Below are 1,153,433 nucleotides of genomic sequence, written 5' to 3'. Positions count from 1 at the left end.
CTGCATTCCCTAGTTTGAAAACCACTCCATTATTTCTGTTTTATGCTGGCTCATTTCCTGCCCATTCAGGGCTGTTACCCAATAAAGCCCCCTTCTGTTTAAGCCCAAACCAAATCACCCTCCCCCATGGGCTGTGGGTATCAAAGGCAGGGGAAGGCTCAGCCTACCCAAACTGCCTGCGTGGCCTCACCCACACTCCACCCCCAGACTCCCTCCTGCTTCCTGCCACACTCTGCTGCGGCTCTTGGCAGGGCCCAGGCCAGTGGCGCCAGAACCGGAGGAGCCAGGGGGATGCTGTGGCAGGCTCTCCACCTGCCCGTGTTGCGGGGGACCCAAGAGCAGCCCCCAACTTGTGTCTCTGTCCCCGGGCCCCCGCCCAGGGCTGGTGAAGGGTCTGCGCTGCGACTTCCCACAGCTTCCCATGCGGCTCTTACCATGGCCAGACTGTGGTTCTGAGGCCCCGGCCAGAGCCGGGCTGGGGTAAGAGCCATGCAGGCAGCAGTGGGGAGCTTGGGTCCCTCTACCTGTCCGGGGCTGGGAACCTGGGAGGTGGTGACACAGGCTGGGGGCTGCTTTTGGCCCTCCCCTCCCTGCTATGGCTTCTGGTTTGGCTGGGGGTGGGGCCTCTGGGGGAAGAGGAAGGGCCTCAGGGGAAGAGGAGGGGCAGGTGCGGGGCCTCTGGAAGGTGGGAGCCTCTGACCCCCCACTTTTGGGTAGCTCCTTCCACCCCTATTTAGAAGCCACCCTGCAGTTCATTATCTTTATTCAGGTGCATGTTATTTCCCTTTTATTGCCCTAGAAAGTATTCCTTGCACATGACCTTTAGCCTAAAAAATTACTGAGGGATCCTTACATCAGAATGTCCCATAGCTCTGTAGTTAGCATGCTCTCCTGAGGGGTGGGAAACACCTGCTCAAATCCTTTCTCCCCTCTAGCAGAGAAGGGGGAAGTGAACCTGGGACTTGCTAGGCTAAAAGTTGTAAGACCTCCTCCTCCTTGTTTTGTGCAGCATGAGGCCAACTCATTCCCACAAGAAGCAGCTTAGGCGCATAAGCTGCCTGACTTTCCAGGTAGCAGGTTCCCATTCATGGATCACAAGTAGAGATAGGTGCCCGGCCTTAGGCCCCTATATCTGAGAGAGAGGCTTAATTTAGCACACATCCCTGTTGTCACCATCTCCCATTAGCTAGCTTAGCCAGTTCTGTGGATTGCTTCCTAAGGCTTTTGTGGATTTCATTCTAAGACACCTGTCTCTCTCTCCCCATTCATTGTATGGGGAGCCTAGGGGCCTAACCCAGCTTTGTGGATCGCAGTGTTGCCCTGGTGATCTTGTAGACACCCAAAAGTGAGGCGTTTTGACACTCAGCGTTGCAACAGCTAAGTCCTTTGATGGATCCCGCCCCAAGTTCCCATTGGATAAGAACTGGATGTCTGTGTTTTTAGTCAGACAACACACCTGAGGCTGAGGCTTTAGCCCAGCTATAGTCAAATAGCCCTGTCCAATGTTTGATTTACTTCTTGTGTTACTGGGAAGATATTCACATTTATGTTTACTTCAAATAGGAGCCCCAGGTTTTTAGGTTCAAAGGTCACTGTCTGTATTCAGGTGCATGTTATTTCCCTTTTATTGCTTTAGAAAGTGTTCCTTGCTCATCACATTTAGCCTAAAAATCTACTCTAACTGAAGGATGGAAAGTCCTGTGTGAAGCTGGGTATTGCTGATGTAAATTGTATTGTTCTATGAGAGAGGATTTAGTCATTTATTATTAGTTTCCATATTGCTCATTGTAATGAGTGAACAGTTATTGGCTTGAATATGTATTTTCAAATATGAAGTTTAATAAAACAAACTTTAGTATAAAAAGACTGGTTGTGATTTGAACTGCTTACATAAAATCTGCAACCTAATTGGAAAATGTTGTTATTTTTTATTCTCTTATTGTTACTCCCTCTGTTATGAGATGAAGCCAAATGTGCGATCATGGGGGGTGTACAGAATTAATTCTCTGAGAGAACAAAGAAACACATGGTAGCATGACAAACAATGTTAGGTTTTTTTGTTTTTTTCCCCAAAGCTCTATTGACTGGTGATATTCAGTCCCCAAGACTCTTCCACCATTGTTAGTTTTATTCCCTGTAGATTCATTTACACAAGTCCTGATCCAGCTCCCTAAACAGAGTTCATCTGCTTTTCAGGGTAGTTGGCTTTCTTCTGAGATATTAAAGCAGGAGTTCTTTCATTACCTGTACTTGCTAATTCAGGGATTTTTATGTCAGATGCCATAGACTGAACCTCATTAGCCTGTAGTGTTAATCATGTGAATTAATTTATGTCTGAGGATGGAAGTGATCCCAGCTGGTATGAAAATCTGAAATGACTTCTGTGTCACAATAGAGGAAAAATGTCATTGTTTTTCAGATTAGACAATTCCATTTGCCTTACCCTGTTATTTCATTTCTTCTATTACTGAGGGTTGTGGAAAAAAGAATACAGCTCTATTACTGAGGGTTGTGGAAAAAAGAATACAGTCACAGTGAGAAGCACAAATCATCTTAAAGAAAATTATTTTTTAAAGAATTTTAACCTCTGAGTCAGACTGTCCTATATTAGGGGGAAAACTGTAAAGAGCAGGTATCTCCATGAGTTTCAACTCAGTTTCCTCCAAATCATTCCATCACGGGAAGAATTTGTCCCAATTATAATACAGGCAAGGCTTGGCTCCTTGCACCAGCAGATGTCCATGTGCTGCATGGCTCTTGGGACAATTGTGAAGCATTTGCAAGGCTGCCCGGGCCAATACCACTCTAATGAGAACATTTCCGATAATAGCCATTTAATCTATCCTTTGCTGCTTTCTCTGTGGGTGTTCAGCAGTGGCAGTTCTGAGCCAGAGTTAATAATGCTGGGACAGTATCCATGCCTAATCAGATAGGCCACAGATAGTGTCTGCTCTGTGCCTGCCCCACCTCTGGCCCTCACATACCTCCAGGGCCGGCTCCAGGCACCAGCCGAGCAAGCTGGTGCTTGGGGCGGCAGCTTGTAGGAGGCGGCATTCCGCCCAATCCTAGGGCGGCACGGCCGCTTTTTGTGTGTGTGTGTGTGTGTGTGTGTGTTGTTACGCTCCGGCTGCCCTGTAGGGGGCGGCGGCGTGGAGGATGGGAGCACCCTGCAGCAAGCCCGGCAGGGCAGCCCGCGTCCTTCCCTCCCAGCCGACCGGAGCGGCGCAGAGCCCTCCCGGCAGGCGGCTCTTTTTTTTTTTTTTTTTTTTTGCTTGGGGCAGCCAAAAAGCCAGAGCCGGCCCTCCTGACAAGTATATTCATGGAGATGGCTATATGGCCCTAAAAAGAAGACTGTTACTTTTTTTTAATTGTAACCACCATTAAAGCTTAAAAATGCAATTCGTTCCCTGTTTCACCTATTTCTGTTTGACAAATTTTTTCTTCTGTTGCTAATGAAGCTGAAATTAATCTGAGTGTTTTTGTTTCTTTCCTTGGTTACACCATCTGCATCATGATGATCTGATCCAGAAATCTCATGGCTAGTGAAGCTTCAGCCAGAAACCTGACAAAGAGCCATTGGGGTTGACAAACGCTGATAGGCTAAGCCATGATAGTGTCAATGGGAAGGCAAACTCAGCTAACAGACGCTTGCTCTTGATAACCTGCACTAACTCCATAGTAAGAGTCTGCCCAAACCCTTCAGCTTCATGGCCTACAATGAACCAAAACAGATTGTCCAAGATGACTGCATCACTTTGGGAATAAGATTAGTTAGGCCCTGATTCAAGAAAGCATCCCTAGTCAAGAAAGCACCAATACATGTGCTTAATTTGGACTTTGGTTAGCTGCTGCATGCAGAGTGAGCAGGAAGAGCTCACCCATAGTGTGCATTATTTTAAAATGGTACCGTGTGTGTGTGGTTGTGGGTTTTTTTGGTGGGGGAGGGACTAATAATATTATTTCTTGTAACCAAAATGGTGAATATTTGAATCTGGAAAAGCTTTTTCTCTAGAAAATCATTTTTAAGTAGGTCAAATTTCACCATGGGTCATATTTGACCCTACTTATAGTATCCCTTTAACTAAATGCATTCTTAAAAGTAATTGGTTCATTCAGATGCTGAGTGAGCAGAAATAATATTCCCAGTGTATTTAGGATAGCAACAAAAACAAGTGACCATATCCTAAAGAATATTCCTTCAGAATTGTTGTCGTTCAGCCTACCTTGCTGCAGTGGAACATTTCCAATGATTAATTACATTACCTTTGCCTACGGGTGTCTCAGGAAGTATCTCTAACAATTTATACTTCAGTGCACAACAGTAAGAGGTAAACTGGACAGGCTGTACTGCTTCAACTGTAGAGATACCATACAGGACAGGCTGTGTGCATTCCTCCAAACAATTCTACTCTCCCATCTAGCACTTGTGAGTTTCTTTCTGAAGACATTGCGGAAAAATTAAGAACTTACTTAAATATATTTTACAAAGTATATCTCAAAACAAAGTGTTATGAACATAACATGAACATATCTAAGCTACTTTCTCTCTTCAAGCTATACTATTGTCATTTTCATACTATATCTCACATAAGGAATGAGAAGATGGGAGGAGTTACACCTCCACTAAAGGTGTTTATTCTTTAATATATTATTGTACTTAATCTTTCATGTTTTGTACCCATTTGAACATAAAAATATTTACAATTTTGCAAAAAAAAAACGTAATAGGGATTGCAATTACGTGACCTTCTCTTGACTGGAAGCTTGTTCACTGGAATTCCATACTCGATAAGTACCGACTTAGAGCTTAATCTTTCTAGGAGCTGAGCACCCTTAACGCCTATTGACTTCAAATCTCCTATATTGCACGATGGAGCGTGAAAGCAGCGGAGTCCTGGGATCCAAAAAGAAACAAATTTCAAAGCCAATAATGTGCTGAATGCTAGAGCTGGTTAAAATTTTTCTGTCAAAACTGTTTTTGATGGGAAAATAGGGATTTTGACTAAATGAGTTTTTGTGAAAACTCTGCTTTTTGTGGAATGTGACTTTTTTGTCAAAATATTTTTTTTTTTATTTTAGGCTAAAAACATTTTGGCTTTTTAGTTTTCAATGAACAATCAAAATTTCCCATGGACAAAAATAACATTTTCCAACTAGCTGTTCTGAATGCTTCTTTTAATCAGACTATTGGTGGCATTCAGCTAAAGTTGAGGGGAAATTAATAATTCCTTGTGCTGTTCACCTTTAATTAGGCATGATATTTTTTCTGGGAAGCTTAGTTTTGTCACTATGGGCCCAGTTCAATACCTATTAAAGTCAATTGAAGGACTCTTAATGACTTTAATGGGAATTAGATCAGACCTTATGAACATAGCACATTTTGGGGGCACTGTAAAGGTAAATGAATAATAATACTGCATCCAACTCCTACAATTAATGAAGGAGTAGAGAAACAACTGAAGCCAGAAATGCTGGCTTTAAATTCAGATGGCTTTGCAAGGTGTAAGTCTTTGGTAATATGACAAACTATGCACTATACTTATGGGTTTGGTACTTTGGGTACCTCCTCATATACTCAGAGTACTGTGCTGTTATGCACTAGACAGGATAACTTACCCTTTGCTTCTCACTTTCCCATTGGAAAACCCACAAGATATTTTAAACTCAGTAACAAAGTAGGTTTAGAGAATTTAAGTACAATAATGAATTAAAGTGAGTCAGAGGGCCACATTTTGCCCTTAGTTACACTTCTGCAACTGCATTGACATCAGTGCAGCTTCATGCATGTAAAAGAGGGCAGGATTTGGCATAAAGTGTTCAGTAATAAATTAGGCTGAGCATCTTCCATTGCTTAATTGCCACTATTCCATTTATGACTGTACAGTAAGTGTAAAAGCTCTTTAAAAATATCTATAATGGTTTCTCACCACAAAGGATGAGTGCCCAAAGATAAGCATGCACACCTAATGATATACAATGACTGATCATATGGAGGACCTTCTATAATGGAATGGTCCTTTGTGTTTCAAATTCAGTCCTGAACCAACTGCTGCTGTGTCCGTAGGTGTATAATATGTTCTTCTTTACGTACTCATTCTATGTTTAGAAAAACTAAGTTTCAAATTCTGATCCTTGCTTTTCCTTTTTCTTTGCAGATTTGCTGCAGTTTTCTGTGTTTTTAAATGCTAAACGGGCACCTGAATTTAGGAGTTAGTGTCCTGATGAATGAACTCATGTGAACACTAGTGCATGTGGTGGGCAACCTGTGGCCCACGGGCCACAAGCGGCCCATCAGGGTAATCCACTGGCGGGCCGCCAGATTGTTTGTTTACATTTGCAAGGCCACTCGCAGCTCCTAGTGGTCCCGGTTCACTGTTTCCAGCCACTGGGAGCTGCGGGCGGCTGTGCAAATGTAAACAAACAGTCTGGCAGCCTGCCAGTGGATTATCCTGATGAGCCATGTGCAGCCGCGGGCTGCAGGTTGGCCACCACTGGTCTAATCTGTTCCTAAAAACCTCCAGTTACATGTATTCCTCAGCCTCCCTTAGCAGCCTATTCCAGTACTTAACTATCCCTATAGTTAGAAAGTTTTTCTTAATCTTCTCATCTCAAAGCATATTTACAGACACAGGGAGCAGTACAGCATCACCACCATTCATTCATGTCCATGGCTTGTTTCTCAATTAAGCACAGCCTGGTCATGCCCTTCCATATAATGCCTCACCATCTAGTCATTGCTCTGTCTCTAGGTCCAACTGACCTTGTCTCTTTTTGCATCATTTTCTTTGGCATCCTATCATCTGTTTGTCTTCGGCAGCGTTCCCACCATCGTAATCTTTTTGATTGCAGCCTGTAAAGGGTTCACTCACTTCAGGTGTACCTCATTATGGTTGGGTCTGGGAATTACCTTTCACCTTGTCTGGCATCCCCTTCTGGTGGTTGCTCATGCTGTGGCCCCTGTCTCTCTCCATGACTCAGGGTACTCCCTCTTCGTGTCTCAGCTCTCCAGACAGATCACTATATAGTCCCCCTACTCCGGGGTAACAAAGTCCCATCAGACAAGCTGTCCATAAGACTGCCTGAGATAGCAGACGTTCCAACTCCAGGTCCTGTGCCAGTTACTAGTAGGGAAACCCAGGCCTGCCCACTACTTTGGGTTCTAGCCCAGGGACCCTATGATTAGCAGCCTAGGTTTGCTCAGTCTCAGATACTGTTGCTGTTTCCTTGGGCTCCCTCCGTCCCTACTTCCCTATCTCTTTGCCTGTCTGTGGGTTTACCCCCTGGAGCTTCCTCCACTCCCTCTGGCTACTTCACCCTCCCAGGCTCTTGTCAAATTCCCTAGTCTGGGGCAGGACTCCAGTGCTTACTCTCCCCCTGGATCACCTCCTTGTCCCTGGTCAATTCCCTTTCAATGTGGGGTGGACAGCCAATCCCGTACCCTGACTTCACATCCTAATTGACTTCTAATTTCTTCATTTGTCTTAAAATCATTCCACTTTACACCTGCCACCTTCTGAAAAACTCTCATCGCTACTACTTCCAGCCGTCTGATGACTGTTTCGTTTAATGCAGCTGCTTCCAGACCATAGAGTAACATTCTTAGTACAGTGGTATGAAAAATTTTCTCTTTGGCACCAAACATAATGTTTCCCTCAGTCCATAATTTCATCAACTTCTGTGCAACACTTATCGCTAAAGCACATCTCCTTTTAGCCTCATCTTTAATGCAACCATTGGAATTTATCAAGCTTCCAAGAAACTCATAAGATTTTATTTCTTCTACAACTTCACTGCTGCTGTATTTAAATACTTTATTTATTGTCCCTTTTCCAAGATGCAACCACTTTGTCTTCTTGGCAATTATTTGTAAATCCAAGTTGACTACACTAAATATTGACTTGAACTAGTTGCTTAATTTTCCACCAACTCTTACAGGAGTCTTCCTACATAACTGTTATAATTGTAGTTATCTTATCTGCAACTCCTTAAGATTTTACTACTTTCCATAATGTTTCCCTCCAAACCAAATCAAATGCCTTCATGAAGTCGATGACAACAGCAAACATCTTTAATTCCTGTTCTCGCTTTTTTTCCATCAACTGTTGGAGTATGAATATATGATCAGTGCAACTTCAGTCTGGTCTGAAGCTGCACTGTTCCTTGCCTACTACTTCCTTTAAAACTGCCCTGAATCTGTTGACAGTTACTTTCCTCATGATTTTTCACAGTACTGATGATAAGCTTATTCCCCTATAATTATATGTATTGGCAGGCTTTCCTTTCTTCAGGATTGGTACAACTATTGCCTTTATCCAATCATCTGGTACCTCCTGTTGCTCCCATGCCTTCTTATATATTCTTCCTAATGCTTTGATAGCACTTGTCCTTCCGGGTTTTAAAAAATCAGCTGATAAATTGTCTATTCCTGCAGCTTTCCCAATTTTTACCTCCTTCGCTACTCTTTCTATTTCTTCTTCTCATGGTGGTTCAGTGCTGGTAACCATTCTGCCTTGTAAGAGGACCTGTTCATCTAGCATTTCTAAAATCCTTGTATCTGGATGAACTGCAGGTTCAGCATTTTGTTAAAATGCTCTCTCCATACTTCCAGGACCTCTTCTGCATTTGTTGTCAGTTCACAGGTAGCCTTCCTTATTGCTTGAATTGTTGGCCTGATTGTGTTTCCATACAACTTAACTTTTTTGCATATAATTTTCATATCTTGTTTTCTTGACTCCTCCCCTATTTGTTGAGCCTTTTCTTTCCAGAACTTTTGCTTGTCCAATCCTTGTTATTTCTTCACAGTGCTTTTTACTTCTTTCACTTTCCCAGCAGTCTTAGCCTGTTTACACTTTATCATTATGTTTTTGTTTCATTGCTTGTCCAGCTTTTCCTTGTTTGCTTATGGTTTCCAGTAACTTCTCCATTGTATTTTTTATCCCTTCCTTGAATATTTCCCATTCAGTCTGGAGTGAGATTTCTTTATTGTTGCATTTTAATGGCCTGAAATTCCTTCAAAGTGTCATCTTGTATATTCCCTCACAGAGCTATCCTTTAACTTATCAAGATCAAATTTGGCTCCAGTTGCACCCATCTTCTTTTTGGACTTTAACTTAATCTTTCCCATTAGTAGTTCATGCCACACTTGACACTTCTATAGACTCCAACATCCAACAGTGACCATCTATGCCTTTTACTGATAATAATGTAGTCAATCTGGTTTATGGTTTGACCATCTGGTCAGTTCCATATAATCTTTGGTATATTTCTGTGAGGAAACCAAATATCACTTTGTGCGACTCACTGTAAGTTCATCACCTTTCCACATTATTGTTTGCTGTCCCAATGCTGTGTGGTCCAACCCTATTCATTAGCTTACCATGTCCACTACCAACTTTGTATCTGTATCTCCCTCATCAAAATCATATCATGACCAGGAATCTTGTCTACAGTGCTATCCAGCTGCTGATAAAAACTGTCCTCTTCTTCTTCTGCTTCTTCTGTTGGTGCATAATGGCCAATCACAGTTGTGCATAGTTTACTGTAGGCAGTAGTAAACCTTGCTATGACAATCTGCTCAGACACCAGTTTCCAGCTCTTCACTGAAGTACCTGTTCTCTTGTCCTCTGCTAAAGCAATGGCATCCTTATGCTTCACTTGTCCACTTGAATTTCCAGAATAAAGGAAAGAATAATTTTAAACTGTGAACTCTCTTGTACCCAGCTAGTTTGTCTTGTGTGGCAGAAACAGAAATATGTAACTTCCTTCCTTACCCCCTCCTGCTACTAGCTCAGTCTGGCCTGGAGTGAATAGGGATCTAACATTCCAGCTCATAATATATGTAATATGTTTGGCTGTTATCCAAAATATTCTAATATCTAACCTAAAACTCCCTTGCTGAAGATTAAGCTGATTACTTTTTGTCCTACTTACAGTGGACATGGAGAACAACTGATCACCATCCTCTTTATAATAGTCCGTACATATTTGAAGACTGTTATCAGCTCCCCCCTCAGTCTTCTTTTCTCAAGACTAAACAGGACCAGTTTTTAACCTTTCCTCCTAGGGTCAGTTTTTTTATACCTTTTATCATTTTTGTTGCTCTCCTATGGACTTTTTCCAGTTTGTCCACATCTTTCTTAAAGTCCAAAACTGGATACAGTACTCCAGCTGAGGCCTCATCAGTGCTGAGTAGCGTGGAACAATTACCTCCCGTGTTTTACATACAACATTCCTGTTAATACACCCCAGAATAATATTAGTCTCTTTTGCAACTGCATCATATTGTTGATTCATATTCAATTTGTGATCCACTATAATCCCCCCAGATCCTTTTCTGCAATACTACAATCTAGCCAGTTATTCCCTATTTTGTAGTTGTACTTTTGATTCCCCCCCCCTTCATAAGTGTATACTTTGCACTTGTCTTTATTGAATTTAATCTTGTGGATTTCAGACCAGTTCTCCAATTTGTCAAGGTTGCACTTGATACCTCCCTATCTCATAGGTAAGGTGTGAGGATAAACTCACTGATGTATCTGAGGAACTAAAATACTACCATAGAATCATAGAATATTAGGGTTGGAAGAGACCTCAGGACATCATCTAGTCCAATCCCCTGCTCAAAGCAGGACCAACACCAACTAAATCATCCCAGCCAAGCCTTTGTCAAGCCGGGCCTTAAAAACCTCTATGGATGGAAATTCCACCACCTCCCTAGGTAACCCATTCCAGTGCTTCACCACCCTCCTAGTGAAATAGTTTTTCCTAATATCCAACCTAGACCTCCCCCACTGCAACTTGAGACCATTGCTTCTTGTTCTGTCATCTGCCATCACTGAGAACAGCCGAGTTCCATCCTCTTTGTAACCCCCCTTCAGGTAGTTGAAGGATGCTATGTAATCCCCCCTCACTCTTCTCTTCTGCAGACTAAATAACCCCAGTTCCCTCAGCCTCTCCTCGTAAGTCATGTGCCCCAGCCCCCTAATCATTTTCGTTGCCCTCCGCTGGACTCTCCCTAGTTTGTCCACATCCCTTCTGTAGTGGGGGGACCAAAACTGGACACAATATTCTCCAGGTGTGGCCTCACCAGTGCCAAATAGAGGGGAATAATCACTTCCCTCGATCTGCTGGCAATGCTGCTACTAATGCAGCCCAATATGCCGTTGGCCTTCTTGGCAACAAGGACACACTGCTGACTCATATCCAGCTTCTCGTCCACTGTAATCCCCAGGTCCTTTTCCGCAGAACTGCTGCTTAGCCAGTTCTGCAGAAAACCATGATGAGTACCATAGAAAAGCACATACATAAATATCACATGTTACTTTCAGGTCTATTAAATGAGGCTTGCAGAGGTGATAAGACTCTTTTTTAGGGGAGGAAGTATGGGGAGAACACAGTTATTGTCACTAGCATGTGAGGTGACAAAGTAGAAATAAATCTGGCAGTTTTTCATGGATTTTTAAAAATAAGAACCTGTGATCCTAAATATCAGTTTTGTTAAGGATTTATTTGGCTGCTCCCTTTTTTAACTGTTGTACCTGGAATTTTGGTTATGTGTCTCTTTAGCTTTGTTTTATTTGTATTTCCTCGTTGATAACAGTATGCTAACTGTTGAGAAAGGGGGAAAAAATCCATCAAGAGTAACAAGTAGTACCAATCCCCCGAAGACAGTATACACTTCTTATCCTCAATTGGGATTTGCTATTATTGCCCTCCCCCACACCTCCATTTACAAATTTAGATTTTGCTTTCTGCAAAGTTTCCATGAACATTCTTACCAGTAAACTCATTTGCTAGTGTATTTTTGGAAAGAATACAGAAGGGGAATGAGCACAGTTAAAATAAATTCACTAAAAAATTCAAACTAATGTTCACTGGAGAATGATTTTGTGCAGTATTTTCCCAGCTCTAGTTATAGTCTGTTCAGTTCCCAAAACCAGGACTAGCATATAACTATAAATTATCTGTTGAGATGTTTGAGCAGTTATAGACTTTTCCCTACTGCTGTATTGTTTGTTTTTGCAAGGATAATGCCATAAGCAAAATCAAATCAAACTAACATAGCTAATTAGCCATGTTCCTGCTCAGCAAGTTAGAGATTTGTACATCAGAGAGGTGGAAGCTTCTCTAACTTGCTGAACAGAAACATAATTAATTGACAATGTTAATTAGCCATAGAATTACATGGTTATTTACACTCATTATAACATCCATATGAAAACTGGAACAAAGTCATACTCTCAAAATAATACAAGTGTTGGACACCTGAGTTGTGTGTGCCGTGTGGTCATTAGCACAGAATAGCCTTGTGGAACAAGTCATCTGAGAGAAGATATGGATGGAAGGCTGTTTCAAGAATATGGGTGGTGTGACAGACATTGAAATCCCATGCATTATCTTTGGTGACTATATTGTATCAAGTTTATGTATCATTTTGGGCCAGGGATTGCATGGAATTTGGGGGGGGGGGGGGTAAAGGTTATAACAGTTCCTCCAGGAACCAAAACCAGTGTGTGTATGTATGGAGGGGGCGGGGGGGGGGGGAGGGGAAGAAGGGGAGGATTAAGGCAAATCACTTTGGTTGTAAACACCTCCTGAGATGTATCATCCATTGGGAAGGCTTGCATATACTGGGTCAGTCTTGGCTTTCCAGAGATCAACAGACAAAAAATGGTTTCGAGATTAAAAAGGCTGGGTTTATACTGACTCAGGGCCTTCTCTCTGATCCAGAAAATGGACAGGACCTTCTGTCCAATGGGGGCCCTGCCTTTGCAGAAGGAATTAGAGCTAGTGTGGGTATATCTCCTCAGGTAGGAATTACATCCCCAGCTCCAAGTGTAGATATACCCTAAATCTGCAGTCAAACAAGCTGAAACTGTAATTCTGAGAAGTATGAACTGCCCTCATTCATCTCAATAGGGTATTAACTCTGATACCTAAGTATAACAATTTGAATGTCAACACTTAATTATTTCACTGTTGATCATTTTAGCAGGAAAAGGCAGCTAACATGCTTACTCAGTGTGATGGGATATTACAGATGATAGATATTGACTGGTTATTATATAAGACTAATGTGGTCATACAGTCCATCCCCCTGTCAATACAGGACAGTTCTATAGCATACTGTATTATTCTCTATAATATTTCTAGTGCTTTATCCAGTCTAGTTTTAAATGAGTCAAGCAGTGGGGCTATCATAACTTCAGGATATTATTCCATAGTCTTCTGGATCTCACTGGAAGGAATTTTTTCTTACATTTTATTTTCTCTTAATTTCATCCCATTTCATCTAGTTATAACCCATGCACAAAGTGAACTTTCAGGGAAAGGAAAAGGAGGAAAAAAGACAACAACAGTTATGAAAGGGGAGAAGGTACAGAGGGGGGACCACCAGGTAATGGGGCATAACTAATTCCATCACTATTTTTTCCTACTTCAAACCCTTACTAGTGTTATGTGTTGCCCTTACAAAGACAAGAAAACCAGGGAGGAAATGTACAGAAGAGATCACCTATCCTCAATGTTTAATTTACATTTATATGGACATGAGAGCTTAAAACCAAAAGACATAAAATGCTAGATCCTATGTGGGCAGAACTTCACTAATGGTCCATCTGTGAAGCAATGTATTAAAGACATGGTGTTGACAGCTTCATAAGGGAATCTCATTTCTTGGGAACAAGCTAGATGATTTTGAAAAAAAACAAGTGTGATTTCTAAGATTTTTATAGAAAAAACAAGCTTCTTCCCCTATTTGGGTATTGAACACCCATGGTAGAACACAAGCTAAAGGGTATACATCATGGGTTACGGTGCAGTATGCAACTTCAGGGAGAAAACAAGGGAAAGATAATAGGGCCTCATCCTACAAACAGCCATGCCTAGAAGTATAGCGTAGTAGTTACCACAGCACTTCGATACCATGGAGATAGGCCCCTGCTATAAAAATCATAGCTGGAGAGAATGGCCCCCCGGCGGAATGCCAACAGTGAGACTCTGTGCAGGAGTAACTTGATTTTTGAGCGTAACTCTTTGCACGATCCTGTCCTTAGATTGTAGGGTTTTACCTAGATTGTAAGATCCTGAGGTCAGGGACCTTGTTGTCTCACTGTAAAGCGCTTAAGCTTAGGCTTAGTGCTACAGCTCAATAATAGAGAAGGAAGGGAAATAGGGCCGCTCTGTTTGGAAGCCTGGCAAGTTGTTCATTTGGGGATGTTTTTCCTATGAATGAAAATGTACCAATCGCCCCTGGCACGCTATTTTGTTGCCGGGAGGGGGTTTGGGAGCTAGGTGCATGTTTTTCCTGGCTTTTTCGAGCTGCCACGGCTGAGACGTTTCTATTTAGCTGCCCTTCCATACAGGCCTTGTAACGCAGCAACCCAGGCCTAGCGTTACGGAGAAAAAGCAAACATCAGGCTTCCCGGGCTCCCCCATCGCCGAGAATGTGCCCGGAGATAAGGCAGGGAGGGCGGGTGACTGCTCACAGCTGTGACAAAGCCATTCCTCCGCCACTCGCCGGCACGCACTCTCCTCCCTCCTCCCCACTTCCTCTCCAGGCGGGGCGATTCTGCCCCCGCGCTCCGCTCTCCTCCCATCCCCGGAGCGATCCAGAGCCCAGCGGCAGCCAGGGGCTTGCCCGGTTGGTTCACGTGGCTCTCGGGGTGGAGCGGCTGGCAAAGCGCAGGGGGTGGGTGGAGACAACAAAGCCCAGCTGTCAGCGGCCAGGCAGAGGGAAAGCGGCGGCGGCGGCCCGGGAGGAGGCAGGTGAGCTGAGTCAAGTGCATTTAAAGCAGTACAGGCGCCTGGGCGGGGTGTGAGGGGCGCATGGCCAGGCGCAGCGGCTGGAGGGTGCAAGAAGTTGCATTTGCTCAGAGCCGCTGTTCCTCGCCTCCACAGATGCTGCTGTGCGAACTGCCGCCCAGCTTTAACCCCTTGCCGCCCGGGAGCAAGGGACCAGCTCGCAGTCCCCTCCGCACCAGGGTGAAAGGTGCTGTGAGGGGAAGAGGCGCTGCCACGTTGGCAGAGCGCGAGGTGGGAGGGAGTCACAGGACAGATCCCAGCGCTCGCCCCCCGGGAAGGGGGGGAGGGGCGACTGGCAGAACGATCCCTTCTGCAGAAAGTGCCTCGCCCAGCAGGGTGTTTGCGGCTGGGCAAGCCGCGCGGGCGGGGCGGGCTCTGCCCAGCAGCACCGGTAGGGACCGGAGTGGGAGACGTGAGTTGCACTGGGCTGAGCTGTCAAGAGGCGGCTAAGGTACAAAGCGCGCCTGGCAGGAAGTACAGCCGCTGGGGTCATCGCCGGCGCGCGGGGTGGCTTGTCCCCTTTGCAGCGTGCATCGCTTTGCTTTCTTTACAGGCGTTCGGGGAGCGGGGGTCCCTGGAGGAAGCGAAGTGTTTGGAGTCTTCGCCTCACCCCCCCCCCCCCAACCTCTGCCAGGCAGCTGCCTAACCTGCCCTGAGCGCTATGCGGTTTCACTGGGCACACGGGTTTGTTTGCCATAGTTATCTATTTTAAGATGAGCGCTCAGTTTGGAGAGCAAGTCTAGCAAGTACAGTCATCGCCCATGCGTGGAGGTTTCCGCTTGATTTGGAGAAGGGTATGGGAGGGAGGGAGGTTTTCGGCTAATGTCAAGCTTACAGGAAAAGATCATTTCTTCAAACCGGTCTGTTCTTGGGGAAGTCCCCTTAACAGCTAAAGCCCGGTAGGAAGTAGACCCCGTGTGTCAGCTAAATGAGTGTAGGCGGCTGCAGCACCGAAATAGTTTTCTGCTGTGTATTCCAGTACTTAAGCTACAGAGCCATGCTTTGTGCATCAAGGGTTCTGCTGGAGAGGAAACAAATCTTTTGCTGTATTGCGCTAAGGTGCATCCCAGCCAGGAGTAGTTGGGATTATTTGAGTTTGAAGTCAGTTTCCTTTAAAGGCTTTTATTTGTGGCCAGATTTTATCATTCAAAGAGAGAGTGACAGTGTAATAAAAGATTCAGTGGCTAAAGGGCACAGCTGTTTGAACATTAACTGGTGTGACCTCACCAGCTAGTTAACATCCATAATTCCCTTGTGTGCTGAAACAGCTGATGTGTCTTTTCCCCTGCTGGTCTCCTGGCCTGTGTCTATCTAGACTAAACTTCTTCAGGAAATATTCCACTGTTCAACTGCTGCTAGTGCACCCCACCAAAGAGAGCAATGATGACAGTACTAGGGATGTCTAGTGTAAGCAGGGTACTGACAGGATACTGTTGCTGGAACATTTCTTTAGAGTAAGTGTGAGTCTGAAAATAAACCAGCTACAGCACATGTTGCAGAGTATACTAGACTTAAAAAGAAGGCTTACAATATGTTCTTTGGCATGGGATATGCATATAAGAGTAACTTCAATTGACATGGGTATCAGAAAGACTCAGCTTTGATTTAGTTTTTACCATCACTACTGGGTTGCTTGAAATCCCCATCTGTCATTTATGCTCCTATTTTGGTCTTTCTAAAAAAGGTGTGTAGTCTTGTAAACAAACAAGCAGATTAATATAACTGCCTATGGTTATTTAAAGAGCCCTGATATTGCTTTCATGTCCTTTTTTAAAAAATAAAAAAAAATAAAAAAAAATTCTGATTTGAGACCTTGAACTTCTTGTCACAAGGTAATTATGCATATAACAACCTAATCAGAGCTCTTCCATAGTAGTTTTCTGCCTTATCTACATTCTAATATTTTGGGAAACCTCTGACTTCCATTTTGACTGGTGCTAGCAATGGTGGGAGTGCTACTGTAGACAGGGCTCAGGTGGTCGCTTGGTTTTTACCACTGTGGTAGCTAGACCCCCTTCAAGCAGGGTTAAATAGTACTGTGGTAAAAATGCTGCTAGTGCAATGGTGGGAGATCTCTTTTAAAAAGCTAGTATAGACACAGCCTTTATTTGTAGGTCTGAAAGGACTCTACAAAGGATGTGTAAGTATTATTATAGTTGAGGAAACTGAGGCACAGAGGGACTAAATGATCCTGTGACACATGATAGATCATTACAAGAGCCAGAATTCCCCACTCCTGGACTTGACTCCAAGTCCAGTGCTCTATCCACTAACCTGTACTGCTTATTTAAGCTAGCAATTCGGCAAATATTGTAGTGTATAGTGAATGTTACATAGGCATTGAGTTTCAGGGTGCACGGAAATTCAAGAGTTTTATCATTTAAGAGAAAGTTGCCATCTTGCCATCATTGATATGATACAAGAAACATTTTGGGTGAGTCTATGATTAGCTCCTTACTGTGGCTCAAAGGGTTTCACATTGCTGTGCCATTAAAGAGGACTCGTTCCTTCTGCATTAATTTAAGTTACTGCAGTATATATCCATTTGAGCATTGCTGCTAATTCTATAATTACTGTCCAAGGCAGGTTTCTGCACTTCAGGTAAGAGAAGTGTAAAAGGAACCCTTCAGAATGCTGATTAATAGGTAAGATCAGTGACCGGTAAATCTTATTACAGGGAATACACCTAAGAGAGCCTGATGAATCAGCATGTTGCATTCAGTGATGAGGTGTGTAGCCATCACAGCACAGGAAGTTACAATAATAACAGTAGGGGTATTAACACCTATGGAAGCTGCAAACTGTACACGGAATTAGAGTATGTGATGTTTGTAAAATAGTTCCTCCCATTTGCTAACTATATTTTGCCACTGCTCATCTGTTTGTTTCATTCACAGATCTCTTTTAATAATGCAGAAAAGACCTCATTGTTTCTGTGGTGAATGGTGAAAATATGAAAACTTGTTCTCTGGACTGATATTTCCTTTTACCTGCCTCTCTTCAAATTGTGGGGTGTAAAAACAGAAGACACGTGGGCTTTAATAATAGTATAAAACCATAATGTAAGCAACAAGAAACCCAAAGAGAGATTCTGTATTACCTAGTGTGGCTATGCCACTCAGCTCCGCTGCACTGCCAGTGGTGGATGGGGGCCCTGGGCCATTTAAAATTGCCCAGGGGATGTGCGTGTGGGGGGGACACACCCGGGGCAGAAGGTGGGGCCAAGGGAGAGACCCAGCCTCAAACATTGCTGGAGCCGGGCTCCAGGCCAGGAATATTCCTGGTGCCCAGGCACCATGGGCCCATATAACTCGCCACCTATGCCTTGTAGCATTGGATTCAACGTGACTAGGTGCCTGTTTATGACTTACCTACATACCTCTAAGTTGAAAGAGACCTGAAATGTGCAGGTATTTTTCTATGACCTTACTTTATGGGGTGTGCCATGACTTAATTTTGACCTAGTTTGGCAAACAGCTCTAACTGGCTGGACTGGAACTTTCTGATGCTGAATATGGATAAAGCTGCAGTTCTGGTTTTTTTTAAGGTTTTGGCAATTGACCATCTGTCTGGTGATTTGTTCTTTCAAGGTTAATTCTTCCTGCATTATTTCTATTTCAGTGATAAGGAACAGGAGGCTTCTGTAATGCCTTTGCTTCTCATTAGTGCTCTTGCCAGATGGTGTTTAGTTGCCAGATTTGTTTAATATTTCAAACTTTAAATCTGACTCTACCTGGAGCTAAAACTCTGGGTCATGCTTTCATTTCTCATCTTGACTGTTACAATTCCAAACAAACAATCTCCACTGCTTATCTCTGTCTCTTCTGGCCAGTACTTCCAGTCCCTGAGTTCTATTGCAACTTTAATTGACCACTTCCCCAATCACTAGTTAAGTTTCTGGGCAGGAAACTGAATTCACTACCACTGAAACATATTCCAATTTCAACCTTGATCAGTCACTTTTAAAGGGTCTTCAAACTCAATGTAATTTTAGCTACAAAATGTCATTCATACTGTATTTGTCTTTAAAGTAACCAGTGCCCCAGACTTCCCCCTCTTCTTAAATGGAGGCAATTACATGTTTGAAACTTCCTCCCTTGTGACTCCTATACAGTCAAATCTCTCAAAATTGTTTCTAATTCTTTTAAAGAACTTCAAGTAACTTGTCAAGCTATTCAATGGTAAATGGAAAATAATGCTATGTCATATTAAGCTTCCAGGTGTCTCATAAGAATTGGGCTGGGTCAGTTTTTGTAGGAGACAGCTAAGAAAAAATGCAGATGTTGCTCAAAGTAGTGTTGATGACTCTGTAGGTAGAACTGTTCCCTCTGAGTCATTAATGAATCAGTGCCCCACTATGGCATGGTGGTGCATGTTTTGTCTCTGGGTGAGGCTTACCTGAGATCTTGACTACTAGTTTATTAAAAGTTTCATGATACTTTCCACGAGGACAGCCATACACCTCTATGTCCTGGCCCAATTATTCTGACTGCATGGATTCTTATGACTTCAGTTGGAGCTGATTTTTTTTTTTCCCCTTAAGCAATGGGGATCATGTGCATTTGTCCATTTTTAGGTGGGGCAGGGGCATAAGTGGCTTCTGATATAGGATTCTGCAATTTTAGAATTTAGATGCAGATTCTATCAGTCAGTATTTCATGGGAAGTCAGCTTCTTCAGCTATTGCTGATGTGATGGGCAGACTATCTCAAGTTTCTGCAGCTTAAGCAGAAGCTTTTTTTTTTTTTTAATAACTAGTTTCTGGGTAAGTATTATAAACTTTAGAGGGTCCAAAAGCCTGTAATAACCAATGTTCCATTCGGACTGTAAGGGATAAAAATGTAGGCATGAAAAATGTTTTAGCCCTCAATAGCACACAACATCTGGAAATCACAAGCACTCAGTTTGTAGCGGTTATCACCTTACCATGGAAAACACCACACAACACTGGTAAACTGCTGTGAAAGAGGATTCCCTGCACAGATCTGAGGGGTGAGAAGAATGTGTTACACTTAAGGTGATCAGAGATGAGCCTTAGCTAGAACAGTTCACATGTCTAAGTAAATCCATTTATGGATTTAGCCGTGAAACCCTTTTTTTTTTTTTTTTTTAAATAAAAAACACTTAAAAGAAACCCCCCTGCCTTTGATCTCAGCACATATTCCTAGAGTTGTGCAACACTTGGAAGGGACAATATGAAACGGCAGAGCGTACCCTAATGACTCGTAGACCTACTCTTTCTTCCACTGGAATCTTATACAGAATGTGCCTTCATGTAATCACCATCTTTCACTTAAATTGCACTCCAATTTATTTATGAGAGGGAGGGTAGTTTCACAGATAGGACTGACTAGAAGTCAGAAAATGTGGGATCTGTTCCTGGTTGTGCCAGAGACACTGTGACCCTTGGAAAGCAGTGTCACATTTCACTGTACCTCAACTTCCCCATCTGAGAGGTGGGGATAACTCTACCCTTCCTCAGCCTTCAAGTCCAGGCAAACACCATGTTCCTACTTATACCTCTGCACCTATTTCCTTCTATTCCCCCATCTTGCTTTATTTACTGTGCTATGGTTGAGGGCATTCTGTGCCAAAAAATTAGACATTCAGCACACATTATAAAATTCTGCAAATTTTGTCAAACGTGGAGGCTCCAGCATGGCATTGGGGAGCACAGATGTCTGGCTGCACAGAGGTGGGAGATCATTGTGCAGCTCCCCTCCCCCAGGACACAGAGGCTATACCCAAACCTGGCACAGCACAAGGATTGGCCCTGCCCCTCTGTACCAGGTGTGGGCAGGTGGGCTCAGCAAGGCAGGATCCAAGTGTGGATGGGCTTATTGTGGGGGGGATCCAGGTGTGGGTTGAGAGGGTTCTGTCTGGGGAAATCTGGGTGCAGGTAGCTCAGTGTGGGAGCCAGATGCAGGGGGGGATCTGGCTGCACAGGGGCTTGTGGGGGAGGGGGGGGGTCTGGGTGCAACAGTAATGGGACTCTGCAGGGGGGTCCAGCTGAAGGTGGTTGGGGCTCAGAGTGAGGATGAAAGGGGGGGCATGGAGAGCTTGGGGGTTCCAGATGCTGGGGGAGTGGGACTCAGTGGGGTGGGGATCCAGGAGCAGCTGGTGGAGGTTAGTAGGGTGGGTATCCAGATGTGGGTGGCTTGTTGGGGTGGTCAAGATGTAGGGGGAGTGGGGCTCATTGGGGGGGGGGTATGAGGCTCAGTGGGAGGGTCTGGGTATGAGGGAGACTGGATACATGAGGGTTGGGCAGAGGGGGGAGCAGTTCCCTATACAGTGATTCCTCTCCCTGCAGCTGAGGAGCGATGGATTCAGGAAGCACAGGGGGGAGGGAGTTTGCAGAGCTTCCTACAGCCAGTGGAGAAATCTGGAGGTGGGTCTGACACAGCCCCGGATGCCATGCAGCGGAAGAGGAAGTCCCATCCTCCCCCACCCAGCCAGGACTAGCAGCTGAGCCTGGCACAGGGTAGGAGCCACCAACTGGGTCTTCCCCTGTCCCATAGTGATTTACCTCTCTGCCAGCTGTCCTGGGCACCTGAAACATACTGCTGGGGAAGGCTGCATGACCGCTCTTGTTGCTTCCCTGTCAGAAAATCATTTTTCTGCAGAGAAGCAAAGAAATCTGCAGGAAACAAATTCTGCACATGCAGTGACACAGAATTCCCCCAGAGTACTCTGCACAACTATTCTCTGTGCATGTTTCCATGTTCTAGTCTCCTTGCCTTCCTTCTTACCACTCCTTAGGTTAGAAACTATCTCAGTCTTGTTTATTACCACCCGTGGATTCAAGTCCCAGCTTAAAACATACACCTGCAAAGCCTTTTATCTACCAGTTAAGTATATACTATTAAAAGAATGAGTTTTGTCATTGTGGAGAGCAGTAATTGGTTCATTAAGATTGACTTGCTTGCTCCTTGGCCTTCTGCAGTCTGTAGATTACTGTGTTCAATGCTGATACTAAAAAATATTCGGGACAATTTTAACTAAGACTGAGAAGGAAAACAGCATCCATTTTGCTCAGCTCAGTAGCTTAAAAGTTCAGAATAAGTATTAATACAGTGAGTCAACGAATCTAGCTTCATCATGGTAGACATTGTGAAATTTAGTCTTGGAAATCATGCAGAGGAAATAATATTTATTACAGCAGCAATGCAACACCACTAGAAGAGATTTTAAACTGATTCCCCATGTGCTTCAACAACATTGACAATACTAGTAATAAATTATTCACATTTTAGGGATGAAACAAGTATTAAGTATTTAAAACTGCTCTAGTTTTCCATTGGATTCCTGAACTGTCAGTGTCAGAGACAACATCCGTTAACAAGATGGCTACTTTCAATATGCTTAAATACAAAATTGTTTATGGTGGCAAAAGTTTGTTGTGGTGTACTTTTTTGGGAGGGGGGAGGGGGGCAAATAAATACATTTCCCCACTATCACCACCACCATAGGCACATAAGTGCCTTTTCTTTCTAAATAAATTGGAAACATTGTGGGCATGCCTACAGCCACCATTAATGTTAATGGGAGCTAAATTAACCCATCAAGGAGATACCAAACCAGAGGCTCTGTAAATAAACTAGGCATATAGGGGATATTTTTAATTCCGAGCTCCTACCTTATCAGGCTTACTGCTGAAACAGGAACTCAAGTTACGAGACTGCTCCAACAAAACAAGATAACTTCTCCTGGCACTCAATACTCTGAATAGCATCATAAGCATTGGAATCTTTCTAGCTGGCTTAATGGCCAAAGCAAAATGTCCAACTATTAATAGCTGCATTACTGATCAATAGATTAAAGTGGTAGGACTATATTAAAGCTAATTGATAGTTTAAAATATTTTTAAAGATAGATATACAAGGCACTGATTAAGAGTATAGGATTTGTTTGATGACCTGCTTTAGTTAAGGGTTTCACTTGTTTGAGAGGGTTCTATAACTTGAGCTTTTAACCCAGATATTGATTGTGGTGAGTCAAATCTTGATCAGTATGAATTTTGGTAACTTTTTAAAGTCATCATAAGAAAGAGAATCAGATACTTTCCCCTCTGCAACTCCGCATTCTCCAGTTCCAAGGATCCCTTCACCCACATTCACAACCCACACTGCCAGCACCCTACTTCAGCAACCATAATCCTTCTGGACTGCACTCATTGCAGAAAGCAGTAAGTTTGGAAGTACAGGAGCACTAGTCACAGTGTTCAAATAAGTGATTGTGATTAGGGCTGGCCAGAAAATTCCATACTGTGAACATTGTCAAGGTTTTGAAAATGGCTTTTGTTCCAATGCAGAACAAAAATAAGACCTTTAAATATTTTGTGGAAAAAATGGGACATCCCCTCCCCCCATCCCAAATAGCTCCATATCCCCATGATGAGGACATTGGCCTGTGAGTGGGAAACCAAAGTTCATGTCCCTGCTTCAGAGCAGAGTTTTTCAGTCAGGCAGAACAAGGACTTGCACCTGGGTCTCCTACATTGCGAGCCAGTGCCTTAACCATCAGGCTGTAGAGTGGAGAGTCTTTCCTTTCTTCCAGCCCTCCCCCTCCCTCCCTCCCACCCAAATATCCTGGGCCTGCAAAACCCAATGAAATGTTGAACAGGTATGTTTCCACTAAATATATTGATTTTGGCACAACAGCATTTTTTCCCAATAGAAAAATGTTTTATCAATTTTTGGGGGGGTGAGCTCTAGTCATGAGGATGATGCTTAGACCTCAGGGATCCAGGGACAAGTCCCAGAAAGAGAGCTAGAGATCAGCATTTCTGCACCAGGGATAATTTACTCCTCTGATCCCATCTCACCTGATGGATCATTCTCTGTGGATCCCTCCAGCTTGCCCCCTCAATCTGTACCTTCCTTCTGTGGTTTCCTGCTCATAATTCTGCCTTTGCCTGGACACTTCAAAAGTGACTCTTCCAGCACAGTCAGTTTCATCCTCAATTTCTTATAGTCAGCACATAGTCCTGCACATGCCATTGGTGCTCAGCTTGGTAATCAGCACGTGCTGCTTTGCCTGAACGTGCACTGTTGCCAAATGAGGAAACAGACACACAAAGGAGCACTCATGTTACAGCATGGATTTTCAACCTGGCCCCACTCTACCTCTGTGTATGGAACCTGTCAGTACTACTCCTTGGCCAAGGAGGTTACTCATGTGGATGCTCCACTTTACCCAATTCAGGAGTTAAGCACATTGCTGTCATATCACCCCAGGTCCTACTGGCCCATGGAGTGGGAGGTTGGAAGTGGAAATTTAATCTAGATCTTCCACATGGCACTGGAGACTCTTGGTACTAGGTTGGTTCTACAGTTTAATTATTAAACACTGCCATTTCAGTCGCTAATGGGGGTCAAGGTTCTGATGGTATTTAAATCCTCTTACAATGTTAGTCTGCTCCTGGAAGTTTTGTACTTAATCCTATAGACTCTGAATGGGATAGCTGGCAGAAATCAAATTGATTTCAATAGAATTCCATTCTAGATTTTACTGTTGTGCATTCTTAGACTTAGTCAACACTAAAAAAGGTTTGTGCCTATAGCTGTACCAGTAAACCCTTCTAATACAGATGCAGCTTCTACTGACAAAAAATGCTTTACCAAGTCTTCAAAGGAAATAAGCCATACTGACAACATGACTGTTTTGCTCATATAACTGCATCTAAACTAGGAGTTTTGCCACTATAAAAGTGACATTAAAATCATCCTAATCATAAACATTTATAAAAGTTTCTAGCGAAGACTTGGCCTTAGCATCAAGATCAAGGTTGTAAAAGTCTTCAAAGATGAGTCTAAAAACATTAAATATGGAAGGTAAGTCTGGCTTTTAGCAACAGAAATAGTTGATCCTTTACAAATTAAGGTCTAATTTGTTCTGGGATCTCCCCAGCCTAATATTAAACAGCATGGGCCTCAATTACATAGTGTACTGTAGTAGCAACAGAAGGTAACAGTGCACAATTTTATCCTCAAAAACAAAATTGATATTTACACCACATCTGACTTTTAACTTTGCCTTCCTCCCACAACATGTCTCCCCCAATCCTATAACCCCCCCCCCCATTTGGTTCCCCCACTACCACTGGGAAAGAACAACAACTAAAAGTAAATGGGAATTCCACCGATTATACAGAATTTGACCCACATCAGCAGTACCTGGGGGGGGAATATTATTATTTGTACTATCACAGCACCAATCATGGATCAGTACCCCATTGTGCTAGGCCCTGTGCTAACACAGAACAAAAAACCAGTCTCTTCTCCAAAGAGAAATCTAGGGAAGAAGCTTGCCCCAGGACTACAGCTCTACTGTCAGAAAACCTTAAAACCATGGCAAAGAAAAGAACTTGTATATTTCTCACAATGCACCAGTACTCAGACATGTATGTAAAGTATTTATCTACCTTTGCTTCAATATTTTAATATATTTATCTTCACAACACCCCGTGAGGTAAGGAAATACTATCATCCCCACGATGATACAGACTGGAAACTAACCCACAGAGAGGGTAGAGCCCACATAGTTAAAATGTATTTAGCAACGTAGCTCTTATTGACTTCAATGGGAGTTAGGTGCCTAAATACTTGTGAGGATCTGGGGTTAAGTGACTTGCCCAAGATCACACAGAAAATGTGTGGTGGAGCAGGGAATCAAGCCAGAGTCTCAAGTGCCAGGCTAGTGTCCTAACCACTAGATCAGCCTTCCTTTTATCAAATTTAACTCAAATTATTAGCACTAAGTTAGAGGAAATTACTAAAACAAGGTTTCATAATTGGCAGCGTACATAGCTCTGCAGAGCAATCTGGGAAGCTGTCTTTGAATTTATATACTCATTTTCTTCCTCCTTACACTGTGCTCAGTTTCTGGCAGGGGACAGCGCAATAGAATGTGGTCTCCTCCCCCAAATTAGCATTCAGCAACACGCAAACTCTAAACAAAGTTAACTGCTTTTATAGCTCAGCTAAATTCTGCTGAATTTAATAATTCAGACACCAAAGAAGGCCAAATTATGAGCGTTCAGCCACAGAGAGAGAGACGTGGGTCATCTATGCTGAATGTTTTATAAGAAATTAGGTTTAAATTCAAAAAAGTATTTGACATCACTTTTTCAGCGCTGTAGAAACCCTGCAGTAGAGATAATGAAAGTTAGTACCATAGCAGAGCTTCCTGTTGTCATGAAGATTTCTTCTTTTTTCAACTGACATTTCAAGTCAGAGCTTTTTCCAGGGGCGGGGGGGGGGGGGGGGGAGGGCACTAAGTTGAGTGCTCTGATCCTAAAAACGCATATTGGAATTTTCATTAACTTATAAAGGCCAATTTAATATTTACAGAGAAACGATCAGTGTCCTTTTGCTGGGAAGGGCTATATATTTTTCTTTCAATGCCTAGCTTTATTTAAAAGAAATTCTAAAGAATTTGGGGAGAGCTGACTGTTACTAATTCAGAAACAAAACTCATTTCTTCACACAAAGAAGGAAAGATCAGAAATGTTGACTGTTGTAACAGCCATTACTTGTTCAGATCCTGTTAACAAGTGCATAATCACCTAATCACTCCCTTGAAAGCATACCAGATGATAGTCAGAAACACTGGAAGCATGGCTGGAATCCTGCCAGGCAGCTCAAGGACTCAGATTTCACACCAGATCCCCTGCAGAAGTATCAGGATGACCTCACTTATTTAATAGAAGCATAAACTAATAGTCAAAATAAAGGGCTACGAATACAGAAGATAATCTAAGACAACAGTGGTGGTGACTAGAAATCCTGAAAAGATAGACGATACTATTGTTGATGAAAGATGGTTACACTAGACTAGAAAGCCACTGAAAATAGCCATCTTGGTGAAGTTTCTCCCAAAGTAGCTCAGTGCAATGATTCAATAGCATAGATCAGTGATTTTGCTTATATCACAGGTTATAGAGATAAAAGCTTATTAATAAGGATCTTTTTCACCCTGTGCTGAGGTTGACCATGGAGCACCACAAAGCAAACAGATGCATTAAGTGATCCGTGTAGTGTGCTTCTTTAAAAGTGCATAAAAAGTTAGACAATAAAACAATAAAACCTCCTAGAGAGAGCCATAGCCACAACAACACTTTAGCCACAACCTTCTTGATTTTTGCAAAATAGTCAAGCCTCAAAACTAGTATTACTTCCCAAATTGCCCCCATGAGCACACACAGTAAAAGTAACTGTAAACTATTCATTCATTCACCCCACCCCAGGTAACTCAAATACTGTACCTAATAAGCTCATAGAATTCTAAGTGGCTGCTTAAAAATCTTTTTATAGCTGCTCCCAAATTCTGGGTGGGATTAGGGGGTGGAGCTAGCCCTTTAGCTCTGCCCCATAGCCAGGTTCATAAGAGGGGGTGCTTTTCTGGGGAAATCTACCAGTGAATAGTAACTTGAGTGTTTGGTACTGAGGTTTTCTTTATCCTACTTCCTCACTGCTGCTCTCATGCCAAAACACTGTAAATCATCCTCCAGTGGAGATGATTCTTTAAATAGCTCTCTAAATACATCTTATAGTCAGCAATGCAAGGTAAGTCATGGAGCTTGCTTTACTGCTTCTCGTTCCCTTTTTATATAAAATAATTGCCCTGTCCTTAGGTCTTTTAAAGGTAAATACAACTTGGCTTTCCTTCTACAGTATATTAAAGGCTCTCTATTTTCTCTGCCACCTGAATTTGAGTTTTGTTTTCCATAGCCCTTGCTCTCTATAAAGCTAACTCAGGGCAAAATTTAAGCTTTAAAAACAACAAAAAACTCTTAAACTTACAATTGGGTTCTACTTTCTACAAGCCCTGCCTGAATATCTGGGACTAATGAAGGCTAATGCACAACACCCTCCCCATGTGATCAAGATAGATTAATGTGGCTTTGATGACTGTTACACCTAAGATACACCAATCATAATTTCTCCATGTGTCTTGTGTTTAATTACATAATTGTAGCTTAGTCAGTGCTCTTTAATCCTTCCCTGGAACTGTCTAACTTTTGGGTTGGAGTGTACCACAGTATTTTTGTGTACTTCTACATACAATAGTTTGTGACTTGGCCCCTTTGATAAACAATTTATTTCTTTGACTGAGATCAAGTGCTGTAAGGGGCTGCTAATGGAAATGGGAGTCTGTGTGGGTGGAAAAGGGGGTGCTTGTGAGCTCTTTGGTACTTTGCTCTACCTGTCTTACAGTAATTTGGTGACTCAGCTGCTTCTGAATTGAGTTGTGGTACTATTCTACCCTCTCCTGATACAGCCACCTGTAAAACAAAACTATTCCTGTGTATCGTGCAATGGTCTTTTTGCCTTGTTTAGCGTGCCCCATAATACAAAGTACATTTTTTGTTGTATGTAAAACTTGACTAGGATGTTACATGGTAGTTACTGAGTAGCCGAGCCCTCTAAATATTGTATCAGGCAGGGGTGCTGGAACAGCGGGGGCCTGGGGCCCAGGGCTCCCCCACTTTTTACTGGCTGTAAGGGTGAGCAATGGGGGTTGGGGGTGGAGAGGAGTGAGCAGGGGGGTGGTCTTGGGGGAGAAGGGGCAGGGCCACGTTTGGGCACCTGTGGACCCCCACTTTTAGGATGCTTCCGCTGCTCCTGGCATAGGGTAAAATGCCGATGGTTGCTTGCAAGGGTAGGATGAATAGACAGGCACCCCCTCGTGACCACTGTTTCCCAGTTATACACTTAGTTGTCAGGGTATCCCATGTAACCCTTATGCTCACACCACTTCTTCCTACACACAGATCTTGGCAAACAACCCTGACTTCAGCTTCTTGTAGCTGCTAAAACTTTCCACACATTGCAAGAGTTATGCGCTCTGTTCCTGTCCTTCTCCCAGTCCCTGACTTCACTTGTATCTGCCAGTGAAAAATGCTCCTACCCTGCTCTGAATTGCAAAATTTTCCTGCAATCTCCACATAAGTACCCTCAACTTGACCTCCTCTAGCTGATAAATCCTTCTACCTCCCCCCATCAGTGACAAGCACTACTAAATGTTTCCCAGACACCCCACTGACTAGTACCCCAACTATCGCCCCAGCTTCCAAACCTTCCTGCAACTTCCAGTGACGAGCAACGTTTCCTCCTAAGATGACAGAACCTGGCCAAAAAGCATCTTTCCTCATCCTAGCTAGAAAACATTTTCACCCGCTCCCAGAACAAGTCTCTGGGCTTCAGTTGCAGAACCCCTTATGCTGCTCAGCTACCAGAACCAACCCTCTCCTAGATGCCAAAGCCTTCTGCTGTGCACCATGACAAAAGGGAAGGGATGACTTGATTAGTTTGTAAGTAGCAGTATGATAAGGGGCTATTTATTCTAGCAGATAAAGGTCTAATGAGCCAGTGGCTGAAAGCTGAAGCGAACCAAATTCAGTCTGGAAGTAAGATGCAACTTTTTAATAATGAGTATAATTAACCAGTGGAACAATTTACCAAGGGTTGTGGTGTTACGCTATACAAAGCACACGGAATCTTTTCAGGGGAAAAAGGCAAATACGCCGCATTTATTGAAAATACAACAGTTTGCATATGCTTTTCAGTCACACACACACACCGAGTCCTGCCAGTTGATGTTTATAGTTACCAGTCTGTTGTAGTTCGAGTCAATCTAATGGCCAGTTAGATTGAGCACGAGTGTGGAGCTGGGCTCTGTCAGTCGCGATCTGATGCTCCGAGGCTTTGCAGGACTGAACCCAGAGTTCCGTGGCAAAACACCCCAGCTTTATAGTTGTAAATTCCCATTTGAGTACATGCATTTTGCAATGTCATCCTGTAATCATTAGTCCTTAAATGGTGTTAATCTTGGGGTTTTCTGCTGTTATCATTTGATGGTTATTGTCGGGCTTCCCATCGTTATCTTCTATTTGTCGTCTCGCCTTCGGGGGTGCCTGCCTCACCTCTGAGGTCGTCAATGCTGCTAACATGTTTAACATCGGATACAATGGATGTTTTCTGATTGTCTCCTGGTTTTTCCAAGTCTCTCACTTTTTCTTGACCATCTGGACATTTGTGATGGCTTTCACACCTCATCTTTTCCTGATGCATGCATTCCTCATTCACACAAACAATCTCTTACAGAAACCTTCAAAGGTATACAGACAACTGTGACGGGTTGGATCACAGAAACCCCCTTGGGAGCTGCCACCCGATGTGCAAAGACTACCCCTGCTCCTGTTTTCCCTGCCAGCTCAGGACTCCAGCACCCTGTCTTGCTGAGCCAGACACTCCCGTCTGGCTCCAGACACAGACCCAGGGTCTGAATCACTTGTCCCAAAGCTGGCAGTTTACCTGAAAACAGCTCCCAGAAGTGTGCTTGTCTTTAGCACTCAGATGCCCAACTCCCAATGGGGTCTAAACCCAAATAAATCCGTTTTACCCTGTATAAAGCTTATGCAGAGTAAACTCATAAATTGTTCGCCCTCTATAACACTGATAGAGAGATATGCACAGTTGTTTGCTCCCCCAGGTATTAATACATACTCTGAGTAAATTACTAAATAAAAAGTGATTTTATTAAATACAGACAGTAGGATTTAAGTGGTTCCAAGTAGTAACAGACAGAACAAAGTAAGTCACCAAGCAAAATAAAATAAAATGCGCAAATCTATGCCTAATCAAACTGAATACAGATAATCTCACCCTCAGAGATGCTTCAGTAAGTTTTTCCTCAGACTGGACACCTTCCAGGCCTGGGCACAATTCTTTCCCCTGGTACAGCTCTTGTTCCAGCTCAGGTGGTAGCTAGGGGATTCTTCATGATGGCTCCTCTCTCCCCTTTGTTCTGTTCCACCCCTTTATATATCTTTTGCATAAGGCGGGAACCCTTTGTCCCTCTGGGTTTCCACCCCCCTCACTGGAAAAGCACCAGGTTAAAGATGGATTCCAGTTCAGGTGACATGATCACATGTCACTGCAAGACTTCATTGCCCACTTGCCAGCACACACACATACAGGAAGACTAACAGGTAAACACAACCATCTGCAGACCATGGTCCTGGTTAATGGGAGTCATCAAGATTCCAAACCATCATTAATGGCCCACACTTTACATAATTACAATAGGCCCTCAGAGTTACATTTTATATTTCTAGTTTTAGATACAAGAGTGGTACATTTATACAAATCAGATGTTCATACTCAGTAGATTATAAGCTTTGTAATGATACCTTACAAGAGACCTTTTGCATGAAGCATATCCCAGTTACGTTATATTCGCTTATTACCATATTTTCTCTAAAACTATCCCAGTTACATTATATTGACTTATTATCAAGTTTTTATAAAACCATATAGACTGCACAACGTCACAACAACATTTTATATTCAGCAGAATACATTGTAAATCAAGCCTTGCTAAATCTTATAACTAAAACAATTCACATTGGGGCTTCAGGCCCTCAACGTTCCTCTAATCTCCTTAACATAGACACAGTACAAGATCCTGTCTCTTACTTTCTAAACCTTAAAACAAAGAAATGTATATTTAACTAGAGTGCCTAATTTGTAATACATATAGGAAACCATAGTAGACATAACTTATCCTAAAACAAAAGGGTGACCATAATCAGTCATAAGGATTGTTCTGGTCTGTCATTACTTTCTGCTATTCAAAAAGGGTGGCTGGCAGGATGAAATCAAATCATACATTAATTCTCATAGTACAATTATAAAATCCTGCTCCTACAGTGGTGGTTTCTTTATTACTGGTAATTTTTAAATCAAGACTGGTTGCTTTTCCAAAATATATGTTCTAGTTCAAACAGGAATTATTTTGGAGAAGCCCTGTGTCCTATGCTTTACAGAAGGTCAGAATAGATGATCACATTGGTCTCTTCTGGCTTTATAATCTAGGGGTGTCTCCACTCTTCAGGCTGGGCCTATAATTCCCAGTTTAAAGGAGACATACCTTCATTCATCAAGCTAGTGTGCTAAAAACAAAGTGTAGCTGTGGTGGCACCAGCAGTGGGAGGGGCTAGCTGCCTGAGTATGTATCTTGAGTCTCAGACAGACACACGCTTGGGACAGCTAACCCCTCCCACTGCTCCCGTCACTGTAACTACACTCTTGTTTTTAGCAAACTAGAATGGGTGTCTCCTCAAGATGGGAATTTTGTGCCCCAGCCCGAAGTGTGAATCTATGAATATTTAGAAATGTCTTGGCTTTTGCTAGAAAAGTTTGGTCATACCACAGGTATTCCATTGCCCACCATTACATAGAATATTTATACCACAAGTACTTTTGGAAGAAAAAAGTTAACAAGCTTATTTGCCCCACTAACATTTGCAGTGGGTTTGCTTGTAGTGTGCTCTTTTTTTTTTTAAATAGGTGACAGGCTCTAAGACTAATAATTTTTTTTTTCCATTTGTGAGTTGCCGCTTTGGAAGAAGTAGAAGTAGTTTTTGTATTTCTTTGTCAGTCATTACCCTGGTTTGTATAATTCTGAAATCTATATTGTAAGCATTTTAGCAAATAGAACTGTCTTTTACTTTTTTTGCTATGTTCCTAGCATATTATTGGGCATTAGAAAGATAAACAGAAGGGCTTTTTAAATGGTTGGTGGTTATCCATGAAGATAGGATAGCCATTTTCAAAGTGTAGATAGACCTGTGAATTGGTGTAGTTAGTTCTAAAGGTCATAAGTCCTCTTTACAAACTCAGATGCTGTGGTTTGGTGGCATTGACTGACAGGTTTTTAGTTGGTGTAGATTTGAGAAAACAAGTGGATTTGAGAAAACGATCACATTTCTTGACTGCAATAATTGAACTAACACATTTGTCTGGCTATGCTGGAAGGACAGGAGACACTGGATGTGGTTTGATTAGGCCACAACTTTATTCCTAAATGCCTGGGAGTTCCTGATGGATAGAATTGTACAGTGAAGATAATTTCATAATCATTTATATATACCCCGGGGGTAGGGGAGACTGCTGTCAGCCCTCCCTCTTTACCCATCCTAGTCCTGCTGCTGGGACCTTCCCACCCCTCCCCCTAATGAGGGTTAAGGGGGAGCTATAAAGGAGCAGGGGATTGACTCCCTGTTATACCAGTCATAGGACCCCTGACTCCCCAGTTTCCGTGCCTTTAAAAAATACCTCCTTTAAATCCTCTACCAATCCATTTTATCTGATCACCCTGTCCCTTTCCTATGGAGCACATGCCCTGGACAGCCACCCCGTGCTTACGTAATGAGTGGCAACATCATAGCCTACCCCCATTTCATGTCTGCCCCCACTAAGCCCCCAACTTTCTGTGGAGAAGGCAGGGAAAAAACCTCACCTCACCTGGGCCAATCTGTCAGTGAGGGGGAAAATTCCTTCCAACCCCCCCCTCCCTTAAAGGAGTGACTATTGTAATGCTTTCAGCAGATCATGCCAAACCTGGGAGGGAGGGTGCTGCTCTGCGTGGGCCAGGTAAAAGGACTTTTCCTGCACCAGCATGGACCTTAATAGTCTCCCCTCTTTTCTGGTCACCCCTGGGGCGGGGGGGTCAGCATCCCCACGCTGACGGGTATGAAGCTGCTGCAGCATGTCACTCTCTGGCTCTCTAGCCCTTAAAGGGGAACACACCTTTTCCAACAAGCCAGACAACAGCCCCCTCCGTGCAGTGAGGTCATTATCCACCTTACTGATGCTGCGTTTTTTTTTTTTTTCCAACTATGCCATCATTAAACTTGTAGTGTGTTTATCTTCAATTATGTGGCTAGTATTGTCCCCTACCATCAATATTAATATATGTGACTTATTCTGAGGGCTGATGCACAATGTTGTAATAATAAAATGTCAATAGCTGAGAAGGTAGAGTATCAGTCTAATAGCATAACAATCCCATGCAGATGAGCTCTGTTGGCTTGTTCTTATACCAGCTGTCTTGATACTCTTGGGCAAAGCAGTTAGGTTGTTTGTGGACATTTTTAATTGCATGGTATTTGATTTTAGTCAGTGCTTACATGCCTTCCAATACATGCTCTGTAAATTGATATAGGACTAAATTTTCAACAGTGAGGCCACACCTGGAGAATATTGTGTCCAGTTTTGGGTCCCCCACTACAGAAAGGATGTGGACAAAATGGAGGGAGTCCAGCAGAGGGCAACAAAAATGATTAGGGGGCTGGGGCACATGACTTACGAGGAGAGGCTGAGGGAACCGGGCTTATTTTGTCTGCAGAAGAGAAGAGTGAGGAGGGATTTTATAGCAGCCTTCAACTACCTGAAGGGGGGTTCCAAAGAGGTCTAACTATAAAAGCTTGTCTATCTTTTTCAAAACCTTGAATGCCTTGTTGTTGCCTTTAGGGTGCACGTTTTGTGAAATTTTATATATATTTTTCCCTAAATATTTTTTTGAAGATATATTTATATAATATGTACACAACTTTAATGTTTGAATGATTCGTTCTCATGCAGGATGCTAAAAAGCCTCCAAGGTAATTATAGGAAAGCCCAAGAGAACTGTTCTGTTGGTTTGCTAAGTAATAAATGTGGGGGGGGGGAAAAAATATCCAGGACAACTTAGATTACAGTAACTTATTGCATGTGCACTATCAAAGGACAACAATGAAATTTGAAAGAATGACCTTGCAATCTGGACTATCCCCAATAAATCACATTGCATACTAATATTTACCCTGCTCTTCACATTAAAATAATGTTTTAATAATAATATATATTAATAAAATAATAATAATAATATTTGCTATCAGAAGATCCAAGCAAGGAGAGCTGGCTTTAGTGTTTTTGGATGGACCCTCAAGCCATTTTTTCTCTTTCTCTCCCCCCTCCCCTCCATTTCATTGAAGGAGAATTCTGTCTATCATGATCACACTGCTGTGTTCAGGGCCAATCTGTAGATTTTAGTAAAGGTTATTGAGAATTTCTGGGGCTGGACCCCAAATTTATTTGACTCATGTTTATAAAGTGTGTGTTAATACTCCTCCTACCAAAGCCCCCAGCTGCAGAAGTGGAGCCTAGCTGCTTTAGCTGGAGTCGATGCATTGTTGACAATGGTTAAAACAATTCTGAGGGACAATTGCCCAAATACACTGGAGGTCTGGAGTATGCCAGGTCCTTAGCGCAGGAGGGCTTTGTGTGCATTCTGGTGAACTTCATCTCTAAAGTGTCTCACATTGTCACAGCCATTTTTGAATTAAGGAAATTGAGACACTCATTAAATGATTTGACTAAGCTCACAGTGGAAGCCAGTGTTAGAAATGAGATTAGAACACAGGAGTACCATGCTCTCATTTCTGTATTTAGTCCACTAGATCACACTGCCTCGCATGCTATTTAGGAGCCTCTCCTTGTGGACAAAGTCACTAACATTAATATGTAGCGTAGGAGCTAGCTCAGCTACCTGAAGCTTGTAGGGGGGAGCTTGCATCACCCTAGTGCCTTTGGTGGAAACCTGGGTGGTTTTTCCATCTCTCTCATTGACTGAGCTGATCTGCATTCCTCAAAGCAATCAAGAGACTTGTTGGCATCAGCACAAGGGACTCTTCATATGCTGTGATCTTCTGGGGGGAAAGTAGTGGTGAAATTCTAACCCTTACGAATGTTTTACATTTGTTTTTACATTTTCAACCCTGTCTTCCTAAGGAAGAGGACTAGAAATTTAGCTCAATATTTTCCAATGAGAGCGCAGTCTAAATCCACATTTCCACACCTAAATAAAGTAGCCTCATATTCAGAAGTGCTGAGCTGACTTCAATGGGAGCTGCAAGTGTGCAGCACCTCTGAAAACTTGGCTGCTTAGTTGCGTGCTTAAATGTAGGCACCCAAGCTGAAAAATAATGATTCTCCTTTTTAATGAAATCTAAGGTCCTTCAAATTTCTAGGTCCCGAAATCAGGGAAACTTCACAGATCCTAATGCCAGCTCTAGATTCAAGCTTGAGCAAAGCTTACTTCATATCACTGAACTCTCCTAAAATAATAGCTTTTTCCATGTGCTTCAAACCAGCTGTGTATGAAGCATATAAGGGTCCTATCACCGTGCTACTATTATACCCACAACTTGCATGAGAAGGGTGCTCTTGCATTTCCCTGGTCACATCATTGGACCAGTCATTCTATTGGAGAGGCTTTTACTTTATGATGTGTTCTCACTTCAGAGTCCTGTGTTTCTAACCAAAGATACCTAGGAGTATTCCTCAAAGAACAGCAACAGAAAAACTAAGGAGACATTCTTATTCTCCCTGAAGCGTTTGAGACAGTCAGAGAAATTTATGGAGATTGATGCCAGATTAACATGTCAGCCAACCTCCCCTGTCTCTTGTGTTGTTGCAGACTGGCACTAGAATTGGATTTTTTTTAAACTTTAATTCTGGTGGCAGTATCTTTTTTTCCCATCTCCTAGCCATGCAAATAAGCCAATATTCCTATCACAAAGCAGAATCCTTAAGTTCAGCCTTGTAGCATCTTATGGAAAGCAGGCATCAACACTGTTAAACAAGGCTATAAGAATATTTAGTACCACTCTGAATATCACTGGATAACAATTTCTAAAAATGGGTATGCCAGCCAGTCACCCAGCTCTCTGGTGAAATGTCGCTTAACCAGAGACACCTATGAAGAGTATTTGTCAAAAATTTGAAGGCCACATTAGTGAAAGGTTGTGACTAGTATCGCATGCACAACCTTAATATTTAGAATGATGTATCAGCTCTGTTGCAGTAAAACTCTTCATTGTGGTTCAGGGGCTACAAGTGACGCATGAAAATGGTCAGATAGAGAAATACTATAATGCGGTTCTCCAGTGACAGGGAACTTATTATGTGGCTTATGGAATTGAGGATTTGCTGGACAACAAGAAATGTTTGTCTGACTGATGGTAGCTTTATCATTTGTCTTTATTTGAAAGGAACTAGTAGCTACTGGTACCGCTTTTTGCCAGTCAAAACAATAAGTCACACAGAAGGGCTGGAAGGAGTGCTGATCTCTCACAGTATTCCCTATGAATGAGTTAGAAAAACTCTAACCACCTCAGGACACTTCAACCTCCCTGGCCACCCAATAGCAGATGTAAAGGTAGCCATCTTACAGCAAAAAAACTTCAGGACCAGACTCCAAAGAGAAACTGCTGAGCTCCAGTTCATTTGCAAATTTGACACCATCAGATCAGGATTAAACAAAGACTGTGAATGGCTATCCAACTACAGAAGCAGTTTCTTCTCCCCTGGTGTTCACACCTCAACTGCTAGCAGAGCACCTCACCCTCCCTGATTGAACTAACCTCGTAATCTCCATACTGATTTATACCTGCCTCTGGAAATTTCCATTACTTGCATCTGATGAAGTGGGCATTCACCCACGAAAGCTTATGCTCCAATATTTCTGTTAGTCTTAAAGGTGCCACAGGACCCTCTATTGCTTTTTACAGATTCAGACTAACACGGCTACCCCTCTGATACTTGACAAGTTTCTGAAAGTTCTTTGCCAAGAGTCCTTTAGGTTCTCTTATTAACTGTGAATAAGAGGATAATTTGCCATAATTAAGTGCTTTGGAACTATGGTGATGAGCACCATATAAAAACTCTCAGAAATAAGTGAGCATTGTATATTATGCAAGGAAACTTTATTTAAAGGAGCACTTTACGTTTTAGGTCTCACTTTTTTAATAAAGCAAACCTTATAAAATTCTTTCAGACCTAGTCGCTACTGTCACTGTTTGCCTCACTGTTTCACCCCAATAGTGGATGGATAACCCCATGAGGCTTAAACATGTATTCATTTACAAAACACCTGTGAAGAGGAATATATTATTCAGTAAGTCTTTATCAGAGGTCTTACACAAATTAAAGAAAAATGCTTCATTATAGTTTTGCAACCAAACTGGCAGAATTACAAAAAGTGTATCTCACCAGATGCATGTAGACAATGACATGGAGACCCCGATCCACTTGCTATATACACAGTAAATTTTATTATCTACAAATCTTTTAGTCATGTTGTCACGCTAATAGTTAATAACCACATTATAAAAATTGAAGTCCTAGGAAAGGTGTGTTCAAAGCAGGAGCCTGAAAGAGGGACTGAATCCTAATCCCAGCTTTAAAGCTAATTTGCACATGGTGTTGAGCAAATCATGTAGGGACTTAACCCAATTCCCAATGAAATCAATGGGAGATGAGAGCTCAGCCAAGTTGGGTGCTGGTGAAGTGTTTTGAAGATGAGAAGCAACATATCATGGCGTGGAGAGCTATTAAAGACCAGTTTTTATAGCAGTGGACACAGTTTTTATAGCATTTTATAATGCATATATTCCTGTGCTCTGAAAACTAACAAAACAAAATGGGTGAAAATATATGAACATAAATGTGGTTTCCAGAGATGGATCCTCTCATTGTGGCATCACCTGATATCTGATACTGTGCTTCATGCATGTTACCAGATAGACCAGGGGTGGGCAAACTTTTTGTCCTGAGGGCCATATCTGGGTATGGAAATTGTATGATGGGCCATGAATGCTCATGAAATTGGGGGTTGGGGTGTGGGCTCCGGCTGTGGACTAGGGCCAGAAATGAGGAGTTCAGGGTGTGTGTGGGGGAGGAGGGGTTCCAGGCTGGAGCAGGAGGGTGGGGTGCAGGAGGGTGAGGGCTCCGGCAGGGGGTGTGGGTGCAGGAGGGTACTCCGGGCTGAGACCGAGGGGTTCAGACGGTGGGAGGGGGATCCGGGCTGGGGCAGGGGGTTAGGGCACGGGAGGGGGTCAGGGGTGCAGGTTCCTAGCGGCGCTTACCTCAAGCAGGTCCCAGAAGCAGCGGCATGTCCCCTCTCCGGCTCCTATGCAGCAACGTGGCCAGTCAGCTCTGCGTGCTGCCCTGTCTGCAGGCGTCACCCCTGCAGCTCCCATTGGTCACGGTTCCTGGCCAATGGGAGCTGCGGGGGCAGCGTGCAGAACCCCCTGGCTGCCCCTACACGTAGGAGCCGGAGGGGGGACATGCCGCTGCTTCCGGAGCTGCATGGAGCCATGGCATGCATGGAGTGGGGTAAGCTCCCAACCCCGCTCCCCGGCTGGAGCGATGGAGCGGGGCAAGCCCCAGACCCCACTCCCTGGCAGGAGCTTGAGGAGCAGATTAAAATGTCTGAAGGGCCGCATCCGGCCCTGGGCTGTAGTTTGCCCACCCCTGAGATAGACGTTCATGTTCTGGAACAGACTCTCCACTCAAGTGCTGAATATCCGTGGCATGGGTTTCCAAACGTACAGAATCAGTTTTTAAAAGGAGAAGCATCAACTTAAGTTCCTAAATTTATTGGACTTTTTCCACTGCTATCAGAGAACTACTTTTATATCAATGTGTATTTCATAAGTGCCATGTGCTGGGAGGGCAGTGGGGAAGAGGATCTAACTCTGCAAATAGTGACACTGTTAGAATGATCATATTAAAACATGGGTCTCTATTTTACTGATGGAAGAGAAGGAATAGTAGCATTTATATGAATTAAAACATGTTTTTTTGTTTTTGTTTTTTTTTTAAGGTAAGTTATTGTGTATTAGAAGTAAGTCTTCTGGGGCTGCATATATCCTTTCCTATTCTGGGATATTTCAAGTATCTTATCATTCAAAATCTTAATGTAGTGGATTTTTGTATTCTGGAAATTCAAGTTCACGTGTTTTTTGTCATGTTGAACTGGAGAGGTGAATGCTGACAAACCATAAATGTTTTGGTAGCGAAGTGTTGAAACTGAGTTTCTATTGAGGAGGAATAGACTGACATGTTGAGGCAAAATGATGGCACTGATACGTATAAGGCATTTGCAGCTTGTTTGATACGCATTACCAGTGAAGAAAAAAAATATGGCTGCATGTTCTAGAGCAGTGGTTCCCAAACTGTGGTACACATATGTGATGGGGTTCCCGGGATGCAACCTGAACTGCGGGACCACTGAGCCCTCCAAACCCACCAACCTGGGCTGCCTCTCTCACTGTGATGCTGATGTCAAGCTACAAGCCTCTGGCAGGCACTGCACTTACACAGACATCCACAGGCAGGGACACACCCAACTGAGTTACATGAGAGATCTCCCAGCCATTCATGAACCGTCAATAGAGAGGCTTCAGCCAATTCTCCCCAACTCCAGCCCTACACCCCAGAACTGTACTATCTTTGCAATGGTCAGAAGCCTGGCCAGTGTAAACTCATTACCTAGTTGGCCTCTTCTTTAGAGGAAAGTGGACATGCATCAGCCATTGAAATTTGAGCTGAGATTGCCTTAGCAATTTAACCAAAGCACGCTGTTCTAGGTAAAATATAAAACCTATTTATTAACTACAAAAAGATAGATTTTCAGTGATTCTAAGTAGCAGGCATAGAGATCAAAGTTGGTTACCTAAGAAATAAAATATAAACACCAGTCTAAATTCTAACTTTAACAGACTAAGCAAAATTTGAATCAAGCAATCATAAAATCGAAGGACTGGAAGGGACCTTGAGAGGTTCTCTAGTCCAGTCCCCGGCACTCATGGTAGGACTAAGTATTATCTAGACCATCCTTGACAGATGTTTGTCTAACTTGCTCTTAAAAATCTCCAGTGGTGAAGATTCCACAACCTCCCCATGCAATTTATTCCAGTGCTTAACCACCCTGACAGGAAGTTTTAATCTAAAATCCAACCTAAGCCACCCTTGCTACAATTTAAGCCCATTGCTTCTTGTCCAAGCCTCAGAGGTTAAGGAGCACAATTTTTCTCCCTCTTCCTTTTAACAACCTTTTATGTACTTGAAAATTATCATGTCCCTCCTCAGTCTTCTCTTCTCCAAACTAAACAAACTCAGTGTCTCACCCTAACAGATGGTACAAGCAGGTTACAGGTCCTCAATATACAGACTAGACACCCTTCCAGCCTGGGACCACTCTTCCCCAGTTCAAAGTCTTTTTCTTTCAGATGTTGAGACTTGGGGGGTGGGAGGGAGAAAGGCCTAGTCAGGATGTGTCATCTCTTTTTATACCTTCTTCCAGCTGCTAGAAAGATTCTCCTTGTGAGGTAGGGTCCGTCAGCCCCCATTGATCAAGCAGTCTCCATTGCCTACCTGCCTTTTCTAAGGAGCTTCTGGGATAGTGGATTGTTTTCTTGATGGGCCATTAATGCTGTGTGGGCCCTCCTTTGCTGCAACTGAAAGGCTGGCTGTGGACATTCCCAACCTCACAACTTATTTCAGTAACACATATAGCAGTGCTTCACAACTTCACATACAATGATAGCACATACAGTCCAACAGGATATTAATGTTCAACAGATCAAGACTTTTGAAATGATACCTCACAAGGTATACTTTGTACAAAACATATAATAATTAAATGATGGTGGTGAATATGGGGGGTCCAGGGTGCTATTTTGAGGCACAGAGTGTCATAGCGTACCCCTGGGGGTACACGAGACATCTCTGAGGGTTACATGGGAGAAATTATGTAATGGTGGGTTTTATTTATTGCATTTTCATAACAGTCTACTCAGACAAAGCTTTAAAACTTTGTGGGAATTTTATATAAAATAAGGTCATTTACTTCAAGATGTACTGATGAGAACACAAATAGACACTGATATAAAGAGATCTCACCTCCAATCACCATACAGCGGAGGTTCAATTGCCCAGCAACTGTCCCGTCTAATTGAGCTCAGAATTTAGGGGGGTTTTCAGTTGCATACGTCACACTATATCTGTATGTAATAGTGAAATATTCATAGGCTGCAATTCCCACGGTCTCTCGCAGACGAAAGGATGCCAACAACATAACAAGTGAAATATGGACAGATGGCTAAAGACAAGTTGTGTTAAGAAGAACACACAAAGTATGAGTGATGAGAAGGATAAGGATACATCTGCAGTTGGTAGATCTGGAAAGGGGTATGCAATAAGAAAAGCTTGCGAACCTCTTCTCTAAAGGGTCATGAAGACTCCAGCTTCTGTGAACACAAACTTAGTCTTCTGGGCTTAGCCAGGTAACTTACAATTTCTGTCCCTAAATAAAATTAGTTTTGGTGAAAGTTATCTAATCATAAGTATTCAGGGGCGGCTCCAGGCACCAACACACCAAGCCCGTGCCTGGGGCGGCAGGCCGCGGGGGGCGGCCCGCCGGTCGCTGTGAGGGTGGCAGTCAGGGAGCCTTCGGCGGCATGCTTGCTGGAGGTCCGCCGGTCCCGTGGCTTCGGCAGCGGGTACGCTGAAGCTGCGGGACCAGCGGACCTCCTGCAGGCATGCCGCTGAATCCGCGTTACCAGTGGACCTCTCGCAGGCATGCTGCCGAAAGCCGCCTGACTGCCGTGCTTGGGGCAGCAAAATACTTAGAGTATTAATGCATGTTGTACCTAAGTTGCCTCCCCTAATGTTTTGTTGAACAGTGTTGAATTTCTTTCAGCATCATGTTCAGTAGTATGTTGGACAGTACTGAAGCTCAAGAAAAACAGTGTGTTTGTAATGGAGTGGCAGGATTCTGTTGACCCACTTTGTTCAGAGGGTTGAACCCTGATTGGGAGATGCTGACCGATTCCTGCTGACTCACTGTGGTGGGTGTGGCTCACTCTTTCCATCAGAGATCTAAGGGAGATGAAAGTGGCTCTATGAGCAGAGTCTAGGGTCTAGGATGGTCTCTGCAGGGAAATCTTAAACAGCCATTCTTTGGGAGAAAGCATAGGTTGAGGCTTACAATTTTAATTGAGTTAACAACAAAGCCAAATCCAAAGAAGTGGGGGATATTTGTACTAAATAGTGTGTAGATGAACTCTGCTCAGAACAGAGTGGTAACTCCACTTGCTCATGTAGACATTATTGGGCTATTTAAAGAAAAGATTTGCACACCTAAGAATTGTAATGCCCTTCAGTTCTGAGCAGCAATACCTAGTATAGGGATTTGTCATAGCAGACGATCAGTGTTAAAAGAAGCTTGTCATATGAGTAAATGTACAGGAAATAGGAGTCTGATCCTGCAGCCCCTTACTTAGGCTCATACTGATGCATTGAGTTTAGTGAGTAAACTGCATAAAATTATTTGTATATCTAGCATGGTTTTCTATAATTGTTATGCTGAAAGGTGCTAATGGCTGCCATCAAGGGAGTCTTGGTTCCAAAGACCAACTCAGACCTCTGGGCATGCCACACACTCTTTCAGGTTCAACAGGAGCAGTCAAGCCTTTCATGTAATAAAAATTGATGGGGACTCTGGGGTAACAGCCAGAGGTGCTAGGCTGCATAATGCATCAGAGGTAAGCTGTGTGGACTGAATGGTTTACCTGGTTGCAATCACAGGAGTTAGCCTGCAACAGACATCCTATCTGAGACAAAGAGCCGGGAGTTCTGAGTATGATGCAAATAAGAGAAAGCAGGGGGGCAGGTCTTTGGACACCCAACTCATTGGGTGGCAGACAGGCAGATTTTTGAGCAAGGAAACTGCCTGCTACTGTTCAGGGAAACAGGACTTTTAAATAAACAAGATTACAGCAAAAATATACCTGACTTATATAATCAATTCCTCTTCTTAACAGCAACAACCTTGCAAGGCCCTGAGTTTTGGCTAATCACTTGGGCTAAAGGGGCAGTGCTATTTTCTAGTTGTAAAAAAACTGGCAAGTCTAGAAATTCAGTGAACTCTGAAGAGAAACATATATGTTCGGTGGAAGGAATGCATTAGAAGGGCACAATGATGAAACTTAGTAACCCTCTTTCAGTTTCCATTTTATTGGCCCTGTTTTGTTTCCATAATTTTCTTTCTGAATATTAAAAACTTTGTCTATACATTAAAAGCTACTGTGGTCTGCTGGGTATTTATATATAAAACCAAACCACCTAACAATTGGTAAGCATTGTGTGTGCATTAACAGTGGGTAAAGTCCAAAGGAGCTATTCCAGCCATTTTTTAGGTGATGTCCATGCTCATACTTACAATCTGGCCAGGACACAGAAAACAGTGTGAACGTCTGGGAAAGGCAGAGGAGGGAATAACTGACTGCTGAACTCTTTGTGGACAATGCAACAATGAATTTTTACAACAGATTTGAATGAGGAGTTTGTGATGGTCCCGCAAACCAGGAGTGGGAGAGCTCTCTCTGGTCAGGCAGTGAGGAATGGGTAAATGCAGAGCTGGTCTCTCTGATATCAGAACTCATGCAGGGATTTAAATTCAACCTGAAACTATAGAATCTTTTGGGTTTTTGCTTTTTCTTTCCACCCTCTGCTGCTGAATGGAGAAGTGTTGTTTTCAGTTAACACTCTGGGCCAAGTAAAGTGACCAAGGATGATGAAGTCAATGTCAGTTTTCACTACTGCGGTGAGGAAATGCTGCCGTTCACAGGTGCAGTCCAGAAAGCAATTAAATACAAACACACACCTCAAAGCAAGGTAATGTTAAGTCAAGATATTTGAATGGATAGCCTTAATTTAATCCCATTCCATGTCTTTTGCTTGTGCAATATTATTACATTGTTATATTATGTATTTCTCTGTTATGCTCTAAGTCGGGGCGCGCAAAGTTTTTTGGCCTGAGGGCCCCATCAGGTTTCTGAAATTGTATGGAGGGCCGGGTAGGGGAGGCTGTGCCTCCCCAAACAGCCAGGCGTGGCCCGGCCCTTGCCCCCTATCTGACCCCCCCTTGCTTCTCACCCCCTGACACCTCCCCCCGGGACTCCTGCCCCATCCAACCCCCCGTTCCCTGATGGCCCCCCCGAGACCCCTGCCCCATCCACCCCTCCCTGACTGCCCCTGGACCACCCGCCCCTGACTGCCCTCCACTGCCCCATCCAACCCAGTTCTCCTTCCTTACTGCTCCCCCAGGACCCCTGCCCCCATTCAACCCCCCTGTTCCCTGTCCTCGGACCACCCCGACCCCTATCCATACCCACACCCCCTGACCACCACTCTGCCCTCTATCCAACCCCGCCCTGCTCCCTGCCCCCTTACCGCGCTGCCTGGAGCACCGGTGGCTGGTGGCGCTACAGCCACACTGCCCATAGCACCAGGACAGGCAGCCATGCTGCCCGGCTGGAGCCAGCCATGCCACTGCGCAGCACAGAGCACCGGGTCAGGCTGCGGCTCTGCAGCTGCGCTGCCCGGCAAGAGCTCACAGCCCCGATGCCCAGAGTATTGCACCAGTGTCAGTGAGCTGAGGCTGCGGGGGAGGGGGAACAGCAGGGGAGGGGCCAGGGGCTCAGGGGCCATACAGGAGGGTCCTGTAGGCCCGATGTGGCCCGCGGGCTGTAGTTTGCCCACCTCTGCTCTAAGTTGATCCATTTCTCTTCCACTTCAGCTACATATGTATATTAGAAGCTGTGATCATGGAATTAGTCTATGGTAATTGTAAAGGGTTGGAATAAAGCTACACATTTAACCTTAAAGTATGATTCTACTCTGAAAAGTGACTCTGTAAATGGCATTGTGGGGTTCCATGTTTGTCTATTGATAGTCTCCAATAAAAAGCTATTTTCTAGCTCCCAGGTCTCCAAACTCGGTCTGAGATATGGAGAGTCGAGCTCTTTTCTTCTAGTATAGCAGGTTCTGCCAGCCAAAGTATGACTATGTTCCGTACATTATGTGGCCCCCTATTATTGTAAGTGGCCAAGCTTGCAAAGACCTGACACTCAGTTTACCGGCACATGTCTGTCATGAAATCATTTTTGAATGCTAGACCCAATCAATTCCAAAACTTCAGAGAATGTTCTCTGCATCAATGCAGGAACGGCGGGCGCCCCCTAAAAGTGTGTGTGGGAGCACCCATGCCTGACCTGTGGCCCTGCCCCCATGCCTCCCCTTCTCCCTGAGGCGCCATCCCCCACACCACCTCTTCCCCCAAGACCCCACCTCCTGCTCGCTCCTCTCTGCCCCTCCCTCCCCATTTCAGAGGGCATGGATGGAAAGGGAGAATGGGGACATGCACATAGCTCTTGGCATGGGGGAAAGAATGGGGACCCTGGTATTGGGGGAGGGGGAAATGTGGGGCACCCAGAACACCTGGTGTGGGAGATTGGGGGACCCTGATGTAGGAGTGAGGGAAAAGGATCTCAAACACCTGCCATGGCGGGGAAGGGATGAATGGAGGACATGGGAGTGGGAAGTGACGATGGATACTCAGAACTGCTGACATGGGGGGGGGGAGAATGGGGGCAACAGAGCCCGTGGTGGGGGAAGATTGGGGAGAGCTGTTGAGTATCTAAAAGAGAGGGGCATGTGAGGGTGGCACAAAGGGAGTTGGGGGTGGGGGGGAGGAAATGGAGGGATGCAAGATGCCCCTGCAATAAGCTCAGCCAACAGGAGCTACTAAGTGTGTAACCTCCTAGTGTTTAAGCACCTGTCAATCTTCAATGAGTTTATCCTCACAAAATGCCTGTAAGGTAGGGAAGTGCTGTTATCCCCATTTTACAGATGGGGAACTGAGGCACAGAGAGACTAAATGGCTTTCCCAAGGTCACACAGGAAGTTTGTGGCAAAAGCAAGTCACTGAGTCTCAGGTGAGCGCTCTAACTACTGGACCATTCTATGACCTCAGTCACACCTGTGCAAACGTACGGTCTTCAAATTCAGCCCTCTGATATCTGTAGTGTCTGTCTTCAGTGGCTTTGTACATGTGTAATTGTTTGCAAGTTAGTAACCAATTCTTCATATCCTGCTCATACTCTTTGCTGTTATCTCAGCAATGCTACCAAGAGTAATACAAGTTTATTTTCTATAGCTCTTACCTGGTATGTCGGCATCCCACGAACACTAATTTAATTATCTTCACAATATCCATGTGAGGTAGGGAAGTAGTCCCACTTTTGGCTGGGGAGACTGAGGCACAGAGTTTACACAGGAAGACTGAGGCAGAGGTGGCAATAGAATCCAGATGTCCTGAGTATCAGTCTACTGCCTTAACCACAAGACCATCTACTGGGTAGGGAAGATGATTCCAGATGCAGATAGTGGGCAGCTCTCTGGAGTACAATGGCGGCATTTTTACATAGTCACTCTTTAGTACCACAAGTGCTTAACTATGCAACCCTAATGTTGCATTAATTAATTTAAAAAAATTCTTCAAAATAAGTCCCCAGTTCCATAACGCACCAGACAGCCAAAGCCAATTAGTGCTTTTTCATTGTTACCAGTAAACTACATACTTGTAATCTTAATATGCAGCCATTGGTGAAAAATTGGTCTAGTATCTTAAAATTACAAACTAAACCTATGCATGTTCCTAGTCTATGCATGTTATGATATATTTGGAAGTGTATGAGTTAAGGTGACTCAAGGAATTGCTTACAAATACTTAAATAACTGCCTTTAAGTCTACCAAACTGATTTGCTTCAATAAGGCTAGTAATTCTAAAGATAGGAACATGAACTCTATCAAAATTATTTTGAAAGTTGCACACTATCTCCAAGAATACAGCACATCTTTAAACAAAATTTCCCATCATTCAATATTCAGCAACAACTGTGCTGTAAAGCTGAGTATGTGCAAAGGGGTGTATAATGGAAATAGTATCCTTAGATACAGCAGTTACTGCCAGCCATCCTCTAATAAAAGAAGTGCAGGTTATTTCCTGGTTACTGATGTGCCTCATGCCCTTAACCCCACCTTGTCACCAGTCTCCAAGTCTTGTCCTGTGCAATGGTCATGGTTACTTTTCCAAATTGTAACACGTCTAACAGTCTAATATGGAATGATTAAATCTAGTAAATTTTGGTTTTGAGTTTAAAATATAGCTTCAGTTCAGCCTCAAAGTAGTAGCTCAGTGCACTCCTCAATGGAAAATGTGGGTTCAGATCCCACTCTTTTTGCCTCATTGTTCAGTGCATGGAGCACCAGCATGGTGTGATGACATGCGCTTGGGTTCTGAAGTAATACGTGAAACTGGTGAGCAGCACTAATGCATGACCCAGAAATCTGATCAACTTCATTCATACTCAAATTACTAGACCTGTGGCAGTGCGATGACTCTCGAGCGCAGCATCTCCTGCTGGTCGTCCAGGGAATTAACTCTTTCCAGCCCAGAGTGCCCTCTGCAGGCTGGTGTCTCGCCTGCCGCTGGCCCCATGTCCCTCCCGGGGCCCTTTGCCCAGGGGTTCTGCCCACCGCAGTACCCCCTCACTCTGGGTCTCCCCTCCCAGGGGAACCCCCTATCCCCACCTTGCCTCAGTGGCTACTGCCAGTCATCATCTAACCCCTGCTCCCTGGGGCAGACTGCAGTTTGTAAACCACTCATCATCAGCAAGGGGGGGTGGACCAGCTGCCTCTGCCTATTCCTGGGCTGCCCCAGTACCCTTTTGTGGGCCCTTAACTCGGCCTGCAGCCTGGGGCTTAGCTAGGCTGGAGCTCCCCAGCTCCCTCTGCCCTTCCCCAGCACTGCTCCACCCTAGTTACCCTCCTCAGCTTCCCAGGCAGCCAGGTCCTTCTCTCTCACAAAGCTAGAGAGAGTGTCTGTCTTTCTTCTGGCCCACAGCCCTCTTATAAGGGCCAGCTGGGCCCTGATTAAGCTGACCACAGCTGTGGCTGCTTTCCCAATCAGCCTAGCTTTCCCTGCTGCAGCCCTCTCCAGGGCTGCTTTATCCCCTTCAGGCAGGAACGGGGTGACCACCCCACTACAAGACCCAACTCTAAAAATAGTAGACAGCCTACTGGTAAAAACAGATCAAAACATGTTCCGTTGGTATAACCTCTGTGCAGGAGTACCAGACTAGCAGACTATTACAGACAGATGCTTAACATACTCATCCAGTGATCGCACGCAAGATGTAGAAGCCAGCGGAGATCAGACACATTGAAAATGCAAGTAGGAAAGACTTTAATCAGTGTGACAGGAGAAACTGAAACGCAGACATTTTCTATTCTACTTCTCTGTACCAAACAAAAAGAGGAGAGACTTGTTCTCATGATCAAAAAGTAGCATTGCCTGCTAAAAAAGTGGCAAAGGGAAGAAACCTCTGGAAGAAATAACAGTTGCACAAAGTGTGGCAGCCTGTGCTACCAAATTAGAAATTAACAATAATGCAAAATGGACACACTTTGTAAATCTCATCTACCCAATTACTACTGTTAGGCCTACCATTTACATAGATACTTAGTGTATTGGCTGGCAATACTTGTCATACTAGTAGTAACAGAAATTACATTAACTGACTCTGAAGCCAGATCTATGGCACCCTCCCAGCTGGAAGATCGTTATGGTGTCATAAAGCCTTTACAGAAAGAGGTAGGACGCTTATAAAGCATTGGAAGGGAATTAGGCCTTCATGAGAGCGCAGATGTGATCTTCATTCATAGTTGCCAAGGTCTTGGATCCATGTATTATCTCTATATGCATCTCCATCTTGGAGGAGCTCAGCAAAAGGGAATTCTATTCCAAGGGTTAGAGCTGGCTGGCTGCTCTGTGGGGACGAAATCTGATGCCTGTTAGAAGTAAGGGCTGTGAGCATATCCTAGCCACTTGTGAGGAACAGTGCATGTTTGTCCTTCTTCTATGCCTATTAAGTCGTTCAGCAGGACAAGACTGGATTTAAGAGTGTAACACTTTTCTTTTTGATCACTCAGAAGATTTATTGGTGGCTTTGTAAACAAGGGGAGGAAAACTTTTTAGCAGCCTATAGCCTTTATTCATGCCAATGTTCAACGTGAAATCAAGGCACGGGAAGAGAATCAAAAGATTCGGATCAAAAATGTGTTTTAAATTACTAAGGCATAAAGAGGCATGAAAAATCTGCCACATGCTTGTTGGAATTTTCAGATGTGTACTCTGTCAGTGTCTCTCCTGTGAATTGGTCTGAGTCAACGAGGATACCTTTGTGGGTTTTTTGGAATTGAAGGAAACACTGAATTCAGCTCCATTCCTACAATTGCTGGTGCTATTCTACCTGTGCAAAACCCTGCTCCATAATATTTGTAGTTTTGAGATAAACTGGTGAAGATTAATTGGACTATCATGTAGCCAGCAAAATGATCCCATACAGCAGTATGTTTGCTAGTTCACATTTCATGGCTATGACCGAGGGTATGTCCACACTGCTGTCGAAAGTATGATTGCAGCACATATAGACATACTCATGCTAGCTTTCATCAAAGACACCTTCAGCAACAATAGCAGTGAAGCCATGTCAAGACAGGTGGTGGCTGCTCAAGTATGTAACCAGGGTACCTTGGCAAGCAGGTGTAGCCAATGCAGCTGCAGATGCTGCTGCAGCTTCGCTGCTGTTACTTGAGCTAGCTAATTACATAGAACCTCAGAGTTACGAACACCTCGGGAATGGAGGTTATTCAGAACTCTGAAATGTTTGTAACTCTCTGAACAAAATGTTATGGTTGTTCTTTCAAAAGTTTATAACTGAACACTGACTAAATACAGCTTTGAAACTACTATGCAGAACAAAAATTCTGCTTTTAACCATCTTAATTTAAATGAAGCAAGCACAGAAACAGTTTCCTGACCTTGTCAAATCTTCTTTTTTTTTTTTAAACTTTCCCTTTATTTTTTTAGTAGTTTCCATTTAACATAGTATTGTATTTGTATTTTTGGCTCTGCTGTTGCTGCTTGTATACTTCTGGTTCCAAATGAGGTGTGTAGTTGACCGGTCAGTTCGTAACTCTGGTGTTTGTAACTCTGAGGTTCTACTGTAGATCACAACTTATTCAGGTATGTCTACACATGCCACAATCACATCTCTTTGTTGAAGTGAGACATACCCTGAATTTATCCATTTCTGCAATCTGTTGTGGCTGGGGTAGTCATTCATTCATTGTGCAAACAGTGACTGTCAGACACTTTTGGCCCCTTTAAACTTCCCTTCCAATTTCTAAAAATTGTTTTTATATCCTGTTTTCTTTTTGCAAAAAGTGGTGAAGATATTCAAAGCCAGGAGAGGAAACTTTCTAGCATGCAGAGCTCCTGTCTTTTTCACATTACAATTTGTTGTAAGAATTGCATCATGTAGCATTAAATTCCCAGTGCTGGGGAAAAAATCTGCTTAATAGGATGGGAAGCGTCCAGTCCACTGAGACACAGACACAGAACACAGGGATTGAAACTCAAAAGAAAATACCTATTCCTGAGTCATTAAATTCTCTAAAAATACACGCCCAAATGTAAAAGATGCCACCTGATGCAAATGGCATCAACCGTAGAGCTAGGGGAAATTTTTTTGGCAAATAGCTTTTTTTCTGAAAAATGCAGTTTTGGTTGACTTTATGAATGGCAATGAATTCATGAATAATTTAGTCATTCATGATGACAATGAATAGTCATTGGGCCAGGAAAGCGTGAGAAGTGACTCTGTAGCCTAGTGATAGGGCACTCATCTGGGAGACCCAAGTTTAAGTCCCTGCTCCAATGACTAACTATTGATGCAACATGGAATTGCTTCACCAGAAGAGAGAGGCACCCTCCCTTCCCTGTCCCTTCTGTTTTGTGAATCTAGGGCTTGTCTATATGAACAGTTAGTGCATGGCAAGGAGGGATGTAAATTTACCTCACATTAGCCTGATGCACACGAACAGTCCACACTAAAAGTTCCCTAGTGCATTTTGATCTACCCTGCTTTGAAATGGGAATAGATCAAAGCACACTAGTGATCTTATAGTGCTTGGCAACAGGGTCCATATGGACAGTTAGTACACAGCAGGCTAGTGTGAGGTAAACTTACACCCCAGCTTCAGTGCACTAACTGTTCATATAGACAAGCCCTTGTGGTCCTTTGCTTTTGTTAAAATGCCCAAAATTGAAACACAATTTTGAGTTTGGTCAAAAAAAGTATTCTGTTTGGCCCCTCTGTGTTTTCTGACTCTTCAATTGGCTGAAAAATTTGGAAAATGTTGGTTTTGGTTCAACACAGTATTAAACATTTTTTCATTTTTGGGTTTTTTTTGGAATGCTACCAAACCAAAAAGTCCACTATTGGACAGCTGTGGAACACAGCAATGTAGTGAAATGTAGGGGATATAGAACCACGAGGCACTGTATATTGTGTTCTCTGCCCCTCTTCTCACTCTTTGTTCTGTTTCCTTTTCTTGACTTTCCTCCTTTTGTCTATCCTGCCTTCTTAACCCTTCATTCTATTCCTTTTTTCACATTTTTTTCTTTGAAAAAATTATTGGATTTTTTTTTTCAAGAAGACTTTAAAAATGCAATAAGTTCTTATAAAGCCCAGTATGTGTATGCAGTACTTTACAAAACATTAAATAAGACAGTTCCTGCCTTCAAGAGTTTCTAACCTGACCATTTTTCTTACATGCTTGGTTCATTGTAGATGCTTTTCTGAAATTCTTAAATTAACAAAATGAAACTTGAACTAGATAGAAAAGCATCCATCTCCTGTTGCGAGTTCTCTTGCTTTCCCTTCCTCTTGATTATGTCCCTGCTTCCTCTCCACCCTCTAGCCATTTGTTAGGCCAGGGGTCGGCAACGTTCGGCACGCGGCTCGCCAGGGTAAGCACCCTGGCGGGCCGGGCCAGTTTTATTTACCTGCTGACGCGGCAGGTTCGGCCAATCGCAGCGTGGCCGCGGTTCGCCGTCCCGGGCCAATGGGGGCGGCGAGAAGCCGCGGCCAGCATATCGCTCGCCCGCGCTGCTTCTCGCCGCCCCCATTGGCCCGGGACGGCGAACCGCGGCCACGCTGCGATTGGCCGAACCTGCCGCGTCAGCAGGTAAATAAAACTGGCCCGGCCCGCCAGGGTGCTTACCCTGGCGAGCCGCGTGCCGAACGTTGCCGACCCCTGTGTTAGGCCTTGGCTACACTTGCGAGTTACAGCGCTGTAAAGCCTCCCCCAGCACTGTATCTCACTCCCCGTCCACACTGGCAGGGCACTTACAGCGCTGTATCTCCCTGGGTACACCGCTGCAGGTACTCCACCTCCCCGAGACGCATAAGAGATACAGCGGAGTGGCTACGACTCTTCCCTGTGAGTGTGTATCAGGAATCAACCTGCAGCGCTGTACTGATCACCTTGTCAAGTGGCCAATCCTCTCCATTGTTGTGACCGGCTGCAGGAATGCGGAAGTGCCGGTTTCAAAGCTCGTACCACAGAGAAAAAGCAAACAGTTTGCTGTTTGCTTTGAGTGAGTGAATGAATGAGCAGGGGGCCGGGAGTTCGGAACTTGCAAAATAGAGTGCTGATACGCTCTAAAAAGCACACTCTCTCCCCCCACGCTCCCTGTCACACTCCACCCCACCCCCCCATTTTGAAAAGCACGTTGCAGCCACATGAATGCTGGGATAGCTGCCCATAATGCACCGCTCCCAACACAACTGCAAATGTTGCAAGTGTGGCCACGCCACTGAGCTGTCAGTGTGGACAGACTGCAGCGCTTTCCCTACTCAGCTGTACGAAGACAGGTTTACGTCATAGCGCTGTACAGCTGCAAGTGTAGCCAAGGCCTAAGTCTCCCCCACATGCTTACCAGAGTAGAAGGAATTAATGTAGGTAGGTGCCTTAATAGGCAAATGATTTTCAAAACAGGTCCCCATCTCATAAAATACCTGCACTGGACTACTTAGTGAAAGTCTGAAGTCCAGAGAGCAGAAAATTTGGGATTGTTGATTTATACAATTATAAAAAATCTTTATAGAATGCACTCTTCATTTATAATGGTTAGCGTGCTAGTGGTGTTCAACAGCACACGCCATTAAACAGGCAACACTCATGCTTTTAGTTTATGAAGAGAAAATGAATTAACTTTTTTAAGTTGTAAGAGTGCAATTTAACTGTTTTTGTAAGGTGTTCTTGGATTACATGACAAAATTTAGTTATACAATGGTCCCCTTCAAAAGATGCTCAGTTGCCTTAGGTAATTAAATAATGTTATCTCAGTATTTTCAGTAGATATTGCCTTCTTTGTGTATAGGGAAGTACATTATAGGAAACATTTACATAAGCTGAGGTAATGTTATGTAGCTGCATAAGGTAAAACTGGAAAGCTTTTAAGGGAAGCCACTGCATCATAATGTAGGATTAGGAAGAATATAGTTTTACCTATCTGCATTACACATGCTTCTCAATAGTAGATTTTTTTTTTTTTAAAGTGGGTCATAGCCAGGAAGATCAGTTTGGTGGAATGCTCATAAATTTACTGTGATTATGTTCTTGCTCAGAAAAGCCTGGCAAAATCAAGGGGCAAAAATATGACCTGCAACTATGAATAAACTCTGAATGTGGCAGTGCAAGAGACCTAACAGATTTCCTACCATCGAGAAGGCACATATGACTGTTGTGCAGTTATACTAGACACTGTGCTATTGTGTGAACTCAGCTGAATTAGGGTATTGTGAGGAAGGGTTTCTCCTCTTGTTTCGTTTTTAGAACAGACATGGTCGTTGCATCGCTGCATATCCCATATAGACAAAGACCATTCATTATTTTTTCCTATTTCCTTGCTGAGCTAATTGTTGTCATGTTTTCCTTCTAGTACCAAATTGCTGCAAGGAATACTTCATTCCGGCAACCAGGGAAAGTGCTTGGATGTGCAAAGTAAGTGTTTTATTTCTCTCTGTGGTGTGATAAAATGTACAGTATGTTGTGACTGACGTTAAAAGGAATGAGGTATTGACTTCAAGGTTGACTTGCTCTTTAAAAATATAAACAAACTCAAAGCAACAGTTGGGTGACATTCAGTATACAGTATTACTGAGATTCCTTTGCAGCAAGACCTAGCATGCAAGAATATATAGGTACAAGTCAAAATAAGTTGCCTTTGTAAATGGTAGTATCCATGCAATACAAAATAATTGTAACAAATTCACAGCTAGCAGCACCAATGAAAACTGCTTCCAGAAAAAATATTGCAAATGTGTAGGGAATAAAGGGGTGGGTGGGTGTGTCAATAAAGAGGGAAGCCAAAAGTGGGAGAGGAATCTTTTTTTTCCTCTCTCCTCTTCCTTGTCTCTCCTCCTCTCCTGCTTCAGGAACTCTGGTGGAAAACTGTCTTATGCTCTCTCTTCAATGCTCATTTTACTTCATTGAGTTAGCAGCTCTACCAGTTAAATAATGCAGCCTTCCCAATTTTAAATGGAGGAAAAGAGAGCTAGACCAAATGTTACTGTGCATGGTTAATAATGCATATCCAATAAGGAACAGCTCTTTGTAAATTTTCAGTTAGTTGTGTATTGGACACTAGGTTAATCTATCCAGCCTCCAATTTGTCATGTTTGCAATTTGCAGTCATAATTTGACTCACCTGTCGGAACAGCAGAGAACAATGATACAATTAGAGGTAGGTCCACAAGATGGCAATGTTTTGAAAGTCTTTAAAATGATGAACGCACAAGCTGCTGTTGATAAAAGAAACATTGTCACATATTAACTGTCTTTTTGTATCATGGTTGCCAAGTGTCTGTCTTGTTGCACAGCCTGAATTCTAAACTTTCCCCCAAAAGGAAGACTATTATACATCTACACTATTATAGGTTTGTTTGTTTTTAAATAAAAACACCTTCTAGCATGCGGTGTAGTGCTGTCAAAAGTATATGCACACATTCAGTCTCTCTTGGCAAGGTACAGAGAGTACAGTTCACTGTATGGCATTATATCTTATAACACATTATATTTTATGTAGTTATGCACTTAACATATACATAAAATGACATATCCCTGCTCAGAAACTTCTAGTTTGTAACCCACCTGCCAATGCTTGAAAGTCTGTCAATGTTTCCATTTATAAAGTCTGACTTTGATGGGGGCATATGGCATGTCTCACTTGCTAGAATATTTTATTTATGTTGTATATTTTAGCAAAGATGAGCCATATTTTTCCTGTACTCTATAAACAATGTTAAGGCTTGTTTCACAAGGGAACTAGGGAGATGGTTCAACTGTTGACTAAGGGTTTTGAATATCTTGAAACAGCTCAGACATACTTGTAAAAAGGTGCTACAAATGCACAGCTGATGGTTTTTCAAATCAGTAGGAGCGGAGACCTGAATGTTTGCAGATAATTGGGATATGTTGATAGGTTAGGATTAGAACAATTCCTAGGAAATGAATAATTGAAGCTCAGCCTTGTTTAACAGGGGGCTAGGGAGAGGGAGCAGTTAAAAGAACATAAGAACATAAGAAAGGCCGTACTGGGTCAGACCAAAGGTCCATCTAGCCCAGTATCTGTCTACCGACAGTGGCCAATGCCAGGTGCCCCAGAGGGAGTGAACCTAACAGGCAATGATCAAGTGATCTCTCTCCTGCCATCCATCTCCATCCTCTGACGAACAGAGGCTAGGGACACCATTCTTACCCATCCTGGCTAATAGCCATTTATGGACTTAGCCACCATGAATTTATCCAGTCCCCTTTTAAACATTGTTATAGTCCTAGCCTTCACAACCTCCTCAGGTAAGGAGTTCCACAAGTTGACTGTGCGCTGCGTGAAGAAGAACTTCCTTTTATTTGTTTTAAACCTGCTGCCTATTAATTTCATTTGGTGACCCCTAGTTCTTGTATTATGGGAATAAGTAAATAACTTTTCCTTATCCACTTTCTCAACATCACTCATGATTTTATATACCTCTGTCATGTCCCCCCTTAGTCTTCTCTTTTCCAAACTGAAGAGTCCTAGCCTCTTTAATCTTTCCTCATATGGGACCCTCTCTAAACCCTTAATCATTTTAGTTGCTCTTTTCTGAACGTTTTCTAGTGCTAGAATATCTTTTTTGAGGTGAGGAGACCACATCTGTACACAGTATTCGAGATGTGGGCGTACCATGGATTTATATAAGGGCAATAATATATTCTCAGTCTTATTCTCTATCCCCTTTTTAATTATTCCTAACATCCTGTTTGCTTTTTTGACCGCCTCTGCACACTGCGTGGACATCTTTAGAGAACTATCCACGATGACGCCAAGATCTTTTTCCTGACTCGTTGTAGCTAAATTAGCCCCCATCATGTTGTATGTATTGTTGGGGTTATTTTTTCCAATGTGCATTACTTTACATTTATCCACATTAAATTTCATTTGCCATTTTGCTGCCCAATCACTTAGTTTTGTGAGATCTTTTTGAAGAACTTCAAAATCTGCTTTGGTCTTAACTATCTTGAGTAGTTTAGTATCATCTGCAAACTTTGCCACCTCACTGTTTACCCCTTTCTCCAGATCATTTATGAATAAATTGAATAGGATTGGTCCTAGGACTGACCCTTGGGGAACACCACTAGTTACCCCTCTCCATTCTGAGAATTTACCATTAATTCCTACCCTTTGTTCCCTGTCCTTTAACCAGTTCTCAATCCATGAAAGGACCTTCCCTTTTATCCCATGACAGCTTAATTTACGTAAGAGCCTTTGGTGAGGGACCTTGTCAAAGGCTTTCTGGAAATCTAAGTACACTATGTCCACCGGATCCCCCTTGTCCACATGTTTGTTGACCCCTTCAAAGAACTCTAATAGATTAGTAAGACACGATTTCCCTTTACAGAAACCATGTTGACTATTGCTCAAGAGTTTATGTTTTTCTATGTGTCTGACAATTTTGTTCTTTACTATTGTTTCAACTAATTTGCCCGGTACTGACGTTAGACTTACCGGTCTGTAATTGCCGGGATCACCCCTAGAGCCCTTTTTAAATATTGGCGTTACATTAGCTAACTTCCAGTCATTGGGTACCGAAGCCGATTTAAAGGACAGGTTACAAACCTTAGTTAATAGTTCCGCAACTTCACATTTGAGTTCTTTCAGAACTCTTGGGTGAATGCCATCTGGTCCCGGTGACTTGTTAATGTTGAGTTTATCAATTAATTCCAAAACCTCCTCTAGTGATACTTCAATCTGTGACAGTTCCTCAGATTTGTCACCTACAAAAGCCAGCTCAGGTTTGGGAATCTCCCTAACATCCTCAGCCGTGAAGACTGAAGCAAAGAATCCATTTAGTTTCTCCGCAATGACTTTATCATCTTTAAGCGCTCCTTTTGTATTTTCATCATCAAAGGGCCCCACTGGTTGTTTAGCAGGCTTCCTGCTTCTGATGTACTTAAAAAACATTTTGTTATTACCTTTGGAGTTTTTGGCTAGCCGTTCTTCAAACTCCTCTTTGGCTTTTCTTATTACACTCTTGCACTTAAGTTGGCAGTGTTTGTGCAGAAGACTGAAACCATGATAGGGAGAGCTGCAAGGGGATAACTGCAGACTTTAGAAGCTATGAGAATGAAGTGATGAGAGCTGAGAGAATTTGAGGAACCAGAAGAGAGATGCAGTATATTTAAGCTGGGAGTTTTCATATTAAGACCAGTGGATAATTGCTATAGCACAAAAGAAGCTGAAAGAGGCCTGGAATGAGTCAAAGATGAAACAAAGGATCTGGGCCCCATGAAGAAGCTGAGAAACTCAAAGCTGTAGAAATTCTAATGGATTTCCTCCACTTGCACCTTGTTTTTAACAGTGGTAGGGCTGCACCAGTGGAAGTGCCTAATGTAGAGTGGCCATAGCATTTTAATCACGTATTTTCTAACCCTGCTCAAAACATGTCTGGATGACACTTTTAAAACACTCACAGCTGCAATCAATCTGATTATACTAGTATTCCCATAGGTGATTGTGGAACAGTAGGAAATCTGAAGAAAACTACTAGTGTAGAGGCAACCGGGATATATAGTCTACTTTACAAAAGTCTGCTTGTGACTACACATTGCCTAATAAAACTTATCTTGGACATACAGATTTCCTGGAGTGACTAGTCCCACCTTCAGACCAACAGGCAGCTTTCCAGGGTATTCCCTCTGGTCTCTGCCTACTCTGTAGTCTTTCCTCCCCAAATCCCTGGAACTTTGTAGCACACTGAATATCAAAATAAAGTCCCAGCCGCCAGCTTTTTAATACCAGAGGTTCATCATATTGCTATAAAGGTAGCTGTACTGTAGCTGAATATGGACCAAATCCAGGTTTCACATATCAATATGCAATGGAATTTTGATGTACTTTCATGCTTCCTTTGATAACTCAATGATGGTTTGTGGGTTTTTTGTTTAACCGTTAAAGTTGTAGGGATAGCAATCTAGGGAAGGAAGTTCAACTATCCAGGCAGTTTTACAACTTTCATTTAGAATACTCCCCCAGGATATGTAGAAAAAGTTTTCATTGGCAGTTAAACATACAATGCATTAAGCAAGGAATTTTAAAACAATAGATTTAGAATGCATCCTAACAACAAAAAACATTGCTGTTTCTATGGTGCTTTAGAGTACATGTTTACTTGCAGTTATTCAGTATTTTCTGGCTAGCAGTACAGGCAGCCAAAAGCATCTCAGTGTGGATTAGAAAACAGAATTTGTTCAGGAAAGGAACACAATAAAACAACTTCAATATCCTGGCAGGTTTTCTTTGCTTCACTACAGCTAAAACTTTCTAAATCTATTTGATAAGAGGCTTTCATTATTTGCTCTGCTGCTTGCATGTGGAAAAGTTATGCATAGTTACTGGAAAGCAGGAAGAGTAGAGGAACACAGTCTTTCCTTCCAGGCGGGGGGAAAAAGTTCCTCTACTTTTGCATCTTCATTATTAGCCAGAGGGTGTCACTAAAACAAATCACTTTAATCCTTTGGCTGAATGCATCGCTTTCACAGCATTTCCATCCTGTGGAAACTGATTGGGTCTCCCAAAAGGCAGTGCAGGGTAACATCCTATGACAGTCACAACTGCATGAAGACACAATTGTTTTTATGGTCAATTTTGATTTAACATGAGAAGAGAGCTGTAGTTTGGATCTAAATTTTGAACCTAAAGGACAAAGTTAACTTGAATGGAATGTTTGTTTATGGCTTCACACTAACCAGTATCCTTTCCCTGCCTTACTTAGTAACTGAACAACCTAAATATCCTTTTATGGTCTTGTCTGAAAATGTTCTGAACCATAGGGTGACTTTTTTCCCTCACTGTCCTAATACCAGGAATTATCCCACAGGAGTTCATCAATGCAACTGACTCATTTAAAAAAAAAACCACCACAGTAATTTTTAAAAAATGCAACATATGTATGCTTTTGTTCAAAGTTAATGACAGTCCATTCCAATGGCCAAGCTATCAATGTTAACTATAACTCAAAACTATTAAATATATGGGTTTTTGTTACCTTGCATTAAAGAAAATCAGCACATAATTTTCTAACATCATGAACAAAATATATTATTGTAATATCATAGCTATATTTTTGTGTTTAAAATACTTAAAAGACGGGTTTTTTACAATAGAGCAACCGAAATTCATAGTAATAAGACCCATTTAGGTTATTGAATTTTGTTACTTTGTTGCTATTCAAAAATATGCATAAAATAAATGGACAATAAAGTAAGGATTATATCATTTTATGGGCTTTTGGTAAATGGATGCCAGATTCTAGTTGGTATATAGTGTACTGCATTTTGTCCATTTCAACAATGTATTCGTGTATTAAAGATACTTTAAGCAATGACTAAGTGCTCTTGCAGACTGAGTAGAGAAATCTTCGATTGCTCTGCTTCTGCGATTCAGCAGTTTAAGAAAACCAACCTGCTTGCCAGAGCTGGCTCACTGGAAATATTTGTGACTCAATATGGCACACTCAGATTTTGCAGAAACAAGTTTTCATTTTAGAAAAAAGTTTCTACCTCTTACAGAACCTTCCAAATGTGAGCAGAGTATAATCCAATGCAATGCTTTCTTCCTCAGTCTGCAGGCAGCCTGAAACAAGACAGGGGTGGTATTTTCCCCAAACTAACCCCATTAATCTTACTAGAGCAGTGGTGGGCAACCCGTGGCCCGCAGGCCGAACGCAGCCCATCAGGGTAATCCGCTGGCAGGCCACAAGACTGCGCTGCTTCCCGCAGCTTCCATTGGCCAGGAATGGCGAACCGCAGCCACTGGGAGCTGCAGGAGACTGTGCTTGCAGATGGTCAATGTAAACAAACTGTCTCACGGCCTGCCAGCAGATTACCCTGACGGGCCACAGGTTGCCCAAAACTGTACTAGTGTACAAAACATACTGGTGATACTTAAAATATCACCAACTATTTAATTGTTGATCATTTTAGCAGATGGAAGGGGAGTGATGGGTAATTATTGGGAGCTGCTGCAGGGAAGGATCTGCAGAGGGAAGAAAGAAGGGACACAGGGAATAGGAAGAGAAATGAAAGAAACATGGGGAAGGAAGAGAAACAAAGGGCTGAAATAGCAGTTGTCCTAAAGGTGAGCATATTTTCCCCCCAAGTGACATTGATGAGTGTGACAAAGACCTGGACATGTAACTAAAAATTTAGCTACTGTATAAGGGCTATCTTCTGTTCCTCCCTTAGTGCAAATTTCTCATTGACATCTGTGGGAGATCAGGTGTGGAATGAAGGAAGCACATAGTCCTAAATGTGTGCTCCTGCCACAGGGCCATAATTAGAAATGGAGTTCAATCCTCTCCACAGAATGTTTGACAGCCTGCTTTAGTCATAATCTTTCTTACATTAATTCTTTAAGAAATGTAGTGGGAACATCAGATGGAGGGTCTTCTAAAGTATAGTAGTTGCCTTTAACATTTCCAATTTTGCCTTGCAAGAAGATAACATTACCGCAGTGTAACTGAAGCTTGCCTATACTAAGAATGGAGAATGCCCAGGGAATAGCATGAATGTTGAGGGAGCAGTATTTAATTGCATCAGGCAACTGAATATTAAGCACTTCAGTGTTGCCAGTCCCACACATTCAGAAATCATGATTCAGGTGCCTCAAACCATGAGATTGACTGATTTAAAAATTGAAATAAATATAAATACCTTTGGGATCTTTTTATTTGACTTTTGGTTGTGGAATCTTTAAGGGTCCACTTGTGTCCACACTGCTCTCTGCAAGCAGGAGGGTTAGCAGCTTGTTTTTATTAAATGAAAGGTTAGATTCTCATGTAATTACATCATTCCAGGAGCTGGGGGCTTGAGAAAATCACCAATATTATGAGACTCACAATAAAATCTCAAGTGTTGGGATCACTGGGGTCAGGTGGATGTGACAAATTTCTCACCTAATGTTAACTCTAAATGTTGTCTTCATGTATAAAAAGTTAGATGCTGTGTATAATAATCACCTGCTCAGCCTACGTAGAGTTGTTCTGTCATAACTAGTAGTGTGACTAAGCCACTATCGTGTGGGCTACAATTTTTATTACAATAGAAGATGGTATAAAGCAAAGCAAAGATAAAGGAGTAGATATTCAAAGTGCCTTTTGTGTTTCAATAGGAATAGGGTACCTAAAGTACTCTTTGACTTTAAAAATCCCCCTCCAAAAGATTATATAACTTTAAGTGGCATGGCTATAATTTAATTCCTAAACTACCCAGAAAAAATCATTCCCCCCCCCTACAAACTTATTACAGCAGGACCCTGATAGTGCCTACTAGTTAAGATTGCAAATTGGCTTCCATTGGAGTACCACCCATTTATATAAGGCTCAAATTTGGCTCATTCTCTTTAATTGTCTAATCAGGCTGTCTAATTGTCTAATCAGGGGATACACATGTGCAAGGCTCTAGAAAACACCACTGCATTATATTGTATGTAAAATAAGATTATCACATAATTAATGGCTATCATTATGCATACATACAAAGGATAGGGTTGCCAACTTTCTAACCGCACAAAACCGAACATTCCTGCCCCATCCCCTCCCTGAGGTCCCACCCCCACTCACTCCATCCCCCCTCCCTCCATCACTCGCTCTCCCCCACCCTCACACACTTTCTCCGGACTGGGGCAGGGAGTATAGGGTGTGGGAGGGAGTTCAGGGTGCGGGCTCTGGCTGGACGGCGCTTACCTCAGGCAACTCCCAGAAGTGGCCGGCATGTCCAGCTCCTAGGTGGAGGGGCCAGAGGGCTCTGCGCGCTGCCTGGGCCCGCAGACGCTCCCCCCGCAACTCCCATTGGCCGTGGTTCCCAGTCAATGGGAGCTGTGGAGTTGGCGCTCAGGGCGGGGGCAGATCATGGAGCCCCCATGGCCATCCCTGTGCCTAAGAGCCGGACATGCCGGCTGCTTCCAGGAGCTGTGCAGAGCCAGGGCAGGCAGGGAGCCTGCCTTAGCCCCACTGTGCCACCGACCGGACTTTTAGCAGACTAGAGCTGCCAGGGTCCTTTTTCGACCGGGTGTTCTGGTTGAAAACCGGACACCTGGCAACCCTAACAAAGAAGCAGAGTTAAGATTGTGCATTCAACCTTTACTTTCACATTTCCTAACTTGACTTCTTAACTAAGACTTTAGTGTGTGTGTGTGTGTGTGTGTGTGTGTTTTGTATTTAACGTAAGAACAAGTTACATGTAATCCTTCTTTCTTAAGTCTAAACCCTGTGTTTGACAGGTGGGTCATTGGTTAATGAAAGGAAGTAAATCCAGCTCTCTATCTTCCCAATAAGATGTATGTAGTTTCGGTATGCCCCTGTCTACTCAAAATGGAGGCACTTACATTTTTAATGGAGTTCTATCTTTATGAGGAGAGAGATGAGCTTTATATTGGATTGGTTCTGCTCTATAAAAATTTGTTTTTAACTATAGTTCTTTAGCAGACATCACACTTGACCTATATATGCTTGTTCCTGGATGTGTGGCAGTGTTAATTGCATTCTGCTGTAGCCTTTTACCATTTTTAATTTAGTCAAATTTAAATTACATTTAATTATATATTCATTTATATTTACTTGTGTATTGCTAACAAAGCCTTCTTCCTTCTTTATGCATCCTCCCCTCAATACTTGAGCATGACTTTTTCTTGTCAACAGGCTTCTGAAAATCACTTATCCCTTTCAGGACATCAGCCTCCACCCTGACCCTTTTTTTCCCCTCTAAATACTCCATTAAGGACACCTTCTGCTAAATCTGAATTTCAGGGCTGCAAAAAAATGTACAGCAGCTCTAAGTATAGTTGCCTGTAGCAAGTGAGTGTACAAATACACATAAGCAAGAACACAGAGAATGTACAGTTTTAGTAAATAGATTAGTTTCTTCCAATAAGCTGTATTAAGGTATTCATGAAATCATGTGTGCTTAATATGACTCAGAACTCTCAAATGTCTTTTAAGAAATATCCTTCAGTTTGGATGCAAATTTCTTTACATCCTCTGAAAACTTTTCATTGTCTTGGTTTTGTTATCACAGTGTGCTAACATGAATGTCTCACTAAAGAGCTGAACTTCATGCATAATGTTGTTTTCTGTTCATTTGAAATTTTCTCGTTAATAACACTTAGCATTTATTCAGTATTTTAGTGTTGTGCAAACATTAATCCTCATCAATCATGTGAAAAGGGAAAGTACTACTTTCATCTTATATAGATGTTAGGGAAACTAAGACACTGGTTGCATGACTTAACTGGTCAGTGGTAGAATTGTGGTTAGAACTCTAATTCCTGGCTCTCAGACCAGTCTTCAGTGTGCTAAGCTATGCAGTCTTGTTTCTGTGCTATTTTTGCAGCCTTCTCTAACCTTTCAAAGGGCGAACCCTATAGATATTTTAACAACCAAGAGGTATTTTTGAGGCTTAATTTGCTAGCTTGTGAAGTGCTTTTAGGTTCTCTGGTGAAAGGCTTTGTATAATGGAAGTGCTTGTGTACTCTAGGGCTTGCAAAATATTAATCCGCTAGCACTCCAAGCCATAACAGATTGGTAAACACTATAAGCAGCAAGGTAGGAAATGACAGATTTTAAAATTAACTGATATCAAAGAACTAGACATGTAGTTCAGATTAGATGTAAGCAATAAGTAGCCTGAAATGCATTTTTAAAAAGTACCTAACAGTAAGAGAATCCATGATAAAATCTGCCCTCTAGATACAGCATGGTGAAGTGATTCAACCAAGAAGATTAAGAGTGTTTCATGGTTCCCAATAGTCTAGTACTGTATTCTTCTTAAGTGCTTGCATATGACCATTCCAATGTAGGTGTGTGCACAGCCCACACACAGTTGCTGGAATTCTTTCCCTTAGTGGTATCCATAGGGTGAGCTCCAGCGCCCTCTAGTGCCGTGCGCTTATAGCACTGGTATAAAGGGCCCTGCCGACCCTGCATCCCTTCAGTTCCTTCTTACCACCTGTGACAGTTGCTGGAACTACTCTTTGCTTCAGGCAAACTTCCCAGTAGACATTTTCTCTTCTTTTCCAGTGTATATACCCTGTTATAGTTGTGATCGTTTAGTTTTTGTAGTAGTTGGACTCATTCATGCTTAGTTAGCAAGGTTCATCTGCTTCCTGCTGCCAGGGCATGCCTTGATCACCGGGCTTCAAGTCCTGCGCTTCCTGCAGCAAGTCTATGCCATTGAGCAACCCTCACTAGAGCTGTCTCAAGTGCTTAGGGCAGCGGTTCTTAAACTTCAGTAACCTGAGGACCCCCATTTTTTATTTAAAAATTTGCCATGGACCCCCAAGCTCCACGCTCAGCCCCAGGCCCTGCCCTCACTCCACCCCTGCCCCTCCTCTTCCCTGCCTCTTTCCGTCCCCAAGCGCCCCTGTCCCCCTTCTCCCCCTCCCTTCCAGCACCTCTCCAGTGTTTAGGAGGTGCTGGGAGGAAGGGGGAGGAGTTGATCAGCGGGGCCAGATGGACCCCAGTTTGAGAGATGCTGGCTTAGGAGAGTCTCACAGAAAGGACCACTGCCAAATCTGCAAGGACTTCAAACCTCACACTAAAAAGAACCAGGAAGCGAGATTGAAGGTCCTTCTCACAGACACAGCCCTAAGACCCGCTTCTGAGCTGTGCTTGGACTCGGGACCAAGTACCTCAGCTTCGGTGCAGAGCGTTTTCCCCCCCCCCCCACTGGTCATGAATCTTGGCACTGGTCCCCATCCCCAGTGCCCAAGAAGAAGCATAGGAAACAGTCAGGAGAAGAGTTGATCCCCAGTGCCAAATTCAAGCAGGCATGGGGACCAGGATAGAGCGATGTCCGCATGGGGCCGCACTTTCGCCCTGGCACTGCAACAGCCGGTACCGATGGCTCCAGTACCTATGTAGGACCCACTGACTCTGGCGTCTGAGACACTGTCCTCAGGCAGACAGCGTGCCTGTCAGTTCACGGTGCCGTCTACTCTGGAGGTGTTTGCAGCAGCCAGGGACCTACTTTCATTTCCAGTTCCTGTGTCCCTGGTGGCACAGGACTTGGCACTGCTGTACTGTTGAGTGGCAGGGAACCCTTCCCCAGCCATCCTCCAGTACCACGACTGCCCTCTAGGGGGAAACCCCCTCATGGTAGCCTCATCGCAGGCTAATCTGCAGCACTGATCACCAGCACCAAAGGGGTCTGCACAACTCTGGTCACCATGCTGGGACTCTTCGTCTTCATCAGAGTCAGAAGTGGGATCCTACTCTTCCCGTCATCGCAGCCGCCCATGCTGCTCCCTGGGCACTCCTACTCCATTGTGCCCCCAAGCACAGGGGTACCACCAAGTGCTTGGCCACTGGGTCCATGGGGGCCGGCACCCATGCAATGGCCCTTCTGGAACCCTTGGGGGTTCCCCCAAGGTCAAGGCACTCTCTTGAGGTGCTCCTACTTGGTGACCTCAGAGCAGAGCACCTCTGGTACCTCACTGTGTGACCCCCGATCCAGACTCTGGTACCAAGCCTGGTACCGAGCCTCAAGAAGAGGCCCCGCGAGTCCTGGTCAATACAGAGGGAGGAGTGGAGGCCCCTCAGCCGGTCCTAGACTCCTCTTCCCCACTGCCACCACAGCCTCATCTGGGGATGTCCCCATCACAAGATGACCACAATGCTTACCAAGACTTATTAAAGCGGGTGGCCTCGAATCTAGGCATCCAGGCAGAGGTGGTCAATGTGTGTCCAAACATTGAAGTGGGCTCATGGTTGCAGTCGTTGAAGTTTTCCCCAGGAGGTACCACAAAACCTCCAAGATCTTCCCTTTTGAAGGGTCCTTGTGCTTTTCAGAGCAAACTGATGGTAGGCTCCATAGGCTTAAGGACTCTAAGGTGACCCTGAAATCCCTGGGGCTATATACTCCAGCGGCATCCAGGAAGCATTACAGACCCCAACAGACTGGCTATTATTTTGCTCAGCCAGGACCAGCAGAGGAGGAAGAGCAGTGGATTCAGGCGTAGACCTCCTCCGCCGGCCTCCTCAGCAGGGCCGATACAGGCCACCCCCAAACACTCAGGGAGCTTGAAGCACTCATTTTGGTGAGAAGCTCAAGGTTGACGTTTCAATCCAATTGTCCCTCTGTTTTTGAACCACCTGTCCCACTTCAATGTTTGGACACACATTAATTCAGACTGTTGGGTACTCAGCACAGTAGAGTGGGATACACCCTACAGTTTGTGGTTACCCTGCCCCATCCCTCTTCAGGGACCCTTCTCAGGAGCAACTGTTGGAACAAGAAGTCCAATCCCTCCTTTGGGTGGGAGTCATAGGAGAGGTTCCACATCACCTAAGAGAAAAGGGGTTCTATTCATGTTATTTCCTAATCCCGAAAGCCCAGGGTGGTCTCAGACCTATCCTAGACCTGCATTGTCTCAACCACTATCTCAAGAGCTTAAAGTTCCGCATGATCAACCTGGCTTCCATCATTCCCTCTCTGCATCTGGGGGACTGATATGCCACCCTCAGTTTAAAGGACACATACTTCCACATATCAATTTTTTTTCCCCCAAGGACACAGAATGTTCCTAAAATTGGTATGTACTTGGTTCACAATGAGTTTGTGGTGCTTCCATTTGGCCTGTCAGCCACTCCACAGGTTTTCACCAAATACTGTATATGGCAGTGGTGGTGGCTTTTCTCAAGAAATGGAGTGCACATCTTCACATCTCTCAAGGACTGGCTAGTCAGTGGCCAGTCCAGAGCTCAAGTGGAATCCAACTTCCATCTCATCCAATCAACCTTCCAGGCCCTAGGTCTACCGATAAACACCCAAAAATCCACCCTTGTCCTGATGCAGAGGATAGAGTACATCAATGCGGTTCTTGACTTCATTCAGAAAGAGCCTTGCTTCCAGAAGACCATTTTCGAGCAGTCACGGTCTTGATAAATCCCATCCAGTCACAACTGCTTGAAAATGTCTGCTTTCTGGGCCACATGGCATCATGCATTTGCGTAGTGTAACATGCAAGGCTGTGTCTCAGACCTCTCCAAACATGGCCGGCCATGGTGTATTCACATTCATGGCATCATCTGGATTCAGTGCTCACCGTGCCCGCTCAAGTCCTCGATTTACTGACTTGGTGGCTGAACTACCACATGGGTTGTGTGCCCTTTCCATGGTTCCAACCATCGATGTCTCTAGTCTCACACATCAGCACTGGGCTGGGGAGCCCACTTAGGGTCCCTCAAGACTCAAGGTCTATTGTCCCCAGAAGAGCTCTCTCTTCATCTCGGTGTCAGAGAGCTCAGGCTGGTCCGCCTAGCCTGCCAACTATTCCTGCCCCATATTACGAACAAAGTCGTTTGGGTTCTCAGACAGTGCAACTACCATGTTCTACATCAACAGGCAGGGCGGAGCTCACTCCTCCCTGCCCCATGTCAGAAAGCAATCCAGCTGTGGGATTCTGCATAACCCATTCAATCCATCTCGAGGTGTTGGATCTCCTGGGAGCACAGAACCAGCTGGCGGATCACCTCAGCAGGTCTTACTCCTCTCACCATGAATGGTCCCTTTGGCCAGACAGCGGAAGGGACATTTTCCAACGGTGGGGGACTCCCCTTATAGACCTGTTTGCTACCTGCGACAACAGGAAATGCCACCACTTCTGTTCCCTGTGAGGCCACAGCCCAGGATCTCTTACGGTCACCTTCCTGCTATCATGAGTAGATCACCTGTATTATGCTTTTCTTCCTATCCTGACGATACACAAGGTTCTGATGAAGATCAAGCGGGACCGGGCACGGAACATTCTCATAGCCCCAGGATGGCCCAGGCAGCATTGGTTTACCACCCTGTTATTCCTCTCAATGGAAACCCCGCTCCTGCTTCTGCTACACCCAGACTTCATCTCCCGAGACCATGGTCAGCTGCTCCATCTGAACCTCAGCTCTCTTCATCTGATGGCCTGGAAGCTCCATGGCTGAATCCTGAGGAGCAAGCTTGCTTGGAGCAAGTCCATAGAGTTCTGCTAGGTAGTAGAAAACCCTCTACCAGGACCACTTACCTTGCAAAATGGAAGCGATTCTCCATCTGGTCCTCCCAACGCAGAGTTCCACCCATGCAATCCCCATTGCAACTCATATTGGAGTACTTTTTGCATCAGAAACAGGGTTTGGCTATTTCTTCAGTCAAGGTCCACCTACCAGCAATCTCTGCCTTCCATCCCTGGGTCAACGACTGGTCTGTCTTTTCCCCCTTTCGAGCCATTGGCAATGTGCTCGTTGGTGCACCTCTCCTGGACAGTGGCCTTCTTAGTGGCCATCCCCTCAGCCAGAAGGGTTTTGGAGATCTGTGCCCTCCTATCAGAGCCCCCATATATGATCTTCTTTAAAGATAAGGTGCTGTAGCCGTACCTGGCATTCCTCCTGAAAGTGGTTTCACAATTCCACAGCAGTCAAACGATCTTTCTACCAGTTTTCTTCCTGAAGCCACATGCAAACAGGGAGGAGCAATGTCCACACTCCTTGGGTGTTAGAATGCCAGGGCATGTCCATTTACAAAGAATCAAGCCATTTCGCAGATCAACCCAGCTGTTCATAGCAATAGCAAACAGGATGAAAGGCCTTCCCACCTCTGCCCTGAGAATCTCGTCCTGGATTACATTGTGCATATTGCAAGCTGGTTGGCATTCTGCCTCCAGCTAACCTAACTGCTTGTTCCACAAGATTGCAGGCCTCCTCCACTGTATTCCTAGCACAAGTTCCATAGAAAAAATAGCATAGAATATCAGGGTTGGAAGGGACCTCAGGAGGTCATCTAGTCCAACCCCCTGCTCAAAGCATGATCAATCCCCAGACAGATTTTTGCCTCAGATTGCCCCCTTAAGGATTGAACTCACAACCCTGGGTTTAGCAGGCCAATGCTCAAATCACTGAGCTATCCCTCCCCCCTCCTTCCTATTCAAGACATCTGCCGGGCAGCAACCTGGTCCTTTGGTGCACATGTTCTCAATACCCTATGCCATCACTCAGCAGGCCAAAGACAATGCTGACTTCAGCCATGCAGTCAGCTTGTTCTTGAACTCCAAGCCCACCTCCTGTGCAACTTCTTGAGTCACCTACATTGGAATAGACATGTGCAAGCACTCAAAGAAAAAACTGTTACTAACCATTCTGTAACTGTTGTTCTTTGAGATGTTATCAGAGTCAGCTGGTAAGAATAAACTGAGGGGGCACAGGCTCGGCAGGGCCCTTTATCCAGGTTCTATGAGTGTGCGGCACCAGAGAATGCGGGAGCCGACCCGATGGACACCACTAAGGGAAAAAACTCCAGCAACTGTGCTCAGGGTGTGAATACACCTACATTGGAATGGACATGTACAACACCTCTTGAAGAACAGTTACAGAAAGGTTAGTAATCATGAGGCTTTTTGAGTATATTAGCAGATTGAAGTGTATTATTGATACTTGCTTTTAATAAGCATGTTATATCCTTTTGTTGTTCATGTGGCTGTTCTTTGGTAGGAATGTTAGACTTGTAGCACAGAGCTGGGAGTCAGGAGACCTGGGGTTTACCCCTGGCTATGACACAAGTTTTGTCCTTATGACCTGAGAGGCATAGGGCTTTAATAGGTGCCGCAGTTGCTCAGCACCTCTGAGAACCAGATCATTAACATCTGTGTCTGTTTTCACATCTGTAAAATGAAGATAACTGCCAAAGGGATGTTGAGATGAAGTTCATTATTCTTTGTAAAGTACTAAAGATGAAAGCACTAAAAAAAAATTGCACAACAATGTTGTGTAATTTCTTGATAGTGTAATTTAGTGAGATCCAGGGAGTGGAACACTTGCTGTAAATTCCTTTTTCTTCAGGGAGAATATGTAATACTGTGACATATGGAAGTGGAAATTGTCTGTAATATTTTTTTGAATCCTAGGTATGCCTCAGTTTCCCTCTGTATGTTGCATGGCTACCCAGGGGGTGCCAAAGGGTTAACACTGCTCCTGGAACAGTGCAGGAGACAGTGTCACCTCCCTGTCTGGGTAAAATGAATAGTAATTAAAGAACTGGCTCAAACCAACCCAAATCAAAAGAGGGTTCAGCAAGACAGACACCCCAATGACTGAACAATCAAAACCTAACAACAGGAAACCCCAGCAGATAGGTCTTGTGAACTGAGCTGGAGAACAAGGTGTCAGGTGACTAGAAGAAGGGGCTGATATTTTGGAGGGACTCAAGAACCCAGCCATGAGGGGACATGGGGAGAGAGCCAGAGATGGAATCCACCATAGCTTGGCTGGCTCATCATGACATTGGCTTGGCCAGGATGGGCTGGCTTCAGTTCACCCCTCTGTGCTAACCTGAGGACTTTCAGATTCTGTGTGCCAGGTGACTAAAAAATGGTTAACTTGTTGTGAAAAGACTGTCACTGTCAATACTCACTGAGAGCACTGTGCCCTGAAGGGGGACAGTAACAGCCTCCCATAGGATTCTGGTTCTCTCTGAGAGACCGGGATTGCTGGTGTCGAAGGCCCAATCTGAGTCTTGGAGACTATGGGTTTGGGCCTGTGGAAGTGTGTGGGTTCTTGGGGCCCAGCACATTAAAGGAGTCACTCCCAGGAGACTGGGTACAGGCTGGGGCATAGCCAGACCTTGTGACTCTGACAAATACTCATTGTATTAACAACATAAGAAAACTGTTCATGGAATTCGTTGTTCACAGTAAGGAAGTAATCACTTCTTAAAGTGTCAGCCTTCTATCTTCATTTTTCTTAAGCATGTTACAGCTTCTTGACAGGGGTTGGCAAATGTAATGCTCATTGTGTTAGATTACAATTCCTGTGCAACTCTAACTCACAAGAGTCCTACCACTGATTCTAGACATGTTAGTATTGTATGCTGGGCCAGCTTCTAATGATTGAATTTTACTCCGTGTGATGCATTTAACAGTTTTATTGAACAATTCCAAAATGTTTACATTTCCTCTGCTCCTTATGTAGCCTTTGTACACCTGCAACAGGTATTTGTGTGAGGGATTAAATTTCTTTTACTGTGTGCATAAATGAAATGACCATTAACTGCAAAACATTTCACAATCAGAATCTTGCAGTGTACTAGGAACAGAGAATTACCAGTCCCAAGAGCCAGCATTCACTTTTTTGGAATCCATTGTGTAACATAAGGGCCAACTCATTATTTCAATTCAACAAGTGAGTTACAGCATTACAATGATTGCTTGGTGTATGTTACCTTGTTGGCAGGCAAGTGAGATGTAGGGATGCCAGACTCACATTTTGGAAAAGTGCTCCCTTCTTTGTCACACAAAGCTACTGACAATTCTATGTCACACAAAGCTAACTAACCTTTTTTTAAACCATTGCCTGGTGAAAGTGCCAGTTGGCTTAAAAGGCTCTCAGAGAATGTGTTTATCTCCCAATGAGGAACACAAGACATGACTTCATGCAGCTTCTTAAATCAGAAGACCAATGCCACTTCTTATCTGTTCTGATTTTTTTCCTTTTGCACTTTTCCAGCTCCAACTTGGGCCACTTAGGGACAAAATTGAGTGTTTAGGAAGTGGAGAGCAGCTCTAAAATTCCTTAACAGTTTGAAATCCATCATGAGTCCTTTTATACTTTACCTTCTCCCCCTGCCAGATATTCTCTGCTGTTCCCCCAGGCTTCCAGCCTGACGCCACATTTATTTTATAGATTTGTTTTGTTTTGTCAAATGTAGATTTCAGTAGATCTGGGCACATTAAAATGAATAAAATCTGTACAACCTAAAAATTGGACCAAAGCTCAAAACAAGAACCCCTCTCTAGAACATCCCATCTGCCTCCCACCCAATCAAGCTCTTCTCGTCCCCAGAAAAAGTCTGGGAATCTAGATTACCTGAGTTACCCTCCCACCCCTAAAGGTGGTCTTCAGGTATGTCTACGCTGCAGTAAAACACCTGCAGCTAGCCTGGGTCAGCTGGCTCAGGCTGTGGGGCTGTAAAATTGAAGCATAGACATTTGGGATCAGGCTGGAGCCAGGGCTCTGAGATCCCATAGAGGGAAAGATCCCAGAGCCTGGGCTTCAGCCTGATCCTTAACATCTATGCTCTAATTTTACAGCCCAAGCCCTGTGAGCCTGAGCCAGCTGACCCAAGCCAGCTATAGGTGTTTTGTTGCAGTGTAGATGTACCCTTCATGTTGAGTACCATCCTCAAATTTTGGACATGGCAAACCAAAGTGAGGAAGCTAGTTCCAGCGTTGAGGACTTCTCCCTGCAAACACACTGGGCTGGACTCCGCTCTTTATTATGCCAGTATAAATGTGGAGCAACTCTGGATTTTGCATTGGAGTAAAACTGGTGTAAATAAGATGGGAATCAGGGTCCTGTCTCCAGCCCTTTTCCATTTACAATGAGGGACAGAGGGAAAGTTACTGCCTCAATTGATCTCAGCCCATTTATGACTTTATAGGTCAAAATCAGCACTTTTAAATTGTACCTAGAATTCAATTGAAATCAAATGCATACCACTGAACACAGGTGTAATATGCCCCTATAAGAATTCCATTGATTGTTGCTATGTCTGGAGGTAATGCAAGTAAGAGAATCCTTTTAATTTCTCAGACTGAACTTTCCTTCACTGGGTGTGTTCTGCTGTACTGTATAGTGCTTTCAGCTGATGGCTTTATAATGTTCTTAAGTAGCTGATGAAGTGTTTATTCATAAGAACACTCCGGATATTTGGTGCAGACTTCTTATAATTGGATAAGCAGGAGAGGTTTAGTGTACACTGAAGGCTGTATCTTTCTAGACAGTATCTGAGGGTGGTTTTTAGCTAAAGGACTTTTTGGCTTTATGGCCCAGTGGTGCTCAAGTTGGCTTGGGGAATGTCTAATTAAACATAATCTTTTCCATAACTTGTTTTCTTCAACCATGTGAATTGAAGCATAGTGTTTCATCTTGTGATCCATAGTATGGTGATGCATTTACCTGCTGCTGCTAATAATCTGAGTAAATAGCTCTAGTTCAGGGGGAGTATCTCCAGAATGTAATAACTTAGTTTAAAAATGCTTTTAATGTTGACCGTTTTCCGTAACTGTCTGTGACCAAAATGTTTGGATCTGTGAGCCACTGATTATTGTGGTAACTAGAGGATGGCTGCTGCTAAAAAGCATAGGTTCCCACAGGCTAGGGGGAAGAGCATTAGCATGTGTATGAATTCCCTACTATGGGTCAGATCTTCAGCTGAGCACATTTGAAAAGCCAGCTTTAAGTGGCAAGCAGCTGAGTCTTTCCTGTTACTTTTCCTTACAGACACAGAACACTTTTAAAATATGAAACCTGACCCCTGGAATTTCAATATGCCCCATCTTTATAAAAAATAGAGATTGATTCCCTCATGGTAATGTGGTCCATGCACATGGTGTCCTTGGCAGCCTGCTTTCTCCAGAGCAAGCAAATAATTAAGGTCTATCCTGAAGTGGCAATAGGGGGCCTCATTTCTTATCTACAAGATAGCTGGAGGGATAAGGAACTGTTTAGTAAACCGCATGCTATGTTTCTTTCTCGGCATAATGCCAGAAATAGCCTTTACCATTTTGGTATGGTAGTGTTTAAACCTAATGTGACATAAACATTAAGGAATAGAGCAAGTACCCAAGGGGATTTTATCAGGTACTATGCAAGCCAATAAAGTTCATAAAAAGTCTAGGATCTGAATTTTCACTCCAACCCCTTTAACATCACCACTGGATTGTCCCTTTGAGTTAATCAGAGTGATGCTGGTCACATGTCATGGAAAAATGAGAGCTGAGTAGTTCTGTCTGCATAGCCTAGTTTAGCATGAATTTAAGCCACACAGTATATCACATCTGATTTGGTGTGCTCAATGTGTTGGTAACACTATTGTCAACTGCTATTAATTCCTTTAAAGTAAGCATTTATGTAACTCATGCATTTATGTGTAATGTATGTCATTAAATCAGTACAGTATTCTAATCTATTATAATCTGGCTCAAATCTATGCCCTATAATACAGATGTACAATCACATTTGTCTATTTCACACTTCAGTTAGGTGACATCTTATTGTGGGCTCCCTAACACAATAACAATTTTCTTTAACTATTTAGTAAACAGAAAACATCAACAGAAATTTTACATTCTAGATGCATATTTGGAAAGAAAATATACATCCTGATTCAGCCTAACTTTAAATAGGTAATATAAGTGAATAGTTCTACTGAGGTTAGTGGAACTACTCATGTGCTTAAAATGAAATACATGCCTAAGTAGCTTATCAGGGTCTAGCTGAACAGTTAAGATGTGTCCATGCCTTACTGAGTAACCATAATTTTATTATTGTAATCTTGTCCTAAACCTTCTCTTCCCCATTTATCACTTCTTTTTTAAATGTATTTAGTGTGTAAGCTCTTTCAAGCAGGGACATCTCTACAGGTTTGAAAAATACCCAACACACTTGAAGGTGCTAAAAGATAATTTTAAAAATAATTTTCTGAACTTTCATTTTGCTTTAAAATGTCTCAGTTGGTTTTTCTTCAGATAACTGTTCATTCCCTTGTAGTGAATTCAAAGAAAACAAGAATGACTGTTGAATGAACTAAGGAAATTGCATTGATTGGAAGTTCAGTGCATTGTTGCTTTACAAGTGATTGAGATGTTACCATCTAACGCTTCACATGAAATGAGCTTGATCTCACTCCACTTCCCAGTGGACAATTGTCCATATCACAACATTGGTCATAAAACCTAGCACTAACTGGAACCTTTGGTAGCCTTAGCAGAGAGGCCAAAGATTGAATGGGTATGTAGCTGGAGTTTGATCTCTAGTGGTTAGTGGTGAGCTCTACAGGCTGGAGTTGAGGCACGTTATGAAGATGGTGCAGGAAAGTTTATACTCTGATGTCTCTACCTTTTAAAGACACCATAATAGAGGCTCAACTTAAATGTATACCCCCAAATTAAAAAAAACATGGAGAACTAAAAAACTGCCACTATGGCTAAACAACACAGTAAAATAAGCTGAGAGAGGCAAAAAGACATCCTTTAAAAAGTGGAAGTTAAATCTGAGTGAGGAAAATAGAAAGGAGCATAAACTCTGGCAAGTGAAGTGTAAAAATATAATTAGGAAGGCCAAAAAAGAATTTGAAGAACAGCTAGCTAAAGACTCAAAAAGTAATAGTAAATTTTTTTTAAGTACATCAGAAGCAAGAAGCCTGATAAACAACCAGTGGGGCTACTGGAGAATCGAGAAGCTAAAGGAGCACTCAAGGCTGAGGACGTGAGGGAGATTCCCAAACCTGAGTCCTTCTTTTTAAGTGGCAAATCTGAGGAACTGTCCCAGATGGATGTGTCATTAGAGGAGGTTTTGGAACAAATTGATAAACTAAACAGTAATAAGTCACCAGGACCAGATGATATTCACCCAAGAGTTCTGAAGGAACTCAAATGTGAAATTGCAGAACTACTAACTTTGGTAAGTAACCTGTCCTTTTAGATCAGCTTCTGTACCAGATGACTGGAGGATAGCTAATGTGCTGCCAATTTTTTTAAAAGGCTCTTGAGGTGATTCCAGCAATTACAGGGTGGTAAGCCTAACTTCAGTACCAAGCAAATGGGTTGAAACTAAAGTAAAGAACAGAATTATCAGATTAACACAATTTGTTGGGGAACAGTCAACATGGTTTTTGTAAAGGGAAATGTTGCCTCACCAATCTACTAGAATTTTTTGATGGGATTAAGCATGTGGACAAGGTGGATCCAGGGGATATAGTGTACTTAGATTTTCAGAAAGCCTTTGACAAGGACCCTCACCAAAGGCTCTTAAGCAAAGTAAACTGTCATGGAATAAGTGGGAAGATTCTCTCATGGATCGGTAACAGGTTAAAAGATGAGAAACAAAGGGTAGGAATGAATAAATGGTCAGTTTTCACAGTGGAGAGAGGTATCCCTCAGGGGTCTGTACTGGGACAGTCCTATTCAACATATTCATAAATAATCTAGAAAAAGGGGTAAACAGTGAGGTGGCAAAATTTGCAGATGATACAAAACTACTCAAGATAGTTAAATCCCAGGCAGACTGCGAGGAGCTACAAAGGGATCTCGCGAAACTGGGTGACTGGGCAACAAAATGGCAGACGAAATTCAATGTTGATAAATGCAAAGTAATGCACACTGGAAAACATAATCCCAACTATACATATAAAATGATGGGGTCTAAATTAGCTGTTACCACTCAAGAAAGAGATCTTGGAATCATTGTGGATAGTTCTCTGAAAACAGCCAGTCAATGTGCAGCAGCAGTCAAAAAAGTGAACAGAATGTTGGGAATCATTAAGTAAGAGATAATAAGACAGAAAATATCATAGTGCCTCTATATAAATCCACGGTATGCCCACATCTTGAATACTGCGTACAGATGTGCCCCATCTCATAAAAGATGCATTGGAATTGGAAAAGGTTCAGAAGAGGACAACAAAAATGATTAGGGGTATGGAACAGCTTCCATATCATGAGAGATTAATAAGATTGGGACTTTTCAGCTTGGAAAAGAGACGACTAAGGGTGGATATGGTAGAGGTCTATAAAATCATTACTGGTGTGCAGAAAATAAATAAGGAAGTGTTATTTACTCCTTTTCATAACACAAGAGCTAGGGGTCAAAAAATGAAATTAATAGGTAGCAGGTTTAAACAAATAAAAGGAAGTATTTCTTCACACAATGCACAATCAACCTGTGGAACTCTTTGCCAGAGGGTGTTGTGAAGGCCAAGACTTATAACAGGATTCAAAAAAGAACTAGATAAATTCATGGAGGATAGGTCCATCAATGGTTATTAGCTAGGATGGGCAGGGATGGTGTCCCTAGCCTCTGTTTTGCCCGAAGCTGGGAATGCGTGACAGGGGATGGATCACTTGATGATTACTATGACTGTCGATTAATTGTAGTTAACTCACGCGATTAACTAAAAAAAATTAATTGCGATTTAAAAAAATCAATTGTGATTAATCACAGTTTTAATCACACTTACATTTCAATTGGTATTCTATTGTTTGTTAAATATTGTTTTTCTACATCTTCAAATATATTGATTTCAATTACAACACAGACTACAAAGTGTATAGTGTTCACTTTATATTATTTTTATTAAAAATACTTGCACTGTAAAAATGATAAAAGAAATAGTATTTTTCAATTACTTGTAGGAGGTGACAGTACCGTAGTGCAATCTCTTTATCATGAAAGCGCAACTTACAAATGTAGATTTTTTTTTTTTTGCTTTGTTACATAACTGCACTCAAACAAAACAATGTAAAATTTTAGAGCCTACAAGTCCGCTCAGTCCTACTTCTTGTGCAGCCAATTGTTAAGAGAAACAAGTTTATTTATGTTTACGGGAGATAATGCTGCCTGCTTCTTATTTACAGTGTCACCTGAAAGTGAGAACAGACGTTCACATGGCACTTTTGTTGCCGGCATTGCAAGGTATTTTTACGTGCCAGATATGCCCTTTCATGCTTTGGCCACCATTCCAGAGGACATGTGTCCATGCTGATGATGGGTTCTGCTTGATAACTATCCAAAGCAGTTCAGACCAACGCATGTTCATTTTCATCATCTGAGTCAGATGTCACCAGCAGAAGGTTGATTTTCTTTTTTGGAGGTTCGGGTTTTGTAGTTTCCACATCGGAGTGTTGCTCTTTTAAGACTTCTGAAAGCATGCTCCACACCCCGTCCCTCTCAGATTTTGGAAGGCACTTCAGATTCTTAAATCTTGGGTATAGTGCTTTATCTGTCTTTAGAAATCTCACATTGGTACCTTCTTTTCATTTTGTCAAATTTGCAGTGAAAGTGTTCATTTTAAGACCAACATGCTGGGCCATCATCCGAGACTGCTATAATTTGAAATATATGGCAGAACGCAGATAAAACACAGAGCAGGAGACATACAGTTCTCTCCCAAGGAGTTCAGTCACAAATTTAATTAATGCATTACTTTTTTAATGAAGAAGTAGGACTGAGTGGAATAGTAGGCTCTGAAGTTTTACATTTTTATTTTTGAATGCAGTTATTTTTTGTACATAACTCTACATTTGTAAGTTCAACTTTCATGATAAAGAGATTGCACTACAGTACTTGTATTAAGTGAATTGAAAAATACTATTTTACAGTGCAAATATTTATAATAAAAATAATTATAAAGTGAGCACTGTACACTTTGTATTCTGTGTTGTAATTGAAATCCATATATTTGAAAATGTGGAAAACATCCAAAAATATTTATATAAATGGTATTCTATTATTGTTTAACAGTGCGATTAATCGCAATTAATTTTTTTAATCGCTTGACAGCACTAATGATTACCTGTTCGGTTAATTTCCTCTGGGGCACCTGGCATTGGCCACTGTTGGAAGACAGGATACCGGGCTAGATGGACCTTTGGTCTGACCCAGTATGGCCGTTCTTATGTACCAATCTGTAGATAAACAGATGATGTCAAGCTGGGTCTACTCTAGGGAAGTTTTTTGCTGGTATACCTATACTGGCAACCCCTCCTAGTACAGATGCAGCAAAAAAGTGCTGCTGCCTACATAGCTTATAGTTCCTCACTTAAGCTATATCCACAAGTACTTTTTTGCCAGTATAACTTCATCTACACCAGGGCTTAGCCAGTATAAAATGTTGCCAAAAAATCACCCTGTAACCAACATTAGTACACTAGCAAGTTTCTTGTGTAGGCCTGTCCTTGGTTTTCTCATCATAAAAGATGGTCTAAAGCAGGGGCAGGCAAACTTTTTGGCCTGAGGGCCGCATCGGGTTTCGTAAATTGTATGGAGGACCGGTTAGAGGAGAGGGTCGTGGCTCGGCCCCCACTTCCTATCTGCCCCCCCTGGGACTCCTGCCCCATCCAACCCCCCCATTCCCTGATGGCCCCTCTGGGACCAATGCCCCTGGAACCCCCACCCCTGATGCCCCATCCAACCCCCCCTCCTTCCTGAGTGCCCCCCCGAGACTCCCGCCCCCGTTCAACCCCGTTTCCCACCCCAACCCCTATCCACACCCCCGCCCCCTAACCACCACCCCGAATTCCCCTGCCCTCTATCCAGCCCCCCCTGCCCCCTTACCACGCTGCCTGGAGCACCAGTGGCTGGCAGTGCTACAGCTGCGCTGCCTGGCTAGAGCCGGGCCATGCCGCCACCGCCACCACCACTCAGCACAGAGCACTGGGTCAGGCTGGGCTCTGCAGCTGCGCTGCCTCAGGAGCTCACAGCCCCGCCACCCAGAGCATTGCGCCGGCGATGGAGCAAGCGAGCTGAGGCTGCGGGGGTAGGGGCCGGGGTAGCCTCCTGGGCCAGGAGCTCGGGGGCTGGGCGGGATGGTCCCGTGGGCCGTAGTTTGCCCACCTCTGGTCTAAAGTCTTGATTACAGTATGTTTGAAGTATTTCTAAGTATTTCTAAAACCAAAAGTGTTTGTTTTTTACAGGGCTTAATATCACGTGTTTTTTGTTTTGGGGTTTTTTTTGTTTGGTTTTGTTTACCCATCCACACTGTGGGCTTTTGATAGTAATAATGAGACAGAGCACTAACTAGAATTGAGCTGAAAGTTCTGAGTAGAAAGAAGCAAATAGTGTTTTGAAAAATATTAAGTCATATTACCATTCACGCACTCCGTCCCCATGCTGGTATTGGTAAGAATGTAGAATGCTGACAAGAGACTTGTATTGGCTTTAGTGACTTGCTGGCTGGTTAAAATGTAGTATGATTGGACTTGCATCCCAATCTCTACTCGGAAGTAATGTAGTCCCTGGTGGCGGGAGTTAAGAGGGACATGGAGTGGAATCTCCAAGGATGCAGTCAGGGGCGGCTCCAGGCACCAGCGCAGCAAACGCATGCCTGGGGCGGCAAGCCGCGGGTGGCAGCCTGCCAGTCGCTGCGAGGGCGGCAGTCAGGCTGCCTTCGGTGGCATGCCTGCGGGAGGTCCGCCGGTCCTGCGGATTCGGCGGCAATTTGGCGGCGGGGACACCGAAGGCGTGGCACCAGCGGACCTCCCAAAGGCATGCTGCCGAATCGGCATGACCAGTGGACCGCCCACAGGCGCACCGCTGAAAGCCGCCTGACTGCCGTGCTTGGGGCGGCAAAACACATAGAGCAGCCCCTGGATGCAGTACATAGGGGTGGTGGTAGAAGGAAAAGCTTGAGCATTAATCAGGCTTTCCAGGTTCTTTTTGCTTTGCTTAATTAGTGGTAATAGCACCAGTTTTTCATTTTAATTAAAAAGTGTGTTTGGATCTTCATTGGTGATCAGGGGTGCTGAGAGCTATTGAACCAAACTGTAAACCCTGTATATAATGGAATCCACTTCAAGCCAATGGGTGCAGCAGCACCCCTAGTTCCAGCATCTGTGTTGGTGATGATAGAAATGTAGGATTTTTGACTTGACCTACATTCTTAAAGCTGCATTTCTGTTTGTGTATTTACTGAATGTGAAAGCTATAAAATCAGCAAGGAATGGTGCAGCCATTTCATAACTCCTATGGCTTACTGGCTTTGTTCCCTGTCATTGGGTCTAGATCTAGGGAATTCTTTGCAGAGAACTATGAATGTGGGAGGAGGAAACCTACAGGATGATTTACTGTACTTGTAGTGGTTTGCTTGCTGTACCTACAAAATGAGTTATATTTGTAGCACATGCAGTGTTTCCAAATGGAGACTCAGCCAGCCAGGCTGAAGGACTGTCATGCATATAGGACCCAAATCACTCCCCCCATATTTCCCCGATTGCATTAGATAAGATGTAGAAACACTGTTCTGTAAACAAATGAAAAACTGTAGACCTGGCACAGCCTGCAAAGGGAAACTAGATCTCTCTAGCCAATTGAATTGAACTAGAATCCTAATCTGAACACACTTAAGAGATAGAAATAATGCTGTAATGTTGTCTTCATCTGCTCTTCGCTGTGCTATAGCGTTGTCAGTGCATGTTTTAAGCTATTTTGGTGACCTCAATAAAGCAGCCTCTGTTCTTTGCTGTTGGTGAAGAAATAAATATGCTTTTACAAGTTAGAGGTGGCTGAATGTTTTACTGCTTTCTGGTTTGACGGATCAGATAGGAATGTCTGGCAGCCAAAGACCTGCTACAGATTATTTTTATATTGTCTATCACTATATAGCAGCTTTTGCATCTGCATTATCTCATGTACTTCTAAGGAACCTGTGAGCTGTTTAGCAGCATTTATTTGTTTTAAAAAAAGCCCAGAAAAATGTTACAATGCTAACTATGAATCTGTTGTCTTTCCCATGTTATTTCAAGTCCATTACCAATTTAACAATGGGGATATTTTTCAATCAAGTGTGGGGACATAAGGTAACTGGGTATATCCTTGGACTGGTAATTGAAAAGTCTTCCACCTTTGTTTCCAGTTCAAATCCAGTGTGAATCAGTAGTGAAAGTTCCCATCTGTCGGTTCAGTGGCCTGCCAGGGGTCCGTGGTCTCAGTTGAGTTCCTCAGAGATAGATATCTACATTACAAAATTCATCACCATGACTTGAGTAGGCTTCACTGCAGCATAGTAGGTTGTTTTGTTCAGTGGTTGAGCTCCTGCCAAATTAGTAATACTTGAACTTCTCTGGATTTTTTTTTTTTTTAAACATCACTTTATACAATAGGTGCAACTCTATAAACTAAGGTAATTTTTGTCCTAAGCATCAAATCCATCTGAAAGGTCACAAATTGACTATATTTTAATCAGTGCATGAATTTTACTTTGAGAGGGAAGGGGAAATTGCTAACCCTGTCAGAAAATATAAATCTGGTCAGAGTCTGTCTTTATGATAGCTGAGAAAGCTGTGAGGTTTTTATTAAATCTTCTGTCACTGAGATCTAATCACTTATAAATTTATCTCATGATTTCCACTTGATCAAACACTTGATTTTAAAAGGGTAAATAAGTGTTTTGTTTAATTTTGAAGCCAAAAATATCATGAGGTATCTGTGCAATTACTCATTACTTTTTTCCAACTCCCAGCCTTGAGTTTCCATACACCTAATTAAAAGAGACTGTCCTCCCACAGAGTTCAATGCACACTTTTGCTTATGTGGGTTTTAGAGAAGAGCCAGAGAAACTCATTTAAATGGTTTGATTTTGTTTAACATATCTGTGAACCATCGTGGTTCAACCTCTCATAACGGTGGGTGCCCAATTAAGCTTTTAATCCACTTGTATAGAAATGAATATTACTTGTTAAAATACATATTATTTAAAGTCAAAGATAATTTTCCTTGCTACCTTAGAAATGTGAAAATATGCAGGGAAGTTTTAACTAGCTGTGGATATGCAGAGTGGCTTAAGGGGCAAAAGAGCCTGGGGGATAGGGAACTGTTTAAACTGTGAGGTGGAAGGGAAGGAAGAGGTACTTAACATGGCCATTCGCATAACTGCTAATTCTATTAGCAATGCTAGTTATTCAGTAGTCTCTCACCATATATTGGCACCATTTCCCCCTTTTTACCCTCCCCCATCAAGATTTTTAAAAAAGGGAAGCTATCACATGGTTTTAGTACATACTCTAAAATTGGGAGAAATTTGGAAACTTAAAAATTAAGCTTAAAATGTTCATTTAAGCATGGTAGCAGACAAAGCTACAGGACACAAAATAGTGGATTACAGGTTTAGGGGGGAATCCAGACTGAGTAGCAGAGAGGAGAAGGAAAGTAACTACAGGTCTGGGTACTGGGAAGGCATTAAACTTAGACCTTTATAATACTTTATAGGCTGGGGCTCAATTCTGATATGCAGTTACATAATAATGTACATTAAAATGCAGCCCCTTTCCAATAAGGGTCCGATCTACTTTCTATTAAAAAAAAACCCTCAAAAGCTGCACCATTTTAAATGGGGAGAAGTAAGAGGAAATATTTGCATTACCGCGGATCAAATATTGCATGCAAATTAAAATAGAAAAATACTGGGGGGAAATAAGGTGGATGTGTGAGCGTGTGCGCGCTCTGTTTTCACGTTTGGATTTTATCACTACCAGCTGGGCATTGTATGCGACTATTGTCAGCCTTCCATGCTAATTCCGGAAGCTTGAGACCAAAAATAACTGCGCATTACTGGGGAGAGATGACGGTGGATTCTGGAATCTTTCAAAAACGCTTGTTTTGTTCCCTCATAAATGTAGGTCGAAACACTGGTGACTTCCCTAGTCACATGAAGCAGGCTCAAAAGACGTGTTGCATCTCTGCATCTCCCGAGCGCTCTGCGTCGTGAAAATGGCTTTTTGCCATGCCACCCTTCTCCACCAATCATCAGAAAAGAATTTGGCTTTTATAGGGGGCAAAGTTAAAGCTACCGTGGAAAAGAGTGTGGGTCATCCCAGCTCGTCCCCTTCCTCTCCCAACTCACGGCGGCTCCCTGCCGTGTGCGCAGCAGCCTAATTGTAAAAGGGCCATTTAATATGTAAAACTCCACAGCTGACTACAGCTCGGGCTTGCTTCTGCCTCACGGTGACTCTGCAACCCGTGGGGTCGGCCCCGCTTGCAGCCCGCCTGCTCCTGGGCCGGTTCTCTGGCTGGAGCTGAAATGAAAGAACCCGGTGGGTGGGGACGCGCCGGCCCTGAGGAGGTTACAGGGCCGCCCCCCGCCCGGGCCGGGCTCTTTGTGTACACAGCTGCACTCCGCGCAGGGGACCGAAAGGAAATGGTTAGAGGAAGGGCTGGCTTTGGAGGCGGCGAGGCTGTTGTCAGGGGCGGGCGGGGGGGCTGGCGCGCTGCAAGCCAGATGTAGGCCGCCCCCATCCCCGCCTCCCTTGCGCCTCTTCGGCTGCACTGGCGCGGCCACGCCGGAGCCCTTGTGCGAACCGAGCAGATCTGATGAGTTAGCTGGTTGCTATGGTGAGGGGGCCGTGTCACGTGGCCAGGGTGCTGCTCCAGGCGGTTTGACGTCAGCAGGGAGGCAAGGGGAGAGCGAGCGCGAGGAGCGAGCCGCTGTAGCAAAGCAGCAGAGCAGCCCCGGCGCAGCCTCTCCGCCGACCTTCCGCGCGCGAGCGAGCGAGCCAGGCAGCCAGCCGTGTGGGGGTGGGAGCGCGCGCCAATGCCGGGACCTACCCAAACGCTGTCCCCAAATGGCGAGAACAACAACGACATCCTGCAGGATAACGGCACCATCATCCCCTTCAGGAAGCACACGGTGCGCGGGGAACGTTCCTACAGGTAACCCGCGCTGGCTTGCGGGGATCGCCCTGCTGCGTGTGCGTGTGACTGGGATGGGGGCTGCTGCGGGCATTGCAGCAAAGGGACAGGCAGGGGGATTACATAACAAAACACTGTGCTCTCAGCGGCGTGTTAAAAATAAGCTCGGACCTATTAGCCGGGGTCCTGCCTCGCCTGCATGGAAGCCTGGCTCTTGGAAATAGCGTTTGTATTGTCCAGCTGGAAAACATTTTGTGAGTAGACTTGCTGCCTGTAGGGGCTCTCCCCCCCCGCCCCACAGACCCCTCCTTCCTTGCGTATTGATAAAAAACGCAAACGAGAGAGATCTGTGGGGTCGCCCAAAGGGAACAGGGTTGCAGCGCCGAATTTCTGGCTGTACCGGGGTCGCTGGGCATCTGTGCGTGAAAGCCAAGGCGAAGGGATGGAGTAAAAACGGCTTGTGCCTGCCCTGGTGTGTGCAGGAAAAATGGAATCCTCTAGATTAAACTGCAGTCTGTGATGATGATGTTAAAGCGCCAGATTGATGGAGCTTTGTAAGAATTCTGCTCCCTGATTGGTGGAAGGCTTGACAGCAGAGGTCACGGTGTCACGCATTTACTAAAATTTCCTCCTCGAAACCGAGGGTTTATTAGAGGCACGGTGGACTGCAGCCGTTTCTCGAAGACACTGCGTATCCCGTGCCTTTTCTTTGATTCTGGTGTGTTGCAGGGAACACAGCCCTTCTTTTCAGTTGGGAGGCAATTGCATTACATTTTTGACTATATGGTTTGAGGATGGTGGCTGTGTTCTTTGTCGCAGTTGTAAGCATTTTTGATTAATGGTTTGGCATGTATTGTTGGCACCGTTTTTACATTAACATATCTGACAATATGGTCCACTAGATAAGCTAATTAAAATTGTTTGCATTTTTTGATAAGAATAACAATGTAGCCTTGAATGCAACTAGTTTTATGTGCTCTGAGCTGTAGACTTGAAGGGTGATACTATAGTCAGTCGTATCTCCTCTAAAGTTAAGATGCAGTTATTTTAAATGCTGCCTTGATGACAGCAAGATGTGCCTTTTTAGAGAACACACATCTTTCAAAGCTCATATTCTCAAACCAGCAACAGGAAATGATACTGTCCTTAAAATGTTAGCTAAATATTTAGGTAATGTATATTATCTGATTGCACATAGAACTGGATCAAAATAAACATGAGTGTTTGGCTCAGTTAGCCAAAGGAAATCAGAGTATTTCACTTTATTTTTTATTAGGAATAACCTGGCCCTAATAACTCAGTTATGCCAATATTAACCTTGTAGGTAAATCTTGGCTGAATCCATACAGTTCCCCAAAATCTAATGGCTTATCGCTCAAATTAATGTGGTGAGGTGACATACTTGTGGAATCCAAGTGCTTACTCTACCCTGAATGCCACACACAAATTTAGCCTGCACTTTCTTAGAATCTTATTGCTTCCCAGAGGCCTTCAGGTCTCTACAGGCATTTCCTTTATGTTGATAGAGTTCATTGGGCTTAGTTTTAAAGCAACATTATTAAACTTCCAATAGAGTTTTCATCTTTTGTAAAGAATCATTCCTACTGGCAGGAAGACTGAAGCTCTCGTTTCGTAGATTTAAATTCCTGCCATGTAGCATAGTTTTGTTTGAGAGGACAGCTGGATTTTGACCACATGGTTAAATGGAAGCATTTTGCTGCATCTTTGCAGTTGGGCTGTACTCTGGTAACAAAATCTTTGGATAGAAGTAAGTTTAATTTTAGGCACTCCAGTTTGACTTACAAAAGATAGCACTGTCTTCAGTGTTTGTTGAAATCCTTTGTTCAATAAGATCCTCCCATAGCACTGTTGCACCAGAGACGAATCACTGTTTACATTTAGTACTTCTTCACCTACCAACAAAATAATCAATTTTCTTGACTGACAATGATGCATGTTGGAATGGTATTCACATCAACAAGACTATGCCCAAAAATTGAATTTTTGAAAATTGCTGTAGTAAGACTACTAGAAACATTATGGTGGAAATGATTGTATCAGTTGAATAATACTTCACATGAAAATTGCTTACATTTAGCCTTTTACCCAGAGACTATCCAGGCCTCAAGATGTTTTAAAGCCTCTTTATCAATTCACCCACCTGTGAGAATGGAATGTAGCCCATTACCTGTCAACACTAACACTGTTCATCATTTTAGGATACCTAAATGAATAATCCAATTAAATGCAAGCTAGAATGGCATCTTTATTTAGTGAATAAGCACTGGACTGGGATTCAGGAGATCTGGAATCTGTTCTTGGCTCTGCTAACAACATGCCTTGTGACCTGGGACAAGTCATTTTACCTGTCTGTGCCAGTTTTCCTATCTATCAAATGGGGGTAATGATACTTTCATAAAGTGTTCTCAGACCTACAGATGAAAAGTGCTGTATAAGTAAATACTACTTAACTGAAACTTGCAGGAAATATTTAGTTAAATAGCTAAATTGGGATTTCATCATGACACAAGATCACATTCTTAATTTTGCTGAAGCTGCCATGAAATCTTTAAAGACTCAGTTGGTTTAGGCCTCTGACGTACCCTGAGCTCTAGTAGGATGAAAGTCCTTATACACAAGTAAATTATGTTTCATCTGAAAGGCAGCATTACACCCACTAAGATCATGCTGGACTATTAGTTCAGTTGAATTTGAGGGAAGAAAATGCAACTTGTATAAAATTCTGTCCAATTTCTTGTGTAGCATTTTGCATTTTCCTTGTAGCTTTCATATTCAAATACTGACCAGAACAAACATCTCATAAAATCACACCCCAAGCTGTCATGACTCTGATGGTTAGTTGGTTTCATCTATATTTAGAAATATGGATTAATTGTACTCGTAAAAAAATCCTAAAACATGAAGTAGAAGTCAATTGTTGGGCAAATCTTGTGTAACAAAACAAAAAATATTCTGCTCACAATCTAGTTTGACCAAGTTAAACTGTGCCTACTATGTTTTCATGAAAAGCAAATACTGTCTCTCTCTCTCCTACAATGTTAGACACCATCTCAAGTTATCCTCCATAATATACCTTAGATGCTTTTATGTAAACACATCTTAATTTAAACAAAGGAAATGGTTAAGTTGGTCATAATAAACAAAAGTATATTTGTTAATCTAGTGAAAAATTAGTGCTTTTATAATATTTAAAATTGTTAGGCATTATTTAACTCTTGTACAGTGCTTTTCATGTGTAAATCTCAATGCGCTTTTCAAAGGAAGGGAGTATCATCTCCATTTTGCAGATGGAGAAACTGAGACAAAGTGACTTGGCCAAGGTTGTCCAGCATTCCAGGAGCAGAGCAAATAATAGAACCCAGGTCTCCTGAGTCCCAGTACAGTGGTTTATCCACTAGGCCATGTAATAGTCTTCAACAGCCTTGTAAGGTAGATATTATCCCCATTTTACAGATAGGGGAACACCTATACAGAGTGTTAAGTGGCTTGCAGTAGGTTACCTAGAGAGTCAACAACAGAGCTACTATTCAAACTCTGAAGCAGTTCCCGGTTTCCAGTTCTGTGCTCAATCCATAAGATCATGTTGCATTTTACAGTAATAATTGTAAATATTAAATTTATATTAGTTTATTAAAATGCTATTTCTGGAGTGGAAAGGAAGGACAAGAGGGTGTTAGTTTGATACATCTCATTCAGGAGGCTTGGCTGTAAATTTGGTTTGGAACTAAGGTGTAATAAATTTTGATGGCCAAGAATGGATCTTGGCTCCCACCAGAGAATAGCCCCATATTTGTTCATAATTACAATTCTCTGCCCTAGGTAAATATGAGTAAATCCAGTAAAGCAGCAAATCAGGAATGACAGAGCTGAGTGGGGACATTTTTAAACAGGTACCTGCCCACAGCACCCTATGCCACAATCTAGGCAATTCAATCAGTTCACCAGCCACACACAAATATTTAAAGTACTTGTCAAGTTTCATATTACAAATCTGAAGTAAAATTTTTAATTCTCTGAAATAGTGGAATCTTACACCCTCTTTCATGGGATACCACTCCTAATTTGTTTTATCCACATGCAGTTGGGAAATCAGATTTATTAATTGACCTTTTGCCCACTAACCATATCACTTACTTCCCTCCCCTAAGCTTTTAAGAATGATCATTTAAAGTTTTCAGGACTCTTTCAGGCATTTTGCTAGTACATACAGCTTGAGTACAGATTATTTATATATATATATATACAATATTTCTGACACAATATCTTTGTTTAGTTATAAATATTTACTTACTGTAAGTGTCCTCTTCTCTTTTTATGAAGAGAAACTGGTATTTACACTGCTGATGTGTAGTTTTTCTGTGCATAATAACGAATGTGGAACAGAAGTGATGGTGTCCTCATCCATTGATTACAAAAACTATAATGTTTGACAGGATATGTCCAGAGTTTCAATTGATGTCAGGGTATAGGGATTTTCAGATGGTAATTTATTTGGCCTATAGAAGTTAGAGTTAAATTAATGGCAGGGGCGGCTCCAGGCACCAGCGCACCAAGCGCGTGCCTGGGGCGGCAAGCTGCGGGGGGTGGCCTGCCGGTCGCCGTGAGGGCGGCAGTCAGGCTGCCTTCAGCGGCACGCCTGCGGGAGGTCTGCCAGTCCCGCAGCTTCGGCGGCGGGTACGCCGAAGGCGCGGGACCGGCGGACCTCCCACAGGCGTGCCGCCAAAGGCTGCCTGACTGCTTTGCTTGGGGCGGCAAAATACATAGAGCCGCCCCTGATTAATGGTATCAGGTATCAGAGGGGTATCCGTGTTAGTCTGGATCTGTAAAAAGCGACAGGACTCTGTCGCTTTTTAAATTAATGGTAGAATGTTAACAGTTTTAGGACCCAGAAGTCTAGAATCATACACATCATTACCAGTATTTTCTTTTGTTTCCATTGTATTAAGTCCTAGACAAATTTTCTACTTGAGAATTTTGGACCATGAATCATTCATCCGTAAGAAAACCTGTATTATATGTCTCGAGGGTTTCTCTGTATTGTTAAATTAGTTTCGTCCACTGATATTTTACTCTTTGAATAAGTCTATTCCTTCTGTATGTCTAGAGCAGTGGAATTTACCTTTTGGTACAAAATAGCTGTATTCTTTACTTAAGTATTTAAGAAGGATTTATTGCATTATCTTAGTTTGGTTAGACAGAGCACAAACTCCTGCTTGCCGCCCTCCAGCAAATAGTTCAATTGACTTTAAATAAGACTACTCACATGGATGAAATGAGTACAGTAGGGCTCAGAGTCTTGTTGCAAGGAATGATGGGAGAAGATACTAAATAAACAAGTACTCTCATTTTATGGGATTGGATAAGTAAAGCTGACAGACTGTAGTTCAGTACCACACCCTTCAGTCTCTGAAAATTTCAAATACTAACCATGACAAGTGCTTTTATAAATTAGATATAAAGGTTAGACTTTCGAAAGTGCTCAGTGTTGATCTGTTTGCTCCCATTGCAGTTGATGGGAGTCTTAGCTTTGACTTCAGTGGGAACAGATTTAGATCAATGCTGAGTGGCTTTTGAAAATCATATCCTATATGTTTGGCTCCAGTCCAAAAGGTATGGACTCTTTTTTTTGATAATCCCTCTTGCCTTTCAAGCATCTGAAGTAAAATACTACCACCGTGGTAAGGTAATACCCACGGTAATGTCCTGTGTGTATTAAATGGTGACTTAAAGGAAGCAATTAGTATCCAATGTAACTTGTATGAGTGATGCAAGAATCTGTCCTTACCTCTTGCCTACTGTCTGTCTGTTGGACAACAGATGTTCTTCTGTGTTTATCTTTATTCTCATACAGGTTGGATTCCTATCTCATTCCAATTCCCTTTCACGGAGTCTACTTGGTGTGTTTGTGTTTGTGTTTAAAGGCTATTTTCTCCTCAAAAGCTGGAGTGAGCAAATTCTGATTCTGGGATAAATTGAAGATACTGTTTCAATGGATATAGCTCACTTGAGAGATCCTGCTTATAAAAATGGGCTAGAGTGGCACACAATGGAGCTCTACTTAAAGAGAACTTGTTTTGGCAAAACAAATGTTCTGAGTGTACTCCAACACTACAGCTGACCGGTAGGGCAAGGGGCTGATCTCATTTGCACAATAGCATTGCACTGGCATTTCAAAATATAAATATTCCTCAGCCTGAAATTGTTGGTGATCCTATTCTGATTATAACTTAGATTCTTGTTGAAGAGAACCTCTTTATGACTTACAAGAGAGTCTAGCATTAGGTCATGTAAGGAAGTGAAACTAAAACTTTTTCCAACATACCACCCTCTTCTCAGCCTGCAAGCCAGTTCTGTTTGACTGAAGTGCTTTGGGTAGAATTGAAATATATGCTGCGTTTGTAGGTCTATGAAGCATCCTGTGGCTAGATGGGTTTTATTTTAAAGGTACAGCTTGTTGACCTGCTTATTAATACGGTCACCATCCCAGTGTTGTGTGGCTGCTAGCAAAAGGAGAGTAGATTTAAGATATTGGAAAATTTAACCTCACGTATCCTTTAGGAATAACCTTCTTGGCTTCGCCCCAGCCTTGTCCTCTTGTGGGGAGACCTTGTTGCTAGGTACTTTCCTGCTGGTGAGGTTAGTGTTTCCTGCTGCCACTGCAGCTGGCAGTGAAAAATGTCTTAACAGAATTTATATGGAAAAAAGGTTTGGTAGTTAGTGTAGGGAACTGCATGGTTTTGCCCACAAGAAGCAAGATATTAAGTAAATTGATAGCAGCAAGGTAGAAACCTTAATTGGCCTTTGTCCTTTGCTATGTGGGTGGAGAGAGTGAGGTCCAACTGCCTTGTCACATTTGGACTAGACTATAAGAATAGAACCCTCTGTGCAGGCCTAGGTTCTGTGAAGTGTAATGGACCCATTGAGGCCCTGGGGATTGGTGGATGTCAGCCTGGCCATTGCTAAAGCTCCCTCCCCCCTGCAGCATAAGGGGAGGATCCACCAAACCCAGGCATCAGCTAAATCTGGGGAACAAAAAATAAGAAAACAGAGATGGGAGTGAAGGTCAAAGGGATAAAGTCAGGGATTCAGAGGAGGACACCGAGCAGAGAACCCCGGACAGTGCCTGCTACTCCTCAGAGGTGTCCAGGAAGGAAGTGGACACCTCCCAGAGGAACTCTGCCTGGATATGTGACCTAAGGAGGGACCAAAAGTAGGCCCCACAGTCACAGAGCACCCACCATCCAGCTTCCTCCTCCTGGTATGATGGATGGCCATCTTGGCCAGTGCCTGGAGCAGGCTGATGAGGCGGTCTTGTGACTTTGTGGGGCCATAGACAGAGTGTCCTTGGATCAGGAGGTGTGGGGGGAAAAGGGCAGCCAGTACCTCAGGAGGAGATTCTGGAGGAACTGGAAGACAGGATGCAGTATGGTGCACCCTATATAAATGCACACCATGGTCTCCCTCTCGCTGGAGAAAGAGCAGGGATTGGGGGAGGTTGGGAACCATGCCAGGTTCATGCTCATGGTGAGATGTGAGGCAGTGAAAGAAGTTAGATCAGGCAGTAACCTTTCCCATGTATACGATGGGTTGGAGGATAGGGAATGAAAACTAACTGCTTCAAATATAGCTCTATACTATGTTATTCACTCCAAAATGCGAGTGAATTTTTGAAATGTGTAACAATTGTTGGAGAAAAATTCCTGCACTCATCCTCCCTTCTTCCTTCCACTCTAAGGCAGCCATAGCTCAGGCTTGGTAAAGAAGCAGATTAGCATGTGTCAGCTTTTTACTCCCTGCAGACTTTCCAACCAACCCTCTTGGTGGTTTCATAATAGAAAATGAGCGGTTTCATCACATATATTGTCAATCCCATTAACTGGTGATCTTGTTAATACTAAAATGAATACAACGTAGTTCAAAATGAGGATCTACTATTTGCATGTAATAATCTGGCTGTGAAGCTCTTTATTACTGAAGCGTTGCGGAAGAGTACGTTTTTTGTGGACTAACACTTAATGCGCACCAAACCACAGAGAAGGCTAGGACCATCTGGTAAAATCATATATGTATTTAAAGGTCTGGCTTGACCAATTTGATTTTCCTTTCATGTATAGCTGTTAACAAACTAACTGAATCATAATTCAGTTAAATCTGTTTCTCTGTCACACTGTCCAAAAAGGATTGGTTCATCAAGAGGAAATGTAAACATTAATCAGTGAAGGGAGGCTTAAGGATGTAGCTTTCATAGGAAATCCTACAACTGTGCCAAACTGAGCTGCTGGGGGAGGAATGTCCTATGCAGGCTGTGGGCCAGCTCCAGCTCCTATTTATGCTAGTTTTACACCAGTTAACTCATTTCAAATCAGTGGGGCAATTCTCACCTACTGCCTTGTCAGAAAAGAATCACATGTTATGAATCTGGGACATATGTGGATAGCAAAGGAAGGGAAAGATTATTAGAATAATCTTGTGTAAATGTGGTTTTAAGAGTGCTGTAGAATAATATTTTAAAAACCAGTGGAATTGACCAAGAAACTATTTCTCAAATGAAAAAAACTTTAGCCAAGATTTCTGGCTGCATAATCAGGCTCCTGCACCAATAGTATTGCAATGTGCAGCTGAAGAAAGGAACAGCCCATCATTTTACTTCACTGAGATGCAGAAAATCAATTAAGAATGTATATGTGCTTTTGTTTGTTTATATATAGTGGTGTGGGCAGGTACGGTGAATGTCATTTCAGCTGCTTTTTAGATATGCATTTTTCAGTATTGTATTTCTTGGCAAAGTTCTAGGAGATGGTCAGTCCAAAGGGCTGTGGATAAGTGACATTTCAGAGAAGATATATTATTAGAAGTATGTAAAATGAGCATTCCTCTTACAGCAGGGCTTCTTTTTGTATAATGCAAGTCTGCTACCAAAAAAGCTGCATTTAGTTAGAGATGCACTTGAATGCAAATTATTGTTTGTCACTCTGGAATGCAGTGTGTGGATTCTCAGAAGGGCTGTTAGTACAGTACTGTGTTCTAAAAAATAAAAATATGTCTCAGGTAGATTTATACATTATTATGAAGAGGAAAACCTTTTAAGGTTAATCCCTGTGGAACTAGTGCGATAGCTGCCTGATTGAGACGCATTAAAACAATATATATCCCATTAAAATATTTCAGTTACAGTATTCAGTAGCTTATAAAGGGTAGCTTATCATTAAAACCATTATAGAAATCCTGAGTAATAGCTTGCTATGTGGAGGTGGAGTATACATCTCCAGTGAGAGAGAAGCCCCTTGGGGAGTTTCATTTACAGAAAGAATATCATTAGTGAGAGTTGGAAACATGGAGGCTGTGAAATTAAAATTGGTTAAACAAAAGGGATGTGTCATACTGAAACTACAGCATTAGTTCACAAATAACAGAACTTTGTTGGAATCTTGTACACAGAGAGGGCTATGAGATTAATTCACTAATTTTTACTAAATTTGAATGATTTGTGTTGGGCCCTGTTGTAATACTTTTTTGCCCAGTTGTCAATATTAAAAATTGTGAATGTCTTACAAAATATTACACAAGATGCATGCAGATTCTGATTCAGAATCTGAAAACAGACTGTTCTCAGTTGCCATATTCCTTCATCCCAAAAATCAAAATGGTGCAGCCATTAGACATCTTTGTGCATTACTGCCTGGCACTACTCACTGTCCACCACGGATCTTGAAAGTAGTGTAGCTTCTTTATGTGCCCTTTCTGTGGTCTCTAGGTCACATGCCATGGATTAGTACCAATTTTAGCTAATACACCTTTCTGAAGGGCAGGGTCTGTCTTTCCAATACCACTTCCACCATTTCCTGCCAAAGAATTACTAAATGTTAGAAAATGATAGAAATTAATTGGATTCAGAACAAGGCATATAAGGGCTGGCCTACACTACAAAGGCTTTGCTGGTATAGCTATAGTCTGTTAGGGGGGATTTTTTTTCTTCTTCTTCTGCAGACTCCTAACAGACATACCTAGGCCAGCAAAGCTTTGTTGTGTTGACCTGGCCTAAGGTTCATGAAATGAGCAGAACATTATAAAGGTTAAAAGAAGAGTCCCAAACAACTCTTTACTGTTACCAAAGTGAAATCCACCCCTTCTTATTTAAGGTAACTAATTAGAAAATAGATGTAGATTTTGGTACAATCTCACTTCCTGCTAGGAAAAAAAATGGTTTGCAGGAGGATGGTGTCATTAGAAATAACTTCTTATAAATGTTCCACACGGTTGTTTTTTTGACAGTTTGTGCTGTGCCAGAGTGGTGTTTCTGTTCCTGAAATGTGTTGTCACCGAATTTCATCCAGCAGGATGGTAGTGTGCAAATTTTAGGGAAATATTTCTTTTACAATATCACCATACAGAAATGACCACAAGTTCATAGGGCAATGGAAATGGGAGGGGTAGTATAGGGTTTCTGCCTAATAGTTAAGTAGTGGGTTTTGATGCCAACGGATGATCTGATGACATCAAACTTTACAATGCTTTTCTTTAGGGCTGTCAAAAGATTTAAAAAAAATAATCGTAATTAATCACGAGATTTTAAAAAGTCATGATTAATTGCAGTTTTAATCTCACTGTTAATAATAGAATACCAATTTAAATTTATTATAAATATTTTTGGATTGTTTTCTACATTTTCAAATATATTAATTGCAATTACTACACAATATCAAGTGTACAATGCTCACTTTATATTATTGTTTTTTATTACAAATATTTGCATTTTTAAAAAGATAAAAAATAATTTTCAATTCACCTCATACAAATACTGCAGTGCAGTCTCTTTAACGTGAAAGGGCAACTTACAAATGCAGAATTACTTTTTGTTTTTGAGTGCAGCTATGTTTAAAAAAAAAAAAGTAAAACTTTAGAGCTTACAAGTCGAAATATGAAGGGGCATACGAATGTTTAGCATATCTGGCATGTAAATACCTTACACTGCTGGCTACAACAGTGCCATGTGAATGACTGTTCTCACTTTCAGGTGACATTGTAAATAAGAAGAGGGTATCATTATCTCCTGTAAATGAAAACAAACTTGTTTGTCTTAGCGATTGGCTGAACAAGAAGTAGGACTCAGTGGATTTGTTTGAGGTGATTTAAAAAATTGAATTTCTTTTATCTTTTTAAACCCTTACCCTTAAAGAAATTCAATAAAGATCACAGCCACAGCTGTTAAATCTAAATGTCATGTGACCTATGTCGTCTTATTGCACACGGTTTAATGTTGTGGGGGGAGCCTGACTAGTTTACAGGCCTACAGAGTGAACCTGTTTTGTCACATGACCTTGTAAGCAGATTGTTTGACAGTCCCAGGGTTTAATAAATACATACTGTAAATATGTAACTTAACTTACATACCAGAGTGCACCTATAGGTTACGCATGTTGAGGTTTGTTTGTTGCATGATGCATTTGTCTTCAACTAAATTGCTTGTTTGTTGTTTACAATGTTTATGGTGGGGATTGAACTCACCAGAGTCACCATGTGTCAGATTGGAGTGTACTTTAGGACTTGACCTTAAAATATTCTACGAAAGGAGGCCAAACTCTATTAAACAGACATCCTCCTTTCTCTTAGCTTAAGGTGAACTAGGGCACAGCTTTGCTAGCCCTTCCAGATAAAAAAGGTGTGTCTGAATGGCCACTGGTAATTCTGTTCTTGGGTATTCAGTTGCATCAAGGCAACTAGGACAATCTAAAAGAGGATCGTCTGACAAACTACAGCTGGTTCTTTTTAGTTTGTGTGTTCCCTTACATGGTCTAATAATTTTAAAACTGCAGGAACTCCACCAGAGACCAATGTAGTAGGGGGAAATGAGATTTTGGGGAAAATATTGTAGCATATTGATCAGTGGTGAGCAACCTGCGGCCCGTGCAGCTTCCCACAGCTCCCATTGGCTGGGAACGGCAACCCGCGGCCCCTGGGAGCTGCGGCTGGCCGTGCCTGTAGACGGTCAATGTAAACAAACTGTCTCGTGGCCTGCCAGCAGATTAGCTTGACGGGTCACAGGTTGCTCACCACTGATATTGATAGTTTCAACCGGGGGGGATTGATTAAATCAAGGCAATATAAAAAGTTATTTAAATCGCCAAGTGGAAAGTCGTGATTTAAAAACTGATTTTAATCAACTTTCCCATTTCTACTTCAGTTTTCTAAAGAAAGTTGCATTCTCATTGGTTGATGCAACCTTTAAAACATGTTGATTTACAACTAAATAAAGCCTTTATACTAGATTTGTTACATCTTTTTGCTACCTAGGATGGTACACTGTAATTATATACATTTATTTAAGCAATTATATAGCTTAGTATTTTCAGATTCTTAAATTGTACATTTTTAGTATGTTAGAAAATGATGAAAAACATTGCTTGTTTACTAGATAATTAATTTTTGGTCATGGTTTGTGTCAAGCTGTGCTAGGATGTTAACTGGAATTTAAACACACAAAACAGCATATAACATTTATTTTTATTAAACAAAACAAACCTTAGATGTTTTGGCTATATAAACATTTCATATCAAAACATGTTTCACATTTACCAACTAAATTTGATTTATTAAATAAACGGGGATTATCTGTAGTCAGTGAATTAAACTGATTATTTCAAGTCATATTTTCAAATATGCTTAAGTGAAAGTGACTGGAACTTAAGCTCCTACTTGCTTAAGTCTCTTGAAAATGTGAGAATCTCCTAAATTACTTAGGTTGTCCTTCAAACTTTTAAAACTAGTTGATCTCATCCCCTCCTGTCTTGTTTTTATTCATAGACTGGAAGAGAGAGAAAAGTTTTCCTGCTTTTTCAAATCCCAGTCAGTTTCTCAGATTTGAATAAATTTGTCCAAATGAAGAAAATATTCTTTCTGTGTCTGTAGAAGAGGTTACTGCTGTTGATTAGTTTATTTAGCATTTCAACAAACTGTAGTTCCAGGTGCTTATTTAGTGACTTCCACCACTTCAGTGGTGCAACATCATCAGCAAACACGTACTGCTTGAATGGTTCACTTTCAGTCCTGAAACGTATTATGGTTGGCATGACTGGTGGGTGATTATTAGATGTCCATGCTGTACTAGCATCTTCTTCTTTAGCAGTTAGGCATCTGTCCTCGTGCTTTGGATTGAGAATATTGGCAAGAAAATGAGGTGTAGTAACTGCTTGATCCATCCGCTCTTTACTCCCTGGAATTTAGCTTTGTTGAGTATTTCTTCAATGTCTCCAATTCTTTCCAAATTTCAACAGCATCAGCAATACAGCAGCAATCTTTCTGCATTTTTTTCAGTGCTATGGAAATAGGTTTCAGTATATTCAGCGTATATTCCACATTAGTCCGATGCTGACTACTTTGGCTATGTTGATAGTTTCATCTGTTTTGTCATGTTTTTCTTTGCAAATTGTCATCAGGCTAGGCCAGTTCTTAATAAATAGCTCAAAACAGTCAACCAATTAATTCCATTGTACATTTTGGGAGAGAATTAGTTTCCTGCTCTCTTCAGTGAAGCTGAAGCAGTTGTAACAGAAGTATTTTGCAATTTAAACTACGTTTTTCTTTATTCCTGGAGTTATACTTAAGTCTTTGGCTAAAAGATGCATCAAGTGAGCACTACACCCATATTTTGCAAGTTTCAGGTTCTCTTCATTATCTTCTTCTAGATTTCTTCTCATCTTTGCTACATTTTGAGCATTGTCTGTAACAAAGCTATGCACTTGATACTTTAGTATTTGTTTGCAATTTGTTATAGCTTTTACTGCTACTTCTCTTAAGCAGTCTGCTGTATGGGCATTTCCTGATGTATCAATTATTTCTGTAAGACAGAAATCCCATCTTCTGTTGTGACACAGGAACATACTACTGGATCAGTGTGTACATGCTCCACCCATCAACACTCAGATTGACGGAAAATTCATTAATTTTTTTTTCACAGTGTTCAAATTTCCTTCTCATATGCTGTATCCAGCAGCCTTCCAGCAATGTCTGCTCTTCCTGGAGGAGTGTATGCCAGTCGTAATGATTGAATCATATAAATGAAATATTTGTTCTGAACTAGATGAAAGAAAGAATTTGTTGCATAAATGAACCGAGCAGTCTTTTCATTTATGGAGTTTTGATGGAATTTGCTGGTCCTGATTACAAATTCATTCATGGTTTTACTGGATTATGAAGAAAGTCTTTCTTAATATAGGTAATTTTTTGTCTGATGCATGTTTAATTGCAGCACTGTTGGTGGTACCAGCAGAAGTCTCTGAAGTTGTAGACATTTCAGATGATGGACAATCATAACCCCTTATGTCTAAGGTGGACTCTGAAAGAAAATGAGTGGAAAAGTGACTCTCACTCACTTAGTATTTCTAAGTACACTGCTTTAAAAAATGAGATTGTAAAGGAAAGATTCCTTCTACTGCAGCTGCTTGTACCATTGTTTCAATGATGTAACTTATTTTCTAAACTTAGTTTTATAGGGGAAATAATAAAGCATAAGGATTATCTAAATCTAGTTAAACTTTTATTTCTAGCAACGTACCAAACAACTTGAAAAAGAAACATTTTTAAATGTTGAAATTAATAAATGCCTAGTGAAACTTTACTTTTAAACAGGAAATCTTCACCTAGGAGATTTGATTATATTGAGCAATTAAGAAATCACTTCAGAAGTCCAGCAATAGCAGTAAAACACTGACATATTTCTACAGCAAACTAACATACCAATTATATTTTGAACACCAACATTTTGAAATTCATAAGTAATCTACTCAAAACATAAATTTATGGTAATAATCTAAGTTAACATTTATTAGCATAGTAAGACATGGTAGGCAGTCCATACAAATGGTGCAAAAGTAAGTTTACTGATTAGTTGATCTAGATTGTTCAGACTTGTCCACATCATCATCTTCAAAGTCATTGCCTTCTGAGGATTATTTTTCATAATGTTGTTTCATTTTGACAACCAGCCCTTGCAACTCTTTGTTGCAGTGTTTACATTTGGCATGTGTTCCTCTTTTACTCAGAGGTACAGGAACTTCTTGAAAATACTCCCAAATAGGGTTTATTTTACAACTTGCAGCTGGAGCAGGTTTTTTTCCTGCCATGTTCCCTGATGTTGAAATCAACGCTAGAGACTGCATTCTGAAGAATGTTGTACATTCTTCCCACAGTGTCCTGCTTTAACACCAGTGTTACTCCTTGTTGCGTACTCTAATCTTTCTCCCTTGTTACTTAACTCTCCCGCCCTACCCCTACCCTTACCACTAGAAAAACAAACTAACAACAATCCAAGACTTCAGCTCATGTAACCCATGTGCCTTTTGCACTGCACCATTTTATTTGTTTAGGGACAGGGGGGCAGTTGAGAAACTAATTCTGTTTGTATCTGGCTGTGTGTATGTGCAAGGACACAGAGCAAGGCCATTTAGTTGAAGTGCCCAGATCCGAAAGCAAGGGCTGGTTGTTACTGGGCAGATCGGTGTTTTTCCATGAACCGGAAACTAAGTTTCCATGGTGGATGGAGTCATAAATATTCATAATTTGAGAACTAAGCCAATCAGAGCTCAGGTAGAAAGAAGCTATAAAATAGGAGTATGAGATCATCCAGGTGGGCTCAATGGATGACCCTGATGAGATACTTGATGGTGTCTCCTGGAGTAAGAGGGCAGGTCCCAATGCCTGTGATGACTTTGCTGGTCTCTTGCATCCAGTAGCACAACCCTTAGGGCCCCCAGAGGATCGAGCCCTTAATACAATACATGACCTATTATGCCATATTTATAAAGCTTGAACTCAAAATTAGGTCCTTTCCCCCCCCGAGTCTTTCTTTGTATGCACAAGCATCCTTTGACTCAGAGTTTTTGATGGAGGCTCATGAATTCAGCCTATTTATGTTTTACTTTAAATGTTTTAAGAGATTGTAATGAGTTTAGGCCTTAACGTATTTTATATTAAATTCTAATTTTAATTTTAAACACGTTTATTTTTAGAAAGAAAAACTTATTATAATTTAAATAACAATCAAAACAATCCCATTTTAAAATCCAAGGATTTAAAATAAAAAAAAAAAACAATTTTTTTTTAAATTTTAGTTTTTATCCACCCTGGTCCCAACATTAAAATTGATTCATTGTGCAGCCGTAACAAAGTAGGCTAATAGAATATTGGCCTGTATAAAGAAGAATTTATTACATAAATCAAATGATGTTGAGCAAACAATTTTTATAATGGGCAGTTTATTCCACAAGGGAGTGTAGAGTCCAGTTTTGGCCACCCTATCTGAAGATAATTTGGAAGTTGTACAGTCTGTGCATTTGAAAGGAAGAATACTGTTAGAACCAGTAATATCTCTACAATGGGAATGAATTGTTAAGTTTATAGAGATATATTACTAGTATGTTTCTAACCAGAATCAGCTTTCCGAGTGCATCCACTGCAGCTGGAGAGAGTATAGCATAGGGCAACAAAAATGTAAGGAGAGTGACACAACTGTTTAGTCTTGCAAGGAAACAACTAAAGGTGACATGACTGAAGTATTAAAGCCAGATATGTCTTTTTATTAATATTGATCTATTTGAGGTTGCACAGACCAAAAGTAGGAGTTATCAGAGCTAGATTAAGGCCTCTGCTCAGACAGTCACATTATGTCAGAATCCAGGGTTTCATTTAATCATATATATATTTCTAGTTCTTATTTATATATATTTCTTGGGAGGGAAAGCTTGAAAACACAAACCTAACAGAAGACACGTGGTGTGGGCTCTGTGCTGCCATCCCATTATAGATGCTGAGATGGTGTTGGCAGGGAGGGAAACGGACGACTCTGTGGAATCACCAGTTTTCAGGTGTCTGTGGTGTTGGAAGCCTGCCAAGCAGATGGTTGTTCTGTGGGTAGCTCCTGCCACCAGCTCCCCAACTGTCAGGGCCATAGTGCAGAGGTAGAACATTTAGGTGGGGGCTTTGGATTGCTTTAATCTGGTTTTGGGTGGCATGACTATAATTTGAGAGATTATTCATGTAAGAAAAATCCAGAGGTATATTAGAGAATGGTGGATAGGTGGAATTAAATAGCATTAATGTATTTAAACAAATATATTAGAAGACCATGTGAAACTACAGTTAGAGGTTAATTAAAGATTAGCTAATTAAAATTAGATTTGTCTTTGCTGATCATGCCCCTACGTCCTCTAGGTACAGTATAACCCAGGAGTGGCTATGAAATACTTTGTATTGGAGTGCTCTTGATCCTCGTCAGGCACAAACCATCTCCTGGTTCTATATAACTAGAAGCTAAGAATAGAAAATATTTACTGGGATCATTCTCTCTGCCAGTGAAAGATTGTTCCTTACGGGACACTTTCTAGTGTCCATTCTAGTTTCAGATGTCTCAAGCAATTTCCCTGGAGAGGCTATTCCATAGTCTGATAGATCGCACTGTCAGGAAGTTCTTCCTAATATTTAGCCTCAATTTTTGTGAATTTCATCCTGTTCCTTCTAATCATTCCCTTTGTACCTCTCTAGGTAGTTTCCCTTCCTGCTTACACACTCATTGAATCTTCATAAATTGTTCTGTTCGTCACTCCTGCTTAGTTATTGCTTGAATGAGCTATACATAGTTAGCTGTTAGCAAGTATGTGAGGAGTTTGGAATCTGCTTAGGCCCCCAGTGAGGATGAGTATATAGTGTTACAATACCTCATCTTGAAGCCCACATACATTGAGTAAGTGGTTCAGTAGGTCAGTGCTCTGAATATGCAGGTGAAAATCCTGCATAGGTCAAAAATTAAATTTATTTGGTGATTTCATCCTACTAACTAGCTGAATCTTGTCCATCTGAAAACTACCTTGCAGTTAAACACTATTGGCAGTCTTTGAACTGGAATAGTGGAGGTGAGAATTGTCGGAGAAAAACACAGTTCTCACTCTTTGGTTGGGTGCAGCAAAGTCAGATACTTTATTATCTCTAGCAGTTGCGTGGAGGGAGAGAACTATACAGGTCTCTCTACAGGGTTACAGTTAGCCTGACTCTTGCTCACAGAAGAGACTGTTTGCATTGAAATCCCCTTCCAGTCCCTGTCAGGCCTTGCTCTACTTCCACAGAATTAAAGTTAGAACTGTGGGAAAGCCCGTGAAGTCCCAGTCCTTTTAGAATGGCTGTGTACCCCCAACATCAGTGAAAGCCAGAGACAGTGGCAGGTGCTCAGCATCTCTGAAAATGTGGCCTTAGGCACCTCAAGTTTTAGGCACACATAATTAAAGGCCAATTTTGAAAAGTGGCTGTTTTTTCCATCGGTTAAATGGGGATAAAATCTTTATCTCTTTGTTAAAGCACTTTGAAATCTCCCATACTGGTGAAAAGCATGATGTGTAACTGCTAATCATCCTCTGCTTAGAACAAAAGATAATCTACTCATGGGTTGATCTGCTGTCTGCTGCATCCAACCCAGGAGTCTAATAAAGCAGCAATGTATTTATATCATGATACCTTTTGTAAATTGCTCCACATATACAGTTGTATTGTCTTCATAAGTGTGCCTAGCAACTCTTTTTAATTTAAATAGGAGTTGAACAACTGTACCAAGAGAATCTAAAATCCAAAGTCTCTCTTGGTGGGTTCAAGATTTATTTCATTGGGGATCAACCACAGATTTATTAATCTTCTCTTTCAAAGCATTGCAGTCTCAGATGATCAGAACTCATCCTCGGTGTCCTTATCTAAATTTTATGTAGATTTTTAAAATTTTACAACTTAAATTTAATATAGGGAATGAGTAATGTACAGATGTATAATGTGAAAAGCCCTGGAATGAGGGGAATCAAGCACCATTGCCAATGCCTAGCTCATTAAATCTATAACATTTCCAATCTCGTCCTCCTGGAGGACAACATCAAAGGAGCAATTCAAGCTTAACTCTTCGGAGCTGAAGAAGGCCTCAGCAGTAATATTTTAAATGAAGTCTGGCCAGTTTTGAAAGTGTTACCTCATTGACACTTTAGGCTTTGCCACATTCAATTCCTACCTTAAGGCCAGTTCAGAAATCCAACCGGGTATTGATCCAACCATCATTGTAAGACACCGTTTTATATTGTATATTGTGAATGATTGGTTCCAAGCTGCTCAGATATATAAAAACATATACATCTCATACTGCTCCCTTAGACTTTCCTGTCTTAATGATGAGTCTCTTTGGTGCACTGCTGCTGCTCTCATAAAATGTGTGAGCTCTAGTACAAAAAGAAGCTTGGGTTCTCCAAACCCCAATCATGTTTGTGAGCAAAAGCTCCATTGCAGGTTACATCACACAACTAATCAGAGTATGGACACTATTGGGGTGGGGATCAATTATTGTAAAATTGATGCTTGTCTCTAAAGATTAGGACCCACATCCCTTCAGGGCAAACTGCTGATAGCTGTCTTCCAGTACCGTTACCCGAGCCAAACTTAGCTAAACTACATTGGTGAAGGTTGATATGCAAAGCTATCTACACAAATCAAATGCAGAAATGTTCAATCCATGTTAGTTCCAAAGACATGACAATATATTCATAGATTCCAAGGCCAGAAAGGACCACTGTGATCATTTAGTCTGACCTCCTGTATGACATAGGCCATAGAACTCCCCCAAAATATCTACTTGTGAACTAGAGTATACCTTTAAAAAAAAATCCAACTTTGATTTAAAAATTGCCAATGATGGAGAATCCAGCATGACCCTTGGTAAATTGTTCCAATGGTGAATACCCTCAGTGTTAAAAATGTACACCTTATTTCCAGTCTGAATTTGTCTAGCTTCAACTTCTAACCATTGGATCTTGTTATACCGTTATCTACTAACTGTTTAACTACAAACAGTGCATATGTAAATACATAAACAGCACACAGTTATGCATAAGCTGGGTCTGATACAGATTTGTCTGTACAGTTTACTGAATTGCAGTAAAATACTGTAGTGGTAAAACATGGCAGGAAAAGCTATGGAGAAAGTAGCCAAAGAATGAAAAATTTTGTCAGTTATCTGTGGCAGAGGTGAGACTGGAAACGCAAAATATATAAAATTCAATTAAGCCATTGGACATGGCTTGTATTCTTTGAGGTGCCCTAAAGTGTTTTTAAGAACATTGTCACTTGTATGAAATTTGTAATTTAATTCTTTACATTATTACAAATTAACTATATTTTCACAATTGGCTCAGTGAATAAACTTAAAGCAAAAAATTATCTTGCAAGCAATAGCCAAATAATATAATGGGGTATTGGGTTACTCTAAAGGTTTTGGCTCCAAAGCCCCAATGGTGCGTATTGTCTGAACATTTTGGGGTGTACTTTTGGGTTTTGGGACCTGGAAAACTTGTTTGAATAAAGTGGTATGGCATTTTTCTATCTAGCAAACAGTTTGCTATTCTATAATGATATACTTTGTGTAGTACTTAATTAAATATGGTCTCAAACCAATCACTGAAATCCAAACACCTTAATTTTTTTCTGGGTCAGAACGTCATAGCTTTGATACAAAAATTAACATGCTATTTCAAATCTGTTTGGTAACACTTGAGTACAATGCACAGAGATTGACCTTCACCATTTTTAAAGGTTTGATGTATTGGCCAGGGTATGGAGAGAAATATACCAAGTAAGAAGGGTGTTTTTCATATTTGCAGCTTTTATGGGTGATTGACTAGACTAGATAATTTGTAATACCTGCAACATAATTCATTTCAGTTACTGGTTCTGTGACCTATGAGAAAATTCTGTGTTGTTTTGTTTTTTGTTTTGTTTTGTTTTTTTGTGTTGTTTTTGGTACACGAATATGTTGTGGCTTGAAAATTGGAGAGTGCGCATCGTATGTTGGCAGGATGTGCTGCAGCTTTTTGCACAAATTGTGTCCAGAAAGTGTTTTCAGTACAGCGAGCCCCAGGAGGAGTAATTGGCCTCTCTAATGATCAAAACTGAATATTGAATCCACACATAATCTGTGTTAAGACAGCAGCAAAGGTCTAACCTTAAAACAACCTCTTCCCCCACCCCCACCCCAATTCAGGATGACATCAATAATTTTTCTCCCATAGAAAAATGGCCGGCCAGTGTGAATCATAAGCGTCCCCTTTTTTCTGCTGCTTTGGGGTTTTTATTCTTTTGCAGAAGCTATTAATTTTAAATGGACTTCCCACACAGACCTGGGCAGCCTCACTCATCTATATCTTGGCCTATTTGTTCATATCTTTTGCTTTAACAGCTTTGTTGTGAGAGCTTTCCTTTTATTCAAAATGTGTATCTTGGGTACTGTCAGGGGAGAACTTCTGGAAAGATTTCCCTTGGCATTATCAGAACAAGATTTTCCCATTTTAACAATCTTTTTATCCATTTATCCACATATTTCTCTTACTTCATATCTATGAAAATCCTCTGTTTTTTGAAAAATGAGTTTCATACATTGCATAAAATGGGTAAACTAATTTGGAAGTACTCCTCATTTGTTTAATCCTTTATCTGACCTCTATTACTGCTTTTGGCAGAAATAACTTCTGCTGCCAACAATTGTTTGCTTCTTAGAAAAAAAAATTGCTAAGTAAATGTTTCACATTCAAAAAGTTCTCCCCAAATATAACTGGATGATGATTTCTCTTATCAGTCATAATTATCTGTAAGCATTTCTGGAGCACTTTTATCATACCCTGTAATGTATGTTGTGCCACACACAAATATCTAGTATTGTTTTGGATCAGAGTATGTATTATCAAGGGATACGCTAAACCAGTAAGACCCTGATCCATCAGATTATTGTAAGCATGTGCATAACTTCAAGCACTTGATTAATCCTGGTACGTCTACTCTGGAATAAAAGACCTGTGACATAACTGTAGCTGGCCTGGATTGGGTTGTAGGGCTAAAAATTGCAGTGTAGACATTCGGGTTTGGGCTGGAGCCTGGGCTCAGGACCCCACCCCGCCTTTTTCCAACCCTGCGTAGACATACCCGAAGAAGTCAATGAGACTCTCAAGTGCTTAGTTACTCATATGCGTAAGTGTCTTGCTGAAACAGGACTTGAATGAATATAATGTGAGAACTGATAAATATTAATTAGCAATTACATGGATTTCAATTTAAGGTTTTCATAATTGAAAAGAATGACTTTTTTTCTAACTAGAACATTTTCTAACTCTTCACTGTTAGAGGTCTGTGAGCCGCAAATTTCTGCTCTGAACTTTTATGAAGTATGGGGTATGGAAGGCCCAAGATGGAGTTCCAGATGTAACTCCTATCTCTAGTTGTTGCTGAACATTGATATTGTGGTTTTGCCTAAAGACTACAGTTAGGTTGGGTCCCATTGAGCTAGGCACTGTGCAAACACATAATGAATGACAGTCCCTGTCCCAAAGAGCATACAGTCAAAAAGACAAACGTAACAGGTTGAAAATGCAAACGAGTGGGCATGGGAAGGGTTGGTGAGTCAGGGTAACAAACATAATAAAATCTGCAAGTTCTTAGTTGCTTGGTCAGTAGTTGTGAACACAGCTTTCTGCCTGCCTTTAGCCATTATGTTGCACTTTACTGAATGTATTTTAAATTTGGTTCAGACTCTCAAAAGAGCTTAGCATGTTGGGTACTGTGCTCTTTAGAAAATTTGGCCCGTGTTACATATAGTGGATTGTTTTTTCCTGCATAGTTGTTGATTTATAATAAGATAGTCTGTGTGAGCATCCATACAGGAAATGAGCACCAATTTAGAACACATTTACTTTAAATGTGATCTTACAACTAAGCTTTTCCTTTGTTTATTTAAAAAACAAAAAATCTCCTCCATTGGAATAAACTCCAGGGTGGTGTACAAAGAATTTAGTGGTACATTGTAAACTATTTCAAAAGACGAAATAAAGGAAGATTCAGGAATGCACTATAAACCATTGCAAATAAAGGGCTTTATCCTTGTGTTTGATTGAGTTGAAGTCCCTCTCCCCCATTGACTTCATGGGAAATTTCCATTTTAAAATGGGTCATATTTAAAAACTGCATGATATGGCCAAAAGTATACATCTAGATTCTTAAATATAAAATTGTCATCTCTTTAGCATTAACCTTAAGAAATTTGTGTTTGTCCCCTGATTGTAATAAAATATTTTCTTACTATTGTACCAACACTATGCAAATAGGGATATTACAGAGCTACTTCAGGGCATCCTTTTAAATTTCAGGTTGTTCATTTCCTTGCACAGTTTTCCTTATGTGGAGTTGTGCTTTCTGTGTAGTATAGCATGTAGCTCATGTTACCACTGTCACCGAAGATAAGCGTTGTGGGTTTTTCTGCAGTATTAGCTTTTGGAAGACTGCTATGATGGGTTTATTACTTTCTTCCTTCTTGACAGATCTATATTTGTCTAATTGTATTTCTCATGGGCTAAATTTGCTCACCCCAAACTGCTGGTAATTGGAAAAACTAATGATATTTTTTTAAAAGAGTAGCTTAACGTATTAAATTATCACTGAAGATTTCTTTGGCTATTTATTTTTAGAGTCAACAGGTCAACTGTATTCTTTAATACTAAAACTGCAGTGATGAAAATCTTCTATTGATGTTTCTTAAGTTCAAAAAGGAGAAAAGGAATCCCACGTGTCTCAGGGTTGGCAAAAATTAAGTTCAAATTTCAGTAATGTTCAGTAACAGACACAGATTTATGCCTACCCAACCTCTCATCAGTTCTGGCCTTGGGAGCTAAGTTTCTAACAGGCCATAATAATGGGCCTTTAAAAGTAAACAGGCACTCCTTGTTGCTAAATCCTTGTCAATGTTCCTCAACTCAGTCCAGATGTTGAAAAAATGTTCCTGCTTTAATGTTTACCAAGTGAACAACCCTCAGCACCAGTGCAGTCAACACAACAATGGGACTACACAGGTTTCACTGAGAGCATAATTTGGCAAATAGAACTTTTTCTATGAGAGAGAGAGAGAACCCAGCTTGACTCTCAGATCCAAGGCTGAATTTCAGGGCTGGCAGTTAAACTAGCAAATTGAGCATTTTCTATAAGGAATCACTGAGGCATAAACAGTAGGTCCCCCACACCATGTTATTACTTCTAAGAATAAAATTTCACTTTTGCTGAAGATTTAAAGCAGTTTTGCAGTTTAAGTACAACTTCCAGTTCTAAAAATGCGTCAGGTTTCCAGTAGTGTAGCAATTAATATTGCCAGTTCTTTCAGAAATGCACAAATGATTGAAATGGACTTTAAAAATGGAAAATAAACTGGAATTTTACAAATTTTACCGATGTCCTCTTGAGCTGATTCATTCTCTCTTGGTAAGGGGTGACTTATAAGCCTTACTTTGAACAAGAATTCCTAGAACCACTCATTGGGATTAACAACAGGACAAACCATCTTACTCAGTAAACATCTTAAAGTATATTGAATATTAGACTTCAAATATAAGTACTTCCCAATTTACAAGATCCTTGTGACATGTCACTTAAGTCAGGGTCCCTCTAACCCAGAATCTCTGTTATCTTTCCCAAACAGCATTCCCATTAGCACAATCTCCTCAAAGATATCTATCTAAATTGCCCTGACCATCTCTCACTAACCCCAGGAACTGTTAAAGATTACGCATTAGCTCCAGTCTAGTCCATCTTCTGTTTCCTGGGCAACTCTGGCCTGGTCCCACTCTTCCCTAGACCGTTGTAGTTCATGGCTCAACTCATTATTGCTGTGGCTACCTTGGTAGCATTTTAGGCAAATCAAGCCAACATCAGTCCGCTTACCTCGGGTTTCCCACTAGATGTTACTATGTTGGATAGACTCCGGGGCACATTACAATACATTCACTCATTTGAAAATGTGTTAACCCATGAATAATCTTTTAGGAAAGATGTGGAGCACTGCACAATTACAAATATGGGAAAATCTGTAGTAAAGGTCCAGGGTGTACGGATATGTACCAAGCTTTTCCAGTCCTCTTGTAGTCTGCGAGGAAGCCTGTGCATCCCATTTACAGACAGCTCCTCAGTTTGGATATCCATGGAAATGTATATATTTGTCTACACTATTACATGGATTTTTGCTGATGGCAGGTTACTGCTGCTTAGAAATTTTTTTAATTTACTGTCCGTTTTCTGTGACAAATTATTTTGATTTTTGCAGGATAACATACCGTACATTGTATTTAGGCATGGTTGTGACTCCTCCCATATTTCTCCAAACCATACCCTCTTTCAGCAAGTACTTTGAGTGACTATAGTGTAGGCATGTCAGCAGTATATCAAATAGAAAGAATGGAATTTGGAGGCAAACTTTATAATGAGTTGATATGTTTTTCAGCACAAAAGCAGTGGTGGAAACATATTGCACTTAATTAAAAGAAATTTGATGCATGAATCAGAAAAGAATTTGGCTCAGTCCCCTGTAGCTAACTGTATTGGGTCTGTAGAATTAACCAGAGTCAAAGTAGGAAAAGCTTATTTTCGTCAATAAAGCAAGCAGATAGAGCTCCAAATATGCTTGAGGAATATATATCATTGAGTAAAAAGGTGTTAATTTTAGTCACCGTCATAAACAAAACCACACTTAAGCTTACAGCTTTTCTTTCTTTGCATGTTTTTAACATTTTTTTGTTTTCCATTACATTCCAGAGTATTCAAACTGTTTTATTTTACAATAATTGTCCTGAGCTGATGTCATGCTCATAACTATTATGATCTATGTAGTTTAATATATTTATTAATATGTCGCACTTGTAGAACATCGTACATCTTCAAAGTGCTTTATGTATATTAACTAATCACAGCACCTAGATAAGGAAACTTGTAGCTGGAGAAACTGATACAGAGTTATTAAATGACTGCAGAGTCACACAGCAGTAAGTGGCAAACAGAACTAGAACCTCAGAGTCTCAGATCCCTAGTCCTGTTCAAACTCCTTTAGACCATGCTTAGTCTGAATTACGCTTCAGCTTTGCTCGTAATAGATGAACACTAAAAAGAAATGCCACCATCCGAACTGAATGCCACAAACTTTTGTATCATATTCTCTTCTTTAAAGTTTGCCCTTTGCCCTTCTGCTGTAGTTGGCATAGGAGGGGACCTTTGGGAGATCACCCCTTGCCAAAGTGGGTTATAAAATTTAAGTGGAGTTAGCCTCCTTTCTCCAGAAAAGAGAAAAGGTGTGTTTAATGCAGGCTCTTTCTTACAGACTGTGGAATTTTGTTTCCTTCTCTAGCACTGATTGAAATTACATGAAACTTGCTCTTTTTTTAAAATGTGTTTATCAAATAAATTCATTCACATGCCAAGCAGATTTATTTATTTAACTTTTATTTTCTAGTTGGGGAATGGCGGTCAACGTGTATTCTACCTCTATAACCCAAGAGACTATGAGCAGACATGACATCATTGCATGGGTTAATGACATAGTAGCTTTAAACTACACAAAAGTCGAACAACTTTGTTCAGGTAAGATATTATTTTAAAATACTGTATATTCATAAAAAAAGTGTTGAATCTAAAAATCTGATTTTATGAAAATGTATACCTCTAATGCTGTCTGTGTCAGAGGATAGCTCTTTTGAGGAAAGACAGTCTGAAAAATGTATCCAACCATGTGTTTTGTGTAGCTGAGTTAAAAATATGTTATGGAAGGATGAGGTTGTTTGAGGAAGCAAAATGAATGCAGAACATGAAGAGTCTAGATAAAGCTGCAGATAAAATCTAGTAATAAATATGATTAAGCAGCAAAGGAAAGGAATGCAATAGAGAATTTCTGTATTAAAAGTATAGTACAGTTACTGAAGAAAGTAGCTTTAAAACATAGGTACAAAACTGGGAATTATATTATCTGAAAAGTGACAACCTTAGTGAAAGCAACATTATACGCTAATGGAATGGCGGGTATCCAGATGAATAAAATACTCCAAGAGTTATTCACCAGTGGTAAGTGTCCTGAAATCCTTGTTGGAGGGCACACACAAAAATCACAGAAAAGTGGTGATGTGAAATGAAGTAGGACATAGTGGGTTTGAAGAAATCATCATTTAACTGCTGCAAGGTGTTCCTAAAGTGTGCCAGGCACGTCTGCTTATTTCCTCTGCATATATGACAGGCCCTTGCTGTAGGCAATGAGATCTAGGAATAGAGAAGATGTTTTTAGGAACTCCATGATTTAATAAAAGTGGAGGTTGCAAGCTGTCTGTAAAACAGCAGGTTCTGTAACTAGGTTGCAGCTAGGAAAGTGGAAGTTATGGGCAGTGAGCGGTGTCAGATTGCATCATAGCTTCTGTTTGTAGTTTTTCAAAATGAAAAGTGTTTCTGTGAAGGAGAGCTAATAAGATCATTGCTCCAAACTCTTTACCTGGCATGTTGTGACTTCATATCTGCTAAGACAGTGCTTTGAGGGTGCAGGACAACTGAATCCATGTAACCACTTCATCAAAAATTAGATCCATTGACCAAGTTGAAATTTTATTGTAAGAATGATGATCCATCTTAGATATTTGATTTTTACTTACCACTTCTTCTGCAGATGTCCATCTCAATCAGATTTTCATGAAAGATATGGTAAATCGTGTCCTCCAAAATGCTAGCTTACTGGGTACTGGAACAAATTATTGAACAATTAGTTTGTAAGTACCTAGAGGATAATAGGATTATAAGTAATAGCCAGTATGGATTTGTCAAGAACCTCTGACAGGGTTACTGGACCAGTGGATGGGGTTGGGGAGGAGAAGGTCTAGGGTTGATATAGCTTGATTTTAGTAAGGCTTTGACAGAGTCCCATGTGACATTGTCATAAGCAAAGTAAGGAAATGTGGTGTAGATAAAATTACTATAAGATGCTGCATAATTGAGTGAAAGACCATACTCAAAGAGTAATTATCAAGGGTTCACTTTCAAACTGGGATGATATCTAATGGGGTCCCGCAGAGGTCTGTCTTGGGTCATGAACTAATCAATATTTTCCTTAATGACTTGGATGATGGAGTGGAGGGTATAGTTATAAAATTTGCCAGTGACACCAAGTTGAGCGGCATTTCAAGCACTTGGTAGGACGAGATTAAATTCAGTGAAGACAAATGCGAAGAACTACACTTTAAAAAAAAAAAAAAAATCAAACCCCCAACTACAAAAAAGGAATAACTGGGTAGGCAGTAGTACCTTTGAAAAGAATCTGTACGTTACAGTGGATCACAAATTGAATGAGTCAACAATGTGATGCAGTTGTGAAAAAAGCTAATATAGTTCTGGAGTGTATTGATAGGAGGGTTGTATGTAAGACATGGGAGGTAACTGTCCCACTCTTCTTGGCAGTGGTGAGGCCTTAGCTGGAGTAATATGTCCAATTCTGGGAACCACACTTTAAGAAAGATGTGGACAAACTGGAGAGAGTCCAGAGGGGAGAGTAACAAAAATAAAAGGTTAGAAAATATGACCTATGAGGAAAGCTTTAAAAAACTAAGCATGTTTGGTCTTGAGAAAAGAAGACTGAGGAGGACCTGATAAGTCTACAAATATGTTAAGGGCTGCCACAAAGAGGATGGTGATCAGTTGCTCTTCTTGTATACTGAAGGTAGGACAAGAAGTAATTGGCTTGATTTGCAGCAAGGGAGATTTAGGGTAGATATTAAGGAAACTTTCCAACTATAAGGATAGTTAAGCTTCGTCATTGAAGGTTTTTAAGAACAGGTTATACAAATGCCTAACAAGGGTGGTCTAGATATACATGGTCCTGCCTCAGGGCAGGGGGGTAGACAAGATGACCTCTTGAGGTTACAGCCCTACATTTCTGTGTTTCTAAATTATCTGAATATAAGCTCCACAGAGTAGTCAAAACAATTAAAAACTGATATGAAGGAACAACCCACCCACTTGCAGAAATCTGTCCACTTTCCATACATAAGCAAATTTCACTACAGGACTTGTGAAAGTTGTGTTGCTACAGTACAGGTCAATGTAACTAATATAGTTGCTAAACGTAAGATGAGTAGTTAAAAAATATCGCGTCGTAGCATGTTATTTTTGCTGAACCGAGATCATCTTGGGTTGGTTTTTTTTGTAAGTGTCTAGTTGAAGCAAAAACACTACACCTAGCTGGTGTTTTAATTAAGTTTCATACATTTGTCTGAATATTGCTTTTGGCAAATTGTTTCAAAGTATTGGCATCTAACTATATAATATGACACAATAAGGTACATGAGGATAGACACCTGCTCCCCAAACTTCCAGCATTTATCACTGTTTAAGACAGGAAACATAATGGACAGGATGAGCTATTGATTAGTTCCTGTATGACCATTCAGATGCTTCTGAAATGTCTGAAGTTAAGCTTCGAAGCTAATACCCCATCATCTTGAATGTTTGCAGATTTAAATAAAAGCTTTCATGATATAATTCCATAACCAAAAAGGAAAAATAGTTGATAATTTAGAATAGAAGAAAATTTAAATGTGGAGAATGCAGTGAAAGTTAGAGATCTTAAATCTCTAAATCTGGATTGTCCATAGTTGGTGGGGAAAATGCCATGAATTCATTGTCCTGTTTTATTACACGTGAGAAGTTCTCATAGGAACTCTTTCTGTGTCTTCAAGCAAGGATTTTAGGGTGTACCACGGGAGGAACTGAAACAAGGCTGCCTTATCAGAGTTCTCATCCCCACCTTTTCTGTACTTAGTATTAAATGAAATCTAGGATTGTATTAACTTTCAGATTCTGTCTTTGTATATTTTTTCCATTCTCCATGTTGTTTTTATATTCAAACATTAATAGACCAAATTGCTTTACATTTATTTACCAATTCAGTTTGAGATTTTAGCTTTATATTTTTTTCTCAGGCATTCTTATTCTACTGCCTAAATGCTCATGTAAGAATCCAATCAAGGATTCAGCCTTGCATTTTTTGGTATGAGAGAGTTCCAAGTTTCTACAGTCCAAAAAGATCTCAATGTCTGAAATATTGACACTGATTCAGGTTCTCGCAAACAATTTTCATAATGTGGACCACAACAGTCTGATGGACCACTTCCCTTGCCATTTGTGATTTCACAGACCCGTCTCCCTCCCCAGTCCTCCGCCCGTGTTATTAAAGAAAACCCCTGTGGCAGCTACAGTAATTGTTTACATGGCAAAGTAATATTAAGGAAGCACTTGCTGTATTTTTTTAGTTGTCTTTTAATGCAGTTTAGCAGATGAAAGCAAGGAGGCAAGCTAGCACCCTGTGACCAGCGAGCGGTCTGTGGACCACCAGCAAGGGCTGCACGGACCACAGTTTGAGAACGGCTGATCTAATTCATTCATTCTAGCATTCTTTTGGCCATCGTTCCTTAATGCATTTGCAACCTTCATGCAGCTTAACATTAGTTTCCATAAAATATGAGCATTTCTGGAAGACTTCAAAGGGAAGGAGGATGTGGGAAACTTTGTAACACTTGGAAGCATTTCACAGTATTATAGTGAGCTACAGAGCGACTAAGATAACTGGATTTTATCACCTAATATAAAACTGTAAGGGCATTTTGCTTTCTTTAATAAAAAAAAAAAAGCATTAAGATTTGTAATGCAGTCTTACGCATTTTCAATTTGTGCTCATTTTTGGCAACAAGAAGCAATCCAAATGCCAGAAAAAGCTGGGGTCAAATTTAAAAAAAAAAAAGGAAAAATCATCTACTGTTTGAGTGCAAAACACTAAGGCCCCATTTTGTAGAATGATGATCACCCTTGGCTCTCACTGATGCCAGCTGAAATGATGGCACTCAGGTTCTGCATACACTGGAGTAATGCATATACTTCAGAGACAGTTTTAAACGTTTTGAGTATAAAGGAAAAACAATAGGATGACACGGTGCCTTTAGGTAAGCTTTTGAGTTCTAAATAAATATTGCAGTGAAAAGCTTCAGGTGACAATTTTTAATGGAAGGAAGAACAGCTAAGGCCACTGGAGTCTTTCTTCATTTTTCATTGCTGTTAAGTAGTTAAGGAGTGGTATTAATAGTGTATGTACTATAGAGAGACCAGCTTGTTTCCCAGTAGCTGGTTAGATGAATAGAGCTAGGATGAGAAGCAGCAAAGGAAGAGGCTGCTTTTTACAGTTACACAGTATTTGTATTCATCTTGAGTCTTGGATATGTTTTTGTCCTTGCTAAGTAGGTCGAGTGCAGCGTAGTGTCCCCTGTGCTTTCAGAATGCCTGCTGTAGTAGTGAGGTGCCAAAAGGACTGGGTTATGGATGAATTCAGCCCTGGAGAATCTAAATTTAGTCTGCAGCTCTGATAATTTAGCTTTGACAACGTAGACAAGGAACACTCTCCAAATATATAAAAGCCTTAGAATTATCTTCACTTTGGGGAGGTGGGTATTTTGTCATTCTTGTTCTCTAGCCAAAAAGGTTGAATTGGTTTTGCATTTGATTGTTGAGTTGAATATGAAAATGTGTATCTTCAACTACATGTGTCATTATAGCATGTCAGTCTACTGTCATAATGTTCTCCTAAGGATCTAGAACATTGTAGACTGTCATTCCTCTATACTAAACAAAAAAACCTAACCGGCTTTAATGAATTAGTATCCCTAGACGTAGCAGCCTTATTTCTAAGTTACATTAGTTCAAATGGAAGGCAAACTCCATTGTCATACTTTTCCCAAGGGTCAAGTTATTTTTGTAATGAGTAAAAATAGGTTTTAAATAAGATTTATAACTAATCTGTCTTGACTAAAATTGTTTTTCCTCCATGGTGTATGCACAGTTGACTGAGTTTTTTGTTATAGGGTCGCTTGTGAATGTATTGCTGTAGTGTTGGAATGTTTGTTCTAAATGAGTCATGCAAGGCTATATGAAAATAGAGAGGACTTGTATATAAATGAATTATATATGTATGTATACGTGTGTGTATAAAATAGATAATTCTCTTCCTTGTCTTTAATGAATGCCAGTCCACATTGTAAAACAAACACACAGTTTGACATTTGGAATTTTTATACCATGCCACTTGTCTTCACCATGGTATCTGCAAAGTCTTGATCAGGAAACTTATTTCAAGTGATGAATAGCTTGGTTAATCTGCGTTTTCTTTGCTTGACTGTTGATACAGTACAAGTCCCTTCCACTCTGAGGATATTTCTGGTCACATTGCAGATAAAATTGTTGGTACTCAAACTGTTTGCTTTGTCCATGGATGCAGAGTAACATCTGAATAGGACAAAAATTAGGTCATTACAGCCAGGGTCACTTCTGGAGGTTTTGGATGTGTTGGGAGAATTTCATGCTGCATTCTGTGCTTTGGATCTTTGTCTCTCCTGACTTGTGGGGTCCGGTGGGGAAGTACTAGATCCTTTGCTGGTGAAGATTGCCTCCATCTCCTTTGAGTAGGGCAGGATGCCAGTTGCTTTAAAGGAAGTACATGTTGGTCCTCTGTTCAAAGAAAGTCTCTTGCCACAGACAATCCATCCAACTATTACCAAGTGTTTTCAGCATAATACTCAGCTTCATATTTCTCATGCAGTCCACAGGGTGCTGCTGAATGTTATTCTCCTTGTGTCTGGAACCACACTACTTGAGACAGCCTTTCCCCTGGAGGTTATTTTGCCACAATGGAAAATCAGTGGAGGTGCTTGAGCTAAAGCTTCTTCAGTGTTAACACAAAGGGAAGTGTCAGCCAGGCTCTTCTGTGGGGAAACCAACTTTAGAATCTACTCCCCTAATACTTCCTTTGGTCTGATGCACACAAATTTGTTTACCTTCAGAGCATGCTGTAAAGACCATGTTTGAGTAGGGCCCTACCAAATTCACGATCATGAAAAACTCATCACGGACCGTTAAATCTTGTCCATCCCCGGTGAAATCTGGTCTTTTGTGTGCTTTTAGTCTATACTATACAGATTTCATGGGGGAGACCAGCATTTCTCAAATTGGGGGTCCTGACCCAAAAGAGTTGCAGGGGGGTCGCAAGGTTATTTTAGGGGGGGGTTGCAGTATTGCCACCCTTTACTTTTGCGCTGTCTTCAGAGCTGGGTGGCCAGAGAGAGGTGGCTGCTGACTGAGGGCCCAGCTCTGCAGGCAGCAGCACAGAAGTAAGGGTGGCCATACCATACCATACCATGCCACCCTTACTTCTGCGCTGCTGCTGGCGGCGGCTCTGCCTTCAGAGCTGGGCTCCCGGCCAGCAGCCTCCACTCTCCAGCTACCCAGCTCTGAAGGCAGAGCCACTGCCAGCAGCAGAGCAGAAGTAAGGGTAGCAGTACCGCAACCACCCCTACAATAACCTTGCAAACCCCCCACACACACACACACACAACTCCTTTTTGGGTCAGGACCTCTACAATTACAACACCGTGAAATTTCACATTTAAATAGCTGAAATCATGACATTTATTATTTTTAAAATCTATGACTGTGAAATTGACCAAAATGGACTGAGAATTTGGTAGGACCCTCCTTACTAGCAAGGCTGAGGGTGGCTGGGGTGAAGTTTACTCGAGGATTCCACAAGTAGGAAGAAGTGTGTTTTGCTGTCTTGTTGTTGTATACAAGAGGGGAATGTGCTTGTTTTGCTTTTAATTGATGGAAAAGGATACATAAATATTTGGGTACATGTTGATTAATGTGTTTATTTTAAGCCAAATAAATAAGATTCCTATGTACACGCTATGAAAGCCTGTGCTGTGGGACCCTTTTAGACCAGTTCTTCCCAAACATTTGGTTGGCAGTGCAGGCAGAACTGAAACATATTTCAGTATTGTTCTCTAATCACATTGCAACCTTGCAAGGTCAAGGCTGTAATGTGACTTGAAAACATGATTAAAACATAGTTTGACCCTGTCTGCGCTGTGAAACTGAACCATGTTTTAAGGCACTACCATGCTGTATTGAGGTCCTGCTACACAGTAGACTCTCAGTGTAAGTGACTCCTTAATGTCTTCCATATGATGTTTAGCATTAGAGTGCAGTGGATGTTGACAATCAGTTTTTAAGACCATGTGCAGGGCTTCATGAGGAAGCTTGCCAAGCAGCTACTCGTAAACTCTAAACAGACACCAGGTATTTTCTTTCATAGGCATTAATAGTAATTCAGCAAAAACTCACAAAGAATAATATTTTTAAAAGAAAGCAACCACCTTGCATATTTCTGTTAAAATTACTTGTTTCTTCTCAAACTGTCACTTTTTAAGGTAAATTGACTTTTATCCACATGAAGCTTTTTCATTACTTGTCCTTTATTAATTTTAGCTTAAAATTATCATGGATCATATTATGTCCAGAGCAAAATGCTTAAAATGAGTTTTTAGACAAGAGAAGATTTAGGAAAAACAAATTTAATATAGTGAATTCAGAATAAGTATTACTAATACTGAAGTACTGAATAAGCACAGCAGGTAGTGTTGCCAGGTGTCCGGTTTTTGGCTGGGGCGGGGCTGGCAGGCTCCGCGCGGCTCCCCAGAAGTGGCGACATGTCCTTCGGCTCCTAGGTGGAGGGCCAGCCGGGGGCGGGGGGGCGGCGCTCCGCGCACTGCCCCCGCCCTGAGCGCTGGCTCCGCAGCTCCCATTGACCAGGAACCGTGTCCAATGGGAGCTGCTGGGGCGGCGTCTGCAGGCAGAGGCAGTGCACATCGTGCAGAGCCGCCTGGTCGCCCCTACACATAGGAACCAAGGGACATGTCGCTGCTTCTGGGGAATCCCCTGAGCCTGCTCCTTGCACCCCCTCTCATGCCCCAACCCCCTGCTCCAGCCCTGAGCCCCCTCTCACATCCAAACTTCCTCCCAGAGCCCGCACCCCCATCCTGCACCCCCAGCCCTGAGCCCCTTCCTGCACCCAAACTCCCTCCCACAGCCTGCACCCCACACCGCCTCCCACACCCCTGCCCCAGCCCTGAGCCCCCTCCTATATCCAAACTCCCTCCCAGAACTTGCACCCCCAGCCCTGAGCCCCCTCTTGCCCCAGCCCAGTGAAAATGAATGAGTGAGGGTGGGGGAGAGCAAGTGACAGAGGGTGGAGGGATGGAGTGAGTGGGGGTGGGGCACGGACGGGCCTCAGGGCAGGGGGCGGGGCAAGGGTGTTCGATTTTGTGGGATTAGAAAGTTGGCAAGCCTAACAGCAGGATTTTTTTTTTAACTGACTGCCTGAGGCTAACACACACTATTTAAGGAAAGAAGAGTTTGAGGTCTTACAATCCAGAATGCATTATTTCATTCAAGTGTTCAGTGGATACCTGGATTGCATCACACAAACTCTTAGACATATGGAGTTTGATTTTCAGAAGCACCTATGTGATTTAGAAGCACAAGTCTCATTAACTTTCAATGGGACTTGTGCTCCTAAGTCACTTAAGTGCTTTTGATGTGCATTTAATAACTTCTATTACTCCATGGGGACTGCATGCATTATAATAAATTCCTAAACATATGGATACATTTAGCATGACTTTTCCATGCGGCTAGTGCCAAAGATGTTTTTAAAAGCATCATAAGAGCGGCATGAAGGTGCATGGGAATAGATGAAACATTCCATTAAGCCTCTTCAAAACAAAACTAAACAAAAATCACTTGCTTTTTCTCAAAATTCTTAGTAACTAAATCTTATCTAAAGATGGAAAGTTAATGCCCAACATACTGTGTAGCCATTGAAAATAGGAACATTAAAATCATGTTCAGGGAAGCAATTCTAGGAAGTCTAAAAATATGAAACTTAAGCCTCAAGTGCTATGTAGCTCTAAAACAGTCATTGCTGTACTCTGCAGTTTTTTCTGTTCTCACCGAAACTATGATGTCATGCATGCTCATTACAAGATGCTTCTTTTTGACCCATCAGTGAACACACAAGGTGTGTCCCTTCCCATCAATGTTAACACCCATAATTTTTATGAACTGAAGTGTTTAATGACTAATATATACAGAATTAATGCTGGGCTTTCATTTTTAATGTATTACTTGGTGTGTTCAGTGCCCATTTTCTTATCCCAATAAAGCATGAGGATTATCAATCTTAAATTTTGCATTTACATGGTCAGATTGTCACAACTTCATTGTTGTTATAACTTGCAGGAGTTTGCATCTAATTTCATTGTTGTTGTTTTTTAATTTAAGGATTAGCTGAAAAATCTTTAAAGAAAAAACCTCTTAAGTATCCAGTTTATTAGTAGAATATGTGGAGATACTTAGGCACAGATTTTTAAAGCCATGTAGGCATTGCTATGCTCAGTGTTGTAATACCTAACTGATTTAGAAGCCTCAATCTCTTTTCAGAATGGATTTAGGCACATAGGAGCCTAAATCCCTTCAACTGTCAATGGGTTTTAAGGCTCCTGAGTGCCTAAATCCATTTAAAAAATAGATTTAGGGTCTTAAATGAGTTAGGCACAGCAACACCTAAATACCTCTTAAAAAATCTGGACCTTTCTAAAGTGCCTAAGTCCCATTTTCAGACAGACACTGACCTAACTTTTAGGTTCCCAAAAAATCATTGGGTTTCACAAAGCCTGAGTTAGGTACCTTGCTCCCTTTACAATAAATGGGGAGAGAAGGGTGTCTCAGACTAGGACTCACAAAAAGCCAGCACGCTGGGTGGCTTCTCGCCTAAGCTAGCCTGAAGGAGGCCACGCTGAAGGGTGTGTCCTAAGCCATGTCCCTTTCTGGAGATCTGTGCCTAAGTGCCTCCCTCTGCTTGGAATTCTCAGCTGCAAACCCTCTCTTGGAGTTTGACACTTATGTCTCTTTAGCAAGAAGCGGGGAGGGAGAGTAATTCCCTCATAACTTTCAGTTCAGGGCTTAGGGTACTCACCTGGGATGTGGGAACCCTTAGTCCAGGTCCCCTCTGTCTGAGGTGGAGAAGGGATTTGAACTGGGATCTACCACTTCTTAGGTGAGTGCCCTAACCAGTGGGCTATGGGATATTCTGATATGGGCATACCTCAGTCTCTCCAGTTGAGGCTGTCCCACTGTGGATAAATAATTTTAAAAACTCATTGAAGCAGAGGGACTGGATCAAAGGTCGTCCAAGTCCCAGGGGAGCAGGGTGGATTTGATTTAAGTCAAATTGATTTAATTGAGGCAGACGAGTGGAGATTTTATGGATTTCAGTGGGATCTGATTCTGAGAATTAGGAGTCTAAAGTGGCTGTTAGGTTTCTAAGTCCTCTTGTGAATCTAGCCCTTAAGAACCTATCTTTCACTGCAAATCAATGGACTTAGGCTCTGAAGTCTCTTAAACACATTAAAAAATGTTGCCTCTAAACTACATTTTAGAACAAATCAAATCAGTTCTTTCTTTATTTGTTTAGTTACCAGTTCAGGATCGAGTTTCTGTTGCCATAGTTTTGACATCAGTTAATAACTTCTTTGCATTCCCCTGCAGTGCTGTTCTAGTCTGAGAAGTGACACAGTAAACAGACACTGTGGGGTGCTGTGATGTCTTCAGTATGAAAGTTAAAAGATGTTTTCTCTGCCAATCCTGCACCTTAGAATGGGATCTGAAAGTAAAGCCGGTTTCTTGCATATTGTACATTACCATAGAGCCCTGCAATTATCAGCTTTATATCTGTGGATATCCACATCTGTGGATGCAGATATCCGCAGACCATGTTTGCGGATCAGATGCGGATACAAATTTTGTATCCGTGCAGGGCTCTAATCATCATTAGGTAATAGAGATTCTGTAGGCAAAATCATACCCTGAGTAACGTCTGTGGAAGCCTACTGTCTTCAGTAGGTTTGAACCGGAGTGACTAATTTTTAATTTGGTGCTAAGGAGTTAATATATGAAAAGAGTTGCAAAACTGTCTTGTTTTCATTAACAACTGACTTCATCACCTCTTCTTTGCATCACTACCCAAACTTACCTCTTTTTAAAACTATCCAGCAAGCCCCAAGATCTCCAAACCATCACCAGCTATCTGACCCAATCATCAAAAATATCTAGGTCCATTAAAAAAATTTCTTCAGGTACACAATCTCATTAATAAAACCAATATTATTTGCTTAACTAACACATGACACTCAAATTTAGAACTATTCCTATATTCCAGGGGTCGTCAACCTCTGGCACGCGTCTCGCCAGGGTAAGTACCCTGGCAGGCTGGGCCAGTTTGTTTACCTGCCGCATCAGCAGGTTCAGCCGATCGCGGCTCCCACTGGCTGCGGTTCGCCGCTCTGGGCCAACGGGGGTGGCGGGAAGCTGCGGCCAGCACATCCCTTGGCCCGCACCGCTTCCCGCAGCCCCCATTGGCCTGGGACAGTGAACCGCGGCCAGTGGAAGCCACGATCCGAACCTGCCGACGTGGCAGGTAAACAAATTGGCCCGGCCCGCCAGGGTGCTTACCCAGGCGAGCCGTGTGCCAGAGGTTGCCGACCCTTGGAATATTCCATTATCTTTTCAGGCCTGCTTTGTCTTTGAAATATCCTTTGCCTTTATTATAAACACAATCATTACAACCACATGTCATTTTCAGTTTCAGGACACTGGTGTATTACCAGGCATTTCATGCCCAGTGGATATCCCACTCTCAAGGATTTTGTGAGAATCTGTCAGTAGTGTTGTCAGGAGGAGGAATTTCTGGCTGACATATCAGAACTGGGCAGCAGAGCCCAGACCCTGTTTAACCCCTGTAATCCTCTAAGGCTGGAAAGTTGAAGAGGGAGATGCAACAGTATTGGGAGGACAGAACCACTGGGATAGTCAAGAACTGGCAGGGGTTCCATGCATGGATGTGAGCTAGTATTATAAGAATATTGGGCCATTAGGAGATGGTCAGAACCTGTTAATATACAACATGAGGTAAAGGATCTCTCAGTGGGGAGAGGAGTTGACCTGGCTTCTGCTGCAGAGGATGAAAAATGACAGGAAGTGTTTGGCTTATATCAAGGACATTTTGTATAAAAATAACTAGGTTGTTTTTATCAATAAAACTATCGTCTCCACATGTGCAAACCTAATAAAAAAAATACTATTGTATAATTGTGCAGGAGTCAGATGACTGATTTCCACTTCCAACTGGAATTATTTAGAGAAGCGAATCAAGAGCTGCATAAATTTTTGAACAGTAAAGTTGCAAGGTGCCATTTCATTTAGGAAACTAATGAGCAACTTCGTAAATTCCTTCCTGGATATGGTTCTCATTTTCAACCATTTCTCCACTGTTCTTGCTCCTTTAGCTATCAGTCTCTCAATGTTTCCATTGTGAACTCCTGGATTTATATTGACTATTTAATAATAATAATTGCACCAAGGCTCCCATTCAGTGCTTGGATACCATGGTGATAATGCTTCACTCTCTAATGCAGCTAAGCTGTATGTGAATCATATTAAACAACAGCAGCTCATGCCAGTTGTGTTAGTGAAAGTGAGTGATGTATTCATTGTCCCTTTGAAATGCCACAAATCCCAGGACACAAGATTCTGGGCCATATTAAAGATCAGAAGGCTCCAGCCTCCAGGTGTTGAGCAGAAAGAGTGCAGATTGTTTCTCAGGAGGAAAAAAAAGGGCAAGAGGGGACCTGGATGCACGGTGCTGAAGACAAAGAAAACTTGAGTTTTATCAAGAAAATGAATGTGTGCAACTTTGAAAACATTATTAAGAACTGCCATTTACTACTATTTTAACTGTAGGTCTGATTTTAAAGAAATGTACAATCAGCAGCAAATGTCAGCCTTAACTTTGTATATACTGAAACATTTTAATTAAAATGTAATCATTTGACACTTTTACAATCAGCAGTTTCTTCTTCCATGCCTTTATTCTGCCACAGACGCCAGTTCCCTCCCCTACTACGGTTGTAGTCCTCCTAGTTAGCAGTGTGGGTGTAGTCTTGTTATTTACATTTGAGGCATGCTGTGTAGTAATCTCTATGCAGGAAACCAAGAAAAAGCCTCAGTGTAAAGGGCTTGGTGGCAGAGCAACTCAGCACACACACTTCCACACCCAAGTTATGAAGACTTAGTGATGTTCAGCTTTTAGATCTTAATCACAATGGAATTTTCTCTCTTGGAGGGAAGGAAAATATTATTCATAAGCCTCCCATGGGCCAGAAGCAGTAATACTTTGGCATGTTAGCCTGATTCAGGACTATAGAAACCATCAATTGTAACTTCACTGTATGGGGAACTAGTTATTTTCTTCTAAATATAAATACTTAAAACAAATCAACTTCAAGTGTCTTTCTGCCAGCTGTATACAACAACAGAAGTAGGCAATACTGCTGTGTATAAAAAATAGTTAGTTGCTATGCCACTTAATTTTAAAATGGGTATAGAATTTCTACATACTAATTGGGTCAAAAGTAGTGACCATTCGTGTGTAATCAGCACAACCATGCTTGCAAATACTTTCTGTGATCTAGCCTCAGAATATTAAAGAAGTCAATGACCAGATCAATATGCCAGAAAAACAACTAATATAAGATTTACATAGAAATTCAGAATTGATTTTAATAATTGTTAAAAACCCTTTCTTATTCTGTTCCAGCATTGGTGCATCTACAAAATTCAGTAACCTCTCTATTGCTATATTGCTGATTATAATTTCTTTTTTTTTTTTTTTTATTTAAAGTTGAGTCCCTGGTAATATTTTCAAAAAATAAGATGTGGAGGAAAATAAAGTAGGGGGTAGATGGAGGCAGATTAACCATGAGAGATGATAGTTCTGATGTGGTTGTGGCTGGACAGAGACAGACTAACCATGAGAGACCGTTCTAGTGTGGTTGTTGCTATACTGTTTCCAACATCCACTTTTTTGCTTTGTAAACTAGAGCAGAGAAGGTAAAGTTTTAAAATAAAGTAAATGACAAGTGGTAAATCTGCTGCAGAAACCTTGTTCATGTAAATTACATAATAGCTATAATAGTTTTTTTGACACTTGTCCTGACACATATTTGAGCTCTGACACCTCTCTCCTTTCTAGAGTTCCTAAAATACGTCAGCTGGTGATTGTGACTTGATGTGAGTTAGTCTTTGATGTCAAATTTGGCCCATCCTACTCCACTTTTATATTTGTTACTGTAATGAAACTTACTGTAGAGGAAGTGTTCTGGCAGCATACTGTGTTGTTATCGGAGATCACAGTTCAGGTCAGTACTGTAAAGTGGATGTACTCAGTGTTTCTGGCATTTGGGTATTGCACAGAACCTGAACCTCCTATTGGCTGATATGAAATACAAGAAAAACAACTACCAGCATGAGAGGGAGAAGAGAGCACGGGGAAGCGTCATCACCAGGGTTTCAAACTTAGTAAGCTACTGCCTAGAGGGATGCAAAAGGAATTTGTTACCAGCAGAAACAATAAAAGATGACTTTGCAAACACATGTATACTTACAAAATGACAGCTATAGATAAAATGGTGAGAACCTCAGCACTGAATATCTTTAACACAAGCGGTTCTGCAGTGAGTATTCAGGGACTCTTGGCAATTACCTAGGTATTAGAGTATAAGCTTATATGTGGGGAAAGGGTCGGGGGAGAGAGTTTGGCGCAAACTCCCTTTATACCATGAATCAGTTACACAATTGACCCCTTAGATTGAACAAAGCGATCACTCTATATCTGACCTATCAGTCCACATCCTCAAAGGAAACCTGCACAACACTTTTAAAAGACGCACCTAGGAGCTTAAATTTCATAACTAAAAATCATGGTTTTAATAAAGACACTGGACTTAGGTTTTATTTCAACAATCTGTAACCCACTAGCCCCCTCCCCTTTTTTTTGTCCTATGACTGCAGGGGTTTTAGAGGGCTACTTCATCTTGAATGTTCCCTTAGAATACGTGCTAACTACTTATGCTAAACTATCTGTTGAATCTAGTATTTAGCTGTGTTGCTCTTAGTACATTTCCCAGACCTGAAGAAGAGCTCTGTGTAGCTCGAAAGCGTGTCTCTCTCACCAACAGAAACTGGTCCAATAAAAAATATTACCTCGCCCACCTTGTCTCTCTAATATCCTGGGATTGACATGGCTAGGACAACACTGCACACTTAATAAATCCACATATTATACCATATTATTTATTACTCAAGTCAAGCCATTCAGTACTCTATCACTCTACTCATCTTCCTTTTCAGCAATAATATTTCACATACTTTCTATTGGTGGGCATTTATTTACTAGTTCCCATGCAATATAAATGTAGGCTCTGTGCAATTAGTTTGCTTTACAAAGCTTTCTGTATGATGATGCATTATCTGAGGTTTTTAACTTGCCACAAGGCTCCTGTTCTACAGGGATTCTTTATTTTACATCCTAAGCATACCAAAGCCATCGCAAATAGCTAAATAAAAGGTGTCTTTGGAAATTCAAATCCTTCCTGTAAACTCCACCTACAAAGTCATTAAGTGTAAATATACCTCCTAAGAAATGCTGTGCAAAGAGGGTATTAAAAATGGCAGCAGTTTCTAGCACTGAGTCTTGGCTGTTGTCACAGCCTTGACAATAAGTCACATGAAAGCCTCATTTGTAGCTTATGTAACTCGTTTTCCTGTGACTCTAGCTCAAACTGTTTTATTTTTTTCTTTTCTGGAAGACAGCCTCTGCCTCCCTTCATATGATGGTTGACTGAGTATAGAGAATAATGGGCCCTCCAGAACATGTTTGAGGCATATTGATAGAAAAGTGTGGTAGAGTTTCAACTGTTGCTATCTGTGCTGTATCTGTCCTGTGGATAAATAGAGGATAATCTAGGATCTAACACATCTGTCACCTTGTAAGACTACAAACAATTTCTAAAATTTTGATTAAAAAAGAATATTTGTGTGACACTGAGCCAAATTGTTAAAAGCAGGTACCTAAGTTGTGCCTGTTAGACCTGCCCCATACATCAGTTGATTGCACAAAACAGCCCTTTTGATAAATACTATTTGCACAAAAAGTTTAAAAACTTATCGTGCAAATAGTTTTTAATGTGCAATTATCTGACTTTCATACACAGATATATAGGTGGTTGAGCCTATGCACATCTGAAAATTGACCATAAATATGCTAATACAGTGGAATACTCTCCCAGGGTAGAGGACATCATTGTTCCGCAAAGAATCTGAGTTGTTTTCTCTTCAACCCCCCCCCCCCATGCCCTAATTTCCCCTCCCCACATTTTTAACACGTCACCAAAATGTCATGACATTTTCATGTCTCGATAGTAAAGATTCCCCCCTTCCCCAATGATGGTCTGCTGTGACATAAGGACCTTTTAAGGGAAAGGTCACTAGGTGTAACAAAGTGCTACCTATATATGCCTAGTTAGTTCACCTTTTTTTTTTTTTTTTTTTTTAATTTCCCTGCATATTTGTGTAGTTGCACATTTTTATCCCCTGTGGCTGGCATCTAAATTTAATGAACCCTCATGCTAAATTTAGTAACCCTGTTTTGTGAAAGAATTAAAACTGGCAGCAGTAAGAGGAGCCCAATATCTGAACGCTTTGGGCAATGAGGTGACTCTGAGTGTCTCCTTATCCAAATGTTTACGTTTTGAGCTTTAGAAATGAAAAATTGCAGGATTTTGTTTTGGGGAAGGGGGAGCGGGGGGGGAGGGGGAGAAATGGCCTTAGATGCCATAATTCTGAAACTCTTTTTTCCAGCCTGTATTCGTGTCACTTTGCATTCTCTCATTTTTGCTCTCTCATTTTAAGCCTCTACTTGATGAGGGCACTGAATAGGATTGGCTGCGAACTGAGCAAGCTACCTTATATCAATGCCATTGATTTCTTTGGTTCCAGGAAACAAAAACATTTTCCCTTGACCCAACTTTGGGAAGCTGTAGGGGTCTGAAGACACTTATTAGGTGGCTTCCATTTAAACTGAGCTAGGGACTTTACTTGCTGTGCAGGCAGCCCTACTGTGTATAGGGATTCTACTTCAGTACAACGCCAGTTGTAAATGGAAGAATGATTTACTTTGCCTCAGTCACGGTCATCCTTTAGATGTTACACGACAGTGCTTGGTGCATCCAGACTGAATGAAAATAATATAGATATTAATAGGCCACTTACACTATTCAACATTGTAGTGGACAGATAGGTGTTGGGTACATGGCACTAGAAATGAATTACAGCAGTAGCTATTAAGCATGGTTACTTTCTTTTCTGACTATAAATGCCACTTAGTTATAGCTGGGTGCATCAAGATTAATGTCAATGCATTTTCTTGTTATAGGAGCAGCTTACTGCCAGTTCATGGACATGTTGTTCCCAGGGTGCATTAGCTTGAAGAAAGTAAAATTTCAGGCAAAGCTGGAGCACGAGTACATTCACAATTTCAAACTTCTGCAAGCATCATTTAAAAGAATGAATGTGGATAAGGTATGTTTTTAATATTTAAATAATTGTAATGTTTTACAAAACAATTTTCTATACTGCGTAGTGTACAATGAACATTGGGAACCAAAATGATGATAACCAGATCCAGTTTTTCAAACTCTAAAGCCTGAATTAGAGATCCCAGTTCTGTATTTAGATGCTCTCACTGGCATTTTGACATCTAAAAATGGTTATTTGGGTACAAAGGCAGAAAATGTGTAAACAGGAACCCTTAGTGCTCAAGGTGAAAAACTGGGCCCAAAATAGTTAGTTGTCAATAATTTAAAAATTACCACTCATTAGGTCCCCAAGTTCACGAGAGGGCCTCATGATAAAATGCTATCCATTGGAAGATCCTTAAAATGAATAAATACTGGGATCCTCATAAGGTGAGGGGAAAACTCAAGATCATGTGTGGTGACACTCAGAATTCCCAATAGAAGTAAACAACAAGTATTCTGTATCTATCGTTGTACTGAATACTACTTACTCACGGCAGGATATGAAGAGTTGTACATTTTTAACTATTGGAACAACTTTCCAAATGATGGAACCATGTTGCTTGGTAAGTCATTAAATCAAGATTGGATGTCTTTCTTTAAACAAACAAACAAACTACCTCAACCACAAGATATGGGCTTGATGCTTCTATGGCCTGTTATGAAGGAGTTCCGAGAAGATGATCCTACTAGTCCCTTCTGGCCTTAAAACATATGAAACCATGCAATCTATCCAGAATTTACCTTTGAACATTACCTATAAACAAATCAAACCATGCCCTGCCTGTCTTAAATGTAGAAAACGTATAAAATATGTAATCAGCATTTTGTCCAAGCAGGTCGACTTTCCTAGCAAAATACACATTGACAAACGAAGTTTTTTTTTCAATGTTTGTTCTTTGTGGTGTTTAGTCTCTCACCTGTTGTGCATTATTTGTTCTGTAAAGCTAAATATGTCTTTACCTTTCCTTTCCCTGACTTTAATCAATCATGTCGACCCATCCTCTGTGTTCCCCAGGCTACTTCCCTTTGATACAATCAGGTGTATATTCTGTGTGCAGATAGGATCCTATCACACGTTTTACTCAGACTAAATTTGAAGTGGTATAAGATTAACTGTTTCTCAACATGAATTTGCCCAGTTTGTGTAAGCAGTAGCAACATGAGAAACTAAACTGAATAAGTTTAAAATGCTGTCATGTTTCAATTTTGCACGTACAAAACATCTATATTTGTAAAGGTTTATCTTCATTGGTGAAGAATTCACAAGATATTGATTCAGAAGAGACTTTCTCTGTCTCCATTATAGCTCATTAAAACTCCATGGGCAGTTTCCCGAACTCTTGCATGTAAACAAACCATTCTATGTACAGCATGTGTGGAAGGTGGGTGGGAATGATCAGATTAGTACCTCAGTATTAGAATGAGCGTGTATTTCAAAAATATAGATGAGTTTGAACTCCATTGTGGCTTTTAAATCCATTGCTTCACTACAGAGGCAGGGTGGAGGGTGCCAGGGCATAGCAGTATTGGTTGGTGACAATCTTCTGGCCAGGACACAGGTGGGCAGAATGCTTCTGAGGATTTTGTAGGAGTGCACCAAGGAGCAGCTTCTTTCCCTTTTGGAGACATACAGTATCGTGGGCACCCCACTTTAAGAAAGATGTGGACAAATTGGAGAGAGTCCAGAGGGGAGCACCAAAAAAAAAAAAAAAGTTCAGAAAACATGACGGATGTAAAACAATGTAAAACTTTAGAGCCTGTAAGTCCAGTCAGTTCTATTTCTTATTCAGCCAATTGCTCAGACACACAAGTTTGTTTACATTTGCAGGAGATAATGATGAGGAAAGGTTGAAAGAATTGGGCGTGTTTAGTTTAGAGAAGAGAGAGGCTGAAGGAGGACAACATAAGTCTTTAAATATGAAAAAGGTTATTATAAAGAGAATGGTGATCAGTTGTATTCCTGGCCACTGGGGGTAGAACAAGAAGTAATTGAATAAATGTCCAGCAAGGGAGATTTAGATTAGCTATTAGGGAGAACTTTTTAACTGTAAGTATAGTTAAGAACTGGAATAGGTTTTCAAGGGGCTGTGGAATCCTCATCGCTGGAGGTTTTTAAGAACAGGTTAGAGAAACACCTGCCAGGGATGGTTTAGGTTTACTTAATCCTGCCTCAGGACAGGGGGAGCAATTAGATGATACCTTGAGGTCTCTTCCAGCCCTACACTTCTATGATTCTGTAAGCCTTTTGCAGACATACCTAGCACTAACGGTGCTTACATAGGTTTGTCTAATGAGAACACTTAAGATTCTGTTTCACCACCATGCATACATAGGGCAGTGTGAAAGAGGATTTCCTGTGTTCTGACAGCTCCTTGCACACCTACTCAGGGCAAGCCAGATTCTGACCTTTTGCTTTTTGAAGAAATTGTTCATTTTTAGGACATGCATCTAATCGCATGAAATATGTTAACTAAAATCTCCAACAGACTCCCCGTTACTACTTGTTAAAGATGACAGTAGTTTCAGACTGGCTACATGCAACCCAGTTGTCACTCAAAACTAAAAGGAGCATATCTGAGGAAGAACAGTTGTAAAGGCTTATGTACAATGGTAGAGATCTGCACAGGCCTAATTTTAAAGCCCATCCCAAACTTGACTAGCTCATGGCTGCCCAAATCCAACCCGAGTGTCAAGTTGTTTTCAGACCTGACCCAACCGAAATCTGACATTCCTCCCCACTTTCCCTACCTGTGTCAACACTGCTGCCGTCTCGTCCTTGGGGTTTGGCCTGGTGGGGGCTCCCCACGCCCTGTGCCCACAATCCATCTCCATCCACCTCCTGCTTCTGGGGTCGTCACAGCAGTGTCTGCATGTACCAGTGCAGCCGGCTGCCCCCACCTCACTGTGCTGTATGTGCTACAGCATAATAGATGTTACAATTCCTCAGCACGCTCGTTCCATGGCGCACACCGCGCAGCACAACCATGGCCAGAAGGAGCAGGGCACTCAGCAGCCTCTGCCACCTTGCCTCACCAACCCTATGGGCAGGAGGAGATGATGAGAGACTAACCAAGTCAAGCCCAAATGTGTTGGGTTGTTTTCAGACCCGAGCTGAACCCGACACTTGTAGATGGGGTCCCGTGGGGTTTGGGTCAGGTTGCAAGACTCTGTACTGTGGTATCATACTACTGGTACTTCTACTTTTTAGAAGAACATGCACTATTGAGAGGTTAGCTTAATGTCGTTCATGGGAAAATAGTGCTAGAAAATGAGTATTTAAAGGGGCTTTATATATAACTACACACAAAGCTGAGAAGACCGTAACCATATAACTCTTAATCCAGAATGATGCAGGAGACACCACATTGGTAGTTAAATTGTTAGATAATCTGAGAAATATGTATGTACTGGCAATGCAGTGTTAATGGAACCTTTTACCATTGTATTTTACAGGTGATTCCAGTGGAGAAATTGGTGAAAGGGCGCTTCCAAGACAACTTAGATTTTATCCAATGGTTTAAGAAGTTCTTTGATGCCAACTATGATGGTAAAGAGTATGATCCTGTCGTGGCTCGACAAGGCCAAGATGCTCTCCCCCCACCAGATCCCGGTGAACAGATCTTTAACTTACCAAAAAAGTCGCATCATGCAAACTCCCCCACTGCAGGTATTGTAAATCTTGGAGATTTCCATTCCCGTTTTACGGATAATGGTATAGTAATGTCTTAATCTGCTGTCAATAGCTTATATAAATATGGGGTCAAATTAGAAATGGTGTTTCAACATGTAGCCACCACGCTCTTTGTGTTTGTACTTCGTGCTATCTGGGGCTCACCATCCTAGATTACATAAATGGACTTTTTGGGGCATTCATTTTGTTGATCTGTTTTGACCTGCCACATTATTACTGAAGATTTCATGGTCTGGGAGATAAATTCCATGACTCCAGTGTACCTAATGTTGGAGACAAAGCCAGTCGACTGTTTTGCTGCTGAACTACTCAAGAATGTAACAAATAGCCCCCCCCCCCCCTTCACAGGAAATTGCTAGCATAGTCCGGTTTTCTGGTAACTGGAACATTTCCAGATCCTAAGTGCTGGCCCAAAAGCAGAAAATGGATTGATTTGTATTTTTAAATGTGCTGATCATTCAGACACAGTAATCTTCTAAGTGGGCCACATACAGTAATGTCCTATATCTTCAAAGGCATCATTGATTTTTTTTATTATTATTATTACTCGGCATGTATCTGAAATGGGAATAAGCACCAAAGATCTATTTCTCAATTGTTCCTACACTATCCATAGAGTGTGGGTCACAAAACAGATGCTTTTTTTATCACTTTGACTAAACCAGGGAACAAGAGGGCAGCAGAAACATCTTTAAAATAACCCTAAGCATGTAGTGCAATCTCGTTGCTTTAATCTGTTTTTCATAGTTTTGGGGTGGGAGTAAGTCCTTTCCCAGCCTGCTCTCAGATAAAATCCACATGTTGTGTAGAGTCAAACACTCACCCTTTCCTGGAGTTTGCCTTCAACATTTAAATTAACAATAACATCAAGTTCAGCTCATAACTCCACCCCAGGCTTGGCTGCTTCTACAGTTCCTTCCTCAGTCCAAACCCTAGATCCAAGAGATGGAACATGCTGCTCCCTACTCTCCCTTACATCCGTGTGGGGTTGAACCACCTACCTCCATGAATTAGTGACACTCACTTAATCCACTTTCTCAGCAAGGTCAACATCTGCTAGCGCAGTGGAGTGTTTCAGGCAAACACTGCCAGCCTCTTATGTTGGGTTTGTAACACGTCTACATTTTGGTTTTGTACCTCCTATATTTTTAACCTTTCATTCTGAATATCTGAGGAGCTGGTGCCTTTTGTGTACTTAGGGATGGCCATAGGTGTGTTGTCACATAGGGTGGGACATGTTTTTGATGCCCCCTGAATGGCTAAACAAAAAAAAAGACCCTGATTTGGTGCGCACACACACCCCACATCATCCTCGGTGATGGTTTAGCACCCATGGCAACAACCCTGATAGCCAACTCCGTGTGTACTTCCCTGAGTGGTAGTTCCCTACCTCCCTTCAAAAAAGGAAAATTGCTAAGCTCTATTGCTAATTCAAAGTGAATGGTTTTAAAAATACTTATTAATAAGTATAAGCTTAACGTGGATGGCAAATCAGACCATCTGCAGAGGGAATTAGTGAGTGTTGCTAATAGCTGGAAGATTCTGAGGAAATGGAATAGCTTTCAGTATATGAACTGGACAAGAGAGGTGTGGGTGGTAATGCCATATCCTCAGTCTTCAGGCTGTTGCTAGTTTGAAGAAGAAAATTAAAAGCGACACTGGAGGAAAAATGGAGAGACACAAGACATTTCCCCAATTCAAGCGCTGGGTGGGACAAATAAGAGATCTTCTGACAATTTCTAGACAGGATTTGAAGACTCGGGAAGTACATTAGTTTTCTTTCCATTAATTTAAATATAGTCCAGAATTAGTGTTTATCTGCAAAGCTATTTTGATATTTTTTTCTACCAGATGCCAAATGGAGAATTTTTGTATACTTCGTCAGTTGTCCATTATATCTAGAACAAGATTCTATGTTTAGTCAAAAGTGTTGATAGCTCATTGGAGAGTGGGTTTAACCCATTGAGTAACGTGTATTTTAGTTTCACCAATATGTCATGTCTTAAGTCATGTAAATTGCACTGTCTAAAGGAATAAGGTCTCTTATTGGATGAGAATATTTACACTTACCAATAGAGTCCCAAGAGGAATATATCCTGTATGTATATACTAGGGCTGACAACCAGTTAAAAAATAATCACGATTAATCGTGCGGTTAAAAAAAAAATCACGATTAATTGTGCGATTAATCGCACTGTTAAACAATAATAGAATACCATTTATTTAAATATTTTTGGATACTTTCTACATTTTCAAATATATTAATTTCAATTATAAAACAGAATACAAAGTGTACAATGCTCATTTTATATTTATTTTTATTACAAATCTTTGCACTGCAAAAAACAAAAGAAATTGTATTTTTCAATTCACCTAATACAAGTACTGTAGTGCAATCTCTTTATCATGAAAGTTGAACTTACAAATGTAGAATTATGTACAAAAAATAATTGCATTCAAAAATAAAACAATGTAAAACTTTAGAGCCTATAAGTCCACTCAGTCCTATTTCTTGTTCAGCCAGTCGCTCAGACACACAAGTTTGTTTACATTTGCAGGAGATAATGCTGCCCGCTTCTTGTTCACAATGTCACCTGAAAGTGAGAATAGGTGTTCTCATGGCACTGTTGTAGCCGGAGTCACAAGATATTTACATGCTAGATGTGCTAAAGATTCATGTGTTCTTCTTGCTTCAACCACCATAGCAAACCTAGCATAGGTGGTGCATAATGGAGGCTGGGGGAGGCCAAACCTTGCGCCGTCGAGGGCGGGGGGGAGAGAACGACAGTGCAAGATTTGGGGACCCCTGAAAAATTTCCCCCATCACAGCCCAGGGCTGGAGGAGCTCTCGCTCCCCGCTACAGCTCTGGAGCTGCGGTGGGGGCACAGGCCTTTTCTGATCTTGGGGCGGTGGAGGGGGGGGGGGAGAGCTAGTGGGGGGGCCTGGCCTCAAAGGGGAAGGGGCAGAGTGGAGATGGAATGGAGGCAGGCCCATGGGTGGATGGAATGGGGTGGGGCTGCAGTCGAAGCGGGAGGGGCTCCGGGCTCGGCTCTTCAGCCAGGGCAGAGAGCTCTGCCGCGGTCCCAGCCGAGCTCTCCCCCGCCCCCAGGGCCATGGGGGAGGAGGGGGATAGAGCAGTGAGTGGGGGCAGGCCCTCGGCCGGAAGAGGTGGGCAGGGGGCTAGCCTCCCCAAGGGGAAGCTTCACCCACCGCCCACTAAACCTAGGATGAGAAACTTAAAATTGCAGATACTAGGGCCTGGCAAAGAAGCAACAAGAGCTTCTTGGTCCCATTCAGATGCTCTCCTGACGTAGGTAGGCAGCGGAGTGATCTCTTGGATCACGTCAGTGCAGGAAGTGCCCTGAGGATGTAGTTGTGTGAATGGATATTGATTGCATGTGCCTATAAAGATAGCTGCATTCTGTCCACTACAATCAAATCATTTTGTGGGATATTCAGATGCAGTCAGCATTGGTCTAACTTCGTTCCTGTTGAAGTCAGTGTTAAAACTCCCATTTACTTAAGTGGGGGCAGAGTTAGGTCACTGCTGAGTGCTTTTGAAAACTCTCTTTAATGCTCTTTGCATGCATGGTGCATTGTATTAAGCTGCTTTTAAAAGCGTTTAGAAATAAAGCAGATGCCTTTTTGACTATTAACATTAGTTTGCTAGCAAAATGCTAAATTATACAATGAGTATTCTCCCACTCTTCTACAGGACTAAAACTGCTCCAAATGTGTGTGAAAACTTCATTGGTCAGATTTTCAAAAATGCTCTCAAATTGTTCTGTAATATCTGCACTTGTATGATTATCTGCTTGCAAACGAGGATAACCATTGTACATGCAAAAACATTGATTTTATAGTATCTCAAATTTTCGGCACTTCACAAAAATGAAGGTGACATCTGGTACAAAAATGCTAATTAGACTCTGTGAAGTATGAGTGTGTAGGCAAGCACATACAAAAACTTCTGTGGATACAGTGTAGAAGGTCCCTTCTGAAAGTTTGGGTTATGTTGGTTCAGGGAGGGTCCTGAGGATGCAGATCTGTGTGTGAATGCTGATATATAATGCTTAGAGTGTCAGGAACAGGATAGATGTGTGGACACTAAAACTTATTTTAAAAAAAATGTTAAGTATATGTTTCCTTTTAATTCTGGCTAATATATTTTATAAATTAGTCAAATAATTCCAAGAAACGTGACTAATATATATTTAGTAAGGCTGTCGATTAATCGCAGTTAACTCATGCGATTAATGCAAAACAGTTAATCGCGATTTTAAAAAATTAATCGCAGTTTTAATCGCACTATTAAACAATAAAATACCAATTGAAATTTATTAAATATTTTGGATGTTTTTCTACATTTTCATATCATATTCTGTGTTATAATTGAAATTAAAGCATATATTGTTTATTACAAATATTTGCACTGTAAAAATGATAAAAGAAATAGTATTTTCAATTCACCTCATACAAATACTGTAGTGCAATCTCTGTCGTGAAAGTGCAATTTACAAATGTAGATTTTTTTTTTTTGTTACATAGTTTTGTTTTTGTTATGTAAGTTTTGAAGTTATGTAAAACTTCAGAGCCTAAAGTTCACTCAGTCCTACTTCTTGTTCAGCCAATCGCTAAGACAAACAAGTTTGTTTACATTTACGAGAGATAATGCTGCCCACTTCTTATTTACCATGTCACCAGAAAGTGAGAACAGGTATTTGCACAGCACTTTTGTAGCTGGCATTGCAGGGTATTTACATGCCAGATATGCTAAACATTCGTATACCCCTTCATGCTTCGGCCACCATTCCAGAAGACATGCTTCCATGCTGATGACGCTTGTTAAAAAAATTGCGTTAATTAAATTTGTGACTGAACTCCTTGGGGGACAATTATTTGTCCCCTGTTCTATTTTACCTGCATTCTGCCACATATATTTCATGTTATAGCAGTCTCGAATGATGACCCAGCACATGTTGTTCATTTTAAGAACACTTTCGCTGCAGATTTGACAAAATGCAAAGAAGGTACCAATGTGAGATTTCTAAAGATAGCTACAGCACTTGAGCCAAGGTTTAAGAATCTGAAGTGCCCTCCAAAATCTGAGAGGGATGAGGTGTGGAGCAAGCTTTCAGAAGTCTTAAAAGAGCAATGCTCCGATGCAGAAACTACAGAACCTGAACCACCAAAAAAGAAAATCAACCTTCTGCTGGTGGCATCTGACTCAGATAATGAAAATGAACATGAGTCGGTCTGCACTGCTTTGGATCGTTATCAAGCAGAACCCATCATCAGCATGGACGCATGTCCTCTGGAATGGTGGTTGAAGCATGAAGGGACACATGAATCTTTAGCACATCTGGCATGTGAATATCTTGCGACGCTGGCTACAACAGTGTCATGAGAACGCCTGTTCTCACTTTCAGGTAACATTGTAAACAAGAAGCGGGCAGCATTATCTCCTGCAAATGTAAACAAACTTGATTGGCTGAACAAGAAGTAGGACTGAGTGGACTTGCAGGATCTAAAATTTTACATTGTTTTATTTTTGAATGCAGGTTTTTTTGTACATAATTCTACTTTTGTAAGTTCAACTTTCATGATAGAGATTGCACTACAGTACTTGTATTAGGTGAATTGAAAAATACTATTTCTTTTGTTTTTATACAGTGCAATACTTGTAATCAAAAATAAAGTGAGCACTGTACACTTTGTATTCTGTGTTGTAATTAAAATCAATATATTTGAAAGTGTAGAAAGCATCCAAAATATTTAAATAAATGATATTCTATTGTTGTTTAACAGTGCGATTAATCGTGATTCATTTTTTTAATCATTTGACAGCCCTAATATTTAGCCACCAATAAATCTATATAGATTGAAATATTATCTATATCTACCTAGTTGGCAGAGACACTAATATTGATTTGCTCCACAAAATAACATTTTATATTTAATCAGACACTTATCATGTAAATCTTTTAATTATTATTCCTAACTAGTTAATGCTTTTCCTAACATTTTGTTCTGTTTTTTCAGAAGTACAAAAAGATTTAGCTGGGAATCTCCCACTAACAAAATTAAACTGCTAAATCCCTAAAGGCTGCTTTGAAAGTTTACCCCTAAAAGGTAGTTGTAACAAGCTAGAATTATTTTCAGTGTGCCTTAATCTGATGCCAAACCCTCAGAGCCAGATGGAGTTTGGCATCTGTTTACCATTTCTGTAAATAGATGTTTATCCATATCTGTGCAAATGCTGCGTTTGCTCCCCAACTTGCATTTAGCAACCTAAGTTTGTTTTGTTTGTAAAAATTAAGAGTAAGGAGAAATGTGAAAAGAAATATTAACTTTGTTTCAAAAATGAGTGTTCCAAAGAGCTTTCTCTGACATCTTCAAAGAGCAGTCACTCTTAAAAGTCAGGGCAGGTCAAGGATAATGCAGCTTGGAAATTGTAGCATAAATAGTTCCCTGGGACTAATCTTCTGTGCCAACTTCATGTTGCCTTCATTCCTTGGGAAGGCAGAGCCAATTTGTAAAAAGAGCTGATATATAGTATGAACTATGGATGGAATTTGATAATTGTACCTTTCAGACTACATGAAGTGGCAGTACTCTGGAATAAGGAGCCCCACTTCACCACATACTATTCCACTGTACAAGGGGAATACACATACGTGTTTTCATAAGGATTGGTACCAACAGTATATACTCCATTACAGGCTTCCCGCCAGCACCACAGGTTCCTCATATATAGTGCCATCTGCCAGCTCAATATTGCTCAGGTCCTTTAAATATTCTCTTATAACCTGTTTTTCCCTTATGATGTAGTAAACAGTGAACAGATGTAGGCTCAAAGTTGTTGTGAGGGATTAAAATACAACTTTTTTTGTTGTTTGTGCCAATTTTAATTCTGCCTGTATAAAATAGTCTGATCAGATTGTTGGGATTTCAGCTTAGAAAGCTTATGTAAGCATTCCCAACTGTAAATCACACCTCAATAGGCCACCGTATTTTTGGGGTGGGGAGCATCAAAAATTTGTGGACAAAAGACAACTTATTATGTAAACAATTTTATTAGGTTTAAATTCCAGAAGATTCTTCAGTCTGAAGGATGTTTTGCCTTTCGCTTTGAAGTATCCTGTGAGAATCGGATGGCTAAAGCAGTGCCTGGAAAATACTGGAGAGTCACATGATGGCTAAAAATAAGCACATCTATGACAGGGAAAATAACCAGGGCAGAATTAACTGTTTGTCCACGAACGTTTACAGAGAATGAAACAGCCATCTGAGGCCTCTTGTGCAAGGAGAACTGGTATTCTTTATAATGCTTCATGGAAAGAGAAATATGTGAGATCTGTTTGCATAGGTTATGGCATCATACAATGCGAGGTGTGCTCTAAATTAATTTTTGGATTAAAATATATTTTTCTTTTTTTATTCTTAGTGTAATAAAACTTAAATGTAGGTGTTAGTGACACGCTGACAAGCATGGGGACTTGAGTTAGCAGGAATTACTCAAAGAATTAATTTCTGCCATCTTTTCTCTCTCCTTTTTCCTTCCCCACCAAACCCTGTTGCCACCCTTCCTGTATGTCAGACACAACTATACAATCACATCTGTTTTCATTTCAATATGTTGTACTTTAACCCTTTCTCATGTTGTATTGTTGCAGAAGATGTAGAATGCTTTGGGGGCATAGTCTGTACAGGAGATGCATATGCTGAGAGGGCATATTCAAAAGTGTGTTTGTTTTTTTACTTTAAAAACTTAGTGTTTGGAGTTCAGGGAAGGAGTTGAAATACCATTGGAGTCTGAAGTGATCCTTTCACAGAATCGGTACAGCACTGACAGTCCAGGCTTTCCTGTTCCACCTTGATACGTAGGAACCAGCTGTAAGAGTGAGTAGGTAGTTCAGTTTCCATGCATATTAAAAGTAATGGCCTCTCTACTAGAGAGCCAGCAAGCTTGCTCCAAGGTGACATGGACTACTGTTCTAGAAACTGGGCTGAAAACCTAGAAAAATATGGCACTATCAAGATGCTATAAATTATAAACTGTGCATTTAACATTAGTCTTTCTTGGGTCTCTTACTCTTTTCTAATCTCCAGTATGTCAATGTAGTTCTAATTGAGAAAATTTGTTAATAAACTATCTTTCCCTCAGGGCAGTTTTTTTTTTCCAGACCTCCCTTTAGTGATGCACATTGCTAAATTCTGAATATATAAACAAAAATAAAATCCCACAGATATCGTTTTACAAGACATAATGACCAGTTTAAAATGGCTCCTTCTGCTGCTACAAAGTGGTTGAACCCATTTTACCTAAGCCATTGGGTGGTAACTAAGGCCAGGTGAAAATTTTCCATCAAAACTGTTTTCTGGTGGAAAATTGGATTTTCAATTAAACAATCTTTTCATGACATTCAAAAATGTCAAGTTTTCCTTGAAAAATCTAAACCAGAAAAGCATATGGTTTATGATTGAATTTTTGGTTTTAGGATCAAAAGTCAAAATTTTCCACAAGGCAATAATCCATTTTCCAGATAGCTCTAGTGGTAATATCTTCCTAAATGGCTTTCCCAATCATTTTCAAAGTGTGGTCTACAGAGCCTCTTCCATCACAAGGAGGAAGTATGTATAATTGAACTCCATCAGTCACACCCCATCCCAGAAATCTTTAACTGTGCATATACTGGATCACAAGTAGAGATTCCAGCATGTAGTCCTGTTAGGTTGCTGGAGTCTGTTTACAAAGACTTTCTTTGTCAGCTTTATGGCAAACACAGTCAGTGTGGGTTTATTAAATTCAGAGGGCAGACTCAAACTGCAAAGAGGCCAAGGGCAGTGAGCGCTGAAGGCAAGGTGAAGAGATTTGTTACTAATGTAAAGTCCTACACCCATGGAGAGGAAATAAATAGCACAGCTAGTGTCAAGCAGCTGAATCTATTGCATTAAAGCAAGTTTATTTCAACTTGTCTCTATAACAGTGTCCTACGATTGAATGTAACTGAGTGATCCAGCCACCACATGGAATGGAAGGTGTGGATAAGGGTTGGGAGAAAAAGTTCTCTAAACCCTCCCTGTCTTAAGTTCTGAAAAATATGAAAGTTTGAGAACCACATCTATATCCCATTACTGATCTGACTTTCACATGATCCAGAGGAGAAAAGATCCTTAGTCTCTGCTAAGTTACTGGAGTGTACAGCCATGATAGTTCAGCATATTACTTACCGGTATCTTGTTAAGATTTACTACTTTGAACTGTAACATTTGTTTTAGACCAGCTGCCTCCATTCATGCCTTCTACTTCGAATGATCAGTTAAAGGTTTTACTGGAAACAATATTTTTTTCCAACAAATCCCTCCATGATGCCTTGTAATTTACATTCCTGATGGATTCAACTGCTTCAACAACAGCAAAAAAACTGCCTGAAGTGGCAAGCAGAGCATATGTGCTCTTTGATTAATATCTAATGAAAGGAGTTGAAACTGCATTGCAAAAAATATATGGGGCTTAATGTTTATTATGTTAGGTTCTAATTATACACATGCTGAGGTGGTTAATTATATATAGCTCTAGGCCTCTTACATAGTGTTCTATAATATAGAACAGAAGTGAGTTATTCAGAGACATGGCCAACATTCAAGAGCCAAATGCTGAGCCTCGTTTATGATAAACTTTTAAGCAGAGTGGTCACACTTTGCCCAGCTAAAGCTGCTTTGGCAGCTTGCTGCAAGCCTAGGAGCATACCTAATTTGTCCAATATTAAGCAAATTGCGGCCACCCTTTTTTAATGCTAAGGTGGAAATCAGACTATCAATCCATGTAGCTAGTGCTCCAATTTGATCGAAGAGACCTCCAGTGGACTACGTGTAGCGCAAAGGCTGCACTTTGGCCAACCTGATATAAAGGTTTCCAGATCTGAGAATAGCAGTGCGCACTAAAATCCTGCTCTATAACTTTCCCATGTGGACACTGTGGAAGTGAATAATTCTTGCCCACAGCACCCACATGGGAGAGATACAGCACAACACTTTGATGCACACTGCTATTCATACCGCTTTAGGCCAAACTGTGAGGCAGTGTAGACGGACCTTGAGTTACGCAAGCTCATTTCCTTTAGGTATGGGGCAGATTTAAGAAACAAAATTTAAGTTTTTTAGCAATAGCTAAGAAGTTTGATCTGAGGATGTCAGTGGGTGGAAAAGGGGCCCTAAACAATGCAGTAGGGTTACAGTTCTGAAGACCGAGGATTAGATTTTTGTCTTGGGTCACAAATGAAATGAGTTAAGTCTCTGATCCCATTCAGTCGTCGTCCCCCGCCCCCTCACCCACTGCAAACCCGCCACACAATTGAGCAGGCTCCTGCATGTCCACCGAGCTGTGAGGGGAAGCATGCATGAGCACTAATTCCCTTGTCTTTAAAACAAATGTGTGGGAAAGAGGGATTCTCTCAGTAATTATTTCTTACGTAGGGAAGCTGTTAATTCAAATGACCTTTTCTAAAGTTTAATCTTCCTGAAAGATTGTTTCTTCTGAGGAGCATATGAATTTGACAGAAGAAATACTGCAGTTAATGGGCTGGTCCACACTAACCCCCCACTTCGAACTAAGATACGCAACTTCAGCTACGTTATTCACGTAGCTGAAGTCGAACTATCTTAGTTCAAACTTACCGCGGGTCCACACGCGACAGGCAGGCTCCCCCGTCGACTCCGCATACTCCTCTCGCGGAGCAGGAGTACCGGCGTCGATGGCGAGCACTTCCGGGATCGATTTATCACGTCTAGACAAGACGCAATAAATTGATCCCAGAAGATGGATTGCTTACCGCCGGACCCGGAGGTAAGTATAGACATACCCAATGTGAGTGAGTCCCAAATTCCACTCAAGCAATGACCATGAATGATGAAGCAGAGTACAATGTTTTGGCGTGTCCCTTCTCACTGCATTCATGCAGTTGTCACATGAGCAGAACTTCATGCCATTTTCCACAAATATTAAACAAGTTACTAATTACTGACATAGCTTCAGAGATAATTTGCCCTTGAGGCAGTCAGTAGTTGGGGTATTTTGTCTGTAGGACTACAGTTAAATCCCAGATGTCATATTTAGACAGAATCCTGGACCCATTAATTTGAATACATCTACTCAGAGTATTAAGTGACCTGGCATTCTGATCCCACATTTTTGTAATCAGCAATGAAAGGTTTGGGATTGTAGCAGTTTATACAAAATTTAAACGTTTTAAATCTGCGCATAAAAACTCCTGTTTAGCAAAAAGGAAAGAAAATAGAAGCTGTAGTGGGAAATTCTTCAGCATAATGAGACTGATAGTAATTATGTTTTTAGGCCATCATTAATACACTGCTTGAGAATTGTAATGTTTTTAATAGCTGCTCTATCCAATTTATATTACATTGTCAAGATAAAAATAATTGCGGTCTTTATAAACAGTATATTAAATGATCTTACACCGGTGGTGGTTGTATGGCCAGGTACAAACTAAAATGAACTGAGTGTTAATTCAGGCAGCTGTGATGCTGCTAACAAGCTCAGTGACATGGTGCATTTAAAATTGAGCTGTGAGCTAACATAAAATCATAACACACTATGTCAGTTTTGGGCATCTAAAGTTAACCCTGTATAACTGGGAGTTGAAGCTGCCTGATAGCATCCCAGCTGTTGATAATGAAATGCCTCATATGCCAGTGATGATTGATAGGAATTGCTTACATGACATGATATGTAGGGGAGTCATTTAATTGTTTTCATAAATCTTTCTTTTGAAAATACAGTTGAAACTGTCATGGACTTCTGCCTAGATGGGAATGTATAGTAGATATTGCTATTTATTTCCATAGCACTAGCAAAGTGCCTGGTACTTTTGCAGGTAACAAGATATCCCTGCTACCCAAAAGAATAAATGTATAGTTAAAATGGACAACATGCTGACACAGAGCAGGCTGGAGATCAGAGGCAATAAAAACTACATTAATGAACAAAGACATACACAGAGCATGTATCTTGTTAAGCTGTTTGGGACAGGGACTGTCCTCTTTGCTGCATATCTGTCTAGACAGAGAATATGTAGTACAGTGTGAGCCTGATATCTAATTGGTGCCCTTGGATTCCATAATATACAAATAAATAATAATTCAATCACATTGGCTGGAGTAAGTGCACAGACAAAAATTAATAATGAAAGTAAAATACTCTTTTTCTCACTAAAGAAATAAGAAGGAAGTCTGCTGCTATTCAGCTCTGAGGAGATATTATCCTATTTTCTGTGTACTGCATCTTTAAATGTAAGGACTTTGCCAGTCTGCTGGGAGAATGAAGGGAGATGGGGAGAGTGTTGAGGGCAACTCAAGATGGAGGATCTTAGAGCGAGAGACTGCTCAGTACCATGGGATTCTGGCTTGGAATCCTCATGCTAAAATCAACTAGACTGGAAGAACATGTTGGCTATTTGTGTATGGAAAATATAGCACCTCTCCACAGAGAATTAATGGCGCTATTCCAGATTTAGAATGGTGTAAATAAGTGCAGTATTTGCACTCCTAGTGTTCAGTTGTGCAGCTATTAAGTCTATCAAGGTTTCCCATTGTGAGTCCCAATTTACAGGTACTTAACTGATTAAAAATGGTCTAGGCTGAAATATTGCATTTAATTGTAGTTCTGGATTGGAGCGGTTACACTTTTTTATAAAATTAAGGTTCTGTTGGAAATTCATTTCCCCCCCAAGGGCTTTCCCTGAGGCCAAACAAAAAGAGTAAACATGGAGGTAAAACTTACTTTAATGCAAAAGATTTTCAGTTAGCAGAGGACGTCCAGCAAATTCTATTCAAATTTCATTTTCAGCTGTCTCTAGCTCGTGCCATCTGGAGCACTCAAATTATTTAGCTTTTTTTAAACTACATTACTGATTATGGATATCCGAACATCCTGTTCCTTTAGGGCCTGATCCTGAGCAGTAAGGAGCATACCTAACTCCAGCTGACTTTAGTGGAGTTTGAAGTGCTTAGTGTCACTCAGGATAAGGAATTAAAAAAGCCATAGACTTAATATTTTAAAACATAGTCCTTTAATAACTCTTGTGCTTGTGAAAGATGCTATATGAGCCGTGTTAACAAATTATCTTTAACCACAGGTAGGAGACAGTCTGAGCTTTCCCAGAACACCCCACTATGGTGCCTTAAATAGCATTTGAAAGAGAACATCTAGAAGTGAGAGAGTAGGTAGATGACTGTGCCTATTCAGTCCGTGCTCTCTGCACATATTCAGTACATGCGATCTTATGATTAGAAGTTTTATGAGGTGGACTCAGGCTATATAACATCAAATGTTAATTTCTGGTCATATCAACATATTCTCTGTCCAGTGATTTACGTGTTTCACATCCCATACCTAGGGACCTACCAAATTCACGGCCATGAAAAATGCATCATGGACTGTGAAATCTGGTCCCCCGCCTCCGGTTAAATCTGGTCTTTTGTGGGCCTTTACCCTACTATACAGATTTCACAGGGGAGACCAGTGTTTCCCAAATTGGGAGTCCTGACCCAAAAGGGAGTTGCAGAGCGATCACAAGGTCATTTTAGGGGGTCGTGGTATTCCCACGCTTACTTCTGTACTGCCTTCAGAGCTGGATGGCTGGAGAGTGGCAACTGCTGACTGAGGGCCCAGCTCTGCAGGCAGCAGCACAGAGGTAAGGGTGGTAATACCATACCATGCCATCCTTACTTCTGCGCTGTTGCTGGCGGCGGCTCTGCCTTCAGAGCTGGACTTCTGGCCAGCAGCCGCCGCTCTCCAGCCGCCCAGCTCTGAAGGCAGCACCGCCGCCAGAAGCAGCAGCGCAGAAGTAAGAGTAGCAGTGCCGCAACCACCCCTATAATAACCTTGCGGAAATCCCCCCACACACACACTCTTTTTTTTTTTTTTTTTTAAGCCAGGACCCCTACAATTACAACACCGTGACATTTCAGATTTAAATAGCTGAAATCATGACATTTATAATTTTTAAAATCCTATGACTGTGAAATTGACCAAAATGGACCATGAATTTGATATGTCCCTAGCCAGACCTTATTACTAATTCCTAAAGTTACACCACCATTTTTTAAGTTGGTATTCTAGTGGTATTAGTTTTTGCCATTGTAGGTTGCAGTTGGAGATGATAAGCCTTGATTCTTGGTCTTGATGTGCATAAAAAGCCATATTCAATTATTTTCTGGTAACAACTAATTGTGTGTGCACGCATGTGTGTGTGCGTGCGTGTTGTTTTTTCAACGGGTGGCTTCTTCCGTTCATTGTGTTCTGGTCTAGAATGTTGTAACCCGAGACATTTACTGGACAAAGTGTGTCCATATTGCACTGTCCTGTCACTTCTGCTGTCTCCTGTTCATCTGTAAATGCAATTCAGAAATGCCCTCTTGGGTTAAACAGACATGAACTTACTGCTTCCTATACATCAGACCATGTATCTACCTAATTTCTATACTAGCGCTGCATATTAATTATTCTGTACATTGTACCGTACTATAGAAGTGAAAAAGTGACTAGTTTCTGGAACTCCTTCTTTCCAAGCTATTCAAATCTTTTCAAAACCTTTGTTCACTTTAACCTGTGACTCTAAATCACACTCGCCTTGCCTGTCTTCTCCCCAGTGATGTATCTTCACATGCTGCATTTCTGTCCTCCGATTGACTAGTCTGCAAGGATACACATTGGACTTGTTTTCGCAACTTAGAAACTTCATCTTTCTTTTCTATTACTTTTTCTCTTTATGTTTTTAAGTTTTATGAGTCACTGTATCAAGTTTGATGAAGCAGTGTTTGTTAATAAGGGGGTCAACTTCCCTGCAAAGGGTCTAATATCTTTCCAGGGAAAATGAAGAGGATTTTTTTCCCCTTGCCTAATCCTTTCCGTAAGAAATATGCTCGGTACGTGCATTTGAAGACCGACACAGAGGTAGAGCTCCAGGTTCCATGAAGGCTGCCTTTACTAGCAGCTTTGCAGTAGTCTGGTCAATCTGAGCCAGTTGTATGCACTGTGGCTGGTCCCATCAAGCTATGTTGCCTGCAGCACCACTCAGAACTGTGTGACAGGAAGAATGAGATTGCACCTAGTTAAAGTCTGCTGACAGTGGTATTCTACCCTCTAGTTTGGAATGTCTCCCAAGTGATAGAATTGCACGGCTGGTTTCCTTTAAATGGCCATTCCTTATGTTTTAACACCTTGATCCTCAAGAAGTTTTTCTGAACTCTTAAGTGGAAACAAGCCAGGAAGGAAAAGAAACAGGCTGCCCTTGCCCTAGCTTTTAAAATATGCACCCTTGTTCCCACTTTAAAAAACTTACCATGTATCTGAGGGGATTATTTATCTGGTTCTTATGAAGAGTAAGATTTAGAAACTCTGATGAAAGCATTCCTATTCTACCTATGTAAAATATATGGTGGTGATGTGTGTGTGTGTGTGTGTATATAAATGGTATTGTATGAAAAATGAAGCTTATTGTCATATGGGATGCAGGGATCACTTAAATGTCAGAGTAGGATCCTGGGATCCTAACAAAAGATTTGTTTTAATGAGTTGATTTCACTTGTATTTAAAGTATTGATCTGGCCCTTGGGGAAAATGTTAGTGAAGATTATACACAAAGATCTGCTAGTCTCTGAAAAAGGAAAAAATGTCAACTAAAGATCTTACTCTATTGTCAGAGTACTTTACCAAAAAGGCTTCCTGCTTTGTTTGTGTATGAGCAGTAGGGCACCGTTAGTGTGTATTGATTCATGTTAGCCTCATGAACCAAATTTTATTGCTCAAGATACTAAGTGCTCTTTCAAAAGCATAAGTAATTTTAGGCATGCGAACAGTGTAAATTTCGTCTTTACCAACTCTGTATACTGTACCTGAACTCTGTTATCCGGGGGTGATGTGGTCCATGTATGTAACTTGTAAGGACTTCAGGATGGAAGATGCTATATTTTGGCCAGATTGGAGTTTTAACTTTCTGTTGGCATATATCAATAATTTTATTTGTAACAAATATGAAAAAGTATGGTGGAATTTTAGCCAAAATGGTGTCCACTAAAAGCAGATGAACTGTATAATTGTTTATACTCTCAGGGCTGTCACTAGAGAATATAAAGTGATGAGAAAAGATAACTCTTACTACAATAGCCAGTGCAGTCTATGACTAAATCACAAGAACCTAACAAGCTGGACTGAATCACCAATCATTGCAACTCCGCCCAATCAGCTTTTGAGCTTCTTGACCGAGAAGCCTGAGGACATCTTGCGGGGGGGGGGGGGGGTGATGGGAGGGGGGAGTCTTGCTACATCAAAGCTTATTTGTGAATTATTTGAGTTTCTTAGGTTTTTACTCTTTATTCCGTTCCTTGAAGGAAAATAGGCAACCTAACAAACCTAACTTTTCCTCCTCAAGCCTTAAATATAATTCAGGTTGGCAGAGAGGTCTAGGGAGTTCATTTCTACGCTTTTTAATTCTGCTCAGTCATTTTTGTTTTAAAAACTGGTAACCTTAGGCCACATTGATGTAATCACATCACAATTTATTGTGCATGTAAAGAGAGGGAGGCAGGAATTAGGAGTATGTGGTATAAGTAACCGTTTAGGATGGCAGGATAGGTAGAGACCATTAAGTGGGTGGTCTCTTCTGAAAAATAATTGGAGTGGAACGTCCTGTGTTTTGGGAGTTGGTGCTGCTCATTACAGTACATGAAGCTTGGGCATCTCCTTCCACAGATGGTAAACTCAGAGCCCAGTTGGGACTTTAGTAATCACTCAAACCCTAAAGAAGAGAGGGGAGAAGGGAATGGCACGATATCAGTTGTAAGCCCTAGGTGCGTATAAAGATAGCACTAGCACAACATTTTCTTGTGTCTGTACTTAAGCGTTGGTGTGTGCTTGATGCTTGTGAAAGTAGAGTACCTGTCTGTGCTTGGTATGGGTGCTGTTTTCTGTGGGCAAAAGTGTTGCTGTACATTTGGGTACATTATCAGCTTTACTTTTCACATGATGTACCAAAAACCTCCTAAGCTGATCAGAAACATGATCTTTTGGCCACTGCAGCAACCAAGTGCTCACTGATGGATTTAATTCTGTTTGCATCTGCTGGATTTCAGTGTGATTGTACAAGTAATGGTATTAGTTTCTTCTCCATTTTAAAGCATAGAAGCAGATAGACTTACAAATAAAATCACCACAAATTAAACTAACTTGCCTTCTCCAGTAAATTTTTAAAATCAAGAAATATTAACTATTAAGCTAAATGACTTAGTTGTTGCCAGTGTCATCTTTAAAACTGTAAAGTAGTAGTAATTAAAGAAATTATGTTATTTATTCACCTTTCTTTGAGTATCAGTGAGCTATTTTGTCCTTTTAAACTGAAAGTAACATTCTTATTATGGTATTTACTTTCCTTTTCAATATTTTGCACTAAAGTGAGCATCTTTCTACTTACAACCGGGAAGTAACAGCACTAATGGTCATATACAAATTAAATAACTTTTTTCTGTATCTGGAAGGGGTAAAAATTCAAAATTATTGGGAGTATAATACTTACACTGGACATAAATACTTAAATCTGATTTTTAAAAGTGTTCTCAAAACAATTTTATTCTTGTGCTTTCAGGTGCTGCTAAATCCAGTCCAGTTTCTAAACCAGGGTCCACACCTTCTCGTCCATCGTCAGCAAAAAAAGCCACACCAAGCAGCTCAGCATCCAAATCAGATAAAGATTTGGAAACACAAGTCATACAACTCAGTGAACAGGTAACTTTGCTTCAACCACAGAATTAGTTATCAGTAGAACCCTACCAAATTCTTGGTCCATTTTGGTCAATTTCATGGGCATAGGATTTTAAAAATCATAAATTTCATTAGTTCAGTTATTTAAATCAGAAATGTCAAGATGCTGTAATTATAGGGGTCCTGAATCGAAAAGGAGTTGTCAGGGGCGGGGGTCTGCAAGGTTATTGTAGGGGGATTGCAGTACTGCTACCCTTACTTCTGTGCTGCTGCTGGTGGTGACTCTGCCTTCAGAGCTGGGCAGCTGGTGAGCAGCAGCTGCTGTCCAAGAGCCCCGCTCTGAAGGCAGAGCCGCCGCCAGCAGCAGCGCAGAAGTAAGGGTGGCATGGTATGGTATTGTCACCCTTACTGCTGCTGGTGGGGCGCTACCTTTAGAGCTGGGAGCCCGGCCAACAGCCACTGCTCTCCAGCCGCCCAGCTCCGAAGGCAGCGCAACAGCAAGCATGGGAATACCACGATCCCCCTAAAATAACCTTGTGACCTCCCTGCAATTCCCTTTTGGGTCAGGATCCCCAATTTGAGAAATGCTGGTCTCCCCTATGAAATCTGTATAGTGTAGGGTAAAAGTACACAAAAGACCAGCTTTCACAGGGAGAAACCCGATTTCACGATCAGTGACGCGTTTTTCGTGGCCGTGAATTTGGTAGGGCCCTAGTTATCACAAGCACTAGGAAAGATATGAAAAGTCATGAAACCGAAGATTACTCTATTTACTCTAGTAAAAGTACTGAGACAGAGCAAAACATTGAACAACTGAAAAACGAACCTCCGATTTCAGTCTGGATTATATTCACTTCACAGTGGTGAAGGATCTAACAAATGGAATAGCTCAGCTACGAACAAAAAAGTGATGTCATTAAAAAAATGGTACTCTAACAGATGGTTGCAGGATGGCCAATATTGTACCCATATTTTAAAAAGATGCTAAGGATGATTTTGGGTGAATCATACTGCAGTGTGAGAGCTGCCTTAAAGCTAGTTGTGCTTGAATATGCATATTACAGTTTTACTTGAATACATAGCTGCATGGTTTATAAGAAAAATTCTAGTCCCTCTAACATGTTGCATGAGAATTTAGGAAGAAAGAAGAATTGATGGATTTTATATATTTAGAGTTTAAAAGGTATCTTGATAATTATTTTGCCCTGTTATGAAGAATCCAGTAACATTTTGTGAGTTAAGTCTGTCCTTATGGATTAAAACTTGTGATAGGAGGAATAATAAAAAATAACTTATTTTCACAAGGGAAAGAGGTTTAATAGTAGGGTGCCAGGGATGTGTAGTTGAATTGGGAGTTTGGTGGTGGTCAATATACTTTGCTATCTGGAAGGAAGACAACAAAAAGGCAAAATACCTTTTTCAACTGAGAAAGGGATATACCTTTACATAGTGATTGACTGACCTATAGCAGTGGCTCTCAACCTTTCCAGACTACTGTGCCCATTTCAGGAGTCTGATTTGTCTTGTGTACCCCCAAGTTTCACCTCACTTAAAAACTACTTGCTTAAAAAATCAGACATAAAAATACAAGAGTGTCACAGAATAATTACTGAAAAATGGCTTACTTTCTCATTTTTACCATATAATTATAAAATAAATCAATAGGAATATAAATATTCTACTTACATTTCAGTGTATACTATATAGGCAGTGTGAACAAATAGTTTTCTGTATGAAATTTTAATTTGATCTGACTTTGCTAGTGCTTTTTATGTAGTCTGTTGTAAAACTAGGCAAATATCTAGATGAGTTGATGTACCCGTGGAAGACCTCTGCGTACCCCCAGGGGTATGTGTACTCCAGGTTGAGAACCAGTGACCTATAGAACTTTGTTACAGGATGTTATTGAAGATTAAAGTAAGATTTTTAAAAATTAGACTTTTATATTAAGAATAGAGAGCTTGATTTTCATTTCCACTAAAGATTCTTTACACCTGTTTGGCCTTAAACAGGCCTTAAATTAGGCATAAATTCCATTTACATCTGCTTTGAGGCCCCTTCACACTACTAGACTGGTGTACAGGGCCTTTAGTGGGTATGAGCATCAGGCCCGAATCGTAATTATACTAACTAGGACAGAATTACAAAGGCTGTCAGCCGTCATGCTTCAGAGTAGAGACTGTGTACCTGTTTGAACAGGGCTAAACACAACAGGGCCTGGATCCTGATTGGATCCTCTGTAAATATTTTTTTAAAAGTCTATAATGAACCAAACTATAAACTAAATCATCTCTACTAGATTGCTGTATGTAGGAAAAATGAAAAATATAGAACAGGGCTCAAACATTATGTACCATATCCATGATTATAGGTGCCTGAAGTTGGGCACTGAAGTCTGTGGTTAGGAGCCTAAATAAGTGGCCTGACTTTCAAAAGTGCCCAGTTCCCAGCAGTTCCAATTTTCTTCAGTGAGAGCTGGCAAGTGCTCAACACATTTGAAATCTTTGGTCTGCATTTAGTCTTATATTTTCATATTTATTATGGCTTAAGTCACTGTCATATCTACCACTGACACATTTTTAACAAGTGTCTATCAGTAAAAATCCTGAGGACTGTATACAAATGACTGACACTGAAAGGGTCAATATGGATGATTTAAGTGGAGCAAGCAATAGTTATTGAGGAGTTGGCAAGTTTGCATTAAATCTTAGATTTTTAAAGAGGTCACTTGTTTCCAGGGCTGGCTCTGGCTTTTTGGCCACCCCAAGCAAAAAACAAACCAAAAAAACAGGGCGGCCAGAATGGCAAAGCAAAAAAAAATCTGCGGCGCGGCCGGAGCCAGGGTGCAGGGGGAGGGAGCAGGAGGGAGAGAGAGAGAAGGAGGGCGGCCAGGGCTTCAGCGGGGCGCTGCCACGCGACTCCTCTTGCCCCGCCGCCTTCCGGGAGGGCTCTGCGCCGCTCCGGTCGGCTGGGAGGGAAGGACGCGGGCTGCCCTGCCGGGCTTGCTGTAGGGCGCTCCCGTCCTCCACACCGCCGCCCCCTACAGGGTGGCCGGAGCATAACCCCCCCCACACACACACACACACACACACACGCCACCCTAGGATTGGGCGGAATGCCGCCTCCTACAAGCTGCCGCCCCAAGCACCAGCTTGCTCGGCTGGTGCCTGGAGCCGGCCCTGCTTGTTTCTGCTAACAAGACTTTTTTTTTTTTTTTATAGTGACTGCTTGGCTGGCACTTCACTATTAAGTTTATAGGACCTTCTGCACCCTGCCTGCATAGTGCTCAGCTCCAAGGCAGAGAAGTAATGCTTCTGGGGCTGTGCTTCATGATGCCCCAGTCTGAGTGCTGTGTGTCTGGAAGAGGCAGATAGAGGCTCCCACACACCATAGTAACAGCCTGTCCACACCCAAGAAGTCCTTCACCAGCAACAGCCATCCCAATCATTTGTTTGGTTCACAACCAACAAAATGGCCAGAAAATCATCCCATACCTGGAATACTACAGTCCTTTGTGGCTGCAAAATATTGGGGCTATGGTGGGTCATGGGACAATTTTTCCACCTTTTTATGAGTTGCAGATCAAAAAAAGATTGCGAACCATTGCCCTGTTACCTTAGGTGTATAGGCAAAATTAGAAGATCTCAACTACTGAGGCTGTCCATACACTGTTTTTTCCACTAGAGCTTCATTTAATGAATAACAAGCTTTCTAAGTTTTCATGACAATTTCAGGTTGCCACTTTAAAATTAAACAGGAATTGAGGGCTCTGTTCTAGTTTATGTGAAACCTGTTATTTTAATACAGTCAGGATAAACCATAAATGAGTGCTTAGCAAATGAGTGCAACAGGTATAGTGGTGAAAGAAAGCTGGCAAAGTGTATCTTGGAACTAGATTCTCATGTACAGGTGTCAATTAAGAGAGTTACTTTGAAACTCGAGCAATTTCGGCTTTTGTCTCATGCGGCCATCATGGGCTTTTCTTGTGGCCACAGCACAGCCTCCTGGGTGGTGATTGGGGGGCGGGGGGGGGGCAGCACAGTGGCTCATCCCCCAAGGTTGCCAGCAGGGGTTCAGCCCTGCCCCCCTCTGGAGCCACAAATGCCAGAGGATCAGCCAGCCAGTCTGAGTTGGCCACCTTACTGGGAACGCTGGGGCTTGGGCTTCCTGCTTCAGCTCTGGGGTGGCAGACAGCAGGCTCCAGCTGTGGGGCTTCAGGTACCAGCTGCGACTCTGGCCCCAGCTGCATGGTGGTGGGTGCTGGCCTTGGGCTCATCACCCCTGGCCCTCACTGCCTCCCTACCCACCTCTCCATCCAGGACTTAATTTGTCCCCGAGCTTGCCAGGGATGAGTAAATCCTGCTGAGGAAAGTAATATTTGTATGTCTGTTAATACCACTTTTCACTGCCTCCCAGCTAGCTAGCAAGTCTGCTTCTATATATAAAACATACAAATATCACTTTTCACAGCAGCAGACTTACTAGCTAGCAAGTCTAATAAAAAAAGCAACCAAAAAAGCAAAAGAAATATAGAGGTTCCTAAATATCTCAGAATATTAAATTGAAGACCATATAGACATGTTCACAGGTTTGCACACTGTATACACTGTGATTAATTCTGGTACAAGGAACACCACAACAACAAAATAAAAGAACATGAAAAGCACCTTGAGTTTCTATTCTGTGTAGGTCCAGTAAAGAATAGAGACAATTGTATTTATTATTGAGTTTGCAACCAAAAAAACCCTACCTAAATAAATTACAATGATTTGGACATGTATATGTGCATATTTATTTGTTTTTCCTAAAGTTAAATAAGTATTTTAGGAAAAATTTGTCAGAGTGGCCACCAGCAAGAGTTGATGGCCGCTCTTGGAGGCCACCAAAAAATTTGTTGTGAGAACCCCATCAAGGAGTACCTGGATCAACCACCTGAAAGCTAGTATTTCAGAACTACCACTACATTTTATGCCAGCATAAGAGAATTCTGAAACCCAGCACCAGACCAGTTAAACAAGTGAAGAAAGGTATAAGCAGCCATGCACAGTACTTGCACTCAAAGATTTTTTTTAAATGTATTAGGTCATCTAATTATTATTCTGCCAAGGCAGGATTGACGGAAAACTAAAAAAAATTATCAGGAAACAAAGCTAAATATTTTTAAGGAGTAGATAAATTTTAGGATAAACAATACTTACAACAAATGTACATTAATTCAGCCAAAGTAGAAATGTGGCCATTATGAATATTGCGTTAATTGCCATCGCAAATGGCACAGCTTGGCACTTATAGCAGTCTCAACAGAGCCAGGTTTTAGTCCTAGATCCAGAGCCACTCTGTCATTGTAGCTTGCTGTTGCTATGTATTACCACAGCACTGAAACATTGTGTAAAAATGTTCCCTCTAGGGTCAGGGTTGAGGTGCATTGATGGGTATTATGGGGAAGTTTACACTGCTTTGCCTATACTGCTTTGTGAACAAGGATATCCTTATTCAGACAGTCTGGCACCTTTAACAACTACTAAATACACCTTAAGTTTAAAGATTTGTAAAAAAGTATATAAAGATTATGCCTGTTATGTACTGTCCTGTACTGTAGGCAAAACTCACTCATAGTCTGTCTCACAGATGGCATATGCTGTGCTCCTGTTATTGGAACATGTATGTTTTATTTACAGGTACATTCATTAAAACTTGCACTCGAAGGCGTGGAGAAGGAAAGGGATTTCTACTTTGGAAAATTAAGGGAGATCGAACTTCTCTGCCAAGAACATGGGCAAGAAAATAATGACCTTGTCCAAAGGCTAATGGAAGTCCTTTATGCTTCAGAAGAACATGTAAGTGCAAGATATTCTTTATTCTCGTACATTTCCTTAATGCAAACAAACAGGCTTAATTTCATTTGAAGAATCACTGGCACTATATTGGGTCAAGTTCTCTAGGTAGATCAGCACAGACTGTTGCAACTTAGTCTTTTTAACAAATGTCAATTTAAAAAAAACACTTTGCATCTAGAAACCAAAATTTTGTTGCTATTGGTGAATGCACTGAAGGGGCTGATAGCTTTTTAGGGCAGTTGTGTAAATTTTGTGCGCTCTAATTTTGTTGAGACGTTAATCTGAAACAGAAGGGGACGTCATAAGCATTTTGAAGTATTTTCATATATTCTTGTTCCTGCCTCTGCTTTGTTGCTGCTGCTGCAATTATACAGAAATGTCTGTGTAATCCTGTACCTTGACATGTTCTTGAAAATCAGATTGCATAAATATGATGAAATATAGAGGTTCCTAAATAGCTCAGAATATTAAATTGAAGACCATATAGACATGTTCACAGGTTTACACACATGCACACTGTATACACTGATATTAATTCTGGTACAATGAACATATTTGCTTTTTTATTTAGCATTTTTGTCCTGTTGCTATAGACAGAATCTTCAGGACACAAAACCCAATAATCTTTTGTCCTTTTCAGTCTACCAATATTTCAGAATTATTTTATCTGGAAGATTAAGCAAGAATCTCACTAGTATTATAGACATAGCACTGTAAACATTTAATAGAGCAGGAAGAAGAGGGCTGACAAAGGATACTGACTAAATTCCTTAGATATGTTCAGGGGTAATTACTCCATGAGAATTTAGTTGGAATTATTCCCATTCATGTTAGCTAAATCCCTGTGTGCACTACTCTGAAGATTGACACCACGCACATGCACACACCCCACCCCTCCGTCTCCAGTGGACCGTAGCTTTGGTTCCAGAATGTATTGGCATCAATGTACTCTCATTGGTACTATGGTTTTGTTGACACTTCCTTATTTAGCACCTATTCTCAGATGATAATTTCAGTAGTAGTTGGTTTAGTTGTCTTGAGATAAAATTATTGGGTCATTAAAAGCAAGGCTAGAGTAATTTACCTTGTGTAGTTTTAAAAACACTATCAAGAACTTGAAAATTGTAATTATGATCTTGATGGCCACACACAACTAAAACCGACTGGAAATGGGAGGGATTCGTGGAGGTTTCCTTAGGGAACAAACCAGTATTTCAATACTGATAGGAGCAAACATTTAAAAAAAACTTGACCAGACATATGAGCAAAGTCATAAAAACTGCACAAATATAGTGGTCAAAGGAAATGTCTGGATGCAAGAACAGTGATTTATTTATAAAGTGAAGCCCTTCTCCCCATATCCCTATCACATCTGTTTGTTTGTTGGCTCGAATTGTTAAGCGACTTCCCAGCTAAAGAATGTTTGTTGATTCCCTTTTCTTTAGCTTTCATTATTGGCAAAACACATCACAAAATTCAGCTTACCTCAGACCATAGTTCTGAGCCCTTTGTCTGGTTCCTTCCATCCTCCACACTAGGAATGTCATAAACTAATAGCTGCACAAAAACATTTAGTATATACAGTGCATCCTCACCTGAAGTCTGTGACCAAGAAGAGTCTACGGGTTTCATCTTACTATTACAGCCCTGTTCTCCCACATCTGGATACAGATAACTTACACGGAATTATTCATATTCTGCAATGGGAAAATTGAGCCCCTTGCTTTATTGGGTGTCTTTTCTCCTTAGCTCTTTGGTGCTCAGTTTGGTTTACTGAGGCGAGACATCAGCGCACTAACACTTAGAGCCAAAGATCTAGGTGCTCTGATGCTAACAGTGGAGAGGGTACTTGCATAGCTTGCCTACTCTTTCTTTTGCAATTTCTTCTCTTTTCCTTGGCTTGCCTTGCCTTTGAGTTCTATTTTCTGCCTGTGCAGTGAATCTGTTCCTCATCTCCAAGTTAAATTTTCTCTCTATCGCTGAGCATTTTATAGGCTAATCCCTTGGTAACAGCAGTTAGGATTTCCTGAGCCCCAATGAAAGAGAGCCCCAACTGCCAAAGCTACAAGCATCTCCAACATTTCTGGTTTCTTGCTAATGAGTTCTTGCTAAATCCAGCTTTGGTTTAACCTCTGGTCCAGAAAGTCCCAAACTGCTAATGAAAGAGCTGGAGCGTAGGGGCTGTCAGTGAAGCGAAAAGGTTAACTTAGTGTTCAGGGTGCATTTTAGATATCAAGGGTCATGAGGCTTTCCTCAGCAAAAAGTTATAGTTAGAACAAATCATTCCTGGCAAAGGCCTCATGCTTGAAATATCATTGTTGACTTAAATTTGTTTTCAGTTCATATTTCCAGTAACCTTTTGGTAGCGCTCACATGCCCTGGTTCATTTAAGCTGTAATTTTACAGGCATATATTGTATTCTTTCTAGAGAGCATGCCCTATTCAGACATCCCAACTGTTTTTATTCAGGACAGACAAATCCCTATTTTTAATAGCTCTTTCTTTTAAATAAACTTAATTCTTGTGAAAAGTTCTGAATTGACAGGACTAGAGACTGGAGCTCACCTCTCAGATCAGCTACCCCCTAAGCAGGGCCGTCTGAAGGATATATGGGGCCCTACGCAGTATTATTAAACTGGTGCCCCTATGCCGGCGCATTCAGCTCTGTGAATACTGGTTCCCCTATACTGGTGCCCCTATGCCGGGGCAACTGGTGCCCCTAGGTTGGCTCTGTGAATACGGCCCCTGCCTTCTGCCTAGTAAGGAGATTGCAGTGTGTGCTGTGTTTGTGGGAGCCGACCCGCTCTTACCTGCTATCCCAGTCATAGCCACGGACTCCATGAGTGGGTACTCCAGGGCTGGAGCACCCACAGGGAAAATTTAGTGGGTGCAGAGCACCCACTGGCGCCAAGCTCCCCCCCTCTGCCCCCCTCCCCCAGCACCTCTCGTGTGTCGGCGGCCCAGGGCTTACCAACTCCTCCCCCTTCCCTCCCAGCGCTTCCTGAGTGCAGCGAACAGCTAATTCGCAGCATTCAAGCTCCGGGAGGGAGGGGGAAGAGCAGGAATGGGGTGTGCTCGGGGGAGGAGGCATTTAAGAGAGACAGATACTGAGTCATTATTTTTTTAGTAAATGTATTGCTTATGTCATGGATCTGCTGAGAACTGAACTGAGACTTCAGTTAGCAAGTAAAACATTTGATAGTCTGTTTAGCCTAACAGCTTTCAGTCACTTTTGAACTGGGGTAATTCAGTTTTGTAATCCAGAGGTGAAAGGCTTCATATCCAGTTATGAATCCCTGAGCCATGCAATTCTGGCTTGTAGCAAAAAATTTGCTTCTTCTGTTCTCTCCCCTAAACAGTCTAGTATCTTGCAATTCAATGGAAGCTAAAGGCTTGCCGTTATTAAATGCTTTAGTACATATCTATCCCTGTCAGTCACTCAGCTCAAGGTTCTCAAGCAGTTTGTCTAAATTTAGTAATTTTTAGCACCCTACTGCTCCAGTCCCTCAGAAAGAAACTCCTATTGAAAGAGACACTTCTGAAGTAGTTGGGCTTCATAATACCTGACTTTGCTTGCACCTGAGCAGTTAGATGGTGGCTCAGTGTATGAATCAGATAGATTGAAGAGTCAGGTTATTCACAGCTGGAAAGCTAGCATCTCTGTTAGGGGAAGCCTGAGGTGAGACAATCCTACGATATAAGCTAGAAGTAAATGCTTTTTAAGGGTGTTGTTCAAATAGACTCTACGGTCCCAAAGTGATTGTGCATAGTGAAAGTCTGACTTACCTATTTCATTTGTATAGGTACAGACTGTATAAACAGAGAAATTTATGCCCAAATTTCAGAACAACTTCTTCAAGAGTGGCCAGGGCACAGGGAGAATTTACCATTTCCAGCCCAAGGAAACCATTCCTCAGGCAGACAGAAGACCACCAGTCTTGTTCAGAGTCAGAGTAGGTTCCCAAGCCAGTTCTTAGCTCATGATTAGCGGCTTTCCCTAGCATATGTACAAGATCAGTATGTACAAGTTTATTATAATATGCTGTATTTTCTAACTGGTGCCTCTTATAAAAATCTGCAAGTCAGGGTGGATTGATTTAAATCAAATTTATTCAAATCACTGATTTTAATCATGATTTAAATCAGCAGCCATGAAACATGATTTAAATCATTGATTTAAATCATGTTTTACATTCATACTTTTTAGTTATTTTCCTGAAGAAAGGTTGATTTTCATTCCTTGGTAAACATTAACACATCTTGATTTGCAACTAAATATAGTCCTTACATTAAATCTGGTGTTTGTGTTAATCAGGGGGATAGCTATACACTTTTATTTAAGCAATTATATACATTAATTTTTTGCTTGTTATTTGTGTTAATTTCAGTGGTGCCCAAACTTTTCCTGTCACGCCCCCCCCATACCAGTAATAGAATCTGTCCCCACTCCCTCTCCGTTACAGCACAGCCAAGGCTTTCTCAGCAGAGGAGCTTGGGCTGAAGGTGGAGCAGGGGGGCAGAACTGGAGCTGCGGGAGGAGCTGGGGCTAGAGGCAGAGCTGACCTGGGAACAAAGAGGGAATGAGGGCAGAGCTGGGCTGGCGGCAGAGTGGAGCTGCGGGTGGGGTTGGGGTTGGGGTTGGGGTTGGAGCTGGAGTTGGGCTGGTGCAGAGCAGGGTGCGGAGTGGAGCTGTGGCTGGGGGTGGAGCTGGGGGCAGAGCAGGGCTGGGTGGCACTCCCTCCCTCTCTCCCATGGGGGCTGGCCAAGCCCTGTGATGTGATCCCCAAACATTCCTCCATGCCCTCCCGGGGGGGAGGTGCCCCCTAGTTTGGGGACCACTGCTCTATTTGGATGGAAATTCAAATGCAATTAAAAATGCACAAAACCAGCATATTATTTTTTTATTAAATAAAGCTGCTTTAAATATGCTGGATATGTAAGACAAAAAGGTTTATCAAAACATGTTTTGCATTTAAAACTAACTGATTATAACCTGTATTGTCTGTAGTTAGTAAATTGAACTAATTGTTTCTGGTCATTATATCCTTCAAGATTTTAGAATTTATAGATCTCATCCTCTCATATCTAGCTTTTATTCATAGATTGGTAGAGGAAAAACAAGCTTTCCTGCTTCTTTAACTCCCATCTGCTTTCTTAACTTGAAATAAACTAGTCTTTGAACTGAACTAGTTGAGTAAACTGAAATGAAGAAAATATTCTGTCTCTGTTTAGCACTTCAACAAACTCAGGTGACATCTACCAGTACAGTGGTTTTGACTGTCTTTAAAATTTGGCAGCAAACATGTACTGCTTGATATTTTAATGTTTAAATTAAATAATTTTAAGATTGTAATAAGTTTTGGCCTCAACGTAGGTTGTCAATTTCAAATTTAATTTTAAATAGTGTATTTTTTTTAAAAAAACAACCCTGTATTTAGCTTAAATAAAATCCAATTTAAATAATGAAGAAAGCAGATTTAAAAAAAAATCATTGATTTTAATTTACCCTGGCATCTTATCAGACAGATAAACACCCAGGGAGGTCACTTTAGCACCCAAGATTAGGAGCATCTGTGCTAATATTTTTGACTTTTGTGTATCATTCTGTTTTTATTTTGTTTAACTTCCCATCTGAAAAGGACCATTCCTACATGAGCTGGCTCATGTGTAACTGTAGATAGATGGGGAAGGTTGAGGCTGCTGTGTCTCTGTGTACTGCTGGAACTCATATGTACAGCTCCCAGCCCAGGTTTACTTAATGTAGTCCTAAAGTTTTATAAGCCTTGAACCCTTTAAATTCTAACTGTGACAATGGGCTGTTTAATATTAATGTTAAAAGCCATTTTGGCGTGATGCATATGTAATAAGGCCACTTCTCCCAAGGGGTCCCAAAGTGTTAAGCTATAATTCTCCTGATCGACACCTGGTATCTGCCTGAAAATTGCTTTTCCTTTAGCTTCCTAAATGAAGGATGATTCAGTTTGTTCAATTTGGGATTTTCCTACTCTTGGAAACCAGCTCAGCACTGACACCAAATGTAAAAAGCCTTATTCTGCCTTCCCTATCCTCTAGAAACATATAGTTACCTGCTAAAATGGAAACACTTTATTGCATAACCTGCTTTGAATTAAACTGAGAAGCCTCAAATTCTCTCCATCAGACTCTTCCCCTCCCTCCTCTCCCCCTTTTTCCCCCCCAGCCTCTAAATTTGAAAATTAGCAATATCCGTTTTGGAGAGTTATTTACACCAATCATGTCTAATAAAAATTGTCTGGAGATAGCAGGTCCTGCAAAGGTATTGCATTGTTGATGGTGCGACTTGAATGGCAGCTAAGCAAAGTCGTCCCCCCGCCCCTCAGTCGTAGTCAGCTAGCTATCACTAATGTAGGTCAGGGATGAACTATGTAGGATCTTTTCAGTAAAATCATTCTCCAGAATGATGAAATCTGCTGAGACAAAGCATAGCTTTTAATGGTGCTAGAGTCAATGGGAATATGGAAAAGGTCAGACAAAATGTCACTAACAGTAGCCAGTGAAGTCAGTGAATGCTGAACTGAGATTTGTTCAAAGGAAATAAATACGTTTTGCTATTTAATTATTCTTAAGGTACATTTTGTGGATTAAAACTCCCAGCAAAGTTTAGGTATCCTTTTAAACTTTGATTTAGGTTAGCAGAATCATGCATAAAACAACTAGGGAAAATAAAAATATCTGTTTCCATCCAACTTTTGAATGCAAGACTGTATTTCACTCAATTGTAAAGCATTCTGGACCTTGTGCATTTTATAATGTAATTTAGCAGATCATGCTTATGTGATAATGCTTAGCACTTAGTTTTGCTGGGCTGGGGAAGGGCAAGAAAATTGCTCCCTAGTGCACCTCTGCAGGAGTCAGCGATACTGTATTGTAGGGGAAAGGAGGAAGAAAAACTAGATCTGCCATCTGTGCTAGCCAGCCCCAGAGAGGGGCTTGTCAGGACTGCATTGTGGCCCTGCCCCCAAAGCATCCTCAGAGCTGCATTGGGGAAAATTCTTCCAAAAGGTAGCACGTTGTTCTGGCCAGTGCTGCTCCTGTGAGTATGGTGCTTCCTTTCTCTCCTCAGTTTGGATAATATTACTGCCAACCCTAAATGTTCAAAAGTGATGAGTCAGGCCCAAAACAATCATGAGAATGTGGGGGAGGGATAGCTCAGTGGTTTGAGCATCGGCCTGCTAATCCCAGGGTTGTGAGTTCAATCCTTGAGGGAACCACTTAGGGATCTGGGGCAAAAATCAGTACTTGGTCCTGCTAGTGAAGGCAGGGGGCTGGACACGACCTTTCGAGGTCCCTTCCAGTTCTGTGAGATAGGTATATCTCCATATATTATATTTAAATGTTGGGTTCTTTTTAAATGCGCCTTCTAGCTTTTGAGCCTTTCAAGCTTCTAGCCATGAAGGCTAGACTTTTTTTTTCTTCAGCCTAAGCCTAGGTACTTGTGTAATGATATAACTGAAGGTTTATGAAAAATAGCAAATATTGGGATACTTGCAGTAAAATCATGAGTTGGCAACACTGCTCAGACTCTTATGAGCCATCATTGAATTTAAGAGACTTGACCAGGGGTAGGTGAATGACAAATCAGGGAATATGTATCAGGCACTCTTCATTTAGCCACTTGGCCACACCCCTTATCAAACTCTAGTTTACAGATAAACTACCTATTCTTTAATGCTCATTCATAGGAACAATATGTCACTTAATGCTGTTCAAATCAACAGCATTTTGGGGGGAATAATCCCAGCTCCCATCAAGCACAAACTGGTTAAAATAAAATCCATATATTAACTAATAAATGGGTTAATCCGTTATAATTAGGGCTGTCAATTCATCACAGTTAATGCATGCAATTAACACAAAACAAATTAACTAGATTTTTAAAAGACACAATCGCAATTTTAATAGCACTGTTAAACAATAATAGAATACCCAATTTTGGGTGTTTTTCTACATTTTCAAATATATTGATTTTTAGTTACAACACAGAATACAAAGTGTACAGTGCTCACTTTATATTATTTTTATTACAAATATTTGCAGTGTAAAAAAAGATAAACAAAAGAAATAGTATTTTTCAATTCACCTCATACAAGTCCACTCAGTCCTACTTCTTGTTCAGCCAATCGCTAAGACAAGTTTGCTTACATTTATTGGTGATAATGCTGCCCGCTTCTTATTTACAATGTCACCTGAAAGTGAGAACAAGTGTTCACATGGCACTGTTGTAGTCGGCATTGCAAGGTACACCTCTACCCGGATATAACGCTACCCGATATAACACAAATTCTGATATAACGCGGTAAAGCAGCCCTCTGGGGGGGCGGGGCTGCGCATTCCGGCGGATCAAAGCAAGTTCGATATAACGTGGTTTCACCTATAACACGGTAAGATTTTTTGGCTCCCAAGGACAGCGTTATATCGAGGTAGAGGTGTATTTACGTGCCAGATATGCTAACCATTCATGTGCCCCTTCATGCTTTGTCTTGTTGGCGCTAAAGTTTTACATTGTTTTGTTTTTGAGTGCAGTTATATAAAAAAGAAGAATTTCTACATTTGTAAGTTGCATTTTCACGATAAGAGATTGCACTACAGTACTTGTATGAGGTGCAATTATTTTTTAATCGTTTGACAGCCCTAATTATAATGTAATTCCATGATGGATCTGTGCTTTCCCCAGCTATTAGCTGCAGCCTATGTTCAAGTGGATTTGTCTGAATTGTTCTCTAGGACCAGTTGTGCAGTTTTAACTTGTTTACCACAATCATGTACCACAGGCCACTGCAGCAGACTGTATTAAACATGGTCTTATCCCGGTTTTCAGAGTCTTTAAGTAAAAAAAGAAAAGCTATCCCAAAGTGCTCTGAAACTTATTTTTCCATAAAACTGTTATGAGTCATGTTACCTAGTATGCAACATTTATTCCACTGAACGAGTCTCTTTTGTCCTGGAAATGAAATTCTTCAAATATTAACCCCGTAGTCCCAAAGGTTCATCCCATTATATTAAACAGACATACTTGCAAAATAGTTTGGATATTGAAAATAAAGGGGATGTGGGAGTGTCCAACACAGATGTCTTGCCTTGGTAGGCTTGAAATTATGGCTACCTGTTGTCCTCATACTTGAATTAAAATTAGGAGCCAAAACATAGACTAGGTTAAGTGCTATGGTAATATATCCAATCAGGAGTGTGTTCTGTTGAAGTCTCTTTTATTTTTTTTATTTTTAAACATGCAGGAGAGCCACACAGACGAGCATGAAGGCGAGGAGCAGGTCCATGAACAGCCCCAACAGCAGGAAGAATACTGACCTGTCCAACATCTTTGACAGTTTTCATTCTGTGTGGGAACTTTCTTCTGGAGAAAGGAACATGTGTGGCCTCAAACTCGAAACCAGTCACTCCCAGTCTGCCATTAACATTTATGTACCGTAGCGAGTGCCAGCAAACCACTGCATTCTGTACCCATATTTTGCCAAGATGCATTTGCAGAAGTCTTCTTTCAGTGTGTCTACCTGAGAGGTCGTAGGGCTACATCACCTACTGTACATCACTGCAACTTCACCACTTGGCTGCTTGAGATTTGTTCCGCTTTTTAAAAAATATATATATTTATTTTTTCTTTTTGTCTTAAGTATGATACATTTGTAATTTGTTCTAAAATGTTTATATTGGCATCTCGTGTGGCAAGAAGTATTGTACCACTAGATGTGTTTGTCACTTGGTGGTGCTTTGGTATTTTCAAGTACATCTGCCTCGGGGCATAAATTTGGTCAAACAATTGGAACAAAGGGATACATTAGAAGTGATACTCAAGCTATAATGATGAGGTGTGTGTTGTGGAGGGAAAAGGCGTATGTGACTCATATCGTTCCTATCCTGTATTCACAAAACAGAAGGCAAAGCAACAGTTTCCCTAATAAAGATTTAAAACCCACTGACTGTTTTACACCAAAGCATGTTAGAAAGCTGCACGATATGTTTTTATTTCTGGAAGATACATGTCTACTTAACTGTTTGAAAGTCCTCTCAATTTCCTGACTTTTCAACAGAAGCTTTCCCTGCTGCTTTCTTTTGAAGGACCTGTATTTATTAGAAATTCTGTCGCTGCCTCCAGCTCAGTGCTGATTCAGGAGACAACAATCTCCTCTCTCTTGCAGCTGCATCTGCAGAATGCCATCTCTGACCTTGTATTCTGCCTGCCACCCCTACAAATGAGGATCAAGTGGATCAGCCATTCCTCTTTCCTATTCTTGCTTCCTCTCCCCTTGGCCATACACCTATGGAAGATGAAGACTTCCTTACTGGGGCTAGGCATGTCCAAGGTTGATTTGCAGCAAGCCAGCTGCAGAACCAGTCCTGAAACTCTTAAGAGATTCTCCTTTTAAACATGAAATGATTTGAATACTGATTCAAGGATATTTTCCCCATTCGTGCTTAGGCCAGTTTGCATGCTTAGTGAACCAGCCAGAAGTCCTGTTAGAGGTAAAGAACACATTAGCAGGGGATCACCTGCAAGGCACAAAAACAGTTCTGCAGGCTGACTGACCTTACTACTGGATAGGTTGGCCCAGTGCAGAACCAGAATGTAGAGAATTCTGTGCCAAGGGTGTTTCTTCTTAATTAGGGTCCTTGTTAAATTATGGCATTTTATAGGCAGAAATATAGCATAAAATACATTTAAAAGCATTCCTTGTTTAAAAAAAAATCGTAAAATTGCACATTTTGGATCTATTTCTGAATCAGTATTGCCTTTCTTTTACACTTGGTGTTCCTAGCTTCCATCACTTGATTTCTTAATTCTAAATTTATTACTTCAGTTATTTGATTTGGCAGGCACAAGGAAAAGTCTCATCCCAGGCTACCATCACTGAAAAGCTCAATAAAACCTTCTGAATGGTGTATCTTTTTAAATCTTTATGGAGTTGCTTTACTGATTAAGCTCTAAATTTATACTGAAGCAGAAGGTTTTTTAATTTAAAAAAAATCTTCAATTCTCAAATCTTTTGCAGCAAAGTTCATCTAATTTAGTTAAATGTGAGCAATCACTCCTACTGAGTTTCATACCACAGCCAGTACATAAAATACCTTTAAACATTAGAACAGGTATTTCCATTTCCTCAATTGCTCCCTCGGCTCAGCAGCATAGTATCCAGTCCCTGTGGATTGAAAGAGTTTTCTGGCCCTGACCCCAGCATTGACCTCACTTCCTACCCAATAATAGGTAGTGGAAGAGCTGTACCCTGCAATGTAGCACTTCCATTGCTATTTTTAGCTTAATTGATTTGCTTGGTTTCAATTAAAATCCTATACATAAAGCAAATTAAAAAGTGAGTTTTTTATAAGGATATAAAATATATTCCCGTGATCCAGCATAGATAGAAGATCCAGGATACTTTCTGTCTAAAATATCAGCATTTAGGGCCCAGTTCTTAATTTTGTCTCAAAAATTTCCATTAGCATCTGCAGAAGTTCTGGTGGTGCAAGGAATTCAGGATCAGACCCTACCCTGCTACTGGCATCAGCACCAGATTGTGATCCCTGATACAATTCCATCATCTTTCCATTTAGAGGCAAGCAGACACTGGAGAGCGCTTCCTTAAAAAGTGCTTTTGCAAGGCTGCAAAATGGTTAGATTTTTCTGCTTGTGAGGTGGTTCTTGACAAGGCTACTCTGCCCTACCCCTTTCAGCTATAAGTATAAAAAAGCCAAACTGTCCTTTCCTCCCTTTCTTCTTACTCTGCGTTGTAATTGGTCTGTGGAGTATAACCCTTTCACTGCGTTGTATCAGGCAGGAAGTGATTGATATAGGGCACAGGAATGGTAGTTACCTTCCCAAGCCAGAGAGCCTCAAATGTGCTGAGGAGTGATACTCGGGAAGGGGATAGTGTTGTCCTCCTGCCCGGCTGAGTAACACCATTATTCCGTTATGGTTTTAATATGCATTTGTAATTACTTTTACTAAATAGCACACCATAAAGCTTTGGTTATATATTAAATGTAAACTGAAAGGAATGTAAACATATGTATTGTTAATTATAAATAGATAAGTAATGACATCATAGATGCAAAAAGTCTTATTCAGATGTATCAGTCATTTTACATTACCCACAAATTGTCGCATGGTAGAGTAGATTTTTTTTTTTTGTCTCTGAATATGTGAATAACTTGACTTGCGTTTATCTTTTTACATATTTAATAAAAAAAGTATATGTTAAAATCTGTGTAGCTCTAGAGACTATTCAAAACAGTTTAAAGTGGTAGTTTTCTATTTATATATTAAACTGTTTCATTATTAATTGCAAATGCGAGCAAGGAAAAAAAGCCAAATGGTTTAAAAGGAAATGTGGTTCATAATGTATGTAGAAATCTCTTTTCCGGAGCCCAACAACTGTATCACCCTTCCACAAATCTCAGGACGAGATGAATGAAAATATTAAAAAATAAAATAAGATGCAGATTATTCTTTTGGCAAACTCTTTCCAGTTTCAGAGTACTAAATCTCTTGCAGTTGTAGTTTAGTTTGGATATAGGTACAGCAAAAGTAAACTAAGAGGTGAAGAGGGAATATTATAGTGAAGATCTACAGGGAAATTCCAAATGGATCTTTGCCACAGAGGTCTAACGGTAGGGATGCCATCTTAAGTGCAATTTCTAAAAGATTTAAATTGGGATCAGAAATACTTGCTCTGTGTGACAAAATAGCTGAAAGAATGTGTTAAAGCCAACCCCATGGATCTGACTCAGTGTACTGTGGGAAAGTGTGCTTAGGTATTTGCTGCTAAACCTTAGGGAACAGTAAAGGGGGGGCAGGGAATGATTCCCTTCCTAGAGGGAAGAAGGATCTAATGTAAATTGCTCTTGATCTCCACCTAGAGGTTTGCTTTAATGTTTCATCACAGCTTCAGAGAAGGCTGCTTTGTCCATCCATTCAGCATGGGGGCAATTCAGCATCTTTAGCATGTACTATAACAGTTCTTCCCCACCAAAATTTAGTAATTTAAGGAGAGAGGCCATGAAGAGGTAGGCAGAAATCTAGTGACCCCATTCAGTCCAACCAGATTTGAGCTCATTGTCGTAGTGAGAAGCGTATTAGGGTAGATGCCCTTCATCAGAATAGGTAAGCAAATCTATGTTCCAATGTCTAACATGCCACATCCTAAAGAGTATAAATTTCACTTATTTAATAACTTTCATTTGAAAATGATCATGAAACTAACCATCTGTGACACAGATATACCAAGTAAAAGGAGGCATGGTGTCCAGTTTATCTTCTCCATAGTCCTTAGCAGACCTTGTGGAAAGTCAATCAGTGCTCATACGGCCCTGCTGTGAACAAACCACTCTAGTCCATTTTATTGAATCAAAGTTAACTTATTTTCCAAGACATTATCTAACTGTGTAACATACACTGTACAGTACATAATCTGCATCTATACTTCAGTTTGCCTTAATGTAGCTTGACAGTTAATTTTAAAAAATGGACATAACGTGCATATATTATGTAGCTTCCAAATTAAATAGTACAAGGAATTCATTTACATTAAAACTCTGTGCTGTGCATTTTTTAAAAAATCAATATAGTAGAGACATGGACAGGATGGTGGCATTTCAAGTTTTGTCATTTCAGTTAATGAACTATTTCAAGGTACTACAACACAGTAACTACAAAACACCAAATTAAGCCACTTCTATGTACACTTAAGCCACTTCTGTGTACATGCACATTTCCAACCGTTTACAAATAAATTGGGGGGGGGGGGCAACAATACAAAGATAATGATCCTGATATAAATATTTAAACTGAGGTGTATTTTTCTATTACACATACTTTTCATATACTGTATTTAAAAAATTATGATCTGCTTATATTCACCTAAATATTTTCCTGATATTTTTTGATGGATGGATTTAAAAAAACTTTGAAAATCTACAGGTGTCAAAGTAGGTGAGAAAATTCTGTTCCAATATATACAGTATGTGAATTAATATTTAATTCCATCAAAGAATGAGACTTCAGAATCTTTGCCTGAAACTTCAGTTTCTTAGCTACATGCACTCAGGGCTTCCCCTCTAGCATCTCATTAAATACACAATCCTTTAGACCTGGTAGGTCCAGCAAGTATTCCTTCATGCAGCACTGGAATCCTGCTCTGGAGACCCCCAAAAAGACCTGGGGCAACCAAACCCGCACCTTCATCTCCATCTCCACCCTCTACATGAGTTACAGGGAAGGGAACTCATGATTCAAGAAGTGATAGCAGCACTTTCCCTAAGTGGCTGACTCAACCATTGGCTTGAATTGATGTGATGCAATCACAATTGACACACACCTGAATAGCTGGGACTAGAACTCTGGGCCTCCAAATCCACAAATACAGGCCTCTGAGTCTAAATGAGATCTCTCTGAGTTGGGAGGAGGAGTAGGTCCCTTGTGTCCTCCTTGGGCAAAGCCAGTATACTGCATTCTGTCCTGAGCACTTGCTCACTCCAGTGTGATAGATTCATATGGGAGCCAGCATACAACATACTTGGAATTTTAATCCATAGATATTGGTGCTTTACAAATGTAAAGTAGCAGATGTAAGATGGGGAAACTAGGCAAAAAGACACAATCTTGCTGAAGGTCACACATGTTACATTACTGCTTTGGGAGAGTGACCCCTAGCAAGAATGACTTGTAGCTTGAAAGCCAGGTCAAGCCATCTACTGTAATATGGTACACAGACTGAAATTTGAGAAAGGGCAAGCTGTAAACCAGCCCCATCCCAGCACTGTGCAGATGACAGAATTAATTAATACTCCTCTTGAGAGAGCCTTTAACCTAAGCCGTGGATGTGGGTCTGCATGTTGGTGGGAGAAGAGTGAAGAAGGGACAAAGGCAGAAAAATGGCATCTCAGAATCAACAAATGGGTGAAATGAAAACTCAAGGAACCTGCCAATAACTTGACTGTTGTGTGATTAACCCCTGCCTTTGGGAAGTGAAATATCTAAGTATTCTATAAACTCATCAGTCAGTCCACAGGTTCCCTTATGAAGTAAGTATAATGCTTATCTTGTGCATGTGGAAATTGGACAATTCATATCAATGCCTCAATGTCAGAAAGCCTCTTTGGCTAGTACAGCCTGTGAGAGGAAGAGAGCCCAAGCTCAGAGGCCTGTGAGAACAAAGGACATAAACTTAATAAAGTAAGCAGTTTTCAATGAAGGACGAACACTTGTATTTTTAAATATCTCTGTAGCCCTCCTCCCACTCCTCCCCCAAATTCTTATTTCCCATATAACCTGAGTAATGTACTTTAAATAGCAACAGGAATTTGAAACTCTGCTATATGCACCAGAAGACTTATTAGCCTAGTCAAGAATGCAGGCAAAGAGCTGATTAGTATGTATTGCATACATAGCTGAGGCTGAAAAAATACTGTGTACAAAGGATCTAACTGGCCATTCACTTTGTGTCTATTTGGTTTTGCAAATTTGTTTGCCCATTTACTCTAGCATTCAGGCCCTACCTTCACAACAAGATTAGGCTATGTCTACACTACAGCTTATGTCGGCATTACTTACGTTGCTCAGGGGTGTGAATAAACCACCCCCCTGAGCAACATAAGTTATGCTGACATATATCCCTGGTATGGACAGCACTATATTGGTGGGAGAGCTTCTCTCCTGTCGGCATAGAGCATCTTCACCAGATGCACTGCAGCATGTGTAGACAAGCCCTCAGAGAATCTTCAAAACCTTGTAGTGGACAAGTTTTCTTTCATAAACAACCAGCTTAGAGTGGGGTATGTTGCTTGTTGTTACTTAGGTAAGCACCAACAATGTGCTTTGTGCTGTATAAGACACAAATGTAAGGGCGATCCCTGCCCTGCAGAGCTTGCAATCTGAATAACATAGCTCAGACAAGGATCACTGAGAAACCAAAGAGTATGGGATTTAAAGGGTCTTGTTTTGCTTGCAATTTCCTCATCTGATTCTCTTCACTGATTAACTTGACATGGGTTAGTATTTGGGGGCAGTGTCGGAGAAGTGAGACTTTGGGAGGGAAATGGAATGTGGCTGGCATATTGGAAGTTCCACACAAATATGGCAGCACTTAAGCAGGCACAAAGATATGAGCCAGGGAAGGAAGTGTAGGGGACATCAAAACTGGCTTCATTGGTGAATGGAAGGGATGGAGAGAGGGCACTATTAAAAAAGCTCAATGATGTAGTATAGCCCAGGACTGATTTGTGCAGGGTTTCAAAGGTAGGGACAAGAAGTTCAGACTTGATATTCTGGGCAAAGAGAAAGAAGATAGGATAGGTGGGTTAGGCAACGTAGGCAGCAGAATGACTAGCGATACTTTCATTACTGGACTAGCTTTCTCTGAACCCTGCTGAGTAGCTCATTGTCTCAGCAGTTTGCATATCTAGCCCATTATACCCTTTGGTTATTTTGATCAACAAAGCACCACTATTTTTATCACAGAAACACAGATGAGAAGCTCCATGGTAAGGTTTATGCTCTGGTTGCAGCAAAGATGTTCATTCTTGAATGTGTTTCTTCAACGAAAAGATGTAAATGTTGAAATGCTTACTCAGCTGTCTCCCCTAAAGATAAATTAAAGAGGGTTGAGTGTTTTGATAAGAAAACATTATTGTACCTGCACAAGAATTCAAAGTCTCTGTACTCCCACTCATTGGGAGTTTAGGTTTGGAATTCTAAGTGTTAAAGCTAGTGAGTTTTGATTTTAAATTCCTCATGTATATTGATGAAGATTAAGCCATTAGGGACCAGATTCACAGTTGGCATAAGAAGTGAATAGAATTAGCCCTCTTATGCCAGCAGTGAATCTGGCCAAAATTCTTCAGATCTAATCTGTGCTATTTTGGCCTGGATTGACATATGTTTTAAAATCTATTATGGCACTTGCATCCACACACTGAGAAGGGAACATTTTTTTCAAGGCAGGAGGCAAAGCTTCCCCATACAGCACAGCAGTGTGTCTTCAATAAAAGGATGTCAGCCGTATATTTTTCTAAACAAAATTTTTGCTACTTGGGACATTTGCTCTTAAAGCAAAGTCAAATTAAGGCATGTTTTAAGGATTATTCTACAACATTGGTAGGACAAAATGCTATTGACTGCAGAAGAATGAATTTGATCAATAACTCAGATGGCGATAAATGCCAAAAATAAATTCAAACGGTATCCAGCTAATCTGAAAGCTTTGGAAGATATTCCTAGAACATACACACAATAACACCATGGTACCTCTAACATGGGAGCTGGTGGAGGGGGCAACATAGATTAAAATTAAATGTTTGAAATGCTGCTTTGCACATTCAAAAGAAAATTACCATTTTTATTATTATGTTTTGTATTTTACTCTGTTTTAACTTCATTGGATTAATCCCCTAGGGAAGAGGCTGGGGGAAATGCAGGACACATATAAACTGTTATGTAAAACCAATCAACAAAGATTATGACTATGATAGGCTTAGCTGAGAGTAATCACTGTCCCTGCAATATTTTGAGCCACTAAAGATTCTGTACTTGGGTGCAAGAGATGCAGTGCCCATAATGAACAGGTTCGTTTTCCTTTGGACTAAAGATAAATATACAGCAAAGAATGAATTAAAAAAAATTCAAAGTATAACATACTGCCATACTCGTATGTCCTAGTAATCACACCAAATCTGACACAAGTATCTTCTCCCCACTGCCTTAGTTGTAACTTTTTCTATGCCTGCAATTATGAATAAAATTATAAAAAGCATGTATTTACCACCCAAACTCCATAGTGTACGTGAGCAGCTGTGGCTAACGTAGTGAATATGGTAAGTGCCATTTCCTCATTCTTGCCCAGGAGCCCTGTTACCGCTGCGTAGATCACAAGAGCTAATGGAAACAGGAGCCAGTGGAAAGCTTCAGATCTGGCGTCGCTCATCTGGCAAATTATCACTCTGCACTGTTAGAATAATGTAATCAGTCAGGTAAGACGTACTGGAGCAATTTATTTAAAAGAAGCATGTTAATTTGTCTGCTAGAGTATTTTCAGTTGAAAAAGCATGTGGCTTAGGAAACATGGGTAGTTCCAAGATTGAGATTTACCATAAATGATGGTCTTTGCTCCTTTATTGGCTGTGATTTTTACAGCACTTTATTACATGTAATTTAAAACACATATCTTTTATGGAGACAGTGTTTTGACATGTTACATTTTGAATTTAAAAACAACTTTGCATAAAGGGGAGCTTGTTTGACACTTGTTTTCACAGAAACTCAAAAATATAATACTAAATCAAACTTAATCATTGGAGCAATGGATTGAGGTAGAGGGATCATGGTCAAAGTGATGGATTGAACATATAAAATGCTGTATAAATCAAAAGTATTAGTGTTTTATTGAGATCCTGAAACTGTAATACTATTGGTCTTCTATGTATTTTCACTACATGAATTTTCATTTCCTTAACCAAAGTTTCTTTCAGCTTGAAATGACTAAATACCAAACCATGGATAAAATTTTCAAAAGCACCTAAGTCCCATTTTCAAAGGTGACTTAGGCTTTTGTGGGTCAGTGTTTTAAAGGTATTTAGGCACCTAAAAATCCAGACAGACTCCTAGTAGGATTTTCAAAAGCACCTAATTCAGTTGGTTCAAATGGGATTTAATGGGATTTTGTAAAGCTGCTGGTTGCGTAACTCCCATTAAATCAATGGAGTTAGGTGCGTAGATGCTTTTTGAAAATCCCATGAGGCACCTCTCTACATCTTTAGATGCCTATGTACTTTTAAGAATTTGGCCCCAGGCCTGGTCTAGGCTTGAAAATTAGATTGACCTAGCTACATCATTTAGGGCTGTGAAAAAATGTGTTCCCTGTGCAATGTAGTTAGGTCAACCTAACCCCACTGTAGGCGCAGCTAAATCAACAGAAGAATTCTTCAGTCAACCTACCTACCATCTCTCAAAGAGGTGGATTACCAACAATGATAGGAAAAAACCCTCCATCAATGTGGGAAGCATCTACACCATGGCACTACAGCAACACTGTGCTGTAGTGTAAACATGGCTTAAGTCTCATTGAAAGTCAATGGGGCCTAAGAGCCAAAATCATTTTTGAAAATGAAATAGTTGCCTAAATCACTTATGCACTTTCAAAAATTTTACCCCTGGTCAATTTAAGTTTGGTGCAAAATTGAAATGTGGTAAAAATTAGTGTTTATAAATCCTAAAATCAATAGAAATACTTCCATAAATTTAAAAAAAAAAAAAAAATGAAAAGTTCATTCCCCTGTAGAGTTTGAAATCTAAACACTACAGTATTAAGCCTCTGAAAGTAAAGGTGGCACTGACTTCAGTGGTTCATTGTGGAAGCTAAAAGAAATGGAAAAAATAAAGTATGTGAATTTTTTTCACATTCAGTAATTTAAGGTGAAATTATTAATAGTGCAGGTAAACTTATTGGCTTACAATGTATTATGGAAATTGACAGTGTCCCTTTTAAACTACAATCAATTTTAGAATTCACTTAGGGAGCTGTGTTGTGCTTTGCAGTATATCAATGAGAGTAAATTACGGTAATCTTCCTATTGCATACATAGTATCTTTTTGCTGAGCAACTGCATATATGCAGAAGGTGGAATATGTATTGTTAATTATGTTAAATATGATTTTCCATTAAAACTGATTTGTTAAATTCTCAAAGCGTGTTTGTAATGTTTACTCACATTATTCCCGGTTTCCATCACAATAAATTACTTCCATTAACATAAGGCATCAACAAACTATATTGTGCATAAAGAACTGTAATTGCAGTCATTTACTAGTTCTGAGATATATTGACCAATAAATAATATACTATTTTAAACCTAAACTACTCTAGTCACTACAGATGACAGTAGAAAAAAGGTTAGAACTGAGTTTATCAGATAAAAATGGAAGTGGGCTATTAAGACTCTTCTACTGATCTAATCCATTTCCCTCAGAATCATTTCCTACAATCTATTCTCAGTGCTTTGGTTCCATTTAAACTAGCTTCAGAAAGGTGGGCTCCATTATTCCCATTCCACAAGCTAATTGTGTTAGGAATATTTTTTTGACAGGTTAAATTTTTCTTTCTTAATTCCATCCCGTTAACCTCATTCCCATGTGTCAACCCAGCTAATTCCTCTTTCCTTAATGTTTACACCCTTCCAATGCTACAAGTATTTTTATTTGACTTGTATTCCCCACCTAGACCTTAGTGGCCGTACTGCATATATTTGTCTTTAAAAGGTTATTCATTAGTCTCTCTTTTTCTATTATATTAGTATTGTTTTAGTATTTATTATTGGGTTCAGGAAAAACTGGCCAAATTTAGACATAGCCTGATCAGAGGCTCTAGAGAAAGAGCAGAGCTGAAGATGACGCCCTGGTTATGGGCCTGAATGGTGAGGATGGATGGATGGATGATGGTGCCCATTGTGACAGGAGGGAGGAGGAGTGGCTTGTGGGGGCAAGGAAATGGTTAAGAATTCTGTTTTGGCTATGATTCTCTTAAACATGTATGTATTCCAGTTGTCTTATATTTCAGTCTAGGTCCTCAGTCTTCTCCCACTTTGAACTCCCCGTTAACTGTCTCCACAGTTATGCTCACCTCCGCCCCATCCATTTATTAGCAGTGAATCTGAAATCCCTCAAGCAGTCGCAGTCTCCACACCCAGCTCCATGAGGAGGTCCAAAAGGGCTCAGACTCTCCCATCCACCATCCTAAATCCTCAATACAAAGTGTTCTGTTATTCTGAATGTAAATCTCTGCCTGTTTTAGGGGTTTCTAAGCATACCTGTAGTTCAGACAGAAATGTGACATTTGCCTTCTGTGACTGTGTGCTCAGACCAGCCAGCAATGTTGCCTGAACATTTCCCAGGATGCCTTTGAGATCCCTCAGTGGAATAGAGGGAAGAAAGTTTTGTGCTTCAAACCAGCAGCGAAGTGGGGTGAATGGAGTGGCTCCAAGACTGTGCTACTGCCCTGCCAAAGGGGCAGGGTGTGGGGGGGAGGGGCAAGAGCTGTCTCTTGGAGATACACTGCTGGTAGACACCTTACCTTTTTTTTTTTTTTTTTTTTAACCCTTGTTTTTCCAGTTAGATGCTAAAATATTGGGAACTGTCTGTCTCTTACAGCTTCCCATTAGAGGCTTTTCTCTTTTTTTCTTTTTTTTCCCCCAGGAGGTCCTTGCTTTACCTACCAAGTCTGACATTGCATGGTTTTGAGGTCAAGTTGAAAGTAGGCTTGAAGTCAAAAGTGCCTAGTGGACAAATAAATATGTTGTGAAAGGAACGAGACGTGCAAGCTACTGGCAGGTAGAGAAAAGTGGGCTGCAGTTTGTGGTCTTTAGGGCAGATAATGAAAACCCAGTGTGTCAGAATCTCAGGGTGAACCTCTATTGCTATGACAACCATTACTTAGTCTCTGAAGGGAATATGTATAAAAGGTACCAATGGAGAGGAGGAAAACAGACGGCTTTTTTTGCTTTTGAAATGTTAGTGGTTTCAATTACTATTTATTTACACATTTTAATTGATGTAACCCTCTAATTCAGCACTAATTATCTCAGTAAGACAGGATCTTGAAATATATACTGCACTGATTAACTGCAATAAATTGCAGCATAACAAGGAACTTTTGGTTCACCTTGTTGTTTGCCCCTTACAAGTATCTTGACACTATTGTTCTTCATTGGTTGAGATACTTATTTAATATTTGCATGCTGCCTGTCAGATTTCCCTAACTAGCAGGAAATCCGTATTTCTCACTTAAGAACATACCCAGCTCTCTTAGAAATGTAAATGGAATGACAAATTCATACAATGAAGCTTGTACCCTTGAAAAATGAGGCACCCCTCACACGGTTGAGTGCAGTCTCCAAGATGGAGCTAATTCAGTTGTGGCTGTCAGAGGCATATTTTTAAAAGGATATTTGAACATCAGCACTATCCATGAAGAGCCATTTCTAGTTTTACAAAATAAATGTTTAGAGGCCTCTAATGAGAGCTCACGGCTTCCATCCTGAACTGACAGGATTTCACATCTCCTGTAATGCAGGAAACTTCAGTTTCTGTACATGTTAAATTTGGTGGTACTGTATGCCAAACTAACCTACTCTTGTATACTGTAGTAATAAATACATATGCACTTTATTACAATGGGCATAGTACTGATTGATATTCACTTTTATAGTAAAACTATGTACTGGAAATTATACCAGAAGTATAGTTTAAAATATGCTGTAAAATGTGCATCTTCCTGTAAAACAACTGAAATATATTTACCTGTGGAGGAACAATTATACTGAAAAGGTGTACACAGATATGTTTGTTGAACATCTCAGTGCATTTGCAGGTCTCTGTATGAAGTTAATTGTTCACTTCATATAATTCTCAAAATATCTTTTCATCCTTATATATTCAGTTGCATTATTTACTTAAGTAAACTTATATTTTTGGAGTCATACAATATCTTTTGCAGGTTGAGGCATGTGGATTCGATATTTTCCCAAAACTTAGTGCCATGCATGAAGCCCAGTTATTCAGGGTTTGTCCTGAGGCAGGCAAATTTTTCAACATAAGGCCCTGATTTAGCAAAACATGTGCTTACGTCCCATTGAAATCAAGTGCTGTCGTGAACCAACCCTGATTTCAATGAGAGCTTGAGCATTAAGAATTAAGTTCAGTTTTGTTGCATGGTATTCCATATTGCTACTTCACAAAGATTTATCTTCCATCGACATTAGATGAAGAAAGAGGGTTCTAGGGCACAATGAACAAGTAATGTAAAAGAAATTCAGAGGACCATCGCAAGGCATCACTTATGCCCTCAAAATATTACGTATACTATAGTACTTGTGATGGTCCTCTAAACTGGGCTGAATTTCACCGGGGGAGTACTCAATTACACCTACATGTTGGAGGATATCTGGTATGTTTCATGAAATAAAGACAGCATTGTTCATAAAGCCCTGGAAAAGAGATCTTATAAAATTTTACACTATTCTGGAATAAATATCCAAAAACCTGTACTAACACCACTGAAAGCTTCAACATTTCAGGCAATTGGTGAAATATATTTTTATAAACGAAGGTGTAATGTGGACACACTATTTAGACACTTAATTCCAGTGGCACAAGAGGAGTGAAAGTGATTCTGGTGAGTTTTTAGTTTTTTTTTGTTTGTTTTTTGTTTTTTAATGTTTCTCTTTTTTCTTTCTTTTAGTCACATCAAGTAAAAGAATAATTTAATCCTACTCATAGAATAGTGTATCTAAATATAAACCATAGTCACAAAAATACTTACAATAACATTTGAGAAAACAACACCAACCATCCATAAAAACAGCCTGGTTTGTTTTGCTAAAATATCACATGGTGATAAAATCACCCAGATAGTAAGGAGAGCAAACAGCAGCACAGGAGATACCAGAGGTAGAAGTCCTTCATACAAAGAATCTTTCTTCAGTGTTTTCTTTAAGTGTGCTCTGCAATAAAGAAAACTATCTATTTTATGGAGTGAGATACACGTTATCTAATCTACCCCTCCCCAATAATTTCAAAACTCTAGCTTGAACAAGGTCTATGAAGCTTAACAGTTCGTCTCTCAAATGTTATTAGCACTGTGCAAATGTTTTAGAAAGTTAAACATTTTAAGAGATCCTAGGATACCTATGCAACTCTTCTTACTTGGCTAAAATTAGATTGTTTTATTCATATTAGGTAGTCTTTGCTCAGCTTCCCCTATTCGTCACTGTCTAGCAATAAAACACAAACCTCATATCGAGTGATTTGCAGTAGCTGTGTTTTTTGCAATTCTCCTCCAATTTCACAGAAATCCACATGCTGTGCAACTATTTATTTAGATGATGAAACACTTTTAGCTAGAGGCTGCTGAAATGTTTTCATCCATTATACATCACACTTAATGCTGGCACATTATTATTTGCTTACTTTTAGATATGTTTCTGCAAAATGATTGTTGTGGCATCCCCCAAATGCTATAGTAATGTGGAATCAATTTTAAGTAGTAAAATATAACAAAATTCATGTTTGTTTTTTCTTGATTGTTGATCTTTTATAGTACTTTTAAATGTGGTAAAGAACTGATTGTCTGTCAGAGGAAAGGATAAATGTAAGATAAACAGCGATTGCGCCTGTACCCAATCTCTTTACTAATGCAAAACACCCATAAAGCATATATTAAATCAATGGGAGTTCAGTGGTGAGCTGGAACTGGTTCCCACCGGTTCGCAAGAACCGGTTGTTAAATTTAGAAGCCGGTGTAGAACCGGCTGTTAAAGAGGCGGCCAGGTGGGCAAACAACTCCGGTCCGTGGCAGGGCCGCCCAGAGGAAGGGGCAAGTGGGGCAATTTGCCCCGGGCCCCACAGGGGCCCCCACGAGAATGTCGGGGGCTCCCCCCCGCCTCCGCCTTCCCCCATCCCGAGGCGCCTCAGCGCGCCGCGTCCAGGAGCGGCCCTGGACAGAGCTAAAGTGGGCTCCAGCGGGGCCTGAGCTCCTCCCGCTCAGAGCCGCATGGTAAGGGGGCGGGGCTGCGAGCTGCGGCTGAGCGGCGGGAGTTCAGGTCCCACTGGAGCCACGCCACTGCAGCCACGCCGCTGCAGCGCTGTCCAGGGTGGCTCCTGGATGTGGCACGCTGAGGCTCCGGGAGAGGGGGGAGGCAGGGGTAAGCGATATGGTAAGGGGGCTGGGGCCAGGGGGGTTAGATAAGGGGCAGGGAGTCCCGGGGACAGTCAGGGGACAGGGAGGGGGCAGAGGTTCGGGGAGGGGCGGTCAGGGGACGGGGAAAGGGGGGTTGGATTGTGGGCATTTCGGGGGTCTGTCAGGACTCAGTGGGGGGTGGATAGGGGTCAGGGCAGACAGGGAGCAGGGGGAGGTTCATGGGGGGTGGGGTCCTGGGGTGGTGGTTGGCGGGGGTCTCGGGGGGGCAGTCAGGTGACAAGCAGCAGCATGGGTCGAGGATTCTGAGGGGGGCAGTTGGGGGCAGGAAGTGGGTGGGGGTCGGATAGGGGGCAGGGCCAGGCTGTTTGGGGAGGCACAGACTTCCCTACCCTAAAGCTCATTCAGCAGTTTGAGGCTTGCAGACAGCTATTTAACACAAAGAGCCAAGCTGTTATCTTTTCCCTTAGGGCTACCATCCCTTTCACTTCTCAAATGCCAAATTATAGTCTACATTTAATTTCAGTGCCATAGGGAGATTCATGTCAGGGCAGGATATGGGTGGGGGTTGGATGGGGGGGGACAGGCTGTTTTGGGAGGCACAGTCTTCCCTACCCGGCCCCCGATACAATTTTGCAACCCCAATGTGCAGGGCCGGCTTTAGGAAGTGCGGGGCCCAATTCAAACAGTTTCGACAGGGCCCTGGCAGGGATTACTAAAACAAAACACGTAATAAAACATGGGGCCTGTACTCACCGGGTGGCGCTACGAGTCTTCGGCGGCACTTCGGCGGTGGGTCCTTCACTCGCTCCGGGTCTTCGGCGGCATTGAAGGACCCACCACCGAAGTACCGCCGAAGACCCGGAGCGAGTGAAGGACCCGCCGCTGAAGACCCGGTAGGAAACCGGTTGTTAAGATTTTGGCAGCTCATCACTGGTTTGGATCACTAAAGATTATATGATTTGGGTCATTGATTGATACTTATGATTTAAAAGAACAACTTTAGGTACAGTCTATACTGCAAGATGCCTGACCACTTGCGTGTGTATGTGTGTATACACACATATGCAAGTAGTCAGGCATCTTGCAGTGTGTGTGTGTCTGTGTAATCAGTGGTCACCAACTGGTCTATCGCAATCGACTGGTCGATCCTGGAGCCTCTGCCAGTCGATCACGATCTCCGGCCACTAAAATCCGGTGGTGCAGCAGCAGGCTGCCTGCCTGCCCTGGCCCCACACCGCTCCCAGAAGCAGCTGGCATGTCTCTGCAGCCCCTGGGGGGCAGGAGGGCGACAGGCAGCCCCGCGCGCTGCTGCTGCCCCCGATCCCCAGCGCCAACTCCGTAGCCCCCATTGGCTGGGAACTGTGGCCAATGGGAGCTGCGGGGGCAGTGCTTGCGGCCCTGGGGCGGGGTGGGGGCAGCGGGTCTCCACCTCCTCCTGCATCCAAACTCCCTCCCAGAGCTTGCACCCCTCACCACCTCCTGCACCCCACCCCACTACCCCAGGCTCAGCCCAGAGCCCCCTCCCACTCTCTGAACCCCTCGGCCCGAGCCCAGAGCCTGCAACGCCCCCTGCCCCAGCCCGGTGAAAGTGAGTGAGGATGGGGGGGAGAAAAGGGGGAATGGAGTGAGCAGGGCAGGGCCTCGGGGATGAGGTGGGGTAGATCCTGGGTTGATCTTAAATTCAAAAAGTGATCTTGTGTGTAAAAAGGTTGGAGACCGCTGATAGGTAGATAGATATAAAATATTAGGGCTGTCATTAATTGCAATTAACTCACACGATTAACTCAAAAAAATTAATCGCAGTTTTAATAGCACTGTTAAACAATAGAATACCAGTTGAAATTTATTTATTTATAGTTGCGCTTTCACAATAAAGAGATTGCACTACAGTACTCGTATGAAGTGAATTGAAAAATACGATTTCTTTATCATTTTTACAGTGCAAATATTGGTAATAAAAATAATATAAAGTGAGCACTGTACACTTTGTATTCTGTGTTGTAATTGAAATCAATATATTTGAAAATGTGAAAAACATCCAAAATATTTATATAAATAGTATTCTATTATTGTTTAACACCACTCGATTAATTGCAATTAATTTTAATTGCCTGACAGCCCTAATTATATATATATATAATTCTCATTCTCATATATATATATATATATATAATATGAATCAGGTCTGCTGAAATTTTTGTTGTTTTAAAAACAAAAAAAACCCTTGCTGATAAAATACCTGCTGATGTTCAGAGTAGCAGGGTGGGGAGAAAAGAGGCAAGTTTACCAGAAAACCTGAATTTCTAATTACCAAAGCTTCTGAGCATGACCACTAGAAACCAATAAATCAGACCTTGCTGGATGTTTAGAACTACTGTACTTTTCTGTTCAAATTAGTGATATAAACCAGCAGCAGGCTTGAGAGAAGTCCTGCCAAATGATTACATAAGAGGGAAAATGCTAAGCAAAACAAAGTGCTGAGAATGAGAGGAAAGAAAATACAGAATATTCACTAATCAGAATAAATACTAATTCTACCGGGTCTCTGGCACTTTTCAGGGCCAATAAGCCCACATTATGGGTTGGTTGCAGGCCCATTTTTGGAACGACACAGGAGACATCGCTGGTGGAAATATGCTGCAGGAGGCACAATGTCTCGTGGAGTACCCTAGCATGCAGGTGAAGAGCAGACACTGCACCATTTCTTTGGACGGTGTAACCTACTCCAGCAGCTCAGCAAGCTGGTGTGCAAAGGAATTGGGATATGTCCATTCCTCTTCCCTGCTTCCTTGGGCTCTGTCTTTGTAAAGCACTTTGAGATCCACAGTACAAAAATGCTGTGTAAGTGCTCGGTATTATTTTATATTATTCTAAATTTAAAACTCTATAATATTTATATTGCACTAATGGCCTCAACCAGGTTGTACTTAGCATTATATATGCATGTAATAAATGACAGTCCTTCCTCCTAGGAGCTTGGAATCTGAAACAGCAGATGTAACAGGTGGATGAAATAAACAAGCAAATATAAGGGAGAGGGCAGGACAGTATAATTAAAATAGGCTATTTTAGCATAGACTAGCTGTGCATACAATTTCATAGACGTAATGCACCAACCATTAGCAATAATCACAACTTGCCACCTGACTACCCATTATCTGATGGTAGTTTTCTATATGCTTCATGGCAGAGGTGAATTTTAAAGAGGGATTTGAAAGAGGATAAGATGGTGTATTGAGTGTAAGGTACTCAACAACAATAATTTACCTACAGTGGCCAATAACATTTGGAGAAAATTATGGAGCACATTTGACTGTAAATAAAACACGGTATTATTAACCAACAGCGTACAACTGTTTAATTTGCCTATTGAAGAACTGGAGTTCTAAAGAGGAACTGGATTAGACTGTGGGCCGGTGGGAGAAACATTTCCAAGAGCTTCTTCCATTGGCGTAGGTACTCCACCTCCACAAGGAGCAGTAGCTATGTCGATGGGCAGGGCCGGCTCCAGGCACCAGCAAAGGAAGCAGGTGCTTGGGGCGGCCAATGGAAAGGGGCGGCACGTCCGGGTCTTCGGCAGCAATTCGGCGGCGGGTCCCTCGCTCCCTCTCAGAGCGAAGGACCCGCCACCGAATTGCCGCCGAAGAATGAAGTGGCACGGTAGGGCTGCCGCCGAAGTGCCGCCGATCGCGGCTTTTTTTTTTCCGCTTCGGGCGGCGAAAAAGCTGGAGCCAGCCCTGTTGGTGGGAGAGCCTTTCCAGCTACATAGCGCTGTCTACACTGGGGGTTAGGTCGATGCAACTACGTCACTCAGGACTGAGTGACGTAGTTATACCGACGTAAGTTTGTAGTGCAGACCAAGCCTAAGTGTCTGGAGGACTGAAAGTGACAGGGAAACAGGAAGAGTTATAAACATGAAAAAGAAACCAATGTTACAGATTGTTTTTCTGTAGTCAAGTTTTCACAGAGTACATCTGTGGACCAGTTGCTGACTGAAAGGAACATAGCTTTTTCAAATGTTACATATGCTTTCCTCACAAGAGAAATAAAAAATGCAATGATTTAAGTAGGATGGTATGACACTTATGTTAATGCACTTACTTATGAATGTTGTACAGCGTCTGTGGAAGTGAAAGAAATATACTGCAGCCTGGAAAGAAACAAGATTCATATATGATGTTTTATGGACATGCTGCATTGATGGCATCAAATCTTTACTGACGTGATAACTGAACTATTCTGCCTTGTTATGAGAGAATTCTCTACTGGGTGTGTAAACTGAGGTCAAAGGCTGATTGCAGCTGTATAATTATCACTATTAGCCCATATATTTTTATTAAGTGATGCTGCTGCAAATGGTTAACCATATAGATTCCTGCATTTTGTAAGACGAGCAGTAGAAGCTTTTAAGAGACATTCTGAGCAGTGTGTTGTAATGGTGTTACTAAAAGATTGCATTACAGTTCAGTAATTATTTGTACTATGGTAGCACCTATTAGCTCCAACTGCAATCAAGTCCCCATTTTGCTAGGTGCTGTACATTCACATAGGAGACAGATCTACCACAAAGAACTTGCAGCTGAAATAGATAATTAACCACAAACACGGAAGTCAAATTATTTATAGAGCAATGTGCTTATTAGGCAAACGGTAGGTTGGCAATTTAATATACAAAGATACTATTTATAATATAACTTTATATTCCATTGTTACAATGATTTATTTTCACTACTGTGAAAATCATTTGACTGATTGTCATTTTGATATTCACTTTAAAAACACAGCGGTGGCTTTTAAAAAAAATATTTTCTTCTTCTTTGAGTCTGAGGTAACTGGCAAAGGAATGGGGATTCCTTTGTATAAACTATGCCAGCAGCTATCTGTGTTTATTTGTATTATCATAGCACCTAGGAGCCCTAGCCATTGATCAGTACCCCACGGTGCTAGGTGTTGTACAAACACAGAACAAAAAGACTGTCCCTGTGCAAAAAGTTTACAACCTAAGTATGAGACAACAGATGGAAACAGACAGATCAGGGTGTACAAGGAAACAGACAATACTGGTCAGCATGATGGGCAGTGGATATATGCGGTACTCCTGTGATCTTCGGTGGCATACCTTTTTTCCTTTGTGTTTGTCTATGTAGTATTTTCCTTTCTGACTACCTATCAAGTGTTTTCCAGCTGGTTTATTTGTTGCTTGAAGTCCCCATAGAATGGCTCTGCCTCAGTTTCATTATTATATGGCTGGATAATTGTCATAATGTCTGTGTTTTAAAATTGTGAAAGACTAATAGTTTGTTACGAGGTAGAATTGCACCCTCTGGTGATGTAAACTTTGAGTTTGTAAGTTTAAACTTCCTAAAATCTTAATTATAAAAAAGTACTCAACTGGTTTCACAATATTAGCATTTTGTAACAATTTTTGTAAAAACAAGGAAATTCAGGATGCAGGATCCTCTATTTGTAGTATATATTGGGGTTAACATAGCACAGCAGGGTTTCTTGTCTCCTCATGAGATTTTGGCTTTCACCAGTCAGTCATTTGTCCCCATTGTAGAACTACCAAAGTCTCTGGCACAATTTGGGATGATTGGCAACTCAATAAAGGAAAACTAGAATAGTAGGGACACTGGAGTCAGGATAAAGTTGTATTAAGGAATACTGCACTAGCTGCATGGAGACTAGTCAATATAGCCTATATGTTCTTTAATAAATACCAAACTTCAACCATCTTCTAAAAGGAGAAAAAAGAAAACAGTTCAGATTGTAATTTTTTGGGGGTGGTGGGTTTTTTGGGGGGTTAGCCCTCATCTGCCTCTCCTTCCCTACCCTTACAAAAAACATCCGTCCTCTCTATCAAACAGCTGGAGGACTTGCACTTTGAAGAAACATCCCAAGTATTTTGTAAATATATTTATATACATTCTCAAGCATTGCGGATAGCTATGTTTTCTATTAAGCATGGAGGGCTGGGTCAATAAAACCTTGAGTTACGTACAGCAGTCCTACCATCTGCACCACATTAGAGCAGACATGAGACAAAACACCAACTCTTGAGGTTAAATCTAAATTTCCTGCTTCAATCCTGAAGTTTGATTTGTTAGAAGAAAAGCAACCAAGAAGAACAGAAATAGAGACCAGTACTAGAAATAGAATTCAAAGACCATTAGTTCCCAGCAATTTGTTATTTTTATGAAGTGTCATTTTAGTTAGAAATAACACACTGACCACAAATGATAATCTTGCTAGCTAAAATTCCATCTCCAAGAGGGGACAGATACACCAGTCACTGCTTTATACTCTTCACCCAAATAAACTTTTACCCAATGTAATCTTTTATGAGGCTGGGGGTTTGAGTGTACTGGGGAGGGGGTAGTTTTTATGAAGTCGCCCAATTTCTTCAGCACATTGCCTCCGCTGTCTTTTTAGCAGAGGAGGCCTGGTTAGGGGTTGTCTTGGAACTCATCAAGACTGTTTTTTAATTAGCGTTAAGAAATCCCTTCTGCCCAGCAACTGAATAGCTGCTTCTGCATCATTCTCAGTCCCTGCTGATTCAGGGAACAGAAGGCCTGGAGTGAGAATCCAACCCAATCACAATCGGTCAGCCACTGAGCCATCCTGACTCCTGTCCAAGTGGTGATTTTTGGGTCTTGATTTTTGAAATTCCCTAAAATCACACATTCAATCAATTACCTGTGGTGATTGAAATCTCAAACTTTGGACATTAGGAGACATTCTCTCAATAGAAATCATTCAGTTTTTAAAAAAAAATCTAACTACAAAAAATCAGAACATGAAGTAATGCAAAATCTGAGTGTGAATAAAAAAAATCCTTACCACTTCTCAACCCACTGTGTTTCTGAGCTCCATCTCAAAACACCACTGTGAGAAATTATCCCTCTTTTATAGTGGGGAAATTGTGTCACAGACAGGTGACACAGAGTAACATAGGGAAATCCAGTGGCAAGATGGGAATAGAATCCCCAAGTACCAATCCTGTGCTTTAGCGACACGATCATCCAACTCTCTTTTAGACACATAAAATAGGCAGTTAAAATGCATTTGTATCAGTAATCATTTTGGTCATGTCAGGAAATACTAAAGGACAAAGGCACATTAGGAACAAAGACACCTTTTGAATTTCCAAAGCTATTTTTGAGATCTAAGTTTTCTGTTATCAAAGAGGCAGCTGCAGTAGCAATTCTGACACCTCAAACTCTTGTTTAGGGCTTTTGAATTCAATCCTTATCCTAACACAACAAAGTGTTAGTTACTTATGTGAATATTTCTACAGCAGATGTTGCCATAGCATATGTACACCTTATGGAAAATTAAAAACAAATATCTGTCATCTTAAAGGATGACTTAATAAAATCACTGACCCATTTTGTGCCGTGTATAAGCCTCTCGCTTTTGTCTAATGGTAATTAAGTCACACTTGTTTAAAGAGCCTTAGGCCATGCCCAGAAGGTCACCAATCTCCTCCAGATTGTGAGAACAGGTTCAGCAATGAGACCTGCCACTCTACACTGTTGCCGTCATTTTTAAGCCACTGTTGTACTTCAAATCAATGTCATTCTATCCGATACATTTTGGTTTCCAAACACTTTCCATCTGAAAAGGGAAACTTCCCCCATTTTGGCAGCGGCGTGGGGGGAAGAGAAGGGAGACAGGGAATAGGGCTGGGCAATCCTTTGCATAATGCAGAAGCTAAGGCTTTGTCTACACTACGCATCTTTTAGTGACACAGCTGTGCCTCTACAGCCATGCCGCTAAAAGGTGCCCAGTGTAGCCGCTGTTTGTTGGCAGGAGAGAGCTCTCCCACTGACAAAAAACTTCCATCCCCAACGAGCAGCTGTAGCTTTGTCGGCGGGAGAGCGCTCCTGCCGACAAAGCGCTGTTCACACGGGCGCTTTTCGTCAACAAAACTTTTGTCTTTCGGAGTGTGTGTGTTTTTTTAACACCTCTGAAGGACAAAACTTTTGTTGTTCAGTTGCCAGTGTAGACAAAGCCTAAGAGTTAATTTTGACTGAACTGAGCCCTTAAATGCTTGGCAGTTTAGTAGCATTTCAACCTGCATCACTAATATTATAGAAACCAATTCTCAGCGGCTCAAATGACAGTGATCCTAAGGTTACATCTATACTGCAGAAAATGAAACAAAACACAGAAGCAAGTCTCAGAGCACAGGTCAACTGACTCAGGCTTGAGGGGCTTGTGCTATTGGGCTAAAAATAGCAGTGTAGATGTTCCCATTTGGGCTGGAGCCTGGACTCTGAAACCCAGCAAGGGAAGAGGTTCTCAGAGTGCAGGCTCCAGCCCGCTTGGGAATGTCTACGCTGCTATTTCCAGCCCGGTAGCATGAGTCCCAGTCAGTTGCCCCAGGCTCTGAGACTCACTGCCACAGGGTTTGTTTGTTTGTTTGCAGTGTAGATGAGCCATAACTGGCCCATCTCATCACCACACTACTGTCCCTTTCAATCCCTCGATTGATAACCCTATATTCAATGACTGCTGAAGAGTCAATTTTAAAAATGATTCATTTACACCTAACACCTGGAAAAATTACTTAGCAATGTTTGGCGTCTCAGAGCCTAGAAAACCCCTCCCCACCCCATATTCCACATTTTAGAGCAGCTAGACTGTTGGGGGAAAAATTCACTGCATTGAATGTTTAATACGCCTTTGTTAAACTTTTAACATTCAGAGGCACTGGTAGCTGGAGAAGTGGCTGTTTATAGAACAGGACTGATTCTCACTGTTATGCATTTCTGGAGAAAGGAACTTTTTTATTTTCATTTAATTTCTAATTCCACTGAGTGGCAGGGCAAACAGATTATTACATAATGAGCTGCTTGCTGACTACACAATCAGGATTTTATTATTTAAAATGTAAAAGTTTGCACCACTTATGAACTGAAAAGCATCAACTGAGAAGAAAATTTTAGAATTTACAAACTTAACATGTCTGAAATATGCAACTTTAAGCAATTTAAGCAAATACATATTCAAGCATACCACTATAGCATGAATTTGCACATACAAGACATCTGATTTTACATGGAGACAGGATAGTTGTGCAAAGCATGCATGCTATCTGCATGCACAAAGACTCTAACATTTGCATGCATGTGTTTTGGATTCACAGTGAGTTTGCACCCATATTTGCCACCTAAGGCATTGTCATGGTGAGGCTACATGCTAACCCATTGTAGAAATCTAGCATAAGATAGCTCCATATAGTAGAGTATACATTGCTATCCCTTTTGAACCAGTCGTTAGCCAATGTTCATGATCTTCTGGGTTGTTTGAGTTAGGAGGAGAAGTTGATGATGGAGACTTGTATTTCTTTGAGGCAAACCTCTTTATTTACAAACAATGTACACAAAATCCTGTTTCCCCGAACACAGTAGGAATCAAACAGGCAGGAATTTCTTTGCTAACAATTCCAAGCCTCTTTTCAGCTAGCACTCTGCCCCAAAAGCTCTCCCTCTTGCATTTCTCTCAGAGCCATGTTACTAGTGTTTCTCTTGCTGGCTGCTTCTCTGGTGTGTCTCCTCATGCACAGCTCTACCAAACATTACCCTGCCCCCTTGTATTTGCCCTACGCCCCCAGAGAAACTCTCTAAACACATATAGCTCGGCTTCTGTCCAGCCGAGCATGTAGCCTGTGTTTTGGGCAGTTGTTCCTATTGTTTCTCCAAAAAGGACCTTACCTGTTTGTTACATTTATCCTGAATGAATTGTGGCTAGCATGCACATCAGCTTCGATAGGGTTTCACCCAGCCTCCATCATAACAATACTTTCATATGTAGTAAGCTGGTGAATATATTAGCTAGCACATGCTAAGAACACACCTTTAAATCCTAATTGAGCCAAAGTCTAAGTAAACTGTACAGGTTTGAAAGTATATCCCTTAACATTACCTAATGACTATTCAGAATGATTGGCTGCTTTGCAATAAAAAGTACAGGAAATCATTATGAAATGAGTTACCAATATGTACGGGAAATTTATATTAGCAGTATATGCAAATAAAAAAGCAATCTCTCTCCTCCCTCAGTTACCATTTGAAATACATTTACTTTGACTATGCAAGAGATCTGAGTTATCACTCCTGAAGCGGACAAAAGTTGGGAGCATTCTAGAGGCAGTGGCAGAGAGAACACATTGCCTCATTCTACAGCAATCCCTCTAGCTGAACCAAGTGGAGAATCAGTGGACTCTGAAAGGAGGTACATCCAGTTCTCTCTGGCCAAAAGAAATCTGAATGTTCGCTATGATGCAGAACGTTTAAGTGGCTTAGACTATGGGGAATGAATGCTCTATACAGACTACACTCAGAAAAGGCCTTTGAAAAATAAGGCAAAGGATTACAATTACAAGTCATTTACTTGTACTTTAAAGTTGATAAAGAGAAAACAATCTTTTCTAAACCAAGGGAAATATAAAACTCTAAATAAAATTGTTTTCCATGGTAGTATGTTATTGCCATTCTCAGTTTTGCAACATTGATATTTAAATAGTCTAGTTTGCTACTGATGTCCTGGATTGTGGACAAATTCTAATGCTAACCTGTGCACCCCTACTGATCAGCACAAGGCCCTGAGAGTTGAGACTGCTTGGTTTAATTCCTGCCTCTGCTTATGACTCTGTGACCTTGAGTAGGACACTAAAGCCAACATTTTCAAACCAAAGTGCCTAAAAATTAGTCTCCTAAATCCTTATTAAACAAAAGTGGCCTGATTTTCAGATGCAAAGCAGTTATAGCGCCTACTGATTTCAGAGCAGAGTCTCTTCTTACTTTCTGTTGTACAGTACCTCGTACAAAAGGACTCTGATATTCACTGGGACCTGCAAGTTGTACCGTTATACAGTCAGTAATACAAAAACAACATAACTGTTAAAGTAGAAAGGCACCAAATTTAAAACTAATGAGCGGAATTATGTTTTACATAATTTGAAACTAATCTGTGGAACTCATTGCCACAAGACAACATTGAGTTCAAGAGTTAAGTAGGATGCACATTTTTTGACAAAAGGATTTTCCTGCTGACAAATGGGGTTTCAATGAAAATGAATTTTTTGCGGGGAAAATGTCATGGTGGGGGGAAGTAAAGACAGGAAATTTCAAAGCAAAATTAACCTTTACACTTTAGTTTCATACCTAATTGCCTTTTCTATTGTCTTTCTGTTTTTAAAAACCAAAAATGTAATGTTTCAATTTACACTTTTTAGATTTTTCAGGTTTAATCATTCTCCTGGGCTGATCCTGTATAATAGCTCCTGTTTGGTAAGGTTTAAATGTCATGCTTTGGGGTCATTCTGATTTATTAATTATTATTGTTTATGTATTTATTATAAAACCAACATACACCAATGGTTGAGAGCATCTCCAAAAATGGAAACTTGTTTTTGCAAAATCAATGTAAATTCCAGTGTAACACACCACAGAAAAAATTAACACAATTATTTTCTACAAACATGAACCCCACTTATAGGAGAGAGTGCATGGCCCAGACCTCAGCCAGCTTTTACTTCTCATTTTTCAGCTGGGGCTTGGTCCCGCATTGTTGAAGCTAATGGATGCTTTGCCATTGACTTCAGTGAGCACAAGATCAGGCAGTTAGGGTGGGTTTCACAACAGGACTTAGGTGTTGCAATGCTGAGCATCATGGCACCTTACTTTTAGACATCTAGGAAATATGGGAACAACACTGCGATCCACAAAGCCAAATTACGCACCTAGGTTCTCTATACAGTGAATGGGGAGGGATAGGCACCTAAGAATGCAATCCACAAAAGCCAGCACACTAGCCGGGGAGCCACCTAAGCTAGTTAATGGGAGATGCTGATGAGAGGGATGTGTCCTAAGCCCTGCCCCTCTCTTGGAGGTGGGCATGTAAGCTCTGGCTGAAGAAAGGCGCCTAGCTTTGCTTAGTGATCCATGAACAGGAACCTACTGCCAAATGGCGCCTAACGCATTTCTTGTGAGAATGAATTTGGCACCTGCCTTGCTCCACACAAAATGGTGGGGGGAGGGTGTGTCCACCTTATAACTTTTAGCCCATTGGTTAGAACACTTCTGGGGATATGAGAGCCAGGTTCAATTCTCCTCTCTCTGCCAGGAGCAAGAGGAGGGAGGATTTGAACAGGGGTTTCCTACGTCCTCCAGAGAGTTCTACTGGCTACTGAGCTATGGGACATTCTGATGAGGGCTCCCTCAGTCTCTCCTATTGAAGCTGTTCCATGGTGGATAAATAAGAGAGTTTGAAGCAGGAGGATTGCCCCTGAGGTGTCTCACCTGCCAGGTGGGAGCCCTAACCATTGGATTACAGACTCATTCACACTCTTCCCCTCTCTAGGCCTATTACTTCCACTGTGGATAAATACTTAAATAGTTATTGGGCCAGAAAGAGGGAGTAAGTGCATGGGAATAACCCTGTAGGCCACTAGTTAGGGCACCCACCTAGGAGGTGGGAGACCCTGGGTCCAGTCCCCTTGCTGCAGTCACTTTTTCATTATTTATCCACAGACAACTGCTTCAGCAGGAGAAACTGAGGGCATCCCCTCATCAGAATATCAATGGTTGGTGAACTCTCCTGAGCAGGGCCGGCACCAGCGAAGGAAGCAGGTGTTTGGGGCAGCCAATGGAAAGGGGCGGCACGTCCGGGTCTTCGGCGGCAATTCGGCGGCGGGTCCCTCTGTCCCTCTCAGAGCGAAGGACCCGCCACCGAATTGCCGCCGAAGAATGAAGCGGCGCGGTAGAGCTGCCGCCGAAGTGCCGCCAATCACAGCTTTAGCTTTTTTTTTTTTTTTTTTTTTTTTCCTCTCGCTTTGCCGCTTGGGGCGGCAAAAAAGCTGGAGCCGGCCCTGCTCCTGAGAGATGGAAGACCCCATTTCTCCCTCCTCTGGCAGAGAGGGGGAAATTGAACCTGGGTCTCCAACAATCCAGGTGAGTGCTCTAGCCCCTGGGCTAAAAGTTATAAGGTAGGCACCTCCCCCTCCAGCTGGATTTAGAATGGGACTTGATCCAAAAGGCAGCCTCTGAGGACTCCTTCCAGATCAGGCCCCACACACAACTTAAGTGGCTGAATAGCTATCCTCCCCTGGTTCTCAAATTGCTTTGGGGCTTAGGTGGGACATAGATGTCCAGATGCCTAAAGGGAATCAGCAGTGCACATGCTCAGAGACAGAAACTTAGATTCTGAGGGAACTTTTACTCTAAAAAACTTAGGCACTGAATGGGTTTAGGTGCCCACAGTGTTCAGTGGGAGTTTTGTGGATCGCAGTAGAGCCAAACAATCTGGGATTAGGTGCCTAAATCAATTTGTGGATCCCATCCTTATTGACCAATCTCAAAGGTCTGAAACATGCAACGATGCTTGGATTATAGAACAGCCTTCCTATTGTGCACTTAGAGCTGCACCGATGAAATACAATGAACCCACTGTAAGTTCTAATGGCACCTCAAGCACAAGAACAATTTTCTAACCTCTGATTTTGATTAATATTGTGGGGTGTGGGGAAAGGAAAGCATTTCTTTCCGTGCAGTCAAAAGTAATTTTTTTGCTTGCAAGTGAGCAAAAAATTTATGGCAGCTTTTTGGATTCATTTAAGGTACCAAATTCACTTGGGAAATAATTGTGTGAAAAGACATGTTTTTCTAAAAATGTTCATATCAATATCTGCCCTATAGTACTATGCATTGTTTATTTGGGGGGTCTGGACCAGTTATGACACACCCTGTCCCAGTGTGACCCTATGGGAGATCCTACTGAGCCAGAGAGTGTTGAGGGGCAATTGTGGTTAATCCTCACAGGGCTTTCAGGGCCTTGCTGAGTTGAGGTAATTAGGTACAGCTGAGTCTACTTAGCATCTGAACTTCTAAAAGGGACTGGGCTTCTCTCATACTACGATAGAAAAGGCGTTTGCTGCCTAGGTATCAGGACAGGGAGCTCTGTAGACAGAAGAGCTGCCCTGTTTATTTTGTTTGGTGTGTATCTGAGAGTTTGTTTTGGGGCTTAAGGATTTGAGCTTCATGATGAAAATGTGGCCAGGGCTCATGAAAGTTTTGTGGGTGTGTTCACGTGGTGGCAGAAGAAATACTGTAAAATACTCTGGAGTGGTTTCTCTGCTTAACCTGGGACTCCAGTGAGATTTCTGTCCAGTGTATCTGACCCTGGACTTCCTAGATGCACTCACAGCATGCAAGGTGATTCACAGGAAAGTAAGGAAGACTGTGTCCTAGCCCTGCAGATCTAACACTCTGTTTTACTGTTGTTTTTGTAAATCTTAGGCACACTCAATCCTGGTAATGAGAGTACATGAGCCTCACTCAGTAAAACTACAACATCTATTGAGAATGTGTTAAGAGTGAAGTTCACCATTAGGTTCTGACTGAGGGACTCCAATTGTTGAAAATCCATTAGCGACATTTGCAAACCCTACTCTTGCTCTTCTAAGTTGATTGTCCAAAAACTTGACAGCCCAGCAGCTGTGCTTCTGTATGGGGGTGGGGGTGGGGTGGGAAGAGAATGAAAATGCATTCAGATACTTTGCCAAATATTGATCAAGCAGATACAGGCTCATTGTTAAAGTGCCAACAGTGATTAATAAAAGCCACCAAATGGTTAAGTGATGCCCCATTACGATTTAATTGGGGGCCTTGGAAACAAACTCATAAAGTGTCAGTGTCCTGTTGTATTACTCTGTTTTTCTATTTATAAGTGCTCATGAAAGGCACTGAATTGCAAGAGAGGTTAGTCTCTCTGTCTGTTCAGCCCTTAATGTGTCTGAGACTCACTATTTTTAGGAATCCTGGCACAGAGCAAAATGGATATGATGCTACGGATCTCAGACTACCATTACAAACTGAACTGAACCTACTCATTGCACATAAGCTGATGAACAGCTATCAAATGATAACCACTTCTGGTCTCTATTACTGAACCCAGATTCAAACTTGTGACACTGATTAAATGCTTTCTAGCCCAACGTCAATTCCAAGGACTCTCTCATCTGCCCTCTCTTGCTTTGTGAATGTAAAGGAAGAGTCCCTAAAAACAAATGTGAAGACCTATTTCAATAAAGTTACAAGGGGCTGTGAAAACAGTAATAACTGAGCCAATTAATATAGTTCGTTTGGGGGTTTTCTCATAGTTAAAAACAGTCATATATATATGCCAGCCATGAAATCTGTCCAACAAAGGGCATTGTAACTCCTCTGTGACAGATGACATTTGAAAGGCCTCTCTGGGTTCTTAGATATGTGTAAACTACCCAAGACAATGATGGAAAGAACATTCAGTTCTCTTGCTTCAAGAATCCATTCACATCACCCTTGCCTGACTAGCACGCAATATATAAACAGAACCTAGTAACTCTTAAGTGATATTATTAAGCTTTGCTTTGAGGTGGTTTTTGGTTGAGTGCGAGTGAAGAGAGGCTGCTTGCTTCTGGGGATTTTAAAGCTGTAACAAGCCTCCCTTCCACAAATCTTCTTAATATGTTGAACAGTGTGAACTAAAGCTTCATCCATGGCTTGTCAAGCCCAAGGAAGGTCATTACTTTTCTCCTTAAACTGTTGTCACGTGCCTTAAAGACAGGCACAAAGGAAGATAGGTGCTTGGTAAAGGAAGACTGCACGCAATGGACTAGTTCAGGATCGCATATCACACCATCACATAGCCAACTTCTGGACAAGCAGGCATCGATCTTCTCAGAGTGCCTATGATGCTCTGACTTGTGCACAAATCATTCGATAGCTCCCTATTTTCCCACTTCCAGCCACCAGATGGCATTTTAAGCGCATTCCCACATAAAATGAGTTGACAAATTCATGGGATATTACTGTGGCATGTTCTATTTCGCACTTTTTTTCTCCAAAGAGCTCAAAATGCAGGGCCGGCTTTAGCAAATGCAGGGCCTGATTTGTGGGGCTTGTACTCAGGAGCGGCGCCAGGGGTTTTGCCGCCCTGGGCGGCAGTGCTCCTCTTCTGAGCATTCGGCGGCGGGGGTCCTTCCGCTCCGCGTCTTTGGGGCACTTCGGCAGCGGGTCCCGGAGCGAGTGAAGGACCCGCCGCCGAATTTCCGCCAAAGACCCAGAGCGGAAGGACCCCCCACCGCCAAATTTCCTCCGAGGACGGCAAAATGCCGCCCCCCAAATCCTGCCGCCCTAGGTTGCACTCACCGGGCGGCGCTCCGAGTCTTCGGTGGCACTTCGGATTGCCGCGCTCTGGTCCAGGGAGCAGGGCCGCACGCTTAGAACTGTCTGCTCGCTCTCTGGCCAGGGGAAGGGGGCAGTGGGGCTTGTCGCGCTCTGGACGGGGGAGTGGGGCCACGGGACTTACAGCACTCAAGCCGGCGCTCCGGCCGGGGCAGCAGGGCCGTGGGACTTGCCGCGCTCCGCTGGGGAAGCGGGCCGCGGGGTTGCTGGGCTCTGGTCGGGGTAGCGGGGCAGCGGGGATTGCCGCGCTCCGGCCAGGATAGTGGGGCCGCGGGACTTGCCGCACTCCGGCGGGAGGAGCGGGGCCACGGGCTTGCAGCGCTCCGCCCGGCGCTCTGGCCGGGGGAGCGGGGCCATGGGCTTGCCATGCTCTGGCTGGACGCGAGGCCCTCTTAGGCGTGGGGCCCTCTTAGGTGCAGAGCCCGATTCGGGGAAATCGGCCTAAAGCCGGCCCTGTCAAAATGGGCATATTGTGGACCTGAAATACAAAGGATTATACAATTCTGGCTGCCGTCATAAGATTTTACATTGAAGATAAAGCAAGAGAGGAAACAAAAACGCATCCTTGTACACATTCCTTCTAAAAATTATGCCTATGAACAGGGTCTCTCGAATAGCTCTACTTCTTTATAATCTGTGAATTCCTGGAAGGTACAATTGAAGCTGAAGATAGTAGCTTTTAATGGTTTGTAAGTGGGGGTGGGAGAGGGAGAGTGTGTGTGAATTTAATAGGCACAATTAAATTATCTCCTCAAACACATTTGTACAGCTTCTAGGGAAGTCAATGGGTGATAAAAACACATACCCAAGAGCTTAATTTGGCTCAAAGAGTGCAAATGTTTCCTAAGAATTATTTCCATACTGGATGTATTAGACCAACTTCTCCTTTTCCTGTCTTTTCTCTTCATAATTAAATTCATTACAAATAAAATCTAATACATCAGGATATTCAAAATTTGCATGTTAATTTCTTAGCATTCCAGCTAAATCCTGGAAGATATTTCAGTTACATTCCTGATTTCATGTTATTGAAAACTCATTATTTTAATCTGTTAAAAGATAAAACTACTCCTGTTCTCTTTCCAATATAATGCTGTATGTTTCCTGGCTTAGGAAGTTTTCAGTGCTTATATCAGAATCTAGAAAGAAAAGTGATTCCATCAGATAGGAAGTAATGCTAAACATTAGTTAGTAGGAGGAAACACAACACTTTAGCATTTCTGTTGTACAAATACTTTAAAAACTGAATAGCCTGCTAGTCAGGTTTACAGTTTTGTCTCCTAACATTATTTAAACAGTAAAAGCCTTCATTCTTTCCACCACAACACTTTGTACCAATAGTATCTAAGGCCCAAATTCTCAAAGCTAGTTAGGATTTGAACGTCAGGTGAAATCGATAGAAGTTGGAAGATTAAATACCTTTGAGGATCTTGTCCTAAGAACCTATTGTATTATGGATTAAAAGGATCAAACTCATACTAATAAACACACATACACACAAATTCCATGTCTCTCTCCTCCCCCACAACCTGAATAATGAAAGCAATCTTACTTGTGTGACATTAACTACACTTGAATCTTTGGAAACCTGTCAACCAAGCAGCAAAAAGAATTAGACCCCCTGATTGAACTCAGGTTCTTCTGTTTGTCAGTTGTGAGTTAGTGAGCATCAGAAAGTATGAACATGAGGAGGAAACATTTCTCCAATATTTTCCATTTCTCTGTGGGAGATTCTCTAAATCACTACAATATTGACCTTATTAAATCACTCTGTAAACACATCTCTTTCAGTGGCAGATAACAAATATTGTAGGAAGAAAAAAATAATTATAAAGAAAAAGAAGCAAATAGGCTATGAAAAACCATTTAGATTTTCACAGCTCTGGAGACTTACCTATCAGCAAGATTACTAATATATCTGTAATGTAATAACCAAATAGGAAAGGTTTGTGCCAAACTTCTACCCCAACAGCAGCAGTCACCAGATACATTGCTATTAATGTCTATAGAAAAAGGATAAAGCTGTTTTAATCTTCCACTTATAAAGGCAAATTTAAATGCATAAAATTTCACTCACTCTAGTCTAGCATAAATTCCAGGGTACAAATATGCTGGTTTCCACCTCTTCCCTCCCTACACAATAGGGACTAATCCTGCAACCCAACACAATACTTGGAGGTAGAGGAGCAAAGTTCCAATACAGCCAACAAAATGACTTTAAGAATAAGCTGTACAAGATGCAAGCTGCAATCCTGGTAATCTTCTCAGTGTGATAGTACTAGTCCAGAAACTTCAACTCCCCAATCTCTTCATAAAGCCAAGTCTCACAGGTGTCGATGGACCTGTTTATATCTAGATTCAGATTTTTCAAATCTGGTTATGTAATTATTTTCTGTCTGTTTAATCCAGGGGTGGACAAACTTTTTGGCCTGAGGACCACAGCTGGGTATGGAAATTGTATGGTGGGCCATGAATGCTCACGAAATTGGGGGTTGCGGTGCGGGAGGGGGTGAGGGCTCCAGCTGGGGGTGCGGGCTCTGGGATGGGACCAGAAATGAGGAGTTCAGGGTGCGAGAGGGGGCTCCGGGTTAGGGCAGGGGCTAGGATGCGGGAGAGGGCTGCAGGCTGGGGGTGGAGAAGAGGGGTTTGGAGTATGGGAGGGGGCTCCGGGCTGGTTCCCAGCCAATGGGAGCTGCAGAGCCAGTGCTTGGGGCGGGGGCAGCATGTGGAGCCCCCTGGCTGCCCCTACGCATATGAGCCAGAGGGGGGACATGCTGCTGCTTCCAGGAGCTGCGCAGAGCGGAGCAAGCCCCCAACCCCGCTCCCCGGCGGAAGCTCGAGGGCCGGATTAAAAGGTCTGACCGGCTGGATGCAGTCCGCGGGCCATAGTTTGCCCACCCCTGGTTTAATCCAACCCATTTTTTCCCCTAAACAAAATAAAGTAAAGTACTTCGAGGGGAAAAAATAGTTGACATTAATTTCTTATTAAAGCAGAATGGAAAAAAATGAAAAAATCAAACATCTTTTTTGTAAATATTCTTAGTTTGGCTAAGAGACGCTAACACTATTTATTATAGATAGGGCTCTACTACCAAATTCACGGTCCATTTTAGTCAATGTCACGGTCATAGGATTTAAAAAATAGTAACTTTCATGATTTCAGCTATTTAAACCTGAAGTTTCACGGTGCTGTAATTGTAGGGGTCCTGACCCAAAAAGAAATTGTGGGGGGTTTGCAAAATTATTGTAGGGGGATTGCAGTACTGCTGCCCTTACTTCTGTGTTGCTGCTGGCAGCGGCTCTGCCTTCAGACCTGGGCAGCTGGAGAGCAGCAGCTGCTGGTTGGGATCCCAGCTCTGGAGGCGGAGCCGCCGCCAGCAGCAGCGTAGAAGTAAGGGTGACATGGTATGGTATTGCCACCCTTACTTCTGTGATGCTGTCTGTAGAACTGGGCCCTCAGTCAGCAGCCGCCACTTTCTGGCTGCCCAACTCTGAAGGCAGCAACACAGAAGTAAGGGTGGCATGGTATGGTATTGCCACCCTTACTTCACTGCTGCTGGCGAGGCACTGCCTTCAGAGCTGAGCGCCTGGCCACCAGCCGCCACTCTCCAGCCACCCAGCTCTGATGGCAATGCAGAAGTAAGGCTGGCAATACCGCAACCCCTCTAAAATAACCTTGCGACCACCCCCTGCAATTCACTTTTGGGTCAGGACCCCAATTTGAGAAACTCTGGTCTTCCCTGTAAAATCTGTATAGTCTAGGGTAAAAGCACATAAAAGACCAGATTTCACAGGGAGAGACCAGATTTCACAGTCCATGATGCATTTTTTATGGCCGTGAATTTGGTAGGGCCCTAATTATAAGATAGACAAGGAAGCAAGCAGGCAACTTTATTAACAATAAAAGGAGTAACCACTTAATTCATTAGGCACTGCACTGAAAACTTTACCCTATGTGGGTTAGGTTACTCTAGTTATAACAGTGATGTACGTGTAATTTGGATATTCTAACTAAAGTTAATTAATTAATCTCCCTCTCCCACCCCCACTTACAAACGTTCTTGTTGCTTTAGCTCTATTTTATTGCACATTGTAGTCATTGTATCATAATAATCTTCACATCACCGCTGATTAGCATTTGAAGGCCCAAAGCTGACTAGTGTTTCCTGTCATTTTAAGGGCATACGGTGGACATATAGTATTGAATGTAGACGAATAAAAGAGCCTCCAGTCAGGATACTGTAGGCAGGACTGGTAGTGCCGCCTATTATTAAGGTTGCCTAACACTTCCCATTATAAGACTCTGTTCTCAGTTGCCAACCTTTAACAATTCAGGCTGAAATTTTACATGCTGGGTGTCTGCCTCAGGCTGAATTATTCTGGAAAATTTCAACCAAAACAATGTAGTTGTGTCTAAGAATGAGGCTAGGGGAAAATACCTTAATGTGCTCATGTAACATTCTGGTGATGTTTTCTTTAAAAAGCTCTAGCACCTCCATGCTTTGCAGCAGGGACTTGAATTTTTTACAGTAAGGTGGCATTTGTGCCAGGGATGTGCCTTTTACCATTTCGGTGTAAATCTGCCCAAATTTGGCAGGCTGCCACATTGAAGGCTATTGAGGAGCCAGGGAGGGAGGCAGGCCGGAAACCAGGAAGGTTTCTGTTGGAAACCTGCCAGGCGTCTGTCAGAAATTTGTTGAAATCGAGACGTTCCTCCAGAATGTTTCAATTTTGAAGCATCAGCATTTTCCAACAGAAAACTGTTCCATCAGAAAAATTTCTTACCAACTCCATTGCCCATGCACCATTCCCAGAAAGCAACCCAGGATGCTCTAGCAAGGACTACAGGGCAAAGCTGGACTTTCCTTGAAATAGATACTTTCAGCTGCTCTGTACCAGGATGGGGCCGGGCACAGGAATAAAAAGCCTGTCTCTCCTGTGCTCTCAATGACCCCTCTGTTGGCATGCAGGCATGGAGGAGGAAGTTGTTGGAGCTGATTGCAGAGTGGGCAAAAAACGGACTGGGGAGAAGGAAAGAAGTAAATTGGAACGAGGAGTCTGGTTAAACTGAGACTGGCGGGGTGGGGCAGGGGAAGAAACCAGTGACTGTTACTGGAGACTGGAAGCTGGGAGGTAGGGGAGGCTGTACTAGGTAGGACAAGGAGATTGGGACTGGGATTTGGGGTGGGGGAGACTGGGACCATGAACCAGTGTGAGAAATGGGAGGAGGGAGTTAGGGGCCTGTTAGATTGGGGGGGGGGGGGACACTGACATCAGATGAGGTGATTTTTTTTCAAGTTGGGAGATTAATCAAATCCTAATCTATTTCACAAATGATTTTTTTGTTTTTGACAAATCAGCATTTTTCAACAGAAAACATGGCTAGTCAAAAAATTCCCAACCAGCTCTACTCACAGGGTCAAGTGCATTGCTTGTTATTTTACAGATGCTGTAGACGATGCACAAGAGTGTTTTTCAAACTTCTGGAGTGGCAGATTTTTAAATATTGGGGAAAAAAATAGGTGAGATCCTGGATCCATTTAAATGAATCGCAAAAAAATCATTGTTTTCAGTGGGGCAGGATTTCACTCCAGAAGCCTATCACATTATAAAATTTGAAAAGTTAAATCAAAAGCAGAGCTTAGAAACCTTACGCATGTCCATTTATCTTGAAAATAGAACTGTGCAAAAGTAAAACAAATTAAAAAAAAAATATGGATTTGAGTTCACTATATTCTTGCAAAATTGGATTTTTTTGACAAATTTGTGCAAAATATTTTGCACAATCCTAATATTTGTGAACATTTAAAAAGTTGCTTTTGGTAAAAATAAATAAATAAAAATTGTATGGTAATATTCCCAAACGCTACATTATCAACTGAATTAAAAAGAGGGCTGAGAGACAGGAGTTCTACTTCTACATCCGGCAATGACTGGCCTTAATAATACTTTGCACATATATAGTACTTTACAGTATTATCTCCTTTTATGCAGATGGAGAAACTGAGAAGGCCATGTTAAATGACATGCCTAAGTTCACATAGCAAGTCAGTGTCAGAACCATGAATACAACCCAGGTCTTCTCCCACTAATCCACTAGAATCCAGTGCCTTACCATCAAATCATTTAGTCTCTGAGTTTCATTTGTAAAAGACAACAACAACAATACCTAACACAGACAAAAATCGGAAAATATGTTGTGTTTAAGATGTCCATACCCACAAGTATGTACCATTGATTCCAATTTTGAAGATTTGAAAACTTAGGATATGAAAGGTTATTTGCTTCTGGGCTCTGTGGTATAGTAGAGTAGGCACCAGGCTTGGAGTCAGGATATGTCAGGTCTAATCCTAGTCTAAATACTGACTTGCTATATAATCATGGTTATGGCAATTACAGTAATTTAATCTCAGTTTTTCCAGCTATAAAATGGGGGTAATTATACTTAATATTTGTAAAATTCTGTATAAGTGCAACCTCTTATTAATGCTGGTAAGTGGCAAAGGTGGAATAAAAACTCCTGGCTTGTAATTTATCACTATGTGATTTTTTGAGAGGCACTGCCTCTTCCAGGTTTCTGAAGCTTCACAAAAGGGAATTTTGTGACTGAAGTTTTTTGAATGCTGATATATGCAATGTTTTGGCCTCATTTCTCCATGTATATATTTCACATACAAGCACACATGTAAGACTGGGTCTGCTATACCCACAAAAAACTGGCAAAAAGTTTCTCATAATTTTCCCCTAGTTCTGGTTAAATTTAGAGTTATGTGAAACTCCTGACCATTCCTTTAAAGTCTCTACAATGCACCAAAAATCACAGCATTCATTTTATTGCAAAAAGTTGTCAAAATTAAAGTTTTATACTTTCAGTTTCACTGGGATAACAGAATAGCATTAAATAAATTTGTATTATAAACATTACAATTAATTTTATGCTCACGCTTAATACATGAACCTCTAGAGAATATGAACAAATAAAAAATCATTTACAAAGGAAGATTAGTTTTCTGCTCCCAAAATAAACGTTACATAAATGTCACTCTAGAAAATAAAGTAATCAGCCGAGCAATCTTCTGGGTCCGGTTTGAATAGGTGCCAAACTTAGCCTGATGTGAATTTTTTCAGACTTTTTTTTATTTTATTTTAACATGATGACATTATGTGCAATAAGTTGATACATATAGAAACAGGTAGAGAATTGGTGACAGGCAGTTAAGTAATATGTAAAAAAAATTAATTCTCAAAGAAGCTTGCTATGCATTTCGATTTGAGCAGATATTCAGTAATAGGGAAAACAAACAAAAAAGGAGTTTCACAGAAAAACCACTTAATTATAATTCTAGTGACGGGCTCCTTGATTAACGAATCTAACACAGAGTGAGAGTCAGTGCAGCAGAATTCCACTGATTCTAATGGGCCTTCCACACCTATGTCCCGATCCTGCAAAGACTTACACATGTGCTTAACCTTATGCATTGGGAGTCACCCTGTTAACTTTGATAGATCTACTCATGGTATGTAATGTGCCTAAGGCTTGTCTAGATGGAGAGTTGGTGCACAAAAAGCTGGAGTGTAAATTTCTCATTGGGAGTCGATGAAATCATGTTTGTCCCGGAGGATAGAAGCGACTTTGTCTGTATGAAGTAAAAGCTGGTCTCCATACTGGAAGGAAAGGTTAAAGAACTAGAGAGACCATGTATTGACCTTGCGTTGCACCAGAGAAAATGAAGACTTTTTGGATAGAAGTCAGGATTTGTTACTTCAGGCACAGCCTGCTGAAGAATCAGAGAGGGCATTGCAGGGGGGGACTGAAGAACAAGGAAGAAAGTTGGCAGTATGTGTCCTCTAGAAGAATAAGGAGGAGAACCAATATACCCCCAACACAGATAGAAGTAAGCAACTGCTTTCAGGCTCTCTGCACAGGTACTACTGCTAAGAATGCCTTGGAAGTGTCATCTGAGGAGAGCGTGTCAACCAGAAGGCATGGAATGCATTGTCCTAGAGATGGGGGTTCCACGACCCCCACTCCCAAGAGGAGGAGAAGGATAGTGGTGGTCGGGACTCCCTCCTAAGGGGGAGAGTCATCCATCTGCTGTCCAGACTGGGAATTCTGAGAAGTGTGCTGCTTGCCTGGAGCTAGAATTCAGGATGTGACTGAGACTCATCAATTCCTCGGACCACTACCCCTTCCTACTTATCCATCTGGACACCAATGATACTGCCAAGAATGACCTTGAGCAGATCACTGCAGACTACATGGTTCTGGGAAGAAAGATAAAAGAGTTTGGGGTGCAAGTGGTGTCTCATCCATCCTCCTTGTTGAAGGAGAAGATCTGGGCAAGGACCGTTAAATCATGGAAGTAAAGGTGTGGCTACGCAGGTGGTATTGGCGAGAGAGCTTGGCTGCTTAAACAAGGAGTTCATGTTCCAGGAAAGGGGATTACTGTGCTGGCATGGGCTCCATCTATCAAATACTGGGAAGAGCATCTTTGGACACGGTCTGACTAACCTGATAAGGAGAGTTTAAACTAGGTCCTATGAGGTATGGTGACAAATATTAAGCTACTCTGATGCAGAGGGAAGATAAGAAGAGCTACCTAAAAACCAAAAGGGATACATACAGGAAATGAAAGGAGGGGCACGTCAGCAAGGAAGAATACATGGGAATAGCGTGAGCATATAGGGACAAACTCAGGAAAGCCAAGGCAAAGAATGAGTTACAGCTGGCAAGAAATGTTAAAGATAACAAGAAGGGGTTTTTCAAAGATGTCAGACCAAATAGAAAGATCAAGGATAATGTGGGTCCACTGCTCAATGGAGAAGGTGAGCCGGTAACCAAAGATGATAGGAAGGCACAGCTGCACAATGCCTACTTTGCATCAGTCTTCACACAAAAAATAACATGACCAGACGACTAGCGAAGTTACCATAGACAATAAAGAGGAAGGGATGCAGATCGGGATAAGTAAAGAACACATCAGCAATCTTCTGATTAATCTGAATGAATTCAAGTCAGCAGGGCCTGATGCGATTCCCCCAGGGTGCAGAAGGAATTAGCTGAAGAACTCTCGGAGCCACTGGCAATAATATTTGCAAACTCATGGATGACAGGAAAGGTCCTAGAAGACTGGAGAAGGGCTAACATCTTTTAAAAGGGGGGAAAGGAGTAGCTGGGGAATTATAGACCTATCAGCCTGACTGATGCCTGGGAAGCTACTAACTAGAGCAATGTATAAAACATTCAGTTTGTGAATACCTGGAGGATGAAGGGGGTAAATCACCAGCAGACAGCATGGATTTACTAAGAACAAATCATGCCAAACCAGCTTGATTTCCTTCTTTGACAGGGTATCTGGTTTGATGGATAGGGGGAATGTGGTGGACATAATATACCTGGACTTCAGCAAGACTTTTGACACAGTCCCATATGCATTCTGATAACTAAGCTGGAGAAATGTGGGCTTTGTGGAACTACCATTAAGTGGATACATAATTGGTTAAACAACCACAAAGAGTGACCATTAATGGAATTATGTCAGATTGGTGGGAACTCTCAAGTGGGGTTCCACAGAGATCTGTTATGGGTTCAGTGTTTTTTAACATCTTTATTAATGGCTTGAATGTAGGAATAGAGAGCATACTGATCAAATTTGCAGATGATACAAAGCTAGGTGGGGTTGTCAACACTTTGGAGGATAGAGCTAAAATTCAGAGGGATCTTGTTAAATAGGAGAACTAGGCTATAGACAAGAAAATGAAATTCAACAAAGACAAATATAAAGTGTTATACTTAGGGAAGAAAAACGAAATGTGCAAATACAGAATGGGCGATAACTGACTTGGCAGCAGCACTGCTGAAAAGGATCTGGGAGTTGTGGTGAATCACAACCTCAACATGAGTAAGCAATGTGATGCTGTTGCAAAAAAAGCAAATGCAATTTTAGGTTGCCTTAACAGAGGCACGGCATGCAAGTCATGGGAGGTGATAGTACCGCTCTATTCAGCACTGGTTAGGCCTCAGCTGGAGTACTGTGTCTAATTTTGGTCACCAATGTATAGAAAGGATGTGGAGAAACTGGAAAGGATCCAGAGGTGAGCAACAAAGATGATCAAAGGGATGGAATGCAAGCTATACAGGCAAAGGCTGAAGGAACGGGGTATGCATCCTAGAATACTCAAGGAGCTAATAGAGGAGGTATCTGAGCCTCTAGCTATTATCTTTGGAAAATCATGGGAGACGGGAGAGATTCCAGAAGACTGGAAAAGGGCAAATATAGTGCCCATCTATAAAAAGGGAAATAAAAGCAACCCAGGAAACTACAGACCAGTTAGTTTAACTTCTGTGCCAGGGAAGATAATGGAGCAAGTAATTAAGGAAATCATCTGCAAACACTTGGAAGGTGGTAAGGTGATAAGGAACAGCCAGCATGGATTTGTAAAGAACAAATCATGTCAAACCAATCTGATAGCTTTCTTCGATAGGATAACGAGTCTTGTGGATAAGGGAGAAGCTGTGGATGTGGTATACGTAGACTTTAGTAAGGCATTTGATACGGTCTCGCATGATATTCTTATCGATAAACTAGGCAAATACAATTTAGATGGGGCTACTATAAGGTGGGTGCATAACTGGCTGGATAACCGTACTCAGAGAGTTGTTGTTAATGGTTCCCAATCCTGCTGGAAAGGCATAACGAGTGGGGTTCCGCAGGGGTCTGTTTTGGGACCGGCTCTGTTCAATATCTTCATTAACGACTTAGATATTGGCATAGAAAGTACGCTTATTAAGTTTGCGGATGATACCAAACTGGGAGGGATTGCAACTGCTTTGGAGGACAGGGTCATAATTCAAAATGATCTGGACAAATTGGAGAAATGGTCTGAGTTAAACAGGATGAAGTTTAACAAAGACAAATGCAAAGTGCTCCACTTAGGAAGAAAAAATCAGTTTCACACATACAGAATGGGAAGAGACTGTCTAGGAAGGAGTACGGCAGAAAGGGATCTAGGGGTTATAGTGGACCACAAGCTAAATATGAGTCAATAGTGTGATGCAGTTGCAAAAAAAGCAAACATGATTCTGGGATGTATTAACAGGTGTGTTGTGAGCAAGACACGAGAAGTCATTCTTCCGCTCTACTCTGCTCTGGTTAGGCCTCAGCTGGAGTATTGTGTCCAGTTTTGGGCACCGCATTTCAAGAAAGATGTGGAGAAATTGGAAAGGGTCCAGAGAAGAGCAACAAGAATGATTAAAGGTCTTGAGAACATGACCTATGAAGGAAGACTGAAAGAATTGGGTTTGTTTAGTTTGGAAAAGAGAAGACTAAGAGGGGACATGATAGCAGTTTCAGGTATCTAAAAGGGTGTCATAAGGAGGAGGGAGAAAACTTGTTCACCTTAGCCTCTAAGGATAGAACAAGAAGCAATGGGCTTAAACTGCAGCAAGGGAGGTCTAGGTTGGACATTAGGAAAAAGTTCCTAACTGTCAGGGTGGTTAAACACTGGAATAAATTGCCTAGGGAGGTTGTGGAATCTCCATCTCTGGAGATATTTAAGAGTAGGTTAGATAAATGTCTATCAGGGATGGTCTAGACAGTATTTGGTCCTGCCATGCGGGCAGGGGACTGGACTCGATGACCTCTCGAGGTCCCTTCCAGTCCTAGAATCTATGAATCTATGTTTAGTTTGGAAAAGAGGAGATTAATGGGGGACATGATAGAGGTTTTCAAATACTTGAAAGGCTGCCATAAAAAAGGTGGAGAAAATTTGTTCTCTCTTGTGATATAGGGCAGGCAATGGGTTCAAACTGTAGCATAGCAGATTTAGATTAAATCTCAGGAAAAACTTCCTAATTGTAAGAACAGTAGAACAGACTGCCTAGGGAGGTTGTGGAAGCTCCTTCACTAGAAGTTTTCAAAAAGAGGCTGGACAGCCATCTGTCTTGGATGGCTTAGATAACAAATCCTGCATCTGGCAGAGGGTTAGACTACTAGATGACGCCTCTGGTCCCTTCAAACCCTATGATTCTATGAAAGCGCACTTGGGAACTGTTAGTGCACAGTCATGGAGTCCACACAGTCAGTCAGTGTGCATCAGCCTGGGGCACTGTAAATGTACACCCCAGCTTGCCGTGCATGAGCTCTCCATCTAGACAAACCCATTTGCAGAATAGAGGCTGTAGAGAACCCTACTGGGGTGTGCCTCTCAATGTAGTAAATCAACCCTTAACATTAATTCTATTTTAATACTTAGTAGAGGTGAGAAAAATATTTGGAGAAAATGACTTTCCAACAAAATGTGACTGTTTACAGGTTTTCTTTTGAAGCCATTCTACAAAATTTCAAAGTTTTCTATGCAATTGCACATAAAAATATTCTTGATGTTCATGTGAATTTGAACATGTGATATTCACTTAAATTAATTTCAAGCGGTGTTAGTTGATTGTGATTGGTCACACACTGGTTCAGTAGGGCCTGGTCCACAAACAGGTGGTTTGTTTGTTTTTGTTTTTTAACTGGTATAACTATTTGGGTTAGAAGTGTAATTTTCTTTTTATCTGAAATAGCTATCCCAGTTCAACTCTTAACGTTGAAATAGTAATGCCACTACCATCTTTTCAGTGAATACACACTATCTGGGCTTTTCTGGTGGTCCACTGCTCAGACTGAGAGGCTCCTTCTCACAACTGCTGTTTATTTTTTCCTTTTATTTTTAGCTTTGTTTCCTCTTTTCAACTGGCAATAGTGAGTGAGAAGTAGGGACACAGCCTATACACCTAAATCACTCCAGTTATTACCAACATTTGTAATTTATCTGGTAGGATTTAACCTACCACTTTATTAAAGAAAAATTTCCCATAGTGCTTCTGATAAGCATAAAGTCTCTGGGACTGCACACAGTAGCAGTGCTACACCTGTCAATAAGAAACAATAAATTCTTTGCTACCACTTCACACTAGCTGTTGGAGCTGGCTTAGAGCCACAGCAGGGTCATGGTTAGAGCTAGTCCAAATTTTTTCATAATCTTTTTCAATTATAATTTTTTGACCAGAATGAAACTTATTTTGATCAAAATTTCCCATTTTGTCACCCAAAAACCAGAAACCAACAAGTTTTTTAGTATAAATTGATGGGGCAGTTTCTTTTAAAAAGTTAACTTTTCAGTAACATTTTTCAATATTTTTTTTAAATATTTTTAAAAACGTTTTTTTCTTTTAATCAAACATCTCCAGTGTTTTTTCCACAAGAAATTACAAATAAATGGAAATGTTTAAATCTACAGAAATTTCCTGTGAAAAGTAACCGGCATTTTTAAACCAGCTCTAACGATGGCCATTCCTTCACCTCCCTCCTGATGGGGTTTCTAATACTGTTTACATGAATCCTTGTCCACTGGGACCAAAACTGTGTCTTGCACCAGTGTAATGTAAAGAGGCTCCTCCTCTGTCTGCCTTTTTGACTCTGCATAGGACTAAGAGCTTGTGTTTATTGGAGAAACAAACATCATTAAGGCAGCATCCTTCTTGATACTGGATGGTTTTAATTAACAAAAATATTAAGGACTTGATCAGTTGTTCTCCATGTCCACTGAAGGTAGCACAAGAACTAATGGACTTAATCTATAGCAAGGGAGATTTAGGGTTAGATATTAGGAAACACTATAAGCAGGGCCGGCTCCAGGCACCAGCCCACCAAGCTTGTGCTTGGGGCGGCACCTGGAGGGGGGCGGCGTGGCGCTCCGGCCGCCTGGGAGAGCGGGGCCACGGCCGGGCTCGCCGCCCGCCCCCTGGGGCTCCGGCCCTCCCCCCCCCCCGCGCTGGGGGGGGGGGCGGAGGCTTTTTTGCCTGCGGCGGCAAAAAAGCCAGAGCCGGCCCTGACTATAAGGGTAGTTAATGTCTGTAATAGGCATCCAAGGGAGGCTGTGAAATCCCCATCGTTGGAGGTTTTTATGAACAGGTTGGAAACAGCTGTCAGGAATGGTCTACATTTACTTGATTATGCCTCAGAGTAGGGGGCTGGACTTAATGACCTCTCAAGGTCCCTTCCAGCCCTACATTTCTATGATTCTATAAACGTAGATGTCTTTGATCACCTATCCTTCAGAAACTTTACACCTAATTTTCAAGTTTACGTATCATGGCCTCCTATGAATGGCTAGCTCTAACAAAGCTAATTGGAACACCAATTACAACCAAAACACTGTAATTACATTACTAATTCTGATGAGTTATGCAGTGGCAAATAAGTGATCTGAATAAATTACAAGAATTTCTCTGTCTCATTACTTTTTCATGATGAACCACAGCTATTTTATTTTCTAATTAAGATAGAGGCAATTACAGAGGATAGTCTGTCACTGCATAGAATGAAGCTGAGTCATCATCATCATCATCTTGTAAACTGCACAATGAGGGTTAAGTTGTCATTGAGCTTACACAACTGCTGCTCTCATACAATTCTAGTTAATATATGCAGCACTTCCTGCACACTATGCTGAAAATGTGGCCCTGAGTGACTGGCTACCATCAATTTAAAAATAGGGTCACCAATTTTGGTTGGATGTATTCCTGGAGGTTTCATCACATGACATAAACTTTAATTAAAGATTAATCTTTAATTCCTGGAGACTCCAGGACAATTCTGGAGGTTTGGCAACCTATTTAAAAAGGAGGCACATTTGTAAGGGGGACTGGATCATCTCTGTGCTTGAAGTAGTGGTGTAATAGTGTAACTCTGCCATTGAATGAAGTTAGAGGAGTCTTCTTCTGTGCTGCTGGAGGTAATAATGACGTGCTTGCTTTAAACAGAACCTTTCATCTAAGGTTCCAAAGTGATTTACAAACATGGATAAGTATTGCCTCCATTTTACACATGGGAAAACAGAAGCATAAAGAGATGAAGAGCCTGGTTCTACTACCCTTATTTGCCTTGTGTAGCACCTTAATCTGTGAGAAATGCCTTTTACTACAACGGTGTTTTAGTACAATAAGGTACTACTAAAGTACTGTACGGAATATTGGTGGCAGAATTGGGCCTTAAGTAACTTCACTAAATTTAACCCAGTGAATTAGTGGCAGAGCCAATAACAGGAACTGGATCAGACTCCCCCTTCCCTAGCTTCTGTCAGTGCATAATGAGCATTACTTCAATGCCAAGCACTAGTTGCTGGAGTAAGGACACCTAGGGTGTGAGCCACAAAGATACTTGGGTCCTGTTTTTAGACATAACTACGATCCATGAAACTCTGCTCAGCTGCTGCCTAACCCTGTAGGCACCTAAACTCACTCGTTCCCTGTGTTTTTGCATCTGAATGTGCTGAGAGACAGCCTACGGGATAGCGACCCTCAGGAGAGTTCACACAAAACAGCTGTGTTGGGAGGGGACAGGGTACTCACCCAGAATGTTGGAGACCACTGGTTCAAGTCCCTCTTCCTCCTGAGGGAGAGAAGGGAGTTGAATCGGAATTAGCCATCTCTCAAGGGCGTGTCCTAAACATTGGGCTATGGAGTAGTCTGATGTGAGGCTCCATCAGTCTCTCCTATTGAAGTTGTTCCCCTTTAATTGAATAAGTAAATATTAATTGGGCTAGTGACAGAGTTGGAATGATTCTATAGCCTAGTGGTTAAGGCACTCACCTGAGAGGTGGCTGATCCCTGTTCAAATGGGAGAGTACCCTGCCCACTGGGCTAAAGGTTATAAGGGAGGTCCTCTTCTCTTTTGTTTCAGGCCCTGCACACAATTTAGGCAGCCGAACACCTATCTCCCCTAGTTCGTGGCTCGCATGCAAAGACAGGTGCCTTCCTGCAGCCCAGACTTAGGTGCCTATCTCCATAAAAAGGGCAGGGCTTACCACACACCTTTCTTGTCAACATTTCCTATTGACTAGCTTAGACAGCTCCCCCCCCACCCCAGTGTGCTGGCTTTGTGGATCATACTGTAAGGCGCCTCTCTTCCCCCCATTCATTGTCTAGATGCCTAGGTTTTGTGGATCACAATTTTGTTCCTGTGATTTTTCTAGATGCTCAAAAGTTAGGCGCCATGACACTCAGTGTCAGAATGCCTAAGTACCTTTGTGGATCTGGGCCATATATATATAGCGCTTGCCTTAATACCCTCTCCACCTCTTCATGTAATTAATAGATATTTAAGTTTATTTGCTTATCACTCTGACTGTGAGTGGGTCATTACGGACGTTACTAGAAATGAGGTATAAAAACAAATACAGTGGCTTGTGGAATAATGGAAGTAAGAGTAGTCTGCATTTTGTTAACGCCTTCCACCTGAGTTCATCAAAGCTCTTCACAAGCACCATTGAAATAAGCCTCACAGCACAACTATGAGATAAGGAAATTTTATCATCTTTATTTTACAGATGAGGAAACTTAGGCATAGAGCGGTGTTTTCCCCAAGGTCACATAGGAAGTTGGTGCCACAGCCAGATGTACCATCCAGAGCAGCTGGTTCCCAGTCCTGTGTTTTCCTCCCTAATAGAGCCTCATGAATAGGGGACATCTCTCTGAATTTTCAGCACTGGATCAATGATGAACAGCTTTCTGTGAATATTCATATTGATAATTTGAGCTTTAAAAATTGATTGTCTTCACCCAGCTGTACCTGCCATGCAGAATGAACCTTTATGGGAAGTCCTAAAGTGTGATGGCAGTACAACTGGTCATCAAGATCCTGCCTAGGATCTGGTTTCTGAAAGAGCTCCACCTGGAGTCTGGTTAGTAAGCCACCAGAAGAAGGTAACTGAGATTGGGAAAATAAATTCAGGAGGATGAATTCTAAGTAAAGGTACTTGACTTTGAACTTTTGCATGGGTAAAATCACTTGGGAACACCATATGATCATTGTGCAAATAGTGTCATTTATATCCCTGCATTTTATGTAAGGTTTGATGGAGCAGTGGAAGTGAGGGCACTGGGGGGCTCAGAGCAATGATTATGGCATTTTAATAAATGCCATATGTACTAATTCATACAGTGCACCAGAGTCTTGTGCTGATGAAGTAACTGCTATGCTTACAGTTTCACTAAAACTACTGTTATCTAAATGTCACAAATCAAATCTAGCTAAATTACATTCTCATTTATGTCATCTGATTTTTATACTTGCTGCAGGCATATTTTTCTGATAAGGTAATGAAACTATAACATTGATGATTTGTTTGAGCATGCCCTTTCCCTTCAAATGCACAAATATTTCTGCAATACTTCTAGGATTATGCTATTTCTTATTCAATTTCTTGGCCAAGTTCATTTGCCCTGAGCAATATTTTTCTCTTTCCTTTAATACTTAACAGTAACATAGTTTTAAAAACAAGAATCATAAATACTTACCACTTGGCTTAGATCATATCCCCAAGGAAGAAAGAGAACTCCTGTGTTATATTTTTCCCAATGTGAAAACATAAAGTTAAGCAAGACAATGCTTAAAGATATATACATTGTGTGTACAGAAATCCCAGTCTTTCCATTATCACGTGAGCAGATAGAAAAATAAGAGAGGATGAAGATGGAGGTAGCCCAGCTATCTAGCCCATGGTCAAATAACTCCCCCAAAGGGCTACTGGACTGAGTCCTTCGAGCATGCTTCCCATCTATAGAGTCTAGAAGGGGGGGGAGCAAAAACAAAAGAAATATAATTTTGTTAGATAGATTTCATACTACTGTATGTAATAACATGGGGGAAATGTACTCATAGACCAAGAACAAATGGAGTTCTGCTCCATCAAAACTTTAGTCCTGCCCATATAGCATTGACTTCTGCCCTCATCTAAATATTTTTCTGTTACAATTCTTCTTCCTCACAAGCTTTGCCAATAGACATTTGCATTCATTACCCTGTCTCTCAATGGCCTCCCTGATATTCCGTCAAAGCACTATAGACCCAAGTCCTGCAGGAAAACATTCCTAACAGAGGGGAATAAATAACCCTAAATAATTATGTTCTACACCGGGGTGGGCAAACTTTCTGGCCCGAGGGCCACATCTGGGTGGGGAAATTGCATGCAGGACCATGAATGTAGGGCTGGGGCAGGGGGTTGGGGTGCTGGAGGGAGTGCAGAGTGTGGGAGGGGGTGCGGAGTGTGGGAGGGGGTTCAGGGCAGGGGGTTGGGGTGCAGAAGAGGTGTGGGGTGTGGCAGGAGGCTCAAGGCAGAGGGTTGGGGTGTGGGGTGCAGGAGGGGTTTGGGGGGCGGGCTCCGGCCTGGAGCCACTTACCTTGAGCAGCTCCAGGGTGGCAGCGGCGCGCAGCGGGGCTAAGGCAGGCTCCCTGCCTGCCCTGGCCCCGCACCACTCCTGGAAGTGGCCAGCCCATGTCCCTGCGAACCCTGGGGGAGGAGGGGCAGAGAGCTCTGCGTGCTACCCTCGCCTGTGGGTACCTCCCCCCAAAGCTCCCATTGGCCGCGTTTCCCCGTTCCCAGCCAATGGGAGCTGCGGTGCCCGCAGGCAAGGGCAGCACATGGAGCCCTCTGCCCTCCCTCCCCCCAGGGCCCACAGGGATGTGGTGCTAGCTGCTTCTGGGAGCGGCACGGGGCCCGGGCAGGCAGGGAGCCTGCCTTAACCCTGCGGCGCCATGGGGGTGGCAATCCCGTGGGCCAGATGCAAAGCCCTGACGGGTCGGATCCAGTCCACGGGCTGTAATTTGCCCACCCGATCTACACAATTTTACAAATCTAACCTGATTATTCTAATGTGCAGATAGACTAATCCTTTTATTACTTTCTTTAATTCTGGGGGAAAGATTTTTTTGTGTGTGTTAAAGTCTCTGAGTTAGAGTTAAATACTCATGAAAATATTTGGGATGAAGGGGCGGGTTGGGTTATTTATTTACTTAACACTTGCGAGGATTCGGATGGCTATTTGCTGGCTGAATCCTAGTAGCATCCTATAAAAAGAATAAATAATGTTTCTCTTGATCATATATTGTCAAGTCTAGTTGCTGATTTATACATACCAGTATCTTATGTTCATATCTATAGACATTTTCAGTTCATTTGTGGTGTTATTCAAGGGGGAACTTGGATCAGGACACAGGAGAGAGACTGTTTCCTTCAAATAGCCTCATGAGATCTTAAATGTCTTGAAGCCAAATGACCAGGCCTAAGAGACCTGCTTTTTTGTCTCATGTTGGTGGATGACACCTCCCAGCTGTATATTACAAAGTCATAGCATTTAAGGCCAGAAGGGACCACCAGATAATCCAGTCTGCCCACCCGTATATCACAGGCCACTAAACCCCACATCAATTACCCCTGAATTGAGCCCAACAACCAGAATTAGATCAAAGTATTATAGCCCTGAAGAGACCCAACTATCGTGTGTCACGGGCACACGTAGGATGCATCAATGCCTGAGGTCCCTGTAATGGCAGGGGAATGATTTGGTGATATACTCAGATGATCATTTCATTAAATTCATTAAGGCTGTGCAAAGAATGATCGTTATGAAATAAAACACTTCTAGCAGTGATGATGATTGGTCAGGATTATTAGCCAAAGTTACCTGATCATCAACTTCCAGAAATGATCATGCCAATCATGTATTGTGCTATAGAGCTACAGAAATCCCGGTCAGTATATAATCTTAGCACAAATTTCAGCAATAGAGTAGAAATACTGAGGCATACACAGAGACATACACAAATCTAATCTGGTGTAAAACATGAATATGAAACTGAAAGGTCAGAACATGGTTAGAATGTTGCCATGAGCACAGGAGCAGCACCAGGGTTTTTGCCGCCCTAGGCGGCAGCGCTCCTCCACAGTAATCGGCGGCAGCTTCTCCTCTGAAGCTGCGTTCTTGGCGGTGGGGGTCCTTCCGCTCCGGGTCTTCGGGGCACTTAGGCAGCGGGTCCCGGAGCGAGTGAAGGGCCCGCCGCTGAATTTCCGACGACGACTCGGAGCGGAAGAAGCCCCTCGCTGCTGAAATTCCGCAGAGGGCAGCGAAATGCCGCCCCCCACATCCTGCCGCCCTAGGCGACCGCCTAGGGTCGCCTAGTGGAAGCGCCAGCCCTGCATGAGCAGAAAAGGCAGCAAAAAGGGCAATCCTAGATTAAACTGAATCATTAAATGCACCTCAGACCAGACCTATAATGGTCATATTGTCTTTCTGGACAGACACTGGAGGATCAAGGGAGTTGCAGCATAGACAAAACTGCTCTGTGTCTTTTATTTCCCCTAGTTTCTGTAGTTGTGAGTGCCTGGGAGCTTCTTATAGAGTCAGTGGTTAAGCACCAAAGATTTCCATAAGAACCATCGCTAGTATGCATGCGGACAGGACTGTCCGATGTTCATGGTCAATCTTCTCGAGGAAAGCCTGTCTAGAGTAGTCAGGAGGGCGTTAAACTAATAATAACAGTGTAAGATAAAAATAGGGTAGATATGAACACTCTATGCAAAATTGAAATGTTGCGAACAAAATTAATCAAGGAAGCCAAGGACATGAAGAGAAGAAATTCTTTAATTGCCTAGACACCAATGCTAGAAGCCAGGATAACAAACAAGAGGAATTGGAATTGCTCATAAATTTGATGTAGTTGCTATTACAGAAATCTGGTGGGGATGATTCACACTACTGGAATATTAAAATCAATGATTATAACCTATTTAGGAAGGATTGAGATGACAAAAGGGGAGGAGGGATAGCACTCTGTCAAAAATGGCATTACCTGTTTCCAATTCATTGATACCTCAGAAGAAAATGATCTTGAATGCTTAAGGATCAATGTCCTAACAGATAAAGCATAAGATGCAGTATTAGTATGTGTCTTCTGCAGACCACAAAATGACACAGGGAACAGAATGATCACCTCCTTACGCACCTATTTATGATGTGTAGGAAAAAAAGCTGTGTGATCATAGGGGACGTCATTTTGAGTGACCTATATTGGAGGTATCATGCTCCCAGTACTAAAAGATCCTTGGAATTTCTAAATATTATAGATGACAATTTCCTAATCAAAAAGTGTTGCGTCCAACACGGAGAGATTCTATATTAGATCTTGGCTTGACAGATAACGGGGAACTGATCACAGAACTAAAAATTAATTGTAATTTAGGTACAAGTGATCATGATTTGATAATATTTATAATGTGCAAACAGAAAAAAGTCCAAACAAGAGAGATACACACTTGGCGCTTTAAAAGGGCCAATTTCACAAAGCTGAAAACAGTTCTGAGCCAAATCAACTGGGAAGAAGAATTTAATCAGAAAAATGTGAATGATGATTGGAAATTGTGAGTTTATTTATATATATATAACAAATGGAAGAAAGGGGAAGTTAATAATAATGAATATAAATCAGAAGCTAGGAATTGTAGAAAATTGACAAGGGAAGCAAAAGGGCACAAGGAGAAATTTATTGCCAGCAGAGCTAAGGACAATAAGAAGGAGATTTTTAAAGATACTAGGAACAAAAAGAATCTCAACAATGGTATTAGTGCATTACTAGATGAAAATGGCATAATTATAAATAATAATCCAGAAAAGGCAGAAGTGTTCAATAAATATTTCTTTTCTGTATTTGGGAAAAAACAGATGATATAATCATATCATATGACCACACTCTTTCCATTCCACTTGTATCTCAGGAGGATGTAAAATAGCAACAATCAAAGATAGACATTTTTTAAATCAGCAGATCTGGAAAACTTGCATCCAAGAATTTTAAAAGAGTTGGCTGAGGAACTCACTGGACCATTAATGTTCTTCAAGAAGTCTTGGAAAACTGGGAAAATTCCAGAAGACTGGACACAAGTTCATGTTATGTCAATATTTAAAAAGGATAATGGGATATCCAGGGTAATTATAGGCCTGTCAGTCTGACATCGATCCTGGGCAAGATAACAGAGCATCTGATACAGGACTCAATTAATAAAGAACTAAAAGAGGGTAATATAATTAATGCCAAAAAACATGGGTTTATGGAAAAGAGATTCCGCCAAACTAACTGGATATCTTTTTTGATGAGATTGCAAATTTGGTTGACAAAGGTCATAATGTTGATGTAATATACTTCTGTAAGGCATTTGATTTGGTACCTCATAACATTTTGATTAAAAACTTAGAATAATATAAAATTAACATGGTACACATTAAATGAATTAAAAGCTGACTAACTGATAGGACTCAAAATATACTTGTAAATGAGGGATCATCATTGAACAGGTATGTTTCTAGTGGTGTCCCACAGAGATCAGTTCTTGGCCCTATGCTACATAATATATTAATGACCTGGAAAAAAACATAAAATCATCACTGATTAGGCTTGCAAATGACATACAAATTGGGGGGTGGGGTGGTAAATAATGAACAGGACAGGTCACTGATTCAGAGCAATCTGGATCACTTGGTAAAAGGAAACAATATGCGTTTTAATATGGCTAAATGTAAGTGTACACAGCTAGGAACAAAGAACATAGACCATATTTACAGGATGGGGGACTCTGTCCTGGGAAGCAGTGACTCTGAAAAGGATTTGGGGGCTGTGGTGAATAATCAGCTGAACATAAGCTTCCAAAGCAATACTGCAGCCAAATGGGCTAATGCAATCCTTGAATACATATACAGAGGAATCTTGAGCAGGAATAGAGAGGATCTTTTACCTCTGTTTGGCACTGGTGTGACTGCTGCTGTAATACTGTGTCCCGTTCTGGTGTCTACAATTCAAGAAGAATGCTGATAAATTGGAGAGGGTTCAGAGAAGAGCCTCAAGAATGAATAACGGATTAGAAAACATGCCGTATAATGACAGGCTCAAACAGCTCAATCTATTTTGTTTAATAAAGAGATGATCAAGGGGTGACTTGATTCCAGTCTGTAAGTACTTACATGTGGAACAAATATTTAATGATGGGCTCTTCAATGTAGCAGAGAGAGGTATAACACAATCCAATGGCTGGAACTTGAGGCTAGACAAATTCAGGCTGGAAATAAGGCATACATTTTTAACAGTGAGAGTAATTAATCACTGAAACAACTTATCAAGGGACATGGTGGATTCTCCATACCTGGCAATTTTAAAATCAAGGCTGCATGTTTTTCTAACAGATCTGCTCTAGGAATTATTTTGGGGAAGTTTTACGGTGTGTGTTATACAGAAGGTCAGACTAGATGATCACAATGATCCCTTCTGGCCTTGGAATCTATGAATCATTCTTAAGAAAAGGCAAATGTTTAAGACAAAGCTGTCCCATTCTGAAACATCTTCCCCCACTAAAATAATACACCCAAAGGTAACAATGAAATTATTTTTTTAAGAAAGCCGAGGACTGTAGTCAGTATCACCGACAGCAATGTCAGTACTTAGTGACAATTTCCCAAGAAAATGTTTTGGTGTTGTCACGCTGCAAAAAAATTGTGCTTGCATTTGTAAGGGAGATGAGCTAGTTATCAAGGCTGCAGTTTACCAATATGGAAAGTTTCAGAATGTTGGTTTAAAACTACATCCTACGGGTGTTAAACATTTTCAGCACATTATCAAATACCTATATACCTCTACCCCGATATAACGCGACCCAATATAATATGAATTTGGATATAACGCGGTAAAGCAGTGCTCCGGGGGGGCAGGGCTGCACACTCCGGCGGATCAAAGCAAGTTCGATATAACGCGGTTTCACCCATAACGCGGTAAGATTTTTTGGCTCCCAAGGACAACGTTATATCAGGGTAGAGGTGTATTTCAGTACTTTGGGAATAGGCCAGCAATTTATTCACAACCTTTTATTGTTTTAATTACAACATACTGGACAAAACAATATGTAGATATGAGATTTGCAAATTCTCTTTTCATACTTTACCTAAAGCATAAGCACAAAAGGTGGTACAAGCACCAAACAGCCATACCCATGTTGGAACAATTCCAGGACTGGCACCTGCAAGATATGGGGTGAGTGGAGGGGTGGGAAGGAATAACAGTGGTTATAACTAATGAAATCCACCTAAAAGTCTTGTGTGCAATAGCAGATGTATATATGTGTATGTGCATATCCTCATTATGTGAAAAAGAATTAAAACAAGATATTTTTGTGAACTGGAAGCAATGTGCACCATCAGCAATCTATATTGATTACACTTCACTGAATTTAGTGGGATAATGGAGGCCCAGGGTATTTACAAGTACGTTCATATTGTAAAAGGGAAAAAATATACAATAGATTATTGCAGCTGAAGTGATTACAACATTGTATTAAAGTAATGAAAATAGGGCAAAAATCTTCATTCAGGTTCTGTGCAGACCACTCATCAACTAATTAGTTAATATTTGTGCAATGCACTGTGTAATTTTTAAGTTCTTAGTAACGTATTGTTCTTAGTAACATAAATGAGATCTTTGTGCAGTTTTACTGTACAGATCAGAGAGGAAAACTTTGCCCATAGGCTAGAAGGAACATAGTAGACATAGTTTCTCTTGATTTTTGGAAAGATGCTTGATACAGTGATTCTTGATATTCTTGCGTTTAAACCGGGGACAAATATGAATTGTATAGAACTACAAGATGGCTACAAAACTGCTATTTTTTTTAATCCTTGTTTATTTAGAGCATTAGGTCCCTGCCCAAAAGAGCATGCAATCTAAATTAGACATAACCCGGCGAGGGTATCCCAACAATAAATGTTCATATATACAAACCTTTTCAGTTTTCTTACAGTCTGGCTGGTGCAGTAGGAAGCACAGCACCAGGCACAGAAATAATGTGCAGCTCATTTAACACAACCCAGGCAAATGGCTCTGTGGTCAGTGTGGTAAATGTTGTTCTTCCCAAATTGGTCTACAGACCCAGGCGAAAATCCATTAGTACAAATTGTGATTGTTGACGTCATCCTTGAAATCGGAGTGAGTGGTATTAGTAATTCAGCCCATTATACAGATAAGTTTGGATTTGGATCCTGAGAAAATGTAGATCTAAATTTGTCAGGCGAGAGCAGGTGTTTTGAATCCGTTTCTGTAGCTTTGTATTTGGCCTGAAAAAGACTTGAATTTGGAGGTGAAACTCACTTATTTTGATATCAGAAAAGAAAGGGAAATGAATACTGGTCTGGACACAGATCTTAGATATTATGGTCTCTGAGGTAAATGAAAAAACTCTATGGAAGGCATGGGTTTTTCTTTTTTTTTTATCTTATTTATGAATGACTATGGCATTAGAATCCTGTGATAGTGCCTAATCCTGCACCACTGAATTCAATGGGAGTTTTGACTTTAATGGGTACAGGATCAAACCCATAATGTAAAATTTCAGCTAAATGATCTTCTGTGAGTCTTTGCAACTCACAGCCCTGATCCTGCAATGAGATGTGGGCAGGCAGGCCCCACTGCATCCGCATGGAGCCCCACTGAAATCAATATGGCTTTGTGTGGGAGGAGGCAGGCAGGTATCTTGCAGGAATGTGGTTTGAGTAGCTCTACAGTTCTAAAAACCAAATGGATATAATTACCTGATGCAGTGTAGTCCCAGTCATAAAAAGATAACAGAAAATAATTAATTAAAATCATCAGAAATCCAGAGAAGGTTAACAAGTTAGGAGCAATCCACAGAGGCACTATCTGTAAAAATATTTAAAAGAAAAATCACATTGATGTTAAGAAGCCATATTTTAACAGAACACGTCACAACATTTGTAATAAAGAGAAGTATGTGTTAATAAATCAAGGGTTTCTATAGGTGCAAAATCAGCAAATATTTCACAATTTTAAAGATTCCTCAATTTTTTAAATTAAAAAGTTCTGGAAAATATGCAAGAAATTTTCTTCTTAAATATTGTCTTTTTTGCCTAAATCTTTTAGTGACATTTTTAATAAATAATGTAGTTTAGAAATGTTCTATTTCATGCATTATACATATTTAATTATGGTCCTTGTTCTCCCAAGTGCTACATTGAAAGTTTCTCATGCTTTTAGACACTAGAAAAGCAAGAAGACTGCAGTTACCACAGTGTGGTAACTCAGCATCCAGGCAGCACTGTAACAATCTTCCAAAGGACTCCACTCCCATACTGTAATAAGTAATTCTACAGGCAGAAATTCTGCAACCCCTTCTTTTCTATAAATAAACACTTTCAGATGTGACACACCCACAAAACAGTATGACTTTATAGGGGGGTACCTCTTATAAAATGAACTCCCTGAAGCAAAAAGATCTTTCTGCTCCCCTGGGATATAAATGTTCTGCACATAGTCCTCCCTCAAGGTATAAAGATGGCTTGCATACATATGCTGTAGTTTGGCTCCTCTTCATATGCTGTCTCATTATAGGAAGGGTCTACAATGGACACATGCATAACAGAAATGCTCCTAGCACATTGTAAAATCATGGCATAAAGCCAGTCTTCCTCCACTTTCTGTTTTTTCATGATAATCAGTGGAAAGTGAACAGATGTCTAACCAAGAATGTTTATGACATCCAAAAAATGTGTAATAAATGAAAGTAACATACAGTGATACTATCAGACATGATACCGTACCTAAGAAATATGCACTCACCAGCTAGTAATGCTCAGAACTCCCAGATGAATCTCCTACCTACATGGATATCTTGGCTGCTCTGCTAATATTCAGATAAATGCGTAAACCAGCTACAATAAGGTAGTTTTCTTTCTCTTCTTGGGATATGAATGTGTCTGCCTTGCTCTATAGCTATCTCTCCTTCAGTGCTGGATTCTCCTCATGTCTCTCATAATGCAGTAAAAGTGTGTACATAAACGCAGGGTGAGCTGACAAGTGGATGCTTTCCTTTCTGTTCTGGAATACACAGATACATGTGCCATAAATAGGGTTAAACTGGCACACGAAAAGCTAGACCTAATTCCTAAGCATCCATATTCATACATTTTTTATAGACCATCACACTTTGTTCTTTACTTGACTGGCTCTGCAAGACTTTTTTTTTTTTAACTGCTCTAGGGCACAAGGAAGAGAGGAAATATAGTGCAGTGGGGTTTCTTTGGCTTCATGGATTAAAAAAATACAGAATTTATTCGTATCTTGTGTATATGAATGTATGTAAGTATGGCAAATTGTATAGGATAGCTGAACCAAAAGGAAAGAGATTTCTCAGTCCTCCAAAGGCATGTTTTTATTACCCAGTGTTTAATAAACAAATTTCAAGCAATTTATTTAATTTCTAATAACATTCCTAAAACTCTCACTCATCTCTCTACTGTGATGTACCTTTCTGGTCACATCAAAGTCAAATGTCATACTGTGAGATGTAGGTTCAGTATTATTTGCTAGATTATTGCTTCTAGCCCAGTTCTTGTATTTACTATGGATACAAAACACAAAAATAAATAATCTGAATAAATAAAGGTGGTTTGCAAAATTTACCAGCTAAGGATAATATCTATTCACTTACCCTTACCATTATGATACAATTTTACTTGCTGTTAGAAAAAAAAATTACTCCCTTTGTGAGCAAGTGAGTAAAATTTTGTAGGGCTGAGTGAGAGGAGCTGCAGTCAAACCTATTCTCAGTACTCAGAATATTCAGTACTTAAAATATTCATCTGGTTCTCACTAGTCCTAGTTGGCCAACTAAGTTTTGGAACAGAGCAAAATGTCTATAGGTCTACTGGTTCTGTGGCTTGGCTCCTGTAGAAACAACCAGAAACCAGTCAAACAATCTTAATGGACTCTACTGAAATTTCTACTACATACTGGATCCCCCATTTTGGCTGTGCATTCCCACGTCCTCTACAGGAGTTAACAGTGGTCAGTCTAGCATTAAAGAGATGTTGTCATCTAAAACATGGCCCAAGGTGTATGATTTTAAAAAGAAACTTTTACAAAAGCTAAGAACAATAGAAATAATTCTATGATTTTTTTTATTCCGGTGGAGGCAGGTTATTTTTTTAAAAAACCCACTATCCTGCATTGCTCCAGATTAGAACTGATAGTGAAAATAACTAGGAGCAAAAGTGAAGCTGACTATCTTCATTGCTGAAGCTGAAAGAAATGCAAAGAGTAGAGAGGCTCCCACTCCAGAGATTTTCCCACTCTAGACCCAAAGTTTGAGGGAGGTTTCATTCCACTATTCTGGTTTGGGCCCATCTTTAGCAGAAAGATGTCATGTGCAATGGCAAGCCCAAAGGCAAGAATTTTTAATGAATCCATAAATTTGGGGGGTTGTACCTTATGACTGGAGAACTGCAAATATAGTACCTATATTTAAGAACATTTTTTTTAAAAGTGATCTGGCAAACTACAGGCCCATTAGTTTGACCTCAGTTGTGTGCAAGGTCTTAGAACAAATTTTGAAAGAGAGAGTAATTAAAGACATAGGATAATTAGGAATAAGATACAACATGGTTTTACAAAAGGTAGATCTTGCCAAACTAACCTGACCTCTTTCTTTGAGAAGATAACAGATTTTCCAAACAAAGGAAATGCAGTACATCTAATCTACCTGGATTTCAGTAAAGCATTTGATACAGTTTGTAGCCATGTTAGTCTGGATCTGTAAAAAGCAACAAAGTGCCACAGGACTCTTTGTTGCTTTTTACAGTTCCATATGAGAAATTATTAGTTAAATTGGAGAAGATGGGGATTAATACAAGGATCGAAAGATGGACAAGGAACCGGTTAAAGGAGAGACTATAATCATATTGAAAGGTGAACTGTCATGCTGGAGGGAAGTTACTAGTGGAATTCCTGTAGGTTCATTCTTGGAATCAGTCTTATTTAACATTTAACATGTCCCCAAAAATGGGAGTGTGCTAATAAAATTTGTGTCTGACACAAAGTTGGGAGGTACTGCCAATATGGAGGAGGATCAGAATATCATACAAGAAGATATGGACTACCTTGAAATCTGGAGTACTAGAAATAGGATGAAATTTAATAGTGCAAAATGCAAGATCATGCACTTAGGGACAAACAACAAGAGCTTTTGTTATAAACTGGGGACTTACCAATTGGAAGCGACAGATGAGGCGAAAGACCTGGATGTACTGGTTGATCCCAGGATGACTATAAGCTGCTACTGTGGTATAGCCACGAAAAAGGCTAATGCAATCCTAGGTCACATTAGGTGAGGTATTGCCACTAGAGATAGGTTAAATAGGTCTTACCCGAGTTTTTTGAGAGCAGACTTAAGGAGCTTGACTTGTTGATTTTTAGCCTAACCAAAGCCTGAAGGGAGATATAATTGCTTTCTATAAATGCATCAGAGGGATAAATACCAGGGATGGAGAAGAGTTATTTAAGTTAAGGGTCACTGTTGGCACAAGAACAAATGGATATAAACTAGCCATCAACAAGTTAAGGCTTGAAATTAGATGAAGGTTTCTAACCATTAGAGGAGTGAAGTTCTGGAACAGCCTTCCAAGGGGAGTAGTGGAGGCAAAAAACATAACTGGCTTCAAGACTGAGCTTGATAATTTTATGGAGGGGATGGTATGATGAGGTTGTCTACAATGGCATATGGTCCATCTGTGTCTACTACTAGCAAATACCTCCAATGGCCAGAGATGGGACACTAGGTGGGGAGGGTTCTGAGTTATTACAGAGAATTCTTTCCCTGGTGTCTAGCCGGTGAGTCTCTCCTGCATGCTCCGGGTCTAACTGATCATCATATTTGTGGTCAGGAAAGAATTTTCCTCCTAGGTCAGATTGGCAAAGACCCTGGGGGTTTTCTTGCCTTGGGGCCCGAGTCCCTTGCTAGTCTGAACTAGAGTAAATGGTGGATTCTCTGTAACTTGAAGTCTTTAAATCAAGATTTGAGGACTTCAGTAACTCAACCAGAGGAGATGGGCCTAGTGCTGGCATGGGTGGATGAAGGTCTCTGGCCTGTGATGAGTAAGAGGTCAGACTAAATGATTATGATGGTCCCTTCCAGTCTTATAGCCTACGGAGTCTAAAGTCAACAAAAACCAGAATCAGTCAAAAGTAAATGAAGTTTTGAAAATTCTAGTACACCAAGGTGGTGTTAGGAAGACAGGCCAAGATATTTTAAAATATATATTTATATGATTTTTAACTTGACAGGGTCCCTTTAAGCTCCATGGCAACAGGCTGCAGAATGTAACCTTCTTTCTATGGAGGCCATAGAGTGAAGCTGTTCCTCAGTTCCCATTCTCTCCCTCCAACTTGAGGTGCCCCAGAATACCCATGGAGTAACAAACACTTGTTGCCAGTATAGGGGAACTTCTGCAGGCTTTGGAGCATAGGGAAACATGTGATGAAGGCTCTGCTCCTCTCCTTATGTTGGGTTTTTTTAGGAAGTGGAAGTAGCGGGGGGGGGGGGAGGGCTTTTCTATTCCACCATTGCCCTCTATAGCATGATAGGGGACAGAAGCATCTGGTCCTGAAATGCCAACTACCAGGGTTAATTATGTTAAAATTGCTCCCTTGCATACTATCTTCTCTGATTTGATCCTAAAGTGAAGTCACAGAGCTGAATTTGTGACATCACAATCATTTTCATGACAAAACACTGAGGATGTTTATGGGATTATGACTTCATTGCTGGATCAGGGATAAGTAGTGGCTGTGTTGTTAAACAAACATGGAACGAGCTAAAAATTACTAACCAAATACATCCATTTCTTTAGCTATATATGATGTCTGCTCTCAAGTTTGCTCCACTATACAAATTCCCCTTTAATATGCCTGTACAGATGCCATTATTTTCCTGAAGGTGAATATGGAAGTACATGTGACGGGTTAGATCACAGAAATCCCCTGGGGGCTGCCAACTGATGTGCCAAAACTACTTCTGCCCCTGCTTTCCCTGCCAGCTTGGGACTCCAGCACCCTATCTTGTTGATCCAGACACACCAGTCTGCTCCAACACAGACCCAGGGTTTGAACCATGTGCCCCAAAGCTGCAGACTTTACTGAAAGCAACTTAAGAAGTGTTCCTGTCTTTAACACTCAGATGCCCAACTCCCAATGGGGTCCAAACCCCAAATAAACCTGTTTTACCCTGTATAAAGCTTATTCAGGGTAAACTCATAAATTGTTCACCCTCTATAACACTGATAGAGAGACATGCACAGCTGTTTGCGCTCCCCCCGGTATTAATACATACCCTGTATTAATTAATAAGGGTTAATTAATAAGTAAAAATTGATTTTATTAAATACAGAAAGTAGGATTTAAGTGGTTCCAAGTACTAACAGACAGAAAAAGTGAATTACCAAGCAAAATAAAATAAAACATGCAAGTCTAAGCCTAGTACAGTAATAAAACTGAATACAGATAAAATCTCACCCTCAGAGATGTTTCAATAAGTTTCTTTCACAGACTGGACGCCTTTCTAGTCTGGGCACAATCCTTTCACCTGGTACAGCCCTTGTTCCAGCTCAGGTGGTAGCTAGGGGATTTCTCATGATTGCCACCCCTTTTGTTCTGTTTCACCCACTTATATATCTTTTACATAAGGCGGGAATCCTTTGTCCCTCTGGGTTCCCACCCCTCCTTCTCAATGGAAAGACACCAGGTTAAAGATGGATTCCAGTTCAGGTGACATGATCACATGTCACTGTAAGACCCCAAGCCTTCATTCTTCCCAGCCTGACTCACAGGAAGGCTTGCCTGCCAACAGAGCCATCCACAGTCAATTGTCCTGTTTGAAGGGTGCCATCAAGATTCCAAACCACCATTAATGGCCCACACTTTGCATAATTACAACAGGCCCTCAAAGTTATATTTCATGTTTCTAGTTTCAGATACAAGAGTGATACATTTATACAAATAGGATGATGACACACAGTAGATTATAAGCTTTATAATGATACCTTACAAGAGACCTTTTGCATGAAGCATATTTTAGTTATATTATATTCACACTCATCAGCATATTTTCATAAAATCATATATAGTGCAACGTCACAGTACAGATTTATATGAGACTTATTAGCTACTATTTTACCCCAGTTGCAGTAAATCTAATTGTGAGCAGTTTCATTAAAAAAAAGAAAGAAAGAAAAAATCTGCTGATGCCATTGCATCCGAGTGATGGCACCTCCCAACATTTTTGGTGATCATAGTAACTGCTCCCATTTTCAGCTTGTTAAAGAAATATCCAGCTCCCTGGACAAGTTCCCTTGGGAAAATATTAGACAGTGCTTGTTTGTAATCATTTGCACAACAGAAAGATAAAGAGATGCTGGCGGTAGAAAGCATATGCTGTAGAAAAAATAACTTGTACTAAGGATGTCTTTCAATGTCTCCAAAAATTCAGTAATGAGGAATGTGATGGCAACTGATGTTTTCTGTTATAATGATGACAAACAATAGGTACAACACTGGTAACAGATACATAAAAATCTAAACATACCCATCTCAAAGATATCTATCGATTCAGTACGCTCTTGTGTGGTGAGGGTTTTGAGGGTTGTTATTTCGTTTTTTATAGGTTTAATTTCAGCTTTTTAAAATCAGTATCTATTGTTTAATCTATTGTTTAAAAAACAAACCCTTCCATTATGACTGTATAGTTCTTATAAACAATAAGACTCTTACCTTTACAGTTCTGTTCCAGAGGGGCTGCATAACATAGACTGATAACGGGTTTGTGTCCACAGCACTGTACTGTGAGCAAAGAAACAAACATGTAAAAATGCAAGACATTGAGAACACTGTTTTCCATGGGTAGAATATGGCCTTCAGCATTTAGGAAAAATCAACCTAAATTTGATTGGTGTAAGTGTATTTCACCCTGATTGCCACTAATGAAGGTTTAATTTAATTAAGATGTGCTGACCTGGTTTATAGTACATTGCCAATAACAAACGGATTTTGTGGAAGACAAATGGAAGACAAATATCCTGAGACTTAGATTTAAATATATAATACACACACACACACACATATGAAGATTTCACTTTGACAAATTAGTACAGATTAGTTCTATAACCACTCTATGCATAGAATTCCCATTGAATTCATTAGCTATCCTTTTAAGTCTTTTTTTTAGTTAAATTGTCTTCAGTAGCACCCTTTGAAATGTGTATTCTCAGCAGTAGTATATTTCTAGCATGAATGTGGGATTTGAAGAAAACTACAGCATTATTCTCCTTTACATCTCTTTTAGAAAACAGCCATGAAAGCTTTCATATGCCAAAGTGATCATTCATGACTTCACCATGCTATTACTGTAAGCTAATTTCACTGTAAGAAAACATTTCCAGGAGAGACTTGGGTTACTAAAATAAAATGTCCCTAAAGGCCAGATTTTTAAAGGTATTAAAGTGCCTTAAATTGCAGATAAGTGTCAAGTGGGATTTTCAAAAGCACCTAAGCACATAACTCCCATTCATTTTAATAAGCAAATTTCACCAGGTGTGATTTAGGAGCCCAAATACCTTTAGAAATCTTACCCTAAATGTCCTCTCTTTGGATTATTGTTATCTGTTCCTGAACTAACATTATGAGTCATTTCTTCTTCACCAGTCAGTATCAAGACTATGTAACTTGTGTAATATTCTTAGAACCAGATCATGAATCAGGATTTCCTAGGTCCCTGCACCTGTTCAGTGTTCCTTTAATTTAAATGGGACTCAGCACTAGTGTAAGGGTCTGCTCTACCAGATCCCAGGTTTTTCGTTGCTAATACTATCTATGTCTGGCAACTCTTTAAAAACGGAAAAGTCCTTTGTTCATAGAATTATAGAATCACAGAATATCAGGGTTGGAAGGGACCTCAGGAGTTTGGCTCTGTGAAGATGTTAGCTTTCCTTTGGGTGAAACATTAAATACTTGTGTGTATACTTCTCCATAATAATGCTACATCCAGTATCTATGTCTTCTGTAAAACAAAACTGCACCAAGTACTTTGTTCTTACTTGAACAAAACAATATTGTTCCTTAAACCTGAATATTATCTGTGTATTATTGGCAGGGCTGGTAGCCTGCCTAGTATTAAGTTTGCCCAACACGTCCCATTATAAGACCCTGTTTTCAGCTGCATATAACTTTGTCAAACTTTAACCGTTTGGGTTGAAAATGTTCATGATAGATATCTGCGTCAGGCTTGTTTTGTTGTTTTCATTTTTGAACATTTGCCAGAACAAGGCTAGGGGAAAATACATTGTTTTGCCCATGTTAAAAATTCTGGTGACCTTTTCTTTTATTAAATGCTGTGGCACCCCCATGCTTTGAAGAAGGGACTTGACTTTTGGCAGGAGTTGGCCTTTGTGTCAGGGATGTGCCTTTTGCCTTCCCTATGAAATCTGTCCAAATTATAAGCTTTTGAATAATTGCCATTTGCACATGCTCAATAGACCTCTTCAATTTTAACAAATAAAATCTCGGAAGATTCCTGAGTATGCTCCATTCCCTCACAGCTCCTATGCGTAAGCAGACTGTGCATGTGCCATCCCCACAGAATGACTGAGCATGCTCCATCCCCAGGCTACGGGGCCAGCCTGTATTGACTGCGCCCAGCTGCTCTGGGTCGGGGTGGGGCCAGCCACTGGTACTGACAGCAGGGAACTAAAAGCCTGTCTCTCCTCTGTTCTCAGTGACCCCTCCCTCCCTTGCTGGCAACCATGGAGGAGGAAGCCATCTAACTTGAATGAAGGGGGTGGGAAGCCAAACTAGAGGTAAGGGAAAAGAGTAGATAGGGCCAAGAACTCTAGTGAGGATAGAACTGGAGAGGGATGTGAAACTATGATTGAATTGGAGGGGGAAGTCTGGGACTGGTTGGCAAAGGAGACTGGGATCTGGAGAGGAGATGGACTGGTTGGGCAAGGAGACTTGAAGCCCGAGGGAGAGGGGAGGCTGGGATTGGGAGCCATATGTGGTGGAGAATGGGACTGGGAGCCAGTGAAGGAAATGGGGAGATGAGAGCCAACTGTCATAAAGGAGTAGAGACACTGAGATCAGTGAAGAGCTGGGGGAAGAGAGGAGATTGGGACTGGCTAGCCAAGGAGACTGGGGACAAGAAGTTGCAGCAGGAAGGGAGAATTGGGACTATCTGGGTAAGGAAACTGGGATTGGGTGTGGGGCACAGAGAGACTAAGAGTTGGGGGGAGACTGGGGCTTGGACAGAGAGACTGGAGGGAGAGATGAGGACTGGCTGGGCAACGAGACTAAGATGGAAATCCCGAGGAGTGGAGGGTAGGGCTGCGTAGGCAAGGAAAAAGGAGGACTGATACCAGAACTGGTAAGAGACAGGACTGGGACAGGGACAGCTTGGAGGGAAACAAGCAGAAGAGTCTGTGCCCATCCTTCCCAGAGCTTGGAGCCAAAGATTCCAGAGTCTCACTACTCCCCTGCTGTCAGCAAATCCCTGTGAAATCCATGTGCGTCCCGTCCCCCTCTAGTGAGGGTCCACATAGATAACAACTGACTCCGTTATTTCAAGAGCCAGAATCTGTACAGTGGAGCTATAGGTTCCAACCCTGCTGCTGACCCATCTGGACGTCAGAATGATTCCACATGATGGAATTTCTGTTTTTTCAGTGTCTTTAACTGTCCCTTTTTTTTCTGTAATCCCCTGCCTCATCCTACAGACAAAAGCCTCAATCCTGATTCATCCCCAGAGCAAGGCCAGCCTGTGCACTAAATCAGGCAGGTGTCCTGTGGAAAAAAATAGTATGTCACCCTGTCATTAAAGACTATCATAATGCGCGTGCACAAGAGGGCAGAACTAGGGTTGCATGGAAAACCTTAATACTGGAATTTCCTAACTTTTAAATGCTTAACTTTGCAACATTAATAATGTTCTTTTAACATAGTTTGTGTGTGTGTAATTTTATATGTATATTTACTTGTATAATTGCCTGTAAATATACCTTTAAAACAAAAACATTAATGCCTTGTAGGCCTACTGATGATTATTGAATTTTGTGAATTTGCAATACACAGGTTAAAAAAACCAAGGATGATAACTATCACCAAACCTGATTTGCTCATTTATTTTCTTACGTGTAATTCAGCTTCAACTATTTATAATATTTCAAACTGTACAAGTACATGTGGTAGATTCTGTAAAAATCATTAGATTTTAGTTATATGCTATTATATATCAGTCATTTGCTAGTAAATATTGGTGAGAGATGGGCAGAAAATGACATTTTTGTGTAAAATTATAAAATGTATAGTTTAGCTAAATTAAAATTATTGTATTTGCTCTAAATAATTAAAGAAGCTCTTACTGTAGCCTTTCTGCTCATTTTGTCAAACATGTTATTTCCAAGATGACACTGTTATGCTTAGGGTTGCCAGGTGTCTGGTTTTCAACCAGAACACCTGATCAAAAAGGGACCCTGGCAGCTCCAGTCAGCACCACCAACCAGGCCGTTAAAGGTCTGGTCGGCGGTGCAGCAGGGGCCCAGGTCTAAGGCAGGCTCCCTGCCTGCCCTGGCTCCGTGTGGCTCCCGGAAGCGGCCGCCAGGTCCCTGCGTCCCTAGGGGCATGGGCGGCCAGGGAGGCTCCACGCGCTGCCCCCACTCCTAGTGCCGGCTCCGCTGCTCCCATTGGTCGTGGGCGCAAGGGCAGCGCGCGGAGCCTCCCTGGCCGCCCATGCACCTAGGGGCAGCCAGGACCTGGCAGCTGCTTCCTCGGAGCCGCAGTAAGCACCACAGGGACCCCACACCCACTCCCAGATCCCTGCCAGAGCCCAGAGTCCCCTCCTGCACCCAAACTCCCTCCCGGAGCCTGCACCCCCCTCCAACACTCTGCCCCAGCCCTGAGCCCCCTCCTGCACCCCAAACCCTTCATCCCTGACCCCACCCCAGAGCCCACACCCCCATCTGGAGTCCTCACCCCCCTCCCACACCCCAACTCCATGCCCCAGTCTGCAGCCCTCTCCCTCGCCCTGAACCCCTCATTTCTGGCCCCACCTGGAGCTCACACCCCCAGCCCAGAGCCCATACCCCTGCCCCCCGCATCCCAACTCCCTGCCCCAGCCCTGAGCCGCCTCCTGCACCCCAAACTTCTCATCTCCGGCCCAACTCCAGAGCCTGCACCCCCAGCCGGAGTTCTCAACCCCCTGCACCCCAACCCCCTGCTCCAGCCCAGAGCCCTCTCCCGCACCCCAAACCCCTCATCCCACACCCACCCCGAGCCCACATCCCCAACTGGAGCCCTCACCCCCCTGCCCCAGCCTGGTGAAAGTGAGTGAGGGTGGGGGAGAACAAACGATGGAGGGAGGGGGGATGGAGCGAGTGGGACGGGGCCTCGGAGACGGGGTGGGGCAGAGACTCCGGGAAGGGTGGGGCAGGGGGCGGGGCAGGGGTGTTTAATTTTGTACGATTAGAAAGTTGGCAATCCTAGTTATGCTGAGAGTTCTTCTGATAGCATATATACATTTATTTTTTAAAAAGGAGGAAAATGCATTACATAAACTAAATTTAATTTGTAGGATGGGGTTGAGTTTACCACTAGCCTGTATGTACAGTATTCCCAATTGTAGCTACAGTACTTTATCAGCACATGTTATCTCCATATTGTATCATCCAAACCTTAACTGCACTGATTGATTTTTTTTGATGGTGCTGCTTGCTACTAAATAACAGAAGTTTGGAACAGTGCATGTTTGTGCTTGTATGAATATTCAGATTGATGTGTGCATCAAGCCATATATCCCGTATGGCAAATGGATAATCATGTGGTATATATTGTGGAGGGGGGGTGCATATATATAGTGTGGGTGGGTGAGGTGTGATATTCCCTATGGCAAATGGAATAGTCAGTTAGTATATATTTGAACTACTGAGACTTCATGTAAGCATGAAGAGTCCTAAAGTTTCCCTCTGTCCCTCCCTGCACCCCCCATTCCAAGCCTCATTGCCTTTCATTTTCAGAGGAAGATTTCAATGGTAGTTAGGTGCCCAAAATAGTTCTGAAGATCTGCCCCTTCGTGCTTTTGAAAATCCCACCCTTAAGACTTCAATTATGAACTTAAGTGCCCAACTTCAGGCTCCTATTTTTGAAAATGTTGGCCTGTGTATATAAAAAATTCACATTAAAGTGAATGTATCCAAAGGCTAAATAACTTTGTTGTTAACAATGATGCAATTTTGTTTTGAAGTGTCCAAGCTTTTATGCTACTTAGAGATACGTTTTTAATAAAAACAAATTTTAGCTCGTGATACCACAAACACTTATGCCCATGCTTAACTTTAGGCATCTTGATAGTTCTATTAAAGGCAATGGTACTATTTATGTGAGTAAAATTACCTGCTTAAGCATGTGTAGAATCTGGGTCTTAATTTGCAATATTTTGTTTTTTGCCGATGGCAATTTTGTAAAATTCAAATAAGATAATATTTTTTAAAAACCGACATTAATAATATAGTTCATTGTAAATTTTAATCTGAAACTGCAATTGCCCAAATTTGCAAATTAGTTTTACACACCCTTGACTAATTTAAATAAATTATTCTTCTTTTTAAATCAAGTGACTGATCATTATTTCAATTATTTAAATAACCTTGTTTTATATTGCTCCACCCTGATGTATTGTGATTATTTTTCTTTAGGGCAAAACCTACAGCTTTAAGAGATGTCTGATGTCATCACTAAGAAGCCCAAGATACTGTAGTTTGCCAGCATAAGTAATGAGAAATCTCTAATATCATACACAGGCTATCTGATAACATGCTGGACAGCAAATTCGACAAATTCAGTCATATTGAAACAAGAACAGTCAGGATAAAAAGAGGTAGTACCACCTGACCTTCAATCTTGCTCTTTCCTCCTCACCCACCCTCTCTTTTTCCCTTAAGCATACCATAACATTAAAATATTAAAATATCTATTAAATAACAGTAAAATACAGCTTCCTGGCCAAAGTACTCAGAAACTCTCCAGAACATCTACCTGCTCCCAAGGAGAAAACCCACATCAACTCATTTTCTAGAAATATTTATATTGATCTTAATTGTAAATATGGATCTTTAATATACCTAAAAACAGTGAAACAAAATCAACACTTGCCAGCAAATGAAAGCATTTAAACTGCTTTGCATAAGAAAGGTATTTGTTTTTGTTTTTTGGTGAAGTCATAAGCCTTGATGATAACTCCAGGGGTGAGTGTCATTATTTTTAGTAAAACATTGTGGACTGCAACAATATTCTGTCACATTACATGCAGACTTTTCAAGAACAATTTACAGTATATGACAGGGTCACTTACAGTACATTGGAAGGGAGAAAGGGTTCCCCTGTTCTTGGATGAACTGTGGACTTTTGGAAAGTGGGGGAATGTTCAGGAAGATGTGAAGAACTAGAATAGAGACCTGCTCTTTTTTATTTGCTGATCTGTTTTAGTTAAACTGAAAAAACCACATGTATAAACTGGATGGTGCTGGGAGAGGCATTCAGACATTCTTCTTTCAAGGGAAAAAGCAGCTACAGCTCTGTTCCAAAGAAAATACTCAGAGCCTTCAAGACCATAAGTTTGTTGCTCCTGGCTCTTTAGGAGACCAAACTATTCAGTAAAACAGGTTCCTAAATTGTGGTCTCTGAACCCTTCTTGATTGTTAGACTTACTTGGCTGAGGGAGGTAAGTATTATAATCCTTTATTTTTCTGAAGTAAAAATGAGTCAGACAGGTAAAAGCCCACATTCTTAAGTGCACTCTCTAACTTTGAGTGCCCAGCTTTAGAAATGTACGGTCATATTTTCAGAGATACTGAGCATATACGGCTGCAATGAAGTCAAAAGAAGTTGTTTGATGCTTAGAACCACTTAAAATTATGCCTTAGCTCTCTGGAGTTAAGCACCTGAATATTAAAGCACCCAAAGTTAGATGCAACTTTGTAGGAGGAAAATGTCTTAGAGAACTAGATAAATTCACAGAGATTAAGTCCATTAATGGCTATTAGACAGGATCTGTAAGGAATGGTGTCCCTAGCCTCTGTTTGTCAGAGGGTTGAGATGGATTTCAGGAGAGAGATCATTTGATCATTACCTGTTAGGCTCACTCCCTCTGGGGCACCTGGCATTGGTCACTGTCAGTAGACAGGATACTGGGCTGGATGGAGCTTTGGTCTGACCCAGTATGGCCATTCTTATGTTCTTAGGTCATTTATGAAAATATGCTTTTTCCAAAGTCACAGACTCTGTGACTGAGTCCTTTTAGAATCCAGATCTTAGTTCCAAATCCTGTGCTTTAACCACAAGACTATCCTTCCTCTGTGCTTAAATCAGCTGTAAATATGGCTGTAGCAATACCAGTTTTTTTCTGGTGTAGACAAGGCTTTAGACAGAGCACTAGAGCACAACACTAAGGAAATAAATTAAGGTACTGAAGAAACTGACTGGCTCACAGTTTAAACACTAAATCCTCATGACACCAATAATACTAATAATGACCTTTGTAAAAGCTGCTAGATAGAGCAGGCCTGTGGGGTTGTACTGGGCAACTATGAGCAGAATTTGGCCCATTTTCAGCTTCCAATAAATGTTTATTGTTGCAAAAGTAAAATAGTGGTAGGGTGCTCCTTGCACAAAACCAAACAGTGCTTATATATAAAAAACAAAATTGTGTTGCCATTGTATTTATTTTAATGGAAATACCAAAGACACATAGCTGTATCTCTTTTAGGAAAGCAATAACCATGGTTTTAGGAACAAGCCTTAATAGACTGCAAAGGGACTTGGGGTGTTCTTTCACTGATACCCCGAAGAGATGTTCAGATTTATCAAGAACATTTAATTTATTATAAAACAATAACACTACTATAAAGATTCCCATCAGGGACAGGGAGTGGCTAAAGGCAGTGGGATGGAGAAAACAGCATGTGCTGTTCCATCCTGCTCCCTACTCCAAACATACTTCTGCTGTGTTTAAGACAACTGGCAGCTCCTTGAAAGCCACCCTCCTTTTCTCCCTGCTCTAGGAAGGGCTCCTAATAGAGCTAAACATGGGAGTAATTCACATATTATTACTCCTGGGGGAATTCTGCACCAAAAAATTAAATTCTGTGCACAATATTTTCAAATTTTGCAAAATTCTGCATATTTTATTTGTCAAAATAACACACTATAATCACACCAGTTTCAATTATTTTTGGGTATTTATTTCAAAATACCTGTCAGCAAGTATGTCTGTAACAATACAGACAACAAAAAAGATTCAGGGAATGTTTTTTGACAAATAGACTCCTTACTAGACATATTAATACAGAATTCCAAGTAATAATTCATTTAAACTACAATACACAACTATATTTCCCACACGCCTCAGAAGCAGTGCAAAAGCTTGGGGAGGTCTGCGGAAACAGAGGCGCTGAGGGAGAGGGAACTAATTGCTGGGAAGGAGCCCAGGTGTGAACTTGGAGGGTTGTTGGGTATGGGTGGGAAAAGTATGGAACAGGTTTTTTTGGGGGGTGAGGAGGGATTGTTAGGAAGCTTTCCCCATGCAGACCCTGGCTGACCCCTAGCCTCTCCCATTCAGTCAGGTACATCTGCCCGTCCACATGTGTCCCTCCACCCCCACTCAGACACCCACGCCCCCATCCGGCCCTGCACCCCCTCCCCCTGTCCCCATGTGTCTCTGTGCCCCCACTCAGTCACCCCCTGTCCCTATGTGGCCCTGCACCCCCTCCCCCATCACCATATGGCCCTGCACCTCCCTCCCCATCCCCGTGGCCCTGCGCCTCCACTCCCAATCAGCCCCTGCCCCAGTCTGTCCTCCCCCACTAGCCCTTATGAGCCCCTGTCTGACCCCCCAGCAACCCTACACTGTTTGTCTCCCCATAGCCTCTGTCTCTGGCAGGGCCGGCTCTAACTTTTTTGCTGCCCCAGGCAAAAAAGAAGAGCGCCCCCCCCCCCCCCCCGCGAGTGCCGTGCCGCCGTACCTCCCCCCCGCGAGCACCGCGCAGCCGAACCCCCCCCAGCACCGCCGAAATCCCTGCCTCCCCCCAAGCACCACTGCCCGAAGCCCTGCCCCCCCGAGCGCCACGCCGCCCGAAGCCCCACTCCCCTCCAAGCGCCGTGCCGCCCGATGCCCCGCCCCCCCGAGCACCGCACCGCGGAAACAAAAAAAAACCCCTCCAGCGCTGCCCCAACGAACCAATAAATAAATAAATAAATAAAAACCCGAGCGCCACACTGCCCCAAGGTGCCGCCCCAAGCACGTGCTTGGTCGGCTGGTGCCTGGAGCTGGCCCTGATCTCCAGACAGGCACTGTGAAGAAGGCAGGCTCTTTCTCTGCCCTAGCTGCAGGGAGCTGCTGCTCTGTTCTATCACCACAGCTCCCTCTGGTGAGCAAAAGGCAGAACTGCAGCAACTTTCTGGCAGAAGCTTTTTTCTGCGCAAAAAATTAAAAATATACGCACGTGCAGTGGCACAGAAATTCCCCCAGGAGTAGACATATACATGACTGCAGACTCAGGAAGCAGCCTGTCAGCCCATGCTTCTCTTCTCTCTGATCCTGCAGTTTAGCCAGGAATGGCTCAGAGTAGAATGTAGCCTTTTGTTGAACTGAAGGAATGCAGAGAGAAGAGAATGCTATCACCAGGAGAAAGGGAGCAAAAAACCCAAGTAAATAAGAATGAGAGAGAGAGAGAACGAACTTCAAGAATGATTAAAGAATTAGAAAATGCTTTATAGTGACAGACTCTAGGAAATCAACCTATGGAGCTTAACAAAGAGAAGGTTAAGGGGTGATCTGATTCCAATCTATACATACCTATGGGGGAACAAATATTTAATAATGAGCTCTTCAAACAAGCAGAGAAAGGTATAACATGATCCAGTGGCCAGAAGTTGAAGCTAGACAAATTCAGACTGGAAATAAGGCATACATTTTAAACAATAAGAGTACAGTAGAACCTCAGAGTTACATACACCTCAGGAATGGAGGTTGTCCATAACTCTGAAATGTTCCGTAACTCTGAAGAAGAGGTTATGGACTTCAGCCATATCGGAGCTTGGGGCTGCAGCCGTCAGGGGGGGGGGGGGGGGGCTTCTGACTCTTGGGGCGCCAGGGCTCTGGGCGGGGGGCTCAGGGCTGCTGCCCTACAGGAGCACTGGGGCTCAGCTCTTTAGACCTGGGGAGAGTGCTTGGCTTGGGGCTTCAGCTCCGCTCCTGGTTTCAGCCTTGCGCTGGGCACCAGGGCACGGGGCTTCAGCCCCACAGCTCCGTTCCTGACTTTAGTCCTACGGGGGACGCTGAGGCTCCCCATGGCTCCACTCCCAGCTTCGGTGGGCGGGGGGCAGGGCTCAGGGCTTTAACTACCCGGAGAGTGCTGGGACTGAAACCAGAGCTCCCCTCATAGCTAAAGCCCCAAGCCCTGGCACCCCCCATTGGGCTGAAGCCAGGAGTGCAGCTGTGGGGCTGAAGTCCTGAGCCCCAGCACTCCCCCCCCCCAGTCTAAAGCCCTGACCCCCGCCTCCCTCCACAGCTGCAGCCTCAACCCCCCTTGGCTGAAGCCATGAGCCTCAGAGCTAAAGCCCCAAGGCAGTACAGTATTTGCTTTTTTTTCCTTTTGTCTGTGCTGCTGGCTGATTGAGGACTTCCGGTTCCAGAGGGTGTCCGGTTGTCCAGTAAGTCCTTAACTCTGGTGTTTGTATCTTTGAGGTTCTACTGTAATTAACCATTGGAACAATTTATCATGGGCCATGGTGGATTTGCCATACCTAGCAATTTTAAAATCAAGCCTGGATGTTTTTCTACAAGATCTGCTCTAGGAATTATTTTGGGGAACTTCTATGGCCGGTGTTATACAGCAGGTCAGACTAGATAATCGCAGTGGTCCCTCCTGGCCCTGGAATGTATGAACTGTGCTGGGCATGGCACAAGCAGACTGGAGTGGAGGGGGAGAGCCCAGCTGTCAACCGACCCTAAGTGGGCTCCACAAATAAAGGTCTCCAAGGGGAAGAGCATATAGCATCCTTGGATTTTATAATAGTGTTGTAAATCCTACAGTTTTGGATCTTAATGTTATGTTGGAAGGTATTAATAGTTGCCCTCAAGCATGTCTTTGAGATGTAGATCAATCACAGACCTGGAAAAAAATCGACGGGCATATTAACCACCTTTCATTCAGGCTAAATGGAAGGAGCAATTAAATATCTCTTTGTGCAGCGATAGCTGAAACAACTGAAGCCACCGCCCCAGGCTCTGGTCAGCATGTCAAAGGCTGAGCAGAAGTGAAGTCATATGGACTGAGAGGTTTACCTTGGAACTGATTGCAAATGCGGGGGCTGCAGCACTGATTGGTTATAACTGTGTGTGTCTGTGTGTGAGAGGAAAAAAGCCACAGAGAGTAAGAAAAGTCATGAATGTAGACATGGGAGGAAGCTGAGAGAACTTATTTTGGACACAGTACTCACTGGAAAGGCAATTTTGGATTTCTGAATAAGGAAACAGACTACTGTTGTTTGTTCCTGGTGTGTTGAATGAAACAGGGCTTTGTGAGCATTCTTTGTAAATAAACAGGCTTCCAACAGAGAAATACTTGACTCGTTCACCAGTTTCTCCTTCTAACATAAATAACCCAATAAGGCCCCAAATATTGGCCAACTGCTCAGGCCAAAAAGGAGGAACAGCAACAAAGAAAGATTTTTTTTAAATTTACATATAAGCAGCTATAAATTCTTAACAATACTTTGCATTTTGGCCTGGGAGTCACTTTATAATTAATTATCACAATACTCCTAAGAGTTAGGTCAGCACTATTATTTCCTTTTTACATAACATGATATTAAGGCACAGACAGGCTGTAACTCACCCCAGGGTGAGAAAGCCAGTAGAGACAGAGCTGGGAGTGTTGTTTATTGAAATATTCCAAATATATATATATAAGATTGTTCAAATAAAGTATGAATGTTTCAACTCAATTTTGTACTTAAGAGTTCATTTTTATTAAAGGAAAGAAATGGGATTATTAGGAATTGAATGACTGGCAAGCCTATTTCTCAGAAAAACTAATAGTTTAAAGCAGCTGTATATCAGGTGGTAATCATGGATTAGGCTGAAATACACAGAAGACAGGGTTGCATGAACACTCTGATATTTTATGTGGAATTAGAAGTCTGGCATTGTAGTAAATAGGAATACCTTCAGGAGCTTAAATACAGTCTGGAAATCATTGAGAAACAACACCAAAACCAAACTCAAGATTTATCAGAGCTGCGTACTTTCAACACTACTTTATAGTTCAGAATGCTGGGGAATGAGAAAGTATGCCATGTCTAACTGTCTTCAGTCCATACAACCTGCCTCAGAAAAATCCTCTGTATCTTTTGGCCCAGAACAATCTCAAACCAAGATCTATTGACACAGTGCAGCCAAGAGGATCTGAGCACCATCATTGCCAGGAGGCATTGGAGAGGGATCAGTCATGTGCTTCGGATGGAAACTGATTCCATCACCAGAGTAGCAATAAGATGGACACCTGAAGGCAAGTGAAAACGAGGCCGCCCAAAAACAACATGGCAAAGAGCTGTGGAAGCTGAACTGAAAAACCTGGGGCACAGCTGGGGAGCCATTGAAAGACTTGCCAGAAACAGACAGGAGTGGAGGAGCTTCATCAATGCCCTAAACGCCAGAGGCGTAATAGGAACATGATGACGACGATAATGGTTGTAGTAAATTATTGACGAGTATAATAGTTGTTCCAACACAGGAAGGGAAGGAGCCAACTAACAACTACAGGGGACCTTATATGAAGGTCATAAAACACTTGAAGGTTTTAATAAAATGAATAAAATTAGTCCAAGAAAGACATAAAAATAATCTACAGTATTTTATAAAATAAAACTAATTACAAGCAGGATAAAACTATAAAGAGAGTGGGAAGAAAACCACCAGTTTTATCCATTTTAAACTCAAAGTTGGAACATTTTGCACTTCACCAATGGGGTGTAACATTCAGGAGTACTAGCTGCTATCATTGGCCAGATCTTTTTCTTAAATGTGGTTTAAGAAAAACAGGTTTTCACAGCATGCATTGGACCCAATGCATCACAGCTAAGGCAAAAAAGAATAACAATTATTGAAAATCTTGGGCCAGATTCTCAGGTACACCTAAGCTATGTTCAATGCACTTGATGAGGCAGAGGACAATATGTGGCTTTCCTCAACCTCCTGTGCCCCATCCTGAGAATAGTGGGGGGCTAATTCAACCGCTGGGGCAAGATACAACAACCTCTGGACTTCTCTAACTTGTATCAATTACTGGAAGACCAACTTCTCCCATCCTCCCACTCCCTCTACATTTGCTTTTCACAGATATAAATGATAGTAGAAGGTGCAAGACAGTGAAGACTCGGGCCTGTCAACATTTAAATACACCTCTACCCCAATATAACGCTGTCCTCGGGAGCCAAAAAAATCTTACCACATTATAGGTGAAACCGCGTTATATCGAACTTGCTTTGATCCACCGGAGTGCGCAGCTCCGCCCCCCCGGAGCACTGCTTTACCACGTTATATCCAAATTCGTGTTATATCGGGGTAGAGGTGTATATATAAACAATTTCAAGAAACAGAAATAATTAAATATGATAATTGCAGGAAAGTAAAAAAATGCTAAGCTGTAGTATATAAAATTCTGCTCTTACGTAAGTGATGTGTTGAAAATAATGATCTTGCAGTACTTATTTTGAAAACAGCACTTCTTTCAAAATAAATGAAAACAGAGGGTATAGCATTTTACTGGCCTACCATTTATGGTACAAGTTTCACACCAGCATATATCACTACTGCATGAGGTATTTCATTATTCTTGTACCTCCCTCATTCATACTGCTGCCACTACTTGTTCTCCAAATATTCCCTTTGGTAGAAGAGAAGGCACACATGTCGACAGCAGTCTTCACCATACCTCCTTCACTTCCTTCAGCTTTTTCCACTCACATCTTCTACTATGTTCTGCTTATAGAATTTCACAATACAGATTTTTGTTATTAGCAGGACAAGATCTTAGAAGGATTTAAAAATTTGTTTATATGGATAATGAGAACATCGACAGTTACATTAAATATGATTTTCTTTTAAAACAAGAAGGGATATAAAACCTTATACGGCAGGGCATGGTGCTTCATCATCATCATCATCTAACACAAACACTAGACACCCTGGAATGAAATCCTGTACCCATTGGCCACTGACTTCACTGGGGCCAGGATTCACCACTAATTTCCCACAGAAGGAAGGAAGGATGGATGCAACAATGATGCGTCACTGCTGATGGAAGGATGAGTTTTGGAAACCCAGCTCCAAAAGTGTTCTGCCACTGACGGAGAAATTAGAGTGCAGAAGGTTGCCCGTGACCACTTTTTTTGCTAATGAGGGAGGAAAGATGAAGACTTCTCTCAGGTAGAGCAATTTTGGAGCAGAAAAGAAGCTTGTTAATAGTATAAATTATTCAATCCTTAAACCTCTCTTTCGAAGGCTGGTGATGATTTAATTTGCAGCCTATTTTTAACTTTTTTAAAAAAAACTGTGCCCAATGTTTCATTTTCTATAGCACAAACAGTACAACTGTAGTATTTTTTTAACAAATCAAAGGCCCAAGTCACGTACAATTTTTCTAAAACAATTTTTAACATAATCATTTTTGAGGCAATTATTAGGTGGGGAGAAATATTGAGTGCAATGAACTCCTTAGTATACCTTTGCCATCTGTAATAGATTAAATAAAATCTATTCATGTTTACATAGATTCCTCTGCAGGCTGAACTAATAGAGCAACAGCTCAGTTACTTCCCCAGATAGAAGTCTGTTTTTTTTTGGAGTCGAAAGTTGTCGATTCTGTTCCCTGATGCCACAACTATATACTACTAACTAATGATTACATTGTCTGTACAGTTAAGAAATATAGGTCATTGCTTCCTCTCACTTAAACTAGTCTCAGTACAATATGTCTCATGATCAGAATGAAACCTATTGTTGGGAACAGATTATCCCGCATCTGCCTACTGCAGGGTTCTTACATCTTTCTCTGAGGCATCTGGTGTTGGCCACTGACAGAGACAGGATACTAGACTTGATGACCTTGGTTTTGATCCAGTATGGCAATTCCTATATTCCTATGTACAGTACCTCAAAGTTGAGTGGTTAAATGCCTACTTTGCTGGCCTCTCAGTATGACTTTGTACAATTCAAGTACGTTCATCACATTTTTCAGCTGATTGCACTTTAATAGCAGAAAAGAATCATGACTTCTAATTTCTGTAAAATATGTATTTATTTACATTGCCACAAAGAACACAGGCAATATAAAATCAAATTAAAGATATCTTAGGAAAATGGGAATTGTCAGATTGGCTCAGAACAGTGGTGTCCATCTAGTTTAGTATCCCGTCCAACAAGGGCAGGTACTATTTCAGAGGAAGGTACAAGAAACCACATGTGAGTAGTTTTCTTCACTAATCTCTGTGAGTAGTTTCCACAGAAATATTAACAAATAATCCATTTCTGCTTCACATATGTATAGCTTTGAAACTATTTTACCATCAAAACATAGTTGAATAAAAAAATGTGAAATAACCAACATGTACAAGCATATGCTAGACCAAATTGGTGGTAATTAAATTTCTTGTCTATCCTACCAATAAACTCCAGGTAAACTTTTTATTATACATGTTATATATTTATTTTATCTCTATATATCTCTACATTTTATATAGAGATGATATCTCTAAACAAAGGGACACAATCAAAATAGGTTGTCACTGTTTGCATTTTTATGAGAACCAGCAAAACAAAAAGCTTCTTTTACACCCAAATTATTTGCCTCAGAAATGATTCAGCAAACAAGAATCTGCTGTGAATTCACTGATAGAACACTGCTCTTATTGAGTTCCCCAAGGGTATATACAATAGTGCCACCATTAGGAACAAGTCCTGTGATCAGAGACATTGGCTGCAACTTCTATGCCAAATAGGGTGACCAGATAGAAAGTGTGAAAATTGGGACAGGGGGTGGGCGGTAATAGGCAGCTACATAAGAAAAAGCCACGAATATCGGGACTGTCCCTATAAAATCGGGACATCTGGTCACCCTAATGCCAAATGATTTCGTTATGTTGCTCTCTCATATGATTTGGTGTCTGTAAGAAAACTAATGATTATGCAGCTACTTGCATACTACATTACATCAATTATCACTAGGGCAGGAATAAGTATGCAGTGCAAATTCTGGCATATTGCTTTAAATATAACGACTTCAATGGGGTCAGGATTTCACCAACTGATTTACTACATCTGTACAAAAATAATCTAAAAAAGCCTCATAGAAATTAAGGTTACTGACTCTACTATTTTATTTGGAACATTATACACTAGCAGAGTTCTAATTAGACTTTTAATTACATAATTCATCAAAGTAAAGTGAAAAAAAATTGTAAGATTTCATTTCCAGAACAGTAGGTGGTTAAATCTCTGTCTTGTTTCTAAAAGGTGGCAGTAATTCTCTTACTGAAAAGTTAGTTTTGGGGAGTTTGACAATCTTAGGCTTCTCCACTGTTTAAGATGATCAAAGTTTTAATTAACCTGGTTCTGAGATGCTGTGCAAAAATAACCACAACAGGCTGAGCTGATAGACAGATTAGATAGAATTTCAAGGCAAATGGAGAACAATTTTGTCTACAGAGGCACCACGCTAATTAACATTCACTATCTGTGATGCATTGAATACTGTCCATTAAGAAATCATATTTAATGTAGTATCAGGGCCCTGAGAATTGTATAGTTACATGGGAAAATATACACTAAAACCTCTTGTGCTTTGAAATCTAAACTTTCATTTTAAAACCATTGTGTGAAATCCTGGCTCTACTGGAGTCAATGGCAAAACTCCCATTGACTTCATGGGACCATGCTTCTAGCTATGTTTCTAGGCCTTGCAGTCATGAAGCCAGCCTTGAAAATGTGAACTGAGTTTATATAGTCTCTGTCAGGGTTGGTCTAATCGTAAACTTTCATGGAAATTACTAACTCAGTGGTAAGTCACTGATTTGGTGCAAATCTGAGAATAAAAGTGTCATTTCAATTTAGCTTAAGCAGGTAAAAAATGTACCGTAGTTAAAAAAGATAGCTGTTGGCTATGGAAAGCAAACTGACTACTGCATTAAATTGGAGTACATAGGCCAGGGCGGAGAGGTCATGTATGATAAGATCAAACCTTATTGTGAACCTGTTAACATAGAAGGATGCTACTTTCATTCTTGGTTTGGTAATGGCAAGGTCACACCTAGCCATGTCAGGCAGCCAGAAGGATACAAATGACAAACATTCATCTTAAAGCAGGAGGCAGAAACTCATTCACACTGAGCTAAAACTCTTCTATGTTAAAGTTTGGAGGATCAGACCAGCACCTTGACCCCTTGAGAGAAACATAGACCTCTAGAAATGTAAACACCATATTTTCTGATATTGTTTTTGTAACTCAAAGGGTTTAGACCTACCTGGGGAAACTAGGGAGCCTTAGACCTTCATATATTTTTTGTAATATTTATCTTTGATTTCCTGTTGATCTTTCGATTTTGTAACTTTGGGATATTCGACTGTTCTTGGGATAATTTACTACAGTTTGTTCCTGGAGACAAGGAGAAAACTTCTGATCTCTGGTGAGAGGTGGAAAAGTGGTCAACAGTTCCTGACTTGTGGAGATTTAGTCCAGTGTGATACCCCAACAGGGATTACCAAAAGGCTGACTCAGACTGGTAAATTACCTGGGGAAAGCAAGGGACCACAGTGATAAGAATAGGGAAGCAAAGGTAACATTAGCATAACTGTTAGAATTATTATATTCTGGTGGGGGAAGAGCAAAATAAAAATAAGGGACCAAATTTTGGCTGTCCACTTTAATTTGTGCTCACTTTCTGGATGGCCTATGAGTGCTTGTACCCACCAATAATCGAAACAGGATTCATAGGGAGGATTCATAGAGGCTGCAAGCAGATTGGCAGAAAAGGGTACACATTATCATAGAATCATAGGACTGGAAAGGACCTCGAGAGGTTATCTAGTCCAGTCCCCTGCACTCGTGTTTGTCTAACCTGCTCTTAAAAATCTCCAATGATGGAGATTCCACAACCTCCCTAAGCAATTTATTCCAGTGCTTAACCACCCTGACAGTTAGGAAGTTTTTCCTAATGTCCAACCTAAACCTCCCTTGCTGCAATATAAGCCCATTGCTTCTTGTCCTATCCTCAGAGGCTAAGAACAACAATTTTTCTCCCTCCTCCTTGTAACAACCTGTTATGTTTTGAAAACTGTTATCATGTCCCCTTTCAGTCTTCTCTTTTCCAGACTAAACAAACCCAATCTTTTCAATCTTCCCTCATAGGTCATATTTTCTAGATCTTTAATCATTTTGGTGGCTCTTCTCTGGACTTTCTCCAAGTTGTCCACATCTTTCCTGAAATGTGGTACCCAGAACTGGACACAATACTCCAGTTGAAGCCTAATCAGCGTGGAGTAGAGAGGAAGAATTACTTCTTATGTCTTGCTTACTACACTCCTCTTATACATCCCAGAATGATGTTCACTTTTTTTGCAACAGTGTTACATTGTTGACTCATATTTAGCTTGTGGTCTACTGTGATCCCAGATCCCTTTCCGCCGTATTCCTTCTTGGCAGTCATTTCCCATTGAACCCCATTTGTTCCACCAACAGTAGGAAATTGGTGGTGACTATCCCACCTGATCCCTGCTCAGAACTCCAGAAGAAAGTGAAAACACATCAAGATTCTAGCCAATATCCAGAGCAAGAAAATTTCTTCCAGACCCCAAACTGGCAACCAAAGGAACACAGGATTCAACCCAATTTTTGATTTGCCTTCTTACATCAGTCTCACCCACACAAAAGAGATGAATTGCCAATTTTTAAAAAAATGACACACACAATAGCCAAAGAAAAACAACCTTCTTGTCCCCATCTTGGATCAGAAATTGTATAATTGGTCCATACACTCACCGGCAACATCTCGTCTCTCCCTTTATCAGTAAATATGCTTTACCACTGCTGACATGATGCAGCCTTCTACATTAGCCACTCCACAAAAATGTTTGGTTTTAATCATTCCTACTATGTTCCACCCATACTTTCCCCCCCCCCCCATGTTTTTGATTTTTTGTTTTAAAGCCTGATAATAATATTCACCTGGGGCCATTTCAATTCCTCATTAGTATCCAGTTCCAACCCCCCTTGCTGACCTTCACAGTTAGTTCAGTCAACAATTCTGTTGACACTATTTTATTTTAAATAAAAATTATAATACACTGATTTACACCCACAAACATCATAAAATAATTTTATCCAACACATGTCAACTTTCTCAAACTCAAAAAACCAAAATCGTAAAGGGATCCTTAAAACTTTGCAATAGCTAAATGATCACTGAAGTAAGCAAAAGAGGTCTGATTTTTTTCCAGTGTGGAAAAGCATTCATTTGTGTTTTTTTTCTTTAACCAGAAGCCAAGCTTTGAGCCTAGACTAGGAGAACCTGAAAAGGAATCTGATATTCCACTTGGCTCACATTCATATACACCCAATCTTCCCTAGTTTGGTCTTTTCTCACTGACCTCTGCCAGCAGCACGCTGACACCCAAACACTGTGTAATGACCCTCAAGTAATAATTGTATTTGATGTACGAAAAAACAATCCAACCAACCCACACTCCAGGGTGTAAAATGAAAGTACCAGGTAGCTAGGGCCCCTTAAGGAGTTGGGAGGAGAGAGATCATAGAGTGAAGAGCCAAGTAACATGCTAGGAGAAAGAAGCACATTGTTCCCACGGTCCCACCCCCAACCTTGTGCAGCACACATCCCTGCAGGGCCAGGCAGGCAGCACCGCATGAGGACGGGCAGCTGAGCACCGGTACTGACTTCTCATCCGTGCCCTGGGGCTCCTGAAACTGCTGACTTCAACGTGACCAGAACCCGGCCTGGGTCTCACTTCTGGGGGCCACTGCAGATACCCACATACACGCGCGGAAGCCAACACCCCGCAACTTTTCGGCTCCCGGAGTTCCCAATCCCCAGCCATCCTCGGAATCAATAAAACACCCAGGGGCTGCAGCAGCTTTGGGTAGGGAGGGGGGGGGGCTAAACAATGTATTTTCTGCACCCCCGTCGCTTGCTTCCTCCCTCCCCCAGGAAGTCCAAGGAGGAGGGGGACAAACTCGGGAGGGACACGTGGGATTTCCTTCTCCGGCCAGCGTTACCTGGTATCGGCGGAAGCCGGCCCGCTGCTGGGCAGTGACATACTGGGGCTGCCACATGGTGCCGTGTCCGCACGCCCGGACGCGGTGCCGCTGCAGTCGCTTGAGGCAGAGATTGAGGCGGCGAGGCAGCCGGAGCGCTTGGAGAAGCGGGAGGGAGGAGAGCTGCTGGCAGTCGGGGAGCGTGTGTCAGTCTCTGACCGGTCCCGCGCTTGCCCGCAGCTCCTCTGCTAGGCGGCACTAAAGAGGCACTGACTGGAGGCTCCGGCTGAGTGAGAAGGCGCGACGGGGCCACTAGTCCCTTGTTACAATCAAAGGGTTCATTTAGACAGCGCTGCGGAGTACTGCTACAGGATCTCGTGATGCGCTCTGCACAGGCATGGCTGCTCTGGAACACTGGGGACTGGGGAGTGTGACTACATTGAGTTTGTTGCCACCGGGGCCGGGGCCAACATTCCCTGGCTGGAGGCACTGTTATTGATGGGACAACAGGAGAAAAGGGATCACACAAAAGTTAAGCTGGAAGCAGCTCAGCCACATGGACAGAGCAGTACAAAGGGTTTAATACAGAGGGACCTAGACAAATTAGAGGATTGGGCCAAAAGAAACCTGATGAGGTTCAACAAGGACAAGTGCAGAGTCCTGCACTTAGGACGGAAGAATCCCATGCACAGCTACAGACTAGGGACCGAATGGCTAGGTAGCAGTTCTGCAGAAAAGGACCTAGGGGTCACAGTGGACGAGAAGCTGGATATGAGTCAACAGTGTGCTCTTGTTGCCAAGAAGGCTAACGGCATTTTGGGCTGTATAAGTAGGGGCATTGCCAGCAGATCGAGGGACGTGATCGTTCCCCTTTATTCGACATTGGTGAGGCCTCATCTGGAGTACTGTGTCCAGTTTTGGGCCCCACACTACAAGAAGGATGTGGAAAAATTGGAAAGAGTCCAGCGGAGGGCAACAAAAATGATTAGGGGTCTGGAGCGCATGACTTATGAGGAGAGGCTGAGGGAACTGGGATTGTTTAGTCTCCAGAAGAGAAGAATGAGGGGGGATTTGATAGCAGCCTTCAACTACCTGAAGGGGGGTTCCAAAGAGGATGGAACTCGGCTGTTCTCAATGGTGGCAGATGACAGAACAAGGAGCAATGGTCTCAAGTTGCAGTGGGGGAGGTCTAGGTTGGATATTAGGAAACACTATTTCACTAGGAGGGTGGTGAAGCACTGGAATGCGTTACCTAGGGAGGTGGTGGAGTCTCCTTCCTTGGAGGTTTTTAAGGCCCGGCTTGACAAAGCCCTGGCTGGGATGATTTAGTTGGGAATTGGTCCTGCTTTGAGCAGGGGGTTGGACTAGATGACCTCCTGAGGTCCCTTCCAACCCTGATATTCTATGATTCTATGATAATAAAGTTTCACTAGTTCAACTTAACCCACATTCAGCTTCACCCTTTGTGAACAAAACATTTAGCATGTAGAGAACACAGGGACTCCACAGCCATCACACAGCCTGCAAATGTAGGTGGAGCAGGGTATGTAACTTGGCTGCGGGGACAGTTTGAGGGTTCACCCTTGCCAATGGATCAGACCTATTCCTCTACAAGAAGCATTGTGGGGTTAAGACATGCTTTGCAGGGATGCAAGTCTCTCATGGGTACCCCAAATGATCAGATGTACTGGGGTGACAAGAACATATGTGCACATGGAGTCTGTTCATATGTACCCCTCCCATGGGATCAATGGGGAGGAGACTGGTACTGGAATTTGAGGTATTTGGGGCATGCATGGATGTCCATAGGGTACTGCTGTGTCCATTCTGGAAAGAGGGAGATGTGACAGGCTTGCAATTGCTATGTATTAATGTATGAGTACTGATATGTAATAAAGGTAAGACTACTGTAAGTGACCCAGTCAGTGAGATAAAGTTACTGTATTACTATGGAGGTTATTAGAATTTCTTGTAAGATTGTTTTGATCTTACTTAAAAGGGGGCCATGGGAAGAACAAACAGGAAAGCAACAAGAGATCTAGCTAAGGCTATCCCAACACACACTTGAAAGACAATGGGTCAAGCTGTTAGCTTCAAGAATCCCGTCTCTGGTCTCTCATAAGTTGCAAGCTTTATGTTGCCAAAGCTGGGAGGCTAGAGATCAAAAGAACACTAAAGCGTTAAAAAGCTTCTCTCAGGGGGAGAAAAAGGGATCACTTGTAAGCAGCTGCCTAGGGAGACAGGCTGACTCAGAGAGACTTTGACTTTAAATAATGACAGGTTTCAGAGTAGCAGCCGTGTTAGTCTGTATCCGCAAAAAGAACAGGAGTACTTGTGGCACCTTAGAGACTAACAAATTTATTAGAGCATAAGCTTTCGTGGGCTACAGCCCACTTCTTCAGATGCATATAGAATGGAACATATATTGAGGAGATATATATACACACATATAGAGAGCATGAACAGGTGGGAGTTGGCTGAGCCATTACAAACATTGAATCTATCTCCCCTTGTAAGTATTCTCACACTTCTTATCAAACTGTCTGTACTGGGCTATCTTGATTATCACTTCAAAAGTTTTTTTTTTCTCTTACTTAATTGGCCTCTCAGAGTTGGTAAGACAACTCCCACCTGTTCATGCTCTCTGTATGTGTGTATATATATCTCCTTAATATATGTTCCATTCTATATGCATCCGAAGAAGTGGGCTGTAGCCCACGAAAGCTTATGCTCTAATAAATTTGTTAGTCTCTAAGGTGCCACAAGTACTCCTGTTCTTTTTGACTTTAAAAACACTTTTAATTAAATCAGTACTGAAACGCAGTAAAACCAAGAAAATAAATTACAAATTCAAAAATAATTGCCCAACCCCAACAGTAAAGTGCATTTCCAATAGTCTACCACTGAATAAATCGATCCAAATTGCTTATAAGTGTATGCTATCTAAACTCCAAAAGAAGGTATAAAACCAATACAAATCTAAAAAAATACCAACAAAGAACTTTGGCAACCCCAGTACTAAATAATTTACATTGTTTACTTTTTTAAATGGCCCTCTTCGCTTGACCCAAAATAAAGTTTGCCAGGCATACCACAGATCTATTTGTGAACTTATACTTAACAGTAAAAATAAATACAGCAAGGAGAAAATATTGAGACAATAACCAAAAAAATACCCTGAAGTAAAACAAATAATGGTTGTAACCTGGGACAGGTAAGAAACATGAAAACCAGTCTCTTCCATGTCACAAAAAGGACATGACACGGACACCTCCACAGTCAACCGATGAATAAGCACATTTGTGGCAAAAGCCCTGTGAAGAATTCTCCCTTGGAGATCACCCATCCTCTTTGCAATCAGAGGCTTGTATACAGTTCGCCAGGCTGAATGGATGGAGTCCGTCATCAAAAGCTGTCTTCTCCATACCATATTGGGATAATCAACAAGCATTTGAAAATGATGAATCTTTACCAAAAGCATATACAATGACACATGGCCTAGGCTATGAAAAATAAATTCTGAAGACCCCCTCCCAGGCAAGCAAGCTGCCAGACTTGTCAACATCCCAGTCCACAGCAGGAACAACAGGCAAGAAAACAGAAGCATAAGTATAATCAGGAATGGCTCACTGAAGGAGGCAAATGCCCAGACTGGCAATACTGCCCATAGGAACAGCTGGTTCCACCTCTGATTTAAAAACAAAAAGACAATACCAGTGAACAGAATGAAAACCAAGCTTGACAGCCAAGTTATCTGCTGAGACCCAAGTAAAATTAGTAAAATCAATTAAATGAACCAGTTTTGTTATACCTGCTGCAATAAGGGAAAAGAAAAGACTCCTAGAAACAAGACTAGGAATCCTCATGGCAGGATTATAAACAGTGGGTTCAACAAGCAACCCTGGGAACTCCAGCCATCTATCCTGCAGCCTCGGCTCAAAAGATCTCCACGTGTTAAAAAGGCTTTAATAAAACCAGGTAACACCTCAAAACTGAGGCACCCAGGATCCAATAAAATAAGTTCTGATCAAAACCCAAACCCCCTACCCTTTGAAGAAAAGCAAAGGCCAATGGCTTCCAAGGAACAGACTCATCCCCAAACAACAGCTGCTACAGAGATAGTAACTGAAAAGTAGCAACTCTAGTCAAAGGATCAATGAGACCCCCCCTTCCACAATGGGAAGATACAAAATATTCTGCCTCAGACATCCAAGAAAAAGTCCAAATGAACCTTCTGATCTTTTTCTGAAAAGAGTGGAGGAGGATCCAATGTAATATATGTATGCTACAGCATAGAGGCAGTTACATGACAACAAAAACAGATTAAGTTCAGGAAATCAATTTCCCCTTTGTCTCAGCCAGAAACCTATCAATGGTGTCCAGGATATTTTCCCCCCCTCAGGATGTTCAGGACCCAAAGAACCTGTGAGTTTGTCATCCGCACATCAGAGTCACTACTGACCTCAAGGTGGGTACTTCAGAGAGACTGGAGGGAGGGGGCAAAACTAATACCAGAGAATTCTCTATGCCCCCAACCAAGGAACCACCCTCAGCAGCACCCTCAACAGCGTGCTTCCCAACTGCACCGACTAAACTAGCCCACTTCATAGCATCCTCTGAAACTGGAACTGCCTCCTCCTTCAATGGCCTTTTTTGCTTTGGGGCTTTGCCAGCAAGCCAGAATCCTCAGTCAAGGAAGGTCACGGATTCCATAGCAACAGGCTCAGCCTCTATTTTGCAGTCAGACTCAAGCCAAGAGGCCACTGAGTCAGGAGCCACAGAACCAGTAATGCCATCTCCCCCAGATTGTAAAGGGGGGCACTAACCCCCCAGAACCAACATCCCTAGAGACACCCAGAGCCTGTTGGGACATGGGCTCTGCCACAGCCACCCCACCCTGTGCTTTACTCTCGGAAACCCCCACATTCCCAGGCACAGAGTCACCATTCTTAGAGGCAGCCTGCTGCCTCTTCTGAGGCCTCTGATTAACTCCCATAATGAAAACTGGCTTGGATCCCTGCAGAGCATGTCTTAACCCCACAATACTTCTTGTAGAGGAATGGGCCTGATCCATTGGTAGGGGTGAACCCTCAAACTGTTCCCACAGCCAAGTTACATGCCCTGCTCCTCCTGTGTTTGCAGTCTGTGTGATGGCTGTGGAGACCCTGTGTTCTCTACATGCTAAATGTTTTGTTCACAAAGGGTGAAGCTGAATCTAGGTTAAGTTGAACAAGTGAAACTTTATTAAACTCTATTAAACTTTATTAAACTCTGTCCATGTGGCTGAGCTGCTTCCAGCCTAACTTTGTGTGTTCCCTTTTCTCCTGTTGTCCCATCAATAACAGTGCCTCCAGGGAATGTTGGCCCTCTGAATCTAGTTCCACTGCTCAGGATACACTGAGGAGAGCAGCACTTCCTCCCCCACCTGCCTTAGATCCATTTACATTTTCACAGATTATAATACAATTATAGATAAAGGGAGATTTTGTGATTGGATGTTCACCCCACATTGGCAGGGAAGGGGTTAATAGAGCCCTAGGGAGGCTGTGCGGGAAGCAACCAATAGGAGAGAGACTGCAAGGAGCAGTCAATCAGGGCCCAGTGGGCTCACATAAAAGGAGCTGCAGGGCCAAAGTCAGTTAGTTAGTCTCTGCTGGGAGCTTGAGGAGAGAAGACTGTGTCCTGCAGCCCTGTAACATCTTGGACAGAGCAGTGCAGGCAGGGACCATGGAGTATAGAAGGAGCTCCAGATGGGCTGCTGAGACTGAGTAGGGTGCTGTGGCTGTGGGGAAGTGGCCCAGGGAAATGCAGTGGTGTTGAAGTCAAAGGAATGCAGTAGATGACTGTGGTTCAGAGAGTCCCTGGTCTGGAACCCAGAACAGTGGATGGGCCAAGGTCCCACCCATTTGCCTCTGGTGAAGTGGCTGTACAGTTGATTGTAGATTCCCTGGAAGGGGGGAGTAGAGATGGTGACAGTGACAGAGGGCTGTGTCATTAAGAGGATGCCACAGTCCTTGGAGTAATGTGAGTGGATGTGACAGCGGCGAGGCACCATCAGGAGAGGGTGTACTGACCTGTGGAGCTAATCCCCAAGATGGCCAGCAGGAGGTGCCAGTGTGGTGCGTGGAGCCCCGTCACAGACCTTCCCCTTACCTCCTGGCTGCTTCTTGCTTTGTATTCCCCTAAGCAGTGGCTTAACACTTACCTGGGGCTTTTCCAACTCCCTGGCAAGCATTGTATGGTTGGCAGTATCCCTTAGCAAGCCTGAGTGTCCCATCTCCCTGTGGAGTTTGGATTCATAGCACTTTCATCTGTGCCTTGGTTTCCCACACTTCCACATGGAGTTCTGGACACTGCCATGCTTAGCGCTGGCTCTGCTATCTGGTTGAAGGATATCTGTGAGTAGACCCTTTGGCCATGGGGCCTGGCTCTAGTGGATTTACACCTGAACTCTCTGGGCTCCACCCTGCAATAACTCTTCCAAATACATCAAAAAGGAATATCCTCCAGTATCCCCATTGTCAGGCTCCCAGAACCTTCTTTGGTGTCTCTAATGACATGGGCCACGGGCAGTATGATGGGGTTCATGGCAGGGACCTTCACACAGGGGCCTGCCTGTCAGCACCTGCTCTGGGTACAACATGCAGGTTCTAAGGTATGAACAGTGCTGGTGATCCACCACCCTGTAAATGTCTCCCCATTGATTCTCACCTCCAATTTCTGTTGGGGATCTGGCTGTATTTGACTCTCAAGGATGCAGTGTGGTGTGAATTCAGTTGCATTCATACTGTACTAATACTGCATTCATACTGTACTCCCATGGTTAGCCTGCTGCACCGGTGGGCCAGTGTCTGAGCCCCTCTTGGGCCAGGCTGCGATAAAGTTAATACATGATGACTCAGCATCAGTGCCTGAGCCTTGGGTAGACAGCCCATTTGTGTCCAGCCCCCTGGCAGTGATGATAACTCAGATCTTGGGGTCCTTACCAGTGCATTGATTTGGGGGTGCTGCACCTCCCTCTTCCTTAGCTTGATATTGTCCAGTCCCCAATTCTGGGGAATCCCACATATTCCCCCTCCTGTGGCCCAGGCTTGGGCCAGTCAACCTTGTTTTTTTTCTCAGAACCAACCTAATTAGCAACAAGCTCATCAACCAGTCTGCTCGCAGCATACAGGTCTTCTTGCTTCTGAGCCCTCACCCACAACCTCAGGTCACAGAACACAAATCACGAAATTGTTCTAATCCAAACATTTCATACAACTGATCTATGATACTGTCTCTTTATCCTTTCCCCTATTTGCAGAGGTAATCTATCTGGCTTGTCACCTCCATATAAGTTACACCTTGATGCTTTTGAACCCACCTGAAATTTTTTCCCGTAACTCTCAGGGGTCACGTCAAACTTTAAGGAGTTTAGTTGTCTTAAATTTTTCATAGTTCACAATTTCTATTCCATCCATTTGGCTTTAGGCATCAAGGCCCTTTGCACCACCAATGGAGTTGGAATCTGATCCTCTCTGATGGGGACCTGGTGCAAATCACAAGCTTTTCCAAAGCTGGTTAGATAGGAAGAGGGACAGACACCTACCAATGTAGCACCTGGGCCCCACGCAGAACTGGCTTCTTGTGGGTTATCCCCACCTACTGATTCATTTGGCCTCTGGTTCCCCAGCTCATGCTGCCTCTCTGTTTCATGCTGTTGCTTATCCTTCTCCTCCTGGCCTGGTTGGCATAGCGTGTCCCTCTCCTCCTGTTTGGGTTGGCGTTTATTTGTCCTGGTCAGCACGTCATTTCTCCTTCAGCCCCAGACTCCTTTTTTCCAGCTGCAGTTCTCCCCCTCAGTCTTCCTCAATTTACAGCTTATGTCACTCTAAAGCCTAGCTAAGGGATCCTGGTTGAGGTGAAGCTCGGCCATTGTCCCCACTGCTACAACACACTCTGGTGGTCCTTGGCAGGGGAAGAATGGAGGACCCTGGCATAAGTGGAGAAGAAGGAGTGCACAGAGTCCCTAGCATAGGGAGAAGAATGGGAGATCCTGGCATGGGGAGAAAATGGGAGGGGTCACAGGGAATTGCTGGCAGTGGGGCCATGGAGGACCCTGGTGTGGGGGACACTGAGGGAAGGGAGGCGTGGGGTTGGGTGGGGGTGTGCACAGAGCCCCTGACATGGAGGGTATAATGGGGGGCACAAAGATTCTCCTGGCAGGAGGGGGGATGGGGGATCATGGTACAGAGGGAAATGAGTGCGGCACACAAAGGCCCTGGCATGACGGGGGTGGGGGGGTTGCAATGAGTCCCTGAAATAAAGGGGAATGGGAGAGTGGCCCACAGGGTGGGGAACAATGGAGGAATGCAAGGACCCCTTGTGCGCAATAAGCTCAGCCTAAAAAATCAACAAGCGTGTGACTCCCTCCACTATTAGCACTGAATACAAAGGAAAAAGCAAATATGAAAATGTCAGCCACCATAAAATGTGCAGAGCCTGGCAACACTATGTGATTCCTAGCTTGTACTACTAGTGTGGTATGCATTGGAAAGTCCTCTGTGCTGTACAAAGCTACCCTCTGCTGGCCAGACCAGGAGCAACATGGGGTTCTCTTGCACAAACAGTTGCCATATGACTTAAATAGAGAAAGTGGAGCAGTTCCAAAGACACATAATTAATATGTAGCTTCATTCAAATACTAGTTATGGTTTAAAAAAGAAAAGCAGACATTAAAATGTTCTTCTGATGAAGGTATAAATATTAATGCAGCTTACCAAAATCTGGCACTTTATGTTTATTGCCCATGTCCACAACCAGTCTCAATTCTTCAGAGCCAGCTATCATATCTTCAAGCTATCACATTAAATGTATTGTGGTGGTGGCATGACATTTATGGTGTCAAAACTTCATAATTCTCCTCCTTTGATCACCTAACTTTGCATGTTACTCCCCCAGACACCCCAAAAGTTACTAATTGCCCAGCATGTAAAAAATCGTTAATAACCTATTCTTTAATCGTTGTTCTTTGAGATGTGTTCCACATCTGCATTCCACTCTTAGTGTGCACTCGCCCCGAGCACAGTAGTTGGAAATGTCAGTGGTACCTTTCAGGGGAGCTGGAGCACCCTCAACTGCCATGCGCCTCTGCATGCAGGTATATGGGTGAGGCTGCCCCCAACCCTCCTCAGTTTCTTCTTGCAGGAATATTCTGATGTAGGTGGTAAGGTCTAGGAGGCGCAAGCTCTGTGGCTGGGAAACATAATAACCAACCTCCGAGTCAGAAGAAGAATAATCACCTTCTCCTGATCACAGAGGGGCCGTCCCTGTCAGTGCTGGAGACTGGTACCGAGAGTCTGGAGAAGATTAAGAGAAACCAATTCATTGATGGTTTTCCTCTGGATGGTATCGGCCAATGAGAACTCTGGGACATGGGAAGTTGAGAAGGTATTGGGTGCTGCACTGAGGAGGCTGGTGCCCTGTGTTCTACTAGTACTGTAGGAGCAATCTCCTGCACCACTGGAGACACTGGCATGAATTAACTCAACAAGTCCCTTGCTGCTGCAGATGCCTCTGGAATACTCTTTCACTGGTGTGTGAGATGAAGACAGTGCTGCAGTTGATGACGGCACCACTTTGGGCCCGCAGACTTGACTTCTCCCTGCCCTGGCACTGGAGTCAATGGTGCCATATTAGCCAATGAATGAATGGAGGAGTTCTTTGATTTTTGCATGCACTCTTCTAGACCCTTTGTGTTCTTGCTTGGCAGACTTGGGGACCAGTGATCTGCCTCTCCCTGAAGTGTTGTTGTTAGCCTTGTTTCTTCCTGGGTGCTGGGGAGGAACAATGGTGCTGGGACTCAGACAACATCAGACAGGCATTTCTCACAGAAGCCAGAGTGCTGGGCACCCTTCCTGACTGAGAAAGCTCTGAAGGTAATCTCAGAGCAGCCTCCATCAAAAGAAACTGCAGTGTAGACATTGGGCCGAGCTCTGGGACCCTTCCACCTCACAGGGTCCTAGAGCCTGGGCTCCAGCCGGAGCCTGAATGTCTACACTGCAATTAAGGGGCTGTTTAGCCTGAGCCCCGCATGCCAAGGGCTTGAAATGCAGTGACAGAGGCATTCCTCGGTACCAACAAATTGAATCCCAACATTGGGGAACTGAGAAACTAACTTTTACTATACAAAAAACTTACCTATTAACTAGCATTAAAAACTACTCAAACAGGTAACTATACACAACTAGATGCATAGAGAACTTGCTGAAGCAAGTCAAACTGATTTTTAACAACCATCAGTAAGAAGGAACTGTGGGGGATTGGGGCAGCTTTATCCTTTATACGCGCACACAGTGGTGTGCGGCAAGAGAGGGTGCTTGAACTGCCCCAGAGGCTACCACAGAGGGAAAAATTTCTGACAACTGTACTCAGGGCAAGCACACAACAAGAGTGGAATGTACTTGTGCAATTACTCAAAGAATAAAGACTGCAACACAAATGTACTGCTTCAGGGCCGAGGGACGTACTGGCCGCCGCTTCCAGCAGCTCCCATTGGCCTGGAGCAGCAAACCGTGGCCAGTGGGAGCTGCGATCGGCCAGACCTGCGGACGGGGCAGGTAAACAAACCGGCCCGGCCCGCCAGGGGCTTTCCCTACACAAGCGGCATCCCAAGTTTGGGAAACACTGCTCTATAGCAACATTAATTTACTTTAAAAGCAACAAGGCCTTTTGTTTTGAACATGTGGGATTTTTTTTCTAATAAGTTCCTCTTATGGTCTAATATACTCTCTCTTCTGTTTTTTGTTTTTGTTTTAGCAGATGTTCTACATATGACATTACTTGGATTTTATTGCTTATAATATTAACAAAATTAAGTACATAAAACAAACAGAAAGAAGGCATTGGCCTGGATTACCCTCTTGAAGTAAAACTGCTATCGGGGGGTGCAGTTGTAGGGGAGAAAAGTTCCCTGTAGGTGTGACTGCCCTGGGACCATTGGAGGAGAAGATCAGTAGAAAAGAGAATTCAGATTCATACTTATTTCTTTTTGAAGAATCTCTATAGTACAGGAGGTGGGACATTGGGATTGTGATGTTCTTTGCACATACCGCAGCCTTCTTCCCCTAGCCCCCCATGGTCTCTGTACTCACATAGGGTCTCTTTGGGTGTGTCTATACTGCAAAGAAAACCCCATGGCACTGAATCTCAGAGCCTGGGTCAATTGATTTGGGCTCATGGGGCTAAAAATAGCAGTAGGTGTTTGGGCTCCGGCTGGAGCCCGGGCTCCGAGACCCTCCCCTGTTGCTAGGTTTCTTCGGCACAGAAGGGTAAGAGCTCAGTGTAAGGTTCCCTCTATGCATGGAGCTGGGGGATGACCTTTCCCATTGTTTGTTTGAAAAAACAAACATTTTCCTGAAGTCTAGTATCAGCGGGCATAGTTGAATGCAGCTCTACAATGCAGTAACAATACTTTTTTGTGTATCAAAGCAGATCACTTTGACAAACGCTCTCAGTTATATATCAATCTGCAGATTCCCTATATGGAAGGGAAGTGCTGCTGGATTACAGAAGTGTGAGAACATTATGAATTTTACTGTTATGAACAACACATCAAGGGGGACAGAGGTGCCGACTTTTCCTTTTCCTGGGGGGGTGCTGGATCCCCATTCTGCGCCAACCCCCTGCTCTGCCTCTGTTCCTCCCTTTACCCCTCCTGCATGCTGCTGAACAGCTGATCAGGTAGGCGGGAGGTGCTGGGAGGAAGGGGAGGAGCTGATCGGCGGGGCCCCAGTGGGTGGTGCTGGGGAGCTGCGGGGAAGAGGAGCTGATCTGTGGGGCTGCCACTGGGTGCTGAGCACCCACTACTTTTTTTTCCATGGGTGCTCCAGCCCTGGAGTATGTTAGGATATAGATATTCAGGCCTGTCTGTAAAGGCCTATACTTTAAGAATTTAGGTGTATTCTTATCACTTAGATAGTTATAGAGGTATAAAAGAGAGAATCAAAATCACTGTCTGTCTGTGTAAGGGCCTTCTCTTACTGTGACAGTCTGAGGCCTGGTTCTTGGGCTAAGGCCTTCGGCTAAGCAGCAGAGGCAGGCCAGCCATAAACTGGGAAGTGTATAGTCACATCCTCACATTCCAAACTAGTCACATTGAAATAAGGTGCTATTGGGCTGTTAGGAATACAATCCTGTCCTGATATTCCTATCACCTCCAGAGAAAGGGAAGAGCCTAGAAGATGTAAAAGGAAACTTAGTTTGATAGCACCCTGTCTGGCAAGAACTCACTTATCAATAGCTGGGATGTGAAATCCTCATGTCTGTATTGTTCTATCACTGTAGTCTCCACTTCCCTATTGTTTGTCTGTATAATCTCTGTCTGGTTCTGTGATTGTTTCTGTCTACTGTATAATTAATTTTGTTGGGTGTAAACCAATTAAGGTGGTGGATATAATTGGTTAAATAACCATGTTACAGTATGTTAGGATTGGTTAGTTAAATTTCAGTAAAATGATTGATTAAGGTATAGCTAAGCAGAACTCAAGTTTTACTATATAGTCTGCAGTCAATCAGGAAGTAAGGGGGAAATGGGAACAGGGAATGGGGGTGGGGGAATTGGAATCATGTTTCGCTAAGGTGGGGAGATGGGAACAGGGAATGGGAACAGGGACACAGGCAAGACTCTGTGGTGTCAGAGCTGGGAAGGGGGACACTGAGGAAGGAAACTGGAATCATGCTTGCTGGAAGTTCACCCCAATAAACATCAAATTGTTTGCACCTTTGGACTTCAGGTATTGTTGCTCTCTGTTCATGCGAGAAGGACCAGGGGAGTGAGCGGGTGAAGGAATAAGCCCCCTAACAGAGTACCCATGGAGTCAGCACCTATGAGAGGGAATATGAGCTGTGGATGACTGTATCTGCTTGCCCACAAAATCCATTTGAATTAGTAATAGCTATTTTAGGGACTGTTGAAAGGATGCTGACTGCAGGGTGATCTGTAGTAGATAAAACAACTAGAAGGCAAGATGACTGGCTGTCCTAATTTACCTGGGACAGAGTCCAAAGATTATGACTACAATCTCCAAACAGTTAGCATAAATATGGTGTATAGACTTTAATAATGATACACTTTTGCACTTGAATAGTTCCCTCCATCAGAATGTCTTAAAGTGCTTTACAAACACTAATGAATTAAGCCACAACACCTTTGCGAGGTAGGAAGAACTATTATTCCTGTTTACAGAGGAAGACAGTGGGACTGAGCAGCTAAGTGATTTTTCCCAAGGTTACACAGCAAAATCAATGGCAGAGGAAAGAAAGTAACCCAGATGTTCCTGCCTTCATTGCTGCTTCCATTTGTTTTCTTTAAAAATATTTCCAAATAGACTTGTTTTCTCATGTTTATGTTGGCTGGCATTAAGAGTTGCTGCTACCATGTGAAAGATTACCTCACGGAACTAACGTAGTTGAAGTCCCTGATTACAGAAATGACTGTCCCTTTTCTATAAAGTTACATGGTCATCCTTTGGCCTTAGTTTAAAGACAAGACTGAAAGCACAGGAGTTATGCTGATGGCAAAAAGTTTGGTTAACAGCCAACACTTTATATAAAGCTCCTTGCATGTGTCAGTGTTTAGCGATTGTACCTACTTTATTCATATTCTTTTGGCAATAGGCATCAACACTTAGTCCCTGTATATTTACTTAAGCTAGAGATTGCGAAAGAGGCAGGATTCAGAGCCTAAGGCCTGGTCCCCACTAAGCCCCCACTTTGGACTAAGGTACGCAAATTCAGCTACGTTAATAACGTAGCTGAATTCGAAGTACCTTAGTCCGAACTTACCGCGGGTCCAGACGTGGCAGGCAGGCTCCCCCGTCGATGCCGCGTACTCCTCTCGCCGAGCTGGAGTACCGGCGTCGACGGCGAGCACTTCCGGGATCGATCCTGGATTGATTTATCGCGTCTAAACCAGACGCGATAAATCGATCCCAGAACATCGATTGCCTGCCGCCGGACCCTCCGGTAAGTGTAGACGTACCCTTAGGCTAGGTGTACACTGCAACTGGGGAATGCAATTGGACGGAAGCAGTGGCAACACTGACCAGCCACCCAAGTAGAAGCAGGGACCCTGCATAATTATAGTCTGTGCTGTTATGGCTTGACTGCTATCAGTACCTGAGCTATCTATACATAAAAAATGATGGGATCTGTAGTGAAGCGGCCTGGCTCCCGACGGCCCCTGAGAGGGAGGAGCCAGAACAGCCACCCAGGTGGGCGGAGCCAACCCCAGAGAGGGAGGAGCCAGAACCGCCACTCAAGTGGGCGGAGCCACCACCACCTGCTCCCGCCCCCCGGAAGTCAAGGGGCGGGACAGGAAGTATAAAAGCCCGGCCCCAACACTCAGTTGGAGCCGAGCGGCTGGAGAGGACAGACGTTCCTGCCCGGGCTCCTGCGAGACGGAGCCTACCCCGAGCCCGGTACCTGGACGCAGACGGACCGAGCCTCCCCAGACCCAGGCACTCTAACCCCCAGCGCCGCTCAAACCTCCCGCTTGGCAGGTACCCTGAGGTGGACTGGCCCAACCGGCCCCGAGCGCGGTACCCTGAGGTGGACCGGCCGAGATTGCCCCAAGGAAGGTACCCCGAGGGGGACTGGCCCAGCCTGCCCCGAGCGCGGTACCCCGAGGCGGACCGGCCGAGATTGCCCCAAGGAAGGTACCCCGAGGTGGACTGGCCGAGCCTGCCCCGAGCACGGTACCCTGAGGAGCCACCCGGACCTGAGCCGGACCCGAGACCGGAGGAGCGGCCCGACCTAGACAACCCCCAGCAACCCGAGGAGCCCATGGTGTGGGACCCCGCTGCCGAGCCCAGCGAGGAGCAGGTACCCATGGAGGAGGAGATGGGAAGTAGCCCGGGGATAGCAGACCCTGAGCCTATGTCAGTGTGTTGCGGGCAGGATCCCCACTGACCCCGCGGCAGACGGACTGCTGCGGATAGGGCCCCGGGCTGGAACACAGTGGAGTGGGAGGGCCTGTGTTCCCCCCTACCACCCCCACACCGGGTGGCAGTCTCTCCTCCTCCCTACCTGAGGGCGTGAGCCCTGAAAAACTGCTGTTTGCCGCCCCGCCCTGATTGAGGGCCTGGGCTTAAACCACTGACTTTGTTACTGTGTGCTTGCTCAGCCCCCATCCGAGGGCCTGAGCCTAGAACTGCTGTTTGCTGCCCCGCCCTGATTGAGGGCCTGGACTTAAGCCACTGACTTTGTTACTGTGTGCTTGCTCAGCCCCCATCCGAGGGCCTGAGCCTAGAACTGCTGTATGCTGCCCCGCCCTGATTGAGGGCCTGGGCTGAATTACTGACTCTGTTGCTCAGCCCTGACTGTGGGCCTGGGCTGATTGTTTGCTGCCCCGCCCTGACCTAGGGCCTGGGTTGCCATTACCTGCCTGCTCACTCCCTGACTGAGGGACTGGACTTACTAAGTTTGTGGTGCTCAGCTCCTCCTGCAAGGACCTGAGCCCCCCTGAACTATTGGTTAGTGCTCAGCTCCTCCCGCAAGGATCTGAGCCCCCCTGAACTATTGGTTAGTGCTCAGCTCCTCCCGCAAGGACCTGAGCCCCTTTCGAACCCTGGGGTATCACCCCGCTCTGAGCTAGCCTTCGGGCTTATTTGACCGGGCAAGTGTTCAGCTCCGGCTGCCTGAACCAGGGCTTAGGACTGGTATACTGCCCAGCCCTGTCTGAGGGCTGGAGCTCCTCGCAGCCGCAGGGAGCCTTTTGTTTAGCCCCTGCCTAAGGGGCAGAACCCTTAGACCTCCCGGATACGAGGTCTAACTTGGCCGTGTAGTGAAGCGGCCTGGCGCCCGACGGCCCTTAAGAGGGCGCAAACCCCCTCACCGGACTATTACAGGATCTAACAATCATTGTTGATGTTTTTCTGAAAACATCTGCTCAATGTGTAGTGGCAGTCAAAAAAGCTAACAATGTAAGGAACTATTAGGAAAGGGATACATAATGAGACAGTAATTATCATGCCACTATAAATGCGGCAAAGCGCACACCTTGAGTACTGGGTGCAGTTCTGGTCACCCCATTTAAAAAAAAATTAGAAATGGAAAAGGTACAGGCATAGGCAACCAAAATGATTAAGGTTGTGAAACAGCTTCCATATGAGGAGAGATTAAAAAGACTGGAACTGTTCAGCTTGGAAAAGAGATGATTAAGGGGGGAGATAATAGAGGTCTATAACATCATGACTGGTGTGGGAGAAAGTGAATAAGGAAGCGTTGTTTACCACTTCACATAATCCAAGAATCAGGGGTCACCAATGAAATTAATAGACAGCAGGTTTAAAACACACAAATGCACAGTCACCTTGTGGAACTCGTTGCCAAGGAATGTAGTGAAGGCCAAACCTATAAGTGGGTTTTAAAAAAAAACAACTAAAAAGAAATTCATGGAGGATCGGTCCATCAATAGCTATTAGCCAAGATGGTCAGGGAAGCAATCCCATGGGCTGGGTGTCACTAAGCTTCTGAGTGCCAGATGCTGGACCTGGACAAGATGGGATGGATCACTTGATAATTGCCTTGTTCTGTTCATTCCCTTTGACGCTTCTGTCAGCAGACAGGATACTGGGCTAGACAGACCATTGGTCTGAACTAGTATGGCTGTTCTTACATAAACTAGCTTTAATAATATATGTCTACATGTGCTGCAATCACACTCCCCACTTGCCCTGTAGACATACTTTTATAGAGACTGAAGTTCTCTATCTCTACAGGAAACAGAGTTCTGGTAGTAGCATTCCTCAATAGTATCCCATTAGCGTGCCTTAACCTAAAGTGGAATCACTCCAAAGAGACAGACAATTCGTTCTGCATGACCTTTCTACTGTCAACAAATTAGTTCTTAAGACGATGGTTGGTGTGATGTCACATGGACACTTCTGCACTAGGAAATGGATGGCAACAAACCTGATCAAAGTTCAATAAAACTGTGACATACCAGGGTACAAGCCAGACTAATGAGCAGCTACTGTAGTGCCTAGGCCTCTCTTGGACAATACAAGTTGTATAAGGTCTGTCAGTCCTTTACAAGGAAGAATATGCAGATACAACTTGCCACTCAACATGGAGTTTCCCAGACACTTCAATTTAAACACACTGGATTAGATAAAACAAGTTTATTAACTACAAAGATTCAGATTAAGTAAATACAAGTAGTGAGGCATAAAATCAGAAATGGTTAAAAGAAAAATAAAGATAAAACTCAACAGGTGCCTAATTTAACTATGTTAAAGTTTTCTCACTGCATGCTTTCAGCAGTGTTACTGACCAAGTTTCTTAGGTCAAGACCCCTCTCCCAGTCCTTTGTCCCTTCAGGTACAGGTTTCAGAGTGGGCCGAGAGAGGGGTTTCTTGGGGAGTCTGTCTCTTATTTTTATAGTCCTATCCACCCTCTGAGAAGCATTGCCAACTGGGAGCAAGGTGACAGGGAGTCTGTGTGGAAGGGAACTCCATGCTGTTTCTTTATTAAGATGGAAAAGAAGAGCCACTTACTAGGTAGTAGTCATCAGATTGCCCTTGGTTTCTGAGGAATTGATCTGGCCACTCTCCCTACATCTCTGAAAAACATATTTTTATCATGATCTCAGCCTATGTTTATAGCTTCACCTATAACACTGCTACATGCATTTTGCCATGCTATTTTTGATCAGCAAGTTATGAGCTTTTAAATGATCCCTCCCAAGAGATGCCTTGTACAAAAATTACAATAGCGTGTAGGGTGTGAACACAGGTACGTTCCATCACAATCATATAATCACTTCCTTTTGCAAAAAACTGGTTTTGGAAACAGATCTCCCGTAAAACTCAGCCAAGCCAAGCGATCCTGTGACTGCGGTCAGGCTCACCGCCCCAGCCGCTCTGCGGGCCGCACGGGGCGTGGCCCTGGGTTAGGCAGGCGCTGCAAAACCCAGGTGCCCAACAGATTATTTAATCCTGTAAGAAATAAAGCGAGCGGCCGGCCGGCCGGGCGCCAGAGAGGGGGGCTCTACCCGCTCCCGCGGTGCAGGGGCGGCGCGGAGAAGCCCGGCGCTAACGGCCTGTAGGGGGCGGTACAGGCACGGTCCCTGCGCGATGTGCCGCCTCCCGCCTCGCTGGGGTGTCCTTTGCCTCTGCCACAGCACCGCCTGGGCAGGGCGAGCAGACCCCGTCCCCTACGCCAACAACCGCGCACCGTGCGCAAACTAAGTAAGGGGGCACGACCGATCTCCGGTCGCTCGGTTTCCGCAGCGGACTGCCAAACGGAAAACGAACGAATGCCTCCTTTGTTACGTCACGCGTATCCCGGCACGCCTATCCAATCAGAAGCCGTTGTGTCGCGGCGCCAAACTGGAAAGGAGGGGGCGTGGTAGGAAAGGCGCAGGCCCCGCCTTCAGCCCGGGGACTGGAGTTCGGGCTCCCTGCGCCCCCTTCCGGGGCTTCCCTGTCACGTGGCAAGGGAGCGGCTGTTGCAGCGTAAGGGGCCGGGGGAGCTATGCCCAGTAGGAAGGTACTACCGGCCGGCGTGAGAGCGCGAGTTGTGCGGGGCGGCCGCGGGGCCTCCGTGCCGGGGCCCTGAGGGAGGGCGAGGGAGGACTGGAGTCAGTCTCGCAGTGATCTGGCGCCAGGGCTATGTTAGCTTCCGTTTGTACAGCGCCTAGCACAGTGGGCCTCATTCGGTACAGTTATTGGTTTGTTGTATAGGGGGCCCCTAGGTACATAAGGGAGCCTCGGTGCACAGGGTGTAAGGGGCTGGTGAAATACAAATATTAAAGATACAGGGGGAGCTAAATTGCATGGGCAACTCAGCATGGCCCCCCTCCAGAGGAAGAGAAGAGAAAGTATTGTTTGCTATTTGAACTTCTTACACACAGGGCATGCGCTCCTGTCAGTTTCCCCATTTGTAATATGGGGATAAAGATGCTGATGTCCTTTGTAAAGCACTTTGAGATCTACAGAAGAAAAGTAGTAGGCAAGAGCTGGCTATTACTGTGTTAGTTGCTGTGGGGACTGCAGCATATTTGTCTTTAGAGAGGGATGGTGGACAAAAGTGAAGAACCCTGGCTGTTGTGGGCATCTCTTTGGCATTTGCAGTGCCCATGCTTACTGTTTAATCTCTGATAACTTGTAGAGTGGTTTTACAAGAGAACTTGGAGCCATGGCCCCCCTGAATTCTGAGCATGGCATTATCACTAACAGACACCTTACTTGTGCAAATGTGCATATGCTTAACTTTAACTTCATCTTCAAATGGTGTCTGTGTGTGGGCCTAAAGTTAAGCACATGCAGAAGTGTTTGCGGAATTGGAAAACAACTGACCAGCTATCCCAATATGCTGCCAATGTCGTTGGCATAGCCCAGTGGCTCTTACTGGTGACCCCTGTCACATAACAAGTCTCTGAGTGCGGCGACCCCCCTTATAAATGAAAAACACTTTAACACCATTATAAATGCTGGAGGCAAAGCGAGGTTTGGGGTGACCGAAGCCTGAGTCCACCTAATTCCCACTGCCCCGGGTGTGGGAGCCAAAGCTCAAGCCCCACTGCCCTGGGTGGGGTCTGGGGAAGGGGTCAAAGCCAAAGCCCAAGGGCTTCAGTCCCAGCCAGGTGAGCCCTGCCGCCCATGGCTGAATCCCTCAAGTCCAAGTCAGGCCTGGTGACCCCATTAAAATGTGGTTGTGACCCACTTTGGGGTCCTGACCCAGAGTTTGAGAACTGCTGTACTATATGTTCCTTTCAGAGGTACTTAATGATCACTTCCAAATAGCAGACATTCTTCCCCTGTCCCCCCCACCCCCGCATAGGTGTCCAGGTTAATACTTTTCCCCATCATAATAAACAAGTCTTGTAACATTTCCCTGGCCCTCTGTGTGGAAGCTGACTGTTCCCATGTTTAGGTCTAGAAAACTGAAGTGCTCACTAACTACCTGACTGGATTTTCTTTTTTTCTTTTATTGGAATCCACAGGGGGAAAAAAATTTAATTCTTACAGGACAGAATATCATTCATCAAGAAGCTAAAACCTTGCAAAAGAACTCCCCAGCTATAGGTCTCTCTTCTGAAATTTTAATATAGTTCTTCACATTTCCAGCCTCTCTCTCTGGTTGTGGCCAAGAGGGCTAATGCAATTAATACAATGGATGTATTAATAGGATAATATTGAATAGGCCTAGAAAGAGTATATTTTCTCTGTATTGGCATTGGCATGATTTCTGTTTGGATGTTGTGTCCAGTTCTGGTGTCAACAAAGTAGGAGGTTGGTAATGTACCCTTAAATTTTATTTAAAGTGAATTTAGTAATGCTATATTACACCATCGTGGGTTCAACTCTGATGGCTACAGTATCAAGCTCAACAGAGTGAAAGTCGCCTCTGCTACCTCCTTCAGATTTAGAGCCGCTAGGCACCAGGGGCGGCTCCAGGCACCAGCGCTCCAAGCGCGTGCCTGGGGCAGCAAGCCACAGGGGGCAGGGTGCCAGTCGCTGTGAGGGCGGCAGTCAGGCAGCCTTCGGCGGCATGCCTGCGGGAGGTCTGTTGGTCCCATGGCTTCGGCGGTGCTTCGGCGGCGGGTACGCCAAAGGCGCGGGACCGCCCGCCCGCTAGGGTGACCAGATCACCCAAGTCAAATATCGGGACGCCGGGGGGGCGTGGCGGGAGGGGGCGGGGCAAAAATAAAAAAACCACCCTTCCTCCACAAGTGCTGGAGGGAGGCCCGGGAGACGCAGGGGAAGCACGGGGCCAGGGTGAGTGAGAGTCCGTCCTGGCCCCGAGCAGGCAGGACTCAGTCGGGCGGTAGGGAGAGTAGGGGGACAGCCCGCGGGGCCAGGCGGCGGCTGTTCTCCCCCCCTGGGCAGCGGGACTCGGGAGCAGCCGCTGCTGCAGCTCCCACTGCTGCGGGGGGAGGAAGCGGCCGATGGCCAAGCTCGGCGGCTGCGGCTCTGGTGCCCGGGCCCAAGCCCGGGCCTGCTGCAGGGACCTAGCAGCGCACACGCTGCGCCCAGCCCCTGGCCAGTCGCGTCTGGGCTGCTGCCCAGCTGGTGCTATCCCGTGGCGGCCCCGGAGTGGGGGCAGCAGGCCCCAGCCCCCCCGTCCCGCTCGGGTCCCGCAGGGGAACGAACGGGCCTGGGCTGCCGATGCCTCCGCGAGTTTGCACCAGCTGGGCAGCAGCCCAGACACGACTGGCAAAGGGCTGGGCGCAGTGTGTGCGCTGCTGGGTCCCCGCAGCAGGCCCGGGCTCGGGGGGTTCGGGCCCGGGCGCCAGAGCCGCAGCCGCCGAGCTTGGCCATCGGCCGCTTCCTCCCCCCGCGGCAGTGGGAGCTGCAGCAGCGGCTGCTCCTGAGTCCCGCTGCCCAGGGGGGAAAACAGCCGCCGCCTGGCCCCGCGGGCCGCCCCCCTACTCTCCCTACCACCCGACTGAGTCCTGCCTGCTCGGGGCCAGGCCGGACTCTCACTAACCCCGGCCCCGCGCTTCCCCTGCGTCTCCGGGGCCTCCCTCCAGCGCTTGTGGAGGGAAGAGGAATGGTGAGCCTGGGGAAGAGGCGGGGATTCGGGGAGGGAGCCAATGTGGGGAGCAGGGGGCGGAGTTGGGGGGGGGCGAGCACTTCCGGGCTCCGGAGCATTTCCTTGTTTGTCCCGTGTCCCAACCGCACATCGGTCGGGACGCGGGACAAACAAGGAAATATCGGGACAGTCCCGATAAAATTGGGACGTCTGGTCACCCTACCGCCCGCAGGCATGCCGCCGAAGGCCCGCCTGACTGCCGTGCTTGGGGCGGCAAAAAACATAGAGCCGCCCCTGCTAGGAACACATAAAGACCGAGTATAGTGACCACACATACATTTATAAGTACCAGGTCTATTCTGTTTTATTAATTTTATTAAAGTTAAATATTATGATTACCCAAGCGTATAGAAATCCTATTAAGTCCTATACAAAAGTTACAAATATAGTTATACTCACGTCCTTAGTGATATTCTTAATGTCTGATGACTGCCTTGCCAATTAATCAGTAAAGGGATAGTTCCTGCTAGATTTTTTTTTTCCCACAGGGAACTCATTTTACCCAGTTTGAAAGCCCTCTTTTATCTTGTGATTCTGACTATACCGAACAGTTGGTGCATGTGCATGAAGGGGTCCACCTTCTTTTTCCTTATTTGTATTGTGTCCCCCAAGAATATTGAGGTACCCTATTTTTCATAAAATAACAGGAGTACTTGTGGCACCTTAGAGACTAACAAATTTATTAGAGCATAAGCTTTCGTGGGCTACAACCCACTTCTTCGGATGCATATAGAGTGAACCATATATTGAGGAGATATATATATACACACACACATACAGAGAGCATGAACAGGTGGGAGTTGTCTTACCAACTCTGAGAGGCCAATTAAGTAAGAGAAAAAAATCTTTTGAAGTGATAATCAAGATGGCTCAGTACAGACAGTTTGATAAGAAGCAAGTGTGAAAATACTTACAAGGGGAGATAGATTCAATGTTTGTAATGGCTCAGCCACTCCCAATCCCTATTTAGCCCTGAGTTGATTGTGTCTAGTTTGCATATCAATTCCAGCTCAGCAGTCTCTCGTTGGAGTCTGTTTTTGAAGTTTTTCTGTTTTAAGATAGCCACCCGCAGGTCTGTCAAAGAATGGCCAGACAGGTTAAAGTGTTCTCCCACTGGTTTTTGAGTATTATGATTCCTGATGTCAGATTTGTGTCCATTAATTCTTTTGCGTAGAGACTGTCCGGTTTGGCCAATGTACATGGCAGAGGGGCATTGCTGGCACATGATGGCATATATCACATTGGTAGATGTGCAGGTGAACGAGCCCCTGATGGTATAGCTGATGTGATTAGGCCCTATGATGGTGTCACTTGAATAGATATGTGGACAGAGTTGGCATCGGGCTTTGTTACAAGGATAGGTTCCTGGGTCAGTGTTTTTGTTCAGTGATGTGTGGTTGCTGGTGAGTATTTGCTTTAGGTTGGGGGGTTGTCTGTAAGCGAGGACAGGTCTGTCTCCCAAGATCTGTGAGAGTAAAGGATCATCTTTCAGGATAGGTTGTAGATCTCTGATGATGCGCTGGAGAGGTTTTAGTTGGGGGCTGAAGGTGACAGCTAGTGGTGTTCTGTTATTTTCTTTGTTGGCCCTGTCTTGTAGGAGGTGACTTCTGGGTACTCGTCTGGCTCTGTCAATCTGTTTTTTCACTTCAGCAGGTGGGTATTGTAGTTTTAAGAATGCTTGATAGAGATCTTGTAGGTGCTTGTCTCTATCTGAGGGATTGGAGCAAATGCGGTTATATCTTAGAGCTTGGCTGTAGACAATGGATCGTGTGGTGTGTCCTGGATGGAAGCTGGAGGCATGTAGGTAAGTGTAGCGGTCAGTAGGTTTCCGGTACAGGGTGGTATTTATGTGACCATCGCTTATTAGCACAGTAGTGTCCAGGAAATGGACCGCTTGTGTGGATTGATCTAGGCTGAGGTTGATGGTGGGATGGAAATTATTGAAATCATGGTGGAATTCCTCAAGGGCTTCTTTTCCATGGGTCCAGATGATGAAGATGTCATCAATGTAGCGCAAGTAGAGTAGGGGCGTTAGGGGACGAGAGCTAAGGAAGCGTTGTTCTAAGTCAGCCATAAAAATGTTGGCATACTGTGGGGCCATGCGGGTACCCATAGCAGTGCCGCTGACTTGAAGGTATATATTGTCCCCAAATGTGAAATAGTTGTGGGTGAGGACAAAGTCACAGAGTTCAGCCACCAGGTTAGCTGTGACATTATCGGGGATACTGTTCCTGATAGCTTGTAGTCCATCTGTGTGTGGAATATTGGTGTAGAGGGCTTCTACGTCCATAGTGGCCAGGATGGTGTTTTCTGGAAGATCACCGATGGATTCTAGTTTCCTCAGGAAGTCAGTAGTATCTCGAAGATAGCTAGGAGTGCTGGTAGCGTAGGGTCTGAGGAGAGAGTCCACATAACCAGACAAGCCTGATGTTAGGGTGCCAATGCCTGAGATGATGGGGCGTCCAGGATTTCCAGGTTTATGGATCTTGGGTAGCAAATAGAATGTCCCTGGTCGGGGTTCTAGGCATGTGTCTGTACAGATTTGTTCCTGTGCTTTGTCAGGGAGTTTTTTTAGCAGATGGTGTAGTTTCTTTAGGTAATCCTCAGTGGGATCAGAGGATAATGGCCTGTAGAATGTGGTGTTAGAGAGCTGTCTAGCAGCCTCTTGGTCATATTCCAATTTATTCATGATGACGACAGCACCTCCTTTGTCAGCCTTTTTGATAATGATGTCAGGGTTGTTTCTGAGGCTGTAGATGGCGTTGTGTTCAGCATGGCTGAGGTTATGGGGCAAGTGATGTTGCTTATCCACAATTTCAGCCTTTGCACGTTGACGGAAGCAATCTATGTAGAAATCCAGTCTGTTGTTTCGACCGTCCGGAGGAGTCCACGCAGAATCCTTTTGTTTGTAGTGCTGGTAGGGGGGATTCTGTGGGTTAGTATGCTGTTCAGAGGTATGTTGGAAATATTCTTTGAGTCGGAATACTCTCACAGATCTTGGGAGACAGACCTGTCCTCGCTTACAGACAACCCCCCAACCTAAAGCAAATACTCACCAGCAACCACACATCACTGAACAAAAACACTGACCCAGGAACCTATCCTTGTAACAAAGCCCGATGCCAACTCTGTCCACATATCTATTCAAGTGACACCATCATAGGGCCTAATCACATCAGCTATACCATCAGGGGCTCGTTCACCTGCACATCTACCAATGTGATATATGCCATCATGTGCCAGCAATGCCCCTCTGCCATGTACATTGGCCAAACCGGACAGTCTCTACGCAAAAGAATTAATGGACACAAATCTGACATCAGGAATCATAATACTCAAAAACCAGTGGGAGAACACTTTAACCTGTCTGGCCATTCTTTGACAGACCTGCGGGTGGCTATCTTAAAACAGAAAAACTTCAAAAACAGACTCCAAGGAGAGACTGCTGAGCTGGAATTGATATGCAAACTAGACACAATCAACTCAGGGCTAAATAGGGATTGGGAGTGGCTGAGCCATTACAAACATTGAATCTATCTCCCCTTGTAAGTATTTTCACACTTGCTTCTTATCAAACTGTCTGTACTGAGCCATCTTGATTATCACTTCAAAAGATTTTTTTCTCTTACTTAATTGGCCTCTCAGAGTTGGTAAGACAACTCCCACCTGTTCATGCTCTCTGTATGTGTGTGTGTGTGTGTATATATATCTCCTCAATATATGGTTCACTCTATATGCATCCGAAGAAGTGGGTTGTAGCCCACGAAAGCTTATGCTCTAATAAATTTGTTAGTCTCTAAGGTGCCACAAGTACTCCTGTTATTTTTGCGGATACAGACTAACACGGCTGCTACTCTGAAACCTATTTTTCATAGGTTGTGTATAGTTCCTTTTATACTTATTAGCATTGACAGACAACCTGTATCCTGCCACTAAGGCACGTGTTAGAAAAAATGTGCCTCTAGGGCATTTTGTGATCTAAAATAAATCTTGTGGCTAATTTTTCAAAATACCACCCATTAATACGTCTATTCCCATAATTCTGTGGCATAGGGTCATTCTTTGGTTGTTTACTTATGTCAAGCATTTCTTAAACCTATGGCCTAGTATTGCTAAGCCAAAATCTTACAGGCCTCAGCTTGTAGGCCTTGCATTTCAGCTCTACTTACTTAGAAGTGATAAGTGTATTAGATATCTAACTACTAATCAATCTTATACTTCTACAGTCTAAATCTATTTAGCATACAATGATTATATATAACATGACATGACATTCACAATAAATGAATGATAAAATTAAGTAATTGACTACAGTAAATTGGAAAGGGTTCAGAGAAGAGCTATGAGAATGATTAAAGAATTGGAAAATGTCTTACATTGAACATGCTGTTTACAGTCTGCTGAATAAAGAGATAGTTAAGGGGTGACTTGATCAGTCTTTAGGAAGGTACATGGGAACAGAAAATTAATAATGGTTAAGGCTAAGATTTTGTCATGGTTATTTTTAGTAAAAGTTACGGACAGGTCACAGGCAATACACAAAAATTCATGGAAGCTGTCACCTGTCTGTGAAGTTTGGTTCCATGGTTTTCCCCACCACCGTGGTGGCTGGGAGCTGTGGGGCCGGTTTACCCTCCGCCCACAGCAGCTGGGAGCTGCAGGGTGATCATATTTCCCAAAGACAAAATGGGACACCCCCAGCCGCTCACCCGAGGCAGCCCCCTTCCCTCCCTCCATGCGAGGCTGTCGCCTGTCGATGGAACCCTGAGGAGGGACACCTTAGGGGTCTGTCACCTGTCGCTAAAACATTGCAGGGGGTCACCTGTCATAAGAACATAAGAACGGCCATACTGGGTTAGACCAAAGGTCCATCTAGCCCAGTATCCTGTCTACCAACAGTGGCCAATGCCAGGTGCCCCAGAGGGAGTGAACCTAACAGGCAATGATCAAGTGATCTCTCTCCTGCCATCCATCTCCATCCTCTGACAAACAGAGTCTAGGGACACCATTCCTTACCCATCCTGGCTAATAGCCATTAATGGACTTAACCGCCATAAATTTATCCAGTTCTCTTTTAAACGCTGTTATAGTCCTAGCCTGTCACTGGAATTCTGCCAGGGCCCCCTGGCTGCCAGCTCCAGAGTCCTGCAGCCCCTGGGGTTGAAGCAGAGAATCTCAGGGAGGTCTCTGGAAGTCATGGATTCTGTGACTTCCACGACCTCTGTGACATAAACGTAGCCTTACTAATGGTCTCTTCAACCTAGCAGAGGAAGGTATAACACAATCCAAAGGCTGGAAGTTGAAGCTAGGCAAATTCTCACTAGACATAAGATGGTAGATTCTCCATCACTAGAAACTTTTAAATTAAGATTGGATGTTTTTCTGAAGGAGATGCTCTTGTTCAAACAGGAATTAATTCAGGGAAGTTCTATGGCCTGTGTTATGCAGGAAGTCAGACCATAATTGATCAGTGATGGAATGAAATAGAGGATGGAATAAAATAGATTTTAAATAAAGATCTAAGGAAGGGTGGATGGCACACAGTAACAGGGAGGCTGTTCCAAGAGCAAGGGCAATAGTTTCATTCATCTGGAAAACAATTTTTTGGCTATTCTGGGAAGGGCTTAAGATGGAACCTTGCAGTTGAGTTTGAGGAAAAACAATTTTTTTATTAATAGTTGGTAGTTTTGATAAGTTAATTCCTTTTCAGAAACCCACCAGTACTCTATTTTTAGCCTCATGCACTGTATTGTGTGTGTGTGTGTGTGTGTGTGTGTGTGTGTTTTGGGCACCAAGGGGAAAATAAAGTTGTGCAGATTAACTTCCATACTAGAGTTTTAGTTTTGCTTCCCTCCCATCTTCCCCTCCCACTGCCAACATCAAAGGTCTCTTCTAACTCTGAAGGTATTCTGGTGATCTTAAGTTGTGACCTGCACAGGGCACCCTACCTTTACCCTTTCATGGGATCAAGGCATAACCTGGTTAATTAATTTAGGCACCCCTACCTTTTCCTAGTACCTAGGGCTCAGGGCAAAAGGCACCTGCCCTTATCCAGTTCCTAGGGCTCAGGGCGTAATCTTCTGCAGTTTGCAGGTCCTTTTATCAGTGAAAGAGCCTTACACGGTAATATCCATAACCTCTATTTATTAACAGTTACCAAAACAGAATACGCTCGCTACGCATACAATGCTCACCACTCCCAATAAGGCAGACAAACTTTTCTTGGTGGCCAGTCAAGATTAGATCATCCAGGGCACCAGCTTCTGCCCAGTATGATTGCCAGGGGTGTTGAGGTCTGGCAGCTTTGATCTTGGGCTGTGTCCTGGAGTTAGGTTTCAAAGAACTTCCTTTTGGACCCAAGTTTATATAGTTAAAACTTGTCCTTCTTAGCTATACCTTAACCAATCATTTAAAACTAAAATACTACAAGATTGTATTTTTCACCAATCCTAGCCCACTACAAAACAATTCTTTAACTCATCATTCCTCGGCACCTTAGTTGAATTAAATCTTGCAAAATTAGTTATGCAACAAACAGAAACCATGAAAGAATCAGACAGAGACCATACAGATAAAAAATAGAGAAGTAGGGGTCATAAAGGCAAAACAATAGGAGTATAGACTTCATAATCACAACTGTTGATAAGTGGTTCCTTGCCAGACAGAATACAATCAAACAAAGTTTTCTTTAACCATCTTAAGATCTGTTTCTTTATCTGGTGATGGTGGGTACTATTAGGATGGGACCACCTTCTTAACAGCCCGATATTACATTGTTTTGATGCAATTTAGATGGAATGTGAGGATGTGACTCTGCTTCTTAGCGTATGGCTGCTGCTGTCATACTGTGGCTGCTGCTGCTTACTGCCGAAAAGGGCTTCAGACCTTACAAAGTACTGGTGGATTGTATCTAGATTTTATAAAATATTTGGTCCTTAATACAGACATTGCTGCTATGAATTTGGGAAGGACTTCTATTTGAATATTTATTCCCGGTTAAGGATGGGGGGGAGGGAGAGAGAGAAGATTTAGGCACTTAACATTTAAGATAATTTAATTAAATTTGTTTATAAAACAGTGACCTGGATATCCTGTGTACAATCTAAAACTGTAATTGTTCCAAACTCATAGTTTCATAGGGTTTAAGGCCAGCAAAGACTGTTATACAGGAGCTCAGACTAGATGATCTATCTCAAGCCATTACATTTCGCCCAGATATCTCAATATTAAAACCAAATACTTTGGTTAGACCAGGTCTACACTGTAAACTTACGTTGGTATAACTACATTGCTCGTGGGTGTAAAAAATCCACACCACTGAGCAACGTGGTTATACCCCAGCATAGATAGCGCTGTGTCAACAGGAGGGCTTCTTCCATCAACAGAGCTCCCGAAGTTCCCATGGGGGTGAATTAACTGCTGACAATTCTCTGTACAACTTCAGAGTATTGGTCCACCCCTTCTGGTGTCCTCTCTCCAGCTGTGGACAATCTCTGATGCTTCAGGGGAGGGTCGGGAGGAGATGGAGACAAACAAAGCAACCTAGTTACATCTGGACAATTGTGCATTGGGTGAAAAAAATCCTTTCTGTCCCCTGCAGGTGACCAGATGAAGCATGAGATTTGATTATAGTTAAGGCTCTGTGTTTGTCACGGATTCCGTGTCTTCTGCAGCAGCCCTGTGTAGCTGGCCCAGGAGCCACCTGAGCAGCTCAGGCAGCCCCCGGGCCAGGTGCACTGGCTGCTGCTGGGGCAGTCTCGGGGGCCCCTTTGCCCCCCAGCAGCAGGAGTTTGGGTGTGGGAGGGTCAGGGCTTGGGGTGTGGGGTGGTGCTTACCTTGAGGGGGGGCTCCCCCCCTCAGCTCCCCTAGATCTAATTGGAGCTGCAGAACCAGGGCAGAGCGGAAGAAGCAACTGGAGCTAGGGAGCTGCAGTCGCCACTTCCCAGGAGCTGGGTTGGGAGCCCGGCTCAGCACCTGCGGCGGCGCCCCCCCAGGCTGCGACTCGCCCCCCTCCCCCTGAGCACCTGTGCCCCCTCACCAGCACCCATGGCACCCCCCGAGCACCTACGCCCCCCTCACCAGCACTGTGGCGCCCCCCCAATTCTTCCGCTTCCTCTCCCCCCCAGTTTTAGTCAGGGTTATTTTTAGTAAAAGTCATGGACAGGTCACGGGCCATGAATTTTTGTTTATTGACCGTACCTGTCCATGACTTTTACTAAAAACTACTTGTGACTAAAACGTAGCCTTAATTATAGTCATTATCTTAATGAAGAATTGCAAGTTTTATGAGCATACTCAGGCACAGTGGGCAATTCTGTTCTTCCCAGGGCCCATGAAGGAAGGGAACTTGTAGAGTCATGAATTACAAGGCCAGATGAGACCACCATGAACGTCCAGCCTGACTCCCTGCACACACACCCCATAGAATTTCTCCCAGAGTTCAATTAAAGCAATCTTTTACAAAGATAGCTAGTCCTATCTTAAAGATTGCATGATGGTGAGCCAACCACTCCCTTGGTGAGCTGTTCCGATGTTTAATTACCCTCAGCTAGGAAATTGCATCTTATTTCAAGGATAAATTTGTCTAACTTCAACTCCCAGCCACTGGATCTTGTCAGCAACATTGAAAAGTTTCCCACTTTCAGGTGTGTTTTTTAGCTTGTAAGTACCGCTACACAGTGATCAAATCATCTTTCCTTTGATAAGCCGAATAAATTAAGCTCCTTAAACCTCACATCATAAGGCTTGTTTTACAGCCCCTGGATAATTTTTGTGGCCTTCTTTTGAATTCTCTTCAGTATGCCCACATCCTTCTTGAAACATGGACTCCGTGTTCTTACCAATGTTTTGTACCAGGGCATTGTACTTGATATTCCCCCTTTTATATGTCCAGGGATTGCACTAACTCTTTTTACCACAGTATAATTCTGAGAGCTCTTGCTGAGATGATTATCTCTGATGACACCTAAATCTTTCTCTGAATTATTGCTTCTAAGGTAGTCCCATCCTGTGAGTATAACCTGTATTATTGATGCCCAAATGTATTGCTTTGCATTTGGCTGTATTAAAATTCATTTTTTTGGATTGTGACCATTTAACCAGGCAATTCAGATAATTCTGTAACAGTAACCTGTCGTCCTCATTATTTACTACTCCGCTATCTTTATCATCTGTAAACTTTACCAGCAAAGATTTTGTATCCTCTAGATAATTGATACAATCGTTAAATATCATTGGATCAAGAGTCAATCCCTGAAGAACCCTACTAGAAACAGCCCTATTAATTGGTATCTCTCTACTAACAGCTACATTTTGAGATCTGTCAGCCAGTTTTAATCCATCTAATGTGTACTCTGTTAATTCCATATAATGCAAGTTTTTAATAAGTGTCATATGGTATGGAGTGAAATGCCTTGGAGAAATCCAAGTATACTGTATCATCAGTTATCTTTATCAAATAGATCTGTAATCCTATCAAAACCACAACAGTTTTGTGTGATAAGATGTACCCTTCATGGGGTCATGTTGGCTAGCATTAATTATATTTTAGCCTCTAATTCTCTGTTGATGGAGTCCTGAATTAACCACCCCATTATTTTATCTGGGATTGACGCCAGGCTAATCTGTCTATAGTTCCCTGGGTCATCCCTTTTACCCTTTTAAAATATTGGAACTACGTTGACAGTCTTCCAATCCTCTGGAAGTTCCCCCGTTTTCCAAGATTTGTTAAAAATTAACATTAGTAGTTCAGAGAGCTCCTCAGATAATGTCCACTCAAGAGTCTTAAAGGAACTATCAGGGCCTGTTGATTTGAAAACGTTTAATTTTAACAGATGCTGTCTCATATCTTCCATTGTTACAGATGATAAACTTTCTATTCCATCCACCACATCGTATGAGATGGTTACATCCTCTTGCTTCATTCCAAATTCAGAACAGAAATAGCTATTTAATATTTCTGCCTTTTTTCTACTTCACTGTTTACAGTTTTATTATCTGTATTTAGCAATGGATCTATACTTGACCTGTCACCTAGGATTTTTCTTGTTTCTAATATGTTTTAAAAATGCCTTCTTATTATCTTTAACCCTATTGGCCATTGATATTTCATTTATTCCTTCCCTTCTCTGTTGCCTACGTTTTTTAAAATTTGTATTTATTGCCATTTACTTCTCCTTTTTTCCATTCTGTATATATACTCTTTTTCTGTCTTATTGCCACTTCCACATCTCCTTTTAACAATGATGGTTTCTTGCCCAGCATAACTTTTTTTGTGTCTGTGGAATCATGGCTTTTTCGGCATGCGGTAGGATATTTATCTTGAAACAGATTAATGTAATCCAAATGCTCTCCTCTGATGATGATCATCGCAACTTTGTTGTTGGTGAGATGAGAGCACTTTTCTCCTGAAATCCCAAGCAGCACTGGTATTTAATAATAATAATATTTTGGATTTAAAGGGCTTCATTGTTCTAGGTGCTTTACAGACATGAAGATGTGATTGTAGAATTCTTGGTGCCGCAATCTTAAACCCCAATTCTGCATTGTAAAATGTGTGTGCAGACTAATGAAACCATGGCGAGCTCCACTGGGTCTCTGCAAATGCAGCAGGCTGCCCTTTCATTGTACACTGCCGAGTCAGGGCATAAGTGCCTAGTCCTGCCAACTCTTGATTAAATAAATAAAATAAATTAATGGAGATATCCTATCTCCTAGAACTGGAAGGGACCTTGAAAGGTCATCGAGTCCAGCCCCCTGCCTTCACTAGCAGGACCAAGTACTGATTTTTTGCCCCAACTCCCTAAGTGGCCCCCTCAAGGATTGAACTCACAACCCTGGGTTTAGCAGGCCAATGCTCAAACCACTGAGCTATCCTTACCTATGCAAGTGACCCATTGATTTCACTGGGGCTGCCTGTATGAGTAAGAGTTTACAGTGTCAGGCCTTAAGCATGTGTTGAGAAATGGCTTCATCTGAGGAGTCTAATTTACATTTGGCAGAAGTCCTTGGTTTCAATGGTCAAAATAAGATTATGAACCTGGGGAAACATAAAGTTGTCTATATTGAATTTCTTATGTAATTTGGATCTCTTCAAAGGATTTAAAAACCATAGTCTTCAAAAATATTGATTCTAAATCTTCAGGCTCCCAAGATGTTAATTCTGTTTTTTGGACAGCCTGGTAAAAATTGAGAGACCCCATTAATCTATGTATACCTAAAGTATCACTTCACTCCCCCTATGAGCTTCATTCTGGTACAAACTTTAAAGTGACACAAACAACTTTAAATCACACTTCTCTGAAATATATTTAAACTTACTAGTGTTACAAACAACACCTAAGATAACTGGGAGGGGAGGAAAACGTATCTTTTTTGCTTTTTGCCTCTGGTTAGTTTACTTAGTACATTATGACAGCAGGTGCAGTATATTATGTGTCACTGTTTTTGTTTGTTTGTTATTAAACATATATAGTATTGCCATGTCAGGGATGGCATGGTATTTACCAGAGGTGAGTTTTCTAGGTAAAATCATGAGAGAACTAATTAGTACGAGTTTACGGCATTTTCTATTTTAAAAATTGTTTCATTAATGCGCACCACATTACGCTTAGTTTTAATTAAACATTCAGATTAGCTACATAAGACTTCTAGATTAATTTAGGGTTGTACAAAGAAAAAGTAAAACCCAGTAGGCATAAAACTAATGTATGTAATTATAATACTGAACATCAGAATGTCTGTATACGTTTTGGTTGAGTATTTTCTCATGTAAGTTATACATGTCATGACTCATATTTCAGTTTTCAATATTCTATAAACAAATGAAACATTTTTGAATATATGAAAATGACAATAATGCAGTGTTGTAGGCCTGAAGCATTAAGTAATCAGAAGCATGCAGAGTTGCAGACTACCTGTCCAGGTCCATTTGGCCAGGCAGCATTCTGTAGCAGAAGGCCAACTTTCATTTGGTGGGTAAACTGACTCCGTTCTTCAGTCTTGAATGGATGTATTCAAAGTTTGAAAAAAATTATTCCATGCTTGCTGAACATTTTGGACACTGATGCAATTATTTCCCCCAATTTCCTGGTTTAAACCAGGTTTAAGACAGTATCTACAGTGCTCTGTGCTAAACTAGTTTTTCCTGAGAAATTGCCAGCCCTGTGCCCATAGATCTTGATCAGGGGCCTTATGTTGGGCACTGTACAAATGCGGATAGGAATTGTTCACACCATAGTAAGTTGAGAACCTAAAAGTCCTGAAAAGTTTGGGTTTTTTCCCCCCTCTTTCATGTAGCACAGGGGTTGGCGACCTTTCAGAAATGGTGTGCCAAGTCTTCATTTATTCACTTTAATTTAAGGTTTTGCGTGCCAATCATACATTTTAACGTTTTTAGAAGGTCTCTTTCTATAAGTTTATAATATATAACTCTAAACTATTGTTGTATGTAAAGTAAATAAGGTTTTTAAAATGTTTAAGAAGCTTCATTTAAAATTAAATTAAAATGCAGAGCCCCCCAGACCGGTGGCCAGGACCCGGGCAGTGTGAGTGCCACTGAAAATCAGCTCGTGTGCCGCCTTCGGCACACGTGCCATAGGTTGCCTACCCCCGATGTAGCAACATGGCAAGAGAAGTATTTTTAAGAAAAATGTGATTGTAAAACCACAGACTGGTAGAACAGGGACTCAAGTGGGGGCAGGAGCAGGTGTAGTACTTTTCATTACTTCTAACTTTTAAAAAAAATATTGGCTAAATTGAAATTTGACAATATTCCCTCTTGGTTGTGCAGTGACTTAGCTCGAATATCCCCAGGAAGCTGTATGTTATCCTTTCTAGAGAAGTAGAGGCTAGCCTTGCATGGCTGCAGTCCTGTAACGCCTTTTGTAGGCCATAACTTGTGTCAGGAAAAACTCAGCATGCAAAACTGCAGCTAGAATTTTCAAAAGCGCTTAACTACCAATCAGACACCAAAACAACGAGCCACAGTTTCAAAAGAGTTCAGCACATAGGTTTTCAATAAAGCTTAATATCCAGTCCCAAGCTATGTTTGCTGAGCACTTGAAAGTCTGCTTCTGCACTCTTTCAAAAATGTGGCTCTCAGGACCTGACTGCTACCCTTCCTTCATGAGTAATCCCTTTGAGAACTCTTGATGTCACTGTTGATAACAGAATAATGAGTTGCAAGATCAGGCCCTGATGGCTGCATTTTTGAAATCACTCAGAGGCAGACTTTCAAGTGCTCAACACTCATAACTGGGGATAAGGTTTTCAACAGAGCTTAGCACCCAGTGTACTAAACTCTTTTGAAACTGTGACCACTCATTTTGGTGATCTTGTCATCCTTTCTTCTGTGACTGATTGCTTCTATTCACAGTCAAGGTCAGGCTATGGGAACTAGAACTGAAAATGTCATTACCTTACTTTTTCAGTGGGACAGCTCAGAGTTAAGTACTACTCAGAGTGAATATAGGTGGGAGAATTAGACACTCTGTAAGGGCTTGTCTACACTACCAAGTTTTGTCAACAAAACTTATGTCAAAAATAACAGGAGTACTTGTGGCACCTTAGAGACTAACAAATTTATTAGAGCATAAGCTTTCGTGGGCTACAACCCACTTCTTCGGATGCATATAGAGTGAACCATATATTGAGGAGATATATATACACACACATACAGAGAGCATGAACAGGTGGGAGTTGTCTTACCAACTCTGAGAGGCCAATTAAGTAAGAGAAAAAAAACTTTTGAAGTGATAATCAAGATGGTTCAGTACAGACAGTTTGATAAGAAGCAAGTGTGAAAATACTTACAAGGGGAGATAGATTCAATGTTTGTAATGGCTCAGCCATTCCCAATCCCTATTTAGCCCTGAGTTGATTGTGTCTAGTTTGCATATCAATTCCAGCTCAGCAGTCTCTCCTTGGAGTCTGTTTTTGAAGTTTTTCTGTTTTAAGATAGCCACCCGCAGGTCTGTCAAAGAATGGCCAGACAGGTTAAAGTGTTCTCCCACTGGTTTTTGAGTATTATGATTCCTGATGTCAGATTTGTGTCCATTAATTCTTTTGCGTAGAGACTGTCCGGTTTGGCCAATGTACATGGCAGAGGGGCATTGCTGGCACATGATGGCATATATCACATTGGTAGATGTGCAGGTGAACGAGCCCCTGATGGTATAGCTGATGTGATTAGGCCCTATGATGGTGTCACTTGAATAGATATGTGGACAGAGTTGGCATCGGGCTTTGTTACAAGGATAGGTTCCTGGGTCAGTGTTTTTGTTCAGTGATGTGTGGTTGCTGGTGAGTATTTGCTTTAGGTTGGGGGGTTGTCTGTAAGCGAGGACAGGTCTGTCTCCCAAGATCTGTGAGAGTAAAGGATCATCTTTCAGGATAGGTTGTAGATCTCTGATGATGCGCTGGAGAGGTTTTAGTTGGGGGCTGAAGGTGACAGCTAGTGGTGTTCTGTTATTTTCTTTGTTGGCCCTGTCTTGTAGGAGTTGACTTCTGGGTACTCGTCTGGCTCTGTCAATCTGTTTTTTCACTTCAGCAGGTGGGTATTGTAGTTTTAAGAATGCTTGATAGAGATCTTGTAGGTGCTTGTCTCTATCTGAGGGATTGGAGCAAATGCGGTTATATCTTAGAGCTTGGCTGTAGACAATGGATCGTGTGGTGTGTCCTGGATGGAAGCTGGAGGCATGTAGGTAAGTGTAGCGGTCAGTAGGTTTCCGGTACAGGGTGGTATTTATGTGACCATCGCTTATTAGCACAGTAGTGTCCAGGAAATGGAAAAACCAGTGGGAGAACACTTTAACCTGTCTGGCCATTCTTTGACAGACCTGCGGGTGGCTATCTTAAAACAGAAAAACTTCAAAAACAGACTCCAAGGAGAGACTGCTGAGCTGGAATTGATATGCAAACTAGACACAATCAACTCAGGGCTAAATAGGGATTGGGAATGGCTGAGCCATTACAAACATTGAATCTATCTCCCCTTGTAAGTATTTTCACACTTGCTTCTTATCAAACTGTCTGTACTGAACCATCTTGATTATCACTTCAAAAGTTTTTTTTCTCTTACTTAATTGGCCTCTCAGAGTTGGTAAGACAACTCCCACCTGTTCATGCTCTCTGTATGTGTGTGTATATATATCTCCTCAATATATGGTTCACTCTATATGCATCCGAAGAAGTGGGTTGTAGCCCACGAAAGCTTATGCTCTAATAAATTTGTTAGTCTCTAAGGTGCCACAAGTACTCCTGTTATTTTTGCGGATACAGACTAACACGGCTGCTACTCTAAAACTTATGTCGACACCCAAAAGTCAACAAAACAAAAATCGCCAAAGGGTGTTCACACTTGCTCCCTATGTCCACATTGGGGACACCATCATTGACAAGGTGAGCATTGCACCATGAGTATGTATCCCACAGTGCAGTGTTGTGGGAAGGAAGAGCTGATCACTGGGCATCTTGGGCTTCTCTCAGAGTTCTCCTACAGCCCTCTCGGCTGCCGAGAGCAGCATCATGAGTAGCTCTGTTAGCTCTCCGTGCTGAGGAATGGCAAAGCAGCACAGCAGTCTGTCCCCCTCCCCCTGCAGCAGCAGTCTGCCTGCTGCTGTGTTTCTAGTGCAGCGCAGAACAGGAGCATTCCAATGATTGTTCAAACAGAACAGCACACAGATACTTCCAGGAGCTTTGAAAGGGGAGGGGCGCATGCCTGCAGGGTAGCAGAGATCAAAACACTGAGCAGAGCAATCAGGGCAGGCATTGTGAGATACTTGGCATAAGTCAGTTCTGTGGACAAAACAATCAGCAGTGTCTACACTGGCTCTTTACCGATAATAAAGGGAGGGGAAAAGACAAGTTTCTCGTAGGGGTGGGAGTTTTTTGTCGCCAAAACTGGGCGTTTTTTGCTACAAAAGTCTCATTGTAGTGTGTACCTCTTGCTGTTTTGTCACCAAAAGGCAGTTTTTGTCTACACTACCAAGTTTTGTCGCCAAGGCCTGAGTAATCCTTATGCAAGTAGTTCTACTAACTTCAGTGGGATTGTTTGCTAACAATTTACTTGGCACGAGTAAAAGTTTGCAGAATTGGGTTCTTGTTTTTGACACTATATTGGAGTTCTATATTAAGGGTTATTCAACCATTCTGCCTCATGCTTGATCCTGATTACATTCTGACTTGGCTGTAGTTTAATCATTATGTACTTGTTGAATTTTCAGTTCTTGCTCTTATAGACTGGCTGACCATTTACCTCACTGGAAATGATCATAGGAGTGATGGCTGCAGGATTAGCTTCTACATCGGTTACACAGGGGGACTGAATATGATTCCACTTAAATAAATGGCAATACGACCTTTGACTTCAATAGAAGGAACAATCCCAGAGACAGAATTGAATGCCTTTCTGAATGGAAGGCAGCAAATATTTTCCATCAAAGAAAGCCATCAAACATAAGCACTTTCTCTGTTTTTTTTAATGTATGTATTCAGAGGCCACCTTTTGTCTTCAGAAGTTCTGTTCATTGTACTGATTTTTTTTTTAACATAATTTTTTGAGCTGTAATAAAATTTGATTTTATGAGGAACACATTGCGTCTTTTTAATTTAGCTCTCTTGAGCCTGATTCAGCGACTTTTCATGCCAGATGTTCTGTTTCTTTATGCATAACATTCACAAATTACGCAAGACGTTATTGATGTGTCCAATTTTCATGCCAGAGAGAAAAATAACTAATTTTATTGCAATTTTGTGACTAAAGAATAAGAGAATTCACTGTTGCTGCTGTATTTCTTTTGGGAACAATGTGTCCTCAGGATTAACTTTGTTACAAATATTTAGAATGGGGTGAAAACAGGGAGAAACTGGACTCTTAAACTACTATTTTAATTCTCATTTGTTTTCACCTGTCTTAAAATCTGAATCAGACTGGGGTGGGTAGGAAAGAAACAAAACCATTAAAATTTCCCAGTCCTGTAGCCTTTCTTATATATATACCTTGGGCAGAGTTCTGAGGGCCTAGGAACTAGATCTCTTTACTTTAGTGATCGTTCCAGGGGCTGCAAAGCTAAAACAAGTACAACAACTTGTAATAACTTGTAGCAAGATATGTGTTAAGACCCTAGTGTAGACAGGGCAATATGAATCTTAATCTATGATAGCTGTTAAGGGTCAGCCCTACTATAGAGGGCAGTATGACTACACCGCAATAAAGGACCCATGGTTGGCCTGGGTCAGCTGACTTGGACTTGTGGGGCTCAGGCTGCAGGGGTATAAAATTGCAGTGTAGAGATTTGGGCCTGGACTCTGAGACCCTGCAAGAGGTCTCAGAGCCTGGTCCCGGACCCAAATGTCTGCACTGCAGTTTTATAGCCCTGCAGCCCCAGCTCGAGTCAGCTGACCCAGGCCAGCTATGTCTGTGTCTCGGATCTTTTATCGGAGTGTAGACGCACCCTAAGATTTCTCTCAACTGGCATGTTAAAACTACAACTTGCCTTCTCTATTTTAGCGTATATGTTTTAAAACACATCTTTTCTTCCTATTGTAGACATGGCCTCTGCATATACCCTAACTGCCTGTCTGGGGAGAGCAGAGTATGCTTTATAAAGTAGCAGTTATACTGCATAGTCTCATTCTTGCATGCTACTCCCTACTCAACCATGAAGTACCAACCACCTCTTCTGCTCTTACAGCTTCCCTACTCCATTGTATTTTTATTTTCTTACCCCCCCCCCCCCATGCTACATATCAGATGAAAGCATAGGGGTTCTGTGTGCCAGGATACTTAATTAGAAATTCAAGGACAATGTGACCAAGACCTTTCATAGCAAGCAGTGTACCTCTTTCTCTAGTTTTATAAAAAGCACATTAAATTCAGTTATAAAAATGGATTAAGAATGCTGTTTTACAAAACCCTTCTTGGCTTTTGTTTTTAATCTGGCATCAGAAAAACAGTTGATTGTAAACTCTTGAGTAAATTGTAATGTTCGTGCTGGGAGGATAGCATGGAGACAGAATTTAATTAAAAAATAGAAATTTTCCTCTTCAGCAACAGAAACTTTAGATTAACTGCATTTTGATTTCCCATGATTACCTTTTTATCTCTAATTACCAGAAGCCATCAGGACTACAAAAATCAAACTTTCTTTTTCCCAATAATACTTTATACCAATATATTCCTATACTTGTTTAAAGGGTTGTGAAAATAACTAATCCTCTTTCTTGTTAGCTGTAAAAGATTGTTTTTAACATTGAAAGTAACAATTAGATAGTCTTATGCTCCTTAGAATAAGTCTGAGAAAAGCAGCAGAACTGCATCCCTCTTAGGCCTGGTCTACACTACGACTTTAATTCGGATTTAGCTGCCTTAATTCGAATTAACGCTTGACCCGTCCACACAACGAAGCCAGTTAATTCGAATTAAAGGGCCCTTTAATTCGATTTCTGTACTCCTCCTCGACGAGAGGAGTGGAGTCAAAATCGGTATTGTTAATCCGAATTAAGGTTAGTGTGGCCGCAATTCGATGTTATTGGCCTCCAGGAGCTATCCCACAGTGCACCATTGTGACCGCTCTGGCCAGCAATCTGAACTCGCATGCACTGGCCAGGTGGACAGGAAAAGCCCCGGGAACATTTGAATTTCATTTCCTGTTTGCACAGCGTGGAGAGCACAGGTGACCACAGAGAGCTCATCAGCACAGGTAACCATGCAGGCTGATAATCGAAAAAGAGCACCAGCATGGACCGTACAGGAGGTACTGGATTTGATCTCTATATGGGGAGAGGATTCAGTGCTAGCAGAACTGCGTTCGAAAAGACGAAATGCCAAAACTTATGAAAAAATTTCCAAGGGCATGATGGAGAGAGGCCACAATAGGGACACAGATCAGTGCCGCGTGAAAGTCAAGGAGCTCAGACAAGCCTATCAAAAAGCAAAGGAGGCAAACGGTCGCTCCGGGTCAGAGCCGCGGACATGCCGCTTCTACGCTGAGCTAAATGCATTTCTAGGGGGGGCCGCCACCACTACCCCACCTCTGACTGTGGATTCCGAGCTGGGGATAATCTCATCAGGTACACCTGATGATTCCGTGGAAGGGGAAGAGGAGGAGGAGGAGGACGAGCTGGCAGAGAGCACCCAGCTCTCCGTTCTCCCCAACAGCCAGGATCTGTTTCTCACCCTGACTGAAGTACCCTCCCAAGCCTCCCAAGCCAGCACCCAAGACCATGACCCCATGGAAGGGACCTCAGGTGAGTTTACCTTTTAAAATATAAAACATGGTTTAAAAGCAAGCATTTTTAATGATTAATTTGCCCTGAGCACTTGGGATGCATTCGCAGCCAGTACAGCTACTGGAAAAGTCTGTTAACGTGTCTGGGGATGGAGCGGAAATCCTCCAGGGACATCTCCATGAAGCTCTCCTGGAGGTACTCCAAAAGCCTTGCCACAAGGTTTCTGGGCAGTGCAGCCTTATTCCGTCCTCCATGGTAGGACACTTGACCACGCCATGCTAGTAGCAAGTAATCTGGTATCATTGCCTGACAGAGCCTGGCAGCGTATGGTCCCGGTGTTTGCTGGCATTCAAGCAACATCCGTTCTTTATCTTGCTGTGTAATCCTCAGGAGAGTGATATCGCTTAGGGTAACCTGGTTGAAATAAGGGAATTTAATTAAGGGGACAGAGGTGGCCGTTCCTACTGGGCTGTTTGCCTGTGGCTGAAAAGAAATCCTTCCCTGCATTTAGCCAAGTGCAAAGGGGGGGGGGGGGGAGGATTGGCCCAGAGCTTTTCGCGTTTTGCTAGCAGGGATCTTCCCTGATACCAGCCACGCGGTGGGGGGAGGGAGAAAGCACTCATCCCAGAGAATTCATGGCGGGTGGGGGGGGGGGGGGTGTTAGTTTGGTTCCTGCAGGGATCTTCCCTGATACCAGCCACGCGGTGGGGGGAGGGAGAAAGCACTCATACCAGAGAATTCATGGCGGGTGGGGGGGTGTTGTTAGTTTGGTTCCTGCAGGGATCTTCCCTGATACCAGCCACGCGGTGGGGGGAGGGAGAAAGCACTCATCCCAGAGAATTCATGGCGGGTGGTGGGGGGGTGTTAGTTTGGTTCCTGCAGGGATGTTCCCTGATACCAGCCACGCGGTGGGGGGAGGGAGAAAGCACTCATCCCAGAGAATTGGATGGGGGGGGGGGGGTGTTAACCTTCAGCAGCAGAAAACAAGCTAACAGAAAAACTGCAGCACAACGGGCTTTGCTTGGTATGTGGGAAAGCAGGGCGCAGAAGCCTAAAGACAGTGGCTTACCATGGCAGCATGCAAGGTGAATTCTGTTGCCCGGACCTGCGTCTGTGATCTCTAGCAGCAAAGCCACAGGCACTCAATATTAAGAGGCAAAATGCGACCTTGCACAGAAATCACATGTGCTATGTAATGTGAATAGTATACACCGTGAAAGAGTATAAGCATTGTTCTGAAAAATGTATCTTTTAAAAAAATTCTCTCCTTTTTTCACTCCCTCCAGCAGGTGCAAATGTTTCAAGCCTCCCTCCTCCTTCCCGAAGGCTATCCCAGATAAGGCGTCGTAAAAAAAAGACGAGAGAAGAGATGTTTGCCGAAATCATGCAATCCACCAGGAATGAAAGAGCTCATCTGAATGAGTGGAAGGAGACGGTTTGCAAGTATAGGAAAGAAGCCAGTGACCGTGAGGACATGAGGGACCAACGTGAGGACATGAGGGACCAACGTGAGGAGAGGAGAGACGCTCGAGATGAGAGGTGGCGGCAGGAAGATCAGAGGAGTCGGGAAGCAACGCTGGGGCTGCTGCGTGAGCAAACAGACATGCTCTGGCGTCTGGTGGAGCTTCAGGAACGGCTGCTGGAGAACAGAGTGCCGCTACAGCCCCTGTATAACCCCCCTACCTCCTCACCATGTTCCATAGCCTCCACACCCAGACGTGTAAGAACACGGGGGGGGGGGGAGGCTCCGTACACCCTCCCATTCCACCCCAGTGGACAGCCCAAGCAAAAGGCTGCCATTTTTTTAACCTTTTTTTACTGGGCTTTTCCTTCCCGCTGATCCTCCTCCCAAACCCCACTCAGGTTCTGTGCCGCTACAGCCCCTGTATAACCCCCCTACCTCCTCACCATGTTCCATAGCCTCCTCACCCAGACGTTTAAGAACACGGGGGGGGGGGGGGGGAGGCTCCGTACACCCTCCCATTCCACCCCAGTGGACAGCCCAAGCAAAAGGCTGCCATTTTCTTAACCTTTTTTTACTGGGCTTTTCCTTCCCGCTGATCCTCCTCCCAAACCCCACTCAGGTTCTCTCCCTCTTTTTATAATCAATTAATAAAGAATAAATGATTTTTAAACAATGGTGACTTTATTTCCTTTGAAAGCAAGCTGGGGGAAGGGGGAGGGTGGGTTCCTTACAGAGAATGAGTCAATAAAGGGGGCGGGTTTTCAGGAAGGATAAACAAACATAAATTTCACACTGTAGCCTGGCCAGTCATGAAACTGGTTTTCAAAGCTTCCCTAATGCGCAGCGCTTCATCGTGTGCTCTTCTAATCGCCCTGGTGTCTGGCTGCGAGTAATCAGCAGCCAGGCGATTTGCCTCAGCCTCCCACCCTGCCATAAAGGTCTCCCCCTTGCTCTTACAGAGATTGTGAAGCACACAGCAAGCAGTAATAACAATGGGGATATTGGTTTGGCTGAGGTCTGAGCGAGTCAATAAGGATCGCCAGCGACCTTTTAAACGGCCAAATGCACATTCTACCACCATTCTGCACTTGCTCAGCCTGTAGTTGAACAACTCCTGACTCCTGTCCAGGCTGCCTGTGTATGGCTTCATGAGCCATGGCATTAAGGGGTAGGCTGGGTCCCCAAGAATAACAATTGGCATTTCAACATCCCCCACGGTTATTTTCTGGTCCGGAAAGTAAGTCCCTTGCTGCAGCCGTTTAAACAGATTGGTGTTCCTGAAGACGCGAGCGTCATGAACCCTTCCCGGCCAGCCCACATGGATGTTGGTGAAACGTCCCTTGTGATCCACAAGTGCTTGCAGCACCATTGAGAAGTACCCCTTGCGGTTTATGTACTGGGTACCCTGGTGCTCCGGTGCCAAGATAGGAATATGGGTTCCATCTATTGCCCCACCACAGTTAGGGAATCCCATTGCAGCAAAGCCATCCACTATGACCTGCACATTTCCCAGAGTCACTACCTTTCGTAGCAGCACCTCCGTGATTGCTTTGGCTACTTGCATCACAGCAGCCCCCACAGTAGATTTGCCCACTCCAAATTGATTCCCGACTGACCGGTAGCTGTCTGGCGTTGCAAGCTTCCACAGGGCTATCGCCACTCGCTTCTCAACTGTGAGGGCTGCTCTCATCTTGGTATTCTGGCGCTTCAGGGCAGGGGAAAGCAAGTCACAAAGTTCCATGAAAGTGCCCTTACGCATGCGAAAGTTTCTCAGCCACTGGGAATCGTCCCACACCTGCAACACTATGCGGTCCCACCAGTCTGTGCTTGTTTCCCGGGCCCAGAATCGGCGTTCCAAGCCTATAACCTGGCCCATTAACATCATAATCTCCAAAGCACCGGGGCCCGCGGTCTCAGAGAATTCTGTGTCCGTGTCCATGTCCTCATCACGCTGGTCGCTGCGCTGCAATCGCCGCCTCCTCCTCCTCGCCTCTTTTTTCTGGTCCTGTGTAAGCATAAACTCCACGAGAAAGCGCGAGGTGTTTATAATGTTCAAGACTGCATTCTGGAGCACAACGGGATCCATGCTTGATGCAGAATGGAGTCTGCAGAGTTCACTCAGGAAAAAAGGCGCGAAATGGTTGTCTGCCGTTGCTTTCAGGGAGGGAGGGGGAGGCTGTACCCAGAACTACCTGCGACAATGTTTTTTGCCCCATCATGCACTGGGGTCTCAACCCAGAATTCCAAGGGGGGTGGAGACTGCGGGAACTATGGGATAGCTATGTAAAAGCTACCCACAATGCAACGCTCTGGAAATCGATGCTACTATGGTAGCTTGGACGCACACCACCGAATTAATGGTGCCTAGTGTGGCCGAATACATTCGAATTTATAAAATCGGTTTCCTAAATTCGAATTATATAAATTCGGATTAATCCTGTAGTGTAGACATACCCTTAAACCACGTCTACATTAGGAAATCTTACAAACCTTTCCACTTGTGGAAGCCTTAGTGTAGACAGGGGTGCTGGGGCTGATTCTGTTTTTCACCATTATGGTAAAATGCTGGAAACTGCTGGTACCTGCCTCCTTTACACCAAGGTTCACACGGCTGGGGATGCATTTGTAAGATTCACTAATACAGCCAGTCTTCCAGCACATGGGAAATCAAAATGCAGTTAATCTAAAATTTCTGTTGCTGAAGATGAGAATTTCTATTTGGTAATCAAAAAGTATAAAAATTACTTTGACTGTCTTTTTAAAAGTATTGTTACAAAGAGATGATTTCCTGCTATTTACTGGCCAACACCAATATTGTGATGCTGCATAAAATTTGCATTTGTCGGGGCTTATGAATGATGATGTCTATTCTAGGTAATGGCACAAACTAAACCAATATAACTAGTTTTTAAATCAACATAAGACAGTCCACAAACAAAGCTGCACCAGTTTTACTAAAATGATTTAAGATAAACTGGTACAACTTCTGTGTGTAGAGGAGTCCATTATGTGTTGTGCCTGAAGTGCCATGTTGCTTTCTAGTCACATTAAAAGTGAAATCCTCAGATCAGGCTACTTGTGGTGCTCAGCATTGCTATGTGGTTTCAGTTACTGGTCTCTCTCATCTTGAGCTAGGTGTTCTAGGGAGCAAATGAAAGTTGCTTTTGTTACTCAAAAGCAGCTACTCTATCTGATTAAAGGAGTGATAGTGACTGGCTGTCCAGTTCTTGGTTGAAAGAATCATGGCTTCAGAATGCATATTGAGGTTTGGATGTGTAAAATGAAGGGAATCAACAGGGCTGTGATATAAGTGTGGAGGACCCTTTTTCCCTTCAACAAGGTGGTGAAGTGATGAAGGGTCTTGTCCTTCTGTCCTTGAAGTAAATGAGAGTTTTGCCTTTAAGTTGATGGAAGCAGGCCCACAGTGTATGTATTCCTCATGCCACCTTATCTTAAACCAAACTTTGCACCCTCTATAATCTGTATGTTATTCCCTGATAACCAGAAACTTCTATGCTCAAACTCTGTTCACTATTTTTTTTAACATCATCTTAATAAAATTTTTAAATCTGTTTTTTATGGGCCTGATGTTATCCTTACTAATGTGGGTAGTCCTAAGTGTGGGTTGAAGGCTTAGACCCTGTGCCATTTCTGCTGGCTCCATAAAGATATTGAGCAGGAGGATTGATCGCTGTGGGATTTCACATGTGAGGACCTGGAGAGGGAGGAGCAGGAGCATATCATGATTGACTGAGCTCTGAGATGAAAGATTCAAGGCATCTTGATGTGAGTTTCTGGCTTAGAACAGAGTGGTCTGTGGGTTTGCTCAGCGTGTAAGCGTAGTGCTCTGCACTCTGTGATGGCTCCCTGTTTAGAACCAGGACACAATGGAAAGTTTTGCTTCACATCTTCAAAACCTTCCATAGAATTACCTGTGGGTACATTTTCACTTAAATGATAATGATCTTCTGTGACAGCTTCCTTTCTGTGTAAATAGCAACTTCAGGAGAGAACCTTATGGGTTGCTGTCTCAGCAAATCTGGAACTCACTCCTAGAAAGTGTCAGGATGATCATGAGCTTTGCTGCCATCAGGAAAAATTGCAAAGCCCACTTGTTACATGTAATCTTTCCACAATACAGCAATTACAAAAATAAATAAATAAATAAATCCAAGCCCTGTTCTCTGTAGGGAAGAGAGAGAGATATATTGTGTTCACTTCAGAATTTTGGAAAGCATTTAAATACATGATTATGGGTGCCATGAGAACTAGCTAGATAAATACATGTCAAAGGCTGCATATATACTTCGAATGACCTTTTTGGTATACTATATACCGGGGTGGCCAAACTTACTGGCCCTCCGAGCCACATACGACAATCTTCAGAAGTTCGAGAGCTAGGGCATATCTGTCAGGAGCTGGGGGTTGGGGCTTCGGCCCCGCTTCTGTTGAAGCCCCAAGCCCTGGCAGGTGCGCCCTGCTGGGCAGAAGTCCCTACTGCACCACCCCGCTGCAAGGCAGAAGTCCCGAGCTTCCACCCCCCCACCCCCCAGTCTGATAGATGGAGAATGGAGGAGCGGGGCAGGGGGTCTCCATGAGCCACACTTCAATGGTAAAAGAGCCACAGTTTGGCCACCTTGGTATACACTGTAGGACAGGGGTTCCCAAACTTGGTTCAGGGTAAGCCTCAGTAGCTGCAGTTCGCCGTTCCCGGCCAATGGGAGCAGCGGGAAGCGGCGTGGGCTGGGCCACTGCTTCCCACAGCTCCCATTTGCCGGGAACGGCGAACTGCGGCCGCCGGGAGCTGCAAGCAGCTGTACCTGCGGACGCTCTGGTAAACAAAGTGTCTCGTGGCCTGCCAGGGGCTTACACTGAACAAGCCATGAACCAAGTTTGGGAACCCCTGCTGTAGGATTTATAATATTTTTCCTGTAGTTTTGAAATAAAGAATGTTTTATGTCTGCATTTAACTCTACAGTAGGCTCCTGACTGGCATCACATGTACCAATTCAGAGATAATCTGAGTAATTCTTAATGATTCATAGGAATATGAGTAACTTAAAAATAAGTATAACTTGTAAACTGCTGTGAAATTCTAAAGACCTTGGATGTGCCAATATATGCTACTTATATCAGCAGTTCTCAAATTCTAATACCTGCTGTACCATATCTAACATTGAACAATAATGGGCATACAACCTTCATAACATCAATTGATTGTGGTCCATGTGCCACCAGTGGTATGCGTACGACAGTCTCAGAAATGATTATGTAGATTAACCATTATTTTTAAAGGTGGAAGGCATCACTATGATGATCTAGTCTGTCCTGCATAATACAGAATTTCACTCAGTTCCTGTAGTGGAGGGAATTACTTAGTCATTAAATGTATTGCCCTTAGTCATTCCTGTTTAAAATAAGCAGAAAATACTATCTGATTGCAAGTGTTCAGGGACTTCAGTTTCCCATCTCAAAGATTAATAAATTCCAAGGCCAGAAAGGACCATTGTGAAAATCTAGCCTGACCTGTATAATGCAGGCCACAGAACTTCCCCAATATACTTCCTTTTGAACTAGAGCATATCTCTTTAATTAAAAAAAAAAAAAAAGTCAAATGGCCAGTGATGGAGAATCCACCATGACCTTTGGTAAATTGTTCCAATGTTTAATTACCCTTACTGTCTTATTTCAGTCTGAATTTGTCTAGCTTCAAATTCCATCCATTGGAGCTTGATATACCTTTGTCTGATAGACTGAGAAGCCCATTATCAAATATTTGTTCCCTATGTAGTTACTTACAGATTGATTGAGTTACCCCTTAACCTTTTCTTTGTTAAGCTAAACAGATTGGGCTCCTTGAGTCTATCACACTTAAAGCATATTTTCTACTCCTTTAATCATTCTCCTGGTTCTTTTCTGAACCCCCTCCAATTTATTGAAAAGCAGAAATTACAATTCTTTGGTAAGTATTCAAACCAAAGTGGTGATCCAGATTAACTAGTCTTTATTGTACTTAAAATAAAAATAAATATGAACGATCAATAGTTTAATGGGTTTACAATTTTCTTTGTAGAGGAAACGAGCTTGGGGTGCTGAATGTACGTCTTTTCCAGATGAGACACCTCCAGGGTTGAGAAAAGCAAATGTTGGGACAGCAGTGGCTGCTACTTCCATTTCCAGTGCATGGCTTAAATGTGGTGATGGATTTCAGAGCACTTCCATGCTTGAGGTAAAATCCTGGTTTACCTGTGGTGTAGGCTAGAGATGCAAGCTGATGATCATAAGGCTTTCCCCCTAATTTAGCTTTTTATGCACAATTCAAAAATAACAAACCTACTGTTTATAGCAAACATACAACAAACCCTTGAGGCTTTAATGTGGCTTGTAGTCCTCTCCCAAAATTTCCATCAGTTGAAATGTTCATGTGTTCCATCTCTTCTCCCCATATTTGCTTATATTGTCAGTTGTCCTCCTTCTCTTGGAACACCACACAAAAGTTGAGTTGACAAGTTAAGCAGAACTGGAAAACAAGACTGCACAGGAATTACTTTTCATTCAAAGTGTAATTCTCTCTGCACATGATGGTATCTTACACTTATCCTGGTCAGTACCTATCATCTGGAAAGAGCTCACGCATCTCCAAACTATATTTATAGTATCAAAAAATAATTTCATCCGTTCCCGGGATGCAATACAGCAGCTGTTTAAAAGTTCACAGCCACACTCAACAACAGTTCACGGCGGATTTCAGTTGATATTTCAGTTTTATGTCTCATTCAAAATGGCATATGTCTCATACCTTTACCTCTAATACCTCACTGGGATGTTTGTTCAATTCTGGCTGAGATTGAAGGAATGCTATCTACTGAATCGCCAACTCCACATCTTCGTGCACTTGTTTTTTTTCCCTGGAATCTCCTATCCAAGTACTGGCCAGGCCCATTTGTGCTTGGTTTGTGAGATTTTATAAAAGCAGAGTCAGTACAGCTGCATGCTTCTTTCCCTGCCCCTTTGAATATGTTAAGGATTATATTTTCCATCCTTCAGCCTGCTCTCCCACTTTGGAATTAGGGTGAAATTGTTGCCTATCTCTACCCCCCTCCCCCGGTAAAATGTAATGTCAGTGCTTTGGGCAGGGAGAGTGGATATTTTCCTGACCCAGAGCAGAGATTATGCAGTTCTGAAGTTGTTGTTCCTTGGGAAGAGTATGAGGGAATTACTCAGAATCGGTAAGACTGCTTAATATATAACGATTTTAATAGAAAATAAAGCTCACTGACTTGAAAGTGAACTGCCATGTTAATGTGAATAAATAACAGAATAGTTCTAAGCTATAGGTACAGCATTGTTACAGTGACTATTACCCCTGTTCCTTTAATCATTTGGTGTGTGTGTGTATATAACAAATATATATTTTTTTGTCATGTAGACGTCAGAATCTTCTGAAAAGAAGTCTAGAGCTGATAAGCATCTTGGGCCACTGCCTACCTCTGCTGAAGGAACACTAGGTACTATCACTATTTCACATTAACATTGTAAAAGCGACTATCAGTTTGCATTGTCCACATACATTTTCTCAGTTCTTACCTGTGACATCAGCTGCTTCCAGCTGCTGACATAGTCTGTGCATACAGAGGGTGATCTCTAGAAGAAATAGAACTGATCCTATCCGACTTGCACCTGCATTCCTGGTCTCCCTCTCCCCTGATCTCCAGATAGCGATCCTGAAGGGAGGCGGCCACTGCTTTTGCATGTGCAGAAGGAGCTCTACTAATTCTGCATTTGTTGTACAGTCCTATCCTGCCAGGGACAGTATTTCCCCCCCCCCCCACAGTTAAAAAAAAAACAACACCCCTTAAAGTGTATAGATGGAAGGTGAGGCAGTTGTGTACTTCACCTGGAGACAGATAAATAAGGAGACGAAAGGTGGAGCTGGGGGAAAACCAAATGGAGCCTATCAGCTGGATTGACGGCAGCAGCACTGCTGCTTTCGTAGCCTTTTCCCGTTGTGTGAGGACACCCAGGATAGCCGCATGGAGCAACTACTATTGTGATAGGAATTGCAAAAATAGATGCAGCCATAACAGTAAATTTTGAAGGGGTGATTTGACTTTACAGTTCAAAACCAGCTTAGATACAATGTAAAATAAGTTCTAATTTGCATGTGTGTGTAAATATGGGAATACACCTTATTCCAAAAAAGCCCCAAATGCTTTGTAGACTTAGGAATGTAATCAGCCATTGATGAAATGCAGCTACCTCTGGTAAAACATATTAGTGTTACTATGAACTCTTAGAATTAAAAAGTGAAGAATAATGCTATATCTAGGTGAAACTTCAAGGAGAACTTACATTTTAAGTCCATGAGATGGAGTTTGATCAGTTGGCCAATGATCGCACTCCATTCATGTACAAAGTGCGCTGGGATCGCGGTTATGGTTTCAGTGCTGAGAAGGTAACGCTCCAGCAGCATTGTGCTGCTGATCACCTTTCTGGGAACTTACTTACTTTGAGGGTAAAGCGTCACCAGTGGAATCGCTAACATCCCTTCCTGGAGCACCCCTGGACGGTGTTTCTTGGTAGTCTCACTTGTGAGATCTGAAAGGCCCTGCCACGTGTTAGTATGTCAGAGTCTGCTCTTAAATGCTGTTTTAAACACTTCAGTCAAAATCACTCATATTGGTCTTCCTAGCTTCCCTAACCTCCTAGCCTCCATTGCCAATCAAAGTCCCCTCTTCCTTAGAGGTGCAAGGTAGGGAAGCTACTGCTGAAGACTTTCCACTTTTCCTCACAGGAGTTTGAAACCCACCACAGGTTTTGCAGGCTCTTTTCAGGTGTGTCACTTCTACCCCCTGCCTCCAGTCCTTGTCCCTCCATTTTCCCTAGAGGCTCTGCTGTCTCTCTTGGGTTCCATGAGTTAAAAATAAGTAAGATAATGGGCATCTCTTCTACATGCTGTCTTGGAGTTCAAAATTATGCTTTTCCAGATTTTTGAAAGGAATCTGTGTTGGGGGTGGGGAAAGATGATTTTGTTTTTTTCCTCCAGTACCGATACCCAACAACTGGATTTTTCAGAATGAGAAGTCAAACTTCAAAGTGGAAGGAAATAAGAGATCTCATTTGCTTGTGCCTGCCTGCTCTGTAAACTGAAATTCATTGTGCTACTCAGCTGTAATCCTCCTCCTTTATATGCATTAATAATAATGGTAAAAGGTATTTTGGAATACCTATCAGTTGTCTTTACTTTATCTCTAAAAACATGTTGGTTTCACCAGGTATCTGTGAATGAACAGTTGTTAATTACAATTGAACAGCTTAATTGCCTTTTCTAATTTTGCTATGACAGAGAAAGGCTCTACAATTCTGCATCTTAACTTTTGTTGTTATGATAATGGTGCCACATTGTTAGTTTTTGTGTGTAAATTACCAGACATACTTAAAAAAAAATAAAAAATTCCAGGAACTGATTTTACTTTGAGATTTTAAATATTTAAAGTGTCTCTGCAGAGGTGGAGTCTGGGGGTGACAGTGTGATCTAGGAATGAGCTGGGGACTGTGTCAAGATTGCTAGTCCTGGCTCTGCTACTGACTTGCTCTGTGGCCTTGGCCAAGTCAAGTGACCCCTCTGCCCCACATTGTCTTTCTGTAAATGGAGATGTTAATACTGGCCTCAAAGAGTTGTAATGAAGATAGATAATGCTTTATATTTTAAATGTGTTGTGACGGGTTGGATCACAGAAACCCCCTTGGGAGCTGCCACCCAATGTGCAAAGACTACCCCTGCTTCTGTTTTCCCTGCCAGCTCAGGATTCCAGCACCCTGTCTTGCTGAGCCAGACACTCCAGTCTGCTCTAACAAAGACTCAGGGTCTGAATCACTTGTCCCAAAGCTGCAAGTTTACCTGAAAACCAGCTCACAGGAGTGTGCTTGTCTTTAGCACTCAGATGCCCAACTCCCAATGGGGTCTAAACCCAGATAAATCCGTTTTACCCTGCATAAAGCTTATGCAGGGCAAACTCATAAATTGTTCGCCCTCTATAACACTGATAGAGAGATATGCACAGTTGTTTGCTCCCTCCGGTATTAATACACACTCTGAGTAAATTACTAAATAAAAAGTGATTTTATTAAATACAGACAGTAGGATTTAAGTGGTTCAACGTAGTAACAGACAGAACAAAGTAAGTTACCAAGTAAAGTAAAATAAAATGCGCAAATCTATGTCTAATCAAACTAAATACAGATAAGTTCCTCACCAGTTCCCGAATGCTCCCTTTTACAGGCTAATCTCCCTTTAGCCTGGGTCCAGCAATCTCTCACAACCCCTGTAGTCTCTGTCTTTTGATTTAGTTTTTTTCAAGTATCCTGGGGGGGTGGAGAGGCTCCTTCTTTAGCCAGCTGAAGACAAGATGGAGGGGTCTCCCCCAGGCTTAAATAGACTCTCTCTTGTGGGAGGAGACCCCCCCCTCCCTCCTATGCAAAGTCCAGCTCCAAGATGGAGTTCTGGAGTCACCTGGACAAGTCACATGTCCCTGCATGACTCAGTCTTTACAGGCTGAAGCCATTGTCCACATGGTATCTTGCATGTCTCCAGGAAGACTTCTTATGTGGATTGGAGCATTCCAAGATGCATTGTTCCCCAAGTGTTTCCTGATTAGGTACTTAACCTGGCGAATTCCTTCCTAAAGAAGCTGACCAAATGCCTCCCAAAGCTTACTTAGAAACCAAGCAAGCATACAGCCCATATTCTTAACCTTAAGTAGAAAATGATATATATATGTACAAATAGGATGAATAGATATAGTAGACCATAACCTTTACGGAGATATGTTACCTGGCACAGGCAGCACAAAACATATTCCAGTTATGTCATACATACATTTATAAGCACCCCCTCCCCATAAAGCCTTATGGGGTACACTGTCACATGTGTAAGTGGTAAATGCTGTAATATTTTAGTATTAAGTGTGGATACTCAAATAGTTGCACCTGATATTTTGGGGACAGGACTTATGATTTATTTGCTCAGAAAGAATGCAAGTTTAATTTTAAATTCACTAGTTTAGAAACTCATATTGATTTGATAGTGTTATATACTAACACTGTCTCATGCTCTCTGATAGGAGTTTCTACTGCTGTGAACCCAGAGGAGTTTGCAGACATAGTATGGAGCTCTAGTGGCAGCGACTTGTCCGATGATGAGAATAAAATATTGATTTCAAGGTTGTATAACCAAAAGAGTCATGGTTCCAAAGCACAGAAATCTTACAGCAAGCATAACTTATTGTCAGAGGACAGGAGTAGTGAAGGTGAGTTCAAATGTTTTGCAAATGCTTTTTGGAAAGAAATCCTGTTTGCTGAATTTTAAATATTTTATGGGAAAATCATTTGAAATTATTGCAAAATGTTACAGCTCTGATCCTGCTCTAATTGAAGTTGGTGGAAAAACTCCCTCTAACTTCTGTGGGAGCCATAATGGGCTATAAACAGCATTAGCAAAAGTGGACTATACACTAAAGTATGATGGGTGGAATGGCGAGGGATAATAGTTTTTATTTGTATTGGACAACTATTTATAATATATTGAAATAGGATGACCTACTCTTTATAGGATGGTACACTAACTCCTTTGTCCAGGCTGTTTGTGGAGTTGTGAACCCCCAGGCCTTCAGTCCCCATGCAACCAGTGGTGCTACTGCTTGCTTTTACTAGGGCTTTTTTTACTTTTGCTAGGGCTTGATTTCTCCCCCATGGGTGCTTCGCTTCAGATGTGCAAGCACCTCTTGAGCCCTGGATTAGAGATTTTCCTTTAGCAATGTTTGATCTGCCTGCACATATGCTCTGTACAACCTTGTGCTGCGCTCCAAGGGTATGTAGGGTTGCACAGGTGAACTGCCCTCAGTTCCTTCTCTATCACCTCAGTCTGAGATGGAACGCTAACGTGTCCGCCTGGTGTGTGCCTCAGTGTGTTTTGTAGTTTTTGTTTATTGGTTTAGAGTTAGTTGTTGTTAGTATAGAATTAGTTGTAAGAAGTTTCAGTTTTTCCTCTTTCCCCAGTTTCTCCCCTCCCCCCCCCCCCATTTTTCCTGGGGAGTTTATTTGGCCTGGCTGGGCTTGCCAGCTTTCAAATGCTGCCTCTCCTGTCGGGAGACTGTCCCAATCATCCGAAGAAGTGGGCTGTAGCCCACGAAAGCGTATGCTCTAATAAATTTGTTAGTCTCTAAGGTGCCACAAGTACTCCTGTTCTTTTTGCGGATACAGACTAACGCGGCTGCTACTGAAACCTATCCCAATCAGTGGCAGCCACTGTAAGTGTATCCATTGCTTGGGAGAGTCCCATATCTCCCAAATTTATAACTTTTTGTGTGGCTCTTAAAATCTGGAGCTCGGAAGAATCAAGAGACTAAACTGAAGCTGCTGCTGATGGAGCACTCCCCTTGACCCACTTTCAAGTCAGGTTAGGAGATTCCCTCCCTCCCAATGGTGTCTCTACTCTCTCTCAATTCAAGCAAGTGTAGACAGAATGGAGCTAAAAGTGTGTTTACATACTTTGCAAGCAAGACCAGATCCTTCCCCTCCGGAGTTTACAGTCTCAGGCCTGGTCTACACCTAAAACATAGTTCGATTTAAGCTATGTCCCTCACGGGTATGAAATATTCACACCCTGAGCGTCGTAGTTAAGCCCAACTAATCCCCGGTGTAGACCACTAGGTGAACAGAAGATTTCTTCCATTGACCTAGCTACTGCTTCTCAGAGGGGTGGATTAACTGCAGTGACAGAAAAACTCCTTCCACTGCTGTAGCAAGTGTCTATACTATAGTGGCATAACTGCAGCTGTGCTGCTCTAGCACTTGTAATGTACACATGCTATTAGATCCTGATCCTGCAATTTAATGCACAGGGAGGGGGAAGACTGTTGTACCAACACAGAGCCTCTCTGACTTCAAAAGATCTTGAAATGGGATCAACATGAGTAGATCCTTATGTCTGATGCAGTCCCATTAAAGTAAATTAGATTCCATGTATTTTTAAAGATAATCTTTTTTGCAGGATAAGGGCCTAAATATCCAATGTACAGCTGAAAGATAGGGACTGGGTTTCTTTGAGACAGAGCTGGGTTCCATAAGTGGAGAGAAGAGGCCTGTTTTCAGGGGAAATTGGAAGAAAGAGGGGGTGAGTTGGAGGTGGTGATTGGACCTGGTATTAACCTGTCTGTTCTGTCTACACTACCTGAGCTGGGAAGCATGTTCCCAGCTGTAGACAGACAGGTGTTAGCCCAGTAGCTCAAACCGGGCTTAAAAATAGCATTGTAGTTGGGGATAGCATATGTGGTGGCTTGGGCTATCCCCCTGAGCACAAACTGACCCGGATGCCCTGGGCACATCCCCATAGCTGTCGCTTGTGCTACTGCAAACTATACTTCTATTTTTAGTGTGCTAACTCAAGGAGAGCTAGCGTGTCTATCTACCTATGCTAGAAGCGCACTGCCAGCGGCAGTGTGGATGTACCCATCATCTTGTTGCTGTTGTCTGTACCTTTTTTCTTTTGGAACAACCTTCATGTATCTTTGGTTCATCAACTCTCTATTTTTGTTTCAAATCTCTGATGAAGACTTAATTTTTATCTCTCACCCGCTGTTGTTTGATTTACTCAGCCAAACATGAGGCAGAGCTTTGGGAAATTGTAACTAATAATTAAAAACCCGCTACCTTCTCAGGGACTATACTATAAGAGTTGTAAACCAATCAGATTGCATATGGAAATAGTCAATCTGTCATGTTGAGATTTGCCTCCACAAAAGTTAGCATTTACCTGCTATTTAATTTTATAACTGTACTATTTAGCTCTGCAAAGTATATTAGAATTCAGCTTTTTATGGAAGATGTTATCAAAGTTGTTTTGTGTGTTATGGAAAGAGTAAGAAAAATATTGGTTGAATGTACACAAAATAACATCACTTACGTTTTTGAATTAGAGATAATTTAACAGCATGTTTACTGTCATTATTGTTGAATTCATAGTTATAAATAACACACGGACTCATTAAGAATGTCTTTCATTTTAACAAATACTTTATTAAGGTGAACCACAGTTCATTGACTGGGAGAAGGACAGTGATCCTGGGGATAGTGGTGATGAATGCAATGGATCAGGAAAAGATGACAGTGCATTGGACATATCAGACTCTGATTCCTGTGCAAGCAGTAATTCTCCACCTGTTGAAGAGAAGGAAGGTGAACTTCCTAAGGTGAGAGAATTTTTCTGCTTAAAAAAACCAAAACATAACTGTACAGCATATTAAGGTTTGGAAGAACTGATTTGGGTGGGACATGAGGTTTTTTGTTTTTGTTTACCTCTTCTCCCTAAAAGAGAGCTTCACAAACAAGAATATTTGAAATTCTCATTCTTCCCCAAACTTACAAATAGGTAAGCAGTGTGGTCAGTGAACAGAGTAGTCGACAGGGAGTTTTGTAGTTCTTAAATCATCACATGAGATCTGATTTAGAAAATAAAATTGTTAATTCATAAGAAAGTTATACAATGTCTTGTGCAGTTTAAGTGGCATGGGTTTTTGCCTTAAAGTCAGAGTGCTCTGCCAAAACAGACTGTTTCAGTATCAGACCTTCCCGCAGTTCCCATTGGCTGGGAATGGCGAACCGCGGCCACAGGGAGCTGAGGGGCTCCATGCCTGCAGACGCTCCAGGTAAACAAAACGACAATGTATTAGATATTCAATTCAATGATTCAATAGAGTTTAAAATCATCAAATTTTGGTGTAGACCCGTTTATAAGCCGACCCCCGCTCTTTGATGCGTCACTTTTTAACCAAAAATATTCGGCTTATGAACAAGTACATACGGTAAGTTTTTGGAGGATAGGTCCATCAATGGCTATTAGCCAAGATGGTCAGGGATTTAACTCTATGCTCTGGGTGTCCCTAAGCCTCTGACTGGCTGATGCTGGGACTGGATGACAGGGAATGGATCACTTGAGAATTGCCTTGTTCTGCCCATTCCCTCTGAATCATCAGGCATTGGCCAGTGTCAGAAGACAGGATACTGGGCTTGATGGACCATTGGTCTGATCCAATATGGCTGTTCTTATGTTCTTAACAAAATGGTTCCCTGTTTCTTCCCACAGAAGATCCATTATCCTTAGGTACCAGCTTTACAAACATTGTCTCTAAATTTGCATGTCTAAATTGTAGGTGCCTGCATTTTTTGGATGTCCCAAATCTTGGATTGGTTTGTGCCAATTTGATTTTTGTGCTTCAGCAGGGAAATTAGATGACAATTGCTGTGCACAAATGCTATTTGCATGCAGAAAACCTTGATGTTCAAAATTGCACTCATAAAAATAAGCATACATATTTTAGGGACTGGATTGAAGTAATTTCTAATATTTAGCTGTTGTATTTAAAAGTTCATAGTACTGTACAAGTATGTTCCCAGAATTTCCAGTAGAGGGTGCCAAAAATTAACTATTCAGTTTTACTTTTCAGTAACAAATTACTTGGGCATTCTAGAGAAAATTGGATTTAGAATAGTATACTCTTACGTAATTGAATACATTTAATGCACTGGCAATTAGACATTGTGCAGGTTAAATTGTCCAAGAGGGGTTTGTGTGTATAGTGGATGGGGTGTTTTTTTGTTTTGTTTTTTTGGTATGATGAATACAGCTGTCAACATCAAATCTGACATATGAGCAGACATAAGGTATGGCGTGCTATTCTAGACAAAGGAAAAACAAGCAGCATATCTGTAGTAGTAATGATAATTGGAGTGTGAAAACAATAGGCCAAACTTAATTGCATCACAACTTCAGTTAAATCAATGGAGTAGCAGCAACTACTTTCACCAGGCCAAGACTATGAAAAAAGGATCTGTCTGAGAATAAGAGTTCTGTTTCCAGTCTACTAATCAGGAGTGGGGTAGAATCGCTGCCAAGTAGCAAATTCATCAGACATGTTCTAGTGACTAACATCTGCTTCTGGCCAGTAGGTTAAAGACAAGGGTGGAGGGACTCCATTTCCAATATCTCGGAGAAAAGCCTAGCCCTCCTGACACCCTCTGCTATGAAGGGAAAGGTACAGGGCTCTTTTCCGGAAAGCTGCTTGTGGAGCCATCTCTATTTCTCTCTTTTTATTTTCCTCTGACTAGTAAGATGTCTTATAAACTTGACGCTTCTTCCCTTCTAGATGCTGTAAATAGGAAGGAGCATTTCCCCCTGCAAGGGTCCCTGAGCTTGGGCTGCAGCCTGAGCCCAAACATCTACACCATAGTTAAACAGCCACTTAGCCCAAGCCCTATGAGCCTGAGTCAGCTGGCACAGGGCAGCCCTGGGTTTTTAATTGCTGTGTAGACTCTCTACCCTTTCTACCCTCCAGTTTAGGATTTTCACCCCTTTCAATTTCTCCAGTGCCTACATTTGTGCCCAAGCAGCAGTGAGACATTAAATGTGATTCCTGATCGTTTTGCTGCTACGCATAGGGCTGAGTAGCAGCAGTGAAACTGACAAGCTTGGTTTTCATTTTTGCTGCTGTTTGACAAAGCCATGAACAATAGTGGAAATATTAGAGCTGCCTATGTGTAGATTCAGGAAGACTGTACTGCTTTGGTTTGTTTCAAAAGGAAAAGGAAAGGCTACCTTCACAATCATAAGGGCTAGAAGCTTTTTTAATGGAAATTTAAATTCTATACAACTTGATGGCTTGTGCCTCCATGTTATCTAGGAATAACTTCCCACTCTGCACCGTCAAGTAAATTTTTCATGCTCTGCCAACTAGTAATCTTGTTACTGTTGTGGTAGATCCCCTGAAATCAAGTGAAAACTAATAGTCATGGCAGACAAGATTACATAAATCTGTAAATAAGAATAGTTGAGGAGTTAGATGATTTAATTTAATGGATACTTAGGTGTATAAGCTCTCCTCAATTGTCAAATCATTTGCCCAATCTGACCAGCAGAGGGAGAAAGGCTCTCCCCCCAGATCTTCCCCATCCATACTATATCAGGTGTCAGTGGGTGATGTGTAGGTAAGTACATCCTCTCCCCTACACCCTCTTCAAAGCACCATCAGGAATCCCGGGCAATATTAATACAGAATGAACTCAAATGAACTCTCTCCACATGGAAATCCACAAGGAAATAAACAAGGAAGTTTAAAGGAATTTGGGAGTCCTAATAGCAGAGCTGGAATGGAGTGTCCCATGTCCACCTCCTACTATCCCAGGAAAACACACTTAGGGTTTGTCTATACATGACAGTTTGCCACTTTCATTATCCCAGTATAGTTAAAGTGGTACAACTCGTTCCACCCCAGTGTGGCTGCAGTTATACCAGTATAGTTTATTCCATACAGGAAAGGGGAATCAGCTATACCAATATACAGCACCTTTTATACTGGTACAATCCCTGCATCCATGCTAGGGGTTGTACCGGTACAACTATATTTCAGAAAAAAATCACACCTCTAAGTAAAATAGTTTATACTGTTACAAAAATTGTGTGTAGACCAGGACTCGGAGGATTCCTTTTCAGTTTTCCTTCTGACAGAGCTCCCTTTTGTGGAAATTTCCATGGGAGTGGTCAGTCTGGGCCATACTTTAACTCTGGGGGCTAGCTCATGCAGGAAGGTAAGCGTAAATTACTGGCTCCTTATAGCTTTGGCATACTTTGCCATGCTATGCAATATTTGGGACTTGCACCCTTGTAGGAATAATTCAAACTATTTGAGGAAAAACACAACAGAACTGAGAATACAAAAGAGGTGTTGGCTACAGAAAAGCATTTTGTACAAGATTAATCTTTTTAAAAGGCCTGTTAATTTAGTGGCCTAACACTGCAAAATGGGCAACCATTTGAGATACAATATTTGTGTAGTATTTACTAAATCTTTGAAACCTAATGGAGTGTCTGCATAATTAGAAGACTTTTGTGTGAAATTTATTTTCTACTACTCAGAAATATGCTACACTCCATTAGGTTCTGGAGGGTTAGCAATTCTGTCAAAATATTTTTCTGCAATATTTATCCATTTTTACAGTGTGCTAGACCTCTAATTTCATGGGCCATTTTAAAGATGAACAAGTTTGCGACTGATGCCTTCCTTGATACACCAATAGGTTTGGTCTGAAAATTACTTCTCTCCGGTGTTTTATTACAAATCATTTTTTTAAAAATAAAAAGGAAGGTGAGGGCTTAAACAAAAATGTACAAGCTGGTTGTATTACACCAGGGTGTATGTGCACAGCTTTTACTTATGTGTAGGCCCTGCACTTAAAAAACAGAGGATAGGATTTTCAAAGTTGCTTAACATTGGCCTAACTCTGCTCAGTCTCATTAACTTCAGTGGGAGCAGAGCTAGGTCAATACACACAGTTTTGAAAATCCCACCCAGAGTTGGGTGGGTTGTGTGTTTTCTTTCTTTTTTGGGGAGTTGGGGAGAGACCGGGGTGGAAAGGACGTGTTGCTTTTTGCTCAGATACAAAAAAATCCTTTTATCTATAACTGACTTGATTTTTTGCTTAAGAAAATGAAGGACAGACAATACTGAAGGCCTGGCCCAGGAATAGTCTTCCTCAAGAACTTCCAAAGGGGCGGGGAGGCACTAGCAACCTTTTTCTTGGAGATACTGGTGTGCAATGATGGTGACCTCCTTTCCAGTATACTTGTATAATGCTTTCTAGGAGGACTCTGTTCCCCTCAACACAGGTCTATGAGCACATTTCACTGCATTACAAATAGCGGTTTGAATGACCCAATCAGAATGTGGCCTTCGCTGAAAGCCTCCTCTCAGAGATAAAAGGTTTCTAATGTAATCAAAAAAGACTAATCTCTTAAATATTTTAAATTTTAAATATTTTCATTCCAGGGGATTAAACAGAATCTAATGTTGTTCAAATCAGATTTCATGCCTCCTACCATGCTGCCTCCTACACTAAGAACTGCCTCTCTCCATCCATGCCAAATGGCCTCCTTTTCTTCCTTCAGATCCCTTCTAAAACAGTTTTCTGTGAAGTCTTCAGCATTTAATCCTCCTAAAGTAGGTTAACTCTGTTTTATTAAAATATATAATGTCTGCCTCACTTGGAGCCTGGATACTCCTCTAATGTCCTGTATGCTTAGACTGTGTATTGTCTATGGCTGGTGTGTGGCCCGATTTGCTCACTTTTTGTGACTAGTCCCATTTAGGCCAGAGGAATTTAATTACATGAATGAAGTGAGGAAAATTTGTCCCCTAAATTATGAATTTCTTGGAGCAGTGATCATATCTTCCTCTGTATGAACTATGCAGAATAAGTAAGGCTTAATAATTATTTAAGGCAGATTCTTTGTTGCAAAATACACTTAATAAGCCTGCCTGCAATTTATCTTTAAATTATAACATCTAATCTGGATGCAAAAGAACCCAGCAAAAAAAGCTAAGTTTATAATTTGGTAAAACATTTCCCCCCCCAAAGGAGTAAATAGAAAACGTTAACTGTTCCCAAATGGGAATCTTGTTCTAGGAGGATATTTCTTAAACTAGACCATTGCCAGGTTTTAAATGTTTCAGACTTCACTGAAATGGATCATTACTAGTATTCTAAAAGCCCTGTTGCTTTTTGGCATTGCATTGGAAATGGGAGCTTTAAATGATTTATGTAGAATAGAAAATACGCTTCTGTGCAATTGTCTTCCCTTAGTGAAGAATGTTGTGAAGTTCTTCCAAATACACACCTGTGGGTAGCATCGGAGGCTTTCTGACCTACTAGAATTGGGGCCATAGATGAGTCAGTAATTGATATACTAGTTTATTGCTGCCGCAGTAACTTAGCTCAAAAATGACGAAATAGGAAAGTGTAGCAAGTGATTTGCTTCTCTCTTTCTGCGCCCTGGTCTTGTGTGAAGTAGATTTTACATCTTCGATGGCATCCCAAAAATATCCCTCAAAGGTGAGCAGTATCTTGAGCAGCCAGTCATACAAGTATTGTGCATATATGTGGCCTTTCTCTTTTGTCCTCATCGTCTCGCACCACTATACTTTTTCTACATGTAAAATTAAAGTTGAATCTAGCACCTATCTTGTGCAATACAGTTAAAAATAGGTTATTTTAGGGAATTGAATCATAACATCAAATGGAATCTGTCAAGTCAGATTGAGAACTTAACATAATAATCTTTTATCAGTGTTTTATATGTTGCTGCAAGCATTTATTTCGGCACCCATGACTCTTGTATCTGGGCACCTTAAAAAGCATATATTGAGACATAGTAATAATCTTAATGAGAGAGAGACCAAACACCACATTCCCCTGCCGCCTGCAGCATTACTAGTCAGGATGCTAGGGTTTAATCAGCTGGGAAGGTCTGGACAAAGAGGAGCATCTTGCAGCTGTTTCTGAAAGTATTTCTGCAAGAAGCAAATTTCAGAGTTATGAACTCATTACCAAGAAAGCTGTGCCTCCAGAAAAACAAATACAAACACATCAACCAGCTTATTAGAAACTCTTATACTTCTAAAGAAATACTTTTCTATGGACAAACTGGTCTTTGACTGCAGCACGTGCTAAATAGGCCTGTTCTCAAAACCAGTTGGTCAGAACACATCAGGTCAATAATGGTTTAGGAAGCAACTATCACTTTGCACTCACATCAGTCGGGTAAAATGATTAACTATAAAGCAACCACTTGATATAACAGAAATAATATCCTTGTAATGGAACACGGTAAGGGAATTAGCCTTTCTGTAGCCAGAGGAGACTTCTTGTGACAACTGGCTTCCATTGACTTGATCAATTTAATAAAGTGTAATAGTCTATTTTTAATTGTTCAGTATAGAATATAGTCCACTCCTGGATGAGTTGTGGTAGTCTGCGTTATAACTGCTTTCCTTTAGGGCTCCACATTCATATTAATTGGGCCAGAGTTTGAATGTAGCTGAAGATATAAGTTGAATCATTAGGTCTATATTGGTCTACAGGTTGATAGTTTAAAACATTTAGTTTGGGAAGTTCAAATCTCAACATGGCTGATTTGGTTCTTTATCCTCTTGAGGTAGATAACTGGGTGGTGGTAATTCAAATAATACCTTGAAATCTCAAATCAGCCCTTTGTGCTGTGCATAGACATTAAATAGCCATGTTACTCTTTGAGAGTAGAAGTGTCTGACCAAAATTCCCTCCGCCCTTCACATACATATACTCTAGTTCTATAAGTTGGGTTGCTTACAGGTGGCCACATTTCAGTTTGTTAAATATTCTGGGATGTTTTTATATGTAAATCTAAAATAGTGTTGTGTGTATTAGGCTATTCATATAGACTCTGAATAGCAGAAGTTACCATAATGAAGTGGAGCCTAGGCGTTGATGGTGCATGCTGTTCATACTAGACCTATCTATTTTCACTGATTCAACTGGGCAAACAGTTGGCTGTTTGGGTCTACTAATCCACCAGTTCTGCTCTGTTTAACTTAAGGATTCAGTTAAGCCACATCTTCTTTCTTGCATAGCTCTGGAGAGCCACAACTTAAATGCAGCTGACAGCTTAGCTATCTCTGCTTATGTGTACCAAATACTTCCCTCCCACCCCATGTTTTAAAATAACATTAAAATTAGAGTGACCGTATTTCCCAAAGGGAAAACGGGACACTGTGCGGGGCTGGCCCAAGGCACCACCTCCCCCACGGGACTGGCCCCAGGTGCTTGCCCAACATGCGCCCCCCAGACTGTCACTGGTCACTTGATCCCTGCCGACCTCCCACTCAAGGTTGTCACTGGTCGCTCAAACCCTGTTGGCCCCCGCTCAAGGCTGTCCCCAGCACTGGAACCCTTCCTCCCCTTCTCCCCCGCCTCCAGCCCAGTCTCCCTCCTGCATGTGGCTGACATCTCTGCTTGCTTCCCCCCCCCCCCCATTCTGCCCCATTGCATCCCACTTTTTTGACAAAAGTGGGCATTTATCCCATTTGCTCTTACCAACTGATCAAAAAAAGTCAGGACGGCTGGGACAGGGCTTAAAAAAGGGACTGTCCTGGCCAAAACAGGATGTATGGTTACCCTAATTAAAATGGAGCTCTTTGGTTTTCCAGAGGCAGCATTCCATGGGAGGGATCTGGAGTTTTTCAGGCTTGGATCCTCTAGGCAACAGTGACTCTGTTTGGAACACTATAGAGGGGACTTTCTGAATACTGGGGAGAGGCAAATGAAATGCATGCTGCTATACCAGGCCCTCCTCTCTCTCCCAACAGCAATACCGATTTATAAGTGTAGATCAGATGTTAGTTTTTAACTCTTGCTGTGGAGAGAAGTGGTGGGAAAGGAGGCTCATTAGCATGAATAGGGTCAGTGTTAACCTCTGGATTGTCTGGCATATGTGCATGATGGGTGTCTACTATGGGCTTAGTAGTATTAGAACTAAGGCTTGACAAAACATTTTGGTTAATGATTTTAATTCCATTCTCAACCATAGAAAAAGGTTTGTGCACATCAAATTGTAACAAATGCCTGTGTCTTGAGTAGGTTTGGATTTGATCACGAAACTGTCGACAGTGCTCTAATTTACACAGATTTAATTTTCTGACTTCCTTGCTAATTTTTAATTTAAAAACCAAACTTATTTTACAGCTATTTACAAAGACAATTTATCCTCAAGACATTAGGTGGATAATTCTCCATCAAATTTACACTTTCACGATTGTCTGTCTCAGCAAAAAGGTGACAGATTGAATGGGTTTGGGAGTGTGAAATACTCTCTCATCACTAGAATGCTTGCAGCACAGGGGAGAGGCACAGTGGCAGGGTAACTTAAGGAATCTCATACTGCTGCTGCTCATGCTGTACCTGTTTTCAAATCAAATTGTATTGATTGAAGGTTTTTGCCATGTCAAAGACAAAAAATACATACAAACCGCCTCTAAAATATGCAGTTGTAAACAAAATACATCTAAAATGGCTAGTCTGTACATGAAGTTTAAAAAAAAAAAATAATCAAAAAACAAAATAGAAACAAAGCAGTAAGTATACAAATACACCTCTACCTTGATATAACGCTGTCCTCGGGAGCCAAAAAATCTTACTGTGTTATAGGTGAAACCGCGTTATATTGAACTTGCTTTGATCCACCAGAGTGCGCAGCCCCGCCCCCCCAGAGCACTGCTTTACCGCGTTATATCCGAATTCTTGTTCTATCGGGTAGTGTTATATCGAGGTAGAGGTGTACCCTTGCTCTTAAATCTCCAAATTTATTGTTTTAAACATTTAGGGCCTGCTTCAGTTTGTATTTAGGGGTTTCATGCCTTTGACTTCAGTGGGAGCAGAATTGTGCCCTTTGTGAAAAGTGTTAAGCATGTAGAGTTCATTTCCCTCTTACTGTATAAAACAAGACAGTTCAGTAGATTCTGATAAGATCAATAAACAGAATATGATGAGATGGAATAAAACTTTAAGTTTTTCTGGCTGTAAGAGGAGTTTGGAAGGTTCATAGTCCAGAAACCTGGTCACTTGGGGTGCAAGTGTCTGTTTTCTCTTTTAGACAGATGAGGTTCTTTTCCTCAGATGTGTATCTGTATACAGTATCTTTTCACCCATTTTATTTCATGTGACAGAGGCTAGCTATGTATTTTCATGCTGCTGCTGGCCTCTGCTTGGAAGGTTTACAGTCAGGTGGTGTGGGGCTAGGGCATAAGAGGTGCTACTTCTGTCACTGGCTGCCATTGCAGTGCAAGAACATAGAATCATGGGGTTAGAAGGGACTGCAATGGTCATCTAGTCCAACCCCCTGCCAAGATGAAGGATTTGTTGTGTCTAAATCATCCAAGACAGATGGGCATCCACCCTTTTTTGTAAACCTCTAATAAAGATACTTCAACGACTTCCCTAGACAGTTTGTTATATTGTCCTACTATTCTTACAGTTAGGAAGCTTTTCTTGAGATATAATCTAGATCTACTATGCTGTAGTTTGAACCCACTGCCTCTTGTCCAGCCTTCTGTTGCAAGAGAGAACAACTTTTCTCCATCTTTTTTTTACGGCAGCCTTTCAAATATTTGCAGACTGCTATCACGTTCCCCCTTAATCTCCTCTTTTCCAAACTAAACATACCTAGTTCCTTCAGCCTTTACTCATATTGCTTGCATTCCATCCCTTTGATCATCTTTGTTGCTCGTCTCTGGATCCTTTCCAGTTTCTCTACATCCTTTCTATACAACGGTGGTCAAAATTGGACACAGTACCCCAGTTGAGACCTAACCAGTGCCAAATAGAGTGGTGCTATTCCCTCGTGTGACTTGCATGCTATGCCTCTGTTAATGCAACCCAAAATTGCATTTGCTGTGTTTTGCAACAGCATTGCATTGTTGACTCATGTTGAGGTTGTGCTCCACCACAAGTCCCAGATCTTTCTCACCACTGCTGCTGCCAAGCTAGTTATCCCCCATTCTGTATTTGTGCATTTGTTTTTTCCCCCATAAGTGTAGCACCTTATATTTGTCTTGTTGAATTTCATTTAGTTGTCTATAGCCCAATTCTCCAATTTATCAAGATCCCTTTGAATTTTAGCTCTATCCTGAAAAGTGTTTGCAATCCCTTCCCCAGCTTTGTGTCATCAACTGCTAGTAGCAATATCACCCAATGGCCAGAGATGCGGCACTAGATGGGGAAGGCTCTGAGTTACTACCGAGAATTCTTTCCCAGGTGTCTGGCTAGTGGGTTTTGTCAACATGCTCATGATTCCACTGATCACCATATTTGGGGTCAGGAAGGAATTTTCCTTCAGCTCAGATTGGCAGAGACCCTGGGGGTTTTTCATCTTCCTCTGAAGCATAGCCACATCACTTGCTGATTTAAACGAGAGTAAATGGTGCATTATCTGTAACCTGAAGTCTTTAAATCAAGATTTGAGGACTTCAATAACTCTAGGGTTACCATATTTTAATATTCTAAAAGGAGGACACTCCACGGGGCCCCGGCCCTGCCCCAACTCTGCCCCCTCCCCTGAACGCTCTGCCCCCTCCCCTGAACGCTCCACCCCCCTGCTTCTCCCCCTCCCCTGCTTCCCGCGAATCAAATGTTCGCAGGAAGCCTGAGGCAGGCAGGCAGCAGGTAAGCTGGGGCTGCGGCTGTGGCTGGGGTGCGAGGAGGCGCGGCCCAGTCCGGCCCCCCCGGCTGAGCGGCTCCCTCCGGCATCCGGCCCTGGCCAACAGGCTCTGGCCCCGGCATCTCCGGCCTGGCTCGGGCCCCAGGGCTCCAGCCCCGGCCGAGCGGCTCCGGCCCCGGCCGAGCAGCGCCAGCCCCGGTCCCAGCGGCTCCGGCCTGGCTCGGGCCCCGGTTCCGGTCGAGCGGCTCCGGCCCGGCCCCGGCCCTGGCCGAGCGGCGCCGAACACGGCTGGCCCCAGCGGCTCCGGCTCCAGCCCGGACCCAAGCCCCACGACCCCTACCTATTTTCCCGGACATGTCCGGCTTTTTGGAATTTCCTCCCGGACGGGGATTTGAGGACCAAAAAACCGGACATGTCCGGGAAAATTCGGACGTATGGTAACCCTAAATAACTCGGCCAGAAGTTATGGGCCTATTACAGAAGGGGGTGGGTGAGGTTCTGTGGCCTGTGGTGTGCAAAGAGGTCAGACTAGATGATCATGATGGTCCCTTCTGGTCTTAAAGTCTATGAGCACTTCTTATAAGTCCCACTGTTTAGAAGCAGCAAATCTCATTGCTTGGCCACTGCAAGATTAGTTCATGCTTAGGGCATGGTTTCTAAAGTTTTCTGAGAAGCCATAAGATTCAATTATTTTCATTTTTTTTTCATTTTTTTTTTTAAAATCTTGAATTCTACAGATATAGATAGCATTTGTCAGACTCTCCTAGAAATGCTGTCTTCTCACTCTTGGTGAGGTGGTGAGGGACTTCATCAGACTGGGATTTATTTATTTATTTTTATACTGATCATTAAAAGAAACGCAAGACAGTTATCTGATTGTAACTTGAAGACTTTTATATTTGTAACATTCTGGGAAAAAGCTCAGTGTGATTTAAAAAAAATATTTATTGTTGCTTTTAGATATGTGCTAAAAGTGCCATACTTGAGTGATTGGGAAAGTGATTCTATGTTTTGTGAAATGTAATTTGTAAAGCAGTTTAGGATCCTTTGTAATGAGAGGAGCTGTATAATATAACATATGAACTTGTCAGAAGCGCTTATTTGAATATTTAGGAGGATGTGTTGAGTAAAGTAATTGCAACTGTGTTTTTTGGGGTGTGTATGCCTAAATAGGGAATACCTAGTGATGTGGTATAAAGTCCTGAATTTGAAATGGGTCTCTTTCTGCTGAGTAGTAAATATGTGCATTACTCCTAAGCCATGGGGATCTAGGACTGTCATCTCAAATAAGTGCTGATAAATCCTTTTTTTCATAGAATCTTAGAAATGTAGGACTGGAAGGGACCTCAGTAGGTCATCTAGTTTCTAGAACAGTCCCCTGCACTGAGGTAGGACTAAGTATTCAATGTCCCCCCTCAGAATCTTCTTCTCCAGACTAAACAACCTCCCCCCTTTCTTTTTTTCAATCTTTCCTCATTGGTCATGTTTTCTAGACTTTTAATCATTTTTGTTACTCTTCTCTGGACTTTCTCCAATTTGTCCATATCTTTCCCAAAGTGTGGTGCCCAGGATGCAATACTCCAGTTGAGGCCATATCAGTGCTGAGTAGAATGGAAGAATTACTTCTCGTGTCTTGCTTACAACACTTCTGCTAATACATTCCAGAATATTTGCTTTTTTTGCAACAGTATTACATTGTTGACTCATATTTAGCTTGTGATCTATTATAAGCCCCAGATCCTTTTTGGCAGTACTTCTTCCTAGGCAGTAATTTCCCATTTTATATTTGTGCAATTGATTATTCCTTTCTAAGAATAGTCCTTTGTATTTGTCCTTATTGAATTTCATCCTGTTTATTTCAGACCATCTCTAGTTTGTCAAGATCATTTTGAATTTTAATCCTATCCTTCAAAGTGCTTACAACCCCTCCCAGCATGGTTTCGTCCACACATGTTAAGTTTACTCTCTCTGTCATTATCCAAATCATTTATGAAGCTATTGAATAGAACCAGACTCAAGACAGATCCCTGTGGGACCCCAGATGATATGCTGTTCCAGCTTAATTGTGAACCATGATAACTACTCTGAGAAAACTTTTCCAAACCAGTGGTGCACCCACCTTATCATAGGTCCATCTAGACGAGTGGTTCTCAAACTTATTTGATCGTGCCCCCCCCCCCTTCTCTGTGTCTGTTCCCAGTGAGGGATTGGGGCAAGGAAGGAGAGCCTGAGCTGCCTCCTGGTGAGGGATTGGAGCAGGGGGCGGGCAAAGAGAGCCCAAGCTCGGGCTACCTCCCAGTGAGCTATTGGGGGGAGGGGAGGAGAGCCCAAGCCTGGGTAGTGGGGCTCTGTCCCCTTTCACCACTGCCTACCGGGTGTGCACAGCCCTTTTGCATGAGCCCCAGCCATTCGGGGCTGACAGCTAGAGTTCTTTATTTATTTTAAAAAAACAAACAACAAAACAGTACATGACTCGGGCCTCCCTTGGGAGGTCCGCCCCAGTTTGAGAACTAATGATCTAGACTATATTTCTCTAGTTTGTTTGAGAAGGTCATGTGAGACAGTATCAAAAGCCTTACTAAAGTCAAGATATATATGACATCTGCTTCCCGGCTATCCACAAGGCTTGTTATTCTGTCAAAGAAAGATATTAGGTTGGTGTGACATGATTTGTTCTTGACAAATCCATGTTGACTGTTACTTATCAATTTATTTTCTTATAGGTGCTTACAGATTGTTTCATTATGTGCTCCATTATCTTTCCAGGTACTGAAGTTAAGCTGACTGGTCTGTAATTCCCTGGGTTGTCCTTATTCTCCTTTTTTTTTTATAGATAGGTACTATATTTGCTCTTTACTTATCCTGTCCTCCATGAGTTCTCAAAGATAACTGCTAATGGTTCAGAGAGCTCTTCAGCCAGTTTCTTAAATAGTTAAGAATGTATTTCATCAGGCCCTGCCAACTTGAAGACATTTAACTTGTCTACAGAGCTTACAGTGGCACAGCTGTACCGATGCAGCTGCGCTGCTGTAAGATCTCTCATGTAGCTGCTCTGTGCCAATGGGAGAGAGCTCTCCTGTTGACATAATTAAGCCACCCCCAACGAGTGGCAGTAGCTATGTCAGCAGGAAAAACTCTGCCACCGACATAGCACTGTGCACACTACCGTTTATCCTGGCATAATTTAGGTCGCTCAGGGGAGTGGTTTTTTTCACACCCCTGAACGACATAAGTTTTGTTGACATAAGTGGTAGTGTAGACATGGCCGAAGTAATTCTTACCTTGTTCGTTTCCTATTTTAGCCTCAAATCCTACCCAATCTACACTTCTGCCATTGCTGCATTTTCTGTTATTGTCATTCCATCCTAATTGTATAATGTGCCTACCCTATCCTTGGTCTACCTCTTGCTTCTCATATATCTATAAAAAATTTTCTTGTTACCCTTTTTGTCCCTAGCTAGTTTAAAATATATATATATATTTTTTTGCCTTGGCCATTCTAATTTTGTGCCTACATGCTTGGGTTTTTTTATAGTCATCCTTCATAATTTGACCTAGTTTCCACTATTTGTATGACTCATTTTTGAGTTTCAGGTTATTAACGATCTCCTGGTTAAGTCGGGGTGATCTCTTATCATACTTCATATTTTTCCTATGTATTGGAATAGTTTGCTCTTGTGCCCTTAATACTGTCTCTTTAAAAAAACTGCCAACTCTCCTGAACTCTTTTTTTCCCTTACACTTGCTTCCCATGGGATCTTGCCTACCAATTCTCTGAGTATGCTGAATCATAGAAGTGTAGGACTAGAGGGGACTTCAAGAGGTCATCTAGTCCAGTCCCCTGCACTCAAGGCAGGACTACATAATAACTAGACCATTTCTTACAGGTGTTTGTCTAACCTGTTCTTAAAAACCTCCAATGATGGGGGCTCCACAACCTCCCTAGGCAATTTATTCCAGTGCTTAACTACCCCGACAGAAAGTTTTTCCTGATGTCCAACCTAAACCTCTCTTGCTGCAATTTAAGCCCATTGCTTCTTGTCCTATCCTCAGAGATTAACAAGAACAATTTTTCACCCTCCTCCTTGTAACAACTTTTTACATACCTGAAAACTGAGGGGGGAACATAAGTCTTCTTTTCTCCAGACTAAACAAACTCAGTTTTTTTCAATCTTCTCTCACAGGTCATGTTTTCTAGACCTTTAATCATTTTTGTTGCTCTCCTCTGGACTTTCTCCAATTTGTCCACATCTTTCCTGAAATGTGGTGCCCAGAACTGGACACAATACTCCAGATGAGGCCTTATCAGCACAGAGTAGAGCGGAGGAATTACTTCTCGTGTCTTGCTTACAACACTCCTGCTAATACATCCCAGAATGATGTCCTCTGTTTTTGCAACAGTGTTACAGTGACACACATTTAGCTTGTGATCCACTATAACCTCCGGATCCCTTTCTGCAGTATTCCTTCCTAGGCAGTCATTTTCCATTTTGTGTTTGTGTAATTGATTATTCCTTCCTAAGTGGAGTACTTCGCATTTGTCCTTATTGAATTTCATCCTATTTACTTCAGACCATTTTTCCAGTTTGGCCAGATCATTTTCAATTTTTATCCTATCCTCCAAAGCAATTGTAACCCCTCCCAGCATGGTATCATCCACAAACTTTATAAGTGTACTCTCTATGCCATTATCTAAATCATTTATGAAGGTATTGAACAGAACTGGACCCAGGACCAATCCCTGCAGGACCCCACTTCCAGCCTGACTGTAAACCACTGATAACTACTCTCTGGGAGTGGGTTTCCAGCCATTGTGACCCACCGTATTGTAGCTCCATCTAGGTTGTATTTCCCTAGTTTGTTTATGAGAAGGTCATGCGAGACAGTATCAAAAGCCTTACTAAAGTCAAGATATACCACATCCTACCACTGGCCCTCCCCCCCCCCCCCCCATCCACAAGGCTTGTTAACCTGTCAAAGAAATCTATAGGTTGGTTTGACATGATTTGTTCTTGATAAATCTATGCTGACTGCTACTTATCACCTTATCATCTTTTTGATGTTTTCAAATTGATTGCTTCGTTACTAGCTCCACTATGTTTCTGAGTAATGAAGTTAAGTTGACTGGCCTGTAATTCCCTGGGTTGTCCTTATTTCCCTCTTGTATAGAATGGCACTATACACCTCTACCCCGATATAACGCTGTCCTTGGGAGCCAAAAAATCTTACCGCGTTATAGGTGAAACCGCGTTATATCGAACTTGCTTTGATCCGCCGGAGCGTGCAGCCCCGCCCCCCTGGAGCACTGCTTTACCACGTTATATCTGAATTTGTGTTATATCGGGTCGCGTTATATCGGGGTAGAGGTGTATTTTCCCTTTTCCAGTCGTCTTTGAGTTTTCAAAGATAATTGCTTAATGGCTCAGATATCTAGTTAGTCAGCTCCTTAAGTATTCTAAGATGAAGTCTGCCTTCTTGAAGTCCACTGTGTTTATTCTGCTGTTTTCCCTCCTACCATTATTTAAAATAAATATAAATAAACTAAAAGCATTGTAGTTATAAATCTTTTGGACAATAGACTCTAATTCAGATGTCTTGAGTGGAAGAGGAGGGTAGAGAGATTGGGGGTGAGGAGGAAAATATATCCAACCCTGAATTTCAGAAAGCTGTGAGGAAGAGTTATGTTTATGCCAGGTTTGTGCTGTGTGATGCATAATCTACATGTTTTCATAAACAGTTTCTTAGGTCTGAGTACAAGAATGATTGATTGGATTTAAAATCAAACAACTTAATTGGAAAATAAAGTTTTGGGTGCAGTGCTTTCTGTGTATTCTTTTTGAACATATTTCAGTTTCCTGCTCTAAGTATTCAAAAGTTGGCACTTCCTACTGAACATTGAGGCCACTGCAATAAATAAATAAATAAATAAATAAATAAAAAATCCTTGTGTTCTGGAAAGGACTGTGAACCAATGCAGCAGGATCAGCTAAAAGCAATGCTAATGCTTTATATCAAATGACTAACGGCCAGACTGTACCCTGCCTTATGAAAACCTATAAGTAGCTGAAGGAACGGAAAACTGAAGTTTCCTTTGCAAAGATTCCCCACTCTGGCTGGGAGTGAGAAAGGAGGAGACTGTTTGTTCCCCTGTAGAAGAAACAGAGCCTATTCCAAAGTCCTGTGGATTTCTGGGATTTGTAAGGGCATAGGGCAATGCTTAGATGAAAGAGGCCAGAAGGGTGAAAATATTATATCAAACCCTGATTTCCATAGCTGTGTAAGGAAGAGTTATGTCGGAGTTGTTGCCATATGGCTTGGGTAGGGTGACCAGATAGCCAGGGTGAAAAATCAGGACGGGGGTTGAGGGTAATAGGTGCCTATATAAAACAAAACCCTGAATATTGGGACTGTCCCTATAAAATCAGGACATCTGATCACCCAAGCTGCTTGGGTGAAATTGAAATGCCAGAGTTTTGTGTATCTCCTGAAGCCTGCAAACCCTCCTTTCAGAAGGTGTTCCTAACACACATAGAGCGAAGCAGGAAAGTTAGCATAGTTCATATTCTTGGCCTCCAAGTTGCCAGAAGAAACAATTCATGTCCAACCTAATTTAACCTCTGGTCCTCCTGGGCCTGCCTCTTCCACTTGTGCAGATTCTCAGAGCAGATCAGCCCTTACTGGGGCAGAAAAGCTACAATGCTGTGGAGGGGGATAACCTATCAGTTTTCTTCAGGCAGGCAAAAAACTATGCAAGGAAGATCCTTTTTGCATACTGGCTTGTGGGGCACAATCTGGCCTTTAGTGAGGCTTTCCCCCCTATTAATTAAATGAATAAAAAATTGAAATGCAGTATGTAGCTTTAACTTTTCTGCAGTTCTTTGTTTCGGAGGTGTAATATCTTGTTTATTCAAAACAGGACCAGGTACCCCTGAAGTCTATTAATGACATTGAAAAGTCTCATGATTATGCTAAACCTTGATTATTCAGGTTTCATATTTGGGTGGCCAGTGTTGTGTTGGACAAAGTACAGTACAAATATTTATAAAGAACATTTTGGCATTAGCTACATACAGAATTTTTGATACAGGGAAATCGGGTACAGTATTTATAAGCCTCAGTATTTGGAGGGATTACCTCCATATAGCGGCTTGTGGGTATGGCTGAATGAATTTGCGTCAACTTAAATGTTTGTATTGCGTTTTTCTGGAGGAACTGCAAAGAGCATATACCAGTAACTATAGATTTTTAGTTTCTGGCATGAATCACAAACAACATATAAAATAATATGGATCATAATTTTTAAAATTCCTTTTACAGGAATAAAAATGGGAATATTCCTGCGTGAGTTGCATGCTTATTTAGTGCTGTCTCATCTGTCATTCAGCTGACGTTCGTCACTGAATTTGCTTACAAGCATTGTGGGAAGTCCCACTTCCCATATTCTATCTAACGTGTGTTGTGTGTGCTCCAAAGATGCTGAATAGCCAATGGTTGAGTGACTACTGCCTTCATCATTGCTCTGAGGCAAATTTCATTATTGTCATTCTCCTCTTTTTCTTAGATCAGAAAAGTAAGACTGCTACTGGTTATGCTTGCCAGCTCACTAATTCTTGTGAGGGTGGGACTTCACAGATGATTAACTGCTACTTTATGTTGCTTTGTAACTATGCTCATCTTAAACAGGAGATGAGAAAATGGATTTAATTTTTGATATGGGTTTGTGTAACCAATTAATCATAAAAGTATTCTCCATCTACTATAGGCTGTGCTACAATCACCAGTTTTAAAAAGGAGAGAGAGACAATTTTGCTCATGGATTTGCCTGAGCCTTGAATTAGAGTGATGATCCAATAGGTAAATGCTTTGGAAAAGAGCACTAGATGCTAGCGCTCTACCCAAGTCTACCCAAAAGAAAAGCATCTTCCACAATTTTCTAAAGAGGGTCATTTCCCCTGTCTGTCTCCTCCTGCTGTGAGGTCTTTTTAGATGGTAAACTCTTTGGGGCGGAGGCTGTCCCATTTTTGTTACACAGTGTAATACAATGGGCCCCTGACATGGATGAGGCGTCTAGGTGATACCACAATAAAATGTTTAATTATTTAAGTCGTCACTGACAACTGTGTCCACTGATGAAAATTAGAAAAGCATGATGCTTCAGTTGTGCTCATTTTGTTTACTTTTAATGCTTGAAATAATAAGTGATAGTGAGAGATGTACGATAATGGCTGAGTTAGAAGTAGCTGAAGCAGTAATGCTGTCTTTGTGATTACACCCATGCCAACTATGTGGGATATTTATCAAAAGAATTGGAAAATGTGTGTTGTATTTATAGTGATTCAGCATTGTCTGTGAAATAACTTTACAGACACCAAGCTAATACAGGGTTAAAAACGTTCGTAGTTTGAGATGCATGCCATTTGTTAGCTGGTGCTGTACAATATGTGGAAAAGTTTTTGAACTTTTTTTTTTAACAGTCTGCAATGTTGTCTGTAATGCTGCAGAACTTTACAACATAACAATACCAGTAATCCGTTTCTGCTTTATAATTAAATTACCTAACTTTCAAATTAGTAAATTGACATAACAGAGCTGGCTTGTATCATTCTTCTTGTTGGGTATCAGTTTTGTTTTCATGTTTATTAGTTTCCTTTAAGGAAGCTGCCTTATATCATCTGGCCTCCTCTTAACTTTAACATGGTATTTACATGTAAAAACATTCCCTTTTACATAGTGCCACCCCCAAAAATGTGTTACTCTAGATCTAGTCTTGTGCTGTTCTAGTCAGTTTCATACATGCTTGGGTGGTGAGGGTGGGGGAGACACTGATTTCGTTGACACATGGAGAGCAGGGAGTTACTTCACAAGTGGAGAACCAGTGTTGACGGGGCCAATTCAATCAGGGTGGATGTAGTCCACTCCCAATAATGGATGAGGAGGTGTCAATTCCAGGAGAGGAAAAGCTGCTTCTGTAATGAGCCAGCCACTCCCAGTCCCTATTCAAGCCCAGATTAATGGTGTTAAATTTGCAAATGAATTTTAGTTCTGCTGTTTCTCTTTGAAGTCTGTTTCTGAAGGTTTTTTGTTCAATGATAGTGACTTTTAAATCTGTAATAGAATGACCAGGGAGATTGAAGTGTTCACTTACTGGCTTATGTATGTTACCATTCCTGATGTCCGATTTGTGTCCATTTATTCTTTTGTGGAGGGACTGTCCGGTTTGGCCAATGTACATGGCAGAGGGGCATTGCTGGCACATGATGGCATATATAACATTAGTGGATGTGCAGGTGAATGAGCCCTTGATGGTGTGGCTGATGTGGTTGGGTCCTCTGATGGTGTCGCCAGAGTAGATATGGGGACAGAGTAGGCAACGAGGCTTGCTACAGGGATTGGTTCCTGGGTTGGTGTTTCTGTGGTGTGGTGTGTAGTTGCTGGTGAGTATTTGCTTCAGTGCCCCTCCTCTACTTGCGCTACATTGATGACATCTTCATCATATGGACCCACGGAAAGGAGGCCTTTGAGGAATTCCACCTGGACTTCAACAATTTCCACCCCACCATCAACCTCAGCCTGGACCAGTCCACACAAGAGATCCACTTCCTGGACACTACAGTGCAAATAAGTGATGGTCACATAAACACCACCCTATACCGGAAACCTACTGACCGCTATACGTACCTACATGCCTCCAGCTTCCATCCAAGACACATCACACAATCCATTGTCTACAGCCAAGCCCTAAGATACAACCGAATTTGCTCCAACCCCTCAGACAGAGACAAATACCTACAAGATCTTTATCAAGCATTCGTAAAACTACAATACCCACCTGGGGAAGTGAGGAAACAGATTGACAGAGCAAGACGGGTACCCAGAAATCACCTTCTACAGGACAGGCCCAACAAGGACAATAACAGAACACCACTGGCCATCACATACAGCCCCCAGCTAAAACCTCTCCAGCGCATTATCCACGATCTACAACCTACCCTGGAAAATGATCCTTCACTCTCACAGACCTTGGGAGGCAGGCCAGTCCTCGCTTACAGACAACCCCCCAACCTGAAGCAAATACTCACCAGCAACTACACACCACACCACAGAAACACCAACCCAGGAACCAATCCCTGTAGCAAACCTCGTTGCCTACTCTGTCCCCATATCTACTCTGGCGACACCATCAGAGGACCCAACCACATCAGCCACACCATCAAGGGCTCATTCACCTGCACATCCACTAATGTTATATATGCCATCATGTGCCAGCAATGCCCTTCTGCCATGTACGTTGGCCAAACTGGACAGTCCCTCCGCAAAAGAATAAATGGACACAAATCGGACATCAGGAATGGTAACATACATAAGCCAGTAAGTGAACACTTCAATCTCCCTGGTCATTCTGTTACAGATTTAAAAGTCACTATCATTGAACAAAAAACCTTCAGAAACAGACTTCAAAGAGAAACAGCAGAACTAAAATTCATTTGCAAATTTAACACCATTAATCTGGGTTTGAATAGGGACTGGGAGTGGCTGGCTCATTACAGAAGCAGCTTTTCCTCTCCTGGAATTGACACCTCCTCATCCATTATTGGGAGTGGACTACATCCACCCTGACTGAATTGGCCCTGTCAACACTGGTTCTCCACTTGCGAAGTAACTCCCTGCTCTCCATGTGTCAGTATATAATGCCTGCATCTGTAACTTTCATTCTATGCATCTGAAGAAGTGAGGTTTTTACCCACGAAAGCTTATGCCCAAATAAATCTGTTAGTCTTTAAGGTGCCACCAGACTCCTAGTAGTTTTTGTAGATACAGACTAACACGGCTACCCCCTGATACTTGACTGATTTAGTTGAGGCTCATATGAGAATAATATGAAAAATGTCCAGTAAATCGGGCTTTAATATTGATAGGGATGTGGATGGTTTGGGTTTTTTCTTATTTCAAGCTTAATTTTCAAAATAAAATGCCCCAACGGAAAAGCTTTAAGTCAAGCAGTGTACACAAAATTAGGGAAATGTGTTACCCTCTTTGATTCTGGCACAGCTAACAGGGTACGGTATCTGATCACCTGAGATTCTCTAAATCACAATGGAAAATATTCCAGAATTCAGCAACTTTCCAGTAATCCTCCAGGGCGACTGAGTGACTTTGGGAAAAGGGTAATGGAATATAGCTCTTGCTGGTCTTTATTTTAATTAGAAAAAAGACTGAAACGTTGAATTGACAGTGAACCTTCTCAAGAGACTGAACAATTTCTTCAAACATCGATGAGAATATGAAATTAGAGTTTACACAGAAAAGGGAATGCACAACCCACTCAATATGTAATTTTACAGTACATTGAAAAATTTAGTCTCCTCCTGTCTGAGCTAATGGTCTCATGCATTTGTTCAAAGATTATTTATGGACTAATACATTACTAAAACAAGTAACCCTCATGACTGTAGGATACGTCACATCCTCCTTTCAACTTTTTGCCCTTCTTAGAGATTGTGCCAGTCTCCAGTGGGTTGCCCACTAACTGACAAGGAGTGGCTTTAGAAAACCTCACTAACCTGTGGATCTGGTTCTCAAGCAAACTTTCAGACTTAATTGAACGTGGCATGGAATGACAGCTTACTGTTAGGTGAGAGGCAAGTATATTGGGGCAGAGTTTGAGACTACATAGAACTGATCCGTATTTTTGTGATTAATAAAATCTTATGTATTCCAAAGCTTTTTCCTACTTGACAGCCCAGAATGCTTCACTGTAAATACTGAAATTGTTTCATGGTCTCCCTTAATTTATGCACACCTCCTCCCCCACCTCTTTTCTATCCATGTTACAGAACGGTGTATTTTGTTCATGTTTTTGTTTTCGATGAGGGTGCTGGTGGACTAATTACATCATTGCTTATGGCCTACAGTTTGTCTAAGATTTATCACTCTTTTAAAAATCCTGATGGAGAGAATATCAAACAAGGCCTATTCTTTTAAAATTAGAAAATGCACATTAACACATTAATGCTGTTGTCGTCAGCAGTAGCAGCTTGCATACTCTTTAGTTTTAGCACCTGCATTCTCTTCCACTCCCAACCTATCTACTCTCTTGAAATAAACTCTATTTCTGCTGCTTATTTAGGCCCTTTTGTTCCATAGTCTGACCATCATAAAAACCCAGAGAGATAAGACAGGAAGTGCTGAATTCCACCAATGCCATATGCTTACAGGAAGCAGATGGTGTGAAAATGCCCCCTTGATCCTGTCTGATTCCTATTATATGATTGCAAAAATATTTTGAATTTAATAAAGTATAGATTAGTCCCATTCTTAACCTCATGATCAGTAGTGTTTGTTTTCAAGTCTGGTTTATGCTTTCCGTAGGCATTCTCCTTTTCCTCTGTGTGAGAACTAACATTTATACCTCTTTATTCCCCCAGTCATGTTTTAGGATGTAATTATGCAGAGAAGGGCGATCAGGCAAACAAACAAACAAAAAATCTACAAAAAAGGAGGTTGCTTCCTCTCCCCTCCCCATATTTAGGACCTCAAAACAGACTTTAATACTGTTAATATGCTACTGTAAACATATTTTGTCAACTGATGGGAGGCACAGGCAGAGTTTATTCTATAATATATGTTAGAAAAGGATTGGAAGAGCTTAGTTTGTGATGCCAAATGGAGACCTAATTCATGTGCCATCAAGTTACTTTGCTTCTTAGTTCATATGCAGAGCTGTTTAATTTTGTTAATGTGAAACATTTAGTGGTTGTGGACACCCCCCTCTGCCCCCCGAAGCAAAAACCAGTGCAGCTTTGCTACACGCTGCAAGTACTGGATGTTGGGAGGATGAATCGGGGGTAAGGAGTCCCCTCCCTGCCATGAAGTTCTGTGTGTGACTGAAGGATCCATTGCTGAACAGAGCTCCAATCTTCTTTTAGCAGGGGGTTGACGGTGATTTAGGGTGGCACAAGTCTATTTCAGTCAATGACCTGAAGTAGCTTCTGCAGAGCAGCTCCAGAGTTACTTTAGGGCTTCAAGGTTGGTGGGAAGCATGCCTGCTTTGCTTCTACCCAATTCCTAGTGCCTCGGGCTATGGGCTGGTCTAAGGATTTGTGTGGCGTGTTATGAGAATGATCATTGCTCACTATTGCCTATTTTTCTAGCTGGAGGATGTTGCTGTGATGCGAGGCTTGCATTTGAGGGTCTGATGGAGTCATAAGCCAGGAATCAAGGCCGTCCTTAGGATTTATGGGGCCCTACGCAGTATTATTAAACTGGTGCCCCATGCCCAACTTGGGGCACAGCCACCACCCCTGCCCCTGGACCCCCAGAAGAACCCCACCACCACCACCACCATTGCTGACACACACCGAGCTTCGTATGCAGCAGACGCAGTGGCAGCCCGGAGGGGGAGGGACGAGGCAGCAAAGGATACCGAGCCACCCGGCTTGCCTCACTGCGGCGGAGAGTCACAGTTCCCTGCAGAGACCCCCGTACCCTCTCCCTCACGCAGAATGCCCGCGCATTTGGCTCTGTGAATACGGCCCCTGCCTAAGAGACTGCAGCACACACTTTGTGTGCGGGAGTCGACCCACTCTTACTTGCAGTCCCGGTGGTGCCCCAAATTTTCAGGTGCCCTACGCAGCCACGTATGCCTAAGGACAGCCCTGTCTGGAATGCTCCCTAGTTAATAGGGTGATGGAAGTGACGAGGCTGTGTGACTGACCTGGGAAAGGCCCTTTTAGCTGTGTCTGCTTCTGGTGATGGTGGAATAATACAATCCTTTGCTGGAAGGGAAAATGGAATACTTGAGACAGAAGAAGGGGTAGAACAAAGGAAGGGAAAACCGGACATGCAACTGGGCTTGGAAAGAAAATAAGGGGAAACCGTGTGGAAACAGGAAAGGAGATAATACCCATATGTTTACATGCAGGACGTTTATTGAGTGTATGGTAACTTTATTTTGCCTGTTCTCCCTCTTGTTTCCTCTTCATTTCATGACAGAGAATTAACATAATCCATTTAGGAATGACATAACTTTATAACAAAGTATTCTATACAGAAGCATTGCGTGAGATGCCTGCAGTGTAGCCTTTACTTCAAGGTTTTGGGCGGAAGTGAGTCATGAATTGTTTCTGGCTTTACAGGCTGTCACTCCCTTTGCTTGCTAGCTAAAAGGTGTATTGGAATTTTCCAGGTATGGCATTGTGGGAGGTGAGAAGGGGAAGGAAAGGGGAGAGGCCGTGGGTTGAGATTTGGAGAAGGAAGGAAGGGCATATCTCAGAGAACTAAGTCCCTTAATGTAACTTGTTTAGTGAATGAAGGAACAGTGGAAAGCTTAAAAAAAAATTTCCTGCAGCAAATCTGTATTCAAATGACTACTGCCGTCGTTGTGTTTGCTACCTTTTTATTACCACTTCTTTTTATTAATTTGAAATGCAAACTGATTTTCTCTCCAGCATGGATTTCAACACATTTTTGTGCTCCTGCCAAGAACACTCTGTTCTGTTAAGTCATTCAGTGACGTTGAATGCTGGCCTGAAGCCAAGCTGGGTCAAGTTCATTCAAATAAGTTTTAGCGTAGGCTCTCGCTAGGTGAGGAATGTCAGTCTTGTCTTCACAGAATAGGGTGCTCTGTCGTGTCAGTTTTTCTAAATAAGTTAAGTGGTGTGTTTTTTTGTTTTTGTTTTTAAATTGGTAACACACAAAAAATCATTTTCATGCATGTGAATGAGATGGTAGAATGAATCTAGAACAGGGTGGGCAAACTTTTTGGCCTGAGGGCCACATCAGGGAATAGAAATTGTATGGCAGGCCATGAATGCTCACAAAATTGGTGTTGGAGTGCGGGAGGGGGTGAGAGCTCTGGTTGGGGGTACAGGCTCTGGAGATGAGGAGTTTGGGGTGTAGGAGGGTGCTCTGGGCTGGGACCGAGGGGTTTGGAGGGTGGAAGGGGTATCAGGGCTGGGGCAGAGGCGTGGGGAGAGGCTCAGGGTGCAGGCTTCAAGTGGCGCTTACCTCAAGTAGCTCCCGGAAGCAGTGGTATGTCCCTTTTCCAGCTCCTGCGTGGAGGCACGGCCAGGCGGCTCTGCACGCTGCCCCATCCCCTAGCACAGCCCCTGTATCTCCCATTGGAGCACGTAGGAGCTGGAGCGGGGCCATGCCGCAGCTTCCGGGAGCCGCATGGAGTGGACCCCGACCCTGTGCCCTGGCTAGAGCGCCGGAGCGGGGCAAGCCCCAGACCCCACTTCCCAGGTTTGCCCACCTCTGATCTAGAATATAAAACAAAACCTATATATTGTGACTTTCCTTCCCTTTATCGATTTTTATTTTTTTTGTCTATCCCTACATCAGTCTTGACATTGCCATGTATCTTTTATGTTCAGCTCTGGGAGTACTAGTGAAATCCCAGTGGCAGAGCCCCGGTTGTGACAGAAATAGATACAGCATGGTGAATTGTATTAACACTACAATGTCCCAATCTAGGGCAGTAATTCATACGCTCCACATTTAAGCTTCTGGGATTCACTCTCTTATCTTCAGTGTGTTTAGGGCTGTTCTTTAAAATACATACAATTATACTTCTATTCCAATATACACATACACCTTAAAGAAATCTATTCCATTCTGGGTCCATGTCCCTCCTAAAGAATTGTACTATGTTATGGTGGTGAAAAATCTGCCTTCATGTTGTTGCTCTCTAGTTCCAACTTCCCTGTCCGGGGACTGACTGTATTACTGCTACTTTGCATAGTAGCGTACTTTTCCTTCCTGTAACCCCACCACAAATCACGCTCCAGTCCCTCCCTTCCCCCTCACTTCCAGTAACTCTGCTCTGTGAGCAATAATTTTGGAACCACTGGCAAAATAAGAGCCTGTTTGACAAGTTCATAAAACTCTTACAACAGGACACTAGTTAAGATATATAAAGTTAGGGACGTCATTAAGCTGTCTCTGAGACAACTGTTTAATGTTTCAAGATCAGAAGTGAAATCCATTTTTTCCACCATATCACTTAGATTATTTTATTATGAATAAAATATTTGGGACAATTCCATGATTAAAACAGGGGGGAGGAAACAGTATATGTATGAAATAATGGAGATGTAAATTAAGGAGGTGATAATTCACAGATCCCAGCTGAAATTTCTTTTGGCTGTATTAACATCTTGTTTTTTGGAGTCATGTATCGTATCATGTTTCTGGGTCTTGGCTCAATTGTTGTTTCATCTTTAAGGGAGAGAAACATAGCAGTACCAGGTTCCCATGGTTCAACACCCACTCTTCAGCTACTTGTCAGAGCTTGCTAGCTTATCTTGACTGTGTGGGAGAGTAGAGGTTGATCACCTTTGTGCTCATCGCTAGATGTCACTCATTTGCAATTATTTGAAATATTATTTGGGTTGGACTCCCCCCCCCTAAAATCATTCTGCTTCCTTGCCACCTCGGCCAAAGGGGTGGGGGTGGGGAAGAGAGAAATGACAAGAAATTCTAATGAACTGTTCCATCCTATCACCTCCCGTCCCATAAAATTGTCCTATTGTGGTACTTACTGGTTTTGAATTCTTATATGGCATATTCCTTTCTCTTTGTTCTTTCTTTGTCATTTTTATATAGTTCTGCTGCGAGATAGCATTTACTTTTTCTTGCTTGTGCGTTTCCATTGATGCTTTTTTCATTTGTTCACTAGTATGTGAGAGGCAAAAATAACAACAGCTGATCTTTTCAAAAGTGATTTTAAAAATATAAACAAAGGGAGACAGTGATCGAATAGTTGGATCACAAAAGGGATACCTAAAAAAACAACAACCCCAAACTGAACTAGTATGTATGAAATGGAAAAGGAGAAATCCAAAACCAAAAAACTACTCTGGGGTTAACCGCTGATGCCTTTTGATGTGTTAGGCAGTGGACGATGATATAAAAAAGAGAGAGGGACAAGGGGTGTGTGTGTGTGTGTGTGTGTGTGTGTGCGCGTGCACGCCAAGATGATTTTGCTATTGTCGTCTAGTACATTCTGTGGATTGTCGTCTAGTACATACTCTCTTGGCTTTTGCTCTGTCTTCTCCAGCATCTTTGTATTAGTTTGGTGTCTGTACTGACTCTGCAGTGTAAAATACCCTAAAGTTTTAGGCACATTACCTTTTAATTTTTTTTAAATTTTTTTTATTTAAATGGGGGGACTAGCCGGTGATGACTTAGCTATATGACTTGGTACTGCTGAATGCCTAGCTAACCTTCAGCATGTTTACTCCAAAAGTGGAATTTCCAGGGAGAGAAATATGTCCATCAAAGGTAAAATATAAACTGGTATATTATATTATTTCTCTCTTTCCTCACTCCCACCCTCCCGCCCCACTATTGAAATGTGACTTTGAGAGCGACTTCTTGGTACTAGTCAATTTTATAGTACACAGGCACCTATTATGAGGCCATGCTGCTTTATAGGTTGGTAGGCAGGGACAGCTCTGCCAAGTCAAGTTGTTTCATAGCGGGTCCCTTCTCCCCCCTCCACCATCCCCCCACACATGCAGGGGTTCAAGTGGGTCAGTTCTGTGCTGTCTGATTTTATGTAACCAGGAAAACTAGATGTCCTGAGGTGTCTTCAGAATTCATTTAATAATAATAGTTTAACAATACTTCTGTAGCACTTTCTATCTGAGGATATCCTTGTTCTTCAAATGTTAACAAATTAAGACACTCAATGGCCTTGTGAAGTAGGTAAGTAGTATTCCCATTCTACGGATGAGAAGCTTCACTTTCTCATTTTACAGATGAAGAAACTGAGGCATTGTCTACACACATTTTTTTTTTCTAGATAACAGAAGGTGTGAATTTAAAATAATATAGTTATACCATTATTATCCTCCATTTGGACACTCTTGTTTTCAATACGAGTGTTTTTTTCAGTTTAATTTGTCTCTTGGAAAGGAGTTTAAGCTAAATTGAAAAAAGCTACTCTTGTATCAGAATAAGACTGCTCACGTGTGTGTGGGGTGAGCTACATTAATGTAACTATACTGGTATAATTGATTAAAAAGGTTCCCATGTAGACAAGCCCTAAGACCTGGAGAGAATGACTTACCCGAAGTTATACAGGAAATCTATAGCAGAGCTCAGAAAATGTGGGAGGGAGGATGAAAGTGCCTTTCTGTTAGGCTAGTCCTGAACAGGATTTTTAGGGCCATATTCTACCTGCTCTGCACAAACTACCCACTGATGTCAGTGGGAGTACATGCCTGGACTGAGTGCTGAACAGGGTCCATATAAAAGCAGATAAATCCATTCAGATTATTCTTAAATCCTACTTTTCTAGCATTTTTGGTTATAGGTTTCAGTTTTTTTATGCAGTTTAGTGATATTTTAAGAGTATTTAACTTTTTACATGGCACAGTAGAGAAAAACAGATATTGCTTCTGCTGATACCTGTATGAGTTATGACAAATGCTTAATCATAAACCTCCAGTTTCCCTTTACTAAGGTTACAGGATAAAGATATCCATCTCTGTTTTACCTAGGATTACTAAGTATTTGTGGCAGTGTGTCATTGTATTTATCTAATACACAGTTAGGATTATCATTATCCTTATTTGAATTTAATTGAGAGAATGCTTTGATGAATAAAGCAGTATCATCTTCCCCCCCACTTTCCCTGAAGGGGAAGTGGGTTTCTCTGAAGTATAGTAGGTATTAGAATACTTTTCATGACCAACTATATAATTACACCTTTAATCATAATAAAATACTGTAGATCCTTCACTTTTTATTTTATTAATATGTTATCCACTTTTGGTCCCTCAGCATAGAATAAGCAGCCCATGAAGATTAAAGATGGTGGTCATCGGCCATTTCTTAATCAGGGTCTAATTATACTTAAGTTTGCATCAAGACATCTGCTTAAAGTTTGATCTTTCTAAATCCTCTAAAATTGACATGCCTGTTTGGATTTCTTTGAAATTTGGTGTGCCTCAGCAGTGTGCAGGATAGGTTAGTGATCCAAATTTGGAGTCACTTGAGCCAGGGGTTCTGGAGATCTAACAACTCCCCCGACTCCCAATAGCCATTTAAAAACATTTTATGGGTGTTGTTGTGTCCGTCCGTCCGTCCCCCCCCCCCGACGTAAAGATCAAACTATTGATAGGATGTGGGTTAAAATGGTCTCAATCTTTTGAGTTTTACCCGAGGTAGTGCATGGTACTCACTAAATGGTTGGGGGACCCAAATTGAAAACAATATTTAAGAAACTGTACATATTTTACACTTGCGTATGCGCCAAAACAGAAAAGTAGCCTAGAGGGTTGCCGTTCCCATCATTTTATATGCTTTTTAAAGCTCGACTGTGGTAAGTGCTCAAAACTCTGAACAATAATGGGACTGCTTTGAAATTTGGTGTGCCTCATAGCAGCATGGGTAGCATTTGTTATCCAAATTTGGTGTCATTTGACAGAGGGGTTCCTGTGTTATAGTCCCCCTCTCCCCCTACGGTTTCCTTCTGCTGCCTTGTACTGTTAAACTGAGTGGCTTACGTCAACCTAACTCTGGAAGTATCTACACTAAAATGTAGCTCCCACTGATATAACTCGCCTACTATACCGACTTAACTCCATCTCCATGAGAGGCGTAGTGGTTAGGTCGATGCAGTCAGTGTAGATACTGGGTTGCTGACCTCGATTGTTGCTGCCTTTCAGAAGCCGTACCACAATTAGGGTTGAACGCCTGTCCTGAATTGGGCAGGACAGTACCGAAATGCAGAATTCAAGTCCTGGGCTGAATGACTCCAGGGCACTATTTGTCCCGGACTGTCTGCGGCACCGATTCACACCTGCCTGAGATTCAGGGGCCACACCACCCTCTTCCCAGTGGGGTGGTGGGGCTGAGGTGGGCTTTAGCCCCCCCCACTAAGAGACCCTACCCCTGCTCCTGCTCTTTCCTCTGAGGTCCCATCCCCTGGTCAGGCCAGAAGCTGGAGCCGGGCAGTGATAATAGCTGCCCGGTGAGCCTGCTGCTGTGGGAATCCCCAGACCCACCACCCTGCCCATGGCGACGTACCCTGGGGGACGGGGATGTGGTCTGGGGCCTGCTCTCTGGCACAGTGGCCTGGACTCCCTGGGCAGCTCTTATCATGGCCTAGCTCCAGCTTCTGGCCTGGCCAAGGATGGCAGCTCAGGGGAAGAGGAGTAGGGGGTGGGGGGCTTGAGGGGAGAGGAGGGGCAGAGGGCAGGGCGTCAGGGGGAAGAGGAGGGGTGGGGTAGGGTTGCCAACTTTCGAATTGCAGAAAACCGAACACCAGGGCCTTGGGGCAGGGCAAGGGTGTTCGGTTTTCTGCAATTCGAAAGTTGGCAACCCTACCCCACCACTGCTCTTCCCACTGAGGTGCTGCCCTTCCCTGCCCTGCCCTGCCCTCTCTGAGGCCCTACCCCCTGCTCACTCCATCCCCCCTCACACCATCGCTCGCTCTCCTTCCTCCTCCCTTTCACCGGCAGGGGTTGGGGTGCGGGAGGGGCTGAGGGCTCCGGCTGGGGATGCGGGCTCCAGGCTGGGGCCTGAAATGAGGGGTTCAGGGTATTGGAGGGGGCTCAAGGCTGGGGAAGGAGGTTGAGGTGCAGGAGGAGGTTAGGGCTCTGGCTGGGTGTGCGGGATCCAGGATTGGGTCAGAAATGAGGGGTTTGGGGTGTGGGAGGGGGCTCAAGGCTGGGCAGGTGGTTGGGGTGCAAGAGGGGATGAGGGTTCTGGCTGGGGGTGCGAGCTCTGGGGTGGTGCCAGGGATGAGGGGTTTGGGATGAAGGAGGGGGCAGGGGTGCGGGAGGGGGTGAGGGGTGCGAGCTCCGGCTGGGCGCCGCTTACCTTAAGCGGCTCCTGGAAGTGGCTGGCATGTCCCTGGCCAATGGGAGCTGCAGAGCTGGCGCTTGGGGCAGGGGCAGCACGCGGAGCCGCTTGTGTGCCCCTGCGAGTAGAAGACCAACATGCTGGCTGCTTCCGGGAGCCATGCGGAGCCAGGGCAGGCGGAAAGCCTGCTTTAGCCCTGCTGCACCGCTGACTAGACTTTTAGCGGTCTGGTCATCAGTGCTTACTGGAGCCGCCAGTGTCCCTTTTTGACTGGGTGTTATGGTCGAAAACAGGACAGCTGGCAACCCTAGGGTAGGGCCACAGAGGCGAGCAGGGCTCCTGCATGTGTCCTGCTTTTGCCTTTTGACACAATGCCCCACACTGACCGTTAAATCAGTTCAAGTGCCCCTTGTGAGGACGTGCAGTGCCGACACAAGGAGAGTAGTACGGATGTGCCAAAGTGATTTAATTACTGAAGTGACTGTAAGTTGACGTAACTTAGGCCGACTTAATTTTTGCCCTTACTAATGACTGTACAAATCCACAGACCTTGTGGAGCTCGTGGATTGTGAACTCACCCTTCAGTTAACATAGGATACTTAGGATAAATTAATCACAAGCCTCAATCTGAGACAAAAGGCGTGTTGGACTGAGTGGCTGGAGACTGCTACAGTTTGTGAGTCACAGGTGGCAGTTCCCCTCGCCCTACCCCCCCCCCAACATGTGAATGTTTCCTGGGAGGAGAGGGGGAATAGAGGGGAGAGGAGTTTGGGGCTGCAGTGATAGGAGGGGGCCTCTGGGGAGGGGATAAATGGGGATGAGTGGTAGAGGCCGCAAGAGTTTGGGGGCTCGGGTGAGGGAGGAATAGCGTCCCCAACTCTGCCAGTGCACTCCTATCCCCTGCACCCCTCAGCTCTGCCAGTGTGCCTCAAACTTTACCAATGCACCCTGACCCCTATGTGCTCTTCAGCTCTGCCACTGCACACCATCCCCCGTGCATCCCCTGCTCTGTTTGTCTCTGTCAGCCCCACATTCTCCCGTCATATATGTGTGCCCAGCTCTAGGGAGCTCTTGCCCCCCAGGGGAGTCTCAGCCCCCTTCCTGCCCCTTGATCTTCTGAGGGTGTCTGAGCCTCTCGTGCTCCTCCCTGAGGGCATGCCAGGATCTTGAGGGGGGCGCTGTGCTCCTCTACAGTGGTTGCACATACCCCTCTCCCTCAGTGTGAGCCAGGATCTGGGGAAATCCTGCCCCTTTGAGTGGTGAGCTGAGAACCGGCCTACGTCATGCATATCACAGAGTCTAAAGCAGTGGCTCTCAACCTTTCCAGACTACTGTACCCCTTTCAGACGTCTGATTTGTCTTGCATACCCCCAAGTTTCACCTCACTGAAAAACTACTTGCTTACAAAATCAGATATAAAAATAAGTGTCACAGCACACTATTATGGAAAATTTGCTTACTTTCTCATTTTCCCCATATAAATATAAAATCAATTGGAATATAAATATTGTACTTACATTTTAGTGTATGGTATATAGAGTAGTATAAACAAGTCATTGTGTGAAATTATTTTTGTACTGACTTCGCTTCTGCTTTTTATGTAGCCTGTTGTAAAACTAGGCAAATAACTAGATGAGTTGATTACCCTGTGGAAGACCTCTGTGTACCTCCAGGAGTACATGTACCCCTGGTTGAGAACCACTGCTCTAAAGGAACCAGGAGGAGGCGGGAACACTCACTGAGACGAATAGAGTGGTTGTTGTATTCATCTCCATAGGGGGGTTGTTATGCAGCTGAGAACATTGCATTGTGATGAAGGGGCCACTTTGACTATACACCTTTCAGAGCCTCCTGTGCTGCAGATGGGTGCACAGAGCCCTTTCCTTACCATCCCTCTGTCTTTCCGGTTTAAAGGATGACACTTCTAAGTCTCTGAAAGCCTCATACTTGCATGGATTTTCTTGAAATTTGCTATGCCTTCAGGGAGTACAGAATAGGATTAATGACCCATATTTGGGGTCATTTAAGCCTGGTGTTCTGGAGGTGTAAGCCCTGAATAATATAGCCATTTCCCAAAGTTTCTAGGTGTCTTCCCCCGCCGGCTACCAGATAACACTATTGTGATGTGGGTCAAAATGGTTTCAATTGATCAATTTTTACCCATGGTAGTGCATGGCAGTCACTAAGTTTTTTAGTGGAGGGACCCAAACTGCAAATTGTATTTAAGAACGTGTTAAATTCTTTGTTTGTGTAGATGTATAATCTGGAAGGATTATAGTGCACGTGCACCAATAAAGAAAAAAAAGTGAGAAGGTTTCTGTGCAGCCACTTCATGCTTGCCTGGGTAGTTTGAGGGAATTGGCTAATGTTATTGCCCTCGGTGAACTCCCCACCACTGATATTGCTAGTCTGAACCTTTGTACATCTGTGAGTAAAGATTTAATGATTCATGTTGCTTGCTGGAAGTTGTCTCTCTTATAATATGACATCTTTATTTATTGGGGAAGTTTACTATGAATGCAGCAGAAGTCAGCAGCTGGTCTAACCAAAATGTGTGTTATATTGGAGGGGGAGGAGCTGTAGACAGCTGTGGGGGGAAAGAGGTGGGAACAGGGGCAGGGGTTACGATGGGGTTAGACAATAAGGACAGGTGACAGGCAAACCGTGGAACGGTTGTTTGGGAAAAGCATTATTTTTACTAGCCCCAGAGGTGGTTGGTGAGGGCGTGGTGGACAATTGGCCACTTCCTGATCTTGAGCCAGATTACTGTGGTGTTTCCAGATGCGTAGTGCAGAGGTTCAGAACTCATAGCACAGGTACCTTGATTAGTTAGGGAAAAGAAATGTGTGCTGCTAGGGTTGCCAATATATGGATTCTGGGTGATTCCTAGACCACGAGGTTGCAGAAGTTTGCAGGAAGCAAGGCATACACAATGGCCTGGGGATTGCTGACTATAGGCTGATTTGGCTTGGTATGCAAATTGCAGGCATGATATGTACAGTTGCCTAAATGACTGCTAATGCCTACCAACAACATATCTTTTCCTGTTTAAAAAATAAAAACCTAGGAATTTCAGTGGCAAAAAAGCTACATTAATGTAGAGCTAAGTTTGCTTAGTGGTATATCATTTCCTTGCAGAACACTGACCTGAGCAAAACTCAAACATCTGAAAACCAGGACGTCAAGCTGTCTGGAGGACACAAACCCCAAACTGGTTGTGTTCTATAATTAGATTTCACCAACCAAGTATCAAGTGTGAACTCCTCAAGCACTATAACAGCCTTAATATGGAGTTCCCTGGGGCACTCCCGTCTATCTTGCCACCCTTGGGAGTCTGCCTTTGTGTTAGATGGTCCTTTACACCAAACATTGCAACAATATTTAGGTTACTCCCAGTCCCAAAGGACCAATCTGGTCAATTGTACCTTAAATCTCTCACCAAAGACAACAGTTGTAGTCAATCCTGTAATAAACTAAAGATTTATTAACTAGGAAGAAGAAATAAGAGAATTATTTACAAGGTTAAAGCAGGTAAACATACACATGAGTTACAGTCTTGGGTGTCAAAAGGTAACAGAAGCTGCTATAATATAAAAGTGTTGTATGTCCTTTAGGACTAACCCAAGCTAAGCAGCTTGGAGATCTCTTGCTTCATCTTAAGAAATACTGCCCTCTCCAAATTCCAAGCAGTATAGTGATACAGATCCTTCTAGTCAGAGATTTTTATTCCCTTCCCCCAGAGTTCAAGCTGTGGTGGGTGTGGGGAAAACATCAGTGGACAAAAAGATTTTGTTGTTTGTTCCACAATGGTTTGTCTGGAGTCTATAAGCCTTCTTTTGTTGGGCAGGAGATGACACTTTTGTGGTAAACTAGTATCTCACACTTGATAATGCTTCTCTCCTGACTGGGGGGGTTTCCAGTTTGACAGCAAACACTTTTATAGTTAGAGCAAAACACTTAAATATTACCTTCTAACGAGGGATACAGATATTATAAGTGAGATTACTACGTGCAGCAACTCACAAGCATCTCATGAAGTTCAAACACTAAACACATTCCTATAAACTTGACATCTTTTAAAAAATGCTAACACATAGGTGAGCCAGACTGATTTCCAGCTATGCATTTGTCAGTGTTCGGTGAGATCTAGGGACCTTGGCATGTGCTGGCACTTGGTCTGCCATCATTCAGGAAATGTAGAGTTAACATTGCTTAGACATCCTTAACTCTGTCCTCGTTTAGCAATGCCCCAATATACCCCATTATCACATACCTTTCCTCTGCCAGCCCCACAGCTGAGAATATAAGAATGGCCATACTCAATCAGACCAATGGTCTATCTAGCCCAGAATCCTGTCTTCCAGCAGTGGCTAGTGTCACAGGAATGAACAGAACAGGGCAATTTATTGAGTGATTCATCCCCTGTCCTCCAATCCCAGCTTCTGGCATCATATTAGGGACACCCAGAGGACAAGGTTGCATCCCGGATCATCTTGGCTGTTAGCCATTGATGGACCTATCCTCCATGAATTTATCTAATTCTTTTTTGAAACAGTTATAGTTTTGGCTTTCACTACATCCCCTACCAATGAGTTCCACAGGTTGACTGTGCATTGTGTGAAGACTTACTTCCTTATGTTTCTTTTAAACCTACTGCCTATTAATTTCATTTGGTGATCCCTGGTTCTTATGTGACGTGAAGGGATAAATAACACTTCCTTATTCACGTTCTCCACACCATTTATGATTGTATAGACCTCTGTCATATTCCTCCTTTAGTTGTCTCTTTTCTAAGATGAACAGTCCATCTTTTTAACCTCTCCTCATATGGAAGCTGTCCCATAGGCCTGAACACTTTTGTTGCCCTTCTTTGTACTTTTTCCAATTCTAATGTATCTTTTTTGAGATGGGACAACCAGAACTGCAGGCAGTGTTCAAGAAGTGGGCGTACCATGAATTTATGTAGTGGCATTATGATATCTTCTGTTTTATCATCTATCCCTTTCCTAATGGTTCCTAACATTGTTAGCTTTTCTGACTGCTGCTGCACATTGAGCAGATATTGTCATTGAACTATCCACAATGACTCCAAGATCTTTCTTGAGTGGTAACAGCAAATTTAAACCCCATGATTTTGTATGTAGAGTTGGGGTTATGTTTTACAGTATGCATTACTTGCATTTATCAACATTGAATTTCATCTGCCATTTTGTTGCCCAGTCATCCAGTTTTGTGAGATCCCTTTGTAACTCCTTGCAGTCTGCTTTGGACTTCACTATCTTGAGTAATTTAGATCATCTGCAAACTTTGCCACTTCACTGTTTACCCCTTTTTCCAGATCGTGTATGAATAGGTTGAACAGCACTGGTCCCAGTACAGAGCCTTGGGGTACTCGACTATTTACCTCTCTCCACTGTGAAAACTGACCATTTATTCCTTTTCAGCTTGGAAAAGAGACGACCGGGGGAGGAGAGAAATATGATTGAGGTCTATAAAATCACGACTGGTGTGGAGAAAGTAAATAAGGAAGTTTATTTACTCCTTCTCACAACACAAGAACTAGGGGTCACCAAATGAAATTAATAGGCAGCAGGTTTAAAACAAACAAAAGGAAGTATTTTTTTCATACAACGCACAGTCAACCTGTGGAACTCTTTGCCAGAGGATGTTGTGAAGGCCAAGACTATAACAGCGTTCAAAAAAGAACTAGATAAATTCATGGAAGATAGGTCCATCAATGGCTATTAACCAGGATGGGCGGGGATGGTTTCCCTAGCCTCTGTTTTCCAGAAGCTGGGAATGAGCGACAGGGAATGGATCACTTGATTACCTGTTCTGTTCATTCCCTCTGGGGCACCTGGCATTGGCCACCGTCGGAAGACAGGATACTGGGCTAGATGGACCTTTAGACTGACTCAGTAAGGCCGTTCTTATGTTCCTACTCTTTTGTTTTCTATTTTTTTTATCAGTTACTCATCCAGAGGAGGACTTACCCTTTTATCCCATGACTGCATATTTTGCTTAAGAGCCTTTGGTGTGGGACCCTGTCAAAGGCTTTCTGAAAGTCCAAGTACTCATTATCAACTGGATCACCCTTGTCCATGTTTGTTGACTCCCCTCAAAGAATTTGAATAGATTGATGACACATGGCTTACAAAAGCCATGTTGACAGTTGCCCAAAATATTGTGTTCAGCGGTGTCTGGTAATTCTGTTCTTTATTATAGTTTCAACCAATTTGCTACTGAAGTTAGACTTACTGGCCTGTAATTGCCAGGATTGCCTCTGGAGCCTTTTTAAAAAATTGTCATTACATTAGCTATTCTCCGATCATTTGGTACAGAGGCTGATTTAAATGATAGGTTACATACTACAGTTGCAATTTTATAGTGGAGTTACTTTAGAACTCTTGGGTGAATACCATCTGGTCCTGGTGACTTAATTCATCAGTTTGTTCCCAACCTCCTCTGTTGGCACCTCGAGCTGGGACAGTTCCTGAGATCTGTCACCTAAAAAGGATAGCTCGGGTGTAGGAATCTCCCTCAGATCCTCTGCAGTAAAGACCAATGCAAAGAATTAATTTTGCTTCTCCGCAATTGCCTTGTCTTTGAGTGCTCCTTTAGCACCTTGATTGTCCAGTGGCCCCCAGATTGTTTGGCAGGTTTCCTGCTTCTGATGTACTTTAAAAAAAAAAATGTTGCTGTTAGTTTTTGTCTTTGGGTAGTTGCTCTTCAAAAATTTTTTTTTTTTTTTGAGCTGCCTTATTATACTTTTACACTTAACTTGCCAGAGTTTATGCTCCGTTCTATTTTCGTTAGTAGGATTTGACTTCCAATTTTTAAAAGATTGTTCACCTCCTTTTACAACTCATTCACTCTCACGCACAGGATTCCATCTGATATTATTAAAGGACAAAAAAGTGTACACTCCTCCTCAGCCAGGTCCACAGAAAGAAGACGTGTACAATTTGAGAACCACAGTATGACCTTAACAAAAACAACGAGGAGTACTTGTGGCACCTTAGAGTCTAACACATTTATTTGGGCATAAGCTTTCGTGGGCTAAAACTTCATCAGATGCATGCAGTGGAAAATACAGTAGGAAGATATATACACAGTACATGAAAAGATGGGAGTTGCTTTACCAAGTGGGAGGTCAGCTCTAATGAGCCACCCTGATTACCACTACAAAAGTGATTTTTCATCCTGTTGATAATAGCCCACTTTAATTGAATTGTCTCGTTAGAACTGATCCTTGTCTTGGTAAGGCAACCTACTGTATTTTCCACTGCATGCATCTGATGAAGTGGGTTTTAGCCCACGAAAGCTTATGCCCAAATAAATGTGTTAGACTCTAAGGTGCCACAAGTACTCCTCGTTGTTTTTGCTGATACAGACTAACACGGCTACCACTCTGAAGTATGACATTAGTAGGACAGAGTAGGAAGCATCAGTAAGGGCAAGAGTGACTGCCACTCTGGTCAGCTCTTCTCCCAGTTCTCCTCTTTGAGCCTTAGGAGTGCCATAAGAGGGGAGAGACTGTAGAGAATGTCATAGTGCTTAGGGCAATAAAAGGGAGGCTTGCAGGAAGATGTGACTCTTCACTTATGGGGAGCAGTTTTTATCATGTAATTCAGTGCAGCTGTGGCTTTGGGTTTTTTTGGAGTCGGGGAGGGGGATATGTGGCACAGGCCATAGAGACCACAGATTCCAGTAAACAGTGGTCCGTCTTGATCTTGGTGAGCTACACATCTATATAAACAACAAGAGCAGCTGTTATCTGCTCTGTTCTATGCAAACTAGATGCAGTCCTCTAGCTTCTGGTAAGTTAAGAATTCAGCCCGGAAGTGGGCTAACTGAGTGGGTAGGTGCTACTATCTAAAGTGGGTTCTACTAGTAAAATGAGTGTAGTAGTTTTAACTTCTCCCCACTAATTTAGATCTATGCTTTTGTTTTTCATAATTAATTCTCTAATTGTAATGAAGCCCTCTTGATTTCAATTCTTTTAAATAAGTTAGATCATGAGCTGGCTAAGCACTCATCTAGCCTTTTATTTTTAAAATACTCTAGCCTCAAATACCATAGTTTTTGATTTCTTGTTTATTTTCTCTGTTTCATATCTTCCTGGTATATTTTCTTTCTTGGTACAAAACAAAGAATGCGTTTCTGTTGTAGTTGGAGGGAAGGAGCGCAGATATCTCTTAGTGAAGGAGGAGTGATACTATCAAAATGTTAATTGGCAGGAAGGGCGAGGTACATACAGATAGTCAAGGGGTGCACATGTTGTTTTTCCTGTTATCTCCTGAAGAGATGGAGATTTTAATTCTATGCTTAAAGATGGAATATAAATTGTGGAGGACAGCTAATAATGCTGTAGGTTTTGTAGCAGAGACTACCGTATCTGAAAATCAAAGGCCAGAGGTCCAGAAATGGGCAGACCTATATTCCAAAAACACGTGTGTTTTGCTTATTAGGCTAAGAGAGCTTTCCATGCTTAGTTATTTAATTATTATAGGATCCTGCCCCAGAACGAGCCCCACATACACCCAAGCAATTCACTGGCCAGAGCCCCCTTGTGGCTGGATGCATGGGTTGCTGGGCCTTCTGCATAAGTCTCCTTCATCTGGGTCTGCCAAGGCCTAGCTCTGCAGCCAGGCCACTTGAAACTTCAGTCTCATTCTAGGGAACTCCAAAGTCCCAAAATTAACACCACCTTTGACAAAAGTCCCAAGTTAACATAGGAGAAAGCAAAATAACTTGTTTAAGTTCAACTGTCACAGGTCTTCTCACTCCTTATCAGAGTGCCAACTCCTCAGACTTTTCTCTTGTGGGAGTCCAAGTACAATGTAAATCACAACCGTCTTCCACCTCTCCTGAGCTTCTCTTTCCCTCTTTCTCTCTGTTCCGGTATAGAGCCCTAGATCCCTAGGCTGCTTGCCTTGGAGCGCCTGGCCTCTTGCAGACCCTGGCCAGGGTCTTCCCAAGGAGCCTTCCCCACTCACTGTGGTTCCAACTCCTGACTGATCTGACTCGGTCTTTTTTAAGGCGTAGGTGTCCTTTAAACTGTCACCTAACCCTCCTTAGTCCCACCCTCTCAGGCTGGGAAGCAGCTAATCAATTGTGGCACCGGTATGGCTGGCATCATCTCCCCTTTAAAGGGTCAGTCATCCCATGACAGCATCCTTTTATTTAATCAAGAAAGAATCTCATCAAGAGTAATTTCTTTTTAAAAGACAGTCCTAACCAGGACCTTTTACTACCTATGTTCTCACAGTTTACCGTGTGTACAAACACTTCACAGCGATGGAACCGCATTAAGATAAGGGCGATAAATTCAAATAAACACAGTAAATGACAAAGACTCCATAAAATGCCCAAAGAACCATGTTTAGCACAATGCCTGTTGCCATGGTCTTCAGTTTACCTGGTGGGGCTACTGTCTGCTCTCCCCGCTCTCTCTCTTCCCCCCCCCCCCCATGCCATATTTTCAAACAATGATCTCTAAGTTTTGTCTGCAAAATGTACATGCTCAAATTGATACTTGGACACACCACATGGGTAGCTGGAAAGTTTTTGCTTATATTCTGAGTGCGTAGTTATATGTGCACATATTTTGTGGGTTTAGTTTAGATGCTATTGTTTGGAAACTTGTGCTAGTCCTGTGATTGAGTGGGGATGGAGGTCTGCTAACTGGTTAATAATACTCTATCTGCTAACTGCTGTCTAGATGCTAATGTTTTTACTTAGCAATTTTTTTACTTTATTAAAAAATAGATAACAATCCAGCATGCACTTAATCCCTATGCACTCTGGGCCAAGAACAGTTTTTGTGAACAAAAACAGTTCCTTTTAAACTAGCTGATAAAAAGGTTTGGCTGGTCACTCTGACGTACACATTGTGTACCGGGATAGGCCTTGATATTCCATTAGAACCAGGTACTCAGATGCTGTAGTGCTGAGCATGGTCTAAAAGCCTGAACAGAATAGAATGGAATAGAAGCTCTGATTTTAAATACCTTCAGTAACATATCATGTCCTAGGACATGAGATAACAGAATTATTGTTTTCTTCTTGTCTTGGACAGCTAGCTTTTAGGACATCTGCACTGATGTAGTCTAATTATTGGTAATTGGATCCAAGTGTTTACAATTTGAGAGATCCCTTTTCTTGTCCTTTTAAAAATAAATGTAATTTGGTGGAGACACATTGTAAATTGTTTTGTTTTTTTAATCTGAGATCTACTAAAAGGCAGATATATTTTCCCAAACATGTCCTGATTAGAACGTTCAGCTTGTATCTGTGGTTATAGATGGTTTCTTCACATATAGCCCTTCCCTCTTTTTCTAATTTCTGAAGTTTATGGAGCCGAATTAACTGTTCCAAAGTCTTCCTCCTTGACTTGAATTTGCAATTTCCTTTGGAGGAACAACTTCCTATTGAGTACTACCCTTCTGACCACTTTTATCTCATACTGAGGGTTTTTTTCTTAAGTCCCGAATGCATTGCAACACCAAACAGTGTAAGCTTCGCTGCCTGAATTTCATCACTGGCTGAATTGGGGAAGTGTACAAAGAAATAAGAACTTGTCGTGCTAAAAAATGAAAATTAGTTCAAGTTATGCTTTGTCATGTTATGTCAAAGTAAAATGCCTAAATTATTCTAATTTCACGGTTGAATATTGGATTGCTAAAGAGGACTGAATTATAGGAAACTTGCTTTGACCAGTGATAAGTTTGACAACATTTGCTTGAAGGAGGGTACTCAAGATTTTTACATGCTTGTTTCTTATAGTGTGTTTCACACGCAAAACACTTGACAGACATTACTTCTTCCGCTATCATTCTGAAATAGGTATGTATTACCAATATCCACCTTTTACAGGCAGGGAAACTAAAGCTAAAGCAATTAAGGCCACAGTCTTCAATTGTCCATCACATTTGAGTGCCTAAGTTTTTCGATGCCCAGCCTGAGAAGCCTAAGACTTGATTTTCAGAGGTGCTGCGCACCCTCAATTTAAATTGAAGTCAGTAGGAGCTGCACATGTTCAGTATCTCTGAAAAGCAGGCACTAGATTCTCAGATTGCCATCCAAAATTAAAGATCACTTTTGAAAACTTTTTTTTTTTAAGCAGTGTTCCCCAAACTACATAGAGAGTGTGGGTCAAATCTGGTATTAGATGCCAGGATATCCTGACTCATAGTCCTGTGCTCACACCACTAGCTCATGTTTTTTTTTGTGAGGGTTCACATGTTCAAGCTGTATTATTTTGTTAAAACACTTAAACTTTAAATACATTTCTTGGCTCTTGAGGGTACAGCAGTAGTTTCCTCTTCTGTACCCAAATTAGGGAATTCCCTTGAACCATCTTTCTTCCTAATACTGAGTGGTTTTGTAGGTTCTAGTAAAAAATGATTTAGAACATTTAGACGGGGAAGCCTTTTGATTGGTTCTGCTTCTGCAACAATCATTAGAAAAACCTTTTTCGTCTGCCATCTACTGTGGACAAGTTGTTGTTCTTTCATCTGTGTTTTCATCAAACCAGTTGTGCATGGCAAGTCTGCCATGTGGCTTTGGCCATCTGCCATGTTTCTGTCTGCTGCCAGGCTTAGATGCACACCATAAATGAAAATATATTACTTTCAATTTTTCTGGTTTCTACTCAAGTCCTCTAAGTGCCTCCTAATCGATAAGAGCTTGTCTACACTTAAAATGCTACAATGGCTGCTGCGCCGCTGTAGGCTTTAGTGTGGATGCTCCTAGAGCAACAGGTGGGTTCTTCTGTCAGCATAGTTTAATCTACCTCCCTGAGAGGTGGTAGCTAGATCTACAGAAGAATTGTTCCATCAACCTAGTACTGTCCGCTCTGGGGGTTATGTTGGCTTAACTATGTCACTTGGATGTAGATTTTTGACACCACTGAGCAACCTAGAATGGTCAACTTTTCTTTTAAGTGTAGAGCTGGTCTAAGCCAAAGCACTTGTAAATCTAGGGTGACCAGATGTCCCAACTTTATAGGGACAGTCCTGATTTTTGGGTCTTTTTCTTATATAGGCTCCTATTACCCCCCACCCCCTGTTCTGATTTTTCACACTTGCTGTCTGGTCACCCTATATAAATCTGAAATGTATAGTATTTTAAAATATCACAGATCTGGTTACTAATTTATAGTTTAAAGGACTCTCCTACAAAATTTAACACACTCCATCTAACCATAAGATAACAAAGACTGTACCTGAAATAAACTCTTAATTTCTAGCCATCCTTACTCTTTAAGCACTAACCTCCCCAAATGCCAGAGAAAAGGCATGAGACAATGGTCAACAGCAGTTGACAAAATTATTAGAGGAGGTTTTGGAACAAATTGATAAACTAAATAGTAATAAGTCACCGGGACCAGATGGTGTTAACCCAAGAGTTCTGAAGGAACTCAAATGTGAAATTGCAGAACTACTAACTGTGGTATGTAACCCATTGTTTAAATCCACTTCTGTACCAAATGATAGCTAATGTAACAACAATTTTTTAAAAAAAGGCTCCAGAGGCGATCCCGGCAATTACAGGCTGGTAAACCTGACTTCAGTACTGGGCAAATTGGCTGAAACTATAGTAAAGAACCGAATTGTCAGACACATTGGTCAAACAAATCATGTTCATCTATCTACTAGAATTCTTTGAGGGGGTCAACAAGCATGTTGGACATGGGTGATCCAGTGGATATAGTGTACTTAGATTTTCAGAAAGACTTTGACAAGGTCCCTCACCAAAGGCTCTTAAGCAAAGTAAGCTGTCATGGAATAAGAGAGAAGGTCCTCTCATGGATCAGTAACTGGTTAAAAGATAAAAGAATGAGGAGTACTTGTGGCACCTTAGAGACTAACAAATTTATTTGGGCATAAGCTTTCATGGGCTAAAACCCACTTCATCAGATGCATGCAGTGGAAAATACGGTAGGAAGATATATAGATATAGATATATATACACACACACACAGAACATGAAAAAATGGGGGTTGCCATACCAACTCTAACAAGAGTAATCAATTAAGGTGGGCTATTAGCAGGAGAAATAAAACTTTTGTAGTGATAATCAGGATGGCCCATTTCAAACAGTTGACAAGAAGGTGTGAGTAACAGTAGGGGAAAAATTAGCATGGGGAAATAGTTTTTAGTTTGTGTAATGACCCATCCACTCCCAGTCTTTTTTCAAGCCTAATTTAATGGTGTCCAGTTTGCAAATTAATTCCAGTTCTGCAGTTTCTCATTGCAGTCTGTTTTTGAAGTTTTTTTGTTGAAGAATTGCGACTTTTAGGTCTGTAATTGAGTGTCCAGGGCGACTGAAGTGTTCTCTGAACTGTTTGAAATGGGCCATCCTGATTATCACTACAAAAGTTTTATTTCTCCTGCTGATAATAGGCCACCTTAATTGATTAGTCTCGTTAGAGTTGGTATAGCAACCCCCATTTTTTTCATGTTCTCCGTGTGTGTTTGTGTGTGTGTGTGTGTATATATATATCTATATCTATATCTTCCTACTGTATTTTCCACTGCATGCATCTGATGAAGTGGGTTTTAGCCCACGAAAGCTTATGCCGAAATACATTTGTTAATCTCTAAGGTGCCACAAGTACTCCTGTTGTTTTTGCTGATACAGACTAACACGGCTACCACTCTGAAACCTGGTTAAAAGGTAGGAAACTAAGGGTAGGAATAAATGGTTAGTTTTCAGAATGGGGAGGGGTAAATAGTGGTGTCCCCCAGGGGTCTGTACTGGGACCAGTACTGTTCAACATATTCCTAAATTATCTGGAAAAAGGAGTAAACAGTGAGGTGGCAAAATTAGCAGATGATTTAAAAAAAACTACTCGAGATATGTTGAGTTATTGGGGGATCATCACTTTTGGACATCGGGCTATTGATTTAGATGGATTTAAGTTCCTAACTTCATGTATCCACTTTTGAAAATCTTGTCCATAATGTATATAGCAGCATATAGTATGTAATGCATATGTATTTAGATATGATGCTATTCATAAAATAGATTAAATTTTCATGTACCTTTTTGAGCACCTTGCCTGCACTTTGGTCTTTAAACCATCTCCCCCAGGAATACTTCTAACATCTTTGAGATGCCTCAGAAAGCTGTCTTTATTTCTTTCAAACCATCTTAGGAAATGTTTTCTGCTTTGTTTCCAAGTGTGAAAAATTTCCCTCCAAATGTATACAGGCCTGAGGACAGGGAATACTTGGTCCTGTATTAGTGACAAGTTTAAGCTCCACAGTTTGCTTTTCAGGACTAGTAATGGCAGCTTTACACCGTTGGACAAGGGAGAGCCCCAACTTTCCAAAGACACAGCATTTGCTTTTAGCACTGGAACTTCCTGGGGTATTGGCCTTAAATTTTTGTATATTTATATACAGAATATATATATATATATGGGGTTGCTTTTTTTTTTTAGTAGTGTTTTAATTTTATTCTTCCTCTGAGACTTGTCCAGTGGGTCTCATGGTAACTAAATCATCTAGTTTTACAGGTTGAAGGGTGCAGAAAAGACTCCAAAATGTTATAAAATCTTTATTACATTGTAAAAAATATTTAAACATTCCTAAATATGTTTTCTGTAGCACGTGGCATACACACAGTGGTTGATGGTATGGTATGAAACTTTTATTCTGTGTGTTTATATATCTGTTGAATCCAAACATTATATTTATTTGTCTGCTTCGATAAAAAATTATCTTGAAACTGTATAGCCCATTAGTGTGTGGAAGAGGGTAAAGTTAAAGCTAAGTTCTCCACACTCCAGGAGGAGAATCAAAAGCAGATTGAATTGTGAACCCTTGTGGCTTAATCATCTTTCAAACAAAACAGTCCAATCAGTTCAGCACTATCTAGTTCACTAGCAGTGTCAAATATGTATATAATAATACATGAAGACAAAAATAAAACTAACAAAGGGATGTTGTATGTTACCCTAAAGGCAGAAATACATTGCTGTTTAAAATCTCATTAATTGATTCAATTGAAATTTAATTTATTAAATATGTTAGAGGAAATAAACATTTATTAAACGTGGGATTTTTGTTAACATTTTTCTTAAGCTGATTTTAAATTTCTTGGAGCTATTATTCCCTAAAAATATTGCCTTGACATAGAGTAATTCTTAAAGTGTATAATATATTATAAAATTCCATCATTTTACTTATACTAGACAATGCATTTCACTGGTGTGCTTTACACTTTCATTACAATAAGTGTTATTCCATGAATTTTTTTAGCTGTATCGGAGCATTTTTCTAATAACTGAAATGAATGATTTGCCATTATTTTTGTGAATAGTAAAATGAAAGGGAAAAAAATCCCTCAGTTTATTCAAATGGTGCATTTTATATAAAACACAAGAAACTGTTTTCTTCTCAGTGATCAGTACATAACAAAATCTGGCTGCTTTTGGCAATTTGGAGAAAAAATGCATTTAAAATGGCTGAGATTTCCAAGTTTAAAATTTTGGCTGTAGTAGACGTCAATAAACATGTCAGAAGGATTTTTATCCTGAAGGCTTAGCCAAATTGGAGCTGCTGCAATCTACTGCATCAATGAAAATCTTAGGTCACTGGTTTGAAAACAAAGAAGGATTCAAAGATGATCCTGCAATTACTGCAGTTAAAAACAAAAACAAAGCAAAAAAAATTGTCAAAACTATATTAATGCTGTGAAACAGCCTTATCCAAGAAAATTCAGACTCATGTCTGAGATTGCCTCCTGAAACCCCCAGTGAAATACACTGGGTAGATTTGCCTAGTGCTAGGGCTCCCAATATCTAGACCCGAGTGTGTAGTTTTGGTTTTATTTCTGAATTTCCTTAATTGACTGAGGGCATGTCTACACTACAAAATTAGGTCAATTTTATAGAAGTCAATCTTTAGCAACCGATTTTATACGATCAATCGTGCGTGTCCCCACTAAACGCATTAGGTCGGCAGAGTGTGTCCTCAATACCATGGCTAGCATTGACTCACGGAGTGGTGCACTGTGGGTAGCTATCCCACAGTCCCCGCTGCCCATTGGAATTCTGGGTTAAGCTCCCAAAGCCTGTTAGGGTGTCGCTGGTAGTTTTGGGTACATGTCGTCAGTCTCCCCTCCCTCTCTTCTTGAAAGCAACAGCCAACAATTGTTTCGCGCCTTTTTTCCTGGGTTATCCATGCAGATGCCATAGCATGGCAAGCATGAAGCCCGCTCAGCTGCACACTGCTTTTGTGAGCATTGTAAACACCTCGCACATTATCCTTCAGTATGTGCAGAGCCTAGCTAGGAGCCGCCAGCACAAGGAAGATTGTGAGGAGGACATGGACACAGACGTTCCTAAAAGCATGGGATGTGGCAATTGGGATATCATGGCAGCATTGGGGCATGTTGATACAGTAGAACACCAATTCTGGGCCTGGCAAAGAAGCACAGACTGGTGGGACCGCATAGTGTTGCAGGTATGGGATGATTCACTGTGGCTGCAAAACTTTCACATGCATAAGGCCACTTTCATGGAACTTTGAGTTGCTTTTCCCCGGCCTGAAGCGCAGGAATACCAAGATGAGACCTGCCCTGACAGTTGAGAAGCGAGTGGCGATAGCCCTGTGGAAGCTTGCAACGCCTGACTGCTACCGGTCAGTCGGGAATCAATTCGGAGTGGGCAAATGTACCATGGGGGCTGCTGTGATCCAAGTAGCCAAGGCAATCAATAATCTTCTGCTAACAAGGGTAGTGACTCTTGGAAATGTGCAGGTCATAGTGGATGGCTTTGCTGCAGTGGGGTTCCCTAACTGTGGTGGGGCGATAGATGGAATGCATATCCCTATCTTGGCACCGGACCACCTTGCCAAAGAGTACATAAACCTCAAGGGGTACTTCTCAATAGTGTTGCAAGCACTGGTGGATCACAAGGGCCGTTTCACCGACATCAACATGGGATGGTCGGGAAAGGTGCATGGTGCTCACATCTTTCTCAGCTCTGGGCTGTTCGAAAAGCTGCAAGAAGGGACTTCCTTCTCAGACCTGAAAATTACCGTTGGGGATGTTGAAATGCCAATAGTTATCCTTGGGGACCCAGCCTACTCCTTGCTCCCATGGCTCATGAAGCCGTACACAGGCAGCTTGGACAGCAGTAAGGAACAGTTCAACTGTAGGCTGAGCAAGTGCAGAATGGTGGTAGAATGTGCCTTTGGACGTTTAAAGGGGCGCTGGCGCTGTTTGCTGAGTAGGTTAGACCTCTGCGAAAGCAATATTGCCATTGTTATTGCTGCTTGCTGTGTGCTCCATAATATCTGTGAGAGTAAGGGGGAGACGTTTATGGTGGGGTGGGAGGTTGAGGCAAATCGCCTGGTGGCCAATTTTGAATAGCCAGACACCAGGGCAATTAGAAGAGCACAGCAGGGCGCGCTGCACATCAGAGAGGCTTTGAAAAACAGTTTTATGACTGACCAGGCTACAGTGTGACAATTATGTGTGTTTGTCCTTGATGCAAAGCCACCCCCTTTGGTGAATGTACTTCCCTGTAAGCTAATCCCCCTCCTCCCCCCTTTGACCACAGCTGGCACAGGAAATAAAGTCCCTATCGTTCTGAATCCATTCATTCTTTATTTATTAAAAAAAACTTGAGATCACTGACAACACTGACTAGTAAAAGGTAGCCCGGGGGGGGGGAGGGGGAGGAGGAGGGAAGGACAAGGCCACATTGCTTATTGTCGCCACAACGCAAATCAAAGCTGTTTGAATGACAGCCTTCTGTTGCTTGGGCCATCCCCTGGAATTGAGTGGCTGGGTGACCAGAACCTCCCCTTCCTGTGTTCTTGGGCATTTGGGTGAGGAGGATATGGAACTTGGCGAGGAGGGCAGGCGGTTACACAATGGATGCAGCGGGGGTCTGTACTCTAGTTGCTTTTCCTGCAGCTCCACCAGACGCCTCATCATGTTTGCTTGTTTGCTCCCCCATTAGCCTCAGCATCTCTGCCTGTGTGTTCCGATCATGCTCACTGTATGCTTTCCTGGCCTCTGCCACTGAATGCCTCCATACATTCAGCTGTGCCCTATCAGTGCGAGAGGACTGCATGAGCTCTGAAAACATGTCATTGTGAGTGCGGTTTTTTCGCCTTCTAATCTGTGATAACCTCAGGGACAGACTTGATATGGGGAGCATAGAAACATTTGCAGCTGCAGGGAGGGAAAAAGGGAGAGTAGAATTTAAGAAGATACATTTCTGAGAACAAAAGGGAGACTCTTTCACAGTGAATCAAGCAATTCACAGCAGACAGCACATGTGTTTTAGGTACAAGGTCGCATTTCGCCTTTTATATTGAGTGCCTGCCGGCATGGTGACACATCACACATGGCTGGGCAACCGAATTTGTTTTTCCAGGCAGCCATGGTAAGCCAAAGGGTATGCGGGGTTGGCTTCTTCTGCGTTCATAACATGTGGGAATGGTTTCAAACTGCAGCGCCCTCTTTTCCCATAGCAACCAATGCTGGTTGGCTTTGCCATTTAAAAGGAGGGGCTGTGGTTTTGCAGGGGCTGCCCCCCCCACACACACACACGTGGCTATTCTCCGGGATGATCCCTTTTAGCCAAGCGCAAACAGCCTAGCATGACCGGGGTCTAATGTGCCGGGGATCACCAAACCGAGGGGATTACTATTTCCTTACAAAAATTCCCCTATTTCAACCAGGTGACTATGAATGATATCACTCTCCTGAGGCTGACACAGAAAGATAAAGACCGAATGTTGCATGAATATTACCAAAACCCAGGACCTTTCGCTGCTATGCTTTGTGCTGCAATGATTCCAGACTACTTGCTACTGGCTTGACGTGGTAAAGCGTCCTACCGTGGAGGACGAAATAAGGCAGCCCTCCCCAGAAACCTTCTGCAAAGGCTTTCAGAGTACCTCAAGGAGAGCTTCATAGAGATGTCCCTGGAGGATTCCCGCTCCATCCCCAGACACATTAACCGACTTTTCCAGTAGTTGTACTGACCACTTATGCATCCCGATTGTTCAGGGCAAATCAAACATTAACACAATTGCTTGTAAGCCCTGTAGTGTAGTTACAAATGTGCACTCACTAGAGGTGCCTTCTCCGCCTTCAGGGTCCGGGAACAATTCGCCCTGGGAGGGTATTGGCTTCAGGGTGAGGTGACTGCCAGGGAGAACGGATTCTCCGCCTGCCTGCTGTGCATTCTTCTCCTCCTCCTCTTCCTCATCCACAAAATCCTCCTCCGTGTTGCGTGAGGCTGCCACCTTGCAGGTGTCCACGGACAGTGGTGGGGTAGTGGTAGGGTCCCCCCCTAGAATGGCATGAAGCTGATCATAGAAGTGGCATGTCTGGGGCTCTGACCCGGAGTGACTGTTTTCCTTCTTTGTCTTTTGGTAGGCTTGCCTGAGCTCCTTTATTTTCACGCGGCACTGCTGTGTGTCCCTGGTGTAGCCCTGTGCGATTTTGGCATATATATCAGCATTTTTTCTGCTGGATCAGAGTTCTGCCTGCACAGATTCTTCTCCCCATACATTAATAAGATCCAGTGTCTCCCGTTTCCTTCATGCTGGAGCTTGTTTGCAATTCTGGGACTGCATAATCACCTGTTCTGCTGAGCTCGCTACGCTGATCAAACAGGAAATGAAATTCAAAAGTTCCCGGTGCTTTTCCTGTGTACCTGGCTAGTGCATCGGAGTTGAAAGTGCTGTCCAGAGCACTGGGATAGCTCCCAGAGGCCAATACCATTGAATTGCACAGCGCTGCATCTACAGTACCCCAATATGACCCAGGAAGGTCGATTTTAGTGCTGCTTCCCTCATCGAGGAGGAGTACAGCAGTTGATTTTAAGAGCCCTTTAGGATGGCAGAATGGGGTTGGTTGTGTAGATGCATTCCTTATAAAATTGACCTAACACAGCTAAATTCAACTTAACCTCATAGTGTAGACCAGGCCTGAGTCTGTTATATAGTTTAATGTTTAAGTATATTTGTTCTTATAATCCCTTTGGGGTCATTTTGTGTAATTGGCCTGTTCTTACATTTTTTCATTGCTACTATAGAATAAATAGGTAGCATGAGAAATTAATCCTGTTAAGGTTGTTGTGGAAAAGCTAGTATACTAGTGTGCTGCCTTGGCCTAAACACACATATGGCACTGATATAACTTTCCTTAGTTTGGTGGGAGCAGGCATGTGTCCATACACATCTCCCATCTACAGAGCTCTGTAGTTAAGTCAATTAATTGTCCTACATTTTAACTATGGAATTCTGTACTGGTTATACAGGTAATTTAGATGCTTTCCACTTCCTATATCGCTAAACCAATGGAAGTTGTTGTTCCACTGCTTTCCCACACTGCACTGCTCATTGAAGAATTTACCTGTGGTTAACCTTTTTGCACTCCACTGCCAAGGAGTCAACATCACTGGAAGTCACAGGTGACTTTGAGTTCTTCAGACCTAGACAGGACTCATTTGCGAGCCACCAACTTAGCAAGCCAGGTGTTAAGCATTTAATTTTTTTTTTAATCTTGCCAAAGCTTCTGTAATGCCTTGTGCATCTTCATGAACCCAAAAGGAGGTCATTGTCTTCATGAGCCAGAGAAGCAAAGGGTAGGCTGGAGCACTCAGGGTGATAATTGGGACAGCAAATTGTTTGTCTGTTGGGCAGTTGGGGGAAAAACTGTTCCTCACTGCAGGTTTTTAAGCAGTCCTGAACTTTAGAATATGCTGGCATCATGGACTTTTTCCAGACTATCCAGTGTTAATGTTGCTAAATCTAACCCAGTGATCCACCAAGGCCTGCAGAGCCCTTGAGAAGTAGCCCTTCCAGTTGACAAAATTAGAGGGTAGGTGTTGGGGAGTACAAAAGTGCCATCCATAGCACTGTTACACCAACTGCTCAGCTCCATCTGTCTCATCGACCAGCCTGATAACTGTGCTGCAGAACAGACTAAATTGCCTTGCACACTTCCATCAAAACTGTCCCCAGTGTGGATTTCACCTCTTATAGCTGGTTTTTAAACTGACTTTGTAGGAGTCTGGCATGGCACACTTTGTTTGCCACTCACTTCTCTATGCTCAGCACAGCTCTTGGAGTTGCTGACAGTTACCCCAGGTCTCCATAACTACCTAGTGTCTCTATTTGGTGCTTACTGGTTAGGCCTTAAAGCCTTGCTTCACTGACTTCAACTGCATTGAGATAGATGAAACAGGAATGCCTGAGTGGCATGTAAGTATGTGTTCTCCCCTGGAAGTCCCCTTGCTGGTGGATTTGTCTAGCAGGCATCTCAGGTACAGTGCTGCAGTCCAATGTAACAGAATCTTCTTTCTTGCCATGATAATGGACAGGAGCACTGCATTCCAGTGGACCTCATCCATGTTGGTGGGAGCAACTAAGAAATGTTTAAGACAAGAGGTTTGTTGTGGGATATAGCTGAGGAGATCTTGAGAAATTGGCCCCTGCTTCCAGTTTCCTTGAATGCCAGCAAGTATCCCCCAATATGTCATGGAAATTGGCCAGAATGCAGTGAGCTTGGAGGCAGTATAAAGTACTTTGGGATACCTACCCACACTGTACAGTGTTTACATTGCTGCAGCATGGCACTGTGTAGCTACAAGCCGTGTTGCTTGTGCCAGTGGAGGCACAACAGTGTGAGTGCACTCAGCTGAAAAACGTGTAATGATTTAACTAAACCAATATCAGTTAAACTGGCACAATTTGTGTATGTAGACAAGGATAGGGATGAATTATTTAACAACTTAGCTACATTGGGAGTTCAATTTTATATTTGTTTGAAAGGGACAAGGGGAGGGAGACCTTTCTCTAGACTTTCACCATTTTTTTTTTTTTTTTAGAAGTTATGAGTTAATCTTGTTCAAGAAGACTTGTGATTCCACTCCCCCCACCTCCACTGCTTTTCAATGTAGTTCCACAGCACAATACCAGGGGTGCCAAATTCCACCAGTGGGATTAGAGACCCTCGAAGAATAAGGTTTTCAACCAACCACTAAACATCCCCCCCCCCCATGTCACATTGCATAAAACTAATACTATATTTCAGAGAGGATAGTTCAGCCAAAGAACAAAGCTACAAAGATATAAAAATAGCTAGGAAGTGTTGTGACCTTTCTCTATTTCTGGGTTGGAAGGGCAGGGGCAGTTCCAAATACTTTAGGGGAAGAATTATGTTTGAGTTTCCTATAGCTGGGTAGCCAAAAGAAACTATAATAGAAGCCCCACCAAATTAAAGCAGGTTTCTTCTATATTTTCATTTTCTCTTCCCACTTTTCTATTCTTCTGAATTTTTATTTGGTCCATGCCTCCATTCCTGGGAAATATTTTTGTAATGCCCTCTGCTCTCCCTCCCATTGTTCTCTTCCCTCCCTGCTGTTTCCTACTCCTGCCTCTTCCCGCTCTGTGGTGTCACTCTTTGGCTACTAACTTTCCTACTCCATCCTCATGTGTGTCCCCTGCCCCCTCACTTCTTGCAGCCATCCTGAGATGCTAGGGTGACTTCACAATCAACAGTGCTGGGCAGGTTGTAGGAAAAAACTGTAGAACACCATATCTGAGAGCGAGTATGTGATCATGTAAAAACAATTTTTTGTAATGCATGCACACACAGGGCCAGAGTTAAGGTTGTATAATCAGTCTTAACTTTGGTATTTCTTGACCTCTGACTGCTTAACCATGTAACTTTAATATTGCTCTTAATGCTTAGCTGACATATATGAGCACAAAGAAAATATAACATTCCCAATTGCTTAGAAGTGCTTCATTGTTGTTTGAGTTGTAGCAGCTTGACTGCCATCAAAAATGTAATATTGTGAGACTTAATGTCTAATAACTTTAAAACCACCCCAGAAATAGAGTAAAGGTCACAGCAGTTCCTATATATTTTTGTACCTTTGTTCTTTGGCTGAACTATCCTCTGTCTCTGAAATATAGTATTAGTTTTATGCATTGTGACATTTGGAGAGATATTTAGTGATTGGTTGAAAACCTTATTCTTCTTTAAGGGTCTCTGTAATCCCGCTGGTGGAATTTGGCACCCGTGTAGCTATGGAACTACAGTGAAAAGCAGTAGAGGTTGGGGAGTGGAATCACAAGTTGTCTTGGGCAAGATGAACTCCTCACTCTATCTCTTTATAAGGGCGTGCAGAAAGCAAACAGAACTTGTCTTTGTGTCCCCCAGATTAAACCTGCTCTTAGCCTACCTTGCTCTTATAGTATATAGTATAAATAGTGTTGAGTGTAGTACAGAATAGTTTTAGTTGGTTTAGTGTAAATAGTCCAGTAAGGGGCCAAGGGAAAGACTGTGTTGGGCCCTGAGACCTGTAAAGACTTTAAGAAGTGCACCTTTTGCCTGAGGAGTATACGAGAGACAGACATCCATGTCTGATGCCTTCTGTGTGTGGGTGAGACCTACTCAGTAACCCAGTGTGGTTTTCTGTGTCTTCTCTCCCCACACAAAATGGAAGACACTTGAGGCTCCAGGCTCATCTGACTTCTCAATGCCCATAGCCTGTACTGACAGTCAACTCTAAATTGGGTCAGAAAATTAAGCCATCTGTCTCATAAAGCTTTGACCTTGGTGCCATCGCATGAGGTGCTCACCTCAACACTGACTACTCACCTGGCACTGGATATGTCCTCCAGCACAGTTACTTTCTCTTGGCATCTCACCTCAACTCCACTCTGGTGCTCATCTGGGTGAAAGAAGGAGGAGGTAGCATATCTCCCCAGAAGAGGGACATAAACAGAAGGAGAAGAGGATGTGCCCTCCATCCCCTCTTGCTTATTCCTTCACTCAAGAGTGTTTTTGAAGCCTCTCAAATGGCACCATTGTCACCTCTTCTCCACACTCCGGTGCGGGACGTCTCAGTACTGATAAAGTTGGACTCCTCCATGGATCAGATCCCAATAACATCTTTGATCTCTGTCTGTGTGTGAGGGTTTGCTGTTGAGACCACTAGCCACTCTGCTGCATGCTTTTCTGCTACCTGACTCTGTGCCTGTACCGACTTTTCCAGGTTTGATTCAGAGCTGTCTGAGAGCCTTCCACTCCTTTGAAATGTACTTGGAGGGTTCCCCAAAGGAAAGGATGCTGGACCTTTCCTTCACCACAGGTCCAGACATCATGGAAGGATGGTATGCAGAGGGCCCACTTCAGTTGCTTATGTGGACCTACATATAGGACTCTATGAAGGCACTTTTGGAAGTTGCAACACCTGTTCTAGCAGACTCTGTGCTGATACTCTCTACCCCAGCTGATGCCTGCACAGTTACCAATCCTATATCAAGTACTCATTGCAGGCACTGATACCAGCACTGGATCTCGCAGGTAGGCAGGAAGATCAGCCTGTCTGAGGGATGGGATGGGGCTCCTTCTGAGGATCCATACAAGTCCCTGTTGGGGGAACACATTCCTTGACACTTCACGAGAAGATAAAATTAGTACTTCATCTGTCTCCCCTCCTGAGAAATCAGAGACAATTTCAAGAGGTATCAGGGAGAATGGTCTATACTCTACAGTTGAAACAGAGGTCACTGTACCAGAGAGATCTGATCCCGTTTGATATTTTGCAGATGCAGACACAGGAGAAATACTTGCATTAAGTTCCAGAAATTGTGTGTGGGTGCAAGATACTAACAGTTTAGAGTCCTTCATTTCCTGTCTGCAGGTCAACTGGTCTTTACAAAGTGCTTTGTGGTGGTTGCTGCTCACCTTGGACACCAAGAAATACTTGTTTATCCGTATGTGGACAACTAGCTCTTAACAGCCAACTCTCAACAGGAGCTCTACACAGTGATCTGGTACATATGGAGCCTCTTCCAGTGATTGGGACTATTTATCAACTGGGAGAAATCCACCCTTAAATCTTCATTGGAGCAGTCCCAGACTCTACTCAGTCCTAGGCCTTTCTTCCAGAAGAGAGAGTTTTCAGGATATGGGATTCCCTGACAACTCTAAGAGAACAACTTGTTTTCCTCACACTGCTTGTCCTGATGGCCTTATCAAACTGTGTTCAAACCCTTTGCTTGCCTTAACATGGAACCCTTGCAGCTCTGGGTGACAGGTCACTACACACTGGATGTACACAACAGTCAGAGGAGACTTTTCTCAAGTGTTCCAACAGCTTCACTGGTAGGAGAACACTGACTATCCCTAGGAGATAACCTTTGCTCCCTTCTTTACTACCATCACTGTTGCTACCAATGCTTTTAAGCTGGACTGAGGTACGCATTGCTAAGACCTCCAAGTATGTGGCCTTTGGGACATCTGAGAATCCAGACTCCATATCAACATACTGGATCTCAGGGTATTCTGGTGGGCCCTCAAGGTCTGCTGTACAGCCCTTCAGCATTGTGTAGTACAGATTCTTACAGACAACACCCAGAGGAATGTGGTGTTACCTCTTATATGTGAACACAAGAAAACTATGGCTATTGTGCATCAAAAACCAAATCCATCCCACTGATCTTCACACAGTAGGAGAGAAAAGTGTGGAGGCAGACTCACACAGCAGGTGGCCTCAGGTTTTAACATGGAAGGTCCTTGGAACCATCAGTGGCCAGAGCACTATTTTACAGATGGGGCCACCCAGTAATAGACCTCTTCCTGTCCAAAGAAGACTTCAAATGCCATATGTATTTCACAAAAGCACACAGAAATCAAACTAATCTCCTGGATGCATTTCTGCTGGCTTAGAGACCACATTCTACATGTCTTCCCTCCCATTTCCTAGACACCCAGGGTCGTAATGAAGATCAAGTTGGCCAGAGCAAATATTGTATTAATGGCCCCAAATTGGCCTTGTTGGCATGGGTGTCAATATCTTCTGCAGCTGGCCAGAGAACCCCATATCTGCTGCCTCTGTGTTCAGGCATCCTGTCTCAACAGCAGTGGAGCATTCTGCATCCGAACCCGGATACTCCATATTACAGAATAGAGGGTAACCTGCTGACTAACGTGGACCACTTATGCTCTGACTGTCCAAGCCATCCTATTGCAGTCCAGGAAAGGTTCCACCGTGAAATGGTATGAACAGAAATGAAAACAGTTTCCTGTCTGTGCCTCCATCTGTCTCTATATGTATAGACCCCATCACAGTAATATCTGAGTGCCTGACAGTCTTTAAAGTATTTATCCTTGCAACACCCCTTTGAGGGAAGGAAGTAGTATTATCCCAGTTTAACAGATGGGGAACTGAGGGACAGGGAGACTAAGTGACTTGCCTGAGGTCACACAGGAAGTCTCTGGCAGAGAAGGGAACTGAACGCAGGTCTGCCAAGCCTTTGGCTTGCACCCTCACCATTTGTCCATTCTTCCTCTCCCACTCCAGTCCCACCTTATTCCACAAATGTGAATACACAGAGCTGACGCTCAAAGATCAATACTTACTGGTAAGTAATCTCTCTTTGTTTTCTTTTGAGGATAGTTGTAGCTTTAATCATATATCCCATAGAGCAGGGGCGGGCAAACTTTTTGGACCGAGGGCTGAATCGGGTTTCGGAAATTGTATGGAGGGCCGGTTAGGGGAGGGGGTAGTGGCCTGGCCCCCTTTTCCCCCCCGCCCCCCCCCAGAACTCCTGCCCCATCCAATCTCCCCTGTTCCCTGATGGCCCCTCCCCCCCAGAACTCCTGCCCCATCCAATCTCCCCTGTTCCCTGATGCCCTCCCCTCCCCCCCGGGACCCCTGCCCCATCCAACTCCCCCCCCCCCCGTCCCCTGACTGCCCCGGGAACCCCTTCCCCTGACTGCCTCCCGCCGCCACATCTGACTGCCCCCCCCGGGACCCCTGCCCCATCCAACCACCCCTTCTCCCTGTCCCCTGACTGCCCCCCGCCGCCCCATCCAACCCCTCCTCTCATTCCTGACGGCCCCCTTGGGACTCCTGTCCCATCCAACCACCCCTTCTCCCTGTCCCCTGACTGCCCTGGGAACCACTTCCCCTGACTGCCTCCTGCCGCCGCATCCAACCGCCCCTCTCCTTCCTGACTGCCCCCCCCCCCGGACCCCTGCCCCATCCAACCACCCCTTCTCCCTGGAACCCTTGCCCCTGACTGCCCCCCGTCGCCCTATCCAAACCCCCCTCTTCTTCCTGATTGCGGGACCCCTGCCCCATCCAACCACCCATTCTCCCTGTCCCCTGACTGCCCCATCCAACCCCCCATCTCATTCCTGACTGCCCCCCCCGGGACCCCTGCCCCCATTCAACCTCTCTGTACCCCGCTCTCTGACCTCCCCGACCCCTATCCACATCCCGCCCCCTGACCACTCCCCGAACTCCTCTGCCCTATATCCAACCCCCAGCCCACCGCTCCCTGCCCCCTTACTGCGCTGCCTGGAGCACTGGTGGCTGGCAGCACTGCGCTGTCGCCACCACCATGCAGCACAGAGCACCGGGTCAGGCTGGGCTCTGCAGCTGCGCTGCCCCAGGAGCTCCCAGCCCCGCCACCCAGAGCATTGTGCCAGCGGCGGGGCTAGCTGAGGCTGCGGGGGAGGGGAGACAGCAGGGGAGGGGCCGGGTCTAACCTCCCGGGCCAGGGTCTCAGGTGCCGGGCAGGAGGGTCCCGCGGACCATAATTTGCCCACCTCTGCCATAGAGAAAAGAACCTTCTGTTGCAAAAAAAAAAAAAAAAAGCGTGGGGGAAAATATTTTATTAAAATAAAAGTAAAAAGGTAGGAGATGGTGGCCCAGAATGGCGGACAGTGACCCAAACTGGCACCTTGCTCAAAGCATACACTTAAGAGTTGTTTCCACATGGTTTAAAGTCCTGCTTTTTGACAGGAAAGGTATTTGATTCTTTTACACACCCACACCCATGCTCCCCTCCTCCTTAAAACGTAAGTGGTTTTAGGTTAAGAGAGAAAAAATTAAGACACTATAGAGGGTGCAGATACTTCACATATATAATGTTTTCCACCAAAATTCACCAAAACAGATTTTGGTTTAGAAGCATATGCATATGTTCTCTTTTGATATTGTATTTACTTATTATTAGTTTCAAACTCCTCTTAAAGGTCACAACTTTTCAGGGTTTGTGCTCCTAGGCTTGAGGTTTCAAAGTATAAATGCAAATTGACATGCCCTATACTTAATGGAAAAGAAAATGAGAGGTCTGGATTAAAGATTTCCCTCCCCCCCCCCCCCCCCCCCGTAATAAATGGAGAAATTGCTTGCTAGTGAAGTGGTAGAGTAGTGGAGATGTGCCAATCTCTGCTTTTTTGAGGTAATGGGAGGCATGAGGCCAAAAGATCTTGGCAACAGCTCATCTGAGGCCTATTAGTGTGCAGGCACATCTCCAGTTTTTCTTTTTTTTAAACTACAGTGATTCTTATTTATCATTTTTAATATTAGCTGATTATTCCAATTACTAACAATAGCATAATATAGCTCCCTAATGTATACTGTGTAGCAAGACTCTCACCTTTGTAACTTCTGTAAGGTATCTCATCAGCCAGTTCTGAAGGAGTGTTATTAGATGTTGAGTGCTTCAGACCACTTCTCAGGAAATGAATTCTTACCAAACTCCAGCAGTGATTTGATATTTGGATTTATTTATTTATTTATGTATTGGTGTGATGTGCTCCCACAATAAGGTGCTTATGTCAAAACTCCAGTTGAGTGTTCCCTCTTGGCCACTCACCAGCCTGCTTTGAGGGGACCCAGCTGCTGGCTTCTGTGTCTCAATATACTCTGGAGTCTGAACAGAACTATAATCCCTCTCTTAGGACCTTTGGGTGTGCACTCTTCAGAGTGTACACCATGCAGCCCGCTGCCCAGTCCCTGGAACCAGTGCTGCCCCCTCAGGCTCTCCCTGTAGCTTAAATACATCATCTCCCAGAACTCCACCTGAGCTTCTAATTTTACCTCTTCAAGGGGCATGTGATAGGCGTAGCATATAGAGCACACACATTTTGCACAGGATTCTAATGAATTGTTTTTTTCTTTAATAACATGAGAAATACACAGATATACACAAAAATAATAAACCATACTTTCATGTTCCTGCCCTCAGTTTCCTCAGCACTCCAGAGCATTTTTTGGGCTAGGGTCAGGGTCATCTGGGGCTGTCCAGGGTCCTTCTATTTCAGTGCATGAGTTAGGTTCCAAAACATAGAGCCTCCTCTGCCAGCTCACCTACTCTGACCATTGCTGGTCCATTCACTTTCTGTCTGCACAAACTTCCTGCATGTGTCTCCAAGTCCCACCCCACCATTTATGACCTCCTGCTTTTGTCACCTCTGTCTCTTTGTCCTGCTTGGGAAATTTCGACACTGTAACCCTCCAGCCTTCTGTTGAGAGAAGTCATAGAGAACTGTTGTTCTCCCCAGGTAGGGCCTATTCAGGTGCTGATAGTGCTTGCCTTTTGGATATTTTGCCTACTCTGGGAGGTGCATGCTTAAAGGCTTGTCAGCAATTTTCAAACTAACAATTTAACCAGAATTTGTAAGTTATACAAAGGTCCCCCAAATCATCACAGCTTGCTCACAAAAAAGTTAAAAACCTTAAAACTAATGACATAATAAAATGATTGTTGCCATATGTGCGTGGTGACAGTAAAGTGCTCTTTCTTGAGATTTAACTTACAAATGAGTTTTGTGCCTTTCATTTTAAAACATACTAATTTCAAATACGCATAACCAAAATAACCTAATACATAAAACTGTATTTGGGGGGAAAACAGATGACGTAGTAATATCATGTGGTGATGATGATGATGATGATGATATTTTTCCATTCCCCTAGTATCTCAGGAATATGTTAAACAGCTGCTGCTAACGTTAGACATTTTTAAATCAGCAAGTCTGGATAATTTGCATCCAAGAGTTTTAAAAAAGCTGGCTGAGGACCTGACTGGACCATTAATGTTGATATTCAATAAGTCTTGGAACACCAGAAAACTGAAGGAAATTAATTTTGTGCCAATATATAAAAAGTGTAAATGGGATGACCAGGGTAATTATAGTTCTTTCAGTCTGACATCGATCCTGGGTAACATAACTGAGTGGCTGATGCTGCACTCAGTTAATAAAGAATTAAAGGAGGGTAATATAATGAATGTTAATCAACATGGGTCTATGGAAAATAAATCCTGTCAACCTAACTTGATATCTTTATTTTAATGAGATTACAAGGTTGATAGAGGTAATAGTATTGATATAATATACTTAGACTTCTGTAAGACATTTGACTTGGTACCTCATAACATTTTGATTAAAAAACTAGAAAGATATAAAATTAACATGGCACACATTAAATGGATTAAAAACTGACTTAAATCATGGGTCTCAAAATGTAATTGTAAATGGGGAATCATCATTGAACCAGAATGTTTCTATTGGAGTCCCCCAGAGATTGGTTCTTGTCCCTATGCTATAACATTTTTATCAATGGCCTGGAATAAAACATAAAATCATCACTGATAACGTTTGCAGATGACACACAAATTGGGGGAGTAGTAAATAATGACGAGGACACGTCACTAATATAGAGTGATCTGGATTGCTTGGTAAGCTAGGCACAAGCAATTATGCATTTTAATATGGCTAAATGTGTACATCTAGGAACAAAGAATGTAAGCCATACTTACAGGATGGGGGACTCTATCCTGGGAAGCAAGGGCGGTGAAATATTTCTGGGATTGTAGTGGATAATAACCTGAACATGAGCTCCCAGTATGATGCTGTAGCCAAAAGGGCTAATGTGATCCTTGACTACAGAAAAAGGGGAATCTCGAGTAGGTGTAGAGAAGTTATGTTAATTCTGTATTTGGCACTGCTGCTGGAATAATGTGTCCAGTTCTGGTGTCCACAAGAAGGTGTCCACAGTTCAGAGAAGAGCCATGAGAATAACTACAGAATTAGAAAACATGCCCCATAGTGATAGAGTAAATTAATGGACACGTCATTCTAACAGAGAAAGGTGTATAACGCAATCTAATGGCTGGAAGTTCAATGTAGACAAAATCAGATTGGAAATAAGGTGTAAATTTTTAACAGTGAGTGTTACTAACCACTGGTCGTGGTGGATTCTCTATCAGTAACAATTTTAAGATCAAGATAAAATATTTTTTCTAAAAGATATGCTCTAGGAATTATTTTGGGGAAGTTCTATGGCCTGGGATATACAAGATGTCAGATTAGATTATCACAATTGTCCTTGAAATCTATGAAAACTAAGATATCTTTTGCAGTGGCTGGCACTTCTAAAGTCCTCTATAGCTCTTAAATTTTAAGTAAGCATATACAGTTTTCACAAGTCTTATCAGTTCCCTTACTAAACTTGTAGCCATTCTGAATTATTCAGGTTCTTTTTCACTTTTGAGGGCATCATTCTCTCATGTGCTGACAATTGTCTCCTTTTACGGCGGGGGGGGAGGGGGGGAAATATCCATAAATATTGACTTCTAGATCAGCAGTTCCCAAATTTCATTGGTTCTTACCACCTTCTTAGATTGATACTTGAAGAACCACATGCAAAGTCCTCTTTTTTTTGTGCACATTTATTTTAGGCCTTATTAGGCTTCGCTTAAGTATTTCCAGACTCTTTAGTATTATAAATGCTCCCCCCCACAACCTAAAATGTTTGATTTATAGCAGGGGTCGGCAACCTTTCAGAAGTGGTGTGCCGAGTCTTCATTTACTCACTCTAATTTAAGGTTTTGCGTGCCAGTAATACATTTTAACGTTTTTAAAAGGTCTCTCTCTATAAGTCTATAATATATAACTAAACTATTGTTGTATGTAAAGTAAATAAGGTTTTTTAAATGTTTAAGAAGCTTCATTTAAAATTAAATTAAAATGCAGAGCCCCACAGACCGGTGGCTAAGACCCAAGCAGTGTGAGTGCCACTGAAAATCAGCTCGCGTGCCGCAGGTTGCCTACCCCTGATTTATAGCATCCATTTTAAACATCTCAGGTTTTCAGACTGCAGCAAAAAGAAATGCAATAAAGCGGCCATTATTATTATTAGTTTTTTGTGTTACTCAAATTACAAGAAACAAATGTCATAAATGAAGCCTCGATTTATTTTGGTGTAGACCTGACTTACATTCAGAGGCTTTACTTTTTTCACTTGTATAATTTGAGTTTGAAATTTCTGTTAATTATCTGGATTATTACTGAATATGAGCCAAAGTTCACTTTACTTCCCTTTTTAAAAAGTGTAAACAGAAAAAATACAAAACATTTTGAGTAACTCTTGCTTAAAAATGAAAAGTGCCATTAACGAGAAGTGCGTGTATGGGGGGAGGCGGGGGTGTCAGAGTCTTGGATGGGAGTGGGGGCCTTTATCTGGGCATCAGGCAGCTTCCACTCCAGGAGGCCTCTTGCTCCTCAGCGGCTACTCTGTCTCCCAAGCAGGGCCAGTGGGTACCTGCAATGCTGGGCAAGCTAAACAGGAGCTCCTTTTAGCAGGGAGGAGGCTCAAATTACGGCCAGCTACTCTGTTGCTGAAGAGCCAGGTGATTAAGGTTGCCACTCAGTCGGGTTTTACCCAGACAGTCTGGTTTTTGGCTTCTGTGTCTGGGTGCCATTCAGGGTTGCCAGGTGCCTGGTTTTCGATTGGAAAATCTGGTCGAAAAGGGGACCTGGCAACCCTAAGTGGCACCCAAACCAAAAGCCCGGTTACTGCGGAGCAGGAGGAAGCGCTGGGTCATTAATCCACGCCTGACCTTACCCAGCCAGGGCTGCCTCCTACCTGCAGGCAGGCTTCTTGAGATGATCCAATGAGCAACGAGCAATGGGGATGTGGTCTCGGGGGAAGAGGCAGAGGGGGTGGGGCCTTGGGGGAAGAGGCGGGGCGGGGTCTCAGGGACGGTTACCAGCAGTTAGAAAGGTGGCAACCCTGCAGGTGATTCTCTTCAGACCTGTAGTCAGACTTTTATCCACTGGACCTGACTGGCCTCCTGTCCCACTCCCCTGCCCAACTTCCCTGTGGAGACAGGAGGGAATTCCCCATGCATCCTCTGCCTCCCAGGCCGGCAGGGCAAGGAATATAGAGAAAGCGCCTGCTCTGCTACAGCACTGGGAGGTGTGGGGGTGGAGGGGCTTTGATCTCTGGGTTCCCTGCAACTGCAGGTTTTGCAGTGGCTCCGAACCAGCCCTGTATGCCTGCATCTTTTCGAATGAAAGGCTCTCTGGCGGTGAGATATGGAACTTCATAGTTTCACCTCAGTTGCTTCAGCTATGTGGCTTAGCGCAAGCTGAAGGCTAGGCTTAGCAGAAAGCCATCCAGATGTGCACCATATGAGAGTATAACGCCCATCTGCACAAAGACACCACTAAATAAAGTGACTATGCTGGCATGGTCAGTGAGTCTTTCACGATTATGGCTGAAAGCAGTCAGGATTGTACATTTTGCTTCTTGGGCATTTTCTGGTGCGCTGTAATTCATGTGGCAACTTTTCATGTGAAACAAAGATTTATTAAAGAGTTTTTGGTACATTGCTTCCAACAATCTCACAAAGCACCCCTGGTACACGTATTATGTTTGGGACCCCCCTAGATGCTTTAGTGATGGACACGTTAGAAGTACCTGAGGAAGAGAGTGAATTGAGATGATTGCTTATCCCCATATCTTGTTTCTTATTCCTCTGTGGTTTTGGGTGAGTTAATGCAGCCCTTGTTAAACATTATCCTCAACTTGTTGAAAAGATTATCAAAGAAAACATTACATCTAGCAACCTGAAATTCCTCACAGATTTATAGAAATGTAATGTCAGCACATTCCAGGGAATCTAGCAGGCATGGTATTTCAGTATCTACTCATTAGTGGCTTATATAGTTATAAAAATCTGAATTATAAAATTTGAAATTGATAAACTTTTTAAATTGTTTTACAATAGCACGTATACTGGATTTTTATTGAATTCAGTCTCCTGCCTTCCACGTTGCCACTGACTGTCCTCCTTAGATGCTTGGAGACTGGCCAAGCAGAACTACTCACTCTGCTAACAGGGTGTGTTTTACAAGCAGATGAGCAATGTTGACAGCATATTTTTTGTCTATATAATGCACGCGATTCTGCTAAATGTAATACATTTCCCCAAAAACTTCCCAGGGACAGCACACCTGGCCCAGTTTCTGATGACTTACTTTCCCTCCTGTTCCCACCTCTCTACAGATTAACACACACTCTGTGATATTCTATCAATAAACTTAGTGTATTTCTCCCAAAAACAAAGAATTCTAGTAGAGTGCATTTAATGTAAATTTCTTTTTGCTCACTTTTCATGGGTATAGTTAGGAGATGCTGTTTGATTTAACTGGAAAAACAAATTAATACTTTCCCCATTCTGCTGCTAGTGCCCTCAGTATGCATGTATTGTCATCATCATCAACAACAATCACTAAAAATGACATGATGCTTCAGACGTGTAGAAAAGACACATTCCCTACCATGAAGAGTTTATAGTCTAAAATAGACAATGCCAATAAAAATGAAACCTGGCATGGTATCTTACAAAAGGTAGGCATAGGGGAAATGAGAAGGTAGGGAGAAGTAAAAATTTTAAGGAGGGATTTGAAGGAGATGAGAGCGACTGTTCCAGGCATAGGGGACAGAGCCCTATGAGTTGTGAAGCAAGAAGTGGGGCAAAGGGGAAGGGCAGTCAAGCAAGAGGTTTGGGAGGAATGCAGTGAGAGTGGGAGAAAATGAGTGCACTATAATGTTCCTTTAGTGCTGTAACCTAAATTCCCCAGCACTGCAGGAGCTGTTAGTGTGGAGCAGTCTGCTGAAGCTCTGAAAATAGAACATTAACCCTGTGTGTGTGTGCACCTGGATTTATTCCCATAAGATGGTACTGAGAGCAGAGATGTAAATGGAAGCAAGATTGAGTCCATCAATAAGCTTTGCTCCAGTTTACCCTTGAAAAATGCAGACCATCAGAAGTAGTACCTCCTCCCTCTCATCTTGAGCTGGTAAGTGAACATTATTTCTGAAGCCTCCGACAAAAATTTCATACCGATTGTGAACACATCTGTCTACATGGCCAGCTCAGATGAAAGGGCCTAAGGCAGGGGTAGGCAACCTATGGCACGCGAGTCGAAGGTGGCACGCAAGCTGATTTTCAGTGGCACTCACACTGCCCGGGTCCTGGCCACCGGTCCGGGTGGCTCTGCATTTTAATTTAATTTTAAATGAAGCTTCTTAAACATTTTAAAAACTTTATTTACTTTACATACAACAATAGTTTAGTTATATATTATAGACTTATAGAAAGAGACCTTCTAAAAACGTTAAAATGTATTACTGGCACGCGAAACCTTAAATCAGAGTGAATAAATGAAGACTTGGCACACCATTTCTGAAAGGTTGCCGACCCCTGGCCTAAGGACTGAAATGGTGATTAGATAATCCAGTTTAGTTCAAAGTACAGGTTGGTGGTAATTGCTCTTTGGCAGATCTGAACTACCTGAAGTTGCTGGAAGAGGAGGAAATGGACTAGTTTGTTGGAGTTTCGGCTGCTAGCACAGAGTCATGTCTAAATCTGAAGTAGAATACCTGCTCAGAATTCAGCATTATGGCATAAGTGGCACTTATGCTTATACCAAGCTGTTCTGATCCCTTCTTTAGATAAGAGCTTGAAACATGCTAAAGATTTTACTTCTAGTACATAGGATTTATTCCTGAATAAAATTCTCTCATTTCAAAATCAAAATGTTGGCAATTCTGGCCTATTTTCTAGACAAGAATGTGGTCTTAAAACCTAGTTCGAATGTAGTTTTTCCCTGTTCAATTTAGGCAACCAAAGTGTTAGAAAGCAGTTTTGCAAGAATTGTATTTATACTGATTTTACTCAATCTCAAAAAACTGGGGTTTTATAGCCTATATCCACTCATTTTCATAAATGAAACTGAATACATAACTACCTAAAGCAAAACAATATCAAACAGGTTTAACGGTTGATGTGGTGATAGGTCTCATACAGTTACTGATAGAAAGAGTAATGACTAGCAACTTTAATGTCAGAATAGTCCTTATATAAGTGACAGCAAGGATGAAGAGACTTCAGTGTTGCTGGCCAAAATTTTCAAATTTAGGTGCCTAAAGATAGACATCTACAGCCAAGTAAGTTCCTGTATAAAAGTGGCCTGATTTTCAGTGGTGCTAACCATCTACACCTATTGAGCCTATTGATATTACACTAGTGCCCATGAGACCCCAATCAGATCAGGACTCAATTGTACTGGATGCTATATAGTTTCATGGAAGACATGGTATTTTTCCTGCGGAGCTTGCAAATCTAATTAAGGACAAGATATAAGTGAGTGTAAAAATGAGAGAGAATGGAGGATGAGAGTAACTGTAATACATAGGCAGGGCCGACTCTAGGTTTTTTGCCACCCCAAGCACGTGCTTGGTTTGCTGGTGCCTAGAGCTGGTCCTGTACATAGGCTAGTTATGTGCACAGGTTGATCCAAATCATTTTAACAATTTTTTGAAAAATAAATAGATGTCCATAATCTTCATTGTCTCTCAACCTGACATAACTGGAAGAAATTGAAGATATTCTTGTGTGATGATGAATCAGAGATTAGACAAGGCAATAAAACCATATCTGGAGATTCAGCATTGAGACTTAAACAGTTATCAGGTTAATGGAAAACACAGGTTCTGTTCACCTGTGCTACAAGCTGATGGAGAGGACAGTAGCGCTGTTTGAGGTAGAAAAATCACAAAATCCCTGATTTTAAGGCCTACCTACATTACAAAGACAATGGTGTAAAGAGGCTCAGTTACAACATGGCTGTTCCAAATGCCTAGATTGCAAGTGAGTCTCCTTCACACAGTCATATTTATAATATGGGCAGGGCCTCTAAGTAACCCTAAAATTTCATCTTTGTAAATTGTCACTTAGCCAGTAATTTCCTTCTTTTAATTTGCACTCCTCTCTCCAATAGATAGCACTTTGTCTTACTGTGCTTGTTAGTTTGATCTGTTTGTGCATTCAAAACTTAATTTTAATATTATAGCTGGCAAGTGCCTTGGGAAATAAAAATGAAATGAAAGGGGGCCACTTTTTTGTGTGTAAGAGTATACTTGGACTGAGTAAGTATACTGTACTATTTCTGTTAGGAGGATCCATGCTTAGACCAACCTGTTCTGAGACAGGCAGGCTGAAACATCTTGCAGACATCTTCAGGACTGTAACCTGCTAAACCTGTTTGCCTCAAAAGATGCAGTTTCTGCTCAGAGTTGGAGACTAGAGGACGCTTGTAGCTTCTATTTCTTCCTCCTTGCCACTGGCTCCTCACTCCTTTTTACCTGGCTAAAGCTTCACTAACCTGGAACTTTCCCACTAGGTCAGTGGAAAAATCTATTTTGTTTAGGTGACCAGACATCCCGATTTTATCGGGACTGTCCCGATATTTGCTTATTTGTCCCACGTCCCGACCTACCCCTTCAGTCGGGACGTGAATTGTCCCGATATTTTGCCTCTGCTCACAGGCGGAGCGGAGCCCGGAGGGGGCTCGTGCCCCCCCGACTCCGCCCCCTCCTTCCCCCATTGGATCCCTCCCCAAATCCCCACACCTCCAGCCCCGCCCCCTCACTGCCCCATTGGATCCCTCCCCAAATCCCCACCCTGGCCCCGCCTCTTCCCCAAGCACGCTGCATTCCTTCTCCTCCCCCCTCTCTCCCAGGCTTGCGCTGATCAGTCATATGGCGGCACAAGCGCTCGAGGGAGGGGGGAGGTGGAGACAGAGCGGAGGCAAACTGGTGGGGGGGGGGGCGTGGAGCTCTGGCGGACGTTTGTTTTTTCCGCTGGAGGGAGGGGGGAAGTGGAGACGGAGTGGAGGCATGCTGGTGTTTTTTTGCTCTGCCGCCGGCTATTTCACCTGTGTGATCTGGTCACCCTAATTTTGTTACAAGTTAAACTGTTCTCTTGAGGTTTTACAAAACCGCAGCAGAAAAATGCATTTTTGGAGGAGCAAAACCATGTTTCAGCCTCTTCTTTCATTTGTGTTTTCTAAAACAAGTGGTGCTGCATGCAGCACCATATTGGCAAATAAGTATCATGTGTATTGGAAGGAGGTCGGATTGTGTGCGTGATGACGTGCATTTTTTAATTTGAGAAGTCAGTGCCAGCTGTGCTTTTTCTGAGCCAAGGCAGTATCATCTGAACAAGGAATTAGAGCCAGTCTGTAACAATGCAGATAATTTGTTTTTCATTGCTGTTACTCTTTTTTGAGGCAGTGGGTGTTAGTTGCTTGTAATAGAAGCCACAACATTTCCTCATTCAGGTTGAACTCTTTCCTATTACTCTTGAACAGTATTCTGGGCAAGATCTCATTTGTCCCTCTTCTTGGTTATTGGGGTTACTGTTTCCTCTAACAGACAGTTACTATCACCACAGTTATTGTCCACCTGAAGAAGGTGAAGTTTCCTGAAACAAATGACACTACGTAAAATTGCCTGACAGGAGGTACTTCTAGAACAAACATCAACGGTTGTGCAGAAATCGAAACAAGAGTATACCATTTTGATGTCTTTTGAGTATTGTGCTTTGATCTCCAGTCATTTTGGGGAGCATCCTATTTTTTTCTTTCTCTTTTCATTTTAGTATTCATGTAGATAGCTTGTAAATAGGTGAGAGGTTACAGTAGGATTCAACAGAAGCTGGGAATGGGCAACAGGGGACAGATCACTTGATGATTACCTGTTCTGTTCATTTCCTCTGACGCACCTGGCATTGGCTACTGTTGGAAGACAGGATACTGGGCTAGATGGACCTTTGGTCTGACCGAGTATGGCCGTTCCTATGTTCTTAGAGCATGTTGTCTGTGAACATCTGCAGACTTAGACCAAATCCCTTCCAATTCCTTCACCCTATGGAAATTTTTCAAAAAATGTCCAATAGGCTTTCAGTGACAATACATGTTAGTGCTAATACTTTGAATTTGATCACATGTATACTTGGGGCAATCTGCAGCTAATAAAGTAGCTAATGCAAACACAACTTCTGGTATTGTGATCTTGACAGAGGTTTCAACCTTAGCAGTGTCAGAACTGGTCAATATTTCAATGAGGGACCTCCAAAGAAAAGCCAATGTGTTCCAGGAAGTGGTGCTGTTAATTTAGAAGCTGATCCTCTTCCTTTAGAGACAGTGATGAACCCATGCCCTGGCATAATGAGAGGAGCTGTGCTGCTGGAATTAACGTCTTTCTGATGAGTCATTAAAAATGAGGTGCTAACCACTTGTTAAAGATCTCATAGCGCTGTTTAGAAGAGATGGGGTATTTGGCTCTGGTTAAATTCTAATTTGAGAAACTACCACTTGTAATATATCATTTCTTCTGCAGATTCAAGTGGATGTAGCATTCTTTCTCACTATTTATCCTAAATGATTATGTAATGTTTCTGTGCACGGTTAAACAGCTACTGCATGCCACCCCAGAGGACGGTTGCATTTCATTGTGTCGATGTAAAGTGGCTATGTTGTGGCTTTTGTTGAGGTTGGGAGTGGTGGTTGGTGGAGACTGGGTCAGTGTACTCAGGAGAGGCAACTGTTACCAGTTCTTTAAAAGGGTGCAGTTGCACTCTCTGTGGTGTTAGCCTCAGAGTAATAATGCGTACAGAAGGGGATGTGGGGCACTGAGCAGGCCCAGGTCACTTCCCATTTTGCCTACTCAACACCACCTTCAATGATATGGAGCACATCTGACTGTGCTAGTGCATGTGCACAGAGGAATTGCAAGGAAGCTTCCTGCACTTTCTCCTTCCCTTGTGCACCCAAACAAGCAACCACAATTTTATCTGTACTTTGTAAAATAATTTGGTGTCCTTTGGGATGAAAGGCATTGCATAAATATAAGCTATTATTATTATAAACACATTAATTGAAACTTCCTGTCTGGAGCAATAATGCAATCTCCTCTATCATTTTGGGCTTGCAGCTCCAAAAAATTAAGAACTAGTGATTTCTCTGTCTTATTACTCCTTTTTGTCATCATGGTTAACTCAGCCCACACATTACTATTTAATCTCACAGACTCTGCTCTCTCTGTGGTTATGCTGTCAGAAGAAAGGTGGTGTCTCCTACGGTACTGCACACACAAAAGCCTATACCCAAGAATTTAGGCTTTTAAGCAAAGGTGTATAGCTGAATTTAACCCTTAAGACTGAAAAGAAATACTTACCTTAACTGAATTATCTCCCTGGGTCTTAGTAAAAGATCCTGGGTTGAAGTCAACATAGTGTTTCAATGAACATTTTTCAAAATGGGGGGGGGGAAGCTTTAAAGAGAAAAATATGTATAGCTTTAAACTCTTTATTCTTCTTCGAGTGCTTGCTCATGTCGATTCCATTCTAGGTGTGTGTGTGCGCCATGGTGCACAGTTGTTGGAGACTTGCCTTAGTGGTATCCATAGGTTAGCTGTGGTGACCTCTGGAGTGCCACACTCATGCGTCAGTATATCAGGTGCTACCGGCCCTATGCCCTCTCAGTTCTTCCTTACCACCCGTGGTGGTTGGTCAGAGCGCCTCTTTTCCTTGCCTCGCAAGTGGTCAGCAGTTTCTTTCCCTTTTGACTTAGTGGTCCAGCTGTAAATAGTTTTGTTTATTGTAGATTAGTTAATAAGTAGCAGTTAAGTACTTTAGTTAGTTAGGGTCCTGGTGAGGACTTTGCCCCAGACGAGGCATGCCCCAGTCGCTGGGTTTTAAGCCCTGCCCTGACTGTAATCGGCCTGTGCAGGTTAGTGACCTGCATGGCAGCTGTCTGAAGTGCCTGGGGAAATCCCACATCAAAGAAAAGTGTTGCATCTGTAAGAACTTTTGTCCCAGGACACGTCCTCACATCCACTCTCTGCCCGGCCTCGGAGCTGTCCCGGCCGGACGCACGCAATGCCCAGCACTTGGTCCTCGGTTTGTGGCGCACTCCCAGCACTGGGCTCTACCCGGCACCGATCCCCTTCGCCGGTGCCCAAGAAGAAGTCTAAGAAGCACAACCCAGCACTGAGCAAGACAGACCAAGGGGCATTGGGTAAAGGATCCTGTTTGGGCCACCTGCCCATGCCAGAGTTGCAAAGGGACACTTATCATAGAATCATAGAATATCAGGGTTGGAAGGGACCTCAGGAGGTCATCTAGTCCAACCCCCTGCTCAAAGCAGGACTACTCCCCAGACAGATTTTTGCCCTAGATCCCTAATGGTCCCCTCAAGGATTGAACTCACAACCCTGGGTTTAGCAGGCCAATGCTCAAACCACTGAGCTATCCCTCCCCCCAAGAGAGCCTCCTACCCCCCTATGTGATCCGCCACTGACTCCGGGGAGTGGTAGGGGACCCAGACTGATGGCGGAGTCAACACCTTCCCAGCTCCCGGCACCCAGAGAGCAAAGGACTCTCCCACCGCAGCTGGCAAGCGTGCGGCACTGGACCTGGCAAAGGCTCCCTACAAGGGCAAGCCAGCCATGAAAGCCTCCCAGAAGGCAAGTGAACGCCGCTGATCTCTGGAGCCGAGGCAGAGCTTTTTGTCGTCACACCTCTGGTCTCCGCGTCAGCCCAGGTCACCGGTTTGCCACAACAGATCGGCGGCACCACGCTCCCAGTCTCTGTCCTTGTGTCGAGACTTGCCCAGAGAGAAGTGCCGGTCATCGTATGGTCGGCACCGGTCATCCTCATGCTGACCCTCTGCATGCCGATGATCGCCGTCACCTAGACCATGGGGATTCTCCCCAACACAGTGCTGCTCCCCCTACTCCTGGCACCGGTCTGCCTAATTGAGGCACTGGTCACCCACGTCGACGGTTAGCCACCAGATTCAGGCTTCGACAGCCCCGCCATGGTCACCGGATGAGGATTCCTCTGGCACGGAGAGGGAGTTCAGCCCTTTGCCGAGACAGCACCATCGTGACTGGGCTCCTGAGGCTGCGTCCATCTCAGCGATACTGTCCTGGCAGCAGGGCCAGTGGCCAGCACAATGGCCTTACTGGAATGCCTGGGGCGTGCTGGTTATGCCAATGCCCCCGTCTCACCAATTGTTGGTTGCTGCGTTGGACAATCACCAAATGGCACTGGGCTGGTGCGCAAAGTGGAGGGACAGGTGCCCACCCTAAGACCCCCTCCCCACTCGGGGAATGATGCCCCAGGGCCCCCCCCCCCCCAGTGGTTCAGTTGTACTCATCCTCTCCAGATGAGGCTGTGGCGGAGCCCATTCATGCTGGCCCACCACACGACTTTAAGGAGCACCAAGCCCTGCTCCAAAGTGTGGACACTAACTTAGGCCTAGAGGCGGAAGAGATGGTGGAGCAATCAGACACTTTGCTTAATGTGCTCTCTGCATCCACCCCTACACGCGCTCTCTGACAAGGGGCTCGAATACTTATACACACCCCCGCCCCTGGTGTCATTAGTTGTTTGTTTCAGCGGTCAACGAGAAAGACAAGCAAGGGCATTCTAGTTCCACCCCCCAAAAATTAGGAGACCAAGAGACTAAACCTTTTCCGGCTTTCAGTGACAACACATGCTAGTACTCTCCTCACTTACTCTCCAAAAAAAAAAAATAAAAAAAAAATCACAAGATGGGATTTCTTGGGAAATTAATAGTTTTAATATGTGTATAGTAATAAATTCCAACAAAAATATTGCCTTGATTCAGGGGAAAACACTTAAGCATATGTTTAACTCCCGTTAAATTCAATGGGTCTTAAGCACATCATTAGAGTTAAGAACATGTTTAATTGCTTTCCTCATTTGGGATCTATGTGCACAAACTACTTCATGTTTGCAGCCCTTTTTTTTGTTTTTGATATGATGAGTATTTTAGCCATTTATCTCAGTAAACTCAAATGTCTCCAAAAGCAAAAGAATATACCAAGGGTTATCTAAAAATGAAAAGCTGGTGTACTAATTTATTACTGTGTGAAACCTTTTTATTTCTGGTTTCATTTCCCGGAGGAAAGCATTGTCCTAAAAACAAAACAAAAAAACACTGTTTGCTAAAATACAATGTTGATAGCCGTTGTGTTTAATATTCGCTGCTTTTTTGGGGGGAGGGGGCCTAAATACATGTTTTGGCCATTCTTTCCCCCTCTGAGTAATTTTTAAAAGTCCTTCCAACTCTTCTTTTTGAAAGCATATGGGTGTTCTTTGAACACTAACCATGCATCTCATAATTTACACTAATCTTGTGTTGGAGAAAAATTTAGAGAACTTTTTAAAAAATACACAGTTAAACGCAATGTTTTGTTGCAAATAATTAGGTTAATTATTGACAGATGACACTGCTAGCTTCTTGAGAGGAGGCACTAACCTCCGTTATCATGACGGCACCAGTGATTTAAAGCCTTCATCGGAGATTTTGTCTGCCTTGCTGGCTCCATGGGGAAAAGATATTCTGTGGTCAAGGGCATTGTTAACTGATGAAAATTTGACCTTGAGCAAGTCACTTACTCTCTCTGTTTTTCAGTTCCCCTTCTGTAAAGTGAGGATAATACTTCCAAAGAGCCAAACAGACTGATAATTGCAAAGATAATTCTGAATCATTTATCTTGTCTACACTGAGGAGTTCTTTTGTCAAACTGTCCCAGTGTTGCAATAGCACTATTATGGCTCCACTGGCACTAGAGGTACTACTAGTGTAGACCAGCCCCCAGCAATTTTATTATGGTGTCATGTAACCCGTCTTAGAGCAATGATAGAGGTGGCAGGTTTGTATAGTTTTTGGTGGTGCCCAGAACGGGTCCAAGTCCTGCCCCGCCCCCACACCTGCCTAAGGCTCTGTGAGGGAGTTTGGGTGTGGGAGGGGTGCAGGCTTGGGGACGGAGTTTGGGTGCTGGGTGCAGGCTCTGGGCTGGGGCAGGGGGTTGGGATGCAGGAGGGGTTCAGGGTCTGGGAGGGAGTTTGGGTGCTGGGTGCAGAGTCTGGGCTGGGATGGGGGCTGGGGTGCACGAGGGGGTTCAGGGTGCAGGCTCTGGGAGAGAGTTTGGGTGTGGGAGGGGTGCGAGCTCTGGGAGGGAGTTTGGGTGCTGGGTGTGGGATCTGGGCTGGGACAGGGGGTTGGGGTGCAGGAGGGGGTTTGGGGTGCTGGGTGTGGGCTCTGGAAGGGGGTTTGGGTGCTGGGTGCGGGCTCTGGGCTGGGACAGAGGGTGGGGGTGTGGGGCATGCGGCTGGGCTGGGGATGAGGCGTTTGGGGAGCAGCAGGCAGACTGGGACGGGGGGCCAGAGAGGACGACTCCCCCCAGCCCTCTTCCTGCTGGCAGCAGTGAGCTCCGGGGGAGAGGGGAAGGGGGGCCCCTCCCTGGCATGACACTCACCTAAGCCCCCGCCCCCAGCTGCTGCTCAGGAGGTCCAGCCAGGATAAGCCCCTGGAGTCGACTCGGAGTTGCCTGCCGGGGGAGGGGGGGCTGCCATGCGCCTCCTCCCCCTCCCTCTTCCGCCTGCCCCGGCGCCACTCCCTTGTAGCCAGCCGTGGCAGCGGCCGGCGAGGGAGCACAGCGCAGAACTGCAGGGGGCAACTGCCCAGGGCAGGCAGGGACGCTGAGGGGAGGCAGGGCCGGGGGAGGTGCATGGGGGAGGCAGGAGGGGCCGGGAGAGAGACCTGGCCCCAAACATTGGTGGAGCTGGGCCCCCCAGACCCTGTATTTGTTGGAGCCCGAGCATCACGGGCCCATACAACTCGACACCCCTGAACAATGATGGGAGAATTTGAGGAAAACCTCAATGTAGACAAGGCCCATGAGTCAGCTTTAGTAGAAAGTTACAGGCCTTAATGTTCCACAACACCCTCTGCCATGAGATTTTGCATAGCAGTTTATAAAAACATTACTTAAAGGAATCGTGTCCATTCTCTGAGCTGGAAATGAGTCCTAAGGGGCACCTTTAAGTCCCTTTAGAACAAAGCTGACTTAACCCAGTATTTTAATAAAGTCGGATAGTCAGTAAAGAGATCTTTAGATTGTTGGAGTCAACTATTTTCCCTAACTTGACAAACCTACATCCAAAAAATAAATCAGACGTACTCTTCTGTCAGTGTATGTTCAGACTTGATGCTCTATGTTTGTTCTTATTTTCATATGTTCAGACAGTTTCTACAGAAATTTCTGAATATTCATCTGAGAGTGAAAACCTGGAAGAAGGCCAGGTGGACACAAAGTCTTCTAATTTTGGATTTAGCAAAAAGCTACAATCAAGTTCTGAAGCAGATCTGGCACAGGCGACAGGCAGATCTGCAAGTGACTGGCTAAAATCGGCACAGGCCCTTCTGCAGACACCTAAGAAACAATCAGATAAGACCTCAAGGACTCCAGAAGATTCTGCAAAGAAAAGGAAATTGCTAAGGTAGATTACAATTCTTTTTCAAGGAAAAACTTCAATTGAAAAAATCAGAATTAACCATTTATCAAAAACAGTAGAATCTATTATAAGATTAATTTCTTTTTAGAGTTAAAATTTTAAAGAAGAAAAACGTACTCAGACGCGCTCTAATGTGCTAACAGGCAAACTGTGTTTTTTTTAAAAAAAGAGATAGAGCGAGCATTTTTTGTCTTGAAATCAGTGAGGAAAGCACTGGATTTTGAACTCCAGCTCTCTACGTTTCAATATAGTTGAGCACTTTTAATGGTGATTTAAAATGCCTTACAGACATTAATTCTATCCCCCTTCCCAGCTTTTTTAGGCCAGACTGCAGGGTTGAAGTCAGAAGAGAGGTACAGTAGAACCCCGTTTATCCAAGCCTCCGTTATTAGGCTCTCTGTATTAAGTGAACCACCAGCACACACAGGAATATGGGAAATTGACTCTGCAGCTCCGGATGGCAGGGCTCTGGTTTTTTTGCATTCTGTAGCATAACCACATGGTGTGACTAGCGGTCAGGGATTTGGACCCCATCAGGTTTCAGAATTCTCTAAAGAACAAAACTGTAGATGATGGTCCATTCTGGTGCTGTGCTGGTAGCACATCATATCATTATCATCTTTAGTTCAAGTTGGCAAGGCCTGATGAAACTCATCATACGGTACTTAAGGAACTAGCTGAAGCAATCTTGGAAGCATTAGCAATTATTTTTGAGAACTCATGGAAGACAGGTGAGGCCATGGGGACTGGAGAAGGACAAACATCACCTTTTTTTAAAAAGGGGAACAAAGAGGACACCAGGAATTATAAACCAGCCAGCCTAACTTTGATACCTGGAAAGATACTGGAACAAATTATTAATAGGGCTGTCAAGTGATTTAAAAAAATTAATCGCAATTAATTGCACGATTAAAAAAATTAATTGCATGATTAATTGCGATTAATTGCACTGTTAAACAATATTAGAATACCATTTATTTAAATATTTTTGGATGTTTTTTACATTTTCAACACAGAATACAAACTGCACAGTGCTCACTTTATATTTATTTTTGATTACAAGTATTTGCATTGTAAAAAAACAAAAGAAATACTATTTTTCAATTCACCTAATACAAGTACTGTAGTGCAATCTATTTATAATGAAAGTTGAACTTACAAATGTAGAATTATGTACAAAAAAACGGTATTCAAAAATAAAACAATGTAAAATTTTAGAGCCTACAAATCTACTCAGTCCTACTTCTTGTTCAGCCAATTGCTAAGACAAACAAATTTGTTTACATTTACAGGAGATAATGCTGCCCACTTCTTATTTACAATGTCACCTGACAGTGAGAACAGGTGTTCACATGGCACTGTTGTAGCCGGCGTTGCAAAGTATTTATGTGCCAGATATGCTAAACATTAATATGCCCCTTCATACTTCTACCACCATTCCAGAGGACATGCATCCATGCTGATGACGGGTTCTGCCTGATAACAATCCAAAGCAGTGCAGACTGTCGCATGTTCATCACCTGAGTCAGATACCAACAGCAGAAGGTTGATTTTCTTTTTTGGTGGTTCAGGTTCTGTAGTTTCCACATCAGAGTGTTGCTCTTCTAAGACTTCTGAAAGCATGCTCCACACCTTGTCCCTCTCAGATTTTGAAAGGCACTTCAGATTCTTAAACCTTGGGTTGAGTGCTGTAGCTATCTTTAGAAATCTCACGTTGGCATCTTCTTTGCATTTTGTGAAATCTGCAGCGAAAGTGTTCTTAAAATGAACAACGTGCTGGGTCATCATCTGAGACTGCTATAATGTGAAATATATGGCAGAATGTGGGTAAAACAGAGCAGCGGACATACAATTCTCTCCCAAGGAGCTCAGTCACAAATTTAATAATTTTTTTTTTTTAATGAGCGTCATCAGCATGGAAGCATGTCTTTTGGAATGGTGGCCAAACCATAAAGTGGCATATGAATGTTTAGCATATCTGGCATGTAAATACCTTGCAGTGCTGGCTACAAAAGTGCCATGCAAATGCCTGTTCTCACTTTCAGGTGACATTGTAAAGAAGAAGGCATAATTATCTCTGGTAAATGTAAACAAACTTGTTTGTCTTAGCGATTGGCTGAACAAGAAGCAGGACGGACTGAGTGGACTTGTAGGCTCTGAAGTTTTACATTGTTTTCTTTTTGAGTGCAGTAATATAACCAAAAAAAAAAATCTACATTTGTAAGTTGCACTTTCACAACAAAGAGATTGTACTACAGTACTTGTCTGAGCTGAATTAAAAAAATACTATTTATCATTTTTACAGTGCAAATATTTGTAATAAAAAATAATATACACTTTGATTTCAATTACAACACAGAATATAATATATATGAAAATGTAGAAAAATATCCAAAATAGTTAATAAATTTCAATTTAACAGTGCAATTAAAACTGTGATTAATCGTGATTATTTTTTTTTAGTTAATTGCGTGAGTTAACTGCAATTAATCGACAGCCCTAATTATTAAACAATCCTCTAAGCACCTAGAGGATAATAGAGTACTATAAGGAATAGTCAGGATGGATTTGTCAAGAACAAATCATGCCAAATCCATCTAATTTCTCCTCTTTTGACAGGGTTACTGGTGTAGTGGCTGGGGAGAAGCAGTAGATGTGATATATCTTGATTTTTAGAAAGGCTTTTGACACGATCCCACATGACATTCTTATAAGCAAACTAGGGAAATGCGGTCTAGATTAATTTATTATAAGGTGGGTGCACAACTGGTTGAAAGACCAGAATCAAAGACTAGTTATCAGTAGTTCACTGTCAAACTGGGAGGGCATATCTAGTGGGATCCAGCATGAATCAATCCTGGGTCTGATACTAATCAATATTTTCATTAATGACTTGGAGTGGAGAGCATGCTTATAAAATTTGCAGATGACAACATGCAGGAAGGGTTGCAAGCACTTTGAAGGACAGGATTAGTATTCAAAATGACCTTGACAATTTGGAGAACTGGTCTGAATTCAACAACATGAAATTCAATAAAGATAAGTGCAAAGTACTTAAGCTAGGAAGGACAAATTAAATGCACAACTACAAAATGGGGAATAACTGACTAGCTGGTAGTACCACTGAAAAGGATTTGGGGGTTATAGTGGATCACGAGTTGAAGATGTGTCATCAGTGTGATGCAGTTGAGAAAAAGGCTAATATCATTCTGCAGGGGGCTGGACTTGATGACCTTTCAAGGTCCCTTCCAGTTCTAGGAGATGGGATATCTCCATTAATTTAATTTATTTATTTAAGTACCCCACTGTTCTATAGTACAAATACATATCAAATAATTAGATAAAACTTCCTTAACCTGCTCAAAACAATCCAAGCTAAGAATGTTAATAAAGTATAAAAGGAATTGTACTGATACAGGAAAGATTCATGATAGCTGGAAAAAAATATTACGAAGTGACAGATCTGGAAACAGAAGAGTTAACATTGTACAAAGTCTGCATTTCCTGAACTGACCCGCAGGCCTCAGAATAATTGGTCAGTTTTGCTGATGAAAATAAAATCTTACTTGAAAAAGCTAGAAACCCATAAAACCTTCACACGAGACATTTATTTTCAGCCACAAAAAGCTTAGTTTTATAGCAACTGTTCATCCCATTTTATCTACACTTTGTCTTTAAGTTTTCTTGTTTACCAGTATTATGAATAAACAATTATTGGTATAATCCATGCAACAAACTCTATAAAACCTCAAATATTTTCTTCCTTCTACCCTTCATAATGGAACTCTAAGAGTGAAAGAACTTACACAAATACACAATTTCATCCTAAGGTATGAGTGTGAACGAACAGACTGCAGAAATAAGCTTCCTAAAGGGTGGTGGCTGCTACACATTCCCTTTGGCTCTGTCTGATGTTAAAAACATGCAAATTTTTTTAGTGTAGATAAGGTCTCCAATTCAAGATCTGTGTGTGGTGGAAAGCATGGGAATAACACTTCACTACCTGAACACCAGCATGATCCATCTCTCATTGGTTACATTGCTTCCTTAATAACAAAACAACCCCTTGGAAGCTAGTTACTATGCAGTGCAGTAGCATAGAATCAAGAATCATAGAAATATAGGGCTGGACGGGACCTCGAGAAGTCAACAACTCCAGCCCCCTGTGCTGAGGCAGGACCAAGTAAAACTAGATTATCCCTGACGGGGGTTTGTCTAACCTGTTCACTGACTGGGATTCCACCACCTCCCTTGGAAACCTATTCCAGAGCTTAACTGCCCTTACAGTTAGAAAGTGTTTCCTAATATCTAAACTAATGCTCCCTTGCTGCAAATTAAGCCATTACTTCTTGTCCTACCTTCAGTGGACATAGAAAACAATTAATCACCATCCTCTTTATATCAGGTCTCCCGCCTCAGTCTTCTTTTTCGCAAGACTAAACATGCCGTGTCTTTTTTTTTTTTTTTAAATAACCTTTCCTCAAAGATCAGGTTTTCTAAACCTTATTTTTGTTGCTCTCCTCTGGATTCTTTGCAGTTTGTCCACATCTTTCCTAAAGCGTGGCCCCCAAAATTGGACACAGTACTCCAACTGAGGCCTCACTAGTACCAAGTAGAGCAGAACAATTACTTCCCATGACTTACGTACCAACACTCCTGTTAATACAGAATGATATTTATGGTAGGTCTTTTGTGATGTGAATAATTGTCCACTGGGAACTGCACTGAGACCAACAATTCGTTTCACACAGACTGCTGAACAGCCATCAGATGGTAGCAACTTTTAGTGACTACCAACTTGTGTTAGATTTTAACTGACTACTGGAACTACCACTTAGTCTCCATAGCCCATTACCAGTTCCCTTAGCCTCTAGTTCCTCCAGTTTCACATTTGCTGTTCGATCTCCCAAGCTACTTAGTCGTCTTCACTTAGGCAATAAAAACTTGTCTATATTCACAGAGAATCGGACTAGTCTTCCTACATTGTAGGTTTGACTTGCAGATTAAGTTAACAAAAGAACAGGTTCTGAGATATGATAGATGTAAAGCTTAGTGCTTAGCCACTGGGGAGCTGTAATAATCTGTCCAGAGTTTGGTAAAGGGGAATATGCTAATAGAAGAAAGTGGAGAAGTCTACGAGGAGGGGAATTGCTGTCACTTTGGTTGCCTGTCTCTCTTTCTGGAATCTTCAGAGAGATTTTGTCATATAAGGAATTACTAGATAACTGGTGACTAATGTTGTGCACTCCTTATTTGGCCACCCAGCTTTCTTCCAGAGTAGCCCTGCATAAATGATTTTTTCAGATGATCTTATTCTCAGATGGATAAATATGAAAATGCCTAAGTTAGAGGTGAAGAAAAATGCCCAAATAGTCCCATAATAGTCCAAACCAATAGTCCAAAGGCAGCTTCATACACACTAGTCTGTTTGTTCTTAAACTAGAAAACTGACCCCTTTGGGGTCAGTATCAAATGTATAGGAATTGCTTTGAAATTACCTTAAGTGTGTATGTTTCAGATGCCACTCCTCTTCCTTTGACCTTGAGAATGTTGAATTAATTCCTGTGTGGAGAGTTTTCAGGCCACTGAAATGCACACTTGACCCAGCTTGTGAAATAAATCCTAGGGTAAAGTGTGGGTAAAAGAATATTTTTGCAATCACTCGTTGCTAGCGGGCAAGCAATTTTGAAAAAGTAGCTCTAAAGTGAACCCCAGGTGAAAGTTATGGATAAGGTGACATTCTGGGCGGGGCATTGCTCTTGACAGATGTGGGCCTTTTCAAAATTGTCCTATATTTGTGTCTGTTTTCTAATTAAAAAAAAAAAAAAAGTGGAGGTGCAGAGGGAGGATGGAAATACTTCCTTAAACTCATATTGGTGGGGGACTGAGGGACTTGAAATTTTGAATACCAGGATGATGAACATTTCTGTGTTTTGTTTATTGTACTAAGCTCACATTTTATTGGGATTGTAGCCCAATCTGAATTGTCTGAGCAAATCTGTAGAGTGTAATTTTACAGTATGTCTCTGTCTCTGAGGGTCACAGAATAAATATTTCATCTGTCCTATGACTTGTCACTTGGCAAAACTGAATACTAATTCTTGGTTTAATTGAGCATTTCTTTATTCTCTGCAGGGGAGGGCTAGCAGAGAGGTTAAATCGGCTGCAGAACAGAGAGAGATCTGCCATTAGCTTTTGGAAACATCAGTGTGTTTCGGAGTATAAAACCGCTTCAGGTGAGAACCATGTATGTAGGTATGTTATATGAAAGTACATATTTGTTACTATTACAGCTATTCATTAGAAAAATACTTTACATTGCTGTGCATATAGTAAGATGGTGCAAGTTTGTATTCTATATAGCAGTGGCTCTGAGTTGCGGCATGTGCACCATTGATATTCTGCAGAACGGCATCTCTTATCTAGCATATTAGCAGTACTTGAGTTCAAAAGGTGAAAATTTTCTGTCTATCTAGGGGCTTAAATGTTAGGAAATGCCAAAATTAAGCTTGCATAGGAAATTTTAATTTATCCCTTGCATGTATGCAGTTTTATGATACAGTCTCCAATTACATGATCATATGCCTCTCTGAATCTTCAAAGAATGTAGCTGCCAAACTCTTAAGACTCTACTGAGCGTGTATAAACTGTGATTTTTCAGAGGCTCATAAATTGGCTGAATTTGGGTGAATTTTCACAGGGACAACAAAGGGCACATCTCTTACATCAGGGCAACCCCACTACAAAATTTCAAGTCTGTCTTGCAAAGGGTGGAAGTGCTAGAGCTTCTCAGCAACATGGCTGTAATTTTTTTAATTTTTTTTTTATTTGTACATATATCTCCCTAATGTAATCTGGTTCTCAAAAATAGCTGACTTGTTTTAGCTGAAATTAAAAAAAAAAAAAAAAAAAATTCAACCTAGGTCAGATGCCCAGTATGGAAAATTTCAGCCCGAATGGTTAAAATTTTGCTTTGACAGTTAGGCATCCTTAATGTAACTGCCTGTAATCTAAGAGTGTAATATTTTTCTTGTGCTGCTAACTGTAACACTTTTAGCTTTCATCTTATTGGGATTCAAGCTAAGAATCTCTTGCTGGTCTCAGTGTAATGTTGGTAAACAAAGTGCCAACTCTGGCCAAGGCTGTAGGTGTTAGCTAAGAACTGACAAACTCGTAGCTGGAAACGAAACCAGCTCACCTGTATGTTAGTTTTGTTCAAACTAGGTATTAGTCTTCTAAAAATGTATTTAGTGTTTAGACTCTATGAAATGCATGTAAATTGCCTCATACATTAATCTCACTTGTAATGTCTATATTCCATGCTATAAAGTTTGTTTTATGATTGTAAAAATGCCTGCTCTGAAATTGTGAACTCAGACAGGAAGAGTCAGTCCCCCCTACCCATCCAAGAAGACTATCAAATATTAAGTAGGCCATTGTAGGACAAAAGCTTTGTTGATTGCCCCGTCCACCCATGGAGAAGTATGTGCAGAAAGCCTTGTGCCATCCACTTGAATGCTGGAAGAGGGAAACAAAAATTACTAGCATGAAGATTTTTATTCTCTTTGCTGTTTGGAATCTCACAAGGGCAGGAGCTAAGAAACAAAAAGCAGAGATCCCCAGGGTTGTCCTGGGTTAAGCCCTAAAAAGATGTCCGGTGTTGACAGATTACTACATCTGTCACCTTTTCAGTCACAGACTTAAACTCATTTGTGTATATATGTTTGCCTGCTTTAGCCTGTAAATAACTCTCTTACTTCTTTTTCCTAGTTAATAAACCTTTAGTTAATTTATTACAGATTTGGCTGTAGGCATTGTACCTTAGATCTCATCCCAAAGACAAATTGATCTGGGGTAAGAGGCTGGTCTCTTGGGACTGGGAGCAACCTGAATATTTTGTGATTTTTGGTGTAAGTGATCATTTATCACTAAATCCAGCTTGCCTGTGTGGCAAGATAGACTGGAGAGCCCAAGGGGACTGTCTGTGACTCCGTGGTAAGACTGGTACAGTGAGATAGGAATTCACATTTGTTACTGGGTTGTTGTAATCTAATTATAGAACATACCACCAGTTTGGGGTGTCTACCCTGCTTTTGTCAGTCTGCCCTGAGGTTGGTACTCTTGGCTGTGAGCTGCTCCAAGCAGCATGATACTCAGCCTTCTGAGTTTTCTTTGCTCTGATAATATTTCTAAAATGCAGGATTGTTTCTGACTCTCATGCAGCTCTTGTCTCTGCTTCTGTTGCTAAAGGCAGACACAAGAGACAGATGAGCACAGTGATCAGTGTGAGGAGTAGCAGTTTAGTTGTTGAAGATCTATTAAGTCATTTTGGATGCTCTGTATTGTATGTTCACATAGACCAGAAATTCAGTGATAAGGAAGGAGGGAGGAATTCCCAATGAAATTAATCCAAGGCTTTTGGTTTTATTTGTGATTTTAGGAGAAATGTTTCCAGAAGGGTCTGGCTGACCTCCTCATGGCATTTTATGTTGCAAAAACTGAAGCTTTCATTTTGCTATTATCTTGCATGTTGTGTCAACCTCCATGTCATCCAGTGAAATCTTTCTTTTTGGCTTTATTCTTTAAAAATTCCTTTGTTTTGCCGACCTCCTTTCTGTTGCAGAGCTTAATTGTATGTAACCGGTGTGGTTTGGCTGCCTCTCTGTAGGAGAGCTGAATTACTGTTTCAGAAAACAGCGCCCCCTTGAAGCATGTGTTCGTTGTCTTTCATACAGTGAATTGAGACTCCACAGCAGCTTGGAATGTCTGAGAGTTTCCTGGGCTCTGCCACAACAGAGCCTACACCTTATTCTGTAGATAGAAGTATCTCCATTTTAGCACCTGTGGAATGGTGCATCATGTACTCCATACTCATTTGCAAATTTGACACCATCAGATCAGGATTAAACAAAGACTGTGAATGGCTAGCCAACTACAGAAGCAGTTTCTCCTCCCTTGGTGTTCACACCTCAACTGCTAGCAGAGCACCTCACCCTCCCTGACTGAACTAACCTCGTTATCTCCATACTGATTTATACCTGCCTCTGGAGATTTCCATTACTTGCATCTGAAGAAGTGAGGTTCTTACCCACGAAAGCTTATGCTCCCAATACTTCTGTTAGTCTTAAAGGTGCCACAGGACCCTCTGTAGCTTTTTACAGATTCAGACTAACATGGCTACCCCTCTGATACTTGACATGTACTCCATAGTTGCCCCTTCTTGAGGTAGAGGCTAACTATGACTATATTACATCTGATTGCTGTATATAGCTCTTGGTCTTTTGGAAGATTGTTCAAGTGTAGGGGGAGGGGGTTATGATGCTCTGTACCTTGGGGGAACACCTTGCACCCCCATGTTCATCCTTATAATATGATTGTGTGGTATCCAATGCAAAGTTTGTCATGTCGGGTGTCTTCGAAAGGCTCATGATGCACTGAGCATTGTTGTTTTAGTAATGTTATAGGTTGCATTTTCATATATATAGTTATGAGGCTGAAAATGTGTCCTCGTGGCTTAAAACAAGCCCAAGCAAAACTCTCCAGGAGCAGAGGGGCAGTTCACACCTCATCAGGGCATGTATGGGACAAACCCAGCCCAGCCTCACAGGAACAAAGGACACTGGCCTAGGCAGCAACAAAGGATCTGTTGGACTCTCAAGTGAGTCACCTCCCCCTTCCCTTGGTCAGTTTGGGACTACGATGAGGTAATGCTCACCTGACTCTGAAGGGGATGGTGGGGGGGCAAAACCAAGAGGGAAGAAAGAATCTGATAAAAGGGAGACACGTTTGCCATGATCGCTCTCTTCCACCTCCATCTACAGACACCACCACCAAGCGACTGAAGGGCTGATCAAAGGGGAGAGCCTGGCTGAAGGGCAACCAGCCAGCCTGTGGTGAGAAGCATCTAAGTTTGTAAGGGCACTGAAAATGTTAAGATCAGCTTAGAATGCGTTTTGGTTTTATTTCATTTAACCAAATCTGACTTGTTATGCTTTGACTTATAATCACTTAAAATCTATACTCCACACCCCTCATCCCCGGTCCCATCCCAGAGCCCTCACCTCTGCGCACCCCAACCCACTGCCTCAGCCCAGAGCCCCGTCCCGAACCCTGAACTCCTCATTTCTGGGCCCACTCCAGAGCCCGCACCCCCAGCCGGAGCCCTCACTCCCTCCCGCACCCCAACCCTCTGAGCCAACCCGGTGAAAATGAATGAGAGTGGGGAGAGTGAGTGACAGAGGGAGGGGGGGTGGAGTGAATGGGGGGCAGGGCCTTGGAGGAGGGGTTGGGTAGGGGGCTGGGCAAGGGTGTTCGGTTTTGTGCGAGTAGAAAGTTGGCAACCCTACGGCAGAGGGGGAGCGCATACCTAGTGAACCCCTGGGTGCCCCGTTATGGGGATGCGAATGTCAATTGTGAACAATTTTAAAGAGAGGCTGTTGTGTACATAACTTCATTGGGTTCTTCTTGGCTGATAACTCCATTTCAGTCAGAGAGAGAGAACAAGGCTAAGATAACCCACTTGCCCTGTTAGTAAAAGGTGTAATGAGAGAGAAGAGACAGAGTTCCTCCAACATTTCTCCACAATGATGATTTGACAGGCTCCTCGCCCCCAAATGTAATGGAGACTGGGGTGAGGAGTTTTTTAACCAACACAATAGCAATGTTTTAGGTGTGAGGGATACATGAAGGCACTCTAGTGATTGGGGGAGGGCAAGAACCTCCCCCTAACAATCTAATGTATTTCCTTTTGTTCTTGGGTTTGTGTTTTTATAGCCATCTGGCCCATCTATGTTCATGTGGTTGTAAAGATTTCATAATCCCTTGGACTACTTATCTCTTGGTGGGTGGAATAGGTAGTCCCAAGAATCTGAAGTCACTGAGTACAAGATTCACTGAGGTCATTTATACACATCTTTTCCTCCTCATTCAGCTCTGTATCTTGCAAACCGGAAATGTCACTGGAGCAGGGGGGAGTCTTTGGCAGCTGAACTTTGTACTGACTAGGTCTGCCTGTTGCAGAGGAAGCATCTGCAATTTCTAAGGGGCTTGCATGATGTGGAAGGCAACAGCTACGTTGTACTGGATTATGTTGTGAAGAATCTGTTCTTTATAGCAGGGGATACATATGGTATTAGGGGATTGTGTGCTGTAGATTTTAAGAATGAAAACGCTGAAGCTTTGTACAGTATACATTTTATTTATCTGAGGGTTGTTTTTATTTTCTTTTTCTGCAATCATTACAAGAGGCTTAATACATTGCTATGTTGCATATTTAGCATTTGTAATAGAAAAAAAGGACTAGATAGTCATAACTATTTATGCAAGCTCTATGTCTTTGAGACAGAGGACAGAAATAACAAGGACTTCAGGATGTGTGTTTTGGGGTTGTGGGAACTTCCAATTTACTCCAGAGTTATAACCCAAACTTCTTTTGGGTGGGCAGGTCTGTGGCAGGGCAGGAATTCAATATGACACAGGAAAAGAAAAACTAGTGGAGGGGCAGAGTTGTGAAAGTCCTTAAGACAAGGACAAGAGGTATAAACTTTATGCAGTTGAAAGGGGTAGTGCAGTTTTGAAGGGACTGCACATTGACATAGTCGTGGCACTAAGTCACTGTGCACTAGGGAACTTGTAGTCCGCACTACCAGGGACCACATGGATAGTTAGTGTGCAACATGCTGGTCCGTACTAGAATTTACACCCTAGCTGGAGTGCGCTAATGCATTGTGTAGACAAGTCCTAAGAATATGAAAATCTGTAAGCGTTTGAGCTTCACTTGCTTATTCATTCTATCCTAGTCTAGATTTCTTTTACTTAATAGCTACTTAAGAGTTAATACTATACATTATTATTTTAGGCCTACAGAGGAATGGCAAAGGGCCACATTTCTGTTTGTATCCTCTTTTACTAGCCAAATGTCTGAACTTGTTGCAGTGTTGAAAACAAAACCAAATGTAAATTTGCTCCTTCTTTGAGTTGCTGGTCCCTATGTGTATTCACGTGGGTAAATGTGCACTCAGTGTGCCCAGAGCCAGAGAATTTTGAAAGCAGTGTCTGTTGGTCCACACATGCGCCTTGTCTCTGACCAAGGTGATAAAAGGCAGGGCAGACGGACCACCTCTCCATTTCTGACTCACTGCCTCGTAGTCTAGGTCGGAACCTCCAGTGTCCAAAGCTTTGACTTTCTTATCTGTTGTCAGGGTTCCTTCCCCACTTTGAACTCTGGGATACAGATGTGGGGACCCACATGAAAGACCCCCTAAGCTTATTTTTACCAGCTTAGGTTAAAAACTTCCCAACGCACAAATTCCTTTCTAGCCTTAGTATCGCTGCCACCACCAAGTGATTTAAACAAACATTTAGGGAGGGCCACTTGGAGCCCTACCTTCCCCAAATATCCCCCCAAACCCCTACAGTCCCTTTCCTGGGGAGGCTTGAGAATAATATCCTCACCAATTGGTACAGGTGAACACAGACCCAAATCCTTGGATCTTAAGAACAATGAAAAATCAATCAGGTTCTTAAAAGAAGAATTTTAATTAAAGAAAAGGTAAAAGAATCACCTCTGTAAAATCAGGATGGTAAGTACTTTACATAATAACAAAAGACTCAAGAACACAGAGGATTTCCCCTCTAGGCAAAACCTTAAAGTTACAAAAACAGGGATAAACCTCCCTCTTAGCACAGGGAAAATTCACAAGCTAAAACAAAAGGTAATCTAACTCATTTCTTTTCTGCTATTACTTACTATTTCTGCAATACTAGATGCTTAGTTCAGATGTACTTAAGAAGATGTAACTTCCCTGCCTGGTTTCTTGGCTGGCTCTGAGAGACACAGACCAAAATCTCCCCCAACAGATTTGAAAGTATCTTCTCTCCTTATTGGTCCTTTTGGTCAGGTATCACCCAGGTTATCTGAGCTTCTTAACCCTTTACAGGTAAAAGAGGAATTAACCCTTTACAGCAGGGGTCGGCAACCTTTCAGAAGTGGTGTGCCGAGTCTTCATTTATTCACTCTAATTTAAGGTTTCGCGTGCCAGTAATACAGTTTAACCTTTTTAGAAGGTCTCTTTCTAGAAGTCTATAATATATAACTAAACTATTGTTGTATGTAAAGTAAATAAGGTTTCAAAATGTTTAGAAGTTTCATTTAAAATTAAATTAAAATGCAGAGCCCCCCGGACCGGTGGCCAGGACCCGGGCAGTGTGAGTGCCACTGAAAATCAGCTTGTGTGCTGTCTTCGGCACACGTGCCAGAGGTTGCCTACCCCTGCTTTACAGGGTAAAGAAGGATTTTATGCTACCCTTAGCTGTATGTTTATGACATCTGTAAAAATATATTTTGATATCTGTATTTTGCTCTGCTATCAGATGTCTGATCTTCCCCCTCCTCATGGGGTAAGAGCTCATTCCACAAGAGCACAAGCAATGTCTATGGCATTGCTTCAAGATGTATCGCTTCTTGATATTTGTAAGGCAGCTACTTGGAGCTCAGTCCACATGTTTTCTAGACACTATGCCTTGGTACAGGATTACTCTGCTGATGCATCTTTTGGAACAGCAGTCCCTCATTTGGCTCTGCCATTTATGACCTTGGGACCCTCCTCCTATTTGAGTACTGTTTGTCAGTCACCCACAGTGGAACCAGCACTGGAAGAAGAAGAGAAAGTTATTTACAGTAGTGTGGTCCCCATCTGTATTTCATTATCTGTCCTCCTTACCCTATGCTTTGGATCTTCCCTATTTTGCAGTGGAGAAGGAACTGGAGAAGCAGTCAGTCTGCCCCCACCTTTTATCTCCCCAGTTGGAGGCATGAGGTGAACCAGGGCGTATGTGCAGAGCAGCGGACGCTGCTTTGAAAATTCTCTGGGTGCATGTACCCCCACAGTGGACTAGAGATAGGGACACCACATCTCAAAAAACAGCCTATTGTCGTCTCTCACCTGGTGGCAAGATTTCATGTCGGTGCTGGAAGGAGTCCCCTTCGCAGCCCCAGTCTCGTTGTGACTCTTGCTTCTGATGCTTCGGACCTAGGATGGGGAGCCCCCCTAGCGATCTCCGTATGTAAGATCATTGGTCCAGTTATGATCGGTCCCTGCACATCAATGTCAGGAAACTCAGGGTGGTTTGCCTAGCCTGCGGAGCCTTTCTGCCCCACATTCAAGGCATGGTGGTTCAGGTCCTGAAGGACAACACGGCCACTGTCTTCTATATCAACAGGCAGGGCAGAGTCAGGTCGTCTGCCGTCTGCCTAGAAGTCCTCCGGCTCTGGAACTTCTGTCTGCAGCATGACATCCATCTCGTAGCTGCTCACTGCCCAGGGGCCAAGAATGCTTGGGCAGATTGCCTCAGCAGGACATTCTTGTCTTGCCACAAGTGGTCCCTTCATCCGGAGGTGGTCAGTTCTATCTTCCACAAGTGGGGATGTACCCAGGTGGACCTATTCGCATCCAGGCAGAACAGAAAATGTCATGTTTTCTGCTCGTTTCAGGGCCTGGACAGAGGATCCCTGTCAGATGCCTTCCTGCTCCCATGGTCGGGGGCTCTGATGTACGCCTTCCCTCCCGTGCTGTTGCTGCCCAGGGTCCTCATGAAGATCAAACAGGACAGGGTGAAGGTCATCCTCATAGTGCCAGTCTGGCTGTGCCAACACTGGTTCAGCACTCTGCTGTACCTCTCTGTGGCGACCCCGTTCCAGCTGCCGTTCAGGGTGGACCTGTTGTTCCAGAACCACGGCAGTCTTCTGCACCTGAACCTGTCGGCACTACATCTGACAGCTTAGTTGCTGTGTGGCTAAACGCACAGGAGTGGCAGTGCTTGGCCAAGGTCCAGCGAGTCTTGTTGGGAAGTAGAAAGCCTCCACCAGAGCAACCTACCTGGCCAAATGGAAGCAGTCCACCTGCTGGAGGGCGGATAAGGGTGTCCATCCTGAGTGAGCTTTGTTGCAACTTATTCTAGGCTACCTCCTGCATCTCAAGCTCCAGGGCTTGTCGCTGTCATCGATCAAGGTCCATCTAGCGGCCATCTCAGCCTTCCACCCGTGGCTTGAGGGCAGTCGGTTTTCTCTCAGGATATCACGGCCAGATTCCTTAAGGGGCTGGAGTGCCTCTACCCAGATATCGGGGATCTTGTTCCTCTGTGGGACCTGAATCTGATGCTGTCACAGCTCACGGGTTCCCCCTTCAAACTTCTGGCTTCCTGCTGTCTCCTTCTTCTCTCCTGGAAGGTTGCATTCCTGGTCATGGTGACGTCAGCCTGCCAGGTATCCGAGATTTGGACGCTCATCTCGGAGCCACCTTACACGGTCTTCTTCAAGGACAAGGTCCAGCTAAGACCGCACCTGGCCTTCCTTCCCAAGGTAGTATCTCAGTTTCATTCGAGCCAAGACGTTTACTTACCGGTCTTCTTTCTGAAGCCGCATAAGTTGGAGGAGGAGCACAGGTACATGCCCTGGACGTCAGGTGGGCTCTGGCCTTCTACATTGAAAGGACCAAGCCATTCCGTAAGTCAAGGCAATTATTCGTTGCTGTGGTCAACAGGATGAAAGGTCACCCTGTATTCACTCAAAGAATTTCTTCTTGGAAAGCCTGCATTCGCTTCTGCTACGATCAAGCCAAGGTGCCGCCCCCGGTGATCATCACTGCCCACTCTACGTGCAGGCCTGTTCAGCAGCCTTTCTGGCCCAAGTGCCTATCCAGGACATCTGTAGGGCGGCCACCTGGTCATCGGTCCATACCTTTACGTCTCACTACACGCTTACCCAGCAGGCCCGGGACAATGCTGGCTTTGGTAGAGCAGTACTGCAAGCCACAAAGCTGTGAACTCCAAGCCCACCTCCATAGACACTTCTTGTGAGTCACCTAGAATGGAATCGACATGAGCAAGCACTGAAAGAAGAAAAACGGTTACCTAGCTTTTCGTAACTGTTGTTGTTAGAGATGTGTTGCTTATGTCCATTCCATTACCTGCCCTCCTGCCCCTCTGTTGGAGTTGCCGGCAAGAAGGAACTGAGAGGGCATAGGGCTGGCGGCACCTGAGCGCAGCACTCTAGAGGGCGCCACCCCTACAGATACCGCTAAGGCCAAAATCTCTGACAAGTGTGCAGGTGGGTGCGCACACACCTAGAATGGAATGGACATGAGCAACACATCTCGAAGAACAACAGTTACGAAAAGCTAGGTAACCATTTTTTCTATAAGGTAAATAACTTTCTCTTTTTTGCTTGTTTTTTTACAAGCAAGTATTCTTTGTATTGTGTTTTGGCCTTCCTATGAGAAAGAATAATGGCATGTTCGATCACTCAAAACAGCTTAAATAATTTCTTAAAGAGCACAGAACATTTCAAATAGGGCCAAATTCAGACAGCCTCTTCCATATGTACATAGGTGGGGCAAAGAGGCAGTCTTTCATCTATAGTCTTTTATTTTCTCAAAAATAGAACTTATGAGTGGCTTCAGAAATTATCACCACATGAAGAAATATGATCTCTTTAGAGCTGACTAACATCAAGACATGTATGCATGTGCTGTGAAGCCCCCAGAAGCCCCACTCTGCCTCCTAGTTTGAGACATTGGCTTTGAAATGGCATTCAGCTGCTTGCTGAGTTTGAAGTACCCATGCTTGGAGACTTCTACTGCAGGAAGGAGGAGCAAAGGAAGGGAAGCCAGGTTGAAAAACTACTGACTTAAAAAAGAAATGTTCAAGACTTTTTTGTAACTTGAGAAGAAAATACAAATATGGCCTGAATCTGGGAAGTTTAGAAGTATAGAATTGGCCATTGCTCTACTGAATATAATGGAAGTTGAAGGCATTCAGCACCCTCCAAGAGGTGCTCAGTGCCATGCAAAATCAGGCCCAAATTAGACAAATAGAAGTTAGTGTGGATTAAAATATTGTCTCATTTTAAAATTAGTAACCAGCAGGGACAAATTGAGAGCTTATCATTAACTATCTTTTAACTAAAAAATGCAACAAAAAAAAGTTTGCATTTCCATAAAAAGATTTTTTTTCTATGAAGTGTTACAGGCAGAAATAGAAATAGAAATCCAACAGAAAATGTATATCATTTTCTTGGGAGCCAAAATGGCAAATTCCTAGGAAATTCAGACTGTTAAATTATTAATTTTAATTATTTTGATACATCAAGTATATAACAAAACTACTATAATCTGTAAATCATATAATTTGGTTCTGTAGTTTTTTTTATTATATTTGATAAGTGACTGTCCATAATTGCTTTCCCTGAAGTATCTGTCCTCAGAAGCTGAGCTGTCACCCCACTCAGATGATGTCAGCTCAATAGGTGTAGAAGAGCTTGGCTGCTCACATGATAAAAACCAATCATATGCTGTCCAGACTACCTTTGCACAAAACAGGAACAAAAATATTTAATAATTTTGCTTTAAATTATGGTTTAGTTTGGAAAACAGCTTTCCCTATTTTCTAGGGTGTTGTATAAGATTTGTTGGTCTTGATTTTTGTGGGAATTCTGTGCCCCTGGATTTCTCCTGGCACTGATTATAGCTTGACCTTATTATTAGAGCCCTGCGTGGATACAAAATTTGGATCCACATCCATCCGCGATCCATAAATATGGTCCACAGATATCCGCAGATTTGCATGGCTCTATTTATTATGCATTATTTTGGCCGTTTAAATCTTACGGGGAGGAAGAGAGAAATATGAGCATATGAATTTCCATTTTTGTTGACTGATTACTTCATATATCTCCCCTTCCTCTTATCCTATTCCATTGAATTCCCTCATCACCATAATTTTCACACTGGTGTATCTCTTCTGAAGAGATGCTTAAATTCTTTCCCAAGGCTATCTCTGCTGTTTTGTCCTGAGAAACTTACTCTGCCCCATCTTCCCTGGGACTAAATGAGCTGCAGTATAATTTAGGGCACCTACAGCGTCTGTTAGCCTCAGGGGTGGTGGGGAGCAAATGGGACACATAGTTTTCACTTTTACCCTCCAAGCCTCCTTTGCAGCCCAATTAAATGGCTTTTTTATTTAATCTTTGCAAGTAATTATCATATACTTGAACTGTCCCTTGCATTTCTACATAATTTATAATTCATCTGTTTACAGTTTTATGGGAAACTGTTTATTTCATGGAACAGCTTTGACCTCAATGGTCTTTGAGTCAGGACCTAATACTTGAAGAAGAAATAAGTTGCATTTTTAAAGAGTCAATATTAAGGAGCTCTTAGTCTATTTAATAAATAATATACACTTTAATAGTCCACCACTGAAGATATTGTATCATTCTTATTTTCACTGAATTGCAGCTTTTCTGATCCACTGTATTTAACAACCCTGGTTTCACAGATTATAGAGACAGATGTAAAATAGATACTAGATAGATAGTTTTACTCTGTAGTCCTCTTGCTTCAGCTGAGACAAAAGATAGAGAAAAGCTTGCAGTTCCAAGAATTTCACAAACAATTTTTCAAAAATTTATAGTCCTGTATTCATCCTGAATGTATTATAGTCCTGAATGACACGGACAATCTGGAAAAAAACAATTTTTGTGTTTTCAAGAAGATTCCTGCAGATGGCAGAATCAAAGTTTTAATTGAGCAGGTAAAATGGTGTCTGTTTAATTAACTCTAGTCACATTTTATCTATATACATATTTAATAATGGACCAATTAGCATAGTATCTATTTTTTATATTTTGTCCTCAGTATAATCCCTCTACATTATATAGTTTCACAGCTATTGCTTCAACTATTCAGTCAGTAGTAGTCAGCATAGGCACCGACTCAATGAGTGCTCCAGAAAAAAAATAGTGGGTTCTCAGCACCCACCGTTGTGCCCCTCCTCGCCTCTACCCCCCAGTGCTCCAGCTGGTGGCGGGCCCTGCCGATCAGCTCCTCCCCCACCCCCCAGGGCCTCCCGCCTGCTGCGGATCAGCTGTTCAGTGGCATGCAGGAGGTACTGGAGGGAGGGGGAGGAGCGGGGGCAGAAAGAGGCAGGGGAGAGTGCAGAATGGGGCAGGAAGAGCGGAGGCAGGGCTGGGCGCCGTCAGGGGAGTGGAAGGGGCGTTGCTCTGCAGCATGGTGGGCTGGCAGCTGCCTGAGAGAGCCTGGCTGGGGAGGCGTCTTCCGCTCCCCGCCTGGGCTCGGGTGCCAGGGACTGGGGACAAGCAAGTCTGAGCCCTCCTCCCCCTGGCACATTTCCGGCTCGCTCAGCCACGGACCCCGGCATACCTAGGCTTGCTCTCCCTAGGTTCTGCATCACTGAATGCAAAAATGTAATTCTGCCTTGGCAGTGCAATAAAGTAGAATGAAGTCTTTAGCAGGTTGACAAGAACTTCCATAGATTATCCAAAGTAGAAAGGAAAACACTTCAACTAACATCTTCATGCAAACAACCAAGCCTGAAGCTGCCAAAATTACAGCTGTCCAGTCTGCCTCCTCACCCATACACACACCCTCTATGCGCAAGCAGACACATTTGATGATTTAATTGGCATAAAAATCCAAGAGCCAAATGAATTAAACATTAAAGCTGCATTCTGTACTTTCCCATTTCATCTTTTGCCAGCAGTCCAGGCTGCTTCTCCTGGTGTTTGAGAGAGCATTCTGTCAACAGGAGTAAGAGCACAGTTTCTGAGTAATTAAATGTAACTATCTGTAAGAATATAAATAAACAAATAGGTTGTGGTTCTGTATACTTTGAGAGAATAGTGGGAATGGGGTTTCTCTTGTCTTTTCTAGGGTTTCATATAAAGTTAAGAATTAATTTAAAAATATTTTTGTATTTTCAAATGTGGCTCATTTTCATGTATATTACTAAAAACAGAACCCAGTGTGTTTCACCTTGTCAGATCATCATCTTGTCCTACAGCAATTTTCTGAGGTAGTATTACTGTACTGCTGGATCAGTTGACTTGTCAAAATGGCAAAACTTAATTTATTAGAGCTGGATATTTCAAATGCTAGATTGGCCTCTGCATACCCCATACACAGATATAACACAGTTTCACCTATCACGTGGTAAGATTTTTTGGCTCCCAAGGACAGCGTTATATTGGGGTAGAGGTGTACTTTAAAGGCAGGGATTTTTTGTGATTGGGAAAGTCTATTTATGAATGCCACATGATTTAGAGTTGGCTGAGAACCACAAGTATTCAAGTATAATTCATATGAGTGTGAATATTCTCAAGTTAGTTCATGAGAGCGTGAATATTATAAAGTTGAAAACCTGCCCAAACTTTGGCGTCATAGGTTTATTAGAAGCTTGTGCATAAGCAGAACGTAACTGTTTTAGATAACTCTTGAGGTTAGATTGTCACCTAACAATGTGTCCTGAGAGGAGGAGAAAGACGTGTAATAATAATAGAATAAAATCTAGTTCTTGAATAGCAGTTTTTATCAGTAGATCTCAAAATGCTTTACAAAAGGGGAAAATGAGGCAGTATGAGCTGAAGTGGCTTGCCCAAGATCATCCAACAGGCCGAGCTGGGAACAGAACTCAGGTCTCCTGGGTAGAACTAATGAGAAACGTTTTCCATCAGAAAATGCTGATTTGTTGAAAGCAAAATGTTTCATAGAAATCTACTGCTTCTGGTAAAAACTTGTTTTGAAATGAAAATTGAAACAAAGTGTTCTGATAATGTTGAAAAGTTCCATTTAAAAGTTTGTGGACATTTTTAGATGTCTCTACACAAATGCAAGGAGCATGGGGAATAGACAGGAAGCACTGGAAGTATTAGTACATAAGCTAAGTTATGATTTAATTGGCATCACAGAGTGGGATAAGTCTTATGACTGGAATATTGGTATAGGGGTATAGCTTGTTCAGAAAGGACAGGCGGGGAAAAGAGGGAGTGGGATTGTGTTACACATAAAGGATATATATAATTATGAGATGCAGAAGAAGATGGGAGGCAGTCCAGTTGAGAGTCTCTGGATAAAGATAAGTGTTAAAGATAGGGGTGATGTCATGGGTGAAGCCTACTATAGACCACCAAAGCAGGAAGATGGAAGAGAAGGTGGATGAGGCATTTCTAAAACAAATAACAGAAACATCTACAACACAAGACCTGATAGTAATGGGGAACTTTAACTACCCAGACATCTGTTGGGAAAGTAATAGAGCAAAACACACAATTTCCAGTCAATTCTTGGAATGTATCAAGGCAATTGTTTGTTCTAGAAAGTGGAGGAAGTAACCAGAGGGATAGTCATTTTAGACTTGATTCTGACCAACAGGGAGGAATTGGTAGCAAATCTGAAGGTGAAAGGCAATTTGGGTGACCGTGATCATGAAATGATAGATTTCGTGATTCTAAGGAAAGGAAGGAGTGAGGGCAGCAGAATAAGGATAATGGGCTTTAACAAACTCAGAGAACTAGTAGGTAAGGTTCCATGGGAAGAAAATCTAGGGGAAAAAGGAGTTCAGGAGACCTGGCAGTTCCTCAAGGAGACAATATTAAAGGCACAACTGCAAGGAAGAATAGGAAGACAAGTAAGAAGCCAATATGGCTCCATCAGGAGCTCTTTAATGACCTGAAAATCAAAAAGGAGTCCTACAAAAAGTGGAAACCAGGTCAAATTGATGGAGTACAAAAGAACAGCGCAAGTATGTAGGGACAAAATCATAAAGGCTAAGTCACAAAATGAGTTACACCTGGAGGGGACATAAAAAGCAACAAAAAGAGGTTCTTTAAATACATTAGGAGCATGAGAAAAATGAAGGAAAGTGTATGTCCTTTACTTAGCGAGGAAGGAGAGCTAATAACTGATAACATCGAGAAAGCTGACGTGCTTAATGCCTATTTTGCTTCAGTCTTCACTAAAAAGGTTAATGATCACCAGATACTCAACACAATTAATATTGACAACCAGGGGGAAGGAATACAAGCCAAAATAGAGAGAGAACAGGTTAAAAGAATATTTAGATAAGTTAGATGTATTCCAGTCAGCAGGGCCTGATGAAATTCATCCTAGGGTATGTAAGGAACTAGCTGAAGCAACCTCGGAGCCATTAGCAATTATCTTTTAAAATTCCTGGAGGACAGGAGAGGTTCCAGAAGACTGGAGAAGGGCGAACATAGTACCTGTCTTTAAAAAGGGGAACAAGAAGGACCTGAGGAACTATAGACCAGTCAGCCTAACTTCAATACCTAGAAAGATACTGGAGCAAATTATTAAACAATTAATTACCTGGAGGATAATAAGGTTATAAGGAATAGTCAGCATGGATTTGTCAAGTACAAATCATGCCAAAACAACTTAATTTCCTTTTTTGATAGATTAACTGACCTAATGGATGGAGGGTGGGGGGTGGGAAGCAGTAGTGATATACCTGGATTTTAGTAAGGCTTTTGACATACTCATAAGCAAACAAGGGAATGTGATTTAGTTGTATTTATTGTAGGTGGGTGCACAACTGGTTGAAAGACTGTACTCAAAGCGTAGTTCTCAATGGCTTACTGTTAAGTTGAGCCATTCTTTCTGGGTGACAGATCTGAGGAATTGTCCCAAATTGAGGTGTCATTAGAGGAGGTTTTGGAACAAATTGATAAACTAAACAGTAATAAGTCTCCAGGACCTGATGGTATTCACCCAAGAGTTCTGAAGGAACTCAAATGTGAAATTGCAGGACTACTAACTGTCATCTGTAACCTATCATTTAAATCAGCTTCTGTACCAAATGACTGGAGGATAGCTAATGTGATGCTGATTTTTAAAAAGGGCTCCAGAGGTGACCCTGGCAACTACAGGCCAGTAAGCCTCACTTCAGTACTGGGCAAATTTGTTGAAACTATCGTAAAGAACAAAATGGTCAGACACATAGATTAACATAATTTGTTGGGAAATAGTCAACATGTTTTTTGTAAAGGGAAATCATGCCTCACCAATCTACTAGAATTCTTTGAGGGGGTCAACAAGCATGTGGACAAAGGAGATCCAGTGGATATAGTGTATTTAGATTTTCAGAAAGCCTTTGACAAGGTCCCTCACCAAAGGCTCTTAAGCAAGATAAGCAGCCATGGAACAAGAGGGAAGGTCCTCTCATAGATCGGTAACTGGTTAAAAGATAGAAAACAAAGGGTAGGAATAAATGGTCAGTTTTCAGAATGGAGAGAGGTAAATAGTGGTGTCCTCCAGGAGTCTGTACTGGGACCAGTCCTATTCAACATATTCATAAACGATCTGGAAAAAGGGGTAAACACTGAGGTGGCAAAATTTGCAGATGATGCAAAACTACTCAAGATAGTTAAGTCCCAGGCAGACTGGGAAGAGCTACAAAAGGATCTCTCAACACTGGGTGACATGGCAACAAAATGGCAGATGAAATTCAATGTTGATAAATGCAAAGTAATGCACATTGGAAAACATAATCCTAACTATACATATACAATGATGGAGTCTAAATTAGCTGTTACCACTCAAGAAAGAGATTTTGGGGTCATTGTGGATAGTTTTCTGAAATCATCCACTCAATGTGCAGCGGCAGTCAAAAAAGCGAACAGAATGTTGGGAATCATCAGGAAAGGCAAAGATAATGAGACAGAAAATATCATATTGCCTCTATATAAATCTATGGTACGCCCACACCTTGAATACTGCATGCAGATGTGGTCGCCCCATCTCAAAAAAGATATATTGGAATTGGAAAAGGTTCAGAAAAGGGCAACAAAAATTATTAGTGGTATAGAACGGCTTCTGTATGAGTAGAGATTAATAAGACTGGGACTTTTCAGCTTGGAAAAGAGGCGACTAATGGGGGATATGATAGAGGTCTATAAAATAATGAGTGGTATAGAGAAAATAAATAAGGAAGTGTTATTTACTTCTTCTCATAATACAAGAACAAGGGGCCACCAAATGAAATTAATAGGTAGCAGGCAAACACAAGAAAGTATTTTTTCACGCAACACACTGTCAATCTCTGGAACTCCTTGCTAGAGGGCGTTTTGAAGGCCAATACTAGAACGGGGTTCAAAAAGGAGCTAGATAGATTCATGGAAGATAGGTCCATCAATGGCTATTAGCCAGGATGGGCAGGAATGGTGTCCCTAGCCTCTGTTTGCCAGAAGCTGGGATTGGGTGACAGGGCATGAATCACTTGATGATAACCTGTCTATTCATTCCCTTTGGGGCACCTGCCATTGGCAACTGTCAGAGGACAGGATACTGGGCTTGATGGACCTTTGGTCTGACCCAGTATGGCCTTATGTTCTTAAGTTGGGAGAGCATATCTTCTGTGGTCCCACAGAGGTCAGTTCTGGGTCTGGCACTATTTAATATTTTCATTAATCACTTGAATAATGGATTAGAGAGTATGCTTATAAAATGTGCAGATGACACCAAGCTGGGAGGAGTTGCAAATATTTTGGAGGACAGAATTAGTATGCAAAATTACCTTGACAAATTGGAGAATTGGTCTGAATTCAACAAGATTAAATTCAATAAAGACATGTGTACTTAGGAAGGTAAAATCAAATGCACAAATACAAAATGGGATATAACTGGCTAGATGTTAGTACTGCTGAAAAGGATCTGGGGGGTATAGTGGATCACAAACTGAATGAGTCATCAATGTAATGCAGCTGCAAAAAAGACTAATATGAGTGTTGTATGTAATACACAGAAGGTAAATGTCCTGCTCTACTTGGCACTGGTGAGATTCCACCTAGAGTATTTCATCCAATTCTTGACACAACACTTTAGGAAGGATATGGACAAATTGGAAAGAGTCCAGAGGAGAGCAACAAAAATTATAAAAGGTATAGAAAACATGACTGTTGAGGAAAGGTTGAAAAAACTGGGCATGTTTAATCTTGAGAGAAGACTGAGGGGTGATCTAATAAATTTTCCAGTATCTTAAGGGCTGTTAGAGGACGGTGATCAATTGTTTTCCATGTCCACTGAAGATAGGACAAGATTTAGGTTAGATGTTAGGAAAACTTTCTAACTATAAGGGTATTTAAGCTATGGAATGTGCTTCCAAGGGATGTCCTCGAGTCCCCATCATTGGAAGCTTTGAAAAACAAGTTGGACAAACACCTGTCAGGGATGGTCTAGGTTTACTTGGTCCTGCCACAATGCAGGGAGCTGGGCTTGATGATTTCTTGAGGTACCTTCCAGCCCTTCATTTCTATGATTCTATTAATATAAAATAAAAAAAACTGAAACAAAAAGTTGAAATCAGAACAAAACATTGCAGTTGCCCTGAAACAAGAAAAATGATACTTATCCCTTTTATTTACTTTTATCCAATATCATAGCCATCAACTTCACAGTAACATTGTCTTGAATGTGTAAACAATAATGGTGTATGTCATCAGCAGCTTCATGGGTATCAAATGGGCACTTCCATAGCGTAAGAATTGTGCAGCTAAGGAAAGTATCTGCCCGGTGGGGCTTTTGAGATGGTGCACACTTGGAGTTCTAGCACACCCTCTGTGGATGCAGAACAGCCAGAAGCGCCGCCAGCTTTTCTGCCGCCCTAGGCGGCGGAAGGTCCCGCCCCGAAATGCCGCCCCCCACAGAGGCGGCGGAAGGTCCCGCAGCCGAAATACCGCCGCAGTCGCCGCCCCCCAAATTGTAGCGCCCTAGGCAACCGCCTAGGTCGCCTAATGGGTTGTACCGGCCCTGAGAACACTGTTGCTGCAGGGGACTCTGCAGTGCCTCTCTACATTACAGTGAAGGAATATGGGAGGTGGCAGAAAGTATCCAGGGAGTTCTCCTTTGTCTGTATGATTTGCCCACTGTCGCTGTGTATGGGGTATGCAGAGGGCCCAGGTGCTATTAAGGGCTATGGACTGTATTAGTGGCAGGAGATTGGGTGCACAACAACTGTATGTCTAGCTACCCCATTGCAGGGGAAGATTCCCATCACCTGTACGATTCCTCCTTATTCTAACTGCACAGACAAGACCATATTTGGCCATAAAAAAGGACAAAAGAAGAGAGGAATTGAAAATTAGGCAACATTAAAAGACAGTTTAATAAAAACGAAGGGGTGGTATATTGACAGCTTCAAAAATAGTGTTGACTGTTTTTTTTTAAATGGTGTATGGTACTGTGATCAGTATTTGGAATACACAGAGAGACTTCCATGCTTTGTTCAGTTCATGACATCTATATAGAATATGTTTTGTGACCATGTGGTTTTTAACACAGCAGGTTCATAGCCTGGTGGTGTATTATTTCACTTTGTTTGTTTAACACGTCCAAACAGTTTTGACTGCTTTGTCAAAAGAAATGAGAGGAGTCTGGAAATGGGATGTGAACCTGTGTGCCACTACTCTGGTCTGTAGGACACGTCTTCCTAACTTTTTATTTTGTTTTTGTCACTTTGCTTACTTTCCAGGAGGCAAATCTGGTGTATTAATTGTGAAGATCTTAGAAGTGCATGAGGAGTGCGCTATGCAAGTTGCTCTCTGCCAGCAGTTGGGACAGCTGTCTGCTGACAGCTCCTCTGAAGATGTTGTCGTTGATACTGAGCCCAGAGTCAAAGTTCTCTTTACAAAGGAAACAGCAGCTCGCCTCAAGGGAGGCCCACAGGATATTGTCCGCATCTATCCTCCCTGGTAAGTACAATACATTGGTTGCACCAGCCATAGTGCTAAAATATAAGGTATTTTTATCAGACCGTTCATCACATTATTACAGAAAAGGCTCCAGAGAGTCAGGCCCTCTGTCTTTGGTGGCTTGTGAGAATTTCTGACAGACACGTTAATGCAATGCTAGGTTAGGTAACAAGAAAATGTAATACCTGCTTGTGCTGCTGTGGGCTTTGATTTTGTTTTTCATTTAATGTTTTCATGTTTAGAATTCATGAAAGTTATGAAGAACATTTTACAACGATAATGCCAATAAAATACATTTTCTGGTGGGGTAAAGTGAGTCAGGAATGTTCCTGTGTTGTCTTCAGTTTGAGTATATCCCTGTCAGTGGAAAAGTCTATTCTAACTGTGCAGTACTCAGCAGATACTCCATGGAAAGATAATGTGTCTGAAAAAAGTAAAATAAATCACTCACTACTTATCAGTAAGACCACTACAGTGAATGGCTGGTTATCCATTTTCACTGCTAACTCTCTTCCACTCCACAAACTCAACTGTAGCACACATTGTTAACTTTTTCTGGAATTTGTCAAAATATAACTTTGGCTGAATTGTTTTACTTTTCTGGACTGAGGGCAGCATAAGGTGACTATATTTTTAGAGTGAAGGATTGGTTGTAGCATGTAGGCATTGTTGCATTGGGTCAGCAGTTTGGAGACTTTTTATAGTAGGGCTGTTGCTCCTCTCCCCACCACCCAAGGTTGTATACAAGCTGAAATATCTGCGAATATCTTTCTCATAGTCATCTTAGGTGTTATCCCAAACAGCAGTAGGTAAAAGTATCTGCGTCACCTCAGGGGGTAGGGATAAGAGATCACAGGAAGGCTGTTTGGAAGTTTTGGGGCTTGCTCCCACTCACTGCTTTCACAGTGCACACTGCCCAGGTGCCTTTGCACACACAGCCTCAGGGAGAGCGGGGGTGGGGGAGGGGCCAGGAGCAAGTGGGCTGCTCTGCAGGGTAGGGAAGCGGCAGGGCTCCCAGTTCAGCATGGCTGGGGGAGGGATGACCCGCAACATCCCGGCAGCCAAAGCCGCCTCGTGCCTATCAACTTTGCTCCCTGCTCCAGGCAAGCTCCGTGCAGCAGCGAGGAGCAGCCGGAGCTGCCGCCGCAAGAGGAGCTGGAACAGGGACCGGGTTTGGCCAGGCAGCAATGGTGCTTCCGGCCACTGCGCTGCTGCCTGCAGCGCTGCTCTTCTGCTGCCAGGAACTCTGGGATATATCCAGAGATCTTCTGGGACTTGAGTCAAGCTGGGACCGCGTGCACACAGGAAATCAATAGGCCTTGGACCCTAGGTACCAGCTTAACACTGACTCGGAGCCTCCAGCCCTGCAGGGTCCTGGGATGCAAGGGCGGGTCAGATACCAGCACTCGAATAAGAAATGGCGGTTACTTACTGGTAACTGGAAGTTCTTTTCAATTTGTGGTCCCTATCTGTATTCCACTACCTGCCCTCTGCTCCGTACCTCTCTGGATTTGCATTAAGAGGAGGAATTGGAGAGGTGTCGTCCTGCATGCCTCTTATGCCCTAAGTCAGGAGCACAAGGAGATTTGCTGAGCATGTGTGGGCCAATGGAAAGTGCTTGATAGAATTTCTGGACTCAGGCACATGGTGCATATATGTACCCACGTGTGGAATACAGATAAGGACCACACAACTTGAAGAACTTCTAGTTTACAGGTATATAACCTCTATTTATGCATAGTCACTTGGAACCCAACACAGAAAAAAGCAGATCTTTTACAAGCTCCTTAAGCACTGAGCAGTCACAGAACCCCCACAGTGTTCTTCATATTGGCAAAAGATCATCTTAGGAAGTCGGAATATTTATGCATTAGGCATTTCAGAGTTGTTAGAGCTGCTCTCATAATTTCTGTTGTTGTAAAGGCTTATTTATAGACTGGTGAATAGTGGCAAAGTTCCATGATAGCTGATATGCATTTTGGTGGTGTTTTGATACCAAATTGTCTGTCTTCCTCACTCAGCCAAATGTTAAATGAAGTTGGCCTGGATGTTGTTAAAATAAACATTTTTCTTGTTTTTAAAAAAGGTTATAATTTGGAAGTTGTAATTCTACATAAATTTGAAACTTGTCTTATATTTAGTGGATGTTTCCTCCACTACACTTAAAAAATTATGCGGGAGTGGGGGTTATTCGGTTAAACTGTTACTTAAGAGTAACAAAATATCCTCCACTACCTTTGGATTGAATAAACATTTTTATTATTTGAAGGGGGGAAAAACATGAGGGAAAAACCTGTTCATATCATATCATATATATCAAATCAATGTCTCTTCCAAAGATAATGGGAGAAAAATATCCCTGGTGTAAATCCACTGAAGTCAATACGCTGTGGATTAGTTTGACCCAATATGTTATGAACTGAATATTTTTTTTACTGTGTTACAATATTTATGGCTAGTAACGTTAGAAAAGGTAAAACAAAAAGTGATTTTTTTCAAGCTTAGAGTAGGGTACTCAATGTTTATTTTTAAAGTCACAGTTTAAAGTGTTGGACCCAAGACTTTACATGATCCTTTTAAGCTTGGCACAAAGTCATATACAGTAGATAAAATGAAGCTTTGAATAGTATAAGATTCACTTCTATAACATTAATAAATGATTCCATCACATTAGTGTTATGATTCAGCATTTCAGACTTCTCTAGTTAGAAAATAGGAATCAGTAGGACTGTGGATGTGGACAGAAGTACGTACAAGTCTACAATGAGTGTAATTTGTCATAATGAAATACAGCTGTGGCCTTTAAAGGAAAACTGACAGAACTTTATTTTCTAAAATAAAGCTATTTTTTTAACATGTGAACAGGTGAAAAAAGCATCTGAAAACTCCAAAACGCTGTTTAAATAGAACTTCTATTTTTTAAATGAGCTTATTTACACATTTATTTTATTTATCTCATCAATCAGAAACAAAGGAAACTGAATAAGAAAATAGGATGTTAAAATAAGGTTGAGGTTTGACTTATATCAACAAAGAAAGTTGTGGTAAAGGCCACCACCTCATCCTTAAATCACCCTGGTATACTTGGGACACATGGCACAGTATATAAGATCATCCACTCTTTTGAGGTGCTTGCAGTGTGATGCAGAATGGGGTGAGTTGAGTGAGGCCTGCTTTTGTTGGTGTAAGTTGAATCCATAGGGCAACATTTTCAAATATGTTCTTGAAATTACTCTCCAGAGTTTTGCACTGAATCTTTGTGCGCACAGATTGATCAACTGAGCATGTGAATAGGGTCATTAGACACACAAATGCTGATTTGTGCATGCGCAAAACTTACATGCACAATTTAGGAGCCAGTGTTTAAAGAGTTTGCTCTTCGCATTATCTACAGTTTCAGAGGATGAGTTTGTATGTGGACATTTGTTGAGCACAAATCACAACTTGACATAAAAAGACAAAAATGTTGCATAAGCAAATGGGTCCTGCAGAAAATATGCATGTATATTTTTGGAAGCAGTGTTTGGATTTGTCCCTAAACACTTTTATATACAGAATCCTGTGTTACTGTAACATTAAGACAAATACTAATTTTAGTTCTGTGACAAAAAATTATTCCTTATTCACATGAACGATCTTTTTATGAGTACTCCCACTGATGCAAAGGAACTTCATATGTGAAAGAGAATGTGTAAGATCGGACACTATTTTTTCCAATCATTGGATCAGTTTTCTTCACCTAGTTAATGTTTCATACATTGTGTTAAACTTAAAATGTGTATTTACAATCCTCACTGAAGGGAATTTATTTTACTGAGAATTACCACCGTCTGCAGGGAAACAAAACCTTACAAGGCAGATGTGATCAGTCTTTGTTCCATTGGCACTGCTCAGCAGGGAGAAGGGAGTGAAGAGGAGCACAGGATTTAGTCCATTGCCAATGTTAAAAATTTAAATGAATACTTACTAGAATTATACAAACCTTTGTTTTTAGCATTAGGTATTTTTAATGACTGGATTGACAAAACGATTGAAAAAGTATTTAATTTTTATCATCATGACTTTTATCCAAGTTGCAGGACATACTCCCAGCCAAAAGGTAAAAGGAGACCATCTCAAGGCAAAGACTCCAGAGTTCTACTGCCTCTTGATAATTATGTGGTCACAGCTTACCATCTGTAAAAGGAATATAGTCAGTGGTGAGCTGGAGCCGGTTTGCATCAGTTCGCAAGAACCGGTTGTTAAATTTAGAAGCCGGTGTAGAACCGGTTCCTAAAGGGGCGGGCGAGTGAGCAAACTCCGGTCCGCGGGCCACATCCGTCCCACGGGACCGTCCTGCCCGAGCTCCCAGCTGGGGAGGCTCCCCCAGCCCTCCCCCACTTCCCCCCCCCCCCCAGAGTCCCAGCGTGCCGCGCTGCCGGCACCAGCGCTCTGGGCAGCTCTGCAGCTCCTGCCGCTTTGAGCGGCATGGTAAGGGGGTGGAGCTGCGAGCTCCAGCGGCCGCGCGGCATCCTTAACAGCAGCATGGTAAGGGGGCTGGGCCGGGGCTGGGAGGCGGGGTTGGATAAGGGGCAGGGAGCGGTTGGAGGGGGCAGAGGCTCTGGAGTGGGGGGCGGTCAGGGGATGGGGAACGGGGGGGGCGTTGGGTAGGTGTGGGAGTTCCGGGGGTCTGTCGGGGTGGTGGTGGATGGGGTCGGGGCAGTCAGGGGACAGGGAGAGGGGCGAGTTGGGTAGGGGATGGGGTCCTGGGGGGCAGTTAGGGTGGGGGGGGTCTCGGGAGGGGGTGTTCAGGGGACAAGGAGGGGGGGGGTGTTGATGGGTTGTGGGTTCTGAGTGGGGCAGTCGGGGGCAGGACGTGGGTTGGGGTTGGATGGGGGTGGGAAATGTGGGGCTTGTACTCACCGCGCGGTTCCCTACCGGGTCTTCGGTGGCACTTCGGCGGCGGGGGGGGGTCTTCACTCGCTCCGGGTAAAGTACCTGCCGCCGAAATGCCGCCGAAAACCCGGAGCGAGTGAAGACCCCCCCCCCGCCGCCAAGTGCCGCTGAGGACCCGGTAGGGAACAGGTTCTTAGGATTTTGCAAGCTCGTCACTGGATATAGTTATAACTTACCTACCTAGTTGGAAACCTTGTCTTACAGTATCTCCATCACACCTGAGTTCCCCTTTTCTTGATGGCTACCGGGGCAGTTCAGATTTTTTTGTCATTAAGCTCTTTACTATAAGATGTGTCTTCTACTTCCTGCTAAAAGTTCTGCCTGCAACAGTAAAAGCTACTTTTGCCTATTCAGGTAGAAGTTTTTGGAGTAGGGAAGTAAGAGGCACACTGAACATTAATTGTAGTTGTTAGTTTGTCCGGTATATTATGATTTTCTGAAGTTCCAACTATAAACAAAAAAGGATTTTCTCTGGAGATGACTCACAGGAAATGTATCATTTACCTGAAGTGTCACAGTTGACTTGTTCTAAACAGGCAGAAAAAAACAGAAGTTGTCTAATTTGTAAGATGTCTCAGTCCTGAGATTGAAGGAGACTTTTGTCAATTCTGGTCTTAGTCCAAAAACCCTTGCATGTTCAGAGAGTACTGGATGTCGGAGGCATGTGGTAGGGAGACAATAGCCAATGTTTGTTTTCTCATGAGGCTAATGCTGCATGTAGGGAAGGCATCAATCTTAATAAAACATGGCAAGAAGAGTGATCCCAGAGTGTTCCCCCAACTTGGATTTCATAGTTGTTGTAAGTTCAAATATACCTACTGCTTCCTCAACGTAAGTTTGAAGGGGCAAATACAGTTCTAACTTCACTTTTCCTGTTCAAGTGGATACACCCTTTGTTAGACAGGAGGAAGACGTTTTGCCCATGTCACTGTTTTCCAGACAAGGAGGCTTTTAAAAAAAATGCTATCACAAAATACCTCAGCTTGTTTGATAATGATAAAGTAGCAGCTTGGGCTTGCTCTGTTAATGAAACACAGGAACAGCATGTTCCCCAGTTTGGTGCTGTCTAACAGGAAAAGAACTCTATCATTTGCACTCTCCTGTTTCTCATAAACTTTTTTTTAAATCATAAAAAAAAAAAGGAAGAAATATCTTTGGCAAAACTTCAGTTCCTCTACGTGCTCCACTGATAAAGGCAAGCTCTCTGAATCAGAGGCGATCAGTCAGACCAGGAACAACAAGAGAGATTGTTTTCCTACAGAGCCCTTTGATACAATGTGTACATTTAAAAAAAAAATTATCGATATAATAGACATTCAACCAGACAAAGAGGAGGAAAAGAAATCAACAGGCAAATCCCCACTATCAAAAAAGGAGTGAGCACTGTCTTTACATTCTTCCTTTGAAGATGTTATAATAGCAGAGTGGAAGAACCCTGATAAGGGAAAGGAGGCTCAACCAGCAGATAAAATTCTACAAAATTCCAGAGCCAGCGTGGTGACTATTTCTAAAGTAGATATGGCAGTAGCCTCAAAGCCAAAGATATGATCTTACCATCTGTAGGTGATTACTTTCTCAAGATCATGCAGTTAGGAAAATTGAAGCTATCTTAAGGAGAAACTGAAACAGCTGCAGCCTTCTGAAAAGCATTTTTATCCCCAACATATTTTGTTAAAACAGCCTAACTGTCCTGTTACATTGACTTAAAAAGAAACCTGTCCTTAAAATCAGAAAGATTTTTTTCCCATCTATTCTCAGGCCTGGTCAACACTACAAAGTTAAGTCCCCATAAGCCACCATGTGTAGACCTAGTTGTGCATGTGTGTATGCCTACATTTGTCTCCTACTGATATAAGCTCTCCGTTATGCCGACATAGTAACACCACCTCCCCAAGTGGCTTTGAGTCATGGTCAATGTATTGAGGTTGACACAGTGCAAATGTAGATGCTCTGTTACCGATGTTGACACTAACAGTCCTCCAGCACCTCTCCCATAATGCCTGAAACTGACCACTCTAGTCACAATTGTGAACTCCACAATCCAGGGATTACACAGACCGGAAGACCTCTCCATCTTTAAAGCCTTGCAAATTTTTGAAATGCCTTTTCCTGATTGTCCAGATTGGCAAGCACACCTAGCAGGTCTCCACGGTTATGTGCAACTGTCCAGCTGAGCGTGTTGGCTACACAATGCAGACACACATCGGCTTGGAGCAGACAGGAGATATTGGATCTACTGGGCCTGTGGGGAGAAGAGGCTGTACAAGCACAGCTACGGACTAGCCATAGAAATTTGGACATATACAAGCAAATTGCATGGGGTGGGGGGCGCTGCAGGAGGAGGAGTATGACTGGGATCAGCAGCAGTGCTGTGTGAAAACAAAGGAACCGAGACAGGCATACCAGAAGGCCAGGGAGGCCAACAGTTGATCCACTGCTGAGCCACAGACCTGCTGCTTTTACTAAGAGCTGCATGCCACACTTGGCAGAGACCACACCACGACCTTGCATACCACCATGGATACCTCTAAGGAGGCAGAGTCACAGGCCCCTGGTATGAACAGCGAGGCCGAGTAGGAGGAAGAGGATGGGGCACATGCGAGCTAGGACCTGTTTGAGAATCTACCACAGTCTGGTCAGTTCTGTCAGTCGAGCATGGGCAAGCCCGATGCAGGCAAAGGAGCCTTGGGTAAGTGTGTTTATTTCCCATTACAGTGATGGCATCCCTAACTTAGCAGGACACAGCTATCGACTTTTCATTTATTTACTCATACTATAAGAAGTAGCTGTAGAACAAAGAGAGAACATAAGAGCGGCCATACTGGATCAGACCAAGGGTACAGCTAGCCCAGTATCCTGTCTTCCGACAGTGGCCAATGCCAGGTGCCCCAGAGGGAATGAACAGAACATATAATCATCAAGTGATCCATCCCCTCTCACCCAATCCCAGTTTCTGGCAAACAGAAGCTAGGGACACCATCCCTGCCCATCCTGGCTAATAGCCATTGATGGACCTATTCTCCATGAATGTATCTAGTTCTTTTTTGAACCCAGTTATAGTCTTGGCCTTCACAACATCCTCTGGCAAGGAGTTCCACAGGTTGACTGTGTGAAGAAATACTTCCTTTTTGTTTGTTTTAAACCTGCTGCCTATTAATTTCATTGGTGACCCCTAGTTCTTGTATTAGGAGAAGGAGTAAATAACACTTCCTTATTTACTTTCTCCACACCAGTTATGATTTTATACACCTCTATCATATCCCCCCCTTAATCATGTCTTTTCCAAGCTGAAAAGTACTAATCTTATTAATCTCTCCTTATATGGCAGCCGTTCCATACCCCTAATAATTTTTGATGCTCTTTTCTGAACCTTTTCCAATTCCAATATATCTTTTTTGAGCTGGGACGACCACATCTGCCCGCAGTATGCAAGATGTGGGCATACCATGGATTTATATAGAGGTAATATGATATTTTCTGTCTTATCTATCCCTTTCTTAATGATGCCTAACATTCTGTTCGCTTTTTTGACTGACGCTGCATATTGAGTGGATGTTTTCAGAGAACTATCCATAATGACTTAAAGTTCTCTTTTTTGAGTGGTAACAGCTAATTTAGATCCCATCATTTTATATGTATAGTTGGGATTATGCTTTCCAATGTGCATTACTTTGCATTTATCAACACTGAATTTCATCTGCCATTTTGTTGCCCAGTCACCCAGTTTTGTGAGATCCTTTTGTAGCTCTTCCCAGTCTGCCTGGGACTTAACTATCTTGAGTAGTTTTGTATCATCTGCAAATTTTGCCACCTCACTGTTTACCCCCTTTTCCAGATCACTTATGAATATGTTGAATAGGACTGGTCCCAGTACAGACTCCTGGAGGACACCACTATTTACCTCTCTCCATTCTGAAAACTGACATTTATTCCTACCCTTTGTTTCCTATCTTTTAACCAGTTACCAATCCATGAGAGGATCTTCCCTTTTATCTCATGACAGCTTACTTTGCTTAAGAGCCTTTGGTTAAGGACCTTGCCAAAGGCTTTCTGGAAATCTAAGTACACTATATCCACTGGATCCCCCTTGTCTACATGCTTGTTGACCCCCACAAAGAATTCTAGTAGATTGGTGAGGCATGATTTCCCTTTACAAAAAGCATGTTGACTATTTCCCAACAAATTTTGTTCATCTATGTGTCTGACAATTTTGTTCTTTATTATAGTTTCAACCAGTTTGCCTGGTACTGAAATCAGGTTTACCAGCCTGCAATTGCCGGGATCACCTCTGGAGCCCTTTTTAAAAATTGGCGTCACATTAGCTATCCTCCAGTCATTTGGTACAGAAGCTGATTTAAATGATAGGTAACAAACTACAGTTAGTAGTTCTGCAATTTCACGTCTGAGTTCCTTCAGAACTCTTGGGTGAATACCATCAGGTCCTGATGACTTATTACTGTTTAGTTTATCAATTTGTTCCAAAACCTCCTCTAATGACACCTCAATCTGGGACAGTTCCTCAGATTTTTCACCTAAAAAGAATGGCTCAGGTTTGGGAATCCCCCTCACATCCTCAGCTGCGAAGACCAATGCAAAGAATTCCTTTAGTTTCTCCGCAGTGGCCTTATTGTCCTTGAGTGCTCCTTTAGCATCTCGATTGTCCAGTGGCCCCACTGGTTGTTCAGTAGGCTTCCTGCTTCTGATGTACTTAAAAAAAAATTGCTGTTACTTTTTCAGTCTTTGGCTAGTTGTTCTTCAAATTCTTTGAGGTAGAGTCATTATCTGCTTTTCATTTCCCTGTACAGTTAGGCAGGGGGACCATCTGGAACAGTTTGTTTGTGTACACAGGGATGTCCCTTAAATCCTCCTGAGAGATCTTGACAAAACTTCCATGGAGGCACTCTGCAGTCCTCTCTCGAAGGTTTCTAGGAATGGCAGCCTTATTTCTTCTTCTGCAGTAGGACACTTTCCAATGCCTGTCGGTGATCACTTTGGCAGGTACCATTGCAGTACACAGGCTAGCAGCATATGGGCGCAGGCTGCTTTGGGACATCAGCTGAAGCTATGCTTTTTGTGCCTTTGTTACCATCAGGAGTGAGAGATCCGCTAAAATCACTACTGACTGTGGAAAATGGTGGCAGTATTTAGTGCCATTGCTCTATACTCTGTTTTATGCAACTGAACATATCTCTCACCCTTGGCAGCCCGTACTCACCATGGTTGGTGTGGTGAGTGTTGCTGTGCACAAGCACTCCGAAGCAGAATTGTCAGTAAGCCTGTCTTCTTTACAACTTTAGGGGAGCAAGGGAAGGGAGCTTTGAATCGTAACTTTCACTTTCCATTGTGACTGCACTGGCAATGGTACCTCTGTGTGTTTTATCTGTAGCTGCTTCTGTTGCGGCCTTGAGAGGTTCCCCATGCACAACTGTGGAATGCCTGAGCTAGTTAAGCAAGAGAAAGAAGAGGACTTGGAATGACATTTTCAATGAGAATCCTGCAAACCAGTGCTGCATCAGACCATGAACAGAGGGCCTGGAGGATGAATAGTGCAGACTTTATGGAGAAGGATACAGTGGACAGGAGACAGGCCCAGGAGTCAGAGAGGGAGATGCACCAGGACGTAATGGGGTTTCTGCAGCAGCAAACACAGAAGCTTCAGACTCTTGTGGACCTACAGATTCAATAATCCTGAGCTTACCTCCTTTGCAGTCCATGGAGAACAGAAGTATAGCATCTCCCTACAACCCCCGGCCAACATTTCCCATAGCATCATGGACCACATCCCTACTCTTACCACTCCACATCAGAGGATGTCAAGGAGAACCACAGCTTAACATACATTGACCTAGGAGAGCCATGGTTGATGTACGTGTAGCTAAAATGCACATGAATGTGCGTTCCCCTTCTTTAAGCTTTGTTCCATACATTTATTAAGGTTTTAATGTATTTGCTTTTAACTGGCACAGAATTTTTTGTCCAGTCTTTTTGTTACTCAGTAAAACTCTATTGTTTGGGAAATAATTAATCTTTATAAGTTCCCAGTGTGTGCTGCAGAATGGCTGATGGTATTGAAAGTATCCACTTACTTGTGATTGTGCACTTTGACAACTCATAGGATCAGTGACAAACATAGGGTAATAATCATAAATGTGCAGCAAGCAATACAAAAGTAATAGATGCATTGTTGGTGTTATTCCTACATGTGCACCAAGCACCACATAATTCCTAACAGTCCCCCAATGATGCATGATGAGGTAGAACATGGTACACCACAACACATTACTGTGGCTCACTGTTAGTGCTCTTTCAAAGCCTCCCTGTATACTTCCTTGTTGAGCTCTTCTGACAGCCTGTGTATCTGATTGTTCAAACTCAGCAGATAGCCACTCCACCTCTGCTATCAACCCTGGCAGCAACTTTTCCCTCGTTGCCTCACAGATATTATGCAGGACACAGCAGGCAGCTATAACCATTGGGATATTTTTCTCATTGAGATCCAATCTTGTGAGTAAACAACACCAGTGCCCCTTCAATCTACCAAAAGCACTGTCATTCTGCATCTGCTGAGTCGGTAATTGAATCTTTCCTTGGTGCTATGGGGGTGGCTGATGTATAGCTTCATGAGCCAGGGGTAGGCTTGGTCCCCCAGGATCATTGTTGGCATTTCAACATGACCAGTGGTAATCCACCAGTTGAGAAAAAAAGTCTCTGCTTGTAGCTTTCTGAACAGTCCTGTGTTCTTAAAGATGCAAGCATCATATATCTTCCCTGATCAGCCCACATTGATGTTGGTGAAGCATCCCTGGTGATCCATTAGTATTAGCATGACCACAGGAGAATAGCCCTTTCTGTTGATGTACTCTGTGACAAGGTGGTCTGATGCCAAAATAGCAATATGCGTGCCATTTATCGCTTCGCCACAGTTTGGGGACACCATATCTGCAAATCCATCCATTCTGTCCTGCACATTGCCTGGAGTCTCAGTCCTGTGTAGCAGGAGACGATTAATGGCCCTGCACACTTGCATGACACTGGCCCCACGGTAGATTTTCCAAAATGATTTCCCATTGACCGGTAGCAATCCGGTGTTGCAAGTTTCCACAGTGCGATCACCACCTGCTTTTCCACTGTGAGTGCAGCTCCCATTTTGGTGTCCATGCTCTGGAGGGCTGGGGCGGGCGTGGCACACAGATCCAGAAATGTGGCCTTTAATATCCAAAAGTTCTGCATTGCCTGCTTGTCATGGCAAACTTGCATTACCATGCAATCTTACGGGTCAGTGCTCATTTTTCAGGCCGAGAGAAACAAGCACTCCACCAGTTGCAGCTGCTCCACAAATGCTACAATCAATCTTGAATTGGTTCTCAGTTTGCTCCATCTGACCTCCTGGAAACTGTCATGTTCCCCGGGGCTGCTCTTGTGGTTCTGCAAATACCAGAGGGTTATGTGTCCTTTGCTTGCAGTGCTCATGACAATTGTGCAGAGCTGTGCAGGCTCCAAGCTTCTGTCAAAGATGGCAGACAGCAGCAAGTCCCATACAGGTGTCAGGGATTTTTAAAATAGGTATGAAAATTATGGACTAGAGAGTGCATTACGGGCTGGAGAAAGTTGCATGATGGGAACTTGACCCCTTGCTCCCAGTCACTCCTTCATGACTTGTTTTTGCCCTACCAGGCATTGCCAAAATTTCCCAAAAGACAGTCAAGTATCAGAGGGGTAGCCGTGTTAGTCTGAATCTGTAAAAAGCAACAGAGGGTCCTGTGACACCTTTAAGACTAACAGAAGTATTGGAGCATAAGCTTTCGTGGGTGAATGCCCACTTCGTCAGACGCATGTGATGAAGTGGGCATTCACCCATGAAAGCTTATGCTCCAATACATCTGTTAGGCCAAAAGACAGTGTGCTGGATGGTGGCAAGCTCCAGGCTGGGATACCTACTCATGGTGCACTGCACTCTGCATCGACACAAGCACTCCTGCTGAGTATGCACAGCACTATTGCAAGGCACCAAGTATGCATCAATGCGCACAAGCGATATAATAGCTGCAGCAAGCGGCCTCATGCCAACACAACTTGTGTCAGCAAAAGTTGGTAGTTTGGACATGACTTCAGAAAGCTATCTGTAGCAAGTGTGGCATCTCTTTCATATCCATTTTGACAGAGTAATACTAAGGATTTACCCATTTTTAAAAAAATGCAAAGATAAATTCAGTTGTCACACCTCAGAGGAGATTCTTAGCATGTTTTGGTTGGGATCCTATAGATGAGGAAAAAAAACAAAACTATGGCATAAACCTGCTATCTGTATTGTACAGCCATTTAAACATATCGTAAAAAAACTAAACAGATAGTCATCAATATTATTTGTGTCCTTTCATCCAAGATGTAAAAGATCAAAATAATTCAAATCCTTTTTAGCCAGACTGATAAATAATATATTTATATTAGGCTTATGCATAGGTAGGCAAAATAATATCAAGACCGAGTTAAGAAGGACTTGTGGGTTGAAGATCTTTTGACTTTAAGAAAACATTCTGTAGATTCTACCTGTTCCTCAGTTCATATAATTGTCACAGCCGGTTGAAGCAATAGACCTCTGCAAATGCAAATTTCAGATGAAAAATCCCTCTATAGCAGTCATTGTCACTTGATCCAATTATTTTCAAGGGAATGAACAAATTCAGTTTAACCACCAAACTGATGTATCATAGAAAGTAATGCATAAAAGAGAGGCTATCCCTGTAAATTACAGGACAAGAAGTCACCCTATGTGGAAATGCTACACTTTCAAGAGAAGAGAGCAGTAGGATGTGTGAGAAGATGTTGAGAGGAGTGGAGTGGATGGTGATGAGAAGATGTAGGGCCAATCAGAGGGAGTGGGCAGGAGGGCCTCAAGCTCAAAGGGGACCTCAAATTTAGACATTTGTTAATTTTTTGACATTTGATAAGTTTCCCAGCTTGTTTTTATGGGAAGTACAAAGGTGGTGTACAAGTAGTTCTGCTTGAGCATAATTCAGACTGTATTTTCTCCAGCTGTGGAAACCACACACTAAACCTTGTAGGTGTTGACTGTGCTGAATCATGCAAGGAGGCAATTACTTACTTTGGAACTGTTCAGCAAATGTACAATTTCTTCAGCAGCAGTCCACAAAGGTGGGAAAATCTGAAGCAATATCTGTTTCACTGCATGGGATGTCCAAAACTAGATGGTCTGCATGGATTGATGGTGTTCAACCAGTTGCGCAGCATTTGAATTCAGTGAGAAAGACTTTAAATGAGCTTGATTCTCTCAATTTCACTGTAAAAAGCGACAAAGAGTCCTGTGGCACCTTATAGACTAACAGATGTATTGGAGCATAAGCTTTTGTGGGTGAATACCCACTTCGTCAGACGCATGTGGTGGAAATTTCCAGGGGCAGGTATAAATATGCAGGCAAGAATCAGTCTAGAGATAACGAGGTTAGTTCAATCAGGGAGGATGAGGCCCTCTTCTAGCAGTTGAGGTGTGAACACCAAGAGAGGAGAAACTGCTTTTGTAGTTGGCTAGCCATTCACAGTCTTTGTTTAATCCTGAGCTGATGGTGTCAAATTTGCAAATGAACTGAAGTTCAGCAGTTTCTCTTTGGAGTCTGGTCCTGAAGTTTTTTTGCTGCAGGATGGCTACCTTTAAATCTGCTATTGTGTGTCCAGGAAGGTTGAAGTGTTCTCCTACAGGTTTTTGTATATTGCCATTCCTAATATCTGACTTGTATCCATTTATCCTTTTACGAAGGGATTGTCCAGTTTGGCCGATGTACATAGCAGAGGGGCATTGCTGGCACATGATGGGGTATATACATTGGTGGACATGCAGGTGAATGAACCGGTGATGTTGTGGGTGATCTGGTTAGGTCCTGTGATGGTGTCGCTGGTGTAAATATGTGGGCAGAGTTGGCATCGAGGTTTGTTGCATGGATTGGTTCCTGAATTAGAGTTACTATGGTGCGGTGTGTGGTTGCTGGTGAGAATATGCTTAAGGTTGGCAGGTTGTCTGTGGGCGAGAACTGGCCTTCCTCCCAAGGCCTGTGAAAGCGAGGGATCATTGTCCAGGATGGGTTGTAGATCACTAATGATGCATTGGAGAGGTTTTAGCTGAGGACTGTAGGTGACAGCCAGTGGAGTTCTGTTGGTTTCTTTCTTGGGCTTGTCTTGCAGCAGGAGGCTTCTGGGTACATGTCTGGCTCTGTTGATTTGTTTCCTTATTTCCTTGTGCGGGTATCGTAGTTTTGAGAATGCTTGGTGAAGATCTTGTAGATGTTGGTCTCTGTCTGAGGGGTTGGAGCAAATGCGGTTATACCTCAACGCTTGGCTGTACACAATGGATCGTGTGGTGTGTCCGGGATTGCAAGCCAAAGGAATTGCTTCAAGAAATACTTGAACTTGGACTCTCTGGGGTGTTTCCTAATATCACAATTGCATTGCATATTTTTGTCAGTTTGCCTGCATCAGTGGCTTCAGTTGAACGCACCTTCAATGTATTGAAGAAGGTAAAGAACTATCACCGTTCAACTATGGGACAAGAGCATTTGAATGGGCTCGCCATGCTTAATATCAACTGTGACATTGCACGAAAGCTAGATTTTTCCTCAGTAATTAGTGCATTTGCACAGAAAAAGGCTAGAAAAGCATTTGTTAAATAAAAAAAAATTCAAATTATGTGTTTTTTGGGTTTTTTTGGTGCCTTATTTTGTTTTCATGTGTCGTCATATTTTATTTTTATTATGGCTAGGGGCCTCAAAAGCTGGAAATGGCCTGGGCCTCTCTGGACCTCTGAGAGGGCCCAAGAAGATGAGACAGCCATGCTTATTGCAGGCATGTGGAATGGGGAGTTCAGAGGTCTGTAGAAAACGAAAGTACAAGGTTTTGTGTAATATGAGTTTTGAGACATAACCATCCAGTTGTGTGACAGTAACTGTACAGTACTTGAGAGCAATGATGAGCCAAGACATTCCGTTTCATTCTAGCAGTGCATATAGCTATATAGAAGGTTAAAATGAAATGATCTTTATTACAAAATTCTATAGTTAACAGTCCAGCTTTCAGATGAGTTGGAGTGGTTGGGTATGTCCCAGTAAAGGATCTGTCTGTGAGGCAATAGCCTGGGCCTTTGGTAGTGATTTTTTTTTTAAATTACTTTAATGTGAAAGGGCAGTCTCCAACAACCATTGTTTTTATATTTATCTGGTTGGAACAGGTAGGTGCTGGCTCAGTGATCTACTGGCATTATATAATCTCTCCCAAGCTGGGTGTTTCAAACCTGATTCTATGTTTCCAGGCCAGTAGAAGCTATTAGTACAGTGGAAGCAGTCTGCTGAGACCCTGGCTGGAGGAAGCACCATGTATTGTTAAATTATATTGCTGAATTCTAGTGGGAGTCTCAACCCGAAGGATCAGTCAGTTCAACATGCGACATTTCAATGTTAATAAGAAAGGCAGAGTATACAAGAGGAGAACCCCAATACATAGAAAGGGCATGACTTCTTATACTATTATGCTGTAGCATAAGAACATACAAGAACATAAGAATGGCCATACTGGGTCAGACCAAAGGTCCATCCAGCCCAGTATCCTATCTACCGACAGTGGCCAATGCCAGGTGCCCCAGAGGGAGTGAACCTAACAGGTAATGATCAAGTGATCTCTCTCCTGCCATCCATCTCCACCCTCTGACAAACAGAGGCTAGGGACACCATTCCTTACCCATCCTGGCTAATAGCCCTTAATGGACTTAACCTCCATAAATTTATCTAATTGTCTTTTAAACCCTGTTATAGTCCTAGCCTTCACAACCACCTCAGGCAAGGAGTTCCACAGGTTGACAGTGCGCTGTGTGAAGAAGAACTTCCTTTTATTTGTTTTAAACCTGCTGCTCATTAATTTCATTTGGTGGCCCCTAGTTCTTATATTATGGGAACAAGTAAATAACTTTTCCTTATTCACTTTCTCCACACCACTCATGATTTTATATACCTCTATCATATCCCCCCCTCAGTCTCCTCTTTTCCAAGCTGAAAAGTCCTAGCCTCTTTAATCTCTCCTCATATGGGACCCATTCCAAACCCCTAATCATTTTAGTTGCCCTTCTCTGAACATTTTCTAATGCCAGTATATCTTTTTTGAGATGAGACCACCACATCTGTACGCAGTATTCAAGATGTGGGCGTACCATGGATTTATATAAGGGCAATAAGATATTCTCCGTCTTATTCTCTATCCCTTTTTTAATGATTCCTAACATCCTGTTTGCTTTTTTGACTGCCGCTGCACACTGCGTGGATAGTTCTCTGAACTATCCACGATGAGTCCAAGATCTTTTTCCTGATTAGTTGTAGTTAAATTAGCCCCCATCATATTGTATGTGTAGTTGGGGTTATTTTTTCCAATGTGCATTAATTTACATTTATCCACATTAAATTTCATTTGCCATTTTGTTGCCAAATCGCTTAGTTTTGTGAGATCTTTTTGAAGTTCTTCACAGTCTGCTTTGGTCTTAACTATCTTGAGCAGTTTATATCGTCTGCAAACTTTGCCACCTCACTGTTTACCGCTTTCTCCAGATCATTTGAGTTGATAGGATTGGTCCTAGGACTGACCCTTGGGGAACACCACTAGTTACCCCTCTCCATTCTGAGAATTTACCATTTATTCCTACCCTTTGTTCCCTGTCTTTTAACCAGTTCTCAATCCATGAAAGGATCTTCCCTCTTATCCCATGACAACTTAATTTACGTAAGAACCTTTGGTGAGGGACCTTGTCAAAGGCTTTCTGGAAATCTAAGTACACTATGTCCACTGGATCCCCCTTGTCTACATGTTTGTTGACCCCTTCAAAGAAATCTAATAGATTAGTAAAACATGATTTCCTTTTACAGAAACTGTTGACTTTTGCCCAACAATTTATGTTCTTCTATGTGTCTGACAATTTTATTCTTTATTATTGTTTCAACTAATTTGCCCGGTACTGACGTTAGTCTTACCGGTCTGTAATTGCCAGGATCACCTCTACGGCCTTTTAAAAATATTGGCGTTACATTCGCTATCTTCCAGTCATTGGGTACAGAAGCTGATTTAAAGGACAGGTTACAAACTATAGTTAATAGTTCCGCAATTTCACATTTGAGTTCTTTCAGGACTCTTAGGTGAATGCCATCTGGTCCCGGTCACTTGTTACTGTTAAGTTTATCAATTAATTCCAAAACCACTTCTAGTGACACTTCAATCTGTGACAATTCCTCAGATTTGTCACCTACAAAGATTTGTCACCTATCAGACCAAAAGTCCATCTAGCCCAATATCCTGTCTTCCGACAGTGGACAACGCCAGGTGCCTGAGAGGGAATGAACAGAACAGGTAATCATCAAATGATCCATCTCCTGTCACCCATTCCCAGATTCTGGCAAACAGAGGCTAGGAACACCACCCTTGCCCATCCTGGCTAGTAGCCACTGATGGACCTGTCCTCCATGAATGTATCTAGTTCTTTTTTGAATCCTGTTATAGTCTTGGCCTTTACAACATCCTCTGGCAAAGAGTTCCACAGGTTGACTATGCGTTGTGTGAAGAAATACTTCCTTTTGTTTGTTTTAAACCTGCTGCTTAATAATTTCATTTGATGACCTCTAGTTCTTGTGTTATGAGGAGTAAATAACACTTCCTTATTTACTTTCTCCACACCAATCATGATTTTATAGACTTCTATCATATCCCCCCTTAGTTGTCTCTTTTCCAAGCTTGACACCTCTTTCTTGCTTCTATGTTTGTGGGCACAGTTCATTTCAGTTAGACAGCTAAATATTTGACTGTGGTATTTAGATATCCACGGTATATTAATTGAATTTGTATGTAATTGTGCCCACAATCTGTGGTGCAGGAGAAAAGGTCAGCTTTTAAATATCTGGACTAAATTGTAAAGAAGCTGTTTTAATTTTGTCCTCTTAAGTTCTTGGGGTAAGAATTGTTATGTCCACAATTTTAACTAGTATGTCTCATTAAAATGTGGTGTATGGTACTGTGTCAATGTTGTTCACTCTTAAATATACAGTATAGTCTAAATCTGTTGAGGGAGAAAAACATTTAGTCACAATGAAAATTTCTTATTTAATAATCCTGCAGAAAAGATGTTCTAAATCTTAAAATTTAATAATGTGTACCATTCTATTAAAATAAAAGCTCTGTACTCAAAACTTTCCAGCACGTCCAAGTGAGGAAATTCCAAGCATTCTGCTGTGACAGATACTGTTAGTGGGTTGTTGTCCACTGACGTCAAAACAGAGAATGGCAAACAGCTTTGTTCATGTCATATAAAAATGCATAGTCTTGGATAAACTCTGCGTTAGTAACAGAACTATCAATGATATATGGGCAGCTTCACATGCATTCCCATGTGCATTCAATTCAATTCTACATTCCAGATTTTATTTAATGAGCAACTGATGGAGCCAAGACCTGGCACTGCACAAAATACCATAGCCTGTTTTATCGAGTCCCGAAGGAAAAACAAGATGAACAAGTTCAGAATTAACACAGGATTATTACAGAGTTGTGGCTTTTATTTCTCCATTAATGATTCTGAATAACACATTTGGGATGTGTAAAATGATGCTTAATTTGTAAGGGTTTGTGCCAAAATTCCTGCAGTAGTTTAACTACTAAAAAACCAGTTTTGATTAATGTGAGTGATGTGTATGTAAAGCATGCAGAATTATCAGGATGCATCTCATCTTTTTTTGTATTTATATTTTTAAAAAAAAAGATATTTCCTTGAGTTGCATTGTCTGAACCAGCATTGCTATATCTTTATTTATTTATTTATTTATTTATTTTTTGTGTGCAATACAATGCATTTCTTCCGGTTCATTGTGGAGAGACATTTTTAGGGTTAAGTCATGTCCCCTTGATGGAATTGGTGGGGAGTGTAGTGTAGTGTGGTGTTATACAGTTAAGTATACATTTGTGCAAAGAGATTTGTGCACGCAATGCGGTGTGCAATTATTCATGTCTCTGGACTCATGTCTTCATCTAAATGGGAGTTTTGCATGTAAAATGAGTGCAGGGTATGTCCCTTTGTTTGTGCAATTCTGTATTGGCAAGGTATTAGATTAAATCAGGGTTTCCCTATTTTCCTTCCAGACAAAAACATGTTTTCTTGGACCCCTCCCCCAAAATTTCTTCTTTTAACCATAGGGAGGCAAAATTTAATAACTGTAGCCATAACATAACAAATACAGTAATAAAAAAGAAAATCAGAAAGTGAACTTGATGAACTCTGCTGCCCAAAATGAATCATCAGTAATCTCCTTTTGCTGATGCCTTTAATGTTTCAGGAAAATATGCAGTTCTGCTCTTAATTTGAAGAGTCTACTCACTTCTGCTTCTAGCTTCTTGTGTTGTGCCACAGTTTTTAAGGCATTTTTAGCAACAAGAGCTTGGTGGTATATAAGAGAGTGAAAGTGTGAGGTATTAGGTTCAGGATTAGGCATCTGTTTGACCACGCATATATTCTTACCAGCCGTTGACTTGGCACCATCTATTCAGGTGACAATACATGACTCCCACTGAATGTGGAAGCCTTTGCCAGCTTCCTGAAATATCTTGAATAAACATTCTCCTATTTTCTGCCCTGGCACAGCTTTACAAATGAACAAGTCTCTTTCAATAGAACAATCAGAACGTACAATAGCCATAAATACGAAGCGGTGCAGCCCCAGAAATATTGGTTGAATCATAAAGCTGAGTTGTGAAGTAGTCATTTAGCCTAAATTTTGAAAGCAATTGGCCTTGGACTGACTTCTTTGGCCATGTCACTAATGTGGCATGGAAGATTATTCTTCAACAAAGGCACTGTTTTCAGTTTGCTTTAAGCCCTATAATTTCTTAAACCGTATTTTTCAAGGCTTCAAGTTTTCTCAAAGCCCTCAGGTTCATTTATCCATAATAGATGTTTGTTTCTAAGTGTAACAATGACTTGAAGATCCAGATCTTCAGAATGTACTGTCGTACAGAATCACTGTAAAGCAGCACACGGTATATGTTGTATGTTTGTGTTTTCATTTATCTTCCTGAATCATCATCAGAATAACTTCCAATGTCCTTCTCAGAAATGGACGCAGCTTTCTGAATTGCTTCTCAGAGCCAACTGAGCTGCAACACTGAATGAATGACACATGCAATGAGGTTCTGTGAGTCTCAGCAAGGTCCTCAGGCCTTAGTGATTATAGAAGATGCTTCTGGTAATCCCATTTCATGACTCTTTGTCATAAATAATGTTATAATAGGATTTGTACTATTTTATAGAAGGTAAATATAAGAGCACCTGCACAGGCACAGGCTTAATACCATTTTATCAGCAGGAGCTGTAGCAGCCTGCCACGCCCCCACATTGTACTAATCTGTGCTGGATCACTAATTGGGCTTCACAGGTTACAAAAATATGGTGGCCTTAGAGGCACACTTCTACTATTCATTTTTTAATTAACGAGAATTAGAATTTTGTAAAATGTTAAATTTTTTGTATGATCTCTGGGGCAACTCTTCATCCCCACATATCTTCTCCTTTGCAACCTTTGGTGGTGGGGTGGGGATTGAAATTTACAGTTCGCAGAACTTTTCATTAGACAACCTGTTGTTAATAATGGTCAAGTTGATTACAGTAGTGCCCAAGGAACAGTCAAGAATGTGGTCCCATTGTGTCTGGCACAGAGTAACAGTCTGTTCCTGCCGCAAAGAGCTTGCAGTCTGAATAGACAAACAGGGTGGAAGAAGGGGTATAACATAAGCAGAGTGAACAATATGATGGCAGCAAATGTCATGTTAATTTCATGATTGTGTGTGAGAGAGAGAGATTTAGTTAGGAAGGGATAAGCTACATGGAAAGAAAAGGGAAGGGAGAGGGGATATTGAAGGGCAGGTGAGTGAAGGGCAGAACAGGGAAGAAGAGGGTAAGAGGGGCAGGTGTGAGTGAAGCTGAGGAAAAGAAACTGAGTGGGGGATAGGAGAGGGTTGGACCAATCAGCACAGGACAGTCAAAACTTTAGAGAGTTCTCTGAATGTCCATAGGTCCCTGCCTTGGCTACTTCTGCAGCTGCTCCTGGAGTCTGTGGCTGATTCCTCTCTGCAGTTTTTCCCCAAGGTCACATATGGGGGAGGAGGCAACATCTGGGTTTTAGTTTTGCAAAGTGTCGGGCGGGATACTACTAGGTCTCTTCCATCTCTAACTTTTATGTTATTGGAATCTTACTGTTTGGTTGTTCAGAGTTGGCGACACTTTCCTCTTCAGACTGGGGTTTTGAAAAACTGAATAGTGTAAACTTCTAAAACCTATAAAACTACTAAAGAATTTCTCCTATCTCTTATTCAAAGTACAATAATTACATTAAAATGTGTGTCAAGCTGCTATAGAATAAGGTGAATATGAAATGTTTTACCCTGGGATTATCATACTGTGTATATAGGTTTTTATATCTTTCATCATATGCTGCATTTAATATTTTTAAGATTATGGATGATAACACTACCCAGCTTAGCTGCTCATGTCTAACCATGCAGCAAAGCTAAATATTTTGTAAGGAAAAAGGTCTAACATCATAAAATCTTTAAATGAAAAGAAATAAGCATTGCATGCAAACGTAATACACAGCAATAAATAAACTCCAACTGCATTGTCTGCCCACAGTGTGGGGAAAGAAGGGCGTCTTCAGTCGATTTTAGAGCATGATTAACAAGAACTCATAGCTAGTGGAGATCTAAAACTTTAAGTAACTTAGTAACACCATAATTATATCCATAAATCTAACATCAGAACACTGAATATTTTAACAGAGTCTCAGTGTTGTGGTACATAATTACAGATAGTCTTTTAAGACGTTGTCCCAGTTTTGAATAGAACAGGCTTAGTGACTTGATTCACAGATCTCTGGATTCATTTTTCTTCAACATTAAGGGCATATCAAAGCCATTAATGCAATAATTTAGCTGTGTAGATAGAATTGAAATTTTAAGGTTATGAATTGTCTTAAGCATAGTTAGCACTGTGTCTTGTATACTCTGATCTTCTTAAACAGTGTATCAGCCTCCTTAATGGCTTAGTACTAATGAAAATTCATCCTCAAGATGTTGGTTTAAATGAGTATCTAAATGTATGGGTACTAATCTGGAATGCTGATGTGGAAAACCATGGGAACAGGCTATCTGAATTGAGTCAGTAATACAGTTGGATTGGCTTCTTTTGTTGTATTTCAACAATTCCACTACCCATGCCAGCCAGCAACAGAAAATTAAAAATACTCACAGAGGGTCTTTGAACTGCAAGGAAGGTTAAGGATGGGTTTGGGGCAAAGTTTAAGAGTTGCTAGGAAATATACCTTCTTAGCACCAAAATTCAGAAACCACAAGAGGGGCTTGATATTGGAAGATGCTGAGCATTGCAGCTTCAATCCAGCAAAGCACTTAAACCCATGTGAACAAGGCATGAGGCGATGTCAGTGCCTAAAATAAGAAGTGAAACAGACTACTTGCAAAATGCTGCCAAATGAACAGTTAAGCAAACTGGAATATAGGATCCATTTTCCTCTAACTCTTTTCAGTTGTAACCATTTTAGGTGTTACTTATGCGGACAATAAGTACAACATTTTCAGACAGAAACACAATTTTTTTTCAAGCTGTCACTGCAAGACGGGTCTGTGCCTAAAACAGCAGATTATCTAAATCGATAATTTAGAGGCAGAAAGGAGCTCCTTTTGAAAAATAAAATTACATTTCTCCCAACTTTTCTCTCTAAATTCTTATCTACCTAATCCTTATTACTCATTATTTAATTCTGACAGAAGTAATAAGGTCCCCATGTTCCTTTCCTTCTGGAAATCCCAATCAGTAAATGTCATTTTGCCCATTAATAGCAAAGCCAGTTTGTCTTATTCTCTTGATAAATTATGCCCCCTCGGTCTGTTGAGTATCATAACTCTTGGGAAGCAGAATTTTACAATTTAATATCAAATACTCCTATTACTGACTGAAGTAGATCAAATCTCTTACCAAGTTCTCTCAGGGAAAGTTAAATGTTGCGGCCTGACCCCTATCCTCTGGAATGGGGCACATAAGAGTCATGGGATTCTTCAGAACAAAACCTCCAGCCTACCTCCCTGTAGCATACATATGGAAAAATTTCTGCTGTGGTAAATTGCCCCTTTTTTTTTTTTTTTTGTGGTGGGGCGGGGAGAAATCCTGAACTTATTCCTGGTAATCAAAACTACTACAGAGGGCAGTTAAAAAAAGGCAAGCAAACAACCTCCAAGTGTCAAAACCAAAGAGAAAAAACTTAAGCTGTAGGCGAGCTCAACTCAAGCCCATCCTTTGGTTCTCTGAGTCACTTTGTTCCCATTCTAGTCCCACCCTAGCCATTCACACCAGGTGTTATAAAAATATAAACACTTTAAAAGTGTTTCATAATTAAATCTTCAGTCGTGAGGTACTTTCATATAATTTGTATGTTTCATCTGACAGACTGAAGAAAACGAAAAAATCTCTTGCCCCCGCACTCCATAAAAGTGAGAGAATTCTTAAAAAACCCACAAAGCCCCGACACACGTGTCTTATTACAAAGAAGGGGGTGTAGTTGTGATATTAAGCAAAAAGTATACTAACTACAAAGAGGGGGAAATAATTGATGTGGTTCTCCTATTAATTATCTACATATATGTATTTCAGTGGCTACAAACCTTCGGAGTGTTTAGTTTTAGAAGACCTTAATGGCATGTGTACCTCAATTTTTGTCTCTTTATTTGTTAACTCTGAATTTCAACCTGTTCAATGAGGCCTAAATCATTTTATTCTATTTATATTTAACTCAGGCAGTAGAATCAGATTCAATGTTGCGTCTGTATTTTCTCCTATTTTTGTGCTAGGTTTACACAGGCTTTGTGCACTTTCCCTTTCCCCTTGTTGCAACACACCTACAGGGTATTATTCCATTCTCACCTCCGTTTTACCCTGTCGTTCCGTTGGCTTCAGTGGAGTTACTCCTGATTTTTTTTTTTTACTGACATAAGTGAGAACAGAATCAAACTCCTTGTCATTTGGATAGATCATGAATACCCCCTTTGTTTTCTACATCTGCCAAATGAGGTTGCTGAAGGGACCTCAGGAGGTCATCTAGTCCAACCCTCGGTTCAAAGCAGGACCAATTCCCAACTAAATCATCCCAGCCAGGGCTTTGTCAAGCCTGACCTTAAAAACCTCTAAGGAAGGAGATTCCACCACCTCCCTAGGTAACCCATTCCAGTACTTCACCACCCTCCTAGTGAAAAAGTTTTTCCTAATATCCAACCTAAACCTCCCCCACTGCAGCTTGCGACCATTACTCCTTGTTCTGTCATCTGCTACCACTAAGAACAGTCTAGATCCATCCTCTGCGTACAGATGTGGTCTCCTCATCTAAAAAAAGATATACTGGCACTAGAAAAGGTTCAGAAAAGGGCAACTAAAATGATTAGGGGTTTGGAATGGGTCCCATATGAGGAGAGATTAAATAGGCTAGGACTCTTCAGCTTGGAAAAGAGGAGACTAAGGGGGGATATGATAGAGGTATATAAAATCATGAGTAATGTGGAGAAAGTGAATAAGGAAAAGTTATTTACTTATTCCCATAATACAAGAACTAGGGGTCACCAAATGAAATTAATGGGCAGCAGGTTTAAAACAAATACAAGGAAGTTCTTCTTCACGCAGCGCACAGTCAACTTGTGGAACTCCTTACCTGAGGAGGTTGTGAAGGCTAGGACTATAACAGCATTTTAAAGAGAACTGGATAAATTCTTCCTGCCTGGGCCCGGGCAGAGACAGATGCATCATGGAGGTGAATGCCTGGCTGCGAAGATGGTGTCGCCAGGAGGGCTTTGGCATCCTAGACCACGGGATGCTATTTGAGGAAGGACTGCTAGGCAGAGATGGCATTCACCTTTCGAGGAGGGGAAAGACCCTATTTGGACACAGACTGGCTAACCTAGTGAGGAGGGCTTTAAACTAGGTTCGACGGGGACAGGTGAGCAAAGCCCACAGGTAAGTGGGGAACATGGAGACCTGGGAGATGGGTCGGAAACGAGAGGGAGTGTGGGCTATATTGGCAGAGAGAAAGGAGAGTCAGGACAAAACTGGGAGGAAAGATCAAACCAGTATCTTAGATGCCTATATACAAATGCGAGAAGTATGGGTAATAAGCAGGAAGAACTGGAAGTGCTAATAAATAAATACAACTATGACGTTGGCATCACTGAAACTTGGTGGGATAATACACATGATTGGAATGTTGGTGTGGATGGGTACAGCTTGCTCAGGAAGGATAGATGGGGAAAAATGTACACACTTGGACTAAGGTAGAGATGGACATAGGAGACGGAAGTGTTGAGAGTCTCTGGGTTAGGCTAAAAGGGGTAAAAAACAAGGGTGATGTCATGCTAGGAGTCTACTACAGGCCACCTAACCAGGTGGAAGAGGTGGATGAGGCTTTTTTTAAACAACTAACAAAATCATCCAAAGCCCAAGATTTGGTGGTGATGGGGGACTTCAACTATCCGGATATATGTTGGGAAAATAACACAGCGGGGCACAGACTATCCAACAAATTCTTGGACTGCATTGCAGACAACTTTTTATTTCAGAAGGTTGAAAAAGCTACTAGGGGGGAAGCTGTTCTAGACTTGATTTTAACAAATAGGGAGGAACTCGTTGAGAATTTGAAAATAGAAGGCAGCTTAGGTGAAAGTGATCATGAAATCATAGAGTTTGCAATTCTAAGGAAGGGTAGAAGGGAGAACAGCAAAATAGAGACAATGGATTTCAGGAAGGCAGATTTTGGTAAGCTCAGAGAGCTGATAGGTAAGGTCCCATGGGAATCAAGACTGAGGGGAAAAACAACTGAGGAGAGTTGGCAGTTTTTCAAAGGGACACTGTTAAGGGCCCAAAAGCAAGCTATTCCGCTGGTTAGGAAAGATAGAAAATGTGGCAAAAGACCACCTTGGCTTAACCACGAGATCTTGCATGATCTAAAAAATAAAAAGGAGTCATATAAAAAATGGAAACTAGGAAGATTACAAAGGATGAATATAGGCAAACAACACAGGAATGCAGGGGCAAGATTAGAAAGGCAAAGGCACAAAATGAGCTCAAACTAGCTACAGGAATAAAGGGAAACAAGAAGACTTTTTATCAATACATTAGAAGCAAGAGGAAGACCAAAGACAGGGTAGGCCCACTGCTTAGTGAAGAGGGAGAAACAGTAACAGGAAACTTGGAAATGGCAGAGATGCTTAATGACTTCTTTGTTTCGGTCTTCACCGAGAAGTCTGAAGGAATGCCTAACATAGTGAATGCTAATGGGAAGGGGGTAGGTTTAGCAGATAAAATAAAAAAAGAACAAGTTAAAAATCACTTAGAAAAGTTAGATGCCTGCAAGTCACCAGGGCCTGATGAAATGCATCCTAGAATACTCAAGGAGCTAATAGAGGAGGTATCTGAGCCTCTAGCTATTATCTTTGGAAAATCATGGGAGACGGGAGAGATTCCAGAAGACTGGAAAAGGGCAAATATAGTGCCCATCTATAAAAAGACCAGTTAGTTTAACTTCTGTGCTAGGGAAGATAATGGAGCAAGTAATTAAGGAAATCATCTGCAAACACTTGGAAGGTGGTAAGGTGATAGGGAACAGCCAGCATGGATTTGTAAAGAACAAATCATGTCAAACCAATCTGATAGCTTTCTTTGATAGGATAACGAGTCTTGTGGATAAGGGTGAAGCTGTGGATGTGGTATACCTAGACTTTAGTAAGGCATTTGATACGGTCTCGCATGATATTCTTATCAATAAACTAGGCAAATACAATTTAGATGGGGCTACTATAAGGTGGGTGCATAACTGGCTGGATAACCGTACTCAGAGAGTTGTTATTAATGGTTCCCAATCCTGCTGGAAAGGCATAACGAGTGGGGTTCCGCAGGGGTCTGTTTTGGGACCGGCTCTGTTCAATATCTTCATTAACAACTTAGATATTGGCATGGAAAGTACGCTTATTAAGTTTGCGGATGATACCAAACTGGGAGGGATTGCAACTGCTTTGGAGGACAGGGTCATAATTCAAAATGATCTGGACAAATTGGAGAAATGGTCTGAGTTAAACAGGATGAAGTTTAACAAAGACAAATGCAAAGTGCTCCACTTAGGAAGAAAAAATCAGTTTCACACATACAGAATGGGAAGAGACTGTCTAGGAAGGAGTACGGCAGAAAGGGATCTAGGGGTTATATTGGACCACAAGCTAAATATGAGTCAACAGTGTGATGCTGTTGCAAAAAAAGCAAACATGATTCTGGGATGTATTAACATGTGTGTTGTGAGCAAGACACGAGAAGTCATTCTTCCGCTCTACTCTGCTCTGGTTAGGCCTCAGCTGGAGTATTGTGTCCAGTTCTGGGCACCGCATTTCAAGAAAGATGTGGAGAAATTGGAAAGGGTCCAGAGAAGAGCAACAAGAATGATTAAAGGTCTTGAGAACTTGACCTATGAAGGAAGGCTGAAAGAATTGGGTTTGTTTAGTTTGGAAAAGAGAAGACTGAGAGGGGACATGATAGCAGTTTTCAGGTATCTAAAAGGGTGTCATAAGGAGGAGGGAGAAAACTTGTTCACCTTAGCCTCTAAGGATAGAACAAGAAGCAATGGGCTTAAACTGCAGCACGGGAGGTCTAGGTTGGACAGTAGGAAAAAGTTCCTAACTGTCAGGGTGGTTAAACACTGGAATAAATTGCCTAGGGAGGTTGTGGAATCTCCATCTCTGGAGATATTTAAGAGTAGGTTAGATAAATGTCTATCAGGGATGGTCTAGACAGTATTTGGTCCTGCCATGCGGGCAGGGGACTGGACTCGATGACCTCTCGAGGTCCCTTCCAGTCCTTGAATCTATGGTGGTTAAGTCCATTAATGTCTATTAGCCAGGATGGGTAAGGAATGGTGTCCCTAGCCTCTGTTTGTCAGAGGATGGAGATGGATGGCAGGAGAGAGATCACTTGATCATTGCCTGTTGGTCCACTCCCTCTGGGGCACCTGGCATTGGCCACTGTCGGTAGACAGGATACTGGGCTAGATGGACCTTTGGTCTGACCCGGTACGGCCGTTCTTATGTTCTCTTTGGGACCCCCTTTCAGGTAGTTGAAAGCAGCTATCAAATTCCCCCTCATTCTTCTCTTCTGGAGACTAAACAATCCTAGTTCCCTCAGCCTCTCCTCATAAGTAATGTGCTCCAGCCCCCTAATCATTTTTGTTGCCCTCCGCTGGACTCTTTCCAATTTTCCCACATTCTTCTTGTAGTGTTGGACCCACAACTGGACACAGTACTCCAGATGAGGTCTCACCAATGTCGAATAGAGGGGAATGATCACGTCCCTCGATCTGCTGGCAATGCCCCTACTTATACAGCCCAAAATGCCGTTAGCCTTCTTGGCAACAAGGGCACACTGTTGACTCATATCCAGCTTCTTGTCCACTGTAACCCCGAGGTCCTTTTCTGCAGAACTGCTTCCTAGCCATTCAGTCCTTAGTCTGTAACAGTGCATGGGATTCTTCTAAGTGCAGGACTCTGCACTTGTCCTTGTTGAACCTCATCAGGTTTCTTTTGGCCCAATCCTCTAATTTGTCTAGGTCCCTCTGTATCCTGTCCCTACCCTCCAGCATATCTACCACTCCTCCCAGTTTAGTGTCATCTGCAAACTTGCTGAGAGTGCAGTCCACGCCATCCTCCAGATCATTAATGAAGATATTGAACAAAACCGGCCCCAGGACCAACCCTTGGGGCACTCCGCTTGATACCGGCTGCCAGCTAGACATGGAGCCGTTGATCACTACCCGTGATCAACATCCAGTCCTCCTTGTCTATTCAAGATGGGGTTTTGGCTTTTTTTGTTTTTCCTGGAAAATATTTAGTGATTAAATGAAGAGAGATAGGTCCAAACTTAAGTTTTTGTTGTTTTTGGAATGAGAAGTGGTGTATTTTTAACTTTTTTAATGTGAATGGGAATACATAGAATGCAAACATGTATTTGGAGAGCTTTCCCCCCCTTCTTTTTTTTTTCATATCCTCTTGGTCCTTCCTTGATCACCCTTCATGCCCCCAGTGATGAGATGATAGTGGTCCATTTCAGCTTCCTCCCAGGTTCAGTAACTACCCTACTTCAGATTCTTATCTCAAAGTTTAGAGTTCTCAGATATGCCACTATACTACTCTTACTTGAATGAAATTAATTAATCATCTTTGCAGTTGGCCTTTTAGTAGAATGAAAAATGTTAGTCTCCAGGAAATATCAGGCTAAATCCTGCTGGCTTTAGTCACCTGAGTAATCTGCAGTGAGCCTGTGTGTGTGAATAAAGCCAACAGGACTTGGACCATTCAACCTAAACAGGAATATCCCTTGTGTAATTTTCAGTTGAATCAGTCTTTGAGAGTAGGGCAGGAGGAATTTTTATTATTTTTTGTTATTTGACCATATTAATGTATACGGATATTAAGTTTTTATTTTAAACCCACAAAAGCAAGGAAATTCATAGCTGAAATTCTATTTCTAATCATCCCATTTTGTCAGACACCGTAAATTGAATATTATAGGCAATACAGGAAATATTGTGAGAGTTTCAAGGTTATATTGTTTACAAAAGCCCTCTGCCACCTACCCCCTCAAAAACAGCATATTCATGAACAATTTAAAAGGGCTTATGTAGCCTCTAGATGTACTTCACTCCCTTTATTGTTGATGTGGGGGTAGGGGGACCCCCCACCACCCCGCAAAAAAGTGCATTCCCTACTTGCAAATCTTTACTGGTTTTACTACATTTAAAATCTTATCCTACCTCTAAACAAGACAAAACAGGACAGCTGTGTTATCTGTGTTTGTTATCTGTGTTCTCTAGATCTAGTGTTGTCACTACTTGATCGATCAGGGATTACTGAAGGGGAAACTGTTTTGCATGTTTCTAGCATACCTCCTCCTCAGCACCTTTGGACCTAGAATTGAAAAGTAAAGTCGAAGAATAGTGAAAGCGAGAGTCCCAGCTGGTCACCTAAATCCACTAAAGAACCAATATCTGTTTGAGCTGGAAACTTCTACTTTGAGGCAAGATACTGTCCTGCATGCTGGAGGGTGGGGTTGTGGAATGGCTGTGAAGTGGCTGGTGCCTCCTATAAGGAATTCTGCCTGAATCATGATTACCCTCTGTAATCTTAAATAAGCTTCTGGCTTTCCTCCTCGCTTCCCAGCTCCCTCATGAAACATTCAGAAATGGTACATGATCCTTTTAAAAAATCCAACCTAAGCGTATCATCATATACCTCCACTTTAATGGGTCTTGTATTATTACTGTACAGTGTAAAAAAAAAAAAAAAAGCAGAAAAGAAAAAAATATTATCACAGTAAGCACTGTAATGTAACTTCTGAGCAAGCAGTTCAGGCCTATCCTTGTTTTTTAAGCAGATAATATCACTGTCTATTGCTTTAACATGAAGGAGTTTTTAATGTGTGATTCAGTGCAGGCTACAGCTGTTATCACATTAAATGAGTTCTGCTGGAGACTGGAATTTCCAGACAGTCTTGACCGCTGGGAGGTGGAATGTTGCTCTGACGTCAGGAGCTGCTCCTGGGAATGTTTTGCATTCCTCTTCCTGGCAGTGGTCAGGTGGCTTCCAGCAAGAAGGAAGGAACAGCCGCTTCCAAAAAGGAGGAAAAAAAAGAGGAGGAAAAGAACAGTTTATAATAAAAGTATTGTGGAGGCGGAACTCATGTTATAAGCCAGATTTGAAATTAGAACCAGATGTTTTGCTTTTGAAAGCTGCACGAATGTTAAATGCATCTATTAATGACTATGATGGTTGAAGTATTTGTCTATCTGTTGCACTTTAATCTCATTGCTCTGTATTTAAAAACAGTTGAGAAAAACAGATTTTTGTCACTGGGATTTAAACAGCGTCTTTTATAAAATTATCAAAAATGACCCTTCTAGGAAAAAGACATACATATACATAAAAAAGCAATAATATGTGATTCTTGTGCTTTTATTACCGTTTTTATTCTTCAGAAATAAAATTTAGTTTAATTCTGAAGAATACAGTCTTTAAGGCAGTGAATTTCTTACCTTGTGCTAGTTGGAAAAACTTACTTGGTGTAAGTTTGAAGGTTTGGAGTGTGTAACTGCTGTTGTTTGCAAATGATTCCCTTTTCACTTACCCTGTCTTTAATATCACCGCCAAGTTATATATTTAAAGCAAAACAATAGCAAATTCTTAATGTGACATCAGTAATGTAGGAATTACACTAACTGTGGGAAGTGCTTTTGAAATAACTACATGTAGAACAAGAGAGTTATAATAAGTTCACGGTTTTTCAGGAATTTTTGCCACTTGTATTCAATGTGTACCCATTGCTTGGATGCAAATAGTTAATGTAGTAAATTGCTAAGAGACAAATCCTGCCCTCACTTTCAATGGGTGCATGGGGTCACATTTGCAGCAGAACTGATCAGATTCTAGTGTATGTAGGAGTCGGTAGGATTTGGAGACTCTTCCCAGGGCAAGCACGCTCATTGCCCATCACTGAACCCGGGTTTGCATGGTGTTTAAACTGCTGTGTAGCAGAGGACTCTTTAGGAGCTGTTGGGCTGGGGCCACCTATAGATCCTCTGCGGTAGTTGCTGTGTAGTGACTCCACAGCTGCTTTGTGGCCTTGGGTGTGGAAGGAGTCTTTCCCCCGGGCTCCATGGAGAACCCCACTACCTGTCTATTAGGGCTGGAGACTGATTTCACATTAGTGGGTCAAATCCTGCCCTGATGGCAAAACCATTGTGGTTTTGCTGCTATCTGTGGATATGGGTATGAAGAAAACTTGGATGGGAATGTTCAGAGCCTTGCTGGCATCCCTGTGTGGCAAGAGACATGTGGCATGTTGGTAAGCCTCATGCCACATGGCAAGGACCATGGCTAGGGCTACAGGATCCATTGCTGCACTGATCCACTGGGATGAAGGCACATGAAGGGCTATTTCAGCTAATAATGATGTAGAAGCTGCAGAGCAGCTGCTTAGACTATTTCATGTCCTGAGGAGGATTCTTCCTCTCAGCTCCCTTTTCTTTTACCTAGTGCCCAGCCCAGCTATTTCGGCTGGGTGCTGGGATGGGATTTAGCTTTCTATGCATTCTTCTTGCTTTCTTGCCTTAAGTCTTCTGTGTGGTTCAATTAAATCTCATATAATAGCAGGAATGTGTTAATAGTTCTAGTTCTAAATGGAGTAAATACAATAATGGTTTAATATTTCTATGAGGAATGTGTAGTGATTTGAGCAGAAGGTAGTGCGTTTCAGCTAATCTGGTTTACTTATGATAATCATTGCTCAGAATGCTATTTACCTGCAGATGAGAGAGTTACAGAGCTGCTTATGGTAAAAGGGAACATATTTGATAGCCTCAGTACATTGCAATTAATATTTATACAGTTCAGGTGAAGCCTGTGAATGTGTGTGAGCTTCCTGTTGTACACTGGAATGGATAGGCTGTTTCCTGTTGCAGGGGTGGATTATATTCTGAGGAATTTCCAGAAATGTTGAGAAATGCTGACTCAAAGTGTACAATCAAATGAACCAGCTAAGGCAGGGTTTAGGGAGGCTTTTGAGTTCTTGGCTGAAGCAAGCAAAAAATGTTGCTGTAATGTACTGTTTTATTTTTAGCAAGAGGGCAAGGCAGTGTTACTTAGATTGAGATACTTGCTGATGGTTTCAAAATTGCAGACACTTTTGAGGTTTGCTGTGTTTTTTCTAATCTATTTTCAGAATTTGGAAAGCAGGTGGTTTTGCTAAAATAGAGAAGGTTAAGTATTTTCCCCCTAATTGGATTGTTGTAAAGGTGTCTTAAAGAGTTTGTGCAAGGAAGGCTTTTACCACTCTCACAGATCAAGATGCCTTTTTCAGGTGTAAAATTACAGTAACTATTTATTTGTTGCTGAATCTCGCTCAGTACCTACATTTGCTTAGTCCTTAGGTTTGAAGAGTTGGGACTGTAGCTCAAATGGTGAAAGGCGACACATGTGAGATTACTGCTATGATGGGTTCAATGTAAAAGCTCCAGCACTTTTGCTGCCCCCAGCTCATATTTATTTTTAGCCGTCACTTCAGAAGGAATTGTCAAATTGCCAATACCGATTTCTTTCTGAACAAAAACTGCTACCCGTTGTTTTCTGCTTGTGCAGACCGGAGACGGGGCAAAGTTTTAGTGATGGTGTCCCTCAAAAAATGCTGATATGCCTGGTAACTTTTAAGCCCAACTTCAAAATCCATCTTCGTAATCTTTTCTTTCCTCTTGTTCTGCTGAGCCAAGCATGTTTAGTACTTTAGAAAGGTCTCTGATGTGTAGATTGTTCCACCAAGTCCTTCATAAACTGAATGTTTATTTGGAAAAGCCACCATAGACTGGCTAATTATTACTAAAATTTGCTGTCAGCATTTGTGTGTGTGTGTGTGTGTGTACATATGTGAAATAGAGCCATCTTTTTGTCTGTTGTTTAGTAAATCATGTTGTGTTGACTGATGAATATTTAATATTGTGCTAATAACTGCAAATTTCTTCTAATCAGTTTGCCTATCATTCTTTGCACCTGTAGTATTCCGACAATCTTTCAGGTTTGAATCTTGTGGTAATCATGTGATTTTGGTCACAAACATAGATTTATTGTCCTCAGTAGGACCACCATAAAAATATCTTGTGTGGCATCAGGAAATTATATAATTGCCCCTCTGCATGTTTAAATAGAACAATATTCAGGCAACAGAATATGAGTATTTTTAGTAGTGCCTGTTATTGACTGATATCTGCCTTTTGTTTCAAACTTACTTTGTGATTCTATTGCTAACCTCTAAACAAGATGCTATCCAAATACTGCAGAAATGCCCTGGACTAAACCTTTAGAATTCTGCAGATCAAACCCCAAATTAAGGTTTTGTTTAATTTAAATAACAAACCGACCAGACTGTCTTCATTATCCAAGCTAAATAAAAAGTAATAACTGAACACAGCAATAAATGTCAAGAAGTAAATTAGATTAAAATGTTTGTTTTAGTATTCTAAGGTGTCACCAATAACAGAAGAAAATATTTAGTTTTAAATATTAGTATGTGTTTTTTAACTCTCTACCTCAGTCTGTAGGAAAAGTATTTGAGATATATATTTGCAAAACTGGAGATAATTTAATCTTTCAGTAATGAGAGGCTGTGTGGCCTAGTGGATAGAGTACTGGACGCAGACTCAGGAGACATGAGTTCTGTTCCCAGCTCTGCCTCTGGCCTGCTGGGTGATTTTAGGCAAGTCACTTCACCTCTCTGTGCCTCAGTTTTCAAATCTGGGGTAATGATACTGAGCTTGTAAAGTGCTCTGAGAGCTACTCATAAGAGCTAGGTATCATTATTAACACCTCAGTAACGAGTATTCTAAACTTTCATGCAGCTGCTCATCCAAGGCAGCATATAGCAGCAAAATGGGAGACGACAAACACACAGAGATTCTGTGGCTTTCACTTAAGCTCATTGCAGAGGTTTCTGTTGCTGATCTAGTGGTAAGGGACAGACCATGTCACTTTACAGCATCGTAGAAAGATCTGTTTAACAGTAATTAAACAAGGGAGTATATGTGACTATCCTTCAGACTTGAGATAAGTTTGACTTATCTACTGTGGGTCTATAAACTATGCCAACTTATCAGCTGCAGTATTGTTGAGTCTAAGTATTCAAAATCATGAGTAAGGCTCCCAAAATGTATGAAATTGGCTTAAAATCCATGAGGTTCTTTATTTGCTTTCTCATTTTTATCCTTTTGCAGTCATGATGTAAAGCTTTTCTCCACAGCTGTGTGGATAGAATTTTTTAAAAATTAAAGCTGTTATTCTCACATAATTGCATGACTCCAGGAGTTTGGGGTTTTAAGAAAATGGCCAAATGTTGTGAGACTGATGATAAAATTGCAAGAGTTGGCAACTCTGCAAATTGTTGCCTTTTAGTACAAGCTTTCAATGTCTCATGGTCTGTCACAGACCTCCTAGAACCTGGGTGGGGGTGGGGGTGGGAAGAGGCTTGAAATGCATAGGGCATAGAATTATTGAATACAGAACTGCTCAGGTACAGAGATACTCCCCAAAATGTTAAAGAAGATATTTAAAGGACAGCCTTCTTTCATCCCATTATGTTGGATTTTCCTCCCTCTATATAGTACACCCAACTGTTGCCCTAGGAGTAACTTCATATTTCCTCTGCTATGAGTGTCTCAGCAAAACCTTTCTGGAACTGGTCTTTTATACCATTCTCCTAGTAGTAAGTGCCTCAAGCTACATAATTATTGCTGACTGGAATTTGGCTCTCTTCCTCAGAGAATTGTCTTTGTCCTCTTACATTATGCTATAGGGAAACCATTATCTTCCCCCATTTTTATTGAAACATTTTCTGAGATATGGGCCTATGATGAGCTTCCCAACAAAATTTCCCTAGACCACTCATATCCCACAGTATTTCTCCCAAAAATCAAAATTTAGTGAGCTGTGAGATTAACCTCATAATGCTATCCACTACCCACCTTCAGGCGGGAGCTATTTCATCTTTAGTTGTGTCCTGCCATTTACCACTATAGTTTGATAAGCAGTATAAGGCCCTACATTATTCCTAGACACCTGTTGGTAAACACCAGTCTGTGAGCAATGACCATGCTAGTGTCCACTTAGATTGATATGTCACCTGACTTGGGTAAACATGTATCAGCCGAATCTCTTGATTCCAGTCACTTCTGGTACAATCTGTTGTTCCTTGGTCCGTTTCAACTTTGGAGAGGCACTGCATGTTCCCTGAATGTATAAAATGCATGAGAGTGGTCCAGCTTTCCAGGAAAAATTGGTACAACATGTATCAATTTAACAAGAACATCTACTCATTTTACAGTCAGCACTTTGTAACTTAACCCATCCCATCAGATCCCAGGGTTCTTTCTAGTAACATCAGACTTTGCAATCCTATTCCTCTGGTATGGCTGTCCCATCATTAATACAAACCTGCCCACCACAGCATCCGCTTCTTTGAAGTATTGTTATTTTTATGTCTTAAGATGGAGAATTCTCCAGTATTTTGCCCTTCCTTTGCCACCTATTTTTGTGTCTGGCTTCCTTCTCTCTCCAAATTGCATTATTTGATTTGCTGTTCTGTCAGCTGCTCTACTATTTTGGTTTTCCTGAGAAATCACACTGATACATATTGCCTGCGTTCCAAATTATAGCATTGCTTTATGCAACTTCACCTTCTTTTGCTGGAAATCTTGATTTTCTTTGATCTTCTTGAACAACTTGGCTCACCTCTCTCATGAAGGGACTCCTCTCCAAATCTTCTTCACCTCCTGATAACATGGTGTGCGAGGCATCCACTGTAGTCACACACAAAAACAGGTCAGTAGAAGACTAGATGGTCCTGCTATCATCATTGCCACAACTACTTAGCTGTTGATGGTGACAGCAATCTCTGTTGCTAAAATAACTCTCACAGTTTCTTTATAATCCTTCTGTATCACAGTCTTCAGGGCAGCACATTCCTAGGGGTGCTCAGATATCACATATCACCATGTCATTTTGGAGGAGGGAAGCTGAGGTCAGTGAAAGCTGTGTGTGCGAAGGGAGGAGAAGGGTGAAGAGGAATGTTATGTCAATTTGGAAAAAGGAGAGGAGACTGGGGAAATTAAAAATAATATGTTTCAAGTGTAACCCTTCTGCCAGGTGGATCTGGCAGCAACCAGGGCCGGGTTCAATATCTAGGGGTTCCTCTTCAACAATACAACACAGAACCGGCGTGAGCTCCCACCCAGTAACGTGGGAAAATTATACACCATCCCGGGCACCTCTGAGAGGCAATACTTCCCCACTCGCAAGCAGAGTCTGAGTGTAGAAAAGAATTTTTTAATGAAAGGAGGGAAGTCGCCTGACATTAATTAGGGAAAATGCCACAAGTGGGATTCATAATCATAAAACTGTGAGTGGGACACCCACCCCAAAGTGAGTGGGGCAGTGCCTTCCCCTCATGTTCTTGAGTTCTACTACCAAAAATTCCTTTAGTGTTCCCCTTTCTGCTCCTTCACCATATCCCACTCACAGTGGTTGTCCGTGGTCAGTAAGGACCCAGGATTCAGAGGTGCATCAGTGTGAGTTCACCTCCCATTCAGGGAAGAAGGCACCTAGCTTGCGCTTGCTCTGGCTGGCCGCCCCGCCAGCCGCTGCTCCTCGCTGCTGGCCGCCCCGCCAGCTGCAGTTCCTCTCCGCTGGCCGCCAGTCACCTTCTGCTGCCACCTGCCTCTCCTGTTGTGACCTCTGCACATCAGTTTCTTAGTAATTTTCAGCTGTTTGCAGGCTGGGCAGAAACGCTGCCCATCTCAAGTAATTTCAGCTCTTTTGAGCACTTTAGCATAACAAAGAGACTCCTAATGAAGCCTGTTTAGCTTTTTCTTTGAACAATGGGGAGGAACAGCTTAAACCAGACTGGGGGCCCTTAGAGAGAGTCCACAACTCTTGGCTGGAACACCTGTCATCACCCCTCATACTTTCACAGGGCCCTGGCATTCGAGCCCCAGGCTTAACGAGGTCTTTTCAGCTGAAGGTTACCCCCTCATTTAGGACAGGCTAAGTACAGTTCTGCTCCCCTTTATTCATACAATAATGACAACAACATTGGTAACAGCATTTCACTACCCCTGCACTCAGTACTAAAGTGATTTGTAACCTAACACCAGCCAAAATTGATTACTTTGAGCAATACCGCTCTATCTGCTGGATATCTAAGCAGAGTAGGTGTGTTCATGTAAATACAGTTTGCTCCTGAAGTCTCTCCCCCTCACAGCTAGCTGTCAGGGGAGAATTCATTCAGACCCTGCTTACACAAGAATGAATGATCAGGAAAATCCCAGCATCCTGCCTAGCATGATTAGAAAATCCTACCTTACTTACAAGTAGTTTGCAGTAATCAATGGCAATTTATCACTAACTGGTTCAAAACAAAGTTTAGCCCATCTTTCTGAAAATAATCCAGAGACATATTTCATTTTTTTTAAATGGTGGGGCAGGGAGAGGAAGAAAATAATCGTTCACCAACCCTTCTCCCCATAAGTTCTCCACTTCTTACAGCCCTGTCTTAACTCCTCTTGAACTTCTTGGGGTACTTTTCAATCCTTTCTTAGGGCTTGTCTACACTTGAAATGCTACAGCAACAAAGCTGCACCTCTGCAGCACTTCAGTGTTAGACGCTATCTACACTGACAGGAGGGGTTCTCTCACCGCTTTAGGTAATCCACCTCTCCGAGAGGCAGTAGCTAGGTCGACGGAAGACTTCTTCAGTTGTCCTAGCACTGTCTATGCTAGGGGGCTAAATCAGCTTAACTACGCCACTCAGGAGTGTGTGGATTTTTCACGCCCCTGAGCAATGTAATTAAGCTGCCTTAATTTTCTAGTGTAGACGAGGCCTGAATCTTTTCTTTGAGCCTTCTCCTCCTAGATTTCTTTTGCTCTATCTTCTGTTAGTCGGCACCATCTTCCGGCTTCCTCAGCACTTGGCTCAAGAGCAGCCATCTTAAGCTAAATCCAGACTAAGGTGATGATCTTAAGAAAAGATAAGTACTGTTAAGGTCATCTTTCCTCAAATTTTATTTGCTTACTTGTTGGACTCCCCAATGTTTATTGGATCATCAATAGCTGTGGTGGCAAAAAACATCAGCCTGAAGATTGTGCTCATCGTCTTGGACACAGACCTAATCAAGATGATCCACACATGCACAACTTTCAGGCTTGATTTATTAAAACTCATATCTAGAAATGAAACCTCACATCCAGAAAAAGCTCCAACTTGTACAAGACCTAGCCATCCAGCTGCTTGCCAACCCAGATTATAGTAAATGCATCACTCCAGTACTCCATTCTTTGTACCATTCAGAACAGAGTCCAATTCAAAATTTCTATCCTGATATATGAAGCCCTCGATGGGTGTCTGACCCAAGCTACCTGAGAGTTCGTCACTCCTTCCATGACCTCCCACAGTAGCTATGTCCTACTGGAACAGCGAAATGGTCAGAAAAGATAGATAAGGCCACGGCTCTAAGTTATTCCATTCTCTCTCTATGAATGGTACTTGTATGTCCCCCATCACTGTAGTGTATGATCACCTCACAATCTTGTGATGTATTTATTCTCACAACACCCCTTTGAGGTAGGGAAGTACTATATTCACCATCAAAATAAACCTCTGCTATTAACACAATTCTACTTCATCCTGATCACATCAACACAAAGGAAACAAGTTGCAATTCAGAGGTTGGGCATAGGAAACAGCTTGTGCTGTGCACCAAAAGAAGAAAAGTACTTGGGGAAAGACACAGTCTTAAATATTAGTCGCTTTCCTTCTGAAAAAGAATAAGCAGAAGTTTGCATTTTGTGGAATATATCAGAATCATAGATATTAGTGAGGAACAGTCATGTGGTCCATTCCCCTATCAGTGTAAGTACAGTAAATTGTGGCACTTCAAGACTGAATTTTGGCTAAGTAGTTGCACAGCAAAGAGATTGGTGCCTAGTCATGGTGTCTCTTTACACTCATATTTGATGTTTATCTATATTATAATAAAAGTCCAACTTATGGCACTGAATAAAAGCTCCAAATGATAGCAAATAATGCTGTAAGAAATAAATTATGCTATATGTAAGCCTTGAGTTATCATATGTAACTGCTATGGGCACAGAGTTCCAGTTGCCTTAGATAATAAAAAGACATTTGAGGCAGCAATAAGTGTATAATGTAGAAAACACCCTTGCTTCATAGGTTCTTCATTTCATGTGTGTCACATTCCGTACAAGAATATGTATTACACTGAAGGCAAAAAGAACATGCTGTCTTGACAGCTTTCAGTATGCTATGGAATTTGTGCTGCTGTTCTGAGAGGAGGGGCGTAACTCCCAAGGAGGATGTCAGAAATTATATTTAGACATTTCTTCTTCACATGATGGATACAATCTGTAGTTAAAAGCATCTCAACTTGTGTTTAAGTACAGGTCACATAACATTTTTATTGATATAATAAAGAACTTCAGTGTTTTATTCATTATCTCTGGGGCTGTGATCCCAGACATAGTTTAGAAATGCATGACATTTCTTTTTATGTTTAGAAGTGAAAAGTGAGCCAGGATGAGCAGGAAGGGCATGCCAGTGCTGAGTGAGTCTTTTATTTTAGCAGTTTTTCATTGTCTCATGTTTGTTTTGCAGAAGGATCCTCTGGTTATTGCAGCATGCCCAGCAAATAATTTGTTGCCTCATATTAAAATAAACAAATAAGACAATGGAAATCTGCTAATTTGCTGTAAGAAGTCATTGTTGAGTCAGTTATATTCAGAACATACTACTTTTCTCTCCTTCCTTTCTTTCCTCCAATTTGAAAAAAATATAACTTCTTCAAATAACCCTACAAATGCACTTTACCTTCCTTCCTTCCCTCCTCTTCCCCCCCATCCCCTGTAAAATGCTAATAACGTCCTTTTAAATTTCTGTGTTTTGTAGTCTTGGTTCTTCCAATTATAATGTGTCTACCATAATACCGATAACAGGCAAACTACTTCCTACCTCCACAGACTTCCCTTTTTTTACTTCATTTTTTGTTTATTTAAAAACTCAAATGACACAAAATCATTATTAATTGGAACAACTGCTTGCTTTTTTCCTTTTCAGAACAAGGGATGGTAGCTCTGGTAGAGAAAATGCCAATACACATCTGTCCTGTACCTGACTTGATTTTTAGTTTCTCTTTGGATCTAACCGTCTTTGAAGTAATTATAGAGTCTGAACCAGTATCCTGCCAATGTAACCACTTACTCCTTCCTCTGCTTCTCTGTGGCCTGATAAAGAGACTGTGGCCCAATACACAGATTTTAGGCGATAACTCGAAATTTGGCAGATACATTGTTTCTGGGTTGTGTGTGTACCTTGCATTGGTCTGAGGAAACTCAGTTCATAAGATTTCCACAGAAAACAAAAAAACCCTCTCACAAATGAGCCTTTGGTTAAATGATGACACAACTATTTCCCAGTATTCATTGTCAATATGCGTGTTGCACACACAAACCGATTGAATTGTGGAATGTGATCTGTGAAGGAGCTGTGCATGGGCAAAGACATGCCTTCAGAGCAATTTGGCCTCCTTACATATGGTTAAGGCCCTTTGCTTTCACTATTTACTCATTTTTAACTAAAAATTCCCAGGTTTTAAAAAAGATATTTTGATTTTTATTAATTTTCACCCACATTTTGGACCACTTAAGTACATGAAAATACTGATTATGTTAAGAAAGTACAATACGTTACATTACATTAGGTAGTTGTGTTTATATTAACAATACATTAGTCTAAGTGTAAATGTGAGGCTGTCTGTTAAACTAAGGCAACGTTGTGAAAGATATACACACACACACACGCGCATGCATATATGTACATACTGTTAATGTACAGTTCATTAAATAAATCACAGCATTAAACTGTTTTTACTTTCAATAGCCTTACTTTTCCTCTAGTTGTTGCTTTTTTTCTGTGTTCTTGTCCCCTAATATTAACCCCGACATGTACCTAGAAAACTGAAATTAAATGTTGCACTGATTTCACCGTTTTTAAAATTTTTGTAATAAACACTGATAAATTCCTGGGAAATTAAAAAAAAAAATAAAACCAAAAATGAAGGGCCTTGCATATGATATAGAAAGGTGTGTTTTCACACTGATTACACATATTTCATAGTATAGAGCAGTGGTTCCCAAACTTGTTCCGCCGCTTGTGCAGGGAAAGCCCCGGCGGGCTGGGCCGGTTTGCATACTTGCTGCGTCCGCAGGTTCGGTCGATCGCGGCTCCCAGTGGCCGCGGTTCGCTGCTCCAGGCCGTGGTTCACTGCTCCAGGCCAATGGGAGCTGCTAGCTCCCATTGACCTGGAGCAGCGAACCGTGGCCACTGGGAGCCGCAATCGGCCGAATCTGCAGACCCGGCAGGTACACAAACCGGCCCGGCCTGCCAGGGGCTTTCCCTGTATAAGCGGCGGAACAAGTTTGGGAACCACTGTTACAGAGCATTGTAATGCTCCAAATCAAAGAGCTGAAAATGGTGGATTTTTGTTTTTTAAAACCCATAGGAAATTCCATAGTTAGAGGAAAAAAATATGTGAAAAGAACATTAGAGTTGCAAGGTAATGCAGGCAAAGTTCAGGAAGGTTATTTATGCAACCAAAACTCTGCCTCCTTGTGCGTGAGCATTGCAATACAGTCTTAAATTATCACATAGTATGACTCTTTCCTAATTCTTTATGCACTTTGGACAGACAATGAAGCAGGGTTGTATGGCACCTTGGTCTGATGACCAGAACACCACTTTTTTATTTACCTCAGGAACTCTCAAATTAATTTAGTGTAGTAAATGGTCAGCGGTGAAAGAGAAAGCATGTTCTTGTGTTTTAGGCACTGAACTGGGACCCAGAAGATTGGGATTGTGCTACAGAGTTCCTGTATGACCTTCAGAAAGTAATTTCTCTGTGCCTCAATTCTGCATATGTCAAATGGGTAGTAGTGATTGTCAAATTTGATATTTGATAGTATTTCCCAGCTTTACAGGGAATTTGTGAAAATAAAATAATGTTAGCAAGGCATTCACATACTACAATGAAGAATGCTGTAGAAAAGCCAATATAGAAAGAAATAATTTCCTACTGAGTGCAGAGTTTGGGTACATTACACCATGGGGCCACCCCAGTTCCTGAAGCACCCCACAATTGGGAGAGCATAGAGAGGATTTAAAGCAGCCTTAACCCACCTTCCCTGTGGCCACCTCTTAGAGGCGCAGCATGGATTCTCATCCATAGTATATGTTTGTATGTCTATGGAATATGCCTGAACTGATTTTATGTAATCTGCCCAAAGAAATTCACCTCTGGTAAATTCATCCCATAGGAACTTAAATTGACAAAGTTTGGAGCATCTACAGGGGTGGAGAGGAGAAGGAGAGAACAGAATGGAAACTGGAATTTCGCATGTGCAACCTATACCCAGTGTAGTATAGTTTACAAAACAGAAAATGAATGTTGTAATTTTAAAATAAATTTTTAAGTGAATATTTATTTTACAGATTGACAATAAGCCAATTTATTGGTGTGTGTGTAATAGGATTTTATAAGTTTGTAAATGTTATTCACATGTATAGATTTCTTACTGAAATCATAATGTAAAAGCAGAAATGTCAAGCCTACTATATACTGTACAGAATATGCAGCCTTTAAAAATCATTGTGCTGAAAAAAACACTTAAACACGTCTTTGGAAGTGAAATTTCTGTAACAGAAAACTTTCATTACAAGAGAACAGCATTAAAATCCAGGTGTAAAGTCTCCATAGTGAATTAGGAGATGACCCATTTTTGCTTTGGTCTAGATTTCCTGTTAAAGTTGCGATCGAAAGCATTCTTCCCGTATGAGGGTGAATGCCATTCTGATGTGTTTGCTTAAAAACTAAATCCAGTCATTGTGCTTGAATTTTGGCGTCCTGCCCACTCCGAAAGTACAAAGCAAACTTTAGCCTGCTACTCCCAAGCATGATATCCTCATTAAAGATCAGGGAAAAGAAAGGGGAAAACCCAAGGAGGGTGAAAGAGTTCATTTACATACTGTGCCAGAGGTCAGCCTGTAGTTCATCACATGATAGAACTTTTATGCTGTTCTTACTAAAGCCATTGAGCTGTACTTCAGATTGCACTGAAATAAGGATTAAATTCCCTATATGTCAGCCAGCATGATAAAGCTTCTTTATAGTATTAAAACTGTCATTTTTACATCCAGTTTTCACATTTAGTAACACTTTGATGTGATGTGAGTATTTGTGAAGCAACATAGGGGGCAGTGACAACGCTTGCTGTTTTAAGTCTTACCATGGGTATTTTCAATATGAAGCGAATATTATTTGCCAAATGCCTGCAGTATGCTAGATGCTTATCTTCATATTTGTCTATAAAGATCCTTGTTTGCAGATGGCTTACAATCCAACTACAGAATTTATCAACACAGTAAGGGGAACAAGAAGCTGTTAAAGCTGTTAAAGTTAACCATAATTTTGTTTCATTCTCTCTGGATTTTTTTAAAGGCTAAAGATTTTCAGTTGCCTTGTTTTGTTAACACTTTTTCAAGGGAGAAGACTAAGGGTAAAGCCACGGCAGCGCTTTAACTTGGCTGTGTAGTCGCAGCACCAGCGCTGGGAGAGAGCTCTCCCAGTGCTGGTGCACTGTCTACACTGCCACTTTACAGCACTGAAACTTGCATCGCTCAGGGAGGTGTTTTTTCACACCCCTGAGCGAGAAAGTTTCAGTGCAGTAAAGTGGCAGTATAGACAAGGCCTAGGATAGGAAGGCCTTTTAGCAGAAGAATGTTTTATGGGGGACTAGAAGGAAGCAGAGGGTGGAAACATGATGTATTTGGTCAAGAAAAAGGTTTCTGTAGTTAGGAAGCAGCATGGAACCAGGACCCAGAGCCAAGAGGGGGAGGAGACACAGGCCTTTTTTTCTGAAAAATGTCCTGCCACTGCTACCATTTAGTTCAGTTCCACTGGTGGTAGCAATAGTAATAGTACAAGTGCAAACACAGAACTGGGAGCCTGTGGCATTATAAGCACCATGTTTGAAGACCTGCTCTGAGCAGGGTTAGATCATTCAATATTCAAAAATATTGGTGGTTGCAAGAGCCTTGTCTACCCTGCTACTCGCAACATCACTAATACTGGTGGGAAATGTTTTAGGCCGGTCTACATTCACTTTTTGACCAGTATCACTATTTTGGTTAGGGGGTTGATATATTTTTTTTTTTAACTGAAATAGTTGTAAAGTTAACCAGTTATACCAGTATAGCTTATTACCCATCTTGACCACGTATACCAGTATGAGCAGGGCCGGATTTATACCTTACGCGCCCCTAAGCACGGCATCTTCAGCGTCCCCCCTGCCTACAGCTGACCTTCATGTTTTCCATAAAAAATGAAACTTTTATCCCACTTTTAACTTTTAGGTGCCCCTAGAATGCTGGTGTGCCTAGCAGGGCCGGCTCCAGGCACCAGCCCACCAAGCTTGTGCTTGGGGCGGCACCTGGAGGGGGGCGGCGCGGCGCTCCGGCCGCCGGGGAGAGCGGGGCCACGGCCGGGCTCGCCGCCTTCCCCCCCGGCGCTCTCCCCGGCTGGGGCTCGCCGCCCTCTCGCCGCCCTGCCCCCTGCGCTCTGGCCGCCGGGGGGAGAGCGGAGCCCCGGCCGGGGCTCGCCGCCCTCCTCCCAGGGCTCCAGCCGCCCTCCCCCCCGGCCGCCGGGGGGAGAGCGGAGCCCTCGCCGCCCTCCCCCTGGGGCTCCGGCCGCCCTCCCCCCCCCCCCCCGCTGGGGTAGGGGGGGGGGCGGCCGGAGGCTTTTTTGCCTGGGGCGGCAAAAAAGCCAGAGCCGGCCCTGGTGCCTAGGCACATGCCTAACTGCCTAATTGGAAATCCAGCCCTTAATATGAGTTATACCAGTATAAGCACTTTTATATTGCTATATCTTTGTACTAGGGAGGTTATACTGTTGTAACTATAGCAGTGTAGTTAAAGTGGTAAAACTTTTTTGTGTGTAGACAAGGCCTTGACAGATTATGGTGGACAAGAGGCTGAGTGAGGCACATGCATGTATTCAGCTCATCCAAAAAGTACAAAGGCTATAATGGTTTGATTGGGGCAAAATGGATTGTTGGAGAAATAGTTAAAAATTGTCCTCAAATGATGGTATGAGCTTTGCTTGTGCTGTGATGCTTGAGGAAAGGTGAAGGTGAAAGTAAAAATAATTGTTATGCTACTTATGGAAAAATGTTTCCACATGAGAGTTTTTCATGTTGAAGTGATGAACTTAACTTTGTGGCCCTTTATTATTTCTGTTAGTTTTAAGTTACTTTTTAAAGACAATTAGAGTTCTTTAAAATTATTTACCTTTCAAAGTAAGAAATCTCTGTAGTTTCCTCATTAAAATTAGAAATTTCGGGTCACATATTATACACAAATACTATGCAGTGTGGTCTACCTGAGCTTTGTCCTAAATATCTTAGTATTTCTATCAATATGTTAATATCAATGGGATAGTTTTCAGCCCCTCGTTTTTTATTTTCTAGTTTGGACTAATAGACTATTAATTTTTATGAAAAACTAACATTCAAAATAAATTGAGACCTAGTCCCTTTTGATGTGCACATAACTAATTTAAATGTTAATGGGTGCTACATGTGCTTCACGAGACTATACTTAAAGATTTTATGAAGCACTGTAGGACTTCTGTCTGTTGGGCCTAAACTGAGAACATGAGACATGTTTATTATGATCTCAGTTGTTAAATTTTCTTAAAGGTCAGAGTTTAATTTATGACTCTACACTCTAGTAACTAGAGTTTAGTTAAAGTGGAGCCAGTGACTGATTTCCTGTAACTTTTTTTTTTTTTAGTTTATTCATGAGTGAAAGAGATCATGTGTAGAGGATAAATTGGAGTTCTCTAGTCTTGGGAAGCCCTATTTTAGTTTAGGTAGAGGAAAGTTCACATCATGAAGAGCAAGCTTTAAAAAAAAAAATCTTAATCATGACACAATAAAATAAATTCCAATCCTGTATGATTGGGCTGTTGATCATGTGGCCTGGTTTTGTAGTCTATTCAGGCAAAAATACCATTGACATAACTAGGAATGTTGCTTGATTAAGGGCTTCAGGATTGGGTCAGTGTTGATCTTAAATTCTGCTGAAAACACTTTTAAGAGAACACTTGACTTTTTTATTTAATCCTTGACCTTATATAATTAACATTACTGTTCTAACTATTAGCAGCCAAGTTATTCTCCTGCAGGATTTCTGATTGCTTGGGTTCAGTGATTGCAAACGTGCTGTGTTACACTGTATCATTGTTTTGAAATATGGCCTTGGCTACACTGGCGCTGTACAGTGCTGCAACTTGCTGCACTCAGGGGTGTGAAAACGCCCCTCCCCCGAGCGCAGCGAGTGCAGCGGTGTAAAGCGCCAGTGTAATCAGCGCCTGCAGCGCTGCACGCTCGCTCGCAGCGCTGCAAGCTACTCCTCTCGGAGAGGTGGAGTACATACAGCGCTGCGAGAGAGCTCTCTCCCAGTGCAGCAGCGCTGTGAATTGCCAAGTGTAGCCAAGGCCTAAGACTTTCAACTTTAATGTTTGAGTGGTGATTTAAGACAACATTTCTTTTAACGTCATCTTTGCAATTGACACAGTCAGAAGTAAAGGCCAACCTTTCTTTAGTTCCACTTGGTTAACAAAGTACTTAATTTTACTTACGTCTGGAGTCTTAAGAGTTTACTTAAGAAAATGAAATGTGGAGTGTATGCCTAGTTTGAATGCAAGCTTTGTTTTGCTGCTTTGCTTACAAAAGGCTCTACCGCTCCTTTTCACACTTGGTAAAGTACAAAAGCTCAAAACAGTAAAATGAGAGGAAAAAAGAAGATTGCCCGTCCACCTCAAGAAGGTCAATTGTGCCTTTAAACTTTTTTTTTTTAAATGACATTACTAAAATAAATAGTTCCTGTCTGCATTAGAAAAATGTAACCCTGTATTCTAGCAGCTTCTAGAAATGGAGCAGCTACAGTAACGTAAGCACTAGATATGGGTGGTGAATGATTTTATATCAAGTGAGAATTAAAAAAAAAAATTTCTGTCCCAAATCTGGACAAAAGGTCAAACTCTGTTTTTGCAAACCAAAAGTCTAAAAATACCATTTGGATCCAGTCAATCAAAATATTTCATTTCAGTGATTTCTGAAATGTTTAGTTTCAATTTTGACCTTTTAAAAAACTTTTTTCTATAAATTTACTTAATTTTGAAACAAAAAATCATTTCAATCCCCAAAATTGAATTTTGTTTCAAAGTGTCAAAACGTCCCATTTCTTAATATTGGAATATTCAGCATAAATTTACTATGGTTGTGGCTCCCTAGAGTTTAAATCCAATCACTTTGACTTTGTGTATATATATACAAAAAATGCATGGAATAATTTTTCATATTGGTGGGAATAGACATAATCAGTGGAGCTACATTGATTAATCCTATACTTCTGCAACTTTCTGTATAGGCAACCCCTATTTGTCTTGCTCCCTTTACTCCCCTACTTCCCACCATTCAGAGAGACTGTCCTTTAAATTAATCATTTGCATTTTGTGTATACTCAGGTTGTTAGTTTGATGAGGTTCGAACTGACTGTTGCATTGTTTTCTTTACAACATTCTAGTTGGGCTATGACATCCCTATGTGCTTTTATATGGTCGTCTTGTTTGATTAGATTAAGGATGGCATTAATGGAACCAATTCTCGTACCAAAAAGCAATTGTGGTTTAAAAATCTGTAAACAAGTTTTAATTGCTTTTCGGTTCTTTACATTGCAGTAAAATATAACAATGGGAGCTTCAAACTGATAGAGCTGACACCATGTTGGAAATAGAATGCAAGACCGTTTGCTAGTTCAAAAAGTTCTTAATGAGGTAAAGGATATGGGTACCAGTGAGACCCCCTTCCCATAAACCTCAGAGGTTTGGCTGATATGAGAAACTGATTGTGGCAGCTTTGATCTCCTTCTGCTCTAGAAAATCATTTACCAGGTCAGACTTTGCACAAATTTCTAACCCTTTCTGATATGACAGAATGAAGGGATGCTGGTGCATCGGGTCTAAATTAGGAAAATTAAGCCCTATAATTCTCCACCAGTGTTAGCAGTAGTGGAGGTTGTGCTGTGAGTGTTTGAGTAGTATTAAACAATATAGTGGTTTAAAAACTCCAGAGACCTGTCCACACTACAGCTTCTAACTTTGCTTCCACCAGCAGAACTTCATGGGTAGTGACTCTGGGTCTTAAACCATGTCTACATGGAAAAATTGTGCTAACCTAAGTTATGTTGGCATACAGCTGCTGCAGTTGTTATATTGCTTGTGTGTGTGCACTTTGCTCCTTGTATCAGCAGTGTGCATCCTCACCAGGAGTGCTTGTATCGACGGAGAGTGTAGTGCACCATGGGTAGGTATGCATTGTGCGATTCATCACCATCCAGTGCAAAGTGTTTTGGGAAGATTTTGCAATGCCTGACAGCCAAAACGAGTCGCAAAGGGATGACTGGAAGCATAGGGTCAACTTCCCATAATGCAGTGTTCTCCATCCCATAATTTCATCTGCATCCCATAATATTTCATGCCTTCTTTTCAAAAGCCCCACAAACCCATTTGTCCCTCCTCGCTAGCCACCATCTCTGATGGAGGCATGGAGCCTGCACAGCTCTGCACAATTGTCATGAGCATTGCTGCACAAAGCGCATAATCCTGCAGTATTTGCAGAGCCACAAGAGGAACTGTGGGGAATATGACAATTCTTTAGAGGCTAGATTGCTGTGCAACATAGAAACAATTCAAGGTGGTTGGTGGCGTTCACAGAGCCGATGGAGATGGAGCATCAGCACCAGAATGGGAGGACAGGGGGGCCATGGCCCTCCCACTTTTTGAAAGTGGATGGGCCTGGCTTGTCCACTTTTTGCCACGGGCCCTCCCGCCCCTCGTCTTCCCTCCTGAGGACCCGCCGTGGATGCTGTGCCGCAGACCTCTGCCTGCCTGGGATGGGAGGGCCAAGAGCAGCCCCTGACCTGTGTGTCCACCTTGCGGGCCCCCACCCAGAGCAGGTGGAGTGTCCGTGGCACCTCACAGCTGCCTGGCCATGTGGCTCTTACCATGGCTGGGCTGTGGCTCCAAGGCCCCATTCCCTGGCCAGAGCCGGGTCAGGGGTAAGAGCTGCGCAGGCACCTGTGGGGAGCCGTGAACCCTGCACCTGCCTTGGGCGGGGGGCCTGCAGGGCGGGGACACGGGCTGGGGGATGCTCTCGGTCCCCCCCCCACCTCGGGGAGATGGAGGGTCTGTGGCTCCTGGGCTGCTCTGGGTTGGCAGGGGGCGGGGCTTTTGGCAGAAGGGGCAGGGGCTCTGGCCCTTACCCCCCCCCCCTTTTTTTTGGGAAAACTCTGCTTGGGCTGAGATGGAGTGCCAGTTCTTGTCCTGAGAAACAAGCACTGACTAGTGGGATCTCATTGTCATGCAGGTTTGGGATGACAAGCAGTGGCTGCAGATCTTTCAGATGCCTAGGGCCACATTTCTGGATCTGTGTGCCGAACTCGCCCCAGCCCTCCAGTGCAGATACCCCAAAAAGAAAGCCGCACTGACAGTTGAGAAGTGAGTGGTGATTGCACTGAGGAAACTTGCAACTCCAGATTGCTATTGGTCACTCAGGAATCAATTTGGAGTTGGGAAATCCAATGGGGGGCTGTGGTGATGCAAGTGTGCAGAGCAATCAGTTGCCTCCTGATACAAAGGACTGTAACTCTGGGCAATGTGCAGGACATAGTGGATGGTTTTGTGGCAGTGAGATTCCCAAACTGTAGTGGGGCGACAGATGGCATGCATATCGCTATTTTAGCAGCAGACCAGCTTGCCACAGAGTACATCAACAGAAAGGTCTTCTTTTCTATTGTAATGCAAGTGCTGGTGAATAACCCACACCAGTATAGGCTGGTCAGGGAAGGTGCATGCTAAGCACATCTTTAAGAACACAGGACTGTTCAGAAAGCTGCAAGCAGGGACTTTTTCCTGACTAGCAGAATACCAATGGGAATGTTGAAATGCCAATAGTGATCCTTGGAGACCCAATCTACCCGGGCTGTCCATAGGCATACTCAGCTGCGTAGGGCACCATGAAATTTGAGGCACCAAATTGCCCCAAATTTCATGGTGCCCTAGGCAGCTGCATGCTGTATATGCAGCAGCACCAGGGCTGGCAGCCAGCCCTATCCCCTGGCCGCCCCCCCCCCGCAGGCTGCGCCCACTGCAAGGGGCAGGGCCATCCCAAGAGGGGTGTGGGGCCCAGGACAACTCCCTCCACCCCGCTTCTTAGCCTTCCGCCCTGCTCTGCCCCTGGCCCACCTCCATTCCACCTCTCCCCCCCCCCCCAAGCCGCTTCCCCAGCGACCCCACACTCACCTGGCAGCGGCGGGAAGCGGAGCAACCCAGCTCCCAGCCGCATTGCTCTGCTTCCACTGCCGGTGAGTGTGGGGGGCGGTCCTTCCCCCTCCCCCAAGCGACACGGCTGGGGCCGAGGAAGTGGAGCAGGCTGGGGCCGGGTTGCTCCACTTCCCGCCACTGGTGAGTGCAGGGAGGTGGGGGGCGGACCCCTTCCCCCGTCCCCCGAGCGACACAGCTGGGGCGGTGGGAGCAGAGCGGGCTGGGGCCGGGTTGTTCTGCTTCCTGCTGCCAGGCCAGGCCCCCTGCTAATTCTCCGAGCCACTCTGTATGAACCCTTTGAGTGCTGTGTGTGTAGTAGGGTGACCAGATCACCACGCTAAAATATCGGGACACATTGGGGTGCCATTAGCCCCACCCACAGTCCACTCCCACTCCTCCCAGCCTCCTCACACACTCTGCCCCAGGTCCACACCCCTCCCCCCACATCCCTCCTCAGTCCCCCACCCACCGCTCGCCTCCTAACTCACCCGCTGCTCACCAGAATTTCCCCAGAATGGATAGGCCCTTAGGGCCCAGTCTTGCTCCCATTTCATATGAATTTTGGACAGAATCAGATCCTTAAATTTGTACGTAGTTTTCCTCAAAATGTAAACCAGCCTGTACTACTTGATGGTAGCAAGAGGATTCTATAGTCACATATACATATTATTTTAAAAGGAAGTTTATTTCTATTTGAGATTCTCATTTGAGAAATGCCAACGCCAATGCCTGTCTTTTTTTATTTCATCAGTGTGGTATATAATACAATTACTGTTTTAAATGCTGGTTCTAAAGGGCCCACAGAATCCCTTGTTACCCAGGTACTAAAATAATTCTTTATTATTTGAAAATTCTTATTTTTTTTATTTCCATGTTACTCATAAACCTGTTTCTGCTTTTGTTTCTTGTAGAATGGAAGATCAGAAAATCAGATTTGTCCTGCAATTTTCTGGACAGGGCAACTCTTTTTTGTATTTTTTTTTTTAATGAGTCTGTAACATTTTTTTCCACTACTCTGAGTAAGTTGTATTAACTTTTAACCAAGGATGGTTCTGAAAGTAAACAGTCTTTTTTCCCCCCCTCCCTCTCTCTTATTACACTAGCTATACTTTATTTGTTGAGTAGGAGTGCCTAGTAGTAGTATCTCAAACAGATCTGTAACTGGCTAATTTTTAACTAGATACCTCTGGAAGGACTTCCAGATCTCTATCAGAGCTAATTGCAAGGCAGCTGGCATTGATTGTATGTGCCTCTGTGACAACCAGTGTCGTCATTCATATATCAGAAATGACATCAGTAGTCCGTGTTCAAGGTTATTTGTTTGTTTATTTTTTAAGTCCTTGAACATAATCAGCTCAGAGGTGGTCAAGTTTTTTAAATAAACAAAAATTTCAATGGAACAAGTGTACACAGCTTTTCTGCTTGCCTCATGGCATTCAAGGCAATAGTCGAAAGCATTCTCCTGAATGTAATAAAGAGCTGCTTTTACACTTTTTAAAAAAGAGATTGTTGTTTCCTATTGCCAAAAGTATAAAATGTGTTAATTTGGGAGATATGAAAAGATTATAATGTGTATTGGGACAGGAGGCAACACATGTAAAGCAATGCATTATTAGTATGATATATAATGAACTCCGATCAGATAGGGAAGTCTAATAGATAAGTATCTAGAATTCACTTAAACATCCTGTTGGTTTATGTTTTTACCTTTTTTTAGCTTATGTCTCAGATTAATCATCAAGTGAAGGTTTGGATCATTGGTTGACATCTTCAGTTTTAGTATGACCTATGTGATACTTAGAGTCCTGTGTTGCATTAAGGGGGCACTTGTGAAAAACACCCTTATTGTGCATGCTCACATGGGGTGCTTGCTGGATATCTACCACCTTTCAGAAGTACTTGTATTTAGTTTCAGTAAAGAACAGATTATTTCTCTCAGAAACTGCACCCATATGCCCCCCGGACCACTTCAGGAGTTCCCAGACAGGTCTCAGGTCTATCGCTATCACCTGTCTCTAGGTAGGTACCCTTGTCCCACTCTCTTCTGACTGGGAGGTTTTAAGGCTGCACAGCTTCCTTCCTTACACTATGGTAGGCTTGCTGGGTATATCTGCCAGAAGGCCAGTACCTGTTCTTTGCTTTCTCTCCAAGGGCTATAAATCGTGTATTGTGGCAGTTACAAGTTACCACACAACTCTTTCTAAGCAGCATGTTTATTTTTAAGGTAAAAGCAATACAGATAATCCATATATATAAATAAAATGGATTTAAGCACGCCAAAAAAAACCATGAGTCACCCATGAGTTTTTCTAGTCCTCCCCCAGGAGTTGCAGGCTGCTCTTGAACAGAAGGTCCTGTCCATTTGCTGAATCAGAAAGAAGATCTGAGTCAATTCAAGTTCATCCTTTTATACCAAAAGTCCTTTCTTTGTCTCTTTTTCTCTGGAAAACCCATCTTAAACTAATATATGCAAACCATTCCAGGGGGCGGTACCTTTCTAGAGTTGTTTTTAAATTAATCACCCACCACTGTTCTTAGTTCCTGTAGGAACTGTGGTAACCCTCTCCCATGCCGTGGAGCACAATCATACATAAATCATTCATAGATTCATAGATTCTAGGACTGGAAGGGACCTCGAGAGGTCATCGAGTCCAGTCCCCTGCCCGCATGGCAGGACCAAATACTGTCTAGACCATCCCTGATAGACATTTATCTAACCTACTCTTAAATATCTCCAGAGATGGAGATTCCACAACCTCCCTAGGCAATCTATTCCAGTGTTTAACCACCCTGACAGTTAGGAACTTTTTCCTACTGTCCAACCTAGACCTCCCTTGCTGCAGTTTAAACCCATTGCTTCTTGTTCTATCCTTAGAGGCTAAGGTGAACAAGTTTTCTCCCTCCTCCTTATGACACCCTTTTAGATACCTGAAAACTGCTGCTATCATGTCCCCTCTCAGTCTTCTCTTTTCCAAACTAAACAAACCCAATTCTTTCAGCCTTCCTTCATAGGTCATGTTCTCAAGACCTTTAATCATTCTTGTTGCTCTTCTCTGGACCCTTTCCAATTTTTCCACATCTTTTTTGAAATGCGGTGCCCAGAACTGGACACAATACTCCAGCTGAGGCCTAACCAGAGCAGAGTAGAGTGGAAGAATGACTTCTCGTGTCTTGCTCACAACACACCTGTTAATACATCCCAGAATCATGTTTGCTTTTTTTGCAACAGCATCACACTGTTGACTCATATTTAGCTTGTGGTCCACTATAACTTCCCATTCTGTATGTGTGAAACTGATTTTTTCTTCCTAAGTGGAGCACTTTGCATTTGTCTTTGTTAAACTTCATCCTGTTTAACTCAGACCATTTCTCCAATTTGTCCAGATCATTTTGAATTATGACCCTGTCCTCCAAAGCAGTTGCAATCCCTCCCAGTTTGGTATCATCCGCAAACTTAATAAGCGTACTTTCTATGCCAATATCTAAGTCGTTGATGAAGATATTGAACAGAGCCGGTCCCAAAACAGACCCCTGCGGTACTCCACTCGTTATGCCTTTCCAGCAGGATTGGGAACCATTAATAACAACTCTCTGAGTACGGTTATCCAGCCAGTTATGCACCCACCTTATAGTAGCCCCATCTAAATTGTATTTGCCTAATTTATCGATAAGAATATCATGCGAGACCGTATCAAATGCCTTACTAAAGTCTAGGTATACCACATCCACAGCTTCACCCTTATCCACAAGGCTCGTTATCCTATCAAAGAAAGCTATCAGATTGGTTTGACATGATTTGTTCTTTACAAATCCATGCTGGCTGTTCCCTATCACCTTACCACCTTCCAAGTGTTTGCAGATGATTTCCTTAATTACTTGCTCCATTATCTTCCCTGGCACAGAAGTTAAACTAACTGGTCTGTAGTTTCCTGGGTTGTTTTTATTTCCCTTTTTATAGATGGGCACTACATTTGCCCTTTTCCAGTCTTCTGGAATCTCTCCCGTCTCCCATGATTTTCCAAAGATAATAGCTAGAGGCTCAGATACCTCCTCTATTAGCTCCTTGAGTATTCTAGGATGCATTTCATCAGGCCCTGGTGACTTGCAGGCATCTAACTTTTCTAAGTGATTTTTAACTTGTTCTTTTTTTATTTTATCTGCTAAACCTACCCCCTTCCCATTAGCATTCACTATGTTAGGCATTCCTTCAGACTTCTTGGTGAAGACCGAAACAAAGAAGTCATTAAGCATCTCTGCCATTTCCAAGTTTCCTGTTACTGTTTCTCCCTCTTCACTAAGCAGTGGGCCTACCCTGTCTTTGGTCTTCCTCTTGCTTCTAATGTATTGATAAAAAGTCTTCTTGTTTCCCTTTATTCCTGTAGCTAGTTTGAGCTCATTTTGTGCCTTTGCCTTTCTAATCTTGCCCCTGCATTCCTGTGTTGTTTGCCTATATTCATCCTTTGTAATCTGTCCTAGTTTCCATTTTTTATATGACTCCTTTTTATTTTTTAGATCATGCAAGATCTCGTGGTTAAGCCAAGGTGGTCTTTTGCTACATTTTCTATCTTTCCTAACCAGCGGAATAGCTTGCTTTTGGGCCCTTAATAGTGTCCCTTTGAAAAACTGCCAACTCTCCTCAGTTGTTTTTCCCCTCAGTCTTGATTCCCATGGGACCTTACCTATCAGTTCTCTGAGCTTACCAAAATCTGCCTTCCTGAAATCCATTATCTCTATTTTGCTGTTCTCCCTTCTACCCTTCTTTAGAATTCATAGATTTAATACAAGATGGTCTCCAAAGATATTGCATGTGATTATCTGTCATGCATTAGTAAGCCAGTAGTTATTTTTTAAGCTTCTTTAAAGGCAATAGAAAGACTGGGTGGTGGTCTGTTAATCAGAGCACTTTACTGGGAATCAGGAGCTCGGAAACTGACTTTCTGGGTGACATTTGGCAAGTTACTTAACATCTGTGTCTCCATTTCACAGTTGGTAAAATTCGGGGTGGGGACATCCGTAACTGAAAATTAAATAAAATATAAAAATAAATTTAAATTTAAAAAAACTAATTAAATTTTGTCAGGGTTTAAACCACATTTTTAAAGCCATTTAGACATTGCTATGCTTAGCCTTGCAATGCCCAACTGATTTGAGAGCTTAAATCTCATTGTCAAAAGGGATTTAGGCACCTAGCAGCCTATAGGTGTACATTGGCTTTAAATGAGATTTTTGGTTCCTAAGTGCCTAAATCCCTTTTGAAAATGAGATTTAGGCTTCTTAAATTAGTTAGGAATTGCAATGTCTAAATATCTTTACAAATCTGGGCCTTAATCAGTTAATGTTTGTGAAGTACTCTGAGATCTTCAGATGGAAAGTACTATATAAACGCTCTCTTTTCAAAAATCATCTGCATGTATGCTCTTGCAATAACAAGATAATATCTTAATTAAGTTTCTGTCTCCGTGAAGATAGAATCCCACTGCACTCCACCCTATCTGACACAGCCCTGGTCATGGTAATCCATATGTTCATGACCTTCAGGCTTTATTTTACTGCAACTCATTATTGTTCCAGGAATGAAGCCACATGCTTTGAAAAAGCTCCATCTGGTACAAAATGCAGCAATCCTTCTGCTTGATTGGTCTTTGTGAACACATCACCCAATGCTCTACTTTCTGCTCCCATTCTCCATTGAATAGAATCTATCTCAAGATCTCTGTCCTAATACTCAAACACTTCTATGGGATTGGCCCTCAATGATCTCTCCATGACCATGACCTTTCATGGCTTCTGTGTTTCACTGCGGGGTAGGGGGCGCACATGGGCATGGGAGATGGAACTTTCTGGACCTAGACTATAGAATTCACTCCACCCAGGAGATAAGTGATCATGGAGCTAAGTACATTTAGTCCTAAATGTAAAAAATAACTTTTTCAGTTTAGCTCTTCCTCAATAATTTCCTCACTCTCTTTTTCTGACAAAGGCCAGCACACCCCCATACATAAAATAAGCAAATAAACAACCTCTAAACTAATCAAACTCACTCTCTCTCGTAGGCTTAAAAGGAAGAGGGAGGGGGTGGTTGTCGTTATTTCTATTTTTAAATATTTCAAGACACTTGGAGATGAGCACAGTAATGGAAGCCATATAAACACCTAGTTAGCGAATTTCTGAGATTCACTTTTAACATTGGCAAGCAGCAGATGGTTGTGGTATGACTTACTGTAGATTTTTTTGTTTTGTTTCAGCCCTGGAGGGTTTCTAAGTAATGAAGCCTTTCCTCTTGTCATACAGGAAAATGTACAACTGAGATAATGATTGGGTGGGGGTGTGGTTAAGAGTCTCATCAGGCTATGCTCTGATCCTTGAAATCCTGGGAAAGTTAAGAATTTCTCAATTTTTTTTAAAATCTTCAACATGTAAAATATTTGTTTTCTTCATGGCAAATTTCCTATTGGTAATGATTTCTGTGTGTCTGGTTTAAGATTGCAAATTTAAACACTTCTTGGGACTTATATTCCACAGATCCAAAATAAGTACAAGAAAGGGCCCCTGTAAGGGCTAGAGGGAGGCCCTGGGAAGAAGCACCACATATTTTTTAATAATCCCTTTTATCAGAACTGTAATTGGAATATAGTTCCAAGTTCACTGAGTAAGTCATCACATATTACAATTATAATACAACACTGAAGGAAATAAGACACAATTTTGTAATTCCCTTGAAATCCTGGGAAAAAATCCTTGCATTTCAAATTCCTACATCAGTAGACACCCTGGTGTAGCATCATATATGAGATTTTGGAGTCTCTATCACAGGACTCTGTGTAAAATTGGGATCTCTTTTACTTTATGCATTCTTCCATGTTTCAACCACAACACTGTAGTAGGATTAGGCAAGATGGAGATGGCAGAAGAGGCTGTATTGCAAATCTTTGAGGTTAACAAATTTACAGTCTAATGCATACAGTAATGTTAGTGAAAACAACTGAGTAAAGCTACATGTCCCTGAAGCAACCTGAGAAAAGGAATTTATTAAACTAGAGCTAATTTTAGGGCTTATCTATATTAGAGTTTTCTACACTGGAGTAGGCACAGTGATGCAAAGCTCCTATGTAGGGGCCCGTCTACACTTAAAACGCTACAGCAGCACAACTGCACTCAGTGCCACTGTGGTGCTTCAGTGTAGACCGTGCCTACTCCATCGGTGTAGGTAAACCATCTGCCTGAGAGGCGGCAGCTAGGTTGATGGAAGAATTCTAGTGCAGGGGTGGGCAAACTTTTTGGCTCGAGGGCCACATCTGGGTATGGAAATTGTATGGTGGGCCATGAATGCTCATGAAATTGGGGGTTGGGATGTGGGAGGGGGTCAGAGCACTGGCTGGGGTGGGGCTGGGGATGAGGGATTTGGGGTGCAGGAGGGTGCTCTGGGCTGGGACTGAGGGGTTCGGAGGAGGATCAGGGCTGGGCAGGGGGTTGGGGCGCAGGAGGGGGTCAGGGCGCAGGCTCTGGGCGGCGCTTACCAGAAGCAGCGGCACGTCCCCCCTCTGGCTCCTATGCGGAGGCACAGCCAGGCGGTTCCCAGCCAATGGGAGCTGCGGGGATGGTGCTTCAGGCGGGGGCAACATGTGGAGCCCCTTGGCTGCCCCTACGCATAGGAGCCAGAGGAGGGACATGCCACTGCTTCTGGGAGCCATGCAGAATGGGGCAAGCCCCCTACCCTGCTTCCCAGCAGGAGCGCCAGAGTGGGGAAGCCCCAAACCCCGCTTCCCGGCGGGAGCTTGAGGGCTGGATTAAAACATCTGGAGGGTCGGATGCGGCCCCCGGGCTGTAGTTTGCCCACCTCTGATCTAGTGCCACCTACATGGAGACTTAGATCAACTTAATTACCCTGGTCAGGAGTGTGGATTTTTCATACCCCTGACCAATGTAGTTAAACTGACCTAATTTTCTAGTATAGACCAGGTCTAGGGGTGTGACTTTCTGTGGTTTTAGATAAAGTGGAGCACTAATAGAAGCTGAGCTAAGTTGTATCAATGTACATCTACATAGTTGCAGTTGCACTGGTGTAGCCACATTTGGGTAAAAGTCCCTAAATGTAGACAAATTGCATACATTTAGATTTTATTCTAAAATTAATACTTACTAAGTTTTATCATATTTTTTATTTATAACAATTGTTATGAATAGCAACGTTTACATTTTGGTTATAAAATAAATGCTTTTGATTTGATACATAAGAAATATTTATTGTTAAACATAAAGCATAAGTAGTATTACAGATTAACCTTGTAATAAAGTCTGAGAGGTATTAACGTGCACGGTGCCATATCTTGTGCCTTATCTGACCTTTATCTGTTGACTTCAATATCCTTTGTGGTTGCTGGTGACGTGGTTTGTTTTAGACTGTGAGAGATTTGGGCTCCTGTTTGTTTCACTGGTTTATCCCTGTTCTCTGTATTCTTTCCTTTTAAAGAATTAACTAGGTAAAATACAAGAAAACAAAACAACAAACTGCATACAATGGGTATGTCATGAGACAGATGTGTCTGAAGTATACGGTCTAGATTACAGAAAGCATGTTGAATGGTTATGTAGCATGAAAATGTGTTAGAACCTAAGGGAAAAGTTGTTTGTAGTGGTAACAATGGGAAAAGCTGATGAATGAAATGCTACATTGTAGCTCATCTAGAGTAGGTTCAGGAGAGAGCCTTTTCTTTTTCCAGCATGGCGTCCCAGCAATATGAACACAAGGGCTTTCTGAGCACTTTGAGATGGTAGGGGGTATAGACACTGGTTTATTAGAATCCCAGATAGCATGGCTAGGGCTACACCTTATCTTAATCTGGAAGCAGGTATTCAAGAGCATGCAACCTTCAGTTTTCACCAGCAGATACAGGCTATGTCTACCCTGCGTACCTTACAGCGGCACAGCTGTGCTGCTACAACCATGCCCCTGTAAGGTCTCCCGTGTAGCCGCTCTTTGCCAGCAGGAGACAGCTCTCCTGCCAGCAAAATAAAACCACCCCGAATGAACGGTGGTAGCTTTGTGGTTGAGAGAGCGTCTCCCACAGACAAAGCGCTGTCCCAACCGGTGCTTTTCGTCGGTAAAACGTTGTCATTTTTTCACACTCCTGACGGACAAAAGTTTTACTGATGAAAGTGCAGTGTAGACATAGCCACAAAGTGCTACACAGTGCATTTCTTCCAGCAATACGTCAACAGTAACTCCATGTGCACATTTGGAGGCAAATTTGGCCCTAAGTATACTTTGGCCAAATGTTGCCCCCAGTTACTTCAGTGGGATTGGACATGTGTAAATGAAGGTAGAATATAGTCTTTTGGGTGGTGGTGTTAATTAGAGATTCAAAAACAAACTTCTACTCCATGACATTTAAAGATATTAGTTTAAAAATGACGTGAGAAGAGCTCCCCCTCCCAGTTTACAGGAGACAAAATGAGGGAAGACCTGCCTCCTAGGAGATAGCGAGGGTTTTGAAGGGAAGAGCTCCCCCTTTCTCCAGACTGGCAGGAGAAAGGGAAGTGTTCAGGGGAGAGGTCCACTGTGATTCCAGACAGGTTGCCGAGCCTGACACAGTATAAATAAAGGAGCCTGCCAAGGAGACACCTGGGTCAGCATGTTGGTGGGGAAACTCAGTCACCCTTCTCGGCAGCAGAGAAGGGATTGCTGGCTTCCTCACCAGGGCACTGCCTCTGTACCCTGCTGGTATGACCTCCTGTCTTTCCCATCAACCTCTGGTTAGAAGATATTATTCCAAGCTTGAAAAATGTCTTATTCTTCCTATAGTATAATAGCCATCGGGTTGGTGTATTTTAAAGGTTTCATTTGCATGAGTGTACTGTGACTGAAGTGAATAATCTTGAGTGAATAAACATGTTTACTCTTCCTCTAGGACATGTGCTGTATTTGAGTCACAGGAGTAGATTATTGTTGTTTTTATAAGCTATGGCTTTCTTGCTTGGCTTCAGTTACTTCAGTAACTACTGTTGAAGGCTGAGTTTGGAAATTGTTTCTGTTTGAAAGGGTGATGTCATTGATTTACATAGGATTCATCCCTGCCTCTTTCCTACGTACCCCACAAGCATAGAGGGACCTGGATGCAGGAGAACTAGATCAGTTGTTGTGCTAGATACAGGATCCTGGTAGTTCACTGCACCACTTGTACACGGATAATATGTTTGGGTGGCAGCGGCAGGTCAGGGGGAAAGGAGGGGCTAATGGGATTTGTTACTGTTAGTTCATCTGCCGTTTCCCCCACCCTTATACTTTGGAAGGGCGGCAGCCAGGAGTTCACAATATTGCAACCCTGAGGATGAAATATTGGCTGTGGAGTAGCTCTGCTTATATGGTATGATCCGAGGGTGAGATCTCAGATCCCCAACGGGATGGTCTGCTTAAGCACACAGCCTAATGACTTGGGTCACGTGCTGGGGTCAGGCTTTTCCTCATAAGGTGTGCATTTTTAAATTAGCCAGAACAGATATGTTTCTATTGGAGAAATATGCTCACTGTTGCCTCCATCCTACTCCAACAGAGCCCTCAGCAGCTGCCGTTGGTAAAAATTTACCCTCTTCCTGGCATTTGGCTTTATTGACCAAAAAAACTCAAAATTAAAACTACATAAAATCTAGCTCAAACTTGGCTGCTGTCAGGGTTCCTCCCCAGGGACTGCTCAGCCCACATCTAAGGCTCTCTGTAGAGCCACATCCGCTTCCCTTACAGCCAGGTGGTGTAATGAGCCACCTACGATAATGAGTCAGCAGAACCCACTTTAGATCTTCCAGCAGGATTTTCACCTGGTAATAAGTGTGTGCTTTCAGGAAACAAAGCAAGCCTGCTGTAACACTTACCGTTCGTTGAAGGGGCACTGTAACCGTGCGGGACTCACCCCTGCGGCGCCTCCTGCTGGTACCTTCAGGGAATTAGCTCTCCAGCCGTCCGAGTGCCTTCTGCAGGCCGGTGTCCCGCTCTTCCTGGCCCCTGTGTCCCTCCCGGACCCGGTGCCCCTGGCAGTACACCCCTCAGTCTCTGGATGTGCCTTCCCCGGGGAACCCCCACCCACTATCCCCATCTCGTCTCAGTCTTTGGCTACTGCCCAGTCTCCATCTAGCCCCTGTTCGCTGGGGCAGTCTGCAGTATAAGCCACTCATCACAGGCAAGGGGGTTTGGACCTGCTGCTTCTGCCTACCCCTTTGGGCTGCCCCCTGCAACTCCAGTACTTATTCGGCCTTATACTAAGCCTGCAGCCTGGGGGTTTCCCCCAGCCCTGCTCCACCTCAGGTACCTTGGTACACTCTCAGCAGCCAGGTCCCTCCCTCTTAACAGGTTAGAGAGAGAGTCTGTGCTCCCAGCCCACTGCCCTCTTATAAGGGCCAACTGAGCCCTGATTGGGGCATGGCCACAGCTGAGGTGGCTGCTTCCCCTCTCAGCCTGGGAACTGCTTGCTCGCAGCCACCACCCTCTCCTGGGCTGTTTTAAGCCCTCTTAAGGCTGGAGCGGGTGACCACCCCGCTACAGGCACCATCAAGTAAAATTTGGCCAAAATGTAAATTTTGTATCAACAAGTTTCTACAAAAGCTAAGGACCATAGAAATATCCCCATGGCACTAAATATATATGAATATATCCAATGAATACAGTAGTTTTTAAACAAATAAACCATACCTTATAATGTACGTGGAGTACCTGAAAGTGAAATTGGTTTAATTTATTTTCATTGTCCAAGATAAGGAAACCGGAAAAAGCAAACAGCATAGAAAATGAATAGTAAATTTGATTTTTTTCTTTAATCCTTTCAATTTTACTAATCTAAAGTAATGCTAGTTTCATAGACATCAGCTGAAAAAGCCACATGCCAGTGGGAAGCTTTCCATGGTGAATGAGTCTGTCATCCCACCCATAGAACCTGGATATGGTTCTGAAACTGTACTCGATTAGTTGATGCTTGACCTCTTGCTGGTGATAGACAAAGAACAGGTGCCTGTGTTGATATTATTAACTCTATTGCCTGTCTCTGATATCATGGACCATGAAGTGGTGGTAAAAAAAAAAAAAAAAAAGCTGCACATATATATATATAAATCTATATAATTTATTTATTTTATTTTGGTTCAGTGGCCAAACTGAAAAATCTGGGGGAAGAAAATTTCAGTTAGTTTTGAACCAAAACTGAATTTCTTTGGGTTTTTCTCACTGTAACAAAAAACATTTCTTTGGATTGGAATGAAATGTTTTGAATGCCAACCCAAATAAAAAACAAGTGTCAAATCAAAACAATCTTTTCTAAATAAAATGTTGAATTGAAATGACATTTTGACACAAAATGTGAAATAGATTGAACATCTTGGAAATGGTTCAATGTGATTAGTTAAAAATTCAACATTTCCAGAACTGTTTTCATTTTTTTTCAGCCAACACTTTGCCAAATTTGCACTGAATTTGCAAATAGCTTTGGTGCCCTGAAAAATGCATTTTGGGGCAAATTGATTATTCACTAAAAAAAATTCACCTATTTCTAGTGGTGTTAGCTCACTGATGTTGGGAGTGGGCAGAGTTTCTGTATATTTCTGAGCCTTTCCAGAAGGTAGCATTGGATTAGTCTGTCCTGTGTTATTCTGCATGGTTGTATCTTGCCATCCCTTTTGCTCATCATATTTGAGTCTGTTAGGAGATTAGTGAGGAGACATAGGGTTTGTGATCCCTTCAATATACTGACCACCCCAAGTTCTGTGTCTTCACCTTGTCTAACACACATGGTGTTATCCCAGTGTCTAGCTGAGACTGAAGTGTGGATGAGGGCTAGCTGGCTGGGCTCAATCCCAGTAAAACAGAGATGATGGGATGGGGAAGCAACCAGGAGAGTTGAAGATTTTATCAGCCCCTATACTGTTTGTGTAAACCATCTAATTTTTATATATGTTTGCAATTTAGGGGGCTTGTAAGATCCTCATTTGCTTTCAGATGATCAAGTTGCAGCTGTGTGTTAGGATGGCTCTTTTCAATCTGCGTCTGCCCAGAAAGTTGCAGCCCTTTTTTTCTGATGCAGACCTTCTTATCCATCATCCATGTCTTTGTCACATTGAGATTAAACTACAGCTGTGATCTCTACGTAGGGCTGTACCAACCATTTGGAAATGTACAGTAACTCCTCACTTAAAGTCGTCCCGGTTAACGTTGTTTCGTTGTTACGTTGCTGATCAATTTGGGAACATGCTCGTTTAAAGTTGTGCAATGCTCCCTTCTAACGTCGTTTGGCAGCCTCCTGCTTTGTCCACTGTTTGCAGGAAGAGCAGCCCGTTGCAGCTAGCTGGTGAGTGGTTGGAACCAGGGTGGACCAGCAGCCCCCCTTCAGCTCCCCGTTCCCCTAAGTTCCCTGTGCAGCAGCTGCCCAGCAGGCTATCAGTTGCCGGGCAGTTCAGCTGTCCCTCCCCCCACTGCTCTGTGCTGCTCCTGCCCTCTGCCTTGGAGCTGCTCCCCGAGCCTCCTGCTTTCTGTGCAGGGGGCGGGAAAGAGGGGGGACTAATGTCAGGGTGTCCCCCTATACCCTGCTTACCCCTTCTCCATATAGAGCAGGGTGGGGACACGGATGGAGAGAGACAGAGAGAGCGTGGGGCAGCAGCTGCTGTTTCAACTTCCTGATCCACTTAAAAAGACAATGCACTTAAGAGTGGGTCAGCTTACTTAAAGGGGCAGTGTGCATCTCTCGCTCTCTCTCTCCCACACACAAGGTGTGTGTCTGTCTCTGTCTGCTATGCTGTCTCCCCTCCCCTCCATTCCTGCTGCTGTGTAGAGTGTGAGGGGCTACATTAACAACGATGTGTTAACCCTTGAGGGCTCAGCCAGTGCTAGTTCATCATTTAGCAGCAAGGCATTCCCTGAGAAATATCCCACCCTCTAACTTCACCACCTCAACCAAGCCTCACAATCATCATAGCTGTGAACAGTATTAAATTGTTTGTTTAAAACGTATACTGTGTGTATAGCTATATAATATATAGTTTTTTGTCTGGTGAAAAAAATTTCCCTGGAACCTAACTCCCCCTATTTACATTAATTCTTATGGGGAAATTGGATTTGCTTAACATTGTTTTTCTTAAAGTCGCATTTTTCAGGAACATAACTACAGCGTTAAGCGAGGAGTTACTGTAGTCTAATGTAGAATGCAAATGCACCTTGCTTGTCTTTTAAGCAGTATATCTTGCAGTAAGCACATAACACCTGCACTTTGAAAGCTGCATTAGTTGCCTCTTGGGGTTGTTTTTAATCTTTTAAGATTCTAAATAGCTTGGAACCTGCCTACTTGAAAGAATGCCTTTCTTTTCATTATAATCCTGTTATAGTTGATGTGATGGGTTGGATCACAAAAACCCCCTTTGGGACTGCCACCTGATGTGCCTAGACTACTTCTGACACTGTTTTTCCTGCCAGCTTGGGACTCCAGAACCTTGCCTGTTTGAGCCAGACATGCTAGCCTGCTACAAATACAGACCCAAGTCTGAACCACGTCCCCCAAAAGCTGCAGGCTTAACTGAAAACAGCTTAAGAAGTGTTCCTGTCTCCAACACTCAGGTACCCAACTTCCAATGGGGTCCAAACCCCAACTAAATCCGTTTTACCCTGTATAAAGCTTATACAGGATAAACTCATAAATTGTTCGCCCTCTATAACACTGATAGAGAGAGATGCACAGCTGTTTCTTCCCCCTCCCCCAGGTATTAATACATACTCTGGGTTAATTAATAAGTAAAAAGTGATTTTATTAAATACAAAAAGTAGGATTAAAGTGGTTCCAAGTAATAACAGACAGAACAAAGTGAATTACCAAGCAAAATAAAACACGCGAGTCTAAGCCTAATGCAGTAAGAAAGCTGAATACAGATAAAATCTCACCCTCAGAGATGTTTCAATAAGCTGTTTTCACAGACTGGACGCCTTCCTAGTCTGGGTGCAATCCTTTACCCATGCATCTGATGAAGTGGGTTTTGAGCCCATGAAAGCTTGTGCCCAAATAAATTTTAGTCTCTAAGGTGCCACAAGTACTCCTGATTGTTCTGGCTGGTTAGATTGTGTTAAAAATTGCATGAAGTGAGGCATGTTTGAATACAGATCCTTAACTGGGTTTCAGTAGGTTTGGAGCCTTAGTTTAGAAGTCCACGCTAACATGTTAGCAAACATTTTAAAAAGAAAAAAAAGTTTTTTGTTTTGTTTTTAAACATAATTGCCTCCATTCTCTCTCCAGAAACATAGGATCAATAGAGACTTTCTCTGCTATTATTGTTTATTTATTGTTTTTACAAAATTAAAGTTCTGTAAGTCTTTGGTTTCATTCACTCCTTAATTCTGGGCTTACTTCTCCATTCTAGAATCCCATCCATCTTTCCAATATGTCAGTCTCTATAGAATATTGCAGTGTTTGCCTAAGGCAGAATGAGCCGACAGTCTCCTCTGAGACTGTAATACTGCTATTTGGCTGGCGTCCCAGGGGTGCTGGAAAGTGATGTGGTCTGCACAATCTCTCTCTGCCTCTTGACCAGAAACTGTCAGGGTCACGAGACATGAATATCATGTTTGTGACGCTTTGAGCAAGCAAACAGATAATATTTTTAAAAGAATGTTTTATGTAGTTGGTTGAATGTAAAAGCACAATATCTTTGAAGAGCCGTTCCCTGCAGGGAATCTTCTAATTGCTCATCTGCCTCCTTGGTGGAGCACAGAGAGAAAGAGAGAGTGCTGTAATTATGGAATTTCCTCTGGTCCCTTGATGAATCCCTTGTGTTCTTTCTGACATTAACTAGGCAAGGGAACTTCTCTTCCGTACTGTATAATGGTCTGGAAATTTTTCAGTTGTACGCATTTACGTACCGGAAGTCAACCATAATCTCCTCTTACTTTTAAAACATTTATACTAGATAGTTGTGCTCGTATGGCTTCAGGTATGCATTTAGTTTTCATAAATGCTAGATTAAAGTGTGCAGTCTGTGCTGGGAGACCAAAAGATGGTTACATAAATAATAAATTTATAAATACGTTTTAAAAATATAATTTCCTAAAAATATTTATTTGCACAACTTTAAGCAAGAATGTGCCGCTATTGCCCCATTTTTTTTCTGTTCCCCCTCAATGCTAGGGTTGAGTAAGCTTGGATTCCAATTCAGTTTTGGGTTCAGCTTCCATTGTAAAAGGCATGTGAATGCAGAATCTGTACTTTTTGTTACCCTCTGTCCTCTCCCCCCACCCCACTGTCCACTCCCAAATCCTTAAATTGCTGTGCAGCATGTAGTAATATCTACCGTTTTTTCAGTGAAGTTATATACAATGGTATGAACCATTGAACATCAGTGATTGTTGTTCTTCAGGGCAATTGAAATAATTGCAGGACAATTCCTCTCTAGTTAAGTCTTTCAGCATTCTCATTGCAAGCCCTTATTTCTAAGAAATTAAGACTTGGCCATAAAAATCTTATTTGTTCTGGAGCTTGGCATATTTGGCCTGGGAGCAGCTATTTTTTTTTGTTTTTGTTTTTTTTAATAATAAAAAAGTACATTAAACTAGTGTTAAGGATTTCTTCAAACCACAAACATGAGGGAATCTTCAATAGAGGATGAAACCCCCTTATTTTTCATAAACATTGCATGATTCTCCACATATTTTCTGATCTTACTCTTGTTAAAAATGTGCCTAGCCCAGTGGGTTACTTCGGGACAGAATTTTAGCCTTAGCTTTAAAGCTCCTCCTTTTTCTGAGTTTGCAGCGCTTTAAATTTACTTCAACTTAATAGTTTACCTTTCTGTATCTCGCTGCCTCATTGACCCTCCACCTCATTCCAAAGTGTATCTGTCCTTCCTTGCTTATACCTCTTAATTTCTCTCTCTCTCTTATTTTACATTGTTTTATTTGATTAAAGCATTTGGGGATATAGTTTGAAAGAAAGATGTTACAGATAAAATAAAGTTGTTTTTATTAATGTAGGTAGTGTTAAGTTTGGCTGCATAGTTTTTCGGACAATAATAGTTTTGAAAACAAGCTAATTAATCTGAAGAATTTCACCTTAATAAGCAGGTTGTTGCAGGAGTAAGCCCTTCCAACACTTTTCCTTCTAATCTTAATTTTATGTTCTATGTTCTCTGGCTATGGCAAAAAATAAGTCTTTTTTTTTTTTTTTTAAATAAAAGAAATCATTTAAAAATTGTTGGAGAATAATACTTTAGCCTTAGATGTCTACAAGGGCTACCTTAAACACCCTGGAAAGGCAGGGTTCAGAGCTGTAACTTCACCACCTTTTGGATTGGGTAATATTCTGATGGAGGGCGGAATGATGAAGGTCCAGTTTGGCTCAACCCCTAGCCAGAATCACTGAGGTGTGGTGCAGTGATCACTGTTCTGTAGTCAGCAATGTAACAGGATCATGCATAGTCAATATTTTAGAATCGCTGCCAAGCCTTCCAGGCTCAAAGGACCCAAATGTCTTTCATCACCTCAAAGGCCCTGTATCCATTCTTTCCAGCAGAGGGGGGCTGAATACATTTCCCTCAAGAACTTGTCAGTGCTGATCCATGGGCCATTTAGAGAAGGTGTTAGACATCTACGATGCTTCCTTCCATTGGGAACATGCTGTCTCTTCAGAACTCTTAGCTAGAGCTGAATGAAATTTTTTGCCTGAAATTTTTGGGGGTTTTTTGGTTAAAAAAACACATTTGGGTCGACTGAAACATTTAGTGAATTCTTGCTGATTTAAGTGAATCGGTTTGCTCAAAGTGGGCAAAAAAAATTGGAAATGTCAAAATGGTTTGTTTTGACATCAAAATGAAATATTTTGATTTTTCAAGCTAGGTTCATGAGCCGATTTTGGCGCCGTTCCAAAACCAGGAGCTCAGGCTGAGGAGGTGGTGGTGGTTGCCCCCCTTATACTCAATAGCTGCATAGTTAAGGCATTCACCTAGTAGGAGGGAAACCCAGGTTTGAATCCTTGCTCTGGAGCAGAGCAGTGACTGAACCCAGGTTTCTCCCCTCCCAGGCAAGTGTCCTAATCACCAGGTTATAGGTTAATGTGGGGCAGGTCTTTCTCAGTCTCTCCTGGTGGAGCTTTTCCACTTTGTGTAAATAATTAAACACTCATTGGAGCGGGGACTGGAACCTGGATGTTCCCTCTCCCAGGAGGATGTCCTAACCACCAGGCTATTGAGTCATTCTCATTTTTTCCCTGTATCTCTGGCCCAGTGACTCTGTTTATACAAAGTGAAACAGCTTCAACAGGAGAGATTGACAGAGAACCACTGCAGAATAGCCTTACCCCTCTCTGGGGCAAAGAATTTATCCCAGATCTCGCCCCTCCCAGGTGAATGCCCTAACCAGCAGGCTATTGGCCGTAAGAGGGGTGGCACCGCTACCACTTTCTCCATTTTGTGAATCTAGTCCTTTATTTCCTTTTAAGTTTAAAAAGGTTAAAAATTCTGCTAGATGCTGTAGAAACACAAAGGTAGATCCGTTCCCTGCCCTGAAGAAGTTATTCATATCTCTCTCTGTAGAGCTTTTTCTAGAATTTCCTCTGCCCCTCAAGCCTAGGGTGACCATATTTCCAAAAGGGAAAATGGGTCATAGTGCAGGGCTCGCCCGAATGCACCCCCTTCCCTGCATGGAGCCCGCGCTCTGCCTGCCCCTCCCCCCCGCAAGGCTGGGGCTGGCATCACTGCTCGCCCGAGCCCTGCCTCTCCCCCTATGTGGGGCTGGCATCGCCGCTTGTCCTCCCTCCACATGTTCCTCCACACCACACCCCACTTTTTTGACAAAAGTGAACATTTGTCCCTTTTGCTCTTGCCAACTAATCAAGTCCCACTTTTGCCAAAAAAGTCGGGACAGACCGAACAGGGCTTAAAAAATGGACTGTCCTGGGCAAAATGGGATGTATGGTCACCCTACTCAAGCCTGGCTTTCAGTTACAGTTTCAAAGAAACAGTACTTATATCATTGCATGTACCACATCAGAAATATATGTTTCCCATTCACTTGCTCATTTTGTTGATAATGTTTATTTTATTTATTTTTCTTATGGAGAGCGGTGTGTGTGTGTGTGTGTGTGTGTGTGTGTGTGTAAAATTATAAAAATTATGATGTGTGGTAGGGTCCTCTGCTGTTGTAGGTAAAGGAGAGGAAGAAAGGAACAAAGTCCATTTCCTTCTTGCAGTAGATATCAAACTTACTAGCTAATGCAGGAAATATTCCACCTCCATGGCTTTAAAGGGCTAATAGGGTTGTAAAAGCAGCAATGCACTACTACTAGGGGAAGCAATGTCATTACACTAATGAGTCTTACCAGCAATTTAGAAGCACCATTGAATGAAAAGTGACATTAGTCAGAAATAGAAATATAGTGTGTTGTTGGATGACAGTTATGTGAGTTTGGGGTGACCTGATGCCTTATTGTAATTACAGGTACTTAGTGAAATAAAACAAAACAACAGGCCTGTCAACAAATCATAACAATAACCTAGTGGTCAACGATTCCACGGTTTGTGGTATTAGTGCAGAGACCCATGGCTCATCTAGTACATATAAAGAAAATAATTATGTATTTGAAACAACATTCCTATCAATTCCAACATGCAAAATGAATGCCTGACTATTCAGGGGGCAGAATCTAAAATGTTATAATTTCTCAGCAAGTTTTTTTTTTTTTTTATCATATCTGCAATTGAGGAAGATATTCCACAAATTCCATCTATTGTAATTAATGAAAGAGAGACGCAACATTCCCCAGAAGTCAAAAGTTCTGAAAATAATTCTTTAGTATGTCTCAAAACAAAAACAAAAAATTCTACTCTGGGTTGCAAGTGAAAATCTTATATTTACTGACTACTGCTTTCTACTCCAAAAATACAGAAGAAAGGTATTTTGTTTATTATGGAACTGGAGTTTTTCAGCTACAGGCTTTTTCTACCTTCCCTTATACTAAAGGTGAGTAGTGTTGCCAACTTGGTAATATTTAAAAACTGGACACGCCAACAGGAGTGCTGGAACCTCCCCTGCCCCGCCTCTTCCCCCGAGGCCCTGCCCCTGCCACACCTCTTCCCCCGAGGCTCACCCCCATACATTTCTCTTTCCCCTTCCTCCCCATTGCTTGTTGCTTTCCCCTCCAGCCCCCACCCCAAGCGCCAGCTCCCATTGGCTGGGAACCTTGGCCAATAGGAGCTGTGGGGGCAGCACCTGCAGACGGGGCAGTGCGCAGAGCCACCTTGCTGCGCCTCCATGGAGGAACCTGAAGGGAAACATGCCGCTGCTTCCGGGAGCTGCCTGAGGTAAGCGCCGCCCAGACCCTGCACCCCGCAACCCCGTGCCCCAGCCCTGATCCCCCTCCCACCCTCTGAACCTCTCGATCCCAGCCCGGAGCACCCTCCTGCACCCCAAACCTTTCATCTCCAGCCCCACCTCCGAGCCTACACCCCCAGCCAGAGCCCTCATCCCCCCCCCACGCCCCAACCCTCTGCCCCAGCCCGCCCTCCAAACCCCTTGGTCCCAGGCTGGACCACCCTCTTGCACCCCAAAGTCCTCAGCCCTACCCCTAGCTGGACCCCTCACCCTCTCCTGCACCCCCACCTCCTGAATCAGCCCAGTGAAAATGAGTGAGTGAGGGTGGGAAGAGCGAAGGACAGAGGGAGGGGGGATGGAGTGAGCGGGGCCTCAGAGAAGGGGCTGGGTCTCAGAGGACGGGTGGGGTAGGGGGCAGGGCAAGGGTGTTCGGTTTTGTGCGAGTAGAAAGTTGCCAACCCTACTTCCCACCTCCCCTGCCAACAGTAACCGGACTTTGGGTGTCCGGTCAATAGAGCTGACCAGACACTGTCAGATCCCCTTTTCGACCGGACTTTCCAGTTGAAAACTGGGTGTGACGGGTTGGATCACAGAAACCCCCTTGGGAGCTGCCACCCAATGTGCAAAGACTACCCCTGCTTCTGTTTTCCCTGCCAGCTCAGGATTCCAGCACCCTGTCTTGCTGAGCCAGACACTCCAGTCTGCTCTAACAAAGACTCAGGGTCTGGATCGCTTGTCCCAAAGCTGCAAGTTTACCTGAAAACCAGCTAACAGGAGTGTGCTTGTCTTTAGCACTCAGATGCCCAACTCCCAATGGGGTCTAAACCCAGATAAATCCGTTTTACCCTGCATAAAGTTTATGCAGGGCAAACTCATAAATTGTTCGCCCTCTATAACACTGATAGAAAGATATGCACAGTTGTTTGCTCCCCCAGGTATTAATACATACTCTGAGTAAATTACTAAATAAAAAGTGATTTTATTAAATACAGACAGTAGGATTTAAGTGGTTCAAAGTAGTAACAGACAGAACAAAGTAAGTCACAAGCAAAATAAAATAAAATGCGCAAATCTATGCCTAATCAAACTAAATACAGATAAGTTCCTCACCAGTTCCAGAATGCTCCCTTTTACAGGCTACTCTCCCTTTAGCCTGGGTCCAGCAATCTCTCACAACCCCTGTAGTCTGTCTTTTGTTTCAGTTTCTTTCAAGTATCCTGGGGGGGTGGAGAGGCTCCTTCCTTAGCCAGCTGAAGACAAAATGGAGGGGTCTCCCCCAGGTATAAATAGTCTCTCTCTTGTGGGAGGAGACCCCCCTCCTCCCTCCTATGCAAAGTCCAGCTCCAAGATGGAGTTTTGGAGACACCTGGGCAAGTCACATGCCCCTGCATGACTCAGTCTTTACAGGCCGACGCCATTGTCCACATGGTATCTTGCATGTCTCCAGGAAGACTTCTTATGTGGATTGGAGCATTCCAAGATGCATTGTTCCCCAAGTGTTTCCTGATCAGGTACTTAACCTGGCGAATTCCTTCCTAAGGAAGCTGACCAAATGCCTCCCAAAGCTTACTTAGAAACCAAGCAAGCATACAGCCCATATTCTTAACCTCAAGTAGAAAATGATATATATATGTACAAATAGGATGAATAGATATAGTAGACCATAACCTTTACGGAGATATGTTACCTGGCACAGGCAGCACAAAACATATTCCAGTTATGTCATACATACATTTATAAGCACCCCCTCCCCATAAAGCCTTATGGGGTACGCCGTCACACCCTCCCCCTGAACTTACTGCCAGAGACTTGGACACTGTCCATGGCGGAGGCAGTACCTGGAAAATTTCTGTTTGTTTTTGGTCACACTCCCTTTCAGTACCTTGAAACCATATGATGTCACTTCTAGGGGTTCTAGCCCGTTTTGGGGTTCCTGGTCCCCAGATGCTTGCAAACAGGTAGGGATGTAGTATTGCTAACAGAATGCAGGCAGCAATATCCGTTAAAGTGGAGGTGTCTTGGCATCTAGCCACCAATACCATGAGGCGGTGTGCCTCAGTTTCCCCTTCTACACAGCAGCATGGGCCTGTTAGGCTTTTGCTGCTTTTTACAGGTATGGGCTGTAAAGTAACATGCTGGTGGGGCTGTCTTGTTACCATCCCCAGCATGTATAACAGCTTCTTCCACAAATTAGGTATGTTCCACATCTTTAAAGGGTTTACCACTAGTGTGAATTCTTTTATTTTATCCCATAGGTGAATTAGCAAAAGACACAAGGTTAACAGCAAATCTACGGTGGACAGGCTTCGTTCACTCAATTTGACTTGTTTAGCCCCTATTGCATTTTCCCAGTTCTCTGTGCCCTCTGGTAGACACTCTGATGCAGATTCTTCTGCCTCTTTGGGGAAGACTTCTAGTTCGGGCATGTGCTTGGGTCTTTGGCCCGGAAAGGGTGTACTACGACCATGCTTGCCCTTGGCCCCTCCCTCTGGAGTTTCTCTGGGCTGGGCCCCACTCCCTTGTGAAGTTCCTCCCATGCAGAGATTTCCCCCCCCCTGTCTTGGAGAGAGAGTTTTATCTCTTGCAAGTGTAGCAAGAACAACATCTTTCCCTGGGGTGCTCTGGACCCCTTTGGGCACCCCACTTTCTGTTTCCAAGGGGTCAGCTGGATGGACCCCCTCATCCCGGAGACCTGACCCCCAGGTTTCCCTTAAAACCTGATCCACAGGAGAGGGGACTGGCCTTTCGAATGCGGGCTTTTCACCCTCCTCCTGGGAAAGCCCCTCCCTACCAAAGGTAGGTGGACTCTCTGGCCCCCCTGACCTTCCATTTGGGCTTCCCTCTTTGGGCTCCCCTCTGGGTCCGACACTCTTGTGTCCCCCAAAAGGGAAGGTGATCCTGCCCCAGCTGTGGACTCGCAGCTACCAGCCACGACCGACCTCTTACTGGCCAGCAAAATCCCCCCCCTTTCACTCGGGTTGGGCTGGCACCCAGCTACAGAGTCCTTGGGGCCTGTTCCCACCGCAGCGGTCCCCAGGACCCCAACTTCCACCTGTGGGACACACGCCTCTGTGCACCCCAGGGCAGGCCCGGCCCCCTGCTGACCTGCAACTTTCTGGCAGTCAGCAGCTGTGGTGGCCTCCTTGCTACAAGGTGGTACATCCCCCTCCCCCGGGGAGATGATTACGGGACAGGAGCTAGCTTTATCCAGCTCCTCCCTCTTGAACTTCCCGGGAGCCCCAGGGCTATAGGAACTGGCTACAACCAGCCCTGCCCCCGAAGCTGCATCCTTTACTGCTGCAGAGGAATCTAAGAGACGCTTTCCTATTCCCCCAGCAGTTCCTGTGCCTTCACCCCCCCCTCTGGGGCTTTTAGCACAAGATTCCTTCTCACTGCTAACCAACCCTGGGACAGATTCTGCCACACTAAAGAAATCATTCCCCAGTAGAAACGGTGCAAAATTGTGTGCCACCGTTGCAACAGTCAGCTCAGCCTGCAAATCCTGAGTTTGCATGTGTACTTTAGCTAAAGGTGCAAGGACTTTGTAACCCCCTACCAGCTCTAATTCTGCCATTTTACCTGGCAACAAATCCTTTTCCTGGATCAGGTCCCTCCTGACCACAGAAATCTCAGCACCCGTGTCCCTTAATCCAAGAAGCATTTGACCATTTAATTTAACAGCATGCATATGTTCATTGCTTGGTTGTGTGGAAGCAAGCTTTACAAATCCTGTGTGGAAAGAGGCCACAGCCTGGCTCTGAGAAGCCACAGCTTCATGTGTTACTTGTTGCCTGTTTCCACTTAGCAAGGGACACTTATTCCTCAGGTGCTCAGTGGACTTACAATGATAGCACCTCTTGGGCTCCTCTCCTTGCACAGGAAATTTGGGACGAGTACCAGGGGAATGGGGAGGTGACCGCCCAGCCTTTTTCCCAGACCCGGGGGTAAAACGGTGATTCTGCTTTCCCCCAACCTTATACCCCTCCACCAGTGGTTTATGTTTGATTGCAGCTTGTGCTTGTTCATAAGAGTCAGCATACTCAGCTAATTCACCCACTGCATTTACCTTTTTGTCCCACAAATACTGTTTTACCTCATCACTGCACATATTCAGGAAGTGTTCCTGAGTAACCAGATCACACATCCCTTCAAAGCTGGTAATGCCTCTCCCCCGCACCCATTTATCTACCAAATCTCTCATTTCATTGGCATAAGCCACATTGCTTAATCCAGATCCCCTCTTAAGGCTCCTGAATTTAACCCTGTAGGTTTCAGGTGTAACCTGAAACTGTTTCAAAACCAGTTCCTTAAATTTACCATAGTTTGAAGCATCATCAATGGGCATCTTATTGAATATGTCCAGAGCTCTGCCAGACAATTTTGCTATCAATGTGGTCATCTGATCTTCAGGGATGGCATGGAGGGTGCACAGTCTCTCAAAGGTGATGAAATATTCGGCGATATCGCTGGACTCGTCATACTGTGGACATAGTCGCTCCCATTTGTGGATTTTTGGGGAAGTGGAGCCAGCAGGGGGAGGGTTTTGTCTCCTCGACTCCATAACAGTCAGTTCATGTTTCTGGGCCTCCCTCTGGGCCTCCATAGCCCTCTCCTGGGCAGCTGCCTCTGCCTCCGCCCTCGCTGCCGCCGCTCGCTCCCTCGCTGCCTCCAGCTCCATAGCTCTCTTGTGGGCAGCTGTCTCTACCTCCGCTCTCGCTGCCTCTGCCTCCATAGCTCTCTTGTGGGCAGCCTCTTCCCTTGCATGTTCTGCCTCCCTGGCACTAATTTCTAATTGTCTTAGTTCCAACTGTCTCTTATGTTCATTTTCTTTCTCTTTTGCTACCAGCCTGGCCAGCTTTAGTTTATTAGCAGCGTCACTAGTACTCATTGTCCTGCTTGCTTGTGCTGGGCTGCAATCCCTCTGCAGTTCACTGAAACTGAGATCACTAGTACTCATTTTCCTGCTTTCTTGGGCTGGGCCACAACCCCTCTGCAGTTCACTGAGACTGAGATGCACTAAGCTCAGGGGATTCTTAGTTAACCAAGACTTTCACAGTGCCCAGCGTTCAGCTTTTCTGGGCAATTTGTACCCTGTGCAGTTTTAGTTTCTTCTGATCTTCCGTCTTACTTATTTTGCTTCCTTTTCTGTCCCTACTTCCCTTTCCCGAAATAAGCAAACAGAAAATAACAAACCAGTAACTACTTTGTCTGTTCTCCAGCCACCACACTTAAAACTCACTTAAAATCACTACCAGTATCTCAAAGCAATCAGCTGTGCACAGATCCTGCTCGACTACGCCACTGTGACGGGTTGGATCACAGAAACCCCCTTGGGAGCTGCCACCCAATGTGCAAAGACTACCCCTGCTTCTGTTTTCCCTGCCAGCTCAGGATTCCAGCACCCTGTCTTGCTGAGCCAGACACTCCAGTCTGCTCTAACAAAGACTCAGGGTCTGGATCGCTTGTCCCAAAGCTGCAAGTTTACCTGAAAACCAGCTCACAGGAGTGTGCTTGTCTTTAGCACTCAGATGCCCAACTCCCAATGGGGTCTAAACCCAGATAAATCCGTTTTACCCTGCATAAAGTTTATGCAGGGCAAACTCATAAATTGTTCGCCCTCTATAACACTGATAGAGAGATATGCACAGTTGTTTGCTCCCCCAGGTATTAATACATACTCTGAGTAAATTACTAAATAAAAAGTGATTTTATTAAATACAGACAGTAGGATTTAAGTGGTTCAAAGTAGTAACAGACAGAACAAAGTAAGTCACAAGCAAAATAAAATAAAATGCGCAAATCTATGCCTAATCAAACTAAATACAGATAAGTTCCTCACCAGTTCCAGAATGCTCCCTTTTACAGGCTACTCTCCCTTTAGCCTGGGTCCAGCAATCTCTCACAACCCCTGTAGTCTGTCTTTTGTTTCAGTTTCTTTCAAGTATCCTGGGGGGGTGGAGAGGCTCCTTCCTTAGCCAGCTGAAGACAAAATGGAGGGGTCTCCCCCAGGTATAAATAGTCTCTCTCTTGTGGGAGGAGACCCCCCTCCTCCCTCCTATGCAAAGTCCAGCTCCAAGATGGAGTTTTGGAGACACCTGGGCAAGTCACATGCCCCTGCATGACTCAGTCTTTACAGGCCGACGCCATTGTCCACATGGTATCTTGCATGTCTCCAGGAAGACTTCTTATGTGGATTGGAGCATTCCAAGATGCATTGTTCCCCAAGTGTTTCCTGATCAGGTACTTAACCTGGCGAATTCCTTCCTAAGGAAGCTGACCAAATGCCTCCCAAAGCTTACTTAGAAACCAAGCAAGCATACAGCCCATATTCTTAACCTCAAGTAGAAAATGATATATATATGTACAAATAGGATGAATAGATATAGTAGACCATAACCTTTACGGAGATATGTTACCTGGCACAGGCAGCACAAAACATATTCCAGTTATGTCATACATACATTTATAAGCACCCCCTCCCCATAAAGCCTTATGGGGTACGCCGTCACACTGGGCACCTGGCTACCCTAGTTGTGAGGCTGTGTCTACGCCAGGATATTTCTTTAAAAATGTCCTGCTATTCCTACTATCATTTCAGAGCCTCCACTGGTTACAACAGCGGGTGCATTACTGTAGGTAGAATTACAAGTGGTCGCTGGCATTTTAAACACTGTATTCTATCATTGCTCAGAGCAGAGGTTTGTGTGACACAGTGCTTAAAATGCTGCATGTCTTGTCTGCATTACTACTGTCACTACTGCTACCACTGGTGTATCTGCACTGGTGCTAGGCCATATGTGGGGAAATTGTTGAAAATTCTCAGTGTCAACAATGTTTTAGAACCTTTGAAGACTGCTGTTCTCAAGTATCTCTCTTCAAAGGCAAGTTTCTCTCTTGACTCAGGCCTGAGCAAGAAAAAGCAGGTGAAAGATATCCTTAAGTGTAGGCTATGTTGGGTACATAATCAATAGTGTGAGTTGATTGTGCAATATAATGAAAGAACAGGAGTACTTGTGGCACCTTAGAGACTAACAAATTTATTAGAGCATAAGCTTTCGTGGGCTACAACCCACTTCTTCGGATGCATCTGAAGAAGTGGGCTGTAGCCCACGAAAGCTTATGCTCTAATAAATTTGTTAGTCTCTAAGGTGCCACAAGTACTCCTGTTCTTTTTGCGGATACAGACTAACACGGCTGCTACTCTGAAACCTGTCATAATGAAAGAAGTTACTCAGCATCCTGTGGACAATTCATACTCTGCATTATTTATGTTTCTAAAACATTTATGATGCAGAATGTGCCGTTGACCCCAGTGTCCAAAAAAGCAAAATTTACAAACTGAAAACCCAGGTGAAACAAGAAACACAATCGCTAAGCTATTTTTTGCCGTGACACTTTTAGTATAGTTAAAAGCATTTCCCTCCCCTCTGTTTGTATCTTAAATTATAGTATATTCATGTGTCAGGTTTGTGTTTTGCAAGCATAACTGAGAACCAGTGCAGAAAACTAATCTACATATTTTCAGTGTGTTGCTGACGTTTAGGGTCATATGTTAGCTGGACTAAAAAGAACAGGAGGCAGACCACATCTGACATCTTTCACTTTCTGTGTGAAAACTGAAAATACAGAGAGCACTAATATGAATCCAAAAAGCTGACGTTTCAGTAAAGAGTTCCTGTCAGCTTCCAATTCTACTTCACAAGCAATTTCTCACAGGAAGAAGGATTTTTTAATTGGCAGAATTAGCAGTATTTAATTGTTAAGGGAGTTGGTTTTGAAACTGAGATCTTGATCTGACCAGTTGTGTTCTGTAATAAAGATTTCCCCCCCCCCAAACTAAAGAAGGGTACAGTATATGCAGTAGATTCTCTGCAATGTTTCTTAATGGAAAAATCTGTCTAGTGTCTGTCAGTGTACTTCTCACCATGGGATCTGACTGCCTCCCAATATTATAAAATAAAGAATTTTCTCTCCCACACACACCTCTTTAGAAATTGGACATTCCGCAAATCCATTACAATGGGTCTTCGGCCTGCAGGCATCTCAGGACAAAACCAGATATCACTGACCAGCAGAAAGGAGTGCCCCTTTCCTTGAAGAGCCCACCAGTTTTGTTCTACCTCCATAGTTTCAGGCAGGGTCTATTAGACCTCTCTGCTATTGAGGCTAAAACAAAAAGAGAAATTGGAAATTTGTAAGAAAGTATTTGAGGAAAAAGGGATAGTCTCATGATATAGTCATTGTGCTGTTGGCATCTAGGAAAAGGCAAACAAACAGGGCATAGTATCAAACCTAACAAAGATCCAAGTACTGGGTGCAAAGACCATGGTGTGCTTCCCATAGTAGCAGATGTGACGGTACCTCCCATAAGGCTTTATGAGAATATGCTTAGAATGTGTTTTATGCTACATATGCCATGTAACATATCTCAAAGGTTATGATCTACTGAATGTATTAATCCTATTTGTATGCATGTATCATTTTTGTATTCAAAGTTATGAATGTTGGCTGTGTACTGGCTTGATTTCTAAATAACCTTAGTCAAGCATTTGGTCAGTTCCTGGAGAAAGGAATGTTGAAATTAAGTACCTAATCAAGAAACACTTAAAGTATAATGGATCTTGGAATGCTCCAATCCACATAAGAAGTCAACTTGAGGACATTTCAAGGTAGCATGTAAACAATGGATGCTACCTGTAAAAACTGTGAGTCATGCATGGACCTGTGACTTGCCCAGGTGACTCCTAAACTCCATCTTGGAGCTGGACTTTCCATAGGAGTGAGGAGGGGGTCTCCACCCACAAGAGAAAGTCTATTTAAAGCCCTGAGAGACCCCTCCATTTTGTCTTCAACTGGCTAAAGAGGGAGCCTCTCCACCCCCCAGGATACTTGAAAGAAACTGGAACAAAGGACAGTTTGTGTGAGTGATGCCTGGACCCAGGCTAAAGGGAGATTAGTCTGTAAAAGGGAGCATTCTGGAACTGGTGAGGATTTTATCTGTATTCAGTTTGATTAGACATAGATTTGCGCATTTTATTTTATTTTGCTCGGTGACTTACTTTGTTCTGTCTGTTACTACTTGGAACCACTTAAATCCTACTTTCTGTATTTAATAGAATCACTTTTTACTTATTAATTAACTCAGAGTATGTATTAATACCTGGGCTCGCTGCGCCACTGTGACGGGTTAGATCACAGAAACCCCCTGGGAGCTGCCACCTGATGTGCCAAGACTATTTCTGCCCCCTGCTTTCCCTGCCAGCTCGGGACCCCAGCACCCTGTCTTGCTGAGCCAGACACTCCCGTCTGCTCCAACAAAGACCTAGGGTCTGAATTACTAGCCCCAAAGCTGCAGGTTTACCTGAAAGCAGCTAACAGAAGTGTTCCTGTCTTTAACACTCAGATGCCCAACTCCCAATGGGGTCTAAACCCAAATAAATCCGTTTTACCCTGTATAAAGCTTATACAGGGTAAACTTATAAATTGTTCGCCCTCTATAACACTGATAGAGAGAGATGCACAGTTGTTTGCTCCCCCAGGTATTAATACATACTCTGAGTTAATTAATAAGTAAAAAGTGATTTTATTAAATACAGAAAGTAGGATTTAAGTGGTTCCAAGTAGTAACAGACAGAACAAAGTAAGTCACCAAGCAAAATAAAATAAAATGTGCAAATCTATGTCTAATCAAACTGAATACAGATAATCTCACCCTCAGAGATGCTTCAGTAAGTTTTTTTCCTCAGACTGGACACCTTCTAGGCCTGGGCACAATTCTTTCCCCTGGTACAGCTCTTGCTCCAGCTCAGGTGGTAGCTAGGGGATTCTTCATGATGGCTCCTTTCCTCCCTTTCTTCTGTTCCACCCCTTTATATATCTTTTGCGTAAGGTGGGAATCCTTTGTCCCTCTCTGGGTTTCCACCCCCTCTTTCTCAATGGAAAGACACCAGGTTAAAGATGAATTCCAGTTCCGATGACATGATCACATGTCACTGCAAGACTTCATTGCCCACTTGCCAGCACACAGGTATACAGGAAGACTTACAGGTAAAACACACCCATCTGCAGACAATTGTCCTGGTTAATGGTAGTCATCAAGATTCCAAACCACCATTAACGGTCCACACTTTGCATAATTACAATAGGCCCTCAGTTATATTTTATATTTCTAGTTTCAGATACAAGAGTGGTACTTTTATACAAATAGGATGATTATACCCAGTAGATTATAAGCTTTGTAATGATACCTTACAAGAGACCTTTTGCATGAAGCATATTCCAGTTACATTATATTCACTCATTATCAAATTTTTATAAAATCATGTAGACTGCAACGTCACACCCTTCCCCTGAGCTTACTGCCAGAGACTTGGACACTGACCATGGCAGAGGCAGTATACCTAAAATTCGGTTTTGGGCTCCCCTATGAGGCAGACACTCCTGTGTCCCCCAAAAGGGAAAGAGACCATGATCAAGCTGTAGGCTCACAGCTACCAGTTAGGACAGACCTTTCACTGGCCAGCAAAATCCTTCCTCCCTCCCCCCCACTTCACTCGGGTTGGGTTTGCTTCCAGCTAGAGTCCTTCGGGTTTGTTCCCACCGCAGCAGTCACCAGGACCCCAACTTCCAGCTCCAGGATACATGTCTCTGTGCACCTCTTCCACTCCATTACAGCCAGTTCATGCTTCTGGGTCTTAATTGCTTTGTCTTTTCAGTCCAGGGTTTGCTGGTGGGCATCCTTTTCTTTTTCCAGGACAGCCTTTTCCCGAGCAAATTGCACATCAATTTCCATTTGTCTTCCCTTGAGACCATCACTCGATGATGGGATACCACAGAGAAACCCCTCCTGCCAGAACAGGCACCCCTCCACTCCTGTCTTGCTAAGTTAGACACTCCAGTCAGCTTCAGCACAGACACAGAGGTTGGGCCACAGCCGTGTGCAGTTCACTGAAACTGAGATGCACTCAGCTCAGGGGTTTCTTAGTTAACAGAGACTTTCCCAGTGCCCACTGTTCAGCCTTTCTGGGCAATTTGCAACTTGTGTAGTTATAGCTTCTTCTGATCTTCAATCTTATTTTGCTTCCTTTTCTGTCCCTACTTCAATTACCCGAAATAAGCAAACCGAAAATAACAAACCAGTAAGAACTTTGTCTGTTTTCCAGCCACCACACTTAAAACTCACTTAAAATCACTACCAGTACCTCAAAGCAAACAGCTGTGCACAGATCCTGCCAACTATGCCACTGTGACGGGTTGGATCTCAGAACCCCCCTTGGGAGCTGCCACCCGATGTGCCAAGACTACTTCTACCCCTGCCTTCCCTGCCAGCTCAGGACCCCAGCACCCTTGCCCCAAAGCTGCAGGTTTATCTGAAAGCAGCTAACAGAAGTGTTCCTGTCTTTAACACTCAGATGCCCAACTCCCAATGGGGTCTAAACCCAAATAAATCCGTTTTTGAGATATGTTACATGGCATATGTAGCATAAAACACATTCTAAGCATATTCCCATAAAGCCTTATGGGAGGTACCATCACAGCAGAAATGAAACGTGTCTTAGAATTTCTACAAGAAGGTCTTTAATTTTTACATTAGAGCTACTATATTCAAAGGCAAAGTATCCTGGGTATGTATTGAAGAACAAAATTTTGTAAACATCTGGACAAAAGGCTCTTCCTCAGGACAGCCTGGATGGTACTCTCTCCACAGATCAGGAGCTATATATATTTTGTTTTGCACTAGATGCTCACTCATTAGAATATCAGTATTGTGCATTCTGTTCAGGCAATGTGGGCCTTACCCCCAACTCCAGTACACATCCCAAAGTAAATTCGATTTTCCTTATACTTTAAGAAATAGTCCAATGTCCTCTGATGCCCCAGAAGTAGCTCTGCCACATGCTAGTTGTTTGCTGGTTCCTCAAGAATCTGCTAATCCTGCAGAACATCCAAAGCCCGAGAAGTCTTCCAAGTAATTTCTTTCAACATGGAATAGACAGAGAATTTCAGAGTCATAAAAATCAAACCTCCTTTGAACTCCTTTTAGGGTTCGTTCCTTATGGCAATGATGACAGCATGAGCAAAATATTCATGAAAATTGCCTTACTGAAAGTTCACATATTTGACCCACGCTTAGCAAAGAATCTTTACTGATCAGACAAGAGTATAAATTTGCATTTTTTTACTACAAGAATTTTCATCATGAGAAGTTTATTAATAATTGCTACTTAGTAGTAGTAGTAGTAGTAGTGAAAGTTGTCTCCACTGGTGGGCCCTTTAGAGAGAGGGGCATTCTTCTCAAGCTGATGATGAGCATGTCTGGTTGTGCCATCGAGTGGCAAGTGTGCTTGAAAACCAAACATAATAGATCTATGGACCTTATTACTCAAAGAGAGGAGATTTTTCAGGTAAGTTTAAATAGATTTTCCTTTTTAAAATCATGTTCTGTGGTTGTTTATTGGGTTTGTTGGTGTTGCAAGTAGTGGTTTTATATATTGCACTGAAAATGCTGAGATTAGTGGTGGTAGTACTTGCAATTTTGATACCTCCATGTAAACATAATAACAAAACTCTGGAGCCTTAAACAGATATTTGAACATTTTAATGATCTTAATTGTTAGTTAAATATTATTTATTGTTTGTTTGTATTGTGGAGAGATACATACACCTGACATAAGTATGACATTCTATAGATGTATGTCCTTCTTTACTTTAATGCATGGGACATATGTTTTGCCAAGAATACTCCAATAACTACAGGAAAAAAGGTTTATCTACAAGTATGGAAGAAACAAAAGCATTTTCAATGCCTTTGCAGAAAGCCTTCTTGAGACTTTCCAAGTAAAGTCTTGTTAACACTGCATCTACTTGTGAGTTTAGATGCACCTAAAGTGTTCCCAAGATTTTTCATAGATGTAAGAAAACTGGCTTAGTGCTGTAGTTGAGAAGAACAGCTTTCATTGTCTAAGAAATAAGGACACATGACAGCCTGTTTATGTTGGCCTATGTTTCTGGGTATTATATTTGGGTTGTCACGGTGGGAAGGGCTTACTCATCAGTCTCTGCAAAATGTTAACTTTTATTTAAAAGAAAAATCTCTCCCTTATAGTTGTGAAGATAATCATCCACACTGGAATCAACTTAAAAAGTGTTATCTTTCTGAATCTCCAGACAGACATCTTGGAACAATAGGGAGGCGAACTCTGTATGCCCCAGATCTTGGCTCTAAAACACAGCCCCAAGCAGCCAGTCTATACACTGGATAGCTCCAGTGGGGCTGAGGGGAAGCCCCTCATGTTACTTTTGCGATAGTGAAACTGCTGCATGGTTGTCATTGCAGCTTCATAGGTGACATTCTGCTTGTGTTTCCATCACAATAGGAGTGACTGGTAGGTCCATATAGTTCCTTGTTCTGTTGCCACTCCTCACTGTACAACAGTGTACAGGAAGCCACTGCATAGCTGGGCTCTTGGCATGTATCCTTTCAGAGGGCAAGATTTGGGTAGCCCATTCTCCTGGGCAGTGGAACCAGGTTGATTCTGCTACTATAGGTCTCTCTCCAGAGCTGTGAAGGATAGGGCATCACTTGTTCAGAAGAGAGATCCACTGTCTCCATTCATCTCAACGGAACATTACTTCTGAAGTCTCTCTCCTTGTGTCTGTTTTATTGCTCAAAACTATTACTGAATTTCTCTGAACTGCTGGGTGGCTTTAATCATCTTTCCCCAGCCCACCCCATACCCTACGTGCACTTTAGCACTGACATCATGTAGTTTAAGTCTTCTGGATAATGATCTAATGGATAATTTGTCAGAGATCGATGTGTAGTATAAACACAGAGACTGGAATTCTCTCATAATAACATACTGATTATTAAAGTTTGGTGATATTTATGACCCCTCCCTCCCAATTGTTTGTAACATCTTCATAGTTGCTCTTTTTCACTTTCTAATGTTGTCCTTTTCGTTTTGGGCATTTTCTTCCACAGTGTTTTTAATACAATTTAAAGCTAACATGACTTTATTGTATTCCACTTGAAATAAGAACATAACAGCCATACTAGCTCAGAGCAATGGTCCATCTCGGCCAGTCTCCTGTCTTCCAACAGTGGCCAATGCCAGGTGCTTCAGAGGGAATGAACAGAACAGGTAATCAAGTGATCCATCCCCTGTCACCCATTCTCAGCATCTGGCAAACAGAGGCTTAGGGACACTTCAGAGCATTGTTTTGCATCCCTGCCCATCCAGGCTAATCGCCAGTAATGGACCTATCCTCACTGACTTGTGCACTAGGTGCATAAATCATGTCAACACAGGACCTGAGTAGATTATTCTTAGTTAATTGCCTCAGAAGTGATAGCACAGTAGAACAAGAGATTGTTTTTGTGCAGATCTTAGGAAACTGTTGTTGTGGTGGAGTTTTTTATATTTTTTATTTGTTGGTGCTGAAAGGCTGAGTTTTATTGTAATAAATGGATCGCTATAATTTTGAGGAACTTCCTTTGCCACATTATACAAGTTTTAGGGTCATTCAGATTTTATCCCTAAACTATTAAATGGCACTCTTTGAAGGTCAGTCAGTGGTCTCTAGTTGCCTTAAGACCTACTTTCTCATCCCATTTACACCTGCCACCAAGGCCTTGAATTGTGACAATCTTCTCTGAGTTGGATGAGATTCACTTTGGAATCCATCCATGGCATTCTTAAGTGAACCAGAAGGTTCACCGAAGACCAACACAGTGTGCTGTCTACTGCAAGGAATGAAGCCTGGCAACTAGGCCTGGATGTCTGATGTAGTAGTATGTAATGCTCACCATAGGCTCATCATATTAGCACCCTTTAAAATGTTTGAAAATTTAGTTGCATGGAAAGTGTCACATTTCAAAGGGCAGTGCTTTGGCAAGCCTGTGATTTGTGCTACATATTTACTATGAAATTAGTAAAATGATAAAAATAAATAAATTTGCCATCTTTGTGTAGAGCAACTTCTGTCTGGAATGTTTTCTCGAGTTCATAAATGATCTTGTTTAGAAGGGCAAGGTTATTTCTTTTCCCCAAAGAAGTTTCTGTATTCCCCAAAGAAGATATATTCCTTGTACCCTTTTACTAATTTCATTTGCTATTTACACTCTTCATTTGGGGTTGAGGAGGAACAAATGGCGACGTTGTTAAAACAATCCACCAGTTAATAATAGCTGTGGTTTCTTTGTTTATTTTGGATGCAATCAAGATTTTGAAAAAAGATTGTTTTGTCAGGAAATATAACTGCCATTGTATATTTTACATAAAACACATAATGTTCTGCAAATAGTGTACATAGGAACACACACACATCAATACATCCAATGCAAGTTCAGCACCTATAGTAAATTGGTACAGATGATGTGAAAAGGGTGGAATATTATCAGAGAGAGCCTTTGATCTGCATATACTGTGCTGAGCCAACTAACCAGAAATACTTCAGTTTGATTTCTTTGGAGGCTGGTTATATACAGAATTGCAAATTGAGTGTAAATGATTTTGGGCATTAGTCTAAATTGGTATTTTATTCCTTTAAAAAAATAAAAAAATAAAAAATAAAAGCCTTTACAGCACAAGTGGTGGAAAATGTAGAGGTAGCATAAGAGTTGTGCTCCTGAGTAATGTCTCACTTTGTGAGAGTTGGATAATTTTAGTGTTAAAAAGAGTAATAGCAAGATATTTTTATAGTTGCTTGTATTCCTGTCTCAGATGTTTGAAAATCGTTTTCCCCAATGATTTTTGGAAATGATCTTGCAAACACTTATATGGCAAAGTACTTTACTTGAGTGAGAAGTCCAAATAGGAGGCTGACATGAGTGTAATGACATTACTCACATGAATAAAGTTACTCATGTACATATTGGTAGTACTGAGCCTTTTGTTAGGAAATATGGCAACTTTGAATAGTACATAGGGTTGCCAGGTGCAGGGCCGGCTCTAGGCACCAGCAAAACAAGCTGGTGCTTGGGGCGGCACATTTTTAGGGGCGGCATGGCCGGCGCCAGAATGCCGCCCCTAAAAATGTGCCCCGGCCGCCCTAGCTCACCTCCGCTGCTGGTGCCACGGCGCGCGAAACAGCTGATTCGCGCGCCACGGCCGCTCGGGGACTCCCCCTCCCTCCCAGGCTCTCAAACCTGGGAGGGAGGGGGAGATCCCGAGCGGCTGTTTTGCGCACCACTGCTCCCCCTCCGTCCCAGGCTTGAGAGCCTGGGAGGGAGGGGGAGAAGCGGCGCCCACGCCTCGGCCACTCGGAGTCTCCCCCTCCCTCCCAGGCTCTCAAACCTGGGAGGGAGGGGGAGATCCCGAGCGGCCGCTGCTCCCCCTCCCTCCTTCCCTCCCAGACTTGAGAGCCTGGGAGGGAGGGGGAGACTCCGAGTGGCCGCGGCGCGGGCGCCGCTTCTCCCCCTCCCTCACTCCCTCCTAGGCTTGAGAGCCGGGGGGAGGAGGCAGGGCTGGGGATTTGGGGAAGGGGTGGAGTTGAGGCGGGGCCGGGGGTGGGGTAATTAAAAAACAGGGGGGGGGGGGGCGGCCAAAATTGTTTTTGCTTTGGGCGGCAAAAATCCTAGAGCCGGCCCTGGCCAGGTGTCCGGTCGAAAAGAGACCCTGTTGATTCTGGTTAGCACCACTGACCGGGCCATTAAAAGTCCGTTTGGTGCAGGCCTGGCAGGCATGTCCCTCTGGTTTCTAGGCACAGGGGCAGCCGGGGGGCTCTGCACACTGCACCTGCCTGCAGTGCATGCACCACCCCGAGCACCGGCTCTGCAGCTCCCATTGGGCGGGAATTGCAGCCAGTGGGAGCTGCAAGTATGGAGTCCCCTGGCTGCCCCTGTGCCTAGGAACTGTAGGGACATGCTGGCCACTTCTGGGAGCCGCCTGAGGTCAGCGCCGCCCGGAGTCCGCACCCTAACCCCCTGCCCAAGCCCTGAGCCCCTTCCCACACTCCGAACCCTTCGGCCCCAGCTCGGAAACCCCTCCTGCACCCCAAACCCATCATCCTCAGCCACACACCAGAGTCTGCACCCCTAGCTGGAGCCCTCACCCCCTCCTGCACCCCAACCCCCTGCCCCAACTCGGAACCCCCTCCCATATTCCAACCCCCGGCCCTAGTTCTGAGCCCCGTCCTGCACTGTGAACCCCTCAGTCCCAGCCCGGAGCCTGCTCCTACGCCCCAAACCCCTCATCCCCAACCTCACCCCATAGCCCTTATACCCCCCTGCACCCTAATCCTCTGCCCCAGCCTGGAGCCCCCTCCTGCTTCCTGAAGCCCTCATTTCCGGCCCCACCCTGGAGACTGCACCCAGAGCTCGTACTCACTCCCACACCCCAACCCCCAGCCCGGCGCTCCCTCTCACACTCCGAATCCCTCAGTCCCATCCCCCAGGCCAGAATCCCCTCCTGCACCCCAAGCCCCATATCCCTGGTCCCACCCCACCCCAGAGCCCGCATCTCCAGCCAGAGACCTCCCCCACTCTCCTCCCCGGTGAAAATGAGCGAGGGTGGGAGAGAGTGAGCGATGAAGTGGGGGGATGGGTTTAGCGGGGGCCTGGCCTCAGGGAAGGGGCAGGGGTGGGGCAAGGATATTTGGTTTTCTGTAATAAGAAAGTTGGCAACCCTAATAGTGCAAGATGAATGAATCTGTTCCAACTGGCTAGTTGATTTGGGCTAGGAATTGGGAGGGAATTTACTATCATTGGTGGGGTACTGGTAGGGATTAATCTGTTTTTGGGTCAGTTGTTTGTTTTCAGTTTCTATAGATGTGCCCAGACATTGTTCAGGCTTGATGTAAATTACCATGAGCTACACTGTGCAAACTGCACACAGCCCAGTATAAGAAGCAAAGGGTATCCCTGGGGCCACATACAAGCAGCAGTGACTGTGCCTCACTAGGTATAGAGATGGACCTTTTTATGAGGCATGTAAGGGAGAAGGCTACTTGCACTTCCCCTCTTGCTCCTGGGTTCCCACATAAGTGCCTGTCAGACTTTTACCTTGTGTAAACAAATACAATTCTATTTGACAAATGCTGTACTGAATTTTCTTCCCCCTTCAAAAAGTTTTGAATGGACTTGAAATTAACATCTATCTTGTTTGTTTGTTTAATAACTTCAACTTCGATTTACTAAAACATATTGATTAACTTATTCTTTCAATCAATACAATGCACTTGTCCAAAATTCTTTAGGCCCTTGCACAACGTGTGATGAAAATGTATTTTATAAAACAAATCTGACAAAATGTCATCTTAAGTTCATGAACCAATGAAGCATCATGGTTTAATGTCAGTATGACTCTGGGGATGTTTGTGTTTTGTTAGTTAAGTGCGGCCATAGATTCTAAACCTGTCTCTGACTGAGTGTGAGGCGACATACAATGCAAGCACAGAAGTGGGTTATACAAGACATGCCACAATGTGAGCCTTCTCAATATTTGAGAGAAGGATTCAAATCCCTGGTCTGTGTTGAAATTTTAGCCACTTGCTTGTTCTGTCCTTCAGGGCCATCCTATAAGTGATTTTCAAAGCAATAGAGCATTTGCTGGTGGTCTGCAAAGAGCTGGCAGGTCTCCTGCATCTATCTTTAGTAGCAGCCACTCCTACATACAGGGAAGAGGAAACAGGAGATACTCTTGGGGGCTGGAGTTGCTGATGGAACAGATAAAAATGACACAATTAATATTGTCCATGTAAGCAGTTACTGCAGTTCTCAGAGGGATGTTACCACAGGTGGTCTGTGGGACTACAAATGAGGAAAAAGGTGATCTGCAAGATACACTCACTCTAATAGTGATCCATACTATGAAAGTTCAAAGCCCCTGCTCCAGATCATTACAAAGTACCTTAGAATGTTTTTTGCTCAAGCTGATCTACATTAATTTAAATTTTACAGGCACTCAGTGGGTAAGTAGAATACTGACAGCACAAGTTTTAAATACTCTTTGCTGAGTAAAGAGAAGCATTATGTTCACTACAGACATTTTTCTTAGGGTACATGAGCTCTCTTTTCTATACATTCAGTTTTTATATAAGTGATTGTTTGGGGCAGTATTTTTTCTCACAATATGAAAATAACAGTTTAAACCTAACGAAAGCACTGTTAAAGCATTGATTTTTCCTAATTTAAAAAGAGAGAGAAGAAAATTGGAAGAGAGTCTGTCGTAGTCTAGGAAATGCTTCATATTACAATACATCTGTTAAGACTGTTGGAAAAATAATTTTTAAGATTTCTTTCTTCTTAAAAATAATCTCACTTTTTTTTTGTTAAGTTTGGGAGGAAAGTTTGTTGAGTTGCTATCTGAGGGTCTGATTCTGCCATCCTTACTCAGAATGAAGACTCAGTAGACCTTCATGTGGAGTAAGGTACATCTCAGCATGAGTAAGCATGTGTAAAAATTGGGACTGCAGAGGATAGCACTCTAGGAGAGCCTCATGAGAAGAGCCCTCAGTACAGAGACCACTCAGGAGTATCTGATGGGCTCTGTCAGAAAGAAAGGAATGGAGCTGCTCCAGAGCCTACTAGGAAATGCAGACATATCCCCAAAACCTCATGGTAAATATTATCGAGGCAGGCTTTTAGGTCTGGATTCTTAGGTGCCCACTGCGCTTAAAGTTGGATTGTTCAGCCTCCCTATTAGCTGAAGCAGAGGGATTCCAAGCCCCGTTCACACACGAAGCAAAATTCTTCAGATTTTTAAAAGGTTTTAAAGCAAATAGTTTAGTTTGCCTATATCACCTCAGAGCACCTTCCTGTCAAAAGGAGATGAGGGGTGTTTTTCACTGATTGCTTCTGTTACTAAGGGAGGGCTCTCAGCGTTATACAGTGGGGATGTAAAGCCCAGAGATATTGATCCAACTTGCCAGCTTTGAGAATTTACTTGAGTTTAATAATTCCGGTTGCAGCATCTCTTCATGAAAAGAGATTTTATTCTAGGTATGTCCTGATACCTGAAAACAGAAGTGGGCCCACGCCCATCTTGGGTCACAAAAACTTCAATTTTTAATTGGTCAAGAAAAATTTCACATCAGTTCCTCTGGGAACATGCTTGTCTCTTCTAGAGGGAGGTGCCTAGCTGTGCACCCAACCGCAAATGAAATACGACTGCTGGTTCAGTATAGAGTGTGGGAGTAACCACCAGGCCTCCATGCAGGTATGCATATAAAAAAAAAATCCATTAAGATGTATATATTCAGTAAGTAAATGTTTTATAGGTAGGGAATGAACTACTTTTATACCTGAAAATAGATTTTCTTATGGAAATGCAGACATACCCTTAATTTATGACATCACTCATCTAATGCTTTTCTGAAAGATGAATGAACTGTTAGTGGTAATGAAAGTAATCAGAGGATGGAAGGCATAGATGTAGCAAAACAACACCATTCAAGTAATATGTGTCAGTGAAGCCTATCAACCTTAATTTAAAGCTCATCAGATTTCTGTGCTGTAGGAAAATAAAAACAAAACCGTAAACCTCAGCCTTCCTGAGATGGTTTGCTACCCACGTCAGTGTTTTTAGAGAATGAGATGGCTAGATCAAGCAAGTGTTCTTCTGACATTGGTGACGTAACAAATACCTGGGTTTAAAATGTTTCCTGTTTACTTGTGTTCTGAACACAGCAGCGTCAGGAAAGTAGATTCTAAAATCCTCTTCTAGGGTGTGCTCAAGTATAGCTATGGAATGAATTGTTTTGAGGTTCTTGACAAATTGTGGATTTTTTTTCTTTCAGAAAGTAAATAAGTAATGCATTTTTATCCCCATAGATCTATAAATCTGATCAGATCACAGTTGTCTTATTAAACTGAAGTAGGGATAAGATTACTATGCATCATTAGCATGTTCATTTTCAAATATATGTAATATACAATATATTTGAAACTGTATATATTAGGATGCATGGTGCAATAACTGCCTGTGTGTATAAAATCTGGGAGCTAGATAGCTCATCAAATTTGTGGTGGAAAATAGTCATTCATATGTAAGTCACTAATTTGAACAGAGACCAGATCAGTAATACCAAAAGTTATAACCAGAAGACAACTATTTGGTGGCCGTGAGTACCTAAAATGAGTTACCATCATAATCTCATTGATTGTCACCCTTGTTAGCTATCTCAGTCAAGAGTTTAAGGACTGAATGTCTGTAGAGACTCACCTAGATGTCCTTCTAGGTCAGAGTTCAGGCATGGTAGCAGGGCATTGTGATGAAGCTTGCAGTTGCTTTCTGTGCTGTAACTTTCTGTTGATAAATAGAGGAATTCAGTCTCTAGTGTTGTCAAATTGGCACTTCTGAGTGCTCACATTCAGATTTTTTTTAAATGCATCCTATTTATAACTAATTTTAAGATGAAAGAGGATTTAAAATATATACCTTTAAAAAAAATCAGTCTTTTTGCAAAGGGTGCTACATTATTTTACTAGTTATAAACAAATACTCCTGGGGGAATTATGCGCCACGGCGCATGTGCAGATTTCATGTCCGCCGCAGATTTCTTTGCTTCCCCACAGAAAAATGACTTTCTGACAAGGAAGCAAAGGGAAGCTGCAAGAGCAGTCACACACCGCTCCCTAGCTGCACAGGTACATCATTTCAGACAGCCGGAGCAGCCAGCGGAGAGGTAAATCACTGAAGGGCTGGGGACACCCCAGCCAGTGGCTCCTACCGTGAGCTGGGATCAGCTGCTAGGCCCGGCTGGGCTGGAGGCAGGAGAGGACGGGACTTCCTCTTTCTCTGCAAGGAGTGGCTGGGCCTGTGTCAAACCCAACACCAGAAACCTCCCCCTGCTGCCTGCCCGTATCGCTCCTCAGCTGCGGGGGGAGGGGTCACTGTACGGGGAGCTGCTCCCCCATCCACCCAACCCCAGTGCATCCGGACCTTCCATACCCAGACACACCCCCTGCCAAGCCTCACCGCTTACACCCAGGACCCCTCCAGCCCTCCATACCCAAACCCAAACTCACTGAATCTCAACCCCTGCATCAGGGGCCCCCTGCACCCAGATCCCCTGCCTCCGGACCCCGAGGTCTGTACCCAGACCCCCCCCCCACTGAGCTCCCTGCACTCAAACCCACACCCTGACAAGCTCTACCCCCTGCACCACCCTGAGCCCCCACATCCAGACCCCCTATGCCACTGACCCCCAGCTAGCTGCATCCAGACCCCTATCCCACCAAGCCCCATTCCACCAGCACCTAGGCCCCCCTGTTGAGAGCCCCACACTCAGACCTCTCCACTGAGTCCCAACCACCTTCACCTGGAAGTCTCTGCAGTGTCCCATTGCCCCTGCACCTGGAAACCCCCCAACGAGCCTCTGTGCGTCCAGATCCCCCCACACCTAGACCCCCCCCCACTGAGCTGTCTGCACCCAGATTGTCCCACACGGAATCCTCTCACCCCACATCTGGTTCCCCTCGCACTGAGCCCCTCCACTCTTGGATCCTGCCTGTTTGAGCCTGTCTGCCCCACACCTGGTGCACCTGGTGCAGAGGGGCAGGGCCCCCAGGGTATTCTGGGACAGGCCCAGGCCTTGTGCTGTGTCAGGGTCGGGTGCAGCCTTCTCACTGAGTCTGTCCCCCCAGGCTGGGGAGGCTGCAGGGTGATCTCCCACCTTTGTGCAGCCAGTGGCTTATGCTCCCCACTGCTGTGCTGGAGCCTCTGCATTTATTTATTGACAAATAAAACTTGCAAAATTTTAAAATATTGTGCACAGATTTGTTAATTGTTTGGTGCAGAACGCCCTCGGAGTAAAACAAAATAGGGAAATTATTGAATAAAGTAAATGTTACTGCTATGTCAAGAATTGTATGGTTGAGTTTTTACATGTACAAAAGTCAAGAAATCTTACACTAATGTAACTTGGCCTTCTTGTACATGTGCAATATTTTGTGTTTGTCCTGCACATGGCAAGTTTAATGCCTTTATGAGTATGTTCAGTATGGCAATTTTTTTTCTTTCCACAATAACCATAATTGGATACTAAAAAACAAAACAAAAGTAAAAAAGATAGCTAACTGGACTTTCAAGTGGGACAAAGTAGGTTTGAGAACTAAGCAAGAGGCTATGAGTTTGGGATTATTGAGTTCTAATTTTTTTTCTGGCTCAGCCTCTTTATGGGCTTGTCTATACTAGTAAGACAAAAGGTGTGTTTTTAAAAAAACGACAGCTGTCATGTTTTAAAATCCATCGCATGTTAACTATTCCATTTTAAAGACACACCTTTTTATCCTAGAGTAGATTTTTTTCCTTTGTGGGATTTCTGCAAATCATCTCACCTCTTGGTGTTTCAGCTGTGGGCTTAAACTGCAGCAAGGGCGGTCTAGGTTGGACATTAGGAAAAAGTTCCTAACTGTCAGGGTGGTTAAACACTGGAATAAATTGCCTAGGGAGGTTGTGGAATCTCCATCTCTGGAGATATTTAAGAGTAGGTTAGATAAATGTCTATCAGGGATGGTCTAGACAGTATTTGGTCCTGCCATGCGGGCAGGGGACTGGACTCGATGACCTCTCGAGGTCCCTTCCAGTCCTAGAATCTATGAATCTATGAATCTATAAATGGGAGTAATAATGTGTTTCAGTTCGCAGACATCTTGTTGCAAAGATATATTAATGTTTGCACAGTGGTTTAGAAATGTAATCGATAATCTATTATTTTTCTTCAGATTTACCAGGCATAAGAAATATTAACCCAAAGTGGAGCTAATTTCAAAAAGTTAAAGCACATTTTAATGATTGTGCCCTTTGAACCATAAGTATTGTATTCTGTTCATAAATCAGCAGAGCAATGTAAATAACTCAGGAGAAGTAAAAGTGACTGACAAAATAAGGCATGTTTTTTAAAAGTATACACGTACGTGTGTGTGTGTGTGTGTGTAAAGCAACTCCATTTAAGAAGCCTCTGTAAAATTGTGCAACTAAGGCCTGGTCCACACTAACCTCCCACTTCGAACTAAGATACGCAACTTCAGCTACGTTATCGCTGAAGTCGAAGTACCTTAGTTCGAACTTACCGCGGGTCCAGACGCGGCAGGCAGGCAGGCTCCCCCGTCGACTCCGCGTACTCCTCTCGCGGAGCAGGAGTACTGGTGTCGACGGCGAGCACTTCCGGGATCGATTTATCGCGTCTAGACAAGACGTGATAAATCAATCCCAGAAGATCGATTGCTTACCGCCGGACCCGGAGGTAAGTATAGACGTACCCTAAGTATGCCAAAGAGAGAGTTGAATGTGATACCGTAACTTCACCCATTTCTGTGAGTGCTTTATGAACTAGTCTTTAATTATGTGATCATGTATTTGTCACAGTATCCGTGTTTTCCTACAGCCAGGTAGCTATCTGTTCATCCTAATTAAAACAAATTACATAGGTTGTACCAGATGCATCCATGAAAGTCATTTTTGTACAATTGAACAGTGAATGAGGCAAAGCCCTGTCCCATGTGAGATGCATAATGAATTTGGTAAAGGCTTCTCATCACCCCCCACCTTATTCAGTGTCCACCTTATTCAGTGTGCACCTTACTCCATGAGACAAGAGTTCCTGAAAATTCTGCCTCATTGAGCTTGTACTTCGAATTATTAAAACCTTCATGTGCTTGGCATATCAGCTTTTAAGCATTTTTGGATTATTAAAGCTAGGACATCTGAATGAGGCAAGTTCCTACTGCACACATCTTGGAATATTTTATAAAGACATCTCTAATTCAGTGAACACGCACACCACAGACTATCTTCTCTCCAACTGCTCATTTAAAAAGCGCTGAAAAAGCAGATCATTTGCAATGTGTATGCATTAAGTAGTAGTACCAAAGACACTCAACCTGGGCAAATCAAAACCAATTTTGGAACACTCGAAAGCACATTTATCTTATTTATGTATGCCTTCCCACCCAAAGTATCTGTGCTCTTTCTAAACATTTGTGGATTTATCTTCACAACACTCCTGTCAATTAGGTACTATCCCCTTTTCACAGAGTACTTGCATGACTTACTGAGGGTCATGCAGAGCTGGGAATTGAATCTAGATTTCCTGAATTCTAGACCTTAACCGCAAGACTGCTCTTTCCCCCTTTGTTCTATCTGAGGACTATTTCCCTGATAAATTTTAACTTTCCACCCCTAGTCATAAAGAGGAAGATGCATAAGTAGAAACCTTATTAATAATAATAGTTACTATTTTATTTGATAGTGCACTATTTTATTATATTATAATTTTTATGTTTTATTGCATGCCAGTGTAGATTTCTATTTATTTCTGAATTGTTTTCTTAATACTGAATGCAAGTGACCCTACTGGAGACAAGCTGAATTGCCATATTTTCCCATTCCATCTGCAAAGGAAATCGAGTCAAACTCATCGATATGCACCCTGTAGATTCCATGTACCCAAGCTGCTGGCATTGCTTAAAAAGAAAGCGTGCCCTGTTATATCAAAGAGTGAATGTAGAATGATGATCCCATCACTGTCTAATTTATCATGGCCGCTGTTTGAGTGAGCTGTAGAGTTTCTCACCCTGGGTAATTAATAGAAAGAACAAATTAAGAAGTCTGGGGAGGTGGAATGAAACAGTATCTATGATAATATGAAACAAATATTTTGGAGGAATTATTCATCTTGTTTTATTTTTGCCATAATGCTGTAGTACTTAATCCCAGATGTGAAGACAAGGACATGAAGCAAACAAAACACAACGGTTCAGCAGTAGCCTGGGGAACTAGAGTCCTGACGTTGCTTCTGAACCCGGGTCAGCTGCATCTTTGCTGCCAAGAAGGAGGCCTTGTTTTACTCCCAAGTGATACTAATCTAATTGGGGGGAAAACATAGCTTTCAATAAATGCACTAAATTGATTTCATTTTTTTTTTTTTTTGACAAGCACTAGAAAATTAGATTAGTGGTTGTTTTTGTTAACTGGCTTCAATAGACTTGCATTCTTTGAGTACAAATATACCCGTCTCCAAACATAAGACTATGATATGTGCATGTCAGAGCAAATATCAACATCAGAACATGTTTGGTATTGAATTACTCTGAGGTTCTAGATTTTTTCCAGCTGTTACCTCAGTCTACTAGCAGAAAAATTGTTATATGTGAAACTGTTCGGAGATCTACTATAGCAAGAGGAGCCAAAATACTAGTGATCAGGGGTAGGGTTGGGAAGGAAGGTTTACAAGAGCAATAACATCAAGCAGGAAGAAAATAAATTTGAGTCAAGATACTATGCAGTATATCTCAGTAAAAGCACAAGAGAGACAGACACACACACAAACAGAGGAAGAAAGACACATGGAAGAAGTTTTTAAAATAGGGTTAATGGTGACACAATTTTTTAAAAATAATTTAATATTTGATTCTTACTCCTTTTTTCCAGGCAAAAGCTCCTTCTCCATAATGAAAATGTCCCTGTTATCATGAATACATATTTTAGTCAGAAGGTTCTTCTCAAAGATCATGCAGAAGTGAAAGATAGGACGCGTTGTCCAGAGAAGTTGCATATTAGAAGGAATATTATATCTTTGGCACAAATATTCAGATTAAATGACCTCAGAGACAGTCTGCCCCAGGAATCTGCAATTAATCAGGTAAGGTTCATTTTGTTTGAAGTTTAGCACTTTTTAATAATTTGGTGACCAGATGCTTGGAAATCATAACAAAAACAGAAACACTGAAATACTGATGTGCTCTCTTGCCCTCCTATTTAGCCAAAACTGAATAATATGATGTGCTGTTTGTTTTAATAATATTTTACAAGTAGAGACTTTTGGCCAGCCAAATGCTGAACTGCTGTGAGATTATTTTGTTGTGGCTCACTACTGTGCTGAATAATACAATAATAACAGCTTCGGTTTTCGTTGATTCACTCTTATTCTTTGTAGCTCAGTACTCAGTCTCATTTTAAATAATTACTATTTTCTTAATAAACTTGGATGTTTCCTTTCTATACTCCCATCTTTGAGCCTTCTTCCCCTTCCTCTTGTGTCCTTTCTTTAAAACACGAACGATTGCCTTTAATAGAAATAAGGTCAAGATTTTAAAATGACTAGTGGTTGTGGGTACCTCAACTTTGGATGCCCAACTTAAGACACTTTAAAGAGGCCTGGTTGATAGAGAGTGAATGTCTAGCACTTTCTGAAAATCAGACCCCTTTAAGGTATTTTGTTGGACGCCCAAAAATGAAGGCACTGAAAATAACTTGTCACTTTTGAAAATCTTGGCCAGAGTTTCAGATGACTCGCTTGCAAAGCTTTCACCATTCCCATAATATCGGATCCCTCTTTTTAGGCCTGGGAATGAAAAGGTTAGATATATCAAATCAAACCCTAACCTAACTTCACATTTTTAACCAATTTCCACTATAGATGTGCCAAAACCAGAATAATTTACTCACACTCCTACACTTTGGAGGGTTCAGAAAAAATGGGGCCTGTATCCAAACCATCCTTGGTTTTGGTTTTGCAAAACCAAACCCCACAAACAAACTTCTAAAAAACCAAAAACACTTTCTTTGAAATGTCAACTAAAAAGCTCATTGTTTCAACCTTGTTTACGTGGGGTATTTTTGTATCAGCGTAGCTTCTCTGCAGAGCTGCAAATATCTTTATACACTGATGCAGTGCATCTACAGTGGAGTTTGTATTGGTTGCAAGTACTTAGATTTAGCTACATCAGTGCAAAAATTCAGAATCAGCAAGGACTCAGCTAAGTCTACACTATGCAGCTTTTAGTGACAGGGCTGTGTCACCACAGCCGTGTCACTAAAAGGCACACCGTGTAGCTGCTGTTTGTCAGCTCTCCTGTCGACAAAATACTTCCACCCCCAATGAGCGGTGCTTTTTTAACACCTCTGAAAGACAAAAGTTTTGTCGTTCAGTTGCCAGTGTAGACATAGCCTAAGTGGCTGTGAGCCATTTCTGGTAACAAGTGCCCTTTGAATTGCACTATGTTCTTGAAGACCATCCTGGTCCTACTGACGTCAAAGGGAGTTTGGCATTTATTTGAATGGTATCAGGACAAATCCATTCATGCTAGCGAGTGACAGCTAGTAGGGATTAATTTTATGTAGTGTTTTTCTAAAAGAGTACTGAAAATGGGGTTTAGAATAAGGATGGCAGAGGGGAGATTGAGGGAAACAACAATTTTGCTATAAGAAAATGCAGGTGTTTAAAATGGGATGAATGTGGTTACTGATATGGGATGAAGCAGCAGACAACATGGCTTTTATTCCAAAATAAACTTACTTTTTTCAGGTGTAGTGAAAGAATGGAAATAGATAGGGAAATAGATTAGGGTTCCTGTTTTCCTCATCAGTAATCTGGTTCCTTTGACATTGTAGTTCATCAATTTGAGAGCTGAATTATTGCTTCATAAAACTATGCACCCTTGTATTTTCCCTCAATTTAGAAGTTGTAGAGTCAATTTTGAAGGCTAATGCTACAATTTAAAAGGAAGTAATAATTAGAACTACCAAGAATTAAGTAAAACATAAAACGGTGATAAATACTAATGCCAATTCTTTCTTCCCCCTACTGTCACCCTTGTCTCACATGAACTGAATTTGTTTAATCCAAGGCAACAGTTATACACAGGAGACCACTGTGTGCTGAACTGTAGGGTTTCTTGTGCATTTATTTAAAATCTTAGATGAAAGCTAGCCATGTGTGTAAATTATAGTTTATATATACTAAATACTTTGAAAATAATCTTGTGATGCTTTTCTATAATGAATCTTGTTGAATTTTACTTTGTGTCACTACATGGTTTCATAGTCCATAAAGTAATTTAGTTTATGGCTTTGTCTTTACCAGGTTGCTTGTACCAATACGATTACGCCAAAGACTGTACAGACTAACAGCAACCCTGAATCCAAACTACATCCCTTTGCACTCAGTGCCCCGAATGACTCTCTCCTAGAAGTGGTGGAAAGCCAGGGAGCAGCGGGGTGGAAGGAAGTGCAGGTACAAGTGGTTGTCCAAAGGGCATATTATCTACCTTCAAGAGAGCGTTTCAGATGTCAGCTTCAAGGAAATAACCCAATTCGTTATGCAATGCCAATCTTAAATTCGGATCTGCCAAATGTTAGGTGAGTAATAAAACACTTGCAAACTGGTCTGGTGGGGTGATAATATTAGGGAAACAAAACAGGGAGGGGAAGTTGGGTCTGGCATTCTGATGCCCTCAGCTAACACTGGCTAAATATATTAAGCAAGGCCTAGTGTTCTAGTTGTAATAATATTACACCTCCCTAATAGGCACAGGTGCAGAGCACCACTGATGTTACCTGAGGGAGGGGATGATCTGACTTCTTGCCTAAGATTCCTATGCTGCACCAAGAACTATTGGCAGAAAGTTGAAAAATGAGTGACTGGATGATTTAAAATAGGTGATGATTATGTTCCTGTCTTATATTATTACATGAGTTGCACTGTACAGCTACTAATTCTGTTACCTAACAATTACCTAACTATTTCAATCTTTAAAGCACTTGACAAATAATTAATTGATCCTCTTATAACACCCTTATGAAACAGGAAAGAAAAATTAGCTTTATTTTAGAAGTGGAGAAACTGAGGGCTTGTCTAAAATGGGGATTTTACACTGATGTAGCTGCACGAGTACAACCCTCTGGTGAAGTCTGGCCCCACTGAAGTCAGTAGCAAAACTTCCATTGACTTCAGTGGGACCAGCATTTCACCCTTAGTGCACCAGTGTGAAAAATTATTGTACTGCACAGTTACATCAGGATCCGTGCAAAAATCTCCAGTGTACACAAGGCCTGAAACATCTAAAGGCTTAGACCAGCATTTTCAGCCTCTTCTTCTGTTTCTTCCTTTGCCTCTTGCAAATGGAATGTTAGTGTCTGCAGTGTAGGAGAGTCACAATGGGATCTCACTTTTCCAGTGCAGAAGACATGCCAGATGCAGTTCCCTCTTGATGCCAACAATACTGGCTACTGCTGCAACTTTTTGTTCTCATTGTTTTGACCCTAAAAGTGCAAAGCAGAATTGGAAAAGAATGAAATAAAATGAGAGTGTCTGTGATTATGACCACCATGATTTTTATTAAATCCCACTTTTGGGGGGGTTTCATATCTTAGAACTTTCAAGTCACATTGAGTTGAAACTTTATACAGCAAATACATTAAATTGTGTTCTCCTACAAAAAGCTTTATTAAGGTTAAGTTAAGGTTGCAGGCATGTATCAGAGTTTTGAGTGTATATGCCTTTCAAGCCCTCAGGAAGTCCCTGCAGAATTTTGGAGCTGCATAAGAGTGTGGCTGTACATGGATAAGTGCCTCAGACCCCCTGGGGAGCCGAAGGAGGCTCATGAGGGACCCTTCAAGCCTTAGGGCCCTCACTGGGGATACTTCCAATCACACCCCTGTAGGCGATAGAAGGCTTGTGAGCACTCCACTAGCCTCAAAAACTCATAGAAGTTCCTCAACCCTCATTTCTCTGCGAGCCTTATGATGCTCTACAGATGCCAGTCAATCCCTAATCTTTCTCCACAAGCCTTAAGAGGCTTATTTTTTCCCCACAGAACTAAAACTGGATCATTAGCCACTCAACAAACCTCAACAGGATCATCCAGTGTTCTTAGGGCTCATCCATAGGCTCAAGTTTCACAGGTTTAACTGAAGCCAGTTTAAAAACTGTGTTAAATGAACGCAACTTTGTGTCCACTATTACAGAAAAATGGTAGAAAAATTCTGTATCGGCAAAAAACCAACCTGCCTATGTTTCTTTCTTCATAGATTTTAAAGAAGGGGCTGAAATTGGGCTTCTGATGGAAAACCATTTGCAATTTTAACTATGGAGTGGCTATTATCATTCCATAATTTAGCTCGATTATGGTCTAAAATCCTAACTCCCTCCCCTCCTTTTCCGTTTCAATGTTTAAACAAACAAACAAACAAAAACTTGCATCCATGAACACAATTCCAGATAGTCTTTATTCTACACCCTTCACAGGAGTGGGGTGACACCACACACAAATCTCAGATTGTATTTTTACATCAAACTTGAAATAAAAATAGATCTTTTTGACTTTGGACATTAAACCCCTCAGTTCAGAACTGGATGAATGGTTATACAAGCAGATAACATAGGGTTCTGGGCTTCTAAATACTCCCTACAGCTGTAGCTAAGCTGTCTCATATACAGTAGCTAAATTAAGCCATTGATAGTGCCTTAGAATTTTTGAAAGCATTTCAGCTGAGAAGTGATCCTGACCAGTATCAGCCATAAGAAACTTCCTTCTACATCAGAAACTTTCATGCTCATCATCTTAAAAGTGACCTGGTTGGATCACTTCCTCACCAAGCTAATGAGCTCCTTCATTTCCTGTCACAAGTTACCATCACCTAGCCTAGACAATCCCTTAAACCAGCTGCCAATTCTTTACCTAAGACGTTTGTCATGAAAACAAGATGTGTATCTTATGAGAGAATATGAGTGAGCAGAAGTCTTTAATTTGTATACAAAAGTTTGAACTAAGTATCAGGGCAGCCCAACCGTTTATTGATTTAAGCTGTTTCTGACAGACTGTTTTACAGTTTTCTTATTGTTCTAGCATCTAAATGTCACTGCAATGGAGAAACATTTTTTTAAAAAGGCAGTAAAATGAAAAGAGGCAGAAAATAAAATATGGAGCAAGGAGATGTTAATCCTGGTTGTCTGCCTGGTTGTGCTGGATTTGCATCTGGAATATAGTGTTTAGTTCTGGGCACCTAAATTCTACAAAAATATTTACAAATTGTGGAGGATTTTGGAATTTTCTCTTAAGAAAAATTTCAAAAACGGTTGCTAGTGTAATGTAAATGGACAAAGTACTAAAAACTGTAATACCTAGCTTTATATAACTACTGCATAGATACTTATATAGTTTGTACCTACAGTAAAGTGCAATCCTTTACTGGTAGGCAAATGGACTAGATGACCTAATAGGTCTTTTGCATCGCTAATATCTATTAATCTATGAAATTTGGGGTTCTGGGCATTTTCCAGGACACTTAAAAACCACTATATTTACCATTCCCTCCAGTAATGAACTGCTCTTGAAGATGTACTATACATGCTTAGCGAGCAGGTAAAGGAAGAAACGTGCCTTGCCATGATTCTTTTTCTTTCCCATTATTGTCTGACACACATATTGCTGCTGTTCTCCCCTCTTGGTGAGAAAGTAGCTTTTTTCAAATCATGTGAAGTTGATTCTCAATTAAATTGCTTTACATTTGCTTAGAGGCATCTGTCTGGAGAATTATGGGGTGGTTTGCCTGAATTAATTCAACCCATCCCTAGAAGAAGGTGTGGCGCACAGGTGTAAGCCAAAAACGTCTCTATCTAACATTACTCTTTTCAACTCTTTTGGAGAGAGCCTAATTGGTAAGAAAATACAAAAAAAAAAAAAAAAAAAAAACACCCTTTGTGTTAAGGAACCTTCTGCTGATGAGATGCCTGATTTGCTGAGTCAGCCTTGTATTTTGTGTTTGTGGTATCAAGCAGTGTATACTTTGGATTTTGTTCTTGCCAGTATCATCTTGTTGTGAGTGAGCTACTTGAGTTCAGGAAAATGTAGTTGGTTAGTTTTATTCCTTAAGGACAGGAATCATTATGTAGTAGTTAGTGTAACCAATGCTCAAAGTTTGAAGGGTTACTGGATAATTAACCAATCCAAGAGCTCAAAAGATTTGGGGTTAGAAAAAGGATGTGGCCTATTGAGGAAAATCTTAGTAACTTTTAAAAGAGAACAGTGCTACTTATGGCTGTGAATCCACATTTTAAAATCTTTGTGTGTGAATATAGGAATTTTTCATTCACTTCTTTTGGCATATGTCCTGACCTACTTCCCACCTGAATGTTAAAATTCTAGCTTACAATAACATTCTATTCTCAGAATGTATACAATTTTTTTAAAAAAAGGTATGTAACCCCCTTTTCCCTCTTAGTAATGAATAGTCCTTTTATTCTTTCTCTCTATCTTGTATTTTCTAGTCACTTTCCTTGTCAGGGCCTTGAGAAGCAGCCAGGGCTGACTCCACCATGCAAGCAGAACCCCAGAGAAGCAAATAATTAGGGAAAGCCAAGTGTTTGTGTGTATAAATAGGGGAATGGGGGTAATGTACATTTCCATTTTGACTAGGGCAGCAAAAAAACTACAACCATGTCTGCTGGGATTGTTTGTTTCCTAGCAGGTTGTTGTGAGTTTCTACACAGTGTATGCCTACGTAATGCCAGGTAGAAAGGATCTAGTGACCTGCGCCAGTCCTCTGAAACTGATTTGTAAACTCTATCAGGATCATCTTTCTTCTTTCCCTTCTTCCCTCTTTCAGTCTTAGGACATTCTCATTCCAATTTGTCTTAGTGCAAACACAGTTGCATTATGGATCAAATGCTACAGTTAACATTTCTAGTATCTCTGGTGGTGTTTAGGTAAGTCATGGTGTCTAACTTAAGGAAAATCTCATCTTGAGGTATAAAAGGCCTTTTTAAAATTAGTAGGTTTTTAATGTGAAAAAGATCTGAGATGGAAAGGAGAGTAATTTAAAGATCCATGCTCACAGATGTTAGCATCTGTCAAAACGTTTTCTTTTGTGGCCGACTTTATTCTGTTTACAGCATTCCAGTCATTTTTTCAACAAAACATTTCTCAACAGTGTGTTCTAAAACGTATGATGGATTTTTAATTGCATTGGATTTCTGGGGTACAATTTTTCAAGTGGGAAGTAAACAGGAAATAGGTAACTGAAGGCTCTTCACTGCAATTCATAAACTAGAACATTTTCCTTGATTTCCTCTTTTCAGCTGCTTCTTGTGAGCAAAGATATGTGCTTTTAATATTCTTGTAAAGTTGTCTAATTGCTACTTGAAAGGCTTTTAATAGTTCCCTAAGCAGTTTGAGAAAACATATCCACTGCAGTTCAAGGACTAATAACTTGTTTCTGCTTTTCTTTCTTTCTCTGAGTAGAGTTATATCTGTACTACAAGTATTACAGTTGCAATGCTGCATCTACTGTATCTGCATCTACCACTGTATGCTGTAATGCAGATGCTTCCTACATCAACGGATGGGGTTTTTCTGTCAGTGTAATTAAATCCCCTCTCTGAGAGGCGGTAGCTAGGTCGACGGAAGAATTCTTCCACCGACCTAGCCATGTCTATGCTGAGGATTAGATTGACCTAACTATGGTGCTCAGGGCATGAAATTTTTCACAGCCCTGAGCAACATAGTTGGGTTGATTCAATTTTTAAGTGTAAACCAGGCCTTAGTGTCCTTCTCAGTAGGATTGTTCACTCCCCCCTCACTCCCCATTCTTTGCCCCTTCTATAAGGAAAGCATCGCCCTGATCACAGCAACTGACTGACCAATGGGGTTTTGAAATAGAGAAGAAAGAGACAGTTTGCTTTTTGGGAGTCCAGCTTTGGCATCTCACTGTCTGGCTGAGACATTAAATTATAATACATTTTGCGCCATTGATTCCCCGTACATCCCTCCCCAAACTCATTCCTGAAAAGCTGCCTTCCAGGTGCTGATTATAAAGTTTGATCGATGGAACTTCAACTCCTTCCAGTGCTACTCCTCCACAACACTCTGGCGTGGTCTATACTAGGAAATTAAGTTGGTATAACTGTTGCTCAGAGGTGTGAAAAATCCACATCCTAAGCGACACAGTTAAACCAACCAATGGGTATAGTGCTTAGATTATCCACAAATACAAAGTTAGTTTTTAAAAGTCATATGATACATACAGTACATAATCAGCAATAACCCAAATTTAGGTGAATAGATTTAACAATACAGTTTAAATAGTAGAATCCGAATACTCGGGTACATCACTCATGAAAAGTTGTAAGGAGATTTGGTTGTGGAAATCAAAATATATCAATGAGTGGAGATTGTCCCTCAGTAATTGAGAATTAGGTTGGTTGTCCATTTAGAAAACACAATCCATGAGGAAAGTATTTGTTACTTTCCTGACTGTGCTTCTCATCGGCACTCCAGCTCATCCCTGCTGGTATTGCCGATGTCCAGTGATATGTTCTATGTAGATGTCTCTCGACCACCTGGTGGCCTCCAACACCATGAGTTGCTGCATCAGCCGAGCATAGCATTGACTGATTCCGCATTCTCTCAGCACTCGCTCGTTACTGGGGTCCCATGCGCCTAAAGCTCCGACAATCAGTGCGTGTGTCTGGGCCTGTGTGTCTGGACATTAGCTCTCAAGGTTTCGTCCAGAGGGGCATATTTCTCCACCTTTCGAGCTCGGACATCGTGGAAGGCCGGAGTCCTGTTCTCAAATGGCACTGTGATGTCCACCATGATGATCTTCCGGTTCACATTGGTGGTGATGATGTCCAGTTGCAGTTGTCTGTCAGTTCCAGGGATGGCGGAGTTTACGGCCACCTTCCCCACGGGTGGGGGGATGGCTCTGGCCAGGCAATCTTGGATGGCATTGTGTCGCAGCTGCCAAGCTCTGGAATGGGGCTTGCAGCTACACAGGACATGGGGTAGCATCTCGTTGGCATAGCCGCACTTCCTGCATCGCTTGTCCCAATTCCCATGGCGGACGGCTCTGTTCAGTGGGATGCAGTTGAGCTGGGCCCTGTGGATGAACCTCCAGTCAGCAAATCGGGTGAAGCTGCCCCCGGGGAGGAATTGTTTACTGGTGTCCCACTTGCACATCACCTCGAACGCCTTGCCCTAGTCCGGCTTTTCATACGGTGGTGGCAGCCCTATAAGTACACAGATAGAAGGTAGCTCCCTCTGAAGATTACTACTTTGTTCAAGAAACAGTAGAATTCCTACTAATCTGTGGTTTTCCCATTATTATATACATGCATGTTTACTAGCTCACTCACTGTTTCTCATGGAACTACCATTATGCACAATTCTGTATTCACTACCACCTACATTGTAATCACTCCCTTCTCCGTCCTTTCCCCCTCCCCCACTGAAATGCATACAACACTAAGGGCTTACCTATGCTTAAAATGCTACAGCGGCACAACTGTACTGCTGTAGCACTTCAGTGTAGACACTACCTATGTCGATGGGAGGGGTTCTCCTGTCAGCGTAGGTAAAGCAGCTAAGTCAACAGAAGAATTCTTCCTTCGACCTAGAGCTGTCTACATGTGGCCTTAGGTCAGCTTTACAACACTGGTCAGGGGTGTGGATTTTTCACACCACCAACATAGTAAAAGCTTCCTAATTTTCTAGTGTAGACAAGGCCTAAAGTGAATCACAACCTGTAGTTAGGGAAACTTTATATGAACATCTTCATTCTCCCTGTCTTTTCTCCCTCCCCTCTTCCCTCCTTTTCTCCCCCCCCCCCACCAGTTTTGTGTCTGTGCACCAAGTATGAAAAACCTAATGATTCTGGAAAGAATATAGAACAGGGGTCGACAACCTTCGGCATCCGTGCCAAAGGTGGCACGTGGACTGATTTTTAGTGGCACGCTGCAGCCAGCTGGGGTCCTGGCCGCCGGCCCCACTCAGCCCACTGCCGGCCTGGATGGACGGAACCCAGGCCGGCAGCGGGCTGAGCGGGGCCAGTGGCCGGGACCCCAGCTGGACGGGGCCGGTGGACGGAATCCCAGACCGGCAGCAGGCTGAGTGGCTCAGTCCGCTGCCGGTCTGGGGTTCCGTCTGCCTCCTGCGCTGCTGATCTGGCACGCAAAGCCTTTTACTGGCAAGTGAAACGTTTAAATTAATGAAGACTTGGCACACCACTTCCCAAAGGTTGCCAACCCCTGATACAGAAGAAATATAAAAGTAGTATTGTTATTCCCCATGTGTTATCTAGTGGTAGAAAACCAGTTTAGGGAGTAGAAAGCGGGCAACTTGCAAAGGTAATTTTCCAGCCCTGGAGCAAAGATCAAGGTATGTGCAGTCACTGTTCTCAGATTGTAGTTTAAACTAGGGATAGTAATTTTCCAGCATCTGTTATTTGTCAAGAATTATTCCAAGATGGTCTACGTAAAAGGTATGGAATTTTCCCCCTTGTTTTTGACCTCTCTTCCCCTTGAATTTTGTGTCTTTGGAAGTTGTATGGCTGACGGTGCTGAATGCAGAAATCTTCCATGTTTTTACCCCTACCCCTCACCCAAATACATGACTTGAGGCTGACCTGGAGGCAGTGTTTTAGTCATGCTGGAGCAGCTCTCCAAAACTTTTATAAAAGCCAGTTTGTGTCTCTGGAATTTGTTATCCTTCTACTATGGTGCAGAAGGCAAGAATCTCAGATACAGTGGTGATAAATGCATTATAAATACCTCGCTAGAGAGTTAATAGTTGGGTGAGACTCTAAATTGAATTGTGTAAACACTGTTTGTATATGCAAATTCAAATATTTGCATGTGCAAATAATTGTACATGCAAAATTAGAGGCCTGTTCTGAAAAAAAGTCTTTGTAAGTTGATCTATAATGAGAGGCTTGCCTGAGTGAAAACCACCTATATTAACTTTTAAAAGTAGTCATCATCCGCCCCAGAGAAGCCATAATTTGAAAATAACTAATAGAGACACATTGGAGAGAAAATAGGAACATGGCTTTAGCAATCTTAATCTTACTCGATTGGACTCAATTCATTTTATTTTATTTTTTTAGGGACAGAGTTAAAATTTTTGGAACATTCATTAGAGTCTACATTCAGAGAGTTTTGATAGAATCAGGCCAGACTGGAGAGTCTGACATGGCAGGGCTTTACACATCCAATTCTACTTTCCTCTCTTTAGCCTTTGATGTTGCAGTGAAGAAGAAATTTCATATTCATTGTTTGAATAAGAATAAGCGTATTTTAGGCTACAAATTATAATGACTTTACACTTATCCATATTCATAGTGGGACTTTTGTGGCCATATTTGAAATGCCCATTCTTTTGTGCATCCACCAAAATCCCACCTCTGTATAACTTGATATTTGTACTGTCACCCCACTCTTTCCACTTCCCCTTCCTCTGCCACATTGTGCTGATTTACTTATATATTTGTCTAACTTAGTTCCAACCACCAATTTTCATCATGTTGAATAGTGTCCTTCAGATCATTGGGAATACTTTGGAGTGGAAAGAGGGCCTTTAGATTCTAAACAATGTGTCTTCTTATGTGTTAGTGCTACCGTGTGCAGGGCTATTTACAATCTAAATAATAATATAGACCCTCAGATTTTTCAGCTTCTGAAGGGTGGGATATCCTGTACACTATGCACTAATACATTGGTGTAAAAGATAAGGAGCATTGAGAAGATATAAGAATAGAAAAGAATGGTCCTTCATAAGGTCCATCTTAGTTCTTATCTTACTCCCTTTCTTATGTGCTATGGGGGAATACCAGGCTGTAATATGTGATTTTAGTGATAATTAAGATTTCCTCTCTACCTCTATCAGTTCACTTCAGTCCTGATTTATCATTCCTGCTATTCTACGTCTGTGTTTCTCCTGGACAGAAACTTCCAGCCTTCCCAAACTGTGTCATTGTTTAATGGTGTGGCCAGATATCCAATATGGACCAAATTCATTTCAGTCAGTGTCTTAACTCCTTTTCCCCCACCCGAATAGAATCATAATTGCAGCTTTGTTTGTGTGTAGACGAGCACATACCTCAAAATGATGTAAGTTATGTGTGGGAAAACTACTGCAGTAAATAAATACGAATTTACTATTTAACAAACTTTGTAATATATGTATAGTTGTATAGGGGTTAAAAGGGATTATTTGCTGCTGTTGTTACTTACTTCTGTGGCAAGAAAAAGGAAGTGATTTGCACTTCTCTGACAAAGATTTTAAATGTTTTTATAACTCTGAGTTTTAGATGTTTGATTTGAGGCCTAAATTTGGCTGCAGTACAAGCTTCTCTGGATGACCTATATTAGAAGCACTTGAGGTTAAGATTGAATGCAAATGATTCAGAGCGATTTTTCTTTTAAACTGCCAGAGTGATGTCATCAAACTATACAGAATGTAAGTGGAGTGGGCTTGGTTCCTCTTAATTAAAGATTTTTCTATTGCATAATGACAGGACTTTTGACGTTTTGGTTCTGTATGATTGGGTCTTAATATAGTCAAAAGACTTTACTATCTCAGTGCTTACTCCAGAATTTATTAGAGCTATAGATTTCTTCACAGTTCAATAGGGTGAACTAGGAATGAATTAATACTATGTAGTGTGGTGTACCTTTCATTTTTTAAAAAGCAACAGAGGGTCCTGTGGCACCTTTAAGACTAACAGAAGTATTGGAGCATAAGCTTTCGTGGGTGAATGCCCACTTCATCAGACACTTTCGTTTTTTGTGTGTCTGTCCTTAATGTCCCTTGAATCCATGTAGTTCCTGCACTGGAGTATTTTTGTGAGTGAACAGGGCACTTATCAACACCAGGGTTCCCGACTGAATTCAGATATGATTCACTCATGACTGTAGCAGATGTTTTTGCTTTTTTAGATCAATGCTCATGTTGTGAGGCTTTTTCCCTATCCCCAAACAGATGCCCAGATTTTTAAACACTCCATCCAACATGAGGGGAAAAAGTGCCAAGATGTGAATATGGTCATTAGGAACAAAAATACTTTTATGTCATCTCTTATATATGGCACCACAGGTTAATCAACCACCTTAGAATAACCTAAATACAAAATATAAGAGCTTGTTAACTAAAGAATTCAGGACCTCATTTCTTGGCAAAAGTCATTTCCATTTTTCACTGGACTTCTATTTAATACTAAATACAGGTTTGCTTGGCACAGTGGCTGAACTAACAAAGGCTGCTTGCAGCAGTCATGCTCAGTACTAAATGTCTAAATATATCAGCAATAGGAGACCAGCTGCCAGGGCTGGGGGACCCAGTTGGTAGTGTTAAATTTTGAGAAAAGAGAATTTTTAAGTAAATACCCTCAAAATCAGGGAAATCAGTGAGTATGATTCTGATCTCATTTACACCAGTGTACAACAAGTAACTTCACTGAGGCCAGTGGAGTGTTGTGGTTGTTTAAAAATAAACAAAAAAACCCCCAATGTAAATGAGAGGAGAATCAAACTGTGTGCCTCAGAGTGCGGGGAGGTGGTTGGGAAGAGTGATAGCAAAAGAGATGGAAAAACATTTTGGTGGGGAAGAGATGGATAGGATAACTGTAGTGGGTCAATTTAATTGGTCAGCTACACATATGTAAATGTTGATGTGAGCGGGGTTGTATTCATGTAACTGAGTGCAGAACTTAACTCAGTGCTTTTAAAAACTACCCTGAGTCAGACTGCTATTGAATGTTTATTGCTTAGGGCTTGTCCACATGGAAACTTAGTATGTGGCAAGCTGGGGTGTAAATGTACAGCTGATTAGCCTGCCATGTGCTAACTGGTCAAATGGCCCCTGGTAACTCATGCTAAAAGTTCCCTAGTGTGCTTTCATAGAATCATAGAAATGTAGGACTGGAAGGGAACTTGACAAGTCAAGTCCAGCCTCCTGCACTGTAGCAGGACCAAGTAAACCTGGACCATCCCTGACAGATTTGTCAAATCTGTTTTTTAAAACTTCCAAATATGGGGATTCCACAACCTCCCTTAGAAGCCTATTCCAGAGCTTAACTACCCTTATAATTAGAAAGATTTTCCTAATATCTAACCTAAATATCTCTTACTGCAGATTAAACTGCTTTCTCCCTATACAGTAGGCCAGAAACCCCATCAAAGAAGGAAATTAGGTTGGTTTGGCATGATTTGTTTTTGACAAATCCATGCTGGCTATTCCTTGTAACCTTATTGTGCTCCAGGTGCTTATAAATTGATTGTTTAAAAATTTGTTGCAGTATCTTTCTAGGTATTGAAGCTAGGCTGACCAGTCTACAGCTCCACAGGTCTCCTCTGTTCCACTTTTTAAAGATAAGTACTTTGTTTGCCTTTCTCCAGTCTTCTGGGACCTCACACATCCCTCAGGAATTCTCAAAGATCATTGCTAACAGTTCTGAGATTCCTTAGCTAGTTCCTTAAGTACCCTAGGATGAATTTCATCAGGCCCTGCTGACTTGAATACACCTAATTTATTTAAATATTCTTATTTTTTCCCTATTTTGGCTTGCATTCCTTCCCCCTTGTTGTTAATATTAAATGTGTTGAGTATCTGAACGTCATGAATCTTTTTAGTGATGACTGAAGAAAAATAACAAGGAGTACTTGTGGCACCTTAGAGACTAACAAATTTATTTGAGCATAAGCTTTCGTGGGCTAAAACCCACTTCATTGGATGCATGCAGTGGAAAATACAGTAGGAAGATAACAGGAGTACTTGTGGCACCTTAGAGACTAACAAATTTATTAGAGCATAAGCTTTCGTGGGCTACAACCCACTTTGGGTTGTAGCCCACGAAAGCTTATGCTCTAATAAATTTGTTAGTCTCTAAGGTGCCACAAGTACTCCTGTTATTTTTGCGGATACAGACTAACACGGCTGCTACTCTGAAAAGTAGGAAGATATATATATACACAGAGGACATGAAAAAATGGGTGTTGCCATACTAACTATAATGAGAGTAATCAGTTAAGGCGGGGTATTATCAGTAGGAGAAAAAAAACACGTTTGTAGTGTTAATCAGGATGGCCCATTTCCAACAGTTGACAAGAAGGTATGAGTAACAATAGGGGGGAAAAATAGCACGGGGAAATAGGTTTTACTTTGTGTAATGACCCATCCACTCCCAGTCTTTATTCAAGCAAAAATAGGCATTAAACACTTCAGCTTTCTTGATGTCACCTGTTATTAGCTCTCCTTCCCTGATAAGTAGGGATGTACACTTTCCTTCCTTCCATCTTGCTCCTGCTTCTAATGAATTTAAAGAATCTCTTCTTACTGCCTTTTATGTTCCTTGCTAGATGTAACTCATTTTGTCCCTTAGCCTTTCTGGTTTTGTTCCTGCATGCATGTTCTATTCTTTTATACTCCTCCTTAGCAGTTTGTCCATGTTTCCACTTTTTGTAGGATTCCTTTTTGATTTTCAGGTCATTTAAAGAGCTCCTAATAGAGCCACGTTGACCTATTACTATTCTTCCTCTCTTTCCTTCGCACTGGGATAGCTGGCAGTTGTGCCTTTAATATTGTTTTCTTGAGAAACTGCCCTCTCTCCTGTACTCCTTTTCCCCTTAGATTTTCTTCACATGGAACCTTATCTGTCAGTTTTCTGAGTTTGTTAAAGTCTGATTTTTTTTAAAGCCCATTATTCTTAGTCTGCTTCTTTCATTCTTTCCTTTCCTTAGAATCATGAAATCTATCATTTCATGATCACGATCACCCAAATTGCCTTTCTCCTTCAGATTCACTACCAATTCCTCCCTGTTGGTTAGAATCAAGTCTAAAATGACTATCCCCCTGGTTATTGCCTCCACTTTCTGGAACAAAAAGTTGTCTCGAATACATTCCAAGAGCTTCTTGGAAATTTTATGTTTTGCTGTATTATTTTTCCAACAGATACCTGGGAAGCTAAACTCCCCCATTACTACTAGGTCTTGTGTTTTGGGTATTTGTGTTACTTGTCATTCACATCCTCTTTCTGATGTGGTGGTCTATAATAGAACCCTACCATGATGTCACCCCTGTTTTTTTACCCCTTTTATGTTTTCCCTGGGACTTTCAGCTGGTCTGCATCCCATCTCCTTCTGGGCCTCAGAACAAGTGTATGCATTCTTGATATATAATGCAACATCTCCTCCCTTTTTACCCTGCCTGTCCTTCCTGAACAAGCTATACCAATATTCCAGTCACGAGACTTGTCCCACCAAGTGTATGTAATGCCAATTAAGTCATAATTGAACTCATGTACTAATACTTCCATTCTCCTTTCATCTGTGCATAGACTTCTAAGATGTTGGGCAGATTTCCCCCACTGATTTCCTTCTTGTTGCTCCTATGACCCTATTCTAATTGTCCATGTCCCCTCCAATATCTCTGTTAAGGTCACCTTTTTTTATATACTTGCCTGTGGGCTTTTGTCACCTGCCCCATTTAAAGCCCTCCTCACTAAAGTGGCAAGTCAGTGCGTGAAGATGCTCTTCCCCTTCTTTGTCAGATGCACCCCATCTGCTTTGACCTACTGCTGTTTTTTATGGAACTTTTGTAGTAGCAGGGTCCATGTGGCAATTTAGCGTAAAGCAGGCTAGTGCACTGTACATTCAGACCCTAAGACTTCCTGTGGACAAGCCCTTAGATACAGAATAGCGTTAGGGCTTCTCTAAGAGAAAATACATTGTTAGAAAACATGTTAACAAACATAATGTTAAATGGTATGACTATAGTCCTTAGTGTGGACAAGGACAGTCATGTTTGAAAACCCTCGCCAACCCTAACGAACACATTTTAAAAAAACAACTGCCCTTGTCCAGTGTCCCAACTTGAGAGTCCCAACTAGCCTCTGAAGTTACATCTTGATGGGATTAAAGCGGATGAGTTGACACATTTGCTGCTGCTGTTTGTGATGGTTTTCTGCAAGGCTGTTTCAGTATAGTTAGCCCCATGTGCTCAAAAAACCAAGAGCCAAAGATTTGCTTTAAAAATGAGATATTTTAAAATAAGACTACATTTTGGATTCCTTTTATTTACTTTCTGGTTTTTGAACCTTTAGGTTACACTTGGGTCACATTCTCAAACTTTTCTCTGCAACCTTGTGGATAGAAGATTACTTTTAAACAAAACTTGAAAGCTGAGCTTCTCACATATTCATATGACTTCAGAAGCTGAGGCTTTAAGAAATACAGTATATCAAATATCTTGAAACTCATGGTGAAATTGCAAGATCTGGCAACGCTGTTCATTTTTTTTATATCTTTGAAATAAACAAGGAAATTGAAATCAAAATATATGTTAATGTAACTTTAAGGGTAAACTGTGTAAAGGGGCGTAGGTGTTGCCTTACCCAGTAGGAGCTCTTGGGGGCAGACACAATTGCTTTTGGAAGAATTGGGGGAATTCAGATTGAATTGGTTCCTGCTACACCCTTTGAAAGGGTGGCTGGCACAGCAGGTAAGTCTCCCTCCTTGCATGCTAATGGAGGGCTTGTCACAATCTAGCAATACACACTGAAACACACAAGTTCGGCAATGATACGGTAACAGTTCTCACACCAACATTAGCTTACTTTAAATTGAATATAATTACACATACTATAAACAGTTTGCAGCCCAAATAATAATTAAGAATACTTACATGTATGCAGTGTGCTTGTTACCATTGCTACCAGCAGTACCATAACATTTTAATTTCCTGACTTAATTATGTCTAGATTTGCAACCTTAATGTTGCATGAATGTTGCACCTTTTTCGCATTAAATAGAAATACAGATGTGGTTTTATTTTCCATGTATGTACATGCTAAATTTGTATCTGTTCCTTTTTCTATCATTTTTTAAATGATAAAGCTCAATAAAATAATGTTAGCACAATAAAAAAATAAGTGCTGTTATTTAAAAAAAGCAAAGAGAGAGCAAAGAGGTAAACCTATAATGGGGTCCCTTCTCTTTAATCTTGCAGTATATCATTGTGTGCACTGAATCTAGACATTTTATTGCATAGTAAAGCATATGCTAAAATTAATAAATGTCAGAATATCATATAGTATTCAACATAGGTAAAGATGGTCACATTTTGTTTATAGCTCAATATTTTTTGTTTATAAACACTACTCTCCCCCTTATTCTATTTGTTATTGAAAACCACATCATTCAAGGCTGTCAGTAAAACTGGCTGCCTGAGCCAGCTGATCATGTGATTTGTCTCTCCCCCTCCATCCCCCATGATCAGCCTGTCTCTCTGCACACGCTGTTCAGTAAACAAACTTCAGAGAACCAGCCCAAGCTGGTTCAGAGCAGCCAGTTCATTCACACAGAGCACTTGGAAAGTGATGCTTTTGCGCAGCCTTGACGTACTGGCTCAGGAGGGCGGAGACGTTAGTATTTATGTTTTCATTAATGCTTTTTATAGCTATGAGCCAGCTGTATCTGGTTAACATTAGCATGGGACATTTATTAGCGTGCAGACTTCTTACGCAGGAAAAAGGGCTTCTGATGGAAACAGAGTTGTTACTCATGGTGTTCATGGCTGTGTTTACATGAAAACTGTTTGTGCTGTCATAGAATATATATTAGAACAGTATGCATCTCTTTAATGAACTAGAGCTCTCCAGGCTCCAAGGAGACTTCGTATAAAACTTTAACATAGCAAAACACAAGACTTACACAATTCAATTACATTTTTATAAACAATGCACTTCTTTAAAATAATAACTAAGGCTCAGCTAGTATGCAGCTGCATAGAGTATTTTCTATTTGGCATTTAAAATGAGTTAGGGATATATCATATTCCTGCAAGTCTTGAATACGTCAGTCTGGACTGCTGATCTAGTTGCTTTGCATTGATTCAAGTGACTGGCTATTAGACCAAAGATTTTGGATAACAGCTCAATTATCCTTTCCAGTTTCTCTCTCTCTCTCTTTTTTTTTTTAACTTTTCCTTACTCCTCTGAAAGAGAACTAGACAGAAAGCTACTTAAAGGGAGAGAGGGAGAGAGAGAGAGAGAGAAACCAAGGGGGTAAGAAATGCTGTCCTTGGAACACAACTGAGAGTGATCTCTGACAATCCTGTCAACCCAACCTCTCTCCCCGCTGTAATTCAGGGTCCCCCCAGCAACTCTGACAAGTCTTCTCAACCAGATTACAGCACAGAAACCCAAAGAAGTAGTAGGAAATTTTGTTTCTGCTCTGCCTACCATTTCTGCAGGAGATGTGGAATTAACAGTCCCTTTTACAAGCTAACCTAGCTGTTTTAACAGTTAATCCCAGGAGTGTCCCCCACCCCAGCATCTCCCTCCTAAGAAAGGCAGGCCTACTGCTGCTCTCAAGGCTATAGCTGCTGTTCTACCACTCCCTCACAGTCACTCTGCTTCCATTCACAGGAAATCTGAAAGTTTTTTTTAAGGGAGAATACTCGTAGCCTATGGTGAAAGGGCCATTCCTCTCACCTCCATTACAGTGGTAAGAATTGCCTCAGATGCTAGTGGTGAGAAATAGTGTTTTCAGAGTCAAGGGGGCCTCAGAAAGTTCACTGTAATAGTTTATTTATATGTACAAAAACATCCCAATCTTCTCAGAATACAGCTCACTACATCAGCCATCATCACATAGTAGCTACACTTCACTGTGGAAGAGAAGTCTGATAATGCTATACCTTTTCACCCCCCAAACAGTGCCCTTATTAAAAGCTATTCAGCAGCTCCTATGGCCTAGTTTACACTGTCCATTCCCAAAGCTGAACTATACTTTCTGTAACTAAGGCAAAAATCTGGTTCTCTCCGAAGATTGGGATATCTGTTGGGATGAATTTCCTCCACCCATTAAAGACCGTTACCCTACCAAAAGAAAGTGAACAGTATTTGTTCCTTACATACAGCCTGTGCCCGGAAGCTACAGTTGAGAAAGATTTTCCTACAGAATAGCCCCATATGATCTGGCCTCCTGTAACACCTGTGCTGTGGCTCTCAGCTTGTAAAATGGCTAGCCATATGGTGGCTAGAAGATCCTTTTGATTATGTTCTTGGGCTAAAGGAGAGTTGATATAGTCATCCTCCATGCTATTTTACAGACCCCTTAGATCAAGCACAAACCACTTAAGTTGGGCTAGAACATTTTAGACTATTATGCTGATCCTGGGTGCCAAAATGGAGGAACATTTTTGATAGACCTTGTTCACATTCATCTCAAGCTTCATTTCCTTTCTTTTGCAGCCATATCTTAAATCCTTGGAAATTTTTTTATTCTGATGGAACCGTAGTCTTCTGTACATATGTCCCTTGGTCCCAATCCTCCATAATTTGATCTCATGTTGTTCAGTATGTGCTCATGCTGTGAGGCATTTCTTCATGAGCTAAAGATACTAGCGATGACACTGTGGCATGAGAGGTTAAACCTTTCTGCAAAGATGTTTTTTCCACCAATGGTGTTGATGTTCTCACTCAAGAAGATGTGGGACATCAGCAGCATATTACTGGATTTGGAAAAGTGTTTTTTCTTTTGAAATTGGTGCAAGTTCTGTTTGATCCATCACTTGTGGATCACAGCACTGATTTATGCAAAGACCAAGTCTGTCCTCAGAATTCATGCTTCAGTGAAATCTGAGATAGAGAGAGAGAGAGAGTCTAACGTAACAGAGTTAGGCCTTGGCCCCCTAGTAATCTGTTTTCTCCAGGCATTGGCCCTATTTAGACTTCCCATTGGACATGTTGATTAAATCTAGAACCTGAATTTGGTGCTCTGAGTCTGTCATCTCTCTTGAGTTGCTGGAACCATGAGACTTTGATCTTTAAGGTCCTTTTCTTATGGGTTTTTCAGTTAGAACAGTTACAGCTGACAACCACTTCATTCAGATCTCCACATCTGGGATTTTACTGAAATAAGGTGGCTCTTCGAGCCCATCTGCACTTCCGTACTACAAATACGACCATATCAAGGTACCTGGTTACACTATGGATCTTCCCTATCCTGGTTGCAACACTGTGCCAGTTGATAGGTTAGCACATAACTGTGTTCTGAACCAAACTAAAGCTTTATATGTGACCCAAGTTGAGAAGAAGGTTGAGAACCACTGCAGTAGAAAATATTACTTCACCCACCACTTCTCTCTGATATCCTGGGACCAGCACAGCTGCAGCAACACTGCATACAACTATGACAGCTAGCAAACGAGGAGGGTATTGCAGTGGGATAGGTGTGGTATGTCAAGGAAATATACTAGGAGGGTTTGTGAATCAAGTTGGGGAAGGACTCAAGCTGTTGTGAGAGCTAGGGTTTCACTGGGCAGCTTCAAGGAAGGGTTGGCAAACCTGGTGGGGCTGGCTCTTTAGGCGCACATGTGCTCAACCAGCCTGCTGTCAATGTCACTGCCTGGTGTCTGCTTCAGATGTCCAAGTGGAAAAGTAGGGCAAAACATTTGTATTTTATTAAGTAGAAACATTCTCAGTTTTCTGAGGCAAGTGATTACCCTAAGAATGCAGAGGATGCCACTTTTATTTTTTTACTGGTTCAGTAGACAGTGCTCAAATGCAGAGAGCAGTTGGAACTCTCTTTTCTAAGGTCTTATCTACACTGCCACTTTACAGCTCTGCAACTTTCTCGCTCAGGGGTGTGAAAAAACACACCCCTGAGCGCTGCAAGTTTCAGCGCTGTAAAGTGGCAGTGTAGACAGTGCACCAGCGCTGGGAGCTACTCCCCTCACAGAGGTGGTTTTTTTACAGCGCTGGGAGAGCTCTCTCCCAGAGCTGGTGCCGTGACTACACAGCCACGTTAAAGCGCTGCCGCGGCAGCGCTTTAACGTTGCTAGTGAAGACATGCCCTAATATGCCTGATTTCTACTTGAGAGTTCTCAGTTCATCAGCATTATTTTAGAGCATTCAGGAGTGAAATTGGCATCTCAATTTCAGTACAAATAAAATACTGTACAAATAAAATATGGTCCCTTCCTCAAAAAGTCTGATTTTTAAACATGATGCAATGAAGGAAGTTACAAAATAGTAGGTAGGAGGAGGCTGGACAAGAAAGAGTTACATCAGTGAGATTGTGTGGTAACTCTGCAAAGGCTAATGTAGATTGTAACGACAAATTTGTGAGTGTATGTGTATTGTACAGGGAGTTGGTAGCAACTCCTCTACTTAGGCAGTCTAACATTTTCCATTATAAAGGATTCTTGTGACCTTTTATTTGAGAACCTCCAGACCTTTGATATTCGGCAGGGGGAATGCCCTCAAGGTTGAAAGTGCCTTGTTTTCTTTGGCGGCAGCAGTAGCTGCCACTGTGCAGGGAATACCTGGAAGCTGCCAGGAGGGAATGGGAGAGTCTGGCTGGGCTTCTGCTTTTCAGACCAAGCATATCGCCCCTGTGGGGGCACCACATGGATCAGGAGCTCCTCCGACTCCCAGGACATGAGAAAGAGACCTGGACCAGGATCTCCCACCTTACCCCCAGATCCTGCATGTGAGCCCTAGCAGCCATCTCTCTCTCTCTGGGAGCACTACATGGGGCAGGAGCTACCCAAGTCCTGGGGGGGAAAGGGAGAGAGAGCCTGGGGCTGGAGTTGGACTCCTACAATGATCTCCTGGACCCAGCCGTCCACCACCAGCCCCTCTGGGACAGCAGCCTTCTCCTGCTGCCAGCTAATCTAGTTAGAACTGTAGCCAAGTGGAAGCAGCCTATGCTGCATTGCTGAAGGCTCAGAGCAGAAACCCTGCTGATGAACTGATGCTTTCCAGCTCGGAATCCTCCATTAAATTCAAATAGAGACATGAGGAGAGTAAAAGAGAGACAAATAGCTACACAAGCCCTTTAAGAAGAGGACTGCCTATCCTCTCCCCTCAGTACTGAGTGAAAATCTGCAGAATGGGTGCAATTCAAGAATGGGTGCATCTGGAGCTCATGGGGGATATGGACTGCGACCGACGGTATCGGAAGCATCCAGCGCTCCAAAACTGTCCATGAAGGAGATGGGACCAGTCCCTTACACCAAGGAAGGATAGGAAGGAACATTCGCCTTCCACATAGGCAGTACCATGCTGCATCCAAGCTTGCACTGTCGGACCAGCCTATATCAAAAACTCCAGCCAGCTTGTTACACTCCTGTTGAGGACCTGATGATTTACACCAGGGATCGGCAACCTTTGACATGCGGCCCGCCAGGGTAAGCCCCCTGGCGGGCCGGGCCGGTTTCTTTACCTGCCGCCTCCACAGGTTCGGCCAATCGCAGCTCCCACTGGCCATGGTTCGCTGTTTCAGGCCAATGTGGGCTGCGGGAAGCGGTGGCCAGCACATCCCTCGGCCCCCGCCACTTCATGCATCCCCCATTGGCCTGGAGCAGCGAACCGCGGCCAGTGGGAGCTGTGATCGGCTGAACCTGTGGATGCGGCAGGCAAACAAACTGGCCCGGCCCGCCAGGGGGCTTACCCTGGCGGGCTGCATGCCAAAGGTTGCCGATCCCTGATTTACACTGATCTTGAGTCACCTACCCTTTCTGATCCTTTCAGACAGTTGAAGAACTGGTTCTCTCGAAAGCCACCATCATCTCACATGCACTGGTCCCAAGTATTAGCTGTGACATGGACGCTCCAACACCATTTAAGCACTATTTTCCATTGTATGCGTCCGGCTCTGCTGCTACAAGACATAGTGCAGTCAACTCCGCCTATAGAACTCCTTGGACGAACAGGAGATGGTACCAGTAATTCCCCTGACAGCACAAGCATGAGAGGTTAGCCTGGACAGGACTTCCAGAGCCTACCAGAGGCTTCTGCATCCCTGTGACCTGTACTGTGGGTCTAGGAACCCACAGTAACACCTCCGGGGCCCGCTTCCATACCCTTACGAACTTAGCTGCTGGCCATACTGGGGTCCATGGGATCTGTACTTTCAGGCCCCAGACTACGAGGACCCTGGGCACTACGTTCCACAGAGATTGCTGCCAAGAGAAGAGCCTCAGTCCCTCTCAGAGCATTCCACTGAGCTGGAACAGCCAATACTGACAGAGCTGCCGACAGCATTTCCTTTACCTCCAGACGAGGCAGTGGCACCAGCCACTCCATCTCCCCAGGATGATTATAGCCAATACCAGGACTTCCTTGGAGCTTCGCAGAAACCCTCCAGATCGCACTGGAGAAGGTTCAGGATTCCATCCATAAACTTCTGGACATGCTCAATTCTATGGTTCCTTCCAAGGTGGTGCTCCCTACCAGTGAGGCTGTATTGGAGCCTGCTAAATCTATGTGGCACACCCATGCCCTGACCCTGAAGAAGGCTGAGAAGGAGTACTTTGTGCCCTCCAAGTGGGTAGAATACTTGTGCTCCCACCCTAACCTGTACTCTCTCGTCTTCCAGGTGGTCATGGAGCAAAACAGGCTCCACCAGCCTAGGTCCACTCCGTGGAACAAAGAAGCCAAGAGACTAGATCCCTTCGTCAGAAACAGGGTGGATTTGATTTAAATCAAATTTATTTAAATCATGATTTAAATCACTAGTCTGGAAGACTCGATTTAATCATGGTTTTTCTACATAAAAGTGCATTCTTGTTGGTTGTTATAACCTTAATACATCTCAGAGATAGATGTAGGTTTCATTTTTAGAAGGTACACACTATACATTTTTAAACAGTGATTTATTTTGAAAACTTTTAGTTTTACAGCTATATCAGAAAATGATTGATTGTTTGGTTATTTCATTTACCAAAGGTAATTGAAGCAGATATTTATGAAGTCATTGGAAGGTGAACTACCTCCAATTCAACAGGTTAATCATTAATATTTGGAGGATTTTCTTGCCATGCTGTATTGGGAGGAGAACATCACCAGACAGACATTTAAATTGTTTTATTTAACTAAAACAACAACGTTAAGTATTCTGGATATTTTTCTTCAACAGCAAACATATAATATTTTAACAAAACAAGCATATGTCTCTCGCTTTTCACATTTATCTCCAGACTTCTTCTTCTTGTCCAGATCTATTCCGCCCCCAACAATCTTCTATTTATTGAACTTTTTGAAACTTTGCACTTTTAGAGAGAGGTAAGGGATTGACTCTGTGTACGCAAATTTGCAGAGGGACAATAGAGTTGAGGTCTGTTATTTCTCACCTCTAAGTATTATTTATTTATTTAAAAACATTTTTGCTGTTAACAAGCATGTTATCTCTGGAAACACAAATCTACAGTTTGAGAACTTCAAAATTAAGCATCTCTGATGGTATCTTCTAGACTGAGCACTGAGTCCCATTGGGTAGATAGAAAGATTAACCTAATAATCTACACAGAAGCCTGTGGAACCCCATAAGATTGGGTCCCTAATCCATGAACTATTGTAACTCATTTACAAAACTTTTCTTAAACACTCATAGAATCATAGAATATTTGGGTTGGAAGAGACCTCAGGAGGTCATCTATTCCAATCCCCTGCTCAAAGCAGGACCGACATCAACTAAATCATCCCAGCCACGGCTTTGTCAAGCCGGGCCTTAAAAACTTCTAAGGATGGAGATTCCACCACCTCCCTAAGTAACCCATTCCAGTGCTTCACCACCCTCCTAGTGAAATAGTGTTTCCTAATATCCAACCTAGACCTCCCCCACTGCAACTTGAGACCATTGCTTCTTGTTCTGTCATCTGCCACCACTGAGAACAACCTAGCTCCATCGTCTTTGGAACCCCCCTTCAGGTAGTTGAAGGCTGCTATCGAATACCCCCTCACTCTTCTCTTCTGCAGACTAAATAACCCCAGTTCCCTCAGCCTCTCCTTGTAAGTCATGTGCCTCAGCTCCCTAATCATTTTTGTTACCATCCGCTGGACTCTCTCCAATTTGTCCATATCCCTTCTGTAGTGGGGGGACCAAAATTGGACACAATCATAGAATGGTTGGAAGAGACCTCAGGAGGTCATCTAGTCCAACCCCCTGCTCAAAGCAGGACCAATCCCCCACTAAATCATCCCAGCCAGGGCTTTGTCAAGCCTGACCTTAAAAACCTCTAAGGAAGGAGATTCCAATACTCCAGGTGTGGCCTCACCAGTGCCGAATAGAGGGGAATAATCACTTCCCTTGATCTGCTGGCAATGCTCCTACTAATGCAGCCCAATATGCCATTAGCCTTCTTGGCAACAAGGGCACATTGCTGACTCATATCCAGCTTCTTGTCTGCTATAATCCCCAGTTCCTTTTCTGCAGAACTACTGCGTAGCCAATCAGTCCCCAGCCTGTAGCGGTGGATGGGTTTCTTCCTTCCTAAGTGCAGGACTCTGCACTTATCCTTGTTGAACCTCATCAGATTTCTTTTGGCCCAATCCTCCAATTTGTCTAGGTCACTCTGGACCCTATCCCTACCCTCCAGCGTATCTACCTCTCCCCCCAGCTTAGTGTCATCTGCGAATTTGCTGAGGATGCAATTCATCCCATCAACCAGATCATTAATAAAGATGTTGAACAAAACTGGCCCCAGGACCAATCCCTGGGGCACTCCACTTGATACCAGCTGCCCGTTGAGCCCGACAGTCTAGCCAGCTTTCTATCCACCTCATAGTCCATTCATCCAATCCATACTTCCTTAACTTGCTGGCAAGAATACTGTGGGAGACCGTATCAAAAGCTTTGCTAAAGTCAAGATATATCACATCCACTGCTTTCCCCATATCCACAGAGCCAGTTATCTCATCATAGAAGGCATCCAGGTTGGTTAAACATGATTTGCCCTTGGTGAATCCATGTTGACTGTTCCTGATCACCACCTTCTCCTCCAAGTGCTTCAAAATGGATTCCTTGAGGACCTACTCCATGATTTTGCCGGAATATATTATATTCATGTAAAATATAACATATTTTACATGAATATATTGTCTCATACTATAAAATTAGTATTTATAATCCCTATTCCATGATGAAAGCAACAGAGGGTCCTGTGGCACCTTTAAGACTAACAGAAGTATTGGGAGCATAAGCTTTCGTGGGTGAGAACCTCACTTCTTCAGATGCAAGTAATGGAAATTTCCAGAGGCAGGTATAAATCAGTATGGAGATAACGAGGTTAGTTCAATCAGGGAGGGTGAGGTGCTCTGCTAGCAGTTGAGGTGTGAACACCAAGGGAGGAGAAACTGCTTCTGTAGTTGGCTAGCCATTCACAGTCTTTGTTTAATCTTGATCTGATGGTGTCAAATTTGCAAATGAACTGGAGCTCAGCAGTTTCTCTTTGGAGTCTGGTCCTGAAGTTTTTTTGCTGTAAGATGGCTACCTTTACATCTGCTATTGTGTGGCCAGGGAGGTTGAAGTGTTCTCCTACAGGTTTTTGTATATTGCCATTCCTGATATCTGACTTGTGTCCATTTATTCTCTTGCGTAGTGACTGTCCAGTTTGGCCAATGTACATAGCAGAGGGGCATTGCTGGCACATGATGGCATATATAACATTGGTGGACATGCAGGTGAATGAGCCAGTGATGTTGTAGCTGATCTGGTTAGGTCCTGTGATGGTGTTGCTGGTGTAGATATGTGGGCAGAGTTGGCATCGAGGTTTGTTGCATGGGTTGGTTCCTAAGTTAGAGTTGTTATGGTGCGGTGTGTGGTTGCTAGTGAGAATATGCTTAAGGTTGGTGGGTTGTCTGTGGGCGAGGACTGGCCTGCCTCCCAAGGTCTGTGAAAGTGAGGGATCATTGTCCAGGATGGGTTGTAGATCACTGATGATGCGTTGGAGAGGTTTAAGCTGAAAACTGTAGGTGATGGCCAGTGGAGTTCTGTTGGTTTCTTTTTTGGGCCTGTCTTGTAGCAGGAGGTTTCTGGGTACACGTCTGGCTCTGTTGATTTGTTTCTTTATTTCCTTGTGTGGGTATCGTAGTTTTGAGAATGCTTGGTGAAGATCTTGTAGGTGTTGGTCTCTGTCTGAGGGGTTGGAGCAGATGCGGTTGTACCTCAGCGCTTGGCTGTAGACGATGGATCGTGTGGTGTGTCCGGGGTGGAAGCTGGAGGCATGAAGGTAGGCGTAGCGGTCGGTGGGTTTTCGGTATAGGGTGGTGTTAACGTGGCCATCGCTTATTTGTACTGTGGTGTCTAGGAAGTGGACCTCCCGTGTAGATTGGTCCAGGCTGAGGTTGATGGTGGGGTGGAAGTTGTTGAAATCATGGTGGAATTCTTCCAGGGTGAGATATCTTTGAGCTATAATGTATCTTAATTAAAACTATTTTTTGATAAAATGCTTTTTGAGGAAAAAACTTATCAAAAAAATCAGATTTAAATTAAAAAATAACAGATTTTTAAATTTTATTTTTTTTAAATCATTGATTCTTATCCACCCTGGTCAGAAATAATTTCTCATCAGCCAGCCTACTATGCCAGATTGTGAAATACCAGGCAGTCATGTCAAAATACAACTTTATCAATTACAACAAGCTCTCAGAGTTTGCCATTTCACTACTGCAGGAATGTGGACCTCCAATCCCAGATCATTCCTCCAGGCATCACTTGAAGCAGTTGGACGTGGCTTCATGCTCCATGGTGTCTTCTTGGTTATGAGGTGGGCCTCTTGGTTGCAGTCATTGGGGTTCCCCAGGGAGGTCCAAGTGACAGTTGAAGATCTCTTCTTTAAGGATAACAATCAGTAGAGACCTGCAAATCGGATGTGGACATTTGCAGACCATTTTTGCGGATCGCAGATGGATGCGGATCCAAATTTTATATCTAAAGCGCTGCAAATCTTTGTAGGATGCTCAGTAACCTTTTGTGTATAAGCTGTGTACACCTATCAGTTTATCACTTCCACGTATCATTTTTGCAGATCGCAGATCATATGTAGATACAAAATTTGTATCCACGCAGGACTCTAACAATCTGTTTAGTGAAAAGACTGATGAGTCACTTCACTCCCTCAAGGACTCTCCCGCCACTGTCCTTGGGAATATATACCCAGGGAAATTTTGTAAGCTGCCTCAGCCCTTCTATCTTCAGAGGACCTTTGAGCCTGCAAGGAAATGCCAGACACACTGCATCACCACCATCCCCGCTTCAGACCAAGCTGTCTATGAAGAAGGCATTTTGACAGGATGCTCAAGAGCCATCAGCCAGCCCACACCCAACCAGTTTCCCCACTCCCCTTCGATGGCCTCCAGGCCCATTTTCTTCTGATGTGGCAACATATCACTTTAGACAAATGGATCTTGACATCATTTCAATTGGCTATATGATCGAATTCCTGTCTACCCCTTCTCCAAAACCCCCCTTCCCGAGAGGATCCTCAAACAAGAGGTGGACTCCCTTATCCACTGAAGGGCAATAGAGCCCGTTGCTTGTCAACACATGAGGAAAAGCTTTTACTCCAAATATTCCCTAATTCCCAAAAGAAAGGGGGCTGGAGACCCATCCTGTTCTAAGATGGCTGTGTCTTCATCCACCACTCATGATTCAGGATGACTACTTTGGCTGCTATAATCCCCTCCCTGAATAAAGGTGACTGCTTTGTAACTCTCTAGTTGAAGGACTCCTATTTCCCTATTCACCCAGCTCATAGGCGATTTCTGCTGTTTACCGGGGGCCTAGAGCACTTCCAATATGGAGTGCTTCCTTTCAGCTTATTGACAACCTCAAGAGTCTTTACAGAGGTCCTGGCTGTGGTAGTAGCACGCTTGTGCCAACAAGGCAACCCAATATTTCCTTACCTAGACAATTAGCCGCCCACAGGGCGGTCGTATCAGGAGGTTGAAAGTAGCAGTCTTCTTATTCAATCTGTTTCAGTCCTTGGGACTTCAGGTAAATACAGAAAAGTCCACTTTAACCCCCACACTTTGAAGATGTAAACAGTATATACACCTCTACCCCGATATAACGCTGTCCTCGGGAGCCAAAAAATCTTACCTCGTTATAGGTGAAACCGTGTTATATTGAACTTGCTTTGATCCGCCGGAGTGCGCAGCCCTCCCCCCAACCGCCCCAGAGCATTGCTTTACCGCGTTATATCCGAATTTGTGTTATATCAGGTCGCGTTATATCGGGGTAGAGGTGTATATGCATTTATTTTTAATTCTATTTGTGCCAGAACTTTTGCAGCTTGGTTGTTGCTTCTTTCTGATGCATGATGTGAGAAATTGAGTCTTTCCAGTTTGATGTATCAGGGGTCATGAAATTCAATTAATAGCAAAATCTTGAATTGTTTCCTAGGGTGATTATTTTTAAATTGTTGCCAAAATTAAATATTTTAAAATGTGAAAATCTCCTACATTAGAAAAATGTGAAATATTCTGGGTATGCAACTTACTGTGCTTCTGCAAGGAAACTAATAAGGGAGTACAACCCCACCTAAGAATGCAGCTAGATCTTCTGATATGATGGAGTCTACGGTATATCCTCCTCTTTGATGACTGTCTCTTTTTAAATTGTGCATATGAGGCCTAAATACCACAGTGATGAGCACATTACATAATACATCAGAATGCTAAATGATCACATGTATCTAAATAAATTTGCATCCATTAAAGGTTACTTATTTATGTTTTAAAAACCCAGCAATAAAAAGTGAAATGACTAATTAGTTCACATATTTTAGTAATAATGTTTTCTTGGATCATTACTGATCCCCTTTACTGAATATCCAAGCACAGACTACGCGCATGTCAGTAAACAAGCTAATGTCAAATTGAAAAATTACTTTTTACAACCATGGCTGGTGAAGCCCTAGCTGGCAGTACATTCAGTTCCATGTTCAAAAACCTCACAAGGCCAGTTTTAAATACTATTAGAAATGTTTATGATTATTACCATTAAGGTAATTTAAAGCTAGAAGCAAGCTTTAATTCTTTATGGCTGGACAAACTGATGCTGATTTCTGAGAACACAGTCATTTTTTAAATTTTTGCCTCCTTGGTACAATTACATGATTCTTCATTTTCTATTGTTATATTAACAGTGCGACGGACTGCTAACACAACTATACAAGAGACAAATATTGAGAGTTCAAAGATACTGACAAGAGAAGCACCATGATTTAAAAAATCATTTTGATATGATTTTTTTTTTTTTGGTAAGGGAGAGTGTCAGGCTATGTCTACACTTAAAACACTACAGCTGCACAGCTGGAGAGCTTCATGTGTACACAATCACTACAGTGACGGAGGGGTTCTCCCATCACTATAGTTAATCCACTCCGAGAGAAGATAGCTAGGTCAATGGAAGATTCTTCTTTCGACCCAGCGCTGTCTCCACTGGGCGTTAGCTCAGCTTAACTACGTCTCTTGGTGTGGATTTTTCACACCCCTGAGAGACGAAGCTATGCTGATGTAAATTTTCAGCATAGACCACCATTCAGTTAAGCTTAGCATAGGAGTCACTGTCTCCACCTTCAACAAATCCTTACAGGCTTAAAAATAAAATCTCTTTTTATAATAAAAGCTCAATCACTCATGTAGACTTATTATTTCAGGGTTGCTCATAAATGCTGGTCATTGCTTTGAACTAAAGAAATAATGTTGGAGATTTGTTTTTGAAGAGGGAAAAACCCACCACTACACACACCTAAGCAATTATAGAACAAACAACCACTGTGCAGGGGGGATGAGGAAAGATAAAGGAAGCAGGGTCAAATCTTGAGTCTGTTCTTTAAGAGAGCCCTTTAAATCAGGGCTTGATAATTCATTGACACACAGCAAAGGACCATACCTAGGAAAAAAAAGTAGCGTAATGGCCTAAAGCCATGACTATTTATGTACATTGCCCCAACTTCAGTCCCCTCTCTGAAGTTCAGCTCTGTCCCCTGACACCAATTAATCGATTTTATCTCCACAAATAAAATCAGCGCTGTCATTCATTTCCCACATAACGCAATCCCAGTCAATCAAATCTGGTTACTCCCTTCAACCCCACAAGAAGTAGGCTATTTCATTTATTAGAAGGAATGTCCAGACATGTTTAATTTTTTTAAGCCTTTCGTATTTTGTAGAATAATGTAACCATTAAACATATTATAAAATGTATTTCTGGAAACAAATCTCAAAGACTATTGGAATTCATAGAGTGGTTTAGGAAACACGCCTGATATGTTACTTGTAGTTCAGGGGTCGGCAACCTTTCAGAAGTGGTGTGCCAAGTCTTCATTTATTCACTCTAATTTAAGGTTTTGCGTGCCAGTAATACATTTTAATGTTTTTAGAAGGTCTCTTTCTATAAGTCTATAATATATAACTAAACTATTGTTGTATGTAAAGTAAATAAGGTTTTTAAAATGTTTAAGAAGCTTCATTTAAAATTAAATTAAAATGAAGAGCCCCCCCCCCCGACCAGTGGCCAGGACCCGGGCAGTGTGAGTGCCACTGAAAATCAGCTCGTGTGCCGCCTTCGGCACGCATGCCATAGGTTGCCTACCCCGTTGTAGTTTGTTCTTGCACATATTTTTCCTTCCTCCTGTTAAATCTAACTGCACATGTACATAGGCCAAAAAATAACTGCTTTTATTTCAGTCCATTCAGAATGCATACCCTGTGGTAATGAGATCCATGTTAACACTATCTTTAGCTGCAATTCATGAAACGATAGTATTGTATTGGTGGTGAAAAAGCATAGTTTCCCTATAACTCTAAAATTGGGAGTCTTTGTCAGGTGGGGAGGAGAGTAGATACAGACTATATCTGCCTTTTTTGAAGTTTAGTGTTATAAACTAGCATTGTGTTTTTACCAGCTACCTTTATGGAGGGAAATATTTTACAATTTATTTTTCCATAAATATTTACCTGAGGCGCACTTGTATTGAGAATTTCTCATTCTGCAGGAATCTGTACTAAAACCTAGTAAAGCTTATAGGTTTCATAACATAGACAGTCTTGCCAGCACTCTGGCCTGAATTTGGCATTGGCCCCACCGTCTGAAGACTTGTGTCCTGTGGACAGTTAACCTTTTTGTTTTGTTTTACTCACCTCCTGTTGGTAGGTAAGATGATACTGGTTCTAGCACTAATTTCCCATTATAAGCATAGAGAAGATACTGGTAGTATCTTAAAGTTTTCTTTTACCATTTTACTGGTAGTTAATTGCTGGGCTTTCTCATTAAGTACATTACTTGGAAATAGCCTCTATTATTTTCCTTCACTAGCAGATAGTTGTCTATGTGAGAAGAGGAAACTGTACAGCTTATCCAGTTTGACTGAATACTATAACTTGTCATTGTGGTATATGTCAAGATGCTAGCCTCAACAATTTGGTGTTACTATAGACTACTACTTTTAGTAAAACTTCCCTACAAGAATACAATTGAGAGGCAGTGAAATAGAACCCTGAAAAATACCTAAATTTTAGCTAAGGAGTTGTACAAATTCAGCAAACCATCCTGAAAATATAAATAAATAAAATGGGCTAGGATATTGTGGATGAGGCTTAGACACAACTTTTAACAGAAGCTGCAGCCTGACGTTCATTTGTGGAGGTCTTTTAAGAAGGGGAGTTAGGCTGTATGTATGTGTGCGTGGGCACAAATTCCTGTCTATGTACTGTATGCTGGGAAAACTAAATTGACCTCAAAACAGCTTAAAACCAGAGAAACTTTACATGCTTTTTATCTCAGAGATGGGATTTTCCTGGATTTTGTTGAATTTCTGCCATTTATTTAGATATAAAGGTTTTGGGGTTCTGTTTTGTTTTTTAAACTGTCCCATTCCCTAAATCTCTGGGAAATTTTACAATTAAAATGCAATTGTTTTTAACATTATACTACATACCATCAGCTGTATAAAAGAATATTCCCCAAATGTACAACTCACATAGAAGAACACAAGTGGCAAACCAACGTTCCCAACCAAAAACCAAAGTTAAATTTAAGAGCATAACACGTTCTTTCACCAAAAGTCTGAGTACACAGGCGAGCCTTGCACCATTTGGTTTCTACGATGTTTGGAGGAAAGTGTGTCTCCCACCTCATCATTAATACAATGTTAGGTTTGGTTTCTCTGCCTTTGAACTGTTGAGGTGTAAAAGGTCAATGTCAGGGTCCCATTTGTACTGTGGACTGACATGGGTGTTTTGGAGCTGATGCAGTTAATCGTCCAAAGACCCACTAAAATTTCTCTACATTTGTAGATCATGGATCCTAAAGGTCATTATGGCCCATAAACAGATTCGTTATGGTCTGTAAGATTAAAGTGATTAAATTATAAACATGTAGATTTTTAAAAAAGATTGACAAGAAGCACTCAGGGCAAAATCTTGCTGCTCAGGCAGAGCAGATCCATTTTTAAAAAAAGATGAAATATGAAATTGTATGATTTAATAGAAAAAATGTTTTATTTGTATTACATAGCACCTAGGAGCCCTAGTCTTGTACAAACACAGAGCTAATAAACAGCTCTGCACCAAAGAGTTTACAAACTAAGTTACTTTAGCTTAGTTATATACTTCAACAAACTTCTGTTATTGAAAACCAGAATTGTGTTGAAATTTACACCAGCATAAAAATGCATCTCAGCAGAAACAGAGCATTTTTTTTTAAAGTTGAATCTGGTCTTTACATTTATTTTGTGAGAAAAAGAGCAGGTTAATATTATTTTTTTCATGACTCAATCAGAATTTTATAAAGAATATAAAAAAGTTTTGTTGTGTGCTGAGATTTTCTAAGCTAAGTTTCAGCCCAGAGCATTTTTTTAAACAGCACACAAATAGTGGTTTATAATGGAAAAATTGATTCAGAAAGCATACCAAATCTTCTAGCTTCTGGAAGCCTAGGCAGCCGAAGCTTTCTGTCTATAAGCTTTGAAATTTGTGACTTTTTTTCTCTTTAGCCAGTCTTGCCTCTGACAATACGTGACTGTATAAAACTAATAAGAATGACTTTGCACATTTCTTTTCACGTTATACTTTTCTGCATGTTACTTGCATACTGTACTTTGCCCTCATCAAAATCATTCTGTATCTTGATTTGATTTCAAAGATGTGATATAAAGCAGTTGCAAAGACAGGTTGGTGAGGCCGCCTCTGGCTGCTGTAGAGATATTGTCATACCTCTGAAACAATTATTCTCTAAAACCTGCAGAAGGAGTAAAGGCTGTGTGGAAGTCATATGCTCTATGCTAAAATGTTGCAGAGATAAGGGATAGAATCATAGTATACGTGCAGTGCTTAATTTGTAATGAAAGAGGTGCCGGGGCTCAAGCAATTTTTTTACATTCATAACATGCAGCAAGCCCAGAGGTGCCGGGGCTATGAACTGCCAGGCCTGGAGATGCTGGGGCTCAGTCCTGGCAAGCACTGGCACAAATTAAGCACTGTATATGTGATGCTGCTCTATGGCTACTATATAGTATGGGTGAAGTAGCAGATGTTGACTGCTACCTCTTCCCCCATGTGAGGTTTTGGTTAAGTTGACTTGTGCCATGTGCATATATACTGTCTGAGTCCTTGATGCATCATGCACCCTCCGCATGCTAAGGAGAAACCCCCTTGCATTGGGTCTGCTGCTAGGGTGACAGATGTCCCGATTTTATAGGGACAGTCCCGGTTTTTGGGTCTTTTTCTTATATAGCTTCCTATTTTTCTTCCCTCCCCCCGATTTTTCACATTTGCTGTCTGGTCATTTTTCACATTTGCTATCTGCTGCTGCTACTTCCAGTGCAGCCACCCTGAATTCTTAAGCTGCTTATGGGCTTTCTACACCCAGGGTATTCCAGAGCTTGACTTTATCTGTGCCTGGTATATTCTGCAAAGTGTTTACCATGTGTGATATTTATCTCTTGCAGGTTAAATAAGTGATGGGACATGGAACCTTAGGATTTAATTCATGCATTTCCAAACAGCAGCCTTCACTTTCCTGTACAAGTGTCATGTACAGAGTTCAGGAAAGGATCTGGAACCTGTTGTGTTATATTCTGAAGTAGTGACAATCTAATTGAAGTGCCCAACTTTGTAGGATGCTCAGTAACCTTTTGTGTATAAGCTGTGTACACCTATCAGTTTATCACTTCTTAGTTCTGTGACTGGGTATTGGCAGTGTACGTGTGCATTCTCAAGGACTTGCAAAATTTGTTGAGGTTGCCTTGTGACTCCTGTTAGCATCTCTAATTTCACTCTCATACAGAGTGAACAGGACAAGTGACTTTGCTTTCCAGTTCTTACTTTTTGACTGGTTTGTCTCAGTTTAGTTAGGCACCCTTGAGGGATAAAAACTAGAGAAGGCTAAAGAGAAATCGAATAAATTTGCCTCCTGTGGTGAGATTATCCAACATATTCTGTGCCTCTTATGCCAGAAATCTCAGCCACTATACATGGTGCAGTTTGAGATAGGGACTGGCTCAGCCTGTCCTTTTATCAACTTCAGTTAGTGAGGAGCAGACCTCCTCAGCTGAGGATCTCTGAAGCAGGAAGATGCCTACCGTGCTTTTCGTGATGATAATACTTTGCAATTATAATGGTACCTTCTATCTGGAGATCTCCCAAGGCTTTTACAAACATGAAATTAAATCTCACAAAGCCCCAGGAGGTAGACAAGTTGTTGGTGTTATTTTGTAGATGGAGAAAATGAAGACTGGAGGTGAGGGTTTCTTTTCAAATATGGGTGTCTACCGTTAGGCACCAATGCCCTATCTAGGCACTTAAATAAGTGGCCTGATTTTTGGAGATGCTGAGTTTATGCAGCTACCATTGACTTCATTACAATATAGTTTCAGCCAGATATCTCTCATCTCCCTCCAGGTGATTATTGTTTTTTATACTAAGGGAAATAGCGTACACAGTAGGGAAGCTAACAGGAACCCTAGGAAAACCTTTGTTAGTGCTTAAAATGTTCTGATATTCAGTTGGTAACTCTTGCCTGTAAAAGTGACATAAATAAAAACTGTTCTGTTCTATTTAGGTTATTATACTCACCATAGTATCTGACTAACTCATGTATTGTAGCTGGAAAATTAACTCGTCTGTTAGAGAAATACCATTTACTTGTACAAAAAATTCTTATAATCACTCATTAGACCATACAGTAATGATGAAGGATAAGTATTATTGATAACTCCACAAAAGGGAGTTTAATACATAAAATCCAGGCTGTGGAAATGAAACCCAAACTGCAGAGTGAAGAGACAAGAAATACCAGGAAGCTTTCATTGTCAATAAATATTGAAATTTGGGAACAGAATGTACAAAGTGTTCAGTATGTAGCCTGGAGCCATGGGATGGAGTGTTGAAAAATGCATGTCGTGTAGTGGTTATGGGGAGGGGTGTGTGTGTTATAAATCCTAACTAGTTTAGTACTGCCTAAAATGCTCCTTCAGTGTCTAATTTTGATTCAAAATCAGCTGCTCTCAGTTACATGTGCTCACCCTCAAAAAACATCATTGGCTTTCTTGCTATTGACAATTCTTAGGAATACAAGCAAGTTAATTATTTGCAAACAGTGGGCATACATTGTATACTTCTCATCAGCATTGATTCATCTGACAAGTTGGAAAATACTAGTGTTTCTAAGCTGCAATGTTCCCACTATCTGTCAGACTCTGTCCTAAACTCCAGTTCTTTTCCTGGGGGTCTTCTTTCTCCAGTCACATCAGGGCAAGTTCAGAGGAAAATATTACCCTTAACTTTTCAATCCCTCGCTTACCATTTGGCGTGCAACCCATCTCTTATCACTGAAACAGAAAGCTTTTTGTGCGTTAATAGTTCCCTACTTGGGTTAAGAAATTAAGTCTAAATGTTAATAAATAAAGTACAACTGGCTGTGTGCTTAAAAATATAAATGCTTTGTGGTCTGGAAAGGAAGGTTTGCGTGGAATTAAATTTTAATACCAAAAGAATACAGTTCTGAGTGGGGGACATTTGCGTCATATTTCATGGGGTTGCCTAGAAGACCACGTATCTGGGTAACTGTTTTTTGTTTTTTTTTTTTTAAACCTCTATTACATTCCTGTCATCTTTTTTCAAATTAAAAACAAGGGTCATCCAAAGGGGACTGAGTCCAGGCCGAAGTTTACTACCCTCCTCTCCCCTCCTTCCACCCAGGAAATTCTATTTTTTTAAAATTGGAAACGCGTACAAACCACCATTGAAACATATATTCAAATAATAGAATAAAATAAACAATCCTTAAATAAAATTGTTATAGCCTGCTCTGATCCTTCAGCTCTTGTTCAAAGCCAGGACTTTTTCTTCCCTTGCAGACATGTTAGATGGTGTGATGGAGAAGAGAAAGAGGCTATCATCGAAGTCTCTCTCATAGTCATAGACTATGGGGTTTTCCTTCTTCTGTACAAAGTTGGACCCCGATCCTGCAATTGACAGCATTCAGGAAGGCTGCTGCTCCCATCCAGGCCAATGGGGGTGGTAGGAAGCGGCAGCCAGCACATCCCTCGGACCGCGCTGCTTCCCGCAGCCCCCATTGGCCTGGAGCGGCGAACCGCGGCCAGTGGGAGCTGCAATCGGCCGAACCTGCGGATGCAGCAGGTAAACAAACCGGCCTGGTGAGCCGCGTGCCAAAGGTTGCCGATCCCTGATATAGACCAATAAGAAAGCACTCCCTTCAAGGAACATCCGCCCTGTCAAAATCTCACTTGTTGGTTCACAAATTGTTTAATTCTGTGGACCACTAGGAATGGGATCCATGGTCAAAGAGTTGTCCAGGCAACCTGGCTTGAGAGCCATTCCTACATTCAACAGAAAGAACTTCTATTTAGTGGAGAACCCAAGAGAGAAGTATGGAGATGCTGTAAGGCTGACAGTATTTTGTCTCTTCTGGGGATACAAACACTAACCCTATCACATATTATTCAGCGGGCTAAGCATAAGTAATTGACATCTAAGCAGCTTCATTCTTGTAGGCCATGATTTTTATTTATTTTTTGTAAAGCAATAATGCCCATCAGAATTAGACCCCTGTTTTGTCAGCTACTACACAAACACACAGGAGGACATGCTCCCTGCCCTGAAGAGCTCACAATCTAATTTAAAACAAGTAATGACAAGGGACTGTAACAAAGAATAAGAGGAAACGAGAGAGACAATGAGGGTAACAGTAGTAAGCATTATGAGCAGGAAATGGAACCTTTAAAGACAAAATGTATGCTACTATCTTGACTTTGATGTTGTCAGATCTCATGCTTGACTGGCCGGGCCTGGTCAGTACTTGGATGGGAGACCGCCAACAAAAACCCAAGTGCTACAGGAAATGTTGCTGGTGATTCTCTTCCTTCTGAATGAAGGCTGAGTCGAGCCAGAGCTAGGAACACCAGCATTATGATAGAACGATATTCAAGTGTAGGTACTCTTTTTGGATAAAGCACAAAATCTTCCACAAGTCTTCCACTTGTGCCATGAAATATTAAATAATCACTTTTGCCATCAGTAGATATTTAATTAAGTGGTCCAATTCTAATTTTCATGATTACCTTCTGTCTATCTAAATTCAGTCTGCATGGCTGAGGATGTTAGAGAGATTCCCAAACCTGAGCCGGCTTTTGTAGGTGACAAATCTGAGGAACTGTCACAGATTGAAGTGTCACGAGAGGAGGTTTTGGAATTAATTGATAAACTTAACATTAACAATTCACCGGGACCAGATGGCATTCACCCAAGAGTTCTCAAAGAACTCAAATGTGAAATTGCGGAACTATTAACTATGGTTTGTAACCTGTCCTTTAAATCTGCTTCTGTACCCAACGACTGGAAGATAGCTAATGTAACGCCAATATTTAAAAAGGACTCTAGAGGTGATCCCAGCAATTACAGACCGGTAAGTCTAACATCGGTACCGGGCAAATTAGTCAAAACAATAGTAAAGACTAAAATTGTCAGACACATAGAAGAACATAAATTGTTGGGCAAAAGTCAACATGGTTTCTCTAAAGGGAAATTGTGCCTTACTAATCTATTAGAGTTCTTTGAAGGGGTCAACAAACATGTGGACAAGGGGAATCCAGTGGACATAGTGTACTTAGATTTCCAGAAAGCCTTTGACAAGGTCCCTCACCAAAGGCTCGTACGTAAATTAAGTTGTCATGGGATAAAAGGGAAGGTCCTTTCATGGATTGAGAACTGGTTAAAAGACCGAGAACAAAGGGTAGGAATTAATGGTACATTCTCAGAATGGAGAGGGGTAACTAGTGGTGTTCCCCAAGGGTCAGTCCTAGGACCAATCCTATTCAACTTATTCATAAATGATCTGGAGAAAGGGGTAAAAAGTGAGGTGGCAAAGTTTGCAGATGATACTAAACTGCTCAAGATAGTTAAGACCAAAGCAGACTGTGAAGAACTTCAAAAAGATCTCACAAAACTAAGTGATTGGGCAACAAAATGGCAAATGAAATTTAATGTGGATAAATGTAAATTAATGCACATTGGAAAAAATAACCTCAACTATACATACAATATGATGGGGGCTATTTTAGCTACAACAAATCAGGAAAAAGATCTTGGAGTCATCGTGGATAGTTCTCTGAAGACATCCACGCAGTGTGCAGAAGTGGTCAAAAAAGCAAACAGGATGTTAGGAATCATTAAAAAGGGGATAAAGAATAAGACGGAAAATATATTATTGCCCTTATATAAATCGATGGTACGCCCACATCTTGAATACTGCGTACAGATGTCGTCTCCTCATCTCAAAAAAGATATACTGGCACTAGAAAAGGTTCAGAGAAGGGCAACTAAAATGATTAGGGGTTTGGAGAGGGTCCCATATGAGGAGAGATTAAAGAGGCTAGGACTTTTCAGCTTGGAAAAGAGGAGACTAAGGGGGGATATGATAGAGGTATATAAAATTATGAGTGATGTAGAGAAAGTAGATAAGGAAAAGTTATTTACTTATTCCCATAATACAAGAACTAGGGGTCACCAAATGAAATTAATAGGCAGCAGGTTTAAAACAAATAAAAGGAAGTTCTATTTCACACAGCGCACAGTCAACTTGTGGAACTCCTTACCTGAGGAGGTTGTGAAGGCTAGGACTATAACAGCGTTTAAAAGAGAACTGGATAAATTCATGGAGGTTAAGTCCATTAATGGCTATTAGCCAGGATGGGTAAGGAATGGTGTCCCTAGCCTCTGTTTGTCAGAGGGTGGAGATGGATGGCAGGAGAGAGATCACTTGATCATTACCTGTTAGGTTCACTCCCTCTGGGGCACCTGGCATTGGCCACTGTCGGTAGACAGGATACTGGGCTAGATGGAACTTTGGTCTGACCCAGTACGGCCGTTCTTATGTTCTTATGGTATGTTATGTTAAATTGGTCATGTAGTTTTGAAAGACGTGGTACTCTTTTTTAGAGCAGTGGTTCTCCACTGGGGGTAAGCAGAGGTCTTCCAGGTGATTTGTCAACTCATCTAGATATTTGCCTAGTTTTACATCAGGCTACATGAAAAGCACTAGCGAAGTCAGTACAAACTATAATTTCATACAGACAATGACTTGTTTATACTACTTTATATACGGTACACTGAAATGTAAGTACAATATTTATATTCCAATTGATTTATTTTATAATTATATGGTAAAAATGAGAGAGCAAGCAATTTTTCAGTAATAGTGTGCTGTGACACTTCTGTATTTTTATGTCTGATTTTGTAAGCAGGTCATTTTTAAGTGAAGTGGAACTTGGCGTACACAAGACAAATCAGACTCCTGAAAGGGGTACAATAGTCTGGAAAGGTTGAGAGCCACTGTCTTGAAGTATTAAACAGATGCTGTGTTTCAGTGGTAGATAAATGGATTCTCATTGCTTTCAAGGAAATTCTGTTTATGTAGGGAGAGCAGAAAATCTGAATCTGTATCCATTATGCAGTTAGTTTTTCAAGTGCTTTGAGACTTTTTTGGGATGAAAGGCACTATATAAATCAGAGGTGGGCAAACTATGGCCCGCGGGCCACATCCGGCCCTCGGGACCGTCCTGCCTGGCCCCTTAGCTCCCGGCCGGGGAGGTTAGCCCCCGGCCCCTCCCCTGCTGTATCCCCTCCCCTGCACCCTCAGTGCGCTGCACCGCCAGCGCTCTGGCCCGCTGCTCCTGCCAGGTAGTGCGGCGGCAGCATGGCTGGCTCTGGCCGGGCGGCGGGGCTGCGAGCTCCTGCTGCTCTGAGGGGGCACTCAGGGGACAAGGAGCAGGGGGTTCTGAGGGGGGAGTTGGGGGGGGAGAAGTGGGAGGGGGTGGATAGGGGGTGGGGGCCAGGCTGTTTGGGGAGGTACAGCCTTCCCTACCCAGCCCTCCATACAGTTTCACAACCCCGATGTGGCCCTCGGGCCAAAAAGTTTGCCCACCCCTGATGTAAATGTAGCCTTATTATAAATTAAAATGGGACAAGGGGCTATTAGCCTTCTGCATGGTGTTCAAAGGGGTGCAATAGAACTTCCAACAGGGTGACATTTGAGAACTTATCCCTCATGTGCCTTGTTCTATAGACTGAAAGCATTTACTTATTCTTCCTCAAGTGCTTGCTCATGTCGATTCCATTCTAGGTGTGCGCATGCCCACGTGCGCGGCTGTCGGAGATTTTTGCCTTAGCGGTACCCATAGGGCCGGCTGTGGCACCCTCTGGAGTGCCGCGCTCATGCTGTGGTATATCAGGTGCCACCGGCCCTACGGCGTCTGTTTCTTCTTATCACCTGTGTTGGTCAGTCAGAGCGCCTCTCTAGCTTGGCAAGAGCTAGCGATTGTCTACCATTTTGAACTTCGTGCCTTAAGGCCGTTGTATTTAGTTTGCTTTGTTAGTCTTAAGTAGTTGTTAAGTGTGAATTAGTTAGTAGTTAGGGTCCCAGCAGGACTTTGCCCCAGGTGGGGCATGCCCTGGTCTCCCGGGTTCAAGCCCTGCTCGGACTGCAGCAGGCTTATGCCTGTGAGTAACCCCCCACAGCAGCTGCCTTAAGTGCCTGGGGAAGTCACACGTTAAGGAGCAGTGCCAGATGTGCAAAAACTTTCGGCCCTGCACCCAGAAGGACCAGAACATCCGCCTCAGGGCTCTCCTGATGGAGTCTGCCCTCCGCCCAGCTTCCGAGCCGTCCGGGCAGGTCACAACAAGCAGGGATTTCCCTATACCCCCCTGAATTTCCGCAACACCCCCCTGTCCCCAGTTTTGTGAACTAATTAAATGCAGTGTTGCCAATTTAGTGATTGTTTGGAAATTTGAATTGAAATTGAAACATTAATACTCACTTTAAAAGCATATACAGTGTATGATAAAATACGTATATCTGAAAAAGTATAATAGATTTGAAAAGTATGAACATAGACTAGCTTCTTTATACAGCTTTTGTTTTTATGACAGTGTCAGTGCATTCATTTCAGTGATGTTGGCCAACCTAATAATTTCAAATTATGATTTGTAAGCAAAGTCTAAATGAGCTCTCCCTGACAGCTAGTAATGAGCTGGGGGACGGGGGGAAAGGCTTCAGGACCAGATTGTATTTACATTCGCACCTAATCTACCTAGGTATCCAGCAAACAGAGCTGTGTTGCGGGGGCGGGTAATGAAATGTTGTTGTTCTTATTGTATGAGTAAAGGGCAGTAGAACTGTACTTAGCCTGTGCTGGTTGAGGGCATCAAGAGAGAGGGTGGGAACAGGTGTTTTGCTTGATGTTCTGCCTGAGTCACAAGTACTATTTGACCTGCCCCTCGCCACTGTTTAAAGACAGAGCTGATTAGGCTCAATAGATCGACTTTTGTTTTGTTAAGTGACCACTACAGCTGAAATCACTGATAATCAGGTCTAAGTGCTTAGACCTGCTGTGGGACCGTGTTTCTGTGGAAGAGACGGCCCAGTCTGCACTAGCAGTGAGGTTCTCCCACTGAGAGCTCAGCTGAAATCACTGCAAGCTGGGTGGAACCTCAAGAGATCAACTCGCAGAGGTCACAGTGGCAGGTGGCAGCAGAAGGTGACGGCGCAGGGCCATTGGCAACAGAGCAATGGAGTGAATGGTGGCACAATGAACAGTGGCCAGAGCAAACAGTGAGCAGCTGGAGGAATGAGCAAGGTGCCTTCTTGCCCCCCACCTGGGAGGTGAACTCATGTGAAAGTACCTCTGAACTCTGTCTCCACTGACCAAGGACAACACCGGTGAGTGTTAATGAGGCTGTTAAGAATGCTGGAGACACAACACAGTTCATGCAAATAAACATGGCTGTGGCATCATACTTTCTATTTAAGCAAAAGATACCACACACTACAAACTGGAGTCCAAGGTTAAGTGCATTATCACTGGTTCCGAAAAAGACCAGCAAATGCTATCTTTCTGCAAGAAACTCAACTGACTGGCTAGAAGCATGTGGTGCAACAGTGAAAGACTCAGCAGTTGAAAAAGTGAAGAACTCTCTCACCACATTCAAAAAATGTGCATACATGCCTAATGAATGCACTGATGCAAATGGGCATCAAGTATTAAGTCATTGTGTACGCTATCTTGATGTCAGTTGTAGACCAGTAGATGCATTTCTAGATGTTCAAGTTATAGAAGACACATTGGCTGCAGCTGTGACAACCCACATCTTAGAAGAGTTAAATGCTTGTCAATTGGACCCCAAACAGATGGCTGCTTGTGCATTTGCTGGAGCTGCAAACTTCTCTGGAAGACATGGTGGAATACGAGCTTTGCTCAGAGAAAAGTGTAACCCTAATCTCTCCTATACACACTACAGAGGCTATCTACTCCAACTAGTGCTAGTACAAGCTGCAGACTCTTCAAAAGACATTTAAAAAGCTATAATTTTAATGTCTTTATTATATTCTTTTTTCAGCAAGAGTCCAAAAAGACTGAATATCTTGGAAAATATAGAAGATACACTGGGACTGAAGTTCAAATTAGTCCAACCTGGGAAAACCCTCTGGCTTTCTCATGAGTGATCCTTAGCTGTTGTCTTAAAATTACTCCAGCCATTATTACTGACTTAGGAAAGTATCTACCAAGATGGGATGGATCTAAGTAGTGAGGCTGGTGGTTACTTTTGCTACTACATTCAGAGAAGACTATTGCCATTCTCTCTCTTGTAATTCTACTGTTGAAACCACTTGGGTCATTAAACAATGCCATCCAGGCATCTGCTACAACAGTAGTAGATCTTTGTCCAGCAATAGAAGCTACATTTGGATCAATCAGAGATATCCATTGAAAAATTACTGGAAGAAGCGAAGACTTCAGTCCAGAAGTTGACTAATGAAGGCATTTATATTGAATACTTAAGTGAAGAGGACAAGAAGTGTTTAAGACAACTGAAAAAGTACACAGACTTGATTATTAAAAATCTACAACAGCAACTTCTAGATTCTACTCAAACTCTTTGTAGCTTTTACAGATCCCTGTCCTATAAAACACTGACAGTTGAGTGGAGTGAGGCACTACCAGCAACGGGGCTGCCATGTGCTCAGGACAGAATAGAGAATTTGAACGCAGACTGGAATATCATACGACAAATGAATGAAGAATTGACTTTAACTTCTTTTTTATCATCACTAGTGGCTCAACCCAATCTTTATGCTATGTTTCCTGGGATGAAAGAAGTAGGAATTCATCTCTTGCTACTCCCAGACACAATAGTTACAGTTGAGTGTTCTTTTTCATCATTGAATAGAATTTTGTGTTCCGAAAGAAGTCACCTTCTGCCTGATCATGTGAATGAACTAATGAGCCTATCAGTTGAAGGAATGGAAGTACCGGACACACGAGAAGCCACCAAAGATGAACTCACTGCATTCAAGAAGTTAATTAACAGAGTTGTGCAAAATTATAACAAGAAACCAAGAAGGATGTAGACGTAGTGCTTCATAGAAGGCTTGAGTAGCCAACTTTAATTTGTGTGATGATTTTAAAACATGAGTTAAATCTAATAAAATGGTCATGAAACATTTTTCAGTTTTTACTGTTGTGCCATACAGCCTGCCTTCATCCTCACGGTCTCACCCCTCATCGGCCCTGACCCCCCCCCCCCAAGTAAATTTGAACACCCCCCTAATTTCAATTCCTGGGGAAAACACTGGCAACAAGTGCCTCGGCCTCCGTGCGCAGCACACCACTGGCACCCAACTCTTCCAAATGGTCACCGGTAGCCACAACCAGCAAACAAACTCAGGCATCGATGGCTCCTCCCTGATTGCTGGAAGGGGGTTCCTTCGGTATGGAGCGCCAGTTCAGCCCATCGTCATGGTCTCATCAGTGTGGCTTGGCACTGGAGGCCCGCTCCCTTGTTGGCAGTACCGCAATGACAACATGGCCAGTGGCAAGCACAATGGCCATATTGGAGTGCGTGCGGCATACTGGTCATGACGATGCCTCCTTCATAGCACTCTTAGGTGGCCGTGATGGAACAGTGGGGGCAGCCCCACCTGCACCGGACTTGGTACCGGAAGCCTGTTCTGAGGTCAGGGCCCTGTGGCCACCCCAAAGCCTCTTTCTCCGACGGTGGTCGAGACCCTGCACCCCCACTGTTGGTCCAGTCTTCCTCGTTGTCCCCAGACGAGGCAGTCGTGGGACCTTCTAGAGCTAGCCCGCCGGACAACTTTAGGGACCATCAAGCCCTTCTCCTGGTCACAGGTTACATCGGACCGCTGGGTACTGGACATAGTGGCTCAGGGCTATACTCTGCAGTTCATAACCGCCCCTCCTTCCCACCCCCACATTCTCCCGTCCCTCTTCAGGGACCCTTCTCACGAGCAGCTCCTTGTTCAGGAGGGAGAGAGGCTCCTGGGCTTGGGGGCTGTGGAGGAGGTTCCTCGGGACATGAAAGGAAGAGGATTCTACTCCCGCTACTTCCTAATCCCAAAGGCAAAGGGGGGGCCTCAGGCCCATCCTGGACCTGCGTGGCCTCAACACGTCTCTCAAGAAGTTGAAGTTCCGCATGGTCTCCCTGGCCTCCATCATTTTTTCCCTGGATCCAGGGGACTGGTATGCCACTCTCGACTTAAAGGATGCTTACTTTCATGTCTCCATATTCCCGGGCAACAGGCGCTTCCTGTGCTTCATAGTGGCTGGGCATCACTTCCAGTTCATGGTGTTACCCTTTGGCCTGCCTTGGCTCCCAGGGTGTTCATGAAATGTGTGGTGCCAGTAGCGGCTTACCTGAGACATCGGGGAGTCCAGATCTTCCCGTATCTCGACAACTGGCTCATCAAGAGTAGGTCTCCAGGGCAGGTCCAATGGAGCCTTGACCTGGTGTGATCCGTCTGTGACGATCTCGGCCTGTTAATAAACACAGAAAAATCCACTTTAATGCCGGTCCACGCGAGCCAGGGCCTTCCTTCCGGAGGCACGCTTCCAGGCCATGTCGTACTTGATTGCCCAAGTAAAGAGCCATCTGCTTACCACAGCCCACACGTGCCTGCAACTGATGGGTCACATGGCCGTGTGCACGTACATTGTCAATCATGCCTGTCTTCATATACGACCTCTGAAGGCATGGCTGGCCTCGGTCTATATCCCCAGCAGGCATGCCCTGAACCAAGTTGTTGCAGTGCCAAGCCGCGTCCTTTTGTCCTTGGATTGGTGGGTGGATCCGGAGTCGGTGCTGCAGGGGGTTCCCTTCGTGACCCCATCTGTCACTTACCCTGGTTTTGGATGCATTCGACCTAGGTTGGGGAGCCCATCTGGGCAAGCTCAACACCCAGGGCCGCTGGCTTTAAAGCGATCTGGCCCTTCATATCAACGTCCGGTTCAAAGCGGTTCGTCTGGCTTGCCAGGCGTTCTTGCCCCACCTGAAGGGCAGGGTACTGCAGGTCCTGATGGACAATAGAACCGCGATGTACTACATCAACAGGCAGGGCGGAGCCAGGTCTTCGGCCCTTTGTCAGGAAGCGCTCAGCCTCTGGGACTTTCGTGTGCAGCATGCCATTCATCTGGTAGCCATCCACCAAGAATGTCCTGGCAGATCGCCTCAGCAGGACCTTCTCATCTCGCCACAAATGATCGCTCCATCTGGAGGTGGTCAGCCTGATCTTCTGCAGGTGGGGGACTCCCCAGGTGGACCTGTTCACATCCAGACAGAACAGGAAGTGCCACATGTTCTGTTCTCTGCAGGTCAGGGGCAAGGGCTCCCTGTCGGACGCCTTCCTGATTGTCAAGTATCAGAGGGGTAGCCGTGTTAGGGGTAGCCATCCTGCAGCAAAAAAACTTCAGGACCCAGACTTCAGAGAGAAACTGCTGAGCTTCAGTTCATCTGCAAATTTGACACCATCAGCTCAGGATTAAACAAAGACTGTGAATGCCTAGCCAACTACAAAAGCAGTTTCTCCTCCCTTGGTGTTCACACCTCAACTGCTAGAAGAGGGCCTCATCCCCCCTGATTGAACTAACCTCATTATATCTAGCCTGACTCACTCTTGCTTGCATATTTATACCTGCCTCTGGAAATTTCCACTACATGCATCCGACGAAGTGGGTATTCACCCACAAAAGCTCATGCTCCAATACGTCTGTTAGTCTATAAGGTGCCACAGGACTCTTTGCTGATTCCTGATTGTGTGGTCGGGAGCGCTAATGTAAGCCTTCCCACTGATGCCGCTAATCCACAGTCCTGCTCCAGGTAAAGCAAGACAAGGCATTGATCATCTTCATAGCCCCAGCGTGGCCTCGTCAACACAGGTTCAGCATGCTGCTGACTCTCTTGGCAGCCACCCCGCTGCAGCTGCCTCTTCGGCTGGATCTGCTGTCACAGAACCATGGCAACCTGCTGCAGCCAAACCTGGAGTCGCTGCACTTGATGGCTTGGCTGCTGCATGGCTGAGTGCGGACAAACGGGGGTGTTCCGCTGGTGTCCAGCAGGTCCTGCTGGGCAGCAGAAGACCGTCCACTAGGGCTGCATATGTGGTGAAGTGGAAGCCGTGTTGAGCCATGGACCGACACGTTCGTGTGGATAAGGCCCCACTGCAGGACATACTGGACTATTTTCTGCATATTAAGCACCAGGGTCTGTCGCTATCGTCTATCAAGGTACACCTGGCGGCCATTTCAGCGTTCCACCCGCCACTTCAAGGCTAGTCAGTTTTCGCCCTCTCATCACAGGGCATTTCCTGAAGGATTTGGAGCACCTTTACCTGCATGTCTGAGACCTGGACCCCCCTTGGGACCTGAATCTTGTGCTGTCCAGACTCATGGGTCCCACCTTCGAATCCTTGGCTTCCTGCTCCCTTCTGCTTCTCTCCTGGAAGATCGCCTTCTTGGTCGCTATAACTTCAGCCCATAGGATGTCCGAGATTAGGGCGCTCACATCGGAGCCGCTTTATACGGTTTTCTATAGAGACAAAGTCCAGCTGTGTCTGCACCTGGCCTGTCTGCCCAAGGTTGTCTCCCAGTTCCACATTGGTCAAGACATCTACTTACCAGTCCTTTGTCCAAAGCCTCATGCTACAGATGAGGCGCGCAGGCTGCATGCCCTGGATGTCAGATGGGCGCTGGCCATCTACATTGATAGAATGAAGCCATTCCGTAAGTCAACGCAGTTATTTGTTGCTGTCGCTGGCAGGATGAAAGGTTGCCCAGTGTCAGCCCAGAGAATCTTGTCTTGTATCACGACCTGCATCCACTTTTGCTGTGAGCTGGCAAAGGTGCCCCCGCTGGAAATTGTGACGATTCATTCGACTAGGGCACAGGCATCAGCAGCAGGCTTCCTGGTGCAGATGCCGATCCAAGAGATCTGTCGGGCTGCAACCTGGTCACCCGTCCACATGTTCGCATCTCACTACGTGCTGACCCAGCAGGCTCGAGACGATGTTGGCTTTGGCAGAGCAGTGCTGCAAGATTGTGAACTCCGAGCCCACCTCCGTTGATTCTGCTTGTGAGTTACCTAGAATGGAATCGACATGAGCAAGCACTCAAAGAATTAAAAACGGTTACCTACCTTTTGTAACTGTTGTTCTTCGAGATGTGTAGCTCATGTACATTCTATTACCCACCCTCCTGCCCCTCTGTCAGAGTGGTCTGCAAGAAGGAACAGAGATGGCGTAGGGCCAGTGGCACCTGATATACCACGGCATAAGCACGGCACTCCAGAGGGCGCCACAGCCAGCCCTACAGGGTACTGCTAAGGATAAAATCTCCGACGGCCACGCACATGGGCATACGCACACCTAGAATGGAATGGACATGAGCAACACATCCCAAAGAACAAGTTACAAAAGGTAGGTAACCATTTTTTGTTGTTGATTTAACTGCATAAACTATATTGACAGATGATATTTCAAACTTTTTAACAATTTTAAGTAATAGTACAGTGTCCCCTATGCACAAGAAATAAAATGACAAAGACCATTTATAAAGAACAAGGCCTCAGAGAAGGGGCAGGGGGTGGGGCAAGGCTGTTTGATTTTGTGTAATTAGAAAGTTGGCAACCCTAGCCAGAGCAGAGCTGGGAGCGGACCAGGGCTGGGTGATGCTCCCTCCATGGCCCCCATAGGGGGCTGGCCTGGGTCCCGCTGGGCCCCCTCAATGTTCCCCATACCTCCCCTCAGAGAGTGCAACCCACAGTTTGGGGACCTCTTCATTAGAGCCTCCCTGAAAAGTAAGGGAGTGATAGAGCCATGACTGCCCCTGCAGATACATACTCCTCAGGTTTCCTAAGGAGGGTGGGGCAGTGTTTGTGTTCCACAGGAGCTTTGGGAGGCATTGTGCTCCATACTTCATAGAATATCAGGGTTGTAAGGGACCTCAGGAGGTCATCTAGTCCAACCCCCTGCTCAAAGCAGGACCAATCCGCAGACAGATTTTTGCCCCAGATCCCTAAATGGCCCCCTCAAGGATTGAACTCACAACCCTGGATTTAGCAGGCCAATGCTCAAACTACTTCTCTCAAGAGGTTTAAAAAATAAATTAAATACAAAAGAATTTAAGAGCTCAAATCAGTAACAAAATGATTGTGTAAGCTTAAAACTTATTAATACATTTAAACATAAAATATATGAAAATCTGCCTCACAGATACTTATTTTCCAAGACCCAAATTCAGAGTTCTGTTTTTTTCCCATGAACCATTGATGATATCATCCATTCTACTGTGTAGGAAACCCAAAATCCTAAACTAAAGACTAGTCAGATAAATAATTTTTTTTTCAAATCATATGTATTTATGATTATAAGAGGCCAAATAAATACTCTGTTAGTGATTTAGGATCTTAAAAACTTTTTAAATCTGGAGTTTTTCAGTACAGTTTTAATTTCTTAGTGCCAAAGGTTGGGATTTCCTACTGAAAAGCAGTTACCCTGCAGAAGATCCACTGGAACTCACCAGTAATAAGTAGTTAATAGGTATAACATGGTGGCTTCATAAAAACAAGATAATCAATTCCAGCTGTTTTTCTATTTAGTCATCCTTAGGATGCAAAATCAGGGACAGGATGAATTTACACAGTTAGCACGTATTGTGAAAAAGAGGAAAAGCAAGCAACTTATCAATTTGTGGTGAGAAAACTACATACAATACACTCTCCCTTCTCCCCCCCCCCCCCCCTTCTTGTAAAGACCTGACTATCACGGCTACCACTGAAACCTGACTAAATCAAAGTTTGGGAAGAAAGGAATCTCATATATACAATATAGAATTTACCTAGCCCGCAAAGATACCGCATGTAACAGTTTTTACCAGTTTTGCTTGTTCATGACAGAAAAGTAGTAGTTAAATGAGAAAAATAACACACTGTGTTTAAGACTCCAAAAATAAAATATGCAAGAGAGGGAAAGGTCTTATTCAGTTTTTGGCATCATTGTGTTAAGTCAGTTTAAGCCAAGAAAGGTTGGTGTTCCTCACTGCCTGCCGATACTAGAAAGTTTACATACTTGATTGTGGGGGGAGTTTTTTTTTTCCCCTTTGGAGGAAAAAAATCTGTATGAATTTTAGCGCGGAAATCTTTACTTTTCTATGCAGAAAAGATCGTTCTGTTAACAACTCATCAAGAAAAAAAAGATAAACAGGATTAACTGTTTACTTTAAGTGAGGAGAAGTCTGGTTGTTTTTCAGAAGAAGAACACAATGTACTGTTGTATCTGGTTTCCAGAGTGGTGTTTATCATAATTCCTTGTGCTGTGGTTGGTAGAGTGCTGGGAAGGCACTCCGCCCACTCACAGCTTGCTGGCTTTCTCTCTCCCATTGAGGCCTCACTACAGGATTTTGCGATTGAGTGAGCTGTCCTGTGTGATCTTTATTGCCTGTCATGAGCTGACATTGACCTAGAATAAAATAACAGGGGCCATTTCCTGGAATTCTCAATGGACTGCTGAGAATTGCTACCATAACTCTTGTAAACAGTCTATACACACACACTTTCCCTCACTTATACACACACCTATGAAATTGAGCCAATGAATGAGAGCAAAGAGAAAAACAACCGGGGGTGAAAAGAAACATCAGAAACCTCAAGGAAGAATTGAGTTGTATTTTTGCCAAACAAGGGTCCCCAGAAAGCCTTCACTTGTGATTTTCTTCTTTGCTGTTTTTTTCTGCTGCTTATTTTGATGAATAATAGATATAGATTTTAGTATTGTTTCAGTAGGATGATGTTACATTAAAACTGTAGAAAGAATTTCTTCCTGAATGCAGCTCCATAAAAAACCCTGCAGTATTATATTTCACTCACATTACATGTTCACTGAAGCAATGAATATTTTATTTATCTCTTTTGCTTTATGTTACCAGGAGTACATTTTTGAATGCCCTATCACTCTTCAGAATGTGGGCTGTTCCCTTTCTTTGTTATTAAAGTTCATTTTGTATTGTATTTTATAAATTCTTCTCACAGCCCGTTCATAGTCTGTGTGGCTTAAAAATGAATCCACTATATCCACAAATGATACACCGTTGAAAGATTCAGTGATGCCACTAGTATTGCTACAGCATTCGTATTTTATTTTAGTGGCTACAATATTTGAAAAGTGCTTGCCGTATGTATTATTAATGGTACTTAAGTGTTCTCTCAAAGATGCTGCTGTATTTCAAAAAGTATGGGCTTGAAAGCCTTTCACTTACAAAACTGCCCTTAATTTAAATGCAAGTTTAGTACATGAAGGGCTTGCAGCAGGGTATGCTCTTCCTGAGCATTTATTCTCACAACACCCTTGCGAGGGAAACATTTCTATTCTCATGTTGTAGACAAGAAACTGAGGCACAGAGGGAATCTGACTTGCTGAATGTTAAACAAACACCCTGTGCCAGAGCCAGCAGTTGAACTCTGATCTCTTTGGAATTGAGGGCACCCACCAGTGTGCAAAACAAGATCCTCTGTTAGCTCCCCATTGAAATATGCAGTTGAACATTAAAACATTAAAAACAAAAAAGCCCTTAGTATCAGTCTTATGTTGGTATGAGCCTATTCAGATTCATGGATAAAAGTGCTATTTAAGTGCCAGGATGATGGTGATGGTATGTTAAATTTAGAATGTGATCTTCTCTTGGAGATTTCATATCACTCTAAATGGGTGGTGTTCATCTGAGTCTGTGGCTTTCTTCACCATAAAGTTTTCCTGTTGTTTAGTAAATTATTTTCTGTAGAAAAATTTTATCCTGTTCTAAGCTGATCCATACAAACAAATCAGGTAATTGTAATGAGACTCCATATAGAAGCTCTCCATAATTTAACATTGCAGTATATGATGGGAGTCTGCATTTACCTCTTTTTTTTTTTTTTTTTTAACTACATTCTACCTATAGTTTACTGCCACAACAGTACTGGTGGCAGCAATTCTGAAACAAGGTGAAATGGTCTCATGTTTATTTACTTATATATACCCAGAATGCTCTTCTTGTTCTTAGTTACTTTATAGCAATGCTGATGTCTGCACTCTAAAAACAAATGGAAATGATTGAAGATACTTATGGATGTAGTTTTTTCTCATTGTATAATTAAGACTTTACCCTGGTGATGTATTCAGCATGGATCCAGGCAAATTACAGAAAGCTATAACATAATTATCTTTTTTTTTTTTTTTTTTTTGTCCCACTGGACTGTTTCCCCTAAAACTTCATCCAAGTTCTGAGATAAACATTTGAACAAATAAATGTTTTCTTTACCCCTGCTAGCCCCAACAACAGCTTGCTGGGAATGTTTGTTTCTATTTGATGTAATTTTTTTGGCTGCAACTATTAATAGAATGATTTCAATATTTAGGAGTCCAAGACAGCCAAAACAACCAGAAAAATTTAGAAAATATTTCCCAAATGCATCTCTGAAAGGGTTTGGAACTGTAACTTAAGCTTGATATTGAGCTTGGGTAGGTAACAGGAATGTCTTTTTATCATTTGTAAATGTTTGTTTGTTTTTTAAATAAAAAGGGATCTCACAAAACTCGGTTACTGGGTGACTGGGCAATAAACTGGCAGATGAAAGTCAGTGTTGATAAATGCAAAGTAATGCACATTGGAAAACATAATCCCAACTACACCTCTACCCCGATATAACGCTGTCCTTGGGAGCCAAAAAATCTTACCATGTTACAGGTGAAACCGCGTTATATCGAACTTGCTTTGATCCGCCGAGCGTGCAGCCCCGCCCCCCCGGAGCGCTGCTTTACTACGTTATATCCAAATTCGTGTTATATCGGATCACGTTATATCGGGGTAGAGGTTTATACATACAAAATAATGGGGTCTAAATTAGCTGGTACAACTTAAGAAAGCGATTTTGGAGTCATTGTGGATATTTCTCTGAAAACATCTGCTCAATGTACAGCGTCAGTCAAAAAAGCTAATGAATGTTAGGAACCATTTGAAAAGGGATAAATAATAAGACAGAAAATATCATAATGCCTCTATATAAATCCATGGTGTACCCACACCTTGAATACTGCATGCAGTTTTGGTCACCCCATCTCAAAAAAAGATATATTAGAATTGGAAAAAGTACAGAGAAGAGCAACAAAAATGATTAAGGAGAGTTTATAAAGACTTCTCAGCATGGAAAAGAGACAACTAAGAGGGGAAATGAAATCGTGACTGGTGTGGAGAAAGTGAATAAGCAAGTGTTATTTCCCCTTCACATTACACAAGAACCCGGAGACACCCAATGAAATTAATACACAGCAGATTTAAAACAAACAAAAGGAAGAACTTCTTCACACAATGCATAGTCAACGTGTGGAACTCGTTGCCAGGGGTTGTTGTGAAGGCCAGAACTATAATGGTGTTCAAAAAAGAACTAGAAAAGTTCTTATCTGTGAACATCATATAAAAGAGAAACAAACGTCAGGAGTTTAAGAATTACAGGAAAGTGAATTACAGAGAGTGTGGTTCAGTGAATTTAAAACAGTGCATTGGTGCTGTATAAAAAAAACTGCATAGGAAAAATGTATTCTATTGAAAATGATCGTCCAGTTCAAGTTCTGGAACCATTGCCCATGTCCTTACAAATATAAATAGTCCATTTCTGTGCCACATGCTATCCGTGGCCTGTTGCCTATGTTCAGCTCTCACCAGATATTTGGAGTGTTCCACGTTGACTGGGAAAATTTAAATTACTATGCAGCTCCAGTCATGTGTATGTTTGGCATTAACAACATAGCCAGGCCACCACATGGCTCCTGCAGGCCTGTTCCTTCCTACAGAAGCAGTTTTTATCAGCTCCTTTTCCTCAAGGCATAAAAGCAGTGAAAAAGTCAGTGGAGGAGTAACCTGGGTAGAAAAATGGAGAAAGGAGTCAGCCAGGGGAAGGTCATAAAAGTCCTAGTAGAAGATATATTTAATTTTCCAGGTTTGAGCTGCACTTGTTGATGATTCTTTGAAGTGGGAAAAAAGGCAATTTTATTTAATACTGGCCATTAAAACACAAGTGATTAGATAAATGCAATAAATGTACAGAACCTGTAATTTTGGAATAAGGACACTGCAAAATGTGTCATTTACTTTGTTTAAACTTTCCGCTGTATGTATGCATGGTGACAAAGTAATTGCTAAGAATGTTTTACTAAAACTTTTGGAGGTCTCTGCTACATATTTGTTATTTAAGATGTTATTTCCCTGGCCATATTTGGTGTACTGGCTGGGGTCCTGGATTTTATTCTCAGCTCAGCCACTACCGTGCTGTTTTGTGGACAGATAATTTAAACTCTGGGCATCAATTTTCCCATCTATAAAATGAGCACACTACTATTTACTCTCCACTATAGAGTTCTTTGAGACCTGTGGATGAAAAAGACAGTTTGGTAGCTAAGTATTAATAGTATGTTTTTTTTTTTTTATCGGTATCCTTCAAATTGTAGGTTTTCAGAGTAGCAGCCGTGTTAGTCTTATATGCATCCGAAGAAGTGGGTTGAAGCCCACGAAAGCTTATGCTCTAATAAATTTGTTAGTCTCTAAGGTGCCACAAGTACTCCTGTTATTTTTTCTTCAAATTGTAGTTATTGCTGGTTTATAAAACATCCCTGTCTGGAGTGGCAATAAATGACGTGCATTTTAAAGGAGAACAGAACAGTCTGAGTCTGCAGTGGCGATAATACAGTAGAGATATACTATTTAAATGGAGACATTAAGCAATTTGTGGTCCACTGAATATGGTATTTTTTTACAGGAAAATCCCTGTGTTGTTACAGGATAAACAAGCTGATCATGGTCCCACAGTGTTTTCAGATCTGTAGGGTTGCACCTTTCTAATTGCTGGTAACTGGACCACTGCCCCGCCTCTTTCCCCAAGGCCCTGCCCCTGCTCCACCTCTTCCCCCCAAGGCCCCCTCCCCCGTCACTTGCTCCTCTCCCCCCACCCTCGCCCACCCCCTGTTGCTTGCTGGATCATCTCCACCTCCCTCCCCAGCTGGGCTTCCTCTGCTCCGGTGCTCGGAGGGGAGCTGTTGCAGCCTGACAAGGAGGTGGCCCTGGCTGAGCAGAGGCTGGCGCAGGTTAATGACCCAGCGCCTCCCCCTACCCCGCAGTAACTGGACTTTTGGTGTCCAGTCTGAACACTGCCAGGTGTCCTTTTTGACCAGACTTCCGGTTGAAAACTGGGCACCTGGCAATCCTAAATGGTACCCTGACACAGAAGCCAAAAACCGGACTGTCTGGGTAAAACCCAGATGGGTGCCAACCCTATCTATGTCTCTGGCTCTGATTTTTCCAACAATGACAGGTACAATTAGCAGAAGGACTGCTTCATTTGCACAACGGTGGGTGGCTTCTTGTGTGCATGTCTGAGGTTCAGATAAGTTAAATCCAGCTTGGGTGGTGTCCTGAAGGTTACAGTGTGAATCTAAGCTATGCTTACAGGAGATAAGGAGCTCCACCTTGAGACTTGACTAGACAAGTTGCTGAATTGGAATTGTGTAGGCAGAGTGTTGTGCCTGTGGTGATTGAGAGAGAGGGGAGTGTTTTTAAGTGTGCTTTGTCTGCTAGGAGCACTCAAAAATAGATAAAAAATTGTAAAGATGCTGCCCCTGGGAGCCAGCTGAGGTCACTCAATTAGGGTGAACTGCAGACGGAACGAGGCAGAGAAACCCCAAAAGCTGGTGGATATTCCAATACTTAGATTTACCAAGTCAGCACAAAACAGCTTCTGTAGTACCTCACTGGTTACTCAAGAGTCCAAACAATGCAGTTCCCTTAAAGTACCCAGCCTCAGGCCTCCATCCAGACACATATGTCAAACTTATGATGATAAATTCTGAAAATCTTATTTCATCATATAAAAGAAAAGGTTCTCCTGATTCCAAAGGACCAAGCCCCAGACCCAGGTCAAATGATAACTTATAGCTTACCCAAAATACATGCTTATAGTCAATTCTTGCTAACTAAACTAAAATTTATTAAAAAGAAAAGAGAGAGAGAGTTGGTTGAAAGATCAATATACATACAGGCTTGAGTTCAATTTCTTGAGGTCCAGATATATAGCAGAGATGAGCTTGTAGTTGCCAAAAGTCCTTTTAGAAATAGTCCATAGGTTGGTTTCAGAGTAGCAGCCGTGTTAGTCTGTATCCGCAAAAAGAACACAAGTAGTCCATAGCTTATAGTCCAATGTCCATATTCAGGGTGGCTCCAGTCAGTGACTGGGGATCTCAATCCTTATGGCTTAAGGTTTCCCCCTCTTGAAATCCAAAGCAGATCTGAGATGAAGAAGGATCGTGTCCCAGGGTTTTTATACATTTCCTGCAGCTTTTTGGCCTGAGGAAAAAAATAGGCTTAACTTTCCTTCTCCTAAACATCATGCAATTAGCACAGGATAATTTATCCATTAAACAGTTCAGATACAGGTTACCACAACCTTCAAAGAGACATATAGACAATAATACTATTTCACTCAAGTGTCTTCCTAAATATTAATACTCCTTTTTTGATCTTTGAATCAAAGTTATAGCAAAAGACAAGACTTGTTTGCTTACATCACAAGACCTGAGCAAACAGCTACCCTTCTATCTCTAACAATGCAGGCTTGCATTTCAAAGCTCTATTCATTTACATATCTTCCTAACCAGTCTTTAGAGTTCCACCATGGGTCAGGTCAGTCTGTGAGTTACTTAACTCTTTCTGGCCCTGTCACCTTTCAATGAGATATTATATTACACTCATAATGTCACAGAAATCTTCCCCAGCAAAGAAGGATAGTCAACAATACCCTACCTTGATGGTTGAGATAAAGGATGAGCAAACTTTGGAGTTAACACTTTCCCCTTCCCTCCATTCTCTCCCCCACTCTCCTGACCCTCGCTTCCTTTCCCTTCCAAAGAAACAACAACAAACAGTGTCCCTTTTGCATACTGTAGAAGATTTGTTGGGGACTCCTATGCACAAATTTCTGCCTGCCTTTCTTTCTCACCACAATCTGGAGTGTTTTCCTTAAAATGTGTATAAATAAAAAGTCTGTGTGGTCCTTTTATCTTTGATAAAACACAATTACTTTTAGTTAAGTTCTGTTTATGACAAATCTGCTGCGTATTTCTACAAGATGTGGACACAGGCAACTGCAGCATCTTCATTCAGTGCCTTCTTGCTCTCCACCCTCAGTCATCCTCTCCTCTCCTCTCTTCCTATGCTAGGCATATTTTTCGATACACTGTTCCTCTCACTGGCAGAGATGGTGGAGGTAGTTGTCAACTGTGGAATGATTAAGCACAGGTGGGTTCTACTCACGCCCATCCTTCCAGAAGACTTAAGTGCAAGATACGAGGCAGTGCGCCATAGATGTATGGTATGTTTCATGTATAATTAAAAAGAAGAAAATGGAGTTTTACTCCTTCACTGTGAAGGATGTCTAATTAGGAGGGGCACAGCAGTGCAGTCCTGTAATCACCTCCACATTTCCAGTGGGAAATATTTAGTCCTTAATATTACTTCAGTCATAAAAATAATGCAAAGTAATAAACCTCTCCTACTCCCTCCCCAATTCCCCAGGGCTTTTAGGAAATTAACAAAATCTTCCCAAGGTTTAAAATAAGACTCTGTGTCATTACATTAAAAAAAAAAAAAAAAGTAACTGACTAAGCTCTGCTTCATTTCTTATCATTCCATGTCCTTGCCCCCTTTGCTCTTATCAATGAGTCAGACTTCACTTCTTCCTTAGTTGTCTTCTCACATTCTCGTCTTCATGCCGTCTCCCATGTCACCCTCCGGGATAGAACTAACTCTCTGTTCAGTCTCAACAGGAGTCTTTTTTTCCACATCCCTCCTTTAAATTCAGTACTTCTGTAGGGCCACAAATGCTAAGCCTTCCAGACCATTCTAGTGCACTCCTTTTATAAGAATCACATCTGGCCCGAATGATTAGATTTTTATAAGTGGTTGATTCTTGCAAGTGGAGTATTTTAGTTAGTATGGGAATGATTTTGTCCCAATGGGTTTGATCACTATATGCAATTGATTCTTCTATCAGTGAGTCTTATAAATTGAGTGCACTGTATTTTGAAAAAGAGGATATAGGCCCCCATCCCCACAACACACGCACAGATACCGTTGATTAATAGTAATGTTTTTTCTTTTATATTAGTTCAGGAATATGTATAGCAACAAACAAGTGTTAAACATTTATTTAGACAATTTACAATATTAGTCAAGCTGTTAATGCATATTGCACATTATGGAGAGATGGATTTGTGGTAAATACATTGCTGAATTTTCATAGATGAGTAATGTAGTTCTGAACAATTAGGTTTTGGATTATATGTTTGGTCTCTTGTAATTTAGGTTTCAAGTTTGTTCCGTGTAGTGGTTCCAAAGATTAAAAAACTGGTACAAATTGTTGCTTAATTTTGTATATATTGTTTGATTGAGAACTAAATTTTGAATGTATCTGATGAAACGTGGGCCAACATTATAATATGAGAAAATGATGCAAATTCAGAATTTATTTCAGAAAACTAAAGTAAATAGAATCCTCTGTAAAGCATAGCTGCCATGCATCAACATCCTCAAGGAGCCAGTAGGCTGCATCCATTCATGGTGGTGCTGGTAATAGTGTATAAATGGATCTGTAAGAACTGAGCCAGCTGCACCTGAAATGACATCAAGAGTTCTATGAATACGTTTCTGGGTCCTGTTGTGCTGCTAGGTTGTTTTTGTTGTAGTAGTGAAGAGGAAAATTGACTGTCATTAATTAGATACTTGTAGCATTAGACTGATTTTCTGTCCTTGCACAGTGAGATGCTGGGTGTGTGATCAGTACGATCTCAGGTTTTTTCATTATATCACTTGTACTTGCAAAAAGGTTTTAAGGAGGTGAATATTTTTTGTGATGTTCCTTATCTTGAGTTCCAATCTGGAATTCAGTTTTGCAAATAAATCAATTGCTAATCTCAATTTAGACTTGTGTATACTAGCATAATCCTAACCACTATTTGGTGCCCCCAGCATATTTGTAATAACCCACATGCCCACTTACACACATTCTCCCAATAATGCAAAAGCAATCACATAGAATCATAGAATATCAGGATTGGAAGGGACCTCAGGAGGTCATCTATTCCAACCTCCTGCTCAAAGCAGGACCAGTTCCCAACTAAATCATCCCAGCCAGGGCTTTGTCAAGCCTGACCTTAAAAACCTCTAAGGAAGGAGCTTCCACCACCTCCCTAGGTAACCCATTCCAGTGCTTCACCACCCTCCTAGTGAAAAAGTTTTTCCTAATATCCAACCTAAACCTCCCCCACTGCAACTTGAGACCATTACTCCTTGTTCTGTCATCTGGTACCACTGAGAACAGTCTAGATCCATCCTCTTTGGAACCCCCTTTCAGGTAGTTGAAAGCAGCTATCAAATACCCCCTCATTCTTCTCTTCTGCAGACTAAACAATCCCAGTTCCCTCAGTCTTTCCTCATAAGTCATGTGCTCCAGCCCCCTAATCATTTTTGTTGCCCTCCTCTGGACTCTTTCCAATTTTTCCACATCCTTCTTGTAGTGTGGGGCCCAAAACTGGACACAGTACTCCAGATGAGGCCTCACCAATGTCGAATTGAGGGGAATGATCACATCCCTCGATCTGCTGGCAATGCCCCTACTTATACAGCCCAAAATGCGGTTAGCCTTCTTGGCAACAAGGGCACACTGTTGACTCATATCCAGCTTCTCGTCTACTGTAACCCCTAGGTCCTTTTCTGCAGAACTGCTTCCTAGCCATTCGGTCCCTAGTCTATACTAGTGCATGGGATTCTTCCATCCTAAGTGCAGGACTCTGCACTTGTCCTTGTTGAACCTCATCAGGTTTCTTTTGGCCCAATCCTCTAATTTGTCTAGGTCCCTCTGTATCCTATCCCTACCCTCCAGCGTATCTACCACTCCTCCCAGTTTCGTGTCATCTGCAAACTTGCTGAGAGTGCAGTCCACGCCATCCTCCAGATCATTAATGAAGATATTGAACAAAACCGGCCCCAGGACCGACCCTTGGGGCACTCCGCTTGATACCGGCTGCCAACTAGACCACTACTTACCATTGACCACTACCCGTTGAGCCTGATGATCTAGCCAGCTTTCTATCCACCTTATAGTCCATTCATCCAGCCCATACTTCTTTAACTTGCTGGCAAGAATACTGTGGGAGACCGTATCAAAAGCTTTGCTAAAGTCAAGGAATAACACATCCACTGCTTTCCCCTCATCCACAGACCCAGTTATCTCCTCATAGAAGGCAATTAGGTTAGTCAGGGCATGACTTGCCCTTGGTGAATCCATGCTGACTGTTCCTGATCACTTTCCTCTCCTCTAAGTGCTTCAGAACTGATTCCTTGAGGACCTGCTCCATGATTTTTCCAGGGACTGAGGTGAGGCTGACTGGCCTGTAGTTCCCCGGATCCTCCTCCTTCCCTTTTTTTCCCTTCTTTCCCATAGGCATTTGGATTAGACTCATGGTGAGCAAAGATACTGTTTGTGCATCTACTGTACTGGTAGATGCAGTACTATTGTGGATTGGATTGTTGGTGTTATAGCTCCAATAGTACAATTCTCCCACTACTATTCCACATCCATCATTGCTCATGCATCCTGTCTGGTATACTTTATGCACTTGACTATACATGGGTCAAGTTTGCTAGAAGCCACTTGTCTGTAAAAATAACACTGCACACAATGTGGGGCTCATTTGTGTGCTATATTGTAATGATCAACTTCTTCAGCAGCAACTGAGTTCATTTTGCTTCAGCCACTAGACTGTCTTAAGCCACTGGCCTTAATATGAGCATGCTGCCATTTGGCCTGACGCTGACTTGCAGGCGCTGAAGTCGATCTCAAGAAATGAGAAGATCCAGTGCTTCTTAAAAGAACATTGGCATCACCAAGTGTCTGAGTAATAGCTGAGATGGACCTCACTTGGAGTGGCAAGCAAGTTCTGTGAAAAGAGTGACCGTCGATAAAAATAGGTCCAGTGTGGAACAAAAAAGTATCCGTTTTTTGAAAGGCTGGATCAAGTCCTTGGTATACAGCCCAATATGCTTCTGGGTAGCGTGGAGGCTCCATGTATAGCACGGGTGAGAGATGAAGAGAAAGCTGATTCCATGGATCCAGAGGGATGAGGAGCTGAATTAAGATACCTTACTCTCTCTACCACTCACTGGTTGCAGTCCTTTCTCTGTGATTGGATCTTTTTAAAATGGGTTTGTGCTCTACCAGTGGAGGATCTTCAAGAATGGTGCTCACATGCTTAACCTACAAGGATATTTCACAGGAAGCCCCTCTAAAACCTCTTGAAGCAGTGCCTGCACTTTTAAAATTTATCTTAATTCTACTTTCTGTCACACCTTAGTTTCCTCCAAAAAGGAATCAAGTGTCTCTAGATGTTGGGAGGCACCTACGCTGTCTGCAAGGGTGCTCTGTAATTCCTTTCCCTCTTGAAAGGTCTCCTTGCTCAATCCCTGTCCCCCCATTCCCCTCCCCTCCCCCCCAACCCCCACGGCAGTGAAGCTAGTTTTGTATCCAGCAGCCTCGTTCACCCACTCTTCTATGACTCATACTATTTTAGCTGCTAATCTCTGATGTGGAACCTTGTGATGAAATACCTTTTTGAAAATCTAAATATACTTCATCCACTGACTCTCCCTTATATACCATGACAGTGATATCTTCAAAGAACTCCAGCAGGTTAGTTAAGTATGACTTCCTGGGCTTGATTCCATGTGGGGTGTCCTTAATCACACTGCTTGTTTAGGGGTACTCTTACCACATCCCTGAAGATAGTTTCCAAGTGTTTCTATACAACAAATGTTAAACTCAGTGATGTATAGTTCCGTGTTTTGTTTGTTTTTTGTTCATTTATTTAAATAATTGGGTTGTGTTTGCCAATTTCTAATCGTCTGGATCACTCTGATTTCAATTAAATTAAAAAAAAAAAATCCAACAGTTTCCTTTTTCTTGACACTTGTTCACCTCATCAAATCCAGTGTTTTATTTAAGTGGATCAAATATATAACCAGTTGTGTTATCTGTGTATTCTAGAAGATGCATCCCCACTTCGGGCAGATCTGTACTCTCTTTCTTTATAGACACAGGAACAAAGTATTACTTATCTACTGTTTCCTAATCTCCAATGTAAATCCTTTAATTCCATTTTCACTTGTTCTCCATAGCTTTTGTTATCCTTTGTCTATTACAAATATATTTGAAAAAATCTTTAGTGCTATTGTTGTTTGAATGTATTTATTTGTCCCAGAGCCCATTATATGCAAAGTGCTTTAAAAGCATTTTAGGCTAATCCCTACTCTGAGGAACTCACAATCAAGTTTTCTGCAATTTGTTATCTATTGTTTCATAATTGTGAGCAATTTGCTAACAGAGAAACATTAAACATTGTTTTGCAGATTATGCCTCCTTGTTCAGGATGCCTACGGAATGTTCAGTGAAGTGCAGTTGCAGACCCCATGTTCTGCAGAGGACATTGAACAGCATAGCAGGAGATGGGAAGGAAAATCCTGCACTTTAGCTGGAATAAGAATTTTGCAGAGAACCACAAGGGGAAGGTGAGAACAATCCCCTGAAAAAATATGCTGTGTACTGTGGCAGAGGTGATGTCATTTTATTTAATTAAGGATCAAGATACTTCGGAACACAAGGCAGACTTTGTTTGATCTGGTATTATAATCACCATTTGTAGAACACCATGCAGGTAGCAAAGCAATAAAGAGAAAATATAATATTTGAGCAGCTATACACAATCAGCATAAGCAAGTTTAGATAATATTAAGTATTTCCCAGGAAAAGGGGTGGAGGAGGAGAAGCAAGCTCATTATTGTTTACATTACGAATAGTTTTCCTCACTTCTAATAAGATTCAAAGACTCAAAAAGACAGATAAGACCTTGTAGGTAATTTAGTCCATCTCCTTCCCATTACAGGATTGGTCTCTACAGTACATTTTCTACAGTTTTGTCCAGTTTGGTTTAAAATGTCTCAAGCACTGCAGTTTCTTCTAGTATAAAAAGGCCTTTTCAGTTTTGCTTATGTTGCTTTGAAAGGGGTTTAAGCAAAACGGAGGGGAAAATCCCATTTTCAGTCCAGAATAAGCATGTCCACAATGAGTTATTCCAGTATAACTATATTGGTTTAACTATACTGGTAAAATTATACCAATATAACTGATAAAACTTTCCTATGTAGACAAGCCCTAAGAAAAGACTGTAGCAAGAAATCTGGAATACAAAATTAACCTATGGTACCTGGCTTAGTTTTGCTAATTGTGTGCAATGTATTTTATTTTTCAATGTAAATATGTCTGTAATCAGTCACAGAAAACTTATTTTAATGAGATTTATTATTTTGTGGAATAGCTTCTCAAGGGAAGTGGTGTAAGCGTGTCCACAAGGGGACATATGCCAATATTACTATATCAGTTTAAATTCTCACTCTATCTTATACCAGTATAACTTTCCCATGTAAACAAGTCCTTAGCATTAGTGCAGGTAAAAATATTTTTGATGAAAATTTTTTGGGTTGAAAAATGATGTTAGTTGAAACTGAAATGTTTCATGGAAACATCCGTTTCTGCAAGTTTTGTTGGGAAGATTTCTCAGATCCAGCCCATGAGAGACAGAAAGAGAGACTTTCAAAGCTTTCAAAATGTCTAATTTTCATTTTGCGTCAAAATGAAAACAAATTTTGAAACACTGAAATGTGTTGTGAAATGGAATTGTTGTTTTCTGGCCAGACTATTTAATATAGTTTTCTTCATCTGTGCCTGAAACACCTTTTGCCCCCTTTTATTACTCTGTACCAGTTAGTGCAGTATTAATTTTTGGATTATTTATGTATCTTAAAGAACAAATACTTCTCATTCATTCATAGCTCATTATTTTGATTTTTTTTGAAGTTACATATTTTCCAAAGAAATTATGGCTTTGGAATGCTGGATACAAATGAAGCCTTATAACTGGCTGTTAGTGAGTCTCAGCACTGCCTAGTAAATAAGGGTATGTCTACACTACAGGATTAATTCGAATTTATATAATTCGAATTTAGGAAACCGATTTTATAAATTCGAATGTATTCGGCCACACTAGGCACCATTAATTCGGTGGTGTGCGTCCAAGCTACCATAGTAGCATCGATTTCCAGAGCGTTGCATTGTGGGTAGCTTTTACATAGCTATCCCATAGTTCCCGCAGTCTCCACCCCCCTTGGAATTCTGGGTTGAGACCCCAGTGCATGATGGGGCAAAAAACATTGTCGCAGGTAGTTCTGGGTACAGCCTCCCCCTCCCTCCCTGAAAGCAACGGCAGACAACCATTTCGCGCCTTTTTTCCTGAGTGAACTCTGCAGACTCCATTCTGCATCAAGCATGGATCCCGTTGTGCTCCAGAACGCAGTCTTGAACATTATAAACACCTCGCGCTTTCTCGTGGAGTTTATGCTTACACAGGACCAGAAAAAAGAGGCGAGGAGGAGGAGGAGGCGGCGATTGCAGCGCAGCGACCAGCGTGATGAGGACATGGACACGGACACAGAATTCTCTGAGACCGCGGGCCCCGGTGCTTTGGAGATTATGATGTTAATGGGCCAGGTTATAGGCTTTGAACGCCGATTCTGGGCCCGGGAAACAAGCACAGACTGGTGGGACCGCATAGTGTTGCAGGTGTGGGACGATTCCCAGTGGCTGAGAAACTTTCGCATGCGTAAGGGCACTTTCATGGAACTTTGTGACTTGCTTTCCCCTGCCCTGAAGCGCCAGAATACCAAGATGAGAGCAGCCCTCACAGTTGAGAAGCGAGTGGCGATAGCCCTGTGGAAGCTTGCAACGCCAGACAGCTACCGGTCAGTCGGGAATCAATTTGGAGTGGGCAAATCTACTGTGGGGGCTGCTGTGATGCAAGTAGCCAAAGCAATCACGGAGGTGCTGCTACGAAAGGTAGTGACTCTGGGAAATGTGCAGGTCATAGTGGATGGCTTTGCTGCAATGGGATTCCCTAACTGTGGTGGGGCAATAGATGGAACCCATATTCCTATCTTGGCACCGGAGCACCAGGGTACCCAGTACATAAACCGCAAGGGGTACTTCTCAATGGTGCTGCAAGCACTTGTGGATCACAAGGGACGTTTCACCAACATCCATGTGGGCTGGCCGGGAAGGGTTCATGACGCTCGCGTCTTCAGGAACACCAATCTGTTTAAACGGCTGCAGCAAGGGACTTACTTTCCGGACCAGAAAATAACCGTGGGGGATGTTGAAATGCCAATTGTTATTCTTGGGGACCCAGCCTACCCCTTAATGCCATGGCTCATGAAGCCATACACAGGCAGCCTGGACAGGAGTCAGGAGTTGTTCAACTACAGGCTGAGCAAGTGCAGAATGGTGGTAGAATGTGCATTTGGCCGTTTAAAAGGTCGCTGGCGATCCTTATTGACTCGCTCAGACCTCAGCCAAACCAATATCCCCATTGTTATTACTGCTTGCTGTGTGCTTCACAATCTCTGTGAGAGCAAGGGGGAGACCTTTATGGCAGGGTGGGAGGCTGAGGCAAATCGCCTGGCTGCTGATTACTCGCAGCCAGACACCAGGGCGATTAGAAGAGCACACGATGAAGCGCTGCGCATTAGGGAAGCTTTGAAAACCAGTTTCATGACTGGCCAGGCTACAGTGTGAAATTTATGTTTGTTTATCCTTCCTGAAAACCCGCCCCCTTTATTGACTCATTCTCTGTAAGGAACCCACCCTCCCCCTTCCCCCAGCTTGCTTTCAAAGGAAATAAAGTCACCATTGTTTAAAAATCATTTATTCTTTATGAATTGATTATAGAAAGAGGGAGAGAACCTGAGTGGGGTTTGGGAGGAGGATCAGCGGGAAGGAAAAGCCCAGTAAAAAAAGGTTAAGAAAATGGCAGCCTTTTGCTTGGGCTGTCCACTGGGGTGGAATGGGAGGGTGTACGGAGCCTCCCCCCCCGTGTTCTTACACATCTGGGTGGGGAGGCTATGGAAAATGGTGAGGAGGTAGGGGGGTTATACAGGGGCTGTAGCGGCACAGAACCTGAGTGGGGTTTGGGAGGAGGATCAGCGGGAAGGAAAAGCCCAGTAAAAAAAGGTTTAAAAAATGGCAGCCTTTTGCTTGGGCTGTCCACTGGGGTGGAATGGGAGGGTGTACGGAGCCTCCCCCCCCCGTGTTCTTACACGTCTGGGTGTGGAGGCTATGGAACATGGTGAGGAGGTAGGGGGGTTATACAGGGGCTGTAGCGGCACTCGGTTCTCCAGCAGCCGTTCCTGAAGCTCCACCAGACGCCGGAGCATGTCTGTTTGCTCACGCAGCAGCCCCAGCGTTGCTTCCCGACTCCTCTGATCTTCCTGCCGCCACCTCTCATCTCGAGCGTCTCTCCTCTCCTCACGTTGGTCCCTTCTGTCCTCACGTTGGTCCCTCATGTCCTCACGTTGGTCCCTCATGTCCTCACGTTGGTCCCTCCTGTCCTCACGGTCACTGGCTTCTTTCCTATACTTGCAAACCGTCTCCTTCCACTCATTCAGATGAGCTCTTTCATTCCTGGTGGATTGCATGATTTCGGAAAACATCTCTTCTCTCGTGTTTTTTTTACGACGCCTTATCTGGGATAGCCTTCGGGAAGGAGGAGGGAGGCTTGAAACATTTGCACCTGCTGGAGGGAGTGAAAAAAGGAGAGAATTTTTTTAAAAGATACATTTTTCAGAACAATGCTTATACTCTTTCACGGTGTATACTATTCACATTACATAGCACATGTGATTTCTGTGCAAGGTCGCATTTTGCCTCTTAATATTGAGTGCCTGTGGCTTTGCTGCTAGAGATCACAGACGCAGGTCGGGGCAACAGAATTCACCTTGCATGCTGCCATGGTAAGCCACTGTCTTTAGGCTTCTGCGCCCTGCTTTCCCACATACCAAGCAAAGCCCGTTGTGCTGCAGTTTTCCTGTTAGCTTGTTTTCTGCTGCTGAAGGTTAACACCCCCCCCCCCATCCAATTCTCTGGGATGAGTGCTTTATCCCTCCCCCCACCGCCTGGCTGGTATCAGGGAAGATCCCTGCAGGAACCAAACTAACACCCCCCCCCCCCCCACCCGCCATGAATTCTCTGGGATGAGTGCTTTATCCCTCCCCCCACCGCGTGGCTGGTATCAGGGAAGATCCCTGCAGGAACCAAACTAACACCCCCCCCCCCACCCGCCATGAATTCTCTGGGATGAGTGCTTTATCCCTCCCCCCACCGCGTGGCTGGTATCAGGGAACATCCCTGCAGGAACCAAACTAACACCCCCCCCCCCCCCACCCGCCATGAATTCTCTGGGATGAGTGCTTTCTCCCTCCCCCCACCGCGTGGCTGGTATCAGGGAAGATCCCTGCAGGAACCAAACTAACACCCCCCCCCCACCCGCCATGAATTCTCTGGGATGAGTGCTTTATCCCTCCCCCCACCGCCTGGCTGGTATCAGGGAAGATCCCTGCTAGCAAAACGCGAAAAGCTCTGGGCCAATCCTCCCCCCCCCCCTTGCACTTGGCTAAATGCAGGGAAGGATTTCTTTTCAGCCACAGGCAAACAGCCCAGTAGGAACGGCCACCTCAGTCCCCTTAATTAAATTCCCTTATTTCAACCAGGTTACCCTAAGCGATATCACTCTCCTGAGGATTACACAGCAAGATAAAGAACGGATGTTGCTTGAATGCCAGCAAACACCGGGACCATACGCTGCCAGGCTCTGTCAGGCAATGATACCAGATTACTTGCTACTAGCATGGCGTGGTCAAGTGTCCTACCATGGAGGACGGAATAAGGCTGCACTGCCCAGAAACCTTGTGGCAAGGCTTTTGGAGTACCTCCAGGAGAGCTTCATGGAGATGTCCCTGGAGGATTTCCGCTCCATCCCCAGACATGTTAACAGACTTTTCCAGTAGCTGTACTGGCTGCGAATGCATCCCAAGTGCTCAGGGCAAATTAATCATTAAAAATGCTTGCTTTTAAACCATGTTTTATATTTTAAAAGGTAAACTCACCTGAGGTCCCTTCCATGGGGTCATGGTCTTGGGTGCTGGCTTGGGAGGCTTGGGAGGGTACTTCAGTCAGGGTGAGAAACAGTTCCTGGCTGTTGGGGAGAACGGAGAGCTGGGTGCTCTCTGCCAGCTCGTCCTCCTCCTCCTCCTCTTCCCCTTCCGCGGAATCATCAGGTGTCCCTGATGAGATTATCCCCAGCTCGGAATCCACAGTCAGAGGTGGGGTAGTGGTGGCGGCCCCCCCTAGAAATGCATTTAGCTCAGCGTAGAAGCGGCATGTCCGCGGCTCTGACCCGGAGCGACCGTTTGCCTCCTTTGCTTTTTGATAGGCTTGTCTGAGCTCCTTGACTTTCACGCGGCACTGATCTGTGTCCCTATTGTGGCCTCTCTCCATCATGCCCTTGGAAATTTTTTCATAAGTTTTGGCATTTCGTCTTTTCGAACGCAGTTCAGCTAGCACTGAATCCTCTCCCCATATAGAGATCAAATCCAGTACCTCCTGTACGGTCCATGCTGGTGCTCTTTTTCGATTATCAGCCTGCATGGTTACCTGTGCTGATGAGCTCTCTGTGGTCACCTGTGCTCTCCACGCTGTGCAAACAGGAAATGAAATTCAAATGTTCCCGGGGCTTTTCCTGTCCACCTGGCCAGTGCATGCGAGTTCAGATTGCTGGCCAGAGCGGTCACAATGGTGCACTGTGGGATAGCTCCTGGAGGCCAATAACATCGAATTGCGGCCACACTAACGCTAATTCGAATTGACAAATTCGATTTTGGCGCTACTCCGCTCGTCGGGGTGGAGTACAGAAATCGAATTAAAGGGCCCTTTAATTCGAATTAAATGGCTTCGTTGTGTGGACGGTTCCAGAGTTAATTCGAATTAAAGCCACTAAATCCGAATTAAAGGTGTAGTGTAGACCAGGCCTAAGAGACAGACTTTAAAAAATTTAAATTCTATTTCAGAGCAACAGTAACTCACTTCTGGCTGCCCTGAGGAGGGTCAGACTATACAGTAGAGCTGGGGGGAAAATTTTCTCATACAACTGTTTTTCACTGAAAAATGCAGATTTTGGTCAACCAAAACAGTTTGCAAATTTGGATCAATTTCAACAAATTGTTTGTCAGGAAAAACAACAAAAACCCAAAATGTTGAAACTGTTTGTATAGTCATTTCTGAAATGGAATGTTAAGACATTTTGTTTTAGAAAAGTGTCTTGGTTTTGAATTTTGCTCAGTATTGTTTAAATTTTTAAGTTTTTAAAAATCTCAAAATGAGCACAATATTTCATTTCAGGTTGACCTAAACATTTTGGGTTGACCCAATAAATTTTTTTCCGGATCTGCACCCAAACCAAACATTGTTATTCAAACAGCCCTCCTATGCAGTGCTTAAAACACTAGTGGCTGGTCTGGGCTAGTGCTGCTGGAGCTGCATTGGTGGGAACATAAAAGGAATGGGTTACCTAGGGAGGTGGTGGAATCTCCTTCCTTAGAGGTTTTTAAAGTCAGGCTTGACAAAGTCCTGGCTGGGATGATTTAGTTGGGGATTGGTCGTGCTTTGAGCAGGGGGTTGGACTAGATGACCTCTAGAGGTTCCTTCCAACCCTGATAGTCTATGATTCTATGAAGAAGGCTATTTTAAATCCAGGGATAGCTAACATGATTTGCAACATGGTTTTACTGTCCAATGTTTAAATTATGCTTTATTCCAGCGATTCTCAAACTTTTCGCAGACCCCCAAGCCTGCTTCTAATTTTGCTCAACCCCAGCTCAGCCCCAGGCCCGCCCCGCCCCCACTCCACCCCTTCCCCCAAGGCCCCACCTCCGCCTCATATTTTCCTGTCCCTACTCCGCCCCTGCCCCTCCTCTTCCTCACCTCTTTCTGTCCCATCCCCTGAGCGTGCCTCATCCCCACTACTCCCCCTCCCTCTCAGCATCTCCTGCACGCCGCTGAACAGTTGTTCCGTGGCATGCAGGAGACACTGGGAGAGACAGGGAGGAGTTGATCAGCGGAGCCGGTGGCACCAGACATGACTCACAGATGCCTAGAGGTCCGCGGACCACAGTTAGAGAACCACTGCTTTATTCTAAAAATGGTTTCTTTACACTCATGTTTCTGTCATCTGTGTCCCTAACCATGAGTGTTTCAAATGCTGCAGGAAATGCCAAAAGGTGACTCTTAAGGTGTTGGTTTCAGGAAAACCATCAATGGATTCTAAAATGGCTGTAAAGGAATAAAAGTATAAAGTATGAGGAAAAAAATGTTTTTTCCCTCTGCCCCCCTTCACCCTTGGGGCATGTGAGTCTGGAGTAAGCCAAAATGGGTGATAAGCTCCAACATGTGTCTGTTGTTCCACAATCCCAAGGACTGGAATCTCACTTAAATACTCAGAATGCTCTCTGTTCCCTTAGTCTTGGGTGTTTGGTAGACAAGATTTTTCTTTACAGTCTGATAAGCATGTGCTTACTTTAAGGACCAAAATGTAGCCTAGGTTCAGAAGGCAGTAAAGGGTATTTTAGACTCTGACCACAGACTGCTAACTAGCCTGAACGAATTCTGGGGATGGTGGGCCTGGCACATTAGGGTAGGGCAGAGGGAACCATATACTCTTCTGCTGGGGGACATAAATGCTCTGGAAGAGAAGGTGGCTGAGAGCTCACACAAATGAGTCATATCCTGACCCAGAGCAGCCCATGCAGCGCTTGACCATTGGGATTATGATGGTTATTGCTGTAGGGCTGCAGTAATCCCCATGCAGTGCCATTGTGGGGGAAGAGGGAAAAGGTTGGGTACAGGGTCTCCCAGTGTTGTTTTTTGAAGGAGGTCACTGGGGGCTCTCTCTCCACTTCTCTGATTGTTGGGGTTGGGATGGGCCTTTGGTTCAAAGGACAATCTAGGACTATGCAGTTCATTTAGGCCCTGTTCTAAAGCCCTTTGAAGTTAATGGAAGGATTCCCATTGGACTGGTTTAGTATTGGGGCCCTAGTGTCTACAAGGAACACCTTCTGCAAGGCTCTCACAGCAATGAACCCTTTCCCCTGTTAGGAAACTAAAGGAAGAAATGTCTCCCCTGACATCATTGTCCAGTATCTGGCTGCCGTATATGGCAGATGGATAGTGTGGAGTCACAGAGAAGCTGTTGTGATTTACTAAGTTTATACAAGTCATTACTGTAGAAGCTGGATTAATAGCATGTGGTTCGGTATCTGTTTCCTGACCATCTTTTTCCTCTCCACTATTCTCATTCACATTAGACCACTAACCCTCCCTGCACCTCTCTTCCCTGACCTGCACATTTTGCGTCAGCCTAACAGAGACTAAAGTAATATGAAGGTTTGAAGAGAGAAAAGCAGACCCAGTGAAATTTTTTGCCATTTAGTGTTTGATGTGTATATTCTATATTTCTCAAACCAACCCTCCCCCCGCTTGCTAATCTTATAAATTTAGTCTCTTGGGAAAGGAGAAGTGAGATTGCCCCAGGTTTCCTCAGGGATGTAGATAGCAATTTCTAAGCTGTACACATTCCAACCTATATGTCACCTCCCCTCTGCAGTATACTCCACATTTTCCAAGATAGCTTCAGTGTGATCACTAACCAAGTGGATGCAGTTATGGGTAAAGATTGAATAGTGTGTTCAATAAAAGGGGGGGAAAATAACCTGCAAATTGTCTATGAAATGCTTCCTTACAGGAAGTTAAAATTGTATGCTGCGACGTACATGGTGCTTGTCTATCTACACTTATGGATTTCTCTGTGTTGGTACTTTAGTTCTGATTGGTGTTGGAAATAAGGTGTAAATTTTTAATAGTGAAGGTAATTAATCTTTGCCCATGGATATGGTGGATTCTCCATCATTAGCAATTTTAAAATCAAAATTAGAAATTTTTTTTAGAAAGCTATGCTCTAGTATAAAAGGAAATATTTTGGGGGAACTCTGTGACCTGTGTTAATCAGGAGGTCAGACTAGATGATCAAAATGGTCCCTTTTGGCCTTGAAATCTGTGAATACATACAATAAGCTCTCCTTTAGTAGTTTATAAAGCTTTTCCCTTGGTCAGGCAGGCACTAAGTGACTTCATGATGACAATTCCAAAAGCAAACTATTAGTTCTTCTTCAAGTAGTGTCCTTATGGGTGCTCCACTCTGGGTGCGCTTGCCCTCTGTGTGCCTTTGATCGAAGATGTTTGCCCCGTGCACGGATGTTACTCGGTCTTGTGATCCATGCAGTTGCGATATAACACTGCATGAGCTGTGGGAAGCGGCGTGGGCTGAGGGATGTGCTGGCTGCCGCTTCCTGCAGCCCCCATTGGCCTGGAGCAGCGAACCGCGGCCAGTGGGAGCTGCGATCGGCTGAATCTGCGGACGCGGCAGGTAAACAAACTGGCCCAGCCCGCCAGGGGGCTTACCCTGGTGGGCCACGTGCCAAAAGTTGCCGATCCCTGCTGTAGGGTATACCCTGCTAGGAGGGGTACGGAGGAACATTTGGGGGGTGCACGGTAGGGCCCAGGTTAGCCCCTATGAGGGGCAGGGAGGGAGCACCACCCAGCCCCACTCCACCCCCAGCCCAGCTCCGGCCACAGCTCCACTCAACCCCCTGTCCACCTCCAGCTCAGCTCAGCCCTCATTCACTCTCTGCCCCCAGAACAGCTCCTCCTCCATCCCCATATCCAAAGGAGGTCCCAAATATGGTTGAAGCCCTTCTTTTTGATGCGGTATTAAACTGTTCGATTGCAGCACGGACTAATCGTTATGCATGCTAAAGGATTGCAAGGCTACTTTGCATTCTCTCAGTATCTATACACCTGCCCACAAGAGAGAGGTTTGGTAAGACCCAGACAGTGCAGAAATCCTGTCCACCCAATAATCGAGCTCCCAGAGATCATACAGACCTCAACACAAAAGTTACCTCTCTTTGGCCTGTCAACTCTCCTTCCCCATTCCTTTTCAGGGACCCCGACCCCTCTCATGAGAACCAGCTTCGACAAGAAATAGACTCTCTCCTACTCTTGGGTGCTATAGAACCAGTTCCCAGGCAGCACAGGGGGAAGCAGTTTTATTCCAGATATTTCCTGGTTCCAAAAAAGAATGGTGGTGGGAGACCCATCCTAGATTTAAGACTATTCAACACTTATATGAAGATTCAAAATGGTGATACTTGCAGCAATAATTCCATCCCTGGACAAGAGGAGTAGTTCTCAGCCCTAGACTGTCAGGATGCATATTTCCATATAGCGATCCACCCATTTCACAAACAGTTCTACCTTATACTGTTAGACAGGACCATTTTCAGTACAGGTTGCTCTCTTTCAGCCTGTCATCTGCCCCACGGGTCTTTTTGAAGGTTATGTCAGTAGTAGCAGCACACCCCTGCAGAAAAGGAATTCTGTTCCCTTACCTAGATGATTGGCTTCTGAAAGGTCACTCCTTGGATGTAACCTCACGGGCAACTTGTGTCGCTGTAGACCTCTTCATCAACTTGGGCCTACAATTGAACATTCAAAAATCCACCTTGACTCATGCAAAACTTAGAATTCATAAGCACTTATCTAAATTCAATAGAAGCAAGAGCCTGCCTCCCAATGCACAGATTCATGGCCATACCCAACATAGTACAATCCAGATCAGCCCTCAGACCACAGTCAAGAACTGTTGGGGCACATGGCAGCTGGCACTTTTGTTATAGACCATGCAAGACTCCGAATGCATTGCCTTAATGGGTGGCTCAGAACTGTTTATTCACTGAACAATCACAGTCTAACTACACTACTGTCTGTACCTACCTGCGTGAAGGAATCACTCACTTGGTGGAAATACCCTCAGAATGTTTGTGCAGGAGTCCCTTTCACCCACGCTTCCCAACAGTGTCATAATGATGGATGCATCCCTGCTAGGGTGGGGAGCATATCTGGACACTCACACAGCCCAAGGCAGGTGGATGCCTCAAGACACCACTCTGCACATCAACCTCCTGAAACTCAGATATGCCTGTCTCCAGTTTTTATCATTAATTAAGGATAAACACATAAAGGTCCTGATGGATAACATAACATGTTCTATATCAAGCGACAAGGAGGGGCAAGATCCCCCTCTCTGTGTGCTGAGGCTGTCAAGCTTTGCAGTTGGTGCATGCCCAATCAGATTGCCATCACAGCAGCTTACCTTCTAGGAGTTCAGAATGTGACCGCAGGCACACTCAACAGGCACTTCTCTGAAGACCATCCATCATACTACACCACATATTCCAGCAATGGTGCACCCCGCAAATAGACCTATTCACAATGGCAATGAACAAGAAATGTGCCCAGTTCTGCACCAGAGTTGGGCTGGATCACCATTCCTTGGGGGATGCCTTTCACCTTCAGTGGTCATTGAGTCTACTGTATGCATTTCCCCCAACTCCTCTAATATCCAAACTTCTACTCAAAATAAAAAAGGACAAATCCAGAGTTATTCTAATAGTTCTGATCTGGCCCAGACAAACGCAGTTTCCTTACCTGATAAAGCTAGCCATTTACTCACCAATCACTCTCCAGGCCACTCCTAATCTCATTTCCCAGGAAGGCGGGAAGATCTTTCACCCCAATTTTGGACTTCTTCATCTCAAAGCATGGCTGGTAGATGGTCCATGGGATTAGAAACAACCTGCTCAGAGGAAGTAAAGAGAGTGCTATTACACAGCAGAAAACAGGCTGCATGCTACATTTACTTACAAAATTGGACAAGATTTGCCTGATGGTGTGAGTTCAAACACATTAAACCAACAACCTCATTGGTGCCAGGTATACTGACCTATACCCTAGAACTAAAAAAATAGGAGCCTGTCAGTGAGCTCCATTAGAGTCCTCCTGGCAGCTATCTTGGCTTTCCATTCTCCAATCAAAGGTTATTCCAGATTTGCCCACCCAATGACAATGAGGTTCCTCAAGGGGCTTGGAAATCTCTTTCTGCCAACCAGGAGTCCTACTCCAGTTTGGGACCTCAGTATGGTCCTTAAATACCTTTCAAGATCACCATTTAAACCAATGACTACCTGCTCACTCTTCCATTTATCAATTAAAACAACATTTCTAATAGTCATCACTTTGGTTCGATGAGTTGGGAAAATAGGGGCCCTTATGGCATACCCCCTTTTCACAATATTTTTCAAGGACAAGATCACATTATAACCACATCCCAAGTTTTTACCAGAAATATCTTCCAAGTTCCATGTTAATCAACCCATTCACCTTCTGATCTTCTATCCTAAACCTCACCTAGGCAAAGAAGAGGCGCTGTTGTACATGCTTGATGTCAGGAGAGCCCTGGCCTTCTATCTTGACAAGACTAGACCTTTCAGATGGACTCCCAAATTATTTGTCTCGATTTGCAGACAAAAAGATCTGCAGTCTCTAAAGAAACACTTTTCAAATGGATATCCGATTGCATTAGTTCTTGCTATCAATTTTGCAATACCCAAGCACCTTTGCACATACAAATTCACTCTACAAGGTCTATTTCTAGCTCTAAAACCTTTCTCAAAAATGTTCCCATCATTGAAATATGTAGAGCTGTGACTTGTGTCTCTATACATACCTTTGCTAAGCATCACGCAGTAACTCTTGACTGTGCTTTTGATGCTGCATTCAGCTTGACTATGCTTTCTTGGTATTGGACTCAATTCTGAAGCACCCTCTTGCTTAGAGGGAACTGCTCCATAGTCACTTAGTGTAGGGACACTACTTGAAGAAGAAGAAATGGTTACTCACTCTGTTCAGGAACTGTGGTTCTTTGAGATGTGTCCCCCTATTGGTGCTCCACTACCCGCCTTCCTTCTCTGCTTCAGCGTTCTTTGCTATAGAGCTTCACAGTAGAGAAGGAACGGAGACTGGTTCGCCTGCGTAGTGCTATATAACAATGTCAGGGAGCAATACACATATGCGGGCCGCACGCACATTGCTATGAGAACTCTCCAATCAAAGGCGCAGGGGGACAAAAGTGTAAGTAGTGTGCAGCACCCCTAGGAGAACACATGTCGAAGTACCACAGTGACTAAACAGGATGAGTAACCATTTCTTCTAGTTATTCTTTCTCAGAATATAAAAGCAAAGGCAAATTTTAAAGTGGTAAAAAGAAATACTTTAACATGATCCCTACCTAGCCTGGAAACTTGCTTTAAAAGATATAATTGATGCTAAAAGCTTAGCACGATTCAAAAAAGGATTAGACATTTCTATAGATAATGCAGACCTCCCCAGTTACATTAATTGATGGGGTTTGGGAAGAAACTTTTCTTATGGCAGTTTGTTCCATAATTGTTCACTCCAGGGTTTTCTTGCATCTTCCTCTGAAACATCTAGTCCTTCTGTCTGTGTCAAAGGCTGGATGCTGAACTAGCTGGTCCCGTAGTCTGTTATGACAATTCCTATGTTCCAAAGTTGTTGTAAAGTTTACCTCATTGATGGGTGAAATCCTGGCTCCACTGAACTTAATGGGATTTTACCCAGTGTTTCTAAATAGAGCTGTGCAAATAACTGGTTTTGTTGTTCACTGGCTGTTTTGAGGGGAAAAAATCTTTTTGGGTTGACCCGGAACAAAAAATCTAAATTTTCAGTGAGCCAGAAAGGGAGGGGAAAAATAATTTAGGGTCAAACAAAACATTTGACCTAAAATCGTGTTTGGTTTAGTTTTTGAGGTCTTATAAACATTTTTTATTTTTAAATAAAATTAAACAACTTTTTGTTTTGAATCAAAAAATCTAAATGTTTTATTTTGAAAATGTCAAAACAAAACATTTAGATTTTTATTTATTTATTACTGAAACAGTTTGGTGAATGCAACACAAATTCAGAAAATGTTTCAGTTAACCCGAATTTCCATTTTTCAGCTAAAAAAGTTTTGGCAGAACTGTATTTCTAAATCATTATGAGCTCCTCTGATGGGAAATACTATAGAAATACAATTTCTTTGATGATGCCTGACCTCTGTGATGAGCAGTTTATGTTCTGCATGAGGCAGAGGGCTGAGTTCCCGGGGGATGCTCGAACCCCCCCTGCTCTGCCCCAAGTCCCACCCTCACTTCACCCCTTCTCCAAGACCCCACCTCTTCCCGCCCCTTTCCGCCTCCTTCCCGCATCTCTTCCTGCCCCTGCTCCTCCTCCTCCTCCTCCCCCCAGCACCTCCTGCACACCTCTGAACAGCTGATCGCGACTGGCAGAAGGTGCTGGGGGGGGGGGAAAGGAGCTGATGTGTGGGGCCCACCAGTGGGTGGGAGGGACTGGGAGAAAGGGGGAGGAGCTGATCCGCAAGCCTGTCCATGGGTGCTGAGCACCCACTATTTTTTTCCCGTGGGTAATTGGCACCTATTGCATGAGGTCTTATTACACATATCTTAATTTTTATGTAAATTAGCTACAAGTGTTAGTATTAGTCAGTACATCACCTAGCCCCTCCTGAAATCCAGTGTGTCTCTCTCCCTTACCTTTTCTTCCAACCGTTAGCTCTGTGATTTACTTTCTCTTATAGTCTGTTTCATATGCTGGCTTTCTATAAAGACATGGTTGGTTATGCAGGACAACATAGATGACTGCTAACTGCCATAAAAGAGGGTTCTTCAACTGCTGGATGGTAACAGGAAACATGTAATGGCCACAGAGCAAGGAAGTAGTAATTTCCTTCCTTTTGGTTTTCCCTCCTCCAAAAGAGTGCCATCTAAAGGAACCACCCACTTCCCTGGGGTTTTGAGGTCCTTGAAACCATTTAGTAATTGCTGTGTTTATAAGTTGAGTGCCTCAGTTTAAAGCATAACTTAAATAATTTAATGTTTTAAGATACTTTTATTCTTTCTTGTTTTTAATAACTGCATAGATATTCAAAACTAATTTATTTTCTAATTGGGTGTATTCTTTTTCCTTTAACAAACTTTGATTATTGCTTAGGTTTTCAGTGGCCCATAAAACTGGTGATGATATATTTATTATCTATCACCACCACCTATATGTATATCTGAGAGTACAAAATAGCCTTGTATTGTATAAGAAAGCATTTCAGTCTCTCAGTGATGTGATATGGATTTTGGTTTTTGGTTAGCACTATCCAGATTATTCCATGCAGTATATGTACTTTCTAATGTCCCATAAAGAATGTAATTATACTAGCTAAAGTTAACAAAAATGGGGGAAAAGTACAATTTGACTGAAATACTGAGTTATTGGTTCCAAGTTTTTACTCTCCCCTCCCCCCAGGCTCCCATAGGTACATGTAGCGCTGAAGTCTAAGAGTGTATATTGTTTCATATCATACATTCTGCAATGACTGTGCGTAACAGGGGAAGTTGAGGAAGCAGTGCTGGCCGGCAATTACAGATTTACATTTGGCTTGCCTTGTCTTTTGATTGTTCAGATTTATGTGGGGGGGGTGGGAACAAATTTGTTTTTAGTGTTGAACAAATTGAAATCTTTCATGGAAGGTAAGTAATTGCTTCCCCTCCACCCATTTAATATTCTTTGTGTGTGTTGTAATATTTGCCTGATGCAAGCAAAAAAAACCCCAAAACACCTGTTTCTTAAAAATGTCTCTTTCTGTAATATTTTTAGACTAAAGTGGGGGGGGTCAAAGAGGTGAAGTAAATTATTTTCTTGCGATTTTTATAATATTGAAGCGAGATTTTTTGTTTTGTAATTCCAGAAAGTTTCAAAGACAGTGGAAGACCATTGCTTTCTAAGAGCAGTTTGGCTTCTCTCTAGTGTAGGCTGGTGGTTGCAGGGCCTGTATGTCTATATTGCCGGAAATAATACTTTTACTTGTTACAAGAGGCTCAGTTAAGCAATAGTTAGCCTACTGAGCAACTAGATGAAGAAGCTCAGCAGGCCCCATGGACGGGGAGTGGTACTGATGCCAGTTCCTACAAGGAATTGTGTAATCTCTGCACTTTCCAGCAGCCACGACTTTAGATGTTCTATGCTGCACTTCTCCAGTATCCCTGATGCTGCCAAATCCAGGTACCATATTCTGTTTCATTAAGTGTACTCCGCTGAACATGTTTGAAGTAATATGTGTTCTAAGATACGGATGGTCTTTTCCCTGGAAAACTGACAGGGTGGCCAAAAGAAATATGGTGTGTATGCCAGATATTCGCTACTGTGTTGTCTAGTAGCCAAAAGATTGAAGATTCAATTTGAATAAATATCCTAATGTCTTTGGCCTGTAGACAGGGCTGGAAATCTCATTAGATCAGGTTTTCTCACAAGATGTGCAGTTCTCTAGCTGGAAATGAAAGAAGAATATTCTCTTCATATATGACTTTCTTTTCCAATTCTAGCTGTGATCATGTAGGACATGTAGTTCTATTGCACCGTTCATCTGGGGATGCTGAAACACTCTAAAGGTATTAATTTCAACACCACTGTGATGTAGGTCTGTATTATGCCCATTACAGTGGAGTTGATTGAGAAATAAAGAGGTTTAAGTAACTTGCTCAAATCCACATGGCAAGCCTATGGCAGACCTTGGGATGGAACCCAGAATTCCTGCTTCCTGACCCCTTCTGCAACCATTACACTACATTACCTAGCTTCTTACATTTTACTAATCCGTAGACCCATTCTCTTCCTTCTTTCTTCTTTGTCCTTTTCTTCTTTTGTCTGTCTTGGTCTTTATCCTTTCTCATTTTCTCCTGAATTTGCTGTGTAATGATTTTTAAGTAAAATATTTATAAATTGCATTTTGCTGCAGAAAAACTAATATAGACCTAATCTAGAAACATAGTCAACTGCTTCGAGTGCATCAGTTAAACTTTCTCCCGGCAGGGTTAAGTGACATGGTGCCAGAAGGTTGTCTGCAGCTAAACACCTGTCTATATTAGAGCTTCTAATGTTGCTGGTGTTCGCAATGTTGGGAAATTTATCAAAAATGTCTGTAGTGTCAACAAAGTCAAAGTCTCAGCTCACCCATCTGTTAAACAGATGTTAATAATATCTACCTTCTTTATCAAAAATCAAACACACATACACACTAAAAGACAAAAGGTAAGAAACAGAAGGTGGTTTGTGTTTCCTGATCACACTGCTGACATGTGAAACTGGGGAGGGAGGTGGTTAGGCATATAAATGAAAGCCGCCTCAGAGCAGGGCAGCACATTCTTTACTCCAAGGGGGTGGGGGTGGCAGCTACTTGTCTCTGTTTTTGTTCATATCAGCATCTATCTTCTAGTAATTGTTCCATTCAGTGGTTTAAGATGATTTATTAAATAGGTCATGAGTTACTTCTGCACATGCAGAAGGTGGTGGTTTCGTTTGTTTTGTTGTTTTTTCATTCTGTCAACCATGTGTTCAACTTGTTTAATAATATGGATTATTAAAACCTCAACCAGAACTGAGGATTCAGACAGGACAGTTTGAGTTTATGGATCCAGAGAAAAAGAGGCAGCTTGTTCAACTTTTCAGAGTAAAGTTGTAAATAATTATTTTCAAGTATAATGGATGTAAAAACAAACCTGAACAGTTCCTATTGGTATGGGGTGTGAGCAGAGCTGGAAAGATTCAGGGCAAGAGAAGGGGAGAGCACTTGACATGGAGAGGGGTCCTATGTCATAAGACCACTATTCCCTGCATCCTTGTACATTTTGGTTATCGATAGACAACATATTTCCGCATTCAGCGTGGGATGGAAGGATTTTTTCCACACGTATATTTTAGTTTGTTATGGAGATGCTGGTCATGACTCCATTAGTTGAGGGGTTTTGTTTGTTTTTAATTTACAAAAGGGATTCAACCCTTTGTTTTGTAGGAAGAATAAGAATACAGAGTAATATATTAGATTCCTTGTCTTTTAAGTAAGAAGAACATTATTTAAAAGATGATGTTTTTTTCCTTGTAACTGTTGCTTCTTTTTATTTTGTCCATGTTTCTTTGTCACAAAAATGTTCAAAAAATATTGCCATTATTCCCCCTTCCACGACCATGCACAAACACAGAGCAAACTTGCAGGGAGTTCTCCTTTCTTATTATACAATGAGATAAATTCCTTACTCACTGTGGGTCAACCCAGACCTTTCACTGTAGCACAGAGCCAGCTGGAGTTGCACACTTTGGCTTGGTTCCATAGCGAGTGCTACCAATGTTGGGTGAAATACAACCTTTTTCAGAGGGCCTGCATTAGGGTGACCAGATAGCAAGTGTGAAAAATCAGGACAGAGAGTGGGGGGTAATAGGAGCCTATATAAGAAAAAGCCCCAAATATCGGGATTGTCCCTATAAAATCGGGACATCTGGTCACCCTAACCTGCATACACACAGCCTATGCACCACTCAATCCTTGAAATTTAGGCTCAAGTGGGACATGAGGGTTGCATAGGCCTTGTACTAGCTTGTTGTGCAGGGTTAATTTCACTCATTGTGAGGGGAAAGCATTTTCCAAAGATGAGGATATAGTCCCTGTGTGGTTTCCATCCTCTTCTCCCCAACTGCCTAGGAAGCAAAGTCCATGACTATTTGGAGTGTAGATATGCAAATACAATGCCTTCTGGACTCCATGTGGGCGGGGAAGCAGGTCCTTTGGAAGGGGCACTGACTGATACTCTCCCAGCATTCACAAATAGCAGCTCCAAAACAGAATTTCCAGCCTGGTAGAGAGAGAAGCACAACTTGATTTCTACCTTTGCAGATCCCTCTGGTATTATAACCCCCATATCACTAGTCTGACTAATAACATTAAAGGAAAGTGTGGGGCCAAGATATTTAGTAGCTAGACAGTTGCTAAGTAATTTTGTTTCCCTGAATGGATTTGTAAACAAATAGTGTGAATTACTGTGCAATTAGGTGCTTCTAGTTCAAGCAAGATAGGCTGCTTCCCATTGTATGCTTCCTTACAGAAAAGTCAGTTACCCTTCCCCGGTGAAAAGTAAGTAATAAGAACAAACTTCACACCTCCTGTGTGAGGCACCAACACAGCCTCTGGGAGGAGACAGAATCATCCCTTGGGCGTTGGAGGCAGGGCATGGGTCATCTGTGCAGCTGAGCTTCTACAGTTTACTGCCTGTGTTAACTATTCCATTCTCACTTTGCGACCTCCACATGCATGCACTAAATCTCTGTGTGTAGTCTCTTATACAGAAGTAAGGTTGCCTTGGTTCCTGTAGCTTAATCCCCAAATGCAGCTTCCTGCACTAGCCATGAGACCACGTTGCCTCCCACAAACATCAAGGCTACTTTACTTATACAATGGCAGAGATGCTTAATGACTTCTTTGTTTCGGTCTTCACCGAGAAGTCTGAAGGAATGCCTAACATAGTGAATGCTAATGGGAAGGGGGTAGGTTTAGCAGATAAAATAAAAAAAGAACAAGTTAAAAATCACTTAGAAAAGTTAGATGCCTGCAAGTCACCAGGGCCTGATGAAATGCATCCTAGAATACTCAAGGAGCTAATAGAGGAGGTATCTGAGCCTCTAGCTATTATCTTTGGAAAATCATGGGAGATGGGAGAGATTCCAGAAGACTGGAAAAGGGCAAATATAGTGCCCATCTATAAAAAGACCAGTTAGTTTAACTTCTGTGCCAGGGAAGATAATGGAGCAAGTAATTAAGGAAATCATCTGCAAACACTTGGAAGGTGGTAAGGTGATAGGGAACAGCCAGCATGGATTTGTAAAGAACAAATCATGTCAAACCAATCTGATAGCTTTCTTTGATAGGATAACGAGTCTTGTGGATAAGGGAGAAGCTGTGGATGTGGTATACCTAGACTTTAGTAAGGCATTTGATATGGTCTCGCATGATATTCTTATCGATAAACTAGGCAAATACAATTTATGGTTCCCAATCCTGCTGGAAAGGCATAATGAGTGGGGTTCCGCAGGGGTCTGTTTTGGGACCGGCTCTGTTCAATATCTTCAGACTCGTTGGAGTCTGTTTTTGAAGTTTTTCTGTTTTTCTGTGCCAGCAATGCCCCTCTGCCATGTACATTGGCCAAACCGGACAGTCTCTACGCAAAAGAATTAATGGACACAAATCTGACATCAGGAATCATAATACTCAAAAACCAGTGGGAGAACACTTTAACCTGTCTGGCCATTCTATGACAGACCTGCGGGTGGCTATCTTAAAACAGAAAAACTTCAAAAACAGACTCCAACGAGAGACTGCTGAGCTGGAATTGATATGCAAACTAGACACAATCAACTCAGGATTAAATAAAGACTGGGAATGGCTGAGCCATTACAAACATTGAATCTATCTCCCCTTGTAAGTATTTTCACACTTGCTTCTTATCAAACTGTCTGTACTGAGCTATCTTGATTATCACTTCAAAAGTTTTTTTTCTCTTACTTAATTGGCCTCTCAGAGTTGGTAAGACAACTCCCACCTGTTCATGCTCTCTGTATGTGTGTATATATATACCTCCTCAATATATGTTTCACTCTATATGCATCCGAAGAAGTGGGTTGTAGCCCACGAAAGCTTATGCTCTAATAAATTTGTTAGTCTCTAAGGTGCCACAAGTACTCCTGTTCTTTTTGTTTTTTACATTAGAATATCACGTCTACCCTGGCTTTCTTGAAAGGTTCTATGGCCAGTAGACCTCGGAGGTTAGAGAAAAGCAAGAAAGTAAAACATTTTTAGTTCAGTGGCAAATTGAGTTTTACTCTGCTTAATGCAAATGTTGTAGATTGAAAACTCTTGAATAAGGAACTGGATTGATATGTGTCTTGTACAATGTCAGTGTTTAACAATAATCATATTGCATCTTTTTCTAGGCAAAGAATTAAATGAAACTTTGATATTCAGCAATTAATTATCTTTCTTTTTCTCTCTTGCTCTGCAGCAGAGATCATGGGGACAAAACCCAACATCTGATGAACAAATATGACTTAGATTTGTTTTCACAGTCATATGACGATTCAAATTAAATGTCTTTTTAATGCAGCATGTTCAATTGAAAACATTTTGAACCAGGTTGTATTTTTTTTCCTAAGGGCGTTGGGACTTTTCAGTCTGATAGACAGTTTGTGGCCTTCATTAGTGCCTCTAAAAGTTCCTGGTCAAAGTCAAGACTGTGAAGCGGTAAGGTGTATTTTACTGAACTGTGTTTCTTCATCCAAAATTAAAGTTCTTGTATGTATAGTGTGCACATGTTTATTTGGGGTGTCAGATTCTCCCAGTCCCTTTAGCCATACAGCTATGCTCTAGTGCTTCTCCCTTCATTCTAGACTAACTGCCTACCCCCAACCCCTAGACCAACACCCTGATCTCATCCACAGAGGCGGATTACAGTTTTGTAAGGGCTCGTCCCCATCCCTTCTGCCTGCAGTCCCCCCTCACCTCCCCAGCTCATGGGGGTGCCCATTTTTCCAGGGCCCCTCAATTGGCCGAGGCCCCTGGGGACAGGCCCCGTTGGCCCAGTGGCTAATCCGCCACTGCTCATCCACCACTGTAGGTGGTGACTACCTCATCGTTAACTCTCTGTACACATCATGGTGGAATACACCGTTGGTCGTTAGTTTGGTAGTCCTCTCCTTCTACAGGAAATACAAATTAGATCAGATGCTATGAAGGCAAACCAGAAAATATAATGGTAGAACTCAGCAAGGACAGGGTGTTCTAACTTCCTTTGCATGCTGGAGTGATTCTGACTGTGGTACTCACTCTGCATGAAGATTATCTTCTGAAGGTTTAACTGAGCACTAAAATAATCTTGGTATAATAAAAAATAGTGTGAGCATTTCTGTGAATTTCAAACTAAAATGTGATGCTAATGTGCACTGCAAATCTGGAATTTTATCTGTAAAAATTTCCCTTAATTGATATTGTATTCAGAAAAGAAACTTTGCCTATTGTGTGTTGTTTGGGAGTATTACTCTGATGGGAAAATTTTGAGATGTGGTGGTGTTTTTAATCATTGAGAATCAGCTACCTATGCTGTTCTGGTATTCCTGTATAACTCTCACGTTGGAGAAAAGTTTGGTGTTATTTAATTATGTGCATAATATTAGAACCTACAGTTCTCATCCAGGGCAGGGCCCCATTGTGCTAGGTGCTATACAGACTTATACATTGGGTGTGCATGATTTAAAAATAAAGAAACTTACCCAGGGGGAAGAAAGTAACCAACACAAAGGAAATTGAAAAAGGTGATTATTGTTGGTTACGCTAGAGAAAAAATCCCATTAATCTCTTTGCTACAATGTACTTTTTACATTGCTAAGGGATTTACATTGGAGAACAAAATTAAAACCCTGATGTTTTAAAATAATACCATTGAAGTTCTGACTTAACCTGAAAAAGCAAGACCAATTTTAAATAAAACTACCGGTCTGTCCTGGATTCACCCCTCATACAATCTAGGTATTTCACAAGTCTCAAAAAAATTGATTGATGTCTGTGCTGCAACAAGTAGGCAGCAGTGGGAGCATCTATGGATGGAGCAGCACTCTTAAATGCTGTGTAATATTGTTATAACTTTCATTTGTTTTTAAATTATTTTACTTTAATAATAATAATTATAATCATTAAAAATAATCAATAGAGAGGAAACTTTCCATTGCCATACACTTCAAGTGTATTTCACAAACTAGGATTCTAATGTTTGAAGATGCCACAATGAAGTTTATTATTGTTGCCAATTTTGGCAGTATGTGGTTTAATTTTGCTACATTTCTTATTGATATAAATGTGCCTAGAAAGCAGAATCTTTTAGATATAATTAAAAATATGAATAATAAAATGTTACTGTATGAAGAGGTCTCTGGAATAGACTTCTCTTGTGCCATACATACACCAAATTATCTTTTTTGATATATTCAAAAGGAAACATTTCATTTTGACATTTTTTTCTTATGTGGAAGTTCTTTTTAATGGCTGAACAGCTGTTTTCATTAATCCAGCTTTCCTTTATTATAGAACGTGTTTCATTAACTCCTAAACAACATCTCCAGAGTAGAATTTTACAAACTGATAAACAAAAATAAAACGATAGGGCTGACTCTGCATCCTGAGAAGCTATTCTAGTTTGAGGCCTCTTTGAATGGGGATTTCTAGTGTGGTTATTCCATCTCAAAACTGTTTAAGGATATAAGGGCTGGTCCTAGCGCAGAGAAAAGTTCATGTTGTTGCTAAATTGCTGCTGTTCTCCATTTTCTCTCTGTGCTGCCCAGGATTTAACTTGGCAGCTTTCAGCATTCTCAGTAAAGCTGCTTCAGCTGTTTACTGTCACCCACCCACATGCAAAAAAATCCCCAAGTCTCAGAAGTCACACATTTTTTTGAAAACATGAAAATCACAGAATTCATAACTCTCACAACTGCCCTGTCACAAAGCTGTCATCGTGGTTGTCCATTGTGCCAAACTGTGAGATATTTTTGAGCTATGGATCAATGTCAAATTAGGAAAAAGGATGACTTACAAACTGATTTAACTTGCGACATGAAAACATTACATTTTCATCGGTTCCTACTTCACCAGGGGTGTTGTGAGTATCAGTTAAATGTTTGCATAGCACTTTGAAAATGTTAAGTGTGATGTAAGTCCTAAGTATTATTACTTATCATTATTGGTCATATTGAAATACTTTTAATTAGGTCCCATATTTCTTTTATTTATTTTCAACAGATTAAAACTAACCTTCCTCCTCCCAGCTTCTGTTACATTCTTACAGCTCAGCCTGATCCAAGACATGTCAATATAGGTGAGGAAGGACAGATTTCCAATTTGTACCTGCCCCCAACTATACATAGTCTAAAGGAAATTCTTCAGGTAACTTTTTTTTAAAGTGCAATAACAGGTATTTTGTACTACTAATTTAATAGGTTTATAATACCATATTTGACTAATCTTCCATTTTAAATTGTATGGCAGGTTGGTGATTTTAATCAACGTTGTAGCTTTTGGGCACAAGTTATATATCGAAGGCTGCAGGTAATTTTACTTTTTAGTAATGAAATGTACTAAAATCAATGTAATGTGTGTAAAGAAGCAGATATTTGCTGTGTTTAGATAAAACATTTATTTTTCAGATGCTCTTTAAGAGCTGTCTGAATGGAACTATCAGTAGGTAAGATATCCCTGCGAATGGGCAGCAAGAAGAACTGTTCTACTTGGTCTCACTTCTGTTTGGTTTAGAAAACTAATTTCTTCTGAATCAAGTGCTGTTTATCATGGGACAAATTTTCACTTATATATATCCAGGCAGCTTCCATTGAAACCAGTTGGGATCTGCAGTGACAACCAAAAAGAGAATCTGTTTTACAGTTGAATTCTGCCCTCAGATGCACCTGAGAAGCCCCCATTCAGTGGTACATCTGAGTGCAGACTTTGGCAGATGATGGGTATAGAAAGAGAGTGATTCTGTCCTTGTGTGCAACTGGGCAGCTCCCCCTCGCTTCAAGGGGAGCCATCCAGGTGCACCCAAGAGCAGAATTTGGCTTCTCTAATCTACTAGTAAAAAGCAGGAGCTCCTAGATAAATCTGTCTGCCATGCACATTGGATTTTCTACTTCTGGATTTTTTTCAAAGTGATGCTTATCCCTCTGTATCAGTAGTTAAAAGGATTTTGCATTACTGATTTTCTGCAGACTACTGAATATGCAGTAGATGGAGGATTTCTTGACAAGAAAAATAATGTCAAACAAAACTAATGAACAGAGATAAGGAAATTTGAAGGTATTTAATTCCAACAAGACCAGCTAAGAAGCTGGAAGTGCTCCGCACCACCATGACACAGATCTGAATTCAATTTTAGGTCAAAAGTCTCTTGCTTCCAGGGCTCATGGGTTATAATCTAATACTTAGGCAAGCAGCACAATTGACTCCTGAGAAATTAGTGCCTTTTATTGCTCAATAATGATTTCCCCAAGCTAAATGGCATGGGCATTTGTGTGGGTTTTAAAGCAAGATGAAATTATGAGATCCTGAAGGCTTCAATAGGGGAATTAGATACACAGATTTGTCTCCCTGCCCTATTTTCAAACAAACAACAAAAAGAAACTTTCCTCTAAAAAATTGTTTTAATCACAGAAAAGTAGATTGTGTTTGTAACTGGTTGGCCGATTAGGAGATCACTGATTTCAGATGTGCCTCTATCTGAATCAATATTGTGTAGCAGTATCCTATTCTAGAAGTTCCTGGTGACTTAGTTAGAAAAGAGATTGACTAAGCTGGGATACATTGCTTTGAAGAATTTTCATGTGCCTACCAGGAAAGACCTATATATATACTTTCTTGTTGTTAAAATGTTTGATAAGCCAGGTGTTGTTGTAAGTGATCATTTGCTATTTAACTGTATGCACTAGACTTCTGTAAATTAACAAGATACGGACTCATAAATTATTGGAAAACTATACTACAAAGGTAATGAAAAATGTTTCACTTTTGGATAGCTGCTCTCGGGATATAACTTACCTGTTGTTTGTGTGTCACTCATCTAATCCTTCCAGAAATAAAATGTCATGTGCAGCAACTTGTTGATTGCTTTAGTCTTTGCCAAGAGGAGTTGTCCTTCACACGCAAGATTATTGTGCAATAAAATGTGAAGTGAGGACCTTGATTCAGCTTTAATGTCTTCTTCAGACTCGTTATTCAGAACTGGGAAAATACTCTCAATGAATTGTGTACATTTTGTAGTTAATTTATATTATTATACTTTAAAAAGCAGCAGTGGTCAGTCCAAATAGCCACTTGATCGGTATTCTGCAATGCCTTATTTGGGTGAAGGGGGAATGGAAATATGCCTTTTATTATTTATTTATTATTCAGAATAAGTACTGTGGTATAAAAGGAAAATGAGGAAATATATTCCATCTGTGCTTGAGGAGTTGTCCTTTTTTATAACTCAATCCTGCTGCTGTTTGTCTGTTGTTTCCTTTCTGTTCAGAACAAATTGTCACACATACAAAGATGATGATTTTACAATGACTTGTGATTATTACTGTTATTATTATTTTACTTTTTGGCTGACTCTTCTGTTGTGTACCTCTAAAGACCAGCTTTTAAAAGCTCTGGGGTAACTCTCATGTGACAGCTGTAAAAGTCAGTCTTTCAAGACTGTTTTAAAACGCTGCACATATGGAAGATGATCAGATGCATGTAGCTGTTACAGAAGGAACTTGGGGATAAGTACAATAAAAAACATATACTAAGGAACCAGAATAAATTGTTGCATCTGAGTTATGAATTCTGCCAACTACCATTTCCAATCAGAGTATTTGTTCTGGGAGCTACTAATATGAACAAATGGCTAGTTTTAAAGGGTCTGATTTTTTCAGTGGTTTGACTTTGCTGTTGGAAACAAGAGCTGAGGTTCTCGTTGCCTCATAACCTGTAATAGATGAATATGGCTTTAAGAGTTCATGTATCTTTATTTTTAGAAATGTAGACATGCTCTTGGGGCGGGAGGTGAGGTGAAGGAAGTTAGAGTTAAACTCCAGTAAATAATTGAGATGATAAAGATTCTGGTATTTGCAGAGTATCTTCTACCTATATGATTCAATAAAAATTGTAATGTATTCTTGAAAATTAAAAGTATACATGATGTTCTAGTAGCACCCATCACCATATTATCTAAGCTCTGAAGTATTGTTTTAAAAAAATCATAAATCCTTCAGAAAAAAAGTTACACAATGTTTATATTTCCTTGAATACTTGGATCTAAAATAAGTTTATTTATCTAAAAATCTCTTTTCTCTATCATGCACACACACTACTTCATCATTATAGAGCTGCTCCTGAGTGCTCTCTTTGCATGAATTGTAGATATAAAATAAAACACTGAAGCATTTAAGGTGGATTGGGAACACACAGAGAATTACAAAAGCTTTGCAAACAGACACAAGAAAACGCAAATTGCCAAACTTTAGCGCAGCTGATCTTGGTAGATCTTTTAATAAATTTAATATCTATCTGTCTAGTTTGTTCATCAAAGTAATGTGAAACGTTTTAAAACACTAATGAGCTACTGTTAATCATGTTTTCAGATATGAAGTCGAACATAAAGTGTAGGTATTTTGGCTGTGACATCATCTGTTTTCATGTTGGTTATTTTAGCAATACCAGAATATATTTTTCCCTGTCCTAAATAGGCAGAAGACTTATGTAGTCAGGGTTGATTCCCTCGTTTCTCTCAGAACACTTTATGAATAATTTAATTTATATTTATATGTATTTTTCAGAATTTCTGAAAGGTGCTATTTGTTCACCAGTAAGAAAAACATCCAGTTTTGTAACCTATAGCAGCTGTTACCCAGGGAGTGGTGCATATGAGAGAGTCTGATGACAATATTTGCTGAATTTGCTTATGCAGGAATAACGTCAGAGTGAGACTTTTTTTTAACTACAAAGCCCATATAGGGCCTTGTCCAGACTAGTATAAAAGGTGTATTTTTAAAACATTGCTATCTAACACATTTTAACTAAATATTTTTAAAATCTAGTGTGGATGGAGCAAATTGTATTATAACACTAGCTGGCTGAGGTAACCCCAGGCTCCCCACTCAGGTCGACCAGCTAAATTAAGATAAAAGATGTTAATCTGCATCTGTGTCAGGGAAAGGGTTAACGCATGTTAACTAATCCTGTCCTAACCCTCACTTCTCTTCCTGTCCAAACTCTAAACATCATGGTCTAAGTGAGTTTTGTTTGTTATGAGGAGATGAAGCTGTTTTAGTCTTCAGTTCTGCTATTAGTTTAATCAAATTGTATTACAATTAAATGAAAATGTTTTGCCCTTTCTTTTTGAAATCCTAGGTAAAATGTAGTGTTTCTGTGGGTCAAAGGGAGTTTTGGTTATTTGTGACTGACTTCACACTGCAGAACGGGGCTAAAGACAACTGTGGAACTCCAAAGACTGTACCTGTATATTTTGCTTCATCATGTGTTCTTGATGAGAAAGTGATGGAGGCACTCACCAATGCGTCCCACTGTGTTATCTTCTTCAAGGATGCTTTGCGAGGAAATGGTAAGGTGTTTATTCATGGTACTGGAGCAATTGGAGCCAAACTAAATTAACTGTGACCCTTGGGCATTCAAATCTTTATTATAGACATTCAATCTTCTGAGACTCTAAGCCACTCAGATCAAAATGAAGCATTGCAAGCTGGGACCCAGTATCTGGGAAGGGGGAATTGTAACTGTTGTTTTCAGTAATTTTTTTTCATTCTTTTACGTTAACTGAATTTACTTCCCCTAGAAGGAGTAGAGTTAATGACAACCAGAGACTTGACACCTCTATTTCCCTACAGCCAGAGGCATTGCAAGCTACTCCACACTGCTTTTTCAATGTAGCTCTTCAATGACCATACGGTCATCTATGGGAAGATTGTTCCATTTCTATGCCCATTCATTCTTTGGCCTCTCTTCCAAGGCATCCAGTTAGCATGCCAATTTAGTGCCAATGGTTGTGACAATATTAGGACGTGCATATTTGTCCACCAGGGAATACAGTTTGAGAACACCAAATTGATTTCACATAAGATGTCAGATATTCATGACTTTCAGTCACCATCAATCCAGCCTAGGTTTGAGCCACTGACCTACTTATGAAAGGCTCCATGTCCTGTTACCAAATCCATTGAACAATCTATTTACCCATAGGAGTTGAAATCTGGTCCATATTATGCAAATTAGATGTGGCATTTAGGTGCAGGTGAGTAAAAGTTTGGGTAATTCCTACTTTGGAGAGTAAAGTACTGCATGTGCCTTGCCTTAGGACAGATTTAAACAAATAAAAACACCTCTAAGAGAAGTACAAACTTATATGATTAAACAACAGACAAAAAACACATGCTTCCAGTGAATAAATTACAATCCTGTTTGAATTGAATTTGAATCTCTTTTTTTAAAAAATCTGACGTAGCAAAATCTTTTTGCCCAGAAGGCACTGAGCTTACCAAGAGCATTATATGTATTTAATTCAAAAAACAAATATGCTGTTGTGGAGGAAACCTGAAATAATCCATCTATCTGGTTAGTAATGGGCAGAAAGCATTGTCTTTATTGGCCATGACAACATGGTCACCTTTTTCCTTGTTACTGTAATAAATTGAAATGTCTTTGTTGGCAGGTAGGATTATTTGTGTTGAACGTACCGTTCTCTTGTTACAAAAGCCCCTTTTGTACACGGCTGACAAGGCTGACTTTAGTGAGCTGACTAACCCTGTCAAACTAGATGAACTGGATTCTACAACACAGGCCAATTCCATTTGTACCATAAGAGGTTGGTACAGCCTTTTTTTAAATGAATGTTGCTAACTATTTATGTTCATTTTAAGCATTTAGGTCCCTTGAATAAAACAGTGTATTGAAGAAAAAGGGGGGGGGGAAGGGGGTGGCTTGGGGGCAGTTGCTGTGTGTCATTAGGACAGTCAGGTTTATATCTCTTCCTGGGTTTTCATTGCCTTGTTGCTGTGGAAGAGTCTTTTCCCCTGCACACTGTTGCCCATCTGAGCTCTGCATGATCAGTGTTCCCATTCAATGCCTGTGTGTGCGTGCGTGCGTGTACACACAAATCTTTGCTGTAAAATGTTGCATTCTTTCACTTCATATGTCAGTTTGCACCAGACTTCCCTATCTTACCAATTGGGTATAGCATTATCTGCAGTAAAATTATTTTTCTACAGAAAGATTAGGTGTGCAAGCAAGGACTTGTGCATAAGAGGTGCGGGGGGGTTGGTTCTTCCACTGCCTCCTTCCCTTGGTGCAGGGGTGCCCAACGTGGTGCCCGGAGGCGTCTAAGTGCGCCCGCGTACTGGCCGGAAGATGAGCATCCGCCGAAATGCCGCCGACAAGCAGCGTCATCCAGGGGCGTCGCCGCCTCTGGATGACGCTGCTTGTCGGTGGCATTTTGGCGGCGACGCCTATTGATGTTGCCGCTTGTTGGCGGCATTTCGGCGGATGCTCGTCCGCTGCCATGGTCCTCCGTGGCTCGTCGTCTGGCACCCGCCAAACAAAAAAGGTTGGGGACCACTGCCTTGGTGATATGCTGAAGCAGGGCAGTTTAATGTTCTAGTGAGGGCTCTTAGCACAACTTGGCCACACTAGCTCCCCAACCAGTGCTTCTGGCTTTTGGACATTGCTTTGTTTAATCATTAATCCATCCACTACTAGGGCAGGAATATTCCCTACAGTGTATTTTCTAATGCTTTGTCTGTTCTGCTTCTAAAGGTTTCAAGTTGTGGTGCTTCATTTCGGAGATTACTTCACAGCCTAGTAACTCACACTTTCAATAAAAAAAAAAATCCTTTCTTAATTTCATTCCATCATTCCTAAGGCTACGATTTAGTCATGGGTATTTTTAGTAAAAGTCATGGACAGTCATGGTAATAAACAAAAAGTCAGGGCCTGTGACTGTTGACCTGTGCATGACTTGTACTATAAATACCCTTGACTAAATTGTAGGTGTTGGGGGCACTCCGGCGACGCGACTGCTGCTCAGGGTGGCGAGGCTCCAGTGCACCACTGCTGCTGCTAGGGGGGAGCGGCCCAGGGCCACGACAATGCTGCTGGGGGTGTGGCCCGGGGCTCTGCCGCTGCTCCCAGATCGCTGCCCCAGGGCAGCTCTGGGACCAGCTGCCTGGGGTTGCCCGAGCAGCAGCCAGTGTGGCTGGCCCTGGGCCGACCTTGCTGCTTGGGCGGCCCTGGGATCAGCTGCACCTACCACTTCAGAAGTCCCAGAGGTCCCAGAAAGTCATGGAATCTGTGAAGTCCGTGACCTCTGTGAAAGACTCGCAGCCTTAATCATTCCTATTTATGTCCTAGACAACTCTTTACCTCCCCTGGAGTTTGCACCCATCAAATACTTGCTAACACACTTCAAGTGATTTATAGAATATTAGCAATGGTGACAAGGGGTAGTACTGAATCCTTACAGACACAGATCCATATAGTTAAAAGCTGGTGTTGTTACCAAAAATACCCATTCTGTTGTTGTGATAACGCCCAATGGGCTAGAATCTCCGCCACTATTATGAGTATATTGCATTGAAAAATCTTGATTTCTTGCATTGCATAATGAAGAACAACTAAAACCTATAGGGGACTTATTCTGAGCCCTGGTGAGTTCTAATGTCTTAGATCAATATTAGCAGCTATTTTAATGGTATTTCAATCAACATGTTTGAAATACTGCTTTTTTATTTCAACCACACTAAAATTTATGCTAAGAATATTTACTCATCTGCTGTTACATTTAAACAGACCAAGTATGAGAAGCTATTCCTTCTCCATGTCAGTCTGCACCACTCTTTATGTAGTGAGATCAATGCAAGATACCTCCTCCCGCACACCTTTCAACATCTAGAGGAGAAAAAATCCACCTTCATGTTCCTGTGCAAGTTAAAGCACATAATTGTAAAAATGAAGAGCTATTTTTAATGCTAAAGGTACACACAAAAACCCCTCAGCCCCTGCTCTTCCTTTAGTTGTGAAGGAAGGGTTACAGAAGAAATTGGAGACGGAGTTGTGCTGCTGGTGATCTGGGCAGATGTGTTTTATGGAACTTCCTCTGGCGTTCGCCCCATTTGATTTTACTGTTACTTTCACTTAGGGTAACTGTTATTTTATTAATATTCTCCTGGGTCCTTTTGTTCTAATGCAGAATGTAAAATATCTTCTCCTATTATAGGCAGAGCTTTCTCTGTCTGTAGATAATCTCTCTTCTTTGTATTTTCACATAGTAACTAATAGTTTACAGTATTTAAAATGGATTTTCACTGCTTTGTAGTTTGTTTGGCTACTTCCTCTTTGAATCTTTCTAGTGGAAGAATAGTAGAGGATTGTGTAGCACGGCTGTTCTTGTAGTAACAAATTTATTTGGTGAAATGATTAACAAAGGAGGTGTATCTTTCCTGAAATGCTTGCAGCTTCTCCATTTGTATTTGATAACAGCATAAGATTATTAATATTTCTTATGAGGTCCAACTGTTCATATGAGAGAGTTCTAGTAGTTCGTACCACATATGCTTTGTGGGAGGATTAACTGTTTAACAGTATTTTTTTTCAGTGAATGATTCAGATATGATATTCTGATTTTGACACTTGATGTCTTCATATTTAAGCCCCACTCCAAGAGGCACTGTTTCCAGTTGTACTGATAAATTGCTCAAATGATGATAATCACCACCCTGCCTGTTCCTAAATATTGTCAATTGACCAGACATTCTACCCACTCATTAATCAATGTGACAAGCTGAAGAAAACTTCACAGCTATTGATTTTGGAGCTTTCAGTCAGCACACTTTCTTTAGCCACCAGCTCTCATTCCCATTAGTGACCAGTGTCCAATTTTCCAGATGCAGCCCAGATAGGCCATTCTCAGTCCCTTCATGCTGATGACAGCAGCACACCAAAGAAATATAAGACATGTCTAAAAGTCAAATTACAACTACTGATGGGTCCTTAAAAAGAGAGATCTCAGGGCCAGAGTCTAAAACTCCTTGAAGTTGAGGAAAAACTATGGACTTGGTAATTCTATACAGCATTTAAACCTGTTTAGATTCTGCATACCATTTTATATTGTGGGACACGTGTGATTGTCACCTGATTAGTGTGTCTGCCACTGCTTTCACTTGGGTTGGTACTCACCTTTTGCTATCATCTTTGATGGTTTCACTGGGGAGTTCACCTCTTCATCCAAGTAAGAGTGAATTTCAACACTTCGGGTAATCTAGTCAATAAAATTTGTATCCATTTTTCTCTCTAATTACTTGGATTACATAGTGCTGGTGCTAAACAAAGTATCTGGAATACTATACAAAAGATTAAAATAAATCAGACGGCTGAGGTAGAAGAAATTGATCTACCAAAATAAGGACAGTTTAAAAATAACTTCAAAAAAGTTCTGGTGGAAGAAGTGAGGGCAGAGATGTACTTAAAAAATGGATGACTATCCTTCCTCCATTCAGAAAAGAGGCACTAATATACTGTGGCAGGTTGTGTAAAAATCTTGTAATAACAAATTCTAATTAAATACATCTTGCACATCCCCCCCCCCCATGCATTATAAATATTAATTTTCATCACAAAAACAAAAGAAAATGAATGAAAAAGTTATCCACTTACTTCATGCTGTGTCATGCCTGATGGTCTCTGCTTACATGTTACAGATTGCTCTTCAGCAAATGTACACTGCCCTTGAAAATCACTTTTTATCAGAAGTCTGTGTTTTCTTTGCTTATATACTTAACTGTCAGGTCTTTTGAGCCATTTGTTCAAGCCACATAATTTCTGCTTCAGAATTCAATGATTGTCTTCTTGATGTCAGCTCTTGGATTTCTTCAAATTTCATGAAACTGAAAATCAAAGTTTTGTTGGTTTGTCCTAATGGCATGCAGTGTATCTACCCCTCCTTCCTGCCTGTCCCTCTCAGTAATGTTTTTATAATGGGAAAGTAAATGTGTTGCCACATGGCCATCAGCCACCTCCTTGTCTTTTCTGGGATTTTATTTTTATTGTATTGGCTGTATTGTAAAATTGAGAGACTTTTGCTCAAAAAGATATGGAATTACTAGTCAGTGCCTTTGCCATATCAGCTATGGGTTGATTTAATGTAATTTGTCACTTGCAGTTGTCCCAGATCGTGCCATTCAGAAATGTTTATGGACACAGAATGGTGCACTCATAATTCTAACTGGTCATCTCAGCATATTATCATTATTCTAAATCTCCTTAATGGCTTCCCATATTATCATTACTGGGGAGTGCATTAATAATGATCCAGAATATATCTAGCATTCTCTCCCTGATCAAACAGTTAATTTTATGGGCCAGATGTTAATCTGTTACATCAGTGTAAATCAAGTGTAACTCCGTTATTTATAGAATTCAACCTATTCAGCTGTTTTAAAAAGCAGCCTCTATCTTCTGATTACCTAGCATTTCCTAAATATTAGTATGAAATTTTCTGGTCTAGAGTACTAAGCAATCATTCTTCTCTGCCATGGAAACAGCAAAGGGTAAAAATAAATCTGTTTGGAGCTTTAGATTTAAATGGAAGAAATGGAGATTTACATACTTTTTTGAAGTATTTGAAGTTCTGCTGCACCCTGACATTAAAATGAAGGATTCATATTTGTATTGTCAGATATTTTTTCTTCATTTGCCCACTTTGTTGATGATTGGAAAGCCATTGCCTGCTGTCAGATATTTATCAGCACAGAAAGAAGAGGAATTATTAAACTGAAAAGAGTGAAAAGATCAAGCTAAATTCCTACAATGAAGTAATGAGAACCTAAGAATGCCTTTACTAAGTTAAACCAATGGTTCATAAAACCCAGTATCTTGTCTTCAGACAGCGGCCACTGCCAAGTGCGTCAGAGGGAATGAACAGAACAGGCAGTCATTGAGTAATTCATCCCCTGTCGTCCACTCCCAGCTTCTATTAGCCAGGATGGGCAGGGATGGTGTCCCTAGTCTCTGTTTGCTAGAAGCTTTCTGAAAGTCCAACTACACTATATCTATTGGATCACCCTTGTCCACGTGTTTGTTGAACCCCTCAAAGAATTCTAATAGATTGGTGAGACATGATTTTCTTTTACAAAAGCCATGTTGACTCTTAACAAATTTGTTCATTCATGTGTCTGATAATTCTGTTCTTTACTATAGTTTTAACCAATTTGCGTGGTACTGAAGTTAGTCTTACCAGCCTGTATTTGCCAGGATTGCCTCTGGAGTCTTTTTAAAAAATTGATGTCACTTTAGCTATCCGCCAGTCAACTGGTACAGAAGGTGATTTAAATGATAGTTCACATACGACTGTTAGTAGTTCTGCAATTTCATAGTTGAGTGATGCTTCAGAATTCTTGGTCCTGGTCCTGGTGATTTATTACTGTTTAATTTATCAATTTGTTCCAAAACCTCCTCTAATGACACCTCAATCTGGGACAGTTCCTCAGATTTGTCACCTAAAAAGAATGGCTCGAGTGTGGGAATCTCCCTCACATCCTCCGCAGTGAAGATTTATGCAAAGAATATGCCTTTTCTTACTTGAGTGCTCCTTTAGCACCTCAATCGTCCAGTGCCCCACTGATCTTGCTTCTGATGTACTTACATTTTATTTTGCAGTTAGTTTTTGAGTATTTGGCTAGTTGCTCTTCAAATTCTTTTTTTGGCCTGCCAATTTATACTTTTACACTTGACTTGCCAGAGTTTATGCACCTTTCTATTTTCCTTGGTAGAATCTAACTTCTAGGTTTTCAAGGATGCCTTTTTGCCTCTAACCACTTCTTTTACATTGTTGTTTAGCCATGGTGGCACTATGTTGGTCCTCTTACTATGTTTTGTAATTTGGAGTATACATTTAATTTGAGCCACTATTATTTAAGCCACGTTTTTAAAATGTTTCCATGCAGCTTGCAGGCATTTCACTTTTGTGACTGTACCTTTTAATTTCTGTTTAACCAGCTTCCTCATTTTTGTGTAGTTCCCCTTTCTGAAGTTAAATGCTACTGTGGTGGCTTCGGTGGTGTCCCTTCACCCACAAGGATGTTAAATTTAACTATAGTTACTATTACCAAGCAGTTCAGCTATATTCACCCCTTGGATCAGATATCCTGTGCTCCACTTAGGACTAAATCAAGAATTGCCTCTCCTCTTTTGGGTTCCAGGACTAGCTGCTCTAAGAAGTAGTAATTTATGATGTCAAGAAACTTTATCTCTGCTTCTCATCCCAAGCTAACATGTACCAATCAATATGAGGATAGTTGAAATCCCCCATTATTGAGTTTTCTATTTTTATAGCCTCTCTAATTTCCCAGCGTATTTCACAGTCACCATCACCATCCTGATCAGATGGTCAGCAGTATATTCCTACTGCTATATTATTATTCAAGCATGGAATTTCTATCCATAGAGATTCGGTGGTACAGTTTGATTCATTTACGATTTTTACTACATTTGACTCTGCTTTCTTTCATGTATAATGCCACTCCCCCACCAGCATGGCCTACTCTGTCATTCTTATATACTTTGTACCCTGGCATTACCCATTAATTATCATCGTTCCACCAAGTTTCCAAGATGCCTATTATATCAGTATTCTCATTTAATATCAGGCATTCAGTTTCACCCATCTGAGTATTTAGACTGCTAGCATTTGTATACAAGCATTTATAAAATTTGTCACTTTTAGCTATCTGCCATTATGTGATGTAATTGAATGGGACACTTCTTTCATTTCTCTTCATTTCCTACCTGTACTTTACCAACTTTCATCCTCTCCTCCTTACTAAGATATAGAGAATCCCTATTAATGGATCCTTCCCTAAGGGATGTCTCTATCTGAACCGTGTGCTCCTCCACACCTGTCAGCTTTCCCCCAGCCCTTAGTTTAAAAACTGCTCTACAACTTTTTTAATTTTACATGCCAGCAATCTGATACCATTTTGGTTTAAGTGGAGCCCATCCTTCCTGTTTAGACTCTTGCTTTGCCAAAAGGTTTCCCAGTTCCTAATAAACCTAAACTCCTCCTCCTTATACCATCATCTCATCCCTGAATTGAGACCCTGCACTTCTGCTTGTCTATATGGCCCTTTGCATAGAACTGGAAGCATTTCAGAGAACTGAAGTCCAGGTCCTGGTTCAATCTCTAACCTAGCAGCTTCAATTTGGCCTCCAGGACCTCTCTCCTACCTTTCCCTACATGATATCTACATGTACCATGACCACCCGCTTCTCCCCCAACACTGCACATATAAGCCTGTCTAGATGTCTTGAGAGATCCACAACCTTCACACTCAGCAAGCAACGTACCATGCGGTTCTCCTGGTCATCACAAACCCAGCTTTCTGTATTTCTAATGATCAACTCTCATCACTGTTACCTGTTTTTTTGTAATAACTGGGATTCCCTCCCCCGGAGAGGTATCCTCAATGGGAGGGGAGACCATGCCATCGTCTTGGGGAAGGGTCCCAACTATGGGATCATTTCCCTCTGCTCTACTTTGATGTTCTTCTTCCCTGAGACTTCAATCCTCCTCAACAGCACAGAGGCTGTCAGTGGGACCGCTCTACTATGCCCGGAAAGTCTTATCTATGTACCTTTCTGTCTCCCTTCGCTCCTCCAGTTGAGCCACTCTGGTCTCCAGAGCCTGTACTTGGTCTCTGAGGGCCATGAGCTCCTTGCAGTGTATGCACACATACAGGAATGCTGGAACAATTTGTACAGTGGGGGTGCTGAGAGCCATTGACCCAAACTGTAAACCCTATATATGATGGAAACCACTTCAAGCTAGGGGGTGTGGCAGCCACCCCCAGCACCTCTGCACACATTTGCCACCTGCCCCCAAGGCAGGTAATCATACATGCTGCATTCAATGTAATAAACTGGATAGCCCCCACTCTGCTGCTGGAATTTGCCTGCATTCTTTTTACTCCTGCAGATTTTTGTTGGGTTTTGTCTGTCTCTTTTTGGGGGTGGTGGTGGTATTTATTGCCCTAAGTTTAGAGAATGTTAATCAGGTGTATCTAGCTCTCCTACTCCCTCAAAAAACTCCCATTAGCGGCTCCTTTTTCGCTAGCTCTTCTGATCACTTAGGAGCTGGCTTTTTAAGCCCCTTTTCTTACTGAGTTAAGGGTTAAGGGTGTTAAAGGGCTTAGGGATCATATCCTTGTTAAGAAGTTCTCAGCCTTGCCTAGCAGGCTGCTGGGCTCAGCACATGGCACCCCAAACAAACAGACCACACTATATACTTCAGTCAAGCAGCAAGCACACTGACAAAGACAACAAGCTCACCCAGGGGTCATGTAGTCTCTCCTCCTTCACCTGGAGAACTCCCTCCCTGGGTAGTTGTATTCACCAACATATATTATACTTTTGTAAGAATTTCATTTTTGTTTAGGCACCATCTCTGGAGTTAACGAGAGCACTGCCTTCTCTTGGCCCACATGTAACAGATGTGGCAATGGAAAATTGCAGCATCATCCACAGGATAGGTAAGAATCAGTGTGGTGTTCAGTGTACCAAGGCTTTTTTGGTGTGCAGATGCAGCCTTAAGAGCCATATGTGGTACACTCATTCCTTTTGTGTTGTCTATGCCTGTATTCTCCCCCAACAGCTACACAGGGCGAGGGTTGGGAGGGAGAGGGACAAAACTGCAGGATTTTTATTGCTGATGGAATGACACAACCAGTAAGGGTAAGATTCACCTATTACGGAAGACACAAGTAGAATCAAAATGGCATGAGTTTGCTATGATATATTTTTGTAGGTTACCTCAAACTAGTACTGATATAGTACTTCTCTCACTTTTTACTGGTATGTATTAGTTAACTTCTGTATTATTCCTCCTATTACATTAATGTAAATGAGAGGAGAATCAGGCCTGTTAAGTTTATAACCCTTCTAAAAATGACCCTTTTCTACAAATAGATCACAGCTGTAAAGTCTGATTTCTCAGAACCTTTTAGGGCTCAAAACAAATGCTATCTGTTAGCTTGAAAGGGGCACTGGGGCAACTGCATCCTGGGACATTGGTTCAGTACTGGCTCAGGAAGAACTCTACCAATTAAATTACAAATGCTACCTCCCACTCCGAATTCTACCAGCTGAATTACCAATGCTACTTCCCAACAGAATGTTCTTCAGAAGGCTCCCATCTAAATACTTACCTAGTCTCATCTTGCATAGTTTGAGATCCCTTGATGGGATGACACCACAAGACAATAATGCTGTAGGCATAGTGTAAAGGGAAGAAAAAAGGATGTCTTCTAGTGACATAAGATACATAAAGAGGGATAGAGTGATTTTGATTCCAGATTCTGGTAATTTACAGTTAAAGGGATAAAGGAATATTTACAACAAAAATTAAAAAAAAAAAATACACTGTATTCTGTGTTGTACATAATTTCCCCTGAAAAACCGCAAGCCAAAAATACAAAGATTGACCTATATTTTGGTAGGTTAAGTATATCTAATTAGTAGTGCCTCTGTGTGTGTGTTTTCCAATGAATCAGACCCTCTCGTTTGAAGGAAATTTTGCTGTTGTTTAGCTAATAATGTAATGTAAATGTATTCCATAAAACCCCAATTCAGCAAAGCATTTAACCATGTGCTTAATTTTATTCATGTGATAAGTCAATGAGACTTAAGCATGTAGTGAAAGTTAAGCAGCTGCTTGAGCACTTCGCTGAATCAGGGCCAAAATCAGTACATCATTCACTTATTTGCCCTCTGATCTGTTGACTGATGCTTGTCTTTCATATGTCTCTTCCATCACTATTTGTTCACATATGTTTCAGGGGATCATATTACTGCAGCCTATGCTCCCAAACGGTAATTTTACCAGTTCTCAAAATGCAACTGGAAGTCTTTCTGCATTGTCCATCCCGACCTCATTGTACAGTAAAAGTAAAGGTGAGTGTAGATAATAAAAGTGCTAATTGTATCCAGTATATTTAGGGCAGGTGTGTTGATATCAGGTGCTCTGAGACACAATTTTCTGTGCAGCCCGATTGAAGAAAAATAACTTTATTAATACAACAAAAAGAAAATCCTAAAATGAATGTGGTACTGAAATGAAGATTAAGGGTCTAATCCTGCAGTCCTTACTCAGGTAAAACACCCCTTGAGTTCACTCTTAGAGCTTCATCCCACAAAATGCTGAGCACTTCTTGCAAGGTGCTGAGCATCATCAACTCCCATTGAAGAACTTGGCTGAATTGGGCCCTTAGGAAGTTATGAGCCGTGGATATGTTTTCTTCAATGAGCCAACTGAGAGGCCACAGCTTAAAGGAAATATGGGTGTTTTGACTCGCATCCTGAAGTTTTTTCAGTATTACCTTTAGGTCTTTTGGTTTTGTCAGTCAACTGTGTGGTAAAACGTAGGACAGACCGTTCTAGGCTCAAGATATTAATTTTCATTTTTAACATGCAAAGTGAATGTTATACATAAATGTGATTTTTGTCTTGTCTTGTCCTTTCACTTTCTTACTGCAGCTGTTACAAAAAACAATTTCTTCTGTCCTGATGTCATCATCCAGTGAGGATGGGGTAGGTATACATAAAATTAAGATAAAGAAAGAAAGTGAAACTTCCTGAAGTTTAGTTTAGAGGCAGAGTTCCAAAGTGGATAGTAGATATTCTGAGCTGTATGTGAAGACACTGGAGCAAAACATGCTAAGAATACTGTGCTCTATATAGCATCTTTCATTTGGGAATCTGGGAATGCTTAGGAAAAAATAGTCTCACTACACCAGGGGTGGGCAAACTTTTTGGCCCGAAGGCCACATCTGGGTATGGAAATTGTATGGTGGGCCATGAATGCTCACAGAATTAGGGGTTGGAGTGTGGGAGGGGATGAGGGCTCCGGTTGGGGACTCTGGGGTGGGCCAGAAATGGGATCAGGGTGCTCTGGGCTGGGAACGAGGGGTTCAGAGGGTGGGAGGGGGATCAGGGCTGGGGCAGGGGGTTGGGGTGCGGGGCAGGGGTGCAGGCTCCAAGTAGCGCTTACCTCAAGCAGCTTCTAGAAGCAGCAGCATGTCCCACCTCCGGCTCCTATGCGGAGGCATGGCCAGGCGGCTCTGCACGCTGCCCTGTCCACAGGCGCCACCCCTGCAGCTCCCATTAGCAGTTCCTGGCCAATGGGAGCTGCGGAGGCAGCACTTGGGACGGGGGCAGCTTGCGGAGCCCCCTGGCTGCCCCTACACATGGGAGCCAGAGCGGAGACATGCCGCTGCTTCTGGGAGCCGCACGGAGTGGGGCAAGCCCACAACCCTGCTCCCCAGCTGGAGGGCCAGAGCGGGGCAAGCCCTGGACCTGCTCCCTGGCGGAATCTTGAGGGCCAGATTAAAACATCTGGAGGGCCAGATGCGGCCCCCGGGCCATAGTTTGCCCACCCCTGCACTACACCCTGACAGAAAAGTATTAGTACACCTATTTACAGATGGGCACTTAGTGCAAGTCAGTGTCAAAAATAACAAGAGTCCTGGCCCGCTAGTTCTTTCCTCTAACACCTAGACCCAATTGCTCTCAAGTAACTGCCACTGAAGTTTCGTCATAGGAAGTAGCACTAAAGAAACCTGTAAAATATATAATAAATTGTGTTTTATTGGAACCTGAATAAATCAAACCACAGATACATGAAACACAAGCAACCATGAGCTATAAGACATAGTCATCAAGTGGCTACTCTCTTGGTCTGAGATATCATCAGTATAGCCCTATTTGCTTGTCTTTGTGTTTTATGTAGTATGTTTAGTTGTTACTTACACAATACACTGTATTAATTTGATCTATAAGGACTATTTTAAGTTGAAAGTTTTTCTTAAAATTATTTTGCAGTGAATTGTTTCTTGCTCTTTTATATTGTAGATAGTACATGTAAGCTAATAGACTTATGGTTTATAGAAGACCGTTTTTAAAATGAGTAATAATCTTCCTGCAACTCTTGAATACAAAGCCAGTGTTTGATAGAGTACTTGCACACTCTATTTTAAAGTCTATTCAAATGTCATTTGACACAAGCTTCTTTCCATTAGCTATTTTTTGTTTGGAAAGTATAACAAAATAATTTAGTTTTTTGAGTTAGTTGGGTAACTTAAGTAAAACAAACAAAACCCAAACAAACTCATTTTCATGCTTTAAGTCTTAAGAATATTTACCAGTTATCCATAAAGATTACATCTGAAAACTTGCAATTTGGAGGGTTTTTTTTTTCTGGCTGAAATCCAGTGATAACTTTTTTTCTCCATACTCCACTAATTCAAACTGCCACGTTATTTTAAAAAGAAAGCACATTTAGGGAAAGACTAAGCATGAGAAATATCACTCCAAATTGTAATTTTTGCCAGAGTTAGTGTGGGCTTCAAATAAAAATGTTTTTTCAAGCATGGTCCGAAGAGCCACTAGTCCTGTTTTCTAATCCTGGGTCTACCATCTTTTTGTGTAACCTTGGACAAATCACCTAACTGTTATATCTTCGTGTACCACACTATAAAATGAATATAATAGTACTTACCCCACAGAAATGTTGAGGCACAATTAGTATTAAGCTATATTGTGATCCTTAAACATAAAGAGCTATATAAATGCCAATTATTATAACTATATGTAGGGCAGTACAGGAACAGGTATAAAGTTTTTTTTTTTTTAATGTTTAGTTTCTAATGGGATTTTTTTCTTTGGTTACCTTCTTACAGACCGTGCACACACACACGCACTGCCCTATCACATGCAGAATCCTTGGGTGTCCAAGAAAGCTGTATAAAGAAGCAGTTGGCTATGCTTTCATGGACTGGGTGCTCAATTGCAGTAGCCATTATACCTACTGCCGTTTTAAGAGCCTGACAGTGAGATCCATTCTAATTGTGACTGCTGGGAGATGTTTTATTTCTAAAATTATTGAAAATCTAATTAGTTTATCAGACTAAGTACGTTCTTTGTAGCAGCATTTCACAATCTTATTTTGTTTAGCTTCCTTTTTGAGCAGTAAAAACGTTGTACACTGGAAGAGGACCTTACACTATCTTTGAGTTGTGTGCTGCCTAGAACAGAACGTACAGTACTGTTTGTTTAATCAACATGCCTTTATCACTACAGAGTTATGAGGTGAAGAGTGTGCTGGGAAAGGAGGTGGGGTTATTAAACTGCTATGTCCAGTCTGTAACCAACCATCCTAGCTGTGCTGGATTGGAGGAAATTGTCCTTCTGGAAGCAGGAAGAAACTAACCTGAATGCTGTCAGCTACTATAATATCTATGGACTTTGTAATGTGGTTATTTGATAACTATGCCCACAGATAATGTATAATGCAAGCATGATAAGTAGTGAGATAGTTTATTAAAACTGTGATTTAGAAAATATATTATTGCTAAACTTAAAAAAACTAAGTATGTAAAAAAAAAAACTTTTTTGTCTGAATGTTTATATTGTGCTTTTGGTCAGTCCAGAATTTAAGAGTATAGTTCTTGAGATTATTCTGTTGGAGTAAATGTTCATGAATGTAAAACAACTTGTTCTAGAGGTTTCAATGTTTGTAAAGCGTGTTTTTGGTGATATTTTTATAATGGGTGTTATGAATATTTTAATTGTGTGTGTATCAAAAGAATAACTTTTTAAATGTTATTTTTTTGAGTAAGGGTTTTAGCATGAATGGTGGACCTTAAGTAAGTCATCTGTTTTAATAATTTCCAGAAGCATTATACACTGCACACCATTGATACTTAACTGTAACGTTATTACCACACTGCAATAAATATCACAAATACAGATTTGAATGAGCCTCGTTATCTTTCAGATGTGATAAATGGTGTCAAAGGTATATTCAACTAATGTTTTATAGTTAGTCATAGTCTAAATATAGAAATACTGTGGCATCTAACTTACCATGAGATTGTTTCATTATATAGTATAATGTGTATAAAGAGTAAAGAACAAACTGGTTCAGGAGTGGTATAATTGTACTGATAGCTGCACGTAGATAGGGTGATATGGTTCTAACCTTAATCTATCTGAGATGTTTTTATCTCCGTCTTCTTTTGTGTTCATAACTGAACTTTAATATAAGACTACACTGTAAGGTTAAGGCACCAACTGATTTTTTTCTTTGTCCTGTACAGCACAGAGCAGATTGTCTGCACTTAGTGAAAAAACAATAGACCAGAGTTATACGGTAACTAGTTTTGCATGCTGAAAAGATTTTGCTGCCTGATTTGTGACTATTGAATAGACAAATAACTGTAAATCTGTCTCCTACTAGTCATTTCTGGGGTCATTATAGATAATGGAATGACTTTTAGGCACTCTTTTGAGCACTAATAAATAACCAAGCCTTTGAGTCAAAAAAGACCTTTTCTTCCTTAGCCATTTTACCTTAAGAAAAAGCTACAAACACTGGGCCTAGTCCATCAGATAATACCAGGTGTAATACTTACTGCTGTGAATAGTCCCACTGAAATCTATGGAACTATTTTCTGCAAGTAAGCACTACACCCTAATAGTGTTTACAGCATTAGGTTGGTTTTCTGCAGACCATTGCTGCCCCCACATATGCTGTGCTATTAATAAGTATACTTCCAGATTATGAACAAATTTAGGTGACTAAATTGACTTAAATATATGCAGTTATTTTCAATGGCAGTTCTGCCTCTTGGACCCTCACTGTCAGTAGAACTGCACAGCAAAGGTGGTCAGTTTGTTCACGGAGTACGATTCAGAATACTAAAATGTATCCATACCGAAACTAAAGATTCATGTACTTGCAGCAATAATGTAAATAACCCGTTCATTCCACAAGGAATGCATTTTTTCTGTCAGACTTCATAGCCTTTAAACCTCTTCATACAAGTAACAATATACATGGCTGGACCTGATTTTGGGGTATTGTACAGCTAGAGCTGTTAACTGTTGTCTTGAGGTTTTACAATTTAATAGCAAAACTTAACTTCCCTTGGGTTTTGTTTGTTATGCTACTTGAGAACCATGATAGGAAATGGCCTACTTGTTGTTAAGAGTTCAGCTACTGGTGGATACAGTTAGCTTGAACTGTTATAAATAGTAATTACTGACTCAACATTTGTGCAGGAAGGTATACTTTATAACCAATTTACTGGCAGACATGAATTTTAACCCTACTAACGAATACCAAAGTGTTGCCTCCATTTTCTTTTGAGATGTTTAAAATGTTTAGTGCACTAAATAAGCCTATTCGTTTTTTCCCCCTAATTTAATAATAGTATTGAAAATTAAACTTTTTAAAAAGTTGTACTTAAAGCACACCTCCATTCTGGGTTTTACTGATGAATCACATTTTCATATTAATAATACTATGCATGGTTGTAACTCCTGAGAAGTACAGCTCCACCTGTTGCATTTACTCTCAACCCCTGGCTCCAAAGCATAGGGCAAAGACATGAAGCAGAAGTGATTAAAAATGCTTTTTTATTCTTAGAAATGCTGTAAAAATGGATATAAAAGGTTGAGCATGCTCAGTCTTTTTCCTCCTACTATCTACAGTATAAAGGGTTTTTGAATCATTTTTACAAATGTACCATAGCTGCATCAAGATGAATAAAATGTAGAAAAAGAACAAAAACGACTGTTACAAAAATAATTTAAGGGGGAAACCACAAAAGTTTAGCTTTTTTCCCTCTCTCTCTCTCTCTATATATAATTTTTTTTGCAAGTTTGGCGGTTAAAGACCCAGGCCGAGCCCAATCTTGCTACAACATTCAAAAGAAACTGAAACCCAGCACAATTTCACTGATGTTTCTTCCTCTCTCCCTTAAGGCCGCTTAGGGAGCCGACGGGAGCTGAGCAGCAGCCCCTCCGCAGTCCTGAGGCACCGTCCCCGCCGCAGGTAGGCCAGTCCTGGCTCTGCAGCGCCGGCTGCTCCGTGTAGGTCTCTGAGGTATTGGTAGGATAAGGCAGTCACAGTCCCTCGAGTCCCTGCCCACAGGGTTACCGGCAGTCGGTGCCCGAGCCGGGCTGCAGGAAGGAGGCGCCAGGCAGCTGCTTGAAGAAGTGCCTGAGGCTGGTCAAGTCCCGGCTCAGCTGCTCGATCTTCTTGTGCAGCTTCTCGTTCTCGGCCGACAGCTCCAGCAGCTTCTGCTGCATCTCCTGGTTGCGGCGCTTCGCCTTGTCGCGGCTCTTGCGCACGGCGATGTTGTTGCGCTCCCGGCGCTGCCGGTACTCGGGGCTGAACCTATCCACCCACTTCTTGCCGCTCCGCTCCTTGCCCGCCGGCTGCCCCTGCCCGCAGGAGGACGACGACGAGGGGGACCTGGTGCTGCAGCTGGACGGCGAGCTGCTGCCCGCGGGCTCGGGCGAGGTGGGCGGCGTGGGCTGCCCGCTCAGGTTCATGATTGTCTGGGCGCAGGTGGCGACCTGCGAGGGCAGCAGCGAGGAGGCGAGGTCCCTGTCGCTCCAGTCCGGCTCCCGCTTCAGGGCGGCCCGCGGGGCGGAGGAGGAGCCCGGCCGGGGCTCGCCACCCAGCAGGGCGCCGCCGAAGTCCTTGGCGGGGTCGCGGCCTGCCGGCGGTAGGTACTCGCCGTAGTCGCCGCCCCGCTCCGCCTTGTGGTTGCTGTTGAAGAGGTCGGCGAAGAGCTCGTCGTTGCACAGCTCCAGGTTGGGCACCGCCGACATGGAGTCGATGTAGGAGCTGAAGTCGATGGCGCTCTCGTCCTCGTACATGGCCGGGGCGGCGGCGCTCAGCTCGGCCAGGGTGCTGCTGCCGCCGCCGCCGCCCCCCTGCTCCTCGGCGCTCATGCCGCCGCTCCCGGGCTTGCAGGAGGGGCTCAGCCCGCCGCCGCCCGCCTTAGTGTCGTAGAAGTTGGCCGGCTCCAGGGACCAGTTCCTGTAGCATGCCGGGGAGTCCAGGCTGTACAGCGCGGCGGCGCTCATCGGAGAGCGGGCAGGGGCTGCACAGGAGTTACAGGGGCTCGGGCTCCGCGGGCTGGTAGCGCCGCAACAGGTGAGTGGTTCCCCCTCCGCTGTCAGGCTGGGCTGGAGGCTGCTGCTGGGCTCACTCTGGCCGGCGCCTTCCCCGCGAAGCAAGCGGCGGAGTGTCACGCTGGGTCCGCCAGGAGCGCCCAGGCCGGTGCAGACGAGGAGTTTGTTCCGAGACCGGGGGCAGCAAGTCTAAACCTGGGAGCCGCCGCCTGCTCCGCTTTTATATAGCCCCGGCCCCGCCCCCTGCCCCAGTGACGGGGAGAGAGTGTTACTGGAATCCCTCGGGCCCCGGGGCGGTGCAGCGCGAGGGGAGGGGTCTGCCCTGCGCCGCTGCCGGGGGGCGACACAGCGGGGGCCGGGGAGCAGCGTAACCTAGATCTTAGGCTGTGCCTCGTAAATCTTTGCTGCAGCAGCAAGTGGGGGGTGGTGGGGCTGCTTCCGCCACAGAGCCAGAGCCCGTGCAAGCTCCGCTGGCTGCTGCTGGGAACGCGCCTGTGGTGCCAGTGCCTAGGACAGGCGGCAGGACTTGCTGTTCTCATTCCCACCTTCCTGTTTATCGGAGTTTGCGCTGCTCGGGTTCCTGGGGAGGGGGGCGGGGGCGAGAAACCACTTGCCCTGAAACAGACACGCACAATGCACGTGGGCTGCAAACGTTCCCCCTGGGCAGGACCAGGGTAACTGTTAAGCCCAAGAGCAGCGCCAATTGAGAGCCAGAAGCGAGCGGCTGAGGCAAAGCTCAGCGTCGCCGAGCCGAGGACTCCCGTGGGTGCCAGGGATGGAGCTGGGTTACAGCCTGCCGAGGAGAGTCTCACCTTCACGCGGGGGTTGCCTAGTGAGGCGGCGGCGAGCGGTACTTCGCCTGCTGCACCTGAATCTGTGCGTACCTCGCAGTTTGTGTAGTGCAATGATCGGCTTCAGACACGGTTTAGCGGGAAACTACGCCTGGCCGATGAATTCCCCCCACCCCATATCAAGGCTCCGCTCCTGTGCAGCCGCTATCTTTTCTAAACGTGCTCCGCTTAGCTCACACTTACGTCCTAGCAGTGCCGTGCTGCACGTTGGAGTTTTGATAGGTTAAGTGGCACGTACACAATGCATGAAGCGGGCGGGGGGGGGGGGGATAGTCTTGTGCTGTTTGTTTGACCATGTGCTAGATTTTAGCACCATAGAAAATACTTTCTCTGCATTCAAAACCACGAAGTGATTTGCCTCCTTGGTACACATTGCCCTCTTGTGGCTGATTAGTGTATATTTTTGTATCTGTCAGCTCAGACTACAATGTAGATCACTTTAAAAAAAGGGGGGGGGGGAGAGGGAGTGTTATACTGCCACCCACAGCCACGGAAGAGAACGCACTGGTGCCCAGGTTCCTAGTTACGGTCTTTAAGCAATCACTCACATTGTAGGCTAATGAGAAGTGTTTTCCTAGAGGTAAGTCGTGAATAATGTAAACAGTGAAAATGTAAAGTGTGCTGCTTTAGCAATACAGTCATTTCTCTGTTTCATTTTGAGGAGACGCTGTAGAATTACAACAATGGTTTGCGTGGTTTTGATGCCAATGTTTAGCGTCTGCACAGCCTTGTGAGACCGGGTTGCATCTGGTGACACTATAAAATAACACTCCAAATAAATAGTTAATCTGGGTTTCCTAGCAAGGAAGAAATGACAAAAAAAGAAAAGGAAAAAAAAACACTTTTAAGTATAACTGACCTGAAAACTGAATTGTATGCTCTATAGCCAAGCATTTATGGGCAATGAAAATGTCCCTATCCTTTCCCCAAGGTTCCAATATAGTAATACACCTTCCAGCATTCTCAGCAGGAGCCCTTATGACAAGGGTTTTATGCCATACTAGATATGTCAGTTCACAGTCACTAACACATTGGGGGGTGGGGGGGTGTCTGATACCATGATCTCAGGGGCAAAACCCAATCTACTTTAATAAGAGTTTTGCTTGAGCAATCACTGCAGGATTGGGCACATACAGAAAAGCTTGTCTTCCTAAATACCTACCTCTAAAAGTGGATATTATCACCACACAGGTTTATAGAACTGTTGCTGTGGGCTTTTAAAGGGCTGCCGCCTCCCCAAAAAGAATTTGATGGCAGCAGTGAACAAAGTATTCCGCTTGCTCTGAAACAAACATTTTGAGATCTTCCAGGGTGAAAGGTACTGTAAAAACATAAAAAGATCGAGGAGTACTTGTGGCACCTTAGAGACTAACAAATTTATTTGAGCATTTGTTAGTTTCTAAGGTGGCCCAAGTACTCCTCGTTCTTTTTGCTGATACAGACTAACACGGCTACCACTCTGAAACCTGTAAAAACATAGTCATTAAACATTCTTTATGTAACTAATTATTAGCTTCCCCACCACCAAAAATTTCTGAGCCTAATAAAAACACTATTAGAATTTAGGAAATCTTCCCCCTGGTTTGCAGTCTAGTCTTGTTAAATGAACACCACCTCCGTCATTCATATTGTCTGGAGGAGTGCATACCAGTGCTTGCTTGACATTTTGATGGATAAACTCTTCACCTTTTGACCTGGCACACTGCTAAAGTCACTCTGCAATGTAAATGACTGTAGAAACTACAACTTTTTCCAATGGAGACTTTAAAGAGGAATCAGTATATATTTATAAAATAAACATACATACACCTGAGTATTTCACTTTGTGAATGTCACTCTAGTGCCCTCCTGAGGTTCAGTTAGTTTAGGAGAAACGACTGTGGATACTAAAAAGGCAAGAACTCAGCCTGACAGATTGGGACAATCTGTTTTAACTGACAATGTTTGCCTGTACGTTTCATTACAAGATGTTCTTTTGACAGCAATAATGTTGTAAATGTAGATTTATGGTGTTAGATTACTGTCTAACTAAACTGTCTTCATTTTACTCTCTAAAATTTTTCTCTTCCCCCACTCCTTTCAGTTGCCCATTAAAAAAAGTTTTGATGAATATATTCCTATTTTAAAATCAGTAGTTGATACTGATAAATGAACAAGTATACCTGAAACAAAATAAATGTAATAATAATTAAAGATACAATGTGTAATATGAAATTTTCCCATCTCCCAAACATTTTAAAAGAATAGTCCACTGACTGCTTACAAAAGGGAAAACAAAATTGTTTGTCAAAATGTTTGCGTGTTTTTTTAAGAGAATTAGCTAAAGCAATTAATATTCAATATGAGTTGCCTAGTTTCTCTCTTCATAGCTAGACTTTAAAAGGACATTGCTAAGGTCTGGTCTACAGACAGTAGTTTTTGTACTGGTAAAATGCACACCACTTATTGTAACAGTTATGTTTGTTTATTTTAACCAAAATAGTTACAGCAGGCTACCCCCCTTTGTGTGGATGCAGTTATACAGCTATAACTTATTCTTCTTCCTTTATGGGAATAAGCTATACCGGGGTTCTCAAACTTCATTGCATCGCAACCCCATTCTGACAAAAATTACTACATGACCCCAGGAGAGGGGAACTGAATCCTAAGCCAGCCTGAGCCCCAGGTGGCGGGGCCAAAGCCAAAGCCAGGCCCCACTGCCGCGTGCGGGGGATCAAAGCCAAAGCCGAAGCCCAAGGGCCTGTAACCTGAAGCCCTTGGGCTTTAGACCCCAGCAAATCTAGGCCAGCCCTGGCGACCCTACTAAAGTGGGGTCCTGACTCATAGTTTGAGAACCACTGAGCTATATTATCTCATGCACCTTCATATCAGTACAACTGTCCACACTAGAGGGTTGTATCACTTTACACACAAAGCTGTACTGCTTTAACTATATAAGTGTAGTTAGACAATCTTGTAGGCATAGCTTTAGTTTGCGCTCTCTGGACCTGATCATGCAACTCTTAATTACATCAATAGTCCCCACTGAGTTTAACTTTGACATGAATTAGCGTTGCATGATTGAGCTATAGTAACATAATTGTATTTTTGTAACACAAAATATACCTTTATAAATCAATATTTATTTTAGGTGGATCAAACAGGTACCTTAACTACAATACAATCAGTTTACAAATGAAATTATATAAAATTAAAGATCAGCAATGGACTCTGTCTCGCATGTCTCTAGGTGATCTCTGAGTTCACAATGTTTGCTAATCTGATGCGTGAATATATACCTATAATCTGTCTGGACACTGAAGACACAAACTCCTTTCTGTCCATTCTTATTATTCATGATTTTGAAACCTAATACTATTCCCATAATTTTTTGTCTATTTAATATAACTTTTAAATTGTTTAAACATATGAATTACTATAGATAAAACATGCAACAACCTTTGCATATGATACATGTGAGTGTCTACACTACAAAATGTAATGCCCATATTGCCACAACAGCCAAAAATGGTATGGCTGGACTGAGGTTTAGACAGGACTCAAACATTTTTACCACTGTCATAAAAGTGTGTTTTTCATGATCTCTAGCTCAGATGCACCATTGTTTGCAGGTTCGTTTTTCTAAACCAGATGCATAAACTCCCCAGCCTCTGTTTTACATTCTGACCTGGAATTATCCACCCTAATCATTTGTTTTGGAACTCTTTCTCTCTCTCTCTCTATATATATATATATAATGTCAAAAATTAAATAGTGTCAGCCTATGCATAGTAGCTATTGATACAAAATTTAACTTGCTTATTATTTAAAACTCATAATCTGTGATGCCATATTCCATTTCTACTGAGCTTTGAAAATCCTCTCATGCCTGTTTCCAAACATATATATATATATATATATATATATATATATATATATATATATATATATATATATATATATATATAAAATATTCTTTTAGCTGACGTTGGGGTGTTAATCTTGAAACAGATACAGCTTTTGTTCAGTGCATCATTTTTTGGCTCTGCAAGGCTTGGTTAGCAAAACCTATTCTCAGGGCTATACTGCCTTTCATGATGATGCTGGTGCACAGAGGGAAGCGAGTTCCTATAAAACAAAGAAAGAATCTTTAGCATTGTGAGGAGTCCTTTCCATCCAACTATAACAATGTTAAATTATTTAGGCCCAATCTCTGACCTATGTTGATAATTTCTGTTACGATAGAGGTAGAGCTACACTGAATATGAGAACATTTAGTATGCCGGTGTTCTGTTTCCTTGATATAAGGTTTGTTATATTAATATGGGAGGGTGCTGCCACTTTTGTCTGTTGTATGTAGATGCAGTAGTGACGTGGCATAGAGAAATACAGCAATGCAGACAGAATGCATTTCTATAGAAGACTTTTCTCACCTCCGTAAATGTGCTACGCGCCAATTTTGTGGGTTGTTTTGTTTGTTTTTTTCCCCATCCTAGTTGCTCTTAGCACTATGGCCTCCGTCATTCATATTGTCTGGAGGAGTGCATACCAGTGCTTGCTTGACATTTTGATGGATAAACTCTTCACCTTTTGACCTGGCACACTGCTAAAGTCACTCTGCAATGTAAATGACTGTAGAAACTACAACTTTTTCCAATGGAGACTTTAAAGAGGAATCAGTATATATTTATAAAATAAACATACATACACCTGAGTATTTCACTTTGTGAATGTCACTCTAGTGCCCTCCTGAGGTTCAGTTAGTTTAGGAGAAACGACTGTGGATACTAAAAAGGCAAGAACTCAGCCTGACAGATTGGGACAATCTGTTTTAACTGACAATGTTTGCCTGTACGTTTCATTACAAGATGTTCTTTTGACAGCAATAATGTTGTAAATGTAGATTTATGGTGTTAGATTACTGTCTAACTAAACTGTCTTCATTTTACTCTCTAAAATTTTTCTCTTCCCCCACTCCTTTCAGTTGCCCATTAAAAAAAGTTTTGATGAATATATTCCTATTTTAAAATCAGTAGTTGATACTGATAAATGAACAAGTATACCTGAAACAAAATAAATGTAATAATAATTAAAGATACAATGTGTAATATGAAATTTTCCCATCTCCCAAACATTTTAAAAGAATAGTCCACTGACTGCTTACAAAAGGGAAAACAAAATTGTTTGTCAAAATGTTTGCGTGTTTTTTTAAGAGAATTAGCTAAAGCAATTAATATTCAATATGAGTTGCCTAGTTTCTCTCTTCATAGCTAGACTTTAAAAGGACATTGCTAAGGTCTGGTCTACAGACAGTAGTTTTTGTACTGGTAAAATGCACACCACTTATTGTAACAGTTATGTTTGTTTATTTTAACCAAAATAGTTACAGCAGGCTACCCCCCTTTGTGTGGATGCAGTTATACAGCTATAACTTATTCTTCTTCCTTTATGGGAATAAGCTATACCGGGGTTCTCAAACTTCATTGCATCGCAACCCCATTCTGACAAAAATTACTACATGACCCCAGGAGAGGGGAACTGAATCCTAAGCCAGCCTGAGCCCCAGGTGGCGGGGCCAAAGCCAAAGCCAGGCCCCACTGCCGCGTGCGGGGGATCAAAGCCAAAGCCGAAGCCCAAGGGCCTGTAACCTGAAGCCCTTGGGCTTTAGACCCCAGCAAATCTAGGCCAGCCCTGGCGACCCTACTAAAGTGGGGTCCTGACTCATAGTTTGAGAACCACTGAGCTATATTATCTCATGCACCTTCATATCAGTACAACTGTCCACACTAGAGGGTTGTATCACTTTACACACAAAGCTGTACTGCTTTAACTATATAAGTGTAGTTAGACAATCTTGTAGGCATAGCTTTAGTTTGCGCTCTCTGGACCTGATCATGCAACTCTTAATTACATCAATAGTCCCCACTGAGTTTAACTTTGACATGAATTAGCGTTGCATGATTGAGCTATAGTAACATAATTGTATTTTTGTAACACAAAATATACCTTTATAAATCAATATTTATTTTAGGTGGATCAAACAGGTACCTTAACTACAATACAATCAGTTTACAAATGAAATTATATAAAATTAAAGATCAGCAATGGACTCTGTCTCGCATGTCTCTAGGTGATCTCTGAGTTCACAATGTTTGCTAATCTGATGCGTGAATATATACCTATAATCTGTCTGGACACTGAAGACACAAACTCCTTTCTGTCCATTCTTATTATTCATGATTTTGAAACCTAATACTATTCCCATAATTTTTTGTCTATTTAATATAACTTTTAAATTGTTTAAACATATGAATTACTATAGATAAAACATGCAACAACCTTTGCATATGATACATGTGAGTGTCTACACTACAAAATGTAATGCCCATATTGCCACAACAGCCAAAAATGGTATGGCTGGACTGAGGTTTAGACAGGACTCAAACATTTTTACCACTGTCATAAAAGTGTGTTTTTCATGATCTCTAGCTCAGATGCACCATTGTTTGCAGGTTCGTTTTTCTAAACCAGATGCATAAACTCCCCAGCCTCTGTTTTACATTCTGACCTGGAATTATCCACCCTAATCATTTGTTTTGGAACTCTTTCTCTCTCTCTCTCTCTATATATATATATAATGTCAAAAATTAAATAGTGTCAGCCTATGCATAGTAGCTATTGATACAAAATTTAACTTGCTTATTATTTAAAACTCATAATCTGTGATGCCATATTCCATTTCTACTGAGCTTTGAAAATCCTCTCATGCCTGTTTCCAAACATATATATATATATATATATATATATATATATATATATATATATATATATATATAAAATATTCTTTTAGCTGACGTTGGGGTGTTAATCTTGAAACAGATACAGCTTTTGTTCAGTGCATCATTTTTTGGCTCTGCAAGGCTTGGTTAGCAAAACCTATTCTCAGGGCTATACTGCCTTTCATGATGATGCTGGTGCACAGAGGGAAGCGAGTTCCTATAAAACAAAGAAAGAATCTTTAGCATTGTGAGGAGTCCTTTCCATCCAACTATAACAATGTTAAATTATTTAGGCCCAATCTCTGACCTATGTTGATAATTTCTGTTACGATAGAGGTAGAGCTACACTGAATATGAGAACATTTAGTATGCCGGTGTTCTGTTTCCTTGATATAAGGTTTGTTATATTAATATGGGAGGGTGCTGCCACTTTTGTCTGTTGTATGTAGATGCAGTAGTGACGTGGCATAGAGAAATACAGCAATGCAGACAGAATGCATTTCTATAGAAGACTTTTCTCACCTCCGTAAATGTGCTACGCGCCAATTTTGTGGGTTGTTTTGTTTGTTTTTTTCCCCATCCTAGTTGCTCTTAGCACTATGGCCTCTGTTTATATTGTGACTACATGTGACTACAAACTTTGGCCTAGCAGCCTGAAAGTCAGCTAAACGGTGTTTCTTGTACTCTTCCCTGCAGATGCACTAAAAGGGCATTAGTTTACATAGCTGGATATATAAAACATAGGGAAAGGCATTTTAGCTCCCCGGGATCAAGTTTAGTTCACAAGTGTTTTATTAGCTTTTCTCTCTCACACACTCTTTATGGGATGGTCCATAGATCAGCTGGAAGGAACTGCTTTATGGGTAGTGTTTCTGGCAAGTGACAAGTTATCTTAGAAACCACATCCATAATTGCTTGTACTTTGCTATTCAGCTAGCTAAAGTATGTTCTCTTCCCCAGAGTGGAATCAGTCATGAAGTGACCCTGATGGAATGGAACCATGCCAGCAAAAGGTATTTTATTTAATATTGATTGGATTTTAACAAAAAACGTAGGATGCCACTTTTCAGTCTTAAGATGGATACTGGTGTTGCAGCAGGAAGAGAACTCGGCTTTTGTCTAATGAAATATCAAACCTAGACATTGTGAATCTGATCTGTTCCTTTTGAAGTCAGTTCTACCATTGATGCCAATAGGAAGGAGCAGAATATCAGGCTTAGAACAAATGGGAAAATGCCTTCTGTATTTCACATGATTGAAGTCTTAACATTGTTTAATGAATGCAAAATAGCAATGCCATCTGCTTGAAAGTGAGGTAGTAAATCCTAGGAAAAGCAGCACCTTGCAATAGGAAGAATATTTAAGTAAAATGGAAACAGGAGTTAAAACGTTGCTGTAAAATTAAACACTAGTATTTCCAGACACCATATCTTTCTATTGACAGTAGAACAGATAGAGGCATTTTAGTGTATTACATAAATGTTGTTTGAGTTCTGCTGTTACTGACCCCCTTCTTCCCCCCCTCCCCCCCAGCTAGATGGTCATTGTATTTTTGCCTTTTTTTTTTAAGAAGTGTCAAAGTTTCTGTATACATTTCATATGTAAATCTTTTCATAGTCCATTGCTACTAATATGACTGGCTGACTCTGAAGATAGTCTCACACCCTTGGTCATAGGTCAGCGACTAATGAGTTTTAGAGCAATAATATTTGGGTAACAATCCTTAGCATATTCAAGATTATGCATAAAGTAAGTTTGTGGAGAGGGTTCTCAAAAAATATCATTCCTTCAATAAAGTTGCTTTATCTAATTGTGTGAAGCTTCTAACCAAACCCTTCAGCAGGAGGGCAGACCAGTTGTTGAAGGGGCTTTCACCCTCTAACAGAGTGACCAAACAATCTCTGCTCTGGAACACCTTGCCGGTTCCTTGGGCTATATATGAGGAAAGTAAGGTGCAAACACCTAAAGCCTGGAATTACAACTAATATCTAGGGCCTGGTCTACACGTAAAACTGAGGTGTACCTAGCTATGTCAGTTGGGGGGGGGGGGGGAGGGGGAATTCACACCCTTGAGAGCCATAGTGTAGTTGACCTAAGCCATGGTGTAGACATCGCTAGGTCAACTAAAGAATTCTTCCGTCAACCTAGCTATCACCTCTTGGTGGGGTGGATTAAATAAAATGACAGAAAATATTCTTCTGTTGCTGTAACTTCTGTAGTATAGACACAGCTTAAGTTAGGAGGGGGAAAGGTAGTGCTGATGTGTGAGAGACAAGGGGTGTGTGAAGAACATGAACTTCATCAGTAATCTCTAGGAAAGGATGCTGGAGTTGGTTAGGGAGAGTGGTGTCTTTTTTTTTTTTAAACTTGTGGTTGGTGTGGAACAGTATCCCAAATTGCAAACCAGCAGAGCAATGCTGAGAGAAAGATGATTGATGGGTTTTTCCCCTCCAAAGAATGTGAGATCAGAAGTATTTACATATTCTAAACAGTTTTTTTATTAGTTGTTCAGCAGAATTTGTATTTATTGTTTATATAATTTCCTGCATGCAATTAATGTATTTTTCTTTAGTTAATCTAGTATATCTGCTTATTTTAACCAACAGTTCAATGTAAGAATAAGTAATATTTTTGTTAACCCCAACCTTGTGGCTAATTATGCAGTTATTCTATTTATCACCTTCTTTTAAGCCAGTTGAAACAGTCTCCCACTTCCTGTGTGCCAAATACGCTCTTGTTGCCTTCTTCTGAAAACTCACTCTGAAAAACCTTCCTGTTTGAGGTTGTCATTGTGTCAGCACCTTCCCATACCTTGCCTGTTGCTCCATGTATTTGTCTGTTAGACTAAATGCCAGAACAGGGGCTTTGTTTTTTTGACATGTATGTATTTAGCTATAGAGCTGTAACTCAGTATAGCACAACAGTTGAAAGGATTAAATGATGGGGTTGGTTTAATAGACTTTTACAACTAGATAATGAAGGCTCAGAGGTATACTCCTCTGACTGGGTAACTTATGTAAAGTCAATGGCCTGGCGGTGGTGCCAGTGAAAATATAAATAACCTTATTAAAACCTTCAGCTTGGATGGATTAATTCCAGGATGGAGGAAGTGTGAGATAGAATAGTATCAGTATCACATCACTCATAGGACTGAGTGGTCTGTTGCTTATAAATCAGACATCAATTTTATATCTAAAAATCATCACTGAGGTAGGAAGCACATGATAAATTGGTGCCCTGGGACAATTAGTACGTGTTTCAACAGCTGGGCTACATCAAAGGCTTCCATTGCTGACTCTCAAGCTTACACAGTACCGGTATGTAAATCTTTTTGGTGTTCTGTTTTTCCCCTCCCTGATCCTTTGTAGTCCACATTCATCACAACTCCCTTCCCCTTGAAAAAGTGTGGCTGGCTGGGACAATGGCTATGGGTGTTGGCTCTCACTTCATAAGTCTCACTGCAGAATCCTTTACACCAACCCCTTCTGAGAATGTTAGGGCAACTTAAAAAAAAAATTTTTTTTTTTTTGCAGTGCCCACTCAGAAAACTGCAAATTCCTTGTGAAAGCTTCAAAACTCCTATGTGAAAAACCTGGTTAAACTGTAAGCCTAAACTATCTATTTTACAGGTCAAAGTACTCAGCAAGTATAAGAGGAATGTGCAAAAAGGGCAATTTAACACCTCTTGGAGTCAGCCACTTGACTTCTGAACATGAACTCAGCTTTTCATGTGACTCTTTACTGTGCTTTATGACTTTAGAAGAGACACACAGTCCTTCCACACAGACAGCTTTAAGTCATGATGTCTCCTTTATTGATATCAAAGATAAAAAGGAGCAAAATGCATTCAGAAGAATCATACAAAGGTGAGAATATAAAAATACATTACTTCATTGCATATGTTGCAGTGGACAAAAAAAACAACTTTGCATATATAATGCCCTTCAATTTAAGAGGGGAAAAGAGCAGTTTAGCTTCTTTAGTGAGTAAGTGTCTTAAAACTACTAATTTAGAAATGAGCTATTACTTATTCTACAGCTTATGTTTTTATTTTTTAATAGACAAACCTCCTGTACAGCACCCAGGAGTTTTTGTGCCAGTGGTTTTCCCAATAAAGATCTAGTATAGCCCCAGACTCGGTTGTACTCATTCAAAATGCTGTTGACCGAGAATTCTGAGATGTTGATTTACAGTGCTAGAACTGAGTCAAAGTGAACAAAGCAAAACTCTTAGCATTTATGGTTTAGAAAGGATGTTAAAATGTTCAACCTTTTTAGAAGGGGGAAAAACACCTCCCAGAAATATTATTTGTTGCTTCTTTGTGCCACTCAGTTTCCAACTCTGAACAATTCCCTTTATGCTCATTAGCTTCAGTTTATACATTTACCTGCTCTTATTTGTCTTATAGGTTCTTATCCAGCAGAGAGACTGATGGTCTGTCTCTGCTTTCAGGTTGAAACTGATGCCAGGGAATGGAAGTCAGTGTAGAAGCAGGCCTGAGTAGGGCTGAGATGACCTATAACAACAGTTGCAAAGAAGAGCCCCTACAGCTGCAGAGAAGTCAAAGGTGCTTGCTTTTAATTTTTTTAAGTTATTTTATACTTGTTCACTGCTCCATGATAATCACGCATTATTAAAATGTCAATGGGAAATGTCTTCTTAAATGAATTCATGTTAATAACTAGTCATAATATTTTGAAAGACACTAACTCGTTCCCATATAATCTCTGCTGAACTTTGTTTGGCACAGAGGTTACCTCTAAAAAACTGCTTTACAGGTAGAGGCTCGTGCTCTTGGTGTGGCTAAAGTCAGACTTCCCCCCCTTAAATCTCCTCATAAGCAAGTACTGGAAAACAACAGACTACGTTGTCCTGTGCTGCCAGCTCATTCACAGCAGAAAACGGTAGACACACCAGCAATGCCTGCTTTCAGGTATGGACTCAACACTTCTGTTAAATATGATTCTTAAAACATGAAAACCTTGCAGTTTAAATTAATGCAAAACCATAATATACAGTCACAACTTACTAAACATCTCCTATAATTGTTAAAACAGGCTGTGTTGTGGTCATAATTGGTATTATAGCAACTGCTTGCTACTTTTAAAAATGAGAGATTTCAATGTGTATCATTCAATAGGCTGTATGTGTTGACTTTTATCTAATCACTCTTTGTGTGGATTAAACAATACAGCATGTTAAACACCCATTCAAAGATTGTGTGGTTATTTTGTTTGTGGTTTCTTCTGTTAAATACAATAGCTTAATATCATGGGCCTTAGCCTTCAACACAGTTACCATATTCCTAGTACAGAGACATTAGTTCATAATTGTCATCTTTGAGTAAGTTCTACCACAGTATCACAACCCTTAATCAGTTCAGACTTACCACTGTGGAAAATACAAATTAATTGTTTTTCTATCCATGCTCCTCCCCCACCACACAGTAACTTGACTGTAGTGGTTTGGCTTAGAGAACACTCCATTTGATTATTTCCTTACAGCCTCTCTTTCACATCCAGGGCTCCCATCCTTCCCAAACTCTGCCAAGGAGATTGGGGTCTGTTGCTTGATCTAGAAGGCATCTCACTTGGATTTCTTCCAAAAGTCCATCCTCTGGTTCTTTGGCTCGGATGTTGTGATCTCTGCTTCCTAGAGCTACAGCTACATATTCCTTGTAGGCAGGCGATTTCTCATGGCCCAGTCGTAATTCATCACTGAAAAAAAGAAAACTCGGAAAATCTAGACTTTATTTTTTAAATGAGAGCTTTAAGGCCTAATCCTATGAGGTAGTGAGATTCTTGACTCAATAGGTGTTTAGAGTGCTTAGCAAGTCAAGATCAGGTCCTTAAAATGAGTGATCTCAGGCTTTTCCCTCATCTGTGAGCATTTACTATGAACATCTTCAGCTTGAGCTCAAGTCTGTGAGATTTTCAAAGGGTATGTCTACACTGCATCTGGGAGCGAGCTTCCCAGACTGGGTCCACAGACTTGTGTTAATGGGGCTCGCACTAGTGTGCTAAAAGTAGCTGTGTAGACAGTGCTTTGACATTGCAGTTTGGGTTCTGAAAGCTGGTCCTGCCCCGGCTTCTGAGCTGCACTGTTAAAGCACTATCTACACAGCTACTTTAGCAAGCCACAAGTCTGTGGACCCAGTCTGGGAGGCTAGTTCCCAGATACCCAGAATTTCTATGAGCCTCTCAATCAAACTGCTACTTGTATTGTACTGTTTCTCACCTGCCAAGTGCTCATCTGAAAAAAGGCAGCCTCATCAATGGAGGCCAGAGCAGAAAACAGTTACTCATTCCATCACACAGCAACCTACAGGCAATCAAACCTGTTACTGCCATAGCTCTCCTGGGTGATACAAATTGCACCTTCGTATTCAGCCATTTTAAAAGTATTTGTATAATTTTAAACAAGCTTTTCATTCATTGCACCAACCCAAAATGAATTTAAAAGGAAGGGATTAATTGAATTTTAAAGACTAAAATACTGTGATTTCTAGCTTGAGCCAATCTTGACTGAGCTGATTAAATCTCAGTAGGCCATCACATTCCTAGGCAATTTAATGAATTTTTTGGAAACTATCTAATTTACTTGTATGCCTCCCTTACAGTTGCCTCAACATTCCTGCTAGACTACTGGTTTTTGTTTTTTTTAAAAGAGTCCATTCAAATTTCATCTCTACCCCCAAAGCTTTATGAAGAGCAACAGCTTGTGAGGGGTGGGAAATAACTAGGCTTACATGGTGTGGCCACACATGCTGCCAAGAAAAATAAATGCCCAGGAGTACAGAGGAAAACTGAGTTGGAACAAGGACACTCAGGAGATAAAGGGTAGTTTGGCTAGTAAGTTGATTCTGACAGCTTTTGTACATCAAAACAATTCACTCTGCCAAGAAGCAAAATGATTAAATTGCCCCCTTGTCTTCCTTTTCTGCCATTAAGTCTGAAGGTAACAAGTCCCTGACTCTTTCAATTGCAAAGGTTCTTATTAAAGGACTTGGAAATCCAAGGGAGAGAGACTGTCTTACCAGGTGAGTACTGCTGGATTGGCACCTGCCAGCTTTCTTTTGGCACAGTTCACTTTCTGCAAGGGATACCAGTTTATTTCAGCTGTGTTTACTTCCTTAGACCATGTGCCGCCTTTTTTCAACTGCTTCAATTCAAAATTCTAATGAGAGAAAATATTTTTCTTCATTTATCATAAATTAGACAAACAACCGTACTCCTAAACCTCTCCTACATTCTCACAGCCACCCACATCCTCAGGAACAAGTCAGCAAATAATCTGTATTGCAAAGAAAGTGGAGAGCAGGATATTTAGCGGAAATTTACTCCTGCCTGTGACTTAAGTTACTTTGCAACTGAAAATATGACAAACATTTGTATTTCTGCAGATTCAGCAAAGTGGATGAATAATGCTAACCTGACCATAGGAAAGCACATCTTCTTAAGCTCTACTTTGATCTGCTTGAGTGAAATCTCAAAATGTTGTTGCCTCTAAAACTAAGGAATAATTTATTGCACATAATTACATCATTTTAGCAAATTCTGTACAGTTAAAGGTAGTCTGAAAATACTTATACTCTAACTTTTAATTCAGTAACTGGTTTCAGAAGTATTTTCATAAACAACACATTGTATGAAATGCATGGTGTCATGTTTGTACATGAAACTAAGTTGCGCTGCTTATCATGTGACAAATTGAAAATACTGTATTTATACTACATAGGGTGATAGCATGAATCACCATAAAGATTTGAAGATCTCAAGATCACTCATTCAATACAGAAATGAAACTAAATAACACAAATTAGAAATGGATAAAAGCTATCCCTCTGTCCAGTCCATCTCTTACCCCTATAAGAAATCAGTGTCTTATTTTACATGTTTCAAGAACTTGGCTTCTGCCAGTATCTCTGAAAGATTATTCCCCAGCTCAATAAAGCTGCTGATAAAGATAAAAGGGAAACGTAGGCTGACTATCAGGAAAGGCTTCCTTGTTTTATCACGAAAAATGATCAAGTAACAAAGGCAAAACTAATTAACTTTAGGCTTTGTTCATGAATAGAAAGGCAAAAAGGAAAGAACAATGACAAAAATCTACCTGCCAGTCTAAGGAAGGTTCTTTTACAAACACGTCCATAGTGCTGACCAGGAGGTCTGGCTCTGTGCGGTAGGCTCTTAGGGAATGTACCATCACACTATAAATGAGACCTGATTCTTTCATTGGCAACATCAGATTAATGAACTGGCGAGTTAGACGAAAAGGCATCAACTCTGGCACTTGCAGAAACTACAGAAGAACAAGGAAAAAGTGAAACCCATGAATTAAGAAACCTTGAAACTAAAGGATTACAAAGATAAGTCTTCTGCATGAACCTTAAAACATTGCTGGCTACTGAACTGAAAATAATGTGGAGCCCACTGAATCCAGATTGCCCTTGGGTTAAAGTTATGGCTATGAATATTTGTCAATAACTACTGTTTGAAAGCATGGATGAGCAAGGCCTTCTGATTTTCAGAAAGCATCAAATACTGATACCAATATTAAAAAAATACTTTGCTCTCCGCATAGAGCTGTAGAATGTATCAACCTGTTAGCATCAGCCAAGTTATCTGGAAAAAGATTCTGTTCTAATGATAACTAGAATCATTTGCTTAACTTATGGTGTCAAGTATGAGAAATCATCAAATTCAGCACAAATAAAATACTTTTAAATACTTTAACTTCCATACAAAATATAAAGTAATTGGCTGACTGTCAACCCCCAAGACACCCAATAGAGTAGTCAACAGAAAAGGATCAGAGGAAACATACCTGCGTCGCTGAACCAAATGCATGTCCAAAGTCTATTCCCACCATGCCGCCTGTCTCCATATTAATCATGAAGTTGGACAGATGTCTGTCTCCAATACCAAGAATCCAATGGCTGATGCACATCAGTGCATGAGAGCTGGCAAAATGGGATCGCAGAGATAGAAAGGCCTCAGGAGCTGTACTCATCTTAACAAATGCTCTCCTTAACAAAAACAAAAGTCAGATATTGTGAAACAAACATTGATATAACTTTTGTAATCAACGCACAGTAACTGTCAGTGTACTCACCTTAAAAGGTCTCCTGGAACACTGGTTTCCCTGTTTCTGAAAGACACGACTGTTTCTGTACGATTAGCTCTACTGCAAGTCAACAACAAAATGCACTAGTTATTGAAACTGTACAATGAGAAGATATAACACTTAAGAGAATCTGGGTCCTTACATCAAAGCACTAACATTTTGTTTAACTCTGGAACTGTACCAATCACAAGGAGTGTTTCCTCAAATTCAGAGGAGAAAAGATGATAAAATGCTGTTTGTTCCTAGGAAGATAGAAAAGATCTATTTTCCAGGCAGCCGTTCCCAGAGTGAAATCTCCTAATTTATCAATTCAATACAGTAGAAATCAGGGAGAAAATAAAATAGATGGAATAAGCTTCAATGTTAATGTAAAAAATACAATCAAACTTAAAAATCCAATTGGGCAATCCCAAAAAATTGGTTTTGCTCCAGTTTGGAACAAAAGTCCAACGTTTTGAAGTTCTCTGTGAAGCAGAGTTACCATTTTCCACCCAGCTGCGCTGAAATCCCAGGCTTGGGGGCAGACAAAATGGCGGAGTGTGCTGGCATGGGGATCCTGGGCTTCCAGGCTCTCTGCTCCCTGTCAGCCTACTAGATGGGCTGTCAAGGAGGCGGATGGAAAACTGGCAGGAAACAAGTCAGGATTTTGTTGGAATCCTACCTGGTTTCTGGCAGAATTTCATCAAAATCAACACGGTCCCGGGAACACTTTGGTTTAGATGATTCAGCAAATTCCACCAAAAATGTGTTGTCGATGTTTCTTACCAACTGTTTTTCTGAAAATTACGTAACTGTGAGACCTACCTGTACATAGTCTTATAGCGTGCAATGCCATTCTCCTTCCCAGCCATCTTGGACAGCCAGTCACTGTACATGATACGAGGTCCTTTTCGGCTGTGGACAAACAAAAGGACGAGTGATTTATCTACATTTTTGTGTGCGCAAAATGCAAAAGAAAGCAACAAAACACAGTAAACCAGAGTGAAGTGCAAATATTTTGTAATCAAGTCCATACAAAGCAAATATTAGACACAGGCCTTCATCAACCACAGGGCTCTTTGACTTGGTGCATTCTGTTGAACTGTTTTTTTCAGTAGGAACAGCAAGGGCCTTGAGAAGGAAGTGAGAGAGAGCATGAATTGATCCGAAAGCAGCCTTGAAAAGAAGTGTCTTATGAATTTAGTAACTCATGCAAAAATCCATTTGACCACTTTTTACCACGCTAATTGATGATAGAGAAAAACCTGAATGATATTTTATTCACCTGCAGCAAGTGGAATTTTGCCAGGTTGTTCTAAACAGGGAACATACAGTGTCTGAATCTGCACTACAGTAAAGAGAAAGCATATAGTGGAAAGATTCAAATTTTCCATACCCTCCTATCCTTGAAACAACTGTCTACATTCGGCAGCTGTGCTGCTCTGTGCTTCTCATCGTTAGTAACAAGATAAGGAGGGTCAGGACAAGTCAATATCTGAATAAGAGGCCTTTAAATGAATGCTTAATTGCTGTAGGAAATTGTGCTGTGGTTCAGTAGGTGGCATTTTCTCAGTACTGGGAGGAAGAAAAGACTGTGGTCAAAGGCCTACCATAAGGCTTCCTGTCTGACATTGGGCAAGTTAGGTCACTTCTGTGCATCAGTTTCCCCCCATCTATAAAAAATGGGGGTAAGGTTAATACTTCCCTATATCATAAGGGTGTTTAGATGCCTAATTTAATGTTTGTAAGGGCCTGGAGAGCCTCAGATGGAAGTTGTTATGAGGCACAATTATCACTGTTACTGAACCTATTACCCACACTGGCCCCTAAGGGGCACTGTGTGCTGTTGAAGGTTCTGTCTGTAAAAAGAATACGTAAAGCTGAGATCCAGACCTCTTGTAGCTTAATGCAGGTCCCATCATATTTTTTCATAAGAGAGAAGAGTGCTACTTTAGCTGCCCTGGCCAATTGCCGACTCACATAATTCCATTTTGCCTGCTTAAATTGCTCCTGCGGTTTCTTTTTTCCTTTTCTTCCTGTAGATCAGGGGTAATGTTGCCGTGTGCTGTTACACAGCTGTGTGTTCCACCAAAGGTATGAATGCTTTTTTAGTAAAGGGTGAAGTGATGTGTACACATTACCCCCCCTTACTTTCTTAGCATATAGAGGATATTCTGAGGTTAATTAATGGTTTGGAGGTCTTTGTTGTTCTCAGATGAAATCTTCTAGTAAAGTATTAGTATCCAGACTGATCTCAACAATGTCTTTAGTTCTATCGTGAGTCTTTGCCAGTCTATATATTTCTCTCTCACCCTCCTTCATTTCAAAGTCATTAAAAGATGGAAGTGGAAATATGTTAATCAATGAGAACCAGATTAAGGAAGAGTGAAGAAATTACTTTGCAAGGCTCATGAATGAAAAGAATCCAAGGGAACCAAGCTATATATAAAATCAACTCAGGGCCTGGTGGCATCAGTCCTAGAAGAAGTTGCAGAAGTATTGAGGAACATGAAAAAGAAAGCTCTCAGCCCCAACCACATACCAGCAGAAGCATGGAAGCACCTGGGGCAAGCAGACATGAACATATTGACACTGTTTAATTTCACCATGAAGACTAAAAAGCTGCCTGGAGAAAGAGCACATTAGTACCAATATTTAAGAGAAAAAGAGACATACAAGACTGTGGTAACTACGACAGCATTAAACTCAGGATGCACACAATGAAGATCAGGTTGGAGTCATGCCAGGCAAGTCAACAATGGATGCTACCTTTGCATTAAGACTGCCTGTGGAAAAATATAAAGAAAAGAGAAAAACTCTGCACATGGTATTCATCGATCTTGAGAAGTCTTAAAACCATGTTCTGAGAGAAGTCAGCTCTCAGATCTGTAGGAGAATGAAACGGATACCTGAAGACTAAATCAGACTTGTCCAGGACATGTACAAGGGTGCTGTTACCTGTTAAAAGGCCCTGTGGAGAAACTGAAAAGATTTTAGTAAGTGTTGGAATACATCAAGGCTCAGCCCCTTTTTGTTGCTTGGTGCTTGATGGGCTTACAGAAAACATTCAGAGTGGCATCCTGGTGCATGCTTTGTGCAGATGACGTAGTGCTCATGGGAGAGAGCAAAAAAGATTTAGAGAGATAGAAGTGTGTACTTAAAAGAAATGGCATGAAAAAAATCAGCAGAAATATGGCCTGTACATTTGATGTATATTTGCAGGAAGGCAATAAGACTAAGTCTGGGGGACCAGCCACTACCAAAGATACAGAAGCTCAAGTACTTAGATTCAATAGTACAGGATGAAGGTAAATTCAATGATGAACTTACAAGAACACTGGAAAGGGATGGATTAAGTGGAGAGAAGCGAGCAGAATGATCTGTAATAGGAGAACACCTATTAAATTGAAAAATAACGTAAGATTTGTAAGATGGTAATTAGGGCTGTCTTTTTGTATGGCTCCAAACACTGGGCACTGAGGAAGAGACAGGAGCAGATCTGGAATATAATGGAAATGAAACTATTAAGATGGATGCTTGACATTGCAAGGATGGACCATGTTTGGAATGAATGAAGTAGGGGAAGTGTGAAGGTATCATCAATTATAGAAAAGCTGAGAAAATCCAAGCTTGTATGGTTTGGGTGTGTGAAAAGATGATCAGAAGAATATATAAGAAATTGGGTGTTAAATTTAGAAATGGAGGGTAAGAGAAGGGTTGGAAGACCCAAAACTAGTTGAATGGATGTCATACAAGACCATTTGATTAGCTGTGGACTTTCCAAGGAACTGTTTCAAGACAGACTGGAATGGAAAAGCCAGACTCGAAGAGCTGACACATTTAGATGGGACTAAGGGTAGAAGAAGAAGATTAGTATCCAGGCTGCATGGTGTGTCTGCTTTGCAGAAAGCAAAGCAAAGAAATTCCAAATCCTCCTATAATTATTTTGGTTCCCCCCCCCCCCCCCCCCCTTAAACTGAAGTTTAGTCAGTGGGAATTCTCATCAGTATTTCCTTTGGGAATGCTGCTGTTCCCTCAGCCAAGTATGGAAATAATTAATAAACTGTATTTACAACTATAAAATAGGCTTATGTTTTAAATTATAAAACAGTTTTCACAAAGACACAAACATACATTTCTATGTACTTACCCTACATATTAGGATTCTCTCTTTTTTGCACATTGTGATCCCTCCCCCACAACTTTCCCACCACCCAGAATGGGATTTACATGACCCCTTTCTCACTCAAGGTACAAGCCCATCCCAAAGCAATGAGCTAGGTGCTGGTAATGCAGAGACTTTGTAGGCAATCTCAGTAGTTCTTACATGCTCAGTAATTACTCCACCACCCACTTGGAAAATGGAGAAAATCTTTTCACAGCTCTCATTTCTATTGGAAAAGTGCTAAAGGATTGTTAACTTGGTTTTGTACAAACAGAAGACAGGCAGAAAGGAGCACAGTTAAATGTCTCAACTGAAGGACACAACCAGTAATGCAACTGATGTGTCAAACTGGATGCGAGCCTTGGTGTGAGACTTGATTCCACAACCCTGGTTCAAAAACAAAAGAGCTTGCAAATCAATCATGCCAATATCTAGATAAATCTAAACAAAACTATGTAATGGGAACAAAGCAGTTAGTTAGTGAAAGTTATTCCTAAAGCCTCACAAAGATAATAGAGATTGAAAAATTAGAATTCATCTGATTCTACAAATGTTCATCCTTTGAAAACCAACAGCCAGGAGACAGAAAACTAGAATTTCTAAAATCCACTCGTCATGCAAAGGCAACATTTCTTTTAAACTCAGATAGACTTGTATTTCATGTAGTTATAGGCAATATCCTCAATTACGGACTCATTGCTGAACACACAGTTTTCTAAGTAACTCTCTCTCCTTGCTGACCTAAGTCCACTTCCTGCTTGTTCAAAGCAAGAGATCAAAATCCTTCACTTGTAAAATCATAATCTGTTGATAAGGAAATAGTGATGATAACGTCATAGAGGATTACAAACTCCCTGTTTACGCAAATTGGGTGGCGGATATGGATGACAGGTACAATGGTACTCATTAAACAGCTGCCAATACTAATTTGGGTCAGGAAGTACTAAAGAGACTTCTGGCTTACAAATACTTTATTTATTTATTTTACACCATTAAGCCTAGGTTTTTCATCAGACAAACAGAATTTGAAAAAGAGCCCAGTAATAGTAGCCAATGAGGTTTATCTGAGGCGTGATTATTGCTAGTTGAAAATTTCTATTCATGTGGGCAGTTAAAACCAGCATCACCTGTGATAGTCATCTTTTTCCTCTTCGGTCATGCTTTCCATAAGGAAATTCTTTAAGGTACAGGTATTTTCCAACCACTCAATCAGCCCTAATCTGAAACAAAAGAAATCATGTGTGGGAACAAAACCCTCAGAGTTTAATTGAAAAAGAGGAGCAATATAACTAGAAAGCAGCATGGTCCAGTTGATAGGTCACAAGACTGTAGGTTTTGTTCCTGACTCTGGTAAAGATCATTGTCTTGGGCAAGTCTCAAATGTTGTGCCTCAGTTTCCTTATCCTTAAAACAGGATAATAGGATTTACCCAACTTTGGGACATGCTGTGAGGTCTAAACTCAGGGAGTTTTATATAAACTGCCAAGTTATAATTATAAACCCAAATATATTCAGAAAAATAATTGCCAGACATGGCACTTTCGACAAATTAAAAATATCATGTAAATGGTCTAAAAAAAGTTTCATATCATATAAAACAATTCCCAGAGCCAAGTGCCAAAAATTTTTGCACCAGCATTTGGCACAAAGAAATCCCACCCCCCAGCACAAAGAAGCTATGTGACTTTTGATGTGAGGATTTTTATCCCTGAATGACAAGACCACAAAGTCCCTACCTGGTTGTCATGGGTATGACTTTGTAAGTTTTTATCTGCATGTTCCTTTGGCTGCAGGCAGCATCTTGGGAAAGGATAATATTCATGACATCAAAGAGCTCCTCAATGCGCTGGTCCTGCCGGAGATCTTCACCACCTTTGACAAGAAAGGGATGTTCCCGCTCGTCACTGCCTCGGATGTTTATACGTTTTGGTTTCCTGATAGACTCCATTACTTTTATCTTGAAGGGAGGGAAAAAAGCAAAACATTTTTGGCACAGGTGAGAAAATGCATTGCTGTAGCATCAGGGCTATCACTTAAACTCCTGGGCCTCTTGTATTCCTGTGTTCTGTGATCATGTTGTTCTTGCACCACTAGACTCCTTTATTTTTTACTAATTTAGAAAAGTGTAGATAAATCCATTGCCTCTGCAGAAAGCACCCAATTATCCATATAGAAAACACCCAAACTAATATCAATGTGTATTTAATGATGATGTTATAATGGCCATCTAATTAATAAGATTAATCCTTTGTGTACTGTTAGATATCTGCTTACACACTGCTTCTCTCCCCCGCAAAAACACTATACTGAGCCATGTTTTTACATTAGAAGCCAAAAGGGATATTGTCTTTAAAGTTGTTAGCATACCCGTTCATCAAATCCAGAGATTTTTGCATGGTATTCTGGCAATGGTTTACCTTTACCATCATACTGACCTGAAGTAAAAATAAAACAAAGAGGCATACAGTCTTCATTTAAATATTAAAATATTTAAAAATTAAACTTTAGTTAATGATGGCATGCATATTCAGCCTAATATTGCATCTTATTAAACTAGTAGAAAACTAAGATTTTAAAAGTGTATATTTAAACACAGTATTTCATTTTGTCGTTCAGTGACGTATTATTTTTTCACCTATGCCATTAGATTTTGGAACTATTTTGCTTTCAGAGGTCAGATCTTTTTCAAACTAGAATGCAAATCCATTAGATCTTTGTTTAAAACCTGCTGGGATCAAGGAGTTAGAAGCAACATAAAAGTTCAATGATTTTTTTTTTTTTTTTTTTTTTTTAAGAAAAAAGACATTTTAAAATATCACAGCAGTAAATATAGCTAAATCTAGTCTTAAGAAGAAGAGAATCCTGGTAGTTTGAGACAGAAAAGATCCCTCCGATTACCAAATGCTTCCCCCTGCAATGGCAGGATACAGGGCCACAGAGAGGACGCATAAGGAATCAAACTGAGAAGACTCTTGTTCTTAGCTAAAGAAGACTGGAACTTACGGGTAACTACTATTCCTGTAAGAGTTCACTATCTATACTGAAATGGTAGCATACCAGGGATCTCCAGTTCGTTCCTCATGAATTCAGCTTTGAAGTCACTCATCCAAGGTGAGCATTCTTTCAGATTTCCAGGTTCTTTCTGGTCTTTCATTTTTGAAAGGAGAGAGAATGCAATTCTACTGAAGTCATCAGCCTTCATATCGAACAGCTTCGAGCCGCCTTTTCCAAAATGACTGCTAAAATCCTTCCCAAAGGTCTGAAGTTGAAATTAATTTACAGTAAAGGAATTAAAGTTCACTTGATACATAGCAAGATCACACTGTGATCAGAGGCACAGCACTGCATTTTTAGAGAATCAGTTTCATTCTAGTGGGGATTTGTTTTTGGAATCCCTGGACATCGTAATTAATTATTAAGACAAGTCCTCTCTAACATCTTATTTATACAAATAGCTGTAAGCAACTTAGAAGTATGACCTATCATTTTATTTCTCTATAAAGCATCATGAACATCTATGACCCTGTAGTAAGAAAGAAATAAAATGAGCTGTCAAGGGCATTGCATTCTGATTCCCATAGAGACTGTGAAATGAGGATTAGCAGAAAAATTCCCACTATAGAGGATCTGAGCAATATTCTAAGGTGGCTCAGACAACTGTTAGAGTATTTTCTCTATCATTTATGTTTTAGTTCAGAGGTGGGCAAACTACGGCCTGCAGGACCATCCTGCCTGGCCCTTGAGCTCCTGGCTGGGGAGGCTAGCCCCCAGCCCCTCCCCTGCTATCCTCCCTCCCCCACAGCCTCAGCTCGCCATGCCGCCAATGCTCTGGGCAATGGTGCTGCGAGCTCCTGCCGGGCAGCACGGCTGGCTCCGGCCAGGCGGTACGGTTGCCAGTCCTGGTGCTCTGAGTGGCATGGTAAGGGGGTGGGGAGGTTGGATAAAGGGCAGGGGATTCCAGGGGGCAGTCAGGGGGCAGGGGTGTGGATAGGGGTTGGGGCAGTCAGGGAGCAGGGTGGATTGGCTAGGGGCTGGGGTCCTGGGGGGGAGGGGGGGGGGGAAGTGGTTAGGGGAGGGGGGTTCTGGGGTGTGTGTCAGGGGACAAGGAGCAGTGGGGGTTGGATGGGTCCGGGGTTCTGAGTGGGGCCGTCAGGGGGCGGGAAGTGGGAGGGGTGGGGGGCCAGGCTGTTTGGGGAGGCACAGCCTTCCCTACCTGGCCCTCCATACAGTTTCGGAACCCCGATGTTGCCAGGCCAAAAAGTTTGCCCACCCCGTTTTAGTTGAAAGTTTTTTGGCTTTGAGTTTAGTTTTCTTTCTTGTTTGGTTACTAGATTAATAGATTCTAAGGCCAGAAGGGACCACTGTGGTCATCTAGTCTGACCTCCTGTATGACACAGGCCATAGAACTTCCCCAAAAGAATTCCCAGAGCAGATCTTTTAGTAAAACATCCAACCTTGATTTAAAAATTGTCAGTGATGGAGAATCCACCACAATCCTTGGTAAATTATTCCAGTGATTAATTACTCTCATTATTTACACCCTATTTCCAGTCTAAACTTCGAATTCATCTTCCAGCCATTGGAACATGTTATATCTTTCTCTGCTAGACTGAAGAGCCCGTTATCAAATATTTGTTCCTCACTGCAGTCAAGTCACCTTTAACCTTCTTTTTGTTAAGCTAAATAGATTGAGCTCCTTGAGTATATCGCTATAACATACTTATTGAATTGTGGGCACCACAACTGGACACAGTATTCCAGCAGCAGTCACACCAGTGCTGAATACAGAGGTAATAACCTCTCTGCTCCTACTTGAGATTCCCGCTTATGTTTCACAAGATCGCATTAGCTCTTTTGGCCACAGCGTCACACAGAGCGCTCAAGTTCAGATGATTATCCACCGCCACCCCCAAATGTTATTTCAGAATCAGAGTCCCCCATCCTGTAAGTATGGTCTACATTCTTTGTTCCCAGATATATACACATATATTTAGCCATTTTAAATTCTTTTTTCCCCCCCCGCACCCCGTTAACTAAGGCCTTGGCTACACTGGCAATTCACAGCGCTGCACTTGCTGCGCTCAGGGGTGTGAAAAAACACCCCCCCTGAGCGCAGCGAGTGCAGCGCTGTAAAGCGCCAGTGTAATCAGCGCCTGCAGCGCTGCACGCTCCCTCGCAGCGCTGCAAGCTATTCCCCTCGGAGAGGTGGAGTACTTGCAGCGCTGCGAGAGAGCTCTCGCAGCGCTGGCGGCGCGACTACACTCGCGCTTCACAGCGCTGCCGTGGCAGCGCTGTGAATCCGCGAGTGTAGCCAAGGCCATAGTGATCTAGATTGCTCTGAATTGGTGACCTGTCCTCTTCATTATCTACCACTCCCCCATTTTTTGTTTCGTCTGCAAACTTTATCAAGTGATGGTTTCATATTTTCTTCCAGGTCATTTAAATGTGTACATCACTTACAGTGCTGCACTGAATAGAAGATACTGTATGAGGAATGGCCCATTTAACGATCTAAACACAGATATTTTTATTATATCACAGTCACTTGGTAAAAGTAGGCGGGGCTGCACAAAAGTAAAACAAGTTCCACTGAAGACAAGATCAATGTAGTGTGTGTGTTGTGCTGCACATTTAATCAAATTTATGATTAAAAACCTCCTTTCTTTTGTGTGTTCTTGAAATATATCAGAATATTTTTAATTTTGATGAAAATTAGTTAAGCTAGCGAGGACTTGACCTAATAATTAATTGCAATGTGCAGAGATTCCAAACTCAAATCCACTAATCCCCATTAGAATGAAACTGCTTCTCTAAAAATGCAATGCTGAAAACCATCAGCACGTTTAACATTAAAAAAAGCACACACACTATATATATATACACACACACACACACACGTACACAAACTCTTCCTTCTCTATTTCTTTGTCACTAAGTGTTCAGATATTTCAGGATTCTCTGCAGAGCCACAGCCATCAACAAGACCCCAATTAAACTGTCCATCTGATGCCTCTAAAGCATTAGGTTAGGAATAAGAGGCCAGAGTACCACATAAGTACATAGGCAGAAAGCTTTGGGTAGGGACAGAGGCAAATGCACTGGCATGTAAGCAGAGAGGAATGGCTGAACAAGTGTAAACTAATGCCTCAGGTGGGAACATTCTACATGGCAGAGACGTCAAGAAGTGTCAGCTGAACTGTAACAAAACTAAAGCATCACAGATACTAATTAACAAGTATTGAAGGCCCAGTCCTAACTCAATCATTCATATGAATGAGGGCTGCAGGATTGGGCCAGAACCTCCTATCTGATTGATACTGTCCTTTTTAACTTTCCAGTATAACCTTCCCATCCCATTACTCACCAACAGTATTCGATATCATTGAGAGGGATTTCATACATACCTGAATAAATCTCTTTCTGAACAACCCAAGACCTGGAGCTTGTAAATCTCCTAAGTTTCTGTACATTCCTTCATACATTTCCTTAAGGTTATTTTTATTTCTCTGAGTTTTTCCCAACTCATTTTTGACATCCTCAACCCAATCCTGTGAATACAGAGAGAAAGGGCTGAGGACTGAAGAAAATGATTTACACACCCTCTCTTTTGTAACCCAGTCAGATGGTATTAGGTCTACTGATGATGTGAATTAGAATTAAAAAGTCTGCTATAATCATTTTAGAGCAAGCTGAAAGCTACAGGAGTGCTATGTAAAATGCTGTTTCTTATACTTTATTTTTTATAATGTTTATTACAGTAGTGCCAGGAGGCCAACTGAGTACAGGGCCCCATTGTGCGAGGCACTGTACAAAGATAGAATAAGACAGTCCCTAACCTAAAGAGTTTAAACTCTAAATACACAAGACAGACATAAGTAGGGTTAAGAGGTATATCGAACAAACAGAAGGAACAATGCAATGATTGAAAACATTATGTTAGTTCTACCATATCTTCTGCTTTCGTTTTGTTATTTAAATCCTTTCACTGAGGTTATATTAGGAGGGGATTAGCTAGACGAAGAGCTAAAGGGAAGGAGCAAGAATGGTTAGAGATAATGAGGAAGGGGCTAACAGCCGATCAGAACAGGGAGAGAATGTTCAGAGTAAAAATTGCAGAAAGCACTCTGATGACATCATCTGTGGCCATCAATCCCTGACAATCCCTGCAACTGTTCTCCAGCATCAGTCTGGCTGGCTCCTCTCTGCATTGTCTCTCTCAAAGGCCACATGACTGAGGGGTTCCTAGTGTACCTTAAAGAGCATCACTGGATTAGAAAGCTGTTCCAGGGCATGAACAAAATCTTGAATCACTCCTCCTCTGTCTAATTTACTCTTTATCCTGCAAAAGAACAGACCATCAGAATTGGGCAACAAAAGCTGCCATCAGCATATTCTTGTCCAGTCTTCACACAAATACTATGTGTAAAACCTGAACAAATGAAATTCTGTGGGGCTCAGGGACAAGGAGGACTTGAGGATGGGAATTCTCTCTCAGGCTGCAGAGGAACAGCAGTGCCTCTAATGCACGTAGGTCTGTCCATCTCTCTCTCTCTGCAACTTGTTATTTTTTGGTATTTGCTAAGAGTCTGCTGTGAAAATAGCAACATTTTGAACTGGCAGCTCTCCAGTGGGTACAGCAATCAGCATTAACAAGACTGTATACATCCAGCACATGCCACTGAAGCGGTGTGTGGGTTATTTATTCTGAGTAGCACAAGAAGTGTGGACCTATGCCTTCTTGTCTCAAACTAAGAAATAATGCAAAAGTCATGAGCAAAGACAAAGGGACACATACAATAATAGTAATTTTACAAGGATTGTGTGATAGGCATTACAATGACATGGTAGTCAACTAAAACAGCTCTTGCCCCACCAACAGATGGTGGTGAAAAGCAATGCCAGGGAGACTGTGATGGCTCAGGGCCCTAGAATAAGGGAGCAGTGTGTTTTACACAATAGGAGCAACCTTCCAAAAAGGAAAGCCTGGGCACTCACCTCACTGCTCTTTTTGATGTACAAGGATAGTTTTTTTAATTCGTTAAATTACTTTTTAATTAACAAGTGTCTTTGCTCATTTTGTTACATTTGAAAGATTATAAACGTCAGAGCCTCACTTTCCTCTTTGCTAAAGGATCTTAGCAAACGTTAGCAGATATGAATAGTGATTTTACTGGAGATTGAGTTGTGGATTTCCCTCAACCCTAGCAGAGCAGACAAGGAAGGAACCTCACTCTATGATTTTGCACCTGAAACTTTATACTTCAAAAGAGCAGGAAAAGGCAAACATATTTTTCTTTTATTTTTTGTAGTTCATTTTTATAGGGCTGTGGGAGGCTAAGCATGAGCAAGGATTGTGGGTGCTCAGCACCTCTGAAAATAATCTAACCACTTATTTAAGTTCTTAAATATGGATGTAGGTGCCTAATTTTAGGCACCCACATTAGAAACGTTGGCCTAAGTACCTGTTTTTCCATGCCTTCGAACCAAGCACAGGAGATACCAGAATTTATCTAATATCTTCTATGCTTTTCACAGACTATCACATCTTATTAAAATCTTATAGATTTGTAAGCAACATTTCAAATACCACCTTGCTACAAACTCCTTGTTCTTGTGGCCAGTTGCAGTGTCTTTGAAGGAATAGTTTTCACTGCTGATCAGGAAAGGATAGACGATTGCCTGTGGGTAGCTATTTGCAATCTCTTCTACAGTATGTTGCACAGCTACAGCTTCCTCTTTGTCAAGCACTGCCATCAACTGGCTAATCCAACCAATGAACTGCCAGCAGGGAACTGATGAAATCTGCAAAACACAGACAGTGTTTTCACCTTCTGTAGATCTTTAAAAATCCAGACTACAAACAAAAGCAAACAAAACTACTCTGTGTTCCAAGTCAGCACGCAGAAACGTGGAAAAATAGAGAACGTTAATTAGATTGCACAGAATGTCCCCTACCAAAGCAATCATTTTCAGTTCTTGATAGGTTTTCATCTGCAAACATTTATGTCTCATTGTCTGAGCCAAGTGAGGCCCTACACTCAACTGGATGGCATTTCTGTGTCTGATTGGATGTAACACAATAACATTTGCATGATGCATCTGATCAATTCCAAACTTTCAAGGAATGTTCTAGGCATCAATGGACAGAACCCTATTGATTTTGGGGAAACCTGGAAAACGGGGAGGAGAAAATTGGGAACACTGAGCTCCTGGTACCTGGTTAGCCCAAAATCAATAGAGTTCAACACAGCAGCTTTAACCAGGTCTGTGTTTGATGTCAGCCATTAACACCTTCCAGCATCACAACATGCCCTGATCTTAGCTCTGCCCTTTGCCTCAATGGAATTTAAAATGTTGACACTCTAAATGACTTATTCAGACAGAAAAGAAACAATAAAGGACCCCTGATGAGTGGCTATTGTTTTTGTGGCATCTGTTATCTAGGACAGACTTCACCCATAACGTTCTAATGGGGAATTCATTACAGTCACAGGGTGTGCCTATGCCAAGTGGCTACAGCAGCACAACTATGGTGCTGCAGTTGTGCCGCGATAGCCTCTGTAGTGTAGATGCTTCCTACATAGACGGAAGGGTATTTTCTGTCAATGTAGTTAATCCATGAGAGGTGATAGCTCAGTTCACGGAAGAATTTTCCCATCAACATACTTGAGTCTATGGTAGGGTTAGGTTGAGCTATGTTGCACAAGGTGCAAAATTTTTCATAGCCTTAAGCGATGCAGCTAGGTTGACTTAAGTTTTAGGTGTAGACCAGGTCGTAGTCTTCCAGTCTTGGCTTCCACAGATACATTCTCAGCTTAGTGGGGACAGGCAAGCTGCGATTCTGTTCCCATGATGCCTTCTCTTGCCAGCATAAACCTATAGTGCAGACACAGCCTGCACCCAGGGGCAGCGAGTTATATACACTCGTGGTGCAGGGTCTCCACCAATATTCAGGGCCCGGGGGCCCAGCTCCACCAATGTTTGGGGCCGGGTTTCTCCCCCGGCCCCACCTGCCACCCCCACGCGCCTCCCCCGAGTGTCCCCCTGGCCACTACTTGCTGCCCCCGCTCACCTCCCCTGGAGCCTGCAGCTCAGGCTGACTCTGCTCCAGTCAGCCAGCTCCCGGCATCAACTGCTGCCGCAGGGTCCTAGTGCCCACCCTTCACTAATGGCAGGGCAGGCTGCCCTTACCCTGCCCTTCCGCCCTAGCCCTGAGCCTCTCCAATGCCACCAACCCCTCAGCCCCAGCCCTCATCCCCCCGCACCCTAATCCTCTGCCCCAGCCCTGAGCCCCCTCCAACGCCACAAACCCCTCAACCCCAGCCCTCATCCTCCCGCATCCTAATCCTCTGCCCCAGCCCTGAGCCCCCTCCTGCATCATGAACCCCTCATCCTCAGCCCCACAGCCGTCACCCCACACCCCAACCCTCTGCCCTAGCCCTGAGCCCCCCTCCCACACCCCAAACCCCTCATCCTCAGCCCCACAGCCCTCACCCCTGCACCCCTTCCTATCCCCGAACTCCCTCCCAGAGCCTGCACCCCCACCCCAAACTCCCTCCCAGAGCCTGCACCTCTCACCCCCTCCTATGCCCCCACCCCCAGCCCAGAGCCTGCACCCAAACTCCGTCCCAGAGCCTGCACTCCTCACCCCCTCCTGCACCCCACCCACTGCCCCAGCCCAGAGCCTGCACCCAGCACCCAAACTCCATCCCAGAGCCTGCACTCTGCACCCCTCCTGCACCCTAATCCCCAGCCCAGGGCCTGCACCCCAGAACTCCTCCCCCCACCCAAACTCCCTCCCAGAGCCTTAGGCAGGAGGGGAGTGGAGTTTGGGGGGGAGGGGGGCGGATTCTGGGCACCACCAACATTTCTACAAACCTGCCACCCATGCCTGCACCAATGGAAGAGATTTTTCTCAGTGGGGTAGGAGCACCACCTTCCTGAAAAAAGTTTGGTTCTGTCAATGGAAGCATTCTTCCATCAAACACAACTGCATCTACACTGGGGGTTAGACCAACCCTAAGATAGGAGTAGTCACAAGGGTGGAGGGGGGGATGTCACAGAGGCCGGGCATGGGGAGAAAGGTGGGGTGTCATACCGAGCCCCTGGCATGGAGTAAAAGGGTTACAAGAAGTCCTTGAAAGAGGGGGATGGGAAACTTGTGGGGGAAAATGAAGGGATACAAGGAGCCCCTCGTGTGTGCAAAGCATTTGGCTGACAGAAGTAAAGTGTGCAGCCCTCTAGTCCAGTGGTTCTCAACCTATTTATCGTTGTGGGCTGCATATGCGGCCCACAAAGTGTTAGCTGGGCCGCAGGTTGAGAACTACCTAATTCCTCCCTCCCCCCCCAAACACCTATGCTCAGCGCCCTCTGCCCAGAGACCCCTCCACAGAGTGGGGCCAGGAGCAGAGAGCTGGGTGTGGGGCAGGGACGCCGACTGCGGACCCTGCTGCACGGGGACCCCAACCCCCGCTGTTTGGGGCCGAGGGGCAGCCAGGACGCCAACCCCGGACCATGCATCCCCTGTGCAGGGCTGGGTGGCAGCCGGCTGCCCCGGACCCCGCTGTAGGGGGCCAGGCGGCAGCCAGGACCCTGACCCTGGACCCTGCTGGGACCCTGTTGTGTGGGGCCGGGCAGCGGGCGGCTGTCTGGAGCCCACCGCCCGCAGGGGAGCCAGGAGCCTGCCCTGCGGCAGGGCAGCTAGGAGCCCATGGCCTTTATTAGCACACAGCTGAGCTGGGCCGCAGCTGTGTGCTAATTGGGCTGCATGTGGCCTGTGGGTTGAGAACCGCTGAATTAAAGGGTCTGGAAATGGCCAGCAGGGGATGGGCAGGTGGTCGCTGTCTGCTGCAGGGAGCCCAGGGCACACTGCAGCCTGGAGTATGCTCATCCCCCCCGGAGGAGACACATAGCAGTGGCTAGTGGGGAGGGACATGCCCCCACATTTCTCCAGCCAGACACCCAGAGGCAAGGAAGCAGCGCTCCCCGTGGCGACAGCACTCTCAGTAATCCCCTTCCCTTTCCTCTCCCCACCCCATCCCCTTTCTTCTCCACACTGTCCCTGTTCCATTCCCCCATCCTACTTCATCCCTCTTCTTTCCCCACTGCCTCTTCCGCCCACCACCCTCTTGCCCTGCCCCCACACAGGCACTCACCAGCTGTCCAGAAACGGGACACAGCACACATAGAAGATGACGGTGATGGGCACTAGGACACAGGAGGCAGCGTCTTGGAGCTCCCTGCCAGCCTAAGCTGAGGAGAGGGACAGAGGGAGCCTCTTCCCTCCCTGACAGCTAAGCAGAGTGGCAGAGAAATCGGGGGATGGAGGAGCTGGGGGGTGGGAGGGAAAGGGGCAATGCCTGCTCAAGCTACAGCTGGCACGGGTTCCCGTGATATCTGGATTTTTAGCGTCCGGTCACCAGTGTTAGCCGATACCTGGCAGTGTGTTCCTGCAGCGCGGGGACACAGAGACAGGAAGGAGCAGGTTGCCAACTGAGCTCCTTCTAAGGCTACATCTACACTACAGGGGGGGGTCGATTTAAGATACGCAAATTCAGCTACGCGAATAGCGTAGCTGAATTCGACGTATCGCAGCCGACTTACCCCGCTGTGAGGACGGCGGCAAAATCGACCTCCGCGGCTTCCCGTCGACGGCTCTTACTCCCACCTTCGCTGGTGGAGTAAGAGCGTCGATTCGGGGATCGATTGTCGCGTCCTGACGGGACGCGATAAATCGATCCCCGAGAGGTCGATTTCTACCCGCCGATTCAGGCGGGTAGTGTAGACCAGGCCTAAGCCACAGGGGACTGCTTGGCCTTTCCTGCTGGCAGGAGCACTCCAGCAGGGCTGCATGAGCAAGCTCCCCCTCACCCGCCTCTAGCCCTGGCTTCAGCCCCAGCCCCTGCCTGACCAGATCGGCAAACTTTTAATTATTTTTAGCACACAGCTGCGGTGCTGGGCTGCAACTGTGTGCTAATTGGGCCGCATGTGACCCATGGGCCATGTGTTGAGAACCGCTGCTCTAGTCTTATTTCTTCATTAACCAACTCAGCAGTTGACTCAGCAAAAAGTGCAATGCAACAAGTTCCCAACATCCCATTAAACTAACATACAGATTTACACAATAATCCAAAATTCAACTTGAAATAAAGGGATTCTGTTCAATAAATATTTGGTTCACAATCAACTTTGCTGTCCCAGGAATGGAAGTAACTAACCTCTCGCGCCATTAGGCCCAGTGTCTCTGCTGGATACCTTTCTATTATTTGCAGGAGCCTAGGAAATTTTAGCCTGGCATCTCTGGAATTCAGTTTTAAAGCCTTTATCATTTTCTCCACTACAATGGCTGGGAATGTCTGCAGATCCAGAGCACTGACATCTGTCAAGAAACATTAAACAAAAATTATCAGAAACACCATCTTTTTTTCATCCCTTTGATCATCTAAAACATTCATCTTTACTTTTAATTGTATTATCTGCTTTCTTGGTGCTCTGTAGGGAATTTTAACTTTTTTTGTTTTTTACTTTGTTCTGTTTCCCATTTGAAGACTTGTTTGAACTGCACACACCACTAGTACGTGTATTCTTGGACTGTAAGCATTAGCTTTTATCAGGAAGCTGCATCATCACTAGTATCTTTCCCATTTTATACACAGCATTGTCGTGGTCTGGGAATGAACAAGAGGAGCAGCTGCTGGATAGGATGCATATCCCACCAGTAAGATGGAGACCTCATGACTCGCTAATGGTGAAGCCAGAAGCAGCTGTCAGAAAGAACAAAAAGGATGTAAATAACATCGAAGTTGAGGACAATCTGTTTACATTTAAATTCAAGCCATATAACCTGCTGGGATTTCAGGAGCAGGGTGAAACCTGATGTATTGTAGGTAAATCCTCCACAACAGGAGTTACTCGCTTGGTATTAAACACCACCTCTTATAAATTCTTCCATGTACAAGAATATTTTCTTTTTAAATTTTCAATGGCCCACCTCTAGCCCCCGCATTTGACTGCTCTCTATTGGCACTCTCCCATCTGAAATTTGCATAACAGCAGGATGAGAAAAATATTTTAATTTCTGACTCACCAGATGAACCTTCTTCCTCTTTACGGAGATGCTTGTCACAGAAATCAACCAAAGTCATGTAAGCATCTATGACTCCAGTCAGGTCTACATGCTCCATAGAGTGAGACTGCACCTCTTCTTCAGCCTTCCTCACTGCAGTGCTGAAGTACTGGAAAGCCTTCTTGTTCAGACCTGCTATCACCTGAAATTCAACCATAAGTGGAAGCCACAATAACAAGAGAGTTCAGCAAATAGTTCACGGTGAATATTCAACAAATTTAGTTTCTTTTTCTGTTTGCAAATGAAGACTGAGCATGTATTTGTCAAATACTTTATGTGAACAGTTCTTGATCTGTAGATCATTCTTGGTTGCAAGTATTCAATATTTGAAATTTGAGCTGTATTGGATACACAGATCATATGGTATTAGTTCTGTTCCCTGTCTGGATAGGCATAAGTTTTAGATTGTGGCTTCCAATGCAAGTCACATTTACTAGTTTAAAATTCACTTTCTGTGAACATTCTCTACAATTTGGTATTTCCAAGCCAGTAAACTCATTCAACAGACTATTTGCAAACAGTTAACATGAAAGAGACACAAACACAGTTGAAGAAATTTAAGTTTTTAGTTTGAATGAATGTTCATGAGAATAAGTGGGGGATTTTTGTTTGTTTTGTTAAAAAGCTCTTTGCCCAGCTCTAGTTTTAAACCTTTATTTATATACAAATTGTGTTTTTTCTGTTATGAGAATTGAGGCACAATGTGGTCATCCCAGATTTCTCTAGTACAATGTACTTAATGGAAGAAATAATTTACAAAGCATTTTACAAACAAACTTACCTAAACTCTGCATACAGATTCAGTCATTTACCAATGCTACCACCTCCTTGGCAGAAACGTGCCAGCTGTTTAGCAGTATTCAGCAATACCACCCAACAGTTTAGGAACAGCAAGTGAAAAATACTGTATCCAATATAAACTACACTGTGAATTTTTTTGGGACAGTCCCAGGATATAATCCTTTTGGCTAGAAGCAGGAGGGAGGATTAATATGATAACAGGCATCTCCTTAAAAATCACTTCCTAGAACTGTATTTCGTGATATATCCCATTATCTTGGAAACTCAACAACTCATGGAAAACTTGGTTTTCTAGAGCTATGCTTGTAGCAAAATGATTCATATTACCTTAAATGAAAGAGCAGACTGCGGCCAGGGACAGAAGCTTGGCTCAGCAACTTGACTGACCTGGCAGCTCAGAGCAGGTAACATTTTGGAGAACAGGGACTTACTTCAGGCAAATTTGAAAAGACTTGGTCTAACTTTTTAAAAACATTTGATTAATCCCTAGTGGATGGAAACCGAGATGTCACTCTCCTTTCTCTGCCCTACCCCCACTTCCTTTCTTTCCTTTCCCTCCCTTTCCATTCTTTCGTCTTTTCTGTTCTTCCCTTATTTGTTTGCGGGGAGGGAGGGAATCAAAATATAAACAAAAAAACCCACATTGTGAATTTTATGTAGGCAAAGGGAAATTATTGAAGTTGGAATTTGGTCAGGAGACAAGTGTGAACACCCTTAGGTCTTGCAGAAGGTACCATGTTATCTCAGTTTGTCTCATCCAGAAGGCAGTACAGTGCCCTCTAGTACCATGCTGGGACACTGGTTAAATACTGACTCAGAGGGAACAGAATCATCCACAAAATTATGGACACCACTTCCTGCAGTATCTTTCTGGAGGTCTCTCAAGTAAGTCTGATCTTTCTTAGTTTTTAAGGATCACAGTGAAAGGTGGTATAGAAGAGATTTCGTGCTCACTTTTCAACTGCTCATTATAAAGAATGTTGTCATTCATTCTGGTAGAGTAACTAGCACAATAATTTTTAACTTCATTTATGAAATATTTATACTAATTTTTGTCCTTGTTGTATTGACACTGTGCATTTACAGATTGTACTGGCTCCTAGAGAGACAAGTAACAGTGTTTGTTCATTCTGACTGTAGCTACTCCCAAGGCTCCTAAGAGAGGGTAGCTATCAAGATCAGCAGATATAAATTGATATACGCAGTCTAACTCTCCATTCGGATCCCTTTGAAAGACATAAGTTCAGTTCTGGGGCATCCTGAACAACTCTGAATATATACATTTGAAGATCTGGTAGGGTCTCCAATTGTGTGCTCTTTATATTGTACTCCTGCTCAATTAAGGCAAAGGACAATGGGACAAATTTTACTTTTTTTTTTTTTTTACTCCTAGCTATGACTGATCATTAAAATGACTAAACAATTATTAAAATAAATAGAAAATTAGCTATATTAATTTTAGGAAGTGACTATCTTCATGGGAGATTCATGCGACCAGCCCTGCCTGATGTTAGCATGGATATCAAAGAGCACCACCCATCCAACTATCAGGCTGGCCTCTGCTCCCACACTCTTCTTGCCCTTGTGCATGCACATGCTCTCGGACAGACGTCCTTCCTCCATGTAAGATGTCGGTAGGGACAAACACTAGCACAATCCTGGAGGCTCTGGACACAGCAGATTCAAAACCTGCTTCCACAAGTTTTACTTTACCATCTTGGTGGCAGTTCGGGGCCTGGAACCTCCTCTCCAGCAGTGAGTGGGAGGGGGACTGTCCAGGGGCAGGAGCCCATGACTGACTAAGCGGGGTCCAGGTCACACTAACAGCAGCTGCAGCACTACTCTCACAGCTGCAGCTCATTGGAGAAATCAGTGCTAGCAGCAGAGAGTACTAGCATGGGTTTACTGTAGTAACGGGCTTAATGTAACTGAGTTAATGAAGTATATAACAAAATTAGCCATATACAGCAATGAGTAAGAAGCTCCTTTCCCTTCTCATTTACCTTCTCAGAATTTTCAGGCCTCTCTCCAGAAAGCATCACGACTTTTCTAGCTTTTTCTTCCTCAATTTTTTCAAGACATCCTGGATCTTTGCTAAGGGCACTGGCCAAAATATGGTAAGTGGTACCCAACAGAAGGTTTTGGTTGCGGAAGGCCACTATGTTCTTACTCAGGTAGTCAGATTTGCTCTCATCTGTTGGAATTCAGAAACAAAGTTGATAATTTGGCAGTAAAATGGATTCCCATTACAAATAGGAAGAGAATCCATAGCATGGGTTCTGCATCAATGGAGTCTGAATAGATAACACTATTACCCAGTAAAGAGATGGTTTTCAACACAGTGAGCATTTGTTCAGGACTATTCTGGCTCTGACTGCGACTATGGCTAAAGCGGCAATAGCTGTGATTCCATCTCAAGAGCCAGTCTTCTCTGGTTTTAGACTCTCTGTGCAGATCCTTCAGAAGCTTCATGGCAACTGAGAAGCTGTTCTACATTAACAGATCAAAATGGGAATTTTCAATAATGCATTAGAAGAAGGGGAAATAAAAAACTACTGTTTGCAGCAAATGAAAAGATCCAAGGATTTTGCAAGAGCCATTACAGGATTCACAAAGTATAACAGGAAAGATCCCGGAAATTCCAGCGAAGTGTGAGGGGCTCCCCCGCCAGGTGGGCTCGGTGTGAAAAACAGGCGTGCGCTAATGGAAGTATTTGATAAAAATAAAAAAATAAACAAACAATCTAGCTCCAGTCATTTTTAACTCATATCCTACTTAAAATACAGAGGTCCCCATGTCAAAATTTTCCAACTTGATATCTAAAATTAGGTCTCTAAATCTATCTTTAGACCCATTAATAAGTGGTTTGACTTTCAGAGGTACTGAGTACCCATAACTCCCACTGATCTCAATGGAGACTTTGGGTATTCAGCACTTCTGAGGAACAGGTCACTTAGGGTTAGATTCAGAAAGGGATTTAGGTGCTTAACTTGTACTTTTGGTGCCTAAATCCCAGGATCAGACACCACTAGTATTAACAAAACTCCCACAGCTCAACTGCCGCTGAATCCTGTAGATGTAACTCACTTGGTGCATAATTTTTTGCAGTAAAAGTTCCCTAGGCACCTATGTTTCTGCCTCTATGTACGTGAACCTCTGCTCCATTCTAGACATCTGGACACCTAAGCCCCAGTGTGATGCACAACCTGGGGAAAGACAGGTGTTCCTCCACCTAACTTGCATACAGGGCCTAAGCTGGTAAGCAGGCTCAGACCTTGCCTGCTGGATTCGGCACCACAGGTAAGCTCACACAAAACAGACAATGGGACGTAGCTCAGTCTTTATGATATTCATGTGTAACATGGAAAACCGGTTCAAGGGATCGGCAAGTGAGGGCCCCAATCACTAAGTACGGAATATTCTGATGTGGCCCTCCCTCAGTCTCTCCTGTAGAAGCAGTTCCATTGTGGATAAATAATTAGAGAGTCATTAGGCTGGAAAGCGAGAGAGAGCCTGGTGGTTTGAGCACTCACCCAGGTTGTGGGAGTCCCAGGATCCAGTCTCCCTGCTCTAATGACTAATTATTTTTCCTTTTGAAGCTTTTCCTCTCTGGAAAGAGTGTCGGAGCCCCACATAAGAATATCCCATAGCCCAATGGTTAAGGCACTTGCCTGAGAGGTGGTGGCAGATCCCTGTTCAGATCCCTTCTTCCCCTCAAGAATGGGGGGCGGGGGGGGGGGGGGGGAAGAGCTTGAACCCAGGGTCAGCCACATCCCAGGTGAGTGCTCTAACCACTGGGCTAAAAGTTATGAGAGCCTCTCCTCCTCCCCCCACACCTGGTGTCTTGGAAAAATGACATAGGTGCCTAACTCCAAGAGAGGGTTTGCAGCTGAGACTCCCAAGGAGAGGAAGGCACCTCCCAGCAGTCTGGACTTAGATGCTCTACTCCCTGAGAGGGCCGGGGTTTAAGACACTCCCCCTTTGCCTTAGCATCTCCCATTGGCTAGCTTAGGCAGGGAGCATCCTAGCATGCTGGCTTTCGTGAATCCTATTTTTAGGTGCCTATCTCACTCCATTCATCATATAGGATGCCTGAGAACTTAGCTCAGGCTTTGTGAATCTCAGTTATTTTCTAGGTGCCTAAAAGTTAGGCATGGTGCATGGAGTATCACAATGCCTCAGTCCCTTTGTGAATCTAGCCCCTCATTGCTAACTTTAGACAAACACTGGCCACAATATCTATTAATGTTATACAAGAAAAAACAAAGCATTTCAGTGTTAGTGACTGGGGCAAGATAAGTGATATTGGTTCAATCTCAGTTTGGTCTGTATTGTTTTATACAGAACATTTATCTTATGCGCTAGTAAATTTACAAATCAAAGTATGTTATTAGAAATATAAATGCAGTAAATTAAAGAGCTTTAAAATGTGATACATTATGCTACTTTTTCTTGCACACACACGCCCCCCACAGGCCCACAACTATAACATTTCTGATGCTTTATTTATTTGTTCTGGAAAGTACCAGGAACATCTGGTGAACAAAAAGAGCCTTTGGGCACATTTCCTGAAATAGCACATTGTAGAAAAGTTGTTAATTAACAGTAGTCATCTACAATTCTGTAGAAAAGGAACCAGGCATTCAAGAACATACTGTTGGGGGAAATCCTGCATTGGCAGCAGTATGACCTGGACAACCTAATCTGTCTTTTCCAGTTCTAATAGCTATGGTTTTCTGATGAATCAAGCACTACCAGACAGTGAAGAGTCACCTGTTTCCTGGCACTCGCTATCATCTTCATTTTCATGTTAAATTTGCAGCTTCTAATCATTGAATGAATGTCTTCTTCCTGCATATCTGTTTCCATTTGGTCACCAACATCTCCCCTTCCATCCACCTCCATACTATCATCAGCCTGGATGTTAGGCAGTTTCTCCTGAATTTTTCCAAGAAAGAAACACCTACACAATGGTGAAAGGAAATAAGACATTAACATACAGTGGGAAGCACACAGGTGATTTTAAACCTTCCTCTCCTTGATCTATATTCAATGCTGCCATATTTCCCACTGGTAAATATGGCTAAGTGGCTTCAATCACTGACTGATGTCATTTATTATTAGTGATTGTGAACCTCTTCAGTAAGGAGTAGGCATATTCAACTAATAAAATTAACAATCACAACCAGGGTGGACTGACCTAATGAGTACCCCTAGGTCTTGAAATGGTGTCCCTTACACATATTTCGTTTTTTAATCCTGGCTATGGGGTTAGGATTTTTATTGGAGACTATGGAGTTTAGGTGCTAGAAAATGTCCATAATTACATTTTTACTAGAATACTACCCCAAATGTACCAAGACAAACCTATAGCCCTTGCCCTGATGCCAGCATCACTGTAAGAAACATGTAGACTGGCTTATAAACTATAAATGCCAGCTAGAGCTGACTGAAAGTTGGGATTTCCAGTTCATGGAAAATTTCAATATTTCAAAGAGCAGTGGTGAAGTTGACAAGAATCATGTCAATTTCAGTCAGCAGCTGCCAGGGTTCCCAGCCTCTGGGGGTCCAGGGCAGCCCCACTATGTGCACAGCCCTGACACTGGGAGCTGCAGAGCTTCCAGACATCTGGGCCTGCTGGCTCCAAGTCTTTCAAGTGGGTGGGTCCTGGGAGCCAGTTGACCTGGGAGCAGTCTGCATGGTGGGGCTGCCCAGAGCCATGGACCCTAGAAGCCCAGGCTCCCCAGCAGCCTGCCATGAAACCAAGCAGAGTTCCCTTGGAAACCTGCCTGTGATTCAATTAAAGTTCGTCAAACCAGAGATGCTTCTGTGACACACTTCAGGTTCAATAAATCGGCATTTCCCAATGAAACTCTGTTTCACTGGAAAAATCCTGAGCAGCTCTAGCACGAGCCTATATTTCATGTCAAACTTTGACCCAACTGCAAACCTTATTTAGGTTTGCGTAAGTGCCCTTTAAGATTTGTATTACAGTCATGCCCTGAGACACCAGTCACTATCAAGGGACCCACTGAGATATCCTTACTCACAGTGACTAGTACCTTACTCCATAAGTAGGCCCATCAACTTCAATGGGACTGCTTACCATGTAAACTGTTATTAAATGGGAGTCTGGGTATCACGGTGTGGCTCTGTGCTAGGTGCTGTATAAACACCATAGAAATACAGTACCTGTCCCAAGGAGCCTTATAGCCTAATTTAAGAGAAGACACAAGTGGGTATCTTAATAGCCCACCGCAAGCTTTCAGCAGTCTGGCAACTCTCCAAAGCTTGTAAGTTTTGGGGCTTTCCTGAAGGATAAAGTATGAAATGTGTTTTGGTTCACCTCTAACCTAAGTAAGCTCCTTTGCACAGGAGGTTTTGGCTCCTCGCTGAACAAACACTGCCAAGCCTGCTGAGACTCCACAATCAGCAAATTTTAAGGTGCTTATTTGGCCGAGAGAGAGGTAATGATGAAGACTGAGCCCTGGTCTACACTACGGGGTTAGGTCGAATTTAGCTGCTTTAGCTTGATTTGAACATGAATGCGTCCACACAACCAACCCCGTTCCGTCGACTTAAAGGGCTCTTAAAATCGACTTCTGTACTCCTCCACGGCGAGGGGAGTAGCGCTAAAATTGACCTTGCTGGGTCGAATTTGGGGTAGTGCGGACGCAAATCGACTATATTGGCCTCCGGGAGCTATCCCAGAGTGCTCCATTGTGACCGCTCTGGACAGCACTTTGAACTCCGATGCACTAGCCAGGTACACAGGAAAAGCCCTGGGAACTTTTGAATTTCATTTCCTGTTTGGTGAGCATGGCGAACTCAGCAGCACAGGTGACCATGCAGTCCCCCCAGAATCGTAGACCGTAGAATGTTTTTATGCTCCCCCTATCATCCCTGTCCCTGAGGTTATCGCAGATTAGAAGGCGAAGAAAACGCACTTGTGATGACATGTTTTCCAAGCTCATGCAGTCCTCCCGCACTGATAGGGCACAGCTTAATGCATGGAGGCATTCAGTGGCAGAGGCCAGGAAAGAATTAAGTGAGCGCGAAGAGCAGAGGCAGGATGCGATGCTGAGGCTAATGGGGGAGCAAACGGACATAATGAAGTGTCTGTTGGAGCTGCAGGAAAGCCAACAAGAGCACAGACCCCTGCTGCATCCACTGTATAACTGCCTGCCCTCCTCCCCACGTTCCATAGCCTCCTCCCCCAGATGCCCAAGAATGCGGGGGGGGGGGGTGGCGCGGGGGAACGACACGCTCCGGGCACCCAGCCACTCCACTCCAGAGGATGGCCCAAGCAACAGAAGGCTGTAATTCAAACAGTTTGATTTTTAGTGTGTCTACAATAAGCAATGTGGCCTTATCCATCCCTCCTCCCCTACCCCACCTGGGCTACCTTGTCTGTTATCTCTTGTTTTTTTTAATTAATAAAGAATGTATGGTTTCAAAACAATAGTTACTTTATTTCGAAGAGGGGAGGGTGGTTGGCTTACAGGGAATTAAAATCAACAAAGGGGGCAGGTTTGCATCAAGGAGAAACACACAAAAAACTGTCACACCGAAGCCTGGCCAGTCACGAAACTGGTTTTCAAAGCCTCTCTGATGTGCTGCGCGCATTGCTGTGCACTTCTAATCGCCCTGGTGTCTGGCTGCTCAAAATCGGATGCCAGGCGATTTGCCTCAACCTCCCACCCCGCCATAAACATCTCCCCCTTACTCTCACAGATATTATGGAGCACACAGCAAGCAGCAATAACAATGGGAATGTTGGTTGCGCTGAGGTCTGACCTAGTCAGCAAACAGCGCCAACGAGCTTTTAAATGTCCAAAGGCACATTCTACCACCATTCTGCACTTGCTCAGCCTATAGCTGAACTGCTTCTTACTACTGCCCAGGCTTCATGAGCCATGGGAGCAAGGGGCAGGCTGGGGTAGGTGCAACTGCGCGGTGCTTCTAGCTGGGAGAGCAGCCTGAGGCAGAAGCCTCCAGCTTGCATGATATTCCAGACAGGACTGAATCTCCATGAGACGAAACTTAAAGAAGAGAATGACCTGGAGTCTCTGGCTCCCATTCCGTGCTCTAAGAGGAGAATAGCCATGTCTGTCCAGGCGCCCCTGATCGACCTCACCAAGGCCTGCCAGGAGCACCCAGGAGACGTACAACAGCTATCAGTCCTACTGCACCGTCTGCCACAAAGGCAAGGAACTGCTGCTGTGTAGCAATGCAGTACCGCGTCTGCCAGCAGCACCCAGGAGATGTACGGTGACGGTGAGCTGAGCAGGCTCCATGCTTGCCGTGGTATGGCGTCTGCACGAGTAACCCAGGAAAAAAGGCGCACAATGATTGTCTGCCGTTGCTTTCATGGAGGGAGGGAGGGAGGGAGGAGGGCCTGATGACATGTACCCAAAACCACCCACGACAATGTTTTTGCCCCATCAGGCATTGGGAGCTTAATCCAGAATTCCAATGGGCAGTGGAGACTGCGGGAACTATGGGATAGCTACCCACAGTGCACTGCTCTAAGTCGATGCTAGCCACGGTAGTGAGGACGCACTCCGCCGACTTAATGCGCTTAGTGTGGACATATGCAACTGACTGTATAAAATCGGTTTCTAAAAATCGACTTCTATAAAATCGACCTAATTTCGTAGTGTAGACATACCCTGAGGAAAGCAGTGTGATCTGAAGTTGCATTGAGAGAAAGTAGAGGATGTGGAGAAATATTATGGGGAGGAGAGAGAAATTAAAAGGTTAGAGAAAGCATCTGAGCCTCTTGAGAGCTTGTCTAAAGAAAGTCTCTCAAGGGTCAGCCATTTCAGGTAACTGTTGCACAGCAGAAGTTTTGGTTATAGTAATAGTTAAAGACAGTCACATAAATATACCTCTACCCCCATATAATGCGACCCAATATAACACGAATTCGGATATAACGCGGTAAAGCAGTGCTCTGGGGGGCGGGGCTGCGCACTCCGGCGGATCAAAGCAAGTTCGATATAATGCGGTTTCACCTATAACGCGGTAAGACTTTTTGGCTCCCGAGGACAGCGTTTTATAGGGGTAGAGGTGTGCCTGAAGAACATGGTGATAACTGGGGTTGGGTTCTTTGTATAAAACCTTGTTAAAACCTCTAGCTATTTAAAGACATCCAGTAACTGAGGGCCCATTTTTGTGACTTTTACTCATATTGAGGGGCACTTAGTGAGTAGTCCCATTGTGATAAATGTGACTATTCACCCACGTACTCCTCAACATATGTAAGAACTGAAGAATTGGGCCAAGGATGGCTGGCTGGCAAAAATCTTAATTTATAATCCTGATTTCCTTATAGTGTACCTAGCAATTGATGGATGACAAACAATTTTAAGCTTTAGGCTATTGGTCTAATCTGCTAACTACACTATTTATATGAAAACATCCTCTTATCCACCTACCCATCCCATCTGCCCTTTGCTCCTCTCCATATGTTAGTAATATGAAAACAATTTGTTCCATCTGAAAGGCAAGACATAATAGTACTTAGAAATCACCAAGTGCTGGATTCCAAGCAAAAATTTCTACAGGCAATATCAGAAATATAGCAAGCTTAACTAACATGTAGAATCATAGTTAACAGACAAGTGTCTCATCTTACCGGTTTGTAATGATGTCATCCCAGATGTTCATGGGGTCCATTTTATCATCTGGATATCTGCTTGTCCAAATTCTAAGAAGTCTCTTAAGGGAAGCTTGAGAAGCTAAGCTGCCTAAAATCAATTAAAAATACTTTAAGAAAAGGCTGCATGGAGGTAATGTGAAAATGTAGGGGGTCAAACCATGATGTTTAGAATCATAGAATATTAGGGTTGGAAGAGACCTTAGGAGGTCATCTATTCCAATCCCCTGCTCAAAGCAGGACCAACACCAACTAAATCATCCCAGCCAAGGCTTTGTCAAGCCGGGCCTTAAAAACCTCTAAGGATGGAGATTCCACCACCTCCCTAGTGAACCCATTCCAGTGCTTCACCACCCTCCTAGTGAAATAGTGTTTCCTAATATCCAACCTAGACCTCCCCCACTGCAACTTGAGACCACTGCTCCTTGTTCTGTCATTTGCCACCACTGAGAACAGCCGAGCTCCATCCTCTTTGGAACCCCCCTTCAGGTCACTGAAGGCTGCTATCAAATCTCCCCTCTCTCTTCTCTTCTGCAGACTAAATAACCCGAGTTCCCTCAGCCTCACCTTTTAAGCCATGTGCCCCAGCCCCCTAATTATTTTTGTTGCCCTCCACTGGACTCTCTCCAATTTGTCCACATCCCTTCTGTAGTGGGGGGACCAAAACTGGACGCAATACTCCAGGTGTGGCCTCACCAGTGCCGAATAGAGGGGAATAATCACTTCCCTCGATCTGCTGGCAATGCTCCTACTAATACAGCCCAATATGCCGTTGGCCTTCTTGGCAATTTTAAAGAGATAATTGCTATTTTAAATCATCATGGAAGGATTTCATTGCAAGGGCTCGAAAGATAAAACATAACATAGCGGATGACCCTTTTAAAAAATATCTTCACTATATCAGACACAGATTCAGAGTCTTTTGACATGTGAAAATAACTAGACTCACTCTTTCCAAAAACAAAGGAGGTCAATGCCACAATGTATATACACAAAATAAGAGAAAAATGCTGTGGGGAAAATACACAGCACACTGCTGACTCATATCCAGCTTCTCGTCCACTGTAATCCCAGGTCCTTTTCTGCAGAACTGCTGCTTAGCCAGTTGGTCCCCCAGCCTGTAGCGGTGCATGGGATTCTTCCTTCCTAAGTGCAGGACTCTGCACTTGTCCTTGTTGAACCTCATTAGATTTCTTTAGAGCCCAGTGAGAGAAGCACAGATTGACACAGCAGCAGCCAGCAGTTAATATAATGAAACTCACTCAAATTTCCTGGCTTCTATTAAATGAATCATTCAGTCTGGTGTTTATTATACTATTTTCCAGTTATTGCTGCATCTCAACTACTAGAGAGTAAAGAAACTAAAAGGGGCAATAATTATCACTGGAAAAGAATGACAGTTATTACCAGTATTCCTCATAGGAGTAAAGTGGAATACAAAGGTACAATTGTTAACTAGAGTTTTGTACTAAGCTGATAAAATGTAAGTAACTTTATATTTTATGCCTAAAATAGCAGATATTATTGGAACATATGATCTATCTCTGCTGTTCACTACTATCAAACTAGTCTAAAACTAATCATGTGTAATTTTAAAGAGGTAATTGCTATTTTAAATCATCATGGAAGGATTTCATTGCAAGGGCTAGAAAGATAAAACATAACATAGCGGATGACCCTTTTTAAAAATATCTTCACTATATCAGACACAGATTCAGTCATTTGACATGTGAAAATAACTACACTCACTCTTTCCAAAAACAAAGAGGTCAATGCCACAATGTATATACACAAAATAAGAGAAAAATACTGCAGGGAAAATATCTTACTTGGTTTGCTTATAAAATTGATGAATTCCTGTATTTCTGTTAAAGCTTGGACAGACTGCAGCTTTGTTAGTCGACTTTGGTGTAACAGAGTGTCAATACTGGAATAGTTCTAGGAGAGGGAAAATGATTTTTAAGTGATTTCTTACCATGTTTTTATTTAAAGCACTGTAGAGCAGATAAATAACCGATCCTTCTACGTGCTATGCTCAACTAGATTGTGATTCATATCATCCGTAGAAAAGATGCATAAAACCAACCAGTATCAATTTACGCTAGTTAGAGGTTTTCAAAATGACATGAGTGAACTAGGCTGAATAAACTCAGTATGATATACTAGGGAAGAGGAGGGGACAGAGTGAATAAACTGAAAGAAAGGAGTAAGACACCCCCAAAATAGGGCAGGCATGTTGCACTGGATGGCTGTCTCCATTTCTTAAGTTCCTGGGGTGAAATCCTGACCCCAGGGAAGTCAATGGAAGTTTTGCCATTCACTTCAAGGGGGTCCAGATTCCATCCTTTATATTTTAATCTTGAAGCAATGTTCCAGTAGCAGCAAGGGCTGCACCTTACATGTCTTCCTACAGAGAATCACAGCAGACATGTTACCTGCATGAAGGCCTGCATGCCACTGCTGATGTAATATCTGGCTCTGTCAAAGTCATCCTGCAAGATGTAGAGAAGACTCAGCTCTTGGCTGTAATACATTTCTATAAGGGCTTTCCTCTGTTCTATCTTCATAGCCTCATCAATGAAGGTCAGCAAGGACTGGTCATTGCCCCCATGGAGCAGTAATTTCAACTTACTCCGTATTATATACGGCAGATAGGTTTCCTACAGAGGAAAAAAGAAAAAAAAGTCTCTTTACTCCTAGGGCAGGATACTGAATAATCACTTCTGCCATCTGTTGCTGGTGATGTAGAACCATATGCAAGACATATAGGGGCCTGGTTCCATCTGCTACAGGCCTAAAGATTTTCAAATTAGGAAAAGACTAACATATTTCACCAAATGTAATTATACTTTTCAGTGTATCTTAACCTTTTTCAGATTGGCTCCCATCACCCAACGAGTCACACAGCACCCTCTTCTGGTGGGCTCATGCAGTTGCACAGGTACTGGTGCTTGGCATTTATCAGCTTCAAAATAAATTTGGTGGGACCCTCCAAATACAGGAGGAGGAGAAAAATAAATGACAGCAGCATGAAGAGTGCAAAGAGGACAAGGTGACCAGGATGGAGCCATTTGCTGAGTCATGGGACTAAAGGGCAACTTGAGACGCTACAGAATAGCAAAAAATATTTACTTTAATTACTGTTGACTGTAATTTTTATAAGAAAACTCATCTAAATTGTGCAAAGTACTTTGGTGATCAAGTCACTTTACCTCTATTCCTAATCAAGGCACCGCAGTAATGGCCCCTGTACAAATGGAATCAGTGTGAAATCAACTCTAATCTAGCAATGAGTTCACAAACCTGATAAAATGGATCACTCCACGTTTTGTTTAGGTCTGGAGGTTGTCCGCTATCAATATTAACAGTGGAACAATACTCCAGTGACTTCCACTCTGTCAGATGGTTGTAGCATTCAAGAGATGCAAGTTCCCAGAAATCCTTTTCTGCTTCAGTAGGTTCACCATCCGACCAGTCTTGTTTAGAGAGAGCCTAGAAAAGGAATGTCAGATGAAGAAAAAAAAACCAAGTAGGTTCTGAGTTGCAATATTATGATTTTTTTACTATTCTAGCTGAACACCTTCAGGAGAACCCATAATGTTTTCACTGTTGCATGACAATATTTTATTCCTTTACCAGCACTTGTGTTTAATCAGCAAATAGGACCTAAGAAAATGTTCCAAAGAATTCTTCAAAATGTAAGCCAGTCACACCTTTAACATATAAAACTCAGTTCAGATGTGAGCTTCAGTCAACCTGCATTTGTAAAGAGCTGCATTTTTCCACCTTTCATTTAGACACAAACATTCTGTAGGTAAAATCATTTCCACACATATTTTTTAACGATTATCAACTTGTGAACACAAATAGAACTTACATGGGCAGACCATAGGCACTTCATTTCCATTCTCTAATGATCTTTTGTGTATACTGAAATTATATTGATTTATGCCTGTAAAGTTTTGTGACACCAATGGAGATAACTTGAAAATTTGTCTCAATAAGCACTGTCTGTTATGAACTGTTATTTATATTGCATTTGACCACGTATCTTTTATGGATCTTGACTCATATAATGAAGTGAACTAAATAAAAGAACGTTTAAAGCAACACGCTGTCTCAGAATTTTTATTTTGATAGAAGTAAAAAAAGGGTCTTAAAAAAAAAAATCAGAGAGGAAAGAAATAAACTATATTTGTCATGTAGTTTTTTACCTCATCATATTGTTTAGCTGCTTCAGCATAATCACTTCTTGCCTCTGCTAACAGTGCATTCTGGGTAATTTCCTTAGTTCCAATCTTTCCACTGAAAATACCACGAAGAACATCATAATCTCCAACAGATCGATAAAGCCTAGTAAAGTAAAAAGGCAAAACATTATTATTATTTGAAAAAGAACAGTTTTCTATTCAAGTGCAAAGTATCCAGGTACAAAGTACTTCAGTATTACAACTGATGCATGTTAGACAGTCTATGCAAACTTACTGCTCTATAACTGCCTGGCTGCATAGAATGCATTACTGATGCATGGATATTCTTCTTCTATCAGATTATAAATTTATACTGGATTGTGTAAACTCCACTCTGGCCAAAAAAATGTTTAAACAATGCTGCACACACTACTCCGAAATCACCTGCAAGAGTATAGCGTTTAACTGGACTGGAAACCAAGCTGTTGAATCCGTACCAGAGAATGTGTTGGAAAAGATTTATGACATGGGAGTAGCCCTGCCTGAAAGGTCAATAATTAGCTCAGAAGTATTAAAAATATACCTAGTATGAAAATCAAGCCCTATATATGACTAGAACTCTTGGCTGATTTAATCTGAACAAAAACTACCCCAATTAATTTCTGCAACACGCACTCACTTAGCAAGTTCAATCCATCTGATTACATCTGGCGAGAGCTCTGCCCTTCCACGCATTCGTTTGGACAGTGGTTCTTCTTCTGAAGAAAGACGAGTTAGAGCTTGTTCAAGAAGCAGGATGCCCACGGGTTGCTGTAAACTGGCTAAGCAGCTAGTGCTCACAGTGGCTGAGTCGAGGTCTAGCAGCTCTCTGTGCTGGTAACTCATTTCCTGTAAAACAAAGACATGGGCAGTTAATGGGCCTGTATGTATTGGAAATATGCTTTAGAGAAAATCTTTTGGTTTTCTTTTCCTAAAGTGAAAGAAAGCTTGGATGGAGGCTGGTGCATCTAGTGATTTTGTGAATAGTTTTTCGCATGCCAGCTGGTGCAGGAATTTTACATCTTGCCTGCAAGCAACTTTGAGGCCTTGACATTTTGGATAGAATGAAACGAACAGGCTACATTTGGTGTATGTATGCCACGTGCTTGAGACATATCTTTAGAGCTCGAGGAATGCCCATTTATGCCACAATCTTCCAAGGATTAGAACAAAACAATGGGAGAACTATTTCCCAGGAACTGTGGAAAAAGGAATTTACCTTGGACAGAAAGGTTTCTGGAGCTCTAAGAATAACCTTTTCCTTATGACAAAGGCAGCGTCGTTCTTGTATGGATATGGGAACTAATTCCAAAACCTGCCTTTTGGAGGTAATGGTGACTAAAAATGCCAGCCACATGCTTGTCTAATCCATCATTCTGATTAAATTTGGCAGAGATACTCAAACAGAGGAATCGATGTGCCTGTCTACAAAATGCTGCTGTGGCTGGTTCCACATTTCTAAAGGTACTTGGTTGTAGGACTCCAACCAAACCTCCTGGAGAAACTTTAGTGTATCTGAGATCACCAGAACTTTGAGATTAATATTTGTATCTAGAGATCAGACTCCTTTGTGCTGGGTACTGCACAAATGAAGAAGCAGTCCCTGTCCCAAAGAGCACCAGAAATGTAAATCTGACCAGACCAGTGAATGAAATATTCTGAATGTTACAGTTTGGTTTCCAGACAGAACTCAGAAGTTAATGGAGAATCCATGCTGAAAATTAAACTTCTCTGCCAACACCCAGGCTGTTAACTGTAGGTGTTCCTATAGGAGTCCCACTTTCAAGGGATCTGGTGTTTTCTGCATGTACAAGGTGGGGTCTTTGGTTATCTAGCAAGTCCAACATGCCTTCTGGGCCAGTGGAGGACTAGCAAGAGGACCACAACTCTCCTTTTTCTTCTTTTCAGTATCCTTTATGTGAACTGTCTTGAAAGGCAGCAGATTCTACTCTACCCAGGACATTATTTCCATTTCCAAAGAGAAGCTCTGACTCTGGTTACTCCCTAGTTATGGAAGGGATATAAACACTCATGCCTCAATCATAAACCAATCTCTAACAGGAGTTAGCAAGATACGTTCTCTGCAAGTACCACAATTTCCCACTAAATGGTTTCTTGCACCTTCCACTGATGCAGTCAGTATTGGCCACTATCATAAAAAGGATATTGGATTGCATGGACAACTGGATGACTCCCCTCAGGTCAACATTTGCAGGTTTTGCTTTTTTATTTTTTAAATAAAGACATGCCCTAATAGAGATGTCAAAATGAACTGAAATGTTGCGTACTATGAGATTCTGTATATTTGTCTTCCAAGTATGCTTGCTTCCATAGTGAGTATGCAAGAGTCTAGAGTGAAAGCTAGGTTGGCTTTCAGCATGATGTTTGCACTTACCTGTCCCCAAAGGGTCATTTGGATTTGATCTGAGAATTACACCTAACTTTGCATTGCATCAAGTGCATGGCTCTATATTCTCAGAAAGAATTTCAGCAGGAGCATTTTGAGAAACCCACACAAGGGATGAAGGGATGTTATGCTGGTGCATAACACCAGCAACCCTACCCATTGGAAATAGCTGGTTACTGATGACCCCTTAGGAAATGATTGATGCCATGAAGTTTTGGATTTCTGCAAATCTTTACCATATGGCAAAATTACAGCCAAAGCCATATCTATTTTGACCTCTGGGTAGGAACTCTGCATTGCGATCCAAAGTTCCCCTTGATTATAAAAAACTGGTGGCTATGAATCCTTTCCAGCAGCTGTTAACTTATGATTGGGTCTGTTTCTCTTGATAGGGTGCTGTAGAGGTTTATTTTTGTTTTGTTTTGTGATGCATGTGTGGTATTTCTTCCCCTGGCTGTATACAGCGGAGAGATAGAACACTATTTATCCTGGCCTGGGAACACCACAACAGAGGAGGGCTACTGGTACACATACCTCAATTGTGGAAGTAGCTTGCTAGAAGTTCCTGTGAGCCCGAAGGCTGGCACCCAAGTAAGTATTGTAGGAGCAACCTAGAACCACTCAGGGCTTTACTCAGTAAATCAAGATAATTTTGAACATGAGAAGGGACTTGCCCTTCTGTAATCCCATGAAGGTGCACCTTTGTGGGGAGTGGAATACTCATGTGCCTCCATTTGGGTCATCGACTGCCTCAAGTGCTTCTAAGGCTTTAGTGTGGAGTCAGCCTGTGAAGCAGGGAGTATCTGGGTGTGGGGACTCTGGATCTTCTCTGGGTATTTTCCCCTTCAGTGCCTGTTTATTGTGGGACCTACCCCATTAGCTGTCCAGAGAACTTCCTCCTCCTCCTCCTCATTAGGCTCACTCTCCAAAACCTCAGAAAGTCATGATCAGGCTTTTCTGCACTGGAGTCATGGCTCCTTGGGGCAGGATGGGGATCCGACATGCTGGTCAGATTCTGAACTCCGTGCCCTAGCAGTGCAAGGGTCAGCTGGCTGGTCACAGACAGGGCATAATTCATCCTCTGTAGAGCCCATACGTGATGTCTCACATAGGGAACATCACTTAGATTTAAGCCAGGTGTTTGTAGGATAGCTCTGCCATGCCTGACTGGGGGCAGAGGAGTCTGGCAGGGAGGTGCTATGCCTACAGAGGCAGATCCAGGTGGCAGAAATGACCATGCAGCTATTTACCTGATCCGGGGAGGAGGAAAGCAAGTTGCACGCACGCACGCACACACTTTAAAAACAAAAGGGTCAGGAGAATCTGAACCACCAAATTGTTCCACTGCCAGAGGCAGAAAATCTGGTGGCCTGAGCTGAAGACTGGAGCTTAGTCCTGGAGTCTCCAGCAACAATATTCCACCTCCAAATTCCACCGTTGAGGGGCATTAGCCAATGAGGAGAGAAGCTGTGCAATAGAAATAGGTCATTACTCCATATCCATATCTCCATATCTGAGGTTCTTTGAGATGGTTGTCCCTGTGGGTGCTCCACTTTAGGTGTCTTGATACCCTGTGCTTGTAATCGGAGCTTTGTGGTAGCTGTGCCTGGTTGGGCTGCACATGCACTGTAGCCATCTCGCACCGCATCGAGCGTTTACATAGCATTGCGCAGCCAACTGTCCCCCTGTTCTTTCTCTGCCTCAGAGAATTGGCCTGAAACTCCCAAGTAGAGGGGAGGAGGGAGCACGCACAGGGACACCCATCTAGACGAACCTCAGTTACTGCACAAGGTGAGTAACCCTCTCTTCTTCTTTGAGGAATGCCCCTGAGGGTGCTCCACTTTAGGTGACTGTTGAGCAGTGCCCCTCTGTGGAGGGGAGGGGCTTTGGAGTTGGTCTATTGATAGCAGATAACATCGCAAGTCCAAAGTGAGCATCTGATGCTGACTGTTGTACTAAAGCGTAGTGTTTAGTGAAAGTATGGACTGATGCCCAGGTAGCTGCTTTGTAAATGTCAGTGATGGGCCACAGATGCTACCAGCGCTCTGATGGTGTGTGTGCGAACTCCCAGTGGAGGTTGTAGGTTGTTTTGGTAGCACAAATGGATACATCCAGATATCCATTTGGATAGTCTCTGTTTTGAAATGGTTTGAACCATCGAGCGTTCTGTTATGGAAACAAATAGTCTAGGTGATTTTCTAAGGCTTGGTCTACACTAAACCCCCAAATCGAACTAAGGTACGCAACTTCAGCTACAGGAATAACGTAGCTGAAGTTCGAAGTACCTTAGTTCGAACTTACCTCGGTCCACACGCAGCAGGCAGGCTCCCCCGTCGACTCCGCGGTACTCCTCTCGTCTAGCTGGAGTACCGCAGTCGACGGCGAGCACTTCCTGGTTCGACTTATCGCGTCCAGACAAGACGCGATAAGTCGAACCCAGAACTTCGATTCCCAGCCGCCGAACTAGCGGCTGGGTGTAGACATACCCTAAATGTTTTTGTTCTTTCAATGTAGACAGCTAATGCTCTGTGAGCATCCAGTGGAGTGAGGCCTCCCTTCCGTGCGCATGTGGCTTCGGAAAAAATTACATGTAAGTAAATGGATTGATTTAAATGAAAAGGGGAGGCAACCTTGCGTATGAACTTTGGATGTGGTTGCAGGATTACTTTATCTTTAAAGGATGTTGTATAAGGTGGGTGTGCCATTAGGACATGATGGCAATGAGGAAGGCCACCTTCATGGATAAGGGCAACAAAGAACAAGTTGCAAGGGGTTCAAACGGTTTTCCTGTGAGTCTACATAGAACAAGGTTGAGGTCTCAAACGAGTGTAGGGTTTCTTAGTGTGGGATAAGTGTTTTCAATGCCTTTAAGGAAGCATTTAATCATTGTGTGAGCAAACACAGTGACCCCGCCCACCTTGTCGTGGAAGGAGGTAATAGCAGCCAAGCTTTTTCTGATGGAGCTTGTGGATAGTCCCGATTTTTTAAGTCCTAATAAATAGCTGAGGATCCTCGGTAGGGGAAACGACTGTGGTACGATCTGTTTTTCTTGGCACCAGGTGCAGAATCGTTTCCACTTATGGATATAGATCTTTCTTGTGCTTAGTAACAGTTTTTTACTGAACAGTTGGAGACTCACCTTCTCATAACTGTTGTTCTTCGAGATGTGTTGATAATATAGATTCTAATTAGGTGGGCATGTGGCGTGTGCACAGTCGTTGGAAACTTTTTCCCCTAGCAGCACCCGTCGGGTCGGCAGTGGAGCCCCCTGGAGTGGCGCCTTCATGGCGCTCAATATATGACCCTGACGACCCGGTGCCTCCTCAGTTCCTTCTTGCCAGATACTCCAACAGAGGGGAAGGTAGATGGATTTGGAATGGATATGAGCAACACATTTCGAAGAACAACAGTTACAAGAAGATGAGTACCATTTTTTTCTTCAAGTGATTTTATAGAATCTCAGATTGGAGCACCGCTCTGACGAAGACTGCATCATCTCTGGCATACTGGACGATGGCGTAATGAGAGGTGAATGTATGCATCGAGGACCAAGTTGCTGCCCTGAAAATTTTTTGGATCGGGACCTGGGCCAGGAATGCTGCCAATGAGGCTTGTGCCCTTGTGGAGTGTGCTGTAAGTGCTGGAGCTGGTGTCTTGGCCAGCTCGTAGCACATGCGGATACAGGACGTGATCCAGGAAGATGTTCTTTGAGATGAGACTGGTAGTCCTTTCATCCAGTCCGTTACCGCAACAAACAGCTGGTTTGATTTCCTGAACGGCTTGGAGTGTTCGATATAGAAGGCCAACGCTCGCAGAACATCCAACGAGTGCAGCCTATGCTCACGGCTATTGGTATGCAGTTTTGGATAAAAAACATGCAGGAATAGGTTTTTGCTGGTATAGAAATGAAACACCACTTTAGGTAGAAAAGCCGGGTGAGATCTCAGCTGCACCTTGTCTTTGTGGAAAACTGTATACGGTGGGTCCGAGGTAAGGGCCTTCAATTCAGACACTCTTCTTGCTGATGTAATAGCCATTAGGAAGGCTACCTTCCACAACAGGTAGAGGAGGGAGCAAGTCGCCAGTGACTCGAATGGGGGCCCCCATTAATTTGGAGAGGACCAAATTAAGGTCCCATGCAGGAGCAGGCTGTCTAATCTGGGGATGTAGCCGGTCCAGGCTCTTGAAAAACCGGCCAACCATAGGGTTGGCGAAAATGGAGCGTCCCGAGACTCCGGGGTGAAAAGCTGAGTTAGCTGCTAGGTGTACCTTTATGGACGACACTGCCGGGCCTTGCTGTTTCAGGTGCAGGAGGTACTCCAGAATAAGAGATAACGTAGCCTGAAGTGGGGGCGTATGACCAGCAGGTGAACCTCTTCCACTTCGCCATATATGTGGCCCTCTTGGAGAGCTTTCTGCTGCCGAGTAAGACCTCCCTCCCCAGCTCCGAGCACAGCAGTTCCATGGGGTTCAGCGATGAAGCTTCCAGGCAATGAGGTGGAGGGACTGGAGGTCTGGGTAGTGAAGACAACTGTGGTCCTCAGTGATCAAGTCGGGGAGGAGCAGCAACATGATTGGCGTGTCCATCGACAGATCCAGAAGCGTGGTGTAGCAGTGTTGCTGAGGCCACACTGGCACCACCATAAATTATCTCCACCCCCTCCCTGAAAACCCTAAGTAGAACCTTGTGCATGAGAGAAATCTGGGGGAAAGCATAGAGCACACGGCCTCCCAAGGGTAGCAGGAACGTGCCCAGGATTGAGCCCAGGCTGCTTTTCTGGAAAGAGCAAAACACTGGGCACTTCCTGTTGCTCTGGGTGTCGAACAAGTCGACCTGGGGAAACCCCCACCTCTGGAAGATGGAGTGAATGACATCCGGCCGGATGGACCACTCGTGGTTGAGGAAGGACCTGCTGAGGTGGTCCACCAGTACATTTTGGACTCTTGGCAGATATGATGCTTTCAGGTGAATGGAGTGGGCTATACAGAATTCCCAGAGTCTGAGAGCCTCCTGACAGAGGGGCAAAGAATGGGTTCCACCCTGTTTGTTGATGTATAACATTGCAATGGTGTTGTCCATCATGACTGCCACATACTGGCCTTGCAGTTGAGTCTGAAAGGTCTGGCATGCGATACACATAGCTCTCAGCTCCTTGATACTGATATGGAGAGAGGGCTTGTCCTGTGACGAGAGGCCCTGCGTTTGGAGTTCTCCGAAATGTGCTCCCCAGCCGACAGCTGATGCATCTGTAACTAGAGACAAGGAGAGTCGAGAGCTGTTGAAGGGGACTCCTTCGCAAACTATTTGAGCATTGAGCCACCACTGGAGTGACTCTAGCACCTGCTGTGGCACCGTGACCACTAGGTTCAGGCTGTCGCGTCCCGGGCGGTATGTCGAAGAGAGCCATGTCTGCAGAGGCCTGAGCCTCAGCCTGGTATGCCGGACTACGTATGTGCAGGCAGCCATGTGACTGAGGAGACTCAGACAACTCCTCGCTGTAGTGGTCGGGTACTTCCTCAGGCCTCAAATGATGCTAGTCATGGCAGGTGGCACCACTGTACCGCTCGATGCCGAGATCTTCTTTGGCTCCGTGGGTGCCAAGTTGGAAGGTTTCACTTTAGTACGTGAACCTCCATTAGAGCTTGCCTGCATAGGGTCTTTAGCTTGTCAGGAACTCTCAGTGCCGTCAGTCCCGGGGCAGATCCTTCAGCAGGAAATTGCTTTCTTTTGGTCGACTCCCAATGCAAGTGCTTTTCTGTAGCCTTTCTAGGAGCAGGCTCTTTGACAGCCGCTGTTGAAGCAGAGCCCCTATCAGAGGCTGCCGCTGGCGACTGATGACCAGAATGCGACCTGGACTTGGGGTCGAAGGCTGGCCTGAGGGATTTCTCCATCATGAGGAGCTTCAGTTGGAGATTCCTGGCTTTTCTTGTCCTGGCTGTCAGTTTTCTGCAATGTGGACACTTTTGAGTAATGTGTGTCTCGCCGAGGCAGTGGACACACTGAGCGCGGCTGTCAGAGACCGGTATGGAGAGTGTGCAAGTTAGGCAGCATTTAAAACCAGGTGATCCTGGCATGCCTGAGTTGGTCTCTTAGAGAAAAAACAGGAGTAAATCCTGTTTGAGGCTAAGGCTGTACACCTGTTGGAGAGATAGGAGAGGTAGAAGGGAAAAAAAATTTTTTTTTTGATGAAATTAAAGAAATTAGAGTATGGTAAAGGGAAAGGGAAGCTAACTACAACTAAGTTAACACTACCCTATGAATTATCTACTATAATTTTTTTCTGAAGTAGGAGAGGGCGCTGCTGATTGCTCCGACTCAAGCCAAATGTGGTAGAGAAGGAACTGGGGGACGGTTGGCTGCGGACCACTATGTAATCGCTCGGAGCAGCACAAGATGGCTACGGCGCCTGCATGGCCCAACCGGGCACTGCTACTGCAAACCTCTCATTGCAAGCACAGGGCATCAAGACACCTAAAGTGGAGCACTCTCATTCTTGAAGAATATCACATTTCCTACCCAATTTTTGACAGGAAGGGGTCTTGGGATGGGAGATAAAGCCAAGGCCAGGCTTAGAACCTGTTGGTGTTAGGAAACGTAACTATTTAAAACCAGACAGCTAAAAAAAATTAATTATTCTCATGAATAATTTTAAATTGTTTTCACTTCCAACCCACCATTTATGCAGCAGCTGGTAAAAATACCAGGTGACTTCTCTGAGCTCCATTCCTGTGCTTTTTATTAAGTTTAAAGGTGAAAAAGTAACAGCAGAAGCAGAATTTCACAATTTAGTTGCTGTGTGTCTTCATCTTACTTTTATTTTTCCATAATTTTCTGTAATTTCATACCGTGAGCAGCCAAAATACAACAATGATATTGACAGAGGCTAACAGGCAGAGAGCACAGTTCAATGCAAGTAACAACAAAATACTGAGCTTGGGAACCAGCAAAAAAAAAAATAAAGAGAGTCAAGAGGGAATACATGATGGCTAGAAAGCCATAGTGAGATGCTGGCCTGAAAAGCACAGAATAATGCCCAAAGCATTCAACTTTATGTGCAGCTGCAGAGAGGAAAGTAAACAGGAAGCTGTAATTTTTCATATGTGCAAATATTAAGGCTAGGAAGTGAGGTTATCACAGTTTAGAAAACTGGCTTGACACTAGACATGATTTGCAGAACAGCAGCATTTCACTGTAATAAGAATGACACCTGCTCCCACAGATTAGGTTTTTCAAATTTCTGTGCTAGAAAGTTGAAGCTAAACTAGTTGCCATTCTAAAGGAATGTTATTTTGTAATGACTTCAGAATTTTGTACGTTACAAATAGATTGATCAAAATTAACTCAAATGAGAAGAGATGTTAACTATAGCGAGGTTTGTATATGAGAAGTGTTTATTACTGTGATTACTTGGATAACCATACATTTTACTAGAATCTTTGAAAAATAAGGTAAAACTGGAGTAGACATGCTATTAAAAATTGTGTGTTGGTGATATGGAAACACACCAAAGAGGAAGCAGAGGAGAAAGGCTCGAGGATCAGTGTCAATGGGAAAAACTTTCCCTTCAGCAGGAAGCCGTCTGCATCACTAGTGAAAGTACACTGGTAATTATTGTAAGGGAATAAACTGAAGACATTGCCAAGCAATGAATAAGAGTTGCTGGAAAACAACATATGCTATCAATGTTTGTGAGCCTTACATCTCAAAGTATTTCTTAATGCAGCATTTCCGAAAATGTGAAGTGCGTTCCCCTGAGTGAGTATGAAAGATTAGCTGGGATGCCCAGACTTCTCAATTATTCTCTGAACTTTTATTTAAAAACAAGTATCTCTCTGTTGTGGTTGCAGAAAAAAACCTTCAAAATGTGACCTCAGTGTACCAGATGTAGTAATGCATGCCTGAATTTGCAGATAGCCTGAAACAGTAGCTCTGAGGTGTGAGCCACCCTATTTACCTCAATGGGTGCTACTTCAAATTGCCAAGTGATGATACTTTAATGCCATCACTATTATTCTCAACTGCTCATCAAATTAGGTAAGAAAGGAAAGGAAGTATAGCATTATGAAGATCTATACCAGCACTTCCCAATATGTCCCCTCTGGTGTACATGTGAGAAACTAGCCAGGCAGGGTGAAGAAGATGTTTACATTAAAATGGATAGGTCTTTAGTTAACATGTGGTGGTGCTACAGAGCAACTGGTTTCATCTTCCTGAATGGGGACTTAGCTTTCAACATTTTGGGAAATGCTGCCTTAAGGCATTCTGGCCTAAGTCACGTATTTGGTATCTGTTCTTTAGCACACATGGAACACAAAACTGTAGGAAGGATTTGCTATGTCACATCATTCTCACTTTTACAGAACAGTTATTTTGCCATCTTCATTCACTGTTTGTGTCCATTTACATTCCATCTCCTTCTTTGGCTTAACCCTCTAATAGGATTAAAATACACTTACTGGAATTAGTTGCGACACCATAATTCATCAGTGTTAGGGTAAACAAAGACGACACGCCACACAGAAAGTTTTACCTGGATGCAGGCTATGAATGGTGGGAAGTAAGACACTGTCATGCTCAGAAAGCGGTTGAAGTTTTGCAGCAGCTCCTGGGTGATACAGTTTTTCTCAGAAGGATTCTTAAATTTGTTCATTTCTTTCAAAATTCCAGTAAACAAACTGCTGAAGAGCTGCTTGGCCAACGGTGGATCTCTCTGTAAATTACCAATAAGGCCATAGAACAAGTGACTAAGGCAATGTAACGGATTTCAGCTCAGAGTGCTAGAAAGAAGGTCCTCATTGCATGCCAAGTATAGTGTATTCCAGACAAAGTGGACCAAATTTGAAGTGTCAAGTCTTTTGAAAGGATTTGAGAGGGCAGTGAGAGGGGACCACTAGTTTTCTTCACCTAATCACCATATTAGATATTTTGAGGAAGAGCTACCAATACAGCATCTTTTAAATGTCTCACTCAAAACATTTGTGAAGTGTGACCCTGTACTTTTACTATATGAAATAAGGAGTTTTCTCTGAAACCTGTTCAGTGAGTGTGCATAAAAGTGTCTATAGAAGGGACTGAGGGCTCAGAATGTATTCTATTCTTCACATCCCACCCAGCCAGGCCACTTGAAAGGACTAGGAGAGGTAGTAACTCCTTCCAGGTGTCCTTCCCAACTGCCCTGAAAACCTTGCTGCTTGGGCGCAGACAGCCAACACCCTCCCAAGGACATGAGAGACAGGACAAGGGATCAGCTGGCTCAAAGACAGAATAGGAAGCCATCAATGTGTGAGATGGAGCAAAGAGATAGAGATGAACGTATCAGCCCAGATTCACACACATTTATTGAATGGGGGTAGATATTTGCAAGGGTAGCAGAGTCTAAACCCACCCTGATCTTTAGTGGGACTGGAGTTTAGGCAAACTATTCATGAAGCCTGACTTATGTACCCTTATTCCTCACTATGGTACTGCAATGGGGAGGGAGAGGGCTAGGGTGGCCAAAGATGCTGTGAGGGCCTGACCATCAAAAGTGATGAGGAGTCCAGTCCACAACTGCTGCTATTTCCAACTGGGAAACAGAGTAAAAGGCCAGCTACCCCCTTTTCTTCATTTTTGGTTCCCCAAATTAAGACACTTTAAGGGGCCTGATTTTCAGAACACCCACCATCTGAAAACCTGGCTCCTTTAAGGTGTTTAAAGTTGGTTACCCCACAACTGAGGTACCCCAAATCACTAATCATTTTGAAAAAAGCTTGGCTGTCACATACTCAATTTGTCTGGCTGAGAACAGTTTTGGAACATTTGGCTAGTGACTTGTGAACAGAAGACAGACCTGTGCCACACCCTGCAGAGGAGTGATTAAGCTGCTGTATTCAATCTGGATATCAGGAAGGTCTCCTTGTCGGTAACTCCTGTACAGCGTGACCTGAGCATCATGCTTCATCTTCAGCTCAGATTTTATCTCCTGCAACAATTGCCAGCAAAAAAGCAGCCTTGATTACATGTAGAGACAAAAGACCATGTAATACCTACTCAGTGACATCTGTTTCTAGTTTAATGGAGATGTAGTAAACGTGATCAAATTTAACAATTCCTTTAAAAACTCTCATAAGTGTTAATGGCTTAAAAAACAAACAGTTACAGAAATCATAATAAGGAGTTAAAACCAAACACCAAAATGATCTTGTTTTGTAAAAACAAAACAAAACAAAAAGCCTCTTCCTAAAGCTACTTTCACCCTTCCTTAGTACCACTGCATCTTAGGCCATGTCTACAGAAGTGGCATTAGTTTACCTTAAGTCAATTTTTTAACCGATTTACCTAAACCAGTGCAAACCTGTAGATTCATTCTGTTTTAAGAATGGCTTGTTTCATTTTGGCTTAAATTTATTCCTAATTAATTTAAGCTAAGCAGAAATAAACCTGGTTTGACATGAAATAGGACTGTCCAAACAGCCTTTTGCACCAGTTTAACTAAATCAGTTTTAAATTACATCTTAAACTAAACAGGTGCAACTCTCTCATGTACACAAGCATTTACTTTTCTCTCCAGATTCCTCTTCCTTTTTCCTTTTATACAAGTGAAAATACTGATGGGCTTTGGCAAAGGGGCAGGAGGGAGGATTAACAGTAAAAAGGTCTTGGGGTTTGCTTCCTCCCTATCCCCTGCAAAAAAATTACATATATATTGTAACTGCTATCTGGACCACCTGGAATTGCATTTCTGCATCTTGGAAGAGTGTGCACGCTAGCATGGGGAGGGGACTGCAATTTATTTTCTTCTGCCCAAATCCTTCCTCTTCCTGCTCTTTTGGGCTTCCCATTTCTCACCTCCACAGCTCTATGCCTCATCTTCTTCCTAAACAGATCACTCTCTCAAAAAATTACAAGAGATATGTCATGGGGGAACTAGAGCTTTGGTGAAGCTCTCAGAGCACTAGAAATTTTTTTGGCTGGTATCTTTTCACTCCTGCTGCCCCATCAGACATGACAATATTGATGCAAGGCTTTGTCCTCCATGGGTACTTTCTTGTCCAGCTGCATCAGTTTCCAGGCAACAGTGCTTGCCATTTTTAGTAACATACCCTCATTAAACCTAGCAGAGTCCTCAAAAATGTGAGAAAGGTGAATTTTACACATCTAACATGAATGGGTTAAATAAACAGCTACTACAAATGATTTTAGAGAATTTTGTCAAGACCTGACACATAGTAATCTGCAATCTATAAACCCTGAAGGAAATCCAGTATCACACTTTACACAGGCTAAAATATTATTATTCATATCATCATAGTGCCTAGGAGCCCATCATGGATCAGGACCCCATTGTGCTAGGTGCTGTACAAACACATACTAGCTATGTGACATTTCAGGTTATTCCATCAGCCATTTCAGATTCTGTACGTGAGAGTGAGCTCTGTCAGAGATGCATTATAGAACAGGGCTCACTGGACATTTTATCAGGCTTGCATGTACCTGCAGATCTTGAGTAGAGTACAGAAAATGGCCAGTTTTCCAATGTAGGCATCTAAAAATTGTCAATTTAAATCCATATTTAGGCATCTAAAGAAAAAGGAGGGGGGGGTGATTTTCAGAGGTGATGAGTACCTTCAACTCTCACTGAAAATATTGGGACTTGCAGGTGGTCATTACCCTGATTATCAGGACACATTAAAGTTACGCACTTAAATAAGACATCTACATTGGAAAACTATGCCCTATGCCAGGGATTGGCAACCTTTCAGAAGTGGTGTGCCAAGTCTTCATTTATTCACTCTGATTTAAGGTTTCGTGTGCCAGTAATACATATTAATGTTTTTAGAAGGTCTCTTTCTATAAGTCTATAATATATAACTAAACTATTGTTGTATGTAAAGTAAGTTAGGTTTTTAAAATGTTTAAGAAGCTTCATTTAAAATTAAATTAAAATGCAGAGCCCCCCTGACCAGTGGCCAGGACCCGGGCAGTGTGAGTGCCACTGAAAATCAGCTCGTGTGCCGCCTTCGGCACGCGTGCCATAGGTTGCCTACCCCTGCCCTATGCATACAAGAAACATTTAAGTAATATTAGAGTTTCACAGTCTACCACAACAGCTGAGGATTTTAGAGTTAAGATTAGCCCTTCCATTTTTAACTTGCACCATCGTTCCCAGGAGTTGTGATACAAGTGGTGCACAAAATCACATAGTCCAATACCCCCAACACAATATGAGAGAATGGAGTAAATACCCCCAGCGCTTTCCCTACTGGAGAAGTTTAAGTCACACTCAGCTTTACACACACAATGTATTATAAAACTTGCAATACGTAATCACAGATACCATCTCTGTAACAGAACCTATCTAGGTTCTTCCAATGGCACCCAACACCATAATTTTCCAATGACATGATGCTTCTATAGGTAAAATATCAGACTTCTCAAAAACAGCTAACACATCCTATCAGTCCTTAAAGATTTTAACCACTAATTATTAAGAAGCAAACAAACCTTTTCTCGTTTCTGCTCAGCAACACCTTTCCTTGCATAAATCAAGCTGAGTTTCTCTTGGTCCTTTAAGAAACGCCTGCGCAACCTTAGAATTTCTGCCCGTTCATCTATACCTAATGAATAATGAGTAAGCACCGACAATTTACACTCTTGTTTTGAGTATCAAGCCTTATAGCTATCCCCTTTAAAGACAACCTTAACTTATTTCAATTTTCATCAGCACTTCCTCATGTACATTCTATGTCTGACCTGTAAGTATGTAAAAAATTTGTGAGTGAATTGTACTATTGTCACTATTGTCTATGTGATAAATAGACCGTAAGCTCCTCAGGCCAAGTATTGTATTTTATCCAAGTTCTGAAAAGGATTCACCATGTTTTCAGCTTCTGTAAACAACAGAGTTGGACAGATCAAGAGATTTGGCAATAGATTATACAGCTTTCCATCTCAAGCCTCACTGGTTCAAATCCAACCCAGGACAGTAATGGACAAGAGTCATTCCAATGGCTGTTCAGTGGGGCCCTATATGAAATAAGTCTGTGATCTCAGTCCAACTCTTGGTAAACAGGTGCCCATAAACAACTTACACCATCACAACAGACACCCTGGGGCTAGCAGTCTCAACAGGAAGACAGTGGATTGATTGGCATGGAAACTGGACTACCTCTTTTTACTTTGAGTATATTCCTTTCAGAACAGGGTTGAAGTACCTTGACCTGGCAGCGTGAGGTACATTGTCCATGTTGAAGGGGTCAGACTCCAGAGCTGTCTGCCTCACACTTTATTTTTAAGTAACTATACAAAAAACCTCTAAGCAATTCCAGAATGATTCTAGTGTTTTTCAGACGTGAAGTGGATAAATGAAAGCTCATTTTCAGAGACTGATTTAGAAGAACAGTGGTTAATTCTGCTGCCAAATTGGAATTTGAAAAATGTCTGAGGCACTACTCAAATTATTTGAAAAAGAAATAACTGTTTTAATGTTTACTACTTGTTAGGTTTATTTATGGAGACAATCAGACAAATCTAAAGATACAAGGAAATATAGATTTCTCTGACATTTGCTTTCTGGGCATCTTGGAGAGAACAAGGAACATAAATAAGGAATGCTGGTGTTAGACAATGGAGGTTTTGTTACCCATCATTTTAGCCAACAATATTCCATTTTGTAGACACCTAAATAATTCCACTACTCAACCACCACTTATATTAAGAACAGCCACATTTGATATATTTATCTGGGGACAATGAATAAAAGACATATTAAGTAGGGTACAGTAGCCCACTCAAACTGAAGGACTTATATCTGACATGCTCCTTACATCAAATATGACAGGAAGCAGAATTTCCAGATTGTCCCTTCATTACAACATCCCAAAGAAGATGTCCTGCCACCAGGGCCGGTGCAAGAAAGTTTCGCGCCCTAGGCAAAACTTCCACCTTGTGCTGCCTCCCGCCCCAGCCCTGCGGCAGCTCCCCGCCCCCCCTCCGCCCTGAGGCGCCCCCTCCCGCAGCAGCTCCCCCCCCCCGTCCTGAGGCACCCCTCCCCATGGAGCCGTGCGGCAGCTCCCCACCCCAGCTCACCTCTGCTCCGCCTCCTCCCCGAGCACGCCACCCCCGCTCTAATTCTCCTCCCCTCCCCGGCTTGCGGCACCAAGCAGCTGATTGGCGCCGCAAGACTGGGAGGTGGGAGAAGTGGAGCGGCCGCTGCGCTGGGAGAGGGAGTCTGAGCCGCACATGTCAGCGCGCTGCCAGCAGCCCAGCCCAGGAAGGCTGTAAAAAAAAAAAAAAAAATTGGGGGCACCGCTTTTTGGCGCCCCCAAATCTTGACGCCCTAGTTCGCCTTAATGGTAGCATCGGCCCTGCCTACCACCCACGTCACTAGCATACAGAGTCCGTTTTTCTTTAACAAAAAAATAAATAAATATATATTAATATTACATTGGCACTGCATCAATAAAGTATTGATACCTTTAGTTTTGCTGTCCACCTCGTCTCCTGGCAAACCCAACCTTTTCTTCCCAAAATTTGGTCCCAATGGTTTTAAGGTTGCCCTCTGTGATTTCTCACTCCGCTTGCTAACAAACAGCATGGATGAGGACAATGATTCAGAGGATGAAGGGACCGTATACTCTGCCAATGTGTCAATGCTGCTTCCTGTTAGCCAGTTAAAAGAGCTTCTCCCATCTGTAAAAAGCAGAAAAATAAAATATCAGCATGTGACTTCATTTAAGTAAAAACATGCACAAAATTTCCTTCCAAAAAGGGCACAGTTCCCATATTTATAATCCAATTATGGGGGGAAATCAGCATTCACATCCTGGTTCCCATCAGTACCCAGCCCAGGCAAGCTAATGATCCAACCAGTGAACCAAATTTACTGATGAATCCTGGTCACGTGCCACTTGAAGTATGTTGCTCATAAGCAAAGAAGAAGAGTCCAATTATTATCTAATGAATGCGGCAGTTTTGTGTCTAAATAGATCAATAGGAAGTAAAATATTCAGCTGGGAGGCCAATCTTTTTAATTGGACATGAGGCTTAAAAAACAAGACCAATCAAAGGAAACTAAGTGTGCAGGGCTTACTATTTTGGAATCGGAACAAATAAGTAACATACTTCAATTAACAGCTGGCCAGAGTGTTTAGATGTTTTCATAAAAATGATACACTAAGTATATACTTATACCTTTGCTTTAAAAAAAAAAAAAAAAAAAAGCCTACACAAAAGGAATAAGGAAAGAATTGTTCCTTTGGGGAACAGGAGAGCTTCAGAACATGCTGATCTGTACTTACTGACATTCTGTGTAGGTGTAAATTCGTACTGCTGTTGGGTAGCCCTCACTTGACCACCTAGTGACCCGTGAGTTGAAAGGGATCCTTCTTGTGACCGATTCCTCTTGGCACTTTGGGTAGCTTGGGTCTCCACAAACATTGGTGTGAGAACAGTACTTCGGTAACGCCAGTTAGAATCAATAGTGAAGTCCTAAGCATGCAAAAAGGTCTTAATAAGAGCACAGGGAATTGAAACTTTTTTCCACCATTGAGATAAAATGACTAGTATGTAACATATGCTGACTGGTCTCCTAAACATACAGAACCATGTGACGACTGCATGATCCTTGTTCAAATACGAAGCAGTCATTTAGTATCAATTCTGCTATAACAACACTTGAACCCCCAACTTTATTCTTTTTTTATTCAGTTATCTTTCCAAGCTATAGATGCCCTTTTTATTTATTTAATTAGCACACAACACATAGCCTAACAAAAGGATCTCTGACAATCAGCATACATCATATGTAATTACCACTTCAGTTATAAGGAAGTTCTTACCTTCACTTTTTTAAAATGAAAGTTCACGTTAAAAATGTGAACCCAAAATAAATATCAAACACCTAAGAATTTGAATAACCCATGACTGCCTCAGCTGTTACTGACGTAGCACGCAGCACACGTTCAACAGTCTCCTTCATTACTTCAGCTCTATTTAACTCTTAAGGTGATTGCTACATTGATAACTGGACACTGCTGCATAGTTCTATAGCATTACACAAATATTACAATTCACCTGAAATCTGCATTCAGAAAGTGGATGCTCAAACATTTTTCTGGAATAATCTGGGCTCTTGCTGGTCATTTCAAGCAGAAAATTCGTTGCTAAACTCAAATATTGGGTTTCTATCTTGGTAGAGTATAAGGAATTTAATAGAGCCAACATACGATCGAGGGTATTTGTAGGCAACCTAGTTTCATCACTCCAAAAATTTCTAACAATCAATCTGTAAAGAGAGGAAAAACATACTTGAACACCTACAAATGGGACACTATAGCCTTACACAATGCTTGACTCAAAAACTTCAATTTTTTTTAAACTAGTGAATAGCAAAAATATACAAGAAGGATTAGGACTATATATCCACTAATTTCTTTACCCCAACGATTCCACACTGGTTTATGTTAATCATCTCATTTCCCACTCTCCACCCCCAATCTGTATTTCATCTAAATGGTATTAAAAACTTTACTAAGGTCACAAGGATTTTTATACTTCATAAATTTGCATTTTACTTATGATTATGAAATCATTTCCATGCAAACAAAAGAGAGATTGTGGGCACAGATATATAAACACCTTTTTTCCTATTGTGCTTCATTATAAAAGTTAATAATGAAACTATCTTCCAAAACTGGACCTAATTTCTTACATCTGTTTATAGATCAAAACTTTAGGTGTTGGCATAGGGACTGTGTTATATTAACAGAGGATTAAGTCTAATATAAACTGAAGAGACTTACTGATTTAGGGCTCTCACTGACTTAATAGGCTTTGAACCAATCCCTTAACATTTTTTCAAATTCTCATTATTTCAGCTAAATGTAATGCAAGAGAATAGGATACACACACTTCTTAAAATATTAATCTTTTCTTAATTTTATACAGTAGAACCCTGTTTATCCAACCCTCCCTTAACCAGCTCTCTACATTTACCTAACAACCAGGAATTCAGGGCCAGAAGCAGGTGATCTCTCCTGGGGCCACTAGATGGCGCTGCAGCATATTTTCCCATTGTCCAGTTTTATCCAGAGTTTTGATTATCTGATCTGGCCCCAATCCCAATTAAATCGGATAAACAGGGTTCTACTGTACTTTAAAAAGTTTATAATATTGTCTTTACTTGCCAAATTGATCACTGTTAGTGACATTGCATCACCAGGTAAGACCAGAAGCAGCCAAAGCTGGGACTGCTGCACTGGGGTTGGGATAAAACGTAGCCCAGGCAGAGCCATCTCTCCCCCCCCAGCATGCCCCGGTCTCAGAAATGTGCAGTGGAGACCCTGCCCAGTCAGGGGGCACTAGAACCCAGATGGTGCCTCCCTGCCTTTCCACCATGTGCCTTTGGGAGAGAACTGCAGAGAGAAGCCAGCCAGAGGCTCCACCTGGCAGGAGCAGAAGCAGCCAAAGCAGAGACTTCTGGACATTCCAGTCAAAACTGCACAGTGTTCTCAAACTTTTTCTGCCCTGTAATGATTTTCTCTAGCCCTCTCCCTGCCCCTACATCCTCACAGCCTCTTCACCTCAGCTTCCCTCCATACCTGCCCATCATACTCTCATTTCCCCTGCCCTGTCCCCCTCACCTCCCTTTCCTTTTCTTTCCATTTAGCATATCCCCTCCTAGTTTAACCCACACTCCCCAAAAATAATTGTGGAACTAACATGACTTTTGCCACTATCACATGTGTTCTACCCCTTCCTCCACCTCGTGTCTCTCTCTTGTCTATTTAGACCGTAAGCTCTTCAGGGCAGGGACCATCTCCTACTTTGTGTTTGTACAGTTTGCACAATGGGGCCCTATGCTTGATTGGCCCTTAGGCACTACCATAATAAGCATGATTAATAGCATGCCCTAGCCTCTTCCTGAAACGTAACCGGAAACTTTGAAATAGGGAAAGCTAGGTCTTCCAATTAAGGAAAAACAAGATCACCACCACCAGAAACAAACGTGACATTTTTGAGCGAGGTGTCACTATTGCATTTACTACTTAACATATCTTAATAGCCTTAAAACCCCCTAAAAAAAAAAAAAAAAAAAAAGTCATACAAAACAAAACAAAACCGTATTCAAGACTTTAGCATCTCAGCTGACCCATCACAACACTCGGTGTGTCGACTCACTGTAGTCCAGAGTTTTCATCCATCAGTCCCTGAAGCAGCATTTCTTTTGCTAGTTTGAACACTTCCTGAGATTCCTCCTCTGCTTGGCTTTCTGGATCCCTGATATAAAATGAAAAAGAAAGTCTTATAGATTTCTCTCTCATGCAACTTGCAACAAAAGGAACAGACAGGGGGAAAATAAACCTGATAGCAGTGCACTTGGCTCATACATGCTATGTTTTCACTGCCCCAAAATAATGATGGTTTGCTGTTTGTTTTAAAGAGAGATAACTAAAGCATGTTAGCTACCCCATGCAAAACCCTCGCAGAGACAAGGCTCTATAGCAATGGTCCCCAAACTATGGGGCACACCCCTCAGAGGGGCACAGAGGAACGTCCAGGGGAGTGCGGTGGGCCCGGGCCAGCCCTCCGGGGGGGTGAGGAGGGCGCACCACCCAGGAATGCCTAGTTGAAAAGGGACCCTGGTGGCTCCCATCAGCATTGTTGACTGGGCCGTTAAAAGCCCTGATGTGCTGCCGACTGGACTAAGGCAAGCTCCATACTTGCCCTGGCTAGGCGCGGCCAGTATGTCCCTGAAGCTCCTAGGCACAGGGGCGGCCAGGGGGCTCCGAGCATTTCCCCCCACCCCAAGCACCGGCTCCGCAGTTCCCATTGACTGGGAACCGCAGCCAGTGGGAGCTGCGGGGGCGGTGCCTGCGGGCAGGGACAGCATGCAGAGCTCCCTGGCCCCATCCACTTAGGAGCCGCGGGGACACGCCGGCTGCTTCCGGGGAGCCATCCGAGGTAAGCGCTGCCGGGCCGGAGCCCGCACCCTGCACCTCCTCCCACACCCCAACTGCCTTCCCAGCCCTGAGCCCCCTCCCACACCCAAACTCCCTCCCAGAGCCAGCACCCTCTCCCACACTCCGAACCCTCTGCCCCAGCCCTGAGCCCCCTCCCCAACCCCAGAGCCCGCACCTCAACCTCCTGACCCGGCCCGGTGAAAATGAGCAAGGGTGGGGGAGAGCGAGCGACAGAGTGGGGGGGAATGAAGTGAGCAGGGGTGGAGCCTCAGAAGGGGCGTGGCGGGGGCATGGCAAGGGTGTTCGGTTTTCTGCAGTCAGAAAGTTGGCAACCCTAGAGATACCAGTGGCTCCCTGTCCTGTCCCAAGCGTAGCTTCTCCTCCCCCCATCCTGCCCCACTCACCCCCCCCCCCACCCCAATCCCTGGAGCACGGAAGACAGACCCTCTCTCTGTAAATAAGAGAAGATCCAAAGCAGAGGAGGAGGAGGGCGGGTAGTGAAGTACAGATAGGGACCCACTCATCTCCAAGAACTTTCAGTTACAGGTCAGTAACTTCCTCTTCTTCTTCTTCTCAGTGAAGGTCCCTATGTTATGGCTGCAAAGCATGAACATTCTAAGGATGATGCCCATCTAAATACCAAGCCCTGAGGTGTAATGGGCACAGATCGGGGTGCTTGATCTTGTCCACTGAGTGAACAGCAATGGAAGAAAGGACTCGCATCCTTCCACAGCAATGGAAGAAAGGACGGCTTGGAACTTCTGGGCTCTCAAGATGTCCAGGTAGCTTGTGCTTTGTGGCTGTTCATGTGGCCTCCCCAACCGAACAAGAATGCAGCTGTAATAATGGTCCTGTCTGATGAGGAAGGGAGGAAAGAGATGCCCATACGTACCAGACGGGGATTTATCCACAATAGGAGGGAAGACATTATTTTGGTGGGAACCTCACCATGAGGTTCCTGGAATGGCAGTTTGGAGAATATACCGACTGCAGCCATGTTTGAAGGCAATGAAGGTGGAGTCTTGCAAATGACGATATTATGCATAGTCTGGATCCTATCCTTGGGCAAGTACACTCTTGCAGTGATAGAATTCAAGGTGGCCCCGATGAAGTCCAGAGACTGTGTGTGAGTGAGAACAGACTTTTCGGCATTTATGCTGACTCCCAGTGAGGAGAGGAGGCGCAGCATCATAGAAGTTGATGCATAGGACTCCTGGAGGGACTTGGCAACAAGGAGCCAGTTGTCGAAGTAAGGGAAGGCAATGAGACCACAACGTCTGATGTGAGCTGTTTATCAAGAATAACTTGGTAAAGACTGTGGGGACAGTAGCTATGCTGAAAGGAATACTCTGTACTGAAAATGATCAGAACCCACCATGAATCTGAGGAAGCTTCTGTGAGTGGAATGAATATCTACATGAAAGTAGGCATCCTTCATATCAAGAGTCAAACCAGGTGTCCTTTTCTAGAGATGGGAATATATAGATCACAACGTGACCATGAGAAACCTGAGTTTGCGAATGAAGTGGTTGAGATGGCAGAGGCTGAGGATTGGTCTGCTACCACTCTTCTTTTTGGGTACAAGGAAGTATGTCAAGTAAAACCCACTCCTTTGGCATTGAGGAGGGTGTGTTCTATCGCTCCTTGCTCCAATAGGGAGTCTATCTCTTGTTTGAGAATATAGTCATGAGAGTGGCCCCTGAAGAGAGGCAGGGAGGGTTTTTTGGAGGAGGTGGGAACGCAAACTCTATCATATAGCCAGAATGGATGACGTTCAGCACCTGGCTTGTCGGTTATTGCACTCCAGGTGTTGAAAATGAGTGCTAGACAACCCCCATATGGTATGTGGGGGTTGGGAGATGTCAGGCTTAGTGGTTCACGGCTCTCAAATGCCTGTCAAAAATAATGTCTAGCCAGGGACTGAGTCTGAGATGCAGAGCCTGTTGCACTCTGTGCAGGGAAGAGGGACTTACTTTTGAACCCTCTGCCTCTTGTGTGGTCATTCATGGGGCCTCTGGTGGGAAATTGTTGAACCACATGTCTAGGTCTAAATGACTGGCAATGAAACTTCTTCTAAGGGGGCAGGCGTGTATATCCCCAGGGAGCAGAGGTTGGCCCTAGAGTGGAAGTGTCTTTTGTTCAGTGCTATCTTTTGGTCAGTGCCAGTTGATCTCGGGTTTTGGGAAGTGCCAAGGATGATGGTACCAACTGATTGTGGTCTGGTACCGATGTAGCCCTATGATTATGGGCTTTCTTGTCATGTCTCTGGGACTTAGGATATACTAAGTACTCCCGGGCCAAAGCGATGGGTTTGCTCAGTTGAATCCGACCTCCCTGAAGTGGATTTAGAGAAAGACTTAATCTCATGCTTATGAGTAGGGCCCAACCAAATTCATGGCCCTGAAAAACGCATCATGGATCATGAAATCTGGTCTCCCCTCTCCCCGTTTCTCCCCCACCCCCACCGGTGAAATCTGATCTTTTGTGTTCTTTTACCCTATACTATACAGATTTCACAGGGGAGACCAGCATTTCTCAAATGGGGGGGGGGAAGGGAAGAGGGGTCACAAGGTTATTTTACGGGGGTTGCAGTATTGCCACCCTTACTTCTGAGCTGCCTTCAGATCTGGGCAGCTGGAGAGCGGCAGCTGTTAGCCAGGCACCAGCTCTGAAGGCAGCGCCCGCCAGCAGCAGTGAAGTAAGGGTGGCAATACCATACCATGCTACCCTTACTTCTGCGCTGCTGCCTTCAGAGCTGGACAGCCAGAGTGTGGCGGCTGCTGACTGAGGGCCCAGTGCAGAAGTAAGGGTAATACCATACCCTTATACCATACTAATTTCTGCACTGCTGCTGGCCGCGGCTCTGGCTTCAGAGCTGGCCTCTCAGCCAGCAGCCACCACACTCTCGCTGTCCAGCTCTGAAGACAGTGCCGCCGCCAGCAGCAGAGCAGAAGTAAGGTTAGAAGTACCGCAACCCCCCCACCCTATAACTCCCTTTTGGGTTAGGACCCCTACAATTACAACACCGCAAAATTTCAGATTTAAATAGCTAAAATCATGAAATTTATATTTTTAAAAATCCTATGACTGTGAAATTGACCAAAATGGACTGTGAATTTGGTAGGGGCCTACTTATGAGAGTGCTTCCTCGATTCCTGACAAGATCCCACTGGGGCGTCTGTGAGGCTAGACGCTCCTGCACCAGAGTTGGACTTCGCACCAGGAGACACACTGCTTCCTGAATCAGGCCAATGTTCGGGGATGGTTCCCTGGCCTGAGTCCGCCTGAGGTCTTATGGCCTCCTCATGAAGTGTTTCTGGAGATGAAGTTCCTGGCCTTCTTGGGTAAGGCTGAGGAATGATCAGCAGATACTGCAACTCACTGCGATGCAGGCTTCCCCAAGGCATACAGGCAGCGCTGGTAGTCGTCGCTGATCAAAAAGGATTGTGGGCAGCAAGTGCAGTGTATGAAGCTTGGAGACCTGGGCATAGTCCAGTACTGAAACAGGGAAGGGTTCCTCCGAAGAGACTAAATCTAAACACTCAGAAATCTACAAAACACTAAACTGCACAAGCTGTTAAAACTATTTACAACGCTAAATCTAAATCTTATCTCGTAGGACGAAACCAAAACTACGGACACTGGAGGTTCCAACCCAGACCAGGCAGAGGTGAGAAGGAACTAGAGAGATGGTCAGTCTGCCCTGTCCTTTATTCCCTCCATGAGAGACCAGAGCTGAGCCAGGGTGCATGCACAGACCAATGGATGCTACTTTCAAATTCTCTGGCTCCAGGTGCATGGGTAAACCCACTGTGGAATACAATAGGGACCATCACTAGAAGTAGTACACAATTATCATCCCCATTTAACAGACAGGGAAATGAAGACAGAAAGGTTTAAGTGAGATTTCCAAGCCTGTATCAGGAAATTAGAACTCAAAGGTTTCTGCTTCCCATGCTGTGATAACACCATCCCCTCACTTTTTACATAGGGAAAGTAACTATTCAGATCACTTTTATATAATTGCTCTTATCCAGTTGGAAGACACTACTTGCAACTGAATCCATACCTGTAGTTATCATAAATCCACATCAGGATGTCATACATGCGCTCCCGACATACTGGAGAAGGGTGAGAGATGAACCCTGTTACTCCAGGAAGAAGTTCTCTTAGTTCTAGGGGTTTCAGCTTAGGCAACATTTTGTATATGATATCCAAACATACCCTCTGCCTTTCATCATCTCTAAAGGAGATAAAAAGCAACTGCATTGGTTTCATTATTCTATTTACAGTTACACATACAGCTGAACATTAAAGTAATATTTAGCAATTTTATATTGCATAAAAATGTTTTTAGTTACTATTTCTGTGTTTAACTGGAAAAAAAAATCAGTCTAACAAAACTGAATACATATTAAGGGTGAAATCCTGGCCCCACTGAAGTTAATGGGAGTTTTGCCATTGATCTTAGTAGGACCAGGATTTCACCATATGGCCAAGGAAAAAAGCTACAGTAAGCATAGTTTTCAACTTAAATAGGAGAAGTAGAAAAAACCTGCCAGATTTTCTAATCTACATTTGCTCAAAGAAGAGAACCAGGCTCAAGAAAAAAACTGGAACTGTAAATGCATGTGGAATGTAAAACTTGCATCATTATTAGAAAAAGACAATGATGCAAAATTCAGACTATGAGCCCAGGTTGCTATGATGATCATGCACTGGTCATGTGCCCACTTACCTGTGACTCATGACTTGGATGAAATCTTTACTCTTTAATTGTAAGTAGAGATCAGTTATCTCCTCTGCACGGTACATCACCACCTCCAGACAGTATGTTTTCAGAACACCATGAAGTTTTGGTATCAAGAAGAATACTGCATTCATAAACCTTTACATGACAAGGAGTCCACAGAGCAAAAAATAAGAAGTTATATTCTATTACGGTGGTGCCCAAACTTTTCCTGTTGTGTCCCCCGTTACAAGTAATGGAATCTGTCCACACGCCTCTCCATTACTGCACACTTGGCTCAGCAGAGGAGCTTGGGCTCAAGGTGGAGCTGGGGGCTGAACTGGGTATGGGGGAGGAAAGAGAATGAGGGCAGAGCTGCAGCTGCGGCCGGAGTGGAGCTGTAGCTGGGCGGTGGTCCTTCCCTGCCCCCTATCGAGTCTGGCCCAGGCCCTGACCTGAATGTTCCTCCGCCCCCCCTCTAGGGGAGGCGCACCCCACAGTTTGGGGACCACTGTTCTATTAGATAATGATTTTTCTGTATACAGGGTATCATATGATCTTACTATACCTGTCAGCAAGAGGAGGAAAGTTCTTTGCCACTTTATTTAAGCACACAATAAACTTGTCCTCTTTGGTGCTTTGATGCTGTTTTATCTGTTTTATGACACAGTCATAAACCGGACCCTCAAATATCTGAAAGATCAGAAACATTTTATCATTAAACAAATGCCAACACCAGAAACTCAGGAACACTCAAATTATGTAACAGTACTATTACATGGGGGATATTTTTAGTTACAGTGAAATTTCACTGGCTTAATCTTGACATTTATGACAATTCGCAGCAGTAGTACAACATGCCTGGATGAAATACAGCTTGTCTGTTTTAACAGAGCTGCTGTCTAACCATTTATAAGTTTCCATTAATTGTGCAGAGACCAACAGCTTAAATATAGAAAGAAAAAAGTCACATGATATTCCTATTTCAAACACTAAGTAATTCCTGATTGTGTGTGGCAGGTTTCCAGTAAAATGCTGTACAATAATACTATACACAGCCATTTTCTATTAAATTAACATTATCTGCAAAGAAATACAAGGTACACGCAGAATATTAACCACCACCACACCTGCTTACTCATTCAAAATTACAATTCTTTTTTAGGAAAGGAGGAATGGATAAGACTGAAAATGAGAAGAGGGCAAGGGTTCAACAATATTCATCATGCATCCTAGAGAATGAGAAAGGGTGAACAAAATGGAATGTACTGGACAGAGAAGACAGCTACAAACCTACTTTACAGGAGTGCCACAATTACAGTCCAAGAGCAACAGCTGAGGAAGCATTTTCATTCTAAGTCCCTATTTTCAGGTTCCTAACAAACTTCTAGCAAATAGAGCCCTGAGAATCCCTAACTTTAACATTTATTCACCTTCCCTCATATTTGAAAATTTTCTATTGTGTCAGTCCCACTGGCAGAAAAGCGGTGAACACAGCTCCCCCAGATCCATTCACTGCCACGGTCAAGACAAAAGGGTCATAAGAATTGAGGCAAAGTGTGCCCAGCTTGTGCTGATCTAGTCTTGAATTCTGATCCTCATGTGGTAGCATCCTCTGCTACTGCCTAACTTCTGGGGAGGCCTCATTAAATTTAATATTCCCTCATTCTGAAGCTGGAACTGGGTATTCAGTTTAGACTTATAGATAAAACAGTCTTTAATACATTGTGTCTTTTATCATTATTGTAACACTCACATTTTCCTTCTCAGCCATGTATCGAAGAATAAGTCCCAGCACTTCTGCTGCAGCTGCATAAACTTCCTTATACCTTATTAAGGACATGTTATTGGCCAAATCCTGAAAGTACCTAGCATACAAAGGAAATCAGCTGTGATCCATTCACCCTAGTATTTGATTTTCCATTAAAATCAGACATCTCAGAAACTCTAAAAATATTCTTTGCCCCTCTCCATTTCATGCATTCACATTCATAGTCTTAATTGCAGTCTTTGTGGCGCTATTACACTAACACCCCATAGCCATGAAGGTTTCAGAGGGTCACAACACTTCCCCTTTGAATTTTTGGGTCCAATGGGATCTGGAGTGCCACAAATACCTATTTTGCTACTCTTGACTCCACTGTGTGCCAAAGAGCTCAACAACTGTAAAAGCAGTGGTCACAATAGGGCCCAGTACAGATATATCTACACCCCCGCCAGTTCACTTCCTAAAGTAAGGAACAGCTTCAGAGTTAGCTGTAGCAACCTGCTCGACATAGGAGTGTAGGGGTGGTGGTGCGGCCAGAAAGAGACAAGAAGGTCCAAGAGGTGAGCATTACAAATCCCACCCCCATGGTGCCAACATCCTTCTTGGTCAGCTTATTGTAAGGTTTATAATAAAAAATTAACTCCCCGAATAGACATGCTTCTCACCTCACGCTGTCTATTTCACACTTTGGGTCATAGGGAGACAAGTTGTTAGCAAGAACAATACCTAGCAACTGAATTCCCACTGAGTTGTCCTTTGTATTAGGATCTCCACCAGAAAATTGTTCGAATATTAACCTGCAGCACAAGGATGTAAAAAAAAAAAAAAAAAAAAAAAAAAAATTAAGGTGCATGTGACAGAGTACTTGCTAAAGACAGTACAAATCTGGTGAAAGTGACTGTGGCTACATGAACAATACTTTATTGGGAATGCATATAGTATAAAATGTTTGCAAATTCCCAGAAATTATATCCCCCACAAAAAACTTTCATCCTTTGATTTCTGTGTTCTGTCCTCAACAACTAAACACCAGCTGCTAACTCAATGGTGCAAAAACAGACAAAAAATCCTCTTAGTAGTTTCTCCTGCCTTCTGCTCTCTCATTGCATACAGCCCATTGTAATTCTTATTTATCCAGGATTCTTTGCAGCATGAGTTGTGTGTGTTGCTGCCTCTGCAATTTTGGTGTCGACAACTGACAGAAATGCAGGTGAATTTACCACAAAGAGAGAGAGAGAGCGCGCAGCTGGCTAGAGCAATAAGAGGATTTGTTTTTAAAAAATGGTTAGTTGGTCAAAAAGCCACTAAAATTCATGTACAATCCTGGATTGAGCTACTGTTAGCCAGAAGCATTACCACTTGAAGCCTTACAGATGCCTCACTACTGCCTGTGAAAGGACCAGATCCTCACACCACCTGCAAGTGGTTTGTGTTACAGTTTGAAAACCACTGGGCTAACCCTTTCACCTCTGCAGAGCTCAGGTCACATTTTCCCTACATTCTTTTTATACTGAGAAATACTACCTGTACGGTATGGAGAGACAATCCTTCCAGCACTCCACAACTGTCTTTATAATTTCCAAATTGTGTCTGAACACTGCTCTTTTCTGATGAAATACATTCTTCATCAAGAATTCAAGTAATCTGTTAGCCAGTATCTCATCTTTAATATTCCCCTAACACGAAAGAGAACAAAAAGCAACATGGTAATTCTGTATAAAACAATATTTTTGTTCTTAATCTGAATGCATAGAACAATTTCATTCTCCACTGGTTTAATGTTTAAAATATGATTGTGAATTCTCAAGTTAGCTAACACAATGTTGACTATGAGTTTGCAATCAGTGTACACAAGGATAAGTCATGTTCAGCAATATAAGTTTGTAGGGAAGTCAAGCTCAGAATTCACTAGAACGTTGGTAGCTTTATGTAGGAGAGTCCTGCCATCTTGTTATGAAAACAGGTGAAAGCCTTTGAACTATAGCAGTTGGGCCAACTAATCCACCATATGTGCAGTATCCCTCATACAACCAATGAAACTGTTCCATGCAAATTAGCTGTAGAGTAATGGTGGTGACGTATGATATCACAATGGTCTAGGACTCTTGGAATGGAAAAGATAGCATCCAATTTTTAAATTCTCAGTGTAACAGACCCCCAAATCCCAGTGATGATTGAATGTGGTGATATTCTGAATAAAAAGTGCTCTAAGCCATGCTAATGACTGCTTCCATTGCTTCACACTGACTCAAAAGACATTCTAGGCTTCAGAGTGACACAGAGTAACTATCCTGGCATCTTATTACAAAAGGCACTAGTAAGTTATACCAGTACTGATAATTCTTTTGGGAAAAGGAAGTATGAAGGTGGCACTAACTTCTATCATCGGTCTAAATATTACAAGACAACATGACAAGGTGTAGATTTTTGAGTCCATTAATACATTTCTCAGGTATGTTGTGGACTTGTGCGCATTCCACAACTTGAGGTGTCCATTAGTGGACCAATAAGAAAGAACCTGGAGGATCCCATGCTCAAAAAGTTACTTACAGTGTTGCCAGAGAGATTGATTTAATTAATGAACTAAAACTTGCTTCTTATTAAACTGATCTAGTTATTTACACTGGTTAATGATTAAAGCAGCACTGAGGAAAGATCGATAAAATAATCAAGTACATCATCCCATTAAAACAGGGAAAGAACAAGTTAAAAATTACTCAGACAAGCTAGATGTCTTCAAGCCACCAGGGCCTGATTAAATACATCCTAGAATACTCAAGGAACGGACTGAGGAGATATCTGAGCCACTAGCAATTATCTTTGAAAAGTCATGGAAGATGGGAGAGATTCCAGAGGACTGGAAAAGGGCAAATATAGTGCCAATCTATAAAAAGGGGAATAAGGACAACCTGGGGAATTACAGACCAATCATCTTAACTTCAGTATCCGGAAAGATAATGGAGCAAATAATTATGCAATTAATTTGCAAACACCTAGAAGATAATAAGGTGATAAGTAACTGTCAGCATGGATTTGACAAGAACAAATCATGTCAAACCAACCTAATAGCTTTTTTTGAAAGGGTAACAAGCCTTGTGGATAGGGGGGAAAGCAGTAGATGTGGTATATCTTAACTTTAGTAATGCTTTTTGATACTGTCTTGCATGACCTCATAAACAAACTAGGAAAATACAACCTAGATTGAGCTACTATAAGGTGGGTGCATAAAACGGATTGGAAAACCATTCCCAGAGAGTAGTTATCAGTGGTTCACAGTAAAGTTGGAAGGGCATATCAAGTGGGGTCCCGCAGGGTCCGGTTCTGTTCCATATCTTCATCAATGATTTAGATAATGGCATAGAGAGTATACTTATAAACTTTGCAGATTATACCAAGCTGGGAGGGGTTGCAAGAACTTTGAAGGATAGGATTAAAATTCAAAATGATCTGGCCAAACTGGAGAAATTGTCTGAAGTAAATAAGATGACATTCAATAAGGACAAATGCAGAGTACTCCACTTAGGAAGGAACAATCAGTTGCACACGTACAAAATGGGAAATGACTGCCTAAGGAGGAGTACTATGGAAAGGGATCTGGGGATCATAGTGGATCACAAGCTAAATAAGAGTCAATGGTGCAACAAAAAAAGTTGCAAAAACAACTGTTGCAAAAAAAAAAAAGCAAACATCATTCTGGGATGTATTAGCAGGAGTATTGTAAGCAAGACACGAGAAGTAATTCTTTTGCTCTACTCCGTGCTGATTAGGCCTCAGCTCGAGTATTGTGTCCAGTTCTGGATGACACATTTTGAGAAAGATGTGGATGAAATGGAGAGAGTCCAGAGAAGAGCAACAAAAATGATTAAAGGTCTAGAAAACATGACCTATGAGAGAAGATAGAAAAAAAAAATTGGGTTTGTTTAGTCTCGAGAAGAGAAAACTGAAGGTAGACACAATAACTGTTTTCAAGTATAAAAAAGGTTGTTATAAGCAGGAGGAAGAAAAATTGTTCTCTTTAGCCTCTGAGGATAGGATAAGAAGCAATGGGCTTAAAATTGCAACAAGGGTGGTTTAGGTTGGACATTAGGAAAAACTTCCTAACTGTCAGGGTAGGTAAGCACTGAAATAAATTGCCTAGCGAGGTTGTGGAATCTCCATCATTGGAGATTTTTAAGAAGTTAGACAAACACCTTTCAGGGATGGTCTAGTCTAGATAATACTTAGTCCTGCTTTGAGGGCAGGGGACTGGAATAGATGATCTCTCAAGATCCCTTCCAGTCCTACAACTCTAGGATTCTATGATTATACGAACACAATTTTAAAAACTCATTACAAAATTATCACCAGAGTACAGTAGATTCCGCTTAATAGCCACCCAGATATTAACAACTTCCAGTTAGTAGCAACATTTTGCTGGGAATCAATTCCATTGACTTTAATGTTAATGGCATTCAGATATTGGCAATGGCATGCCACTTATTAAACAACATTTTTTGGAAGAGGCACCACCTGTAGGCAGCTCTGCGGGGCTGCAACCAGGAAAAAAAGTGCAGAGATGTGCCTTGCCTTGCTGCAGACCTGCAAACCTGCCTCTGGCCAGTGCTCAACCCATTCTAGGGCTTCCTTCTGGGGCTGCAGCCCCAGAAACCTGCCTGTGCATAGGGACCATACAGGAGGTAAGGGACTGCAGGCTGGGAGGGGAGGGGAGGCTGAAACCTGCAACCTGGAGCTGCACAGTATCTCTCCCTGTGCTCCCCAGTCTGCTCCCTGCTGCAGGATTTCAGGTAGAGAAGAAAGCGCTAGGATACGCTGAATCCTGATTCCCAGAGAATGGAGAAAGAGGTGCAGTGCAGCCCTATGGGCTCCCAGCACCACTGCTCCCCACAGAAAACCCCAGCGTCGGGGAGAAAAGCCCCTTCCTTACTGCTGCCCTGCACACAGGCAGGTTGCAAGGCTACAGCCAAGGCAGGCATGTGCCAGCTCTTCCTTCCCTGGCTACTGCCCCAAAAATCTGCTTCTGTTTATTTGCAAATGATGGATAATAGCAACTTTTTACTGGCAACCGATGGGTTGCAAGCGAAGTCTACTGTAATTAAACGTGTTCCACATTTCCTTACTTTGGGAGCCGCTACACTAGTCCAGGAAAGCAGAGTAACTACTATCTCCACCACCATGTAATGAATTCCTTCTCCTCCATTATCCCTAGAAACAACAAGCTGCAGTAAGGGACCAAGCCATTGCCTTGCATAAGGTCGGAAAACCTAGGAGAAATAAAGAACAGTCATCTATACAAACCTACTTTGCAAGAAGCATTTATGCATCACATTCTTACAGGAATAGTTATTTTTTACATAAGAACATAAAAATGGCCATACTGGGTCAGACCAATGGTCCATCTGGCCCACCATTCTGTCTTCTAACTGTGGCCAGTGCTCAATGCTCCAGAGAGAATGAACAGAACAGGACAATTATCAAGTGATCCATCCCCTGTTGTCTAGGTCCAACTTCTGGCAGTCAGACATTTAGAAACAGCCTTCTCTGTATAGTTTTTGCCTAACACTGTACAAAGCCCTCATTATAGTAATTTCAAACGCTCCTAAAGAAAATTTCCCCATTGATAAATTAGTTACATACCCCATTTGTATTTCTGTGTGTAAGCCCTCAAGTGTCAAGTTCGCTATTACTGGCAAAGCACATTATTTCTTTCACTGGAGCCAATCTACCAGCTTTCCATACACTAAGTCTGACCCATGGAAGTCAGAATAGTAACTCACTCATCCAGAATGAACAAGCAAGTGAGCGCATGCACACACGTGCACACACATACACACTTCTCATTTAGCTTTTAATGTCAAAAGCTACTACTCTGTCACCAGACTAGTACTAAACTATTTTGAAAACAGTACTGACTGATAATTCACTGAATTGCAGCAATTTCATTTAGGATCTGATATACAATGTAATGAGACGGCATGATTCATTTGGTCAATAATCCTTTGTTTTAAAGAGACTGGCTGAAGTAGGATGGAAACATTTTACACCTGAAATAGAGGAAGGAAGAACATTTCCACAGAGTCACTACAGACCTCATACAGTGACTATACAGCTTTATATTCTGTTGCAATTAGAGCTGTACAAAACTCTGGAGTTTTGGGGTTCACAGGAGTTGCTAAAACTCATTTGAACCAACTAATATCACATGGTTTTCACCTGAAGCATAAACCAGGAACGCCCTCCCTTCAATAGGTCAAGTAACGAAAGTTGAATTTAGGAGAGGTTTAGCTGGTGTGGGGTTTTGTTCTGAAAGGGTTACACAGCTGAAATTGTAATCGATTTATGATAATATTTTACTGTAGGGACAGAACATGATACAATTAAAAAAAAAAAATCACTCACTTCCTCAGTATTAACAATGAGCTTTGCTAAGAAGAGGCGAATATTTAGTGGCATAGATGGATTCCCCAATTTGCCATGTATAAACTTCATCCATGGAGGAAGGTCTCGTGGAACTATTCCCTGAAATCAAAATTAAATAGATCACTTGAAATGCATATAACTCAAGATTACCACATGTTTTATTCTATTACACTAGGGACTGATAGCAACAAAGGTTACAAAACAAGATTTCTATTATAACCCCCTTTCTTGAGTTTAAAAAGTCATAGAAATATAGGACTGGAAGGAACTTTGGGAGGTCATCTAGTCCATCCCCCTGCGTCGAGTCACAATTAAGTGCAACTAGACCATCCCTGACAGATATTTGTCTAATCTGTTGTTAAAAACTTCCCATGACAGGGATTCCACAACTTCAATCAGCAACCTATTCCAGTGCTTAACTATCCTCTTAAACTGGACAGGTGCTAAGCCATGAACCAATACTGACCTCATCTACTTTGGGTGTAATCTGATTTCTCTGCATATGTTTAATCAGGGTCGTCATAGAAGCCATACATTCATGCTGATTGAGCTCATCCATCTCCAGTTCCATCAGATCATCTGGATCCATGGATTCTGTGGGTTCCTGTCCAAATAAGGAGAGCCAGTTAATCATGAGGGACTCTATGTACCATTTTTTAAAAGTCATAATTATACTGTTTGTTATGCTGATTTTCTGGTCAAGTCTATACAAACTGTAGTACAATAATAAAATTGTATTCAACAATATTTAAACAAGCAATAGGTCAAATATGTTATTCAAACCAAAATCTCCCCCAAACATAGGAACTAATTTTGCACAGCTCCAAATCTCTGTCTAAGGGTGCCAGCTGCATGTCACTCTGACTCAGATATGTAAAAGAGTATGGCGGCAACAATCAGAAATGTAAAAATTAACTGGCCTCCACAGAAGCTATAATTCCACTTCACAGCTGAGAGTGCCACCACCATACACCTTCCTCAAGACTTCATGTATTTTCCCTAAATTTTACTCCCAGTCAAACTATTTGTAAAGTAATTCATCTCTGATGAATTCAGAGGCTGTTTTCCAGTGAGGGCCGCCATAGCCATTATATTTCCCAGATGAGACCTCATTTGACAGTAAAGAACAAATAAAAAATTGGCTTCACCATTACAAAGAAGTGGAAATCAGAATTCTTTGAAATTGCTTATGGCAAGTTCTATAATTACAATAAAATTTTGGTTAATTTAAGTCTCGTCAACTGTTAAAATATCCTCATGACAAAATATGAAAAGAGGTGGTTATCTGATATTAGATAACATTATAATTATTTTGATAGATCTTGCTTTAAACACCTATGATACCTGGATGACCAATGTTTTTAAAACGGTGAAGGTGATTCTTTCAATCTTACTTTCAATATGGCAACCTCTTGCCTAAGTGTTAAAGGGCCACTGTCAACTTCAAGTCAGGCTCATAGCAGAACATACTGCCACAAGCAATACATAAGACATTATCTAACCACACATAAGACACTATATAACCACAAGAGAGTAGATTAAAAATAATACTGTTCTCTCTCTCTTTTGTTCAGTTTATTGTGTACATTTGATATCAACTGGCCAGTTTCAGGGTTTCCCCTACATAGTCATTCATTCATTTTTGTGTGTTGTTTCTGTGGCTCTTTCATATAGTAACAGTAAAGCAGGAGGTGGGAAATAGGAAACTGTGACTAGTAAACAAAAAATGTCAGGGGAACTCAGGCACAGATGTAAATTATAAAACCACTTTAAATCTAACCAAATTCAGAAAAGTACAGAAGACAGTGGCCCTGTAACCTATGTTATATTTAAGATATTTCTAAAAAATATTTTAGTAATTGATTTTTCTTTATAATTAGATTTGGTGATTTAGAAACTCTGTACTATAGTTCCCTTCAACAATGCAGGGCTTCTGCCTTCGTGAGCAAATCTCCACCTTCAAATTAAAGGAAGATTAAATAAATTCGAAAACAGAGTAGAAGGACCCAGATTGATGGCAAAAAACTCTTGCTCTGATGTCTCAAGCTTCCCATTAAAGACAGACTTACCTACAGAGAGACAACCTGTATCCAATATTTACTCCCATTGAACCTTTTACCTTTCCCAGCACAACATGTACATGAAACTTGCTCTTTTAGTTAATGTATAAGTTTACTGAGAGTTTAGAATAATGACCCTCTTGTTCCTCCACACAGTATACATCTCTAATCACCTTTCTCCTGAAGTGTATACTGCTAGTTGTAGGGTCTTGTGAGTTATAAGAAAAACTTTGGACTCCAGTTGAGAAATCAAATTGGCTCATTTCCTCACTCAGACTGCTGTCTACCATATATGATGCAGAAGGCAAATACCGAGGCTCATCTAAACAAGAAAAATAATGTATTGTTAATCACAACACTAATTAGAGTGAAAGCTGTCTTCAGTGACTACTCAAGAAAAATAACAAAATTTGGTTGCTTAACCAAGGAGGTATTCTAATGAAAGTTAGACCAAGTACAGTGTCTGTCTTTAATTGCATCTGGAACAGTATTGAGCACATCAGTGGCACTTTTATAAAGGTGGTCTCTAGTCCAGGTTTCACTGTAAGGCACAGGCCTGTTAAATATGATGAATTGGTCTCTTTCTTTGTATAATTCCTCCACAGATGTAACAAATTTTCTACACATTTATATCTGTTAACAATTTGTAATTTCTTGCACTTCAGTATCAATAGAAAGGCATGGAATGGATCACTTCCCCAGAAAAATGAAACATACTGGAGTGAAACCATTTAGCAAATATGTTAAAATGCAAAAATGCAGTTTCAGTTAGCAATTCTGATACGGTTGTCTGTTTGCTTGGGGCTGTTGAGAAAGAGGAAGGAAATTATACTTTATATGGTCCCATTCTAATTACTGAAAAAAAATAGCTTCAGGGCCTCATGCAGTCAGAAGATGCACAGGCGCTGCCACCTGCAGAATCAGCTGCAATTTAGACATGATCATCAGCTTTTCTAGATGCATCTCTACTAAAATCAGCACATTCTATACAAGTGCGATGGTGAATTGTACATTTAAGGGGGGGGGAAATATTGAAAATTTTAATCATTATAAATTTATGTCATACCTGAGTCCCTATTTACTGCATCCCTGGCTTCCTTCCTAATAGTAATATACCTTTTCTTCCTTTCCATAGGCACCTAGAACACCAACAAAAATATGAGCTTTGAAATTAGTTAAATTTGCTCTTAAAAAAATAAACTAGCAGATAAAAATAAGAGTTCTATTTTGAGTATCTTTTACAAAAAGTTTATATAGAGAATTATATTTATTACCTAGCAAACTCGACAGAACTTTTATTTATAACATAGCTTTTTAACCAATGTGGGGGGAAAAAGTATTCAAGCTATTTAAAATGAACAGGAGTTCCAACTTATAAATGCTAATAATCAGTGTTACAGAATATATCACATCAGCTGAACTAATGACACTAGAAATGATTTATCTTTGGAATAAATATGCCAAAACAATACATTAAATGTGTGCATCCCAGTTGTGCTTTTCATTCCTTGGACTTGGGATTTTCCAGAGGAACTGGGATTTTACTATGCATACTACATAACATTCTAAAGGGTCAGAGGTCTCCACTGGTATTTGTCATGGTTTCAAACAGCATCATTTCTCTCTATGTATAATTCTGTAACACACACACAGTGCTATGCAATGATTATGTAATATTAAAAGCAATGACCATTTTCACTGTATTACAATAAAGCACAGAACTATGACTCACCTCAACTTCAACAGGAAACGAATACTGGTGCTTCAGATCTAGCAAGTTTTCAAAAATAAACAAGTTCTGTGAAACAAAGCATATTTGGAAATTTAAAAATTAACATACTGTAAACAATAGCAGGGGCACTAGCAATATTTTATTTAAAAAACAACAGTCTATTTCAAATTACCATACAAAATAAGGGACAGTCCGTTCCATTACACTCATTTATGAGAAATTACCATTATGCAGACATCTATGAACAAGTTAAGTGACTAGTTACTTTAAAAGAGTACACAAAGCCCTGTAACATTATTCTATTCAAGAATATTTCAAAAGGTTGGAGGGCTTTTGTAATATTTAAGCACTTTCCATAACTAAATAGCGATTGAGATAGAGTAGAGGGGTTGAATGTATTGTTACTGCACCCCCACTCAATCATATGCAAAACCTCCATCAGTGATTAAATTGCCATGCAAGATCAAAGGAAGCCATCTACATAGAATCTTAGGACTGGAGGGGACCTCAAGAGATTTTCTTGTCCAGTGGTTCCCAAACTTGTTCCGCCGCTTGTGCAGGGAAAGCCCCTGGCGGGCCGGGCAGTTTGTTTACCTGCCACGTCCACAGATTCGACCGATCGCGGCTCCCAGTGGCCGCGGTTCACTGCTCCAGGCCAATGGGAGCTGCTGGAAGCGGTGGCCAGTACGTCCCTCGACCCGCACCGCTTCCAGCAGCTCCCATTGGCCTCGAGCAGCGAACCACGGCCACTGGGAGCCACAATCGGCCGAACCTGCGGACGCGGCAGGTAAACAAACTGGCCCGGCCCGCCAGTGGCTTTCCCTGCACAAGCGGCGGAACAAGTTTGGGAACCACTGTTCTAGTCCAATCCCCTGCACTCAAGGCAGGACTAAATATTATCCAGACTAGAGAGATGTTTGTCTAACCTGCTCTTAAAAACCTCCAGTGATGGAGATTCCACATCATCCCTAGACAATTTGTTCCAGTGCTTAACTATCATGACAGTTAGGAAGTTTTTCCTAATGTCCAACCTAAACTTCCCTTGCTGCAATTTAAGCCCATTGCTTCTTGTCCAATCCTCTGAGATTAACAAGAACAATTTTTCACCCTCCTCCTTGTAACAACCTTTTATGTACTAGAAAACTGATATTCTGTCCCCTCCCTCAGTCTTCTCTTCTCCAGACTAAACAAACCCAATTTTTTTCAATCTTCCCTCATAGGTCATGTTTACTAGACCTTTAATCATTTTTGTTGCTCTTCTCTGGACTTTCTCCAATTTGTCAACATCTTTCCTGAAATGTGGTGCCCAGAACTGGACACAGTACTCCAGTTGAGGCCTAATCAGCGCGGACTAGAGCGCAAGAATTACCTCCCTGCTTGTTTCCTCTCTCATCAGTTTCTCACATAACAATTTGCGTTATATAGGGTCAGTTCTTGGGTTCAAAGTACAAACTTTCAGTTAGTGTCCAAAATATGCTGTATGAACCCTGCAGACCTTTGACATGACAGTAGCCTCCTCATTAAATCTCACCTTTTCTGGTTTTTCTGTGAACAGAAAACCTTGATAGAATTTACTTTCGGTGAAGACACAACTGATGACAGCAATGGCACAGTTATATGCAGCACAATGGTACTGTCTCCTCTTCTCCAACAGCTGACTCTCACCAGCCATGTTTTCTGTAAATGCATCATAGCATGACCTTAAAACAAAACAGACCAGAAAATATTGTCAAAATCTTTTTTAGAAGGCCATACAGAGTCCAATCCACAGGCCAATGAAAATCAACAGAAAGATGCAAAGCCTATGGAAGTTTATGTCATAGCACAGCCTACTGATGCACCATCTCAATGCACCATCTCAAATATTAATTTGCCTTTAAGTCTTCTCATAGAAATATTTTATTAAAATTGAATCAGCAGCACTACTGAAGCCAAACATTAGCTGGTATTTCCACAGTGATTGGCAGTGCTAGGGATCTAATACTTTGACAACTTGAAATCAGACAGAGAACATTTTAAAGACCAGCTCTCAACCCATATAGAAGACTTTTATAAGCCTCTTATATAGGAAATTATGTGCGAACAGGCCAGGCTGGCTACATTAGAGATCAGCAAAATTATACGAAAGATCTAGAATCTTTCAGTGATAAGCCACAGTAAAAGATAAGGGAAATCCACTGAGTCATTTTAAAAGATGCTGAATCTCACACCTTTCATTAAAAAACAAACCAAACAAAACCCCCAGCAGTCACAAACACACCCATGAAAAAAGCGGTTCCTACTCTGACAGAAAAGTACTCAAGTTTCTATATTTAGAAATCCTCACATCGAGACATAAATTCAATTCAACACCTTATACTGTGGTTTAAACCAAAACTCAGTTTTCAAATTAAATTTTTCCTTGGATATGATGAACTTTTGGTTTAAACCGCATACTTATAAAAAATATCTGGCACGCAGACAAATCGGTAGCAAACAAGTTTATGGAACAATGAGAAAGCCTTACTTTATTAGTGTCTTGGTAAGTTCATTTCCTTCTACATTTGTGGATCCCTGGTAAGCCTGGTTAATTCTAGAGTCCTTGGAGTAAATATCCTCTTTTGAGAGACGGGAGTACATCACTTCCAGAATCTTATAATACCCCATTTTCTTGGTGACTTGTGTATCAAAAGCAGATTCATTTGACTAAAAACAAAAAAACACGTACAGAGGAAAAGATCACTTAGCTTTTGTCCTTGCAATGTAGCTCCAAAAGCTACTCAGTAGAAACTATAGTAAACTCTATTTTTTTCCATATTCTAAAACTAAAATTCCAAATCAAAAGTCTTACTGTATAATGTTAAAAATAAACATCCAGCCACTAACTTCTTTTCATGATAAAATAAAATGTCAATTTTAATTTAAAATGTAATGAGTGCATCTTAAATATTTCTTTGAAGATTCCATAAACATATTTATAGAGTGCATGCAATATTCAACAATTATCATCCAAAATATAGCTCTAAGGTTTTGAAAAAATGCAGTACCAGTACACAATAGTGTAGGAACAAATAAATGCAGAAATAGAAGATTAGGAAACAGACGAACTAAGTTCTATTTCCATTTGTACCACAGATATCTCATATGACCCTGGACAAGTCACCACCTCTGTGCCCACATCCCCATCTGTAAAATGGGGAGAACAGTCCTTCCTCACCTCACAGGGGTATTGGGAGTGTTACTTAAAGGTTTGTAAAGCACTCTTTGGCCAAGATGTATTATGTAAGTACAAACATTATTAAAAATATTTATCAGACAATGTGTCTAGGACATTAATCATCATTAGTGCTCCACAACCCACAGCTTTAGATTTTATGGCAATCTCACTGCAGCAAAAAAAAGAAAAGCCTTAAATATAAACTGCATTTATAACTTTTTATATCAGAGAGAAATACAAGAAATACAGGCTTAGAATTCTATTTTTTCGTATTGCAATGAGCCTTCATATTTATATATTTAATTTTTAAAAATAGGACCATGATAGGAGCCAGAAGTGAAATCCTGTCTGCAAAGAAGTCAATGGGAGTTTCACCCTAGGATGGTCAGCACTTTGGTATTTTGAAATAAAAACAGTAAGGATTTTTAATTGTAAAAAAATATATATATTACTGACCACAGGAAGTACTAACATTTTTCTAATAGTCAAAATAAGACTTGGAGCCATCACCATCATTTCATATTAATGTGCAAGTTTATATCGTTTAAGAGTACAGTAAGACAATATATCTTATAGACAGACGCACACACCCCAGTTAAGGTTAGGGCAGGATTTTGCCTTTGACAAGAACTTAAGCCTCTCTGGATATACACAGATGACATTTCTTCTCTCTTTTCATAAGTTACTGTATGTTAATTTCACAGTAACAACATGTTCAGGCCAGATCCAACACACATTCAAGTCAATGGAAAGACTCCCAGTGACTTTAATTTGTGCTCTATAATGTACTCAAAATTGGAAAAAAAATGATCTTTATTTGAATGTTGTATTTTTAGTTAAGAAAAATATATTCTGTAACATATAACGGAACAATACTGGCATTTTAGAGGATTTGTTCCAACCTTAAAGCATAAATGAAGCTCACCTTTGTAAATCTGGTCTTCAGTGTATCCATGGCTTCCAATACAATCTTGCTAAAAAAATCTTTCAGTGCATCCAAGCTGCAGTGCAACAAGAGGGTGAGGAAAGAGCGATCCACAAAGGCTTGTCGAATGGCATTTGAAAGAAGGGCTTCACTCTGGAACATTTTGTGCACGGTGTCTAACAGCACCACTTGTTTTTCACAGCTGCTCCTAAGAAGGATGAGAATTCCATTTAAATTTTCAACTCCACAACATTTACTTTTTGATTCTCTTCAGCAGTCATATCAACTTGGGTTGTAATCTCAGCGGATCTCACATGGTAAACAAGGTCGTCAGAACTGGAGTGGGATACCTACGATACCCAGGTGTTGCAGGAAGCAGTTTTTGTCATTCAGCAAGTGGCATTCTGCTCTTTGGCTACATCTACACTGCACACCACTGCCGGCGGCCTATAGGGTACATATAACTATATTCCTCATTAAAAAGGCTGTGTCCACACTGCGGTGTGTAGCTACATGTGTCAATGAAAGGCTCTGGCAGGGTGAGACAAAAGGAAAAGGCTTCAGCACCTCCCCCTTGCCTCATCCTGCCCGGAATCTCTCCCTGTGGTGGAGAAAGGCTGGAAACATAGCAGATTGTACAGGAGTAGCAGATTGGGGAGGCTCTGCTTTGGCTGGAGACAGTCACAGAGTATATACCCAGGTACATACCAAGTATATCCAGGCTTGTCTTTAATTGCCTAAGCAGTGCCTCACTATCTACACTGCTATTTATACCTGTGCTGTGGGGGGAGAGGAAGGGGAGCCGTGTATGTACTCTACATGACACCATAAGAAGCGTGGAGCGTAGGCGTACTTTTTCAGTCATTGTTAATCCAACACCACAGCATGCCATTTGAAGGCACTGGGTTAGTGGAGGTGCTATCTGATGGTTTATAAATGAGAGGTCCAACTCTAGACCAATTGTGGTCATGAAAGATTTTATGGCATTCTACAGAACAGTATTAGTCCCAGCATTTTAGCTCAATTCCAGATTGGATAATTACATTCAGTCTACATGATCTCCCCCCTGCATTGTCAATATATGCCATGCTTTTCTTCACTTCCTATCAAACAATAGTGCAGTGCTGCTGTGTGCTATTAAACGGAGGCCATATTTCATCCCAAAGACAGCTGCATTTCAATGGTAGATGACACAATTCTTGTACATATGTAATTTTCAAGTGTTTTGGGAGCTTTCAGGACAAAGACCATTATATAAATTTAAAATAGTACTTGCACACATGAGCACTTGAAACACCAAACCATTAAAACCCTATAACTAGGAAACCAATACCCAATAGCCTAGATATAGGAAGCTTGTTATATAGAATCATAGAAGATTAGGGCTGGAAGAGACCTCAGGAGGTCATCTAGTCCAACCCCCTGCTCAAAGCAGGACCAAGTCCCAACTAAATCATCCCAGCCAGGGCTTTGTCAAGCCGGGCCTTAAAAACCTCTAAGGATGGAGATTCCACCACCATATACAATTCTTAGAAATATTTAACAGGATTTATATTCTCCTGTCCAGTTTTGCTTAATTTTCAGAAGCAGCCTGCAAGTAAGCAATGGCATAAGCATCAATCACAAGTGGAAAGAGGGCTCAAATACTGGAGTCTGATCCCTGGGAATGAAGGTTAGCTGCCCAAACATACTTTGGTGACCTAACTATGCAAAAGCACAGTATCAGATTTTTCAAGATACGCATAGCTATCAGTATTGAACATCTAGGCATTTAGACTCTGGTCCTCTGTGTATATTAAAAACTCAGTTATATCTTTAATAATGTGTACATAACATCACCTAGAAATGTGGTAATAAGCAGATAGCAAATAAAAAATAAAAAAATTGAGTCCATTCATGCACCCACCAAATCATTCACAAAGAGAGAAAACTAGAACTCTTTGAAAAGGACAGCTTTTCGAGAGTCAGCTGGGTTGGAGCTATGCTTCATTCAGTCTCTTGCTTTCTGGACAACTGAAGAGACATACTTGATCTCCAAAGAGGAAGGAAAAGAGAAGGACTTGATTACTGCCCAGCACCGATTGACATGGTAAATTTTGGCTTGTCAGTGATGTAGTTTTGCCACATATTAGCTGTTATCCTGGATAATTATATAAAACTAAACAAACAAAACTGAAATCTGGACATAAATGAAGACTTCGAGTCAGGAAACCTTAACACTCTCAATGCGGACATAATCTTAAAACACACTCTTTTCTGAATACTACATTTTTTTTTGTAAATGATTCTGTCTTACTGTCCTGGTAAAACTCATTCCCCATAAATTTGCATGAAGTAATTATTAGTTGTCTTCATGATAGTTACTTATGGAAAATATTAACTCTGTTAAATATACAATTGGAAGATCAACTGAACATCCCCGGGTGCATGTTTTCCAAGATTATTATCTTGATTTGAATTGTATTGGAAGAGACTGAGCTGTGAAGGCTTTGCAAACTTTTCCAGATACATGAAGTGTCATCTGGAAATCAGAACCTCATTTACTTGTATTTTACAGGAAATCCTGGTTAAAATATTTTGGGAGAATTTCAGGATGGAAATGTTATTGCTCAAGAGAGATCAGGAAGAAATTGCTTGACTCTGAAGTAAATAGAGGTTATTTCAAATTAGAAAAACTTTTTCACCCTCCAACTATGTATCAGATTGTCAAGTTATCTCCTCAAAAGTACAGCTGGAAATATAATGCTCATAACCATAATGGTCTGCATAATAGGACTTGATTACTGTCCAGCACCTATTGGCAAGGTAAAGCTTCACAGAAAAACAAAAAATGACAGCCCAAGCTCACCTTCTGGAAATTCTTTTGAAACTGGTTTGAAACAAGTCCTCCATAAAGTGTCTGTGGTCCCTACAGAGGATTTCTGTCATCAATTGTAACAACATTGGACTCTGAGATAATTCTAGTGCATCTAGAAACTGGAAAAAAAGAATGCAGAAAAAAGGAATACAAGAGTTGCCCATACTGGATCAAACCAATGGTCCATCGGATCTGATATCCTATTTCTAACAATGGTCAGCAACAGATGCTGCTGGGCCATGCTTAAGAGAGTATTTTTATTTCATATACTTTCATTTGTCAGGAAAGAGAATCCCCCCCTCCCCCCAAAAAAGTCACCAGTGATAAAGAAAGCCTCTTTCTTTGAGGAGTAGGGGGATGTGGCAGCTGTCAGAGAGCCCTCTTAATTCAAGAGAATTCCATCTGTTTCCTGCACTTTGGGGGTAGGGTCATGGATGGAACTACTACACTGGGGACAGCTATTTGCTCCACTTTATGGATGGATGGACAAAATGCTTACTACCATGTGTGGAAGAAGCAGCCTGAGAAGAGACTGTGCCTCTCCATTATTCCTTTCTGCACTGCACCTCCCCTATAGAGGGATGTGGTTCAATAGTCAGAGTCTAGACCATGGAGAATACAATTTAGCTCTGTCCTAATACAGACACAACATATTCTTAAAGAAAGTAATCTGATAACTGTATTAGCTTAAATATGACTTTTTTCAGATTGAATTACCATGGGCCCTATCCTTTAAATTTAAACCTTACTCCTGTGAGTCATCCCACAGAGGTCAATAGGACTACTTGTATGAATAAGGATTGTTCACAAGGGTAAAGGTTTGCAGAACTGGACCTTGTATTTATATTCCTAATTTCTGATGTTTGGAATCACCAACTACCAAGAATAAATTAAGATAAATTGGTGAACTAAATAATGATTTAGAGAAAACAATCCGATCATCTCAAAGATGACAAACATACCGATAAACTGCATTGTTTCTGCATACAAATTCACTTAATAAATAATAATAATAATAAATGGAGATATACCTATCTCATAGAACTGGAAGGGACCTTGAAAGGTCATCAAGTCCAGTCCCCTGCCTTCACTAGCAGGACCAATTTTTTTGCCCCAGATCCCTAAATGGCCCTCTCAAGGATTGAACTCATAACCCTGGGTTTAGCAGACCAACGCTCAAACCACTGAGTTATCCTTTAAACACTTTACACATACTCAAGTACTGACCTTTTTAGTGCAGTCCACATAGTTATTGTACCTCAAGGTTCCCTTTGGAAACTCATCAGACTTCATGGGGAAATTGAAAGCCACAAGTTGGTCAAGAGCATTCTTAAGCTCACTAATCCTTTCTCCAGTCAGATTAGTGAAAAATGGAAGAATAATCACTGCTTGACTCTGAAGTAAATAGAGGTTATTTCAAATTAGAAAAAAAAACTTTCACCCTCCAACTATGTATCAGATTGAAAAAACTTTAAGTTACTCCTCAGTAGCAGAGTTAGGTGAGTGGATAGCTCAGCTGGTTGGTAATGAGTTAATATGTAGACTTCCATATTTTAAGCTGCTGGTCCAAAATCAAGCCCTGGTCAGAGATGACCAAAAATTATCCTCCAATAGATATTTCATGGTTGATGTACACAATGAATAAGTCTCAGTCCACTTTCTAGTGAACAAGTGTCTACTAGCACAGAAAAACACCACTACTAATGCACTAACTGATACCCTTCTTGGTAGCTACAGCAGAAAGTCCAAGTTCAATTGAATATGAACATACAGGCAATCACCAGAATAATCGGCCTAATTCAGGGCAGACTCACATTAGCAGGGGAGTAAGCTAAATTCCTTCTAAGCAGCGCGGCTGGCAGGTGCGCAGCCACAGAGGCCTGGAGAGGAGAAAGTTAGGGGGTGGGCAGGGAAGGGAGCAAGTTGGGGTGTGCAGAGCTGCCGGAGGGGAGAGGTGCCTCTCCCCTGGAGCTGCTGCCGGTGGTGAGAGAGGGCTGGCGGAAGTCCTCTTTCCCTGCTGCAGCCCCGTGGCAGCCTGCACCCCAAATCCCTCATCCCAGAGCCCACACCGCAAGCTGAAGCCCTCACCCCCCCCACACCCCAACCTCTGCTCCAGCCCTGAGCCCCCTCCCACACCTTGAACCCATCAGCCCCACCCCAGAGCCCTCACCCCCAGGCGGAGCCCTCACCCCCAAACCTCAACCCTCTGCCCTAGCCCTGGGCCCCCTCTCGCACCCCAAACTCCTCATCCCCGGCCCCAGCCCAGACGCCTCACCCCCACACTCCAACCCTCTGCCCCAGCCCTGAGCCCCCACACACACTCCGAACCCCTCGGCCCCACTCCCACCACACATCACCTCCATATTGGTGCACGTAACAAAATTCATTCCGCACATGGATGTAAAAAATTAGAGGGAACATTGGCAGTAACCATACTGTACTACTTCTGTAGGCAGAGAACTTAAGATGCCAGGGCTCTCAGTCCAGCATCTTTTGTACCCCATGCTAACACAGTGTGGTTCTTTGTCCCCGCTCTAGTGCCTTGACTACATATAGAAGTTTGAGTTTGGTATTTAGCTCAAGCAGTAGGAAACTAATGCTTCTATATAGAAAGGTCCCAGGTTCAATCCCTACAGAGAGTGTTCAAAAGAGAAATGACATCCCTAATCAAGCTATATTCCTCTTATATTTTTAAGTGAGTTTATAACTACATAAATATCTCCATATTATTGACTTTTCCTAAAACTACATGATCAAAAAGAGAAGGAAAAACAAGGAAGATTGAGAAAAATGTACCATCTAAAAATTATGACATTAATTTGTGATTTTTAGCTTGCTGAGCTATGGGAGGGCAAGGAAGAAAAGGAAATTTGTTATGTTATCATGAAAAGCAAGAGAAGAGAAAGGTACCCTTAGTGACGTAACCCAATTAAAACTGTTTTTTAATCCCTGAGTAGTGTTAGCATTCAAACTTGGGGGAAAACAAAACAAAATACAACTTACCTTTAGATTTAGACCTAAATTCCGATCAATAAGTAGGCTGGTATAAGTATTAAAAACAGCAGAGAAAGCCTCATGATTTGTATTAAAAGACACTGAGGAGTCAATCTGGAGAGGAAAAAAAATAATTAAAACTTATAAAAATATTTAATATATAAAAAGAATCTCTGTGTTAAACAGTTTCCATGATTTTTGTTCAGAGTTTCATAAGAATAATTCATTTCTGATATTAATTTCAGCAGACAGCAGATGTGCATATGATGAGGGTTTGGGTTTTACATGTGTTCTTAGCATGGATCCAAAAGTTCCCACCCATCACAATGTTGGGAATCACGTGTTGTGAGCTTTTCTGGCCAATGAAAAACAATATTAAGCCCTTTCCCAAAACTAGGTCTCCTATGATCATTGCACTATTACCAGCTAAGCCATTAGGATAATCCACTTTGTATATTTTCAAACACACCTTCCAGTAAAAAACCTCAAGCCACAGAATGAAAATGAAAAAAAAAGAAAAGATGAATAGGGGAGATCATCCTGATTCTTTTCCTAGATATTTTGCATGGGTTTACAAGTTGTCAAAAAAGCTCCGTCTTCAAGATGTGAGCTGAGGAAAAGTGTCTCAAATAGGTGAGGGAATGGAGAGGCAAAGAAGTTGATGTTCTTCCAGACAGAATAGTTTTCTGAAATGGTTTGGTCTGGGGACAACCACTCCAAAAAGAATTGTCTGTCTGCCAATGAGACAGGCAGTACCTCGTCAGGGGCTGCTTGCTTCCCAAAGATTACTCCTTCCATTAGCAACTCTTGTTATGAAGGAGAAGAAGAGCTAAAACATCAGACACAGGAGTAAAAATTGGAAAGTGAAATCAAGAGTTCTGCCTGCCAAAACCTGTTTGGTTTTTTAATACTTAGTATTCATTATTCAGAAAACACTGAAATTCTGCAACTAGCAATAAAAGTAAAAATAAATACATAAATAAATAAACAAAGACAAACAAACAAACCTTCAAAAACTAACACTGCCACTCTTCCAAGATGCGGAGTGCTCTTACAGATTGCTGTTAAAGTGGCTTTAACTTTACCAAACACAATATATACCTGCAGAACTTTAGCCAACAGTGTCAAAACAGCCATTTTGCTCTCTGGAGCAGAATCTTTGGCCCACCAGCTGTCAAGTCTCATCCAGTTTCTCAGTACTGCCGTCACCAACTTCATTCCTTGCTGCTTGCGTACAGCACGCTCTCTAAAGCTTTGATCTAACATTCCATTCAGGATGGTACCCACCTGAAATGAAGAAAAAATAAAAAATCCATGTATTCCATATGGTAACAACATTTAATTCAATGTAATCATGATATCTGGTCATTGGGATGGATGATTACATACAATAAGCATCACTAGTTTGGGAGACTTGGACAGCCAATTTCCACTATTTTTAATGGGAACTGGGTCCAAATTCTCTAGGTGATTTTGATCAAGTGAGGATTAGTTTCATGCATTAAGTAGTAGTGCTAACTTTAATTTTCCACAAGGACATACTAGCATTAACAATCAAATTGCTCTCATATTCATTCCTGTTTTATTCTATGTATGGTGCAGCAGTTCTGTCCCATGCTTATTAAAGTTTGTGTGAACATGGGAAAAGGGAGTATATTTGAGTGAGACAGATACAGTAACCTAATAAACTCCAATTCTTATTTTAAAATAGTATCTAGAATGGACCTAAGATACAAATGAAGTAACATTTAAAAATAAAATCAAAAACACATCTCTGTTGGCAAGTACACAGAGAAGCCAAGAATAAAGGTGTATCATACATGGTAACAGTCAAGCATTTTTTGCTCTTCCCTCAACTTTGCAATCCAAGACAGAGAGTGTAACAGGATGGGATCACAGTTTTCATAAACAGAGAATTCTTCTAAATGAGGTGATCAGAGAATAAAACAAAATCACTAAGTACTATACCTGAACTTTGCATCCTACTCTGCAAGAATTACTTGCACTTTTGACTACATAATCATCATATTTGGATTCCACCAGATTTAGAATATTACAGTTAAACTATATATTTTATATATATTTTATATATATATATATATGGGTATTTTTCTTCCCAAATCCTCAAAAGCGAGGACATAAGACTGTAAAAGAAAAATCTCACTAACCTGAAAAAGAAATCTCCAAGTTCTAACAAAGGAGAAGGCAGGAATCTGGTTTTGGAAAATAATTGACCATGCCTCCCTGACCTCTAGCGCATGAACCAGCCACAAGAAGTTTTCAAAAATAAAAGAAGTGGAGAATTTAAAAAGCAGGTGTTATAGAGAACATCCGCTGCCAGCTACAACTGTGTGAATATGAATATTTAGGAATCTACTAGATACGAGAGATCCAGTTTTCAGATTAACAGCAATTATGGCTCTGCGCACACAGCAAATTGGAGAAGCATCAATATGCAAGTGCCAGCCTTTTAGAAAAAAATCACTTCTTTGCTGCTTACACCAGCTTTAATGACTGGAAACTATTTAAAGTGATGCCACCAGATTGATTATTTTAAAAATTGTCTGAGATAAGACACCCTTTAAATGGCATATCCAAACTATTTTTTAAAATTCCTTTGATTAATTTTTAAGTGGGGTGTCTTCTTCCTTGCTGAATTTTTCTGCAAGAGAGAGTGTGTGGGCTCAAAAGCAACACTGGCAAACATGCTTGAGCCCTCTGCTCTGCCACCTCTCTGCTGGGCTCTTTAGCAGCAATGTTGAAATAAGGCCTTCCAACTTCTAAATTCTTCCCAGGGACCTGTAGAGGAGTCCCAAAAAAGAAGAATCATCTGTCCCCTTGATCCCAGACAGAGGCCACAGCTCCTCAGGTTTCAGTCACTACATTCCCTGGACCACTATCTGGGCCAAGAAGACAGATCCCCACCTCCCATGGGCTTCTGCTGTCCCTAGCCCTTACCAGGGATCTTGAGCCCAATCTTAGAAACATCAGCTCTGCTGCTGTGTTACCAGTAAACCCTCTTTAATTGGCAGACATCCTTTAACGGGGCCTGGGGAAGAGCATGTATGTGAGAGTGCAGTGCATGGGAATTATGCCATCTTGCTATGGTGCATGAAGTAGGCGGTATCAATAAGTATCAACACACACACACACACACACACACACTCCACAACAAAGTGAAACACTGAAAAAAGAAAATTTAACACACCCCTCCCAACCCTTAATCTTTCATTTATAGTCATCTAAGGTGTTTCTTGTAACTTGAGAGGATATGACATTTTCAACTGACTCTGTCCTTTTGAAGAAAAGGTCCAATACCATTTTGGGGCTGTCCACAGATGATTTCATAAGTTGAAGTATGGCCACATCCAGATCTTTCAGCAGTTCTTGATTAACGGTTTCTGAGAACAAACTGTAGAAATACTCTCCGTGGGAGAAGCTGATCAGACTCCTCTGTGATGTTCCCGATAGCGGCACAGACAGCATCATTGTGTTCAACAGGAGACTTACCAGCTCCTCACACTGTGGGAATTGGCACAAGAAGAGAGGTCAGTCCAGAGGTACTAAAGTCACTAAAAGTGTCACTAGTCTTCTACAAAATCAAGAGAAACTCTTTTAAAGCTACCTTCTCAAATAGTTGTACGTATATTTATAACACGAAAACAAATGTTAAAACTTAAGGAAAAAGCACAGCCCCCAGAACAGTATCAGGATATTTCCCCTACTAAAGAATCCAGATTTGCCTTTGCCACTGGCACTCAACAATGGCCAAACTCTGGCTTCTGGATTCGAAGTGTTGAGGGAACTTTATAAATTCAGCACGCTGTACACATACATAATTTCCCAAAAATACATGTTACAGAAAAATGGACCAGTTTCTTCTACAACGTTCCTGAAGACAGCACAGATAAGATTAACTATCAGAACAGGAAACATGCCAGAACCCAGTACTACAGAAATGGACTTGGAGACAGTAAATCAGAAGAGGTGATCCTCCTACCTGGCCACCAAAAGCAAAGGCCAGCTGCAGGAGTCCATCAGCCAGTCGCTTGCTGCTGATGTCCAATGATGGAAGAGATTTCCTCTCATCTCCTGGTGCAATGCTTTTATAAACAACTGAAAGAAGCTTAGAGCCAACTGTGAAATGGAGCCCCGAAACCTAGAGGATGTAGAGAAGGGGGGGTGAAGCCTTTTACTGTAAGTCTTCAGAATGCAGGAGAAAAATACAATTTAAACATTAAATTGCTCTGCCTAGCTGCCAAAAATAAATAAATTAAACCACCATAAAACTGTTCTTTGACAGGCGCACCACAGGGGTTCTGGGGCAGGATCTCTGTTTTTTCAAGCTTGTTGACCTGACACACAGACGGTCATGCAGACTATTCATGCTCCTGTGAACCACACTTGAATAAACATTTGGTTTCAGAATAAGCTGATGCCCATTTGGGGGATCATTACTCACTAAGCCAAAATTTGGACTCAAGTCTTTAAGGGTTTCTGAACCTCTTCCTGGTTAAGATGACGAACAGCTGATGAGCAATACTAGTATGGACATTCAGAAAATCGTATGAGAATATAGATGCCCTGAAGGGGGCACCATATAATCCATGGGCACCACTGACACCAGTCAACATGCTGTCCTACTATTGCAGGTTTTTATCTGAACACATAGGGTGAAATCCTGGCCTTGGAGAAGTTAATGGCAAAAATTCCATAAAATTTAACATTTACATTGTTACATTATAAATGTGGCATCCTTCACCAAATAGAGTCTCTGTCAATCCTGAATGGCTGCTACTTATCTTGCTTCTCTCTTTCTTTACCTACAGTGATGTAGAGACTGGCTACGACATGAATTCCAGAACCTTGGTAACAGGGAGCCCAACAAATACGTCGAAGGCTCCATAAAGGTCTAAGTTTGATCTGTACAACTTCTCTCTATCCTACTTTCCTGTGACTCAAAAGGCTAAACAAGGCCCCTTGTGCTGCATCTGTTCAGCCAATGGAACATTCCTTAGTGACTTCAGCATGTAAGGAAAGAGGCTCCCCTTCTATTCCAGAAACTGAATAAGATATTTTCTTGAAATAACCTCCATTTTGAACCTTAAGGTATACACATGTGGCCAGATTTTTAGCTACACTATCAAATTTACCACCCAATTGTACAGAGCCATAGATAAAGGGATTTTTCACCATTCTCTTCTATTGTTTTCGTGCCCCAGTGTTTGGTATTTATTGAGTGCAATGTAAAGCATTTATTTAGGGGAGGTATAGTCTGAGCACCAGCAACTCCAGAGTTCAGATCCCAGTTTCAACACCAACTCCCTAGTGTTACCTTGGACAAGTTACTTAATTTCTCTGCCAGAGTATTCTCATCTATAAAAGGATATTATTTATTGATCTACTTCACTGGGAAATTGAGAATTAGCTATGGCCTATTCTGCCATTGGTTACTGCACAAGCAACTCCCCATGACTTCATGGCCTTTCACATTAGAAAAGCTCTTATATGAAAAATCTTAACTGTTATTCTCTGAATCAATGTTTACCTGTGATTGAAGTGTGGAATGAAGCAGGCCAGCCTTGTGGAGCTGCCTGCATGCAGACAAGATGGAGCTTAGTCTAACGTGATCAAAACGAGCATCTGGATTATACAGCTCAACAGAGCAAAGCTCCTCGATGCTGACAAGGGAAAGGAAAAATAAACAAAAACATTGATTGCCTGTGGGTGTATCAATATATCATGAAAAAAAGACATCATCCTACAACTGTGCAATGGAAGCTTCATTCACTTTGCATCTCTCACTATGTACTGCATTTGTTCTGATTTTAAATTAGACATTTATGGCTATCAGAGAGCTCTTACCTTTGTGATGTTATTCTTTCCTTTATGCTTAGCTCCAAGGATTCTTTATAGGGAGATTTCATAAAAGCTTTTATGAGCCTCACAGAAACATCTGGGAGATTTTTCATGACTTGTACATCAGCTGTATTAAAGCCTATGTTTGCTGGATCACACACTATTCTCCCAAGAAGTTCTATCAGATTTGCATTAAGCAATTCCTTCTCAAGTAACTAGAAAGAACAAAAGATTAAAATGAAGGTGGAGACATTTTATTCTTAATCCTATTTGTTGACCTATTCAGCTTTCCATGATTTTTCCTGAGCCTGAAATAAGCAAAATATGGCTATTCAATTGTTAATCTTAATCTCTCTCTCTCTAAAATGGCTCATTTTCAATATATTGTAATTACTCTGATTTATAGAAATTAAATGGCCATTTTTAAAGATGCAGGTGCACATCATATGTGTTCATTTTAGTGTTCAAATAACGTGCCAATACTACAGACTTCTACACACATGAAGACTGCTAGTTATGCATCTAAACAAATTATGCAACTGCCAGTTATGCACCTGTAGTCCCAGAAATTGACTTAGTGCCCTTTTTTAAACTCATAAGAAACTGTAGATATTAAAACTTCAATTTATATTACGTTAAATACACAGAGAGAGAGACAGAGACAGACTTGCATGTTCATTCTTCAAAAAGGAATTTAACAGGAAAAACGCAGAGCACAGTTATTTCTATAGCCATTGTCTCTCTCACGCTATCTGTACTATGATGAGTTAGAAAAATTCCTAAATTCAAGAACATAAGACATCCTATGTGGAATACCATCATCATGGGTGTCATGCTGATGGTGATTCAAGCAACCTGACTGGCAAATATACATGGTATTAATTTCTCTTAATTAGAACTGCATCACTCATTGCAAAATAATCCATGAAGTGAGGGTTTCCTTCAGCTTACTGAAGCAGTAATGTCCAAAGAGCAGGACACTTCCTGGGGCTCAATAACCAGCTAGGATTAATGGCCCAAGGTATTGCAAAGGATGATCCACTCCTCCTAGCTAGTCATGAGTCCCCCACTCTCCCTCAAATCAACAATGCTTAAACAACAACTTTAAATAACAATTGCAACAACTGCAGACGTCACCTTCTACAGACCAATAGCTTCAACACCTACCTTCCAGAAATCCTGTTGGCAGGTCTCCAGGATCATGCTGACAAATGCCATGATTCGGACTATGATTGTGCATTTGCTGTAATTATACTCTTCTCTTTCTTGTGGGCTGAACATATTGCCTTTTGACCCAGTGTCAAAGCATCGCTCTGCTGCAGATATATCATGCAAGACAATAGTTTTAAGGAAGAACTCCACAGCTCTCAGGAATGAAGACCTCATCTTTGTACCTAGAAGGAATTACACCAAATTTAAATATATATGGTGACCCCACAAATCTAAAAATACATTTTATGCTCAGCATAAAGAGAAAGACTGACATAATGCAATGACATAATGAAAATATGGAGGGAAAAAGTCAAAAACTTTCCCCCACCAGTGAAAGAATGAGCTTTTTTCTTCAAACCATATTTCAATTACATTGTTAGTATTAAGTTTTGGACATGAGGGATAGCTTTTCAGAGAATTATGCATTCTTAATGGATGTGTGCATTAGGTATCTGCAAACAAGTCAGGCATATGTAATTATATGGATGTAAATCTAAGTCCACATCTTTGAAAATCTGGCCCTCTAATAACTGCATTTAGTAAAAATCTTATTGTACAGCTTTAATGAAGCTAGGTATCTTGCCCTGACACCCATTTGTAAAATACTGGTCTGTGTGTATCTAATTCCATCATTGCATTTTACTACTATGGAAACATGCTGTTTAGAAATGTCTGAATAATTTAAAAACTTTTATTGGATGCAGACCCAATGGCCTAACGGCTACACAAGATGTTGGTATTCATGTTATCAGAATACAAGTACTGAGCTCCCTAGGTTGGGTGGGACTGAAGCATGAGAAAAACAACAAACTCAAATGACTGGGCTAGCAGTGGAGAGGGAAGGAAGCACCTCACATTGCTAATTGGTAAACTTTAAGTACAGTAAGTGAAGGAGAGTGGTGATGGGCTTTAGAAGGAATCATGCCCAGACCTTCTCACTGGAGGTAGGGTTGCTGCACTGCAGGGCCTTTTAAGGTGGGACACAGTTAAACAAAGTGAGGGGAAAAGAAATCCATGAGGGAAAGAAATTTAAATTAGTGTTTTTATAATGAAACATTTTGCAATGAAACATTTCGATAACACAAAGTAAATAAGGTATTATACTAGCCCACTGTTACAAAAAAATCCACGAGGCAAGGCAATTGTTGCTGAAACTGATTGTGAACCTGTAAATCAAATCTATTCTTGAAACAAGTGTTATAAGCCGAAGCTAGGAACCCCTCAGAGTGAGTTTATGTAACGGATAATACTGAACCAGCTGCAGCCAGGATTTACCTACCTAGTATTTCGTTTGGTTTGATCATTCCCTGCTCGATGAATGTATTGTAGCAGTCCAGAGCTGCTAAAAACATATCCATCCACTGCACAACAGCTCGCAAACTAAAGGGTTCCTGCATGTCACACAGTGTTGGCTGAGAAAGGATTCCAGAGAGATTGTCACCATCATTACCTCCTCCTTCAAATTTGTTGATGAGGAAAGAGATTCCTTGTTTTTTTAGAAGATCACCTAGCCACAAAGATGGGGACTGGTTTCCTGATAAAGAAGCATACAGAAATCAATGTTCTTTAGGTAAATACACAGCTGCATTCAGCAAGGTATTATGGACACGGATCAACACTCAAAAACCTATTCCATTAGTTGCTCTTATTTTCTGGAAGAGGAGACAGCCAATATAGAAGTCAGAGATTCCCTTGGCCACACTGCATATGTCAACTGCAAGGAAGACGGTGGCTTAGGCACCACTCCTCTGGCTCTGCATCAGCTGAGGATCGCCTCACAGCTGGCTACAATAGTTGTCCAGTATCTAAAGGTGGTCTCTCCACGTCAGAGTTGAGGCACACTGGCTGGAGGAAGCTTGCAAGGTAAAAAATGCACAGTTTTTATATTGAATGAAATACTTGCAGCTACTCAGTACTTATTTAATACTAAAAGGGGCCTATTTCCAAACACATTTCATTCAATAAATGAAAACTGACAGTGCACAGAAAATGAGAGCAGAAATGAACAGTTATGTGAAGCAGGAGACTAGAGGTATATGTGATGACCCACAGTACCTGGTAATAAAGGAACAAACTCATAGAAGAGCTCCATGGATTTATGCCGACATTCTGTCTGGGGTCGCCCACATTGTACCAACAGCCACATGACAAGGTCCAACAGACACACTGACTTAGCATTTGGAAATCCTCTGTACAAAAATAATGAATACAAATCAACAAACCTTACTGATATTTGCCCAAAGGCTTTTCTTTGTTTCAAGGAAAAGCCACAACAGCCATCATGTTAATGAAGCCATACTGCTCTATTTGCAAATCTAAATATCCAATGAAGAATTTTGGATGTTCTTTCCATTATCTCATTAAAAGAATTATGGGCAGGGATGAGGGATTGGATGGGTTAAATCATTCACACTACAAATACAAGGTCTTATACAGGTGTAGTCTGGACTTATTTCCCTGATCTGAGCTCCAATTTGATTAGTGGTGGAGATTGAAAAATAAAATAAAATGTCAAGACTCAACCATCTCTTTCCTTCCCCCTTCAACTCCAGACAAACAAAGCTGAGATTAAACCTCAAATATCTTCTCCTCCCTCCTCCTCCTCTGGAAGAAGGAAATCCAAGACTATTTAATAGTCCTGAGGATCCAGTCTCATTTTTTCCTGCTCTTTCCCATCAGATGCATAATATTTTTGCATAAAAAGGGTTCGATGCAGCTCCCTCTAGAGGCTACCCAACACTGCCCCTAAGATGGTCAGAGTTTACAGTGGGGAAACCTGTGCCAGTCTCTTCCCCATCTCCCGATGGAGGTGAGTGAGCTGTTTCAGGAATCAAAGATAGCCCTTGAGTCTCAAACTCCGATCCACCATGTAGCATCATGTGCTATTATTCTAGTCAGTTCAAGGGGCATTTCAGGAGAACGTTTTCAGCACATGTGGGGATGCAGTTACACATTAATGGGAGTCATATGTCTAAGTCCACACCCATCACCCTACATTTTTACAAAAGCCATATGTTACAAACTCAGATGATGTATTTGGAAAGGCAAAATCTCAAACAACTGACCGTGGTATCCGCCGTTTTTCTGCCTTATTTAGGGAAGATGCTTTGTGCTTAATTATGCGCTTTAGATGATCAATGGCATCACAACATTGTTGGACTGTACCTGTTATCGAAGAGAAGGGAAGTGCTCATCAATGAATAAATGCCAATAGTTTGGCCCAGTTAACAAAGAATGGAAAATTCCTGACCCAATAATTTCCTTTCTGCTAGCTGAGTCTCTCAAAATTATATTATGTCTGGGATGCTCCCCTCCACTCTGCAGTTTCTGGAGATGGTTTAAAGTTACAGCACTTCTCACGCTGGACATGCCCCCTTCTCCCACTTGCTGCCAGATACGTCATTTCTAAGCTGCATAAAATTAATGGCAAGCAATTAGTAACAATAACCTCAATGCCAACTCAATAACTATTTATAACAGGCAAACAGCCTATGTGCTAATGATCTAAATGAAAAGCTTACCCTCAATAGTGAAGCCATCCAGGGTGGGTAGAACTGTGGGAGACGCTGCTGGCAGAAACAAAATTACTATATAAGAAATTTTCCATTCTGCAGCCCAGCTTCTCCCACAATTCTGTTACGTCTGGGGAGCAGTGAGCAGAAGTAGGGAGGAAAAAGAAAAACAGAATGAGATAGGAAGGGAATCCCCCTTATTGAAAATTGAGAAACAGGCATTATTATTGGGCCACCACCTGCTGCACTTTCATGCAGAAGGCAGCTTCTGCAGACAAAAGAAAGTCCACTTTATATAGTGTCTGATAAGGTGTTAGCCAAAGACCAGATAGCCGCTCTCCATATCTCTGAGGTGGAAACCCTTGCCCATTTGGACTACGAGGCTGCCCTGGATCTCGTGCAGCATGCCTGGATTCCTTCTGAACAGAGATGCCAGATGCCTTGTAGGCCTCAACAATGCACAATCTGATCCATCTGGCAATATATAGCTTAGAAACTCAGTCCTTGGCCACTTCGGATGGATTCTGTACACTTGATGTAAACCTTCAGTGCTCTTCTGATTTCTGAGGTGTGCCAGAAATCAGGCCCTCGACAGAATGAGTGATTAATAATCTACTCTGAAGCATGGAAAAGAGTTCACTTTGGCAAGAAATAATTCCAAAGTTCTCATTACTACTTTGTCATCATGGAACATGCAGTAAAGTTCTTGCATAGACAGAGCTAGCACTCTGACACTCAACAAGCAGACATAATGGAGACCAGAAAACAGGTTTTGATTGAGCGGTAGACTGCCGATATTGAAGTCAGAGGTTCAAATGGTTCAAAAGCTAAGGGAAGACTGGCCTGACAACTGGCCTGATCAGTTTGACTGCTCTGAGAAGCCTGGATACGTATGGGGTTCTCTGCCAAGGAGCCCAAAGACCCTGAGTATAGAACACAACAGATGGATGATACCTGGTGTGCTATGGTACTGGGTAGAAGACACTTTACCCACACCCTTTTGGAGGAAGTCCAAAATAGCCAGAATCCCTGGATCTCTTGGGTCTAACACTGTGCTCCAGGCATCAAATGCTGAACTTGGTCCAGATACAGGAGTAAGCCTTTAACACAGAGACTCTCCTAGATAATAGCAATGTCTTGATCACTTTGGAGGACAGATCGAGTGTTGTTAATGGTCCTCTTTCAATTGTTAGTTGTAGCCGATCTGGGTCTGGATGGAGAAAATGATCTTAGAAAAAGATGTCTTGTCACAGCGGTAGCTGTAACGGTGGTTCCAGTCTCACCTCTATCAGATTGGAAAACGGGCCCCTTTGGCCATTCGGGAATAAGCATTATTACCTTTGCTGGCTCCAGCTTTATTGTTCAGATCACTTTCCCTAAGAGTTGGAAGGATGGGAAGGCATATAGCAAACCTTGTGGCCATCTGTGTGACAAGGTACCTAGTCCCATGGAGTTGGAGTCTGTTTCACTGGTGAAGTATTTTGATTGCTTTGTATTCCTGAGGTTTGCAAACAAGTTGGCTGAAGGGAGACCAAATATCTGAGAAATCAAGTTGAAGACTTCAGGCACCAATCCAAGTTGTTGACTTTGCGTTTACTGAGCCGGACTGCCTTCTAGTTCATCTCTCCTTTCACATGGATCACTTTTAGGAAGGGAGAAAGCATTCTGCTCATCTCGTTACTTCCATCACTTGTGTGTGTAGCACTGGGCTCCTCGTGCCTCCTAGGTTGTTTATATATGTGATCATGGTAGTGTTGTCTGACTGAACCAGAAAGTGATTCCTCCCTAGGGGCTCTGGAACCTTTGTAGGGCTAGTTTGACCAGTCTGAGCTCCAGGAGACTGATGCGGTGGTCACTTTCTCCTGGGCTCCAGATTCCTTGTGTGGTTTTGGGTCCCAAATGTGTTTCCCAACCCTTCGGATTGGTATTGGTTGCAAGAATCAGAGGGTCTGGAAGGTACAATGGGGAGGGCCCTTGCAGACACTCCCTGAGGCTGTCCACTATGTTAGGAAACTGAGCACCTGATCCGTCATGCACCCAAGGGAGTGGTCTCATACTTTCAGGAGGAAGACCTGGAGAATTCAGATGTATCACCTTGCCCTGGGAGTGATTCCTGTGCATGAGGTCAAGATGACTGGTAGCTGAAGACACTGAGCTATAGCTGGCCTTTTGCACTCTCATAGTAGTCTCTGGAAACTGAATATAGGTGAAAAACCTCCTTAGGCAATGAATGTACCTTATTACACTGTGTTTTAGACCTTTAGGTGCACGTTTTCATATTTATTTTCTTAACCCATTCTAACTTTATTCCTTTTACCTGGCATCACTTAACCTATATCCTATTGTTAATAAATTTATCTTAATTTTACTATAAACCAATTCAATGCTGTGCTTAAAGGGAAGGGTGTACTCACCTCAGTTAAGTTAATAAGCTGTGATGTGCTTTTGAGTCTTTAGAGCCGGGGTGGCCAACCTGTGGCTCCGGAGCCACATGCGGCTCTTCAGAAGTTAATATGCGGCTCCTTGTATAGGCACCGACTCCAGGGCTGGAGCTACAGGTGCCAACTTTCCAATGTGCCGGGGGGGGAGGGGTGCTCACTGCTCAACCCCTGGCTCTGCCCCCACTCCACCCCTTCCCGCGCCCTCCCCTGAGCCTGCTATGCCCTCTCTCCTCCCCCTCCGAGCCTCCTGCGTGCCATGATACAGCTGATCGGGAGGTGCAGGGAAGCACTGATCGGCGGGGCTGCCAGTGGGCAGGAGGTGCTGGGGGGAGCTGATGGGGGACTGGTAACGTATTACTGTGGCTCTTTGGCAATGTACATTGGTAAATTCTGGCTCCTTCTCAGGCTCAGGTTGGCCACCTCTGCTTTAGAAGAACAGACCCTAACATTTCTCTGAAGTGTCTAGGAGAGGGCTGGGCATTACAGGGCACATGGTTTTGGGGAAATTTGGGACTGGGAGTATGTTGGGGTCACCTTGCTGTAACAAAGGCTAGTGGAAACCACAGTGAGGCTGCAGACAGTCTGCTGGGGTCAGAGCTGTCTAGTACACAGACATTCAGGTTGTGACCTGCATGCCGGTAGGCTGGTTGTGAGTATCCAAGGCTGGGAGCTACAGCAGGAAAGCAGTATGAGGCAATCCAGAATTAGAGGGCAACCACTCACTGGTCTGGACTGCCCCCGACCCCCATCACACCCTCCTCTGATATTTCTGAGAGGAGCAGGAACAAAAGGAGCGTCTCTGCCTGAAAGCAGGTTTGCATCCCTTCTGAGAGCACTCAGTGGAGGGAGAAAGGATTACTTAGATTTTGCAGCATTTTCTGCTATCTTATCTAACTTTTCTCCAAAGAAGAGAGATCTTGTGATAATTGGAATAGTCACCTTCAGCTAAGCCTGGGAAAGCTGCCTTACACTGGATCCTTTTGGATTTAGACCAGTGCTTACGGTTGTGCTGCCTAAAACGGGGCAGAGGAGCTCAGCTTGGAGACACTGCAGCAGAGGCTTCAGGTGGCTGTGACCACCATGCTGCTCAGACCCTGAACCAAAAAGGAGGAGAGGAGGCTCGGAAGAAGAGAAAACTGCTCATCACTCCCCAAAATGGCTGAATAACTAATAAATTGGAAGGACAGGAGTAAAATGAACCACCGCTTGACTGTTGCTGCAGAGGCAGAAGATCTGGCGGCAAGCAAGAGAAAGGGGTGTGGCCAGCATGAGCAGTGCTGTGAGTTCAAACCACCTACAGAAACTGCAGCATGAAGGAGAGCAGCCCAGACATAACAGAATTGTGGGAGACTCTAAGCTGCAGAAATGTGTATTTCTATCATGGGATTTCCATGAGGATTACATGCATGATCATGCCTACTAATAATCAGGCTTTGCATTTCTATGATAATTTGCTCAAGGTCACAGAGTAAGCCTGTGAAACAGCTGGGAGTCATAGTAGAGGTCACCCATCCTATGACAGGATTAAGTATACCTAGGCCATTCCTGACAGCTTTTTATCTAATCTGTTTTTAAAAACCTCAAAGAATGGAGATTCCACAACCTCCCGAGGTAACCTGCTCCAGTGCTCAATTATCCTTAAAGTTTGAAAGTCTCCCCTAATATCCAATGTAAATCTCCCTTGCTGCAAACTAAGCTGATAACTTCTTGTCCTACTTATAACAAATGTGTACATATGTGAAGACTTATGCCCCCCACCCTTCTCTTCTCTAGACTAAACATTATTCTCGGGGGGAATTCTGCGCCTAAAAATTCTGTGCACAATATTTTAAAATTCTGCAAAATTCTTTATATTTTGTCAAAACATAATATAATCACATCAGTTTCAATATTTCTGGTGATTTATTTCAAAATACCTGTCAGCAAATGTGTATGTAACAATACAGACAACAAAAAAGATTACCCCAGAAGTAGAAAGTTAAAGAAACCCCTATGACAGCCCAGTTGCTGTTTCTGTACCCCCTGCCCTTCCAGAGCCCAGCCACCTGCACACATTCCTCCCTGAGCTGCAGGGCCAGACACCCAGAAACCCTCTCCCTCCAGACCTCAGCTGTGCCTCCCTCCCCGCCCCAGCCCAGACACCTGTACTCCCAGCGTCCAGCCACAGGGCCCCCCCCAAGCCTAGACGTTCGCACCCCCTACCCTCCCAAAGCCCAGGGATGCAAAGGGAGAAACAGCCTAATACTGGGTCCTGGGCTTGTATGGAATTTCCTGCATGCCACCTGCTTCCTTCAGGGCGTGCTGGGCACTGCAGCTGCTGGGAACCCTCTAGCTCGGTCTCCTTCCCCTCGCAGTGTCTTCTATTTGCGAGCTGGGGAGCTGGGCTCTGCTGGGTCCAGCAGCCCCTGGTGGCAGTCAGCAGGTCTGCCGCACTAATTCTACAGAGAAAAGGAAATTCTGCACAGAATATTAATTCTGTGCAAATTCTGCATTGCACAGTGGTGTAGAATTCCCCCAGGAGTGTAAATACACCCAATTCTTTCAACCTTTTCCCACAGGTCATGTTTTCTAAGGTCTTATTTATGTTGTTCCCCTCTAGACTCCAATTCATTAACTTCTTTCTCAAAATTGGACACAGCATTCCAGTTGAGGCCTCACCAATGCCAAATATAGTGGAACAATTACCTCCTATGTCTTACATACAACACTCCTGTTAATATATTCCACAACGACATTTACCTTTTTCACCACAGCACCACTCTGTTGGCTCATATTCCATTTGTGATGCACTATAATTAACGCTGCGAGTTTGTCACGGCGGTCATGGATTCCATGACTTTGTGACCTCCGTGACTTCTGCAGCGGCCGGTGCGCCTGGCTCAGGGGCAGCACCAGCCGCTGCTGGGGCAGTCTCGGGACCCCAGACCCCCCACCCATCCCCCAACAGCAAAGTTTGGGTGTGGGAGGGGGCAGGGGCACAGGATGGGGTGAGGTGGGCTCTGGGCAGCGCTTACCTGAGGGGCAACCCGGAAGTAGCGACATTCCCCTCGCTCAGCTGCTAGGTGGAGGCGTAGCCAGGCAGCTCTGCGGCAGTGCTCTTGGCAGATGCAGCGCGCTGGCTTTGCAGCTCCCATTGGTTGGGAATCGTGACTAATGGGTGCTGCAGGGGCGGTGCCTGCAGACAGAGGCAGCACACAGACTTGCCTGGCCACGCCTCCACCTAGCAGCTGAACGAGGGGGATGTCGCCGCTTCCGGGAAGCCCCCCAGGTAAGCAATGCCCAGAGCCCGCCTCACCGTCCCATACCCCAACCCCCTCACACACCAAAAAAACTCTGCTGCTGCAGGGGGGAGGCGCAGTGCTAGGTAGGGAGCCTGCCAGCCCCGCCAAACCACACACCCCCCAGCACCAGCGGGGGTCCCGAGCCGCCACCCGTGCCCACCCAGCACCAGTGGGAGTCCTGCGCCACATGCTGCCACCCACAGCCTCCCAGCACCAGCAGGAGGCCTGGGCTGTGCGCTGCCACCCGCCCTCCCACAAGCAGCTGGGCCGCCCTCCCCAGCACCCTTGGGGCCCCTGGACAGTCCCCCCCCAAGTTTTATTCACTGGTATTTTTAGTAAAAGTCATGGACAGGTCACAGGCCGTGAATTTTTGTTTACTGCCCGTTACCTGTTCATGACTTTTACTAAAAATACCTGTGTCTAAAACGGAGCCTTAACTATAACCGCCAGATCATTTCTGCAGTACTGCCACATAGCTTGTTATTCCCCATTTTATATTTGTATATTTTATATTTCCTCCCTAAGTTTAGTACTTTGTACTTGTTTTTATTAAATTTCATTTTACTGATTTCAGACCAATTCTCCAATTTGTCAAGGATTTGACCAATCCTGTCCTCCAAAGTGCTTGCAACCCTTCCCAGCTTGGTTTCATCCATTAATTTTATAAACACACTCTATACTCCATCATCCAAGTCGCTAATGAGAGTGTTGAATAGTACCAGACCTAAGACATAACCCTGCAGGATTCCACTTGATAGGTCCTCCCAGTATGACAGCAAACCATTGATAACTACTCTTAGTATGTTCTCTCAACCAGTTGTGCAACCACCTTACAGTTATTTCATCTAGGCCACATTTCCTTAGTTTACTTATGAGAATGTCATATAGGACAGTGTCAAAAGCCTTACTGAAGTCCAGATATATTACATCTACTATAAAATCCCCAGTTACTACATAACCTGATTCCCAGGCCTCTGCCACAAAATCGTCTTTCCTACCTCCTGTATACATCATTTAGAGATAATTTCTTTGGCATATATGACCCAACTCACACAACAAAGGAGCTCATTCTTTTCCATATGAACATTCCCGTGGCCACTCCCACTAAAATATCACACCCAAAAAAATTTTCTTTGAAAGAAATAAAGAAAGATTTGTAAACAAGGTTTTGGTTTTACATTTTAACCATTATTAGTTGACAAAGGGCTACTGGAAAAAAGGCAAGTAAATATAATAATATAGGTTATTATTTAATATTGGGGAAGAGGTCATGAACTATTCACACAATTTCCATTCCCAGAACCAAATGGGGGAGCATAAAAGGGCTTGTTGCTGCTAAGTAGGTGGAGCCCTCTCCATCAATGCAGAAAAATATGTTTTTTGAGCTCCATATTTGTTACAAAATAGCCTTTAAACTCTAAAAACCATTGGGCTCCATTTTTACTTTGTGTAACTGTGGGACTAGGAGATATAGGTCAGAAGCATCACTCAGCTTTTTGAAGTTTTGCTGTAAAACATCTGTAAAACTCAGATTTATTTTACATACAGATATAAAAATCCCACACATTTAAGAAATTTGCACAGAAATGTCAGTAAGTCAGAAACCCAATTTAATGAGGAGCACTGAGAACGGAAAATAATTGATCCTCTGGTAAGAAGGGAACTGCACTGTAGTTTACCTACAACTTCGAAGTCATGGTTTGGCTTACTTAAGATTGTTTCATTAGCCATCTAAAAGGATGAGAGACAGGATGGTTTATTCGTTCCATTTCACAATAAATCAGTTTCAACTCACCTAGTGACTTCTCATCTGTATGGGTCAAGGCCAGACTTTCCAAATACACAACCAATACTTCAAACACAAATTGCTCTACTAGAGAATTTTCTTCCCTATAAAATGATGAACAGAGCAAATATGCTAAGAAACATGAATAGGAGTAGCAATAGACATGTGAATATGAAACTCAAATATGAAATTTAGAAATAAGTTAAACAAGATAGTGCCACATTTCAAATCAACAAAGAAATAGCCTATGCTTCTTAACTCAAACTGCAAAAATATTTTAGACCATTATCAGCAAACGAGAAAAATTACCTAGCCATCATTAAAAGTGGTACTTTAAAAAAAAAAAAAAAAACCACACAACTATTAACAACTTATTCTTATCTGGCTTTGGGATGGAAATTCACCACCTCAGCCTCACTGCTCTCCATGCCCCATAGAACCCAAATATTTAGGCTCTCTGTGAGTGAAGTGAATTTCACGCACAATATATAGTCTTAAGAGGTCCATTGATACAGCTTCTTTACATATTAATGGTCAGCATCAAGCAACATCAGTGTAAGTGGATAAAAACCTGGGTTCTCGTCTCAAAATGTCTCTCTCCTCTAGTATATTAACATTGTTTATTTTACTCTAGCTTAGCTACTGTTCAAGTTTTCGGCTCACCTAAATTCTCTATAGATGTTGTTAAAAGCAAGCGCTGCTCCCAGCCTCTTCAAAGCATTAGGGTGAAGCGCAAGGCTGTACAGTCGCTTGAAGAGCGACTTGGTGTTCACTGGACTTTTCTCCTGTTGTTGCGGCGTTGTCTGCTTAATGGACCATTTCATAAATTCTCTAACACACTGACCACAGAAGTCTCTCAAAGAGCTGTCAACAGGATCCACTATCCCATCCTGAAATTAAGGGCAGACTGTTTCATTACAAGAAGTATAAGCTTCAAGGCTAGCATTGCTGTGGTTTTCTACTTCATACAAAAGTAGGTTTCTCCCTCCCCGTTACAGGCCTACTTTCACTCTAGTGCCCAGATGAAAGGAGTCAACACCTGCAATATGTGAGAGACAGAATAATGTAAATGTATAAAGCGAAGAACTGGACAGAATAAATGTCTGGGGAAAAAACTCCAACAATCTTTCAAGGTAGAGGGAAAAATCTATGCCACTTGTTAGACTCGGTCTTATATTAAGAGCAGCAAAGAGTCCTGTAGCACCTTATAGAGGACTTTTTGCTGCTTTTACAGATCCAGACTAACACGGCTACCCCTTTGATACTCTTATATTAAGGTTTATGTATTTATTAAGAAGTGCTCAGATACTATGGTAACAGGCATCTGATAAGAACCTAGAAAAATTAGATTAAACAGTCAGAACAAGGTTCTAAACTTGGTGCTGTCAGAGGCTTGCTGTATGACTTTGGGCAAGTTAACTTCCAAGCCTCAGTCTTCCCATCTTTAAAAAGGGGACAATATTTATCAGAGCCATCTCGTAGGGGAGATGAGATCTATTCAATTAATGTTTGTGAAGGGATTTGAGAACCTCAGATATAAGTGCTAAATATCATGTATTATTCCAACGGACATAAATATAAGAATAAGCATAAAGAAAAAATAATTCACAGTATAAATGGCTCAAAAAATAAATAAATAAAAGGTTTGTGCACGGGGGGGACGGGGAGGAGAAAATTGGTGCATGTGAGTAAGCTTTTAGATTAAAAGTAAAATTCCTTACTGAAGTCATCCAGACACAATACCCTTTGCCCAGTCTAAAAACTGACTTCCTGCATTAAGGCAGTACTTCACAGATCATTTACAAAGGGAAAGGAGGTTGGTCCCCTTTTTTATCTTTACAATATATAAAGGCATCTGGAATTTTGTTTGTTTGGGGCGAAAATAACTAAGATTTTTTTTCTGCTTGTAGTTTCTATTTGAAATTCAGAGTCTTGTCTACCCATTTCCCCCCTGGAAGTTTATGAACAACTGGAGAACTAGTACAATGACATCACAGTATTAATGAAGTGTATCTTACGAGCCGAATGGAAAAAGAATATTTAACCCGACTATTTCTGGGTGGTATTTTTGTTTAATACCTATTTCAGCTGAATACCCAACAAATGGGAGAAAAAGTTCTTTTGGTTAACAATTCCATTCACCTGACCACTGTGATAACTTTTAATTGATCAGTATGGTGCAAAAAGTAATTAAACTTTTGCCTGAATAACAGCTGCAGAAAACTTTCACACAGTCTCTACAAAATGGTATTTTAGTACTTTCTTGTACACACTGATCACAAAAAGGATAGCTAGGATCTTTCCAAGATTCACAATATGCTTGCTAATTTTCAAGATACTTGACTTATTTAGAAATTGTCAAGTGCAAAAAAAGATGAAGGATTCACAGGAGTATAAAGCCCAACATAAAAGTAAGTACACCTCTACCCCAATATAACGCTGTCCTCTGGAGCCAAAAAAATCTTACCGCGTTATAGGTGAAACCGCGTTATATCAAACTTGCTTTGATCTGCCGGAGCGTGCAGCTCTGCCCCCCCGGAGCACTGCTTTACTGTTATATCCAAATTCTTGTTATATCAGATTGCGTTATATTGGGATAGAGGTGTAATAATGAATAAAGATGGCCTACGGAAGAAAGTAATAAATTGGATTTCTTTTTACATGTAAAATGTGTATATTTGTTGTTAGAGTTCCTTTAGCAGATCATACTTTACTTTTTAAAAGACATCACACAAGAATAATAAATAAAACAATAACAATAATAATAAAAGAGAAACCAACTTCCTACCAGAATAGCTTCCAGCAATGCTACTGTGTCCTGACTTTCAAATTTTTTGTTGTTGGTGAACCAGTGAATCAATTCCATGACTAGAAGCTCATACAACTGCCTTGTTACCTGAAGAGATGAAAACCACCACCCACTAGGTTAAAATATATATTTATATTCTAGTTTGTTTTCATTTGACAATGAAAAAAACAACATTTTAAAAAAAAGAGGAGTCTGTAAAGTGAATGAGTGAAAAGCCAATAACTTCATAATTATAGGTCCACATATCCAACAGCAAGGATAAAAGCAGCATTTGACTTGGAATCATCTAGACTCTGTTTTCCCTTTTCAGGTCCTCAAAGCTAAGAGCTCATCAAGCTCACTCTCACTCACATAGTGACATCACACACCACAACCTTCTGGTTAACACTGGTGCATACAACCAGCCTTTGAAAGGAAGGCAGGTAGTTAGAGCAGTTTATCTGGTTTTTAAACCATACTCAGTTTTGGGGTTTTTTAGCATCTTTTTACCCTTACTATTTAACATGTTGTTGGATTTTAACACTCTTACTTGAATGTCAAATATTACCAAATATTGACATCTTGACAGAAAAGAGCATTTAAGGAACTTAAATGTGCCAAATTCAACCTTGATGTAATTAATGTAGATCAATGTCTGCAGAGAGGGTTTTACTTCAATTGGTATAGTCATTTCCTACATATTTTTCAAAATGCAAAGTCTATTTGATCTCAAAATAGAGAAAACGTCACACAGACTGAGGACGCCACATGGGCCCCATGCACACTAACTTCAGACTTGCATAGCTGTAATTGGGCACATCACCACTGACTTCAATGCAGCTGTACTCACATTTACACCAGCAATTAGTTAGACTTAATGTCTAATCTTTTTATTTTGGTGCACTGGAAGAGAAACTCAGCTGGTGGGTCTGAAGACATAATTCCTTTATAGGATGAAACATTTCAGAATCTGAAAAACCTTATATGTTCAGTTATTTTAATCTCTGTGTGACTCAGCTTCCCCATCTGTAAAAATGAGGATGATAATACCTTCCTACAAAGGATGTGAGGGTTAATATGCTTTGAGATCTTTGGCTGGAAGATGTTATAGAAGCATACAGAATTATGTATATCACCACCGCCAGATACCAAATATCACAAATTGTGCCTCATATTTTTTCTTTGGAGCATGGCAGCTGTACATTAACTCTGTATTTGGAATGATTAATTCACCTCTCCCAAAATTAACTTATTTTGCTATAGAAATCAAGAACTCATACTTTGGAAAAAACTCTTGAATCAGAGAAGACTGTTCCTTTAATTATACTCCTGTGAATTAATCTGTATTGCAGTCCATCACTGGACTTTTCTAGGAGGCTTCTGTCTTCCACTTTGGAAGCTTGGGGAACAAGGATCTCAGTAAACAAAAGTATCTATTAAATAAATAAATAAATAAATAAATAAAGCAGCATGTGCCATAATATTTTATATCATGTAATAAATGTATTCCAAAGTTTAGATGCTTTTAACTAAGCTAAAAAGGAATTTTCTAAGATATAACAGTACAAAGTGTGAGCTTCAGTAGGAGGCACAAACAAATAAATGTATTTACCTGGTCTACATCGCAGGCAAGCCGAAGCAGTACAGGAAACATTCGTTTATACAGCTGATACATGGGTGGGGAACCTGGAGGTCCATCTGGCATTTGAGATGCTTTCCCCAACATGTACATAACTATGCTATGCAAGAGCTCACATGCTGCAACCTGCAATAAAGGTTTGATCAGCCTTTTTTGTTATGTACCAGTTACTTCCACAAGCAAGGAATGGGGGCAGGGGAAATTATTGTCACTAATAAATGCTAATGAACTGGTTTTGATCCATACTGCATCCTCATACTAGCAACAAATATTGCACTAAGAAGTACTTCAATACTGTACTCACAAAGTAATTCAGATACTAATCCAGTTTTTAATAGCAAGTTATTGCCTCCCATTTCATTGTGCACAATTGGGGTTTTTTGGATGTTTTTGTAAAAGATACGTTCTAAGAATTATTTTGGGGAAGTTCTACGGCCTGTGTGTTATACAGGAGGCCAGGCTAAAATTATCACAACGGTCCCTTCTGGCCTTGGAATTTATGACCTGGAGAAAACACATTACTGAAAACCACTTATAGCCATGCATTGCTGGATTCCTACTGGCCTCGTCTTTCTTTGAAAAACATGATCCCAACCCAGCAAAGAACTTAAGCATGTCCTTAATTCCTTTCCTGCATCGGGGCCAAGAAAGAGGGAAAATACAAGCTTGCATACTATGCCAGGGAAGGAGGCCAGATAACACAAAAGAAAGCCATCTTAAACCCTCATTTTCACTACAAGTTTAACCATGGAAGCACATGGCTGTACAGTACAGTTCAAAGGATCTATGTTCTATAACTTCTTAGATTGTAGCGTGGAGAGCAACACGATTATAGAGCTGCATCAAGGATCCATGTTACAGTCTAGGATTTAGTCAAACACAGAAGTGTCTTCACAAAGGAAGTAGATCTTTTACAAGCATTAGCTGACAATTATTTAATAATGAAAACAAACACAAAAATGGCAATACTTTAGTCTGCCTGTCGCTAGCAGATAGAGCTAATTCAGTCACACGAGGCAAGAACAAATCCAGGTAGATGACTGGCTTCATGTCTGCAAAGGGTACAGCAAAGCTCAGGTGCTTCTCAGTGTCCCAGGACACAAATTTCTTCATCATCTCTTCTGCAGAAGCAGCTAGTATAATAGGAAGAAAGCAAAACAAAAATAATCTTTATGCTATGCAATTAACCAGATAATAAAATCAAACACAAGTCATAAAGAACTGAGATTTTCAGGCACTTTGATAGAGTTGTTTGACTAACCCCTCCAACTTCAAACAAGGGGTGCATCACAATACCTAGCTAATCAAGGTACTTGTCAGAATAGTGGTGGTCTCACTTTCAAAGAAAAACAGCTCCACTGTCACTTGGAGAAAGAGTAATTGCTGTCAACTTTTCACAAGACAGCATTACTATCCAACTCCAACAGAGGTAATTTCAGAGTAGTTTATAAATTTGGAACATATTGGAGCATGCTTGTTTCAGAACACTTCTCTCAAAAGTCCAATATGGATTTTTTTGGTCTGCTACTGTTACAAGCAACACTTAGAGGTGGGATTCTACAAATGGATCCAGACAGGCAGACCCTTGGAAATGCACAGAAACTCACTAAATTTCAAACAGACTCAGTGCGAGTATAGAGTCTAAACATGTGGATCCAGTTACAAGATATGACCCTAAAATGTCTACAACTAAAAGAGAAAATGATAGTTAATCTGGGGAGTGGAAGGGGTAAATGGGAGGCGGCAAAAACTGAGTCTGACTTCACTTTGTACAGTCAGTTTCACAGTTTTCAATTAATAGTCATCAAAAGGACCAATCCCATGTATAAAGTGAAGTATATGTGTAAGGCTTTGCATGATTGGGAGCTAAGTGACCTTTTTGGGTATGTCTCTAGGTTTTAGTCAAGAGGAAAGGATGGAAGAGGATAATGTAAGGGCCAGATCAGACAAGAAACATTCACATAAAAAAAGAATCGGACACATCAGAAAAGGGCAGACAAATAAACAGTGACAAGTTTTTAAAGTGCTTGTACGCAAATGCTAGAAGTCTAAATGATAAGATGGGTGAACTAGAGTGCCTCATGATGAAGGAGGATATTGATATAATAGGCATCACAGAAACCTGGTGGACTGAGGACAATCAATGGGACACAATCATTCCGGGGTACAATATATATTGGAAGGACAGAACAGGTCGGGGGGGGGGAAGAGAGTTGCACTATATGTGAAAGAAAATGTAGAATCAAATGAAGTAAAAATCTTAAGTGAATCCACATGTTCCATAGAATCTCTATGGATAGACATTTCATGCTCTAATAAGAATATAACATTAGGGATCTATTATTGACCACCTGACCAGGACAGTGATAGTGACAATGAAATGCTAAGGGAAATTAGAGAGGCTACCAAAATTAAGAACTCAATAATAGTGGGGGATTTCAATTATCCCCATATTGACTGGGAACATGTCACCTCAGGGCGAAATGCAGAGACAAAATTTCTTGATACTTTAAATGACTGCTTCTTGGAGGAGCTGGTATGGGAACCCATAAGGGGAGAGGCAACTCTCGATTTAGTCCTGAGTGGAGCGCAGGAGCTGGTCCAAGAGGTAACTATAACAGGACCGCTTGGAAATAGTGACCATAATATAACAACATTTAACATCCCTGTGGTGGGAAGAACATCTCAACAGCCCAACGCTGTGGCATTTAATTTCAAAAAGGGGAACTATGCAAAAATGAGGGGGTTAGTTAAACAGAAATTAAAAGGTACAGTGACTAAAGTGCATGGACGCTTTTCAAAGACACCATAATAGAGGCCCAACTTAAATGTATACCCCAAATTAAAAAACACAGTAAAAGAACTAAAAAAGAGCCACCGTGGCTTAACAACCATGTAAAAGAAGCAGTGAGAGATAAAAAGGCATCTTTTAAAAAGTGGAAGTCAAATCCTAGTGAGGTAAATAGAAAGGAGCATAAACACTGCCAAATTAAGTGTAAAAATGTAATAAGAAAAGCCAAAGAGGAGTTTGAAGAACGGCTAGCCAAAAACTCAAAAGGTAATAACAAAATGTTTTTTAAGTACATCAGAAGCAGGAGGCCTCCTAAACAACCAGTGGGGCCTCTGGATGATCGAGATACAAAAGGAGCGCTTAAAGATGATAAAGTCATTGCGGAGAAACTAAATGGATTCTTTGCTTCAGTCTTCACGGCTGAGGATGTTAGGGAGAGTCCCAAACCTGAGCCGGCTTTTGTAGGTGACAAATCTCAGGAACTGTCACAGATTGAAGTGTCATTAGAGGAGGTTTTGGAATTAATTGATAAACTTAATAGTAACAAGTCACCGAGACCAGATGGCATTCACCCAAGAGTTCTGAAAGAACTCAAATGTGAAGTTGCAGAACTATTAACTATGGTTTGTAACCTGTCCTTTAAATCGGCTTCTGTACCCAATGACTGGAAGATAGCTAATGTAACGCCAATATTTAAAAAGGGCTCTAGAGGTGATCCTGGCAATTACAGACCAGTAAGTCTAACGTCAGTACCGGGCAAATTAGTTGAAACAATAGTAAAGAATAAAATTGTCAGACACATAGAAGAACAAATTGTTGGGCAAAAGTCAACATGGTTTCTGTAAAGGGAAATCGTGTCTTACTAATCTATTAGAGTTCTTTGAAGGGGTCAACAAACATGTGGACAAGGGGGAATCCAGCGGACATAGTGTACTTAGATTTCCAGAAAGCCTTTGACAAGGTCCCTCACCAAGTTGTCATGGGATAAAAGGGAAGGTCCTTTCATAGATTGAGAACTGGTTAAAAGACAGGGAACAAAGGGTAGGAATAAATGGTAAATTCTCAGAATGGAGAGGGGTAACTAGTGGTGTTCCCCAAGGGTTAGTCCTAGGACCAATCCTATTCAACTTACTCATAAATGATCTGGAGAAAGGGGTAAAAAGTGAGGTGGCAAAGTTTGCAGATGATACTAAACTGCTCAAGATAATTAAGACCAAAGCAGACTGTGAAGAACTTCAAAAAGATCTCACAAAACTAAGTGATTGGGTGACAAAATGGCAAATGAAATTTAATGTGGATAAATGTAAAGTAATGCACATTGGAAAAAATAACCCCAACTATACATACAATATGATGGGGGCTAATTTAGCTACAACAAATCAGGAAAAAGATCTTGGAGTCATCGTGGATAATTCGCTGAAGACGTCCACGCAGTGTGCAGCGGTGGTCAAAAAAGCAAACAGGATGTTAGGAATCATTAAAAAGGGGATAGAGAATAAGACGGAGAGTATCTTATTGCCCTTATATAAATCGATGGTACGCCCACATCTTGAATACTGCATACAGATGTGGTCTCCTCATCTCAAAAAAGATATACTGGCATTAGAAAAGGTTCAGAGAAGGGCAACTAAAATGATTAGGGGTTTGGAACGGGTCCCATATGAGGAGAGATTAAAGAGGCTAGGACTTTTCAGCTTGGAAAAGAGGAGACTAAGGGGGGATATGATAGAGGTATATAAAATCATGAGTGATGTGGAGAAAGTAGATAAGGAAAAGTTATTTACTTGTTCCCATAATACAAGAACTAGGGGCCACCAAATGAAATTAATGGGCAGCAGGTTTAAAACAAATAAAAGGAAGTTCTATTTCACACAGCGCACAGTCAACTTGTGGAACTCCTTGCCTGAGGAGGTTGAGAAGGCTAGGACTATAACAGCGTTTAAAAGAGAATTGGATAAATTCATGGAGGTTAAGTCCATTAATAGCTATTAGCCAGGATGGGTAAGGAATGGTGTCCCTAGCCTCTGTTTGTCAGAGGGTGGAGATGGATGGCAGGAGAGAGATCACTTGATCATTACCTGTTAGGTTCACTCCCTCTAGGGCACCTGGCATTGGCCACTGTCGGTAGACAGGATACTGGGCTAGATGGACCTTTGGTCTGACCCAGTACAGCCGTTCTTATGTCTACACTGCAAGCTGAGAGGTGTAATTCCCAGCTCAGATAGACATAAATGCACTAGCTCTGCTCAAGCTAATGTATTAAAAATACCAACATGGCCATGGTGGCTCGAGCTAGCCACCAAATACAGCCCTGACTGAGGTCCTAGATACATACTCGGGTGGCTAGCCCAAGCCACCACCTGTACTGCCACAATCACACTGCTATTTTTAGCATGCTAGTTTGAGCAGAGATCATGCATGTATGTCTACTCAAGCTGGGAACTGCATCTCACTTATTGTTCCAGAGTAGATTTTACTTTGTTCTTGTGAACTGGAAAGCTTAACAAAATAGAACCAGCCTACTAAAATAGTTTTTATTTGGTAAGGTCACCTTATTTCATAAAAGGATAACATTTATGAACCTGCACTTAAAGTCAGTTGTAAATGAGAGAGAGCATAAAAGTGTTTAATATTTTTGGACACTCACCTGTAAGTAAATTTCGATTGATCTGCCCTCCCAAAGATCCAAGAAGCCGTACCACTCTAGTTCTTACAGCTTCCAAGGATAGATGATCTTCCTGGATAATTCAGGATATCATTAGAAAAGTGAAGACAGTGGGGCTACTCATGCATGTGTGTAACTTGACAAATATAAGTGGATACAGGATTAGGGTCTTAATTATAAGATTCCTGTCCACAAAGTTAAAACAGTTGGGGGGGGGGAGGGGAATTCTTGACTCAGTAAGAGACACAGAGAAGCACTGGAAAACATTTTATATATATTTTTATCTGGCTCCCTATGCCGTTCCTCTCCCTATTAGATTTATTCTGAAGGCATCAAAACAGTCACCATATTTTGTGACACTTCAGTGGCAATTTCTGCAGAAAGGGTAAAATAATTTTGTGACACGTGTGTCTCCATTTTGCACAAGAATATCACATGCCTACAGAATACATTGATGGGTGCAGAATTTCACAAAATCAAAACACTTAAGGTAAAGATTTTTTTTAAAATAGGGGCTTAAAGTTAGGCTCCTAAATCCATATTTAGGCATATGCTTGATTTTCAGAAGTGCTGAGTACCCAACAGCCAACAATGACGTAAATTCATTTAATGTATAAACTAACTGGCTTTGTTCATAAACTACTGGATTTGACACAGTCTGCACAAATAGAAAGACAAAGCGGATGAGGGAATATCTTTTATTGGACCAACTTTTGTTGGTGAGCGACCAGCTTTTGAGCGACACAGAGAATAATAAAACATATTACCTCATACACCTTGTCTCTCTAATACCCTGGGACTGACACGGTTACAACACTGCATACACAACTAGGATTAGCTATTGTGTACATGCTTAAAACTGTCTCCTTCCAGGTAGTTTATACATTAAGTTACACAAATTAAATTACACAGGGCCCTGTTCACAAGTCTATATGTGCAGCATCTGATTTTGGAAGGCATCTCACAAACATCAGTTTATTCAATATTTCAGTCAGGCCTCATATTATATACAAGAAAAAAAAATACATGAAATGTCGCTAAGAAAAATGAGAGAATTCATGGTTATATGCAGTAACTGCCAGCAAATAATGATGCACTCTAAGATATACACAGTGTATTTTCACATCTACTTCTGAAAAGGTATAATACTCTTTGGTTTTGAAAGCTGAGCAGAACAGAAATGTTAATGTCAGTTTCAATAGAGAAAGGGAAGGATTTACCAATGAAAGGGTCTTTGCTTTTTTCAGACGTTGTATCACAACTTTGTTAAATCCTTTCTGGGCTGCACGAGAAAGCTTCCTCACTTCCCAATTATTCTGGGATTCATCTGATCAACAAGAAGCAGCTTATTAATGCCTACATACTGTACTCACCCACCCTCAAATCCTACTGAATTTATTCTCTTAAAAGTGATTTTGCAAAAATTAAATTTCCTTTTCAGATATCAGACATGGAAAAACTCTTCATGTTACGGAAACAACTTAAGCTGACTCAAAGGAAACTTAACACCAGAAAGGAGACAATGGGACTATTGTCATCAAGCATTGAGAGCGTGGGTGAGCTGAAGACAGGATTTGCTTGAACTTGTGAGGTGCAGAGAGAAGGGCAATAGCCATTCTCTGTAACAGAAATCACCACCCCCACCAAGCAATTTACAGGGTGGCACAAGATTGGCCATGAAGAGGCCCTGCTAATTTTTCAGAAATTATTATTGCACAACAGCTAATTGGGGTGTCAGTAGAGGTAAAATATCACCATCCAATATGGGCCTTTTACTTGGGCTACGAGCACTGAAAAAGCCAATTATTATAGCTGGAACTGAAGACCAGATAACTGGGGTTACGACCCACTCACGTGTGCATAGAACTCCCACTAACATCACAAAACTTACCACAATATACTAGGGATAATACAGTAGTTATTGTCCTGTTAGCTACTGCTGAAAACAATCTGAAGGATGGCACATATAAATTGATACCACTTGCTATTGTTGGGATTCTACTTGCAGCAGTCACTAATATCTCTCAGTTAAAAAAAAAAAAAAAAAAAAAAAAAGCACAATTCTTGGTTGTACAAGAATCTCTTAATATTCCACATGCAAGAGTTTCTACAATAAGCTGCAAGTATCCTACATCTGCACTCTCAGGCTCTACTGAATTAGTTATACTTGAATATATTAAAGCTTGCAAATGTCCCCAACTCTTTATTTCTACACTATCAATGTTTTCTACTACATACCTGCCGATCCAGTGGTTTTCAAATAGCCATCAAAGAGAGGCAGGACATCCTTGTAGTAAGGCTGCATTATATGTTTGGGAATGTGAGCTGACCAGTCTTCCAGGGCATCCAGCCCCTCATCAGCCATTGGGGTATAGCTGAGGCCCAGCTTAAATGCATTCTACGTATTAAACCAACAAAGCTATTAAATATTTTGGGAAATACTAAGATTTAAAGAAAAGATAGCTTTATGAGTAAATTATAACACAATAAATTATAATTTCCTTTTATATCTTTAGTTCCCTAACAGCTGACATGCTAATGTACCAAACATTTATTTTACTACATTACAACATTGGAACGCCTTTGCATGATCAGGACCTTCAAGTGGAGCTGCAAACATCACATTGTAGCCATACAAATTCACCAGCTCTCACAAAAAGTCGGCTCATTGACCCTTTTATCAATGGTGATGCAAAAGTGAAAGATTTCTTATCTATCCGTACAAAAAAAAAAAAATCATATACAATTACAAAATGTTGCAAGAGTGATTTTAAAAACAAAAGCCAACAAAGAATGTTAACTGTACATCAGACTGACCCACCTGCAATGCAGGAATGTATGCTTTGATATCAAGCATGATGATGTCATGTGGTAAGGAGAGTACAAAGGTCAGACATGATGCTAACAACTCGTCTTTGTACTGTTTCATTTTTGCTGTTACCTAAAAATTCAGAAATGTAACAAACAATAATAATTGAGCAGATCACTTGTTTAGTTGGTAAACAAAACTTTAAAGGATCTTGAAAGTGTTGGCTGTATCACTATATGTTGCTATATAATTCACAGAACACAGGAATCTTGTTTACTGATTAGAACATAAAGGGTAGGATAACAGAAATTAATAGCAGCTCAGAAAATATCTTGAGAGTAAAAGTCGTACTTAAGAGTTGGTATTTTAGGTACTATAGAATCAACCAAAACCTTTAAACCCCACTGGAAGAGAGGGTTTTGTGAGGTTTCATGGTTTTGGTATGATTTCAGTTCAAAGAGTAAATTAAGAATCTAGTTCTAATGAGGGGCTGTACTGACATCACACGTTTAAGTGGTTTTCTTTTTAAATACTTCACTCTTATCCCATATTACAAAAAAGTCATATCAATACTATGACTGCATATCATATCAACAGTAATAGGATGATTTGTCTGCTGCTTAACTTAAACTGATTGTAGTCAGGAGATAAGTTCAAGGACAGTGCTTGCTCTTAATATTGTTAAACTTGTCTCCTAAACAAAACGCTAGGACCAAAGATTATATTTTAAACTATGGAATTTGCTTCCTCCATTGGTCCGACAAAGCCTAACTTACTGTATACATAAACATACCACAAAGTCTATGTATTCACATAGTTTTCTCCCAGGTGGTGGACTGAGTCTCAAATTTTGAACACCAGAGTATGTTTTAACTGACATTATGTCAACTTACATTTGTTTTATAATAAGCATTTTTAAATATAGTTTGTGACAGGTCCATTCTATAAACTCAAACAATAAATCCAAGTATAGGATCTGAATGCCACACAGAGAGTAACTCATTATCATACAATATATAATGCACAACTGAGAAGTAACTGTACAGTTGTAGATCAGGAACTGCACAACATCCTTGTACTTTGATTTGTTGAGATAATTCCACTGCAGTATGGCAGAATTTGCCATTCATGTTTAAAAAGAGAAATGACAATTGTTCCCCTTGAATTAATTATTTTCATTTAACAATGGAAGATGTGTGTTGATATTTATTTTATACTAAGCAGTATTTCCTTCCCTGAAGTTCATTCTTGGCACTAATAATTTACTATGGGGGATGGACTAAGGGTACGTCTTCACTTACATCCGGGTCCGGATGTAAGCAATCGATTTTCTGAGTTCGATTTATCGCGTCTGGTTAAGACGCGATAAATCGATCCCGGATCGATCCCGGAAGTGCCCCGGATCGATCCCGGAAGTGCTCGCCTTCGACGCTGGTACTCCAGCTCGGCGAGCGGAGTACGCAGCATCGACGGGGGAGCCTTCCTGCCGCGTCTGGACCGCGGTAACTTCGGACTAAGGTACTTCGAATTCAGCTACGTTATTAACGTAGCTGAATTTGCGTACCTTAGTCCGAAGTGGGGGGGTTAGTGTAGACCAGCCCTAAAAGGCATGATAATAGTTATATTTGTTTAATAAATCAACTTTACATTTTTTAAGTTGAGTAAGGGATGTAAATGTCTTTCTCCCAAGTCAGAATCACTTCTAGTCATTTTGGAACTTTACTTAAAGAAAGAAATCATATTGTACAATTTTATACTGCACTATTGGGTTATCTGACACAATTACTTCAACTTACTGGAATGACCTTGTTCGGTCTGAAACATACCAGCCTGGGAGCAGGTGTTGATCCTACCTGACTCTAAAGGTGTTTTTGGTGACTTACTCAGGCAGGTGGTTTATTTCTCCACTCAAATATAAGAGATTTAGGGTGTCGACTGAGCAGCCAAGTCAGGAGAAGGCTTGAACTGAATTTGATCTTATTGTTTGTTTCTACGTTAATGAAACCAAACCTCAGAAAGGCAGCAAGTTTGGACTACAGAGTATTTGGACTGTGCTTGCAAGCAGGCAGGGAAAGACACCTGCTGATGGTCATATTTATTTAAAGTAAGTATCTCTTATAACCCAAAATGCTGGGATAATGCTGTGTTATTATGGAAACAAAAGTCAAAAAGATACTACTGTTAAAAATGCTGTACTGGAAATAACACTGTTTATATTGATATAGTAATAAAAGCCTAACAAGGAAAATGGTTTACCTCTTTTCCAAATTTTGCAAATAGTGCAAAGCAAGAGGTCTTCTCAGGGTCATCAGGGCATTTTTGGTAACTCTTTGGACTTACACCCTGCCAAACAGAAACTATCATCATTGCTATGAATAATAAATAAAAAAAAACAAAAAAACACAAAAGGTACGTGTTCTGACAGACATCAAGACTTGTTCCACAAGTTAGGCTCAAAACAAAAAGCTGCAGGGTAAGAATATGTTATTGCCGGAATACTAACAGATCTGCTAAAGTGAAAGCTTAAAATGTACGTTTATTCTCTTTTCTCAGCAAAAGTCACCATTACATACTACCAAAAAAGACTGAAGACAAAGTCATCCTCTCTGCTTTGATGGTACAGAGGCTACTAAATATATGCAAATACTAGCCGAAGTGATCAATATGCATATGGATGTAGGAGTTTAAGCAGCAGCATCACTTCCTCTCCCCGCCCATCACCCCTGGCCAAAGAAAACACAAGCAAGATTCTCTCCATGAATAGTGTGCATATATGGCTCTTCAGGTTTATAAAGGTGTGGCTAGAAAGGGAGTGGGGTAGGAAAAGAAGGCAGCTCACCATAGCATAATCCCCTCACGCTAACCTGCATAAATGTCTACACAATTTCTGTGGAAATCAATGGCGACCTTCTTAGTTTGAACTTTTGTGAAAAACTGGTCCTTCCCTTCTACAGCTCTTGGCGAGGCAGACACAGCCAGGCTCTTTGTATGAACCATGCTCCCATTTTTGGTGGGAGAAGGCATGCAGTGCAGAAGGACAGCTTCTCTATGTAGGTGGTTCAAGATCTGTGATTTTCCCTCCCTCACAGCTCTAAGGACCTCCTTTGCCCACAAGCTTCCTTGCACATGAATCTTCCTCCCACAACAGGATACAAACTCAGAGAATGAAAGAGAAACTTATTTACTTGGTAATTCTGCTTCTCTGAATTTATTGGATCATTTTCCTAGCTTGTATAAATCAGCCTCCTTCCCTTGAAGCCAATGGATCTATGCCAATTTACATCAGCTGAGAATCTGACCAGTCACCTTAAACGTCAAACACCCTTAAGTGCTAGGTGAGTTCTATTAATCTCACACTAAGAAGCGAAGATCCAGCAGAAAGGAATCCCGTATGGATGATATATTTTAAAAAGCTGAGTTTTCAGGCTAATTTCAGCTTTCCAATAGGTTTTTTTTTGCAAAAAGGCATAATTTGCACCGAAAAATTTTAAATAAAATAAGGAACAATAACTAATAAATATTTTCAGTTGTGCACAAGTATACCTCAACTTACATAGTCATTAAAATACAACATGAAATGCCCCAAGTGAGAGTACTCACCTCAAAATATTTTATTTTCTTGGCAATCTTCATTGCAACAGAGAGCAATTTGTAGAATCCACTAATAAGAGGTAACCGTGTTGACTGTATAATAAGCTCATAACCAAAGGAATACATCCATGGTTCAAAAAATTCAACATGCTTCTCTGGCAGAATTTCTCTGTAAAATAAATGCACAGGGAACATTCAAACAAAATAAACTGACATGAGTTTTTCTTACACCAGCTTGAAAGTGAAAAACATGAGAACTGCCATAATGCAACAGACCAACTATCAATCTTGAAAATAAATCAGTTACAGGATACTAAAGAGGAAGGAGTAAAATTCCGAGACTGCCCCTAATTACACAACATTAAAAAGGGCACAAAGAGAATTTCTTCCTGACCCCATCCAGTGATCACCCTTATAAAGAATATACTACAATATTTCCACAATAATGATCCTAAACACTTACAGGTTACAAAAACGCTATTGTAGAGTTTGGGGACTTCACAGTAAAATAGTGTAGTATATTTTAAAGGAGATCTTATGACCTAAAGCATGAGAGCTGAAAGTCCTCAATTATTATATTCTACAATAACTAGTGTAATTATAGATGCTATTTTTAACACATGCTGCAGGTATTTTAGGCAAGCATGGCTGAGAATAAAATGAAGGTGAATGACTAACGTATCAAGCATCTTATGAGTACTAGAATAGTGACAAAAACCTCTAATATTGAATTGTAAGTTTCTGACGTTTAAGAATCGGAAGCTAAGCACTTAGAATATATGGATGACAAAGCACTAAAGTGCAGCAGTCACACAGTTAATTCCTCACTCAATTTTAAGGGCATCATGTATCCTGGAGTTTGCTGCAAATCTTCTATACAGTTTCAGTGTACTAATATTTTCACCCACAACCTAAATGTTCAAAATGTGCTTACTGGCTTCCAACTAGTGTTCTGGACATTGTGCATTTTAAACAGACTTCAAATATGGCTAGAAACCAGGAAATGATCACACTCAATACTAATAGTTCACATTTCTATCCCAGCACCTACTCCATAATTCCCAAATTATAGAACATGCAGTACCTGCAGAATTCTACTAGGTTAACGAATGCTATAAAATCTTTAGGCTTAGTTGGCTGAAGGTTTGAAGCTGGATCAGAAGTAGGAACAACCAAAGCACTGCCAGCTTCATTTTCATCCTGGGGGAGGGGGGGGGGGAGGGAAGGAAGGGAGAGAAAAAAAAATATTTATGTGCTTCAACAGAGAGGGCATTACAGATTGGGACAACACTTACCCACTGTTATCAGTCAGCCACAAGGCAGGAAAAAGAGTATGCCCACTAGTTTGCTACATGTTAATCTGTCTTTTTAAAAACAGACATACGTAATTCATTGGATTTGTAATAACTGAAAATACTCACTCACTAAGAAAAACAAAAATAATGAGATCACAGGATGCCAAGGAGGGAATTTTGTCTGTCTTGAAGACAACCATCATGGCAGTTTGGAAATAGCTTCCAGAAATAAAATTTAATACATTTTGACTATTATGAATTTTAACTCAAGGAGACTTCATGGGCTACACTGTATGAAAAGAAAGGCAAAAAAGACTGTGATTTGGGGTTTTCATCACAATAATTGTTGCAAAATATCAGGCCTCACCTGTTCACTAACATTCAGTTTCTGAACTGTCAAGTCCAACTTCTCAATAATCTTCAATATCGATTTTATAAGTTCATCATACAACAAACGGTTCAGAGAAAGCAGCGGTGAATTTGCAATCAGAAAGGTTTCATCTGCCAAAACGGACTCCTTTGTGGGAGAAAAAGGGATAAACTTCAAAACAATGGTAAGAGCTCTTCTGAAATTTATATTCTCCTTTATTTTTAAACTTGTAAAGTTTTGGGGGATTGTGGTGCAGTGGGTTAGTACAGAAGCCTTTCACCCCAGGAAGCCAAATTCATCTTTGTTAATTTAATATGACCGTCGCACCCTCAGCCCACATTCAGAGTCCATATCATTAAATCACTATACTGCAGCATGATTGGCTGCCTGCCTGGAAGAAATCTAGGGTTGGCATAGCAGGGATAAGAACAGAACAGGATTAGGATTCTTTGGCAGAACCAAGCAAGGCAACCTGCACAATATATGGCTGTACGAGGCCAGGTGTTAGCCAGCGATGTTAGTTACTTGCTTTCAAGAGCAATAAACTTTACTCAAACAATAATCTTGGATTAATTGAATAAATGTAACAAAAAAAAATCAAAATTTTTCTTGTTGGGTCTCAGCGTTAAGTGGGTTTTTACCTTCATTGTGTCACAGTTCAATAGGCTTCTAAAAAGATCCAGATAGTCCTTATACGTAGGTACTTTCCATTTCCCAGTTCTGACCTCTCCAGCTGTTGTGGACTCTTCCAATTTAGAAACTTCTTTGCCAAAAATCTCCTACAGGGCAGTGCAATAGATCAATATGTTAATATTTTTAAATAACTGTACAATACATTGCATGTGAAACTACCTACAATAGACTCGGCTGCATATTTCCCTTAGAAAGAGAAGTCGTCTCAATAGAGGCTAACATAAGTAACTGGAAGTCACTTTTAGATCAGAAGACTGAAACAGACAACTTCCTGGTTTTACCATGCTGGAGATAGCAGAGTACAACTAGCAGCTTATAAAATTCTCCAGTGTATGTGCTGGACCTCCATTTCATTTTTTCTTCAGGTAATCTGTTAGTTTAGAGAGATTCTGATTCAATGCAGTGTAAGAGATTAACTGTTACATTTTAAAATTCCTTCACAAGGCAAGTGTTCTATCACAGGGTGGCTGGCCCACCTCTTAGAGGAAATGGAGCCTCAGCCTCACCTGTGAGAAGATCGGCTCACCTCCCCAGGTGGGTAACAAAGAGTGAGATCATGAGGTCAGTGATAGGATAAGGAGAAGGAAGGAAAGTATAGACTCCGGGGGTAGTCCCTGGGGAAGGGAGCTCAAGTGGGAACATAACACTCCAGCTAGACCCAGACTAGAAGTGCCAGGCATGACAGAAGCCTGGGAAGCTGCAGCTGGCCTGAGAGAGCAGCTGTAGGAGAGTGCTGCAGGCAGTAAAAAAGGCTCTATTTCAGGGGTAGGCAACCTATGGCACGCATGCCGAAGGCGGCACCCGAGCTGATTTTCAGTGGCACTCACACTGCCCGGGTCCTGGCCACCGGTCCAGGGGGCTCTGCATTTTAATTTAATTTTAAATGAAGCTTCTTACACGTATTAAAAACCTTATTTACTTTACATACAACAATAGTTTAGCTATATATTGTAGACTTATAGAAAGAGACCTTCTAAAAATGTTAAAATGTATTACTGGCAAGCAAAACCTTAAATTAGAGTGAATAAATGAAGACTCGGCCCACCACTTCTGAAAGGTTTCCGACCCCTGCTCTATTTGATTACAACCCAGCTCTGGGAGCTCCTGATACAAGGAGAGAGGAGAGTATTAGAACTCTGAAGGGAAGACAGACTCTAGGGAGGAGGGCCTGTGCCCAGCTTGGGACTGGGGCAAAGACTCTGGCCTTGTCTACACAAACACTTAGTTCGCCACAAGCTTGGGTGTAAATCTACCTTGCATTAGCCTTCCACTGACTACCTCTCCGTGTAGACCCTACTGCCACACACGAAAAGTGCCCTAGAGCACTTCAATCTACACCCCATTTTGAAACAGGAGCAGACAGTTAGTACACAGCAGGTGAGTACACAACAGCTTGGCACCAACTAAACGTTCGTATAGACAAGCTCTCTGTGGTTTGAGTTTGGTTTTGCAACATACTGTGCAGGTTTTAATAAATTGGACTCCAGAAGGGGAATGCATTGAATATTTGGATTGCGTGGACTTTAATGGTGACGTAGCAGAAGGGGAAACTGAGGCAGGGGGCTATAGAGCCACCCAAGTCACAAAGGAGTGCCTGAAAAGTGGCTGGCCCTGTTACATGCTCAGTTAGATTTATCCTTTGGAGTTTCTATGATGTTTAACATGACCAATCAGTGAAACTTCAGTCCATCGCTTAGATTAGTTACAATCTAGTTTGAAACGAAGAGTTTAAGAGGTGCAGGGCACCCTTTCTTGCTATCTTTTGAAGTGCTATCATATGGAAAAAAAAAAAACCAGTTACTCACCTTCTCATAACTGTTGTTCTTTGAGATGTGTTGTCCATGTCCATTCCAATCAGGTGTGTGTGTGTGCGCATGTGCATGGTAGCCAGAAAATTTTTCCTATAGCAGCCTCCCATCGGGTCAGCCTGGGTGCCCTCTGGAGTCACGCCTTCATGGCGCTTAATATAGAGCCCTGCCGACGTACCACCCTCTAAGTTCCTTCTTGACAGCTACCCTGACAAAAGGGTAGGAGGGTGGGTATTGGAATGGACATGTACAACACATCTCAAAGAACAACAGTTATGAGAAGATGAGTAACCGTTTTTTCTTCTTCGAGTGCTTGTTCATGTCCATTCCAATCAGGTGACTCACAAGGCCAAGTTCAGGAGGTGGGGTCAGAGTCATCCACTGATTGAAGCATGGCTCTTTCAAAGGCCACATCATCTCTGGCATGCTGGGTGATCACATAATGCGTGGTGAAAGTATGTATGGCGGACCATGTTGCTGCTTTGCAGATTTCCTGGGTGAGAACCTGCGCCAGGAATGCCGTTGAAGAGGCCAGAGCCCTTCGCCAGGTTGTAGCACTCACGGATGCAAGACGTGATCCATGACGATATTCGCTAAGAGGGGACAGGAAGACCTTTCACCCTGTCCGCCATTGCCACAAATAACTGGACCGACTTTCAGAATGACTTCATTCTCCCAATGTAGAAGGCTAGCGTTCTGCGGATATCCAATGAGTGAAGCCTTTGCTCCCTGCCGCTCAAGTGAGGCTTAGGATGGAATACGGGGAGGAAGATGTCCTGGTTGATGTGAAACTGGGAGACAACCTTTGGGAGGAAAGCCGGGTGGGGTCTGAGCTGAACTTTGTCCTTACAGAACACAGTGTAAGGGGGTGTCAAGGCTGTATCCCCACTTTGAACTTTAGGGTACAAGTGTGGGGGCCTGCATGAGGACTTTTAAGCTTAACTACCAGCTTAGTTCTGGTCCGCTGCCACCATTCCCTTCCCTGGGAAGCTTTTAGAAACTTCTCACCAATTCCCTGGTGAATACAGATCCAAACCCCCTTGGATCTTAAAACAAGGAGAATTTGACCCTTCCCCCCCTCCTTCCTTTCACCAACTCCTGGTGAATACAGATCCAAACCCCCTTGGATCTTAAAACAAGGAGAAATCAATCAGGTTCTTAAAAAGAAGGCTTTTAATTAAAGAAAAAGGTAAAAATCATCTCTGTAAAATCAGTATGGAAAATAACTTTACAGGGTAATCAAACTTAAAGAGCTCAGAGGACCCCCCCCTGTCTTAGGTTCAAAGTACAGCAAACAAAGATAAACACTCTAGTAAAAGGTACATTTACAAGTTGAGAAAACAAAGTAAAACTAAGACGCCTTGCCTGGCTTTTTACTTACAAGTTTGAAATATGAGAGACTTGTTTAGAAAGATGGGGAGAACCTGGATTGATGTCTGGTCCCTCTCAGTCCCAAGAGCGAACAACCCCCTAAACAAAGAGCACAAAACAAAAGCCTTTCCCCCCCAAGATTTGAAAGTATCTTGTCCCCTTATTGGTCCTTTGGGTCAGGTATCAGCCAGGTTACCCGAGCTTCTTAACCCTTTACAGGTAAAAGGATTTTGGAGTCTCTGGCCAGGAGGGATTTTATAGTACTGTACACAGGAGAGCTGTTACCCTTCCCTTTATAGTTATGACAGGGGGCTCTGATGTCAGGGGTCTTGAGCGCAGACACCCTTCTGGCTCAGGTTATCGCTACCAGAAACGCTACTTTATATGAGAGAGAGAGAGAGAGAGAGAGAGAGCGAGCAAGGAGCATGTCATCAAAGGTTCAAAGGGTGGACCCGTGAGTCTGGAAAGGACCAGATTGAGGTCTCAAGCTGGGACCTGCGGGTATAGTATGTCGAAACCTTAAAGGAAGCTACTAACCGTAGGGTTAGCAAAGACCGAGCAGCGCTCTGCTCCTGGGTGAAAGGCAGAGATGGCGGCCAAATGAACCCTTACTGACGACATGGACAGCCCCTGCTGCTTGAGATGGAGGAGATAGTCCAATGTAAGTGGCACGGAGGCAAATGTCAGGGACGAACGGTGCTGTGCCGACCAGATTCCACTTGGCAAGGTAGGTAGCCCTGGTGGAAGGCTTCCTACTGCCAAGGAGGACTTGTCTAACTGGGTTTGAGCAAGAAAGCTCCATCGGGTTCAGCCATGGAGCTTCCACGCCATGAGGTGCAGCGACTTGACGTTCAGGTGTTGAAGACAGCCGTGATCCTGAATTAGTAAGTCCGGGAAGAGCAGCAAGATGACTGAAGCTTCCACGGACATTTCCAGGAGTGATGTGTACCAGCGCTGGCAGGGCCAGGCTGGAGCGATCAATATCACTGAAGTTCGTTCCCTCCGAATCTTGAGGAGTACCTTGTGAACAAGCGGAATGGGCGGAAACGCGTATAGGAGATTTCCTCCTCCAATGCGGAGGCTCACATCTGTGATGGAACCCGGACTGTAATTCAGGAAGGAGAAAAACTGCTAGCACTTCCTGTTGCGTCGTGTGGCGAACAGGTCTATCTGGGGAAAGCCCCACCCCCGTCCGGGTGAAGAGACCACTCGTGGCCGCGTAATGACCTGCTGAGATAGTTCGCCAACTCATTCTGTACTCTGGAGAGATACGATGCATACAGATGTATCAAGTGCTCGTTACAGAAATCCCACAACATGAGGGCTTCCTGGCACAGGGGAGAGGAACGTGCACCCCCGTTTGTTGATATAGAACATCGCCGTGGTGTTGTCTGTCATAACTGATACACACCTCCCTATCAAGTAGGCTTGGAAAGTCTGGCACGCCAGCGCACCGCTCCCAGCTCTCTGACATGGGTGTGGAGAGCGAGTTCTGCCTGAGACCAGAGGCCTTGTGTTCTGAGTTCTCCCAAATGTGCTCCCCAGCCCAAGACTGACGCATCCATCACTAGCAAGAGGGACGGCTGAGGGCTGGTGAAGGGGACCCCTGCACATACTATCTGTGGGCGAGTCAAGTACCGGGCAAGGCAGGGTTATGATCCTGTCCAAGCTGTCCCGGACTGGCCGACACACTAACGCTAGCCACAATTGAAGAAGTTGAAGTCTGAGTCTGGCATGCTGTACTACGTAGGTACAAGCCACCATGTGTCCCAGGAATTTCAGGCAATTCCTTGCTGTGGTGGTGGGGAACTGCCTGAGACCTCGTATGATGTCGCCGAGGGACCGAAACCTTGCTTCCAGGAGGTATGCCCTGGCTTGTATCGAGTCCAGTACTGCCCCTATAAACTCTACCCTCTGAACCGGGGACAGCGCTGGTTTTCCCTCGTTCAGAAAAAGGCCCAGTTCATCGAACGTCGCGCTTACGAAGTTGACTTGTGCCTCCACTTGAGACCTGGAGCAGACCTTGATGAGCCAGTCGTCGAGGTACGGGAACACCTGTACCTACCGTCTGCGCAGGAACGCAGCCACGACTGCCATGCATGTCACAAAAACATGAGGCGGCGCTGAAAGGCCAAACGGGAGGACTGTGAACTGGTAGTGGGTGCTGTTCACCACAAACCTGAGGTATTTTCTGTGGGACAGAGTTATTGCTATGTGAAAGTATGGGTCCCTCAAGTCGAGGGCGGCATACCAGTCTCCTGGATCCAATAAAGGAATGACAGAGGCCAAAGAGACCATGCGGAACTTGAGCTTCTTCATGAATTTGTTGAGTTCTCGCAGGTCTAGTATGGGCCTGAGCCCGCCCTTGGCTTTCGGTATTAGGAAATACCGAGAACTGAAACCCTTGCTCTTCTGCTCCTGAGGAACCTCTTCCACTGCCTATGGCGAAAGGAGTGAGTGCACCTCCTGTATAAGGAGTTGCTTGTGAGAGGGGTCCTGAAGAAGGATGGGGAAGGGGGGGTGGAAGGGAGGAGGGCATGGAATTGGATGGAATATCCCCTCTCTACCATGTGGAGCACCCAGCAGTCGGAAGTGATACGGGACCATGCACAGTAGAAAGGGGACAGTCGGGAGGAAAAAGATAAGGCGGGATAGATCCAGTTTTTGTTCTGGTGCGCCGTACTTGACCGCGCCTTCAAAAGACCTGTTTGGGGCCGGAAGGTGGTTTGGGTTGGCCCAGAGCCCTAGCCTGAGGATGGATGAGGACTTTTTCTGCTGTTCCTATTCCTCCTCCGGGAGCTGTCCTGTCAGTTCTATTGGTAGAACCGCAGAGGAGGTTGAGGCCTGAAATGCTTCTGCTGGGTGGCAGGAGTGTGTAGGCCCAAGGATTTGAGGGTGGCTCAAGTCTTTTAGGCTGTGTAGCCTTTTATCTGTCTTCTCTGAAAACAGAGTCACACCCTCAAAGGGGAGGTCCTGTATGGTCTGCTGGACCTCGGATGGGAGACCAGAGACTTGGAGCCCCTTCTCATGGTCACCCCTGTAGCCATGACTCTCGTGGCTGCATCAGCACTGTCCAGTGGAGGCTGGAAGGAAGCTCGGGAGATTAGCTTGCCCTCCTCAAACAAGGCCAAAAACTCGGTACGGGAGTCTAGGGGGAGCAGCTCTGCAAATTTTTCCATTGCCGTAGAGGTATTAAAAGAGTACCGGCTGACAATGGCCTGTTGGTTGGAAACACGGAGCTGCAATCCACCCATGGAATAGACCTTCCTCCCAAAAAGGTCGAGTTTTTTAGCCTCCCTGTTTTTGGGGGAGGGGTCTTGATTAGCAGTGCTGATTAGCAGCATCCACAACAAGAGAATCAGGTTGCGGGTGGGAATAAAGATGTTCATAACCCATAGAGGGCACAAAATATTGCCGTTCATTGTGCTTGGCAGTGGGTGGCAATGAGGCTATGTTCTGTCACAGGGTTTTGATGGTGTCCACAATAGTTTTTATGAGCAGTAGGGCAATACAGGAAGGTCCAGAGGGCGCAAGGATATCCACCATGGGATCAGAGTCCTCTACTACCTCCTCTGCCTTGATGCCCAGACCCTGGGCAACCCGGCGCAGCAACTTCTGCAACATCCGATTGTCTTCGAGCGCAGGGGCTATGGCGGTGCCAGCCAGCGCCTCATATCCTAGGGGGCGAGAACTATATACAAAAACAGAGATGAAGACACTTGCTAAACCAGGGCTATGGGATGTTCCAGCTAACCATCACTGGTGGTAAGAAGGAACTGAGGGGGTGGCGGGTCAGCAGGGCTCTCTATTGAGCGCCATGAAGACGCAACTCCAGGGGGCGCCCAGGCCGACCCAACAGAGACTGCTATGGGAAAACTCCTCCAGCTATCGTGCACGCGCACAAACCTGATTGGAATGGACATAAACAGCTTACAGGGCTTTTCATTCATTAAGTAGTATGCAAAACTATCATATAAGATCGTTTATTTGTTTTTAAAGCTACCAGTTTCTTTGCATCTTTTTTGTAACAAACATCATAGATGGCCAAAGAACTATCAGCTGATTCCCAAAAGGTTATTCCTACTTTACAGATCTGATAACTATATACAGTAGTCTCTGCCTTTTGCATTGTTTAAATCAAAAACACTTCCAGTGAAGAGTCTCAATAATTAACTTACCCTTGAGAAGGTAATCGGCTTGGAGCAGACTCTGACTAACCCCTGATGCACTGAAAGAAAAAAATTATCTGAACAAATTTCAAAGGCATATCATCCAAATGATTCACTAAAAGAAAGCTGTGCATAACTTTTTATTTCTGGCATTCTGATAGAATTTGGGTTTTAAAAATAGAGGGGAGAGGAAGTTTATCAATTGGCAAGCACAGCCAGATGTGGACTCTAATTTCAGGATCTCCCACAGGAAAAAATTTTTGTACTGCCTCCACATCACATTTTGTCAGCACTGCCTCACCCCTTCTCCAGGTCTGATGCTGGTTGTACTCAGAATTGAGTACTTGATCTAATGCCCATTGCAGTAAATGAGAAAACTCCCAATGGACTTCACTGAGCATGGAGTCAGGACTTGTGTTAGAGTATGATACTGTGGGTACACAATACATCACGGGATCAGTTACTAAACAGAAAATTAATAAACCCCAATGTAATAAGAAAAAAGACTTGCAATTAATATAAAATTAGGGGATGCTGGGAAATCTTGGAAACTTTATAAGCATTGTGAGACACTGTTCTGTTCAGAGGATTGTATCTCAACAACATCACAAATTTAGAACTTTATTTTATACCATTAATATGTTCCATAAAGCAAAGAGCTCATCATCATGTATTTCTGGTAGAGTCTACAATAGCATCAACCACAAGAGTGCTCCCAGGCCTAAACAGGTGTACACATGTTTTAAATTTTTTTTTTTAATATAAAGTTTAAGAATTTTGCAAATGGGAAACAGGGACTTTTTATTTTTGTTGGTAGAGTCCCTCTCAACCCAATGCATCTGACCAAGAGCAGTAACAGCTACCTCTGTATTTTTAAGGGACTATTGTTTCATTTAACCTTTTGTGTACATCATCGTCAAGTTCTCATACAAGGTTGCTACTCATTTGTGGAGTGAGCTGGTAGAGGATGTTCAAGTGTAATGTAATCAGCACCCCAAACCCTCTCCTGGCCTGGAGAGTGGGAGTCCTCAGGTTACTCCCAAAATGGCCATTATCATTGAGACTATCTCAGATAAATACTCCACAAACTTATCTTACAACTGGTTTATCATTGTAGATGGAAAAATCAGGAGTCCGTAACACATACTCACCCACCGTGCTGATGAAACTCCAGAGAACTGGTCCCTTTCCTGCCAGGGCTAGGAAAACCTTTACTATGGATTTGCAACAGGCCGACTGCATTTTTACACTGTACTGTGGAAAACTATCTATCTGCACCACAATTAGACGCTCAAGAACTGGAGTGTACACTTCAGGAATCTAGACAAAATAAGAGCAGAGGGGGAAAAGTGTCCCGTAAAAGCAATGATTATAACTTCACTAACACTCAGGAAATTATGCAAATCTTCCCAAATAAGAGGCAATTCCCAACAAAAGGTAAAAGGAGAGAAACGCTACAAAATTATCTACTATCTTTTATCTACTGGTAAAAGAAAGACTTAGCGAGCCACTCTATGTGGACAGAGTTTAAAACATCGAGACAGACAGATAGACAGGAGTTAGTGAAAGCTTCCTGGGGCCACATTATGTCCCAGGGAACAGAAAGGCAGTTTCTGAGTGAAAGCAAGTGTTAGCAGAAACAATCATACTAATTTCTTATTATTATGAGAGCTTCATTCACACAAAAGCAACCACAAACCAGAAGCCTAATCAGTTTTTATGCATCTGAAACCAGGGCATTCAAGTACAGCTCATCTTACTCCCAACCTATGGCCAATGATCAGGAAGCCCTCATTCAAAACACACACTCCAGAAACACAAAGGAGTCCATGTAGACTCACTTACCCTTCTCAGTGTGGCACTTTAAGTATCAGACTTATCAAACTGGGAGCAGATAAAGACAGTAGGCTGATACAAACACAGCTGATACAAAGCTGTGCTGTACTACTGGAGAAACATTTCTCTTTCCATTGTTGTGTGAAAGACGGATTGAAACATGAAAGTGATTGGGTATATAGGGGAAAAGGTGAAATTGACTGTATATAAAGTGCTGTTTTGTGCACAAAAACAAACTGAAAAAAACCCCAGACAAAATAACCTTAGTTAAACAATAAAGGTTATTTATTGTTTTACCTAGTCTGTGTGTTTACCTAGTCTGTGTGTTAACCTTAGTTTTAAAAGAAATGTAGAAGTGTGGCTATTAAGTTGATTATGTCCCTTTACAACAGACATCACCATGCCTGCCATTTCAACACAAGTAACCTAATCCAGAGACTTTTTTTTTTTTAATTTCACTCCTGATTACTGGGCTTGTCCTATAATGCACCAATTGCCATAGTATCTATTGTAGTTCAATGCATCCTTATGCTCTAAAGGTACAAAATAACTGACTGATGTTTTAAATATTCCACTTACTGTATCTATGTGGAATATAACACTTGCAATGGACTGAAGGAAACTGGGTAGCTGATACACATGTTCATCTGCTGTCTCCGCCTCAGTGAGATACATTTGCTTACAGCGCTGAAGGAGCTCAACGTACATGAAGTCAACATCCTTAGAATTTATAGCTTTACAAGGCTTTAATGAGAGAAAGTAATGTATCACTTCAATAATTAGTATTAACAAACAAGAATGCTGCACTAAAAAAAAAACAAAAAAAAAACAAAAAAAAAAAAACAGCTGGGTTCAGATAAAAACTATTTTTTGAAATTTTACAGGAACCTGATAATACATTTGAATAATTTTTTCATGTTGTTCAACAGTTAAGTGCTAGTAAACAAAGTGACCTTGCTTTATAATTTATTGCAACTGTATTAATAATCTGATCTTGAGCTTTCAGTTACAATACTTTTCCAACCCAACCTGAGGAGCTAAGAATTTCAGTAGCTCTTAGCTCCACAGGGGAAGATGGTAGCAACATGTTACTCATAGCAACCCCACTGGCCAATCAGGAGAAGCACTGTTGAGACTCCAGAGTAAACCCTGTCCAACACTTCCAGTTAAGAGAGAGGAAGGAAAAAGGACAATTATATAGTGGCAAAAAGGTTTTATTTTCAGCCCACAGATGCAACAACTCCAACTTTTAATAGTTGCCAAGGCTGTAGATTTTGTATCCAAGCAGAACAAGATAAGCCTAAATTGAATTAATGTGGCCAAAATTCTGACAGTGGAAAGGGTGTTTCTAATTTCTAAAGTCACGTATTAAGGAGAAAAACTATAATGCTCTAGAGCCCGATCCTGCAAGACTTCCAAGTGAATTCAGTGGGAGTTCACTGAGCCTTTCGTGATTACTTTAAGTCAAAATGCAGTCTGACTATACTGTTGATTTATTTTATAAAACTCAACTCAGAAACAACTGGGGTTGGGGGGAGGCATTCCCTGCATAACAGACTCTGCCAATCAAAACAAACATGTAAGATGAATGGCTTCCTAATTGTAACATAAAACCCATCCAATACACTGTTTTGTCAAAGTAACCTTGCCATACCGCAGCAAAAAGCCCATATCCACGAATAGCAATGGACAACTCCTTATTGCTCGAATCCATTTTTCTGATGATATCATAGAACTTCTCCATGAAGAACTGCAGCTTGCTCTTGTGCATTTCTGCATCTTTAGCCACCATTAGAGAAATCTGCAGATTTACACAAACAATCAATTATGGATTTCCAGAAACTAGAAAATAACCAAAGTGAAATTAAAGTAAAAGACAACCTTAAGAAAATCTATACCACCTTATCAGATAAGAGATCATTATTATTTATGTAGGACCATTGTGCATGAATATATATATATGAACAGCCCCACACTCTACTAGTGTTTTGAGAAATCTAACTCCTTGATAAAGTCTTTGAGTTCTTATGTAAGTTAGCAGTACCTGTCTAAGGAACGAATCTAGGGCTGAATGACCGCCTTTCTTCAGCTCTGCATTTGTATGGCCACACCACTTGGACAGTACTTCAAAGAGTGAGATATAGTTATCCAGAAGGAAGGTGCCAAACTGAGCAGCATGCATGCTGAACAAGTGTAAGCCAGCTGTAATTCAAAACCACAATTATTAGTAAAACTCAGATTTGTGTTCCAGTTTCTGACAACTGACCATGCTCTAGAACAGGTGTTTTCAAACTGGGGGTCAGGACCCCTCAGGGGGTCGCGAGGTTATTACATGGGGGGTTGCAAGCTGTCAGCCTCCACCCCAAACCCCGCTTTGTCCAGCATTTATAATGGTGTTAAATATATAAACAAGTGTTTTTAATATGGGGGGGGGGGGTCGCACTCAGAGGCTTGGTATGTGAAAGGGGTCACCAGTACAAAAGTCTGAGAACCCCTGCTCTAGAAGTTTACATTAGGCCAACAGGAAGTCTCAGATATCTTCTGACTAAATTGTATTTCTGATTATTAAAACATCTATATTCACACATTTGTTTAACTCTACATATGAGCTCACAACTGAAAACAACCTTCCTGCTTTTATCCTAGTATAGATACAGCTATGGGAAGCAGCAGTCCCTTTTAGTGGTTTGTATTTTACTGTTAGTGGTAGAAGGGGCTCCAGATATTATGAATGAGAACTTTACTTCAACTAGGCCAGTGAGTCTCAGCCTTTTCCATGCCAGGAGACATGCCAGAGGTCCCTCTTCCATTTAGCTGGGATGTAGGCAAGAACAATGCCACCTCTGTGCCCCCCCACCAACCACCTCACATTTAGCAACATAGGAAATACAGGATGGTCACAAACCCAGTGAGGAGTCGCAGCCCTCAGATGGAGAACCCATGATCTAGTCAACCTACACCACCTTTACTAGAGGGTCACACACTTTTTTGCTTCCCAAAGGTTCTCTAGATCCCTCGATTCTCCCTCACAGTTGCCTGTATGCTAACCTTCCATCCCCCTCTATTTCAGAGACTCTGCAAACCTCCCCACCTCCTCCCTTCACTCCATACTAGTTTCACCCAATCTCCCCCAGGCCAGGGGCCCCATATTCCCCCCCCCATACCTTGGTCCCCTGTTCTCTCCCTGCCCAGAATTCTGTGTGCCCCCCATTCCTTTCTTTGCTCCCCATGCTCTTCCTTTTCCCCCATACCAGGATATCCCATTCTTCCCCACGCCATCCATGCCAGGGGATGGGAGACCTCCCATTCTCCCCCATACACTGGGAATTCTGTGACATCCCTCAATTCCCCACTTCCTCCCTTTCTCCACCAGGGCAGGGGCTCTGCATAACCCACTTCCATACACCCCCCATGCCAGGGGCTCTATCTGCTCCTCATTTCCCATTTTTCCCCATGCCAGGGGCTCTGTGTGCCCCCCACTGTCCCAGTCTCTGCAGCATTTTAAACTGTACTGGGAGGATGGGCAGAGCTGAGCTGAGAATATTGTTATATGGAAGGCTTAGCTAACCTGTTGCTTGGACTCTATATGTTCCCCATTTTCCCCTTTCAGTTTTTCTAATTTTCACCAAAATCAACAGAGTTCTGCCCACAGATGCTGTGCCATACCTTGGGTACAATCCAGTCTAATGAGTAGCTGTGTCATCCCTGCCCTCTAACCTGGGGTATCCTTTACACTGCTTTGTTGCTGTAGCCTCCAGTCTGGACTGCTGACAAACAGCCTCCAGCATGCAACTCACTTACCAGCCTTGGTTATACTGCAGGGTGACCCCAACACTCCCCCAGTCCTAGACTTTCCCCCAAAAATGTACATTCTGTGTCCACACCTTACACACTATCATAATAATCTTTGTACAAAGTATGTCTTGTGAGGTATCATCTGAAAACTCGATTTGCTGGTCAACAGTGTCCTGATAAAATGTGTTGCATTGTCTCTGTTAATGGTATTAACACACATTCCAAACCACAGCAGAAGTTGGAAAACAGGTCTGAGCCAAACAAAGGAATGTGTGCTCTCCTTCGTTTGCATTTAAGCAGTAAACAGAATCATCAAGCAGGAAGGGCAGACAAAGAAACCTCAGACAAGTGAGGAAAGGCAGCAGTGAACAGCTTTTCCTACAGACTCTCTATCCCCTGAATCTCAGGTGAAAATGTTCTTCAAGAGGACGACGGATACTATAAAAATGAGGGACAGACAGCCCAAGGCACTCCTCCTCTCTCTGTTCATCAATTCACTATACCAAAAGGAACAAAGGAAGCAGCCACTGAACTGGAGACTAACTTTGGTCAATAAGACTGTTGAGAGTGTGCGGTGAGAGAAACCTTGCTTGAATCTGATACCGTTTGTTAAGTTAGGCATCTGTAGTGTTTTAATTTTATCTTCTTGTAACCATTTCTGATTTTTACACCTCATTACTTGTACCTCACTTTACATCTCTCTGTAGTTAATGACCTTTTTTTATTGTTTAATCCAGTGGCTCTCAAACTTTTTTTACTGGTGACCCATTTCACATAGCAAGCCTCTGAGTGCGACCCCCCCGCTTATAAATTAAAAAGGCTTTTTTATATATTTAACACCATTATAAATGCTGGAGGCAAAGCGGGATTTGGGGTGGAGGTTGACAGCTCACGACCCCCCATGTAATAACCTCACAACTCCCTGGCGGGTCCTGACCCCCAGTTTGAGAACCCCTGGTTTAATCTAATCCAGTGTGTTTTAATTGAAGTGTCTGGGAAAATTCCATTTGGGGTGGCAGGTTATCTGGAGGCTGTTTGTGAACAATCCAAACAGGAGGCTACACCAGCAAAGCAGTAAAGGACACCCCAGGTTAGAGGGCAGGCATGACATAGCTACTCATTAATCTGGATTTTATCCTGGGTATGCACAGATGCCTAGAACATTCCCTGAAATTTTGGAACACTTTGGATATGGCATTCAAAAGTTGTCACATTACAGAAAGAGAAATGCCATTAAGTTAAGTGTTGGATGCAGTGTTGGTGCTGAGTATTAGAATTTGCTTTGTTCAGCCAACTACTCCATTTTCAACTCCTTCGATCACAAAGGCACACTCTCTCACTCCACTCTTCTCACCTAGAATACAGAATATGCTGTATTCTTTGAAGGGAATAATCAGAGGATGAAACATGTCTCATCCAAGATATGCTTGGTATCTATAGCACTGCATACAGTTATAAAATAAAATCTTACCTAAAGGTACTGCATATCGCTTTAGGTCAACCTGTAAAAACAAAAGGTTCACCATAAATGACTTGCTCTTCAGAACTAATATATGTAGAAGAATGCACACTTGGAAGATACTCATCAAACATGCTACCTGTGGATTGATTGCCTTCACTGCAAAATCAAAAATCTCCTTTGAAGTGTGGGGATCTGTAGGATAATAACAATAATGAAACATTTCACTAAGGGCACCTCTGAGAGAGTCAAAATGGCAAGATAATTTTATCTTGTTATGGACGTGAAGAGACAATATTTAAAGGTCTTCAAAATATCATACTCTTAAAGGAAGGGAAACTCTCCCTGAGGATGCTTCTAAAATTTTTGTTTTAAATATACTTCTCTGTTTGACTTGCTGAAAAACCACTCTTTAAACAACATGGGTATGCTAGTGTAAATGTGTCTGTATAGAATTATGAATAAGAATGTTCAAACTTTCACTTGGGGTTGTACAGCTGCCCAGTTCCTCCTGGATAAATAGCACTTCAACTTCCCACTCTATGCAACCACTCTGACCACACTCTCCTACGTACTGGGGCACCCCAGGGGTGCTTGGGCATGAAGGGCCTTGCATGAGCAGGCCTTCTGCCAATGGGGGGAATTTCACTCAGAATGCACAACTGCTTGCATCCATTTTTATCTATAAAAGAGTGAATCTTGAGACCAGATGAACGGATGCTCCCTGTCGGGTGTAAAACAGTCAAAATTTCTTTATATATACTAAAAAAAAAAAAAAAAAAGACTGCACCTTCATCCATGGATTTAGTAAAGTTATACATAAGCGCAGTCAGTCCTTTCAGACACCCTGCTACTACTGGTAGTTTGGGCTCTCTTGTTGCTGAGGTCATCTGAAAATAAAAGTTTTAAAGAAAATATCATGCTTAAATTAGAAGAGTAAGATAGAAACAAACAAGTGAGGACCTTGGTAAGGCATAGCTGTGATGCCAACTTTCTGAACCAAACAGTGCAATGAAGTTCTGCAGCTTACTAGTCCAAATAAGAAACTGGCCTCTAATGGAAATCACATCCCCTACGTAGGGCACGAAGGCTGATGATGATCATGCTCTTCCCTCTCCCCTCCCCACATTACTCAGCTAATGGCCACTAGGTCTCCCCGCCATCTGTAACCTACCCAAGACCCTGTAACCAGAGAAAACAACACTCAACTGCTATTAACAATAAAATTGTTCAAACTATGTTTTATAATTATCTGGTTAAATGAAGTATCCAACAATCTTGGCATGAATGGTAATTCAATACACACAACACCCACCAAAGAAAAGTGATTGACAGAGTCCTACAAGAGGTTCCAATCATACCTGTGTTTTGAGCTCACCCAAGAAAGCTCGGAATAATTTCTCAGAGTTGTCAACCATGTCACTAGGTTGGACTTCTCCCAAGACTCCAAGGAGCTCATATAATTTTTCCAGTACTAAAAAATATCAATATATACATCACTTACTTTGAGATCTCTGTGGCATATGATACAGTAGTTAGACACCATTATTATAAAGTCAGTGTGTCTGTCCACCCACCTATCTGGGCAGTTAAGGCTAGTGGTATCTTGGCATGATGACTGGCAAATGAAAGAGTATAACAATGCTTTCATACATACATGTTCTTCCATGCTTGGATTTGAAATTAATCACCAGCTCATATAGTGAAGATTAATTTATTCAAGTTATTCAAACCACTAGTTTTAAATACTGAATTATAGGGCTCAATCCTGTGAGGTGCCACACACCCTCAACTCAGACTGAAATCAATGGGATTTGAGAAAACAGGGTGCTCAGCACCTTGACATTCTAAGTCCCTAATCAAGGAGTTGAGTGCAGCAGTGAAAGTTTAAAAACAATGCAACATTAATATAAATACAGCCTAAGACTCCTGTCATGAGCTCTGTGTGGGCACAACCTCACTGATGTAAATGGAATGTTGCTAACATGGCGCTGGACCATACAAGGGCAGAGCAGAAAACCCCTACCTAGCTCTACCATATGTAACAGTCAATATTTCTGAGGACACTTACTTATTCTAGAGAGGATGATGATGATATTGTTTTATCGGTCTTACAAAAGCATATGGACAGCTGACTAGTATTTAGAGCCAGTATACTAAATAGTAACATTTCATGATTTCCCTATTCACTAATGGAAAATGTATAAATGCATTTGACAACTCCCAACCGAGCAGTCTTACTACTAGTATGTAACTTATGTTTATTCATTAAAGACTATTTTTGAAGTTTTGTTTTTATTTTAAATCAAGTCCTAGCTTCTCCCGTCTTACCCACATTACTGTCGGAAAAAATCCATCAAGATATTAATACAGTAGAACCTTAGAGTTATGAACACCTTGGGAATGGAGGTTGGTTGTAACTCTGAACAAAACATTATGGCTGATCTTTCAAAAAAGTTTACAACTGAACGTTGACTTAATACAGCTTTGAAACTCTACTATGCAGAAGAAAATTTCTGCTCTTAACCATCTGAATTTAAATGAAACAAGCAAAGAAACTGTTTCCTTAGTTTCCTTACCATGTCAAATCTTTTTTTTTAAAACTATCCCTTTTTTTTTTTTTAATAGTTTACGTTTAATCCAGTACTGTACAGTATTTGCTTTGGGGGTGGTCTCTACTGCTGCCTGATTGTGTACTTCCGGTTCCAAATGACATGGGTGGTTGACCAGTCAGTTTGTAACTCTGGTGGTCATAACTCTGAGGTTCTATTATACTAAAAGATAGTAAATAAAATAAGTAATAATGTTTCTAGAAAAGCTAAGGCTCACCTGTGTCAGGCACTTTACTTCTTGCAGCAAGTTCCCCATAAAATTTGTTAAAGATCTCTCCAACTTTCAATTCTTCCATCAGAAAGGAAGACCGTAAATTTTGAAGCAACTGGAAATATATACAAGATACCCACAAATGAGGAAAAAACTATTTTATTTGTTTCCACTTGGACCCAGGTAAATAAGGCCCCTAAATCAGAAAAATACTTAGGTACACACCTAACTTTAAGCACAAGTAATCCCACTGGTTTAGCGGATTAAGTTAAAGGTGGTTGATACGTCTTCTGATCGTATAAGATGTAGGTAAAGACAAGCTACCATTTCTATACAATAAATATTGGTTTTGTTGTTTTCCTCATGCAAATCATGTGCTCATCCTATTGTATATGTCGTTCACACCTATTTTTCTACTTCCTATGTTCCTTGTACATATTTTGGCTGTAATTTTAGGTCAAAGGGGCACCATCAATTTAAAATATAATCAGTTTAAAAAATGAGTTATAATTAGTTTTAGGATATGACACCTGTTAATGTCTGCAGTTTCATAAGCATGTTTACCTAGTTTTAAAATGTTTCTCTCCCTGTTGCTGTAAGGCCCACTCAAACCACAGAAGAATTAACTTCAAAAGGACTACTGCCATATGTAAAGTTAAGCACATGCATAAGTGTTTGCAGGATCAGGGCAAAATGCACTATACTGGGAAAACAGTAAAAATTATCATATGCACTAAGGAAACTAAAAAATATATATATAAAACAAGTTTGCGCCTCAAATATCTTTCAGTTGTATTATCTTAGTTGTTATCTGTAACAAATTAATATTTTCAAACAGAAGTGTGATTTTTAAGTTGACAGTGTTGCTTTAAAGAACAGCAATTGAATTGGGAATAAAGATGCACTCTGTGATCGCCCTCAAAATCCAAGATGTCTTCCAACACAAATTAAGGGATGGCACCTTTAATTAAGCAATTCAGTCAAAGGAGATTAGGACTAATTTGTGGGCAGAAAAATATTTTTTTAATACTCCTCCTACAGAACTTTTTGAGTTTGCTGCATTCAACAGCAGCCATGGCATAAGTCAAAAGTCTCTAGGCTTAGAAATAATGAACTGTAAAGTATGTTTTACCTTAATGAGAAGCTCCAGAGCTGGGATTTTACATTTTGCAGCCTTTTCTTTTGTGTAAACGCGAATACAAGTTTGCTAGGTTGGGAAAAAATAGATCATAATGATCATTAACAGGATGGAAGATTTAAAAATATTTAAATAATTTAAGATATTTCTTTAAAATACCTTTCCCCAATGATTTTAGGTATTTTACAACATTTAAAATGTACAAAACCCAAGAATAAAAATACACAGCTTCTCATACAAAGCCAATGCAGACTAGAATAAATATTCACCCAGAAAATAGCAATACTAACCCATCACATGACTACCCCATATCCCTCAACTAAACCCAAAAGAAAAGATTAGTTTTGCAGTGTGTCCTAAAAATTAGCAAATCCAAGTTTTGGTAAACCTAGACGGAAGCAAATTCTAGAGTAAAAGGACCCCATGTAGCAAATCATCTGTCACTAGTCACCTTTTCTTTTAAGCAGGAGGCTATTACCACGAGCTCAGAAAGTACAATGGCACAAACATCTGCAGTTAAATGGATACTACTGAGTAGTTTAGACTCTTCGGGTAGTTTACACTGCAATTAGACATCCACAGCTGGCCTGTGCCAGTTGACTTGGGCTTGCGGGGCTCAGGCTAAGGTGCTGTTTAATTATGGTGTAGCCATTCTGGCATGGGCTGCAGCCCAAGCCCTGGGACCCTTCCACCTCACAGGGTCCTGAAGTCTGGGCTCTAGCCAGAGACTGAATGTCTACACCGCTATTAAACAGCCCTTAGTCTGAGCCCCACAAGCCCAAGTCAGCTAGCATGGACCAGCCATGGGTTTTTAACTGCAGTGTAGACATACCCTAAGGGACACATTTTCAGAAATGATGAGCACCCACAGTACCCACTGACTTCAAAGTACTACAGGTACTCAACTCCTCTGAAAAAAACAGGCCTTAAAAAAGTCACTTCAAAGGTTACAAACTGGAGCAGAAGGATTCAAAATATTGTATTATTTTAAATCAAATATTTCACAGGTAGAACATTACAAAAAAAAAAACCCAAAAAACCCAAACCCAGCAACTACCATTTTTTGAGAGAGAGAAAATATATTCTAACCCTGATGGATCCAAGATACTTGAACAAATATGACCAAAGTATACTAACATTTTTAATGACACCAGTGCATTAATATGTAATCCAAAATTGCTCCTCTGTTTTAGCTCTATTAGAAACATTGGGCGGGGGGGATGAATTGCATAAAGGAAAGCCGTGAACCTGGTATTAGTCATATTTTAATACATCTTTCAAGTGTTCATGTTTAAATTAAAAACACTGCAGAACTGTTAAAAGTATTTGACAAAGATTTTTAAAAATAAGTTTTCCTTCACTTACCTTAATATCATGGGCATAAGGATGAACTTGCTGACCAATCTTTTCCAGAAAGGCACAGAGAAATTTTAAAGCTTCTTCCCTGCACTCTCGAAACTGAAAAAACGGAGTTCCTTTTTAGAAATGAAAGTCTGTATACTCTCACTTAGCAATGAAAAATATTGCAACAGTTCTTTTAAAAAAAAAAATCATAACTAAGTTTTTCAACTCACTTCCTCCATGCTGAGAGATTTGCGGACAAACACAAGTAATCCATTATCTTTGGAAAACACCAGTGAAGTTTGCAATGCTGTAGGAAGAGCAAAAAGAAGCATCAAACTATTTGCTTTGTTATTTACACTCTATTTCCAAACAAGTGGCTCCTAGAATCTGATTATTTAGATAATATTGGGCATTATTCAGAATGTCCTTGTACCAAAATGAAACTAATTATTTTCAGGGCTAAATAAGGACATGATTTTGCAGTCCTTACTCACATAAATATTCCCACTGAAGCCAAGAAGGCCAGTCACATGAATTAGGGCTGCAGGATTAAACCCTAAATTCTGTTTGTAAAATGTTCACTTCACATATGCTCAAAGCTCAGGTTCAGTCCAACTCTGCTTGGCACAGAACCAGGGATGAGAAAAAGGTGGCTTACACCACCTTTGTACCTCCCAATCCTGGGGCCAGAACCAGTACAGTAACATCAGGTCTGCAATGAACCCAAAGGGCAACCTGTCAATTATGTTTTAATCAATGAGTATGAGGAGTAGTCATCCTGGACTAAGACATTATCTATATTAACATTTGAAGCCATGTTAGATCCTATCCGGAGATATGTTTAAATAAACTTCTTGCCAAAAAGGTGCTAACATGATTTCAAATACCAGAGTAGACGGAACCAAAAAGGTCGTGTCAACAAGTCTTGATTTTCATCTAGTAAAACTATGAGGAGTCTGGACAGGAACATAGTATTTTACATGCCAGATCAGACCGATGGTCTAGCAAAGTCCACTATCCCACTTCTAATGGTGGACAACACCCAATGCTTCAGAAAAACATTAAACCTCTTCCACAGTCAAGTGTTATTAATCCTAAAAGTATTCTGCTCTTTTAAAAATCCAAATACAGAATTTAATCTCATAGTCCCTTGTGGCAGTGAACTCCACACAATAACTACATGCTGCATGAAATAGTATTTACTTTCATTTCTTCTAAATACACCTGCCACTAATAAATTTCTTGAAGAACTTCATGTAGTTCAAAAGTTTGTCTCTTGCACCAACAGAATTTGGTCCAATAAAAGCTATTACCTCACCCACTTTCTGTCTCTAATATTCTGGGATCAACATGACTACAACAATACTGCAAACAACTAATTAATTTCATTTCTAAACCTAACAGCTGTTATTTAAAAAAAAAACAGCAATTAGATAAATCAGACTGCTTAAAACTTCCTCTTAACAGTTCAGGAGATAACAAATATGATCCTCAGTTAAGAGTAGAGTGAACTGAGAAGCATGAATACACAGCAGAGGAAGTGAAGCTGTAAGTTTCCAACACCTGCAGCGACACTGCCAGTTGTAGATGCGGCAGTTGGGGCACAATTTTAGGACCAGATTCTGCCTTCCTGACTCATGAGTAGTACTTTTCTCCATGGGTATACGGTCAGTGAACCCAAACTGCCACATATGGTATTCCACAATGTAAGAGTGACAGGAGTTTGCCTTTTTAAATGAGTCTCAACACAAGTTATATGTAACAGATCTGATACTTTTGTGATCTATGCTCCTAATCCCTGTCTTAATGATAAGGCACTTTTCTGGTCCCTAGCACACTGATGCTGCCTGCCTTTTATTCCACTGCTCCAGACCAAAGTCATGCTGTAGGGAACGCAGCTGCAGACAGTGGCAGCATGCTCACAGTTGAATGGAAAATGTCAGGAACCACTACCCTGATTCCCACTGCTTTACACCTGGTGTATTCATTTACACCTGTGCAAAGAAAGTACAAAGTGAAGGATGAAATGTTATGAACTCAGAATGGCAGCATTCTATACTCATTTTGCACCAATGTAAATGACTACACAAGGTGCAAAACAGTGGAGAATCAGGCTCCACTGGAGTGTCACCGCTGAACTTTAAACGCAGGAACATAGCACACAGGACTACAAGGGACCTCCGGGATCATCGAATCCAGTCATCTGCTTTTTGCAGGCAACCCCTTCATATAATCACATTCACAAACATAGCAAGCTCCATCTTAAACTAGTTAGCTTGTTTGCTCTCGCCGTTCTTATTGGTAGGCTATTCCAGAACCTTACTCCTCTAATGGTTAGAAACCGTCTTCTAACTTCCAGCCTAAACTTATTCATAGACAGTGTATCCCCATTCGTTGTTTTTATGCAAACACTGTCCTTTAGCTTAGGTAGCTCTTCTCCCACCCCTGTGTTAACCTCTACCCACTGTTATTTGTGGAGAGCAAGCAAATTCCCACTTAGGCTTTGTTTTGCTAGGCTTAGAGAGCTTGGCTTGTTTGTCTCCTCTCCTAAAACAGGCTCTCCATTTACCTAACCCAACTAGTAGCTCATCTCTGTACCTGTTCCAGTTTAAATTCATCTTCACTGAATGTGGGTGACCAGAATTGTACATGATATTCCAGATGAGGTCTTATAGTGCCTTGTTTGATGGTATTAATACTTCTCCAGCTCTGCTGGAAATGCCTCACCTGCTATATCTCAGGATCCCAATAGCCTTTTTCACAGCCATATTACATTAGTCATCCTGTGATCAACTTACACACCCAGGTCTTTCTCCTCCTCCTCTGTCATTTCCAACTGATGAGCCGCCAAGTTAGAGAAAAAATTCCAGTCCTCCAGGCTATCCCATTCTTCTTGTATAATATTCCAATCCTCCTCTGTATCGACAATGCCTCCTGACTTTGTGTCATCAGCAAATTTCATTTGTACACTACTACACCTCTACCCCGATATAACACGAATTCGGATAGAACACGGTAAAGCAGTGCTCCAGAGGGGTGGGGCTGCGCAGTCCAGCGGATCAAAGCAAGTTCGACATAACGCGGTTTCACCTATAACGCAGTACGATTTTTTGGCTCCCGAGGACAGCATTATATTGGGGTAGAGGTGTACTTTTTGTGCCATGGTCATTAATGAAAATATTAAATAAAATCAGTCCCAAGACAGACCCTTGAGGAACGCCACTAGTAATCTCCCTCCAGCCCATAGTTCTCCTTTCAACAGAACAAGCTGCTGTTTCTCCTTTAGCCACTCCTTATGCATTTTACAGTTCCTGTACTAATCACCATTTTCTCCAACTTCACTAATAATTCCCCATGTTGTATCATGTCCAATGCTTTACTGAAGCCTAGATAGATTAGGTCTACCGCATTTCCCTCGTCTGAAACAATCAGTTTTCAGTTTAAAGTTGATATTCCAAGCAGATGAATGGTGTTCATCCCTTTGAGTCAGTTTCAAGCTGTCTGCATACTTAGGCAGACATCACTTCTTGGATTACACTTGCTCACTTCTGGAAGGTTTCCTCTATAGCAGGGGTGGGCAAACTACGGCCTGCGGGCCGGATTCAGCTGCAAAAGCTCCTGGGCTAGAGTTAGGGTTCAGTAGGCTAGAGCTCCCAAGGTTAAGGTTCATTGTGTTACAGCTTCCTGGGCTAAGGTGAGGGTTCAATAGAGTAGAGCACCCCCTGAGAGGATTAGGGTTCAACAGGCTAGGGCTAGAGGGGCTGGGGTTAGTGTTCAGTAGAGCACAGCTCCCTGGGCTAGGCTCAGGGATCAAAGACTAGAAATATCTAAGACATTGTTAGGTTTCAATAGGGAAGGGCTCTTTAGGCTAAGGTAAGGATTCAATAGAGTAGGGATAGGAGTGGAGCTGCAGGGTAGGGTTCAGCTTCAATAGGCTAGGGATCCACAGGGCAGAGACAGGGTTTAATAGGCATGGGATCCCTAGTGTGGGGATACATCTCAAGCTGCAGGGGCTTCCCAGGCTAGGGTTAGGATCTAATAGGGATGGGCTCTGTAGGGTAGTAAATGACTGGGGCTGCTAATACTCGATGGTCCAGAGTTAGGGTTCAGTAGGGCAGGACTCCCTGGGTTAGGGTTAACTAGGTTAGGGCTCCCTGAGCTAGGGTTAAAGATAAAAATGGAATGTCTCCTGGGGCAACAGTTAAATAAGCTAGGGCTTCCCTGGACAGAGTTACATTTCAAAAGAGTATAGCTACCACGTCTACAGTTAGGCTAGGGCTCACCAGGGTAGGCAGGACTTAAATTCTCACAGAGTATCTCCCGACACCCCGGGGCTTCTGCCCCACGTGAGGCACCAGGGCTTCTGCCCCATGGGTTTGAAAATACTTACCAGAGCTCTGCTCTGAACACCTCTGGCTGAATTTAAGCCCTAAGGATAGGGTTAGGGCTGGGGCTTCAAGGGCTCCCCATGCAAGGGTTAGTGTTCAATAGGGTTGGGTATCCCAGGTTAGGGTTCAACTAGCTAGGTCTATGGTTCAAGAAGGTTGGGCTTCCTGGGCTAGGTTTAAGAGGGTAGGCTTAAGGTTCAAGAGGATAGGGCAATCTGGGCTAGTGTTAGGATACAATAGGTTAAGGCTAGGTCTCCCACAGCTACGGTTAGGGTTCAATGAGCATGGCCAGCATTTCTCAAACTAGAGGTCGCGACCCACAAGGGGGCCTTAAGCCTATTGTAGGGGGAGTCACATTATTGCCACCCTTACTTCCACGCTGCTTTCAGAACCAGATGGCTGGAGAGCGGCGGCTGCTGGCCAGGTACCCAACTCTGAAGGCACCATGGCCGCCAGCAGAAGCACAGAAGTAAGGGTGTCATGGTATGGGAGGTGGGGGGGTCGTAACTTTTTGAGAATCCCTGAGCTAGGGGTCTACAGGGTAGGGACAGGGGTGCGGCTGCCAGGCCTTTCTAGGATAGTATTAGGATTTAATAGGCTGGGGCTCCCCAGGGTAGGGGCATGACAGGTGCTGCTAGGGCTACCTGGTATAGGATTAGGGTTCATAGGGCTCTCCAGGCTAGTGTTAAGGTTCAGTAGACTAGGGTTCCCTAGGCTAGAGTTAAGATTCAATAGGCTAGGGATTCCCAGGCTACGGCTGCAATTGCAAGGGCTCCACGGGATACGGTTGGGATTCAAAAGAGTAGAGCTCCCTGGGATAAAGATAGGTTTCAATAGGCTAGGGCTACCTAGGCTCCCAGCACTAGAGTTAAGGGTCATTAGGGTAGGGCTGCAAGCATCCCCCAATTAATTGCTTGGGTTCAATAGGGTACAGGGTCTCCATGCTAGGATTAGGGTTCAAAAAAGTAGAGCTCCTTGATCTAGGATTAAATAGCATAGAGCTCCTGGGGCTAGGGTTCAATAGGATAGGAGCTCCCTGACTCAGTAAGGTGGGGCTCTCCAGGCTATGGTTAGCATTCCACAGAGTTAGAACGGTGGCTGGTAGGGGTACACAGAGTAGTTTTAAACTGTCTTATATAGCATATTGTCACGACAAGGAAGGCAAGGTTTATAAAACAACAAAAATCACAGAGCTATCTAAAACTGGTCAATGACTTCTGAGTGGTCCGTGTTCAGTTTGCAAAGACTGGGGAGCTCAAGAGGAACCATCCAGCAAGCATGCGTGCAGTATGCGCCAAAGTACCAAATGCACAATGGGCTGCAATGGATGCCCCCGGCATGGTCAGCCTTGGCACAGCAAACCGCACCACACGTGAACCTGCTCAGCTGGCTCCAAAGAGGGCATGGTAACCCAAAACCCTCACCAACTGGCCTGGTGATGGGAGAGTTCCTGGTACCCAAAGCGCAGCAGCTCGCTCCCATTCTGCGTCCCTCACATCAGTGAGCTGATGCTGGCAGAGCAGCTGGATGCAGAGTGTGCAGCACCGTGCAGTCAGGACCGAAAAGCTTGTCTCTCTCCCCTACAAAAAGTATCACCCCCCTCACCCACCTAGTCTCTCCAGGTTTAACACAGGAAGCTCCCCCAGGCAAGGCTCCCCTTGGGCTACTGAGAGCGAAGGGTCAGGTTTGGGGCCGCTGGCGCTCTGGAGAGCGTTTCGCAGGCTAACTGGGTGAGGACGACACAAGGACTGAGGACGGGGTTCCCTGTCCCCATACACAGGCCGCCGGGACCCACTTCTCCGGTCCACATGGGCACCCCAAAACCCCGCTGCAGGGTCCTGCTGCGTTAGGACGGGCACAGGCCACGCCAGCCACGGGCACAGTGACCAAGGAACGAGTGGGGCTCACTGCCATGACCCCCCCTTCCCCAAGGGGGTCAGCCGGGGGGGGTTCCCCTGATCCCGCCGGCCGAGCGCCTAACAGCCCTTCCCAGGCATGGGCTGAGCGCGCTCCGCCCCAACATGCCCAGGGCCCCTCGTTACCGCCGCCCAGGTCACACGCACCGCGGGCGCCGTCCCCGGTGCTGGTCACGCACGCCTCCCCCACGCTGCGGATGAGGTGGTAGCCGCGCAGGGCGGCAGTGGCGGGGTCCGGGTCCTGCAGCGCGCAGGAGAGCTGGTGCAGGGAGCCCTGAATGCCGCCGCCGCCGCCGCCCACGGGCAGAGCCGCAGCCATACCGCCCGCGGCGCCAGGCACAACCAACAAGACAAGACCTTCTCCAGATAGGAGTTTCGTTGGGGGGAATCCAATCGCACAGACGCATGCGCCTGGGTGAGTGCACTTGCCCTGGCAGAGCCAAGTAACCCGGCCCCGCACGGCAGGGAGCCTGACTGATTCGGTCTGAGAAAGGAAGAGGAAAGGAGAGGTTGGACTAAACCATTGCGGCTGCGGGGGTGTCCGTCGCCCCGCCTCCGGTCCGAGACACAGGAACGCTTCCGCAGATATAAAACTCCGTTTCGTGTAAATCCGGTAGCTATTAGTACAAGCTCCCCCCGCGATGGCAATGGACCGTCCTAGTCTCCCAACCAGCATCGAGCTGCTTTCAATGGCTGGGCCGCGAAACCGGGTCAAGTATGGGCGATACCATGTCTCACCAGGGGGAACCCTGCCTATGAATCTGTTGTAGGCTCTACGTGGGTGAATTCCCTGTACTGTGGGAGAATCGGGCTCCTGTCACACTTCGCTCTGTCCCTGCAGAGAGGCTTACAGAGCCCCTAGGGCGCGATCGTCTGTACCCGGAACCTAGATGGGTGTTTCCGTCCCCCTGTCTGGGCCGAGTTGGGCTCTGCCGTACGGCTATTGGTAGGAAAACCCGGGAGAGCCCGCCCACGTGACCCGTTTGGCGCGCAATTTTCTCGGGGTTCCCGGGCTGGCCGAAGCTGCTTGCAGAAGAAAAGTGGGGTAAGAGCGCGAGATGCCGCCGCCGCCCCCCCCCCGTAATATCTGCGCGCGAAGGGGATCGAGTGGCGGGTGCGTCCCTCTGGGGCGGGCTCGCGGCGCTGAAGGGGGCGGTGCGGCGACTCCGTGTCGTGCCGTTAATTCCCAGTAACTTGTTGGTCTCAGGGCCCGGCTCCGAGCAGGTGCCGGGGGGCGGCGCAGAGCAGGGCTGTCTGCTCCCGGTGCAGGGCGCGGGGCCGGCGGGCTCGCGAGAGAGGGGACTCGGTGCGGGCTTTGGGCCGGGAGGGGGTCGCTCTGCTCCGCTCCGCCTCAGTTTCTCTCTCCACCCGCGTAGGGAGCAGCAGCAGCCGGTGAAGCAGCGTCATGTCCTCGCCGGCTTCCACACCGAGCCGCCGCGGCAGCAAGCGCGGGCGGAGCAGCAACCCCCCGACTCGTAAGTGTAGCTTTTCCCTGCTGGGTGTGGGTGCAGGTGCGTCGGGATGGGGCGGGGGGCCGCTGACTGTGGCCGCAGCCCTGAAACTCCACTAGGAGATGAGTGTCCGTCCTGGAAGGTATGGGCAGGCCAAGCAATGTCTGGGGAGGGGGACGTGGGCAACCTCTCGCTCTCTGTTTGGTCCTCAGTAAAGGTATATTCACAGTGCGGAGACTATACAGTAGCATGAGCACCGCCTACCCTGAGAGAGTTAGGGGTTTTCTGGGGTTGTAGGACCTCCACCTCCCCAAGTGACAGTAGCTGCCCACCTAGCAGCATCTACACCCAGGGTTGAGTCTTCCTAGCTACACTCAGGAGTGTGGCTTTTTCACATCCCTGACTGGAGTAACTAGGTCCACTTACATTTTAAGTGTAGTCTAGGCCTAAGCTGATGCCCAAGAACAGGAGTCTAGCTCACTCTCACTTATGTTTGCTCTGCAGGGCTAATGCCTTAAAAAGAACAGTAAAAGTAGCTTTTTGTCATTAAAGCAGGAATTTAAAAATCTGAAAGTGCAGGAAGAAATTAATGATTTAGACTCTTTTCAGAGGAGCATGACAACTTAAGCAAACTAACTTTATTAGTCTCTGGGCTAAACTTGTTTTTTCTGTAAGGCCTTGTGTGCACTGCAAAGGCTTTTCCATCACAACTATAAGGGAAGAAGAGTTCTTCTATCAGCGTAGGTAATGTCAGTAGTAAGCTCAGCTCACTGTGGGGCAGTCTTTCCCATTTCAGTGACACTCTTCTGTTAGCAAAGCTGTTGCTACAACAGTGGGTTTTTGCTGGCATGGCTGTGTCAGCTAAGGCTATGTTTTTTCACATCCATCACTGGCATAGCTATGTTGGCAGAACTTTGTTGTATGGACCTGGCCTTGGTCTTCAACAATGCATTAGTGCAACAGGATGCTTTTTAAAAATGAAACAGAGGCAAGTTTACAAGTGTTACAAATATGATGCATGAAACTTATCACTGCACTTGAAAAGCTTTGATTGGTATGTAGGTTGCTTCCTCCTCTGTGCCTCAGTTTCCCCAGCTGGAAAATAGGGATAATGATATTGCTCTCAAAGCACTTTACAAAGGAGTCTACTGATGAAAAGCGCTATATGAGCTAGGTTTTCATAGCACTAGTAGTAGCAGCTCTGATTTCTTAGGCATTTAGGAAGATAATTGCAATATTAATTATTTTAAATTGTCTTAAGCTATTTTCCACTTTTGGAATCTCACAAATATTCTTCATTTTCATTGCAGCAAAATATTGCACTTTGCTTTTTAATTTTATATCAGCCAGGTTCTTTGCTATTCTATCATATGATCTATTTTGTGTTTTGGTCTTTTAACATTAATCTGTGTAGAACATTGCAGCTAACATCTGAAATTGCTACTTTCATCTTCTTGCAGCACGCACTGAAGATGCTCGGTCTCCTCCTTCACAAAAACGTCGAACAGATGACTCCACATCTACAGGAGATCTACAGCCAATGCCAACTTCTCCAGCAGTTGACATGCAAAGCCCAAATGCTCAAGATGTTCTGTTTTCCAGCCCACCACAGTTTCGGGAATCAGGTATGCTTGTCAGTAGTAGGAGCAAAATGCTGATATCTGCGTACTGTTGGCTATTAAATGGCCTATACGGAAAGATTTAATGTAGGCTTTTACATAGCTGTGAATTTAAAAACAAAAAAAGGGCCTTTTTGAATGAACAGGATTGTTTTCAATTACAGGTTAGTTGGTAGCTTGCTTTTAATTTAATTGATTTTAGCACATAAAACATACAACCTGTAGGCCTTAGTGTGAGCTTGTTGTTAAGCTCGACAGTGTTTTAAAATATTGTTGGTGTTTAAAATAAACTATTTTAGGAAACTGTGTTCCTTCTTGCTTGGAGAAATATAATTTTTAATCCATACAGTACATTCTATGGCTAGTACAGCCTTGTAAAATACAGCTATAAAATTAACAAGACTTACAAACTTTGCCAGCCTGCCATCACAGTGACTGATGACAAACACTAACTTGTTTACTTCATTAGGGCAAAGTGTATTCATTAATATTTTGAAGTATAATTAAACATTTTCTTTGTAGCAATTCCACTTGATTTTGATATTAGTTCACCTCTGACCTATGGCACCCCCAGCTCTAGAGTGGAGGGTACTCCAAGGAGTGGTGTGCGAGGAACTCCAGTTAGGCAGAGGCCAGATCTTGGATCTGCCCGCAAAGCCAGACAGGTGGACTTGCATTCTGATGGGGTAGGTAGAAGTTTCAGATTTTGCTGGTAATTTTTTTTCTAAAATGTATTTATATTATCCATACTGATGGCTTTTCCCTTCCCACAGCCAGCAGAGGATGCATTGGCAAGTGAACAATCTCTTGGACAAAAGCTTGTGATCTGGGGAACAGATGTTAACGTAGCTTCATGCAAAGAAAAGTTCCAGGTAGGTGAACAAGTGTGGATACCTCTATTTCTTTCACAAAAAGCTTATTTGTATCTTCTCTATGTGCAGTATTTGATTCTAGCGAATATCAGAATTGAGTTATGTTTAGGATCAATCCCAGGGTGTTTGAAGAACACTGATGTTTTCATACCGTGTTCTTAAGAGGAGGAAAAGTAAAATTGTTGTCTGGAGTTTCTTTCCTCTAATTCCACCATAGAGTTCATCAATCTGGATTCCATCCCTTGGGCTCCAATGAAACTGCTCTTCTCAGAGTCTCTAATGACCATTTACTAGCTAAAGCTCAGAACCAGTACACTCTCCTCATTTTCCTTGACCTGTCAGCTGCCTTCATTACAGTCAGCCATGCTCTTCTTGAAGTCTCCTCCTTTGGATTCCATGGCTTCTGTCCTTTGCCTGTTCTCCTTCTACCTCTTTAATCACTTCCTCAGCATGTCCTTTAAAGGATCCTCCTCATCCGCCCTTCAACATTCTGTGAGAGTTCCAAATGGTTCTGTCCTAAGTTCCCTTCTCTTCTCCCTCTCCATTTTATCTCTGGGTAATCTCATCTGCAAACACAAATTCAGCTATCCCCTCTGTGTAGAAAACTCAACTGTACCTCTCTACTTCAGACCTGCCTTTGTGTTGAAACTAAAATTGCAGCCCGTGTCTCTGACATCTTCTCGTAGATGTCTAGCTGTGAGTTCAAACTCAACATATCTAAAACAAAGCTCTTAATCTTCACCTCAAATTCTCCCAGCTACCCTGTTTCTTGATCATGTAGAAAACATAACCTGCATAACCTCTCTAAGATACAGCCTTCTCCATCTGTCCATCTAAGGGCAGGTCTACACTAGGATGACCAGATATCCCGATTTTATAGGGACAGTCCCGATTTTTGGGTCTTTTTCTTATATAGGTTCCTATTACCCCCACCCCCATCCCGATTTTTCACATTTGCTGTCTGGTCACCCTAGTCTACACTTAAAATGCTGTATGGGTGCTCCTGTACTGATGGGAGAGCTTCTCCTGTCAGCATGGTTAATCCACCTCCCTAAGAGGCAGTAGCTATGTTGGTGGGAGAAGCTCTTCTGTCAATATAGCGTTGTCTACACAGGGGATTAGACTGGTATAACTGCATTGCTCTGGCGTGAATTTTTCACACCCCTGAGCAATGCAGTTATATCAATATAGGCCTGTAGTGTAGACCTGGCCTAAAACTCTCCTCTTGTGTCTTGATTACTGCAACACCTTTTTTTCTGGCCTTAACAAATGAAACCTTACCCTGCTCAGGCCAGTTCAGAATGTTGCCACAAATATTTTCTTAGTATGTTGTTTTGAGGAAATCATCCCTCTCTTTCCATCTCGTCACTGGCTCCCCCTTCTCAGCTGCATTGAGCATAAGCTACTTGGTCTTCACTTTCAAGGTCTGTCATGGCCCATCCCCACCTTACCCATCAACTCTCATTAACTATTGAGAAGTCTACTTTCTTTTCTAGTTGGACCGCTTCTATCGCCCATTTGCTAATTTTTCAAATAAGCACCTTTGTGTGTTTTCCCATGCTGCCCCTTGCACTTAGGAGGAGTTCCCTGTAAATATCTATAAAGCTACCTTATTCTCCTCCTCTAAAGCTCTTCTTAAGCTCTCCTTTTCTGTGATGCCTACAAAAACCTTTACAACGGCTAGGCTGCTGGTGTGCTGAGACCACTGCCTGTCACATTGATAAATACGGTTTCCTTCTTTCTTTTTATGTCCCTGTCTGTATCCATCTGTTGTCTCTTGTCTTATACTTGGATGGTAAGCTTTTTGGGAAAGGTCTTTTTATTCTGTTTATACAGAGCTTACTATGTTGGGATTTTGGTCCAGGAGTAAGGTTTGTAGGCATTAGGGTGTAATAGAGGTTAAAAATCCTCAGTAAAATTTCATATACTTTTTTAGTAGTAATATGTTTAGCGTGTTATTCTGTTCCCAAAAGTGTTCTTTTAACTTGTATTTATAAAATTATAAAAAATTAGTTAAGGCTTTTTCAAAGTAATTGGTATGCTTTACTGTGTGAAATTCAAAAAATATTGTTAGAATTAAGAAACTTGTAGTGTACATGAGAGAAATATCCTGTAGGGGGCTGCATTAGGGGTATCCCTACCCTTTGGGAGTTTTTCAATACCTGCAATATAGAGAGTATATTTGAAGGTAAATTGAGCCAGGAAAACGTCATCCAGCGTAGGAATGGTGTAGCAGTGAAATCACAGCTCTGTCCCTTTGGGCACTCTTAAATATAACTTTTTTATTTTATTCTCAATATTCAGAGATTTCTTCAGCGTTTTATTGATCCATTGGCTAAAGAGGAAGAGAACGTTGGCTTGGATCTTAATGAACCACTCTATATGCAGCGACTTGAGGAGGTACTACAGTAATACAGCTAAAACTAACTTGTTTTTCAGACTTAAATGCTGGTGATTTAATGTGGTGTTATTAAACATCTTGCAGATCAATATGGTTGGGGAACCATTTCTGAATGTAAACTGTGACCATCTAAGATCATTTGACACAAATCTATACAGACAGCTGATCTGCTATCCACAGGTAACATCAGGCCTTTTTTAAAGGCTTTCTTCTAGTTGAGTTCTATTTTTTTAAACTGCATTACTTAAACATAAATTAGTATGTAACTGTTTAAGATTATCGCTCAATGAGGGAGCAGTATTTATAGCTACATACCCCAGTGCTTAAGCACTTCTGTAAATATCTAGAAAGATAATATAACATTTGTGTATACAGACTTCTGCATAAAATATATTTTATTGCATAAAGGTCTTAAAATATTTATCAGACACTTCATAGCCACAGACAGATACAAGAGAGCTCAGGGAGAGAGTTGCTGCTCTCCAAAGGCAAATTACTGTGAGAAGCTCAGAAAACCTCCCCATTCCACTCACCAAATTTGTTCATAAGGGGGATTGTGCTGGAATTCCTGCCAGTTTGTAGTCCATGGATCCTGCTCAGTGCTCCAGTTTATTTCTCTCTGCCATGTAGATGTGTGGAGGAAGCAGGCAGCTTCAAAAGACCATAAGGTTCAAGGCTGAATCCCAGAATGACAAAGTAATGGTCACTGGATCTTTATCAGTCTTTCTGTACCTGTCTTAAATCTGTTATATACCTAGCTACAGCTGCAACCATGGGACTGCCTTTGAAATTCTTTTCCTTGCCTTTCTTTTGAGTTTCTCCTCTCCCAGCGAATAGCTCCAGAGTCTGATTCTGCTGCTGCTCCCAGCTTTCCTATGTAGCAATAGAATGATACTGTGGCTTAGTTTTACTGCTGCCCACGGGATTCTGAAGAGAAGTTTGCTGCCAGTTTTCACTCTGTTGTAGCTTGAGAAAGTTACTACTCTGAGCAGCAGAACAATGAAGCTTCCTGCACATTCTGACATTAGACCATATCCTTGTCTTTGCAACCATAAGAGCTAGCAACCTACTTCTTTAGAGGAAAGCTTAGATTCTAATCTTTGTTAAATAAGGAGCCTTACTCTCCAAAGACTAGTGGGGTTTTTTAGCCTAGTGTGTGCATTGTGTATTAATGCTAAATATTAAGGAAGATGACTAAAAGTCACGGCTGTATTTAGTGAAATTGTCACATGGTAATGCAATACATATGGTTCATAATAATAATTGTATATTTGGCATACTCTTCGTGGGCCCCTTTTTTGCTGTCCTTTTCTGCATATATGTTACACATTTCATTTTGCATTTGTAACGTGACTCCTTGTTGACTTTTAAAGTAATGTAGGATATCCTCAAAGATTCTATCTAAACCCACAAAGGTAGGGCAATTGCACTACAGCTAAGAGTTCCAAGACCAAATAAAGTGTGCACTGCTCCTGCAGTACAAAGGGGACAAAAAGCTGGTTTAAACAACCAACTGGCAATTCCTCCTCTGTAAGGGAATGCCACAGAACTGTGATCATTCCTGTCTCCTAGCACCAAATGGGGTCACAAAGTTGAATATTTTGGGGGTAAAAAGTGTTAACTACTTAATGCCAGGCTTTCTTACACATGCATCTGTTCCTTTTAAACAGGAAGTTATCCCAACATTTGACATGGCTGCTAATGAGATCTTTTTTGATCGTTACCCTGACTCAATATTAGAACACCAGATTCAAGTCAGACCATATAATGCATTGAAGACCAGGAATATGAGGAGTCTGAACCCTGAAGGCAAGATGTTTTGATTGCAGTGTGAAAAAAGAAACTCAGGGATGTATGAAATTTGTTCAACAATTAGGAAAATACAGATTAAAAATGTTAAAAGATCAGACTTGGGGTCCATCTAGATGAGTATTTTCAGACTTTCATAGTCACTACATGTGTTGCAGAGGAAAGTGCGAAAAACACTATAATGGACAACTGTTGAATAACCTGCCCACAAAGGAGGTTTTTTCCTAACCTCTGTTGGTAAATGACTGATTTATATTTGGAAACATAAGGGTTTATATCCCTTGTGTCAAAATTCTGATGTAACTGTGGCTTATTTTTATTCATATATATTTCTTTGTGTCTCAGACAGAATATTCTCTACTTCATGTGTGGGGACTGTAAATGCCCATTTAGTTGTAAAAATAAAGTCTAGGGTGGACTTTTGAGACAGGCAAATGAAAAATGAAAAGCATGACCCAATCACATGTATCCCTTTCTACGTTGTAGACATTGACCAACTTATCACCATCAGTGGTATGGTGATCAGAAGCTCCCAGTTGATTCCTGAGATGCAAGAAGCATTCTTCAAGTGCCAGGTTTGTGCCTTCACCACAAGAGTAGAAATTGACCGTGGCAGGATTGCTGAACCATCAACATGCAAGAACTGTAATACAACACACAGCATGGCACTGATTCACAATCGCTCCATGTTTTCAGACAAACAGATGGTATGTTGCTTTGTTTTGGTGTTGTTAAATGGGAAAGTTTTGCTTGCTTAATAGTTGCTTTTTTCTTTTAAAAAATAACGTAACCATATTAAAATATGTCTGTTTCTTAGGGCTTACTATATTGAACTTCAAAATGATTCACAGCTCTTTAAGTAAGCATATGAAGCAATATAGGATTGCAATGATGCTTAATATTTAGAGGGGGGGGAAGAAATTGAAGGATTATCCATCCTCCATTTGGAAGGGGAGTTAAGTGGGTTTTTTTGTGTCAAAAGTTAGTCAAGCCAATTAGTGTTCACTTATGGAATAAATGTTACCACACGGAGACTGTTCTAATGTCATAAGACATATGTGGGATAGGTTAGCCCTGTCTGTAAATCTTGCTTGTTATACTTCTGCCAATGTGAGATAGTAATCACTAGATGGCATTGTCTCATTTCTACAACTAAATTGCATAATTCTGATTGGGTATTCTAATTGGGGAATTCTAATTCAGTAGTGGTATTCCACCATGTTGTGAAATCTTTGAAAGTTTTGTGTTTTGGTGTACTCTAATATGTAACAGTATCCATTTGAAGATGCCTAACTTCTTTAGTTGTAAGATCCTTTCTTACAAATGAGTTACTATTTCTAAATAATAGAAACTAACTTTTAATATGTGTTTTGTCAGATCAAACTGCAGGAGTCTCCTGAAGATATGCCGGCTGGCCAGACGCCTCATACTGTGGTGCTGTTTGCTCACAATGACCTTGTGGATAAGGTTCAGCCAGGCGACAGAGTTAACGTTACAGGTAAAATGCAGTTTCTTAACTTCATCTGGCTAATGCATGTGCCCTTCTTTTCATTAGACCAAGTGGTCCAGCCTGGAATAGTGTCTGTTGAATATTAATTGGGTACATCATAATTGGTGACTGAAAACTGAAGTGTGAAGTGGAAATACCGACTGATTTATATAGTGATATCTTAGTTTTGGTGTAAAATACCTTTAGAGTTCTGCATATTTCCCCCTTTCTTAGATCAGCATTAGTGTAACTACAGCTGCCAGTAGGTACTATCTGTGTAGATAGAAGGGTTTATGTATTTTTGCCATATGTTTGTATTATCCAATTTCTAAAAATTAACGATTACAGCTCTTAACCTATACTTCAAAGGGAAAGAAGCATTTTTATCATCAAACAGCTTTTGAAAAGCTTACATGTACTTACAAGTTTTGATTTCTTGAACAGATGAAGAAGCATGTTGAAATTATTTCAATTAACAATTTAAATTGGGTTGAGGCTTTTTGAAACTAATTTAAAAATTGTGCTTTTGAAATGTTAGGTTAGAATTTATAATTAATTAACTATAAGTGCTTTCTTTAATGTCACTAGTCTAATTTAAATTTTACAAAACTGCTATAGACCAAACACTGAAAATTATGATCTTGATACTGCAGTCCCCTAACCAGCAGTACCATGGACTTAAATAGTACTACTCAAGTTGAAATTTACATGTGCTTGTTTGCAATATAAACTTTTCTCTTGTTAGCATAAAATCATTGCTGCTTCAAAACAAGATTGCTTCAGTTTTAATACTGAAAAGTTATTTAGACTTTCAGTGCACTAACAAAATTGTCAACTTCTTATATGTGCAGGCCAACCTTTTTTTTTTATTTTTAATTTTATTTTAATTTTTTTTGTTACAAGAGCTGGCTAAAGTTAGGCTCTAACGGTAGGATTTTCTAATGCACTTTAGGTCATGATCCTGCAAACACTTAAGGCCATAACTTTACTACCATGAGTAGCCCATCTGAAATCATGGGACATGGTAGTAATGGTAAACACATGGTTAAGTGTTTGTAGGATCAGGGCCTAAATGGCAGGCGCACAGGTATCATTGATATCAGGAGGATCATAGCCTGGTCAAATCATTTAAACTTTCGGAAAGCTTTCTAGAGAATTGCTACTCCGTAATGTGGCTAATTCTGTAGAAGCAATCTGAAAATTGAAATGAAAAGTAAAAATGCAGATAAGTCCCTTAAACCTCCAGCGTTTGGACTGAGCTTATTTTTGAATTCACATCTGCATTGTAATTCTGTGGGGTTGGGGGTGTTTGTTTTGTTTTGTTTTTTTAGGTATCTACAGAGCAGTTCCTATTCGAGTTAATCCAAGAGTGAGCAATGTAAAATCAGTCTATAAAACCCACATTGATGTCATTCATTACCGTAAAACCGATTCAAAACGTTTGCATGGTGTTGATGAAGAAACAGAACAGAAAATCTTTGCAGAGGAACGTGTGGAAATGCTGAAAGACCTCTCCAGAAAACCAGACATTTATGAAAGACTTTCTTTGGCTCTGGCTCCAAGCATTTATGAACACGAAGATATCAAAAAGGTAAACAACATTTTACAAGTCTACCAGAACACCTGACTAGATAATATAAATGTACATCTACATTTAAAATATACACTTTCTTTGGAAATGATACTCTATATGGAGTCTTTCAAATACAGAAAAATAACAGGCCTTTCTATATTTGAAATTGGATTTGGTAAATCCCTAATAAACTTTCATTTTTATTTACAGTAAGTTTCAGTTATCAGGGGGCCTCGGGAATCAGAAATCTTTAGATAATGGGACAGGGGTTTCAGGTAATAGTGAAGGAAGCCTGTAGCTTCACTCTCCTCTTCTATTGGCTGGCTTCAAGGAAACTGGCCAGCCAATAATTCTGCTTTCTTCTTTGGCCATCTCTCTGCTCTGCAACAGGATCTAGATAACTGAGAATGCAGTCACAACTAACAAACATTGGGAAACATTGTAGACTGTCGGTTGAGTGGGGCTCTAAACCTTTAATTATTATAGTGGGGCAGTAACACCACTATAGTTCAGGTTGAGACTAGCTTACTGTTTAAAATCTTACTGTTTTGTATGTGCGTTCATGCCCTAGGATAGCCAAAGAAATGCTTGTGTAGGTAGCCTTTTATCGGCTGCCCCAAATAAGTCCATCTATTTTTCAGTAGTACTTGTATTGTTGTAGATAATTGTGCCCATTCAAGGATTTCTTCATTTTATTTTGAATATTTCTACACAGACATCTGCATGGAAAGCTATTCAGTTTGCTTTGGATGGACTTAAGTTTCCAGTTCTCCACTCTAAGCATCCTCCTCTCTTGGACGTTACTTCTTTAAAATTAAGTTTGGTGTTTCTGCTATTGAATATAACACATTTGGCATTGATCTCAGCTAGGGTCTGGCACACACTGCCCCTTTGGGGAAACACAATATTTTAAATTATTCCGTGTAAAAATTGGATCTATAATGTGGCTTGAGCCCATGCTGACACACAAATGACTTGTCTCTGGCTTATGTGCAGCGGGAATGGAGCTGTTACAAGCCAGGGTGTTCTGCAGCTGTCCTGATGTCAGAGTAACTGGATGGCTCAGGTGACATGCTGTGGCCACTGAACCTGAGCAGTGCCCATGTACTATGCATTCAATTTCTGCCCTCAGTAGCTTTCTGAGAACATGTGTTGTGCACTTTATTTTCTTCTTGCATTCTGCAGGAGCTCCTTTTTGGAAGGTTTGCTCTCGGGGCAAAGCTTCTGGTTTGAGCCACCATCTCAAAGTGCTCTAAAATCCATATGCATAGTCCAGTTGTGCTGAAAATTAATGTGCCGTCAGGACCAGAGCCACAGTTAGTAGTGCAAGTTTGGAGTCATTTGGTCCAGGGGTTCCTTAGATACAGCCCTCCAGTAAGGAGTTGATTTTTAATTTTTCAATTGCTCTAAAGCCCACATGCATGGAAATTGATATGCTATAAGAGGGATTGAGGGTAGAGTTTGTAGTGGAAATTTAGAGACATTTGGTCAAAAGCTTTGAGAGATACAGGCCCGTCTAAAATGAGTAGGCGGTAACTTTTTTTTTTCCAGATTTGTGCAACTCTTTTGATGCAAAGCTAGGGCGAATCTAAGGCTCTGACCTTCATGAAATAGCAGGGACTTGTCTTGAGATCAGCTGTTGAATGGTACTAAGGACAAGTTCAGAAATATTTCAAAGTTTATAGCACTCAAAGCTTTAGCATCTCTGGCTACAGAAAGTTTACACCTGTGAGAGCAATTGTTTCCTCAAACATGTTGGTGAATGACATTCAGAGTAACATACTGCCATGGTGGTTTAAAGTAACCAGATTTGCACCTTCAACAAAAGGGCAAAAACTTCAAATCCTTTCCCATGGAATTTTGCATTTTGTGCACATTAGTGCTGTCAACATGCCTTTTGCTCGATGGCTGGGGCCACAGTGGGAATCAATGTAATATTTTATATACTAGCTAACATGTAATGGTAAACCTGAAATAAGATGGAAGCTATAGCTGTATGAAAATCACTGTTGTTCTGTTAGTGGGGGTCAGGGGACGGGCGCATGGTATTTTATTTTGACTCGTGCCTCATCAACTAAATTAAGTAAGTTCCAAATGTTCAACTGCCTGGTTTGGGTCACAGCTGAGTGCGCCAAAATCAGGGCAGACAATAACCCAAAACTGGTGGTTTATTCTATCATTCGAGATCACCAAGTCAGTAACAAGTGAGCTCTTGTATCACTACACTAGTTCACAGAGAGCCACACAACAGTCCCTTAGGCCCTCCAGCCCCTGGTTACTACAACTGGACTTAGGGATGAAAGGTTATTAAACCAAAACCACATCATCTAAAGTTTTTCCCGTTCCAAAGAACCAGCCACACACCCCAGGTCAATATATAGGTCAGATCTTACCCAAAATCTATGCTTGTAGCCAATCCTTTAGTAACTAAAAACTAAAGGTTTATTAATGTAAAAAAGGATGAGTTATTAAATGGTTAAAATCTTATACATCAGAGATTCTCAACCTTTTTCTTTCTGAGGGCCCCCAACATGCTATAAAAGCTCCATGGCCCACTTGTGCCACAATAACTGGTTTTCTGCATATAAAAGCCAGGGCTGGTGTTAGGGGGTCGCAAGCAGGGCAGCTGCCTGGGGCCCCATGCCACAGGGGTTCCCACGAAGCCACATTACTCAGGCTTCAGCCCGGCTGACGGGACTCAGGGCCCTGGGCTTCAGCCCCATGTGGTGGGGCTACGGTGTTCTGCCCTGGGTCCCAGTGAGTCTAATGCTGGCCCTGCTTGGAGGCCCCCTGAAACCTGCCCTGGACTCCTGGTTGAGAACTACTGTTACACATTACAGTTGATTTCAGAGTTTGTAGATCAAGATATTAGCAATGATGTTAAATCTGTTAGCTTGCAATAAGTCTCTGGATCACCCAAAAGGATTGGGGGTCATCAGTTCTTTTATTCAAAGCTTCCCTTTCTTAGAAATCATAGCCCAGATATGCAGAGCAGGAATGAAGACCAAGATTGATGTCACAGTCTGCAATTTATACCCACAGCACACATGCACGGAAAGTTATTGGCACAAATGTGAAGTCCTGGGTCACAAATAGGGTTACTATATGTCCTGGATTTTTGCAGAGCAGATGCTGTAGCTCAGAAAGAGCCCCGATTGGTCTGTTTCCCGATTGGTCCCTCCCCTGCATCCATAGCTGATTGGTCCATCCACAGCTGCCTGATCCCACCCACCCAGGTCCTGGCTCCTAGCACTGGGGAGGGAGTCCCTCAGGGAGGCCTTGACTGATGGCTGTCCTTGCGTCTGGGCCACCATGACAGGGAGCAACATTCCCCCCCAGTGCGTACCTCCAGCTCCTCTCCTTCCCCTCCCCTCCCCCCCGTGTCCTCTTTTTGGGCACTTGAAATATGGTAACCCTACATCTGCATGGAAAGTTACTAGTACAAACAAGAAGTCCTGGGTCATGAGGAATTCATTGCCTAGGTGCTGCCTGAAGGGATCTCGGGAGGGGTCCCTAGAAGAGCAGATTCTCCTTAATGGGCCATCAAGCAGGCTGGCTAGCCTTGATGTAAATCTGTCTGGGGGTGTTACCCAGAAACAACAGGTTTGAGATACAAACACAGCGAAGTTTCATAACTTCATATACAATGATGATACATGCATATAAACAGGATAATCATACTTTTCTAATGATACCTTAACATGACATATGTACAAGATTTATCACAATTGCGCAACAGGGATGATACATCAGTGATGGTACCTTAGTAAACATGGTCATCTCTCTTTTATACAGCATCATACCAACTGTAGAGTCTTTGTTGATGATGAGATCCAGAAAGAACCTAGCTCAATGTTTAAATTCAAAATTGACTTTGCAGAGCTGGTGGTTTAATTTAAAAAGTAATCTAAGCAGATTTGACCTGGAAAATCTTTGAAGCTTCAAAGATAGAACTCCACTATCCTTTTTAGTGATACTTGACAGAAAACAGTACTCCAGCTTTACATGTGTTCTGTTAATGATTTGAGACAATTTTCATTTGACATTTCAGTTCACTCAATCAGAGATTGGATCATGTAATTATCAAGAATTTTGGTGTCTGAGTTGGAAAAAATCTTATTTTTATAGGGCATTCTGCTTCAGCTGTTTGGGGGATCAAGAAAAGATTTCAGTCATACCGGAAGAGGCAATTTTCGTGCTGAGATCAACATTCTTCTGTGTGGTGATCCTGGCACTAGTAAATCACAGCTGCTTCAATATGTCTATAACCTGGTTCCTAGAGGCCAGTACACATCCGGGAAGGGCTCTAGTGCAGTTGGTCTCACTGCATATGTAATGAAGGACCCAGAGACAAGGCAGCTGGTTCTGCAGACAGGTGCTCTGGTTCTCAGTGATAATGGCATTTGCTGTATTGATGAATTTGATAAAATGAATGAAAGTACAAGATCAGTACTGCATGAAGTAATGGAACAACAGACTCTTTCTATTGCCAAGGTAAGACTCTAGCTCAACATTGTACCACGCTACCCAGGTTAATATCTGTTAGATGATTAAATGAGATAATTGAAAAGGTAACATAGGAATTGGAGATAAGACTATTGACAGAATTGGATCACTTAAAACCTCAGAGTTGAATGACAATATAGATGTTGGAGCTGTATTTCAGTGATAACATTCAGTATGTTGCAGACTCAGTATATATGGCTGCACACTGCATGTAATACTCCTTCCAGATAACCTTGTTCCATTTTGTACCAAAGCTTTTGTAATGAGGTTGTTTCTCTTGATCTAGAGAACCCTTTTTATAAAGCATTTTTGGTGAACCCAGCAAGAGTTAATTCTTTAAAGTCTTTTTTGTTAGAATAAGCGAGTCTTGGGACTCTTAACATAGCTGCGGGAATCTTCCTTCCACTAGGAAAGGTTGTTTGCTCTCAAATACGTTTCCTTTTGACAGGCTGGAATTATTTGCCAACTGAATGCTCGCACTTCTGTCCTAGCAGCTGCTAACCCTATAGAGTCGCAGTGGAATCCAAAGAAAACTACTATTGAAAACATCCAACTTCCTCATACGTTGTTATCCAGGTATTACAATTAGACTTCTAGTTCCATGCTGCATGCTTTGTTTTTACAAAACAACTTTCTACCTCTTCCTGTATAAATCGTTTATTTGTGTGTGTGTGTGTGTGTGTGTGTGTGTGTGCGCGCTCGTGCGTGCAGGAACTTATTCATTGGGGGTGGCATTTGCAATGTAGAAAGCTGAAGTTTTTTTCTAAATTTACCTTAAAAGTAATGTTCTTAACTAATACTCTAGCAAAGGACTGTAAATGGCTGACCAGTTTCTAGTATATAGTGCTTGGTATTGAATAATGGCATTTGGCAGTGTCTCTAAGGTTTTGTTGTATCCATTGTTCTGCTTGTTTCAAGATTTTGGGTCACTGCACAGGCACTGGGATTTTAAAATCTCAAGTATTTTACATTTAGTTCTAAGGGCATGTATCTACTCTGGAGCTGGAGTGTAATTTCCAGCTCAAGTAGATATACCTGCTGTAGTGGTCATCAAGCTACAGTGCTAAAGAAAGAAGTGTAGCCACAGCAGTGCAAGCAGTTGGACAGGATAGGTGCTTCAAGCATGATCCCATCTGAAACTCTTAAGTGCATACTCAGGCAGCTAGTCAGTTCTGCCAGTCATGCCAGGACAGCAACACTTCCTTTTTTAGAGCACTAACTCAGAGCTAACCTGGGTATGTCTATCCAAGCTGGAAGTTACACCTCAGCTCCAGTGTAGACATACCCTGAGGCTTTGGCTACCCTCGGGACTTCACAGTGCTGCCGCGGCAGCGCTGTGAAGCGCGAGTGTAGTTGCGCTGCCAGCACTGTGAGAGAGCTCTCACAGCGCTGTATGTACTCCACCTCTCCGAGGGGAATAGCCTGCAGCGCTGCGAGCGAGCGTGCAGCGCTGTACTCGCTGCGCTCAGGGGGGTGTTTTTTCACACCCCTGAGTGCAGCAAGTTGCAGCGCTGTACACCGCCAGTGTAGCCAAGGCCTGAGTTGCCTTTTCTTCCTGTCAAACTGTGTTAGCAGCTGGAGTAATTATTTAATAAACAATGATAGAGGCATCACATCTTAGGAAGAGTATAAAAAAATTAGTCTTTCAGCCATTGCATGCTTTACAAATTAGGAAGCCAAATATAATAGTATACAAGTGTATGCTTTGTATTCTTCTGTCAAGTGTCACCCTATTTTCTGTTGTTGGTTTTTTTTTTTTTTTTTTTTTTGTAGGCCTGAGCCTATTGATGATAAATTAAGATTTTTAACCTCCCACCATGAGGCACCTAGAACGCTTTTAGGCAGTGTAGCAAACAAGTAACTGTGGATGATTATGAGCATCTAATTCCATTGATTTAATAAATTGCAGGTACTTGTCATCTTTTGAAATCTAATCTGACTAAAAATATGCCCATCACATCCTTCTCAGAATACAGTTGCATCCATGAATTTTTCAATACATTAAGTAGACCAACTTCAAATACGTGTAAATAGATCCCCCCTCAAGATCAAACTGGAAGCATGTGTAGACTCCATCACCTCATCACACAGAAGCTTGAGTAAATGAAGTTTACACTATGCCTTCAAGGTCCCAGCCTTCAGAGGTTGTTAGGTGAATGATGGGAGAAAATTCCATAGTTGGAAGCCCCCTTCAAATATTGAACTCTGTAGACCGAAAGCAAAATGACATTTTCACTCTTTTTTTTTTTTACTTCCTGAGAGTATCCTGTACTCCTGATGTAATGAATAAAATGTCAGATTTTAGATTTCAGACAGCTTCCGCTTGGTTGATCAAAATCATAAAACCAAGTAGTGTAAATGGTAGAAAAAGTTTATGCACTAACTATTGGATCTTTATTCCATGCAGATTTGATCTGATCTTTCTAATGTTGGACCCTCGTGATGAAGCCTACGACAGACGTCTTGCTCACCACTTGGTTGCGCTGTACTACCAAAGTGAAGAGCAGGTGGAAGAAGAGTACATGGACATGGCAGTATTGAGGGATTACCTTGCGTATGCTCGTAGCTATGTTAATCCTAGACTAAGTGAAGAAGCAAGTCAGGCCCTTATTGAGGTAAAAAGTTGTGGATGTGAAATTTAAAGTAAGATTTAAAAAGAGAGGGGGAAAAAAACCTTCCTGTGGGATAAGATGTACCAGAACTGTGTACATCATTTCCTTTATTATTAAGCTCTTAACTTAGATTTTAAAAAGATTTCATGTATTGACTATTCTCCTTCCTTTTAATCCTGCATGGAAGTCATCCTGTGCTAACCAGTCTGTCCCAGAGCAGGTTTCCTGTACTCTTACAGGGCCATCACATCATTTCAGAAGAACTTGAACTTTCTCATGGTTTTGTGTAGATATTCCTTGGCAGATAGTAGTGATAGGCTTTAGCATTCTATATATTCTTTTGTGGTTTGAGACCAGATTTAGCTATTAATGATAACTGTCTCAATAACTGCACCTGTATTTTCCCCCTCCATGATTCACTCTAGAAATGCCCAGTCAAGTCTCCAGCCATCACCTTCTCTGGATAGGGACCCTTCTGATAGGGGCTATTAAAGCTGCACAGCTCCTTGCCATCCACTGTGATGTCCCCAGCAAGCCAATTTACTTAAGGACCAGCCCGTGTGCATTGCTTTCTCTGAGGACAAGAATAGTGATTTTTACCAGTCACCCCACAGCTCTTCCAAGCAAACATTTATCCACAGGGCAAAAGCATTATAGAGAAAACAAAAACAATAAACAGATTTAAATCCCCGCTAAAGGTCACTAATTTTCCAAATGGAGAGGCTGATGGGCCCACCTCCCTTTCACCTTTCCGCAAAGACGTGGGGCCTCCCCTTGGGCAGCAAGTTATGTCCATTTGCTGAATCAAAACGAAGGCCATGAGTCGGGCTCATCCTCTTATACCAAAGCCCTTTCTTTGTTTCCTAGTCTCTGGAAAACACAGCCTGACCCAGTCTATGCAAACCGCCACCGGGCGTGGAACTTTTCTGGAAGAGTTTAACGTTCATGAATTTAATACAATGATCCTCAAAGATACTGTGTAGGGTTTCAAGAATAATCTGCCCAATTTATTATGGCTTTTTTACAGAATCAAGCATGAGGAGAGACATACTAGCTGTGGTAGATGTCAGTCATGGCAAGGGAAATAGTGAAGATGTATATGGCATTTATATTTAAGGGGATACACAATATTTGGAATTTTTTTCCCAGGCTGATAATCCTCTGAAGGATGGAGTCTGGATACATCCTACATAATACATCTGTGAATTACTCTCCTTCAGGCTTATGTGGACATGAGAAAGATTGGCAGTGGTAGAGGAATGGTTTCTGCATATCCCCGCCAGCTTGAGTCTTTGATCCGTCTGGCAGAAGCTCATGCTAAAGTACGTTTTTCCGACAAGGTTGAAACAATTGATGTTGAAGAAGCAAAACGCCTCCACCGGGAAGCTCTGAAACAGTCTGCTACTGATCCAAGAACTGGCATTGTGGACATATCCATTCTCACTACAGGTTTGTGTTCACATAAGGATAAATTAGTATCTAGTGGATCTGGCTTGAGCAAACTATATGCTATTTCAGTTTGGTGATGTTATCTTCTCAGTGATTGGTTTATGGATTTGTAAATGCTTCAGATTGGATATTGAGCAATCCAGGTAATAAATGTCAGACCTGAATGTAATGTCAAAGTCAGTATATTCATTTTACAATGAAATCTGATTTTTAATTGAAACAATTTGTTTGAAATCTGCTAAACTTTCCCCAAACATGTCCAATACCTAAAGTGAACAGTTGATACAACAGCCTATATTGTTAGTCCTCTTTCGGCTACAAAGAATTCAGTTTCTAATGTTGGCATTCTCATATTTAATGCAGAAATGACAGTCAATATTATATCCTTTGTAACTTTTATGTACTTTTTTCCAAGGGATAAGTGCCACTGCCCGTAAACGTAAGGAGGAGCTGGCTCAAGCCTTGAAGAAGCTTATCCAGTCAAAGGGTAAAACACCAGCTCTAAAATACCAACAGCTTTTTGATGATCTCCGTGCACAGTCTGACGCTGTAAGTTTCTGCTTTCTTTATATACTACTACGGTTTCAAAAAAAAACTTTTTTTCCATCTCATGGGGGATCTTCTGTGTACTCAGCAGGGTCCTCAGTACCGATTATAGTTGTATCTCAGTTGAATAGGAAAACTAAATGGAAATCTCGACTAACAGTGGAGAGATTATTTTACCTCTGTATTTGGCACTGGTGCAACTGCTGCTGGAATACTTGTCCAGTTCTGGTGCCCACAGTTCAAAAAGGATGTTGATAAATTAAAGGGGGTTCAGAGAAGACTCCTGAGAATGATTAAAGGATTAGAAAACATACCTTAAAGTGATACTCAGAGCTCAGTCTATTTATCTTAACAAAGAGACTACAATCAACTTACCCCTTAACATTCTAAGTATCTACATGGGGAATAAATACTTGGCATGGACTCTTTAATCTAACAGAGAAAGATATAATATGATCTAATGGAAGTTGAAATTGGACAATTTTTAAATCAAGGTTGGATGTTTTTCTAAAAGATATGCTCTAGAAATATGTATGCCGTTTGTTATATAGGTAATCAGTGTTTACAGTAGTCCCTTCTGGCCTTGGAATCTATTTACTTGCTGTCCACCTGACACATGAATAGGCATAAGATTAGCCTGCTAGTCAGTTGGTCATCAGGTGTTCCTGATTAATTAGCTTAATTCTGGTTTCAGTTCTTTCATAGACATAAGTTTCACCTGTGGAATAGAAGAGATCTTGATTATTTACATGCTTGTCTTGCTGACAAAAATAAGCTGATTATTCTCGTCAGCTATAGGTGTCTATTCTGGTTTGCACGTCAACAGAATCGTAAGCCATGATCAAAGAATCTCTTATTACCATTGAAGATGCACAGGCCAGAAAGAATCCACTTTAACTGTTGCATTCCAGGATGAATTTCACAGCTTAAAAAGAAAACTTTTACCTAAAACCTGGCAAACTTGACATGGAAGTTTGTGAGACAAGCAGAATCATGTGATTTTTTGTTTAGGGGCATTGTAACATAGCCTTTTGTATATGTTCTCAAGCTTTTCTCTTTTCTTTAAGGCTGTCACTAAAGAAATGTTCGAAGAAGCACTTCGTGCCTTGGCTGATGATGACTTCTTGACTGTGACTGGAAAGACTGTTAGATTGCTATAATGAAATGCTAGCTTAACAGCAGAGTTTCTGTTTTTTCCAAGTACTTCCCTTGAGACCTGTGTCACATTTAAGAATATTATTCACTGGCAAAACTCAGGTGGTGATCTGTTGGTGAACCACTGTTAGCACAGTAAATAACTAGATTCTGAAAGACTGCAAAAAAGCCGAAATTAAACACCGCAATATTTGTTTGAACAAAATGGGTTATTAACATTTTAGTGCCATGTGTATTTTCAATAAAGTGCTTGGTAGAACAAGCTAACAATTTTTATGCATTTTAAAGCCCAAATGTCAAAATTCTTCTAGAACCACTGCTTTTTGACATCAATGCAACTTAAATCAGTGCATATTATGCTTTAATATTTTTACTACAGAGAAATTAGTGCTTGTGACTTTTGGAAATTAAAATCCATTGGCTTTATACCAGTTTATTTGCCTTTCTATGCATTTCAAAAAATGAAGCTAAATCTTGGTGAACACTTCAACCCAGTGTTCAGCAACTGCAAACAGACTTCAGTTTGTTTTCTAGCAGTTTAAAAGAACAAAGAAACCATTTTTCCTTTTCCCTCAGATTACTGCTCTTTCTCTTCTTCCCACCAAAGTTTGTAATTGCTGTTCAAAGATGTCTTTCTGCTTTGAACTTAAACTTTTACCATAACAAGCTACAATGAAGTCCAAGTTTCACATTAGGTCATTTTCCTACAGTAAACACACATTGCTGTAAGATATATAATTCATAGGACAGCTCAGAATGTCTTCCCAGTCATTTTCTCTTTTGTTGGGGTGGGGAGGTAAATCAGAGGATGCAAGATGTAGGCATAACATTAATACTACAGACATTTTATAGATGTGGAAAGGTGGCCTTTATCTATTGAATTATGCTCCTCATCTGCTCTCAGAGCACAAGGTCAGTTCTCACACTGTTTCAGATTATGCTCAGTTCTCACACTGTTTCAGATTATGCACAGCTTCCCTACATGTAAATGAGATCGAGAGTATTTGAACATGACAAAAAGTTTCTCTAGAAAACAAGCTAAAAGTGAATAAAGTTCAATACATTAGAAACTGATCATTTAATCCTACTGTATTGAATTTGTCAATATTCAGTACAGTAAAAAAATTAAGCAGAATATTCCAGTGTTCTCCAGTACTAAGTTATTGAAAAGGGGGTAAATAAAAAGGAGGACAGAACTTGTAAATGACAACTGTTAGTCAGAAGTAGCACTTAAGCTAGGCAGTGAAAAAAATTAATGTTGACAAATGCCTGGGAATGTATGTTAGAAGGAATAATTTGAAATATTTATACAGGCTGCTGGATTCTAAATTAACCACTGAGAAGAAAGTTGTGGGTGTCTTTATGGCTAGTTCAATGACAAATTCTGGTCTCTGTGGAGCAGTAGTCAAACTGAACAAGGGGGTAGGCTATATAAGGAATGGAATAGAAAATACTACCAAAAATGTCAACTCATTGAAGTCATGGTACACCACATTTGGAATACTGAGTTCAATTCTGGTTCACCCTATCAAACAATACAGCATACCTAGAGAGGGTTCAGAAATGGGTGTTACTAACTTGTAGAATATATTATTATGGCAGAGGCCAAGAGCTTACTAGGATAAGATACTAATATGAATAAAATATTTTAAAAGGGGGGGGGGAGAGAGAGACAAAGATGTAAAACTTTATTCTTTAGACCACAAACCAACCTGTGGTTCATAAGTGTTAGGAATAAACTTCTGTTTATTTCACGTTGTCCACGACATGTTTTCCTGCTCTTTTCCTCTCGATCAGAGAGGATGCTGAGAATTTTTGTTCATGTGAAGTCTCCATAAAGGAATAGTGGTGTTTTCAATTAATCCAATGTTCACTCCAATTTATTAAGATGTGTTTAGCTACCCTTCCATGTGGGTGATTAAACCTAGCTGTAAATGGGGAAGGGAATGCACAGCAATGAGCGAGCAGTCTCTTGTCTGCCCAAGATCTGACATTCCTAATATCAATAATAAGCAAGAAAACCTTATACAGGCTCCTTTATGCATAAAGTAGTAAAGAGGGTATAGGACAAATGTTAAAGATACTTTCCACATCTCCATTAGAGGACATAGCATTGGGAATTACATTGCCTTGGTGCTAAAAGGGAGAAAAGCTGCAGTTAAAGTGGAATGAGACAGCAGAAATTTCTACTCTCCTGGCATGGAATGCTTTCACAAAAGGGGATAAATGGGGAACTAATGGAAATAAATATTATGTCATAAGATTAGTTCAATAAAGTCAGGAGGGATGGAATAACAAAGCAGTTTAGGTGGAAAAATGTCATTTCACTTCATTGCTAGTTTCTAATTTTGATGCCGGTACTATTCATTTCAATGTACAACTATATTAGATCTACAATGGGCACTGACTTGCTCCTGCACTACTGAAGACAATGGTAGTTTTGTTACTGACTTCCCTAGTAACAGGATTAGATCTTAAGTGAGAGCCAAGTGCCTTATTCCCCGTATCCCCCATAACAAAACTAATATAAAGATTAATACCCTAGGCCAGCCATCTTCACAAAGCCCCAGCTGCATGGTTGTGGAAATCATTTGATTTCATTGGGGATTGGTCCTGCTTTGAGCAGGGGATTGGATTAGATGACCTCCAGAGGTCCCTTCTACCCCTGATATTCTATGTGGGATTTCACATTAACTTCTCAGACAGCCCTGTGACACTTAAGGTTAGTGCTGAAAAGAGGCACTGTGTACAAAGTAGCTGTGCAGGAAGATTTGATCATACATCCTGCAGTATTTTTGCTTTCTTATCTTTTCAGGTAGTCAGTCAAAACAGTTGTTTTCATAATCCCACAGCTGCCACGGTGCCTGGTAATTCAAGGGGTTTGTCACCTGTATACAGCAGCATCGATTAAAAAAACATTTTGCAGATGTTTCTGACTTTGAAAGAGTGAAGACCACACAGACAAGTCATCCTAAAATAGAACTGGTTCATAACACATTATGAGTGGTTTGCATAGGATTAAAGAAATCATGTATTCACCCATAGTACAAACTGCTGTAAATAGGGAGGTGCTCACCAGCTCTCATTAAAGATTATCACTTTACAGAACTGTATGGAGTAAGATATAACTATACCACAGCCTGTTGCTAGCTTGATTCACCTAACACACAAAAGGAATGCTTATAATCACACAGACTGTAAGACTATCATACCAGGCCCTGCATTTTCCTTCAGTAGGTGTTTGTATGGCCAGCACAATGTAGCCCCTTATGCTGTTTGGGGTCTCTGAGCACTACTGCAACACAAATCAATTGTAGGGCGTTATTTCTGGCACCATGCACGGTGTTTCAGGAATAGTTAGGCCACTACTAAAAATCTGTGACCGGATCCCACTTATTTAATGATGCTGGGCTAATATTGTTCCTAAAAGCACTGTGTCTAGCAGACTGTATTTCCACAGATACTATTCCACTAGAACCAACTATAATTCACATAGCTCTGAGATGTGCCACATCAATGTCTGTTGTGATCCAGTCACATCTCACAAACTGCCCATAGTTATTCCTAAGTAATAGATGGTTGAGAAATGTCCAAAGAAAAAATATATGCTGTATAATACAGAGAAACTTTCCTAATATAAGGCATTGGGAAATTTTACAATCATTTTAAAGCTTTGCTGTCTAGGGAGGGTCACACTTGTGGACATCTTAATACATGTGTAACCTGCTTTGTGAACAATGTCACATCTTCAGAGTAAATTCCTTGAACTGTCAGTGTGTAATAGAACTAAGGTCAATCAAACTACTAGTGCAATTTGCATCAGTGTAACTACCTCAGTGCAAGCTCCTGAACATAGAAACACTGTACAGTTTACTCATAGGAATTACCATCCAGGAACTGTGGTCCATCTTATCAAGAATCCTGTTACCAGTCATGACCAGCACCAGATGCTTCATACGTGGTGCAAGAAAACCTGCAGTAGGGAGTTAACCTGTACACAGGGGAAGTTCTGCTAACTCTCTAATAGATACTGGCTAGCACTGTGGCATGAGGGTTTATATCCTTTCAAACGCTGTTTTGTAACTTGGATATTCTTGTTTATGTAAATATCTAATCTCTGTAATGGGTGCATTCACCTCTCGCAAGTGCCCTGGTCAACTGTGTGCATGCCTGCAGTTTTTCCTCTACTCAGAGTGCCCCCCCCCCCCATTGGTCACTGTACTTGTCAGATTGGTCTTTGGTGACTCAGACCTCCGGCCAAGTCACTCTCTGTCCATATGCAAAACAAAAAACCCCTTCCAGGGTACACAATCCAGAATGTTCTGCTGCCCTCCCTGGGCTCAGTCTTCTAAAACAGCCCAACAGTGCCCCTCATGGCTGTGACGTTGTGCAGTCTATATGGTTTTATAAAAACATGATAAGTGAATATAATATAACTGGGATAGTTTTAGAAAAATATGGTAAAAAGTGAATATAACGTAAAATCTACTGAGTGTGATCATCCGATTTGTATAAATGTACCACTCTTGTATCTAAAACTAGAAATATAAAATATAACTCTGAGGGCCTATTGTAATTATGTAAAGTGTGGGCCATTAATGATGGTTTGGAATATTGATGACTCCCATTGTCTGCAGATGGCTGTGTTTACCTGTGAGTCTACCTGTATATGTGTGTGCTGGTAAGTGAGTAATGAAGTCTTGCAGTGACATGTGATCATGTCACCTGAACTGGAATCCATCTTCAACCTGGTGCTTTTCCAGTGAGGGGGGGTGGAAACCCAGAGGGACAAAGGGTTCCCGCCTTATGCAAAAGATATATAAAGGGGTGGAAGAGAACAAAGGGAAGGGAGCCATCATGAAGAATCCCCTAGCTATCACCTGAGCTGGAACAAGAGCTGTACCAGGGGAAAGAATTGTGCCCAGGCCTGGAAGGTGTCCAGTCTGAGAAAAAAAATTTACTGAAGCATCTCTGAGGGTGAGATTATCTGTATTCAGTTTGATTAGGCATAGATTTGCGCATTTTATTTTATTTTGCTTGGTGACTTACTTTGTTCTGTCTGTTACTACTTGGAACCACTTAAATCCTACTGTCTGTATTTAATAAAATCACTTTTTATTTAGTAATTTACTCAAAGTATGTATTAATACCTGGGGGAGCAAACAACTGTGCATATCTCTCTATCAGTCTTATAGAGGGCGAACAATTTATGAGTTTGCCCTGCATAAACTTTATGCAGGGTAAAACGGATTTATCTGGATTTAGACCCCATTGGGAGCTGGGCATCTGAGTGCTAAAGACAAGCACACTTCTGTGAGCTGTTTTCAGGTAAACTTGCAGCTTTGGGGCAAGTGATTCAGACCCTGGGTCTGTGTTGGAGCAGACAGGAGTGTCTGGCTCAACAAGACAGGGTGCTGGAGTCCTGAGCTGGCAGGGAAAATAGGAGCAGGGGTAGTCTTTGCACATCGGGTGGCAGCTCCCAAGGGGGTTTCTGTGATCCAACCCGTCACAGTGGTGTAGTCGAGCAGGGTCTGTGCACAGCTGATTGCTTTGAGATACTGGTAGTGATTTTAAGTGAGTTTTAAGTGTGGTGCCTGGAGAACAGACAAAGTGGTTACTGGTTTGTTATTTTCTGTTTGCTTATTTTGGGAAAGGGAAGTAGGGACAGAAAAGGAAGCAAAATAAGTAAAAATGAAGATCAAAAGAAGCTAAAACTACACAAGTTGCAAATTGCCCAGAAAGACTGAACAATGGGCGCTGGGAATGTCTCTGTTAACTAAGAAGCCCCTGAGCTGAGTGCATCTCAATTTCAGTGAACTGCAGATGGGTGTGGCCCAACCTCTGTCTGTGCTGAAGCTGACTGGAGTGTCTAACCTAGCAAGACAGGAGGGGACGGATGCCTGTTCTGGCAGGAGGGGGTTCTCTGTGGTATCCCAGCTCATTGAGTGATGGTCTCAAGGGAAGACAAATGGAAATTGATGTACAATTTGCCCGGGAAAAGGCTGCCCACCAACCTGGACTTAAGAGACAAAGCAATTAAGACCCAGAAGCATGACCTGGCTGTAATGGAGTGGAAGAGGTGCACAGAGACATGTATCCTGGAGCTGGAAGTTGGGGTCATGGTGACTGCTGCTGTGGGAACAAACCCCAAGGACTCTAGCTGGAAGCAAACCCAACCTGAGTGAAAGGGGGGGGGGGATTTTGCTGGCCAGCGAAAGGTCTCTCATAGCTTGGAGCTGTGAGCCTACAGCTGGATCAGGGTCTCTTTCCCTTTTGGGGGACACAGGAGTGTCTGCCCCATAGGGGAGCCCAAAAACTAATTTTAGGTATACTGCCTCCGCCATGGTCAGTGTCCAAGTCTCTGGCAGTAAGTTCAGGAGGAGGGTGTGATGTTGTGCAGTCTATATGGTTTTATAAAAACATGATAAGTGAATATAATATAACTGGGATAGTTTTAGAAAAATATGGTAAAAAGTGAATATAACGTAACTGGGATATGCTTCATGCAAAAGGTCTCTTGTAAGGTATCATTACAAAGCTTATAATCTACTGAGTGTGATCATCCGATTTGTATAAATGTACCACTCTTGTATCTAAAACTAGAAATATAAAATATAACTCTGAGGGCCTATTGTAATTATATAAAGTGTGGGCCATTAATGATGGTTTGGAATCTTGATGACTCCCATTGTCTGCAGATGGCTGTATTTACCTGTGAGTCTTCCTGTATATGTGTGTGCTGGCAAGTGAGTAATGAAGTCTTGCAGTGACATGTGATTGAAATCATAGAATATCAGGGTTAGAAGGGACCTCAGGAGGTCATCTAGTCCAACCCCCTGCTCAAAGCAGGACCAATCCCCAATTTTTGCCCCTAATCCCCTTAAGGATTGAACTCACAACCCTGGGTTTAGCAGGCCAATGCTCAAACCACTGAGCTATCCCTCCCCCCTTGATCATGTCACCTGAACTGGAATCCATCTTTAACCTGGTGCTTTTCCAGTGTGTGTGTGTGGGGGGGGGGGATGGAAACCCAGAGGGACAAAGGGTTCCCGCCTTATGCAAAAGATATATAAAGGGGTGGAAGAGAACAGAGAGAGAGAGGAGCCATCATGAAGAATCCCCTAGCTGTCACCTGAGCTGGAACAAGAGCTGTACCAGGGGAAAGAATTGTGCCCAGGCCTGGAAGGTGTCCAGTCTGAGAAAAAAAACTTACTGAAGCATCTCTGAGGGTGAGATTATCTGTATTCAGTTTGATTAGGCATAGATTTGCGCATTTTATTTTATTTTGCTTGGTGACTTACTTTGTTCTGTCTGTTATTACTTGGAACCACTTAAATCCTATTTTCTGTATTTAATAAAATCACTTTTTATTTAGTAATTTCCTCAGAGTATGTATTAATACCTGGGGGAGCAAACAACTGTGCATCTCTCTCTATCAGTGTTATAGAGGGCGAACAATTTCTGGGTTTGCCCTGCATAAGCTTTATGCAGGGTAAAACGGATTTATTTGGGTTTAGACCCCATTGGGAGTTGGGCATCTGAGTGCTAGAGACAAGCACCCTTCTGTGAGCTGTTTTCAGGTAAACTTGCAGCTTTGGGACAAGTGATTCAGACCCTGGGTCTGTGTTGCAGCAGACGGGAGTGTCTGGCTCAGCAAGACAGGGTGCTGGGGTCCTGAGCTGGCAGGGAAAACAGGAGCAGGGGTAGTCTTGGTACATTGGGTGGCAGCTCCCAAGGGGGTTTCTGTGATCCAACCCGTCACAATGGCACCCTCAGTTGGGCATGTCCTTCTCTGTAGCCCTTCCTGGGCTCAGTCCTGCAAAGGTTCTTGCTCTGAGTTGTGGAGGAAAGGACCACGACAGAGTGGAGCAGCGCCCCCATATCCTCCTCCCTGGAGACTCTTTGCCTTCATTTGAGTCCTCAGTGACCCCAGCTGAACCACTCCTCTTGAACTCAGTTCGCTGATCATAGCTCCCCACTTAGTCCCAGTAGTGCAACCCCTTTTCTGGGGTGCCACAGTTCTAATTCCCTTCCTCAGGGCATAGCCACTTCCACCCTGTAGTTGGTGGTGGGACCCAATCCCACCCACTGCTCCAGGTCCCAACACAGTGACCCTTTAAGTATAGCAGCCTTGTGCTGCATCCCTTTACTAATCGCTGCTCTACATTTCCCTGGGTCACTTCCCCATAGCCTGTCTTAGTTGAGTCCAGGCAACCAGCCAGAAGCTCCTTCCTCACTCCCCCATTCCCTGCCAGTAACCACATGCTTAGTTCCAGCAGCCAGCCAAGAGCCATGCTCAAGCTCCCCCACACCTTTTCAGTCAACCACTCATTTCCCCCACTCCCTGCCAGCAGCAGACTGAATTCACGCTAACCCTGCAGCTCCTTTTATACAAGTCTGTTGGGCCCTGATTGGCTTCTCCCTGTAGCCTCTTTGCTGATTGGCTGCTTCCCACACAGCTGCTCTAGGCAGCTTGGAGGACCTCTCAACTGCCCTTTTCTGGGGCAGAATATGGCAGGGCTGTGAGGCCTCCAGCAGGGGGCCTCAGGGCCTAGTCCACCCCCTCACACTTTCTCACAACTTAGATGCCCCAGCATTCCTGGGTAGGTAGCAAATAGCCAGACTACCAGAGAATATGGAATTGGTTATCGTATTGAGTTACATGTCAGACATATCCACCTTAATTGGAAATTACTTGGGAGTACATTTCTCTACCTATTTGGAGTGCTATAAGGATAAATGTTTGAGAAGCTATTGTCACAAGTCTCAAAGGAAAGCCTGTTAATAAATAAAATCTCATTTTCATGGTTTTCTTTCTTAGAGTTTTATCCTGCTGCCCGCCACCATAATATCTAAATGCCATCCACATAAAGTCAATAGCAAAGGCCCTCAGGGACTGTTAGAAAACTGTGTAATGAATGGTGTTAGTCAAATATATACTAAACAGTGATAGAGAAATGAATATTATATATAGTTTTATAAGAAAATATAAAGGAATTTTTTATTTTTCTAGGTCTCTCTGCTGATGCGACATTTCAGAATTTAGCTGAAACAGGTTCACAGTTGTGTAAATCATGAAACCTCTTTTGTGTGTCTTATCTATAAATTCCTTGGTCTGTGCGAACTGTAGGGTGAAGCAGAGTTTCATAAGGGAACTGTAAGCTCCAGGTGCTCACATCCCTCCTACCAAAACAAGCTAATACATAAAAACCTTGCCCTGGTAACCTGCTAGCTAGCCATCTGTATCAGAAAGCATGGATCCTGCACTGCTCTTCAGTCTTGGGCTATGTGTTATGAACACAAGGCTACAAGAGGAGCTCAACTGGGAGGCTATTCACTACTACCCTGACACCCCTTGTCCTTGTAGGAACAGCCTGTCTGTAGCTCCACACCAAAGGCAACTATTTGCCTCCCTTGCCTTCTGCTATTATTGCTGCAGCTCTTTCATTTTTACATGGCACAGATGCATGTCCCTATCGTGGCCCTTCTCCATGCCCCAAGCAAGTTCCTACGGCTGGAGTGGAGCCGTGACAGCACAGCCTCCTCTCCTCCCAGACCCAGAAGTTCTACCATCTCCCGTGTACTCCAGGTAGGAGCGAGTTTACTGTGTGGAGCCAGCCTGCTCAGCTGGGCAGTTGCTATGTGAGCTCGCCACACCAAGTTAATGATTTAGTCTTAATAGGGTATACCAAGGATATGTATTTGTTCCTGGAAGAAATATAGAAATTCTGCTTGTTCCATGTGACTATGTCATTATCAAAAAGGAAAGTTTTTGCTTTGAATAAAGCTTATATTAAAAGCGTTTATATTGTTTTACTGATTTTCAGTTTTGGAATAAATAATCCAGTGAAAATGCATACTGGAAAACATGAGCATCAATCCCACTTCCTCCCACATGCTAAGCAAACATGCTACCATTTGAGCTAATTCCCCTGTCATAACTATAAAGGGAAGGGTAACAGCTCTCCTGTGTACAGTACTATAAAATCCCTCCTGGCCCGAGACTCCAAAATCCTTTTACCTGTAAAGGGTTAAGAAGCTCGGGTAACCTGGCTGACACCTGACCCAAAGGACCAATAAGGGGACAAGATACTTTCAAATCTTGGGGGAGGGGAAAGGCTTTTGTTTGTGCTCTTTGTTTAGGGGGTTGTTCGCTCTTGGGACTGAGAGGGACCAGACATCAATCCAGGTTCTCCCCATCTTTCTAAACAAGTCTTTCATATTTCAAACTTGTAAGTAAAAAGCCAGGGAAGGCGTCTTAGTTTTACTTTGTTTTCTCAACTTGTAAATGTACCTTTTACTAGAGTGTTTATCTTTGTTTGCTGTACTTTGAACCTAAGACTAGAGGGGAGTCCTCTGAGCTCTTTAAGTTTGATTACCCTGTAAAGTTATTTTCCATACTGATTTTACAGAGATGATTTTTACCTTTTTCTTTAATTAAAAGCCTGATTGATTTTTCCTTGTTTTAGTTCCAAGGGGGTTGGATCTGTATTCACCAGGAGTTGGTGGGAGAAAGGAGGGGGATGGTCAATTTCTCCTTGTTTTAAGATCCAAGGGGTTTGGATCTGTATTCACCAGGGAATTGGTGAAAGGTTTCTCAAGGCTTCCCAGGGAAGGGAATTAGCTTTGGGAATGGTGGCAGCGGACCAGATCTAAGCTGGTAGTTAAGCTTAGAAGTCTTCATGCAGGCCCCCACAGTTGTACCCTAAAGTTCAAAGTGGGGATACAGCCTTGACATCCCCTCTTCTCAGAACTATTCCAAAGCAGTTTGTAACCAGAAAACTGTGTGCTTATCCAGTGTATGATATTCTACTGTAACAGTTCATATTTCAACTGTAATAACTTCAGTATTATTGCTGTTGTGTTGGTCTTTCTACTCACAAAAGAAAAAAAAATGTACCTTTTATCTAGCTTCCAACAGTAGACAGTAGAGGCTTTTAATATTATTCACTTATTTCTTTACAACTGCAGTGTTTAGTATTTCATTTTGGAATTAAGCCATGGGGGAAAGGAGAGACCAGCAGAAAAGAAGGTTTTCAGGATATGTGTAATCATTTAAAGAGTTCTGATTAAGTTTTAGTTATTTTATTAAATAATCAATGGGACAAATCATTTTGTATTAATTGATTTTCCAATAACAAAAATCAAGTAATTAATTGTGTTTTAATAGCTTTGTGTATGAGCCTTCTTCAGCTAAATAAATATTAATTGAATTTTCTTCTGTTTGTTGCACATACAAGTCTGAGAAACAAGAAATGTAAATTAAAACAAAAACATCACATAGAAGAATACAGAAGGGTAAAGAAAAAAGGTTTATTTGCTATTTGCTCCCTGCCCCTACACAGCCAAAAAAAAATGTTTAGTGGAGAATGCAGGCATCGATCCCGCTACCTCTCACATGCTAAGCGAGCGCTCTACCATTTGAGCTAATTCCCCCTCTGTGTGTTCCCTGGAGTAGGCTGTTCAGAAAATGTTTTTGAGCAGTTCTCCTCAAACACTGCAAGCTCTCCAATCAGAGAATAAAATGACAGGTTTCAGAGTAGCAGCCGTGTTAGTCTGTATCCGCAAAAAGAACAGGAGTACTTGTGGCACCTTAGAGACTAACAAATTTGTTAGTCTCTAAGGTGCCACAAGTACTCCTGTTCTTTTTTAGAGAATAAAATGGTGTCTGATGATTCATCATACCCATTTAGCACTAGCAAGGACTCTCAGCTAGCTGTTCAGCCTACTCAGGAAGTACAATTCTTTCAAAGAGTAGAATGTTTGTGTCACCTCTGAGAGGCTGTGTCATCAATCTGACCAACCTTGATCTTCACCTGCTCTCATCCTTTTGTGTGTTCAATTAGTTTTTCCACATTGAAACTGAAGTGTTCTGTTGTTTAAAAGCAAGCACATCTGATTACTCTCATTGCAGGCTATATTTTGCCCCTAGGAATCTTCACAGCATTGCTTTAACTTGTCTCTTGAGCACTGAGGTTTACCAACATGCATCTTATTCTCAGAATAAAACACAATGTAACAGCTACTGTCACTGGGTTAATATTCTTTGATCAATAGCAGCAAAATCTGCAACCACTCTGTGTCAGTTTCCCCAGCCACTAATATCACAAGACCACAGGAGGTTCTCTCTTTTTGGTAATTAACAAGTCAATTACATTGGTGGCACAAGAAAAGTTTCTTCCATTTGTGAAAAATCATGCCAGTTTCAAAGACATTCTATATATTTAAGATAGAGAATACTACGAGCACACAGTTAATGTATTTGCTAACTGATAGGTCTCAACATGTAATTGTAAATGAGATATCATTGAGCAGGTATGTTTCCAGTGGGATCCTGCAGGGATCAATTCCTGGACCTACACTATTTAAAAATTTTATCAATGACCTGGAAGAAAATAAAATCATCACTGAAAGTTTACAGATGAGACAAAAACTGGGGGAGTGTTTAATAATGAAGAGGACAGGTCAGTGGATTGTGAGCATAATGGACTGATTGGTAAATTGGGCACAAACAAACAATATGCATTTTAATACAGCTAAATGTAAATATAGGAACAAAGAATGTAGGCCATACTTACAGGATGAGAGAGACTATCCTGGGAAGCAGAGACTCTGAAAAGGATTAGAGACTGTGGTGGATAATCAGATGAACATGAGGTCTCAGTACTAGATATGAAAATGCTCACATTCCATGACAACTGAACACATAGTTTATAGAAGAGTAAAATAATGTTAGATAATGCTAATCTGTTCCACCTCATAGTTAGCTGTAACATTCAGTACCTTTCCCAGATCTGAAGAACAGGTCTATGTAAGCTCAAAAGCTTGTCTCTTTCACCAAAAGATGGCACAGTAAGAGATTACCTCACTCATTCTGCCTCTTTAATATAATGTTAAAGGTGTTTTTATGGACACCAATTTCTCTTGGAATTGCCACACGCCTCTTGGTCACCTTGCTTTTCCATGCTATAAGAACAGACACATGACATAACCCTCTGCCCTAACCATATTTGCAAATGGGATGTCCTGATTAAAAAATCATCCCTGACATAGCTTTTACAAAAAATTATATTTATACCTACTATAACTCAACCTATTATGTCTCAACTCAGCTGAATTGCCTTATCCTTTATATTGTGAACATTCTTTCAATACTTATGAAAGGAAATAATTTGTGCTGTCAAAATTATATTTATCTTCAATAAAGAGTTAAAAATATAATTCAAGCATATTGTGCACATCCCTTTATTAAAATGTGGATTCATTTAATATGTACATTTATTTTGACCCCTTACAAAAATGTTAAGAGCAGGATGCACCTAGAATTTAAAAAGAAAATAAGGACAAGTGATTAGAGGGGTGAAATATCAAAGACAAAAATCACAAGCAACAAGTGGCAACTCTTGCAGTCCTTTTGTTTAATTTTTTTCAGCTGTCAAGAATTACCTCTCTCTTCTGTGCATGCAGCTGTGATAATCTTCAAGAAAACAGATCACACACCGACCTTCCCACAAAACAAAACGCCCCCAAAAATCGCTTTCTAAAATTAGAAAGCCTCAAGGAATAACTTAAAATATGCATATCCTTCACAATTGAAAAAACGGGTCACTTGGAAATAAATGTTCTCTAATTAAAAAAAAAACCTTCTGGAGAATGCGGGCATCGATCCCGCTACCTCTCGCATGCTAAGCGAGCGCTCTACCATTTGAGCTAATTCCCCTTACAGAGAAAAAGATTCAGCTATGTGTGAGTCACTGTTTTCTAGCTCCTCCTTGCCCAAATGACTCAGGGGAAATGACACTGTAATCTTCTCAGGCACCATAAAGCCTGAAGGAACATTCTGCTTTGCAGCCAAGAGTAAGAATACGGAGCTCAAATTGTTAGCGGATTATTAGTGAGACTAAATCCCATAGTCTTTACAAGAGACTGCAGAAATTGTTTATTTTAGGACAATTCCTCAGATCTTTACAAGCAAGCAAAAACAAACTGATTTGGATTTTATTAAGACGAGTTTTGCTGGAGTAAAATAGGAGTCAAGAGCTCAGCGTTTGACTGGTTACAAATTAGCCAAGTGAGCTGTAACTGGATCACACACCTTTTCAAACAGGTCTGCGGAGCCAAACGACGGGGAGACTCATCTGCACAACTGAACAGTTATCACACTTAAGCTGTATCATGTGGCTCTTAAAAAAAACTTATATAATTATCTCAACAGATTTGAATTAAAAGTAATTAACAGGCTACACAGAAATTTTCCCCAGTATAACAGTAATCCCTGGGTAGCAACAAGCCAGCCAACTCGCTCTAATACCCTCCATAGCCACTATTGTAGTAGGTGTAGCTGGGGGGAAACGGCATGGCTGTACTGACCCTGAAATCTGCAGTGACCCTTTCGGGCTGTGGGAAGTAAGGTGTACATTAAACAAAAGGTAAAATCAGCTCCCAGCCAGTCCCAAAACTGGGAGCTGCAAAAGGTACCTTCGTTTTTCCCTTGGGTCCTGCACTTCCCACAGCTTGGCTGAACCCAAGAATTGAGGCCACTGTGGTTATTGGAGAATCTTCTACAAGTATATTCCCATTCATCTCTACTTCTATTTTTCTGTACTTTTTCATGTTCCCCTTTTTAAAAATACTGTATTGATTTTTAAAGTAAAAATACTCTATTCAATGCAGAAAGAAAAGAAATTATGACTATTTAACAAACAAGGGAAGTAGTTAAATTATTAGTCACTTCAATACACACTTTCCAAATATATCAACCTGGCCAGCAGTGAAAAATGTGTGTAACGAATAACTTATTTCACTATAGCAATTGTGTAGGGTGCAATAATATGAAACAGTGCATACAAGGAATAAGTCCCTATCTTTCCACAGAACGAGTACATTGTGGACAGTGCATGCTTCTTCATGTTGTCCCACCAATCTGACTCACCCCTAGCCTTGAGACCACCTCTGGGGTGAAAGGCTAGTTAAGTCTCCCAACCCCATTCAGTCCTTAGTCTCCCTGCTGAGACTGCCAGCAAAGGTGTCATTAATACCATTTGTGTAGTGATTTTTGGACAAGTGTTCACATTACACTTGGACTTAGAAATACAATAAATGTACTGAACTATTTGTATTTGTACTATGTCTTCATGGGATTTAAAACAATACAAAATTATACATCAACATTTCAAAAGCTACAAGCCAGTAAAAAGCAAAGATTTACAAAAACTAAATCCTGAACTGTTCTCAGGGGCGGCTCTACGTATTTTACTGCCCCAAGCACGAATTGCCGCCGAATCTGCAGGACCGGCGGACCTCCCGCAGGCATGCCGCCGAAGGCTGCCTGACTGCCACCCTCGCAGGGATTGGCAGGGTGCCCCATGCGGCTTGCCGCCCCAGGCATGCGCTTGGAGCACTGGTGCCTGGAGCTGCCGCTGACTGTTCCACATCTATTCTCCTTAGAAATCATGTGGCTTCTTGTATATCTATGTTTTCCTTTAGATGAAACAAATTCCTCTCATATATTACATTCATCAATGTTGTCAGTCATCTTCTAAATATTGTGCTCTTTGGAAGTAATTTCTGTCATATCAACATACCAATCTCTTCAAACTAGGACTCGAAAGATTCTCCAAACCTGAAGTATCAATCTCTTGCATAACCCAAGATAATTGTAATTCATCTTGAAAAGATTTTTGTAGTCCTATTTACTGATGAAACCTCATGTAGCAAATATTTCATTTTCATATTGCACTCCTGGACACTTGTTTAAATGTGTTCTACTTGGACAATGAAGGGCAGAGGCGGCTCCAGGCACCAGCGCTCCAAGCGCGTGCCTGGGGCGGCAAGCCGCAGGGGGGCGGCCTGACGGTCAGTGTGAGGGCGGCAGTCAAGCTGCCTTCGGCAGCATGCCTGCGGGAGGTCCGCCGGACCCGTGGCTTCGGCGGCAATTCGGCAGCGGGTACGCCGAAGGCACGGGACCGGTGGACCTCCCGCAGGGGCATGCCACCGAATCCGCGTTACCAGCGGACCTCCCACAGGCATGCCGCCGAAGGCTGCCTCACTGCCGTGCTTGGGGCGGCGAAATACATAGAGCTGCCCCTGATGAAGGGTGCTGGTAATATGGGAAACAGGATGGTAATTTGTCATATTATTTGGCAATATATTAGTATTAGAAATTCCTGGTCAAGTATTACCAGTGTTCACATCTGGGGGAATTCTGCACCAAAAAATTAAAAATTCTGCACATATTTTAAAATTCTGCATATTTTATTTATCAAAATAACACTATATAATCATACCAGATTCAATCATTTTGGTCATTTATTTCAACATACCTGTCAGCAACTATGTCTGTAGCAATACAGACAAAAAAAATTCCCCCAGCAGAAGAGAGTTAAAGAAACCCACATGACAACCCAGTGCCTGTATCTCTGCTACCTCCCCCCACCCCGAGCCCAGCCAGGGAGCCAGATACTACACCCTTCCCCCGAGAGCCCAGCTGCAGGGTGTCCCCAATCCAGACACTTGCTCCCAACCCTCGCAACCCAGCTGCGCACCCCTCGCCAGCCCAGACACTTGCACCCCTTCCCCCAGAACCCAGCCCACAGAGTGCCCCCAAGGCCCAGACACTTGCACCCTTCCCCCAAGAGCCCAGCTGCGCCGCCCCCCACTTCCCCACAGCCCAGACACACACACACACCCTACCGCCCCACTGCCCAGCTGCAGGAGTAAGTGTTATAGAAATATACTGAATCATAAAGTAGTGGATGAATCAGAATTACATTTGTTACATATGCCTTTCTTGTTGTATAGTATTGAGCTTGGATAGTTTTTGGCTAGAGTTTCAGAGTATTCATTATCGAAAATGAAGAAAGAATTCATACATTCAGAACTGGGTGAGATTGCACATGCAGTTCTGCTCACTGATTTGCTGTTCCAGGTCTCTGAAAAAAAAAAAAAAAAAAAAAAAAAAAGAGAGTCAGAGGTCAGTTTCAGAAAGGAGGATTTCCCTCCCTTTTGCTTACAATTATAGGGCATGACTATTCTCACATTGGTGTAAAAAGAATAACTCTTTACATCAATTTCGTTACTTCAGATTCTAATCTCATACTGATATATATTAGATCATTAGCCTTTCTTTTCTTTATCCCATCAAGATAAATGGGACACTAAAACAGACAAAGAGGCGGTGATGGGATGAAGCAAGGATGGAGGGGTTTGTATTGTGGAATGGGGTCCTGGATTTTTACTTATTTCTCATTCAGAGTTTGTATGGGAATGGGAACTTTGCCAGCCCACTATGCATGACCCGTGAGGCTGATATCCACAAAAATCAAATCTCCAGCTCCTTCTCTGCTTCACTCCCCCACTTCCTTGTTGAAAGTGCCATCTATCCTCTATGTTTACACATTTGGGATTGTCCAGGATAAACCTAAAGCACTTGGACAGGTATTTGCTAATTCAAAGTGTCTATAATTAATTATTTATATAAAAACTATGGTCAACTGTGTGTTCACTTAACATGTACAGGGAGAAAGAAGTAGTCCGTAGCTGGAGAGCCAAATAGCTGTGAGTTTGTTTGTTTAACCCCCCCCCCCCCCCCCGCCTCACTCCCCCCCCAAAAGGGAAACTTGGGAATTTTGTTTCTGTCCTGAATAAAGGAGGAATGCAGACATGAGACAGAGTTTAGGTGATTTTATTTGTTTGCTTTGACCCAGAAGAAAGAGGGAATCAAGGAGTTTTGCTTAATCCTCAGACAAAAGGCATCGGGGAACTCCATTGTTTCTCTGACCCTGGAAAGGGGGAACTTTAGGACTATATTTATTATATGCCCTAAAGAAAACACTTCTTGTTTCAGTTTCCTTTCTTGATTTGACTGAGATTCTTTATGGCAGAATGACCACTCACATGTAGGGACATTCCATATATTCCCCCTCTTTTCCCACTGCCTCTCCAATATTCAGAATACTAACTGAACTCCAGTCTTTGCAGGATAGCTGGGTTAGAGTCCAAGGCCTGGTCTACACTAGGAGTTTATGTCGAATTTAGCGCCGTTACATCGAATTAACCCTGCACCCGTCCACACCACGAAGCTATTTAGTTCGACATAGAGCTCTCTTAAATTCGACTTCTGTACTCCTCGAAAACGAGAGGAGTAGCGCTAAATTCGAAATGGCAATATCGAATTAAGCTAGGTGTGGATGGAAATCGACGGTAATAGCTCCGGGAGCTATCCCACAGTGCACCACTCTGTTGACGCTCTGGACAGCAGTTCGAGCTCGGATGCTCTGACCAGCCACACAGGAAAAGCCCCGGGAAAATTTGAATTCCTTTTCCTGTCTGGGCAGTTTGAATCTCATTTTCTGTTTGGACAGCGTGGAGAGCTCAGCAGCACTGGCAACGATGCAGAGCTCTCCAGCAGAGATGGCCGTGCAATCTAATAGAAAGAGGGCCCCAGCATGGACTGATCGGGAAGTCTTGGATCTCATCGCTGTGTGGGGCGATGAGTCCGTGCTTTCAGAGCTGCGCTCCAAAAGAAGGAATGCAAAGATCTACGAGAAGATCTCTAAAGCCATGGCAGAGAGAGGATACAGCCGGGATGCAACGCAGTGCCGCGTGAAAATCAAGGAGCTGAGACAAGGCTACCAAAAAACCAAAGAGGCAAACGGACGCTCCGGATCCCAGCCCCACACATCCCGTTTCTACGAGGCACTGCATTCCATCCTAGGTGCGGCCGCCACCACTACCCCACCACTGACCGTGGACTCTGAGGATGGGATATTGTCCACGGCCGGTTCCTCCTCGGAAATGTTAGGTGACGGGGAAGATGAGGAAGGAGATGAGGAGGACGAGGCAGTCGACAGCGCTTGCACCGCTGATTTCCCCGACAGCCAGGAGCTCTTCATCACCCTTACCGAGACCCCCTACCAAACGTCCCCATCCGTTACCCCGGACACCGAATCAGGGGAAGGATCAAGCAGTGAGTGCTTTAAACATCTAAACATTTAAGTTTAACATAACTGGAATATTTATATTGTTAACAATGGGGTTTTCATTCACTCATTTAAACATAGAAACTTTTATTTATAACACAACAGGAATATTAACTATATCAGCAATTGGGTGTTCATGATTTCTTTGCCTTAGGCAACTATTTAGTCCCAACTATGTATAAAAAATCAAATAATGTCCGGATTTTCATGATTAGGCAACCACAGGACGCTCCACTCTGTAGTCCCTTCCAGTACAGTTACACGAAAAGACGGTCAATATGTCCGGGAATTGACAGAGAGTCCTCCTGGGAGAGCTCAGCATAGCTCTCCTGGAGGTACCGCTCAAGCATGCGCATCAGGTTCCGTGGCAGGGCGATCTTGTTCGGTCCACCGTGGTAAGACACGTTCCCACGCCATGACTCTATTAAGTAGTCCGGTATCATAGCCCGGCAGAGCATGGCTGCATACGGCCCTGGCTTCTGCATGCTCTCCCGAAGCATCCGTCCCCTCTCGCTCTCCGAGATCCTCATCAGCGTTATGTCGCACATGACGCCCTGCTTTAAATTAGGGAGGGGAATGTTAGTATTGGGACTGCTTTACAGCCACGCGGTGGAGGCGGCAGAGGGGCAGCATACAGGGATCTTTCCCTGGGACAGCCGCGAGGTGGTGGGACAGGGGCAGAGCTCATGCTTCCCTGATTGCTGCCAGCAGAGAGTGGCCTTGCTTTCAGTGCGAAAGGAGCCCAGTGCTACTATTAAATTTTTAAGCTGCCACAAGTCTACGGCTTACCATGTTTTCCTGCAACAAAAGTAGAGGTGTCCTGCCACGCTTCTCAGATCGCAACTGCAAGACCCCAGGCACTGAAGGCGAGGGCCGAAAATTCGACCTTGTCCTGAGTGCGCATGTGAAAGGTGCAGTGCATGGTGTTGTTCACAGAGAAAGACTATGTTCTTTGTTAGCAACTTCATTTATCTGTCTCAGGAATTCACTCCCTTTTTCCCATTCCCACAGACACATCTGCGACTGTCTCCCAACCCAGCCTGGCATCACACTCCCAGAGGCTAGCGCAGATTAGGAGGAGGAAGAAGAAGACGCGTGAGGACATGTTCTATGAACTTATGGACTGCTCACGAGAGCAGGCAGCCCAGACGACACAGTGGAGGGAGAACTTGTCACAAATGCACCGAGCAGTCATGGAACGGGAGGAGAGGTGGCGCCAGGAAGACCAGCAGGCTACTCAAACCCTGCTTGGACTAATGAGGGAGCAAACGGAGACGCTCTGGCGCCTAGTGGATGTTCTGCAAGACCGGAGGCAGGAGGACAGAGCCCTGCTGCAGTCTATCTCTAACCGCCCTCCCCCGCCACCAAGTCCCACACCCCCCTCACCAAAAGTCCAAAGAAGGAGGGGCGGCAAGGGCCGTTAAAACTTTCAGTCAGCCCCTGCAGACTGCTGCAGCAATAGAAGGCTCTCGTTCCACAAAGTTTGAGAAGTCCTTTCCTACCCATCTCACACAAGCCCCCGTCCAAGTTTCCTCCCCCCCCTTTTCATGTGCGGTTCATAATAAAACATCTGTTTCTGTTAAGTACTGTTTCCGAGAGTGTCTTTTAGAGGGGATTCTGTCTGAAGGGGGGGAAGGGGTTTGTTACTTGGACAGGACAGTCACCTTTAGCAGGCTACAGAGGCGGGGGCAGGTCCAGCATCAGGACACATACACAGTGCAGTCACCAGTTACCCTGGTCAGTCTGGGAGGTGGTTTTCATGTTCTGGGGGGCGGGGGGGTTGATCTGTGACTTTGTGGCGGGGGAGGGCAGTTAGAGATCTTATGCCGCGGTCCTTATCCTGGATCACAGAGCCACGCAGCAGGGGGTCTGTAACCCTCAGCCCCCTGCCAGAAAGTCACTTGGCCGACACATACACGCAGTCCCGCCCAGGACTGCTGGCAGGCTCCGTTGAAACAACCAATCCAGCACTGCGGAGCCTGTCATTCCCGGAGTTTAGAAGCATCATTTGCATCAAAACACTAAACCCGCCCCCCGCCACAGTCTGCGTCCCCGGTTTAAAACATTCCCGCGAAAACAGTAAGAAAGAGAACCTTGTTCATTAACAAAACGGAACAGATTTTATTTGTCGGGAAGGTGGTGAAGGGGGTATGTAACTTGGAAGGATAGTCAACAGTAACTGGGTAAAGAAACAGGGGCAGGTTCAGCATCTGTGTCCACAAACTAAACAGTCACTGGAGACCCTGCTCAGTCAGGAACCTGGCTTTCAAAGCCTCCCTGATGCACAGCGCGTCCCGCTGGGATCTTCTAATCGCCCGGCTGTCTGGCTGGGCGTAATCAGAAGCCAGGCTATTTGCCTCAACCTCCCACCCCGCCATAAAGGTCTCCCCCTTGCTCTCACACAAATTGTGGAGCACACAGCAAGCAGCTATCACAATGGGGATATTGGTTTCGCTGAGATCACAGCGAGTGAGTAAGCTTCTCCATCTCCCCTTGAGACGGCCAAAAGCACACTCCACCACCATTCTGCACTTGCTCAAATGGTAGTTGAAGAGTTCTTTCCCTGAGTCCAGTGCGCCAGTGTAGGGCTTCATGAGCCAGGGCATTAGCGGGTATGCAGGGTCCCCGAGGATCACAGTAGGCATCTCCACATCCCCAAGACTTATTTTGTGGTCCGGGAAGTAAAGACCTTCCTGCAGCTGTCTAAACAGACCAGAGTTCCTGAAAACACGAGCGTCATGAACCTTGCCAGGCCATCCAACGTTGATATTTGTAAAACGTCCCCTGTGGTCCACCAGTGCTTGCAGCACCATAGAAAAGTATCCCTTTCTGTTTATGTACTGGCTGGCCTGGTGGTCCGGTCCCAGGATAGGGATGTGAGTCCCATCTATAGCCCCACCGCAGTTTGGGAATCCCATCTCGGCAAAGCCATCTATGATGAGCTCCACGTTTCCCAGGGTCACTACCTTTGATAGCAGTACCTTGACGATTGCCTTGGCTACTTGCATGACAGCAACCCCCACGGTAGACTTGCCCACACCAAAGTGGTTTGCGACTGACCGGTAGCTGTCTGGCGTTGCAAGCTTCCAGAGGGCTATGGCCACTCGCTTCTGGACAGTCAGGGCTGCTCGCATCCGGGTGTCCTTTCGCTTCAGGGCAGGGGACAGCAACTCACACAGTTCGAGGAAAGTCCCCTTCCGCATGCGAAAGTTTCGCAGCCATGAATCCCAAGACCTGCAGCACTATGCGGTCCCACCAGTCCGTGCTTGTTTCCAGGGCCCAGAATCGCCGTTCCACAGTATCCACAAGACCCAGTGACACCGAGATGTCCTGGGCGCTGGGTCTCCTGTTTTCTGAGAGGTCGGAGGTACTCTCCGACTTCATGCCCTCACGGTGGTGCCGTAGCCTCCTCTCCTGATTTCTCTGCAGCTGCCTCTGGTAAAGGTGGATGAGAAGCTGCGAGACGTTGAGAACTGCCACAACTGCAGCGATGGTCGCAGCGGGATCCATGCTCGCAGTGCTGTGGCGTCCGCGCTGTCAGTAATCAGAAAAGTGCGCGAACTGATTTCCCGCCGGCACTTTCAGGGAGGGAGGGAGGGCGGTAGTGACGGACGGATGACGACAATTACCCAAAAGCACCCTCTACCCTTTTTTTTTACCCAGAAGGCATTGGCGGCTCGACCCATAATTCCAATGGGCAGCGGGGACTGCGGGAACTGTGGGATAGCTGCCCACAGTGCACCGCTTCCAATGTCGACGCTTGCCCCGTTAGTGTGGACTCACAAAGTCGAATTACTGTCCTTAGTGTGGACACACACGTTCGACTTTGTAATATCGATTCCACATATTCGAATTAACTAAAATCGAAGTACTCTCATAGTGTAGACATACCCCAAATAAATATATTTTCCCCTTATAAGTGGGATTACCTTTATTCTATTGTAATACTCTGAAATTACCCCTAGATTCTGTAGAACCAAATACTTAAATAAAACTCAACTCATCCACTTCCCATGAGACATAAAATTCATGGCATGACATCGTAGATTTTAACTCTTTTCTGTATGGGGGAAGGGGCCTTACACGCTAACTCAGATCTTTGCCATGATCAAAGAAACCGACATTAAAGATGGAGGCCTATTAAACACCTAATCCTGCACTCACTGAGGCTGAAGGATTGTACCCTACAGACAGTATATTCTTCAGTGCTTTGACCAGCCTAGTTTTACCATCAAGACAGCTGTGAAGTTTTACAGTAGTTTTCCCAGAGAGAAGTCCCTATTCTCACCTGTCTGTCCTCAGAATTAGGGTTGGACTCCTTATTGCTCTTTTCCCCCAACATAGGTCTGTGTCTCAGAGGCTTCAATCTCACTCTCCTGTCCTGGCAGGTTCGTAACGAACGTGGTATTGTGGCATAAGGGCTATCAGACACTAGCAAAGGGAAAAAGTACGAAAGGAATTAGCAAGACACAAAGGTTTGACTGGAAATCTGAAATACACATGTAATATATGGCTGCATGTGTCCCATTGTGAGATGGTTATGAACATAACCATCCACAGAAAGGGAAATTTAGGTTAGAAATTAAGAAAAACTTCTTACCTCTAAGCGTAGTTAAACACTAGAACAAATTACCTAGGTTGTGGAATCCCTGTCATTGGAGATTTTTAAGAGCGGGTTTACAAACATCTGACTCGGATGGTCTAGATAATACTTAGTTCTGCCTCAGTGCAGGGAACTGGACTAGATGTGCCTTCCAGTCCTACATCCCAGTGGAATTTGGGAACCTCAGAATCTTGGTGCCAGACAATCTGCCAGAGTCTGAACTACATACAGAGCACCAAATGATTTAACTGAGAAGTGCCCAGCCGAGACACAACTAGGCCCAAGTTCATACTTAAGATAATATGGTAATAATAGTTTTAGATTTAAAGCATATCCACTTCCCTCCCTGCCATCCAGGCAGTCAGAAAACTGTACAATAGTCTCTAAGGTCCCACAAGTACTCCTGTTCTTTTTAATAAAATGAATATAAATCAAAGGAAACCGACTTAGGAAAAATGTTAGGAGAAAAAAGAAGGGGAAGGAAATCTCTGGAAGCCCAGGGGTGGAGGAGGAGGGAACTGGAAGACCACTGGGGAGTCAGGGAACAGGAGGAAAAGTCACAAGCAGGCACCCTCATAGTGATAAGCACTCTAAATTTGACCTCACTTTTCCATCTGCCAAATCCAATATCGCCAACTTCAAGAGATCAAAAATCATGAGTCAGACCCCCCAAAACCATGAGATTGGCCCGAAAAATCATGACTTTAAAGAAAAAAACAACATTATATTGTGTTTTTTAGGCCAGTCTCTTGATTTTTGAACCACCCCCCGCCCATCCCCAGGGTGTGTGCATGTGACAATTAGTGTTGCCTGCTCTCCCACATGTACTGGATAACTTGATTTTGGCCCCTGCTGCAGGTGCTCTCACCCCCACATCTGCCTGTCATCTACCCAGCAATTAATTCTGTCCCCCAGTCCCCCATCAGTTATGTTCCCCACCCAACCTCCCTCAATTCAGCCCCCATCATCACTACCCCATCAGTTCAGCCCCCGCAACCCCATCAAACCCCACTGCCCACAGCTCACCCTCTCAGCACTCACTCCATCTGCTTAGAACCCACCATCACCATCAATACAGCCCCCCCATCAGCTCCCACCATACTCACTTCAGCCCCCCTGCAGGCCCCAAGCCATAGTTCAGCTCTCCCAGCCTCACCTCTGCTCCTCTTAGGGTTCTTCACCCTCCCCAGGCCACGTCCCAGGCTGACAGCCAGAGCCCTGTCACCTGGGGCTGACAGCCAGAGCTCCGCTGCACAAAATCCTGAGATTTGAGAGTTCTATTGTGAGATCATGAGTGAGGCTTAATTTTGCTTAGAAATCGCATCTCTCACCATAAATTCGTGAGAGATGGCATGTCTGCAAATCCTCCTGCAATGTCAAGCACTTCCAAATCCCCTTTCCCTTGCCGCCAGCACTGACAAGTACTCCAACTTCCAAACCTTACATACTCCTTCCTCCCATTAGCAAGCCTCATTCTCAATCTGACCTACTTTTTCCACACCTTGCACCAATGACAATATGTGCCCCTAAAAGAAAGGTGTTCTCATTTTCCATATCAAAACATGGTCAGCTAAGGAGAGTTAAATTAAAGTGATTATGCACAGAGAGAATAAAATAGTTCTTACAGCTGGCAGTATCACTCAGGCTGTGTAGAGATGTCAACAGTTGGCTGGTGGGGAGCCCTATTAGCCGAGAAGCCTGGCAAAAATAAGTAAGACCATTGCATTTTCTATTCGGTGAGGTCTTCGGGTAGTCAGTGGGACTCTTCCGCTGAAAGCTCCTCCAGAAGTTTCTTTGCTTTATCTCATAATAACTAGGAAAATAAAACTCAGTTACTATACCCTGAGGATGAAACTATGAACACACCATGGACCAAGGGCAATTTTTTCAAAAGTGCCGAAATGACTTGGGCTCGTAAGTCTAATTTCCAAAAGTCACTTAGGCTCCTTTGGCTATTGGTGTGTTTTGTATGAAAACAATAGAAAGATTATATTAAAAATATCTGTGTTGAGATCAGCAGAAGGCCTGAATAACATGGCTGCCTGTAGCCTGAGCTTTGAGGGGATAGCAAAGGAATCTGCCTCCACTGACCCCCAAAACCTACTAAATTCCACAAAAGAAAAGCACAGAGTTGCAAGGATGGATTTGCAAAGAAATTAAAAAAAATTAAAAAGATACCTCACTGAAAATAGTGTTTCTGGCTCACAGCGTGGAGAGACCTCTCAGACGCCACATGAAGACTTTGCAGCCAAATCAGACAGATATGCCAGGGCTGACAAAACTCAAATGGCAACCAAAACAGATGTTCTGGAGATGATCTCTGAGTTTAAGGCCATGAGAGATGATCTGATGACCAAACTTCTTGCAGTAAAGAAAGAAGTTGCAGACTTGGAAGAGCAAGTCACTGTGCTAGAGGCTGGCCTCAGAGAAGCAAGTGAGGGAGAAACAGAGCTGCAGAGCCACAGGGCATCTGAACCTCGAGTCTCTCCACCTGACTGTATGAATGATTTGTGGTTAAAAACTCATGAGAAATCATGTTCCCGTGAGGTCCAGGCCATCCTGATGAGCAACGGAAAGGTCTCCACTAGAACGACATATGCTGTGTTGCCTCTAGACAGAATCCTTCTAACTGTATTTGTACTTATAGTGCCAAGATGCTGGTGTTAGGATTAGGATTCCATCCTGCTAAGCAGTGTACAAGCTCAAGGCAAAATTCACAGTTTCACTGTTTCACTTGTACAATTAGTCAGTCAGTCAGCCTGTTTATATTGGTCATTCACACAATAACAAGGAAGAGAAACTTTTGTAAAATATATGAAAATATGATTGTTTTACAATCATTTTCAGAGCAACTTAGAAAAAAATGTAAATTACTTTTAATTCATTTTCTGAAATAGTCTAGATTCCTCGTTGTTTGAGAGTTTTGTCATTAAAGTGAAATAAACATGTGTCCCTCAAGTTACACCTCTAAATACCTTTTTAGGCACTGAAGTCAATGAGACCCAATTGCTCTGAAAATACATCCCCTTATTTAGGGGCTTAAATATAGACGTGGACAGCAAAATTAGGCACCCATATTTGAAAATGTTGTGCTCAGTGAGACTTGCCAAAAAGCCCCCCAAAACACCACCATAAGAAATCTCTCACCACCAAGAAGAGAATCGAGACATTCTAACTCCCAGGCTTACTGGTCTTTAACTACAGTACTATATCTTTTCATACTGCTGGGGGAATTCTCCACCAAAAAATTAAAAATTCTGCAAAATTTTGCATATTTTGTCAAAACAATGCAATATAATCACACCAGTTTCACTTATTTTGGTAATTTATTTAATCTACCATACAGGAAAAAAAATCACAACTGTTCATCATTTCCTAAACACATGAAAGTTTAGTTACAAATACTTGATAACCAATACCCTGCATTCCAGTTATAATCCTGGATTTTCATTTAAATTAAATTACAGAACACCAAATACTAAAATAAAAGTAAAGTAGAATGTAAGTCATATAGTTTTGCTAATCATTGTCCTGCATTTTTTTAATGGGCAAATAAAATAGATCCTGAGCTGTAATCTAACCCCATCGTGACACTCTGGCACAGAAAAATGCAAGAAAGCACATAGATCTTCCTAGCTGGAATTTCCTTACTGTCATTTACTAGAAGGCTCCTTTAAACCACTCTGGCAATGTAAAGGAGACTTAGAGCTTTTTTGCATTTTAGGCTCCTGGGGCAATTGACTAAGAATGGGAACAATTAACTGACAATGGGAACATTAGCAGCCTGCCTACTTAGTTGTTACATTTCTGTTCTGCCTCAGGGAACAGAGCCTGCCTCACAAAGCCCTACCCCTCCAAGTGGTGATACTATATGAGGGTCAGCAACTATTTCTAGATGCAGTGATCAGTCATTTCACACCTGGACCAAAGAAAAATACATGTAAAAGGAATTGGCAGTTTTCACTGCCATTAGAAAATGGCTGCCACTGACACTATTTAACTCATTTGGGGAAAATCTATTATACTCCACACCAGTGTGGACTTTCCAAAGTGCTGGGGGTTGCTCAACCCCCAGCTCTGCCCCAGGCCCCACCCCCACTGCACCCCTTCCCCCAAAGTCCCAGCCCGCCCTGCCTCTTCCCACCCCTGTTTCACCTGTTTCACCCCCGGCCCTGTTTCACCCCCCTTTCACTTCCCACCCAGTTCCACCCCCTCTCCCGAGCTCGCTGGGAACTCACTCCTCCCCCCTCCCTCCCAGCCTCCTACACACTGTGAAACAGGTGCCCATGGTGGGTGAGAGGCACTGGGAGGGAGGGGAAGGCGCTGATCCGTGGGGCCCGCCCGCAGGCAGGAGGCACTGGGGGGTGGAGGGAAGCTGATAGAGGGGCTGCTGGTGGGTGCTCAGCACCCACCATTTTTTCCCCGTGGGTGCTCCAGTCCCTGAGTCTGAGCCTATGGTATCCAACTGCAAAGCAGTGTAATAGGCAGTGCTACCAGCCCCACCTACTATTAAGGTTGCCAAACACTTCCCACTGTAAGACCCTGTTTTCAGTTGCTTATAACTTTACCAAACTTCAACTGATCAGGCTGACAATTTCCGTGTTAAGTGTCTCACTCAGGCTGACTCTGGGAAATTTTCAGCCAAAACAATTCATCTGTTTCAGGTTACGGAAAAATATATTATTTCTGAACATTACAAAAAAATCTGGTGACCTGTTCTTTGGAAAGCTCTACTGCTGCCATACTTTGGAGCAGGGACATGAAGTTTGGCAGGGGGTGGCTTTTGTTTCAGGCATGTGCTATTCACCATCCCCATGAAATTCAGTCCAACTTTCATGAAGTTATAAGCCTTTGGGGGGGGAAAAAATATCACAGTTCCCCCATGCTAGCTGTTAAGCTCTAGCAAGTCTTGCTAGAGCTTAACAGCTAAAATCACCAGATTCCATCCTCACTGAGCAAGCATCCTTGAGCCTCTGACAGTTCTCAGGGCTGACCAGACTGCAAATGTACCATCCCCTCTCACCTTCAACATGTGCCGGGACTGCACATGTGCCATCCCCATAGAGCAACGGATCATGCTCCCCAGCCCTCGGTTATAGGGATGAAGCCAGACTTCCCTGTATTGGTTCCTCCAGGCTGGGGTGGGGCCAGACATAGGAACTGAATGCAAGGAGCTTTTCTGGCACCCTGGCAGCAGGGAAAAAAGTAGCCATCTGATTGTAATGCAGAGGGAACAATAGCTGAACCAACCTAGGGCATTGCAGGAGAGCATGAGGGGAGTAGATTGGGACAAGGAGTCTGAGGGCAGAGCATGGGATTAGAGGCTGGCAGGGATTGGGACTGGCTGGGCAAGGAGACTAGATCTGGGAGCCAGGGAGTGGGGTTGGGGTGAAGGTAGGCTAGGAATGGCTGGACAAGGAGACTGAGAGTGGGGGGGAGACTGGGACTTGAATGGGGAGCCAATGGCAGGGTAGAGACAGGAATGGGACAGAGAAGGTTGGAGGGAGCGGGGCAGAAGAGGTCAAGCTTGAAGGTAGAAGAGTCTATGATCAACAAAGCACACTTGTCTCCAGAGGCTGGAATAGAACCCAAGATCCTTGAGTTTCACCATTCCTCTACTATCAGCAAATACCTGTGAAATCCACTGCCTATGTGTCCCATTCCCATCTATCCGCCATGCAGAGGATAACAACCTACTACTGTCATCAGCTACTCTGTTAATTCACATGGCAGAGGTCTGTGCAGTGTATCTAAAAGTTCCAACTCGGCTGGTGACCCATGTGGGTGTCAATATGATGCCACATGATGGGATTTCTGATTTTTCAGTTTGCTTTTTTAAAAAACCTGGATGATTACATGCAAAAAGCCACTTTAAAAATTATCACATCTTACTTTAAAAGATTATCAAAGTCGAGAACTCAAAAAGGTAGTAAATGCCAAAATTAAGGTTGCCTGTGCAACCCCTTGTGCATATGCATAATGATATAGTCTTTATTTACACAATCACATACCAATTTTTCCAACCTTTTGAGAGGATGAATAAATTCCCACAATCTTACAATCCCCACCTCATTTGTTTCAGAAGTTGGAAGGTGTGCAGAGAATGGGGCAGGGGATTGCAGGAAGAGAGAGTACATTTACGTGGTTATGGTAGTTGAATGCCACCCTGGAGAATTGAGTCCCACAGCAACCAGTTAATGGCCCTATGCTACTTAATATTTTTATCAATGATCTGAAAGAAAACAAAATGACACAAAGATTGGGGGAGTGGTAAATAATAAAGAGGACAGATCACTTGGTAAGTTGGACACAAGCAAACAATATGCACTTTAATACAGCCAAATGTAAAGTTATACATGTAGGAACAAAGAATATAGACCACACTTACAGGATGGGAGACTATGAAAAAGACTTAAGGGTTATGATGGATAATCAGCTGAACATGAGCTCCCAGTGCAACACTGTAGCCAAAAGCCTAATGCAATCCTTGCAGAATCACCAGAGAAACACAAAATGGACCTAGGATGAACTCTAATCTAAACAGCTACTTTAACAGTATAACCTCAATACTGCACTTCAATGTTAGCACATCTCTTGGTTTGAAACCCAAGACCTGGGGCAGAAGTGAGCTTGTACTATGTTACCAATTGAATAATCCTGACACTGGGACAAGAAAATAGATGACAGTGCATAGCACAGGATAATCAGAATGTTTTAAGTTAATACTAACTCTATATTTGTGTACCATTTATTAAGCATGGGTTGGCACTGCCACTCACCTTACAACTTCCCTCTCTGATTTCATCGGCAGAGCTGACATCTCCACCAGCTTTGTAAGAACTTCAAAGAAGAGAGTCTCTACACTATAAGGGTCATGTATTATGCTCTCTTTGGGCCGAACTGAGGAGAAAATACAGAAGATCAGTTTAAAAAGCATTCCACAGACTATCTCCACCGTAAACCTTTCACCCAAAGACGTATATTAAAACAAAATTTAATATTACCCAGAAGTTTAATGAACATAAACCAAAGAATGTTACACTGCCTGGGTGCCAATTGCCAAAGAAACTCACAAGATGCAAATTCTAGAAGTTTTCCTGAAAGGAAAAAGAAAAATTACTTTGGCAGTCTGGTTGAATTGCTGGCTTGGAAGTCTTAGACTTGTCTGATGAACTAAAAAACTGTATGTTTACAGTATTTAAGTTTTTCCTTCCAAGGTGTGAAGAAAAGGTCAGGTCTGGATGTGACATTGCACCCCATATTCTTCACAGTGTTATTATTATGATATGATTATGACATAATTTATGCAAGGTAAGTCATGTGAGGTGTCATTGGAAAAGTTATAGTGTGATGAATATGATTATCCTATTTGTATGCATGTATCATTTGTGTATCCGAAGCTATGAATATTGACTATGTACCTGTATTTCAAATGTAGTTACAGAACTCCTCACTTAAAGTCATCCCAGTTAATGATGTTTTGTTGTTATGCTGCTGATCAATTAGGGAACATGCTCATTTAAAGTTGCGCAGTGCTCCCTTATAACGTTGTTTGGCAGCTGCCTGCTTTTGTCCACTGCTTGCAGGAAGAGCAGCCCGTTGCAGCTAGCTGGTGGGGGCTTGGAACCAGGGTAGACCAGCAGCCCCCCTATCAGCTCCCTGCTCCCCTAAGTTCCCTGTGCAGCAGCCGCCCAGCAGGCTACCAACTGCCGGCAGTTCAGCTGTCCCTCCCACCACTGCGATGTGCTGCTCAGCCTGCTCCTGCCCTCTGCCTTGGAGCTTCTCCCGCCCAGGAGCCTCCTGCTTGCTGTGCAGGGGAGGGGGAAAGAAGGGGGTTAATGTCAGGGTGTCCCCTTTCCCCCTACTCCTGCCCCCCACTTATCCCTTCTCCATATAGAGCAGGGTGGGGACATGACAGAGCTCAGGACAGAGAGAGCTTGCTGGTCGCAGCTGCTGTCTCAACTTCCTGATCTTTTTAAAGGCAATGTACTTAGAGTGGTGTCAGCGTACTTAAAGAGGCAATGCACATCTCTCTCTCTCACACACATACACACAGGGTGTGTGTCTCTGTCTACCATGCTGTCTCCCCTCCCTCCATTCCTGCTGCCTTGTAGAGTGTTAGGCTGCATTAACGTGTTAACCCTTGAGGGCTCAGCCGAATGCTAGTTCATCATTTAGCAGTAAGACATTCCCTGGGAAATATCCCACCCTCTTCTACCCTCTGACTTCACCATCTCAACCAAGCTTCACAAACATCATTGCTGTGTACAGTATTAAATTGTTTTTTTTAAACTTATACTGTGTGTGCCTATAACATAGTTTTTTGTTGGTGAAAAAAAATTCCCTGGAACCTAACCCCCCTATTTACATTAATTCTTATGGGGAAATTGGATTCGCTGAACATCGTTTCGCTTAAAGTCGCATTTTTCAGGAACATAACTACAACGTTAAGTGAGGAGTTACTGTACACCTGTAACCAGGGCCGTCCCTAGGGGGGTGCGGGGCCAGGAACAACCCCGTGCACCCATCCGGCCCAGGCCCCACCCCCATTCCACCTCTTCCTCTAAGCCCCCTTCCTGAGCGACGCCAGGAGCCGGCGGAGCTGGCCGGCGCTGGGCTCCCACTGCTGCTGGTGTCAGGCCCCCCGCTAACTCCCCAGGCCACCCAGGACCCCACGTCCCAAGGCGCGGGGGCCCCCAAAGCGCAGGTCCTGGGGCGGTTGCCCTGGTCCGTCCTATGGACAGGACGGCTCTGCCTGTAACATCCACTAGACAAGATGCTTACAGTCTAGATAGTGGGTGGGGAAGGGCCTATTCAGGGCAATGGGCCATTAGGAAAAAACAAGAGGCCTTAGGAAAAGCTATCTCCCACCTGGAAAGCCTTCCTGAGAATGTTACAGACAGCCTCCAAGTAATGGCTGCTATGATGCTACAAGGACATGATGATGACCACATGATGCTGGACTCCATCTTGGGATGTCAGTATTTTTCCACAGACTGGTCTGGGAACCAAGCTTGGAAACAAAGGGTTCCCGCCATATGAAAAAGCTATATAAGGGAGGGAGTGACATCATCTGGTGTTCTTCACTCCCCACCCAAGAAGACTCCTGGAAACACCTGAGGAACAAAGACTGAACTGGGGGAAGTGCTGGACCTAGGCTAAAGGGATTTCTAGCCTGTGAATGAAACACCTGGGGTTTCCAAGCTGTAAAACAAGTGCAACTTGCCCCTTAAGAATCTGCAGCCTGCCTGTATCATCTTTTAGGGTGAAAAACTGCTATTCATATCCAATCTATTTAGTATAGTAAGCTTAGTTTGAGTTTTTTGTTTATTTGCTAGGTAATCTGCTTTGATCTCTTTGCTATCACTTATAATCACTTAAAATCTATCTTTTGTAGTTAATAAACTTGTTTTGCTTTATCTAAACCAGTGAGTTGGAGTGAAGTGTGTGGGAATCATAACTCAGGGGGAAAAGAGTGTTGCATATTCCTCTACACATTGAGGGAGGGAGCGAATTTGATGAGTTTATGCCGTACAGTTCCCTGTGCAGCGCAAGATGGTAGAATTTTGGGTTTATACTCTGGAGGGGGTGCACACCTGGGAAGCTGGGACTTGCCTTAACTGTAGCCTTCCTATGCGAGCGTTGGTCAGAGAGCCTGCATGTAATTGCAACTGGGTGTGTCCCCACCTGTATGTATGCTGGTGAAAGTGCAGCCTGGAGGGCTCTGCAACTTGTCACAGCAGTACAGTGTGAGGGGGAGCCCAGGCTGGTGGGTCGAAGACTCAGTGGTACCCCAGTTCTAGGTGGCACCCCAGGGGGAACTCGTCACACCGGGCTCTAACCTTACAACAGGATAGTAGCCTCACTTCAGAGCACATTATCGGGGTTGAGAGAAACCCATTTTTTGTTATGGAAAAGGTTATTGTTTACAATTCTAAATAATTATGTGCAGCATACCAGTATACACATAAGTTCCGTTATAGTAATTTCTTTTTTTGCTGTTATTTCTTGAAGCCTGGTTCAATTTCCCTTTCTTATTTTTGTAAATTTGTATATAGTCCTTTACTAGTATTAGACTCCGTAAATAAATATTATATTTTAATCTGTTTTCTCCTGCCTTGTGAAGGCTTATTTTAAATATCAGTAAAGATACACACAGAGAGGGAAAGAGTAACACATGACTACCTTTGAAGCATGCTACTCCATATTCAAAGAGGGATCCAAGGAGAATACCATTCTTGGTTAAATTAAACACTTAAGACGACGGATTAATTTGGTGGCAGCAAAATCCTAGGCAATATGAAAGGGGAAAGGAATGTATAAGTCTTTCCCCTTAACTAGTTATTTCCATTCTTTTAAGGTTTTGGGTGGATGAAGCGTATCCTGCCATAATCTTAACGGACACTAAATGTAGTTTTCATTTGATGACCTCCTAGGTTTTTTATATAGTTTTAGTGTTCCTTAAAGCATAGCTTCCCAGTGTCAGGGAGAAGAGCTGTCCCTGCCTGGGAATCAGACAGAAACTACACTGCTGAAGCTGCTCCTAACTATGTTGACTCTTCTGAAGAGTGTTGGAGGCTGTGATATGCCTCAAAATCTTTGTCCAGGCTGCATTTTATCCTCGTTTAAAAAGTTACGGAAAGTACACCAAGAGCAACTCTCCACATTTTAGCAAGTGGTGACAAACTGTCATCTGGAGGGAACTTCCATGAAGTAGTCTGTATCACCACTCACTTCCCCAAACACTCAGTAGATTCTCGTGGACTTCTGGAAATTGGATACAGTCAGGAGCAACTGCAGCAGCAGGGTGTGTGCCTGCATCACATTAGCAGGTCTGTGTGTTGTGCTCCCCCATTCTCTCCCACCAGTATGAAGGATGCATCTCAACCTACAAATGTGTCAAATGTGGGACATCTACAAGTGCAATAGACACCATCTGGGTTAATACTGGGGGACCGAAACAATGACCTCTCAGCTAAAAGACTGAGGCCTTGGCTACACTTGAGCAAGTTGCAGCGCTGTACAGCGCCAGTGTAGCCAAGGCCTGAGTCTTTATAGCTTGTGCTAAAGAGTCAGGCTCTCAAGCTGAGAGTTGTCACACACTCACATCCTCTGCAGACTGGGCACAAAAGGGAACACTTAACACACACTAACAGGTGAATTACACAAACAAGTGGGTGACAAATGACTGAAATGTGAAACTATTTTGGAAATTCACACTAGAATTTTCCAGATCATCAGTTTTTAAGTACAAACCCTGTTCTAAAAAGAGGTCTTTTCACTGTGGGAATCACATGCAACTGTAACATCTCCCCAAACAGGTGAGTAACAGGGTATGAATCCCTTGACCTCCGCTGTTCCTAAGTTTTCTCCTTGACATGCTAGTAGTCTCTCACTAATATGTCTCACTCGTCCTTTCAGATTCTTGGGTTGGAGCTACTAGGAACCACCTGGTCTGGCTACCAAGAACTTGACACCAAGATGAGCCAGCAGAATAGTTCTTTATCTCTGTGCAGGGTCCTAGAACTCAACATTCTGTTAAACTTACCTTACAACAATTAAAGTTTTCAAGCTATGAACTGTATTCTCTGAATCCTAACCTATATCACTGGATTGTCAAGATGCCAGTTTCCTATTTGACTACTGACTAAACTTTTATATTATCTTAAAGACATTTTCCAAAGTTATTTTAGATGACTGACTTATTAGTGACAGGTTTCAGAGTAGCCGCCGTGTTAGTCTGTATCCGCAAAAAAAAACAGGAGTACTTGTGGCACCTTAGAGACTAACAAATTTATTTGAGCATAAGCTTTCATTGGCTACAGCCCACTGCATCAGATGCATAGAATGGAACATAGAATAAGAAGATATATATATATATACATACAGAGAACGTGAAAAGGTGGAAGTAGCCATACCAACTCTAAGAGGCTAATTAATTAAGATGAGCTATTATCAGCAGGAGAAAAAAAAACTTTTGTAGTGATAATCAAGATGGCCCATTCCAGACAGTTGACAAGAAGGTGTGAGGATACTTAACATGGGGAAATAGATTCAATTTGTGTAATGACCCAGCCACTCCCAGTCTCTATTCAAGCCCAAGTTGATGGTACATTAACTGCTACATGTCACAAGGAGCCACAACAGTAGTTCCCTTAACCCACCCAACAATATTGTTAATCTTTCCAGCTATACTCTTAGCCCGGCAGAAGAGTCTGTCCTATCTCGGGGCCTCTCCTTTTGTCCCTCCAGGCCCACAAATGTGATACAGTTCTGCGGTGATCTAGAATCCTACTTTCGATGTCTCCGACTCAAAGAATATTTCCAACACACCTCTGAACAACATACTAACCCACAGAATCCTTCCTACCAGCACTAAAAAAAGAAGGATTCTGCGTGGACTCCTCCTGAAGGTTGAAACAACAGACTGGACTTCTACATAGATTGCTTCCGTCGACGTGCACGGGTTGAAATTGTGGAAAAGCAGCATCGCTTGCCCCATAACCTCAGCCGTGCTGAACACAATGCCATCAACAGCCTCAGGAACAACTCTGACATCATAATCAAAAAGGCTGACAAAGGAGGTGCTGTCGTCATCATGAATAAGTTGGAATATGAACAAGAGGCTGCTAGGCAGCTCTCTAACTCCACATTCTACAGGCCATTATCCTCTGATCCCACTGAGGATTACCAAAAGAAACTACACCATCTGCTCAAGAAACTCCCTGAAAAGGCACAGGAACAGATCTGTACAGACACATGCTTAGAACCCCGACCAGGGGTATTCTATTTGCTACCCAAGATCCATAAACCTGGAAATCCTGGACGCCCCATCATCTCAGGCATTGGCACCCTAACAGCAGGATTGACTGGCTATGTGGACTCTCTACCAGCACTCCCAGCTATCTTCGAGACACCACTGACTTCCTGAGGAAACTACAATCCATCGGTGATCTTCCAGAAAACACCATCCTGGCCACTATGGATGTAGAAGCCCTCTACACCAACATTCCACACAAAGATGGACTACAAGCTATCAGGAACGGTATTCCCGATAATGTCACGGCAAACTTGATGGCTGAACTTTGTGACTTTGTCCTCACCCACAACTATTTCACATTTGGGGACAATATATACCTTCAAGTCAGCGGCACTGCTATGGCTACCCATATGGCCCCACAGTATGCCGACATCTTTATGGCCGACTTAGAACAACGCTTCCTTAGCTCTCGTCCCCTAACGCCCCTACTTTATTTGCACTACATTTATGACATCTTCATCATCTGGACCCATGGAAAAAAAGCCCTTGAGGAATTCCACCATCATTTCAACAATTTCCATCCCACCATCAACCTCAGCCTGGACCAATCCACACAGGTGGTCCATTTCCTGGACACTACTGTGCTAATAAGCCATGGTCACATAAACACCACCCTATACCTGAAACCTACTGTCTGCTATACTTACCTACATGCCTCCAGCTTCCATCCAGGACACACCACCAGATCCATTGTCTACAGCCAAGCTCTAAGATACAACATTTGCTCCAATCCCTCAGACAGAGACAAACACCTACAAGATCTCTATCAAGCATTCTTAAAACTACAATACCCACCTGCTGAAATGAAAAAACAGATTGACAGAGCCAGAAGATTACCCCAAAGTCACCTACTACAGGACAGGCCCAACAAAGAAAATAACAGAACGCCACTAGCCGTCACCTTCAGCCCCCAACTAAAACCTCTCCAGCGCATCATCAAAGATCTACAACCTATCCTGAAAGACGATCCCTCAGGGCTGGTCCACACTACCCGCCTGATTCGGTGGGTAGAGATCGATCTTCTGGGATCGATTTATCGCGTCTCATCTGGACGCGATAGATCGATCCCAGAAGCGCTCCCCCGTCGACTGCGGAACTCCTGCTCGCCGAGAGGAGGAAGCGCTGTCGACGGGGGAGCCTGCCTGCGCCGCGTGGACCCGAAGTAAGTAAATTTAGTTCGATCTAGGAAACGTCGACTTCAGCTATGCTATTCTCGTAGCTGAAGTTGCGTTTCCTAGATCGATCCCCCGCCCCAGTGTGGACCTGCCCTCACTCTCACAGATCTTGGGAGACAGACCAGTCCTCGCTTACAGACAGCCCCCCAACCTGAAGCAAATACTCACCAGCAACCACACACTACACAACAAAAACACTAACCCAGGAACCTATCCTTGCAACAAAGCCCGATGCCAACTCGGTCCACATATCTATTCAAGTGACACCATCATAGGACCTAATCACATCAGCCACGCCATCAGGGGCTCGTTCACCTGCACATCTACCAATGTGATATATACCATCATGTGCCAGCAATGCCCCTCTGCCATGTACATTGGCCAAACTGGACAGTCTACGCAAAAGAATAAATGGACACAAATCTGACATCAGGAATCATAATATTCAAAAATCAGTAGGAGAACACTTCAGCCTCTCTGGTCACTCAGTAACAGACTTAAAGGTGGCAATTTTGCAACATAAAAGCTTCAAAAACAGACTCCAATGAGAAACTGCTGAACTAGAATTAATTTGCAAACCATTAACTTGGGCTTGACTAGAGACTGGGAGTGGCTGGGTCAATACACAAATTGAATCTATTTCCCCATGTTAAGTATCCTCACACCTTCTTGTCAATTGTCTGGAATGGGCCATCTTGATTATCACTACAAACGTTTTTTTTTTCTCCTGCTGATAATAGCTCATTTTAACTAATTAGCCTCTTAGAGTTGGTTTGGCAACTTCCACCTTTTCATGTTCTCTGTATGTATATATATATGTTTCATTTTATGCATCTGATGAAGTGGGCTGTAGCGCATGAAAGCTTATGCTCAAATAAATTTGTTAGTCTCTAAGGTGCCACAAGTACTCCTGTTCTTTTTGACTGATTAGTATTTAGAATATTCTTTATGTTACTCTCAAGATTTCCTTTTATATCAATATCAGTTTCTCTAATCCACAATCTCAATTCTTCTACCATTATCAATGAGAGTTTTGCCAGTAGAAAAAAGGAAGAAGGATCAGATATTTTTCTTTCTTTCACTGTACAGTTCTTACCCATAGATTGAGCAAAGCGCTGGTCATCTGTCAGAACGGTTACGAAGTCTGTGAAATTCACCTGCCCATCACCTGCCAGATAAAGGAAAGGTCAGCCATGGAGAAAATAAAAGACACGATAGACTATATAAAGTAATAAAACTATCAATTAGAAAATATTATCATCTATATTAATATGGATTTATTTTAGTTTTCTTTCATGGTTACACTGGATTTTAGCATCTCTAATTTGAATCAAAAAATCAAATTATTTAACCAGGTGCCTAGTTATAGAGACACAACCAATCTGATATTCCATAAAACAGAGAAAATAAAATCAGCAGACACTCCAGAAAAAATAGAAAGAGCATGGGGACAAGAAAAATGAAAGCCAAATAGATATAGAATGGGTTCTACTCAGTTTGGGATTCAGTTTTAGTATCTCATATGCAAACATGGGGCCTGATTCTCACAAGTGCTCAGCACCTCTCCAGACTAGGCCTATTATTATTATTAATTATTTGAATGACTGTAGTGCCTAGAAGTCCTAGTTATGGACCAGGACCCAATTGTGCCTTGTACAATCACAGAACAAAAAGACAGTCCCTGCCCCACAAGGGACTTACAATCTACAATCTGTATTCTCACATGCACAAACCAATGCCATCCCCAAGTATCTCACACTGATGCATGCAAACATGCACATGCATACACGCACATGCTCTGCCATATTGTCCACAATACTACCCATGCACACACATGCTCCACCAATAAATACGTATTGCTATTCTGAAAACATACCATCAATATCAGCTCGATTCAGTGCCTCATGGATTTCTTGATGGGTTACATTAATGCCCACACTGTGCAAAATCAGCTTCAGGCCACGCATCTTAATGTTACCCTCTGTGCTGCTGAAAACCTTGAAGACATCTTTGAATGCTGCAAACATATGTAAAGCACTGCAAGTTAGTCAGATTTTTCATGTGTGTCTACTGCAATGAAATAACAAGTTTATGTACTGTACTTCCTGAAACAAATGGCTACTCTTAACATTGTCTCTATCTACTCTCTTCAGCCTGTCTAGCACCAGCCACCTTTTTGTCCCTTTCCAAAAATCTATTTAGGTTGCAAGGGCCTTCTACCCTATAGTCTGTGTCATGTGGGCCTGCCCTCCTGCATCTATCTGCGTAATTGATTCTCCTTCTCACTTTAAACTAAAACTTCTTTCCTTTCTTGACTATATCTCAATTCCTTTCTTACTCTATTATTTTTTTATTTTAAAAGCCTTTTATTTAAAAGCCTTTTATTTTGATTTGTAAAGCAATGTGTGATACACTTGCTCATTTTCATTTCATTACTACTAGTAACACCCCCTTTAAATCACCAATGCAAAACAATTTTTAAAACCACTAATTTACATGACTGAAGACTGAGTTGAAGAGGTGAGTCAAGGAGGTTCTACATTACCTGCTATTTGCTTTTGAGTTAAGGGTTCCTCATGCTCTCCTGGAATATCCAGAAGACTGAAGAGACCAGACAGATTTCTGCTCCTGCTGCAAGGACACATATTTAACAACATGATTTCTCCTCATTGTCTTCCCGTTCATGGACAGTCTTAGCCCTACCCAACTTATTAGATCTAATAAGATCACAGTCCAAGGTGACAATATTAATTCAGTATGTTAATTAGAATATATCTAATTTGGTATCATTATTTTTAATTCTCTCTCTTTGGCACAGAGCTTTCAGGACTTCCATAGTGGCTCTACAGCCATGGACATGGAGTCTTGATGGGGGAACCACATATCCTAGCATTAGTCACAGTGTATTAGGCCTGGTCTACACTACGACTTTAATTCGGATTTAGCTGCCTTAATTCGAATTAACGCTTGACCCGTCCACACAACGAAGCCATTTAATTCGAATTAAAGGGCCCTTTAATTCGATTTCTGTACTCCTCCTCGACGAGAGGAGTAGCGTCAAAATCGGTATTGTTAATCCGAATTAAGGTTAGTGTGGCCGCAATTCGATGTTATTGGCCTCCAGGAGCTATCCCACAGTGCACCATTGTGACCGCTCTGGCCAGCAATCTGAACTCGCATGCACTGGCCAGGTGGACAGGAAAAGCCCCGGGAACATTTGAATTTCATTTCCTGTTTGCACAGCGTGGAGAGCACAGGTGACCACAGAGAGCTCATCAGCACAGGTAACCATGCAGGCTGATAATCGAAAAAGAGCACCAGCATGGACCGTACAGGAGGTACTGGATTTGATCTCTATATGGGGAGAGGATTCAGTGCTAGCAGAACTGCGTTCGAAAAGACGAAATGCCAAAACTTATGAAAAAATTTCCAAGGGCATGATGGAGAGAGGCCACAATAGGGACACAGATCAGTGCCGCGTGAAAGTCAAGGAGCTCAGACAAGCCTATCCAAAAGCAAAGGAGGCAAACGGTCGCTCCGGGTCAGAGCCGCGGACATGCCGCTTCTACGCTGAGCTAAATGCATTTCTAGGGGGGGCCGCCACCACTACCCCACCTCTGACTGTGGATTCCGAGCTGGGGATAATCTCATCAGGTACACCTGATGATTCCGTGGAAGGGGAAGAGGAGGAGGAGGAGGACGAGCTGGCAGAGAGCACCCAGCTCTCCGTTCTCCCCAACAGCCAGGATCTGTTTCTCACCCTGACTGAAGTACCCTCCCAAGCCTCCCAAGCCAGCACCCAAGACCATGACCCCATGGAAGGGACCTCAGGTGAGTTTACCTTTTAAAATATAAAACATGGTTTAAAAGCAAGCATTTTTAATGATTAATTTGCCCTGAGCACTTGGGATGCATTCGCAGCCAGTACAGCTACTGGAAAAGTCTGTTAACATGTCTGGGGATGGAGCGGAAATCCTCCAGGGACATCTCCATGTAGCTCTCCTGGAGGTACTCCAAAAGCCTTGCCACAAGGTTTCTGGGCAGTGCAGCCTTATTCCGTCCTCCATGGTAGGACACTTGACCACGCCATGCTAGTAGCAAGTAATCTGGTATCATTGCCTGACAGAGCCTGGCAGCGTATGGTCCCGGTGTTTGCTGGCATTCAAGCAACATCCGTTCTTTATCTTGCTGTGTAATCCTCAGGAGAGTGATATCGCTTAGGGTAACCTGGTTGAAATAAGGGAATTTAATTAAGGGGACAGAGGTGGCCGTTCCTACTGGGCTGTTTGCCTGTGGGCTGAAAAGAAATCCTTCCCTGCATTTAGCCAAGTGCAAAGGGGGGGGGGAGGATTGGCACAGAGCTTTTCGCGTTTTGCTAGCAGGGATCTTCCCTGATACCAGCCACGCGGTGGGGGGAGGGAGAAAGCACTCATCCCAGAGAATTCATGGCGGGTGGGGGGGGATGTTAGTTTGGTTCCTGCAGGGATCTTCCCTGATACCAGCCACGCGGTGGGGGGAGGGAGAAAGCACTCATCCCAGAGAATTCATGGCGGGTGGGGGGGGGGGTGTTAGTTTGGTTCCTGCAGGGATCTTCCCTGATACCAGCCACGCGGTGGGGGGAGGGAGAAAGCACTCATCCCAGAGAATTCATGGCGGGGGGGGGGGGGGTGTTAGTTTGGTTCCTGCAGGGATCTTCCCTGATACCAGCCACGCGGTGGGGGGAGGGAGAAAGCACTCATCCCAGAGAATTGGATGGGGGGGGGTGTTAACCTTCAGCAGCAGAAAACAAGCTAACAGGAAAACTGCAGCACAACGGGCTTTGCTTGGTATGTGGGAAAGCAGGGCGCAGAAGCCTAAAGACAGTGGCTTACCATGGCAGCATGCAAGGTGAATTCTGTTGCCCGGACCTGCGTCTGTGATCTCTAGCAGCAAAGCCACAGGCACTCAATATTAAGAGGCAAAATGCGACCTTGCACAGAAATCACATGTGCTATGTAATGTGAATAGTATACACCGTGAAAGAGTATAAGCATTGTTCTGAAAAATGTATCTTTTAAAAAAATTCTCTCCTTTTTTCACTCCCTCCAGCAGGTGCAAATGTTTCAAGCCTCCCTCCTCCTTCCCGAAGGCTATCCCAGATAAGGCGTCGTAAAAAAAAGACGAGAGAAGAGATGTTTGCCGAAATCATGCAATCCACCAGGAATGAAAGAGCTCATCTGAATGAGTGGAAGGAGACGGTTTGCAAGTATAGGAAAGAAGCCAGTGACCGTGAGGACAGGAGGGACCAACGTGAGGACATGAGGGACCAACGTGAGGACATGAGGGACCAACGTGAGGAGAGGAGAGACGCTCGAGATGAGAGGTGGCGGCAGGAAGATCAGAGGAGTCGGGAAGCAACGCTGGGGCTGCTGCGTGAGCAAACAGACATGCTCCGGCGTCTGGTGGAGCTTCAGGAACGGCTGCTGGAGAACAGAGTGCCGCTACAGCCCCTGTATAACCCCCCTACCTCCTCACCATGTTCCATAGCCTCCTCACCCAGACGTGTAAGAACACGGGGGGGGGAGGCTCCGTACACCCTCCCATTCCACCCCAGTGGACAGCCCAAGCAAAAGGCTGCCATTTTTTTAACCTTTTTTTACTGGGCTTTTCCTTCCCGCAGATCCTCCTCCCAAACCCCACTCAGGTTCTGTGCCGCTACAGCCCCTGTATAACCCCCCTACCTCCTCACCATGTTCCATAGCCTCCTCACCCAGACGTTTAAGAACACGGGGGGGGGGGGGGGGGTTCGTACACCCTCCCATTCCACCCCAGTGGACAGCCCAAGCAAAAGGCTGCCATTTTCTTAACCTTTTTTTACTGGGCTTTTCCTTCCCGCTGATCCTCCTCCCAAACCCCACTCAGGTTCTCTCCCTCTTTTTATAATCAATTAATAAAGAATAAATGATTTTTAAACAATGGTGACTTTATTTCCTTTGAAAGCAAGCTGGGGGAAGGGGGAGGGTGGGTTCCTTACAGAGAATGAGTCAATAAAGGGGGCGGGTTTTCAGGAAGGATAAACAAACATAAATTTCACACTGTAGCCTGGCCAGGCATGAAACTGGTTTTCAAAGCTTCCCTAATGCGCAGCGCTTCATCGTGTGCTCTTCTAATCGCCCTGGTGTCTGGCTGCGAGTAATCAGCAGCCAGGCGATTTGCCTCAGCCTCCCACCCTGCCATAAAGGTCTCCCCCTTGCTCTCACAGAGATTGTGAAGCACACAGCAAGCAGTAATAACAATGGGGATATTGGTTTGGCTGAGGTCTGAGCGAGTCAATAAGGATCGCCAGCGACCTTTTAAACGGCCAAATGCACATTCTACCACCATTCTGCACTTGCTCAGCCTGTAGTTGAACAACTCCTGACTCCTGTCCAGGCTGCCTGTGTATGGCTTCATGAGCCATGGCATTAAGGGGTAGGCTGGGTCCCCAAGAATAACAATTGGCATTTCAACATCCCCCACGGTTATTTTCTGGTCCGGAAAGTAAGTCCCTTGCTGCAGCCGTTTAAACAGATTGGTGTTCCTGAAGACACGAGCGTCATGAACCCTTCCCGGCCAGCCCACATGGATGTTGGTGAAACGTCCCTTGTGATCCACAAGTGCTTGCAGCACCATTGAGAAGTACCCCTTGCGGTTTATGTACTGGGTACCCTGGTGCTCCGGTGCCAAGATAGGAATATGGGTTCCATCTATTGCCCCACCACAGTTAGGGAATCCCATTGCAGCAAAGCCATCCACTATGACCTGCACATTTCCCAGAGTCACTACCTTTCGTAGCAGCACCTCCGTGATTGCTTTGGCTACTTGCATCACAGCAGCCCCCACAGTAGATTTGCCCACTCCAAATTGATTCCCGACTGACCGGTAGCTGTCTGGCGTTGCAAGCTTCCACAGGGCTATCGCCACTCGCTTCTCAACTGTGAGGGCTGCTCTCATCTTGGTATTCTGGTGCTTCAGGGCAGGGGAAAGCAAGTCACAAAGTTCCATGAAAGTGCCCTTACGCATGCGAAAGTTTCTCAGCCACTGGGAATCGTCCCACACCTGCAACACTATGCGGTCCCACCAGTCTGTGCTTGTTTCCCGGGCCCAGAATCGGCGTTCCAAGCCTATAACCTGGCCCATTAACATCATAATCTCCAAAGCACCGGGGCCCGCGGTCTCAGAGAATTCTGTGTCCGTGTCCATGTCCTCATCACGCTGGTCGCTGCGCTGCAATCGCCGCCTCCTCCTCCTCGCCTCTTTTTTCTGGTCCTGTGTAAGCATAAACTCCACGAGAAAGCGGGAGGTGTTTATAATGTTCAAGACTGCGTTCTGGAGCACAACGGGATCCATGCTTGCTGCGGAATGGAGTCTGCAGAGTTCACTCAGGAAAAAAGGCGCGAAATGGTTGTCTGCCGTTGCTTTCAGGGAGGGAAGGGGAGGCTGTACCCAGAACTACCTGCGACAATGTTTTTTGCCCCATCATGCACTGGGGTTTCAACCCAGAATTCCAAGGGGGGTGGAGACTGCGGGAACTATGGGATAGCTATGTAAAAGCTACCCACAATGCAACGCTCTGGAAATCGATGCTACTATGGTAGCTTGGACGCACACCACCGAATTAATGGTGCCTAGTGTGGCCGAATACATTCGAATTTATAAAATCGGTTTCCTAAATTCGAATTATATAAATTCAGATTAATCCTGTAGTGTAGACATACCCGAAATGTGGCTGCCCACCTATATGTAAACAGAGTCTGAATGAGCTCTCCCCTGACATCTAGTGATGAGCTATGGAAAAAGATATCAGAAGCTGATCTCATTTGCATGGATACACCCACCCTGCCTAGGGTGGGATTGCTTGCCCAAATGATCACTTGTGGCTGGTGTTGGATCCCCAATTTCCTTGTTATTGGGGCAGGAGTAATAAAGGGTTGTTATCCTTGTTGTGTGAACTGAGGACAGCAGAACTGTACCTGGTATACCCCAATGGAGGGATTCACCCTCAACTGAACAGCACTCCCTAGGCAGGGGACATGGGTTCCAAAGCCTAATGAGTTGAGAGAGAGTGGGGGTAAATACCTGTACTTGGTGGTATGGGCCCAGTTTAAGGGTCCTAGACACAATCTGACCCTTCCTCTCTCCATAGCATAATAAAAGAACTAATTTAGACTCAATGGAGAGTCTTGTTACATGCTGCAGAGCTTAAATCGCTGATACCTAGGTCTAAGTATTAGACCAGTGGTTCTCAAACTTTTGCACTGGTGACCTCTTTCATGTAGCAAGCCCCTGAGTGTGACCCCCCCTTATAAATTAAAAATGCTTTTTTATATATTTAACACCATTAGAAATGCTGGAGGCAAAGTGGGGTTTGGGGTGGAGGCTGACAGCTCACGACCCCCCATGTAATAACCTCTCAACCTCCTGAGGGGTCCCAACCCCCAATTTGAGAACCCCTGCATTAAACCTATTTTGGGACAGTGTCTTTATTGCAAGAGACTGCCCAGTGTGCATCAGCAGTGAGGCTCCCCTACTAACTGCTGAAATCACTGAGAGCTGTGTTAAGTGTGTGTGAAGGGCCCTGAAGACATCTTGGCAAGCGTCAGTCGGGCAGCTAGTGGAGAGGCTGGTGGAGAGGCGTGGCAATCAGCCGTTGGGGCGACGAGTGAGTGCCCGAGCAGTGCAGCGTGTAAGGTGCCTCCTTACCTCCCGCCCCGGCCTTCAACACAGGGTGGGAGGTGAACTCTGCAGATGAACCTCTGAATTCTGGGGCTGCACTGGCCAAGGACAGCAACTGTGAGTGGGGTACAGAGCAGGGATGGGCACGTTGGATTGCTGGACTTAAGACTCTGAGGGGAAAAGGACACTGCCCAACTTACTTGGGGGTGGGTCTTTTGTTCATGGTTTGTGTTTATGAACCCTAGTTGCAGTGTTTTCCCAAATTAATGCTGAGTTAATTCCCTCCTTTTATTAAAAGTTTTTTGCTACACTCAGACTGTGCTTGCAAGAGGGGAAGTATTGCCTCTTAGAAGCGCCCAGGGAGTGGTGTGTAATTGTCCCAGGTCACTGGGTGGGGGCTCGAGCCGGTTTTGTGTTGTATTGTTGAAAAGGAACCCCTAGATATTGAACCCTACCCTTGGCTCCACCTGGCAGAAGGGATGGATACCAATATCTATATCTAGAGAGAGAATTGGTCCTAAATAATTTAAAACAGAACAAATATATGGCTAACAAATGTTTTTCTACATAGCTGGATAAATGGTAAAAGTATGTCACAACTATACTACAACCAGAAACTTGTCACAACTATACTACAACCAGAAACAATCAAAACTGGCCAAAGATATATTAAACTCTAAATATCTGATTAAAAAAATACAGACAAAGCTCATCTGCCAAAACAAAAAGCCTATATAGCAGGTCAGGCTTTTTCTACTCACTTCTTTGTTGGTACATTCAACCCAGTATCTGTCGAGAGTGAAGTTTTCTCTGCATCTCTTATGTCCAGATCTGAGATGAGAACCTCAGTTTCAGTATCCAATAGGGATGGAAGCTTCTGTTTCTCTAGTATTTCAAGATTTGAGGATTGCACTAGTGCCTCAGTTTTTAAGAATGTCAGAGGCCCTTCCACTGATGTTTCAAGATGTGAAGATTGCTCTTGAACCTCAAAATGTAATAGAGACAAAAATTCTAGTTCCCCTCCTTCCACCAGCTCGCTCTTCTCTTCTTCCTCCTCCTCCTCCCCCGACAGTATGTCAGGATTTGAGCTTTGTACATGGGCTTCCGTTTTTAATGAGGACAGAGGATCCTCCTCCACTGCTAGTATTTCAAGATTTGGGGTTTGCACATGGTCCTTAGTATGTACTGGAAATTTAGGATCCTCCTCCTCCTGAAGAGACAGCAGAGCAACAGACACTTGAATCTCCACTTCCTCCTTGACCTGTTTGTCTGCTTTTTCATAGTGCTGTAATAAAGAACAAAAACTCACCATAATTATGGCCATCTAGTCTCCAAAATTAAAATTATACTCCTCAGCCAAGAAAACTGCTGTCTGAACACAGCACCCAGTATAAATCTTCATCATGAGCCAAGTAACACTCTCCTTAGGCAGACTGTTCACTCAGCTGCTGTTACTTTATGTGGGCAACAGCTTGCCACTGGTCAATGCCTACCTCCTTAAAAAGAGAGGCAAAGGTAAGGCCAAGAATATCCCAGAGGCAAAGATGTGGTTATGACCTAAAGACACAGGTTGGTGCAGAACATCTGCTGACTAATCTTAATATATCAGACATAGAATGAACCACTTATGGCCCTCCTTACAAAAAGATGCAGAACAATGACAGAAACAGGACTAGATGCAATTAGTATACTTTGTGCATACATTCCACTTACATACAATGACTACAGCACATAAGCTGTTCAACTGCACTCCTGCAACACAATCTAAAAGAACATTTGGAAAAATAGTAGTCCTATTGGAGGTCTGAGAGTCAAAGCCAAGGCATGATAATATATAGAAATTATACAGATATATACAGTGTTAAAATATAAAATTAGACTGTGATGCATTATTACTTATGTGACTTCTGTGCATGGTTCTTTTACACCAGGGGTCGGCAACCTTTCAGAAGTGGTGTGCCGAGTCTTCATTTATTCACTTTAATTTAAGGTTTCACGTGCCGGTAATACATTTTAATGTTTTTTAGAAGGTCTCTCTCTATAAGTCTATATATTATATAAGTAAACTAGTGTTGTATTGTAAAATAAACAAGGTTTTCAAAATGTTTAAGAAGCTTCATTTAAAATTAAATTAAAATGTTGATCTTACGCCGCCGGCCCGCTCAGCCCACTGCTGGTCTGGGGTTCTGTTCACCTAGGCCGGCAGCAGGCTGAGCGGGCCTGCGGCTGGGACCCTGGCTGGCAAGGGTCCGGCAGCCAGAACCTCAGACCGGCAGCGGGCTGTGTGGTGCCGGCGGCCGGGACCCCAGACCAGCAGTGGGCTGAGCGGCTCAGCCCACTGCCGTTCAGGGGTTCCATCCGCCGGCTCCTGCCAGCCGGGATCCCAGCTGCCGGACCCACTGAGCCCACTGCCGGGACTCCGGCAGGCAGCAGCGTGCCATCTTTGGCACGCGTGCCATAGGTTGCCGACCCCTGTTTTACACCAACCAAGATAGGGTCCCTGCCCTGAGAACAGCCATCACAAATACATCATCAGTATCTCTATGATACATTAAGTACCTTAATTCAACTAAAGAGACAGTCACCTAAAAAAAAAAAAATCATATTTGTCTGAATTGTTTTTCAAGTTAACACCAAAGATGAATATACCTAAAAAAGGTTAGGAAAAAAAAATATTTTCCTTATTTTTCAGTCTGTTCACTTTGTGAACTTGACAGCTGTGTCTGTGTGAGGCCAGCAGGTTTCCCTTGTTTGTTCCCTTTCAGAGGGGAGAGAGGCATTTCTAAGAATAGGAATGTGTGACTAAAATCATAGGAAGATTCACTGGCAGGTGTAATATAGGGAACAAGTTTTAACTCATTTTTCTGTATGGACTTGATTTCTGTTAATAATTAAATATTATAGCTAATAATAATAATCATCTAATGTAACACAGCAGTGTCTTCCAGTTTTAACAAACAATACCGAACCATAAAAAGCTTTGATAATACAGACCAGCTCATTACAATTAGTAAACTGTTTCTCCTTCAAGGCCTTTCACAACTCTGCCCCTTATCATTGACCCACACCCTTTTACTCTGCTAGAGAAGCCTATCTCACTGCTCCCTTAGTATATTTCCCACACCATCATCATGTTGTACTCTCCCTCCTCTCAATTCCTTCCTCCAGACATCTTACTTCTCCTCATAGCTCTTAACTGATTACTGATGTCAACAATATTGTCACCAACCCATTCCCTATTTTTGTTTTAAAAAGATACTTTAAGAAAAAACTTTTGCCTGGGTTGCCCCAGTGTACTTTGTAATATCAGTCTATTATTCTATAAGCTGCGTCACAGGGTAAGCTTAGCGTTTAAGAGTGTTAAGGAACACCCTAACCTGTGCCAGGTTTAGCCCATCCTCCCACTGAGAAGGAAATTACATCAGGGTGCACGAGACAGGAGGTGTGACTAGAAACCAGGCTTGTTGGGAAATATAAGGGCTGCCTAAGTTCAGTCCAACCATAGGCACTCACGGAGAAAAGATGGTAGGTGCTGAGCACCCACCAGCAGCCCCCCTATCAGCATCTCCTCCTCCCCACAGTGCCTCCTATCCACCTGCAGGTCCCGCCAATCAGCGCTGCCCCCTCCCTCCCCGGCCTCTTGCCCGCCACAGTCAGCTGTTTCACGGCGCGGAGGAGGCTCTGGGCAGGAGGAGGGAGGAGCAAGGATGCGGCGCACTTGAGGGAGGGGTGGAACGGGGTGGGAAGAGGCGGGGCGGGGATGGTTGGAGGCAGGTGGGGGTGAGGCTTTGGGGGAGGGGGTGGAGTAGGGGCAGGGCTTGGGGCAGATTCGGGGGTCAAGCACCCCCTGGCACATTGTAAAGACAGTGACTGTGAATCCAACAGCTGTTTGGGAAGAGGGCAGGTGACAACTCTCCAGAGCTCCTATGCAGAAGGCTTGTGCCAGAGACTTCAGGAAGCATTAGCTTGCTGGATGAAAATCCACAACTTGGAGGACTGCAAAGAAGAGGAACCCCTGATAAAGGACTGGGAAGACTTTTGAGCCAAGAGAGAAGACTACATGGTTGCTGAAGCACATATGAACTAAAAGGACTGACTTAGCCAAGAAAAAAGGGCTGGAAGGTTTTGTGATCATTTTATAGTATTAAATCACATCAAGAAGGGGAGCCATATTATGAAAACACCAATTGTGTTATCCTTGTATACAAATTTTAAGGAGTTCTTTAAAATGTCCCTTCACATTTCAAAAGCATCTATTTTTCGTAGCATAATATGTACATTTAAAACAAAAAAGAATAAATTGAGAGATCCGAATTAACACATGCTCAGCTGTCTCCATTGCATAATTTCCCCTTCTCAGGTCCTTAGAGAGGACCAGTATTGGGTTTACAATGGCGACGGGCCCACACTGGGAAGGGGCCCATTATGGACCCGTCTAGCCCACCCACGTGACCGGGTCTGGCCCCTCACGCAGGGCAGTCCAGCGCCCAGGCCTTGCTCTGTGAGTGGCTCCTAGCCAGCAGGTCTTGCTTCACCTGTAGGAGGCTTGCCACCCAGCAGTCAAGCTCTGCCATGAAGGCTGTCGGCGCAGGGCTGGTGGGCATTTCCGCCCTGGGTGGGCTCTCGGGGGTCATGTCCCACTGGTCTGCCCTGCTCCCCAGTGCAGCTCCTAGCAATCTCTACTGCCTGCCACCTGTGGGGCCCTGCCCACTTCCCCAGGGCCGAGCTGCCTGGGCCCGGTGCAGAGGCTGGTCTGGTCTGAGACGGTGGGGAGAGGGATGCAGCGCAGGGGGCTCAGTCAGCCCCACCAGGCAATCAGGTTCTGAAGGAGCCTCGCCCAGACAGGCCCCACTCCCACTCTGGCCTGGCTGATCACACTGCTCTGGAGGGTCCAGAGTGAGCCCCGCCCCAGGACTGGCCCCGCTGCCGGCTCAGCCCAACGGATACAGTCACCTCCTGGCTGCTGGGGGGCAAGGCACAGGGGAGTGGTTCTCTGGGGGGCATGTGGGTGGGTGCTGAGCAGTGAGGGAGATTTGTGTGTTTTGGGGCACTGTGTGTTTGGGGTATCTGGGGTTCTGTGGGGGGGTGCTGGGCAGTGGGAGGTCTGTGGGGGGTAGTTGTGGTGGTGGGGCTGTTGGAGGGGGGTGCTGGGAGGGACAAGATGCCAGTGCAGAGCTGTGTGGACCAATGTTCGTCTGGCGGCTGCTGGTTTGTAAACAATGCCCTCGTGCTGGGCTGGGCAGAGCAGGACCGCCCCCGACGCACCATGCCCCATTGACCATGTCTGGCCCCTCACTCTGGGGACCAACCTCCGACCAACGTCTCTCCACCGTTCCCCCGTGCCATGCCCATAGCCCCCGTGGGGGCCCACAAATATGTCTGCATCGGGCCCACAAAAGGTTAATCCGGCCTTGCAGAGGACTAGTGGGCCACACGAGTGTGCACTTTGTCCTCACCCCGTACCCAGCAGAATTTACCTTGAGAAGGTAATACAAACTGGGGCTCTATTACCTTTCCTGGAAATTCCACTCCATATCAGGAATCCCTTCCAGGGAAATCCCTGGGACTGCTGTGGCCAAGGAGTCTTTGGAAATGCAGCTCCAGTGCAGTTCTGCATGTTTCTGGATGGGCCCTGTGGCCAAGTCTGCTGCATCAGGGTGGGGGAGAAACCCAACAGAAAGATTAAGGAGCAACTATGAAGGAATCCTCATAGAGATTTTCTCTGCACTTTTTACAACAGGAAAGAATGATCCAGTCCTCAGTCTATGGGAATTTTTCCTGAGTAAGGAACTAGTAAAACCTCAGGATCTGGCTCTGTGAAGTGATCTGAAAAGCATCTTTGGCTGAATTTTTTTCAAAGGCATTTAAGGAACCGGGCACCCAAATCCCACTGAAATTCAATGGAAGTTTGGCACCTAACTCCCTTAGACTTCTTTGAAAATCCCAGTCTTTTTCTACATTGGCTATCTACACAAGCACAGGACAGGACATAAAGTCCAAAAACAGCACTTCAGACTTTTTATGTTGTTACCATAGTCACATTCACTGGGTAGGTTAAAGGCACAAGGCTACTTACTCACAGTGCACTCAACCCGTGATTATGGCACATTAATACACACCATGGCATAGCTTAATTTAGATAGATAGATAGATAGATAGATAGATAGATAGATAGATAGATAGATAGATAGATAGATAGATAGATAGATAGATAGAGCTAAAGTTAGCACCCACTGCAGCAGGTCCTTCTGGCCATGTGATTTCCTGGTTTGAATCTTCACCTTCCTTCTGAGATTCACCAGCCCACTCTGGATGAACTTTGTTTGAACAACATCTGCAACATGAGATATAAGAAAGAGATTGGCAGATGTTAAACTTTTACCAATGCACAGGTAGGGCTGGTGCCTTAATAGCAGTTGGAAAACACCACATTTAGGGTGCTGGGAGTTGAGATATCCAACAACAGCATCCTAATGAAGTGCTCTTTGGAGCTATGCATGTGGCTTGATGGGAAAATATCCCATCTTAAGAATTAACAAGAAAAGAGTAAAATGGAGTAATCTGGTTCCTTAGCACCTTCACTTGATTTTGCTGTGAGGTAGCAATTAGGTCTCCGATATAAAGATCCTCATCCACACAGTGAGATTTTGCAACCTCCAAAAGACAATCATTTCTGAATTTCCTTCTTTAATAGTCCAGTGTTAAACTATGCACTGCATAGTTTGGATAATATGAAAGGCAGTGTTTAAAAAAAAAATCAGACATTTGAATCATCTACTAGCCCTAAAGTAATATAACAGGGGTAGCCAAACTTACTGACCCTCCGAGCCGCATATGACAATCTTCAGAAGTTCAAGAGCCGGGGCGTGCCTGCCGGGGCTCGGGACTTCAGCCCTCCCGGGAAGCACCTGCCAGAACTTGGGGCTTTAGCCTTTTGGGGACGGAGGTCTCGGGTTTCAGCCCTGCTCCTGCTGAAGCCCTGAGCCCTAGCAGGCATGCCCCCCAGGGTTGAAGCTCTGAGACCCTCCTCCCTGCTGGACGGGGGGGGAGGGGGGGGAGGGGAGGGAGACATACGGGGTCACATTCCCCCCCAGATTTTTGCCAGGATTTGCTGGCCCAGCTTGGTCACATCTTGTCGCCAGGCCCCCTCCTTGCACAGCAGCTGCTGGAGTTGGCAAGCTGGGAGCTGCAGCTGGGGGGAGAGAAAGCCGCAAACAGCGTGGAGCTTCAGGGAGAACTGCTGATGGTAAGAGGGGAGGTGTGCCCAGGGGAGGACATGATTCAAGCTGTTGGGGAACCTTTAAATTGTAACCCCCCACTCTCATTACGCACCAGTCATCTCTGGCAAAAAGCCCCTAGCCTCACCACCCCGCCTCAGGGCAGAATAGGGTGACCAGGCAGCAAATGTGAAAAATCGGGACTGGGGTGAGGGGGTAATAGGAGCCTATATAAGAAAAAGACCCAAAAATCAGGACTGTCCCTATAAAATCGGGACATCTGGTCACCCTAGGGCAGAAATCCCGAGCTTCCCCCACCTAGTCTGGTAGGCAGAGAATGAGGGGGCCAGTGGGGCTCCGCAAGACGCACTTTATCTGTAAAAGAGCCACATGCGGCTCCCAAGCCACGGTTTGGCCACCCCAATAATATAACATTTAGCACTTATATAAAGCTTTTAATCTTCAAAACTCTTTACAAACTTACAAATTGCACATAGGCACCAACTTCCTGATTTCCCGGCGAGGGGAGCTCGACACCTGCTCCGTCCCAGGTCCCGCCACCACTACACTCCTTCCCCCAAAGCCCCACCCTTGCCCCGCCTCTTCCTGCCCCTGTTCCACCCCCTCTCCCGAGGGCACACTATCGACAACTGGTGCCTCCCTATATTGGGTGGGCACGATTTAAATGGGAGATCATATGCCCCCCCTCGGCCAACACTCTCACCCCCAGCCCAGGGCCACCACGCTCTCCCCGCCGTACAGTACCTGGGGGCCTCTGTCCTCCCACTGTGCCTGACCCCCCCCCCCCCAGCATGTTCCTCTGCTCTTCTTGGAGGGAGGGAGCCCAGGCAGGGAGCGGGAGGGAGCCGCTTCTAATACTGGCCCCGCCTTGTCGCTGCTCTGCAGCCCAACAGCTACCTGAAAGAGCCTGGCTGTGGAAGCAGCTTCCACTCCCCGCCTGGGCTCGGCTGCCGGGGACCACGACTGAAAGAGCCGAAAACGTGCCGGGGGGTGGGGGGCTCCAGCTCACTTGCCCCTGGTCCCCAGAAGCCAAGCCCAGGTGGGGAGCGGAAGCTGCCTCCCCAGCCAGGCTCTCTCAGGCAGCCGCCAGCCCGCCACACTGCAGAGCAGCATCCCAGAGGCCTGAAGGGGCTGGTCCTACCCCTTCCACTCCCCAGCATCTGGGGAAGTCCCCTCTGACATCGCCCAGCCCTGCCTCACCTCTTCCCATCCCCTCCCCACACCTCTTCCTGCCTTCCCACTCCCCCCAGCGTTTCCTGCACACCGCTGAACAGCTGATCGCAGCGGGCAGGAGGCGCTGGGAGTGAGGGGGAAGGAGCTGATCAGCAGAAGGTGCTGGGAGAGGGGGGAAGGGCCTGCCGATGGGTGCTGAGCAGCCACTATTTTTTTGTGTGGAGCCTATGAAATGACATACAAACATTCACTACCAAACAGAAGAAAAAGTTGTACAGTATTCATTTTTCGCAGTCTTGGTTTTAGGATTTTCAGGGTGCACTGAATTGATGGGGTTAGGCTTGTATAAATCCACAGTATACCTTTCCAAAGTTATCATCCTCACTTTCAAAATTCTCCATAGCTCTATACCAGCCTATATCTCCTCTTATATCCATTCCTACTCTTCTTTTCTCTCTACCTAAATATGCTTTGTTCCACCTGTCTACTACACTGGAAATTCATTCCAGTTATAATGAGTAGGGCTCCATGTAGGTCACAGAGGTCGTGGAAGTCACGGATTCCGTGACTTTCCGCTACCTCTGTGACTTCTGCAGCAGCCCGTGTAGTGCCCTCCGGGGCCAGCTGCTCAGGTGGCCCCAGGGACAGCCACACCGGCCAATGCTGGAGCAGCTCTGCAGCCAGCCGCACTGACTGCTGCTCGGGTGGCCCCAGGAAGCTGGCCTGGGGACTGTCTGAGAAACAGCCAGTGCAGCGACCCCGGGGACCACTGGTGCTGCTGGCCCCGGACACTCCCTTCCCCAGCAGCAGCCCCCTGACAGGGGTATTTATAGTATAAATCATGGACAGGTAACGGGCTGTGAATTTTTGTTTATTGTCCATAACCTGTCCATGACTTTTATTAAAAATACCCATGACTAAACTGTAGCCTTTATAATGACCGTATAACATCATGTACTTACATTTTGTATTGAACTGTATTTTATCACCTCATTGCTTTAGACTACAAACTCTCCATCTTCATTACTGGATCCTGTCTGTCTCCCACCCACATAGTGTCTTACAGACAGAAGTGGCAAATTCTTCAGAAGCAAAAATATGGCTTACCTTAGAAGAGATTCATTGTCTGGTGGAGGGCCAACACAGCAGAAGAATAATCTCCATCTCCCTGTAAATGGAATAGCACAAGATTAAGTGATAGTCAAAATGTCCAAAAGATGACAGCCAAGGCATAATGTTTCGGCTTTCTTTGTGTGTGACTGGGCAATAGATGGCTTCCAAAGATGCCAAGGGACCCACAATACTATTGCCAACTAAGGCATGACTTCTTTAGGGCAAGGGGTAGAGGCCTTTGGTTTTAGAGCTGAAGGACCAGGGCTCTGATCCTGGCTTTCTAGGGGTACGCAGGCATGTGGTTTATATCATAATGGTATCTGTTGTCTGCAGAGTACGTTTACATTACAAAATGTTTTTGCCTTTAACTTTACTCATCTCAGGGACTCCAGGAGGATATACATTAAACATGGAAAAGGTAGAGTCAAGCCCTGGGTTTAGCTGAGCTCTAAGAATCTAATCACAAACTGGGATTTGCCAACTATTTACATATGCAGATTGTCAAGCAACTCCCCTGGCTCCCCATTTATTTCAGGATCACCTCTAAACTGTTCCCCTTAAAGTCTTCCATGGACTTGCTTCGCCGTAACTCACAGATCTCATCACTTGCTTTCTCTACACTCCAATTCAGATGCTGAGTGGGAGTTAGATAATGAGGAAGAGGAGGGAGTGAATGGGAAAGGAAAGGTGTAGCAGAGTGAGGGGATGTGACTGGGAGACAGGGTGTGGAAGCAGGGGGAAGCGCAGGAAGATGATGGGGTGTAATTGAAGAGACTGAAGGACAAGGTAGGTGAGTGGGCAGGAGGAAAGGGTGACTGAGGACAAAGTGTGAGGGCTCAGAGGTGACTAAGAACAAGAAGTTTGGGGATTACTGAGGAAGACAGGGTGTAGGTGACAGTGTGTTTTTCATGGTGTGTAACTGAAAATGGGGTGTAGGGCCAGGAGGACAGAAAGTGAGGACAAGGGTCTGTGACTGAAGACAAGGTGTGGGGGCAGGGGGCGAGAGCACCGGGTGATTTAGGTGTGGGGGTAGAGGAAATCAGTAACTGAGAAAATTGTGGGGGGGGGAAGTGCAGGGGTGATTGAGGAGCACAGGGGAAGGACGGGGAGGGAGGTCTGTGGGGGCAGCGGCCGCTGAGGAGCGCAAGGTGTCAGTGCAGGGATTACTGAGCAGCACCGGGTGGGGGCAGCAAGGGCGGGGGAGGGGTCTGTGAGGGGGCGGGAGTGACTGAGGAGTACGGGGAGGGGAGGGACAGGACGGGTGCGTTCCCGCCTATTTGCCCTGCTCTCCCCCTCACTCTCTAGCGCCCCTGGCGAGGCCCGCGCTCTCTCCCTCACCTGTGCTCCCCATGGCGCTTCCGCTCCCAGCCGGCGCCGCATCCCGCACCTCGCCCCAGCGCCGACCGCGCGCTGCGTCAACTGGAGAAACTGTGACCGAGCTTCGACAAGCGCTGACGTTGCAAAAACCCGCCACGTGCCTGCGGGCGCATTTGTGCGCGTGCGCTACCGGCCCCCACTACCCCTCTGCCTGCAGGCACAGCCCAGCTCCGCGGCGAGGCGAGCCGGAGCTGCACAGCAGCACGTGACAGCGTTTGCCGCTAACAAGCAGGGCGGCGTGCAGGGGCTTGCTGGGCTTGGGGGAAAGATGGTAAACGGGGCTCGCACTGAGAGAGTCCCCGCGCCTTCTGCCCCTTCTAGTAGCCGCTCGGTCACCCTGGTGGTTTCACGCCCGGGGTTGGTTTAGACCATAGTGTTCGGTTATGACCCAAATTCTCTCCGGGTGACCGTCACTAATGCCAGCGGCAGCAGATGTACCTGCAAAGATCAATAACTGTCCAGAATAAAACAAAGACACTGAATTTGTTTGCAGTTATGGTGGCTTTACGGGGGGGCATACCTTACCTAGGCAATAAAATTAGGTTAGAAGGTTTTTTTTTTTTAAAGTTTTAAAAAATTATCAGGAAAGTGTGTCTGGCTATACTGTAGCAATTAACAATTCCTGATTGACACAGATTTTGGAAAAAAACAAGCATTTGAAGATCTGGATACTCCAAACATGCTGCTTTGGATCAGATGTTCTAAAGTCTGAAACATGCTATTGATTTTCTAATAAATTAGCTGAGATACTGGAGATGAACTGTAGCTAGTACCAGCTATATGCTCTGTTTTGCTGTTTATTTCAGCTTTCAATAAACTGGTGTTTCAAGGTTCGTTTTACAGAAGCTGTCTTTGATGGGTAGTAAAGTTAAATACCCCAGGGTAGCCTGGAGAAGAAAGTGGAAGTTTGTATGTTTGATGTATGCACTGTGTTGAGATGCAGCTGCCTGTAATAGGTTGTATGTATGCTGCTGTGCTCAGCCAGACATGGACTTGCTATTGGAAAAGGGAAAATGTAGATGTTCATTTCTGCTTTCCAATAATCAATGTTCTAAGGCTCCTAAAAAAGCTGTATTCATCATAGAAAGGTGCATTTGAGGAATTAATAAAAGGGGAGAAGGTAGAGGTATTCCAATTCTATTCTGTGTCTGACCCCACAGAAACTCAGTTGCCAGACAGTCAGTGTGGGCCCTCCAGCTCTAAGTTGTTAGGAAGTAGGGATAAAAGAGGTGGCCTGGGTGTGGTGGTGTTTTAGAATAGGGAAAAACAGTAGAGAAAAAAATCTGTATCAGAGGGAGAGTTGGTTTGTGAGGCTTTAAAGCCTGTCAGAAAGGGGGAGGATTAAAACTCTAGCCCAATACTGTGACAAACTTTACTTATTTTCCTCTAAAGGGAAATAGGTTCCCTTGTTTTTTTCCTGAATTAAAGGAGCACGAAAAAAGGTTTATAGCTCTAGAATCAAAGATCTTGCTTTTCTTATGTTTTATGAGAAGAAAAAAAATACTCTGTAGATATTCCTTTTGATAAGGTCCAGTTGTTTAAGTGCATGCCCTGAAAACTGGAAGGAACACTTCGCTTCCCTTGTTACTAAATTTGGAGTGTCTTGCATAATAAAGATTTCAAGTGGGAAAAACCATGCACACCCATATCTTTGGCTTCCTTTCAGTAATTACTGATCATTTGGAGAACTTCTTATAATAAAAGCTGTAAATAATAAAGTTACAAAGAGGGGGAAGCATGAGGCTATATTGGTAGTGTATATGCTGGAAAATTTATCACAAGCTGCCAGTTCTGAGTTGCTGTTTTGCTGGAGGGTGAGTGGAAAGTATGGCTCAGCAGGAAACAAAGCAAATGAACAATTATCAGAAACAGTTGGATAGTAGTTTAGCACAGATAAGGTCAGTGTAAAACTATCTGGTTGAAACCTATAACTTAAAATTTAGTACAGCTAAATGGGTAGACTTGATAGTATTTACTTATTAGGTAATATGCTACATATATAAGATCTAATTTCACTTCACATTTTTCACACATCTGGGGTTAGGCACATACTACTCACTGAAGGCAATGGGACTCCTTACATGAGTCATCTTACTCCTGTTTGCAAGATCAGGCACTTAGGTTGTAGTAATCTGTGGAACATACTATACAATTGGAAATGTTTACTATAAGTTTATATTTTTTTAATGCAAATTTAAACATGTTCAGTGCTAGTTAGGTTACCCCTCTGCATCTTCTGGGATTGAAGTGCTTGTTCCCCTCACTTGGCAGTTTCTGAGAGGCAGACAACCAGCGTGAAACTAAATAAGTACAAATGCATGTCCAAGCCATGCTGCCTGGGAAAACTTGAAATGAAATTATTTCTACAGTATGTAGTGTATTACACATTGAATAAATTTTAAAACCTGAGTAGGACACACTGAATCTCATGGAAGAGGGAGCAACAAGCAATCATTTAGGGGGGGAGACAATCTGTGGAGATGAGTGAGGACAGTAGCATATATGGAGTAAATTAGGAGGACAAGGGACCCCTCCCCCATAGGAGATTAAAATGGGAGATACCCCTGTAGCTGCAAGAATGGCGTTCTTTCTTCTCCTGAATGTATTGGGGAGAGGTACTGGACCTCCTCCAAGAAGACAACTGGACAACTACAGGTAAAAGGTAGCCTGCTGTGGAGAAGGGTTGTGTAGAGAGGAACAATGGTGTGTCATTGTGAAGTCTTCCATTGGTTCAAATAAGGATGCAAACATCTGGATGTTTTCATGGTTAAGGTTCTGATCTGTAACTCAGGACACTTGAATTCAGTTCCCAGCTTGACCACAGACTTCTTGTGTAATCTTGGGTAGACTAATTAACATTTCTCTGCCTCAGTTCTCCATCTGTAAAATGGGGACAATAATGCTTCCTGTCTTTCATCCTTATATCTCTTTAGGCACTGGTCCTGTATGTGACTTCAATGGGGCTGTGCACAGGTGCAGCAGTGCACCTACATGTGGTCACTCACAGGACTTGGGTCTTGGACTTTAAAATCTCCAGGGCAGAGTCTGTCAGAATGGGACCTTCATCTCTCTTAGGGCCTCTAGGCACTATTGTAATACAAATAACATTATAATGCTTTTTCATCTTTTCTGAGGCTATCACTATTGTGAATTTTTACAAAATCACATGGGGTAGGAATCAAGGAGAGAAAAGTGTAATACGATAGAACCTCAGTGTTACAGACACCTCAGGAATGCATGTTGTCAATAACTCTGAAATGTTTGTAACTCTGAACAGAACGCAGCTCAGGCTCCAGCAGTTCACACTCTGGGCCAGGTTCCAGAGACAGCTAGGCAGCTTCCTTGCAGGCAAGCTTGTCCCACTCCCAACCCAGGGTGGTGGTGGTGGTAACATCTCGTCCCCTTCCCAGCAGGGGGAGGGAAGGTTGGGGGTTTGAAAACAGAGCCCCCCCCTCAGCCAGGGGGTGAAAATAACACTCATGGCTTACAGGAAAGCAGCGCAGACCCCAGTGCTGCTCCTGCTCTGGCTGCCTTGCGGCAACTCACAACTTTGCCTGGGAATATCAGTGTCTTCAACTCCTAGCTGTAAGTGGGTGCCCCGTGCGTGGGGATGGGGATAGGCAGCCCAGATGTGCTTACCTTTAAGATGCAATACACACACAGTACAGTATTTGCTGCTGCTTTTTTTGTCTCTGTTGCTGCCTGATTGGTTACTTCCGGTTCCACATGGTGTCCGGTTGATCAGTCAGTCCATAAATCTGGTGTTCATATCGCTGAGGTTCTACTGTAGGGTTTTGATTCCTTAATAAGACTCTTAGGCCTGGTCTACACTAGGCTGTTATGTCGAATTTAGCGCCGTTACATCGAATTAACCCTGCACCCGTCCACACCACGAGGCTATTTAGTTCGACATAGAGGTCTCTTAAATTCGACTTCTGTACTCCTCCCCAACGAGGGGAGTAGCGCTAAATTCGACATGGCCATATCGAATTAGGCTTGGTGTGGATGGAAATCGACGGTAATAGCTCCGGGAGCTATCCCACAGTGCACCACTCTGTTGACGCTCTGGACAGCAGTCCGAGCTCGGATGCTGTGACCAGCCACACAGGAAAAGCCCCGGGAAAATTTGAATTCCTTTTCCTGTCTGGCCAGTTTGAATCTCATTTCCTGTTTGGACATCGTGGCGAGCTCAGCAGCACTGGCAACGATGCAGAGCTCTCCAGCAGAGATGGCCGTGCAATCCCAGAATAGAAAGAGGGCCCCAGCATGGACTGATCGGGAAGTCTTGGATCTGATCGCTGTGTGGGGCGATGAGTCCGTGCTTTCCGAGCTGCGCTCCAAAAGACGGAACGCAAAGATCTATGAGAAGATCTCTAAAGCCATGGCAGAGAGAGGATACAGCCGGGATGCAACGCAGTGCCGCGTGAAAATCAAGGAGCTGAGACAAGGCTACCAGAAGACCAAAGAGGCAAACGGACGATCCGGATCCCAGCCCCACTTTCTACGAGGCACTGCATTCCATCCTAGGTGCGGCCGCCACCACTACCCCACCACTGACCGTGGACTCTGAGGATGGGATATTGTCCACGGCCGGTTCCTCGGACATGGTAGCGGACGGGGAAGATGAGGAAGGAGATGAGGAGGACGAGGCAGTCGACAGCGCTTACCAAGCTGATTTCCCCGACAGCCAAGAGCTCTTCATCACCCTTACAGAGATCCCCTACCAACCCTCCCCAGCATTTAACCCGGACACAGATTCAGGGGAAGGATCAAGCAGTAAGTGTTTTAAACATGTAAACATTTATTTTTAACAAAACTGGAATATTAAGAATAAGAACAATGTGTTCTTCATGATTTCTTTACCCTGGGCGCTTAAGTATTCAGTTCCAACTATTTTAAAAAAATCTAACAGTGTCCGGTTGTGCATGATTCTGCTGCCCAAGCTGCTCCACTCTTTAGTCCCTGCCACTGCAGCTATATTAAAATGCGGTCTATATGACCGGGGATGGAGGTGTAATCCTCCAGGGACATCTCGACGAAGCTCTCCTGGAGGTAATGGGAAAGCCTGTTCATCAGGTTCCTGGGGAGAGCGGCCTTAGTGGGTCCTCCGAAGTAGGAGACGTTCCCGCGCCAGGAGATCCTCAAGTACTCCGGGATCATTGCCTTGCACAGCATGGCGGCATAGGGCCCTGGTCTTTGCTGGCTTTCCCGAAGCATCCTTTCCTTCTCGCTGTCCGAGATCCTCATTATTGTTATGTCGCTCATGATGACCTGCTTTGAATTAGGTAGGGGACTGTTAGTATTGGGACTGCTTGCAAGTTCCTTTACAGAACTGTAACCGCTGGTTTACAGCCACGCGGTGGAGGCGGGAGAGGGGCAGCATACAGGGATCTTTCCCTGGGACATCCGCGAGGGGGTGGGAGAGGGCCACAGTTCATGCTTGGCCGATTGCTGGCAGCAGAGACTGGCATTGCTTTCAATGTGAATGGAGGCCAGTGGTACTACTAAAGTTTTAAGCAGCCACAAGTCTCAGGATACAGGGATCTTTCCCTGGGACATCCGCGAGGGGGTGGGGCAGGGCCACAGTTCATGCTTGGCCGATTGCTGGCAGCAGAGACTGGCATTGCTTTCAATGTGAATGGAGGCCAGTGGTACTACTAAAGTTTTAAGCAGCCACAAGTCTATGGCTTACCATGTCTGCCTGCTACAGAAATTCCGGTGTCCTGCCCCGCTTCCCAGATCGGCAGTGCAAGACCCCAGGCACTGAAGGCGAGGTCCGAAAATTTGACCTTGTCCTGAGTGCGCATGTGAGAGGTGCGGTGCATGGTCTTGTTCACAGAGAAAGACTATGTTCTCTGTTCACAACTACATTTATGTTTCGGAGGAATTCACTACCTTTTTCTCATTCCCACAGCCACATCTGCGACTGTCTCCCAACCCAGCCTGGCATCACACTCCCAGAGGCTAACGCACATTAGGCGGAGGAAGAAGAAGACGAGAGAGGACATGTTCTCAGAACTAATGGGCTGCTCCCGAGCCCAGGCAGCACAGCAGAACCATTGGAGGGAGAATTTGTCCCAAATGCACCGGACACACATGGACTGTGAGGAGAGGTGGCGGCAGGAAGACCAGCAGGCGACTCAAACGCTGCTTGGACTTCTGAGGGAGCAAACGGACACGCTCCGGCGCCTTGTTGATGTTCTGCAGGAACGGAGGCAGGAGGACAGAGCCCCGCTGCAGTCTATCAGCAACCGCACTCCCCCGCCACCAAGTCCCATACCCCCCTCGCCCAAAGTCCAAAGAAGGAGGGGCGGCAGAGTCCGTGAAAACTCTCACTCGACCCGTGCAGACTGCTCAAGCACCAGAAGGCTGTCATTCCCCAAAATTTGAAAAGTCCTTTCCTGCCCGCCTCACCCAAGCCCCCGTCCAAGTTTCACCCCCCAGTTTCATGTGTGGTTGTTAATAAAAAACACGTTTCTGTTCATTACTGTTTCAATCATGTTCTTTTGTGGGACAGTCTGTCTGAAGGAGGGGAAGGGGCTTGGTAATTGGACAGGACAGTCACCTTTAGCAGGGTACACAGGCGGGGGCAGGTCCAGCAGCAGGGCACACACACAGTGCAGTGACTAGTTACCCTGGTCAGTCTGGGAGGTGGTTTTCATGTTCTGTGCGTGGGGGGGGGGGAGGGGGTTGCTCTGTGACTTTGTGGCGGGGGAGGGCAGTTACAGATCTTATGCAGCGGTCCTTGTCCTGGATCACAGAGCCACGCAGCAGGGGATCTGTAACCCTCCTCCCCCTGCCATAAAGTCACATAGCCCCCACATACACGCAGTCCCGCTCAGGAGGGCTGGCAGGCTCCGTTGAAACAACCAGTCCGCCACTGCGAATCCTGTCATTCCTGGAGTTTAGAAGGATCATTTGCATCAGTACACTACACCCGCTCCCCACCACAGTCTGCGTCCCAGGTTTAAAACATTCCCGCGAAAACAGTAATAAAGACAACGGTGTTCATTAACAAAATAAAACTGATTTTATTTTTTTGGAAGGGGGTGGAGGGGGTCTGTAACTGGAGAGGATAGTCAACAGTAACTGGGTAAAGAAACGGGGGCAGGTTCAGCTTCTCTGTACAGAAACTTAAAAGTGACTGGTTACCCTGCTCACTGTGGAACCTAGCTTTCAAAGCCTCCCGGATGCACAGCGCGTCCCGCTGGGCTCTTCTAATCGCCCGGCTGTCTGGCTGGGCGTAATCAGATGCCAGGCTATTTGCCTCAACCTCCCACCCCGCCATAAAGGTCTCCCCCTTGCTCTCACAGAGATTGTGGAGCACACAGCAAGCTGCTATAACAATGGGGATATTGGTTTCGCTGAGATCACAGCGAGTCAGTAAGCTTCTCCATCTCCCCTTGAGACGGCCAAAAGCACACTCCACAACCATTCTGCACTTGCTCAGCCGGTAGTTGAACAGTTCTTTTTCAGTGTCCAGGGCGCCAGTATAGGGCTTCATGAGCCAGGGCATTAGCGGATAGGCTGGGTCCCCAAGGATCACTGTAGGCATCTCCACATCCCCAAGACTTATTTTGTGGTCCGGGAAGTAAATACCTTCCTGCAGCCGTCTAAACAGACCAGAGTTCCTGAACACGCGAGCGTCATGAACCTTGCCCGGCCATCCGACATTGATGTTTGTAAAACGTCCCCGATGGTCCACCAGTGCTTGCAGCACCATTGAAAAGTAGCCCTTTCTGTTAATGTACTGGCTGGCCTGGTGCTCCGGTCCCAGGATAGGGATGTGAGTTCCATCTATAGCCCCACCGCAGTTTGGGAATCCCATCGCGGCGAAGCCATCTATGATGACCTCCACGTTTCCCAGGGTCACTACCTTTGAGAGCAGTACCTTAACGATTGCGTTGGCTACTTGCATCACAACAACCCCCACGGTAGATTTGCCCACGCCAAACTGGTTCGCGACAGACCGGTAGCTGTCTGGCGTTGCAAGCTTCCAGAGGGCTATGGCCACTCGCTTCTAGACAGTCAGGGCTGCTCGCATCCGGGTGTCATTGCGCTTCAGGGCAGGGGACAGCAACTCACAAAGTTCAAGGAAAGTCCCCTTCCGCATGCGAAAGTTTCGCAGCCACTGGCATTCGTCCCAGACCTGCAGCACTATGCGGTCCCACCAGTCCGTGCTTGTTTCCCGTGCCCAGAATCGCCGTTCCACAACATCCACATGACCCATTGTCACCGTGATGTCCTCGGCGCTGGGTCCCGTGCTTTCTGACAGGCCTGTGCTACTCTCTGACTTCAGGCCCTCACCGCGGTGCCGTAGCCTCCTCGCCTGGTTTATCTGCATCTGCCTCTGGGAAAGGTGGATGATAACCTGCGAGGCGTTGACAACGGCCACAACTGCAGCGATGGTCACAGCGGGATCCATGCTCGCAGTGCTGTGGCGTCCGCGCTGGCACTGACCGGAAAATTGCGCGAACTGATTTCCCGCCGGCGCTTTCAGGGAGGGAGGGAGGGCGGTAGTGACGGACGGATGACGACAAGTACCCAAAAGCACCCTCGACCCTTTTTTTTTACCCAGAAGGCATTGGCGGCTCGACCCAGAATTCCAATGGGTAGCGGGGACTGCGGGAACTGTGGGATAGCTGCCCACAGTGCACCGCTTCCAATGTCGACGCTTTCCCCGTTAGTGTGGACTCACAAAGTCGAATTACTGTCCTTAGTGTGGACACACACGTTCGACTTTGCAATATCGATTCTACATTTTCGATTTAAGAGAAATCGAACTACCCTCGTAGTGTAGACATACCCTTAGAATCATAGAAGATTAGGGTTGGAATAGTCCTCAGGAGGTCATCTAGTCCAACCCCCTGCTCAAAGTAGGGCAAACCCCAACTAAATCATCCCAGCCAGGGCTTTGTCAAGCTGGGCCTTAAAAACCTCTAAGGATGGAGATTCTATCACCTCCACCTTAGGTAATACGTAACCTAAAATTCTTCAGAACATGCATGCAATCTTCTGGTAGACAGAGGCCTAAATGGCTTCCAGAGTCCTGTCTTATTTAGTAAATTCTCCAGAGGGAAGGGGATGTTAGATGCTGACCATTATGGACAGTATTTTTTAGCAAGATAGCTGCTTGAAAAGCTATGTGCAGAAATGTCAACTATAAATTGCTCACTTCATTTTAAGTGATCTCCTACAGCATGGTTGAACCCCTTACGCTTAACAATGTCCCACCTTGCATCTAGCACCAGGCCTGGTCTACACTACGAGTTTAGGTCGACTTTAGCTGCGTTAAGTCGACTTAAGCCTGGACACGTTTACACGACGAAGCCCTTTCTTTCGACTTAAAGGGCCCTTTAAACCGGTTTCTTTACACCACCTCGACGAGGGGATTAGCGATAAAATCGGCCTTATGGGGGTCGGAATTGGGTAGTGAGGACGGAATTCGACATTAGTGGCCTCCGGGAGCTATCCCACAGTGCTTCATTGTGACCGCTCTGGACAGCACTCTCATCTCAGATGCACTGGCCAGGTAGACAGGAAAAGCCCCGCGAACGTTTGAATTTCATTTCCTGTTTGCTCAGCGTGGAGAGCACAGGTGACCATGCAGAGCTCATCAGCACAGGTAACCGTGATGGAGTCCCAGTCCCAGTCCCAGGATCGCAAAAGAGCTCCAGCCTGGACCGAACGGGAGGTACGGGATCTGATCGCCATCTGGGGAGATGAAGCAGTGCTGGCCGAACTCCGAAACAGTAAAAGAAATGGCAAAACATTAGAAAAGATCTCCACGGCCATGAAGGACAGAGGCCATAACAGGGACGCACAGCAGTGCTGCGTGAAAATTAAGGAGCTAAGGCAAGCCTACCACAAAGCCAGAGACGCAAACGGAAGGTCCGGGGCTGAGCCGCAAACATGCCGCTACTACGAGGAGCTGCATGCCATTCTAGGGGGTGCAGCCACCAGTAGCCCAAGCGTGTGCTATCAGTCCCTCGCTGGAGACAGGGAAGCGGGTTCGGCGGACGAGGAAGATGAGGATGGAGAGAACATCATAGATAGCTCACAGCAGCAAGGAAGCGGAGAAACCAGTTTCCCCAACAGCCAGGATATGTTTGTCACCCTGGACCTGGAACCAGTAACCCCCGAACTCACCCAAGACCCTGTGGGCACACAGGGGACCTCTGGTGAGTGTACCTTTGTAAATATTACACATGGTTTAAAAACAAGCGTGTTTAATGATTAATGATTAATTTGCCCTGGCAATCGCGGCCAGTACAGCTACTGGAAAAGTCTGTTAACGTGTATGGGGATGGAGCGGAAATCCTCCAGGGACATCTCCAGAAAGCTCTCCTTCGTGTACTCCCAAAGCCTTTGCAAAAGGTTTCTGGGGAGGGCTGCCTTATCCCGTCTGCCATGGTAGGACACTTTACCATGCCAGGCCAGTAGCACGTAGTCTGAAATCATTGCATAACAAAGCATGGCAGCGTATGGTCCCGGTGTTTGCTGGCATGCAGACAACATCCATTCCTTATCGCTCTTTGTTATCCTCAGGAGAGTGATATCATTCACGGTCACCTGGTTGAAATGGGGCGATTTTATTAAGGGGACATTCAGAGGTGCCCCTTCCTGCTCTGCTGAACAGAAATATTCCCCGCTGTTAACCACGCGGTGGGGGGGGAGGGGTGAAGTGACCATCCCAGAGAATTGGGTGTGTGGGGGAGGGGAGTTAGTTGGGTTTGTGCTGCATGTTAAACCTGAAACCGCAGCCCCTCCTTTTACATTGCAAACCCATTTTAAATGGCCAACCCAACGGGTGCTTGGTATGGTTAATGAGAGCAGTACTGTTTTAAACCATCCCCACTTGTTAACAAGGTTAAAAAAGCCAAAAGACTGTGTCTTACCATGGCTGCCTGCAAGCTGAAATCTGTGGCCTGGCACTGCGTGAGTGATCTCTCACACCAAACCGGCAGGCCCTCAATATAAGAGGAAAAATGCGACCTTGTAACGAAAGCACATGTGCTGTGTGATGTGAACAGCAAAATCTAACGTGAAAGAGTGTACCTATTGTTCTCAAAAATGTATCTTTTTTAAACAACTCTCCCTTCTCCTCCACCAGCTGCAAATGTTTCACCTTCACAGAGGCTAGTGAATATTCGAAGAAGGAAGCGAAGGACGCGTGACGAAATGTTCACTGAACTACAGACTGCCTCCCACGCTGACAGAGCACAGCAGAATGCATGGAGGCAGTCAATGACTGATTTTAAAAAAGCCCAATATGAGCGAGAGGAGAGGTGGCGGGCTGAAGAGGAGAAGTCGCGGGCTGAAGAGCAGAGGTTGCGTGCTGAAACGCGGGCTGAAGAGCAGAAGTGGCGTCAACTTGTACTCATAAAGCAAGAGTCGATGCTCCGGCTGCTGGAGCATCAAAGTGATATGCTCCTGCGTATGGTTGAGCTGCAGGAAAGGCAGCAGGAGCAGAGACCGCCGCTACAGCCCCTCTGTAACCAACAGCAGGAGCAGAGACCGCCGCTACAGCCCCTCTGTAACCAACAGCAGGAGCAGAGACCGCCGCTACAGCCCCTCTGTAACCACCAGCCCTCCTCCCCAAGTCCCATTGCCTCCTCACCCAGACGCCCAAGAACACGGTGGGGGGGCCTCCGGCCAGCCAATCACTCCACCCTAGATGATTTCCACAGCAATAAGTTTTAAAGTTTTAAAGTGCAGTGTGTCCTTTTCCTTCCCTCCTCCCCCACCCATCCCGGGCTACCTTTGCAATTATCCCCCTAGTTGTGTGCTGCTTCCCTCCTCCCCCACCCATCCCTGGCTACCTTTGCAATTATCCCCCTAGTTGTGTGCTGAATTAATAAAGAATGCATGAATGTGAAGTAACAATGACTTTATTGCCTCTGCAAGTGGTGCTTGAAGAGGGGAGGGTAGGGGAGGTTGGGTTGCTTGGTTTACAGGGTAGTAGAGTTAACCGGGTGCGTGGGGGGGCTGCGATTTCATCAAGGAGAAACAAACAGAAGTTTCACACCGTATCCTGGCCAGTCACAAAACTAGTTTTCAAAGCCTCTCTGATGCGCACCGCGCCCTGCTGTGCTGCTCTAACCGACCTGGTGTCTGGCTGCGCGTAATCAGCGGCCAGGCGATTTGCCTCTACCTCCCACCCCGCCATAAATGTCTCCCCCTTACTCTCACAGATATTGTGGAGCGCACAGCAAGCAGCAATAACAATGGGGATATTCTTTTCGCTGAGGTCACAGCGAGTCAGTAAGCTGCGCCAGCGCGCTTTTAAACGCCCAAATGCACATTCCACCACCATTCGGCACTTGCTCAGCCTGTAGTTGAACAGGTCCTGACTCCTGTCCAGGCTGCCTGTGTATGGCTTCATGAGCCATGGCATTAAGGGGTAGGCTGGGTCCCCAAGGATCACGATAGGCATTTCAACATCCCCAATGGTTATTTTCTGGTCCGGGAAGAAAGTCCCTTCCTCCAGCTTTCGAAACAGAAGAGAGTGCCTGAAGACGCGAGCATCATGTACCCTTCCCGGCCAGCCCACGTTGATGTCGGTGAAACGTCCCTTGTGATCCACCAGGGCTTGCAGCAGCATTGAAAAGTACCCCTTGCGGTTTATGTACTCGGTGGCTTGGTGCGCCGGTGCCAAGATAGGGATATGGGTTCCGTTTATCGCCCCACCACAGTTTGGGAATCCCATTGCAGCAAAGCCATCCACTATGTCCTGCACGTTTCCCAGAGTCACTACCCTTGATATCACCAGGTCTCTCATTGCCCTGGCAACTTGGATCACAGCAGCCCCCACAGTAGATTTGCCCACTCCAAATTGATTCCCGACTGACCGGTAGCGGTCTGGCGTTGCAAGCTTCCACAGGGCTATCGCCACTCGCTTCTCAACTGTGAGGGCTGCTCTCATCCTGGTATTCTGGCGCTTCAGGGCAGGGGAAAGCAAGTCACAAAGTTCCATGAAAGTGCCCTTACGCATGCGAAAGTTTCGCAGCCGCTGGGAATCGTCCCAGACCTGCAACACGATGCGGTCCCACCAGTCTGTGCTTGTTTCCCGGGCCCAGAATCGGCGTTCCACGGCATGAACCTGCCCCAATAACACCATGATTTCCACATTGCTGGGGCCTGTGCCTTGTGAGAGGTCCATGTCAATTTCCTCATCACTATCGTCGCCGCGCTGCAATTGCCTCCTCCTCCTCCTCAGCTGGTCCTCCTGGTTTTGCTTTGGCATGTCCAGGCTCTGCATATACTCCAGGACAATGCGCGTGGTGTTCATAGTGCTCATAATTGCCGCGGTGATCTGAGCGGGATTCATGATCCCAGTGATAGCTATGGCGTCTGGTCTGAAAAAAGGCGCGAAACTAGTATCTAAAGACCAGTGGAAGAAGGGAGGGAGGAAGGGAGGGAGGGAGGGGCGGGCGACTGACGACATGGCGTACAGGTACAGGGAATTAAAATCAAGGAAGGTGGCTGTGCATCAGGGAGAAATACAAACAACTGTCACACAGAATGCCCCCCCCCCCCAGAGATTGAACTCCTAAGCCTGGGTTTAGCGGGCCGTTGATTTGACGGAGGGAGGGGGGAAGGAAATGAATACAGAACAAATCTATTTTTTACATCTTAAGACGACAGTGCAGCATGACTGATAGCCCTCGGCATTTTCTGGGTGCTTGGTAGCAATGTAACCCTACGTGAGCCAGCCATATGTCTGCCAGCACCCAGATCGCCCTCGGCCTTTTCTGGGTGCTTAGCAGACAATACTTGGCAGAAAATAGTATACTACGACTGGAAGCCATCATCGTCCAACGAGGACGGTTAAAGGCAAGGGGTTGCTGCTGTGTAGCAATATATGCTGTACAGTAGCCAGAAGGATTGGTAAAGGTGCTCAGGCTACAATAATCTACGAGCATTTCAGGCAACCTGTAAATTAGGTCCGACGAGGACGGTTACCAGTCGTAATAAACCATCTACTGCCAAAAGGCAAGGGGCTGGTGCAATGCAGCCCTACGGCTGCCAGCCCCACAGCTACCAGCATCCCGAGCGCCGATGAAGGCTACCACTCATGCTGCACCGTCTACCGCCAAAAGGCAGTAAGCTGCTGCTGCTGTTTAGCAATGCAGTCCCACGTTTGCCGGCATCCGGAAGACATATGGTGACGGTGAGCTGAGCTGAGCGGGCGCCATGCTTGCCGTGGTATGTTGTCTGCACAGGTAACCCAGGTAAAAAGGCGCGAATCTATTGTCTGCCGTTGTTGTGACGGTGGGGGAGGGGCCTGACGCAATGTACCCAGAACCCCCCGCGGCACTGCTTTGCATCATTCGGGCATTGCGATCTCAACCCATAATTCCAATGGGCGCCGGAGACTCCGGGAACTGTGGGATAGGTACCCATAGGCACCCATAGTGCAATGCGCCGGAAGTCGACGCTAGCCTCGGTACTGTGGACGCGGTCCGCCGACTTCATGCACTTAGAGCATTTTATGTGGGGACACACACAGTCGGCTGCATAAAACCGGTTTCTATAAAACCGGCTTCTATAAATCCGACCTAATTTTGTAGTGTAGACAAGCCCCCAGACTCTCTGGTTACCTTCTCCAGACCTGAAGAAGAGCTCTTTGAAGCTTGAAAGCTTGTCCTGTCCACCAACAGAAGGTCCATCCACTTTGTCTCTCTCATATCCTGGGACCAACACAGTTACAACAACACTGCAAACAACTATAATGAAAAAACTTGTAAAATAAATCTGTTTCACAACATGTCTGCAGTACCCTCCTACACCTGGATTGAACACGCTGGCAGTTTTAGAAAATGTCTTGATTTTCTTTAGCACAGGGGTCGGCAACCTTTCAGAAGTGGTGTGCCGAGTCTTCATTTATTCACTCTAATTTAAGGTTTCGTGTGCCAGTAATACATTTTAATGTTTTTAGAAGGTCTCTTTCTATAAGTCTATAATATATAACTAAACTATTGTTGTAAATAAGGTTTTTAAAATGTTTAAGAAGCTTCATTTAAAATTAAATTAAAATGCAGATCTTATCAGTTTAGTGTGATCCTTGCCCTTGATTTTCCTTGCTGAGTTTTCCAATGTCTGGCACATATTTGGATACTTTAAGCTGCACACAGGCTTCTGAGTGATCAGTTGTTAACCGGCTCCGAGAGGGACAGACAGGGCCGGCTCCTGGGTTTTGGCCGCCCCAAGCAGCCAAAAAAAAAAAAAAGCCGCGATCGTGATCTGCGGCGGCAATTCGGCGGAAAGTCCTTCGCTCCCAGCGGGAGTGAGGGACTGTCCGCCGAATTGCCGCCGAATCGCTGGACCTGCCGCCCCTCTCCGGAGTGGCCGCCCCAAGCACCTGCTTGCCAAGCTGGTGCCTGGAGCCAGCCCTGGGGACAGAGGACAGATTTCATGTGTGAAAATACCTGTTCACACAGGTATGTGGATCCAAATGCTGAAAGCATTGCAAATGCAATTTTCTTCAAACAGTTAAATTTCACTGGCAGGAACATCCAGCAGGTCAGAATAGAGGCCCCACGATCTCTCTCGGTAGCTTCAAGTGCACTCTGCAGATCTCCAAACTTTGATGCCCACAATTCTGAGCTTTTTAACTGAATGAGCTGCGTTTCGAAATCTTCAACACCCATCCACCGAAATACAGACAAATCCAAGTCGCTTTCGTTGAATTTTTCAGATTTAATTAGAAAAGAAAGCATTGGGCCAAATCGCTTGAAATCTTGAAATCTATCAGAAAATTCTGATTCCAGTTCTTGCATGTACATTCTAATTTCAATGTCAAATGCAGTGCGCTGTTCCACATGGCGTGATAGTGATGTAAGTAGCAAATCAAGACTTAAAAATATCTCTGTACAGTGGCGCTGGAACAATTTTTATGGTGGGGGTGCTGAGCTGTGCCCTCTTTTGCCCGTCTGCACCCCTTACTGCCCCAGCTGGGGCCAGTGGGCCGCAGCTGGGAGCGGCTGCAGAGCCCTGGGCCGGTGGCTGGGACCCATGTCCAGCAGCAGAGCCCCCCGTACCGGTGGCCGGGACGGCAGCGGGCTGAGCGGGGCCGGTGGACGGAACCCCAGCCAGCAGGGGGCCGGCAGCCGGTATCCCAGCCTGGCAGCGGAGCCCCCGGGGCCGGCAGCAAGCTGAGCGTGGCCGGTGGGCGGAACCCTAGCTGGCAGGAGGCTGGCGGCCGGTACCCCAGGCCAGCAGCGGAGCCCCTGGGACCGGTGGCCAGACCCGGACAGTGTGAGTGCCACTGAAAATCAGCTTGCGTGCCGCCTTTGGCACCCGTGCCATAGGTTGCCTACCCCTGATTCAGAGAAATCAATAAAATTGTAAAATATTTAGTAGTCTTCCTAATGATTATTTTAATTTGAACTTGAAGGGAATCTATATGGGATTTGTTTTCTTGTTAGAAAAAGTATCTTCTCTACTAGCCAGTTGGTTTTGTTGCAGATTGAATCTAAGGCTGAAGATGCTTAGTTTGCCTGAAGCTCCTCCTAGCTGCATTCAGCATTACTGCATGAAATAAGTTAGCTCAAGCAAAAGATAGGTTTCAGAGTAGCAGCCGTGTTAGTCTGTATCCACAAAAAGAACAGGAGTACTTGTGGCACCTTAGAGACTAACAAATTTATTTGAGCATAATCTTTCATGGCCTACAGCCCGCTTCTTCGGATGCATAGAATGGAACATATATTGAGCATATATATATATATATATATACACACACACATACAGAGAGCATGAAAAGGTGGGAGTTGTCTTACCAACTCTGAGAGGCCAGTTAAGTAAGAGGGAAAAAAACTTTTGAAGTGATAATCAAGATAGCCCAGTACAGACAGTTTGATAAGAAGTGTGAGAGTACTTACATGGGAAGATAGATTCAATGTTTGTAATGGCTCAGCCATTCCCAGTCTCTATTTAAGCCTAAATTGATCATATCTAATTTGCATATCAATTCAAGCTCAGCAGTTTCTCATTGGAGTCTGTTTTTGAAGCTTTTTTGTTGCAAAATTGCCACCCGCAGGTCTGTCATTGAATGACCAGACAGGTTAAAGTGTTCTCCTACTGGTTTTTGAATGTTATGATTCCTCATGTCAGATGTGTCCATTAATTCTTTTGCGTAGAGACTGTCCGGTTTGGCCAATGTACATGGCAGAGGGGCATTGCTGGCACATGATGGCATATATCACATTGGTAGATGTGCAGGTGAACGAGCCCCTGATGGCATGGCTGATGTGATTAGGTCCTATGATGATGTCGCTTGAATAGATATGTGGGCAGAGTTGGCATCGGGCTTTGTTGCAAGGATAGGTTCCTGGGTCAGTGTTTTTGTTCAGTGATGTGTGGTTGCTGGTGAGTATTTGATTCAGGTTGGGGGGTTGTCTGTAAGCGAGGACAGGTCTGTCTCTGTAAGCAAAAGATAGTTTGTATAGCTTGCAATGGTTTTGGGGATCTATGCATGTACTCTCCATTTATCAAGAATTTAGAGAAAAAAAGAAGTAAATGACAAACAGGAGGAACTAGGTTTCCTTATATAAAAATATTATTAAAGTTAATGTTTAAAATGAAATATACACGAGTTAAGAGGCAAGGTACTGTACATCTGGGGTCAGGCTTGGGTTATGGGGGGTTACAGGTATCGTTTGCAAGGATGAGAATATACATACATATCGCATAACCTGCATAGTCCCAGATTGGGGTGCAAGGGTTTTTAAAGTGTCAGTGGATAAGTGGGCTCGGGTACGCCACCCATGGAATGAATAAGGAGTCCAAGTCAGTATCGGTGTAGCGGATAAGTACATGGGTGGGGCGCGTCCCTTGGTCCTTCAGGGAAGGAAGTGAGTTATTTCCCTGGTCGGCGGTCTCGGTTACTCAATGCGGTATTGACGGTGTCCTGTGATGTGTTCCATATAAATGTCTCTGGACCACCTGATGGTGTCGGACACCATGAGCTGTCTCATGAGCCGGGCGTAGCGTCGACCGATTCCGCACGCTCTCAGAACCGGCTCGTTGTGGGGGTCCCACAAGCCCAGGGCTCCACGATCAGGGCATGTATCTGGATCTCGTAGCCCTGGGCTCTCAAGGTCTTGGCCAGCGGGGTGTACTTCGACGCCTTCCATGCTCAGGCCTCGTGGAGGGCCGGTGACCGGATTTCAAAAGGCACCGTGACGTCTACGATGAGGATCTTCTTCTTTTCTGCGTCCGTCACGACGATGTCGGGTCGCAGTCTGCTGTCTGCTTGTAACGGGTCGGACTCACCCCTGCGGCGCCTCCTGCTGGTCATCTCAGGAATTAGCTCTCCAGCCTCTGGAGCGCCCTCTGCAGGCCGGTGATCCACCTGTTCTCTCCTTCTCGGCTCCTGTGTCCCTCCCAGGACCCCGGTGCCCCCTTGCTCTGGGTGCTGCCCCCTGGCAGTACCCACACGCTAGGTCTCCCCTCCCAGGGGAACCCCCACCCACTATCCCCACCTTGCCTCAGCACTAGGCCACTGCCAGTCACCAACTAGCCCCCGCTCCCTGGGGCAGACTGCAGTATAGGCCACTCATCACTGGCAAGGAGGGTTTGGACCTGCTGCCTTGGCCTAGCCCTGGGCTGCCCTCTGCAACCCCCAGTACCCCTTGGCCTTCCGCTAGGCTGCAGCCTGGGGCTATCCAGGCTGGAGCTCCCCAGCTCCTCAGCCTGTCCCCAGCCCTGCTCCACTCAGGTACGCTATCTCTAGCTTGCTGCAGCCAGGCCCTTCTCTCTCTGCACTCAGAGAGAGACTGCTGAGCTTCTGGCTGCCCTGGCCTTTATAGGGCCAGCTGAGTCTGTTTGGGGCGTGGCCCCAGCTGCAGCCACTTCCCCCAATCAGCTCAGCCTAAAAGCTGCTTTCTCCAGCCACAGCCGCCTCTGGACCAGAGTGGGGTTACCACCCCGCTACACTGCTGATGGCAGAGTCGAGGGTGATCTTCCCCAGGGACGGCGGGATGGCTTTCACCAGCCTGTTCTGGATGGTATTGCGGTGGTGCCGCCAGGCTCCGGAGTGCTGTTTGCATCCACACAGGACGTGGGGCAGGGTCTCGTTTGCATAGCCGCACTTCCTGCAGCGCTTGTCTCGGTTGCCGTGGTGGATGGCTCCGTTGAGGGGAATGCAGTTGAGTCGGGCCCTGTGGACGAACCGCCAGTCGGCGAACCTGATGAAGCTGCCCCCGGGGAGGAAGTGGTTGCTGGCGTCCCACTTGCTGAACAGCTCGAACACCTTGCCCTGGTCCGGCTTCTGCTTGAGGTTCTCGGCATAGTGGCAGCGGATGGTGTACTTCAGGGTCTTTTCCAGCATAGCTCTGGCGGTCGGGGTGACGATGGTGTGGTCCGGGGTCTTTAAGCATGGTACCAGTATTCCCAGCTCCTGGCGCACCACTTCCAGCAGCAGCCGATCCTCTTACCCAGGCGTCTCGAGGCGTTGCGGGTGTGGGACCAGAGAGAGGATAGGTCTCCCCCCTCTCTCCCAAACTCAGCCTCCAGGGAGCCGCTGAGGTAAGTGGCGATGTCCTGCTCGGAGGGGGCCCTGGCGATGCGTTTCCTGACCACGGCCTGTACGGCTTCCTGAGCGATGCTCCTCACCATCGGGTCCGGGCATGTCAGGAGGCGGAAGGTGTGGGTCATCACCGCCACGTCACACAGGTCACCCATCCGAGGTACGTTGGCGCCGCCCTGCCTGTGGGAAATGTAGATGATGTCCGTGCTGGCCCTCTGGGGAAGGTAGAGCCACTTCTTCACCAGCTGCCTGATGGTGTTGTCGGCCTTGTTCAGGGGCACCTTGGCTACGGCCGATCCCCTGAGGACAAAGGAGATGCGGGGGATCAGGAAGGTATTGAGGGCGTTGATCTTTTGCCAGGGGGCGAGCAGGGTGGAGTTGATTTGGGCCACGTTTCGCAGGATCTCCGCGATGGTGTCTTCGGGGGTCTGTCAGACGCGGTCTCCTGTGGGTGTGCCGAGCTGTTGGTATACCTCTCCCTCTCTGAGGGAGGCCATGGGCTTGCCCTGGACCAGGAATCGTGATGGCCGGACCAGCGCCCTGGCGCACTTTTTCTATGCCAGTTGTCCAAAATCACTACATTTTACAATTGTAATACTATTTTAAGGAAATTACGTAATTTTTTTTTATAAGCATTATTTCAAAATGAAAAGATTCTTTCAGTGTTCCTTATGGTAGCCCCAAATATAATTACATGAACTGAGCAATGCAAGTTAGAATCCATTTGTAACTAATTCCTGTCATAATTCAGAAGATCCTTGAATCATTAAAATAAGTTTTGCAGAAACAATCTACATCATCACATTTTATACAACACATTTGAAGGGCCTATTGATGTGAATGGCTAAAATCCCATTGGTTTCAATAAGAGCCTAGATTCTTGACAGAAATCTAATTAGCTGGTAGGTGGATTATCCGAAGACAGTAGAAAACCGTGGAGGAACTAACAAAAAAAATCACATTAGCTGCTGTATATATCCATCAACAGACCTGCAAATGACTCTATTCTCAGGCACAAAAACTAACCAAGATTAAGGAAAGATGAAGACTGTTTCCAGCTCCAGCAGCACTGTCAACCTGATAAATTAATTTCAAAATCATCAATTCTGTTTTGGTATGCAGAATTAAGCTTCAGTCTTTAAAAATAATGGAATAAATGGTCTCAAGCATGACCTGTGGATGACTTTTCTTAACAGGACACACGATTCTGAAGCATTAGTTCTGCTCTCTCAAATCCTGCTTTTTCAGGATAGACACAGAAGAGCGGTTAAAAAGCTGTTGGAAGACTAATAGCTATATGCCATAAAATCAGCACCAGTAGAGCATTTTATCTTATTACCATCAGGGCATATTGCAATGCTCATAGTTTTTCCCAGACATTTGAAATTGGTGGGGAACTGTTTGAGGGGAGAAAGATTTGAGTTTTTAAGTTGCTTACTCGTGTGGTGGTTGATTATCTTAAATTGCACCTCATATTTAAAGATGTATTTTAAAATTATATCAAGGGTACTTAGAACATATGGATAGGCACTTGTCCCTATACCAGCCCCACCTATTACACTGCTTGTCAGGTGGAGTATAATAGATTTTCCACAAATGAGCTAAATAGTGGCAGCCATTTTCTAATGGCAGTGAAAACTGCCAATACTTTTTACATGTATTTGTCTTTGGTCCAGGTGTGAAATGACTGATCATAGCATCTAGAAACAGTTGCTGACCCTCATCTAGTATCACCTCATAATAAACTCTTCATCAGCCAATCAGATTTCTTCTCTCAGAATGGTCATTATGAAAAGACATAGGGTTACCATACGTCCGGTTTTTCCCGGACATGTCCGGCTTTTTGGTAATCAAACCCCCGTCCAGGGGTGTGACGTTATTGATATAATCTGGGACCATATAGATCATTGTTGCAACCAAGGTCCTGTAGTGGCACCCAAATCTTGTATAAAGGGGGTCAAATGGGGTGTCTAAGACAAGGTTATGGATTACTGGTTATAATTATGCTGTCTATATGTGTGTATCAGTGTTATAGTTGAAGTTATGAATATTGGCTCTATACTGTCTGTATTGCAAACTTATGCTATGCTTCTGGGTGACATCCCAGACAAGCTGGTGTTAGCTCTGCCTAGCCTGCTTGATGGCCCATTAAGAACCATCAGCTATACAATGGACTCATTGAGAAAAGGCAAATATGCCTTGAGACTCAGCAAAGTATGCAGGGACTGGCCCATGTGACTCCAGACTCCATTTTGCTGTAATTTTCCACAGTAAGAACAAAGGGGTGTTCTTACACCTGGAAAAGACTATATAAGGCTGATGCCTCATCTCCATTTTGTCTTCAATCCTGCTTCATACCTCTGGAGGAACTTTGCTACATGCTGAAGCTTTGAACAAAGGACTGAGGACCCATCCCAGCGGGGGATGTATTCCAGAGACTTGATTTGAACCTGCAGTTTATTCTGTCGCTGCTGCAAGCCTGAACCAAGAACTTTGCCATTACTGTATGTAATTGATTCCATTTAACCAATTCTAACTCTCATCTCTATCTTTTTCCTTTTATGAATAAACCTTTAGATTTTAGATTCTAAAGGATTGGCAACAGCGTGATTTGTGGGTAAGATCTGATTTGTATATTGACCTGGGTCTGGGGCTTGGTCCTTTGGGATCAGGAGAACCTTTTTCTTTTACTGGGGTCTTGGTTTTCATAACCATTTGTCCCCATAACGAGTGGCACTGGTGGTAATACTGGGAAACTGGAGTGTCTAAGGAGATTGCTTGTGAGACTTGCGGTTAGCCAGTGGGGTGAGACCGAAGTCCTCTTAGTCTGGCTGGTTTGGTTTGCCTTAGAGGTGGAAAAAACCCCAGCCCTGGGCTGTAACTGCCCTGTTTGAGCAATTTGTCCTGAGTTGGCACTCTCAGTTGGGTTCCGCCAGAACCGCATTGTCACAAGGGGGAATTGCCAAAAAGCCGAACATGTCCAGGAAAAATACCGCCGGCCGGGCACTTCCCCTCCCCGGCTCCGGCTGCTGTGCTCCCTACCTTGACTCTTCGGCTCTGTTTAAGAGACGAGCTGCCCAAGCGCTACCGGCTTCAGGCAGCCCCCATGGTTCCGGACCCTGAGCCGCCGGCCGGGCACTTCCCCTCCCGGGCTCCGGGGGCGCAGGGTCCAGAGGCATGGGGGCTGCCCGAAGCCGGTAGCACTCGGGCAGCTCAGCTCTTAAACAGAGCCGAAGAGTCAGGGGAGGAGCACAGCAGCCAGAGCCCGGGAGGGGAAGTGCCCGGACGGGGCGCAGGGTCCGGAGGCATGGGGGCTGCCCGAAGCCCGAGCGCTACCGGCTTCACGGTTTGCTGGGCAGCCTCCGGACCCTGCGCCCCCGGCTGGGCGGTTCCTCTCCCGGGCTCCAGCTGCGCTGGGGAAGCGCCGGCCGGGGGCGCAGGGTCTGGAGGCTGCCCGGCAAACTGTGAAGCCGGTAGCGCTAGGGCAGCCCTTTTCGCATGGCTGGGAGGGAGGAGGGGGAGTTAGGGCGGGGACTTTGGGGAAGGGGCGGGGAAGGGGCGGAGTTGGGGCAAGGAAGGGTCGGAGTTGGGGCGGGGCCGGGGTGGGAAAGGGGCGGGGCCAGGGCCCCGTGGAGTGTCCTCTTTCTTTATTTTTTAAATATGGCAACCCTAAAAGACATAGTTTAAAGACCAGCAAGCTTGGGAGTTAGAATGTCTGGGTTCTCTTCTTGGTGGTGACAGACTTCTTGTGGTGGTGTTTTGGGGGGCCTTTTTTGACAAGTATCACTGAGCACAACACTTTCAAATTTGGGTGCCTAATTTTGCTGTCCATATCTATATTTAAGCCCCTAAATAAGGGGATGTATTTTCAGAGATTCAGAACAATTGGGTCTCATTGAGTTCAGTACCTAAAAATGTATTTAGAGACAAAGGGACCCATGTTTATTTCACTTTAATGACAAAACTCTCAATCAACTAAGAACCTAGAATATTTTTTTAAAAAAGAGTTAAAAGTAGTTTAATTTTTTCTGAGTTGCTCTGAAAGTGATTGTTTTACAATCATATTTTCATATATTTTACAAAAGTTTCTCTTCCTTCTTATTGTGTGAATGACCAATATAAACAGGCTGACTGACTAATTGTACAAGTGAAACAGTGAAACTGTGAATTTTGCCTTGAGCTTGTACACTGTTTAGCAGGATGGAATCCTAATCCTAACATAAGCATCTTGGCACTATCAGTACAAATACAGGTAGAAGGATTCTGTTTAGAGGCAACACAGATGGTATTTTTAAACTGTTTGTTTATTTAGGATGTTTTAACAAGTTTACAAATCCTTGCCATGTAATTATCAGAAACAAAACCATAATTACAACAGAGAAGTATAATGCCTGACCTGAAAGAACTTATAGCTAAGGAAGGCATAGCTCAGTGGTTTGAGTATTGACCTGCTTAAACCCAGGGTTATGAGTTCAATCCTTGAAGGGGCCACTAAGAGAACTGGGGCAAAGATTAGTACTTGGTCCTGCTTGTGAAGGTAGGGGACTGGATGGACTCAATGACCATTTAGGGTCCCTTCCAGTTCTATGAGATAGGTATATCTCCATATATTCTCTTTTCTTTAAAGAGACATTATACAGGAATATAGTCATCAGATCTTTCTATTTATCAGGGTGTTACCATATTACAGAGTGAAATCATTACAGCACCTACAATATGTTGCTTCTAGTGATTTTTATTAAGTTGAGTGAAATCTCAATATACACATTTAACTGACCAGGCATGTCTAGTATTCAAAAAGAAAAAAAATGGTGAGGTGTGCTGTTTTATTTTGAAGGTGAATGTACTTTGAGTATTGAATAAAAAGTAACTGAATATCTGTCCTCTGTCTGTTTTGATGGGTATGTAATTGGTGTGTTAATTTTTCCAAAATCACAACCTCCCATATTTTTTGAATCATTTCTCTGATTGGACTATTTTTTGCCATTGAGCGGCTACCAATAACTGAGCAGCTACCGGCAGATGAGAGATTAATTCTTCATTTTCCCGTGTGACCATTTCCTCTAGGAAGCCCTACGAGGATTACCAAGGGATTATTTGTTAGTAAATATCCAACAATTTGTAATATTTGGTTACAAATTGCATTACAGTACTCTTTAGTGATTGGGCCTTTCCATAATTTATACATAAAATCTCCCCTTCACCACAGTTTCTCCAAAATGTATCCTAATTCTCTCTCTTTCTCTCTCTCTCTATATATTAATCTGAGTGTGAGGGACCATTGAAACATTATCGTAAAGAAATGTTTTTGTATTGTGCTACAGACTGAGGATGCTAGTCCTTTTCCTGCTCAAACCCCTTTCTTGTGGGGTAATTTGTCTACACACATCCTTTTCCCAGCACGTCCTATATGGACACTTTTTTGTTAGGATAGCTGTCTGCAAAGATGGATGTAAATTTGTTATAATTCTTTTTTTCCTAATTGATGCCATACTTCTATTTAAAGTTAGATTTCTATATTTTTCTGTATTTCTTTCTCTATTTTTCAGTTTTTCTAAAAAGCAGAGAAGCATAATGCCTGACCTGAAAGAACTGGTACAGAGGAGAGTTGGGCAGTTAAAGCTACTTGTGATCTATAAATAAGTTAGAAAAGTTTCTTTACTGAACAGCTGGCCAACCATGTGTACTCCATGGCTCTCCCATTCTTTGATACTCTGATTTGCAATTTGGGTTAAGATCGGGATTATTTGCAATGGGTGTCATAGGTGACAGGGGGAACAAAACTTCTCTAATTCTATCCCAAACCCAGAAGTAGCCCTTGCTAAAGAATGTGTGTACATTTCTGTACGGTGTGGGGAGGGTTTATGAATCCATGGTAGCCTAGTGATATTTACACTGCCTCAATTTTCTTGTTGGTTAAAGACCCAGTGTTTTGGCTGGGTTAAAGCAACCCCTGCCCCCACTACTGCCTTGAACTTGCTCTCTTCATAGTACCATAGAATATTTGGAATAGCTAGTCCACTCTGTTCAGTGGGAGTGTACAAAGTATTGTCACTCACTCATGGTCTTCTATTATTCCATATAAATTTTATCAACATCTTCTGTATTCCTCCTTGGGTTTTATCTGCGGTAATCACAGAAAGATTTTGAAACAGGAAAGAAATCCTTGGCAGAATGTTCATTTTGACTGTGGCTCTTCTTCCCCACCAAGAAATTGCATACTCCCCCTGCTCCCCCAGCATTACAGATATATTTTCATTTGCCAAAGAAGTGGTTTGACATTTAAATCACAGAGCTCTTCTAGGTTGGTTAAGATTTGAATTTCCAGGTATTTTATAGAATTTGTTGCCCATTTGAATCCAAATGATTTTGAAGGAGTGACTTTTCAAGAGTCTGGCAAATTTATAGCTAGCATTTCAAGATTTGCATAATGTAATTTAAATCCAGATGCTTTCCCAAAGTCCTGGATTTTTTTAGCAACTAGTATTGGGGAAATATCTGGTTTAGATACAAATAATATAATGTTATTTTCTCCTTCAAGTGAATGTGAACATATACCTTTCACTGCAGGTGTATGGGCGCCCAGGGCACTTAGATCTTGAGATTTTTGCCAACAGTACCACTAGGTGGTGCATGCGCCCCTGCTCTCCTCATGCTCTCAGGTGAGAGCATAAAAGGGATGTGTCTGCTATCTTTCCCCTTACTTACTTCTTACCACCCGTGGTGAGAGTTGGAGCTCCCTGAAGTTTTTGCTGTTGTAAACAAACTTTTTTGCAAATAGTTTAGTAAGTTAATATTTAGTATAGTATTCTTGTTGATAGTTGTTTTAGTATCTGGAGGATTCATTATGAAGAAATCCCCAGGTTTTAAACAATGTGCTACATGCAGTGCTGTTATCCCTGTGTGACATCTCCCAGGATACAAGCTGGACTTTTGAACAGTAGTGTCCCCTTAATTCTCCAGACCAGGGCATCTCCTACACTGTTTTTCCAGTGATAAGCACAACCATCAGCATGTAATGGGCACACCCAAAATTACATGAATGCTCTCACAATCGCTCATGAACAGATACACGGCAACCCCCGCATATCCCTCAGTCCTAGCCTTGCATCTCTGAAATGTGAGTCTTACACTGCTCAAGACCCCCTAGGACAGTGCAAGCTCATAAGTTCGTCATTTTATCAAAGATAATGAATATGCAATAGCCCTTGTTAACCTGAGTAGATTCCCCAAGCCCTACAACCAAAAACACACTGTTTTAGATAAAATATTAAAATAACTGTATTACAGAAAGATAGTTTTTAAGTGGTTATAAGTGGTATGGGCATAGAAGATCAGAACTGGTTACAAAAAGAAATAAAAGATAAAAAACACAAGCTGTTTCCTGAACTTAATCAAGGCTAAATTTGAAGCTAGCAGCTTTTCTCACTCCTCTGGATGTTGCAGGCTGTTCACAGTTCTTACTACACAGGCTGGGACCAATCTTCCCCAGTTCCAAGTCTTTCAAGCAATCTTGTTTCAGTAGAGACGGGGGAGGAGAGAGGTGGCCAGGGGCCTTTGTTCCCCCTTTTTATATCTTGACCCTTTTTATTGGAAAAGTCCTTGCTGTGTCATGGGGTCAGATATCCCCATTGCCTACGTGCTCTGCACTCAGTCCTTCATATGAATTGCAAACTCTTGCGTGCACCTTCTGTATACATGCAGCTTGAGGTGTTTCCAGGGATGACATGCCAGTCCTTTGTTTATCGTTCTTTTTTGTTATTTCTAAAGAGCTAGTCTGTGGGCATTCCCCAAACTCACAACATGTTTCAGCAACAAACATAGAGCAAAATCTCATAACTCCATATACAATGATGATACACACATGTTAACAGGACAGTAATACTCAAATGACTATGACTTTTCCAATGATACCTAACAAGGCATACTTTGTACAAGATTTATCATAATTTTATAAAAGTGGTGACCATAATAGTTTAGACTGTCACACCCTGTCACGGATGGGCAAGCTAGTTGTTTAATATGTCTAGGTGAGGAACATGTGAGGGAGAAATGTTTTATTTGTACCTCCTTCCCCACCAGAACTAAGAAACAGAGAGACAGTTGCCTGAAGATTCACCTTATAAAGGAGGCAATATGAAGGAGCAAAGCTCGTCCTGAGATACAGGGGACTCTGATTCAGCTCCGAGTTCCCCTCCAGCTGCTTCTCACTCGAAGCATGAGTTGGGTGAAATACATCATATCTCATCTTTCCACTTGGATTGAAAGCATCCTAAGCACCCTGAGTCTGGCAGGGATTCAAAAACTCATTTTTCGTCAAGAAAATCCTTGACCAAATCCTCTGGTACCAGTTTGAAGCCTTCCAAACCTCTACACTTGCCATTCTGTCTGACGTGATGCTGTCGACTGCGGCTTCATCAGAGCCATTGAAACTGGTGTCATCACCAGTGCTGAGTATTACCGCTGCTCAGCTGATTCGGCCTGTGTTGGTATAGATACGTATGCCAGAGGTGCCCTCCACTCCTCAGGCTTCATTATCAATGGGAGATCTTTGTTTTTCATTACCTGACTCTCCCTTGATACAGCCAACAACTTTGCTAGCTCTTGCGATGACAACAACAGCCTTGTAGATGTCCTCAGTGACCATGCCGGCTCTGCCAGTGCCTCCAGCTCTGTCGATGCTTATCACAACATCGATGCTTGGTGCAGTGCCAATGCACACTCCACTGTTATTACGACCGATGCACTCTCAGGGGCCTGTATCATCAGTGCTCCTGACACCCTCAATGTTGGTGCCCCCGACCTGTTTGGTGCCATCACTACAATCTCCTCCACCAGTGCACTTAACTTGGTCGGATCTTCAACTTCCCCAACCACCCAGAACCTTGTCTGGAACTGCTCCTGTCTACTTCAAGGATGTTTGTTTCTTCTTCAGACTCTGTCAGAGAAGAAAGCGTGTCTCCACCAAGATCTTTTACCCAGTACAGGTCTTTCAGATACCAGACCTGGGAATGACCACTGGGTCCCTTATGGAGAAGCCTCAGCTTCGGGTCCCCTACCATGGATGGCTTATTCTGTGCCATTTGCTCCTTGGCCTTATTGGTCATGGGCTGCCCCAAGAGACTGTAGGCATCAATCTCACATCACGTCCACAAGGAAATTTCCTCCTTCTGAAATGCAGGATCCTTCTGCAACTATTCCTCCATCTGCAGTGCTAGAACTTATGGAGGAGGGGAAGTTGTTGGAGGAATCATTGTCACCAGATGAGGCAGGACTTTACATCTTTTCAAGAATTTATGAGAAGGGTGGCTGCTTCCGTCCAGGAAGAGATTATTCAAGAAAACCTGCATGCTGTCCTGGATGTTTTGCATACTTGCATCCCAGGAAGGGTTGCCCTTCTTATTAATGATGCACTAGACCCAGGAAAAACCACGTAGGAGACACTGGCCTCCATACCTCCTGCAGCAAAGTGGGTGGATGGGTGCTAATAAGCCCCTTACCAAGACTTTGGTTACTTCTTTAGCTACCCAGTTCCTGATTTGTTGTTGATTAGAGCTGCTTCGCTATCTCCCTAGTCTTTGTTTTATCAGATCTGTCCCAGTAAGGAATCGGTGTGTTGGTGAAGTCTTCTCCAAGTACAATTTCCCCTCCCGCAAGGTATTGCAGTGTTTTAAAGAAGTCCTTAAAAGATTTTTGGTTTTGGTTGGGAGCATACACTGAGCTCACTATTATTAATAACCCAGCAATTGAGCTCTTGAACAATATAAATCATCCCTCCTTATCCTTAAATTGATCTTTAGTTTGAAAAGGTATGTGTTTAGCAAATATTATGCCCACTCCTCTTTTCTTTTTTTAAGCTGAAGCAAAAAGTCTGTTGAAACCAATAACCTTTCATGCCCATAATTTGCCACTCCTAAAAATCAGTTTCTTGAAGAAGAATAATCTGAGAAATTTTTTTTCAGTTCTACCAGGGCTCTTTGTCTTTTAATGACATTATTTAGCCCTTTGACATTCAAAGATGTCATTTGTAAAAGGAAGAACCATTGAGAGTAACTATTTAGTTTACTGAAAAACTTGAAATTATTGTGATTCTTCAGCTGTTTGATGGCATGGTTTTTATTCGTAAAGTTCCATATCTATTTCTTGTCTTAATCCCCTCTCCTCTCCTGCATTACCCTTAGTCTAATTTCATAAATAAAATACCAACATAACATGTAAAACAGATAACTGTGCTTTTCTGAACCCTAAACCCTTGTACTACCCTGTCATGAACACTTGAACTGCTTCTCTTGCAATCCAATGGAGGTACAATCTCCACCTAAAGGACCTTGACCCTCGCCCTTATGGATAGATTACTATCTGATCATTTGAGTTATGATGAGGATTTACGCAGTACCCCCGTTGGGTCCTCCCCATCCCCTCTTTATTTTGTCCAATCTCCTCCATCCTTGGTATTCCCCCCATTATTGTCCTTTATTTCCTCCACATATTAAAATACAGAAGAACGCTTTACTGATCACCTCGATTAAAGCAACCTTCATACTATTTGCTTTAAAACATTAACATAGTTACTGTTTAGTTATTCAACTTATTCATAAATGATCTGGAGAAAGGGGTAAAAAGTGAGGTGGCAAAGTTTGCAGATGATACTAAACTGCTCAAGGTAGTTAAGACCAAAGCAGACTGTGAAGAACTTCAAAAAGATCTCACAAAATGAAGTGATTGGGCAACAAAATGGCAAATGAAATTTAATGTGGATAAAGGTAAAGTAATGCACATTGGAAAAAATAACCTCAACTATACATACAATATGATGGGGGCTAATTTAGCTACAACGAATCAGGAAAAAGATCTTGGAGTCATCGTGGATAGTTCTCTGAAGACATCCATGCAGTGTGCAGAGGCAGTCAAAAAAGCAAACAGGATGTTAGGAATCATTAAAAAGGGGATAGAGAATAAGTTGGAGAATATATTATTGCCCTTATATAAATCGATGGTATGCCCACATCTTGAATACTGCGTACAGATGTCGTCTCCTCATCTCAAAAAAGATATACTGGCACTAGAAAAGATTCAGAGAAGGGCAACTAAAATGATTAGGGGTTTGGAACGGGTCCCATATGAGGAGAGATTAAAGAGGCGAGGACTTTTCAGCTTGGAAAAGAGGAGACTAAGGGGGGATATGATAGAGGTATATAAAATCATGAGTGATGTGGAGAAAGTAGATAAGGAAAAGTTATTTACTTATTCTCATAATACAAGAACTAGGGGCCACCAAATGAAATTAATGGGCAGCAGGTTTAAAACAAATAAAAGGAAGTTCGTCTTCACACAGCGCACAGTCAACTTGTGGAACTCCTTGCCTGAGGTGGTTGTGCAGGCTAGGACTATAACAGCGTTTAAAAGAGAAGTGGATAAATTCATGGAGATTAAGTCCATTAATGGCTATTAGCCAGGATGGGTAAGGATTGGTGTCCCTAGCCTCTGTTTGTCAGAGGGTGGAGATGGATGGCAGGAGAGAGATCACTTGATCATTAACTGTTAGGTTCACTCCCTCTGGGGCACCTGGCATTGGCCACTGTCGGTAGACAGGATACTGGGCTAGATGGACCTTTGGTCTGACCCGGTACGGCCGTTCTTATGTTCTTATGTTCATTCCAGATGTCTCCCAAGAAGTCCCTTCTGGTTAGTCTTTGGTTGGTCTCTAGAATGTTTTGTCTTTTCTTTCCCCATCTGTTTTCTTGGGTTTCAGTGTTTACCAAGAGTTTTTCAGAAGCTTATCTGCAGTTACCGCTTCTGGAGAGTCTTCTTGTACATCTGAAGTTTGGATTTTTATCCTAAGCAACTGGAGTGTATTTTTTCCTTGTTTAAAGTCTCTTACTGTATAATGCTAATTTTGGAAGCTGAATAAGAGTTTAAATGGGAATCCCCATCTGTAGCAGAATTCTGCCTTCTTGAGTGCTGCTGTCATTTCCCTCAGCTCTTTCCTCTTTTTTTAAAGTTAGGGCAGAAAGATCGTGGAAAAATTGCAGCTTGTGGCCTTAGAGTATGAGCTCTGAATGCTCTCTGGCTTTTTAAAAAATTTTTCTGCTGATAATCATGAAATTTCACAATTAGGTCTCTAGGTTTATCACTATGAACATAGGGCCTGGGTCATTTGCTGGTTTGAACTAGAGTAAATTGTGGATTCTCTGTAACTTCAAATATTTAAATGAAGATTTGAGGACTTCAGTAACTCAGCCAGAGGATATGGGCCTATTGCAGGAGTGGATGGGTGAGGCTCTGTAGCTTGCGATGTGCCAGAGGTAAGACTAAATTATCATGATGGTCATTTTTGGCCTTGAAGTGTATGAATCTATGAGGCCCAGGCAGGGGGAGCAGTGCCATATGTGCTGTCTCCACTTTTACCTCTTCCAGACAGCTCAGATGTAACAACTCCACAATTAAAGTTTTTTACATACCAGATTGGGCTTCCTCCTTCAGGGTTTTCAGTCAGCTCTTTAATTCTGATGTTCCTCCTTCTCTATCTGTTTTCTATATCAACTAATTTAAGCTGCATCGCTCTCTCTCTCTCTCTCTCTCTCTCTCTCTCTCTCTCTGTTCCATCAGTGCCTGTGGCTCTGCAGCTCTGTTTCTCTCTCACTTGCTTCTCTGAGGCCAGCCTCTAGCACAGTGACTTGCTCTTCCAAGTCTGCAACTTCCTTCTTTACTGCAAGAAGTTTAGTCATCAGATCATCTCTCATGGCCTTAAACTCAGAGATCATCTCCAGAACGTCTGTTTTGGTTGCCATTTGAGCAGGGCCGGTGCAAGGAAGTTTTGCGCCCTAGGCGAAACTTCCACCTTGCGCCCCCTCCCCCAAGCCCTGCGGCAGCTCCCTGCCCCCCCTCCGCCCTGAGGTGCCCCCCCTGCGGCAGCTCCCTCCCCCGGGGAGCCGTGCAGCAGCTCCCCACCCCAGCTCACTTCTGCTCCGCCTCCTCCCTGAGCACGCAGCCCCCACTCTAATTCTCCTCCCTTCCAGGCTTGCGGCGCCAAACAGCTGATTGGCGCTGCAAGCCTGGGAGGCGGGAGAAGTGGAGCGGCGACCACGCGCTCAGGGAGGGGGCGTAGCAGAGATGAGCTGGGGTGGGGAGCTGCCACACGGCTCCCCGGGCCGGGGCGGTGGGGAGCTGCCACGGGGGGTGGTGCCTCAGGGCGGGGGGGGGGGGGGAGCTGCCGCAGGGCTCCCCACCCCAGCTCACCTCTGCTACGCCCCCTCCCCGAGCACGCCGCCCCCGCCGGCAATGACAATAATTGCATGGAGCGGCCACTGCACTGGGAGAGGGAGTCTGAGCCGCACGTGTCAGCGCACCACCGGCAGCCCAGCCCAGGAACGCTGTAAAAAAAAAATTGGGGGCACCACTTTTTGGTGCCCCCAAATCTTGGCGCCCTAGGCAACCGCCTAGTTTGCCTTAATGGTAGCACCGGCCCTGCATTTGAGTTTCGTCAGCCCTGGCATATCTGTCTGATTTGGCTGCAAAATCTTCATGTGGCATCTGAGAGGTCTCTCCATGCTGTGAGCCAGAAACACTCTTTTCAGTGAGGTATCTTTTTAAATTTTTTGAGTTACTTGGCGAAGCCATCCTTGCAACTCTGTACTTTCCTTTTGTGGAATTTAGTAGGTTTTGGGGGTCAGTGGAAGTAGATTCCTTTGCTATCCCCTCAAAGCTCAGGCTTCAGGCAGCCATGTAATTCTGGCCCTCTGCTGATCCCCTCAACACAAATATTTTTAATATAATCTTTCTATTGTTTTCATAAAAAAACACCTGAAACAAATCAAGGGGGGAGAATTAAGGGGGGGGGGGAATCTGTTCACATTTATTTACCACTGTGTCTTAGTAATGGTCACAATTCATCATCTATGAAGGGTATACAGAAATATTTAAGACTCAGGAAGGGAAAGTTAATTGCTATGAAATCGTTAACACAAGATCCAGTATTTTATATACACATTTGAAAGAAAATTGTGCACACAGTCTGTGGCAGATTTGGATGGTTCCCATTTATATAGTTGGGTGCCAATAGCCAAAAGAGCCTAAGTGACTTTTGGAAATTAGACTTAGGAGCCCAAGTCATTTTGGCACTTTTGAAAAAATTGCCCTTGGTCCATGGTGTGTTCATAGTTTCATCCTCAGGGTATAGTAACTGAGTTTTATTTTCCTAGTTATTATGAGATAAAGCAAAGAAACTTTCGGAAGATCTTTCAGTGGTAGAGTCCCACTGACTACCCAAAGACCTCACCGAATAGAAAATGCAATGGTTTTACTTATTTTTGCCAGGCTTCTCGGCTAATAGGGCTCCCCACCAGCCAACTGTTGAAATCGGTTCACAGCCTGAGTGATACTGCCGGCTGTAAGAACTATTATTTTCTCTCTCTGCATAATCACTTTAATTTGCTTCTCCCCTTAGCTGATCATGTTTTGATATGGAAAATGAGAACACCTTTCTTCTAGGGGCACATATTGTCATTGGTGTAGGGTGTGGAAAAAGTAGGTCAGATTGAGAATGAGGCTTGCTAATAGGAGGAAGGAGTATGTAAGGTTTGGAAGTTGGAGTACTTGTCAGTGCTGGCGGCAAGGGAAAGGGGATTTGGAAGTGCTTGACATTGCAGGAGGATTTGCAGACATGCCATCTCTCATGAATTTATCATGAGAGATGCGATTTCTAAGTAAAATTAAGCCTCACTCATGATCTCACAATAGAACTTTCAAATCTCAGGATTTTGTGCAGCGGGGCTCTGGCTGTCAGTCCCAGGCGACAGGGCTCTGGCTGTCAGCCTGGGACGTGGGATAGGGGACCCCACTGCAGCCCCCCCCCCAGGCCTGGGCAGGGTGAAGAACCCTAAGAGGAGCAGAGGTGAGGCTGGGAGAGCTGAACTATGGCCTGGGGCTGCAGGGGGGCTGAAGTGAGTATGGTGGGAGCTGATGGGGTAGGGGACTGTATTGATGGTGGGTTCTGAGCAGATGGAGTGAGTGATGAGAGGGTGAACTGAGGGTGGTGGGGATTGATGTGGTGGGGGGGTGAACTGAGGGGAGCTGAATTGAGGAAGATTGGGTGGAGAACAGAACTGATGGGGGACTGGAGGACAGGATTAATTGCTGGGTAGGAGACAGGCAGATGTGGGGGTGAGAGCACCTGCAGCAGAGGCCAAAATCATGTTATCTAGTACATGTGGGAGAGCGGTCTGCACTAATTGTCACATGCATACACCGTGAGGATGGGCAGGGGAAGTTTAAAAATCAAGAGACTGACCTAAAAAACACAATATAATGTTATTTTTTAGTCATGATTTTTCAGGCCAATCTCATGGTTTTGGGGGGTCTGACTCATGATTTTTGATCTCTTGAAGTTGGCGATACTGGATTTGGCAGATGGAAAAGTGAGGTCAAATTTAGAGTTCTTATCACTATGACAGTGCCTGCTTGTGACCTTTCCTCCTGTTCTCTGATTACCCAGTGGTATTCTAGCTCCGTCCTCCTCACCCCTGGGCTTCCATGCCACATCCAGAGATTTCTCTCCCCTCCTTTTTTCTCCTAAAATTTTCCCTGAGTTGGTTTCTCTTGATTTATATTCATTTTATTATTGTACAGTTCTCTGACTGCCTGGGTGGCAGGGAGGGAAGTGGATATGCTTTAAATCTAAAACTTTTATTACCATATTATCTTAAGTATGAACTTGGGCCTAGTTGTGTCTTGGCTGGGCCCTTCTCAGTTAAATCATTGGGTGTTCTGTTTGTAGTTCAGACTCTGAAGTGTGCCAGATTGTCTGGCACCAAGATTCTGAGGTTCCCAAATTCCACTGCATGGCAGAGTGTAGAAAAATGTAACAGAGAGAGGGTTGGGTGTGATGCTTCTTATGTGGATGTGTGACAAGAAAAGGAGAAATCTGTAGTCCCCGCTTGTCTGACAAGAAGAGCAATGATTGAGATGGAACTGTATGCAGACTGTCCTCACCCCTCCAATCCCATTGCCACAATAATATCATAAAAATGTAGGACTGGAAGGCACATCTAGTCTAGTTCCCTGCACTGAGGCAGAACTAAGTATTATCTAGAGCAGGGGCGGGCAAACTTTTTGGCCTGAGGGCCGCATTGGGTTTCGTAAATTGTATGGAGGGCCGGTTAGGGGAGGGGGTCGTGGCCCGGCCCCCACCTCCTATCTGCCCCCCCCGGGACTCCTGCCCCATCCAACCCCCCCGTTCCCTAACAGCCCCTCTGGGACCTCTGCCCCATCCACCCCCGCCCCCCCCGCTCCCTGTCCCCTGACTGCCTCCGGAACCCCTGCCCCGACTGTCCCCTGTGGCCCCATCCAACACCCCCTCCTTCCTGACTGCTCCCCGAGACCACTGCCCCCATTCAACCTCCTGTTTCCCTCCAACCACCATCCACACCCCCGCCCCCTGACCACCACTCCGAACTCCCCTGCCCTCTATCCAACCCCCCCTGCTCTCTGCCCCCTTACCACACTGCCTGGAGCACTGGAGGCTGGCGGCACTACAGCCACACCGCCCGGCTGGAGCTGGGCCACACTGCCGCCACCACCATGCAGCACAGAGCACCGGGTCAGGCCGGGCTCTGCAGCTGTGCTGCCCCAGGAGCTCACAGCCCTGCTGCCCAGAGCATTGCGCTGGCGGCGGAGCGAGCTGAGACTGTGGGGGAGGAGGACAGCAGAGGAGGGGCTGGGGGCGAGCCTTCAGGGCCAGGAGCTCGGGGGCTGGGCAGGACTGTCCCGCAGGCTGGATGTTGCCCATGGGCCATAGTTTGCCCACCCCTGATCTAGACCATCCCTGTCAGAAGTTTGTCTAACCTGCTCTTAAAAACCTCCAATGACAGGGATTCCATAATTTAGGTAATTTGTTCCAGTGCTTAACTACGCTTAGAGGTAAGAAGTTTTTCTTAATGTCTAACCTAAATTTCTTACAATGGGACAAATGCACCCATATATTACATGTACATTTCAGATTTCCAGTCAAATCTTTGTCCCTTGCTAATTCCTTTTGTATTTTTTCCCTTTGCTAGTGTCTGATAGTCCTTATGCCACAATACCACGTTTGTTGCAAACCTGCCAGGAAAGGAGAGTGAGATTGAAGCCTCTGAGACACAGACCTATGTTGGGGGAAACGAGCAATAAGGAGTCCAACCCTAATTCTGAGGACAGACAGGTGAGAATAGGGACTTCTCTCTGGGAAAACTACTGTAAAACTTCACAGCTGTCTTGGTGGTAAAACTAGGCTGGTCAAAGCACTGAAGAATATACTGTCTGTAGGGTACAATCCATCAACCTCAGTGAGTGCAGGATTAGGTGTTTAATAGGCCTCCATCTTTAACATTTGTTTCTTTGATCATGGCAAAAATCTGAGTTAGCGTGTAAGGCCCCCTCCCCCATACAGAAAAGAATTAAAATCTACGATGTCATGCCATGAATTTTATGTCTCGTGGGAAGTGGATGAGTTGAGTTTTATTTAAGTATTTGGTTCTACAGAATCTGTTTTAAATCAGTGTCCTAGGTGTAATTTCAGAGTGTTACAATAGAACAAAGATGACCCCACTTATAAAGGGAAAATATATATATTTGGGCTCTAACCCAGGTATCCTTCAAAGACTGGAGTTCAGTTAGTATTCTGAATATTGGAGAGGCAGTGGGAAAAGAGGGGGAATATATGGAATGTCCCTACATGTGAGTGGTCATTCTGCCATAAAGAATCTCAATCAAATCAAGAAAGGAAAGTGAAACAAGAAGTGTTTTCTTTAGGGCATGTAATAAATATAGTCCTAAAGTTCCCCCTCTCCAGGATCAGAGAAACAGTGGAGTTCGCTGATTCCTTTTGTCTCAGGATTGAGCAAAACTCCTTGATTCCCTCTTTCTTCTGGGTCAAAACAAACAAATAAAATCACCTAAACTCTTTCCCACATCTGCATTCCTCCTTTATTCAGGACAGAAACAAAATCCCCAAGTTTCCCTTTTTGGAGGGTGGGGGCGGGGGGGGGGGGGGAAGAGAGAGAGAGTTAAACAAACAAACTCACAGCTATTTGGCTCTCCAGCTACGGACTGCTTCTTTCTCCCTGTACATGTTAAGTGAACACACAGTTGACCATAGTTTTTATATAAATAATTAATTATAGACACTTTGAATTAGCAAATACCTGTCCAGGTGCTTTAGGTTTATCCTGGACAATCCCAAATGTGTAAACATAGAGGATAGATGGCACTGAAAACAAGGAGGTGGGGGAGTGAAGCAGAGAAGGAGCTGGAGATTTGATTTTTGTGGACATCAGCCTCACGGGTCATGCATAGTGGGCTGGCAAAGTTCCCATTCCCATACAAACTCTGAATGAGAAATAAGTAAAAATCCAGGACCCCATTCCACAATACAAACCCCTCCATCCTTGCTTCACCCCATCACCGCCTCTTTGTCTGTTTTAGTGTCCCATTTATCTTGATGGCAAAGAAAGACTAATGATCTAATATATATCAGTATGAGATTAGACTCTGAAGTAACGAAATTGATGTAAAGAGTTATTCTTTTTACACCAATGTGAGAATAGTCATGCCCTATAATTGTAAGCAAAACTGACCTCTGCCTCTTTTTTTTCAGAGAGCTGGAACAGCAAATCAGTGAGCAGAACTGCATGTGCAATCTCACCCAGTTCTGAATGTATGAATTCTTTCTTCATTTTCGATAATGAATACTCTGAAACTCTTGCCAAAAACTAAACAAGAAAGGCATATGGAACAAATTTAATTCTGACTCATCCACTACTTTATGATTCAGTATATTTCTATAACACTTACTCCTGCAGCTAGGCACTGGGGCAGTAGGGAGTGTGTGTGTCTGGGCTGCGGGGAAGGGGGGGGGGCGGTGCAGCTGGGCTCTTTGGGGGAGGGTGAAGTGTCTGGGCCTTGGGGGCACCCTGCGAGCTGGGCTCTGGGGGAAGGGGTGCGAGTGTCTGGGTTGGGGTGGGGGGCACAGCTGGGCTGCAAGGAGTGGGGGTGAGTGTCTGGACTAGGGGCGCCCTGCAGCTGGGCTCTGGGGGAGGGGTGTGTGTATATGGCTCCCTGGCTGGGCTCTGGGGTGGGGGTGGGGGAGGGAGCAGAGATACAGGCACTGGGTTGTCATATGGGTTTCTTTAACTCTCTTCCGCTGGGGGAATTTTTTTTGTCTGTATTGTTACAGACATAGTTGCTGACAGGTATTTTGAAATAAATGACCAAAATAATTGAAACTGGTATGATTATATAGTGTTATTTTGAAAAATAAAATATGCAGAATTTAAAATATGTGCAGAATTTTTAATTTTTTTGGTGCAGAATTCCCCCAGAAGTGAACACCGGTAATACTTGACCAGGAATTTCTAATACTAATATATTGCCAAATAATATGACAAATTACCATCCTGTTTTCCATATTACCAGCACCCTTCATTGACCAGTAGAACACATTTAAACAAGTGTCCAGGAGTGCAATATGAAAATGAAATATTTGCTACATGAGGTTTCATCAGTAAATAGGACTACAAAAATCTTTTCAAGATGAATTACAATTATCTTGGGTTATGCAAGAGATTGATACTTCAGGTTTGGAGAATCTTTCGAGTCCTAGTTTGAAGAGATTGGTATGTTGATATGACAGAAATTACTTCCAAAGAGCACAATATTTAGAAGATGACTGACAACATTGATGAATGTAATATATGAGAGGAATTTGTTTCATCTAAAGGAAAACATAGATATACAAGAAGCCACATGATTTCTAAGGAGAATAGATGTGGAACAGTCAGCGGCAGCTCCAGGCACCAGTGCTCCAAGCGCATGCCTGGGGCGGCAAGCCGCATGGGGCACCCTGCCAATCCCTGCGAGGGTGGCAGTCAGGCAGCCTTCGGCGGCATGCCTGCGGGAGGTCCGCCGGTCCCGCGGATTCGGCGGCAATTCGTGCTTGGGGCAGTAAAATACATAGAGCCGCCCCTGGGAACAGTTCAGGATTTAGTTTTTGTAAATCTTTGCTTTTTACTGGCTTGTAGCTTTAGAAATGTTGATGTATAATTTTGTATTGTTTTAAATCCCATGAAGACATAATACAAATACAAATAGTTCAGTACATTTATTGTATTTCTAAGTCCAAAAATCACTACACAAATGGTATTAATGGCACCTTTGCTGGCAGTCTCAGCAGGGAGACTAAGGACTGAATGGGGTTGGGAGACTTAACTAGCCTTTCACCTCAGAGGTGGTCTCAAGGCTAGGGGTGAGTCAGATTGGTGGGACAACATGAAGAAGCATGCACTGTCCATGATGTACTTGTTCTGTGGAAAGATAGGGACTTATACCTTGTATGCACTGTTTCATATTATTGCACCCTACACAATTGCAGCTCTCAGTTTTGGGACTGGCTGGGAGCTGATTTTACCTTTTGTTTAATGTACACCTTACTTCCCACAGCCCAAAAGGGTCACTGCAGATTTCAGGGTCAGTACAGCCATGCCGTTTCCCCCCAGCTACACCTACTACAATAGTGGCTTTGGAGGGTATTAGAGCGAGTTGGCTGGCTTGTTGCTACCCAGGGATTACTGTTATACTGGGGAAAATTTCTGTGTAGCCTGTTTTGTTATGGGGGATACAGGGAATAGGGCACTTGGCTCTCACTTAAGATCTAATCCTGTTACTACTTGGCTGCAAAGCAGAATGTTCCTTCCGAAATAACTTGTGCTGGAAACTCAGGCTTTATGGTGCCTGTCAAGGTTACAGTGTCATTTCCCCTGAGTCATTTGGGCAAGGAAGAGCTAGAAAACAGTGATTCACACATAGCTGAATCTTTTTCTTTGTCAGGGGAATTAGCTCAAATGGTAGAGCGCTCGCTTAGCATGCGAGAGGTAGCGGGATCGATGCCCGCATTCTCCAGGTTGTTTTTTTTTAAATTAGAGAACATTTATTTCCAAGTGACCCGTTTTTTCAATTGTGAAGAATATGCATATTTTAAGTTATTTCTTGAGGCTTTCTAATTTTAGAAAGCGATTTTTGGGGGCGTTTTGTTTTGTGGGAAGGTCGGTGTGTGATCTGTTTTCTTGAAGATTATCACAGCTGCATGCACAGAAGAGAGAGGTAATTCTTGACAGCTGAAAAAAATTAAACAAAAGGACTGCAAGAGTTGCCACTTGTTGCCTGTGATTTTTGTCTCTGATATTTCAGTCATCTAAATACTCGTCCTTATTTTCTTTTTAAATTCTAGATGCATCCTGCTCCTAACATTTTTGTAAGGGACCAAAATAAATGTACATATTAAATGAATCCACCACATTTTAATAAAGGGATGTACACAATATGCTTGAATGATATTTTTTAACTCTTTATTGAAGATAAACATAATTTTGACAGCACAAATTATTTTCTTTCATAAGTATTGAAAGAATGTGCACAATGCAAAGGATAAGGCAATTCAACAGAGGTTGAGTTATAGCAGGTATAAATATAATTTTTGTAAAAAGCAACAGAGGGTCCTGTGGCACCTTTAAGACTAACAGGAGTATTGGGAGCATAAGCTTTCGTGGGTAAGAACCTCACTTCTTCAGATGCAAGAAGTGAGGTTCTTACCCACGAAAGCTTATACTCCCAATACTCCTGTTAGTCTTAAAGGTGCCACAGGACCCTCTGTTGCTTTTTACAGATTCAGGCTAACACGGCTACCCCTCTGATACTATAATTTTTGTAAAAGCTATGTCAGGGATGATTTTTTAATGAGGTAATCCCATTTGCAAATATGGTTAGGGCAGAGGGTTGTGTCATTTATCTGTTTTTATAGCATGGAAAAGCAAGGTGACCAGGAGGCATGTGGCAATTCCAAGAGAAATTGGTGTCCATAAAAATAGCTTTAACATTATATTAAAGAGGCAAAATGAGTGAGGTAATCTCTTACTGTGCCATCTTCTTTTGGTGAAAGAGACAAGCTTTTGAGCTTACATAGAGCTGTTCTTCATAACTGGGAAAGGTACTCAATGTCATAGCTAAGTATGAGGTGGAACAGATTACCATTATTTTACTAACTGAACACACAAAATGATGAAAGCAGGTGAAGATCACAGTTGGTCAGATTGATGACACAGCCTCTCAGAGGTGACACAAACAGCCTACTCCTTGAAAGAATTGTACTTCCCGAGTAGGCTGAGCAGCTGAGAGTCCTTGCTAACGCTAAATGGGTAGGATGAATCATCAGATACCACTTTATTCTCTGATTGGAGAACTTGTAGTATTTGAGGACAACTGCTCAAACACTTTTTGTGAACAACCTACTTTATAAATAAACAGGGAGGGAATTAGCTCAAATGGTAGAGTATTCACTTAGCATGTGAGAGGTAGTGGGATCCATTAAAATTTTTTTTTGGCTGCATGAGGAAGGGTGCAAATAGCAATTAATTACAAAAGCTTTTTTCTTTACCCTTCTGTATTCTTTTATGTGATTTTTTTTTGTTTTAATTTGCATTTCTTGTTTCTCAGACTTGTATGTGCAACAAACCAAAGAAAATGCAATTGATATTTGTTTAGCTGAAGAAGGCTCATACACAAAGCTATTAAAACACAATTAATTACTTGATTTTTGTTATTGGAAAATCAATTAATACAAAATGATTTGTCCCATTGATTATTTAATAAAAATAACTGTAAAACTTCATCAGAACTCTTTACATTATTACACATATCCTGAAAACCTTCTTTTCTGCTGTTCTCACCTTTCCCCATGGCTTAATTCCAAAATGAAATAGTACTAAACACTGCAGTTGTAAAGAAATAAGTGAATAATATTAAAAAACTTTACTATCTAACGTTGGAAGCTAGATAAAAGGTACATTTTTTCTGTTGTGAATAGAAAGACCAACACAACAGCAATAACATTGAAGTTATGTACATTTGAAATATGAACTGTTACAGTAGAATATCATACACTGGATAAGCACAGTTGTCTGGTTACAAACTGCTTTCATATACTTCTGCAAAAAGGGAAATTAGCTCAAATGGTAGTCTACTTGCTTAGTATATGGGAGGTGGTAGGATTGATACTCATGTTCTCCAGTATGCATTTTGACTGGATTATTTATTCTAAAACTGAAAATCGGTAAAACAAAATAAACACTTTTAATATTAGCTTTATTCAAAGCAAAAACTTTCTTATTTGATAATGACACAGTCACATGCAAGAAGCAGAATTTCTATATTTCTTCGTTTATATTGAGGGGGGAGGGGATGAAAATATAACTGTAAAACAGGAACAAATATTCCTCTTTGGTATATACCCTAAATTAAGACTAAATCATTAACAGGAGCAATGAAAGGCTGTTTTGAATTTGTTTCAGTCCTGATGTGAAGGTTTTGTATCTACACTGCACTCTGATTTCTCTTTGACTGTCTGATTTTTATATGTTGTAACATGCACCCGTAGAATTGTTCCAGTGCCAACACAAAAAAATGTATTTATGCATATAGACACTATTACAATATGAGTGATTAAACAGCCCATTATTTCAATTAAATTCTGCTAAACTAAATAGTTAGCTTTTGAGTTTTTATTTGGCCTATAAACTCCACAGTTTCATCAAACAACTTGGGAAATGCTAACCCTCTACAACCTTTGTCCTGCTAATCTGCTCCTGTTTAAATGTACCAGTTCTCAGCACTGTCACCTTTTGAAAAGTGACCATTTCAGGAATGGTAACTTCATTTACGTGCTGGTTTTATCCCTGACTGTATAAACCTACAGAGAATTTTTGTTAAGATTGTATATTCTAAGGGTATGTCTACACTACCAAGTTAAGTCAACTTAAGTTACATCTATGTACAGCCACCACTGTAATTAAACCGCTGTGGTGTGTCCACACTATGTTCCTTGTGTTGGCAGAGCGCATCCACAGTACACAAAACTGTATAGTGTAGACATGGTCTAAGATTCACTTACAGCCAGAGATTTTTCAGTATTAGTTTACCATCCAAATCCAACTTGAATGGAAGATCAGACAGTGATAAAGACAGAATAATACATGATCTCTTTTTGAATGAAGCATCTGACTTTACTTGAATCACTAAGGTCATGTCTACACTACACAGTTTTGTCCACATAAGGCAGCTTACGTTGATCTAACTATGGAGATGTACACATTGCAATGCTCCTCCCGCCATTTTAACTTGCTTGCTATGTCGACATAATAAAACCGCCTTGACTAAAGGTGTGGAGCTTAGGCTGACGAAGTTAGAGCGACGCAGTGTTGGTTGTTACCCCAAAATCTCTGTTATAGAATAATAAGGAGGTAACATATAAATAACAGGTTTGACTCCTACCAGCCTCTATCAACTGCGAGAGTTAGAAATCTGTGTGCCTTCCTCCTGTGTTGCATTGAAATAAAGGGTAGAGAGAATATAACCTTAAACAGAAAGATTTATTAAGGGAATTACAACTAGGGGGAGAGGAGGTACACTAAGGGGGATCACTACAAATACCCAAGAATAGATTCCAGCAAGAGGCATAGTGCCCAGACCCTTAAACTGTTCCTTGGTTAAACTATTAAGTGCCCAAAAAACAATTACTGTCTCTCTTTTACTGCAGATGGAGGTCACCAGCAACTGATGGACCGTCTCAGAGTCTCAGGAACATCGGAGGATATGGCTCTCTACCACCGAAGCAGGAGATCAACAAATCTGGGCTGATGGCAAAGTCTTCACTGGATCCTTTGATGGAATGCAGGAATCAGATATCAGGTAAGTATCAAAGTCTTTGGCAGGTATTAGTGGCTGAAGTCTTGATCCGATGCCCGCGCAAAGAAACTGGAGGTGGCTGCCTCAATGGTGGACAGCCCCTGCGTTATCGCTGACAGTTCCTTATATGCTCTACGTGGTGCGAATTCCTGAGTCACACTCTGGCAGACACTGCCCCAAGCGGTTCCAGACGGCTCTCAGTCCCTCAAGTTCTGGCGGGAAACAGAGTTTCAGCGGGAAAATGCCATGAAGAAAGGATGCCAAGATGGATTTCAAACCTTCCCTACCACATGTGCCATCTTGAATTCTTAGTTTCAATTTTTCAATTGCAGCAACATTTATTATAATACATAACAAAAGTATAACCATACACCAATAACACCTTACACAGTGTAAACACTGTGTTGCTTACATATCTCCTGGAGGCCACTTAGGGCAATCTCGCAATGCCCACCGTGGCCACTCTGGTCACCGTTTTGAACTCCGCTGCCCTGCATCCAGGTAGACAGGTGAATACCTGTTTGCTTGGTGTTGAGAGCTCACATAGCAACTGCCCAGCTGAGCAGGCCGGCTCCACACACCAAACTTGCTCCTACCTGGAGTCCATGGGAGATGGTGGAACTTCTGGGTCTGTGAGGAGAGGAGGCTGTGCTGTCACAGCTCCACTCCAGCCATAGGAACTTGCTTGGGGCATGGAGGAGAAGGGCCACGGTAGGGACATGCATCTGTGCCATGTAAAAATGAAAGAGCTGCGGCAGTAATAGCAGAAGGCAAGGGAGGCAAATAGTCACCTCTGGTGTTGAGCCACAGACATGATGCTTCTACAAGGAGGGGGCTGGGATCAGGGTGGTGGTGAATAGCCTCCCCATTGAGCTCCTCTTGTAGCCTTGTGTTCATAACGCACAGCCCAAGACTGAACAGCAGTGCAGGATCCATGCTTTCTGACACAGATCGCTGGTTAGCAGGTTACCAGGACAGTTGAAAAGCAGCTGGAAATCTAGTAGTGTGATTATAAGCATTCCTTTTGTGTGTTAGGTGAATCAAGCTAGCAACAGGCTGTGGTATAGTTATATCTTACTCCATACAGTTCTGTAAAGTGATAATCCTTAATGAGAGCTGGTAAGCACCTCCATATTTACAGCAGTTTGTACTATGGGTGAATACATGATTTCTTTAATCATAAGCAAACCACTTATAATGTGTTATGAACCAGTTCTATTTTAGGATGACTTGTGTGTGTGGTATTTACTCTTACAAAGTGAGAAACATCTGCAAAATGTTTTTTTTTTAATCCATGCTGCTGTATACAGACAAACCCCTTGAATTACCAGGCACCGTGGCAGCTGTGGGATTATGAAAATACCTGTTTTGACTGACTACCTGAAAAGATAAGAAAGCAAAAATACTGCGGGATGTATGATCAAATCTCCCTGCACAGCTACTTTGTACGCAGTGCCTCTTTTCAGCACTAACCTTAAGTGTCACAGGGCTGTCTGAGAAGTTAATGTAGAATCCCTCATGATTTCTACAACCATGCACCTGGGGGCTTTGTGAAGATGGCTGGCCTGGGATCTTAATCTTTATATTGGTTTTGTTATGGGGGATACAGGGAATAGGGCACTTGGCTCTCACTTAAGATCTAATCCTGTTACTAGTGAAGTCAGTAACAAAACTACCATTGACTTCAGTAGTGCAGGAGCAAGTCAGTGCCCATTGTAGATCTAATATGGTTGTACAGTGAAACGAACAGTACAGGCATCAAAATTAGAAACTAGTGATGAACTGAGATGACATTTTTCCACCTAAACTGCTGTTGTTCTATCCTTCCTGACTTTTCTGAACTAATCTTATGACATGTTTATTTCCTTTAGTTCCCCATTTATCCCCTTTTGTGAAAGCATTCCATGCCAGGAGAGTAGAAATTTCTGCTGTCCCATTCCACTTTGACTGCAGCTTTTCTCCCTTTAACACTAAGGCAATGTAATTGCCAATGCTATGTCCTCTAATGGGGATGTGGAAAGTATCTAACATTTATCTTATACCCTCTTTACTACTTTATGCATAAAGGAGCCTGTATAAGGTTTTCTTGCTTATTATTGATATTAGGAATGTCAGATCTTGGGCAGACAAGAGACTGCTCTCTCATTGCTGTGCATTCCCTTCCCCATTTACAGCTAGGTTTAATCACCCACATGGAAGGGTAGCTAAACACTTCTTAATAAATTGGAGTGAACATTGGATTAATTGAAAACAACACTACTCTTTTATGGAGACTTCACATGAATAGAAATTCTCAATCTGTTTGGAGCAAGCATTTGTAGAGATATGTACACCTTTCTCTTCCCTGTTTTTTTACTTTCTACTGTACATTTTAGGATTGATGTTTGTGATGGGAAAGCATTAGTTCATATAGGGAAGGATCCAATCCTATACTTAGAAGCTTCAGTAAAGAACAGCTTTCAAATACAATTCTAAAATGTTTCCATAATTTTATTGACCTAGTTACTAATGTTACTAACTACTAATGTGGAATTTGAGAAGATGTAAATTCTTCAAATAGATCTGGTACATATGTGTAAGACCACGTAGAAATTTTAAGAGCCACCTAATAGGAGCATGCAGTGATCTGGAAATTTATTCCCCTGCTCCAGAGAATTTCCAGTTCATTTCCTTCACAGAATAGGGTCTTTTGAGCAAAAGCGTAAGAGTCAAATGAGTAGCAAGCTGCTACCTCTTTCTTCTAAAGCTATTCTCTGCAACAGTAAGGATTAGAGAGGAATTATTTTTAGGATAATACATTGATTATGAATGCTGTGAAGATGAAAACATAGGCTGAAGCCCAGGAAAAGGTTTCTGACAGCTTGATTAGGCTCTAGCATAATTTCCCCAAAGGAAGTACTATATAAGCTTAACTTGCTATTTTTGAAACGAGGGACAAAAATATCAGCAAATGGAGAGTGGGGAATGCTGCTGAATTGAAAGGGAGCTGAAGTACAAGAGCTGGAAAACACCACATGATTAATTAGTGCTTTGTATTTTTCAGGGGGGAAAAAAAACTTGCCCGGCCGTGTTTCTTAGAGGCATGTTTCAACATGCATTTTAAATTTGTTGTAGGTAAAATGTAGCTTTAGGTTGTAAGCAGATGGGGTCTGCTATTTCTGTATGATAATTCTTTCTGTCCTTGAAGACTGAACTTTACTTAGGGATTTCTCCTCCTATAGCAGTAACTGAGGGTGTTGTTTTAATTCAAGTTTTATACAAAATAGCTTTTAATTATTCCTCCTTCCTGGAGAAACCTAACCGAGGAATTGCCATTAGACCAGTCATCAATTTAGTTCTACATCCTCTCTGATCAAGACCAGTACCAGATGCTTAAAGGAAAAGAGCAAGAAAACATGCCGTGGACAACTTGAAATAAACATGACAGTTAGGAAGAAACTTCTAAGGCTGAATCCGCACTCTGTGACTCCAAGTGCGGAAGTGGGGGCCCGCAAGGATTTTAAAAATTAATACTGGCCTCTCCAGGCTTGTATTACACTCCCAAGGTTATAGCTGTTCTCTGACATTGTCTTGGTAAACGCTTCCACCATCCAAATGCAAAAAACAAACAAACAAACAAAAAACCCCCAACACCTTTGAACCCAGGAAGGAGCACTTGGGAATTCCTCCCTTTGCAGTACGCTAAAGCTCTTTCACCCCCCATCCAGGGAAGAGCTGAGAAAGAAAAAGGAAATTAGCTGTGGCTACCAGCTAATCAAACAACATGCACAAACTTCTTAGGACACCAAAAATCCAATCCTGTTCTTAAAAAAGGTAAATTTTATTAAAAACAAAAAAGAAAAAAATTACATCTGGAATTTAGGCTTTTGCTAGATTTTAAAAAAGCTATTTCAAAAATCAAGCAACCAAAATAGCTTTTTTGGGGGGGTTTAGCTTAAAGGTTACAAGCAAACAAAAGCATCTGGGGTTAGCACAGAGGAGATCCACAAGCCAAAATAGACACAATCAGGTTTATTTTTTAACTAAACATTCCCTATCCAAGTAATTTTTTCTAGGTATGGAAGATGAATTTTCATACCTGGTTCAAGTCTTACACAGCATTGTTGCTCCGTCCCTGCAGCCCAGAGAACAACAGACAAAGGGAAAGTTTCTTTCCCAATTTTAAAAAGTTCTACCTTCCCATTGGCTCTTTTGGTCAGGTGCCCACTCCTTTTCTTTTACCTGTGGGCTTGTTAACCCTTTACAGGTAAAGCAAGCAGAGAACAGACCAAGTGGGATTTTATAGCTAACTGGCTGGCTGGGTCTCCATCAAAGGGAGCTACACCCCCCCCCCCCACCCCGCCCCCGCCAATGCATCAAACTAACACTTACGAATCACAGGTTGGTTTGTGGTCTGAAGAATAACGTTTTATATCTTTATGCCCCACCTGCCTTTTTTTTTTTTTTAATCTTTTATTCATATTAGTATCTTATCCTAGTAAGCTCTTGGCCTCTGCCATAATAATATATTCTACAAGTTAGTAACACCCATTTCTGAACCCTCTCTAGGTATGCTGTATTGTTTGATAGGGTGAACCAGAACTGAACTCAGTATTCCAAATGTGGTGTACCATGACTTCAATGAGTTGACATTTTTGGTAGTATTTTCTATTCCATTCCTTATGCAGCCTTGTTTGGTATGACTGCTGCTCCACAGAGACCAGAATTTGTCATTGAACTAGCCATAAAGACACCCACAACTTTCTTCTCAGTGGTTAATTTAGAACCCAGCAGCCTGTATTAATATTTCAAATTATTCCTTCTAACATACATTCCCAGGCATATGTCAGCATTGTTTTTGTGTGGCTAGCTTACGTGCTACTTCTGACTAACAGTTGTCATTTACAAATCCTCCTTGCTGTTTACCCCCTTTTCAATAACTTAGTACTGCAGAACACTGGAATATCCTGCTTAAATTTTTTTACTGTACTAAATGTTGACAAATTCAATACATTAGGATTAAATGATCAGTTTCTAATGTATTGAACTTTATTCATCTTTAGCTTGTTTTCAGTTTTCTAGAGAAACTTTCTTTTGTCATGTTCAAATACTCTCTTGATCTCATGTACATGTAGGGAAGCTGTGCATAATCTGAAACAGTGTGAGAACTGACCTTGTGCTCTGAGAGCAGATGAGGAGCATAATTAAATAGCTAAAGGCCACCTTTCCACATCTATAAAATGTCTGTAGTATTAGTGTTATGCCTACATGCTGCATCCTCTGATTTACCTTCTCACCCCAACAAAAGAGAGAAAATGACTGGGAAGACATCCTGAGCTGTCCTATACATTATAAATTTACAGCAATATGTATTTACTGTAGGAAAATGACCTAATATGAAACTTTGACTTCATTATAGCTTGTTATGGTAAAAGTTTAAGTTCAAAGCAGAAAAACATCTTTGAACAGCAATTACAAACACTGATGGGAGGAAGAGAAACAGAGCAGTAATCTGAGGGAAAAGGAAAAATGGTTACTTTGTTCTTTTAAACTGCTAGAAAACAAAATGAAGGCGGTTTGCAGTTTCTGAACACTGGGTTGAAGTGTTCACCAAGATTTAGCTTCACTTTTTGAAATGCATAAAAAGGAAAATAAGCTATTAATAAAGCCAATGGATTTTAATTTCCAAAAGTCACAAGCACTAATCTCTCTGTAGTAAAAATACTAAAGAATAATATGCACTGATTTAAGTTGCATTGATGTCAAAAAGCAGTGGTTCTAGAAGAATTTTGACATTTGGGCTTTAAAATGCATAAAAATTGTTAGCTTGTTCTACAAAGCACTTTATTGAAAATACACATTGCAATGAAATGTTAGTAACCCATTTTGTTCAAACAAATATCGCTGTGTTTAATTTCAGCTTTTTGCAGTCCTTCAGTATCTAGTTATTTACAGTGCTGGCAATGGTGTTCACCAACAGGTCACCAACATGAATTTGGCCACAGTGAATAATATTCTTAAATGTGAAAGGTCTCAAGGGAAGTACTTGGAAAAAACAGTAAAACTCTGCTGTTAAATTAGCATTTCATTATAGCAATCTAACAGTCTTTCCAGGCACAGTCAAGAAGTCATCATCAGCAAAGGCGTGAAGTGCTTCTTCAAACATTTCTTTAGTGATAGCCTTAAAGAAAAGAGAAAAGCTTGAGAACATATACAAAAGGCTACATGCTACAAAGCCCCTAAACAAAAATCATATGATTCTGCTTGTCTCACCAAACTTCCATGTCAAGTTTGCCAGGTTTTCGGTAAAAGTTTTGTCTTTTTAAGCTGTGAAATTCATCCTGGAATGCAACAGTTAAAGTGGGTTCTTTCTGGCTTGTGCATCCCCAATGGTAATAAGAGATTCTGCAATCATGGCTTACGATTTTGTTGACGTACAAACCAGAGTAGACACCTATAGCTGACGAGAATAATCAGCTTATTTCTGTCAGCAAGACAAGTGTGTAGGTAATCAAGATCTCTTCTATTCCACAGGTGGAACTTATGTCTATCAAATAAATACTAATTGAAACCAGAATTAAGCTAGTTAAGCAGGAACACCTGATGACCAACTGGCAAGCAGGCTAATCTTATGCTTACTGATGTGTCAGGTGGACAGCAAGTAAATAGATTCCAAGGCCAGAAGGGACCACTGTAAACATTGTTTACCTGTATAACAAACAGCATACATATTTCTAGAGCATATCTTTTAGACAAACATCCAACCTTGATTTAAAAATTATCCAACTTCAACTTCCATTAGATCACATTATAATTTTTCTCTGCTAGATTGAAGAGTCCATGCCAAGTATTTATTCCCCATGTAGATACTTAGACTACAATCAACTTACCCTTTAACCTTCTCTTTGTTAAGATAAATAGACTAAGCTCTGAGTATCACTTTAAGGAAGGTTTTCTAATCCTTTAATCATTCTCAGGGGTCTTCTCTGAACCCCCTTTAATTTATCAACATCCTTTTTGAACTGTGGGCACCAGAACTGGACAAGTATTCCAGCAGCAGTTGCCAAATACAGAGGTAAAATAACTTCTTCACTATTAGTCGAGATTTCCATTTAGTTTTCCTATTCAACTGAGATACAACTATAATCGGTACTGAGGACCCTGCTGAGTACACAGAAGATCCCCCATAAGATGGAAAAATCGAAGTAGTATACAAAGAAAGCAGAAACTTACAGCGTCAGACTGTGCACGGAGATCGTCAAAAAGCTGTTGGTATTTTAGAGCTGGTGTTTTACCCTTTGACTGGATAAGCTTCTTCAAGGCTTGAGCTAGCTCCTCCTTACGTTTATGGGCAGTGGCACTTATCCCTTGGAAAAAAGTACATAAAAGTTACAAAGGATATAATATTGACTTCTATGACGAGATAACTGACTCTGTGGATGAGGGGAAAGAAGTGGACGTGTTATTCCTTGACTTTAGCAAAGCTTTTGATACGGTCTCCCACAGTATTCTTGCCAGCAAGTTAAAGAAGTATGGGCTGGATGAATGGACTATACGGTGGATAGAAAGCTGGCTAGATTGTCGGGCTCAACAGGTAGTGATCAATGGCTCCATGTCTAGCTGGCAGCCGGTATCAAGCAGAGTGCCCCAAGGGTCGGTCCTGGGGCCAGTTTTGTTCAAGATCTCCATTAATGATCTGGAGGATGGCGTGGACTGCACTCTCAGCAAGTTTGCAGATGACACTAAACTGGGAGGAGTGGTAGATACGCTGGAGGGTAGGGATAGGATACAGAGGGACCTAGACAAATTAGAGGATTGGGCCAAAAGAAATCTGAGGAGGTTCAATAAGGACAAGTGCAGAATCCTGCACTTAGGACGGAAGAATCCCATGCACTGCTACAGACTAGGGACTGAATGGCTAGGCAGCAGTTCTGCAGAAAAGGACCTAAGGGTTACAGTGGACGAGAAACTGGATATGAGTTGACAGTGTGCCCTTGTTGCCAAGAAGGCTAACGGCATTTTGGGCTGTATAAGTAGGGGCACTGCCAGCAGATCGAGTGATGTGATCATTCCCCTCTATTCGACATTGGTGAGGCCTCATCTGGAGTACTGTGTCCAGTTTTGGGCCCCACACTACAAGAAGGATGTGGAAAAATTGGGAAGAGTCCAGCGGAGGGCAACAAAAATGATTAGGGGGCTGGAGGAGAGACTGAGGGAACTGGGATTGTTTTGTCTGCAGAAGAGAAGAATGAGGGGGGATATGATAGCTACTTTCAACTACCTGAAAGGGGGTTCCAAAGAGGATGGATCTAGACTGTTCTCAGTGGTACCAGATGACAGAACAAGGAGTAATGGTCTCAAGTTGCAGTGGGGGCGGTTTAGGTTGGATATTAGGAAAAACTTTTTCACTAGGAGGGTGGTGAAGCACTGGAATCGGTTATCTAGGGAGATGGTGGAATCTCCTTCCTTGGAGGTTTTTTAAGGTCAGGCTTGACAAAGCCCTGGCTGGGATGATTTAGTTGGGGATTGGTCCTGCTTTGAGCAGGGGGTTGGACTAGATGACCTCCTGAGGTCCCTTCCAACCCTGATATTCTATGATTATATGACTTATTTCTGCTTTAAATATGGGAATTTCAACATTAGAAACTGATTCCAGACTGATTCTTGCCTGCATATTTATACCTGCCTCTGGAAATTTCCATTACATGCGTCTAACGAAGTGGGCATTCACCCATGAAAGCTTATGCTCCAATACATCTGTTAGTCTTTAAGGTGCCACAGGACTCTTTGTTGCTTTTTATTAGAAACTGAATTCTTTGTAGCCGAAAGAGGGCTAACAATATAGGCTGCTATATCAACTGTTCACTTTAGGTATTGGACATGTTTGGGGAAAGTTTAGCAGATTTCAAACAAATTGTTTCAATTAAAAATCAGTTTTCATTGTAAAATGAATATACTGACTTTGACATTACATCCAGGTTTGACATTTATTACCTGGATTGCTCAATATCCAATATCCAATTTGTTTGACAAACAAATCCACTGAGAAGATAACATCACCAAACTGAAATAGCATATAGTTTGCTCAAGCCAGACCCACTAGATACTAATTTATCCTTATGTGAACACAAAACTGTAGTGAGAATGGATATGTCCACAATGCCAGTTCTTGGATCAGTAGCAGACTGTTTCAGAGCTTCCCGAAGGAGGCGTTTTGCTTCTTCAACATCAATTGTTTCAACCTTGTTGGAAAAACGTACTTTAGCATGAGCTTCTGCCAGACGGATCAAAGACTCAAGCTGGCGGGGATATGCAGAAACCATTCCTCTACCACTGCCAATCTTTCTCATGTCCATATAAGCCTGAAGGAAAAGGAAGGGGTATGAGTAATTCACAAATGTATTATGTAGGATGTATCCAGACTCCATCCTTCAGAGGATTATCAGCCTGGGAAAAAAATTCCAAATATTGTGTATCCCCTTAAATATAAATGCCGTATACATCTTCACTATTTCCCTTGCCATGACTGACATCTACCACAGCTAGTATGTCTCTCCTCATGCTTGATCCTGTAAAAAAGCCATAATAAATTGGGCAGATTATTCTTGAAACCCTACACAGTATCTTTGGGGATCATTGTATTAAATTCATGAACGTTAAACTCTTCCAGAAAATTTCCACGCCCGGTGGTGGTTTGCATAGACTGGGTCAGGCTGTGTTTTCCAGAGACTAGGAAACAAAGAAAGGGCTTTGGTATAAGAGGATGAGCCCGACTCATGGCCTTCGTTTTGATTCAGCAAATGGACATAACTTGCTGCCCAAGGGGAGGCCCCACGTCTTTGCGGAAAGGTGAAAGGGAGGTGGGCCCATCAGCCTCCCCATTTGGAAAATTAGTGACCTTTAGCAGGGTTTTAAATCTGTTTATTGTTTTTGTTTTCTCTATAATGCTTTTGCCCTGTGGATAAATGTTTGCTTGCAAGAGCTGTGGGGTGACTGGTAAAAATCACTATTCTTGTCCTCAGAGAAAGCAGTGCACATGGGCTGGCCTTTTAAGTCAGTGGTTTTCAAACTTTTTTTTTTTCTGGTGACCCAGCTGAAGAAAATTGTTGATGCCCGCGACCCAACGGAGCTGGGGATGAGGGGCTCGGGGTGTGGGAGGGACTCAAGGCTGGGGCAGAGGGTTGGGGCGCAGTGGTGAGGACTGCGGGATGGGGCTGGGGATGAGGTGCAGGAGGGGGCTCCAGGTTTGGAGGGGCTCTGGATGGGGGTGCAGGCTCTGAGGTGGGGCTGGGGATGAGAGGTTTGGGGTGCAGGAGGTGAGCAAGCGGCTCCGCATGGCTCTCGCCTGCAGGCACTGCCCCCCAGCTCCCATTGGCTGGGAACTAGCCAATGGGAGTGCAGAGGCGGGGCTCGGGCAGCGTGTGGAGCCCCATGGCCCCCCCTGCCTAGGAGCCGGACCTGCTGCTGGCCACTTCCGGGGCGCAGTGCGGTGTCAGAACAGGTAGGGACTAGCCTGCCTTAGCCAGGCAGCACTGCTGATGAGACTTTTAACAGCCCAGTTGGTGGTGCTGACCAAAGCTGCCGCGACCCAGTGCCTTACATTCCACGAACCAGTACTGGGTTGCGACCTGCAGTTTGAAAACCACTGCTTTAAGTAGATTGGCTTGCTGGGGACATCACAGTGGATGGCAGGGAGCTGTGCAGCCTTAATATCCCCTGTCAGAAGGGTCCCTATCCAGAGACAGGTGATGGCTGAAGATTTGACTGGGCATTTCCAGAGCGAATCATGGAGGGGGAAAATACAGGAGCAGTTACCCTGAAACTGAGACAGTTATCATTAATGCTAAATCTGGTCTCAAACCACAAAGGAATATGTAGAATGCTAAAGCCTATCACTACTATCTGTACAGGAATATCTACACAAAACCATGAGAAAGTTCAAGTTCTACTGAAATGATGTGATGGCCCTGTAAGAGTACAGGAAACCTGCTCAGGGACAGACAGGTTAGGAAAGGATGACTTCCATGCAGGATTAAAAGGAAGGAGAATAGTCAATACATATCACAGATTTAAAAAGATTTCAAGAGCCTAATAATAAAGGAAATGGTGTACACTGTTCTGGTACATCTTATCTCACAGGAAGGTTCCCCCCCCCTTTTAAAATCTTTTACTTTAAATTTCACATCCACATCTTTTTACCTCAATAAGGGCCTGACTTGCTTCTTCACTTAGTCTAGGATTAACATAGCTACGAGCATATGCAATGTAATCCCTCAATACTGCCATGTTAATGTACTCTCCTTCCACCTGCTCTTCACTTTGGTAGTACAACGCAACCAAGTGGTGAGCAAGACGTCTGTCATAGGCTTCATCATGTGGGTCCAACATTAGAAAGATCAGATCAAATCTGCATGGAATAAAGATCCAATAGTTAGTGCATAAACTTTTCCCACCATTTACACTACTTGGTTTTATGATTTTGATCAACCAAGCGGAAGCTGTCTGAAATCTAAAATCTGACATTTTATTCATTACATCAGGAGTACAGGATACTCTCAGGAAGTAAAAAAGAGTGAAAATGTCATTTTGCTTTCTGTCTACAGAGTTGAATATTTGAAGGCAGGATGTTTTCAGAGGGCTTCCAACTATGGAATTTTCTCCCATCATTCACCTAACAACCTCTGAAGGCTGGGACCTTGAAGGCATAGTGTAAACTTCATTTACTCAAGCTTCTGTGTGATGAGGTGGAGTCTACACATGCTTCCAGTTTGATCTTGAGGGGGAAATCTATTTACACGTATTTGAAGTTTGTCTACTTAATGTATTGAGTAATTCATGGATGCAACTGTATTCTGAGAAGAATGTAATGGGCATATTTTTAGTCAGATTTCAAAAGATGACAACTACCTGACATTTATTAAAACAATGGAATTAGATGTTTACAATCATCCACAGTTACTTATTTTCTACACTGCCTAAAAGAGTTCTAGGTGCCTCATGGTAGGAGATATAGTACCTACTTTGAGAGGTTAAAAACCTTAATTTATCATCAATAGGCTCAGGCCTACAAAAAACAGGGTGACACTTGACATAAGAATACAAACCATACACTTGTATACTATTATATTTGGCTTCCTAATTTGTAAAGCATGCAATGGCTTAAAGACTAATTTTTATACTTTTCCTAAAATGTGATGCCTCTATCATTGTTCATTAAACACTTACTCCAGCTACTAACACAGCCTGACAGGAAGAAAAGGCAACTCACGGAATGTTTACACTGGAGCTGAGGTGTAACTTCCAGCTTGGATAGACATACCCAGGTTAGCTGCCAGAGTATGCACTTTCAGATGGGATCATGCTTGGAGCACCTATCCTGTCCCACTGCTTGCACTGCTGTGGCTACACTTCTATCTTTAGCACTGTAGCTTGATGACCACTACAGCAGGTATATCTACTTGAGCTGGAAATTACACTCCAGCTCCAGAGTAGATACATGCCCTTAGAACTAAATGTAAAATACTTGAGATTTTAAAATCCCAGTGCCTGTGCAGTGACACAAAATCTTGAAACAAGCAGAACAATGGATACAACAAAACCTTAGCGACACTGCCAAATGCCATTATTCAATACCAAGCACTATATACTAGAAACTGGTCAGTCATTTACAGTCCTTTGCTAGAGTATCAGTTAAGAACATTACCTTTAAAGTAAATTTAGAAAAAAAACTTCAGCTTTCTACATTGCAAATGCCACTCCCAATCAATATGTTTCTGAGCGCGCGCACACACACAGGAAGAGGTAGAAAGTTGTTTTGTAAAAACAAAGCATGCAGCATGGAAATGTAAGTCTAATTGTAATACCTGGATAACAATGTATGAGGAAGTTGGATGTTTTCAATAGTAGTTTTCTTTGGATTCCACTACGACTCTATAGGGTTAGCAGCTGCTAGGACAGAAGTGCGAGCATTCAGTTGGCAAATAATTCCAGCCTGTCAAAAGGAAACGTATTTGAGAGCAAACAACCTTTCCTAGTGGAAGGAAAATTCCAGCAGCTATGTTAAGAGTCCCAAGACTCGCTTATTCTAACATGAAAGACTTTAAAGAATTAACTCTTGCTGGGTTCACCAAAAATGCTTTATAAAAAGGGTTCTCTAGATCAAGAGAAACAACCTCATTACAAAAGCTTTGGTACAAAATGGAACAAGGTTATCTGGAAGGAGTATTACATGCAGTGTGCAGCATATATGCTGAGCCTGCAACATACTGAATGTTATCACTGAAATACAGCTCCAACATCTATACTGTTACTCAACATTGAGGTTGTATTTCTGTCAATAGTCTTCTCTCCAGTTCCCACATTACCTTTTCAATTATCTTATTTCGTCATTAGGGGTCTCGATTATTTGCAGTTAACTCATGTGATTAACTCAAAAAATTAATTGCAATCGCAGTTTTAATCATACTGTTAAACAATAGAATACCAATTAAAAATTATTAAATATTTTGGATGTTTTTCTACATTTTCATATATACTGTATTCTGTGTTGTAACTGAAATCAAAGTGTACATTATTTTTGATTACAAATATTTGCACTGTAAAAATGATAAACAAAAGAAATAGTATTTTTCAATTCACCCCATACAAGCAATCTCTTTGTCGTGAAAGTGCAACTTACAAACGTAATTTTTTTTTGTTACATAACTGCACTCAAAAACAAAACAATGTAAAACTTCAGAGCCTACAAGTCCACTCAGTCCTACTTCTTGTTCAGCCAATCGCTAAGACAAACAAGTTTGTTTACATTTACGGGAGATACTGCTGCCCTCTTCTTATTTACAATATCACCAGAAAGCGAGAACAGGCAGTTGCATGGCACTTTTGTAGCCGGCATTGCAAGGTATTTACATGCCAGATATGCTAAACATTCGTATGCCCCTTCATGCTTCGGCCATCATCTTTGTACTTGTGCGATTAATCTTTTTAATCCTTTGACAGCCCTATTAATCATCTAACAGATATTAACCTGGGTAGCATGGTACAATGTTGAGCTAGAGTCTTACCTTGGCAATAGAATCTGTTGTTCCATTACTTCATGCAGTACTGATCTTGTACTTTCATTCATTTTATCAAATTCATCAATGCAGCAAATGCCATTGTCACTGACAACCAGAGCACCCGTCTGCAGAACCAGCTGCCTTGTCTCTGGATCCTTCATTACATATGCAGTGAGACCAACTGCACTAGAGCCCTTCCCAGATGTGTACTGGCCTCTAAGGAACCAGGTTATAGACATATTGAAGCAGCTGTGATTTACTAGTGCCAGGATCACCACACAGAAGAATGTTGATCTCAGCACAAAAATTGCCTCTTCCGGTATGACTGAAATCTTTCCTTGGTCCCCCAAACAGCTGAAGCAGAATGCCCTATAAAAATAAGATTTTTTCCAACTCAGACACCAAAATTCTTGATAATTACATGATCCAATCTCTGATTGAGTGAACTGAAATGTCAAATGAAAATTGTCTCAAATTATTAACAGAACACATGTAAAGCTGGAGTACTGTTTTCTGTCAAGTATCACTAAAAAGGATAGTGGAGTTCTCTCTTTGAAGCTTCAAAGATTTTCCAGGTCAAATCTGCTTAGATTACTTTTTAAATTAAACCGCCAGCTCTGCAAAGTCAATTTTGAATTTAAACATTGAACTAGGTTCTTTCTGGATCTCATCATCAACAAAGACTTTACAGGTGCTGTGATGCTGTATAAAAGAAGGTGACCATGTATTGTGTGTTGCGCAATTGCAATGCGTTGCGCAATTGGGATAAATCTTGTACATATGTCATGTAAGGTATCATTGGAAAAGTTATAGTCTGCTAAGTATGATTATCCTGTTTGTGTGCATGTATCATCATTGTATATGAAGTTATGAAACTTAGCTGTGTGTTTGTATCTCAAACCTGTTGTGTTCCTGGGTAACACCCCCTAGACAGATTTACATCAAGGCTAGCCAGCAGGGTGGATTTGATTTAAACCAAATTGATTTAAATCATGATTTAAATCACTAGTCAGGAAGACTCGATTTAATCATGGTTTTCTACATAAAAGTGCATTCTTGTTGGTTGTTATAACTTTAATACATATTCTTCACAACTCAGAGATGGATGTAGGTTTCATTTTTAGAAGGTACATACTATACATTTTTAAACAGTGATTTATTTTGAAAACTTTTCAGATTAGTTTTACAGCTATATCAGAAAATGAATGATTGGTTATTTCATTTACCAAAGGTAACTGAAGCAGATATTTATGAAGTCATTGGGAGGTGAACTATCTCTAATTCAACAGGTTAATCATTAATATTTGGAGGATTTTCTTGCCAGGCTGTATTAGGAGGAGAACGTCACCAGACAGACATTTAAATTGTTTTATTTAACTAAAACAACAACGTTAAGTATTCTGGATTTTTTTCTTCAACAGCAAACATATAATAGTTGAACAAAACAAGCTTATGTCCCTCACTTCTCGCATTTATCTCCAGACTTCTCCGTGTCCAGATCTATTCCGCCCCCAACAATCTTCTATTCATTGAACTTTTTGAAACTTTGCACTTTTAGAGAGAAGTAAGGGATTGACTCTGTGTACACAAATTTGCAGAGGGACAATAGAGTTGAAGGTCTGATATTTCTCACCGCTATATATATCTCTCTCTCTCTCTCTCTCTCTCTCTCTATATATATATCTCTCTCTCTCTCTATATATATATAGAAAAACATTTTTGCTGTTAACAAGCATGTTACCTCTGGAGACACAAATCCACAGTTTGAGAACTGTAAAACTAAGCATCTCTGAGGGTATCTTCTAGATTGAGCACTGAGTCCCATTGGGTAGATAGAAAGATTAACCTAAATAATATATACAGAAGCCCCTGTAGCCACATAAGATTGTGTCCCTAATCCATGAACTATTGGAACTCATTTACAAAACTTTTCTTAAAACATTACATGAATATATTGTGTCATACTATAGAATTAGAATTTATAATCCCTATTCCATGATGAGATACATTATAGCTCAGATATCTTAATTAAAACTACCTTTAGATAAAAAGGTTTTTCAGGAAAAAACCTTTTTATCAAAAAAATCCAATTTAAATTAAAAAAATCTGATTTTTTAAATTTTTTTAAAATCATTGATTTTTATCCACCCTGGTCTGGAATAGTGTCTGTTGACTATTAACTGAGTACATCATAATTGGTGACAGAAAATTGTTTAAGTGTGAAGTGGAAATACCATCTGATTATATAGTGATATCTTAATTTTGGTGTAAAATACCTTTAGCGTTCTGAATATTCCCCCTTTCTTAGATCAACAATAGTGTAACTACAGCTACCAATAGGGACTATCTGTGTAGACAGAAGGGTGTATATGTTTTTGCCATGTTTGTATTATACAATTTCTAAAAATTAGTGATTACATCTCTTAAAAATACTTGTTTCCCTTTGAAGTATAGGTTATCATGGGACAGCTTTTGAAAAGCTCACATGTACTTAGAGCTTTTGATTTCTTGAACAGATGAGGAAGCATGTTGAAATTATTTCAATTAATGTAATTTAAATTGGGTTGAGGCTTTATGAAACTAATTTAAAAATTGTGCTTTTGAAACTTTAGGTTATAGTTAATTCATTATAAATTCTAAGTGCTTTCTTTAATGTCACTAGTCTAATTTAAATTTTACAAAACTGCTGTGACAAAACACTGAAAATTATGATCCTGATACTGCAGAATCCAGAATACTTAATGTTGTTGTTTTAGTTAAACAAAACAATTTAAATGTCTGTCTGGTGACGTTCTCCCGTATTACTGTAGTACCTCCTCAAGTTGCTGCATATAGAGTGGTTCATTAAGATCCAAGCCAACATTCTCTTCCTCTTTAGCCAATGGATCAATAAAACGCTGAAGAAATCTCTGAATACTGCAAATATATTTAAGAGTGCCCAAAGGGACAGAGCTGTGACTTCACTGCTACACATTCCTACACTGGATGACATTTTCCTGGCTCAAATTACCTTCAAAAATACTCTCTATATATCCTAAATGGTAGGGATACCCCAATGCATCCCTCTACAGGATATTTCTCGCATGCACACTACAAGTTTCTTAATTCCAACAATATCTTTCAAATTTCACACAGTAAAGCATACCAATTACCTTGAAAAAGCCTTATCAAGCTATTATCCTTTTTTAGTGAACTAATTTTTTATAATTTTATAAATACAAGTTAAAAGAACACTTTTGGGAATAGGATAACATGCTAAACATATTACCATTAAAAAAAAAAAAGTATATGAAATTTTACTGAGGATTTTAACCTCTATTACACCCTAATGCCTACAAACCTTACTCCTGGACCAAAATCCCAACATAGTAAGCTCTGTACAAACAGAATAAAAAGACCTTTCCCAAAAAGCTTACCATCCAAGTATAAGACAAGAGACAACAGATGGATACAGACAGGGACATAAAAAGAAAGAAGGAAACCGTATTTATCAATATGACAGGCAGTTGTCTCAGCACACCAGCAGCCTAGCCGTTGTAAAGGTTTTTGTAGGCATCACAGAAAAGGAGAGCTTTAAGAAGAGCTTTAGAGGAGAAGAATAAGGTAGCTTTATAGATATTTACAGGAAACTCCTCCTAAGTGTAAGGGGCAGCATGGGAAAACACACAAAGGTGCTTATTTGAAAATTTAACAAATGGGCGATAGAAGCGGTCCAACTGGAAAAGAAAGTAGACTTCTCAATAGTTAATGAGAGTTGATGGGTAAGGTGGGGATAGGCCATGACAGACCTTGAAAGTGAAGACCAAGTAGCTTATGCTCAATGCAGCTGAGAAGGGGGAGCCACTGACAAGACGGAAAGAGAGGGATGATCTGCTCAAAACAACATACTAAGAAAATATTTGTGGCAACAGTCTGAACTGGCCTGAGCGGGGTAAGGTTTCATTTGTTAAGGCCAGAGAAAAGGGTGTGGCAGTAATCAAGAAACAAGAGGAGAGTTTTAGGCCAGGTCTACACTACAGACCTATATTGATATAACCGCATTGCTCAGGGGTGTGAAAAATTCACGCCCGAGCGACGCAGTTATACCAGTCTAATCCCCTCTGTAGACAATGCTATGTCGACAGGACAGCTTCTCCCATCAGCACAGCTACTGCCTCTCAGGAGGTGGATTAACTATGCTGACAGGAAAAGCTGTCCCGTTGGTATAGGACTGAGGTGGGCAAACTACGGCCCACGGGCCACATCCGGCCCACGGGACCCTCCTGCCCGGCGCCTGAGCTCCTGGCCCGGGAGGCTAGTCCCCGGCCCCTCCCCTGCTCTTCCCCCTCCCCCACAGCATCAGCTCACTGCGCCGCCGGCACAATGCTCTCAGTGGTGGGGCTGCGAGGTTCTGGGGAAGCTTCAAAATATTAACAAATATGCTTTGCCCTAAAGAAGTAAACAAGTTAGTGTTAGTCAGTCAGTGTGATGGCAGGCTAGCAAAGTTTGTTAGTCTTGTTAATTTTATAACTGTATTTTACAAGGCTGTACTAACCATAGAATGTACTGTATAAATTTTAATCCATATTTCTCCAAGCCAGAAGGAACACACTTTGCTAAAATAGTTTATTTTAAACCCCAACAATATTTTAAAACACTGTAGAACTTAACAAGCAGCTCACACTCAGGGCAAAAAGGGATGTTTTAGGACGAGTATACTGTTATTGGTTGTATGTTTTATGCGCTAAGATCGATTAATTAAATTAAAAGCAAGGCACCAATTAACCTGTAATTGAAAACAATCCTGTTCATTCAAAAAGGCCCTTTTTGTTTTTAAATTGACAGCTTTGTAAAATTGTACATTAAATCTTTCAGTATAGGCCATTTAATAGCCAACAATACACAGATATCGGCATTTGCTCCTACTACTGACAAGCATACCCGATCCCCGAAATTGTGGTGGGCTGGAAAACAGAACACCTTGAGCATTTGGGCTTTGCATGTCCACTGCTGGAGATGTTCGCATTGGCTGTAGATCTCCTGTAGATGTGGAGTCATCTGTTCAACGTTTTTGTGAAGGAGGAGACTGAGCATCTTCAGGGCGTGCTGGAACAAGATGAAAGCTGGTAAGTAGCTATTTCATATATTAGCTGCAACATTCTACACCGATTAATGTTAAAAGACCAAATCACAAAATAGATCATACGACAGAATAGCCAATAACTTGGCCGATATAAAATTAAAAAAGCAAAGCGCAATATTCTTCATTTTCATTTCAGCAAAATATTTATGAGATTCCAAAAGTGGAAAATAGCTTAAGACAATTTAAAATAATTAATACTGCAATTATCTTCCTAAATGCCTAAGAAATCAGAGCTGCTACTACTAGTGCTATGAAAACCTAGCTCATATAGCGCTTTTCATCAGTAGACTCCTTTGTAAAGTGCTTTGAGAGCAATATCATTATCCAGCTTGGGAAACTGAGGCACAGAGAGGCGGAAGTGATGCTTTTCAAGTGCAGTGCTAAGTTTCACGTATCATATTTGTAACATTTGTAAACTTGCCTCCGTTTCACTTTTAAAAAGCATCCTCTTGCACCCATGCATTGTTGAAGACTAAGGCCAGGTCCATACACAGGGCCGGCTCTAGGCACCAGCAAAACAAGCTGGTGCTTGGGGCGGCACATTTTTAGGGGCGGCATGGCCGGCGCCAGAATGCTGCCCCTAAAAATGTGCCCCGGCCGCCCTAGCTCACCTCCGCTGCTGCTGCCACGGCACGCGAAACAGCTGATTCACGCGCCGCGGCGGCTGGGGGTCTCCCCCTCCCTCCCAGGCTCTCAAACCTGGGAGGGGGGAGATCCCGAGCGGCCGTTTCGCACGCCGCTGCTCCCCCTCCCTCCCAGACTTGAGAGCCTGGGAGGGAGGGGGAGAAGCGGCGCCCGCGCCGCGGCCACTCGGAGTCTCCCCCTCCCTCCCAGGCTCTCAAACCTGGGAGGGGGGAGATCCCGAGCGGCCGTTTCGCACGCCGCTGCTCCCCCTCCCTCCCAGACTTGAGAGCCTGGGAGGGAGGGGGAGACTCCGAGTGGCCGCGGCGCAGGCGCCGCTTCTCCCCCTCCCTCCCTCCTAGGCTTGAGAGCCTGGGGGGAGGAGGCAGGGCTGGGGATTTGGGGAAGGGGCGGAGTTGAGGCGGGGCTGGGGGTGGGGTAATTAAAGAACGGGGGGGGGGGGGGAGGGGCGGGGGGCGGCCAAAATTGTTTTTGCTTTGGGCGGCAAAAATCCTAGAGCCGGCCCTGTCCATACAACAAAGTTTTGTCAACATAGCTATGCCAGTGACGGGATGTAAAAAAAACCATAGCCCTAACTGACACAGCTATGCCAGCAAAAACCCACAGTTGTAGCCACAGCTATGCTGACAGAAGAGTTTCACAGAAACGGGAAAGACTGTCCCACATCACGCTGAGCTTACAAATGACATTACCTACCTTCCCATATAACTGTGCTGGCAAAGCCTCTGTAGTGCAGACAAGGCCTTATAGAAAAAACAAGTTTAGCCCAGTTTAGCCTTAACAAAGATCAATGCTGCTTAACTTGTCGTGCTCCTCTGAAAAGGGTCTAAACCAACAACTTCTTGCATCCTGCATGTCCAAAGACTTATAAATTCTTGCTTTAATGACAAAAAATTCCTTTTATTGTTCTTCCCAAGGTGTTAGCCCTGCAGAGCAAACATGGGTGAAAGTAAGTTAGACTCCATCTGTTCTTGGGCATTAGCCGCTTAGGCCTAGACTGTCAGGGATGTGAAAAAGCCACACTCCTGAGTGTAGCTAGGAAGACCCAACCCTGGGTGTATGCTGGCAGTTGGGCAGCTACTGTCACTTGGGGAGCAGAGTTCCCTCAGCATAGACGGTGCCTATGCTACGGGCCAGGGTTACAGCAGTGCAGCTATGCCACGCCAGTACTGTATAATCATAAGTTATCTGGAAAAAGAGGTAAACAGTGAGGTGGCAAAATTTACAGATGATACCAAACTACTCAAGATATTTAAGTCCCAAGCAGACTGCGAAGAGCTACAAAAGGATCTCACAAAACTGGGTGACTGGGCAACAAAATGGCAGATGAAATTCAATGTTGATAAATGCAAAGTAATGCACATTGGAAAACATAATCCCAACTATACATATAAAATGATGGGATCTAAATTAGCTGTTACCAGTCAAGAAAGAGATCTTGGAGTCATTGTGGATAGAAAATATCATATTGCCTCTATATAAATCCATGGTACGCCCACATCCTGAATATTGCATGCAGATGTGGTCACCTGATCTCAAAAAAGATATACTGGAATTGGAAAAGGTACAGAAAAGGGCAACAAAAATGATTAGGGGTATAGAACAGCTTCCATGATGAGAGATTAGTAAAACTGGGGGGATATGACTGGTGTGGAGAAAGTAAATAAAGAAGTGTTATTTACTCTCTCAGAACACAAGAACTAGGGATCACAAAATGAAATTAATAGGCAGCTGGTTTAAAACAAAAAAAGGAAGTATTTTTTCACACAACGCCCAGTCAACCTGTGGAACTTGTTGCCAGAGGATGTTGTGAAGGCCAAGACTATAACAGGATTCAAAAAAGAACTAGATACATTCATGGAGGATAGGTCCATCAATGGCTATTAGCCAGGATGGGCAGGGATGGTGTCCCTAGCCTCAGTTTGACAGAAGCTGGGAATGTGCGACAGGGGATGAATCACTTGATGATTACCTGTTCTGCTCATTCCCTCTAGGACATCTGGCATGGGCCACTGTCGGAAGACGGGCGACTGGGCTAGATGGACCTTTCTTACGTTGGTCTTTCTTACGTTCTCTGCACTGTGAATATACCTTTACTGAGGACCAAACAGAGAGCAAGGGGTTGCCCACGTCCCCCTCCCCAGACATTGCTTTGCCTGCCCATACCTTCCAGGCCCGACACTCATCTCCTAGTCAGGGCCGGCTCCAGGCACCAGCTTAACAAGCAGGTGCTTGGGGCGGCCAAGGGAGAGGGGCGGCACCTGTGGCAATTCGGGGGCGGCAGGTCCCTCACTCCCTCTAGGAGCGAAGGACCTGCCGCCGAACTGCCGCCGCCAATCGCGGCTTCCCCCCCCCGCAATTGCTGCCGCCGGTCGCAATTGCGATCGCGGCTTTTTTTTTTTTTTTTGCGCTTGGGGCGGCAGAAATGCTGGAGCCGGCCCTGCTCCTAGTGGAGTTTCAGGGCTGCGGCCGCAGTCAGCGGCCCCCCGCCCCATCCCGACGCACCTGCACCCACACCCAGCAGGGAAAAGCTACACTTACGAGTCGGGGGGTTGCTGCTCCGCCTGCACTTGCTGCCGCGGCGGCTCGGTGTGGAAGCCGGCGAGGACATGACGTTGCTTCACCGGCTGCTGCTGCTCCCTGCGCGGGTGGAGAGAGAAACTGAGAAGGAGCGGAGCAGAGCGACCCCCTCCCGGCCCAAAGCCCGCACCGAGTCCCCTCTCTCGCGAGCCCGCCGGCCCCGCGCCCTGCACCGGGAGCAGACAGCCCTGTTCTGCGCCGCCCCCCGGCACCTGCTCGGAGCCGGGCCCTGAGACCAACAAGTTACTGGGAATTAACGGCACGACACGGAGTCGCCGCACCGCCCCCTTCAGCGCCGCGAGCCCGCCCCAGAGGGACGCACCCGCCACTCGATCCCCTTCGCGCGCAGATATTCGGGGAGGGGGTGGGAAACGGCGGTGACTCGCGCTCTTACCCCACTTTTCTTCAGGAAGCAGCTTCGGCCAGCCCGGGAACCCCGAGAAAATTGCGCGCCAAAAGGGTCACGTGGGTGGGCTCTCACGTGTTTTCCTACCAATAGTCCCCCGGGAGAGCCCAACTCGGCCCAGACAGGGGGACGGAACCACCCATCTAGGTTCCGGGTACGGACGATCGCCCCCTAGCGGCTCTGTGAGCCTCTCTGCAAGGACAGAGCAAAGTCTGACAGGAGCCCGATTCTCCCACAATACAGGGAATTTACTCACGTACAGCCTAGATCAGATTCACAGGCAAGGTTCCCCCTATCCCCCTGGTGATAATGGTATCACCCATACTTGACCAAGTTTCGCAGCACAGGCTCGCTTTCTCGTCACCACCCCTTCTTATGGATGCGGGGCTGGCTTCTATTTCTCCTGCTAGTTTCGGGAGTCCCGTGGTTGTTACTAGGAAGTGACGCATTGCGTGAGGCGGAGGTGGCGTAGGGCGCGCAGGCTCGGGCCGGTGGGAGGGGTTTGGACAAGATGGCTGGATCCACAGGTCTGTGAGGGGGCTCGAAATGGGCCTGGGGCGGGTGTGGGGAAGCGGGTCTCCGCTCTGTGGGCGGCAAGAGCCCCGGGGTGGGGGCGGGGCTGTACCTGCCTCTCTCTGGCAAAGGGGAGCTGGTGGCTGGGCTGAGCCGCGGTGACAGGGCCCGGCGCCAGCCAGAACCTGCGGGGGGGTCCTCAGCGGAGCCCCGGTGCAGGGGGCGGTACGGTAGCGCATCCCTCCTCAGGGGTAGGTGTGGCAGGGCAGGAGTTCCACCTCCGTGCCTCATGCGGCGCGTAAAGGGCTGCGGGACAGGACGGGGTGGTGGGGGGCATCCTTCTCGGGCCCTGTGCGGCGGGCCTGGGGTCTCCGCCTGGGAGAGCGGAGCCCGAATCCGAACGGCGGGAAGGGAGCGGACCTCAGTGCCCGTACAGAGGCTAGGGAAGCGGCGGGGCAGAGCCAAGGGGAGATGATGATTTAGTGCCCACTGCCGAGGTGTGGGTGTCTGAAAGGCAGGGCCGAGTAGGAGGGACAACACTCATCTCAGTGTCTAATGCAGAGCGGCTTATTGTACAGCCAAGGGGGATGGATACCATCTCTTAGTCTGCTGCAGATGGTGACGGACAGTATGGCAGTACTTGGGGCTGGGCTATCCCACCTCGGTAACCAGTTTGGGTGGTATGGGGTAGCTCAATAGCCCAGCCTGCGGGAGCGGAGCTCACCTTATTGTTCAATAAAGGCATTATTGGGCACAGGACAGAGTCTTAGCTCTGGGCTTCAGTGTAATGCCCAAGTGAGGATTTAGAGGGGATTTAGGAGGCAAAGGAATCAACGTGAACGAATAGAGGGAACGGGAGGGAAGAGCCCAGGGGCAGGGGAACGAACTGACTTCAGTGCTCAATTCAGGGAGTATGGGAGTCAAGCTAATTTGACTTAGTGTCTCATCTATTGAGTTTATGGAGAGCTAGGGCTGCAGACCAGAACCTTGTGATGTAGAACACCCCTCTGTGCTTAATGCAGGTGGTGTGCAGTGGAAGAGGAATAGAGAATACTAGGTAGAACTTGGGGGAGAAAAACTCCCCTCACTGTGCCTGACTTTGGAAATAGGGTATGCATGACAGATCCTGTAGAAAGGGGAGAGAGCAGCCCTCAGTACCTCGGGGAGCTCCCACCGCAGAGACCGGGTGCTGCTGTACTACCGTTGGTGGCAATGGAAAAGCCTGCGTTGCCCAATGTGGGCTGAATTGGGGTGGGCCGCCATGTGAGATGGATGGGTATATCGAAGGAACTATGTATTTACTTCGTTGTGGGAGAACTGTATTTTGTTAGTCTTTGTAGAAATGCCTTACGGTGTTGGAGTTAAAATAAGATATATTTTTTTTAAAGTACTTTTGGGATAGAGTGAGTTCCCAGATTCTTTGCACTCCTGCCTGTCTTTGAATTCTAGGTCTTCTGGTTTTCTCCAATAAACAGGAAGTAAAGTTGGTTTTGATTGTGAGTGAATCTTTTTGCTTCTTGCAACTTTTTGCATTCAAAACAGTTGTTTCATTCCGGCTGTAACTAAAAATTCATGTTGTTGAATCAGAAAACTGTCCTACTTCTGCTGTGTACTCACTCAGTTCTGTAAGGTAGAAATAATAAGCTGCTAAAACTCATTGCGTTTTCTATCCCAGAACTCTTTGCATATTAACAAATAGAGGGTATTTTGTAAAGCTTGTATGTGTGTATATGTACACTTACAGGAATTACTTTCCTTATTATTGAAGTGCAGCTACTTGCATAGTAAAACATAGTTGGTGTTTAACTGTACGCATATACCTTTTCATCTCCAGAGATCCTAAAGTGCTTTATTCCATACTTCCCTAGCACCACTGAAAATCCGCCATCTTTTCAGTAGAGGGGGAAACCAGGCAGAGTCAGAGAACTGCACAGGAAGGGAAGTTGGTTTTTAAGGCCTCAGCCAAACACACATGTCCCTTTCCCAAAAAACTGCACGGTACTCTCTTGGGACAAAACTCATAAGAACGGCCGTACTGGGTCAGATCAAAAGTCCATCTAGCCCAGTATCCTGTCTACCAACAGTGGCCAATGCCAGGTGCCCCAGAGAGAGTGAACCTAACAGGTAATGATCAAGTGATCTCTCTCCTGCCATCCATCTCCACCCTCTGACAAACAGAGTCTAGGGACACCATTCCTTACCCATCGTGGCTAATAGCCATTAATGGACTTAACCTCCATGAATTTATCCAGTTCTCTTTTAAACGCTGTTATAGTCCTAGCCTTCACAACCTCCTCAGGTAAGGAGTTCCACAAGTTGACTGTGCGCTGTGTGAAGGTATAAGCAGGTGTGACTCCAATGGGATTCTACCTACTTTACGTCATGGCTGAATTTCATCCTTATTTCAGAAAGAGGAAGGTCAGAGCTGAAACTGCCAGAATATGTATTTTTTTTTTTGTTTGGATGAACTCTAGGGGGTGTAATCCTGGCCCCATTGAAGTAAATGGCAAAACTCCTGTTGAATTCAATTTGGCCAGGATTCCACCCCAGGTATTCCTTTCCTGAGACTTAAACCACTAATCAACTATCTGAGCACATAGGAAAACTACAGAGCATTTTAGAACAAGAAGAAATGTTGTTTGAAAATAACTGTCCCTGAACATGCCTTAAAGAAAATATATACTTCAACAAGGCCAGTTATATTGTTGTTCGATAACATCCTCACCATAACCAATTATCTACCTTTCAAAACACCCTCATCTGTTTATTTCATGTGCAGATGTTATATCTGTTCAGCAGCTCCTCAATCTGGCCTTCAATATTGCAATTATTTCTGTTTGTAATTAGACCCATTCAGAACCCTACATCAGTTTGTGGGCAACATTAAAGGTTTTTGAAAACTTGGGTCAAGATGTTTCTTTAGGAAAAGGACGGTTATTGTTAAAGTACACTTAAAATGTTGTGGTTAGATGGGACTCATTGCATTCAGTTCCTTGAAATACATTGTAAATTTTTTTTGGAAGGCATAAAATTACCAGCCACAGGAAAAAAAAAATTATCAAATAATAATATTTAAAGCCTTTTATAAAATTGGAGCAAGAGAGGGAGGAAACAATGTGATTTTTATAACCAATTAAAATACACAATATATAACTCTTAATACAACCAAAATTCTGGCAATGCCAAAGCGAAGTCTAAATATATAATCTACACTCTGTTTTCTGTTATGTTTGCATTATAATGGTTATTAAATATATTATTTTTCAAATACGTGTTTTCTGCAACTCTGGGTGCACTTGTATCTAAGAGTCATGATCAAATAACTAAACTGTATCATAAGACGTGTGAGTTATCAGGGTTTAAACTGTGCATTTATCTTTAATTTTTTCATATTCTATTTCTAATTGCTTAAATATATAACCTTAACAAATGTTTTGCCTTTAAAAACTAAAACACCAATAAATTAAAGGAAATGAGATAGAGAAAGTTATCAGATCTTTAGTAGCTACTAAATGGTAAAAGTCAACTGGTAACCATTCGTTTCAACTTCGGAGACTTATAACTGGTAGCTTTTGGCCAAAGGTTAGTTACTTTAGATTTGAAGGTTTACCTCTATATTTAATTACAGACTTTTTTAACAGTGGTAAAGTTGAAAGTGTGTTTTGGAGGAGTCCAGCTAGCACCTCAAACCAATATTACCTTTCTTTATCAAAATATCATCTTTAAAAAAAAAATCAGAATGTCTCAAAAAGAACTGTTAGGGCATTCAACCTGTTCCACACTGCCACATAATCCTGTTGCATTTGACCCACCCAAATTGCAGTGTCCACACAAAATTATCTTTGCCCCAAAATTTTGAAAAAACATGAAAATAATTTAAAAAATCAAGATTATACATGTTCAGTTCCCACTCAATAAATCACTGTGCAATCATAGCCTAATAATTTGTTTTTACCTCTTGCATATCTTTAAAAAATATTTAGGGAACATAGTTAACTAGGTTGGAGGTGTAAACTGGGTGGGGTGAGAATGAGTGTGTGAAACATTGTACAGCAATAGAGCACCTTGCTGATGGTATTTCTACACTATGGAGACTGTAGCACCATAGCTGTGTTGGCATAACCTCATAGTGTAGATGCGGCCTACACCGACAGTTTTTCTGTCAATGTAGGTTTTCATAGCTCTATCTACTCTGAAGATTATGCCAGCATAACTAAGTGGGGTGTGGTTTTTCACACCCCTGACTGATGCAGCTATGCTGATAAAACTTTCAAGTATAGACCTAGCCTCTGACACATCTTATGACTCTTCAGAGCAGGTCTCCCCTCCTCTACACTTCAATAAGTCTGTAGGAGGAGAAGTGGTGGTGTTAAACTAAACTGAAAACTTTGCATGCTTAAATCTGTAAAATGTTAAACTTCAAACACAAACATAAATAAGTCTGCATTTTCTCTGTCCCTCTATATGTGTATTCCTCCATGCTCTATGTCTCTATTCTCTATGCCTGCCTCCTTCCTCCCTTGGTGTTCCTCATTCCATGACCAGGAAGCAATCTCTTCCTGAAGTCTATGCCCCTTCCAGGGCATTGCCCCCCTTTTGGATTCCTAGACTCCAAATTTTTTACTGTCTACCAAGAAACCATTCCTGGAGTCAGTAGCAGATACATTTGTGTTTAACAACCTTTTACAATCATTTTAAACTTTGCTCTGCACGCTCAGCTGTGTAAGAATGGCCTTGGCTGTAGCTGCAGGCAACAAAAGTTGGGGAAACTGGTACCATCTTTTGCCTGGTTGAGTAAAACTCAGCAAGCAACAAATAGTGGTATGCTTCAGCCAGGGTGAAAACAAATAATCTATAGTTTACAAAAGGCTTTTGTAAGCTATATATAGTCCTTGGGTTCTTCCCTATCTTGTGGCATAGATGGGCAAGAATTTTTTTATTTTTCCCCAAGGCCCTTCCTTTAACAGTCTGGTGACTCCTTTTTATAACCCTGCCTTAGCTGCTAGTTAACTCCTTTCCCTACCTGTCTCAGTGTGGTATATCACAACTGCCTTTACCTCCTCCCGACCTCCACACATGCACACTCCTCAGGGCCCCCCACCCCCATAAAAAACCAAAACAAAAAAACCCCCCAAAACACCACCCAACTAAAATGCACGTCTCAGCTAGGCCAACAAATCAAATTTAGGGGGTTCTATGCTAAGCCATTTTGGAGATATGAACAAAAATTGCTTAAAAAATTAATCAATTAACTTCAGGCACATATTCAGAGGATGTTACTTTAAAGCTAATTTTCTGACTTTCCAGAAAAACTCTAACCTGGGATAAGATGTGCCATGTGAAATTTCAGGAAGGTTTATCTTTTTTTGGGGGGGTGAGGATGCTCCATAATGTAACCTTAAGCACTGAGGGGGAGATTTTCAAAGTAGGTGCCCAGCTCCCATTTGATGTCAATGGGAGTTGGGTTATTTAAGTTCCCTTTGTGACTTTGGAAATCTCCATGTGTAAAAATATCCTTACAGCAACAGAAGTGCCTCCCATCCAGCTATACAGCCCCATGGTTGTTTTGTTGACCTCCCTGAAAAATGTTCTATAATTTGTGTTGTATTTCAAACTGACTCAAGGTATTTAAGCTGCATAAGCAACTTATACTGATACAACAATTTAAATAAATTTAAATTGTTTATGTGGCTTGAAGGTCTTAGGCATGATTAGATGTCAAGAGGACAATCTGTGGAGGCAGCAGTGAGGCTAATCCTGGGGCAAGAGCATACCATTGAAGAAGCAACATTCAGAACCGTTTTGGTTCATGTCCTGTTTCAGAATGCTTTTGCTAATTTTAAAAATTGTAACTAAAATTACTTCAGTCTCTGATTCCCCTCCCCCATTTGTCCTGTCTTTTAGATCTTACTGAGATTTAATTCAAGCCGTATTTTGAAGAAAAACTTGCATTAATACTAGCATTATGAATATAAAGTGGTCAAGCTATTTTTGAAGAGTGCACCCTTTTTTGTAGCCTTTTGAATAACACATGTGTAGTGCATTTCAAGTGCATGGCTATAAATACTTTTATTTCTCATTTTGAAAGGAGTGGAACATCCAACTCTAACTTACAACTGCACAGCTCAATTTAATTTAACATACTATTAATTTCTTTCATCAATTGCGTCATTGAATTAGGCTCTTCAAAAAAAGTCTAAAAATGAGGAATTAAACATACTAATAAAATAAACTAGGCATTCAGATAAATTTGCAAGGCCATATATCCTAAGCCCTATATCCCTTTTTAACATAAACAATTGGTTTAGAAATACATTAACTGCAGCCAAGAAAAAAAAGTTGCAGAAATAATGGGAAAGAAATTACTGCCCATGCTCAGTATGTAGCTTTCAAATGCTCACAACTTAAGTAAACCAAAACCACTTTTTTCTGGTACGAACAAAAGCAATGTCCTTGATGGAGGACTATGTCAATGCTATGATTAAAGTTTCAAACATCTTTCATGCTTGTTAGAATTTTTTAAAAGGAAAAGTGTTTAGCCCTTGCTGAAGTCAAATGCTTGAAGTGGTTGTGCAAACATTAAATCATTACACCTTTGATCAAAGACCAACATCAGGCCAAAATGTGACTTTCAGAAAGCAATGAGTGCATGAAAATAGGATACAATGGCAATTGTGTTGTAGCCTGGACTGTATAGTGGTACATAGTTCCTGCTATAGTATTTTTAGGCAACACCTACAATTATGCAGATATATAAATCTTAGATTAATGTTGTGATGTGTGATTATTTTACAAACACAGATTAGGGTTCCATCTGTATGGAAATATCATAGTAAATACTGAGTCATGTCAAGGAGAGTCCCGTATGCAAGATTGAGGCTTATTGTGCTTGCTGTTACAGTGATTCCTAATCTATTTAGGCAACTATACTAGTTTGCCAAGCTAAGACCCTGCAACATTATCTGCATGAGTGGGCTCCCATTGTTAGGGTCACCATGAGGGGAAACTGTCATGGATACAATTTCAGGATCAGGAATTTTGATTTCTGCTTCCGCCATATAGTGACATCCTTTTACCATGAAAAAAGAACAGGAGTACTTGTGGCACCTTAGAGACTAACAAATTTATTTGAGCATAAGCTTTCGTGGGCTACAGCCAACTTCATCAGATGCATAGAATGGAACATATAGTAAGAAATATATATACATAGAACATGAAAAGGTGGCCATTACCAACTGTAAGAGGCTAATTAATTAAGATGAGGTATTATCAGCAGGAGAAAAAAACTTGTAGTGATAATCAAGATGGCCCATTTTAGACAGTCGACAAGAAGGTGTGAGGATACTTAACATGGGGAAATAGATTCAATTTGTGTAATGACCCAGCCACTCCCAGTCTCTATTGAAACCCAAGTTAATGGTATCTATTTTGCATATTAATTCAAGCTCAGCAGTTTCTTGTTGGAGTCTGTTTTTTGAAGCTTTTCTGTTGCAAAATTGCCACCTTTAAGTCTGTTACTGAGTGACCAGAGAGGTTGAAGTGTTCCCCTACTGGTTTTTGAATGTTATGATTCCTGATGAAACCATGAAATCGCCTTCCTTCACCTTATCTTAAAAGGATATTAAGATTTAAAACTATAAATGGAAAATAAACAAATTTCTTTACTTATGTGACTACCACCACCTTGGATTATTAAAAATGAATTATTTTAAACTCTAGTTTACTTCTCACCATACTCCTTGTTTACTTTTTTCATTCTCTCTAGTTGGACAGTGAAAAGTCGATTGTCATTTACAATTTTGTATAGTTGGTTTCAGTTTTAGGGTTGCAATGCTGGAGTTAAAATAACTGTTTTTGTTGGACTCTAAAAAGATACAATGAAAAGATTAGGCTTCATCAAATTAAATTTGTAACTTTTATTTTTTAATGTTTATAGTGTCTTTTAAATGATTGGGACAGAGAATGGGCCCTGAGCTAAGCCTGAGTTCACAGCTGCCTGTGTCACTTTCTGCTGTACAAAATCTAATTTCTAATAAAATTGGCAATTTGCCAAATCCCCGAATGTGCCATTTCATATACCAGGAATGTAAATAGTAAAAAGTACAGCAATAAGCAGTGAAACTATTCAACATCCCATCTATGCTACATTCATTAGCTCCTCATCTCTAACTCAGTTACCTCCGTTCCACAATTTTCAGCTCACCTATCTCCACTCTCCTCCCGAGCAACCCTGAGGTGTTGAATGATGAGCTATTTAAAGACTTACCTGCTTATTTCCTTGTGGGTTTTTTAGTTTGCATTACTAGAACATACAGGATATCAACTTAACTCAAAAGCCACGTCAACACTCAAAAGTTAAGTCAACCCAGCTATGTCACTCAGAGATGTGAAAAATCCACAACCTGAATGATGTACTGTATATACTCGTTCATAAGCCAAATTTTTTTAGTAAAAAAGGGAAGCACCAGAGAAGGGGGTCGGCTTATGAACAGGTATAGAGAGGGAGAGGTGAGACACAGCCCCTCCCTCCAACAGAGGGAGCAAGGAGAGGCAGCACAGCCAGCAGAGCCAGAAGGGAAAAGGCGGGCCAGAGTCTCTCCGCTTCTGGCCACGCTGCTGTCCCCCCAGCCTCCAAAGCAGCTGCAGCTCCGGGGCTGGCAGGCTGCAGCTGTGCCGCTCGGCCCTGCCCCAAGAGCAGGCTGTGGCCGCCCCGGCCCAGCCCACTGGAGCACACTGCGGCCATGCCGCCTGGTCTGGCCCGCCGGAGCAGGCTGTGGCCACGCTGCCCAGCCTGCCGGAGCAGCTCCAGCCAGGCCAGAGACATCCTCCCCTGGCCTTCCCCAGATAAGGTGGGAAGGGATGAGATGGGGAGAGTGTAGGGTTCCTGGGCTGTCCCGGCAGCTGGTGCGCCGGGACACTTTGTTTACTTTAGGTTTACCTCCGTGCCTGCAGACGCTTGAGGTAAACAAACCATCTTGGCCCGCCAGCGGCTTATCCTGATGGCCTGGGAGCCAAAGTTTGCTGACCCTTGAATTATAGGGTTGGCTTATGAACGGGTCATGAATTTTGTTCCATTTTTACTTATCCATGGGGTGGTGGCTTATAAACGAACTGGCTTATGATCAAGTATATACGGTAGTTAGGCTGACCTAACCCCCGGTGTAGACGGCACTAGGTCTATGGAAGAGTTCTTCTGTGGACCAAACTACTGCCTATTGGTGTTGAGTGTCTACACTGAGGCCCTAAAGCTGCACAACTGTAGCCTTGCAGCTCTGCCACTGTAGCATGTCAAGTATAGACAAGCCCTAAATTAACAAAGGCCTTACCTATATTAGAAAGCTTGCACTTGTGTAATGATATCCATTTAAAATGTAAGATAGTTTAGTACTGTTTAAATGCATCTAAATCAGTTTAGCTGCCTGTATGTTATGAGTTTGCACCAGTGTTGCTAGATTTATTTTAGTTTCTTCAGTGAACATTTACTAATAGCGATAAGGTGAAAGTCTCGTTCGTGTGTGAGAATTTCCCAACGTTTTGCCTTTTTTAACTATATCAGAGTAGATACACTGGTGCAGACCCCTAATATAATGATATTGCTGTGGGCTAATTGTTAGTCTTATGCCAGTTCTATGCTCGTTCTCTGAGGGTTTGCACATGTTCAAAAAATGCAGTATAGATAGAACCTAAATACAATTATCAGCATTGTTATGTTAATGTGAATAGCTGTAAGCATTGATCCGTATTAGCGGCCTTGCAGTGCTCCAGTGTCTCCCATGCCTCTTCATATCTGTGCTCTCATATCACTAGTGTACTCGTATTCACTCCACAACTTGTTCCTCCTGACCTCCATGTACCCACAGTCACTATCATGCTTACCCACGAAAGCTTATGCTCCCAATACTTCTGTTAGTCTTAAAGGTGCCACAGGACCCTCTGTTGCTTTTTACAGATTCAGACTAACACGGCTACCCCTCTGATACTTATGCTTCTGTATATGCATGCCGCATTCAGTTTTAAGCATTATATATAGGATCATTGTAACATACTATCACTTTTTATAAATTAATTGTGTTGGGGAGAAGATGATGTGGTTGGGAGTTGGGTTTCAGGGGCTGGAGCATGGGGCAATAAGTGAGGTTTGGGTCTGGGAGTGGAGAAGAAGGGCAGAGTAGAAGTGTGCTCTCATAAGCTTCCTCTGATTCATCAGAATAGAATTCTGCCAGACCACAGGAGGTTTGTCGGAGGGCATATCTTCTTTGAATCACAGGAGGTTCATCAGAGCAAAGTTGTTCTCTGGTCCACTTTTCCACTTCCGAGGCAAGCTGGAGAGGGGAGGAGGAGGTTTATGGTCTGTCCTGCAGAGATCCATCAGACTGGGACTTCCTACCGGTGAACTGTAGGAGGTTTGTCAGAGAAAGACGCTGCCTCCAGAGTTGAGCTGAAATTTTTCTAATAGATCTTGAACTCTAGGCCTCAGGTCTCATATTTTCCCTCATAGTTGTTAAGAGGGAGAAGGGGGGGAATACTTGCAGCTGAAAGTGTGTCAGTAGTGGAGTTAACAGCTCTGCTCAAGAGGCAACTTTCCCTCTAGCAAACCTAATTGCTTCTGAATTGTTAGAAAAAAAATCGGTGACATCTGAAATTCTGCTAAGATATTTCACACTTAAAGTGCTCCTTTGTGCTAAAGACAAGTCCAGGGCCGCCGCCTCCTCCTTATTTACTGATAAATTCAAACACGAAATTGATAAGCAATAGCACCTACACCATCTTCTAATATATTGAACTTTCACAAGTCAAGAAACCAGAGGTGCTTCAACTAAGTTATAGTCCCTCATCAAGGTTTGTAGTTCATATTAGTGGATGCTTTTGAAAATCCCATCCAGAGACGCCTAAATGTTTTTTAAAAATTTGGCCTGTGTTTTTTATTTTAAAATAAAAAATAACACTAACTTTGTTTATATATTGAAAGTCTAAATAACTTTTTATTGTTAATACTGAAAGCAATTTTGTTTTGAAGTGATAAAGATTTTATGCCCCAAAGAGAAGCTTTTAATAAAAATACAATGTTAATGCCTGATGCTGCAAACACTTATGTACATGATTAATTTTAAGCAAATGAGTAGTCCTATTGAAGTCAGTTGGATGTATTCATATGAGTAAAGTTAGTACCTGCTTAAATGTTTGTAGGATCAGGTCTTGGTTTGCAATATTTTGGTTTTTGCCTGTAGAAATTCAAATAAGATACTTGCCAACAGTGACATATAAAAACAGCGTTTGAAATTTAGTTTTATAATAATGTTAATAAAATTTACAATAGTATAAAGTTTCAAATTTGTTTCATGTCTATAAACTTCTGCTCTGACCTCTTTCTCCTAATAGGCTGCTATATTCAAAATGTGTAACATTTGTGATTTCTTTCTGATATTGATAATGACTGTTTCACTTTAGGTAATTGTGATCTAAAACTATATTTTGAATGCTGGTTTTAAGAAGTGAATAGTTTTTTGCATTATCACATTAAGCTACATAACCTGTTTACTGTAAATTAGGGCTTGAAAAATCTACTCACCACTGGTAACTGTGAAGCATTTCCAAGCAAGTGAAGGGCCTAAATTGTTGTTTTTGACCAATTTTTAAAAAACTGAATAATTTCAATGTAGTTTCAGGAATTACACCTGCCCCAGAAATATCTGCCAATTTTGGTTTTAAAATAACTTTTTCCTATTTTAAAATGTTTGTGCTTCCCCCCCACCCCCTGTTGCAATGTAAAAGATCAAAACTGGAAACTCTAATTTACTCCATTATCTTGCAAACACTTAAGCGTGTGTGTAATTTAATCACATGGGATTAGTTCCACTGAAGTCAATGGGATTTCTTAAATGAGTAAATTTACATGTGTAATTAAGTGTTTGTAGGTTAGGAGTTATACTGGCTATACAGGAGAACAGTGAAGCTGACTTGGAGATAATGGTGGGTAGTCAGCAGAACATGAGCTCCCAGTGGCTGTGTCCAGAAGAGCTAGTGCAATCCTTAGATGCATAAACAAAGGAATATTGAGTAGGAATAGAGAGGTTATTTTACCTGTGTACTTTGCATGTCCAGCACTGATGCCCACAATTCAAGGAGGATGTTGAAAAATTGGAGAGGGTTCAGAGAAGAGCCATGACTGAAGGATCAGAAAACCTGCCTTATAGTGACAGACTCAAGGCAATCTGTGTAGCTTAACAAAGAGAAAGTTGAGGGGTGACTTTTGGTTCCAGTCTGCAAATACTTACATGGGGAATAAATATTTAATAATGAGCTCTTCAGCCTAGCAGAGAAAGGTATAACATGATTAATGGCTAGAAATTAAAGCTAGACAAATCCAGACTGGAAAGAAGGCTTAAATTTTTGAACATTGAGAGTAATTAATCATTAGAACAATTTACCAAGTGTCATGGTGGGATTCTCCATCACTGGCAATTTTAAAATCTATATTGGATATTTTTCTAAAAGATATGCTCTTAGAATTATTTTGGGGAAATTCTGTTATATAGGTAAGTTGGACTAGATGATCACAAATGGTCCCTTCTGGCCTTGAAATCTACTTACAAGGTGTTGTCAAAAGCATAAAATAAACAAACTGAAAAGATAGAGGGCCAGGTATATCAGTGTAGGTCCATTGACTTCAGTGGAGTTATGCAAACTTCTACCAGCTGATGATTTAGCCCAGAGAATTTTGTTTCCTCTAATTTCTTTCACTTACATTTATTTTAAGTGTTCCTGTTTTTGTGAAGAAAAGTGAGCTTTTTTTAATGATGTCCCATTTAGCTCTTTCATATATTAAAAGTTTCTAGCCCATATGGTTCTGAAAACTTAGCAAATTTAAACTGATGTAATTTTGTCTGCATGAGTCTGCAAAGATAGCGTCCATGCTTCTCTTGCTGCTTATAGTTTGGCCAATGACAAGATGCTGGTCAGCTTCACTGAAACAGTCAGGAATCCTCTGAGCAGTAGTGAAACTGACAAGGATCATGTCAGGCTCATTCTGATTTTTGGGATACCAATGAGCAAGAGCAGACAGACTGAAGGTGTGACCTCTGGACATCGCTTTTGGCCCACTTCTTTTGTCTTTTATATATTAGTCAGATATCTCGTACAATTTTTCAAGCCCTTTTGTAATCAAAGTGGCAGTGATGGGAGTGTGTGCATTTGGTTACATATAATTAGATCACTATGACAATTGGAATGTTGTTACAGAAAATAAATATATATGTATTATAATTGTATTGTAATGGCAATCTATTAGGTGCTGGAGTCACCTAGCACTCCATTTACCGTGCTGTCTAATGTGTGTGGTCCCAACACTGCTGCTATAATCCTAGTATAACTTCTCTACTCCACCAGTCCGGAACAATGGGACTTGATACATTCCCAATTTAAGAACAAAATTATTGTTAGCAGTGCAGAAAATTCCATAATCTGAATTTCATTGTCTTTGTGGCACAGTAGCTGAAAGCAGCAGGGAGAAATCTATTAGCATATGGCTATTTAGATTTACGAATGTATCTGGTGGTATGCTTAGACCCAGAGTTACTGTTTTCTTAAACACATTTACCGTGGGCATTTAAGATAGCAGGTTACTTTATTTGACATATTGCTACTATATAATACTTCATTATTTGAACACAGTAGGATTTGCAACATAATTACTTAATCTCAAACTGGGTGCCTAAAAATATTCCAGATGTGCTTTATGAGGATTTTTATGACTGAAATGATATTAAATTGTGATGTTTAAGATGTCATTCAGGCTATAAATTAAATAATCTCTGATTTATGTTTTCTCGTGAACATTGCTATTTACATTACTTCACTTTATTTAAATAGTTAAAGTCCCTCGTAATTTTCGCTTGTTGGAAGAACTTGAAGAAGGTCAAAAAGGAGTAGGCGATGGTACAGTAAGCTGGGGCCTTGAAGATGATGAAGATATGACACTTACAAGGTGGACAGGCATGATTATTGGACCACCAAGGGTCAGTACAGTAGGTTAAATCTTCTATTTTTTTTTGTTTGTGGGCGGTACAAAATCCTATATTAAGATTACATTTTAGAGAAGCAATTCATTTAAAAATGTTTAAAATGAAAAATGCATAGTTGCAACGATAGATTGTGACAGAACAGTTGTAAATTAAACTGTCTTCAATTTATAACTAATCATAGACTGATGAAGTAACTTGAGTTAAATATGAGAAGCTACGTTCTAGTACACTCAGATATGTGCCAGCAAGCCTATAGTCAGTGTTGGGGAATTATCCACGTCAATTCTGATTTCCTTAAAATCTGTAGAAAGGCTAGAAGGAATTGCATAGAACATTGCACAGGCCTAAGGTTCACATGGTGTAGGCACATATTTATGTCTTCAGCAAAGCAATAGCTTGTGTGTATCCACATCTCTGCAGTTATTTTTATGTCTATTGAGTAACTTGTGTAAAGGGGTTGTGCTTTGAGGCTATTGCTGCCTGGAATATAGGCACAAATTAAAGCTGCATTTCCATCATTAATATGCAGCTATGCCTTATGATAGCAAACTAATTCTATACAGGAACTGTTGTTGGGGTGTTCAACCACCTTTTTGCTACATGGGAGGTGATGTTTTACTGCAGAACTAAATCTACAAGGAGCATATGATAAACAATATCATTAAAAATTGACAGACACCTATAGTATGAGAAATTTACAGAATTTAAGAGAAAGGATAAGTAGTATTTTCAACTATATCACATAATTTACTGCGCAGTGTGTGAATGTAGCTCATGTATAAAATCCACCAGTGTCACCTTCAAAGACCAGACAATTAATAGTTACCTCTAATGAGACAAAGTAGCATTAACAAAAGTTTAAGTTCCAACTGAACTCTGAATTTCTTTAAAATATATTTTACAATGAAACACCCTGCAAAACAACTAGTAATCCTAAGTTACTTATTTCTTTTTATACGAGCATCACCAAAAATGAATGGACAGATCTTAGAATGGGGTGTTTTTATGCTAAGGAAATCTGCTGACAAGCAGCTTCAGTGATAATCGAGTACAAAACATACTTCTATGTAAATAGAGATTTGGGCTGACACTCAAAGCGGCATTGTGCTGCTAGGTTACTTTTACGGCTAGCGTTGAGTGACCATTATAGCAGTGCTATAGTTTATTGCGCTGTAAGTCCCTCCCTGCCATAAGTCTTATTGGAAGAAGTAAACTAAGGCTCATATTGATAGTTGGGGGGTATAATGATGGCACTCCCCAAGCTCCACCAACAATCCAAATTCAGCCTACTTGGGAAACTGGAATGAGTTGTCACTTGCAGTAGATTGTGCAGAGGTTCAGAATATCATCACACGTGTTCTGCTAGGCTCCTGAGGTTTGGATATACCAAGGCTAAATTCCTCTAAGCTGCGCAGCTGCCTATTAAGCCCTGTGCCCCTCCCTGCCAGCCCCGAGCTGCTGCGGCGAGAGAGGGCTGGGGGGAGTCCTCTCTCCCACTGCAGCCCCAGGGCAGCCTGCACCCCAAACCTCTCATCCCTCGCCCCACCCCAGAGCCTGCACCCACCTGCACCTCAATCCTCTGTCCCAGCCCTGAGCCCCCCTCACACCCTGAACCCCTCATCCCTGGCCCCACTCCAGAGCCTTCACCCCTAGCCAGAGCCCTCATCTCCTGCACCCAACTTCTTGGCCCCACCCCACCACATGAATTTTGTTATGTGCACCAATATGAAGGTGATGTGTGACACATCACCTTCATATTGGTGCACATAACAAAATTCATTTTACACATGGACATAAAAAATTAGAGGGAACGCTGTACCAAGGGGCAAGGGCAAATAATGTATAGGCACAATAGTTACATGCCTTGGACCCTGGTTTCCAGAGTTGTGTGATGTCAGAATCTAAGCTTTTATTTAAAATCCTCCCATCCCCCTTCTCATCATTGTAGAGAAAAGCATTTAAAATGTAACCTGTTAACTGATACAGTCAGGGCTTTGGAGCTGTGCTCCGGCTCCGCTCCAGCTCCAGGCAAAAACCTGCAGCTCCACTGCTCCGGAGCTGCTCCGCACTCCAGCTCCGGGCTCCGCTCCAAAGCCCTGGATACAGTAGTATTTGCCTGGATCTGCAGACAGCCTCCAGCAGTGGGAGAAGCAGCAGCCACTAGGAGAGTGCTTCTTGGACCCCTGCCCATTACCAGAGCAGTCTAGACACTCGTTACCCTGAGGAAGTGGGCTGGCCTGGTCATGGCAGGGGCTCAAATGCCCCACTCAGCTCTGCAGGATTGGCTTCCATTGGTGGGACTCATTAGTCCCTGCTCTTACATGCTTTGATCAGTAGTGGAATTGTTTACCATGTAGACCGGGGCGGGCAAACTTTTTGGCCTGAGGGCCGCATCGGGTTTCGTAAATTGTATGGAGGGCCGGTTAGGGGAGGGGGTCGTGGCCAGGCCCCCACCTCCTATCTGCCCCTCCCCCGGGACTCCTGCCCCATCCAACCCCCCCCGTTCCCTGACTGCCCCTCTGGGACCCCTGCCCCATCCACACCCCCCCGCTCCCTGTCCCCTGACTGCCCCCCGACCCCCGCCGCCCCATCCAACCCCTCCTCTCATTCCTGATGGCCCCCCCGGGACCCATGCCCCATCCAACCACCCTTTCTTCCTGTTCCCTGACTGCCTCCGGAACCCCTGACCCTGACTGCCCCCTGCCGCCCCATCCAACCCCCCCTCCTTCCTGACTGCCCCCCGGGACCCCTGCCCCCATTCAACCCCTTGTTTCCCCCCTGACCACCCCACCCCCTATCCACACCTCCGCCCCTGACCACTATCCTGAATTCCCCTGCCCTCTATCCAACCTCCCCTGCTCCCTGCCCCCTTACCGCGCTGCTTGGAGCACCGGTGGCTGGTGGTGCTACAGCCGCGCCGCCTGGCTAGAGCCGGGCCACGCTGCCGCCGCCGCAGCCACACAGCACAGTGTGCGCTCCCCCAGGAGCTCACAGCCCCGCCGCCCAGAGCATTGCGCCGGTGGCGGAGCGAGCGAGCTGAGGCTGTGGGGGAGGGGAGACAGCAGGGGAGGGGCCGGGGACGAGCCTCCCGGGCCAGGAGCTCGGGGGCCAGGCAGGATGGTCCTGCGGGCCATAGTTTGCCCATCCCTGATGTAAACATTTAAATTATCATCATTGGGCATCTGATTTAACACCCTTTTTAAAAAAAAAAAATAAAAAATAAAAAAAGAAGGGTGGTGGTAACACCTTTGAGCTATACTTTCGAATTGTGTGTGGAATTAGGCAGATGTCACTGTGTGGTTTGTGCTTGGTTTACATTTTGAAGGTTTTCTTCAGTACCATAAGGGTTAGCAATATCTTTTTCTTTAAATAAAGTGAGATTCTGTAGAACAAGATGACAGCCTTGTGGGGGAGAGGTACCAAGTCACCAACCTAGTGTTATCTGCTTCAATTTGAGCCATAGGGTAGACAACCAGCAAACCTTTTGGTGTTGCTGGTTAGAGTGCAGGAGAGACCATGTAGGCTGGGATGCAAGTTCAAATTCTGCTTAGTTTAAAACTTTATGGTTTTATTTTCCATCAATATTTTATTATTTAGTTAGGGGGTATGAGCAAAGAGACGTGGTGGATCAAATGAGCTCAGGGGGTTGGAAACAGTAGGACCCTACCAGGAGTGAGAATTGGGAGGGTGGGGTCAATCCCCCAAGCTAGGAGTTGGAGGAAGGTTAAGGGACTCAGGATGAGGGTGAGCAACTGGGAGCAAAAGGAAAGTTGGGGGAGGAAGATCATCAAATTTTATTGCCCTGTGCCCATGTGAACTGTGGAAGACTGGGAACTAGCTTTTCAATGCTATGATTCCAGTGATGAGGTTAATACCATGGCCCCAAAAATGAACTATTGATAACTTGGGTCTCAAGTGAACATGCAGTTAGTATTAGCCTATTCCATATTAAAAACTTTTGGATGGTTGGCAGTCTCTATTAAATAGAGACAGTAATAATAGGGTCATTGCAGGTCATGATTGAGGTGATTATCAAAATTGTACCAGTTTCCCCACACAGCATTTTTCTGCACTGTCTGGCCCACGCCATTGCTGTTAGTCCCATACTCTTAAATATAGGGCTTTTAAAAAAATATTTAGATTATACAGAACATCCTTAGAGATGTTTAAATCTATCTATAGTAACTCCTCACTTAATGTTGTAGTTATGTTCCTGAAAAATGCGACTTTAAGTGAAGCGATGTTAAGCGAATCCAATTTCCCCATAAGAATTATGGTTAGGTTCCAGATTTTTTTTGCCAGGCAAAAGGCATTATATACACTTTAAACCATTTTAAACAAGCAATTTAATAGTACAATCATCGTTGCTGAGTATGAAGCTTGGTTGAGGTTGTGGAGTCAGAGAGCGGAAGAGGGTGTATTGTCCGGCTGCTCCTCTTGCTGATCTTGCTGAACTCTTAAAAACACATCTAGAGATTGTTGTTTTGCTTTCCTTTTTTTTCTTGGTAAATTTCTTTATAACAAGTCATTAGATGACCAACTCCCCATATCACTTTGGAGCTGCATTCTCTGTCAGGATCGTCATCACTCAGGATTTGCAAGCCAGCTTCAATCATTTGGAAAGCTTCAGAAAGATGTTTGGCAGTCAAATTTTGATGGGTTGGTGGTTCTTCTACTTCTTGGCCCTCTTCTTCCATTGGTCTCGTCACCTCTAGTTGCATCAGATCTTCATTTGTTAGCTCTTTTCCGTGTGATTGCAGAAGTTGTGTAACGTCGGCTTCTTCCACCTCATCAAAACCTGCTTTCTTGGCCAAGCCGAGGATATCTTTCTTCATAGTGGGGACAACGTATTTAAATCCTTTTAAGTCATTGACACATTCAGGCAACAACTTCCCCCACACACCATTCATGTATGCCTGAGTAACTTCAGCCCAGGACTCACCAGTGTTATTGATGCACTTCAGGATGTTGTAGTCACGCCAAAATTGACAAATCATAGGTTTGCCTTCCCCATCGGTGCCTCTGATGAGCTGGTCGAAAGTACGACGTAAGTAATATACCTTAAATGCAGCGATGGCTCCCTTGGTCCCTGGGTTGGATGAGTGATGTGGTGGTAGGTGGCAGAAAGACAACTTTGACGTTTTCGCACAGGTCGTCCAGGTTGATTGGATGAGCCGGTGCATTATCAATAAGCAGGAAAATCTTGATTTCAAGATTTTATTTGGCACAGTATTCCTTCCATGCAGGGATGGCATAGAGAGTCAGCCATTCTGAAAAAATAGCTCCAGTTATACATGCCTTCTTATTGGATTTCCAAATGACCGGAAGTTGTTCTTTTGAAAATCCCTTGAGAGCACGTGGTGTTTCAGATTGGTACACTGTCAGTGGTTTCATCTTCATGTCTCTGGCAGCATTACCACCTAGAAGCAAGGTTAGACCGTCTTTAGCTGCTTTAAATCCGGACGCTGTCTTCTCCTCTCCGGAAATGTAACTCCGCTCAGGCATCTTCTTCCAGTACAGGCCCGTTTAATTGACATTGAAGACTTGTTTAGGGGAATAGCCACCTTCCTCAATTATTTTCTTGAGATAGTCAGGGAATTTTTTAGCTGCTGCAGTATCAGCACTAGCCGCCTCACCGGACATCTTGATGTTATGCAGGTGGAAGCGCCTCTTGAACCGATCAAACCATCCCCGACTTGCTGTGAAAGTCTCTGTCTGTGATCCTTCACCTTGGTCTCTCTTCAAATTGTCATACAAACTTTTTGCCTTAGCTTGTATTACTAGCAAACTTTGAGTATGTTTCGCTGGTTTTGGTCCTCTATCCACAGTGAGAGAAGACGCTCCATGTTTTCCAGCAAACTACTTCTTGATCGACTTATTGTAGTAGCACTAAGCGGTGTTACACACTGAGCACTAGCCCTGATCTTGTTGGCATTATTCCGAATTGTTCTCACGGTGGTTGGAGTAAGACCTAGAGTGATGCCAGTGTCTACTGCACGCTTGCCTGCATCAAAACGCTTTAAAATGTCTAGTCTAATACCCAAACTACTGGTTTTCCTGGTTTTCTTGCTGCTAGTGGTACTGCTACTGCTAGGCACTCTACTATCACTTGCTGGATGTTTTTGACTCATGATGCCGGGTGATGCTTCTCCGGATGCACATGCATGTGCTACTCTTCACTCCCTTCAGCCTGGAGTGGCTGGGGTCATGCAGCATCAATCAACTATTTCAAGGGAAAGTATTTGGAAAACCCATGTCATTCTCCATGGTAATCTGCTCCCCTACTGGAAGTCCTGTGGGTTTAGGCTAGGACTAGTTATGGAGGTTCTTACTTTCTTGCAGGTTCTTACTTTTACAGGAGCCCTCCTGGATGACGAAAGGCCTCTCTTCCAGGGTGCCCTGGAAAAATGGCCCTGCTGTATCTCCCTTAGTAACCATGCACTCAGCACCCGGGCAGCATTGCAGCCAATGTAGTAAGAGGAGGAAAATAACATTTGCTGCAGGGCTGTGCCCCTCTCTGCTGTGTGCATGCAGGGGCAGAGAGATGCAGCTGGCATTAAAGTGAATGGCAAAACTCCTGTGGATTTCAGACTTTCATAGGAGTAGGGCCAGGTTCTGTGCATCTCTACGCCGCTTCTCCCCCTTGCTACAGCGAAGCAGGTGCTGGAACTCTATTCCTGTAACTTGCTTTGGGCAGGCTGCTACCCCCTGTGTTCTTACCTCCCTCCAGCGAAGGGGGGGAGCAGATAAAACATTGTTTATTCTGTAGCAAGACAGGGCCTCTGCTGTGCACTACCCTCAGCTGCTTTGCAGGTATCTGGTGGCCTCGCAAGCGCTTGGTGTAGAGCCCTATTCCCGAGCAGGGCCGTTGGGCCATAAAGCAACAGTGAATCGCTGGGGGTGGGGGTAGTGTGCATGTGCTGTGTGTTTACAAACATACTGTACATACAGTACAGTACTATAGTTGGGAGGTGCCCCCGCCTTACCCCACACAGGCACAGCCCACTGGCACTGGAGACCATGAGGCAGGCCAGGGGGCTGAAGGTGCTGTAGGCTAGGAGAAGCACATTGAGCAGCAGCAGTGGTAGCTTCCCCTACTCTGCAAGCACCAGGGATGGGGGCTCAACCCTCGGCCCGCCCACTCCACCCCTTCTCCCAAGCCCCCACCCTTAACCCGCCTCTTCTCCCCCTTTACTCCGCATGCCATATCCTCATTCCTCCCTCCCTCCCTCTCCTGCCTCCTGCCCATGGCAATCAGCTGGCTTGCGGCATTCAGGAAGGAGGGGGGAGGAGGGAGGACACGGCGTGCAGGCTCCCCCTCCCTCCGCTGCCTCCTGAACGCTGTAAGCCAGCTGATTGCTGCAGGCAGGGGAGGGAGGGGGGAACCTGCGCGTCGCGCCCTCATTCCTGCCTCCTGAACACGCCACAAGCCAGCTGATTGCTGTGGGGAGGAACGAGGGCGCAGAGCGCAGGTTCCCCCCTCCTCCCCTTCCTCCTGCCCGCGGCAATCAGCTGGCTTGCGGCGTTGAGAGAGGGGGAGCCTGCACGCCGAGTCCTTGTTCTTCTCTCCTGCCTCCTGAATGCTACAAGCCAGCTGATTGCCGCAGGCAGGAGGCGGGGGGAACAGGGGGAAGGTGCTGATCCACGGGGGTCTGCGGGCGGGAGACACTGGGGGGGAGGTAGGGGAGCTGATAGGGGGCTGCCAGCTGTGGACAAAGCAGGCAGCCAAACAACGTTATAGCGGAGCATTGTACAGCTTTAAACGGAGCATGTTCTGTAATGGAGCAGGGATGTAAGATTGAAACAACGTTAAGCGAGAGGACGTTAAGTGGGGAGTTACTGTATTTCCCAATTGTGTGAAACTAATATAAGCAGTCTTATTTTTCCATCCAGTGGAAACTGGGGATCAAAGTGGTGCTGTGCCTTCCTGTGCTGTCCAGTGCAAAGGGACACAAACATGCACACATAGCAGCCATATGTGACTGGAGTGTGGAAAGCAGCTACACATACTCATTCTTTACCTGACACTCAAGCTAGCTGCAGCACATTAGCACAAACAACTCCATATGCAATTTCAGGGGGTACAGACACCTGGAGGTAATAGAATCAGAGAAGAGCTACTGTAGGCAGTGTGTAGCTTCTGGCAGAAAACAGGAAATTGCTAATGTTGCTCAGAGCATTAAGAGCTTCTCTGCTTTGAAGATGAAGGTATTAGATAGCTGCAGAGTAAGGAAACAATGGCAGCAGGGCCACTGAACAAAAGGTTGTTGACCGGTGAATAGGAACATGGAGGGATAGTTATTTCACAAGAAAGTCCTGAGGTCATTTGGAGCTGGGATTGATATTCCATTCATATCCACTGGTTCTATGCAATTATAAATAAGCTCTGTCCCATCTATACTGCTGCTGATTCCAGTTCCCAGTGGGATGATGGATTGATCTGTTTGTCTTTTTAAACAACTAGTTTTATATTCTGTTCTATATGTCTTTTTTCACCACAAGAGCAACTGATTAAACCTAAATCTTTAGCAGTCACATGCTTCATTTCATTAGGCCCTCAGATTTCTGGAGTATCCTTGTTTTCTCTATGAATAATAGAAGATTGTCCTAAATTTTAGGAATTGTAGCCACAAGCCAAAACTACTCATCAATTTCTGTGGTGTTTGAATCTGTTTAGAACTCCCTCTTTCAGGGAAGAAAATTGGAAAACATAGTGACTGTACAGCTTCAAGGTTTTTTTCATCTTAATGGAATTTTTAGACTGTCTACATATCAAGGCTGCCCTGATTAATGTAGTTGAAAATCTACTCCTGGCACTGAATAATAAAAAATTGTTCCTGATGACACTCAGATCTTTTAGCAGTCTTTTATGCTATTCACTTGCAGGTGCTGGTGATAAAGCTGTGATCCCTAAAAAAGGATCTGGATGCCCTTGGATGACTACCCATTCCTAGAAGGGAGGAATTAGAGGGTGGTTATGAGCACTGTCCTGTATTCAGCCAGAGATCTTTCCCACTGTTTCATTCTGTCCCTTTTGCTGTTCTGTGTATATAGAGCCCTCTCACGGGAGATAATCTGATGATATGGATTGTGATGTCATTGCTATAATCCTTACTTTGTCTATTAATTGGCCTTATTGTGGACAGTCTCTTGGTCACTGGACTAATTAGCTGAAATTTTTACTTGTGACAGCTAACTGTGACATACAAGGTTAAGGGTAACAGAGGGTCCTGTGGCACCTTTAAGACTAACAGAAGACTTCTGTTAGACTTAAAGGTGCCACAGGACCCTCTGTTGCTTTTTACAGATTCAGACTAACACAGCTACCCTTCTGATACTTGAAGGTTAAGGGTGGTTCTTTGTAGATAGGGGAAAGAGTTTTGAGGAGCATGATGCCATTTTGGGTTCCTATTATATGCACTGGTGAGACATGTATGGAACTTGGGTTGACCCTGACCTGCTTTCTCAGGATGGAGGCCTGTATGTCAGTGGCCTCGAGTGGCCATTGCTATCTACAGCTGTAGATTATTCAGAAAATTCAATTATTGTAGAACTGACCGCAGTCCTCCATGCTTTGATCATGTTTATGCTAGTCTGCTGTAATAAACTTCAAATTGGGCTTCTCTTGACATTGTTAGAGTCTACAACAGTTTTTCTTTGAGTTCTTGCACGTTTTCATTCCTTTGTAGGTGTGTGCACGTCTCGTGCACAGTTGTTGGAGAAATTTTTCCCTCAGTGGTACCCATCGAGATGGCTCAAGCACCCTCTGTTGCCATATGCCATTGCTCTACGTGGAGTCCAGACTCTAGGACACTGCAAGATGGGAAGGTCTCAGAGTTCAGGCTCTAGCCCAAGCCCAAATGCCTACATCACAATTAAATAGCCCCTTAGCCTGAGCCCTGTAAGCCCAAGTCAGCTGGCATGGGCCAGACACAGGTTTTTCATTGCAAGGTAGACATACCCTCAAAGATATTTGAGGGAGAGTCTCTCACTGGAGCACTCTTCAGCTAAGAAGAAGGAATCACCACCTTCAGAACCTGCACCGGGTCCATCAAAGGCATCCCCCAAAAGATCTCTGGTGCAGAACCATCAGTCATTGCTGCTTCCAACCACCCTGGAGGTGTATGCAACTGCAAGGGATTTGCTTAGCCTCCCAGTAGCAGTATCCCCAGAAGTGCAAGAAAGTTTATAGTCAGTACCTACGCCTGCCATGCCAGCCTCTCCGTGTCAGGAACTCATGGTACCGTTACCTCCAACGCTTCTGGAAAGGCTGGTGCAGTCAAAGGGCAAGGCTCCAATGATATCCCCGGTATCGCAATCCCCTGGCTCAGGTTACCTAGCCCCAGTCCCAACTTGTTCTGCTCACCCCATGATGTTGAACATTGTGACATAGCAGGGTGCACTCCAGTCTAATGAGCAGCTGTGTCACCCCTGCCCTGCAACCTTGGGTGCCTTGTAAGTAGCACCCACCTGGGCTGCTCAGAAACAGCCTTCCAGCATGCAAGCCACACCCTCAGTGTCCGTGTGTAACTGCAGCCTGCCAGCCATCTTGGGTTACACTCTGGCTCTCACCAGCCTTGGTTATACTGTAGGGTGACCCCAACACACCCTCTGTCTTAAATTTACCCCCCGAAATGTATGTCCTGTACTGATCAGCCCTATCCTGGCCAGCACAAGTTATATTAAGTCTGTTATTCCTTTAAGAGAATAATATGCACACAGCTTGTCACCACGCCAAATGGAGTTGCCCAGACACCTCAATTTAAACACACTGGATTAGATAAAACAAGTTTATTAACTACAATGAGACAGATTTTAAGTGAATATAAGTAATGAGGCTTAAAAGTCAGAAATGGTTGCAAGACAAATTAAGATAAAACATTATTGATGCCTAATTTAACAAACTATGTTAAATTCAAAGCACAGTTTTCTCACCATCGCTTTCAGCAGTCTTACTGACCAAACTTCTTAGGTCATAGAATCATAGTAGTGTAGGACTGGAAGGGACCTCAGTAGATCATCTAGTGCAGTCCCCTGCACTCAAGGCAGGACTAAGTAATAAATAGACCAGGGGTGACCAACCTGAGCCTAAGAAGGCATCAGAATTTACCAATGTACATTGCCAAAAAGCCACAGTAATACGTCAGCAGCCCCCCATCAGCTCCCCACTCCCAGCACCTCCTGCCCGATCAGTGCCTCTCCCTCCCTCCCCACACCTGCTGATCAGCTGTTTCGTGGTGCACAGGAGGCTCTGGGGAGGAGCGAGGGCATGGCAGGTTCAGGGGAGGGGGCGGGGCTTGTGGCAGAGCCAGGGGCTGAGCAGTGAGCACCCCCTGGCACATTGGAAAGTTGGCGCCTGTAGCTCCAGCCCCAGAGTCAGTGCCTATACAAGGAGCCGCATATTAACTTCTGAAGAGCTGCATGTGGCTCCAGAGTCACAGGTTGGCCACCCCTGAACTAGACCATTCCTGACAGGTGTCAGGACCTCTTCACCCCTGAGTCCAATGAATGCTTCCTTTGTTGCTTCAGGTGCAGTGAATGCAATGGGCAGGGAGACAAAGGAGTGCCCTGGGTTGTTTGTCCCTCCTCTTAATAGTTTGTCCCTCTCTTGAAAAACATTTCCAGCTGGGCACCAGGACACAGAGAGTCTATGTGGAAGGATGTTTACTGCTGGCTTTTTCTCACCTGTTTTGAGCTTTATTTGTTTCTCTTCCTGCTTGATGACTCTGTTTACTGCTTAAATGCAAATGAAGCAGAGCACACATGCCTTTGTTTAGGACAGACCTGTTTACCAATCTCAGTTTGGGCAGGACTGTGGGGTTTGGAACATGTGTTAATAACATCATACAGGGATATCTTATAATTTCACATACAATATTGCCATACATGTTACCAGGACAATAATAACAAGCAAATTATAATCTTCAAATGATACCTCACAATGCTTTGCATGCTTTGTACAAAGCTTATTACAATAGCGTGGAGGGTGTGAATAGATGGCTGGCACAGACGTTTCAGATTCTTCCTCTTTGAAGTGCATTCATCTGTGTCCCATCCAAGATAGCAGGCATATCCTCCAGCAGAGACTTGGGAACCAAGCGTCATGCAACAGTCACAGCACTAGCCTCTGCATCCTAAGGGGCAATTGCCAAGTTTAAATTGGGTCTGAAGCCAATATCCGTGGTAGTTCTGGACACCATGGGGTGTCCCTTCTCTTGTTAGGCCCTCTTTGCAACCATCTTGTTCTTTGGCATTAAGATTGCTATGGGGGCATCATTCTGTGGTATTCAGTACCGAGATCTGCAGCCAGAAGTCTCTCGACCAGCTTCCCCATCACAAGTCATGGAGCAGCTACCACCTTGGAATCCTGTGGTGTCCTCTTCATCGTCACCAGGTGAGACTGTTGTGGCAGCAAGTGATTCACCACTGCCAGAGGGCCACAGGGCTCATCAAGATCTATTGAGAAGGGTGTTCTCTGTTCTTGACATTCAGGCAGAGGAGGTGTGTCCATGAGTTGGTGGACAATCAGGTATCTGCCAGGGTGGCTCTGCTGATTAACAAAGCAATTACGGAGCTGGGTCAAGGGGCTGTGGCAGACACCATCTTCCTTATCTCCCATAGCAAAGTGAGCTGAAAGGAGGTACTACATCCCCTCTGAGGGATCTAGAGTATTTGTACCCTCCTCCAGCTTCTTTGATGGCGGCAGCTGTTAACAAATGGGAAAGATAAAGGACACCAAGCATCGTTACTGAAAGGCAAAGAGGCTAGACTTGTTTGGATGCAAACTTTATTCTGCATGGAGTTTGCTGTTTAGGATTACGAAGTAATAGGCACTCCTGAGCCACACTGACTTTACCTTCTGGGAGAACTTTGTAAAATTTAAAGACAAACTACCAGAGGACTGTAGGCAGGAGTTTGCAGTAATGGTGGTTGCCATAACTGCTCTCCAGGACAGTTACAGTCATCTGGGCTTCCCCAAGAAGTCCAGCAGACCATCTAGGACTTCCCTTTTGAAGGTCCCTCTGTGTTTTTGGATAAGATGGACAATAGGCTCCATAGCCTAAAAGTTCCCAGGGCGACATTACAATCTCTTGGAATCTGTACTCCAGCAACAAAGAGGAAGCAGTTCCGTCCTCAACATCCATACAGACATCAGGACTTTCCTCCCTGGTTTCAAAATCCACTGAGGAGAAAGGGAAGGAGTTATAGGGGACGACATCTGCTGCCCTCCTCTTCAGCATCCGTGGGCTCATCCCATCCAGCCGCCTCATCCAAACAGACATTTTGATGTGTTACTCAAGGGCAATGTATCAGTTACTGTAGTTCCATCTGTTTCCCACCTTGTGTATACAAATTGCTTATTCCACTTCCTATGTGGGCCCAAGCACTTAACGTTGGATTGGTGGGTTTTAAGCACAGTGGAACTAGGATATGCCCTCCAGTTCATTTCTACCACTCTTTTCCCTCTCCCTTCCCCATCTCTCTTCAGGGACAACTGTCACAGAATTGTTCTTCAGCAGGAGGTCCCATCACTACTTCAGGTAAAGGCCATAGAGGAAGTCCCATTGTGCCTTAGGGAGAAAGGCGTCTATTCCCACTACTTTCTGATTCCCCAAAGCAAAGGGAGGTCTCAGGCCTATTGTAGATCTAGGAGAGTTGAACAAAATAAAATTCTGCATGGTTACCCTAGTCTTGTTTATTCCCTCCCTGGAACAGGGGGACTGCTATGCTGCCCTTGACTTCAAGGACACTTACTTCCATGTTGCAGTATGGCACAACCATTGGATGTTTCTCAGATTTTTGGTAAATAGGGCCTAATATCAGTTCAGTGCTCTCATCTGATCTCTGTCTTTCCTTGGATGTTCATAAAATGTATGGCAATGGCGACAGCAAATATATGAAAATCAGGAATCCATATGTTCCCTTACGTGGACAACTGGTTGATCAGAGGTCAGTACGAGGCTCAGGTGTTATCTAGTGTATCTACAGTCCTGTCCACATTCGATGCACTGGGGCTCCTAGTAAATTGGGACAAATCAATTCTAAAACCCGTACAGAGGAAAGAGTTTATTGGTGCTCTTAGACTCCACAAAGGCCATGTCCTTTCTGCCATAATCCTGGTTCGAAGCAGTATGGGGCTTGGTGCTGCAGCTGAAAGCTCTCACCACGGCATGCAGCTGCCTCAACCTTGTGGGTTACATGGCAGTGTGTACATATGTGGTTCAACATGCCAAGCTGCAGGCATGGCAAGCGTTGGTACATGCCCCAAGTCGTCATTTGGACAATGTGGTTTGAGTGTCAATGTCAGTTTTGTCATTTTTTGGATTGGTGGCTGCACCTCTGACAGTCTGAGGGTGGGGGCCTTTATCCCATGGCTACCACTTAAACCTCACTTTAATCACAGACACCATCAGCCCTGGGTTTGGGGACCCATATGGGGTCCCTGCAGCATCAAGGTCTCTGGTTGCCTCAGGATCTAATGGCTCATATAAATGTCTGGGAGTTAAGAGCTGTACAACTAGGCTGTTAAGCTTTCCTCCTACATACAGCAGGGAAGAACTTGTTAATTCTAACAGACAGCTCTGCGACAATGTCTTACATAAACAGAGCTGCGTAAACTATACTCCTCCCTATGCCAGAAGGCAGATTGTCGCTGGGATTCTTGCATAACCAATTCAATTCATCTCAGGGCTGATTACCTTCGAGGGAAGCAGAACATGTTGGCAGGTCGACTGAGCAGGACCTTCTCCGATCACCACGAGCAGTTTTTACGCCCAGACATAATCAGATCCATCTTCCAGTTTTGGAGGATTCCCCAGGTGGACCTGTTTGCAACAGAGTCCAACAGAAAATGCCATCGTTTTTGTTCCTGGGAAGTTGTCAGCCCAGGCTCATTGACAGATACTTTTCTGCTACCCTGGAAGGACCTCCTCCTGTATGATTTCCCTCCGATTCCCTTGCTGCCCAGGGTCTTGTTCAAAGTCAAACAAGACCATGCTCATCTCATCCTTATAGCACTGGCTTGCTCTTGTCAACACTGTTATTTGACCCTGCTGACCTTGTCAGTCAACCCTCCACTGTCCTGCTGGATCCAGACTTGCTTTCTCAGGATTACGGTTACATGCTCCATCCCAACCTGTGAGACTTCCACCTGATTGTGTGGATGGTTAGTGGTTAATGCCTTTGGAGAGATCTTGTTCTAAGGATGTCCTGGAAGTGCTTCTGAATTGTGGAAAACTCTCAAATAGGGGCACTTACATGCATAAATGGAAGCGCTTTTCCATTTGGTCCCAGAAGAAAGGCATATCCCCAAAGCATGTACCTCTGAGCCTCGTACTTAACTATCTTCTATACCTAAAACATCAAAGTTTGGCAGTTAGCTCTATAAGAGGACATCTGGCAGCTATCTAAGCTTTCCAGAGCTTGGTGGATAGTAGATTCCTTTTCTCCAACCCCATCACTACCAGTTTCCTAAAGGGCTTGATCAGATTGTACCCACATGTGCAAGATCCTATACCCCATGGGATTTGAACTTCGTCCTAGCAAAGGTAATGGGACCACCTTTTGAACCCCTTGCAACTTGCTCTTTGCTCCAGCTCTCCATAGAGGTAGCATTTTTAGTTGCCATTATCTCAGCAGAAGGGTGGGCAAGTTGAGAGCCCTAGTGTCAGAGCCTCCTGTCATAAGGATAAAATTTATTTGCCCTCACCCAAAATTTCTCATGAAGGTAGTCTCTAATTTTCATGTTAACTAGGAAATCCGTTTGTCAGTGTTCTTCCTGAAATCTTATGTGCATAAAGGTGAGAGGAGACTTCACTGGATGTGAGAAGGGCTTTAGCTTTCTACCTTGAGTGTACTATAGATCTTCTTCCACACAGTTTTGGACCGGGCTAAGGGCCAGCCAGTTTCCACTCTGAGAATCTCATCTTCGATCTCCTTGTGCATTTGTTTATACTACCAGTTGGCTAATATAGGCCCCCCCCAGTTAGAGTATTGGTGCATTCTACTGGAGCACAGGCAACTTCAGCGGCTTTCTTGGCACGAGTGCTTATCATAGTAATTTGTAAAGCAATGTTCTGGTCATCAGTCCATACTTCTTTCTTCTCATTATGCCATTTCCTGTCAGTCCAGGGCCAATGCTAATTTCAGGCGAGTTGTCCCATAATCACTGTTCGGGTAGATTCTGAGCCCACCTCCATGTTTGTCTTCTTGTGAGTCACCTACAGTGGAATGGACATGTACAAGCACTCAAATTTAAAAACTGTTACCTATCTTTCTGTAACTGATGTTCTCGGAGATGTGTTGCACATGTCCATTCCACAACCTGTCCTCCTCCTCCTCTCTATCAGAGTCTACCTGGTACACAGGAACTGAGGTGGGTCGGGGTGGCTCTTCTTATACGAGCATGCAGTGACATGTGGTAACAGAGGGTGCTTGAGCTGCCTCGACGGGTACTGCTGAGGGGAAAAGTTCTCAGACAACTGCAAGGTGCGAACATGTGGAATGGACATATGCAGGACATCTTGAAGAACAATAGTAGTAGGAATGTAGGTAACCAGTTTTTACAGAAAGTAGCTGCTTCTATGGTTGCTCCTGTGTAGAGGAGAAAGGGAGAGTTGGTTGCCAGAGTGAGGTACAACTGAATGTCATAGCATATAAATCCTTTCATAATCTAGCCCTGAATACTTGATCATGTCCTCTTTGGCAGTTGGATTGGTTTTCTTTGTTCTATGTTCAGGCAGAGCTTTCTTGCTCATAAGCCATAAATTGTGGAATTTGTTCCTGGAGTTGTTCTACCATAGTTGCTTCTTAACTGCTTCTACAGGATTTGTTGCAAGTTCCATTTATTTTGGTCTTTGTTCTTGACTGTTTCTAGGCTTTTCTCCTTTTGTTTTATTTTCATCTATCTCTTCCCCTGTCCTGATCTTTGCTGCATTAGAGGATTTACCTTTTGGTAGGAGTGGTTTGCCCGATGGTTTAGGTTTGCCCTTGTGCCAGAGTTCAGGGGTGGGGAGGAAGTGTATGTGTGGCTTAGCTTTTCTCTATATAGTTTTTTTTTTTTTTTTTTTTTAAATGTCTTTTGTTTGTTTTTCGTATGTGGTGCTTGCGATACCTAATAATAGGTGCCTTTTTACGCAATGATTATTTTAACATAGTTAAATCTTTGCTCAAAAAATATATAGCACATTGATCAGCTGATCAAGATAACTGAGGCATTGATGTGTCAAAAAGTAAGCAAAGGCATCAACTGTAAAATAATAAAAACAGTTAAAATCATCCCATTACATATTCCTTCTCCCTAACCCAGCTTAGCTATGTTTGTGTATCTCTAAAGTACTTTTTAAATAACAACTTTCAGTAAGATGCATTAATCTTTTTGTTTTTTTCTTTCTAGACAAACTATGAAAACAGAATATACAGTCTGAAAGTAGAGTGTGGACCTAAATATCCAGAAGCACCTCCAACAGTTAGATTTGTAACTAAAATTAATATGAATGGAATAAATAATTCCAATGGAATGGTAAGTTCAAATGGTAAAACTAACCTCCTTGTTAATCTGTACTCTGCAATTATTTATAGTAAAAATTCCATTGAGCATTATGGGTGGGTGGGAAAGAGTCTTCATAGTTAAATTGTACATTATAAACGATCATTTGTTTATACAAATAGTTTAATTTGTGATTATTTTGCTTGCAAACAGTATGCAGGTATAAATTGAAGCTGTTCTTTTTAAGTTGAGTAAAACAGCTTTGTGTTTAAGCAGCTCCTTTACAGTATTCCTCTTCAATGACGCTTGAGTTGACCGAAGAATATGGAATGCTGTACTGCTCAAGACTTTCGATATCTACCTTACTTAACCACTAAGGATCATTTAAATCTCTGAACAGTTTTGGGTAGGGCTTTCATCTAATGCAAGTCATTAATTATAAATGACTTTTGTTACTCTTGACATTTTAAATTTGGGGAGTACTGAGAATGAAATTGCAGTCTTTAAATATGTTCTTATTTGCTAGCTAAGAGACTCCAGATGAAGTTCCAAACTTAACATGCAGTTTTGTTTTGAAAATTGGGGGCCTCTCAATAAATTCCATATCAAATGTGCATGGGTTACAAGTGAAGTGGTTTGTGAAAGACTAACGCAATCCCATTGACAAATTGGTAATCCAGGAGAAACCTTGAAACTGACTATACAAAGTGCTATCAGAGTAAAATAAAAAAATACTATTTTTTTTCTTGTTTATATCATAGGTATTATTTGTAGGAGAAAATATTTCATATAGAAGGGTGTTTTTTTTCTCTTTGTTGACAGTGTCCTTTTATTGTCCTTGGTCACAGAGTAGTGATAGTTTGTATAAACACAGATTAAGACCGCACTCCTGCAACTGGATTAGCACTGATAGTTCCCAATACCATTGCATTGCCCACTGATGTCAATATGACTTGCCTGTGCGGGGCTAGTGCCTAAATAGGAGTTGGGTTTAGTAAACTCAACTGTTTTTGTTGAACAAAATTACAAACAACAACAAAATTAAGAGGTCTTCCTGGTGAACTGCAAAATTGCTGCAACGCCTATGTGGGACTGTAAATAGTAGACTACAGAACCCACTAGCAAGCTTGAAGGTTGCCCTGCCTGATCGTCACTGTTTCAGGTATAGTAACTCATCTCTAATAGGTTTCAGAGTGGTAGCTGTGTTAGTCTGTATCAGCAAAAAGAAGGAGGAGTACTTGTGGCACCTTCGAGACTAACAAATTTATTTGGGCATAAGCTTTTGTAGGCAAAAACCCACTTCATCAGATGCATGCAGTGGAAAATACAGTAGGAAGACACACACACACACACACACACACACACACACACACACACACACCATGAAAAAATGGGGATTGCCATACCAACTCTAATGAGACTACTCAATTAAGGTGGGCTATTATCAGCAGGAGAAAAAAAAACTTTTGTAGTGATAATCAGGATGGCCCATTTCAAACAGTTGACAAGAAGGTGAGAATAACAGTAGGGGGAAAATTAGCATGGGGAAATAGTTTTTAGTTTGTGTAATGACCCATCCACTCCCAGTCTTTATTTAAGCCTAATTTAATGGTGTCCAGTTTGCAAATTAATTCCAGTTCTGCAGTTTCTCGTTCGAGTCTGTTTTTGAAGTTTTTTTGTTGAAGAATTGCAACTTTTAGGTCTGTAATTGAGTGTCCAGGGAAGTTGAAGTGTTCTCTGACTGGTTTTTGAATGTTATAATTCTTGATGAATTTAAAGTCCTGTGAGCAGTGCTGCCCGGCTAAGACAGACTAGTCCCTACCTGTTCTGACACGGCGGTGCGTCCTGGAAGCGGCCAGCAGCAGGTCCGGCTCCTAGGCGGGAGGGCCATGGCACACCGTGCGCTGCCCCTACCCCAAGCACCGGCTCCGCACTCCCATTGACCGGAAACCAGCCACTGGGAGCTGGGGGAGGCGGTGCCTGTGGGCGAGAGCTTCTGCCTAGGAGCCGGACCTGCTGCTGGCCGCTTCCGGGGCACAGCGCGATCCACAGTGCCAGGACAGGCAGGAAGCCTGCCTTAGCACCCCCGCTGCACCGCTGACCGAGAGCAGCCCACGCCCTAATCCCCTGCCCCAGCCCAGAGCCCTCCCCAAACCTGGACCCCACTCCTGCACGCCCAAACCCCTCAACCCTGGCCCCACCCCACAGCCCTCACCCCCGCACCTCAACCCTCTGCCCCAGCCTTGAGTCCCTCCCACACCCCAAAACCCTCATCCCCAGCTCCGTTGGGTCGCGGGCATCAACAATCTTCAACTGGGTCGCCAGAAAAAAAGGTTGAAAACCATATAGACCTTCCTCATAGCCCCACTTAGTCATCTCTTTTCCTAGCTGAACAGCCCCAATTTTTTTAATCTCCTCATATGGAAGTTGTTTCATGCCCCTAATCATTTTTGTTGCCCTTGCCTGTACCTTTTCCCATTTTAATATATCTGTTTTGAGATGGGGTGACCAGAACTACACGTAGTATTCAAAGTGTGGGCGTACCATAGATTTATATGATTATGATATTAATTGTCCTATTACCTTTCCCTTTTCTAATGGTTTCTAACATTGTTAGCTTTTTTTTGACTGCTGCTGCATCTTGAGCAGATGTTTTCAGAGAACTATCCACAATGACTCCAAGATCTTTCTTGAGTGGTAACAGCGAATTCAGACCCCATCATTTTGTATGTGTAGTTGAGATTGTTTGTTTGTTTTCCAATGTGCATTACTTTGCATTTATCAACATTGAATTTCATGTGCCATTTTGTTGCCCAGTCACCCAGTTTTGTGAAATATCCCTTTAACACTTTGCAATCTCCTTTGGACTTAATTATCTTGAATAATTTTATATAATCTGCAAACTTTGCCACCTCTCTGTATACCCCTTCTTCCAGATCACTTTTGAACATGTAGAACAGCACTGGTCCCAGTATGTAGCCTTGGGAGATCATTTATCACTCTCTACTGTGAAAACTGACCTTTTATTCCTGCTAGGGCTGTAAACCGATTAAAAAGAGTAATCACACGATTAAAAAGAGTAATGGAATACCATTTATTTAAATATTTTTGGATGTTTTCTACATTTTCAAATGTATTGATTTCAATTACAACATAGAATACAAGTGTACAGTGCTCACTTTGCAAATATTTGTAATCAAAAGTAAATATACTGTAAAAACCAAAAGAAATAGCATTTTTCAAGTCACCTAATACAAGTACTGTAGTGCAAACTCTTTATCATGAAAGTTGAACTTACAAACAAAGAATTATGTACAAAAAAAACCTGCGGTCAAAAATAAAACAATGTAAAACTTTAGAGCCTACAAGTCAACTCAGTCCTGTTTCTTGTTCAGCCAATCGCTCAGACAAACAAGTTTGTTTACATTTGCAGGAGATAAAGCTGCCCGCTTGTTCACAATATCGCCTGAAAGTGAGAACAGGTGGTTGCATGGCACTACTGTAGCCGGCGTTGCAAGATATGTACATGCCAGATGCGCTAAAGATTCATATGTCCCTTCCTGCTTCAACCACCATTCCAGAGGACATGCGTCCATGCTGATGACGGTTCTGCTCGATAAGAATCCAAAGCAGTGCAGACCAACACATGTTCATTTTCATTATCTGAGTCAGATGCTACCAGCACAAAGTTAATTTTCTTTTTTGGTGGCTCGGGTTCTGTAGTTTCTGCATTGGAGCGTTGCTCTTTTAAGACTTCTAAAAGCATGTTTTACACCTTATCCCTCTCACATTTTGAAAGGCACTTCAGATTCTTAAACCTTAGGTCGAGTGCTGTAGCTATCTTTAGAAATCTCCCATTGGTACCTTCTTTGTGTTTTGTGAAATCTGAAGTGAAAGTGTTCTTAAAATGAACAATATGTGCTGAGTCATTCTCTGAGACTACTATAACATGAAATATATGGCAGAATGCGGGTAAAATAGAGCCAGAGACATACAATTCTCCCCCAAGGAGTTCAGTCACAAATTTAATTAACGCATTCTTTTTTTAACGTGCATCGTCAGCATGGAAGCATGTCAACTGGAATGGTGGCCGAAGCATGAAGGAGCATATGAATGTTTAGCATATTGGGCACGTAAATACCTTACAATGCTGGCTACAAAAGTCCCATGCGAATGCCTGTTCTTATTTTCTGGTCACATTTTAAATAAGAAGTGGGCAGCATTATCATCCGTAAATGTAAACAAACTTGTTTGTCTTAGCGATTGGCTGAACGAGAAGTAGGGCTTGTAGGCTCTAAAGTTTTGCATTGTTTTGTTTTTGAGTGCAGTTATGTAAAAAAAAAATCTACATTTGTAAGTTGCACTTTCATGATAAAGAGATTGCACTACAGTACTTGTATGAGGTGAATTGAAAAATACTGTTTTTTACCATTTTTACAATGCAAATATTTATAATCCAAAATAATATAAAGTGAGCAGTGTACACTTTGTATTCTGTGATGTAATTGATTTCAATGTATTTGAAAATGTAGTAAAACATCCAAAAATATTTATTAAATTTCAATTGGTATTCTATTGTTTAATAGTGCAATTAAAACTGCGATTAATCGCAATTAATTTTGTAATCACGATTAATTTTTTTGAGTTAATCGCGTGAAGTAACTGCGATTAATCGACAGCCATAATTCCTATCCTTTGTTTGCTATCTTCTTAACCAATTACTGATCCATGAGAGGACCTTCCCTTTTATCCCCTGACTCCTTACTTTGCTTAGAGCCTTTGATGAAGGAGTTTGTCAAAGGCTGTCTGAAAGTCCAAGTACACTATATCCACTGGATCATCCTTAGGTTTAGCGGCCTGTAATTGCCAGGATAGCCTCTGGAGCCTTTTTTAAAAATCGGCATTACGTTAGCTTTCCAGTCATCTGGTACAGAGGCTAATTTTAAGTGATAGGTTACATACCACAGTTAGTAGTTCTGCAATTTCATATTTGAGTTCCTTCAAAACTCTTGGGTGAATCCTGGAAACTTATAGTAGAACCTCAGAGTTACGTACACCAGAGTTACGAAGTGACCTGTAAACCACACACCTCATTTGGAACCAGAAGTAAGCAATCAGTCAGTAGCAGAGACCTTTTTTCTCTCTCTCCCTCCCCTCCATCTCCCCCCCCCCCCCAAAATCAAATACAGTACAGTATTGTTTATTTTTTTAGTAGTTTACTTTTAAAGGGAAAGCAGCATTTTTCTTCTGCATAATAAAGTTTCAAAGCTATATTAAGTCGGTGTTCAGTCGTAAACTTTTGAAAGAACAACCATAATGTTTTGTTCAGAGTTACGAACATTTCAGAGTCACAAATAATCTCAATTTCTGAGGTGTTCATAACTCTGAGGTTCTGTTGTATTACTGTTTAATTTATTGATTTGTTCTCAACCTCTTCTATTGATACCTTAATCTGGAACAGTTCCTCAGATTTGCCACCTGAAAAGAATGACTCAGATGTGGGAATCTCCCTTGTCTTCAGTGAAGACTGAAGCAAAGAATTAATTTAACTTCTTCACAATGGCCTTGTCTTCCTGAGCGCTCCTTTAGTACCCTTATCATCCAGGGCCCCATGGATTGTTTGTCAGGCTTCCTGCTTCTGATGTATATAAATTTTTTTTTTTTTTTTTTTTGCTGTTAGTCTCTTTTGCTAGTTGCTCTTCAAATACTTTTTTGGCCTGCCCAATTTTATACTTCACTTGCCAGAGTTTGTTCCTTTCTATTTTTCTCAGAAGGATTTGACTTCCAGTTTTTAAAGGATGCTTTTTGTCTCTAAGTGTCTTTTTTTTTTTTTTTTTTTTTACTCTGTTCAGCCATGGTGGCATTTTTTTTTTGGTCCTCTTACTATTTTTTTTTATTTATTTGGGGTATACATTTAATTTGTGCCTCTATTATGGTGTTTTTAAAACTCTTGACCATTCCTTTTAATTTCCATTTAACCAGCTTCCTCACTTTTTTGGTAGTTCCCGTTTTTGAAAATAAATGCTACTATGGTGGGCTTCTTTGGTATCCTTTCTCCCCCTCCCTCCCCCCCCCCCAAAGATGTAATTAGATGTAACATTATGGTCGCTATTACTGAGCTGTTGAGCTATATTCACCTCTTGGTCTAGATCGTGTGCCATTTAGGACTAAATCAAAAATTGCCTCTACCCTTGTGGGTTCCAGGACTAGCTGCTCCAAGAAATAGCCATTAATGGTGTCTAGAACTTTTATCTCTGCATCCTGTCCATAGGTGACATGTACCTGGTTAATATGGGGATAGTTAAAATCCTCCATTATTACTGAGTTTTCTATTTTTGTGGCACTTCTGATCTCCCGGAGCATTTCACAATGACCATCACCATCCTGGTCAAGTGGTCAGTAGTATATTCCTGTTGCTATATTCTTATTATTCAAGCATGGAATTTCTATCCATAGAGATTCTATGGTACAGTTTGAGTCATTTAAGATTTTTACTGTAATTGACTCTATGCTTTCTTTCACATAGTGCTACTCCCACACGGGTATGACATACTCTGTGATACCTATATACAGTACACCCACACTATAATGAACCCAGTCCCTGGATCCCATTTCAAATCGCACTGCTGCGGCAGGAACTGATAGCTGCTCCAGCCTGGCTGTCAGCCCTCGCCGTTGCTGGAGGAGCTGTCAGCCATCCCCCACCTCACTGCACCCAGGCGGTGGGGTTCTTTTGCGATAACAAACAAATGGCTTGGATCCCAACGGGTTTGTTATAGTGAGGGTGTACTGTATACAGGAATGACAGAGTATTACCATGTGGAATGATGATAATCAATGATACCAAGTTTCTGTGGTGCCTATTATATCAATATCCTCATTTCACACCAGGCATTCAAGGTCACCCAACTTAGTATTTAGACTTCATCCAGGACCACTGTTTTTTTTTTTTTTTTTTCTTCCTTTTGTTTTCCCCTTACTCATCCTTATGTGTAAATTATGGTATTTAAAATAGAGAAGTCTTCTCCAAGGCTGTAATACTACTGCAATGTAACAGTGGAGAAGAGCTGGAAGGCACTGAACCTTCTCTATTGGAGGCAGATATTATATTATATTCTGAAATTCTTAGGCTAGTACTGGATCTACTTGAGCTCTTTTATTGATCAATACAATGTGCTAATTGCTAAGCCTAAACTAGCACTGTAAATAATATTTCAGAAATCCTTCAAAATGAGTCCTTGAAAATAATCCTTTGCATAGCAAACAGTTTTGCTGTACCTCAGAGCCTTTCTATCCCATAAAAACCAGTATTTGCAACCCAGAAATATTGCCATTTACCCAAGGTGTGGTGTGGCGCATAATAAGCACATGTATAAATAAATGTTGGTATGGGAAGCGGCCAAATTGAAGGTGCCATTTGAAAGAGCTTTACTGTATGATGCTTACAATGTTGTTTTAGAATCCTCCCCTTAGTTAAAACAAGTAATGAGCATCCTTATTCAGTAATGCAGAACAATATACCTTTCTTGTTTATCTAGGAATATGTATCTTAGTTTCATGTGGCTTATAACAAACTTTTAAGTTAGATCGTCCAATCTAAATAAAATAGAGCTGGGTGCAGAAAGGTAACTTTGTTTCTTGGAGGATTTAGCGATTTTCAAATTTGGTTTCATTCTGTTTCAGAATAAAACCCCAAAATTTTGAAATGCTCTGCAAAAGGGAGGCTGGACCCTAAGCCCTGGGGTCTCCTGAACTATGGATCCTAAGTTCTGGGTTCCACAATTCCAAGGCAGTCTACTTGGTGTACTGCTGCAGAGCCACTGATCCTAGAAGCTCTGGGGTCTTCTACTCAGAGGCAGTGCCTGGCAGACTGTCTTGTAGCCCTGGACCCTGGAATCCCAGGATCTACAGGCAAGCTGGTAGGTAACCAGGTAGGTTTCTGTCAGAATCCTGCCCAGTTTCCAGGGGAACTTTGTTGAATCATCACAACAGTTCAGTTTCAACAAATTGGCAAATTCTGATTGGAAAAACTGTTTTGTTGGAATTTTTCCAACCAGCTCTATAAAATACTCACTTGTAAATAAATGATTTGTTTTTTTAACTCACCAAATAGCCTCAAGTGGCATTAGGTTGAATTATCAACCAAAATCATTACAAGTGATTCATTTCTGAAATTTTACTGTTCTTTATGTAATCTGTCAAATTTTTATTGTGCTCATCACCTTGGCATCTTGTCTGATTTATGGCACAACCCTAACCAGAAGTGCTCCATTTCCGTTTTAAGGTGAGAGCATGGTCTGGAAGTTAGAGCACAGGATTGGGAATCTGATGGTGACCTGAGTTCTGTGACTGGCTTTGCCTCTGACTCACTTTTTAACCTTGGATGAGTGACTAAACTCTCTGCCTTGGTTTCCAAATCTATAAAATGGGGATAACATCATAGGGGTGTTGTGAGGATGAGTTAATGTTTGTAAAATCCACATAAATCCCCAGATTAGGTGGACTATAGAAGTATATGTATGTATTTAGTGGTTTTATATATATATATATATATATATATATATATATATATATATATATATATATATATATTAGTTAAAAGTTTTTTTTAAAGAAGTCTCAGGCCAGTTTTAGAATCACTAGTTTAATTTAATAAATGTTGGTTTTGAGAGAGAACACACCTGATGCAGATTATTTTAACAATATACATTTGTATTATATATACATTGTAATTACTGAGAAGGTTAGCTAGATTAGTTTAATTAATTGTTTGTATTTTCCAGGGATTCAAATGACCAGTCATCTTTGAAAGATAAAATTAATCCTTTCTTTTATCTAAAAACGGGAGCGTATCTATGCATTACTTCCCTAACTAAGAATTAGGGCCCTACCAACTTGAGTCATGAAAAATGCATCACCGACTATGAAATCTGGTCCTCCCCTCCCCCCGGTGAAATTTGGTCTTGTGTGCGTTTATACTATACTATACAGATTTCAAAGGGGAGACCAGTGTTTCTCAAATTTCTGACCCAAAAGGGAGTTGCGGGGGGGGGGGGGGGGGTGTCACAAGGTTATTTTAGGGGGGTTGCAGTATTGCCACCCTTACTTCTGAGCTGCCTTCAGATCTGGGCAGCTGGAGAGCGGCGGCTGTTAGCCAGGCACTCAGCTCTGAAGGCAGCGCCCCACCAGCAGCAGTGCAGAAGTAAGGGTGTCAATACCATACCATGCCACCCTTACTTCTACACTGCTGCCTTCAGAGCTGGGTGGCCAGAGAGGGGCAGCTGCTCACTGAAGGCCCAGCTCTGCAGGCAGAAGGCAGAAGTAAGGGTGGCAATACTATACCATGCCATCCTTACTTCTGCGTTGCTGCTGGTGGCGGCTCTGCCTTCAGAGCTGGGCTCTTGACCAGCAGCCGCTACTCTCCAGCTGCTCTGAAGGCAGCGCCCCTGCAGCAGCAGTGCAGAAATAAGGGTAGCTGTACTGCAAATCCGCCCCCCCCCCCCACCTCCCAAACTCTTTTATGCGTCAGGACCACTAAAATTACAACACTGTGAAATTTCAGATTTAAATAGCTGAAAACATGAAATTTATGATTTTTAAAATCCTATGACCATGAGATTGACCAAAATGGACCATGACTTTGGTAGGGCCCTAATAAGAGTGTAACAGGGTCTTTGGTGGCTGGGTGGCCTAGTGGTTAGATTTTCTGGCTCTCAAACCCTGCCTGGGCTGAGTAGTTTCAGTTATTACGTCCGGGGACAGGTAGGGGTACCTGGGCTCTCCCTCTCCACCAGGTCCCAGCCCAGGGCCCTGTGTGTGTCAACCCCTGAACCGTGGGTTTGGTGTCTCTCCCAGCGGGGGGTCAGAATCTGCTGCCCTGGGCTACTTCCTACCAATCTGTTCAGTTTGAGGCAAGGCTACTCTAGTCCAATCTACCATAGGGTTCCCTGTTGGGTCTGGTCCCAGGTTTCTTTGGGGGCAGGCTGGTGAGGTCTGCTCAGCAGTTACTTCCGCTGCTGGGGGTTCCTTCATAGTCTCCTCTTGGATGGGGAGCTTGCTTCCAGGTGGCTGCCCTGGCTGGCAGGCCAGTGCTCCATCCCTTCAGGCAAGGAGGAGGATAGCTAGCTAGCTCTTGTCTTTTCACCAGCCAGCACTGTACTGAGACAGGCTCTCCTTTTTTCTCCCCCCTCCAGGACTGGTATTGGCTTCAGGAATAACGGGGTGTGGCTAGCTGGGCCCAAAGGCTCTCCTTAACCCTTTCTGTGCTGGTGGTGGTTCCATTCATCACAAAGAGTCACACTTAATGAAGTAATCTAGGGGTACGTCTACACTATCTGCCAGATCGGTGGGTAGTGATCGATCTATCGGGGATCGATTTATCGCGTCTAGTGTAGACACGATAAATCGATCCCCGATCGCTCTGCCGTTGACTCCGGAACTCCACCACGGCGAGAGGTGGAAGCGGAGTCGACGGGGGAGCGGCAGCCGTTGATCCCGTGCCGCAAGGACGCGAAGTAAGTGATTCTAAGTCGATCTAATATATGTTGACTTCAGCTATGCTATTCTCGTAGCTGAAGTTGTGCATCTTAGCTTGATTTCCCCCCCTCCCCCCCCACACAGTGTAGACCAGGCCTAGGACTCTGATATGCTTAGCATGCTTCAAATACAACATTATAGTATTTAATGTAATAGTTTTTTAAGTAAATAATTTTGGGAGTAAGAAACATTTTTTCCTGTGCATAATGTGCATAATGATTTAGTAACTAGTTGTATTTCAGTAGTTCCTAAAGGATCTGCTCTAAATCAGGGCTTCATTATGTTAGGTCTATATATAGATATATTAAGAGATTGTTCCTGCCCTGAAGAGCTTACGAGCAAAATAGACAAAACAGACGAGACATTATTGTGGAGGTTTTACTGATGGAAAACTAAGGAACTAAAAGATTTAAATGACTTGCCCAAGATCCCACAGGAAGTCTGGCAGAGACAGGAAGTGAGCCCAGATCTCAAGATCACATCTTTCCTCTCTACGTTGTGACCTAAGGTTCCATTCCATTTAAATCTCTCATAACTTCTCAGGAAAATTCCTTGTTGCCACTTTGTGAGATGTTCCCTCTTGTGACAATCTTCTGCCCACCCTCCTGACTGCCTGTTTCATAGATCAGCTCTCGTCTCCTGCCCCATCCTGCTGTTCAAGGCTGTCAAATTCATTGGAGAGGAGTTGGGGCATCAGTCTACTCTGTTTTATCATCAGGCAACCTTTGCTGCCCAGGCCCCCTGTTGTTGTCATATGCCAGATTGTGTTGTCAATGTGAGGCTTCCTAGCAAGGAAGGTCCTCTTCCAGAAATGTAATACAGGCTTTTTTAAATCAGTGCACGGATCCAAATGTTGCAGTAGCAATATAGCAGGTTGTGGGATTTCTGAATGGAGAGAAACAGAGGGAGCTCTCTTTGGGGGAGGGGATCCTCAAATTCCTAAAACTAATACATTTTTAAAAGACCAAGATTGATCACTTATCCACATTGACCCTCACTTTAAAAATGCAAAAGCAGAGTTAGCAAAAATTCATTCCAGTTGCACTTCAATTCACAATATAGGCTTCTTTTCAGAAAGGTGGCCACCTATATGGAATATGCGTATGAGCACTTACTCTCATAGTGATCTGTTTGCATATGCAACTGCTGGATTTGTACACAGAATTTAGGAATCTAGTTTTGAAAAGCTGGCCCAAATATATGAGTAGAACTAGGCAAAACTACTTATTATCTGTAGAGGGTGTCATGGCCGTAAAATAAATGATAATTTTTAATGCTGTGGGGTCTCTCCTTTTTAGAGCCTATTGTGTATCATAGATTGATAAAACACAGGTTGTGTTCTGACATACTATTTATTTTCCCATGGTTTTTGAGGATGTCTGATTTGTTTTGAGTATTCTTTAACAGTCTGTTGGTATCTCACAGGATTTGCAATCACTTCTGTTTATTTAAATACCATTTACAGCTGGAAGTGTTTGTTTCTTCTTTTTAAAGACTTGGGATTTTATCAACTATAAGTCTGTAAACTCTGTTGTCCAGTCATCATTTTGAATCTGTTTATAGAGGACTAAGCAGTTTGCTACTTTTTTAAAGTTATGCTATTGGAAGCATCATAAACACTGAACATTTTGCAGCATTCTCTATAATTTATTCTATGTTTAAAAAACATAGAAGAATTCCTTGGTTATTCTTGGATCGTGTGTAATGTTGCTGCTATTGTCATTATTTAAAGATTTATATTGGATATGCTGATAGAATAAAAATAGTTTTTGTTCTCAGTTTTCAGCTTCATTAGCCGTCAGACTTCCCTGGAAATGCTGCTTCCTTATACTTGAATACATTTTTTATATAAAGTGGGTACTCCCTGGGTATCTGGTTTTGAGCATTCCCAACAACACTGTTGGAGCCAATGAGATAGCCTTTTCTTTTCAGATTACTTTATAAAGGAGTATATCATAAGTAGATTGATTGATTGTGTAATCTCTTACATGTAAAATAGTTTTATTCCCTGCATTGCAGGTCCTAAGCCAAAATCTTTATTGCCTGCAAGATGTGTTATGCAACAAAAGATGAGGACTTGCAGAAAATAAAATGGCTTGAGTTAAAATAAATATTTATTAAGTCATTTTAGTAGTAGTGTGATAATGCTGAAAATATGCTCGGCGCTGTGCAGGAAAAGACAGTCCCTGCCTTGAAGATATTTGTCTGTTAGCTGAAAATCCCTAGTGAAGACCAGAAAGCCAATATTTGCACTGGTGAAAATCGTTTTGCTTGAAGTTGTAATAAACTCCACCAGTGGAAATAGTAGCTTTGACTGACTATATTAGAGGTGTGCTAGTGCAGCTACATTAGTGGCTGGCCACTGATAGCTGTAAATGAGGCTAGTCCCCAGTCTACACATGGCCTAAAAAGAAGATTAAACAGATGAAGTGTGGGGAAAAGGGATATACCAAAATGAGTATTCATCTCGTTAGTTCCACAGTTTTCCTGTTTGTTTTAGATAGAAACAATCTGCAACTGCCTCTCCAGCTGTTTTTTAATTCCTCATCTAACCCTCACCCACGGTCTCACAATTACATGAAGAATTATTTTTCAAACCCACTGAAATCCCACCTAAACTGACTCCTTATCCATGCTTGCCTATCTGACCTCCCTTAAATCAGCAAACCTAGGTTCTTGTCCCCCCCCCTCCTTCTTCTTTATTGGAATCTTCCTCTTTCCCAGTCAGCCCCGGCCTTTGACAATCATCTGTTGCAACTCTTTTTTAATTCCGGTTTATAAAAATTCCCTATCTGGTAAAACCACAACTTATTACGCTTCCTTAAAATCTACTTCCCAACCAAACCCTGTGCCCATAAAACATGGTGAGCCTGAGTTTTATTTCTGTTCTTAGTACACTTCCCTCGAACAGCCAGGTCTTTCCACTGTGCGAGTTTCCTTCCACTCCAGAATTCTTGCCTGGGGTGGGTAGTGTCTTGGACACTATGCTGCATTGTGTGGGATATGGGGGGTGGGTTCAAACAGTACCATGTCCAGAGTTCAAATTTTGAAATGAAGCTGTGATGTACTGGGCTCTGGGGCCTCAGTGGCACATTGCTTCTCTACTGCCTAACAGCAATCAGGGAAGGCCTCTCCTCAATATGGCCCAGGAATCTGGAGGGAGGGTGAGGGTGTGTAAGAGGGGGACTCTTGTGCCTTGGAGAGGGAGGTCCAGACTAGATGCTATCCTCACCAGAACTACTACTCTGCAGCTCAGGAAGTCTCTCCTGAGATGGGGGGAAGGGAGGGGAATTTTGGAGGGGTATATTTCTTCACTGTTGTATTTTCTCTGATAGTGGATTGATTTAGTACTCATACCTGCAAACAAATGTTAACATGGGTGAAAGCTGTGTTTGCAGTCTCATAGGCTCCCACTTTACTCCTCAGAATTGCATCTCTAGTTATCTCTAACACATTAGATCAAATACTTTTTTTAAATGAGCTAGTAATTATAATGGTGGTCTGACCAATGCAACTTTCAAACCTTGCTGTAAAAGATTATCCTTTTTTTTTTTTTTTTTTTTAAAGGTGTTTCTTAATTGGTGCAAAAATCACTGCATAAACAACTGACTGTTGCTTTCCTTTTGATACTATTTTGCCTTCAGAATTTAGTTTCTTAATATTGAAAGTAATCATTGGTAATCTTAATCTCCCAGTTTCTCCTGCAAATATAAGCAGCATTATCCTCTGTGTTCTGAAACCAGGTAGCTTGAAGTTAAGCAATCTAGGTCTCATCCGGAGGTAAAGTTGCTATGGCTAGAACTTGATATTTCTGATTTTTTCTCATATTTTTATATTAAAAAGTAAAAACAACCTACAAAAATGTTTTATGCTGTATATACCATAAAGGAGTAGAAAAGGGTGCACACATTTTCCTTTGTAGTTCACCTTTAAACTATCAAGTGATATGCAGTAAAGTCTCTGTGCTTTAAGAGGTCCATAAGAATATTTATCATAAGAAACAAAGTAGAATTGAGAAATGTCCTGATTTTATATGGAACTTTATAAGTCATATTACTTCACTATTTCCAGTCATATTTACTGGGAGAAGTAAAAGGCATCAGAAGGGCCATATAACAATAAGTATTCAAAACAAATCACAGACAAAAGCTAGGTAAATTTTCCTGTATAAAGATTTAAGCATAGAATATTATGTAGCAAATTGCTTAATAAAGAATTGAAAGCCAACTTTGAGAAAACCACATATTGCATGTTGGTGCTGTAATCAAGTAATACGTTCATATGATTGTTCTGTTTAAATGTTTTATTGCAACATTTAGTAAAGAACTTTCGTTATGATGGATAAAAACCTCCCTAGTTTAAGATATGGCCCCAATTTTGCAATGAGCTCTACATAGATTGACTTTCTCTTTGCCCACCCTCTCCCCCACCATTGAAGTTGATGTTGTTGAGCATGCTATGCAGGGGTCCAGCTGTGTGGGTCTCACTGCAGGATCTGAATTTGTGTGTAAGTATGCGCTAAGCATTCATTATAAATATTTTATGTATTTATAACACAGTTGGGAAGTGCTGAAGAGATTGCAACATATGCTACCATTTCTTAAGTTATTAAGTAAATTAAAACTAATTCTGCAGGAATTTTGTATTTTATGGTACAAAAACATATTGTCCTTATTTAACTTGTGCTGTCTTTCTTTGCAGGTGGATACACGGAGCATACCAGTGTTAGCAAAATGGCAAAATTCTTATAGCATTAAAGTTGTACTTCAAGAGCTAAGACGTCTAATGATGTCCAAAGAAAATATGAAGCTTCCACAACCTCCAGAAGGACAAACTTACAGCAATTAATTTTAGCTGATTCTCAAACTTCTGTCTTAAAACAACAACCTTCTATTCATATTAATGTCTTGATTAAATCTCACAATGCAAACCACCCACACATTAAAAGAATTTCAGCTGGTATACATGACCTGGACATTTGTAAGAATATATATAATATATGTACGCCCAGTATGTTTTTAGGCACTATGGGAGGAAAAAAAGGCAGCACAATTTATTTTTTTTCTCTTATCAAGACACTGTCATTTAAGCATAAGCCTGAAGTAGCTTAAAATTGAAATTCAGGTTTTACAAGATGAAAGCATGACAGAAAGTGTCAGATTGCTGTGGATTAATGTATGTTTCAGAAAATTAATCTCTCCAGAAGAAAAATTATAAATGGCATGCTTTACCCATCTGGCTTAGTAAAAGAGCTGCAGTTAAAATTGTTTTAAAGTAGCAGGTAAAGTGAATACTGTTGCTCATCTTGTTTAATTTTGCTAAGGTGTGGGTGCCGACTACTATTAGTGTCACAAAGTATGTTCAGGATTGTTTTGATACCTGTATTTATAAAAGGGGGGAATGGATTCTGTTAAGCGGCTCCTGTGTGTTACATGTAATGGACATGGCAAATATTTGTTTACAGTCTTTGTTCTAATAAACAATGCATTTAAGTTTTAGTGAAACAAACAAAGGAAATAGGTGTATGGATATGTGATTGAGATTAAAGTTAGTCTTAAAATGTAAATAAAATGTGGAAAGTATCCTCTGAGGCTGTGCCATTTCTATAATAATGTAATATATGTATAGTACCTTGCAGAGGTAGCAAAAAGTTAAACACAATGTAGCAGTGGGTCTACATGCACCTTTTATTCTTACCACTATTTCTATATGCTTATTTTATTTGATAACTGAAGGTATTGGGATTATTGCAGAGGAGCAAATTCCATAATCTGCAGTTACACTTTTTTGGACAAACTTGCAGTTCAAAACCCTTTTTAAAAAAAATATTTTAAGTATTCATTCTAGAAATGACATTAACTAGGCCACTTGGCCTAAGCAACTCCAGAGCAATTTCCAAACTGGACTGCTGAAATTCTGTCCTGCTTCTGTCTTTTCATCCTTGAAACCATCTTCTGCAGCTGCTACCTTGTTTTTCCATGTCACGTTTTTCCCCCCTGCACTTTAACCGCTTTTTTAAAATCTTCAAGCTAGTTTCCTTTTTGTTCTGTCTCACTTTCTCCTTACCCCAGCGACACATAAGTGAGAGACGTCAGGCCTTATCATTTTTATTAAAACCTCTTGTACTACTGTTAAGAACTGTGTGGACATGCCGTATTTAGCCATCTGCATTCTATGCTTCAAGTGCCAGTGGCGCAATCTCATTGGTTAGAATGATTTCTGCCCCTTCAACAGTGAATTCTCCCCCTTCTAATTTTACTTATTCCTTTCTCACTATAGTTGTAGTTGGTGACATCCATGGGTTAGTTCTGCTGTAGGTTTCTCAATGTTGTTCATGTTACCTTACTGGAAATGAGACACTCTAATCTCTTGTGTGGAAAATGCAAAGATTTGTCCAGTTTACTAAAAAAAATTGTAACCTTGGGACTAGGTCAGTGACTTGTTATTCAAAACTTCATCAGTAATTCTCTTGAAAAAATGAATTTAATCAAAAGTCATCAACAGCCAGGGAACTTTCAACTTTGGTATCCTTATTGCCTATCCCTAATATGAAGAAAAAATTGTAAGAAAAGCAATAAACTAAGCTTTTTTTTTTTTTAATAGAAAGTTTTAGGTGGTGGTTGTCAGTAGAGGAAGGCTGTATTTGAGAGTCTTTAAACACATCTGACACATTTCCAGAGTTCACTCAGTGAAATGATAGCTGTCAGCTACCTCATGTCCATGTTATGTAACACATCACAGTATATGACGGAAAATTTGACTGAAGTGATTTTACCACTGTGTATTCCTATTCCCTAATTTTAAATTAATTTAGATGTTTTGGATTCCACTAAATAAAATTTCATTATGCTAGCACTGCTAGTCTATATGTAATCTATTAAAATAGAAATGGAACTATTCAGCTCTGAGAAATAAATGTTCACTTTCAGGAATCTCTCTTTAGATTAAACAACTGGAAGAGATTGAGATACATTGCCAGACTGTCATATGGTTGGTGACAAGATTAACAGACGACTAGTGTGAGTGCGGAGCCATTGAGAAACTATCTCACTCTTCACTGAGTCGCTGAATATAGAAAAGTGTTGGCTTTCTGTTTGCACCACATGTTGTACAAGTTAACTGTGCAATGTCTATATTCCTCCTCGTCTGTTCTTTGATTATGGATCTCTGTGGAAATCTGCATGCCAGTTTCAGTTTTTGAGAGCAAGATCCATTTTGCATGTTGCAAACAAGCTGCACTTGATTTTCAAATAGCCACTCTGGTTGTACAAAGGGGTAGCTACAAAACCACTCATAATAATGAAATCTAAGCAGGGCAATTTTGAAGCAATATCCCCTTGTCCTATTGAAAAAAGGCCAGAGTTGTAGAAGTGTATAGTTTATCATTAAATAAACTCTTAAAATGGCCATCGATTATTGTACATAGGTCAATAGGTGAGACCCTTAAGGATGATTTCCTACTATTAAAGGATTCAAAACATAACTGCTTGTCCTCCAATTAGGTCACATTATGATTTGATAAGTCCAGTTTTTTGTCTGGTAATTTATTTTCTGTGCTTTTTTGGGGTTAACTCTTTAAACCAGGTTTTAAAAAATGTATTACTATGTTAGGGGTATTATGATATAACAGGATTTTTAAGCATGGGTTTCCAATGGTTAGTGGTTTGTAATTTAATAAAGAAGTTTGTGCTTTTTTTGTAAGTACAATACTAGAGTAAATAGAGCACCAATTTAAACCAAACCACGTGGGGGAGAAAAATCAAAAGCTCCACATGTAGCGCATTTTCAAATTATGTTGGAGAATTGGTATAATAGAAGTGATCTTTAACTGGAATTTAAACTTGTGCTGTACTCTGATACCTTGCAAATGTGCTAAATTAAATTCTGGGTAAATGCATAACAGGAGAAAAATTTACATATGTTGTATTAATTTCATGTATTGTAGTGACTTACTGTTTAAAATTTAATGAGCCTCCCTTTATTTCTACTACCTGTGCTATTTATAATATTCTGTATTCTTTTACATTTTGCAAGAAAGTGCAAAGTATTGATATAAGGCCTGATCCTGCAACATGCCTGGCACACTCAAATCCCCTTAAAGTCAATGGTATTTGAGGATGTGTATGTAGCACCTTGCAGGGTTGGGACAAGAGTGAGAGTCCTTGGGATATGGATGCCCAGCCAGTCTTAAATGTTCATTGTTACTGTGAATACATGTAAAAATTATGATTAGGGCTGTCAATTAATCACAGTTAACTCACGCGATTAACTAAAAAAAAATGAATCGTGATTAAAAAACTTAATCACAGGTTTAATCATACTGTTAAACAATAGAATACCAATTGAAATTTTAATAAATATTTGTGGATGTTTTTCTACATTTTCAAATAGTGATTTCAATTACAACACAGAATACAAAGTGTACAGTGCTCATTTTATATTATCATCTTTGATTACAAATATTTGCACTGTAAAATGATAAACAAAAGAAATAGTATTTTTCAATTCACCTCATACAAGTACTGTAGTGCAATTTCTATTGTGAATGTACAATTTACAAATGTAGATTTTGTTTGTTTGTTACATAACTGCACTCAAAAACAAAACATTGTAAAACTTTAGAGCCTATAAGTCCACTCAGTCCTACTTCTTGTTCAGCCAGTTGATAAGACAAACAAGTTTGTTTACATTTACAGGAGAGAATGCTTCCCGCTTCTTATTTACAATGTAACCAGACAGTGAGAACAGGCATTTGCATGGCACTTTTGTAGCCAGCATTGCAAGGTATTTACATGCCAGATATGCTAAACATTCATATGCCACTACTGGCTTCGGCCACCATTCCAGAGGACATGCTTCTATGCTGATGATGCTAGTTAAAAAAATAATGCATTATTTAAATTTGTGATTGAAATCCTCGGGGGGGGGGGCAGAGGATTGTATATCTGCTCTGTTTCACCTGCATTCTGCCATATCATTCATGTTATAGCAGTCTCGGATGATGACCCAGCACACGTTCGTTTTAAGAACACTTTCAGTGCAGATTTAACAAAATGCAAAGAAGGTGCCAATGTGAGATTTCTAAAGATAGCTACAGCACTTAATCCAAGGTTTAAAAATCTGGAGTGCCTTCCAAAATCTGAGAGGGATGAGGTGTGGCGCATGCTTTCAGAAGTCTTTAACGAGCAACACTCCGATGCGGAAACTACAGAAACCGAACAACCAAAAAAGAGAATCAACCTTCTGCTAGTGGCATCTGACTGAGATGATGAAAATGAACATGCTTTGGATCATTATTGAGCAGAACCCACCATCAGCATGGACACATTCTCTGGAATGGTGGTCGAAGCATGAAGGGGACATATGGCATGTAAATATCTTGCGACACCAGCTACAACAGTGCCATGCCAAACACCTGTTCTCACTTTCAGGTGACATTGTGAACAAGAAACGGGCAGCATTATCTCCTGCAAATGTAAACACACTTGTTTGTCTGACCAATTGGCTGAACAAGAAGTAGGACTGAGTGGACTTGTAGGCTCTAAAGTTTTACATTGTTTTATTTTTGATTGAATTTTTTTTTGTACATAATTCTACATTTGTAAGTTCAACTTTCATGATAGAGAGGTGAATTGAAAAATACTGTTTCTTTTGGTTTTTACAGTGCAAATATTTGTAATCAAAAATAAAGTGAGCATTGTACACTTTGTATTCTGTGTTGTAATTGAAATCATTATATTTGAAAATGTAGAAAACATCCAAAATATTTAAATAAATGGTATTCTATTGTTTAACAGTGCTATTGAGATTTTTTTTTTTAATTGCTTGGCGGCCCTAATTATGATTAATGGAGTGTGTGGGTGACATGCGGCCAACATTACAATGCAAGTAATGTATTTTGCCCAAAAACCAAATTGTAATCTACAATAAGATAAATATTTGGATTATTAATTGGATACTTTTAAATGTGTGGGGGTTTGATTTACTTAGGTGGAAATGTATTTCCCCACTGCAACAGCCTCTGGGAACATTTAAGTAATCAGAACAATAGAGCAAATATGTGGGACCTGATTCTCTGCTTAAACACTGCTGCAAAGGGACTGTAAAACTGACGACCTGAGAATTCTACCAGTATAGAGGCAGTTTAGAAGCTGTACACTAGCCCCTTGCAGCTCCTGATGTAGGCAGTATGGCCAAAATATGTCTACACTCTTGCTAATCTCAGCTGCAAAGGTACTGCAAAGATTGCTTAAAGCTAGCTTTGGCCTATCTCCTCCGTTTGTTCAGGTCCCACACAAAGTGCATTCCAGCCAGACCCTCAAAGGCCCATAATATTTTGATAAAGTATTCATAAGAAATGCGGCTCTAAAGAATCTGTTTTCAAAATATTCTAGGAATTTAGGAATTGCCATATCAGAAGGGGGCAATGGTCCATTTTAGTCCTCTCCAATAATAATAGATGCTTCAAAAGGATTTTTCAAGCCCCCGAAATGTACCTCAATAGCCTGAGAGAGGCATGCACACTTTTTTCTGAACTGCTTTGGTGATCACTTTATTCTCTAAAATAGGGGAGGCAACCTATGGCACGCGTGCCGAAGGCGGCACGCGAGCTGATTTTCAGTGGCACTCACACTGCCCGGGTCCTGGACACCGGGCCGGGGGGCTCTGCATTTTAATTTAATTTTAAATGAAGCTTCTTAAACATTTTAAAAACCTTATTTACTTTACATAGAACAATAGTTTAGTTATATATTATAGACTTATAGAATGAGACCTAAAAACGTTAAAATGTATTACTGGCACGCGAAACCTTAAATTAGAGCGAATAAATGAAGACTCGGCACACCACTTCTGAAAGGTTGCCGACCCCTGGTCTAAAACATGATGCTTGAAAACTTGTGTTTTGTATCACAAGATGCTCCTTGGCATGCCTGCTGAACAATTTTTTGTACATTTCAGACTTTCCTTTTCTGTTGCAGACCTGATTGGTTTTGGGCTGAAATGACCCAAGGCATACATCATGTCCAAATGTTGAAAACATAAAAGTAACTTATGTATGCTTCCAACTTGGGAGAAAATACAGGAAAGGATCACATATGGCCAAGGAAAGACTATACCTTTTATTAGTTAATATTCAACCATGCCCACTAAAGGTGTTTTGCATTTCTATTTTTATCTTTTTTGATACACTAATATTACCCTTTCTATAAGAATGAATGTGATGTGGTTAAAATCAGCAACTTTTTTATTTTGGTGGTGGTACCATTATTTATTTAAAAAAAATAGTGTATTTAACGCATCTGTACCCTTGAACTATGTAATGCTAAACTGTTACAAATGAATATACAGTTATTTTTTAATCCATAGAATGAAATTGTCATACCTGCTCTTTAAGTAGCATCCTCCTATTTAAGTAGTTTCATTGATAATGTTTTAATTTCATCAGCATTTTAAAAAATGATGAAATGTAAAGCAAGATCACTTTTATTATTTATGCTGTTGTCAAACTCTATAAACAGATAACCTAATGGATGATGGTGAGAGAGTGCCTGATTAACCATTATTTGGGATTTCCTGATGTTAAGTGCTAATGCATTTTTTCTATACTAATTGATGACTTTCCATCATTTCTTATGGAAACAACCCAACCTCCTGCTTTTAATATATACAGTATGTATAATATATAAACATGGTTTGTAGTGTGTATATATACTGTACATCGCAGATAAAAATGCATGTTGTATATCATATTTACCCCAAAATACCCCTAAGGAGGAGTTATGTAGACATAACCAAGGAAGATGTTTTCATCAGCTGCATTCTGTGTGTATTTTTTTTCTCTCCACAGTGATTCTTAAGTTATGGATATATAAGTAAGTAATTTAGTATGTTGGGTGTTTTCATTATGTGATAGTCATTCAGAGGGTATGTAACTTTTTTAAAAAAATGCATCAGTGGAAGAAAATAAAAGGTAGACTGGTTCCCTCTTGTTTTAGCTGGATAAAGATTCTCTAGGAAGTGAGCCTGGTGGCTGTAAAGGCAGCTGTTACTGCCTGGACAGTCTTCATTGAGAAGACATTGAGTTGAATCTTATGCAACAGACCTGGAAAATTCAATTTCTGTCATCCAAGATTAAGAAGAATGTAATACTCTGTACCTAGGATGAGCAGCTGAAAAAAGTAGAATTATGGAATTTTGCAGCTTTTGCCCTAGAGAGAACCCAATCACATGAGGTGGCATCACTGATTTTTTTTTTTTTTTTTTTTTAAAGAAATATGGTGCCCAGAGGCCTCTGAAGGCCTTATATCCCTTGTGGAAGGCAAAAGGTTGGTTAGGAAGCAAAACTCCAAAACACAACTTGCAAGATTGGGCCTAATAACCTGTGGATTTCTCACAGTAAAAAATGAATATCCTGAAAGTAGCAAAATCATAAAACAAAATTGTTACAGGGGTGTAACTTGTGTGTTCGTATCCAAACTATTTAACTATCTTTGACAAATAGTTTTTTTTGATTGAATTTCAGTCAACTCTGAGATGGATATTTTTGGCAGCAGTTCAGTATTCAGCCATATTTTAAAGGAACATACCTATTTTTTGAGGGTTTTTTGTTTTTTTGTCTTATATATAGATACACTGGTCAGTTTTGCACATTTCAGGAAGATCCTGACATTGGGGGTTGCAGGTATCTGGAGTAGAGGTCATTGGTGGTGGGCTGCCTTTAAGGGGAGCCCTGTTTCCTGTGATATAGTCTGCTTGTGTGTGTTTCAAAGGAAAAAGTAAAGCAATTCTCAGTGTTGGTCTTCTAAATAGGCTGTTCTGTGGCTCTAGACTGTGATAAAATGAGTATTTGAATTCCCTCATTCTGATGCACCAGAAAAGTAGTGCATTCTATTTGTGGCACCTCATTAAAATAACTCCTTTAAATGTTTTCCCCTGTCAGAAGGAGGTTAAATACTTAATGTATCATGTTTGCTGAGGATGGACAAAAATGCATATGTGAAACGAGAGAGAGAGGAAAAAATTGTGTTTTTTCCCCCCATGTTCGTCCTATTTATAATTTCAGCATACATTACTAAATACTATAATGGGCCACAAACAAAAGAGACACTAACAATAATATGCAAGAAAGTTGTTAAGAGCTTTTGGGTGCCCTCTGAGATTGATGGGAAGACTCCTATTGACTCAATGAACATTGAATCAGGCCCTGAAGATATAAAAACACCCTCTGTTCAGTTCAGTTCAAAACTGAACGAAATAGGTTGCTAGGCATCACAATAATAGGTTTTCCTATGTGTAATTAATTATTCAGACTGCCAATACATTAGGCAAATAGTCTAAACTAATCAGATTATATTAACTGGTTTTCAATACCTTCTATAAAGATCAAAGCTTAAATTTAGCCATATTGTGTTTCTCTGATATAATTTATAATGAAGCAGTTATCAATACTGGAGATGATGAACTTGAAATTTGAATGTTTAGAGTGGTATGATTTTCAGAAGTGGTGAGCATCCACAGCTCCTGCTGACTTCAATGAACTGAATTTGACTGTGTCTAATTTAGAGCCAGTGTAGAGAACTGAGCACCAGGTCATAAGCTCATGGTAACCGAGCTAAACAGATGTGTTGGTGCATTTGGAAAGGTTGCAGTTTTTTCATAGCATGTGGCTTCATTCCTAGTTTTGAGTATGAATTACAATAATCCAGACCAGAGCTCATGAAAATGTAGATCATAGTGGCCAAATCTGTGGCTGATAGGATGCAGTACCTCCTTTTGGCTAGTCACAAGTAGGTGTTTAGCTATTTAGGCATCCAAAAGGACCCCAAGGCTGCTAGATCAATTTAACAATCTGAGGACAGATGCCCTCATTGGTAGGAAGTGCTGTTGAGTACTCAAGTTCTTTGAGGGACTTCACTCTTCCTAGTAGTATCACCTCTGTCTTGATGCTAGATTCAGCCTTAGCACTAGCCAGCAGCTCCATGTGCTGTTTTCAGCAAAACATTGAAAAAAAATAGAAGCTCTTTGGGGCAGGGGCTGTCTTTTTGTTCAGTCTTTGTACAGTGCCTAGCACAATGGAGTCCTGTCTATGATTGTGACTCATATGTGCTATGATAACGCAAATTAATAGTAGTGCTGTTTATGTATGACATGAAGGAGATATAGAGCTGGATGTCTTGGTGTGCTTCTGGCACTTCAGGCAGTGTTGTCTTCAAAGTCTTGCCATGGCACTATGTAGATATTGAATAACACGGGGGAGAGGATTGAGTCTTGTGGGAGACTCTGTGAGGAAGGTTTAGGAGGTGAACTAGCATTTTTCCATAACAACCCTCTAAATTCAATCTGAGAGGAGGGACCTGACGCATTTTCCATTCATCTCTTCCATCTTTCAGAGGTAGGACAGGAATATTTGGTTTTCAACATTATTAAATCTGCAGTGAGATCCAGCAAGATGAATTTTGGCACATTTCCCTTGGCTGCGGAAAGGAGAAAGTCACCCCCTAAGAGCAACAAGTGCTCTCTGTGCCCTAGCCTGAAGCCTGAGGGAGAAAAATCTAAGATACTGACAAGAGATGATATTTTTGCTAGATTCTTGATTAACTTGCTTTTAAAAAGGGAGGCTAGACATTAAGTGGTTTGAGTGATGGCTTCTTTAGCACTGGTTAGACATCTATGTTTTTACATGTATGACAGATTCCCCTTGTTAATAGGGGCCCCATGAGGTCTCTGTTTGTCTTTTACAATCCAGGAAAGGCAAGTGTCGCAGCTGGTGGTTCTGATTAGAATGAGTACTTCCATAGCTACTATTGGCATGACTGGGCTGAAATCTTGTGAAGAGGGTTTTTGGTCCTATGGCTGGTTTGTTCCCCTTGATGGCCCTGAGGCTTTCCCAGATAGAACCTCTTTCTGGAAAGAATTGTGTTCCCAGATTGAATGGAGACTGTCTGGTTTACAAGCAATTTACAGTTATTTTAATTTTGTTTTCTAAACATTGTTTCTTTCCTCTTTACTTTCTGTATATGTAGGATTATCTCTTAGCATGACTGTCCAAACCAAAGTACTTTCTACCAAACCAGAAAAATCTCTGATCTCCTGCCCTGTAGTATTGCCCTGAAGCAGTACATCTTATTTGCAATATTTAAACTTTACGCTCATACCAAAAGTGTTAATTTAACCATATATTTTATATAAAATTCAGCATCATGTGTGAAACTCCACAGGATGAGAATTTTTACCACAAATGTGAAGGTTCTTGTTTGATTTTTTTTTTTTTCCTTCCTCAAAAAATATGGTTTGCGATTTGAAATACTGTAAGAACCTGGTTGCAGATTTTCATGCTATTGTGATGTTTGGAGATGTTTTTGTCACTATTATTGATGATATTTACATTTTTCTGTTAAACCGTCACTCAGAATGTGGATATTTAACATTGATTTGTTATTTTTAAATTCCATAATAATCTTAACCTGATTGGTAATGTAACAGATTTGGGTTTTTAGTGACATCTTGAATAGATAGAATATAAAATTCAAGCTGTCCATTAAACCGTTTAGCTTTCAATCTGTCAGAGTTATATAAGCTTCTAGCGCTACTGACTGATAGTGATGAACAATACTTCCCAGCAGTTTAAAAAAAATACAATATAGTTGAAAACATACTGGATTATCTCCTTGAATTTGATTGAAACGTCCTTGTTATACAAATAACATAACAAAGTTACACATTAATCTCCAGTGCTCCATTGTGTTCAGAAATTAATTCCACATTCCTTTTGTGATTTATTATCTAGAATGTATGGGTATAATGATGTACAATTACTATTATCTGTATTACAGTAGTGCCCAAGGAAGACTATGCACTGTTGTGCTAGACATAAAGGCATGATCCCTGCCTCCCAAATTCTTATAATTTAAGAAGATAAGTGATATATGGAGGGTGAGGGAGATGGATACAATTAAGTATATACAGTTTTTATATGTACACTATATGTTTCTTAAAAAACATCTCACCTATACCTGATTTGAACTGGGGTGCCAAGCAACTGAGCATGTATCTGGTGTCTGTACACCTTCCAATACAGAGAGCTGAAATTCCACAGGAGAGTCACCTAGATAAAATGGCAACTGGGCACTTCATACCTACAGAGAGAGCTGTTGGTGTGATATCAGAACTATGAGCGTGAACCTTGAATGGTTCGATATTACCTAAATCAAAAGTTAGAATTATAGCCTAGTAATCGAGGGTTATAATGTGTAATACATCTTTTTGTTTAATGTCTGGAACCTGTTTTATTTCTATATTTTCAAAGTGAACATGCGAAATCATGGCGACAGAACATATATGCAAATCAAGAGTGAAATACCCCCACCACCACACACAGACTAATGTTGGCCATAGTCCATCAACTTCCTTTTCCCACCAACTGGCAAGACTGTCCCACAGTTGCTTGGCCATATCAACTCACCCATCCACCACACCCCACTAATGGTTTAGATCAGTAAGTAGCAGTAGTTCAAGTGCCTCTTTACAGGTCTGCCTCCAGTCCCAGCTTAGCAATTTAGCTTTGTTAAGGTGTTGGGTATGCAGGGCCTCACCAGAGCCCATTCAGCTGTCTGTCCTCTGTGCTGCCTCTCAATCTGCATTATAACTTGCTGCAGAGCCCATATGTGAATGGGACACAAGAGAACTTAGGATCCTAGCTTCTTGGAAATGAGCTCCTTCCTCGCTCTGTGAGCAGAGTAACCCCCAAAATCCAAGTTCATGTATATTTATGGTGATGCCAAGTGTAAAGGAATTATGGGTAAGTAGCCTATGCAAATGAAGCTCTCTGTGGCAGCACTTTTTCCTTCTGGGGATTCTGGCCTTAGGGTTACACAAGCACGTCTTCATTCTCCTGCCAGAAATCTCTCCTCTGCTCTATTGTGAAGAATTTCAACATCTAATATTGTGGAGGCAATGGTAGAATTCACCAGTGACCACCTTCCAGAATTCAGTGGAGGAGTCAGCTTTGGAGGAAAGCCTAAGACCAAAGAGAGAGTTCCCAGCATGGATTTTGGAGAAGAGAGACTCTGTCATAGAAGGCAGTAGAGCTCTTCTTCCTCATTCATACTATGCAAGACAAAGATGTGTACCCTAAAAGGACCTTCGTTGAATAAAAGGGAAAATTCATGCTCACCCATGTTAGAAAAAGCAAAATAGATGGTTTAATTGTCTAATCATGAGGTTTGGAACATCTAGACTCTTTGGGACTCAAGTTTGAGTTCTGACATGGATGAAAAAGTCCTTCATCCTCCCAGTGGAGATCAAACTGAGCTCCGTGCAATGACTTTGGTCCACAAGAAAGAAATTTCTTAATAAAAAATTTCCATAGGCTCATGTGGAAGCATATTACAGGGCCTAGCCAGCCCTCCAAAGAACTGCCTATCCGAAGGAATTAAGCAGAGTTTTAATTTCCGAAAAGGGACATAAAAACATTGGCCGACTCAGAGGCCCTCGAAAGCACTACCCCTGTATTGGGTAGACAAGCCCTTTCAAAGTGTTGAATGTTCTCTGTTGCATTACATTTTTTACATCTGCACCACACAACAAGGTGGCTTCATTAATTTGCCGCACAGTTCACCGGCTTTTGGAGGGGTTATGTCTAGATTTAAGTCTGACTGGAAAAGGGGTTGTGAGCCTAAAACACCACCTGGCACCTAAGAAGAGCAAAGAATAGAGCTCAGCCACACAAATACAGGAGACTGACTGACTGACTGACTCTCTCTGTTTATGAGATTATGTAGATATAATCTGTCGTGTAAACCAAAAGGTAAATTTGGAATGAGGCATATTTATGCCATCTGTGAGGAACAGCTTAAATTCTGGAGAAAGGCGATCAGGCTAAAAATCAAGTTATTTAGGTATGTTCCACTCATTTCTATGCCTGTTCAGTAGATTTTTATCTTCATATACACAGTATGAACATTATTATATACAGGGCCATTTGTGCACACAAATGTAACCCAAAATATTTATATATTGTATAAAATCATTTTATACAAATATATATATATATATATATACACACACACACACGATGTACATAAATAAATACATTGGGTGAAATCCTGTCTCCACTGACATCAATGGGTAGTTTTCTTTTTCTTTACACACTCTCCTACTGCCCTCCTCCCCATTTTGAGTTTGGAGCAGAATTCTAAATCCAAGCAAAAACAGCACACAAATTTTAATATTTAATTACAACATATGTTTTATCACTCTGATGAGGAGCAAAGCCAAGAGCTTGGCTACTTGTGCTCATTAAAGACCCTAATATTCTTTAGGTAAACGTCAGCTGAATTCCAACTCAGATTATTGTTATGCCTCCCTAAATTGTGCCTGCAGTTTCAATTGGAAAAATATTCTTCACTCTCTGCCCTGAATTGTTGCATAGTGTTTCTGTGTGCTGCTAAATAACTGCTGGGTTCCCCTCAAGTTGGCTGTATTTCAATGGTGTTGATGAAATAGCTCCTTGTTATCATAGCTTTTTCAAGAGTACCTCATGTATTCCTAATGCACCCATTGCAGTGGTATCCCAGCACCAAAGACACAAATTAAGGATAGCACTAACATTTTTCCTAAAGGGACCTCATTCTCCACCTCTCTGACTATTCTTTTTCTCAGGATTTGAGGGAAGGTCGCAATTATTTGTTATAATCTGTAAAGTGCTTTTGAAAGTCTTGGAAGCAAAGGACCAATATAACACTCAGATGCTAGAGCAATAGACACATGGTATAAGAACCTAGGTGGATAGATAATGCAGATGTGAGATCATTATCAAATATAAGATGTATCTATCTGACTTCCATGCATTTCTTCCAGTTAACCAGCAATCACACTTAGTGATTTTTCTTACCCCAGCCATTTAACACTCATCACTTGCAGCCTGACCAGGAAGCATTCATGCCAAATCTGAACAAATCTGCTGTAACTTTTCCATATTATCTCATTGCAGAGTCAACAGTATATAGCAGCTGGAATGTAGCAGATCTATCCTCCTCTGTCCTGTTATGAATTACCTAAAGCCTGCACCACAGAAGGCAAGCACATAGTATTGTTATTTTATTTTCTGTTTACAGTAAATATTTCTGATCTACTGAAGTATATGCAGACTGGTCTGCCCTCATCTGACAATATGTACTCATAAAAATGCCCCTACAGAGTGGTTGTGCTATGCTGATTTCTGGTGGTCTTTTCTCCCTTCTATTAAGTTCACCTCAGACCTGTTTGCCAGAGTAGAAATAAATTCCAGGATTTAATGAGAGTCTCAGTTGAGCATTTTTCTTTAATAGAAAAAGAAGAAAACAAATAATTAAATATAAATAGAAAAACCAAGAGATACTTTTGTTGCCGAGGGAGCATAATCTATCTCCAATTTACTGTATATTTAGAGGAGCAAAGAATCTTATGAATTTGTGTTGTAGAGTTAATTTGTTCAAGAATGAAAATTTTCAACCTCTTTACTTGTGCCATTTAAGTCATTTTTAAAAAAATGCTCATATAATTTTCAAATGTTAAAAACCAGAAAGCATTCCAATTCATTTCAATGCCCATTTTAGGGGTTTCAAAGAGCTTTAACATTCATTGTGCCCTACTCTCAAGATTGTACATGATTTGTGATTAAGTATGTAGGCAGGTGTTGGTGATGAATTTAAGTGAAATGAGAGATACAGTTCAGTAGTTTATAATTAAGCATGTGCCTGAGCTGGACACCCTCAGTGTTTGGGGATGTTTGGATCAAAAGCTGAATTCTGTAGCATGGACCTGTTTATGCTTATATCAGATGCACCCTTTTTATGGACAATACATGCACAGTACGGCGGGTTCAATGTATTGCTTCAAATGCTTCAGCATTCTATTTTTTATTGTATGTTTATATGAGTTAACTGAGACTTTTGAAGAACCTAACGCATGTTCAGTTGACGTTTTACAAAAAAATCTCCCTTTTTAAAGTCGTCTTCGCTTGTACAGTCACTGAGGAAAAGCTAGAATTATTTCTGATTTACCAATCCACAATTAAATCCCTCTATGTCAAGTGAATTCTTCCCCAATTCTAGTTCATACAAGCTCTCAGTGACACAAACAAGCCAGATCTATGTACGGTCACAACAAACCAAACCCACAACATAAGTCAGCCGGTCTCTGCTGAACAGGTAGAGTACACCACCACCCTGGTGTATTTTTCCATCTTTACCTTTCATTGGGAAGCAAACTGACTAGTGTGTTCTGTCTCAAATAGTTCTTGTCAACACTCCAACGATTCTTGGGGTTTTGGAAATGTCGTCCCTTCTTTCCTGTAAGAGGTGTGTGGATAATAGTGAAGAGCAGATGCTGCTGATAGAAGAAAGGCCTGATTTGATTCATTCTCTGGATCCTAGGAGGTGTTGCAGCAGCAAGCGAGATGGCTTAGCAAACTCTAATTGCAGAAAGGAGGAGAGAGAATGTCAAGCACCCCACGAGAGTTTGGATTATTTACCTTCACACAGTAGAGTTTACAAGAAGTGGCTACAGGAGAAAACGTACAGGTAACAATGCCCCCAATATGTCCTGTCCTGTTCCTCCTAGATCGCAGGCAACTTGTTTTAACTCTGATTAGCACCAAACTGTAGAAAAACAAAAAAATCGAAGTGTGTAGGTCTTTCTAGAGAGTAAATTTCTTCAATTGTGGAAAATTGGGGAGCAAAAAGTCTGTCTATTGATGTGTGCACCTCTCCATTGTAGTTTCTGAGTGCCCCACAAATACTGATGAATTCATCTTTGTAACACTCCTGAGAGATAGAAAAGTATTATCTCCATTTTACAGCTGCCGTCTGAGGCACAGAATAAATTATTTGGCTAAGATCACACAAGAAGTTTAAGTTAGCTCTATCTTTCCCTTATGAAAGCTGCTCAGAAGGGTGGGGGTTAATAAGTTAAGTAGATACTAGAATCATGAGATGAAAAATTATTTTATTTGTGGAGTTGGGGAGGCAGAATGGTCTTGTGGCTTATACCCTGGACTGGACATCAGACAACCTAGATTTTGTTCCCGTTCTAGCTTTATAAACATACCCCATTCCCTTGTGCATCTGTCCTAGAACATTTTCTTATGCCTCTTTCTCTAGCTCATAAAATGGTTGGAGTATACATATTCTATCTCAGAGGGGTTCTGAGAGACTCAATTCACTAATACTCACAAAGGGCACTGAGCTAATTATATGCAAGTTGCTACTGAACTGCAAAGCCTTATTTTAAAAACAATACAATGAATTGTGAAAGATGCTCACAAAATGATGGGGATAAGGGAATGAGTGGCCTTTTCATTTATTTCCCTATTTAAGAAAATGTTTTCACGTAATCGTAGCCAAGAAGGGAGGCAACTGGACAACTAACCTTTTTATTCAATGTCACTTCCCTGGAAATCCTTATACCTTACTGAGCATGCAACTAGTATAACCCGTTGTTCAATTTGTACAATTTGGAAGGAAAAGGCATGTTAAAGACTTTGCAAGGGATTTGGGGGTACCCTCTTCAGGGGAAATTGCTTGCAAATATCTGACCTTATATTCTAAAGCCAAAAATGTTCTCTCCAGAAATGTTTTATGAGCCCAAGAAATAAGTAAACTCTGTCAGGGATGATTTAGCAGTAAATGATGCCTTATGCTAACCAGGAATTATTCGTAAAACACCATAGATATGCACTCTATTTAAGGGATATATGAACTAGAGGCGAAGGCATAATTTTATATAATTTATGCTTTGTGTCAATGCATTAACTAAAACTGGGGCAAACACAGTAAAACTTTTGAGGCCAAGATGATAGAGATAAAGCCACTGCTCCCATTCAATATTTAATGCTACTTAATAGCCTCTATAGCACTTTGCTTCTTATGAGTGCAAACGTTAACTCAGATGAACATGGGACTGATGGCTGAGTAATATCTGCCCCATTAGCCCTCAAATAACTAAACTGCATGATTTCAGCAAACATTCTTTAGTGTTGGGCTCTGCCTGGGCCCACCTGGAGGGAGATTATAGTGCCACCAGACCCCTATGGTTGTGTATATGTAAGATTTTTAGAGCCTTTTTCCAAGAAATTATTGGTAAAAAATCTTGCCCAGGATGGCAGTGTCCTAAAGGTGGTTTTACTATGTGATGCTTATTAGGTGATTGCTCTGAAATGAGTTGGTGACCTCAGATCACATCACAGGTATTCCCCCTGCGAAAATCTTCACTACAGTGGATGCTTATTGGGAGCCCCTTCATCTCTCAGCAGAGACCAAACGTTACATAGACCTGAGGAGACTGCCAATGGGGTGGTCCCTTCAAGTCAGGAACGGGGCAGGGTGGGGATATGTGCAATGCCAATAGAACAGATGTAGCATGGCCGTGGACAATAGAAAACTTCAGTTTTCAGGGTTGTGAGTCTGGCACCTCCATGAGCACTCAATTCACTAGGGAGGAGGAAAAACACCTTACTTGTTTTTGGTGCTCAGATAGTATTTCTGTATTTCTTGGCCCTTAGGTTAAAAAGTTTTAACATCCCTCTGTGTGTTTGTGTTATGTTGTATCTACTATAAAATATATTTTGAAGTAGCACTATCTAGCTCCTTAGCCAAATGGAACTGATTCCCAAAGGAAGATGGCTTTTTCTGCTTAATATACCAGGTTTGTGTGGTTTGGCCTCTCTTTCAGTCACAGATAATAATCAAAACAAGCATACCTTTTTGCAGGAGGTAATTTGACAAACCATCCTGAGCTCTCTGCAAAGGACTAATATTACTATTCCATCTTTAGAACTGACTGGGATCGATGGATGTTGATGGGGCTAATTGGAATAGGAGTAGGAATGCTGGGATTCCTGACACATCAGATAATTGACTATCTCATCAAACTAAAATGGGAACTGGTGAAAAATTACCTCCAGGTGAGCAGAGGAAAAACAAATTGGCCTCTCTTTTTACTTTGTTCTGATTGGTAGTAAAACTCCATGAACATGAAGTTTTTACTCAGCTACTCTACTGGCATCTTCTGTCAATGATTTTTTTGCTGAAGAATTTCTTCCTAAAGGCTTGAATGAACCATCTGCTGACTAACTGGGAAATACAATAGCTGACATTCAGTACATGATAAGCAGTTGGTTTAGCAAGTCTTCTGCATATACAGGCAACTATTCGGTAAATGCGATCCATAACAAACTCTTCTGGACTGATCTGCAGATCTGAAAGGAAAATGAAACCAGGTTTAATTTTCTAGAAAGCTGTTTCCATCAATCACTGTCTCAAAAGACTTCTATTTCTATTAACCAAAATGTAAGAGATTTCCCCACACATCTTGAAAAAGTAACACTATGCATGTCAGTTACTATACACCTATGTAGCAAATTATGGGCCCGATTATACAACCCCCTACTCTCATGAGTAATCGCACGGCCAATGTGATTTATTGCATGAGTAAGGATAGCTGGTTTGAGAGTCAGATTTGCATCTGAATTTTAATACATTGTGTCTTGAAATTGGAACTAAATACATACATGCCTATGGTAGCAGATGGAAATAAAATTCATCTGCATCACTGATAATACAAAAACAGCTAAAGGGTGGCTTGGATGCTTATGCTTCAGGTTTGTAATGGCTACACACTCTGGAACCAAAGGTACAAATCCTGGTGGAGTTAACTCAGGCTCAGTCTTTCTAAGACAGACAAACTGATTACCATGCAGTTTATTGTGTGCGTGCTTGCTTGATTGGAGGCGGTGAGGACCTGATGGATGGGAAAAGAAGGAAGCTGGTTGTCAGTACTTGGCAAGCCCACAGTTAAGAGGTTCATAACAGGAAGGAGCTTTGCCATCTTTGGCAGAAAAATGTAGACATTCTAGGCTGGACTCTGATACCTTAGCACAATGACCATGGGTATGGACAGGTGTTCAGATATCAGTGATGAGCATGGTATGAATACCTAATATCTTTGTTGGATGTCTCATGAGAAGTCAGGACTTTGAAATAATGCTTCCAAGGCCTTCTCAGCTGAAGGGAGCTCTAAGCACTTCAGGAAAATGCAGAGGTGGACTTGACATCTACAGGAAATGGGGGATGAGAAGATCAGTGTACCTCTGAGATATGAAAACAATTAAAAATGGGTTCCAGTAGTATGACCTATATGATGCTCTGAGTCCGCGTCTGCCAAGAAACCAGACTTTGTCCCCAGGCATTGTAACCGTCCTAGTACTGGATCACAAAATTTCCATTGTGTGTGTCACTGCTTCCAAGCAGTAGGCAGAACTCATCCCACTATCCTTGTGATGGTGGAGTTGCATTACAGTAGTACCAGAGACCACGCTAAGATCAGGGTCCCTTTGTGCTAGTTGCAGTACAAACAAGTATTGAGAGGGTTCCTGCCATAAAGACCCCACAACCTAAATTCATTCTCCAACTATCGAGCAGCTGAATTCAGTCCTGTGTACCTTACCTTCCTGTTTTGCCGCTCTGTACAGTACACTAGAAAAAAGACCTGGCATGAGGTGCAGACAGGAAGGCTGAGGTGGCCTGCTGTACTACTATGATTTGGGAAACAAAGGGGACAGCTTTGGCTTGCATACACAGTGAATCAAAGCCGAACAGTCGGGAATTTTATAAAGTACATGGGTGCTGATGTGCTTGTGATGAGTTCTGGAGACAGCATGACTGCAGTTAATCCAAACACAAACAAACCAACCAACCTTGGCAGACTGAAACATGTTTAAATTGAAAAGACTGAGTATAAGAGATGTCACTTTATTAAAGAAATAACAGAGGGAACTATCTAGATGAATTTACAGTTAGTATTATTGGGTAAAATATAAAGAGTTATCTATTGTAATAGATTCAGGCCGCAGTTCAGGAAAGCATCTTCATTCAGTATAGCACTTAAGCACATAAGCAATGGAGTCAATGGAACTTGAGTAAGTTCTGTCCTGGTTTGGGGCCTTCAGGGAACACTAAAATACCCTTTGCTATGTTGTATGGGCATGGGCAAATTGGTTTGGAAAACTAAGGGCCACTGTGAACCTTTCTCTTATCTAAAACCCAGACTCAACCCCATATTTTCAAATAGTCTGCAACACTTGCTTCTCTCTTTCCCCTGGTTTCATTCTTTTGCTGTAAATTGTAGGACTTGCTACAGTGGGTTATGAAAGAAAATGGACAAATGAACAGAAAAATGTATCTCTAAATATATATCACTATATAGTATTGGCAGAGGGTTTGAGGCAGTACACATACTTGTTTTCTATACCATTGCTTATGCTAATAAATTATTTGTAAAACGCAGAACGGCAACTTCAACATGACCTGGATTTGCATACTTGGGTCAGGACTGGCCATGACTGTTGTATCTTCAGGGCTAGTGGTGGTAAGTATGTCTCTTACTCAACTACTGTAAAATATCAGTGGAGTTCTGAGAGATGGAGGCTTAATTACAGAAAAGGAGTCTTAGAACATATACCCTGTATAGTCCTCACTGGGAAACAGTCAGAGGCCTAACACAGGTCTATAATGCTGAGATCAGACAAATCCCTTGCTCTTGTGTTTTTTTGTTGTGTCAGTGCCTTCTAAGTGCTACTATAGTTAAGCATGATCAGGATTTCTCCATGATTTCTGTTTTACTGGCTATGTAGGGAATCCTGGGATTGATATCCAGTCTGAGATCCAAATTCAGGCCCTGTGAGCACATGCATTTCCTATGGCAGTCTCGGGCAAAATAAATGGTGGTGTAAGTTATACTTTAGGTATACATTGGTCATAAAATGGATACAAGTGGCAAATTAGCGTAACTTGCACAGAGTTGGAGCCTGATCCTAAAATAAACACTCACAATGACTTCAAATGGGGTTTGGCTCAGACCTCTGTGTAAAATGAGTGTAACTTACATTTCCAGTTCTCCTTTGAGGCTCCAGCAACTCTACCAGACTGCAAAGCCAACACAGAAAGCCGGTTTCCCATCTATCATCTTACTGGGTTCAATTTAATCACAAGAAGGCAGCTAGTAGCCTCAAAGGGGGGGGGGGGGGGAGAGAAGAGAAAAATAATAAACATTTAATTGAACTTTCCAAAAAAGTTAAGGAAAAGGTATAGGTGGGATACACATATCTATTTGCTTAATACAGAAGTCTTGAGCTATGTAGGAGGAGGAACTGAAAGAATGGATGACTTGATAGAACAAGTAACTGTAAGTTGTGAGAGAAGTTATGAACTGTTTGTGAAAGCTGCAATTATTAGCTGCAGGTGGATCTGAATGCATGTATTTGGAAATCATTTTTGACTCTTTCTCTTTACAGTTCTTTTGCCCAGCAGGTGCACCGTATGGGCTTCCAGAAGTCATTGGGTTTCTGAATGGTGCTTCTATTCAACACATTTTTAATGTCAAGACTTTTTTGGGGACGTTTGTTTCTTGTGTGCTGGCTGTGGCTTCTGGGCTCTTCTGTGGACCGGAAGGCCCTATGATTCACTTGGGGTAAGGAACACCATGGGAGAGTGTAAACTGTCAGGGTCTGATTGTCCGTTGCTTTACATCGGTGCCAAGTGGGTGTAAAATGCTCAAATCAGAATTGTTTTCTCTCACAAGTGGTGGTATTTGACGCCCGCTTTGCACAGGGTAAATGACTGCACAAGGTGCAAAAGAGTGGGAAATTGGATGCTCAGGTTCCATAAGATCCCTAGATTACAAAGAAGACAACCCACAGTTATAGTCAATAGTGACCACAGCATTGGTCAAAACTGCTTCTCTTTGCAATTCCCACAGGTTAGTAGATTGCAAGTCAGAATGGAGCTGCAAATTATTTATATCCCAGTGTGGTGCCATATTTGTAGTTGGGAAAGTAATATCACAATATGCTCTTGCTGAAAGAAACCGATTTATTTTTTTCCTATTTAAATAAAAAGAAACAAACAGAAATCCTCCCAGTCCTTCAGCTGGGTCCCTGGGAGAGGAATCCTCTCCTTTTATTTCCTTTATTAAGCAGTCTCATGAGTAGAGGTGATAGTCAGGTTCTTTCTGCTTGTGTAGTACATTTCCTTTTTTGGCTGACCTATTAGGGTTAGGGTAAAGTATTTATCCTTGAGGTTTGCTCTCCTCATCTCCACGAAACCCCTTTCCTCCACTCTTATCATTTTACTTGTACATAGGTGCAGCAGTCCTCAAGGATGACTCAGGTTTTCAAAAATAAGAGAGCAAGGTTTAGTCAGAGGCGAACACAACCATTTCAGACAACGATTACCAAGGCCTAGCTCTCCTTTTCAGGTTTCTTTTGTTTGCTTTACTTTCAGACTTTTGTCTCCAGGCGCTCAGTGGCTGCAGCTGTAATTTCCCCCCCCCCCCTCCACCCCCATGATTAGTTTTGTAATAGTGACGCATGATCCAAAAAAATGCAATCAAATTTCCATAAAGAAAATCAGAACAGTATTAACTTAATGCCTTAAAATAGTGGCATAAAGAACTAATTTAATTGAATTTATTTTTTAAAATATCCAATTTTTATTGTACATCAACACACACAATTTTGTTACAAAGAGTCTTATACAAAGAATATAAATATTTTCATGATTTTAAATGTCAATGAAAACCGTTTTCTTGGATTTAAGTGCAGCCCTGAAGCATTGTCTGAGACATGGTATAGTAAATGAAACCACTGTGCATCTTCCACTGGGAGTGAGACTGCGTTGCTCTCAATGGTGATTAAACTTGAAATGGATGATTGAAATGGACTATAATTAAGGTTAAGATTTTGTCACGGAAGACCTTCCAGAGACCTCTGTGACATTTTCTCCTTCAGCCCTAGGGCAGTGTGGCTGGAGGTGTCAGCTGGCAGGGGCCCAGCAGCTCTCAGGGGCTAGCTCTAGCGGCCAGCTCTCAGCCACCACAGGTAGTGGGGAAACCCTTCAGCACATGCAGGTGATTGGGAGCCCCCCCCACAGCTCCCAGCCACTGGCGACAGCAGGGCTTGTGTGTCCCAGCCACCATGGGCAATGGGGGCAGGGGGACGGGACCCTGGAGCCCAAGCAGCTGTGGGTGCTGGACCCTCCTCACCCGTGACCGGTCTGTGACTTTTACTAAAAATAATCGTGACAAAATCTTAGCCTTAACTATAATCAATTGTTGTATGCAGTGTAGTTGTAGCCATGTCAGTCCCAGGATATTAGAGAGATAAGGTGGGTGAGGTAATATCTTTTATTGGACCAACTTCTGTTGGTGAAAGAGACAAGCTTTTGAGCTGCACAAGCTCTGTGTGGCTCGAAAGCTTGTCTCTTTCACTAACAGAAGTTGGTCCAGTACAGTACAAGATAATACCTCACCCACCTTGTCTCCCTCTCTCTCTCTCTAATCCATCATGTCAGTACTCTTAGGCAGATGCTAACATGCAGCTCATCAAAGGAGCCTTTAGAGTCTTTCTTCACAGTACATGTTGTGAGGGGCCCTTTTAATCTCTGAATTATTAACTTGGAAGCCTTTAATAGCTTCCTCTCTTGTGTCAACAGGACTTTGCATATTGAAAAGCAAATGTGTTCTACAGTCCCATGTTACACTTGTTGAAGTCAATTTAGCTTTGCTGCTCTGCAGCAGCTGAGGATCTGGCCCTTTTATCTTTAACTTCAGTTGATATGTGAATAGCATATTAAAAATAACACTAACTTTTATATCATTATTTTAGGGCAATAATAGGGTGTGGCCTGACCCAGTTCAAGTCAGACATCCTCGGAATTCAGCTGCCCTTCTTCACCAGGTTTTGGAATTCAGCTGATAAGTATGTAATTGATCAGATGTAATTGTTTAAAAAGTCTTCTGAGACACAGTTGCCATATGCTGACTCTCAAATCAGATGTATCAAGGGGTTAATCAAAAAGCTAGGGACTAATAGAATCTGGCAGAGAGTTGGAGTGAATGATCTAATAAGATTCTAGTCATCTCTGATATTTGTGATCTTAGACGGAAAATACTGGGAGATATTCCTGGCCCTCTCCATCAGAAAGTAATCTCTTCCTCCCTCTGTGATTTCCATAGCTGAGCTGTGCTGGGCTCTAGCAAATGTAGAGCCATAATTAAAACGACTTGTGATAAATACGTATGTTGAATGCTTATGAAAACAGTGTGCTTAACACGTGGGGCCTAATTCTCCATTGCTTTGCACCTCGTGTTGTCTTTCACACTGCTACAAAGTGAGTGTAAAATACTAGACTTTTGAATTTAGGTTTGTCTAAATTAATATAGCATTAAGATACTTATATATTTAGTTAAAATGTTTTTTCTTTCTTCCTGGCTATCCTGAGGATTCCACAGTTTCAGTTCAATCTACACATTGTGCATAGGAGACACAGGCTTGTTTCTCTTTTTCCCCACTGTAAAATGATACAGACTGTTCATACTTTCTTTAATCTGAATCTTCTCTGCTAATGAACATCTGTGGGCTGGATTCTGCAAACCTGCTTTTGTAAATACTCCCACTGAAGTCAAAGGGATTACTCACATGAGTAAGGATTTCTTGCATCAGTAAGGATTTGCAGGGTCAGGCTCTGTCTTCTGGATATTGCTCATTAGCTCATTAAAGTAATAAATAAAAAGCCCCATATTATACTGTTTTTTTTTTGATTTTTTTTGTTTCCAAGGCAAGGGCAAAGCAGGGCAAAAGCCTCATTTGCCAAAAGAAAAGGCCATTGTGAACTATTTGTGGCTCACAGGATAATCATACAGTACAGCTCGTATGATATGTGATATGCTTTGTCTTTAACTTTCATCTTCAGTTAGTGAAATAAATCCTGAGACATGCCTATTAAAACAAATTGTTACTCATGGAAGAAATTAGTAATTGCTGTAAGAGGAGCAGTAAAAGATTTTGTTTTTGTTTTGTAAAAGTACAATATAAGTTAATTAGAGAAGAATTGATTTACAGAGGCAGGAAAACTCCTGGGAGAAACATGTCATCTAGAAATCCTGTTTATACAGAAAGGATTAACTGTGAACAGCAAGCTCATCTTAGCTTCTCCTCCTTGTTGTTGTTTTTTGGAATGTGGGATGAGAAGCATGCTAACTCCTTTCTGGTGTATTTTTGGAGCAGCAAATAGGTTTGGTACCCTTTTTAAAGTCTTTTAAAGTAAATGTTATAGCTTCACAGATGAAGCAACAGTTCAGTAAGTATTCAGGCATCATGTAACCCTTACTCCAGTAGACAGCACTAGTTGATATGTATAAGGGCACGTCTATACAGCAATTAAGAAAAACCTGTGGCACTGAGTCTCAGAGCCTGGGTCATCTGACTTGGGCTTGCAGGGCTCCGGTTGTGAGGCTGAAAATTGCTGTGTAGACATTCCCGCTTGGACTGGAGCCCAGGCTCTGAGATCCTCCCTCCTCGCAAGGTTTTAGTGCCTAGGTTCTAGCCCCAGCCAAAATGTCTACACTGTGATAGTTAGCTCTGCAGCCCGAGTCCCACAAGCCTGAGTCAGCTGAACTGGGTCAGCTATGGCTATGTTACTCTCAAAAAAACTATGTTAAAAGAAGGTTAAGTTTCCAAAGTCAAGCCGTCAAAAATTTGGAAATGCCAGACTTAAGGTTGCCTGCATAGCCTTAACTCAGCCCTCTTGTGCATATGCATTATGATATAGTCTTTGGTGACATGGTCACCTACTATTTTTTCCACCACACCTCTGCATCATTCAGTGCACAGGATGGACAGTGCTCACTGAACGAGCAGCAGTTCAATAATTTGTTTTCTCCTTGTTTGTGTGGTCCCAAGCCTTATTTGCTGCATGCTGTTCAAACCTTGCTCTGAAGACTGAATTATTTATTTCCTGATTGGCTTTTCTATGGCTTCACAAACAATGAATTAATTATCAAAGTGCTTCACAAACAATGAATTAATTTATCTTTGTAAAACCCTGGTGAGGGGAGGTGGTGGTATTATCCCCATTTCATACAACAAGATTAAAACATTTTAAGGTCAGAAGGAACCATTAGATAATCTAGTTTGACCTCCTGTATCTCTCTGGCCATTAAATTTCAACCAGTTACCCTGGTGTTGAGCTTAAAGCATATCTTACAGAAAGGCATCCAGTCTTGATCTGAAGAGATCAAGAGATGGAATCATAGAATATCAGGGTTGGAAGGGACCTCAGGAGGTCATCTAGTCCAATCCCCTGCTCAAAGCAGGACCAATCCCGACTAAATCATCCCAGCCAGGGATTTGTCAAGGCTGACCTTAAAAACATCTAAGGAAGGAGCTTCCACCACCTCCCTAGGTAACCCATTCCAGTGCTTCACCACCCTCCTAGTGAAAAAGTTTTTCCTAATATCCAACCTAAACCTCCCCCACTGAATCCACCATTTCCTGTTATAGTGGTTCCAGTGCTGCCCTTGCACTGCAACCTTAATTCTGGTATTTCCTAACTTTTGTGTGCTCGACTCGGCAAATTTAATGTTCTTTTAACATAGCTTTTTCAATATAACTTCCTTGATTTTTTTTAAGAAAAGCAAACTGAAAAAAAAACAACAACCAGAAATTCAGTCATGTGAAACTATATTGACTCCGACATGGTTCATCAGTAGGGTTTGGACTTTTAGATCAACAGCACAGACATCTGCTACTTGAGCTAACAGAGTAACTATAGCAATAGTAGGTTGTCATACTCTTTGTGGCCCAGCCACTAGAGGGAGATGAGGCACATATTTTCCCAGTGGGTTCCACAGCCATTTGATGACAGCGGGGGAATGGTAAGACTCAGGAATCATAGGTTTTATTCCAGATTTATATGGGAGTCTACTGTTGTGGTTTCAGATCCTTCTTCCCCTTTCCCTCTGCAAATCTGACCCCTTTCTGCCGTTGGCCGCTCTAGCTTGTCCCAGTCTCCCCTCCATGTCCTAGTCTTCCTCCTTGCCCATCTGCAGTCCAGGCCACTTCCGTGTCCTTCTCTTCACTGCAGGAGCGCCGCCAGCCTTTTTGCCGCCCTAGGCGGCGGAACGTCCCGCCCCCGAAATGCCGCCCCCGACAGAGGAGGCGGAAGGTCCCACCCCCAAAATACCGCTGACGACCGGGGCGGTGGAAGGTCCCGCCCCCGAAATACCGCCGACGACCGGGGCGGCTGAAGATCCTGCCGCCGCGGTCGCCACCCCCCAAATGTTAGCGCCCTAGGCGACTGCCTAGGTTGCCTAATGGGTTGCGCCCTGCTTCACTGCATGGATGCCAGTAGTAGAAGCATTGAGAGCACAAAAGAAACACTCGTTCTCAGCTTCTATGCCTGTGTCATAGCAGCTGCCAGCAGTGTGGAGGAGCAATTGCAAGGAAAATCCTGCTCTGCCCCTTCAGCCTCAAACTGGAGCATGCTCCTTGAAGACGGAATGTTCAGAGAATTTAGCAGTCAAGTTCTAACAAATCTCTACTGAGCATGTGCAAACTGAGATTTTCAGAGGCCCATAACTTGACCAAATTTGGGTGGATTTTCAGAGCGCTGGCAAAAGGCACATCCCTGATAACAGTGTGATACTCCTCCTGGTCCCCCTCATTGCCAAATTTCAAATCCCTGCTGCAAAGCATGGAGGCAGTAGAGTTTCACAGTTAAACAGTAGGAAAGAATTTTTTTATCATTGGCAAAACAATGTATTTTTCTTAAAAAAACAAAACAAACAAACAAAATACTGATGAACCATGTGAGTTGAAAATGTATAGAAAATTTCAGCCTGACCAGACACCTAATATGGGAAATTGCCAAACTTTTGGGTTGAAAAATTATAAACCAATGAAAACAGAGTGTTTTAATAGAAAGTGTTGAGAAAACTTAACTATGGTGTCGCTACCTATAATACATGCAGTGCTCTGAGGAATCAAGAAATTGGTCAACCTACAAAGACACTCTAAGAGTTCCTAATGCAATGCACTAGGAGAGAAAAGTTCATTGGGACAGGGTTAAAAAAGAGAAAAGCTAATATCTTACAAAGCAAACAGAAAAATCAATCAGTTAACCGATCAACACATCCCCTGCTGCCCAGTCCCCAGCCCCTTTAGGCCTCAGAATATGACCCTCATAGTATTACTAACATATGGATTCACAGCTAACAGTTCTGAGAGTTATGCTTATCTTTGGGCTCACTGACCCCTCTTTTGGCAGCCTAGTTTGACATGGACCTTTGTGTCCTTGGCAGTTGACTGAAATCAGCTCACTTCTCCTATGCCACCAAACAGCCACTAGTTATTACTGTTGTTGTGGATCAGGTTTGAATTTAGACCCCAGAGGTGAAAAGCTCTATGTCCCCAAAACAATGCCCTGAACCAGCCAGTCCCCCTATATTCAGCCTTTAAAAATCTATTTGCTTTAACAATAAATAGGCAAGGATTATTTTTTTTACCATTGTTGAGTTTTCTAAACATAAATCTTAAAGCATGCCTTGCTGTGCCTCACTGTTTTCTGATGAATTATTTTTCTCCATGTTGTAGGAGGAATTTTATTACAGCTGGTGCAGGAGCAGGAATAGCCTCGGTATTCCGTGCTCCAGTGAGTGGACTCTTGTTCACATTGGAAGAGGTGGCCTCTTTCTGGGACATCAGACTGGCCTGGCAAACTTTCTTCTGCTGCTTGATGGCTGCCTTCACTACGGATTTACTCTCTTCATCTCTTTCTGGGTTTGTTTACAGAGGTCATTTTGGATTTTTCAAAGCAGAGAAAAGAATTTTATTTTGGGTATGTACCAAACGGACTATTTTTGAATAAAAATATAGCTCATGGATTTATAATTTATTTGGCAAATACCCATATCTCTTTGGGCCTGTGATGGAATCTGGGAAAAAATAATCTGTGGCACTAGTCCTGTTTTCTGTCTGAACTGAAGAATCTTGAGAAGCATAAATGGGAAATTAGCCTATGAAAATTAAAAATAGCTTATGGACTGTTTTTAAGCCTTTAGGGCTCTAACAGCAATTGACACTGACCGGAGGACCCCTTCTCTTACCATGCCATACTGCATACCAGGTAATATTAAATGACTACCTCTGACAGCAACATCATTTCTGATGAAGCACTTAGTGATACAGTCTTAGGCCATGTCTTAGCTAGGAAAAGAGGTGTGTTTTTACCAAGTGTTCATTAACAAGTCGTAACTAACATGAGATATATCCTAGTGAAGCTGAGGCAGTTTGTAGTTTTAACTGTATTAGCAATTGGAAGTAAACCCTAGGCTCCACCTTAATGCTGGAGCTAGCCAGTGAAATCTCCAAGGTGAGAGAGGTTGACAAAGAAGGGGGAGGGAGCCAGCCCAGCCAGGAGAGGCACTAGATTTAAAGCTGCACTTTCCTGTTGTCACCTTATCTGAGGGGTAAATTTCCCTCCCTGAGCAGGCTATGCCTGTGGGTAGCAAGTGGGGAGAATTACTATTTCCAATTTTCCTTGACGTGAGTCTGGCCCATTTAGTTAAACTTTCTCTCAGAACCATCTTCTGTATGCAATTTTTTTTTCTTAAGCAACTTCTTAAAGTCTCCTCCAACCTGTCCAACACAGTTTTGGTCAACCATTAGTTAGCAAAATTCAGCTGCCTAATAGAGTTTTCTCTATCTGCATGGGTGGAAGCTTAGGGTATGTCTACACCCAGCCGCTAGTTCGGCGGCTGGGAATCGAAGTTCTGGGTTCGACTTATCGCGTCTTGTCTGGACGCGATAAGTCGAACCAGGAAGTGCTCGCCGTCGACTGCGGTACTCCAGCTAGACGAGAGGAGTACCGCGGCGTCGACGGGGGAGCCTGCATGCCGCATGTAGACCGAGGTAAGTTCGAACTAAGGTACTTCGAACTTCAGCTACGTTATTCACGTAGCTGAAGTTGCGTACCTTAGTTCGATTTGGGGGTTTAGTGTAGACCAAGCCTTAGATAGGTTTGACTATAGTTACTTTAACTGTTGCAGTTGTTGCTGAGCTGGCATTAGAGTGAAACAACGCCAAGGGCAATCTTGTTGATTTCCGCACGTGGTTTCTGCTTAATGGCTCAGCCTCGGAGTGGGAACTGCATTCCTGGTAATTAATAGAAAATGGTTAGCTCTTAACATAACAGAACAATTATTTCCGAAGCCCTTTTCCTTCCCCGTGGGGATCCTTGCATTGAGCTCAGGCTATTAGATGGCCAACAGCTTGCAGTGTTTTTGGCTGGGATTATCAAAGGGTTAGCTGCCCAATTTTCACTGAACTGGGAATTGGGCATATAGCTCCTTTTTATTAGGCACTTTTGAAAATCCCAGCCCCAGCTGTTACCAGAGAACAATATGAGGTTCCCTGGGATATGCAAGAAACATACCAAAAAATGTGAGGTATTGGGGGCAAAGGTATCTTTTTGGCATAACATTAATATTCATACATTTTCAACCTGCTGCGGCCAAAATCTGTGACATGTTTTTTAAAATTGGATGATACTCAAAACAAAGGATACATTGGAAAAATAGCAGTGTTTAGGCAACAATAGGTAGGGAGACTTTGGTGGTGGTTTAACACTTGGCTCAGCTAAGTCTTGAATAGCTTCCTGGTAAGCTTTCTCTTTGTTGCTGTTTACCAGCTGTTTCATTTTGTTGCTTGTAAATGGATACAAATACAAAGAAAAATAAATAATACTTGGAAGACACAAGTATTTATTTACATACAAAAAGATATTGTTGAACATGCCAGATCATGGCATTCCATAAAACGTCCCATCCCCACAAATTTTGTTTGATCTCAGGAAGAATATACAACAACAGACATGAAATTCCATAATTTCCTTTGTTTTTCAAAAGCAGCATGTATAAAATAGCCGTAGGACAATAGCTGTCAATCTTTGCTCAAGTACAGTTGAGGGTTGGGGGTCTGTATTCTGCAAAGTGCTGAGTGAGTGCCCTTGGTTCCCACTGACTTCAAGCAGAGATAAGAGCACTCAAAACCCCATAGAAATGTGTGGTGTTGGTCAGATTTGAGATCCACTGGACAAGCTGTGTGGGGAAGTTTGCACAGAACAATCTTGCTTGCAATATCCCTGCCTCTAACCAGCGCTTAGTAATGCGTATACTTCATCATGAGTACCAACAATTATCCCCCACCCTAGAAGAAGAAAGACTCTGCAGATGCTACTCAAATATACTACTCTTTGTTTCTGAGGGGGGATGTAAAACCCCTGAAGTGGACAATAATATTTCCTTTGAAGGAAGTTAGGTATATATATTATTATATCTCATAGAACTGGAACGGACCCTGAAAGGTCATTGAATTGAGTCCAACTCCCTGCCTTCACTAGCAGGACCAAGTACTGATTTTGCCCCAGATTCCTAAGTGGCCCCCTCAAGGATTGAACTCAAAACCCTGGATTTAGCAGGCCAATGCTCAAACCACTAAGCTATCCCTCTCTGAGTGAGCTCGCTCTTTTTTTCCTAACCCTAAGTAGTTAATGGTTGGCTAATGTCCTGAAGTCTGAGGGTTTTGATATTCTTTTTGAATTTTTATTCTGTCCAATATTGCACTGGATATTCTTATTATTCACATAAATGTCTCACCCTATTTTGAATTCTACTAAGCTTTTTGCTTCAATAATATTTTTGACAGCTACTTCCTTCATAGGTTAATTACACATTGCATTAATACCAAACCATATGCTTCTTTCTGTACCATGTTATGGAGGGAAGCAACTCCATGCTATCCATGCAAAATTAGGTATGGGAGCATAAAGCAGCGGAAAGACCAGAAACTGTATCTCTTTGATTCCTTTTAGCTGCCAGGAAATCTGCACCACTTCCCCTGGGTACACACTGTTACGTGTACACACTACCTTGTTTGTGTGGGGACTTCTCATCTCAGAATTTCATTGTCAGGAAGATATTCCTGATAGGCTACATTCTCCCTTTCTTGATTTCTTCCTGCTACTCTGTTATTTTCATGTTCCACTCTAACTCTCTCTGGTGTGTGAGCACTCTAAAATACTTGTAGATTATTAGCTTGTCTTAACCTATAAAAATATTACGCAACTGTTATGTATTGCTTTTCATCTGTTGATTATAAAGCACTTTATAATGGAGGTAAGTATCATTATCCTTATTTTACAGATGAGGAAATGTAGGCAGGGAGAGATGAAATAACTTGCCCAAGGTCACACACCAGGCAATGGCAGAACTGGGGCTAGAACCCAGCTATCCTGAGTCCCAGCTGAGTATCCGCTCCTTAGTGCATTCCTCATAAGGACAGCCATACTGGGTCAGACCAAAGGTCCATCCAGCCCAGTATCCTGGCTGCCCATAGTGGCCAATGCCAGGTGCCCTAGAGGGAATGAACCTAACAGGTAATGATCAAGTGATCTCTCTCCTGCCATCCATCTCCACCCTCTGACAAACAGAGGCTAGGGACACCATTCCTTACCTATCCTGGCTGATAGCCATTAATGGACTTAACCTCCATGAATTTATCTAGTTCTCTTTTAAACCCTGTTATAGTCCTAGCCTTCACAACCTCCTCAGGCAAGGAGTTCCACAGGTTGACTGTGCGCTGTGTGAAGAAGAACTTCCTTTTATTTGTTTTAAACCTGCTGCCCATTAATTTCATTTGGTGGCCCCTAGTTCTTATATTATGGGAACAAGTAAATAACTTTTCCTTATTCACTTTCTCCACACCACTCATGATTTTATATACCTCTATCATATCCCCCCTTAGTCTCCTCTTTTCCAAGCTGAAAAGTCCTAGCCTCTTTAATCTCTCCTTATATGGGACCCGTTCCAAACCCCTAATCATTTTAGTTGCCCTTCTCTGAACCTTTTCTAATGCCAGTATATCTTTTTTGAGATGAGGAGACCACATCTGTAAGCAGTACTCAAGATGTGGGCGTACCATGGATTTATATAAGGGCAATAAGATATTCTCCGTCTTATTCTCTATCCCTTTTTTAAATGATTCCTAACATCCTGTTTGCTTTTTTTACTGCCGCTGCACACTGCGTGGATGACTTCAGAGAACTATCCACGATGACTCCAAGATCTCTTTCCTGATTAGTTGTAGTTAAATTAGCCCCCATCATATTGTATGTATAGTTGGGGTTATTTTTTCCAATGTGCATTACTTTACATTTATCCACATTAAATTTCATTTGCCATTTTGTTGCCCAATCGCTAAGTTTTGTGAGATCTTTTTGAAGTTCTTCACAGTCTGCTTTGGTCTTAACTATCTTGAGCAGTTTACTATTGTCTGCAAACTTTGTCACCTCACTGTTTACCCCTTTCTCCAGATCATTTATGAATAAGTTGAATAGGATTGGTCCTAGGACTGACCCTTGGGGAACACGACTAGTTACCCCTCTCCTAGGGCCGGCTCCAGGCACCAGACGAGAAAGCACATGCCTGGGGCGGCACATTGTAAGGGGCGGCACATTCCGGCCGCCCTGCCGTGGTTCTTTATATAATATAATAATAATTTTATATATATATATATTTTTTGCTTTGGCAGCCCGGTCCGCAGCTCCGGAGCCCCCGGACGGCTCCCCGCGCTCCGCAAGTCCCAGCCCTGCAGGGGCACGGACCCCGGCCCAGGGGGGCAGGAACTAGCGATCCCCACCACTCACCGTGCCACTGGGCTCCCCGGGACGCGCCACTCCCCACCGCCTGCACCGGCCTCCGCCTCCCGCGCTGCTCTGAGCCCGGCCCGGCCGAGCTGCTTTTAAAGGAGCGGCTGAGCCAGCACCTCCTGCAGCCCCCGGGGGCTCTGCCTGCCCGGCCGGGAGAGGCACCCCAAGGCTGGAGGGGGGAGCCCCTCTCGCCCGGCTGCGAGCGGGCTGCAACGCCTGGCTGCCCACGGGCGGAGGAAGCGGGCGGGCGCTGCCCTTCACCCCCCTGCGAGCCGCCTTGACCATGCTCCCTGCGGCTGCCATTTTTTTTTTTTTTTTGCTTCGGCACTCCGGCCGCCCTTTTATTTATTTATTTATTTTAATTTTTTGCTTGGGGCGGCAAAAAAGCTAGAGCTGGTCCTGCCCTCTCCATTCTGAAAATTTACCATTTATTCCTACCCTTTGTTCCCTGTCTTTTAACCATAAGTAGACTTCACTGGCCCTGATAATTTTTCATTGCTTTTCTCTAATTCTCTCCAGTTTGTCTCTGCGTTTCTGGTAATGTAGTGCACGCAACTGAGGCAGTATTCCTGGTTGTGTAGAGAGGATTCTTACTTGCATGCTCCATGCTATGCTGACTCTGCATGTTCTGTACAAAATTATATTGGGCACTTCTGCTTCCACATCACATTAGACTTGCATCTAACTTACTGTATCTGGTACCCCTTATCGCTGCAGGCTTTTATTAACTTCAGCATGCTTGTTTAGTTACCAACTTCCTTTTGCATTTCTGGAAACTTTTTTTTTTAAACCTCATGTTTCTAAGCTGTTCCTCATGAAATCACAATAGCCACTCCTTTTATAGAGGTACTGAAGTCTCCTGGTTTCTAGTTAGAGCATCTTTTAGAATTTCCCAGTCTTCTTTCACACTGACACATTTTAATACCTCTGCCTTGTGCATGTCTTTTCACAGATGTCAATACCACTCTGTTTTTTAATTCCTTGACATTTTCTGTCCTGAATTGTAACATATTTGTACTGTTGTGTTCTGTGAATTCAATACCCCACTCAAACTAGTTATCATGACCTGCAGTGGAAAATGTCTCATTCTGCCATACAGTACTGGAAAAGTATATAAATATACATAGCAGTTGTGAAAACAAACTGGAGGTTGACCCAACACAAAAGGAGAACACCTCTCTGTAACAAAAACACACAAGAGGGCAAAATTTGAGAATGACCTCTGTTTTTAGTATTTGTAGCCCTTTACAAGCTCATATTAGGACATCTTCAGAAAAAGGCAGTGGATGCTGGCCCTTTCCATCTTCTTTTAGTGTCAGAGGAAAAACTGGATAGAATTACCAGCACATGACTTCTGCTGGTGTTCTATAGGTTTTGGCTGTCCAGATGGTACAGATAATCAGAAATATTTTCACTTCAGTTAGTTTGGGGCTCAGGGGAAATTTCACTTCTTTCATGTTTGTGGCATTAACCAACACAGTTTATAGTGAATAAACTCTGAATTGAAAGCTTGTGGGTTATGTTTCTCAAGAAAAATATTTATTTTCCTCAGTTTCATTCTACCCAGGATAATGTTACAAGAGGAATTTATTGCATGGCAGCTCCATGTGATTCTGCAGCGCTCAAGTTTTTTAGGAAGCTTGACTTTATTTATTGTTACTTGGACCACTGGGTTATTTACAAGTGTGAAGCTCATTGGGGCAGGCGACAGATCTCTCTTGTGGGCTGGTCTCAGATTGCAGCTCGAACTGTCACAGGAACTAAGATCCACCAATACACTTTGCCGCTTTTTGTTCCAAATGCAAGGCCTATGTGCTTGACCTTGCCTTTGCTAATACAAACGCACAGCGTACATATAATATATTAAAACAATAGTCTTCATGCAATTTCTCCCAGGGAAAGGGAGGCAGAAAGAGAGAACCACACATGACTGATGTTAGTCACATAACTTAATGCAGTGTTGGAAGGCACTCATATACTATAGTGCTGAGGATGGTGTGAGAAACTGAACAGAATAGAATTCTTGATATTTCAGACTTAGCAACTGCCCTCTATATTTAATTTTTTTATACTACCTATTTAACCAGTTAGGTCTGTAGACAGGTCATTGTTATAAAGAGGATGATTTCGTTGTAGCAATTGCTGAAAATAATGCCAGGGTTGTACACCATGGACAGATAGCATGTGTCACAGTACTCTGTGTCTGTGCAAATGTTTGGAGACGGTGTTTGTCCCCTCCATAGTCTTTCCGAGTGCACCCCCGTTAGGTGTCAGGCCTCTTGTCTTCATTTTTTCTGAGTTGGAATCCCATAATTCCCCCACTCTTAGACCTTGTCCCAGGGCTACAGCATCCTGTGTACCAACAGTGAGTACTTAGCAGTCCCAGTTGGGTTTAGCCCCTGCATGTCTTTCCTCATAGGTGATTTGCCCAGTGGTTAATACAGTGACCAGGCATCTTTCTTAAAACTAAGTATTGTTTAATCTTAACAGTAGGAACAAAGCATAAGACAAAAAGGGTTTTAAAACAGTTATGTCTATACACATCTATCTCACTTGAGGCTTGCCATCCCCTGAAAGATAAGGAAGACCTGATTACTTCAAACCCCCTTTGCAGCCCCTGACACCTGCCCCTGCCCACTCTTCTAGTGAGTCACCTTTTAACTGTTTTGTGTCCTTCTGATCTGTCTGTTCCCAGCCTTGGCAAAACAGCAGTGTAACCTTGGGTTGGAGCAAAGGAAGTAGCATTTACATAGCTTAATAGCCCGGTATTGATTCTTAATGACCCCTGCCATGTTTACTAGGAGGTTACTGGTCTAGATCACATTGTGTTGCCTTCCTGCTGGTTTCCTAACAGTCCTGCTATAAACCAACATATGCATACAGTAAACATTTCCAATATAAGTATAAAATAACTATCCAAATAACTAGGTCATACACAGTATTAATAAACGGTTACAGATTAGCCCTACCTCCAGTTTTACTTGCAGTTTATTCAGTGATTTTGAAACAGATAGTTGCAGATTGAAGCTTAATAAATGATTATGAATGATGAGGTGGTTTAAGGTACAGTGAGTGAAATCCTGGTTCTGCTGAAGTCAAGGTAAGTTTCTGCATTACACTCTGAAGTTCTGAGCTCTCTCAGTAATAAGAGATGCAGCACAAAGATTTCTGCCTGATCGACTGCATCTACTCAGGGAAAGAGGGGCCCAAGAAGGAGCTGCAGTACTGAGCCTTCAGCCTGATTTGATCAAGTCCTTTCCAATCTTTTTAAAAATCAAAACAACTGGCTGGTGGAGCTATGTGCTGCCTGGGCTTGTACTTTCTGATCCTGCAAGGTTCTGAGGAGACTGCTCTTGGCTCCTCATGGGAACATCCCTAAATTTGAGAACTGCACTCCTTAAGCTGCAAGGAAAGATCTGTTTCTTATAAAGTAAATTTTGCTTATTTGTTGCATTGTTATATCATGTTTCACTTAGCAGAGTAGCTGCTGTATTTCAAATCACTGGCAGAATTCTCAGAATGTACTGTCTTTCTTTTCTCCTTCAATTCAGGTTAAAAACTTGCTGGATATGAGTGTCTTGGCCTTCGTTCCAACCATTTTCCTTGGAATACTTGGAGGACTTTTCGGAGCTCTCTTTGTTTCCCTAAATATAAAGATTAATAAATTACGTGAGCGTTTCTTTAGCTCAATTCAAACAACATCCCTCAGAAAAACAAGCAAGCTCTTGGAATCTGTGCTGGTTCTTGTAAGTAAATGTGTGTTTCTCAATTAAAGATTGAAGTCATGTTTAAAATAGTTCAGGTAAAAGTGAAGGCCAGTCACAGGGTGGCTAGATGAAACAGCAGATGACAGGGAAAAGTGACTTTCTGGTGCACGATTTAGCACAATTGATGTGCAATGGGCAGAAGGGACCCAAAATGTTGTACAGGGATTTTCAGCCTGTGTGTACATGGGTAGGAGTGTACAGTGTTTATTTATTGTTGTTATTCATTATTTATTATTTTTACAGCACTTACCACGTTACTTTTCGTGCTGCCCCAAGCCATTCCTTCATTCTCATGATACTACATTTATTTAGCAGTATGGAGAACTGTTTTGCTGGGTTGATGGTTGTCACATTCATTTTTGGTGTTTGGATGGTTGCCACCAGTAGGTTCCAAACATTTCCTTTCTCCTCATTCTTCCTCAGCAATGACAGACCACCTTGGCATTTGGGAGAGGCATGGTTGCTTGCATCCTCTCTCCATCCTCTCTGCCCTCATCAAGGGGTGACATGTTCTCCTCCTTGCCTTTGGTATCTTCAGGTGGCAGTCTGGAAGGCCTGTTTCCCCTCTAATCCACTTGTCATTTTGTGGGGTCAGTCTATTCCCCTGCTTTGGTGCAAAAGAATCAATTAGATCCCTCTGCTACATCTGCACCTTTAAAACGTAAAAGGCAATTGGGAGTGTATACCCCTTAGGATTGTGACATATCCAAGTAACATGACACACCATGAAGAAGGATCTCTGTTTGTTGGGGGAATGGTAGATGCATGGGGCGTAAGGGTTGGAGAGGACTTCAGAACTTTGGATGAATTTTGAGAACTTTTTAGATGTTGCTTCATAGCTGGATTGAGGCCTGGGCTAGATGTGAAAGGATCTATCCTATTTACAGTCCTTGGAGCTATCTAGTCTCCCACTGAGTACAGTTTTCAGTTTGTGGGAAGGATTTTCCATAAGAACTAGAAAAGTAGTGCAAGCCTAAAAGGTTTCCATGTGTATGTCTATGTGTGTGTTTCCATCATTTTCAATTTCAAAATTATGGTGAAAGACATGGAGAGGGGGCTTTGGGGTGGAGAGGGTGAAGTGTTTAGAATATTCTTCTGTACTTTATTTGTAGATTACTCTGAGTTGGATTTCTCCACCAGTTTTATCTTCTGAATGCCCACTTCCCATTATTTTCCTTTCTCCATTTTTTGCAGAAGTTTGCAGGGTTTTCAGATATTTTAAAGTGCCTGAATATTCCTATTGTACTTTTTTCTTCAGAGAAACGTGTGCAAACCAAAACCTCATGCTGTTGACATCTCTTAGGCAACTTGCCAGTATATTTACTGAATTCAGGTTCCCTTCTGAAGAGGAAATGTTATCAAAGGGCACTGAGCCCACCCATGCAAATCCTTGCCTGCCCGTCTGCCCAAATGACCCTATCAGCCAACCTCTGCTCTGAGACAGCAAAAGGATATTGGTGTCACAGGAGAACAATGGTTACTGGTTTTAATTCTTCTATGCTTTTTGAGCTATACTGACATTAGGTCCTGCCCTACAACACAATTGCAACCAGAGTAGAGAGTATCCATTTATAACAGTTGTACCCCATTGGTATAGGCAGCATCCACCTCTTTTATAACAGGATATTGTGACGGGTTGGATCACAGAAACCCCCTTGGGAGCTGCCACCTGATGTGCCAAGACTACCCCTGCTTCTGTTTTCCCAGCCAGCTCAGGACTCCAGCACCCTGTCTTGCTGAATTAGACACTCCAGTCTGCTCCAACCCAGACATTACAGGGTTTTAGGGGGGTGGGCTTGGGGCTTTTTAAGAGCACAGATAATTTTAAGGTGCCCCAAAGTGTGCTAGATTCTTCCCAAAAGGTACATAGAACACAGTTTACACTGTTTCAGTTTTCAGTCTAAGATCTCTGTCCTGCAAGGAGCTCTGTTTGGGGGTATAACCCACCTGTGTGTGTGTTTTAGAGGTGCCCCTCCATGCCGATCCACAGAGAATAGGAGTCGATATAGCCCCCAGCTACAAAACCTAGATTCTTTAACTCAAGCTGTAGCAGCTCAGCTCATGCTTTTAGCTCTGGTGATCTCCAGTTCAATCCCTATGGGTTGGCCAAGGTGGTGGCTGTCATGGGTGGACTCCCATTGACTTCACTAGGGTTTGGTGTGGACACAGCGGTCTGACTGTGTGTGGGATGTTTCAGGATTGAGGTTTAAGTGATTGTAGTCAAACAAGATTGATCTCTCAAGATATGTTGGGCACATCCCACAGAACAATCTTCTTGCGATAGCTGCTGGTGTTGGTGATTCTAGATCCTTCACGTTTTCTTCTGTGTTTCTACCTCACACGTTGATGTTTTTCACTTTTTACACCTGCAGGTGTGTACCGTCACTGTTACAGTCTACTTACCATATTTCTTTTCTTGCACTCCAGTCATGAGTCTGAGAACTTTGCAGCTGAAGAACAGTTCAGAAATGTAAGTGGTGAGAATGGCACAAGCATCTTTGTGTGAAATGCTAATTATTACTACAGTATTTCCATTAGTCTCTATGACATCCAGGGATAAACATTCATATAGATGCACAAGGATTGGGTGTTTGAAACGCAGAATTTTATTTGTGCACGTGAACTTTTCCAATGTGGCAGTTGGGAATGCAACAACCAGTGCATGCTTAAAGACAAATGCAAAAATGAATGAGCAGGCCTGGGGGTATGACCATTCATATATTTGAGCCTACAAGTGCATTTTCAACTAGGTTTTGCTTTAAAGTTGAAAGTCATAATTTTGCTTTAAAGTTTATAGATGATAAATATCTATGTTCGAGGAACTCAGAAGTAAAGAAAAATTCTTTTGCTCTCAATTTCTAACAAATCCATTTACTAAGGGGCATATTTGGTTGTGAACTTACATAATAATTTTCTTTTTCTTTTAAACTTCCCTTGCATTGCTTTGTCCCTAATTAAGCCACGCAGAAGACTTACTTTAAGATCTTACCTGGAGTTTATGGGGTGGAGGGCCCTCCACTGATCCTCTGGAATGGGGTGCATTTTACTTATCCGTGTCTGATCCATTAAGCGAGACAAAGTAATTGGATTAATGTTAGTACTGTGGTAGCAGCCAGAATACCCAATCAGAATGGGTCTCCATTGTACCATGTACAGTACAAACATATAGGAGCACATGGTCCCTGGCTCAAGTAACTTACACTTTAAGGGCCTGATTCAAAGCCCATGGAAAGATCCCACAGACTTTTGTAGGCTTTGGATTAGACTGTAGTGGACTGAACCTTCAACTTGTTCCATCTGTACCTATATGACTCTCACTTGACTTGAACAGGCCTTTGCATGGTAGAAGGGTACACCAGCAAGGAATAAGTTTCAGGTAGGGGCCTAAGATGACAAGTGTCATGTGAGAGTGATACAATCCAATGTATGTAAATTTTGTAGAGATGTTATATACATGAGCCGCCTCAGGTTTGATTTTGATCTTGCAGCCAAGTATATTTCTCTTTCTAGCTAATATCTGTGAAGAATCTAGGGGATTTGGACAAAGTTTAAGTTAAATGACAGTTTATCTCTGAATTTTCACCAGTTTACAAGGGTGAATATGGTACAATTATGCTGTAGAAAAGGATGGCGGGACATTATATTATATTGCATTAATTTTATAGGAAGATTTATTTGCCACTCATGACAATGGACTCTGAGTGCCTTACAAAAGTCAAATAAAAATGCAGACATATATTACTTTGTATACCACTAGTTTCAGAGTATCATTTGATCTATGTAACATGAATAAATGCTGTGTGCTGTAGTAAAGATTTTCTTTTCTTTTGAAAAAACATAACTTGTCACCTTCTTAATATCAGGATTTGGCAAACTTATCACAGCTCTTTGGATCTTTATAGGGAAAAGCCTTTTCCTTCACCTCAACATCTTTTTTTATATTTTAAGGGCTAACTGCTTGTAAAATGTCATTTTTTCAAAACAAAGCTGTTTTTGTTCTAAAGTTGTATAGAAAGTGCATCTGAAATCACAAGAATTTTATGTCTTTTTGCCTGTCTTTGAATCAAAAATTGTCCAGCTGATCCGTGTTAGAAGCTGTCAGTCTTTGCGCCAACTTTTAGTCTGGTGCAGCTTAAATAGGCCCAGTCATAAAGACTCCATCCCAGTGAAACTGGATAGACCTAAAGAGAAGTAAATAGGTTGTCATGAACTCTACCAGGCTATACATAGTCTCACCAGGCTTCCGGCTATAATAAACCACAAGAATGAAAGTGGACTAAAGCCTTGTTCACGATTCTCTTAGAAACAAAGAAGCAGACAGTGTATGACTGAGATCCATTGATCCTTGCAATTGTAGGAAGTTAGTATTGATCATCTGGGATATACCTATTCCAATGTAATATGACTCCTCACTGAGTGCTGCAGAGGAAGATTTATAAACTTCAATGTCTCCACAAAAATAGCAAAAATTCTTTCCCCAATGCCTTTGTTTCATAGAATACATCCTATCATAACACATCTAGGCCTGGCCTACGCTAGAGCTGGGCAAGTAACTGATTCCTCAGTTCACTGGCAGTTTGAAAAACACCCACAAACTAACCAACCCTGAAAAATCAAAACAACAACAACAAAATTGCAGTTGGGTCAAATTGAAACGGAAAATTCTGGAAAATGTTGTTGAATTGAAAAAGTCAACAAAAATTAGTTTCAGTCAAACAAAATATTTCATTTCCAGGGCTAAATTTTTTAAAAGAAGGGCTAAATTCACAAAATGGCCAGGAGGACCACACTTACCCAGGATGTGGAAACTCGGGTTCAGTTCCCCCCTCAGCCTGATGTGGAGAAGGGATTTGAACTGGGGTCTCCCACAGTGCAGGTGAGTGTACTAATCACTGGGCTATGGGATAGTCTGGGACAGAGTGTGCTCAATCTCTGCTCTTGAAGCTGTTCCACTGTGTATAAATAATTAAATAGCCATTGGAGCAGGGACTTGAATTTGGGTCTTCCACATCTTAGGTTAGTGCCATAATGATTCTCTCTCTTTGGCCCAATTACTATTCAAATATTTTATATAAAATGGATCAGCTCCCGCAGGACAGATTGAGAGAGACCCACCTCAGACTATCCTATTGCCCAGGGGTTAGGGCATTCTTGCAATATGGGAGTGATAGAGGAAAAGACATGAGATGTTGCTGATGAGTATATGGACCAATTATACAATTTCTGACCCAAGATGGGGACAAGAAGGTTGTTTTTCTTGGGCTATTGTGTGTGTCACTTTTTAAAAAATTGGCAATTCATCTCTTTTGTGTGGGTGAGACTGATGTAAGAAGGCAAATCAAAAATTGGGTTGAATCCTGTGTTCCTTTGGTTGCCAATTTGGGGTCTGTAAGAAACTTTCCTGCTCTGGCTAGAATCTTGATGTTTTCACTTTGTTCTGGAGTTCTAAGCAGGGATCAGGTGGGCCAGTCACCAACAATTTCCTGCTGTTGGTGGAACAAATGGGGTTCATATTGTTTGTGGTAAAAGCAAAAATATGGTGGGTACTTTCCAAACCCAGAGAAAGACACAATCCCTGCCTGAACACACACACACAGTCTAAAAGGACAAAGAGACAGGAAAGAAGGATGGCAAAAGTAATGATATGTACAAAGAAGGCAATTAGGATGCTGACAGGCCCATCTCATTGGTTACAAGTTTGTATGAAATGAAATACCTGGTACCGACAGGTGCACATGGCTCTTCTCTCTTCCTTGCAAAAAACAATCCAAATGACAAACTCCACTCTGGTCTTGGGGCCCCTGTGATTTGGACTTACACAGAGAGAAATATCTATTAGGAACAATTTGGTGTTCCTACAGTTTACAGTATTACAATAATACTCACCTGGTAATGAGGTCATGACCAGATTGGGCACTGGATTTTTAAAATAGAATTTTTTTTCTCCAGCATTGTAGAGTGAAACCCATGACTCCTTAATTTTGGAAACTTTAGCTTTTTCAGTGGCAGGAGAATGTCTAGTGGGACATGACTACTAATAAACTAAGGCCAACTTTAAGGGAGTTGGATTGGGCTACTAGAGAAGTTACAGAAGGGCATTCTTTCTGGGGATATCTATCAGAAGTGTCCAATAAATATATTCTGTACAGATGCTCTGCATTACACTCATCCATTTAATATCATTCTTTCCCCTTTAATTTTTAAGCATAAGCCCATTTGAGAGAGAAATTTCGGAATATAGTTGTCCGTCAGGCACAGCATGGATAGGACCAGATGGAGTCAAATATTCCAATCAAACCTTTAATGAAGGTAAGGAGAAGTCTGCTGAATGGTGGCTAAGAATAAATTGTGTTTGTGTAATTTGAATTTGGTCTCCAAATATCTTTAGCTGCAACGTAGGTTTTCTTTAAAGTGGATTTTATTTTCCTTCTCCAGAGACATGCCAGAAGAACTGAGTCCCCCATTTAAAATGTGTGAGTTGGGAAGCTTGTGAATTATAGCATTTCTGAGGTTTATAGGGGAGGGAAAGAGAGTCTATCAGAGAGACTAATAAAGGGAGAAGCCAAGAAGTTCCTTTTTCTTGGCTAAATGGCTACTGTTTCTCTCCATTTAGGTCATCTAAAAGAATAATATCACAGTCTGCAGACTGTAAACACAAATGGTTCTCATTTTCCTGAAGTCTTGTATACCTCAACTAGCACTGTAGACTCAACCTATTGACTATGAACTTTATTTAATCATAATCAAGGTTGAAAGTTACAAGAACTGTTAGTGGGTATTTTTAAAGGATCTATTTAACTTTCTGTACTCCTGCTTTGCTTTTCTCTCTCCCTTGAAGCAGCTGCACTCCTAGCTGAGAATGGTAAGCGAGGAATCATGTACTTGTTCAGACGTGGGACTCATGAAGAGTTTGGATATACCTCTCTCATTACAGCTCTGGCATTTTATTTCCTTCTCTCTTGCTGGACTGCGGGTTCTGCTGTTGCTAGTGGCCTGGTTATACCCATGTTGTAAGTATTGCATATCTAAATTAATAGGTTATATATAGGAAAGGCCTATGTTGGCGAGGCAGTCGTATGGGTTGGAAAATGAAGGCTACCAATAGGAATGCTGTCATTGCTTTGACTGGGTCACCTCGCTGGAACAGGGTCACTCAGCAGGAGTTTAGTTGGGTAGAGGGGTAAAATTGCAGAAGGGAAATGAGGGAGAAAACATCCCCATATAGCTATGGATGGGGCATAACCAAAACCCTAAACTTGGAAACCCATTACATTTGGAGCAAGCATTCAAACTGGTTTCATCTCTATAACAGTAGTTTGGTTTCAGACTTTTCATTTGGACCCTGTGTCCATAATGGACTGAATTTAAACCGTCAACCTGAATATGTCTAAATGTTGGGGAAGTTTGCATCTAGGTCTTGCCTTTGTGGTTCAGACCAATGTCTTCAGTGAGTAGGTTGCCGCATACTAGTGCGGAATCCTTACAGTAATGGTGGGAGGATGTAGTATGAATACTGATGTAGTAAACCTATAAAGGATGAATTGTTGATGACTGGAGAATGGATAACCAAGGTAATATCACTTAGATGCTGAAGGAATCCCTACGTTTGAGATAGTTTTGTAATATGAAATCTTCTGGCTTTTCTTTGCCCAACACTTTTTTTCCCCTGAGAGTTGATATCTAAATCATTTTTCACTAGAAAGTAGTTGCTAAAAGCCTGGCACATCTTTGCTTAAGTAGATATCGGGTAGTCTATACGTCTAACAGCCAATTCCTGTGTCTATGAACTGGTAACCTGACATCTACGGCCCAATATATCTGGATGCCAGACATCAATAAAATATATCAGTTACACAAGTAAATGAAAAAATTTGAGTAATAGTGAGATATGATACTCTCCAAATCCTTCTAACTTCAGGTAATACAATGCCTCTTCTGACAGGGGGAATAGTTGTACAAGCCCAAGACTTTATTCAAGGCTTGAATTCTTTGTCAATTAAATTTCTTTTACAAGAAATAAAAAACTATGACTAAACCCAACAATTTTACCTTTACGGCAAGGCTGTCTGAACTGAAAATTCTTGTGCTGCAGTGTAGCCTTTTGTTGAATGCAGGGGACTGGGACTCGGACTCCTGGGTTCTATTCCTGGCTTCATCAGTGATTCATTGTATGACCTAGGGCAAGTAACCTTTCTTCACTTCAATTTATCCATGTGTAAAATGGACATCATAATACTGTCCGTGCCTACTTCACAGGGTTGTTGTGAGGTATATTTAATGCTTTAAAAACCATTTGGCGATTCTAGGCTGGAGCTATAGAAGTGCAGATTGATGTTGTTTAGATTGGCCTGATTGATATACCCCAAATCCCTGCCATCTGAAGGTAGTCTTCCTTTAAAACGCTGCAATGGCACGGCTACACAGCTGTAGCGCTTTGGTGATGACACTACCTACGCCAATGGGAGGGGTTCTCCCATCTGTGTAGGTACTCCACCTCCCCGAGAGGTGGTAGCTAGGTCAATAGGAGAATTTTCCCATCAACCTAGTGCTGTCTGTCCTGGGGATTAGGTTGGTTTAACTGTGTTGTTCAGGGGTGTGGATTTTTCACACCCCCGAGTGATGTAGTTATACTGACCTAATTTCTTAGTGTCGATCAGGCCTTAATGTATGCCTCTAAACCTCATTGTCACTGAATGTTGGAGAGCATTAAATATTGCATCATACTATACCCCTTCTTTTTGAAAAGCAGTTGATCTATTAGCCTCTTCATACAAAGTGAGGGAAATTTGGTAGGTAATTCAATACTGTACTAGAGGCTATAGTGATAGGCACTAAATCAGTGCCATAACAAGGCCCCAGAGGACCCTGTTGCAAGAATAGATTGGGGCCCCATTCCCAATTCCAAAATCCACTCCCCTTGAGTTCCCGCATAGCCTCAATCCATCCCCATCATCCTCTAATCCCTGCCTTGATCTTCTGCCTCCCTGCCTTAGTCCAGCCCTTCCAACCCCCAGCGGCTGCCTAGATACTCCCAGTTCCTGCCTAATTCCCCATAGCCTCAACCTAACCCTCCCATCCCCCAACTCCTGCCTAGCTTCCCTCCAGCCCCTTCATGACTCCCCTATAAATCCACAGTTTGCCCCATGGGCCTCCCTTGCTCCCCTCCAGTTCTGATCCTGTCCCCCCACAGCTCTCCCTCAACCCTGCTCCAGCCTCCTTCAATCCAGTCCTCAGCTCCCGCAGCCCTGATCCAATTACTCTCCAGCTCCTGTTTAGCTCCCCTTCTGCCCCTGGTGCCTGGTTCCTGGAGCTGCCCTTCCCCAGCACCCCAACTTGGTCTCCTCTAGCTCTATTCCAACCCACTGCAACATTCTATACCTTGGGGGAGTGTCCTGGAACCAGGGCCGGCTCTAGGCACCAGCAAAACAAGCTGGTGCTTGGGGCGGCACATTTTTAGGGGCGGCATGGCCGGCGCCAGAATGCCGCCCCTAAAAATGTGCCCCGGCCGCCCTAGCTCACCTCCGCTGCCGCTCGCGCGCCGCTACTCGCCCTCCCTCCCAGACTTGAGAGCCTGGGAGGAAGGGGGAGAAGCGGCGCCCGCGCCGCGGCCACTCGGAGTCTCCCCCTCCCTCTCTCCCTCCCTCCCTCCCTCCCAGGCTCTCAAACCTGGGAGGGAGGGGGAGATCCCGAGAAACTGTTGTTTCGCGCGCTGCTGCTCCCCCTCCCTCCCAAGCTTGAGAGCCTGGGGGGAGGAGGCAGGGCTGGGGATTTGGGGAAGGGGCGGAGTTGAGGCGGGGCCGGGGGTGGGGGTAAATAAAAAACAGGGGGGGGGCAGCCAAAATTGTTTTTGCTTTGGGCGGCAAAAATCCTAGAGCCGGCTCTGCCTGGAACCCCCATATTCCTCATTTTTATATAATCGTGATCGTATCAGGGGAAAGGTTGTGATCTGCTGAAAGTCATTTCTCTATCCATATATGTATAGCATTAATGCATGTGAAGTTATGAGAATTGTGTGGTATGGCTGCCACTAAAACATGCTGTAAATTGGAGAATCAGCCAGATATTAGCTCCCCAGAGGCAACAGGAAGGAAAGTAACCAACACCTGGGTGGGGTATCAATCAACCAGTGCAAGATGGTATATTCCTGGGGTACAGTGCTGGGAGCTGGGGGGATTTGGCTGGTATGATTCATGAGTGGCTCTGGGAGCATTCATGCAATCTAGCTGGGTGTGGGGCTCCACATACTGTTGTGCTGAGTGATTACAGCACCTGGAGGGGCTTGCTGCTGGTCACTAGCAAGGCATTGTGAGAGAGAGTCCAGGCTGGAGAGAGTTAAGGGGGCACAGCGATCCTACAGTCCCAGGCTGCACCCTGGGTGGGGTGGATCCCGTCACAGTGGCGCTGTGAGCAGGATGAAATACATAGCTCGTTGTACTGAGCAAGATTTGCATTTCATACACTGGTGTAAAGATTTTAAGTAAGGCTTTAAGTGTGGTGGCTAAGGACAGTCAGGAGGAGGCTACCGGTTTGTTATTTTCTGTTTGCTTATTTCGGGAAAGGGAAGTAGGGACAGAAAAACAGGAAGAATGACTGAAAGCAGTGAAACAATTGCAAAATTGGAGCTTTTTAGACTACAGATTGCAGAAAAGGAGAGGGAGCACCAGAGACTCTTGCAACTGAAAGAACTGGAGGTAAAGGAGAAATGGGAAGAAAGAGAGAGAGAGCAGGAAGAAAGAGAGCGAAAGCACCGACTGGACCTGCTAGAGAAGCAGAACCAGAACCCACTGACCCCAGCGATTCCCATCACTCCAAAAATCTGCAGATGGGACTATTTATGTCCTGCATACAAGGAGACAGATGATATTGATGAATATCTGCCTACCTTTGAAAGGCTGTGTGCAGTGCATGAGATCCCTGATGCCAAGAGAGTTCCTACTCTGATTGCAAAATTAACTGGTAAAGCTCTGAATATATTCAATGAAATGCCTATTGAGGATGCTTCAGACTATTGTAAATTTAAACACACTGTTTTGAAAAAAAACCCTGAAATATATAGAGTTAAATTTGGGAATCTTGAGAGGGATATTGGTATGAGTAATGGGGAATATGTGAACAAAATGAAAGATTTGATGGGAAAGTGGGTGAGGGGCAAAGGTGGTACAAGCTTTGAGGGAATGTTGGATCTTGTTGCTCAAGAGCATTTCCTAGGCGTATGTTAGGCTGATGTAAAGCGGTGTCTATGGGACAAAGATGTAAAGTGTGTGGAAGAGATGGTGTCTCTTGCTGATCCCTTTGAACAGACCCAGGCATCTATTGAAAACATACCACTGAAAGAAGTGTTTAAATCTGGTGGGAAAGGAAGCTCCCATTTTATCCCTAGCAAGAGGGAGGATGGCTGGGAGGCTGGGTACTCACCTCCCCCAAACCATTCCTCTAACCCTTCTCCCAAATCTCCTGTAAAAGCAGAAGAGCCCAAAAGGTGCTATCAGAGTAATTCCATTGATCACCTGAGGAATAAATGCCCTGTGCTAGGAGGAAGCAGGCAACCAATAACTCATGTTAGTTCTGCTGTCCTCAACACAGAACCCCCCCCCCGCCCCAGGCAATCGAAACCTATCATATTGGTGTTGTGAGATTAGCCTCTGCAGAACCAGACATGGAGCATGTTAAGGTTGTCGAAATTAATGGCAGGGAGTACTTGGGGCAGAAGGATACAGGTGCCCAGATCTCTCTGGTTAAGCAGAGTGTGGTCCCAAAGGCCAGCATATTACCTGGCCAAATGGCAGAGATTGTGGGGGTGGGCGAAAGCAGATTCCTGGTACCACTAGCTAAAATCCATGTGGTGTGGGAAGGTTTGGAAAGTGTTTTGACTATGGGGGTAAAGAAACACCTCCTAGTCGACCTGCTCCTTGGTAATGATTTTTTTCATGTAGCTCAGGTTAAGGTATTTGCCTGCAACAAAAAAGAGTTTTATGCTGGGACCCCCGAGGGAAAGGTAAGGTCTCAGGAACTGCTGAGAGAATGGGAGAGAGTCTCCTTGATTCTTCTGCAGTGGGGGAAGCCACATGCTTCCAAGTGGGAGGGTGGTTGAGACCAAATCCTGCATTGCAGCTGGAGGCAACACCACATCAGGAAAAGATGGAGGTGTAATGCCTGCCAGTTAGCGGTCAGCAAGTTGAACCAGACCCAGACCCCACTCTAGGGAGCATAGAGAAATGTATCCTGTGGGGAGCCCAGAGAAGGGTGATAGGATCTCAGAAACCACTGAGGTGGGTGAGGATCCCTGCGACTCTGTAACACAGGGAAGCAGCATACTTTCAAGTATGGGAGGGGCTGAGACTAGCTCCTTTCCCGCAGAAGGCAACATGCCCTCAGGATCGGGGGCAGGAGAGATGTTGTCAGTGACCAAGAAAACTGTCCCATTTGTTAGCTGGCAGAGTTTTGAAGCTGAACAAGAGACAGGACCCTTCCTAGGGAGCACAGAGAAAGGAAAAGTAATCAACACCCAGGCAGGGTATCAATTAACCCATCAACAACCATTGTCCAGCAAGGGAGCTACAATGCAGTGACTCACCTGCATGAGGCCACACCAGGGGAATTGCTCAACCTTGCCTGGAAACTCAGCAATGCCACCAGACATGCCTGGACTTACGTTTTCCAAGCACATGGAGTGAGGGTATAAAACAAACAGAGTGGACACATACTGGGCCCTTCTCCTGCCCCCACCTATGCTGCAAGCAACCAAAACACTGAGAAGAAGACAAGACTCTGTTGAGATTGGTCCAGGTTTAGGGAAGAAACCTGTATATTAAGGACTGCAGTATCCAGTGGGGTGAGAAAAACTGCTTAATCTAGATGTTGCCCAGTCTAATAGGGTTGAGCGTTTAGACTGCATGCTTATATTTTATTTCTTTTGGTAACTAATTCTGACTTTTTGCCTATCACTTAAAATCTATCTTTTATAGTCAATAAATTTGTTTTACTGTTTATCTTTACCAGTGAGTTTGCTTGAAGTGTGTGGTAAATCTGCTCAGATTTGACAAAGGCTGCTGTATAACCACTTTCCATTGTTGAAGGGGTGAACCAATTAATAAATTTGCACTGCCCGTTTTGAGCAGTGCAAGACTGTATATTCCTGGGGTACAGTGCTGGGGGGATTTGTCCAGTGCCTTTCTCTGTGTGATTCATGAGTGGCTCTGGGAGCATTCATGCAATCTAGCTGGGTGTGGGGCTCCACATGCTGTTGTGCTGAGGGATCACAGTGCCTGGAGGGGCTTGCTGCTTGTCACTAGCAAAGCATTGTGAAAGACAGCCCAGGCTGGAGAGAGTTAAGGGGGCACAGCGGTTCCACTGTCTCAGGCTGCACCCCGGGGGGATCCCGTCACACTCACCTCTCCTCCTCCCCCTAACTCTGCTTCAGATGCCTCAATCTCTGCTCCAGTCCCCTTTCCCCACCCTCAACAGCTCTGAACTACTCACCCAGTTCTGCTCCAACCCCCTTTCCCCACCCCCAGCTCTGAACTAGCCTCCCCCAGCTCTCCCTGCCCCCAACCATTGCTTGTTGTCCCCCCCCAGTTCCCTGCCCCATGCAAAGTGGCCCATGCTTTTACCTTTGTGCTCTGTCTCTGGGTGGCTGCCATGTCTTCCTTCTCTAGAGCCTTCCCTCCCCCAGCACTGCGATTCCCCCATGCATTCTGCACACATCCTTGTTGACTGTTCATGCCTGGGGTCGCCCCATCTGGATGGGTCCCTCATCCCAGCCTCCTCTCTGCCCTGTGGGGCCAGCACGCTCTACTTTCCCCCTGGCTGGTTGGGCCCCCATAATTCCAAGGACCCTGGTGCTACTGGAACAGTGCTATGTTACAAAAGTAGAGCTGACAGAATGAAATGCCGGGTTAGCAGAGAAGAAGAAAAAAATCCTGGAAAATAATGTGTCTGGCAAAAGTAGTGTCCTTATTTTCTTCTCCTCACATGCAGGTACACAGGAGCTTTATATGGCAGGATAGTTGGCCTGATTCTTGTGTCCATTTTTGGTGTTCAGACCAATGAACAAGGAGCATGGATTGATCCGGGACTCTTTGCTGCTGTTGGAGCTGCTTCTTTTTTCAGCGGTGTGTCAAGACTAACCATCTCCCTCACAGTTATCATGGTAAATGTATTAAGTTCTCCGATATTTGGCCAACTTGCAGGTTGGGGTGGCCTAAATCTTCCGCTGTCACAACTAAATGAACTCCACACTCATGACCCACAGACACAAGTTCATAAGTGGGAGGCTTGTTGGGTTAGTTGTTTTATTTTTGGTTTTCTTGGGGTGTTTTTGCAAGGATTTTCATTAGCAAAATATGTTTGGAATTGGCACTTAAATTTAGAGAGAAGAGAATCCATTTCTTGTCTCTATAGTAACAGAGGTGTCAATAATGTACCAGCAAGGGAGCAGAATCCAGGACCTCTCTTTTGATTAGTTTTAAAACATGGATTATTATATTTAAATATCTGACACCTGAAGTGAGGGGTGACTTTTGTGGGGAGGGAGGTCTTGCACAATGTGTCTTTGTAAGTGTACTCCTGAGATTCCCTCACAACGGGGTGCCCCACTTGTTTTTGTGTACCTCTAATTTGAGCAGAACACCTTTTCTTTAGAACACACTGGGACGGTTTACACTGGGGGCAAAGTTAAAGGCTAAATGGAAAAGTATTACAATTAGAGGGGTCTTAGCCTACCCTGGTTTCAATACCTGTGCCTAAGAATTGAGCAATTAGTTGTGCTGAGAATGGGAGGGACAGATGAGACTTGAGTTGGCTGAAATTCACACTAGACAAGATAAGTGATGTGGATACCACAGGTTCAGATCCTGTCAGGAAAGACTCAACCTTTCATCCTCCCAAGGTACATCAATCATGTTCCATGGATATCGGTGAGTGTGTGGGTGTGCGTGTGTTTGCGTAAGCACAAAAAACATTCAGATGGGACCTTAAACCAATATCCTGTCTGCCCTAATTGATTTGTCTTTAAAATGTCATGATTTTATGACCTTGTAAACTAGAGTTATAGAAATGGGATGAAAATTAATAGTGGAAAGTGGAAAGTCATGCATTTAGGGAGTAACAACAAGAATTTTTGCTATAAGCTGGGGATGTCTTGGAATCATTGTGGATAGTTCTCTGAAAACATCCACTGCAGTCAAAAAAGCTAGCCGAATGTTGGGAAAGGGATAGATAATAAGACAGAAAATATCATATTGCCACTATATAAACCCATGATACACCCACATCTTGAATACTGCATGCAGATCTGGTGGCCCCATCTCAAAAAAGATATATTGGAATTGGAAATGGTACAGAAAAGGGGAACAAAAATGACTAGAGACATGGAACAGCTTCCATCTGAGGAGAGATGAAAAAGGCTGGGACTTTTCAGCTTGGAAAAGAGACTTCTAAGGGAAGATATGATAGAGGTCTATAAAATCATGGCTGGTGTGGAGAAAATAAGTAAGGAAGTGTTATTTACTCCTTCTCATAACACAAGAACTGGGGGGGGGGGGGTGTCACCAAATGAAATTAATTGGCAGCAGGTTTAAAACAAACAAAAGGAAGTATTTCTTCACACAACACACAGTCAACCTGTGAAACTCTTTGTTAGAGGATGCTGTGAAGGCCAAGACTATAACAGGGTTCAAAAAAGAACTAAATAATTTCATGGAGGATAGGTCCATCAATGGCTATTAGCTGGGATGGGCAGGGATCGCGTCCCTAGCCTCTGTTTTCCAGAAGTTGGGAATGGTCAACAGGAGATGGATCACTTGATCACTGTTCCGTTCATTCCCTCTGGGGCACCTGGCATTGGCCACTGTCAGAAGACAGGATACTGGGCTAGATCCAGTATGGCTGTTCCTATGCTTTTGTGACGTATCAGTTGAAAGTGACAGAGGAGGAGAAAGACCTGGGTGTACTGGATGATCTGGATGATCACAGGATGATTATGAACCACCAATATGATGTGGCTCTGAAAAAGGTTAGCTGGGGCAGGGGGCGGGGTTACCTGGGTGGCGCAAGATGGAAGTTTCGCCTAGGGCGCAAAACTTCCTTGCACCGGCCCTGCTTCCAAGGGGAGCAGAGGGAGGCAAAAAAGGTAACTGGCTTCAAGATGGAGTTTGATAAGTTTATGGAGGGGATGGTATGATGAGATTGTAGCTGATCTGAAACTGCTAGTAGCAGATATCCCCAATGGCCAGTGATGGGACACTAGATGAGCAGGACTCTGAGTTACTACAGAGAATTCTTTCCCAGGTGTCTGGCTGGTGGATCTTTCCCACATGCTCAGGGTTCAACTGATCATCATACTTGGGATTGGAAGGAATTTTCCCCTGGGTCAAATTGGCCAAGACCCTGGGTTTTTTTCACCTTCCTCTGCAGTATGGGGCAAGGGTCACTTGCAGGTTTAAACTAGTGTAAATGGCAGATTCTCCATAACTTGAAGTCTTTAAGTCATGATTTGAGGACTTCAGTAATTCAGCCACAGGTTAGGGATCTATTACAGGAATGGGTGGGTGAGGTTCTGTGGCCTGCAATGTGCAGGAGGTCTGACTAGATTAGCATGATTATATTATAATATAGTATATAAAATAAAATGAAAAATAAAAAATGCTTAGTTCAAAAAATGTTGAAACAGGACATTTTGACATTGTCAGAATCCTTTCCCACCAATTTTCTTCTGAAAAAAATTTCTGGGGAAATCCACAGGGTTTTACAAAGCATTGTGTTTTTGATGGAACTGTGTAGTCTGACAGTTTATAGTTGAAATTTTTCCAACCAGCTCTATTTGTCACCATTAACCCAGAGGTGGTTACATGTCAGTAATGCTTTATGTATATGGTTTGTAAAGCATTTTTTGGCTCCTTCAGGATGAAAAGTGTTATGTATACATAAAATATTCTTATTTTATTATGAAATGATGAACAGATGCTATTGTTTACTGAAGCCCTCTCTATCCCATGCCCACTTCCTTCCCTTTTAAGTGTGTATGTGCTAAAGTGTTCTTCTGCTGATTATCAGATTATAGATGTTACATTTTTTTTTTTTAAGTTGGGGTATTGAAAATTCAGGGTTGATTGTGACCGGTTGTGAAATCTGGAGGAACTGGAGCTGGGATAGTTACTCCCTACACAGCTGCTTTAAGTTATCTGAAAGCTACAAGATGGCACTAGCCTAATGCCTTTGCCAGGGGCGCCTGGGTTTACATGCACTGACTCTATGAAAATCCAATTTAAATATCATTTGTATCCTGTCACTTTAGGAGCTTGTTGCCGATCTAGCACCTCAATGGGAAGACAGTTGATTGACGTCTTCCTTAGCTTGGTGCCTGAAAGGCTGTGGTTCACAGTAGGGAAGTTCAAAATTATTTCTTGCCAGAACACTTACCAGTTTTGCATGATGAAACCAGAACTGTGCTTAATACAATTCTAATAAAGAGGCAGACACTGTAAATTTTGTTCTTTACAGCCCCCCTTCCCTGACTCCTGTTTTTCTGAGTGCCAACTATGAGCATACAGAATTAGCATTGAACTGCTAAGACAACAGCTTGAATCAGTTGAAAAGGCACCAGAAAAATGATTATGGTTGCACTGCAGTGTGCTCTGAAATCCCCTAGGTGTCATGTTCTAACTCCTCTGTGCCTTGTTGTTTTGCAAAGGGAGATTGTGCTTCAATTCAAGTTCACCCAAAATAAATAGCTGTATTGCTTTAGGAAATATTAATTTTTGAGGGGGAATAAAAGGACTTGGACATGACAATGCGAAAACATAGTTATAAGGTTGTGCCCCCAAACCATAAAATGCACATATTTTCCTATATAGTCTGATAGGTTCAAAAAGAATTGGGAATGTTTGCTTTGGCTTTCCACATAGCCTTCCATTTGGAAACAGTTATGAATGTGGGGCTTGTAGTGAACAGGTTTGTAAAATGCTTTCTTTTTTCTTTTTGTGGCAGACCCCACAGGCATTTGGCCACATCTTCTTTCTTGGCTGCCTCTTTCTACCCCCGCGCACCCCCCCCCCATTGACACTTGATCCTCATCGTCTGCCCTTTGTGGCAAATGGTAGATGTGGTGATGTTTCCCTTGGAGACTACAAGAAGTGCAAGACCTCTGTCCCCACATCCTCCTGTTTCTTGAGGCTGCATAATTGTCCTGAGTTCACTTCAAGAGGATGCTCAGGGGGCAGGAGCACATTTTATTGAAATAGATTTTGTCTCGGTAACTTTTTTGTTTGTGACTAGACTTAGATACTTGGAAAGCTGTATCTGACTTGCATGGCTTCCCAGGTGTTAAAAAGGAAGGATGGGGCTCTCCTGGTGTGAGATTAGAGTTCAAATCCTGTACTCTGGGCTTGACTCCAGACAAAAATGGTCTCTCTTTAACTAGTCTAAGGGCAGGTCTTCACTACGGGGGGGGGGGGGGGTCGATTTAAGATACGCAAATTCAGCTACGCTATTCGCGTAGCTGAATTCGACGTATCGGAGCCGACTTACCCCGCTGTGAGGACGGCGGCAAAATCGACCTCCGCGGCTCCCAGTCGACGGCGCTTACTCCCACCTCCGCTGGTGGAGTAAGAGCGTCGATTCGGGGATCGATTGTCGCGTCCCGACGAGACGCGATAATTCGATCTCCGAGAGATCGATTTCTACCCGCCGATTCAGGCGGGTAGTGTAGACCTAGCCTAAGTAAAGTGCTACAAGCCCTGCTAATGTGGATGCAGTTATACTGACATAGCTTTCGCCCTAAGTGAAGGGGAATAAGTTATACTGGTATAAGGTACTATGATGCTGATATTTAAACTAGGGGTTGCACTAACTTAACTATTTTGATAGAAAATCACACCCCTGCCTGAAATAATTAAATCAGTCCAAAACTGTGTATACACCAGGCCCTTATCAGTAAGGGCTCCCTCTTCTGGTGGATACGGGGAATGGAGTTGGTGGCATTTAAATGGAGCTATACCAGGGGTGGGCAAGCTTTTTGGGCCGAGGGTCACATCTGGGTGGGGAAATTGTATGCAGGGCCGGGGCAGGGGGTTGGGGTACGGGAGGGAGTGCGGTGTGTGGGAGGGGGTGTGGTGTGCAGGAAGGGGCTCAGGGCAAGGGACTGGGGCAGAGGAGGGGTGCGGGATGTATGAGGAGGTTCAGGGCAGGGGTGCAGGAGGGGTGTAGACTCCGGGAGGGGGCTCGGCACAGGAGGAGTGCAGGGTGTAGCAGGGAGCTCAGGGCAGGGGGTTGGGGTGCAGGAGAGGTGTGGGGTGCAGGCAGGGGACTCAGGGCAGGGAGTTGGGGGCATGGGGTGCAGGAGGGGTTCGGGCTCAGGCCCGGCGCCACTTACCTAAAGTGGCTCTGGAGTGGCAGCGGCGTGCACTGGGGCCAGGGCAGGCTCCCTGCATGCCTGCCCTGTCCCCGGCTCCCGCGCCGCTCCAGGAAGTGCTGCGGTCCCTGCGGGAGGGGGTAGCGGAAGGCTCAGTGTGCACTGCCCTTGCTGTGCCTCCAGGTACCTCCCCCGAAGCTCCCATTGGCCGCGGTTCCCGGCCAATGGGAGCTGCGGCGGGCGGTGTCTGGAGGAAGGGCAACAGGGGGCAATCCCATGGGCTGGATCTAAAGCCTTGAGGGGCTGGATCCGGCCCGCGGGCCATAGTTTGCCCACCCCTGAGCTATACCCAATGCTCCATCTCTGGAGGAAGGGTCTGTTTGACACGAGGCCTTTGTAGGAAGGGTGATAAAAAGGAAAAAAAGTGGGATGTCCTTGGGGCTCAGAAGATTTCCCTCATGCTCAGGAAAGAAAGGGCAAGCATAGTTTTACATAAAGCAAAATTAAACGAAAAATATACTCAGAGGACTGGATAGGTCAGCGGCCTGGTAACAGAATACAGAGCATTTAACCTTGGGGCACCAGTCTGAATCTGACTCTAGTCCATAACGAGAAATATTCATTTAATTTTTTTTCTGTGTTCAGAATGAACAACTCCCAGACCTCAAGTTTAGAATTTGAGTCTCTTTCTCTCCTACCTTTTCACCCTCTTACTGTATCCCTGCCAGCAAAGGGTGTGGCTGCATAAGCGTGTGGCTTGGGAGTGCTAGGGGAACTCTGGTAGTGAATTAAAATTGCTAACCATCTGATGGTTGTTCAGTAGACTGTGTGACATTGTCTCAGTCCATTTACGGACACATATTCATATCGTAGAAACCACAAATGGCACTAACTGTCACTTGATGCTAGTTCAGCAGCGAATCCAAAGATTTATGGGGAATGGAGACTTACCTAGCATCTCAACCTCAAAAGTGCCCAGATGAAGACTGAGGCATGTTGGTAGGGCATTGCTTGTAGTCAACCAAAGAACATTGCAAATGAACCTCTTGTCCTATACTTTGAGAATAGTTGTATCTGGTCTACTTTTCTTTTCATGTACACTACTTCCTATTGATGTATGAGCATCTAAATGTAGAGCTGGCCTGAACTCCAAATTTCTAGTTCATGGGAAATTCGGACATTTTGAAAATTTCCATGAAGTAGAGATCCTCAGCACTTTTCTTTCTGGAAAATTTCAACCAGCCCTACCCAAATGTGGAAGGGGCACCCAAATTGTACTCTTAGCATACCTTTTTTCTCTTAATCTGTAGGTAAAGCTATTTTTAATCAGCTTCTGTTCCTTTACTCCTTCTAGTACAGTGCTTTTTCAAAAGCTTAATTTTTAGCCTAAAGTGTATAGAATATTTGAATATTACACATGCGAAATCCTGGCACTTCCAGTTCAGCTTTGGTCAGATATTGCAACCCAGCAGTCAAATCTTAGGTGATGGTAACTACACAGAGTCTATCCATTGTCTCCTTACTCCCTACCGTGCTATGGCACTCTTGCGAAATCTAGGTCATGTTGCCAATACTGGGTGAAAGCATAGTTTTTAATAGTACATGTTATATGGCATGTACTAGAAGGTACAAGTGAATGTATTGAGAAGTGTTTTCAACAGGCTTGTGGGTCCTTTGCGTGTTCACATGAGATTCTGGTAATGCATCAAATGTTGGCACCAACAGTAAATACTGTAGTGATGGATATCTTAGAAATGCCTAAACAGAGACAAGATTATAGCACAAAGCAAATGATCCACAATTCAGATCCAATTGAATGGCTGGGGATGTGTAAGTACAGCAGACTGGTTATGGAAGATGGGCTACAGCTATTCAAAGCTGAAAATATAAAGTATAAGGAATTTAAAATCAATGTGAATTTTGACAGGAAGCCAGTGGAAAGATTTAAAAATAGGAGGCATGTGCTCAGACAACCAAATGCTTATTAGGATGCAATCTGCTGGATTTTGAATGAGCTGCATCCTACGGTAGATCTGATAAAAGCTGGAGCTCCTGAAAACAAGAAAGCTTTGAAAACACTAAACTCGCAGACCAGACCTTCTAAATCCTCCTTTACTGAGTGAAGCTCTCAGTCTGGTGATACATTACAGACAGTGACATGAGGCAATATGATGAAAATAGAATCTAATAGTCAATGGCAGGGACTTTGGTTGTCTATGCCATCTGCAAAGAGACTGTCTTGGGTAAAGGGAAGCAGCAGCATCACTGTAGGCAAATCAATTCTGCACTATATGTGCAGGGTTGACATAATGGACCCCAGTTCTCCTGTTTAACAGGTGAAAATTTAGCAAGTGAAAATGGCTAGTTTGTGCAATAAAATCATGGAACTTACTGCACTCAGATTAAGCTTGGACTGTAAACATCAGAGTGTACTTTCTAGCTTGATGAGATTCAAGAAAAATGCCACTATAGATGTGCCTTGTATCAGGCTGTGAGTAGCTGGATTGTGTATTCTCCACTTCAGCCTCCTCCTCTGGGATACATAAGAGCCACAAATTAGATTGCCAGCAGCTGTGGTTTGTTTTCAATCTCCCCAGTTTTACCTTCTGGCATTTCTGTGAATTTTCTCTGCTAGCTTGTGTGTCACTTATTCTGTGCTCTTTCTGAAGGATTTTGTTCCATGTCATTCACTTCATCCATTACTTGTGTTGATTTTGTTTCAAGTTGTTGAAATGCCCAGTAGTCCATATAATGTTTTAAAACTCATAAATATTCTGTCCTCTGACGAGAAGGAGTGGTAAGCAAGCAACTTTGTTTTCCTGGGGAGTTCAGTGTCCCTATCAGAACTCAAATGGTTTCTCCACACTGTCAGTTGCACCAGCTGTTACACTCTGTCTACTGTATTATGTTTTATATTGTGCTAATAATCACGGTATCTGCCTCTTTAATATGCTCTTTCACGTCCCCTCTTTGAGACTCTAATTTATAGGCAGCATCTATTTTGGCAGAGGGAGGAGAGAGTGCACAGGTAGCAGAACTGTAGCCTAGATGATCTATATTCTCAATCTCATAGTTTTCTGCCTAGATGTTCCCCCTTATTTTGTGGTTTTTTGAGAACTTTCTCACTTGTGAGGGAGGTGGGACCTATAAAGGGGGCTGGGTGTTACTTGGGAGAGTGATGGGAGAGGGGTTCTTCCCCTCCCCCCCAAGTTGAATGACTAGGAAGGAGTTGGGGGTGAAGAGTGTGAGGTATGCATATGTGGGGGAGAGACTCATTCATCTGCTCTTCCTTCCAAACTACCTGTTCCCTAGCTCCAGTGATTTATTGTAAGGGGGGGGGGGTTAGTAGTAATTAATCCTATTCTTCCCATATCCTCCTTTTTAATCAAGGTATCTCTTGACTTTAAAACATCCACTAATTCCCCACTGCAGGTGTTTCTCCTTGGCACCATAGTTTTCTCTATTTTGCATTATTCTTTGTTAAATATATTCTCAAGTGCCCCCAAACTGAATTGGTCCAGAGTTCAGGTTGCCCATTGATATCTCATGCCCTTCCAGAGTGTGGGGGTGGCTGACCTTGAGCTTTTGAGGATCAGGTGGTAAGGAGTTAGAGTAATGGGGTGTAGACCTCTGACGAGCAGGAGATATGGGATTGGGGTGCCTGCCCTCCCCCACAGTGGGGCCTTAACATTCCCTCCTGGAGCTGGCAATAGCCAGTGGGAATGGTTTAGTGAGGATGGTGCAAAGATTAAGAAACTACCAAAGTGGGTGCGGATTCTCTGTCTCTTCAAGTCTTCAGTTCCAGACTGGATGCCTTTCTGGAAGATATGTGTAAGTCAAACACAAGTTATTAGGCTCAGTACAGGGGTAACTGGCTGTTATAGAGAAGATCAGCCTAGATGATCTAATGGTCCCCTGTGGCCTTAAAACCTATAAATCTTGTTTTCAGAACACTGTCCCAAAATGAGGAGTGTTGGCCTGCTAGTGAGACAGGATGGGATTCCCTTCAGAGGTCGTCATTCCTTTAAAAAGCAATAAGGTTCATGGTTAACAGGTGTTGCCTGATCACAAACACTTCCTTCAGGAGATGAGTGTTCTGCTTTTGTTGCACCAGCAGTCCTTGCTGGCCCACTGAGCAAGTGCCTAGGCTGAGAATTGACCCATGGTCTCCTGTATGGTGAGAGCAGCACAACAATTACACACTGTTTTAAAAGAAATGAGTTTTATGTTTCTGATAGACCTAAACAGGATTGAAGTTAAATACAGCAAATAAAGTGACTGCAAAAATGGCATGGCAGAATTCCATGTTTATAGAGTCAAATGGGTTAGGGTGGGTTGAACATTTTATATCAAAACTATTTTCTGACAGAAAATTGTTTTTTTGACTAAACAGATTATTTCGCAAGAAGTGTCTGTTTTCCATGGAAAATTCTGACTATTCCTCAAGAAACTGAAGAGCTCATTTTACTTTATTGACTGGGCTCCCCAGCCAGATGACATCTCCCATGATACTTCCTCTGTGCTATATCACAGAAATCTCTAGCCATGAATAGTAAGGGAGAAGACTGGTCCATCATGGGACATGTAGTCTGGCCAGGGAGCTCAATCCGCAGAAGAAAATGGGAGCATAGGAGGCTCTGAGATGATAATTTCCATGAGGGATTGCGACAGCATTTCCACATCAAAATTTTTGGTTTTTGATTTTTTGACAAAAAATGAAAATTTTCTGCAGGGAAAACAGCGGATTTGTTGACCAGCTCTAACACTGGTACCATAAAAAATTGTATAGTTTAGATAGGTGGGGGTTTTCCCTATCTTCTGGCCCTGAAAACTCAACCTGTGATCCAAAAGTCAAACTGGGCTCTTACTGGCTCATGCATAATCACCAGTAGAGAAACGTCTCTACAGCTAGAATAGAATTTAGTTAAAAATTGTGTAGATATTTCAAGCCAGAAGAAAATCCAGGTTTGTGTTTTTGATAGTGGTACACACTTGGCTACCTGAAATAAAATGCAGTAACGTTTCTTTTTGTTAGTTAAATAAGTAGACATGATTCTGAATTAGAAATAGACCAAAATCAAAACTCAAGATTCAAAAATCCTTGTTCTGTGGGAAAGTTCAGACCTGGAGCTGGTTTTTGCCACTCAGATTCATCTCTGCTGTAAGTACAGAACTGTAGTGTAAGAAGATATCATTGTATAGTCACTTTTCTGACCATGGCTTACAGTAGATTTAAAGGTTATTTATCAAATGATCTAATATATTCCACTGTATAATTATACATTTGGGACATGTAGTATGAAAATTCATGAGAATTTACTGTGCAGAAGTTATTTTTAATTCATATCTTCTGTGTTTTTAATTTCTTTCAAATTACAAAAAGCAGTTGGATTCTGCTACAAACTAAATCCTTGCCAAAAGTAATTTGTTTCCAAATTAAATCCATTTGAAGCTACACGGTCATTAAAAAGTATCTGAAACCATTAAGCTATATTTTATTTTTAATTTATGTAACTCTAGAATACAGACGACAATTTTTCAAAATTTTGAGAAAATGAATTATTTCTGGGACAAAGTCTGGTACAGCAAGTTTCTTTCAGCATGGAGTATTTATCATCATCAGAATTAAAAAGCCCTGGGGTTTATAATACATATACTGGCACACTCTGCAGTATTGCAAATGGCCAGGGTTCAGTATGCTGAACTCTAGAGCTAGTCAAAATATTTTCAACTAAAAGTATTTTTATAAAAAATGGCGTTTGGTCAAAAATGAAGTTTTTTTTGGTTTGTTTCTGTTTTCTACAAAATTGTTCATGTTTTCACTGGTTTTTTTGGACTACCAAAAAGAAAATGCTTTGTTTGTCTCAAACTCCAATATTTTTGACAAAAAGGAAAAAATGTTTAATTTTCATTGAAATTTATCCTGAGGGGATGGGGAATCACAATGTTGTGACTAGTTCTACTGAGTTTCCCTCTCTGGCCTTGCTGCTCTGCCTCCGAGACAGGGGTAACTTAACAGATGCACAGCAGTGCTCTTGTGAATGCAGGGTTGAGTTCTCTTGTATTTGCTGTCCTGCTCAACACTCTTTTGTACTTACACTTGTAACCTTGTACAAATGATGTGCAGAATCAAGACCTGCTCTGGGTTCAGTTACATGGTCATGAAGATCCTATGCCTTGCTTACACTAGCATTTCCAATGGCAGTAGTGTGACCATAAGAAATGTCCCCAAATGTGCCAGTGGAAGTACAGTCCAAGAAGTGGTCAGTCCAGGTCAGAGCATATTAGTGAAGAAACTTGCATTGCTGTGATCAGTGTTGCAACCACGGGAGCATCTTTCCTCCTTTCCTGTCCGTTAGTTACCTTCTACAAACATTAATTTTTACTAATGCTTGGGAGGATGAATGGCACTGGGCAGTGATTTGGGAAACTCTGGTTGAATTCCTGACTACCACGTGGACTTCCCAAGATCACACAAGTCTAGCCAGTGCTGTAAAATTGAGAAAATAGTACTTCCTTATCTCACAGGAGTGCTGTGAGGATAACCTCCATTAATGAGAGTGAGCTGTTCAGATACTAGGGTGATAAGGGCCATGTAAGTAACTAGGTAGATTTTTTTCTTTTTTAAAAAAAGACGTGGGTGGGAAAAGAGCCCCATCCCATACATTGATATATAGCAGCATCCCTTATGGAAAAACATAAGCGAACATTATAAATGAGCGTTAGAAGATGCTATCAACAAAAATGTCTTTTAAAACATTTATTTGGTGGTCAGGCTTGTTGAAAGAGCTGTATTGCCTTTCTGTCCTTCCAGCCCAGTTTTAATCTCATAACAGCCTCCTCAAAAATGTTTTATATTAAAATGGCAGGCAGTACAATATAAACAGCTTCTAGATGCAGCTCTTTCTGCCAAATGTAACACTAAAAAAGCCCCAAAACAAAAGAGAAAGAGAAGAGTGCATTTACTCGCAAGGCTTATCTTTCCCTTCCTTCTCCTTGCCTAGGAATACTGCACCCAATTCTGAGGGGACACAGACAATGAGAGAGAGAGAGGGCTGTAAAAGGCTTTCCTCACTGTTCTGATGGCAACACAGATTTGTGTGTGTGTGTGTGTGTGTGTGTGTGTGTGTGTGTGTGTGTGTGTGTGAGAGAGAGAGAGAGAGAGAAAACAACCACCACAACACCACACACCTCAAGACAATGAAATTGTCTTAAAGGGAAATCAAACTGACTGAACAAGTGCATTTCAGCTGAAGAAACTTGCATCGGCAATCTTCAGAGAGCAGTAGGAAAGACACTCCTGCCATTAAGAAAGAACTGTTTTGGTATAAATAAATATTAGATGACCTGGAAAATAGGTCACGTAGAAATAATATGAGGCTGCTGGAACTACCTGAGGGCTCAGACACAGGCACTGTAGAGGATTTTCTGCAGGATTTGCTAGTTAAATCTCTGGAGCATGAAGCATTTCCTGCACCACTAGTCATTGACAAGGCACATACTACAGGGACCTCACCCAGAGGCTGCTTTTTGGCTAGCAAGAGCAGACATGCATCCACTCCTAAGACAAGATCAAATTTTGTTCTCAGCTATGCCCATGTAAATATAGAGATACTTTTTTGACTTTAATGGAGTTACTCCAAATTTACAGTGGTGTAACTCAAGGCCAGATTTGGCTCATAGTCAGGGTCCTTCAAGCAGCCAAATATTTTGGCAAAACCACCACCAAGGGCTCTACACTGTTGTTTTCCCTACTAGTTTTGGTTGGAAGGTTTTAAAAAAGTGCAAGTCTTTTGAAGAAGCAAGGGCAAGCTTAGTGAAAGAAATCTCGACAACACCATATTTTTCCTACAAAGCTGAGAATGGATTTTTGAAGGGAAGCATCTTCTCTTTGCTGACCCAGAGGAAGTGCTTAATTAACTGGAAACTCACCCAGCACGTTCTTCTCAGGGCTAGAATGTCTAGTGAACCAGCCAGTCTCACTAAAATACTTTAGGGCTCAATTAACACTTTACCCCAACACCTTAGATGCTTCACAAAAGTTGTGTTGACCGGGTCTGGTTTCCTGTCACTCAGTTGTCTGATTTTTCAACTATGGGAAATTAAACTATACTAAGCTGCTTAGACCTATTTTCTAAAAATGTCTTGGCCTTCAGACATTCATGGTAGGACAATTGTTTCGTTCTGCCTTCTCTTTGCTGTCAGGAGGAGCTACTATAGTTCATCTTATTCCAAAAAGCAGCACCAGAGCCTCATAGATTATGAAGTCTAGCATCTTTTATAAAGAAAGGGTGACACATGCTAGTGTTTATGCCCCAAATTTATGCTCTAGAATTATTTGAGGGAAGTTCTACAGCCTGTATTATACAGGAGGCCAGCCTAGATGATCACAATGGTCCCTTCTGGCTTTGGAATCTCTAAATCTATAAATGGAATGAACTCCAGTTTTATTCAAATTATCCACACTTCAGAATTGCAATTACTGATCTTTATACTTCAGGATAATCACAAAACCTCAAATATATTAATTATATACAGACCTGGATTGCTGCCCCTTTTCTACCCGAGAAGCTAGTCAAAGTTTAGGGGCCTGAGGATGTTCCAGTTGGGAGTAGAAAACGGTGATAGTCAAAGGTATTTCTTTGATACAGTTGGTTTTTTTTAACCAAGAATGTACAAAGTCCTGTTTCTCTGAACTCAGAAAGAATCAAATAGCAGGACACAGCTTCTTTTGCTCACAGCGCCACGAACACTCGTCAGCCAACACCAGACCCAAAAGCACACTTGCTAGCTTTTTCTAGGATCACACTGTGCTCACAGGCTGTTGCTTGACCTTATTCCTTCTCCTAGTCTCTCTGTTTACATCAGCTCCCCCTCCCCGATACTCAGCAAAAAGCCCTCCCCTCACAGTCCAAAACTCCTGGGCAGGATCTATTAGGCCTTGTTTTAGATGTGGGCTGTTAACTGTCTCACAACTACTGTATTTTAAGTGAAGGGTACATTCACACATCAGTTTGAACAAGGTTTTAAGTCAGCCCATAACAAGGTTTAATCCAGCTCATGACAGGGGCATTTGAAAGATTCTGGTTTCAGTACTGCTTAAATTGGGCAGAGATCCACTCCTTACTCCTTCCTATAAGCAAGTAATCCCTGTGAACAATGATTTTAAGATTTTTAGCTCAATTGCAAGGTAGGAGAGTTGAAGGGTGTTTACCTGGGTTAATATACAAAGCCCAATCTGGGTTTATGTAGTACAGGGGTTCTCAAACTTCAATGCACCGCGACCCCCTTCTGACAACAAAAATTACTTCATGACCCGAGGATGGGTGGAGGGTGAGGGCAAAGCCTGAGCCCCACCGCTCCGGGCAGGGGGGCCAAAGCTGAAGCTCAAGTCAGGGGACCTGCAACCTGAACTGAAGCCCTCGGGCTTTGGCTTCGGTCCTGTGGAGTGGGGCTCGGGCTTCAGCCCTGGGCCTCAGCAAGTCTAAGCCAACCCTGGCGACCCCATTCAAAGAGGGTTGGGACTTTGGGGTCCCGACCCACAGTTTGAGAACCATCTTCCATCCAAAGATCTCTCAGCACTTTTCTGAGTCTCTGAAAGGAATCGCACATGATGCTTCTCTTTTTCAGATGTTATTCTGCCATAATCTATTTAAAGTTCTCTTTCCAAAGCTCGTCTACTTGTTATGTTTTACTTTTACTTGAGATTCAAGAGCATTAGTTTTTAATGAGCAATTCACCCAATAAATAAATAAATAAATAAATAAATAAAATGCTGATTATTGTCCCTTTTTGGTGGGCTTCAGACAAGTGCAAATCTTTAGGCTCACATGCGGAGAATCAGACTAGACCTCCCTGAAATTTTTTTCTATCAAAGCAAATGAAAAGTTAGTATAGAAAAGTGTATTTATAGTTCACAGAAGTTGGGTACATCGATGTCATTAAAATGAGTGTATTACCTAAAGTCCTTTCTATGCTCCAGAGCCTTCCTGTACATAAACTGTGGGAGACAATATTTCAGAAGATACAGAAGACACCTTTGTCAGTTGGTTCATTTTGGAATAAGATTGCTATAGTAAGGCTAGCGCCATTCTTCTTTTAGAGAAATGAGCTTTGTCAGACCCCTGTTTTTAGATATTTGGGCTACACATTTGTGGGTCCTGGAGATTACTTGTCTCTAGGATGCTAGAGACTCCTCACTCCTCTCCACGGCCCAGGAATTGCTGAGGACCTGCGAGCTCTGAATAGAAGAATCTTCCTAATTGTGCAATTCTCATAGCATTTGTAATTTGGCATGAAGTCCTTACAAACTGTAAATCTACTCAGGGTGTGTTGCCTTTGTGGAGTCTGATGCACAATTCCCATATGCAAGATGCTGTAAGAAGTCATCTTTTTCAGCAGTGTGAGGAGCTGGAAATCATAACTTTTCAGGACCAGTGTGACAATAGAGTCTTTTGAGAGGATTTATTATTCTTGCTTACTATATCTCAGCATCCCATTTCTACAGCTACCTCCAGCAGAGATGATTTATTAAGGAAGTGACTAACTTTACAGTTCTTAATTAATCTGTTTTTCATCAGTTTATGCTTACTGAACCACTTAGAGAGTGAATTTTTTTTATCAGTGTTTAAGAATAAAGTAATAAACATATATGTCTGGATGGGAGAGACATACTCATTTACAGACTAATCTGAAGATGAATGGTGACAGAAAAGAATTCCTGTTAATGGACATGGTCTTAGACAGGATAGTTTTCTTTAAAGATGAACTGTCCTGAACAGATATCTGTTCTCCAAATGTTGAAGACAATTACACAGAGAAACTAGGAAACCTGCTTAGGGGGGGAAATGCACAGAGGGTGTCCCTACCCTGAGAAGGCCTTCCTCATGGCCTGATCCCAAATTAAAATGGGGGGAGTTTGACAATCCACCCAATAGTCAGAAGTGTTGTAGGTATATTATTATTTGGGAGAGAAGATGGCTCAAGTGCTTTGCACAAAATTATGAAGAACAACCTGATCATATCCTATATATAGATCAATAAGTTTGTTTACTGGAAACTTTTGATGCAAATCTCTGTACCCCATGAGCTGGTACTGACACTGGCAAATACCTTTAGACTGGGGTGGCATAGGTACAACCATTACTGCTTTAAAACCCTTATCCTAAAGGGTGTGTGTAGGGGCCTGTGTGTGTGTGTGTGTGTGTGTGTGTGTGCGTATGTATGTGTGTATGTATGTATGTATGTATGTGTGTATATATATATATATATATATATATATATATATATGTATATATATATGTATATGTATATATGTATATATATATGTATATGTATATATGTATATATGTATATGTATATGTATATATGTATATATGTATATATGTATATGTATATATGTATATATGTATATATGTATATGTATATATGTATATATATAATAATGTGTGTGTGTGTGTATACATAAATAAAATTATACACCTCTAGCCCGACATAACACGAATTCGGATATAACGCGGTAAAGCAGTGCTCCGGGGGGGCAGGGCTGCGCACTCCGGCGGATCAAAGCAATTTCACCTATACCGCGGTAAGATTTTTTTTGGCTCCCGAGGACAGCATTATATCGGGGTAGAGGTATTAAGTGGTCATATCACAGTCTTGTTGGCATTTCCTCCTGGAAAATGAGAGAAATGATCAAAAGGTTTCTGTTGACTACAGAGAACTGAAACAGCTGCTGAAGCTATAAGTGTTTTTTTGGCTGCATTCAGCTCATGGCAGCATACGCTTAAAGTGGAACAGCTCTGCTTCCACTTGTAAGAAAAGAGATGCTTTCCTTGGGAAGCGTTTTCATCTCCTTTTCTGTAAAATTTTGTAGAGTGATGGTCTCTAAGGGCATGCCAAGTGCCAGTGTTGCTGCCCAGTGCCAGTCTTTACATGGAAACCATGGGATTTAAAGACCTAGCAGGACTAGAATGCCCATTGTTTAATTCTCCCCTTAAGCGCTAAATTGTCTTATGCTTGTGAGAGGCTGTTTGTTCAGTATCTTCCCAAATTCTAAACCTCCAGGCAGGTGAATATTATATTTGTAAAGAATAATGGTGAATTCTTACAAAGGATTCCTGCCTACCATGGACAATGTTCTGTAAATCTGGGGAGGGAGGGAGTAATTTCTGTCCCTTCCTTGATTTCTGCTCAATGAGGAAGGCAGCTTGTATGTTTGAAAGAACAGTCATATGTATTGCAGTCACTTGCATCTTTCCTGTTCATGAATGTAATCATGAACTGTGCCTTTTCTGCATTTGTAATGATAAGTGTAAATATGAAATGACTATTCACTAGAAGGTGGTGATTCATTCCCTGTGACTGGGTGCGTATTACTTTTTCATGAATGGAAATAAAAAATCTTTGGGGGAAGTGTTTTCTGTATCAGCAACCTTGAGTGGAATGAAGTTCTGTTGTGACTGTATTCACAGAGGTAAAATAAAACCTAGCAACATGTTAACTATAGTTTGTTTGAAAACTGGGAGAGTTTTTTAAAAGCCTGTTTTAAGTAAACTGCATTTTTTAAAATTTCCTGAGCATCTGTCCTTCTCGCTTTGATGTGTCATGCCTGGTGATGCTGTTAATAAAATACATAATTATGTGTTATGTAATAAAACCGAACTAACATGAATGTCACTAATGGATTATAATGACGTGGAGGCCTGGGAAACTCAGGGCCATGAAGCTTGCTGAAAAGTGACATGGGTAACAAAAGGAGATATTGTTTTGAAACATTTTGCTAGTAAACTAATTACATAGCAAAAGCAAGGTGAAACTTACGAGCTTGCTGATCTATGAAGTGCCAGCTCAGAGTGCTTCCATACTCTATCTGGCTTTGGGCAAAGAATTTTTTGGCATGGCCTGTTGCACCCATGAGACCAAAAGGAAAAAAGTTTGGCTATATATTAAAAATATGTGCGCCCACTTTGAATATATATGTATATAAAACTAAATTACATCTTGGAGAACTGCCCCTAAAATGCTGGTTGGAAAGAATATGTAAGTGTTTTTGTTTGCTCTTATCTTTCCTTTGCTTACATGTCTTTATCTTGTTCCATCTCCCACTTGCTTTTCTGTCTCTCTCCACACGCCACATCTGTTCTGTTCCCCTCCATGCTCCATGTCTCCTTCTATACTGTAATTAGCCTGAAGATTCTTCTGTCACAGTGTGGGCAGGCCTAATGATCCTCCAGCCTGGGCCAAAGTTCCTTTTGGTGCAGGGCCAGGGCTGGGCTGAGTTGCTGCTGTTGTGCACTTTTAAGGCTCTATACTTTGAACCTCTCTGCAGCAGGGGGCAGATGACACTTCTCTGAGCTGAGGATGCTAATAAAGCATTGTTAGGAGTGATGTATGTTAAATATTGGATCACTTGAATCCATCAGAGGTTTTACAAATCAAGTTCTTTGCTTCTTAAATCTTACTGCAAGACCCCCAAAAAGCATTTTGTATCATCACTTTGCATCATTATCATCACCAGAACTTTGTCCTTCAGCTGTATGTTTTTGACTGGTTTTTGCTGTTGCGTTTCTCTGCAGTTAGTGCTAAGAGTGACATTTTGACAGAATGGTTGCTTTTATTGTACTCATGACACTGTACCCTTGTGCTGGACACCTTTGTGTATTGTGATTCCTTCCCCGTGTATTGCAATCAAATCGAAACTCTGTTTGTTCTAGCCTTGTATTCTGTGTGCCTTTGTGTGCATTTTTAATGAGATGCACTTCAAGTCTTTCACTGCTTACTAGGGTGACCAGATGTCCCATTTTTAAAGGGATGGACAGTCCTGTATTTAAGCCCTCCTGCAGGTGTCCCGACTTTTTCTTAAAAATGGGCAAATTGTCCCATATTTTCTGTCTCCCCCCTTCACCAGTACTGGCGGGTCCTGATGCTGGCTGGATCCCTGCTCGCCAGCCGCTCACCCACCAGCACTGAGTGGGGGGGGGGTCCAGTGGCTGGTGTTGGGGTGGGTGTGCAAGGGGGCTGGTGGCGGGGCAAAGACGCAATGCACAGGGCTGACCGCTTCCTCTGCTGGTCTGTCAATGCAACCCCCGCTGTGTGCCGGCTCTCGGCCAGCAGGGCCCCCACCCCCTGTCCCATTTCTGGATGGGGCTGGCTCCGTGCTGCAGTGGATGTTGAGTGTGGGCTGGCGCCAAGCGGCAGCCAGTTATGTGTCTCCTCTGCTGCCCTCCCATCGTCCCTTTACATGCTCCCCCTCTCTCTGCCCTCTCCTTGCTTTGCCCCTTCACCCCCCCCCCAGTCCTGTTGCTCCTCCATATCCCACCCAGCGGGGCGCGTCCCTCTCACCAACAGGCTCCTTCTTTTCCCCACTGCCTATGGCTGGGCTGGCACCTGGGGAAAACCCAAGACCCTCTGGCCTGTGCGCATGTGCCAAAGCCCCACCCAGCACTGGCACGGGGAAGCCTCTCTGCCCTTCAGCTAAGTTCTAGAGTGGTGTGTGTGTGGGAGCGATTTCCAGCCTGTTCCTGCCCTGAACCTGCAGCCTCCAAAGCAGCCCCTGGGGCACCCTCTTCACCCCCCCCCCCCGCCCTGGGTCCTGCCTCCAGAGAGCACGGGGCTGCTCCATCCCCTAGGCACCCTCCCCTGCTGAGCCACCTCTCTGGCTGAGTTCGCTGAAGCCCCTGCAGTCAGGTTCTCTGGGCCCTGGTGTACAATGCATCCTGAGGGCTTAACCCCTTCCTGCCCGCACTGTAGCCAGAGGTGGCTGAGTTATGTAGGTGGCCAGCAGCAGCCTGGAAGTGTTAGCTGCCTTTTGACACTGTGCAGGCAGGAAGGGACAAGCTGTTTCCAGCCACATGGGGGGGGGGGGGGGAAGGGGAGGAGGGGAAAGGCGATATGAGAAGAGATGAGCTCTGCAAAGACATGGGCCAGGTCATCGCTTCCCCCACTCCTCCTCCCCTGTGGCTGGAAGCAGCTCCCATCCCTTCCCTCCCACACGGTGCCGAAAGCCTTCTGCTGGCCACATTCTGGTGTGAATCCTGGGAGAAATCTGGGGAGGGGGGGCATGTGGCCTTGCGTGCCCCCCCCCACGTGCTGCCTTGGGAAGACACAGTGCCAGGTACCAGTAGAGGCGGGTCAGTCCCGGGGGCCCAGCCAGGCATGTAGAGCGGAGAGTGCCGGGTAGGTCAGTCACCCCCTCTCCCCCTACCCCGTGTGAGGGAGGTGTACGGGAGTGTGTGTGTGTGGGAGAGACACACACACACCCCCTACCCCATGTGAACCCTAAAGCCTTGAAGACAAGAAGGTAAATAAAAAGAATCCAACTACGTAGTATTTCTTTTTAACAGGAGCTCAGTCAACTTGATGGTAATTTTAATGTTTGTACTGTTTAGTTCTGATTGATTGCCGTTGAACTCGCTTGAATATGAGTAATTTTACCAGGTGTCTCATATTCAGCATAGGGAAATACAGTCACCCTACTGCCAGGGGCTGCTCCAGCACGTGCCTGGGGTGGCAAGCCACGGGGGGCAGCCTGCCAGTCGCCATGAGGGTGGCAGTCAGGCTGCCTTCGGCGGCATGCCTGCGGGAGGTCCGCCGGTCCCGAGACTTTGGCGGCAATTTGGCGGTGGGTACGCCGAAGGCGCGGGACCAGCGGATCTCCTGCAGGCATGCCGCCGAAAGTCGCCTGACTGCCGTGCTTGGGGCAGCAAAATACATAGAGCCGCCCCTGCCTACTGCTTGCTAACAGTATCATTTGGGAAGCTCAATCTTCTTTAGGCCTGTGAAGCCAAGACCATTTTTTGTGACAAATGTACTTTAAACCGGTTATTGCTTGTGCCAATAACCAAAAATAATTTGTTCTCTAATTGGTCTATATGTTAACTATTCAAATTCGTGTGACTATCAGGCCTTTAAGGTAAGGATCAATGGTCTTGGCATCTGGTTTGTTAAAAAAGAAAAAGTGTCTATATCAAGTAACATTCTTGCACAGATCAAAGTTTCCTTGACATTTATGAATTATTTTGTTTAGGAGTTTGCTCTCCCCTTCATATTCCCACTTTGAATGTACTATGGTTCCCAAGGCCTCTGATATTTTTGCCTTCCCCATTTTAGCTTCAGTACCACTTGCTTCCAGGAAAATTTCAAAGCACTGTAATCATCTCCTTCAGTTCCCTTATCTAATGAAGATTCAGGGGAACTTCATTTGCTCTGTTTTTGCCAGAGATTTAGTTTGTCTTCCCCCATGTAATAAAGATGTGACATGCAAGAGTTCTGGTTACTGACCTGTCTTTATTAATTGGCCCCAGCCATCTGACATTGGCCTGTCTTATCAAAATTAATATCTTTGTTGCACAACAGTAGTTAGAATTCACGGACTCCAGTGGCTAATGTTACACACAATGGCTATTGTTACTCACTCTGGATGGAGCATTCAATATTTGCAATGCACCATTATAGAGAAGGACCTGAACCAAACCCCTGGATCACAACACCCCAAAACTCTGGGAAATTTCAGATTGCATCTGCACTTTGAAGCTATGGCCCATTATTGCAAATACCTTTTGCCTATTTCAGTGCATATCTTGTCTGCTGTATGTTGAACAGTCTGCCATCTGCAACTGAAAGAAAGGAGGAAGCACATAGGTTGAAATAGAACCGAAGAAGGGATTAAAAACTAGTGAACATAGAAATCTTAATATTAATTATAAAGCAGGACTGTTAAGATCTAGGCAATTTAATGAATGAGATCTCAACATATTCTGAAGAAGATTATAGATGATGGAATCTCGTGTTGATGTTGACGTATGAGGATTCAACAAACACTGAAGAAGAACGTGTATGTGAGTTCAGACCAATGCAAGAACCACAAACATGCTTACATGTGGGACAGACAAGATTGTCCATGACCATTGCAGGCTAAAATTTTGTAAAGATTGTAAATGTGTAACTGAAACACTTAGCAAAATTCTTCATCTGTCCTTCATGAGAAGTTCTTTAGAATTTAGTAGAAATAATGATCTTTCTATAGAATTATAAACCAGTGTAGAGAATGCTATAATGTAATGCTCTATTAAATTCTATATGATGACTCAAGACTTCTATAGGAACAATACCATTCTTCATTGCTTTTTAAAATAGTTTCTATAGAATCCTATTGGTTTTATGCCTATTAATTCTATAAAAGCTTTTCCATAAGGGAGAATAGCAAGATGCTTTTTAAATAGCCTTAAAAGAAATCCACAATGGAGTCTCCTTCCAAATGAGTGAGTTGTGGCACATATGATGAAGGAATTTTTAAAATCCCCCAGTTGCTGTTTTTCCTTTAAATGACATTTTACTGGTGTTTTAAAAATAAAGCAGTTGGGTTCTAGGCTTATGAAGACATTCAAAGAATGCTGCAAAGTTATTAGATGTCATTAAGTATGTCCAAACAGAAAGGACAGTCACATGACCCTGTCGTAGAAGGTCACACATACCACACAAAACCCTTTTCGTGGTCTTTAAATCACCCTTGATGTTCTGATTTGGAACACAGAAACAAGGGCAGGATAGGGATGAGAGTGTAATCATCGGGCAAATGTGCTAAGGCTACCAATTTATCAGGCAGGCATACTAACATTCTTTGAACATAGATTTTTTGGGGGGTCCTTATTATTCTCTAGCTGATATTGCAGTTTAACACATACTTTTATGCTATAATTTACTTTATCTAAAAATGAAGTAAGGTCTTTGCGTATGTGTGTCTGTCTGTCTCGCAGCACACTGGGAAGGAAGTTTGAATGGAAAATAAATGAAAAACATCTTGAGAATGTAAGTGCAGGGGAAATAATGGTCAGTTGGAGAATATGGAGACTGGATAAAAATTACTGTTAGGAAGCAAATGTTTTAAAAAGAAAATTTTGCAATGGAATAATGCTGCACTATTATCTTAGACAGCATAAATATTTGTTAATGGCTCAGTTGTCAGTTAGGCATAAATTGTATTGGTTTCATCCATGTCACTTTTTTTATGATGCTGCACTGCTGTCCTGTAACCAAGAGTGTCGTCTTGTATAGTGAAAAGTAGTTAGTGTTTAGAAAGAAAGGGAGAGTGATTACCTTCAGTTTATTCGTACTAGATTTTAGACTATTTTATGATAACACACTGTACACACATATATCACACATCTACAGTCTAGTCTGCAATTGTCAGCCCTGAGGTTGGGGAGAATGAGGAGCAGGGTGCTGTTTTGCTAGGAAAGAACAGCCAGAGAAGCGTGCCTAATCATGGGGAATCCAATTCAATATTTGTAGCTGTAATAGTGTCACACTGCTAGTGTTCTTCCTCCTCAGGTTTTGTGTGACTTGAACCTGGGCTTCTGCTAGGGGCTTCTTGTTTCCTTCTCCAGCATCCTCTAGAATGATGTCCACCCAAGGCAGCCTGTACAAGGAGCTTGCTCTGTCAGGAAGGAGAATTGTGGGGAAACGGTCTGTCTGCCTAATCTATCATGAACCCAGCAAGAAAGGAAAATTATTAATTTGATTTGTTTGTTTTTCTTTGAAAGTATTTGTCACAGTGGCAAGGCATTACAAATCTAGTTGCTCCTTCTCTCCTTATTCTGGCCCAATGAGAGAGATTGTCACGAGCCACTTGAAATCTAGGAGTCAAATGTATTTTAAATATAAGTGCAGTTGTTAAAGGATGAGGAGTTCACTTCTACTTTCAGCAGGGAAAGAGAGCAGTGCCCCTCCCTGCTTCCTTTTACCTTAACCCCTGTATTATGTCCAGGAGTCGGTGGTCTTGTTCCAATTCCCATTGGATATGCATCACAGCCATCGCTACCACTGTTCTCTCCAAATATGTCAATAAAGTAACGGAAAGTTCCTCATTCTCCTTTTCAGGTAGAGATCACAAACGATGTACAGTCCTTGCTACTTGTGATGCTGGCTGTCATGGTGGCCAAGATGGTCGGTGACTGGTTTAACATGTCCCTGTATAGCTCCTTACTGAAGTTGAAAGGCATTCCCTACTTAGACTCTGAACCTCTTGCTAGCCACAGGAAAAAACGGTGAGTTTACTAATTTTTCTGGTGTTAAAAGATTATGGGCCTAATTCTGCCCTCAGATACATGGGTGATCTTTGTTAATTTAGGACCTGATGCTCTGGAATATTGAATAAAGGACCAAAGGCAGGGCTTGTGCCATGCAAATACCACGGACAATGCCATGCAAATTAAATTACTGTGTTCAATACTCAGACATCACCGTGATAAGTGCAATAGCAATGCCTTAGCTAGCTAAGTAGGCAGTATAGACCAAAAGAAAGGTCTGATTGGTCTAATAGAGATTCTGTGAGACTTGTGAGGGAATCATGATAATTTTTCTGGTTTGGTTATTGGCTAATTTCTCTGGCTTGCTTATTGGCTAATGTGATTCTTGTCCTGGAGCATAGGAATTGCTATGCCAGATCAGACTAGTATTTGGTCTAGTGCATTAGTCTGTCTCTGACAGCAGCCACTGCCAAAAGCTTCATCACTGTAGTGGACACTTATGTAATATCTGACCCATAGGGGGAAGTTATTTCCTACAGGTTGGCTGGTGTTGCAAGGCATGAGGTTTTATAGCCCTTATATTTTTATGTTGTCTAATGTAACTGTGTATTTTCTCATTATCCATATAAATTTCAGTTTAATTAGAAGTCCCCTTGCGCTTGTACTACGAGAGAAGGTAAAACGGAGTGTCTGATTTACTTTCTCTGTACCATTCATTATTTTTCTCTTCTGTAAACTAAACAGCCCTAATCCTTGTTCCACGTAATATTTGCTAACCAGGAGTAAAGTAGAGCAATCTTGAGGAAACTATGAGGGAAAAAGTGAAAGTATTTATTTATGTATCGATCTGGGTTCTGACTGACTGAGATTATGTCTACACTTTGAGTTGGAGGTGTAATTCCCAGCTCAAGGAGGCATACCTATGCTAACCATGATTGAGTTAGTGCTCTAAAAATAAGTGTTTCTGCAGCAGTGCTAGCAGTGGGAGGGGTTAGACCCCTCAAGTACTTGCCTAGTGTCTCGGATGGGATTGCATCTTGGATGTGTAGTACCTCCTGGCCTGGGGGCTACAGTTCTGTTCTTAGTGCATGAGCTTGATCAGAGCTAATGCAGGTATGTCTACTGGAGCTGGAAATTATACCTCCAGCTCAAAGAGTAGACACCCAAAGTTTCTTTCTGTTTAACAGACTCATTTGAATTATTTTTAGCCAGGTCCAATAGCTCTTCATAGATGGCTACTGCTGTATTACCTATTTCCTCTAGTATTATGGTCCATTGGACAGTCTTGATTCCTCAAAGGAACCTTTGGAAGAATCAGAAGTATCAGTGATTCTTACTGTCCATGCTTTGTCACTTTTGACTATCATTACATTTGATAAAAAGTCGCTATCAGGCACAGGGGTTACTAACTGCATTTGATGCAAGAGAGAGCTAGCAATGTGGTAGGAGGAAATAAAAACAATCTGCAAAATTATGGATGTCCTATGTATGTAACATGGCAGATAAAATAGAGCAGAAAGGGAGATAAAGTCTCCCTTGGTATTCCAGTCAGATGACATGGCCATGGAAAGAATTACAGCTAGTTTTCCTGGTTCAGAGTGAGGTCTCATACATTTGAAGGCACAGACATAGAAAAATATATCATCTCAGTCATTTCACTCCCACTCTGTTCCCTTCCCTCCTCTTCAGTCTCCTCCCAGGACCATTTTTTCCCCCCAAAGAGCTTTTTGAAACAGCTCAGTTGCTCTGCATATTAATGTTCTTTTAAATAAGACACAAAAGATAGCAAGGTCAGTAATACAGAAACTAGTGATGAACTTACCCTTGAAAACAACTGATAATTTGCGTAGCTGAGTTATCTACACACACACACACACACACACACACACACACACACACACACACACACACACACACACACACACACACACACACACACACAATTAAGACATATCTGGAATTGCTTTCTCAAAAGCCATAATAAATTCCACTTGGCTCTTTCAAATAAAACTGGAAGGAACTTTGACTATCTACATGCAGATCTGGTCACCCCATCTCCAAAAAGATACATTAGAAATGGAAAAGTTACAGAGAAGGGCAACAAAAATGATTAGGGGTATGGAACAGCTTCCGTATGAGGCGAGATTAAAAAGCCTTTTCAGCTTGGAAAAGAGACAACTAAGAGGGGATATGATAGAGGTCTATAAAATCTTGCCTGGCGTGGAGAAAGTGAATAAGGAAGTGTTATTTACCCCTTCACATAACACAAAAACTAGGTCTCACCCAATGAAACTAATAGCCATCAGGTTTAAAATAAATAAAAGGAAGTATTTCTTCACACAATGCACAGTCAACCTGTGGAACTCATTGTCAGGGGATGTTGTGAAGACCAAAATATAACAGGATTCAAAAAAGAATTAGATAAGTTCATAGAGGACAGGTCCATCAATGGCTATTAGCCAGAATGGTCAAGGATTCAACAGCTTGCTCTGAGTGTCTCTAGCCTCTTTTTGCCAGATGCTCGGAGTGGACAACAGGATGGATTGCCTGATGATTGCTGACATTGGCCACTGTGGGAAGACAGGATACTGGGCTAGATGGACCATTGATCAGACCCAGTATGGCCATTCTTACATTATAATAACTTCTTATTTGGTAATGGAGTGGAAATGAGGGAAAGAGAGAGGTCCTACATTTTTGGCCTTTGGCACCCATAGCTAAAGAGGCCCCGCTTGGGTCTCCCCTTTCCCAGTACATCATAGATGTTAGAGATGAAAAAGATCTATTGTATTAGCTCATCTAGTCCCTTAGGAACATAAGAATGGCCATACTCGGTCAGACCAAAGGTCTATCTAGCCAAGGATTCTGTCTTCAAAAGTGGCTGGTGCCAGATGCTTCAGAGGGAGTGAACAGAACAGTGCAATGTATCGAGTGATCCATCCCCTGTCCTCCAATCCCAGCTTCCTCCCAAGGCTGGGAATAATCAATCCCCAGCTAGAAGATGTGTCAGATATTAAACTGAGACCAGCAAACTATCCATTGACAAACAGGTGAGCAATTAGGCCCAACTCTTTTGTTGCCTTTCTTGCTATGGAGCAGAGAAACTCACTTTGTTCTGCATTTCTGAACCTCATTGATCTTACAGTCTGTTACGTTCTGTGCTCTGCATGATAAGGCCCAATACAGCTGTATCTAATTCATGGCTGCTACAGAGCACCATCACTTCTAGCTATACTGCACACCACTATAAACACCCTCCTTATAAAAATCTAGTTCACTGGAACGCTCAAAGCTGCTAGCTGCCAGGGAATGCTCTTTAATGAGGGTAAAGAGTACTTGAACACATCTATGATTTGGCAACTCTTCCTGCTTTTTATAAGCTACTATACACTTCAGAGAGAAAGTATCTTAGAGGCTACTTTTTAATGGAACAAGTTTACTTAAGAGCTGAGTCGATCTGGTGCCAGTAGTTCTGTTTTGTTCTAGCTTAATATTAGCCTTGTCAAAGTTCTTATATAGTCTCCTGGGTGTTTCTGTATTACATACCATATAAAGATGTATTTGGGAGCCAAGAATTCTGGCTGCAGAATATGTTATAGTGGGCTCATTATATGTTCCTTTTTTTTAAAAGTATATCAGAAGTGGTCTCATATTAAAGATCCATGGAATAAGGATGAGATTTTCTTTCCCTGTCTACTTTTCCCTGAGCTCATGCTGCAGACTTCAGATCCAGATATCAAACTAACCAGAGTTTGAGGATTGTTTTGGATCCAAGGTCTTGGTTTGGCTCATTATAAAGATAGGGGCAATTAGTGAATTTCAGATGTGGTTTTGGATTTTGAAAATCCCTAGGCTTTGGGGGTGATCAGCTTTGGGGTTTTGGTAACAACCAGACTAAAAGATTCCTTACTCATTTTGCTGAGGGAAGTCTTAATTCAAATAGAGCTTTCCAAGACATACACAGCACATCTCATTAAACCTCTGTTCAAAGCAAATGCATTTCATGCATAATCAGTGCTTACATCCTGATGGGCATTATAACAAAACAAAAGAGAAATGGAGAGACATATTTGCACATCAGAGGGCACATGGCCCATCTGTTATAGAGACTTGGGGGCAGATCCTGGTCCCAGCACAAAGGGAGGAGAGTGTTTCCCTAATGGAACAGCTGAGGGTTCCCTAGTGTGGGGAAAACCCTGGGTGCCATACAACTGGCATAGGAGACAAGCTGGAAGATGGGTGAGTGTGTTCTAAGTTAATCTGGGGCCCCAAATGGCCTCAGTTTTAGGGGAGTGTAAAGGTAGCATAAAGCCATCTTTGGCTGCTCTCTTCCCCTTTCAGCTCCGCTGCTCAACATAGCTGAGGATTTTAGTAACATTCATTAGCTGGGAAGCTACTGTATGTAGCCAAATACAGTATCTACAGCCTAATAGTAAAGATACTTATTGAAGTACAACCAGTCTCCATTTATAAGTTCTGTTAGTTGAGAGAGGGGTTTTGGTCAGCCCACTTACCTGTGAACAAGCCTCCAGGTTATGCATGGTTCTGAACTCTCAAGAACCATTCATAAAAAATCAGGACGTTGTAGGTTTGTAACTGAATGAGAAATATTGTTTTATGTGAGCATGAATGAGATACTGAAATTATTGCCAGATGTAGTCTGACTACTGTGTGTTCACCTGAATGCCCAATTTTTTTTTGGAGTTTTTCTAACTGTCAAGTAACCATAGGCAGGGCTATTTTGCAGATCTGATCTGATCTGTCTGTCTATCCTGCTGTCATTCTTTCTCTACTTTACAATAATATATAGTATGTTATTGGGTTGACTGTTCTAGATTTCTAGCAAGGCTGATTTCTAATAGACAGACTTTTTCTATTATGGCACAAATAAATAAATTTTGTGTGTGTGTGTGTGTGTACACATACACACTGTTTGTTTATTTTTGCCATAATAGAAAAGGTCTGTCATTCTAAAAATCAGTCTCGCTAGAGATATGGAACGGTGGTCATAATGATATATATATTATTGCAAAGTGGAGAATCTCTCTTATAGATTCAAGTCATTTTAAAATATGAAGTTTGTTCCTAGATAATTTTAATGGATTTCTTAATATATTAATATTATATCATTCATAAATCAAGTTGTCCTCTGACCCATTTACAAAATGGTTTCAATTTGTCATGTGAATGGAACTTTAAAGATGTTGTCAAAGCTGGCTTAAGTACAGGACATGTCTGTACAAAGTATGGTGATTCGAACTTCAATCTCCATCATGAATAGTGTTCTCCAGGTTACTTAGAATCATAGAATATCAGGGTTGGAAGGGACCTCTGGAGGTCATCTAGTCAAACCCCTGCTCAAAGCAGGACCAATCCCCAGACAGATTTTTGCTCCAGATCTCTAACTGGTCCCCTCAAGGATTGAACTCACAACCCTAGGTTTAGCAGGCCTCCCGTTGACATAGAGTGGACATACACAGAACCAGTCAGTGCACTGCATGTGAAGCCCTGGGCGTGTAAGGCCATCACAGAGCTGTTGCTAGGCAGTCTTAGTTTGTAGGATGAGTGCCACTTGTGCCTCTACAAACTTGGATGCTTAATGCTGGGTGGTTCCATGACCAGTTAGTATGCCAGTGTTCTAACATGCCCAAAGCTTAAACCAGAAAGCACCCGTTTGTGCCATACATAATAAATGGGTTAGGGGACAACTATATTGCAGCTGAGTCCCTTGGTTGGTTGTAATGATGGTTAAATGTGGCCTTACATGATAGGCTCTGAGGTGAGAAAGGATACCCCTTCCTGAACCTAGATTCTATATGGTGAGACCTGGTTTTAGTAAGCCAGGTATGGTTGAGAGAGGATATCACATCAGACCACATGCCCGGAGCATTTCTTTCCTTCCCATAAATCTTTGATGTTTCTGATATCAGTTTCTCCTTATCAGATTTACATCTTTGAACCTACCTGTCCTATTTCTTCTTGACATTTTTGCTTTGTACCTTGTCCTTTGGATCTTACCGTGGGATTCAATGGCTGTGTAATTTGTCTGATTATGGCGCCATTCTGGTTTGTAAAATGCATATTTTAGGTCCTTCTGTCTTGGCAGGATCAGGTCAGCTGGTCTTTTATCAAGACAGAATTTTCATGGGTGATAATTTACACAATTAAGACTAACCCAAAGGCTTAGATACACAGAGTCAAATTCTGGTCTCTGTTATACTGCTGTAAATCCAGAGAAGCTTTAATTAAGACTGGAATTTGGCTCTGTGTATGTAAGCATAAATCATCAGATTCTGTCTTGGTAAAAATACATGGGGACTTGATCCAGTCTGGAGTGGAGGTCTTAAGACAAGCAATTTACAAACCAGAAGGGCAGTATGATGAAGTTTTCTTCAACAGAGTCACTCGGGATTTATACTGGTGTGAGCACAGAATTTGGCCCACAATATGCATCTTACTGTGCATCTGACCTTGTAGAACGATTGTCTTTCATTTAGGATCTGATCTTGCACTATTGAAGTCAATGGGTGTTTCAACATTGACTTGAGAGCCAGTAGAATCAGACTTTTACACTGGTATAGATCGGAAATAACATAATTTAAACCAGTAGTACTACACCAATGTAAAACTGGTGTTAGTGAGAACAGAATCTACCTCGCTAGAAGCATTAGACCTCTCACCAAAGCAGCTTTTTAGATCCTGCAGAACTCTTTCCAAAAACATCTCCGTTACCAGTATAACTCATTTTATGTTGAGGGAGGAGAATGTCAAATCCACACTCTCTCTCGATATGTTTTCTATTTCTGAGGAGTCCCACAAAACCAAAAGGAGCGACTTCTACACACTTTCCACAGAAAGAAATGGACTACAGCAGCACATGGAATGAATAAGTTTTATTTCAGCGGTAGTGCTTGAGCCATTCCAGCCTCCTATAGGCCATTATGTAAAAGATGCATTGAGTCACTTCCAGCTGGGGGAAAGCTTGATGCAGTTTCTCCTGGCTCAGCTAGAGGGAGACTCCTTTTTGGCTCACCTGGTGAAACTTGCTGCCTGTGGATCAGGAGGGTCACAGTTCAGATTTCAGATGTGGTAATGTGCAGGTGGAACACACAGCAAGTTCAGCAACCGGAAGGGATATTCCACTAATTGGTTAAGCCTGTTCTAATGTCTGGCCTCCAGTTGGCAGACACTTTACTGACATTTTCCACTTAACAACAACCAAACCCACCAGAAAACCAGCTATGGTTGCACAGCAGCCAGTCAGACAAGCCCATTTTCTTGAAGATGTCATTACAAGTGATTTGAATTCAAACAGTTGTTCAGCAGAATAACTAGTTTGAACCAAAGCCTATTGAAGTCATTTAGGAGTCTTTATATTAACTTCAAGGGGCTTTGGATCAGGCCCTTAAATGAGTGTATAAGGGTATATGTTATGGTATCAGAATAAATATTTTCATTATAAATGTTTTAATGCTATTGAGATACAATGATATCTTTATTATCCTACTTGGAAATCTTTCCAAATTCACCTCAAGCTGAAATTATTATTATATTTTTTGCTGATATTCAAATCTATAATTTCTTCTCTATTACAGCCCTTCACACTTTTTGCCTCATCCTCAATAATAATAATTAATTAGCAATTGTGGTTGTCACAGCAGCAATTATCCTTTATTTACAATAAAAGTGAAAGCACACAGTATTTTAATTAATATTGAATTGTTTGTCAGTGCACACCATGAGAAGTCAAATATCCTTTTCAAAATAATATAAATTGTTTAAAAACATTTTATAATATTTTAAAAATAGTCATTGGAGGACTATTTCAGTACACTGGAAATATGTAGAATCAAATTAGGAAAAATACATGGAGGAGAATTGCTCAGCTGTAGAATAACCAAGGTGATACAATCACGATTATATTTTTGGGGGGAGGAGGAGGAGGAAAGAACCAAATCCTGAAAGTCAATTTTTTTGGTCATGGCCCTGACAAACATACAGCCTTAATAATTATAGATGGGTCAAAGCTATGAATTTCTGATCTGGATCCAAAAACCTATGAAATAGCGGTGGTGCTTATAGATGTAGGTTTTTGGTTAAGGTAATATCTCTAATAATGAGGATGAGTTTTGGCAATTTGTATAGTACCTTTCTTCTGAAAATATCTGTGTTTGTACAGTAAATGTAACCTGGCAACATCTTTGCGAGGTAGGATTTAGTATCATCCTCATTTTACACACTGGAACACTGAGGCTTGAGGGGCAAAACAACTTTCCTAAGGTCACACAGGATGTTTGTAGCACAGCTGGGAAAAGAGCCCATGGGTGAAATCCTAGCCACGTTGACGTCAATGGCAAAACTCCCACTGAATTTACTATGGCCAGGATTTCACCCCCTATCTTCTGTCTGCCACTGCTGTGCTTTAGCTACAAGACGAGCCTTTTCCGACATAAAGTGCCAGATCCAAGGACAGGCCAAGTGCCCTCAAATCCATGAGTTTATATTCCCTCATCTTGATGACTGCAATCTCCACTTTTATAGTCTCCCTAAATTCCAGATCTCCAAACTTCAGTTTGTCTGAAAAGCCATCTGATAAACTCTACCTGAACATTAAAACACTTGTTGTTGTCATTCTGCCCTGCCCAAATACTGTGTTAGTCAGTGTTTCAAATTTTAGTCTGTGCTATTGTGCATCAGCCAGAATGGAAATGTTAAGGTGGCTGGTACAGTATATGGTGGTGGAGGCCTTGCATGAGGCTTTCATAAAAATGGTCCCACAGGAGCCTTTCTCACTCTCTCAGTTTTGATATAGTTTTACTGGCACAGGCCTGCAAGAAACTCATCAGATTATTGCATCTGAACAGCAAGAGTCAATTTAATTTTTTCAAATTTCCAATGGAAGATGCTCTGAAATGATCTATCCAGAAAATGTTTATTTTCCCGTTTGGATTATGGGGTATTTATTTTAGCACACAATATTACAGGTTTCTCTCTCTATGCCTGTGGACATTTGTTTGGAACATTTGTTTGCATTTAAATAACTTACTTTCTCTGACTCTGATTGGTTATACTGCCAGAACAGCTGGATTGTGGACAGGCCTAGCTTTTTAAGTGAACATTTTTGCAGACTCTTGTAATGGTCTGGAGAATGCAGGGATAGCTGAAGTATGACCATACAACTCTGTGAAATAAGACAGGGTATGCCTACGTAAAAACCCCGCAGGGTATGCCTACACTGCGTAAAAACCCCGCGGCACCAAATCTCAGTGCTTGCGTCAGCTGACTCAGGCTTGCGGGGCTTGGGCTGCAGGGCTGTAAAACTGCAGTATAGACATTGGGGCTTGGGCTGGGCTCTGAGACCCTTCAAGGGGGGAGAATCTCAGAGCCTGGGGTCCAGCCTGAGCCTGAATGTCTACACTGCAATTTTATAGCCCCGCAGCCCGAGATCCATGGGCCTGAGTCAGCTGAACCAAGCCAGCTGTGTCTGTGCCATGGGTCTTTTATCACAGAGTAGACCAGGGATCGGCAACCTGTGGCCCGTGGCCCGTCAGGGAAAGCCGCTGGCAGGCCAGTACCGTTTATTTACCTGCAGCATCTGCAGGTTCGGCCGATTGCAGCTCCCACTGGCCACGGTTCGCCGTTCCAGGCCAATGGGGGTGCAGGAAGAGGTGGCCCAGCCCACGCCGCTTCCCACAGCCCCCATTGGCCTGTCCTGACTCTGTGCTGTGCCCTGGAAGCGGCCAGCAGCAGGTCTGGCTCCTGGGTAGGGGGAGGGCAGGAGGCTCTGTGCACTGCTCTCACCCACAGGCACCGCCCCCCCAGCTCCCCTTGGCTGCGATTCCCAGCCAATGGGAGTACGGAACCGGTGCTCGGGGCAGAGGCAGCGCATGGAGCCCCGCGGCCCCCCTGCCTAGGAGCCAGACCTGCTGGCCACTTCCGGGGTGCAACATGGTGCCAGGGCAGGTAGGGACTAGCCTGTCTTAGACCCGCAGCACTGCCGATCGGCGTTTTAACGGCCTGGTCTGCGGTGCTGACTGGAGCCGCCAGGGTCCATTTTCGACCGGGCATTCCGATCGAAAACGAGATGCCTGGCAACCCTACAGACAATGGGCCTGGTTTTCTACTGGCCTGTTCCTTGTGCCATCATTTATACCGTCTCAAACTGGGTATAAACTGCTACTGTTCTGAATAGCTAGTATTGTATTTTCACTTTGCACTGATGTAAAAGATTTCACAAGGCGAACAGCTAGGGTAGCCAATTTTGGCTGGACATATTTCTGGAGGTTTGATCACATGACATAGTCTTTAATTAAAGATTAATCTTTAATTCTTAGAGACTCCAGGACAATCCTGGCAACCCTAGGAACAGCAGCAAAGCATCAGGATTTATGTGTTTTTTAAAAAATGTTTGTGTTGTTTTCTGCAAATCCCCTAAGCTGCAGAATTTCTCCTTTCCAGAAGTCATAAGTAAGGCTAAGAGTTTGCCATGGTTATTTTTAGTAAAAGTCACGGAAAGGTCACGGGCAATAACCAAAAATTCAGGGAAGCCAGTGACCTGTCCCTGACTTTTACTGGAAATAACTATGACAAAATGGGAAGTGAGGAGGGTCCAGCAGCCATGGCTGCTGTGGCTCGGGGTTTCCCCCTGCTGCCCACGGTGGCCAAGAGTGCAAGGTCCTCCCCTGGTGCTACTGCTAGCTGGGAGCTGTGGGGTCCCCACCACGGCCCATGGTGGCTGGGAGCTGCGGGAGGGAGAGGGGGGATCCCCACCACCCATGTTGGTTTGGTGCTGCAGGGTCTCCCTGCTACCCGCAGTGGCTGGGAGCTGCGGGGTCTCCCGCTGCCTGGCAGCTGAGAGCTGCTGGGCCTCCACCAGCTGACACATCCAGCCACGCTGCCCTTGGGCTGAAGCAGAAAATGTCCCGGAGGTTTCTGGAAGTCATGGATTCTTCCGTGACCTCTGTGACAAAATCTTAGCCTTAGTCATAAGCATTCTCATCCATTCCTTTTTTTCCTTTTGCTCTGAATGTTCTCACAATGTAGAGAGGTTCTGTTTCCCAACAGACATCTGAGATCATGTGGAAATCCATTTGTCATCAGTGTACAGTAGTTGCTAAACAGAACTTTTAAATCCTCTCTGGGAAACAAGTGAGAGAGACATTCAGCTAACCTAAACAACACATTTCAAACTAAGTACTGTACTATCTAAACGACTTCTAGCTGGAACAGCCAAATCTCCTCTCATTTGAATAGCTTGAGAAAGCCAGGACCAGAGGATGCTGGGAAGCTTGCCTTTTTGAGATCAATAGATATACTTGTAACTGTATTGAACCGAGTTTGAAGTCTGTCAAACCTTTGCCTCCTGATTTAACTAGAAGGCACTCTCAGTAGTACTCAGCTATCCAGTAGATGGCATAGAATCTCCGGTCATATCTGTATTAGAAAGATATTTAAAATAGATCTAGTTCAAACAGTGCATACCCACACTGTAGACACACTTCAGTAGGTTTAAATCTTGCTTTTATTGGCTTAGTTTAATTTGGTAATTTTTAATATATTTAAATAGCTGTATCTTAGGTGCTTGCATGGATTTAAGTAGATCAGTTTTAAAATAAATCTAGCTAAACCAGTGTGATTTTCTAGCATAGGCAAGGTCTTATACTGTTCTTGACTTGCATACATTGACATCAGTGGGAGTTCTCCCTGTGAAATCAATGTCAAAGCTCCCGTTGCCTTTAGTGGCCCAGGATTGGGCTCTAAGGGCAGTATATATGATGTATGTATTATTATCCTGACTCCAAAATATGACTAGATCAATTTTGGAATGCAAGGTTCCTGATTAGGATACATTCATTGCTGGGCTTTTATTAATGACAGTGTCTACTTTAAGCTAAAAATTTGTGTAAAAGAAAAGGGGTTAATACATAGCGAATATGCACTGAAACCTTTTTATTAAGTTAAAAAAAGAAAATGGATTTTAAATGTAAACAGCCCCCTGCTATGCTATGAGCCCAAGCACATCCGGATTCCTGTATGGTTGCTTGAGAACCAGAAAGTGAAGGTTAATGCAGTAGAGCCCAGAGGCCCCAGTAATAAGAAGAGCGGGTGCTGTACTTGAATGGAAGTAATGAAACAAATCCATCTAGTTTCACTGTCCAAACTGAGTGTATTTTTTAAAGCATACCTGGTGAACATAAATTATATTTAAACAATTGAACAGTTTTGATGATCAATGGTGTTAATAACACAGGTAAGTATTTTTTACAATTTCCACCTAGACACTGTCCCTTTAAGTTAATCACTCTGAACTTTCAATTATTAGGAGTTTGAATTGTTCTGTCTAAATGCTCTTGGCAACCATCACAAACAAAAAGCAAACCCAACAACAAACTCTTGAGAACTATTTATATAAAAGCCAATAATCAGACAGGATAATAAAACAATGGTTTACAAGAAGCCCAAATAAAATCCAATGCCCTTCTGAGCAAGATGGCCCGTAGCTAGTCAATAGGTAAACATTCTCACCACATAAAGTGAGGGATTGGAGTGACTGCTAAAAAGAGGAAAGCAAATAAATCTGAACAAGCAGAATGGCCTATGTTCTCATGCAACTCAATCCTTAGAAAATGGTCTGATTTGGATTTTTTAAAAATAACTTTAAATGCTTTAGTCATTTGAAAGTTGCTCAAAATTAAGAGAAAACTATATTTGAAGAAGCAAAGTGGTGTCCCCTTTGATTAAGTGAGCTGTTGTCTAAGGAAACCTCCATATTATGATTAGATCCTTTTGCGATTTACTTCAATGGGAAAATTTCCATTGAATTAGAGAGTAGCAGGACCAGAACCTATATTTTCATTAATCATTTCAAGACAGTCCTACCTCTTGGGATATTCATTTTTTTACCAAACGAATGTGTCTTGCTGAGTTCCTGTTGATTAAGGGGCAGATATTTTTTATTCTGTATTGCTTGAAGAATCGTCTGTGCAATTCTTATTACTGTTCATGGGAGATATGAAAGACACTTGTGCTCTGGTGAAAAAAGAATCTGAAACTTTGGTGTCATTTGAAATACCCCAGTGCTATTGTACGATATATTATACTTAGTGATTCCCATTGGAAAACTTTGTTCTCATGTGTCTTAATAAATGAAGACCTGTGCCATTTCTATTTTAGTGATATAACAGTATTTAGGCAATGCCACTATCAAATCCAATCCTGCATCCCTCCTTTACTGACTACTCACATCAGAAAGGTCTATAGGATCTAGATCCATAGTTAAGTATCTGTCGTTTCAAGTCTAAACTCTTTAAAGGGACTTTGAAGAGAGACAAATAAAAGTTCAGCCTGGTTGATGAAGCCAAGGGACACATTGCATAAGTGGATATAACTCCACTTTGTCTTGATGTCCTCCAAGCAGCACCAAATTGGAAAGGGCTGAATTTGGCCAATTATGTTTAAATTTCCCTTTGCCATGTAACTCTGTTTTATAAACAATATTGTTGCATGCTTTTCCTTAAAGCAGTGTTCTCCCTAAGAATAATGGACAAGTAAAAAAAAAATGCTGCTGACGTTGAACAGAAAGTCAGCACCGAGGGATGACATTTTTTCCCCTTTAGTGAGTTGTCTCACATCTGTAAAAGCTGACTTGTGATAATTCAGGCTCTGAGGTTACAATAGCTGTAATGGACTCTTTGTGATCCCAGGCACAGCCAAGAATAGTTAACCATATAACAAGCCAGCTGTTTCTCCTACACTAATGACTTATTTGAGAAAGCTTAAGGACATTTAATGATATATTACAATAATTTGAAACATTCATCCTGCATGCTAAATAGCAAAGTTGAGGGGTAAGGGGACAGCAAAACCCAGATACTCTCTGGTGGTGAAGAAACATTTTTTTACCAATAAAAATAAATTGTAGAAGCTGCTGTTGTTCAATTGTAATCAAATATCATTGATTTCCACATTTATTTTATTTACAAATTATATACATCTTTCATTTGCATCTTGTAATGCAGGAAATACTTAATCATATGTTTGCATTCAAATCCAGTACACTATGTGCAGTACATTTTGAAGTAGTATAACTAATGATTTGTGCAGATATAACTTAAGACGGGAAGTATATTTTATTGTAGTCTATTTAAATGTTGGGGAAACAGGGATATTAAAAAATAAAAGGTTACCTAAATATAGCGATTTACCCAACAACAATTCTGCCAGCCAGCTCATGGAGAGTAGCACCTTTGCTTTGTGAGTACTTCCATTGGTTACAATGGAAGAATTGATGTTTCTCAATGAGAGTGAGGATAGAAGTATCTGACCTGGTTCTAGCAGCCTTATTTGCACTGAATAGCATTAAATTCTGCATGCAGACCCATGTAAGTGTGAATAAGAGTGACAGAATGTGGCCACTAGATTTTTATTTGGCCATAAGAACTGAGGATGGTGTGTCATGTCTGTTATTGCCTGAAGCCTGTGTGGGATCAGTAGGAATGGGGTACTGTGTGGTGCAAGGGGACTCGCAAAGGGAATACAGGACTTTGCACCTGTATATGACTTGTTCAAAAATCCAGTCCAGATTAGTAGTGGCCGAAACTCATTATTGTTTCATGGCTACTTAATGTCAAATGAGAAGTGAGTTTGTCATCTCAGTTCAGTTCTTCCTAGACAGGTGGCACATCACAAAACCACCACTACAGCTGGCATTATTTGGTACCCTTGTTGTGACTCTCAGTAGGGAGAACAACAACTGACAGCATATAGATAATGCATTCTTCTTGTACCCCTCGAGGTGGTATTTTCAGGTCAGGGTTGAAAGGTACCTTGGTAAGTCAGGATGTAGATAAGTTTATCCTGATGTTAAAGGATTTTGGTCTCCATGATTATCACATAGACATCTTTAAAAATGAATACATTATCTAAAAAGAACAACAATAAAATAATAAAACAACACAGGCCAGGTCTACAGATACTGTAAACTGATGTAGTTCCATTGACCTCAGGGGTCAGGCTCTATCCCAGTATATGTCTTTAGAGGTTACTTTAGAATTTTGCAGTAAATATCTTAATTTTACATCCGTTTCCACCATAAAAAACAAATCAAGCCCCCCAGGTGTATCTACATCATTTGCAATTAACGTACATCAGAGCTACAACCCATAAAGCTTGCCCAGGACCTTAAAGATGCTACAAGAGACTTAAAAAAATTCCTTACATTTGGTTTGTCAGAAATCTTCAAAGGCTCACCCCCGGTCACCACCTCTACCATGAAAATTACAGCAAAGTTGAGTGGAAGCTAGAATTTTTCCAAAATACTTTACTTCAAACTGTCTAATCTGGGACAGATTTCCAGAGGATTTTAGTTCAGATTAAGATTTTTTTAAAGTGAGAAAAGTAATGGAAGTTGATGAATAGCTATTACAACATCCTGCCATGCATATTGTTGAATTTATCATGCATCTTAACACACACAGAGAGGCAAAGCTTGATAAGCAATTTTATTGGGTAATTACTTTTTTTTTATATTCGCAAATAAAACAGATTGATTTCCAGCTTGAAGTAATTTACTAACACATTATAAACTCGTCAGATGCTAACATGGTACAGTACGCCTCATTTCCTGTTTACTAAATAATCCTTTGGATGTCTGTTTTGTGTCTTTCAGGTTAAACCTGGAATTGTTTTTTGCCAGCGATGTCATGAAGCCTTGTGTTAGAGTCCTCCACTTAAGGGAAAACATTGCCTCACTGGCTCAGCTTCTTGCTAGTACCAGCCACGGTGGATTCCCAGTGGTTTACAAACCCACGCCAGACCAAGTAGAGGTGTTCCTAGGTACTATTACAAGGTAAAACATTATCAAGCTATTTCTTTGTTCTATGGCCTTTCTGGCCATCTTTCAGGTTATGAAAGAAATGTTTCACACACTGTGTTTAGGGGGGAGGGATAGCTCAGCGGTTTGAGCATTGGCCTGCTAAACCTAGGGTTGTGAGCTCAATCCTTGAGGGGGCCATTTAGGAATCTGGGGCAAAAATCTGTATGGGGATTGGTCCTGCTTTGAGCAGGGGGTTGGACTAGATGACCTCCTGAGGTCCCGTCCAACCCTGATATTCTATAATTCTAAGATTATAGGGTGTAAATACAGGTCTTGGTCCTGCTTTCATTGAAGCCAACAGCAAATCTCCCTTTGATTGAAGCAGATTTGGGACACGGATGTGTGTCATATCAGATATTGCTTGGAGAACTCCAAAGAGGTGCCCCAATGTGGTAATGTGGGTCCATAGGAAATGGGAAATACCCCTAATCCTTGAAAGCTCACAAGAATTATAATGCAGAAAGAATTAGGAGATCAAACTAACCATAAAAATAAGCCAAGTCAAAAGAAAAGTAACCTGCTGAATAATCACAATCATCTTCCTTTTTTAATATGTGCTTTTACTGGAATTAAATGCTATTAAGATAAAACATATCACAGTCAAGATAAAACAACAAAGTCAGACGCAAACAACAGATTACTGTAAACAGGATTTAGTCTAAGCAAACTCTGTCATAGTGAGGACTATCAAAGGGGTAAAGAAAATCTCCTGATAAAGAAACTATTGCTGGAACTCCATTTCATAATAACACAAGTTTGACTCCATTCCTGCAGGAATGGACCTTAAGATTGGCCTCCATTCTTGGGGAGGGGTGGGTCAGAAGTGGAAGAAATTGCAGCTTAATCACAACCTTGCTTATAATTGGGGAGGAGGGGGAAAAGGAAAATAATGCACACAAATGCTGGTAAACAGGAATTCACGTATCAAAAAGCAATAAAGTATTAATCCATATAATCACCATAACATAAACATGCAGCTGCTCAGTTTCATAATAATATTATAGTGTCTTGTGCAATGAAAGACACTATGTAGATACAAGTTCCTAAAACTCTTGAGTCTTTTCAAGCTTTCCTTAAAAGAAGTCCTTTCATCTACTGCTGGAATTCTACCACCACTGGAGTTGAAGCCAGAAACTGCTTAATAACAACACAAGGATACAAATACTATATCCAACTGAACTGGTAGAGTGAAGGCAGAGGCTCTTCAATTGAAATTTGACCAGGACTTACTCTTAGAAGAAGTACTCCAGGATCTTTATGGACAAGTCAATGAGATGGCATTTATCATCTGGTTGAATTAACCCCTGGAACAAGACTAAGGGCTTGTCTTCATGTACAGCGCTTCGTGGCACAGCTGCACTGGTGCGCTGCACCGCTGTAGCGCTTTAGTGAAGATGCTATTATTCTGATGGGAGAAGTGGTAGCTATGTCAGTGGGAGAAGCTCTTCCATCGATGTAGTACTGTCTACCCCGGGGTGTGTGTGTGGGGGGTGTTTAAGTCAGCATAACTACATCACTCAGTGTGTGAGCGACATCATTATACAGATATAGGTCTGTAGTGTAGACCTGACCTCTGGAAGTTACAACTAAAATCCTCTCCAAACTGACACATCAGAGGTCTAGAAAGGCCACTTAGGAGATGTGTAACATAATCTCCCCATTCTGTTGGAAGTGTCTAGCCAAGAACCATTGCCTCTGTTCCTCATAGGCCATGCTGATGACTTCTATAGATTCTTGCACAAAACCTGCTAGCCAAATTACTGTCCCAAATGATGCTCAAATTGAGGCACAGCATTAACTGTTTTTTGGAAAGACTCACATTACCACCTCTAGCCCTACCCTGATGGACTAACATCAAGAAGTGTGTGAATGAGTTCATTGCGGGTTGGGAGAAGGGAGCCTGGGAACATTTAAATAACATCTTTTTCTGTGATTGCCCAGAAAATGTCCTTCCCACACCCTAACCATTAATGTGTTTTTCCTGAGGGCAATTTGGAAGTAACTCTGCATGTACATAAGGTCTTCTTTAACATTTTAGCTCCAGCAACTTGAGACTGATGAGCTTTCAACAGGATCAGGCTGCCCACATATTTTGGGCGTTCCAGTTATTAAAGCAATCCCTAAAAAGAGGAGCACTTGATTTTAAACCTTGTACTTTATTATTATTATTTGTCTATATGAAGGTAGCACCTGCAAGCTCCCAATCAGAGCCCCATTTTACTAGGTACTGTACAAGCACATAACACAAAGATAGTCCTTATCCCCCAGAGCTTATAATTTTGCTCTTAGAGGTTTGTTTTCAAATAAATAGACAGACTCATACTTAGCAGCTTCCACTTGGTCATTATTGGGCTTACCTGATGGCTTTATGGTCAGATAAAGTTTAGGTGAACAATTAAGGGCGGGGGGGGGGGGGGGAAGTGTTTGAGAACATTTGCTTTAGTAAAAACTGACTGCTTCACTGAGAGGGACAACACTGTATGGGATTCCCAAGGGGGGGAAATAACTGCTTAGTACAAGAAAATCCACTGGAAAACTGCACACCAAGCAAACCCAACAAACAGAATGTAGGCACCAATAAAATGGAATGTCATATAGATAACACTGATTTGCTTGTTCCCACGTACTATTGCTCTCGTTAATGTTATTAGTAAAGGATAAAGCATTGAAACACAAATCCAGTGGTTGACAAGCTGCAGTGTGTGCTGGTTTGAAGATGTTGCATAACATAAACAAACACATTCATTTATTTCCCAACTATCCGCTGCAATAAAATGAGAACTCATGCTAACAACTGATCCAGCCAAATGTTCATTTACAGTCTCATTGTTTCCTTTAGCTCATCATGTTACCTTGCAGCGAGAGTTGTAGGCTGTCAATGAGTATTCTACCTTCACATACATACCTTAATTCTTTGTACCATGGGAGGAATAACAACAGTTGAAGCAAGGTGGGAACAAAAGAGGCATCACATCTTAAAGAGAGACCCAGTTTTATAAAATATTTCAAGCTACCAATCCCAGGTAATCCTGGTAGGATAATATTAATTTCTGTCAAAAGAAGAGTCATAGCAATTAGAACCATATTTTACAGATGGATGAATATACATGATATATTATCTGAGTCTCAATCTGGAAAAAGACCAAGATAATGCTTGTAGGCTGGGGAGACAACCAGAAGAAGTAGATGATGATGTTGTTTTGACTGTCTTAGAGTTTGTTGCTCACTTCAGTGGAGCTCCGCAGGCAAAGACTGCCCAGGGGATGTGCTGAATCCTGGTGTCCTGAAGACTCTAGTTAACAACTTGCCCTCTCCAGTGTCAATCACAGCAGAAGCTTTGCTGGCCAGCTCAAGGTGCCTTGGTGAAATGAAGGTTGTGGACAGTTTCCTTGTATTGCTATGACACCCCTCCACCCTCATGAGTGGAATTCTGTGTAGCCATTGTCTGAATCTATCCATTGAACTTGTGACATGCCATGGGACTGTTAATGAGCACAGATAGTTAGGACTTGATTTTATGACTTACCTCCCATAACACAAGGTGTTTCTACACTGGAATTAGACACCCATGTCTGGCCCATGGCAGCTGACTTGGGGCCATGGGACTCGAGCTAAGGGTCTGTTCAATTGTGTTGTAGACTTTTGGGCATGGGCTGCAGCCTGAGCTCTGGGACTGTCCCTCCTTGCAGGGTCCTAGAGCCTGGGCTTCAGCCCAAGCCTGAATGTCAGCACCACAATACAACAGCCCCTTAGCCCGAGCAGGAGTGGCGCCAGGGTTTTTGCTGCCCTAGGCAGCAGCGCTCCTCCTCAGAGCATTCGGCGGCGGGGGTCCTTCCGCTCTGCGTCTTTGGGGCACTTCGGCAGCGGGTCCCAGAGCGAGTGAAGGACCCGCCATCGAAGCGCCCCGAAGACGCGGAGCGGAAGGACCCCCGCTGCCGAATTGCCGCCGAGGACGGAAAAATGCCACCCCCCAAATCCTGCCGCCCTAGGGTCGCCTAGTGGAAGCGCCGGCCCTGAGCCCGAGCCTAAGTCAGCTGGCCTGGGCCAGCCATGAGTTTTTAATTACAGTGTAGATATACCCACTGTGTCTTGTAAGACCATGATGAGAAATGCTTTCGAACTGATTCAGAGGGAAGAGTGTTGCTTACTGAATCTAAGACACCATTCTCTGTAGTTCCTTTGATTTCATTTAGACGTCTCCCATCCAAGTACTGAAGCTGCCTGATTCTGCTTATGTTGTGAGATCTGACACGATCACAAGCCAAGGTGGTGTGATTACAGGCAAAAAAATTTCAGTTTCAGCATTTTTCCATTAAAAAAAAAAGTACACTCCCCCAAGGTTTTCATATGGACCTGTTTTGACATTGCTATTACGTTATCAAATGGGTTTCCTCTGGCACAAAAAAATGATGGCAATAGGTAAAAATAAATCAGAAAGAGGAACAAAGAAGGGAAAAGTAACAGTTCAGCCATGAATTCTGTGCTGAACTAGCTGCCTTCATGCACCAGGACTTGGAGCACATAATCTTAAAACTATTTCTCATTTCAAGATTTTCAGTCATTGGTGTTTGCCTACCATTTCTCCTCATGAAATAGCTATGGCTGCCCCACAGTGAATGTAAAAGCATATACTGAACTTTCCCACACTTTGAGATGCTGGAGATGAAAGGTGCTGTAGGAGGGCAAAGTATTATTTATTATAAGTGTGAATTATTCTGCCTCTTTAACAAGAAAAGGCTGGTGAACTTTAGTTCTTACGAAAGCAAAGACTAGAGCCAGACAGTGTTGGCAGGCACTTCGTAAGCTTTCTCACACAGGTCTACAAATGCACCTCAGTGCTGACTTGTAACAAACACCCTGCTAGTCCAACCCTGTTCAGACTTCCAGCCTTGCTTAATAGAGCCAAATTTTGTGTTCGCTTTTGTGATATGGACACACATCCACTTGGGGTTGGGATGAGATCACCACACTTATTTTTGCTTGGGTGACCTAAGCGTGAGGTCTTTAGCTTCCCTGGTTGAGAAAGTCCTATATGAAACTAATAACATATTTGCAATAGAGACTAAAATTGTTAAAGAGAAAGGAGCTATAACTGAAGCACAAGCTTCCAGAGCAAAGGACTCCTTAGAGTAAGGATGTTGATATTTTGCCACATGCAGTACACAGTGCAGTCCAGGGAAACCCTCACAGAATTCAGATTGAGGAACATGTGTCTGGAGAGCTTGATGCATGGAATTAATAAGAATGGGGGATTTATGCTGCTGAATATAGAGGATTCAGAGTCTGGCTTTAAAAATGCTCCAGATGATCCCAGCTCGCCAAAAGAGAACAAGCTATTTTCTATCAGGGCAGGTGAAACAGGATGCTTAGCAAATGAAAAGCACTGTATAAATGGGTCACTCCCGGAGATTCAGAGGGCTGCAAATTGCAATGCCCTGCTCCTCTGGAAGCAACTGTGTCCAAGATGGGATTTACCCTTGAGGAAGGCCGGAGGTACTGCTGCTACACTACCATGGGGGTTCTGCAGGAGAAACGAGATGCAACTTTAAACTCTTGGTGGGGATCAATAAGAGCATTTTCAGCAGAAGCTGCTTGGGAGATGCTCTGGCCTTCCAACTGTCTTGGCTGCTTTGGCTGTCTCCAGGTCCTCCTGGGGGAGTAGGGGCTGCTGGGGTTCTGAGTTCACTTTTATGAGAACAAGGGTAAATTAGAACTATTTTGCCGAACACCTGTGGGATGTAGGTGGTGTGCCATCATTGTAAGCATGATGCAGTGCAATGGAGACACTGAGAGGTTGCTACTTGACAGATTACTCTTTGGGCTGTACTGTGCCGCACCTTCTTTGACAGAAAGCTAACCATATAATATAAACCATAGTAAAAGTAGAATACACTGGGGATGAGTGTGAAGGAAGGCTGCTGGTAGCTGGTTTTCTTCCCCTGGCTATGGACACAGCTGGAATGTGGTGGGGAAGCTGATAGCTTATTGTCTCCAGGAAAGAGACCTCCTTTGCAGTTCTCCCTCCTTTACTGCCCCATAGGACAAAGGGTAACCTTCTTGAGGCACCTACTATCCCATGCATACTTGTCTCCTTCATGCCCACTTCCCTGAGAAACTTGCTGCCACTATGACACATCACTACTTCCTTCTTAGCAGTTCCTTCCACATGCACTCTTCTGTGAGACACATCCACTGCTCAGATCTGGTCTCCTCCCTCCACCTGACAACCCTCATATGGGCACCATCCTCCATGATATCTAGCCCGTCCAACGTTTGTGCCTCCCAAGACGCTTGCCTTCTCCACCCCCATGCAAGCAGTCCTCTCCAACTTGCTCTCCTTTCTTCTTTGAGATGTGAGGGAATAGCATTTCACCCAGTGTCTCCTCCAAAATCAGGGATAGCCTCTCAAGACTTAATTCCCCATTGTCCAAGAAAGTGAAAAAGATTCTCCCAACATTCACCCAGGAAAGGCAGGTGGATGGATGGCTTCTCATGGCAGGATCTGTTTCTTCTGCTTCCTTTTGATGAGGTGTCACTGAGGTGTGAGGGAAGGATTTTTCATAGCCTGAGTTCTTCCCACCCTATCCTAATTGCTGCAGCTTTAAACTCTGCTCAAACAGGGCACTGAGTGCCTGATGCTACAGCTGTATCATGGAGATAGGCTATTCAATGACCACTTTGTAGGCAATTTGGGTATTGGTAACACAAAACAGGCCATTTTCTTTATACCTAAACCTGTAGACTTTGTGTCTTATACAATTTGTCTGCTGGAATGGACAGGGCACTTTTCCCTATTTTTGTCATTGCATCATTACCTGCACAGCTGTTATCCATTATTTCCCATTTTAATTGAAGGAATTTTTTTAGGTTGATTTAGTTTGATCAGGAGAAGGTAATTGTACAGAAACCACAATGTCATAGAGTCTAAGCAGGACTGTACAAAATATGTTGGATCTAATGAAAAACTGGTAAAATCTTGGCTTACTGCCACTGAGTGGGAAATTTCTGGCATTGTGCCCACATTTTGTGTTTGTACTTTTTTCACCTAGGAAACCCCATTTCCTCCCACCCATGGTGTTCACTGAGATGTCAGCATTTATGGTTAATGGAAATTATTATACTTCAGACAAAACTAAAAAAATAAATAAAAGTACACTGCCAAAAATTTTACATCCAAAATGAAACTGTCACAAAGCCAAAACAAACAAACAAACAAACCAGTTTCACTTTGGTTGCAGTTATTTTAGCAGTTTTGGATATGCTGCACGGGACCAGGAGTGTCTGTGTCCTGTGCAATTGCCTTCCTCAGATCAAACGACCTCAGCTTAAAAGCTTTCAGGTAAAAATATCTAAGTGATTTAGGTGCCTAAATCCCATTTTTCAAAACTAACTTGGGAGTTTGTTCCTTTGGAAAATGGGACTTAGGCTCCCCAGTCACTTAACCACTTTAGTTCATTTTTACCCTTCCTCTAATTGAAAAGGTGGAAACTGAGGTCAAGATTTCAAAAGTGGCTAATGATTCTAAATGCTTCAAATAATGGGTGTCCATCTTCAGACATCTTAAAGGGGTCTATTTTTTTCCCCAGAGTTGGTGCTTGGCATTGTTTGAAAGTCAGGCTCCTTTAAAGTGTATCGTGTTTGGGTACTGAAACATTTGAGGCACTCAAAACCATTAGTGACTTTTTTGAAAATCTTGGCCTAAAAGCTGAATTAGGGCTTGATTCATCATACTGGTACCCTAATCATGTGAGTAGTCTGTATTCATGTGAGAACTTTCAATAAAACTGGTATTACTTGTATGAGTAAGACTCCTTTTGTGACTAAAGATTGAAAGTTTGCATTCCTGGAGAACAGGAACACTGGTAGTTACTACACAGACAAACAGAGCTGCTGTTATGCTCTCATGAACAGTTCCTACACCGCACTGGATGTTAGTACCTGTTTTAGTTAGGCAGGGAATGCTGGCCAGGGTACCCAGGGTTATTCTTTACTCATTTCAGGAAGTGCATCGAGATATTGAACCTTCAACTACACAGCCACTAGAAAATTCTGTTTGACTTCCCATTCAGAGGACACCTTTAATGTCCAATGCTGCAGTCCACATAGGAGTCCAAGCTTTAGTGTGGGGCTTGAACTTCTGATAACCTTCTATCCTAGAGGCAAAATTGCTACCAACAGAGGGAACCAAACAGCATTTATATTTGCAACACTGTTATTTGTTGTTGCTGTGCTGGTCTTTCTCCTTCCTTTGTGAGGAAACCAAGTACAGAACACTATATTCATAAACTCTCTATTGGATAGTCTTGTTTTAAATTCCCTGCTTGTAAACTAGTAAGGAAAGGGGATGCTTTGTTTTCCTCAATTTAAAGAGATGGTAGAGCAGCTGTTCCAAGTAACAATAATGACACAATTGCTGAGACAAACATTTTCATGATGATGCATGGGAACAGTAAATCCAAACCACATTGTTTAGCTATTGCATGCTTTCACTCCAGTAAAGGGGAATGTCACAGACCTGAAAGTAAATCGAAGAGATCATAGTTTAGAAAATATGACAAAGTTGAAAACTTAAAGCTGTATTACACAGTAACATCCTTTAACAGGGAAATAATTGCTCCAAAGTACTGTATATATGTATATTTCATGGCAGTTTATTAGGTATGATTTGTCTCTGGTCAGCAAAGTGAATAGAAACCATTGTAAGTTAAGAATGTTTTGTGGCATGGTACAGACTGCTGATATGTGCTGCTGGGAAAGGAATATGGCACTGTGAAAAGTTATGGATCTGTTCAGGACAGAATCATAGAAATGCTTCTATGACTTGAATGCATCCATAAGAGGGGACAGTTTTTTCTAGTTTACTTCCATCCACTTCACCAGATGGGGGATAATATGACATGCCTCCCCACATATACACACACATTCTCACACACCCTTTTAATAAGCCAATGTCCCTATATTTTATATGAGAAGCATTTGAAAAGAAAAATGCAGTACAACAGTTTGGGGGCGAATGGAAGGTTTAAGAAAAGATCCTAACATTCATGATGCCCAAAACACTTAATATGTGAAGTAATTCTTGAGTGTGACTGTGGAACGATTAACCTTAATATCAGCAAAGTCTCTCTGCTGGCACCCTCGGAAATAATTTGTCATTTTGCAAGTTGGAGAACCTTTTCCTTCTGGCACTTTAAGAGGATAGTAAGTTCAGATCCCAGGAATGCAAAGTTACTCAAATCTGATACAGAAGGCTGCAAAGTTCATGCAATACATGGGGAGATAAACGTATTGTATAAAGATTTTCTTTTCTTCTAGAAGATCATCCATGGTCTTTCCATCATCCCTTCTTCATAATGGTGATCCTTCTAGCACTGATCAGTGACAGAAATGAGGCAAATTATGTGGACTACACTTTAAAATGCTGAATTTAAGTTGAGCCAGCAACAAATAAAAATGCACATTACATACATGAAAACTTTGTGTGTGTGCTCAAATGGGGTAGTTGACTGCATATAAAGGTGCTTTTGCAATTATTTGAGTACAAGTATGGGATCTGAGGGCATATTGTTTGTTTGTACGATGTCATAAATTCCTGAGTTTGAAAAGCTGGCCCAGTTAGTTTAAATGTGAGATTAAAAAAAATGATACAGTATACAGTAACCTGACATTTAAATTAGAACAACTCACTGAGAGCAACCTATTGCTGATTTGGGTTGCCTGTTAAAATAAATTGAATCCAGCACTTTCAAGAAAGCCCTTTGACATTACACTCCTCCCCATATATTGTCAGAATCCTAGGACAGTGTAGCTCATGGGCAATGAAGATGGAGGAAGATTTCGGAGTTTATGGCACAGATTTTTATTTTGGATCTTAATGTGAAACTTCTTACAAAGAACAACATTATTTGATACTTTCAAAATTAGTGGGCCTGTTTCATTATACAAATAATTGTGCAGGTGTTGCAGGATTCTGCCACACAGCCTTTTGGAGTAAATGCCAGAGTGCTGCAGAGTGTATGTGCTTAACTCAAAAAGCTAAATTAAAAACGTATGCAGCCACATGTGGGTGGCTTTTAGGCAAGTGCAGACTGTTGTTAAATGTGGAAATCAAATATGGGCATGGGGAAAACTGGTGTGTGTATGGAAAGACTGATCACATATTTTGTCCTATAGTTTAAATGTGTGGTAAATTCTTCTGAAATTGAAAATCTGGATGGTAGCAAACCAGATTGGGGGGAGGGAGGGACAAATACGAATCCAATTCTGGGCTTTTGCCCGTTTCTAGAATCAAACCAAATGGAACCTTTTGAAGATTCAGAAATATTAAGTTTGCATTTTCCCATTTGTTTTCCAATTTTGGTGTGATCTCTGCATTTTCACATTGAGGCTAGGACTATCTGTCTGTTTATTCATTCACTCATTTACTTATTGCAGTGATGGGGTCCTAATAAATATGTATCTGAGAACTTTGCAATCTTTAAATATTTGACTTCATAACCTGCCGTTGAGGTAGGGAAAATGATCCTCATTTTACAGAGTCGGAAACTGAGCCTCTGAGATTAAATATCTTGCCCCAGGTCACATGGGAAGCCTGTGGCATAGACAGTTTTTGATCCCAGAATTTGAGGATCCGAGTCCAGTGCATCAACCACAAGACCATCCCTTTGGCAGTCAGAGTGCCAAAATCTAATCAAAGACTGTTCTTACGTGGTTTCCAGCCCAAGTTTGTAGGCTCAAGTGGTTTGGATAAACACTGGCAATTTTGGCTGCTTAACCTGAACTGACCCTCTAACTGTTCTGAGATTTTCCTGTCATAAATGAAAAATCTGAGCTCTCTAGCTGTGCCCTGCACCCAGAGATCTAATCCTCATACCCTCGCTAATCCTCCCTAAATGGAATAAATCATTTCCCCATTTTACAAAAATGTCAGTTTTCCCACAATTTTAAGAAACGCATGTGAAAACCATCTTTCCTAGTTTAACAGCAGCTATGTTAATACAAAGCATAAATAACTCAGAGAAGTAGGCCTGTTTGCCTCAAACTGGTTATCCCTCTTATAGTTTTATACATAAAGTCTCTCCCGTTGTATTATCTTGTGAAGGCCACATTACCATGAGTGTTAGAACAAGTGCTTAACTTTTACTGAGTAGTAGAGTTATGACCCAGTTCTGCTGAGGGTTTCCTGTAGGGGGCCGAGCACCCACAATTTCTTATTGACTTCAGTAAAAAGTTGAAGGTACATGGTGGCAGATCCTCAGCTGCAGGAAACCGTCATAGCTCCATTGATTTCAATGGAGCTTTTACAACTTACACCAGCTAAGGATACGATTGCCAGTTTTGGTTGGACATATTCCTGGAGGTTTCATCATATGACCTAATCTTTAATTAATGATTAGCAGTCCTGGAGAGTTGGCAATCCTAGCTAAGAATCTGCCTGCCAGTGCATTGGATGAGGCAATCAGTAGCACCCCTACACAATCAGGATCATTAGAGACCACAGAGGGGCTTCTGTATCATTTTATCATGCTATTTTGAAACTTATCTTCTTTACTTTACAAAAAGCGTAGCTAGGATATGGAGCCTGGTCTGAAGCCCATTGAAACCAGGACTTGTCACTGGACCTTTGGATCATGCCTTAATGAAGATGCAACAGAGAAGCGGCTCTTTTTGCAGATGGAAGGATAATTATATTAAGTTCCTTCATTGTGCTCTGCTTCATACACGACACACATTAATTCACAGTTCATATCAAGCCACACATAGACAATAAAATTTCAGAAACAAAATACACACACAAGAAGCAGTGCAGGTATCTTTGGTGAATTAATGCAGAAAAAATGGGTTTTAAACATCAGTGAACAAACTGAAACAAATACTCCAGGTTCTCTAATTTTCTCAATAAACTCCATGGCTATCCTTTGCATTCATGGTGAAAGAATCATGCCCTGAACGGTTTTGCCAGTGATAGGATTGTTTAATCTACTGTCTTTGTATTTATAGCTACTTTTGAGCTTGTGTTCCTCTTATGTCACTCCCCCATGCCCAGAATTTGCAGTTTCCTCTGATAAATGGGCTTTTCTGACAAGAAAAGGGTGACACTCTAAGTTGTCAGATACTTTTAATTCCTGAGTATCATGCTGAATGTGACACTTGGAGGTTGTGATAATAATGTGTTATCTTAATTATGTGTGTCCTCATGATGCATGTTTTGTAACAGATATAGTATATGAAACTACAACAGTGCCTTTGAAATGAGATTCATTACTTAAGGGTTTTCTTCCTTCTTAAATAAACAAAGAGTAAACGAACAATTGCTGAGTCCAAGTTTGAATCCTAGCACTTCCTGTTAAGTCCAAAAAATAGTGCAAGGAACATGTTTGGTCTGCTCTTTCTAAGGCTTGATGATGTGATAGGAAGGATGTTGTGTGTAACATCAAAGAGTGATGTTGTTATACCTCCAACGCATGACTTCTGGAGGCCCAAATCCAATAATGTACGCTCATTTTTCTCTTGAATATGGCAGGCTTTAATAGGATTGGATTCTTATCAGAAATGTTCCAACAATTTCCTTCATTGTGTTTCTGTGTGCCTTTTTTGACTAGCCAAATTCCTCTCACTTCTCAAAGTCCTGCTAAGTGACTCCCCACTGAGTTTAGTTAAGAACAGTGTTGAGCAAATTGCAAGCTGCCAAAACCAGCCATGAAACCACTGGTGATGAGCAAATGTTTCTGCTCTTTAAGCTCATGGTAAATGTTGCTTGCTTTTTCCTCCAGTCAGACACTGTTAAAGTGGGAAAACAAAAGGGTTTGTATGATGGACAGGCTCAAACCATATCCTGGATATGAACACCTGCAGACTTTGGAAAAGTACCACTATGGATCAGAACTTTGCATTTGGGGTCCATCTCTAGTTTGTATAGCAATGTATTGTTGAAAGCCACAAATAGAATTCTGGCCCAGAGATAAGCCATACAGTTTTGCTCCCTGAAGGTGGCTGCATTTCAGTGGTGGATGAAATGATCCCATAGTAGTTGTAAATGAATATCTGGGGGCAGAATTTGGCCCAGGTGTATAATTCACAGTTACTTAATGTGATTTGGAGGCTTGTGAGAAATGTTATATAATGTGAACCAATAAATATAACTGTGAACAGGTGATCCTTGCAAGCAGAGGGCATAATACATTAAAGACAAGACATACTACATTACTGGATATTCATCTTGTACATGTCCCCTGCTGCAGTGAACATATCAGGAGTAGTACCTGCTTTGGGGAAGAGTACTTGGCTGCTCTTCAGAAACAACTGTCTATCTAGAGTTATAACTGCATTAGTTAGGTACAGACCGAGGGCTGCCTCAGAGCTTTGCTCTCATTAATAATGTGAAAGTGATTTTTAAAAATGTCAGTGCCAAAAAAGGTTGTTTGGGGGGGATGTGGAGTGAGTAATTTTGTTGCAGTAGTGAATATGAGCTATGTTAGTTATTTACTCATTTTTCTTGGGAGGGGAAAGTGTGTTTAATGGTTGGAGCAGCTGACTGGACCTCTACCTGGCTCTGCCACTGATTTCCTATGTGACCTTGGGCAAGTTATTTCATCTCTTTGTACCTCATCTGTGAAAAGGGCATATATATGCCCCAGTTACAGGGATGCTTAATAATCCTAAAGCTCTTTGAGAGCCCTGGATGAAGGGCAAAATATCTCATTTTAAATTTCAGAAAGGTTTGATGACAAGTGTTTTTCAAAATACTGAACAAATAGAAGAGAAGAAATAAATTGTATTAAATTGTAATAAATACTGTAGCTAATTGAGACAATGTGCAGGAAAGTGATTCTAATGTGTTGTATATTGCTGCATATTCTTTCAGATTTGAATGAAATAAGATTTTTTTCTTTTGCAATATTTTAAATTCTTGATATACCCCCAACACATTACCTGCCATAACACAAGATTGAGAAACACGCTCTCCTGGAGATTATCTTGAGTGCACCAAGAACAGCTTGAATCACTGTTAAACTGGATCAGCAAATCTCTAGTTACTGTATATTCATCTAAAGCATAAATCCCTCTTTAACCTACTTCCAGGTAACCAAAACTAGTAACTTGGTCACGTCCCTAGCTACTATGGGCAACATGCATTTTTCTCCCCTCCTCCCCCCTTTTTATAAAAAGTCCCGGGAATCAGAGGGAAAAACACTATATTGCCCATATTTTTCATTTTAAAATTCATTAAATATTTTTGGTCATTTTTCCTAATAGTCCCCCTTTATTTAAATTTCTCCTACTGTCTACAAATTGAGCTATGCACTGATACGTATCCTGGAAGTTTCTGTCATCATTTCCCTCCATAGGTGGATCCCCCTCCATTAGTTGCCCCCACTAGCACCAGACATGTGACTCTCCTTCTGGCTGGGGAGAGATGGATGTTCCTCCTGCTGGAGTCTATTATAGCCTTCCTTTATGCCAGCCAGGAGGCTTGCTAGAAGCTTTGAAGGACCCATGCCATTCTGATCATCTTCTGGCTTAGGAAAGTTGGATGTTCCTCCCTCTGGGAACCTGTCAGTGCCTCATCTTCTGTCATCCAGAAGGTTCACTAGAAAGCGGTGATAGCATTCCTGTCTGGAAGTGAGGGATCTGAGGTTGGGTCTCCATCTTGAACCCTGTGTATGGGAGCATATTACACTCCCATAGACTCTGTACTCTGAGAACACTGGGAGTTTATAACAATAACTTGTGAACTGGAGTTTTGATCCTAATTCTTCATTCTCCATTTAGACAAGTCACCTTGTATTTCAATCTCTTCCCTGCTGAACTCCTAATTAAAGGTTGTGTGATTGCTGTTCCTTGTGTCCCACGTGTATCTCAGTGGCCACAAATTTTACATATATCGATAAAGATGGCCATTTGAATTTAATCAGACAGCAAAGATGGATGTCTCACACAGATTGTGGGTGCAATCCTGGTCCCACTGAAGTAATTGGGTGCCAGGATTTCACTCCTTATTTAAAACACAATGAGTCTGAACATTTTTTACAAACATGGGTCTCATGCTTTAATGTGGACATAAGGCGGAACTGAAAAAATCTATACAAAAAAAATGACAAACCTGACCCCCTTTGTAACTGCAATTATGACTTGATTGGAACAAACTAGATAGACTACACAAGCAGCTCTTGCCAATCATATTAATTCAGATCAAAAATAAAAATGTAGAGGGGATAAATCCATTTTCAAAAAATGTAGGTTTGGGAGGAGTTCCACACCAAACTGAAACCCGAAGAGAGAGAGACAATTTTTGCTGGAAATCTAGGAAAGCAAAACTTGCTTTGTATAAATGATGTATTGCCCACTAATATTAGACTCCTCATATGTGTATATTTTTAGCATTGTCAGGCACTGGTTTCTGGAGATTATAATCCATTATGTTGGCCCTTTTTTAATTTGGCTTTGATGGTGAATGTATTCCTTGTAAAAATTAGGTTAGAACTATGCATGCTGCTGGAACATGAAGCCATCTTTGAAACAGAGACTAACCATGATTCTCTTTCCTGCTGTCCTCTTCTCCTCTACCAAAAGGTAATCACTTTTCTTTATTTCTCCCTTTTGTTAATTGATGCATATTTGATATGTCCAGGGATTGTACTAGGAATGAAAATAGTTATTAATATGTTGTTAAATAAGTAGTAAAATTATAAACTAAATAAAAGGGCAGCCCATAAACAGCCAAATAAAACTGAAATAAGTTACAGGTGCTCCTGGAGCAGCCCAGACTCTGGGAGGCACACAGGAGTGGAAGACAGGAATTTTTGTGTTCTAATCCTGGTTCTGACACAGTCCTTAAATCAGCTACTCCAATCCTCTCTCTGTTTCCTGTCTGTAAAATGGGGCAGGTAATATTTAGCTTTGTGAGTGTAATCACCTTTGCAAATTATGAGGTTTAATTAATGTTGGTAATGCATAACGAAGGTGCAAAGAACTATAGAATAGCTAAGTACTATTAATTTATCAAAACGAAGAAAGGATTTAAAAATCCTAAACATGAGATTGGTAAAAATAAATTAGGATGCAGATGAAAATCCATCATATGGTTTAGAGTCCAATTAGAAAGGTTTGGAAGGAGAAATAGAATCTTGCCTATTGCAGATAACAGTGGAGAAGTTGCCTGATCCACCACAGATGACCACGCTGCTGAATCGCTACAGTACAGATCCTCAGTATCAGCAACTCTTCATCAATCTGGTAAGAGTGAAGCCAACTCTAAAAACAAACATTTCCTCCATGAACAATGTATTTGTTATATTTTCTCATTTGTTTATGATGGCTGTGTCAGCCACACTGACTTACATAAACACTGCCAATCCTGGGACGTTACACTCTCAACAAAAGTAGCTGAGTACAAAGAGCATTCCAAAGTTTTAATTCATATTGTATAAACGTAACAGATGTTGATAAAATGAGCCAACAAGAAAATACAACAAAGGAGACCATTTCAAGGGGGCTTTTGATTAAAATACATTCCAGATTGACCAAAAGATACAACGTTAATGGAATAGATCATTTAACTGTCATCATTTGGCTCCTTTAGCATTATAAAGCAAACATAAAGCATTTCCATGTTTATTTCCTAAATACTGCACCAGAATACTGGGCCCAAGCACATTATAGTTTTTGGTGCACTGTACAAGGCTTAAGAAAAATAAATAAATAATTAAACATAGCCAGTCTTTGCCTCAATGAGTTCACAATGCACAGAGTAGGCACAGATAAAATGTGGCACATATGGAAATTCAGAGTTGGGACTGACTTAGAGGGTTTTTATTAAAAAATATATATATATTTTGAGCTCTGCTCGAGTTCACTGTAGTGATCCTAATGAACACAGAAATTGCCATACTGGGTCAGACCCGAGGTCCATCTAGGCTGGTATTCTGTCTCTGACATTGGCCAGAAACAGGTGCTTCAGAGGAAAGTGTAAGCACCTTGCTTCCCTTCTGGGATAATCTGCCTCCTACATGGATCTCATCCTGATCCGTAATAGTTAGAGATGGGTTTAAACCCTGAGGCATGAGGTTTAATATCCCTTCTAAATTTTTGTTATTAATTCTGATAACTCTGGATAGTCTTGGTGTCCATATACATGTCTCATCTCTTTTTGATTCTTGACCTCAATGACTTTCTGCGACAATGAGTTTCACAGTTTAATCACACATTGGGTGCGAACATATTTCCTTTTATTGGTTTTGAATTTCCTTTCTTTCAGTTTCATTAAATGTTCACTTGTTCTTGTATTATACTATAGGATTGGGAGAACACAAGTTCCTGATCTATCTTCTTGATATCATTATCTTATGCTGTCCTCTCTTTTTCTCCTTTCCAAAGTAAACATGTGACCTTAAGAGCCCCTCAGTGCCAACTGGCAAAGGGTTCACTGTCATGTAACAGCTACTCTTAACAGGCTTGACAAACTCACTATGCCTAACACATTGCTGACATAGTATTTACCTATAAAGAGTGTCTTGTAAGGTATCAGATGAAAACTGGTAACATAAGGGTCATTAATATCATTGTGAAACATATATGTTAATACTATATGAAAAATTATGGATACTCACTGATATTATGCTTTAAAGTCGGTAACCAAACAAAAGGAGAAACAGGTTTTCTCCCAGACAGGAGGGAAGGTAGTTATCTCCCTGTTTCTAATGTAAATTGAGCATTGTGGAGCCAAATATAATGGGAACTACCTTTGCATGGAAGTCAACAGGAAAAGCCAGGTTGACAGGGGTGTGTGAACTCAGCTTGGGAAGACACTGGAATCTGAACCCCAGCGGTTCACCCTGTCTCTGGGAATAAACTCCCTATGAACCTTGGGAAATATAAGGAGAAGCAAAAGAACATTCTGTTATCTATTTACTGAGGAGACCCCTGGTAAGGAGTAGGGAAAATCATGAAAATCTGGATCCGGATTTGATTGAAAACCAGCTAACTCTACAGAAAAACTCGGAGGGTAAGAAAACGGCTTTAGCCAAAGGATCGTAGCTTGCTAAAGTTATGTTTAGTCTCTTAGAAGTGTGTTATACTTCTGTTTCATTTGTAACCAATTCTGTTTCCATTATCCTTGCTTTATATCACTTAAATCTCTGTCTTTGTTCATAAACTTCTGTGTTTTATGAGTAGATCTCTGTGCTATAATATTAAGCAAAATGTGAATTAGTTGAATCAAACAAGCTGGTGTGCACACTCTCTTTGGAGATAGTGAACTTTTTTGGGAAGTTCTGTGTCCTCTGTTATGCAGGAGGTCAGACTAGATGATCACTAGATGGTCACAATTAGAATCTATGAAGTTGGTAATTTTTGTGAGTGTCCAGTGACGGGGGCTGGGTACTCCAGGAGAATGATCTTCCAGGGGCTTGGGACCTGCACGTATTACCTGCAAAGCAAAGTAAGGGCCATCAGAGTCCTGAGAAATTTGTCTGGGATAGTTAGCAGACTGGGCTAACAGGGAGTTTAGAACCAGCAAATATCTCTCTTACTGAGGTAGACGCATGGTAACCTATAATTTTGGGCATCCTGAAAAAGTGTCACAAAACAATCTGTCTTTTTAATCTCTTTTCGTTTGTGAGTGTCCCCAGGCCTTTGATCATTCTCACTGCTCTTCTTTGACCGCCCCCACCCCTTTAGTTCTGCAGTATTCTTTTTGAGATGGGTTGACCAGCATTGCACACAGTATTCCAGATTAGGCCATACTACTGATATATATAAAATTATTATAATATTCTTTGTATTATTCCATGTCCCATTCCTTATGCATCCCAACATTTTGTTAGCTTTATTTTTTTTTTAACCACAGCTACACATTAAGCAGAGGTCTTCATTGAGCTGTCTACAGGGAAGACCAGGTCCCTTTTTTGAGTTGATACAGTTAACTTACAACCTGTAATGCATATGTATAATTTATAGGACTGTCAAGCGATTAAAATATTAATTGCGTGATTAAAAAAATTAATCTCGATTAATCGCACTGTTAAACAATAATTGAATACCATTTATTTAAATATTTTTGGATGTTTTCTACATTTCAAGTATATTGATTTCAATTACAACATAGAATACAAAGTGTATAGTGCTCATTTTATATTGATTTTTTATTACAAATATTTGCACTGTAAAAAACAAGAGAAATAGTATATTTCAATTCACCTAATACAAGTAGTGTAGTGCAATCTCTTTATCGTGTAAGTTGAACTTACAAATGTAGAATTATGTAAAAAAACTGCATTAAATAATAAAACAACGTTAAACTGTAGCACCTCCAAATCCACTCAGTCCTACATCAGCCAATCGCTCAGACAAACAAGTTTGGTTACAATTTGCAGGAGATGCTGCTGACCGCTTCTTGTTTACAATGTCACCTGAAAGTGAGAACAGGCATTCACATGGCACTGTTGTAGCTGGCATCGCAAGATATTTACGTGCCAAATGCGCTAAAGATTCATATGTCCCTTCATGCTTCACCCACCATTCCAGAGGACATGCGTCCATGCTGATGATGGGTTCTGCTTGATAATGATCCAAAGCAGAGCAGACCAATGCATGTTCATTTTCATCATCTAAGTCAGATGCCACCAGCAGAAAGTTGATTTTCTTTTTTGGTGGTTCGGGTTTTGTAGTTTCTGCATCGGAGTGTTGCTCTTTTAAGACTTCTGAAAGCATGCTCCACACCTTGTTCCTCTCAGATTTTGGATGGCACTTCAGATTCTTAAACTTTGGGTCGAGTGCTGTAGCTATTTTTAGAAATCTCACATTAGTATCTTCTTTGCATTTTGTCAAATCTTCAGTGAAAGTGTTCTTAAAATGAACAACATATGCTGGGTCATCATCCGAGATTGCTATAACATGAAGTATATGGCAGAAAGTGGGTAAAACCAAACAAGAGACATACAATTCTCCCCCAAGGAGTTCAGTCACAAATTGAATTAACGCATTATTTTTTTCAATGAGCATCATCAGCATGGAAGCATGTCCTTTGGAATGGTGGCCGAAGCATGAAGGGGCATATGAATGTTTAGCATATCTGGCACGTAAATACCCTGCAACACTGACTACAAAAGTTCCATGTGAACGCCTGTTCTCACTTTCTGGTGACATTGTAAATAAGAAACAGGCAGCAGTATCTCTGGTAAATGTAAACAAACTTGTTTGTCTTCGCGGTTGACTGAACAAGAAGTAGGACTGTAGCATCTCAACAGTGTCCTTATCTTCCTTAATTGCTCTCTTCATCCACTGGTGATCCAGTGAAGTCACTAAGTCTTTTGTGAGCTTTCTACTTCTGAAACATTTAAAGAATTTCATATTTGTTTTTACACATTTAGTTATCTGCTCCTCAAAATAGTAGAGAAATGTGAAGGTAAAAGTAGTTGCTCATTTTCTTCATTGTGGATTCATTAATTAGAAATTCCCTACAACTGATTAAACTGGCTGTCATCAAAGACATATGTCCAAGATTTTGCTTGGGATTTTTGATGATACTGATTTTAATTTCCTGCAGCCTCTGGGTTTTCCCTGCTAGTCTCCCAAACAATATTGGCCCTATTTAGTTTGTGAGATTTGACTAGATTACACCTTGAGAGGTGATGTGACTGCAGACCAGACCAAAGAATACTAAGGAGTATATTATTATTCAATCTATATTTTTACTTGAATTGAACCTATATTCTTACTTGAAAGAATGTTTTCAAAATTTCCTTTTTTTAAAATTCCAAAACAATAAAAAGGTTGAAACTGAAACAAAATGTTGTTACTGAAATTAACATTGTTTGACATGACACAATTTTTTTCAGCCTTTCAAAATTCCCAACAAACCACAAAGTGCATTATTCACTGAGCTTTAATCTTAACTACTAACCAACTCTTGCTGATTTCCCTATGAGGTTAATCAGTGAGGTGTGTCTGCATTTTTTATGTCACACCTTGTCTGTTTCACACTGTTTTAGTCAGTTTTGCACCAAGAAATGTCAAAAGTTTGACAATGGGAAGCAAGGAAATCTGTTTCATAATAGCAGAAAAAGAAACTCTGGCAAATAGCCACAATAGCAGGTCAGGGCTACTGGGAGAAAAATGCCTGTAGAAAGAGCTTGAGAACGTATTTGTAGTGTTGCCTTTTGGGCCTTTTGGGTGAAATACAACCTTAACTTACACATAAGCCAAAGCATGGAGTGTCTGGTGGTGGAAAGTCTACTATGGAGGAGTTTGTGGAGGACAAAGTGGCTGTAACCTCACTTTGCCAGGTGGCCTAGAGGCCAGAAATGGCTGGGGTGAGGGTATGGGCTGGGCAGTTGAGAGATGCACTGATTCAGTGCAGCAACCTCTTGATGGCCTTAGCTGATAGGCTCCTACAGAGCTCCTGGTCAGAATTCAAGCTGACCTATGGGGATGAATCCTGCTGAGGGCCTCCCTGTTGCAGTGAGGTTCAATTTGTACTTCCGAGTACTTTCTGGGTGGATCTTGCCCTTCATTAGTCCTTTTTAAAAAAAAATATTTTAAAAAGACATCTGAATACTCTCTCTCCTCTGGTTCCAATCTACCCACTATCCAAAAATATTCCTGGAGAGACTACAAGACACACCATCCTCAGGTGGGTGTGGGGAGCTTCCACTGATTTCCCAGTGCACCCATATGCACTTGAGGATAGAAGTTATGAGTAGGATGCTGTATGGATAGGTAAGATATAGAAACTTGGTGAACACCTACTTAAAATACCAATATTTACCTTGGAAAATTACCAAATTAGCTTTAGCTAAATCTAGAAACATTTATGTCTAAGGTGGGATTCAATGATCAGCATTCAGCACCCAGCAGACCTCATTGTATATATTTTTTCTTTGTTCTCTCTCATGCAGTATATATTTCTGATTTTTACTAACGTTAACTAAAGAATATTACAGGATGTCACAAATGGGGTTGTATAATGAGAGAGCAGTTATTAAACATCTCTTTGACTTAATAAATACTTGATCATTTACTATTTCCAAACAGGAATTCAGACCATATCAATGGAGCTCAGCTTAGCTGTTCCAGCCTGAGAGATTTGGGTATATTCCAGTCATAACAGCTTAATGTGAACTTGATCTTTTAGTGGAAAAGAAAGGGCTCATTACTGTGTACTTTATACTGATTTGGGTACAGCTGAAATAAAAGAAAGTGTAGTAATCTCACCCCCCACCACTCAGGAAGCCTGCTGTAACAGGAATGGCTACACACTTATTTTCTCCAACCCCCACCTTCTCTCTCTTTGTCTTGCAGGAACCGTACATAAACAAATCAGCGGTGTCAGTTCAGGCTCATTTCTCTCTGCAACGCACATATATCATCTTTCGGACCTTGGGGCTTCGCCACCTGACAGTTGTTGACCTAGAGAACCGAGTTGTTGGGATAATAACCAGGAAAGATCTGATGTCTTTCCAGCTGGAGGAGAGGCTGGCGCGTCAGCTGGCATCACAGAAACGTGACTCAGATGAGCAGCCCTTAGATTAGGAAAAGAGAACAGAACTGTGAATGTTTTATTTCTTAAGCTTTGTCACTTTAATTTTTTTTTTTAAGCCTGCATTCTTCTTAGGTAAAGGAAAAAATGGATATAACTGTGCTGTTAGATTCCTTTAGGGCAGGGAAGTTCAAAAGGCATCCTACCTGGGCCCTTAAATGTATCCTACCACTTAGCTCCCTTGAACCATAGGATGATGGCAAAGTTCATTGACTGCAGATTTGACAGGGCACTGGGTTAGATGGACCATTGGTCTGACCCAGTATGGCTGTTTTTATGTATGTTCTTATATTTTTAAGGCTTGTGAACTAAATCAGGAATTTTCTACTCATCTACCATGGAAGGCAGAAGTACAAGCAGATATGAAGGTTGAGGTTAAAATGTCCAAAAGCATCTATTTTCAAAAGTGACATAGTCATTTAGCAGCCTAAGTCCTGCTGATTTTCACTGAGACTTAGGCTTTGTCAACACTTAAAGTTGTACTTCTATAACTATGCTGGCATAGTTAGATGCAAAAATGCCCTAGCACAGATGATATTATACTAGGATAAAAGTGCTTATACTGGTATAACTTATTCTGGTTTGGCGAAGCAAAATAATCTATATCAGTATAAAACAACTTACAGTATAACTGTGTCTACTCTAAGGCTTTTACTGACACATTTATGTCAGTGAAAAAATCATACCCCTTACCTACATAGTTATGCCAGTAAAACTTTAAGTGCAGACTAGAGGTCAGGCTCCTAAGTGTCTACTTCACTTTTAAAAAATAGGACGTTGGCTCCTAAGTGACTTAGAAGCTTTTAAAAAATATACTGTGTGCACCTTTCTTTTTGATTTTAAAAGCATGTACTTGTAGGCTGATTTTAAACACTGCCTAAGGCAGTTGGACAACCAATTAAAATGAATGGGAATTGGGCATCCTACTTGCCTGAGATATACTTTAAAATCTTGGTTTCAATGAGTATGCCAGGCAGGCATAGTCCTGAAACCCTAGGGCAAACTGCTAATTTGGCCCGCAGCAGTGCAAAGTTTGAGTATGTCTGCTCTTGACTATATTTCCTTTCATGTTTGCAGCTATTAGAACAGTCTCTTTCTGTACACCCTCTTGGTGTAATTTAATATGTAATGAGTGTCACACACAGAGGAGATGATCACAATTGTCCCTCTGGTTTGGATGTAGTTGTTATTTATATTATAGCATATTTGGAAACCAGGCACCCAGAACACAATATACAAGGCCCCATTCTTTGTGATTTTTAGTTTCAAACATTATATGCTTCCATGGAAACTTCATTAAACATTGATAAATGAATGTGACAAATCTTTTGGATAAGAGACTGGTAGACTTCCTCTCTGACATCATAATTAATTGTTATTTTTGTTCTGCTAAATAATTTCCCATAGACATGCATATTAAAACCACACTATTGTCCCAAGGGTCCACCATGATTAATGTTATAATGAATACCAAGAAAAACTAGTAACTGTTTACTGGTTATAACAAGTTGCCAGATTATCTGAAAGTAGATTTCCAATATTTGAATTGTGCAGCTTTTAGCCTCCTATTAGTCAAGAGATTTATAGGACTTTCCCCTGATATAGTTCTTCACTTAATAATGCTGTTTTTCTAGCACCGGAGAGGGTACAGGGTGCATTAAAGCATGTAAAGTTTACAAGACAAAGGGCAGAGAATGAAATGTTAAAGAGCTTGCAGTCCAAAGCTATAATTAGGTACAGGAGAGATAATGAACTAGGAATGTCTTGTGGACCATCTAGCTAGTAGGCGGTGGGGAACAGGTGAATTTTTAATCATCTCCCTTTCAAACCAGTAATATTATACTAATTAGTATATTGGCTGGGTCACTGTCATTACTGACATGTGCTTCACCTACTCTAGGGATGTGGGGATGGGGTGTCCTGAACTTTGTGGATCACTGAGCATCAGCAGGACAATAGATCTAATCTAGAGTCCTCTTGTGAATTCCCCTAAAAAGCTGGTGCTATGAAGCTGGCTTTGAGTCCCACTCCCTCTGGTAACTAATAGCTAATCCCATATCTGGAGCATGCTTGCTGTAAATTTGTGCTCTTGGTTCAAGGCCCAGTACTCCAGCTGGTAAATGGGCTCCTTGATTCCTTGAGTGCATAAACAATGCTATCCCAGTAGTATTCAGTAATTATGTGCCCACCCATGCAGTGTAAATCTCCTTCATCTTTCCACTAATTACATCTCAGGCTGATTACCTCAGGAAAACAGTATCAACTATGTTCTGTAGTTGTGGTCTATTGAAATGAACACAAGGCTTAGAGAGTAAGATTCATCGAGTCAAATCCCAGCACTGCCACTATCTTATCACATGACCTTGAGCAAGTCACTTAACTTCCTGTGCCTCAGTTACTCCATCTGAAAAATGGGGACATTAATGGTGAGCCGTCTTCATAAAGGGCTTTGTGCAATGCACATGAAAAGTGCTATATAAATATGAACTATTAATATTAAATTATAATTATTTATTTCATACCAATGATAAAGCAGTGCTAATTTTGCCATCATGACAATGTGGTATCTCTCAGGAAACATTCATCCAATTTACCACACATCACCTAAATGCTCTGTTATGTATTATGGGGATTGCATTCTCCCTCATGTTATGCCCAATATCACCAACAGATGAGGCCTAAAATGGCAAAATCATACAGGATACAAGGGTAAGATGTGCATATACTACCACAAATAGAATTCCTTTCAACATTTCCCAAGAGACATGAAGATGAGGCTCAAAGGGAGAGATGTATTGTGGGCCCCACAGTCAAAAGTGTCCTATTTAGAGACTCTGACAACAGTCATGACACAATATGTACAAAATGATGAAAATGAAATGGCATTCTGCAGTCTGCCCTTCGTGATACTTCATCAACACATTGGCTCTCATGATCCCCACATCCAACAGGTAGGTGAATCTTTTGGTGCTTAGGCATAATGATTTGAGAAACAGATAAATTGTCTTATGGTTTTGCATGTGATATGCATTTAGATTATGGAAGTTCACAATTTGCCAACACAAAACCCAGTGAAGAAGGGGGAGAGATCCTCCAGGGAAGGTCCATTTCAAGTCCTTCACCATCATTTTTGGTCTTTGTATGCAGTCATACATCTTCCCACTGACTCCATTTTTATGATGTTTGTTTCCCACCACTTATTTGTACCCCAGAATGAAATCCATTTTGCAAATGACACGGCCTTTGTTTTGTCCAGATTTGGGACAGAAAGATCCAAAATAAGGTATAGTGAGGCAAAAAGCCCTCTTTTGAGTTAAAAGGGTTTCTTTTTAGCAACATTGTGTCTGATATAGTAGTTATTACAAATCCCTATACATGAGCATAAAATCCTAAAAAGGGCCATTGCTGAGGTAAATAATTTTCTGCCACATGTCTCCTGGAAGAATGTTATACCACTTTATTACATAGTTTGTGTGGGTCATATGATCCAGGTGTTCTTAGGTACTTATTCCAGTATTCATCGCATTAGTGTTCCTATCACACTACACTGGTCTGATATGTACCTTGGAATTAGCTGTTTAGTGCTTAAAGTGTAACTCATCATAATGCAAGTTCCTTTTTAATTTCCTTGGTTTCTAAATGAGTTATTGGGCTCATTATACTACTATTATTACTATTATAATATCTAAACGACAACTATGCAAAAGCCAACAAAGAGCTCTATTTATTACAGCCATTACAAAGTATAGACTAACGCCACACTTCAACTTTATTTATAGTGCCTAAACTTTTTCTCCCACTCCTGAGTGGGTGGTCTGGTTACAGTGATGGTAAATCATTTACATCACTTTCCCTAAAGTAACACAAAATCCACCCAAATGATGAAAAATGATTTTTTGGGGTGTTTTTTTTTGTAGTAAGAACCCTTTCGAAAGAAAATCTATAGCATGTATAAGGTATCCCACTGGAACTTTCTTTTCCCTAAACTAATTTTCATATTGTTCCGCCAGCAGTTCCCAACTGTGCCATGTTTTGAGGATCTCTTTGTACTGTATATTTATTGAATAATATGGTGCAAAAATAATCTGTGTTCACTTTGAACTCTGCAAAATGTTAATCCCTAAAAACGTTACTTTATGGAGATTATCCTACACCAGTGGTTCTCAACCTGGGGCACTTGCTGCCCCAGTCACAGACAGCTGGCTGGTCACCTGGTACTGGCTCCTCTGCCTTATTGCTAGCTGCCAAACTGCATTAAAAGAAGCTCTAAATAAATGAAATATGTTCCAAATGTTACTTTTCCATGTAAGCAGTTGCTGTAGTTGCTAAAAGGAAGTTATGTGATGGCAAAGTAATTTGTGTGACAAAGACAATTTATCTATTAAAATGAAGCCCACATTATGAATGTCTTCATATTGGATGTGGAGCTTGCCAAGCTAATTTGTGGTAGCCTCATCAGCAAAGTGCAGAGCCCTAAAACCACCATCAAATCTGGTCAGAGGGCAGTCGTCAGTGATGAGACATTGTCCATCTGTCTTCAGCCACAGCTGCATATGAAATCTTCTCATTAGTCCCAGGTATGAAAACTGGCTGCACATTGACCCTTGCCCATTCAAAACTGGCAGTGTGGTGAAGCCAGGGACGTGTGTGGGCAGGTCAGTTATAAGAGACTGGTTTCTGACATTAGCTGCAGACCACTCTTCATGCCACATCGATGGCACAGAGAAATCATGGCAGCGCTAGTGGGCACACAACAGGTGCCTCGATGACAAGCGTGATCCTGAGTGGTTGTAGAAGCCTGTGTATTGTGGTAGACTTGGGTTTGCCCTGATCTTCTTAACCATTCTGACTGTAGCATCCTCACAATGGATGTGTGGAGGAGTGCTTAACACAGGAATGTTGCTTAACACAGGAAGCCATGGTACTGGCATGCATCAAATTGTCCCAGTTAGGAGGAGCATGGTTAAATATAATGGTCAAGCCATCTGGCTAGCCCTCAGAATACCGCAGCTCAGCACGGAGGACTGTTGGCAGCTAAACACATCATTATCGCCACTATGAATAGACTCATAGAAGATTAGGGTTGGAAGAGACCTCAGAAGGTCATCTAGTCCAACCCCCTGCTCAAAGCAGGACCAACACTAACTAAATCATCCCAGCCAGGACTTTGTCAAGCTGGGCCTTAAAAGCCTCTAAGGATGGAGATTCCACCACCTCCCTAGGTAACCCATTCCAGTGCTTCACCACCCTCCTAGTGAAATAGTGTTTTCTAATATCCAACCTAGACCTCCCCCACTGCAACTTGAGACCATTACTCCTTGTTCTGTCATCTGCCACCACTGGGAACAGCTGAGCTCCATCTTCTTTGGAATCCCCCTTCAGGTAGTTGAAGGCTGCTATCAAATCCCCCCCTCACTCTTCTCTTTTGCAGACTAAACAAGCCCAGTTCCCTCAGCCTCTCCTCGTAAGTCATGTGCTCCAGCCCCCTAATCATTTTTGTTGCCCTCCGCTGGACTCTCTCCAATTTCTCCACATCCTTTTTGTAGTGGGGGGCCCAAAACTGGACACAATACTCCAGATGTGGCCTCACCAATGTCGAATAGAGGGGAATAATCACTTCCCTCGAGCTGCTGGCAATGCTCCCACTAATGCAGCCCAATATGCCATTGGCCTTCTTGGCAACAAGGGCACACTGCTGACTCATATCCAGCTTCTCATCCACTGTAATCCCCAGGTCCTTTTCTGCAAAACTGCTGCTTAGCCAGTCGGTCCCCAGCCTGTAGCGGTGCATGGGATTCTTCCATCCTAAGTGCAGGACTCTGCACTTGTCCCTGATGAACCTCATCAGACTTCTTTTGGCCCAATCCTCCAATTTGGCTAGGTCCTATAGTATGATATAACTATGTTTAATGTCATACTTGAAAGAGGGCAAAGGTAATTTAAACTCTCTCTTAACTTTGCAAAACTTTGCTTATTGTTACATTTTAGTGACTTATTTGGTTTTTGTCTGATACGGTTTTCAAACTCCTCCTAGCAACCAAAAGCTTCTAGTTTAGGACTGCAGAATGAGGAGGCAGTGGAGAAGTACACACACTATCTGACTCTTCAAATGTACCTTGTTCCCAAAATATGTCGGTTTTTTCCTTTTGTTCTGTTGATCTATGTGGCTTGATTCAGGTGTTAGCTAACTTGCAAATGGGGAATTTATGATTGAACACTTCTGCTTTTAAATAGGCATTATATATTCTTGGCTGCGCCTGTTCAGTGGGTTATCACATTCTTTCCAGTGGAGAATGAGGAAAAGTTTATCTCCCCACCTCACATTACTTACTTCTCCAATGGGGAATAATGATACGTGTCCCTTTTTAAGTTACTGGCCAGTGAGAAAGGAGCCTGCAAGACTGGAAATAGCAAAAGGAACATTTATTTGTATGAAAAAAAGGTGTGTTAGTGTCCCGTGGTCTGGGGGAACTGCATGGCACAAGGTAGTATTGGTAAACTGCTATGGACTTTCTTTCTTCCAGGTCCTCTGTTTGAATCTAGTTCAGATGGTTAAAGCATTGTCATCTGATGTGTATTTTGACATAAGTGAAAAGTGTAGATTCTTAGTGAACAGGTGTTCACACCACAGAAAAACACCTTTCCAACTGGCATCCTTTATGCCAGCCTCTTCACTGAGAAGCCAAAAACTGAATGAGAATGGAAAAATAACTACCCATCGCTGCAAAAGGTGGTCCCCGTGGGCTTACATCTGGAGAATAACTGGTGAGGCAGTGCAGTAAAATCTGTGTTAATGTTGCCTGTGCTATACCTGCTTTTTATAAAGAGAGGATTTCAATCAACAGAGCTGTCAGTGCACTTTGGGTGATCAATAAATTGATTAACTTCTAATTTTAGGGTAGGGGTTTGCTCTCAGCACAATTGCCTGGGTCTTGGACATTCTATCTAAAGCTGGTCTGGACTTTTTCAGCAAAACATTTTCTCATCAGAAAATGCTGATTCATTGAACTGAACTATTTTGTGGGAACATACTAGGGTCAGCGAAATCAGGAAGGGTTTCTCAGCTCCACGCAGGGCGGGAGAGTGCCCCAAATAGCCACTAGCTCAGTGGTTAGGGCATACGCCTGGGATATGGAAGACCTAGATACAAATCCCTGCTGTGCCTGATTTGGAGCAGGGACTTGAACCCAGCTCATTCACATCTCAGGTGAATGTCCTAATCACCAGGCTATAGTATCAGAGGGGTAGCCGTGTTAGTCTGAATCTGTAAAAAGCAACAGAGGGTCCTGTGGCACCTTTAAGACTAACAGAAGTATTGGGAGCATAAGCTTTCGTGGGTAAGAACCTCACTTCTTCAGATGCAAGGCTATAGAGTCTCTTTCTCAAGTTTACCTGTTGGAGCTGTTCCACTTTGTATAAACAAATATTCCTTGGGCCAGGGAGAGACTGAGTGCATAGTCCAGTGGTCAGGGCATTCACTGGCGATGTGGGAAGACAGGTTCAAGTCCCTGCCCCGAATCTAGCATTTTGTTTGTTGATTGCAGGTCTTCCCTCTGGACAGCAGAGGCTGCTCCTCTGAGAGATGCTGAATAGACATAGAACCCCATTCTGCAGCTGCTGTTGATTCCTCCCCTCTGTTGCTTTCCTGGGACAAAAGGCAGAGGAAAGGGGCTGCTCCAGCTCAAACCCCCTAGAGGGGGAAAGCCCTGCTGTGTGTGTAGTGGTGGTGCTGGTAGAGAGGAGGGGAGAAGTACCAGGTCACTCGATGGTGCTGGGAGACCAGAGATAGTAAGGGGGAACCCTGTAGTGAATGGGGAGAAGAGAGAGCACAGGGAACCTCCCAGGAGTTGGTTGGGAGAGAAGAAAGAGCAAGAACCTTACAGGGGATTGAGGGAAAGAAAAGGGGAACATAAAAATGGGTGGAGGAGGGAGGATGGGAAAGAAGACAGGAAGGAAGAGCTTCCAGAGCAGGGCCGGCTCCAGGCACCAGCGTGGCAAGCAGGTGCTTGGGGCGGCCACTCCGGAGAGGGGCGGCAGGTCCAGCTATTCAGCGGCAATTCGGTGGATGGTCCCTCACTCCCGCTTGGAGCGAAGGACCTCCTGCCGAATTGCTGCCGCAGATCGCGATCGTGATTGCGGCTTTTTTTTTTTTTTTTTTTTTTGGCTGCTTGGGGCGGCCAAAACCTGTTCCAGAGTTGGGAACTGGAAGAAGGAAGGAAGGATTGGAAGGGAAAGCTTGAAAGGAGAAATGCCACAGAAGGGAGCAGGCCCATGGACTGCCTCTGATTGTATCTCCTTTTAGTTACCGCTGAGCTAGAGACATTTAGCTCTTACGTTCTTTCTTCATAGAGGACTCCAGCCAATTCCATAGTCTGTTTTGGTAGATTGCCCTGACCTACCTCCCCTTTTTCTACTCCTTTCAGATGACCTGAACAGAACGTATTTTTCCAGGTGAGATCTTCCCCAAATCCCATCCAGAGGGACTGCTGCTTCTCCCCTACAAGACTTGCTGCTTGAGGGTATGGACTTGAAATGGTGTTGGCCTTTTTGGGTGACATATTGCCATGTAAGATCAAATTGGATTTGCTGTCCATGATCACCCCTAAGTCTCTCTGAGCATTTCAGGTTTCTCTCTCCCATTGGATATCTGGGTTTCACAGTATTTCTCTATAGCTGAATTAGCTTCATTTTCCCAAGCTGAATTTCATAGTGTCATTTCCTGCCCATATTTCTGTCTTTTTTTTTTTAAATGTTCTTTTGCATTTATTTCTCTATCTTTGGTGGAGTTTGCTTCTTCCTCATTACTTTTTAATGGAAATTATTTTATTGTTTGGGCTAGGGCTGTCAAACGATAAAAAAAAAATTATTCACAATTAATCGCATGATTAAACAAATTCATTGCGTGATTAATCACATTGCTAACCAATAATAGAATATCATTTATTTAAATATTTTTGGACGTTTCCTACATTTTCAAATATATTGATTTCAATTACAACACAGAATACAAAGTGTACAGTGCTCACTTTATATTTATTTTTGATTACAAATATTTGCACTGTAAAAAACAAAAGAAATCGTATTTTTCAATTCATCTAATTACAAGTACTGTACTGCAATCTCTTTATCATGAAAGTTGAACTTCCAAACGTAGAATTATGTAAAAAAAAAAAAAAACCTGCATTCAAAAACAGAACAATGTAGCACTTTAGAGCCTACAAGTCCACTTGATCCTACTTCTTCAGCCAATCGCTCAGACAAACAAGTTTGTTTACATTTTCAAGAGATAATGCTGCCCTCTTCTTGTTTACAATGTCACCTGAAATTGAGAACAGATGTTCACATGGCACTGTTGTAAATGACGTCGCAAGATATTTACATGCGAGATGCATCAAAGATTCATATGTCCCTTCATGGTTCAACCACCATTCCCGGGAACATGTATCCATACCGATGGCAGTTTCTGCTAAATAACAATCCAAAGCAATGCGGACCGACGCATGTTCATTTTCATCATCTGAGTCAGATGCCACCTGCAGAAGGTTGATTTTCTTTTTTGGAGGTTCGAGTTTTTTAGTTTCTGCATCAGAGTGTTGCTCTTTTAAGACTTCTGAAAGCATGCTCCACACCTCGTCCCTCTCAGATTTTGGAAGGCACTTCAGATTCTTAAATCTTGGGTTGAGTGCTGTAGCTATCTTTAGAAATTTCACATTGGTACCTTCTTTGCATTTTGTCAAATCTGCAGTGAAAGTGTTCTTAAAATGAACAACATGTGCTGGGTCATTATCCGAGATCGCTATAACATGAAATATTTGGCAGAATGCGGATAAAATAGAGCAGGGGACGTACAATTCTCCCCCTAGGAGTTCAGTCACAAATTTAATTAATGCATTATTTTTTTAACGAGTGTCATCAGCAGGAAGCATGTCGTCTGGAATTGTGGTTGAAGCATGAAGGGGCATGTGAATGTTTAGCATATCTGGCACGCAAATACCTTGTAGTGCCGGCTACAAAAGTGCCATGCAAATGCCTATTCTCACTTTCAGGTGACATTGTAAATAAGAAATGGGCAGCTTTATCTCCCGTAAATGTAAACAAACTTTTTTCTCTAAGCATGGCTGAACAAGAAGTAGGACTAAGTGGACTTGTAGGCTCTAAAGTTTTACATTGTTTTGTTCTTGGGTTTAGTTATGTAACAAAAAAACCTATATTTGTAAGTTGCACTTTCATGATAAAGAGATTGCACTACAGTACATGTATGAGGTGAATTGAAAAATACTATTTCTTTTCTTTATCATTTCTACAGTGCAAATATTTGTAATCAAAAATAATAATATAAAGAGAGCACTGTACACTTTGTATTCTGTGCTGTAATTTAAATCAGTATATTTAAAAATGTAGAAAAACATCCAAAAATATTTAATACATTTCAGTTGGTATTCTACTATTTAGAATTTAATTTTGTGCGATTAAAACTGTGATTAATAGTGATTAATTTTTTTAATCATGATTAATTTTAATCGTGAGTTAATTGCGATTAATCGACAGCGCTAGTTTGGGCTAATTTCAGGAAATATTTTTCTTATGCTCCCACATAGTCTGGGCATTGGCAGAAAAAATGGCACACAGTTTCAATCTATTTACCTATGGTGCTTATATAGCCCCATAATTGTAGTATCTTTCCCCTATGAGGTAGGGAAGTGCTATTATATGCATTTTACAGATGGACAAATGAGGCGCAGAGAGACTTAATGACTTGCCCAGGGTCACATAGGATGTTTGTGCCAGAGCTGGAATTGAACCCTGGAATCCCTAGGCTAGGCTAGTCCTCTAACCATCCTTCCTCTAAATCTCTTTTCTCTGACACTAGTGATGCAGCGATTGTTCTCCAGGTTTGTGCTATGCTTCGTGTACCCCCATTTCTATTTCTAATTTAAGAGCAACGGCTCTGATTTCCCATGGCCCCCTACCCATCGTGTGTAACCATTTACATTTTTTCAAAGTGGATATAAAACACTACCAAATCAGAACGGCAGTTTTTATGCCCACCCACTCACTCTGTACTGGTGCACATTATTCAACATGGTACATGGGAGTGGAGTCATGACACGTGATCCCGAATGCGGTGATAGTTTTCATTTTGCACAGTGTAGTAATTGCAGTAGTTTGTCAGCATGAAAGTTCTCTGCAGAGAATTGTAGTATGTTTCCCCCCATGATTTGTATATTAACTTAGGTATCGATTTTGTGTTCCGAGTTTTGGAGTTCGGAGTTGTTTCATTAGTATGTTGAGGCAGGCTTCAGCAACAGTGTGCAAAACTAAGAATCTCACCGAATACAGGAACTTGGTCCCCTGTCCTGTGTCCTATGTGGGAGTGAATTATGTTTCCATTTGGATTTGTTCCTCAAGTGCTCTGCAGCAGATAGAGTATAGACCAGGGGTGGGCAACCTATGGCATGCGTGCCAAAGGCGGCACGCGAGCTGATTTTCAGTGGCACTCACACTGCCCGGGTCCTGGCCACCGGTCCAGGGGGCTCTGCATTTTAATTTAATTTTAAATGAAGCTTCTTAAACATTTTAAAAACCTTATTTACTTTACATACAACAATAGTTTAGTTAGATATTATAGACTTATAGAAAGAGACCTTCTAAAAACGTTAAAATGTATGACTGGCACGCGAAACCTTAAATTAGAGTGAATAAATGAAGACTCGGCACAGCACTTCTGAAAGGTTGCCGACCCCTGGTATAGACTGTTTGGCTGAGATGGCACAAGACATTGAATCTTCTTTTGGTCTACCGCTAGGAGTAGGAACCCTTTCTCAGTCCCATTGATTTTAATGTGAGTTCTTTCTGAATTAAATATTTCAGGGTTGGGTTCACCCTACTTGAATTTTGATGGGGTAGGGGAGCATTAGCTGATGGGTTTTCACTGACAAAAAACGCTTGTTGTACATACAATTACTAGCAAACCTGATAACATTTTATGAATGATTTTTCAGGTTTTTTGGTGAGAAAAATTTCTTCATGAAAAATATGAGCAATGGATTTCCAGACAAAAGACTGGAGGAGGGAGAATGAGCATAGATGTAGTTGGAGGAGGGCTGTGATTTCATCACAGCTTCGCACAATAAGCAGTATAATTCCAGGAGCTAGTATACTGGATGGGAGACTTGCATGGAAAACCCCAGGCTACAGGAAGTGGTGGTGGTGATTCAGTGATAGGAGTCTTTCCTCAGAATCATCACTGAACAAATGCCCCAGTGAGATGTAGGGGGACTGTGTTACTGGAGGTGCTGTCTTTCAGACAAGACTGGACACAAGTCATAACCGCTTGAGGTCATTGAGAGTCAGTTTTTTGTGTAAGTAGGGACTTTGACGCCTGCATCCTGGCTAACTTCCAGTTGTATTAGTTACATTGTGCAACCTAATTTTCCTTGCAGTTTCAATTGGACACAGAATTCTTCACATCTTGTTCTAAATTTTTGTTATATTGCTGTGTCCTGTTAAACTATTTTCATGTTCCCACCTGGAGGTGGCTGCATTTCAGTGGTAGGTGAAATGATTGTTCTTTCTGCATATAGTTCAATCAAACAACGCTCTGCAAAGTTTCTAAATAAATGTAAGCTATTACTCTAGATACCATACCTTCACTTTTCTTCTCTAATTATATCTTTAATATGAGCATCAATATACTGTAAAGGGTCTATTTATGTTTCTTATTTTTTAGTAATTATATGGGGCTTTACATATTTAAAGCACTGTACACACTTAACTAAATAACTAGATTTTGGCGAATGTTATACATGGATTTTTATGCACCACTTAAGATTCCAGTTTAGAAAAGGCATTGTATTCAACGTTGCATTTGTATCTGTTTGTTTGCCTTTGAGAGACAAAGTGGGTGAGGTAGTATCTTTTATTGGACCAACCTCTGTTGGTGAAAGAAACAAGCTTTTGAGCTACACAGAGCTCTTTTTCCAGTCTGGGAAAGGTACTCCCTGCATCACAGCTAAATATAAGGTAAAACAGATTGTTTTGCTTAGGTAGTTAGTACATATTCTAAGGGACCATACAAGATGGAGTGCCTGTTAACACCTTTGCAGTCATAGGACACACACACAAGGGGGGGGGGGGGGCTAGTGGGTTACAGATTATTGTAATAAGCCATAAATCCAGTATCTGTATTCAGTCCATGATTTTTATTGTCTAGCAGAGTAGTAAATTTAAGCTCCCAGACTCATCTTTTGAAAGTGTCATGCAGGTTTACTTTGATGATGAGAACTGATAGGTCAGACACAGAGTGATCGCTTTGTGAAAAGTGTTCACTGACAGGTGAGAAGGTGTTTTGTTTTTTTGTCATTTTCCTGTGTGAGTTCATTAGAGAGAGTAATGATTGTCTGGTTTCACCCACATAGTTGTTGTTGGGGCATTTAGTGCACTGGATGAGGTATACCACATGTTGTGACAGGCAAGTGTAGGATTCATGGCTCTTGAAAGGTGTGTTGTGGGGGGTGCTGATCATTGTAGTGATAGGGATATGTCTGCAGGTTTTGCATCTGTTTTCCTTCAACACAGCAATCTCCTTATCAATGCTGGAATTATGCCCCATTATTATCTATGCCCCCACTTTTGATCATACAGCATCAAGAGTGAAAATGCCAATCAACCCAGGGAGGAGAACAGTTAGTTACATAGTAAACGCTTTGTAAGCTGACACAGAACTTGATGATCATTCTCCAGTCATATTCATGCTTTATCAATGGCAAATTCCTTCCTGTCTGATTGTTTCTGACATGCCACGTCTCATTCCTGTGCAGTGAGTCTCACCCTGAAGAGCAGCTCACGAGGATACACCCACCTGCTTCAGCGTAAGGTTTGCTGCCTCCGGCAAAGCAATTCTGGCTCGTGGTTTAGCCAGATGAAAAAGCCTAACGAAAGCAATTTCCCACACAAACAAGGGACATTTTCCGGCTAAGCTTTCTCTTCAGCATTATTGTTCTTAATGTATAGCTTGTTTTTTAAAGAGCCACGTTATAATTGTCCATTTATCTTCTGTTTCATTTCACCTCTATAACCTTCTCATTAGTAAAGGTTTTGGTTTGACATGTGCAAATCAGCTGCTAATAGGAACCACTAGATGCCGCTCTTTTCAATATGTTCACAGGATAGACTGGTCTTACTAATGAACTGAGTGAGTCACACACAGCCTGCCGTGTTTGAACAGAACTGTAGCACCACAGTATTGCAAAAATGACCTCAGTAGAAGTTTATAGCTTTTGGACCATTTTCAGTGGTTTTGTGCCAAGCTAAAAATGAAGGCTAAAAGATGAATCAAAAAGAGCTAAACATCCCGGGGTATGGTTCTCAAAGTCTCTCATTGCTTAACTCTTGAAACATTTTTTTTTTAAATGACTGTTGAAAGAGCTTGTTTACCTTTATGCTATTTTCCTGAAGCAGCAAGTTGTTGTTTCATTTCTATGAAGAATGTTCTAAACACATCTAGGCACTGAGCAGCAACGCTAAACCGAAGAGACATTTCCATTGGCCATTAGTGTTATATTAGCACATAGCTAGTTCAATGGTGGTTGCATTATAAATATCAAAGGAAAATTAATAGATTAGATATTAGGGTGACCAGATGTCCCGATTTTATAGGGACAGTCCCGATTTTTGGGTCTTTTTCTTATATAGGCTCCTATTACCCCTCACCCCCTGTCCCGATTTTTCACATTTTCTGTCTGGTCACCCTATTAGATATTGCAAAGATGTCAGTGATGGAGACTTCGTGTTTATTTCCTTTCTGCTGTCCTTTAGTGAAAGGCACCTCAGATGACACTTTATGAGAGAGATCCCACAGACTCATTGAAGCAAATTACTTTAATATTAAATTGCAATAGCAAAGCTCTGTGCTGCACTTTTGGAGGATGTGCTTCTTCTTTTCCTCCTTGCAGTCTTCTCTTCAGAACAACAGATGCATTGGCTGCATAGTATTCAGCAACAAAATCCTCCAAAGCACATGACTCTGCACCAGCATCTGGACGGCTGTTTAGATTACACTGGAGAAAATATTCAAGAGCAGTTAATCCACATGTGAAGATTGCCTCTCATAAGTGCCAGGGACACAGAGACTTTGGGTTATCCATGCTTCTAGCCTGGTCATACAAAATAAAATTATCCATTCAACAGAAAGAAACAAAGAAAATGTCATTTAAAAAAAAAAGGTTTTATGTAGCTTAAAATAAATAAATGCAAGCACACACCTAATTAAAAGCAGCAAAGAGTCCTAGACTAACAGTCTGTTAGTCTATAAGGTGCCACAGGACTCTTTGGGTACGTATCGGCGGGTAGCAATCAATTTATCCGGGATCGATATATCGCGGCTCGTTAAGATGCGATATATCGATCCCCGAACGCGCTCACCGTCGACTCTGGAACTCCACCAGAGCGAGCGGCGATAGCGCAGTCGACGGGGGAGCCGCGGCCGTCGATCCCGCGCCGTCTGGACCCCAGGTAATTCGATCCAAGATACTTCGACTTCAGCTACGCTATTCGCGTAGCTGTAGTTGCGTATCTTGGATCGATTCCCCCCCCCCCCCTCAGTGTAGACCAGCCCGTCGCTGCTTTTACAGATCCAGACTAACACGGCTACCCCTCTGATACTTGACACCTAATTAAGTAATTTAGCATTTGTGTGAGATGCTGTATTGGCTGGACTCCTTTATTTGTACACAGAATGGGTAGCAGCAATGCAAGCTTTACCAATAATATGCTATGACCTAGAGTGACCCCCATAAATGAAGAGTGGGGGTTAGTAATGCACAAGTTGGAAACTTTCTCCTCTTAACTCTGGAGTATTAACATGCAGAAGTTGCTTGGCTCCTCTGATGAGATGCCATGGAGTTCCAGCCATCATGTAAACATCTGTCCACCGAGCAACTGCACAGAAACCACCATTTCATTTTGTACAGGCCACTGAGCATCTGTCAGATGGGAATATCTTGTTGTTACAGGTCTGAGTCAGTGTCCTGGATATGAAAGTTAAGTCTTTATCAAGTCCTTGAATTGTCCAGCGTCCCTTGTGTAACTTTCTTGTTTTGGACTGGATCCTTTTCTGCTCTGTGTTTTCAGTCTCTAAGCAGGCTTCTAAACAACCACCTACAGTGCACTGGCCACACAGTTCAAGCAGTTGCACTGGAGCACTGAGTTCATTATGCTTTTCTGATGCAAGTTATTATCTATGGTAAGATCACTAAGGAGCGACTCAAAATTCTTTTGTGTATCTCCTATCAGTCAGCATCTCATCGCCAAGAGTTTTTTTTACTAGTCTTGACAGGACACATGCTGTATCAGGTTGTGTCCTAAAACCATCAGACTATGAAACGAGGATTCAGCAGATAACACTGTGAGTGACTGTAGTATCAGCAGCGCTGAGATCCCCAAACGGATTTTTCTTGCAGGACATGGGTGCGTACACTGCTTTGCAATTGCAGTGTCATTCAAGAGTGCTGGGCTGTTGATGTTGCCTCTCTTCAACTATAGAAAAATATGCTGAGGATTTGAAGCATTTTGTTTGGAAAAAAATACTCTTCATGTTTAAATATAGATTTAGCAAACAAGAACGATACTGAGCAATTGCCAGGCCAATTGAAGTCAATGGGAGTTTGAATGTGCGTGGCTCCTCGCAAGATCAGGCCTATACAGTATATAAGAGAAAGCATTGTTTAAAGTTAATGAAACAACCTAGTAAAAATGATGCTGGTGTGGTTGGGCAGATCTTACAAGGTTTGGAATTTGGGTTCTGTTAGGAGTTGGGATGCTCATCAGAAGATTGTTGTGAAAGAATCATGAGAACAAGCTTGATTTCAAGATTGCCAGTACTTCCCACTTCTGGTAGGATTGGAAATATCAGAAGCATAACCTTTTTTGTGGCATTCTATTAATTCTGCATCTGGTATTAGGAAGTGCAGGGGGAAAATGGTGAGGGTGAATTTACCAAACTTTTTAAACTTTGAAAAAAGTTTGGTTCAATTTGGGGAAAAGATTGAGTGGTTCTTGTTTTTCATTTTTAGGGAGAGGAGGAGGATTTCCTTCCCAGGAGGCTACATTGTAAAGCCTTTTTATTTTACATGCTAAATTCCTCTGAGCAGACATTGAATAAGTGAAGAAGAATGAGATTTTACCAAAGCCGCAGAATTCATTTGAACTCTGCCAGGTGTTTGGCTGTAAGATTGTGAGGTCCCCTTTTTAACAGCTCATATACTTTATCAATAATACATGAAGTGTTTCATTATCTTACACACTGTAGTTGGCACACATCTGTTTGCAGACAGAGAGTGATGGCTTACAGTATTTGCTGATTCCATATTTTGTTGTTGCCATGAAATGATGTGTGGCGTACGATAAGACAAGTATTCTAGGATGAAAGTCACTAGAGAAGGGCAAAATATAATAAATACTTTCAGGTCAGTGGTAAGTAAAACCATAAATTATTAAAGTAACAACAGTGTTTTGCCTTTGCCCTTGCTCCCATAAATGTAGGAGTGCTTGAGTTAAAGAAGAAACTCCATTTATTCTCAGTCCACCCCTTGTGCATAAGTAGTACACACCACAGATGATCATGAAATAACTTTTTTGAGACACCTAAATTACCTAGCCTCTGAGTGATTCAAGGTCCACATTTCAGACCCACAAGGTCACATTTTCAAGAACTGGAGGCCAAGTTGCACAACCTCCCTCACCCAAAACACCAACCCACCGCCAATATGTGTAGCCACATTTGTGCTCATAAATCAGGTAACTGAACATGCAAATTGGTATTTAAAAGCATAATGCAAGATTTTGTGGATGAAAAGGGCAGGTGCAAGCATTTTTAGAAGTGATTTTAGTAATGTAGCTCTTCATATTACTTTTCTGTATTTTATTAATTTTAAGCTTTTTGAATTTAAAAACTCTAAGAACTGGGTTCCACTGTTTCTCATTAAGGCATGTGCTTAACTGCTTTGCTAAATAGGCATGGATTTAGGCATGTACTTAAGGATTTTGCTGGACCAGGGCCTAAATTAGTGAGGAAAAATGACTCACTAGGGGATAGAGGATGGGAATTGGAGCCATTGATTGAACACATAACACAAAGGAGTCCATGCCCCAGAGAGCTTCTGATCTAGTATCTAGACCAGTGGTGGGCAACCTGCAGCCCGTGGGCCGCACGCAGCCCATCAGGGTAATCCACTGGCGGGCCGCGAGACAGTTTGTTTACATTGACCGTCTGCAGGCACGGCCTCCCGCAGCTCCCAGTAGCTGCGGTTCGCCTTTCCCGGCCAATAGGAGTTGCTGGCCGGGAACGGATAACCAGGGCTACTGGGAGCGGTGGGTAGCCATGTCAATGTAAACAAACTGTCTCGTGGCCTGCCAGCGGATTACCCTGACAGGCCACATGCGGCCCGGGGGCCGCAGGTTGCTCACTACTGATCTAGATAGTATGCAAAAGGTGACTAAAGACACAAATGGGGGTAGTGAATGAAATGGGAGATCAAGGTAATTGTAGAGATTGGTGCATTTGTATAAATTAGCCAAAGTGGCTACCGTAATCATAGATGGTCACTAACACCAAATAAATTATTCCTTTTTAATACCCATTCTCTCCTCTGGTGAAACAGAACATTTTATACATTCTATTCTCAATATTTCCTGCTGTCAGAGAAACAACAGGCAGGGCACAGGTGAAAAAGTACTAATTCTCTGGCATATAGTAGTTTATCTGAGGAATATGGTGAAATTTCACCTTGCAACAAATGTAAGGCTTCTTGTGGTGATGCTTTCATGATGACATTTACTCACTAAGAACTGGGAGGAGGGTCATCAACTTATCTGTGAGGCCTCTCCATGGTAATGATGCTAACTCCATAGCAGCAGGACTGGAAGAGCCCTATGGAGCCCAGTTTGTGCTTCTGCACTGTCACTTTACTGTCACTGGAGGCTGAAAGAAGCATCCTTGCCCTGTCAGTTTCACTGGGAGTAGGTATCTTTCCATCCACACAAAGGCCTTGTAGGCATTTAGAGCCAGTGACTCCATTGGGACAACTCACATGAGTAAGGACTACTTCTGAGAGTCAGCTTTGGTCTGACTGGGTCATCATCAAGGACATTGCTGCATGGACACTGATTACATGAAGTGGTTAGTTGCCCTGTTTGTCCTTGCAGCAGTTTAGTATAGTATAGCAACACTTTTTGTGAAAACTGATGCATCCATGCAGAACATACCTTACATCCATTTATTTCAACCAGTCACTTTTGGATTTCTGAAACACCTATCCAGTAGTACCTAACTAATTGCTTTTGAACACATGGTAATAATGAATGCATTACATGCTTGGACAACTAATACTGACTTTTGAACAGACATTGAAAGACATGAACATGATGACTTACGTCATTCAGTACTGTGCTTAATTTGAACTATTGACCAAAAGGGGAGAGAGACTGCCAGTTCTTTGAGCCATTTCTCCCCAACCCAAATTTAATTTAAAAAAATGCCTGTAAGAAAACACTGAGCAATTATATAATCTAAAAGGTTGGGGATTTAATCAAATACTCTATTTGTTTTGGCTCTGCTCTGTCTTAAAAGTGAATCTGATAAAACCCTCAAGGTAAATTTTCTAATAATGTGCAAGTGCACCTTGCATTGATGCTAATGGTAATCCCTGAATCCTAACTGCATAAAAAAATCTGTACTAATTTAGAGCAAGCAGTTCTGATTTTAGGTGAAGGTAACAAGAATCTGAGGCATAATTTCAATGGTCTTTGTCCTAAAAAGTCAGACTTAGCAATGAAGTGACTGAAAATAAATTCCTCTTATTTTGAATTTTAACCTGGAGAAAATGATTGATTGAGTCACATACTGCCCTTAACAAAGCATCCATTGCGGTGTCAGCAGAATTTGCATGTTTTGTTAGAAAAAGGTATATAACTAGAAAGAAAATGGGGACAGACCCTTAGTTATGGCAATACTAAAAGGCATTGCTACAAAACCATTATCTTTTATATCGCTATTACGAACTTGGCACACATTGTTTGTGCTCAAAATTTAATTTCCTTGGTTTTGTATTTTTACAGTCCTAAAAATCTGCCATATATCCAAGAATGAATCCAGGCAATTTAAGATAATCTCATAAACTTTAAAATTTAATATCTTGAGTGAAAAATAGCTAGAAAACAGAACATCTGTATCAGCATTTTATTTATTATAGTGACTATTCTCTCAATATATGCACTTGGCTCCCCATAGTCATTCATGGGAATAACGTATGCTGAAATACAGTAGGATTCAACTCTTATTAGCAGAGCTAGCGGTACTATCATTGTACTCTGCAGATAAGATATTTCTTTTAAAATACTTTTTCAGAAGCTCCATTTATAAATTTTATTACCTAGATTTCATGTCCATTACCTTATATTAATATATTATCCAATATAGAGGTTTTGAAGACTGCAATATGCTGTATAACGTCCTCTGTGTTCTCAATAAACCTAAAATTTCTCATAGCAACTTCTTTTACTGAAATGCAATGGGAAATATATCTGACTTTTACTATTTCTTTAATTAAATGGTCTGGACCACTATTAGCATTGCAGTGTTATTAATTCTTCTTGGCCTCTGATGCTAACACTAACACTCTGAAGCAGGCTAGGACCACCTGGGTTGCAGGGTCTAATACATGATGACCTTCCAATCCTACATCTGTAATGATCTTGGGGTTCATTAAATAACAAGCCAGTTAATGAGAACGGAATAAAACTCTAATAAAACAAACTGGAGAGCTTCTGTAGTGAACTGCTGCATACAGCCATACGGGGTTCCCAACCCCCGCCTCTAAAGCACATCTCCAAATCCCTATGTTCATAATAACAACAAGGAGTCTGGTGGCACCTTAAAGACTAACAGATTTATTTGGGCATAAGCTTTCGTGGGTAAAAACCTCACTTCTTCAGATGCATAGAGTGAAAGTTACAGATACAGGCATTATATACTGACACATGGAGAGCAGGGAGTTACTTCGCAAGTGGAGAACCAGTGTTGACAGGGCCAATTCAATCAGGGTGGATGTAGTCCACTCCCAATAATAGATGAGGAGGTGTCAATTCCAGGAGAGGAAAAGCTGCTTCTGTAATGAGCCAGCCACTCCCAGTCCCTATTCAAGCCCAGATTAATGGTGTTAAATTTGCAAATGAATTTTAGTTCTGCTGTTTCTCTTTGAAGTCTGTTTCTGAAGGTTTTTTGTTCAATGATAGTGACTTTTAAATCTGTAATAGAATGACCAGGGAGATTGAAGTGTTCACTTACTGGCTTTTGTATGTTACCATTCCTGATGTCCGATTTGTGTCCATTTATTCTTTTGCGGAGGGACTGTCCGGTTTGGCCAATGCACATGGCAGAGGGGCATTGCTGGCACATGATGGCATATATAACATTAGTAGATGCGCAGGTGAATGAGCCCTTGATGGTGTGGCTGATGTGGTTGGGTCCTCTGATGGTGTCGCCAGAGCAGATATGGGGACAGAGTATGGTGTGGTGTGTAGTTGCTGGTGAGTATTTGCTTCAGGTTGGGGGGTTGTCTGTAAGCGAGGACTGGCCTGCCTCCCAAGGTCTGTGAGAGTGAGGGATCATTTTCCAGGATAGGTTGTAGATCATGGATAATGCGCTGGAGAGGTTTTAGCTGGGGGCTGTATGTGATGGCCAGTGGTGTTCTGTTATTGTCCTTGTTGGGCCTGTCCTGTAGTAGGTGATTTCTGGGTACCCGTCTTGCTCTGTCAATCTGTTTCCTCACTTCCCCAGGTGGGTATTTTAGTTTTAAGAATGCTTGATATCATTGAACAAAAAAACTTCAGAAACAGACTTCAAAGAGAAACAGCAGAACTAAAATTCATTTGCAAATTTAACACCATTAATCTGGGTTTCAATAGGGACTGGGAGTGGCTGGCTCATTACAGAAGCAGCTTTTCCTCTCCTGGAATTGACACCTCCTCATCTATTATTGGGAGTGGACTACATCCACCCTGATTGAATTGGCCCTGTCAACACTGGTTCTCCACTTGCGAAGTAACTCCCTGCTCTCCATGTGTCAGTATATAATGCCTGCATCTGTAACTTTCACTCTATGCATCCGAAGAAGTGAGGTTTTTACCCACGAAAGCTTATGCCCAAATAAATCTGTTAGTCTTTAAGGTGCCACCAGACTCCTTGTTGTTTTTGTAGATACAGACTAACACGGCTACCCCCTGATACTTGATACTATGTTCATAATACTGTCCTTATGAGGGAATGTCTCTAATTTATAATCTCCTACAAACATATCTCTACATCTTCCTTCTTATATAAAAATAGTTAGTTGTTAACTCTTATTAGATATTTGTTTTCTTATATATATATATATATATATATATATATATATATATATATAAACACATGCGTCAAATTCTCAACCAATGTAGTACATTTTCATAAACCCAAAATGTCAGCTACCTAGAGAGGAGAATATATCAGAACATCACTCTTGAATGAGTGTTTGCCACTCACTTTCCTCAAATTCCACTTCTCCAGGCAGGTTAGCAAGTCTCTGAGTCTTTCAGGACTTTTAATTTCCTGTTCTGATCATCTTAATATCAGTCTTTCATTAGAGTCTGGATTGTTCTCTTGTTCCGTGACAGTTTCTCCTTTGTGCGTTGATAAAGGATCAGTCAGGTGGGAAATGCTAGAGTCCACATCTACTATCAAAGTGTTGAAATTTTCTGGGATTACTTGTAAATCCCTTCGATTACATCAAAATGTGTCCCTTTGGTCTGTCTGGACTGGGCAACATAAGACCATGGATGCAGCTGTTCTTTAATGGCACCTCTTTGGCCCCAAGTATTAGAGGTGTGATTCCTCAGGCACGCTCTATCACCTGGGTTAAGAGATGGGAGATCCAGGCCCTTTTGTCAAAATAATATTTCTGCTTCTATCTCTGATTTTCTTTCATCTTCCATATGGTTACATTGTTATGAGATTTCAGCAAATTATCAGTAATTGGTAAAATAGATTGGATCCTTCTTCCCATTAACAGCAGAGCTGGAGAAAAGCCATTCTCCAGGGGTGTACTTTGGTATACCAGTAACGCTTTATACAAATCACCCCCACTGTCAAAATTCTTTTTCACAAGGGTCTTTACTGTCTGTATAGATCTTTCCACAAGTCCATTTGATTGGGGGTAATTTGGACTTGATGTTCTGTGATGAAAATCCCAATCTATGTCAAATTGCCTAAAATCTGCACTGAAAAATTGTGGCCCATTATTGTTAAAAGACTTCATCTGGAATTCCATGTCTGGAGAAGATTCCCTTCATGCCGGCTATCATTGACTTACTATTAGTACTATGCAGAGTGCAAATTTCTGGATACAGAGAATAATAAGCGGTGACGATTAAATAATCCTTTGATCGCCAGATAAATAAGTCAGTGGCGACTTTCTCATAATGCCTTTGTGGAACTGGATGAGGTCTCAGTGGCTCTGTCTGTTGCCGTGGCTTGTATTTCAAGCAGGAAAAGCAGTTTCCTACCACATTTGTGATGTTGTGATTGATCCGCAGCCAGTGCCACATCTCTTGTGCTCGTTTGCCATTCTCAATTCCTAAGTGACCTTGTGGATCTTCTGTAGCATTTCTTTTCAAGGGCTCATTGGAATTACAACCTTACTGCCCTTGAAAGTCACCCCATCTGTCACATTAAGTTCATGTCTGCAGTTTCAATAGTCTCTTATACCTGGACAGCAACTGCTTATTTCTTCAGGCCACCTTTTAATGATCACTTCTTTAAGGAGTCCCAACGATTCATCTTTCTCCATTTCCTCTCTTCTTTGTTGCAGTTTCCAGTTAGCTATGGGAATTGACTTTACAATCAAATCTACATAGGCTTGGATCTCTGTCTCTAAAGTCTTTTCTGTTTTTTTGGGAGCCACTGCTCTGGAAAATGCATCTGCACTGAACATGAATTTACCAGGCATGTAGTCACAACCAAATCATACTTTTGCAGCTTTATCATCGTTCTTTGAATCATTAAGGTACAGTCATTTAGCGGTTTGCTAAATAACGCTATCAGGGGCTTGTGGTCTGTTTCAACTTCCATTTTCTGTCCATAAATATACTGATTGAATCTCTCACAGGCAAACAATATTCCTAGAAGCTCCTTTTTGATCTCTACATATATGGTTTCTTCCTTAGTCAGTGATTTGGGTACATAAACTACTATTTGCCAACACTCCTCATGCTTCTGTAAAATCACTGCACTTTACCCAGACTGTGAAGTATCTGCTGAGATTTTAATAGGCCTTCCAGGTGCATAAAACTTCAACACTGGTTCTTGTATAAGTTGTTGTTTTAAATGATCCCATGATTCCTCCTGTTCTGTATCCCAATATCATTCATTTTTATTCTCTAGGAGTTTTCTCATAGCTGCTGCTTTGGTAGGTAGATTAGGTATGAATTTTCCAAGATAATTAACCATTCCAAGGAACCACTGGACATCTTTCTTTGACTGGGGATGTGGCATCATTTCAATTGCTGAAATTTTCCTCTTATCAGATTTTACATCTTTGTGGGAAATAATGTCCCCAACAAAAGTCAGTTCTGTAACTCCTAAAAACACATTCCTACCTATTTAGTTTGAGGTTTGCCACACTAGTTGCATCCAGGGCTTCCCAAAGTCTATGATCATGTTTCTCTTTCGTTGAGCCCCAGATGATGATGTCATCCATTGAAGTGTGAACTCCATTAATATGTTCATAGATCATATGTATGTTTTTGTGGTACACTTCAGGTGCTGAAGCTATGCCAAAAGGTAAGCGTAAGAATCTGTATCTTCCAAATGGAATATTAAATGTGTATAGTTTTGAGCTTTTTTCCACCCTATTTACTGAAATATTGAGCATTTGCAAATTGAGCCATAATCTCTTCTCTGGTTGGTAGTTTGAAATGTTCTTTTTATAGCCTTATTAAGGTCTCTGGGATTATGTATATGCATAGTTGACTGTTACTTTTCATCTGTGATGACTAGGGAGATCACCCATTCTGTTGGCTCCTCAGTTTTTTTCATTGTTTCCATCCTTGCAGACTCAGCCTTGATTTTATCACGGAGTGCAAATGGTACCTTTCTACATGGATGGATAACTGCAGGGACCTCCTTGTTCATCCAAATTGTATGTTCACCCTGCAAGCAACCCAACCCTTGAAACAGGTCATGTTATTCCTGAAAGAGTGTCTCATAGCCAGATTCACTATGATTTTGTAGTGAGAGCACCCATTTTACCAGATTGAGTTTCTCACATGCATCTAGGCCTAAAATTGGTGTCACCTCCTTTGACACTATAATGAACGGGAGCCTGTACATGATGTTTTTATGGTTGATGCGAGCAATGCATCTCCCCTTCATTGATATATTTGTTCCAGAATAACCAGTTACTTTTATTTTTGTTGGTTCCAATTTTGGTCTTATTTTCAGTTTCTCATAATCTTGTTCAGACAGAACCTGAGCTTCTGTGTCCAGTTTCAGGGGAATAACTGTTCCATTCACTGTCATAGGCAGTATCCAGTCCCTCTCATCAGGCTTGCTAGATCCCAGTACGTCTATGAAAAACTCCTCAGTCAGGTTGTCTTTAACTGAATGCACTTGACTTTTCTGCATTTGGGATCTGCGGCATTTTGCAAAATTATTTCCCCCACATTTATTAAAGTTTCCCAAAGGCAACACATTATTACGGGACATGCTGTGATCCACACCTTCCACATGACCATCTGTACCCAGTCTTCCCCTTAGCAGTGGTCTTCATAGAGAGTGGTTCCACTATTTGATTTGACCTATTCAGGCTATATTCTTTTGTACTTATTACATGGATAACCTTTTCTGGTGAATTCTTTGGCTTGTGCTTCCACAGTTTCTGCTGCCCTGCATATTTGGAGAGCTTTTTCTAAAGTTAAGACTTCTTTGTGGAGCAGTTTCTCTCGTAACACATTGTCTTTAATGCCACAAATGATTCTCTCTCTGGCCAGAAACCCTGTCAGCTCACCAAAGTCACAGGTTTTACTGAGTTTCCTTAATTCTGTGACATATTACCATATGGTATCATCAGTTTTTTGCATGCATGTAAAAATGTGTGTTTCTCAAAGGTTTCATTCCTTTTTGGCATGCAATGTTCCTCAAATTTAGTCAGTATTTTACTTAACTTCATGCTTTCAGCTTCTTCAAACTTAAAGTTGTTATAAATATCTAATGCTTCCTCCCCAACAACATACAAAAAGATTGATGATCTCACTTTATCATTTTTCTCCTGTGCCCCTATGGCTGCTAAATATAATTCAAATCTCTGATTTTTTTCCAGTTGTCTGCAACATTGCCTGACAATTGCAGACTGGAAGGAGGTTGCAACATGTCCATTTTGGGCTTTTATTCCCCCTTCTAGTCAAGCTACTATGTGCTCACCAAATACAGGCAAAAGCCTCTGTGCCTGGTGCTCCATGTGGTTCTCTGGTGCCTCCCTTTGTCTCTGCTTTCAGTTGCAAACACAGGAATTAACTTCAAAATCACTGCAGTTTCCTTCTCATTCAGCAATTCTGACACCATATAACAATCTTGGGGTTTATTAAATAACAAACCAGTGAATGAGAAAGTAATAAAACAAACTGGAGAGCTTCTGTAGTGAGCTGCTGCACACAGCCATATGGTATTCCCAACACCCACCTTCAGGGCACATCTCCAGATTTCTATGTTCATAATACTGTCCCTTATGAGGGAGCTACGGTGACCAGACAGCAAATGTGAAAAATCGGGACAGGGGGTGGGGGGTAATAGGAGCCTATATAAGAAAAAGACCCAAAAATCGGGACTGTACCTATAAAATCGGGACATCTGGTCACCCTAGAGGGAGCATCTTTAAATTATCATCTTCTACAAACATATCTTCACAATATCCTGCCCTCCTGCTGATGAACTGAGTTTGTGGACTTAGTTTGGGTTTATTTATGAATGAGCTTTTTTTAATAAATAAAAAGTCAAAGAAGTAAATCAGCACAGATCCCGCTGAATCTTCCCAACTCTAGTTTTAAATTAATTATTGGGGCATGGCCTCTTTTGGGAAAGGTGTTTTGTATTTGCTATTAAGAATAGGTGTGAGAGAATTCCATTTAGAATGGAAAATTGTTTTTTTCCCCCCTTTCCTTTTCCTTTGTCTTGCAGTTCCTGATATCCTCCACCACTCAGGAATTTTGCAATTCCCAATTCTTATACATGTAAGTGCATCTTCCTTCTGTCACGTAGTTACAATCCTACATCTTTACTCAGCCCTTCCTCAGGCAAAAGCCCTACTAACTTAATAGGGGGTTTAAGCAAGACCTCTGGGATTTGGCCCATGCTCTCTTGGTATGAGAAGTTCAGCTGAAAGCACTGAGTTTCTTCTCCAGGTCTTGATCCAAAATTTTAACCAGGATCACCCTTTTCACTGGCTCCCTTCCCATCAACAGGTCCAGGTGGTCCCCTTGCATTTTGCTTTATTCTAGGGGCCTCCTCTCCCAATAACTTTGGGTGCTGATCAGGCTGGTTCCACCCTCCATTATTCAGGGGGCTGACAAGGAACGTCCCACTTTCCTTCAAATCGGCAGGAAAAATCTTCTGAGGTACATGCAGCCTCTCTGTCTCAGAGTTGAGGTGTGGGACCAGAAGAGTACATCTAGTCAGGCTTGGGCTGTTGCACTGCCACCTGAGAGATGCTCTTCTTATCCTGACAGAATCAACTGGGAGGAGATGTCTTCTCCATACATACATGAATGTGTGTGTGTATATATACAAATATGAAAATGAGACCCCAGGCTGGGTTCTAGCAAGCTTCTCCTTAAAACGCTGACTTCCATGCTGATGTTCCTTGAATGCAGCAGTGTGTCTGTTCTGCAGGTGTTTGGCTAAAACAGCTCTGCAGTGCAAGGAACGTGCCTTACTCTGTTATGAAAAAGTGCTGTATACATTTACAGTACCCTATAAATGATTAATAATAACAATAGTTAATAATAAAATGGAGGTACCCTTATGGCTTTGATTTAGACTCAAGTCTTTGGCTAATCTTCTGCCGCCACAAGCAACAAACTTCTTTTGTGATCAGCTGAATCATTGTTAATAAAACAGCCACACCCATTATGTCATTTTTGGCTTTGATACCTGGAGGACTCCCTAATGCTGCTGCAGGATTTGGGTGTGCACCACCTCTTATTGCAGAATGGGACACTGAGATGGGAGTTGCCTCGGGGAATTGAGGGAAATCCGTACTAGCATCACCCCTCCTCTCTTCACTTGTCCTGTTTCTTCTGCCCCAGTTTTCACCATCCGCGTACCCTTTTCTCTAGCATGACCACAGTGAGAGACTTAAGAAACTCAATTTATTTCAGTTGACCAAGAGAAGGTTAAGAGGTTACTTGATCACCCTGCATAAATACCTACACGAGGAGGAGATATCTGATACTAGAGGGTTCTTTAATCTTGCAGATGAAGGTACTACAAGATGTAATGGCTGGAAGTTGAAGTTAGGCAAATTCAAACAAAAAATAAGGTGCATATTTTTAAGTGAAGGTAATTAGCAATTGGAAAAAATTACCTAAGGACTATGGAAGATTTTTCAACATTTGAAGTCTTTAAATTAAGACTGGATGTCTTTCTAAAAAGATATGCTCTAATTCAGCCATGAGTTAAGACCTGAGTTGCAGGAGGTCAGATTAGATTATCATAATGGTCTCTCTTGGGTTTTAAAATATATAAATCTATAGACAGACTGTTTGTATTGCAAAAGGGAATTTAAAGAAGAAGGCACTTGTCACTCTGTCTCTGGGCCACTAATGTTTTGTAGCTTTTCCTCGCTCTCAAATATGTTCTCATTATGAGAAGTGGGTTAAATATTGGCTAAAATGTTTAAAGTTTGAGTAATTTTTTATTTTTGTTGTTGTGATAATTCCATGCTTAAATTAAAATGTGTACTATTTTCAGTGAAAACAAGCCCAGTTTTATGTGAAACTGTTTTAATTGTTAAAACATTTGCTTTGTGCAGAGACCTTTAATGTTTACAAAACACTCAAGAGCCAGGCTAGTTGGAAAAAAGTCACAGCATTTGTTTTAACTGCAGAAGTACCCACCTCTGTCTAAACTTGCTCAGGCTTCTGGAAACATCTAGTTTGTGCTACACATATTCAGAGGCTTAGCACTGATATTAATGTAGACATTTTCATACTAGCGTTAGATTAATATTTAGCAGTTGTCAGTCTAACGGTGTCAGTCTTTCTTAAAAAGGAAGTGATAACAAAAACAACTAAAGACATAAATAAATAAGCTTCCACACAGCTTGATTTCTAGCTTTGTCTGCCATGTTTGCCATACCCTGTCTGGAACACTATATAGCATGCAGAGACAACTCGTGGCTGAGTAATAAACTACAAGTAAACATATTACATTAACACCAGGGCACCTGTTTTTAAAGGCAGTACTTGGGTTTTTAAAAAATGTGTTTGGTCAAAAAATGTCCCTGGAAGACTTAAAAGATCTCTGGACCAGATCACAGATTATAGTAACCTTCACTGCATGAAGATTTGATGGATGTTTCACAATTGTAACAGACCAGCTGGATAACCACTCATCTATTTCATCGTTCCTTCTTTCCATGAAACCAGTTAAGCAGACTCAGACATCAATAATAGCATCAAAACATTTAGATGAAACTTTTTCCAGGAAAAATTAATTTTGTAATTTAAAAGCCCTGTATACAAATCAGCTCTCCAGTCCTCTGCTGCTATAGGATTCATGGGTACATAAGGCTAGCTGTACTTGAAAATTTTCATGATTGATTTATCATACCATAACTATCAAGAAAACGCACAGAATTCTTAGGAAAAACATCTAGTGGGCAGCCTGCAATATTTATGCCTGTGTCAATATCTCTCAATACATACATGGTTCATAGCTCATTGGTTGGAGACAAAAATCTTAGATTTTTCTCATGTATCAATGTTTGTGAGGAAACATTTTTAATAACCACTTATTTTCTGGGGCTACAAACTAGCTGTAAATGTCCTTTCTTCACTGAAAATTGATGTACAAAAATGTCAGTTTAAAGACTGGATATTTTTATGCTATATATTAGAGAACAGGTGGTACAGAAGAAGAGCGAAAGCCAAAAAAAATTCACTCACTAGTGATGTACAGTTTTTGCAGGGGACGGATAAGGAAGAGAGTTGTATATCACCATGCAAATGAGTATGCAAATAAGCTATTTATTAATTGGTGGTATTAATATTTACATTAGCTTTTCACTTTCTAGGAGTTGAAGACAGAGGCATATGTCTCCCTGCTCCTCCCTGTGAAATAAATAGTTAACAATGTGTGCATTTAAAATGGCCTGAGACAGCCTTTTCAATTAACACTTCACTTTGATAAATAGGAGGGATTTCACTAGCCGTTGTTTTGGGTTTTCTGCCCGCAGACTCAGACAGCACACTGGTTTACATTTGGATGGTTTGGTTCTTGTTTCACAGTCAGAAATTTTCTTTTCAACCACAAGGACTACATTTTTTTAAATGTAATCATAGATTCTTTAGGTTCTGATGGAAATGACTAGGTTAGGGACAATAATCCTTCTCTCTGCTGCAGATCTGCCCACTGTTCTGTCAAGTTTAAATATCAAATCTAGGTTTAGTCAATGTTCCTTAAAGGTAAAAGTGCCTATTCTGTCAGTTAAACAATCACCTCTGCATCATCTCCTCATCCCTAAGTTTCCACTGGCCAGCATTTCTAAAGCCACCTAAGTGCTGAGGCCGGCCCACAGCTAACAAGCTGCTTGGAGCCCTAGTTCAAGCCAAAGCTCTGAAGGCCCTGAAGCAGGATTCTCAAACTAGGCAGGGAACACCAACCTCACCAGCCGGGCCCAATCCCATAGGCATGCTCTGAGCACACTTAAGACCTGATGTACCTGTCAGATGCTGCAGCAGGAGGGCTGGATGCATGCCACGGACAGGTGGAGGGGGCAGCACAGCAGCTGTACAAAAGACAGCTGGCTGCAGAGAGAAATGCAGGGTGAGTGTGAGAGAGGTATTGAGTGTTAGCAGGAAACACAGAGAGAGTTTCAGCTGCTAGGGCATGGGCTACCTAATTGTCTGACTTGACTTCGGTGCCTGACTCCAGGAGGGTGTTCATGTCTGAACAGGGGCATGCGCCGGAATTTAAATCTGACCGTTTTGGAGAGGCACATTAAACACACACAACTGACCCCCTCCCCTGATTTCTCAGGATGTCTCTGGTGGGGATGCCCAGCAGTGAGGAGGCAGCAGCTCCCCCCGGCAGCAGCACTCTCCATGTCCCTGCAGTCCAGGGAGGGAGGAAGCAGCAGCGTGGCTGGCTGCTGGTTGTGCTCCTTCTCCCCGACTCCTACAGCGGCAGCCTGCTGCTTCTCCTTCCCTGATGCTGGAGTCCCTCTCTTGCCTCTGCCTCCACCCCCTGACTCACTTCAGTGGACGGTCTGCAAAGCAGGGGTTGCAGGGACACACAGAGATTGGGGGGGGACATGCCCCTGCTGCACCCCCCCCTTCCTCTTGTGCGTGCCCTTGCATCTGAAGATCCCACATGGAGGCAGAGGCCTATCTCTGACCAGTCCGTCAGGTGCACCAGATCACCTGCTTATCACCTAAGGCCCTCTCTTCTCCTCACCTCTCTCCTTGGCATTTCACTCCTGGCTAGCTTAGGTCTCTCCCTGCTGAGCATGCTGGCTTCTGAAGACCCTTCCTTAGATGCCTGAGACTCCCCATGCATTGTAGGGCATGAACTAGGGCTGAGGGCTGAAAAGTCCACTGGGTGGCAGGCTGCCTATGGGTTAGGTCTTGCAAATGCGGAGCAGAGCAATACCTAAGTACCTTTGAGGAGCTGGGCCACTGTTTGCTCAGTGTTCTTACTTTGGATGTACGCATGTACTCTGCGGTAAATGACATCAGACTCTGGCTGAAGACTTCCAAACTGAAACATGCTCTATGATGCCAAAATGAGAAAATTCTGTTATTTTGAACTCCCAGTCCCTAAAGTGCAACTTCTAAACAGCAGCTCTGCATTTTGGGGACTGCTGATCAAAGAGGAAGTAGAACTGGGCAATGAAAAGGCATTGCTGGCTCCAAAAAGCAAGTCCTTCCCTTCCCACTCCTCCCACCTCCCACTCAGAAAGGGAAAATGAAAAGAAAGCAAGTCCCTCAAATGAAGGAATGTGTTTGTGCTAACAAAGAGTGCTTATAGTATCTTCTTAATAAATACTTAACGTTTTCAATGTATAACTCCTATTTTAAAGGAATTCCCAGTGAGAAAGCAGATGTCTTGCAACTGAGCAGCATGAAATAAAGTAAAATGGAAAGAGAAAAATCAGACCAGAATCACTGATAAGAACAGGGTAATTCCAGCGAATAGTCGTTCCATCTTTGGCTATGTTTTATAACTTACCATAACTATTACAATTCTGTCAGATATTTGGGGGAAATCTTCTGGCCTCCACTCAACTATGTTCCATGGGAATTTGTGTGAGTAATTATCTCAGGATTCAGTCCATATTGTAGTTATGGAAGTAATTATCCTTACAAACAATCCAAGCTTGCAGCCCTCTCTTTCCGTAGATCTCTATGCATGCTCAGTAAGGCCCAGTCTTGAGAGCATCACTGCAGCTGTTTTACTACTTGCATCCAAACAACACTGTGTTATGGAGTCAAATTTGAACTTTCCCAGACTTACTTGGATCAATTTCTAGTAATTACTCTAAGCAGATCTCATAGCTATTTTTTTTTAAACTTTTAACATCTTAAGGACCTTTGTTGTGCTTGCCCTCCATCCCCTCAGGGTCCATTAATGTTACTTCTTGCAATATTAAAAAAATTCTGAGAAAAATGAAAAAGACCCACATGACATGATGAATGTCCCAAAGAAATGCTGTAATAAGCAAACTACTGTATTGACCTCGCGTATTCATTCTTATTAATTAAAGGAAATGCACAAAAGCTGTAAAGAAAATAAGTGATCATTTGCAATCCAAGAGGGCATGATGAAACAAGATGAGTTCACCCCTTTTGAGATACTAAATATTCATGCTTTGCTGCCAGCATCCAGGTAAGCAACACATCACATTTCCATTCAGTGGCATGAGCAAGGTAAGCATTAGCACAATGAATACAGTCTCTGGGCAGTAGACCCATGACAAAGGTTGCTGAAACATGCATGCTCACACACTTGCTAATGGGGGCACAAAGAAAACGCGCGTAGCCAACTCAAGAAACAGCAAGTTAGATTGTATTTAACAATACAACGAGGGGTGCATTGCTGCGCAATTACAGCATGGTTTGGGTGGAGTTATAAGGCCCAATGCCAAAATTTGAATGACGTTAACCACCAGAGAAGCACAATAAGCTCTAGAAATGCACTGCCTGGAGTGCTGGAGAAAGTGTGAGTAACAGGCTACCTGGGATGGAGGGATAGTGAGGAGGAAGTGGTTGTATCACCCTTACAGTGTGAATCAAGAACCCCAACACAGTCAGGCCTAGGGTTGCCAATTTTCTATTTGCAGAAAACTGAACACCCTTGCCCCACCCCTGCCCTGCCCTGCCCCTTCCCTGAGGCCCGCCTCTGCCCCACCCCGTCTCTGTGGCTCTGCCCCTGCTCACTCCAGCCCCCCTCCCTCCCTCACTCATGCATTTTCACTGGGATGGGGCAGAGGCTTGGGGTGCAGGAGGGGAGAGTACTCCAATTGGGGGTGTGGGCTCCAGGGTGGGGCCAGGGATGAAGGGTTTGGGGTGTAGGAGGGGGCTCTGGGCTGGGGCTGAGGGGTTCAGAGAGAGGGAGGGGGCTCCGGGCTGGGTAGGGGGTTGGGGTGTGGGAGGGGGTGTGGAGGGGGTATGGGTTCCAGAGTGGGACCAGAAATGAGGGGTTCAGGGTATGGGAAGGGGCTCTGTCTGGGGGTGCAGGCTCTGGGGTGGGGCTGGGGATGAAGGGTTTGGAGTGCGGGGGGGGCTCTGGGCTTGGGACCAAGGGGTTCAGAGTGTGGGTGGGGGATCAGGGCTGTGGCACAGGTTTAGGGTGTGGGAGGGGGTTCAGTGGCGAGCTCCGGGAGGGAGTTCAGGGTGCGGGCTCTGGGCAGTGCTTACCTCCAGGGCCGGCTCCAGGCACCAGCTTAACAAGCAGGTGCTTGGGGCGGCCAAGGGAGAGGGGCGGCACCTGCAGGGGCGGCAGGTCCCTCACTCCCTCTAGGAGCGAAGGACCTGCCGCTGAACTGCCGCCGCCGATCGCGGCTTTTTTTTTTTTTTGCTTGGGGCGGCAGAAATGCTGGAGCTGGCCCTGCTTACCTCAGGTGGCTCCTGGAAGCGGTGACCAGTCCCTACAGCTCCTAGGTGCAGGGGCAGCCAAGGGGATCCGTGTGCTGCCCCCGCATGCAGGCGCCGCTCCCACAGCTCCCATTGGCTGCATTCCCGGCCAATGGGAGCTGTGGAGCCAGCACTCGGGGGCAGCGCACAAAGCCTCCTTTGTAGAGTGTGACAGCAGGCCGTGATCCCTTGTGGATGCAAGTCAAAAGTGAAATGAAATGTTTCAATTGACCTGAACCAAAATTTTTTGGGGAATTTTGGTTTATAAAAGTTTTCAGGATTTAGACTTTGTCCTGATTCAGGCTGGGAAAATATTTCAATATCTTAAAAATGTTCATGAGAGGGGATAAAAGTTTTCTGCACAGCTCTTGCCGATAGCACTGCACCACTTCATGGAAGAGCCCAGTGTAATAACAAGAAAATGCTAATAAATGCAGTAAAACAACATCTAAGCCACTTTTTACTACAGCAATTAGTGCTCCACAAGTACAACCAAGTTTACTGATTTTAGGCTTAAGCTGATTGTAATGCACTCAAAAATAAACCAAATACAGATGGTTCACTTTGAGCAACATTTTTCTTACTCAATATTTAACATTCAAGAAAGTCATAAAAATAAGTCCCAAATCACTATTGTGCAGCATATCCTGCTGATGTGTTTATTTCTGTTGCCTGGATTTTAATCACTGGGATGTGCTAATTTCAGCTGTGATGCTAAACATTACTCGTTTGTTGTGATTCAGTTCACAACAAAGTGCATTCTGACTAGTAGGCAAAACACATGTTAAATTGTAAGGGAATCTTAAAAACCAAGGGCTCAATCCTATAAACACTTAGGCCTTGATTTTCCTTTACACTGAGGCCCCTTTACTCCAGAATGGCAATGTAAAGGGGCCTCAAAGTGGGTGAAAATTGTAGTTATACTCACTGATTCTCATTTACAGTAAGACCACTTCAAACTCCCAGTGCAGGAGAAAAAGCATCTTTAGTGTAAATGAGAATCAGGTTCCTAACAACCAAGTGGAATACTTACTACCATGAGTTTGCCAGTGGACTTTAATGGTACTTCTCACATATTCAGGAGTATGCTTACTCATGTTTGCAGGGCTGGACTCCAAGTTCCTGTCTACTTTCTGGGGACATTAAAGTTCCCATGTTGGTTTTTATGGAAGTAGTGGTTTGTTTCAGTGTTCTTTGACCATAATTCAATCCTCCTGCAACTGTTGTGCAATGAGATGTGAGCCACCTGACTGCTACTCTCCAATCCAGAAGTGGCTGCATTTCAGTAGTGGTGTGTTTTATGGAGCTCTTTGGGATCCTTCAGAACGAGAGGTGGTATATAATGAAGTGTTGTTATTGGTACTGTTAGGATAAGTTTAGTGCCCTGACATTTCTCACATGTTAACTGTTTCCCATTGTTACATTGTAAGCATGTGATATAGTTATATAACATGTACAGTGAGGACGTAATTGCTTGTTTGTATTTTTTAACAACAATAATAATAGTTGGCATTTTTATAGCACTTGATATGTTCAATGCACTGAACAGACATTAGCTAATGGATCCTCACATCTCTACATAGGGAGTGGGTAAATATTTATATCCAAAACACACCTTTCAAAACCCCTGAGTCCTACACATGCCTATCACAACACATGATGTGTGTCCCAGTGCACTAAATGCCCCAGTAACAACTATGTGGGTGAAACCAGACAATCACTACACTCCTGAATGAACTCACAAAGAAAAATGATAAAAGACAAAAACACCCTATTACCAATGGGAAAACACTTTTCACAACACGATGACTCCATTTCTGACTTCTCACTCCTCCTCCTCAAAGGAAACCTGCACAACACGTTCAAAAGAAGAGCCTGGGAGCTTAAATTCATAACTTTGTTAGACACTAAGGCCTGGTCTACACTGGGGAGGGGGGAGAAATCGATCTAAGTTTTGCATAACTTAGATCGACTTACTATAACTTTTGCATAATAACGTAGCTGAAGTCGATGTACTTAGATCGACTTACTATGGTGTCTTCACTGCGGTGAGTCGACTGCTGCTGCTCCCCCGTTGACTCCACCTGTGCCTCTCGCAGCGGTGGAGTACAGGAGTTGATGGGAGAGCGCTCGGGGATCGATTTATCGCGTCTTGACTAGACGCTATAAATCGACCCCTGCTGGATTGATTGCTGCCCACCGATCCGGCGGGTAGTGTAGACATATCCTAAGGCTTTGTCTATGCTAGCATTTTGTCAGCAAAACTTTTGTCGGTCAGGGGTGTGAACCCCCCCGACTCCTCGACTGACATAAGTTTAACTGACAAAGGCGCCAGTGTGGACAGCGCTATGTCCATGAGAGAGCATCTCCTGCTGACATAGCTACTGCCGCTCACTGCGGGGTGGTCTCCTACTGGCAAAAAATGGCTACACAGGAGACCTTACAGTGGTGCAGCTGCAGTGGTACAGCGGTACCCTGTAAGTTCCATAGTGTAGACATGGCCTAAAAACCATGGACTCAATAAAGACACTGGATTTATTACTCATTACAGCAGTCTGTGACCCACTAACCCTCCTTTGTCTGCTGACTGTAGAGGTGTTAACTACCCACTTCACCTTGAATGGTCTCCTGCAACATTAATTCTTTAATTGTTCCATCTTGTATTTAGCTGTGATACGCTGAGTATCTTTCCCAGACCTGAAGAAGAGCTCTGTGTAAGCTCAAAAGTGTCTCTTTCACCCACACAAGGTGGCCCAATAGTGATATTACTTCACCCTCCTTGCCTCCCACCCTTGTACTCATTCTTCCAGACACTGCGGGGTTACTAAACATAATGGGTCACATGACCATCCTAGTGTTTCCTGCTTAGAGTGGCTTCGGCCTCTCCTGTGTAGGGTAACCAGAGTTTTGAAGCCAAACACCTGAGTTCCTTTGTCACAGAAGAGAAAATGCCTTTGGCAACTTGGCTGATTGTCATAAGATAATTCAGTACTCAGGAAAGTTTTTGCAGACTGGAGTCAGATTTGTTTGGGACACATTGGGATGGGGAGGAAAGTAGGATGGAGTAAATGCTACTGAGATTTGCAAGGTAGACTGCTTGGGGTGGAGGAGCACATATCACTAGTGATATATGATGGAGAAGTAACCATTCCCACTTGTGGCTTGCCAGTCCCACCCTGCAACTCCTCTTGCAGCTCAAGCCCCATCCTTTGCTGCTATAACACAGCACAGTACAGTGGAGAGGTGGCACATCAGGTCCAGTTCAGCAGTATGTGGGAAGGAAGGGATGGGAGGTAGGTGGGGCAGAGCAGAGGTGGGAAGAAGATGCCATCTCATCCATGCTATTGAATCATAGAAGTGTAGGACCAGAAAGGACTTTGAGAGGTCTTCTAGTCCTGTCTCCTGCACTCAAAACAGCACTGCGCTTATTGGTGGATTTTCTTGCCTCAGAGATTCACCATGTGGGTTGGGGAACAGCCCAGAGACCTTCCCCTCTGGGAGAACCCACAGTCCAGGTCAATTGGGAGGTTTGGGGGGAACCCGGGCCTGCCCTCTACTCTGGGTTCCAGCCCAGGGCCCTGTGGACTGCAGCTGTCTATAGTGCCTCCTGTAACAGCTACATGACAGCTACAACTCCCTGGGCTACTTCCCCATGGCCTCCTCCAAACACCTTCCTTATTCTCACCACAGGACCTTCCTCCTGGTGTCTGATAATGCTTGTGCTCCTCAGTCCTCCAGCAGCACACCCTCTCACTCTCAGCTCCTTGCACCTCTTGCTCCCAGCTCCTCACACTCACACCACAAACTGAAGTGAGCTCCTTTTTAAAACCCAGGTGCCCTGATTAACCTGCCTTAATTGAGTCTAGCAGCTTCTTCTTAATTGGCTCCAGGTGTCCTTATTAGCCTGCCTGCCTTAACTGGTTCTAGCAGGTTCCTGATTACTCTAGTGCAGCCCCTGCTCTGGTCACTCAGGGAACAGAAAACTACTCATCCAGTGACCAGTATATTTGCCCTCTACCAGACTCCTGTACCCCACTGGTCTGGGTCTGTCACACCTGCTATTAAAAACCTCCAATGATGGAGATTCCACAACCTCCCTAGGCAATTTATTCTAAGGCAAAACCCTGATTTAATTGAATTGGCTAGAATACCAGGCTTGAACCACCCAAGCAAGATATCTGTTCACTCTACAGCTGTTACAGATTTTTCTACCTTTTTTCCCCATGATTTTTTTTATGACACAAACACATTCTGATGTGTAGCTGTTGTCCTCTGTCATCATCACATCAACAGGAGTGGCAGATTGGAACCTTTGTTAAACAGTCAAGTTGTTCCTTTTCATCAGTCTGCATTCTGAGGTAAAACACGAAGCCCAACAGCATTGTTTAAAACGGTAATAATAATAATAATACAAATACTGTTGGTGGACACTGCTAGCTGATCCTCAACTGTGATTTCACAACATTTAGGACACAATGAAGTTCCCTTTTCACACTGATGTGTTGTTACGTAGATAACAGATCTCATGAAGTGCTGGTGCACCATATCACCCTGCTCCATCTTCATTTCATTATCATCCATTACTGCTTCTCTGGATTCCATGGGCAAATGGATTGTTTACATTTGCATGGAGGTTTGTGACACATTGCTCGTTTACGATGTCATTGTGAGAAATTGTTACAGTACAAGACATACTCTGATTTTTAATTTACATAAAAGAAAATCATGGTTAGGGTTGCTTGTTGAAACAAAACCACAATTTCACTAGAAGAGGGGACCTCATCCTCCCATCTTAGGATGTCATGCTCTCTACAATCCATTCAAGAGGCTCTAAAATGCCGTAATAAAATGACAATAAAAAGCAACACATATGTAGTCCTGAGCTTCAGCTAGTGGGTTTTTGTTTGGAACTTATTTATCTATCCCCCCACTACAAAGCTCCCACCTCACCACCCTTAGGGTAATTTGAATACACTGAATATATTGTACCGTGCTGCTACAGAGGACAACAGAAACACTGACAGCACTGCCCTTTAGCATTCGTCTACACCAGAGCTGGAAAATGTAATTTCCAGCTCAAGAAGACATATCCATAGTCATGGGCACTTACATGTAGAGCTGAGGAATTAATTCATAATAAAGTTGACAAATTTAGCCTCTTTTTCTCTTTGTGAAGATCTAAGAGCAGATCACAATCTCCTCCAATTTATTCATTATTCATAATATTTTGACAAATGTATTTTGCAATTTTTTAACTCTGTGGATTGAACACACAGAACTCTCTGTGGGTATTGACTTCTTACGCTGAGCTATGGTGGTTAATTGCGATTGTTCAGATAAGGTACATGGTATTATTTCTGTTCCCTGATTGGATGAACACACAGCTCTTCTGGCTCAAATAATTGTATGTGTGAATGTGAAATTCAGTTTCTATGACTACTTCAAGCACTTTCTGCAAACATTCACGCCAGTGAAACTTGACTGCTCAAATAATGGGAAGCAAACACAAAAGTGGGGGCATGGCCTTTGCAGAATGAATATTTGCAGAAAATACTTTTTTCGCTACTTGCTCAGCTCCAACTTTGTGCATGTTGCTGCCCGATGGTGGCCCTCTCCTTTTATTTTTGCACATTCCCGCCAGAAGGCACTAATTAATGCACAACAGGTAGAGCCGAGAAAATAGTGAAAAAAAGTATTTTCTGCAGTTTCCCAAAGCTGGTAGGTAATCCTGCTTGCGTGGGAATAACACATAGCACTGTGGAATGATCAGGCCCCAACTCACCATGACGGTAAGTTACTTTATTTTACTCTTTAAATATATATAAAATGTCTCTTTAGTCTTCCATGCTTCAGAATACGGGGCCTTATTCTGCATTCCTCACTCAGGCATAACTTCTATAGAAGTCAATCCTTTATACCAGTGGTGGGCAAGCTGTGGCCTGTGGGCTGCACGTGTCCCATCAGGGTAATCCACTGGTGGGCTGCGAGACAGTTTGTTTACCTTGACTATCCAAAGGTATGGCCACCCACAGCTCCCAGTGGCTGCGGTTCACCGTTCCCAGCCAATGGGAGCTGTGGGAAGTGGCAGCTAGCACATCCCCGCGGCCCACGCTGCTTCCCACAGCTCCCATTGGCTGGCAATGGTGAACCACAGCCACCGGGAGCTGCAGGTGGGGGTGCCTGCGGATGGTCAATGTAAACAAACTGTCTCGGGGCCCGCCAGCGATCACTGCTCTACAGCCAAAATGCTTCTGAAATAAATGTAGTCAAACGTTACTAATTCTGGGTCACTGAGAACGAAAATGATGCTTAAAATTGTTGATTGGCTCTAGTTTTCAAGATATGCTATTGGGTCAGTATATACGACCCTTGACTTGGGAATGGCGGAGGATAAGTGAGTTATAAAGGGAAGGGATCTCAATTTAAACCAGAAATGACTAAAATACATCTTTGACTGGATCTATGAATAAATCTATGACTGGGTTTGGACAGTACTTGCTTTTTAGGCAAAACAATGAATGATGCAATCTGAAGCTGGTATTGCGTCGTACATGATATGAATTGCATCATGTTATTCCTAGAAGTCATGGATCATGCAATCATAACGAAGCTTACATCACTCTGCTGAACAAATTGCCCTATATCAGCTCTAGAAATCATACAGTATCGTGCTCTCTTATTTGTCAGTGTTTGATTTTGCAAAGGGACACATTTCTGTTTAGCCAAAGTGAGCAGAGATGCCTCGTACTTGTGTGAACAGTGCAGATAACTTCTGCTATGTTTGTGGTGAAGTGACTTTTGCATCACAAAAGCGCAGTATAACCACTATGGTTAAGAAAGCCTATCACCTTTATTTTGGCTGCAAAATTGGAGATCAGGACAAGAGGTGGGCCCCACACATATGCTGCAACACTTGTGCAACAAATCTTCACCAGTGGTTGAACAGGAAAAGGAAATCTATGCCTTTTGCAGTGCCAATGATTTGGAGAGAGCCAACAGATCATACCAGCAATTGTTACTTCTGCATGGTGCCTCCAGTTGGGAAAGGTGTGTCAAAGAAGAAAAAGTGGACTGTGCATTATCCAAACATTCCATCAGCTATACGCCCAGTACCCCACGAAGAAGGACTGCCGGTTCCTGATGCACCAGAATCATTCTCACTTGAGTCAGACGAGGAAGAGGATGAAACTTCTGGTCCTGAACCATCAATGTCACAAGACCCACATTTTCTCCCATCCTCCTCCTCTGAACCACACCTCATAACACAAGGTGAACTGAATGACCTTGTCAGGGATTTGGAACTACCCAAGAGTAAGGCAGAGCTGTTGGGCTCCAGACTACAGCAGTGGAATCTCCTGGCAGGTGATGTTACAGTTTCCATGTTCCGTGACCGTCAAAAGGATCTTGTCCCATTCTTCTTCATGGAAGGTGATCTTGTAGCCTGCAACAACATCGATGGTGTGATGGCAGCCCTCAACATCGTTCACGATCCAGATGAGTGGAGACTGTTCATTGATTCATCGAAGACGAGTCTTAAAGCTGTTTTACTGCATAATGGCAATGTTTTGCCATCAATTCCAGTTGGTCATGCAGTCCATATGAAGGAAACCTATGACAACATGAAACAACTTTTGAGGTGCATAAACTATGACCAACATCAGTGGCAGCTTTGTGGCGATTTGAAGGTTGTTGCTCTCTTGCTTGGTCTGCAGACTGGATACACAAAGTACTGCTGTTTTCTCTGCAAATGGGATAGTCGTGCAAGAGATTCCCACTACATCAAGAAAGATTGGCCACTCCGACAGTCATTGGAGCCTGGGACGAAAAGTGTTCAGCATCCACCACTTGTTGAATCAAGGAAGATTTTGTTACTACCCTTACACATCAAGCTGGGTCTGATGAAGAACTTTGTCAAGGCCATTAACAAAACACAAGCAGCTTTCAAGTACCTCCATGGAAAATTTCCAAGGTTAAGTGAAGCTAAGATAAAGGAAGGTGTCTTGGTTGGTCCTCAGATTCGTGAACTTCTTCGAGATGATGCATTTGACCATGCACTGCGTGGCAAGGAAAAGACGGCATGGAAAGCCTTCCAGTTAGTGGCAATAAATTTTCTCGGAAACAACAAGGCAGACAACTACAGGTTGTTGGTGGAAAACCTCCTCAAGGCATACAAAAGCCTTGGTTGCAACATGTCACTAAAGATACATTTTTTGCACTCTCATCTAGATTTTTTTCCACCGAACTGCGGAGCAGTGAGCGACGAGCACGGCGAGCGATTTCACCGGGACATTGCAACAATGGAGAAACGCTATCAGGGCAAATGGAGCCCATCAATGCTTGCAGACTATTGCTGGACAGTGACAAGAGATGCTCCATTTAATGAATACAAGAGACAAGCCAAGAAGCGCCGAGTAGACACTGAATAGGACTAAACTATGTACAGAATAGTTTTTTGCTTTTTGTTTCATAATAAATTTTATTTATATAACCCTTTTGCTGATTTTTAAAGTGTTACATAAACAGGACAGGTGAAATATTATCATGTAAAGCAACCATAAACACATGAAAAGACCTAGGTTTACAATTTATGATTAAAACTCTACTATCTACACAATATACATAGACATAAAATGTAAAAACTTAAATATCTTAGAAACAGTAGCCAATCAGTTGTTTTAATTGTCATATTTGAATTCAGCACATCAAAATACATAATAAATAGCACATTTTAACTCTGAAGCAGACGACTTCTCAAAAATTGTAGACCAGTGTTATACTGACGGGCCGTGTGCGGTCCATGGGCTGCAGGTTGCCTACCACTGCTGAATACAGTCTAGTCAAAGTCAGTGGCTTGAGTGAAGAATATAGGATCCAGGCCCTAACTTTGCTTTCAAATGGAAATATAGGGCCAGATTCTGATACTCTTACTTGTCTTACATACTTATCTGGCCCCTATTACTGCAGTATCTGAGCTCCTCACAATCTTCAATGAGTTAATCCTTACAACACTCCTGTGAGGTGCGGGGAACTGAGGCACAGAGAATATGGCTACACGGAAGCTGGGAGGTATGATTCCCAGCACCTGCAGAAAGACTTGCCCTAGCTCAAATAGCAGTGTGGACATTATAGCACTGGCAGTGGTTTGGACTAGCCACCAAGCTGAGACGTAGGGAGCTGGGTCGGCTTAGACTGCAACATCCACACTGCTATTTTTAGTGTGCTAGCTCAAGCTGATCGAGAGTGAGTCTGTCTACCCGTGCTAGGAATCACACCTCGCAACTCCAATGTAGACATACCCAGAGAGGCTAATGGACAGATTTTAAAATGTATTTAGGCACCTAAAGATGAAGATAGGCACCTAATGGGTGCCTAAGTGCCTAACTCCCATGGTGGTGCTTTTGAAAATCCCACTAGGCTCCTAAATACCTTCAAAAATCTGGCTCTCGGTGACTTGCTCAAGGTCACACAGGAAGTCTGTCACTTGAACCCAGGATAGTGTTCTAGTACTCAGCTAGTGTCCTAAGCACTGGGCCATCCTTCTCCTACTCACCCTAAGCAGTATCTTACTCTGTGAGTAGAACCATTGATTTGACAGGGACTTTCTGAGGCACTACTCCATGTGAGTAATGGTGGCAAAATCTAGCCCATATATAGTAAATCCTTTTTAGCAGTTAATTTTTAATGCTGAAAAATCTGGCAGCTTCACAGTACATGAATCTATCTATTTAGCCGCAGATGTTGGACTGTGCAAACTGAAGATTCCTTACCCAGCCGTGCTGCTGTTGGGCTAAAGAAATGCCATTTACATGTGATTCCTATTTATATCAGCCCCCAAAAGATATTTGCTTTCTCTTTGTAGAAGCCAAAAGACCAGAGAAGTTGAAAAAACAAAACAGGGTAGCACAAAGGAAGAAAAATAATTAGTTCAAAAGAATGTTCTCTCTCTCTCTTCAACTTCCTACCCCCAGCCTCCTCTTCCCTCTCTCTCTTTCTAAGGGTTAAATATGCAGAGGGAAAAATTGCTAGACTTTATGTCTGTGCTTGGTGGGAACTATTAAATTACAGCTGGATGTTTTTAATTATGCCACACATAAATGACTGAACACAACAGCATTTTAATCCAAATGTGAGCCTCATTTATGTGTGCTCTGCTTTCGCTCTGAAATGCACTGCCTGGCACTTGTTTGTGGTGGCCCCTTTGTGGCACTGTAACAGCATGGGTTCCCCTCTGCCCCCCCAAGTGCAAGGATGGGAGCTAGTGCTGGCAAGGAGGAAAGGAAATGGGTAATAAAACAGAGAGCTAAGCGGCTCACTGGAGCCAGTGATGCTGGGATCTAGTTAATTGCTCCAAAATGAAAAAGATTCGGGGGTTTTCATGAAATCCCATAGGTGCACTTGCCAAGCCTCAAATATTAGATTGAATTACAGCTTCTAATTCCTCCCCCCCTTTACCCACAGCCATGTGTCTTATTTCTTCCTAAGGTTCTTCCACATTTCAGAGCAGTGAATAGAAGGGGAAAGCTGAGTAAGGGCTGCCTGCCTATTACTTGTTTTATACCTTGTCCCTCCATCCATCTTCTTCTCATCCTGCCTCACATAAAATCTGTCTGCCTGGCTCTCCTGGTCTGTTAGATCAGCCCTGTGTTTGGAGTGGTGCGTGGCATATAGAGGAAGGCTCCTTATGCCCCTCACCTTACACACCCGTGTAGCAACTAAGCACAGTTTAACCCTATAGGACTTGATTTTTAAAGGGCCTTTGACCTGGCCTCTTCATTTGAGGCATAATTTTGCACAGGCAATTAGTTGCACCAGCATTTTTTACAACTAACTGAGGGCAAAACATTGTACCATTACAGTATTTAAGCACTTGATTTGTGGGTGCAAAAGGGACTTCGGTGGGAAATTACTGCTCAGATGAGGCACTGCCTCCAGGATTGAATCCTTAAATGGTAGGAGTTGTGCCCACAAAAAATGAAGATGGTGCTGAAAATCTGTGTATTATGCATATATTGAAATCCACATCAATGGCTGGTACATTGTTCAGTTTTGTTTAATAAGCTGATGGTATATTCTCTCTCTGTCCATCACATTTAATGGACGTCTTCAAGACTGCCAAAAAGTGCACCTTAGTTAGTTGACTTGTATCTAAATCCTAGTGTTTTTCTCTCCCTGGGATGAACAGGAAACACCTCTCCTTTCTCTCAGCCATCACAGAGTTGAAAAGATCCTCTGGGTCATCTAGATCAGTCTCATGCATGGAGCAGAAACTTTTTCTAGAGATGTACTTTACTTATTTAGCTATCTTGCTCAGAAACACCTCTAGTGATGGTACCCCAGCTACCCAGGATAGATCCTTCCAATGCCTAGCTGCATAAAGACTTTTTTCATGTCTAATTCAATTTTTTTTTGTTTTAGATCAGGGGTCGGCAACGTTTGGCACGCAACCCGCCAGGGTAAGCACCCTAGCGGGCCGGGCCAGTTTACTTACCTGCTGACGTGGCAGGTTTGGCCGATCGCGGCCCCCACTGGCCGCGGTTCGCCGTCCCGGGCCAATGGGGGCGGCGGGAAGCGGCGCGGGCGAGGGATGTGCTGGCCGCGGCTTCCCGCCACCCCCATTGGCCCGGGACGGCAAACTACGGCCAGTGGGGGCCGCGATCGGCTGAACCTGCCACGTCAGCAGGTAAATAAACTGGCCCGGCCCGCTAGGGTGCTTACTCTGGCGATCCGCGTGCCAAACATTGCCGACCCCTGTTTTAGATACAGGCTGCTGTTCCATGCCATCCTCAGCCTTCTCCAAGTAATCCTTCTCCCTCTTTTTAATGATTATTTCCATCTTACCGTATTATATTATTCATAACTATCAGTGCAAGAGCCCATAGCAATCTATGTGTGAGGTATTTGTGCAAGATTTGCTTGTGCATTAAGAATAAAGTCTAAGTTCCTACTTTCAACCTAAAACATTTTTTGACACTCAAGTTTTAAGAGAGCCTTTTCTGAAGTTCAGATAGGCTTAAGGGATTCATACGCAGGCAGTTCAGAAAAGGCACTCTTAAAATTTGAGTATCAAAAAATGTTGGATGCCTAGTTTTAGACAATAGGGCAACTAAACGTACACACTAGCAAAGCACTCTGCTAAATCTATGGCTTCCTTTTCTGTGATTTCATGATGTATTGCTATGGAAATACCCAACAATGTTTTGCCAACTCATTTTTAAGAATTGTTTTCACAAAGGCAGGTTTTTAATTGTTTAGTTGGGTGCTGATTTATTATTGTCTGTTTTTTGGTGAGGGGTCCATTTTTAACCCTCTTCCCCCAAAATGATCAGAAATCCTGGATTTTTATTTAAGCACCTCTTGCTGCTTTTGGCCTGCACATTTCAATTCTTGTTTCCCACCCAATTCCTTTCCCACTGCTAGCCACAGTCTTCCCATCCAGTCCTCACCCTGCAGGAGAAGGATACGTGGTTTCATCCATGAATGACATTAATGCCATTGTGTGAATCATTAGTCGATCCAGCATTACAATCCCCAGGGGATCAAGTATTTTACAAACCACTAGAGAGAAATTCCAATATCAAATATGTGGCATGACTAATCCCAAATCTACCAAAATAACCCCAGGTAATAGCCAGGGAAGGTTACAGTGCTTAGACAGAGCAGGAGTGTGTGTATAATGGCCTGGAAGGGCAGAGTTAACAGAAACCTCTGGTGATGCTACTGGCAACCACCCCCACATGGTTCTCCCCCTCCCACCCATGGATCTTATGGGTATTTTCTCTCCAAACCTGCTAAGTAGCTCTCTTCCCCTCCATCTTTTCCCCACAAAAATCTTGCAGCTGTACAATAGGAGCACTCCCAACCCTGTAAGTAGCTCTTGCACCCCTCCCACCCCCATAATCCAAGAGGGAGGGAGAGTAATTTTAAAAAAAGAGAGAACTGCAGTTTTGTTTCAAGGGGGAGGAGAGGGGGAACTCCAACAACTGCTACTTTATCACTATACACACTAATCATCACAGCTACTGGAGGCTATTGTTCAGTCTGCCTCTGCAAGCCATTATACAGTGCGTCTGCTTTGCGTAACACTGTGAAAGGAGCACATCCAGGGTGGTGTTGCAGCATAACCGGGGAGCATGAGTTGTACCATTATGATTCTAGCACCTCTGATAATCAGAGCACTTACTCATGTGATTAAATATGGATTTATTTAGGAGTCAAACAGACACTCAAGTTTGAAAATTCTGGCCAGAAGTTTTGAAGGTTATAAGTGCACTTAGAGTCTTGTGCATTTGGCTCCTGTTGTATAAATACAGACATGTTAAAAACTATTTACACTGTGCTTCTGTGAGAGTTAACATATGCAAAGAAAAACAGAGATGAGGATCAGAGTATCCCTCTGCATAATGGGCCATATTCTTCTCTTCCTTACATCAGTGTAAATCCTGATGAGCTCCATTAGAATCTGGCCCATGTCACTGAAAGGTATAAAAACAGACTTTTAAATGTTTTTCTAGTGGAAACAATTATTTCTAAATATCAGACTTCAAAGAAAGAACACTGATTTAAAACTGAAAAGGTAATTAACAAGAGAGACTGCAGTCTTTTTAGCAGCCTTATTGGCACAGCCAGATCTGTTGCTGTTCTGTTCTTTCTGGCAATGCTATAATGTGCAAAGTTCCTTAAAATACTTGCTGGAATCTCCCTTGAGTTGCCCTTCAATACAAGCAACAAATTGAAAGATGTAAACTTCCAATCCAAGACGATGAGGGTGGCAGAGGTTGGGGAACATTTAATGGTTTAATTTAATCAATTAGGTATCTCAAGGTTGAAAGAATTTGAAATCAATTACTTTGGTTTGAACTAAATTTGTGTTCCAAACTCTCTGCAAACAAAGTAAGTTTGGCTGTTTTGGTGTGGAATACTCATATTCTGTCTCCAGAGCTAACAAACACAATAAAGCAACAGGAACTGGATAAGCTAGAAGCTACTATTCTGAATAATATCAGGTAAAACTTAGAATTTTCAGACTTCCCCATGCTGACATCTGGAAACAGAGAGAATCTGTAAGGTTGCTTTTTGAAACTCATTACTGCACTCAAGTTGTTAGCTTTCTGGTAACTATGAAGATTTTGCCAGTGATGATGTCAGAGTCAGAATTAAAAATATGTGTAGAACAGATAAGATAAAAGGTGCCTTTTCCCCTTTAGAACACTGAGAGATTTTTGGTTGTAGTTTCTTGGACTTGTTGAAGTTTACTCATGATAACCCAAGCTATTTTTGGAGGGGGGGAAATAATCCTTGACGCAAAACAAACAAACAAACAAATTGAAGAAGAAAAACACCTCCCACCCCCAAACAAACAAAAAGTACAAGACTCATTTTCTTTCTTTCTGATTAAATGTTGATGATTGATTTTAAAGCATACAGTTACATGAGGAATTAAAAAGAGATACAAGATTGAAATGTTATGTAATCAGTACAAATGACAAGAAAGGCTATTTGAATGACAGCTTTCTCTTGGTGTCAATGTTATTTCAAAACTGGACAGGCATCAAAGGAATCCTTTGCTTGCTACATGAGCTCTGGAAGTTAGGCACCGGTGATGAGGCTGGAGTTATGTTTTTTGGAATTATGAAGCTTAGATAAAAATGGAGCCCAAACCAGCTGCATATGGAAATAGCCCCACGGGGCTCAGGACCTCACTGATGAGATTCCTAATGGGAATGATCCATGTATATTCAAGAACTGGGATGTATTATGGCCTTTAAAAAAAAATAGATACTATCCCTACCAGGATGTGGTTTTTAAAAGTTGTATTTTTTTTTGCAATTCATACAGCAAATTGTCTGAACTGTAGTTAAACTTATCGAAATACAAACGGTAACTGAGACATTTTAAAGTGATAACTTTTACTAATAAGGTACAAGATAAACAAGCTTCAAGGTCTCTGAGACTTTCTTATCAGGCAGAAGTTAGAAGCTAGCCAAATCCAGTCTAGAAATAAGGTGCAAATTTTGAACAATGTTAACAGTTACCCAAAGGTAGCAGTGGATTCTCCATCACTGGGAATTTCAAAATGAAGACTGGATATTTTTCTAAATGGTATGCTTTTGTTCAAACGGGGAAGTCCTATGGCCTGTGTTATACAGAAGGTCAGTGTAGTTGACCACAATGGTCTCTTCTGGCCTTATAATCAATGAATGACAATTTAATGTAATGTTGCTAAAGCCCATTTGAATTAAAGGACCCAGAGCTGCTCCTATTAAAGTCAGTGGGAGGGTTGCTATTGATTTCAGTGGCACAAGGACTAAGCTACCTCAGGACATTATTTTCAGAGCCTTTAGAACTTTGGGTCACATCCAGCTCTCATTGAAGTCCATGAAAAGATTCCCATTGCCTTTGATACATAAAGGGATGCTGACTGCATCTGACCCCAAACATTTCACATGTAGCAAAATTAATATTTATTAAAATTCCCCTTCATAAAACAATAATCCATCATAAATGTTCTAAAAAGTTAGCTGAAATGGGTTGGTCCCTCTGCTCATTGTTCCCTGCTGTGAGTGGAAGAGGGGGGCAAAACCATGGGAAAAGCTGTGGAGTTGGGGGATGGTGCCTTTCAGTGGTGGAAGTTGGCTTTACAGGATCCTCCTTCCTTCCACACAAACTCCTAGCTGGGAATGGCTACTTCAAGCAGCATGTTCCTTTTCTTCTTTGGATTAATGGGTGCTGAAAAAGGAAGGATTAGTTAATGCTTCTAGAAGCAGCATTAACTTTCTGTCCGGTCTGTAACCACCATTGGAGGGGGTCACCAAGCTCATGTGCTCTCTAGAAGCCAGTGATAGCAAGGCTAACAAACCATGCTACATCGTGGACTGGAGCCTGAAAGAGTTCACAGGAAGAAGCTCTCATTGTGGCTTGTCAGGAATCCAGTAGGGTTCTGCCTTTTTTGAGTGCTTAAATGAGATCTAAGTGGTGCTCTGAGTAGATCTGCCTTGTTTGAGTTCATACAGGAATAGTTATGTAAACAGGGGCCCTGTTTGCAGAGTAACTGAATAGCCAAATGATCATCTTTGTCTTCTTGTACTTTTGTTGAAGAAAGAAAAATGCATAAATCAGACTTATTTTATTTTGGATGTAAACTTCATGCATGTAAATCTTGGGATGAAACTGGAAACACATTGATTGAAATGTCTAGCTCATCTGTGTAAACTTTTATTAGTTCATCATTTCATGTTTCTCTTGTGTTAGCCTTCCCATACCCAGATAAATTCATTCAGATTCCCATGCATGTTAACTGAACGCTATGGTACAAATGTACCTGTCCCATGAAAAGAAACAGAAGAAAAGTGAAAAGGTGCTTGAAGTGTGGCATTTTCCCCTCAAGAAGGAGTGGCTTTTGGATATGCGGAGGTGATGGGAGAATGTCCTTTAAAGTCAAGATCTATGGAAGAAATCAGATTCCAGCTAGGGTGACCAAATGTCCCGATTTTATAGGGACAGTCCCGATTTTGGGGTCTTTTTCTTATATAGGCTTCTATTACCTCCCACCCCCGTCCCGATTTTTCACATTTGCTGTCTGGTCACCCTAATTCCAGCGGAGTGCATCCCGAGGTAACTGGACAATGTGCCCTACCTCCTTTGTGAGTTGCTCACTATCCATCCTCCTGGGAACACAGCTGTCTCAGGAGCATGGGTCTGGCATTGGCATTTATACCACACCCATTCATGGGCCTTACAGGTTCGACGTCTGGTCTACACTACAGATTCGTATCGGTATAACTACCAGTCGCTCTCAGGTGTGAAAAATCCACACCCGTGAGTGACGTAGTTATACTAACCTAATCCCCGGTGTAGACAGCGCTATGTCAGAGGAAGAGCTTCTCCTGCCAACATAGCTACTGCCTCGTGGGGAGGTCGATTAATTACACTGATGGGAGAGCTTTCTCCCGTTGATTTAGAGTGCAACTGCAGCGCAGCTGCATCTGTGCAGACTTGGCCCTAGAAATGATACTAATAAAAAAACCTCTGTTTCTCTCCCTCCTTCTCCCTGTTGGTAGTGGGGTTTTGTTTCCTCTTTTCTGTGGGATTTGAGTGGAACAAGTGAGTTTTACATTTTGCTCTTAAGGTAACGAGGTTCATGGTCATGTGTGTTATGTCAGAGGATGTATGCAGTGGTGTTTGTAGCTGTGTTGGTCCCAGGATATTAGAGACACACGGCGGGTGAGATAGTATCATTTTTTTGGCTCAACTTCTGTTGGTGAGAGAGACAAGCTTTCGAGCTTATACAGAGCTCTTCTTCTGGTCCGGGGAAGATACTCAGAGTGTCACAGTTCCGTACAAGGTGGAGCAGATTGTTTAGTATACGTAGTTAGCACATATTTCAAGGGATCATTCTAAGTGAAGTGGCCCATTAACACCCCTCCAGTCATAGGGGAGAAAGGAAGCGGGGGGTAGGGGCAGTAGCTGGGGGGGGGGAAGCGGGGGGCGGCGGTTTGTTAGTGGGTTATAGATTGCTGTAATAAGCCATAAATCCAGTGTCAAATGATCATAATTCTCTACATCCTTTCCTGTGGCCCATTTTCTTATCAAATCACATGATTTATACATATTCTCTACAGTGCTTAATTTGTAATGAAAGAGGTGCTGGGGCTCAAGCAATTTTTTAACTTTCATAACTGACATGGCAAGCCCAGAAGTGCTGGGGCAATGAACCGCCAAGTCTAGAGGTGCCAGGGGTCAGCCGTGGCACAAATTAGGCACTGACTCTCTATGAGTCATCTTGTCATTCATTCTGAGACCTCTACATTTTACTCTGTACACTTCAGGAGTAATTTGAAACCTTTGCAATGTAACCTTTTAAAACTCATCATATTTCAAAGCCTGGTCAACTGACATTTTATTAAATACATTCAATGCTTTACCAGACAGCTTTGCAATCACCATGGGGACTTTCTTGTCCTCTGGAACTTTATGTACCTCATGTAGCCTTTCAAAAGTGATAAGGTATTCTTCAATACGGCCAGCTTCTTTGTATGCAAGGCACAACTTATCCCAGCTGTATGTTCCTTGGATAGGATTGACTATTGCTTGAGGATTTTCTACCCTTAGTCTCCACATCTTGATTTCATGTTGACGTAGCTTTTCATTCTCTTCCTGTTCATGTTGGATTCAAAGAGTTTCCTGCTGCAGTCTCTGTCTTTCCAGCTGCATCCATTCTGTTCTCAATTGTAAGCCGGAGAGTCTGTCTCTCCCTTTGCTGTGGACTTTGGGACTTCAGATGTATCCTGGGAAGCCATCTGCCCTCTGTGGGTCTTGTCATATTCCATGAGAAGATTAACTCATCTGGCCTTTTTCCAGTATAGAATATACAGTGATCTGAGCACAATTCTTGTAACTGCTTTCTGGTGCATTTGGCATATTTTTCTTTGCTCATCTTACCCTTGCTGCTGTTCTATTTATTGAATGCTTTCCTTTGTTCTATTTCCTTGTACCTGAAATAAACAAACAGAAAATAATAAAACTGTAACACTTCTTTGGCTGTTCCCAGCCTTTTCATTTGATAATCACATAAAACTATTTCACCATTGCTTAAAGTGTAAACATCAGCTAAAATGGCAAGTAAAGCCTGCTGACTGTGCCAATGTGATGCTTTGGGGCTCAACTCTTAGGGTCACCCATGTGTCTCTCTCCCTCCTGACTGGGATATTTCCTGGCTGCATAATTCCCTGATTACACTGTGAATTCCCCAGCAAGGCAGACTGGCTCAGCAGGTGTGCTTCGCATTCCTTCCTCAGAGGCTATAAACGATGTAAGTGCCACAGCTATAAGTTACCACACAGCTCTTTTTAAGCAAGCACATTTATTCTTAAGGTGAAAGCATATTAAAAACAGAGAAAACATATTAAAAACAATAAAAGAACTTAAGCACATGGTAATATGCTTACCAGAGATCGCCCCCAACTCCAAGAGCTTTGGTAGGAGTCAGTCCTTCAAACCCTACGCTGAGGTTTTTCTGTGGTTACAAGTTCACAATGGCCTTGACTCTGAACCAGCATAGCCATGAATATGTGAGTCACTCCTTTATACAGTATGGGCCTCTGATCTTGTCCTCATGTATCAGGTAATCAGCAGACAAAGGTCCCTTCCTCAAGGCGAAGCTTCAAAAGGCTGAGTTCTTGCATAACCAGACGGGGGTACATTTACATACACATCTCCCCTAGAGATTTCCTGGGAAACCCACTTAACTTTAAAAGTTCACATTGTTTCAGATAGTCGCTTGGAGCTCATAACACTTCCCAGGGTGTACGTTGGTCATATATCTAGTGGGGAGACGTTACACACAATCCACAATAACACATAAACATTTGCATTTTAAATACAAGGAATGCCTAAGATACTTAAATTTAATTCAATGAGGTTTAAATTAATTCAGTAAGATGTGTCTGGGATATAGCAGGAAATCAGCATATCTTAATGCCGTTATTATAGACAGTCTGGTTCTCACTAAAGATGAGCAAACAGACTGATATCAGGATTTGTTGATATTTGTATATTGGAAAGTGGGGGTTTCTAATAATGGGATTATATTTGATTACCACCAATATCTAAATAAAAGTCTCTTGGCCCTCATCACCCAATAGTCTGTAACCTCTTCCCCAACAGGCCCAGTTCCCTTCTCCTTTTACCTGGCCCTGTATTCTTGCACTTTAGGAAGCAGTCCCGTGGTCTTCTTCTCTCCTCCTGCATCTTCAGGGGGTGACTAAGGGGCAGCCTGCTGTCTTATTTTACCCAAGCCCCTTAGTAAGGAGGAGTGGGAGTCATCCCTGCACCATTTTCTCCTGCAGGTGTGAAGGTGTTGCTCCTGCTGCTGGCACCATTGGATATGCCGTCCTTTAACTCAGGAAAGAAAGAGCTGAGAGAAATAACTGTTCAGCCATATAAATATAGGGGACCTGATTCTGTCTCATATGGGTATGCATCAGGAGCAGCTCCACGGAAGTCAATGGAGCAACGTGAGTAACACCAGAGTCAGATCCATGGTATCTAGATGTATTGGAAAAGGGTTAGCCATTTAACTGGCCATGTTAAATATGACACAGCTAGTGCTAACTCAGATCCTCCTCCCTAGGTACTTGAGTGGATTGATGAACTGTAGGAATGGGGCCAAGTTAGTTCTAACTCAGTCTTGAACTGTTTTGTAGCTATCTCCTCTTCATGTGTCTGGAACTGTACTTTTTCTAATTTGGCTTTTTTGAATCTTCTGTATAGTTCATCAGACAGTAACAATGATGTACTTTTTCTAACTTGGCTCCAAGTCAGAGTAGTGACTTTCAATTATACATGTTCAGGCTTATGGAATTTTCTTTTAGTTTTCTTATTCAATTAGCCAGGACCTTCTTATGTAAATAATTTCAATATTCTTTTATTGCCTACTCAGGAAGTCCCTAGCTTTCAGTTTTAAGAACGATTATGTCTTCTCCTTTAATCCTGCAGCTGAACATACCCCCACACGCACTCATTCCTGCCCTCAGTTGTACTGTAGTCAATGGGGCTGGGCAGATATAAGTGAGGCCTGAGTTTGGCCCAGGGTCTTTGTCTTTGTATTTTAATTTGTGCATGTATTTGTGTATAATAAATATAGGTGGGGCTGGTAGCAGGGCTGCCTAAGCCCCCCTCCCACATTTTCTCTTGTCGATAACTTTGCCAAACTTTAACTGTTCAGGCAGAAGTCTTTTATACTTGCTCTCTACTTCAGGCTGAATTTGTCTGGAAAGTTGCTGTGAAATTGGTTCAGTCATTCCCAAGAATGAGACTAGTGGTAGTATAGGTGGTTTTGGCAAATGTTAATACACCCCCCCACACACAAATGTTTCTTTGAAGATCTCTAGCACCTTCATGGTTTAAGCAGGAGCTTGACATTTGGTAGGGTGAAAGGTGCCTTTTCCTATCCCTATGAAAATCCACTCAGATTTGGCTGAGTTCTGAGCATCGGAAAATCTCCATTTACACATGCTCCATAGAGCTTGGTAGAGGGTTGTTAATGACAAATAAAGTACATGAGAGGTTTCATAAGATCACCTCTGTAAGATCTGGAAATATTACCCAGGCCTCTAGTATAGCAAATTGCATCGACTTGGTCATAGTGCCTTTCAGAATGAATGTGCTTGGATGTGCTGTGTGTAACCGCTGTATCTCCCTCCCCCCAGAAACAGATTCCTGATTTCCAATGTTATTCTGCTGTCTAGCAAATAGTTGTGTAGCAGCAGTAGGCATCCTTCAGTCTAGAGAGACCATGGGTATCTGCCCCTGAGAGGTAAAGAACTGGAGTACCTCTCCAGGGCACAAGCCTGGGCAGATGATATGGAGGCCCTGAGTTGCCCATGTATCAGGACCCCCCTCTTGGCATCACTGTAAAATCCAGAGGAGAGGAAGAACCAATATATCTGGTACCGATCCGCTGCAGGAATTGCCAGAAGATACTAAGATGTTAGTACCTGACCGCCTTGGGGGCTCCACTCCAGATTTTCTGTCTAGCTTACTCTCACACCATTATATTTTCCTGAATTCACCCATAAGGAAGTGGGGCAAGCCAGCAAGCTCAAATAGTTGTGTAAGTCACTGACAAAATGTGTGTCATAGACCCCTCTAGTGGTTTATCCACATAAAGGATAACAGAATACTTCTCTAACAGTTACTCCGTTAGCTTATCTGGTAGAGGTCTGTGCTGTGGATCTATTGGGTATGGATTATGATACGGTCTTTAAGTTCATGATCACATTCTATTTGTCCGATAGGACCCCTACCTCATTCAGTGTACAGGATGGATGGTGAATGAGGCAGAGGATTACAAGACTGAGACAGGATGTTTTCTTGTGTTTAAGGCACTGGACTGGGACCTGGTGGAGTGATGGTTTAGCTTTAGCTCTGCCACAAACTTGCTATGTGCTATCGGGCAAAATATATTTAACACCCTGCCTCCCTATCAAATATCAGAAAATTAGAGTATATTCATTATAGGGTATTGTAATTATTGCAAAACAAAATATTATAAATCCAAGAAATACACAGTTAAAATTAAATGTAAAAGAAATCCAAACAGGCTCAGGTATAGAAATGTACACTTAAGACCCTCAAATAAACTCTGCTTGTCACAGACTCTTCAAACTTTTCATATATAAAACTCACTGAAATCTTGTGTATATAACACATTTTAATATTAATTTTTACAATTAATGGTAATTTCCATGATTCTTCTTCTTAACTGATAGCTTATCCTTGAGCAGAAACTTTAACTCTGTCCTGTGATGACATCATACCAAACCCATACAATTTATAAGGCATTCTACTGTTTGTCAGCACAGATTAGATGAAATAGATTTGTAAAGACACATTAATTTTTTTTTCACTTTTTCCCCTCCTAGGGTTACCACAGGGGGAGAGTTAAAGATTTTTGGGTTCCCTAACTGCATTTCCACACTTAAATATGTCTGGATATAAAGTTTAATTTTAACTGTGAATTTCTTAGGTTTATAATGCTTATTTTTGGGATGCATTTTATGTGATCTACCTTAAATTACTGAGACGTGCTTTAAAACTTAACTCCATTTTAGCATTTTTGTCTGGGAATATATATTTATTATTATGACTGTACAGTATTCTAGTTGCCTGGACAAGGGAAAGATGGTCTTCATAATTTAGGGGCCAGATTCATCAGTGCATTCTGGTTGATTTGCTCTGGTACAATGATACAAAGTAACTCTAAACCTGGCTTAACTGGCCAGTTAAACTGGGTTTACAACTAGTTTGTGTCCTGGAATGGAGCAAGCAGCCAGAGTGTACCAGTAAATCCGGCACAGTATTCTTAATTTTTTAAGGCAGCGGGACTGTCTTTTCACAGAACAGCTTCAATACCAGTGGAGAATGGCTATAGCTGGAATAATTGGTCTTTTTTTATTACAGTGCAATGAGATAATTTGACACTTTCATTGAACTTCACTCCAAATTCCCTGTAGCACCAGCCCTTCTCTACTTACTCACATGAGTAATCCCACTCACTGGGGCTATGTAGGTGAGTATGAGCGTCACAGTGAACATGAGCTTCCATTCAACAATATGTTGCACAGTATCTATGTCTGCTCTGCATGCATTAGATTTTTCTTGGCAAACAGGCACTGTGGTTACTCCTTTTCCAAGACACACAACAATACGTCTGCTGCATACCCAGCGCAGGATGGAGCCTTTATTCTTTCCAGAAAGGCATTGAAATGAACAGGTAGACGGGCACTTGAGTCCCAGCGTGTATTGTTTTGCAGATCCTATTTCTGCAAAGCAGTTGTTCTTCCGAAGGGCAGCAGTGGGATTGACTGGATCTTTCACAACCTTTTGATAACGTTCTTCCCTTGTTTTGCTCAGCTGTTCCGCCATCGCCACTGCCAAATAAGGGCTCAGCCGTACTATAACTTATCCTGTAGTGTTCGAGCTCTTGACTCAAATGACTTACTGAAAAAAAAAATACACACCAAACGCTCTGTGCACACAATAGCTGGAAAGCGGGAGTGCTGTGGTGTTTTCCTCTGTCAGTGGGTCAATGTGTTCTGTAAGCACTTCCATCCTGTCAAGTCCCTGGTTGGTCTCCACCTGCTAGCTGGCTGGCTCTTGAAGCAGGGCTGACCTGGCCGCTCCCTCATTTTGCTGGCGCCAGCGGCTTGATGGGCCTTGCACTTTGATTATTTGTGTTAACAGTTAATTTAGCACCATGGACACGTGTGCCAAAGCTGCCTCCACTTCCTCCAGCCTTCCAACAAATGGGACTTTTATGAGATGCCTTTCACAGCTCCCCCGCCTCCTCCAGCTCAACTTCTTTTCCTCCCCCTCCCCGCTGCCTCAATTTCAGCTGTAATCTTTTCTACATCTTGCAGGAAAAGAGCTATTTCTGGCAGCTCTGTCTCTAACACTCACCCCACTCAAACTGATTTAATGGAGATTTATAGAGGCAGGGCCATGCTGCTCCAAGGCGCTTTCCTGAAAAGTTTTGCTGTGTCGTGTTACGTATGGAATTTATTTATTTAATGTTTGCTGTTGTAGCTACACTGTCAACTGCTAGCGTGACAGTGAAATCTTGTTACACAACACATTTCTGATCAACTCATCCCATCTGCTAATTCACCATGCTAAACTCTGACACCAGGTCCAGTATCATTATACCCTAGTCTGTGTGGTTCTCTGGGTTAATACTGCTTCTCATCTAAGGCAATATATATTTTGGCTCTCAGCTACAAATAAATCCTATTGTAAGTACCTTCTTCCTAATATGCAGCATGCTGCAACAGTCCAAAAAAAAAAATAGTAGTTATGGAGAGGAGAGACTATTAGAATTGATCATGATTTTTCAATTCACTATCCTAAGAAACTATGTTCTCCAAAAATAAATAAGCAGCTGTATTTGCACATTACAGTAAAACTGCTGATATTGCTGTTATTCCAGCTTTGACTGATGCAGAGAAACCAAGCCAGTATGTATGTGTGTGGCTAGGTATTTATGTATTTACAACCCCAACACATGCTTACCTTCCTAGTAAATAAGCAAAGGCATTAAGGAAACGTATTATTAAAACTCTGATTCCATATCCAGTCTTATTTCACAGTGTCTGGCTTATGTGTTGAAGAGTCTTAAAACGTATGTACAATAGCTGAAATTCAACTCTGGGCAGAGTCCCCACGAGGCCTATGGACTGTTTAAGTCACACCTCATCCCTAAGTGATGCATAGACCTTGTGTGGGCTCTCAGCATACAGGTGAATTTCTGTCTGTTTCTGTATGTCTGTTCAGGTGGTGGAATTAGGGAACAGTGGCACAATCCTCCTGCCTACTTGTGACAGAGTGCTGAGAGCCAAGAGTGGAGCAGCTTGCAGGACTGGGGCCATAAAGCTACTGCTGGGCAGCTCAGCTCCCCAAAAGGAAAACTAGCCTCCTTCCAATCCCCAAACCACAACAGACTGAGCTAAACATAGTAGGTGAACTCCAGCCTCAGGAAGAGAGCAAGCACAAATCTTATACTCTACGTAAATCCCACATAAGCCCTATATTCTCTGTTGCTGATTATAATAAACAGAGCTTTAAAATAATGCTATGGTGTATTTTTTTGAATCAATGCTGTTATGTTTTGGAGCTGGGTTGAGTAATGCTTTGTCTTTGGAGCATCCTTGGCATAGGATGTAAAAGGCACTTGCCTGTGGCATTGCCATGAATGTCGCTCAGTTATAGCAATTGTGTGATGTATGTGACACCCACGAAAGGGCTAATTTATAAAATAAAGGGACATAGGAATTGCCATATTTGATCAGACCAGAGGTCCATCTAATCCAGTAACTTGTCTGTGTCAGTGGCCAGTCCCAGATACTTGAGAGGCAGATGCAGGAAACCCGTACATTTACTTTATAGAACAAAAGGCACCAACGCAAAATAAGAAACCAGTGACTGCACAAGGTAATTTATGAGGGCCAGAATGTCAAAAAAGGATGTAATGGGTGCTCTGTTCTGACAACAATGCACACACACCTGTTGTATCTCTAAAGATGGGTGTGCGCAGACAGAAATGTGTGTGTACAGAAATGTGTGTGTGACCTGAAGAGCTCTGTGTAAGTTCCAAAGCTTCTCTCTCTCACCAACATAAGTTAGTCCAATAAAAGATATTACCTCACCCACCTTGTCTCTCTAAAATCCTGAGACCAAGACAACTACAACAACACTGTGCACAAGTGAGGCACACAATCACGCAGGTATACGCACAATTGCTCCTTTTGAGGGTGCAAAGCCTGTTTGCACAGACCACTTCTATTCTGCTTTTCTGCACTGTTAAGGGGATGGACTAGATGACTTGGCAAATCTTTTCCATCTCTTGTTTCTCTGATTCGATGAACATTTGATCCTATTCTTATTAGAATGTATTTATTAAAAAATCCAAGACCAAAAATTGCCATTCCTCCTCCACCTTTATTGAACCAGGCATTTCTGCTGAATCATATCAGTTTGAACAAAATTCTGTACAACATAACACTTGCTTTGAGAATGACAACCTAACTTGTGGGTAGTGGAGTAAAGTGGGACCATGACTGGGTCCATGTCCTGTATCGTTCCAAACACTGGGAAATAAATGGGGTCTCCATTCTGCAATATGGTCTTGGACATTTTTATAGAACATTAGGGTAGTTACATTCATTCTAGTCAAGTTTGGTGTTTACAAAAGACCTAGAAAGTGTTGAAATTACAAGTTCATATTGTATCAAGTATTGCAGTAACATGATATTTCAACACGTTGTATGTCATAAACCTGTAATTTCAACACTTTCGAAGAGTCACTGGAGTGTCTCAGGCTGAACCATAATATAACTTCCTGTTCCCCTCTGAAGTGCCACTGTCTGCTTTTTCCCTGGAAAATAACAGTTTAAAATAGCCATTGGCCAACATCAAATAGTTTAAGATTATTCATAATAAAGGAAGACAAAATAAGGGCCTAGGTAAATAGAAAAACTCGCTGACTACAATGGGAGCAGAATTGAGTCTGAATGCTGGGTAAAGACATTGTTCTAGAGAGATGAAGCTGATTTTACAAGCCATCTGTGGCTGGGCTCTGCCTCATGTCATTACACATTGGTTGTGATACCAAGTTTTTAATTCCTGCAAATGAATTTACTGTCACTCCTGCCTCTGGGCTAGATCTTGCACAAGCAGAGTGGATTCAGAGCAGATAAGAGATATGCAGCATCCTTTTGAACACAACTTTAAGAAAATTGGCCCTGCTGTAGAATGCAAGATTGCCACCTCAAGCTTTCATAATCGTTAAGTGTGCACTTTGTTTCTACTTGGAAAAGATTTTCTACACTAATATTGAATAAGTTAGGGCTTCCATGCTTGGGTAAAACAGCCAAAAGATTGCAGCTGGAAAAATAGGAAGACTCTGTATTCCCTTTTGGAAATTATAACTTTAGTTCCTTTACTGGCAAGCAGAGGACTTGCTGAGTGACTCATTCAGGGGATAACAATGCCCGGTTCTTACATAGCATACATAGATCTCAAAGCACTCTACAAAGGATGGTAAGCATTATTAGCCCCATTTTACTGATTGAGAAACAGGCAGAGAGAGGTAAAATAGCTTAGCCAAAATTTGGCCTGGGAAGAGGACCTTGGTCTCTTGAGGCCTAATGCAGTGGTCTATCCACTTGGACATGCTGCTTCCATCAGATTTTTCATCCACATCAATCTGAGATGCAAGAGAATGGGACATAACTGGGTAGTATGAGTTGTTGAGGCATAATTTGACATTAACGGTTCCACTTTTCATTATGGTTTTGTCAAGTATTTCCTCATGTCATTTTAGTAAACTTTAAAAGCAGCATTTCCCCCTAGTGAGATATTTTTATCATGGTGTGAATGACAAGCAACTTTTACTCTTACTTGAAATAGGGTTTCACCTTTTTCACCTCCAAAAGAAATAATTAGGAAGAACTATGGGAAACGCTCCATCCCATCACTGGGAATTTGGGCAGCAAGCTAGACAGAACTCCTGGTATCATAACAAGGCTTGTGTTAGATGGGCAATGATGAGATAGGATATGAGAGGAAGAACCACTGGAATGGCCAGGATTGCTCTTTGTTGCAGGCAATGCTGCTGAGAAAGCACAACCCAGCCACAGAGGTGAAGTCATGCAAATGCAATGCTCCCAAAGGCCACAGGAATTGTGGAAAGAGTTGTGTAAATATCTCATGCATTCTTGTGCTCTAAGGTTTATGGAAATAAAAAACCACAGTCACAAAGCCAATGCCACATTCACTCCCCCACTCCTTCCTTTTCTTCTCTAGAATAAATGTGTAGAAAATTTTATGAGCAGCCAAGAAAATGAATTGTTTCTGTTTTACTACCAGGAAGGTATAAAATGGACTACACCACAAGCATAAATGAGATTAAACAGGATACAAGGGACTGAGGAAGCAGATTTGTGTGTGCCATGCAAATCTTTTTGCTGTAGGCATGGCTGGAAACATACATGCCACACACACTTGTCCTAAGTCATTCACTGTATCTATTTTGTATCAGAACTGAATAAAAGTATCCACCTCTTTCCTGCTTTCTGACTGTGATGCAGATTGTAGAGGCAACCAGCCTAAGTTTTGGGGGAGTGGATCATAAGCTTTCCACCCTGTTTCAATTTCTAATATTTTATCGTTCTCTGTCCTGTGTCCTACAGTACCTGATGCTAGATTAAATGAGTTCCATTTATTCCCTTACCAATGTCATTCTTTTGTATTTTTGAGCTGCATCAGGGACGTGTCTCCCAGCTTCGAATGCACTGTATCATTCCAGATAGGGATAGCATAACCTGAGAGGGACAATCCACATGGAGACCACCCTACTCTATGTTGGAAATAATTCAGGAGACCACAGCACCTGCCATCAGTGAATACTGGGGTTGCCCCTCTTTCATTGCCTGACTGTAGAAACTGGGCTCTTAGTCATTCCTGATGACTGACTGTACAGTACTGTAGAGAGTAGGGGGAACTGTGTGACAAGTTCTCCTTCCTTCAAATTATACTCAAGCTGTATCAGACAGGAGAAAAAGAGAATGCCCGAGTCCAAGATGACGGAGCTGGTAAAAGGTGAGTGAAAGTCTATGCAGCCTTAGCCTGCTTCTATTCACACCTCTGCTTTAAGGATAAGGGAATCTTTTGTCAGTGGGTCCAAGAGGTGGAGGAGAGTAGCAGAGAAGGAGGAGAAGAAAACAGCATGGCTGTAAAATTTAAAAAAGAAATCTGCAGGTTATGCTATCTGCACAAAGAATAATGCAGCCCAAGTTGCTGACAAAATCTTTAAATGTGCAGATCCTTCTCCTGAAACATGAGAGTCTCTTGTGTCACAAAAGCACCTGACTTCTTGGCCCTGTCTCCTCTATTAGTAATGGAGACAGTGATTTAGAGTTTTGTGAGCTCAAAAACTGTGTAAGCAAATGAAAAAAACCTCACTTTTGAAAGGGATTATCTTTGTCACTTATGGAATAGAATAATATAAACAAGTACTACTAGTTTGTAGTAATAGCACCTTGGCCAATGATTTTGTTAGATACTGTCAGCAGAATCAGGCCTTTGATGGGAAGTCTCCAAGAAAAGCTCAGATGTGACAGAGATTCAGCCGATGGCACCCTCCAGTTCTCCACTATCTTGGTGTACCCTTCAATTAGATAAAATTGTGGTTCTGGCCACCTGTGGTCATTAAAAATTCCAGAGAACTTTTCAAAATAGTAAGGGGTGCTAATCCTAGAGTTAAAGCCACATTCCACTTTGGATAATATTCTGTCTACCCAAAATTCCATTTGTAGTTTCACTTGGATATGAAATACTCCTTCACTTCCAGTCCTAAAGGAACACCCACAAGTTGGTTATAGTGATTCCGACTGCATATAGTTAAGAAAGCACTTTGGGATGCTTTGGAACAAAAGGTACTATATAACAGAGCTATTAATTATTATTATTACAATCATAACCTGCAGTCAAAAAATGAACAGTATTGCAGTACAGAGAAAGAAATAGCCAGGCAATTTCTAGTCCAGACCACTTTCTTAAACTTCATTGTTACAAACAAAGGTAAAGAAGACAGAAAATACTCTACAATGTAGGCAGTCCATTAAATTGGCAAGTCCACACCAGCGAATACAGGCAAATGACAATACATTTATGGCCTGTTGCTGCAGTCCCAAATTGGAGCATACCTTGTTCTCCCTATCTGTATGAGTAAGGACTACACTCTCATGAATAAATTAATTTGCTGGGTCAGGCCTAAATACATATTAGTTCCTGGTATGAGTGAAGCTCTACTGACTTACTTTCCTTTAAAATATGGGCCAAATTCATCCCTTTCTAGGCCTGTTGAATTCAAAAGAGTTATATTAAAGATGAAGTTGATCCCCGGGGCTTGATCCCACACTGCTGAAGTCAATGGAAGATTTGTCTACACTGCATTTTCTCTTTAAAATTTCTTACTTGTTCTAGCTCAGACAGGTCTAGCTGATGTAATGGTAAAACTCCTACTTTAGCACTTCTGTTTCTGCCAGCACGGGTGCTACAGGAACAGTGGGAGATTTTAAGAAAAAGCTCCGTGTAGACAAGGTCCAAGTAATGATTGATTGGTGGTTTTTATTTCAGTCTGGACTGTGGTGTAGTCATCCACTTGGCAAAGCTAAGTAGTACTGATCCATTTACTTCTCTCTGGTTCCTCAGCTATAGGTTCAAAGGCGGTTGCTTTATCATGTTACATCATTAGAATTTTATTTAGATAAAGGTTATTGTAGTAAGATGAGGCCCT

The 1,153,433-nt window shown here is 42.5% G+C and overlaps 8 protein-coding genes and 2 non-coding genes across 14 annotated transcripts; 6 read left to right on the top strand and 4 right to left on the bottom strand.

Annotated features, from left to right (window-relative positions):
* The first annotated feature begins 54,200 nt into the window (after nucleotides 1–54,200).
* MAPRE2 (microtubule associated protein RP/EB family member 2) lies at nucleotides 54,201–166,461 on the top strand. Of its 3 annotated transcripts, none has more exons than XM_065398761.1 (7): nucleotides 54,201–54,236; nucleotides 111,318–111,445; nucleotides 129,105–129,250; nucleotides 132,703–132,916; nucleotides 150,605–150,744; nucleotides 156,399–156,557; nucleotides 165,830–166,461. In XM_065398761.1, exons 2-7 carry the CDS (start codon nucleotides 111,325–111,327, stop codon nucleotides 165,899–165,901), a joined length of 852 nt encoding a protein of 283 aa, XP_065254833.1. In that variant the 5' UTR covers nucleotides 54,201–54,236; nucleotides 111,318–111,324; the 3' UTR covers nucleotides 165,902–166,461. The 3 variants fall into 3 exon arrangements, with proteins under 3 accessions (XP_065254833.1, XP_065254832.1, XP_065254834.1); XM_065398760.1 differs by lacking the exon at nucleotides 54,201–54,236 and adding an exon at nucleotides 84,868–84,994; XM_065398762.1 differs by lacking the exons at nucleotides 54,201–54,236; nucleotides 111,318–111,445 and adding an exon at nucleotides 84,868–84,994.
* Nucleotides 166,462–173,120: 6,659 nt separating this feature from the next.
* LOC135874437 (ethanolaminephosphotransferase 1-like) lies at nucleotides 173,121–250,669 on the bottom strand. Its single transcript, XM_065399255.1, has 10 exons — nucleotides 250,613–250,669; nucleotides 229,998–230,066; nucleotides 222,971–223,079; nucleotides 221,332–221,406; nucleotides 214,868–215,136; nucleotides 199,418–199,526; nucleotides 185,393–185,441; nucleotides 179,915–180,095; nucleotides 174,365–174,547; nucleotides 173,121–173,186 (listed from the first exon to the last, which is right to left on the bottom strand). The coding sequence occupies exons 1-10, from the start codon at nucleotides 250,667–250,669 to the stop codon at nucleotides 173,121–173,123; spliced, it is 1,167 nt and encodes a 388-aa protein (XP_065255327.1).
* Nucleotides 250,670–291,101: 40,432 nt separating this feature from the next.
* SPIDR (scaffold protein involved in DNA repair) lies at nucleotides 291,102–617,197 on the top strand (the record flags this gene model as incomplete). The annotated part of the gene is made up of 20 exons (XM_065397658.1): nucleotides 291,102–291,118; nucleotides 298,941–299,094; nucleotides 300,295–300,373; nucleotides 303,989–304,174; nucleotides 306,948–307,114; nucleotides 383,809–384,065; nucleotides 390,216–390,316; nucleotides 410,418–410,637; nucleotides 509,478–509,688; nucleotides 511,912–512,186; nucleotides 573,737–573,895; nucleotides 595,323–595,410; nucleotides 597,955–598,098; nucleotides 598,201–598,260; nucleotides 602,083–602,293; nucleotides 603,398–603,550; nucleotides 612,167–612,260; nucleotides 613,566–613,680; nucleotides 614,263–614,316; nucleotides 616,864–617,197. Coding segments are annotated over 20 exons (2,874 nt in total), but the record flags the coding sequence as incomplete, so codon positions are not given.
* A 1,989-nt stretch (nucleotides 617,198–619,186) lies between these two features.
* Nucleotides 619,187–620,664, bottom strand: CEBPD (CCAAT enhancer binding protein delta). The gene has a single exon (XM_065397659.1). The coding sequence runs from the start codon at nucleotides 620,662–620,664 to the stop codon at nucleotides 619,723–619,725; it is 942 nt and encodes a 313-aa protein (XP_065253731.1). The 3' UTR covers nucleotides 619,187–619,722.
* Nucleotides 620,665–633,833: 13,169 nt separating this feature from the next.
* Nucleotides 633,834–781,532, bottom strand: PRKDC (protein kinase, DNA-activated, catalytic subunit). Its single transcript, XM_065397886.1, has 86 exons — nucleotides 781,361–781,532; nucleotides 775,140–775,216; nucleotides 774,931–775,023; nucleotides 773,560–773,634; nucleotides 772,434–772,542; nucleotides 770,966–771,078; nucleotides 770,395–770,494; nucleotides 769,744–769,799; nucleotides 769,617–769,647; nucleotides 766,395–766,552; nucleotides 766,005–766,151; nucleotides 764,930–765,094; nucleotides 763,666–763,834; nucleotides 762,524–762,573; nucleotides 755,115–755,252; nucleotides 754,471–754,620; nucleotides 753,893–754,008; nucleotides 752,818–752,977; nucleotides 751,474–751,560; nucleotides 749,230–749,349; nucleotides 748,647–748,806; nucleotides 747,629–747,735; nucleotides 746,391–746,481; nucleotides 741,922–742,085; nucleotides 740,926–741,078; nucleotides 739,314–739,421; nucleotides 737,189–737,415; nucleotides 736,535–736,629; nucleotides 728,571–728,670; nucleotides 727,561–727,694; nucleotides 726,785–727,039; nucleotides 725,461–725,687; nucleotides 724,300–724,508; nucleotides 723,983–724,115; nucleotides 722,435–722,593; nucleotides 721,753–721,956; nucleotides 719,536–719,721; nucleotides 718,444–718,548; nucleotides 716,668–716,835; nucleotides 715,432–715,559; nucleotides 712,584–712,791; nucleotides 710,969–711,147; nucleotides 709,994–710,162; nucleotides 708,463–708,528; nucleotides 707,797–707,869; nucleotides 706,904–707,052; nucleotides 705,137–705,274; nucleotides 704,650–704,769; nucleotides 703,371–703,514; nucleotides 699,778–699,929; nucleotides 698,919–699,050; nucleotides 698,242–698,353; nucleotides 697,054–697,178; nucleotides 696,495–696,644; nucleotides 695,826–695,999; nucleotides 690,975–691,073; nucleotides 688,869–689,079; nucleotides 688,094–688,283; nucleotides 687,270–687,485; nucleotides 685,299–685,411; nucleotides 682,645–682,776; nucleotides 681,346–681,525; nucleotides 671,048–671,256; nucleotides 670,393–670,531; nucleotides 669,482–669,670; nucleotides 668,614–668,838; nucleotides 668,008–668,116; nucleotides 666,158–666,269; nucleotides 661,291–661,480; nucleotides 658,833–659,007; nucleotides 658,521–658,711; nucleotides 655,678–655,858; nucleotides 654,809–654,969; nucleotides 650,182–650,393; nucleotides 648,843–648,930; nucleotides 647,996–648,139; nucleotides 644,649–644,850; nucleotides 643,959–644,026; nucleotides 643,328–643,548; nucleotides 642,719–642,811; nucleotides 638,252–638,341; nucleotides 637,436–637,507; nucleotides 637,148–637,349; nucleotides 636,434–636,622; nucleotides 635,358–635,497; nucleotides 633,834–634,038 (listed from the first exon to the last, which is right to left on the bottom strand). Exons 1-86 carry the CDS (start codon nucleotides 781,530–781,532, stop codon nucleotides 633,834–633,836), a joined length of 12,438 nt encoding a protein of 4,145 aa, XP_065253958.1.
* Nucleotides 781,533–782,513: 981 nt separating this feature from the next.
* On the top strand, nucleotides 782,514–803,088 carry MCM4 (minichromosome maintenance complex component 4). 2 transcript variants are annotated; one of them, XM_065398026.1, is made up of 16 exons: nucleotides 782,514–782,688; nucleotides 784,125–784,289; nucleotides 784,806–784,969; nucleotides 785,057–785,155; nucleotides 787,460–787,555; nucleotides 787,641–787,736; nucleotides 789,227–789,365; nucleotides 789,852–790,072; nucleotides 790,743–790,863; nucleotides 792,186–792,445; nucleotides 796,556–796,921; nucleotides 797,382–797,509; nucleotides 799,341–799,548; nucleotides 800,766–800,994; nucleotides 801,410–801,543; nucleotides 802,608–803,088. In XM_065398026.1, the coding sequence occupies exons 1-16, from the start codon at nucleotides 782,619–782,621 to the stop codon at nucleotides 802,698–802,700; spliced, it is 2,589 nt and encodes an 862-aa protein (XP_065254098.1). In that variant the 5' UTR covers nucleotides 782,514–782,618; the 3' UTR covers nucleotides 802,701–803,088. The 2 variants fall into 2 exon arrangements, with proteins under 2 accessions (XP_065254098.1, XP_065254097.1); XM_065398025.1 differs by having other exon boundaries at nucleotides 784,806–784,979; nucleotides 785,064–785,155.
* Nucleotides 803,089–816,342: 13,254 nt separating this feature from the next.
* Nucleotides 816,343–816,415, bottom strand: TRNAA-AGC (transfer RNA alanine (anticodon AGC)). The gene has a single exon. It is a non-coding gene; the product is annotated as a tRNA-Ala (tRNA).
* An 83,842-nt stretch (nucleotides 816,416–900,257) lies between these two features.
* TRNAA-AGC (transfer RNA alanine (anticodon AGC)) lies at nucleotides 900,258–900,330 on the top strand. The gene has a single exon. It is a non-coding gene; the product is annotated as a tRNA-Ala (tRNA).
* Nucleotides 900,331–927,412: 27,082 nt separating this feature from the next.
* On the top strand, nucleotides 927,413–975,093 carry UBE2V2 (ubiquitin conjugating enzyme E2 V2). Of its 2 annotated transcripts, none has more exons than XM_065398192.1 (4): nucleotides 927,413–927,480; nucleotides 941,336–941,481; nucleotides 958,883–959,008; nucleotides 974,213–975,093. In XM_065398192.1, the coding sequence occupies exons 1-4, from the start codon at nucleotides 927,465–927,467 to the stop codon at nucleotides 974,357–974,359; spliced, it is 435 nt and encodes a 144-aa protein (XP_065254264.1). In that variant the 5' UTR covers nucleotides 927,413–927,464; the 3' UTR covers nucleotides 974,360–975,093. The 2 variants fall into 2 exon arrangements, with proteins under 2 accessions (XP_065254264.1, XP_065254263.1); XM_065398191.1 differs by having other exon boundaries at nucleotides 941,336–941,490.
* Nucleotides 975,094–989,824: 14,731 nt separating this feature from the next.
* LOC135875242 (chloride channel protein C-like) lies at nucleotides 989,825–1,088,637 on the top strand. Its single transcript, XM_065400244.1, has 16 exons — nucleotides 989,825–990,072; nucleotides 992,324–992,453; nucleotides 994,835–994,915; nucleotides 995,841–996,016; nucleotides 998,211–998,303; nucleotides 1,002,978–1,003,221; nucleotides 1,011,642–1,011,836; nucleotides 1,014,230–1,014,327; nucleotides 1,018,063–1,018,166; nucleotides 1,018,696–1,018,867; nucleotides 1,025,835–1,026,006; nucleotides 1,050,085–1,050,251; nucleotides 1,065,901–1,066,080; nucleotides 1,081,584–1,081,680; nucleotides 1,082,248–1,082,343; nucleotides 1,088,407–1,088,637. The coding sequence occupies exons 1-16, from the start codon at nucleotides 989,825–989,827 to the stop codon at nucleotides 1,088,635–1,088,637; spliced, it is 2,484 nt and encodes an 827-aa protein (XP_065256316.1).
* The last annotated feature ends 64,796 nt before the right edge of the window (nucleotides 1,088,638–1,153,433 follow it).

Source organism: Emys orbicularis, chromosome 2 (genome assembly GCF_028017835.1).
Source record: "Emys orbicularis isolate rEmyOrb1 chromosome 2, rEmyOrb1.hap1, whole genome shotgun sequence".
NCBI classification, from domain to species: Eukaryota; Metazoa; Chordata; order Testudines; family Emydidae; genus Emys; species Emys orbicularis.
The sequence above is the reverse complement of the archived record's forward strand: the minus strand, read 5'-3'. Positions and strand labels throughout refer to the sequence as shown.

Excerpts from the sequence above, each read along its gene's own strand:
- LOC135874437 (XM_065399255.1), bottom strand. The coding sequence starts at position 250,669 with ATGTGGCAGCCCCAGTATGTCACTGCCCAGCAGCGGGCCGGCTTCCGC. Across the intron at positions 221,407-222,970 it reads CTGGGACTACACTGCATCAG|GTGCCAGTCCTGGAATTGTT; the intron begins GTAATTATATCC and ends CATATCTTGCAG. Across the intron at positions 180,096-185,392 it reads ACGCTGTACAACATTCATAA|AGCACACTTAAAGAAAACAC; the intron begins GTAAGTGCATTA and ends TCTTTATTGCAG.
- PRKDC (XM_065397886.1), bottom strand. The coding sequence starts at position 781,532 with ATGGCTGCGGCTCTGCCCGTGGGCGGCGGCGGCGGCGGCATTCAGGGC. Across the intron at positions 765,095-766,004 it reads GATATGGGCTTTTTGCTGCG|CCTTGTAAAGCTATAAATTC; the intron begins GTATGGCAAGGT and ends CTCTCATTAAAG. Across the intron at positions 669,671-670,392 it reads CAGCTAAACAATATGATGAG|GCTCTCTCTAAACAAGACTG; the intron begins GTAAAAAACTAC and ends TTCCTTTTCTAG.
- UBE2V2 (XM_065398191.1), top strand. Across the intron at positions 941,491-958,882 it reads GACCACCAAGGGTCAGTACA|ACAAACTATGAAAACAGAAT; the intron begins GTAGGTTAAATC and ends TTTTCTTTCTAG. Across the intron at positions 959,009-974,212 it reads TAAATAATTCCAATGGAATG|GTGGATACACGGAGCATACC; the intron begins GTAAGTTCAAAT and ends CTTTCTTTGCAG.
- LOC135875242 (XM_065400244.1), top strand. The coding sequence starts at position 989,825 with ATGTCGTCCCTTCTTTCCTGTAAGAGGTGTGTGGATAATAGTGAAGAG. Across the intron at positions 996,017-998,210 it reads GGCCCTATGATTCACTTGGG|GGCAATAATAGGGTGTGGCC; the intron begins GTAAGGAACACC and ends TCATTATTTTAG. Across the intron at positions 1,081,681-1,082,247 it reads CTCTTCTCCTCTACCAAAAG|ATAACAGTGGAGAAGTTGCC; the intron begins GTAATCACTTTT and ends TGCCTATTGCAG.
- CEBPD (XM_065397659.1), bottom strand. The coding sequence starts at position 620,664 with ATGAGCGCCGCCGCGCTGTACAGCCTGGACTCCCCGGCATGCTACAGG.
- MAPRE2 (XM_065398760.1), top strand. The coding sequence starts at position 84,876 with ATGCCGGGACCTACCCAAACGCTGTCCCCAAATGGCGAGAACAACAAC. Across the intron at positions 111,446-129,104 it reads AGTCGAACAACTTTGTTCAG|GAGCAGCTTACTGCCAGTTC; the intron begins GTAAGATATTAT and ends TTCTTGTTATAG. Across the intron at positions 132,917-150,604 it reads TGCAAACTCCCCCACTGCAG|GTGCTGCTAAATCCAGTCCA; the intron begins GTATTGTAAATC and ends TTGTGCTTTCAG.
- MCM4 (XM_065398025.1), top strand. The coding sequence starts at position 782,619 with ATGTCCTCGCCGGCTTCCACACCGAGCCGCCGCGGCAGCAAGCGCGGG. Across the intron at positions 792,446-796,555 it reads AACACGAAGATATCAAAAAG|GGCATTCTGCTTCAGCTGTT; the intron begins GTAAACAACATT and ends TTATTTTTATAG. Across the intron at positions 796,922-797,381 it reads AGACTCTTTCTATTGCCAAG|GCTGGAATTATTTGCCAACT; the intron begins GTAAGACTCTAG and ends TCCTTTTGACAG.